The sequence below is a fragment of the Coturnix japonica genome, chromosome 8 (genome assembly GCF_054131305.1).
Source record: "Coturnix japonica strain WE chromosome 8, WE-NBRP24, whole genome shotgun sequence".
Classification (NCBI taxonomy): domain Eukaryota; kingdom Metazoa; phylum Chordata; class Aves; order Galliformes; family Phasianidae; genus Coturnix; species Coturnix japonica.
Genome location: NC_140670.1, coordinates 5,894,578 through 7,048,010, shown reverse-complemented (window position 1 = coordinate 7,048,010; position 1,153,433 = coordinate 5,894,578). Strand labels below are relative to the sequence as shown.

Here is a 1,153,433-nt window from a genome sequence, read left to right as displayed (position 1 = left end):
GGGCCTGCTAATGAGGAAGCCAGAATTTCTATAGCAAGTTCCCAGGGGAGTTTCGAACCCTTTCTACTTCTGCTGCTCCAGCTTGTACAAATCCCGTAACTCCGAGCATGTCATTCTCTGCAGATTTCAGGTTCCAAAATAGGTTGAAGGCCAGTTGCTCTCCTCTTGCTTGCACTGATGCTAAGAGATCATTTGTCATGTAAGCATGAGGAATGGTAAAAGTGTTTCCTCCAAGCAACTCCATCTACTGTATAGCAAGATCTTAGCCTGAAGTTGTAAGAAGATGTGGGTTACTGGATTCCCAAAAACCTAGAGGGTGAGCACACCTTTTCCATTTGCGCATTTCCATTTTCAATTCAGCAATTGAAGTAGCTTGATGAAAATGCAAGTGTTTTGATTACATACCAGGGAATTATTTTTAAGTGATTTTGGAGCTGCAGAGTACTTCAGTAGGTGAAGTACCAACTCTGGGCTGTCTTCTGTTCAGCATGTCTGCACAGGCAAAACTCTGCTTTTCCTCTCTGCTTCTGACCTCATTTGATATCTTTCTGAACTGCCATTGGTAAAAAAAGTTCTAATAGCAGAAGAGGAACCAACTCATGGAGACTCAGAGGCAGGGAAGGATCTGAGCAGTACACTGAGTGTTAGATAGGGCTGGCATGGCGTAGCAGTGCCCCCTGAATGCCATGGATAGATTAAAAAAAAATGATGTTATTCTTAGGATGATATTAATTTTGGGGAAAATGAGATGCCATTTTGACCTGAAACACATTCTCTTTCACTTCAAAAGCTTTGAAAAGAATTTTTTAATTGAAAGCATTATTTCTATTCAAAATCACTGCTTTATTTTAAAACACATTTTGGCAAAAGTTTAACTAGCTTTACATTTTTAACTCAAATTTCTTCACTGACGTTAGCAGTCCTGAGTAGAGTACAACTGTTTCAGCCTCCTTGTGCACTCAGCTTTTCTAATGAAAAACAAAACATCCAACAACCAAACAGGAAAACCCATTCTCCACAGAGGTTTCTGCTTCTCTAACCCTACACCTTGTCAAGCCCTGTCAGCTGAGTAATTGCAGAGCAGCAGACAGAGCCTGACATCTCTATACCACGCTTGTCTCTTTGGCAGATCTGTGCTCTGATACCTGGAGTCTCAGCAAAAGAAGGAAATGTTCCTTCAAAATTACAGTGCAGTATTTTCATTGAGAACGTGCTTAGATGAGAGAGCTGCTGTGATAGGGACTGATGTTAAAACAAAAACACACAACCAGGTAAAAGACACGCATGACAAAACCATAGAGTTTGTCTGTTGAGCAAATGAGGAATTTTGTGTCATTCAGAAGGATGGTGCTGGATGCAGGTTTTCATGAGGCACGGAAACGCCTGAGTTGAAAACACTTACAAGGCAGAATTCCCTTCCTGTCATAGCCCTGCCACCTGCTTTACCTGTATTTATACACATGTGCCATATTTATACATTTTTGCAGACAGCTCTCATTATTACCACACACCAGAGATGCGAGAAGTAAAGTGCAAATGATGAAATAAATTGGAGTGCAGGACGGGAATTCTGCCTGTTCATAGGAAAGCTGTCAGCTGGATTAATGGCTGGGTTGAGTCAAATAGCTCCATTATCGGATCAGATAGAGACCTCTCCCCTCTCCTGCTGAAATAAATGAGAAAGGGGGCTCTGATATGGATTCTGTGAAAGATGAACCCCTTGAGAGTAAATTAAGGACAGGATAATGGAGTTCCTTACTACGCATGTGTAACTGCTGCTTGGATAAATTGGGATGAATGTAATCTTATATGTGTCAGTGACATCCAAGTCTTTCAGTACTCCAGGTATATCTGTATCCATCGATACAGATGTGTTTTATTTTCTTGCAGCACTAGGAGGGAACCCGTGGAGCATATGAATGAAATTGAAAATTGTTGCAGCAGTGGGTACGCCATAACCACACAGACAAAAATTCTGTTACCTTCACCTCAACCAAAAGTAATGTGAAAAAGTCAGGAAAAAAGCCACGACTCCCCCCAAATCCTAACAAAGGGAATCTGGGAGGAGGAAGCAAGGTACCAGCTGTGCTCCTGCAGCTTGGATGTGCTTGGGAGTGTGGAGTCCTCCTGTTCCACATGGTGCTCAGCAAGGGATCTTGCTGAGCAGTTCTTACCTCACAGGGGTGTGTGAGAAAATTAATGAAAGGAAAGGAGAGGTCAGAGAAATTAATTGGCAGGATGAATGAGAAAATGAGAAGGGGGGAAAACTGTCTCATGTGTGGAAAGGCTGAAAATAATAGGGATGTGCCAGGCAATGATCGCAAGGTGCTGCCTGTGTTCTGCAAATATTTGCAGGAACAAGCAGCACTGGGGAAGAGAAATTAGTGCTTCAAGATTTATTGTGGCAAACAGGAAGATGCTCTGTCAGAAGAACTTGTGAAAGACTTAATAGTAAAATAAACCTCCTGTCAGCAAGGTGTGGCAGGGGCTGAGGTTTTAAAAATCGGATTGCAGATGGTTTATTTCCTTATCCATTCTTGTGGTTTTTGCTTCTGTCCATCTTTCCTGGGTATGTTGTATTCCCCTTTCAACACTGTATGTCTTCTTTTTCCTTCTATTGCAACTTTTTTAGGTGTCTCATTTGCCACTTGCAACATGTGGTGCAAGAACAATTTTTCAGTGAGTTCTCACAGAGGGACCTGATTCGCTTTAATGAAATGTACCTTGGACAGTCCACGCTTTTCATCTGTGCCTTGGTTTGCCTCCTGATCCCTCATTCCCAACTCATAATAACAATTCAGAGATCTTGTTGCAGACATAAGTGCTTATCTTTACAGTATCACCCCTTTTCCAAGCAAATGCTCTGCACTCTGAAGTGTTATGTGTTGTGTCCTGATATCCATACTGTAACATGAATTAGTTAATTGGCCTCGGTAATATTACTTAATGTTCTGAGCAGAATTCTGCACTCTTGTTGCAAATACTGAAGGATTTTCTCATTGCCTTGTCCTGCCTTTACTCCATTTGCATGTGAAGGTTGGCATTACTGACAGGTGGCCATGAAGCCGTCGTGGTGTGTTGTAGCCCTCCATCAGAATGCTCCATCACTCATTTGGTCTGGTAGGGATTTCCCCATCTTTCAGCCTGTCTGTATCCAAATCTCCCAACCCTCGCTAATTGCAGTGCCTTTCTATCTGAGAAGGGGACCTGTATAAAAATCAGATGTGTGTTACTAATTCATTATTGCGTGGTTTTGGACAGCCAAGTTATTCTGTATTTCCCATACAGATGTTTTGTTTGAATGCTGCAGTCCAACATGCTTTTGTTAAGTGACATTTCAAGTACACGCTTTCAGAATTAAAAACAGAAGTTCATTTTTTTTTTTCTTGCCATCTCAGAAGAAACTGGGAGGAGGGAGAAATAATGAGGAAAGCCTATGGGAAAACAACACGGTGATCTTGCACCCCTTGCTTCATCTCATGTTTCTCTGTGCTTTGGCTGCATAAACATTTTTTCAGAAGACTTTAGCTGTGTTCCCTCTAGGCCATCTTGGATACGCATGTCTATTCTACTGCTTCCTACAGGACAGGCACCGTCTCTTCCCCACAGATTATGTGTCTGTGTCACAAAGCATGTCCTCTTTGCTTGTTACCAAGATGGCCAGCACTAGCAGGCTGCTCAGAAATGCCAGCTTTAATTACAACCTTTGCTTTCAAGCAGCATACACGGATTATGCCTGGGTTTCTTGAAGCGCCTCTTGCCTTTTGAACTCTGTTATGCTTTGCCCTTCATGGTTACCAGTCCTTGTACTCACCCTGTCCTGAGAAGAACCCAAACAAAAACAAATGACAGCAGACAATCCTGCGCACCTTGAACTGTCTGGCAGTCAGAAATAGTGTGGTTCCCTCTTAAAAAAATGGGAATACACTGGAGTTACGTTACTTGCTCTGTTTCCTGAAGGGGAATTGAACCCTTTGGTTGTTGGCGTTAACCACTACAGAGAGTGAAACAGATACTGCAGTGCCTCTGCGGGCACAGCAATGAGAAAGCAGCTAGCTACTAATTTCTTTCTGGATGATGGATTACCTTGTATCTAACACTGCTTAATAAATGAGTAGATAATAGGTATGTATATAATCATCACCATTTTGGCACCGTAAAGTGAGTGAAAATATAATGATGTTTACTCTGTAGTCCCATAACGCTGTTAGAGCAATATAAAGCAAATCAGAGAACTGGGTCACAGAGAAATATATTGCCTCAGGAATCCATCTATTGTAGCATATGAATATAGTTCATATGTACTTAGTATGGCATGCATCCCAGTATCAGGTGACAACGTATGTCAGATGCTACAAGCTTGACAGAAGTATTGACTTCAGACTGGTATTGTTTGGGGCCAATTTTACTGCAGTTTTTAATTCAGATGAGTAAATCTTTGTACATAATACCTGAGAAATATGGCTGAATGTTGATCCGATGACTCTGAGTTTATTCTTTTGAGACTTACTCAAGAGGCTTTGTGCATGTTGGGCTGATAGAAGGTTGGCTCAAGAGCTCAGCAGGGCTGTGCTCTGTCACCCATGTTATTCAATTATCTCTCTGGCCGAGTGTGCAGACCTGCCCTTGGTGATCGCAATGGAGAAGCAAAGTTAGGGGCTTTTTATTTGTATGTTGACAGTTCTTACTTTTTCTTTTTTTGACCCTGAGTGTAATCAAACACACAGAATGTCTTGACAGAACACTGCTTTAAAGCAGGGAAAAATAATTTATCCTGAAATATGACATGTAGGTTTTTGTGGTCTGTGACAAGGAAGAGTTTTTTTCATGCCTTTGAAAGTCTACAAGTAAGGAGTGCTAGAGCTAGTGCAAGTCAGCCGAGGGGCTTTTTTCAAACTAATTACATCTAATCGAATGTAATCTTCTTAGGTTTTTACCTCGTCAGTGCTGGTGTAATTCCACTAATTTTCTGTACAATCACGGAAGAATGAGTTGATCCTCACTTAGGAGGTATTAAGTAAAGCTGGAGAAGGAGGTCTGTAGCTACCAGGGCTGCATGCTGACGCTATTTTTAGATTTGAAAGGTGATGGCTGCAATCCAGCGCTGAGAAAATAGAGATAAATGCGTTGATTTATTCGAACATTTATGGACATACTTAAGTTTTTCCCTGGCTCTCAAGTTGGTCATTCAAGGGAGTTGGTTTTTTTTTTTAACCTCCTCTAAAGCAGCGTAAGGTAGTGTGTATATCTTAGATTGAGCTAATGAGCCACAGCCCTGAATTTGCTCTGCATCCATTCGATGACCCCAAGCTGCAAGAAGACTGGGGCAGATCTCAAGGACCAGAGATAACTGCACTTTCAATTAGAGATACAGTCACATGAGATGTAATTCATGTTTGAATGATTTATTTTTGTGTCTTAATGATCGTGAAAGGGATGAGATGAAGAGCAAAAACAAAATGGATCATTATATGTTGATTTTCTTCGTGGGTCTTCAAGGAACCCACAAAGGTTAAAGTCTATTATGCACTTGAGTGACCTTTTTTATTTTATTATTATTATTTTATTATTATACTCCCAGGAGGGGAGTAAACTCTTTGAAAGGGCTGACAATAGTAGGACACGGGGAAATGGTTTTAAGTTAAAAGAAGGAAGATTTAGGTTGGATGTTAGGGGGAAGTTCTTTACTAGGAGAGTGGTTAGGCCCTGGAACAGGCTGCCCAGGGAGGTTGTGGATGCCCCGTCCTTGGAGGTGTTCAAGGCCAGGTTGGACAGGGCTCTGGGCAACCTGATCTAGTAAAGGTGTATGTTTGGTGGCCCTGCCAGGCAGGGGGGTTGGAACTACATGATCCTTGAGGTCCCTTCCAACCCGGGTCATTCTGTGATTCTGTGATGTAGTAATAATTTGGTGCTCTGGTTTGGACATTCTGAGCCAAAAAAAACTACATTTAGAAGCAAGGTGCCCACACTACGCATATCCCATTGCTGATAACTGGCATTAGGTGAAAGCAGTGGCGGTTAAAGTACTCTAGAATGAATCACTGAACATTCAGTGCCAGAGGAGTTCATTTTAGCATGGAAACACTATGATTATTCTGGATTGGAAAACCTGTCTCCTTCATATAATATTTTTTAAGATCTACAAGAGAGTGAAGTGCTGTGTAAGGTTTAGGCAATACTGAAGCTTCTCTTGAAGCAAACTGTTCTCATCCACTGCAGTTTTTTGAAGCTAGGAACTTCTTTTAGTGCTAAGATCCCCTCTGGCATTCCTCAAGTCCTCCTCTTTCACCTCCACGCTCACTTTTGATTAGTGCCACAGGGGCAGGATGGTGATGGCCAAAGACAGACATCAATGGCTGATTTGAGTCACCAGAAGGAAATAAGAACTTCCAGGGTGTGAGCTCCTTTTTCTGGGCTATTTGTATGAAAGTCAGTTGAATTCTGTTCTAAAACATTTTTTTCCATCTGCTAACTCCCAGGGAGTTTCTGGTCCTTAGCACAGATTTGGATATCAGTGCAGAAGCTGTTTGAACATCCTGAGCTGATGTCCGCTTGTCCATGTACAGGAGTCACACAGCAGAGTCAGTAGGGGCCTTCATATGCTGGAATAGCCTGCCTACTTAAAAAAGAAATATGTGGAAAATATTTAAAGAACAAAATGGAAACATGCAGTTTTAATTAATTTTTCCTCCATAAACATGTTGTTTGCTACTGTCTGCTTAAAATGCTTAGAGAATGTTGAAGCTAAGTCTGGTCTTTGAAATATCAAGGTCAGTGGATCCGAGCAGCATTCTTCCATTTTTAGGAACCAGCATGGATTGCCCTGACTATAGATTTTGAAATCTTCAAAAAGTGGGAAAGCAGAGGGTGCTTCGGTCATTGCCTGTCTGATTTGCTGATCACAAAATAACTGTAGCAGAAATCAATAGAGCTTGATCTACTAAATCCTCACCATCTCTATGATGACATACAGAATCTAACCAGTTTTCTCCTCCTTCTTAAAATTCTTCTAGAATGAAGAGTAACAATTAACCTCCACGCTGGCAGCCTGAAGTCAGCTTTCTGATGACCCAAAACTTTGAGGCAGGAGAAGGCTGATATTGCTTTGAAGTCAGAGCCTTCATATGGTTCTCAGCATGTGAGTTTCTGATGGTTAAAGGAGCTATATTACATTGGGGGTGTCATAGCATAGGTAAGAATAGGCAAGAAGATGGTTCACTTCCTGCAGGGACATACTGATATAGTTCAAAACAAAATGTATTAGGAATGGTGCAGATACATTACCGAGAAGTTTTGTGGAAGTTTCCATCTATTAAATTAAACAAGCAGTGTAAAACCTCTGTAAGAGAAAAATGTGTGGGGAAAATTAAAATTAGAAAAAAGAAAAAAAGAGGAGTTTAAAATAGGCTGTTCAGATTGATTCTGAACAGGCAAAGCAGTCACCAAAAATATTACAATTAGAGATATATAACAGGTGAGATCATTCCTGGACACTTTTTTCCCCTCATTATTCCTAATGCTTTGGGGCAGGTTCAGAAGCAGCAGCAAGTCTGATGGTGCTGGTGGCGCTGCAAATTGAAGCATTCCCATGCTGTGACTTCCTTTCTAGTCCAACTCTTCTGGCGATCACAAAGTTGCAGAACAGCCAAGCCCTGGAATACAATTTCACCTCATCTGCTTCTGACAGTGGCCTATGCTGGGAGTTATTCCTTCCTAATGAAGTGCTTGTATTCGCCTCTGCAATTCTAATGGCTGCAGCATCACTGCGTTTTCCCTTGGGAGCCTGGGATTTTGTATTTGCCCTTGTTTTGATTTCAATCTTTACATCTTGCTTTATTTAAGGAGGACAGGTGAGGTGGCGGTGCCTCTACCAGTGCTGGGCTCAGGGACAAATACTATGTTAGAAAGCCCCTGCTGTGCTGGAGGTGCGCCAGCATTCCCTGCCTGTCTTGCAGGCTGGTCAAACAGAGCAGGCTTAGCAGCCATGCTGATTCGTGGGATGTCAGATAGCAGCATCTCTGCCTATGTCAGTCTAGCAGCAATTCAGAGAACAGAATGACTGTTAAATCCCTATACAGAAAGCATAAGGTTTGCAAATCAAGCCCAGTTATTTTCTGTCTGTAACATTCACCACTAGTCCTGCCACCTGCTGCATCCTCTTTAATTAGTCCAGTGCTGGGACCATTGTAATGCAGTCTACAAAATGTATTGCTCTGCTGTTTCCTGGAGTGCAAAAGAGAAGTGGTCAGCTCTGCCAGAGTGAGATACACGTCTCCCATTCTTTTCATTATGTCTCCATCTAACAAGAATAGGGCTTGTTCTAAACCCTACCACCTGGTCACGGTCCTTCCACGGCATCCAGCTTGGGGTAAGCAATGGTCTTGCACCCTCCTTAAACCTCCTCCTTCATCCAGTATCAATGGAAAGTCAGCTTTCTTCTCCTGTGAACTTGCTTGAAATTTCTCTCTGTGTCAAGGTTATAGCCTGCAGAAGTTCATCAGAGTTTGCTGAGCAATACAAAAGGAGCAGAGCGTGACAGTAGATTTGTCAGTGCATCTGGGTGCCATTTTTTTTTAACATGGCTTAGTTGCTTAGTAAATTAATTTGTATTTTAGCACCCGCAAAACTGCCGACCTCAGTGGTTCCAACCCTAAATGCGAAAATGCTCTGATCTACTCATGTTTATTTTCCTTCCCTTGTTTTTGGCTGCTCATTGTAGATATCAAAGGTGGAAAAGCTGTGCTGGATAACTGACTTCATATGCCTGCCAATGAAAGATTATTCCCCAAAGTCACCTCTTAAATATAATTAATCTTTAACTGACTTGTTTTATAACATTCCAATGAAGGTTTTTCCACTTCTGCAATGGCTATAAGCCCAATATATAGCTATAAATAACTTTGTGCAAACAGTCCTCAATGCTCCTCTTAATATGTACTGTATGATGATTTACTACTGCTTGCATTACTGATCTCTCAGCCAGTTTTCAGCCATGTAGGTAGTAGTAGTACACCAACTTTTTTCATTTTATGCTTTCTAAGATGTTTGACTCAAATACAAACACTCTCATCCAGCATATTCTCAATATTGCAATGTCACTGCAGTATCCCACTCAGTCAGGACTGTGTACATGTTGGTTTTTACCCTTGGAGAAGGTGAGCAATGACTTCCTTGCATTGGGACAAGCACAGGCAGCAGACAGCACAGTGTTACTGGCACTGCACAGAGCAGTTATGAGCGTGTCTGGGATCCTGCCCACGATTCCATTACCCACGTGCAACAAGAGAGCCTGAATGCCCACAGACACAGCATCTCTGGCACTGAGTTGACAGCCCTGATGAGAAGAGATTAGGAGGGCTTTGTCTGTTCACTTGAGCCTACTGAGGGCTGAGATACAGGATGGTGGCTGTCTATAAATACGTCAGGAAGAGACAAGCACAGGGCAGGTGAAAGGAATGTGTTGGCACAAAAGCCAAGTGCAGATACAGCGACTATGAATTAAATGTAGGCTGTAACGGAGAAGTAAGTTCAGATCCTTAGAGGAATGAAAGTCTGACACACTGGAGACAAAATGTAATGAATTTAAAGGAGGAACTTGACAGGTTTACAGCACGAGATTATTTGATACGTTGTCTACAGTAGCAAGGGGACCAGGCTAGACAAGCCAATCTCCTGTTGCTGTCCTGGGCTTGCTGTGAATCTGAGCCAAGTCAGCCGTATCCCTCTTAGGCTTCTCCTGCTTTCTCACTCTTGGGTGTCTCTGCTTTTCTCATGCAGAAATTCAAATCCTCAACCAGTGACATCCCAGGGAGGGGAAGATGTCCACCTGCAGCGTCTCTTGTGCTGGTGACAGCATCAGGTCTATTGCTGAATCTTAAAAATATTTTGGTTTCTTCTGCTATTACTTAAGGAAAAAAAGTTGGATCTCTTAGGTTGGGTTTTCTGGAGAGATTGTTCTATGTTTTCCATATAGAGAAGCCTTTCTAGGACCCATGATTCCTAGCATATCTTCACATTGTATCTGCTGTAATCTGTCTATTGGCACTCACTCATAATTTGATAATAAATCAAACTTTATCTGGCATAATCATAGGAATGTGAAATTGATAAAACTGAATTTGGCTATTTGGGTAAGAATGTAATTCCTCCTGCTCTCCCCTCCACTCTCTTCTGTATGCTTTTTTTAAGCTGTGATATTTTGGTTATAATTAAGGCACAAATCCAACCCTAATTCTGGATGCTTATCTGAAACATTTTAGTGCATAGCTTTAAATCTAGCTAGCTAGACAACTCAGTAAGCACTGAAGAGAAAGATATACATCTTTGAAGCTCAGTGTACCTAATGAAAAATTTCAATCATCCTGCTAAGGAATCTGTTTCTTCAATGCAGAGCCTTCCAGGCCTAGCTTAGATGAGAAGGCAGAGCGCTTAAGAGGGGTGAGGCTGGGGAGAAATGCGAGCCTTTATGTTTTCCAATACTCCAATCCATAGTAGTAGTACCCATACTGCTTTTCATTCTATACTTCATTTTGTAGCTGTAGGAAAACTTACCTGAGGGTTGAGAAGTTTATACCTATTGTGGCACTGTTACTCATTTTTTGCTCTTCCAGTGTTCATATAGATCAAAGGACCATAGATAGTCTTGTTTTATTTATGTGTACTCCTTCAGTGTGACAGACTCTTGTCTTCATGGGCACATGACATCATCTCATATAGGTATAACCTACGGATATTACTTGTGGCATTGCTCCCAAACAGATTTTTTTTTGCTCCTGCTCTTACTATGACCAGCAACTATCAGTCACAGCAATTTTGAAAGTCACCTTTATGAGTTTAAATGCAGCACCTGCCAACAAGACAGGAAAACAACGGGTTTCTTTGGTGTTTGCTTTTTCCTCAAACATAGCAGCAGCCCATTTCTGCAGAAGGGGCTCACTGCTGCAAGGCTGGATTGACTTCACAAGCGCTTGGTGCTGTACTTGGCTGTACTGGTGCTCAATCAGCAATATTTAATGTGGAAACTTGCTACCAACATGGGGCACAGGAAGCTCTGGAATATGCATCCAAACAGGAAGAAAGCAAGAGGAAAAGCAGTGCTGCCTTCCCAAACTTGCTTTTAATGAATCCTTGCTTAAACATTTGGAAATCCACAGCCTTGTTTACAATCTTCTCAGGGTTAAGGGCCACAAGATGTCAGTGTAGCACCAAACATGGAGAAATGGCAAGCAGGATGTCTGCACCCAGTGACACCAGCGGCCTGGTGAAACTGCGTTGCCTCCACTGGCTGCCGGGACAGAGACAGCCACTGGGCACTGTATCCCGTCTGTTAAGATATACCCTGTCCCCAACAAGAAATAAATCATGATGCTGTGAAGGGAGATCTTTGGACAATGGTGGGGAAAAGCAAGTGGTAGAAATACAGTTTCTTGCACCACCTTCTGTGTCACTGCTAAAGAAAATGTGGGTGAGCAGGTTTGTGAGGTTTGAGAGTGATAATGGCTGAAGAGATTCCTAGAGCCAGGGATTGTTGTTTTGTTTTGTGCAGTTTTGCTCCTGCTTGAGAAGCTATAATATGAGGAATCTGATACTGAACAACCAAACTGCATTTATAAAATGCAGCTTAGCCAAGTGGCATTATGCTTTCTCAGGAGTGACTGTTTCTGCATCCAAAAGAAGCCCTTGCTGTTTGTCTGAGTATGTCTATGCCAGCAAATAGAAAGCAGGCCAGAAAAAATGGTGCTGGAACTGCCCAGAGGTGTGTGGACCTGTGTTCTCTAAGTCAGAGCAGACAGTACTAGTTAAACCATTTGCTCGCTCTTGGGTTTGCCCTCTTCCATTTTCACTTGCCTCAGGGGTGGCCATCACTTTTGCATTTGGTTTGAGTTTCCTTATGCACTGAGCAACTTGGTAACTTTGACAGCTACATAGGAAGGGAGCATGGCTTCCCCTTCCATTGTAGGTTTATTAACACACAACATGCATGATAAGAAAAAAAAATATTTATTTATTTATTTATTTATAATCCGATTAATTAATTGTTTTAGAAAATGAAAAAATGTGGTACTAGTCTTCTTGGCAAAGTCTTCCTTCATTAATACAAAGCTGTTAGCACAGTTGTGGCCTGGAGCTAAAGCTGGGAGTGAGCACAACTCCGAGGCTCAGACATCTGTGTTTGGGATCTACTTGGCACCCATGCCTGCAGAATGCTCCTGGTCCCTCTTATGGATTGAAAACCCTGAGCTGCGTATTTGAAGTACTGAGAAGTTCTTCAAAGCTGGAGCTTGGCCACCTTTTTCAGTCTGCACCCTTTCAGTCAGTGTTTTATTTTAATTACCACTTTCCAGACTGCAATCCAAGAAGTCAGAGCATGGCGTGCCACTGGTAACAGGAATCGGTGCTGGGTAATAAGGACCTAACAGGAACTGCAAGCCGGGGTGAAACTTGCTTTTGGTGACATCTCTAAGTGGAGTTCATTGATGAAATTTGGGGGAAAAAAAAAGATGAAAACAGGTAGCAGCAACATGTTTATTTGTTTAAGACCTGATTTGTTCAAGCACTTTAATCTGAGAGAGTATGCGAGTCAGCGGTTCCTGGATGGCACAGGATAAATGCCTGGTTGTATGCTTTGGTCATTTTTTAAGAACAGAACAAATAAACGCACAAAAAACCAGCCCCGCACTGGTTTGGTGATGAACTGATGTCATGATAAAACTTGTTTTACTGCCATATTACTCTATTAAGTCTGTGCTTTGATAGAATATAGCCATCAGCATAACCAGACAATTTCATTTTGAGCTCTAAAGCCTAATCAGGCATTAACTAAGAGCTTTCTTAGCATTGCAAGTGACAGCAACATTTGATCGCGTTTCTGCCAAAATCAATACATGAAAACTCGCAAAGATAATGCATTAAATGAACTAGGGCACTCATCATTTCTCTTCTAACCTTTCTCTCATGTTATGAACATAAAATGTTCCTCTTTCAATCACGGGGTCTTGGTCCACTTAAATAAGTTTGGATTGAGAATACAAAGTGCTAAACCTTCATAATTTAGAAGTGCCTGTAAGAGATGCATACAGATGGATACTGTGATTTTTATTGCAGCTTGGTAAAATATGAGCTTACTCACCCAGAGTATAATACTTTAGGTAGAGAAATTAAGTATCATTAGTTTGCTTCATTGTCTTCATTGTGGTAGGGGAGATGGATGAGAAGATTTTGCACCTCAGCTGGCAAATACTATTGACAGTATTTTAAGGCTGTTACAGTTTACACACTAGTTAAGGACAGCCCACTGTTGGAGAAGCATCCTGTTGCTGTATGAGCTAGAGGGAGGAAAAAGAAAACCAAGAAGCAAACAGCTTGGCTTGGAGTAATGTTGTTCCTTTCAGTCTTGTCAGACTTGCAAGCTGTACTCTGCTGAAGAGCTGTTCTTTGACCTCACTTAAATGTGGTAATTACATATTGCTAGCGCCCCAAAGAAAAATGCGAGCAATCTTCTAATCATTATCAAAGGTAAGAAAAACTGGATTGCCTTAGAAGGCCTTATTTGAAAATGCTGAAGTGTGTCCTTTGCTTAGTCATTCATATCTGTCTATACTCCAGGCATGTAGAACTGAGAAGTGCTAATGCACCCACGAGGATGCATCCAAATTATATAGTTTTATGCAATGCATTTATCTGACAGAGAGATGAATGGATCTCTGTATCTCTTTCTTCTGTACCAACATACTTCTATTTGCTACGCTATCCAACTGCCTTTTGGTGTGAATGAATTTAATTACTTCATTGATGTTCTAATTACCAGTGGATTGTATTGTTGTTCAAGGACAGATGATCACCAAAGACTGTACATTTGATAACAGACCTTAAAATCTCATTCTGCTTCATGCTGGCCTCACATCCATTACACCGAGCAAGATATTCCCTCTCATTTATTGCACCTTTAAGCAGTGCCTCCATGGGAAGGTGCAGTTTGCAGGAAGGCTGCATTTCAGAGTAAATCTTTGTCAGATAGGCTTGTATGGTTGCTTTATCCCTCCAGCCCCTGGCTTCTCTTCACCTCCTGCTTTCCAGACGTTACAGGATAAGGAAAACAAAACAAATCTGCTTTAAGCACGTACTTTTTTCCTTCACCTTTTCAGAAGATATAAATCCCAGACTGATGAAATTGTAGGCTATAAAAATTTCTTGATCCTGACTGAGTGCAGCATCCCATTGCTTAGTGACAGCTGGTTATACAACCACACTCCTTTCAGGCCTGGCTCTAATATCTAAGCCTGGTTCTGGTGAAGGGTACGGTCAGCTTTTGCCAGGCTTGTCATCAGTGATCTACATGCACGCATGTTTTTGTTTCCACTAGAGATGTATTTCAGGTTTGCAGTGTTCAAACACAGAATAATGCAGATGTAGTGTCACACAAGCGAAGAGAACTGATGCCTATTTATTTATTTATTTATTGACAACAGACATTAATAGTGTGCTTATAAATACTGTGTTTAAAATGGGACACTGAACACTAATTCCTGTTAACAGGTAAAGGTTAATAATGCCCAAAGAGAGCTTATGAAAAGAATGTAAGTATTGTGTTCAAGGGCTCTCCACTGTAATTGCCCAGATAACCTTGGGCCAGATGCTATCAGCAGTCAGTGCTTCTCATGGCACTGAGCACCTACCTCACTGAGCAGTCCCACTGAAGTAACAGCACCACTGGGAGCACTTGGCCTGAGGTTGTCCCCCGCGCCTCCCTGTGCAGGTCTTCAGGCACTATCAGATGTCATGAGAGCTCAGCTAATCTCAGTCACCTTACCAGCACTGCCTATGGGAGATTTGTCTAAATACATTATAAACCTGAGTGCAGTTTGAGTTTTTAAGTAAAACTGGATTAATAAAAGTGTTTATGGTATGTAAATTGTTAGCTACCATATATCTGTACATTTTTTCTTCCCTTTTTCTGTTAGGGCTGTGCCTAAACCATGCAGTCTTTCCAGCTCTTGTGACAGAATTCAAATCACTGCATTCTGTCAAAGGTAGAAATGCTCTTGAGCAGATCAGCGCAATGATTGGGCTGAATTTCAGTGGCGTTCCAGACTTGTGTGGATCTGAAGCTCACTGAAGGAAAGAAAGAGACTCATAAATTTTTGGGCAGCATTGCAGTAGTCTGTATAAACAGCCTGCAGCCTGACCTACTGCCAGCTGTTGTTCTGGACTGAGGTGTACCTCAGTGTATCTCTGGTATAATTAGTGCTGAGAAAAAGGATGAGGAATGCACTTAATTTCAAGTAAGATGATATGAGGCTTTTTCCATCTAAAAGTTTTCAGGAAGCCAAGAACATATATATATATAATAACCCAGTCACTGATGTGCACTTAGCTTCAAATAAGAGTACTGTATTTGCTTTAGCATTATATGAAATGCTTTCCTCCTCCTCATTTTAAAGGTAAGCTTCAAAGCTGTCAGACCTAAGATGACAATAATGCTGTTTAGAAAAATTCTCTTGGCATGAAGTTTCATATCAAATGCTATGAAGTGAATAAAATTGTCCTGAAAATATAACTTATAGCACAAAGGGACATCTTAGTGTGTTTGGTTGATTCATGCAAGACATAGGCAGAATTACTCCAATCTTTTCCTGTAACCATTCCCGATATCCTCAACAAAAATGATTCCAGCAATGTCCTAGGGTTATCGACCTATTGTTGGGAAACTCTGTGGAGCTCATCTCGGTTTTGTTTCACCAGTGATCATCTGGGTGCTATAATTCTCCCTCTCTCTTCATGTGTCTCTGGAGCCAGGAGGAAGTCAGGCCACCTTGTTGGCCAGCCAGCAGAGAGCTCTGTGGGAAGCAGAAGGAAGATGTGAGATGCATGTGGGTACCTGTGAGCCATAACCAGACAGATGCTCAATTTTAGTCTCAGGAGCTCCAGCAAAGTCCTTTTCAGCGAACCTCCCCCAAATACCTGCAGAGATAGCAGCAACTTCAGAATGCATTTTCACCATGGAGAGGTTTCTGCCTGTCTAGCCCTTTTCTGCTTAGATTCACTTTCTTTTCAATAAATCAGCAGTAGGAAAAGAAAAAGAAAAAAAGAAAGAAAGAAAAAAATCTATTCCCTGTTTCTTTCTTTCTGTCATTCTGTCATCTCGTATTAACAGAGTTAGGTCTCTAAATTAGGTGTTATCTTTTGGGGCTTAGGGCTTTTTTTTAATAGCAGCTCAGAGGAAGAAGCTTGAACACCTGTGGTCTCTTGACAGAGTCACAATCTGACTTTCTGAAAGCCTGACAGTCTCGTCCTTCCCTCACTCCTCCTTTGGTGTCAGGCTAATGCTTGTACCTTTTGATATGCCATCTCCTGTGGGATGCCTGGGCCTTAACCCCAGAATTCTCAGGCTATGTTAGTTTTGATAAAACCAGATGGTTTAGTGGTCGCTAAAGGCTTTGAAGAAAAATTAAGTCATTTTCTTTCTCTCCCTTTTCCCCTTTTTTGGGATTTCAGGCCCCTTAACACCTCTCCAGGAGAAGGAAGAAATCTTAAAAAAAAAGAGTGAACAAATCACTGCTCTCCGGGAGGAGAGAATGAAGCAGAGGAGGAGCACAGAATTCTTATGTGCCTGATAAATGCGTGTGTTGCTGAAAGCCAAAATCCTGAAATGGCAGGATGAGACACGGAAGCTTTATCTTGTGTAAAGGATGATGTTTTACACTTGTTCTAGTGAAATCAGATTGCTGGGCTGGCTCTAGGCTTTGTCTTGCCGGGAACTTGATTAATAAGACAGATTACATACAAAATAGTTCACATGACAAGAAGCAGGAGTAGATCTCTGTGAAGGAAACAAAAGCAAGTGATATTCTAATAAGTGGTCTATGAGAAAGGCTTCCTGAGATTAATCCCTTCTACATGAGTCTGGTGATGTGAGACCTTTCTAAGGCTGTGGGAAGGCTGGAACCCACTGGAGCTGTGAGGCTTCCCTGGGTGCTTTCATTCCAGTGGAAGTTTTTGTCATCCTCTCCTCTACTTACCTTTGCCTAACACTGCCCAGGGTCAGGAATGGGAGACGTACAAATCCTGGCCATCAGAAGTGACCCAAGAAACCCAGGAATTGCTCTGTCAGAAACACACAGAACGCAGAAATGAGAAACCTGCAGGAAAGTAAAAAGCTTGGAAAAGAGGAGCATAGGTTTTCATAGCGAATCCTCCACAGGATGGGCATTACGGGTAATGGGGCAGAAAAAGCATGGAGTGAGCAGTTCATTTTGGAGTGGATGAAAGCTGTTGATTTTGGACAGAGTAGGATTTGTCAGGACTGTGGCAGGTTAGAGAGAGGCTCGGAGCTGCTGCAAGGAACGCTCAATGCTCCGCCAAGCGCGGAAAGCAGCACAAAGCTGCTGTGGGACAGATCATTGGGATACAGGCCAAAATGAGCCGGGGAGAAAATACTGTCTGTAGACTTAGTTATTTTCAAAGTGTATCATTGTTTTCCAGAAATACTGGAACTTCTTGCTCCTGCATAAGGCATTTTAATGTTCCTTTAAAGCAAGTCTAGTTAAAAACAAACAAAACACACAAAAAGAAAATAGACCAGAATCCCCAAGCATTCAGAAAATGGATATCACCAAAATCATAATACAGCCAGAGCATTCAGCTTCTCTTCATTAACCCTCCCCCAACAAACTAAAATAAAATAGTAGTTTGGATTTAATCTAAGCTGATTTTAGTTTAGTTTAGTTTCCTCTTTCAAAGCAGAAAACCCACTGTTATTCTCCTAAATCTAATTAGTTCTGGAAACAGGAACAGATTTTCTGCCCTTTTCCATTTTGGTTTCACCATTCACACATGCAGTATCTCTTGATCTGTCAATTCTTCTCAGCCCTAACTTAAAGAAGATATAGTTAGTGTTGAAAAGCCTATTGTAAAGAAAAAGATCAATCTAATACCAACGAAAGTATCAAATGTTAAGGAAACAAAAAGACACCCACTGATAGATGATAGAGGAAAGAAACATTTTCTGTGCCAATAAATGTAGAAAAGAAAAAGGTCTATTTGCTGCATCTGGCCAGTAGTGCCCTACTATCAAGTGGGTGCTTCAGTCCAACCCAACTTCAGTGCTACTGGGACAACTTGGAACTCCAGAGCCTACTCAGATGTCAGCATGGCATTAAGTTGTCATCTCTGATACTTGAGACAGCTGTGTGAGTTATATAAATTCTCCTTATGAACAGCAAGCAAAACCACCTGGGGCGCTACTTAAGTGCTTTCCCTGCCCAATGTCATGGAGTCAGACTGGCTTTCTGCCTTGCAGAGCATCGCTGTGTTCTCTCTGGCTGAGGTCTTCCAGCTGAGCCCTGACTGCTGGCTACAGGGATGGATGCTCCTGTTTGCTTTCTGCCTCAGTGCTTGCAGGAGCAGAGAGGGAACTGCCATGGGGCACGATGAGATCTGCTGTTCCTGAGCAGAGAATGAGGATTTGTCTGTGTAGAAAAGTTGCCTATAAGGTAGGGAGCTGTTCTGCATTGACACACAAACTTCTTTTCTTCACCAGTGGTGATGTACCACTGCAAGAATATTCCTGATTTGGAAAGGCTTGCAGACTCCTGTCATACAGGGGGATTCTGGAAAGCAACAAGCAGTGATCAGTTCAGTTCAGAAGGTTAAATGATCACCAAGCTCAGCAAAGAAGTGAAAAGGCAAAAGTGTTCTTTGAGACGTACCCCACTCCCCAGATAAAAAACACTGTCATTCCTTTTCCTCTTGCTCTTGCAATCTGTCATAAACACGTGGCTGTGACCAGGACTAGGGACTCAGTAAATGTATAAATGTGGCAGAAGCAGCCCAGTACTCCCCAGCCCTGTGGGCACCCTGCCCCTTAGCAAGAGGCTGCCACCACCAATGTGGAGATGAGCATATGCAGCATCTCAGCTGTGACTGCAGCAGCTCCTGTGTATTTGCAAACACATTGCCATTGCCTGTTCAGGCTAATTAGGCCAGAGAGGTGAGACCACACTGATGAAAGAGCTCACAAGTGCAAAAGGCTGAGAAGTTTGCACACGTTTGCTTCTTCTGCTTTTCTTGAGGCAGGCAGGAGGCCAGCAGAGGAGCAGGGAGGTCGGCGGGGTATGGGAACATCTTTAAACACTTCACCAGAGCTCATGATTCGAGCCCTAGGATTTATCCTTGTGGGCTGGATCAGATTGCCTGTGGTTCCAAGGTCTTTCTTGAAGATATTTATTCTTGAAATGTTACTTTTAAAAGAAAGGTGAGAACTTGAAAAATTGGAATTAAAAAGTGCAGTAACAGCACAGGAAATTCTCAGGTCAGGTGGAGTCTTTCTCTTCCAAACCTCACAAAAAAACAAACAGCAATTTCAATCCCTGAAAAAAAAAATACTGAAAGAAAATGAGTCACAAAGCATGATATTTATTTCTTCATTTTGGTTTCCAGAAAACAATACCTTTTACTGAATTTTCAATCTTTTTTTTTTGTTCCGTTTAACATAATTAGTCATCTTTGCTCATTTTGCTTCCTTCTTTATATAAATTAACTGAAAGCAACAGTGCGAAATTTTCAGCTCGCTGAAACACTTCTCTGAATCCAGCACCGTGCAGGGAAATGTTCCCTCTCATATCTGCTCCCGTAGCTGATCTGATGACGTTGGGGCAACAGGTGTGTGTGAGCAAGGACTGATGGTGTGGCATTTTGTATCAGATGAGGTTTAGACTGGATGTAAGGAGGAACTTTCTCTCTCAGAGAGCGGTTAGGCAATGGAATGGCTGCCCAGTGAGGTGGTGGAGTCGCCATCCCTGGCAGTGTTCAGGAGGCGTCTGGATAGGGAGCTATGAGATCTGGTTTAGTGGTTTTCCGTAGGTATGGTAAAGGGAAGATGGTTGGGCTAGATGATCCAAGATTGTCATTCTATGATTGTATGATTCTATGAAATTTGGATATAGGTTGGAGGGGCAGCTTTTAATTTTCAGAAGATCTACAGAAAAATGACGGTGACTTTCTATGCTGCCAGTAGCTGTGTGACACAGTGTGTTGGGGAAGCTTTTGCCCCTAAGATCTACTCTGGATTGCAAAAATAGCACCTCGGCCAAGAGCAGCAAAACGTGGGTGGGAGCTGGCAGAGTTGCAGGATCAAACACTGCATTTACAATTAAGATATTTCACAGAGATTTCTGTCCTGGTATCATAAAAGCACAGCTTTTGGAGGTGTGGACATAACCCTTCCCTTCTACCTTTATCAAGAAGCGCTATGACAGCTTTGCCTTTTTCCTTTCTGATGCTATTTCTCTGATCCATCAAAAAAGGGAAAAGGGTTGTAGGATCCCTCAGGAGAACAGTGTTTAGCACTCATTTTGCAGGTGATATTTACCCTGCTTTAAGAGGATTAGATGCAGTCACAGTCCATAGTACTGGCTGGGTATCTCTGACATCAGCGACCAAGGCAGCCTTGCACAGCCTCTGCCCTTTTTACCTGCTCTTCTGTAAAAGGCATGGCCACGGTGAGTTCATCCCCTGCCAGGCTGAAGGGCCTTTTGCAAAGGGAGGCAGTGAGAGAAAGCCTGCAAAAGCAAACCACAGCAGCGCAGCAGTACTGAAAGTTGCTATCAAGGCATTTATTGGTATTCCAGTTGTGCTTCAGCTTTCCAGCTGCATAGCTCTCTTGTTTTTCAAGCCTGTTCTGGTTTGTAACATTAAAAGCACACTGTGGACAAAGCACTTAAAGGTGACAGTGCAAAATGCCAATGGAAAAGTGGGCAAGAAGGAAAAGGGGTTTGTCATTTCCGGGTCGGTTTGTTTTTTATCATCGTTCATTTTTAAATTTAATTTGTATTTGAAGTGGAAAGTGCGTGCAATCATGTGGAAAGTAAATTAAGGTGGTTTACTCATAGGTGATGAAGAGAGAAACACCTTGTTTTTTCACATGGAAGCTACTGTTGAAAGATGATAAAGTAAATGTGTCTGGAAGCTGGACCCCACTTCCATCTTGTGTAGGGCAGGGAGGGAGGAACCTCCAGCCTCAGCCCAAAGGACTGGGCTTTGCTTCATCCCTGTGGGAGACAGTTCTGCTTTAAAGCACCAAGGTGAGGGGAGCCTCCTGCCCTCTCCAGATGCTCTTTCCTTCCCTCGCAGTTCCCCATGCTTACTGCTCCTCTCCCCTGCAGCTCGGCCATGCTCAGCTTGCTGCCTGCATAGCGCTCAGTTGGCAGCTGTGCTGGGCAGAGGGCAGTGGGAAACATGCCTGAGACCATGTCCATGGGAATGGCCCGGTGGCTTTTGTGTACTTGGTAGAAACAGAAACTAGTATTATTCAATCAGTTGTCGCAATCCATGAATGGGTAATGAGTACAACACTGCAGCTCTTGCTTACTGCTCATTTCAGAAGGCAGCCCTGCTGCCACAGACACACCACAGGACAGAGCATTTAATGCATGAGTAGCAGGTTCTTTGGAAGTCTTTGCAGAAAGGAAAAGGAAAACCTTTTCTTACTATGCTTTTTTCCCCAAAAGCATGAAAAAGGAAGCAGATTAATAAAGAAGACCTGAGTTTAGCAGATGAACAGATAAGAGACTGAGCTCAGAGGAGAAACAATTTCTGCTGAATGTGTTTTTTGGTCTAAATCAATACTTTTAGCCAAATTTATCACATCTTTGAGCTGGCAGGTACCTGCTATGTCACGTATGGAAAGTGAGATTTGAAGCCAGCTTTGATTGAGAGGCTTGTCTGTTAGTCCGAGTTTGAGGCTGTGCTAGTGTGAAATGACTGCTGCGATAAATGGCAGTACTCTAAGGTATGTGTTCGCTATTCCAGCTGCTTGAGCAAACATCATGTACAATCAGGCTTCAGCCTGGGGATTGTGCCTGAGCTTGTGTTGTATTTCATTTTGCCTTCCTTATCCCTTCACTTCATACTAAGGGTGGAACTGGCACCTTGAGGCCAGGTCCCCTTAGTTATTTATTATGGCACACAGTAATTAGGCATCTGACTTGGCACCCTTGAGCCTATGCAAGGTATCTCCATTTGATATATGGAGCACGAGTAGTTAGTTGTCTCAGAATGGAAAAGGAGGCCGAGGATATACTGAGCAGGGAATTCCAGCCAGATTTCATTCGTCATCAACCAGAGCAATAAAGATCCTGGAAAGGTTTTACTGCCCATCAGGGAACTTATGTGCATTTTCTCAAAACTAAAAAGATACGATTGGAAGGACTAGGAACTTAGCCTGTAATTTGCCCTGACCTATTCCTGCCTTTTGTGAAGCCATTTCACCCACCATGGGCAATGTTCCCCCCCACCAAACCTGCCTGCCTCTTCTCAAACCCACAATGTGTTTAATTTTGTTTGCTGAGTACTTGTATGGGAAATTGGTAATCACAGCCTGAACCTCTGATTAATCAGCTGAGGCAAGTGTTGGGTCAGCTGTGGGAGCACAGGTGAGAATAATTTAGCTGTGCTCCTGGTAAGGGTGGAGCTTGACTCTACCTCCTCTAGAACTCATTTAAGGGCTGACCATCGTTAACATAGCATCTCTTGGAGATTGCTCCCTGGTGGAGATTGCCTCAGCATTTCCCAGCAAAGGCATCCATATTGGTGAGTTTTTCCCTATAAATAACCTTTTGAATATCTGTTACCATCTTTGTATCATTCCGCCTTACAGTACTGCAGGTACACCTCCTGTGTTTCCATCCAGTTGTCCAAAATATGAAACAGTAGAGTGAAAACATCTGACATCAGCTCCTGCATTTGTTTCCTTCTAGATCAAAATATTTTTAACCTAGTAAGTGTATTTCTGTTGAAAAATCACTCTGAAGGAAATGTTACATTCAAAAGGTTAATACCTTAGCTGGCTTTTAAAATAAGATGTTAAGGAAGCCAACGTTTGAGGTACTGTAATTGCAGCAGCTTTGTTGTCTGTTCTTGGGCAGGGAAATGCTTTAGTTAAAAACTTCATTATGAATTCATAACAATAATAAGATGAAGTGCTTCTCATAATTCTTTTAAGTTACATGAAACAACTTTGCCAAAAGGCATTGAAATAATAATTGTGATTATCTAAATAGTGAGGGCTCAGAAGCTGAGACCCCCCAAAATGAGCTTCCTTGTTTCAGTCGTGTCTATTTGTTTGTATGATCAGTTCAGTAATTCAATCTGAAAACATGTCCTTTCATTATATAAATAACTGTTGAGGTTTTTCCTGCATGTCAGCGCATAAATGTTATCTAAATACTCTGTTGTCGTTCCTGACCAGGAAATGGCACCACACAGCTGCTGGCAGGCCCGGCTAGCACAGTGGCCAGCTGCAGAGCTGACTTGTTCTGGTCTGTTTTGTTTTTGTTTGTTTGTTTTCCATATCAAAACCCATGAAAGAACCCACATCCCTATTGCTCTGTGTGTCACAAGCTTCCTTGCTTCCCCTGGTAGCTGTAATAATTTCATAGGACTTTCTCATACTTTTTTGAACTGGTTATCCAGGATGTGTCGTTAAATGCCAGGAGGGGAGAGCTTTAAGTTTGTATAGCGCAGTGCCAAATTCTGCCTTAATTTATGTTGCTTGGTGTAGTATCTGGCAGAGGATAGATGTAATTATATTCTTCTTCTTCCTGTTTAAACCCCTTTCCTTCCCTCTGCTCCTGGAGCAGCACCGTCTGGTTAAGAGCCATGACGTGTCTCCAGATGGGGGCCTGGGTTTGTAAAGACAGAGCTAACTATACAATTTGTTATTTTCCCTTGCTGCATGCTGATGCATACAACATGGCTTTGAAAATGTGATCTCCTCCTGCTGATAGACTGCAAGTCTCATCTAGAGATGAGAAAGAATTCAAGGAACTGGGCATCAGCAGCTGCTTTTCAGAACTACCTCAAAGTATCAGGGAGCTGTGGGACTGCCTATTTCAGGTTTTGTTTTACCACACATTGCTGCAGTATCTTTACAGGTATCATTTAAAACAGACTAGAACAAAGCTCTAACCAGTTCTCACTTCTGAGTCATCAGCTCTTTTCTTTACAGTCAGGGTGACAGAGCACTGGAATAGGCTGCCCAGAGAGGTAGTGGAGTCTCCTTCTATGGAGATATTCAAGACTCATTTGGGCATCAACCTGTGTGGACTATTGTGGGGTTCCTGCTTTAGCAGGTGGGTTAGACTTGATCTCTGGAGATCCCTTCCAACCCCTGCCATTCTGTGATTCTGTGTACAGAGATTTTGGCCTGGATGCATACCTTGTCTCTGAGTACCAGTAAAAGCTTTAATTTCTGCTGCTCTGGTTTGAGATTTTGAAACTAGTAGAGAGTAAGGCAATTAAGAAGCAGATTTTAAATATACATTTAGGCATCCAGCTATTAATTCATTTGGGAAAATGTCAGGGAAGAAACCTTCCATGGGTTAGCGATCAGATTTATTTCCTGTGCATCTTTTACTGCAGTATCTGAGATGTTCTGAGGTGAACATCCAAACAGTGATCAAAACCCCAAGAAACAATAGGAAGAAATACACTGTTTCTTTCCCAGAGTTTCTTTTTGTGGAGCTTTTGGGTTATTCATGATTTATGGTGTAGTTCTGTGCTCAGAAAATGATTCCTGCCTCTTGTGATTCTTCACAGCCGGTGTCTGTACTTTGGCTGCTGGATTTTATTTATTTCAACCTGTAATCTTTAAAACGAGCTCAGGTTCTTTCCTTTCAGCCATAAAGATTATGCAGACCAAGTCAGAAATACAAGTATCAAATTTAAGATAGAAGGGAAAAAAACGCATCACTTCAAAATTCTGCTTATTTTTTCCTCTTGGAGGTTGCTAGTTAGCTTCCCTTCCTGCAGGACTCAGAGCACCCTGTAACGTCCTGCAAATATCAGGAAAATAAAAGGAGAGGAACAAAGTGAGAACATGTAAAGCCAGCCCGGTTCACCAGCAAACCACTGTGCAGCTGGGCTTCACTCACACAGGAGTTGATCAGAGGCAGGGATGTTCTATTCCCGCTCCTCTTTGCCAGTGTTGCATCACAAAGGAGGGGCCGGTCATGCCAGCTGACTTGCTTAGGTCAGGAAGTCAGATTTGCCCAGGCAGTAGGGCTTTCTAAGTGTGGCTCGCTTTCACTGGAATTACTGAGGGGATGATTACAGCAGCAGCTCAGCAGCAGGTACTGGGAGGGAAATGGCTTTTAGAAGGCAATTTTCCAAGCTCTTTTGTGTACAAAGCTATTTAACTTGGTGATATTTTTGTCATAGTAGCCATTTTGCGTGGCTCTTCAGACTGTGGCTGTGAGTGACATATTAGAAGGAACAATCATTTTAACTGGCAAAGAGAAAATAACCATCCCGGTTAAATGTGCCACTGGGGAGGGCAGCGAAGACGCTGTCAGGTTTCTGATAAAAGAAGCTGCAAATCTGAGACTGGAAGAGGGAAGGAGGGTGATGTAAGGGCCGATAACCTGTCCCACCTATGGAAAAACATAGTGCTTAGTGGTGCCAAAGCCTGTGATGAGCCAGCAAGTGGTGAGGGGAACGAATCTGCAGAAGATTATGATGTTCACAACAAGGATTTTGAGGGAGAACAGGAGAAAGGAGGTTGGTGAGGTTTTTTTAGCTGAACTTGTTGTTGGAAGTGTTGCTTCTCCTCTTCAGCTACTCAAAGTTAGCAACACATCATGGCGCAGTAAAGAATATTGTACAAAATAATTTGCTTTTCTCATGGAAGCTGTTTTGTTAAAACTGGCTTGTCCTTGCCCAATATTACTGTAACAGAAAGTAAATCAATGTATTAATGAATGACACATGCAGAAGCCAAAAGCTGTGTGCAGCGCCCAGGTCACCTGTTGGCTGGGATTCATGCTGTTGGGATGTGCTTGCGCTGCCTCTGTGAGCACCTGCAGAGTTGTTTGGTTTTTTTCCAAAGCAGAGCAGAGTTGGAGGTGTGCAGTGAGTTGGAGTTGCTGCTTCTGGCCAGACGTTGTTCTTTGTCTGGTTAGGAGGTAAACAGAAATACAACAGCTGAAGAACTGCTCTCTTTGATGTCCTGCAAATCAGTAACCCCTCCATTCCAACTCCATCTTTCTCTATTGCTAGCTGCCTGTGTTACTTTTCCTTTTCTGGTGGCCCCACTGCTGTCGCTTTTGCTTTGTGCGTGGCTGATGAGTTGTGGGCTTTGTGAAATCATTACTGGTTCCAATGAGCTCTAGAAACAGCTAGAATAACATCATTTCTTCCTTGCTGTTCCTAGTCTCCCGTGAAAGTGAAATCTATATGGAACTTAATTACATTTTATATCTTATGCGTTGTTTTAACTGCATTAATATTTACAAATGGATTTGACAAATATCATTGCACTTAAAGGAAGGACCCCCTCTGTGTTGTCTGTTTAAGTTACTGAAAAGAAATCAGAAAGAATGAGTTCTTTCAGAAACTTTAATTGCTAGCTGATTTCATTGACCCACTAGGCTGGTGGTATCTGCCTTCTAGTCTTTTTCCAATCATTCCTCTTTCATTTGGATGTTTAGGGATACGTTAGTATGTGGCCATAATAATTACAAATGGTAATGATTAAAAATTAGGGGTTTCTGCTGCAAAGAGTCTTTCTCATTCCAGCCAAAGGCAAAATACAGCCTCTGATTTCTGTTCTCTTCTTTGTAGTAAGTGGATGAGATCTGCAGATGAGTGTAGGAGGAAAGAGGCAGCTGATGGCAAGCTTGAGGAGGAAAGGAGGCATTTTTGGGGGTGTTTTTGAAAGCCTCAACACGTGTCCTTCTGCAAGAGGAAGCTCCAGCTGCTTGTTTCTGAATCTGCTTTTGAGCTGGGAAAGGTGGCAGGTTTGGTTTCAGCTTTTGTACATGATGATTTGGGTTCTGAGACCTAACCTTGACCATTGGGATTATGTTTCACCTTTGAGTTCCTAATGTGTCAGGTGTGGTAAATGAAGCGGCTACTGATATTAGCTAATGCAGACTGACAAGTTCATCTTCTGTCTTCCAATTCTGTTTGAAGAGCCATTCACTAGGAAAAGGACAACTGCATGTTGGTATCAGCTAACTGCCTTTCTGTCACTGAGTACAGCTGTCAGTTACAGCAGGCCTTGAGGCTGCCCTGAGCCCTCTCTGGCCAGGCTCCCAAGCCCTTGGCTGCTATGGAGAACTGATATTTTGCACTGTTCCTTGATCTGAATCTTGAGAGTATCCGAAGGTGTTGCCCTTCTTACAGCCACCTGACAATGAAGAAGCGGACTGTGAGAAATCAGAGAAATTAGGTGGAGGAAAAGCATCCTGTTCCTTTTCTAAGTGAGTTAGAAACAAAAACAACTTCAGCAAGGCTGCAGCTTCTGAGAGGAGAATGGAACATGGAGAAAATATTAATCTCTTCCCCTCCTCCAGTCGTGGATTTTTCACACAAACCCCAGAGAGGAGGAGGGATGGATGCTCTGAATTATTTCTCTTCTTTTTGCTGTCAGAGGTGAAGTGGTTATATTAGTGTAGGCAGCCGGCACTGCCGCGACTTCATATTTTGTAATAAAGCTTCTGACTGTTGTAGCACATCTGTAATTAATTCTGCAGTACGCAGAGAACCTGTGGCACTTGATGCACCCCTGACTTGCCCTGCTCCCTGCTCTGGAGCCCTGTGCTGACACGCAGCAAAAATCAGAGTTTGGCTTTTGTAACAGTTGGACAGCGCTGCTTGTGAGGACCTGAATATGACTTGCAATTTTAGTTCTGCTGCTTACTTTGCTCTTAGTTTAATAAGCCAAGTAAGAATTCCTATTCCATATTTTTTAGGAGATGTAATGACCAAACTCATTTTTAACCTGGCTGCCCTCTCTGTCCCACTTTTAGCCTCTTACATTTGTTGTTTTTTTCTTTCCTTTGTTGCCTATGTAGGCAGCTGAAGTAGATAATTCACTTCACAGATCCAGTCTCTTGTATCATTTTATTAGACTAAATCAGAAAACTCAAAAATAATAATAAAAAAAAACCACCCAAAATCCAATGCTTAAACTAATTCTTGCTTGATAAATGAATTCATTTCTTTTCCAGGGGATGAGAGGGGAAACCAAACCGTAATTAATTTAACAAATTTCCCATCTTAACGTTTCAGAGGAGATTTATGCTGTTTACATAACCAGGCAGTGTTTCTACCTTTGTAAGTACATAGCTACTGTTAGCCAGCCAGATGTGACCCGAGAGCTGCCCTCAGAGCATTTTTGTTTAATTGGGCAATGTATCTGTTTTGGGGCACGTAAGGTGTGATGGGCAAACATCTGCCACGAGCGTCGCTGTCTCTGCATTAGGAACATCAAATAGATCTCTGCTTCTACAGCTGCTGGCATCTTCTGGAAGCAGTTCCGTCATGTTAGTGAATAGAAATGTTTTAGCCCTATGTATTCTATTTCCTCCTATTTTTTTTTTTCTTTCTCTCAGCATCCTCTATTAGCACAGTCAATTGCGTAAAAGTTGAGATACTAAAGGGGAATTTTATTGTGTTTTGTCATTGCTGATGCTGTACTGTGCAACTAAACTTTACAGTGCCCCAGCTCCAGCACCTTCGTCTTTTACTGAAATATGTGAATTCTCCCAAGAGCTCACCTTTCTCCTCTGTAAATAAAGCTATGTTGGCTTTTTTAATATATATGGTGACAGCTACAGATAAGAGCTTCTGTTATAAAGGTGATTTCTGGAATCATCGTTCCAATTAAAGTGTAGTGCTGCTTTCTATCGACGTAGATGTGTCTCCCCTCGACCTCTGTTGGACCATGGTGCAGGTGTAGCTTTGTGGGAGGAAGGAGCAGAACTGAAGGGATATGGGGCTCTTTGTGGTGTTAAGCAGAGAGGTCCAAGTGAGCACGTTTCTCTGCTGTCACAGCTAGTTTTATTTCTATTGTTCATCTATTTTCTGCTTTTCGGAGAAAAGAGGAAAAGGAAACTCACTCAAAACAGCCACGGCAGCCAGAAATTCAGGGTTTTTCCACTTAGTTTTTGTATCTCCCAGTTGAGGGACAATCCTGTAGTAGAGTCTTCAGTGAGGAAATACCAGTTTTTGTGCTCCTTCATACCCCTGATACAGATACCCATTTTGTTTCTGGTTTGAAGACTATGATGCTAAACTGATGAATGAGTTGGCAATAACACAATTGAATACATTAAATTAAATTTGGCTTGGACAATGGCATTTTTTTTGTTGTTTTGCTGTGTGGAAGGACTGTGAATAGTTACTAGTGATGAGTACAACAAAGATGCAAAGCAATTTGAAAAATGGCATGTCTTACCTAAATAGAGCATTTAAAAGAAACAAGCTAGAGTAGTATTGTGCTTCCTTCAGTAAATGCAGCGTTCAGAGTGTACTTTTCTGTATGTTGGCTTATGTTCATTGTATTGTCTGCGTTCACTTAAATCCCTATCTTGTAGCATTACTGTTTACAGCAAGCTGGAGTTTTCCAAATTAAATGTGCAGGCTTGCGGAGAGAGGCAAATTCAGCAATCCCTACTGCATCAACACAATGGCTATAAAAGTATATTTTATCGATCCCTCCCACTAAGTAGCTACATGCAATAAATATTTTGGTTTTACAGCTAGACCCTGTAGAAAGGATTTCTTTCTAAATACAAATGTTTGCTGAAAGGAATGGGCATAGTTCAGTTCTAACATATTTTCCTTCCTCAGTACTTCTACAATAAGGCAGCACTAACATAAAGCCTAGGCTAACTGGCCACAAAACAACAAGGTGGTTTGTGAAATGCATAGCCCACAGATCCTGAATGGAGTAGTATCCCCTCGGTGGCACAGAGCTCACTTGCATTTATTCTGGGGTCACTACTCCTGATGTACTCTTTGCTTGCATTATACAAAATGAAGATGAAATCTCTCACGGGTTTTCATAGGTTTTTCCAGCTGTTAGACTAGAAGTTGTATTTTAATTCCTGAAGACGATATTATTTTTCAAATAAAATAGGAAACCCTGCTTTGCCAAATAATAGAATCACTGCATTTCTGTGTGCTTCCACATCAAATTCAATCAGAACTCATTTTATCTTTGAAAAATAACAGAAGAAAAATTTATAATCAGGTCTTGATGCTGACAAAATCACATATCTGTCTTTTTTGGAACGTTTTGTAACGATCTTATTCCAAAAGGCAGCTGCTTGCTCTTCTACTGATCTGTACATTTGGAATCTGGAATTGTGAGAAAATAATGGTTGAGCTTGATGGAGTGAGTAGAACACCATGTACTCACGAAAGACAGGTCCTACTCCATCTATAATTGTGATTGTATTGGCCAGCAATTTCCAGTCACCCGAAGGAGAGGTATCATCAGGTCACACACCTGCATCTGCTAAAAATGAAACAGAACTGGAAGCGTGGGAGAGTTTATAAAGAAGCAGATTTTCTCTGATTTGGGAAACCTGACCTCTTTTGTATCTTTCTTTTGTTAGTTCTGCGTGTGACCCTCGAAGGAAGGAAGCTGCCAGCACAACATGCGTGTGCACCCAGATATTTCAAAATCAGCTAAAGGTAAAGCTCACAGGTTTTTTTTGTCTACTGCTGCTAACAAAACATAGCTGTAGTCGGCACAGACAAACCTCTTAGCTGTTGACTCCGCCAGCTCCTTAGGACAAATATTTGCCATTCAGCTTTTCTTTCTTCAAATTCAGGTGAACATAAAAGTCTCACCCATAATTTTGAAAAGCAGGGAATTTCCTTTGCAGTTCCTACTTCTAGCACAGCAGAATATTTGAGAATGTGTTTTATATCTTCACACGGTCCACAGAGATACTGACTTGTTAGAAAGTGGTGATCATTTTAATGCATAACTAATTTGATTTTCATTTTGAATTGCTGGTCATTGGTCTCTCTACTTGTGTAACACAGGCTGCACGCCTCCTGGATTTTGGTCTGTGTGTCCATTTCACTCGTTACTCATGACACGAGGAGTAATTTATTGTTTTCAGGTTCTTGAATTGAACAAGGCTTTGAAAAAATGTCAGCTACTCTGAGGGAACTAAATACTAGCAGTGTCCTCAAGTTACAGGTATAAAAGCCATCTGGAATTTATTTTAGGAACAACAGAAAAAGCCTTCAAGGCAAAGGGCTGTGCATTCAGAAGAGTTATGAAATCACTGAGATAGAAATCAGGAGTGAAGAGTTACAGTAATGTGGAAGAGCCTGACCAGGAAATTAGGCTGCATCGAGAGAGTGGGGATAAAGCGGTAATTACTTCATTGTGTTGAACTGGATTTCACCGTAGCACAATAGGTTGTCAGTGAAAAAGACGAAGGGGCTGCAGGTGTTATTCTTGGCTCAAATTAAAGTGGTGCCAGTTTTTGGCAAGGCAGAATTTGTTGAGGAACCCAAGAGCAAAGCTGGGAGAGCTGGTGAGGTGGAGATACAAGGAGGGCTGGAATGCACGTGGGGCAGTTCAGCAGTTTGAAGGCAGGCTTGCCCAGGGATCTCTGCTGTAGCATAGTCTTGCATCACAAGAAACTGGAGCAGAAGCTCAAACCTGTGGCTGGATCTTCTGGGGCATCTCAGGAGGCTGGGTGTCCATCTGTAGCCTGCCCTGATTTGAAGTGAAAGCTGTTAGCTCAAAGCACAATGAAGTCTCAACCCTCAGCACAGAAGGACACAGCAGTAGCTCTGCTGGTACCATGGGAGCAAACCCAAAAACAGCAAGTCTGCTGCAAGGTAGTTCAGTCAGCCTAAAAGGCGTGCATGATACAATTGCCCAGTACAACTGGGAACTCGGCTCAGCAAGTTCTTGCAGAACTATATGTCTGTTCTAGCCAATAGTGGTGTTCAATACAGATGTGAAATAGGACTGCTCTGACCTTATCATTCACTATTTTAAATGCTTTGACATCAGTTTCTTGACCCTTGATTCTGTCCTGACTAGAACAAAATCTCTGCCTAGGCAACACCATGAAGGAGCACTTCAGTGCTGTGTGACAACCAATGTCAATGAATTTCAGGTCAATGAATTAAAGCTGTAGCAGAGTTTGTTAGCCAGAGACTGGCAATCAGATATACACCATTTCAGGAATCCTCTGCTTTTGGCAAGACACCTGCAGGCTGGAAGCTATTCTAATTTCTTGTAATTTTGGCATACAGTGTAGAAGGGGACTGGATCTCCCTCAGTATACATGCAGCTAATGCAGTAGCAGCCATTTGTAAAATAACACAAATGCATTCATTTCAAATGATTGAGTACGAGAAATAAAAATAACACAATTTGTCTTAAAGCATAAGAGGATTATATTGAATACAGGTCTCTATGCCAATATGTTTATCTGAATGTATTCCTTCTGTTTCCCACTTCTGATGGGAGGGAATCCTTGGAGTCTTTTCTTTATTTTGGGTAAGACATTGCAGTTGAGCAGGTCAGGCAGAAGCAGCACTTGTACAATAGGCCAGCCAGTATGTGAGATTTAGGGTGGGATGGTGTTTTTTAACAGTATCTCCAGCATGTTTTGTTATCTCAGAATGGAGCCTATCCCTGAGTAAGTTTGTCATTTGTTTATTTAAGTATTCATTTATTTTAGGAAGTGCTGAAATGGCTGATTTTTTTTATACATCTCTGCTAAAGGTGCTTTATCTCAGCTGTGCACATAGGCCCATGCTAGGATTAGAAGCTTCTGTGAGAGTTCTTGTCCTCAGAAATAGGACCACAACAGGATAGAAGAGTTTTTGCATTGCCTTTGGAGTCAGAGGAATTAGATACAGCCCTGTTAAGGCACAGATCCCTTTGCACTCATTTTGCTTCTAACCAGAGGTTTGCCCAGCACACATTGCTCCCTTGCTCAGAATTGCCTGCCTTCTTCCAGGTGGATTCAGATCTACCTGCATCGCCAAAGCTGAGTCAGGTGAGCTGGGTCTCAACAGAGGAGTAAACGCTGCTGCTTTTTTGTACGGAAGGCTTTTGTATAGTGACAGCTTCACCAGAGATTAGTGTTAATTAAACTGAGCTGTAAATCAGTTAATAAGTGACCAGCTGAGTGCTGTCTTGGTGCTCGTTTTGTTACATAACACTGCTGATCTCTGTGATGAGTCACACTTTTGTGGGAGGTCAAACGCTCAGGGTTAAATCTCTTGTTATCACCTGAGAAACATAGGGAAGCAGTACCGTTTCAAATGGTGCTAAGGGTTGGCTGCCCTGACCAGTGAGAGCTGCAGGAGTGTCAGTCTATCCAAAGGACATTTTCATCTGGAGAGTTAACTGGGGAAATGAAGGACTGAGAGGCTATTTAACTTCTTGTTTGTAAACCTCTCAAGTTATTGCAGTTGGCTTTTGCTTTCATCCTTACCTGCTGAGGTCCATGGGGCTGATAAGTGTGCGTTGTATTGCACCATTTGTTTCAGAAAAAAAGAGAAGCAAAATGGAAGGACTAGAAAAACAGAATACTTTTTCTGCTTAGCAGAATAGAGCTGAGAGCTAATGGTTCCTGATCCACATCAGCAGGGTGTTAGAAGAGAAAGACAGCATATTGTGTTCTGAATGAGGAAATGTGTTGTCTAAGTCAAATTAGAATTCTATGCTGGATAACTACATTTTATTAAACCTCTTAATTTACATTTGTAAAGGAATCCAGCCAGAGAGACATTTGACAGCAAAAAGACCCTTTCAGAACCCAAACTTCCCGTTAGCAACTTAATAGACTTTTCTGTTCACCCCTGAGGAATCTGAAATAAATAATAGATGGGAAAAATCAATATACAAACATGTGGGGAAATTTACTGGCTGAGAGTGTGGGCAGAACTAATTTAGATAAGGTTAATGTTTCTGGTGTAATCCAGCGTTTCAAAATACCTCTTTTGCAAACGTTTGACCTTATGAATTATATACAGCTGAAGAAAGCATACCGGAAAAGTTTACTTCCCTTCTGGTAAATATCAGTCAAATTAAACATAGGCATTATTATTTGTATTAATCAAGGGTGGGTTTTTCTTTTTTTGTTTTGTTTTTGTGGACATGGACAGCATATATTATATATATCTCCATTATAGTTTTGTAATTGCTTGATTCTGGCAGGGCCTTTTTTATGTGGCTTTCTTGCTGTTTTGTGTCTTGTTTGTCTCACTCTTGATCACCCACAAGAGCACTTCATGTATGGCTTTTGCAGGCATTTGAAGTTCATTGTTTGCCCTGCTATTTCTCAATAAACTACTCGTTAAATGCAGCATCTTGAGGACTAGAATAGAGAGTAATAGAGTAGTGCCAGTGCCTAATAGCGTACAGAGCACACCTGCTAGTTCCTGGCCTCAGGGAGAGGTCTGAGATGAATGGGATCCATTTCTCTAGGTACTTACAATACAAATAGGATCCCACCTCCTGTGGACTTCTCTGAAGCCCAGGACACAAAGGTGCTTGCCCTGCCATGTGCCAATTGTTTGCCTGGGTTACCTTCCCAAAATGATATGAGTCCTTTGGCCAGTTGTGGGTGATCTGTGATCTGTGCTGAGCAAGGTATGTGGATATTTCCACTGCTTTTTCATCACGATGGAGACACCAGTCAGTGGAGACTCTAAACAAATGGATATTCATAATTTCATCTGAATCCCTTGCACTGTACAGCTGTAGCTGTACAAACTTTCCAAATTGTAGTGGCACTAATTCATCTGTTAAAAATAGATTCTAGTCATCTTCCTGAGTCCTTATGCTTACAAAAAAATAAGGAAACTGTTCTTGTGGAGCTGATGAAGGGATGAATATGAGTGCAAGTGATTGGCTTGGAAGTTGTCAGTAACAGCAGGGCAACTCCTTTTTCCTTCAGCTTTCAAGTGAGGTCCGAGTGTTAATCAACACTGAAGTCATTCTAATTGCTGCTGTTTCTCATGAGGCAATTGTATCTGACATCCCACTTGTTAAGCACTTTTGAATTTGGGGTAAACAATAATAATAAAAAAATCAATTCTGATTCCTCAGAAATCATTACGACTAACAAGTTTCATTACAGACTCAACATTTGAGGCTTTCAGTTTTCCAACCATGAAGGTATTCAGTTTTGCATAGGATATAAGAAAGATAAGGTAGAATAATTATTTTGGTAGGATGTGGCGAAGAGGCCACCATCTCAAGAATCAGTTCTTATATATTTGTATGAGTGGATATGCAAACTTTATAGAACTTCCAAGATTTAAAACTCAAGGTATAGATAAGTAGAATCTAGTTTGCTTTTTGCCACATCACGCTGACCCTGCCACTGCTAATCTTAAATAAATGGAGTAGCAGAAATCTTATATTTTCTCTTATCCTCTGCTTCCTTATTATGAAATGAGAATTCAGACAATGCCATTACTTTTGTTTCAAGATCTCTGTTTCAATGGATTTAAATGGATATGCGGAAATTTCATAAAAATGCTTGTTCAAGCATCTTGATGAAGCTCTTGGTTATCTATTATATAGAGTTCTGGATTTCCATGTAGGTTATGGGATATTTTCTTTGTCTTCCATTACAATGGCAGGTGCAATATGAATGTCATTGTGTGATCTGAGAGAAGAGGCAGCTTCTTGTTTCAATGTTGGCATTCATCTGCAGACACAATAGGTCTAGATGAACAGAGGTAGATTTCCATTGGTGTAGTTTACAAAAATGTTCTTTCCAGGGTGATGATGGTTTTAACTCCCTGGCAGCTGTACTGATGTTCTGCTGATAGGAGTAGTTCCAAAAAATCACTGAAATGTTTTACCACACATATCCCTCGTTGGCACTGCTTGCATTTCAGGTTCATTTTGGCACACCTAATACTGTGACCATTTTGCAATGAGCATATTTCTTTGGATATTAACAGACACTGGATGGAAGGGATTGTTGGAGGTAGCATGTCAACCACATGTGGGAGAATGTGAATCTTGGCTTATTGATTGTATCATCAGCTACCTCCAAACTTAAGGCCTTGGGTGATACACACATATTATTTCCTACACAAAGTAGTAGTATTTTACCAGAACAGAAGAGGAGCTTGAGATCTGTTTCTTTCACACTTGGCAGTACAAAAACCCACTGCTTTCCTTTCCTTCACAGTCATTGAAAAAAATTTTCTCCCAGATGCTTTGCTCAGAAGCTCAGTTCAGTGGGAACAAGCTTGTGTCTGGAATACGTGACTCACCATGGTCTCGCTTCTTCACGTTACAGACTTGTTTACACTCGGATTTCTGTGGAAATTCTTGATCAGAAGATCTTCACTACCAAATGATTCTAAAGATGTAATTTGGTATTTTCCCTCAACTCCAGTCCTAGAAGTGTTTTGTGTTTGACTCCTGTAGCTCTCCCTAGCAATGAGAGACTCCAGCAAGAACCATGTTGCCCTCTGAAAGCTGACATTCAGAGATGCCAATTCCCATGTTGGGTCCTTGCTTTAATCTCAAGGGTCTGGGCACTGTTAGGGACCGCAAGGAGCACACTGACCCACTGCTTCCTTTATAGTTGGATTCCTAGAGCTGTGCTGTCAGTGTTGCTCACTGTATTGGGTGTAAAGCAGTGCTGAGGAACTTGGGCACTGCTAGTTTGTGTTTCCCATTTGGAGAACTCATGTGAGTCAATGCATTTATATCAGTATCTAGAGAGCCAAATATCAGCAGTTCCGCAGAGTTCTTCTTATCCTGACCTCCCCAGGCTTCAGTTCTCTTCATTAAATTCCACTATTAATCATTGCTTTCTATCACAGGGTGTTGGGAGAGTCATCCTAACATGAAAGATTGTGAGTAGCTGAATTTGCATGGACAGTGCTGTTTATTTGCCTTTTGTAGCTCCAATCCTGACACAATGTCATCATACTTCTGAGCTGTTTGTATTCCAAGGAGTAACACAATTCTGAAGTATGACTCAAGTAATTCTTAAGTGCTGAACTCTCACTCACTTTCCTGGCAAATCTTTAAATGAAACATGTTCTATTTTAGACATTTTACTACAAAGTGTTCCCGTGGCTTTCCATGCAAACTCTGGGTTTTATTACTTAACCAAACTCGTGGTTTCCCCTTTGAAGATCTCCAGAAAATCCTTTATTTCTCATTTCTCAGTGTATTCAGCTTTCATTAACTTTTTTTTTTCAGACCTATATGGAGGCAGAAATTTTACACTGGCTTGTAGTACAACTGGATATGTTTCTTTATGTTTATATTATCTCAGTCCTTCACTTCTATGTTCTTAGGCACTAGGATGTTATTTCCCTTGTTTGAAACGATAATTACTAACTTCATAATCCTTCATTTTCAAATTCACTGATTTCCTGTTGCTAGACTCATTTTTACCATCAGTGGCCAGCCAGCTCAATCAATTGTTCCCTGTAGGCTATTATTCTGCATTTCTGTGTATTTGTTAGAAAAGCATACACAAAAATAATTCATCAGGAATCCCGGGAGGCAGGATTTTTCTTTATTTATGTATCTAATTTTAAGAAATAAAACCCAAACCAAAATGTAGCCTCCTCTCCTCTCACGCTTAATACAAGTTATTTAATGAGAAATGTTATTTCCAATAGTTTAAATGCACCAAAAATCAAAATCAGATTCATTTATACACTGCAGCTTTAAAAAAACCTAGGGATAAGTGTTCTGAAATAATCTTATCATAAAAAATCTTTGAGGCTTTGCTTTACTTTCTTTTATTATACATTCTTATTTATACCATGATATGAGTTTCTATCCATGCCACTTAACAATAAAATAGAATAAAAATGAGCAAGGTAATATGCTATTTAAGCATTCCTAGCTGGCTGACTTAGCACATGTGTGTGCTTTCAAAGGTATGCTGTATTTCTAAGAAGATAAAGAAGAAATTATTGTTTGTACTTATTTTTATGATCCAAATTTTATCCCAAAGCAGACAGCTCTTGAAATATGTTGCTGGTGTCACCTCAAAGAGCACACATTGCTGTAGTGCTGACCAGCAGGAAGAGAGAAATTGCCAGGGGTGTTTTGCTTTTTCTGTATTGTTGTTCATAGCCGGATGAAAGGTAGGGTGACTGCTACCTCCTACCTGCAATTCAAAAGTTTCAGGACATGATTAGGAATCTAGAATATGTTTTCTGATTATTTCCGTGCATTCTGAAGGAAGCCTATTAAAAAGGCTCAAAAGAAATGAGGTCGTCTCTTCCTTCAGTATTTGAAATTACAATAGCAGCCCATATGCTGTTTTAAAGAACCATTAAAAATAATGATAACAGTTTATGATATTCATGTAACAAGAAAATAACTGCTCCACCTGCTCCTGTTTTATTTATTTTTCTGCTGAGGTGCAGTAGCAAAACAAATCTTGTCTCAAGGAGAATTTCATATTTCTGAAGATGAAAAACTGAGACTGAGAAATACCTCTTTTTCTTCCCTTCAGTGTCAGAGAAAAAAATGCACCTATAAAAAGAACTTGGAAAAATACAACATATTCAATGCTTGATCCGTTCTGTTCTCAGTCTTAAAAAGAAATGATTAAAAATTCACTCTGAAGTTAGCTTTGCATGTATCCTGTAGATACAAGTCTACATTTGTAGGCATCGTCGTACGTGTTAGAATAAATAAACAAGAAGACTAAGAACAGATGAGCAAGTGCAAACCAGTTTGTTGGGATTTGCTGAGAGACTCTCACTAATGGCATGTACTACATCAGACCTGATGCAAATTTATCACAGGGAGGTGGATTTAAGTATCTAATGTGGTGGTATGAGGCAGTTTTTATCATGAGGGATTAGCACAGTTGAACTTGTTTACTTTTTCTCTATAGCTTCTTCTGATAAGCTGCTTCTGACATTATTGTTTCAGATACTCATAAAAGAGAAATAAGCCAACATAAGCCATACCTTCTGGTACCTGGAAAGCAAGCTAGTGAAGCATTCTTATGTTTTCATGAGCTATGAGCAATACTCCTTGTGGGAAATGGAATGATCAGATCACTCATCTTTTAGCAAAAAGCTGAAGACCAGGGCTTGGTCTGTCCTGAAAGCCTGTTGTGTGTGTGGTTGAATTACAGTCAGCCACAGACCTCTGCCCTTTGCAAGGGCACTGGCTGTGAGGTTACTCTTACCATGGTTTGGCTCCACAGAATGAGTGCAGTTCAGGAAACTGATTCAAAGCTTCCTGTAGGGAATTTAAGTTCTTAATTATTGGAAAAATGTCATAATTAGGCTTAGCAGAAGAAAAGCATCTTGAGAATGTTTTTGAGCAGCCTGTGTATTTATTACTCTTAAAAGACATCATTAAACTTCTTCATGATGTAAGGAAATGGCCTATGTACTCTATCAGATCCTCAATAGTGTCTTATTATGAGACAGATTTTAGCCATGATATTTTTACCTTCTATTTCTTCCTAGGATTTGCCTTCTCGGTAGCTGTGAGAATTAGTTGAAAGGGCAGGGGCTGCATGTTCAGATGAATCTGATGTAAAGTCAATGTTGGTAGAAACCTAGTGAAAAATGACTCAGGGTTGAGTCAACAGAGAATTGCTGGTCCTATTTAGTGATGACGCATAGCTGGTGCTTGTTCCCTAAGTGAAGGCTTAGCTGACTGCACTTGGCTTTATTTGGGATGTTCCTTTCATAATTGCTACAAAAGTGGTAGAGTAGACACGAGAATGTCATCTTACCCTCTTTGCTCTCTAAATTTTGGCCACTTTTCTTCAGCAGGAAAAGTTCCTCCTCCCTAAAGGTGAGAACTGGAGCATAGCAATAGTGCAGGTGGGGAACTGCCATAAGGGATGTCATCTGGCAAACAGTAATTCAACATTTGCTAGGGATTTAGTATTATTTCATTTCACTTGTTTTACAGAATGATGTACTCGACTGTTTTGGATAGCGGAAATTTAAATGTAAGAGTGTTTTGTGGCCTTAACAGGGCTTGCTGATGATCTCTCTGTGTGGTGCTATGTATGAGGAGACTGAGAATCAGAGGATAGTTTTGCTGGAAGTTTGGCTTAGCATTGCTTCATGGAGCAAGGACAACATGTGTGGGAAATGCAAAGTGAGATCAAATCTCATACATGCCTAAGCCTTGTGCCCTATTGTTTTGGATCTGGTCTCTATGATTTCTGTGATTTGTTTGAGAGTTGGAGAAATGGACTCAGCTCTGAGAGCCCTATTCGTGGGCAGAAATACTGGAAGACAAAACGGGAAAAAACCCACATTCATAAAATGCAGTGAATGCTTATGGAGAAATGCTTCTGATTCATAGGGTGCTGGAGTTGTTACCACAATAGCTTGGCATCTGCTGTAGTTGCTGTTGTTTGATGTTGTGGTTTCGGCCTTCTGAAGCAAAAGCTCTAGGGAGTAAATACCAAGATGGAAGTTTCAGTGTATAAAGGATAGCTGAGTAGCGTGGGGAGAGGGCAAGGGGGAAGGACAGGTTTATTTAACATATGCACACAGAACTAATATGGCATGTGAAATCCATATTTCAAATCCATATTTCAGTACTGTTCTGAAGCTTCCAGTTGACACCAAGATCGTACTAAGACCTAATTTCTGTCTATGCAAGCATTTAAGATTAGCAGATGTGATTCTTCTAACAGTTCATGCTACTGTGGCACTCCACTGCATTATTAAACTGGGCAGAACTCCAGATCTCTAACTTGTGTTCTCCTGATGCATGAAACACTTGGTTTCAAGTCTAGAGCATCTTTTCTTTTTAATCTAATATTTAGACTAGGGTGTTGGGAGAGAGGAAAATGGTACTAAGTTTTGTGCAGTGCTTTCCTTAGCTTCATAGATATAAGCATCAGTATTACTAGAGATTCTTAAGTCCCTGCAGAAATAAAACCAAAACGGGTAACTTTTCGCTTCCTTGTTTACTTTGTCTGTAATTGTTTGATTTCAGAAGATGTCCCTGGATATTCATTATCGACTGTTAAGCTAAAATACCTCCGGAAGCAGATATGTTCAGTGCTGCTGATGAAGCTAAGGTTAGCATGAAATGACATAGGAGATGTCATTTGTTTTTGTAGTACCACATTAAAAGCACCCAGATCCCTCAGACAGTGACTGTCTCTTTGGCTTCCAGTATCCTCCCAGCGGCTTGTGGTTGTGCTACATGTCTGATGTTCTGTAGCTTATTGCCTTCATACAGCGCTTTGGCATATTCTTGATTTCTTTCTGATCAACCTTACTTGTCCCCCTTTTAGAGAAGCTAGGAAAATGTGATGATGCACAGTGCAGTCTTTTTGTATGTCTGCATGCATGCCCCAGCAGCTGTGCTCTTGAGTTATATTTATCATTAATTTGGCCTTTTGGTTCTTTCCTACTGGTTTGCTCTTGAATAAAAATTCTGTATTTACTGTACATGTCTTTGAGGTGAAAACACTGAGCTGATGCAGGTATTGAGCATAGTCATGCGATGCTTTAGTACCCTTTTCAGAGTGGATTGATTTTATTGTTGGTGACTTTTTTTCCTTCCTCATTTTTTTTCATGAAATTGCCAGGCTGGGAGAAATCTTCTTGCCAGGCTGAAATCTTGCTCCCCACCAAACACAATATAAAACATTGATCAGTGGTGGTGAAAGAGTCCTTACATGAATCAGTTCAGCGTTTCTTGTCCTAAATCTGAAGAGGTCCCTTTGAAAGAGAAAACATAAAACCATTTCTTCTGCATTCTTAGTCCTCAGTTACTGGTGATGTTGTAAAGAGAGGTCAGGGCATGGTCCTACCACCCTGATCTGCCATGCTGTGATCTGTGATTCTATTTCTCTACAGTTTCCTTTTAGTAATAGCTCTCTGTCTCCTCCCCTTCTTACTGGTGTGTGCAAAAACTAATTAATGGTACATTCTGTTTAATTAAAGCTCCATATGACAAAAAAGAAAAAAAAAAAAAAAAGAGGCTTTATAGGAAAAGGGGTAAGGATAGAAAACAGTCATAGTAGGAAGTAATGGGAAGAAGGGTGATGCTCATTCCATAACTGCTATTCCAAAGGAGTGTCTGCTGTGTTACCCATGAGATCTCTATTCGTTCGTTATGTTGGCTGGTCTGTGACAGGGTTTTTAAATTGAAGGGCAGATGCCATAGCTTGCATTTAACTCCTACACAGTGGCTTAAGACTGAAGCTGTTATTGAATTCAAGCATTAATTCAAGGAAACAGCACAAGTATCTGTTTTATCTGTTATTTCATTTGACTTTGTTAACCCAGGTTGTCACACCTGTGCTGTGCAGATATGCCTGAGTGGATGCCATCTACGCAGTGCTATGATTAGAGCTCTGGTTTGAGGAAATAATAATATTGAACTCTGCACCATTTGGAAAGTGATACTGGCGCACTTGATCTGCTGTAAAGCATGGCCTGTATTAGTCTCATGATTCAAACTTGCCCTTAAAGGGTTCTATTGAAGAAGTTATTGCATTCAACTTAATTTAACACACACCAAAAAAATGAACTATTATCCGTATTTTTTGCTTCTGTATGTTGAGCTATTTTTCCCCACAAAGAAACGTTAATCTCAAATGCCAAGAGAAAGCCTCAGTGTTATTCCATTACAGAGTCTGCTCAGTCATTTTTCACAGAGTACCAAAAAACATTGTGGTAAAAACAATTTGTATTCTTCTCCTGTCCGAGCTGGTCTTAAAAAAGATGCCAGCTCCCTTTAAGCTCTGCCAAGGTGTTCTGCTCCAATTTGGTGTCTAAAACTACATTTATTTGGAGAAGAAAAAGCCAATGGCCTTGTGCATGCATGCATGGGAGAGAAGGAGAAATGAAGGAGGCGAGGGATTGTTGTGTGTGACTGTTGGCACTGTGATCGGAAGCTTCCTCTCTGTGTTCTTGGAAGAACAGAAGGCTTCCATCTCTGAAATTGTCTGGCACTTTGCACAAGAACTATATTTTGAAAAGAAAAGACTATAATGTAGCACAGACTATGTATTCACTGAACTAATTCATTGACCTTTCTTAGGAAATGTAAAAGGTGGTAGTGAAGTTATTTCCCTTCAATTTATCGATAGATATTGATAAATTCGGAGAATCCATGCGGTCTCCATCTCTAGAAATACTCAAAACCCAAAATTTCAGTTGCACCAGTGGAAATATAATGCATGTGCACTTCCGTGCCTTTGTGTGTCTGTGAAGTCGCATCTGCTTAACACCTTGATTGGTTTGAAAAAGGAAGGGGGAGCTTTGATTTTAGAAGAGCTGGGTAAGTTCATTAGATACTGTTCTGCAAGCGGGTTATAATTTTTGCTTCTTTTTATGTCACCATGAGGAACAATGAAACCAAAGAGTAACATTTACTCTGTGCAAATAGATTTACAGCTGTAAATTAGATCAGATTTAAATTACCTGTACTGTTGTTGCAGCTGTACTCAATGTGTAATTTGTAGCAACGTGTATTAAGCTCAGGAGCTTTGCAGGGCGGTGGATGGTGGCTTAGAGCAGAATCTTGACGTTACTGAAGCCAACATGGATGTTTTTATTTACTTTTTTAGAGATTAGGTTTTAAGAGCTGTCTATGACAGCCCCTATGCTATTTTTTCTTAAATTTATTTGAATGATTGACATTAAAATAAACAGCTCTTGCTATTTCACTGTTATTTTATGCTTTGTTGATATTAATGAAAATAAAGGAAGTCCATACCTACTTTCTAGAGGCATCCTTTGAAAGAATGTGGAATTCTTTATAAACATTAACTCCACAAAAATGGTCATTTTTAGAACAAAGGAAATTCCTCCCATTTACACCATGAGTTTAGATTGAAAGTCTCATATTATGTCACTATAGAAAGCATCAGAGCTTTTTTCATGGCTGAGTTCCGGATATGAATGTATTGTATTTGAGGAATAATACAGATAATGGAAAAAGAAAAAGATTACTGGTAAAGTTCTCATAATATAGTTAAAAAGGAAGGATGTTCACAATAGTAAGAGGTTTGTATAAATGTACATAATGTATTATAGACACCCATAACTAAGGAAAATATGAGGAAAACATTCATTTTTTTTCCCCTGCTAAATAGAAAAGGAAAAATGTTTGCAGCTATAAAAGCAAATCATAAATCTCCTTACAATGGGTATTTTTGTTATTATTTTTAATTAATGTGGCCTGATGATCAAGATTTTCATATTTTTTCATAATTCATTTTTAACAGAAGTTTGACTTAATGAAAGATAAAGAGAGCCTGGGGAGCTCTTGGTGACACAGAACTGTTGTGACAGTGCTGTAAAAAGGCATTTTCATTTGTAAGCAATTCTTCCTTCCCCTTATAGGGAAGTGTGGTGTTTTATTCACTTTATTTGGGAACAAAAGCAAAACCAAACCTGGTGGATCAAAAGTTGGAGAGAAGATTTTTCTGCTTATTTTATTTATTTATTTTCATTTTGCTTTGCTTGTCTCAAAAATGTCATCTCTTCCCCTGTGAGAAAGCTCACTCCCCTGCAACAGCCCTTGGCAGCAGCCTTGTGACAAGGATGTTAACTGTGCTAAACCAACACTGGGATGATCTGTACTACAAAGGTCAAAGTAAACTTCACAGGGTGAGTAGGGAGGATGACAAGTGCAGCTATTTTAGAAGCTTTTAGAGTTTCTGAAAAGCTGCTGTCTAAAATCAGTGGGAGCCAAAACCAGGATGTCAAAGAAGCGTGAAAGAAAAGTTTGTTTCTAGAGTGCTTCTCTCATACATCATGCTTCCATCCCATTGGGCAGTAAGAAGCAGTGGTGACCCTGTACTCTGAGGTGAAGTTGGTTTGTGCTGTTATTTCCAACCTCAAAGTTTATAATGAGCTGTGTGCAGAAAATTATAAAATGAAAGTATTTGCAAATTCTCCTGAATAACAACTGTGTTCTCCAAAATGCATTTTCTTCCCAAGAAAAAAGTTAAATGACTTGAACTTCCTTGTTATGAAATACTTGACAACTTCTAGCTATGGGTGGAGGATAAGCTGCCAAGGAAAAATGATTAAGAAATGGCCCAATTTCATTAGAATTAAAAATAAAAGGACAAAACCACAGAAAATGTGTAATGAATAATAGAGTACTTTCTAAATGGAATTAATTGCCATTTAAGTTCTCTATGTCACATCAAGATAGCTTCCTAAGACATGAAGTGACAGGAAAGACTGGGAGGCCACTCTCTCCCAATAGCTCCTGTTTGTATCTCCCACACTCCATAGAGGCAGCGGTGATCTCATCTGGGGCATCCTTGCTTTAGTGACCCTGGGCTTTTTCAGACCTGGGCTTGCTTGGATTGGTGATTGTGAAATTTCAGAGCAGGTAAGATTCAAAACTGGAAGCTCAAAAGGAAACAGAATGTGTTTGAAATTAGTGAAAAGAAGAAGTTTCCATCTCACTTGACAAATATTATGTGCATATACTTGAAGGGCTTGGCAGTATTTTGAGAAGCCATTAGCACAGTTCCCTTTTGGAATTACTGTCACTAAAAGCACTTAGATTAAGTGGCCTTTTAAAATCAAGGAGTAAACCCAGCCTATGGGATCTGGTGCTAGGATCTCTACAGGAGCTCTTCAGTGAGTGGCAACACAGAGATTTGCCCTCAGTTGGTGATGGGCTCTGATAGCAGCCATGGAAATTCCCATCTGCAGCCTTTAAGAAGTGCATTGCAGCAGGGTTGTGGAAGGCAGCACAGGAAAGCTGAATGTGCTTGTTTCTCCTGAGAGGAGAGCTAACCCTTCCTCTGTCTCCCTGGTCATTCGCTGCTGTCTTTTACTTCTTCAGTGCAAAAAGTAAAGAGAAACTCTGAATTGCTTGTCTGGAGCCTGTCAGGGTTGCAAACTGAACCCAGGAGGTGTTTAGAACAGTGGCTGTACAACAGCTTTTGTCAGCATCAGTCATAGCTTTGGGTCATAAAGTTGAATATATTTTTTTTAGTATTTTAACATAATATTTAAAATAAAAATATTTTAAAATCTCTTTTCTTTTAAATTTAAATTAGGTTTTTAATTAGTAGTAAACTGAATCAGAGGACAGAGGCACTACATGTTGCTGAGAATTAATGGAGACCTTAATGCAGCCAGTGGTAGCAGCCCTAGTGGAAGCTTGTTCAGAAGGAATCTGTGAGGCACTTTTTCTAATTGCAGAAAATGACACACAAGCAAATGGATTTTTTTCATCACTGTTATTTGTCCTTATCAGTGTCTACGTTCTGAAGTCCCGCTTAGTTTTCTAGATCTTTTCTATCCCTTTGCTTATACTTCTTAACAACGGAGTTTTCCAGTCTTCAAGTAATTGCTAAACACCTTGTCATTCACTTGAGTGTTATCCAAAGATATTGCTTTGTTCATTGCCCAAGTGCTTGGAAGGGTATTAAGTGTGTAATACGCAGCCCTCTCTGTTTTGCATGAGGCACTGAGTCAAGGGACCTCAGACTGCAGAAATGAGTTTAAAGTTCAGGTTTGCCTCCTTTATTGCACCGTTCTGAATTCCACAGGTAATCCTTTGGAGTCAGCATACTTAGTGAGCTGAAACATCTTTCTCATTTATTTTATGTCTCTGAGATAGGACAGGGTATCTGAGACTGCACGTAAGAGCAGGATGTGTGCTCCATCCAGAACCTGGTCAGGCTTTCGTTATAGTTTCTCATCCATAGGCAAACACAAAAGGTAACTTTCCTAACGAGCCCTAACAAACTTGCAATACATCGTGGTGATGTGCCGCTGTTGGTTTTCTTCCTTTTTGTCAGGGACTCTGGATTGTTGTGGGTTGTTCTGACATTGGCAACCCTTTCATGCTCTGTCCTCTGCTGAGTAAGTCCTACTACCTCAATTGCTCTCATTTTGTTTGCTGTGTTGGTTTTTGTTTGTTTGTTTTTTATATACATTAGAAGTGTGCGATGGCTTGGGCTTGCATGGTTTGTTTTAAGGAAATAAGCTTTTTAGTTTTCCTTTTCTCTCATAGAAATACCAGCAGTGTCAAGCAAGGTCTTCCCTTTTAATATTGACGCAGATCGCTCATGATAAAAGCGAGATATGACTCATACTTATGTTGCATAGAGAGAGAAGAAACCTCTCCTCTGCACAGACAGCCTGTGATAAAAGCACTCACTGGAAGCTTCTGAGATATTTGTATGATCAAGTGTGTAGCGTGACTGAAAAACTGGCTGTGGGAAGGGGAGGGAGGCAGACAAGGGTAGACTTAATAGACTTAGCTCCTCTCTGTAGTGCCATTGGGCATTTTAGCAGGCATTTGAACAAAGCTGAAGTTCTCTTCTAAAGGTAAATGTTATGAGACTAAAAATAATGATCCTGCTCTGTATCTCTTGCTACAGCAGTTTCTCAGAAGTCTTGCTGTGTTGTTTATGAAAAAAGAGGCATAGGAGTAGACAGATGGACTGCCATTACTTTTTAAGTATGTTTGCATAAAAGGACACTACAAAAGAGACTGACGCCTCCTTTGGGAAGTCACATCTGAGTACAAATGTTTGGAGTACAGGGTTGGGTTTGATGAATGGATGTTCGTACTCTCCCCCTTGTTGCAGCTCCTTGGTGCCCCTAACACCAAGCTCAGCAGGCAGATGCGCTGAAGGTGACAAGAGGCCAGAGGGATTAGGGACTCAGGGTGGTACCTGTACTGAAATGGGGTGCATGGGGAAGCCCTGCACGTGCTTCTTACACAGCTTGATTGCCTAGTGTGAAGGGAGAGCCACATAAGACAGTGAGCAACTTTGGCTTGCAGTCTTTCATGCTGTGCAAGTCGGAACCTGGTATTATACTCAAATAACCACACTGAAACCCTGGGCTTGAGTCTTGCTGAGTTCCAAGCAGTAGGGTCAGCAATAAGATTGAATAGTGAGTCCCGCTGTTGTTAAAATTTATAGAAACTTACTCTAATTTTCATCTGAGCAGATTTATACAAGCTGTGTGTGTAGAAGAGGGTCACTGGAAACAAGCTGTTGCGGGTGACAGGAATTGTGCCATAAGAGGAACAGGTGCAGTGAAGCAACAGAATGTAGCACTCTGTTGTTAGGCTCCTTGACCACATCTGTATTAGTCAATTACAGGCACACAGCCCACTCCTGGCTTCAGGCCCCCTGCAGTGAGTGCTGAATGCTCCACGTTAAACAGCCCCCAGACCCTGCTCACAGCAGGGCTGATGAGGGAGGGTTGCCATCAGGAAATAATCTTCCCTCTGATGGAATAGCTGAGGCACGCGGTTTGCTTTCAGCTGGAGGAGGCTGCATTGCAATAATTTCAGGAGCTTGGCTGGTTATGTAGAAAGGAAACATATGTAACGTGTCTTTAACATCATTTACAAAAGGAAGGAGAGAGAATGGGAGCGCTAGTGACTCTCTCAGACTGAGGAGAAAATCTAGGCTGAAGGGCAATTTTATGAGGCCTGTCCAAGTCTTCAGCCAGTGTGTATGTTGTGCTTTTCTGTGGCAGGAAATTAATGCTGACTTATTAATGCTGACTGCCAGAGCAGTGCTTTAGCATCAGGAGCAGCTCTGTCAATCCCTGTCCATAGGTCGATGGCTGGCCCATACTCTAGGTTTGTTCCGTGTTATTTTACCATGATACAGTGATGAGAAATACGTAGAATAAAATCCTTCAAACTACTCATGCTAAAAGCTGCTGTACGGTAACTGTATCAGTTTCCTCCATGTAGCTAATGAGAATAGAATCCAAGTAATAATTGTACAGGGAGAAAAACATCTGTTGTGAATATGGTATAGAAAAGATAAATAATTGCACTGAGTTTATAAGAACAATAAATGTACTATATGTATTCAAGCTTGAAATGTGTTGCTATGGTAGAGACATTAATTGCTAAAATTGTATCATGAGTGGAAAAAGGGCTCCAACATTTTTTTTCTGATTTTGTGGTGGAGAGGGCTCTGTTCTTTTAGAGTAAGTGCATACCTGAATGCTTTTGGTTGGCACAACCCCATTTCCACATTCCCATGGCTGTTAACAGCTCCCTCCTGTTTACCTACCTGCTGCTCCCACGGGTGCCTGGTGTAGCTTCAGACTTAATAATGAGGATGGTAAATATTTCTGATTTGGTTTTATGTTTTAAAAAACAAGAGCTTGTTCTTCCAGCTTTTGATGCAACTGAAATGTCTGTTTTTAAACCACGCATTCAAGCAATATGTTCTGAAGTTGGTTATATCTGATAACTGACTTCCAAATTTAAGGAACTTGTAAGGTGAAGAAACAGCCAACACAGGTTCATAAGGGGAAAGTCGTGCTTAACTGATCTATTTTACAACAAGGTTACCCATCTGGCCTCTTCTCCCAAGTGACTAGTGATAGGACCACAGGTAATGGCCTTCAGGCACACCAGGGGGTGTTCATGTTGGATGTGAGAAAAAATTCTTCTCAGCATGAGGGTTAAAGGCTGGCACAGACTGCCCAGGGAGGTGGTGGAGTCTCTCTCTGGGTGTGTTAGTGAACCATAGACATGTGGCACTGATAGGAACTGTTGGTGGGGATGGGCTGGGGTTGGACTAGATGATCCTAGAGGTCTGTCTAACATTCGTGATTCTATGGTTCTAAGATTCTAATGAAAAACATCATTTCTTTGAGGGTGACTGGAGCACTGGAACAGGTTGAGGAGTCATCTTCTCTGGGGATATTCAAAACCCAACCAGATGCTTTCCTGTGCAGCCTTCTGTAGAGAGCCTGCTTTAGCAGGACAGTTAGACTCAATGATCTCCAGAAGTCCTTTCCAACTCCTATAGTTCTGTGATTCTGTGCTTTTCAGAGCAGCAGCAGCCTCATATCCCCGACAGGCCTCTGACCACACCTGTAGTGAAGGGGTTAGGAGCTGTGTCAGAAGTAGCCTGCACCCACATAGTGCTCACGTGTTCTGAGCTGATGGCTTGTTACCTGAAGCCCATCTTTTAAAATTAAAACCAGTCTCAGACCTCATTTTGAATGTCTGTATTAGGAGAAAATGTCAGTAAGATCCAGCTTCTCTGTGCCTTCCAAATGCAGTGGCAGCCTGCCTTGGACAGTGGAAGCAGCAGAACATTTTCTTTGTTGCTTACATTTCTATCATATGCAGCTTAAATCTTGTTTTAAATGAAACTGAGATGTAAACGAGGGCCCCAGTGCCACACAGAATGCTTTTTTTAATTCTGACTCAGTGGAAGGAGAAAGGAAGATCAGGGAAAACCCATTCAGGATATTCACTTTTAGTAACAGAACTCAAACACTGATGTACAACAATGGTCAAGAAACTGTTCATTAAAAATACTTATATTGAATATATTTTTATATTGTGTTCCTCTCTATATATTTAAAAAGAAGAAAAACAGATGCAGAAACATAGATACACCCACGTAAAGCATGTCTGATGCTGAGTAGGTAGCGATAGCCAGCTTTTATGGATGCAGCAGTGGTGTCCAAATGTGAAATTATCCATAACGGTTTCAATGTTCAGACTCAGCAAACATCCAATTAAATTTTGGAACAGTGGGAAAGAACAGCCACATTTTAGCTGTAGTTCTGAAACATGATGATGACTGTGTAATTGTCAATGAATAGTTTGCATTTTATATTTTTTCGTTTCTAGAGTCATATGCAAATACGAGATGGCCTGCAATGTGGGTTGCTTTACAGCTTCCTTCCATAATGTTTGGAAAGTGGAAATTTATGTGTAAAGTGGGGAAAAGCAATCAAAACCTCTACAGAATCTGGTGCCAGAATTAATGAAACACTGAAATAAAGGAGAGGGGAGGAGAAAAGAGAGAAAATAAAAGAGTGAAGTGGAAAGATGGAAAAATAAATTTCTTTTATCAGTCTTCCTTGAAGCTTCATTTGGTATTTCAGCATGTGGTCCTCCTCAGCCACGTCTCAGGCATTTTGTCTAGTGAAGATTATATGAAGCTTGATATCTTCAATGATAATTCCTCTTATAAATACTGTTGTGCTTTTTGCAAACCTTCCTTCCATTTGGGTGGTTTATGAATATGATACACTATTTTTATTAAATGAAAGAGCTGCTAGCAGAACTCTGAAGATACCTTATTCATGCACTGTGCAAGAGAAGGAACAGAAAGTCAATTAGCTAGCTGTAAAATTCTCAGGAAAGGTAATTTTGGGGGGATAAATCCAAAACTGAAAGACTGGAGAGGAAGTGCACTGGGTCTGGGTGATTAAATTTTACTGTGTAGCCCAGGGAGTAGCAGTTATGTGCCATGAACATACACCATCGTGTCACTAACCCACTCAGTGCTAATAACTTCAGCAATAAAAGGAGTGTTAATTAGGGGCTGGTCAAACCAGATTGAAGGAGCTTGGCCTTACCCCGAACAGGCATGGTGCAGCACTCCTTTCAGACAGGTTTCTAGGCAAGCTGATAGCTTTCAGTGTTGGTTTCAGTGACTGCAGTGCCGGTGGTGCTTCACTTGAAGTACAACCTAACTGGTAGTGAAGGAGCTGTCCTGGATGCTTAGCTGGTGAAAGGGCACTGCTGTTCCAGACTCTAGGGAAGGGATAAATAGCTGCTTCTGCTTTCTTTTTTCCTTGTGAAGGATAATGCTGTGCTGTTCGTCCCGTGAGAGGAAGAAAGGGTATTAGATGCATGCAGATGAAAAATGGCCTCTTGTAATTTGTTCTGATGGAGTACGCTTATTTTTTGCTCTTGGTTTTGTCTGGGGAAAGGCATCTGGTGCTTGCATTTTCACTTGCTCTGCTGTTGACCTCAGTTATGTTTACTCATTGCTTGGTTATTTTGTTTGCTTTAAGATACGTTTCTTCTACCCTGTCTAATGTTTTGATACATTTTTCCAAACAAGTGGCTGTTTGAATGAGCTAATCTTGGTTCTCAGATGGGCAGGCTGCAGTTCAGAGCTGGCAGACAGAAAGACAGATCTTCTTCTGACAGCTGGTTTACTGGGGAGAGTTGATGAGGGGGTCTCCGAAGGAAAGTCACACCTTCACATATCTAAGAACTGAGAGATCAAATGGCACTGGTAGCCAAATGGGGCGCTGTGCTGGTTGCTTGGCTTGGCCTGTGGCTGTGAGTGATGGCACAGTGGCTGGGCTGGCCCAAGCACAGATGCTAAAGTCATATCAATGGAAACAAGAACTACAGGCAGTACCTGGAAGCGGCAGCAGAGTTATGGGTGTGAAGACTTAGGGAACTTGGGCATTGTGTTTTCAGGTACACTCTGCCTATCTACATTTATATTTCATTCCATCATGTTGGGATGGAAAATGGACTGTGCATAAATCTTAGCAATGCAGGTAGATACGGTGGGAATGCTTTTAATGTTGTTAGGGTTTGGTGGAGGTCAGAAAATGCCTATTCAATACATGCCTTATTGTGCTAATCCCAGTCTGTTTTCCATAGCAAATTCGTAGTGGTCCCCTCTGACATTTATTTTGAAAAGCTGTGAACCAGGAAGTTTTTCTGACCTTTTCAGGTTTAATTTGCACAGTCTCAAGCAACAAGTCTTCCACTGGGAACTCATTTCATGGGCTGAAGTGGGCAAACCCGTGCTTTGCTTCATTCCCATTCAGTTTCAATTTCAACCCAGCAGTGCCAGCCCTTCCTGCTTTGTCTTGTTTGCAGTGGTACCAACAGGTGCAGAGCAGCAGAGAGAGGCACTGTTAGAGTCCAAAGCAGTAAGGATGTAGAACAACAGAGGGGAAAAACAAAGAGAACAGTATATCTACATTGATTTTAGAGTCTGCCAAGGTTGGATATTATTGCTTTATTTTCATTCCTCTGTAAGAGATGAAGCTCTTTTGATACTTTCCCCTCTGGTGTAACAAACCCCTTAAATTAATAAAAAGGAAGAATAAATAGAAATGGAGTGAAAAGACAGACACAGAGATACACAAGGTTGAAATCTATTCTTAATTTGATCACCCGCTTTGGAATAGGGGCAGGAGTTAGTGTCAGCCCTTGGCCAGCTGTGGAGCCCTGAGAAGCCCTTTGCCACGGCTTCATCATGGCTCTGGTCTCCTCTCCTCCTCACGCAGGAGGACCATAAATGCAAAAGGCTGACCAAGAGTAGGGCAAGTATATGTCATTCTCTCAAATATATGGTTTTCTAGTGAGAAAAAAAGCAACACAACTGGGAAAACAGTATTGCAAACTTGAACTACTTTTGATATTGGCCAGAAAGTATCTATTATTTCTATAGATGTGGGCTTCAATTTATCATTTTAATATAGGTCAGTTTTCAAGTAGCTGCACTCTTCAAACCAAGTGTTTGTAGGTTCAGTTCTTTATAGATCCAGAGCAGTAAACTGTTATATATTCTTGGAAAATTGCACTAGCAAATGTAGAGGGTGAGCTAAGATTTGAAGAAAAATCTGGAAGGCTTCTGCAAGCTTAAGGGACTGGAACTGTGGAAGTGCGTGTGTGTGTGTTCATGTATCTTGCACAAGCTTGTAAATATGTGTTGCCATCACCACTTCACTGATATGGGTCTTCTGAGCTGATGCTGATCTCCCAGAAGTGTTAATTGGCATATGAGCCTGTCTGTAAACAAGAGGAGTTATCTGGCAATGTCAGGTTACTGTAGAAAAAAATGAAGTTCCCTTTTCCCATATACCTAATGCCATACTTTTTTTTTTTAAAAAAAAAAAAGAAAAGCAATATCTTTGTATTCTAATGATAATAGGGTTTTCATTCTCAATAACTCAAACATTTAATATGCTATCCAACTGTGTTTTAACTGCTGCACCCTTTTTAATTACATAAAATACGTAGCACATAGCACCTGTAATGTAAGGGGAAAGCTTTTTTTTCCCCATGAGAAATGGCTCTCATATATTCAGAAGCCCACTTGAAAGTGTTTTCAAGCACACTTTTTGGAGAAAAAATGAATTTTTCAGAATATAAATTTCCTTGATTGCTACTCAGAGCTGCTCTAAACAGCTAAAGGGAGGATGAGGTGTACAAAGAGAATGCTGCAGTTTTCATTGAACCTTAAAGCAGACATAAAGCATTTGCACACTAATATAGCTGCAGAGGCTCAGTTTATAATCCCAGCTTTTCTAGAATGGTCCTAATACTAGGCTGCATCATCTGTAAAAGAGGGAAATAACTTCCCAACAGACTGGCTAAGAAGTGGAAGCAGAACAGAATCCTGTTCACTTATCTGAGTGTTGGGTCACAGGAAGGGGCTGGAAGGAAGATGGTGCAATGTGCTCCAGCAGCAGTAAAAAGCTTGGGCAGAGGTTTTTCTCATTGCTCTTGCTTGATGTTAATGCAGCAGGGGGTGGTTGCATATTTCCATAAGCTTTAGGAAGCAGTGGCATGTGCCAAGTTCATCATCAAAATACAGCCGTAAGTCACAGAAATGGCTGGTTGGTTTGCTTGCTTTCGTTGTTATTTAGACATTATGCATTTGATTTATTTCTTGCTGTAGAAGTATGCTATGTTGTTTAAGCTGCCAGTATATCAGGATAATAAGCTAAGAAACACCAACAACAGAAAAGGTGCACATTTAGTTCCCATTGCTTTTTCTTAGAACCGCTTACAATTAATGGTTGCAAACGGACTGCCTCAATGTTGGCAGAAGGAAGTCTAAGAGTTGTACAGGGAGCCCAGCCTAGCATCTTTCCTCTGGAACCTGTTCTGGGATTCCACTGATGCCCAAAAGGGTTATACCTATCCCATATATAAGATAAAACAGGCTTCTAAGTCTAACAAACATCCCTGCTTTCTCTAAAGAAAGATACGCAAAGCTTTTATTTTTTCCTTTTTCTTTCCTTCTACATCATTTTGTAATTAATGCTCACGCTTGACTAGAAAAGCCAGGTGTGCCAAGCCTGGGTTGTGTGGTGATTAGTGCCTTGATAATGAATCAGCCTAGACTACACGTCTGTGGGATAAATGATGGACTTCAGTTAAACAGTAAGTAGACAGTGCATCATTCTGCTTGTTTACAGTATTCTATCACAGTCCTATGTTTACAGCAGGGAAAAGCTACTAAAATCTCCCAAAAAGTCACACAGAGAAGTTACTGTTTTTCTTTCTACAACACCCAGTAAGTATTTTCACCATGTAAAAAGTTTTATAAAGTGTTATCTTCGTTCATGATCTTTTCCCCTTCTTAAACATGAATGCTACATAAAGCTTTCTTAATATGATGAAAATGCATTTACTGATTCTCCTAGGCTTCCTAAGGGAATAGTGTAGAAAGCAAAGCCAAAGCAAACCTTCATCATTTCATAAAAGCCAGATTGAATTAAGGCTTCAGAAGTTTCAAGTTCTGCTCAGAATTTCTGATGTTTATTTACCTTCCCTCCTTATCACATTGGTAACAGTACATAATTATGTAAAGCGACGCAGTAGAACTGTAGATCCCAATTCCAGATTTTTCAGATTCTTCCTTTGCAAAATGGCTCCTGGAAATTGCAAGGACAGAGAAACACTTCACCAGGAGCATTTAAGTCTTTTTCTCCAGCTGTGTTTACTGCATTTACTGTTAACAAAAGGAGGAAATGGGGTTGTAATATATATTTATACTTATTCTATAGCAACCTTTAAAGCTGTATTGACTTGAGCCACTATAACCTAACAAAACGTATGCCCCTAAGGTGACAAAAAGCCTTACTTGAGCAATATATGTAGTTTTTACTGATGCTGAAGTAACTGGAGTATGAGATCTTCCCTGGGACACTGATGTATGAGAATATGGAGAGACACACATTTCTGCAAAGCAATAGTTTAGCTCAGAATTTTAATATAGAGAACACCAATCTGAATTTTAATGACTGCATCATCTTTATCCTGCCACTCGTGGGGAGGATGTGAGAGATTTCATGAAACATTAATGGCCCCAACTGCAGTCTTCTCCTTTTAATTTTTTCTGTCTTCTCCATCCTCTTGATGCAATGTAAAATACAAGTTTGGGCAGCAGAGCGGCTTTCTGCACAGCTCTGTGCTGCTTGCTTGGTCTTGCAACGGTGGCTGCAGTTCTTGCTTAGGCTGAGAGCTTCCATAGGGAGAAGGGAAGGGTGGAGGAAGGCTTGTGCAGATAACAGAGTCAGCTATTTCTGAAATGGTCAGAGAGGGTTTTTCAGAGAGGGTTAAGTAAAGGGCCAGCTAGGTGTTCTGCAGTAGTCTCAGTAGCACCTGTAGGTTCCCTCTGACTGGCTGGTTAAAGGAGTGCAAACTAGAATTTGTGAAGGCTTATTGGTGCAGGGGCACACCAGGAGCAGGGAGATGTCTGTAAATGCTGACGTGACAAGGCACTGCTGGGCACAGCCCCAGTCAGGAATGGATTCTTCCTGCAGCCGGTCTATCAGATCTCATTGTGCACAAAGATTTGTTGGCATTTGACAGTGTTCTCTCCCTTTATAACTTTCCAGGAAACACACGGCTCCCAAGTGAAATGAAGAACCTTGAGGCAGATTAACATAGTTTAACACACATGCTGAGGCCAAGCATATTGGGAATCTGATTTGTGAGATGTTGTAAAAAAGGAATGAATTCAGGACTCTCTGCTCCAAAAGATGCATATTCTCGTTCCTAAGTAAGAGCTCCTGTTTACACAAAGAAAGCCTACTATGAACTTCAGGGTGCATTGTGGGATGCCACAATATAGTGATTGCAATGTAGCAACAACTGATTCAAACATTGACTTGTTTATCATCATCCAAAGGCAGCATAATGCATATGTTTTCAAATGCGAAGCCTGTAGTCACATCACTGTGACATTTATATGCCAAGCTATCTGTGATTCTTTGAAAACCCTTCTCATTAGAACAGCACAAATATGGTTGCCTCTTCCAGGAGCCAGGCAACTTGGAATGCAGTTTTCTTCCCTGGTGTGTTGGACTTCATTGACAGGGTACAGCTACAGCTTGGGATACACTGTGTAAAGGGGAGGTCTGTTGCCTTAAGCTCACTGTACGTTAAGCAGGGGGTTATACAGAAAGGTGGATCGATTGCTGAAGCCTTTAGCTATTAAGTTTTGCTTTTCAGTAAATGCTCTTTTAGGTTTCTGTGATGTTATGCTCTGATTCCATCTCTGGTGAAGGCTAGAAGGTGCCCTGGCTGTGCTTCAGGAAGCAGGAGGAATGTGGGATTTCCATTCTGTGCGATACCAATTAGTAATGGCTCTAGTTCTGCAGGGCTGCATTTGGTGAGCATGGGTGCGCCGAGCAGCTGGAGAAACAAATGGTCTGGCAGTGCTTTGGTGCACTGTGTAGCCATCAGAGGGTGAAGTCTGCTGGTCAAACAGATGGATGTATACATCAACAGGTCTGATGCATATTTAGATGTAGTCCATTACAATGATCAGTTTTGGAATAAGTCTGTAAGTGAATAATCTAGTCGTTTTCTGTGCAACGCCGCACTGCTAGTGTGCTGCAGAGCTGTGATAAAAGCGGGCGCAGAATAAATCAGGTCACAAAGAAAGATTGAAATAAAAGTTATTCCAAGCTAGCTGTGCTAATTAAGTGCACTCGCACATTTCACCATCATTAAGATGAGACACAGTGGTAGAGCTCAATGTATGTGGGAGTTCATTTAGATGCCTGTAGTTCCACCTTTTTTTTTTTCCTTTCTAACAAGTGCTTTTTGAATTAAATGGAATTCTCTAATTCTGAAACTATCTCTAATTGTGTCACAGCAAATACGTGCATTCTGATACAGAAAGAAAACACTGTCCCTTTATGTTGTTTTCATTATAGTCTCAGGTTTTCTTAACTCTTTAACTCAGTGCAGAAAAAGGCAAAGCTATTATCAGTGCATTGCTGTTTACAAATGGCACTTAAACAAGTCTGGTATAATAATGCTGCATGATTGGCTTGAAATCTGAGTTTTCCTACAAGTACAGACATACCAGTTTGTTTGTTTGTTTTTGATGGAAATGAAATGCAGACAAGGTTGACATTCTGTGCTAGTCTATATGACTGCATTTCTCCAGACTTGGGAGAAATGCCCCTGGAGAACCAGGGGCACCATTGGCAGATCTGGAGTCTCTATGGCAGGGTTGCTTCTGGGAGAGGATGGAGGAAGATTACAAAGAGGAGATTAAGGGCAAAAATGGGGAACATCAGGAAGAAGGAGCTCCTCAGGATGGAGTGGCTTGGTTTGACCATCAGGACCCACTGCCTGTTTCAGGAGTTTTACACACAGTGTCACAAACCATGTCTTCATCCTGTGTCTGGCTGCGCCTGTCCCCTCAATGCTGCAGGAGGAGCATTTGCCTTCAGTATTAGCAGAATGCAGAAAACAATGCACAGGGGGTCATGCCTCAGTTCTTTGGGAAAGCGGGAAGCACTTGTAACTGAAAATGTGCAATATGAGTGATAACGGGTCACTGGGATTCGGTCCTCCAATAGTACAACCTTCATTTGTTTTCCAAGTATGAAACAGTTGTGGAAGGAGATAATTAATATTTCACTGTGCCAAAGCTGTTGGTTGTAGAACTAATGAGAAAAACCCAAGGTTTGGGAAGCAGATTAAAAGGAAGGATATAACAACCAAGGAGAAGCATGTAGGCTAAGACAGCTTCCTGTACCGCTAATTCAAGGCCTTTTGTTGTTTGAGCTAAGGACATTTTAAGGCAGTATCTGATTGTACGTAGACAGTCACCGAACAACAGCCAAATGGGCTTCTGATTCCCTTTAGAACTTTGTATTGATAACTGGCAGCTTTATCATATTACCTGTTAGTTACATGTGGGGCTATACATGCATAACGCAAGAGCTCCCATTTAAAGCAAATGTGAAAATTTAAGTGCATAAGAGCTCAGCATTTTGGTTAGATTTCAGAAATACCTTTTCCAGAGACATCAAAGCCCAAATACAGAACTAGGGAGTTCTGTTTGTTCACATGGGGCTGTGCTTGCAGCAGGCAATGCCTACTCCGCAGACAGTTTGTACAAGCTTTGCTACCCCACACTCATGACTGGTAGTCGTCAGCTTGAACAAAGAACGGGATGTTTTTCTGCTGTAAGCGTAGGCAAAGCTAAGATCTTGTTTTATTGCATTCACCTTTCTTTTTCAGTAGATGATGTGCAAGGAATAACTTAGCTAAATTATGCCATTTCAGGGCTGACTCTCTGGGTGCTAAGCATTTCCACAAATAGCTTAAGGGGAAAAAAAATACTAAGCAAATGTTCGATGAGCAAATTGGACTGGGACATATCAGAGTGTTATGATTAATGACTTAGCTGCTTGATTACTGATGCCATCCTCTTCTTTTCTCATTGTACACATGCAGAGTGCTTCTCACCACAGGGAGCATTTGGATGCCTGAGGTTTCTGAGTTGATACACGGTTAAGATAGTGGCTGGTTGTGAAAAGGATGTGCACAACGTTTGTCACCACAAATGGGCTGTACCTTGGCTAGGAGATAGGGGTATTTGCTGCTGCAGGTTCAGCTGAGAGATGCTGGGGCAGTGCTGGTGACAGCTGTGACTACCACTACGATGAGCTCTGTTGGAAATGGAAACCATCACAAACCTTCCTACACCCATTTCATACGCTGTGTGTGGCACATTCCACAGCTGTTACGGTTCTTTGCAGTGCTGCCTGTGATGGCTGCACATGAGAAACATCTTGCTTTTCGGGCCATTGCCACTGCTTTATGTCTGTGTGCGGCACTCCCAGCTCTGCCTGCAGCAAAGTGCTGCACTGCTGCCTTCTTGGAATGGCCTGACATTTGAATAACTGCCCAAGTAGCAAGAAAAACAGGAAAATGTTGAATACTTTGGTTGCTTCAGAGTCCATTGCTGAGCATGTGGCGCTGTTCTGACATACCGCTGGTTTGCATAATTCTGTTGCTTTTTTACTTTTCTCTGAAAATGGATCATTCTGCTTATGTGTCTTGTATATAATTACGGCCTCACATACCACAGAGCACACTGCTCAGACACTGAGCTGTTGAAGAATCAAGTTTCACATGGGCTCTGAGTGTGTTTGGGGTTCTATCATCTTCACAGAAAGACTCCTTTCTAAAACAGATACTTACTATGTGCTTGCCCTTAGGTGCTTTATTGCTGGAGATCCAATTTTTGGAAGTCACCTGTCCATTAAATGCTAACTGTACAGTTTTTGAGCTGAATTTTGTCCTTATATCCCTAGTTTAATTTTCCATAGACACAACTGACTTCAGCTGAGCTGCTCCAGATATAAATCAGTGTGATAAAATGGAAGATTTGTCCTTTTCCTGTTCAACCAAAATTGCCTGGTTTTAATGCCTGGGAAACTATAATCTTCTGTCTTTCTGACTCACTCGGTACTTACCAGAATCCCCTGAAATCTATGACAGAGATAAAATCATCCATCTGGCTGGCTGTGTTAGTGATGTAATCTCCATCCTTGCACTGGTACTTGGTTTCCAGGCTGCTTTGTATTTCCATGTTTTGTACTCCATGAATTGCACCTGGAAGAGAAATGCCTGGTAGAGATAAGAGTTCTTTTCAAAGACTGCACACAGCTTTGCACCTGTTTGTCTCTTGCCTTTCATTTTTGCTTTTCAAACCATGTACTTCTTTCTCCAGTGTTTCCACATTACTTGTCCATCTATCTCACCTTATTTTGAAGGCCTTCTCCATGGACTTTTCTCTTGTACTGGCATTTCCCTCTAAAACTCTCAGGCTCAGAATCTTTGACCATATCTCCACTCTTAGTCAATAAATAGTTCAAAGCTCTTTGATCTACATGCCTACTCCAAAGTAATCTTAAAATGTTAACTCCCTAGCAATTCAACTGCTCTTTCAGTCAGCAGGTAGAAACTGGTCTAAAGAGCTGGACCTGGAAAGGCAGGATGAGTGAATTTCCTTCTTCTACTCCAAATGAATAGCAGCTTTGGTGGAGATGAGGTCTGATTCAGGTCCCAAATCAGTCATGCCCTGGGGCATTATGCAGGTAGGAGTCTGGAATTCTCCTCCATCTATTCCCAAGGGCCTGTGTGACTGCAAACAGGCAGCAGTCAGGGCATTAAAGTTAATGCTGAAGGAGGTTAGCAGCAAAGCTAGGTGGGATCAGGTTGTACTGATACCTTCATGAAGCAAGAATTAGCTGCGTTATCTCTGTGTTGAAGAAGTACTTACGTTGAATATGAACTGTAACTGTGAATGTATGGCAGAGCATCTGGGTGACACAGTCTCTGGGATTTACCAGGCCTGACGGCACTCAGTGAGGTCAGCTATTTAGTCTTGTCATGTGCAGGTCATCTATCTAATGTTGTTCCAGGCACTCTCATTTACTAATGCCCATCCTAGTAATGAATGGAAATGATTTGCTCTTTATCTCCAAGTAAACACTATGCAAGCAGGTCTTCAAACAAAGCAAGCAAACAAAAATAAAAACCCTTATGGAATGAATGTAGTGGTGCAGCATGGTTTTGTATTGGAACCACATGGGTTTTTGTGTTTGCCTCATATTAACCCAACTTTCATAAATGTTTAGAGGAGAAAAATATCACTTATCTGGGTTCAGATAAATATTTAGTTTCCTCCATTCCAGGAATTTCCTGATTTCTTGACAACCCAGTGGTCTTTCCACAGGACAAGATGAGATGATTTTAAATTTCTAGTGAGGATCTGTTATAGGCCACCTAACCAGGATGGATGAGCAGATGGAATAAATTGTATGATTACCAGCCCATATTTTCCTGGGGAACTTAAACTTCCTTGATGTATACTGGAAGCGTAATACAGCCCAGAGGAAGCAGTCTAGGAGGTTTCTAGAGCTTGTAGAAGATAACATCCTGTCTCATAAGAGAGCCTGTCAGGGAGGTGACCTGCTAGACCTTACTGTTCACACAAAAGAACTGGTGGGAGATGTGGAAGAATATCTAATGAGCTGTTACCTTCATAGCATGAATAGAAGCACTTAGGTAGTAACTTTATAATGTGAGATACTGCACTGAGGTCTTCTTGATTAAGCTTGGGTTCAGTGTGTGTAGCTGAAGGCAAATCTGTCTGCTGATCTGTTGTGTCAGGCAATAACATTCCCCCCAGAGGTCACCTCTTGTGCATCTCTAGTCTCCTGGTTACTCCCATAACTATAGGGTGAATGTAAGGTACAGAGGCAGGTATCATTCCCTTCATTGGTCTTTGGGTCTAGCATGGGAAGATCTGCAGGAGATCACCTGAGTACAAGGCGTGAAGATGCTGGGGAATATTGGCTAAGGATCACCTAGTGATGGAGCAGACCCTGCATTTGTAATTAAAAACATGTTATTTGTGGAAGAGAAATTCTTTTTTGAAAGACTTACTTGTAAATAAGCCTCATAGGAGCCCTCATCACAGCTGTAAGTATTATTTACTGCAATCTTGAATACCTGTATGCTTCGCTGTTCTGCCGCACTTACGCTGGGCTTCTGTGACGCTGATATGAGTCCAGCCCTTGGTGTGAATGCAAGGGAGCTGCTCAGCAGCAGCTGGGGAGGGCACTGCACAGCCCAGATCGAACCTCTCATCAGGTGCTGGGCCCATTGATCTGGAAAGCGTTATTTCAAGGTTAAGTGCACAGTCGGAAGATGTTAGGTGGGAGCGTCATCCCTGTGTTCATGTAGTGCACCCATAATAGGCAGTTAGATTTACAGCTGTACTTAAATAGGCACAACTTTTCTTCAGTAAATGTGGTATAGATTAACTGTTGAAAATAGTATTTATTTATAAGAAACAACTGGCAAGTATTTGAGTACAAAGAGCACAAGCCTCTCTGCATGCGTGTGTGTGCGCATAGACCTGGTGTTGAATTATCTCTAGAAACAGCGCTTTAATAAGTATGTAAGGATAGTCATTAATAGCACATGCAATTCCACACTCTGGTGGCTCTGTAAAATACAATGGAATTATCTGCAAGACTAGGGTAAAATCACAGCATTAAACTTAATCTACACGTAAGATTAGGAAGAAAATGCTAATTTCTTCTTGTTGGTCCTCCAATGTGAAAATCTGTTTGTCCTGTGAAGATTCACAAATGTTGATCTTCTGTGACAGAACAACTTGAATAAAAAGAAGGAAGAAACTACTGCTGAACTACAAAAATAAAGGCATTATTTCTGTATCTGAATGTATCTTAGTCATCTGCAAAAGCAGCAGACAGTCAGAATATTTTTAGGAGTAAGGCTTTATTTTGTGTCTTAACTCTCACTAGATAATATCCTTAACAGCATACAGAATAATATAAGGCAGGAGGCTGCATCTGAAGATGATGAGAATTAGGTGAAGTTGTTTGATGAATCAGCTTTTTTTTTTTTCCTCGATATAATAGAGAGTAATTCTCCTTTTCCCATTCACCCAGTGGTCTTATCTCACATTGGGATGTTTCCAAAATGACATCTGTCATCTTTTGATTTTTTTCTTGTATCGTCTTAGAATCTGATCTAGGGCTGAGTCAGCACAGACTGATGGTGAACATGATGAGAACTCAGGAACAAGTTCAGTGAGAAAGGACTGTCAGCTGTTCACTGCTCTGTTCTGACTGCACTTAAGAATTTCTTCAAGTGCATCACAATTTTCCTTTTCTTCATGAAGCAGTGATGTAACATGGTGTCCATTGCAAAAGCTCAGCTTTGTCACTGTGTAGCTGAGCTAAGACTTCATAAAGAAGGAAAGCTCCTTTGCTGGGACATCAAACCCTTTTACGTTAGACTACTGCATGTGATTATTGGTGTCATAATATTTGCAAGGCAGAGGTTCCTTTTAGTAGTTTTTTGAGAGATGATAAGATGTAGACTTAGCACACCATGATAGGTGATATTCTTCGCTGTCTTAATCTATTGCATATATTTCTTTTCCAATCAGTAGACTGTAATTCTTTTATGGTGTAAGAAATTAGTTTAAGCATGCCAAAGAACATAATTCTCTAATAGCAGTTGATGCCTGCATAATAGATTTAGTTTATCTTGCAGTGCTACATTGTCTCTGAGCTGGTTCTCCTTAATTATATCATGGAATTACACGGTTGGCATTAAGCTTCTGGACTCTGACTTCGTGCTGAAGCTGCCTTGTGTCAAGTGAAGTCAGCTCAAAGTTCCCATTAACATCACCTTACAAAGTCTGTGCCAAAAGGATGCTGTTAACATAAGGGCCTGAGGAGGTCTGGGAGTTTGTGTACTACCTACATAGGCATAGAATAATACTGAGCTGGCTCCCTGCTCCAAGGAATGTATTCTATAAAGGGAAGGAGGACTGTGCACACAGATCTCACTGTACACTGTTGTCTTGCATTCTGTACAGGACTTTTAAAAAAATACTATTGGGCTCAATTTAAAGTAATATTTTAAATGAAATTTTAGGGTACCTATAGTTATTTTCAAAGCCTGTCATGTATAGATATGTTATTAAATTATTGCCTGTATCATAGAATGCAGAAGAACAAAATTGATGTTGTATAAACAGTAACCCAATTTTGTTCTTATTAAAGGCTGGGACTGTAAAATTGGGATCTTGACATGAGACATCACTGTTTTGAATTCTGTAAGACAATCTATTCCACATTTTGGTTGTCACTGCTCTGTATACCTGCTAAGCTTTGAAAATCTTCAGGCAGCATTCAGAAAGTCAGGATGTGTGATCTCTAAGATGAAAATAGGGAGAAGGGCGTGGGAAGCAAGTGGAGGTAAAGAAGAGAGATGCTCTAACATCCTTCAGCATAAATAGAGTAAGTTTGTTTCCTCTCTCCCTCACCCTCCTCATCCCTGGTCCCTGACCCTCTGTTGCCAAGCAGTTACTCCTCAATAAAGGTTGACAGCAATTTTCAGGTGACCTTTCCAAGCAGGATCATAACAAACTTGCAGACATGGCTCTGCTGCAAAGTTTGTGCCATATGCCAAAATGCTAGAGCTGAATTCAACTCATTTGTTAAGTGCTGCATCTGAGGTGCTGCTGCCTTTAAGAGGATGAAAGGAGGACGAGAGGCACTTCTGAGCATCTGAGGGGAAGCCTCCTAGGGGCAGAATAAGATGCTAAAAGGATTATGGGGTTAATTAACCCCAGGTAATGGGGTTAATTAACTGGGTATCAGTTAGGATATGACAGGGTAGTGCTGGCTCCTTTGGTTCTTGTGTTGTGTCACAGAGGATTCTCTACTGCAGGCAAAGGGATTCCAGAGCAGTGACTCATTCAGATTTCACTTTTGTCAGTGAGGGTAACAGTCTGATTAGTTTCAGCGGTGAGAAATCATTTGGGTGACAGTGATTACAAAATGAAGGAATAGAAACTGCAGAATGAATGTAATGGTTCTCCAAAGCAGGATTTGAAGAAGTGATTAGAAAGTTGGGTCTGCTGGGATTGTTTTGGTTGATTGAAGTATCCAAAAAAAACCCCAGCAACGAGGAAGCTACAACGACAACTAAGAAACCTCGATGAAACCAAAACCAGCAGTTACTGTGACAGATCAGATTGAAAGAAAAACAGTAAGCTACTCTGGTGCAAGAGAAAGAGAAACAATAGTAGGAGGAGACAGTAGGACTCCACTGGGAGCTTTGAGAAGAGTGGAACATCCCAGAAAAAGCATAAACAAGATGAAGACGATTAAGTGGAAACACGACTAGCATGGATGTGTTGAAATGGAAATGGAGCAGCTGAGGCTGATACCTCCCTGCCCTGGGTCCCTCTCCCCCACCCAAATGCCATTTTTCTCAAAGCCAGACTGAGAGCTCTGCTTTTCCTTCAGATGTGATTTAAATTGCTTCCCGGGCCCAGGGGCTGGGTGTATGCCTGATGGTTTGCACAAACACGGTCTCTGGAGGAAAACAGGGTAAAAAAATAATTGGGAAGATTATAGAACTTAATTGAAAAATAGAAGATTGCCGAGCTTCCAATAAGATCTTTACAACTTCAAAATGATGCAAGCAAACTGTAGCTTCTTGTTTGTGCCAGTGCTGGATAAGTTGTTACTCCTGTGTGGCTGTGAGCATGGAGCCAGCGTGTGTCCCCATGCAGCAAGCACAGCTCAGGGCTCACCTTCTGTAAGGAGATCTCCACTCACAGCAGCTGCTAATAGCCATCCCTGCCCTGAAATAGCCCTAGAATTGCTAATGATGACCAAGGCCAATAATATCAGGCTTTTTTCCTTGCTAGTAAAAACAGTTATTTTCACTATAAGATGCAGTACTTGCTAAAAGAGAAAAAAATAACAATTTTTACCTTAACAGGAGTAATTTAGGAAACTGGAGTCATTTTGGGAACACACTCCAGCACAGCTGGAAATACATTAAAGGTGTTGGTGTCGGACTTTACTGAAAATAATGGTAACTAGTAGTAGCCAAGTGGAAAGCTTGTGTTGCACTAAAGATGTCAAGCATACTGGCACCAGAATGTTCAAAAGAGATCTGAGCAGTCACTGTGGTGGTGAAAGCTCAGCAGGACGGCATGCACCTTGGCTTGGGCTTTGGGTAATGTTGCATTTGTCCTTCTTAAACAGTAGCTTTTAGTAAGCCTGACCTCAAAGATTCACCCATAAACTCATGTGTGTTTCTTGTCATTTCCACCCAGCTGTGCCATCCCATGCTTGTCGGTAGTGATTGTAGTGGTGCTCAAGGGACAGACCTGGTGATCAGTGACAGCAACGTGCTGAGAGTGGGTTGGTGTCTCCCTGTGCAGAGCTGGGATCTTATCTGGTAGAAATTCACCCTCTAATGGTGCAGGGTTATTCCTGCTTTGTCGGAGACACAGAAATTCTTGTCTATGAGTTGAGATGTGTTGGGAGGAAAGGGTGTCTGCTGCTTCTGCCCATGGCTGCTTGAAGATACAGCTTGCTGGCAGCAGGAGTTACTCTTGCTGAAGAGGACTGTGCCTCCCACTGATGCAGTCCTGCCAGCATGTTATGGCACCAGCAGCTCAGGAACTGACAGCGGCAGCCAGCCGCTAGGAGACATTGCAGTGCCTTGTGGGAGTGCATGCATGCGCACTGTGCAGGGGGTGTCTGGACCTAAGCTGATTTTAGCAGTAACAGAAGGATTTGGAAAGTGCTGTGATTTGTCTCCAGCACAGGCACCTCTTTGCCCTGAAATGCAAGCCTTCTTCTCCTGACTTTTGCTCCCCATTGCTGCTGGTGGCATTGCAGATGACCCCCGTATCCTGCGCTTCACTGAGCTAAGATCACAGCACAGGCAGGGGTAGAGTGGGACAATTTAGCCTCATTATCAGTACAAATATGCCCAGCTATACTTTGCTATTACACTGGGATCATGAATAATTAAAACAACACATCATCCTTAAAGTACATAAACAGTGCATTTCAGAATCCATTAGCCCTTTAAAAATAATTGGGTATCTTCTCTTCTTTGTTAAATTGCAGCATTCAGTAATTCACACTGGGTGAACCAGTCATTAGTGCAAATTATGTTTAAGAACTAAAACTTAAATATATTCCATTCTCTAAAGCCCTTCTGTGGATGGCAGGAAAATGATTGTGCTGCCAGTTACTTGATTTGTGAGGCAGCGTATTAAGGAACCCCTGGCTGACTTTAATTTGGTGTTCTGAGCTTATGATGTTTCCTCTATTACATTGTGCTCATCAAGGTAAAAATACAAGTAAAACATTACCGCAGGTGTTTTTAAAATATTGACAAAAAGGTGATTTTCCTATTTTCCTTTTCTCCTCCAATACCTTGCTGGAAAATGGAAGCTGCTTTGCATTGAATTGGTCAAAGTGGAATCACAAACACACAGACAAACTTACCGTGTTATTATTCAAGAAACGTTGTCTCGAAGAGCTCTGGAATGGCTGCAGTGAAATATTCCTGCATCTCTGCTGCCAGTGTCATTTCAATCGGCATAAAAGTGAGCAGGTTCTCAGCACAAGGTACAAGTCAGGAAGGTGTTGTCAGGCAAAAAAAAAAAAGTTCACATCAACTCAGTTGAAAAATACAATTTGTTTTCCAGTGGGATACAATCAAAAGAAAAAGAACACTTCCTTTGAACGTAAAGACTGCTACTAAAGGAGGGGGAGAAAACTGAAGGCAGAAAAGAAGTTAAAGGAAATTAAAATAGTAGTTTAGGAGAGTTTGTAGACGCAGGACTGAGTTAAGAACATAAATGTTTCTACAGCTTGTATTACACAGCTCCTCACTTTTCTATGTTAACCTTTTAATACAGGATCTCAAACATGATTAATGTTAGTGATAAAAAAGAGAAAATTGATAACATGCTGCTTCTCCTTGCAAGAAGCAGCCAGGGAGAGGGAAATTAAAAACCAGCTTTGCTGTTTCCAAATTTGCTGGCTGTTAGCGATTGGCAGTTCTAGCTTTGAGCTGCAGCACAAGAAGGGAGGCCAGGAATTAAGCTTGCAGGGTTTAGGATGCACACCTCTACTCTGTGCTCTGGAGAGTAACGGGATCATTTTCCCAAGTAATGGAACTGCCTCGGTGGTGACAAATTCTTCCCTCTTCCTATGTCGTTATTTTATTTATCAGACAAATTAATGGCTATATTTACAGCCCCTGAAGTACTCCACTAAAGAAGAGACCTTGGAGACTGTAGAGAGACTCCTGAAGGATACTGCCTCACACACAACTCAACTTTTAATTCAAGGGAAATAAGACATGAAATGAGAACGGATTCTGGGCATAACACCAGTGTGGCAACTTGTACAATAGTAACTGCTTCTGTTATTGGCATGTGACACCCAGCACGTTCAAGCTCTGTTACAGTGGATGAATGCACCGTTTTCCACTTGCTGCAGTGCGCAGCCCAAATGTGAATCAGTTGGCATCCTTTGTCTTTGAAGAGTCAGGTTTTCTGACAGCCACCTTCTATGCATGCAAGTGCATCTAGCTACAGATTGCAGACACAGAATCTAAGTGTGGCAATTAAGTCTTTGTTATTTATACTCCATAAGCAAATAAGGATCAACCCAGATGGTCATAACTTGCTCCTACCAGAGTAGTCCTGATGTCTGGGTGCAGGTGAGTGAGCGGGCTGCTGCATGGAGCAGTTCATAGCTGCAAGGGAGAAGACTGCCACAGAGGAAACAGTAGATCACTTGGATCTACTGACTTGGAGAAAGGGAAAACTGACAGCAGCACGTGTCAGGTTATTTCCACATTATGGAAGTTTAGGGGTAGAAGAAGTAAGCTACCCTACTAGGAGATACAAAAGAAGGAAAGAGTGGGAAAAAAAACAAGGATACTTGGGCAAAAAATAGGCAACTGACCCCGATCCTTGTAGGGGAGTACCTGAGCCAACATGGGCATGTGATTATACTTCTGCAAACTTCCTAGGGCATGTAACATGTGTTTATTTGCCAGCAAGGGAAAGTCAACTGCGCTCTGCACAAAGTTTTCTTAGCCTGCTGTAGTTCTCCCTGGTCGTTCTTTTCCTCCTGCCTGGCATTCCCACAGGGGCTTAATTCCTTCACTCTTCTTCTGAGGCCAAGTGGGAATGAAAGAGCAGATAGACACAGAATCATCTCCCTCGCTGTTTTGAGTGCCTTTGTTCCTGAGAGAGCAAGCTTTTCCTCAGTATTACAATTTCTCAGATTACTACACTTTGCATTGTAGAGCCTGAGACTGGTTACCCTCTTCAGTGAAGGGAAGCCAGTCCCTACTGGCTTCCAGTGGAGCCAAGAACTGACATCAAGCGTGTGCTTCCTTTTCCCTTTAAACTCAGCAAGAGGCAGTATTGGGGCTTCCCAACTTGGAGCTCTGAAGTGGCTTCCAATACGCTTCAAGGATTATCACAAGGTCACCTGGATATTTTTTCACTTCATCAGAATCATCTATTAAAAGCCAGATAAAAGAGACAAGGGACACAGCAGATACTTTTTGTCATTACAGTCAATCCAATCCTGAGGTTAAGGTGCAAACAGTGAGATTTGCTCTTTGCCATGAATCTTACAAAAATAGCTCTTCCTGTACAAAAGGCTCTGTAGCTGATGTTCTTTCCTATACTCTTTTTTTTACCATTTATATTGTTGGATTACTGAGATATTATAATAGCTCATCTGTAAAAGAACTGCTTATTAGCAGTAATGATTGATTAGCAGATTAAATCTACAATAGATACAGGAGCTGGTCCTTTGTCTCTACCAGGGGGACTTCTGTTTGCTGGTATAAGGGTGGTTGTTCTGAAGGTGTTAAAAGCAAGTATCTTTCCAGAGCGTGCAGGAAGGTCAGGTAATGGCTGGGAATTCTCACAGGGACCACAGAAGTTTCATACCTGCCTCCTCGGAAGAGTGACCTTCAGAAGGAGGCTGAGGCTTGTCATACGTCCTAGTAAAGAAGACTGAATTCCCAAGTCAGGGACCCACTGCTGTTTCTTTTACAAGATAAAACTTCTGTTCCACCAGACAAAATGATGCAGATATATTTGTACAAAATGTGGGGGAGCAAACCTCAGCATCTTATTTATCATCAGTTATTACTTGTCTACGTCTCTTGGAATAGTTGTATTAGATGATTGTAGAGTTCAGCAGCTGATTGTTTGTACTGTCTGTTTCTGCTAGCCGTGATAGACCTGACATAATTATGTCTGACAATGAGCTGCCATTCCATGAGCATATGCTTAAGCTGTTGCAATGAATTATGGCTCATCATGTCCCTGTTATCTCCAGTCTAACTGGTTGATAGAAAACAAAATAATAAAGTGCCTCCTAAAAAGGCGGGGAGGGTCAGACTCTTCCTCATATTTAATGCTTTTAAATTACAGAATGGCATCAGTGGAGTATGGGTTGTCATCTGCTGACATCTTGTTCAACGGCAAATTGAAAACAGGGCTGTCTGGGCTCCTAGTGGATGTCAGAGTCACTGGGTACTTGTAGATATGCTAAGCGACAGTTCAGACAAAACAAGAATATGCGGTATGATTTAAGGTCCCAGGAGCTGCAGCTGCTTCATGAAGATGCAGCTGCGCACATCTGTGATGGGAGCAATGGCTGAAAACAGCACAGGTACCAAAACATGTAGGCTGGTACAACTGTGTTTGTTGTGCCACTTGTGTGTGCTGTGAGAAAACAGATGACTTCAAATGCCAGCATGCGATGAACACAGGGCAGTAAGTTGGTGCCACTGAGGGAAGAACTCCCAGAGACTTCAATGACGAAGCTGTGGTACAGAACAGAACCAGGACAACTGAATTTGTGAAAACCAGAAGTAATGCTGTTCTGTCAGTGCTGAGGCTCAGCAGCTGTGCACTGGAAGGGCTGGGTGTGCACTGTGTGTGCTCCTCTCTGGGAACGGCAGTGCAGCAAGCCAGGAGAGCTGTGCCTGGCGCCCACCAGGTGTGTTCACCCTCTGCCATTGGAAATTACTCATCCTGCAGTGTACCTAGTGCTGCAGTTCCTTCTCGTCACAGGAGTTCATAATTGTAAAGGCTCTTTTAGGAAATAGTGTTTTCTTCATATTCTTTGTAGGCTTCCTTGTGCAATGGTAATTCAAAAATGAGTTTAACTGCAACTGCAAATATTCTGTTGGCTGCAGTGGCTGGCCTGGTGTGTTTAACCTAGCACTGCCTTCTTCTCTGCTCCTCCATCCTCCCTGAAAAAGGAGAGCGTGTTCTCAAGCCTGTCATGCTGAATGAACTGCTTGCTTCTGAACTCACTAGGTTAGCTTATTCTTTGGGCTAACATCCTTCATAGCCTTATGCTGTGGAAAAACGTGCTATACAGAATTGATTCCTTAGGAAACAGAAATCTGTAGGTAAATTTTCCACTTCTTCAAAGGCAAAGACAGGTGGATCTCACTCGGGGCTTTTTGTTCTTTGTTTCTTTTTCTGAGCATATTCTCAGAACCTGGAGACAGTGCAGAAAGAAACAAGACGAGGAGTGGGAAGGAAGAAAGGAAATGGATAAGAAAAATCTGGAGCTCTGTAAGGATGCTGGGTGTGAGGCTAATGCGCACACAGCGCCCTGTATATCTGTGCTAGATCACTGATGCTCTCTCAATGGTCCCATTTTAGAGTTGTTCCAGGAAATCAGCTTTGTTTATGAAATGCCTCACCTCACCACTGACCTTATTTTTTGCACATAATATGAGACCTAAAGGATAGAAGGTAATGGATGGGAACTAATTTAATCTGAGCTGTGGTGAGTTTTGGATGAAGCTGTTCTGACTGCATCTCAACTTTCCAGGTAGTGTCAAGGTACGAAGTTTTGTTCAGATTTCAGAACTGCCATCAATGCAAATTGCTGTGACAACACATCGGGTCAAGTGGGGATGTTCCCTGCATCTTCCTTAGCTGTCCTGACATAGCTGTTGTGTGGCATCCCCAAACATTAGTGTTCCTTTCCTGGTCATATCAGTCTGAGTTTTAAACATGGTGGAAATGTCATGCAGGAACTGAGATAGCTCATTTTCTTTTACTGTTTGGTTTTGTTTTTTTGGTTTTTTTTTTTTTTGGGGGGGGGAAGGGGGGGATGTTGTTGTTGTTGTTGTTTTTAATTTCTCTTCCAACTTCAACTTACAATTGCAGATAAAACCTCTTTAAAATGCAACTGGGTTCTACTTCCATGCTGTACCAGTGTAGCTTCATTACTTTCATGTGGTTACTCCTTATGTCTGTGTTAGTATCAAAAGAATAAGGCTTATTACTTCTGGAACATAGAAACCATTCTGAATAGGCCACACTTTGCCTCTAGCATATGCTCACAACTCAAACTAAACACGTTTTGATATCTAAAAGCGTATTAACAAAAAGTTCCTTTTTTATATGTCTCCATTTTCTTGGCCTTTGAAAATCTTAAATCTGAAATAAACCACAGGAGAGTCATTTCCTTGTGCTTTTAGTCCAGGAGAATCCAGATAATAAAGAAAGCCTCTGCAAAATTAAGCAGCTTGTTAAAATTACCATCTATTAACCAGAAATCACTGATGTTTTACTGGCTATTGTGGGACAGTGCTAAGGGTTTGTTGTTTAAATAATCAGCTTACTTTTGGTGATGATTTCTGCTGTTAGGATGGAGAAGTGTGGCATCAGAGAAAAAAATATATTTTTGATATATCATTTTCTGAAGTTTATAAAATGCTTTATAGCTAATAGTTGTATCTCAATAGGAAGATATTGGGCAATAAAGAAGTCAGATTCTTTTTAAAAGCAACAGTTTCTGGGATTGTGGCGTATATAAGTGCATTAGAAAAGATCAGGGAAAAAGTGAAGATTTGTGAGAACATAGATCTCCTTTGATCTATCTACTTCAACCAGATAATGTATTTCATGCGTCTGTGATCCAAATTGCAATCACTGTGAAAAACTTCATGTAATATGTATATTAGCTCATATGTAACACGTGCAATCCCAACTGTAGAAAGCCTATACAGGGAATTTATGTACTTGATGCTCTTTCAGAGAAAACTTTGTGCTGCAGAGATAACAGCTGTGATTCAACAGCATAACTGTACGTGCTGATCTTGTCAAGCCCTCGAGGGATCTGTTGACAACACCATCAGTCACAAGAGTGATGCACATACATACAGCGTGGCTCTGATTTTTTGTGTAGGGCCTGTTTTGAAGCTGTCTTCCAACTTGGGCTCTCTCTCCAACTCAGTCCTTTGTTATCAGATTCTTGTAGGTACAGCAGCTGCTCCAAAACGAATGCTTCCAATGTTATTATGTTGGCCCGCGATATCAGAGGCAGATACTGATGGTATGGCAGTAGGGACTGAACCTTCCCACCAGTATTCTATTATGTTTTGTTGCTGTATGACAGATGGCAGCAGAGGGGCAGCCTGACAAAATGATGTCTGAGATGGAAGTGTGGATGGAGCGAAGGGGTGGCATGCAGGCTCTTAGTTCATTGCTGTTGAAAATACATACCTAATTGTGGCGACTGTTGAGAGTATCAAATAGTGTTATCGTGCTCTTTGTATCTGCTATAGTTTCCATGGAAATAAACAGGAGGCATTAGTTTCGAGCAACCTACTTATTTTTGTTTGCTTGCTCTACCTTTGAGACATCTCCTTTGCTTTCCAAGATCTTGTCAGGGAGAGCTGGATACACACTGGTAGGTTGTAGTCTTGCGAGCATCTTTTTCCCTAAGATCTTCTTAGTGTTCAAATCCAGTGTGCCACACAGTTTGGACCCACGTGGTTAGAATCCCCACCATGTTTCAGTCTCCCTTTCTGCTCTAAGATTTTGAAGTCTGTCGTTCCTCTCCACCCTCTGCAGCTGCTGTCTGTATCTTCACTTGTTTCTGTGTTCCTCCCCCATCTTTTGAGGAGCTAAGCTTTCCAGGGACCTCATGTCACACACGTCCTTTGAATCACCTTGTATTTGTTGCTGTGTGGAATCCTGTAGCCCACCTCTGCTAGCAGGGGACATTGGATGTGTGTTTGCTATGTGGTGACATATGGAAAATGTGCTCCCAAGGGGAGGGGAATGTTTAAGAGGGGAAAGCTGGCAGCCTGGAAATATGGATTTACAAGTTAGAAGAAAGGCGAGTTAGTCACTGCAAACAGAGGAGGCTTGGGAATACATTTCAGCTTTCGGTGCTAAAGCAGAAATTTCTAATAGCTTTTGGCTACTTCTGTTAGCAATTTCTGAGCTTTTCTCTCTGAATACAAGTTTTTAATCTGCATGCAGTCTAATAAATCTACATGTTAGCATCCTTGTCTTTCCCGAAGAGAATGCCCTATGTTGAGCCACCTGGTGAGTGGGACTGTGGGGTCTCTAAGAGCTTTGCTTCTTGCCTTGTTTTGAGAGGAGACAGCAAGGAGAAGCTCCTTCACTTTGCCTGAAAACAGGTGCCAGGCCTCAGAGCAGTCTAGGGACAGGACTGGGGAGAGAAAATAAGACAGCATTTGCATTTTAACTATAGACTGGGGAAACAAATGTTGGCAGAGCTGAGCATTCAGAAGTGGCAGGGCTGCTCAGGCAAAGTTGCTGTTTCTTTTTCTTATTCAAAGGAGAAAGTAGGACTTTTTTTCTTTGTGTTTGCTTGGCAGGGACTGCATTGCAGGGACAGGGAGGAAGTTCTAAGGTAGTACATGAAAACAAATGTGAAGTGTGCTCTGGGGTCTGTTGCATTTCCACATGAGCACAAATATGTGCCTGGCTCAGGTTGTGCAGGCTTTATGTCTGCATGCTCTCAGCAAGCTGAAAGTGCACACTGCTGGCTTGTGTTAAGTACTCAAGGCACCAGCTCTAGGGCTCTTCTCATGGTGTCTTCTGCTTCTTTTGCTGTGTTTGTGGATGAGTGAGCATTCTATCCGATGCTGAATCTGAAATGTACCTTCAGCTGTTATTCTTCCCTGATGACACTTGGCTCACATTGTTCAGTTTTGTTTTGGGAAGCATCCTTCTCCCTCCAGTCCAAGCACTGACTGCACAGCACTTCAAGGCTGCCTGCAAGGAGGGAGGCCTTGTGTAGCACTGCAGTGAGCCCACTTGTGCTGGGTGACTTTTGAGGTAGAACTGTGTGTCTGTATGGCAGGAAGAAAGTCCAAACAAAATTAAGAGTCAGTAATGATTCCCCTTTGGTGGATTGTGGCATGCACTTACCTTGTTTTGGCCTGGTGGGAAAGGCTGCGACCATTTTCCTCAGCTACAGCAGACCCACTTCAGCTCAAAGAGGTTCTTACACTGAATTTCCATGTCACTTGGAAACAGCAGTATAATTAATTCCCTGAAGTCTCACCTGCATCTAACATCTAGCAAAACTAGTCATCTCGTTACTTTGGGCTGAAGGGATGTTTTGGGTGGCATCAACAACAGGACTTGCAGGAATCACCATAGTGAGCAACTCCCCGCTGCCAGCCTTGCTCCCTGCTCACCATAGCATCACCCCCAGCACAGCCCTGTGCTCCCTGCCTGCTGGCAGCCACCGAGCTGCAGGTAAGTCTGTCCCCTCAGCAGCAGCTGGGGAAGTTTCTCTGTGCAATACAAGTCAGCTTTTTTTTGGACTTATTGTCAGCCCAAATTACCCACAAAATGATGAGCTCTTTTCTTTCTAAACTCAAACAATTTGAAAGCTAATGCAAATATTTCCGGAGAGAGAGAAGGATGAAACCTCCAGGGACTGACACTAAGATAAATGACTGAGGAAAGGAGCTGCCTTGCATCAGATGATGCAGGGCACTCTCTATTGTCTTCATTAACGTGCCAAGTGAAGTAGAAGTGACTGACATTTCTCTCACTTACTTTTTTTCCCAAATAAAAACATTAATGTATTTACCTTTAGGATCGATTTCTACAATTCATCGAGGGGTGTTTTACTGGGAAATTCCCGGACTGGAAATCAAAATTTGGTCCCTTTTCCAGTTTCCAGGCTCTCCCTCAGGAATTTTGACTTTAATCCAGGTCAAATACCAATCAAATGAGAGAAAGCACAAGTGAGGCCTGGAAATGCAGACACTGAGAGGATATGATAAAACCCAGCATGAAGCCAAAAGCATTTGGCCATTGATGTCACCCCTGTGGGAAGCAGAGGCAATTGCAGCATCCAGCCCCGACCCTGGTGATGCAGCCACAGCTATGCATGTGTTAATACTCCTGTGTATACAACCAGAACTGCTTCAGGTTTGGTCTGGGGGATGGCAGTGATTATTTTCTGTACACACAACTTTCTTTTTTTCTTCTCTCTTGTGTTTCTTTTTTTCATTCTGGCATAAGCAAATAGTACTTGTTTGTTTGCTGCTAAGCTATTGTCATTTGTCTCTAGGAACTGGAAAGTTACCAGATTTTGTGTGCAAAACTAGTTCTTGTTTCCCCCAAGACCTGAGCAATTAGAGGCTCACCATTTTATTGCCAACTGTCCCGAAGTAATTTCTGTGTGTAGTTCAAAGACAGCTCTAAAACCATTTAAACAGTCACTGTATAATATCCCCAGTGCAGTTTGGAGCCTGAGAAAATCATGCAGTGATTGTGAGGCCTTCTGTTGCTCCGCAGTTCTTTCAAACATATTGGATGAATCTTTGTAATTTAACGCTATCAGCTTGACAGTGTTTAATGAGGATATTTAATGTTGTCCAGTGGGTTTTCAATAATATTTTCTGCAAAGTGTCTGTATCAGTGAGAGCAGCAGTCCCTTAAAGAGCATTTTGGTGGCAGGAAATGCTGCCCTGCTGCTTTGCTTTGTTAGGGAAGCAGGCAGTGCTTCAGCTGAGCAGTGTTACAGCAGTGCTGAGGCTGCTCAGCCCAAGGGACGAGGCTGCTAAACTCGGGCTGCCTTTTTGCATGCAGATCCCTGGGGTGAATTAGTGAACAGGAACACTGTACACACAGCAAGATGCTAACCGAGATGTGATGGGCTACAGTTTTTGTGAGCAGTTTGCCAAGTGTGTCCATGCCCGTTCCCATCTATAGTCTGCAGGTTGAGTGCTACCTCACAGCATCCCATGCAACTGAGTCTTCTACTGCTTTCTTCCCTACCTGTCTTCCTCCTCCCTCTTTTCTGGGCTGCCTTGTCACTTTGGTTCTCCACTTTGCTAGTGTTTTCCCATCTGAATTTCACCCTTTGACTCAGCCTAAATTAAATATTAAGTTTAAATATATAAAAAAAAAACAACAGGAAAACAATTCCCATGGCACGGGGAAGGTTTTTACTACAACTGCTGTGTTCACAGTCATTTTGGCTTTCTTTCCACGTTGCTGCGTGTCTTGTCTGTGTGGCTGCAAGCTTTTCAGGACTCACACCAGCTCTTGCCTTGTGTTTCTAGGCCTCCTATTTTTACATTTCTTCAGATTCTTACCTTTAGTAGGACATCATGATAGCTTTTATGGATGAGTGTGTATTCTTCATTTCCTTAGCAAGGCAAACACTAGCAGTATAATCCAGTTGTAGTATGAATACAAAGGTTGCCTCTAAGAAAAAGAGGCACCTTCGCTACAGTACCATATTCTTAGCCTAAGGTCTAAGTACATATCATAACAGAGCAGCAGTCTTCAAAATTTATTATCAGTGGGTCTGAAAATATCCCAGAGACACTTTTCATTTTTGGTTTGCATCTCTCTCTGTCAGCTATGTTGGCCACAGCTATTTACACATCTTGAGGGAGAAACAGATGTCAGCAATAAAGGCAATAATGGAGCTGATTCAGTTCTTCAGCTATTAGCCAAGATCTGCAAACAGATATCTTGATGATACTCTGCCATAATAAATGTGAGGACATTTAACCTGGAAAGCCTTCAAGACAGCGCAGTTATTTCCAGAGGGTTTAATAGCAACCAGACTTCAGTGTGTCTCAGTACCATCCTCCCTGTCCCTTGGCAAAGGTCCTTCCTCACCTTTTGAGCAGATGGTGTATCCTAAGGACTGCACGCTTCCACAGTTCTTCCCTCCAAAATGGTATCAGTGTGGGTTACAAGATGATTTTTTTTTTCTCTCTTTTTATATTTCTGAATTAGGGGTTCAATTTAGCAAGAAAATGTGGTTATACATACTCTGAATAATTTATTTTCATACTAGGTGCATGCCAGTGCTGTGTTGTATGAGTTAAACACCACAGGAGGTGGTGAGCAGTACGTGGAGATTTATTATTGGAAATAAATCCCTCTTTACTAGCATAAGCTTTTGCTCTCCTCTGGAGGTTTAAGCCCTCTGTGGCACTAGTGGCCTCACTGAGCCAGCCCCAGCGGCCACCTGAGTCTCTTACAGCTTAGGTTAAGCAGTAAGAGCAGAGCCCTGATGGGGAAGATGACAAGGCAGGAGAGGCAGGAGCATCCTGCTGGCTGTGGCTGACCCAGGCTGGAGGCTGCACGGCTGCAATGAGCACCAGCTCTGCTGGCAGTGAGCTCAGGGCAGAGCCTGAGGCTGGCAGGAGGGGTACGTGGGCACTTCACAGCCTGTTGTTGCTGCTATGGGAGGTGCTGCTGCTCAGCCCTGCAAGGCAGTAAGTGCCTGCACTCCCAACATGAAGGAAGGTAATCAACTGACAAAGCGATATCATCTGAGAAACCATTAGCTTTCTAATGACTCTTGCAGGTCTCATTAAAATCGGTCACTTACTGATTGTTCACATTACTGGAAATTTGAGTAAAACGTTGTGGGATTTTCCTCTGGCTGAAAAGTTAGGACACTTCTTTCTGTATTCTACAAACAAAATTAAAAATAAAGAATATTGGATTTTTCTCAGCAGGCATTAAGAGCTCAGTTTGTAATAGCTGCCTTTATTATTATAGTAATCCCAATACCAACATTGCCAGTTCTCTGCCTGTACCTTCTTTCCAGAAAAAGCCCAGCCTTTTCGGAGTACAGGACTTATTTATTACTTCTGCTTATTATGGCGAAGGGATCTGACAGCTCGCTTATTTTTTAGGTTATGCTTTGTGATCTGAGTGCCTCCTGCTAATCAGCTGTGCCACCTCACCATCACCAGTCCATTTTGCTCCCTGATATAGACTCACGGGTGGCAAATATGGAAACTGAATGAGACAGAGCTTGTTCCTTGAAATAAGGTGCTGCCAGCAGGAAGAGAGAAATGCCTGATGCAGCAGAAGTTTTGTTTTTCATTAGAATTTAAGTAGGCTCAATGCAGTCTTGGGTTAGATTTAGGTCCTGGGTGACTAACTTATGAAAAACTTTTCTGCAGATGTTACTTCTTCCCTTCTAGTGGTCAGGATGCAGCACTGCTCACCAGGCTGGCTGTCCAAGCAGGGCAAGGAGGCTGCTGGAGGAGCCCTGCAGGGTGGGCATGCAAATGGGGTTACAGCTCTGGGTACCCAGGAAGGCCCCTCACTTTAACGGTTCATTGCATTAACTAGTCATGCATCAGTAATCAGCTTAACAGATGTATTTGTAATACTCATGGAAATAATACAGGCGTGTTCCTCAATTTTTCACAATCATGTTTTTGTTTGTTTGATAATGGAGTGGAAAATCTTTGCAAAACACACTATAATTTGCTAGAAATACAGTCAATTGCTTCTGTCTTTTTGTACTGTGCAGCACTGCGTGATGACGTCCAGTTGACTTCTCCAGCTGTTAGATGAAAATTCAGTTTGCGCTGGCTTATCTGTGTTATCTGGCCCCAGGCACTTCTGCAGTTTGTTTTTGATAGTGCCCATCAACCTAAATCCGTACTCTCAGGCAGCAAATGAAGCTTGATTGGCGCCAAATGCACTGTACATTTACAGGTAGTGAGTGGGCCGTCAATGCATGTTAATAATAGGGAATGAGTTGTTAGGGAGTAGGAATTTAATAATGCCTGGAACCTATCTACTGGCATTAATGCTGGAAATAAACAACCACCTGAGCCGGCTCTCCAGCTGAGAGCTGTCTGGCATGGAGTACTAGAACTTAGTTACTGAGACTATAGGAATCGAGGCATCTAGTGCTTGGTAACGCAAACAACCACTTTGTGCAGCTTATGTTTTGTAGGGGCGGTGAACTATTACTGCTCACATTAACACAGTTCCAAGAATTGGTGCATAACAAACTGCCCTCATGAGCAAAGAGCATATAATAGGGTACTCTTAAGACCAGCATCGTGCCTCCTCTGTAACCTGGATTGTAAGCCAGGTTACTGTACCTCTTCCATGCTACTTAAGACTGAACCATGCTTCTGTTTGCTCCAAGTAATGCCTTAGCTTGCTGCATGGTTTGCTGGCACATTGTGCTGCTACCACCTGTGCTCAGCAGTCTTTGTCTGCATCCATTTGTTCCAGCAAGCTTATCTGAAGAGCAGATCATGTGTTTTGTTAACACAGACTGGACCTTTGGACAGGGTATTAAAGCAGTCCTTTTTACCATAACAGCAAAATGTGGCTGCTGACTATTTTTGTCTCTCCACGTAGTGTCAAATTTAATAAAAGTGCAGCGATGGCAGAAAGGCAGCCTCCCCAGAAACCTGGTTCAGTATTCAGATAATATCCTGTCAAATTTCATTGTCAAGTCACAAATGAAATCCACAGCCTCATTATGAACCCACGAAAAGGTGCACACTGGATTTGGGATCGCAGGGACTCAGGCAGCACAGCTGTTCCTGTTGTGACAGACTTGGTGCTTTTATGCCTTCTTCAAAATAATTCCCAATAACTTTGGAGGATGTCTCTTGACAAAAGCAACTGGGGAAAATATTACGCACCGGAGAGAGAGACTGTGGGATTCTGGCAGGGATTGTTGTTGCGTACCTGGAATAAGAATTTCCTTCTATTATTTTGTTTTATTTTCATGGTGCACCGAGTATCACGCGAGAAGGAAATACAGTTTGCATGTTACACTGCAACTGAATAATGTCTTCTTAATCAGTGTTCTGGTTCAGCTACCTTTACTACTAGAAGTACACTATACCTATGCACATACAGCAAGCGACTGGGCATTTTTTAGTGTCTTATGGTGTAGCTTCACCTACCAGGTTTAGAAAAAAAGCACAGATAGTGTTGTGCTGTAGAGACAGCCATTGGATCTGAGCTCCTTTACATTCTAAGAAGTCTACAGCCTTGATCAAGGAAGGATTTTCATCATTGATTAATATAATGAAAGTATAGGCTAAGCTTCTTATGCCAAAACTCAGCCTTTGTAGCAAAAAGCTGAAAACCTACAGTAATTTCTACTTAGATTTTGCATATGAACTTTCCTTTTCAATGCATTAAATAGTCTACTAAGAGTCTTTAAAGTACTTTATCCGAATTCTACAACTTTTTCCTCAAAGTGTCTTAACTTCGTTTTTCTTTTAGCTACATTTTCTGATACTCTGTTTGTCCAGTTTTCACTGTTCCAAAGCATAAAATTCTTCTTTTTCTCTCTTTTAAGAAGTTTTTCTGTTCTTTTAAAAAAATCTTCAGGAGCTGTGAATGCACATAGGTAACTCAGAAATAGATTCTTTCAGAACTTCAGTCTTGCCATGAGCTTGCTCCTCAGTAGAGGAAGGGAGCTTTGACTCACTTGAAGAAATTTGTGTCAGATGTTGCAAAATTAGCGTCTGAGAACCTCACGCTGTGCATGTGCAGCAGATGGCTTTCCACAACACTAGCTACAGGCTTTTGCAGGGTCCCTGATGTGGATGGACACCAGATACCACTGGCACAAGATAAACGCTTCCTGGGGGCTTTTCTCTGATGTACACGAAGCCAATTCTGAAATTCATCTGACAGTTTTGATCAGAATATTCTGCAGTTTGGTTATTCTTCATTTGAATGTGTATAACTCATCATGAATACTATTTCTTACCTTATTCCCTTAGTGTCTTTCATTAACATCTACTGAGGGTGAGATAACAGACTCGAGGGAATCTTTGTTGTGCCTTTATGAAGCCACTTGTTTTTACATTATGTGACTGTTCCTTCCTTATCCTAAAGAGCTGAACTAATTGGACAATACAGATGCCAAACTGCAGAGTTTGAGACTTTGTGGGAGGCAGCAGAAGCTCGGCTGCCTATCTGAAGTGTAGAAATTAGCAGATTAAAGATTCTTATTTTAATACAAGACTTGTTCCCAGTTTGTCACAGCTTCACTGAGGAGAGCAATGTCCCAGTTAAGTGGTTCTTATTGATGCATTTCTGCTCCACTATGCAGTCAGTAAGAGTTGGAGAAAGAAGGAAAGTAGAAAAGCATCAGTGGCTGAATTTTGAACAGCAAATCCAGTTTAATTTAGCTCAAGATTCTAACTGAAGGATTTGGCTTTATTTTTGCATTATTGGAGTTGATATTCTGTCTCTTTCTCACATGCATCATGTCATTTTACCTTTTAAACCATTTTAAAGGTTCTCAGACATTTTTAGTAAGTAGAACACAGTACAAGCAAGGAAAAATATCCATCTACATTACATTTCATTGTTTAGTTTCACCTGGGAATTTAAGCTAATGCATGGTGTAATAATTATTTATATGCTGTGCACAATATGGCCTTGACTTTCAGAAGTATTTTCAAGGGCTTTTTTTCCTGCAGCAGTTTTGAGGGCTGAGAGTGTCTGTCATTTAGGCATACAAAGGCTGTGACTTGTCATGGCTGTTTCTGAGTGCACCAGCCTTGGCTGTATGGGTCTGCACTGTGCTGTTTGAGTAGCAGAAAGATATAGATGCAAATTGCAAGTATTATTTTAGTATGTTTTAAGGGGGTAGCGAGGAAGAGGAATTGCTACTTGTTGATACTGTCAGTAATGCAGAACAATAACTGTAAAGTACACTGGGAGAGTTTTACATCAAAATATGATCGGCAGCAGGTTGTGTGGCCAATCCTGTGCACCATTTCGCTTGCATCTGATGTGAACTCAGAATATGGCAAATGCAGCATGTATGTTCCAGCTTCTCAGAATATGGCAAATGCAGCATGTATGTTCCAGCTTCTCAGAATATGGCAAATGTAGCATGTATGTTCCAGCTTCTGTGTGCTACAGTTCCTCCACCTTGCCTTGAGAAAAGCTAATAATGCAGCAGTAGGAGCAATGTGCAACCCGTCCCTCAAGCACCCACAGAACATGCCAAAAGAAAGCAGTAAGGCCAGTATAGGTATTTCTACCCGTAAAGACCAGTTACTGGTTTAACACTTCTGTTGGTTTCCTCATCCAGAGTTCTTTCATCTCCACCTCTAGAGAAGGCACTTCACTGTGAGACAAGCCATAAGATATCTCATAATCATAAAGACTAAATACCTGCCCCATACGCAGACATGTCTTGTGGTTCTGCATGGAAATGCTTCTGTTCCTAGTTGTGAGTCCAGTCCTGCAGTTAATTGTACTTGATTCTGATCTGTTTAATTCCCACTTCACTGCTGCCAGCCACTCAGTTGCTCTTCTAAGTGCAGCCTACCAGTGGAACATATTATTAATTTATTGCTCAGTGCCAAGGCTAGTTGGCATCCCTCCGACATACATGTGATAGGACTATGGACTGTGCAATTGTATTTTGTATAGAGTTCCTGTACAGCAGTACAATCTAATGTTTTCAGTCACATTCTGGTGGTACAGTATAATAGAGGAAAGATGTTTCCAGAAGTGATTGCTGAGTTGCTTGTGGATAATACTTTTCTTTTGGCTTGAAACAAAAGGACCATAGAACAGTTGGAGATTAATAATGAACAATGTCTGGCCAGTCTTGACTTTTTTATGATGACACCTTTGGATGCATTCTGTCCAGCAGGCCCAACGCGTTGAAGATCTCAGTTCTGGAATAGATGATAATTAAGTTTTATACAAAAATATTTTCTTTGATGCACTACCTGTGTGGACAACCAATAAAATTAGATTAAAATTAAAAAGATTTGTTCTTTATATCCTGGAATGCAAAGGAAGGCAACAGGAATTTATAAACAAATATGAAAAATACCTGAAAATGCTTTTAATGCGAAGTTAAAGTTCTGCAGTAAGGCCAAAGTCAGGATTCAAGTTACAACAGCGGAGAGCAGCCAGCTGGTTCTGAAAATGTAGCTATGGGGTTTTTAGGTGAAAGAAGTATCTAGTTATTTCAAGTCTATACATGTATAGGAATGGTCGAGACTGATCTTTGTGTGAACTTAGAATTGTGGAAAAACCTCCTAACCTTGAACTACTAAAACTGTATGCACCACACATATTTTCAACATCGAGGCTTGTGTAAAATATTAGCAGCATTGCTGATAGGCCAAATGGTTTTCTCATCTTGATTTTAAAGCAGGGAAAGATGTCAAGAAGTGGCCACAATCTGTGCAGTTTGTTTCATTCTAGTCTTAAGAATGGATTAATTAACTGTATGGGAGCTTTCTACTGCTAGAGGTGAGGCGTGTATTGATTAACCTAGTAAAATATTATGCATTGTACCATTTGAGATGAAGATATAGATCCAGAGCATGTAAAACTATGGATCTGGGCTAGCAAAAAAGACAGACAAATACTTTCAACCTTTCTGGCTGCTACATTAGCATCAGTCATTTGGGAAGCTTTACATGGAGAGCTAAATGAGGAGGAACAATACCGCTGTAAAATAACACATACCAGACAAACAAGCTGAAATAAGTACTTGTGCAGAAAAAGCACGGAGACTGAATGCTTTTTGAATGATTGAATTAGTAATAAAGGCACAAGTAATAACTATTTTTTAAAAGTTCACTGAAGGCTGGGAGGGGTGCACACCTTTACAGGGAATTAGCATTGTGAGGCCTAAAAGCAAGAAGAGAGGCTCTCAGCTTTCCGTGGCAGAAAGAAAGTTTATATGCAAAGCACTCTTGTGACTACTAAGAGGGCAAAACTAGGATATGTGATAACTTGTGGGGGGTTTTTTGGTACTAAAAAAGCCAAAAAGTAGACAATAAATAGCCTATGAGCATCATATTACAGATGTGAATGATAAATATGAGAGGCCATGTATGACTTGTGTTAGAGTTGGCAGTTGCTGTGAAACTCAGTGGGAAACAAGAGATGAAGGTACGCTCTGGAGCACAGCCCTAGAGAAGGGGCTCAAACCCTGCACCTCTGCACGAGGCATGGCACTGACACCAAACTGTGCCTTGTTCTTCTTGCTTTTCCTGCTAGGGGCATAAGTAGCATAAGGGGACTAGATGTAACAACCTGAATGAGTGTCAGAAAGGGCTTGATCTATTCCATTGATATCTTCAATGTTTAGATCTGCAAAAGGTGGGGTGTTAACGTTTATTGTCATTCTCTGATTTATATTGTGAGTAGATTTGTTTACGTAGTTTAAAAGGAATCTCATCGTGATAATTGATGCATCTTGATGTGAACTTATACTATGTTGAATGAGACATCCTTATAACTAATAGAATTTTTTCACTTGGAGAAAGATCTATATTAAGGTTTTTAATGCAGCTCCTTAAGGCAATTCTTTCTTATCCCTTTTAGTCTGGCCCTTCCTCCATAGCTGAAATTCTACTTCTGGCCAGGTTCTGTTGCTTTGCTCCACGGTGCAACAGTCAGCACCTGGCTTCTCAGCCTTGCTTTTCTGCTCTGCACAGCTCTTTGAGCATCCACTGAATTCTCCTGCTTTTCTGCTGTGGCCATGAGGCTGTGAACCTCTGTGGGATACAGAGATGAGGGTGACCGGAGCAGGTCATCTTGTTGAGAGGCAGCAGCTCACCACCCCTGCTGCTGTTCCCCAGCTGTTCCGGCTTCTACTTTGAAAAAGGAAAATGCAGTTCTTACTGCCAAGCCTGACATGGCAGCATACTGCTGATCATGGCCTGATGAATTACCTCAACATGCCACAATGATGCCTGTAGTGTTGATCCTGGCGCTGTAGGCCGTGCCATGATGGTTTCTGTGTGACCACATCTGTATATTACAAATGAGTCATCCCAATAAACTCTGCTGTGCGCAAGCAGTCCTCCTTGTGCTGAAGCGATGTGTGCGTAGGTGGGGGCACTGGAGGCTGCTGAGTGTGCTGCTCTCAAGTGCCTAATTTATCTGTGCAAACAACGCATTAATACAGTCAGCAGGGGAAAAGCCAATGTGGCAGCAATGATTTACATGCTGCAAGAGGATGTTTCCATAGGTTCTTTTTGCTTAGTCACCTGCAGGATGCTCATCTATAAAGAGCAAGTATGGAGCCTGATGCTTAATGCAGGGAAAGCCTTTTCAGAAGCTTTTTGCTGCAAAATATGCTTGTATACCACCCTCACACAGTACTACATGCATCTTTTTATGTGGGTTTCCAAATTAAGTCCTTTATTTGCCGCTGCATGTGGAAAAGTATTATGTAAACAATCTTGAGAGAGAATAAGCATTTCTGTCCCTGCAGATATCTCTGTCTGCCATCAATGGTATCTTGAGGAGAGGAGATCAAGGATATTTTAACCTGCTGTTGAGCACGTAAGGTCAGCCTGAGCACATTCTTGGCTGTATTATGTCCTTTTATACTCTTTACACCTTCAAAGATTCCTCTCTATGAAGCTCTTCAGCGTTAACTGTCATATGTAAAGAGCCTGAGTGACTAATCTGTGAGGCAAGACATAGTAGGCCATTGCAACAAAAGCATCCTGTCTTTAGGAATAAAACCAACGTCCAGGCAGTACACAATCTAAAGCAGACTAAACCACAGGGAGCACTGGCAGGGATCAATGGGCTGATGTCCGCCTGTTGCCACCTGTTGCCCTGTCTGAGGTTCCAGCCAGGCTGCCAGCCGTGCCTGTGTGACAGCAACTGGGGGCAGGCAGTGCTGCTGTGTAGGAGGGAGAGTCATGCAAAGCTCACCAGGAGCGAAGTCCCAGTTCAGCTCAGTCTGAGCTCCAGTAGATCGGTGGCTGGGGGCTGAAGGTGCGGTTGGCACTTGAATGCAGAGCAGTGCTTGCTGTAATACTGCCCCACAGCACCATGATGGAGAACAAGGCTCGAGCTGATGTGAAATCGCTGCCGCACCTGTGCTTGGGCTGCTTGTGCAAGCACACTGCTCTGCTTTCACAGGAGAGATGCAATTAATGCTTTTTAATGGAAATGAAATTCCATAGCAGCTGGTGATCCAAAATGCTGACCAAAAAAAAAAAAAAAAAAGGACTCTAATGAACTGTGCAATCCTCTTAATTTAGTTAGTTTACATAATTACATTTCTGCCTCCTACTCAGCTCAATAATAGCACGGATGCCCTATCTTGAAAACCCATCTTTGTGCCTTAATGGAAGGTTTAAATTATGCTGACCCACTATGCTAATAACAGTGATCAATAACACTGGTTCTTCGTTCATTTTTGAAGAACTCTCTGTGCTGTCATGTCAATGGAATTGGGATCTACAGTAATAATCACCCATCCCAGGTGTTGCAGAGATGAGAAGGACTGTTTCTGCTGTGGCGGCTTGGGACAGTTAGAATTTTGTTTTCTTCTTTTCCTTTTTTTGCCCTTCATCATTGTTTGAGAAATCAGCGAGCAATCTCCTGTTGTTCTGCAAATAATTCCTTGGTAGCAGCTTGAGTTTACAAACTAGTAGCTTGAGGCCAGCCAACTGGTGCCACATGGAGACACGGGGAGTCGGTGGAAGGTCACTCACTGAAATCTGCTGAGTGTCTGGCCTTGTAAATCTTTCTACCTGGGATCAGTCTGCTGGTGTCAGGCCCACGACCAACAGTGATGCACAGATGCAGATTACAGTTTTCTCTTTGAGAAGGTAAGGTTACAAAATCATCTCTCTACTTCCATAAAAAACCATTCAGCTCTTCCTTTGGACATAGGTTTATTTCAGGCTATTTCAAAATCAGTGATTAAAGTATGGAAGCTAAAAGGCACTTAGGAACCTGCAGACCTTATGTGCTCTGCAGGAAATGTTTATAATTGCATATCTTTTGAACCAGTCTGCATATACTATTGGTCTTGTTACCTTTAAAAATACCACTCGCTGTTCAAGCAGGACACTCACCTATGGTGATCCCACAGGTTGGGGCTGAAATCACTTTATCTATTTATTTAATTTGTAAAGGAAAGGAATATTATTTTATAGTGTTCCAAAGCATTGAAAATCTAGATATAACTGACTTACAAAAAAAAGAAGCTCTTGAGCTGAAACCCCAGCAGGGTTTTTCCTTGGTGTTGTTATTCTTTATTTTTTTCCTGCTCGTTTTGCAATGTTATTGGAGCTATCACTCTAAAGGAAGCCAGGAAAAAAAAATCTGCTAATGTTGAATCAGTCTACCGTAACTCCTGTCAAATCCGCTTCATATTGATGATGCCTGTTTCACTGCTGGTGAAGTTTTGTCTTGCTGCCTTTGCTGTTGCCCTCTGTTGTCTCACAGAATCACAGAATTATCAAGGTTGGAAAAGACCTAGAAGATCATCTAGTCCAACCATTACCAATACTTCCCAGTTAAATCATATTCTCGGGACAGTTCCAGTCTGTCCCATCTGACTTCTCCACCCAGAGCAGAGATGAGATTTTCAGTAGGCATAGGGATTCATACAAAAGCATCTGCCAGATATTCTGTCGGTGTTCTTCTTAGATTTATCTGGAATCATCTGAGCAGACTGAATAACACTGTTCATGCTCACTGCTCGTGAATGTAGATTCATTAGCAGTCATGAAACACTCCAAGAAATTGCCACCTGGCAAAACTATTGAGGTCTATGGTTGGATTTTTTTACCAAAGCTTAATTTCATTGGAATTAATGTACTGGTGGTCTCCATGGCGTGGTAGCGGTGCTGCAGTCCCTTGGGTGACCGTGTGTTTCAACCAGCAGACAGCTCTAAAGGGTTTTGAATGGTAAAGCTGGGATAGCCATCCTTCTAGTTTCAAAAGAGAGAAATACTTTAAGAAAGCCCTGGGACAGTCTAAGATAGTTGCAGACAATGGCAAACGGGCTTCCTTTCCTGGAAGATGAAAAGCACAATGCTATTTGAAAGCATAAAGAACGAGCTTGGCTCCTGTTTTGAAAACGATTTATTCCTAGCATTTTGATGAATAGAGAAAAGTGTGTTTAAGCTCTGTGGTTTTGCAGTATAACACTACAGCCTGTGTGATACACTCACTGCCGTACCAGCGCTAATTTCTCAACTTTGGAGTACCGAGCAGTTGGCCAAAACACAAGAAAGGCAGAATGTGTTGAGCTGGCTGTGATGTTCTAAGTGCCTGAAATCAGGCTCAGCAAAGCTGCTGTGACCTCTGTGAAACAAAGCAACCTCAAAAGCATCCCCAGCTATGCCTAATCACCTGAAAAATGCCAATTATCTGGAGTTTACTTGAAAAACTCATTTCAAGGGAAAAGCATACATATATTTTTATCATTAGTAAGAGATACATAGAGGCTCGTATTGACTTATTTGGCCTTGATGGATTTGGCCTTGCAGTATGTGCACTTGTATGCTAAAAACAGCATCAAGTTTCTCCACAGAGCGCATAATTTTTGCAAGATTTCTACTTATTTCAAGCTGATGATCTGATTATACTGTATCCTTTTACTGCAGAAGTTGTTGATCTTTGCAGAAAAAGAAAGAGACTGAAATGCAGAAACTGTAGAGCTGTTATTTTGTGGTGACAGGAGAGATGCGCCAGCGTGCAGGTTTGGTTTTTCGTAATACATGGTTGTTCCAAAAAAAAACAACCCCAAAAAGCAACAACAACAACAACAAAAATAAAGGGTTGAAAGAAACTGCAAGGACAATGGAGCAGAGCTGTTGTTTGGTAAATCTGCTTAGGCTGAACACTGGAATGGAAGGGTGCAGGGATCACAGTGCGGTCGTCATTGCAGGAGGACCTGTTGGATGGAGGAGAGCAGATCATTGTGTGCTCATCATGCTTTGGAAACAAAACAACCTGTCTGCAATTCTCATTGCTCCCTTCTCCATCATTCAACGGGTTCACGCCCCCAGGGATATTCTGGATGAGGAAGAGCTTTCTGTCTATTCTGTAGGTCCATCTCATTGCTCCTCACTGTACTTCGGCACTGCAGGCTTTTCCAAGTCTCCACAATGCCAGACATTGCCTATGCTTACAAACCTTCCATTGCTGATGTTCTCGTGACTCCCACACTGTTATTCCCACTGTACTACTGGTGCTGACTGTGTCTTGTGCCAATGCCTGCTTGTTCCACTTGCAGTGTAAACCAGGAGGTTTGGAATAATAGTCTTTTTATACCAGGCACAGAGGTGTCCCTGTGTCTGTCCTTATTTGCGGGCTTGCCAGCCAGTCCATGCAGCAATCCTGTCCCACTGGTGCACTGAACTGAAAGCTACCTCTGGAAGTGAAGACAGCAAATCTTGGGGGTGCTGCCTGAGCATATTCTGTGGGTATCTGACATGACAGCCAAATGTCCTTCCTGCAGCCCCCTGAGCACTCGTCAACAAGATACATGGCCACAGCACAGGCAGTTACAGCTGTGTATTTAGGCAGACACATACTGAGGATGAGGGTTAAGAACTTCAGCGCCAAGTCCTCCACCACATTAAGAAAGAGCTTGCCATGCCAGGTCTCATTTTGATGAGGTTGTTCCACAAGTTGCAGATGAGAAAGTGAGGTTCTGTTGATGTGATACTTTAACAGGGAGGATTTTGCCTTGTCGCTTGCTTTCATTTTACTTTAGTCCTCTCTGGCACTCCAAGACCCCCATGTGATCCCAGATGCTCTGGGTCCTGTGCAGTTAGGCAGATGGCAGCGCTCCTGCTCAGCCCTTCCCACCGTAATCTTCCCGTTTTAAACCAGGAGGAGCAGACCTGTAGTTTGGATGCAGAGCGGCAGTCTCCAAACTGCAGCGTGATGCTGAGGATGGTTCCCCTGCCAGAGATCTGACACTCGCAGGAGAAGCTTATTTCATGGGCTGCCTTGGTAACCATGCTGGTTTCACAGATGTCTAACAAATACTGTATTCTATTTCATAATAAGAAGTTGCATTCCAATATGATTAGCCTTCAGAAGAAGTAAAGATGCCATCAGAAGTATGCCTCTTAAGCATATGTGCCAGGCTCCTATGTGCAGTCAGCCGTGATAAACTATCATCATGGAGTTCATCTGGCAGCAAATAAGCTGAACAAATAAGTTTTTACATAAGGCATAAGAACTCCACGATGTAACTTAAAAACTACATTATTATTTTTATCCCTGAAGGTTGACTTGTTTAAATTTTCAACTTACTGAGTTTTATACACTTTGCAAAACAATTTATTCACTTACTCACTTTGTAAATTTCCAAATGCAAGTGTGAGAACATGTTCAAAGACATGATGGGAATGGACTGATTCAGTTTTAAAAACAACTAATCTCATATTGCTGTGCTTCTATTGTTATGTATTTATAGTTTTGGAAAATCACAAGTAAACCTGGGGAAAAGCATTCAGTTAGTCTGAATTACTCTAATTTATCATTGGCATTAGGACAGTCCCTAGAAACTCTGAATGATAGGTGATAATTTACCATGCTCTGCAATGTCCTACATAAAATAATAAGAGAGTGCCCATGCAAGAGAACTTAACATAAATAGCCAACACTCAAAAGAAGATTGATGAAAAAGCATTATCTTACCTATTTTCAAACATGCCTCTGGGACAGAGAAATGAAGTGACGTGTCAGAGGCATTAAGAAAACCTATGGAAGAAGTTGAGCTGAGCTGATGAAGTCTCCTCAAAAATTTTCTAACAGAACTGCCATGTTCTGGAAAATTGGGTTTTCTATAGATGTGTTTTCTTTCTCATAAAAAGCATCTCCTTTCTATATTATTTCTGTGAATTAAAAAGGGAAACAGATGACATCATCTTTTCCAGACAAAATATTGTTTTCAAGCATCATTCTTGAAAAATTTAAGGCAAAAAAATATGAAAAGCTTATGTTTGCATCTTTACTGAAAGGTCCTGTTCTTCTCGTAGCTCTGACATTGAGGTGCTTCCATTCTAGTAATGATGAGGCCATCTATGTGCCCCCGAAAAGCTGCCACAAGTGTTCCAGCAGCTGTGTCCGTGCTGGAGTGGGAACTGCTGAGACACATTGCCTGTCCCATGTAAGCTGTGAGATGGCAGCGTGTATTCTTGGGGATCCTTCTGTGCTATGTGTGACAAATACCTTAACTGCAAGGTCATATTGCTGTTGTTTTTTTTTTTAATGTAGGTGGAACACGTGACTGTGGAATGTGTAACCCACTAGTGGTGGAGAAAAAAACCCAACACCTTTACTGTATAATTAGTAACAAATGACTTAAGGAGCCCATGACAAAACAGTAAACATGCCAAGCTTTGGTGCCTGGAGAGTTTCTGGCACAGGGACAGTCCCCTGAGAGAAGACAACCTACATTTCTCTGTTTCTCCTAGACTAGGGTTTCTCCTTCCAAAACTGAGAATACCTCGAAGACTTCAGTAGCCCAGTTTGTTGGCACGCAGACGAGCGATGCTGCAGCAGAACTGAACACCTCCTGAGGCCCTGCACCATGAAGGCAGGCGGCAAGCAGCTACGCTGGCTGTGCAATGCTTAGCGTTTGACCCATTGCTGTGGGGAGTTCTGCAGAAGATGGCCTTATAGCCTCTGTGTGCAATGAAATGGCCAAACAGGGGTAGGAATACAACTGAGAACTGGGCCAACCTTGTCCTGGAGCAATTTGAGACAGAAACTGTCTGGGTTTATGCTCATATACAGCTGTTTCTTGTAGCGCTGGGAGTTATAAAATGTGCTCTGCTTTTGCTGTCAAGGACCCTAATTTAAAGCCATATTCTTTAGGAACTGTAGAAGCAGGAGAGAAAAACAACAAACCCAACAGACTAGGACAACATTTGTGTCCATTTGTTTCTCTCATCAAGTTAATAACAGTTCAAAATGGCACAGCATCTCAGAGATCATAACAAATAAAGGCTTAAAGGTCTATGTACAAGACAGAAGGCTACCCCTTGTGTTGCAATCATTCGTCTTTAATAGGATATAGAAGAAAAATTCTATAGATTTATTGCACTTTACTGAATTTTTGAAAAAGCATGGACGCCACTCTTTATTTTAAAGTAAAGGAAAAAAAAAGGGGTTTTGTGCATCATGCATTTCCAAGAGAAGTATCTTGCATGCACAAAATTATCATGAAGTTGTCTAGTTCTTTTAATCAAACCATGCTTTACGTAACAGTCCAACCTATCTTTTTGCTTAGCTCTCCAAGAGCTGACAAATGTGGAGGAGCAGAGAAATGCCAGCAGTGAGAGAATCAGAATGGCAAAACCTCTGATTTATATAGATTTGCATGCTGCTAACGCACCTGAGGGTCAGCAGCCTAGCAGAGGATGCTTTCTGTTTTCTCACTCAGCAGAACTAGGTAGCTGCCTTCTGGATTTTGGTTCTTTTTTGACATGTATGTCATAAGACACTTGATATCTTCTTACTATTTATTTTTAGTTCCTTCCACCTTTGGGCCAGGTTGCCTAAGCATTGGTCAGCCATTGCCCAATGGACATCCAGTCCACTAGGTAGAATTATGAGACACGTAGAATCTCTTTAATAGCATCTGAAGTCTTGTAAACACAGTTGAATGCTAGAAAGCAAGCCTGCTACCTTTCTTAATGCTGAGGGAAAACAGCAATATTTTTTTAATACCTTTATTACTCTAAAAATGCCAGGATTGGAGACACAACTGAAGGAGTTTCACAGAACTTCTCCAAGTCAGCTTTGAATATCTTAAGAGCTGCTGTACCTTAGGTGTTTATGTTTTCCTTGCTTACCTCAATTAACACTGTGATTGGCTACAGAAAGCACTGCAGCTGGCACAGCTTTGAGGAACATATGTTAGAAAAACATCAGTTTGCCCGGAAGCTGATTTTAATGGGATGGTTTCGTGGCTTATAGCAAAGTGGGGAAAAGATTCAGAGCTTTCTTCTTTAGGCTATTTTTTGAATTGCAAACCAAATTTCCTTCTCTTGCTTTCTGAAAGATAGAAAGAAACCTCTAATACCACAGAGGGAAAATGCAATTTATTAGGATTGCTTAACGTTCTCTATTAAAGTAAGGGAAAGGTTGTAGCATTTTTATTCTTTGTCTTTCCTTAAAGGAAAGACTTATGAGGATTGAGAGGGTGAGAGATGTGAGAGGAAAACAAAAAAGACCTGATGACCCTGTGGATAATATAGTTGGCTAAGAATAAAGAGATCACTTTTTCTCATAGAAGGGAAAGGCTGACAGCTGTTATACTGAAGCCTTAGTAGATGTTGTAGCCTAGGGCCAGTTCTGTGAAGTTTTTAGAGAAAAGAATGGTTAATGAAACTGGCACATTGCTCATCAGCAATCGGTGGAATAGGGGAATCATCTTTGTCTGCAGTAGCCTGACCAATGCTCAGACACTCTGAGAAAGAGGAGAGAGGCAAAGGAGTTGCCAGGCCTTACCAGGAGGTGCCATTCTCACTCAGAAATGCAAATGGCAGCAATTTTGCTGCTGTGTAGTTTCTACTTCTCTTTCCCTTCTCTTTGGTGAAGTATCTGTCCTGGAAAAGAGCTCAGCTGTGGGATTCAATCTTTTTGAAGATAGAGTGTTAACTACGAGCACATACCTGTTCTGAAACAAAAATGTGTTCAGTCCTTTTGAGCAGCTTTGGCATTGCTGCCAACAGGATTGCTGCTGGACAGGGCAGCAAGGAGAGCCCTCACTGTTCGCATCTATAATTGCAAAAAGCTGATGCTTTTTGATTTGAAAGAACAGAAGGTACCAAATCAACTGTTAGCTGTCACCAAGCAGTTGTGCTATAATGGTTCCCTAACACTCTGCCCAGAACTGGTGATTGTGATCTACCCCCACTTCATTTTATAAAAGTGAATATCCTCTAGTTTTAATTCCAGAACCTCAAGTGCAGTTTTTGGCCATATACTGAGCCCTCTTTCAGCTGGGAGAGTGACCCTAAAAATACTCATCTGAACAAAGTAGAGCAAGGGAATGAGACTTCCATGTGTCAGGCACTGGGAGATTCCTGCTGTGCAGGAGGGTGAGCAGAATGGAAACCTGGAGCCCTGCCACATGAGAGAGGGGGGTTGGTTCTGTGCTTTGGTTTGTTTCAAGATGGATCTTGAATTCTGTGAAGTGTTTGTTATCCTACCGGTAGTGTAAACAGAAATAGACAGTGACTGATTCAATTAAATGATAAAATCTGTTACCAACATGCCAGAAAATCTACTGGAGGTAAGCAGCAGGCTGAGGCAGATGTATGGCTGCCATCCTGTCCTTGCTGGGTGCCTGGCTGCTCTCTGGGCTGATATAGGTAATGCTGGGAGCGGGAGGGGGAGAACTTGTTTTTAAGCACCCAAGTGCCCGTAGTTCAAAAACTGTGAGTGCAATTTCTGCACAACTTCCTAGCTTGCAGACTACATAGCTTCCTTTGAAGAGCTTTTTGTATAGGAAAAACAGCCCTTACATAGAGGCACTGGAGTGCTGGAGCACACCAACATGAGGCTGGAAAGAGGCTTTCCTTCTTGTCTGGTGTGAAGTACATGGGCTTGGTGCTGTGCTCTAATATACTTCAAAGGTTTTAGAAAACTGTGTTCACTTCTAGTAGGAGCATGAAAAATAATCCTGACAAATGCAGGATGAACCTAAATACCATATAATGAGTCAGATGAAGTTAGACAAAGTAAAACGCCAAATACAAAGGTCCAAACTTCAAAGAAGAGACAATGGGGGGAGTTGGTATAGTCTCAAGGTTGGTGAGTGTGTGGTAACTGTTGAGCCCAGGCCTGACCCACTGATTGAGCACCTGAGGAAATGACCAGCCAGCCCTGAGAGCACAGGTGAGGGTAATTAGCTGGGTGAGTGGAAGGGCGGAGCCTGGCTGCCCCTCTCTTAGACCTCATTTAAGGGCTGACTGCCGCCAGGGTAAGGTTTCTGGTTGGGAATCCCTCCTTTCTGGAGTCTTTCCTGTGAACCTACATTTTCAGAGTTGGGTGAGTACTTTTTCTTTGTAGCACATTTCCATTGTGCTGGTCCCTTTGTCTTTATTCCTTTGGGTTGGTCTTTCTGATTGTTACAGTGAATCTGAAAGAAACGTTCCTCATTGATGTGTCAGTTGTTCCTCCAGCAGGAGCCCTGGTGTAGGTGAAAACTGAGCTGCTCCGCTGAATGCAAGGACTTAAGTTCTTAGATAATGTGGTTAGTTTGTTGCTGTAGTCATGCACGCCAGGAAGTAACAATGGAAAGCAGCAGAACTTCTCAACATCCCATATAGGTTGTCAGTTAGCAGAGTGTGTTCTAAGATCTTAATGGAAACTGGCACTTGTCACTTTCTGGCTGCAATCTAATAGTATATATTAAAAATATGTTTCTGGAAGGGCAGGGTTGAAGTTAGTTTTAGCTGTGTATTTTGGCTTCTCCTGAATGAATTTGGCATTGTGGTTTTTCTTTTGGAAATATAGTAGTTTTGTCCTCTGAAGAAAAAGGTACATGGCTTACCCATTTATATACAGTAATCATGTGTTGATAAAGGACTGTATGGAGACTTGGGCATGCATTTATCAATAGGACTTGTGTAGTCTACTCCTCTTCTAACACGCTGCTTTGAGAACTTTATTAGTGTAACCTCAGGTGGGTCTGATGTTCAAATTGCCAGCCTAGAAATCTGGTGTACCCAATAGACCTTAATTTTCCAAAGGTGGCACTCTAAGGCTGCTTGAAGATTTTATTTTAGCTGCTAAGTGATTAAGAAAGGTGAACTGCAAAGAAATTAATAAGTAGTGTAAATCAGTGGGAGGCTTTTACACCAGCTGAGGTGAAATTTGACCCTTTGGGAGAAGTCATGAGAGCCAGAGAGAGATCTTTTCATTCAGGCTGTTGTGGAGAAACAGCAGTGATCAGCTCCAGCTGTCTCTCTCACTAAAGCCAATTACAGGTGTACTTCCCACATCTGATGTCTCATTTTGTAAGGCTGTAAAGTTAAGGAAACTTTTAGTTCATTATCTCCCAGTGGCTTTGTATGTATCAGATTTTATGTGTTAATGAAAGATAACCACAAAGCTGTAATACATACCTCGCCAGTGCAAGGAGTGAGGAACTTCTTTTTCGTGGGTTTTGTAGCTGTTGTATTTTAATATACAGGGATAAATGGGGTTGAAGCCCATGTGAGAGAGTGCTAAGGGGGAGAAAGTTGGCTTCCATGTGAGGAAGTGGAAAACTGAGCTTCACAGGTTTATTGCAGTCCTTCACAAAGGGACCCTCAGGACTGGTAGTGCGTAGAGAACATCAAGAAGGAGTGATGTCTTGATGAGAAGTGATCCCCTGTCTAAGTAATACTGGCAAGAGAGAGGAGGAAAATGGTGAATTTACTTGGTATTTGCTATTCCATCTTCCTCTTTTTTAGATTTGCACTAGTCTCTTCTTCCCTGTCACACTGTGTTTTTCCCCAAAGAATAACACAAATTTGACATATACAGTCACTCATTCTCTTCATGAAAACTGTGTGATATTATTATTCATGATTTCTGGAAGGAATCTGAAAGGTGTTATTTTCTTCTCTTATATGTCCTCAACCTGGCTTTTTTTGTTTCTTCTGCAATTCAAAAACTTGGGTAAAATAGTAATTTTAGAATGGCTTTGTATAAAGCTTGTGAAGTCCCCAGAGAAGACCTGGGAGGGAAAAAAAAGATGTATGGGAATAGTGTGAGACATCTGGGCTAAAACTTAGATTAAAGAAAATGAACTTTTATATGATTGAGACCCTTTTACGACATCATTCAGACAGAAACTTTTCACAAGATTGCAAAAAGTTCAGGTCAGCTTGGTAAGGATTTTGAAGCCTCTTTTCTGGTTCTGGAGATAGAGATCTACAGCAAGAGTGTCTTACTGTTCTCATGGGTGGGGTTTCTACTCATCTTTAAGATCCCAAAGTGCTGTAGAAAACTTTCTATGGTACAAGACTCCCAGTAAATGTAAATGGAGCCAAGTGGATTTCTAGTGGCTTTGGTGTAATGCACAGCAGTGACCTTGAAATGCTACCATATACCTGGTTTTATGTGGATGGGTATAGCTGGGACCAAAACATAGACATGAAAAGCTTTGTGTTTTTACAAACCTGAAATGCTGAAATTCTTGACCTGCTCAAATCTTGGCAGAAATCTATGTGGTGGTTTTTTTGTTGTTGTTTGGTTTTTATGAGAATGGTAAAAGCTGAAGTAAGCTCTGGATACCAGCTGTTCATTTATCCTCAGTCTGAGCTAAGCTCTTTGACAACTTCTGCAGTGCAAGTATGATTTACAAGTGCAGGAATACAATAAAAGGAGAGAAGGAAAAAGATGTGACAGAATATCCACATAACTCCCTTGTATGCTGAGGAGATTCTGCCTCTGATGCAGTCTTTGTGCACACATGGTTTTCAGTAAAATGCTGTTCTTTTTTTTTAATGTTGAAATGTGACATTTCTAGTCTCTTATCCCGGCTGCCCTGCAGCTCAGGTGCTCTGCTATAACTGAGCCTCTGTCTCATCTGTGGTATGGGCTGGACTGCACTGATAGTTAGGAACCAGGAGCTGCTGCTGCCTCTCTATCACACTGAATTACAGAGTTTTGCATGTGGATTGCTGTATCTGCTCCAGAGTTGTCCCTGGGCCATCTGCTAGTGGTTCAGCAGCATAAGGAGCGATGCCTTGATATGGGGGTTAGTAAGTCTAGTCTGATGTTTCTCTTTCACAGTCTTAGATCTATAGCTGTTTTCTAAAACAATGCACTATCAGCCCCTATGCCACGTTACTGCTCTCACAAAAGGCACTGCTTTCGCTGTTACTTTCTGTGCTTCTGGAAAGCATGTGCAATTTCTGTATAAAACTGACATAATTCATCAAGGGTAGTAAGAGCTTGACATTGGGGTGCCGACAATCAAATTTCAGTGGAGACACCTCTGAAAGTGCCACAGGGGTTCGAGAGATCTAACCTGCTCTGGAATACCTGGCTGCTTCCTCTGTGGCAAGAGAAGGAAGCTTCATCATGACAAAATATCAGGGCTGTCTATGGCAACTGATTTGAGGATGTCAAGACTTCTGCACAGTCTGAGCAATTGCTAACATTTTAATAGCTCTAATTTAATCTCACACAGTTGAAGTTTTCTCCCAAATTAATAGTTAATTCTCACGCAAGTTAAATAAATCTTCTGTATTAAGATGAACCTTTTATCAACCAAAAACATTAGATGGCAAAATCTGGGGGAAATTAGAATATGATAATGGAACTGAGACTGAGGAAATGCATCCTTCAGTTTGTTTATTCATGCAAGCATTGTTTTCCCACTGATTTACTGTTGACTGTTAAGTATTCTTCCCTGGAGGTTATTCCATACCTTAGTAAAGTTGTTCATGAGTCATAGATCAGGAAACTTCAAGAATGAGAAAGCAACAAATGTTACTCCATAGCTGATATAGGAATCAGTCACTGGGAATATAGTTTGGTCTATGTCAATAACACCAATTTGACTAATGCAAATAATTGCATGTTATCCCAGTAGATAGAGTTGAAACAAACAACAACTGTAAACATGCAGTTGTTTTTTTGCTAAAGACCATCATAAAGATTACTGAGAACTGCGTGCATCTTCCTCCTGGAAATTCACCAAGACTGTCTCTTCATCAGGTCCCTCCAGTTTTCTTGCCTCAGAAAATGCGTTTAGTTCAAGTAGTAAAACAAGAGTGCTGGATGTGTACTCCCTGTATTCACATGCATTTAGCATGGATATCAGAGAACCAAAACTGAAGCATAGGGTGTTTATGGCCATCCTGGTTACACATAGGTAAATCCTCGGTAGGGAAGTGTTTTACACAGAGTTGTTCAGCACTGAAAAGCAGACTAAGTCCTGGAAGGAAACTTTCCCTTTCATCTTCATGCTTCTTCCATCCCCTGCTTTACATGGAATATATTTTCCCAGATCGTACTTCAAGTGTTTGCATGCCCTACTGCTCTGCGCTGCCTCCTCTATTAGCATCTTTCTCTGTAGTAACCACTGTTCTTATCCCGTTCCTCCATTCATCCTCCTGTGAAGCTGGTTTTGCATTGAACTTCTCTATATATGTGTGGAAGTTTTCCAGACTTGTAGAGATATTTTTTTCCTGTGCTTAGATCTGACTGTGCCACGTGTCAACTGTCTGACCCAACTAAATTCACACAGCAACTGTCTGAACGTTGTTAAAATTTGATTTAATTACATGTGAGAACTTTATTAAACCTTTTTTTGGCTTGTATCTTCAGAGCTGTTCAGAAGGCCTGGATATACCTGTCAAATGAAGGTAGTTCAGTATCTTGTGTTCAAGGAGCTCTGCATGAAAAAGGCAGTGATGTTCAGTCATGTGTACTTGGTTGGCCAGCGGGTGGTAACCAGCCACTGTTATTCCCGTGGGAAACACAGTTATCTTGAAAGGATGCAATTTGAAGCACTGATATTCACTGGCAAGGAGGAGCTTGGAAATGAGTAATACTGAAAAGGAGGAAGAGAAATTGCCATCGCTAAATTAGATCTGATTGTATACAATCATATAGTGGGGGAGGGAGAGGGAAGCCCAGTAGAATGTTATGCTTCAAATGTAGGCTTGTCAGCACACAGCTATTCCTGTTTCTTTAACCTAAGGGAGGACAGTATGTAGAATTAAGTCACTGAATTCTGGTGATGTGGTAAACAAGCCCCAGTGATGTTTTTTACTCTTCAAAGAAATCCAGTGTATTACATCATGAAGCACCTAAGATGTCTGCTCTGAAGTTCATAACTATGCTTCACTCCTGAAATTTGCTAAGGGAGCTTATTTTCTACTAAAGCATCGAAGTCATGGTAGGAAAGACCTTGCTGCTCTGGGAGCTAACGCTAGGTTAAGAACTCTTAGATGACCTGCTTGGAGTCTAAACAACCAGCTAAACAGAACAAGGGTTGTGCTGCCTATCTGTACACAGACGTGGTTTTCCAATATTTTGAAGGTTTAAATACCTGAGAAAAAGAAGATATCTGCTAAACACCAGCAAATTGAACAACTCAAAATGACAATAGTAATTTGCTTTGAGAAGGACTTCAGAAATAATCTAGTTCTATCTGTTGCATGAATCAGTCAACACTAAATTCAGACAGCTTAATAACAAAAGCTTAAGTATCATATCTTTAAACTGTCCAGCACAAAATGCTTTTATAATTAAAAAAATCCTTGAAAGAAACTGAGGAATCTAATCTTAGTAAAATCTTTCCCCTAAACTTGTAGTTCTTTTACCCTAGCTAGAAGGAGAAAGGAACATGTGGAAGCTAACTGTTAATACTTACCTCCATCTTCTGCTGAAAGAATATTGTTTCCTATATCAGCAGGGATACGTAGCATGGTTAGACTAAGAAGTCACTTCAGCATCACTTGTGTTAAGGCATGTCTTTTTTTTCCCTGAACTGGGGTAGCTTAGACTCCAGTCAAACATATGAGGAATTTCCCTTATGAGGAGTACACAAAACCACTGTTCAAGGTGCCATGAGAGGGACTTCTCATCTTACAGAGGGCAGAAACCAGCCAGTTTTACAGAATCCTGTGAATGTGTGGGTTTGTGGTGTTTCTGCACTGATAACCTATCCTTTAAAATGTTCACGCTGTAGTGCTTCAAGACCTCCTTCTGTGTCCCCAGCTGCACTCTTTTCACTTGTATTGTTTGTCCTTTCTGCACCATTTTTCTTTTTCCACTTCTTGTCATCTTCCCCCTTTCTGTCCCTAAAGGCATACAGTGTTGCAGCTGCTAGCAGTCCCTGATCTGATGCTACCATAGTACAGTGAGCTGTTTAATTCTCCTAGACGTTTTCCTACAGCAACTCTCTGTAAAAATTTGTTTTGCTGAGGGCAATTCATGTCATCTAATGAAGAATTGAAACAGGAAATCTTACTTAAGGTATGAAGGCTGTGCACTTCCCGTATCACAAGTATGATGCTATAAATCGTTTTGACTGTCACAGATTTTTGTTTTTCTGAGATTATTCCTTCTGCCCGGCCCTTATTTTAACAGGATAAATTCTGGTATTTTCTCATCGCTGAAGTAAGGGAGTTGGTTAAAGATGCTGGTATTCCTCTTGAGCTCTGCTCCTCTCTGAACTAGGCCCATCAAGGAAAGTGTTTGTATGATGCCCTTTAACATCTCATCAGTTGCACAAAGACTTTTAATTTCTCTGCCTGAACATGAATTTTCACTTGTACTCGTTTTGGGGTTTATTTTTCTCCTTGGAATATTCAGTGGTTCTTAGGGGTATCATCTTTAGGAAGGTGGGGCTGCTGTTACTAATTACTCTGACCAGATGCCTGCTATGTATCTTGATTACCCATCTTGAGTTTTGCTTATAGTTAGTGGAAAATATACAAATATTTCCAAGCCATTATGCAGCTCCCCCTAAACTTACAGATGTTACATTTTTGAGCACTAACACGATGATTTGTTGAACTTCATGCATGCCAGAGCTTGTTGGGGGCTTTGTGAGGAACTGCCTGCTCGGACTGTTTTAGGTATTTACAGAAACTCAGACCAGGGATGTCAGTCCAGTCTGTAGATAAAATATATCTCATGTGGTGCAGCTTTCCTTGCTTACAACCCAAGCTTCTGAAATAAGGCAATTATCAGCTTTTTTTCCTTTAAATTAACAGGATACACGCATACCTACTTCTTGCTTTGGCAGTAGTAAGTAAAGAAGGGCTTGAAAATATGAGATACTTGAGCCTGAAGGCAGTTAAAATGCAGCTTTGTGATGTGCAGCAGGTTTCCCAGGGAAGATGGTGAATACAGGGGGCTTTTCCTATGTTCTGATAGTGCAATGTAAAAAGAGAGGGACCATCAGTGACGTGAGACCTAAAAACAAACAAATAGTAATAATGGAGCAGGTCAGCTATGCCATAGAAGTGAAAATGAAGCTTGATATGAGGGCCTGAGTCTTTAGTTTGATCTGAGAGCCTGTATTTCCCTCTGCTTATTGATGGGCTTTTGCTAACCGCATTCTGGAAGGTACAAGACTGAAAGTCCACCTGAGGTTGTGCAGCTGAGCTCCTGTGTGCTTGAGCAGTTCTTGGTTACCAGGAGAGCGTTTTCTCTCCATTGGAAGTAACTAGTTTGTCCCTGCCGGAGGTGTTTATTATGGTGTTCATCTTAGAAGAGTAGAAATTGAGAGGAACACAGGTTAAATCACTTAATCCAAACAGATGAGCCTGAGATGATGATGGAGAAATATCTCTTTCCTCTAGTTGAAATTTCTACTATTCTTAAACAAACTGAGCTTGAGAAACTGTGTTGAAGGGCAGTACAGAAGTAATGAGAAGGACTTCCTTCCATGCCCCAGCTGAGCTGGCTGGGAGTTCTTAGGTTAAATTCAGGCTGAGGTCCTGCTGTGTAGCCCTACCGTCTTAAAGATTTTTCCCTGTGATCTGCCATTTCATTGATTTCAGCTTTTTTGCTTGAATATTACTGAGGCAGCAGCACACCAGTGTGAACATGTAAGAATTATTTGATTTGAGCACACTTTTTTAGTAGCTAGTGTATCTGATTAATGCAGCTTCTTCATCTTTAAATGGAGTGTAGTGTCCATCTGCAGATAACTGTCTGATTGATTTTAGCTCCTTACATTAGTGTGTGTATAATACAGCGCACATACACATATTTTCTCATTGTTAACATTAACTTGGCAATTTTTATTAATGCAGTTTTTCATATCCTTTGCCCTCATTATAAGGAACTCATTGAATGTGTGTATCTTGTATAATCAGGACATCTATTAGAAGCTATGATGGTTTTTCAGAGAAAATTGATAAACAAACAATAGCAATCTCATGAAATGTGCTCTTTATATTCCCAGTCACACAAGTCTTCCAAAATACCAATTTAATAAGTGGACCTGTAGCAATATTGCAGCTATATTCTGATTCTTTTATATGTACATCCAGTTGCTATTGATTTCATTAGATTAAGCCTCATGTGGTGCTCTCTAGACCAAGAATTTAGCATTAAATTTTAATAAAAGCATCATTTTAAAATTAAATCAGTATCAATGTCAATTGCACCATAGCTCTTATTGCTCTGAAATAGATGTAATCATTACAGATTCTAACAATGCTGTGCCTACCAACATTCTGTTATCTCATCAGAACTCTGTTATGCTTGTCCAAACTCATGGACATCTAGAAAGGAATGGAGAAAAAACCCAAAATGGTGATATTAGGTGATAAGTTACTGCTCACCTCTGTTACTCTGATTTCAAAGGCAGCCCTTTTATTTTCTGTCATGCTTGATGGCTCATTTACAACTAATTTCTGGAAATGGTACTGTCAACAATTTTAGAGCTCCATCTCTACTGATAATCATGCAGGTAGCATTAATTTCTTCCCTGTTTCCTGAACAGCAAGTGTTCTTGGTGTGTAAATACAGTGAAATAAACCTGTAAATGTGAAGGATTCCTTAGGAACCGCTTATCTAGCACTTAAGTAGCATAGTGAGCCTGGCGGTGCTGGCTCAGCTGGATCTACTAGAGCGAGCCTTCGTTTTATTGGTGTTGGGGAACAACCATGTTGTATCATCTCTGAGTACCGTGGATTCGTTATTCCATTTCTGATGTTTTCTGGAGGTGCATTTCTTGCTAGCAACCTTCCAGTAGCAGTCTCATTTAAGCAGTGAGCGGTGTGATTTCACTAACTGTTGTATGAGGCAGATGTACATATTTTGTAAGATGTCCCAGTAATCCAAGTTTCTTAGCAGTAGGCTTGAAGCTGCAGATTTATTCTCCATGTTTTAGTGTTTAAGATGTTTGATGTCTCTTTGTGAGCCTCAATGTTGACTGGAAGGTGAAGGATGTGATTTGTTTGCTTTTCTTGAAATAAGAGGGCAGTACTAGTCAGTATCTGTGCTGTGTTATGGGTCAGTACTTGTTCTGTTTTTTATCCAGGAGGACTATTAGGAGGAAGGATATTAAGGTGCAGCATCACTTGCTACTATGAGAATTTAAAATACATTTTAAAATGTCACTTTTCTGTTCTTTGGCATTGATGTTTTCTTTGTCTTGGAAAGTACACATCTCATCCTCAGTGCTGGATTTCTCAATTGAATGGGCACTTGGTCAAAATGGGTTGGGCAAAGCATTAACTAGTTAGTATTAGTGTTTACCAGAACTTTAAGGCATCTCTTCACATCTGAGAGTTGCTTCTTTTTGCTGCCTCTTCACTAGGGTTTTACATCAGTGTGAAAGTACCAGCACCTCTATTACTTTCTGTCAAGAAAGGCAGTTTCACCTTAAGCATACATGATCAAACTCAAGTACTTGAATATAATACTAAAGGAATCCCAAGTTTTGCCTTAATGACCACCACCCTTTTTTCCTCACTTGCTCCTTTAAAGCAGGTGGTTGCGTTACTAATTCCAAAACAGATGCCACCCTTGCACAATGAGTCACTGGTTGTGTATGTGAACAAAAAACAGATGACAATATAATGGCCATCTCTGAAGTATTGAAATATTTGTCAGACTTTTCTATCTACCAGCTCCAAAGACCTTTTCAGAATTCCCTGACCTGTACATCAGCAAACATGGTGCATCTGCCTCAAGCATATGTTTTCTAGGCAGAAGAAGCAGAACCATCATTATGATGGTTTCCTCACTGCTCAGATTTTCCATTTATTACAGATTTTGGATGCACTGAATAAGAACAACAATCTGTTTTTAGCTTGCAAATCTCAAAGTACTGTTTCAATTCTAATTTATATTATTGAGAAAACACAGGCCTCTTCCTGTAAGAGAGCCCACATCTTCCAAGTTCCACATCTGTGCAAGGTTGGGGGTATAAATGAGTTGGGATATAATGCAGCCGCTTTCCTTAATGGGTCATTGTTTTTAATGGTCTGTTTCAATCTGATTCAGAAATCTCATTACAGGGCAAATGAGAACAATCTGATGGTCAAAAAGTGGGCTCTCTTTATGTGTTAAAACCTGTCAGGTTATCATTTCTTTCACTGTAGCATACCATGTCAGTCCCTTAATCCTAGTGATGTGTAGGCAAGTATATAAAAAAACTAATAAATATCAGTTTTGGAAAACCACCCAAATTTTGTAGAGTATTCACTTGGAAATAAATACACATTACATTGCTAATCCTCTAAAAGCTTGGGCCAAAACCTTCCCTTATTATATAAGGAGAATCTGAAGCAATATTACATTAAAAAATATATATAATCATATTCCTCTTTTCTCCTATATGTGAAGTATTTCCTCAGATATGAAATGACCAGATATCCTGTCTGGTCAGGAGATACGGAAGGTATGAAATAGTCATGCTGAGCTACTGTAGGTAAAACTCAATAAGTGGAATAATTAGGTCTTGGTGGGTTTTGCTCATGTTTTATACAATGAATGTCATAAAAATTTCTTACTGAACAGAGGAAAAAATTAAATGATTTGATGTGATTGTTAGGTATTAATACATTGTTTTCCATCTTTGGCACAATATACCTATGGTGTCCCTCATAATTTTTCTCACTCTCTTTGCCTCAGTTGTAATTTAAATATTGATTTAACAACTTAATACTTAACCATCTATACTTCAAACATAAGCATACATAAACATTGTCCTTAATCTGTTTTCAGGAAGGATTTCTAGAGTATAATTACAGTCTGTAGTGTGCGTCAGTTATATTTGTTGGATCTTGGCTACAATGGCAACGTCTTTTAGTGTCTCCTTGTAAATCCTGGGTGCAAACAAGTAATTGCTGTGGCCTTGCTCCTGGCAATCAGAGAGCTCCCTGCACTGCATTAGCTGTTACGGTGATGCCTAATATTACAGCCTGCAAACCAGTGACTGTGCACATTTTGGGCACTGTCTGTTGTGTGGGCTCTGCCTGGCTGTAAGGAGCGAGCACAGTGTCCTGAAAACATCCCAACCTGTGCTTTGGGCACTAACTTCCTGATAAAATCAGAGGGAAGAAACAGCCCCTCAAAGAGCAACACAGAGCTGCTGCTCTGAACTTAGGCTCCTCCAGGGCACTTTGCAAAGCAACTCCTTCTCTTCAATGGCAATAGACAAAGCCTACAGCGATTTAGCTTTCCAGCACTGCTGATGACCCAGGAAAGCATCTCTCTCAATAAATAAAACAGACCTCTCTCACCTACAATTTGCTTCGCTACTTTCCTTTTGGCCAAGGTCAAATGCAGTAATTTGATGAGCATAGGAAATGCTGTAGGCTTTCTTTGGATGCAGCGGATGGCAACCGTTTAACTAGATGGCCTCTGACTTACATGGATATGACAATTGTTATTAATCCTCTATTTTTTTAAAGTCTGCTGCTAATGAAGGGTTTACAAACATCTGTCTTCCCAACAAACTCTCTGCCACCAGGGTGATAAAAGTGCTGACAGTCTGCCAACAGATTCAATTGTGTGCATTTTCATTATTCTCCTCTGTTGTTTTTAAGACAAAGAGCTTGAATCTTCAGTGAGAGTTCTTTTTTTTTTTTTTTTTCCTTTTTTTGTGTGTGGTTTGTTTGATTGAAAGGATTAATAGCTTTAGGGCAGATGTCTTCAATATTTTGTAATTAAAAATGTGACCTCCAGTAAATAGTCTGTGCTATTTTCTTTCCACTTTACTCAGCGCAAAGATCATCTACCTCACCTAAAGGAAAAGGTTATCTTCTCAGGACACGTCAGCCACAAACCTATGATTCACAAGAGTCCTGAGTCCTCTGTATGAAACTGTTTCTTATGCAGATTCCAAGTGAAACTTTGCTTAGAGTCTGAGAATGTGTCTGCTTAATAAGAGTACTGCATTTTGAAAAGCTAATAATCTTTCTGTTTGTTGTGTGTGGCCTTTGTCCTTCAGGCTGAGTCTGCTCTGGGTGCCTGCCCACCCTTTGGGCGATGGACTCACAGCTCCTCCTGCTTGAGCTGAGCAGCTCAGAGGGGGCTCAGCAGCCGACTCTTGTGGCCTGCACAACTCTGAAGTCAGAAGGAAATATTTGGTGCGTTTTGCACTTTGTGGAGCTGGATAGTCCTGAGTGTCTGAGGGTCCTGTGAGCACAGATCAGAAGTTGGTAATAGTTTGAAGTTTTTTTTCTATGTTGATATTCCTTTTCTGAATCTGTCCCAAAGTTTAAGTTGGGAACTTTGACAGAACAAATACTGCCTGTATTAAATACTTGGCAATAAGATAACGCTTCCTTTGTGAGAAAATTCTAGGGCTCTGCAAACATTAATTACACTTCACAAGCCCCTCTGAGGAAAAAAAAAATAAAGCTAACTCTAGTTTGGAAGACATGCTGATTTTACTGATTGGTTGGATGCTGAAAGAAATGTAAAATCAACCTCTACGTTGCCCAGAAATGCAACCAGTGTAAAGTTAAAAGAAAAACCAGCAAGATTCCAAGGCCTGTTGCTTCGGTGCCAGATAGGAGGAATGGAAATCAGTTTGTGATGAGAAATGTGTCGTTTGATGAATTGGAATCTCACTTTACATATGCTACCCAACAGGTTTCTCTTTGTCAGTGTATGTGACACTGTTGTCTAATTAGCCCTGATGTTTCTTTTGAGCTTTATTTTTGTTTTGTGTATACCTGTTGGGGAAGAAAGCTCTGCCAATCCCTGGGATTCATGTTTAATTCAGAATAGCTATTATTCTTTTGATGATTAGAAGGCTTATTTAAAGCATGGGTACAAAGCAACAAATAAAATCAGAAGGGGGGGAGTGATGGGGGAAAGAAGGAATACAGTTAATATGCTCAGTGTATCAGGTACTGTCTGAAAGATGGTGTCAGGTACAGCCAAAAAGATGATATATTGCATTGGGATATTGGCCAGCATGAAGGGGTAAAGGAGAAGCCTCTGAGGGAAGCATGAGGAATGACAAAATCTTCTCCAGAAGCATCCTCAGAGGCATCTTCCATTTGTTCTATGACATGGAAGTAGGTACTGCAGTACTGTCCCCTCTCTGTAGTGCTGTGCCTGAAGCAGTTCACACATTGTGGGTTCTCGTGGCTCCCATTGCCAATCTGCGCATGTGAGAAATGTTTCATCTTTAGTTCCTAAGCACAAAGAACTACCAGCAGACGTTACTAAGGCAGAAGTGTCCTCTAATTTACGTCTGCTTACTTGTTCTTTTACTTCAGCTTCTTTTGCAATACTTTGCTCTCTTGTTTTAGGTTTGGTTTTTTTTCCTAGCCATAACTGAATTTGCATTTTTAGCATCTATACAAGGCATGTGATTGCTACTTTAGAATAAGAGCCAAGCTGCTGGCAAACTTCTTACTCGAGTTTAGACCCACACTGTGCTTTAAGAGAAAAAGAATCATTTATACTTACCTTTTTCTTTTCTTTTTAGTATATAAATGTAAGGATATTATAGAGATAATATACTATTTGCTGAGCTAGAGATGGAACAACACTTTAGACTACTAAAGTCAGTGAGCACTGAATCAGTACTTGGATACTTCAGATGATCCAGCACCTATGTGACACAGGAGGTCATCAATCCAAATTATGAGCCTAACAAGCAAAAAAGAAGTTTGACTTCCTTGTGGAATAAGGAGGATATAAGGGAAATGAAGTTTTTGCTGGCTTTATGGCCTTATGTGTTTTCTGCAAGGAAGGGTAATTTTAAGCTTTGATTAGGCCATTAAATGTACATGGCACTGGGCAACAATCCACATCTCACTTTGTACAATCGAGCACTGCAGTGGCTATGGCTGAATGGTACTCTCGTGTTAGCCTGATCCCTGCTAACTGGGTGCATGGCACACAGAGAAACCCTGGCAGCAGTAATCCAGACAAGCACTAACGTAAAGAGAAGAAGCCGTTCCCTATGGCCCATTCCTAAAAGGTTAAATGACAGTGAGTTTGCAAACACAGCCTTAAGTCACAGCATTGTGGTTCTTAAGGCTGGATTTGTGTATTACCCCATCGTGTACCAGTGTGGGCCTGACTGATAGCAGGGACCTGCTGCAGAGTTTATTGTGGCTTTATGTAGGTGTTGGAGGAAACCTGTTTCCAAAATAAGGTTAGAATAGTGAGATACGTGACACTAGAGATGGTACAAAACCTACTGGTATGCAGTTAACTCAGGAAAGGGTTGTGTTTAGAGCTGGATTTATTAGTACTGGATTTATTAGGAGACAGGAGTATCTCAGACCAGTGGAAACTCAAAGTATACCCTGCAAATAGACAGTAATGTGGATGGGGTGGCTGCAGGGAGCAGTTTCCCTGAAATATTCCAAACTCCACCTAACAGTCTTCAGCCTGTTTAACTCAGGTCAGCCACAGCAGAGGACAGGAGGCTGGCATGGCACTGGAGGAAGTGCTCTTCCAAATCAGGTTTCAGATGTCCGGCTATGATAGATCAAATCTCTTCCCTTGTTTAGATCGTGGTGATGGGTTGGGGTTGGACTTAATGATTTTAGGAGTCTTTTCTGACTATAATGATTCTATGATTCTGTGATCATCAGCATGTGTGATGCTGGATTTTTGTGCCTGCAAATAGAATTCTGAGCTTGTCAATGGGACAGTCTCCATAATGTCCGCTGCCAGGCTGGCTCAAGGGATGGGATGCTCTTTTCAAATCTTTCCCCATCTGAAGATCTTGAGCTCAACTTCTTTCTTAAGAAATCTGATTGTTCCTCCTTCCAGCTGAGCTAGAAATGTCAGAAGGGCAGGTTCTCCTGTGGTGTGAAAGAAAGTTATAGAAATCATGCTACTTCTCCTATCATTTATAAAAACCCACTTGCAAATGCTTTACCTCAAATAAGGGCTGTTTCTAGAAGAAAATCACGTCCAGCTGGACACAGTAGGAGTCAACATTGTGGATTCCTGCTGGAGGAAGGTGCAAACGATTACCTGTCTTCAAGTTAAATACAATGCCCAAGAAAAATAATAATAGCTATATGCATATAACCCAAGCTGAGTTACAAAACGAGTTGTGTCCAGGAGTCTGCAAAGTGCCCTGCTTTAAGCTGGCTTGTTTCTGGATCTCTCATCTTCCATTGGGAATTATCTTCTGAGGTTTCAACACAGAGATTACAAATAGTGGAGGAAATTAAATGTATAAATATGCTTTGAGCAGGGTGTTTAAACCTTAGCTTGGGAAACATCTTGAGGATGTGAAATTCTGTCACTGTGGGGCTGCTGGTGTAGAGTAGGTAAAAATCTTAGGAATGCAATAGTGGATCTCGCCTTGGAATAAGGGAGGCTAAAGGAGGTGACCCACAAAGGACTTTGCCTGTCCTACTTTTCTTTCCTACTTTTACATAGTAAATCAAAGCTGGGGTAGTCAAAGCCTTGATTCTGCATCAGCTGCTTCTGCTTCACAGAATTGCATGGGTTTGAAGGGACCTCATGAGGTCATCAAGCCCAATCCCTCTGCTGAAGCAGGTACCTACAGGAAGGCATCCAGATGGGTCTTGAATATCTCCATAGAAGAAGACCCCACAACTTCTTTGGACAGCCTGGTCCAGTGCTCTGTCACCCAGAGAAACATCCCATTGGGTCTTAGGATGTAGCGGGGATGAAGGTGTGAAGAAAGAAGTAGAGGTGGCTGTTATCTGTTACTCTCCTGTAAGCTTATCATCTCAGTATAACGTGGGAATCAGAGGCATCTTTTCTAATCAAGACTTTAGAATAATACCCTAAGTGACTGATATTCTGTGGGAGGGAAAAAGAACAGAATGAATCTCAGAGCTAAAGCTTTTAGCTCAACAAAAGTTAAGATTAATTTTTAGGGAAGAAAAGGATATTTATTTTGCAATGCTTGATTATGATTTCTTTCATTGTAATATGATGGGGCGGGGGGAAGGGGAAGGTTGATTTGTGTATTGTTGTCAGCCCTTTTCTGTATATCTGCAGGGGGGAAAAAGAATTATCTCAATTTACCTTGCAGTCTGTGAATGTGCCATTTCCAGCAAAAATTTTTGTTTTATTCATGGTGTCATGAAGCTATCTCTATTCTGGAAGCTATCGAGGCTACTCAATTCAGCTGCTGATAGATGAATTTTCCTTCATTATGTTTCTCTTCACTCATGTGGAAGGATATAAGTTATCAAAATTAGTAAGAATGCTTTAGTTTATTTCTTCAGATGTACCAGTTAACAACAACTCAATTTGCAGCTGCCAGTCATGTTTAACCAAGCAAGTGAGCGAGCAAGCCTTGAAAACGAGATTGCAGCTGCTGTGCTGACTGGTTATGATACGTGGCTGCAAGGAGCAGCTCATGGGGAGAAAAGAGGTTTGCTTCACCAGATCGTGCTACATGACCAGTTCTGTTTGTGTTCTTAGGAATAAATACTGTAATTGTGATTCTCGCTGCTTCTATAAGAATTAATCAGGCATTCAGACACTGATATCTGGACACATTTTTCATCAAAAGAATAAAGCTAATTAGACTGCAAGCAGCAGCATGTATTCCACAGTTCTCTGCAGCAGGTGACATGACGTCTTGAATAACTGAGGCTCTTGAGGAAAATCAGGAAAAGAGTTTGAGCTCATACTGTCTTTTACTTGGGATTATAAGCACATGTCAACCACTTGCTGTACTGGCCAGCTTGCCACAGTCCCTCCTCCTAGGACTTTCAGTAATGCTATCTAAGAACCAGACTGTTTTGCGTGCTCTGAACTCTACTCCAGGGAATGCTCTGGCTCCCTTGAACCCAGGCAGCAGTGCTCAAGGACAGGCCTTAAGGCTGAATGGAGCTTGGTTCAGGAATTCACTGTGAGCCAAAAGCCCCTGAGATTAAAGGCTTGGTTAACATAAGTTGATAGGACTGCAGCAAGAGTAGTATCAATGAGCCCAAAGTACAGCTGACAGGTGATATAGAATGAAGCTTTAAATACTGGAGTACTGATGATGGTGAAGATCCTTTATACAGAGAGAAAGCCAGGACAGGAAAGGCAACACAGTCTGGAGATATGCAGTAGGTGTCTGAAGGGATATCATGGGTATCCAAAATTTTATCTGTCCTTGTCTCCCTGCCTTTAGTCATCTCTAGTAAAACAAAGCCACCAAAATGTTACGCTATTACAGTCTGCAGTGGCTACAGATGTGGAAATGGTGCTACTTGTGTGCAGTAATCCTTCTGCTTATTACTGCTCTCATAGCGCACAGATACATTAATACAGTATGTATACACATGTAAAATACAGTTTCTAATGGGTTCTACATTTCTAATGAAGGGCAAGACTAATTTGCTGTAATTATGACAGCAATAAGTGCTGGTGTATATAGTAAATGTAAAAGTAATTGGTTTGCCAAAGGGATGGTGTATGTAGCCAGAATGGAAACCCTAGTGTGTGAATCACGTGTGAGTTTGGAAATGCTGGAGAGCTGAAGTAATCATGTAGAACTAGTGATAGAAGAAAGAAGATACAAAGGCACGCATAGAGTAAATGATTTTTAAAGCTTTCCTCATGGCAATGTTTTTGTCAGCAGGCTTTCCTGCTGTGCCAGGTCGTGCTAATAGTAAAGAAGAATCTATGTCGGAATCATGATGGAAGGCTGCTGTGGTTTTAATGCAAAAGAATGTTAGCTTTGTCTCCTTCTGGTGAAGTAGCTCTGTGCTGACTTGTAATAATGTGAGGAACAGGTCAGAATCAAGGTTAGTGAAAGGATCCAGGGTCATCTGAGTTACAGGAATTTGTTTCCCAGATGTGACGGTGGAGCTGTGGGTTGTGGGAATGTAGGCCGCCGGTGCCTCCTGCATGGGTGAGGAGGGAGTTTATCCCATTATGCTTTTGTTTTTAGGGCTGGCCTATACAGACTGCCAATTAATTAAGACTATAACCATTTTGGCACTGAATTACAAGTCCTCACAGGAACATAATCAGCTTCCAAACAGATTGTTAGAGGGTTGTTAGTTAGGGTAGTATGGTTAGGTTGAAGTTGGATTTTCTATGATCCTATGCTGTAGTTTTTGCCCACAGAAGCCGTATTTCCAGGTACAGAGACCAACACATTTGTTTATGAAATCACTTTATTTTTGAGCAACAGTCACATTGATCTTGCTATAAAATTCTGCTGTGTGTTAATACCATTGGAATTTAGTTTAGGGAGCTGGTTTTCACAGGCACTGTTGCTATGCAGATGGTATCTTCCAGATGTGAAGTGTGTTATGGGAATTAATAAAGATTGCATGTCTATGAGCATAGCTAGAACATATAACCTTTGCCATGTAAGAAACATAGTAAGAAACATGAAATTAAAAGTGTGACAAAAAATGTACACCATGGAGCTAAGTTGTGACCTGGAGCATATGCTTGTCTTCAGTCTAAGAGGCCTTTGTTACTCTTTAAGTTCCCATACCTATAAACCTTTCTATTCGTTTCCGCTGGATTTTCTTTACTTTTTCTTTCTTTTCTTTTTTTTTTTTTTTTTGCTTTTTCTGTACAAGAAAATGGAAAGCTCAGTACTTGTAATTCAGTAAACACATTTTTTATGCAAGGCTTTTATTTCTACTGTAGAAAGCTCTCACTTGTTTCTTTCTTCAGGAGGCATGAAAAATTATTTATTAAATATAATAATAATAATAAGGTAGAGATAAGCTTTCTTAGCTGGCATTACTTCAGATTCCAACGTATTTTTCCTCAGCCTCACTTCATTATAGCTCTATTTGGTAGTGCATAACCAGCATGTGTCACGCTGAATGAAGGCTGGCTTCAGAATAACATGTCAGTAAGATGATTGCTCTTGGAACACACGGTGCCCTCACTCTATAATTAAATGCAAAACCTGCGTGGAAAAAATTGCTGTTAAAAGTCTTAGCTTATGCTCAGCAGAGACCAGTGGCACAGGGACAAATGCTGTCACGCTAACTTTAATTGCTTCCCATGCGTTTTGCTGCTGGAGCTGTGGCACTGCGGAGCTCCTGCCAGGGTGCTGAAGCTGTGGAGCAGGTGGGGGACAGGGTGGGCTGGGGCCATGGGGCGCTAGAGGAGACAATGCTGCCCACACCTGCCAGACATGGGAAAGGGGATGGGAGCCCCACATCCTCATCATTTCAACTGTGGCCTCTGGATTCTTGTTTCCAAACAAGGCATCGGGAGCATAGTTAACTCACTTTCTACAAGGTGAACACAGTTGTGTTTTTCCTGTTCTGAAGTTTCCCTTGACTTTCCTCTAACCAAGTGTGAATGGAGTGTGTTCTTCCAGGACAGCCCACAGGCTTTCAGACCTATGCTTTCTTTCTGTCCTTCTTTCCTTGTAGTGGGTGAGGTTACTTTCATTCTGAGCAGTCCTTCCATTTACTCAGCTCTCATAAGGTACAGTCACCTCACGCTGCAGATCAGCCCATTGTGTCAAGACAGAGAGGTGCAAGCTCCTCAGGCAGCCAACGGTTTCTGTGTGCTACATTGTGTGTCCCCTTCTGAGCCAGCTGCATCATTCCCAGAGCCCGACTCTCTTCTGTCTCCTGAGACAAGACCTTTGCTTTTGATCTTGTCTCGGTCTTCTTTCCTCACAGACAACCTTCCCTGCTTAGAAAGGCCACAGCTATCTGTCATCTGCAGGAGCCCCTTTATTTCCTTCCCTGTCTTAGAGGTGAGTTACACCGTAATAAATCAAGCAGCAAAAAACAGTCACCTTGGTCCTCTGCACAGTCAAGATCAGGACCCTCTGAGGTGTCCAGGAAGCATTAACCCTCACGTTATCCTTTAAAATCTTTACTTTCTGCTTTTTGGTGATGATTTCAAGTTGGGAATTGTAGCTTTGTTCTGGGTTCAGCTCATAAAGACAGATGTGTGCTATTGAGGCATGCAGTCGGTAGGAAACGAGTGGCTTTTCTCAATTGCTTTCTTTAAATTGATGAAAATAACAGTGAGAAAAAGAAGTGTGAGTTTAGCCGTGCTTCACTGCTATCAGTGTTCATTTCACTTTTGACATTTAAATACTCTAAATGCCTGAGAAAATGTGCTGGTAGACACCAAGCAAATATTCTGAACATTTCTTTGGCACCGCCAGGTCCTTTAATTCCACTCCTTCACGTCTGCAGGAATCTGAAGTAGAGTTGTGTGAATGGATGTGTTTTGGCAGCCAGGTTAGTTAAACCTTAGGGGGCACATCATGTCTGGTCCTTAAACTGTTTCTCAGCAGTAGGAGACATTGCTATTGATAGTCATGAAAACCAAGGTAAGGATGTTTTCTAACTGCCACTGCAGGGTGCTGATCTGAGACCCCACTGCCCTCCTTGCAGGCAGCCATCTGCACAGGGATGCAGGGCATGATGTGCCTGCACCCTGCCTCACCCTGAGGGCCTTCATCTTATTTCCACTGAGTCCTGAGACACCACAAAGCCCAGCTGTTATATGGTTTTCTAAAAGGCATTCAGCTAGGTTTCTCAGCAAGAACTCAAAACCAAGGTTTTGAAAACAAAGGTGCCATAGAATGAAAAGGAAGGTGCTTTCATGGATAAAAACAGGTTTGAAAGTTGGGATGGAAGAGTGCGAATGTATGGTTGGCTTATGTACTAAGCGTGAGAGGTGTCTCGGATATGTGCACTGGGGTCTGTGCTGCTCAACATTGCCTATATGTGATCTTGAGGGGGGAGTGACTTGTAAGATGTTATTAGTTTGCTGGTGTCCATAAGTTATAAAGGGTGAAAAGGTGAGAGCAGGCTGTCAAGAACTGCATGAGGCCCTTATAAGAGTGGTCACTTGAAAAAGCAAGGCATGGTCAGTGTCCTGAGTACTGCCTGCATGTCCCTGTTCTGAAAAGGATACCATGCAAGTTGTAAAGTTAGAGACTTCCTCTGTGCAATATTCCCTGTATATGAGCCTATGAGAAACTAATTCAGATTAGTTAGCAAGTGTTCAAACTGACGACTGTCTTCCACTCTTTCCTGTGCCCCAGAATACAATTTTTTCCCTCTTTTGTAGTCAGGCACAGGTTTGTAAGCCTCCAGGCCTCTCTGAGGACAGCCACTGTTGTCAGGCTTCATCTGCATTTTTGAGAGCACACTTTGCGATTCAGTTGGCATTTTGGCTCTGAAGACAGAATGTGTCTGGAGTTGTGGCAGAAAAAGACAGCAAGTATTCATCTTTTACTCCCTTCCATTGCAAGTGCATCTCTAACAAGCTTGTGTGCAGGGCACACACGTACACCAGAAGGGCAGTCCTTCCCTGGTTTTCAATAGTACAACATTTAGGCAACTGAAGTTAAGAAGTCAGCAGGGAATTCTATGGGGATTGGAGAAAAAAGACTTAGGGCAGCAAACCTGGAGGGAATTGGGATCTACATCACCTCTTCTGTTTCTTTCATGGGTTTCTTCCACACTAGTAATTTCTGTAGCATTAAAATAACGATGCCAAAGGCTTCAGATGGCAATCATAGTTCTCATATAAATTATACATTTGTACCCAAGGAGCAGAAATTAGAACCGTACTGTATTTATTACTGAAAGGCAAAAGTTTCCTGGAAAGGTTTTTCAAGACCTAACATTTTTCACCTACTTTGTTCTCTATTTAATTTTTGTAATTAAAGGGCTGGCAATGCAGGAACTCTCTGGGAAGTCAGCTGTATGCTGCTGGGCAATCAGTTCTCTAAGGAGTCGGTTTGTCGGCTCACAGGTACTGGGAGGTTTGATAGACCACCTGATGGCTTCTGTGCATAAGCTTGCTTCCTTCTCTCCAGGCAGCAGCCAGTAGAGAGCGATATTGCATACATGTGAGAAGTTAGTTCACTACACTGTATTATTCTAAGGGGAATTAACCACTATAATTATTGCTTTCCTTCACCAGCACTGCTGTAATATCTAAGCTAGATATAAAGGAGTTTAGGCTTTGCTAATGTTTTTTTCATTCTCCTCAGTCCTTACTCTTTATCTTGTGTGTAGTCAATGGCTTGTCAAACCTGAAGCTAATTTATTTGTTATTACATATTTAAAATGTTTCACTCCCTACGAACCCACTAATGGGATATTACACATCAGAATTAGATTAAAGAGCTCTGGAAAAGAAATCTTGTAATCACTTAGCTGAGTAAAAGCCTTTTGCTCCTATGGCAAATACTTGTAGGCTCCCAGTTTTGTATAAGCCAGTCTTATTTTCAGAATTCAACTTGCACTGGGGTCATGGGATGAAAATACGTGTTAGCATTTCACAATCTCCATCAACTAGTTTTTGTCACCTCCGTATTCAAATTTAGTACCTTTTTTTTACCCCGATATAATATTTATGTGATATATAAAAATGTACAAGATGACTCCATATCTGAAATAAAATAGCTCATAACCTTAATGCCTATCCATAATCACAGTTTTTAATCTAGGATCTTCCAAGTAGAGAATGGATGATCACAGGTGAATAATTCATCAAGTATGTCCACAAGCCTCTGAACATGGATATGGATAAGAACACTTGATGCAAACTGTCTCCATATCCTTATTTTCCTGACCCCTCTTAGTGATCCCCAGCATCTGCTGCCCCATTGTACCATATACAGCAGCTTGCATCAGTGTCCCTGAAATGCCCCATGCAATGAGACAGAGATGCTGGCCTTTTGGGGCAGGGAAAGGAAGGGCAGCATGGAGGTATGGAGAGAGGTGGCTGCGTGCTCCACCAGAAGGACGATTGAATTCTCAGTTCTGTGCTGATCACACCACGGTCTGCCATTAAAAATCAGAAACTCCAGCACCAACAGTGTCTGCAGTTGCCCTGGGGTCGGCTTTGGCTACTCTGAAATGTGCCTTTGGGCAGGAAGGGCTGTTACCTTTCCTTAGCTGAGGTATCTCACCCTGCCAGCACAACTCTGTGTTTCTTGGTGCAATGCAGACTCTGCTGCAGAAGGCAGGAAATAAGTCTTAAAAAAATAATCTGTGAGCTTGCTTCTCCATCATTTTATCACAAACCTTTGGTTATATTTCCCAAAGGCTTTCAGAGGTTTTTAGTAAACTTGGAAGATAGAATTAAGAGGGGGAAAAAAGAGTTTATCACAGCCTGCTTTGTATGTGAACTGAAGAGTTGTTTGGTGAGTGAAGTAAGCCTAGTCAGCACTGGGACTCACCTCACTGGATAACATGCAATAACCTTTTCTGCATGTCCTGAGAATGAAAAGTGCAATCCTATTACCAATGCCCAGAGCAAACAGAGGTACCTTTGGGAGTGAAGTCTTTTGCTGCTCTTTATGAAAAGAGGATCCTCCTCTTCTGTCTCTGTGTGTAAGAGAGAGCCTACGTGTTTATCAGTAATTTGATAATTTGATTTGAGCTTAGACAAACCTTCTTTCATTAGTGTAAGAAACAGTAGATCTTGCGTCATTGTCTTCATGGATTCTTTGCACAGTAGTCGGCAGAGGGGAATACATCTTCCTGCCTCAGTCTCTTTAGTGCTGAGTCTGTCATTTTGGTTTGAACCCACATTTCTCTGCTGTTGCTTGGCTTCCCTTGTCTCTGCTGCTGTGGGCTCAATCTTGGGCACCCTCCCTGCAGGCAACTGACTGCATAGCCCTCCTGCTGACACCTGCTTGCCCCACTCTGCAGAGGGATCACCAGGTGAGCCCTGCTGGCTTTGGGTGTGAGTCTTTAAGGAAAGGAATGGCACCGACCATGAGCCTGTACCTGTCTTCTTTCATGCGTTTGTTCTGGAGCAAAAATTATTCAGAACCAAAAATGTCAGCATTACTCCTCATTTGGGCCCAGACTGTGCAAATGGCCTCTGTCTCTATGATGAGTATTTAGGTCTAGCTTTGGGACATGAGCATCTGCTCCTAGGAGCTCCAAGACTGTCCCTTGCCTGACAGGAATACACTTAATGAAATTAAAGAGCAATAAAATCAGCTACATTACTCAAGATTATTACTTTCTGCCACATTGTGTATTCATACTATAATTTACCACCACAGGAGATCACAGGAACAAACCCTGGGTTTTACAGAGGTCTTTGTGATATTACAGCTATAATCAGAGTCAGCTACACCGAGTGCCATAATGAGGGCAATCAAATCCCACGCGTCAGCACGTAACCCAGTGCCTGCAGTGTCCCTGGTGCACTGCTCCCCTCCTCTTCCCAGCCCACCTCATAGGCAGCACACAGCTGGTCATCTGAGTTATTGGTGTTAAGGATTTTGTTATGGCACGGCAGCCAGGTGCTCCTAAAGGCTAAGTGTAAATGTAATGTGGATGTCCATCAGACCCACAGCTAGATTTCCTCAGCTTTTGGACTTCCCACCAAAGTATTGAAAGCTATGGAGTGAACTGGTCATCTGCCAGAAGGAATGTGGCAGTGGCCTTTGGAGCAAAGAGAGGCAGAGTAAAAGGAAAAAATATATATATAGGGGAAAAAAAATAAAAAGGAGAAAGAGCAACTATGTGGCTGCGAACAGAAATAGTATTCATCACCTTTCTGCTGTTCCCATGGAAATCTTTCACTGCCTTCCATGCCATGAAGTGTTTCTCTCCAATCTCAGGTGACCCTTGCAGCTTCCATTTGTTGAGACTTACCTTGCGGAAGCACTGCTGTTTGCTTTTGGGTACACACCGTACAGCTCGTGTGCCCAAGAATATTTGGCTTGCTGGGAAGGAGTCTCTTTGTAGAGCAGCTCAGCTTACCCAAGGATGTACTGGGGTCACAGCTGTCCTCTGGGGAGCTTCCTGGGGGCTCCTGTTGGACCATGCAGCATAGCCCTGCTTCTGGCTTCCCTCTTTCATCCCTGTCTTGCCCCCCAGGTGTCTGCCCACGTGCTGGCCTCTGCTCACTTGGTGGTACTTGCCATGACAACCTGCGATGCATCTCTGGATAAAAACAGCTCAGTCTTTTAGTCTGCTTGCTCTATTATTCAGGTTTTTCTTTTTCAGACACAGGCCTTATTATTTAGTCTTTCAGGAAGTGACCGATACAATGTGTGAAGAAAACAAAAGGAGACTGCAGAGCTTCCTTCTTAGGTCAAAAACCTGTGACAGGATGACTTGATAACACAAAGCACAAGAGCTAACAAATCTTCCTCTCTCATTTTTCTTTACTGATCACTGATGGCTTTTCAAAGCCAAGGTTCTCGCTGTCTTCACAGGCCTACCTAGGGGGTAGGAAGGGACCACAAAAGCACTCCAGAAGAGCACCAGGGGTTTGGGAGGGGGTCAGCTGGAAGGAGAGCCATGGTGCTTCCCTGCAGATGGCAGCAGCTTTTCCTAACAGGGCTGGCAGAGTTGAGGGCTCTGTATCATGATCCAAAGAGAAAGGACAGTCTAAACTCAGTGTCTTCTTGCCATGAGGGACCTTGGCTTCTACTTCTTCCTCAATGTTTTCCTCTATCAAAATGAAAGATAAAAGACAAGTATTTAAGTTATTTAGAAAAACAAAGCTGTGCACAGGAAAATAAGCCAAGAAGCATTTAGTGTCAAGTAACATTCCTACCTTCAGTTGTGAACTTGACACCACAGGCTCAGCAATGTTGTTTCTTCCCAGGGAGTACTGCTTCTCACTCAGGCATCCCTTAGAACCATTTAGATCACAGAATCATGGAATCATAGAATGGTTTGGGTTGGAAGGGACCTTTAAGATCATCTTTTTCTAGCCCCCCTGTGACAGGCAGGGACAGCTCCCACTAGACCAGGTTGCTCAAAGCCCCATCCAGCCTGGATCACAAATTTAGATGTGGATGAACAGAACACATTGTCTTAGATGTGCGTGGTGGATTTTCAATTATTTTAATCCCCTCCACAGAAGAAAGGAGAAAAAACAATTTCTTCTTAAAGAAAACAGGGGAGTAGTAAGGGTGGTTTTTTTTTGTTTGTTTGTTTTTTTCTCTTAAATATTCTTAATAGGATTAAGGGATAGGTTGGGAGTATCCACTCCTGACAAATATCAGTGATGATCCCAAAGTGATGGGAAACTTCCCCAACTAGAAAGGGCTCATGAGATTGGTGGGCTGAGCAGAGAGGTGAAGAACCACTGGAAATAATAGCTTTCTAATAATTCCAATTAATGAATAGAGACTGTTGTGAATTAATTTTTCAAGGAAAATGAATCATTCTGGGAATGAAATGTATCTTTTGAAACTCTTAGGCAGTATCTAACAGTGGCTTCTATCCAGGCTGTTCTGTGATTTTAATAACTTCAGATATTGGGTGCTCAGCTGTCTCCCTCAGTCACATGAAAACAAGCCTCATAAGGAAGTCCTACAGCTACCCCCAGGTTGAGATATGTATGGAGACACTTCTCTGCAGGGAAAGGGTTGGTCCAGTGTGGTTTGAGTATTCCCAATCCATTTTTCCTTCAGAGGGAGCAGAAGGTGCTCAGAACTGAATAGAGCCAGCAGTGCTCCCAAGAGCCCTGGTCCCCTTCAGAATTGTCACTCAACATTAGCACTGCCTTGGTCTGCAGCCTCAACACTGGGCTCATAACTTCAGCACTAGGAATGCATCTGTTTGCATTCAGTCTGAATTTATCATGGGTTCCAGGTAAAGATAACCCTGGAGCTGAGAATGTGATGCTCACGATAAATTCTTAGCAAAAGAAGTGAATGTTCCCATCCTGGCAGTGTTATTCCGGCCTGCTTGGAATGCCTTCTGCACCTGGGTCCTCCCAGCAGCCTCCATGTGGAGGAGGAGATCCTGAGCCAGTTTCTCCTTTTAGCCCCTGGTGTTTTTATTAAGGTGGTTGTGTTGAAATCCTATTTCAGATATAAGTAGTTAAACTAATCACATGTGGCCAACTGGCTGAATAAATGGAGCTGTGCTCTATGACTTACTGAAATCCAAATCCTGACCAGGTTATGCTGGTGATGACCTGCGTATCATAGTCACTCACACTTAAAATCGTAAGCCCAGTGCTTAGTCTGCAGTGCTGCCCTCAAACTGAATCATGACCTGCACTGTTGGCTTCAGGTGTTGCTGGGTGCCTCTGTCTGCATGATAAAGACCCCTCTCTTGTTGGTGGGGGCAGTGCCATCATTGCTATTAATACTCTGGAAAGATGTAGGCCGTGTTGCAGGCCACATGCATGTAGTTAACACAAAGGCAATAAATCAAAGGCTGATCGTATAAATCACATAGCTCTCTGTAGCCATTTGAATACGTAGGCATCAATGGGAGTTGTCAGTGTACATGCATCCAATCTGCTGTTAGCAGATGCAGGGTCAGGTCCCACCACTTCAGACTGACAGCTCCGCTATGTCAGGTAGGAAGTCGTAACCTCGTCTTTCACTTTTCGGGGGTTCCAGAATGGGCATTGCTATGGTGATTGAAACAACACAGTGGTATTGATGCCTTCTGTAGAAAGGGGCTGTAATTGCATAGATGTGCTCAATTATACAGAATTCTGTATGAGAAGTAACAAAAATAAGGTGCATTTTCTTAAGGCTCTTGGGAGGGGCACAGTACACATTTAGTACACACACAGAGCAATCCACAGAATAATCTGTGGAAAACCTACGCTGAAGTATATTTTACTTGTTACCATAAAAACAAAATACATTGTATAATACAATGTGAATGTTATGTATTTACATATTTCTAATTGACTCATTCAAAGAACAGTTTCAGAAAGGTTTACTTGGGGAAAAAAAATGATTCTGGTGAAATGAAATGGCAGTATGCACAAAGTTTACACTGCCAATACATTCTCCCATTTTATTCTGCCTGCAAATTCATCTCAGCAGCAATTAAAGGGAGAAAAAGAGGAAACCTACATATTTACAGTTGCCAGAGCAATTAGATGTAAGCAAGTTTTCTACCCCTTATATGCGTGTTGTGAAGGTGGTGACATTCAAAGGTCATTGGGGGGGCAAGCTCTTGTATAAGGATTTTGAGGTGCATCCAGCTCAGGTTGGTCAGCTACTGCTCCTCATAACAGGCCCTTGACTTGCAGCCTCCTTCCTCCCACTGCCAGCATCCCTGCTGCACCCTGTGCTAGCTCCCATTTATGAAGAACAGATGTGGAGATAAAACCCAGCATTCACCTTCAGAGCTGTTCCTTACAGGTCAGAGCTAAAGGATTTAATGAAATAGTAATGAGAGGCATGCCACTACCTCTGTAATTTCTGTAGCGCAGACAAACGGAGGTTATCACTCACTAGTGCTCTGAGTCTGGCATCTTCTGAAAGCATGATTCTCTTTTAAAAGAAAAGGTTTCAGTTAATTCTGTCGTGTACGTCACACCCTGGGTGATATATGAGTCTTATTAGTACGTACAGATTTATGAGACAGCATATGGTCCTTGAAAAGAAAAATCTCTTAAATTATTGCATTTTGCCTCTCTGACCTTTGTTCTTGCACAAGGTCAAACGACACTTTTAAAATGTCCCCTGCCACGTTCCTTAAAGGCACAGAGTGCTGGGGTTGGCTGTGCACCAGGAGCAGAGTGAGGGCTGTGGCAGCACCTGAGAGATGGGAATGGATGGCTTTTGTAGTACTTACAGCCCCCATCCCTGCTGAGCCAACCAGAAATTGTGTACATTGGAGGCTATTTAGAAGTAAGCAAGCCTTCCTTACCCATAACGTGTCCTTCTCTTGATGAAACCAATTTGCTATTCAGAGAAGCGGCAAAGAAATGGACAAATAATGATGTTATTTGTACTTCAGGAAGAGAAAAATTAATGCAAACCAACTAAAGAAAAGGGACAATGGAGAGAAAAAGGGAAGAAAGAAGGCAAGGAGACTAGAAGGGAACTTAATTCCTCACCTTCCTCTCACAGCAGTTTGTGTGCCATCTTCAGTACAGAACACCACAGTGTGCTCTGCAGGCACTCGGCCGTGGGAGTGAAGAGCCAGCAGACCCACCTTCTCCCTGACACACATGCAGAGCTGTGAACCACTGGGAGGTGGCAAAGCACACTGCTAAATTATAGAATTAGAGAATTCTAGAATCATGAAGGTTGGAAAAGACCTATGAGGTCTTCAAGTCCAACCATCAACCCATCACCATCATATCCACTAACCATGTCCCCAAGTACCACATCTCCATGTTTCCTGAACACCTCCAGGGGTGGTGGCTGCACCACCTCCCTGGGCAGCCTGTGCCAATGCATTGCCACTATTTCTGAGAAGAAATTTTGTCAAATATCCAAACTGACGACAAGTGACATTAAACAAACCATCTGAGAGGGCACTTCTTCATCCTCAGAAACCACGTAGAAATGGTGCTGTTTGGAACCTTGTGAAAGAAGCCTTTGCTCTTTCTGCATGTTCAGTGTGACCCCTTGCACTCCTAAGCAGCAGGAGGCTGCTCAGGCTGAGCTCAGCAGGCAGTGCTTGGGTGAGAAGGACTCTTACTTCCTTGCTGCAGAGGGATGCTGTGGGGCAGCTGAGGTGGCTGGGGAATATTCTGGGACAAGGCTACTTTTGAAAGGAGGAGTATGATAGAATCTAGGACAAGTGAAGGAACTTAAGTCAGATAGTACTGTCTGCTGCTTCTCTGCAGTGATCAGGATTTCAGATCTTGATCCATAATAAAGTTAGAATGAGAGGGAGGCACACTTGCATGCCGGGCCTCCGTGGGAGCAGGTATGTGGATGTAGTGAAAGGGCTTGTGGTGAAAGTCCCCCAGAGAAGCATTAGAGGTTGACACAGAAGCATCCCAGCAGGAGTGAAAGGGAAGTGCTGCCTGAACTGACCTGTTATTCTGTGAGCAGTTAAAATGGGTTGTCTAGTAGTATTACTTTTGGCCTGAGCTTAAGTATGTGCCTGTGAGTGTATGTACATATTAAATAAAACACAGAGCTGGAAACCTCATTTTCCAATTGCATCTAGCAGAGATACCATGTAAAAACCCGATCTCCATGGCCCTAGGGACAAGCCATGCTACAGCTAAATGGGAACTGCTTTAGTCCTCCTCCAAACTTACCTACAGTTACCTCCTGTTTTGGTAGCAGTGACTCAAGTGAGTGCACAAAACTGTGTCCCGTTGTTCCTGGCAGGTAACAGGAATGAGGTGTGGACAATAAAAGCAATCACATTCCCATCATGGGATATGCTGCAAACTCTGGATTTTTCCTTAAACTGTGAATTCAAACAATGGCACTATTGGGAGTAGACCAGAAAGTAGCTGTAAAATACACGTTTGCTACCAGGTGTTGCCTTTAATTCCTTTCATGTATTATGTCTGTCAGATTACCCATTTTCTATTCACAGTGCCCTCCAGAATCCAGCTGCAGTGTAGATAATGTAGATAGTCACAGGGTTTTGTTTGTTTGTTTTGCCTGTTGATAGATAATAATGTGTTCTTGAAATGAATTACAAGAAATCAGACCTTTCTAATACAGAGGTTTATTAGGAAGGTCTAGCATAATAATTCAGCTTCTTCTATGTGCCCGAATGACTACGCTGTGAATTCTCTTCCTTCTCAACTTAATTCAAGGATCATTTCCACAACTCGATTTACTCTTGTACCTTCTCCAGCTACGCTGATTGAGGTAATAGACTGGCAAAGAAAACAAATCAAGGCTCACATCATGGTACACGCTATATTTTGCTCAGGCTAAATTATATGTAGTATTCCAAGTACATCATTCTTTGCTTCTAGTAAAGGAAATGGAAAAGACAGGCATTTTCAGGGAGGTTGCGCAGTTGCAGAGTATTTGCTGTAGAAGATTCTGCAGCTTCTTCTGAAATTCTGCAGCTAACACTGTAAAGGAAAGGCTGCACAAAGGAAAGGGGAGAGCGTGAGAGGGAAAGCTCTTCTGCCACAGCAGTGCAGCTGCAGAGCTCATGGCACAATGCAGGTGTGGGGCTGTGTGGGTAAGGCTCAGCACGCACACACAAGCTATGGTCTCAGAGAGCAAATGTCCCAGTGCAGGCATATGGGCTGTCCACATCTGAATGAGGTGATGGAGGAAGGTAAAGTAACCTTCATGAGTGAAACACGGCAGAGCATGTTAAAATGTGTTTCTTTTGTGGTCTCAAATCAATTGCAAAGTGCTTATGCTGTTTTTTGTGAATGTGCCACGGCAGCTAAGCACGTTTTGACATCCTGCACTGGTTGCTATTATGCCTTTTGAAAACCTGCTGATTTGGAATGCATATGGTCATTTCAAATCGTTGGCTTTGGCAGAGCTCTGTGATCACAGGAGGAGGATCATTACTCTGTTTACTGTTGTTACCATGCCAGTGTGATGCTATATGAGATGGAAGTGCTGAATATAAGTCTTTTATAGTTATGTTTGAACAGTCAAATAAAAGGATGATTTGAACATGCTGAGCATTACTCTTCTCAGATATTCTGATAGAAGACATCGTCCTGATGACATGAAGGGTTTCACGGCTGCAGCTTTCTCAGAATTTCACTGCAGCAGAAGGCAGCACTCCTGCAAGATCAAACATGGTTTAGCATTGCAAAATCTAGCACTTCAAGTATCACTTTAAATGGGATAAAAATGAAAACTCTGTGACAGGGAAAGGAAGAAGCAGCAGCAGAAGGAAAATCAAAGTGGAACACTTGGGTGTAAAACAAAGCCCCTCTCAGCCCTCCCCATCCCCACTGTTTGGAAACATCCTCACATCTGGTCTGATCCTAGAAGAGAAAGAGATTTTACATCTTTTGCTATTTCCTTCCACTCACAAAACAAAACAAAAACAAGTGCATTTTAAATTACCTTTAACAAGAAAATGATGTTTATTTTATTAATTTCAGTAATTTTGGAAAGTCCAGGCTGCAAAGATAACTGTAGCGGTCTTATAAATGGGACTGATAACAATGTCTTCCTCCATTTTTCTTTTCCTACGGTGATGGCATTATTCTGGAGATCAGATTGTATTCCTGCTGCTGTATAAGATCTTTACCTGTGCAAGGTAGCCCTCAGATGAGCTGGATTTCCCAGCATGCATGACTTGAAAGCGGTGTTAGAGGAGTACCTTGAGATGCAGCAGGTGAAGGGGCCAGGGCTTGTTGGCTGCTGGGTTATAGGTGGGCAGTGCCCCTCTGTACCTCCCTGCTGAGCCCTGGGCAGCCCATGGCTGGGTCAGGTGCTGGGAGAGGACTGGTGCAAGGAGTGCTCACTGCACTGCATTGGTCAGTGCAGGGAGGGATCCCCAGTGTGCAAAGTTAATCAAGTTGTGGCCTAATTAAAGCACATAGCTGCATTTCTGTCTGCCTGCGGTGCCTAAGACAATAAGCTCCAACAAAGAAGCCCCGGTGGTGCTGTTTTGTGCATTTCCTAAGAGGTCAAATAACTGGTATTTGAAATGTTGATCATATTGAGAGAGAAAAGGGTAAGATTTGTTTGCTTTGTCCCTCCTAGCATGTTGGTTTTAGTACCTATTATTTGATAGTACTATTTAAACCATATTTTCCATTCCATGGTGGCTAAATACTAACAAATAGAACTCCTGAACTGATGTAACCTTAACCTCTACTTTGTCATATACAAAGTTTTCTAATATACAGAACAATTTGAAGTCAAGTTTCAGTTTTAAAGAATCCCAGGTGTATTTATGCTGTCAATCTGTACAGTGTCTCTAATGATCACCTAATCACTCTAATCACTACTGAAATATACTTTACTGGTATTTTTCTGGTTTTCTAAAGGATTGTAGAGAATTCAATGGTATTTAATGGCTGCCATAGAATGTATCAACCAGTTTTCCTCCTATTCATTTTATCTAACGTGTATAAGCAGTAAGAGTTATAACACAAAAACATCTAAGAAAGCACTTTAATTTTGGACAATAATTGAAAGTGCATTTGTTTTAGTAACCACTGTTACCTTTTAATTAATAGACCAAACACCTGAATATCTTGTTAGTACAATCATTCTGATTTTTCCCCTTATGCTGTAGTCATCTCTGTCATAGGAAAGCATCACAAAATGAAACCAAAAGTGAATGACCTAGTATTTTTTTTATCTGAGCGTGGTATCAATTCATATTCGTTGTTCCTAACCACTCAGGAAATGGTGAGCTGCTCTCATTTAACTGACCATGGAGCAGAATCTGCTTTCTCTGCAGTGTGCCAGGTGATTTCTGCTTGCTTCTGCTTTGGGCTTGTGAATGAGAAACTGTCATGAACTTTGGCTTTCACTGAGCAGCTACTCAATAGTTTGAGGACCTGAAAAATACCTTGAAAGAAATGCCATACAACTTATACCTAAAAATACAGCTGCACCTGAGAGCTACAGGAAGACCCAGCCTGGCTTTCCTCTGCTGTCTGCTGCTCAGGGCTGCCTGGCACCTCTTTTTGGTCCTTCAGGATACTCTCGTATTTGTGCTTCTAACACTACTCCCATATCTCTCCATTAAACTGCTCTGAGATCCAGAATCTGAGAAGTCCAGCATCCTCGGATGGGGGAGACAGGGTGGGAATTAAAATGGAATTTCATCAATAACCAGAAAAGTTCCTAACAAAAGCTCATTTTTAGGTTTGGTGAAACTTCTTGGTAGGGGAGTGGTTTCTAATAAAGTGCTTTTGGTTGGTTAAACAGCAATGGAATATTTTCGACCATTTAATTAGCCAGGAGGAGAATGATTGAGAAATCAGTGTGCTAATGAGAAAAGTTTGCATTAAAAGGCTCATCAGCCTCATAGTAGTAGATAAAAGAATATATGAAACTCATGACAATTTGGCTCTAAGTATAGAAGTGACATACATACATTTTAGAGAGAAACATTCTTATATCCTTTATTAACTAGTTTTATTATGACTTGCAAAAGAAATCTGGCTTCTCTAATTACGCTAGACATCCATAATTCACTGCCAGCTCCTCTGGTAGTCTTTGAACCTAACCAGCAGGACAGATGCAGGACAACTTCTTTTCCTATCAGAGTGCATAAAAACATGTGCCCAAATAAATTCATGCCTTCTTGGAGAGAAGGCTGCAAAACAAAACCAAATCAATGACTAAATACTGCAGGCATGATGACCTCCCCTCCACCAGGTTACAAGAACAACCCAGGGGTCAGTTTCCAAGGTACTATTGCCATGGTGGTGGCAATCACAACCTTTGCATGTCCTGTCATGGACTAGAGATGTGTTGTCAGATGGTGTTTTCTATTTCCTTCCCACTTTCCCTGGTCTCTTGTCTTCCTTCCAGGATTTTATATCTGAAATAACCTTGTCAGTAGGGACACAAAGCTACGTCCTGCATGTTGTTACCTCCACAACAAAACATGACTGAGGCAAGTGCAGGTGGTCTGAACATCTGCAAGGGCTCTGTCCTGTCTCATTCATTGCCTTATTGCAGCTGCAGAGCTAACAGTTTTTCCTAACACTGTGATTTATTTTTTGAGGAAAAATTCATCTAAGTGATAGCAATGCAAGCAAATGAATGTGGACGTACTGAACTGAGATAGAACCACCTGGGTTTTTAGTTTGTTTTTTGCTTAGCGATTCAGGGGATCAACACGTCATGGTTGTGAGCATTTTTCTTTCCTGACAAGACTCACAGAAGTGTGTATTTAGGCTAGTTAGCCTCTTTAGCCTGCTCAGCTTCTTGCCACCCACATGCTGGTGCACTGAAACCAGACACAGGGAGATTCCTCTGCCCCCTCTGTTCCTCTCAGTGTCTCTGGTAGGTGGGTCAGAAAGCCAGCAGGTGCCTTTATGGCCACGCACACTGACCTCAGGCTTCACACAGAGCTGTCGCCTTCCTGCTGCAATACGTCCTTCTTCTCACATGTGAGTTCTATTTGCTGCATTGTCACTTTATTCTCTAATGCATTTTCTCTCTGTCCTTTGTTAGCTGAGGTTGTCGTAGCCTTCCATGGACTAAAAGAAAGGGAACACAATACCTGCTAAGGGAGATGTCATGGCCCTTCCATGCATTCATTCTCAGCATGCTTTTGTGCGAGAAGCGAGAAAAGGGCCGTGATCTGTGCAGAAAATACATATGGTAGGGGAGTAGCATTGTAGCTACAAGATTCAATAGCATTTACTTAGGTAACACTTCTGAGTCGAGAGGATCACAAAGTACAATCTATAAGGATACACATCTGAAGGGGGAAAGAAAAAACCCTGCTGAAGCTATACTGTTGCTTTTCTTATCAAGAAAAAAAGATAGCAAGCAGGTAATGTTCAAGGAGAGTGAGGAAGTCCAGCAAGTCTGTAATAATAGATGTCTTGAAGTATTACACAGATCAGGTAACCCAACTGGACAAGTTTTATAGATGTTATTTCTCACTCCTTGAGTCTGCTGCTTCTGAAAATAGTTTTAGTTCTGTGGCGTGCATGAGAGGAGGCTGCTGTCATCTTAAATAACCTGAGGAAAAGGGAGAATTACAAAAATAAAAATGAGATTTAAAGAAGTAGTAAAGAAGAGAGAAAGCAAGTTTTTATTCACGTCGTGGCCCCTTGCTTCCCTCTTGCTCTGAGTGAGGAAGTGCTCCAGAGAAATCAAGGTGTTGCTTAAATAGAGGAGGGAGATTCAGTCATTTTATTTCATTGTGTGATGAAACATTACCCTCTTTGGATGTGTTGAAATATGGTACCAATTAAGGGCAGACCAGCAAAACTAACCACGAGGTTGTTACAGAAAAGGGTTGAAGGACACCTCATAAAATGTTATCAAGCCTTGGCAGTGGGTGACAAGGCTGGCAGACTGGAAGGAGCTAAAGAACTGAAGGGGGGAGCAATGGACAGTTTCTGTACAGCTTTTTCTGCCAGTACCTATCTTTTTTCTTACTTCTACCAAACTCTACCTATTGAATTCTCTGTTTTCATTACTGATGACTGACCTTCATTATAGGACTGGAACAAGCCATAAGAAAATGTGTTTATGGTGCTGCAGAACATTATCTAGAAGGCACTTTTGCAAAAAGTCCAGGAAGAGGAACAAAATATTGGTATAAAACTGCCAAAATTAATTCAGACTAATTGCTAAGGGAGAGTTATATAAGAAATTTACAAATAAGATATCTAACCTACTAGAATATGATTTCCTATGAGCTTGTACTTGATATTCTTTTAATCCTTCTTCTTGCTTTGTCTCGCAGCTGACATGCTCAATATCTGCTAAATGGACACAGGGAGATGCTTGGCTGGCTCCTGACTTGCAGGACAAATACATGTTGAGATGAAACTGACTCCCCACCAGAAGGTAAGTAACAGTCTCTACTTGATACAGTTGCCTACTAATGATTAATGAATCAGATGTCTTAACTCTGTAAAATTATGTTGAAATTGCCCAAATGGTGTCATAAGTTAGTAGTGAAAGGACTGGAACAGACACAAGCAGATAGTACAAGTTACGTGTTCTAGTTCTGCTGGAAAACAGAAGAATTATCTTAGAATCACAGAATGGCTGGTGTTGGTAGGGACCTTAATGGTGATCAAATTCCAACTCCGTGCTTTGGGCAGGGTGGCCACCCATCAGATCAGATTGCCCAAGGCCTTGCCCAGCCTGGCCTTGAACACCTACAGTGATGGGGCATCCACAGCTTCCCTGGGCAGCGTGTGCCAGTGCCTGACCACCCTCTGAGTAAAGAATTTCCTCCTAACATCCAATCTAAGTGTCACCTCTTTTAGTTTAAAGCCATTCCCCCTTGTCCTATCACTGTCTGCACATGTAGTATTGTGTTAACAAGACATCATTTTAAAGATTTTAAAGAGCCATCCAGGGAAGTGGTGATTAGCTTCTCTCATGTGTTTTAAGTCAGGGAGTGCTTATCCAAAAAGAAGAGACAGACTGAGTGTTTAAGAATTTGCTTTATCTTGCTCATCATGAATACATTTTAGTTAGGGACTAAAATAAAATATTTAAGGTATCAGAAAAACAGGAGGACTTGCAGTGACTGTTTCCCCAACAGACTTCTTTCAGACTGCTCACATATGTCAGTGATACAAAGTGGTGCATTTGCTGAGGTAAAGACTTTGTGCCAGAGGGCTGTAGGACACATTGCCTCCTCCCTTGGGGCTGCAGGTACCTGCTGCAAGACACACTCATCACTTTGCTATCCCTTCCCTTAAATAATAAATGCAATTACTGTTTCCTGGCCTACGTGGCTAGGCCTGCTGGGTTTTCATCTGAGTTCTGGTTTTGAGCAAGATGAGGGTTTTGGTTTCGATGAGAGCTTGCTGATCATCTGCTGTATCTATTCATGGCATCAGATATTTCCCAAGGTATGGATTCTAAATAATGTTGTGGTTCACATTCTGTTTTGAAGGAAAAAATGTCTACTTGTCAAGAAGTTTTTGAAAACAAATTTATAATTTATTTATTTTTTGTTCTTGTTGTTGACAGTCATCTGTAGTTAGTTTGAAATGACCTGAATGTAATATGTTTATTCTCTTTGCTAGTTGAGTAACTTCCATAGATAATTCTTGGTTTAGGAACTGTTTTGTTTGTGAACTTCAAACAGGCCAGGAACTGCATGTTCCCTGTCCAGCCTGACCCTTCAGGATAAGGTTTCTGTTAAATCTAGGTAAAAATGTCAAAAAACGTGTCTTTGGAGTGTTCCTTCATAGTCGCTTATGATGCATTTTATTCACCTGCTTAGAAAAAGTACACAGAAATTGCCAGCCATGGTGAAAGTAAACTAGAGTTTTTCATGCAAATAGCTCTTCATGGTTTAAAAAATGTTGCTTTTTGCATCTTGTATTTTGTGCTTTTTAAATGTGAGTGGAATAGATTAGTATAATGAATATGAATTTCTGCTAAAACAGTCCAGGGAAGAAGTAGATGCTTTCTGGGAGATATTACTGAGCTAAATGTGAGGTCCTGGTCTCTCTTAAAGTATAAATTGATTAAACTATGTCAGACCGGCTGATCCAGCGGTATCTCCTCATTTAAAATCTTATGATTTATCTATGCCATACATATTGTACACACCTCTATACTTGAGTTATGTCTTGCACTTAACTTCTCTGTGGTACTTAGCATTGACAGGGGAAGAACATTTACATTTTAAAGTGATTTTTACTGTAAGTTAGTGGCAATACCTGTGTACTCTTGCAGTGTGTATGTAAATATGAGGATGCTCTAAAGGTATTCTATTATTTTGGCCCATGTAATGAAAATCAGTTGTCAGTGGGATAGTAGGAGAGGTTGAACCTTGCTGACAAAATGCCGTTCCGTGTTGTTGCTGTGTGACAGATGGCAGCAGAGGGGCAGTCTGACAGAATGGCATCTGACATGGAACTGCAGATGAAGCAAGGGTGTGTCATTCTGTTCCTCTATGTGGAAACAATGGCACCCAGTGACATAGGAGCTTGCTGAGTGTTTGTGGGGACCAAGCAGTGGATGTGAGCACAGTGAGGCAGCAGGTGGTGCGTTTCAGTGGTGGTAACAGTGACAGTGGGTCACCTCCTCTCAGGTAGAGTTATGTAAGTGTGGTATGCAGGCTCTTGCTCATCACAGGTGAAAATATGCAGCTTATGGTGGGGACTATGTTGAAAAAAGGATGATTTATAGCTGAGAACTCGCTCTATCAAATAGTGTTACTCTGCTTTTTGTATCTGTTGTAGTTTCTGTGGACATAAATAGGAGGCATTACTTTTAGAGTGACTTACCTATATGCAGTAGGTACAAAAATGTTGTGTGCATTGAAGCTAAGGAAATATATTTGTGGCATGTTATGACTAGAAAAAAAGTCACCACTTGAAGATGCTTTGAGGTTTGGAGCTCTAGTATTAGTCCTTGGAGAGAGGACTGTGGTTAGGCAATTACGAATGCGTGCTAAATTAATGAATCCCACTGCTTTATCACAGAGCTGAGGTTTTTGAGGGAATATTTGCAGAAAAAAAGGTTTCTCCTTATTCATCCACATGCAGGATTTTCTCTTCAATGATATTTCTTGCTTAATGTCATGGATGCTAAAGATGAAGTCCTGGGGTAATAGGTTATCTGTTTCTATGCTGTAACTTTCATTGTGCTTTAAAACTGTAAGTCACATGAGGCGAATAATTGTATTATTTAATTTCTTCTGGTTCCAAATTACCACAGATAGTACGTAACTTAAAACTGTCATCTCTCTCTACATAAAAGCAGTGTATTTTAGATAGATTAGCGGTCCTTTCGTATTGAGTGATACAAAAGTTCAACTCAACTGACATCAGGACATCGGAATACCAAGAATTTAATACCCCCAAGTTTGAGATATTCAAGTCCAGCTTAGCTGTCTGGGTTGGGCTGTGTCTAACAGAGGGATGGGAAGTACTGAAGCCTTACAGGCATAGCACATTAGGAACTCACCCTTGGGGGGAAGAGCCCTTTTTGTGGTCCCTGATCTTCACTCAGAGCCTGGAGAAATAATCCCAGGCAGAAATCTCAGGGTGAGGGAGAAGTATAATTCATAATAATGCTTTTAATCTCTCTTTACAAGAAGAAAGAAAAGAAAAAAGAAATGCAGGATCATTTATGCATATTGTATATGCATATTTACAGAGACATACTCAAGTCTCTGATACGTGTGCCAGACTCCGAGTGAATTTATAACAATTGTACTTTACAAAGCAAAGGGGCTGGGCTGGTACACGGGGTTGTGACATACTGGCACTTCTCCCAGGCTGCCAACACGTACAGTTGAATCTCATTTTTCATTTCTGTTCCTCCTGTGAAAAATAAGGCTTAAAAACATTTATTGAAGTGCAAACCGCTGCAGAGGTGTCTACCCACTGGCAGCCCAAACCAGAGCCGCTGAGGGATGTGAACTGGCCTTTCATTTCAGTAGCTGACTCAGAGGTGATATGGCAGTGCAGAAGTCAATGCTAAGTGCTACTCTGCAAAAGAGTGGGGAGGAATCCCATCCAGAAGATTTACATATCCGTCTGAGTGTCCCTTTTGTTTTTATGCAGACAAAGCTACATCTCCATCTTCTTAAAGTCCTAAATAGTATCCCAACATGACAGTGGATATTCCCCCTCGGCTGGTAATTAATCTTTATGCTAAGATGTAAAGTCTAGATTTCCATTTGTTGTGCTTTTTGTCCTCTTTCGGCCTCTACTTGGTATGAGCTGCTTTTTTACCAGCTTTGAATTAGGTTTTGTTACAGGTTAAAGTTCTCCTCGCCATATTCTAAATTAAACTTCCGTGCCTTTTCAGTCTGCATACATTCTTTGTCAGGGATGATGCAGAAGACATTAAGGAGTTCATTAAAAAATATGATTAATTAATTTTATTACAGTAGCACTTAGAAACCCCTGCTGAGACAGGAGACCTATTGCAGTGGGAACTGTAGGGACACATAAAAGAGTGAGTTTCTGCTTCAAAGAGCCGAAAATTGAACCAGAAAAGACATGTTTCCCTTGGCTTCAAGGGAAACTGAATAAGGGCTTTTGTGATATTCTTGAGCAAGCTGAAGCCCCGTGTTTCATTGAAACCTTTTCTTTTTCATTCTGCAGTTTCATAAAAAAAAAATAGATGATGAATGAACCCAGATTCAATTTTCAATTAAAAGACTCTCAGACTATCTGGTGCTCTCTCTCCCCACAGCCTGCACCTTTTACTTTCTCCATTCTTTCTCTGCAGGAACTATACAACAGCCTTGAGCTCCCTGATCCTCTTCCTGCTAACCTGTTCAGGCAGCTGTGTTTGTGTCTTGCCATCATATTTAGAATAGTGAATATTATTTTCAGATTTCAAAATGGAATCTACTGCTCTTTGGGGTTTTTTTTGTTTTTTGTTTTGCTTTGTTTTGTTTTGTTTTTGTTAGAGCTGTAGTTATTTGAAAATACTAAAAGTTAAAGACAAAAGCAGGAAGAGCATTACTGGCACAGGCATATGAGGCTGGCAAAGGAAAAATGCAAGATAGACCTATTAGGATGAGTGGACTGTTCTGCCCCTTTGTTTGCTTTTCAGATGCCTCAGATGTTCTGCAGTCTGTGGCTTCTTGGTGTGTGCCTCAGTTTAAATTTTCATAGTACTCATTTCACCGCTTAGCCGTGTCATGTTGTGTTACCCCGTAGCACCACGCATCAAAACTTTATAATGGAACAAACACAACAATCACTTCAAACTAATGCTGCCCCTGTTTCATTATTCAGTGCATTACATCACAGGCTGCCAACAAAGAAGATCTTGGAGTTACATTTAGAGGCATATTTACGTAAGGAGTGTGTGTTGCGGGGGGAAGTTTGTCCATTTGGTGGCATTCTTTTTGTGTGCACTCTGTTCTCCTCTTGGGAGAAGAAGTCCTTACTCACTACAAGAATAAGAGGGAGAGACAGGCATGAATTGTCAAAGCGCTACCTCTTAGTCATAAAAATCTATCTTTAAACTCTGCTTCTTTTGGTGGAGGAACGTTTGTATCAACCTTATGCTTAGTGTCGCCTCATTTTGCAACTCTAGTTTATTATTAATATAGTTGTACATTCTTGAACAGAGCTGAGAAAAGGATGTGCATAGTCTGGGTGTAGTGGCTTTATGTTCAGCGAAAGCATGATTGTGCTGAATATTTACAATTAGTTGCTGTCCTGGTTTAGAAAAATATCAGGAAAATCTTGGTGGGGTTAGTTTGTCTGTTCTTATTTTTTTTTGACACAAATACTGGGGAGAACTATGGCAGAATTTGGCAAAATATAGAGCATGCAGATGAGCACCATAATAAACAGACAAACTGATAATAATATGAAGTCATACTGATCGTTCTCTTGGCATGTTGGGGTTTAGTGCTGATGACTTATTATACTTCATACTGTGATAACAAATATTCTTTGGTATGCTTTGGGAAGGTAATGAAACTCTACTGCCAGGTTCTGACACCTTTACTTTGAATTATCCATCAGTTATCATGTGTAGAGCTCCATGGACTTAAGAAGGAGTAATGTATCTCTGAACATGGCAAAAAAAGGATCTGACTTTCACTCTTAGGAAAAAAAATATCTACAAAAATTAGATATATAAGTCACATAGGATGATTGTTTTAATAAAAGCTTTTGCACCGTTGTTCTATGGAAGCAGGAAATATATCTGCTTTGATTTAAAGAGGTGTCTTGCTGGATGAGGTTATCAAAAAGAACTCCAGCAGAGGACACAAAAGCATTCAGAAAAGGCACAATGAATTTTGACTGCTTTTGAATCTATTTATCAAAGCCATTGCCATTCCCATTTCGACACAGGTGGAACAATAATAAATACCGAACAAAGCGACTCAATCTGTATTCAGAGCATTTCAATACATGGAAAGTTAAATGCAAAGAAAGAAAGCTTGTGGAGTCAGACCTATTGACTCCCGCTACTTCTATTCCTCATTGAAAATGAATGGTAGATAGTGCACAAAGACTGGCAAGATGTTTACATTACTGCGATTAACATATAATAGGCAGCACATTCTGTAACATGAATTTATTATTCAACTGAATCAGTTATATTCTACATCATAGGAACACAATCCAGCTATGAACCTTGGCATTTTCTTTCAGTTTGACTAAACTTACATGTCAATTTCTAAACGTTCTGGAGCCATATTATTTCTCCAGCTGCCATTTATCCCTCTAGGAAGGTCTTTGTACACGAATGGGCCCCTGTCTGGTAAAGAACTGCTTCTTCTGTGGAAGACAGGCAGTGGGAAGAATCCTCATTGAAGTTTTGAGTCTTGGCTTTCATGAGAGTCATTCCCTGGGAGCAGCCAAGCATGGCACCAATAGCTCACTCCATGTTCATAATCTTCCAAAGATCAGTGTCTGCGCATTTCTCTTTCCTTGGATTTTTCTTTCACTGTCCCTACAAGCTTAAAGGGAATTCCTAGGTGGAATTTCACCCTGCTCAGGGACATAATGACCACAAAGGCTAAAAACTGAAATTCAGTTTATCTCTTTTTGTCTTGAAATTTCCAAGGCTTTCTGGCTTTCTCTGTTTTCAGACAGTATTCAGCGAACAGCCTAGCACATCGCTGTTTGCTTTTTGGTCATTTGATCTGTCCTTTGGGCAGTCACATAGGCATTTCTCATTTCAGACACCCTCACTCTCAGCATGCTGCAGCATTTTCACAAAGCTGGTTCAGAATCATGCAGCAAAGCAAGGAAGTGGATTTCAATTTTGAGTTGCTGCTACTGTTGTCAAAGTTCAGTGCATTAAGCATGGATTTTGTTTTCATTGCTCTCTTATAACACCAGGAACTACATAAACTATGAAACACGTGCTTAATGTAAGTAAAGTAATGGAGAAATATATTGTTCTTGTTATTTTAAATGTCACACAAGATCTTGCATTCATTTCAGTGGCACAATGAAGCAAGCTGCAGTTTTCACAAAGGCACAGTTTTAGGCTCTGCTAGTGAAGAGATGAAATGTTCTTTTGTTTCCTTTTGCTGCTCCTCCACAGCAGCACAACGAAAATCTGCCTCCATGTTGGAGCAATGCAGATTGCTTCCTTCTTCTGGCTGCCTTTAGCTTGCAGGGTGGAGGATTTTATGTCCCCCTGCTGTCTACAGCCATATTTCCTGCATTCAATTTGATGTGCTTTGTGTCATCTCTAACATATCTGTTTTCTCAGTTCAAATACATTACATTGCAACTCACTACAGTATTAAATTGAAACTTGAATGCAGTCATACAGGAAATGAATGAGGACAAAAGTATATATGAAAGATGGCTTGGATACTGACCATACATTAAGGTATGAGCTCCCCAAATGGCTAATGCAGAAAGAAAAGGGCAATGCTGCCCATCCTCTTGAGGCTGTCACAAATAAATGTTTGCAGACTATAGTGTCAGTCCCTGCCTTTGTTCAGTCCCTGTAATGCTTATGTTTCCACTGGTTAAAATATATATATATGTATATATATAATCATTTCTACTCTACTTTCTATGGGTTTTTATCACCCTCTTACTTCCCTGGCTGTTGCTGAATAGGTGAGACAGTAGCAGAGACAATCTCACTGTCTGCCTGGAAGAAAGGAAAGCTGTAGCATAGGTATGTAGCTGTTATGTTTGAACATGCCAATACAAATTTCAGTGTATTTACGGGGGGGGCAAAATTTCCGCAACCTGCTGGAGTTCTCTCTTGTGTGCTGCCCCTAGATTTTTTGTAGCCATGCTGCAAGTGGCTGTGGGGTGCCAAGAGAACGGCAAATTCAGGCCAGCTGACCTGTCTGCATGTAGGGTTCAGACATACCTCGGGTCAGGCACTGATACACTCAAGCTCTGCCAGCCTGCTGGCCCATGCAGCTGCTGGTGAGCAGGCGCTGGCAAAGGCTCAGAGCGATGCCCCTGGCTCACTCGCTCATCACCTGCTGGATGCAGCAGTTGGCCCTGTAGCTTTCCAATGCCGGGGCTGTGACAGCTGGTGATGACAACAGGAGTAGAGCCACGCTGAACAAACATGCAGATTTCAACCAGCTGTGACCAGAACTGTAAGACAAATCAGAGCACCACCACCTCCATCCACCTTCAGTGGCTATACTATATGTCTAATCTTGTTAGTGCTAGGCACCTTTGTTGCAGGAATAGAATTGAATCACTATTGAACTACTGGCTACAAATGATGAAATCATATTATCATATTTCCAAGCTTAGATTTGTAATCAAATGAAAGTTCTTCTTATGGTGTGTTATAGAGGATTTAGTGGCATCAGACCAGTTCCTAATAAGCAGATGTTTGTGATACAGAGAGAAAACATCTTTGCATTTGGCACCCTTATCCAAAGTATCAGTCCAAAGGAAGACTATGAATATGGAAGTAAAAGCATACAAATGGACTAAGAGTGACTCTCTTAGTTCCCTTATTTCTGAACTAATTTTTCCACTCTGCCTGGCTCTGCCACCAACTTGCTTCTCCTGCAGTTAGGAGAGCACCATGCACAGCGCAGCTTGTGTCTGTAGTGATAGCAATGAAGCAACATCAAACAGCTCAAATTATCACTTAAAAGTCAGTAGTTGAAACAAATCACAAAAGGTTGATCAAATATAAGCATGAAGAGGCCCTGAATCCCAGACGATACCCACTTATTAGTTGAGTTGCATGAAGTGCAGGAACTTCAGATTTCAGTGAACCAGACAGCAGCAAGAGATGAGTTTCTGTCCTACAGAAGATTTTGAAGACCCTTGCCATGGGGTTGTGTTCCCGATATTCCATCTCCATCACTTCCACATACGAAGGCTCATTCCCTCTTCAAGTGTTTGAAAGCATTTTTTTTTCTTCCTGAAAGCCTCTGTTTTCATTCTTCTGCCCAGCTTTGTTGTTGTTGTTTTTGCTGACACTCTTCAGAAATACTCTGAAACCAAAAAGCACTTGAAGGCCATAACTATAAACTCCCCTCAGCTATATATGGATTTCCTGTGAGCTGCCTGCCAGAAAGCTTTCAATGAATCATGTCAGCTCTCTTCACTTGCTTTACATTCTTTTCCAGCGATCAGAGGCTGAATGCTCTTCTTTTAATTGGTCCCTGAACTTTGCTTTAATTCTGCCTGATGTGATAAGAGTGAATCCAATGGAAGTCTGTTGGCATAAAGAAGTGTGTTACTCTCCAACCAGCTGTTGTAGACAAAACCAAACTCATTTGAGTGGCCTGAAACAGCAGAGATGTGAGCAGAAGTGTCCCATAGACTTCCACGACTTCTACACTGAAGTATAGGTGCAAGCAGTTAGACAAAAAAATGGGCTTAGCTTCTCACTTCCATTCTCATTCAGTTTTGCCTAAAACAAAGCTTGGACAGGTGCATACAAAATAGGAAGGATGACTCTTTACCACCTTCTGAATGAAATATTCGTTATTCCCCTGAGTGATTGCAGTTTTGATTGCAGAGATTGAATGCAGTTTTAGATTAGTGCAAGGTTAGTACCAGGAGTTTGATGCCCCAAAGTACTGAAGTTCAGGTATTCTATAACAAAGCAAAAGCCTATTGATTTTTCAAACCTAAATTTTGGCACCTTGTAATCAGGGTGTTCATATAGGCATGTTTTGGAAGTCTGAAAGTAGTCAAATAGTAAGATATCCAGATTATGCCAAGAAATTAAACAAACAAACCATTCCAGAGTAGTTTTCCATGGAACAAGTAGCAGAAAATCAAAGTCACAGTACAATATAAATGTCTCAACTACAGCCCCTCAGTGTGACACAGATGATGCATGGAGAAAGTTAGGAGCTGCATAATGCATGAGTTGAAAAAGAATAGCTTTCACATAAATGTAAGGTTGAGAAAAACTGCATATAATTGAAGGGAGAGAGAAATAGGACAACACGATTTTTTTAAGGCTTTACTTTTTCCTAACCAAATTGATAAAGCAGGCACAAGTTAGAACAGTGTAATATCGAGTCAAATAGTGTAGCATGGAGGCATGTTATTGAGCCTAGCAAGAATGATAGCAGTTCATCACATCATGCTTCATGGTATCTCCCATTCAAGCTATTCCATGTCAGTGGTAAAAAATGTTCTGCTCCCTGCCTGATATGTCTAGAACACTAAACTCTTATAGACAGTAAAAGACTTTTGCTTAAACTGCACATCTACAATGAGCATGTGCCTACTACCAAGTTGTATTTGTGTATTAGGGGAAGATAATCCAGGCCATACAATATGGTATAAGTATGTATTGTTGTTGTTTTTTTTAACTTTTAGGTTCATCTTTGCATTCTGGAATCTTTTCACTGTGATAGATAACATCCCTACTAACAAGCTGAATGTGCAGTTGTTGCCATAAATAGGTCAATATATTGCTACTAGGAAAATCCGTCAGACTTAAAATCTGAAGGTAGTGAAACAAACAAACAAACAAAAAAAACAACCCAAAACATAAGATGATTCCAAAGGCTTTTAGAATTTTGGCCACTTCTCTCTCAAACACCATATGTTCAACATCAGCTCCACTTGCAAAAAAAATGCAAAGCTGTCTCCCAGCTAAGTTTGCAGCACTGATCCTGTACTTTCCCTTGGTACTATGATGGAAAGTGTAAGTTTGGAAGTAGAGTAAAGCTCAGAATCTTAGCAGTCTTTAACTAGTCCTGTCTATTCTGCTCCTTCCCTTTCCCAGCCAACACTGGGATTTGTCCTCGTAGTGCAAAACCAGTGGCAAAGGAAACCTTTGACCAAGATGAAAAAGTTACAGCTACTCGACTAAGACAAAAATAAACCTGATCGTACTGATTGTATTGTACATAAAACCTCAAAAATGTCAATGTCATGAGTTACCCATATTACAAACATGAAATATTTAATGTGCCTGCTGTCAGGCAGATCCACTGAGCTTATGCGCTATCTCAGAAAGAGACAAAATTGTTACATTCATGCGTTTGACTTTCAGCACAGTGCTGTACCATTATCATTTATTTTGACCCGAAAATCTAGTGCTGCACAATGATGGCAAATAAGTAGTAACAGCCTTGGTAGTATAATTTCTAAATGTACATCTTCCAATAAAAACGGTGTGCATGCATGTGTGAAGAAATGAGCACTGGGGTGAAGAGAAGATGCTGGGGAGTTAATGGAAACCTTTTTGACTCAAGTAGAAAGACATAATTCTAGACATAGATGGAAATAGGTTTCCACAGTAATAGGTAAAGCTATCCTCGTATTGCTCTTTCATCACCAAACCCCACACAGCTGTATTTGGCACAAGAGGTGTGTATGATTTTGCATGTGAGCAAATTCCTAGCTGGGCCACCTGAGTAGAGGCATAAATACTCTGTCACAGCCTGGGTGGTCTGCTATAATAATTCAGCATTTTTTATTCATGGTTATGACCATTCTCTCCTCATCTTTGTCAAACCTGCAAGTGGTGTTAGTGAGTAGAGACACAGCCACCGCTCTGCTGGTGCTGAAGCTGCTCTGGGCACCTTTGCAGGGTGCTCTGCTCTCAGATTTAAATCCTCTTCTCTAATGCAACACAATCTGTGTTTCCAGCCCTGTGTTCGATAACCACCACTATAACTCATCTCACATACATGTCTAATCTATTGGAATTTAAAAAATGCTGCTTAGCTGGGGGAATTATTTTCAGAGTCAGCTGCAAAATAGCAAAGCATTAAAATATACCAGGTGAAATAGACACAGGTAAAAAGGAAAGAAAATAATTACGACCAGAAAGTTGCTTTTTCAAATATTTGATTTTAATAAGTTCAGGGTTTTTTTTAGTTGTTTTTGTTAATCTGTTATTTAGTGTCACAGCTGGTCTTAAATCCTCAACATAGATACATACATCTTGCATATATCCTGAGGTGTTACCAGGCTGAAAGCTGCACTGGATTGTACTGTACTCTCTTATTCCCAGACAGTAGGAAATGATAACACTCTCTTTTCCATAAATAATCGTGAACTATAATAACAGTAATAAAATAAATAGTCATGAAGTTATGAAACATAACACTGTAACTGTAGTGACTAATTATGCTTACAGTCCTTAGCGTTTATTTCGCATTCTTGAGAAATATCTTTGCTTGCAATAAACACCAGCACTGACAGTATGATAGCAGCAGACAAAATGCCTACTACTCGAAGTGCCTCTGCTCCCCTCTGTGCAAGATGCTGATTTAAGATTGGCCTTTGCATGGATTCCTGCTTGAACTTCCTTACAAAAAATGGGGCATCTGGAAGAGGATGTTTAATTTTGTTTGAGATATGATATCTACGGGGAAGTAGAAAAGAAGAAAAAAAATATCTCACCGAGTTATGACAGGGAAGTTGAAGTACTGCGTACTTTACTTCTCACAAATGCATGTATTATAAACAACAGCAGTGAAAATGGAGTGGAAGATTGGTCCAAAATGGAGGGAGCAATGGTATAGGGAACAGGACTGCAGTTTGCATTTGAATCCTGCCATAGCCTGGATTCAGAAGTCTATCCTTGGTCATTAACTTTTATGAAGTGCTGATTTCCCTTTTGGCTTCTGCCGGTCTATCAGCCCTGCAGCGAGGGCTGTCGTTCTACACACAGCTGAGCCACGTAATTGCTCAGTGTGATGATCCTCGAATACAGCATTTGCTCACAACCCACCTTTCAGCAGCTACCTAATAGCTCTGAGACAGCCTCGGTCTGCCTGACTGAATGACCACTAATGACCCAACTGTTCTTAGGAAGGCGTTGCATGATTTTCTGCCAAGACTTAAAATGTTTCCGTGGTATTTAGTACTCGCCATGTGTATGATGTGGTGTCAAGCCAGCACTAAGCAACCAGCTGTTCTCAAAGCCATCTTTCTTTCCTTCTCCCCCAGTACTTAGACCTTGTTTAAAGTTCCTGGAGCTTGTGCCTAAGGCACACTTTGAAAATCACAGGATAGTGCTGCTGCTGTTCTTTATGGCCATTTTGATCAGTTCTTGTGTTGGTTTTCAGAAAATAAAATGATTCTGAGATGAGAAAACGTCTGTCTTTAACATGTTAGGTTCTTTCTCACCCCTTCTTGGAGAGTACTGGTCAGTGTGAAGGCTTAAGTGCAGTAATAGAAACGACATCTTCTTTCACAACTTGACAATTATTTCATGATTCACAGCTTCTGAAGTGCGCAGACCAAAGTCTCAAACAAAACAAATAGTTCATGCTATGTGCTACCTTAGTATATAGGAAAAGGGTATCACTGTAAACTTGTGTGCTATACAGATGAAAGAAGGGCTTTTTCTAAGTGACTAAGGCACTGAGAAGTAAAATGACATATTGACATCGCTGAGGGACTCAGTGCAAAAAACACAAACCTGAAAATGGTGGTCATCTCCAGAACTCTCTGGGAGTGCCTTCCTCCTCAGATTAAGCTCTCTTCAGCTTGTGCAGCTTTAACTAGTATTTCCAAGTGTTTGAAAGCATGGAGGGTAGGCCACAGCTGGAAGTAGTGGCCCAATTTCCTCCTGTCTGAGTTTAGGCACTGAGCTTGGGCATGTATGTGACACTGAGGTCCAGATGTGTTCATGTCAGGGTGTGATGTGAGCTGACTCACTGTGTGTCTCTTTCCATCTGTATGTCAAGAGTTCTGAGAAAGCTGGCAGTTGGCTGTTTGAACAAAGCAGGAACTTGGAAAAGCTGATATTTTAGTAGCCACTCCCTTTTGATATAGACTTCCCCCCTCCTATGTTATGGGGATTGTTTATGTATAGTAAGAATAATATCCCTCTTCCATGTTTGAAAAAGACTTTTTCTTCAGTCTGTGGGTCATCAGAGCTGAAAATAAACCAAGCTGGCTGCCTCTAGGGATTTACTGAACTACAAGTGCCCATGACTCACTCTGTGATTTAAAAGAAATGAATACCTATTAAATTTGCCACGTGAAAGCCTGAAACAGGTCTTGGTGCTGCTGCATGGTAGAATGGAAAGGCAGGAAAAGTTGCACTAACTCTATCAGAAAATGCCCTTCTGTGTTATTTCCTGAGCATCCATTGCACACAGGAATAAAAATGTTAAATATAAAAATATTTGCTTTAAAGAGGAAGAACTGGAAATTATTTGTACAAGAACTTCACAAAGGCTTTATCAAACAGAAGGCAGTTTACACGGCGAACGTAGCATGGGCGAAAACCAAGATGCTGTTAGCAAGTGTTACCTGGAATACACACAAAATGCACAAAGCGTTCAGTAATGCTCCTGCATGGAAAAGGGAGAGCTTTGCTGCTGCTACAAGAGCAGAGCTTGAATATATGCAGAGAGCTTTTTCAGATGCAGTGTGTTGGTGCTGTGTTTAGTTGCAGGCTTGGCTTTCCATTTTCTTTCACATCCTCCTTAGCACTTACACAAATATGCAGTTTTACTTGCGGCAGCGAGAAAGCTCCGAATCTTTTCTTCTGAATGAGGATTTACAATAATAATTGTCTTCGGCTGCTGGCAAGCCCTGAGTGCAATCTGTAAGTACTTCAGAACTGTCCAAAGCTTTATAAATAGTAGATGTGGGACACTGCAACAATTCAGATGGGTTGAAGTGATTAGGTATGCAGAGAGAATCTATGATTGATGAGAGGGCCTCTGCTGGAAATGAGAGCAGATAGAGGGATGGGAGTGATGAGTCTGAGCACATGGCAGCCACCACCTGCACTGCAGGAGATGCATGAGGAGGAAGGCTGGAGCCTCTCTTGTGAGTGTGTGTGTAGGTGTATGGCTGCATATGAGATGGGCCCAATGCAAGTGCCTAGCACGCAGGCTGTCTAAATTTATTGCAATGGTAAAAAGGTTGCTCACACTAAGGCTGCCTACTCATAGGCGTTTGGACTCTTCATTCAGTGCAGCAGGAGGCACCTTACATAGAGAAGAGAGGAAGAAGGATTTGAAGGGAAAGGATGACTTATGTTTTGTTTGCTACTTCTTATGCAATTTTAGCTTTCCAGAATTACAAGGATTGACTGCTGAAAAATAAACTCTCAAGGAAATTGATAAACAACTAGTGGCATGATGGTTGTTTGTTTCTGTGTTTTGTGCCTACATGCCTGATGCTGTCAGCCTTGACAGTGCAGACTGTGGTACCATCTACCACAATAAACTTGTGGGGTGCTGAATTTAAGCAGGAACGTGGTCCTGTGATGTTCCTAGTCTGGTCATCTCTATAGGATTATGGTTGGCTGCTGTTCGGGAAAGTGTTTTCAGATCATGGATGACCTGGGTTACTTCCAAATAAGTTAAAGTGTCTGGTTTTTTTATGTAGTCATGGTTGTAAAGTGTTTGGACATTTATGTGAAGCCTTGGACATGTTCAAAGAATATAAAGAGCAGATGTTCTGTTCCCTTTTCAAAGTTAGTGTTCTTGATCTCTAAACTGGTGTGCTGGATGGAAGAAGAAAAAACTGTTCTTTTGTGCTAGAAAGAATGTAGAAGGAATGAGGAAGGAAACACACATAGGGAGCCAGATGCTTTGTCTAGTCAAGCTGATATAATGTATGGTTTCGTGTATTCCATCCATGGAGCATTGGTCTACGGGAGATGAGAAGGGCTGCAATTAAAAGGAGGAGAGGTGGGAAGTAAAGCCTCTTCTCTACTGCTCCAGCTCAGCTAAGAATCAAGGGAAAATCTAACTGAAATTTTTCTTCTTGCCCTGAATTTTTTGGAGACTTTATCATGCACTAAATCATGCATCTCTAACAGGCAGTATGATTCTGTTTGCCAGCAGTTGATCACATGGGATCATCCTGTAATATAAGGAACCATTAAACCATGCAATCGGATCTGTTGCACATATACCTCTGCATTGAGCCCAGCGTCTTTGGATAAACCATATTCCCTAGAAAGCAGCCTGTCATTCACTTGAAGATACGAGATGTCTGATAACTCTCAAAGTACTTTTAAATAAGATTGTTTTGATGTGGCATGTTCTCATTCTGCATTTGGTAGAAAAGACAATCACCATTTCTGTAGAGTTTCAGAGTAAAATGCAAAGTAGTCTATATGAAGAGTGGACTTGGAAAAAAATAAATGAAATTAAGATTCAGGTCTAGCGTTTTCTATGCTTGTTTCAAAATCTGTTGTCATAGCTACTGCAGCATAAGCTGGCTCAGTATGTTTGCTTTTTCTTTAAAGACACATTCACCTTTTTCAGAAGGCTGACTAATAGCACAAGCAGCTGGGGAAAAGAAACCAAACTTTGTACATCCATGTTTTTATCATGAGTTATTTAGATGAGGCACATTCAGCCTTTAGTAGCTATTTATTCTTCAAGACTGAAGAACTAGAGAATAATTAGATGCATATTAAAATACACCACAGTGCAGAGCAGTTGCAAACTTCAAAGGGAATACAATTCAGCATGGCTAATTCTCTGCAAAGTCTCACTTCTTAACATAAGCCATCTAAACATGTGGTAGTATCAGACATCTGGCCCCCAGGAGTAACTTAACACTTCTGTTTCTGAATTCAGGAGTGACTCCAAGTTCAGGCATCTCTGAAGGCATTAGCTTTTTAATTGGCTTAGTTTTGACAAATATCTGGGATTGCTTCTCTTCTCCTTTTTACGGCTTATCATATAATCGGATTCTTTTACTCATTTATCTCTAGAATTAATTCTTACACCACATCATAAGAATTTCTCAAGAAGACAATTTAATTAAAACCTTATTTTGCTTAGGTAAAAGTGCTTTTGTTTTGTTTTTGTTAGGCTGGAAGTTAATGGTTGTTTTGATGGAGGACATGAATAATTTCTGTCACACCTGGATAAATTAATATGAGCATCTGGCCTCTGAGCTGTCTCCTTCAGATTGCTGCTCTTGTGGCTTTGTTCCTCTGCAGGACTTGGGCTGGCTTGAGTGAGTTCCTTTGATTTTCAGTGTTTCCTATGGACTCTACTGCTTAACTGGGCTGTATCCTGTTATACAACAACTGAGAAACCTCCTCAGGTCAAGAGTTGGCTTTTGTCCACAACATCTCATATAGATGCTGACAGGCATTTTCTGTACTCTTTCTATAAAGATCTGACAGAGGAGTAGCTTATATCAAGAAAATAGGTTTAGAGAAAATCATGCTACGCAGGTAGGATTCCTATCTCTAAAACCCGTGCCTTGTCCACATGTTGATCACATAAGCTGTGCCGGCTTTGCCCACTGGCAAGCATTTCTTCTTTGAACAGTTATTCTGTACTGTAATGCGGACACTTCAAATCACTTTTGGTTCCTGAAAATCTCTGATTTCACTCACGTTGCTTCCAGCAGTCTGTAGCCTTGGTAGTAGTTTGTCTCTTTGTAGGGAAACTCGCTTCAGTAAAGCTGACTGTGAGGAATGAGAAGGAATGAAAGATGTTAATCAGCTTCAGGATGGTCCCTAAGAATGCTCTTGAAGGCAGTTTTCTGACAGGAGGCAGAACAGTGATTGAGCAAAATGCTTCAACATGCAGATAATCCTGAGCATATGAGAAATCACCTGTTGAGGCTGAAACCTGTGCCAGATTGTAGCTTTATATTTTCTGTCAACATAGATATTTTAAGTTGTTTACACTCCCTGGCTCAGAGATATGTATATACTTCACTGGATCTGGACCTAATTAAGCAAATTCCATCTGTTTTTGCCCCTGGCTTTACTGACTGATAGTTGTATAGTAATTCATGTGAACTGTGCCTTCCAATTTGTACTCGTTTCTGAAAAATGAGATAATTAACTTTGTTTTCTTGTGTACTCATTCAATGCATGTGGAAAGCTTCTTCACGTGATCTGCAAAGACATAAGGAGATGTTAAACTAATATTTAATGTAGCATTTTGCATATGACAGTAATTAAATGTCGCATGTCACCAGCAACAGAGTGATCAGATAGATGGCTGCTTAGAAGTAAAAGTTCTTCACATTTTTCAAGTATAACATTAACCCATCCTGACACTGGCCCTTCCTGAAGCACAGTCTAACAAACAGTGTGCTGGTTAACTGCCTAGGGTACACTGATGATGATTTTTGTTGTTGTCTCGTATAGTACCTTATTTAAAGGCTAAATGTACCCCATACTGCAATATTCTGAGTTAAGAAGGAAGATTCTATAATAGTATGGTTTTGGTTTTTTGGTAGGCCTCGGTGTGAGTGTTGGTTGCGGAAATTATGTCCTAATGAATGAGCTTTAGAGAAGAACCATGCATGCTATAAAGAGACTGGAAGGTTTCAGTGTGTTGGTGCTTTCATGTAAGCATGACAACACCCACTGATGTTGTGCACAAGTTTGTCAATGAAACCAAAAAACCCTCTGAATCATTGTAGCATAATCAGCCTTTTTTTAATGACCCGCTTTTTAGGGCTTTTTTCTTTATGATCTATATTTTGATGTGAAAGTTATACAAATGCTTCATTTATATTTGCTTTTTCCTTCTCTCAGATGCTTTTTTTTCTCTGCCAAATAGCATAAATGAACTAGTTATATATGCTTGCTTAACGTGTGGGCAGAGAGAGGTTTAACAGCCGAAACCTCCTTTTCTGCCTTCTCCCTCCCCTTTAAGCTGACGTCATCTTAGTCTTTGAGGAGCTGTATCAGCATTTCCTGAGCTGCTCCTGGCTGGGCGTAAGGAGTTTGTGGTAAGCTCAGCTGTAATGTGACTGAGAGGCCATGCCACGCTCTCAGGAGGATGGGACTAATGGAAATCCAGCCAACCCAGATAGCAGCTTGATGTAAAACACTTGTACAGCACAAAATGATTTCGCATCACCTGCAGAGAGGGCTGTAGAAGTAAATGCTTGACTGGTACAGGATGACACTGGAAAAGAGATGACAGTGCACCAAAGGCCCTCAAGGCACAATGTGCCCAGACTTCTTTGTTTCTGCAGGCAAGCAGGTCCAGGCTGCAGTCAGCAATACTTGTGTATTATAAATAAGTGTCTTAATTTAGCACGCTTACACTGATGCTCTTAACTAAGGCTGCAGTTCACTGAAAAAGCTTTGAAGAAAACTCTGAAGAGTTCTCCTTGTCAGCTGTCTTTGCGTTGCTGTGAAGTTAACATTGCCCGGCCATAAAAGCTGGTGAGATATACATAGCTGTTTAGGCCTGGAAAATGCAAATCTTCAATATACATATTTTTTTCTCTAAGGAGAGATGCCCTGCTGTCCCTCAGCTGGCTCTTGGGCATCTATCCCAGCCACTTCCCAGTGTTCCTGGTTAGAAAATGGTCTGGGAGTTGAAAGCACCTTGCTTGGAAGGAAAGGTCTTCAATAGTAATAACAGAATAGGCTTCTCCTGCCTTAACTTTGTCTTCTCCTGTGTACAGTCAATGTTCCAGATTTCACATCATCTTTGTGGCTCTCAGCTGTATTCTTTGTAGGGGATCCCTGTCTTTTGAACTGGGAAGCTCAGAACTGGACACAGTTCTCCAGATGTGAGCTCACCAGGGAGGAGAACAGGAAAACTTCCCTCAACCTGCTGGCCACAGTCTTTTTAATGCACCTCAGAATGCACCAGGGCACACGGCTGGTTCACAGCCAGCCTGTTGTACACGGGGACGCTCATGTCCTTCTCTCCAGAGCTCCTCTCCAGCAGGTCAGTCCCTGACCTGTACTGATGCATGCAGATATTCTTCTCCAGGTATAGGGCTGTCCATTTGCTCTTGCTGAGCCTCATCAGGTTTCTCACCATCCACCTCTCCAGTCTGTCCACATCTCACTGCTTGGCAGCAAACCCTTCTGGTGTGTCAGCCACTTCTCCTAGCTTTGTATCATCAGTAAACCTATGGAGGGTAGACTGTATCCCATCATCCAGGTCATTGATTAAGATGTTGAAGAAGGCCAGATCCAGCACCAACCCCTGGAGAGCACTGTTAGTTACAAGCCTACAGCTACACTCTGTGCCACTGTGCATATATAAGCAGATGTTCTATTTCTTAGATAAGGTAAAAGTGCTTAACCTGTAATTTCACAAAATTCATCTGTGAAACACAAATCATTATTTCATCTTCAAGCTTGATTCTCTTCAGAAGCTCACAGCAGAAGATGCCCAAAGGTAGTGACTGCAGGCAATGTAATAAAGCAGTGCAATGACATAAAGCCAATAGCATATCACTCACAGGTATGTGCTGGGCTCTGTGCAGGTATGTTGTAGCTCTGAGGTAAAGGCTTAATGGCTGAGTCACTCTCTAGGTATGAAGTGAGCAGCACACTGGAGGTAGAATTGTTTAGGAAAGCTGTAATAAAATCCTCAAGGTACAGAGGAACAAATGTTTATGGCAACAAAGCAAAATGGTGGGGGGGATGGGGAGGAATTGAGTCTTTTTGAAGTGATATTATGGATTTCTCAACTGATATTATGGCAAAAGTTAAGAACTTCCCAGGAAAACTTCAGCTTGAAGTATTGACATTTCAGAGAAGTGATAAAGAAGCTGTTTCCTCACTGTAGCAGGGAACTATGCCGATGAGCATGAGAGAGTGTTCCATCTAGGTGCTGTGTGACATACGGATCACAAAGTGGCGGTAAGGGGAAGAAGGGAGATATGGCTTTCTTAGATGTTAGTTTAGTCTACTAACGCCTCGAGCACAAAACTGACTGTGCTTAGGAATAAGGCCCAAAGAAGGGTAATGAAATGGAGGATTTGTTTAGGTGATGAGTCATTAGTTTAGAGATAGATGTGACCCAGACCTGTGGGAATCCTCAGAAGTAAAAATGCAGAAATTATAATGTATTCAAACAAATAGGAGCTTCTTACAAAACTTTTTCTTTCTTAAAGGCCTTTTCAGGCTTGGTTAGCTAACTGGGAGTCTACAACTTATTCAGTTGAATTGGCTAGAAAGGGCAAGGCATTTATCACTTTCACAACTCCATGTAGAAGATGACATTTTGAGAGCATGTCTTTTGCTATCTCTTAAACCCAAATATATTCCAGGAATCATACCCTGAAAGAAGCACAAAACTAATTGCATAGCTGCAGATGAAGGGAACTCAAACGTTAAAATGAATTGCAGAGAAATGAAATCAATGCTGAGAAAATGAATTACTTGTGTCCTTCTGGATAGGGGAGTCATTGAAACAGATCAGAACATTCTTAGAATAAGGCTATTCAAAACAAGTGTTTTCTTTCTGATTTTTGGAAATCTGGTTAGGAATGATTGTATTGGTTTGATCTTATTCTAGTTGAGTAGACCAACTGAAAAGTATGTGAGGATATCATTAAGGGGTACCTAGGACATAAAGAAGGTAAGGAAACAGATTTTACAGAGAAACAAATTGAGAAAACAAAATGCTATGAATCAATGATTCAAAAGCAGCAGTTGGGGAAGTGTTTGTGCAAGAAGACGGATGTTTGGCTCAGGAGTGCTGATGCCTGGTCTGCTCTCCTTAGCTCTTGTCACTGGAAGTCAGAGATGTCTGTGTTGGAGAGCAGCATGTATTTTGCAGCAGCGTAGTTAAAATATATTGTAACTCAGAAAAATAGTTTGTGTTGCATCATACTGAGCTGATGAATCTTCTGCTGAGGTTCTCACGTGTCATCATGATGATGTAAAGGTGAAACTTAAGGTGGGATATTGTTCTGAAGAGAATTTCCAGTAGCAGATTAGCCCCTGCACTGTTATAGAAAGATGGAAATAATGGGCAGTTTCACCCATGCATGCATCTTGAGCATCTGCAAGCATCTCTCCTCATCCCCAGTGTTACAAGTCATAGCAGGCTAAAAGGTGATTAGATAGAGAAAGGCAGTGAAGAGCCTGTTATAATAGGAGTTTGTAACACTGAAAAACTTAGAAAGAAAAGTTATCAACTGGACTGGGAAGCAAGCTCACCTAGTTGGGATTCAGCAACTGAGCAGGAGAGGATGTGTTATGGTAAATGGAGAATGTTCATCTGTCTAAGTGACATTTCAGACACCTGAAGATTGCTCTTCTTAGCATGCCTACATGTGATGATGAAAATGCTGGCCTAAGGTGCTGAAGCAGACAATGAAGAGAGCACTTGCTGTGATCCCAGGAAACCATTAACAACCACCTACTGTGTGGGGAGAAGACACTGCAATTAGAGCAGCTACTGTATGATCCCCAGCTGCTGCTAATGGCTGAGTGCCCAGGCACATGGAGCAATGCTTCTGGTGCAGTCTTGCCTGAGCCTTGTGATACTTATAGATAAGATTAACACACATCTTTGTTAGTAATGACATTTCTTACTTGCATGTGTGCCAAGAGTGAGTGTACTATACTTCCACTGCAGTAACTTGAAATTAATGCAATCAGGTCTTTGTTTCAGTGTCTCAGCTTCAGATCAGCTCTGTTATGTTCAGTAGTCTGGCATCAGTTTATAACCTGTTAGTTCCCAGTCAGCTATCTTCCAAAAAGGTATGGATGGCAATTGAGGGTTTATCGGGAAGGAGAAACTGAAAGCTCAGGGAATGACCTACTGAAACATTTGCATGTCACTTGTCAGCTGAAAACTACTGGGTAGGATTTCTGCAATGATTTTGACTTAAAGTAAGATTGCAGGGCAAATTTGGTAAAGTGGAAAGGAAAACTATAAAGGAGATGGTGTTTCTTGAAAGAGTAAGAAAATAGAGCTTTTTTCAAAACGGAGTAGAAAGTTTGTTCAAGATTATCAGTGTTTGTCTGATTGTTTTGAGTGGCAAGCAATGTATTTTTTATTTTTTCAAGTAGTGAGGTCTAGGAGAGCAAACACTGTTATTGGGGCTATTTCGAAGAGTTAGAGGGTAGAGAGTAGATAGGAATCTTGAATTAGAATTCCGATATTTCTAAGTTCTGAGTGGTTCAGTTAATAGGCTTATTAATATTTACTGATAGCCTGATAAAATGAATTTAGTTGCTGCATCATGGACAAATTCAATTTGAAAGATTTACCACCTCGTTCTTTCTTGCAGTTTTCTGTTCACACGTTACTAATATCAGCCCCCACCCCATCTCATAAATAGATGAGTAAATAAAAGAGCTTTCAACTCAACTGGGTGCCATTGATGATACTAGCAGAAGTAGCTGCATAGCATATAGCCAGACAGGGGCAGCATTCAGAGGCGTTGAGTCCTATCCCCTGAGGCTGGCTTCAGGGAGGGAAGGATTTCTGATCTCTTCTAGCTTGTGTGTGACCAGCCTGTGCTGAGAGGTCCAACAGTCAGGTTTAAAGGGGGGAGGGACTAATGGTGCCGGTGGCTGGCTGCGCTGCAAGTGCTGTAGTCAAATAGAGGAGTGGAGAGGTGGAAATTAGACCCAGTGAAAAGAGGGAAGACCCCAGCAGCTGAAGCATATTTAACCTGCAGACTTGGGCTCACTCTGTGCTGTCATCAGTTCCCTCCATTTTTGCTCATAATGAGCTGACCTGCTGTGACATGTTGGACTTTTCCTGTCTTTTTCTGTGCGTGGCCTTTGAAGAAAAAGATGCTTACCTACTAAAACACCTGTGAGCAGAAAATTCCCTCTTTTCAAGTTAATGCTCACACAATTTTGTGTAGAGTGAAGTTAGTAAAGGTTGGTGATTTTTGGCATGGCAGCAACAGGACACATAGTACCTACTGAAGCAGACTACAGTCTTAGCTTTGAGAATGATGTTACTGCCTGAACTTGTCTTTTCCCTTCACTTGAGGTGCTTATATTTATTTCAGTAACTCTGTTTTCATATTAGAAAATATCTGCCTTCTCAGTCGTGACTTAGCAATTACCCAAAGCCACAGAAGTTTGCATCATTTGGTGTCTGCTCCAAACCAGACCACACTGGTGTGTCATATAATGGCTCAAACTCAACAGTCAGCTGCTTCCTGGCGCTTCCTTTCTTTTCCAACTAAGCTCAATATTAATGGCAACCAAGGAAATACCTATAGTTGCAGATATTGGTAAACACCCTTATTAGCAGTGTCTAAGTGTTCTGAGATGTGGGGCTGTGAATATTTTCTAGACAAACTCCAATCTATTCATACAGACATAACTCTGAGTTCGGTATTCCAAGCTGAGAATGTTCTGTCTCTTTCCAGATGCACAGACTGAGATTCTTGTTAGGAACATCCAGAATTCATGGGGTTTCTAGACTATAGAAATCCTTCCTTGTATTCTAACTTCAAAATAAAATCAAAAACACATCCTGTTTATTGTCAGTCAGCAGTCTTTAAAGTATGATTACATACTGTTATGTTAAGCTCCCAAATGTTGTAAGGGCATCAAGTCTGTGATGAACACCTTCCTTATTACTGCTCTGAGGTCTACATGTCAGGAGCTGCTGAAGGTCTTTAACCTTCTCTATTAGCTGTGCTCATTGTCGAGGAGTTTTGTTTTCCCAGTTTTGGCAGAGCTTTTGACTGTTCTGTTTGTTTGTTTACATCCATTTGGAATGTTTTCCTCTGTTACACTCCCAGTAATAGAGCCAAAGTGCCTAACGGAGGTCTGCTTCATTCAGTGTCTGATCAGCAATGCATAACGTCAACATCTCTACAGTAAAATAACCATTTCCAGCTGCCTTTTGCCAGAGTCATTTAAAGCCCATTTCTTTGTAGCTGGCATGGTGTGTTTGGTAAAGAGGCAGAGCCCAGCCTTAAGGGAATTATGGGGGCAGAGACTAGCAGCTTGGCCAACTGAAGAGCTAATATACTTCATGGGAAGCCTCTGGGTCTTCCAGCAGTGCATCCATTCAGACTTGTCACTTTGTTGGTGACCTAAAGTCACTTACCAGCTTGGCATATTATTGCAGCCTCTTCACACTAGCATTGATTTAGTTCAGTAGGTAGAACAAACTTATGTCTCCAGCACAAATATCTTCACATTTATGACTTTGAGACAGCTTAGCAGACTTCAAAAAGATGCCTTTCTTTACCTCTGTGGAAGGTCTTTTTATCCAAACTGGTTCTTGAGCTTCTGAGAACCAGGATCCCAAATCTGTCACGAAACCAAAGCAGTCAGTTTTAGTTCAGGTCATCAGAACTTCTTAGGTGATTCTGTAGATGCAGCGCTGATTTGGGACCTTCTTGGACGTAGATGCTAGACCTTGGAGGCCTGATGTACTGACAAGAATTTACTTCTTAATTTTAAAAGCAAAACAGCCCAAACTGGCAGCCTTAACTGAACCACCAAGGATAGAATGAACATCGATAGGAATTGCCTTCCAGAGAGGAAGGGTTGTGATATATTGACAAGATGGTACGCACATGCCCAGCTTGCAGCTTTGTAGCTTGGCTTGTACTGCATGCTCTTATTATACGTTGCATTCTCTCATGCTACCATATGCTGCTGGTTGTATTTTCCTTTTTCCTTAGAAAAATACATTTATTTGTGTATTTGGATGTATAATCGGAATGTTAGTTTATTGTACTACAGATTACCTCTTGTCTACAGTACCTATTCTCTAATTCATAACCAGGAAAGAACTGGAACTGGTGGTGTCAGGCCAACCCTTAGGAAACAACTATATTGCTGGAATCTGCTGGAGGGGAATAAAGCAGGTTTTGACATAAGAGCTCTTTAGACAGTGCTATAGCCGTTATCCTCTCACTTGCTATGATTTTGTTTCACTCTGGGGAGGAAAAAAATAAAGAAATAAACATTTTCTATGTAATAAAATGAGAAGTGATAAACTTAGTGAAAATGATTCAATTACACTGTTGTGTAACAGCGTACAATTCTTTGACATATGACATTGTTTACAAGATATATTAACAAGTGCTTTTGAATAGTGTAATTAATTCCACAAAACTGAAGTTTTATGGAAAATCAATTTCTGTACTGCTGTTTAGCAAAATAACTACTCAACCATAATTATTTGCACGTACAATTAATAATTACTTAAATTGGAGCGGAAAATGTTTCTTTTAGTGAATGTGGAAAGCTGTGGTGCTGTTCCGCTCTGCCTATGCTTTGCTTCTTGAAATATCAGTTTCCTACAGTTCCGCATTGCAAGAAAACATTTTAAGCTTGCAATATGCATGTAGTCAAAGGCAAAACTCTGATGGGAGCCAAGTACTTGCAATAAATTAGTAGCTTTATGAATATTTGAGCTGGTTGTACTCATGGAGCATCCTAGTGGGTCAGGGCTGCTGTCACTGTTGCTGAGGCTGTACAATTATGCTTCTCCGTGATGTGTGAGTACTGTGAGAAATGGATCTAGGCTGGCTGGAGGCAGACTTCCCATGCAGTGATTATCATTCTGCATATGGAAGTAGAGGAACAGTAAGATAGAGATAAAGAATGTTTTCTGTTAAATTATAGAAGAGGAGCACACTGTATGAACTCTTCTCCTGTAATTTTGATTGTGTACGTATAAAATGGAATAATGCACATTAATCCCCAGGAATTTATCAGGAAGACGTTAACGATGTTTAAGTGATTTCTTCCTGCTGCAGGTAGCGTGTTTTGATATCCCAAATACCGCAGACCGATTTCTCCAGGGGATTAAGACTTGTTGTTACAGGTGTGAACTCAGAGCACCATCAAATATACTCTTTTCAGGCTAAGATCCTCATTTTTACATAAGGAACTCTGGGGAACTTACGTGCAGGATTGTTACTAAGGGATGCAAGTATTGCCACATCCTCTGGAGCAATAGGAAGGGGTCAGCAAGGCACCTTGGTTACTGTTTACAAAACCATCTTTGTATTTTCTACTATGTGGACAGAATTCTCTCTCTTCAGTGAGAGGTAGGGCATCTGAGAAAGGCAGTGTGAGAAATCAGCATCCAGCCCTCAGGAGTACACGCAGGCTTTGAGCTCTTATACAGTTCTGTAACATCAAGGCAGAAAGGGATGTCCCAAAGCTTCTATCAGGTAGCTGGAAACTCACATTCACATACCAGGAAGATTGAAACTCATCTCATGCTCAGTTCTGCATCACCAGGTGCCCTCGGGCGCTGTCAGAGAGATGAGTGCCCCGAAGTCATGCTGTGACATACCTTTGTAATGCTCCTTTGTAAATGGGGTCCTGCATGACCTGACCACAGTCGTTCAGGAGGTTGGTGATGAAGCACAGCCTTTAATGCCACTCTCCAACTGGATGCTGCACCAGTATCTTGGTTATCCTCAGATCCCGGTGTGTGTTAACTATGGTGTTTGTAAACATTGTGAGGTGATTGGTTGATAGTTTAAAGAGTAATGAAACAACTTTAGTAGCTGTTATGCATGCATAATTAGTAGAAAGCTGGTTGGGTAACAAAAGGCTAAAATTGTGTGGGAGGAGGTTTGGTTGTTGCTGTGAACATCAAGTGCAGAACTGTGGAGTTGTTTCCATTGTTATAAGGCACAAGAGCCCCAAGAGACAATTTCCTTCTTTTTTCTGAATATTGGATTTTTACTAATAAAGTATTGAGATGTGTAGGCAGTCTCTTCCTGTTGCTGTGCTGCAGTGAATGCATAGCAGGTCTAAGCATGAATGTCACAGACCAGAACTTTTCCAAGAGAATTGTGTCTTTTGGCCTCACTCTTAACTAACTAGCCACTACCTTGTAAGCCTGTCTGGAGTAGTTGTGTTTCTATTTAATCTTTCCTCTCTAGGGCTGCTTATGTTGCAGCTTCTATATTAGGTAAAGACATACATAATTCAAAAGACATCATTAGAGAACTGAATATAAATGCTTTGGGATAACTGTCCTACGAGCACTGGAACTGCTGTAGGAACAACATGAAGCAATATTTAGTACATGTGTGATGCTGCAGGTTTAAAAAGGAGAAGCAGGCTCACAAACTGTAAGGTGTCCTTAGGTCTGGTGCTTTCTGTGAAGCTGTCTGCCTGGGAACTGCACTGTAGTGTGCTTCTGAAAAGCCTCTCAGGGACTTTTTAGAAAGGGAGGAGAAATTGCCAGCAATGTGCAGAGAGCATTAGTAGTGTTCTGTCTTAAAAAGGAGATGCATACATGCAAGCTTATAAACTGCACAAGTATTTACTTTAACGCCCGTCACTCCCACCAAAATTCTCAGATTAATCCTGAGGCAAAATGGGAAAACATGGTAATTGTAATAAATACATAATACAAAATAAAATCACATGATGGGAAATCTGTTTCTAGTGTATCTTTATTAGGAACATCTTCTCTTCATAGCAGAACTTTTCATGCTTCTTGACAGGTCTCAGTTTGACAAAGGAAACTTAGCTGTAAAAAGCAAAGCCATTATTGGGATTCTAATGAACACTTTGACGTTGTATTATGGAGCTGGATGTGTGTGAAATTATACCCCAGGAGTTTTCCACCACTGGGAAGGGTGATGGATACTGGTAGAAAGTAATAGATAATGTATTAAGTAACCCAGGGATGGTTTGTTTTGTTCGTGCTAAGTAAAAGACAAATTTCATCTTCATTCTAATTTTTAGATGAGAGGCAGCACCACACAGAGGCACAGCTGCAAAGCTCAAACTTCTGCTGCTCCATATTGGGACCCCAGTGAAGCAGAACATTAATCTGTATGGCAAACAAATGACGATCATTTACATAATTACATTTAGTCACGACTTCTAACATATTCATGAGCGCATGAATGAGAATGATGCACTTAGGGTGTAAGGGGTAGGAACAGTGGATCCCATTGTGCCTGATCAGGAAAGGAGAAGTAAAAGAAGTAATTTGCCTATGCATTAGAAAATGGTGATTTTCCATCAGTAACCTGTTCTTATTCACACACCTGTATTTTGTTTCTGTGAGTGGTTGTGGATTGAGTCTTTGTTCATGTGAGCATGTGGTAATTCTTGCAGAGAGCATCAGTGGGGAAAAGGGCCAACATTTCTCTGTCCAGAAGGGCTTCTCTCAGTTTGGGATTTATTTGAAAATAAAAGAAAGCAAACAGAAATCAGAGAGACTGACAGAAAATCTGCCATACATCTCCAGCATTGTTCCACTGCCCCCAGTGCTTAAATAGAAAAGAGCAAAACTTCCATGAAGTTCCATAAGTCCAGGCCTGTTTCCTTACCCAGAAGAGTGTTAGAGGCTATTTGGTTATGTTTAAACATAATTCTAGATCTCTTTGTATATCAGTCTCATCTTCCTTCTTTCTTACCTTTTTTTCCCTAATTTTCTTGGTTTTACCTCTTCTTTCTTTTCCACTGTCCTTTTTTCTCTTGACTTTAGAAGTAAAACTGGACAGCAGTCGTCCCACCAACTGTTAGAAGTAATGACTCCTCCATTTGTTCCACCTTATTTTCCCTATTTCACATCAGTTCCTTAAATTTTGCCATCTTTTAAGCTACTGGACAGTCAGTTCTGAGGTAAATCACCATTGTTAGTTTCAACTCTTGGACTTCTCAACTAAACACATCACGGCTCTCGCTCTGTCTTTCTGAAGAAGGTACAACATGGGCTTTAGGGAAAAGAGAATGGAGCCATGTTAGAAAAAGCACCTATTTGATTTAATCAAATAAAGTCTTTTTTTTTTCTGAAGGAAATGACAAGTCTGTCAGATAACTCCCTGTACAGAGAAGACTCGGTCTCCCATGTAGTTTTTTTTTATTGTGATGTTTTTGTGGTTTTTAAGCAGCACATAACAACATAGCAATACCACAGCTAGGAGCATGGGGTTGGAAACTGCTTGCGGTTCACAGCTCAGCCAGGAAATGGAGTCAGTGGTTTGATGGAGGCTATTTGGTTAGCTCATGGTGTTTGGGGCTCAGTGGCAATGCAGAATGGTGAATAACCACCCCTGTAGTGAATGAGAACTGCTTAAGAGGTTCTGGGATGTATTTGCAGCATCTTGACATAGGCTGTGCATGACTTCGCATAACTGCTTTACAAATCATTGAGGTTGTTGATGTATTCCCTCAACTTGTGCTGCATTTAAATATGAGGCGGGCGAGAGGGGTGATGGTTCTTCCTCAGAGTCAGCAGTCCTAATTCAGCTTTGAGAATGTTGTTTGTCCCAAGTGCAAGTATTCCTGCAGCTAGCTAAACCAATTGTATTCATTAACTGACTGAATTATATGGCTTTCTTGCATTCAAAAGTATGGCAATCCAGGAAATCCCAAACAGAACTTTTAATGCAATATTGGTATTCATATTCAACTCCCCCTCATTTCATAAACATTTAAATGAGGTAATTTTTAGAGTAACTTTTGCGGAACTCTATTGTATTCTTCATAAAATCAAATTAAACGCACCACAATTACACTTCACATGACTTCCCTATCTTCAGAGATTTAAAAAGCCCAGAACTGTTTGTTAATGCATTATTAAACACCATTTAGAAGAGGGGAAGAAAAAAAAATAAAAAGAAGAAAAAACAAATGTGTGGGAAGAAAAGCTATTTCTCAGTCAAATTCTTATTTTTATCTTGGAAACTGTATTTATGTCTCTCCCTGTGAATACTGGAGAATTGAATTTGGAGACAGCGTAATTATCAGGCCATCTTAGTTTTTTAGTCTGTTCATCTTTCATCTGAAGATTAAATTTGTTGGTGAATGTAGGGGTTGATGAGAAGTTTTGTGACCACTGGGCTACTTCAGCCTTTTTGGCTGAAATAAACCTCTTGCTTTTGCACAAGGCTTATCATCTCTTTGGTAGTCCACATGATCTAATGCAGCTTTATGGAAAAGGGCATATTGTTATTCCTTTGCACTAGATATGTCTATGTGGTTAATTATATTTAATATAGACATGTATTTTGTGGTTAATCTCTGTCCATGGGCAACCTGTTGAATAATTAATTACTATTGCTATAATCATCAGAAAGTTAACTTCTTCAAGTGAGGTCTTGCCCCTAAACTGAAATGTTTAATACTCTTCCCCAGGGCCTCTGTGGGTGACTCCTACAGTGGACTCTGGTTGGGTAACACAAATGGGCAATAAGTAGGGAAGGGTAAGAAAATGCCTACAGGCTGACTGGGCAGGCATTATACTTACAAACATGTAAAAGACCACTGAAACTATATATATATATATATATATATATATATATATATATATATATATATATATGGGGAAAAATTCTGGAAATTATTGTCTGTGTGAAATGGTGGAAACTTTGTTGCTGAAAGCTTTCTTAGGATGTGTTAAAACAACACCTAATGGGCTTTTCAATTTACCCACCTTCACTTCAGTCCATTATGGACTCTTCTATCTCATGATAGCACGTTGCTTTTGTGAGTGCATGAGGTGCTGCACACCTCAGGTTAAACTGTGCTTGGTGAAAGGATGAAGCTCCCTGTGAGAAGGGCTGGGAATGGACTGTGGGCATCTGTAAGCAGTGAGATGAGTTGTACCGAGGGTTTTTGAAATGTGTTGATCTAAAAGACAGACCCACTCAGGAGTACCGTACTGTGGACTTTTTAATTCAGGGCAATTTAGGACTGCAGACAAAATAGTTATTATAAGTAAATTTTTGTATTAGTACATTTAAATAATCTTTAAGTTAAATAGCCCAATGATTTTTATATTACTTGTAGGAGGAATGAGAATAGAAGCACATTCCAAGTGATGAGTAACACAATAGCTTAATACTGTGTATTGAGTTACTTTATCACATATAGGAATGTATTATTGGAAAATAGAGATGCCTACGAGCATATGCTTTTGTCAATTAAATTATATGAAGGGGATCCCTAATGTCAATCAACCTGGTAATTTATTGCTGATAAAAAGCCACCTTCTCATTTATATTCACTGCACAATTACTGAACTGTGTTTCAGAAGGAAGATGACAAGCCTCTTGGAAGCAATAAAATAGATAAGCTCTTGAAGATTGCATTCCAACCCAGTCTTCTATGACTCTAGTCTCTAACAGGTTTTGAAACCTATGGGATTTCTAACAGACCCTCGTAAAGAAGTGGAAGATGCTGTCCATGTGCCACTCTGTGGGAAAGCAGAGAAGGAATAAATTTGCCCTACAGTAGGTTGAGTAATAACATTGTAGAGAGTTGTTCATTTATGCAAGTGCTGTGGAAACTTTTTGCCTCTGAGTTTGTGAGCACTTATCCCAGTTCAGTGAATTAAGTGAGCTGCTCATCAGTCAGCATAGAGTGTTAGTGGCAGGTTTATCAAATCTATGGAAGTTAAATGGCAATTTTATAACCTAGTATGCTGTGCAGTGACACTGAGGAGGTATTTTAGGATTTTACTTAGGCCTCTCTTGCTCCTAGATTCAAGGAAGAGTACTCTGTTTTGTGTTTTTCCCTTTATACCATACGTGTTGCATGTTCCAATTAGGTTACAGCATCCATCTCAACATCCAGGATCATTCAAATCTAGTTTTCAATAAATTTTCACTCATTTCCAGTTTGCTGTCACTGAACACACCTGGTAGCTTCATGTACCTTTCCACTCTGCATCCTGTCCCTATCTCTGTAGGTATGTTTTGAGATCAGAATCTAAACCAAAGAACACTGAAAGATGCCACCTCCATCTGTGTTGTGTGGTACAGCCCGTGTTCTGCCCTCAAAAGCCATAATGCCCACAGGAAGCAATATTGCCTGAAGAGCCTGCCAGCAGGCAGCCATGATTTTCAGTGGTTGCCTGTTCTAACAGAGACTACCACTATCCTGGATACTAACAGATAGAAATAGCTGCACAGTGTTACCATTCTAGCCAAAGTAGAATAGCTCCTGTGGGAGGGAGCTGTGCTGACACAGTGTGCCTCAGGTGGTGAGGAAACATTCAGGTGTCTTTAATTTATTTACGCATTAAAAGTCCAATGTAACAACACCCGCTGTTTGATGAAGTCTTTAAATAGCATATCCTTCTATTTAAAAGAGAGAAAAAAAACAAACCTGTTTTTGTTCTACTAAGTATATTGTTGTTTAATCCAAGCCGCTTATCAGTATATAGCACAGCCATATACAAAGAAGTAGTCAAGCTAGAACAAAGCTCTTTTGTGTCCTAAAAACCAACTGATCTCCTGAGAGAAAAATCAGTTCTAGGGTTGCAAAGACACCAACATTGTAAGCTTTACTATTTTGTAAGAACAAGGTACAAAATTGTAAAGATTTCTTCTATACATCCTGCTGTATTGTTGAGCCCTTTGGATTTTAGTTGTGTGGGAAGAAGGATGCTAAACAGATTTTTCTGTGTCAGAAGTTATTTTAAATCCAAAAAGACGAGGACAGCAACAAATCCTCCTCTGAATTGGAACAGCAATTTAGATGTGTTTGATTAATGTGAAGCCATGATGGGATCTCTGCTATGTGAGTGAACTGGTGAACATTTGGATACTGATGTCACCACTCCACGCAGGTGTGGCTGGAGGTGCTACCTGCAGCCCAGGCTCCCCAGCCCTGACCTGGGCACTGTTAAGTGCCACATGAAGAGCTGTGCAGAGCCCTGCAAGGAAGTTGTATGAACTGTGAGGAGTATGTAGTCATGTAGATAATAAATGAGTGAAAGATGGTAACTTAGATTAAAAGAGATTGGCAGCCAATCTGTGTGGGAGAAAATCTTGCTTTCCATACATGAATTCAGAGACTAAGCTTCAGAGAAAAGTGATGGATATCAGTAGGGGTTATAGAAGCCATCAAAAGTAGGGTTGTATGGAAATGCCACAAAATGACTATGTTTACCTTGGGATCGCTTTCCTGTTGTCACTCGTTTGCCTTAGACGTTCCTCATCTATTTCCCTCTTTACCCCAGTATTTCCCTTTCAGATCTTAGTTCTGGAAAGATGGATGAATTATTCAAGGCACAAGTGTGTGCATGCAGTTGCAAAAATCAGAAAATGCTTTTTCAGAAGTACAACTTTGTTTTTGTGAGTTTCAGCAAACTTTAAAGATGATCTTATTCTACAAGTTGGCACAGGCAACAACATATGCATCAGAAAGTGGTAACTCAACAACAGTATAATAATAATACAGGTAGCAGTAATGTTCTTTAGTATGTTACTGTAAATCAATTATGAACATTAAAATGCATGTGGTAGAGGCTAGTGAGAGATGACACAAAGTGAACACACTCTGGAAATGTTTACTGGACTGGAGGCCCATATTTCTTCTCATATCTAAGTCTTTCTGAAGTCCCAACATGAATAACTTGCCTTTGCAGGGGATTACTGGGCACTACTGGACTTCAAGCCTTTGGTTGTTCTGCTTGCTATTGGCCAGAAAGTAAAGCGTGCTCACTAGCATGCCATTAAACAAGGGGGAAAAAAGTGACCATGATGATTATACCTCCCATGGATTCTGTATTGTGTTTCTATTTGCTGCCTTTTTAGAAAGAATGTGGCTGGGTATATATGGAACAGTCATAAATTTGGGATTTGGAGTAAGGTTAAAAGCAGATTTGTGTGGTTCAGTACCTGAATTCTACATCTAGGCACTGAAAGAAGTCAATACTGAATGAGTCAGAGACAATGTGCCTATCAAAGAGACAGGCTAAGCCATGTGAATTGCAGTTTTGTGTAAGTTCTTCAGAAATTTGACGTGAGCAAAGTTCCTTGGGGTATTGCATAGACCTGACCAGGCTCAAGGAAAGGTTTGTCAAGATCCCACAGCCTGAGATGCTGCCACTATAGCAATCCTTCTATGTCCTAATACAGGCTGAGGCTTAATGTCCCCTTTACCTTTATCAGACATCTGAAGTTGGACATCTTACTATGCACTGAGAGTTCCTTTGCAGCCTCAGTGCTGCTAACTTAATCCCTCGTCGTTCCTGGCCATTCAGTGCCTTTTGCAAGACACAGCATTAAGGTTAGTTAGAGTAAAAAAGTGGTATTTTATAAGACTTGGGAAAGATCAGAAATGAAGAAATATTGTATCCAGCTTTGATGCTACTGTTTAGTATAGAAAGAGATATGAAAACTTCAGTGCATCTGGCATTGTATAGTGAGAATGCCATGGGAAAATTTGCCACAGAATTTACAATTCTCCAATATTTAGAGGACTGGAGGCAATTTTGTATGGAGGAAATGTCTTAAGGGGAAGCTGTAAAGGAAGGAGAAGCTGAGTGGTTTGGTTTAAGGGGCACCATCAGAAGAGGAACAATCCAGCAGAAAGAGCTGAAAGACTGAAATTGCAGATCCTTCTTGGAAGAGTTTTTGTCTAGATCAATATGTTTTGCATCTGACCCACGTTCTCTGTCTGATTACAAGATCCTGTAAAGAGAATCAGATATGTGTTTTCTTGCATTTCCCATAGGGCCCCAAGTCCTCCACCAAAACAAGAGTGTAGAATAAAGATGCTGGATTAAGGTCTTATTTAAACATACTGCAGAAAGGCTTTTTCAGGACTTAAAGTTTGCAAAGATGGAATTTCCAGAAAGATCAATGACAAGCCAGTACAATCAGCATTCATTATTGATGTTTCAAGCCCTCAGTAGAAATCTGCCTTTATGACCAAGGACAGTAATTGTGTTTTAAATTGGCTAATGCCCATTAGGTGGTAGAAAGAGTATTTCAGACTTCCACGGCTGGAAGCTGAAACAAAATTCAAGTTGGAAGTAATTTCAAGGAGAATTTGCCTTGGAAGCAAATGCAGAATGAAGAAGATAACATACCCCTCAATTAAAAATTGCCAATCAAGTCAGGGATCTGCTTTAGCTGATTAGAGTCTACTCACTGCACTGCAGGAGGAAGTTCTGCCACCTCTGAAGCTGACAGCAGGCTTCAGAGATAATACAATCCAGCCTATTGTCTGGTCTGTGGGCCCCCGTAGTCAGTACAAGGACAGGTTCTGCTGTAGCTTTTCTGGAGAGAGAAGGAATGGATACACAGAGTTTTGGCCAGCCAATGGTTATGGCTGTAGGGTGAGGCAGTGCTCCTGTTGGTAAAGACTGGAGGAAGGACTGTGAGTCTTCATCAGCTGGTCTCCCCAAATATGGCCAACAGCACTTGAAAACATCGCTGAATGCTGCAGAGTGTCGTCTCAGGTGCCCTTGCTATCTTGCCTCTACTGTCATGTGTTGAGAGTGTGGCCAATAAGACAGGGAGGCATTTAGTTTAGATATTTCTTTGTTAACTATATCAATTAATAGTGCTTCCTTGACGGAGCACCTTCACCTGCTTTCCTTGCTGCAGTGGGAGCTGTCAAGCTGCCACATTGAGCAGTGGCACAGCCAAACCTCATTTGGAGCCTTGTTGGCCTGGTACAGAGTGCAGCTTCGTGTTACTGCCTACCCAGTGGCACTTCTTTGTGTCCTACCTGCTTCCTGGTAGGAGCTTCAATGAACTCTTTAGCACCTTGCTTCAGGCAGCAGTATAAGAACAGCCCAATGTTCCTCTGAGATTTGTATTTTTAAACAGTAATAAATCAAATGCAGCGAAAGAAATTCTTCCACTTCTCTCTCTCTTCTGCTTTTCCTAGGGCTGCCTGTGCAGCTAGTAAGTAGTATCAGTGTCAGGATCTGCAGTTTCCAGTTCTTCACATATTTATAATGACCATCTCCTTGAAGCCATGGCTGATGTACCTCTGTATGTCTCAGGCTTCTGTTAACCCTTGATGATAAGGATTCTCCTTTCAGCTTCTCTAATCCATCTGACACACTGCTGTAGCCCTGCAAAGTAAGGCAGTCCCAAAAACCTATGCTGAAGGAGAACAATCATAATGTCAGGTTGCTGCCTCAAACATCAGATCACTGTCTCTCTCAGGACCTCTATAGATGCTCTTGAACCTACTCCCTTCAGAACACTGCACCCATTGTCTGAATCTGCAGAGCCAGATATTGGTCATTATTTTCATACTTGTTTCCTAGGCTGAAAGACAAAAGCAAACATGAAAGACAGATAGGACTACATAAGCAAAGATTAACAGTCTCCAGTTGTTTTGCTTATGCATGCTCCCAGGAGGAGACAGAGGACACAGAAGCGTGACAGAATTGAGTGTGCATGAAATACCCTGCTGAAATGCTGCAAGGACTCATGCAAATCTTTGTTTTACATGCCTGGCCTGCAAAATGGGGAACCTCACCTATTTGCAGGTGAACATTTCTTCCTTTTTCTCAGTGTATGCTGTGCTCTCTAGGAATACTGACTGTGCTATCTAGCTTCTTCATTCAAACATTGAATAAGTCTGAAGTGTTTCAGACTAATCCAGACTTGTTACGTAGTAAGAAGACATGTTGTCCTTCATAACTTCAGTACTTCTTTTTTTCTGAACCAGAGGTTTTACAACAGCTCCCCTTTGGATCTGTTCCTGTTGCAGAAAATAGTGACTGCACTTTTCTAATAAAATAAAATCAGAAAGAGATTTTCTGGCACTAGCAAGGACCACAGTGTGGTGTGGGACACCATGCAGACCCCAGAGCCCTCCCACCAGCACCACTAGGCAAAAGCCAGACCTACTGTTCTACCTCCCTTGGTGGCAGCTTGAGCTAATGTTCCAATAAATCCCATGAATATGCAATGAAAACCAATACATTCACAGCAATCATAAGCTTTATCTTCTTTCTCTCTGACACTCAAACCTTATTACATCTGTAACTGAATTGATAAAATGTTATGTTTTGATAGCGCAGAGGGGAAAGCGATTTAGAGAGGGCTATAATAGATGATTTGGATATTTTTTTTCTTTTTTCTTTTTACATTTCAGGAAATGACAAGTTTTGAGGATTTAAGCTTCTGTTAGTGATGGTTTGCTGTCCTTGTTTTCATCCTAAGTAAAGCACTAATATTTTTGTAATTATTGAAGAACAGGGGTAAAGTAGCTACAAGTGATAGTAAAAGAATGATCTGTATTTTAAAAGTAGATTTGGGAGAAAAGCAAAAAGAGACAGAAACAAGGAACAAGAAAAGAGTTTCAGTCTTGCTTAAGTGTCCAGTGGTCCTGAGCTGACAAGTGGAAATGTCTTTCACTGATTCTAGAGGGCCATGAACCGGCATCCCTCTGGGCTATGATCCCTACAAAAACAAAGCAGAAAGGCTGCCTTATTGCTGTCGTACAAAATTACTGTAAGAGTAACCTAGCTGAGGTGTACTGTTCCCTTATCCATGCCTTGCCTGAAAGGTACGATGCGCTGCTGTTGTCTGTCAGCGCGTGCTGTCTGCTGTGAGAAGGCAGCTCCTTGAAGGGCTGAGGTTCATGCCCTGCCTTGCCACGTTTGTCAGTCATGTTTATAGCAGGAGCAGAGCTGGTGGGCAGCTGGCAGTCTGCTCAAAGAGGGAGAATGAGGGATCCATTTTTAACTTGTTCTACCTTAGCCTATGAAGCTAAAGTTGGAAAATCACCGAGGTTGGAAAAGACTCCCATGATCATCCAAGTCCGACTGTCCACCTACCACCTATCCCCGCTACATCTTGTCCCTTAGTGCAACATCTAAACACATCTTGTACCTTCTGTTTTCTTTTTATTATTATTTCCCTAGGTTATTTATCACACATTGAGCCATCACATTGCTGAGTGTTTCTGAGGCAGGTAGCATTTGTTATTTCTTTAAGTCCCATACTATGCAAAGTGATTTGCAAGGTTAAAAAAGAAAGGTTTCTTTATGACTTTAGTTCATTCCCAATCCCAGCAGTTTCTTTCTTGTTCTTGACATCTCAAATTCTAAAGTTTTTAAGAGCCCTTAACTTGATATTCTATTTTATTGCTTTTTATAGAACATTAGTTTCTCATTTATAACCAGGAACATGTGCTAATTAAATAAAATCCATCTTATAAAATGCGTAGTAATGAATGTGGTATAAAACTAATAAACAGGCATTATGTTCCCATAACAGGGCATATTCCATTGAGCAGCATTCACTTCCCATATAAAAGTCCTTCCTTTCAGATAGGGGGAAACTGTAATAATTAGGATTTTATTCTAATGCAGACTTTTAGTTTCTAATATCTTCTGTGCATTTCTAAGATAAGTTTTTCCTCATGAAAGCCTTGCCCTGCTTACCTGCTTGCTTTTTTTTTTGCAGTGCATGTAATTGCCACAGCTTTATTAACTCTTCCCTTTTCTTTTTGCTATTTACTGTACTAGCTGCTGCTTAATAAAAATCTTCTCACACTCCAAAGTGTCGAAATATTTCAAGTAAAATATTTCAAGCTCAGCTTTTTTCCTATTTACATTAAGAACTAAGCCTCGCAGGCAGGTGAATCCATTGCAGGTAAATCTATATGACCAGGTCACTGAGTCACTGCCTCCTAAATATAATTAACACATTATGGCGAACTTATGCAGTCAGATTAAATTTTTTAGTTCCCAAACATCCAGTGTTAGCAAAATTGGAGCAGAGAGGCTGGAGCTTCACAAGGAAGATGCCCACATAGATGCTCCACTCTGCTGCTGCTGCACTGCCCTGGGCTGCTCTTGGTATTGCTGCCAGCACTGTGTGGGTGCTAAGAGCAAGACAAGCGCTCAGAAAGTAGTTTGGGGTAAACTTTCTTTCCTTTCTGCCTTGTATGTCAACAGATAGGAAGGGATTCTTCCTCTGAGTGAAGGGGGAAAAAGCATTCGTTTTACATTTAAAAATCAACAGAAGGAAATATATGCTAAAACAATAGAGCAAATCTTTAGGGGAAAAAAGCCACCAACAAACCTCTGTGCTCTGCAGTTTTTATTTATAAATAAAACATAATATTGTCAGAAAAGACCATAATTTTCTGTAAACTTTTGCTTGCTGCTGTCAACTTTGCCTTATGGCCACACAATGTGTTAGTCATCTTCTCCCCTATTTGCATCAATTAGCTTTCATGTTTCTAAGATACCATACGAAACTTCCCCTACTGTTGTGCCCAGTTAGCAAAATTACTCTCTGGAACTGAAGTAAGACCTCCTCCAGATCCAGCAGCTTTCCAGTTCACCGCAAATACTCTCTACTGTAAAACTGAGAGCACAGTGGATGCTGGTTTTTGCTTTTTGATAAGGGCCTGTTGTATGTATGCCTGTATCCTATCATTGAGGTGATACGAGCACAAGACTGGCGGGCACGGAAGCTGTAGGTAAACAGGCATTAGGTCTCTGCCGAGGGCACAGAAATGCAAGGTCCTCAGCAGGTTCCATATTTCTGTGCTGTAGCACATTTCCCCACAAATTCCCTGCCTTTTCTCTTATCTACAGTTTCTTGGTTTGCAGTGAGATGGGTGCAGTGCAGGGTCAGATTCACCTTGTGCTCTCTATCAGCATCACTCCTTCCATTGCAATAATCACAGCAGTGTCTGACTAAGATAATACGTTTGTATTAATTGGATTATGTAAAGTAATGTTTTGAGGCACGAATTGGTAGGGATTATTAGCAGAGCAAGATAAAAGGCTCCCACTTTCATACCACCTCCTCTTCCTGCAGAAAAAGAATATCATTTTGGCAGTATTAGAGATCTGAGATACCAGAAAATAGATATTCTTATGAACACGTTATATATTCTGGAGTGCTCAGCTTGTTGCATGTCCTCTGTCAAACAGGCTCCAGACTTGTTCTGGAAAAAACCTGACACCAGGAGCCATTTTTGGCCCATCTGTCACACTTACTCCGACACCTGTCTGCTGGTTCCTCACCAAGGTCGTTTCCCATCTCCATCCATATTTCATAGCTTCTGATCCTTTTTTGGGCATTGTCATGTGAGGATGGATGACATCTGCAATAGGCACTTACAGCTGGAATAAGGCCTGAAATTTTTGATTGCACGTTGGCTGACGTGAGGCTGGCTCTGAGCTATGCTCAGTTTCTATGCTGGTTTGCTAACTGTGCTCACCGTGCACTTGTTAGAACAGTTTTTATTTAACAGAGTGAGAGGGCGAGAGGCTTGCTTTCTTCATTGTGCACAGAAGTCAACATTATACTTGGTCAGGTTTCAAAAGATAGAAACGCAGTAATTGAACAACAGGAAGACAAGGAGACAGATGGTTCATACTCATCTAAATGCCGTGACCATGGCGCAGTGATTTGCGTAGGGGGCACTGACCTACTTGCTCCCACACTTTGCTGATTGCACCTTGCATTTGCCGTGACAGCATCAGCACCTAACGGGCACCGTGCTGATGGCTTACAACTGCTTTGGATTACCCTGAATCTTACTCCCTCCCAACCCTGGAGAATATTAATCACCATTTTATTACCTTCGGCTGGAGAACTTTGAATTCATTATTGTAATTTTTAACTACACATTATGGAATAACAATGAGATTGAGCATACACTTATTAATTAACATTAACAATAACTAGGAGGAGAGTAAAACAATCTGCCAGCTGTAGATTTTGCCATGTGGCGCTGAACAAAGTAGCACAGAGCCATATAAAGTAAGGTATTCAAAATTACTGTTCAGTGGTTCAAAAGCAAGAGTCCTTTTACTGTGAAACAGCAGTTGGTTACATTAGACTGGAATTTAATTTAATGTAGCTCCTACTACTCCTTTAGGTTCCCAAAGCAATAGCTAGAACTGGTAGTGACGCGTGATGTGGCTGCTGGTGCCAACCCGTAGCTTATTGCAGTGGGCCAGTTGCAGGCTTGGTGCTGGCTTGCACAGCTCTGCAATGTGCTCCAGGGGGTGTGGGGCTGATGTACAGCAGCCAGGGACTGGAATGCAGCCAGAGGTGAGTGCATGAAGCACCAAAGCAGGTGAAATATTTAAAAAGAAAAAGGCAAGGTTAGCCAGTCGATCCCATTCATTGCTATTACTTTTTAGAGCTTTCTTGACCCAGTGCTCACAAAATTCAATAAGTTTGGCTCAGATCTCGTACAAGCACTAAGACTCTGAATTCTTGCTCTGAAGCACAATACCAAAGGGACAAATGAGAGTTCATTTAATGTCCCATGCACTACAAGACACTTTTATAAGTGAAGGTGTATTGCATGTGTAAAAACATGCATCATCGTGTGCTCAGTGGAGAAAAATGGAATACAGCATTTTTCTAAAGCTATTTTCTGCTTACACATGGAATAGTTTGCTGGTATTTTACACTCCAGGTACAAAGCATGCCTGGGAGAAGCTCATCTGTCTGAGTACTCATCTTAAAGGCTTGCAGAACTGGCTGGGGTTTTGTTGTCCTTGTGTTCCCTCCATGACAGAGATCAGGAGTTGAATGAGGAGTTACTCCCTAAAACCACATTTTCTTTGCTTTTCTGTTTTTTGTGTGTCTTCCACAGCTATGTGTCAGGTACCATTAGCATACATGGGCCCAGGGGTCCAACTCAAAAGAACCTCCTATCTGTTGTCACTGACTGCAGAGCTTACGCTTCAGAGCCCTGTGCTCTAATATTGATATAAATACAGCGGCCACTGCAGATAAATTGCAGTTTCCAAATTGCTTGTGCGTTCCCTTTCCAATTAAAAATATCAGTTTATTTACATAGCGGCTTCTGCAAATCCTGCGCTTGAGCTCTGCTGCAGTTGATGTCTGAAGCAAATCCCTTCCATGTAATTGTCTGCGTGCTTTATTTCTTGGCCAGACATCGTGACCACAAATATTATATGGAAAGAAAAGGTAGTTAGGGTTTTACATAAAATTTGCTTTGTTATGGTCTTCTTCGGTAGCGGGTACTTGACAATCTCATTTTAGCTGTGCTTCAGTTTGGACTTTCTGGTTTGAACAGTGGGAATAATAATATTTCATCTCTCACCGTATATGGTTTATTTATGTTAAATATTTTGAAAGTAGGAATTGCTTTTTCCTAATGTTATCACGGTCATTCATTTTCTACAGCACAGCATATATTTAAAAACATTTCTTTTTTCAAATTGAAGCTGATCTTTTGATCAGGCTGCTCCCTTTTGTAATGCAGAATCCATGTTTGAGACTAACAACATTTGAGCGGGGCTGGTGTTTTGATTTTACTTTTGAAGCAATTTAAATTTTTAAGCATTAGAAATCAGACGAGATGATGAGTGTGTTTGAACCACGCTGGGTGCTGTTTTGGTGCTGGCAGCTGCTGCTGTCATGCAAGGTGCCATTTAAAACTGGGAGAGGAACAAAAGTTGCTTTTTATTCTCCAGAATTCACAGAATGACAAAAAAATAAAGCAAGATTGAATGGCTCTGGCAAACATTATTAGCGTGTGAATAGTGTAACTTTGAGAGATGTCTCAGGCAAATGCGGCCCTCAGGACTGCAGAAATGAATGTATTTGAGATTAGCTGAAACCAAACCAATGTAGAGGTGCTGCCAACAATCCTCACTGTGAAAGGACGCGTGTACATGGGGCTTAGCGATAACCTGCTCTGTGACAGGCACTCCATCCATCTACTGCATGGATTCACACAGATTTATGGAATTAGCTGAGATTAGGAAAAAGATTCCTTATTTTCTTTGGACTTGACTTCAGAACCTGTCCTGAGCACGGCCCACTCTGGTCTCAAGCAGCAAAAGCAAAGCTGATCTGTGCTTGTGCTCAGGAATCACCCCACGTTCCAAAGCAATTGCCAGAAGAGGGCTTCGTTTCCCATTCACCTAATGGAGGTGTCACATACGCTGTGGTCTTGTCTTTTATTGCAGTCAGCTGCTTAATGACACTGTTTCTAGCTTTCTAACTGAGTTCTGTTACCACCCATTCTTCAGCAAACTGGAGAATCCAGCTGAGTCCTCCAGCACTTCAGCTGGAGCTCTTAGAAGTACTGATTATTTCAGCCTTTCCTTTGTAAAAATGACTGTGCTTTCAGACAGAAATATGCAGCACTGTTCGCTCTCTGAGGGCATGGAAAGGAATCTCCCAGGGGAGTTCTCCATGAACAGGCAACAGCAGCACACCAGCTATTTCAACTACTTCTTTGCAGATGGTTTGACAAGCTGTTGCAAGCTTTACCCCAACATGCAGTCTTCTCTACCAGCTTCTCCCCAAGTGATAATGTCTCCAGGTATCTATCTCCAAAAAAATACTTGCTTTTGATCCTAATGATGCTCTCTTTATGATGGGCTTTCTATGGATATCCAGTAATCAGCAGGATGACTGCAGATCCCTTTATAATCTGCCAGGTAGAAACAGAGAAATCTATTGGCCTGTGCTCAGCTTTTTTCATCATTGTGACAGCTTCCCATGAGCCTGCATTCATCAGATTCCCTCAAAACAGCCAGCCCCCACAGCATCTGACAGTGACATTTCCATGAGGAATCTCCAGGTTAATATATGTTCAGTCTTTATTTAATTACTTGTTAATAATCCAAGTCCTGATTCCTTCCTCTCCCCCTCCGACCTCCTTCTTAAGAAACTGAGTAGTGGATGTTGGCTGGGAAATGGGGCGGATGACTAAAATTGATGCCACAAGTGTTTTGACACGAACATCCTGGCAATTTTGTTCATCACAATAAAATGAGCCCCTCGTATCTTCTGCTTCTTATGATAGGCCACCAGGTACTTCAGTTATATATATAGCAACAGGTTTCTGGTGACAGAGAGCAGACAGATTGCTGTGCTGCTGTACTTGCTGCAGCAGCCATCCTGGAAATGGCATCAAACACCAGTATCAGCACTCTCTCTGCAGCCCCTGCCTTGTGAATTATCCATACTGACAACACAGGCTTCATTATCTTTTCAGGTCCACTGGTGTAAATCAGAAGTAAAAATAGACTAAGGGAAAATAAGTAGAAAGAAGGAAGGCTCACACTGTTCTGATGTACCATAACTGTCACATTTCTGAGATACTCTCGCTTTTTTCTTTTTGCAAAGGAAATGTTACTGGGCAGTGAGAATTTCTATTGCATTATATTTAGACCGATTCCAATTCTAATTTGCTAATTTTCAAAGGTCTTTGTCAAAATGTTTGTCAGAGGGAGAAAACCTGAGGTAAATAGAAGTGGAGGTAGAGCAAGCTGAAAAGGACGTAACCATTTCCAGCCCACTGTAACTTTGTGAGCAATATCCAGGAAGCCTTTCTAAATACTGGCTCTACTCAAGTTAGGACTCCACTGTAGCATGACTGTTTTCTGCACAGCATCCAGATGTGCTCTCCTGTTGCTGAGCACCAGCAGACCCGCCTGTGGACTTGCACAAATAGCAGCTTTAATCCAACGTAGGTCAGTCCTTAAATAAGTATTTCAGCTCTTCAGCTCGCTGTGTCTCTCTCTGGCTCCACGAGCCATTTTATACCCCCATTTCTGTTGCATAAGTCGCTGTAGCTCCTTTTCCATCTTTAGATCTTATTGTCGAAAAATTATAAAAAGAAATGAAATGAAAGTTCTTTCAGTATTTACAGATAGAAAAATGTGAGCATGTGTTCAGCAGGGGGAGGTGTTCTGTGCAGACTTTCATCCTGCAGGTGACAATAGCCATAAAGCCACAGTGACTTCAATTGCTTCAGTTGCAGATAAGTATCCATGGTCTTTTATCAGCTTTGCAGCTTTCTGTGGCTGCAAATCTATTAATAATGATGACAGAAGATCATTGCACCATGCTAGCCTGAACGTATATCAAACCAAGATATCTTACCTCCTATGGTAGAAAGCAGTGGACATCTAAGGCAGAGTGATATTTCCAAGATATGTTCTCCAAACCTCCTGTGAATTGCAGCTTAAATCTTGAAGCATATATAGTGCCTGGATGTAGAAAAATCATGGTGGATTTCTTTTCTAGCGTTTTTTTCCAGTTACTTTTTGAACTCACATAAACTTTTAGCATCTCCAGCATCCTGTGGTAATGAGCTCCACAGTTTTAATTGCATTTTGTGTGAAGATGTGTTTTCTTCTTTTGCGCTTTCTGAAATCTGTCATCTGTTCCTTTCATTTCACTCTCCTTAATCCTTGCATTAGAAGAAAAATGAATAATTGTCCTCTGTGCACTTTTCCATTGCTCCATTGATTTTGTAGACTTCTATCATGTCTTCTTCATTTATCTCTACTCCAGATTGAAAAATCTCAATCTCCTTAGCTCATCCTTATATAGGAGCAGTTCCTCGCTCTTCTAAGTTTTCTTATAGTTAGCTACAGAAATTGAGATAAGAACGTGTCCATTGACAGACTTTTTTTATACTGACTGTAGTGTCAGGAAGATGTCATGGTTAAAATTTGTCTTTAAGGATGATTTTGGTAGTCAACGTCTATTAAATCTTCTGCACAGTAAGAGGCAGAAGTAGCGTTCCCAGTATCCAAGGGCTGCAAAAACATTTTTCAGCCCCAGAATCCTGAATGGACTGAAGGTGCATCTCGGTGCCTGTTGCTCACTATTCTCATCTGTATATCAGGTATCCCAGACAGTTTTCAGGTGAGACACTTCCATGGAAAGCAGAGGATGTGGGACAAAGCATTGTGGCTAAGTAGCTGGATGGCAATGATATTCACTATTGGAACCACCTTATGAGCAGTTAAACCTTCATCAAAATTTGTGGCATTTATTGTCGCCCCATGGCCCATTTCTGTCCAACTTAGTGGCTCTCCAGCAGCTTGTTCTCATCTCACAGCTTTCACCTCAGGCCAGCAAGGACCCATCCTTCCTGCCACTCTGCCAGGGCAATAGAGTTTTCTATTGTATTTTGCCCTCTCATGGGAGCTTATCAGATCAAGTTCATCCTCTGCGTGAGTCTCCAGAGATCAGATGCAGTGTTTTCAAAAAAGATGCTGAAATACCTTCTAACATCTGAGAATTGCCTTTTCAGCATTTTTGACTCCATACAAAGTTAGATGTGATGCTAACACATGAGAGCATTCATCACAATTATAGCCCACCTGTCACGGGTTACTTAGATTTACCTATGCCCGTGACAGGGGAAGCCACCCCGTGGGCCCCCCTCCCGGGGCCCGGAAAGGAGGGGGAAAAAGGGAGTGGGATAAAACAGCGACAATCTAAGGAGGAAAAACTTATTTTACTAAATATGATGCCGAAATACAAGATAACACAATATAATATAATTGAGGCTAACAAATTGAACGAAACAGAGAGAGAGAGTCCCCGAAAACCGAGAGGCCTACTGTGAACTCTAGGCGACACGGCTGGAACGCTTCCCACTCTCCGAGAAGTTCGAGAGAAGAAGGAGGGCACTCCAGCCTGGGAACGAGATTATACAGCGTCCTGGTCCCGTGACTTATCATTAACCCTGTTGTTCTCTGGGATATGTAGTCTTCTTCTGTGGACTGCACATTCAATAGAAGTATCCATACTTTACATGATGTTATGATGTGGAATACTGATACTGATAGCAAAATTACAAAACCATGACATTCCACCCCTTATTCTACATTATTACATCATGGTAAAAATATATATACATATATATACACGTATGTAAAATTATGATAGCTAAACAGTAGAATTACATGTAACATAACTAAATGTACAACTATAATACTATAATAACTAAAATACACTACACATGCAAACATATATACATATAAATACATAAAATTATTGACTGCACTCCCTCAGCATCAAATTCCCTTGTGGTACACACTGAACATCCCCATCCTTCTGCATTACCCACCAAGTGCACCCAGGTCCCTGGGCAAAGACAGTTCCACGGATAGGTTTGCCCTTTCCAGAAGCTGGAAGGACCCAAACAGCTTTTCCCAACATGTTCTTTACATGTACAACAGGGACCTTATCTCCTTCTACAGTGTGTAGGGGGCTAGATTGACTAGGACCATCACGATTGACAGATCCTCTAGTATTCACCAACCAAGTGGCTTCTGCTAGATTCTTCTCCCAGTGCTTAAATGTTCCGCCACCCATTGCTTTCAACATAGTTTTCAACAACCCATTATATCGTTCAATTTTACCAGAAGCTGGTGCATGGTAGGGAATATGATAAATCCACTCAATGCCATGATCTTTGGCCCAAGTATTTATAAGGGAATTTTTAAAATGTGTCCCATTATCAGATTCAATTCTTTCTGGGGTGCCATGTCGCCACAGGACTTGTTTCTCAAGACCTAATATGGTGTTTCGAGCAGTTGCATGGGGTACTGCGTATGTTTCAAACCACCCAGTGGTTGCCTCTACCATGGTGAGTACATAACACTTACCACTGCGAGATCGTGGCAAGGTGATATAATCAACCTGCCACGCCTCCCCATATTTATACTTTTGCCACCGCCCTTCCTCCCAGAGAGGTTTCATCCTTTTGGCTTGTTTAATTATGGCACATGTTTCACAATCATGAATAATCTGCGCAATAGCGTCCATGGTTAAGTCCACCCCTCGGTCTCTGGCCCACTTATATGTCGCGTCTCTTCCTTGATGACCTGAGGTCTCATGAGCCCATCGAGCTAGAAATAATTCACCCTTATTCTGCCAGTCCAAGTCAATTTGAGCCACTTCAATTTTGGCAGCTTTATCTACCTGATGGTTGTTTTGTTGTTCTTCAGTAGCCCGACTTTTGGGCACATGTGCATCCACATGACGCACCTTTACAACCATATTCTTTGTTCGGGCAGCAATGTCCTTCCATAATTCAGCGGCCCAAACAGATTTACCCTTCCGTTGCCAGTTGTTTTGTTCCCACCTCTGTAACCACCCCCATAAGGCATTTGCCACCATCCATGAGTCAGTATAAAGATACAGCATTGGCCACCTCTCCCGTTCAGCAACATCTAAGGCCAGCTGGACAGCTTTTACCTCTGCAAACTGACTTGATTCTCCCTTACCTTCGGTGGCCTCTGCAACCTGTCGTGTGGGGCTCCACACAGCAGCTTTCCATTTGCGATGCTTCCCTACAATGCGACATGATCCGTCTGTGAATAGGGCATATTTCTTTTCATTTTCTGGTAATTCGTTGTATGGTGGGGCCTCTTTAGCACGTGATACCTCTTCTGCTGGTGATGTTCCAAACCTTTTATCTTCAGGCCAGTCCATGATTACCTCTAGGATTCCTGGACGATTGAGGTTTCCCATTCGCGCTCGCTGTGTAATCAGCGTAATCCACTTGCTCCAGGTGACATCGGTAGCATGATGAGTGGAGGGAACCTGTCCTTTGAACATCCAGTTCAGCACTGGCAGTCGAGGTGCCAAAAGGAGCTGTGTTTCAGTCCCGACTACTTCGGAAGCAGCCCGAACCCCCTCATACGCGGCTAAGATCTCCTTCTCAGTTGGAGTGTAGCACTCTTCAGACCCCTTATATGATCGACTCCAGAATCCCAGGGGTCGGCCTCGGGTCTCTCCTGAGGCTCTTTGCCACAAACTCCAAGTGGGGCCTTTCTCTCCAGCAGCAGTATAGAGGATGTTCTTTACATCCTGTCCAGTCCGTACTGGCCCCAGTGCTACAGCTCGGGCTATCTCTTGTTTAATCTGTTCAAAAGCCTGCTGCTGCTCAGGGCCCCATGCAAAATCGTTCTTCTTCCGCGTCACCTGATAAAGGGGGCTTACAATGAGGCTGTAGTTTGGAATGTGCATCCTCCAAAAGCCTACTGCACCCAGGAAAGATTGTGTCTCTTTCTTGCTAGTTGGTGGAGACATGGCAGTGATTTTGTCGATCACATCTGTTGGGATGTGACGACGTCCATCCTGCCACTTTATACCTAAGAACTGAATTTCCTGGGCAGGTCCTTTTACTTTGCTTCGCTTAATAGCAAAGCCGGCTTGTAGAAGAATTTGGATGATCTGCTCTCCTTTTGTGAAAACCTCTTCTGCTGTATCACCCCACACAACAATGTCATCAATGTACTGCAGGTGTTCAGGAGCACCACCTTGTTCCAGTACAGTTTGGACCAACCCATGGCAAATGGTTGGGCTGTGTTTCCACCCCTGGGGCAAACGGTTCCAAGTATACTGAATGCCCCTCCAGGTGAAGGCAAACTGTGGCTTACATTCTGCAGCCAAAGGAATAGAGAAGAAGGCATTGGCAATGTCAATGGTGGCATACCATTTGGCTGCTTTTGACTCCAGCTCGTACTGGAGTTCCAACATGTCCGGCACAGCAGCGCTCAATGGGGGTGTGACCTCATTCAGGCCACGGTAGTCTACTGTCAGCCTCCATTCTCCACTGGCTTTACGCACTGGCCATATGGGACTGTTAAAAGGTGAGTGAGTTTTACTGATCACTCCCTGATTCTCCAACTGGCGAATCAAATCATGAATGGGGAGCAAGGAATCCCTGTTGGTGCGATACTGCCGTCTGTGCACTGTCTTTGTAGCAATCGGTACCTGCTGCTCTTTTACTCGTAGCAGCCCCACAACAGACGGGTCCTCTGACAGGCCAGGCAAAACAGACAGCTGCTTAATGTTGTCCATATCTACAGCAGCTATCCCAAAGGCCCATCGATACCCCTTAGGATCCTTGAAATGCCCCCTTCTGAGGTAATCAATACCCAGTATACATGGAGCCCCTGGGCCAGTCACAATAGGATGTTTTTGCCAGTCTTTGCCAGTGAGGCTTATTTCAGCCTCCAGCACAGTCAATTCTTGAGAGCCCCCAGTCACTCCAGAAATATGGATTGATTCTGTCCCTTCATGACTGGAGGGCATTAGGGTGCACTGTGCACCGGTATCCACCAGCGCCTTATATTCCTGTGGTTCTGATGTGCCAGGCCATCGAATCCACACAGTCCAATAAACTCTATTATCCCTTTCCCTCCCCTGACTGAGGGCAGGGCCCCTCTATTGGTTACCTGTGATGACTGGAGCAACTCCACTGGTGGTTGGTATGTCTAGTAGTTCTTTCACCCGTGCTCGTAGTGCAGAAGTGGGCTGATCATGCCACTTCCTCATGTCTTCTCCACGGTCACGTAGGTAGCGCCACATGGAAACACGCGGTGCAATCGTACTGTTGTTCTTTGCTCGAGCTGGGAAGCGTGTGCGTTTAACAGCTGAGACTTTTGATGATGCAGGTGAGGAGTAGGACTGGAATACTTTGATCAGATCCTTCATTAGACCTGGTGGCCCGTACGAGGATTGACCTTCATCAGTTGTTTCTGATACTATTACGGGATCATCATTATGATTAGTTGATGGAAACAATTTCTTGCACATTTCATCTACTCGGTTTTCTAGCCGTGAGATGGCAGAAACTGCGGCATGCAGTTGAGGGAGCTGCTGATCAGTGGTTTGAAGCATTATAATCAGCTCAACAACTCGGGGCCATCTGTCCACGAACCCTTTAGAACCTGTTACCAATGACTGTGCCATTCTCTCTGGTGCTGTACTTGTGATTTTCTGCCACATGTCAGGATCGGCCCTCACTCTCTCAGGGTCAAGTTCACTTGGATCAGGGCTGTACAACATTTTCGCCATGGCCAATTCCCTCAGGCGCTGAATACCTTTTTGGACGGTATTCCAACTATCAAATTTAGGCTTCAAAGCATCCTTATAGGGGTACCTTTCTCTCACGGCTTCTAACAGCCGCAACCAGAGAGTGGCAGCTCCATCCGAACATCTGCTAATCCCTCTGTCGATACCTGCATCTTGGGCAATGTTTCCTAGTTGGCGAGCTTCATTACCATCTAGAGACAAGCTGTTGGCCCCGTTGTCCCAGCAGCGAAGCAACCAAGCAAGGATACCTTCATCTTGACGCCGTGTGAACTCCTTTCTTGAGCCTTGGATTTCAGTCAGCTTCAGAGGTCGACAATAGGTGATTTCCTCCTCATCATCAGTCTCTTCTTCATGCCTCTTGGTTTTTGCCTTTGCTTTTTTCGGTACTGCTCCATGCCCGGCACCTGGGTCTTCTGCAGCCCCCCCCTGTGCTTCTCCTTCTTTTCGTTCTAGACGCGTGGACACCCGTTTCCATTTCTTGCCTTCCACAGGGGCAACTGATATTGCTACTGATGCCTCCTGTGACTGATCAGAATTAACTTGGGCTTGAATCTCAGATCGGAAACTCTCTCTCTCCAGAATAGTATGATACAAAGCACGGTATGCATAAGCCAAACCCCACATAAGGTTTACCTCCTTAGATCTCTGACCCAAATACTCACTTAATTTCTTAGGGTCCCTTAGGTGTTCAAGAGTGAAATCCCATGACACTGCGGGTCCCCATGCTTCTAAGACTTTTCCTAAACCTTTCCATATTCCCTGCCAGTCATCATTCTCTGGTTCTGGAGGAGACTTCCGCATAGAACGAATGCATAGGAACATATATGCATTCATTAATAGTGATAACATGGATGCAAGTATGAACCCTATCTCAGTTATTGAAAGGTGTGTGGAAATCTGAGAGTACAACCTAAATAAAAAGGGTTTTTTTAGCCTGTACAATGAATTAAACATGGTGGTGTTTGTAAAATTGCCTGTTCCATCTGGGATGCAAGTACTTGTAAGATTCGCAATTCCATCTGGGATGCAAGTGTTTGTAAGATTCACAATTCCATCTGGGATGTAGGTGCCAAAATTCTGACCATACCACATCTCATAAAAGTACCAGGCAGGTGTCTCCATCAGTATCCACCTTATTAGGCTATATACCTGCACAATTCCACAACACCAAATTATGGTGTTAATAGTTGACCAATACTTTAAGAAGATCATAATTGCTTTCAATCCCTTAAACAGAGCAACTGGGATGAAGAGTGGATTCATAGCTGGCAGGCTCTGTAAAAGTCAGAGCTAGCTAGCTTTGCTCTAAGGGAGAAAGAAATCCCTTTGTTTTCTACACAAAAGTTAGATAGCAGTGCTGAGAATGTACAGCAGCCCTTAATGTTGACAATTTGTCTGGTATTTCAAGGTCACGTTCTCAGTGAGCAGCTACGAAAAGATAACACTCCCCTAACGAAGCTCTTTAAGAGTAAAGAGAGAGTTGTTCTAAAAGCTAAAAAGCTCTATGCCCGCATCCTCCACCAAAAAATCTGTCACGGGTTACTTAGATTTACCTATGCCCGTGACAGGGGAAGCCACCCCGTGGGCCCCCCTCCCGGGGCCCGGAAAGGAGGGGGAAAAAGGGAGTGGGATAAAACAGCGACAATCTAAGGAGGAAAAACTTATTTTACTAAATATGATGCCGAAATACAAGATAACACAATATAATATAATTGAGGCTAACAAATTGAACGAAACAGAGAGAGAGAGTCCCCGAAAACCGAGAGGCCTACTGTGAACTCTAGGCGACACGGCTGGAACGCTTCCCACTCTCCGAGAAGTTCGAGAGAAGAAGGAGGGCACTCCAGCCTGGGAACGAGATTATACAGCGTCCTGGTCCCGTGACTTATCATTAACCCTGTTGTTCTCTGGGATATGTAGTCTTCTTCTGTGGACTGCACATTCAATAGAAGTATCCATACTTTACATGATGTTATGATGTGGAATACTGATACTGATAGCAAAATTACAAAACCATGACACCCACCATAAACATGAGAAAACAATTGCAGCCTTTTATTCTTCTAGGAGAAACAACAAGGTTGTATAAGCTTTCTAGGCCAGCCACTAACACAGCACAACTGCAACAAATCCTCATTCAAATTCCACCTGAGGAGGCACTTGAATAAAGCAAACAGTACCAAAGCTGTGTCTGTATGCAAAGGTGTAGAACAACCCTATCCAGGCATCTGCTGAGCAGCACTGAACCAATAGGCAGGAGCTTGTTCCCAAGTGTCCCATATTTCCAAATGCTGGAAACAGAAGCACACGCAGCTGTTAAAGCTCAGTAGCACTCTGATTTGTTTGTCTTTAGGAAACTTGCAGTGACCTTCCGTCTATGTGTTTGGCACCTAATGAGTTGCTGGAGCAGAAAGAGGAAAGTGTGGGTTTATGAGTAATGTGGCAGGGAAGGGGCACGCACAGTAAGTCACACAGAAAATGCATGACAGCTTTCAAGTAGAGATGGATAAAAAGTAAAAGTTAAATTTCCTTATTGATCTAAGTGGGAGTAAGAGTCTCCAGTGTCTTCACGGGGCACTGTTTTTCTCCTACATTGATGGATGAGTGCTCTTCAAACTGAAGGACAGCTAAAAAGAAATAAACAAAACCAGAGAAAGACATAAAGGAATTTTAAGAATTTAAAAAAATAATAATAAAAGAAAATAATTTGCATCAGTCTCGTATCGGAGATAGTACCATGTTGTTGCTTTGGAGATGGTGCTGTCCCTATTTGATCACCATGGCTTGGACTTCTTTTTGCTGGCTCTTCAGGTGTAATACACAGCACCAAAGGTGACTGCAGCCCTAGACCTCTCTGTAATAGACCCCACGTCTATTGATGGAGTTGTATGAGGATAACACTTAGTGATTAAAGCTGCCACATTCATTTTCACTTGTGAGCTGAGTTGGAATATTCAATTTCTATCTCAGAAGTTGGCAGTTAGGAGCTGCCAGTCTAATTGATTCAGTCCTCAGAATGGTTTCCTTTTCATTTCCAAGCAAGGGTTCAGATTGATTTTCATTTTTAAATCCAGATCTCTGTGTCTCCCCTGTTACAAATTACAAAAAAATAAATAAATATAGAAATAAATAAATAAAATAACTTTCCTGGCTTGTTCCAATCTATTCTATATCTCTGTCTTTGGCAGAGACTACAATTACTGACACTTAAGTTAGATTAATTTCTGCTAAGGAAAAAAAAAGCCAACAAAAAACTGCTGTTTTAGCATCTGTTTCAGAAGGCAGCTTTCTGCACACCACTGGAATTCAGCATTATCACTTTAAATCCTCAGTGCCAACCCTTGGCATTGCTATCACAAGTTTATTCCACCTTACATTTTATCTTATTAAATCAGTGGGTTTGGTGCTGTGGTTCTTAATTCCCATCACTGTATTTCCAGCATTATCCATGTACTGTGTCCTGGTGGCTGTAACTGTGCTGTTGTTGTGGGTAGGGCCAGGCAAAGGCCTGAGAGCGTCACCAGTTGTTGCTGTGCACCCTCCCATAGCTTACTTGAGATATGGGCGTAAAAGCATTTTGCCGTCCTATTTCTGTAGTTCACATTGGAAGGTAGAGCCCTGCCTTGGATACACAAGTCGTATGTTTCAAGTTCCTTCCTATGCTGTCCAATTAAATCTGTGCTTTAAATCTGTGACTGCTCAATCAAGGGAACAAAGGTGAAAATGCTGACTGCATTATAAAACTCGAAGCTGGGAGTCTTATAGATCAGCCTTATTTGAGCAGTAACACTTTTTGGAAAAGCTACTAGCAATCTGTCCCTGAGTTAGATGCGTGCTGAATGTATAATTCCCTTTCTAACTGTTCCATAGTGATGCAGATAGAATAACAGCTAGACACTGTTAATAAGCCCTTTCTCCTGTGGGAACAGGTTGTTCTCATCTTCCTCATTCTGAAGAGTAGCTCGTTCATCCTAGTGGTCTCTATGGTTTCAAGATTTCTGGGACTGGAAAGCATGAGCAGCTACCGTGATAGAAACTAGTTGGGACAGCAAAGGCTCATGCCTGGCCAAAGGGCTGTTCTTCAGCCAGCGTAGTATCTTATGTTCCACTGGCTTTTCTGCTCACCTTCAGGTTAAGCCAGCACGGCTTGGGAGAAAAGGACAAAATTTATAAAAAAAACAGGAAATAAAAATACAGTATGAAGTTGTCAGCAGACTCAATCATTTGGCTCTGCAGGAGACTCCCACACCTGTCTGATGACAGACAGGCAGCAGAAGGAAAATCAATGTATTTGAGTGTATTTTTCCACGTGTCTGGATTTGTGGCATAGAGTGAGGAAAGCTGGGCAGAAAGGTGGCAAACCAAACTACATTATTTCTGGATGAAAACTAATTCTCTGTGAACAAATGAAAATATTTTTTTAGTTCTCTCTGTCTGGAAGTGCTGCTTCCTTATTCAGGTTAAGGTATTGTTCTAAATTGAAGTTTCGCTGAAGTTTAAGACAGTAGAAGGTGAGGAAAGGGTGGATCAGTACACATAGCCTAGAGATACCCAATTCTGTCTGCATGAAATATCACAATAGGAGGAAGGTTTCACACTGCTAAAGAAAACCTTAGCAAGTTTGGACATGGACCTGTCTGTTTCACTCCTAATAGAGATCTTATCCATAAAAGTCAACATCTGGAATCCCATTCATGTTCTTTCTGTTGTTCTGGGATATGGAAGTACATGGCTTGAGTTGGCTTACAGAGCAAAGAAATCCTAGTAATCTTCATAAATATCTACTGAATAGCCAGTGATACTCAGAGTCTGTTGAAAAGAATTTTACTGCTCTGAAATGTGAATGAGACAAACATGTAGAGGTTTGGTTCAGTTTTGGATTTATTCAACAGCTCTTTTGTTAAGCACAGCAGAAGACAATTAGCATTAGTGAAATGAACAACAGAGATATTAATCAAGGAGCATATTTTCTGGCTAATATTGTACCACCTTAGCTCATGATGGATTTGTTGTTGACAATAATGCAAAATTAGCATGCGCAACAATTCCATCTCCCTGTTACACATCCACGAAGGGTCTGAGCAGTAGCAGCTGGCATGGAAGAATCTGTTGCAAATCAGAAGGGTATAATTACTGTGAAGCTGTTAGAGAAGAGATGGGCTGCAAAGATGCACATCAATCAGGAAACACTGGAGATTAATACAGTGTCTTGGGAAAAGCCCAAGTGAATCTCAGACAACATAATGCCATGAAGATGGATTTATAATTGCAGGGTTTATATCTTCATGAGTGTTATTTTTGTAATATTAATAAAATACAGTGAAATGTTGTAATGAAAATGGTTCCTTTAGATAGACTATTATCAAAAGGTCCCTGCTTCTTTTTCTTACTTTGACAACTCCACTTCCCTCAGGCCTTGTGAACCTCTCTTCTTCCCAGACAAAAGTGCCATGCTGAAAATAAATAAGTAAACACATATCGTTGCTATCCAGAGCTTCAAACACTCCCTAATTCTTTTTAAGGCGCTAACACCACGCCGTACTTTACCTATCTACGGCTATGGATCAGGCTCTGATCTGAGTTAGTTTGGCTCACTTTGATCAGTGACGCAGCACCTCATGTTCTGTGTGCTGCTGTCGGTGACTGAAACACTTAGGAGAGAAGAAAAGAGGAAAAACCTTTGAAATTAGGTTTCCAAAGAGTGCTTGGGAAAGAGCTCACACCCAATGAAAGGCCAGTGGAAGGATCTGGGTGCAATCTGCCATCTCTGCTTGCAGCAGAGGCAGTGTCACTAATGTTTTCCAAAGATTTGTTGGAGGTTTGTGCTCTGCATGTGTGCTGGTCATCTCTACCATAAGCAAGATTGCCAGCGCTACCAGGATTGATGGCATTTGTTGATTTCGGATAGAAGTTGTTTACACTGTAGCAGAGCGCTAAGGGTGCCAGTGCTGGGTGCCCCTGCCAGGTTAGATGTGCAGCTGTGTGGACACGTCCATCCACCTTTAGCTGCAGGAAGCCCAGCTCATAGGTGACATTGCCCTTAACATGCATAATGTCACTCTTAGCAAAGGCTGCCTGTGTGATCAGTGGCACAAGGGAGGTGTTGACAGCAGAAGAGTGACAGCAGGCAGGCACCTAATGGTGGATATTCAGCTTTTCAGTGGATTAGATGGACCCTGGTTTAGGTGTGCAACAGCAGGCACACAGCCCAAGAAAAGCATTCCTGAGTGTGTTCATCCAGGCTGGTGGAGGAATAGCATCCTCAGATCTTACTGTGAAAAGGGTTGCTGTTAGGAAGCAATGCAAACAGCTGCTGTCATCTTCTTTTAGTGAAATGAATCCCTACCAGGCACTCCAGCAATGCTCTATTTGCAACCTGTACTTTTCTCACACCTTCACAACAGGATTCAGCAGATGCTGAGTGCTGCCCCCTCTCCAGCAGTCAGCAGTTTGGCTGGCATCCTTCAGATGTACATCAGTAAACTGCGTGATCTTGTGTTTTCTCTGAAATTCATAGCACTCCAAGTCTGTGAAACAGGGAGTGTTAAGGAGATGGTTAATAAGATAGAATCTGTAATGAGATAGGAGAGAGTGCTCAGTGGTTTGCAAGATGGGAGGAGGGTCAGAGCTGTGCATTGCTTTGGGTCCTTTCCTGGGCTTGAGCTTCTTGTGGAGTTGGTCCATCAGTGCCACAGGAAAGTAAGTATGAAACAGCAGCAGTTATGACAACCCAGGTATAAGCAGTGAAGTGTAACACAAACAGGAAGGGTTGCCAGTTATACTTAGAAATGTCAGTCTCCTACCTTGCAAAAGTAGGAAGTGATTTTTTTCTTCTCTCTTCTTCTCAGTTTTCCTGCTATATATTTTAGTTACCTCAATTTCTTAATGTCAGACCTCATAACAGGAGAGGCAGTGGACTAGATGAGGATAAATTAAGCCAATAATTTTAGGGAAAGGAAGAAACCTCGCACAGATTAGTCATATAGTCTGAAGCAGCCAAGAATTGTCTGCAGTAAGATAAAGAGGGAATAGAATATTAATAACTCAAAGATTATAAATAGGGTGCAGATGTCCTGTTTAAATAAGGATAAAAACATTTGGAGTCAAGCTATGTGTGATGGTGAAGATGTGTGCACTTTAAGGCTTTTTGGTCCAAGCTACCGGAAAACAAATATCATTCACAGCTCTGTTAAATATAAAATAGCTTTCCTGTTTTCTCTTACCAAACATACGAGGTTGACTCCCTCATGACATCTACTTCATAGATGTTCAGGCACTGAAGTTAAATTAAGACAAAGCCAATGGCATATCACATGCCATTTAACTGGTGACACAGAGATGCTCAGTCAAACTTCACTTGTATCATTACTTTTTCAGACAAACCTGAATGTCCTTCAGCTTCTCTATGTATGTAACATAGATGGTGATGTATTTTCCATTCAGTCTGAGTCGAAGACTGCAGATCTCTGTCTGATCTAACCAAAATCCTTTGGCTCGTCCACAGAAGCCTTACAGGCTATCAGTCATACATAGGCTTTTCCCTGTTCTGCTCCACCCATTCTGGGATTATCACTATGCAATGATTTGTGCAAGATCTCTCTTCTCTAGATCCCTCCCCAGATCATTAGTTACCTGCAATTACCCACCGGTCCTCACAGCTCTGCTTGAGACCGCTCAGCTCAAAAGCTGAGGCTAGCTGGAAAATGAGAGCATGAGCTGCAAAGCATTACATGCTTGGTGTAATGCATAGAGGCTAAAAAAAGGCCAGAGGCAATACAGCTATGTGTAGAATAGGCATATTTCCCAGGCAGCAGTGAGACTTTTCTTGCTCATGCTAAAAGCATCACGTGCACACAGGCTGCAGGTGTGGGGACACTGTTTTCTTATCTCTCTTGGTCAAACAGTTCCCTGTTACACCTGCTATTTTATGATGCGAGTTTTTCATATTCTAATGTTGCAGCACCAATCCCTCTGCTCCGTGCTGCTCTCCTTCCTCCCAGCCTGAATGCAGCAGCTTCAAGTTTAAACGTATTGATGGTTCGAAATAGCAGCATCGCAATGCGTTTAAGTGGAGGCTCATAAGTAGTTCCTCATGGCTGGTCAGAGCTTTAAGGACCAGTTCAATAACACATTAAACCCATTTTAATTCAGGAAAGTGTCTAACAGGTATTTCACTTCCAACTGCAATGTGATTTTATTCAGTGCTTAAAGGTAAGCACCAGCTGAATTACTCTCTGAACAAAGAGGGTTCACCCAGGGATCTAGCATAAAGTTCATTCTCTTTGTGGGTACTTTATGTTAGGGATAAAATTAATTGTATTCTATTTATATGCATGCATACTTACACACATATATATTTATATATACTCCTTACCACATCACCAAATCTTTTTTTTTTCTTTTTTTTTTTGCTTTTTTGTATTTTTGGAAAGTAATAGAAACCCCTGATAAGTTAATGTGACCCTCCCTCTGTCCCTCTGTTGGCAAGGCATTCTATACTAATAAAACCCAAATCATCTCCTCCAGAGTCTTGGACCAATATACTTGTTTTCTCTAGGAATGTTTACATAAATTTAATCTTGATTTGATGTAAAAAAACCAAAAAATTGAAATATTTTTAACTACTGACAAATGTCCTTTTCAAATTATACTTGTAGGAAAGAAGATGCAGTTCCAAACAGCCTTATCCCAAATGAAACATAGAGTAGGCTGCACTGAAGTTTGAAACACTGAAGTCCACATTAAGTAAAGTGTTATGGAATATTGAAACCATAATAAAACATGGTCTTTTAGTGCAACTGCCAGCCATTTCAGTGCAGTTGAATTCATATTTAGTGCCCAACTGATGTTAATCTTGTCTAAACCAGGATACTGTGAGTCCCTATGGGCATTCTGAGGTTATTCTCCCTCTGACACTGAAGATTAGCTATACCAAAGACTTATCTGACTTGCTGCAAAATACTTAACTCTTCACTATGTAACCCTTTTTCTAAACCACTTATTCTTGCATGTCTTTCTGTTGCAAAGCCTCACAAAATGTAAGTCTAGATGGCTAATTCCTCTCTGAATGACAAGCATTATATGTTACCGGTGTCAATGGTGCTCAGGTGCAGTGTTAATATATCTCCTGTTAAGAAGAACAAACACCCTGAAATTAAAACACAGTCTTGAGTGTAATTTTAAAACAGAAGGGCTGCAGTCTTGAAATTCAAGATACAAAGATACATGAATGTGATTCAGGAACAAGGATTTCCAGGTGTAAAACAGCTGAACTTCATCCATTGTGGAATTCTTGGGACTTCACAGAAGTCTTCCTTCCTCCCCTTTTATTCTATAGGAGAAGGATGCAGTAGCAGTTCACAAGTGTAATATTTACCTGACAAATGGAATGTGTAGTGACTGTTGTTCTGTAGCTCAGGGCATCCTGATTCTCTGTTGTTCCCAGGCTTGAAAACAAATACATGGGGAGTTCTTTAAACATATGATATAGGTCTAAGTCAAAAGAACAGCGTTATTTCATACAAAAAATTTATGAGCAATGTGGGACATACTGGGGGGTGGGGGGTGAAGAAATGTGTACTGCATGATGGGTAGCTAAATACTTACAGTGCTCCCTAGCAGCCAGCTCTCATGTTGTAAGCTCAAAGATTGATTAATCATCCACTCAGATGCACCATAAAGTTTTAGAGATTTTTCCCTTGGTAGATGTCTGGAGCATTTGGGGGAAAAAGGGATGCATTTTACAAACAAGGACAAGAAAACCTAAATAGCTGTTACCATTTAAAATGAAACATTTACTGATAAAAGCTGCCTACTCTCTTTCAAGTACTTTGATCACAGGATGGAGGATGCTGACTGCAGCAAGCCCTGCCTTACTGGAGCCTTCCACTGGGGCGCGCCTGTTCTGTGGGCCAGTTTTTCTTGGCATGACATGCAATTGCAGAATCTTTTAGCTTAATAAATGATGCACTTTCATATTTAAAAGCTAATCAGAAAGATCTGAAATTTTAAAAAGAAAAAAAAAAAAAAAAAGAGGGAAAAATCCTCAACTGGTCTAAGATGGTGTAATTACTTTAATTTCATTAGAACAATGCTTATTGAAGCCAAGCAATACAGCTGAAAAGCCCCAGGTGTAACCCTGGCAAGGAAGCTGAGCTGCATCTGGGAAGGGCTGTGAAAAGACACAGAACTTCAGTATTTCCTGGGTGTCACTGAAGAAGGGAAACAGATCTGTGTGCTTGAATCCAAGACATGCCTCAGTCCTGAAGGCCAGCATCTGACCTTGGTCATAATCTTTCTTTCACATCCCCTTGTTCGCTGGGACTCATACACGAGAAGTCTAATTTTAAGTGCAGCCCTGGCATTTTCTCTCTTGGCAGTAATTTGACATTTTCCACATCTTATTACTCATGGAACCTGACATCATGTCAGTCTTCTCGCATGAACTTTCAGCCACTTCAGTTTCCTTCCTACTTAATTACAGCCATGATTGAGGGGAAACCATTTGCTGCTCTTGGCCATCGAGACTGCTGATAAGGATGACTGTGACACATCTAGATACAGATTGTGTTTCTGTATTTGTTAACATACTAATATAAGGTTACAAATGGATGGCCGTATATTTTTACATATACTTGAATGTATATATGTGTAAACATTTTGTAGCATATCAACTTGTGACAGCAAGGTAGTTCTTAACAACCGTATTTTGCAGGGATGTTCAATACTAAAGCAGTATTATTGATGCTACTTTATTTGTAGTGTGCATGCCCTTTTGAGCGTATTTTCTTTTCAATTGTGTTGCAATAAACACTTCAAAGTGGAATATACCAGCACTTTGAAAACTATAACCAGCTTTCAGCTCAGACTGCTTTCTCACCCTTCCTTACCCCCTCACAGGTTATGATTTACCCAATAGAATGCCATCACCTAAAGTCAGAGCAGTGGGAAATGAAAAGTAATTTCTGTGCAATGAGTACTTCATAGCAGATACTTGTTCTTTGATACTTTATCAGAGAGACAAAACCGAACAAAATGCCCATATTGCAGTTGTGTGATCTCTACAGTTTCAGTCGTCTTTGCACCTGCAGCTGCTGCTTGTGGCTGTTTGGAAAGAATTCAGTAATAATGAGTTTGAAGATGCAGTTTGTATCTTGAGTCTGTCTCTGTCACAATGGGGCTCTATGGAGATGAATGCATATAGCAAGGAATCACACTGCACCTATGCAGAGAAGGCCAAGGGAGTTTGGAGGAGCTTCCCAAGGGAAGCAGTGAGCCCGCCCAGCAGAGCACTGCAGCATGAGCACTTCTGATTTGATATGAATGCTGCTCCAGCACTGTAGGATGGGGAGCTGACAAGGGAGCCTCAAACTTGAGGCCAGGCTGGTGGGCTGGCATGGCTGTGCTCCTTCAGCTGTTGGCTGGGTAGCACCCGCTCTCATTGCTCTGTGCCATAGGGGTGGGTCAGGCACTGCTGGTGGACACAGCAGCTCACAGAGTCAGCTGTGTCTTGTGAAAATACAGGCAGGAAATCTTAGTGCAGTTCCTTGGTATCTGAGTGTGTGTAAGTGCATTTTTATGTTTTAGATATAATGTATATGCACGTGTATGAACAGATACATATCCCTGTTGTTTCTTTCAGACATAGATTATTTGCAATGTTCCTTTTGCTGTTCTAATCACATTCTTCAGACTCTTAAAACAGTGGATCCTTGCATCTCTGCCCTTTATGTTGTAGGCATAGAAGCACATGGCAACACCTTTACTTGCAGCTGCTGGCGCAGTGAGCAAGGCATCAGTTTGGCCATGCAGTTGACTGGGCTGGGGGCTGCTCAGGTGTTCAGGAAGGATGCACCACCAATGCCAAAGTCATGCAGGGGTAGGGAGCACAACCTCAGAAATTAGCTTATGTGAGGTGTTGTGATGGTGTGTGTGATGGAAGCATACACATTGCTATTGCTAGAGGTGAGGAAGCTCCTTGAACTCACTGAGCCTCAGAATCCAACTTTCATACAGAAATAATAACTGAGAAATGCTGAGTTTGTGCAATAGAAATTTTCCTATTCCCCTGGTGACTGAACCGAAGTGGCTTACCCTGAATTTTTCCCCTACTGCCATCATTCACCTCTCATCTGAAAATGTCAACCGAGTTTCAGAGTGAAGTCTGAATTCATCTGGTCAAATTAACCTGCTCAGTAGTCTTACAGCAAAAGCTGACCTTTGCTGAAGTATATCTTATGTCAAATGCTTTAAGGAAATGTTCAGAACGTAAAGATTGCTCTGAAAGTGAATCGCTGTCTTCAAATTAGGAGCAGGAATTTGTATATATGGAGCCTGAATTTTGTCAATGCACGGAAGATAAAAAACACAATTTTTCCTTGAGTTCTGAAGCAAAAACTTCAGACGGAGCCTCACCATTTCCACTGTAACAAAGAAAATGTCAAACTGTGAACCAACTTTTCTATCTTACGTGATTGATGTTATGCACTAAATTTCAATTTGAAACGCGTAGTTTTCACTTACATCTGTGAAAAATGAACCCTGACGATGATGAGATTTGTTGACTCAGCATTTTTGGAGGAGAAGGAATGCCCTACTTGTCTTAGAGCATGGAATTAAGAAAAAAAATGAACAATGTCCATGGGTTTTGATGACTGAACTCAGTCTGCCCTAAGCTCACTGCTTGATTGCATGCTCTTAAACAGCTGTCTCGCTTTTCTCCCCTGGGCTACATGGGGCTGTTTGAAAAAGTACAGAAACATGTATATATGCATATAGATATAAACAAGTGCTGTGATCTGCAGAGAGTTCCAAAGTACTTGAGACGTTTTATTGCAGAACTTGAATAGATGGCTATTTCAGGAACTTTTAACAGAGGGGATGATTAGGAAGTTTAATTTTCCCTGTGAAAATCTCAGTTGGAAGTATATGCCGCAAAGCAGCAATTAGTAATGATCTAAGAAGACTGGAAGAATATATTTTCACATATTAATCAAAGAAACTTTACTAAACTACAAAGCAGCCTTGGGAAGTGATGATTGTAATTGAAGAAAGGGTTCTCCGTAGGGGAATAACGTAAGTACTGCTAAGACTTGCTGCATCTTCCCATCCTGCTGCTTAGGTGGATTACATGCATAACAGATCTACATGTCACACATGCAGAGCAGCCCAGAAGGCCAGCTGTAATCTTGGGCTGCATAAAATAAGGGTAACCAGCAGGTCAAGGGAGGTGATTGTTCCCTTCTGGTCTGCTCAAGAGAGGCCCCATCTGCAGTGCTGCATCCAGGCCTGGGGCCCCCAGTGCAGGAAGGATGTGGAACTCTTGGAGCAGGTCCAGTGGAGGCCACTAAGATGATCAGAGGGCTGGAGCACCTCTCCTGAAGAAAGGTTGAGGGAACTGGGCTTATTTGGTTTGGAGGAGGCTGAGGGGGGACCTCAACATTGCCTTCCAGTACTTGATAGAAGCTCATAAACAGGACAGAGACTGACTTTTTACACAGGAACACAGTGATAGGATAAGAAGGAATGGCTTTAAACTAAAAATGGGGAGATTTATGTTATACATTTGGAGGAAATTTTTTACTCAGCAGTGAGGCACTGGAACAGGTTACCCATGGAGATCATGCATGCCCCATCCCTGGAAGTTTCTTGATCAGGCTGGTTGGGGCCCGGGGCAGCCTGATCTAGTAGAGTGCAACCCTGCCCATGGCAAGGAGCTGGAATTCGATAATTTTTAAGGTCCCTTCCAACCTAAGCTAATCTGTGATTCAATGAAATCTATGTGTTTCATTTGCATTGGAAAGCTTGTAGTAGAGTCTGTAAGGGTGCCAGAAAACCTATGGGCGTTGGATAAGAGTGTGTGTGTGTGTGTGTGTGTGTGTGTGTACCTAAGCAGCTCTTTTAAGAGCCTCTCTTGTTCTCTTTCAGTATAAAAAAAAAAAAATAATGTTTTCAGTGGTTTATTTTTACTAGTAGCGCATGGAGATCTTGAAGGTCAAAGTAGAGTTTGTCTATGTTGCAGTGCAAAGCAGCGAGGAGGAGTTATCAGTACCAGATTTTAGTACCAATTTGGAGTCTAGGTACCACAGAGATGGGCAGGGAATCATAAAGAAATGAGCATCTGTTCAGCTTCCAGTGATGCTAAGCTATTTTACTCCTCTGGCACAGATTTATTTATATGAAGTGAAGCACTGAAACAAAATGTTGGCTTAGCCTCAATCTTTTCTTCTCTCTATCTCTCTCTCGTTTTTAATCTGGTATCATCAGACCTGTTTTGTTTTGTTTCAGTTGTAAGTTAATATCCCATTTTCGTTTTTTGGCATAGTGGAGAATTGTTTTCTCCAGGTAAAAATTGGCAGTTTACAAAAGCGCAATTGAAACCTGAATAGAAACTGTGCAAAAATTCATGGGCTGTCCCAAATGTTGTAAACTTTTCTCAATGCTATGCGTAGGAAAAGAATGTGGAGCTATATTTGTATTTCCAAGTAGTTTTGTACATGAACTCCAAGGCCCAGGGTGAATTCCAAAGGCATAGATTTTGATCAACTTTAAAAATGGAAAGCATCTGTGTTTCATACCAAATAACTCCCTGGAGGTTAAACACCTTGGTTTAAAAGCAGGTTGGTTTGGATCTGTCTGTAGCCTAAGGATTTCAATGTAAAGATTCAAAGGTCTTAATGAAAATTTGATGATCATCTCCTGAGAGGGCAGGTTTTTTGTGCAAGCTTTCAGCTGTGCCTCTCTCTTCGGCTGGAACATTCCTTTACAGCTGCATTTCAGCTCCCAGCCAGAACAAAAATGAAAACATAACTTACTTTTTCTGCAGCCTCATTAAAATTGAACTATATTTTGAGAACATTATACTGTAGTTCCATACTTCATAATAAACTGTTTATTTTTTCCCATATAAATGAGTGTGAACCATTAAGCTTTCAACAACAGCACCTAAAATAATGAGGAGGAACACATTTTTATAATGAGGATAATTGTAATTGCAGAATTTTCCAAGTGATGCACTAAATTTTATCTCAGCTGTAAGATTGGACTTTCTATAAAATAGATGCTTTAGTTTATCTTTTTGTTATTAAGCTTATTACCAAAGTCACTGAGTGAAGTTTGGTGACCTACATTTTCCAGATCAAACCGAGCAAAGCTTCTTCTACCTTTGGAATCCTTGAGTCCTTACAAGAATCATGTGCCTCATCATTGAAATCCAGTGCTGTTTGTTTGTTTGTTTTTTATATCCTTTTTTTTTTCTCTCCTACCTAATATGATATTTGTAATGAATGTACTGTAAGAAGTATTTATAATGATCAAACAAGAATCAAAACCTGCAAAGACAAGCCCTGGGCATCCAGGAAAGGGCAGTTCACCCTGCTAGCTTCTTCCCTAGTCAGAAAATACCCCACTGTGTCCTCTGTGTCCACCCAAAGGAAATGTTAATACTGGTATTTTTCTGGGATTTAGCACAGAAGATACATTAACTGCAATTTTCTTATAACTTGGAATGTCATTTTCTTCCTTGCTCATTTCTCTGCAGTAGCCACAGGAACAAGGCTGTCTATTAGGCAGGGGCATCACAACAATCAGCAAATGGGAAGACAATTAGAAATAATTTCCTCAAGCCTCAGCACTCGCTCCCTTCTTTAGAGCTCGGTTTATGCAGGGTTGAGAACAGCCGCAGGTCTCCTTCAGCCTCCTGCTATCCTTTCAATTAGCCAGCAAAGCTCCTGAGGTACGTGGGTGGTTATCCTCAGAGGTGCAATGAATTTGACTTCTTGTATGCATTTCTAAGTATATGTTTGATTTCCCTTCTGAGGTCAGGGCACGAAAGTGATCATACGGCATTCGGTGCTTCCAATTAGTAGCCTTTCTGTTCCACAATCCAGCATCAAAGCCTAATGAATGACCCTCCAGGACTTGGTGAATTGCCAGAAAAAGGAGCAAGCCTTCTCTGTTCACTCCAGAAGGAATTTCTTCTCTCTCCATTTTCCTCAGCTTTTAGGAACATGGATGCACAGGGCTTAGCTGCTCAGCGTGGCAGACAGATTAGTTTGTTCATATATCAATTTACCAAAGCAAACAGAAGAGCTTTCTAGAGAAGGACTACGTGAGAGAGGCAAGGAGGTGATGAAAAAACCCTAAGTGATGATTCATAAAATGATGTGATTGTTTATGTAAGGGCTTCCACCCCCCACACCTGTCTACCCACTGCAGTTCAAACAAGCTTTTACTTTGAACCAACTCGTTACATAAAATATGCATCAGAACCCAAGGAAGCATTTGCTTAATTAACTGTCACCAGGCTAAGACAAAAAGAAAATGCCTCTTCTATCAAAATACGCTAAAAATAAAGGATGATACCACAACAAAGTGGTTGTGTCAAGGATCTGAGCTTTTGCACAGAGCTCTCCTGAATGTAGATTTGCTTTTTCTGTTTGACTGCATTTGCTGTGGTGTAGAACAGTCAAAGTACAGCACCAAGGCCCCAGGCAAGCAATGTTCACTTCCACCAGACACCAGCATGGCACACCACGATTAGCACTTCCACAGTCAGGGCGTAGCAGTTTGGACTGCTAATGTGGTTTTGAGTTGCCACTTGTGGTACATGCAGTAGTCTGAGAGTTGTCTCCTTTAATGTCACTTTTAAATGTTTAATAATCAGACTGTGATGAGTGGCCTAGATGTTTTATCTCCCTCCTCACAGCGAAGGATCCCATTAGTGAATTCAGTTATTTCAGGAGGACCAGGCTTCCTTGCTTGAGTCCAGCTGCAGTTTAGCACAGAGTCCATTTCTGTCCACACTTTATGCCCCTAAGGTGTCACAAGGGTCCATTTTTCAACCATCAGAGAGGACAAGTTGCCAAATGTTCTGCTTGAAGTGTCCCCAGCAGCTCTAAGAAACACCAACAATTTGCTTCCCTGCTGCTCTGGTTGTGCAGGAACTCACTTCACTGATTCATGGCTATATTTTAATGCATGGCTATATTTTAAATGCAAATGTGGGTGGGTTTTTTTTCCCCTCCAGGAGGGCACCCATTTCTACTTGTCTAACTGAAGAAAAAAATAATTTAAATCAACAGAGCTTTAAAGCCAGTTAAATAGAGCTTGTAGGTGTGTCTCATAAGATGCCACTCCAAGACTTCAGGAAAATTCTGCTACTTACATAAATTACACTAAATTACTGCTATACTATGTGATTCTTCTCACCACTCTCCCATTTGTCCTATAAATAAAATGTTGCATGTGACTGGATGCCAGTGAGAATTGCTCTCATGCCATAAGAATCTTCTTTCCCCTACTTATTGCTATGCCCAGGCTGTTCCAGAATTGTAGCTGTAGAGCTGGAGAAATGACTTGGGACAGGTTCTGAAGGACCTACCTGAAATTCATGGCACATTCTTCACTGATTCCTAAAAATGAAACACATACAGCAAGGCAAGTGATGTTGCACTGGTGAGGAAAGTACTGCCAAGTTGAGAGCACCCAGTGCACGTTGTGGCTGGGATGCACTGAGCTGAGGTGTCTCAGTCAGTGCCTTGGGTTTGGGGGCCTTTTCTGTGTGCTGGCTCTTCCTGGTGCAGTTACCCTGGGTTTTGCTTCCGTCTTTTCCTGGGCTGTCAACACAAACCCAAATGCTTGAGTGACTCACATTGGAGGGAACGAGGCAGAGGTACTTTGCCATGGGTACTTTTAAGGGCTAGACTAAGAGTTCTGTTCCATCTTGGATTGCTTTGTTTTTTTCATGATTGTATGCTATGAACATCTTGTGATAAAATAGTTGCATTTTTACCTGGGACCTGCTTCAAACATGGTGGGATTTTTTTTGTTTGGTTTTGTTTTGTTTAATATGCGTTCATCTCAGGCCAACTAACTAGTTGTTAATCCATTTTAACTTCACTTAAGGTAAAAGGAGTATCCCTGTGTAGCGTAATATTAGGTAAAGCTGCTTCAGACTATCTGCTATTGATAAACCAGCATTTATTTTTCTCATAAGACCAAAGTTTGGAAGGCAGTGGGGTGCAGTAAGAATCCATGCACTATATGTCAGATGTCATGGATCCACTCACACCCAGGTCCTTTAGGTCTCCCTCTCTGTTAGGGGAGCTCATGATATTGCGGATAGAGGACAACATGAAAACCAAGCTGGGCAGAACAGCAGACAGTGTTGCGTTACAGGTATGATGAAAAGAGCATGGGGAGGGAGAGGCCTCTGCTGTGGCTTCTGGTTCATCTCAAGCTTGGGCATGGGCAGGTGAAGGTTCTCCTGCCGCAGCCAGGTGCGTGCCTGGCTAAGTGCTTAGTCACATATTGGTGATGCTTTTGAACAGGAGCACATTTCCATTATTGACTTTCATTTTTATTGTTTAAGCAAATACAAATGATGCTGTTGTATTCCTTCAAAACAGAAGCATGATTAGATAAGTCCTGAGAAATTCAAACATATTTATGTGTGCTCGTGAGCAAACAAGGAGTTACCCTAAGCCTAGGGAAGGCATTGCCATTCTTTGTCAATTTTCTGTAGGTTGTATATATCTGCTTTACTCTGTTGTTTCCCCCAAATGATTGTTACCTTAGCAACTGCCAAGTTGCCTACATAGGCTTTCTCTGAGAAGCAAAGCATAACAAAATAGGGTACTAATATTTAAGGAGTCACTGGAAACGTAGTGGAATCTGTGGATATTTGATTCTTATCAATAATCACCTTCTTTTGTTCTTTCATGATTTCTGAAACAACTTTTATCAACTAGGCAGTCGTAGCATCTGTTGCTCTTCTTCCATCTTCCTGACTCTCACAAAAAAATACTGTTTAATTTATAATAAGGATGATGAATCACTGAGCAGTCAGTGACGTGCATGCATTGTGTTGGGATTACTCTGGAATGGGTAAATGGGTGCCAAGGCTCAGAGTGCCAGAGGACTCATATTCCCCAGTTGTGTCCATCTGAGATCGGTTTTGATTTGCATGCATGCTATAATAATTGTTGTGGATTGGCACCTTGGAATAAAATTAATGATTTTCACCCTGTTGCTTACCCCTCAGATGAGATTTTTGGGGTAAAATTTAAGACAAGTAGTAGAAAAACTAACTGCTGTACTATGAGTCTTTTACCGTCTTTTCCTGCACACGAGTGCTAACAGTAAATGAATAGGAAAGCCAACGTCCTATGCAGTAAATGAATATATGTAATTTTTGCCCATTGTGTTTGTTAAATGTTGGTGAATATACATTAAGCAATCTTCTCTCTGAAGAAATACATGTCGATAAGAGATGTTGCAGGAGCACATTTCAAGGTTTAGTTCAAAGCAGCCTATCAGAGAGGTCAGCCTTTATACTGGTTTTCCAGGTGATTTCCTGAGATTCAGTGAGACAAGTGATTTATCCAAGGTCACACAGCAAGTTATTGGTTAAGCCAAGACTGTAAGATCCCATGATGCTCCTGTTTCACAACATTTTGCTTTGTTTGCATGTACTATTCAGGTGCTGAAGTGCCAGCACAGCCATCTTCAAGCCGAACATTATTAATAGCAATGAATTCTTTTCTGCCCAGAGCCGTCAGGTGGTTTTTGTTTGCTTGTTTGTTTTTTAAACTTCAAATCTCTTGCTAGATCTGCTTTTAGCTCAACACTTGACTGGGAAAAAAAATCAATTCCCTCAGTTTAAATAACCTGGTGAATACACAGTGTGGGAAATATTTCTTTACTCATTTCATTCTAAATCCACCAGACACCACTTCTGAAGGACGCTGTACCTGTAATACAAATTGTGAGCCACTGAGAAGAAATAGGCATCAGGAAATTACACCAAGTGGAATGAGTTTAATTTGAAAATGATTTCAGATTGGATTTCTTATCCAATCTAAGAGCATTAACTTCAGTCAATTTTCTGGAAGACAGCCACATAACCACATCATTGGTCCTCCTAGATAACCGCATCCTGGGACTGCTGCAACATTTACCTGCAGTATTTACCATCACGCAGGTCAATAAGGAAGCAGGAAAGGGTAAGCCTTTTAGTTTTGAACCTGTTTGAGTCACAGTCATCCAATCATATGTTGGCCAAGGGAGGGGGAGAAAACATGAAGTAAAAGAAGAGGAAAAAAGGTATTAACATTCAAATCTTCACTGCCATATTACTTTCTCTGACAGATTGCCCTGTCATAGGCAAAAAGTCAAAATCACCATTTTAATAAGAGCATTGTGAAGAATTTGTTCCCCTTTCCTTCAGGTGAAAGAGAATTGAGACCCCCATTTCTCACAATACCACAGCATTCCAAAATAACGGCAACCATAGTTTTATTTTATTGAACAACAATTTCATAGTGATAGCAATCCTGTTATGCCCTATTCTCTTTCAGTCTTCTTGCTCTGGTCTTTTGCAAGTATTATTTATATAAAATATATTTTTGCAAATATTTGAAAGATATATATATATTCACTTGGCAAAACCACAGTAGTAAAACCACTTCACATTTTTTTTCTTTCAGTTCTCATCTGGAAGAGACAGTGTTAAATACAGAAATCCACACAATAATAGAATGGCTTGAGCTGGAAGGGAGCTCAAGGATCATCAAGCTCCAGCCTCCCAGCCACAGACCACGTGTTATATTATTTCCCATTCTTTACCAACAGCCTCTAAAAGCTGGCTCTTAAAGTGAGAGGTAAAAGGCAAAAGCTGGATCCTAATGTATGCTGGGCTAGCCAGTTTTGTTGGGTAGACAATAGCAAGAGGCCACAGTACCGTGCTAATGCAGTGCTTAACCTTGCTGACAAACTCATTAGCATGCTCATGCATGCTGTGTTGTTTCTCACTCCTCTGTCTGATAAAGACATTGAAAAATAAAAATACTGTCATTGTACAGAAGAGCCAGCCCACTTTGCTAGCCAAGCTCTGGTTTATTTGTAGTCAGTCTCACTTAGGTTTTCCTTTTGTTCAGCTAGACACAAATAGTCTTGATTTTTATTTTCTACCTCCCGTTTTTAAGTTCTTCTTGGAAATAATTAAAATATAGTGCTTAAGAGTCTGTAAGCTAGGAAGTACCAGACTTATGAATGGGAAGCTTCAGAATAAATTAGTTAATCTTTGGCATTCATACTGCTCGTGGTGAGGATGGTAACAGCTGCCTAAGGGTTAATATTAGCCAAACTTTTCAGAACGTTTAATTACAGACCATGCTGGAGCTGAAGAATACATTTGTATTCTTATTAATCTAAATAACAGATGACCTAAGCCCCATGACAGCAGTATGTTTAATAGAAGTGGGTCTAAATGATAGCTCCTGAAATGAGAGGTGCTAGTCTTAAGTCACTGTTATCATCACTACAGACCTTCTCTTAGGGCACTGTGCTTCTGGGAGAGGCTAAATATTCTATATTGTGCAGTCTGCATTAGGCTGAATTCAGAAAAGCTCAGGTGCTGTCTCTTCATGTGTTCTTCTTTGTTACATCTATCGAGCATCATGATGCAGGTAATGGCAGCTGCCTGTTGTGTAGGGGCTTGTTGTGGGAAGGAACTTGGAGCAAGTAGCTGTGCATTCAGTGATCTCAAGCACCCAGTTAAGTAGCTCTTTCAGAAGGAAGTAGATCCTCTCAGTGACATAGTCAGGACTTTTCTATTGCCTGTCTTTGACTTCATTGTAGTTTATATCTATAGCAACTTGGAAGAAAAGGCATGACAGCAGAACAACTTTAACTTAAGCCAACAGCAAAAATCAATCCAGATCATTTCACATAGGGAAAACAGTACTGGAGGAAAAAGTTGACTTTGTATTTTGGAAGTTTGAGAAAAGTTAGATGGTGATAAAGATGCTCTTTGGAAAGCAAGCCATCCCAAAGTCATTGGTCTTCATTTTGATCAAAGGGGCATGAGGCTCAGCAGCAGCTGCCCTGTGTCAGGAGAAGATCTGCCAGTTCAGCCCTGGCAGAACCGGCTGTCAGATCAGTGCTAAGGGATTAAAAACTTAAAAGCAATATGAACACTTATGGGCTTTCTCTGGGGCTCATGGTTTCAAGGGGAAGACAGGCTTAAGTTGATTCTGGATGGTGATGATGTCACATTTCATGTCAGACATGACTTTAGCATCTGAACTTTTGTATACAGTATTTTCTTTTCACTTTCTGTTAACATACTGAAAGAGATTAAAAAGGAAAAAAAAAAAAATGGGACTAGGCAAATAAATGATAAGGTATGGGTACAATGCTGTAATGGGATTTATTACCTGAGTCTGTTGATGCACACAGCAGTTGGTGGTTTTCTCTTTCTCTCTAAAGCCTTGACTGAAGAACTGCAGTTAAAGGCACCTCAGGCAATCTTCCTAATCTCTACCAAAGCCAGGCATTAAATCTGAGGTGTAAGGGCCCAAAAGGGCACAGTGCCCTTGACAATGTAATTATAGAATCATTGAATGGTTTAGGTTGAAGGGAATTTAAAGCTAATCCAGCTCCATCCCCACTGCCATGGGCAGCGTTGCCCCCCATCAGATCAGGGTGCCATCCAGCCTGGCCTTGATCACCTCCAAGGACGGGGACACCCACAGTCTCTCTGGGCAGCCTGTGCCAGGATCTCACAACCCTCTGAATAAAAAATTTCTTCCTAACATCTAACCTAAATTTTCCTTCTTTTAGTTTAAAGACATTCCCACTTGTCCTGACAGACCATGAAGCAGTGAGGATTGGCTATTCTATGTGGCCAAGTGGGCTGACAGTTCCTCCCCGTAGGGCTATCTGCTGTGGTTCCCACACAGCTGACTGCACTGGCCAGGAGGCTCAGGCAGCAGAGGGCTGGGCTAAGAAGCCCATGGATATGGAGCTAGAGCATTAACACTGGGATCCCAAGCGTTCCCTGTGTTGCACATAACTGCAGCAGTGTGCTTCCAAAGGAAGGGAGGAGGAGTACAAGAGTTAGTCACTCCAGCTATTGCAGCAAGGGTGGAAACAAGCAAAAACAGACATCTTGTTGTGTTTATTTTAAATCACTGCTACATGCCAGTACCAGCAAGTATACTGCATATAAGGCTACAACAAAGCCATGTCATCACATGAAATTCATGTGACGATCTCTGTGGTGAGGTCAGCAAATTCAGGTGAATTTTCTGCTTTGCAGACAGCTGAAAAAGCTGGTGGCAGTTGGGGTAGGAGGGGTTTATTGCTGCTGCTTTTGTAGAAGTCTCCTTGTCTGCACCACATTAGCAGAGAAAAGCGAGAAACCAATTCTCAGCCAAGGGTTTATTTTGTGCGTACACATTCATGCATTTCAATCTGCTAAACATTTCAGCTTTCTGCTCCCCTTTCTAAATCTTCCACGTTACAATATGGTTATGATATGACAGGCGAGATGTGATTATTACATTTTACCTCTGTTGCCTCCTCTCCAAAAGACTTGTGAAATGAGACCCTACATAGGTGAGCGATCTGCGTGCTTGATATTTTCATTCAATAAATGGAAAAAGGAAAAACAAAATGAAAACAGAGGAAATTGTGATTCATGAAATCTCTTTGTTCTGTTGATCCTGCACACTGACTAGTAAGTACTTCTCACACGTTGAGAAAAACCACTTCTCAGTCCGTGTGTCTTCAGATATGTAGCACTTGTGTTGCAGGAGTGAGACGTCACGTAGGAGCTGGATGTTCCCCCAGCTCCCAGTACTGCTGTTACTGCCTGTGCAATTCCCAAGAGCAGTACTGTGTCTTTCCACAGTATGGTGGGGAATTTTTCCATCTCTGCTTCTGCCTTGCCATTGGTGGAGTAGCAAAGGGAGGGAGCAGATTCTGTGCTGGAAGCAGTGCTGGAACTGGGTTGTCTGAAGCAGAACTGGGGAATTACAGTAGCCAGAGACCTGAACCCAAGTTTTGCTCTGTAGAAATGGTTTCCAGGGTCAATTTGCAGCCAGGAATATTCAAGAATTACTGTTAAGGCAGGAAATAGTGCAGTAGATATATTTTTTTTCCCCCTACAACTACACTGAAATCCATATTCTCCCTGGCTATCAAAACTTGATCAGAATCCATACTTTCCCTGCAAACTTTATTTCCAGTAACTCTTCCCTTACGTAACCACACATCTTTCTTTTTAACCTATACTTGTTCCCCTGCTGATAGTATCTCACTGAATTATGCCTCGGTTCTGTGTTTGTGGTATTATCAGCTCTTTTTAATGAGGATGGCTGAGGCTACAGATCTGCTGACTCAAGCTGCAGTGAAACATGAGGGCATGATGGCAGGCCTTTATTCTATGGCCGGTTCACATTCATTTGCCAGAGCAAGATCTCACCCAGGTCAGCGTGTGGCAATCAGGCACAGAAGGCCTTCCTTTAAATATCATCCAAACACAAACCACATAACGCTAAGTTATGAGAGCCCTTGGGGAATCTTATTATCCTCTGAGCTTGAAAACTATCATTTCTATTCCACTGTTAAGAGGAAGAGGAAACTTTATTTCCTAGCAGCTGCTGGGAATGTAGAGAGATGCTGTGGCTTTTGGTCTAAGGTTATGCTCACATCAATCATAGTTTCTCTGAGAAAAACAGGATAAGGGCAGCCCTGCCAGTAGCCTGTTCTGGAAAAAGCTTCTTTGTCTTTGACCAACCTTTTATAGTTTGGAGCAATCTGTTTATTGCTCGTGATCCTGAGCAAAATCAGCATTTGCAATACAATAAGCATTGATCAGTGAGTGATGGAAAGTCACCTGTATCTCTTCTTGCACTGCAAGATGGAATCTATCTATTATTCATTTAATGTCTTCCCAACTAGCTCTAATCTGCCTACCTCTAAACACTGCTTATTGATGTGTTTCACAAAAATACATTTGTTAAATGTGAGGGGAAGAAAAGTCATACTCCACAAGTATTTCCATAATCAGATAGGATGCTGATAGGAACCTGGAGTGCTATTTATATATGTGTAAAGGTACTCAGTTACATCACACTGTAAAATTAACAATTACAACAACAACACGAGTATTATCAGAGCAGTCAAATATTTTCCTGGTTAAAGAAATATGGCAGTGCATAAATGGTTCTGAACATATTGAAGTGGCAGACTTAGCAGTTGCAATATTTTTTGTTCTGTATGATGATAAACAGAGCTGCAGTATCAACACTTCTCCTTCTGATGGAGAAGGATTTGTTTCTTCTAAGGCTGCTGCCTCCATCACCTTAGTCTGAAAAAAAAAAAGGAAGAAAAAAATATTCTCGAGTAGTCCTGAATGCTTTCAAGATTAAAGTCAGCAAGATGAATGAGCCCAGAAAAACCACCATAACATGTGAACTTACTGCTTCCATACTTCAAAATAGGAATGAATCCTGAATAACTGGAGGTGACCAAAAAAAGAGTAAAATGGAGATCAGAAATGTGGTTGGTTGGTTGCTTGTTTGTTTTATATCATTTACATCTGAATGATTCATATAGCTTCTTTCCTAATGAGAAATTCGTAGAATAGAAAGAATTGGTCTTTCTGTAACACATTTGTTCATATGTATGTAGCTCTATATGTAGTATTCAATAGCCAGCAACAAGTTCTGAAGGTCTACTCTGTACTAACTCACTGACTCACATTTGGTTTTCCTTTTAGGCTTTATAGATCTCTTGCAAGCATTGCTCCTGGGAGTAAGTCAAACAGCTTAAAGAAACCAAAGAAACATGACTGAAGCAAAGATTACTAAGAGGAGATGAGAGATCCAGAACACCATGGTGTTTTAGAGCCCCAAGCCCAGGACTGAGGTTAGTTTTGAGCTATGTTTTGAGATATCTGATCACAGTCCAGAAGAATTTTAGAAGACTAACCTTCGAAAACTTGGTGCAGGACACTGAAATTGGTCTCCTTAGGACAAACCACTGGTCCAATTATTGTAGGATATTTTACATGGCTAGCAGTAAAATGACAAGATATAAATCTTTCGAAGACAACCATTAGAGATAATTGAGAAATAGATGATACAAGGAATGATGAAGTCACTCGCTGATACTGAATTCACATTCATCTGTCTCATCAAGATCTATAATTATATGAAATTACAAATTAAGTGTACTTTCATTAGGCTCACGTAAAAGGAAATGGCTTTTCTAATGATACGAGTAAATCTGCACTGGAGGCCCCTCAGTATCTCAGCCAAATCTTTTCTGGCAGCTTAAAAGGGGCCCCTTTACCTTTTTAAAGTGAACCAGAAGAGCTGAACCCCACGCTAAGTTTGAAACTACATTAAGCAGAACTAATTATGCTGAACCCTCACCTCAGCCTATCTCATGTTTTCTTTCTGCCTCCAGGGCTCCTGGGCCACATTTGTAACATACATTGAGGCTGCTGTAGGATAGAACCCTTGTTTCACCCTCTTGAGCTCAGTCTAGGTTAAGAAAAGGTGGATTGTGTACTTGTGTACTTCAGGAAACTGCACTCATGGAGAATTATCCTCTGGGGCTTATAGCAGCATCTGAGAGCTGCATACAGTGAGGAGAGCTGAGAAGGAAATGAATGAGCAACATTAGTAGAGAGATTATTAAAGTGGTATTCAGAAAGCAAGGAATTTAAGGGGTTGTAGTTTAGTTACTGGCTTCACTGGAGTCAGGGTTTCCAAGAAAACTCAGTCAGTTAAAATAAAATGAGTCATTATGTTAGCAAGGTTATTGTAGATTTAAAAGAATGGCACATTGTATCAGATGTCTCATATTTGTCTCATGTCTAAGGAAAAGTGTGCTTTCTTAGGTATTTTAACTGTAGGCTGTGATAATGAGAAGAAAAAAAGAAAGGAAAAAGGAATAGGATATTTATGAAGCTGTTATGTCAGTGTGCTCTGATTATATCTTTCACACAGCTTTAAAATACTTTCTTTTGGAATTTACTCTGAAATAAAACAAATATCATAGATGTGGAATCCTTTAATACGCAGAGATATCATAGGCAAGCAAGGGTCTCTCAATGGTTGATGAAATCAAATATGTATCGGACATCATTCTAATGCCATTAAAATAGAGTTTTATAAAAGATGACTTAAAAATAATCCCTTTGGATCGATTCGCTGGAAAGATCCCATTTGCCACACCCTCCTCAGGTTGCATCATGCCGCTCATTCTCTTCCTGTAATCCTACCGCTCTCCTGTGTACTGCGGTTAAACAAAATGGAGGATTACTGAAAGCGAAGAGCTAAAACCAAAAAGGCAATTTGCAAATATGAACCAAATCAGGGGAGGTGTTGGATATGAACTTACTTCAGCTGAGGAAATATTCACTTTTTCTGTTTTCTAAAAGAAGAGTAGCATTGTGAAGATAAGCAAACGTCGAGATATGAAAGGACAAAGGAAAAAGAGGAGTGTGTCCTCCTAGTCCTCAAACAGAACATAAGGAATATTGTCAATATTTAAACCCTCTTTTTCTTGCTGCTAGGAACAGAGTGCTATCAGCAGTCAATCTGGAAACAAGGCATTTCATTTTCAGCAAAAACCAAGGACTTTTCCCTTCCAAAATAGCAAAATTGGTCTGTGCAAATATGCTTTGCTCTCAGCAGCGTGCAGATGAGCAGCAGGCAGCTTCTTGTTTCTGTGTACCGTATCTGAGAAGCCCATCATTTATTAATAACTCTGTTGACAGAGTCACCTGGAGCCCCTTCATTTTCCCTGCTTGTTTTAAATCCAGATTTAACCAGTGGTCTCTCCAAATTTGGATTCTGTGTTCTCCTGAAGAATTCATATTTAGGGCTTATTTTTTTGCAGCTTTTCCCTAGCAGAATTAGTTTTCTTTTTCATCTCTTTCACCTCCTCTGGAAAGACATTTATCTTTTTCCTCTCTGAGGAAGGGAAAGAGCAACACAGGGTAGAGATAAGTGCCCTGACCTTCTCCTGTGAGGGCCTTTCCTCTGTCTCTGCTCAGAGACCAGAAGAGCTGGGCAGCAGAAGGGAGAGAGAAAGTCCCATTCTCCCACTGCTTCAGGAATATAAGGAAAAGATAAAATGTGGAAGGTATCCTTAAGAACTTTGCAGAATTTAAGATCTTATTCATCATATAATGTGTGTTTAAAGCCAAAACATTCTTAAAAAAAAAAATCAATTTAAACTTATAAGGCAGGGGAAGCTGATAACTGCTACTTTTACCTAGTTAGAATACGTAACTGTGATGTGTTTTTATCCCAGCACATTATGGAGGAGGTATCTTTCATAAACTTTCTTTTCCTCGGTCTGCCAGTGAGTTTGCCCCACATAAATGTCAGGGCCAGAACACTTTATGAAGGATTAGCCAACTTTATTTCTTTCTTTATTTATTTAGTACCCAAACTTCAACCACCTAATGAGTGATTCCAGTCAGCTCTTTATCATTTAAGGATAGCATTAATTTTATGACTGAAAATGTTTTAAGTGTTGGCAAACTGTCCCAGATCAAGAGCTCCTTTTATACTTTAATTATACTTGCGATTGATACTTGGGTGGCTGATTCTTTGTTCCATAGTCTGTTTTTAATATCTTATTCAGTATCAGAATTTGTATCAATAGAAGCAGTAACTCAGAAAGGAAAAATGCTGTAGACAAACCAGTGTAAGAATTGATTACTGCCTTTCCATATACTCTCCCCAAACTGCACATAGTCTCCATGAGATGTGTAGAGGTCCACGGGAATTCAGACACAATTGCTCTTACCCAGAAGCATTTTTTCCTGGACAAGTTCATGTTTGCTGCGGCAGAGCAATATAACAGGTTGGTGGAAGTAGGTGGGATGAGAATCGAAGTTTTATGAGACACATGGGCATTGCGTGTAGCATTTCTGACCAGGGTCAGGACAGGATGGATGTCAGCTCTTCACCTCACCTGTCTTGCTAGGTCATTAGCTGTCAAATCTATCATAGTCTATGAAATCATTTCAGTAAAACAGCTCCAGCCTCTACTTAGGACATAAGCAGAATTTGAACTGAATCTCATCTGAGGTTTGTCTGTGGCTCATCCTTCAGCTGATTAAGAAAAAGGAAAAAAAGACCAAGAAAAAGCATTACTTGTACATTTCTTAATTGTATCTCTAATTTTTTCCTTGGGCTTTTTTGTGTTGTTTTTTTTTTTTTTTTCCCCTTCGTCCAGTCTCCCCCATTTTCAGGGACATTCCAAGCCAATAAAAACAAAACCATCACAGCTGCTCAGGGCTGAATAGGAAACGTGTTCTTCAAGTGAATCAACTAAGCTAGCACTGAAGGAATCCTGGCTTTTCCAGAGGTTTCCACTTCAGTAACCATCTGCCTAATATTCCAGATTTACTTCTCTCAGATTTACTGTGTCAGAAGTCATTCTTTTTTAACTCTACTCTTTTTTCTTATTTAAGTCATAGTATCTTCAGGGAGGAAATTCTTACTTTGTGTCCATACAGTGTAAGTTTCAGCTTGGTTTGTGGGCATTGGATTTAGTGTATTTAGATTAAACTGCTGGGAAGTACATGTGCAAATGTTTGTTTTAAATGAGCTTTTTTGCTTTCAAATCAAAGTCAAACTTCCTCAAGGATTAAATTGTATATTTCTAAATAGGCTAAATTGTTGTTCTAAATATTGAACAACACTAAAAACCAAATGAAGAACAAAAGTCCTGGAGATGTCAGGGCAGCTCCAAACTGATTTCCAGGTCTTTAAATTCTGCCGATTCATCCAGCTCTGGTTGAGGTTTATATGATATTGGAGAGAGACAAGAGAACACACTGATCCATTTGTACATGAATCTGATAAGACTGATGAGCACAGTTAAGTCCTTCACTGTGTCTTAATCTCATTCATAGGAGTTCTCATTTGGCTGGTTGCAATCAAACAGAGCACCAGGCAAAGTACCTCTGAATTTCTTTACTCAACCAATACCACATTTAATTATTTCTTTTGGATCTGACACCTTCCACAGAAGAGGTTTTGCTCCCTTAGTTCTCAGTGCTGCCAGGAGCTGGCATTTCCTCTGCGGTTCTTTTCCAAATCCTTTACAGAGCTCTGGAATTTTATAGTCCCATTCTGAAAGATGACCTGGGCACTGTGCTTAGCATTATAGATCTGCAAGACTTGGCTGTGTTGTCTTAAACAATTAATTTCTTCTCTTTGTCCCCATCACCCCCACTTGCCCTTTTCCAGCTCTGCATTGAAATAAATCAATATCCTGTTTTGTGTGAAATATCACAAAATGCAAACAATCTGATTCAGGAAAATGATTCAGAAAAAGGATCGGGGTTTAATCATGAGATAAATCTTTCTGTTTTAAAAATGCCTTAAAAAAGAAAAAAAGAAGGGAAACATGATTATTTTCTTGGCCGTGAGGCAACTTGGACTCTGCTGCTCTGTGCAAGTGAGAACATTGTCTGATTCCATGATGGAAAAATGGGATCCATTAGCTGCTTTGTCCAGTCTGAAATAGGAGAATGAAGAACTCTTCACTATATTCATCCTCTGTGTTTATCACTGAAACAAAGCACAGACCTGGCACAGAACTGCTTTTGATAATGCACTTTATTTTTCCTTTCCTCTGGTTTTAGACTTTCACAGTAAGTTGGCATAGTTATACAGAAGACTATAACCTTGCATTATTTCGATTTCTGATTAAAATCAGAGGCAGTGTGCTTTACTGTATTAACAGTTTTCATCCACACCTCTCTAGACAATGACCATATCTACCAGCTCCAGCTGCTAATTGCCAAAGACATGTAAACGTTCCCTAGCTGTGCATGCCTTGGATCCACAATATCACAATAATAACACTGCGCCTACAGAGAGTTGCCTATAGTTCTAACATGCACTTGGTGATGCCATACAGATTAGTGACCGATGCCTATGTATTTCCTTGGTTTTATTTAAGAAAAGAAAACCCTAAAGCTGATGATCTAAATGAAGATATGAGACACTAATGGTATCATTTCAGGTGAAGCCAAGCACTTACTTGCTGTGGTTATGATAACTCTATTTGTCTCTAGCAATGTGAAAGGCAGAAGTATTGAAATCTACTTAATATTTATGAAGAGTTCTGAAGTAAGTTTTATTTGTCATCTCAGTGTTTTACTGAACAAAGACAGATTTGGAAGAATTTTCTGAATGTGGATTTCTGAGATTCATTTGGAAAATTCCTGTCAAGATACAAAAACTGAAGGACTCTGTCAGCTGGAAAGCGAAAGAAGTTTTAGCCTGTGGTTAAAAAGGAAAGCCAAGAAATCAATCACGATTGTTAAAAGTTGCTGCAGGAAAGCACCACATATGACAAAGGAAAGGACATACTCAGAATACATCACTGAAAAAAAAGAGCAGAACATCTTAGGGAGGATGTGATGTTCCCCAGTTCTTATTCTGTTGCAGAATGGGAACAAAGCAATGACAAACGGGAAGCATTTAGGTCACCTCAAGCACACAGAAGGAAATTTAACAAGAGAGAATTTGAAAAAGTAAATAAGATGCATTTCACAATTAGAGCTAAACAAATGACAAAATGAAGTTACATATCAGGATAATAAAGTGCCTTCTGAGATGGCATGACCCTTAGGTATAAAATTGGAAGACTCTAGATATGTCACTGCTCTCGGTGCAGCCAGAAATGATGAGGAGAATCACCCCCGCAAGAAAAAAAGGGGAAAAAATAAATGGGAAATTAAATTTCATCTTTCCTGTGAAGGGCTTTTCATATTTAGATGCATGTCTCAGCCTCTCCCAAGCGATGACAGTCAAAGTGCCTCCTGTGTAGGTCTGACTGCTTTCCTGCCAGATGGAGCACCCTCGCTTCCTCAGCTGGATTTCTGCACAGAAGGGACTTCCAGCAGCTTCTCCCCCACCCCATTTTCAGTGAATTTGATCAGTGTAGGCAGACCACCAGCTGTGGGTTTTCAGGAACACGTCCTTCTTTTAAATCTGATTTTCCTTGTCCCAGACAAATGCTGATATATACACTGATGTGTTGGCCCCTTCTCTTGATACATCTGTCTCTTCTTGCATTGACTGACTTCCTTCTGCAGCGGCATTGTTCCTTCCAGTTCCCTCTGTTCATGTGCTAGCTATTGTCCTTGTGCCTTTTGGAGACTTTCTATCTTGAGTACTCAGGATTACAGAGGCTGTTTGGAACGACAAGCATTTTTGCCAAGTGCTTCAAAGCTGAGCATTGTAGGTTCATTTCCCAGCCATATACAATGGCTTGGTTTATGTATTCCAAGGAGGATTTTAAGGAATTCAAGAGGGATCTAACACAGCTAAGGTGATTAGACAAGGTGACGACATGTAAGTCATTTGAGAGGATTAAAAACGCAATCCGAACTGTAATGAAAGGAGTTTTAACTAAATTGTCTCTTTCAAAGAACCAAGTCTCATCATGGTGACTGACTCCACAAAGATGTCAGCATCATGCAGTACGAGGCACATAACAATGCCGTCATGACCACTGGCTTTCTATGCTTATTTGTTTCAGTGAAGGGCTTTTCTGTGAGGGAATCAAATACTATCAAATCCAACTTTCCCTTTTTTCCCTGCAAGTAACCATGTGGCAGCAGAGCTAGAAATCCTTGACAAATAATTGTTAGATTACTACAGGATTTAGGCAGAGAAATTCAGTTGGCAGACTCTTAAGTGATGAGCATCAACACGCTCTATTTGCTTCAGTGAGACTATGCATGTGAAGTATCATAGAAAACAGGTATGTAGGCTGGTAAATATGGATTTACCATCATTGCAAAAATAAAATCTATTTAGAGAGCTGGAGGAGTTGCCTCACTTAAGCTTCGTCATTTTAATCTTACCGTGTTTATCTAGATTATTAACTTGTAGAAAAACATTGAAAAGGGCAGTCTCACAACAAACACAGTGACTGGGACAGTGACTTTAAGGACTGGATCTTTCTTTGAAGATTGCATGTCTTTCTTTCTGTTTCAGGCAAAAATTACTGTACTACAGAATTACGCCCTGGAACGTTCTACATTAAAGTTAACCTCAGGAACTGTAAAATATTGACATTTACAATAAAGATACAATGAAAAAAAAATAAATCAATTTAATGTTTATGATAGAGAAAATGTCATCAAGTGCATATTTTTACCTTAATGCATTACAGATACAGAGATATTCAAAGAAAGCAACAAATTTCAATCAACCCATCTTATTACACGGTATTCTTTGCCTGAAGACAGCAATAAGGCAAGCACATCAGAGACGTTGTGGGTTTTTTTAATATTGGTTGTATATCTGAATAAGAGCAAAGAGCAGCCCAGCTCTGTAAAGTTCTGATGACTCTTTTTAACTTTCTTAACTTTTCAAGTATCTGTACACAGTAACCTGACTCAGTAGCATCTCAAGGCAGTAATGAATGCTTTGATTCAAACTGAATTGAAATGAATGGTAAATTCAATGAAATCAAGTTAACCTCAATGGTATTTTAATCAGATCCAAAATCCTGGCAGGTAATGGCTGCCAGCCAGACTGCAGGACTACACCATCCTTAGGCTGATTTAAGGCATCAGAGTCAGAACACACAAACTAAAATACTCTTAGGGGACAGTTGTTTCCATTTAACTACAACTAGCTGGAAAACAGGGGGAACATCTTTGCAACTTTCGAGTACCCGTTTTTATCTCATTTATCCGAGTGGAACAGCACGAGGCTGAGTTGCAGAAATCCTTATTTTCACCAGCATTAGTAAGATCAAGATTTCGTTATGCAAATAAAGGAAATCTGACATTTGGAGCTTTCCAAAGAGCAGTCAGTCAGCCACAGCCTCGTGACAGCTTTTATATACGTGCAGCTAATGAATGGTGGAAAATGATTACAGCGAGGACATAGAAATAAGCACGGGTACTGTAGCAATAAATAAAAGCTCATATAAATCAGTGGCGTTTTATTGACTTCAGTTCTGCCGGCCTGATTTAAATCAAGTCCAGATTTGGGCCCAGGGCCGTGCACTGAAATCTCTGGGCCTGAATCCTGATGTCTTGACTGGCAAGTTTTTCTTAAATTTCACAATAACATCTCTAGAGCTGATGTAAAAACGATGTATTTTTATAAACTTGCACTCCATTTTGAAGAGACCTCCCGTGCCTGTTTGTGAGAGTGGCAGTTAGACTCAAAAGGATCATGGAGCCTAGCGATCTCCATCACCTGCTCTGGGTGCTCATTAACCTTCCCATCACACCATTCTGCAGCACAGCAGATGTGAGGGGTGGGAAGGCAGGGAGCAGAGAGAACAACCTCGGAGCCAGGCCTGGGGGGTCTGTGCTTTGCCTCAGTCATGTGCACTAATCAAACCTAATGAGGGTGCACACCTGGCAGGGCAGGGGGGTATATAACAGCATCTCGGGGGCTGCTTTCAGTTTCTGTGTGAGGACTTGGTCTGGCTACATGTTCTATGGAATCTTCTTATCCCCAGATTGAAGCAAAAAAGGTATTGTTCCTTATTTGGTTTAAAAATTACATGGATATAAGTAAGTTTTTGAGGGTGTGGGGCTGGGTGGACTTAGTCAATTTGTTTTGTATGGGGGGATGATTTACTTAAGAAAGAAAAAGAGTTTGTGTCAAGAGAGCGTGAAACTTCTGGGTTTTCTTAGCTTTGTGGTTTTGGTGGGGCTTTTGGAGAGGAAGAAATTTGGCAATCACTATTACCATTTTAATCCACCAGTAAATGTTTTACTTTCAATTGGGTGTAGGGAATTGTGTGAAGAAGTAGCCTTGTATGAGTTCCAAGCACAGCTGTGTTCTCAAAAAGAAAGAAGGAAAGGTCTTTACAGGGTTGCTGAGGTGTTGCCTTGGTATTTTGTTTTTCATTTTTCCTGCTGCTTCATTGCTGTTTTAATCTGTTGAATTTGCTTGGCCAGTTGTGGTAGTCTTGTACATTGCTTTGTGCAAATGCTTGTGTGGCTTTTTGTTTGGATGAGCCCATCTTTCTAAAATATTTTTGCATTTCTTCAAATGCAATGGAAGGTACTAAACTACAGCTTTTGTTGTTTGCTCTGAGCAAGTCTGAGTGCCTTTTGCTAAAGCTACAAGGCAATGGTCAGACACTTATAATTAGTTGCACCTGAGCCTGTGGCCAGACCCAGGGCAGCTGCATGTGCTGAGCTCTGTGTCTTGTGAGTCTGCTCTGCTCCTGTGTGTAGGCAAACTGACTTGATTCTTGTGCTCAGGGCTCTGTATCTAATGTTCTTGAGTGGTTTGTTTGCTTTGTAATTAATGGAATTAATGCCGTGCTTTGGATTAGGGTCAAAACCTCACGGCGTCAGTGTCGCTAACTGCTGTTCCCATCTGAATCCTTCCCAGGAGTAGTTGTGTGTCACTTGTGATGTAGCCCTTCAGGTCTCAATACAAGCAGCAAGCTTTTACTTAGCTTATTTGCTCTGTATTGGAGAAGCACAAAGAGCATTGTACTATCTTCTGCAGGTCAGTCACTGAGGTGCTTTGTTTGGATCTGCCTGCACCCTCACAGACACAGTTTCATTTGTTTCCCTTATTTCCTCTCCTATGTGAAGCTGTAAAAATACAAAGTAGATACAAATAGATGGAAAGTAACTATTGAATTCAGGAATAAAATATGTTAATTGATGCGTTTGGCTCAGTTGTGCTGAAATACTTTGGTGTAAGATTGCCCTCAGGGTTCTAAAAAGAAGGTGCCCTTTACGTTTAGGGTAAAGCTTTATTTGGCCATTTCCTAAGCCCTTAAGTAAAAAGCGTTAAAGAAGAAATGAGCAAAAGTCAATGACATCTAGCAGAATTGATCAATTAATCCCAAATTATATGGTGTAGGCATGGATGTACGTGATCAGTGTTTCAGCTGTGAGGGAGGGAGCAGTCAAAGGTAATAGTCTAAAATACAAATGAGAAGCAGTAGGATGTACAGCAAGGGATTGGTTCAGCCAACTTGGACACAACAGTACAGTAAGTGTAAAAGCCCTTCAGACCCCCTGGAGTGGGGAGGTGGGACAGCTCCATGGGACCCCAGGGCTTGGGGGGAGGTGTCAGTACTTTGCAGGTGGGCAGCCTGTGATAGGGATAAGTGGAGGTAGCATTGAGAGGTGCTTCCTTCCATATTGTGGTGGTCACTGTGGGACATAATGGTGTTACTTGGCTGGATTGAATAAATAGTTTGGAGCTGGGGTCTAACATTAAAGTAGGCTTTTGGGGGGGGCGGGGGGGGAAAGCAGGGGAAAAGATCTCCTAGCTCTGATGTACAGAAATAGACTTAAGTTGTGGCTTTGTTTAGAGCATGCTCTGAGCTCAAGGATAATGTCAGTTCTGGTGACAGCAGTCACCGTGCTATAAAAAAGGTGATGCAGCGACACCAGGTTGCCAATGCTCTTAATTTATCACCTTGATAGATCAGGTCTGCTGTGTTTTAAGAGCTGCAGTCTTGTGTTAGTGTGAAAGCTTTGTTGTTCCCTGAAAATAGGATTTCTGCCAGGTGTGTGTGGCACTTTACACTCTGAGGTGTAAAGAACTTCACAGCTGCTGTAGGATTGTGGCTCAGAAAGGCATCTTGCTGCCATGGTGTCATTAATTTACATGAGCGTGGGTTCACCCTGTCTGAGTTGAGACAGATTTAATTCAGAAACTGAGCTGTGCTGTGTGTGCATAAGAGGTCTGGAGATCATTCAGATGGGCTCTGAAGGATTTGTTATTTATCATCTTCTATCTGGACAATAATTTATTTTAGAGACCTTCCCTTAGAAAGTCCTTCTGTTTCATGTTCAAAAGTACAAATACTTATGGAAGTACTTTAAAATATTTTTATATTGCATTTCTATATAAATGAGGGCATAAAGAATTGCTATGAGAAATGTACCAAAGAACAATCTGAGTATCTGTCCTTCTAAAAAGCTGTGGTTTGACTGGATGTTTAACAGGCTGCCTCCAGCAGGAATGTACCATTGCTATGCACAGGCTGAGACAGCTAAAAGCCGGAGCTGCTGTGATTTACTGCACTTACATGTGCAGGGCTTTTCCCTTTATTGTCAAATGGGTTGGTTTAATTTGGCAGTTGTTGATGGGATCTTGGCTAATTTGTCTTGTTAAATCAATGCTCCTTTTCTCGTTAAATTTCAGGTGAAGCCTGAAATTCAAAGCAAGGTAAGACTTAAAGTACCTAAACTGGTTTTCATTGACTGCTATATCCAAGAACCGTGTCAATATTGGGTCCAATCCTGTTCTCGATTAAGTGATGATGGGGCAGAGCATGCCTTCATTGTTTGTTGATAATAGGAAATTGAGATGAGTGACTGTTAACATTAGGAAGAATGTTGCCAGTAGGTTTGAGGGAGGTGATCCTTTTTCTCTGCTCAGTACTAGTGAGGCCACATCTGGAGTGCTGTGTCCAGTTGTGGGCTCCCTAGTACAAGATATATGGATGTATTGGTGAGAGCCCAGTGAAGGGCTGTGAAGATGACTGAGACAGAAGCACCTCTTGCACAAGGGGATACTAAAGGAAGAATCACAGGGGGAAATCTTCTTAATGTGTGTATGTAAATAACTGAGAGGAATATGTAGAGTGAACTGAGGTAGGCAATGAAGTGGAGCACAAGAAGTTTCATCTGAATGTAAAGAAATATGCTCTTACTGCAAGGGTGACTGAATGCTGAAGCTGATGGCCTGTGGAGGTTGTGGTGTCTCCATCTATGGAGACATTCAAACCTTGGCCAGGTGTGATGCCAGGTAATCTGTTCTAGGTGTCTCTGCACGAGCAGAGAATTGGAACAGATGACTTCCAGAAGTCCCTGTCAACCTCTTTCTGTGATAAAGAGGGCGGAGGAGCTGGACTTGATGATCCTTATGGGTTCCTTCCAAGTGGGATATTCTATGAATAACTTATATTAATATTTGAGCCTTTGTCCATCATACCTCAGGAGACTAATTTTCTGTTTAAATTGATATCATAAGAGAAGCATTAAGTACTTAATGGTATTCAGAAATTTAAGCTGGATTTGGATTCATGGATTTGATTGGTTTAAAGTTGATTCTATTTCAAGTGCTGTCTCCACATTTAGAGAATTAAGTGTGTGTCTGGGATGGGTGTTAGCCTCATAATTGTAATTGGTACCTTCCTGCACTCCTGTTTCTCAGTGCTCTGGGAGCCAAATAGGAGGTTGGGATGTCTTTCACCCCCTCCTATGACATGAGTCTCCCCAGAAGTACCCCTACCAAGGCCATGCGTATCTCTGTAATTTGGTGTGTTCAGCTCCCCTCCACATCCCATCTGTCTTTACATCTAGTATGCGAGTACTGTGACTTGTTATTCTCAGGGACTGTCTTTCAGATGTGAACATCTCAGATGTGCGAGTTGACCCTTAGTACAGCAACTGTTTCTTTTTTTTTTCCCATTTGTTGGCAGCATTTAACAACTATTTTTAGAGGTAATTTAAAAGTAAATCATAAACCACATAAAAGCTCTCATGGTAATTTAATCTTGTATTTCTCATTACCCCATGGGCTGGTTGTAGTGAGAATGTAAGTGCAGAAGGTGTTTAATGTATGAAGTCCCTTCAACTATTCAAGAGCAAGTCAGCTCTTCCACGTAGACAGTGGGAGGGTTGCATTTAAAACTCATGAAGACAACCATGAAAAGACTAGATTAGTTCTGATGTGTTGTTCCAGCCTTTATCCTGTGTACAAGCAGCAGATGGTTCATCATGTTACATTTTATTGACCCACAGGAAGTGATAGAGGAGGTGTTTTTGTCGGTCCTACTTGCTACAGAACCTATAAAAGTTGCTTTTAGCTGTTAACTAGTGACTTTAAATTGGGAATCTGTCTTGTTTAATGAGGAGAGGAAAAGAGGCAGAAATCAATGGGAGGAGGGTTTGTAAATATGTTATCTGAATCCCCTGGGCTTATTAGGTCGGGTAGTCTTGCAGATGTTTGGCTCTTGATGAAAATCCTTGAGGTAATTTCATGCAGTGTTGTTCCATACTTGTAATTCTTTGGCTGCACAGATGATTTTGCATCTGACCGGAGTAAGTAAGTTGGGTGAGTCACCCATTAAGAGGATTAAATGCTGCTGGCTAGAAGAAAGCAGAGACCAGGCTTTCATGTGTGGTGTGCAGTTGAGCTAGTATGATAAAAGAAATGCAAGAAACAATCTTTCATTTCTGACATCCTTAGATAAGAGAAGAATTTGTAGATGCTCTTTTCTTAAATGAGAAACTTAAAAGGCTTACATGTGACCATTCAGGGGTAAATCAAGTTTAGAATATAAACTAGATGCCTAAAAGCAACTTTCACAACATTTGAGAGCTGTTTTCTTAGCGCAAGTGCAGTTCAGAGTTGTCAGTCTATGAAATGTTTTATGGCTTTTATGAAGTTATGCCAATAATGTAAACTGACAGAATTGTTACCTGAGGCCATAGGAACTCCAGCTCTCTGATAGTGGTCTGTAAGCCAAATTCAGGCAATGGATATGGGGGGTGAATTGCAATTGCTGTAAGTCTAGGCAGCCTATCAGATATGCAGTGTTAAGTAAACATACAGATCAGTCAGAAAGCTGGAAGGTGTATGTGGACTTAGTGTTAATTTCTGTCGGCTGGGCACAGTTGTTATTTGCATGTGAGGGAGTGAGGCTGTGAAGGAAGTGATCTGAGATATGTAATTTCCCTGAATTGGGTTTTGAGAGCCTAACTTATGTTGAAGGCCTGTCCAACTTTACTATCACAATATCCCTTGAATGGGTCCTAGCAGCACGCCATGTTTGTAATTCATATTTTTACCAGGGAGTAGATTGAATAAGTATTAAATAAGGGAGGTGGTATCATTCGACATTAAGAGTAATGAAATGGAAATGCCCCTGACAAACTGCAGGAGAGCTTAATTTCAAAAGGTGTATTGAGTAATAGATGGTATTTAGGTCAAGATGCTTTAAGAGTAAGCAGACAGAGCTGAAGGCTGAGGCAGATGTGGGTCTCAGAGGGCTCATGCTACAGTCCATCACACTGCCAAGAGGGGGATGGTTTACCACTCAGCAAGTTTCAGTTGGCACTCAGCATATTTTTCAACTGGGAAGTCTCCTGTCAGCTGTGTAACAGCTTTCGTTGAGCAGAGAAGGCCAGCATAGCTGAAGACAAGAAGCAAAAAATAATTGAGTGAGGGGAACGCCCCTGTCTGTGTGAGTCTGCTGCGGTAAGGAGTGGAACTCCTCTCAGATTAGATTAAATGCTATTTCTACTTAGTGTATTTTGAGCTGGTGAAGGAACGAAGACTAACAGCAATAAATCAGGGACTGAATGAAGTGTGCATGTCAGCCAATTTCCCCATGTGTCACAGCAGCTTTGCTGAAAACAGTTTGGTATCAGCAGCCACCTCTTCTTTCATCCCACAAAGTCTCCTAGATTTAAAGAAGTCTTTTTATTTTTTATTATTTTATTAATTTATTGGCAAAGTGGATTAAGTCACCCAAGTTGATGGTTTTTCTCAAGCTGGCCTAGCATGAAAGCAATTACATGTCTTGACTCAGAGCTCAGGGGTTGGGAATGAAACAAGGCTCTTCTTTACCACAGCAGTCCCTTTGTGCTGCTCTTTGACTCCTCTCCTGGGTTCAGTAACAGGATCAAGGGTTTATATCCTTAAATGTTAATAATAAAAAGCAAGGGAATGCTATGCTTTTATTTTCTGTTCTTGACTTTCCTTGCTCCTGGGGCTCTGACTGTGTGATGCTGCTATTCAGCATGGTGGATTTATCCCTGAAGCCTGTGGTGTATCTTAAAAGAGCCACATCCAGGGAGATTTGTCTTTTTTTTCCCCCTCTTTCACTCTCTCATTCTAACAGGATCAGATTTTATGGTGTTCCAGCAAGCGCTAAATCTGCTGGTGGAGGGTGATGCCATGTCTGTTTTCCCTCTAGCTGTTTCCTCTAATAAAAACAAACTAAAATAATTGATGTGTTGCTTTTAGTAGCCAATCTGTCCTTTCTTAAGCCTTAATAGTGAACACTGAAACTTGAAAATGGGTTTTTACTTCTGTCTCTTTTTTCTCCCGCTGTTGTTTGTCTCTCCTAAACCACATCACAAACAGAGCCCTACGTCACATCTCAGAGGTGACATAAAACAGTAGTAAGCTCTGGGTAGACTGGGCCACGTCCACTGATCGAACTCATAGATATATAGCAGCCAGTGGTGGGGAACCACAGCTCATAGTTCTTGGGGAAGTTGGCAGGGTTAACTATGTAAGAAATCCAGCCTGCTTTGGGCTTACTTGTTTTTTACTACGCTGCAGCCCCAGCAATGCCCTTGCAGAACAGGGCACCACCCAGTGCCTCAGTCCTGTGTGCCTTGACTGTGAGGGTTGGGGGGACTGCCTACCTTAGCAGGCTCAGACCCTGCTAATACTGGTGTGCTGAGGGCTGCAAGTTACTTGGAGGCTAACTGGAGCCAATAAATGAATGAAGAGGTTCCAGCTCAGGAGGTGACTTTAAATGCATTAGCCCTGTAACGTGCTTGGACTTGAAATGCAATAGTGAGGAGAGAAATAACTCTAATTTACTCACTGAGGGTCAGAGAGGGGGAGCAGAACATGAAAAGTAGTGGAGTAGTGGCTATGGGAGATGCTTTATCTTGTATTCTCACAGAAAAGCTCAGCAGAGCTGTGTGTATGTGGAGTTCAAGCCAGTAAATTTTTAACTGAGCTTAACTGCAATGCCATGGAAAGTCTTCCTGTGCTTGACAGCTATGGGAGCTCAGGGCTGGTAGGTGCCAGGCTTCCTGTAAGCTGTGTTTCTTGATTTGCTTTTCTTGGCAAGCAAGTTCTTGTGGTCTTTTTCACTGAACTGTAGTTTGGGACAAAACATGTTAATTTACCATGTGAGTTTTGCTTTCAGCAACTATACTGTGAAACTTAATTATGTTACACCTGATATAGGTATTCATAGAATCATAATTACAGAATCATAGAATGGCTTTGGTTGGAAGGGAGCTCAAGGATCATGAGTTTCCTATGCCCCCACCAGAGGCAGGGTTGCTAACCTCCACATTTAATACTAGACCAGACTGCTCAGGGTGACATCCAACCTGGCCTCAAATGCCTGCGGGGACAGGGTATCCACAGCCTCTCTGAGCAGCTGTCCCAGCACCTCACCACTCTCTTGGTAAAGACCTTCCCCTTGTCATCCAACCTGAATCTTCCCTCTTTCAGCTTAAAACTGTATCCCCTTGTCCTGCTGTTGAGAATGAGATGGGTTTGCACAGTTGTTTGGTGTGTATTCTGAATGATGAATAAGCAGCTGAGGAGAGGTGAGGGAATGTGTTTTTTGTTATGTTTCTTCTCTCATTGAATAGGTTTTAAGTTTGCAAATCACTATCTGCTGCAGATAAGCTTTGTGAAAACTGCATCTTCTCTTATATCAACCTACTCTTACGTTTCTTTGTCCTTGCCGTAGCCTTGTTTTTGTTTTTTCTGCCCACCAACCCCAAAGAGTAGAACGGTACTTACAAATTCCCAAGGCATGATTTGTTGCTGTAGGAGTGTTTCAGAGCTGAGCTCTATGGGAGGAGGCAGATAGGAGGGTGTGTGCTGCTGTTGGAGCAGAACAGACCAAAGCTGTTGTGCTGTTATTTAAACAGCTGGGTCTTCTCTTGATGAAGTTAATAGACCTGTGCAGGATTGACTGCAGTGATGATAGGGCTTTGTTGTTGTGTTCTGCTACAGTTAGGAGTTAGGAAATGTTCTTTCCCCTTAGGAATTCATCAGTTAGAATCATTCTTCCCGGAGCAGTGAAGGTTATGGGTTAACTTCCCTAAGGCAGTCAGATGCATTTTGCTCACCTCTAATGCTGTGGGCTGGTAGAGCTGAGCTGTGCCTCCAGCCAGCTATCAGAGCCCATGTGTGACATGTACAGGAGCTGAGATAACTTAGTGTTGTCTGCTCCTTAGTATCACCTTTGCTTGTAGCTCCCAGCACAACAGCAAAAGCTACATCTCAGAATAAGCATCTTTCATAAACGTGGCTGTAGGAGTAGTTTGTTTTGTGCTTTTTCCCTCTGGGTGTCCTCAGGGATTCTTTTACCTCCATTGCTCCTGAAATCTGTACCTGGGGGGCATTTAGCATCACAGTGTTTAGCACAGCCACTTCCCCTATATGCCTTGAGGAGCAGTGTGGCTGTGCACAGCCAGGCCCTGCAGCTCAGCTCTGACTTGTACCTGCCTCGGGCTGCCAGCCCTGGACATGGAGCCCATGTTTTCACAGCCTCTGGCTGCACACTGCAGAGCCCATTTGTCCCATTTTAGCTCTGCGTGTGACTCACGGGCCAGCAGATCTGTACTCATCCCCCTGCCCTTACTTTGAGAAGGGATGTGGGTGAGCCACATCCATTACAGCAGCTGGGAGAGCCAGGCCCACCAGTGCCCATTCCCTATGAGATGATGCATCTCCCTGCCCTCCTTGTCCCTATGATGCTTGAATCTGTTCACGTTTTGATATATTTGAATTAATCTTTGTAGAATCATAGAGAATCCTGTGTTGGAAGGGATCCATGAGGATCGAGTCCAACCCCAGCCTCCACACAGCACCATCCCAAACTCAGACCATATGACTGACAGCATCATCCAGATGCTTCTTGAATTCCAGCCCACGGTGCCATACCTCTGTATTACCTGTTCCATGCCCATTACTCTCTCCTTTAGGTATTTTCTGACTATTTTTTTTGCCATATGGCTTTCTAACTTTCTAAACATCATATTTGAAATATAATTATATCTTTAAACACTTCAATATTTAATGTTTTCCTCCCAGCAAAGCCTGGGAAGGCATAGGCAGAAATACACAGCTTTCTATTTTGACATTCTGTGCAGTAAGTGATATCTATTCTTTCTCGTTGGTTATTTTTATCCCTTTACCCTTATTCTTCTTTCTCGCTTGTCTGCAGCTTTTCTAAACCTTCTCCATTTCTGCTGCAGAAATTAAACTCAAGACAAAGAAAGTTTTTCAGCTTTGGGAAGTTAGTGTGTTTCAGTTGTTCATTTCAAGAGTGAGATTCCCAAGGAGGAAAAAAAGAAATGATGGGGGAAAAAAGTGTCTCTCATTCCATTACATTCAGCAAAAAACTTGATTTAATTTTTCTAAACTCTGCTCTGGAGTTTTCCAGTGGGGGGTTAATAGAAGTGGCTTAGAGCTATTGGAAAACTCAGTGTTTGCTGCTGTGAAAGACTTCTCACGCAGAATTGTTTCCCTCTGTGCCTGCATTTGGATGGATGATTAAGAGGGAGAAGAGCTTCAGTAATTCTCTGGATAGCACCAAGATTGAGCAGAATTTGGATTATTGCTGTGCAGTGTTTGGCAATTAATATACTATATTCATTAGGTGGCAGTTTGAGGTCGAAGGTTATTAAGAATCAGGAAACAAGCAGGAGGTTGGAGTTGTTTTCCAGGGTTGCTTTTCAGCTAGTGCAGGCAGTCACTTCTCTTGGCTGCTGAGTAACAGGCATTGGGATTTTTGCAGACTCATCTGGAGTACAGTCATATGGTAGCATCAGGTGTGAAGAAATGTGTCACAGGTATACTTCCACATAGACTTAATGGCTGGGAAAGAGAATGGGGCACAGAGCAAAGGGGAAAAAGATATTCTTTGCAAAAACTGAGCAAGCGCAAAAGAAACACTGATATCCATGTATTCTCATGCAGGTATTTAAAAAGAAGTCTAAAAAGACTGTGTTAAAGCTGCACCTTTCATTGTGCTTACATAGGCTTAATGACAGTGCAGGCTGAAGCACCATCTTTTTGCCTGGGTGCTGGTTGTGGCCACACAAGAGCAGAACAGCAGGTCTCCCTTGATCCCAAAGGGAGCTACTGAATAAGCACAACTAATGAAACTACCCTGGGTCTGTGTCACCTGGGCCAGTTACTTTTTTAAATTGATTTAGATGGATTTTCTTGTTGACTCCACACACTCCTAAGATTTCTGTCCCTTTTTTCTCTTTCCTTACATGGAATATTTGGCAGCATTCGACTGCTGGAAATAGATACCTGCATTGAATGTCCTCAGGACTTTGTAAACTGATGACTTCCTTTCTGTAAGTTCCTGTAAAGTTACCTCTAATGTTATAGGAAATGCCTGGTCTTTGAGAGCTGGGAATGACATAGAGGTGTCAGTTCTAGCTGTAGAGTATTGACAGAGTATTGCTGTGTGGTTCCTGTGTCATCAAAATCACTTGCAATATTCCAGTTCCCACATGCATGCACCAAGGAAGTGGTCCAGTAGCGATAAGATGATCTGCATTTGGGTGCAGCCATGAGTCTCCTGTGTGCCTGTTGAGCTGTGTCTATGAGGTCATCCTAGTGACAGCGCAGAGTTCCGTGCTGCACCGCTGTGGCCTGCAGCCAGGTCAGCACTTGGCAGCATACCTGTGCCTTTGTCTCTTGCAGACTTTTAAAATGACCATTTCTTGACTTGAAATATTGCTCGAGATTGTTAATAACTTGAAATCATAGAATGCTCCAATGCTTCCCAGAAACTTTTATGGCACTTGGAAATCTGTCTTCATGTTTAACCCTGTGAGGAGACAAAGCATTCCCTGTTCTAAAGTTTGCCCATGCATCAGTGTTAGTTTTGAAGGGTCAGAGTTCTTGCAAGATATTGCATTTGAACTGTGGATAAGAGGAGCATTTATCCCCCCAGTTGCATTTCAGGGTGAGTTTTGGTTGTTTTCCAGGCACACAACCATGGTAGTTCTGTTCCAAAGTCTGATGGAGTCAGTGCTGAGATTACAGAGACCTGAGCTTTTTGACCATGCAGATTAAAATAAATATCTATATTCTACGTTAGATCAGTAGGTTGGATTTCTTTTTGTAGTAGGCTACTATAAATATATCTTTATCATTGATAAAACCATAACACATAATGTACCAAAGATTTTAAAGCAGTGCAAATACCAAAGCAAAAGGGCTTTCCTGATAAAGATGTATTTGAGGAAGGTGCCTTTGTATTACACCATTTGTTCACCTTAGTTTTATGTTGTGAATCTTGTGTTTTGTAGTTAGTGGTGAATTAAAAGGCAAATATATGTAGGTTTTTAGACTGTAATCTCATTTGGATACACTCAAACACTCCAATTTTAGATTGACCTTTCCGTTCTCTTTTTTCTTTAAAGTGCGTTTGAAAATCTTCCCTAAAGCCACCATCAGCAGCATCACCTGAGGGAAAACTGGATGGTTTAGCTGGGTAATATCCATCACTCTAAACAGGAAAGGAAATGCATGGTGGCCAAGGCTTCTGTTCACAAGTTTTTTATGAAAGCCTTCGCTCTTAAACTTTTTATTCTTTTCTTTTTTCTCCTTCTTGCACCAACATCCCTTTTAATGACCTAATTAAGAGCTATAGATCTGTAGTCAACAACAGCAAACCTTACTTCTATATTCTGTCTACAAAGTTTTCCTGCAACATAACCATGAATTTTTTCATTTATTTCAATATTTCTGCTTTTTTCCTCTACTCCTCATTGTTTGCTGTTAACTTAGGCCATCTTCCTCCATGATACCATTTGTCAATCTAAATAAATATTTCCATTATCTTCAGCAGCACTACTCATGGTTAATTCATTTCTACAAGACAGCAGTTCTGGCCACAATAAGCTCAGCTATTGCATGTTTCTGAGTTAAGTTCTTTTGCTCCAACAAAGGCTGATGAACAGAACAAGCATGTTTGTCCTGACTTCTGATGACATTGGTATCCTGGAAACTGATTTTTTTTCTTTTCTTTCCTTTTTAGATAGAGAAGAACAGAGGATTTTTTTGCTCTCTGGACAGAAAAGCATCAACACCACTTCCTAGAGCTTCAGCAAGACTGCAACACAGAGAATGTGCATTCAAGGCAACATGGCTCTCAAAGCCAAGGTTTCCATTGCTGCTGGCTGTATGTGAGACTCTTGCTTCCCGCTTTATCCACTCTTCTCCTGCCCTGGGTGTGCCACATTGGCAGCACCTCATTTTCTGGCCCCAGGACTGGTCATGTTCGTGCATCCATGATAGTATGTGGGGAAGGGACCCAAATCACCCCAAAACCTAGTTTTTGTAAGGTTCTTCCCCAGATCAGGTCAGAAAAGACAAGAACTGATTCACAGTATTTGAATATTCATTATTAGGAACAGAGAACTGCTGCAGTAAGAAGTGTATCCAAGTAACATTCTTCATAGATCACACTTTGCAGGGAAGTAATGCTGTTTGGCTGCTTGTACATATAAGACCTAAATATGTATCCTACTCATATCATAGAATAGAATCACAGAATGGCTTGGGTTCTTGGGTTGGATGGGACTTCACAGATCACCAAGCTCCAGCCCTCCCCTACTGCATGCAAGGCTGCCAACCTCCATACCTAATACTAGACCAGGCTGCTCAGGGCCCCATCCAACCTGGCCTTGAACACCTCCAGGGACGGGGCATCCACAGCATCTCTGAGCAGCTGTTCCAGCACCTCACCACTCTTATAGGAAAGAACTTCCTCCTGACATCCAACCTAGACCTTCTCTCCTTCAACTAAAAACCATTGCCCTTGTCCTGCTCTTATCTACTGTTTCAGAGATGTTTGTTGGCTTGGTTCATTCTGATCACTGCAGATTTCCTATATCATTACAGAAGTTAACTAAATTCACACCTGCTGTTTTGTTATTCTTGATAGCTTTTACCATGCTTTTCACATAGACACAGTGACAGGATGCACAGCTACCCTGAATGGAGAGGTTTTGCTGTAAATCTCTTAAAGTACAGGAAAACATAGCTTACTGCTTAAGAAAGAAGCAGAAGGTATGTTTTGCTTAATTTGTCAGGATCTCTGGACAGTTGCGCTATTTTCTTGTGAAAAGCATAACCTGTTTTTGCCTCTAGGCTCAGTGGACTTCAGGAAGAGCACCAACTCTCAGCAGAAGCTGTTGGAGCCTGCATAGGCTGTGGGTCTGCAGACAAGGGCTATGTAAGTGCCACCCAGGGCTGCTGCTCTCCATCCCCAGGTTGTGCTGCTGCAGCACCAGTGTGTCTTGTCCTGCAGCTCCTGTCTTTCTGCTCATTAGCTGTACCTCTTTGCAGCATGTTTTAACAAAAGGAGAAGTGAAAGTTGGCTCAGTTACTGTCAAAATGAAGCCAATGAACCCTGAATCCCTATTCTGCAGTTCTGTATAGGCTGAGGGTTTCCCAACTGTTGAGAAATAGCGCTTGTTTCCTGAACCAAGCTAAATGGATACAAGGAGACAATGAGAACCCATTTGTACCATAAATGTAGATGTGTCTGTCTTGCTGTATGTAAGGGTGGTTGCAGGTTGCTCAGTGGCTGTGATGGAAGGAGCACCCCTGGCCCCATGCTCCCCAGCAGCCCAGTGCAGCTGGAGCATAGTTATGTTGTGTGCCAAATGGGGCTGTGCCTGTAACATTGGCTCTGGTCCCTTGTTTTCTGGGAAGCTTCTCATTCTGCCTTGCCTTCAAGGACAGTATTTCATTTTGATTTGTGGGGAAGAGTTAGGAAATGGAGATCCAAGTGATCAGCCTCTGAATTGTGTGTCCTTTACCTCTTATTAGAGGTGTTAGTTCACATCTTCATGAAGGATGTGTTACGTGATCACAGAGAAAGAAGAGATTTACCTCTTTTTAAATGCCTTTTATCAATTTGCTCTTGCCATAAAGAATGAATTATTGACAAACCCCGGGTCCTCTGTCACACCTACCTTTCTGGTTTAATAGCCAGCTCCCACATGCCCTTGTTGCTATGGTGCCCCATTTCACCACTGTGATGCATTATATATTGTAATAAGGGGCATAAGCTCAAGGCAGCCAGAAGAGTCAGCATGGTAACAATTAATAACTTCACATTCTTGGCTTAAGCAAAGTTCTGTGAGGGCACAAGGCAATGAAGGAATGGCAGGAGTGGCAAAGCTGCTCATTGGGTAATTCCCACTGCAGCTGCCATTTGGGAGCACGTCATGGGATGGGATTGCCTGGGAGCAGCGAGCAAAATACTGCATCAGTGCGGCAGGGGCACATTTCTCAGATGAAGGTTAGAATATTTTACTGACAGTTTTAGATAAAAGTAAGCAAACAAACCTGTCTCTTATGCTGATTTCCTTCTGTCTTGTTTGTTTAAAATTGGCAGAAAATGTGGCGATCTCTTCAGTGTGTGAGATCTCGGACATTTTAGTGCAGCAACTTGGAATGAGAAGTCTGGAATTTCCCAGAGAAGAAAGCAGGGAACTTTTTATTACCCCTTCCCTTGTAATAACAGCTCCTGTTATGTATCTTTATTGTGCACAGAGCTGCCAGAGAAAGTAAAAGGAAATGAAGATTCCTGTCTTGGGAATTGGACCTTCAGTGTCTTCTCGTACATGAGATAATGCTATTGGATGGTGCAGAATCAGGTGGGCATCTGTCTGTCTAAAAATTTGCAGTAATAATAATTTGTATTAACATTCACATCTGTCATTATACAAATTGAAAATGTAGTAAATCTGCACTTATTTGCTGAATCTAGCTGAGCTTCAAACACCTCCCACCATCAGGCCACACAGCCTCTTTGGTTTCTTGGGCTCTATCTTCTCCGTGACCCCCTCTGGGTGATTCCACACCTCAGTTCTTGGCCCTTTTTCCTTCTCATCTCAAGATGGGATGACCCAGCTCCCCCAGCCCCTCTGCACTGTGTACTCAGCCCATTCTGTTGGGTACCATGTGTGCTGCTGTCCCTTGGTGCCTGGTAGGAGACTGGCTCCCAGCCTGCTGGCTGCCTTCCTGCCAAGGCCAGCAGTGTTCTAAAAGGAGAGAATCAAGTAATTTTGTTTTGTGTTTGTTTGGCGTGTTGTTTTTTTTTTTTAAGCAAAAAGACAGCAGTGGTTGCCAACCTGGGACTGGAGTGATGAACACCATCAAATCATCCGCCGTTGCTCAGTTTCTTGCTTTTATTGGCTTGCACAAGTTTTGTGACTGTTCCAGAGTATCTGCTCTGCTGAGAAAGTCTAACAACACCAGGCAAGTTTCCTTGCAGAGCCAGCAGCCAGCGTGGGGCTGCTGCTTGGAATTCAACAAGGCATTTCTCCAAAGCTGGTAACAGCCAAGATTTATCTTGGTAATTTTGGTCTTGACCCATTGGAAATGTTTTTTAGCCTTCAGACATGCTGCTGGTCAAAGCTTTCCAGTGGGATGCGAGCCATAGACTTTCTCAGTCGTTGTAGCTGAGTTATTTTGCTACTCAGCTATGCAGAAGCAGCAGGCCTTTAGGCTAATTAATAAATCATCAACACATTTGTGGTGTGAAAAATGAAATATTTATGCTTGCCAGAGTAATACTTCTGTCTTGCAGCCCCATGCTCTGTTGATGCCTGATGGAGGATGAAGTAAATACCAGCTGGTGTAGAATGAGCAGAATATAATTACTTTCTACAAAGTTAACTGAATATTAAAAATAGAAGTCAGAGAAGCTGGCAATAAGAGAAAATATATGTGTATACGTTGCCTGAAAGGCTGGACACAGCCGATATGTGGAAGGAACACTTGCCTAACTATTGCTGTGAGGATAGAGAACCTACAGGATCCATATTGTGTACAAACGTGTCACACTGAGGTCTTTTTACAGAGCGGTTAGTGACCAGCTGGAGCAGTTAAAGGCCTGAAGGGAAGCCAAGGATGCTCTAACATTCAGTTGGTCATCGTTAGGGGGCCAGCAAAGGACTTAAAGCATCAGATGCTGCTTTTCTAAAATGTGACCACTACTTAAAAGAAAAAATATATATACTACTTGTAGGTTTGAAGTGAAGTGAAGAACTAGCCAGGTGCTAGTTGTGCTCTTTGTGTTCTGACACAATAGAGGATTTAAGGGCTCTCTGCTGGGTGTTATTTCTGCAATCACCACCCTGGTCCTCTGCTGAGTGAGTGTACCTGCACCAGCCCAATCACACAGCTGGAAGGAAAACACTCTCCTGTCACAAGGGAGGATTTAACCCTGTGTCTGAAGCAGAGGCTCAGCTAAGAACAGTCTGCAAAAGGAGCTGATTTTATCTGCTGGCAGCTGTGACAACAGGAATGGAAAGAGCAGGCCCCCTCACAGAGCTGTCCCAATGTAGGACATCGGCCTGCCCACCTCCCAGCAGTAATTTCAGAACTGGAAAACCTGGAATGTGTTATCTGACTCTTTTCCTTAGGTCTGTGTGTACGGTCTGAGGCTCTGATGAAAGCTGGATGTCCAGAATCCAAGAAGAAGGCCCTGTTTCTGCAAATTGTTTCATTTGCTTTCACATACATGAGAGACTGTTGTTCAGGTGGTGGAGTTCAGTTCTGCATATCACCTTCTGGGGCTGCATCTGAGCTGAACCTCTGTACCAGACCCTTCAGACTGGCAGTATCTGCTAAACATATAGATGCTCACATTCAGATCTTTATAATGGAATCAATATGGAAGGCAAGACTTCTAACCTGTTGTATTGGTCTGTCCTGTGTTGAAGCACTGAATCTAAAATCGGAAAGGAACATATTGCTCCCATCCAGTCTTGGCATTTCTGAAGTCAGTGTTGCACACAGGTCTGTTCCTCTCTTATGGGGTCTGTTTGACATCAAGGGCAATGGAGAGTTTGGGTGTTTCTAGTTTTTCCGTGTTTGCTGCATAATGTGCTTATAGTGTTTCTGTTACAGTTTAATAGTATAGGCACCCTTGATGTAATCTCAATACCGTGTTTTCACAAAACCACAGCACAGCTGAGGCTGGTAGGGCCCTCTGGAACCATCAGGCCCAACCCAGCTCCAGCAGGGACAGCCAAAGCAGACACACTGGGCCATGTCCACGTGGTTGCTGAAGGTTCCAAGGAGATGTGAAAGGCAGCCTGTGCCAGTGCCTGTCCCCCACAGCACAGAAGTACCTGAGGTAGTTACAGCTGACCCTACTTCATGGTATGGATCTGGTTCAAGGTATGTGCGCTCTGCCCTCCTACACCTTGCTTCTGGAGGAGGGAAGGACTTGGAGCTGTGAGCGAGCATCAGGGGGGTCATACAGGCAGGGAAGATGGCCCAAAAGAAGCCCAAACTGCCCATCTTGATTGGCAACAGTGAATGTGGTGCTGCTAGGAGCCCTTAGTCTTCTACCCACTGCTTGCTTGGTGGGACTGGCATGAACCTGTAGTGTAGGTAGCCCATAGAGGGAGAGGGGATGAATGGCTGTTTATGAGGGTGGTTAGTTATAGGACAAGGAGGAATGGTCTTAAATTGAGACGGGGAGGTTTAGGGTGGATATCAGGAGGAAGCTTTTCACCCAGAGGGTGGTGACACACTGGAACAGGTTGCCCAAGGAGGCTGTGGATGCCCCATCCCTGCAGGCATTCAAGGCCAGGCTGGATGTGGCTCTGGGCAGCCTGGTCTGCTGGTTGGCAACTCTGCACATAGCAGGGGGATGATCATTGTGGTCCTTTTCAACCCAGGCATTCTGTGATTCTATGAATGTACCTTTTTGCACTTGTCTGCCAGAATAACATACAAATGCATTTAGGAAATGTAAGAAATAGTTATAAATATTTCAGGAGGTGCTTGATTTAAGATCTTCAGGTGATACTTCAAAAAGTTGTTGGGCCTTTTGAGAAAATCCCTTTAAATGGAAGAATTACAGAAGCAGCAAATTACGTCCCCTCATCTCTTCTCTATTTGCAGCAGGGTTTAGAACTAAATGTCATATTTTAGCTGCATGCTTCATGTTTGCTTCTACAAGAACAGACAATTTAAATGTCAGTTATTATAGCTTGTCAATAAATTTCAAAATCTAAGCAAATCTGGCAAATGTGAGTGACAGCTACAAATTAATTTAGCTTTGTTAAAGAAGCAGCCCGCACTGCGCTGCCATTGCTGACATGCATCATGGTATAACACTAGTAATTCTGAGTGCAGGCTGTTGCCTTGTCATGAAATACAAATTATGCAGATTTTACTCCTCTCTTAGGAAGAGAGACTTCTTTGAGGCTGTGATGCTCTTTGGGAGAAGTAATCACTAATCCAAAATGCTCCATGGCTTTATATTTAATAGAGCAATGGTGTGGTTTAAAATAAAGCAGGCTATCATCAGCACATAAAATCATAACCACTAGTGTGAATGGTAAAAATTACTGTTTGCTGCTTAGGAAGAAAAGAACTATTGTGGAAATGAAGGCCATCACAAAGGTACAAGTCAGTCAGGAGCCAGCAGGAGCTACCACCAGGTAACCAGAACTTTAAAGCATACGTAATTTCTTAAAGCGCTTTAATAAATTCACAGTAGACTAAACACAGGTGTGTGTGAGAAATGCTAGGCTATATCCACACCAGGGACTTGTACCTGAAAATAATATCAATGCTGCTCTTCAGGTTGGGATTACCAGATGCTTTTGTTATAGAGTATATGATACACAGGTGTTTTGACAGGAGTATTATTTTAAAAAAAAGAATAGAAAAAGAGAATTTTCGTAAGCAGTTGTTGTACTCAGAGCAGGTGGCTGCAAAGGGATGATCCAGAAATTGCCCGCTTTCTTCTTTTACTGATGTCATTAGTCAGCTGCACTGGGTCATCACCTTTTGCAAGTACACAAGGAAAAATGGGTGTTTCTTACCCTGTTATAAATCAGTGTTCAACATTTCCAAGGGCAGCAAGTTGTGGTCCTGATGGAGTAGGTCTCATTTGCAGCCAGGCTTGCTGTGAACCCAGCAATCGGGGCAGTCAAGGGCCTGTTCCCAGTGTGGAACACTCACTGTATGGGGACCACTTTCGCAGCTCATAAAGACTTGTAATATCCCCACTGAAAATGTACTGGGGATGTGTGCTTAGCCATGTGTGTATTATTAGCATTCATGCTGTCCTCACTTTGTTGCAACTTTAGGGTTTGGGCTGGGCTTTGTTGTTGTTTTTATCTGTTTAGTTTTAATGACCAGCATCTACTTTCCATGCAGTTATGAGTGGTAAACAGTGGTAGCATCTTCTGCTGTTCAGTCTTTAGCCTATTGTGGGTTTGTATCATGAATGTTTCGTTGATGCAGGTAGGATGGGCTTACTGACGTACAGTGTTGAAGATATGATATGGCTATGAAACATAATCAGTTTGGGGCAGCACTGACATAAGCTGAGCTGGAGCTGCCTTGTGGCAGAGCTGACACGAGGACTGTTTCAACCCTTACTTGTATGGAAACAAATGCTGCTGTATGGATTCTGTTCAAACTTACTTGTTTTCCAGTATTTTTGCTTGTTTGTTTCTGATTTTTACTATTTAACAGCAAAGAAATCCTGGCTGGCTTTATTATGAGGCTGTTCCACCTGCAGAGGGATTCAGGCTGATATATCTGCTCCTACGGAAATCATTAAGTCATTAATTTACAAGAAATACAAAAAGCCTCAGTAATCTCAACTGTGTTTTAGTCACAAGGTTTAATGATGCTGGTGCAAAATTTAGCACCATTAATTATCGTGTGGAGAAATATAGCAGTATCTCTGTCATTTGAAGCACTTGAACAGGAAAGTCAGCAAAATCTTACTCAAGGGCTACAAAGGATCAGATAACACTCCAATTAACTATTTTGTACTTCAGTGGAGTGTCTGAGTAAGTAAACTGGGGGGGATGTGATTTGTGGATCTCAGAGGAGAAGAAAAGATATTACATGAGAGAGAGATGGGACCAGTTTAATAGTCAGTTTTATTTAAAAGCATTCAACCACAGTCTGACTGATTTGCTCTTACAATGCATTTGGACTTTCGTGGGTGTTGTGAGAGCAATGTTCTAAGGGGAGAAAATAGAAAGGTGGTTCCAGTTTCTCTGCATGCTCTATCAGCCAACCCAGCATGTATTTTAAGTAATCTTTTCTCTTTGAAACTCATCTGGCTTAGGATCTCTCAGTCAGATTGCCACAGGACTATAGCAACCCTTGGAGGTGCCTGCTGCTCAGCTGGAATTGAAACTCTTATCTGTTTCCTGAAGGTTCAAAACAGGAGATGGTCTTGGGTTTTGACAGACGTTGCCATGGAGCAGCCAAGGCATCAGTGTCCACACAGAGAGGAAAATTCCTTGAAAGTCGGGAAGTGTCTTGGAGGCTGAGTGCTTGTTCAGGCTATTCTCTCTGGCTGCAGACTTCATAAACTAAAGTTGTTCTATAAATTTAATTCCTTTTTAAGCAAACATGCCTGTGATGTCCCCTGTGATTTCAATCACGGGAGTCTTATTGTGCATTAAATGAATCCATTACTGTACAATGCAGTATTTACCACTGAAAATGTGTTCTGTTTCTGGAGCCGGTGCTTCATTTTCCTCCTCCAGCCCCTACAAGCCCAGTGTAACTGTGATAATCACTGTAGCTAGATGAAAATGTTCTAAGGTTCTTCCAGTTCTCATGCCATAAATGCCAGACTTGGTTTTTTTTTCCTGGGAAAACAATCATCTGAGGAAAGAAAAAGTGTGTTGTAAACAGAATATGTAATGAAATTGGCCTGAGTTTGAAACTCATCAATCTAGAACCCATAGATGCTGTAAAATCAACAGGTAATAGATAAAAGGTCATCCTATTTCATGGACATTGCTTGGAGATAAAATAGCTGTTAGAGTTAATAATTCTCACTATAAATCTTACTAACATAAAGAGCTCAGTTGTACAACTGTAGTTATTTTCATCTCAATGACCTTAATTATTAATGTGAACACTTCGATGTAACAGATTTTGCTCTATCAACTGTATGTCCAGAGTATGGAAGGTCCCAGAAGAACTCTAGGGAAAGGAGCAAGTGCTATTATACTATTTAATTTGCACTATGTACCTTTAATTTACAGGGAATCAGATCTGTCATAATTAGACGTAACAATGAATCAAAATAGGAAGTTCTTGACAGGAGAGTGGTGAGGTGCTGGAACAGGTTGCCTATGCAGGCTGTGGATGCCTCATCCCCGGAGCTGTTCAAGGCCAGATTGGATGGGGCACTGGGCAGCCTGGTATTAAATGTGGAGGTTGATAGCCCCACATGCAGCAGGGGAGTTGAGGTTTGGTGATCCTTGAGGTCCTTTCTAACCCAAGCCATTCTATGAAAACATTGGTAGGGAGCTGAACGAAGCACAACAAGAGTGGACTTAGAACCTGGTTTCAGCCTCATCTCACTTGGAAAAGAGCTTTCAGTTCCAGGGAAGGACTTCTTAACAAAGCATTTTTTTGTCCTTTAGGAGTTGGCCTAGTGAGAGCCACCATCTCTCCCTCCAAACCTGGCTTCTGGATCATGCTCACACAACTTAAATCCATTTGTTACACATAAGATTAGACTTGGACAGACTCCTGGTCAATATGTAGTATGGGGTATATTTAGTCTTCTTGCTTTACCTGAGTTTTCAAGCCTACCATGGCCTGTTCCTCCTCTGAAGTCTCAGAGCCTGCTTAAAAGGAAGATGGTTAATTAGGAAAACAGCAGCAACGATCTAAGGGGGCACACTTACTTACTAAGTACTATATCGAAATACAGGATAACACAACATAATACAATATAATTGAAATTAAGCTAACGAATCGAGCAAAATAGGAGAGAGAATGAGTCCCAAAAGCCAAGAGTCCTACTGTAACTCTAGGTGAAACGGTTGGAAGGCTCCCACAGGCTCTCCTGAACGCCAGAACTCAAAAGACATCAGTCCAGCCTGGGAGTGAGATAATATAGTGTCCTGTGACTTATCTCTGACTGTGATGTTCTCTGGGATATGTAGTCTTCTTCTGTAAGTTGCACATTTGGTAAAATTATTCATGCTCTATATGATGTTATGATGTGGAATACTAATAGCAAAATTACAAAATTATAAAACCATGACACAGTGTTATGTGTAAACAGAATGTTATTCTCATTTATGGAAAGCCTGTTTGATTTCTGTGCTGCTGCTCCATTGAAGAATGGAAAGTTTTCCATTATGCATGGAAGAAAATTGAGACCCACCTCAAGGGCTAATTGTTGCTGATTTATCTTACTAGGCCTCAAAAAATGAGCTTACTTGAACTAATCAAAAAGGTATCATATATTTCCTGTATAGATTATCCTCCTCTTCCTTGCTTGGAAAGAAGAAGGAGGGAATTAAGGGGAAGGTATCAGGTAACCTCAAAGTTACTGCTTTGCTGATGGTGATTTCATTCTGGTATTATCTTGTGTTTTGGTAATTGATGATAAGCCACCTTTCCTTCTCAGATCATCAGTTGCCATCCATATGATCAGATGGGGCTGTGGGTACCATTCCTGGTTATCATATCCTGGATCATTTGTCCCAGGACATGCAGACTCCTTCCCATTTGCCTCTGTGTTCATCCAAGAGTTAGCTAGTGATCACATAAAGCATCTAACCCTAATGCAAGTTCTTCTCTCCTTCCTCACAAAATTGCCCTTGAACTTGTGCTCTTTCACTTATTATTTGATCGTCTACTTTTCAGATGATCTATTTTGGGGGTAAAAATGACATCAGGATTCCTACCTTAGCATGTCATCTTAAAATATCTTCTAGTGCAATTATTGAATGCCAAGAAGGAACTTATTTTTAACTCGCCAAGAGTTTTGTTCACAGTATTGGGAAATATACAGAATGGTGCATAAAGGTTAATGTCTTCCTGTCTTTTGTTCCACCATGGTGGAGAACAAACTTGTAATTCATTCAAGAGGTCCATTTCTTATTTCTGGGCAATTGACTGCAGTGTAACCCTAACAAGTCTGTACTTAAATATGAGAATCCTCTCCTTATTGATATCTGAATTCTCAGGTGATGTAAGTGATGTGCACACTAAGCACCCTGGAGGAAGGCTTTTGAAGAACGTGAGGTGAGCACCAAAGCTGGTCTGATGATCTGTAAAAATTGCTTGTGTGGGTATTGGAAGCTCAGGCTCCTGATAAGATTCCCATGTTATTTCTTGATGAGAAAAAAATGTCTGAAAAGCTAAAAATGTTGTATTTGGGAGCATGGTAAGCTACGTAATTCATACAAAATAAGTCAGTATAAATGGATGCTGCTTAAAGGTGGAGAGAGTATGTGTGCATATATATAATTTATAGCAGATAGTATATAAATTCATATAATAGGTAATAGTCTCGTGTGGGTTGGAAGGGACCTTAGAGATCATCGAGTCTGTGATAGCAGATGAACTTAAACAATGGGCATTTTGTCAGCAACTATTCACTGTTATGAAGAGGTAAATAAGGTTCTGGTTTTTAGACCTTTGTAGTTCAAGATGGTTAAGTTCTGTGCTCATTATTTTTAACAAGGGGGGTGAAAAAGAAATGGGCATTACAGTAAGTTTTGTACTTGCAAAGTACCTAAAAAGACTTTGTAATTACAATGAAATGGGGGGGGGGGGAGGGGGAACAAAAAAAACAGCTTTTAAAATGCCATTCACTAGCATGCCAACTTTCTGGGTGCTCACTTAAAAGATGGAACTGTATGAACTGCTATGCTTTATTTAGTGACATTAGCAGAGAAGGAACCACAGGAAGCAAAAGAGATGTAAGAAACTAATAGAATTAAACTTGCAAATTTAACATGGAACATTTCAAGTTTTCTCAAGTAGAGATAATCAAACCTTGCCAATCCATTTTACAAATTCTCATCACATAGGGACAATTATATAACAGTTCCTTAGTATAAAGTAGAAGTCACTTCCCATACTAACCTGATAGATCTTTAGAGCTATTTGCTTCAGTGAGTGTTCCTTCAGTATCCTGAAATCATGCAGTGAGCCGACAAAGGTGCCTTTGAATACTTCAATTATGCATGGCCATCTCTATCCTATTTAGATTGACACTTACCTAGATTACATGATTGGTTAGCCCTTCAGAACAAGTTGACCCTTCAATTAGAATGTTGTCTCTTTGAACACTACCAATCAAACTAAAACAACCGGTCACATCTTAATCTCTAAAATGAACTGGTTTTTAAGTGTTCTCTTTCAATGATCTGTTCCTACAAAATAATTTGTGATTGTCAGTGATCCAGTCTAAAGAAATTCATATTCAGCTGAACCTTGTGACTGTGAGCTCCTCCCCCACAGCTTTCTGGTCTTTAGAGCTGTGGTTTTGGTGGTCACAGAACAAATTATCACAGGGCTGCTCTCTAAATTGGGTTGATGACTGATCAGAGCTAATGAGCAATCCTGAAAAACACTCCTCCTCTGACTACTGCATGATTACTTCCAACTGTACTTGCCAGAGCTGTTATTTCACTGTTTATAAAAATTAGCATGGGGAGAGGGAGAGAGGTTGCAACATGAGAGCTGCAAGAGATCAAGGAGACTCCTGGAGTCCATCAATGATTACTTTCTGGTTCAGGTATTGGACAGATGGAACCTAGTCTCACCAGTGTGGAAGAGATCTTTAATGAGATTAAGGTTGGTGATAGTGTGGGTCGTTGTGACCAGACTCTGGATGAGTTGGTGATCATGGGCAATGTGGGCCTGGCAAAGGGCTGAGCCAGGTTGTTGTCCATGGCATAGGATTGGAAATAGATGATCCTTATGGTCTCTTCCAAACTAAGTATGTGATAAGGAGGGAATGCTGTCCTTCTTTTAATTTCTGTACATCAATAAAATGTGTGGAGTCCTCTAACAGTACAGCTAGCTGGCAATAAACAATTGATATGTGTCTGTGTCATTTTGCACTGCAGCAAAGGTGAGGTTGCCACTGTGGTGTAACTCTCACCAGTACTTCAGGAACCAGGCAAAAAGAAATGCTAAAATAAGACTTGACAATGACTGATGGACTGGGTGACAAAGCCTTTGATTCTGTTTCATGCACAGATGCTGCCTTTCTATACAGATGTTGCTCCAAAATAGGCATAAGAACAGTCTCAGATGGTATTTGCTTGGCTGTTTCCAGGCATAAGTGAAACAACCAAAACCATTAATTAGTGTACTTAGGAGGACTAGAGAGGTCATTGGTAAATACATCCCCTGGCTGTGTTTGAGTGCTCAATGAGACTATTTCGTATTGAAACTAAGAAAAAAAAAGCAAACAAAAAAACCAAAACACTAACTTTTGGGAACTATTTCTTTGTGTTCCACTTTGTATCACCTTCTGAACTGTATTATTTTAATCAGTGATTTCACTGCTTCTATAGGGTCTATAGATAGAAGTGTACGGTAAGTGAAGCATGTGGGGGAGAAACCCACCTGCTTCAACAACGCTCTCACAAACACTTTCATGCTCATGCTTTCACTTACACTTTCACTTGCACACTCTCGCACACTCTCAACCACTCTTCACACTCCCATACTGACACACAATCACACTTTATCACTCAAACTCGCATTCATGCTCTCACCTTCACACTTGCACACAAACACCTACATACTCAAAGTCCCGCACATGCACATTCAAACTCACTTTCCTTCTCACATTTGCACTCACTTTCACATTTACACTAACACATTTTCACATTCATACTGACACACATTCACACACACTCATACACTTGTGCTTGCACATTCATGCTTGCACGATCACAGTATGAAATCTACACTCGCTTTCACACTTGCATGCACAAACTTATGCTAGCACCATCATACTCTCCTTCACTCTCACACAATTGCAAACTTGCAAATGCATCACTAAATGCACACTTGCACACAATCAAATTCACAAACATATTCAAGTTTCACACACATTCACAAAATCAAACTTGCACTCTCACATGTACTCATACATTCATGCACACTTCCAAACTAGCAAAAAATGCTAGCACACTGAGAGGCACACCTTTTGCATACTCATATCACACATTCATCGCACACTTAGGCTCACACTTATCACACAGGGGCACACTCTTGGGCATACTTATTGCGCACTTATGCTCACACTCATTGCAAACTCACGGGCAAACTTCATGCACTAACTGCACACACATGTGCACACTCACTGCACACTTGGGCACACTCCCAGGCACATTTATTGCACTCTTAGACTCACACTCATGAGCACACTCATCACAAACTTGTTGCACACTTAGGCTCACACTCATCGCACACTCATGGGCAACCTTATTCCACACACATCTCACACTCAAGGGCACACTGTGCATACTCATGGGCAAACTCATCGCACACTTAAACCACATTCATTGCACACTCATGGGCACACTTATTGCACACATATTGCATACTCACAGGCACACTTAGTCACACACTCATGGGCACACTTATTGCACACATATTGCACACTCAAAGGCACACTGCACACTTAGGCTCACACTCATGGGCACATTCATAGCGCATTTATGCTCACACTCATCAAGTTGCACACTCAGACAAACACTCATTGCACACTCATGGGCACACTTATTCCACACACATCTCACACTCACGAGCTCATTAGTTCACACTCACAGGAACACTCAGTGTCAAGTTTCAACTTTTGTCAAGTGATGAAATTTCATGCACTCACACACACACTGTCGAACTTTCACGCATTCACACACATAGTCTCGGATTTTCCACGCACTCACACACATAGTGACGAACTTTCACGCACTCACACACATAGTGTCGAAATTTCACGCACTCACATACATAGTGTCGAAATTTCACGCACTCACATACATAGTGTCAGATTTTCCACACACACACATAGTGTCAGATATTCCACGCACTCACACAAATAGTGACGAAATTTCACGCACTCACACACAGTGTTGGATTTTCCACGCACTCACACACTTAGTGTCCGATTTTCCACGCACTCACACACATAGTGATGAATTTTCACGCACTCACACACATAGTGTCCAATTTTCCACTCACTCACATAGGTAGTGACGAACTTTCACGCACTCACACACACAGTGTTGGATTTTCCATGCACTCACACACTTAGTGTCCGATTTTCCACGCACTTACACAAATAGTGACGAAATTTCACGCACTCACACACACAATGTCGAACTTTCACGCACTCACACACATAGTGATGAACTTTCACGCACTCACACACACAGTGTCAGATTTCACACACACACACACACACACACACAGTGTCGAAATTTCACGCACTCACACACATAGTGATGAATTTTCACGCACTCACACAAATAGTGACGAAATTTCTCGCACTCACACACATAGTCTCGGATTTTCCACGCACTCACACAAATAGTGACGAAATTTCACGCACTCACACACATAGTCTCGGATTTTCCACGCACTCACACACATAGTGACAAACTTTCATGCACTCACACACATAGTGATGAATTTTCACGCACTCACACACATAGTGTCGAAATTTCACGCACTCACACACATAGTGACGAAATTTCACGCACTCACACACACAGTGTTGGATTTTCCACGCACTCACACACTTAGTGTCCGATTTTCCACGCACTCACACGCATAGTGACGAACTTTCATGCACTCACACACATAGTGATGAATTTTCACGCACTCACACACATAGTGTCCGATTTTCCACTAACTCACATACGTAGTGATGAACTTTCATGCACTCACACACACTGTGTTGGATTTTCCACGCACTCACACACTTAGTGTCCGATTTTCCACACACTCACACAAATAGTGACGAAATTTCACGCACTCACACACACACTGTCGAACTTTCACGCACTCACACACATAGTCTCGGATTTTCCACGCACTCACACACATAGTGATGAACTTTCACGCACTCACACACATAGTGTCGGATTTTCCACGCACTCACACATATAGCGTCAGATTTCACACACACACACACACACACACATAGTGTCGAAATTTCACGCACTCACACACATAGTGACGAAATGTCACGCACTCACACACACAGTGTCATATTTTCCATGCACTCCCACACATAGTGATGAATTTTCACACACTTACGCACATAGTGTCGGATTTTCCACGCACTCACACACACAGTGTCAGATTTTCCACGCACTGACACACACACACATAGTGTCGAAATTTCACGCACTCACACACATACTGACGAAATGTCACGCACTCACAAACACAGTGTCAGACTTTCCACGCACTCACACACATAGTGACTAAATTTCACGCACTCACACACACACTGTCGAACTTTCACGCACTCACACACATAGTCTCGGATTTTCCACGCACTCACACATATAGCGTCAGATTTCACACACACACACACACACACACACACACACACATAGTGTCGAAATTTCACGCACTCACACACAGTGACGAAATGTCACGCACTCACACACAGTGACGAAATGTCACGCACTCACACACATAGTCTCGGATTTTCCACGCACTCACACACATAGTGATGAACTTTCACACACTCACACACATAGTGTCGGATTTTCCACGCACTCACACATATAGCGTCAGATTTCACACACACACACACACACACACACAGTGTCGAAATGTCACGCACTCACAAACACAGTGTCAGACTTTCCACGCACTCACACACATAGTGACTAAATTTCACGCACTCACACACACACTGTCGAACTTTCACGCACTCACACACATAGTCTCGGATTTTCCACGCACACACACATATAGCGTCAGATTTCACACACACACACACACACACACACACAGTGTCGAAATTTCACGCACTCACACACAGTGACGAAATGTCACGCACTCACACACACAGTGTCATATTTTCCATGCAATCACACACATAGTGATGAATTTTCACACACTCACGCACATAGTGTCGGATTTTCCACGCACTCACACACACAGTGTCAGATTTTCCACGCACTGACACACACACACATAGTGTCGAAATTTCACGCACTCACACACATACTGACGAAATGTCACGCACTCACAAACACAGTGTCAGACTTTCCACGCACTCACACACATAGTGACTAAATTTCACGCACTCACACACACACTGTCGAACTTTCACGCACTCACACACATAGTCTCGGATTTTCCACGCACTCACACATATAGCGTCAGATTTCATACACACACACACACACACACACACACACACATAGTGTCGAAATTTCACGCACTCACACACAGTGACAAAATGTCACGCACTCACACACAGTGACGAAATGTCACGCACTCACACACATAGTCTCGGATTTTCCACGCACTCACACACATAGTGATGAACTTTCACACACTCACACACATAGTGTCGGATTTTCCACGCACTCACACATATAGCGTCAGATTTCACACACACACACACACACACACACAGTGTCGAAATTTCACGCACTCACACACATAGTGACGAAATGTCTCGCACTCACACACACAGTGTCATATTTTCCATGCACTCACACACATAGTGATGAATTTTCACACACTTACGCACATAGTGTCGGATTTTCCACGCACTCACACACACAGTGTCAGATTTTCCACGCACTGACACACACACACATAGTGTCGAAGTTTCACGCACTCACACACATACTGACGAAATGTCACGCACTCACAAACACAGTGTCAGACTTTCCACGCACTCACACACATAGTGACTAAATTTCACGCACTCACACACACACTGTCGAACTTTCACGCACTCACACACATAGTCTCGGATTTTCCACGCACTCACACATATAGCTTCAGATTTCACACACACACACACACACACACACACAGTGTCGAAATTTCACGCACTCACACACAGTGACGAAATGTCACGCACTCACACACACAGTGTCATATTTTCCATGCAATCACACACATAGTGATGAATTTTCACACACTCACGCACATAGTGTCGGATTTTCCACGCACTCACACACACAGTGTCAGATTTTCCACGCACTGACACACACACACATAGTGTCGAAATTTCACGCACTCACACACATACTGACGAAATGTCACGCACTCACAAACACAGTGTCAGACTTTCCACGCACTCACACACATAGTGACAAAATTTCACGCACTCACAAACATAGTGATGAAATTTCACGCACTCACACACACAGTGTCGGATTTTCCACGCACTCACACACTTAGTGTCCGATTTTCCATGCACTCACACACATAGTGATGAATTTTCATGCACTCACACACATAGTGTCCGATTTTCGACGCACTCACACACATAGTGTCAGATTTCACACACACACACACACACACACACACACACATAGTGTCGAAATTTCACGCACTCACACACATAGTGATGAAATGTCAAGCACTCACACACGCAGTGTCATATTTTCCATGCACTCACACACATAGTGATGAATTTTCACGCACTCACACACATACTGTCCGATTTTCCACGCACTCACACATATAGTGTCAGATTTCACACACACACACACACACATATAGGGTCGAAATTTCACGCACTCACACACATAGTGACGAAATGTCATGCACTCACACACACAGTGTCAGATTTTCCACGCACTCACACACATAGTGATGAATTTTCACGCACTCACACACATAGTGTCCGATTTTCGACGCACTCACACACATAGTGACGAAATTTCACGCACTCACACACACACTGTCGAACTGTCACGCCCTCACACACATAGTGTCGGATTTTCCATGCACTCACACACATAGTGACGAAATGTCACGCACTCACACACAGTCTCGGATTTTCCATGCACTCACACACATAGTGACGAACTTTCACGCACTCACACATATAGTGACGAATTGTCACGCACTCACACACACAGTGTCAGATTTTCCATGCACTCACAAACATAGTGATGAATTTTCACGCACTCACACACATAGTGTCGAAATTTCACGCACTCACACACATAGTGACGAAATTTCACGCATCATACACACAGTGTTGGATTTTCCACGCACTCACACACTTAGTGTCCGATTTTCCACGCACTCACACAAATAGTGACGAAATTTCACGCACTCACACACACACTGTCGAACTTTCACGCACTCACACACATAGTCTCGGATTTTCCACGCACTCACACATATAGCGTCAGATTTCACACACACACACACACACACACACACACACATAGTGTCGAAATTTCACGCACTCACACACAGTGACGAAATGTCACGCACACACACACACAGTGTCATATTTTCCATGCAATCACACACATAGTGATGAATTTTCACACACTCACGCACATAGTGTCGGATTTTCCACGCACTCACACACACAGTGTCAGATTTTCCACGCACTCACACACACACACATAATGTCGAAATTTCACGCACTCACACACATACTGACGAAATGTCACGCACTCACAAACACAGTGTCAGACTTTCCACGCACTCACACACATAGTGACAAAATTTCACGCACTCACAAACATAGTGATGAAATTTCACGCACTCACACACACAGTGTCGGATTTTCCACGCACTCACACACTTAGTGTCCGATTTTCCATGCACTCACACACATAGTGATGAATTTTCACGCACTCACACACATAGTGTCCGATTTTCGATGCACTCACACACATAGTGTCCGATTTTCAATGCACTCAAACTCATAGTGTCAGATTTCACACACACACACACACACACACACACACACACACATAGTGTCGAAATTTCACACACACACACACACACACACACACACACATAGTGTCGAAATTTCACGCACTCACACACATAGTGATGAAATGTCACGCACTCACACACACAGTGTCATATTTTCCATGCACTCACACACATAGTGATGAATTTTCACGCAGTCACACACATAGTGTATGATTTTCCATGCACTCACACACATAGTGACGAAATGTCACGCACTCACACACATAGTCTTGGATTTTCCACGCACTCACACACATAGTGACGAACTTTCACGCACTCACACATATAGTGACGAAATGTCACGCACTCACACACACAGTGTCAGATTTTCCACGCACTCACACACATAGTGATGAATTTTCACGCACTCACACACATAGTGTCGAAATTTCACGCACTCACATACATAGTGTCAGATTTTCCACACACTCACACACATAGTGTCAGATATTCCACGCACTCACACACATAGTGACGAAATTTCACGCACTCACACACACAGTGTTGGATTTTCCACGCACTCACACACTTAGTGTCCGATTTTCCACGCACTCACACAAATAGTGACGAAATTTCACGCACTCACACACACACTGTCGAACTTTCATGCACTCACACACATAGTCTCGGATTTTCCACGCACTCACACACATAGTGATGAATTTTCATGCACTCTCACATAGTGTCCGATTTTCCACGCACTCACACAAATAGTGACGAAATTTCACGCACTCACACACACACTGTCGAACTGTCACGCACTCGCACACATAGTCTCAGATTTTCCACGCACTCACACACATAGTCTCAGATTTTCCACGCACTCACACACATAGTGACGAACTTTCAAGCACTCACACACATAGTGTCGAAATTTCACGCACTCACATACATAGTGTCAGATTTTCCACGCATTCACACACATAGTGACAAACTTTCACGCACTCACACACATAGTCTCAGATTTTCCACGCACTCACACACATAGTCTCAGGTTTTCCACGCACTCACACACATAGTGACGAACTTTCAAGCACTCACACACATAGTGTTGAAATTTCACGCACTCACATATAGTGTCAGATTTTCCACGCATTCACACACATAGTGACAAACTTTCACGCACTCACACACATAGCGTCAGATTTCACGCACTCACACACACAATGTCAGATTTTCCACGCACTCACACACATAGTGATGAATTTCCACACACTCACACACATAGTGACGAAATTTCACCCACTCAAACACAGTGTCTGATTTTCCACGCACTAACACAGTGTCGAACTTCCACTCTCACACATAGTGATGAATTTTCATGCACTCACGCACAGTGTCTGATTTTTCACGCACTCACACACATAGTGTCGAACATTCACACACTTACACACAGTGTCGGATTTTCCACGCACTCACACACATAGTGATGAAATTTCACACACTCATACATAGTGTCGAACTTTCACACACTCACTTATTGCACACTCATGGGCACACTGCACACCTGCTCACACTCATTGCACACTCAAAGATGCTTTCAAACACAATTTAAAACACATTCAAGCACATGCTTTCAAACACAGACACAATTTCAGACAGACTCACTTTCAAACACACTCTTAAACAAACTCACTTTCATAGACACTTTCAAAGAAACACGCTTTTAAACACACACATTCAAAGACACACACACATTCAAAGACACTTTCAAACACTCACACACATTCAAAGACCCACACACTTTCAAACAAACACAAACTTTCAAACACATTGAAATACACACACACACACACTTTCAAACACTCTTTTATTTTTCTATAATTTTTACTGCTCCGGCATACAAGCACAATAAAAAACTTGATGACATTTATTGCTGCTGGTTCCTAAATGAAGTTTCAGGTTGCCTCTTGTAGCTTTGAAACTCCACCTTCTTAAAAATCATTAGTTTTAGTGACACATTTGAAGTTATTTACTAAGTTCTTCACTGCAGGTAATTCATTTCTCCAGCTACATGTTTGAGAGGAGGTGAGTGCTGTCTGATGAGAAGCAATTGAAACTTAGGATGCAGTCCTGAAAAGCAGACAAGTCTGGGAGCAAAGATTATGGTTATAGCTGGTGTTTGCCTTGATTCATTCTGTGATTCTCTGAGGGGCAGAGGTGACCTTATAATTCTCATATACATAGAGGAGAACAACAGCTGTGGTCAGTGCCCCTATTAACAGCTGATCAGTTTTTGGGTTTATGCAGTTTTTGTTCATGTGCCTAAGAAAAATATATGCTTCATTGGAAGCCCTCTCAACCCACCTGGAAATACAGTACATGAGAAAATATATTTCAGGTGTATTATCTCTCTGTCCTTGCACCAGAGCCTTTATGTTTATTAGACAACTACGCACTATTAGTTATTTAGCTGTGGCCTGTAGACTTTGGTGAGTTACTTTTAAAAGGAAGGCCCCCGCTTAGGGATCAACTTTTATGGATCACGTATTCAGTGGGCTCCACTTTACCCTTGAGGCTAATGGAAGCTGTTTGATTGAGGCAGACTTGCCTTCGTGATAGCCCATCATTATAAAAGTGGGGTTTTGAGATCCCTGGGGAAAGCAAAACAAAACCAAAAAGGCTAGAAAACAGAAACACCAACTGACAAACACAAGTTCCAGTCAGTTATAGGTATTGCTCTATTATCTTTGCTATCCTTGGAGAGAAAAGTATATTACAGCATTATTTTATTGAAAAGCTTTATAGACTTTACTTTTCAAAACCTTCCATGTAGTCTACCAGGCTGCAATTCATCAAGAAATACATTAGATGTTAGTCCGAGAGGCACTTTTATAACTTGTTCTTTCTCTGGGAACATAACTGAACATAAAGCAAAGTATCCAATTGCTAATAGGTTGATAGGATAAAGGGGTTTGATGATGAGAACAGAAATAATCCTGAAGGCAACTTTGCCAAATGTCTGGGGACAGTGCAGCTGCTCGGGGTGCTGAGCTGTCAATAGTGGCAGGAAAATAGGCTGCCTCCCTCACTTTCCCATTGACTCACAGGCTGCATCTGACCAGCAACAGAAAATCCAATTGTTCTGGAAGGCAAAGGGAACACAAGGGTGTAGGAAGAAGTTGTGATACAGCTCAGACAGATACAAACAAGGTAAACAGGAATGGTGCTCTCAAAAAAACTGTTTTGACTATTGAAACTTAATATATTTACTACATATAACTAAGTTTACCTGAAGGCATCTTATATTCAACGTTAATATTTTATTAAGGGCACACAATCTCTTTCGTGTGCTGCATAATTTAGCTGTGGAGGGTAGGGCTGTGTCTCACTGCTGGCCTTTGCTGTGCCAGCTAACGAGGGCACCATCTGCCTCCTGGCCTGATGGAAATTTGCTGTCTTGGTCCCTGGATGGCTGAACAGGCCTTGCGCCTCCTTAACTGCTATGTGTGTATTTGTGTGCACAAGGCTCTGGGCCTCAGAACAGCCCCCATCGGGCATCAGGACACAGCAGAGCACCAAGGACACATTGACTCACTTACCTCTCGCACTTTCAGAAGTAGAGCTGCAGTTAAGGTACGTGCTGATGTCAAACACAATGAAACCATTACGGTGTTGCAAGTCGCCTGAGTGTTCTTTTGAATTTAATTATTTAAATGACCTGCTATTGTTTCTAAATTAAATTTTTAAGCTTGCTAAATGGCTGCCATCCTGGGTTAGTTGTTACGGTATCGTGATTGGTGCTGGCAGAAATGGAGTTGATGCAGGCATTGGGGGATATCAACTCTCTGCTTTCTGAGCACTGTATGGGCCAGCCCTGCAGTGGTGGGCATGGGCACTGTTGGGGGACTTGTAGCTGAGTGCTGGAGCAAGCTAAGGCCTCAGAGACTTGTGCACAAAAACACAAACAAATGCAGCATGACCATCCTTCTTAAGGGCCACAGTTCTGCTTACCACATGTGCAAATCCAGGATGAATGGCCGAGCTGCCACAGGCACAAACATTTTCACATAACTTTATAATTAGGACAAAATAAGGCATGAGTTGCTGTTCAATGGAACTGACATCTGTTGCTTAGCACTGTTAGATTTATTTCACATTATTTAATTTCAAATGTCACATACTACTATTGTAGAAGAGACAACTCTCAGTAAAACACCGGGATTGAGCCTCTCCTCTAATTATAATAATGGTATTTTCAAAGGGGCAGCAGGTTCCTCTCCCAGGGAGGAATTTAATCTGCTCTCCTGTTAGCTATGTCCCAAATCTATTTTCTTTATTCACTGAGTGAGTAGGTTAAAAAGTAAGAAGGCAGCATTCTCCCCAGGAGAGAGCTTCTCCCCAGGCAGAATATGTATTTTAAAGTGACTGCCGTCAGTGTGATGCAGTAATAGACCTCCATCCTTAATGCGAGTGTTGGCAGCAGCTGAGGCATCATTTACTAGAATATATCCGGGGCTGACTTTTGGTAGCTTTTTGTAGCAATCTGAGTTCAATTCAAACCATAATCAGCTAATCACTGGCAATTTGCAGATATGAGTCAAGCTAATTTCAAGACAATCAGCCTTAGATAGTTTCATTGAGCAGCCCTGGAGATGATGTTTATGTTGATGTCCATTAGTATTGCAACTGACAGTAATGCACGCTCCGCAAAAAAGAAAACAACCAGAAAAATTAAACCTTCTCTGCAACGAACAGCTAAAAGTCTGCAAACCTGAAGAACAAGAAGTGTATTTTTACCCACCTGTTGTTCCCCAGCAGCTGCTCTAACCCCAGAGCTGCTTTCAGGCAAAGAGGCAGCATATCATTTTGAGAATATTTATTTACCCTCATCTGAAAGCTTCTGTTTAGCACTGATTTTTCACAACATTTGCTCTGTGTAAAAGCTGTGGAAGCTGAAAAGATGGTCAGAATCTTGGCCACAATGTGTGCGGTGGCTGTCACTGTTTTAAGACTTTTGATTCCAGCCACATGTGACTTAATTGACATGCATCACCATGTTATGTAAATGAGCCTTTAATGACCCTTTACTTACCTGATTTTATCCTCTTTTCCCCCATTACTTGAATTTATTTTCTTTCCATAGACTGTGGAGTTAGATATATGTAACACCTCATTTGCAGAGAAATATCCCCTACAAGACAGAAAGATGCTGCCTCTAATCACACGGCCCAAGTGTGATGTTGTGAGACTGAAATGGACAACCAGACCGTATGATCAGCCTTCTTTTATGAGAACACTATGTCAGTCAGTCAGTTTATGACCTGAAATTGGATGGGAAAAGGCTGGTCCTGGTCATGCTGAATGCAAAGAGGTGCTTTCTGGCATCTATTTCAGAGGTGGGAAACCCTGAGGCCTGTTTCTTGAAGCACTATATGACAAGGTTATAGAGGTATTAACTTCACTAAGAAGTATTTGTTTCATTTTGCTTTTCTGTTCAGGAGACACAGTTTTGAAGCTCCTGCCATCACATCCTTGACCTTTTGCATGTCATTAGCTTCAGACTAAAGTTTTGTTGTCCCTCTGACTTCTCGCTGGGAGCTGAGCAGAGCAGCACTGTGGGCACCCAGTGCCCAGGTCCTTCCTGTGCCAGGGGCCTTGGGGAGCTCAGCACCTCTTTGCAGCAGCAAGCAAGGTTGGCTCTGAAACCAGGAGAAGCATGTCTTACATACAGACCTGATGGTGACCCCCACAGAGAGAGGATCCTTTTAATAACCCTATTATTAATTACACAAGTTAGAAAATAGCAAACCCTTCAAATTTTGCTAAGTATTTGGATTTAAAAAAATACTTACCAAGGCTCAGTCACCACTTCATGCAGACTGAGATGAACACTATAAACCGTAACTCAGCGCCAGTGTGTCTGGCAATGTGATAATGAGTGCTTTGTACAAAGCAACAGCAGTCAGGAGACATCTGAACATCTGTCTCGCAGTTGGAGGCTGCATTACCTGTGATCACGGAGGAAGGGGGACCTGCAGTTATAAAAACCTTTGCTCTACTTCAGTACTCTCTGTATCTGTACAGAAGCAGTTGAATGGCAACCAGAATGTTAACACAGCTGAAGTAGAATATGCATTAATAGAAAAGTACCAGAATACTTACATCATTAATCAGCGCTCCTTTAATTGAGGAATTAAACGCCACACCTTTGCTCCATATGCATTTCTATGTCAGACTGTGTCAGATTGCCCCTCTGCTACCGTCTGTCACATTGCAGCAACAAGTAACAGAAATTGGTGGGAAGGTTCACCCTCTACTGCCATACCAACACCATCTGCCTCTGATGTCACTGGCCAGCATAATAAAGAGGTACTGCTTTCAGAACAGCCCTCATATATAGTGTATTATATATATTACATACATACTATAAAGAAGTATGCAATATAAAGCAAGACATATTACATAAAACCTATAAAATATCATATATCATTGAATTATTAAATAGTATTTTGCATAATAATGTGTGAAGCAACAGCAGCTGCTCCCAAAAGACACTGCCAAAGCTCTGGTGGCTGTCACTGATGCCACAGATGTGCTGCCATATCTATCAGCAGCCATCTTCTCATCCCAGCTGGGACAGAGAAGTGCCCTACAGAAGATGTGGTAAGCAGAAGGATACAAACCTTGCCTGGAAGTTCTTATACTCTCTGTGGGACCCGGCAGGAATAACCTCACTTTGGGGCTGTTATAGGTTGAGGTCAGATATTAACTGAAAGAAACGTGGAATAATTCCTCTGGGCAAAACAAAAAGAAGGGCAAGAAATCAAGGTTTTGGAATTAGAGGATTTGGTCCCACATTTAAACAACTGAGCCTTGTCTGAGATGAGCAATAGCTTCCTCTTCAGAGCTGGTTATTGAGCAGAAGGTAATTGTTCCAAAGATGAGATGCTGGATATGAATTTAGCTCCCTTTAGCACTGTGATTTCCTTGCAAAAGATGAATTAAAGTGTATATTGAATATGTACTTCCTAGTGCATCAATCTATTATTAAATGATGCTTTCAAGTCACAACAACAGCAGAGTCCATTGGTGTCTTTCTTTCTCAGTCTGGTGTGTGGAATACTGAGGTTAAATGTATGCAGTACCTGTGTAAAGCTCTTGGAGGGCTGTGAATGGGATAAAAGCAGGCTGTGCACTTAGCATGATCCTGAAATGATGTGCAGGGCTGATAAGCTGATAAGCAAGAGGCATAAGACTATGAGAGGAAATGGAAGGGAAGCTAAGGCCCATGATGGCGCACCCTGGCTGCTCTGAGATCCTATGATTCATCCTGGTGCTACATACTTCTAAAAGATACAGCCTTAGAATAGTTCTTATGTTCATTAAATTATTCATGTTCCAGATGGCCACAAAAACACCTGGAAAGTCTACAGCAAACTTCAGCTGTCTCCAGGCAAAAGCCTCAACTTAGAGTGCTTCTGGGGTGACCGAGAAAGGGGTAACCAGAGACACAGTTGCCTCATATGCGCTCTTGTTAGCACCAACTCATCTACTGCCATATGGTGTCTTATGTTGAGATAACCTGTAAACATGTTAGCAGGAGTCTAAATAACATTTAAGAAAAAATATAGTATGAGCCAACCAGTTGATCACTACAACCTGTAATTGTAAGTATTCTTACCTTTCTCATCATTACAACAGTCTGCTCTGCTGACCTCACAGTTAAGTTTCATCCATGTCAAATTCTTTTCAATAATATACTCAAAAGGTTATTTGTAGATCAGACAGCGATTAATGAATAGCACGGTGTTTGCACTGAGTTGGCTGAAGGCTGCTATAGAATGTCTTGGGTTGGAAGATCACCTTAAAGCAAGATGTTCATCTGCTGTGGGTGGCAGCTCATGCAGTCTTCTATCATAGTAAAGAGAGGACTGAATTTGCAGTACAGCTGCTATTTCTGCAATGTTAGTTGTGATGTGCGGCGCTTCTGTGGGAAGTCAGACTTTCCTAGCAAAGAACTACCTTGGAAAAAGCAATTCTGATGAAGCCTATGTACCTGACATCTGCAAACACACGACTAAGCAACCGTACTTACACTTACAAAAACACATCACCTCCAGCATTGGTTTGGCACTGCGAAATAACCAACAGCTCCACGCATCATCACCATTTCTCCCGTGTAGTCCAATCTGAAGGTAATTTGCAGTAATACTTCCCTCCTCCCCCACCCCTTTTTAATTTCAGGCCATTGCTGTAAGTGTGCTCTTTGCTCTTCCTTGCAAATAACCTAAATCTTGTCTCTTGCCTGCACTGATTATGTGTCAGTTAACTACAACGATATTCATGTAGTTGCACAGAATAGATATTTGGACAAATGAAACTGTACAGTTAATTATGACCAGATGTGTTTTGATACAGCATTTAAGCCTTTGAATTATCCATTATGGTTACACCCTTCACTTAAAAAGAAAAACAAACAACAACAAACTATTACAATATTTTTGTCTTATATATACATTTCTAACCTTGGGGCATTTACTGTGCTTAACTGTAGTGCCAAAAATTTCATCTGCCCATAATTTACACAGTCATAGTTTGCAAGCATTACCCTCAGCCATGCCTTCCTACCACTACTTCAAGGACAGCTCACGGGTATTCCTCTTTAACACAGCAGCTCTTCTTTACTTGCATTTAACTGTGAAGACATATGACTACCTCTTTCCCTGCCACAGACTTGGAAAACCAACTCACACAAATGCATTTCAGTGCCCTCACTTTCCCTTTCTTTTCCTTCTGTCCCTTACCTTTCTCTTGCTTTCCCATTCTCTACTTCCCCAGCAGTAATTTGCAGCACATCTCTTTGCTTTTCTTTCCAGCACAGTAGATGTCTACTTTAAATGCCACCTTGTTTAAAGATAAGAAAAACTGCCACAGAACAAACTATTCTTCCTGTCCAAATATAAAATAAAAGCCGCCTTATTTTTAGGTCAGGTGTCATTTTTATTATTTCTTTCCCTCAATGACTGTGAGGCAATGAGAAGAGGCCAGAAATTACTTTTTTTTGTCCTCCCTAGAATATACATATTCAGAGCTTTTAGTAACCTGATTTCTCCCACATTGACTCATCCACAGACCATGCTACAGTGGAGCCCCAATTACCTGATGTGTGTGTCAGCTATCTGTAATCTGCATCCTGGACCTTAGCCTACTGTAATGGCACCAGCAACACGATGCACATGGACTATAATTTAAGTTAAATTCTAAACCTAAGTGCAGAACACAGCAGTAAGCTGAGGGAAGCCGGGTTTCTCTTTGGGTGAGAGCAAGCTGTGCACTATGGCAATAAGGTGAGAAACCAGCCATGCTATTACTTTCAGAATTTGCCTTTCCTAAAATGACTAATAATACCTTTACAACAACACAGCATTTATGGCAGCCATCACTTTGGTGATGGGTACAGGCAACAACTCATCCTGATTTCAGTTCATGTTTTCATATATGGTTTTGTTAGCCACTATATAATGGTAGTCAAAACATCAAATTGGGTTGCACAATTAGAAACAAAACATTCTGAGGATTAAATATTTGCCTTTCACTTTAAACTGCCTGTAAAAACAGCTTTTACTTCATACTACCACGACTGCCTAGGTTATCAAAAAGCCTTTCCAGTGTGTAAATATAATCATCTGCTGACTGTCTCTAAACATATTGCCATCCCTGGAGGAGAACGCATGAATACATCCAATATTTGAATCTTTTCTTCTTTCCTCCCAACTGCAGCAGAGAGGATATTATTGAGGGATGCTGCTAGCAGGTGTGCATGACGCTGCTGTTGTTTGCCCCTTGGGACCCTGGGTTACTGCTGAGAAGCTCCAGGTGCAAAGAACAGGAGTGGATGTGAATGGCATGGCTGCACTGTGCCTGGGATGGCTGTGGCACCACTGCATGCACTGCAGAGGCGCTGCTTTGCTCTGACTGCTGTGAATGTCTTCTGTATTAGCCTCAGCATTGTGCCTGAGTACACACTTACACTATCACTTAACTTTGCTGTTCACTGTCTAAACCATTTCACCATTTCCCCTGTTTCTACCCAAGTCCTAATCCCTAAGCATCCAGTTTGCTGTCAGCCCCACACAGCATCATCCCTGCCATGCTAAACACACCCCACCTTCCTCCAGCAGCCTGTTCTTAAAAAAAAACACTTCCTATTTCTGCAAAATAATGCTGGTGTCTGTAGCTGAGGAGCTGCAATAAATTCTTCCTCTTTTAGCTATCAATTAGTGCTGGTACCTAATCTGAATGTTCTAAAGTCTGATAGATCTATTAATTGAAAACCACTAGGTATCTAATTTCCAGGTACTCAAAAATTTCATTTCTATTCTGTTGGATGGGATTTCTATTTAAAATTACCATGCATATTTTTTTTTTTTGCTAAGCTGTGTTTCTTTATCCTGATGTTATCAGGATTAGGTGCAGATACATTCAATGAATGGCCTGGTTGAAAGGGATGCTCTGGTCATACCTCTCCCTGCACTGCTGCAGACACTGCTCGTGAATAGTGCAAGATCTGAAAAGATGGAGGAAAATGTCACTCCATGTAAAAAAAAAAAAACCAAAAACCACCTCTGTAGGAAAACAATACAGAACAAAGCTTCAAAAAATAGCCATCCTAAGAGAGACATCCTAACAGACCTTCTGCACGACAACAGCACATGCCGCTTAGACATGCACGAACCCTAACTCAGACAGCCTTCACAAAAGATATGAGGAGTTATTATTTACCCCTTGCACAGGTACGTACTGTGAAGCTGAAGTCAGTCCCTAATGAAAACACATACAGGCATCATCCTCAAATAAATACATTCATCTGGTATTATTCCTTTTATTCAAGAAAATGTGCCTGAGAATAGTTGCCCATATTATGCAAAATGCCAAGCCTTTTCTCTCTCTTCAGTTACACATTCATGAATCCCTAGCAGTTCTTTGTCCCTGTTTCGAGGGAAGTACTTCTTTCTTTCTTTAGAGTGAAAGAAAACAGGTCACTAACTACATGGCAAGAACTGAATAACATGCCCAATAATCACACAATCATTAAGGCTGGGAAAGAACTCACTCTGCTATCTTCAAGTCCAACCATCAACCCATCCCCACCAACCACAACCTAGCAGAACTTAAAGCATCTCATCCTATCACTGTTATATGGGAAAGAGGCCAACCTCCACCTCACCACAGCCTCCTATCAAGTAGTTGTAGAGAATGATAAGGTCTCCCCAAAGCCTCTTCTCCAGACTGAACAATCCCAGTTCCTTCAGCCATTCCCCAGACCCCTCACAGCTTCACTGCCCTTCTCTGGACACACTTCAATGTCTTTCTTGTCATGAGGGGCCCAAAACTGAACACAGGCATTTCAGGTTGCACTCATTACCCATTAAAACACAATGTGATATGAATGAAAACAGGGCAGAGCACAGAAATAGGATATCCTTTGTATAATTGCGACACTTACTTTGTGTGGTATTATTCCTCTAACTGTGACAAATATTTCAATATTCAATATAGTCCATACTAAAAACAATTAAAAAAGCACACATCTTATGCACAGTAATATACAAAAGAAGAATGGTTATATTCACAATATTATTGAAAACACAGTATTTCTAAAATACGAGACTTAAACAAGAATCTGGGAAAATATTACATCAAAAGTGAGAAAAGCTGAGTGCGAACAAATCACTTTGTGAGTACCTGTGTATATTCATCCCTGTGTGACCAGATTCACTCCTTCATCAAATGCTGGATGCATTCCTCAGTTGTGCAGGGTCCCGGCTATAACATCATAGAACCTGATAAAGATAAATGGTGATAAAGAATTAGAAGCAAAGATGAGAAAGCCATGAGGGATGAGGGCTTTATTTCCAAAGTGGGGCTCTGACTTTCAAAGATAACTACACCCAACAGAGATCAATAAAAAACTAAATTAGATTTGATTCGGGTCCTGAAATGGATCTGTGGCACTGCAGTCTTATTTAGTTCAATGCCACGTCAACTCGAGGAACCTGGATCAGTCAAACAGTGGGCACTGGGGGTGTAGGCAGCCCTTTTTGCACAGCCATAGTGGTGGTATACAGGAAAACAAGCACATCAGGCCCCTGTGACACAGGAACCCAGAAGGACCATGGTGTGAGGAACCGGCGCCCTGCACGAGCGCCATGTGGAGCCCACTCCTCCAAGAACTGTGTCTGTGCAAAGAGTGAGTCCAACCACTTGTGAAAGACTGTGCTGTAACTCCAAAAACCCAAAGTGCCCTGTTTTATCACATACACTTAATTTTCCTCACGGACTACATTCAGAAACTACACACCCATAAAATGGGTATGTTTTATTAATCCTGAAACTTCTCCACACTAAGCTCCCATGAAGAAGTAACAGCTCATTTCTCTGATCAGATGTGGTAACACAGAACTATGAGATCAAAATCCACACTCCTAGGCTAATAAATCCCATACTGGTAAGTCCCCCCACCCACACCAAGAATTCATCCTGACCCCTAACTATCTCCAAAAACACACTAAGTGAAATTTATTCTTATTGAACACAATGTAACGTTCTGTTTTTTCACCATTTTTCACATAAAGTATCTCTCACTACAATAATTAAAGAAAAAAAACTTCCAACTCAAATGTATATGAGAAAAGGCGTGAAGGTTAATCTCCATAATAATTTCCGTATTAGATATATATGGAAAACATCATACATTTATTTTATGGAGCCTGAAAGAATAGCATTTATATTTAAGTCTCACATATATTAAAAAAGTAAAAAGATGGCAGACTGATATTATTTATTTAAAGAGTCAAAGATAGAATTCTAATATCGTTCCAAGATGAGTTTTCAGGCTTGGATGATTTTATGGCTGTTAACGTCAGACAGCAAGTACTGTGAGATAATTACTAGCAAAAGGAGTCTCTTAAGTGCTTTGTCTGTGTTAAGATTCCCAGAAGGGGAAGCATGAGGGGTAGCACAAAAGGTAATATTGTCCAAAGAAGTAATCCATAGATTTTACCTGTTTCTCCATCCTGGACTCGTGTTTCTGTCATGCAGTTGCCATTCTCATGGTATGGAAAGATGAAAAGCCAAAAGAGGAGCTCTGAAAAATAGAAGTCTTTTAGAGTTTCAAATAAAGCCAATATTTAGTTTGGGGTTACATGGAACTTTCAGTGAGCAGCTTCAAAGGCAGATTTCTATCACAAAACAGCCCAGAGATCTGGTGCATTATTACAGACACATCTTCAGAGCAGGAGCTCTTCATTCCTGCTCTGTCAGGTTCATGACCCCCTGACTGGGAAAGTAATTTTTAGCCATCAGGATGTTTTTAATGAGAAACACACACAAAAAAAAACAAAACAAAAAAAAAACCAACAAAACAACAGCATTACTGAGAAAAAGTGAAGTCTTAGAAAAACACACTTTGCTATCATACTGTTGTCTCACTGCCAGCGAGGCTGCAATGAAAGCTAAAGACTCTGGTCTTCATTCAGCATCTGGATTCTCAAGTCCTAAAGAAGGATCCAATACAACTTGAGTTGCAAATTGAGAACAACTTCTGCTCAAAAGGATGGAACAACAGGGTTTCAGTAAGAAACAGGAAATAAATTCAAAATCTTAGAGAAAATATTTCAGTACAATTTTCAATGGATTTAGAAAATAGTATTTTTTTTCCCCCTCAAAGCTTTCTGTAAAGAAGCAGCACCTAATTTTATCTCCAAAGAACAGTGGTAAATGCTCGATTCTGATACTAATTATACGTAAATTTCCCTAAAATATCACTTTACTTCAGCTGACTTAATTGCTCCTACGGGAATAGACTTCTTGATTGATCTCTATTGCATTTTCATGTCTATTTTTATCCATCTTAACTGGATGGATCTTAAATGGACATCCTAAATAGAGTCCAGAAAGAGTAAGGACAGTCTTTACAACCACAGCATCCAATTTCTCAGCCACAGGAGGAAAATAGGATCACAGTACACATAAATCCACATTTGTTTTCCATCACGAAGGAGGCAGCATAGAAGGAAATACAGGCATCTTTAAGGACATACAGAAACTGAAACTGGAGCCCACCTGCAGTGCTTTCACTCCACCATCCTAGCAATGCAGTCTCCTCTAATACACTTCAGTATACTGTAGCATAAATTACTTCTAACTTAAAATGGAGCCAGCAATACAGGTAAGGATTATTAACAAGCACATAGTTTGTCCTTTATAATGATACTGTCTGTCTCTCTTCAGGGTAGCAGAAGCCAGATCTGGTGAGTTATTTACACATCTGATACAGGTTTTGAGGGCAGATCACACACCTACCCAGTCTCGTGGCTTTCCATGAAGGTGCAAATATTCACCCATTTTACTGATGGCATTTTATTTTTAGCTTGACAAAAGGTATTTATACCCATTATTAGAATAGCCTTATAATGCGACTGGCATATCTGTCGGTTGCTCTGTTCCACATATTGAAAAGCAGTAGGAAAATTATCCCACTGCCACGCAGTGTGTCTGATGACAGGGGAGTTAGGCTGACATTCTCTGGGAGCATTAAATACACTCACATGCACATATCCAGACGTGCATACGAGTTATCAGCGTAAATAAGGAAGAAGGCAAACAGCCCATCTGACCCGCAGTCAAATTATCTGCTGGTTATCCTCGCTGCATATCCAATAGCTCATTTTTACTCTTTAGCAAAAGAATTTCTTGACAGGGGAGCGGCGATAAAACACTGGGTGAGATGTAACAGAAAAACCTCTGCAAGCAGTTTGCGAGCAGTTACAGTTCGGCTACTGCATAAAAATGGGATTAAAAAATAGCCTGCAAGAAAGGAAAGGAAAAAAAAGACCAAATCATTATGATCTTGATATATGCCATTTAAAATTCACCTGATTTCCCCCTGCTTTCCCTCATAAATCAAAAGTGAATACACAGATCCCAGGGACGAGGAGCAGGTGGTAAAACAGCCTAAAAATCGCTTTTCTATACTTCAGGAGAAAACTAATTTCATGCTGAAAAGAAAAGGTCATTTTTACTGCTAGTTTGGCCACATGGCTCCCAGGTACCAATTCTGCAAAGTATGACACATTTTCACCGCGGGTCATTTGTTTCCTCTGCAGATTTCCTACAGACCTACAGAACTGATACACACCGATTTTCCCATCTGTGGCTTTGAGTGTATAATGATGATTGGACAGTTTATCTTTCCTTTAATCTGCAGAAGTTTTGTCTGTATGTCACACAGAGCAACCTTCTGATGACGGTACCTGAAAGAGACGCTGATATCGATACCCTTACATTGTATGTTCTGTGTTCCTCCCAGCCAGCTGTAGCTGCTGAAACCAATACGTCCGGCCACAGATATTACAAACAGATGAACATAGTTGGAGGTTTTCTGCAGAGAAGCTGATGCCTGAATTTGTTTGAGAAATAAGAGCTTTGTGCTTGAACAGAAAACACTATTTCCCTTGTTAACCCCAACACTAACCTCTCTCCTAATTACACCAAAACACTTTTTTTCTCAAGGACAGAACAGAAAAAGTACAAAATTCTTCTTGGCCACGACGGTAAGGAGATAGCAAGTGCTTAATCCTCAGACGTGGCAAGGAAAAACAAAACAAGACAGCAGAGTAAAGCAGTGCAAGGCTGCATGACTGCTCCATTTCCATGACCAGAGTATTCAATCACACAGCATGGGGAAAATTAAATAATATTCAATATGCTGAGTGCACTGAATAGGAATTCATGTGGAGTTTATTCAGAGGTATCAGACGCGGTATGTCACCATGTAAGGAGAGGCATTTGAGCTACATAAAGGCTGATGCCTTATGTTTTTTAATAAAGTTGAGGACAGATTACGTGGCTTTGATTTCAGCTCAAGGCTGCATTGGATGGAAGCTATTTCCTTTACAGTACTGAATAATTTGGAAGTTAGAATAAAAAAATGCAAAAACCTCTGGATAACAAACAATATGAAATGGCAAGGTGTTAAATAGATGCATCTGAAAGAAAATGTCATTGAAAATATGAGAAAAAGGTCATTGAAGCTAAATGGACCGACACAAGTAAAGCCAAAATGACCATGTTGCACCAATTGTAATTGTAGCCTGGATTTTTGCTTCTTTAATTACTTTCACTTAGAGCTCCTGATTCCTGACTATGCTCTTCAGAAAACCAAGTTGATTGCCACCTTTATTCTTAGTACTGCAGAAGTACTTGCAGTGTGTACAGTGCATCACTCAGCCACAGACACCTCAGCCACCTCCAGCCCTTTGGAGTAACTGTGCCTGCATCCATGAATCATAGAATAACTTACTTGGAAGTGACCTCAAGGATGCTCAGTTCCAACCCCTGGCTGCAGGCATTGCTGGTAGGTCAAGTACTATAAGGCTGTATCAGGATGCACAGGGCCCCATCCAACCTTGCCTTGAATACACAGGGATGATGCATCCATAACCTTTCTGGGCAACCTGTTCCACCATCTCACCACCCTCTCTGTGAATATCTTCCCTGTGACATCTAAATCCTTCCTCCCCTAGTTTACACCATTCCCACTTGTCCTGTCACTGCCTGCCTTTCTAAAAAGTTGATTTCTTTCCAGTCTCCTGGATCATTTGCTGTTGTTTTCCCAGCAGATATCCAGGTGGTTGAAATCCTGCATCAGAATGAGAGCCTGCAAGTTTAAGTAAACCCTCTGAGAGCTGCTGGCTCAGGATCTAGCTCCCCTACAGCTTTTGTCAGTGCCCCAGACACCAGGCAAGGCCTCAGTGAGTGCAGGGAGGTGCTGAGCTCCCTCCTCACTGCAGCATAAGCACAAGCAGCAGGGATGCAACCTGGGATGGATGGCACAGAATGGGTGGGATGCTAGAAGGAGCCTGCTGCAGGGCACCCTCCAGTTAAACAACGCACCCGGCATTCAAGCAGTCATCTGCACTAGGAACTCAGGTACTGACACACTGATGTTAATGGGAATTTGTGAACAGCCTCCAGGAAGCTCAGAGCCTTGCGTTAGCACTGGGGAAGCAAGAAGGACAGAGGTTATGGGAATAGTATGATGTGGGTTCTCCCTGCAGGTACCTTGCAGGTTGAAGCACACAAAGACATTTGGCATGAGTCACACCCAGCCTGTCCCACACAGCTTTCCGGCACAGCTCCCTCTTCAGACAGTGGGGCTTTTTTGTTGTTGTTGTTCAGTTGTTACTGTTGTACTGTTTTAATATTGTGTGCAGTTCAATTTCTGTGGCCAGCACTGATTGCTTAACTTCTTCAGAGAGACAGTGAAAACTGCCAAGAAAGACTGCCTGGGAGCAGCATCCTGCAAGCGGTTGGGAAGCCATTAGCTGTCTCCCAGCCCTGGCATCCTCCCCCCTAAAGCACTCCCAACCACAAGCCAATGTGCTCTTGCATAGGCTCAGATGAGGCATCTTGGCCTTGAGGGCAGCTCTACGTGGGGCTCAGGGAGTTAAATCACAACAGTTGATCCTTGCATGGTGTCATAACTGTAAAATCCTCCACGAGGAGCAATGCAGAGAGTGGGTGTTTTTGTGCATTCATCGTGTATGCTACAACAAATGGCAGTTTTATGGTTAAATATGCTTGAATGGAAGGTTAAGGTTCATCTCCCTTCCCTGCCCTAGATTTCATTTATCACCTTAGGTAAAAAAACTAAGAGACAGAAAATACCTTAAAAACAGAGCTGCTTTCCTTCACCTTGCCTTTCTAGTGGCTTCGTCTCTGCAGCTGAGGCTCGCGTACCTGGAGGTTTGCTTGGGGCAATGGGATCTCTGAAGTCAGGGAAGCAGCCTGAAAACTAAAGCATAGGCAAAACCTACAGTAGGCAATAAAACCAATAAAACAGGAGATAAATGAGAACTAGGAACCTGTCATCGCCAATGAGCTCATTAAGGGTTAATTAGCTGATACTGAAGTGGAAATACATTCCCCCCAAAACAGAGATCTCAAAAAGGCCACAGTTGACCTCACAACTACTCCAAGTGCCACGGTTTCCCCACTGCACCAACAGAGATCTACCTTTGGCTCCTATCTGCTGTAAGGAGAACAGCTATTTTATGCCCCCCAGAACAGGCACACTGCTGTCAGCTAAGAGCAGGAGGGATGGCAGGGAACTGTGACATTTCTAATAGCTACTCATTTCTCTCTGGATAAAATCGTTTCTGAATTTAAGTGTGCGGGTGTTTTCCAGCACAGTGGAAGATAAGACAGATGCTGGGTAAAGATTATGCTGAGCCCAGGCTCCAGTAACATGATTGTGGGCATGATGGAAGCTACATAATGCAAAGATATTGCATGTGATTTATAGGTGGTGAAAAGAGGGCTGGGTTAATGTTTTTTGTTTCCAGAATTCTGCCAGTTTAGCTCTGTGCACTAAAAGAAAGGCTGTATTTAACGGGCAAGTTGGTAGACTTTAAATTGATAGCATCGTGCCTTTAAAGTACCGTGCCATCCATGTCTACTGAAATTTGCTGAAACTGCTTTATTCCCTGTAACGCCCATCCTACAGCAGTGCTGTAGAGATCTTTCTGCTCATTCTGTGTGCACAGCCCTCAGACAGCTTTAGCTGCTTTCTTCTATGGAGTTAACGTAGTGCCACAGCTCTCCACATTAGTAATATTGGTCACACTTAGATATATTTAACGGAGTCAGAGGGAGACAAAACCATATTCATGAGGAAAACAGAGCAGTATCTCCAGCCAAACTGCAGGCAACACAAGGATAATAACAGAAGACATGAGATAGGAGTCAAATACAGACAAATGAAAATATATTCTTGCTAGAAGAGATTATAAGGAACAATCTGGGCATTGATAATCCATGACATAAACAGCTTTAGGGAAGGAGAAAGTCCCGAGTCATTACCTCCCTTGCTTTTTCCCTACGGCAGTACCGTAGTGGAATAATAATAAATTCCTGGGTGCCTCATATCCCTCCTCAGCCTGTGCTGCCACTGCTCCTTTTCCCTGCTTATTCTCTCTATTGGCTTTATTCTCTGTGTCTGTTTTTATCCTACATCACAGACTTAATCTTATGCGTGTTTTCCAACCTAAATGATTCTTTTATATCCATCTCCTCCTCGCACATTTATTTTCATGCCGGCAGTTCTTTTTCCCTTTCCAAATGCATTTATTTTGCCAGGTACTTTTCTCCCTCCTATACTTCTTCAGGGATGCCAGCTGAAACTCAGAGCTGAGCTTCTTATTGCTGGAATAGAGACGTTCTGGGCAACCCCCGCGATCCAGGATTAATCAGCCAGGACTCACCTAGAGAGCCCCAGGAAAACCCCTGCAAAGCAGAAAATGCCAGCAAACCAGTTCTTCTTTGGCTTTTCAGCTTGTCCATACTTTTAAGGCTTTAAGAGTTATCGCCCTTCAGTAAAAATGCAAAGCAATTAATAGAAATCTCCGTAAGAAATACAGGTATACTGATTCAGTTTCCTAATCCAGTAGCCTTACTTGAGTCTTAAGCCAAACGAGTATAGTTTGATCAATTTAGGTCATGTATTTTCCAAAACAGTAAGGAAAGAATAGAAAAACAGTTTTCCATTGAGGCAAACAGCAAAAATAAAGTGTAACTCACCAGGCCTTAAGGTGTCTGGAGAAGCCATTCCTGTGGCCAGAGCCAAGCCATGATGCTTCCCGGTGAGATCATAGAACGGCAGAATGGCCTGGGTTGAAAAGGACCTCAAAGATCATCCAGTTTCAACACCCCGTTATGTGCAGGGTCGCCAGGCTGCCCAGAGCCACAGATCACAAGTCTGCACTGATGCATGTAGCTGTTGGTGTCCTCAAGGTGGACCTCATTCTAGAATATGCCTGCATCACTATCCAATAGTTGTTGATGGCTCTTGGTGGCCTGCTGCTACAGCAATGGGTGGAGAAGAGAATTAAGTGACCCCATTTACTGACCTGCAGTGAAACAGTTAATTTGTGAGGGTTTTACTACAAATTAGTCTTGTAGCAAAGCGACTGGGAACTAATAGGATTATTGTTGAGTGGCTCAGGTTAATGGCATTACTTGTTTGGATTTTATAAAATCCCCACAATTGAGAAACGTTTATCTAAGTCACTATAAAAACATACATAGATATTGAGAGTAAAATTACAGACGGCCAAGTACAGGATGAAATGAAGCAAACTGACCAAACCTGTGCTTAAAGGAAAACGCAAAAGCCAAATTAAATATGTTAGGCTAATGGTTTAAATGATCCAATTTACCAATAATAAGGGCACTTTAGAGCCAGGTCCTGTTTGATTTTATGCCGTATGAGTGCGCAGAGGAAAACATCTGCTTGAAAGGTAGATGGCCTGAGCCCAAAAGGGACATTAAGGGAACGAGCAGTTTGGGCCTCTGCATCTTTCCATACTCATTTCACATATTCCTCATGGTTTTCAGTGAAAACTGTACTGACTTAAATTACTTGGGTACAGCTGACTTTGTCCTGCTGAATTACTGAGGGAACAACAGAAAAGCATATAGAGCAACAGGCAGCTTTTTTTTTTTTATTTTTTTTTGAGGCTTTGATGATCAAAGAAACTGCACTGGGGACATCAAGTAATTCCAGAAAAATTTGGTTTCAGGTGGAGCTGACTCTGGCAAGCACAGCCCCCACTAGCAAACATCCTGAACTAACAATTCCCAATGCACTGGCAGCAGCAGTGCAAATCTCTGCACAGACCTTTTGGTACCTGTGATGCTGAGGCAATGTGAGGGCAGGCAGCTGGATGCTGGAGAAGATAACCCAGCCTGGATAACCTTAGAGTGAGGTAAAGGTGCCCATTTATCTGCAGAAGGAGCGGCGGCATGAGGCAGGCCCTGCTCTCATTTATCTTCTCCTCATGGATCTTTTCTCTCTCTCCCCGTACTACAGACACAACACAGCCTTTCTCTGTTCTGTAAGATAAAAGATCTCCTTTCTTGGCAGCTCTCTCCTTACAATGCAACCACTGCTGGCTTCCCAGCACCACGCTCGCTCTCCTGCTCCCACGCACCCACAGCACCTTGCCCAGGCACAGCCCCTCCTCCTCAAGTCCTGCACCCCAGTCCTGGCACCCCATGGCAAGGACCACCTCTGCCTTTCTGTTCCCCAGATGTGTGTCACAGCTATGATTTAGAGGTCAGTTCCGCCTAAAAGTGTTTGCTTTTGTTTGCCCATTTTCTTTGAATATCGGCTGGTCCATTAAGCATAATACCTACAGGTTTTAGAGAGCGATTCTTCTTTGTGAATTTCATTTAATGGCTGTTTCAGTCTATGCTTGCTCAATGCCTATAAATCTTCCCTTCCCACAAGCAGAACCAAAAGAAAAGGAAGAAATTCCATTTTCGAGGCTTGAGAGCTTTGTTTCACAAATGTACAGTATGTGGCCGGGAAACCAATGTCGAAGAAGTATGAACAAAATTGTTGTATGGCATACATCAAAAGATTTCAGCAGTTGTTCTGAAGAGCAAAATAACCAAATGTGGCTGTCACACAGAAAGAATGATGGTACTGTAACTACCACAAAAGATGTAATTTCCAAACATCCTTGACTCTTCTTGCCATGTAAATGCTTTATGCCTTTTCCCTATTTTCCTGTAGCTTATTACGCTCTCCATCTGTTGCTGTTTACATCTAATACACACAAAAAAATGAATAGGTATTATGGGATGCTGCAGATTTTATACATGCAAAAGATCGATTTGGATCTGAGCTAAAAGAACATCCTCATGGGAGGGTTTACTCTGGTGGGCAAATGCCAGCAGAGGCAGCGTTTCATCACGTGTTTGCTTCAAAGAAAGAGAAGGGGAAAGAAAAAACAACCTAGATTTATAGCCTTGGAAAGCTTTATGTATTCCTTTAGGGATGAAGAAAAAGGAATGAGAAAAAGTAAAGAAGAAAGGGAACTTAATAGACAAAAGCACTTGATACAGACACCTGCCTCAATTACCAGTATATGAAACCATTCTAATATTCACCTTCATACAAATGATTCCACAGACATCAGAGTTGGTCACTCCAATTGCTTTCATAACAAAGCTCCTGCTACATGCACCTTAGACTAGGAGCCATATGAGATGCCGTCTCATGAGGACCCCTGACAGATTTACAACAGAGAGAAGGTTGTGCTTATTGACTTGAGGGACAAAAAATACATATTTATGTTGCTGCACAACTGTTAATAAAAATATGATCAACTGCAGCTCAAGATTTACGCCATGTAGAAGATTCCAAGGGTGCAGTTTTACATGAAAAACTGTAGCAACATCTAAATTTAGGGATGTCTGATATCTTCTATCATACTGTACATTCCAGGCTTACAGTATGGCTGAACTCATTGAAGTCAAGATGCTATTTTCCTTGTTTAGACTCAATTAAAAAACATATTAAGCAAAATTTAAGGTTAGGGAAGGCACATTATTTCTCACAATTACTTAAAAACAACACCCACCCCTTTAATCAAGAAATGAGAGACCCTTCATGAATTTGAAGAAGGAACAGAAAAACAGTTTTGCGTCTAGGCTTACAGGAAGAGATCATGCATATGCTGTCAACGCATGTGATAAATGCTCAGTTCACACCTGCCAAACAGTGCTGGGCACTGTTAGGAGTTAAAATTATTCTGTGGTGAGCTGAGTGCTCACAGGGTTTGATTTACAGGATGCTCCCGACACTAAGAGAAGGAAAAGCCCAAGAGGGAGAACATCTCCTCTTCCTGTGGGGAGATGGGAAGGCAAGACAGAGGTGCTCATGGCAGGAAAGGCACCAAACTAATATAACAGGGCCTTGATCTCCCCCTCAGCTAGAAGGAAACAAACCATAGTAGACGTGCCAGAGCGACATGGCAGAAAGAGCTGGTGACATGGCAGAGGGTGCAGAGGGGACAACTGAAGCTAGAGAGAGCTCACAGACATAACTACCTTATGTCATGATAAACATGTTACCAAACACTTGCTCTGAGGCCAAAGCAAAATAACATCTCTCTCCAAAAATTCTTGCTCTATAATGGGATCTGTCTGAAGTGTTTGTAAAATAACACTGAAAATGCTTGGAAGTTTTTCTGCAACCAAATTGAAGCTTAGGGATTTAGAGTCATAGCCTATTAAAATTCTGTTTAGCGTGCACATTTTAACACAGGCGCTTCAATAAAAGGGGTTTCTGTATAATTACCTAATGACTTGCTATGTCAGTCATGATAGGTCCCACATTTGTGCCTCTCTCCTGAGAGTTAAACAGAAAATAAATACACAAGTTCTTCCCTGCTGCCTTTCCAATTTGGGCTGAAAGCAGTGAATAGTTTATGGATGTCTCTGATGCGATTTGTGCTGCTGAGAAATCAAATCCTATAAGGCATAAAAGTAGGCAAAAATATGTGCTTTTTTTCTTCTAATTGAATGAAAAAAATGTTCTTCCTGATGAGTGAGAATACACTGAACCTCACTTTCAATTTTAACACAATCCTCAGTCAGTCTACTTCCAAGTATTTTCATTGTAAGGGCTGAAAAGGGTCACAGATCTGCAGATGTTGGAATGTCATGCCTGAATACAGTTTGACTGAGCAATGAGATACTTTCCCGAGATGCATCCTGGTGTGAACAAGCGCCTCCAAAAAGCTCATAGCCATGTGAATGCCTGTTATTAAGACAGTAAGTTGGTCATGAAGTGCCCAATCAAAGACAGCCCAAATGAGGAGATATGACACCAGCAGTCCAGGACAGCAGTGCTCAAGCCAGCTAGGCCAGGAGGCATCCTAAAAGCTTTAGGAAGCCACACAGAGACAGAATCAGACTCAAGAGGGGATTCCTCTGGCTTCAGCATCTCGCAATACGTGCCAGATGCTGAAAGCAAACACCTTGGATGCTGCATCCACTGCAATGCTTGGAGATCCCCAACTAACTGGGACCTGGACCTCCTGCCAAGAGGTTGAGCTCAGCTCTCTGGGCCCCAGCTGTACCCCAAACACACAGTGCTGCACTGCTGGCTGGAGAGCTGCAGGCACTGCCAGGACTGTGAAGAGCAGTGCTCACAAGGTTTGCTGCTGTATGTCAGCCTATCCATCACACTGTTACTGCATGCAGCTGCCAGTTGCAACTAAGGCAGTAAGAGGAGGCTGTGTCAGCCAAGGGTCTGAAATACTGCTGGAGGTAGCAAAGGGGCTTTTTTCCTCACAACAAGAAACAATTTCTGCATGCAATCACAGTATTGTTTGAAAAATGTCTTAACATCAAGAGTCCCAGGTATAAGAGCAACTGGATTTGAGCGCTGCTCCCAGGAGCAGACTCCCAAAGAAGCAGCTTTACAACAAGGACTGGAGAACAACTCAGTTATCCAGATTTCCTCTCCCAACTTCATCCATGTACTTTCACACCAGTAACCGGGGGCCTGCTTTCAAAAGAGTTCATTCTCCCCTTAACCCACGCAAACAAAGCTCAGGTGCCCAGTGCCTGCTCCTGCTTCACACTGACAGCATCCCAAGATGTCTCTGCTGACATCTGGACTTAGCTACTATTGCACCGCAATATCAGAACACGAACAAACAAGTGACAAAGTAAAATAATTAATACAAATGTATAAGTGGAAACTTAGAGAAAGGTAGCATTCATGCAACTCTTCAGCCACAAACTATATGAAAAGCGTGCCCACAAAGCCTTAGAAAAACTGCAGCACAGAGCATAAAATAATATTCACTTTGTTTACCCAGCATTTCAGAGTTATCCAGGTACTGGGCCTGCTTCCCTTTTCATAAAAAGCACATTAACAGGGAAGCTCACTGCTATAGTGCTGCTGCAACACACGCGCTAATAGGGCTGTCCATCTTCCCCAGGAGCTCCTGCTTTGAAGGAAGCTACACAAAGTGCTTAGGGAATTTACCATTCAGAGGTTCCCTCAAGATCTGCATCCATCTTTCACTGATTAATAATGAAGCATTAATGAGATGGTTCTGTGTTTCCATGCTCCCACCAACTACACGTGCTCAAGCCAAGTGGTGGAGATAGTAATTCTTCTCTGGGAATATTGGTAAAACAAGGCCTGCATTTAGGGGATTCAGACTGGTAAAGACAGTTTCTTAAGCTGACATTTAAGAATCACTGACTTTCAAATACCACGTTAGCAATCAAGAAATCAACAGTGTTTAGAAGAAATGTAATTAGCTCAGCATGCTCTGCTTGAAACCAGTACTGTAGCTATCAGCTGCAACAAATGCTAAAATGCAGGATTTGTTTTTCCATTGAAATACATTACCATCTACTTTAATAAAGGCATGAGAGCTTGAGACATCAATATTTCTGAGAAACTGCTGGAGTGAGCATAGACTGGGGTGGATTTTTCTCCATTAGCTGAGCGGGTTCTGGGAAAGCAATCTGTCTTTCTTTCGCTTGGTTGGCACTAAACGCATTGCTGTGACATCGCGCAATACGACCAGGGAGAATGCGTGGTAGCTTATTATTAATATGTTTTCATTTCATTTATGTACAGAAGTTACTGAGATTGTGTTTTATACATAATTACATTACGCATTATCCAAACTGGCCTTCCTATCCGAGAATTAAGTGCAGAGGATGTCAAGATAACAGCCTCTGGAAGCCAGCGCTTCTGGGCACAGATGGCAGAGCTCATGTGGAGGGAGCAGAATAACTGGATGCACGGCTGTCAATATTTACTCAAACCCAAGCAATGCCGGTACAGCTTTAATTCAGCAGCTGCTTGGAAACTTATTTGAGTACATGGTGGTCTCAGACCACTGCAGAGTTGAGAGCTGCCACCCTTTCTGGATTCCTCAGTAAGGAAGACACAAATTAAATCCTAAACTGAACTATATACTCAAAGCTGAGTATATAAAGTAGGATGACAATTAGCTTCTGCTGTACATATTTTTCCAAGCGAAAGGAGACCTTAAGTTCTTAGCTGTCTATCACTTTAGCACTTTTCACAAGTACCATCAGTGCACTCAAATTTACAGAGTGAGCTGGAGCATGAAATCACACTTCCTTAATTTGCTCAGTGCAAGCCCCACGCTTCTCTCAGTATGGAACAAAAGGCAGCAACACCCTTCATGCCCCAGCTCTTTCCACTGTGCCAGGCACAGCCCCTGCCAAAGCCAGCACAGTGACCTGCAGAGGCATGGCACCATCCTACAGACAGCATGAGAAGTCTTCTGCAAACACACCCATCGGGACACAGGCTGACAGAGAGCTTTCTGGAATGGGCCAGGAGTCAGTACTGGGTGGGAGAAGAGTGACAGGGAGGGGAAATGTACATTTTAGGAGGAGGATGGCGGGGATAGAAGTTACAGGGTCACGGTGCTCTCAGACTGTGAGCCAGAGCTCCTCGGTGCCGTGGTCAGATAAATACTAATGCATTAGTTTTAAAACACTGCTCCGGAATGTCACCTTCATCTCCATTGATCTCTATTACCAAACAGGTCCTTCACTGTCACTTGTGACAAAAGGCATTAGTCAAGGAAAAGCTCTAAATAAACTCAGGGAAGCAAGTGCTTCTGTGAGCCACACGCAATAACTTTGCAGAGAGGCTCGGGAAAGTAGAGCAGAGGAAAAAAAGCAGCTATTACCACAACTAAAAACTGAAATGTTCTATTCTAAAATTGTCGAGCTTATAAAAAAATATTTGACTGGGGATTTTTGTTGTTTTTTTTCCCTCCTAGAGGAGGGTTGTTTTTGTCTGCATTAGAAAACAGCCTACTGAAAGACTTCTAGCAGACTGACTTTAAGCCCCACATGACACCAGGGTAGATGGCAACCAGATAGAACTGTATGGCTGGAATTTAGGCAGGATATCCTATGGGTTCATCAGGGGTCCCCACTGCCTACTACGGGAACACCTGAGCACTGCATGCCCCAACTCCTCTCCTGCTGCAAACTCAAACATCCCAGTGCATAACCAGAGCAGCACATTCCTGCCATGCCCATGGGCATGCACTGGGCAACGTCTTAGCACACACCACTCCAGTCTTAGGAGGTACAAAGTGAGAACTTCAGATTTACAAGAACAGCTGCCTAAGGAGAAATAAAATGGGGTGTTTTGGCTACAAAATGAGGTGGCTTAGCTACTGATTTGGAAAGCTGGTTGCAGGAATTGCCGTGATGAGTTTGGATGGGCACAGCCATGTAAGGGAAAGCCAGTTTGGAGATGCTCTTGTCATTGCTGACAGCTGTGGTGAGCTGAGAGCAGTGGCACCACTTTAACTACCACACACCCATGAACTGCTGCCATGCCCATTTGTCAGAGCTCCCGTATTTCGGAAGTGTCACCAGTGATGAGCCTCCAGGGAAATGATGTTTCTCTCTTCTTCTCTTAAATCTTAAACCAAAGGCAGACAAAGAGGCTGTAAATCTCCCTAATGGTTGCCCAGTCAGAAAGGTACCCCTGCAGCAGTGCTTGCAGAGCAGTTAGATGCAACCTTTCTCTTCTATACCAGAGCCCTGAGAGAGCTTTTCTCCACTGACACACCCTTTCTGGCACAAGAAAAGAAGCAGAGGCAAATGGGAGATGTGAGGAATGAGTGTGCGTGTGCTGGCTCCACAGCACCAAGGGCAGAGTAGAAGGGAAGCTCCAAGACCCTCTACGAGACCCCTATGCCCATGCCATGCAGGTTTTATACTTACCTCCCATGCCCTTATACCCTCCAGCATCAACGCTGAACTAAGTTTCTGCTTCTTGTTTTCCATAAATATTGCAGTGGAGAATTAGCTGAATTTAATTACAGTTATCATAAAATAGCAATAATTAATCAGATGCCAGTAGCAGCTGTATTTTGCTCTTCTGAAAGCCAGAAACTATTTAAAAACTATTTCATTACAAGCAGAAAACTATTGTAAAAGCAAAGCAAAAAGCATTCCATTTATAGAGCCACATTATCCCAGAGAACACAAACACTCTCCAAATAATAATCAAAAGCCCCTCTTAATAGCATGCTGTTGTGGTAAGAGCCTCTTAGGGGACAAAGTCTAGAGAGACATTCATCTGGACAGCACTAGATCTACAAGGCACAGAAAGGAAGAGAGCAACACAAAGCACATCGGTTTTCTCATCTATTTCAGCTGCTGACATGCACTTTCAGTAGAGAGGTCCATCTAATTACAGAATCATAACGTTCTCTAAATGTGCATAAATTGCTCTAATTCACACACAAGTTCCTCTTTTGCACTGCAAGGAGCATGTCAGTGCCATGAGGATCAAGCCCTTCATAGAACAAAACCAATTGGATTTGACACCCCCTACTCATGAGCTTTCCACTTGCCCTCCTCCCAGCACAGTGTGGGATCTCTCTGGGCTTGGGAGTGGAGGTGCAGAGGGTTCCCACCCCCAGCTCCCAAAGAGGGCAGAACATCTCACAGCTGTTCCAGCTGCAGGGGGTTGCACCAGGCAGCCACTTTCGTTGCCTGGTCCCTGCTAGACCATTGGGATCCTGCTCTGGTATGTTTGCCCACAGGGCTTTAGCGTGCATAAAAGTACAAATGTATTTGACCACTGAAGGAATTCCAATATTGACACTAAAAATTAAGATGCCACAAACTATGCACCATATGCAAGATCAGTTCTTTGTCACTGCTCACATGACTTATAGTTTATATCAGCCTGCAGCCTCCAAACCCTGCTGTGTAGCAGTTTTGTACAATTGTCACATCAGTTCCATGCAATCACCTGGAAAACTACATGGCAGGTAATGGGTAACACCCCTTTACATCTTCATAATGGCGAACAGCAAGTACTCCTCCCTGCACACAACCCAAAAGACCTCTTCTACATAACTCTGAGATAGCCTCATAGGTCCACTGGTCCACAGGCTGATGGGACCCGCCAGAGGACTTGCAGAAGTATTTTAACAACTAGTTTATTTCTCTCAAAGCTGAAATGTACTATAAAATGTGTCAAGGCAGGGTTGTGGTACTTTATGGATGCGCAGTTTGGGGCAGGATGCCAAGTTAAGATATGGCTTTGCATAACTCTTCAGTTGTAAAACAGTTTACACAGATTACTTTCTTAACACTGTCGATTTAACTCTCCTGCTGCATCTGAAACCACTTCTGCTCCTTTCTAGGGCTTCTCAAGAGAAGTACCCAAGTTGTAACATATTTCATAAGTGCAAAGATATTAAAACTTGAAGCATAAAGCCTCTTCCCATCCCTGATGAAGAAATTTCCTGTGATTTCTCACTACAGTGACAGCGAAGGAAGAAGAATTCTCATCAAAGTCAGGCAAATAACTCAGATGGAGCAATGTAAGCAATATAAACTCACTTTTTTAAGGTTTAAAATCATCCATTAGGAGGTCATCCAATATATTTGTTCCTCCAGGCCACATACTTGCATTAATAGTTTTCAGTCTCCAGCTCCTGACACACTGCAGTGAGCACTTTCCACCAGGAATTGCCTCCCTTTTTTTGACAAATGAGCCCACCTCTTCAATAGAAGCCTCAGACACAGTCCTGTCCTTCCAAAAAAACACTTGGTAGCTTCCCAGTTTTCAAGAGTCCTAAACTTCACAGACACTTGCCCAGAACTCATGGACTGATGAGTGGCAGCACTGAGGGGTGGGAGCAGGTTCTCAGGGTCACAGAATTGTGAAGGCTGGAAAACCACAAAGGTCATCCAGCTCAGCTGTCAAACCATCACCACCACGCCCACTGAAACACTTCTCTTGGTAACAAGGAGCTGGGTGCCAGGGCCAGTGGTAACGGGAGTGTGTGGTAACGGGTCACCGCCACACAGGGGAAGAGCAACACGAGACATCTCTGAATTTAAAAGAAATAAGAAAAGGGTATATTTACACATACGTTATTTGCTGCCTCCACGCTGTATCCCGTTTCTCATTTCCACCAGCAGTCCAATGCTTGAAGGCATCCCAGTTATGGCAGAGTCTTCAACCAGCGTCCAGGCCCGAGGTCCCAAGAGCCTGAAAAGTTGATGCAAGAATAAAGGGTGAGGGGGAGAACATTAAAGGAGGACTGCCCCCCAAATACCTTTGCCTTCTGGTACAAGTCCCACCACCTCCTGTTTTCCTTGGATGACCCCCCAGGCAAATTCTCACACGTAAAGGCCTATTTAGCAATAAGACAAATCACAATTGTCACTACAAAAAAACAAATCATCTGATTAGCTTTAAAGAACCCTTTTGAACTCTAAAAATAGCACCTATGTCTTTCAGAATGTCATTTTAAAACATCCCGTTTTAGGTAAACAGACAGAACAAGATATTGAACGGATGGCTGCTGACAGCTTAAAAAATTAAAACAAAGATCAAGCTTTGGTTTGGGAGCCTGCTGTGCATTGGAAACATTAACCTACTTCGCGTGAAGCTTGCTAACTGAGCAGAAGAGAAAACAAGTGGGGCAGGCTGAAGGGAGATGTGCAGCTCCTTGTTCTCATGCCTTCAGAGCTACAGGGACCAATCACAAAGAGAAGAACCCATCCAAAAACCTGACTGCCATCCAGCAGCTTAAAGCCTCTCAAAAAAGCCCAGTGGTGAGAATGAAGCTACTTAATGTTTTGATTTTTCCAATCTGTTTGGAAAAAAATAATAAGAAAAGTCTGGTTTTAATTATAATTAGTGGCCAGAAATTGAAAAAAATAAATAAAAAAGGTTTGTTTTGTAGTTGTTTTGTTTCCTTTTTTCCCTCTCAAGTGAATGTTGGCACTGGTGACTAAAAGCCTGCCTCAGGTTGTTTGTGAGGGTTCAGGCAGCTGCTTGTCTCTGTAATGGGATACCAGAAATTATGACTTATTGAAACATGTAATTCCTGCTAAGAACAGCACTGCCAACATTTCCATCACTTCTGCGGATAATTAATGTTTCCTGAGTAAAAGATGGGATAAGTGAGGATGGACCCCCGAAACACACTGAACATCTTTACCATGACAAAAGCAAAAGCACTGTACATTGGAAAACAGCTTTTAAGGCATCATTTTCCAGGTAAAATTACTTTCCTTCATGGATTATTATTTTTTTTTTTTTTCAGCTCTGCAATAAATGCTTCAGAAAAGGACTTTCCAACTGAGCATAAAGAATACTTACATCCCTCTTTGACACAAACCCACTGGCTTTTCACTTTCGATGCTCATTAACATACACCCTGTATTACAGAGATAGAAACTCACAGAGGATTCAGATACCTCCACCTAGGCCACCTTTCTTTCTCCCAGAGTAGGTTCTGACCTAAAGAAAGCTTACTAATCAGAATTTTATAGAGGATGAATTTCAGAGACTTCCTTCTGGACAAGCATCTCACACTGCATAGAGCAGCAAGCCCAGCCAGGCTCCCTGTCTCCAGAAGGTTGATGCTGTTTGTGATGGATGCAGACTGTACCATGAGCTGACCAGCAGCTGTATCTCAGGCTGCTGCTTTCAGACAGGTCAGAATTCACACCAGGAAAGACACACTCTTTTGATATTTCTATTTCAGAAAATAGAGATCTTCACAGAACCAAAATGAAAATGAAAACCTGACTGCTTTCACCAAACATCTCTGAAGCTCTGGAAGCGTTTGCTTTCCATTTGGAGCACTGCTCCAATATAAATCATAGAATCGTTTGAAGACAACTCTTAAAGGCTATCTGCACCACCTCCCCTGCAATGAACAGGGACACCTACAGCTCCAATGGGTGCTCAGTGCCCCATCCAGCCTAACTTGGAGTGTCTCCGTGGATAGGGCACCCACCAACTCTGTAGACAAGCTGTGCCAGTGCTTCACTAACCTTACATGATTTTTCTTTTTCCTTATATTCAATCCTCCCCTCTTTTAATTTGAAACCATTTCCCCTTGTCCTAGGCAGATGACGGTTTAATAACCCACTCAAGTTAAAGCAAATCTACAAGGGTTTCCTTGTTGGTAGCCCTTGAATCATCAGTTTATTTTTATCCCTTGCTGCCAAAGCCAGCTTTTCCCACTGAACACCACAATCCTCAATAAAGCTCATGGTTTCCTACAAGTGAATAATTATGAATAAGTGACCTTTTTTTCCTGTCTTGCAAAGTGACTGAGATATCACCAGTGTTTTCAGATCAGCTACTGAGCAGCTGCCTTTCAGGATGGAGGCTTTTGTCCTGCTCTGCACAGGGCACAGCTCACTAAAACCTTAATCAGAGAAGGCCATTTCTAAGGGTGGGAGTCCTACTGAGTGCTGAGTGGGCAACACCGTAATAGTAAACAATCCAGAATAATGGGGTTCGTAATATGCCTCATCCAATAATATGGGAAATTCATCAAAGAGGAAAGCTCAACTTCCCCCAGGAACTAAATTTCTTTCCACTTGAAGTTTCCATCATTAATTGCAACCTTAGGGGTAAATGCCTCCTGACTCCTGGCAGAGCAGTGCAGGCACCAAAAGCAGATCTGAGCAGACATTCCAAACACCAGAGGGTTTATTTTTCCCTTTGAAGAAAGGGACCTGTCTTCCAAATCAGGAAGTCTTGGGGGAGGGGCGAGGGAGGGATACCAAGTTGTTGGGCTTCTTTTAAAAATGATGTTTTCAAAAAAGAAAAAAAGAAATAAAAAAGAAAAAATTAAAAATAAGGAAGGAGGAGACAGAGATGCTTTTTGAAACATCTAAAGGAAAGTTGTTTCAAACACCACTGAATAAGAAGCAAACAAACAGACAGGGAGTGATAAGGACAAAAAGCTCTGGTTTTGTTCGGTTGCTGTATGAGGATGTAATGACTCTGCTGTATGTGGGCAGAACAACAGGACAGGGAGAAGCACAACAGATAAATCCCACACCTTCCCTCCATGCCATGGGGGGGATGCTGCAGTCAGCCTCTCAGTGTGATGCGCTGCCTGCTCTGGCTGCTGGGGGAAGGCCCAGAGCAGCACTGCCAGTGCTGGGGTGTGAGTGGACACCCTGTAGTTAATTAATTAATTACCCAGCTGGGCTTTATTCCCTACCAAGAATTATGCCAAAATGTCTGGGCTCATTTGAAGAGATGGAAGGGCTCCATTGAAGGCAGCTCTGCTACTAAACAGCTGTTGATTAACTATCATAAAAAAGAAAAAAAAAACAACCCAACACTAGAAATCAATCAGAAGCTAAGTTCAAAATATGTTTCTAACAGCAAAACCAAAACAATTCATTTTCCAGGCAGACTGAATTCTATTTCCTGTCCTTACATCAATGTGAATGACATGGCCTTAGTCTGAACTGATATCTGACTGTCTAGGTGTAGGGCCATTCAAACACCTAAGTCCACAAAGACCCCCAAACAGGAAGAAAGAGGCTGACCGTGCCCCTGAGCTCTGCAGCACACCCAGGGCCAACTCCTGGTTTCATACAGGTTCAGCAGCCCATTATGACCCAAACTTGCCTCTGTCCAACCCCATAGCAGGGTGCACAGAGGGTAGGTTTGCAGCCTTGGGGTTCAGGGGCCATAGGCGGGCCCAGTGACCCAGCCTCAACCCAGGAGCTCCACTGTGATCTCTCACCAGTAGTTTAAAAGATGATAACTTCCAGCCTAGTCAAGAAAGAACTTGAGTTCAAAACACGCAGAGTTTAGGTTCACCCTCTGAGGGTATTCAGCTCTGTTATTTTTATCCCTATGGCCTCAAAAATGAGCCCTTGCTCATACCAAGCCTTGCACAGATGATTCACATGGGATCAGGAACGAAGCCAACAGCTTCTCTCCAAGCAGCAAACTACAGCGGTTTGCAGTTCACCCCCAGATGCTGTTTTCCTGGCCAGAGCCAACAAGTGAGAAGTGGCTGCACTGAGCCAAGGCATCCACCAACTCCTGGATCTGCTCCCAGTAGCTCAGCACCCATCACCAGCCCTGCTGTGGGGTACCAGGTAAGCGGGAGCTATGCAGAGATGCAAGAAATGGGCTTCCTTCCCTGAGTATGGGGAAGGAATGTGCTGCTTTTGTGCACCGATTATGACTTGGGAAAGCCAGAGGACGCTGTTAATGAGGGGAGCAAGGGGATTGCTTTCATTCTTTGTGATCTTTATTTAATGACTTCACTTCAGAGCAGTGGAAGATGGGGTAGATTGGGAAGAAAACTGTTGCTCTGGAGGACTTAATTAGATCAGTGAAGATGGTCCAAGTGTTTGGACACACAGAATGGGAAATTAAACAAAACCAACCAAACAAAAAAAACCAGAAGCTATTACAATATTTTCCTTATCAAATTATCCCTGAAGTCAACAAATTCTCACTCTTTGAAACCTGACCAGCTCAGTTAAACATACAGCTTCTTACCAGATATAGCACTCCATAAATGTACAAATACTGTAATACCAAAAGCTGCTATTTGAGCCTCAATTCCTTTGATTTCTCTACCTCCCACTGAAAAAAAGTCACAGTAAGACTCATGGTTGTGTTCCACCTTGTGCACACGTATCAGGCAAAGGAATAAAACAAAAATGGGGGTAGGGAGCTTGTTTATTACTAACCTTAAGTTCTAGCTTCCTTTTCCAAAAGGAGATGGTCACCATAGTTCAGATATATGCCTATACTTGTGGTCACAGCTGAAAAGGTGGGCAGAGGCAGGATTTGCTTTCACAGAATCGCAGCAGTTGGAAAAGACCTCAAAGATCATCAAGTCCAGCCCCCACCCATCCCCACCATGCCCACTAACCACATTCCTCAGTACCACATCTCCACGTTTCTTGAACACACCCAGACAGTGACTGCACCACCTCCCTGGGCAGCCTGCGCCAATACATTTCCTCTCCAACCTGTACCTCCCCTGATGCAACTCAAGGCCATTCCCTCCCATCCTATCACTTTGTACACTGTGATGCTGCTAGATAACAGTCAATGACACAGTCACATTACTCAAATACTTTAACTTCTAACATGCTTTCAAAATCACTTAGATGCTACAAAAACTCCTGACTTTAAATGGAGATAGGTGGAAAAAGTGGTTTCTTGTGACGGAGCGTTTTGTTATCGTGAGTTGGGTTTATTTTGCTCAATTGACTTACTGTTTTTGAGAAGAGGTTTTTTTTTTTAGTAGGTAGGTTTCACTTGTTTGGGGTTTTTTTCCTCCAAAAAAATCCCTCAACAGCAGGCAGAAAATGACCAGCTGAGCTGTCAAGTCCCTGTTGCAACACATTTATTGATCATTCCACTGAACACACGTTTTGTTTTGATTCAAGCCCATGCTGGGCTGTACAGTGCTATTCCCTTCCCTGTACCAGTTTTGGAGGCAGGGCCACATGGGCCAGACAGACCACAGTCCCTGGGCAGCAACATCAATACTGCTGCTGCTTGAGCAGCACTGAGCCAGCCCTGAAATAAAGGAGCTGGGGTTGGGGTCTGGCACTGCTTACTTCCAGCCCCACTGCCAGAGCCCCATTTCCCATCACCATCCAGCTGCCTGCTGTTGCTGAAGCTGAGCTGTCCTTCTCCCTGTTGTACTTCTTAAAGTGTTTTTAGCAGCAAAGCACATTCTGCTCCAGGCATGGTTATTAAGGTATGAATAGAATGGGAGCATTTGATTTTGTCATTAACCATACTGCTTATGTGTTGATGGAGGGAAATAAATAATGTACAAGCATCACCAAATCATATGCTATTGATAAACAACATTTCATTCCCTCTTTTCAAAGGATGTTTGTTTCAAGCCTGCATCTTCACACATTTATGACTATTTCTGCTTAAGGAAGCGAAGGACAAATTCTGGCAGAATGAGTGTTAGAAATCCACAGGGGTAGTAACAAATAATAAATTACGTGGTTGAAGGGGATTAGTTGAACTCTTCACCTTCTTCAGAGCATGGGAGATCCTATTTCTTCACCACTGGAGTATAGCTCTATTACACTCATCTAAGTACAACTAAAACGCTGTTCTTCTGCATGGGATTTCCTACTCATTTCTCTTCTGGATGTTAATGGACATGGAGTCCCCTCTGAATGAATCTTCCTACCTGAATAACTTGCACAGCACTGAAACAGTTGAGCAACATAAATATACAGCTCTACTAGTCTTGAGAAATACATTTTGCTCCTGAACCTCAAATGGATTTCAAGTCATCTTTCAGTCAACTGCTGTTGGCAGAGATATGGACATACTCTGTTGTATTGAGGACCAGAGGGTACTGTACCCTGACAGTAGGGAAATCCTGCAACTGAGATAGCAAAGGGTACAATCAGGAGACAGGAAATACCCACGTCGTGCTAAATCAACTGATTATGAATGGGCTTATTACTATGAGAAACAAATTAATTAGCAATAGAAATGCCTGAAATGCAGCAGGGTGTTATACTGAGCTAGAAAGGTCTTCCACTGGTAACAGCAGGTAATAGAAAAGTTACGTAATGGTAGAAGGAACACAGACTATTGTCATGGCTAGTCTCTGGCAATATGATTATATATCAGAATCTTAGTCAGATTCTTTTCCCAACAGAATTGAGATTAGAAAAGCATGGTTTCTCAGCATTTTCAGGCTTGATCTACCACACTATCAAGAAGCCAAGCTTCCAAGCTGAGGGGAAAGAAAGGCTGGCTCCTTCCTTACTGGCCCATGGCGATAGCAGCAGCCGGTGGCACCTCACCATACCCAGCTCTTGCAGCAGTGAATGTGATGTGTCAGTTCTGGGCACTGCACAGCCCACAGCCCTGCTCGCAGCCCCAGCTGCTCCGCAGAGCACCAAGGTCACAACCAGCAACACCCGCTCCCAGGTCATGCCGTGCTGAAAGCCTCCCTCCGGCACGATATGCGTTTCACACCTAGCTGCTCCTTTTGTCAAGCTGTCATATTTAATTAAAATGCTGACAGCCTTTAAGGATCTCTGCAATGTGCAAAAAATGCATAAGATCCGCACTTCACACTTCTACCAGCGATTATTCTTTTCCTACAGTAATTTAATTTGCTTCCTCTAGTTCTTCAGGGGCTGGGGACTGAGGTTTTTAAACTGTGATTTCCTCTTGCCGTTCTGCCCAGGAAAGGCAGAACATGTATATTCTATTGCTGCCATGAACTGGGCAGAGAGTTGTCATGATGTTCTCCACCGAGATGGTCCCCACTCTGCCTCCATTTCTTCAGTTCCCTTACTCAATATGGCTTGAATACACTAGAATGATCCCATGGTAAACGGAAACTAAATTGACACCAACCATAGACCCAGAAATAGTGCTATTTTAGTCCAGATCATTAATTTTTAAACAAATCAGTACAAAAAAAGCTAGGTTAGAGGGGAGCTCAGGAGCCTCTGTGTAAGTGGAAGGGAGGGGCAGGCCAGGCTGGCCCCCTCATCCACCTTCACCACCTTCAAGTAAGACAAGTAATGTCTGTGGTGGCCCTATTTGGAGCCTTGTCTGCTTCACCCTGTTAAAATCAGGTACAAGCAATTGCTAAAGATACTCAAGGGAGACACTTAAAAGTGCCCAGAATATTCAAAAATATTGCCTTTTAGCAATTCATCTTTATAAAGAATGCTTTTGGGAAGTGAATTGGTAGAAAATGGATTTTGCTTTGCAAATGTAATGATGCATACCCTGATTAGCTGTGCATTCATCTAGCTGCAGCAGAAGAACAATGTCATATTACACATCCTAGCAAACACAACTCATCAGTATAGATTAAGAAGCGAGATATCCACAAAGGGCACTTTTTCCAATCCATCTGTATAGGTACAAAGAAGAACAATACAAGACACTGAGGACATAAAGAGCAGCATGGTTTCCTAATGAACACTCTAATGTACAATTTCTGTATAAATTACTCATTCTGATTTAAGCACTCAGCTGTAATAAATAGTTGCGCTATAAATGCAGCTAACATCTATACATTAATGCAGTCAGAAAGGAAAACAGAACTGGCGAGAAGGTCTAAAACTCAGGAGGACATACGTCTGAAATTACTTATACATGTATTAATTTAGGATATTAACAAATTCTCAGTATTTTAAGTGGACTGAAAATTATGTAGTACAAACAAAGATCGTTAAAGCTGCCAGACACTGGCACTGATTTTAAAGGTCATGCTTTTATGAAGCTGTACATGCAAAAGCCTGCACAAAGATATTCATATTTCTGAAAGAGAAGCTAACGGGAGGTCACTAATAAGGTCTTCTTTGGGACTTAAACGAACACACTTTAAAAATGAGGACAAAGATAAAAAACAAGGACAAAGCAATAAGCATAAGACCAGTCTGCTTGGAAATAACTTCTTATTGGAAATGTATCAGGTAAGTTGTACCTGCAAAGTAAGTACTCCTGAAAGGGATGCTGAGTGTCTCCAAGACCCACCTGCACCCAGAGAGTTACCAGGATGCATGGTGCACTACCCAGCAGCAGACCTACCTGAAGTTAGCTGAGGAATTACAGCCAAACGCATGTTAGTCCCTCTTAACCCCCATTCAAGAGAAACAGAAATTGTTTCATTCTGAAAACACAGCCTATAGCCCCTTTGGATCTATGACGGCCCAGATCCAGCTCTTGCTAATGGCTCAAATTAATTGTGTCATAGCTTAAGTTCTACATATGTCAGGAATTATTAAAAATGAAGCTGCTGGGGCCCCAGGTGACTTGTCAAGCTCCAGGATGCTTGGTGCATGGTGACCAAGGTTTATCCAAACATCATCCAAGTACCTCTTTGCAGCTTCTCAGTGGAAATAGCTCACTCATTAAGGTTGACCCAAGCTAAGGACTTGTAGATTCAGGAACCTGCAGCTCATGCTGGAGGCTCAATGAAGTGTTTCATATTTCCCAAAAGGACAGTATTTTCCAGATCTCCCATTTCAGACTGCTACAGAGCTGGTGCCCATTCTCTATTGAAAGAAGCTGGAAAATTTGGCCACTCTTAAAGGCAGCTGAAGAGCCCAAGGTCCAGGTGCACTGCCTGGCTTGCTGTGCTTGTCACATCTGTTCCCTTATTTACCAAGAGGAACCAGGTACTGAAAAGCAGGTTGCTCTCAGTGCTACCAGCTTTCTGGCTGTCATTATAGGACTGCCTGCAAGGTGCCAGAACTGCTGTGACAGTCGCTGGCAAGTGGAACTGAGCCACTGTAGGCAAATAGCCTTGCACACATCTTCCCTCCATGCCAGCCAGCAGGCCCTGGGGCAGAGATCTCCAACCCAGCTCACTGCAAGCAGAAACCTCAAACAAGTGAATTGTGCAGGTATCATCTTCTTTGGACTTTTTAGAGGAATGTTACTCCAGCACTTATGTGTAAGAGACTTGTGGGCAATGTGCTGGCCAGATTTAAGAAGTCTTTCCCACTTTTTTTTTGTTTACTAAAGAAAAAGGTGTCTTAAAGCAGTCAAGTAGTTGACAACACACAGGGCTATACTTTGGCAAGACATGAGCATATGTTCTTAACTGTGGTCACCCAAAAAAACACAAAGGTATGGTTTCCTGTCCTCCTTTCCCCTCAGCACACTGATACTGACTGCTCCCAACATCAACCAAGAAGTTGGGAATCACACCCAACATGTCAGAAGAAACTGAAAGCATTTCCCACCCAGCCTATGCCAGTTTGACACACACACACACACACACACACACACCCCTACACATGTTGCTCCTGTTGTTGATCCTGGCTTCATTACCATTAGCACATCTCTGCCCTGTTCTCTCTGTTCTCCTGTCCCACGCTGCAGGTCCTTCTTAAATCTCTCACAACCCCATCAAGCATCACAGTATTTATCCATACACAATAATGCAGGAATACATCTCAGTGCCTGGAATAGGCTCTTTACTTTTCTCTTGTTTATTAGTCTACTTGAGATGCTCTATGAGAACACATTGGTGCTGCTGAGGTTAATGATTGACTGACTCACAGCAAGGGAGCACCCAGGCAGATGACCCTTAACAGTGGATGCACTGAAGGTTGCCATGAGCTCTCAGGGCATGGTTGGGCATAACACAACACAGCAAGAGAGCTGGCAGCCTTTGGGCTGCCCCCAGATGAAAGGCAGAGGTGGGTGGGTGCAGGGATGTCCCAGAACACAGCCCACTACCACCAGCCCTCCTAGCACACGGGGCCACAACAGCCCCAGGGTGAAGCGATAGCACTTTTGCTGGGGGTGCTAGGGAATGGCGTACTTTCTTTCCTTTGCACTTTACAGCAGAGGTGTATGCTGAGGCTAAGAGGAGCTAGCACCACAGAAACAAAACCATTCCCTAAAGCAGATTTGTGCAATTAGAAGCACGTGGGAATTACCTGCTCTCATTCTCACCGCTCAGTAAACAGGCTGCCTACAGCAGCACCTTCGCACCAGACTGTTACTGCAGCTGCTAGGAGCATCCTAGCAGGTTGCAGAGGGCTCAGAGGAATGGAGCTGTGCAAGCAGCAGGTGGCTGTCCCAGCCTCAGCCTCCTGCCTTAGCTGGGGAGCCAAGGGAAAGATTCCCACAGCTGAGGGATGAGTTTTGACTTCAAAGTCAACAGGACGCTCTATTCACTGCAGGGATTTCATTTCACAATGTGACAACACCTAAAAAAGGAGCTTTGGTGGTCTCAGCTTCCTTGTTCCGGAACACAACAGAAGCACAAGCTGATGCTGCACAAGCTAAGAAAGTGCCCCAAACTCATCCTATCTCCATGGTAATTCACTTCTTTTAGCTGAAATCACAGCTCTGAGACACAGATTCAAAACATATCTGCCAACTGCAAGAGCCCTTGGAGCGCTGGGATATTTAATGAAAGAAGAGAAGCTTGGGGCTGTTTTGCAAGAAGGAGCCAAAAGTGTTTTGTTGGGCCCTGCCCCAGAAATTCCCATGACCACTGCTGGTAGATGCTGCCATTACACACGTGTCATTCAGTATTCCAGCAATTATACAAGTGATGAAACGCAGGAATTCAGGCACAGCCTTTCCTGCTGGCAAACTATTATAGGAGCTTTCAGAGCTGACACATTTCCTGGGTTAGATGGCAGAGAGCATCACACTGCCAGCAAGTGCATACCAGCATCATTACAAGGGGCTCGTTACATCACCAAATCACAGCAACTTCTTGATGGTGGAAAAAAACCACAACAAACACTACTATCAAAACCAACACACTTTGACTTCTCTATGTCCCCTGAAAGCACTGCTGTTCACTGTAGGGTGTTTTCAGCTTTCTCTGCCCTCTAGACTGAGCTCTTGATGCAGATGGGACACCCAGCATAGCCCCCTGTACTGATCTCAACTATGTGTCCATTTAGGCAACAGATCAAATTTAATTTGTTTGCTATACCAGTTTGACAACGGTTACCCTGGACTCGCTTTGTGTAATTAATTTCTACACTTTCTGCACTTTGCAAGTTAAATTTTTCCATAACAGTGTAACTGGTTATACACAGACCGTGCATAAAATAGCATCATTTTGCATAGCATATATAGAGCATTATTGTGACCTTCATTTATATGAAGTCAGATGCACTGTTCTTATTATGCACAGAATTTCTCTCAATGTATTTATCTGGGAGATATATCAGTCTCACCTTCATTCTACTTATAGCCCAGAGACAAGAGTGAAGCTGTGACAAAAGCGATGCCCTAATCCCATTTTAGGCTTTAAGCACCGCCAGCCTCTGCCTACTGAAATGGGACAAGCATTCCCCTCTTGCATCTCCATACCCAGATACAAAGAGGAAGCAGCGTTTGCTTCAAGGACAGAAAAGGGAATGAAATCAGGAGTTTATTTAATCTGCATCCATACACTGTGTTAAGACAGTCTGTGCTTGAAAGGGAATAATTAACGATAATTAATTTCTGCTGTAGATCATTAGCACTTTACAACCCCTATGAGCAAATGAGAAGAAAGCCATGGTTCACCACAGTACTAAAAACAGCTCTAACTGAATCTCTTACACTTAATTCTTTCCAAAGGGCAGGAAAGTGGTGCAAAACTTATTCTTTAACTCCATGCCCCCTGACAAATGGGGCTTCCCGGCCCTGACCTGTGACACTTCTTGGAGCTGGCCATAACACAAGCTGACAAGGCAAACCAAAATGTCATCTGTAGTACATTTAATAATTAGTGAAAAGATAGCAGCAGCTAGAAACAAGGTTTTTGAACAACATGGGCTGATATTTTTGCAAGCGCTTTTAGCTAAGTATGTATACATCAAGGGTCTAATAGACCCTTTATATTAGAAATATAATCTCCTCCTGCAGTGCTCAGGTTTTAGCTGCAGGTAGAACATATTCATTCATTAACACCCCATCTCCACCTAGGAAATGTAATCTGAACTGCAGCAATTGCAAAACAGCAAAAAGCAGGTCTTAGGATCTGGAAGTCCACATTAAAACATCGTGGTTCTTTTACTCTAGAATGAAAGGGTCACTGCAGTACTTTGTTATTATTTATGCATATTTACATAAGCTCAATATTGATAAGTGGACTGCTGGCATAACTGATTATTTATGGATGTGATCTGCAATCTGAGACCTTTCTGGCTGAATTCCCAGCCTCTGCATGGAATTCTGAGACCCAAAGAAAAAATAAAATCATTTAATCTACTTCGTGTTTCCTGTCTGAAGCAAGGATGAGAAAATAATGAAGATAACGCCTCTTTAGAATTTCTTCTCCTTATAGATTTACATATAATAACAGTAGCCCTTTGAGAAGGCAGCATTTTTACAGCATAAATTTGTGCTGAACTAGCAGCACTGGGGGCCCCAAGGATAACGCTGTAATATAAATGTTAATTAATTTATATTTAACTGCAAAAATTGCACTATAAATACACTCTGAGCAGTAGTCAATGGGAGATCATGCTATGAATCCCCAAACCAGATGCGTATTGGCAAATGTGAACAGAAATATACATGCTTCTAGAAACACAAGAGCCTAATTTATACAAAGAGAATTCCTTACTAAAAGTCGTAAGTATGACCAGGAAGTCAATACCTTTCTTTTAGGATGTGCTGAAACTGGGGCTTTTGACTCTGTCAGCACTTCTGAAGAAGTGTCATCGCATATTAGCAAAGTGTTTTACTGTTGGCAAATGTGTGTATTTTGCTGCAAAAAAGTTCCATGCGAGAAGCGTCACTCATCCCTCTGCCTCCAAGAGTTTCCCACTTGCAGCCTGTTAGATGCATATCCTACACACTGCCCTCCTACAAGAGGTGCCTGCTAATGGGTCACGGTTATGGCAGAGGATGACAAAAATCAGTTATCCCAAATGAGGTATTTCACTGTTTGACAGCATCTCATCCTTCTGCAAGTAGTTCTCTCCAAATGCTTTTGAATTCCGTGTCCCAGTTTGCGTCCAACTGGCAGCTCACCTTCAATACTCAGGGACTCGTTGACTGCGGTGCAGCTACTGATCCAGCAGCCTGCACAGCATCAAACATCTGAAATAACACTATGTGTATTAATTACTTTACAAAACAACATGAACCGAAATTGATTTTATAGTTTTGGAGTCAGATTGTTCGCATTACTTTGTCATGACGTTCATTGATTTCAGAGCACTGCAGACAGATTTACTTGGCAAGGAGTAACTCGTCATCCAGTGTCCGTGGCTAATGGGCACTCCCAAAGTCTTTGCTAACCCCCCTGTTTACACTGGCTTCAAACAACTGCTACATATTAATCATTTTGAATATGATTAAAGATTTTAGAAGAAAAAAATGAAAGAATTTTTGGTTGTGTTGTGCTGCCTCCTCTCACCTGTGTAAGTTACCAGGTAGCAATACAAAACAGTAGCTGGCAACAGATGTGCCTGAGCGCAGCACATCACAGCCCAGCTGTACTGACTGACAGCAGATCAGAGCAGCAACATTTCGATCCAAACCAATTGCATTTGAGGATCAAAATGAAAAAAGTGTAAAAAAACAAGTTAAAATGCCTCATTTCTCATCTCTCGTACTTCATCCTGGTGTAAATTAAGCAACTCTTACTGTGTTTTATCAGATTCACAGCACTGCAATTACTAGTAACAGCATTGTTATTGTAAAATTTTAGTATATCCTAAATAACCTTCTTGTTTTCTGCATGTACTAATTCTAAAACTCTAACTCATTTAAATATATAAATAACAGCAGAAAGCAATCAAGATTCCTTCACTACATACCTCTCACAGGGTATGTTTCTCATACATATGTATTATGACCAAAAGACACATTCTGCATACTGACAGGAGCTCTTGTTCTGCTCGTGCTCTCGCTCGCTGTGACAGGTCAGCTTCTTTTAATACCAAATACTCAACTCAGCACTTGTTTATAAACAAATAGATAAATAAAAATCCTGCTCTCTTTGGTAAAGTTCACTTTCTTTATCTAAACAATGAATAGCAAAATACCTCAATCCCTCCCTAATATATATATATATATATATAGATATAGATATCTATCTATATCTCAATACCTAATGGAAAATAAACATGATTTTCCCTCCTTTATCCTCTTTATCTGCCATTAAATTACTTTCATACATCTAGCACCATACTCCACTAAGTTCCATCACAAGAGAGAAATCAAGATGAATCACGGTGGAGGGAATCTGAGAAAGGCAGAGACAAATGCAGGGCAGCTAAATGATTTCCCCTCAGGACACGGAGCGGTAATTCAGAATTAAAGCACTTTTTCACCTGCAGCTGGAATATGTCGTTTTCTGATTTGCAGTTGAAAACAAAAATTATACTCAGAGGAAGTTGTTACAGGAAGTTTTGCTGTTTCCAGTTGTCACCATTATCAGTGAGTTACACACCAGCTGAGAAGCATTTCTAACAGCTGAAGAGTATGCATAAACTTCAAGTATTTTTGGAAAAGAAACTGAAATTGCATAATGAGTTGTTTATTACAAACCTGACTTCTAGCAAACACACAATGCAAGATACACACACTAGACTCAAATATATCCACACACATGAAAGAGGATATCGTTCTCCCCACCATCGCAATAGCCCCCAAATAAATATATTTCAACAAACATTACAAGATCTCATCTCTCTACATCACCGAAATCAAAACTCCCCATTTCAGCCAGAGCATTTGGTACTTGTGGATGCTGAAGTCTTCTACATGCCCACCCCCCAGAGAAGCTACTGATGGAATGCTCTGACAAAGGTACTCGTGTATGCATATATATATTTATACATATACACAATGTGGTTACGATCCTACTTATATATTCCCAATCAAAGCAGTATTTAACGCTATCACACCAAGCAAAACAGCTTCAACAGATGAAACTGGGAAGACTTTGGAGCAGCACCAACAGGAGGACTCTGGAGGTCGGTCTCCTTTCTCACACAAACCACTGCACTGTGCTTCACTGTGTAGAGGACTTGGCCTCATAAGCATGGCTTTAGACTTCTCAGGGTTGGACCTGAAGCTGCTTAGCTTGTGGGCTGTTACAAACAGTCCTTGAAGCAAAGCTCTAATTAACCAGGGAGTTTTGCTCACATGGACATCAATACAATTTAAAGTAGTCCACATTTCACTGCAGAAGAACAAATTAAGGCTTCATCACTTAAAGAAGACATGATACATGCAACTTCTCCCTGCGGATCGAATCCTTAGAGAAATGCTCCAGTGTGAGTGAGGGGGACAAAGCAGGAGGAAACGAAGGATGAGGTTTGTCTTTAAGAAAGCCCAAGTATGGTCTCTGCCCATGACACCATCAGGGGGTTCCATGCCACTTCCCCCATCCCTCATTCCCATAAAGACGCTAGTTAAAAGAGTCTGGATAGCATTTCCATCCACTACTTAAACAAACCCGAAATATTCTAGAGGATGAAGCCAAGACAAAACCACACATATGCAACAAATAAAACAGCCATTGTCTAGATACAAGTAGCACCCTCATTATTGACCTTCAAAAAAGTAGGGAAGAAAGGCAAGGAGGTGAAAATTAATAACCCTTCAAGTAGACAGCAGAGAGCTGTCATAAGTTGTACAATCCAGGCATTTTTATCCACTCCCCCCCCCCATCCTCCAAGAAGACATAATTAATTTACAGTCATTTTAACCTGCAAACGACACTTGTGCAGCTGGAGGACTGACAATCAGTTTCCCATGCTAGCAGCAGGGTGTAAAAGCCTAAGTGCCGCAGCATTCGTGTGTATGCATTGAAAAATGTAATTGATGGGGCCTCCTACCTTGTTAAGTACAGTGGCAGTAGCTGTAACTACATGCAGGCAGGAGGCAGACATGCTGCTCTTTAGCAGGGAGAATCAGAGGTAAATAATAAATTAAACAATTCCTTAAAGTCCTATCTTGAAGAATGGTTAACATTATTTTCTTTGTATTTTGACTTGCAGAGTGTGGCAGTGCACATGCACAATCCAGCTGGCTGTACCTAACTTTACCCTGTGTTTTAGACAGCAGTAAGTTCAGGCCACGATGCACACAACCTCTGCCAATGCCTCCATAAACAACATCAGTAAATAACAGATCAGTGAAAAGAAAGGAGTAGAGCTGTAGTTTAACCTGGCAGGCGGCTCAGAACCAATGCAGTCATTTGCTCACTCCACCATTCCCAGATGGATGGGGGAGAGATTCAGAGGAAAAAAAAAAAAAAAAAAAAGCAGATCTAAGATAAGTTAAAACTATTTGCTAAGATGGAGAAAAGGAAATGGATATTAGTTATGACCATACATACAGATATATATATATAAATGTATATAATAAGTGATGTATGCATGTATATATCAAGTGATGCACAAGGAATTGCTCAGCATCCCCAGACTGATGCCCAGCTAGCCCTCCAAGCAGTAGAAGAGAGAAAGCTGAGCTCCCACCTCTGTCAAAACTTCTTTCACATGATATCATATAGCACGGGGTATCCCTTTGGCCAGTTTCAGTCAGCTGTCCTGATTGTTCTCTCCCAGCTCTTTGGGTCCTTCACTGGGAACAGCCTTGGCTCTGTACAACACTGCTTAGCAGCAACAGTCAGTGTGTTAGCAACATTGCTTCTTCCTAGAACTAAAGCATAGCATCACAGCAGAAACTCTGAAGAAAACTATTCCATCCCAGCTGAAACTAAGACAAATAGGAACTGTAGATGTGTGTGAATATTTGTGTAATAATTCAAGGAATCATTGATGACAAGGTCATCATTCAAATAAAAAGAAGTCAGCTTAAAAGATTGTTGGTACCAGGCAGCATTTTCAACACCTAGAATACCCTGAAGACAGACTGAGCTTAAAAACTACTCCAACTGTGGAGCATTTGCAATGAGATGATGCCAGCAGCCTGAAAGCCTCTCCACCTTGCAGAATTCACTCTTGTGCACAGCTCTCTTTATGCTGTTTCTGCAAAAGCATGGCCCTTCCTGCTGCACCTTTTACCAATCTCACCTATGGACAGGGACTGGCAGGGGAAGACTTCCACCCTGCTCCTCTGTACACAGGATGTGCTCTCTTAAAATATGTTATGAAAGATTTTAGATGCATGGATCTCAGTGTGCTGCAAGAAGGGGGCATACACAGCATGAGTAATCTGACAGAAAAACAGCCTAAAAGATGATACATTTCATGCCACTGATTTGAAGTGGTGGAAAAATGAAATGAATGGTAATCAGCACGTTATCTCCAACCTTGGGTACCGAAAAGCTCTCTTGGTTATAAAATGTTGTCTTAGTCAGAAGTTCATTATATCTCTTGTGCAGCCTAACAAACGTGAGCCTGTTTTCCAGAGGTGGGAGCCTTCCTCTTTTGTGGGAGCAGTGGATACCCTCGGGGCACTGAGTCATTGGATACTGTACCACACAGCTAAAAATAGGGAATCATGTCAAAGCAGATTTATAAGAGATTGCTTTCTGTGCGCAGACAGACTGATTCCAGATTTACATCTGATCTATGCTCAACTGCATAGAAGTGTTTCCTCTAGAACACCCTCAGAAGTCATAAAAGGAGTCCAGTGTAACACAGCTTTAGTTGTACACAAGTAACTGTCCCGTCACTGCTCACAAAAGATAAATAAAAAATAATAATTAAAAAGGCAGAAAGAAAGGAGAGCTGAATGAATAAGCAATAAGGACCCATAAATATTTTCAATCCTGAACGCTTTAAAAATGAGTATCAATTTAATCAAGGTCAAAGTCACAACACATTTGCTTTGGTCTCAGTGTTTTGTTGTTTGTTTTGTCAATCAACTTCACCTAATCACCCAGCTTTTCTTCACAGTTTAACTTACAGTCTATTTCAACTCTTCCCTTGATGGATCTACAACAAGCTCCTTGCATGCCTTTCATTAGCTACCCATCCCAAGTGCAGAAGACACAACAGAACGTAGGAGATAAAAGTTATATTGGTCTGACCAAATTACTCGTGAGCAGTGAACTCATGAATAAGTTATGAAAGTCATTACTACAAGTGCCAATAAAACCTCTTTATATGACATTGTCATATATTCTACATATGCGACCTATTTTACAGGAAGGAAAAAGCTCTACATAAGACAATTTTTAGAGAGCCTTTATTTTTTTTTTATTGGGGCCATTTCTTCTAGCCTTCCAACTGCAAACCAGGCTTTAATTAAAATAAGCCATTGCTCTACTGCGCTCAGGGGTACCGAACATTTGAAACATCTCAAGCTTACTGCTGTAGCTTTTACTTCGTCAGAACTCATGGCCCCCCACAACTTGATGACAGTGCTGTCCCAGTGCAAAATTATAGCCTTCCCACTCCCAAAAGGTCACCAAATACTGTCTATTTTGAACATATAATAACTATAGACTCCTAAGGGGGAGGATGTCAAGGTTATTGGCTTGAATGCATTATTGTTAATCAGACTCAATCAGAAGAATATCAACATTCTGAACATACATCCATTCCCAAGAAACTGAGTTATGAGAGTTATCAATAAGGAAGGTATCAATTTCTGTTAACTTTTAACTTACCCCACACTTATAAGTCAAAAAAGAGGGAAAAGGGAAAAGAGGATGAATGTGTACATCTTATTACTAAAAATCTACTTCCAGTTATACAAACTGTAATAGTGGGGATGTTTCAAGACACAGGAATCTGCCCAACACTTTCTAAGAGTTAAATTCTTGCTGGTATTTTTCCTGCCTTAAAATGTCAAGCAAAGGCTCCAATCCCCAGGAGCTGATAATTGGCATTGTTTTCAGGAGAGCTGCAGGCACACAGGGTGAGATTCATTCATCTAAATATAAGTTTCTCCCACTTAATGGCTTGTCTATGTACTTTTATTCCCTTCCCAGGCTACAAAAAAAAAAAAAAAAAAAAGAACGAACTCAATCAGCACCCAATATAGAACAGCTTGAAGTAAACAGTTTGAGCTCTGGAAGTGCTTCCTTTCCCACTGGCAAGATGCTCTCTCTGGGCTCTCTGCTTGCCTGTAGGTGTTTGCAGGCAATGTGAATCCAGCCCACAGAGCCCAGTGCTGACTGCCAGCTCCTTCACTGGTTCACACCATACGTAGCCACTTGCACGCAAAATTAGTCAAACACCTTTTTAACATGGTAATGTTTTTCAACATTCATATTCTGCCAGGTCACTACATCTACACTGTGCACGCCAGCAGTTAATTTGTCCATAATTGTATTTCTGGTGAGAGCAGCACTTCAATCAACAACGTGGCTTCTCCTTATGCTGGGTTTTGCAGTCTGGACTGCATTTTTATCTACTCGCCAGATATGTGAAGAAATTACTTGGTGATTTGTTTTCATTTATCAGTTGCAATACTGAAGCAGCCTTTCCTCGCCTATGTAGATCTCTGAGATTTTGCACCGCTTTCAAAATCCCAGTGAATCAAGGAGAGAAGTGGAGGCATTGGCATTCCCTGCTGACTTTCAGTTCTGTGTTCCCAGCACAATTCTTCCTCGAGACATTTACAGGCACAATTTCCTCAAACTATCAGTACTCGTGTTTTGCCTTACTACCTTTCAAATCACTGAGATACTTAACTGGGCTCTTATGCTCTTGTCCAGCAATTTTCAATAGATAATATGTGCAGCCAGTGAGGGAAAGGAAAGAAACGCCAAAATCCAGCACACTCTCCCTGTTGTCTGGACTGCTGTGTGAGGAGAGACCTCCATCTTCCTGCCAGAGAGCCTGAAGTCCTGCTGGGGGATGGGGGAAGCACAAAAGGGCCAGAAGAGCACAAGGTATCAAATCGCTAAATAAATGAGAGAACTGATAAAGCGTTCCCTGAGCCTGTGATGACAGCTGGACAGCCTGGCCAGGCAGCCAAAGCAATTAAGCCCTAGAAAAAACTGCTGCCACTGAGAAAGCCCCGCAGATAACAGCCTCTCTCTGTCCAGACCAGGAGATGTTTGGCTCACGGCAGGGACAGCAGGTACACATGGGGATGGGAAGTTTTACAATAGGTTGCCGTCTGCTGTGAAGAACTAATCATGTTTTAATCTGTGGTGAATTGGCATAGACTAAACCCTCATGGTCAATCATTTAGATGCTTTGATGAGTCTTGGCTGACCACCATTTAAATCCAATATGTGTCCATTACTTCAGCAATAGGAAGCAATTCAGGATTAATGTTCCAGGGCAACACAGCATCCAAGCCATGAGAATATGGAATAATCTCCATTATTTTCACAATAAACATTACCCCAGACTCATCCAAAAACATGATCTCCCATCATGGGCCTTTTCTTCCAACTTGCCCTATCTCATCCCATGCTTTTTTTTGTCTCTTGATCTCCATAACCCTGCCAGTTAAAATGGCCACACTCCAACCCACATGCATGTTGGTTGAGGGTTTTTTTTCCCCCCTGTATTCCCAGATGAAGTAATGAAATAAGGAATTGCACAACAGGACCATGGACTTGAGTCCAGGTGGGTCTGGGCAACACCTAGAAAGAGGATTATCTCAAGTGAGTGTCACAACAAACTCATCTTCCACAGTCTAGATGCCTGCATGTAAGCTCCCCAGTGAACTAAGGGGAAGGGAACAACAACATAAAGCATAACTCAACTAGTGGGTTTTAGTATAAGCTGAAAGATGTGTAAACACATGGTGACTGCAGCAGGTAGGATGTGATTAAGTCCCAAAGCTGCTCAAACACAAGTGTAGATTCAGGCTGCCTCTGGGTCTAGAAGTTTCTGAAGGCAGCTTAAAGAGACCACATCCAGGCTGAATAGAGCTCACTGCCTAGTTCCAATAGCGACAATAAAACAGCTCATCCAGTAGTTTAGCACTTTACTGTAAACTGAGTAATGAAGACCAGGAGCAAGCCTGGAGCACTGGCTTGAACATCACACCTTGCCACTGCTCAAAAGGGGCAGTAATTGGCCTGGCACATACAAGTTCCTGAGGCTGAACTTGTGTTATTTAAATGAAAGAGCTCAGAGGTAAGAAACTGAAAGGATGTGTAATTTTCTTCTCGTGTGCTGACTTTGTACTGCAGCCCAATCCATTTCCTGCTGCTCCATGTGTTCCCTTTCAGATACAGAAGGGTAGTGCCCCTTGGTACCTGTGGAGCAGCCTAGGAATGCCCAGCCTCCTTTAACCGCTCTACCGAGCACCCAGGCAATTAGTGGCACACAGAAGCATGACACTCAGCACGGGTTAATCTACTCTGGACTCAAGGTTCAAGGCTAAACTACATTGCAGCCCACACCTAAGACATTTCCACTGCTTTTTTAGTCTGAAAACACTGTATTTTTTTAATTTACAGCTTTACTTGCCCTGAAGTGCAGCTGTCAAAATGGAAAAAGAGGTTGGAGAACACAGAAAGAAGGTTAACATTTCAGTTATGCCATTGTTATTTATACCACAGTGACTCAAAATAACTTCTGCATATAAATGTGGCTGTAAACACTGCCTGTATTTATGCCAATTATTCTCCACAAATCACCTATTTCAAAATACTTCTTCATAACTTAGCAAATGATGGAACTTCTTGAACTCCAGGCAGTCCTGCCATCACTCCGGCTTCCACTGCTCTTCAGTGCAAGCTCTGCATTGACAGAGCTTATGGAGCAAAACCAAGGGATGGGAGAAGGCAGAACTGCCTCCTTGCTACCAAGGCAATCCAATGACAAGGCAGGTTTGTGGAACCAGACACAGGATTGCTGTGTCAAAAGCTGCACCCATCCATCCTTCTCTCCTATTCTGATTGCCAGCCTTGCATTGCAGCTCAGCTGGAGTCTTTGCTCCCAAGCTCAACAGAGCTCACACCCAAAACACCAAACCCCTGCTGCTGTATCTCAATCCATATGTGCTCGAACAGCACCCAGACTGTGCAACAGACGGCCTCAAAGCTGTCCGTGAGACACTTTGAGAAATGAGGATGAGCACCAGAAGGAAAATCATTCCCAAGGACTTCTTTCTCACGGAGGAGGCAAGTTATTGCTGGCTCTTCTGAGAGCTAAAGATAGCAAGCAAACTCTTCCATTCTCTAATAAAAGATGTTACAAACTTCTTCAGAAGCAGACGTGCAGTTTTAAGAAGTGACCTTACTGGTGAGCAGAGTTCACACTGAAGCGTTCAAAAGATAAGAATAAAAGTATAATTTTTGCCACTCAGAATATGCTTTCAATTCAGAATTGCTTTATAGGAAAGCATAAGGTGCGCCATAATGCATGAAAGATGTGCCTGAAACATCATCCCAAAGCATGTTTTCACTGACTTCCTTAGCAGAAATACCTCAGTTATCAAACATTGTGTCAATACAACTAGACATTTTTTAGAGCTGAAATTTAAAGCAGAACAATGGTTCTGCTTTAAATGATCCTTAACAGCCTACTCAAAAACAGAAAGACAAAAGCTGAAATACACCTTAACTTTTCATAGGATTATGTTTCTAAATATCTAAACAAAATATAAAGCTAAATCTTTAACAGGGAAAGATGTTAACCTATGACAACAGAAGGCAGTCACAATGAAAGCCTTTGGTGAAGGCAGCAGAGAATAGGGCCCCCTAAAAACTCCAGAAGGCAGAGTCCCTCTCCAAAAATGGAGGCCCGTTTCCTGGGTTTTAGGGCATTTCCTGTCTCCACCATTCTGGAGTGTTTTTCTTTCAACTGACTTATTTAGCAAATCAACGAACAGAAGTTTCCTGGCTCTAGTACCACTGTCATCGTGTTGGTTCTTGTGTTTCTGGGCCACCTAACAGCAGCTGTATTGATGATCTTTAATAGAAACCCCCACAGATGAAGTCTCACTCTTCTCACAGCCAGCCAGTTCCTAGCAAGACAAAGTAATTCCTCATCTGCAATATGCATTTTAGCCAGCTGAAGTGTATGATTTAAACAACACAGCAGTCAATACATTAAGTATTCAGTGAGTTCTCTTGACATCTGTGAAGATATTTGCTTGATAAATAGTGAAGCTTTAAGTGTTCCTGCCATATGCACTTTGCTGTAATTCTAAGGAACAGAGCGGGGGTGTTTCATTCCTAATCACGATTTGGGTACCACTCCTATAGCCTGGAGACCATGAAGAGCTGAGGATTCAGGCTGCTTAGCTCCCAGCACGCTCCTTCAAAGCTCTTGTAATTTTGCTTTTTGCCCTCAAGGAGAGCATTTGTTGGGAAGAAGATTAACTTCTGTGATCAGCTTCAATTGCCAGCTCTGCCACTGACCCTGCTGCCAGACCTCACGCAACGCTCTGCGCCTCCGTGTCCCTTCTTACTTCTTTATCAGTTTTTCTCACTTAGAATTGAGTTCTTCAGGAGGCTGTTTCTTAGCAGGTTTGTTATTTTGTTTGTTGCTTTTGTGCTTTTTTCCTCAAGCCTTGGCGCAGTTCATCTTTAATCTCTGCAATGCCATAACATAATCACAACACCACAGCACCGAGGGCAAGAAGGCCAGACCCTGTGCATCCTCCAGCAACCCCCATCAGCAGCACCTCCCTGCCCCAGGCCTTTGCACATCTCCCTTCCTGTGTGCAAGGATCCTGTTGTTTTCAGAAATGACTCAAACACTGTCTGTGTGTGTTAGCATTTAGCTAAAGGCAACAGGGAGAAAAGGCAGCCAGCCAAAATCCTCCAAGCCTGCAAAGAGCCTCAGCACCTTCCAAGAGGTCCTGCCCCACAGTTTCTTTCTGCTACTTGGTTTACAAAAAGATGGTATTGCTGTGGTTTCACATCCTCAATGGATGCAGCAGAGCACAGCGGATCTAATTTGGCTTCACTGTGTGCTTGCAAATTAGATTGGCCTCATTTTGGCAGCTACTAGCCCAAAGCTGGGACAGTAGAAGCCTGCCACCATGCACCAACAACCTTGGGCAGGAGGGTAAGAGCAATGTGTCATTTCTGTACTTGACAACAACACAGAGGTTCTGCCCCTGCACCCAGTTATTCATTTAGCTCCAAGAATGGCTCGAACAGACTGCACAACTCTTCTGAGAAAGCAGATACTTAGAAACACCTTTCACATTACAGAGATGATGAAGGCAGACTACTGTAAGACTTGCTTCTGATCTAACGGGACACAGCTCACGCAGTACAAATGGTACTGCTTAAGCATTACTCATCAGGAATTTCTAGATTTAAAATAAAGGTGTTGCCAGACAAATGCCAGGCTTTCTTAAACTCATTTCCCTCTCACACAGCAATGCAAAAAAGGCAAATCATCACATGTATGACCAGCAGGCAATAAATGACGTATTCTGACTGCTTGCTTTCTTACTACATTTTAAGAGCAGAGATTTGCAAAGGTGTATTACTGTCTTATATGCATACTTCCAGCTGTACTTGCTTAAGAAAAAAAAACAAACACTATTACTTGCCATTTTCTGATAGCTCTTCTGATAATGCCTTTAACCAGCCATACGCTGGAGCTGTCAATGACTTCTATGAGACTGAAGCTGGGAAAGGAATTGGTGGCCTGCAAGGCTGACAAGCAGTATTGCAATCTCTTCTCCAGCGTATTCCAGCAACAGATCACCTTCAGAGTCAAATGGGCAACTCTACTCTTCAGGGTAAGGTTTTACTCTTCCATCATTGCAGATTTCCCTGTGACTTCTTTGAAACATTTCCCTTACTGCAGCAGAGCTATTGTTTTTGTGCTCTTTATAGTAACTGAGAAAATCACTCAAATGCCTTCCCTATATGGGAGCTGCACAACTGGGAAACATTGATTTACCCGCATATTGTTCTGCTTGGTATGTTTCCTTTTTCATTTCTCATTTCCACCTTACCCTACATTTCCAGCAGTCCAGCGCTGAAGAACATTTGTCACAACTAGATATAAACTTACAGCTGGCTGCAAATAAACTTTTTGGGCACATGTAAGGAATGACTGCTTTTAATAGCGTATGTACTTACCATGGCCCTCAGTCAGCTGAAGATTTAAAATGGATCTTATTATAAACATATTTCAGCAAGCTTTGTAAAATGAGCTAAAGTAATTAACTTTTGAAGTGTCTACAACCCAAAGCAAGGTGCACTAAGAAAGAAAAGGAAAGAAAACCCAAGGACCAGCAGTAAAGGCTGATGTTTCAGCTCTGCCATCCCAAGCTAACTGCTGGTCTCACAGAAACACTCCTGCTTACTCTTCAGGAGTACCAAGCTCTTACAGCTCTTACCAAGCTCTGCAGTAACTCCTTGAATTACTGTGCTGGCAAAGACAGGCTGTCAGGGCACCCTGCTTCACCCTGTGCCACAGCCAGGTCCCACACTGCTATCACCTCCATCGGGTCCTCTGGGGGCATTATGGCTTCACCAAAATGGTGACGTCAGACAGAACCTGTAAAAGGCTCAGCCTTCTTATGAGGAATCTCTGAACTCTAGTTTTACCACTTGAAATTTCCCCACTTTTCTCTTAATATTTAGAATAGCTGAAGGAATTCATTGATGTTTCTGTCCACTTAACTGGGGTACTTCACACAGACTTGATACTGATACCATTTTTTCTTCACTTTATCTTACCCCAGCACCCCATTAACACCAGTCCACAAACATTTACATTCATCTCCATAGTTTTACTTTCCCTCTTAGCACTCCAATGCTATAGTCTAAACATCTCCAAAGTGTATTGGGGACTGTGACTACATCAGTAGTTTGAGAACCAGGCACCTAAATTTCCCCTGTAACAGTGGAGGTAAGTAGACAACTCAGAGAATACTCACTCAGTGCATCACAGTTAAACCTCAGCAACATAAACCCACATATCTTTTGATTCCATCTAGGGCTGTCATGTCAGTGGCTTTCCTCTAAAAAGCCTGCAAGAAAACGCTCTTCACTTACTCATGACATGTTGCTGCAAAGCAGAATGTAGTTCTTATTTCCAATGCAATTGGCCCTACCACAAATGAAGTCAGAAACATCAGGGAAATAAAATACGGTTCTTGAAAAACAAAAATCTCAGATCTAAAAATCTCATACTATCATTTTTTAAGCTATTTATTTCAGAAATCTCTCATATCATTCCAACCTTGACTGATTCCTCCTTTCAATACCATTAGATGCAACCCTGTCAAGACCAGTTCAGAGGTAGAAAGATGAGAAAGAGAAAGAAATATATTTGCTTGGCACATACTACAGTATAAGGCATTGCAAGCTTCTATGTGCCTCTTGGTATTGTCTCACCTCAGTTTATTTCATAGCCACATCAAGCACAGGGCCTGTATAGACTCCATGCTGGTCCTAACTTCTGGTTAGACAACACTCAGCTGAAATTATTAATTCATTCATCCAGAGAGCAGGCCCTGCTGTCCTTCTGAAGATGTGCACTACCTGGCCTTATCCTGTAACAGCAGGGAAAGGACAATTCATCTCCCAGACTCATTCGTTATTCATGGCTCTCTAATGAGACTCTGACCAAAGAAGCCAGTCTGTTCCAGGTGAGATGAAGGCTATTGTTATGAGAAAGCCCACTCGAGACCAGAGGTTCATTTCACCAGGGCTCATTTGGCAGCCATGGCTGAATTTATGGCAAGGATCTGGAAAGTTAATGCAGTTCTGGGGCCTCTTAAAGAAGAAAGGTGAAAAAGCAGAAACCAGAAGAGCCTGAAATTAATTTTCTAAATATATCTGGGAGCTGCGCAGAGAGTCATCGCTCCTGGAGTTCGGGAGTTTCAGCGTTTCATTTGATTCTGAATTGTAAAAGCACTGCCAACCACCACCAGTCCATGCTGTGGCTTTTCCAAGCTTTTGGACTTTTGTCTCTACCTCAGCCCTCTGATGGAGCGAGGGGACTCAGCTGACCAAGAGCTGGTGCCTCCAAAGAGCCATCTCCTCATTCCCTGGGGTCTTACACAGCAGAGAGAACTGGCAGGAGGCCAGGGAGGCTCTGTCAGCCACTCATCAATCTAAATATTTCCCTGGGACAATTACATCCTGTTCAATCTACACACTCCAATCCACCCTCGTTGCACCACAGGATGACACTTGGCCAGCAAAAGCAGTGACCCACTGTCCCTAACCTCTGCAGGGGCTGTTATCTCTGGAGAGTTTCTTCAAGCAAAAATAAATCAAGGAAATGTGTTCACTCCTTACAAAGACCTTCAGATCCTTCAAGTCCTGATGCTTCCATCTGTTTCAGGTCTCTGTTCACTAGAAGTATCCTTTGAATAGAGAAACAAGGGTTTGAACACAGAAGGAAGATGCTGAGCCCTTTATCACTAATTACCTAACAAGGTCAGAGCTGGAGCACCTCAGACTGGACTCTCATCTCCCCGTGCTGGAGAAAGACTGCTTTGAAACACTGCATCCCTCTTAGCAATCCCAATTTATTTGACAATTGCCGACCATCTGTGTCACAAGCACCTTTGAAACTAAGTTATTCTTGACAAAACCTCTGACAGCACCATCAAACCCAAAGCATGAAAGCTTTCCCAGTAACGCAGCCGTTTGTCACTGCTTTCCTTGTGCCCAGCTCATCAGCCAAAACAGTAAGCATTTTGCTTCTGTACTTCACTTTCAAAGACAAGTTGCAAGTGCAAGTAAAAGTGAAAGGCTTCACCAGGTTAATCAGGTCAGGAAAAGACAGAATAACACAAAAAGCGAGCTGAAATGCATGCTTATTTCCTTGGCTGAAGCACAAGGGTCAGTGACCTACTAAGGCAGGAAATGGAACAGGGGAGGTCTGAAGGTTCAGACACTCCTCTCGAATACAGGTAGGTGAGGCACCTCAAACTCAGCCGAATTACCCCAACACCAAGACTACAATAGGACAAAATGGGGCACAGCCTGTGGATTTTGCAGGAACCCTCCCTTCAGAAGGGTCAGGTGAAAACAGGTCCAAACAGGGCACAGAGCCCCTCTGCTGGATTTATGAGGAAACATTTCCTTCTCATGAAAGCCACTATAAAGTCATGCTTCAATATACATCACCTTTGTTCCTTTTCCTTCAGAAATTAGCATGCACCAAGTGACTAAGACTATTAGAGAAAATTGACCCTGGAGTCATTTAGTTAAAGATTTGCCAAAGCTCAGAGGTATTTATTATTCTTGCAAGCAATGAGGCATATGGTTGACTTTTCCAAAAGCCAATTCTGAAAGAAAAGCAAACGACCATTGCTTGAAACAGACCAAAAAAAAAAAAAAAAAGACTTAAGGACCTTTAGTGCAAATCTGGGATGGAAAGTTTCATCACAGGAGCTACACGAAAAGGCAAAGAAAGGAGAAATGCTTGATGTCTGCTTCAGGATTTATGCCTGCGAGACCATATGCCACAGCTCCTCAAAGGTGCTGCCCTTCCACATCACAGGAGTGTAGATATTGCCACTGCCACAGGGACAAGCACGGAGCAGTGACTTTCACACCTAGGCTGCAAATGCTACATGGGAACGCTCTGGCAAAATGTGAGGAGGGCTCCATATTTAAGAGGAGGCTGAGACCTAAGGTGAGAGTTTGGAGAAGTTTCAGTCTGAGCAAAGTTGGTGACTCAGATTTGTCTCTGCAGCTGCGTCTGGATTAGACAGCAGACTGGATTTTCCCTTGTTGGCTTACCTGAGTTCTAATGCTGTACATCAGGTGCTAAAACAAGCCTCAGCATTGGCACAAAACCACCACTACAAAACAAAACAAATTTTGCATGGAAGGTTGACTGAATTCAATCACTACTTGTAACCCAACAGCAAAACCAGTGGCTGAGAAGATATCTTACCTCAGACACAGCACTACAACAATGTCTCCGTATTTGAAGATCTTCCATAAGTGTCTTAGCAAAGAATTGAGACAGAAAAGCCAAATTTTACATTTAAGAGTCATGGGTTTCCCCCTCCCAGATTGTGCTTCAGTTGCTTGCCCCCCTTTGCTTTAGAAGTGCATGAAGGCCAACCTCACCCTGGAGCACAATAAGCCTAAGGAGTTCAATGCAGCTTCTGCCTTTGAAAATGAGACTCAACATCTTTAATGCACCAACTCATTTAACAACTTGATGAGTACAAGTATCTGAACTTTACGGTCTGTAGTTATGTAAGAGGAAAACAAACTATTATTACGGAAGTAGAGTAAGTAATTTTTTATATAAAGCAGTAGTTTCAAAGAGTTTAATGCTAACTTTTTATATGGATATAAAACAGAGATGTATTTTCATGTAAAACACTCTGTTGGCTGCTTATGTTAGGAGTTGGTGCTGCCAAATAGAAAGGCTCTTTCCCAGATTCAAAACAGCCCTATTTAAAAGAAAGAATGAAAGAACAAAAGTGAAGCAGTAACATCCAGGTTCTAGAACTAAATGAAAAAATACCAAGGATCCAAAAGTCCTGAGGAAACCCAGGGATCCACCTCATTACACAAAGCTGTTCCACATCCTGAAATACCTGCGTTTCACGGAGATAATGAAGGCGTATCTATCATTTTTCTGCTAGATACAATCATCTATAATAAGTGCTTGCATCTCATTTGTCCAGACAGTAGACTTAAGTTTAGAGGCCAGCTGGTGATGTCCTCTCCAGCAATTAAACTGCTGCTGTTCTGCTCCCAGCCCTATAAACAGTTGCTGCCTGGTAAGCAATGCTGACCTGCCTTGGAAGGCTGACAAACAAACAAAGGAAAGAATGCACACTTCTGAATTTACAGTAACAGAGCTGTGTTTTGGCATTCACTCAGCAAGACGGAAACAATGCCAAAGCATGCTGAAATGTCTACAACAAAAAAGACAGAAGTTATGGTTACACACCACAGAAACATTCATGTGACACTGAATATTCCGGGCATGACTGGTTCAGCACACGTTTTGCTTTGCTGAAACATTAAAAATGCACCAGGATGCCAAACCATGATGTATCAATTCCTACAAAGCATTGCTCTCCATGAAAATTATGTAGGAATAATACAAATAGATATTTCTCCACCTCAAAAACAATACCTTGTTAAAGCTCAGCTACTCATGGAAAGAGTCATTTACAGCAAGCTCTTTTTGAAAAACACCAAAACTAAAGGAACAGGATATTACAACATTGCTAAACACATTGCTTTTTGATGAAGTAGAATATCTTCTTTGTTTTCAGTGCCTTCACAGAATCACAGGGGTTGGAAAGGACCTTAGTTGATCACTGAGTCCAACCCCCCAGCTACAGCAGGCACCCTACAATAGGTCACACATGTAGGTATCCAGACAGGCCTTGAATATCTCCATTGAAGGAATCTCTACAACCTCCGGGCAGTCTGTTCCAGTGCTCTGTCATGCTTATGGTAAAGAAGTTCTTCTGCATCTTAGTTTGGAACTTCCTATCTTTAAATTTAAGACCGTTACTCCTTGTCCTATAGTTACGTGCCACTGAGAAGTGCCTGGCCTCATTCATTTGCCTTCCTGCCTTCCCCTAGATATTTGTCGAGGTTGATCAGATCCCCTCTGTCTTCCTGTTTCTCAGGCTGAACAGACCAAGGTCTCTCAGCCTTTCCTCATACTGGAGACATTCCGGGCCCTATATCATCTTTGTTGCCCATCACTGGGCTCTTTCTAGGAGATCCCTGACTGTTTTGAACCATTGAGCCCAGAACCAAACACAGCAGTCTAAACGTGGCTTCAGAAGGGCAGAATAGAGGGAGAGGATCACCTCCCTCAACCTGCCCACCATGCTCTTTTTAACACACCCCAGGATTTCACTGTCCTTCTTGGCCTCAAGGGCACACTGCTGGCTTGTGGTCTATCTGTTGTCCACCATGACCCCCATGTCCTTCTCCATAGAGTTCCTCTCCAGCAGATCAGCCCCTAATATGTTGATGCTAAAATGTGAGAAACCTCACGTAACATTGATTTATACGACTAACATGCAGACTGGACTCCTGAAATTCTTCAACATTGAGAGAAAAAAAAAAAATCTCATTTCAAAAATTCTTTTGCATTACGGAATTCATTTTACCACTACGATAAATCCTGTTCAGAGCCTTTCAGAGCCTTGCCAGCCTATAAAACCAAAGAGCAATGCTGACCAATATACTTCCAGTGATATAAATGTAAAAGCAGATCCTCATTTAATATCATGTTTTTAAGAAGTCACATCCTCTGTTTCATGTCCACTGTGTGCAAATCAATTGTGAGTAATTCGGGATTAGCTTCCTTTGCCTCAGAAGAAGCTTGTTAGCTACTGGCATTACAGTTTTCTTTGAGTTGCTAATCTGGCGTTGCTAATTAAGATTTGCAAAGACTGTTGCAATATTCTAATTATGGTAAGAGCATGTTCCTCAAATCCACTTATTGTAGAACAAAGAAGTTATTCTGCTATCCACATTTCTTTGAACTACATTTGCAGCAGTGCACTATTACTTGCCCACCTTGGGATTGTCTTTCTAATGGCTTAAATTCATAATGAGGGAGAAGGAATTCGAGCAGCTGCCAGGCAGTGAGTGTCAGGGTTCTCTCACCTACCCCTGCTCCTGCAGAATGAATGCATCCCTGGTCCTGCAGCTCCAGGAAACCACACAAGAGCACACCCTGTGCCCTTCGCTACCTTTAAAAGGTGAACAGCATCATCAACCAACATAGCACAAGGGAAGGATCAGACAGCACAAAGCCCTTGGTGTGTTCCACAGACACCTTTGTAGATCTTTATGGTGACATATGCTTCCATTATTTTCTCATTACAACAATGCAAGCTTTCCTCTTGCTCTCTAGCACTCACTGCTCTCTGCAGACACGTAGTGCTTTCCACAGTACAGGACTCCGGCCTGACTCTTGTTCCTGGTAGGAATAAATACACCCTAACCTTTGCAGGTTTGGCTCTCCATAGGTTCTAATTCGCAGTGCACATCTCCATCCTATCAACAGGCAATACACAGCCAGCACTCTACCCAGACAGTTGGCCCCATCTGCATTTCCTAAGAGATAGCGTTGAGGAGCAGTGATTTTATTCAACATATCATTTAGCAATTGCTAGACAGAGTTAATGCTCCTGGACCTCACATATCCCCAAAGCCTCCACGTTTCTGGCACATTCTGCTGAAAGGTGCAAGTTCTCAAAGTTGTGCAATTTGGTTTCAGCTCATGAACTTTTAATCATTGTCTTTGTGTCTTTTGCAGTCCTTTATAATCTGGTAGGATTCTGATGGTGCCTTTTTAACTTACTCTTTTTTTTTTTTTCCAAATACTTTGCTTTCTTCTCAATGTAGTGAATAATGAGAAAGCAGCAGAATGCAGATGGGACAGTTAACTTTATTCCCTTATTTCCGTCACTGTAATTTCACATAACCCGCTTCAGCTCACAGGTGTCAGAACATTTCTACAGCTCTCCCCACTCTAAAGTAGGTTAAAAAAGAAACGTCTCGAAACAACAAACTGAAAATCCAAAGGAAAAAAAGTGTAGTGCATTCAAAAAGCTGCTTCCATTTCAGCTCCCCAATCGTAACTTAGCTTATATTTCAGAACGGAAAGCTCTCTTGAGGTCCAACTGCTCCCTTTCCATATGTGTTGCAACTAAAATAAAACCCAGTACCGCATGAAAACCAAAATGAAATGCAGTGCAAAGTGTATGGTTGGTGACACAGTGAAGGGCTGGAAGCTACAAGTTGAGATGACTGTGAGGTGGCAGAAGTTATTTGTAACTTCTCTGAAAAGAAGGAAGGTAAAACAGCCTGTGGGGCACCAAAACTTATAGATTAACAAACGAAGCCATTTTCTGGCACATAGCTGCAAGCAAAGGATCAGTGGGGAGGGGGAGCAAAGCTTTGGAAGCATGTCCCTTTAACAGAGCAATCAACTCCTGCAGCTAAATAACAGCAGGACAAATGGTAAATTGCTTCTAATAGACAGATCCAGAGCTGGTACACTAAATACAAAACAGGAAAATACAACCCCTACATGTAAACCTCTGTACAAAAAAACATAACCCCTCTACACTCCTCTGCACAGGACGGGGCACTTGGAGAGTGCTCCCACCAAATGCCAAAGCCATTAGAAAACCAGGTATAGCAAAGTACAACGAAAGCCAGGTTAGTCAGTAGCCACTCTACATGATTAATGATACTTGTTTTTAATGCTTCTCAGTTTTCTCATTTACTGCACTTTCAACCACCTTGTCTAGAGGAAAAAAAACCCAACAAAACAAAAAAACCCCAAAAGAGAAAAGGGAAAATCCATGAAAATCAAGAGAGGCCTCACAGCTATTTCTATCACACAATGAATATTGATTCCTCTCTGATTTTCATAGAAATTTGTCTGAGTCCTGTCAGTGCAAGATTGATTTCTCTGCTTACGGGAACGGTAGGTTATCAATATAATTGTTACCATCAGTGAATTTTCACTATCCTTCCTGACGTTCCTGCTCCAGTGGCAGATCAGCGTGGTGCTGGCTATTTCCTCACCTGAGCCAGCCACCAGCGCACAAGGGTTTTGTTTTTTCTCCCTCTGATAGAACGCAAACAGTCCTGCCCCAGCCACCTTTGTGTTATTACTGAACAGTACCAGAGTTAAATGAGAAAACCATAAGGAAGCAGCCATATATCTTTCTGTTGATTTTACGTTGATATTTCCTTTCCCAGTGGGCATGCAGACTGCAGCTTCAGTATACTCCCTGGCAGGAAACAGGGAGTGCGGTGAGTCAAGGCTTCTGTCCCTTTATTATGCAAGTAAATTAAAGCAGCCAGCTGAGAGGTGCTGATCCTGCAGAGAAACCAAGCACGCGCTGCAAGCAATCCCAGCAGGTGCTGAGCAGCACCAGCCCCACAGAGGTTTCAGGGACTCCTCACCTATCTGTATAAACACATTGGAGTGCATTTCATCCCTTAACACTGGATGTAACTGCTGTACAAGTGAATTACACTGCTGCCACTGTGCTCCTCAGGGCCTGACAATCACCTCTGTTGGCTCTGTTTAGCCAACTTGTTTCTTCACCTTTAATTTTATCATCACTTGTAAAGGAACTCTTCTCCTCCATGGCACTGCACAAAATAGGAGGATCTCTCTGAACAGTTTATGTATAGAGGCTCCATTCCCCAACCACCCACCAGAGCCCTTCCAGTGTTTCCTTTCTGTAAATGTAGCACCTTGGTTTTGGCCATCATACGCACATTATAAGAGGCAGAGGCATGCTGCAAGAGTGGAAACCCTCAACTGAGCACTAACAGTATCCAAAGCAGCTCCCTGAGGCAGAACAGAAGTGATTTCTGACCCTCGTGCTGACTCCTACCAAAAGAAAAGCACAGCATAAGGGCTAAGCGAGGACCCACTGAAGTCCCCAGGCTTTGGAACCAGCCTTTAATTCAGCCATCACAGCTTACCCGCAGCTTCCCTACGTACAGCAAGGTGCCTTGGAAACACCATGTTACTCAGTAGCAAAAGCCTCAGATTCACTTGAATTGAACTTTGATACAGCTTTCTGGCTCTAAAGGATTTAGGATCTCTGTTGAGAAGTACTCACAGGAGCTTTACTTCTGTGATATCCAAGCTATCACAGTAGCATATCCTCTAAAATACAGCAGGTCAGAAACCTTCCATTAAAAAAATATATATATATAAAGAAAATAGGGGGAAAAAATGGTGCTGTTCTTTCCTTTTTCACTGTGAGGACTTATTGAAGCAGAAGCTGCTTATGAAAAAATACAACTGGGAGAATAAAGTGTTTCTCTGGTCAGTATCTCCAATTAAAGACCAATGCCTACCCCCAAGAGAAACAGGGCATGCAGCTGAGTGGAAACACAGTATAAACCTCTGCTCTGTTGGGTGAAGAGGTATCGACTAACAGTGTAACATCCCTGGGACGCTGCAAATCCCTGTGCTAATTCTAGAGACACCTTTCAAGGTCTCTAAGCATCCACTTGTCTGGTTCTTACCCTAGTGAAGTCAAACAAGTGTTGAAAATTCTGCGTATCGCTTTTGGTTCAATGGAATTCCGCTCCCCAGCCAAACCCTGCTCTAAACTTCTGCCATTTATCTGCTTTCCACAGAGGCTCTGCGATGCCGTCAGCCAGCCCCGTTCAATTTGCAGCTGCAGGCACACACTGCAGCACGGTGAGCAATGCATTAGTAATTCATCTGATGATAATGGGACTTGCAGCAATAATACCCATGCTGTGGCTAACGGGAACTTCCAAAGTCCTCGATAAAACCCTTCTCTGTTCTGAGAAGCACAAGTTTGTTGTAAATCACTGTAATAGGTATAAAGGTTGCCCGAGCCAACACAGATAATACAGCATTTGCTGTCAGCCTGGGATAAAGGCTCAACTGAAGCTGTATGTAACACTGTTCCAAAATGCACAGCATTGCTGAAGCTTTACGGCTAACAGATAACCGCAAATTATCTCTCCTGCATTCAGTAAGGAACAGGTTTTGCACAAAGGCTTATTTAAATGCCAGTAGGTCTGCACACACAGCACTCCCCACAGTATTTAGGGTTGCAGAGACCTCTCCTCCTGAGAGCTAATTTGGCAACGACCACTGCATTATGAAGTTAGAGAAACTCACTTTTGTTGAACTCCCAGCCTATCAAACATACATTTACAAGAGATAAATATGTACAGCATAAACAAGCCAGAGGATTACCAGGATTAGCTGCAGTCTTCTTCACTGCTGCCAAAGCTATAGACAATCCCTCACTGTGGGAGAGCAGCACATCACAACTGCACGGCACGTATAAATCACGTGCGCTTGGTGAGCAAATGCATTCACTGTAAAATGCCAGTGAAGAGATTTTGATACATCTGCTCTTTTCCCCTCCCTCCTCAGCAAATGGAGAACAGTAAAAACAGCAGATACCTGTGAATGGCATAACAAGGTCAGCCATCACCAGGCCAGCTCAGCACTGCAGCTGACAACCTGTTTTCAGCACACAAATTTCTTCCAAGGGAAGCCTCAAACCTAACTTATATAATGCTCGTTCATCTTCCAAAACACTGGAGACATGCAAGTTAATGCTGCAGTTGCCTCATGCCACTGTAGAGTAATAGCTTCACAGAAAAGTATCAGAAGTGAGGGTCAGCACTGGCAATTACTTTCAAACAACAATAATATTTTTTGAAGGGAAATGGGGAACACCATTTGGAAATGGTTCCAAACAAGACTAACACACAGCCCAGTTAAGCATCTAATACAATATTCTAGGGTTACAAGCTTTTTAGAAGGGATAGGCAAAGTAAGGTGGCAACACCAAAGGCTGTCCTATGTCAATGGGTGAATAGACTGCAAGCAGCTCCCTCTGAGAAACAGTCCAAGAACACGCTATGTTGAGAGCCTGTGGGTTAAGAACAGGGATCAGACCAATAAGACATCTGGTGGTCAGGGTCAACTACAGGCTACTTGATCAAGGGCACCCTTTGGTGAGGTCTTCTCCTCTCTCAGGTCCCTGAACCTCTAGGCAGGGATTGGAAAAGGAAAGGAGGCCAGAGGACAGACATCCCAGGATCATGAAGAAACTGGATGACAGTTGCCAAGGCACGCTTTTGCATATGATAAAGTCACAGCTGTCGGGCAAAGTCCCTGATGACTGGAAAAAGGGAAACATCACTCCCATTTTTAACAAAGGGAGAAAAGAAGACCTGGCCTACAGGCCAATGAGTATCAAAGTCTGTGCCTAGGAAGACTATAGAGCAGTTCCTGCTGAAAGAGATGTTAAAACACGTTCAAGATTAGGAGGTGATCTGAGACAGCCAGCACAGCTTCAGCAAGGACAAATCACATCTGACCAATATAGTGGTCTTCTATGACAGACTAACAGCATTAGTGGACACAGGAAGGGCAACTGATGTCATCCACCTGGACTTACAAAAAGCCTTTAACAAGATCCCATATCTCTAAATTGGAGAAACATGGGTTTGAAGGGCAGACTACTCAGTAGATAAAGAGCTGAATGGTCACAACCAGAAAGCTAATAATCAACAGATATAAGTCCAGGTGGAGGCAGCAAGTATCCACACTGGGACCAGTGCTCTTCAATATCTTAATCAATAATACAGACAGTGGTATTAAGTGCACACCCAGCAAGTTTGCTGATAACACCAAGGTGAATGGTGCAGCTGACATAACAGAAGGGAGGGACATCATCCAGAGGACCTCGACCAGCTCAAAACATGGGTCTACACAAACCCAATGAGGTTCAACAAAACTAAAGATGCTTAGAGGGCTGGATCACCTCTCTTATGAAGAAATGTTGAGGGACCTGGGTTTTTTCATCCTGGAGAACAGAAGGCTTCAGGGGAACTTCACTGCAGCCTCCAAGTACTTAAGGGGAGCTTATAAAAAGGAGGGAGATTGACTTTCTACACAATCTGAGTGACAGGATACAGGGGAATGGATTTAAACCCAAGAGGGGGGAATTTAGGTTAGATGTTAGGGAGAAGTTCTTTATTCAGTGGGTAGTGAGGCAGTGGCACAGGTTGCCCAAAGAGACTGTGAATGCCCCATCCCTGAAGGTGTTCAGGCCAGGCAGAATGGGACCCTGGACAGCCTCATTTGGTGGCACAGAACTAGAGTTGGAAACAGATGGTCTTCAGCATCCCTTCTACCCTAAGCTGCTCTAAGACTCTATGACTTTGTGCACCTCTGCAGCAAATGACTATAGTCAATATGAAACCTTCTGAACTAAGTGTGCTGGACTGCCAATCTGGAGAAACACATTAGAAAAAAATTGCTCTTCTAGTGTAAGTACTTTTCTGTAATATGTAGCTATTGACACAAACACCTCCTCTTACCCTGTATTTAACCAATAATGCCTCATTTATTAGTATTCCACAGTTGTGAGGTCTGTCTAGTGAAGCATTAGTGCAACGTTTCTCAAATGAAGTTCTTGTTCTGCTTGATCTATTTTATAAATGCTTAGTAATCTATCTTGATACGCTCCCGTCTGTCAGTGGCTGCTACCTACATGGTGCTGCTAGGAAAGGCAGGCAGTAGCACTGAGGTACCTTGATAGATACTGTATCCTTCCCTTCAAAACTACCTAAGACCACTTTCACTGCTTCAAGACACTAAGAATAGGAAACATGCAGTATTTATGGTCAGCATTTAGCTAGTAAAGAAGTTAGTAAAGAAATAACGATGCTTGATGCTAACTAGAAAGCTCCCTGATCTTCCTTTCCAACACCAAGGACAACTAAGTCCTAAGGAATGATGCCCAAAGGAAACAGTACTTGTATTCTCTCATCCCCTGCCCAACTGCTGTCTATCAAACACATCATGCTTAAAGCCTCAAAATGTCCCTCAAAGACTTTTGTGTAGTACCTGGTCAAAAAATAACAAAAATAAATAAAACAACTGCCCTACACCAGGCTCCCCGCTGCCTCTCACACAGCCCATGCAGCACCTATGTCCAGCAGAAGGGCCCACTGTGCTGCTTCCTGCAAGTAACAAGAAGCAGACAGAAAGGGAGGAGCAATGCTGTGAGTTTCTCACTTGGAGTTAGAATCACAGTATCATAGAATTACACAGGTTGGAAAAGACCTTGAAGATCATCAAGCCCAACCTCAGCCTAACCAGAACCCTAACTCTAAAAACCCTACACAAAATTATATCCCTAAGTACCACATCCAAATGGCTCTTAAACACAACCAGGGGTGGCGATTCAACCACCTCCCTGGGGAGCCTATTCCAGTACCTATCTATCTTTTCTGTAAAGATATAAAGTTACATACAGTCCTCAATTTTCTCCTCCTGGATCACAGTGGTAGGCCACATTCTGGGTCCTCAGGCAGCATGCCCTTCAAAGCTGTGAGTTCTGCATAGAGAGCCTCCCATCAGCAGTGAAACAAGTCACCAGCTGCATGCCACTGTAACTGCTCTGGGAAAACACAGGGGAAGCAAGTCCAGTTTTGGGGAGACAGCACCACTGGCACATGAAAATAAGCCAACGGGTACTTCATTTGTAATCCCCTCTGCCTCTCAGAGAGAACAGAGGACTTTCCTGTGACACTCCATTGTACATAGCCTCATCATTTCTTTTCCTGTGAGAAATGATAGATGCCTAATTCCACTTCGCTCTCTGCAAGATGTGGCTTCAAATGAGGCGTATCAATGGACTGTCTGCACAGGGACACAGCAGGGGAATGTGTTCAGAGCTCCCTTCTCTCTAACACCATTAACAGTTTGGGACACAGAGCTGTTAGTTAACACAGCACCACACATGAACCATCCCCCCACTCAACACTCAGATGTATTTTTAAAAGGAGCTTCCTTATCATGGAAGAAAACCTTTCATTTACATAAACAACAGCATCCACATTTAAAATATACAGTATCTGTGTGCGTGTGTGAGCATCAAGTCACATTCAGAAGTAAAATAAAGACAGCCTGTTGCTTTTAGGGGAGCGGTTCACAGCGAGCTCAGTAAAATAATCTCATTTTCTGTCAGGAAAGGCATTCATTAACATGTTTTCTGACACCAAAAAGAGTTAAGAGTACATTAAAGGAATTCAAAATGAAAATACATGTGAATCAAGTGTTTGGGAAGAGCACAGAGATGAACAATCATTAATATTTTGGGATAGGCTGAAGGGTTTGGCTCTTTTATTTCAGTGAAGCAAGATAAGTGACAGAGGACTCCTGTGTATACCAAGGCGCCTGAGACCAAGACAGGAGTGGTCACTTCTCATTTCTGTTTGACCTTGAGACCATAATTGCTAAAGCAGCACCACTGTGTTTCTGTTGTAATTGGCAGCCACTGAGCTGAAGATTAAGCTAGCATGAAAACCGAATTACCACTGGTGTCTTCTAATAAAGAGGAAAAAAGAAGTTATCTATAGCCCATATTGCTACATAAGAACTAAAGGTTAAAAATTGCAACTTTTCCTCCTTGGGTTTGTAAGTCAGCTGATGTGCTCACAATAAGATCAGCGCTGACTCTTGGGATAATACAGTCTAGAGTGAGGACCTGAAAAGATCTTCCTCAAGTGTCTGTATAATACCAATGCTTTATATTTAAAATAGACATCAAACTGAAACTGAAGCTGCTATAGTTACATTAGTACATAACCCAAGAAATAGAAGACTGGGACCAAGACAACTGAATGCTCCCATAGAATCAATGAGCACAACTCCAACACTACTTTCATCTCTTCACATGGATATAAGCCAGCTGTCATGGCACTAAAACCAAGGAAGCTGCTTAGATATAAAGCTAAAAGGAGAACCAATGAGCTTTGTCTGTTGGCTACTCAAATGAATTTGTACTTGCAAGCTATAATCTACCACAAATAGCCACATTTAAAGAATGCAATTACATGGAACAAAGCTGATGACTTTCAATGCACAGAGATCATTAGAAAACGGAAACCAGTTGCAAGCTATTATTTCTTTGCACCAGAGAAATGAATTGATTACATGTAAGCTGATTTTCTGTCACACGCACGTGGAGGTGTGCTTGTAAAATCCACTCAAGCCTGATAGCTCCAGCCCATCTAGAGCAGACACACAGATGGGAAAGTAAGGCAATTTGGGGATACTGGGGAAGCCTTAAGAACTCTATTTGCTATTTCAGACACTAACCGACAGTGCAGGCAAATACAAATTACTCAAGTCAGAGTTTTTGAGAGCTTCAGCTAAGAAGCTAGCAATATTCACTGTAATTAGAAGTAAAAATAAACTGATCCATGCTCATCCCTAAGGTATCTCCCCCTGCTTCAGCATTTCTCTAAGCAAGTGGTCACACTTTGAAGTCATTACTGAAAAATGTTGTGGAAATAAAAAAAAAAACCAAACCTGAACCTAGTTCTCTCAACACATTGTACCTCTTGTAACAGACAAAAAGACATCCTCTGTTGGAACCAACTTCACTGTGACATTCTCCTCCATCGTGAGAAGCTGCCTCTCCCAGCTGGCTGCTGCCAGACTTTCAGCAAGCACAGTCCTCACTCTGTTCCTACCAGACAATGCTGAAAATAGTTCTTACAGAGGCCTATCCTCTTTTTAAGTGATTTGAGAAAACCTCCAAAACCCGCATATCTACCATGACCAGGTTTACAAAAGGGAGGCAGGTTTCTACAGACAGAACTTATTTCAACTAATTCATTTCTTTTTGTACCATTGTTAGATCTCAATAAAAGATCGAACTACTATTTCTTGGAATAAAATTTCCTATTACTTCACAATTCTGACCAGCCATTGGTGTGTGTGCTAAGAGAAAAGGGTTATGGTGAAGCCTTGCAGTACTGATTAAACTTACTCAGTTTGCTCCAAAACAAGCTTTATGCAGACACCATTTATTTTAAAGATTGATTCTTCACTAAGCTAGCAAAAAATGAAGTATGAAGAAACTTCCTGATTATGAAAGATCAAATGGCTACATACAGTAAAAGCTCTCAAAAATCTCACATTAAAGCAACCAATAGATGAAAGCCTTGTTTGCAGAAGCAAGTTGTTTAATTCTTATCTTGGGTTGAGACTCTTGAGTGTGTGTGGCTGAGCCTGTTACTACTAAAAAGAATAAAAAGGTCCAGACCAGGAAGGAGAGGAACTAGAAAAGGGAACTAATCAATGGGGCCCTCTAGAGAGTCTCCCCCCACCATATAACCCCAATGTCACACAAAGGGAGACAGGCGCTGCCCCAGTAAGAGAAAATGGTAAAGCACACAGGGTCATTTCATAGGAAGGGGGGCATGCTGGGCTCAAGAGAGAATTAAAACAATGTAAAAGGGATATTGAAAATTATCCTTTTCCAGACAATAGCTGTACCAGCACCTCAGTGCACCCCTTTAGGGAGGTCCCACTGGGACAAGGACAAATATGTTATGTAAACTCCCCACTCACTGGGGAAGAAATTATAAAATCTTTTTATATGCATATTTTTATTATTATTTTAACTAACCTTTAACACTTCTCCTCGAATAGGTAAATAAATTGTATATGTAAGTGGGAAAGTATTATAACCTATATAGAACTAATGCTCACAAGAAGTTTTGGTGCTGGACACATAAGACCTGAGTAATGAAGGATCCAAAGAGGAGAAGTTAAAATGATTAACAATATACCTGTATAAACTAGCAACAAAGTATGTTTTAATGAATATTTTTACAATGTGTACAACAAAACAAGTCGTGACATACCTAAGGATGTGCCTGAAGAGATTACTGGAAGGACTGGAATCACACCCCGGGCTCTTTGTTTAACAAAGGCCTCTAGGACAGAATGGAAGAAGCTTTGAAGGGAATCAACATATCAATACGATAAGAGTACCGAGACATCATGGAAACAAGAACAGCAGGATGGCAACTGACTGGCACAAGATAGCAGGTGAATTAACAAGTTTCAGAATGTAATGTACAAATGCAAATTACGACGGGTAAAATTGTAACCTGGAATAGCCAACAATCAATACCTGTGAGGACTGAGATTAATCAAGAGCAGGCATTGCTGGGGAACTTACAGAGCAAGTATTAGGCCAATTCTAGTAAATTTCTTTTATCTTTTACTCTAGTATTGACCATTAGAGCTATACAATCAGCTTCTTATTTTTTTCTCCTGTTTTTTAGCCACTTTTGCCTGTAATGGCAGCAATGATATATAGACCATCACTACACAATCTCTAGACCTGGCTACAACGATAAAAGCATAACAGGTTTACTGCACCAAGCCCAGTCTTGTATCCCTCCTGAGATGGGCTTCAGAAACCAGAGAAACAGTGATGCTTCTAATCAGCACAAGGATGGCTAAGCTACAGCCCAACAGAAGTAGAAAGAGCAGTTGCAAGAGGAAAAATTACGCACTTGAAAAATACTAAGAACACCTTCTGCTTTCCCTTACCCCTATGACACCGAACTCCCATTCAGACAAAAGCCTGCACCCTGGGGACCCAGATGCAATGCTCCTCAAAGACCTGAGATCTTCATCTCAGAAGAAGCCTCAGGAAATTTCATAGACTATATAGCCTAAAATGAAGGCACTACTTTCAACAAAAATAACAATTCTCTTTTCTCCTGGTGTTTTTCCTGACAGCTTCAAATAATTCAAACCAAAACAAATAAAACACTGTTGGAGAAGTGCATCTTCCAGATATGCTGGTGATACAGTCACAGCTTCGTCTCAGTCAGAAGAAACTCCACACAATAGATTTTTACCAGTTCTATCCACCTCTTGTTTCACATGCATACAGCAGCCTTAAACATAAAACAGAATGACTTCTCCTCAGGAAGTGTAATTAAATAAAATGGGAATATAACTAAGGAAACAAGCCCTTAAAGATTCATTTAAGGAACAGTACGCTGGTGCTGGAAATCTACTGGGGACTGTAAATCCTGGCTGGAGAACGTACACAGGGACTTGCACAGATAGATGCAAGATTGCTGGGAGCCTGCTTCGTTCCAGAAGAAATAAATGATTGATAAAGGTACAGATTTCCTAAGTTCCTCTCCAGGAAAAAAACAAACAAACAAATAGATAAATAAGAACATCCTGTCTTTTGCTTCTATGTTTCTAAAGCATTCCTGTAGTCCTGATGGTTTTTTGTTGTTTTTTTAAAATCCTGAATTACTTGTGCCACATTAGAATAAAAAGGCTTATATCCAAGAACATAAGCAGAATGTTAGATAACGTCTTCTAAGGAAGCTCCTTAGAAGTCAAAGAGCAAGCTGAGCTACAGATGCTGCTGCAGAGGATTTCCCCACCTTTCAATGATCTCATGGAAACCATCACATAACACAAGTTGGTTTCCAACCCTCCAAGGACTGAGTGACAGAGAAGCGAGCTTCCACCTTGCACCCTTTCACTCACACGACACTGATGGTTTACACCCACTCATTTCACTCAACCCCGCACAAGTGTTTCTTCCAAACTAAACATTTCCTCCAGGATAGTGGCTTGGGGTGAACAGAGCAGCAGATTCCATCTGCAAGGGAACGAACAGCAGCTCTTCAGAAATACAGGAAAGGCAGCCTGCTTAGAAAAGCTGCCAGAAGAAGGGAAAATGATGGCTTGTTTCACCCACAGAGAGCAATGAGCACAGCTCAGCCTGATGCCTGGGAGCAGAATAAGTTGAGACCTCAAGCAAAGCAAACCAGACCCTCTCCACCTAATCCTGTCTCCCCCACCGACTTCCCCAGTTAGCCAAATATTTGATCAGAATTTCTGTATGATTTCATACAGCAGATACATTGTAAATAATTCACTAATTCAATTATTTTTGCAAGGAAAAGGAGGAGACGGTTCATATACTAAAAGGAAAACAAGAATCTAACAACAGTAACCCTCCTATTGCCTGAAGGAGCTTCCTGCACACTTCAGCTTCACAGGATGAACTCCATTTCAAAAGACAGCCTTCACAGAAGACTGGCCTTTGGATACACTGAAACTAAATCTCACACAGCACCTTATCAGAGACTTCATAAAAATCATTTTTCTCCCCTTCATCTTAACCATTCTATTTATAGCCTGCTTTTATCTACAGATTTCATACCTCGTAGATTTAATGCTTGTTTAGATAGGCCATGGTGTCTCATGGTATGACTTTAGCCCTCTCTGATTCACTGTTCCTGCACACACTTTCCTGTTAGCAGCCAAAAGGTGACAGCAGGGTCAGTGATAGCAGGTTCTGGTTAGAGAGAGAGCTGCTTACCTGCAGCAGCCATGGGAAAATGCCCCCCATCTTATTTGTGATGCCCACAATATCTATTGTGATCACAACAATACAGACTGATGCGTGTATCCAAAAAGGAGAGAACTTTCTTCAAGACATGACCAGTAAGTCATAGCATCCTTGGCTACCTGGCACCTCTACAGATGGCTTCAGCTTCCAGAGAGCTGCACTGGGATAAGGAGAAGGCAGCAGCTGTGAACTGCTTCCAGCTAAATTTAAGTCTGAGTCAGACCAAGTGTCAGATAGGGCTCTGACTCCTCATCCTGCCCAGAACAGAGCAGTTACAGGAGTTAAACTCTGGAGAAAGCAATTCAGTTTTTCATTTGGAGTCAGAGATGGTTGTGAGCTCTCCCTCCTCAATAACCTTTATAGTGGGGTAGGCAACATTAGCTATGTCACCAACTAGAACAACTTGGTGACTAAGCAAGAGAGACAAAAGGGCAATTTTGGATATCCTAGAATGAACTGAGCATTACTTTTTAGTACAAACTATTTGCCTTCAATCAGAAATGCTGGTCCATCACTTTAAAAATAAATACATCTTGCTTATAAAACAGTAACCACCTGGTCCATGACACAGCCACCCATGCAGGGCTCAGGGCAGCAATCCCTACCCCCTGCCTCCAGCTGCTGGGTGGGCAGACAACAGGCCATGCTCTTTTCTAGTCCCCTCCTTCTAAATAACAGCTGGGTTTATATAACAAAAGTATATGGGTGGGTGGTGGTGGACAGCAGGACAGAACTCTGCTAACCACAGAGGCTTCTTAGAGGAGGAAAAAAAGGAATAGAAATTGATCTTGCCTAACCTGCTGTCCTTAAGAAAGTCACAAATGACAACCCAGATGGCATAACAAAGGCAGATGTTCAAAAAATCCTTTGAACCCGTTCAAGTAATTCTTAGCACAACTCAATTGTTAGTGGATAACAAGAGATCTTTTCTCAGATTAAGACCGGATTTACCTTTTAGCAACTTCCCTTTACAACTGATGAAAAGATAAAACCCAAAGGAGTGGATACAACTGGTCAGTTCTCAAAGAAAACTCATTCAGAAAAAATTTCTAGTCCTTCTGAAAGAAAAGAGTCCTTATTTCAGTTTCCTACTTCAAAACTGAAGATAACCATTCTCAACATTGACAGGAAAATGACTGCTTCCTTTACACATAAAGGACTGGAAGATGCATCTGAAGCAAAGATATGTATAGATATTTTTAGAGGCAGATTTATATCAGGTATACCATGAAACCATTTCATTTTCATTATTTAGCATGAAAAGAAGGAAGGGTTGGGCTGCCATATAGAACTAAACATTTCAAACGAACTCTGCCAGGATGTGTCAGAACACTTTCAAACATCTATATTTTACTAATGGATCGGTTATACATCAATTATTGTGTACCAATAACCCAATTAAAAACGCACTCTGAACAAACAATCTGGCCCAGCTCCAAACCCTGACTACTTAAACAATCTAATGGAAACATTAAGTGCCAGACTGCGCATTTTGTTTCCTAATGAAGATAGTATTTGGCTGACACAGAACCAATTTACACGTAAAATACTAACAATTAAAAAGGTCACACATCTAAAACTGAGGCATTTCACACATGCAAACCAAGCTACCCAACATGAAACAAACTGACATACTCAAGCAAGACTGAGTTTGGGGTCCACGTGGTTAGCTAACAGAGAACTTGACCCAACTAGCACGTTTCATAACTGCATAGGAAGAACACTTACATCCTAAAAGTAAAGATAAAAATCATAGCAGTTAAGTTACAAACAGTAACCTCCAAAAAGATCATGGACAGACTGCACCCACAAATCATAAAATGGCTTTAAGTTGGAAGGCACCTTGAAGGCCATCTATTTCCAACCCTGAGAGCTGCCAGCCACCAGACCAGGCTGCCCAGGGTCCAACGCAACCTGGCCTTAAACACCTCCAGGGGACAGGGCTGAGAAGGAAAGTCACCATCATCTCACTCACGGTGGTGATTATTTTGACACAAAACTGTTAGCACATGGCATTCAAAGGACAAAGCTCCAAATCCTTGCTAAATACAATTATCCCCAGGCATGGGAATTCAGATTCTAAATGGCTTTTTGCTTTTCACTGTCAGATGGCTTTTCCTTGGTTTTCCTTACTCTTGGCTGCATGAGCACACACCAGACAGCAAGCAGAGTGCCCTGGTTAGCCCTGACTCCAGCATAGGAAGTACTTGATGTGAGCCACAAACACAGAGAAGCCCCACTCCTTCAGAAAAGAAAAAGCTTTCATACATGCGAGTCTCAAGGAGAAGCAAGGAGCAATTAGAAAGCAGTATTAAACTTAATTGTCTTCAATGGGGACTGCTTAAACATGAGATGGACAAGAGGAAAATAATAATAATAATCTCATATTCCAATGCAGTAACTGAGCCTTCCAGGTCCAGAACATCTTATGCACATGGGAAGAAAGGAGTAAGTAAAGAAAAGTAGAAAGTGTAAGGTTGTTTATGCCTTTCTCATATGGAAAGTGTAAGTAATCAGCAAGCATTGGAAGACTTCCATATGAGAAAGGCATCAAGTTAAGCTTCCTTACATCAAGACCTTGACCAGGTATACTGAGCATAAGATGGCGTTGCTGTAACAACCATCAGTTCTAATACATTTTGATAGCACACATTAGAAGCTTTAATACACATGCAAAGTCTTCTTCCAGGATGAACGTTCCCCCTTATGTGCCTTCATAAGTAACACACATACTCTTCATATAAAAACAGAGACAGCCTGAGAAAAGGTGGGAATCCAAGACATCAGCACTGATCAAAGTTTATAAGAAAACAAAGAAAAAACAGCCGTCCATAAAACATTGGGTATGGGCTTGAATTAACCATCCAAACTACAGGAACAGCTTTGAAATCTCAACCCATGCACACGAAGCAACACTCAACAGTGAGCCCATGTCTACTTTGATCAGGGACTATCAAAGGGATTCCGTGCAGTTAAGCTGCCAAGTCCCACTACAGCTTAATAGTCTGGAGAATTTAAATGCCTTGGACTCAATCATAGAAGCACTTTTTTCCCTTCCCACCTCTCTGACTGTCAATATACTTAAACCATTTCTTTCCACCGCTGGAGAAAAAGCCAATAGGAACGACACAGAACCACAGCCATCACCTACTCACTCTCAATAACAACTAAAGCCGGGTTAGTAATGCTAATCATTGCTAACTACTTCAAATCAAAAGCAAAGCGTTACTTTACCGTTTGGGTGTAAATGTAATTGCGGGCAATTAGCAGCTCACCGCGCGGTCACCTCCTCTCCCGCAGACCTTGCGATGCTGACCCCTTACGTAACCGCAATCCTTTGTTACCCAACAAAAGGATCCTCAATGTTACCGCCCTGTAGACCGCAGTTTGTAACAATTTAACGCTACGCATACGAACGACGTTTTCACAGCTCCCGAGGTTGGACAGCTCACAGAGCAGAATATATTATTGTAGCATTATTATTATAACATCGCCTCCTCACCTGTGCAACCCGGGGCACCAGCCCAAAGCTCTGCAACAGCCCATCACCAGCCGCCACACAGGTCACTAACATTAGGGTAAAACACAGCTTTTGTTCCTCTTTTTAAAATACTTTTATCTTTTTCTTATCTATAAACAATATCATATATTCTACAAGGGCTTCCCAAACGCAATGCCTCCTGTTTTATGATGCTGTCCCACAATGTCAGAGGTGAACATTGGTGGCATTTTAGTAGATGTTGAACCCACCTGCAGACACCAGGCTCCATTTTGTTGCTGTGTGATGGATGGCAACAGAGGGGCACTCTGACAAAATGGTGTCTGACATGGAAGTGCGTATGAAGCAAAGGGGTGGAACTGAATTCCTACATATGGAAGGAAATAGACAAACACTGACCAGCTGATCACAGCCAGGACAAGGAGTGCCACCAGCAAGAGACTAGCAGTGCTGCCCTTGGCCATCAGAGACTCACAGAACAGCCTGTATTGTGTTCCATGGCCAGGCATCCAATCTAACACCACCTGGAAGTTAGGAAACCTCTCCATAAATGAGGAGAGCATGCAACTACCTACAGAGACCCACCACCCTGCTGCATACCCCACTGAAGTCTCACTTGAGCCCCTTCCTTGCTTTATTTCCAGGCTCTCTCCCCTTTCTACAGAGGGCTTCCTTCAGAGGACTTATTTGCAAGCATGCATTTCAGCAGCCTAGAGTATTTTACTTCTGATAAGTACTTAATTTTTTATGGGTTTAATCCAATATAAGTCACATAGAGAGCACATTAAACAGAACTCACGTTTTTCTCCTACTGTTTTATAGAAAACATACATCAATCTCTCAGATTCACTGTTATGCCTGTTTGCTCTTCTAGCTGCAAACCTCACCTGAAATCCTGGGCTCCTTCATGATGGAGTTAACCACCTGGAAAATATTTCCCTCAGAAAATAACACACTTCTATTTACTTTTTTAAGAAGGGAAAAATTGAATTATAGCAACTCTAAGTTATTTTCTCTACTGAGTGAGAAGCATTTTGAAGCCCCAAAGCAGACTGATAATCAGCTAAAACTGCTCTAAAACCTCAGGTCCCACACCCCATCACATACAGCATTAAAATAAACCAAAATTAAAGGAGCTTGCTTTATTTTGAAAATGATTTGGGAGCATGTTGTGTTGTGCTTTGTAGCTTCCCACCTGGAACCATTCAGGTTTCTCAAGCACAATTACTTATGTATATTATTATTCAGAAACCACCTCCTGTCCCAGCCAGGCACCCCAGCAGTTGAACAATGAGCAAAACACACAAGCATTCTGGCCCACTCCACACCACACTCCATATTTGCTTGATTTTCTTCCCTCCCAGCTACTCACCATGTCCTCATCTACAATTGTGAGGATTTATTCCCCCCCAACTCTGCTAATAGGGATCAAAACAATTAGAAACTTTGCTACCCTTAGAACTACAGAGCTTCGTAACTACATTTAAGAAACTGAACAGCTACAGAATATCCTAGAGGTCTTCCACTAAAACCTACAAAAGAGAACAGGGGGAACACAAAATGCTTCACTGATGATAGCTGTACCCCTTTACCATAACAGATGTTATTAACAGCATTAATCAACCTCTCAACAAGTTAGCTCTGAGCAGTTCAAACAAGGAGGGGAGGAAAGCCACTTGAATAATACCTCATTACTCTACAGTTAGAAAGGCTAAAGACCCACTTAAGAACATTGACTTTAAACATCAAAAAAAGCACAAAAATCAGAAAAAGACTGAAGCCCTATGCATCTCTTACTCCAGTTAAGTACCTTATGAGTGTGGAGAGTCACATCTCTGCACTGCTTTTGCTCCAACATGAAGATCAACAGGAAAGCAGGCTTCACCCAAAACCACAACTCCAACTGAACTGCACTCCCTGGGGCTGGAGACTTATGGGCAGCTCAGCACAGCTCGTTATTCCCAGCTGAGAGCGAGCCAACCAGCATGGTGCAATCCTGCAAACAGCCCACAGCTGGCTCAGGAACACCTCACTCATCAGAGCTCATTTCCCCCAGCTGAGAGAACGTCGAGCCAAAAAACCTGGCACAGCCAGTCACATAATTCCAGCTCTTAAATAATATAACAACTGCTTCTGGTAGAACAAAAGCTGTTTTTATTTGTTTCCTAAAAGTTAAGAAAATAATAATTAACTGAGGCAACTGCTTGTATGATGAAATCTATGCTCCTGATACAGTAATAGAGCTTTGCTAGACACTTATGATAGATGAGTTGTAACCACCCTTTCCTCCCTCCCCCCTCACCACACATCCATTTTTACCTTGTCCTTTGCTTCTCTTCACTGTTTTCTTCGACCTTTCTCCTTGCATTTCCCAGGGTTGCAACAGGGTGTAGATTATTTAGGAACGTTTCCAACAGTGTCCCCCAGGTTTGTCGCATTTAATTCTTTGTCACTATTTAGCTGCTCGTAACATAAGTTCCACTCAGCATAGCAAACTAAAATAAAATCAAATCAAAGGGTCTGAGCACTGTGTACCTTGGTTTCCCTTGAAAGGAAAGCTAGTAACCTCTCTTAGAGATATGCCTAAACATGAACAGGTTTTAAAATAGTTTACTAAGTTTACTAAGCTATTTTAGCTAATAGTTCAAATTCAAATCTCTGTTAAGTGCTCAGATTAATCATACTAATACAAGTTCCTCTTTCAGGTACATTTTCATTTCTGAGGCTCTCAAAACATTTCCCTTTCCAGAGCTAGCACTGAATACATGTTCATAGCAAGTAGTGCCGGCAGTCCCACTGTCAAAGAGCCAAAGCCTGGCGGGTCCTTTCACTGGAAGGGTTGCTGGCTTACACAGGTGAGAACCCACACCCAGGTGTTCTATCAGCAGGCTGAGAGAAAGTGAGATGTTTTGCTGAGCCTTCATCTACAGTGCAGCAGTGGCAGGTTACCAAAGCAAGGCAGGTGGTGGGAGTTTCACTTTGCAAGCCAAGTATCGCACACATGGAGCTGTAACTCAGCATTAAAACACTCTATCAAGCTTCAACTCTGAAATTAAGAAGCACAATTACTATATTTTTTTTCCATTGCGATAGAAAAAACATGACATACTACTAAGAAATAATAGCAATGCATCCTTCAAATTGCAAGCGGATTGCAAGCAAATAGAAGAAACGGAGTCACATTTCTTTTTTGTATGAAAATATAGTTATCTCTAAACTAATGGATAAATAGAACAAGACGCACTACAAGTGCTGTGCCACAGGTGTCGCTTTCGCAGAAGTTCATCAGCAAAAGAGCGCGATAAAAGGAAGGTATAGGCACTCAATTTCCATTTCTTGTACAGTCATCTTTGCAATGTAAACATCCCGGAGGATCTGGAATATTTGGGATCAGGCATTATTCTTCTTTTTAAGCACACTAAGAGGGAAGTTCTGTTTGAAAATCAAGGGTGCAGCTCAGTCTTCAAAGCTTTCAGGAATTTCTGCATCTTTTTCTACTTGCCAGCTACTAAAAGGGAAGGGTCAGATCTGCAAGTGGTGTGAACAAGCATAGCTCTGTGAGGGCTTTGAGCTTGTACCCGTTTACATCACATGGAAATTACTCTTCTCACTTCGGCTGTGAATAACCGTGCATGTGTATATATATATATATATATATATATATATATATATACATACACATATATATATACACATATATATATGCTAGTGTGTGGTGGATACATACTATATAGAAAATGTATGCTTTGATCTGTCAAAATAAAGATATATATTTGAAAAAGGAGATTGAATGTGGAAATTATACACTCTGCGTTTACTTTTAGAAAGTTAAGGGAAAGAAACATTGTTTATGCTCGGGGAGCACCTGGTGATTTGTTCGTAATAACCTAAAACCAAACCACCACATGAAAGATTTAACAGCTCTCTGCCATGGTTGAGAGGCCCATGCTATGACTTGCTAACTTTTATATGAATAATTACTAGGCAGTGCCATAGCCATCATGGATTGCCACTTTAACAGCCTAGACCCTGGTGCAGCAAAGTACTTTTATTGGCTACCTTTAAGCAACTGGATAGTCTCCCGGAGTTTGGCAAGCTCACTCACCTGCTTAAAATTAACCACAGATTTAGTCTGGTGCCTGCATTGAACTCCATCAGTAATCAGAAAGGCACTTCGACCTGTGCATAAAGCAGCTGCTTCTATAGGGTTTATGCACATTCTTAAATACTTCTCTGAGTGAGGACAGCATGGCTTGATGCTGCAAGATCCTGACTGTCTTAGACGTAATCCTGCAGAGCTTTTAAACTAGTCTTTCCTATTCTGTGAATAAAAAACCAATCAGATCCAGCATCATTTACAAGTTAAATCACACTTCCAAACACTATAGCACGTGATAAAGACTCGGCTGGGTGAACAATGTTGAACATGGAGAATGTTATATACTACGTTCACAATTTGTTCCACAAATGCAGTTCAGTTTGAATTATTCAGCACTGTGGTTTAGAGTACAACATGAAAAAAGACTTGGTACGCTTTGTGAATGCAGTGATGCCTCAACCAAAGCAGCATTCCAGCCCCCTGCTTTGAGCTTTGCGTGCTCAGGCAGCCCCTAATGAACTTATTTGCTACATCGTGGGCAGCAGCAGCTGTGCTGCTGTGCACTGGGGGCTCACCGTGGCTCTTTGTCGTCCAGAGGGGAGGCTGTGGCCAAGCAGCTCAGGGGATGCTAGGAATGAAGGTGATCACCAAGCACCTGCTCCAAACAAGCCCTAGCATCTCCTTGCACCTCTTCAGAAAGCTTAAATTGGGAATAATAATAATAAAAATATAAATATATATTTTTTCCAATACAAACATTTGCGTGCTCTCCTCTTTGCATCTTTGCAGATAGCTAGGAGTGCACAGCCTTCTTGTTCAGCTCGTTCTGCTATAACTAACTGGTGCTTGTGAATGGAAGGCAGAAAAGTCCAGAGGAGAAATGTCTATCTTTTCCTGTGGTCAGAGGGTTGTTAGGAGAATAGGAGGAAAAAATACAACCAAAGAGGGAGGAAAAAAAAAAACCAGGCTTGTGTGGGCCAGCTGTCTAAACGGGATAAATCCTGTCAGCTGAATACAGCATAACTCATTTTTAATTAGTTTGTGGCAAACAGTGCAATTTGTGCCAGGCTGCAAAACTGTGCCGTGTTCCTGAGGAACCACACTGACAGCAGAAACAAATGAATCCCTGCAAGAGTCCTCCTTCTGGAGGCTCACCATCGATACCCCTCATTTAAACAGTGTGCTGGGGATCTTCTTCTGTGAGACTGCTTTTCTATCCTAGCTTGAGTTTTGTTTTCCTACTGCATGAAATATAAATGTAAAAAACTGGGGACTTTCATCTTATAAATCGACCTGTTGGTTAATAATACAAATCAAATTGGGAGAGATCAATGAAATATTTACTTATCCAAAAGCCTGACCTAGATTGCCTGCTGATTTTCTGAGGATGGGACTGCACCTTACCCTCTGTTCAAACACAGTCTTTCACCTTAATGTAGGCTGTGATTTTGCTGCACCGAGACCTACAGCCTTTTTCCAAATAGCAGCGTTCTAATTAAGTGGAGAAATCCAGCTACAGAGGGAACTTGCAACCTAGCTATAGGAGTATGAGAAGATATTGAATTATCCCAATTCTGGAATCTACTGATTGTCCATTAGCAAGAGTGGGCAAAGGAGGAATCAGTTATTTGGAGCATTAGAACTACTGTTTGGGAAAGAAACAATGTGTTTTGGTTTTGCCTTTTTTTTTTTGTCATATGAAACGACACCGGTAACATTTGCAGGACAAGACCTTAAATTAGCTATACATGTTGCTTTATCTTTGTTCTTTGATTTTGTTTCACAGACAAAAAAAAAAAAAATACAACCCAAAACCTTTTAATGGCCACTTCTATTAGTATTATAGGCATGGCTATTGACATTTTTCTAGTGGTACTATCAGTGAGAAGAAAAAGCAGAGTTGTGCTCACGAGCTTAGCCTTGTCATTCAGGGATATAACTTCAGCTGCAAGCATTACATCCATTATGCAGCAAATTCCTTGAAATCTTAAAAGAAAGGAACGGCACCAGAGGGCACAGTCACTGCAGTGCCATTACCTCCTGCCTGCTCAAGCTCTCCCTTCTCTCTGTCCTTTCAGCCACCGGTTACTCTCCTTTTGTATTCGTCTACATAAGACAAAAAAAAAAGAGCTGATCAGTTTTTTTCTTAGCAGCTTTACCCATAACCAGAAACTTGTTTCTTATCAAAGCATTTATATATATGAAATATATACGCTAGACAGCATATATATTTTATATACACATACAGCAAAAACATAGATTAAATAAGAAGAGCCACACAGCACAGTACACATGTAATAACATAATTCCATAATCCCGTGCTTAAACTTAAGAGCTGCGTGGATGTCCGAATCCTTGTTAGAAAGCAAAAGTTCACTTTCATCACTTGTTGGGTTTTAGCCGTAATTCAGGTTTAAGACATTTGCTACCGCTATTCTAATACCAGGTGCTAAACTCTCTGAATGAACTGCCAGCAACAGGATTCTAGGGAAAGGAGAGGGCTGAGCACAGTGAACTTTCCTGGCAAGAAATGGAGAAAATTCGCTCTGAAAACAAAAAGAACAGGAAGGGAATACAAGTTGAGATCCACAGGAAAAATCATAATGTACGTCCCTCAGTCCCAGTAACTGGTCTTCTTTGGCACTTGAGAACGATCACAAGTAGTTTGCCTTTTTATTCATATAGAACAAAATTTACAAAGTCATTCATACATTTTTTTTTTTTGTCTTTTGTTTTTTTACTGACTTCGAAAATTGGGAATATTCAAAATACACTTTTACCCCACTTCATTCTTTCATTATTTACACTTATATACATGAAAAATGTAAGAGTTTCTTTGCTGTTTATATTTTTTTGTTTTTTTTTTTTTCTGTTTTGTTTTTAATTTTGTATTAAAAAGCTCTGCTGGTTGTGTTACTGTTTGTTCTCATCAAATGGATGTTCCATGAGAGGGCTCCATTGCTTCTGGAATGACTCCCCCCGGCACAGACTGAAATGACATAGGGATTGGGGTTTTCACGGGGCTCTGACGAAATAGTCCTCCATTTGGCGACCTGTGTTTACACTGTATGGAGGGCATGGTGGCTGAGCTGCTCAGGGGCAGCGGCAGGTTGCTGCCAGAGGCAGCTGTGAGTGTCCTGCTGGCACCATGAGTTGTCTGTTCAGGTAAAAAGGTGGTGACAGAAAGTTGCGTGTTCTGGTATTCGCGTACCGGCTCCAGGGTCTGAGCTGGCTGCATGCCTCCGATCTCCAAGGCTGAGATCTCGATGGACGCTGGAGAGATCTGCTTGTGGGCTATGTCTTCGTCGATTAAACTGTTCATGCGTCTATGGACCTGCTCCAGGTTCACTTCTTTATCCTAGTGAGGAAGAGAACAGAACAATCACTCCAAACGCGACCACTTCTTCTGTCCCACTCCCACCCTTCCTCTATGTGATAGGAATTAGTGTTTGCTCATTAGATTGCTTTGATGTCATCTGTGCCTATGCAAAACCTCGGGTTCTGTCCGACGTCTCCAACTGAGAACACATGCTGAAAAAAACGCCAGCTCAGTTTTGATCTGCAAAACCCACCGATGCCCTCAATATGAAACTCCCTGGAGGTAAAGTGAAGTCTTCGGTTGAGCCAACACATCTTGTAGACCCAGGACAGCTCAGCACTCTCACATAGCTGAAGCACACACTTTCTGATGATGACGGCAGTGTAATACTGTGCACAGCCTAGCTAGCTCCAGGATATGTGCTTCATGTGCCAACATCTACTGGCCAGGAGTTATGGTGGTGAAGACACTTTCCCTAATCAGCAGGGAACACCGTGTCACCTACCTGGTGAGATCCATGGACCTCCCAGAATGGCTCTAAGACAGAGACCTGCTCAAGCCCTGGCAGGGGAGCACTCATTTGTGAACTGAACAGTCACGGGGTCAACTATAATCTGTCTGCCACTTTAGCATCTCATCTGGTAGAAGTTTACATCTGCTTTCAGTGCTTGGGAATGCAGCCTCGGTCTTTACAAAATGCATCACTGTCCTTGATAATGAGTCACCTATGGCACCCAGAGTGGTCTTGTCAAGGGACTTTTGGCACCCACTACCAGCATTTTAGCTTCCCAACAAGGCCAAAAATGTTGTCTTTAAAACTTGAAGTAGCAAAGGCCTGCAATGGGCTTTTATCACCTCAGTGCGGCATGCAGGATGTCCCAAAAAGAAAACAACCAAACTGGCAGAGTAAAGCCAACCACCTGGGATGTTATATGACTGAATTTTAACAGCTAGCAATCTATAAAATAGAAAGGCATTATATCATTTCTCTATATTTCACAAAGCACAGCTGTGCAGTTACAGCTCTTTGATGCAAGTGTAGCATACCGCACCCCAGCAGCAAAGCATCTATAAAGCCCAACAGTCCTGGAACTAAAGGCAAAAGGCATCCTCTGGTCTGACAAACTACATGGGGCTCCCGAGAAAGCCCAGGCTAGGAAATGGGACTACCAGATGGGTTCCAGTAATCCCTGACTGCCCATAGCTCAATATGTTCCTAGCTGGTTAAACACAACACTAGTAGCTTTAAAGAAGCTCTTGTTCATGCCAAAAGCTAGGCTCTGGGAATAGAGAAGTATGAAAAGTCACTGCCAGTGCCAGCTGCCCCACGTGACCTTTTACCATTATGTTTCAGGTGGGACACAGTGAATTACAGTATTATTCCTATGTCATCCACTGCTATGCAACTTTACCTTCACCCTTCAACTGACAATCAAGTCAACTCCAAAGCCCTTGATTCCAGCCAATGTCAAATACAGATTTGATTGTAGCCTTATGATTTAAAACCACTTCTGTTTTTCAAGAACCATTGGATTTGCTGATCTCTGTATGGATTTGGAAATGAATTAGAGTAACATGAACCCAAACCTCCGAGCTTACGCTAAGTCTCCAGTGAGTTCAGCTGGAGTACAATTGTTCGACAATTACACAGCCGAGCAGCAGTCTGCACTTCCCTCCTTAATCAGTGGAAAAACGATCCCTATTTCATTTACCAACCAAACCCCCAGTGCTACTCTCTGGGACTCTGGGGATATTATCTTCCTCACCAGAGAAATAGATAGAAACTGTTTTATTTTTTCCCATAACACTGTTTATTCAGACAGACTCTCTAATGAAATAACTTTTGAGTTAGAGAAAATCAGTGGAAAATAAATAAAATAATAAACGTTTATAGCAGAAAGGGACCGGACAATACTTGATCAGCTAGCTGCTGCAGCTGCATCTTCACCAACCTGACACATCAGGCTTCTTATTCTCTGACAGCACTCTAAGCTGACTGTAAATTAAGCATTTGTGATATAATGGCCAGAGTACATGGATTTAATATTAGAATTTATGTAGCTCTGTTTCTTGAAATAAAACTGTGCACTGGGGGCAAGTGTAGGAGGTGCTATCCTCAGCTGGGAGTAAGGGCTCAACCTCTCTGAGCAGCTTTGTTTTGTATGGTGTCTGGCCATGCACTTCTGTATCTTCCTCATCTGTCTGCCTATGAAAGACTGCAGTGAAGTTCTGCTTATCTGCAAAGTTTAGCTTCTGTGGTGTCTGATGGCATCTGTGTCTAAGGAAGCTAACTCCCCAGATCCCAGTAAGTGATGTTTCTTTAGGTACCCTGCACTACATGTCCTTTTCCCTAAAGCCCTGCTTGCTTGTGTTCAGACTCTTTGGTTAGCGCTTTAGTTATCTGGGACCCACACTCTTGCCAATACTCTACTATGAGAAAAGCAAATGTAGAGCACTCAGATTCAAGCTGAGCAAATACAAGAGGAAAAATATTTCCTAAATAAAAGCTTTGGAGAAATGTTTGTGACTCATTTGCATTTTTATGAGCTTTTATCTAATGCTTTCTTCAGATCATTTCAAGTGAAAATATACATCAACAACTTATATTTGTATTTTTTGATTGCAAGCACAATCCCCAGTGCATTCCATCCTGTTTTGCTATGGGAACAAAAATAATGCAACAGGGATAACTAGCCAAGCCAGAGAGAACAGTACAGTACCAATATTTGCAACACAAAGCTATTAACTGTTTGCTGAGGAAAAACACATTGGTGATGGAAGCATACTTCTAATTTGGAGCATCTGTGCACAACAGATCATAAAATTCAAAGAATTCATCCTTGTTATAACATTCAGCTCTGAAGGTGTAAACATAAAGAGCCACCGATGGGACGATCCTACTAGACATCTCCTAGTTCAGATGAGAGAGGATATTAATGACCACACTGTTGGGGAGGTGCCCCTCCACTAGTCTAAGAGGATCGCTGTCCCTTCCTCCCTATGTGCAGTGAAGCCCTGTTGGTCATCGGTGCAACTGCAGCTGCTTATGTTCCGCAGTATAAACACATGTTTAACCATGATAACATTATGCTATCAAGAAAAGGAAAACTGTAATTCCTGCACACCAACATAACTTTTGATCTCCTACAAAACACTTCACAATTAGGTAGAGAGGTAAATGCTTGGGATTTTAACAGGGGATTGGTAAGGTGGTGGGGGTGGACGTGGGGGGGTGGATTTAATTTGCCTGTTTCTAACTCTATATTCAGCAAGGACAACTCTCTGGCCTTATTAAGATAAGAGAATAAATAAATAAAAGCTTCAAAGAGCCCAGAAGTTCACATTCTTCCTTCTTTCTGTTGCTAAAATATGTCGTTTGTAAATGTTAAGGAAAACGACTCTCTCTCTTCGGATTAATAAAACACACTGTAAAGGTTCTTCGCTTTTCTTTGCCTTATCAGATGAAGAGCAGCTAAATAACCAAATGTCAAGCTTTGTATGAAAGTATCATGATGTTGAATGAATGATTTCTCAAATGCTTTAAGAAACAACAACTATCCAAGATAAAGATTAGAAGCACATGAAAAGATGAGTCTGATGTGCTTTGAATCCAGGGGTTTCCAGCACAGAAATGTTGTGTTTTATTTGACAAGTGTAGCTCGCTGAATTTGTAAATTCTGTAAAACTCATCTTTCTTTTTCCTTTATTGACCTCCTAGAAAATTCAATAACAAAACATATGCTACGGAAACGTAACAAGATATATGGAAAGAGTGAAGAGGTAATAAAGCCACACAAACAAATGTTAAAAGTTAGGACATTCTCCTCCCTCGTCAGCTCAGTGTCCCACTCTATTTTCAGCTCTGTAATTCTCATTAAGTAGGAGACATTTGCTATCATTTTAAGCCCTTTGCTGGCATTATTTTTTCCCCCTCATTTCCTGCAACTTTGTGATCTTAATTCTGAAATGGTAACGTAGCACTTCAAAAAGACTCCCAAGCTTTTCGATGCTCTGTTTTCTAATTTTATATTTCTCCTTGGCAAAATTAAGGAATTAAAACTGCTAAATTAATATAAATTAGCAAATTGAGGCTTGGAGCTGGGGAACAGCAGAAGAGCTGGCACTGGCAGCTGGATGGGAAGAACTGGAGCCACAGGGGGGTGTGTGTGTCCATTTTGCAGCACAGAGCCTTCTGTGGCCCAAGGGCAGCCCCTTGCTGCTTCTCATCACAAGTGTTTCTGGCTTCAGCTTGTTCTCCTTCAGAGATCAATGAATGAGCTCCAAACTTAATACATCAGTGTCTATGGCAGACGCATTGCTGAAGGCTCCTTCTCCTTCTTTTCTTGTATTTAATATGCAAAACTTAGTTAATATTATAAATGTAACCTCAATGATGTTTCATGCCAATTCAACTTCATTTTTCACATATAGCTATACTGGATAAATGCTTATGGTTCTGCTGCCAAAAGGAGATCAAATATTTTTCCTCTGCTGTCTTCATAATTCTATTTGCAGTATTAATATTATGCTCCAAGTAGATAAGTTAAAGAAGTTAATCAGTGAAGGGGAAAAAAATACTTCTTGTGTAATGTAAATGAATTACAAACACACGCTTATCCTTCTCCACATTAAGGAAAACAGCTAACCAAACAATGCTTCTAGTCAGGAAATTATCTCATTCATAAATACCAATTGAAATGTCATTCTTTCTCAGTAAGTTTGAGTTTTATAAGGGCAAAATGAAGGGCATGTTTCTGATACATCCTAAAGATTGATCCTGAGTGACAGGCTCAATGGTCTATGACTGACAGCAAAAGCACACCATGGCAAGCATCTGCATGGATTTGAAGGACGCTTACCTGAATTACCTAAAAACAACTAGCTCTGAACAGCTGTGACTGCAAGAAACTATGGCTCCCTGGCAGAACTAAGTTTGGCTTGATCATACAGAGAGAAATTACAGCAATATATAAATGATGATAGAACAACTCTAAACATAATATTTTTTCTAGCTTATTTTCTGCCACTTTTTACAGTGGGCTCTAAGGAAAGTGTGTGGGCAGTCAAAATGAAAGAACACGAAACTGCTTGGGAAGTCTGGCGTCAGTTAATATTGTCAAGCCTAAGAGATGTTTCAGTGTTGGAGAAGAACCACTGGACTCTGTTTTCAAGACACTGCCTATGTCACTTCCAACACTATTAATTCAAAGGTGTTCTGTTCAGCTGCCTGGCTCGCAATGGCTGGGATTTACTAAAGGAAAGAGTTGTTCTTACTTGTGATTTCTACCATACTATCACAAAGTCCAAGAGAAGCCACTTGAACAGATAAAAGTTAGAAGGTGATGAAGCAGCTCCAGTAAAGTCAAATGCCCAGAAAGGAAGGATGGTTACCTGGAGAAACTTGATGCTAGAACTATGATAAAACTATGATAAAACAGCATCTGCACTCAAACCTGCAAACAAAACTACACTAGACTACAGCAGGAAAAAAAGACTGATAGTTCTGATCCTAAATATCAAACACAAAAGCAGCCAGTATGGCCACATAGGCACATGCAACAAGGGGCTATGATGAATGTGCTGCTGCATCTGGATCAGATGCAGATAACTGTACCAAGTGTTAAAACCCTGTTAATGCCATTCTTAGTACATTCTTAGGAGACAGGCAGAAAATAATGCTTCAGGTCTTTCAGAGTAACACAGTCTTAACCATCAATCATGATTCATTTCTGTTCTGTTTGTTTCTGTCTTGAGTGAAAATATGAAGGATAATTTTTCAGAGAGAGAACGAAAGCAAAACAAGAGATAAATGTTAATACTGCACTTTCATTCTGCAGAACAACTATTTAAGAAAGTAAGGTAATTTGTGAGTAGGACTGGGGTTCAAGAGTTGAGTCAAGCCCCAGCCTCCAACACACATTCCCTCTTGATCTTGGCGAGGTCACAGGCCAGTCCCTCTCCCATCCGTATCACACAACCACAGACTGGCTCAGGTTGGAAGGGACCTCAAGGATCATGAATCTCCAACGGCCCCCACCACAGGCAAGGCCACCAACCACCATATCTAATACTAGACCAGGCAGCCCAGGGCCCCATCCAACCTGGCCTTGAACAGCTCCAGGGATGGGACACCCACAGTCTCTCTGGGCAAACATCTCTCTCAAAACTTATGTATGCGTTGGAGACGCATGTGGGGTCAAGAGAGACAGAAGGTACACATGTACCAAGCAACTCAGGAAGGAAGTCTTTTGGACACTTCCATGAACAAACAGGCAAACTGCACAACTGAAAAACAAAGCAGGCAGGTTTCCCCACTCAGGCACCCACAAGCTTCATAGCACAGCAGCAGAACCAACAGCTCTGCCCAGCTCCCAGCTTCTGCCTGGGGAGGTTCAGACATCACTCATTCACACATTTAGCCTGTTAGGGAGAAATGAAGAAACAGCAGCTCTGCATTTAAGAAAATACTCCTTTTGAAATGTTGTATTCACACTGGGTCATTATCATCGCTTTCAGCTGCAACTGCTGCATATGTAGAAATATAGTTTTAATTTATTCCAGAAGGCTCTGGCAGAGTGGCAAAACCAGACAAAATTGGCTTGTTCAAGAAGAAAAAGCAGAGAAGATATAAGTAATAGATGTGCTGCAAAACAATGACAACACAGTATGGTATTATACTAATACAAATAGTCCATTTTAGATACAAATCTGTTCGCCACACTCATTATTTTTAGAGATTCCATGGTCGACAACACAGTGAAATACAGACAGATGTGTAAACAGATGTAGCGATGATGTATGTTTGCTGTCATTAACAGGCAACTGACCGAGTCAAACAGCACTTAATGTTACATAAAATTTGCTGAGTTGTTTCTGAATGTACTCTACTATTTACTGGTTTGATCATAATGGTATCTTTCTAGAAATAAATACAGATGCATCTATGGAGTCTACTTGAAGATCTAATTTTATAAACAGGCCCAATTCTACAATCAAACTTCTGCTCTTATAAGTAAAAACAATACCATGTATTTTAAATTAGCAATTAAATAAGCTGTTATCCATAAAACAGCTGTTGGAAGAATGCATCGAGACTGCCATTGGTTGAGGTCCAGCAGACCATTATCCAACTGAAAGGATCAAAGAAATGAGAGTCAATATATTAATTTAAATTGATGTGTAATCACCTTTTAAAGAAATAAAACATCATTAAAATCTATAGAGAAGAAGCCGCCTTATTCACTAGGAGGTGCCCTTTTTCACCAGAGAGCAGAGATTTTGTTTTGAAGACAAAGTAATATTTTTTCCCTTTCTAAGGGAAAGTACATCTGAAAATAAGTAAAAATAAAGGAATGCTGAATTTTTTATATCAATGTGATAGTAATGTATTTTAGATACACTGCCAAACTCTGTTCTTGCCTTCCCACATTCAGAAAATGTAACTGGTAACAGAAACTATTACCAAAACCTGAAAGACCACTGAAGTGGCAGTGACTTGCTACACAACTGTTGCAGCATCAAGGCATTTCAACAAGTAGTCCACATCTTCTCACACTCACCTTTTTCCCCTTGATTAGGGTGGCTTTATTTAACCTGAAGTCACGTCTAGCCAGGGTTCTAATTCTGAAGATGGCCATGACTGTCCCATAGTCTGTGCCAGGAGGAGAGTTAGTTCCCCACCGGGCCATTGAAACAGATGACGCACACCAACTTAAATTAGCTAAATATCTGTCTTTTTTCTTTCTTTTTTTCCTTCAACTGCAACTTCATGATACATCACTGTGAACAAATATGCAGGCAACAGTACTGATGGAACATCTATTGCAAAGCAGGTGATGACAGGCAGACCCACAGTCTCTTGCAGTGACCTACTCCCGCATTCACTGTAACCCATGAACTAAGTGCAATCACAAAGAAATACTGGGTAGTCCTCACAACCAACAGCATCCTCAAACCTAGAAGGTAAGAGGCTATGGTAGCATCCTCATTTCTTGGTACAGAAGGAGACATTCAACATCATGCTGAAGTATTCAAGCTTTAAAATCCTTACCAACCTCAGTTCACAAGCAGTAGATTTAACTACAAAGAAAGTGAATGACTGGTTCACATTAAACAGATGTTTCCACGGTTTTCATGAAGTTAAAAATACATGGATAGGAAGAATGCATAGAAACATTTTTCAAAACAAGCAGCAAAATGCAGTACTGAATGAATGCTGATGGACAAGCATGCCAGTGTCTCTCAAAAGGAATATTTTTAGGAGAAAGGAGAACTTGCACAAAGGGAAACCTTTACTGTGTACACACTGCCTATACTATAGTTACAGGCATTTACAGCAACACAAAGAATAGGTCAAAAGGGACTTTTCAGGGAGAGGTTGAGGTGGGGAGAAAACTAGCAAGGATTCATCTGTGCAGGCATTTTCAACAACAAACCAATTATCCGTATATTATAGATTCTCACCATGCTTCTGAGGCCCAGCCTCACATCATTGGCCATCTCCAGACAGAAAGGGAAAAGAAGATGTGGGGAGACAAAAAAAGGATCAAAACAGTGAGGCTAACAGTATATTTAGTATTTCAATCTTTTTAGCAAACATATACTAATTACACTTCTGGTTTGAAATAGCCAGTTCTAGGAATAGGATGATCCTTGAAGATGGTGGTGGTTTCAGAATTAAACTATGACATCTAAGATACCCTCTGAGGTGACAGATTATTCTTTTACAAGCTGAAGATTAAATTCACCAAAGTTTAGTCCCAAAAATCACTCAAAATTGATGACATCCTTTGCGTTATTGCACACAGCCTTTAAATCTTGAATTACTATAGAGTGCATAAACAAAGTAATTTTTCACCCCACTACTACCCTTTAGCAGAGTGATTTACTCTACTGGACCATTAGCATAACAGACTGCTCTATCACCACCCTTCTTCACCTTACAGCCTAAACTCAGAAATTTCCACTTTTCATGTCAAAAGTACACAAGAGAGCTGGCAGAGGAGACACAAGGAGTTGCTCATACAACCCATTTGATTCCCAGCAATAAGCTGCCTTGCAAAGACTCTCCACTTCAGCTTTGAGAAAGCCTCAGAAAACCATTTATCCTTATATCTACCCACAATTATCTTTTTAGAATTTAACTGCTTAGAGATTTTTGCATCCACATTCAGGGCAATATTTTGGAAACTGCACAAGATCCTATTTCATCGTGAGAAAAGAAAGGAACAAATCATTAGATAGCTTAGGAAACTGAAATTCAATTTCAATAGATAAATATATTTATAAGTTGCCTGTTATTTTGGCATGGTAAGTTAATAGCACAAACATTTTTCTTCTTCAGCAAGAAGCTGACACCCTTTAGAAGAGGCTGCTGAGTCTTATAATAAACTACCTAACTGTTCTCAGCAACTTTTGTGACACTAAAAATAAAGACTTCTTCGGCAAGTCATTTCAGTGCGCACATAATGTCCAGCTTTAGATGCACCGAGGTTTCAAAGCAACTGACTTTAATCCTACATCAGAAGTGAATGGAAGTGTGTGCTCAGTGTGATCAGGATCAAACTCTCACTTAATTTTATGTATATACTTAAAATCCCTAGCTGAATCAAGGCCCAGATCCCTTTGAAAACCACTTAAGAGAAAGCAATAACAGAACAAACTCATAAGTTAAAAATAATTAAAAAATAATCACGTTTTATGTGGTAGTTTTTTGGTTTTTTTTATTTTAAACTTTTACTAACTTCGTTATTACTGAACATTCGACATCCCCTCAAGAAGCCAACTTTCAAACACCACCATAGGCTGAGATAAAATATACAAACATTAGCTCAGTAAACATCGTGTGAAGAATCTAGAAAGAATCTGATGCATTAAGGTTCCAATTCAGTAAGATACATAAGCTCATGCCAAGCACATGAGTAACCCCTGAAATTCTCTAGGACAGGTCATGTAATGCAACATAAGCAAACACCTAAGTTCATTACCAAACTGGAACTTTAAATGGGTTGTTTCTTTCTGAGTTTTCTGCATGGCAACATTCATTTTTTTAACTATTTCTCTTCAGTATTTCCTTCCTCCCCCCCCCCCTCCGAGGTTTATGCTGAGAAAATCCAGATCATATCACTAACAATCTGTATGGCAGGGCTTTCTAATGTGACTGAAAGAAAAAATAAAGCAAACACAAAAATCCCTTTCTTGCACCTATGGAAATATGGAAATAAGCTAGAACCAAATGAATGCATGAATACCACTTTAAGTATCAGGAGCCTGGATCCGATGTCCTTAATCATGGGGGTGACATGTCAACTCTAATCCCCTGCAGCCTTGACCTAGATCTATGGTAATCAATAGCAAGACATTATTGATTGCACTGGATTCCAGACGAGCACACTGCCTGCAACCAGATATTACAGAATATCTACTTCACCATTAGGGGCCTCTAAGGAGAAAATCCTGTTTCTTCACTCATATAAAAAGATGACACTGAGTTAGTTAAAAAAGCTCTTTCAACTATTACCAATTTCTGTTTCCTCCTCTTATTTTACTTCTTGTTCTCTGATACTTCTAGCTTGTACTTTGTCATAAAACCACATTAAACTTCTGCATTCTGTAATGACTGATTCCTAACACTACTTTCCTGAATTAAAAATGCCAGTTAAATGAAAATGTTCAACCTTTTATAATTGAAGTTAGATGGCATGAACTTCTAGATGGCATTAAAATGCAGTATTTTGCCAGTGTTTGCATTCTTTATTTTCCCCCAAAATCTTTATTTATTCTTAGAAAAGTAGAATACAATACAGTGGTACAAACAAATGATCATTTATATGCAGTTGAGCAAAAAATGTACAAAGGTTTCAGATAAGCCATAAAAATACAGGAAAAAAATAATAATTTAAAGAAGAAATAAAATTTAGAGGACATGCAGTGAAGAAAATAAAATACCAGTTTGATGGCCACATTGTTGCCTTTCTCTCTCAAAAAGGAACCATCCCAGTGGAAAGCAAATTGTCAAGTAAAAAGATAACAACACAAAAGAGACAATGTAAATGAAGTGACAGAGAAGACAAGGATAGTGAAAATAATGGTGAAAGCGTAAGACTTTAATAATCCAAACCAACATTGGTGGCACCATGCTGAAGGTACAGAAGCCCTAATTGCTGTGGAAGAACTGTAAGTGGATGTGGTGCAGATCTCAGTTCTTAGCAGTGACCAATTTTGATCCATTGGACTCATATCTGTTTGCTCTTATTTCCACTTCTGAGGTACTCTGGGTTTCATACTCTTCTAATGCCAGAGAAGAGTCCTACTGGGTAACTGAGCGCTAAAGCTGCTAGTAGGGATTTTTGAGGTAGGCTGGAATTTGTGTATCATCAAACATGGGAACAGGGGAACTTAAGGCAGATCATGTAAGGCATCCTTGGCAAAAGATACAGGCTTGCTTTCATTCATCCCGAATGCTGGTATTTGTTGTAATTTTCAGGGTCATTTTTGCTACCTCTTGCTATAACACAGTGCTAGGAAGTATTGCAGAACATAGACAGAAGTAACAGAAGCAACAGGAAGTTAAGAAATCACAAACTAAGCTGCAAAGACTGTGAATGTTAATGAATTATAAACTAGACACAGGTTATGGGAAAATGGCTAGTAACAGCTCAGCATGTGGAAAACAATTCTAAGTCCTCTTATGCAGTTAAAAAACAGTCTAAATGCACTATAAAATCATTGAACATATTGGGTACCGTTGCTGAAGCACACTGCTAGGAACAGCACAGTCTGGAGAAAATACACTTCTGATTTGTAATATATGCTAATCAAAAATAAGAGAGAATCAAAGCAAGAATTTCTAGAGATGATTCTAACATCATGTGTCAAAACCTGTAATAACGGTAAGTGAATCAAGCTCATCCTTCATAGAAGATGCAACAAGTATCAATTCCCAGTAATTATCTCACCTAACATCTCTAAGTGATTTTCTTTGACAAAAGGTGATCTATTAATTTGCTTTTTTGGTGAATACACCTTGTGAAAAGTGAAAAAGTCTTCACATGAATAGTACGATACATAACTTTTGCTTTTATATTTTCATTGATTTGGAGTATGCTGCATGGATGAATAAGGAGTGATATCTTGATAGCTCTGAAGAGATCTCTGAAGGGGGAGAGTAGATTCCAATGAGACACAGCTGACAAAGCACAAAGGAGCACAAAGGCTGCTGCTGAGTCTATTGCAGGAAGCAGCTGTACCAGACTGTAACAACAACGAATCTTTGAGAACTTTCAGTTATAAAAGTCATATTTTCATGGAATATAATGAAGAATGAGATGATGTGATGGACCATGAGCCAGCAGTGTGCCCTTGTGGCCAAGAAGGCCAGCAGTTTCCTGGGGTGCATTAAGAAGAGCACGGACAGCAGGTCAAGGGAGATAATCCTTCCCCTCTACTCTTCCCTGGTGAAGCCACATTTAAACCACCGAGTCTGGTTCTGGGCTCAACAGTTCAAAACAGGGATCTCCTAGAAAGAGTCCAAAGATGGGAAACAAAGATGGTAAAGGGCCTTGAGCACCTCCCATGCAAGGAAAGGCTGAGAGATCTTGGTCTGTTCAGCTTGGGAAAAAGAAGACAGAGGGGAACTGATCAATGTTTGCAAATACCTAAAGTGCAGAAGTCAATAGAACAAAGCCAGACTCTTTTAAGTGTTGTGTACTAATAGGACAAGGAGCAACTGCCAAAAACTGGAACATACAAAGTTCCACACAAATATGCAGAAGTACTTCACAGTGAGGATGAACCGGGCTGCACAGACAGCTTGTGGCATCTTTGGAGACATTAAAGATCCATTTGGAAGCCAACCTGTGTGACCTGCTGTAGGGAACCTGCTCTGTATGGGAAGTTGGACTTAATGATCTCCAGGGGTTCCTTCTAAACCCTAAAATTCTGTGATTCTGCTCGACTATTAAAGAAAGAAATGTCACTACTTCTTGCACAATAGAATTGGGAACTAAAGGCAGCTGATTGTTCTGGGAAAATAAAGAAGTCCTTCTTTCCTGGAGGCTCATCCTAATGAATTGACTTCATGGGTAGAAATTATATATTTCACTTAATTTTGGGAGATGGATTTATTTATTTATTTACTTATTATAGTATAAAAAAGAAGAGAAAAAAAAAAAGGAAAAAAAGAAAAGGAACAAGGGATGTCCAATAGGAAGCAGTCTAATTGACACAGCACTTCCTATAAGGCCTGTGACACAAGTATGATCTACATTTGTAAAATCCAAGTTATCGTGTCAGGGGTCAAAAAATAGTTCCCCTCGTTACATAGTTAACAACACATTTTCTACACTGATTTTAATTAAGAGTTCTGATTTATATCACCCAGAGCTCCAAGTCCTTGAATACCTCAGTGGACTGGCTCCCAATGACCTCTACAAAAGCCAAAGGAATACAAAGGGGAGAGGAAAATACAAGGACACCTTAATACCAGCTGAAAATATTTCTCCAATGCTAATGAGCGTTGCTCAGGTTCTTGTGGCCTCAGACTTCACACCAAACCCAAACAGAAAACATGACAGTCCCTTAATGCTCTCTTTTTCTTTGGCAAGCTGCACAGTTGCCCAACCTTATCATAAACCTGTCAAGAGTGGTCACAGATTCATCTTCCCAACATTACTCAGTCTTTCTCATTGGCACCACATTAACGTGACAGTCTAACATGTGGGTCAAGCCAAAGAGAGGAACTTCTAAAAGGCTCAGCAAGTTACCAGCTCCTCATTCAATCCCGAAACCACTTTTCTACAATTGATTTACAAAGTTCCTAACAGCTTAAGGGTCACAGTAGCCACACTGCCTCTTTTTACTTACAATGACTGCAGTGAATGCTGTTCTCTTTCTGCATGAGGTGACTATCAAAGCCTACGTGTAATATTTGGCCGCAAGGGAATCATTCCCTTCTGTGACCTTTCACAGGCTCTGCACAGACAAAAATGGTCAGGAGAAAATCCAATTCCCCAAATTTTTAGGTGTATCACAATACTCAGGTTTTTCCAAAGCCTCACTGAAAAAAAAATAAATTAAAATAGCAGAAGAGAATGGAAATCAGCGGAATGGCTTTAGTTGACAGCTGTTACTGAACTAAAGACTGGGATGGAGTATCAGAAGCTGGCTCCTTTTGATACATTGAAAATCCTCAAGCAATTTGCACACCACCACCTCTTCTAAACTGGGGTTCCCACCATGATTACTGTAGTCATCAGTAACCTCCCTTTAGTTCCTCCTCACTAGTACATAGATATCTCTGCTTACTAATTTAATGAGAAATTCAACATTTTTCCACTACTTTATCCAAGTGTATTTGATGGTCACTCTTTTTGATGGTCACTTTTTTCTCCAGCTCCTCTGTCCTTTTCCAGAAATGCTTTTGGCCTCCTGCACTTCACTGCACCAAGCTTCCCTCTTTCAGAACCCCTCATGGTGTACAACCTTGTCTGCCCCTTATGGCACTCTAATGCTTTCCTCCTCCTCTGCTTTCTCATATCTGTGAACCCTCATCCCTGGTGCCCTTCTGCCTGGAACACTGACTTTCTCTTTCAGCTCTAACACCTACTTGTTCCAGGAATCCCACTGGCTGTTCCCTCTCTCAGCAGCACCCACAAAGACCAGTCTTTTCTGAGCCTGTTCATGCATGTTATGGCTGACTTTAGTTCGCACTGCTTAACCTACACCTGCTATGCTTATTCCCATACACAGGTAATACTCCTGAGTGCAGATTTACCATACCGATAACCGCAGTATAGTTTGAAAGATGGAATCTTGGAAGTATATTATTGTTCATCATGAAAACTGTCAAAGAAGATGGGAGGAGCACCTTTAATCCAGAGCATGCTGGAGGGAAGGGGAAGGAGGAGGGGAATGGAAAGAAAAGACAGTAAAGACGGGGATCTGTAGGAATCTCTGTAACAGGTAAAAAAGATAAATTAAGGAGATGATAGGAATGAAGGAGATACTTAAAGTCAGGAAGACAGATCCTTCCTCAGCAATGGAAACGAAGTATTTACAAGTCCTTGCAATAAAAGTGAGTAATTTTTTCACCCTACCTGTATGAAACCCTGCCTTTGGGGCTTATGCTCAACTCACACCAGAAAAATGCACAAAGGTGAGACTGTGAGTGCAGAGAGAGGAAGGTGCTCCAGAGTATAGCAAGACAAAATGCTCCATATGTAACGTTAGGACCCTTCAGTCTCCTTGCCCCTTACCCTGCCAGGCTTTCACAGTGGGAACAGAAATGTCTACTGCTATGATTTAGGTCTTAATTACACTAACATGAACTAAATTCTACAAGGTGGCAGGGCAAAATATCACATTATTTAACCAAAAAACAATTAAATATGTATTTACATTCATACAAAAGCTTGTTTCTGTGCAAGACTTGTGCTCTCTCTGGCAGCTTTTGGAGTGCTGCATTGTAGAAAGTGGAGACACGCCTCCTTTTAACCAAAATCTTTCTTTTGCTATTGTACACTGCTGAGCCACAGGCAAATGACTTTGCAGCTTTGTCCCTCAAACACGATACAGATGTTTATCACTGACACTTGATGGATGAGTTCAAATGGGAGAAGCAGGAACTCAGAGAAATGGAATCTTACTGATAAATATAAATATTTCACAGCATTGCATACTGCGATATATATCATCAGATCCCATTTGGCAGAACTGCTTACAGGTGATGTGTATGTCAATTATTGTAATACTCCTGGCAATCTGAGAAACATAGATTGTAATTGATGGGCTATGTACTACTTTCCAGCTGTAGCACAGCTCGCTGCTATTATTTGCATGTAACAAACATCTGTTCCAAGATGAAAGCACCTATAAATGCCTCTGCTTCAAAAATTATAAGAGGTTAGTTTGTTAAACATTTAAGCTATGTAAACAAATACAGGTTTCATGCAAGACAGATTTGACTACAGACTGATTATTCTATCACAGCATTGCTAACTATTACTACTGTGGCAAAACATTTCAAAAGCAAGACATTCTCAGATGTATGTTCCTAAGTAAAACGTCACATGAAATTCAGTTTAGTCAGACATCCCTAGGTTTAGAAATAAAACTGATTTCAAAAGAAAGGAAGCATTTAAACAGTGTCATGGCAATATGGCTTACTCAGTAATAAGTAGATGGTTTCTTTCTCATTGCTCGTGTACTTCATCAAACTCAGCCTAAGTCAGCCATGAAGGAAAACAACCACCAGCTGCTGGCAGCTGCCTACCCTGTGCAAGATGGACATGGATCTCACAGCCAGCGGATGGGGTCTTAGATCAGAGAAAACGTCACCACAGTTGGCACAACGAGGTGCCCACGGCTGGCCTCCCTGTCACTCACAGCAGAGAGGCCGAGGGCATGTTTCTGAACTACTCTCTTACCCCTAAAGGTGGTCTCTCCAGGTCAGGGTTGAGGCACATTGGTGGGGCAATGTGGGGAAGTTTGCACTGCTGCTGCCCATGCTGTACCTGCTCTATAAATAAATAGAGGACTTTAGTCTCCAGGGCTGTCAGTTTGGCACCTTCCATGTGCACAAATGACACATTGTGGTTTTTTTGTTTGTTTGTTTAGAAACAACCACCCAGAAAGTTATATGCAAAGCTTAGTATGGCGAAACAAAATAAATCAAATTTATTGTATGAGAGCACCTAAAATCCCACCTTGCACTTGCTCTCTGTTTTGTGTTTTCTACTTATTTTCTAATTGTGATAAGAATAAAAGTTATGGACCTCTTTCGGTGTTTCTTGATGACAACGGTTGCTGTTCCACCACAACTCCAATGCTGCCACCAAGCAGGCAAGAAGAAGGCCTATAGCTAAAATGCAGAACACGCCTGCAAAACTGTGCAGCTTGAGAGCTTTCCCATCTGTCTGTGCATTTGTGTGGCTATTCAGGTCACAACGTCCCATCCGTGGCCACCATTTTTGTTTAAGAACATCCAAATCTCCAGTTTCTTGCAACTCTAAGATCCTGCAGGAATTCAAAAACATACACAAGTATTACATTCAATTACATCTTTTTCCACAGTTTTTGCAGTATCGTCTTCTTACATGAAGTGACTCACAGTTCAAAAATCCATCTTGCCACCCCCCATCCCCAGGCAGTATTAATCTGAAACTCTGCTGTACGGGGTATCATTCTGCTCACAACGGCAGGGAAACTTCAGTGGGTAACTTCAGAGGAAGGATGACTGCCAGAAATTTCATTGCAAAGGGAAGAAGCATTCCCAAGGGAAATCACCATATTCCACAGTTAGTCACGGCTGGTCTGGCTACAGTCAGATGCAGCAGCTGGTCCCACTAGTGAAATATGCAGCCCATTTCACTGCTGCTCTCCCACAATAATTTCAAAATCACAGGCAACTAAACATGCTATTTGTGCACCACTTCATACAAATGTGCTTAAGCAGCAACCAACTCATTTAGTTCAGCAAACGCAGTTTATTCAAAAGGGTTTTACTTCAGTGCTGATACTTCGTGCTTGAATTACTTTGTTAACAGTTGTTAATTAATCACTGTTTTCCCTCTTGTGAAGTGTCCTTTCTCTCCAAGAATGATTCACTTTGGATTTGGTTTGATAACTATTTTTGCTGTTTACTAACAACTCTTTCTCTTTGGTTATGCAGCTGGTGCTTTACTCCCTCATAGAAAGAACAAGTGAGATGGGGAAATCCTGCTCCAGCTTCCTGTCTGGAGCAGTGCACCCACTCACCTTCTGCTAGGGCCACGCATGCCTGCCCAACTGCACGTCTTCCATTCAGTGCACACGCAGACATGAAAAAGATGCTCACAGACCACCAAATGGCCACAGATACTGTAGTAATGCCATGCAATAATCAAGTTTTCCTGTACTATTGTGAGATTCAGCATGTCTCTCCACCCTAAAGGATAAACTGGGATATCATTACTTGCCTGCTGTACGGAGGAACAAATTGTTTCATAGCCTGAAAAACGTATAAATCAGAAATCTCTCTCTGATCTCTCCCCTGGCTCATACAGAGCTCTGGGGAGACTCCGGTCCTTTTTCTGCCAGAGCCAGTGCTGCTGAGAGATGTGAAGCTACATCTCCATCTCCAGTCCCTCCTCCCTAAACGGAAGTACACAGAGCAGAAGTAGCAGTTTTGTTGAAGCCTGAACTCCTAACCTTTCTGCTTGTCGCTGTAGGAAGAGAATTAAATGTATTCAGCAAATTGTCACTGTCAAAACTGGAGTGAACCATCAATGGGATGCCATGCTGGTTGTGGAGAAGAATCCTATAAAATGAACTTTGTTTAGGTTTACCTCTGGGAGAATAGATCTCTGTAGGGGCTTCCGTGCTGGAGTGCAATCCCATATCCTTTGCTGCTGATGCTGTTACCAATGACTGTCACGGAGCATTCATCATCCGTCAGCGCAGCATATTCCACCACTGTCACATCCCACAGGAATGCATAATTTCCTTTCTTTGCCTGTAAATACAACACGAGCACAACAAAATCTAAACTAAACTACAGTTTTAGATAGGAGGGAAAAAAAAACAACAAGAAAAAACAAAAAGCCCGATGCTGGTATTTCACCAGGTCACATCTGTAGACCTCCAGCATCTTAATACATTTTTAACAGTCTTCCCTCCCCACATTACCTCATGTATGCTTTTCCCAGCAGTACATCATCTACTTCAAACCTCTCTAAAATGTCTTCCATTTTTAATAGACAGAGAGAGCATAGGATGACATAGCCTGCTGTAAGTTTAGGCAGGGCTTACATAACAGGTGATTAATTATAAATCAAAGCCATTGCCTTAACTGATGAAATCTGATGTATGTTTTGTAGGAGACATGGATTAGCAGGAGTGGAACCAGCTCCATACCTTTATGTAACTAGACAGGTACAGGATGAGCACTAAGTGGTGCTTCCTAATCATCACAGTCACCAAAATGGAAACTTTACAGATTCCCTCAAGTAAATGTGTAAAGTGAAAGAAGGACCCTCCAAGAGCAACGTTAGTCCTGTAACAAAAATCGTACTCAAAGCTTAAAAAGAAATCCTTCTTTCTTTTTTCCTTTTCTTTCCCACAGACGAGATGAATCACCAGCATCTCATCAACTCCATTTTGGGGCAAATATTGTTCTATTTTAGCACATATTCATGCAGATGTCCTTAAATGTCAGCCTTAATTGGGATTCTAACCAATGTCTGCATGCAGTGCATATGATGAATGTAAATCACCTTACTTAACATAAGATGTAAGAAAAATGTCTGAGTAGGAATTCAGTAAGGAAAAAAGAGATCATTTTGTTTGTTTAAAGTAATCATCGGTTTCCCAATAAATTTAAGTATTAAAGATCTTTAGTCTCTAGTGAATATATAGAGCACAAAAGAAGAACAGATGGATGGGAACAGCCAATGCAAATATATGAATAATCATGACTGCAGATTTCCAAGACATTTTTTTTTTTTCCTTTTTAAGAAACAAAAACCAAAATAAACAATGAAGTCTCACCTTTGGCTGATTTCATTAGCTCAAAGCAAAGCAAGACAGGAAGCTGAAGTCTGGAAACTTAATCATTAAACTTTCCTTGCCAATGGCTGCAACTGACATTATTCCATATATTTTCCATTTTGTGTAATCTCAGTTAAAGAATTGACCTGTAAGCCTATAAGGCTCACTAAATTAATTTCCTCAGTTGAGCAACTAAGTTAATTTCACCATGCTTTAGTATAAATCATAGCTTTCTGAAGTTCTTGACAGTTGCTTAAACATGATAATAAATCAGATGGGTGAATTATCATGTAACAGATAGAATCTAGGGAAACAAAACTGAAAAGTATGTTTTTGGATGTGCTGTAAATTACTTGCCACAATTCACCTCCTTTTCTCTTTTACATTCCGTCAACATCGATGCAAGACCCCCCCAAATTCTTTTCCTCCTGAACTAAACCACAGTAACAACACATTATAGCCTTCAATTCTGGGAAGATTCAAATGATCTTGTACTGACCACTTAGAAAATGTATTTTTCAAATGCATACCAGCACTGTGGGGTTTGGCCAGCCGAGCTCCTCTTTCTCTCCTGCTACCTCTCAGTCAGTTCAGATTAACAGTAATTAATGTATGTTGCTTCTCTATTGCTACTCCAGCTCAAAAACAATCACTTAAAGCTAAAACATAGCACAGGGATTACAGGATACAAATAGGAGCCATGAGATCCTACTGTTAAACTGGTTTAACTAACATGACTAATTATACAAGCTTGGTCACAAAAAATCTCTCACTGAGATGGTTCTGCATGACTTCCACATCCGTATTGCAGTCCCGCTGACCATCTACCTGACTAGTACTGGTGAAAGAGAGGAGGAAGCAACAAATAAATCACTGTTTACTGTATGTGAGAGTCAGAAAAGGTTTCAATCTATCAGCACAAAGATGCATAAAAAAAATAAAGGATGGCAAGGAAAGGGATTCCTCACCGTATTTAGCTTATATTCAGATGGCAACATGTACTCTTGGAAGCCTAAAGCATTTTTCAAAGGTACTTGCTGAATGGTCATGTACCTGGAAATAACCTTGTTGTTAGCAGCAAGCCTCTGCATCTTGCTCTCTGCTCTTCCTCTGATGGACTTTAACAACACTCATTTTATGTTTCCATGCCTGTGACAGTGCTGACAGGCCTCCTACCTGCTCAGGGGCAACGGGCATTCCCCTCCCTTTGTGCTCCTGGCTGCACGTTTCAGGTTTTGCTCTATGGTAAACAGTACACAGGCTCTTGCTATCTATGATAGAAAACTGTGTGCAAGTGCTTCAGCTCTAAAAGCCACGCAATGATGGGACCAAAGACAACAGCATTTTTTTACCCTATATAAAATCTGCTCAAAATCTGTTGTTACTAGGGAACAAAAGCTTGTCTGATATACATACAGAATGAAGACCCAGAAAAGATTTCACCTACATTGCAGTGCTAAAATGTCTTTGATTTCTTGTTGGTTTCTGTTTGCTTGTTCCTCTTTTTTTTTTTTTAATAGCTGCATCTTTTAGCTGTTTCAGAATTGTTCCATAAATCATCTGCTCAAATTAACAGTTTACAAAAGAAGAACATCGACAACATGTCCTACATTCCTCATCTTTTTCTTAGTAATTCTTGAGGAACACAGTCTTCCTCAAATATTCGATTTCAATTATAAGGCAATGTCTAGAGAAAATCATGTTATTGATTCCACCATTCAAGTCCCTGCTTTCTGCACTTCATTTTATGTAGAACAGCTCTGTACACTGACTTTCAAGGTTACACAGCAGATCTTTGGACAAGGTCTACTTCTTTTGCACTTGCAATCTTGCTATCCTAAGTTATATCCTATGAATACAAGTGGTCATTGAAGGGTTTACAGAGTCTCTCTGTATTAATTTAGTATTTTTATGACAAACAATTTTACCCAGTGGCATCATATCCATCGAGCAGCATTTCTCTGTTAGCCTGTACATTTCAACATAAACAGGCATCTCAGTTTTAAACTCTTATTTAAGAGTATTTCTTAACTTCCAGAAATAATGCACATGGAATTGTTTCCCCTCTCCAATTGTCAAAAACTGACTCCCCAAAGATTCCTTTTTCCTCAGGGAAGATATTTCTCTTTCAAAATCTCTTCCTCTTACAGATTTTCCTTTTAGAAAAGTAGAGATCTCATAATATTGGCATGTTGATTGCACAGAAGGCTTCCTTATGACTAAGCAGTCAGTTGTGATCTAAATTTGGCATGCTTCACAACCCTATAGTACTGTTGTGATTGTTCGGTGAAGGCAGACAGGCTAAACTACTGGTGACACTGGGCACTGGCCCATGGGATATATAAGCAGGAAACATATGTAGGCTTTTTGAATGATCTATCTACCCATACAATTGCATCACGACTCCAGTACATTAAAGCTTCATATCCTCATGCTTTTGCATTCACAGCTTAGCCATTTAAAGCTTGAACTGTATGTTTTAGTGTCCCAAATCTTCTAGGGCTCAGATACCACTGCAAAGAAAATATAGATAAAGAGATAGTAAAAGGGAATGTGGTAAACACCAGCTGCGAATAGGTAAGATAGCTTGAATAAAGAATGACTGAAACAAAACACAGAATAGTAAGCTACAGTTTAGGCGTTTAATTGGCTTTCACTGAGGGAGCTGGGGCTGTTTAGTCTGGAGAAAAGGAGGCTAAGGGGAGACCTTATTGCTCTCTTCCAATATCTGAAGGGTGCTTACAGTGAGAGCAGGGCTGGTATCTTCTCATTGGTGATAGGACGAGGGGAAATGGCCTCAAATTACACCAGGGGAGGTTTAGGTGGGATATCAGGAAATACTTCTTTACAGAAAGGGCTGTTAACACCAAAGACACCAGATTTATCTTCAGTCGAAGAGATTTATGAACACAGATTTCAGAAGAAAAAAGAAACTTGTATTAAAAATTTCTTCTTCACAATTGTCATAAATGAAAAGCCCAAGGAAGATTGTTTCCCTGGTATAATAAGAGGGACCATAAAGATAACAGTAACGCTTCTGAAAAGCAGTAACCAATCTCATTATGTTACCCTTCAACATAGAGGGAGAAAGAAGAATATATTTCAAAGTGTCCTGTCTTACTGTTGGTAAAGTTATGTATTTTCAGAGAACACCTGGTAAGAACTAATAATACTTGAAAAAAAGTTTAACTTCAGCTTTATCACCAATAGGTCTGTGATTCATCTGCAACTTATGATGAAGCTACACACTGGAAAAAAAAAAGTGCAATAATGCTACATTCATCATTAATGTATTGCCGAAATGGAGTGTCACCGTAGACAATCCCATTATATAGCTGGTAACAGAGAAATATCAAAGAGTGACCTTCACACTGGTATTAGAAGAATAGTTCAAAAACATGCTTGGATAACATTTATTTTCTGTTTCAAAACTGCTTTAGGAGAAGCTGTACAGATTTAATAAAGAAAAAGCTTGTCTCTTAATCCTGTTGAAATTACTTAAAATTAATATTATTAGAAGCTACTAGAGGATGTAATACGTTTGGGCTTTAAGGAAGCATTTGTTCCTACTCCAAAGGCTGATGATGGTGAAGAAATGAAGAAATTTATGAGTATCCATGAAAATATACGGATGAGCCACAATAATTCACAATGCAAAATTCAGTGTGGACAATAAATAACGGGAAAAAATATTAAAAAAAAAAAAATCAACTTCGTGGAACTCTTAAATTACTTGTAATCTCAAAATAAAGATGAGAAGTGTCTGTTCAGTAAGATCTCATTCAGTGTTCATTGTTCATTAAAGGAGAGAAACGTTTTGAAGGAAGCAAAAAAGGAAGGAATGCATTTGTACTGTGCTATTGCATAAATCGATGATACAGGCACATTTTGTACTATACTTTGTTTTGATCATTTCATCAAAAGCAATATGCAGGAAGAACCAATAGAACCAATTCAGAACAATTTTGGCACCAAATTGACCAGACAGGAGAACAAACTGTCTCGATTAAAGGAAGACTTAAAAAGCAACAATAGCGATTTCACTCTCTCACGTACATCTTTATATACATGTATATACATATAGTGGCATACATGGGAGTATGCAGGGCTCACATCACTTTGTTCTTTCAAAACAAGAATGGCTGCTCACAATGAGAAATGCTGCGAGTTATTAGGTTTGTTGTGATCATTAATAATCGCCCTGAGGAAATTATCGCCATGGGGTATTACATCAACACCTTATTCATATTTGCAAATAGTTTAGGGACGTATGCAATTCCCCTATCAATGTCAATCTGAGATAACATGGCAAGAGCCATGCAAGGCACACTTCTGGGACATTCTGGCTGCAGCTTGACCCAAAAAGAAACTCTATACAACAGAATTAGTCAGTCCTCTTCTGTAGTGCCACAAAACTCAAGTGGCAAAACAGCACTTTGTGTGGACTTGAGATTTGTCTCGCAACTTCCCCCCACTCTATGCAGAGATATTTATGAATAGGTGGATGTTTTACATCTGCAATGACCACTTTCAATTGCCACAGCAGTACAACAAAAGCAACTTGCCCCCACAGCTCTGAAATGTTTTTCTGTCACTTATGTGACTTTGCAGCGCATTACTGCTGTCTCTGTGGCTGTACTTGTGCTGCAAAAGCTGTGCTTTGACAATGGGAGATGGTCACTGCGGCTACAGGGCTGTGCTATGTCTGAAAGTGACCTCTTCCATGGTAACCAAAAGCTTTTGTGGCATTCAGGACATTCTTCCATTATTATCTGTTTGGTTTTAGTCAGTCAAAGGGAGTAGAAACTTGTCTGGGAAACGGAGAGAGGAAAATGGAATTGAGACAAACACTGGCAATACCCGCCTATTGCATGAATAAACAGTATTCTCCTGTTCTGCACTGAAGAGGCTTTTAGTATTTTTTCTTACTTAACTGCTGTTGAACTATGATTCTGTCTGAAGAAAATGGAAAGTGAGAGGAGAAACAGGTTGTTTTTTTTCCCCATTGTATCACGCAAGTCCTCATTCAGAAAATGTTAGGTATATGCTAGAGGAATTCTGACTTTCCTTTTCCTATAGAGCATTTCTAAGGTACATTTACATCTCTCTCATGCAGCAGCACGTGTTTAGAGATGTAAAGTCTGATTTCCTTGGCTGGCACCATTTCTTCTTTAGGAAAACAGAATTTCTAGCTAAAATATTTGATATGGCTGACTTGTCTGTTTGTTCAAAGAGCTCAATGAGTTAGGAAGAGCAACGTTTAAACTATAAACACAAATGTTTAGTTGACAATGTTATTAAATACTGTGCTCAATTTACGTGTCTAATTAAATAGCAGCCTTGGTCAGCTTTGGGAGCCGAGGTAAATTCAGTTATTGTTGACATTAATGGAATGAGCTGATCGAGTTATATAAAAATCACCCTACAATATTAAGATCAAGCTCAGTATGAAACATTTAACATTACTTACAAGAGACAGAGCTGCCAGCTCCATACAGGCAATGCAGTTGCTAGTTCAAACAGCCTGCCAGTCCACAGGTACATTTAAGGCTTAGGTAAATCTAGCTATAACAAATGGCAGCATGCAATAGGCTTACAGAAAGAGAGTATTTACAGCTTTAGTGCTGACCTAAGAATGGTAACAAAACAAACAAATGACTAAAAGGGTAAATTTTTGTGCTTTTTTTTTTTTTATGGCTGTTTTACTCGTATATTGTTTTTAATGTCATGCTATGTAGATAAGTTCATAACGGCACTACTTCTGTCTCCTTTAAATGCTTAGAAAGTCTTGAAATGGAGCCTACATTTTCAGAAAGTGATGAGCAAATATAAAAAAGCAAACCAAAGAATTGCAGTCCTTTCTATAGCCAGGTTTCTACCTTCTACAGAGGAAAGAAGTTTAACTGAGCCACATGCTCAGCTGGGAGGTATGAGAAAATGCAGGGGGAACCAAAACTATTGACAGAATGCCCCTGTATTGGAAAAGACAAAAGGATTTTAACCAGAACTCACACAAACAATTGGGAATCTTACACCAAAGGACATGGATTCAGGAAATAGGATGGCTTGATTTTTCAATCAATTGAAAAATAAAGGGGACACATTTCTCTAAAGGAAAAACACATTAAAATTTCACTGGCTACTTCTGCACACCTACTGCCAGAATATACTTCAGGGCACATGCAGTTTGCTGTTATTTGTTACCTGCTTTTGCTAAGCTACAAGATGGAAAGCAGAGAAGAGCAGCAGAGTAAGAGCGAGTAAGCGTGGGCCTGATCATTGAAGATGAGTATTGTCAACACCCCCATGAAACACAGAAGCTTTACAGCCAGCTCCAAAAGTCTCAAATACTGAAGATTTCGACTGAGCTGTAGTACTTTAATTCAAAACCACAACCTCACAAGATGCCTCTTATCTGCAGAGTTACTGAAAGGAACTTTATGTAAGCGTAAGTTACAATATAACTGCATTCATGTGACTTAACAATATTAACTCCATGCAAACTGATTTGACGCAGCTCAAAAATTAAATGAAGAACACTGTAATCCAGTCTTACCTTCCTGATGCCTTCAGAAGGGTTCGATACGCAATTATCTGCCCCATTATTCTTACTTATTGTCCTCCACAGTTCAGCAAATGTGTTATCCTGCTCCAGAGGGTTTGTTCCTTTTGCTTTAAAGTATTCATACACCGCTGAGTCTCTGACTGTACCATAAGATATATCCATTTGCTTAGACAGATCCTGAAATGTTCTGAAATTCAAGCAATATTGAGATATTAGTGTTACATCACTGAAATTTCATTAATTAAATGACTTATTCCTGTTTTTAATCAGAAAGCATTTATCAATTCCAGGCAATATTTGAGTATCTCTCATCTTCATCATAAAGGAAAACCAAAGACTATCTGAATTCAATTGAATTCATGTGATACCTGAGCTCTATTTTTTTTTTTAACCTTAATAAAGACTTTCTGGATAGATAATATCCACGTTAAATATTATGATCCTAAGTTTGCACAAAAAGGGAGTCCAATATAGACATATTCCAGCGCAGGAAAAGCTAAGGTTGTAAATATAAACCGTCAGCCACCTCAGCACCACCTCACAGAACTCAGTGGAATTAGCTGGAAGTTATACCAACACTCCAGCTGACTTCAAATCAATAAGACTTTTTAAAGCAAACAAATAAAAGCCTTGGTTCCAATTTCCACCATGTCCCTCTCTCTCTTTCCCTCTCTTCACAGCCTCTGGTAAAACAGACATTTTTCATTCACACACAGGCCTAACTTTCATTTACTCATCATACCACTCTGGAAGTGTAAATGGGCCTCAACTTGAGTGACTGTGAATGCATCATTTATTTTCAAATAGTACTGAATGTAATTCACTCCTGTTTTACAGCCTTTTCAGCACAGAAAGGTGTAAATCACTGCCTGTGATACTGAGAACCAGGCCAAGCTTCAAAACGTGTGAAGCAGAATCATATCAGTTTTTCACCTTCAGCCACCAATGTCCGCTCCTGTGTTCCCTTCCTTTGTCCTCACATCTCACTTTTCTGTACAGGTACGGAGTGGCAGCACGGGCTAAACTGCATCTCAAATTATGATGCATATTTATGTCTCATAAATGTATAACCTCATATAATAAGATCTATTTCAGATGCTTCTGATATGAAATACCAATTAACTGCAGTTGAGTTGCAAACTAAAGCCTCCCATCCACACTTCCATCCTCCCCATCACATCACCTTCAGGCCTTCTGAGTTGGGTTCTCAAAGAGCCCCTTTACCTGAAGGCACCATGTGAGGCTGCCGGCTCCATCCCCAAAGCTGCAGCTGAGCAGGGATGCCTCTTCTACCCTTAAAAACACCCTTCCAACTCACAAGCTGCTTCTAACATTGTGAGTGGTTTAAGTTCTTAAATTGTGTTAAGGACTTTTTATCATTTTAAGCTGCTAAGCAGCTTTCAGTAAGACTGCAAACAGTTTTTCCTTATATACTTTGCACACTTGTGGGTTTGGGCTAACTCCAGGGGCTGCATCAAACCCCAAATCTGTTACCTTCCCTTGTTCCACCACTTCAGTAAAACAGAAATGAACACCCTGAAAGTTGCTGGATATTAAACATTCTAATAAAAAAGGAGAGAATTTGTATCAGTCCTCTCTCTCTGTTTAACAGTCCTGAAAGTTATATTCTGATCTCCTAAATGTTTCTGGTACATTTCATTGAACAGGACCATTTTTCCTCCAATTTTGATCTAAATGATTACATGCTACATTTAGTTCCTTCTTTATTTTTTAGAATAAGCTTCATCATATCACATGAAATTGCTCACATCCCGGGGATGGATAATCTGACTGTTAAAGGACACGTTTCAGTCTATTGTATGTACAAATGACTAGGAAAGGTGCTGAATACACACGGAGGGTTTCTGTGGCAACCCTTTTCACACAGTCTGCTGCCTAGATTTCAGTGTCTAGAAGCACATATAAGGTAGAAGCACGTTAGCAGCAGCGTTTTTAGCTAATGTACTTTAAGGCGACTTTCAGCTGATAACAACTTTACAAATGTCTACTGTTCATGCTGTCATCCTCGTTGAAAATGTGAGCCCTCAAAAGAAGCAAACTTTAGCTTTCATAATGTTTCATAATGTGGATCCCTTCTACTGCCTCTGCAACTGTGGGAACTTGGACAGAAATCTGCCTCTTGTTTTAGCTAAATTACTCTTTATTGACAATCAGTGCTTTTGTTTTAGCTAAGTTACACTTTATTGACAATCAGTACTGTACCAAAGAACAACACAACTTGCTTTTCAAAAAGCACTTTTCTTCAATTCTCTAAGCATTGCAGTGAGCAAATTCTGGGTGTAAATCAAGTGCTTTGCTGGCCCAATAAGCAGGTAATCAGAGCAGGAGGCAGGGAGGGAAGCCCAGCCTTTGCTTGGGTGTTGTGTGGAAGACAACTATGATCCCTTTAGCTGGCAGAATTTTCCTACAAGAGATAACAAAGAATATTGCATGTCCTGAGGATGCACATCCTTCCTGCAATGCCCTGTTTGATCTATGACAAGAACTGCTCTGGACAAAGAAGATTCTCTGTATCACCATTGGAAAGATCTTCTGAGTGAGGCAGGTCACCAAAGGACACAGCCAGGGTCAAAGCGGGTAACCAAGCTTGCAAGTGGTTCCTGCAGCAGAAATTCATGCAGATGGTGAATGTCTGAGAAAGAAAATAACTTTATGTTTTCACCAAACAGACGACATAGCAAAAACTATCTCAGAAACTACCTTGATGGGGAGAGGTCTGGACAACAGTTCTTACATGGTATAAAAAATTACCCTGCACTATATTTCTGCACTGAATTCAGATTGCTATCTCCTGTCTTTTAGGATGAATTAAGATAATCACAAGTGAAGATTTTAAACAATACTATTTTAACTCCCTCAGATGTTCCATCGCATAGACAAAATTGCTCAGAGCCGGATATCCCATACTGGTGATATATTAGCATTGTGTCATTCTCTAAAGGCAGCTGCTCTTTCTTCCTAGACTTCTCCATTTTGCTGAATAGCCATTAGCTGAACCCACCTTTCTTTGCTACTCAGATTCTTGGCTCTCATTCCCATGGTAAAGATTTCATGCATTTGATATATAAAATTATTTGCAACAAAAATGTGCAGCATAACAAGATGCTCCATTAACCTTACCACCTCAATTATTGGATCTCACAACCCATTAAGGACTCTCTGTAAGTGTGATTAAAGATAAAGCTAGTAAAGCAGAAAAAGCCAATGTTCCTCACTTACACTTATAGGAGCTGACCTTCAATTTGTAGATAAATACATCCACTGTGTGATTACTGTAATTGGCAAGTACGTGTAAACCAATTGATTTAAGTAAATCTATCTGTGGTCCATCTAAACACAACAGCGTTACCAGCCAAAATATTTAAGCAGTGTAGTAATATCTGCTAGATAAATAGGACAATTGATACATAATTTGCAGTGGAGTAGCAATTACTTCAAGCGGAGTCAACTGAAAACTGTTTGTTTCATTTTTCAGACACATATTGACATAAACCATATGCTGCAGAATAAACATTTAAGCGATAGTTTACTGGCATTTATAATTAGACTACTAGAAATAGTTGCCACAATAAAAATAGTGGTTAAGTTGTACTCTTTGGAGATGCTTTTCTACTTGTAAGAGACTCATGGAGCTGTAGACATGTAGCTAAAAAAGGTTCTGCCAGCATAGGTTTATTTGACTCTAGAGCTGCTATAAAGACTTTCTGGATGAACAGTGTGAACAAATCTTATCTAAGGGACAGACTAAACCCGTCACCAGGTGCACTGAAGTAACTACTGACCAATTAACTCAACTTGTAAAACTGCAGCCTCAGCTGTTCATCCAAAACTGCCACTCGCGATCATCAGTCAGGATCAAAGTAAATAACCCCAAAACACTAAGTAACAAAAGCAAAATAACAGCAACAAAACCCACAAAAAGAAAAGCAAACTTTTATTTCAACATTTTCTTTTTCAATATCTTTTTCTTTCAATATCTTTTCCTTTTTTTCATATTTCATATTATATATATATATATATATATTTATTTACTCCCAAGTAAATAAATCAATTTTCTTAATTAATATTAATCCCTCCATCACACACAGACATAGCACGTTTCTCCACATTTGCCTGGGAAGGATATGTTCTTATTTTACCTACGGATGCCAGCACCCTAACATTATTGCTCAATGCAGCATAATATTCCAGGTGACGGCTGCCATTAAGATGAAGCAGCCTGGAGAAGATGAGAGTTTTAAGCTACTTTACCAAAACAGAGCGCCTTGGAAATATAAAGAAAAACATACTACAAGTTCTAAAGTTCTACTTTTTAAGTACCTTGAAATTACTTCATTTCATGTGTTGTTTTTTTTTTCTTTTTTCCAAAGCCTAGGAATTGATGATATGTGAAGAATTAAATACAATTGCAATTCCTAACTATAAGGCTTTTATCAACATTCCAGTTTGGATGTGGCTCTAGGCAGCCTGGCCTGGTGGTTGGTAACCCTGCCCATAGCAGGAGGGTTGAAACTCGATGATCTTTGAGGTCCTCTTCAACCCAGGTCATTCTCTGATTCTATGAACATGTACTGAAGGGAAATACGTAAGGGTACGCACAAGAACTACCCTTGAGTTGAAACCTATCATATATAATCCTATCTGAAAAGAGATTCATTTCACTGACTATCACAAGTGGAAAGAAAAGAATTGAGAATCCTCCAAGAACAGAAGGAAAAGTGTTTGCACTGAATTGCTCAGCACTAGACTATAGACTATATATTTGCAAAGACAGTGAGAACAAATGGGAAAACTGTGTTTGTTGCTGACGATCGCTTGAGCCCTTCTACCGACAGAAAGATTTTGAAGCCAGGCAAGCTTTGCAGTATCAGCTTCTCATCTTACGTGTCTCCAGTGAGCAAACAGCTGTTATTTGATGTAAGAAGACTGGCAGGTGAAAGCAGCCTGCAAAACTCTGGAAAAGCTTTGGAAGTTAAGCTCAAATGAGGTCATGAATTGTAGTGTACCAGCACAGATCATTTAATGAGAATAGCTTTAAACATGTATGAGCAGAAGATCCCTCAGTTCAGAAATGGAGTTCTCTTTACTTTTCATATCAGTGCGTTGAGCAGCAAGGCAAAGGACTTGAGCCCCTGTCCATTATTCATAGATGGCCAAACTTTGGATCTTTAGTTTCAGTTAAGATTTATGAGTGGGTAGATAATGTCTTAAGACATCTGAACCTGAGTTCAAACTCCAACATAAAAACACTCCCTGGAGAGTTTTAAGCCCAAGTTGAAATTTAGCTTCAGTTCAGGAAAAAAAGTCATCTCTCACATATATAAATTGCCAGTAGGTGATGATAATCTCAGTGACTCAAAGGCTAATGTGAAAAGTTTCACTGTCTTACCAGATCCAAGTTGTAAAAGACGAAGCCCACTTAAATATTAATTAAAAAATAGCAGTTATTCTCCCTGAACACTCATACAGCTAATACTGAGAAGAGCAATACATTAGCTGAGTAATGGGATAACATCAAAATTAACCTACCCTGAGCCCTTGTGAGTCTGAAAATTAAATATCTATCCCACCTCTAATAGAAGACACACATTTGCATTAACTTACAACATTTGTTGCCAGTACATACTGGAATATTATTGGCATCTGATAAAATGGATGTGAGGTACATGGATTTAAAGACAAGCCACTAAGCGAGGCCAGTAAGACTGTTCAAAGTATGGCTAGAATGGCAGTAGCCTTAGTACAGAGAATATTTAAAGGAAAGCATCCACATCTAATAACCTAATAACCATTAGCTCCACATCTAATAACCTTAAACTACAGAAGAATTCAATCTGCAGATTTAATTTATGCATCTCTTTCACCTTCTCCAAAATCACAAACAATCAGACTGAGCTCTTAAATCAATCACTGAATTGACAACTTCTCTGGTGTGACATGACCAAATCCTGTACTGCTTCATTTCACTGCAAATCAAGTCTCTTTGACCAGCCTTAACTCTGCCTCAGCGCAGTGACAAGCACAGCATCAGGTTTCTTCAGCAACCACAGTAAGCAAAATATTTACCGAGAGGCAATCCAGCAGAAATCAGCAGTAGCACTGAATGCTTAATAGACACTTTGCAAGTCCTTCACTGGTAAATATATTATTCTATAGTTCACATAAAGCTCATTTCATACGGTGTCTGTGAAAAATACCGTCCACTTTATTCTAAACAACTAAAGCCTCAACAGCAAAAGCCTCATGGGAGCTTCTACAAGAGAAGTTATAAGCGCTGGAAGATTAAACTACATTGAATAAATGGAGTTGAAGCCCTTCACACCAGGAATAAAAATTTCCTGATCACTAAAAGCGACAAACAATGGAAGCATTTGCGCCTCTATGTGAGCTTGTCATCAACAGTGGAACAGGAACAGCTGCTATACACATGATTTCAAAGAAGCAGGGACTTTCCTCCAGTGCAAAAACCAATCAATTGGCATGTGTCACAAAACACGTTGCCATGTCAACTACATACTTTTACTACCATGAAAACAAACAGTGACTGAACCCCTCAGCAGGTAATGGCACTGCAGCAGCTGCTTATCATGGCAACTGTTTTCTTGATGATAATAGGCATTGCTGCCAATGTGGTGGCATCTATGAGTCCCATCAACTGTCCTATATTAGATACAACTAAAAGCAAAATATAATATCCAGTTGTGGATTTAATGGGAGAAGGAAACTAAAGCCAGTTTCATTTCCACCACAGGAAAGGTAGTTGACATGTACTCCCATGCCATTTCTAATGGGAACATTTCTTTTCCCCTTCTAATGTGGGACTGGCACTGTCTCTCTGTCTGCCCTGAAGAAACATCTCTATTAGACACCAGTACCACTGAGATCAGTGAAACCATTTACTCACACCAAAGCACATGCTCAAGAGCTACTAGAATAAGAGAGGAAAAAAGAGCAGAGAAAGGCAAAACAAAAGAGCCACATAACACGCACAGAATGTACTATAAGCAAAGAATATGTCCAGCCTTTACAATTATTTCCTTTCCTTGACACAACTTTGTCTTGGTTCGGCCTGGTTCGGCCTAGGTTCTGTGACAAGGGCCTGAAGGGACCCATGGATCCACACCCCGGGAAGGGGAAGAGGGGAAAGATACAGAGATGGGCCTGGATGACGGTTAATGGCAGCCACAAGCTAAGAAAAAAAACTTACTAAATAAGAAGAATAAACTAAATATTTCTACTCAGTAAGAAAACTAAACTCTTCTCAAATCACAACACAGAAATGATTTCAATGCTTTCTCTGGGATTCTGCTCCTGCACAACTACTGCATGATTAATTCCTAAAAGAATGGAACAAATAGCATGTATAAACACTCATGAAATGTAAAGCCACAGTAAAGCTATTATTAGATGATACACTGCCACATTTATGATTTTAATGGTAATTAATTATTACCTACAAATACTGCATAGGCAAAGCATTTACAGGCTTTGCTTAGTTTCTAAGAGAGTAATATGCAGCTTTACTGCTCTCAGAATAATTCACTAATTATTCAGTAATTCAGAATAAAAAGTATTTTTGCTGAAGCATAGGAAATGGAGGACAAAAATCCATATATCTAGTCTGTGTCCCACTGCTCACAGAACTTGTTAATATGTTTCAGTGGTTCATTTAGGAAGCATAGCCATTAAACAAACAAACAACTTGATGATTTTTTCTGTGAGACTCAACCTTGGATCCACAAATCAACCTCATCATCATAATCAGTAAAGCAGGTTCTCCTGTAAACAGAGTTAGATCTGTTTTTTTCCTCCTCACTGCTATTTCTAAACAACGCCCGCAGGACCACCTCAGCAGCTCCAGTCATCTGCAGTGATCTGCACAAGTACGACTTGACTTGCCACTGGATCATAGCAGTTATTTTGCTTGGAGCTGACACTGGCCCTGCACAAGCACTGCACATAGAGAAATCTGTTAAACGGCACAGAATTAGCAGAACATCTCAATCACAAGACCAGCATTTCTCATTCTATCTCCAACCCTCCTCTTATCTATCCTGTCACAGATTGCTGATTATTCCATTAACTAAGGAACTTTTTGGGTTTATTGTGTGTAATAAATCTTTTCTTTCTGCATGTGCTATACTTTCTGACACCACTGTCTTTCTTTTCACTATCCTGTTTTTCCATACTTCTAATTAATGAATATGTTTGAGATATTACCCATCAAAGTTTAGCAAAAGAATCTGCAAGTTAATGATTGAAAGAAGAAAACAGAGAAGCTGAAAACATCTCAAGAGGTTGTAGCATATTTTGAAGAAATAAATAAATCACTTGGACTACTTTTGAATGTTTTCTTATCCTAATTTTAAGCCGATTGGCCACGATGACCTTTCTCCAATGGTTAATGTGTTAATTAAAGCGAGGTATTCTACTCCTCACAATATTAATTAAAATAAAAGCTGCAGCTGGTGTTTAACAGCAACTCAGTCCCAACAGCAGGTTTTAGTCACTTCTCCTAAATCAAACATATCATAAAGTTGGCATGAAAATCATATTGTCAGAATCAAACACATCTGGCAACTGACATACGCTTCTACCTGTAATGAAAATAACAAACTACCTCTGTTGTTTATGCAGATGCGCTTTAAACTGTTCGCTATGCTGACGTCTTCTATCAATCACATTTGGAAGCTAAAAATCCTAATGAAGATTAACGATGAAGACTGAGAGGGAAGAAATTGCTTTCTTCCTTCACAAGTGGTGTTACAGGTACTGATACCACTGCCATGCTGCTTTGCACTCAGATGATAAAGAGTATCTTTTTAATTAAACAAAGTGTGGAATGGCTGAGCTTGGCATCTTGGTGCTAGCTTGCAAAGCTCCTACTCAGGACAAATGCTACTTCAAACCATGACTGTTAGGATATCATTATACTATGAGCAGTTCCACTAAAAGCCAGGAAATCCCAGAGTATGGTAAGGTCCTGCTCAGCTTTTTATTAATTTTTGATTTATCAAGAGCTGTCTCACTATGCAGGACAAGGGTTTCTCTAGAGAGAGCTCCAGGCTACCGCCTGTACCAGTGCCAGCAGCCTCACAGCTGCAGTGGAGTGACTGGATGGATTCACACTGCTCAGATTTCTCGGAGGTACAAAGTGATGCTGGGAAACAGCTTCACACCCTTCCCTTAACCACAGGGAATACAGCAGAAGCTATCGATGTTGACAGAAAGAAGAAAACAGAAAGGCTCTGAAGAGGCATCTTGATTGCCAGAACATGGGTATGCTTGGGAAATCAAAACATAGGGCTCTTCATTAATACCAGAAGCACATACAAGATTCAGCAATTATTACTGATGTCTAAAGTGCATGCATTACATAGGCATATTCTCAAGCCTAGAAGCCCACTCGCTTGTTTCTTAGAGGACCCAAAAGGCAAGTGCTTGATATGAGGTGTATTTCTCCCCCTCATCCTGATGTACAATCAAGTAAAGAGAAAGGGAGATCTTCCCGTTTCTCCCACCTCTCCTTACCCTAAACCTGAGTCTCACCTGAATACCATATCCCATACTGGATACACTGACAGCACTGCATCAAAGCAAACTAGCTGTGTTCCATACTGAAATTCATTAGTTTATTAGGTATCCTAATTTAATTCCTTGAAATATTAGCTTGCAAATTGCATTACTGCCACATAAAAGAAACACAGTAGTTAACAACCACCCCATTCTGACCAACAGTTTTCTATTCCTTTAAGATATGACTATTCATAAATAAACCGAATTAAATCAGTGTCTTTTTCTCCTAGGCTGGTTTTAATGGTTCAGAAGGCAAACAGCTTCAGTGCATGTGATTACATTTCTTTTAATGCAATTTTGGCAGCTGCATTAAAACAACTTTTCTAAGGCAGCACCATTTTCTCCCTCATCAGGAGGATGATACAGTAAACACTCCTGTATCACATCGTCTGGGAGCACACGTGCAGAAGACGACATTGCTTAATAAAGCCTAGGAATTGGGAAGAACGTATCCAATATGCAGTGTTATCTCCAAAAAACCTCTTCTTTCCTTCTAGAAGATCTTTCACAACATCATAATAAAAAATAATACTAAGAATTAGCAGGGAAATACTCATGCTGATGAAGATAACATCTTAGATTCAAAGGAAAATAAGAACTCACAACACTTTTCCCCTCAAAAGCCATAACCTGGATATATTAAATGTGTATTTTGTTGCAGGCTCTTTTCACTTGGTTGGTTGGTTTCTAAAATATCAGGAATTTAAATGGTAAGTTTACAGTTTCCCACCTTGTGGCCGGAGGCAACACTTTATCTAAGTTTCACTATAAAATATGACCATGTAAGTCAATTGACTGCAACACTTGCTTGCATGGAAAAACAAATCAGAAACTCAAAAAATCCCCTTTACAAAACTAACAAACCTATAGCTTCTATGATTTAAAATGTTACTGCACGGTTGTTTGCTTCATCCCTTGTCTGAAGTTCCTACATCCACAACAGAGCAGATACATGCTTATATCACAATTTAGCCCAAACAAAGTTTTCTTTCTTCGTTTATGACTGATTTCATCACCACAGCATGAAATAGATGACGCTGCATTAAGTTCACCAAAACTGAAACTGTAATCTTACAACCTTCAGCACAGGCAGCAAAGCTGCCAGTTAAGGTGATCTGTGAACAGTAATACTTAATGCTGAAAAACAGATGCTACGAGAGCATGTTGAGCAAGGCCGTGGCAAGAAAAGAGGTACAGCAGGATTGTGGTACTGCTGTGCAGGTTGTCTGCATTGTGAAGCTTCTCTGGTAGATCTCCTTGCCCTCACTGTATTCCCAATAACAGGTTCCATTTTAATCACAGAAGGAAAGGCTTCTGAACCTTACTCCATGAGATCAGCTATTTGAAGTGATTGTATGAACTGGGCTTTTAGCTATAGGAGAGATGACCATTACTTTTATTGCAGGCTATTAATTCAAACCTTGCAATGTGAAAGTCAGATTATCCAACTGGACACGTGACTGGCAGCGCTTGGTGACACAGGTCTGTTGTAACAACAAACCACTACTCCTGGAAGTCAGCTGGACAAGAGTTGTTCCTGTACTCCTACTGGAGACTTCCATTCTTATCCTTCTCTATCCATCCAATTTAATATAAAACAAGAGATGCCTTGGTGCAAGCCTTTGGATTCAAAGTTATCCTGCTGATGCTGAATATATGGTAGTGAATAGCGGGTGGGAAAATGAGTGTGGTACAAGAATGACAGAACCACCACTTGTATGGAGATGGTAAAGAATTATATAAGAAGACTTTTTTCTGGCCAAAATATGCAGTAGATTACCAAGGCTGGAAGCTCATCTATGTCCTTGTCTGAGCTGACAGCAAGTAAAATAATTACATCTTTCCCTTCTTACAAATTGGGTAGATCTAGTATTTCATTTTATGCAATTGTTTTATGGGAAGCAGAGTACAGGACATAACTTGACTGTGATAACACGCTTGCTAATTATTGGCAGCTTTGCATATGGAGCTAACTTGCTTGTTCTGGCTGCAGAGCTGCTTTGCATCTGACTCCATGGGATCTGGAAGCCTATGAAAAAACAGGCACTATCTTACCTCTTCACAGAACATCCTGTATTACTTTTACATTAGGACCTGCTGCTACACTAATGACAGTTACCAGTACAGATAGAAGGTACAAAATGCAAATCATCTCACAGGGCTTTTTTGTTTGATTGTCTTTTTTCCAGGGAGCTTCTTCACTAGTAACCATCATGAAGATACTTATTTTTTTAATCCTGGTTCCACCTGGCTTCTCACTTAAGGCTCCTTGTTAAAACATTCTTCTGAGAAAGACATATACTGTAGGGACACGTAACAATAGTTTTCTGTCCGAAAGAAAAGTAAATAAAGCCAGTAGGCAGACACATGGAATGCTATAGTAACATGAAAGATGGATCAACTGGAGATCAATATACAGCCACCTGATAGAGTGGGGAAAACCTATCTGTATTCTTGCAAGCCTAAAACACACATACACACAAGCAGAGTGGTCAGCCTGCCTTAGCACTTCTTCCTCAATAAAGCTGCATTTGCAAATCAGTATTCACTGTGAGGCTTTTCTCCTTATTGTTTTTGTCCATTCAAGTGATGGAGTGAGGTAGTCTGCACAACTAGGAGATATTTGGAGCTCTAAGGCCATCTCGGTCTGAATTGTTGTCATAATCATTCTTTTCTTCCATAATATCCTGCTATATTAGATTCTATTATCAGTTAAAAGATAAAAGACATTTTATCAGCTTCTTGAGAGAAAAAACAATACAAATACAAATACTGTATTGGGAAAAATTCTTCTGTTTCTCTATTTTTCTATTGTTTATCCCTTAGGAGCCAAATAGGAAAAAAAAACAAACCAAAACAAAAAACAACAACCAAAGAAGCCACAAGTATCAGAAACCACATACTGTAACAATGGAGGATGAAGCCAGAGGCCAATGTCATGTATGCAGGCAGCACACAACCACTCTACGCAGTGAATAACTGACATTAATGTAAGAAAATCTGATTTCAAAGACAACTCAATCTGAGCTGAGAAGATAAGATGGCCCAAATCATTTACTGCTCTGAACTCTATGAATGTTAATGCCCCAGCCCACTTAAGCCACAGAACTTCCCAGTAACAAATGAAGAGATGCTATAATACAGGTGTTGTAAAGGCAGAACTGGAAAGGGTGTGGAACACAAGGCCATTGGTTTTCTATTCAACTCCAACATATGCCTCTTATTTGTAGTGGCAACTAGAGTGGTGGAATGCAAGCCTAATTTTCAGCTCTGTGTTCTCATATTCCCCAGAAAAATAGGCCCTTGGGAAATATTTGCACTTCCATGCTTGCCTGCTTGCCCAAATACAGGAGTAATTAGGATCCATTTTAAACCACATTTGAATGGCATATGACAACATTCAGAAAGCTTTATAAAAAACTCAGGCTTTGTCACGAACTGAGTTTCCCTGAAGCACCCACTGGGCCACACCATCAACAGAATGGAAATGAAATGATACACAGTGGGGATTCAGCACTGGCCCTAACACTGTGTCTTGCTCCAAACTGTGCCTGGAGGCAAGTTCTGGCCCTGAGTGCTGCAGCCCCTTTGCACAAGTTGCAGAGTATTTCCCTTAGCATTTCTCCCATGTGCTCTGAGAAGGGAATATTCTAGAAATTAAAGTGTATTTTGAGGTTTTTGTGCCTGCTCGCTCTCTTTTTGTAGCCTTTGTCTTTTTATGGATGAACTTAATCTAGTTATTTAATGATTGAAGCTTTTGCTCGCAGGCCTCAAATAATAATCATGATAATTATTTTTTATCACGCTTATTCATACATGCCTCCTGTCAATGTGCCCGAGGTGCTGCACAGATAAAACACAGTACAAACTAAACATAAGAAAACTAACAAAGAACAACCAATGAAATATTTAGAAAGCCAAGTGCAATATTAAAAACAGAATGGCTGCTTTCAAGCAAGAAATTTCAGGGCAAAATCATTGCAAATAAAGAGATTCATGTGAGCTTCTTGCTACCAGCATTATCAAATCCACTTCAATACAGCAGATGAAACCTTTGTTCAATTCCTTCTAGCTGGCATCTTCAGAATACTTTCCAAATTTTCTTTTAAAATATTTTGAGATTGCTTCTGTTTGGTATGCAATCCAGAACAGCTATCTTTTTTGATTCCTATGGAGTTATTATAATATAGCCATTTCCAGCCAACATCTTTAAAGCAGCTGAAGTGACAATATGCCATGTAAGATATGAAATAAGTTACTCTGTTACACAGAGAGGGAACTGAGACAGAGAGGAGGCTCAGCTTGCCAAGATTAAACAAAGCCTGTGGTAGAAAATGGATTTAAACCCAAGTCTTCCAAGTGCCTGACTTATCACCCTGACTAAGCTGCAGTAAATCTTCAGCTGTCACCAAAACAGGTGAAATTTGTGGGCTGAAACACAAGGAAGGAAACCCCAAATAATGAAATAAATGTAAATATAAAAGCAGGTGTATCTCAGAGCATTCACGGAATGCACAAATATTAAGGATCAATATGATAAAATCTTCAACTCTTGAATTTGTAAATAGCCTAACTTTTATATTCTGTTTTTTCTTGCACAATTCTTACTTCTTATCAGACAAGCTCTCCTAGACCCAGGTTAAAGAATATCTTTGCACTACTGAACAGCATGTAGTCTGCTTGTTAACAAGAAATGAAGCTGGAAGTTAAGTCACTGCTAATTAAACTCATAATTACAAATGGAAGGTCAGACGGCAGATCCAAGGGCTGCTCAATAATGTAATATGACAAAAGAAAGAACAAACTCTCATGTAATAGTCTAGCCCTCATTTGGCAGACTGATCCATAGGAAGACTCCTCAGCCACACATGGGTCATATCACAGATATTAGAATACACATAAATCATTGGGGTTTAAAATAAGACCTGAAAAAAGAAATAATTATTAACTACTCATTCACAAGTTAGAATGTAGGTTGCAGCCCTGCAGTCCACTAGAAAGAAGACAGGGTTGGTTTCTTAACAATGGAAGTACACACAGATGGATTTGGCACTTCTCAGATGGTGAGCCGAGCTCCACTGTAGGTGACCACTTTACTGCCTTGGACCCCTTGGTGTGAGATTTGGAACAGACAAACAAAGAGAAGATGAGAAGGGCATGAATGGTCGAAGTAAAGAAATGCAGGCAGCGCTTCAGAGCTGCTTTCTTCCATGCTTCCTTCTCTGGGTATTGCATCCTTCTGTGAACCACAGGCAGCTGCTCAAACTCTTAGCAAGGTAGGAAAGCCTTTGAGAATTACTAATACCAATTCTTTTCTCCCCCCAGCATTATTTCATTATCAGCAGGCTTTCATCTGACATGCTAATATTAAAAATCTGCCTTCCAACAGTTCAACTTCAGCAAACGTCTTGCCAAGCCCTTTCTATTAAATGTCATGTATGATTTCTATGCCACGCTTGTTTTGTAGTAAAAATTGTGGAGTTAAGTATCACTGGGTTGATTGACACCTAGCTATTCAATCAAACATACGCCTATTCTGTTAGATGCAGACTGCACATGTAAAAATTGATGCTGAAAACGCTTTTAGTAGGTATTTTGAAGGGGGGGGTGGGAAGAAAATCAGGCTTGTAGTGAAAATCTTAACTATGTTTCAGCTTCTGCAGCACCAATGTACTATTTTCTCGCCTGCCAGCAATTTAGCAACAGCAATAATAAACACCAGAGGACTTTCCTACAGAGGGAAAGGTAACAGAACACACTTATTGAGAGGACGGGGTTGGTTTCTTAACAATGGAAGTACACACAGATGGATTTGGCACTTCTCAGCTGGTGAGCAAATTTTCAACTATAACTTATTGTGCCTCTTTGGGTGGGAGCAAATGGATCTCAAATAAGCATTCCTTTCTGGCTCCATGAAAGACCTAATGCAGGCTAGCCCAGTGGCAAATACAGAAATGTAGAAATACTCAACATCATACTATGCTGAAGTTAGGTCGTGCTGTGAGCTGACAGACCAGGGAATGATGCATTCATGTAAGGTAATAACTTCCTTTCTTGAGAAACATATTTGTTTTAAACCTGACTCTACAACTATGAAAGATGTTTCTCCTGAAGACAGGTGACATGAAATATCTTCATTGTAGCTTAGAAGTGGATCGGTGTATTGATGCTCAACACCCAGACAACCTTTTTTAAAGGGTTTAGGCCAAATCTTCAGAGCAGCAGGATCTCTGGGAAATTCTGAAACAACTGTGAAATAGCCTAATACAAGACAAACAAATCCCTTAAGTTTTGGCAACCAGTCATTAAACCTAAGAGTTTTCTGATAGCTACCATTGAAGATTACCTGACAAAGGATTTGGGTGCATAAGCCAAAGCATCTGTGATCAATTAAAACACTCCAGACAGTAAGAATAATCCACACTATGGCTGGAACATCTATAGAAACCCCTGCCCTTATGGCCAAGCAGCTGGAGCACAAGCAGTGAACCTTAAGGGAATTTAAATAACAGTAAACATTTCTGAGTTGGCACATGAACGAATCTACTGGTGTTTGCAGATCACAGTATAGGGTTTCCTACTTTCTCTATCCTCTCCTTGTACAAGTGGATGTGATACTAAGAAGTAGAAGCCACCACTGGGTATAGAAAGGCACATAACCATAGTTCTTCAGTGGCGATCTAATGAATGAGAGGGCAGAGTGGACTCTGAAGTCCCAAGACAAAACTGAGCAGCTCCTTTACCCAAATCATTGCTCCCTCACCTGCCCAAAACTCTTAATAATTTTAATAAGAAGAGAATCAAAATCCCTTATAGATGTTGTAATAGATCAGCCTCAGATGCCTCATCTAACGATTTGCATTTAAGCTCATAAATACATTTGGTTTTTATTGTTGTTGTTGTTTTTAGATTCTCCACTGCATTTTATCCCATATTTTTCCTGCTCTGAAATTCGCTGCCTTTTGGCAGGTGCTGAGTAAACCCAACAGACAATTTCTTCTATCATGAAGGAAACAGAACTTACAGAAATCATTTGGAAGGTCACTGTTCAAGTTTTCCAAAGAACTATTTCTGTTCTGGGTTACAAGAGAAATTTCTTCACTGGGCTTAACCTTAGTTCTCCATCCTCATAGGATGAGGTCTTACAACAACGATACTCTGCAGTAGTAGTTTTATTCTCTTTAGTTTCTTCTGTTATTTCCAGAAATTACATGCTTAGATTGTTTGGTTTACTCCTTAAATCCACTCATTCTGGCCAATATAACAGAAAACTCATTTTAAAACAAAACTCTTGTGATTTTGAGTTGTTCATGTTATTATTACAACAGTATATCCACGCGAAGTGTTACAGTTTTTGCATGTTTGCAATGGCAAGTTAAATCGGACATAACGTGAAACTTGTGAGAACAGTATCCCATGCAGGATAACGAGGCAAAAGCTTTTTAAAGAGCTATTCTCATTCAAGTGCCAACAGCACAACTTACTGTTTAGGTGCTATGCATGAATACTCCAGTCCCAGTTTTTCCAGTGGAACCACAAATGAGATTGACATAGTAACTGTGTCAATCAGAAGCACCTACAATCTTTGCATCAGCTTTTTCTAAGAGAGCCTGTGTTGCAATGCCTGCCTTCTAGACACCTCGCCTCTCTGTTGCTGTCAGATCAAACATGAGATACCAGACTCAAATCCTGTCAGCAGTGGAAGAGGACAATAAATGGCCCTCTCAGTGCTTCATGTCAGCGTGAAGCTGAAAATTTTGTCCACGTTGAAAGAAAAAAGGGAAATTTTGTTTAACTGTTACATTTTTAATGAAAAACAAACAAACAAACATAAAAATTGCCAATATACAGCCAGCAGCTCCGAGGAGCTGCTCAGAGGCCTTGCTTACTGAGAATATTCTCACAGGATTAGTAGGCAGATGGCGGGGGAAAGAAGTCAAGGGGCAAGATAAATTGGGTTTGTTACAGAGGCTGTAATTTATCATCCTAATATTGCCAACACAAATACAGAGAATTATATATAAATTTAATATAACAACTGCTATATTACATCTATTATCCTAGAGTCAGATTTGGTTATCTTTTTTTCTGTGAGAAGGAGCCTCTTCTGAAAATAATGCCACTGAACAGGGCCATTTATATTTTAGAAGTCCTCCTACATTATATTACATGCAAATAATGGCATAAAGAACTATGTATATCAAAGTATTAAGAACATAAAATTATACACTGAAGGTGAGAAGTGAAATGATATATAGTTCCCTAGAGTTAGTAGGTTTTTTTTCTGAAAAAAAAGAAGAAAAATAGACAGATGAAGCATTAAGACCTCCAGTTAAAAAAAATGCAAATAAATGTGAAATACTTTCTTCTTGAAAAATACAGAATTAAAATGCCACTGCCCCTTGCATTCACCTAACAAAACTACTTGGAGGTTGTAGGAGTCAATGGAGAACAGAGAGGGTAGAAGAGAGAAGCAGCCACTGAAAATAAGAAGAGTTATTATTTTATTAGAGAGCTATCTCCTTCTTGCAAGAATGAGTGCTCAAATGGATAATGTATTTCTGTGAAATCCAGGTTTCCAGCTTCATGTTAAGAAAAGGCTCTTACCTTATAGGATTATCCATCCTTGATACTGTGAGAAACGCTGCTAAGTTGGCTGTGTAGGATGAGCACACGATAAGGGTGAAGAGCCACCAGCTTCCCATCACAATGCGCATAGCCACAGAATTGACAGTAGATTCACCCCCTGAAAGCAAACAAGGAAAATAAAGGTTCATCAAGAGCTTCTACCCTGTGTGACCCACCATGTTCAACTTTGTTGGAGTAACCTCTGCATCTGTGCTTTCAGACCACCCTTTTTCTGAGATAAGTGCTATTTCCACTAAGACTGACAGTCAACCTCCTGCCCTGGATGCTCTCCTAGAAAATTGTATTTCAAAATGTCTCCCTCAGGCATAATTCAGGATCAAACCTAGAGAACCTGGAGAATATTCTAAATAAGTCAAGTTTTACAGTGAAGTACTACTAATATGCAGAAATTAAATCATTAGAGTGTTCAGAACATCTTTCTATTGGTTTTAAATGACAGAAAGATAAACCGTCTCACATGAGTTCAAAAACATATACATTTCTAAAATCGGATTTCAATTATTAGGAAAGCTTCTGGTTTCTGAGTGGCATTGTAATGTCACAGCAAGCAGCTCTGCGGTTTATTTACCAAATAATCCTTTTCACAGAGTGGAAAAGTCTGTTGGGAGAGGTTTTATCAGACTTTCTGAGAAACAGAGAATTAGAACTTACCCCCCTAAAGCTTACTTATTTTTCCATTATCTGGGCTAACAAAACATATTACCTCCTCATATAAAGCTTCTCTTTCATCTTGAGAGTGTTCTGGTCAAGACTAACATGTCATGAAATGCTCTAACCAAGGTAGAACACTGTGGAGTGTCAATGAGTGTTGCTTGTAACAGACTGAATACCTTGCTGAACAAAAGCTCCGTACACAACCCAGATGGCACTGTGCAGGGTGGAGGAGGCAGAAGGGCTTGGCTGGGAGGCATTCTGTGCCCTGACCGCCTGGATCCGGTTCAAGACAAATATCAAGACTCCAACTATAGGGATGGCAGCAGCAATGCAAGCCCACACCGCAAAGTCAAACGGAGCAAAGAGAGAGAAGATGTTGATTTTCTCTTCAGGCTTCTTGATCAAGATCCCCACTGAATAGTCCATGTACCGCTTGCTGAAGTCCACAACGCTCTCTCGTTCAGGTGTTATAGTGATGGCTGAAATTGCTAGATCTGCTCTCTGTGAGACAAAGGCAACAGGTCAGATATCCTGCAGCAAGCATGAGTTCTGCTAGCATGAGCATTTCCAAAAAACAAGTGGCTCCATGCACTTCTAAAACTTAACAGGTTAAGATGAATTGAAATAAATCAGTTTCACCACTCAAAAGTTAACTGCATTGGTTTAAAGCAGAAGAGCAAAATGTAAATTGCCAAAGCACTCCATGCAAAATTTATTTAGCTTGTGCACTTGGTAGCAAGTTGAGAAGAGCTAACGTTCATTGTTCCCCTGTAGAGTTGGCAACTTCCCATATTCATGAAGGGATTTCATATGACATCTGGGGGGGAAGATACTGTTGTTTTTTTACAGTGAATAAAGTGCCTGCAAAAAATTAATAGCTGTAAGAATGCCCCAAAAGCAACACAGTTCCTGCTTTGAGCTCAATATTTTAAATGAGCAGGATTTATATATCGAAGGACCTTTAAGATTATGCAAACTCAATGAAACAGAAGAGTTTAATAAATAAGATCCCCAAAGCTTTTAAGAGCTGCAGTTGGTTTTTGCCTATTTTCTCATCTTAATCAAAACAGTTCCCTACAAAAAATAAAACACACTTTTCTTTTCCGAAGCATTTTCACAAGATTTCTTATTAGACTGAAAGTCAAACAGCTTATGTCAATGCAAAATAAGACAAAAATCCTTTACTTTTCCTAGCTACCACCAAGAATATTCCATTATCATACACACATTTAATAGTGCTTTAATTGCCTCTATTTCTTCCTAAACAACTACTTACCAGACACCAAGATGCCTACTTACTAGATAACAAGAAAGCTTTTCCTCCCAGTAATAACTCTACTGCAGAAGTGTAACCTTTTCTACAAAGGGCAGTAACATAAATATTAACTCCTTTGATTCTTTTTCTGGCTTAGCATTTGTCATGTGTCAGATAATGAGAGCACGAACAAAATACATTCTAATTTTGCCCTCCTGGAGATTCTAACCTATGGACTTCTCCACTTACTTCAGTGAAGTTTAGTTCATTTATTCCTGATTTGCAAGACTTGAATTAAGTAAGAAAATATTTCCTCCTTTATTTTAAATAAATGAATAATCCTAAGCTCAGTTCAGCATTTTAGTCCTTGAAAAAAATTATTTACAGCATATATTATGTGGGAAACTTTTCCTGCTTTGGAGTCAAACAGTTGGTCATTATGAAACATACTGCCATGAAGTGACACAAAGGAAGTCATACTTACAAGCAATGTTGCAAATACATAATGACAAAAAAAAAGTTAATTCATATGTTAAGAATACATATTTCTGCACTCATTCACACACACAGACATTCCCTTTCTTTTTATACTGGCATCTCTATAAACAGAATTACACTGATTTAAAGTACACTGGTAACAGTGGGGGGCAAATAGGAACAACAGACTCCACAGTTACCATAGTTTCAAAATGCATAGTTTAGACCATAGTCAAACCACCCAAAACCCTGAAGTGTTCTGTAATAGCTCTTCAATCCCAATTCCATCTCCTGTAATTTGCAGTGGAGGAAGGAAAGAATTTCAACAACCCCTTTACACTGTAGAGTCTTGACATCCTACGCAGAAGAGTTGTTGTTTTTTCCTATCTTTCCCCCAAATATAGTTCCTTTTCTACACACCTTGTTAATAAGTTCTCCAATCATGCCATTCCAGGAGCCATTCTGAAGCTGGTGTCCATATTTCCCATCAGGAACTTGATATATCTCATATTTGAAGCCCAGATTCTTGGCCAGTGCATCCAGGACGTCAATGGAAAATCCTTTGTAACGTTTTGGTTGCCCAAGTATGTTCTCCGCCACCATCACAAAAGGTTCTTCCTGAGAACAAAACACTGTCTCAGCTGATACTTGAAACAATTTTTTTAGTTTGCAATTTTAGCAAAATTGGTGCATTCTGGGTTAATTCTGGACAAATTAGCACACATTTCAGACTTCTCAGAAGGTCCTGAGGCAAAAGCTATAGGCCAGGTGGGACACTCAGAGGCATCTCTACCAGACACCAGTGCTCCAGCAGCTGTCCCATCATGAGAAGACACAGAGATCCCAGAGGATAACTCAACTCCCTCCTGGCACCTGCAGGATGAACTGCTCTCTGGAATCTCTCTTCACTATCTAATGTTTCAACTAACTGCCTAGAAAACAGGTACTAAGCATATGGGTCTTAAGAACATTACAGCTCTCCAACTGAGACTGTTGGCTGCATATCCTCTGCAGTTGTCTGCATTTGTGGTGAGGCACTGACAACCTCCTATACATGTTATAGCATAACCTTCCCTATCACCTGACTGAAGAAAGACAGATGGGGCGATTTCTTTAATGATCTTGTGCATTACTACTTATTTGTACCGTGCTTCAAAAAAAGGAAGAAAATAAAAAACACAAAGGCACCACATTCTTCAACCTGGAAACTACAATATTTTAGGTAGGGATGAATTCACGTCTTAATTTGTCTTTAATTTAGCACTCGACTAATAGGAGCTCTGCTACCACTCAGAATAGTAACAAACATCAGTTCCAAAAGCACATAATTTATGTCTTTTTCAAAGACACAATTTATCAACAAAAAGTTATGAACTTGATGGAAGAAACACTCAATTAAATTTTACACCCTGCAGCGCACAAAAGCCAAGATTAGATTATTGTAATTGGCTCATCTGATCTTAAAAATCCATGAAATGTTGAAAACTGCATATCTTAAGTGTAGCCCTGAGTACTCGGGTGCTGTGCTGGTTCTGCGTGCAGTATGATTTTCAATGCAGAAAAACAGCACAAGGGAACAAACCAACACTGTACATCTCTGACAGTGCATAGATTCACATAAAATAACATAAGGCCATCATCTATGTTCCTTGCTTACGTAACTGATCATCCAAAAATACAAAATTGAAAATGATAGGGAAAAAAATACTGAAGGAAGTGCCCAGAATACTCAGTCACAACCTTTTTACTTTGAGCATTTTGTTTCCTGAACTCAAATAGGATCATACCAAGACAGTCACCACTTTCAGTGTCAGTCCTTGTAAATCACTTCCCAGACGTCGTTCTTGCAGGCTACCATTCAGCCCTTTCTCAGAGTCCCACGTTGCCAACTAGAAAAAGAAAGTGCAGTGAGTCTGAAACACTGGTAGGCAGAAATTCTTCAGTGCTTACATAAACGTTTAACAGCAGCTTGATCGAATCCAGAACTAACACACAGAGAAGTGAGTTTTCTAAACACAGAATCAGAATTGGTGAGATTTAGAGGACAGAAACTAATTCTTTGTGAGACTGTATTTTCATCAATGTCTGTAATAAAACTGCTTTATTATCTGCAGTACTTGTCATATTACTTCACCTAGATGACTATGATATGACTTTTCTCTCTCTAGTAAGTTTGTATCGCCTGACAGTCCTTAGGATCATCTCTACAGTCTCACTATCCCATACTCCCCTCTCAGATCAGATCCCCCCTGCTTTTTAAATCACGCTCTAGAGCTTATCAAAGACCAACCTTCTTTCCTGCTGCTTCTTGCTCATTGGTGGTTATAAAATCTTGACACAGATTCTGTGGAGGCAAAATGCCTTCCTATCTTGGGCTGTCTTCAAATTCTATATTAAGTCCTATTTTTTCTCTTCTTGCCCTACTTCTACCTCATCAGTAAAACAATGACAGCCTCTCAAGATCCCAAGCTCCCATTATCAAATATCTGATAACCTCTATAAGCACTATATGCATTTGCCAAATGCAAGATATGTATTTTCAAGATACCTCCACAGAACATCACACGTAAATATTTTATTTTTCAATTAGACTTAGCACTTCAAAATCAATTTTAGTGCTTTTTCTGGGAAGACATTCAATAGAAAAGTCAATCTTAAGTGACCCTTGCATTATTCAAGTGAATACGGTCTTTGGCAGCAGCAGAAATCAGACACTCCTTTTACATTAAAAAAGAATCCATAGTACTCTTAAATCCAGTTGTACTCTTAAACACCAATACTGTGCTCACATAGGAGGCAGTGCTGTTAGCTGAAGGCATGCCCTGTAGTTATTTAACTTAGTCCAAGATATGTGAAATGTGCCTTCTTGGTGCCAGAAGCTAATTTTCATGTAGCAAGTCAAAATCTACTTGGAAGGAACTTATTTTGCTGAAAATGCCTATAGCTAGATGTCCTACACGATTTATTTCTATGACTTCAGTCATATCCTAAAGCCTCAAAAGTCAAACCGACGAATAAATTGTGATAGGAGAGATCTGTATAGTTTTCTTTTTGTTTTGTTGTACTAAACTGATAAACAGGGAAGTAGAAAAGAACAGGACAATCAGAGATGACTCAGCCATCCTATCTATCACAGAGGCAGATTCATTAGTATTTATTATACAATTATTCTGTAGTCACTAAATCTTCCAGTTGAGACTCAGGTAAGAAAAGAATTAAAGCTATACCTCCTTTTACCCATCTGACCTGAGGGACAGAAGAGGAGAATAAATGACTGATAATAAGCTTCCCAATGACACTCCTGAAAGCTGAGGGATTTCAGATTGAAAATTCTCCCTGTGATGTAAGTTTGGAGTTACAATGAATACCCAGCAATATGGGTAGATATCTATAGCCATTGTATTTCTTAGATCCAAATTCAGATCCTCACTCTGAAATATGACCTCATGTGTTTCTTATCTCTTTCTACTGCTAAGCAAAATTAACCAAACTGTCAGCTGCGAAGAATCAGTATGGTTCAACAAAGACCAATTTAAGTGCACGTGGTAAAAATACTCTCTCAAATCATTAAAGAACATTGCACTACCGAAGCTTTCTTGGACTGTCCTATACAATAAACATATGGAGAATATACAGGGAAAGTTTCAGCAAAAATGGCTTACGCAGTCTATGAACAATCACTATTTATTCAAGAATGGAAAATTAAATAAATTGATTACTTTGGCACAGGTGGACTGACTCTTGTTCCTTTCCCCTTCATAAACTGTATTTGACTTCACATCAGATTGGTCAAACAATGTGAATATCCCACATTTTGCATTCTGTACTAAAAATAAGAATTCTTAAAAGGAACTGGAAACCCACTATAGCAAAAGCATAGGTCTTTTCCTTTCATTCAAAACCTAAGATTTCTCTTTTTATGCAGTAGGGGTACATGCAAGGATGAGAAGTGTATTTCACAGCCTATCGGCACAGAACTTCATGGTGTTCTGTATGGAAAAACAATTTTTTCAGTCTTTAAAAGGCAAATGATGCAGATAAATATGATAGATCGAACATAAGGAAATCCTTTTACATTAGGGATTTTTTCTCTTAATATCTTTGTGCTTCAGAACACTTCACTTGCTTAGAAGCGTGCCAATTTGTGCTTCCACTTATTGCAGACAGCATTTTATTTATAGGATCGATGCATTTACAGATACGTATACCAATTTGTGACAGCTGACCTATCAAGATCAGTGCCTGAGAAACTAATTTCCAGCACTGTTAAGCACAATGAGTACTGCAGTTATTTGATAAGACCACCCGAGTTTCACTCTTAGTAGAAATAGGTACCATGTTCCTACCAGGACCTGGAACCAAAGGTCAGAGAACAACCATCAGCTGGTAGGAGATACACGACTTTAAGATCTGATTATCGCAAAGTACTTGCAGAGTCAGCACTTGCAGGATGTATGTCAGAAATTAGTGGTCTCTGGAAAGGACATTGAACGGCAGTCTGAGTGTTCTTTTTTTTTAGTTTCTTTTTGTTCTTTGGCTCTCAACTTACTGTGTTATAGAGGAGTTCAGGATTTGAAAGCAACTACTTCAATAAAGCTTTTCAATTTAAACCTTCTCTTTCTCATAGAGCCATATTGTTGGCTGTCTTACAGTTCTAACCATACATCAGAAGCTCAATCACCCTCTAAAGACAAAACAGAAGAAAAAAAGGTGAATTTCAGACATAAGTGCAATTTCTTGGAAAATTCTGACTCAAGAGAAGCTTCTGATCATTACCAGTATTTACTGTGTTTTCAACAAAAAAACACAAGGAAAAACTTAAGAGAAATTCCAAATTTTGACATTGTTTTTAAGCCCCCAAAGCCATATACAGGTCCAAACACACTTCCTCAACACCAAAGGGAAACAATTGCATGGCCAGAAAACCTGGGAATGTGAAATGATAAAAGATGTCATCCACTTGTCTCAAGAACCTGCAGGGATTTTTTCCTGAAAAGTACCTGTCAGGATTTCGGGTTTCCTGAGTTTCCATTGATAAATTCTAAGCCAATTTCTACCACAGAGTTTCATAACACTACTAATGATGCAGGATCTGACCGCCCAATGCTTACTTGAGCTTAGTTCCCCAGGGGAAATCATACTGAGATGGCATGGTAAACTTACACCAGACAATATCAGAAACAGAAGCGTGAAGACCCTCATCAGCATAATGAGGCAGACAATCCATTTGCTCAAATAAAGCAAAGTTGCATGCATTTAACACAGATTTGCAAGATTTACTACCTCCTTTGATCGTAATCAATTAGATTGAGAGCCTGTGCACTTCCTCATTTAGGAGATGAAACTGATGAAAAACTCCATTATTTGTCACACAGGTAGGTGTTTTTCTGAAAAATGTGTGTTTTCATGCTGCTCTACTACACCATAATTACATACTCCTTGAAAAGTAACTTGAATATAGTTTTCCTAACTCTGCTTTGAGTGTTCAAACCACTGGACTACAGTAAATTTGTCTCATGCCCAAATAAACAGAGATGTAAATTATCCTAAACTGGTAGGAAATACAGCTGAAAACTTGCATTAGCGCAGAAAGTGAATATTTAATGTTTCTCTCACAATAGTGCACAAGAACGTCTACATTATATAAGTTGCTGATGCAGCAGGTCCTGTTTAAATAATGCATGCCACTGCTAGTTATGTCCATTTTAAATATGACATCCCAGACACTTCCTCTGCTTTTCAAGGCAAATTTGATTCCCATAAGAAGTGTAAAACAATTATTTTTAGCACATTTACAGTAGTGTCTGAAAGGGCATCAACCCAGAGCCTGCCCCTTCTACCTTCCCAAAAAGCTCCTTTGGAGCTCAGGGTACACCATCCAAACAAATTAAACTTGTGAACTCCTGCCTTGAATCCTGCAGAACTTCTAACAAAGAGAAATGGAAGAGAGAGAACAAGGTAGTCAGTTCTCATGCCCTGAGATAGTGACGCCTTTACCAACCCAAATTATATTGCCTATACGAAAGCTGTTCCGGCTATGAAATTAAATAAATTAATTAGTGCCACTCACAACATGACAACAATGCTTTTAGATTAATGTTGAACTGAAATGGATTTCAATTCACTGACAACTTGTTTCTTAAACTTCAAGCCAACATAATTTAATTCAAATATGTTGTCCTTGTACCACATTCATAGATTTGGCATGTTGGAAATTCTGGCTAAGAACATACAGAAATATTTAACGTTATAAAAGCAGACTTCTAATAGACACAATGATTAAAATAATTAAAAATAACCAACAAATCAATATAAACAATTAAATCATACAGGCAAATGAAATAAAGGAGTGGCCCAAAAAATAAACTGAACAAATTGGACGCTTCTATGCTGCAATTCTACTGGGTAAAAAAAGAACTCGATTTAAAAAGTAAGTAAAACAAATATTTACATTTTATCCAAGGAGTCTTTTAAATGCACTCTATCTGTAATGTAGAGATTTGCTGTCATTCATTATCATTCACAGCAAGATATTAATAGGATTTATACAGCGGACATCTTAAGGAACAGACTGGACTTCCTGGAACATCTTTTCCTTCTTTATGACTGGAGTCGCCTTGCAAAAAAATTTCATGTGAAATATGGAATCATTAACTAAGAAAAATTAATCATCTTTTTAAACTGTGTATTTATACAATCAGTAATTGCATAAAATAGGATTAGGAAAATAAGAAGGCATTGGAAATAGTACTTGCGAGCAAATCTGATACAACGTCTTTCTATAATAGCTACATAATTATTAAGGATACTCAAAAGTCTCTATTCTGAAGCACAACAATTATTTACTATAAGAACCTGGACAAGAACAGCAATCAAAATGATTGAAGGCAATATTCTGCGTTCCAGCATGATCTCATCTTCTCTGTAGTGAAATAACTGCAAGTCATCAAGGCATGGATATTTATTCTATTCTATTCTGATATTCTGCATTTATTTATACCAAAGGCAGAGCCTGCTTCCAAACATCACAGTAGGGTGGAATTGTTAGAATGCATGTACATTTAGATAGGAAAATAATCAGTTTATGACAAAGTCTGTAAGGCTACTGTGAAGGCTGGAAGTAGTAGATTTGGTCATCAAGGTATCACTGCACATTAGGAACCATAAGTATTTAAACTGAGAAACAAGGAAGTTAAACAACTCTTTAACATTTTATGCAGCACTACTGTATAATTTAATAAAGTATTTACTTTTTTTAAGATGTAGATACAGATATTATGTACTTCAAAATGCTGATGCATGTTAGGGCTCTTGAAGAATTACTTCATTCACTGACACTTCCAGAGATCCAACTGACATTTCTGTATCTTTGGGAAACTAATATCTAAGCCAAATATTTGAGTTTAATTCTAAGATATTATCCATCATCAAAAAGTTGCATCACGGTTGTACAAGGGTATATTGACTGAAAGCACTGGGGATATGTTAGAATATCTACAAACCCGCAGCCACAGCAATGGAGAACTCTGGAACATACCAACATTATGAAGCAGAGGACTGCGAATCAAGACTTAAGCAATACAGAAAAAAATCAGTCTTTTGGATGTAAATTTTAACACATCCTTTTTAACACTCAGAACAATCAGCTTGTCATTACAGGGCCACACAGAGATTGCAGATGCATGGTAAAAGTTCAGAGCATGGCAGGGAGATCACAGAACGCTGTTTTCTCTCATTCCCCGTACTATAGCAAAAAGGGCTATCCTGAGACAATAAGCCCTTTAAAGAAAATAAATGGAGGAACAGCAAAGGGCTGATCATCTCACTGAAGGATCTGGTTTTCTCTGTGGAACTATGAAGCACACTGATGTAGGTTGCTGCTTTAACAGGAATTTAAGAATACGAGGTCTTGTGAAGGAAGAATACAGCTTATTCTAGTTTTAGTGTAACACATGTAGTGTGCCATATAAATTAAAATAAAACATCTCTAGAGAATAATAGGAAGATGATGGCAGTAAAATCTTATGATGACCACACCATTCTGAAACATGTGTTTGCTTTTTTGAAAGCAAAAATAATAGGTAACAGAAATGAAAATATGACAATAAACTTATAAGTGGATTTCAGTTCTGTTTCATACAGAGAATTGTGAAAACTAGCTACAAAAACTTTAACTCATTCCATGAAATAAGAACAATATCATGATTTATGTTAGCTTCTAAGTAGCAACAAAGAATGACATACGAAGATGAGGATGGAAGTTTTGAGGTAGCTTAGCGTAAGTCGGTATTAATAACTTCCTTATCTTACAGCTTTATTAACAATTTGGAACAAGTAATAGCAAACTACTAAAATCAAGTTTACAAAAATGCAAAGACTGGAAAGCACTCAAAATATGTCAGACTAGAAGAGGGAGAAAAATAAATGGGCAAAGTACAGAGATAGAAATGAAATAGTGCAATGCATTTTGCTTTGACTAGAAGTAAACATTATTAAAAACAAAAGAAACGTGAAGCAGAGATTTACCTATTGAAAATAATGGAAATAGATGTTAAAAAATTCTGCAGTGTGAAAGCGAGCTGCAAATGGATGACAAGCTTGTAACGCAATACAGTGGCACAAGTGTCATTTGGGACTCCACGTGTTCCATGGCATATGCTGCACAGAGAGCAGTCACAACATAGCTGAGAGAAACATGCAATGTTAATGCTGCACTGAGCATCTGTCCAAACAGGATTTAGGCACGACAGAAGAAAATCAAGGGAGAAAGGGACAACTATTGGGGCAAAGGAGTTAGAATAAGAAGCGTAAAAGAAGCAACTGCAAATATCTAAGTTAATGATTACTCAGAAGTCGGAAAATTAGAAGCAGTGCTGGGTATAAGACAGCAGAACGACTACTGTTGAGTTCAAATAAACTACAGGGGCTCTTTCATGTAAAATCCAAACTGGCTCCAGGAATCATTCTTTTATTCTTGATGTAGATTGCAAAAAGAAAAACAGACAAAAAAATACTATAAAATGTAAAATATAAAAGAAAAAATACTAGGAGCTATTTAAGGCCCCAGCCTTACAATTACTTACAGATGTTCTTTAGCTTAGCAAATGTACATAATATCATAGAGAGTTTCTCTTATATAAAGTTAATTGAGCATAGACTAGAACAGAAAATAAAGTTCAAGAACACTGAAGGAGGGATTTGAATAGGAAAGAGCAATTGACCTGAACTGACATGTGTAAGGAAACAGACATACACCACTGCTCTTCTGAGAAGCACTGCGAGACAAACAGCAAACGTCTGGGAGTAAGATGCCACGTGAAGGCTGCCCTTGCAGCAGCATAATGCCCTTCAAAGCACGTAAGGGAGCATGTTCACAATTAAGAGAGAAGACAAGCAGTAACCGAATCACCACCTACATGGATTGTCCCGTGGCTTTCTTATTTAGCATTGAAGAGAACACAAATCTCCAATTGTGCGAACAAAATACGCTCCGGTAAGAATCTGCATAATAACAAGCTGACCAATCTAAAGTAACTCAAAGGGCTTACGCCAAAGGAGAAGAAAACAACATTAAAAAACAAATTAAAATCAGAAACAGTTTTTTTGCATGCAGTATCAAATACAGCATTAAATCACTATTAACCAGAGAGTGGTTAGCGTCAAGAATAAGGAGTCTATGTCACTTATGGTAAGTGATACTTAATAGATATGGAAAACCTAGAGGGAAAGACTACAGCACCTAACCCAGAATTATGAGGGTATTTTAGGAAGACCAAATATTGTACAGTCAGAGGCTTTGGTAGAGGCATTTCAGTATTAATATTCTTCATTCTCTAGAAGCTTGGGTGGAAGTATTTATTCAGCTCTTGCTACAAATTCAGCTATGTATTGCTATCAACAACTTTGACCTTACCTGGCATAACTCAGCAGTACCTTGTAGCACTATTTTTATGGTTCTACATTCCAGAAAATATCAAATATTTGGAAGTGAAAGCCAGTGGTTCTCTTTATGTTTTTATGAGACACAGCTCAGTTGAGTTTAATGAAATGGCCATGTTATTAAAAGCCAACTACTTTATATCTCTATTACATAAATGAAGATTAGGCACATTATGCCTTACACTACTGATATTAAGGAAACTAAGACGTACATGTATTTGTGCATACTGTTGCCATTTGCAAAACAGTGACTGAGGAGTTTCATGCAGAACTGAAGTAGCAGTTGTCTGTAAATCTACAGCTTTAATTGACCCAGTAAAAGACTGCTCATAATCCCTTGGAATGGTTCAGAATCAAATACTTTATATTTTATATTCCCTGTACATCAAATTTCATGTTATGGTGAAAGATAAATTATTAATATTATCTTTCTGCCAAAATCAGATCTTGCTCCATTAATTGGCAAAATGAAAGATTTTTGTGCCAGAAACTCACTGACAGAGCAATGATACCAATTCAGCATTGGTCCTCTTTCCGTCTTGTGACAGCTAGTGAGTATATTTGATCATTTATGTAACACAGAGAAACATATATATTCTACTGTACCATGTCTGAACAGAATGGTACAGGACAGCAGGCCTTCAGGAAGTGGGAAAAAGGAACTTATAGACCACGAGAAGATAGGTGTAATAGTTTTCATTATATAGAAGTATAAATAAACCAGCTTCAACTCTGGTAGAAGGCATTACTTCAATTAACAGTACTCTTTGAAGGAACAGTGACAACATGGTGATAACAGTAAACAGAAGAAATTAGTAGGGGGACACTGCAGCAACACAGGTACTAGAAAAGATGTAGCATTAAATGAAACAATCATAACAGTGATGATAAAAATATGAAAAATAATATTATCCTCTGATAGTAACTCTACAGAGCACCAACAAGTATTATTCTGTCCCCAAATGTTTGCACGTCATCTCCCCAGCACAAATTCAAAATGCAAGGAATGATGTGTTGAAAATGAAATGGAACTATTTTCTTCTATGATCTTACTGCTTTTCTCCTGCAGAGCATGCAGGTAACCTCCACTCCTGTCCATCTGCACTCTTCCTGCTCCTCTTGGTTTTCAGAAATAACAGAACTCTATATATAACTTAGCAATGCTGTTGTTGAATCAGACGGCAACACCGCTATAGCACAAGATGTGCGTAGCATCACAGTTCTTTTAAGGCTTGAATAAATGAATTGTGAGTGCCTGAGATACTGCTCAATCAGGTGCTTCCCAGAGGTACTGCAAATTAGCAGTTGATATGAACAACCATGCCTCTAAAATTAAAGCTGGTAAGTAATCATAAAAGTTAGACTAATAGACACCTAAAGCCCACAACAGATGTTAAAAGTGACTGGCTCAACAGCAGAATCATCTTGTCACTGGTCTGGCTATTAGAAAGACAAACCAACTACTTCATCTTCCTCCTGCAGTTTAAAAAACAAACAAAATTTCTATGCAATGAGAGACAGTGAATGCTGGAGTCCAAGGATACTCTAAACACTGTTGTCAGATGTTAAATGCTGAAAGAAAAGTCAAGGTGTACAGGGGTAGCTGCTTTTGGACAAACCAGAACCAATTCATTATGCTATTACTAATTACTTGTGGACTCTTTTCAAAGCCTCCAAATTATTCAGGCAGGAGATTACCAGCTTTAAGAACAGAACTACCCTCATCTATGCAACAGTGAGCACAGTAGATTGTTTCATAAACAACAACAACAAAAACACACTGAAAATCAACAATTTATGTTGATTTACATCTGTTTTCCTGTTCTCTGCAGTGTCATATCCAGCTGTAGCGATTCACTCAATTTTTTACTGGCCAGAGTGAGTTAGAAATGATGCACTAGCTGGAAAACCATCAGAGCTTGGTATCTTTTGCCTTCATTCTACATGTGAGCTCCACATTTATGCAATTAATTGATATGCTACTGTTGGGAATGTCAAAACATCTGCTGTTTTTGCAGTTCATAATTGGCTTTTTGGATATTATCTGAGCGGAGTGCTTTTGAATTTGACCACCCATTAAAGAACTCCTAGGTGGTTTGTGCGATTTGAACAGTCGAACTTTTCATAGCCTTTTGTCAGATGACAAAAGGACCATAGTATGATTCTACCAGCTACAGACCTTCTGAAGCTTGGCCATCATGAATTCACTTTCTGATTCTGGTTGATGGTTCTGAGTCATCTCAGAATGAAAGAAAAGTTCAGCCCATTCTCTGAAATGACCCTGTGAGCTGCCCTGTCAATTGTGTACTAAAAAATGCTCCTTTCTTAAACTCCAGGTGCTTTTCAAAAGCTCTACAACTTCAGGAATGTTGTGGTTTGTTTTTTTCTCTTGTCGAAGAATTATTATTTTTTAACTAAAATTTTCAATTAAAAGGTTTGAGATTCACCCCCTTTTAACATCTTCCATTAAATCTGTATGTATTTCTTATTTTATTTCATTTTCCTATCCTTACAATTATCCAACTACACAAGGAAATTTTGATGGCGGCTCTGAGATCATAAAGGACGGTATTCTAGAAGAAAATACATCCTATTCATATTTTCATTTAAAAGGGGTGGATTTATAAAGATAACCTACAAAACAAAATCTTGACACTGAGAACTCAAAACCATGGATGGATTTTCTAAAAAAGAAACCTAAAATTTAAGGAGCAATATTTTGTGACAACTCTTTTCTATAGAAACTAGACTTCTCTGGAGATGCAGTTAAACACTATAGGTGTTTCCCTAGCAAACAGTTTAAGAGAACGCTGACCTGCTCTGGCTATAGGCAGTGGAATCCAGACCGCTATCCACAGAACACTGAAAATTCCTGTGTTAAACTCAAGAGTTTAGATTTTACTGAATCTCCTTTATTTTCCTCTTTTCTACATATCTCTGCTTCCCAGCTCCTCATAGAACACGATACGGAATGGCTTCAATAAGTCACAGACATCTGCCTCCTAAAAAATCAAGAAAGTAACTACAGAAAAAAGATATAACTTTGTGCTTGGTCACAAGAAACAGAAAGAAAAAATGAGAGAGCATTAAGTAAAGTATGAATTTTCTCTTCCATAATGATGTACTTTTAATGGTTTTTATTATCATAGAATCATAGAATCACCAAGGTTGGAAAAGACCTAAAAGATCACCCATTCCAACCGTTCACCTACTACCAATAGCTCCGACTAAACCATGTCCCTCAACACAACAACCAGTCGTTACTTGAACATCCCCAGGAATTATTAACATCAAGCTCTATTGAGAATGCTTTCAAAAATATTATTTTCCACTGGTTTTTGTTACATATATAAAGAAGGCTCTGTGAAGAAAATATAATCAACTTTGTCACAAAGAAAATGAGCAGACTCATACCCCAAAAAATATTTTTCTAATGTTACTATTTACAAATATTTTGCTTACAAAGCTTTTGTTCTCCTTTATTTTTCCTCACTTCAGCACTGGGAAGATTTTATAGCATTAATTCCAGAACTTGTGAGCAATTTAATGCAAAATCAGACTGTGCACACAAGGTATATAAGAAAGACTGCAGTAATACAAACCTTTCCTCAGCCCCACAAGCCAGCACATACCCGAAAAACTTAATCTCTAGAAAGAATGTGGTTATTAAAATAAATCAGTCAAAGGTAGGAAATGAGAGCATATAAGAAAGACTACATATAGTACAAGGTGGCTTAAAGACTTGCCTTTCAGATTCCCTAACATGGCTTTTAAAGAAACACACTAATCTCCAAGCAGCTTTGTTAGAAAAGCTCTATATCGTGTTCATACGAACTCGATAATTTTATGCAATTACTCTGAAGCTGATTCAATATTACACCTGACGCTTTGATTTATGATGCTGCAAAGTGTTGAGAAGAGCATTTTGATTGGTCAAAACTAATTGAAAGAATCAATGTCTTATGCTTTGCCCTCCTCCTCAGCCTCATCAAAGGCCACAGGCAGGCAGCAGCAGTTCCAACTCTCTGTGCCACATGGAATCTGCCTTAGCCTAAAGGCCACACTGCCCAACACTGCCTTTGGGGACAAGGCAGCAGCACTCTGGGAACACCCCACAGGCCAGGAGTCAAACTGCAAGCTGACCACTGCAGCTCAGAGTCTTAGAAGTTTTCTTCCTACAGTGCAAATGGCTTCTTGCCACTGTGAGGCAAGGATCTTTGCAGCAACAAGCAGCGGGGTACTGGTATGCAGCACTGGGGCTGAAATGTGCAAAGCACTCTGTGAAATACAGATGCAGAAATATGACAAAGAACTACTGCAAATGTATTTGAAAGGGAGAAAACTACAGGCATTACATTCATTAAAACCCTTCCTTACTGATTTAACCCGATATTCTTTTTGTTGCTATGGTGATTGTTATCCAGTCATTTATACATTTAAGGAAAATATCAGTATTCTCTCTCATGAAATTCTAAGTGTGAGAAATCCTTCCTTAATGCAATATAAAGACTATTACCTCAATAGACCTATCAGGCATTCATTTTCCTCAGGTCTTCTGAGTCCATTTAAACTTCTCTCTTCCACACATTCTGCAGCAATGAATTCCAAAACATAAGCACACACTCTGTGAAGATGTGCTTTCACATCCATTGTAAGCTGTCTGCCTGTTCATTTTATTAAGCTTCCTCTACATTCTACTAAGGGAAAAAAATGAATTCTTGTTCCCATTTTGTCCTTTCATCTCCTCGTTTCATAAACACCGAGCCACATTCCCATTCTTAATCTATTTCCTGAGCTAAAGAGCTACAGTCTCTATAGTCCGCTCATACAGAGGCAGTCTGGTGCCTCCAATCACTCTTTTTTCCTCCTCTACATCTCTCCTCATTCTTCCAGATACATTTTTACACAGGAGTACGGAGAGAACTCACACACACAAAACAATCCTACCAATAAATCATCTCATAAACACTGGAAAACTGATGATGTGATGCAGTATGAAATCTTTACTTTAAAATGAACTGAAAAGAGCTGCTTCCAAAACCTGCTTTATCTTTAACCTGCATTTCATTACTAAAATGCAGACACAGCTGAACAAGGCAAGAGGAGAGCAAATGTCACTTGCCAATAGAAACTGAATGTATTTAGGTATGTTTAGAAAATTGAAAATAAATTCTTCCCTACTATGCCCGCAGTAAAATGCAAAATTATATCATGCTCCTTGGGAAAAGAAACTTCAGTAGAAAAAGGTGATAAAACGCTCCATTGTATTAGTTGGGAACTCTCCCTAAAGCCTTTTCCTTGGCTAAGCAGAAGGTGTTGTACACAAAGTAGAAAGCTCTAAGCTAACAATGAACTTCTCCCGTTCACTAGGCTCAGAATAAAACAGTTTGTTGGTATTTGGCTGTTGGCATTTCCTCATGAAACTGAGGGTAATTTGCAACAGTTGCTGAACTTTCGCTATTTCTGTAGACTGCTTTTCTGCCTGCATTAAGCACACCATGCTTCTATGTACATTCCAACCAACAAAGATTTTTCTGTAATGCACAGAATTCCCCTGCAGATCCCTGAATTCCTTAAGGCTTTGCACCTTGCTCACAAATCAGATGAACTGAAGGAAACAAAATCAACAGTGTGTTAATAATTATAGGCTGTTGTCCACATCTCCATGGTACAATGTTCCCAGCTGCTCTGGAACAGGCTTAGGACAAGCACTAATGGTTGAAAGGCCCTACAATCTGCTGTTTGTCCATCAACGTAGTGGTTCATTATACTTGAGTGGAAATTTGCCTGTTACTGAGCTAGAAGGGCCTGCATTAAGCAGCTAAAACACTGCCTTGCTGGAGGATTTCAAAATGCAGCACCTACTGGGGGTGACGTATGAATATCAGGTGACAAATCCCAACACCATATTCACCCAGATGATGCTAATACAATGCTGCTGAATAGCGCTCCCAAGGTCATATGTAGCTGACAACCTGTGCTCACATGAGCATACAAAATGGACATTGTCAAGGATGGAGATGAAACTCTGACAGCTGAGGTACTTCCAGAACTGACAGCTCAGACCGTGACAGCCACGTCTGTTTGCTGCTCAGGGGCACAGGGAAGACTCCCGTACTGAGGGCTGTCAGGCTGGTACCTGTAAAAGCACTCACTCTTGGAGTGCAGGAAGGGGAAAAGATTTCACCATTTCTCATCCAAAACAGGCTGAAAAACCTGGCTGCCCAGCTGGATTGAGCACCCAGGTCACAGGCTCAGCATCCCAAAAGCAACAAGTCTTTGCTGGTCTCTCAAAAGGGAGATCCTGATTACATTCAGCTCTGCTAGCAGAGGACTTTGCCTTCAACCCACACAGTACCACAATCATCCAAGGTCATAGCTAAATAAAATATAATGTTCTCCTTTACAAATATGTCTTTTCCTATGTTCACTGAGTGTTGTTATAAATGACATTTGTTCATCTCTCCCTTAGGAAACATGCAGTTGGCATTACGTACATATATCATACATGCCTACGTATGACACATGGGGGTATATATTTGTACATAATGAAACCTGTGCAGTTTCCAATAGCAAGAACACTGCTAAAACACAGCTAAGATTAAATTGCCTTCCAGCACTAAATATCACTGTCATGCTGGAGGCCAACATGCTGGAGGCCAACAAACCAAAGTTATTTTTTGTTTGTTTCTTTTTTTAAATCTCCATATTCTGAATTCATTTTCAGATTTTTAACTGAACTAACTTCTTTTCCACTGGGAAATTTCACTCTATTTTACTTCTACCAAATTCTCCAGGGCTTGAATTGGTACCATGCTAGCTAAGGGGAAGAATACTGGACCTCTTGACAAACAGAATTTTGCTGTTAGTATGTGTAAATCTGCCCTCAGTAACTTTCACTGGGTCTTCAGTTTTCATTGGACTGGCAACACTGTAGAGGCTGCATGTATACACAGAAACTCTCAGAAGAGCACTAGGCTTATTTGTATAATGGGCTGCATATGAACACGTCACAAACTTTTGGCTAAGGAGTCTCACAAAGCTAAAAGATGAGCAATCGCATCAGACAGTGCCAGTCACCCGCACATCACTGCTATCCTCATAAGCAGCCAACCACATCAACACACATTTCTTCATGGACACCTTACATGTCACCTAGTGGATGCTGTGAAAACTGCTGACCTTACAATTCATGCTGGATTTCCCATTCAATATTCTTCAATAAAACAAACTGATATCCTTCCCATCTATGACAGGTATGGTTTAGGATCTGAAAACATATCAACGATGATGCAAGTTACTAAATAAAGCTGCACATTAATGTGCTTCAGGTGAATATTTGTATCACCCTGTGAAGCAAAATAACCAAACAGCACACAGGATACCTGACATTTTTTAAGAACACCCTCCTTGTAAATACTGCACTCCTGCAAAGGTGACCTGGAAAACAAGATCTTCTACACTGGAGGAAAACAGAGAACACAGCTGCACTAGTTCTATTGAAGAACAATTCTCAACTGTGGTATTTCGGGATAGTGAAGGGGAGAGTGAAAATGCAGATATGTTCTGGCACCAACCCCTGCATACACTGGAATTTAATCCGTGCAACTCAGGTTATTTGTAGCTACTATTAGAAAGACTAGCCAGACTCATACATCTGGCATATTTCCTATGTAACATAAAGATGTTTGTATATACAAAGACACAAAAGAAGTAAGGGAAAAGAAGGAACAAAAGAAGACAGATTAGATTGGACTAACTTTCCTAGTCTTCATGAATGTCTATTTTTAACTTTTTCCATGGAAATGTAAAGCCAAATTGATCCTTGCTGTGAGAGCAAACCTGGTAATCTCTGCAGAACTGCACTCATTCCACTATCTCTGACCTACGATCCCAAACACCTTTATTGCTTTACAGTGCATACAAACCCATACAAACCACAGGTGTATATACCTCTCATTGCCACCACTCGTACTTCATTACTCCTGACGCCCATACTCCAGATCTTGTTAGCTTTCTCCCAAGATATTTGCCCTAGAACAACATAAGCACAAACGTGCTATAAAGAGCAGCTCAGGCTCACTGTACTATGTCATTCCAGCTATGGAACAATTTTCCCAACTTGCATCATGTTTCCATTATTATATTCATTTTGTTTATGTATGTCTCACACAGCTTTTGTTTCCCCCTGGAAAACGTTCTCACCAAGCACCTTAGTGCCAATTTAAATCTGAAGGGCTCTGCTGAGGCTCTGATCCTCATGGCTGCCTCTGTTCAGTGAGAGACTTCAGATCCAGCCTGCCCAGCTCTCCATTTTCTAACTAATGTTATTTCTACAAATAGCCCAAATCCAACATGGAGTTGGATGTGAAATTGAGGGGATGATCCCAAAATGGTGAAGTAAGAGCCTTAGGTTTTTATGGGGGAAAATGCAACAAGGGTGGACGACACTGAAAGACAGCAACAGATGACAGTGCACTCCCTGCACCTTAAGTCTCTGAAAGAGGGACAGGTCCATTTTTCTATCCTTGTACCAACTTGATTACTGCTTGCTTTACCTTCTCTCCCCCATGTAAATACATATCCATATAAATACATCAATGGTACTGAAAGCTCTAAGGGATTTTGCCAGAATCTAAAAAATGGCGAGGGAAAAGTTAGGTTGTTCCATTATGCTGATCATATTGAAAAGCAAAGTGTGCCAGGCAGAACCCACCCCACACAACCCTAAACCTTTAATTAACAAAGCCTGATATTAAGTTGTACTCAATTTCAACACGCGTAATTTGCCGCTGTGCTCCCAGAGCTGGTCCATGTGCTTGTGAGGCACTTTTTCAAACTCTCTTTTGGGCACACTATGACTATCATACATTGTACTTGTTTTATAATTAAATTTGGCATAATTACTTTACAGAGTGATCAGTGACAGTCTGTTGTTCAGGAAGAATTAATCCTCTGAGCCATCCAACATCATTTTAGATCCTGGTTCTAAATGAGATATCAAAGAATGTAATTTGTAATAACCAAGATCCCAAACGCACTTTTTAATACAGCTTCTCTTCTCACAGTTGCTCTGTAAAGTGTTCCTGAATTAGAACACTCCCAGAGTAATGAGTTACCTGTGCTGCACAGGACCTCCTGAATGGTAACAGAAACCCAGCAAGAATGTTTCACCATACCCACTCTTGATGCCTTCTCCTTCTATTACCTCTCTAAAAATACAGCTGCTAAAGAGCTAAATCTGCCACGTAGGTAACATCCTTCCTCTACAAGATTGTTTACCTCTCCAGAAACAATCCACAAAATACCATGCTAATTTAGGTAGGTTTTCAATGAGGCAATGGGTTGAATGTGGGTTAGGGCTGAGCAAAGACTGGAACCACTCTTGCAGCAGAAATAAGGCATTTTGATTTTCCTCTGAAATAAGATGTGGAGTTGAGAAATCTAAGTTGGAGGATATCAAAACACTCTGTTTAGGCAGCTTCAATTCAAACAAAATGTCCTGACAAAGTGTAATTCTCGGAAAAATCCTTTGCAAATCTCACTTATTCCAGTATTAAAACACATTTTCCTATTGTTTTCTGTTCATTGCATTCATAACCCTTAATTACTTCCAAAGGATCAGTAGCTAAAGCATGTTATAAGCTAAAGGACAACATAAATTCCCACAAGACTCTGCAGTCCCTCAGGACTGCATGAGAAAAAGTGACCCATGATGCAAGACGAGATTTTAGAACGTTTCAAAACTGGGTGCATTTTGCTGTTTTATTTTGTTTCGTTTTCCCTCCATTAAAATAATTGCTTTCCTCATCGAATTCCTCCACATACATGAAGCCTCAGATGCCGCATCCAGGATGTCCAGGCTGGTTTTCATTTACTTCTGTTTTCATTTTAATCAGTGACTTAAGGTTAGGAATCATATCCCTATACGCAAAACACGACTGAAGCCTATTCTGCTATCTACTATTACAGCACAGAACTTACTGTTTCTAAATACAATGCTTAGGTTTTCTACAAAACATACTGAATGTAAAGTCTACAAAGAAGCAACCTAATAATGTTTCTATTTATCTCCTCACTATTTCATTAACAGGGCAGTTTTGAATCTCAAAGAGCAGTGGGACACAATGTTGAGAGGAAGAAAACAGAATGCTGAGGCAAAAGACAAAAGAGCAAGAAATAAGGTGAGAGAGAGGTGGGAGAAATGAAGGGATGTAAGGACTGAGTAAAAACAGCTCAGAAGAGAGGGCAAGCAAGCAGGAACATGTAGCTTTTTGCATTGACTGCATTCATCACAAGCATCACTTGCTGCTAAAATACTGACAGACTGATCACTCAAATAACATACTTTAAAGAGCTGAACATTTGCTTACTCCTCCCAGAGCAACCTCAAATGGAATAGCAAAATATTTTTGTATCTCTCACGAGCTATCTAATAAGGACCTATTGAAATCTTCCTTCTTCCACCATTCTGCAGATATCATACTGCAACTAATCTAAAATGACTTTATAGGAATGCTGTATTGTAAGATAATCATTTCTCTCTAGCAGAGTAAGCAGAATTCCAAATGATACAATATCAAACATTAACAGCTGCAAGTATGCTTTTGATTCATATTATACAACCCCAGATTATTATTGCAGAATAAATGCATGAAAGAAAAAGGCAGATACATTACAGTTATGCTACTTCTGTCTCCTTCCTTCCTTCCTTCCTTCCTTCCTTCCTTCCTTCCTTCCTTCCTTCCTTCCTTCCTTCCTTCCTTCCTTCCTTCCTTCCTTCCTTCCTTCCTTCCTTCCTTCCTTCCTTCCTTCCTTCCTTCCTTCCTTCCTTCCTTCCTTCCTTCCTTCCTTCCTTCCTTCCTTCCTTCCTTCCTTCCTTCCTTCCTTCCTTCCTTCCTTCCTTCCTTCCTTCCTTCCTTCCTTCCTTCCTTCCTTCCTTCCACCCCCCCTCCCTCCCTTCCTTTTCTTCTTCCCTAATTTCTTAGAATTAGAGGTCATATTTTCAAATATATCTAACTTTTTATCTAAAACATTAGCCCTGACATTGTAATTTAGGCACGGTACAGCAAACAAGCATGGCAAATTATCTCATGTTCATACACAAACAGCATGATCTCTCCATTTCAAGAGATGCCAATGTATGATAAAAGAAGCTTACAGGATAATTACAACACTGTGCACTGACAATGTCATCGCATTCACTCCATTCACCTCCAGATGCATGTATGAGGCTTTCAATGCCTTAACAAGGACTTGTGCATGCTAGCAATGGAAAAAGTTTTGGCCTCAATTTGGCAAAGAACTTAAACATACCAACAGTCACTCTAAATTCTGGATTAGACTCAGGTTAAAAGTCTTGCACCAGGGCCCCTTCCTTGCTTCCCTGAAATGCAGAACATCTCAATAAATAAATATGACCATTAGCTTTTCTCACGAGCTGTTCAGATAATTCCGCTAGCGCTTAGAGAAATCTGTCAGGAAGAAACAACGCGCAATAAACTCCACAGGGGAACACACTACATATGCTGTACACTACTGGTTTCTGTGAACATAGTAAGGTAAAATCCAAACAACAGAGGTCTAAAATTGCGCCAACCCAGACTTCTCCAGTATTCCAAGTCCCCACAGCCTTGAATTTACTGCGAGGGATTTGGGAGATGAATCTCCCTGCTCCATGACGTCGTAAATGCTACAGAGATATATGCATATCCCTCATGCACTGCCCTCACCTCCAGCAGCACTTCCTACGCACTCAAGGTTCACTCTGCGGTATGCAAATGCTGAGATAAAGCAAAATGAAACAGATCTTTCAGAAATTTCCCTTTCAAGGCAGGCAGCAAGATCATCCATTATTCAACAAAACGTTCATCACCTTTTACATCTGGACACATCAGAAGCTTCTGATCCTGAAATCCATACTCAAGAACTCCTCAGAAACGAATTCAATGGAACCAATCATTCCTTTTAAGTAAAGACTAGCAGACAAGTTTTCAAACTCAGTTTGATTTTTATATGCTACAGAATTAAGACCTTTTCGAGACAAGGAGCGGGGCAGCAAACCAGTGGGGCTTTTTTTACACTAGGGTTAATTCCAATTTATTCTCCACTTCAAACCAAAATCACACATAACTATCCAGAAGACATATACTGCATCCATGTATTCAACTCAAGCGCATCAAAAGAGTTGTAGTGTATGAGCAGTGTTCCACTTTTCCACATTAATGGACATTTCAAGATAGGATGATCCAGTATCAGTTGTCAAGAAACAATGACCAGTGTTTTAGAAGGAACATAATGCAGGTAACACAGGTATGTTAGTAGAATACTCACACTGTCCTACTTCTACTTGTAAAAGTAATGTCAGAAGTAACATATAATTTCATCAATATAAGAAGTTAATAAATGAATTCTCTTTAAAGAAAGAAAACTTGAAATGTCCAAGCAAGAACCTCAACCACAAAATATTAAGATCACTTGACTTTACTGAGTATATACTTCTGCATGTCAGCTGAGGTTCGAGCTGATGCTTTACCACTTAGGTCTTTGTTAAATGCTCCTACTAATCTGGCACTAGATTTTCTATCTGCATTAACAAGAACCTTTCAGGAACACAAATACATCCAGCCTACTTTTATATTATTGCTTCTATACAACAATATTGTGGACAACCACATCACAGATGATCTATATTACCAAACTATCATAGAGAAATCTCGGATGAAGTAAAACCATGCAGATAAATTATCTTATTTATTGCTTTTTTCTTTTTTTTTTTTTTTTTCTTTTTACTGGCTTCATTTGGTCATTCATAACTTATTATTAATACAAGTGAATGGCAAATGAGTCTCTTTATGCCTTCTACAGTACAGTATATTAAGCTATTTTAATGTAATGAAATGGCCAACATGACATTCCATTTGCTGGAAAACTGCACTTTGGAACTGGAGTCCAAAATAAAACTCTGTTTAACTTTATAGAAATAGAAATTTTTCAGAGATTTATGAAGAAAAGAACATAGAAGGAAGTTGAAGTTTTGCAAACATACTTTAAATATAATTTTCACTCTGCTCTGTACATTAATTAAAACTATACAGAAAGCACATAATAAAGCAAGAACAAATTAGTGGTCTTCTTTCCCTACCGTTCTCCACTGATTTCTTTTCTCAATTAAAACATGTTGTATACAGAGACAGACAGTGTTATCAGCAGAAATATGACAAGGTTAATAATCTGGTTTAAAGGAATATAATTTTCCCCTGCAGGCAATTGCAGCTATCAGTTTCCTGTGGAAAAACAGTCAATAATGTCTCCTAATCTCTTACAACAGACAAGGGACAAACATTCTATTACAAACTAAATAAACGAGAGAAACTTTAATTTGACTTGCCTATCAGAGCAATACTCCAGTAATTATTACAGCTGTGGCTGGCATCCTTTTATTTTTTCTTCTCCAATTTTCTTTCTGTTAGATACTGCTTCACTAAACTACAATAACTGCTACAAACAAAAGCCAAATTTTGATATAAAAATACAATTATTTGCCACTTATCCAGTCTTTTCTAACTTCAGCTTATTCCCAACTCTGTTCATCGTGTTCAGTCACCTTAGTATCTCTCCATACTGCTCTCTTGTTATTCCCCAAGTTAATTTAGTAGGCTGCTATTCACTTCATATTTAAATACAATTTCTGTTGTGCCTCTGGAGTCAATTAAGTTGACTTCTTCAACTTACAGATAAATTGCATATTGCCATGCATATTATGAGCCAACCTCTGCATCTATCCTTACAAAGCAAAACATTCCGAGCAGTTATAGCCTATTAAAAAAATCACTGCTGCTCAAAATCCAAAAACAATGAATGTCAGAAAGAGGATATACTTAAAAGACCACTGGTCTTATTCATCAGCTTCTCACTTCTTTCAGAACTGCATGTGCAGCCAACAGCAAATACCATGTTCAAAAACTTGCGGTTTTTTTATAAATCATCATAACGGTGAATAGAAGGTGGCACAATGACATGTGACCAGCAGAACACAGTTCAGCATAAGAGCCAATATGAGAAGGCTTACAGTTCTGCTGCACTCTAATTCAGGTTTTTTTCATCTTCACAGAATTTAGTAATCTTCCCCCTCTTCAAGGCTGCTGAGAATGTATGAGGTATATCCAAGACTTCATTTGATTTGGAGGGAAGAGAGAAGGGCATTATTTTATTTCTCCATACAGGTCTCCAAAAACCTAGAATAGTTTCCTAGCTACCAGATAATGGATATGTAATTTTATGTAGAAACTGTATTTCAAAATTGCACATACTTTCTAAAATGTGGAATTTGAAATATATATTAAGGCTTAGGGACATACATTTCTTTTCAACTCATTATTTATACACTGCTATTAGGTATTATCACTACTTCAGTCTAGATTACTCTGCCACAATGACAGGCAAATTGAAATGAATTTGATTCCAAAGTTGTGAATTAAAATGAAAACTGTAAACAAAACTTCTACCAAGTCCAAGCTCTAAGCATATTCTGGAGTAAAGTACTCAGTGTCAGAAATCCTTCCACTGGAGTTCTCCACTGTGGATTCCAGTACTAAAAAATACAACTGGTTAACTTTTAGGCTTTCAACCTCTATTTAAGTGATTGCAAGTCTATTAGATGTCTATCTCTGACCTAAAAAAAATGAACTAAAGGAAATTCTACCTGCCTATAAATTAGTTATTCCTCTGTTAATTTCCCTTGTAAGAAAAACCTACAAGGAGACTCATCGACTAGGTGTATTTCTGAAAATGGAGGAAAACCACACAAACTTAAAACAAAAAAGCAAAAGCCAGAAGAGATTTTGGGCCTATAGGTTTTTCCTCATTTTCCTTAGAAATAACAGAAAACCCCCAAAGAACCACTCCTGACATCAAACAGGATTCTAAGCAGACTAAACACTATCCAAGTTTTAAAACAGGTCCAAGGAGTAAATGAGATGGAAGTGTTCTGCCTGGTCTTTTAGCTCTTGTTGAGAAACATAACACCTCGATTTCAGTGTTTTTGTCCCAAGTACCGTAACTCAAAGATGCCTCTGAGGTATAAATAAAAGGATACGAAGGCCATCTATTGCAGCTAGTTGAGAGCTTAACGGCACAGACCTTACCCTCAGCTACCTCAACACTTTTTCAGATCAGAGAGAAGACTGGAAATATAGGAACAATACTTAGACATGCTGTAGTAACAAACAGAAGCAACAAGTCACACAACTCATGTAATCTTATCTTTCCACACATAGAAGTGCCAATATTCTGGTCTCCAACATATTAGAATATAGAATAATTAGTACATCTGTGATTCTGATAATATTCATTAAACCACCTCAAAGATTAAGACAAATATACGCACTTGCTGGTTTAAACTGACCCCATGATGTGCTTTCACTCTCATTAAAATACCAGGTGACAGGAGAACAACGATGACAGAGCACAGATCCCTTAATTTTAACCACAGACCTTCCAACAGCAAGAACGCCAGTTATTCTTGAGAAATTAAAGAAAAACTCTTACATATAAATTCAGTCTTTTCATCTTCAACCCACTAATTTGAGGCATTTTCTAAGAATATACTTCTCCTCTACCGCGGCTCTTGAATAAACCCAAAGTTAGTATCTTGTTTCAAAGATGTTGGACCATTCTACCTCATATCGGTAAAAAGCTTTTAAACAGTCACCAATTCAATGTTACATCTACTGTGCTATTACCACAGAAAAGCATTACTGTTCAAGAATACTTCCTTTGGATCGTAATTATAATAAGAATAGGTTCCTGAGGGCATAATGTAACCTAGTCCTGAAGCTGAAAGACTGTTTAAAACCTTACTGAGGTAGATGTCTGCTGTTTTATTTCAGAAAAACACATCTGAGGTTTATAACACGTCTGAATGCTTTAATGGTTTTTCATTTTTCGTTGTTTAGAAGAAAAAAAGAACCGCACGCGGTTTAAAATTTCGCCAGTTGGGATAATCATTGTGGTAGGGCAATTTTCATTCTAAAGTGCCCTTAACCTTTTTTTGAGATACATTCATTCTTTTCTGGGGTGAAATGTAACAGCTATTTCACAACGTCAATAGTTTACAACAGGCTAGGTAAACCACTTCAAAGTACACAACAGTAAGATTTAGAGAACGGGAGAAGTCAAGGGAGTTTTCAAGGGGGTGGATACTAGCAGCTTATATTTATCTCAATAGAAGTCAATTCACTTCATGCTTTGAGTAACGTGGCTAAGAAATCGCTTAAAATACAGAGAAACAACATGACTGAAAATAAAATTTTGAGTAGAAACTAGCTGGAAACAAGTGAGATTGTGAGAGCTGCAATATAAGCAACAAGTTAAGCAGCATATGGCCAACCTTCTTACACACATTGGGGAAACAAAGGCTCAGACAGGAAAGGGATAGAGCAGAAAGGGAAACACTGTACCCCAGAGGGTGTGTGGATGGCACAGCAGAGTGTGCTCTCCACTTGGTCTGCTATCTTAACAACTAGAGAACCTGTTTTCTGTTGCCAACCACCAGCCAGGGCACAGAAGAATCTTACCACATTGCTCAAACTTGTGTAAAATTGATTCATTTGACTTTGGACACCTTGAATACACCTGATTTTCACAAGAAGCCAGACAGCAGCTCCTCCTTGATGTGCTGCACATCCCTTAGGAAAGTTATACAAAGTCAACATGCACTACTGACACTGGTTGGGAGCATTCTGAAAAATGAGGCTGTTTCTGTGCATTCTGTGCTCCCTCACACTGAATTAATAATTTAAATTCAATAACTAAAGAAAATATAGAAGGCACTGTTTTCTGAAAGCACATAATAAAAGCAGTAGAAACTCTCCAGCTTGGAGGTGTTCGAGCAGACCACAAAACAGAGCAGAAAACACCACCAGATAAACTTCATGTCATTGCCAATCAACTGATTTTCTTCGATTATCAGAGAATTAAAAAATCCAATCAGAATCGTTTCTATTAGTACGATTTCTTCTAGAGAAAAAAGAAAGAACTGCATAGGTACAAGGCCCTCACATGAAGGTAAACTTAGAGAGACTGCATTGCTAGAGACACAGCAGTAGCTGTAGCAAGAAAAAAATAAAATTCAGCTCACTAGAAATTGATAATTTAGTCTTTACCGGGAAATAATATGAGTTTCAGAATTCCATGGCAGATAATCAAAATAAATCTCAAAAGAGAGTAAACTGTAATAAAGGTTTTATCAATTAGAACCAGATACACATCCTTGAACAGGAAAGACATGCTTTTCATAATCTCTCAACTGAGGCATATATGTGCCTTGCAATGACAGCCAATTGAAAGGTATTTAAAACAGTAGCAAAAAGAGGCATCAGGAAAAGAAACAGAAGAAAGAGCTATGATGATATGATTTGCATGTTTAAATACATAACCTAACATGTGGCCTATTCTACTAACCAAACATCTGCTTGTGCTGGTTGTTCTCACCACCTGCCAGTCTCAGTGGAACGAATAATTGTTTATTATCTGTGAAACCAGGGTAACATTTAGTTCAGCTTTCAAGACTGCGTTCCTCATCTTTTCCATGAAAGCAGTAAATGTTTGCACGTATATATATAATGCATGCATATTTAAATCTCCTTATAGAATTAACTGACAACCAAAATATTTGAACCAATTAGCGAAAATATTTCTTAGCATCCTGAAAAATGGAAAGAAAAGTTTGCACAGACAGCAAATGAACCTCGGTCTATGAAAAACTTCCACTACTTTGAAAAGAAACCCACAACCATCTAATTTAAATATAACATGGAATATTTTTCGCACTAAACCAGCTTGTAGTTTCTCTACATTTTTTCTTCTCTCCATCTCCTTCTGAGCTCTATCAAACTTATAACCAATTTTCTTGCATTGCCTAGAAGTACGTAATGAGTGTTCACCAGCAGCAAAGCTAGACAGGAATTCTAGCACCAGATGCTAGAGGAAAGTGGAGCATCATAGATGTCAACATCTCTGTAGCATTTAGCAGCACATTTGGGGTGGGCGAGCATGTTGTGCATCATCTGAAGAAACATGAGCCTGCAGTCCCACTGTACCTGACAAAATTCACCCAGCTGTGCTGCCTTGGTGGCAGGCTGGAGCCCAGCTTCTCTGCTGAGAGGAAGCATGAGAGCTGAGCACCTCCTGTGCTCCAACCAGGTTCGGGGGCTAGTCCAGAGCACAAGAAGAGAGATCATATGGCTGTCCTCAGAATATTATACAGAGAAAATAAGGAAAGACTCTTCCTTATAGCAATACTATTTTACGTCTTAATGCACTATGTGGAAAGCATGCCCATATTTCCAGTTTGTAATCAGCAAGATAAAAAATCTAATATCAGTTGTCAGGTTTTTTAAGGATTATTACCCATAAATTCTTTCTGTTTTTCTCACATCCCTACATTTCTACCGGGCATGTTGTTTCTCAAAGGCTTACAGCATTAGTCAGCACACCAAAGTAAAACATCAAATCTTAATGATATGTTTTTTTTTCATCTTCGTATTGTGCCCATACAGAGCTCTCAGAGCACTGCCAGAACAACTGCCTTTGGCTGACTTTTATTTATTACATTTTTTTAAAGTGTTGGACTAGGAGAGCAGATTTGAATACACCATAAAGATTCAGTGAAATCTACATGTGCACATAGATGTGTATATATGAGTTAGTATATCTTATCATCTTTCATACAACTGAAAGACTTACCGTGTTGAAGTAAGTGGTTTACAGCAATAAACAAAAGAAAATCTAAATATGCAATTCAGCATATTGGGACATAAGAATTCTGAGGCACCCATGACAAGGCTTACTTTAGAATAAATATACTTCAGGAAGTCAATAGAATTAGCCCAGCTTTGGATTTCAGCAGACTCGCTGTCAATTAAACCAGTATTTAATTCAATAGACCTTGTCAGCTTGCTTAAGTCACAGGCCAGCTGGAGGTCTTTTTCTCGCTATTCATCCTATGAACTGTTTTCTGGGATTACTGTAATTAGTTGCCTGAGCTCCTGGTTCACTCACCCACAGAGGACTTGCTCTGCTACCTGGGTTTATGCCCTGTTTACTTTGTCATTATGCATTATGAAATGCCTAGAGGAACTAAAGAAGCTCTGGAATTAAGATGGATCAAAATAACAGTCCGATTTTTATCCGAAATTCTGTTGCTATTGCTCATTCTTGGAAATGGGAGGCATAGAAAACAACAGAAGATTTGAAGCATTGACAGTGGCCAGGATCATGTCTTTACACAGGCACACAAATGGCTACAGGGTCAAGGCAGGTTAATTACTGATGGAGAGGATGGAGGAAAGAAAGCAATCACTTCCTCTTCTCATTGTTCTGTAGCAGAATTAATCTATATAGTGTTTTTCTGGACTGGGTCATGCAGAACTGACTAAAGCAGTGCAGAACTAGAGAAATTCTATGTTCTAGAGGGATGCTTCAAAATCAGAATGATAGCACCCCACTTCAGCAAGAAAGTCTGCCTCTATACATGCCTTCAATTCTGAATACCCACATTTTGGAAATACAATTATTACAAATTCCAACTGGACAGGATTCCTGAAATTATTAAAAGCAGAGAGGAAGTAGATGCACTGATACACCTGTTTTATACTATCTACATCTAGACAGTTAGTTCAACTATAGGGAAGGATATCTAATCATTGCTACAGCTGGATTAACTACCACAGAGCAACTGAGCATTACTAATGTAGGCAAGCTATGCTGGCAAAGACAGGAGAGAAAGGGGCCAAGGAGATCCTTCCTGGTCCAACTCCTCTCGTCCATCCAGGAGACCCATGTGACTCTTCCACTATTCATCTTAAAGCCTTTCCATTGGTGACAAAACAGACTGACAAAGATATCAACCAAACTAGTGTAGGTATTTAAGTTGTACTTTGCTTAGTAACTGCGAGAACCGCAAGAGATCATCTGCTAGGGAACAGGAACAGCAGTGTTGTAAACGGTCAATAGATGCACTGTGCTCTTCTCCTCAACTGAAGCCAGAGGATAAGGTGTAAGTGCAACTTACATATTTCAAGCAAGGAAATTTATTTCCCTCTTTTAATAGAGTAAAACAATATAAGAGCTCTCATAAATTTCCAATGACAATTTCCAATGACTAACTGGTATTATAAACAATATATAGAATAAGCAGAAATTGCAACACATTGTTTCTTGAACGAAACAAAAAGCAATTAAAAACATCAGAAGCTTAAAATTAATGCAAATAGGAAAAAGGAGAATGCCTCTTTATTCCAGGCAATGCCAATGAACTTCAGTTTAATACGTCATAGAGAAAAGAATGCCCAATCTCATTCCCTCTACCAGGAGATACCCTTTCCAACTAGAAAGCTCCCCTTAGGGTGATGGTTATTGATTTTCCCAAGTAGAATCTACCTGCAGTAGAGACAAAGGTTTTAGTGGTGGCACCTCCAACTCTTCACAGATGAATCAATTGTCAAACAGTAATTATTCTCACATTCTCACCAGATTTTTCCAATATCAAACTATATTACACTCTACCTCAATGATTACACCAAGTCATTAATGGGGAAACTAAATGATTTGCTAGAATGCTGAGAGTCTCTGCCATATTACTTGGTTCAGTAATGTATTACCTTGATGCACAAAGGAGGTTGACCCAAAGAGATTTTGTTTGCAGCATACTTGCTAAATTTGAGCTCTAACACTAGGGCACAGTCTCTTTAGTGAGCCTGAAAAATCATATTGAATTATACAGCAAAATTAATCTAAGTGCAGTAATTGTTCTAAAGGCACTCCCATTCAATGCCTTAAATTACCTCGATTAATTCTGAAAAATACCTCTTTAGTTTAATCCTTATAAAATCTGAGTCTCACTGGAAGCTGAATATATTAACAAAAGGCAGTCCATTCCATTTTTTCCCTTTGTGTTTATGAGCTATGATAATTGACTACTTTGCCCTGCCTCTTGGGAATGGAAGAAATAGAGAAATATCATGGTATATGGATTATTAAAAAGCCTCAAACAGGAGTCGTCTTGGATAAAGTGCTACGAAGGTGGTAAGTCATGGCTGACATACTGGAATTGATAATACACAGAAGTCTTGTAATCCCACCCACAGGCAAGATCTACAGCAATGCATCACATAAATAATGAAAACACATGAAAACTTCTCACTTTCTTCCTTTGAGAATTACCAGTAGGCATTTCTTTTCCTTATTTATTTTTTTTTTATCAAATCAAACCACTTAAAATAACATACTTATAGATCCTGTAACCCTTCACAGACTTTTCACCAACCCCCCATCATGATTCAAAATAGAAACAGAAAAGAAACCAATACTGATTTGAATTCTAGTTTGTCATACTGGTTTGTGGAATTGATGGAATATATTTAATTTTTCACTTCACTGTATGGTATGTTCTATTAAAAGGCCATGGGTAGGCAGCAGAGAAAGGTACCAGTTGTTTCAGAGCCAGATTGCCTGTGGGGTCACACCAAGTGGCCTGGAGAAATGGGAGATCGTGGCTTCCCCAGAGGCAGAGATGACTTTTCTCTACAAAGAGATGTTTCTAGTGTGAGGGATGTAATACACAGTTAACAACCTTGTGGCAGGGGATGAAACTGGGGGATGTGTAACAAGAGCAGAATGAAACCTAGAGAGACAAGACACTGAGAAAAGATTTATCTAGGTATGTAGAAAAGATGGGACATTCTCTGTTAACTACAAAAGCCAATGAGATATCCTGTAATGAGAGCAGCAGACACAGTGGGCAGTACCCTAGATTCAGATTCACCCTTTCATTTTAAGCTAGCTCACCCAGCAAATCTGTGTTTTCTGCTTCACTGGTTACTGTGCTCCCTATCTATGCTCAATTAAAGAAGCTCTAGAATGTCCTTTCAGAAAGCCTATAGAGAATAAGTTCTCTAAACACTTAGAAACTAATCAGAATTAATGAAGGATAATAACAAAAGCTTGGTGCACTTCCTACATGCACATGATGTAAACGTTTAATGCTCTTTTTGCCCTTTTAAAGTCCAGTAAAAGCACGGAGAAGCAATGCTTCTTTCCCTTAAAAAATCTCTAGCGGAATTGCTTTGTGATATCAATGTACAAACTTAGAAAACTATCAAAAAATGCCTCACAACCAATTAGTTTACAACTTAGAAGAGACAAAGAAAAAAAGCAAATGCAACTTCAGGTTCAGCTCCAGAAGTGAGCTGTTCTTTTATCAACCCCTCAGTCTGCTTCAACCAAAGGTCTGAACAATGAGCAGCTGCACTTGTTATACCTATCCTGGAAAAATCTGAAGCCCCAGATGTTAACAAACAAACCACAGGAGTTCCAAAACCAAATGTTCTTAAAATACACTTTTCCACAACATTTTTCTGACAGTATGGGAAAACTACAATAGCAGATTTCTGAATACATAACTAGATGGCTTACGTATTACATAATATATCTATCTATATATGCAACTCTTTAGTTTAACAAAATCATAGCCCCCACGTGCTACTGAAACACAGGTAGCTACATTGGCCTTGTAGACTGCTGTTGAATGGGGTCTTGAATGAGTACAAAGGGCGAGTGAGAGCACAGTTTAGATTCAATACAGTTCAGAGAGCAGTATTGCAAGAATATCCTAACTTATGCTTACTGTTTTATTAATTTTATGGCTGAATAAATTGCACATTTGAGAACATTACAGATGGTGCTACAACTGCTTGAATTGAAATGTTCTCATAGTATTAAATATCACCCGTGCTCTTAGTTGCTGGGCATGGGATTATGTTTTTTTTTCCACTCCATGTACATAAATTATTACCTGATTATTATTACTTATTACGGTCCCTACTTTAAAACAAACAAACAGTAACTAGTATCAGCCGAATACTGTCCGTAGATGATATCAGCTCAACTATCTATTTATCAGCCAATAAAACCTTAAGAATTCAACCTTACGACAAACAACACAAGGAGAAACAGTGGGTCAACCTGCTGAAAACAAAGATCCACTTGTCAGGTAAGTACGATCATCAGACTGTTTGTTAACTGCATACAACAAAATCTGTCATCATCAGCTTCACCACAGACACAGTAGCCCAGACCACAGCATGCAGAGGAGACAAGAATTGCCTCACCACTTGTTATCAAAGTTTTCTGACAGTAGCAGAAGCAGCAGGACCAGACAAGAAAGCAAAGAAACTTCAGACAGAGCTGGAACAAATGCAAGCACTTGTCCTGAAGCAAAGCAGTAGGAAGGGACCTTCTGGTGGTATTCTGACTGAGAGGAATTCACTGCTATAACTGAACAAATCCTTCTTTTCTTGCTGTGATACTCAGGGAAGCTGAGCACGGCAACTCAATTTTTAGCAAATAACTTATGTCAGAAGCAACTATTCTTATGCAGTTTCTTTTCCTAAAACAAAAACAAACAAGCCTGTATCAGGCTACCTGCTTGGCTTGATAATGAACAGTAGCGTATTTTTCTTTGACTCCTCCACTATAACAGACTCTGTGCATTCTTTCCCAATATAACTTTCTTTACAATAACTTTCCCAATAACTTGCTTTATAATATAGCCCACTACCTAAGAGTTCTTCAAATCTCATCATTAAACACACAGAACTTTGCAGATCGAAAGATATTGTTGTAAGTGAATTAGATGTTTATAGGCTAGAGCTGTTTGAATACACTAAAGAAATGTTGTTTCAAATAGATTTACTTCATTCGTTTGAAGAAGTGAATGTTAATAGACAGTATCCTTCAAAGAGTGATCTCTAAGCAAATATGAAAGTTAGTAACGAAGAAGATAAGAGAGCTGCATCACTCTAGTTCTTCATGGCATCTTAAATTTGTAGATGGAATACAGCACTAGTATCATGCATGCTTTATTCTTTGTAATATTCTATTTATAAAAACCTGAAGTGATTTCAGCATGCTGCCAGATGTTTTTTGCAACTGTTCATAAGACAGTTTTGACTGTAAAGGTGATTTGGCCTATGCAGATACAAGGCTTCAGATCCACATGACATTCCTGTCTGGTCTACGCTGTACTAACAGCTTTCTGAGTCAGCCCTGCCTTCATGAAATAACAGTTGTGTTTGAGAGATCTCCGCCAACAAAGTACAGCCCTTCTTTGTGATATTCATTATGATACATCATTTCAGATCCAGATGTCATTTCAGTTGTTAACAATCTTTTAAGCCCAGCATGACCTGGAATCCAGCCATCTAGGAAAATCACCTTTACCCAATTTTCCATCCAGGCTACTGACAATATTTTCTGTTAAAATAGCTAGGGAGTGACTTCCTAGGTCACACACAGTGATCCCTCTGAGTGATTCCATCTCTAGAATCTCCATCAACAGTGGATTTTGGTAAGTTTTGTATTCAATACATTTGTTGTGCACTTGGTGGGGGTTTGTCTTGCACATTGGAGATTCAATTTAAGGCAGAATTTAAATGTATTGTTCCACTTAAAAAGGAGTTGAAACTAGATGATCATTATGATCCTCTTCAACACACGTTATTCTTTGATTCTATTATAGGTGTAAACATTTAATACAAAAATGTTTCCTGTTCATGATCATATGCAGAGGAGCTCTATAAACACTTCTGTACATCAGTCACTTAATGTATTAAAAATAGAGACATAGAATAATCTGAGCATAGGCACATACATAGGCATCATGCTCAGAAGGAGTCTTCCATTCTGAGAGTTACGATCTACATCTGATCATGTCACCACTTCAGTAAAAAGATGCCTCAGAACAGAAAACAAGTTCTACTGTACCTGTTCATTTTACCCAAGTATATAAATTCATTTATTCATTCATCAGCAGATATTGTAGTTCTAGAGAAGTGGTATTGCACAATTCTTCCCTTGACCTAAGTCCACACTGCATATACATGGTGCCTTTTTTTTTGCATATCAGTTAGACTGAGTATTTCCATTGTCATTTGAAAACATTAAGTCCTGAACATAAAGGTATTTATGCCAGGAACTGAAACACTGATAGACAATCACTGCCAAATATTGTTATTCCAGTGAATTAGCCAGTTTGTACTGAGGTTCAATCAGAACTCTAATGACCTTTAGCAGATATCTTTACAAATGAGTAAACTGAAGAGTTAAGTTTGCTATTATTATTAATATAATGAAACAAAGGAACTAAGCTAAATGAAGTCAGATAGTCTGCGGCACAATGTAACCTACAAATTCCTCATGTCCCACATCTCAGCTGACCACTACAACATTCTGCCATTAAACCCGACTTTTGATAACGTGAGCAGTGAGTATTTAATAGCATTCAGTTATATACATCAACATGAAGCGGCAGAAGCAAAAGATAAAAGAGAAAGCATTTAAACACCTGTTTCTGTTGTTGATTTTAATAGTGCTAAACAAAAAGGCTTGAAACTGACATTTTTGTTATCAAATCTGATTTTGTGCACAATCAAATAGCTTAACTGCCTACAATTGTCCACCTTCAGACATACTGAATATATCAGAACAATATATAGATGAAGACTTCATAGAATGATGAAATAACAGATTTCTCCATGCAGCTGCATGTAGCTGCAGCTTAACAAGTGATACAAAGCAACATAAATGATTAGCAGAATTAAACAATTTTCAAACACTACCAAAAGGAAACTGTTCCATGGTTTCCATCAACCTGCTGTCCTTGCAACTGTACTGTAATCAGGCTAAAAACAAAGAGATATAAGACCTAGTTTATATGTTCATGACAGCCAAGATGACATCAATTTGATTTGCTAGTTGAAATAATTGAGCACGTATTTTTGGTGCTAACAGTATCTTTTGAAGAGATTTTGCAAAGGAGATGCTAGGCTAAAAAGCACGTCTGACAACTCACAGCAAATTCTTCTCATAGAGCTGTGATTATTAAACATAATGGTTTGAAGATATTTCTAAGAGTGGGAAATACAGTCAGACTGTCATTCATTTCTGGAGCATGTGGTTATTGGCTTAGTTCCACACTGATGCTATGCAAGAAGGAACAGCAAGTAATTTCCTTCCTTAGAATTTGTGAAATTGTTTTCCAGCACCTCCTATTTGCTTTGTGTGTTGCTCAACAAATTCTGACCTGCTTCCATGTGGAAATAACTGCACAGTGCACAGATGAGAACAAAATTCTACGTGAACTCATCTACTGAAGTTTTAGTCTCACTCCAAATACTCTCCTAAGATCCATAACTAAATTACAGGAGCTTTGATGAAAACTCCACAATTAAAGATGTAATTATTTTGTTCAAGGCCGATTTTAATTCTCTTAATGCCTCACTTTTGTGCAAAAAAAAAAGGCAATTTTACACCCAAGATTCATTAAAATATGTTAAATACAGGCAGCGATGCTTATGGGATATAGAAGATTCAGAAGTGTCTTAATCACTGTAGGTATCCTGTGTCTTGCTCATAACTAAGATGTGGCTGCTCTTTGAAATCTAGCCTCCAGATTCATGCTGTGAAAATGTCATGTAAACAGCCAAGCAATGTTCCAATGGAGAATACCAGCAAGATCTTATGCTTAGAGGAATTCCAAACAAAATCTGCAAGACATCCCTCTTACTGAGGGTTGACACTGGTCTATTTGCAAATATTTCCAGGGTATTTTGTATTTGCAAACACAAGCTACACTTTACACCAAGTACAGGTCCTGCAGGCAATCTTTTCGCAAACACAAATAAATAAATGTTTTCTTTTTTTTTTCAAAGAACGTGCCATATTTGCAACAAAAAGCATTTCCAAACTCACTTACCTTTTTTTTCAGTTACTGAGTAGAATAATTCAGCTATAGTTTTAGAACAAAAATGTACAGAACATAAAATATTTCAATTGCCAAAACAAAGAACTCATTTGCAGAACTTGGGCAAACAGGGACTCTACTTCATTTTAGAATAAAAACACTCAGCTTCTTCATATTTCTTCTATTGTACTTCTCTACGTTCAGCTATATTTTTCACCATGAATAATTCAACCTACAGAATTTGCAAGAAATACATTTACTTTTACTTCTCACATTCATCTTGAACTGAAAAGTACAACTGAGAATGAAGGAGGTTTATTATATTGAAGAAAATATTCTATATTTATCTTTGGTTTGACACAGTATGTTTATAGGAAAAACCATATTAATCTTTTTTCCAATTTATTCTATCATGATACTTAAATCACTCAAGCAGAAAGGAAAAGTTAAACCAAATGTAAACATGCAAGAATTGCATTCTACTCCTAATAAGTCTATTACTCCTTTCCTTTGCCAACTATCAGAGGGTCTCTAGAGATCACAAGTAGTCAAGGCTCCAGTCCTATTTCTCAGCTGAAAGACACTCTGCCAACACACACCAAATTGAATTACTATAACCAAGTGCATGTTTACAGAGTGCTCTGACAATGGACAAGCATCTGTTTCAAGTCTAAAACAAGGAAATTCAGTTAGGCATTTTTTAATATGAGTAAAACTGATTCAATTACAGTTGTAAGCACATCAGATAGTTCTCTTCAGTAGGTAACTTTTATTGACCTATGATGCAACTTTGCAATATTCTTACAGATAAAAGCAATTTAATGCCACAGATTCCTAAAAATGCAGTTCCATTTTGCAATTAGCAAGAAGCATGGGGTTTCTCATCGTGATAAAGATGAAACTTCATCTAAATGTAACAATCAACACACTTTATCAGACCAGAAATGGGGTTTCAGCAACTTTGGAATATATCACAAAAGAGTAACTTCTCCAGCCTTAATCACAGGTACTCTACAAAACACATACGACTGTTAAAGAAGCAGACGGTCTTTCAAGAAAATCTACTCTAAAAAGAATGAAAACATACCAAATGACATAAATACCCAATGGTAAACGTTATTGTTTTGAACAGAATGTTTCCTGTGAAATACAGTATGTGAGTAAACCATTAATTCTGCTTTCATTCCAGACAGCCTGGGGAAGAACTGCAGACTGCTCTAAACATACATACATACATATATATATATATATATATATGCATTTATATGATCCCCGTCATAAAATACTCTGAACAAGAATATGATTTCTTACCTACATAGGCTCTTTCTGCCAGGGATGAAGATGAAGATGATCTCAAAGCTCCTTACAAGTATTAGCAAACTAAGCCTACAAGTGCAGCTATGGGTTTTATATTATATACAGAGAATATATTTATATTATATACTCTGTATACATCAACAAATGAGACAAGCAAGTTTGTATCTCAAGAGATCACTGGGAGATAGTAAGCTGCTATAAATACCAACCCTGAGGCTTTGACTCCCTTATTTTTGCTCTCGCAGATGAATAATCAAACTATTATATTGTGGAAAACTCATCTAAGAGCAGAAATCTAAGAATTATGAACCTGCACAAATGTTCAGAAAGTTACAAGAGGTTCTCATTAATAACAATAATACAGATGATGAGCAGAAAGGAAATTAACATAGTTGTGACTTGTTTTCCCACTCCATATCTTTTGTACTGTGATACCACAGTTTACCACTGACAATTGCGAACTAACTCTGAATGTTCTCCCTATGCTTAGGAATATACAGTTATTAATAATTTGATTCATTCAATTTCTTGATGTTAGCAGCTAAGTATTTTTGTTATAATCCTTTTCTATGTGTTAAAACATTCCACAAAACATTTAAGTACCCTCAGCTCCATAGTACGGCTGGGAACAGTGAATCAATGAAGCAAAACGACTTAACGACCACCTTCAACCACTGCCAGCGTTGGGGAATGAACCAAAGGAAGCTTAAGATAGAAGATATAAAGATGTAAATAAACTTTACCCATCCACATCCCCTGTGGCACTAAGGATCTTTTCCAACCTAGATGATTGAATGTAGGTAAAAATAAGTGAATGAATAAACGGCAAAAAATAAAATAAAAAAATAAAATGAGAAAAGAGAGAGAAATGTTGGTAAACTCTACATTCAGAAGAAGTGTGGTGGTGAACATTCCAGCAATTATAGGAATTGCTGGACTTGGTGCATCCAGTCTAGCATGGGGAGCAGGAATGAGAAGTGAAATGAGAAGAAAGTGTCTATCAGCCACCAATTAAAATCTCAAAGGGCTCTGAACATAACCAGGCTATTCCAGCTGCTCCACAGGCTTCACCTGAACAGTTTACATCACTTTTACTTTTATTCCTCTCCTCTTCCTCAAAGTTATGCTTATTTTCCACTCGCTAATTCTTCCAATCCAATGTCACTGAATTTAAAACATTAGCACAGCATCAGATATTAAAATTCTTTACTTGGTCTTTTCATTTGGTTGTGTTATTCCACTATGTTTTATACTTTTTATAGCCTCTGCATCTCCCAGGTATTTATGCCTTCTATCCGTGCTTTTTAGATATACAAATGCTGGGGTTGCTACTTTGAAGGTGTTTACATACACTGGGAAAATAAATCATACAACAATCATCAAATAGCAGACATTTAAATCTTTTCAGTTTGTTTAAGAATCTTAATCCTTCGAATGTCCTGACTGGTCAACACATGCTGCTCTCTTTTTTCAAGCACGAATATGCCATGCTTTCTCAAACTCCATATACACACAGTGAATAGAAGGCAATCACCCAAACCTTTTGAAAAGCAAGATAGTAGATTTAAGGGATTACTCCCACTCTTTTGAATTGAAACTAAAGATAATAGAGCATTTCCTGAAGTTTTCCTTCCACTAAGGTATGCCTAAATAATCTAAAAGAGGGTACACAGAAAGTAATTGGATGTCACTACCAGCCTTCGACAAAGAAACACGATGCTACAGTTCTGGAAGAAAGGAAAATACATACAGAGACAGGAAATGCACGTATTTACTTGCACTCCTAATTCCATTGCACCTGTGGGGACTGAAAAACAATCATGGTTGCAAAAAGATGAGATCCCAGGGGAACTGCTGAGAATCAAGTTGCCTTTACAAGAAAGTCCTGTGAATTCCTGCCAGATTTGGGTTACCTTCATCAATGTGCTCCTAAGACTCTTTTGATGGTGATGATTACTGAGAGACTCTCTAATTTGAGTCTGACAGTACCTTAACACTTGGCTTGATTCACTCTAAGCCTCAACACTGAGTATTATATTCCTTTGCTCTGCACTGTCACAGATCCTAAGTATAAGGCTTCTTTAGGGTCGAGGTAGGAATGAATAGATACAGAAGATTTCCATGCAGAGGTAAGGAAAACCATGCAGAAAGGAACTTGTGTTTTCATGATAAAGTGCCCCTCTAAAGCTAAATCCACAGAAAGGCTGATATGGAAACATCTGACAGTAAATCAGAACTGATCTCTCACTCAAATAATATAAAGACAAGAATGATTTTTGAAGCTTTTAAAAATACTTCTGAGATACAACATTTTTTTTTTTTTTATGCAGCACTAATGAAAAGTCAGGTTGTCAAAATAATTGAATACTCCTATTTCCGTGGTAGTTTTGCTCTGAGAAATATCTTAGATTTGAAGTTCTTCTGTAGGCTGCTGGGCATGCGCTCTTGCATGCTAAATTTCTGCTCTCAGTCTCTGACTCTCCCTTTCTTGCTCTCTCTCTCAGACTAAAAGATTCATTTTCAGAGCTAGATTTTAACCCACAGAAGTATTACACAGCAAACAGTTTTCTACCCACTTAGAATTATACTCCATTCCTGAATATATGTTCTGTGTTTAACATCCAACGAGTTCAGCTCTTCTATATTAATCACCTAATTACAAATTAGCAAATTAGGTATCAAAATGATCAGTATTACATCAATTCAGCCACTCTAGTTATCTTCCAACTTAGTCTTTTTTCACATTTCTTTGCCTCAAGGTCTCTTCTTTGTGCCATGTTAGTTACCTCCACACATCTGGATTACACCCCTATCAAGGTCACTGTGTTCCACATATTGAAATCAGAGCTTCTATATGTACATGAAAAGCACATTATTAAAAAGAAAAAAAGAGAAGTAATAAGTATACTAACACATCCTAGTTTTCATTTAAGGCCTCAAAACCTTCCGTGTGATAATTATGCCAATTTTACTGAAAAGGAAATCAAAGCACAAAATGATTATGTGATTTATTCAAAGTCATCTGGGAAGCGTATATCAAAATGGAACTGAATAAGTTGCCCCATGGCACCTGAGATGTCTGCTGAGGATAACACAATACTGACAGGAGACTCATATTTTTTCTGTAGTGGCAGTTAGAAATGCAGCAGAATAATCCCAAATCATCTCAAACAGAATTGGATTCTAGTTTTATGTACTTGTCCATAAACTCACGTATGTAATGCTTATGAAGCTGAATTTCTTCCTAGGCCTCCTATGGCAATTCTGGTTTATTAAATCAGCAACACTAGTTCCAAAATGATTTTAATTTTTCATCATTCAGCCAGTATTCAGACCTATTTGCAGTAGAAAACTTCTAGAAATTAAGTACAGTGGACTGAGGAAGAGCCTTTTCTAATCATGACAATACAAGAGGGTACATAGCCAATTTCAAGTCTTCTGAGACATTTTCTGGCAATGGATGGTTTTCAATTATATTAGCTTTGTGCAATTCAAATGCTTTCTTTCCTTCCTTGGAATTCCTAACAGATTTGCAGCTTTTGGCTGCATGTCCAGAATAATCATGCCAAAGTAGAATCTGAATCTCACGTTGAGCTATTTCAGAAGATAATGTAAATATAAGTTCTTTACTTCTTTTTCCATTTAGGCTGGAATAATTCAGGTGAATTAAAATAAAACACATAAATCAATGGCCAAATGAAGAAAAAATCATAAACGATAATTCTGTATGGAATTTGCCCTTTTCAACTCTGCTTAATACAGGAACCATTGACTATATAGTGTTGCACTTAAACCAGACGATCAGTGTAGGGACAGTTTGTGTTCCAATCAAAACCTTACTGTTTTAATTCAGTTTCAACTATTTTTGAAATATTCCCTCTGCATAAACAAGTTCTTGGTAGCCTTCTCATCCCATGACATTTTAAGTTAGTGACCATATGGAACCATTCTGACATCATATCCTAGTCGGTTCTTGTTCTACTAGCTTCCACCAATAGCTTATCCTTTACTTTGCACAATACAACATCAACTGTTTCTCAAATTATCTTCTCTAGAGGTTCCTACTTTATTTATTTCAAATTCTTAAGTAAAGTGTAAGTATATCTTACACCTTTCTATGTTTGGAAAATGTATAATTACAGTTAGCTTCCTTAGTAAAACAACTGTCAGTTATATCAATGGTAAACTAATTAAAAATAGAATGTATGAGTCAAATTGAGCAGTCTTAACTATAATGTTCATAGTACTGCTATGGTACTGCATCACTACTGTATATATTGAAACAACTTGCAGGACTTTTCCATACTAGAAAGAAGCTTGAGCATGTGAGAAACTTGAAAATATTTCTTTTATAGTAAATTTCTTCTGTGGTGTAGTGGTAACTCATTCTCAGAAAATAACTTTTTAACCTGTAAGATAGAATTTGTATTATTTAGAGGGGAAAAAAAAGAAAAAAGCTTATCTTTACCCTCCGGACGTCTTTGCCAAATGTTTCACTGTAGCTGGTGCCCAGTATTTCAAATTGAACGTAGGGGTTGGCGCCATCTTCTCTGAACTCCATAACACCAGTAAGCCCAGTTATATGGCCCTAAGGAAACAATTATCAAACATTTTACAATGGAACAAATTTGCCTTTATAAACTCTCACCCTCTTTAAAGATACGACAAAGCCACTCTGAAAACATTTACAGTAAATGTAAATGTAGCAACCACATGTTCTTCAACAGTTCAAATACTGCCACACGCACACAAAAAACCCCCACAATTCTTTTGTGGAAAGGGCTCTGACACTAATACATCCTCCACAAATTGTGTTAAGAAGTCATTCAGGTCTTCACACAAACAGACCCTAGAAAGCAGGACTGTGGAACATGAGACAATGGTCCTGTCAGTGTAACTGAAAGCAGTCAGCTGAGTTCTGGAGTTGAATTCAAAGTCCAAGACCAGAAGAAAAAGTAATACTTGCTGTGCTTACAAGAGAGGTGTGAAGAAAAGATGAAATTTGAAGAACTTTTAAAACATCTGCACTGGTACAGATTTCCTCTAGCATTTTATGCAGGCTCATGTTCATCACTCGCAAAAAAAGGCATTATTAATGATGGTGAGTATGTTAAGAAAGACCACTCTGTAGCTGAGAAGTTGCTCTACCAAATACTGTTATTGTGCTTTGTATCTGTTGTAACTTCTATGGAAAGAAGTAGGAGGCATTACTTTCAGAGCAACCACTGATTTAAATAAACAGGTTGCTATTACAAATACATGCTAAAGCTGTTAAAGTATGAGTATTTTTAACTAGTATTTGTGATCAAATACCTTTTGCATAAGAGGTTACCATGCATCTGTAAAGACACAGTACTGTTCATGTTTGATTAATTCAACATACTGCAAGACAGTTGAAAAAACTTAGCTAAATCACACTGCATTTGCTCTGGGCTACACCACAAAAAGAGACATTTAACAATGCTCAACTAACTCAGGAAGCTAGCTGAGCAGCAGTAAATGGAATCTAAAACTTACACCTTGTTGTTGATTGGCCCCTCGAGCTCCTTATGCTTTCTTGACGAAAAGATTACAACAAGTGAACACATCTATCTATGTGACTACTTCTAATCACATGACCTCCAGAAGAAGCAGCTATGATAGCCACAGACATAGAACACACATCACGGGATTAATGCTGTAGTGTGCGTAATTTGTTTGCAATAAGTCATTTGCTTTATTAATGTTAGATCACTTATTGTAGTTGTAAATCACTTGCTTCTAATGAAAGTTAAACAGAGGCCAAAAGCCTCTTTAAAAGCTAATCTCAAGGAGAACTGAAACAACTCAATCTCTCAGACAATTGCGGCTTGCCTGCTCTCACCTTCTTAATAGTCTCAAGCATGGATCGTCCCCCGTTCCAGGGTTTGGTGGATTTCCTCATGCAATTCAGACTTGCCATGCTGTGCCATTTCCTGTCCTCCAGTTTTCTGTGGAAAGCATTTGCTAGCATGAGCACACTGTCATACAGGTACAGGTTGGAAACCTGCAAACAATAATAAGAATGAGCCTCTTTGTTTACTTATCCATCTTTCCAAAGAAACCGTAAAAACAAGAAAACAAGAACAAAAGCAAATAACAAAAAAAGAAGACGTCTGTAAAAAACAAAAGCTAGGCACGTGTGAGATGTTCAACAGCTAATGCAGGTGTCTGCTCACACCTCCTTCCCCTCCAGCTTAGCTACTGGGTTTTTCTGCCCGAGGGATTCTGGTGCTTTGGATTACCTGCACTTTACCTACAGTACTGCAGTACAGTGCAGTAAAGATGTAAAAGACCAAATATAAAATTAAGCTACAGAAAGAGCACAGCTATCTATCAGTAAAAGTCAAGGACTGCTACCCTGTCAGTCATTTCAGCAAGAAGAAAAAGATGGAACAGAATTAAGCTCTTAGTCTTGTTCATTTGAACAATCTCTGTAATTTCTAGCACTGCAAAACACAATACTAATCCATCTACTTAGCACACAGGGAGAAGAAATGACAGTATTATTTTGCATCTCTCTCCACCAAATAAAAATGAGACTGGTCATTGTTCTACTTTCTCGGGAGATATTTTTTGTCAGCCTTCATATCCTCCTTATGAGAGATAACAGCAATAATTGACAACAAAGGCTCTAATAAGAACTACACACTAATAGCACTGAAATCTTGCTTTACCAAAATTGCTTTTTCCAAACCAAGACATAGCCACTGATACAAAATCAATGGTGACATGTGGAGTATCTATTGTAAGAGGTAAAACTAGTGGTAAAACTTTAGCAGTGGCAGTTAGCTACAAGTAACTTGAAAAAAATAATTAGATACTCTCTTCACTCATCTTAATTCCTCTTCAAACCTATGCACAGATTCAGGGGTCTTGATTTACTCTTAACTAAACTCAAATAAGCAGTTAGCATGAGGTGCCAGTTCCATAACTTAATTATTTATCATACTAAAAGGATATTCACTGAGCTGAAAGCTTTAGCCATGGTGAACTATTTATCACTTGGATTTCTGTAATTCACCACAGAAGATAGTGTCAGTGAAAGGTAACAAATGAAATTTAATGCAACGACATAATTCCTATGAAATGTCACTCATCTGTAAATCTTAAACATACAATGCTGTTGCATCACTGTCTACAACTAAACTTCTAATATCTTAAGATCTTAAGAAATAAAAATTCCATAAGCTGGAGTTGAACATAAATTGAAAGCCCAGTCATTTTGAAAAGTTTTCTGGTGCAAGTTAATCTGATCAAAATACACAAGAATATATACGTAAACAGATCTGTAAATTTGTTAACAAATATGTAATAACACAAGCCAACAAGAATTACTCTTGAAACAGTTAAATTAGGAAGAAAATAAGCACTAAATATTAAGGATACTCCCATGTTTAAGCGACTAAACACAAGCAAGGATCTTAATGCAAGCCTTATTAAATACTATCACTGAGCTCGTCTCCCATTTTGTGTTGCTATTTTTAGTATAATCCACTTGTCTTTTCCCCCCAGAATTCACTTCATCTTCTTACTGTTTTCCTTTTAGGAGAGTTTCTACAGCAGCTACTTTCCACACTTGCTCTTTTTAAGAAAAGTATATACTTAAAGAGTTAACAAGACTTCCAGCAAATAAGTTCTGTTTTTGTTAAGTCTCTTCTGCCCAATTACATTTGCATTCTCCTGCAGATATTTTCCAAACAGCTTTCAATTAAAGCAACCAAGCAAATCCTTATTATTCAACAAGACACTTTTCTAGTCTCAATCAATCAATCGATCAATCAATAAAATTAAAGACTACTATGCAGTACAGTGTCAGAGACATTATTCTTTTATACCATTGGGTCAAAGCTTGAAGGACACAGATGAACAAGTCCAAGCAAGTCCTGGCCAAGGGTTGAGAAATCCTCTGTCTGAAGGAAACAGATGGACTAGGCCAGGGGCAAGGAGAGAGAAGCCGCAGCTTAATGGCCGGGAAGCAGTCTTTTGTGTGGGCTTATGTGGGGGAAGATGGACATCTCAGGAAGTGCACCCAGGGATGTCACATAGGCAGGAAAAAAAGGAGGATAAAAGAGAGATCAGCAACCATGAAGTAAGGTTTTCTGACAACAGATTTACACCTACATCTTTACATTTTTAACTGACAGCTCACCCTCATGTTGCAATGGAGCAGCCACAGAGCAGAAACACTTTGTATTTTCTTAGTTTGGCACTTTTTAAGATCTGGAGAAATGCAGCCTCATTCCCAAATCCAGTTTGCTTGGTTTGCTATTAGCAAGCTCCGGGGTAATACAAGGTGACATAGGTCTCCATATATAATACACTGAAAGCTTGAGAGTCATTTCGCTGAATGTCTTAGTCTATATAACCTTACATACAACTCATAGACTACATGATGTACCAAAAAAACTCCAAAAAAACAAAACAAAAAAAACCCCACAACAACCAACAGTCACTTGTTTACAAGCCTAAACAAAATATATTTTAGCCGGTTCCATAATGGATTTTGTATCACAATTGTTCCATTCCTTTTCTTTGGAAGAAAAAGGGATATAAATTGAGTGGCAGAAGGGTCTGCTGAAGAGAAGATTCACACTGTTTACTTCCTTCTGTCACACATCTGTGCAGCAAGGCAGACATAATCATTTCAGGAGACAGAGCAAGTTGCTTCCTTGAAACCAACATTTGTGGAGTTTTTTGCTGGTGTTCTTTATTTCCTAACAATTTCCAGTCTACTAAAATCAGAGGGAAAAGAAAAACAAAACAAAACAAATTCTATTTGTTCTAGATCAGAAATTAACAGTGTTTCCGGAAAGACAAGATAAGGTAAATTATGACCTTACCGGGAAGTATGTTTTTAATCTCTTTTTCTCCTAAATCTTCCCTAAGGAAGAAAAATAAGAATACTAAAACCAATCAAATATGCTTTTCTTCTCTAAGTTACTTTCACTTTCTGCTTTAAGTCATTACTGGGTATTTCTGGGTGGAAAAAAAGACACTGGCAGCAAAACACAAATTGTGACGTGAGATCACGTTAAATCCAGCATGACAATAATTTCCTTTATTTTCTATTATATTCTATTTAATATCTTAACACTTCTACAGGCCTTCAGCGCTTATCAAAGTTAAATAGTCATTATAACCTTGCTCATAACATGCTACTAATAACCTACATGTATTTCAAGGCCTCTATAAGTCACTGTATTTCAGATTAGACTGAAATAAAACAGTCCATTTGGAAGGGACCTTCAAAGATCATTGAGACCAACTGCTTGACCACTATAGGGCAAACCAAAAGTTAAGTTAATGAGGGCACTGTCCAAACATCTCTTGAACATGGACAGGCCTGGGGCATCAACTACCTCTGTAGGTTACCTGTTCCAGTGTTTGATCACCCTCAATCAAAGTAAAGAAACATTTCCTAATGCCCAGCCTGAGGGAGGTGTAGAGGGCAACAAGGTTACCTCTCTTGGCCTCCTCCAGATTAGAAGACAACTATTTCAGAAGAAAACCATCTTCTACAAAATCTCTGCATCTGTACTAGATGGTGTTTGCAACTGTGTATGTTTGTTGTAACCTCCAGAACAGCAATACCACAAAATTAAAAAGGATTAACTGGACAAAGCCTGTAAATACTTGCTACCACAAGTGCACACTTATTTCAATTTTCAGCAAGCTATCAAATTCTGCATACAAAAGTGACTCATGAAAGGGAACTCATGCGACACCCAAGGGATCAACTATACCTTGTTTCCACCGGTGCTGTTTGAGACATGGGAGTGAAAATTAGTCTTCAAGTAGCTATTCAGAATTGGTAGCAAAGTAAGAGAGAAGAAACAATAAGGCAAGGGACTTGATTCCTTTGGGTTTTCCAAGCTCAGTAGCATTACTTATTTCCCATAAAGATTTAAAGGGAAGGACATGTATCTGCCTGCAGAGTTGCCCCTTCACATAACAAAGCTTCCTAGATAAGAACCAAGAGTTTAATTTCCATCCTACTTGGAGGAAGAAGCTGTAATTTTCAGTTCCTCTTTCACTTGCTGAGAGCTGTAAGAGCTGAATAAATGCTTTCTGACCTATCTGCTGTAAAAATGATGGTGGCTGCTTCACCAATATATTAAAGAGTTTGCACTGTACGCGAGTAACTTTAGATTTATTCTGCTACATATTCTAAAAATTATTTCCAGAACCTTTGCGATCCTGTTAGGAGCCTTTGTTTCACAATGAAGAAAAACGCTGCCGTGCACGGGATGAGCAATGCAAATTTTCAACAGGTGAATGGAAAGCTTTCCATATTTACATTACTAGATGTGATTTTCAAGAGACTTTCTACATGAATTCCACGAGAATTCCCGAAGTGAATTTACTTTTAAAGTAAAAAAATAAACCTGTATGAAAATATCTTTTAGTTCCTTCAGAAGCATTAACCATAGACAAGTACATTTCTGGGAAGGATAGCAAGCCACAGAGACTGAGCCCAAGTTCTGATCTGCCAGCAGTGCCAGAAGTCCAGGCAGAAAAGACTACTGAGATGAGCTGGGAAGAAGATCCTCAGATACAACTGCTTCAAAAACATATTCCCAAGCTCTGCATCTGTACCTTGCTGCTGCCAAAATCATCCTGTGAGTGGCCACAGCCGTCAGTTCCAAGGATGAAGCAGGTGGAAGCCAAGCTCACACCAAGCACAGCGCCAGCAGCAGCAATGCTTGCTGCATGGGATTGGTATCATCGTGTTCACGTACATGCACACTGGTGTGGACTAAAACTGTGTTTTATCTTTCAAAGTTTAAGAACTGACACAGCTAGGCACTTAATGTCTCTAATGACAGGATGCATCTTGCCAGGAGTAGTGAAGATCAATGGTTTACTTATACTCTAACAGCACGCTTACAAGGATATCGTTAGGAGGGAGAGACTAACAATTTGACCCACTTAATTTTCTCAAATTAGTTTGCAGAGCCCATTGTGAGACTTTGTGTGAGTGCCTATGTTTTAAATGTATGCTTTGCTGCTCGTGGAGAACAAAATCACAGCCAGCAGTCTGGCATTCATGAGAAAATCAGAGTCAGAAAACAAACTTTCATTAAAAACTCAAATGTCAGCTTCAAACTTCCAAAGGGCTATTTATTATCATGGAGGCAAATGAAAGCCAGAATAAAATCTTCAGAAAATTGTAAGAGAAAACTAGACCAGCTTATTTAGGCAAGATCTCTAATGCCAATGAGTTTAACTAGTACATTACTTAGTGCTATGTCCAATCTAATTTTAAGTGTCTGGGAAATGGGGCTTCCAAAGATTTATTTGGAAGCCTGCACCATCAGAATTGTTTTCTTCTTTAAACTCATAAACAGTTTTTATCTCCTTTATTACATTTTTCTTTTTACTGATTTACAAATCACTCCTCTCCTTAACTACAGCTTCTGTTCTCTGCATGCTTCGTGTCCTTCAGCTAGTTTTTTGCAAGCATTTATTATAATTATGTGTGTTTTCCTACTCAATATGTTTTCTAACAACGTGTTGACAATAAAACAGGGCCTGGATTACACTGCACAGCTCAAAACTTGTCAGCTAAATGCACTGGCATTGCTCACTATTCATCTCAAGAATCTGGCACAGCCAATGCTCACAGTCTAAGGAAAGCTTAGCAGAAGATGTTTGATAAAGGAAACTGAACACAACATAAGACATGCAGTAGGGCAAACAGTAACACTAAATCGCAAAAGGTTGTATAAGATCATAATTTTACCTTCTATCATATATAAATAAATATGGCTGCATATTATGTTTAAGAGGCAAAAAAAAAACTGAGGTAGTAAGCCTTGCTTCCTGCCACTGTCATCCACTCTCTGGTAAAGCACTGAACAACAACTCAATGAAGTATTTAATTATGCAAATAGAGAACTCCAGAGGTCAAAAGAGCCAGTCTAAGCAGAGGAAAATATCACTTTGCAATTTATTTGGCTTCCAAAATGCAGACTCTCACAACATTGCACTTGGTAAGAGGGCACCTTTTCAGACATGCTATGGAGCCTGAGAGAGAGATGATGCCTGCAGTGGGCAGTGATGTCTGTTCAAGACTACTTTTCGTTCATTCTGTTCTCTGAAAAAATATCCCAACTACAACTGATTATCCAGCCAAAAGTCCAAAACTAAGTTTTGCTGAAGAAAAATGCTATTAAAGGTTTCATATCTACAGGAAAATAAAAACATTTCTCATCAATTCTTTGTGACAGAAAGTATATGTTTTAATGGGGCTCAATCAATATTTGCTGCCTTTGGTGGTACTCAACAATGTGTCAAACGTGTGTCAAGCTCTTTAGCTGGGTAAAACTGCAGGATAGGAGAAGTAAGTTAATACTTTTAGAAAATATATCTTCATGTACAGTAGTTAAGTTGCAGAAATTCTGGAAAAGACAACGGTTCTTCAATAAAAATGCAGCTCGAAGGAGCAACTGCTAAGAGATGCATCCAAAGATATCTCACGGTCAAGTCTTTGGAGAATGACATGGAGAGAAGAGTAGATGTTTCAAGGAATACCCTCCTACGCTTCTCAACATCTTCTCTTCAAATATGTCAAACCACGCCAGAAATAGTTCTTCAGTAGAGAAGCAAGATATTGGATCCTTTTAGGAATAGCCTTGTTATTTTTGTGACACAGTTTGCTGGAGTTCTCTTCTTTTTGATTTTCAAATCTTACTACATATATTCAATCTGTATTAAATAATTTAGATACCTTGCGCCCATTAATATATTTTACTATAGACAGACTCTCACATATTGAACTTATGAACTGCAAACAGCAAATAAGGGATGAAGGTAACTGGAATGGAAACCACATTTCTGAAAGGAAATATTTCTTCAAAATCGTAACGAGAAAAACATTCTGATTTTTATAACTGAACACATCATGAATAACCTTGAAGAAATAAAAGTGATCATAAAAGATCTGTAAAACTAGTCTGAAATAATCTAAACATTTCAATAGTGGTAATCCTCCTAAACATCATTCCAGAGCCATATAGATACAGATTGAGCTTATCTGAGATGAACAGTATTTGTCATAAATCCTAAAGTGCTTCAGTAATCTTTCTCCCAGTGACAGAATAATGACAGTTCTGATGGTCCGAACTACAGGGTAGTCCCTGCCACTGGAAAACAGCAAGTGCTAAAGTGTCTTCACCACTTATAAAAAGTAGAAGAAGGATGCAGGAAATTACATATGAAGAATAAATCAAAGATTGACACAGACCTCTGAATTCAAATAAAATGACCAAGATGAAAACGTTATGAAGACTTCTGAAGAAGAAACCCAGTTGATAGCACCTGCAAGAAATAAGGGGGCGAGCAAAACTGTGACAAGAGGGTTGATGGAGTAAGACTGGATTTCCACAAAGCATTCAGAACAGATGAGGTTTTGGATGAGCTTGCAGAACAGGCTGATCTTTAAAAGCCTTGTCAGAATGCCAACATGGGATGATCACCTACGGAAAAACAACTTTCCAGGATATGGTACAAAACAGACACTGGGAACAAAATTGTGCCAAGAAGATTTTCATTAATTTATCCAGAACAAAGTTAATAATCCTGGATGTAAATCTTCCTTCACTAGCTTGTTAAAAATGCTAAATTCTCTACTAAAAATCTTACAGCTAGAGGCTGACAGAATTTAGCTTATTCGTCTTCAAAGTCGTTAAATAAATAATTAACTAACAATAGCTGGTAAGTAACCTTGACAACAAAGAATTATTAATATGAAATTGCCCAAGGGAGAATGAGCCAGGGATTTTCAAACTGTGGTGTTAATCAAACTACTTCAAAGCAACGCAAGGACTCAGTGCTGGCAGGCAGGCAGGCGGTCACTGCCTCTGGTGGATTCATGCAGCCTGACACAGAGCTAGGAGCTACCACTCCCTTTGGCAACACAGGTAATTTAGTGATGTACTTCTGTGCAGCAAAAGGTCAAAACTATTTTTTAAGCAAGAAAAGAGAAATAGAAGATTGAAAGCACCTGAATTACCGAAGCATTAATAATACGTCAATCATACTGAGAAATGAATATTAGCTCTATTCCCAACAAGATGTTATATAAGATGTTTAGACAATGTCAAAAAAAAAATGCAGATACAGAATGCTTCAGACATAACTGCACATGCTTCGAGCATCCAATATTCAATTAGTAGAAACTTAAAGATACTGTAAGATATACTGATGGCAGTTTATCTCAGAGACTGGTAATATTATACAGTGCCCTTCAGTGTTCATGATTTTACAGTCCAGCGTGGCTGGGCAAGAAAATTTTAGAATCAAGTCCCACAAGGCTAACTATACACCTCTGCATCTCTTTCTTGTTTCTAAGAACTAATGGGCAAAGGATAACATTACTTTTCCATTCTCTTAATGAGTGTTTCTAAGGTAGCATAGTGCTTCTGAAATATGAGAAATCAGAAAGCTGAGGATGTGTTACTTGTCAAAACCCACATTTGTGAACTAGTAGGAAGAGTATTTAGATTCCTAAAGGGTCTTTTGTCAGTGAACTTCTGTAATAGGCTGTGAGGCTATTCATGCCAGCAAACCAATTACTGGTTTAGCAAATAACTACCTCAGAGAAGTCTGTCAGATGAGTCTCTGAATTACATCATCCATAAGCTACCTTAGTCAGAAATCCTCTTGTAAGGTAAGACTGTTCTCCAGTAAGTGATTTTTAGTGCAGGTTACATCAGTTTTTTTTCAGCATAATAGGAACAGTTTTGATCCTCCGAAATGACTAACCCCTGCTCTCCTTACAGCATTTCTCAAAACTGCTATCAAACACCAAGTGTCTTTTCATAGAAAGAAAAGGCACAGACTTTCCCCAGTGCAGAAAAGCAAACCAATGCTCAGAGATACAGTTTGTGTGGCTGGAATTTCCCAAAGTTTGCCATCAAACCCACTGTGACAGAATCCCATAAGGCTCACACTTCCCCTGCTGAAGCCCTTCTAAGCCAACACATGAGTTACCCGCTAGCAAGGACACCCTTGCTGACTGGGCTGCAGCAGCCCCCATTATCAATACAAGCTGGAGGAAAAGCTGGATTGAGCAGAACTCGGACAAAAAGGACCTGGGAGTATTGGTGGATGACAAGCTGGATGTAAGCCAGAAATGTGTCCTTGCAGCCCAGAAAAGCAATCATACCCTGGGCAGCATCAACAGAATGGTCAGCAGCTCAGGAGAGGTGATCCTGCCCCTCTGTGCTGGTGAGACCTCATCTGAAGTACTGTGTTCAGATATGGAATCCTCAGCACAGGAGAGATGCGGACCTGTCGGAGTGCATCCAGAGGAGGACCACAAAAATGATCCAAGGAATAGAACACCTTTCTATGAGGAGAGGCTGACAGCTGGGGCTGTTCAGCCTGGAGAAGAGAGAGGCTCCAGGGAGACCCAATAGCAGCCTTTCAGTATCTAAAGGGGGGCTATAAGAAAGAAGGGGGCAGACTCTTTAGCAGGGCCTGTTGTGACAGGACAAGGAGAAATGGCTTCAAACTAAAAGAGGGAATACATGGGTTAGATATAAGAAAAAAGTTGTTTTACGGTAAGGGTAGTGAAGTGAAGCACTGGAACAAAGTTGCCCGGAGAGGTGGAGGTGCCATCACTGGAGCCACTGAAAGTAAGGCTGGACATGGCTTTGAGAAATCTGATGTAGATGTAGATGTCCCTGCTTACCGCAGGGGAGTTAGACTAGATGACCATTAGTGGTCTCTTTCAACTCAATCAATTCTGTTCTATGAAACCCATTACCAAATTCTGGAACTCAAACCAGTAGTGCATATTTCATATGCTCAAACAATTATTGGCTGCTGGAGACTTCGGAGACTACTGAAATGGGACAGATTGAACACATCAACTGGACTCAGTCCATTTAACTAAATATGAAATGCTCCACAGCCCAATGCATATCAGAGTTTCGTTGTCCTCCAAGATTCTTTTATATCAGATATCTGAGGTATAAATACAATAAAAAAGTAGCAATGCCAGAGGACTATAATGACACAGGGTTTTCTTTTTTTTTTTTTAGTTCAAATAGAGAAAGATTCATAAAAGGAGGGCATACCCAAAATCATCTTTGAGTTAGCACAACTGATTTCTAACATTTTATGGACATAACATCCTATCTAAAACACTTGGTTCTTCAAAAATGAAATAAAAGATTAAATCAGGAATAACTGAGCAAAAACTACCTGCACAGATTTATCCCTACTCATTTTATTCTTCCTCTAACATAATTCAGTCACAGACAACTATCTCACATTGAATTCCTAAAATGGACTTTTCCGCTGGACATAGCTACTGACCTGCAGCATCTGAAGATAGCCTTCTTGTGGATCACAGAGCAGTGATGATATTCGGTGATTGTTCCTCATGCATCTCTGATTGTCCTTTGAGAGAGGAAAAATCTGCCGGATAACTGTCATCCTCCCAAGAGCACTATGCACCAGCTCTAATATTTCATTATCAGTGATTTCCTGTGAATGGAGACAAAGTATTTTAGAAACAAAGACTTGTCCAGACATTGTAATATACATCTATCATTGCTTGAAAAATGTTTTTACACAGACAAAGGAAGAATCAAAAGTTACAGATGCACGTTTTATCTACAACAAAACTTCTTTGTTTATGCCTAATAACATCATTTTTTAATGTGTTATCTGAAACAAAAGAGAACAGCTTAACGTAGCATCATCTACTCTGGCAATATTATCATACAGTGGAAGTAGTTCCTCATAGGGAAAAGCACAAAAATAGTCTCAATAGGTCTCAAGGTAAAGAACAAGAACCCTCAAATGAAATGCTTACAGAAAGAATAGGACCTCATTACAGCCTCAAAACAAAACAGCAAATATCAAATGTAACCACCAGGAAATACAGCCCCCACCTCTGAGAATAAAGGTGCACATTCTTCCCATAAGAACATCAAATTATTTCTTCAGACTAATTCTTATAATAATGACTCAAGCAAGTCCTTTGAAGTAATTGATGTTACAGAATCAAAAAGCAGGGAAGCCTCATGGAAGGGATGGATACATTTAAGAATGTAAATTACTACATAGGAAATAATTTGGGATAAGATACAAAGAAAATTCATGACGAGGGACAGAGTCTGCATCTGCTGCCCTTATGTTGCAACTGATGCCAACTCAGCTATATGCTCTAAGCATTCTGTACCTAAACAAACACACACAAACCTCTTTTCTTACCCTAAAAACAAATCTTTTGAAAATTAAGGGTTTAGCTGATCCTGAAATCAGAAGAGTAGTACAGCTTGTGATGGCTATCAGCTGCCACAGAGATTCCTTCCCCATGGGGAATGACAGGCTATGGCACCACTGTCTGCATTCTTCCCCTCAGTCACATCCTTCACAGAGAATGGCTTTACATCCGAGCTCCCTACCACTTAATTCCCTTAATAATAAAACAGACTGAATGACTGGAAACAGAAGATGCCTTCTGAAAAGAAGATAATCATCTGTAAGTTTAATTCAATTCATGCCACCTGTATTTTGCATTCTACCCACATTATGAATGTTTTTTTAACACATTCCATAACCTGTATCAAAATGCTTGACCCAGAGTAGACCGCAAGCAAGTGGTACAGGGCATCTTGGGCAGCTCCTAGAGCAGAACTGTGATATGTGGAGAGCAACAGGAGATGCCACCCTGCTCAGCAGCAGATGCACTTCCCTGGACCAGTGTCATGGCCACAAGCCCTCCACTCATGTGGTATCGGCAGACCACAGGGGCTCATTTCTAGAAAAACTCTGATTCTGGCTTAGCAGCATGTGAAGCTTTAGAGGTCACCTGTGCTCTGACTGTGATAAATACAGGGGAATTAAAAGCCAAGGAAGGAAATTTATATGTGAAGTTGTCTCTTACATTTACATCCACTAGGTAACAGCATACGAACTGCATATTGTTCTAGGTCTTGGTGTCGCAGAGGAAAAAAAACATTTCACACTGATCTTTTAATTAAACTCTACTCATCTAGTTAATTTTTTAAACGTAACTTGCTTTTCTTTCCCCCTGTGTATGTAGGAATGTACTCAGTATACCTTTGAGTACTTCATCCAAGTTGTTGATGAAAACACTGAAGAGACTCGCTCCCCACAAAATGAAGCCCTGCAAAATCACTCTACAGCCTGGCAACCAGCTTGATATGACCCCATTCACAATAACCCTTTGAGCTCAACCCTTCAGCCAACTCTTTACTCCCTGCATTATGATTTTGCTTTGCCACGTGTTGGATATTTTGTCCAGATTGATATTGTGAGAAACAATATCAAAAGCTTTGCTTAAATACAGATTGCAGCTGGCTCCTGGCTTCCCCTGAATAACTAGGGACTCAACTTTTCTGTGACAATCTGAACAAGCCATTTAATTCAGTCCTAAACCTTCTTTGCAAGCAACTATGCCCCAAATTTCCAGTCTTGATCATGGATCATTACACATCACAAGACAGCACACTAATTACCTTTTATACTATATCTGGACATTGCATTCTAAATAAATCTTATTGATCGCTTTGCAGCATCTCCTTACAAAATCCCATACTAAGTGCCCACTTTCTGGCTTTCATGATCCCATGATATTACTGACTGTTACTGATATTAGTTAATATAGATGGTGGTTTTTGCTCGCTTCAGGGGTATCGTTTAAGGAAGGAAAAGACCATAACTACTGCCTACCACCTCAAATAGCAAGTTGCAGCCAGACCTGTAAGTATTTGAATGAGGATGGAACAAGAGGACTTTTGTGAAAAATAAAGGATGTTCTTGTACGTATGTGCCCTTATGCTGGATTTTTTCTTTGCTAAGGGAAAGAATATGAGTAGTCCAAATAATTCAAGGAGCAGTTAAATATTTTGGTAAGCAGACATCAGTGGAAATATGGTTACAACAGTGTAACCCCAGGCTATTTGTAGTTCTCACCATCCAACTCAGCACTAAAGGAGTATTCCCACAAACCCTGTTTTCTGTTCTTGTTAATGACAGAGATCTGTCTTCAAGAATTGGTGGCATTCATTTATCTATTTATTTATCTGCACATTAAGAACTCGAGTTAGGCTGTAATACCTAGCCACAATGCTCAGGGGAATACTTAAATTTGCTCTAGTTGTGCCCAACTATCGTAACACAAATTGCAAAATGAGACAATTATGTTTCACATCACAATCTCTATTTTCCTAGAGGTAATAAATGAATATTATAAATTTTAATGACATTAATAATTTAAAGAACCAAAAGAGATACCAGAAAGAAGATCCCTGAGAAAGCTGGAGGATAAAACTGAATGACAATGAGGGTGAGGATGCTCACAGAGGCAAGCTACAGATATATACCTTTGCAGTATGATCAATACTCCTCTCAATGCACATCTATCTATAAATGGACGCTTGTTCATACGTTGCAAATCCAGAAAACGCCTTTTTCAATAAGCTGGTTTTAAAAGATTTCTGACATCTTATTTTGTAAATGGATTTATGAAACCTTAACATTACGTTGGCTTCCCTGCATCCTACATGAACGGACACACACACAAACAGAAAGATTAATCCTTTAAAGGAAGGACACAATCCACTTTTCATGCCACAGAAAACATTCTGATAGAGGTCTACATGACCACCTGTTCAATTTCCATCTCTGCTCTTCTCCAAAACATCTCTTCCTTTCACCTGATGCCTCTAAAATTTCCTATAAGTCTATCTGTATTTTCAAAGACTCCACATTGAGTGTCCAGAAGTCTTTCTCAGATCATACTGAGTGCCTATACAGTAAAAGCATGAAAAATGGCAGTTAACCAAAGCTGGACAAAAACGAAGAAACAAACAACTTGTCATTGATTTTAATGCAGATTTCATTGACAAGAGATCTCATAATGACATGTACTCATCTAGCCTTGCTCCTTGACTGTTTCAGTGTAATTCAGCAGCAACTGAATTAGGTCAATTCTGAACCTTAGAAGTTAGTTAGAGCAGGATGCAGGTGCATATGCAATCCAGTTTCAAACACACATACACATAAAAAACTTGCTAAATATAGTCTTTTCTATAGTGTCGAAGACGGCATTCAAAAGGAGAGAAAAAAAAGGTTTCTGTCGGCAAGTTACAAATATAGATTTACTTGGAATAAAATTGGAATAAATTTAGACATGTAAATTACTAAGCTTTGAACTGAAATGTGTCATCTGCTAGATTATTTAAAAAGAGTCCTTCCAGTAGTTTGTTCAGTTTTTATAAATCTATACATTTTTGTCTAATTATAAATAATTATGCATATCATAGAATGTTTTGCCCTACTTTCATTTGTAAAGCATCGCTAAAAATTCTACTTTGTTCAAGCAAAATAGACAGAGGAAACCCTACTCTACTTAGCTTCCTATTATCATAATAAATACAAACAGAATTGTGTAGACTGCTTTTTCCAAAGATCTCTTAGAACTTCCGTATGTAGAGAAATACTGAGTAGAATTCCACGTAGTCCTGGTTTTACTCAAATCAAAATGAAGCCCTAATAGTTTCTAAGTAGCTGAGGATCTGACTCTTGGCCACTCAAGGGGTATCACATAGGCATTTATAGCCGAAAGGAGAAAGATTTTTCAAAGGAAAGGGAAAAACAAACACTGCTTCCATATGGGATTTGTCTTCTGCAGTCAGAAGTTTCTCCAAAATTATTCTACAAGCTCTGCATTAGGAAACACTGTTCATCATGCATCATCTAGTGTCTTCTTACATGCTACCCTTGGAGAAAAAAGAGAGGTAAAGTAATTTGCTGAGACACACTTTATTTGATAATTGCTATGCTATTTTCTGCTCCTTCTCAACCTTTGAAAATATTTTATAGAGATCTCTATGTCATTATTTTCCTCTGGAGGAAGAGCCTTGATAATGGCTGAGAAGACTTTTGATTTGAAAACCAAAGGGATGAGTGAGTGTGGATATACCAGATGTGTTATACAGAAAATCTATATACTGGTAGAAATGATGGAGCTGCAGGGTAGAAATAGAAAGCACAAAATACATTGCACCAGGTCAGAAACAATGGAACACTTTCTCATTTCTCACATAACAAACTGCCTACTACAGAATAGAGAATTGACATAGAGTCCAGTAAAGAGGAAACATGTTTTGAATGAGTGCTCTGAAGGCAGAATGGAAAAAGAATAAATAAAATAGATACTTTTTTCTATACTTGGTTTTGAATTATCACATGGCTTGAGTTTGAGAAATCTTTCTTTATCTGTTGAAGGTCTGGAAATTCAACTGCTGGCAGCACCACCACCATCATTTGAAATGTGTCATCATCCTGGGAAGGGAGGGTAAGGTCACTTGTTGTCTAAAGTTTGGCTCACATTCAAATGACGCACTTAACCAAACCTCCTGGACAGCACCATATCAACACAGCTTGGAGTTCTCCAAGTCCCTCAGCACTCTAAGTTCCTGTATTAGACTTCTTGCCAATGATAAAATCTGTACTATTGTTTTCTTTTCACTTCCTTTTACTACTACTCCTGTAGAAATTATATTTTCTTCCTTCTTCACTTCTCCCTTCTCCTCAATGCTGAGGGCTTCCTCTAACAAATACACCACATCAGAAGGCAAGAATTTATCAAAATACTCTACAATTGCAGCTGCTCTAGTTGTTTGCCTATATTCATGGCCATTTTTTTTTCCATTTCAAGCTTTTCTTTGGACTGACAACAGAAAACAACCAGAAGCAACCTTTTCTGAGACTTCACTTATATTTCATAGCTGAAGAAGAATTTCATTAATGTTCTAACTACTGCATACTTTGCATTCCTATGGATTTAGAATCCTACCTTTCTGCCATCCATCTTACAGTGCTGCACAGTAGCCTGTTTGGTTGATTTCTGGTTCACTTAAATGTGACAAAGAATAGGACTTATTTTTTTCTTAGTGACAAAGAAATGATTCCACATTGAAGCTCCGAGTCAAGCTACTCTGCACAGCATGAAACTGTATCTTGAATCAAACAATACAGCCAGGCCGTGTAAGTCCCCAGGACAGAAACAAACACAGAGAACTGTGCTAATACATCTACTGGGACCAGTTTCATTCTGGTATCTTTACAAGAGTACACAGAAAAAAAATGGCATTGAAGAATGCAAAACAGGCTTTTTGCAAAGTAACAGAACTTTGCCTTATTAGAAAGAAATCCTGTCTTTTTTTCCTCTGTTTTGCCATGACAGTTAACCACATGAGTAGTTGATTATGAAGAGGAATTTCCCCCACAATGCATTCCTTTTCAATAGAGTTCCATGAAATAACTTGATAATTTAGGTAGAAATAAACTACTCTCATGGCACTTCTACAGTTCTCCCCACTATTCCCTCATTAGTACTTTGAGAATACAGTGTGAATTTCAGCATTTGCTATTCCATGTAGTCTACAGACTGCGGAATGTACCCTAGGGGTATTCAAGGAACGACTGGATGTTGTGTTGAGGGACGTGGTTTAGTGGGAGCTGTTGGTAATGGGTGAACGGTTGGACAGGATGACATTTTAGGTCTTTTCCAACCTTGGTGATTCTATGTTAAAAAATAAAAATAAAATAAAAAATCAGTAAAATAATAGGTTACTTTATGTTAACAACGAAGACTTGATTATTTTCATAAGCTGTCACACACATATTGAAATAAGACATTTGAAAGAACTTAGGTGGTGTAGATCTGAAAAGTAATATCCAGTGGCGTTCATAACACAGTTATATTTGTCTTTCCAAATTGAAGACATTTAGCAGACTCAAACAATGTGAACGGGATGCAAAAATAAAAGAATAAAAATAAGAGCAGAACAACAAGCCAGATGACTGAGGCAGAAAAAGGTAACTAAGGAAGTTGCACCCATTCATTATGATATATTTAGATTATAAATTATTTTCCAATAACCAATTTAATTTTTCCTGCTGAGGATTAAATTGCATTTCCTTTATCTTTGCAGGGTAAATGTGATCATATCCTTCTTGTAATTGTTCATGTCTTACACCATATATTTGCTTCAGCTCCTGATTTTCGTAGGAGCTAAACCTAATTCTTTCAGTCTTTCCTCATGGGTCACATTCTACTGAGCTTTCATCATTCTAGGTGGTCTCCTCCATTTCCAACATACACATTGTTCTGTATCCTCATTTGTTTTACAGTGTCTTGCTCCAAACTACCAACACCGTGCCAACAAGTCCAAGTTCAGCGCAAAGTAAGTGCCCCTTTTGTATTACTGGACACAGCTGTTCTAAGATTTCTGAGAACTAAACCACAGTAGCATTGATTCACATGCTGTTTATAAATCACAATGACTGGAAGTAGCTCCAGTAGATGCTCAACAGCTATTTTGTAGCCCAAGTACTCAGCACTACACTGAACTTCATGCAGTGGACTGCCTAAACAAACTCGACTACTAAAATTTGTTTTTATAACAGTATTTTATAATTAATACTTTCTATTCTGCAGATTCAACTAAGTCAGCAAAAATATTAAAAACTCTCATCTTCTCCTTAGAAGTCACCTAACACTTCACCTTCTGCTACATCCAACCATTTCATATCGCTTTTAATGAGTCAGATCACACCTCAGCAAATCTTTTTTCTGTTATGCTTTCGCAATCCTCCTTATTTATTCCATCTTTATTTTTTCCTCTCTTTTTTAACAGAACCCCTCTTTGATTTCAAGATCTGTAAAAATATCCCCATTGAACTACAGTATCTTATGCCTTCTCTTCATACAACTCCACAGTGCTTTTGCCATACTATGTCCATTGTTTTATCTTTTCGAGAGCTTTACTAGATCCCTAAACTTCTGAAGCTGCAAAATCTCCATTAATCCTATTCTCCCATCTTCCTCTTCTTCAAACAGTGCACGTTACCATCTCACAACTGGATCCACAGTAATTATTTTCTGACTTGATATTCCTAATCCTTTCTTACTTAGCCAAGACAAAATCTGAACGGATTACTCCTCAACACATGTAGAGATAAAAATGTCCATTGCAAGAAACTGTGCCCTAACACTGCTTTTTTCAGCTACCAGAGACATGAAAATCCATCACTGTTACCATTACTCATCCTTTGCATACTTATATCAAAGATGCACAAAGGTCTTTCTGTGTGTATCTCTGTGTTTACACACAGCTATTTGATGAGGCTGACCCTCATCACTCCTCAGGTTCAGTGCTGAGGTACGTGTACATCCTACTGGTCTGTGTATTTTGGACACTGAAACAATTATTCCCAACTCAAAATTCTGACTAGTGATGAAAACTGGTTGTAATAGAAAGGAAATAAAGGATTTGGTGAAACAGCTTATTTCATTTAACAGTTAAGTTGAGCAGTCATTCAATTTCAGTGAAGGATGTTTGAATGCTTTGTGTATTTAACTGGTTTATATGCAAAAAATAATGAATGTATGTATGAAAGAAAAAATCCAGAATCACAACTAAATCTATTGATGTATGGGAATAAAATACTGTGTCTAACAATTGCTTTTTTTAGTCCAAGCTCAGTTTCACAGAACAATTTATTTCTAATGTATCCTTTATTTCCTTTCTCCCCTGCTTAGAACAGAGGAAGCTTCCAAACCATGAAATGCCCCACAGGATGGGAAGCATGGCTTCCTATGATATTTATATGCCCATACCTACTGCTGCTGCTAACAAAAAAAGCAGATGCAGACTCCTAGAGCACTGTTCCTTGTACAACCACATACAAATTCAGTTTAAAGTATTGCTCCTGTGTTTCTCCCCCAGACGTGTGCCCTAGGCAATGCACAGCATTTTCTCCAAATGTGCCAAGAAAAAGAAAGGGAGAACAAAAAACGTCAGGAGTAACCAGCAGAGATGCTTGAAGTCAGGAACCAAAGAGAAAGAAATGTAAGGGAAAAATAGGAAACAAGAAAAAAGATGGAAAATAAACACCCTGAAGAGGAGGAGGTGAGGTCGGAGAGCATCTACAACTGCGTCGCACTCATGCCACAAGAAGAAATAGCATGCAGCTATCAAAGCTAACAGGTCACTTTACCAACATATCAGGTGATAAACAGCAAAAACATAAGCTAAATACTAGATTTGTTCTAACATAATTTACCGAGGGTCAGAATTGCTTATTATGGGCAACTGCCAGTAATCAAAGTTTTTGGACAATGAAGCTAAGCATGGACAAGTCATTGTTCTCAAGAGGTGTTAGCTTGTGCAAGGATTTCTCTGTTTTAAAATCACATATATTACAGTTTCCGAAAAAGCTAAAAGCATGTTTAACACAAAACTCAGATACCAGCTCTATCTAAATGCAAGAAATCATTTTTCCCCCCTCAAATCTCCACTATCTCAAGAGCCCTACAAGTCTAAATCACAAAATGTCTAATATTCTCACTTCAGAAACATTTATTTTTAAGACAGTACAATTCTTCAGACATACTGGAAGATGAGGAGAAAGGCAAATACTGACTTGAAAGAAAACAGAGAAGGGGCATGACATGGCCTGCAAAGACACATCCCTATGTACTCTTCTATCCAGAAGGACTTGCCACGTAAGGTTGCAGCCTTCCAACCCAATAGCAGTTTTTAGAGATGACTCAGTCCTTTTGTACCATCAATAGTACCCAAACTGAACAACTAAATCAGCATAGATTTACGTCATTAGAAGCTAAAAATGCAACCTCTTAACAGCAGAGCAATGCAATTTGTGCATAACCCTAACACAGGCCATATTTGATCACCTGAACTATAACAAGCTTAACAGGAATGCTGTTTTACCTTAGCTCAGTGGTGCTCCTTACCTAACAAAAAAGTGAAGGGATGAAATAAGTTGAAATTCTCAAATTTAACTCCTATTTTTACACGTGGGACAGAGATTCACTTAAAAAATAAATAAATCAATCAAAAACCCACAAAAAGAAACCCCCAAACCCACAAATATTTATTTATTAGTGCAGAAGAAAAAAGCAGATTTAGCGCAAATAAGATTTAATAATTGATTTCCTGTAGAAATAGTACTATACTATAAAGCCATTTTAACTACAGCTAGATAAGTCCAATGCAGCAGATTGTGAGATGAGCCTCAGTAGTCTGTATACCCAGTACCAAGCCCTTCAATAGCTCCCTGAAATAGGAATAGCCTAAGGAATCTACTTTCTAGAATCCCACGCTCTTCAAAGAAGGAACTGTCAGTGGAAACAACTGTCACTGTATTATCTTCCTACTACTGTCCCTTCATGTCAATTGCCCTGAGCCATATCCAGCCTGGCCTTGAATGCCTGAAGGGATGGGGCATACACAGCCTCCTTGGGCAACCTCTTGAAGCTTCACAAAGTTTAAGTACTTCTGCAATTCTGTTTGAAATTAATTGCATTCTGAAGACTTTCTAATTAATTGTAATTACGTGCATTATTATTTTTCACTAAAGCTTATTTATAAGTTTATTTGCGGTAACAAGCTCCCCGTACTTTTTAAGTTGCAAGGAGATATGCTTTTTAATTTAGAATGAGTTTTTAGTTTTGATTTGCATTTCGCTACCCTAGCTTTCATACCCGGTCTTTAGAGAGAAAAACACAGAAGTTCTCAAAATGAGAGGAAACATCTCATATAATACGTGTTTATGTATATAAACACATGTTTGTACCGAGCGTTTTTATATGTGATGTTATAGATTCAGGTTTCATGAAGCAAGTTTAAACACCTGAAGAGCAGAAATAGCAAACTCTGAAACTCTCCCTTTCAATGTTTAGGGAAATACACACTGTTATCTTTATGTGAACATAAACACTGACTCTAAGGGCATCTTGCTGGTATTTTGTAGTGGGTCATTACAGCAGCTAACAAATCATAAGGAAGTACATAAATGTAACATGGCCAGAAAGAATTTACAAAGCTTTTGTAAACAAGAGATTTCACACTCTCCTCATTCTTAATTACAGCTTTTCCTAATGCCACACAATTCACAGTTACTATCAAAAGTAATCTATTCAAAATTATTAGCTAGGCATAAAGAAAGGAATGAAATATTACACAAAGGAACTGGATATTAAAATAAAGGTTATGCATTCAAAATAGAAACATAAAACTGAACACAGACTTAACTTAGATATTACGCTATCCTTTAACAATCATTACTGAAAGCAAAAGCACGTAAAATAATGCAATTAAGTTAGAACAATAAGTGATTTGTAATTGATTATAGATGGTACAAGATTTCAAGCTTTCTCGGGCTTTTTAAATACAAGTCTGCACTCATTCCCATTAGGGCATCACGGTATTAAGCCAAAATAAATACCAGAGTAGCAGGACAGGATACCATTTGCTGCAGAGAGAAAATCTCTCATTTTAAATCTGTGCTATCCTGGAACTTAGCCAAAGCACCAACAAAATTCTGCTCTACAGAAAGCCTGCATATCATGCAAATGCATTCTCTCAACAAGCTAAGGCTGCACTCTTTGCTCTCCCGGTATGCGAGCACAGTCATTCATAGGTGAGAAAGGTGAGATTCCAGCAGATACACAAATATTTATTCAAGGTTTGAGATATTCTTTGGTTACTAAATAGGTAATGGGGGCAGGGTCAACATGAAGTATTTGAAATCTTTATTTTGATTTTTCATATTCAACGTGTATCAATTCAATAAGTCATGCAAAATACAATACCACAGAGTTTGCCTTTTGTGCCATTCAAAAAGCAAAGTAAGAGTATGCTGAGTTTGATGCACCCAAATACAGAAAACAAAGGATGGTGATGAGTGAATATACCAAGCTAGGTTGTCTCTTGACTTTCTTACCTCGTTTACATAGACCCAGTGACTATCTTTTGATGCAAGGTTGGTTTCCACAGCCTAAAAAAAGAAAAAGAAAAAAAGAAAAGAAATAAAGAAATATAATAAAAATAAATAAAACATGAAATATATATTCCAAAGAGAATTTGCAATGTAAGGTACCGTCACACCTTATTTTGAATACTTCATTTTCCATGGACATTGTTTTAGTACAGTTCTTTCTGATTCTTTCATTGGTACTTGACTGAGAGCTACTTGATCAGCTGCAGTCACATTTCTGACTGCTGCACCCAAACCAAAGTACTGTGTACCATGAAGATAATCTGTTAACATAGCATGAAGACACACTGCAGCATGGTGGTACATCAGTATGATATGGGATCCTGTACTGAACAACTGCACACAGAAAATATGCGGTGTGTGTATTTATGAAAGCTGCATTGAAAGTATAAATGAAAGTATATTTGAAAGTATATATGAAGAAAGGGAACGTCACTGAATTACTCTATGTGGAAAAGCGGCACCCACTGACATTCAATGATGTTTGGCTGAACATTTATAGAGATCAAACAGAGAAGAGAGAGGTGGTGGGTGGTGCGTTTCAGCAGTAGGGACATTGGATCACCTCTGCTGGAGAAGATTACTCTAAGTGTGGCATGCAGGATCTTGTTCATCACTGGAAAAATGCAGAGCTAATGGTCGTGACTGTGTTGAAAAAGACTGTATTGCAGCTGAGAATTTGATCCATCAAATAGTGCTTTTGTGCTCTTTGTAACCATTGTAGTTTTCATGGTGAGAAATAAGAGGCATTACTTTCAGAGAGACCTACGAGTAATGAATCCTAATAGACTGGTTTTCTTCTAAAAATGCCTCCCAAATATATAATTTTTCCCTGTTACAACTCTGGTCGTTTAACTTTAGTTAACCTATTTAATTAAAAACACCATTCTGAGACACTCAAGAGACACTCATATGAGTCATCCTCTCTTCACATTTAAGCAAGACCCAAGAGAAAGTTATGATTTGCATGGACATTTTCTCTAGCTTCCTGGTATGGTCTTGGATAATAATTTCATATTACAAAGAAAAACACTTTATCTCATCAGACAGCATATTGATCAGCCAATAGGTAGTGGTCCACTCGGAAGGTAAAACTGGAAAAGACCACCAGAACAATAAGTAAATACTAGTAATGAGGATCTTGGTGGAAGGATTTGGCAATACACGTGGAAATTTCTAATTGCTCCCTTTTTTTAAACAGAGATAAGTTATTCTGTACGGTCATAAAACTATATCAAGCATCAAGAGGTGTACACTACAGTGATTATGATATTGTTAATGTCCTGCTTAACACATAGTTAAACAACCATTGTGGATTCATCTCAACTAATACAATGAGACAGTCCCAGCACACACTTGTATTTCAGGAGGCAGTTCGTTACACAAAACCAGTTTTTCATGTCACTGCATTTCTTCTTCTATGCCAAAGCAATCCTATTTATTGGGCAGATATTCTTACACCATGTTATAAATGGCCCTATGAATCACTGTAATGTACCTAGTTAAAAAAGACAAATATAAATGAACAAACTCCTTCTAAAGTTACTGCTTTTTAACCTGGATAATTTCAGCACTGCGATCACTCTTTGTGGCCTCAAAAAAATAAAACTGCACCTTTAGTGAGAGGCTTTATAGACTGCAGGAAAGAACATCATCAACCACCTTCCTCTCCAAACACATTTGCATAATAAGCCTCTCAGATATTTCTCATCAGATGGGATGAATCACCTTCTCTTATGACACTGACTACAGATGATTGGCTGAGCATAAACGCCAATGATTTACAAGGCTGAAGTGCAATGACAAGAGAGCTGTCCTTAATACAGACCAAGGGAACACCTGATCCTAGCAAGAAAACAAAGGAAAAGCTGGCAAAGTAGCCAACATCAACATTTTTAACATCACTCTTCATTAATACCACGTTCAAAAAATACGTGTAAATTGTCTGCCTAAGTAACAGCGCTTTAAAACTTTACTTGTTATTCAGTCTACATAAACCAGAGAAAAAATACACGGATCTCAATCTATTTCTCATGTCCACAAGGTGAAGTACTTCTTTAAAAAAGACAAAAATCATTAAAGAAAAATCAAAAAGAAGTCAAAGGAGAAAAATCATCACAGACAGGACACATTATTTCTCATTATCACCATAAACAGCGTAATGGGGAATGTAACTATCCCCGGTGTCAAAGTAGATGAGAACTGCTAGAGACAAGATAATCCTCCCCTCAATAAGCAGTGAAAAATTGTCTCCCTTGGTTAATTGCCTACTTAGCATTTCTTTTAAATTGACAAGGAAATTAAACTGACCCCTTAACTGAAGAACTGTAGCTGCTATGAAAGCTAATCGTAACAAAACTTGTACATTTTCTCCCCATTCTTCCCTCTAACATGTTCTTCAGATGGACCCAAAATAGCCCAGTGTAGTAACATACAGAGGAAAAACAGTGCTGCCAACATTAGCAAAGCAGCACTAAATAATGCTCAGGTGCAGAGTTATTGCATTGGCTACATTCTGTGAGCTGTCTGCAACAGTGAGCGATTTGTATGAATAAATATTAAGTCGGGGGTGCTGAAATAGCCAGGGAATTTCTAATGAATTATTCTAACTCCTTCTTCCGGGTTCACGTATCTGGGCCAAGGCTTTTAAAAGAGAGGGACTAAATTTAGGATGCTCAGAGTTTATCTTTAGTCATCAGAGTGCCAGCCCTTTCAGCATCCCCTACAAAACTCAATAGCTCTTCACTCTAGAAGCCTGAAACATTTAGAAACATAACTGCATTTAGAAATAAAACTAGAGGTAGGCGAGTTTAAAAGTCTATAAATATCTTCTGTTTAGAGCTGCACTGTATCCCATGAAACAATACTCAAAAACCAGACACATTTGAGAGGAGCAAAAAAACCCTGTGTTTCAAATTTTGAGCCACACTTACAGAGTCGCCTTAAAGAACCCCTAAATATCCTAAAAGGAACATCTGGAAGAGATCATGGAGATTTCAGCCTTCCAATAGCACTGCTATATCACAGCTGTAGTCACTGCCAGAGGCTTGAGGAAATGAAAGAACATGAAGACCAAGGTCTTAGGCACCTACAATATCATAACCAAATTCCTTCAGCATTCTCCAAATAAATACATACACATATATATTTGTAATTTATGTAGTTTCTTGTTCATTAAAAAGTATCTCTACTTAGGATATTATGGTCATTTGTTTTTCATTAGAATTTAAATATTCAAGCTGTTCAGCATCTTGTCATTTCTTGAAGCTTCTGGCTCAAACTATTCACAACTCTCTACAAAACATCCTGAAAAACCTACTACAGCCTATTTCATAAATGCATCCTTCAATAAAGAAAGCAGGCTGGGAACCTCTCATTGCTGCAGCCAAGGAAAACCTCGGAAATTGATTGTAGCAGGATTAATTGCTAAAATATGGGTCCTTTGCTGAAAAACATACTCACATATGTACAAAATCAGATATTTCTTTGTCTATGTAGAGAGAGACTGAGAATAATGCCTCACAACATTTCTAATCTGCTTATGAGATAAACAGTACACTGGAAATTACAGTGTATCTGTGTTTCTTTAATCTTAGGTTAGCAAGTAGCTCCCACCAAAATGGAAAAAAGAGGTGTTGGGAATCGCACACCCTTCTTCCTCCCCAGCCACATTTCAGCTACCAGATGTTAAAATACAGAACCCAAACTCAATTGATAGGCCACTATTTGTGACAACATACAAAAGATATTAGCAGAACTCGGTCAGGCTGGGAAGAGAGGAAAGAGAGCAGTGAAATGTAGAAGACTGCTAAAACAGGATCTGAAATCTCAATGCCTGTGTTTCAATCTTCTGTTTCTCCCTATTTCTTTTGTATTGCTAGTGCTCTCTACTGAAAAACAACACTATAATCAATGCTTACAAAAGATTGTTCATAAAAAATGATCAAAGATGTTTTCACGTAGTTTTGTATACTGTTCAACATACAAATTAAAATAATACATTGCTAAAAATCCATCTACTTTATTCAAACCACATGGAGAACAAATATTTACATTGCTTTATAAAGGAAGCAACTCTGCTCATTAGTTGTAGAATTGGAAAGAGAAGTGAGGAAGGTTTGCATAATACAACATAACAAATACAAAGCTCAGAAAACCAGCCATTCTGCAGCAAACACAGCAAGCAGACCAGATGCAATCCCTTCCTGACCTTTTCCAAATATCTGAAACCAAGAACATTTCCAAGCATACAGTGACACTGAAGGCTGTTTTCCAAAGTATCCGGCTGCTTTGCCAGGGTCAGCACCTCAGCATTAACAGTGAAGATCTGGGTTTGTTAAAGGGAGCATGGGGATGAAAATCCAGACACAATTTAGAGGGTGAGAAGCAGATGAGGGTCCAAATAGAGGGGGGAAATTATGTTTCCATGATAGGTGAAGATGGCAAACACAAGTGGTCCTGCTGCCTCTATAGCTCCAGAAAGAAGGGCTGCCACCTGGAAATTTGTGATACGAGTGAAGCAGTGTATGTTTTGCCGGGAAGGATATCAAAAGAGGACAAGATATTCTTCATTCTTTCACTGTAATGGTGGGGATAAAGAGCATTGCAGCTTTCAAGGGGAAAAAATAATAAAATCAAGTGAGAAGTGGTGAGTTCACAGTTGTAAAATCATCTGGAAAGTGTCCGAAGAGACACTAAAAGAAAACAAAAGCAGAGTCTGAAGACTAATTACAGCTGGAGGTACAGTGCAGATATACCTGCAGCACAGAGAATCCAGCCTGGGGGCGCTGACTGATATAATAGCAAATAAACAAATAGGAAATAGAATAGAAAATAAACAAATAGGAAATAGAATATCTCAAGTTGGACGGGAACCATACAAATCACAGAACCCAACTACTGGCTCCAAACAAGCACCACCCAAAAAATCAGAGCACACGACTAAGAAAACTGCCCAGGATCTTCTTAAATTCTGGCAAGTTTGGTGCTGTGACCACTGCCCTGGGGAGTCTGTTCTTGCACCTAACCACCCTCTCCCTGATATCCAACCTGAAACTCCCTGTCGCAACTCCATGCTACTCCCTCAAGCACTATCACTGGTCATCAGATAAAGGAGATCAGCACCTGTATCTCCACTCCCCTTCATGAGGAGCCCTAGGGCACAATGAGTTGTCCCATCATTCATTCTACTCCTCTCTAAGCTGAATAAGCCAAGGGACCTCAGCCATGCCTCACAGGTTTTTGCCTCCAGACCCTTCTGGAATGACTCCACCACGTATAGTTGAGTATTCAACTCCTCACTGTTTTCATGGGGAACCAACTGAGACTAGCAGCAAAGCCTGTTAGGTGCTGACATCCAATTCTGTGATGCCCAACACCAGCAACTCCTACTGTGCAGCTGCTTTCTACCTTGCAGCCTTCCTGCAGGCTCCTGCCAGCTGGACTGACTGCCAATGGGCAGTGCCTGGGATGCTGACAGCCAGGGAGTGACTGGAGACCTGTAACAGAGATCTGCACAGAGTCACGGCTGGGGATCCAAGTCCTTTTCCAGGATAAGAATGGTGAGAGAAGAGACTAGGAAATGCTTTGTTGCATTGGGTAAGCTTTGTTAATAGGGAACATGTGAAAAAAAAAGACATAAAGCTTCATCACTGGCAAATATCACAAAGTACTGGCTCATCTGAGGACCTCTATCATCTTTTCCTTCTTATTTCTAAAGCAGCCAGCAGGACAATGACTGGTAAACTTCTCTTTGTTGTTAATATATTTATTATTCATAATGAAGCAATAAGTAAAGAAGGGCTTGTGAAAGTAATCATGTCTAAATCTCAGCTCTTTGCAGATGTTTTAAAAGACATCATTCTCAACCCTTACAATTTACTACCTGCTCATTCCACATTTGTCACTGAATAGGTTTCAAAAGAAAACCTGTTTCCAGCTCCTGTCATCCCAAGCAAGGCTAAAGTCAGCGACCTGCTTCCAAAAGCAGCTTTTATATTTCCTCTTCACATCCTAGGAGGAAAGATTTAAGTGCAGTCTGTTATTGCTACTATTCCTCTCACAAAAATAAATAAATAAATAAATAAATAAATAAATAAATAATAAGGCAAATTTTTCAGGATCATTGTGAAATCTACTTTGTAATTGTGAAACAAGCCTCGCTCCAGTTACAGACTTGTGTTAGCAGGAGACAGACTTATAGTTCAGAAACATCTTCCTTCTTGGTTTAGATGTCCAGGAAAAAAAAACAAACAAACCCAGAAACCTTGGGATCAGATGGGTATAAATGGTTTATATTCCAAGAAGACATAACCAAGTTGGTAATGCAATACGGCTGTCAGTAATTCATTCTATACTCTCAAACTGCAAACAGCTAATCTAAGAAGCTGTATATATGCCCTGGGGAGAAATAAGTCAGAAGATATGGGCAAGTTCATTATGGCAGAGCAGGTGGGTTCAGTCTATATCCCTTAAATACTTGATTTATATTTAGAAACTCATTTTAATAAAACAGTGGTTTACGTTGAGGACTCGTTTGCATTGGGAAGAAAGCTTCACAGGCGAACAAGATCTCAGAGTAACTGAGATTCTTGCAATTCATTACAAACCTTCTTTCTCTTTCATTTTAAGTAAGAATCTATTCGCTCAGTGTTTCCAGAACAACTTAACTCCTACAAAGCTTAACAGATCAAAAATAAATAAAGTAAGCATTAATAGCCATAATAACATATTTTTAAAAACAAGAAGAAAAATGCCAGACAACTCTAATTGACTTCTAATATTTATAACGTTGTGATGAATACTCCAAACTGATACAGGTTTTAAAGCTGAATGGCAGTATAACCATTAGTAAGCTTCCCAGGCCATAGCACTACATCCAAACTCCAAAGCCATGACCCTGAGACATTTTGGACTCTGAATTTTGAATAGAAAAGAACTCAGTTCCAATAAGCTGTATTAGGAGTGTATGCTTACATTTTCCTTTTTAATACAGGTTAATTAAAATTTTTAAATGTCATTTCAAACAAATATGAAATTCTTCCTTCTCTAAATGTTAAATGGTAATTTAAAAAGGCTCTATGACATATTATTTCAAATAAGAAAACTCACTGAACCTGACCCTTTCTGACTGTAGTTCTTTATGAAGGGTTTGTCCTTTCTTTGAAAAGTTTTGACAAAAGTTCAATACTCTTCCTTTACTGAGCATCCACACAGATAAAAAACACCTAGCAAGCTGAGTACATACCTTCCATTGATCAGCACCTCACCAGTGATACAGCTACTTTCCCTATATTTCTAACAGGAGCCATCACCTCAGAGATCTAGTACATATTAGCTATGCAGAAAGGATACAAGAACCACAGGCATCGTGGTGGTTTAACACCCACATTTTTTGATCATTGACTGCATGTATTACTTCACTTTTGGTCTGTACTCCAACAACTGAGAGAGAACCATTTCCAGTTACTAATAATATGTCATGCAAACAGGAGTAAACTCAATCCAGATCTTCCCCTGCTTTTGGTGAACACTCCTACAGTAGATGAATGCTGATTAGAGCGCATATGTGGCATTTTGTATGATCTGATTTGATAATAACGCAAATGGATATATAATAATGGCTTCAAATTGCACCAGTTTCCTGTTACGTATGTTGTAGGTGGTTGTAATATATATATTTTCAGTATACATATGCATATACTGAAGAAAGCTGCCCAGAAGTTTAATTTTAATCAAGAGAAACAATGGAGATGAAGAAAAGGAAAAAGAGCAAGGAAGAGAGGAGAAACTCTGTGCCACAACATCTGCTTACATGGTTGTGTTCCTTATTAACCACCGTAATAAAGATGACATTGCCTATTATTTTAATCACTTAAATCTAATACCTTGGATTTCTGCTTCATCTTACTCACTTTTTATAGGTAATGCCTTTCATATTCAATCTCTTGCATCCCATTTACAGCACATTCTGCTGAATCATACATGAAAGTATAATACTGTATACAGAGTTCTTCTGATAGCATTCACTAGGAATTCACTTCTCAAAGCTCAAGCATCAAATACTATTTACAAACTTGTTAACCATCGGCCATTTAACTGTTAGGTACAGTAGTGACACAGGATAACTGCAGAGCTGCCAGGAAGCAATATTTATGAGAAGAGACACATCTAATGTTAACAACAAGTCTTTGAATGCAAAGGTATTCTTGAAAGGGTCAAACTACAAAGAATAAATTAAACTAGTCAGCATTCCATTTTTATCTGCCTGCTCTGGTGCTCCTCATCCCCCATGAACAGAAGAAATAATCTAAAACACTTCAGTGTTTTAAGTTTCCTTCTTGTTTGGAACACCTACATGGAGTTAACAAGACTTTCTTTTCAACATGAGCTTGAAAATGGTTCACCAGGCACAGATCCCCCGCAAACAAAGTATCAGCATCGATGATTGCTCTCTATCTTAAAACCTCGGATTGTGTATCATGGCATAAACACTACGCTTGAAGAACCAACTACAGGGTCAGGAGATCTCTTTGATTCTCGTGAGTTAATGGTTTTAATGATGATTTATAGCCTCTTTCGTAACACTGCCAATCGTAATTCAAGGTAGGTATTTTACAGAGGTTAAACTCTTTATAAATTTTATAAACTTGGAAAACTACATCCACATCCAAGGGAACCCTGTATATTACCCACTTTATTTAGCTGCTTAGATATAGAACATCGCTTCTCTTTAAATTCCTTAAATATACTGCCTGGTTTTAAAGAAAAGAAGACAGGAATCTTGCCTCGGCCACAAACATAATCACTTTAAACCAGTCCTTTTCTGCCTGCAGCACTCCTATTTTAAATTGCAAAATAAAGACATAAATAAAGTAAAATCCTTACAGATGTGAAGACCTTCCTGTCAGTTAGCGTGCATTTCACATGCACAAACAGTGCCACAGGCTGCGCGAGCCCTAAGAAGAGAAAGATCACCTTTAACAAGAGAAGAGTCACTGATCAGGTGTGCCAGCAAGAGAGAATTATTTATCTTGCTTTATACTTCACTAGGCTCCTACATACTGGTCAACTGATAACTCCGTCTGCACTAGGAGGAAAGAAACCCTGGGCAAAAAATAATGGAAGAGCTAACTCTCCCTTTACACCACCTTAATGCAAGTATAAGGCTTTACAAACGGGTAAGCAACAGTCTCCCAGCTCTGTGTACATAGCACACAGCACTGAGAGGTAGACAATGATTAGTTCAGCTTCATTTACAGATCTTTCTTCCAAACAGGTGTACAAATACTCATCATTTAAGTTCTAACTTAAGTTTTGCATTTGTACTGTCTCAAATCTTGTAGAGATGCATGTAAGCCCACGTGGCTGCCACTTCATTGCTGCCAGTCTTTATCAGCTGGCAAATCTTCGACAGCAAGGATGTTATATACAGCAACATATACATACACACACATAGATATACATACACAGTGGCGTGACTTGAACAGATTTGGCAAAAAAAACAACACACCACCACATATTCACTTTTCCTTAATGCTTGCAAACAGTTATTCAAGAGAGTACAGTAAATTAAGAATACATATTCCACCCTTTGAAGCAATTCCCACTTTGTCTAACAGAAGCTCGCCTAGTGTTTGCACAGTTATAAACAAATGGGTTTCTGAGAATGAACTTCTCTACGCTGTCTGGAGCAACAGCTGATCTTCCAACTCCAGGGAAAAGAGCATTCAGAACAGATTATTCCTTGATTCTGTTATTGAAAACAAATCACTTCTAGCATTGTAACAATTGTAATTTTCTCCTCATTGTTTCTGAGGTAAAATCCAGACAAAACACAGATTTGTGTTCAAATTACAATGTACAAACCCAGAGGAAAAAAGTGAAAATCTGAGCATATTTCACTTGTGATACAGCATCCTTAACCACTGATTTCCATTACCCCATCCATACAAGTAAGAAAGCTAATGAAAGCAGCCTACGCATCGCAAAAAAATCAAGTACATTATAGTGCTTCTGTTGGATAGTGTGGTCATGAGTTAAATAAGGCTCAGAACAGCCCAGATTGCTAGCTTTGTAATGGAGGGCCTTGAAGTAATTCCAAATTTCCTCAGCCATCCTCAGAATTTGAACTTTACATTAGCCTATTTTCTCAGCAGTTACTACTTCTAAAGCCAAGTGCTTTAAATGTTTGTTTGATATTATCAGCAGTGATTCGGAGAAATACTGTTAAAGGAAATGGTCCTAGTTTCCTGAGAAAAATAGGAGAAGTGTGATAAATGCAGAGCTACTTAGAGAATGTTTAAAAAGACGATGACTTCCCAATCCAGATAACATAATTACAGTGAAATAGTGTGAAAAATAAGGTCACGCACTGAGAGAATAGCAAAAAGAAACAACCCCACAACACTGCTATTACTTGAGACTTCGCCAGTTGGAAAACACAAGAGGCTTATTAGAGGTTGATTCTCTGCTCTACCAATTTGTGCTCCCATGAACAGTTTGACCCTAAGATGTATCAGCTGAAATGTCAGTAGCGCAAGAAAGTATTAACAACACCAGGGAGGCTTCTGCAGTAACAGTGGCGTGGAAGTTGAGCTTAAGTTTGGATAGTTTACTTATGAGCAGAACTATAAGAGAATAAGCTAGCTGTATTTCAAATACTATTTTAAGTATCTCAGGAGGATAAATGCCATTGCAATTGCTAAATACACTTGGGCATGCTGGAAAAAGGACAAATAGGATCAGATATGTTTTGGCTGAGAAAGATTTCTAAGTAGTATGGTGAGGTACTGAATTCTTCTCAAGGACAGTGGCAGCAGGTCAAAAGACAGCCAGCTCAATTTCAAGAGGGCACAATTAGTTTATAGAAGCAACTATGGAATATGTATATACATATTACTGTGGCCTCTGTTCTCAGGGGATGGGAATTCATTCTTCATCTTACAACTCTGAGGCAGTGCAGAAACCAACCAGCAGCGTTCCAGGTCTCCTGATAGGGGCACAAAATATACACTTTATGTATCAGAGGTTACACTGGAGCTGGAACAGTTAATTATGAGTTGGCAATTCTATCAGGAACTCAGACATTCAAGACTTAATATATCACAGGTTCCAAATTGCATCTCCTGGGACTTGGAAAGCTTGGAACTTGTCAGCTTCAATGCAATTTGTTTTTCCAAATCCAAATTGTTTTTAAAAGATCAAGGTGTTCTCGTTTTATACAGCATTAAGCACAAAAAACAGCAATCCTTTACCATTCTGATGAGAACTGTCTGCCATAATATTTATTATTTACTAAAGCTTGACTGTCGGAGAAAAGCAAGGAGCTTTTTGAAGTCTACTTAGGTAGCTAAGTTGCTATTTTCTGAATTTAGGTCTGAAAAAAGACTGATTACTTCAGCTATGAAGAACTTGGCTTACAAACATATATATATTTCTTGTAAACCATATGGTTCATGAAGTAAATTGTAATATAGGATCAATATTAGCTCCTTTCAAGTTAAAGGGGACAAGATTTCATCCCACAGAATCTTCTGTTTTAGTTACACTGCTTCAAATCCTCCAGAACTGATGGATTTAGAAGCTTATATTAAGAAACAGTGCATATGACTGAGTAAAGTAATTAATTTAACAGGTCCTTGCAGAAGATATATATTACAAACAAATACACATTAAATATAAGCAAACAAATCTTAGCCTGGACAGTCAGAATTCTAGAGAGAAAGAAATCCACAAAGTAAAACACAAAAAGACCCAAACCAACACGTGTAGTTCTCAAATGAGGTCAGCACAAGTTCCAAACTGATCAATTCCAAGACAATATAGGGTGAGCACTAACAAGAAATAAATGTAATAATATTGTGGTACTATTACACACTCAGGTTGAAATTTACAGCACACAGATCGAATGCATGCTAAGTGTCTCACACAGCACAAGACAGAACACGTTCTTCTTCATCACCTTCAATGCATATCCTGATGTCAAAAACCTAGATTGTGTTTTTTTTGGCTTAGTAGCATCAAAAGGGTTCATCTCAGCAAAGCATGTGCTGAACCTGCTGTTTTCTGCTCCGGAAGAGGGAAAACACAATGCACATTTGGAGACATTCTGTTAATAATCTTCAAGCCTTCACCAGAGGCATTTTTAAAACCATCCTATAGAACATCATTTGATGAGTACTGTGAATATACGTACACTAGGCTGTCCCATAAATCTGCCTTTCATGCCATCGCTATTACATCACTCAAACTGAAAACAAAGCCTTTACTTACAAGAGTATGACTACGAGTTTGCACTTGCAAATTACATCCTATTGTTTCATGCCTGCAGCTACTAATAAGCCTTGGGGTTTGATTGTTTTCAGCTGAATACCAGAAGACAGCAGAAGGATTTTTCCTCCATGAATCTGAAGCTGACAGTCAAACGGTCTGGCCACAATCCAGAACTACCCTGTCCCTCTCTGAGCAGACAGACATGTCTGCATGCATATGTGCCTGCTCTTGTGTGGGCCAAGTTGGGCTCCACCTATGCAGGACTATTTATTTATATTGTGGGGGGGGTGGGACAAAATATATGTTTTCTTTGAAAACAATATAAATCATTAGACCAAACAATTTGATTCTCTTCTGCTGGTGTTTCATGTAATCACTCCCTTCTGTGGCTTTAGGAATAAGAGGACAGCAGAGGACAGTAATTTTGAAGAGGTTTAAATATGCACATTTTTCTGTAATCACTGGTCTGCATCAGAGAGAACAATGTCTTCTCCACCCAGGGCAGTGCTTGTGGGACAAATGGCAAGAAGCCATTTCCCAGCTAGATTTGCTATCGCCTTGCCTTCGAAAGCACATTTCACCACTTCAGTTAACTGTGTCAAATGAGATACCACATGAGTGAGCTCTGTGCAAATTGCCTCTCACAGCAGTCTACATACCGTGCTCAAACATCACCTTCCCTAACCTCCGATTGTTCTCTGTTTCTTTTCATTAAGTCTATTCACTTCTTCTCTCTAATATCTGTGTCTTGGCTGACTGTCAGCTGACTTCTTCCTGCCCCTTTCAACGATCACAAGTCATTAGTCAGCTATCTGTGCTGCATAGCTGAAACAGAAAAGCTCCAAGTCAAGTGAAAAGACTGCAGCACACTACCTGTGCTATTAGTTTGCTTTCCCTTAGCTACTCCACACCGTGTATTTCTGAGGAAGATTCATTTCCCAAATTAATTACATGTATGTAATCAGTAACCCTCAGTCTTTCCTTCTGAAACCCTCACAAGCTATTTCCTCCATAGCAAGCCAAGAGACAGAACTGCTCGCCCCCATCTCTAGATAAACTCTACAAACCTTTTCTTCTCTCTTCCTACCACATTTTTCCTACAGCCTCCCCAGACAGACTGAAGACAGTACAGCAGCTGCACTAAAACCTGCACTGGATTTTCCTGCCTCTGCGTTGGGGATGGAAGCAACATCTCTCACCCCACGTATCCTCAAGGGCTGTAACCTCATGCCACATACTGTGAGAAATGAACAAGCAATAAAGTTCTCACTAGCTTTCAAAAGCCAAGACTATCAGCTTGCTAAATGCCTTCCTACCCCTTCTGCCCATCTAATACAAAAGGGAAGATACTTAGCACCAGCAAACAGGGATGAATAGCCTTTGCAATCCTCAATTCTCATTTAGCATAACTATATAGTTTTAATTACGTGTAAAACTTTGCATATGCACATACATACCGTCTGAATAACCTCCAACAGCGGGTACAGCTGCCATCCATGCCAAGAGCCAAAAAATCATCGCAAAAATGATCCCTAGGTGTCAGTCCGTGATGGGGGGCACAGGAACCAGGAAAAGAAAAAGGAGAGACGAAGGAACGAAGGGAAAAAAAAGGAAGGAGCTTTGCCGAACGGGCCCACGTGCTGCAGGAGAGGGGGCAGGGCGGAGGGCCAGCAGATCGTTCTAACAAAGCAAACACAATGGCAGCGATTTGAGGAGTTAATGGAATTAACCAAATCAAACAAAACGAGAGAGACGAGAGTACTCGAAGTAGAAGTGAAGCCACGGCAGTGCGAGGGCAGCATATGCTTTGCTCCGCGACGAGCTGAGGCGGCCCGGTCTGGAGTCCCAGCCCGGTTCCGGAACCCAAAATGGCGGTGACACCGAACCAGAACATGGAGTCTTTAACTGCCTCGGTTCTGCGTGATGTTCTGATGTGCAATACCGACAACAGACATCACAACACCACAACAGCAAGAAACAAACTAACAGAACCCAACCAGATCAGCTATCCAGCATCTATCTCTACATAGTTCTCATTTCTAATTTCACTTCTGAAATCCATGATGGATTAAAAGAGACCCCACCCCAAGCCATTCTATGATTCTATGCTGGATTTTGAGTAGTTTTATTCAAATAACTTAAAATCAGCTAGGATATCAACAGTTTTGTCAGGCTCCACAAAGACTTGAATCTTTGTTGGTGACTAGTAAGCATAACTTACCCAACTTGAACATTTATTTAATAACTGATGATTAATTGCTCAAGTCCTGCTCTTGAGTTACATGCCTGAGCAGCTTGGGATACTGCTGTAAAGATCACAACTCCTAAGCTTTGCTATTCCATCCCATTGCCATGGAAGTCTCAAAACCTGTCTCAGATGAATAATTGTGGTAATAACTGAAATAAACTCAGCTGTCTTGTTTTTATCACTGTTTGAGCTACTACTAGAGAAAATGAGGGACTTGGGAAAAAGAGAAAAAAGATGTTACAAACATCCATCTGATACAAAAATCAAAGAAACTTTGATGTTTTAAGTAAAGTGACCGCAACTGAAAACTGGGTTCAAGTTGTTATAACCATGTTTTTAATGCAAATAGGATTTAAAATGTATGACTAATTGGTCTCATTAAAATCCCCCTTTCAGATTTACATATGTAAATATTTGCCAAATTATCCTTTATCTAAATAATTATGTCACCCTAAGTTACATGATACATATCATATATGGTAGGGATAAGATGAAAAAGAAGATAAACTGTTTCTGATCAATCTGAACAAGCTTTTCTCCTTGAGTAATCTCATTACAAACTTGGGCGCGGGGGGAAATCAGGAACAAGGAATCAACGCTCCTCCCATGTTGATGTATCAAAGGTACAGGGTCAATACTTTGCAGTATTTTCAGAGCAAAGAAAGCCCTGTCAGCTTTACCACAGCTTGCATCCTCTAATAGAACAATAATAGACACTGCACTGCAGCACCAAAGTGCTTCTAGAAGCTTCCATTATGGAAATACCTTCCTTCTCTGTCCAAGCCAGGTCTTTGAATCTGAAATCCTCTTTGCCTTATATACATTCGAGCTGAGGAAGCAGACTCAACATTAGGAACCCTCTTTGGTGCAAAAGAACAGTAATTGAAATTTATTCCCTGTTCTGAAGAGAGCATCAGCAGTGGGGAGAGCTAAGAGGGCACTGGGAAATGCCTCCCCACGGCACTGTTATGCCCTATGTACTGCTTCAGAACCAATATGGGAGGACCATCCACAACAATTCTCCAGGCTCTAGAAGCCTGGTTGGTTTGTGAACATTTCTCCACAGCTGCAATTCCTTCCATGCACCTTCTATTATGTAATAACCAACCTGCTTCTCAAAGGGTAGTTTTACAGCCTTCTCCCAGACTTACATTGAGAGAGGCTGGGAGGAGACACAGCCAGCACAGCTGACCTCATCTCAACCGAAGGGATGTCCCATACCATTAAGCATCATGCATAGGTAGAGGAAGTAAGGGGAAGATTGGAGTGATGGTATTTGTCTTCCTGAGAAACCTGAGAAAGATGTGATGAGCCCTGCTTTCCCGGAAGGGACTGAATGAATTCCCTGTTTTGCTTTGCTTGCACATACAGATTTTGTTTTATCTAGCAAACAGTTATCTCATATTTCTTGCTTTTCTGCCTTTCCGATTCACTCCCACACCCCACCTAAGGAAAGCAAGTGAGCAGCTGCGTGGTACTTAACTGCCTGCCAGATTTAAACCACAACAAAATGACACATTAATATCTAAAAAATGAAGTCTCCGTGCTTTGTGGTCTTCTCTTCATAACTGAGCTCTTAATGCACAATGCAACTCTGCTGAATGTATGACTTCAGGTAATCGCAAATAACCTGAAGTAACAGCAACGTAACACAGAAAGCGGAATCTTCACCATCATTGCAATCTCTCCCATAAGGGCTACAATTCTTTGTACCACACTTTAAAATACTGTTTGTGTTGGTAATAATTTTATCTCGTCTAATTTAAAAGTTCATAGGTGTTTTTGATTAATGAAATGGCTCACACGGCTGGCAGCTTCTTCTCAATACCAGAGGAAAAGTGGGTGGGTGCTAATTTACCATTACTCAAACTAGTAACTTCCTCTGCCTGACTGCTGTTATTCCTTTGCCTGTGACCAAGTCACTTAATGAAGTGAAATTAATTTACAGTAATAGGAAATTCTCAGAACTACATGAAAGCACAGGCTTTAATACAGAAAGAACAAATGGCCTTTTCATGCAAGGCTGACCACAAGCACTGTAAAGAAATTTGAAAAGACATTATACCTTTTAATGTAGGTATGGTATTAGCTGAAACAATATAATGCAGTAAATGTGATAAATCATCAAATACCTCTTAGAAGCAGAAAACACCATTTTCTCCCTTTGTCACTCAGCATAATTTTCTCATTTACATATAAATGCACGACACATGTATTTTGTAAAGATAAACTAAGTTCTCATCATCCTTCAAATCCTTTCTAACAGTTCTATTGCTATACCCATGACAAACTGACAATAGAAAACCAGGAACAGGGAGGTCTGACATTTATTTTGCTTATTCCTCCTTTGCCAGTGTATGCATCATCAAATAACATGTCTAATTCTTCCTTTCTACGCAGCCCTAGCATTTCCTTTATTGCCTTCATATGCTGTAGAATCACTCAGGTTGGAAAAGTTCAGCGAGTCCAACCGCAGCCTAACCATACTACCCTACCTAACAACCTTCCACTAAATCATGCTCTCCCCTCCTACCAATCAGTGGTGGGGAGAACAGGATAAATATTTTGCCTTCCGAACACCTCAGCTGGCAGTAGGAGGCTGCAGAGACTCTTGTACTCCAAAAGCACAGCCTGGCTTGCCTAGTTACAGGTTATGTCCAGCTCATGTCAACTTAGCAGTGAAGAAGATTTGCCTTTGCAAATACTAATCAGTTAGAAACTAACGTGTTCTCCTTTGTTAAAGGAAAATCTGAACCTAGGAGATTGTTACCAGTTCATTGAATTACCTCATGGAAACCAGGTTTGCTTCCTAGCAGCCTCAAAGATTCTTCTTAAAGGTCTGGGCGACTACGCAAGGTGTAACAGCTCAGAAAGTTTGAAGTGGTTTCCTCTGTACTTATAGCCTTTTTTGCACAGTTTTGCAAAGGGATATACGTAGGCAATACGAATCAATAGAACAATCTCTTGCCTTTGTCAGAGAAAATACCTGTTCAATACAGATGCAAATTACACAGGACAACTGCTTTGGCAATAAGGCAATTATGTACTCCTTTGCAATCACAATGCAAACTCAAGGCTCTTTCAGGTCCTTAAGCAAACTCACCGACTTACAAAGGAAGAAAAAGTAAGATATGGGATGTCTTTACAAGATACCAAGTGATGCTTAGCTAAGAATAATTCAAAGAACTCTCTCCCTCTGTATTCATCTGCTTCTCAAATAAATTGAAAATCTCCTCAGTCTGCTCGGTATTACAAATTCATTCTTTCAAAAACATTTCAGGGCTACAGGTTTGCTTCTGTCACTGTCTGGCAGTGCATCTAAATCTTCAGTAACTCAAATGCAGTATGGACGCTACCCCACTAAAGTGAAGAGCATGCTTTGGTTTTACAATGCGTTCAAAGCAATTTTTCCCTCAGGAATCATCCTAGATGAAAACGAATAATCTTCAGCTACCATTCAACACAGCTCAGAAAAAATATATATAATGAATAATAATTCAGTACTATGAATACATTAAAAAAAGCAGTGGAATCTAACCCAGTGGTCTCAGTAGATTCACACCACTTGCAGCACTCTCTTAAAGCAGCATTTGCTAACACACGTCTCACCGTGTATACATTAAAAAGAAAAGAAAGAAAAAATGTGTTCTGATCACCAAAGCAATCCATGTCTCTGACATCCTGTATGACACGTGAAGGCTACAGGGTTGAAATGCAGGTTTGCATATTAACAATGTGCTTGCAAACACTACTTCTTTAGTAAGCGTGGTGCATTCACTGGAGAAAAAATAAAATGGAGTACTCTGTTTTACCTTCTACATAGAGTACATTTTCTATAATAAACATAAATAAATAACAATAAAGCCTCTAGTTGCAAGTATTTTTACAGGGCACATGCATTTCAGCAAATATATTCTTAAGAAAATAAGCAGCTTCCCTGAGATTACCACACACTATTTTAAACTCCTTGACCTTCCCAGATTTCATTTTTAACCTTGAGCAGGTGATTCAACATCTGAATACTTGGTTGCCCAGAATAAAGGCAGATAATAATGCTTCCTTAGATCATAAAGCTGCTGTATGGGTAAAATTTATTAATGTTCGTAACACTCTGAAACTACCAGGGCAAGACTCAGAAAACTACAGAAGATGCAGATGCATATTTTGGGGTACAAAGTTCTCATTTTAAATTTAAAGCTAGAAACTTTAAAACATTTAACGTTAATAATAATAATAATATTAAAAAGGAAAACAACTTTTGCTGGAAATTTTTTATATACACAAGTTAAGAGTGTATGACTCGTGTTATGATTTGCCCAATAAATTCCCCATCAAACTGCACCTTGATATAATGTGGGCACCAACCATCAGTGCCAGAAACTGATCATCTGGTAGCATATGATGGTTGCTCAGGAGGGTCATGAGACACAGAAGCCCAGAAAGCCATAGCAGACCAAGGTCACTTCTGAGTAGTACTACAACAAAAAGCAAGACTGGTCTGAAGAAAGGAGAATCCTGATTGATGGGCACAGCTGCATGGAGCACAATTGTTTGTGAGCAGAAATCATCTGCAGGCAGCTGCATGTGATTTCTGATGAGTAAAGTATTATATAGCAGGTAGAGCAGTTTGATGTTGCTTGTTTAAATATCCATGCAGAAATCAGGAGGTTCTTCCTGAATCCAGGGACTCTGAGCCTTGATAAAACACTTAGACTAGGACTTACTAAAGCAAAGTTGATGCCAGCTTCAGGTCCTGCGCAGTGAAAGAGAGTGTCAGGGTATGTATGAACAAAAGGCAAGAGGAGCTGAGGTCTACTTCTGAAGCTTACAGGTTTGGGGATGAAAATGCTGTGTGTAAACATTGCCTAAACCAACAAAACCATAGTGAAAAGCATAAAAATATTGGTTGGATGGGCGCAAACAACTCCTCCTAAACACAATATGCATTAGAATTTGATCACTTGACACTGAAAATGAGAAGTCAAACTTCTTTAGCTTATTTTCATGATGGATACATCTCCAAACTCTCATAATAACAAACTCCAGAAAGAGCTCCATCTCACACCACAGGCCTGGAAATACCAGCTTTGATCTGAATGAGAAGTCAGCCCAAATTTTTCAGATCAGAACTTCCATCCTTGACCTGAAGCACATTCCTAATAACTACCTTGTCAAATCTGTTTCTCACAATCTCTCACTTTTGACAAAGTAACTAACTTAATCCATCCCTTTGCCAACAGTTAGTTACAACCAGTGAAGAAACCTCTCAGAATATAAGTATTATTTCATTGTCCTCTCCCCAAAATCTCCTCAGCATTTCTGCTCAGCTTCCCAACTCCTATATTTCATTTGAGAGAAGAACAACTGATAGAGCAGAGCTGCAGAACAAGCACTCGTTGTGAGCCTTATCAGCTCTGAAGCTTTTCTTTAGAAAATAATTTGCAGTCTTTCTTCAGTAATATCTGGGATTCTGGATGTTTCATTAGCAGCTCCTTTAAAATCATCCATTTAAAGCTATATATGTGCAAAGAGATTGTCAGAAGGATGAAAGCTGAAAAATGTAATAAAGGTTCTCTCAAAAATCCTATATATTCAAAATGTACATAGTCCAATACCATGCTAAAATATTATCATGAAAAGGTCACTTGTAAGGATGGGCAAAAAAGAAATGCTCCATACAAGAATTAAGAACACAAGAGAAATCTTCTAGAGATGAACTAATACACACTGAATTGTATATACATATCTGTATATATGTATGTATGTATGTATATGGTATGCTACAATGTGAACAAGTTGCTCTTAATAATAAGAATGTACAAATTCCTCTTGTAATTTTTCATGACTGGAAATGAAAGCAGATCTTTCCTATTTCTCTACAAGCTTGGTAGCATGGATCCATAGTCAATTAACACCTGACTGACTCCAGAGCTCACATTCCATCCAGTGCTTGCTGATGTACTATAAGAAGAAATTAGGCTGGATGTGGCTCTGGGCAGCCTGGTCCAGTGGTTGGCAACCCTGCCCACAGCAGGGGGGTTGCAACTAGAGCATCTTTGAGGTCCTTTTCAACCCAGGACATTCTACGATAGGATTCTAAGAATATCCCACAATTAAGCTTGTACATAGACATAATATCTGACATCTAGAAGGGACAGAGTGGGCAAAAAAAACCAACAAACTGATACCTTGTGTCATGGAAACTCACTTAGAAATAAGTTTGGGAAAAAACCTGCAAACTACATGGTTTGGAATAACAGAATGTGGAGAACTTACAGAATCCTGGATTCAAGATGCCTCCATATCCCAGTATTGAGCAAAACAATAAGTAGTGCTGACAGTCCCTAATACTCTTCTGTCTGGATGCAACATCTTGAAGTGGAGAAATGACTTTCTCTGTTCAAAACAAGTCAAACTCATCTTGTTGGTCTGCGGCTGAGCACCTTTTCAAAAGGGCCTATGAATATTTATACTTTAGGAGAGTGTTAATATTTACCAACGTTACTCTTGTTACTTTGAAGCAGATGCATTATTGCAAATGCAAGACCATGAAAAAATAGTGTTCAATTGCTCAGGAACTATAAATGAATATGAATATTACCTTTTTGTAGATGCATATATAGTAGGATGTTTGTTCACGTGCATATATTCTTATCTTCTCAAAGCTTTGATTTGGAGCAACACAGAACTAATTATAGTGAATGTTTTGCCTTCAAGACAGAAAACTATGTTCCAGATTAAGTGTGATACTAAGGGACGTGGTTTAATTGACAATATTGACAGTAGGTGGACGGTTGGACTAGATGATCTTACATGGTTTTTCCCAACCTTATTGATTCTCTGAGTCTATGAAATCACATTGTAGCATTGTGAAGTCTTTTTTTTTCCTCACTATTCAATAAATATTCTCCTATATCTATTTGTTATTTGAATACCCTTCATTTTGGCTTTTGCTCCGTTACACCATTATATGAAATTTAGCAGCTGAACAAATGAATGCTCTGGGATAATATTTGGAAGTAACTATTAGTGGCAGGAATAAACTGCACACTGATGCCCCCACGTAATAGCATTCTATATAAAGTGTTCTGTTCAACATCTTAGAACTCTGCTACTTTCTGCTGATTGGTACGGCAAGAAAAGACCTTGCTCTTCTTTCTCTTTTAGAAGAGACAAGGAAAGATAAACAAAACTCTAAACCCAAACTGAAAAGCTGTTTCTTCAGCAAGGGCTTCCTTACAGAGCACAGAAGGAGAAGAAAAAAGGTGCTATCTACTGAGGAATGACTCAGCAACTCACTCACATTACTAGAGAAAATAAACAGAAGCAAGAAAAAAAGTATATAATGCATCTAAATGCATCTAAATGTATCTAAAGCATCTAAAATACTTTTAAGAAATTATTTTTTCAGATAAAAAAAAGAACAGAAAATATATGAATATAATTTATATCTTTAACATTTACACAAGGTGTAACTTCATTCCACTTGTGAGAATAGGCTTGGGGAAAGGGTGTGATAATATTCCTGCCATGTGTGGATCTTCTTACATCTGATCCTAGATCAAATCCAGGCAAGGCGCAGGCCCATCATTTAATATGCATCCAGTATGATGGGATTTTCATTGTCTGGAATTATAGAAACCCAGGTCCTGTGGATAAATGTCTATAGCTTAACATACTCGTCAGGCACTTAGAAGGAAAAGCTAAATAGAGTCCAGAGTCTTAGATGGGTGAGGGTTACGTTTTACAGGAGAAAACAAAATCCAGACTGTAATAATCTTTGTGTAACAGAGCTGGGTGTTCAGAGAAAACACATCGCAGTGCTGTGGTACTTGGGATCAACTTCAGCTCACAAAAGCATCTGGACATAACACACTGATTTCAACAAGCACCATATACATTTCAATGGTTTTAAACAACATCTCACCTACTTACTGCACTCTGCCCAGTCAATGTCAAGAAGAAAAAGGCAATGCCAAAACTGAACACCTTTTTGTACCACTGCCATAGCATTGCCAGAGCTCCTCTCTCACTAACACCCTGCTATGATGTCCAAACCCTGCTGCTGGTTGTGGAGCATTTCTAAAAACTGAATTCTTCAAGATGGGACAGCAATTTATGCTTCCATACTCATGTGCTGTCCCATCACAAAGCATGTTCACTTGTTTTCTGATTGACATATAGAGTTTTGTGGGTGTCCTGAAATGGCCTGTCCATTTCTGCATGCAGGCTGTTATGGAAATCCAGGTCAGTAGCAAAAGAGCCAGGCAAAAGGGCAAAGAAAAAGGAGATGGGGTCTGTTTCCCCAGTCACACACACCCAGTGTGGGACACATGAGGAATAACAGATCTTCTAATGGGGGTTGTTTCTTACTTATTTTCTTATTTCCTTTGTTTTTACTGCTTTTCACCACTCCATTCTTTCTAAAGGCCCTTAAAAATTGGTTATTTCTGACTGATAAACATTTCTTTTTCAAAAAAGAAATGACATTCAGATTGAGTGATGGTGTAAATGCCTTCTGGTCTTAACTGCCCAGTTCTTTATTTAGTGGAAAATAAAGTCATTTCACTTAAACAGCAAGGGGGAACTTTACAGAACACCAGTCAGGAAAATATCACTAGTGACTCATAATATTAAATCTCTTTCAAAGCCAGTAAGATTTTTGTGAAGCGCAGTGAACTTCCTGATGCATTTCATGCATCCCTACTTGATACTACACTTCCAGTACTTTACTTTTGATAAGTGATTGTCATGAAATGATTGCTGCTGTCAACCTAAGTATCCCATGCCAGTAGGTGAATAAGGCCAAGTCCTTTAGAGGGATCTGTACCGTATTCAGTGCCACTTAATGACTTTTCATTTAGCTAATAAAGATAAATGTGGTAATGCGTAAAAAAAAACATAAAAGTTTTTCCTTCTTGTGCACTTCTGAGAGATTTACCTCAGCTAACTTTAGGTATCTAAAATTAGGTTCCCAATCCGAGCAGCTCACTCAAATACCAAATCAATAGAAGTAGACACTCAGCTCCAGGGTAATTTAACCTATTCAAGAGAGGCCTAGTGAATCACGCTTTGGAGGTGTCTGTCTTTTGATTACAGAGGAAACCTAGATGGTAAGGTTAGAGAAGGCTGCTCTTTTACAGCCTTTCCTTGTTTGCCCCGACATTGTAGCTTACTGTAGCTTGGAGATGCTCCAACCAAAACATTCCATGAGCAGCCCAACAAGTAATGGATGAAGCGCTGCTGGGAGGTTCAGCTCCTCAGCCCCACCCCTGAGAACTGGTGATGAATGTAGCAGACATCAGCAACACCAGACAGAGCAGGTGTTGGCATCAAAGCTGTGGTGCCAATGCCTGCTCTGTGACAAATTCACCTTCCACAGTGTCTGTAGTAACAGATGAGTGATAGAACACAGAAGGAATATACTGCTCTCTAACAGCAGCTGGCATCTCCTCCCTGCTTGCTCTTCCAATGACAAGTACTAGACAAGTACTAGGCACAGTTCTCCAAAACTCTTTACATTTTGGTACTTTTCCCTTCTTCCATTTCTGATCGTTGGACCTCCTGGCTGCGTTCTACCCCCAGGGCCACAGAACCTGCAAAGTCCATGGGAACTGCACTAACAGAAAGCAAGCAGAGGCCACGCACCAGGGACTTTCTACAGGGGCTCAAACATAGCAGCAAAATGTGAAGACCATTTAGAAGACATATTTGTGCACTTCATAACTCACAGTAGAAGATTTCACGACTGATCTTCAAATACTGAGAGTTGCTTGTTGTTGAAATAAAAAAACGATAATAAAAAAACCTGCCCATTTTGTGATTCCACATGGGTATCAATGCGACTATCAAGAAACAACTGCAGTATGAGTCATATGAAGAAAGGCTCAGGGTACCACAATTTTTTGTGAATGTCTGCCCAATACAGTATACATAAGAAATGCATTCCTGCCTGTCTGAGCTGTACTGGAAGAGCCGGCCATCGAGCAAAGGTCTTAAGCACATGATTATTCTAATTATCCTGAGCTGTCTCTCCTGTTTCTGATGCCACCTCTCCAGATTCAGCTAAACACGCACTTAGGTACTTTACTGAACAAGAGCCCCCATCACTGATTTTATACCTTCATGTATTAGTATATCACAAAATTCAGAAATGTGATCTAAAATAATGAATTTTATATAAAATAATAATAAAACATTGAAAATTATTGTTGGAATTAAAGCAAAACGTACTGATGCAGGAAACAAGGAATCTTAGAGTTAAAAATAATACGTTTTTTAGAAGTTCCAAAATTCAGATGTCACTAAGAGGGGGTAATGCAAGTAGTACTTGTAAGGATACCATGAAAATTATTTCTTCTTGTCCCTCGGGCTTCTTGTCCCTTGCCTTCAACAACATGATGTTTGCTCTGTTTCCCTACTTTCTTTGATGATCTCTGCAAATGCAGAAGGATCTCAAAATAGACGTTTCCAAAGTTTTATTCGGATGGGATTTCTTTTTTTATCCTTACTATTACACAGCAAATAGTAGTGAATCATGTATGTGTAAGTAATGTTATTAAGTCTGCCTGATGATACAATGCAGACCTCAAAAGAAAATATCACCCTGCAAAACTAGAATCAACGCTTCTATGACACTGTAATTTCTCTCCATGAACAGTTACTTACAGTATCATTTTCTACCAGCAATAAAGCAGACAGTTGAGGATTTCATCACCTATATGTTATCAACTAAAAGGAAACTTCTCTTCCAATATGAAAGAAAAAGAGAACAACTTTGACTTATGACATAACTGTAATGCATTGCTTTTCTTATATGATGTGCCTATGAAATAAAAACTTTGCTAGTTGATACATTTGAATACACTGCTGCTTCTTTGATGCTGTTATATAGGAAATTTTAACGAGTTAAAACTCTTTCAGATGTTGTGGGTCTTTTTCCCTACGATTCTCATATACTTTGAGAATAAGTTTAGAAAGAAAAGGCTACCTGATTTGTTCCCAGCATAATTCAGTAACAACTTTTGCTTTACACAGCTTGAAAAAACACCTTTCTCTTCAGGAAAGGTTTTGCTGCAGATGAGAGGCATGTTGTATATTATAAGGTACATGTCTTCTTTGTGTACCACTTTGAAATGCTTTGTCATTTCATAAAAGATGTGCTTTTTGTGACTGATAAAGTTTGCTCTTTGTTCAGAAACTTCTACGCCTTTCACATCTACTGGCAAAGCAAATTATATACTGCTACAGTTTTTTGTGGTTACTGTTTGGTGAATAAGAGCTTCTGTTTGTTTGTTTAGCAGACAAATTAAAAACGAAATAAAATGCATATGACCTCCTTCCAACTGGATTGAAGCAGAGTTTCTGTAGCGACGAATCCCTGGCAATAATCACAAAGTTTTGGGTCAACTGGAAAAACTCATCCAAACCAAAACTTTGCCTCTGTGTCTTAAAATATACCTTCTTTAAAAATAAATAAATACATAAAACTGTTTGGAAGTGAGACAGAAGTCAAAGTGCTGCATTTAGAGAATGTCAAAATATTTTCTTTTCTCCAAAACGGTGCTTTATTCTGAAACAACTAATAATGCTTGTGTTATATGCAGGGCGGGTAGAGGAGTATGACTGGGCAATGTCTGGAGCTGTGCTTCAGGACTGTTTTGTCTTTGATTTTGTTACAGCTAATGCATAATTTAAAATCACCATAAGGGCTCACCAAGCAGCTTACAATAGAGCTTTGGAAAGTGAGATAAATCCCTTCTGTTCCTTTCCCATCTCTGTTTAGGCTGAGCATAGCTGGAGCATAATTTGAGTTTGAACTGCTTTAAGAAAAAGTGGGGACATCATTATAAATATACTTAATATTTCTTCATTGCAGTTCACTGTAATAGCTTCTTGTAAATCTCAGGAAGATTTTGTTCAAATTCAGTCACTAAACATAGGAGATTTTTGGCACGGCCTTTTAGCCTCCAGCAGAACTGCATGTTATGTATTCTGCCACAGCCGAGGACTTCCAATAGAAATGTCATTTTTTAAGGCACAGTTCAAAATACTAAGTACCATCTTTTCTAAGAACTGAGCTTATTAACACACAGCCTTGCCTCTCACATTGCTTTTAATTGATGCCAACGTTAATAGGCTTGGCATCTTTATTCCGTTGCATGCACTGTGCATTCACCCACCAGTTTGGCCACATCTGGAGTTGTTCCACCAAAGCAGAGAGACGCACTGTGAGGAGGTCATGCAGCTCACTAACAGAACCCCACGGCGCTATGCAAATTTGAAGGTATAATAACATACATTTCATTAGACATTGTGAAAAAAGCATCTGAAAACACCTCGTGTTGAGGGTTTTCTTGCATTGCAGTGTTTTCTCTTGAAACTCTGGAGTAAAGGATAATTGATAGAAATATCATGAAGAGCGTGGACTCAACATGAACTGCATACCCATAATCCATTCTCAATGGAAGGCTGAGAAACAACAGTGTGCTAACTGAAGACATAAGAGCTAGATGTCAAGACCCAAGCAGGCCACAACAGGATAAAGAAGAATAGTACATATATCCTTCATGAAAACTTCAATGTAGTCAGGATTTCAAAGGATTTCAGCACTCCTCCTCCACCCGCTGGTACCCCAGTCATACATTTTGGCACAAATTACTGTTATTTTCTTGTTTTATGAGAAGAGCTTTGATAAAGGCTTCAAAAGTGTTAAGCCAAAACATAACTACTTTAATGTTCTATTTTTCATCTTCTTGTTCTTTATGTGTTTATTTAGCATCTCTTGCCAGTTTTGAATTTCCAGCGCCTATACCTCATTAGACTAAGAACTTCAAGGAGAAAAAGCAAATTGCAAGATAAATAAAAATTGCAGCTTTTTGACCCACACTTACAGCTGAAAACTCTAATAATACATCATCGATTACCCTGCAGAGAGGAAAAAACAGGTTCCACTATTGTCGGCTCCACAGTAAAAGTGAATGCCTCTTCTGGAGAAAAACATACCAGAACTTTCTCCTTATTACTGCCATAAATCTTCACGTCTACTCAACTTTTTAATGAAAACTTAATATAATTCTCTTGTAAAAATTCATAAGTTGTTTTCACCTGCTGAGTTTCATTTGAGAACTCAAAACTGTCAACAAGCAATAAGCATGTAACTATTTGATATGAATACAGGTTTGCCTTGAATTCAACTAGTGCTCAAGCAAAACCTTGATTAGTAGCATTCGATCCCTGGAAATTATTAAATTCCAAACATATTTAAAACTGGAAAACTTTAAGAACATCCACACTACAAATAGAAACAGGTATCTTCATTTGTTTCCTTGAACTAGGCTTTAAATTGCTATGAAGCATTTCCATTCCTAAGAGTTACCGTAACTCAACGTTGTGCCTCTAGCATGTGATAAAATAAACCCATTTTAAAATGTAGGCCCTCTGAAGAGAAAATATTGTCAAGGAACAAACAAAAATCCCAGTTCATCTGTGTGAGAGAGAAAGATTTTGCGGAATCAATGAACGTTTACAGATTTGAAATTACTATTTAGCACTTTTATTGCACCTGAAATGTGAGACTCAAAAAGATTTACAATGTGTCATAACTAATGCTGAAGCCAGAACTTTTTAACTTATATTAAAAATATGATTTGTTTTGATATCAGTTTTACCATCAGGAGATGAATTCCTGTAATAGGTGAAACTTTAATGCTTCAGTAATATTGGAAACTCTCCTATTTCCTGCTCAGACTTTACTAGTCCCAGAGCAGGCAGAGCTACATTTCCTGTCATGGACTGCAAGCATCTGCACCACACAAAAACAAGGAGTAGCAGCATTTCAGGTGCTTTGAATCAATTTAAATCTCTTCATTCTAAGACATGACAACCAAGGCAGTACTTGTCAAAAGTAAAAGAAAGTAAGCACGAGAATAAACAAGAGTATAATAAAAGACTAAAGGCAACAATTCATTCCACTGTTTTGGGTCTAAGAATGCTCTCTTATAAGTGTCAAATACCTTAAAAAATGAAAATTTGTCCTAAACTGGTCATAAAGGACACAAGCAGAAAGATGTGCTCCATAACTTGAAACTAAGCTGTACTACACTGGAAGACAAGAAATTATTGCCTTTACTGCTAGAGACTCTCTACTGGTTGCCAAACACCCTACTGAATTCATGAAGAAGAGATTCCCTCTGATATATAACTGCTAGCAAAATTTTAATACCTGTATTTTAAACCAAAATTATATGTATAAAATAATCCTTCACAGAGCTGAGTGAAGACTGAGCATCTTAATGCTTTATTACTGTACTGCAGCAAATGTAAAATTAATTATTCATTGAGTAATTTTAGGAAGGTGTAATAGGAGGGCTTTGTTATACACACATCACACCGCACAGACTTACATTTGTGGCTTTTCTTTAGTTCTGCTTAATAACCAGATCAGAAAAGGACAAAGTAATTCTTGAGTATAAAAACAGTTGTGTAGCTATATTTCCTATGTATCCAATCTGTTTACTAAACACATATTCCAGGCATTACTTCTAAATCACAAGGAAATAGCTATTTCCAAATCATATGGACAAAGAGATGAATAATTCTTTACTTACAAGAGGGCTACTAGAAAGTTGTAGACATTGGAGCCAAGGCTTCTGCTGGAAATACCACATCCCAATCACCTTAATCACCTCTCTTGGTACTGTGCATACACTAGAGCCTCAATTAAGTTCATTTCCTATCTGACATGAATTTCAACTTTCATTTTCATTTTCTTAAGCTTTTTAAGAGTATTATTTCCCTGAAAAGATATCTACTTCTAAGAGGTCTTACTTAGCAAACATTCACAGAATTGGTTTGATTATTTTTCCAGTACAACATTCTTTATAAAGAAACCTGACAAAGAGAGTCAGCTTTAATTTAGGAACACAGGTTGATGAAGTTAATATCAGAATGCTGTCCTACATATTCAGCTTCAAGCACGGTGCTAATTCCCACCAGGTTGCTCCCAAAATTGTTTAGTGCTTGAAACTTTGAGATTCAAAGTTGTTGAAAACCTCTGTGTAAGTGCCAAGTACATGTTTTTGCACACAGTATGGGACAAACTGCTTGTCTTAGCAGGCACAAACTCCCTCAAGGGCCACACCAAGAGATTCCTGCTCCCGAGCTAAAGATTAATGCAGATTTGTAAGGCCCTATTTGTAGTAAAAAATAAATAGACACTCAAGATGTCTAACATCCTTCAAACCCTACAAAAAGCACTTCATGCAAGTTCAGAGCAATCACAGGACATTCCTCATGAGGGGACACTGAGCAACATCTTCTCATAAGAAGCCTTAAGTGCCAGAATTTGCTTGTATCACTTTTCCAGAAGATTACTTCTAACTCCAGATGAATATTCATCCAGGTCACAGCCCAAATTAGACAACTCCTCAAGTTACACAGGGAACCACTCTTAGAAAGACAAGTCATTTTGTAGTGCTTCTGCTCTCATTCCATTTCACTACACAGAGAGGGTGTGACTTAAGGTGACCACAAATGTGAATCCTACCCAGTCCAACACAAGCAGATCAAATAACAGAAATCAAATCTGGAAAGATTACAGCACTGCAGCACTGATAGTGATAAAGCTGCTATAAAGAGGCATCTCCTCTCCTGTCAGAAGAGGTTCTTTTTTTTTTTCTCGCCACCAAATAGACAAATATGGCAGATTATCTCCTAAGCTCACTCAACCAACAGACCCAGCTTACGGTAAGGCAGCTCTGATTTATCTATTCAGGAAGGGAAGACAAATTGAAAGGGTTTATCAGTACATCATTTCTATGACGTTTAGGATATTTCTACTTACAGATACCTTTCTGGACAGCAAAGAGAATGAGGTAAAAAAGAGACATCTGCTTGAGAAAGATGTTACTTCCACAGTTGACTCCAAGAACAGCACCTGAAAATGTGATGCTGATGATCATTTAAAAGCTGCCTGGCTTATGGCCTGACTAGCACAGCACCCAGAACATGAACACAAGTGTCAGCTGCACCATGTATCACATCTTCACAACTACTGCTGAAACAATGCCCTCATGGAGTTAAAACATGTTCAGGAAAGAAAACAGCTATAAGCAGCCTGCAAATATGCCCCTCATAAATAGAAAAGCACCAGACCCATATCATCCTCCTGCAGAAGAGGCAGGTTGCTTCACTTTTGGTTTTTTTTGTTTTTTTTTTTTTAGTTTATTAATATGTAATAGGACAGTCATTCACTCAAATTCTGCACGGTGCCTAGCCTAGCAAACAGCCCAATCTCACAAGGGTTTCTAAATGCTTTTGCAAAGCAAATGTTAAATATGCTTTACTTTATAGTCTTATGACTCATACTCCACCTCCAACAATCCTTAGTTTCTGTTACAATTAGGAAATTCTATTTGTTTTCATGGCAGCGTCGAGAGATCTTGTTCTCTGGCACCGGGCACCGCAGGAGTACATGGATGACCTTTTTAGTGTAAGCTCACTGGAAGTGCTCTAAAAATAGAAATAGCAATTTTTCCCTCTACCACTTCTCAGATGGAACATAAGTAGCGTGATAAGAGTCTCTGAATGTATTAATGATTTTATAAATGTACTCTGTTCTGAAAATGCTGAGCACTTCAGTGCAAGAACACCACCATAACATATGGCAGCCCCTGTGAAATTCCTGCTTGTAATGACCACAAGCCTCTTTGGGCTGGGAAGAGCTGTCGGTTCAGGGCTGAACAGGCCGTCCAAAGCCATAAACTGCTGATGTATACACAATAATACTCAATTCATTTCGTCCAAGTCATTTACTGTCTCTGTCGCCTGCTCTCGCTGGTGAGGCAGGGCTCTCAGTCAGGCAGTGAAGTTAAGAACATAAAAAGTTGTGAGGAACTCAGAGCCTGTGGCAACGGGGTGCACAGAATTGCTTTAATGGACTGAATACAGAATTCTTCAGGAGTATATGCAGGATGTTATTTCAAGCTAAGCCTCTTTCAGCGTGCAAAATCTCCTCTTTTGAAGCTGTAAAAGAATATTTCCCCCTGGTGTCTATGTAACTATGATATTTTTGCAAAGTACCACCCCAGGACTACTTTGCAGTCAGTGATGTGAAATGAGAGCAATGAGAAGTCAGTTCTCAGCAAGGCAGCTGACTGCCTTCAGCAAGCAATGCAGCGCACGCCAATAGCTTAGAGTAGTGAGATAACCATAGCAACAGGTGACTCTAATTGGAACACTGTAATTAACTGCAATAGCCAACCTTAATTATAAGATAGCCAACACAGCAAAGAGCAAAATATCTGGCTTCACCATTGGTTTATGTCTACTGCATTACAGCAGTCTGGAAAACCTTCTGGACACTTTTAGACCCTTAAAATAAAGATGTACAAGTAAGAATGAGAACAGGAGAAACAGAGCAAAAAGTTACTAAGTGCAATAAATATAAATACTAAAAGGAACAGCTCAGTGCCTCAGTAAAATGTTCAAACCGTTGACTTCCAACACGCTGCAGCTTTTATTTCAGTGAACAAGAGCAACATGTTCCTTATCAATACTTAAGTCGCTTCTAGAACTCCCTGGAATATACCCAAGGACTAATCGGTCCTAAAGTGCTGAAGTTTTTATAAATGCCATTTTTTTCTCTCATATCCTGACAACTATGAGTTCTTCAAAAATATCTGATGGCATTCAGAGGCTTTATATGAAAAACTCTCATCCGCTGATTTCATAGGCATTACGCTGAAATATGGTTAACTCGGACAATACCCATCATCGACCTTTAACTGTTAGTATTATGTATAGATTTCAATAAAATCATTTTCTTTGGAAATGACATACTGAACCAATAAAGATGAAGGCGAAAGGTTTCTTTCTAATGTGACAATGACTCTTCAAAACATTTTCCCCCCCTCATAAAACTAATAAAAAGAAAAATTCCTTGTATTGAAGATTCGCAAAGGAAACAGAAAACTTTATAGGTAGGGATACAATATTTCATCCATACAGACAGTGTACAAAGCTGTCCCACTTATATTTAGGTCCGCTCCGAATGAAACCTGTTTGTCGTGGCATTTCATCTTCCCCCTTTCCTAAACCCTTTGACAATGCCCATCTATGCTCTAAATGTAATGGGATTTTGTAGCACAAGTGGATAAGTTATTACAAAATCAAATCCCATTTCATGGAATTTTTTCCTGGTAATTACAACAAGAATAAGGGAAAACACAGCAAATACATTGTGTGTGGCATACAAAGACAACTGTGTCTGCCTGGAATGGTTTACAACCAAAAGAGCTCTAATGCAGTTTGGAGACTGAGGAATAGAGAGGACAGAGGGAATAAACGGGCCATAAATTCTCATAGCCTAATGCAAAAATAATAATGAAAAAGTAAATTTGATTCTTTGCTTTCAAATGAATTTAGGAGAACAGTGACATTTAAAAGTCACACTGTAAAGAAATAAATGCCATTCTATGAACTACTGTTAGTTTCCCCGGTATCTCTTGTATCTGACAAGAAATGAATTATGTTAAGCCTGTTTATGTGCTGTTTGGTTTTCTCTGATGTTGCTCTATTTTGCAAAGAAAGCACGGATATTGTTTCGTTTTAGAATGAACTGCTCCAATTTAAAATTAAGCAAAAGCATCACAGACATTTCTATGCACCCTTGATTTTTTGAGAAGTTTGAGCTACCCACAGGATACACCATTAGCAACACTTAACAGCTTATTAGTTACAATGATAGTCTCCAGTTTTATTAGCAAAGAGAATACTCTAAATTAATGGAAACATCAGTCTGGGGGATTACGTCATATAGAATGAACTGAAGCTTTCTTACACTGTATCAATGTAATGGTAGCAGCCCATATCTTAGCCCCATGATATGAAAAAGAATACAGTCAAGTTCCTCATATTGTGCTTAGGTGGTTGTTTGGTGTAAACATTGCATAATCAACATCTATCTCATTTGCCTGTTTTCTATTACACACATTTAAACAGTTGACTATTGGCTATCAGAAGTATTACAGTGCACAAAGTTTAGCTTCATTAGATGGCTAGAACTGTTACGATGAGAAATTGCTCTATTTTAGCCTAAAGGAAAATACTACTATTCCTCCAAGAAAAGCAAACCAAGGAGCTCTAGACAAACAGACAAATTCTTATCGAGTCAAATTTTCAAATTACTTTGAGTCCACTATCTTGCACCGACTGCTTATTTATGGCCTTCAGAGGAAGAAGCAATCTTTCCACTATCAGTGCTCAGGGCAAAACAGCTATAATGCCTATCTCATCAGTCTGGACATATCTCAGAGATCCACTATCCAGGTATGCACAAAAAAAGCCTTAAAAAAATGACAAAAATCCATGATAGAGATTATCTGTTGTTTTGCAGGTGAGGCCTGTTCCATAAACTATCTTACAACAACAGTTACATATGAAGGAATATAAAGAATTCAAGAAACTTCTATATCCAATTTTTCATATGAGCCAATTTATAAAAAATAGGGAAAAAACAACAACAACAAAAAAATAGGTTATATAAGCTGATAAGTACCATTTAGTATAAGTGTCTCAAATACAGCTGGTCCTTTTGATGCCAGGGTTCTGGCATCTTTATAAGCCATTATTAACCATGTGCATTTAATATCAGTAGAATTTCAATTTCCAAAGGATCTTGAATAACAGCCAGTCTGCATAGAAAGCCTATTCTACAAGACACTTAGAAGCTTTGTCAAACCAGATCATAAAAGTTATTAATTAGAAACCATGTTCACTTCAGTGTTTTTCCAATGAGCAATTTAAGCTATTTTACAGCTGGTCATATTCTGTACTGTAATAGAACTGTATTTATTTTAAGTGAAAAACAGTAGCAAAGGACAACTCACTGCTCCATCTTTCATCTGCAGAATCTGCACTTCAGACACTGTGTCTACTGTAGTTAACATGAGACTGAGGATGTTTTCTCTTGTGGGATGCTATGAAAATCCAGCCTGTAAAAAACAAAAGCTGCTAATAAATAAACTGAATTCCTCCTGCCACAGCGCTCAGCTCAGGCTGAGAACTATTTGGCATGGTACCTCACTAGACTCATGGATACACAAGAGAAACAAAATACCAAGAAGGTCATAAAAACAGATACCAAAAATAAAATTTAAAGAAATTGTGTTTGTAGTGCTAAACTGGGACAATAACAGCTGTGTGGTGAAGTCTTAAGCTACAGCAAATGAGAATGAGCCCAAACACAGCAGCAATGAATACAGAAAAGAAAGAGCTACTTAACTTCAGAAGGCCTCAGGTATACGTGGATCTTCAGCATGAGATGCCCTCACCTCCACTGCCAGCCCTTAAATGGGGGCTGGGAAAGGGTGGATCCTGGCTCCAGCCCTTCCAGTCATTTAGATGCATTGCATGCACCTGAGCTCCCCCGGGTTGGCCCTGCCTTCCCACAGGGTGCTCAGTCACCAGTTCTAGCCCATGACTTAGCATCTCCACTACAGTATTGTATGCAAAATCTTAGGAACCAAGTTCCGCAGGGATCACCTATAGCAGAGCATGGCACAGACTTTTAACTTCATCTAGTAAGAGTCCACAAAAGCATAAAACGCTTTTGGCATCTTTGCTCAGAGTCTCCTTTTTTCTACTGTTAATATCAGTGCAGGAAATGGAAGCTGTGGGATTACTAGTTTTAAGCCAGACAAAGCTTCTCCCCAGTGTACCAGTAAAGACCAGTAAAGCAGAAATAAACCTACCTAAAAGGCCTTTGCCAAGAAGACTCAAACAGTAAAGCCCAAAGGCCCCTTATAAGCTCAGATGTCATGATTGCATTGCTAGGTTTGAACTAAGGGTTGTAAGGATTCTAGTGATCAAAATAAGAAATATATATGAAAAAAACATGTTTTTTAAAAAGTCAGTAATTGAATCTAAAGTAGTCCTTAGGGCACTGATAAATGCACTTAAAACAAAGATCATTAAAAACAACTCAATTACCCAAGCAAACAAAAAGCCACTTGTTTTTCAGAACGTAAAAACCAGAAAGTACAGCAAATCTCTGCCAGTGAATCAGTGCCATGAGAAAACAATCCAGCTTTGAGCTTCAGAGCTGACTCCAGTGTTATCCCTGCTCTGAGCGTGCAGTTGGTCCAGATGACATTCACATATTCCTCATAACCTGCACCATTATGGAATGTTAAGATAATTGATGTTTTAGTGGACCAGTTCTGGTAGATGACAGTAGACCCTAACTTTTCTTCAGCCATAAACAATTTTCTTTACCATGAAATTGGGGCGTTGTGCCTTAACCTGCAGCAACAATTTCTGCTAAGTGCCAGTATGTATTACATGAATCTATCCTGATGGAGCAGACAGCTTCACAGTGAATTACTACCTTACAGCAAAGTACTATTTCCTTTTACAATCCTGTATGTCAGTCTTTCTTTGGGTTTGGTTTGTTGTTTTTCCTGTGCTTATTTTTGGGGGTGATAATGTCAGAGAGAGGCAGCAGCGGCATTTCAGGATTTTATAGTTTTTGGAAGCTTTCTGCTAGTACAGTACAATATTTCAAGTCATTTCAAATAAAATGTGGCTCTTTATTAGCCTCATAATGACCTAAAATGGTTCCACTACAGTGGCTATTCCACGAACAAAGAAGAAACCAGCTGGCCATGTCCGTCAAATGGCTCCTGCACATGAGAAGAGACTAAATATGCTGCAGCTTTTCAGCTGGAAAAAGATATGACTGAGGAGATACAGAATAGCAACTCTGAAGTTTTAAATGGCCTGGAGAAGGTGAATAGAAAGTGATTATTCACAATTCAAGAACTAGACAGAGCCAAATAATGATATTATCAGATTGCAGTTTTAAGAAAGCACTTCTCCACAAAGCGTGTTGAAGTATGTAGCTCACCACTGAAGAATGAGGAGAAATCAAAAGGGCTGCCTTCAAAAGAGCAGCGGGCACTTTGGCAGCCATCCACTTCTCATGCAGCTCCCAGCTCTGGCAGCACGTGCTGAAAGCATCCCTTTACATGCCCACTGCCATTGCAGTTAAGCTTCTGGCTGCTTTTAGGCAGGAGCCAAGGTGTGCCTACTGTTCTGACTCAGAGCAGCAGGTGGTAAAGAGGGACACAGAAGGGAAATCTGTTCTTCGGCTGCCTGAAATAAGCTCGTTATGAGGGAAGAGAGAGGCTGTCTCCTTCCACATCCCTGACTTGCATCCCTCCAAGCACTCTCGTACAGAAGTCTAGTAACAAAAGCACACCTCATGGTGGTTTAACCCGGTGCTGAGCCCAGGGAGTTCGCAGCACTGATCAACAGATGGCATCCCTGATTTGCATGTCGTCAGGATTCACAGCCACAATTCTTAATGATTAAACTATCAGAAAGATCTAACAAGCTCTGTAATTGGGAAAGAGGAAGGGGAGAAAAAGCGATCGTGCTTGGCTTCCTTGTTTTTGACAGCCCAAATGACACACTCACATGACGCTTGTTTAACAGAATTGTTGCTTTGGGATGCAGCCACTGCTGGCTGAGTGCTCAGGGCTGCATCCAAGAATGCCTACTGCATACAGAGCACAGCAGAGATAGAAGACAGATGCTGCAGTCAGAAGGCCCAGCCCTGTCAGCCAACACCACAGCCCTCCTTTGCCCAGACTAAGGTGGGATTATCTGCCATCCAGTGCCCCAGCTGTGGAGTACCCCATGGCCCTGCTGAGCTGTGACCAGCGCTAAGCAGCACTAAGGAGATGCTCAACAAGTGCTGCTGCAGTCCATAATCCCCACTGTAACAATTGCTGCTCATGCAGTTATGTGGCACTTTGACTATTTCAGCTGGCAATGCTATCACCTTCAGATTTCTTCCTTCTAAATTGTTATCTGTCCATCCAGGTTTTTGTTCATCTCACTATTTTCCCCCCTCTTTTTAAATACAAAGCTGTTTGAGACATATCAGCCCTACATACCCCTGTTCTACACACCCCAGCTCACCAGTGCCTCAATATTTTCTGTGATCAAAACAGTAAAGCAATGGTTGGATATTTCATCAGCCTGAAATTAAGTATCTAGAAGTTCCAAAAGACAGCTTTTGTAAATTTCCAGAGCTTTTCTTATTCTAGGCAGAAAGTTATGTTTTGTGAGTGGTTTTAGTCATGTCAGCCATCTGCTTACGCTTGTTCTTTTGATCAAGGACAAAAGGACTGAATTTCAGACTCAGCTCTGTTGTTTTCAGTTCGGTTAACAAGTAGCTGATAGATGACTTAAAACAAAAAAGCTTTAGCAGAAAGGACTCGCCACTCTTAGGGATGAAAGTTTCAAGTGTATTTCTAATTCCATTCTTTACTAAAATTTCAGGCTTCATTTGCAGGAGCTTTTTTATGTGTGTTTTTACCCCCCTTGTGCTTTTAAACAAGATCTCAAGGCAGAAGGAGACAGGTAATAAGGAAAGCTCAAAAAGAAAAGGGCAGACATTAAATATACCAGAGTCATGGGATACAAGGATGAGAAATACTGCATCTGAAGGACAGGGAAGAATTTTAACTACACATACTTAAGAAATTAATTAATAAAGGATCTCTGCAACAGACAAAAATAATATCATGTATCACTATGAGGTATGTATGTATATGGCATTATTTATACGCAATGTATAACTCTGTATATGGAATGTATATATATATATTATATATTGGTAATGTAATAATTGATTATAAAAAAAAAATTATAAACATGTTAATGTTACATTATTCCAGCTATCACATAACATGTAATGCTCTGAACATTTCCAAACCATTACATCTTTTATACCCAATAAGCAATCCCTGAATGCTGCATCTCATCAAAGCAAATGAAGAGAGGCCTATAGGCACACAAACTGGAACATAAATCTTAACCTAAATTTGTTCACATGTTTTTATGTCTGCCTGCTACCACTTCATCACCCCATTGAAGCTCTCTTGAAGAGTGACACGATAGGAACCCATTGAATGAAGATGGGAAGGACCACCTTCAAAGGTGTGGCAATGAACTGGTACTCAAGAAGTTTAACTTCAGTACCTCTAGCTGATAAACATTTAATTTTAGAAAGTTTTTCTCTATTTCCATTAGTACTTCCTTGCTGTAAAATGAACAGGACCTGTATTGACTATTCCTAATACAAACACTAACATAGGAAGTTCTTTAACCTTTCAGAGGAAAGGTTACCTGACATGGCACCGGTCTCCAGCTGACTTGCATAATGTTTCATTCCAGATCTGTGTTTCTGCCTTTTCCTAACTGATGCACACCCAGGATTACAACCCGAGTTTCACCCAGTAATTCTGCAGCTACTTATTAACCTGATGGCTAAGAAATGTAATTGCCTTTTACTGTAAAGCAAACAAAGCATTCAAAAAAATATGTGCCAAACGAGTACTTTCACATAATGTTTGAACATACACCATACTTACAACAAGAGGAAAACTGCACCAGCATTTTGCAAGACCAAGACTCACACAGTTCAACATCCCAGGGAAGAAATGTTTTACTTTCATCAGAAAATTATTTGAATCCCTGACAGCGTATCAATTCTGGAGACTCAGCTTCATGTGCATGGCCACCATCACCATTCCTCATTTTCAGCTTCTGAGGAAAAGCAGAGGCCACTACACTTGTTTTATCCCTTCCAATATCCAGATGCTGCTTGTGTCAGGAGAGCTAAATGTTTATTGCAAAAGAGGATATAAACTGCCTGCCCTCCTTGACATTTATTGAACCAATACTCAACATTAAATTTCCTTTCTGGCATCCAAGAGTGAGATAAATAGGGATTTAAATGGCAGAAGAGCAGCAGAGGAACAGTGGATTTTTATTTATGCATTCATTCTCCTAGAGCTAAGAATAAAGACGTAATAGAAAACAACATGCACAATGAAAAGTTAACATCTCCATCAAACTACAGGATTCCTAAAAGAAAAGGGGTAAATCACTCTCTTAAAAGCTGAACTCACTTGATAATCTGTAATAAAATCGCCAAATATAGAACTGTTAAGAAACAGAATTTTATTCAACTACTAAAACTTAAGCAGTGGTGTTGGTAGCAGCAACTCCTGAGAAATACGATGAAACAATTCAAAAGAGTAAAACACGTCATATTTAACTTAATCTACTATAGACAGAATTCCAGCTGTGTTCATCGGGGTCTTTTACCCCTTCATAAAGCTTATTTTCTCAGTTCCTGCCTTGGCATCAGCAACATAAGAACTCCCACCCAGGGAACCCTCTGCTGGTAAAAGCATGGGGGATTCACGACCTCCTCTTGAAAATAACTCACAGAAAACAGGTGCCTTCAAAGGTATCTGCTTCCTACAGAAATATACACCTTAAGACCATGTCTTCTTCAGTCCCTTGACCACATTCCTCATTTCTGATGTGCAATAATTATTTTTACCAGCATTTTGTTGACCTTAGTAATTTCAAATAAATTCAAAGCCCTATAAAATCCTCACTAAAACAGTCTTACATTAGAATTTAAGGAGAATCAACCGTGATTTTGATGCAATAACAAATTAACAATAATGCATTCTGCACAATATAAAAACATATAAATAACCAGAGCATTTGTAGAAATATATCACAGGATCTGAGTGAGTGCCATTAAATCGAAGAAATAGCTGAGTCACTACACAGACTGTTCTTTCTGATGAATACCAGAGTTTACAGTATGAGTATTTTAATCTACCTGCTGTAAAAACTGAAATCAAAGATTTACTCCTTGCATCCCCAGAAAATCTTTTTTTTTCCCCTTGTTTTCCATTACAAAGATACTTCCCTTACAGTTTCAGACACAGATATATGATGATAGGTATGGCCCTCCAATCAACAGGATGACTGTAAAGAGTACGCAGCTCTGGGAAAAATATAATGTGTTTTAAGAGCTGCTGACAATCTGACAATCGCCAGACTGTCATCATAATTTGGTATTTATTGAACATTTCTAAGCCTCAGGTCTTTTGAAGAGAACAACAGGGAATTTATGGTTTTACTAGCTTCCTCATTTATCCAGGAATTACTCCAATGGACCACTCCCATCACCAGCCATCAGGCCAATCTTGTTCTAATGATGCCACACCACAGCAGATTACAGCACTCCCTGCTATGCCTTGCAGGGAGGTTCCTCTCTCTTATGTGTTCTCAGACACAGCCTCTCTGCTGCTATAATTCAGCTAGGGAACAAAACTGCCCAGGGAGGTAGCAGTGAGGCCATGCATGTGCAGGGCAACAGAGCGCCTCCTGCACTCTATTACTACTGCTAAGTGTACAGCACACCATCCGGACATGCATGCCAAAGGGTGCTGTGGTGCCATAGTGCACCATGGATGTATAAAGCAGTGCCTGAGCAGGGCTGCTTTGAGGCTGGGAATCACCCCAACTGTGCAGCAGTGAAACTAGATGAGGTAGATGCAGATAGGTATAAAACTAAATCTTTCATATTACATACAAACATCTGTGAAACCTGAGATAAGAGCCTCAACATACAGGAATGAGCCTATAGAAACACCACACATTTCACTTAAACACGATCATCTAAATTCAACTCTGCAACTATTTTAATATTCATTGCTTTCAAGCATTGGTGTCTAATTTATTGTCAATTAAAATGAAATAAAACTACACAATACCTCATCCTGATTTAAGTAACATTAGTCAACAGAATAAGATTGGCTTCAAATCAGAGTTCCCAAAAGAAGTATTTCGGAGTTTCTGACACACATTATATTAATAGGGATCCCTCGTTAGTTCAGCTGATGGACACATTAAAATACTTTTTCCTTCAAATAATTTTTAAGCATTGCACATGTGCAATAATCCTCATCATCTGTATCCTGTTATTTATTATACTTGGTTAATAGTTACTATAAAACACATTTTAACTAAGTTATTTTCTATGGAACCTGCTTTCCCCGGTGCATAGCAATGGTCAATAACCAGCTCAGAACACCTTTGCCATCAATTCTTTCTAATTGGGAAACATTCATCTCATGTGAAGAAGTTACCAAGTGCTCTTTTCAGTGAAGAGAGATTTTAACTCTCCACTCATGAATGATGAAAAAAAGAGGAGGACCAATGAAACACTGCAAGATGAAATGCTTTCTGTTTCTTTTCCCCTTGTATTATCAGTCATTTAAAGATGAAAGCTAATTTAAAAATGCTAATTTGGAGAGTAGCTCTAAGCATCTTGTGCATTAATAGCCATAAAGGGGCCCCTCTGCCTGACTCAGGCTGCTGCAGCCATTCCCCATCTGTAACAGCAACCCTACCTTCCTGGATGGCCACTGACATGGAATTAACAGTGCTGCTGCAGTGGTGCTCTATCCCAAGTACAGCACCCTTATTCTTTTTTATACTTCCAGAACATAACAGGGTCACAACCTAGTTTAGTATCTCAGCATAATGGAATATTCCAAACCTAACCTACATCTTGCTGAAGCTAGCAGAGAAGTCCATTCCATTGACAGCAATGAGTCTGCAGCTATTGATTATTTGAAAGCCAGTTAATAATGTTTCTACAATGAAAATGAATCTTGACAAAAATTTAAGAAATAAAAGTGCTTGCCAATATCTGAGTAAGCCTTGTGTAGTCACTACATATTTTCAGTATGCTGTACTAATGAACTGCAGCTAATTAGAGTACTGCAAAGAAGCAAGTTTACCTAAGGAGGAAGAGTTCTTCTCTTACAACTATTTATGGCAGGAAAAAATAGCTTCTAGGTTTGAAAACACTGGGATGGAGTTGAGAAAGCATAGATATTACTGTCATTCCACACATGATGACGGATGAAGCTATTAAAGATGTTTTTGTCTAAACACAAGCAGCTTTTCAACGAGCACTTGAATTTACATGTAGCACAAGCAAACATTCTGTTTACGACCTGGCTCTTGGAAAATAGCAAATCTACAAACTCTTCTTCATAACTGTGGTTGTTATTTGTCCCAAGGCCTATTTCTTTAAATGATTTACCAAAAGAAAATCAAGAAGAAAACAAAACCAACAAAGTGCTGTCCTTCAAGTCAATCTAGGAAAGTGGAAATACTCTCTTCATATTGAGAAGGCAGAGACATCCCTTGTGTGTTTGGCAACAGGTGCCTTCAGTTGGAACAAGGCTCATAGCAAAACAAAAAAGCCACCCCAAACAAGACCATGCCAAAAACCTACAAATAAAGGATCAGATTCAGAACCACTATGTGAGAGTAAAAACTCTTCCATGCCACTATTAATCAGCAAAGTTAATAGGACTGGCTAATTCTATTTTGAGAACATTTTCACATATTTATTATCTTCATAATGGAGCAATAACAGACTGGAAAAAAAAAAAAAAAAAAGATAACAGTGAAAAATATGGTGCATGTGACAGAAATATGACAGCCAGTGCTCAATGAGGAATGTGTGAGCAGATAGGGGAATCAGTCACATTTCCTGCAGTGTGTTAAAAATAGCCAGGTGGAACAAGCCAGATTTTTAATACATACTTTCTCATGCGATGCATGTTCCCTCAGCAGTAACCAAAAGCCACCCACTGCTGGTTATTCACAAGTGTTCATTTTCATATGGACTTGTCTGTTATTAATATTCCCCATCCCCAGAAAAATCCTAAACCAAAGCATGGTTGAAACAAGAAAGAGGCCATCCCAGCACTGCATTATGCTGCTCAGCTTTCTCTGAAAAATCCAGATAATTCACTGGCTTTCAAGCTTTGTCCCATTAGCCTCTGGGTCCTTTCCAAATGGCCTTCAAAACTCCCCCAATTTCTTCATTGTAACATTTTCCCTCTGTATATGTTGGTGTGTGCACATAGCCACACTGCTCCTACTGCTGACTGGCAGTTCCATTGGGGTGTCTATCTATGTGCACAGATAAATTTCAGAGAATTGATGACAATCCAGAGAAAATAGGCACCTCCCTTATTTGCACCATTCAATCAAGCAATGCCCATAAACACAGCCCTATAATAACAAAAAGCTTTATGCATACGCCTAATTTCAAACCCTTGCATTTGTCTGTGATATAAGCCCTTCACTTGTAAGTCACATTTCCCTGCATGTGAATGATTTTTTTTTTGTAAATTCATAATAGAAACTATGTAAATATAGAGCTCCTGGAATACATTATAATAAATTCTTAATAAATCTGTTTTAACACAACCTGCCACATCCTTCCTCAGCTTCCAGCCTATTTTTGCCCCAACCTCCTATGAGCTCCACCAGCAATCAAAGTTAGGAAAAAATACCCATACTGTTCACAAGACCTACATATGTTTTGCCACAGGCAGGCTGCATGTGCATCACATTCCCAAATATTTGCATCCAAATGAAACTTTTGAAGATACAGCCCTACATGTGGTTGCTGGAAATTAAAAGGTGCCTCTGCAAAGCCAAAGCCATCATTTCCCTCTGCTGTCGTAACAGCGCTGATAGTTTAACAGTTTGTTAATTTTTAACAGCCTCATCTCCAAATGTCCTTTCATTAAAATGCAGGCAATTAAAGTAGTTTATTGCAGAAATCTACTGTATGTCCCTGTGGGAAGTTGCTGATTTTTTTTATTTTTTTTATTTTTTTTTTTTCCTTTTTACATTTGTTTACTCTGCAAAAAATTAAATACTTTGTGCTAAAAATCTAATAAAAGACTTAGGAGATCTAAAGGTACCGTGGATTGCTAAGCTCAGACATGCAGTAATACTGGTGCTCCCAAACCTCTGCCATCGCAGAGCTCAGGACAATCTCCTTGATTACAGAAGCTGAAAATGCAAGCCTCTGGAGAAACTTCCAGCTAAGGAACACAGCGTTTATGTTATTGCTCTTATTTGCTTCTATGGGGAAATTATTTTGGCCTGCTTCCCAGCCATTCAGGTACCACTGCAGCTTAACACTACCATAAGCAGAACAGTTTGATGGCAAAGTTGCTGCCCAGCACACCAATAGCCTTGAGTGATGCCCAAGAGAGACTTACATCCCCGCAAGAAATGCCAAAGCCAGGGACCAAAAAATGGGAGACTACACAGTAATTAATCCAGCGGGGCCTCAGATGGTTGAAACCAGGCAATGGATCACATGGTGCTGTATTTATGCTCAAGCAGAGGGAGGACTTGAGTTGAGCCTCGTGAGGGATGGAAGAGCACAATATACCACTGAGCTCACAGTAACAGAGGCACAGGGCTCGCCAGGCAGCCTCTACCTGCAGCTTGTTCCCAGTCAGTACAAGTTACATGAAGAAACTTGGCTCATAAGATCTCAAAAATATCCTGATCCAAGCTAATGGAAACTGGCAAACACTCATTAACCCTCTGTCAAGCAGTTGGTGATTACAGATGGCACGTTTAAACTGCTGCTTTAAACAGTTCTAATGAATGCAAAATCCAGCTTGTGCAGATTAATTCCTTCGTCCAAACTTAAGAACATCCAAATTTTTTATCAACAGGGTGCTTGTTCTCAAAAGGCACTTGATACCTGCCCCAGATTTACATAAGCAATTAAATAAATCTCAGTTTTCAGCTTCCTCCAGTTTAATATCATCTACATAATTCATCATTGTGCTTGAGGACAAATAATGAAGACAATAAACTGTAGGAACCCCAAAAACGACTCTTTGTTTCACTGATTTGATAAAGACAATTAATTACCTTAACTTCAGCGGAACAAAGCAAGCATTTTAACGGGAGAACAATTTTGCACTTTCAAGATCTCCTCCACAATCTTCAGGAAAAACATTCTGAACATGACTGAAACAAGGGCCACGTCCCAGCCATTTATACCCGACAGTCTACATTTCAAGGCTGTCGATTCCACGCTACAACTGTAAGATTTAGAGTCTCTGATGGTGAAAAGATCAATAATATGAAATTACAAATTGTCATTGCTTGTATGTACACACACGCACTCCTACACACAAACCTCTGTTCTGACAGCAGGAGAGTGGTCTTGTACAAATCACTGCCCAATAACGGTGCTGCTCACGAGGAGTGATTAGTTCAGCACAGAATTCAGGAGGAGCAGTATTTCTATACAGGTTTTTTCAGGTAATTTTACACCTGAATTCAATAATACTACATTCTGCAATTAGTCACTACGCAATGAAACGATTCGCAATGTGTTCTGAGAAGCAAGACCTACAATATTTTGCCTCGAAAGAGTATTTTTCCCCTTCATCTGTATATCTACGTTTATATGTATCGCTTCAGAAAGCAAATGAAAGTTGTTAAGAAAATAGATTTTCCAATAAAAACTGATAACTATGTGAATAAACCTGGATTAAGGAGGCAAGTTAAATACAGCTCTCTCATCTCAGGAAAAATACACCACAATACTCCAGAATGTATCTAATCCTGGAATAATTCAGAACCACAAACACAGTTTCTTTTGTTGGTCTTGGTTTTTAAGGACAAAAGACATTCATATTGCATGGCAAGACTGCTTTAAGTGTCTTAAGAGCATTTATATCTCATGACTTAGCTTAAGGAAGGGACACAACTTTTATAGCTCTCCTAAAACTCCCCCAAATTAAGTAGCAAACACATCAAATTCACATAGATAGTGCTGTGGTCACCACACTAATGGCTCTTAAGCGAGACTGAATTGTGAGAATTTCTGAACCATCCCAATTCCATCTTCTTTGAAAAAACAATAGTAGAAATCATCTGAATTCCTTCTAAAAGTCACAGCAAGAATAAACATTTCACTTTTTACCTATGGCAATGCTCTTCTGTTTTTGGATAAGCACAAGAACTCGGGAAATGCAGCTGATGAAGGATTGTTAGGGAGCAGCAACAATCAAATGCTGTAGCATGAAGCTGTAAAGGAAATACAACTCCAAAGCTCCTCAGGTCATTCAGACTGAGGCACTCTAGCTATAGCAATGAGCAGCTTGTTGTATTTGGACACGTACACAGCCTTCAAGAAGGAGAACTACAACAAGCAATTTAAGTGCTGTAAAAAGTAAAAAAAAAAATATATCAACAAAACAAAAAGGACAAATAAAACCCAAACTGTGTCCATACCAAGATCATTTCTAGAAAGATACTTTTCACGAGCCTTTCTTTAATGTACCATCACATGAATGGGGTGCTCTAAGTGGTGTTGGCTGCCATTATCCAAACAGTATCTTTTAAGCTAGCTATTAGGGGAGAACAAGAAAAGCCAGTTACATATATGGAGTCTGAATGAGCCAGTCTTTAGATATGTGTTTCTAACACATGGAAGTTAGTGAAGCATATATCACAGCTATAATTTAGTTCAGTATCTCCAAATGACTGAATTTCAAAATTGAAAAGCTCAATTATCCTATTTCATCTTGCTCTCTGCATTACACAGCTTTTCCTCTACAGACCATTTTCTAGTGTTTTGTCAATTCTAGTTATAAAAGTCTCAAGTGAATGGGTTTCTAATATTTCCTTAAAACGACTATTTTACAATCTAATATATCTCTGCCATAAAGTTTTTTTTGCCATACAGTTTAATTTCTCCCTTGCTTATTTTTGTCCAGTGGGAGTAGTTCTCTGACCTCAACCTAGCTTTCTATGTGCTTACATTTAAACACTAGATTAACAGCACAACATGCCTTTGTATATGCAACAAAATGAGGTAATGGAACAAGACTAGCTGGGGGGAGAATAGGACTGCACTGTTAGAGATCAATTCACAAGAACGAAGTTCAAGAATATAAAGGAAAAATATACTTTCACATCTAGTCTCAGAGCGAAAATCCTTCTCCCCCTTCTCCCCCCCCTTTCTTTTTTTCAACTGGAGAGACTTTGCTTTTGTCCAACAATACAACAGAACCCATATAAAACACTGGGCAAATTATCTACTTTCTGATTTGGTTCCCTTTGCAAAAGACATAATGCTTCCTTAATCAGAGATTAATATCTGCTTAGGTTCACTAGCTATGCATGAGGATAAAAACTACACAAAGCAATAATATAATCTCTACATTTGAGAAGTTATATAGAAAATTCTTATTCACACTTAGAAATGTACATTAAATCCTGTTCTGTGATTCTGCAGGTTTGTGATCCTCTGTTCCACACTTCTGCACTGACAGAACGTATTCACACAAAATGATGTCTTTGTTCATTCATTCATTTTGGTAACAAGACTGTTTTAACTTCTTACTTTAATTACTCTCAGTTCTTATAGCAGGCCTTGCTGAGTAACTTGATTACAGGAAAGAGAGGGCTGCCATTTAATCAATATTGAAAACTGAGCAGCAGATGGGAAGAAGGAGCAGCAGGCATTAACAAGAGCCATAAAAACTCCTTGCAACCACCACTCAGCCTCTGGTATTCCTGTTGTGAGGAGGGAGTCTGTACAACACTCGGACTGCATTTACTCAGATGCTTGGACAGAAAAGCAACAGGCTGCTTAATAAACTTCCTTTAAAATGTTTGAGATGCAAATAGTCATCAATAAGTTATTACACAAAAACCACCTCTGTTCCAAATTAAGCCAAACTTATTTGTCAAGTAGAGGAATTTCCTGGATGCAGATAGGCACACCAAAAGGTGAGAGAAGCTCTGGAAAAAGGCCAATTGCCATCACTGCACCCAGGTGCGCTGAAATTAGCATATCTACATCAGCATGCAGAGACAACAATGAACAAACAGACAGAGGAACATAGTGCAACGATTACATTCGGTGAGTTGAGCTGAAGCCATAAAAACACAAGGCTGAAATCACTTATGCTGCATTATAATGATTAATTATTGTGGCCCTTTGCTACAGTATTGCAGCAACCCAGAGAAGCTGCAATTACGTCTTTTGAAGAACTAAGTTAAAAAGACTTGGTACTAAAGGGCAGAGCATATAATTTGGTGGTTAATTAAGACTCCCAGCAAATGGTTTCATTACATTTCTAAGTACCACTCATGGATTGGAAAAACTCATCAGTTTTCCAACACTCCTATTGTTACAAAGAAAATGACAAATAATAAATTGGCTAACCCACACTAATTAAAAGTTGTCATTGAAAAGGTTTGCTTACCTCAAACCAACCCTCCCAATCTTCTCACTATCAAAACTTGAAGTCATGAAAATCTAATAAAATGACCAAGTAGGACCCTTAACTGTCCCTTTGTCAGTGACTATAGATTAGTCTAGTTCATGCCAGGAAAACTCCATCATTTATTTTTGTGCCTAGTACCCCTCACTGTGTACTTCAGGATTTGTTAGCTGTCGCTCTTTAAAAGCATTCCCCATCTCTTTTAGCTGCCAAATCAAAACCGAAGGCTCAGGAAGGGAAACAAACAAACAAAGGAAAAAAAAAACCAAAAACACCAAAACCTGCAAATCCAATGGAAACACCCAGAGTACCAAAGAAAAAGGAGATTTATGCTAAAGTAAAATTACTGGAAATACTAAATTTACACCTCTTAAAGCAACCACCAATGTCCTATATAGAAGACATGGCCATTAACCATCAACTTGTTACATGCTGACTTAGTTTTCAGCACCATAATTTTACTTTATTGGTACATTGGTTGGAGATTTCTTAATGGAATCATTTAGAGTTACGCAAAGGAAGGTTGGATCGATCATCGCTAATGAAAGGCAGCAGTAGTGCAGACAACCACTGGCTCAGCATTTTAAAGAATGTGTGGAAATGGATGACAGCACAACAGAGAAGCGTGACTTCAAAAGCACTTCAGCTCGCTATGGAAGAAGACAGAGGAAAGCACTCAAATGTGAGATTATCAGAAAATCTGCCCACCACTGCTGGTTATTTTTGTACACTATTTTCACCGACATGCCAGTTCTTTTACGTTTTCTGAATAGAGTGCACTACACGAGATAAAGGCCTGAGTCTGTATTCACAACAAGCTAAATGCTCCTTTATTTCCTGTAAGATAAAAGAATACATACAACTTCCTAAAGCAGTAAAAAGCAAAAGGCTGTTCTGAAGATCAAAATGTTAAGTAACCATGAGGGAAAAAAAAAAACACAAACAACTTCTAATCTTATTGAACTCCTCAAATTCAATCACTATATTATAACAATTTTTTTGAAAATAATTTACACCAGAGAAGCCCTTGTCTGGAAATGTATTATAATATTGCAGTCTCCAGATGCAATTTATGCTTCCTATCTTTTTGTTTGGTTACTTAAACTGCTTTCAGGTAAAACTTACATAAAACAAAACACTGAAGACAATCCATTCAGTCACTTTCAATCATCAAAAGCAAGGAAAAAAAATTGTTCTCACTTCAGAAGAAAGGAGAAGAGAGAATGGTAAGAAATTCATTTTCTTCCACTCTTTTCATGTCAGAGTTATTTAACATTAATTTAACAGTAACAGAAGGATGAAAAAGGAGACTGTGCCAGATGCCCAAATCCAAGAGCTCCCAACAACGATGAACAAAGCAAACCATCCACAACAAGAGAGATTGTGCCTTCCCTTGCCCAGCCCAGTTGAAACCACTTCCATCCTGCTACACGAGTACAGCAAAACCAACACAGCTCTTTGGGAGCCTGCAGACACACTGCAGGTTGTCTTCACACTGACACAATGCTGATGCACATCCAATCTGGCTGGGTCCACCATGAAGAGCTCACAAAAGCTGTTCCCCTCTGGCTGTTGTGAAGAAATATTCACACCCTTCCATAACTGGAAGCCATTCTGCCCCCGGCATAGAAATTATAATTGAGTTTATTGTTTTGATTTACTCTTTTTCAGTTAAGATTGCCAAACATCGTTGAAACCCGCTAGAAATGTTACCTAAATAGAAGGTATTATTCAGACTGGAGTTCTGATTAGTAAAATTCAATCTAAACAATACAAGTTAATTGCGTTCCTTTGGTTCAGATTCCTCATTAGTTTAGATTCCTCTACCACTGGGTAAGGAATATAGATGCTTTTATAAGCAACTGTGTCAACTGACAAACATTTTCTGATTGACAAAATATCTTAAAAAGATGAAGATAATAAAATCTGTGCAATTCACATTCCTAGCATGAGGTAACACTGAATAAAAATAAAATTTAAGACCACAAATATTAACTCCAGGAGGGAAATATATGCACTTAATTCTTTTAATATATTATACATGTGAATCAATATTAACTGGTCAGTCCTTGATATACTATTTCCCATCACAAGATGTGACGAAGGGAGATATCTCCACTTCAGTGATTGGTTAAAAACCAACTAGTTCCCATCCCTCATACTTCCCAATGTCATTCATACTGCTCACCTAAGATACCAGGAACAGATGTCTTTCATTTGTACTTCATTATACTAGTTCAATTTCATGAAAAAAAACCAACATGACTGTAATGGCTCTGTGATGCTGTGAAAATTCTTTTCAGAAGTTGAGGTTTATCCCCCTTTCAAACTAAGCAGATGCCAAAGCAAAAGCACTTAGGAGTGCTCCCTTGAAAAGGGCCTTGGCATTACAGTGTGTGACGTGTTGTAAAAAGGCTGAGAGACTCTTAACTCCTGTAATAAAGAGCCAGTATCACAATAAAAAGGCACATGTGGAAAATGGGTTACCTACTCTGGAAGGATTCAACTTCAGATGTGAGGCAACACATCTGGAAAAGGATGAAATCTGCTGCACCTTAGGGAGGGGACAAAGGTGTCTGCTTCTGCTTTGATTCCTTTTCCTTTGCTCCGTGACATGCAGAGTGTGCTCCTGTGCCACCCAGCTCAGCTGCAGCCACAGCGCTGCCTTACCCAGGAGGCCAGGCTGCATTTGTACCTGCTCAGGTCAGTGCAGTTTATTAAGGTTAATACGAAGTTTCACTTCACAACAGAAATACTGATTTGGTAAACTACTTTGAAGTTAAAACCTTCAAGACTGGGAGGCAGAAAGTAATTATGATTTGACTATCAATGATTGTGGTTAGTATCAATATTTTGGTATTACTGACTTAATCCCTGCTGCCTGCTGGTCTGATAACACAAAATCATTCATAGTGATATTCCCCTCTGAAGACTGGCTGCATATGAGCTAAGCTGTCAGCACTGCATTCAAATCAGCTAAACGTCTGTTCCTGTCTTTAGGATTAATGGCAGATATTACAGGACAGGTAACGTCATAGGGTGAAATCCAAGTATTAACAGAAACAGAGGTGCAGCATCTGCCTTGATGCAATGAGGCAGAACCATGTTATAGACACATTCAGAAGTTGGAGGAAAGAGTAAAGATGAGGCTACACTCCCTATTGATCAAATTCAGACTTCCAGAGAAAAACACTCTGTAAAGACTATAAAGGTAACCTAGGAACACAGACCAGAAGGTGGGATCACCTGAACACTAAGTGCCCTGTAGCTCAAACCAAAGCCTCAGGTTTTCCTTGATGGGAAGGAAAAGCTGGCTCCTGAGGTATGATAAATGAAAGGAAAAGACTTTATGGAAAAGGAGTATTGCAAGTCCTACTGCCCTGATAAAACCTGGACTGATGCTGTTTTCTGGGTGATATCAACTGAACCATGTTCCTGAGAAAGCTATGTCTAGAAGCAGGTTGCAGAGCAGTCCATAGCAGCAAGAAGATGACCAGGGTTTCCTCTCCAGTACTAAAACAGTCCTTGACAGTGACTGCTACAGAAGGGCAGACATTAAAAGGAACAATTAAAGTAAGGAGCCCTTGTGTTTTGGCAAGTTGATACTATGCGATAGATCTTCCAAGAGATTCAGACCCAAATTGATTTTTCCCATTCACCCCAATATCAGGCAGGTAAAAATTCTTAACTTGTGACACTCAAATGACATGCTATCTTTCTAAAATATTGATGTTTCCATTTGAAATACACTCATTCTATCTAACACAGTCCAAGGAGGGAATGTAAGACAGTCTTGTCTCATGGCCTTAACTCACTTGATCTTTCCTCTTTCAATATTCACTACACAAAAGTACATGACAAAGTATATGGCATTTTTACCTGTTTTCTACCATAAATGTTTTCAGCTACACCAGATTATAACTGTAGTTTTTCAAACAGTGGTTAATACATCATTCAGTCTTAATTATTTCTGCCAAAAAAAAAAACCAAACCACGACATTTTGCTTCCTTAGTCACCCTTCAACAGATTCAAACAGCACTTTATTGCCACACAGTCATGTCATTACCTAGGGATAATTCTGCACTCACAAATCACCTCTGCAGCCATGACACCACAAAACTGTTTTTCTCCATGCCTGAACACAGTTCTACAATTAAAATCTAAATCTCTAATGTCAATAGTATTCATCAAGCACTTTTTTTTGCTACTTCTTTTCTTTTAAGCATTACACGTGGTTGATTTTTCCAACTAATACCCTTCTATCTGTCAAAGCTCTGAGGACCTAATGAGCCACAGAGAACACCTTTGCTTTGGCTGTTTTCAAATTTCTTTAAGTTAGATAACGCATATTAAGAGAGCATATGTGCTGATCCTCCCCAAGCCCTGATAAGGTGTTAATAAACCTTTGCCAATTCTGATTATGGCTGTTTCATTATGTACATTGTTGCATTTTCTACAGATAGCAGCATTGGTAAATTAAACTCCATGAGTGCAATGCATGAATCTGCTCACCTGAGTACGCAATGATAAGTAATGAAGGGCAACAAACAAAATATCCCTATTTTTTCCAGATTTCACTGGGCCAAAGCAAATCTGTAGTTGTTTAAGGTCTCTACTCTGTTTCTAATGGGAATATATCACTTTTTTAAGGAGGCAAAAAGGGAACTAAGCAGTATTTTATTATCAGCATTCTTCTGGCACTTTACCTGAAAGTGCAGGTGCCATCTCTAATCATTAAACAGCATCCGCTAAGTGATTTTTCTTTTCTTTTTTTAACCAATATCTCTTGCATTCCCTTATGATCGCATCTTATTTGGAAACTGCTGGCTCAGCAACAGCTATTTCACTGTAGAAGGGATAAACTCCTAAACAGGCACAGATGTGACAGGCAAAAAGCATTAGAGAAATATTTTCAATGATGATGAATGTGCAAAGACGTAAGTAAATGGCTCCATATTAAATATTCTTGTTCATCCTAGCAAGACTGAGTTATGTCAAACATCAAGATACATGCTTATACACAGACTTCTTCACATTTAAGGAATGCTTCTGTAAGATTTATTCACCCTACAACATGGCTGTAGGATCCTAGGAAGTTTGTCTGCATTCTTGGCACCTCGTCAGTGACGCTGTGAAATGGAGATGTCAACTGTTAAGCAACTCCAGATATACAAATAAAAAGTAATCATTTGTAGCTCTTTCTGCTCAGGAGTTGAATGTTGGGTGGCAGTAGTGTGGTGGAGCCAAGGCAACCTGCTAACTGTCAGTTCTCCTCTGATGAGTGAGAAGTGGCAACCTGTTAACTGACAGTTATTTGGATGTGTGAAAGCCATCACAGAGGTTAAGATAATACATCACACAAAACAAACACTGCAGGCTGTAACAACAGCAAGGAAGAAAACCATGATATTTGAATTAATTGAAAAACAGCAAAGTTCTCATTAGAAATAAAGTATTATTACTTAAAACATAAGCTAGATATCTGTCTTAAAACTGAGCAGCTCCGTGATGTGCATATTGACAAAGTAAAGGCAGGAATAGATTTTTGGAGCAAAATCTAAGAAGCAAAATGAGCTGGAGATGAAATCGTGAGGAGCGATAAGATTATTTATGCAACATCAAGCAAGAAGTAACAGAAAGAGACCTTGTGGATCCCGAAGAGAACTTTGTCAATCTAGTCTTCTTTCCCCAGAAGTTCTTGGCTTCAACAACTATCACAATACAAAATCAAAAACGGACGTATGAATACATAAAACATTTTTTTCCCTTTAAGAATAAATGTTTTATGAACCATCATGATCAGAACAAATGTAGTAGGGGGAAAAAAAGACAGAAAGAAGTCTCACATTTTAATGTAGCTTTTCTTTCAAAAATCTCAGAAACCTCACTGTTTTCTTCCACAACAATCTAGACATTTCCCAGCAAGAGGGAAAAAGCCCTTGGGCATATGAGGTCTTTGCTTCTTCTGTTCTAGCACCTCTGACACTTATCTGTAATACTTAAGTTTAATTAAAGCATGAGGCTTAATGAACGTTCAGGGAAATGTAATACTTAGTGTCATTCAAGGACAACTTTATTTTCCAAGGTGGCAATCAGTCTTACTAGAATCAAAATAAAATCAATGAAGTGGAACTCAGCAAATCAGACACAATGACAATTGCATCACTAGTGAGCCTGTCTTAATCGTGAAATTCAGTTAACAGTTGTTACCTGCTTTTATGTGAATAAATCTGGATAAAGTCCTTTTATGCCAACCCTATGAAGTGAATTATTACCTGTTGCACTTTGGGAACATAAGGAGCGCAGTCACCCTTCATTCCAAAGGGTACCAATCAGAAATGTGAACAATGTCACAGCCCGCAACCCCCCCGCTCCTTTTACACTTGATTTATTATGACAGTTTTCTACACAAGGGGATGGAAATCTGCCAAGTATGTTTATTGGTGGAGGAGACATTCAGGGGTTGTAAGCACTTCCTAAAAATTGTTCTGGCAAATATCTGTCGTCTCCCAGGTCAGTTATGGGGCTGCTCCGGTCTGGCACTGTTTGCAGTCACTCCTGCCTCTGCAGATAACGTGATGGCTGCAGAATGTGGCAGAGGAATGTGAACTGAATCCTAAGCAGGATGTGGCTGTTACTAAAGCTGATGAACGATATGGATTTTGGACACTGAGAGGAATACAATTAGTACCCATATACTCCTGTATTCCAGTTGCCCAGAACATCGCAGATCTCTTTCTTTTATGAGGTACTGATTATTACTGTAGAAATACTGGGGGAATTACTCCACACAACACAAGTGCCATGGTATTAACTTCATATTCATCACACTTTCCATAGCAACTTCATTTTTGATATTCTAGTTAAATCTCTGACAGTGTTTCTAGGAGAAACTTCTCTATTAAGGACTTTTAGCCATCATAAAAATCTGCCCTGGGCAAAAACTCAGCACATAAGGGCCCAGCAAGGAAACAAGTGCCACTTAAGATGAATTCAGTATTTGTAAAAAGCAGCATACATGTGAAAACCCTCAGTGCCACCAGTAGCCTTATAGTACAGCTAACACTAATACAGAACGCCATTTCTTGCTTTTTCCTCCCTTGCTCCCCTCTTATCTCCCTATCAGTATTATTCCACAATGACAATGCACAGCCTCTTGCTGGTGATGGAAATAATTCATTGCCTGCTGAGGAAGGAACCCATTCCATCCTAAAGGGACTCAGCACCAAACAACACAAAAGGTGCTGGTTGATTTGGCACCAGCTGTGAATGACTCTTGGGATCAGTTATTCAAACCATGGGAAGAGTAGCATGGAATATTCTTCTCCTAGGCTTTCCTCTGCTCAATTTTGTTAAAAAACAATTCAAAAAATCTCTTATAAAACCTTTTTTTTTTTTTTTTTGGTACAACTTCAAATTTCCTTCCTCTACTTAAAGATAAAAGGGAGCTTAATACTTTGAAAGAGGCAAAGAGAATAAACAACGTAGCCAGAAATGAGGGACAACCATCCCAACACCACAGAGAACAATGGCACCCAGTGTGTGCCCCCTCTCACACACACAGCTGACCTGTCTCAAAAAAAGATTATATCCCAGATTGAGTTTAAGCCTTTTCTTTAAGGCTTTTGCAACCAGAGATTAGGGAAGACAATAAAAGCATTTGTTCCCATAGCTCTGATTTTGGAGATTTAAGAACCAAAATTAGCGTAAAGTAAAAGGGTTACGCTAAGTCATACCAAGGACTCTGAACAAACCCATAGGCTCCTTTTACATCTGACCACCTTACAAACCATTCTAACTGATTACCAATCATACAGTTGATAGGTAAACAGAGGTTAAACAGATGTTTTATATGAAAGACTATAGTCACAGGAAGATAATCTATGATAAATGGAAAATGCTCACCAATGTCAAAGATTCGCAGAAAACTCTAGAAAAGAGCAATCTCCAGAAAAAGAAAACCTGCCTTAATGATAGTCAGCCTTTAAATGAGATCTGGGAGAGGTGAAGCCAAGCTCCACCCCCTCTGGTAGCACCACTGAATTAACTTCACCTGTGCTCCCACAGCTGACACATTGATTGCCTCGGGTGGTTAATCAGAGGTTCAGACTGTGGTCAAGTTTCCCATACACCGATATATCTACTCAACATGCTGCCCAGAGCCTTAAAACAAACAAACAAACAGACAAAATCCTCAAGAAAAAAAACCACCAAGAAACCCCAAATCACCAATCAAAAATAAAACCACAACCAAACAAAACTAAAATCCCACAACATCAACAAAAACACAATAATTTGAGAGTAAACAGCATAAGAAATCAAAAATTCCTTGCGCTATGAAGTACGCACAGGCAATTATAATCTTGGAATGTTCTGCCAACAATTTGGTTTGCCAGATTGTCCCATTTAAAGAAAAAGAGGAAATCTAAACATAGAAAGATTGCAGAGAAAACATTCAGTATGTGCACAGCTGGGTACATACTGTCAAGGATCAAGTATTTCTAACTAAATGGTGAAAATGCACCGGAGAAAGTATGCTTGGATTGTAAACATTACATATCAATTTGTTTCAGCTTCATCTTTCAGAAGACTAAGTCAGGTTATTGTGAATTTTCCAAGTAAATGGCACCCAGCACCTTGCTTCAGGTCTGCATCAGACAAAACAGACCGTATGTTGTAAGAATTTGGAATCACAGAATATCATAGCTTCACTTCACAGTGTGGCACCCAAAGCTGAACACAGTGTTTGAGACGAGGCCATGCAGCACAGAGGACAATTCCACCCCTCACCCAGGGGCAGTGCTGGGCCTGATACACCCCAGGCTATTATAGAAGTTGTTACATAGGAAAGTAATATTTCAAATTCATAAAAGTAAGACAAAAAGATCAATACTGAGGCATCATCTCAGTTATCTATCCAAAATGACATGAGGAATAATCGATTTTAAGAATGCTTAAAATATGAACATTATTAATTGATCACTTTACACTTTTCTACAGTAGTGAGTATGGACAAAAATCTCTACTTTACTCAGTAATATTAAATAACCTAAGAATATTGCAGTCATTATGACTGATGACATAGGAATTACAACCATTTGGGATCAAAGAAGTTATTGTATTGTTTCATCTGCTCTATTTGTTGCAGAACATGAAAAATGGTGACTTTGAAGAATTAAGCATTTGTGTTGTTTTGCATCACAGTTTTATTATCCTCTCTCAGCTCTAAAAGAAGATAACCAGGCTCAGGCATCAGATTACATATAAATAAAATGTAAATAATGAATCCCTATAAATCAGATCATTAGGATATAAATCAAGGGAATGGTTCATAGCATAAGCCTCAAATAAGAAAATATGCCTTCTAAGTATTCTATTTGCATTATATTTTACAGAATGTTTTATGAAGAAATAGGTTTTAATATGTATTTCAGCAAAACAACTAGAGGGACAGCAGGCTGTATATCAAGAATCCCCCACATTTTAAAGTATGATGCTAAAGCACCCTCTTTTATTTAGCTACACTGTATCAGGCCCAAGGAGGGAACCAGTGAAATAATCATGGCCGACCATTACAGAGTCTCCTGGCTTGCAAACCTCTTCAGACTAACCAAGACTTGGATTTGTGTGCTCAAGGACTGGCATGTCATTTGCTCTTAAATTATGCTTTCCATTTGCTGCCAGGGAGGGAAGGCACAAGAAGGACACGGAGCTGTTGGAGCAGGTCCAGGGAAGGGCCACAAGGATGCTCAGAAGGTTGGAGCATCTCTCTTATGACGACTGAGGTAGCTGGGCTTTGTTAGTTTGGAGAAGTCTGAGGGGAGATCTCAATGTGGCCTTCCAGTACTTGATGGGAGCTTATAGGCAGGAAGGGGACGGACTTCTTACATGCTCTGATGGTGATAGGACAAAAAGATGGGAAACTTAAGTTAGGTATTAGGAAACAAATCTTTAATCGGAGAGTGGCGAGGCAGTGGCATGGGATGCCCTATCCATGGAAGCCATTCAAGGATAGGTTGGATGGAGACCTGGGCAGCCTGATTTCGTGGGTGATAACCCTGTCCATGGCAGGGAGTCTGAACTGGTTGGTCTTTAAGGCCCCTTCCAACATTCTATGATTATATATTTAGATGTTTGAGGCAGCCAAGGGAGACTAAGGCACTGTTTAGGAGTTCTAAGTACATGCAGCTCCTGGCACCTGAATTAGCAGCACACTGCAGCACGTCTTCTGGGCCAGTACAGGTTTCTGTGCCCATCCTCCTAAAGAGAGGCTGCTGGGTGGGCTGGATAGCAGAAGCTTATGGGAGAAAGGAGCAATTCTGCAACAAAAAAAAGCAATGAGCAACATCTAATGGGGAACAGCAAGCAGCGTCTTCTCATTTTTCTCTATGCAGAGTCCAACCCACAGCAGATGCCATTAGTACAATAATGCTACACATTTCATTTTCAAGTACATTCATTTTAACATGTTTGCAAGTTCTTCTGTTTTGTATAAGAAAAACACAACACCGTGACCAACTGCTGAAGATAAAATAATGAAGTGACCAAGCTTCCATTGCTGGATATTTTGGTAAGATTTTCTTCCTTGTCAGACCTCAACAAAGAAGAAAACAATCAATTTAATCACAGCCCAACAATGGAACTGAAGAAGGAAATATAAATAATGGAAAAAAGCCACTGCTAGAACAGCAGTATGCATACATTAATGATGCAAGGAAGTGGGGTTTGGATTCATGATTATTTAGCATGCATTTACTAACATTCTTCCAAGAATAGGGTTTTCCAATTACAAAATATCTGCTAATACAAGTGAAGCCATCTGGTTTAAGAGAATTCCTCCCTTATCTCCTCTCACCATGGATGCCTATTTTGTGAGATCTTCTGAAGCACAGAATTATCTATATGATGTTCCATCATGTACTAGAAAACTCTCAAGTCTTTATTTTTAATGTCTTTCTTCTGTGTAGCCAAAAACCTATGCTTTTAGCGAAGGACTGATAATACTGAATAAGTCCATAATACATATTCCTCTAGTCAAAATTGTACTTGATCTTTCAACAGGGCAAACAAATCAAAAGAAGCAGATAAAAAGTATTTTTATAATGACAGCCATGCAGGAGAGCAAGCTGATGCAGAAGAATTGACAATGCCCTAAAAGAGTCTGCTCCCATTAGAAGCTGAAGGTTGGTAGCAATTGGATGACCCAGAACAGCCAAGAGTAGTTTCACGTACAATCCAGATGTTCTTCACTGAGACAAGTTCTAACTTTTTGACTGCTGGGTTGAGAAAAATAGATGGGTTTTTAATAACTTTATTATTTGTCCTTGTAGTTAGATAGAAAAACACTTGCAAATAGACAGAGCTTTTCAATTGCCTATAAGGTTAATCAGTGCCAGAAACTGAAACAGAAGCGGGGACTTGTGAGAACAATTCCAAGCACATATTTAAGAAAAGGAAATTTTATATGTAGAGAAGATTTCACATGCTTAGGCAACATCCTCTCACAAAACAAACGTAGCTGTTCTGAAATCAAGCATTTCATTTTGGCTTCTGGCTTGAGCACCTACACTGCTGCACTTACAGACTCTAACACTAAGATGGAAGTATTCTCGTGAGTTAAATACTGTTGGGCACTATGTTCTATGCCATAATTCTTTACATCTTCAGTCAGGACTATTGAACAGGTTTGTTCTCCCTTTCTGTGCATATGCAGTGCCCTCGTGACAGGAGGAGAAGGGGAATTATGGATGAACCTGGTTTTGCAAAACACGAGTGAATCACTGAGAACTGAAATTTCTCCTAATCCTTGAAGCTCCAGCTCTTTCATAACTTTCGCTGTCTTAGAAATAGAGAATTATATTTATAAATACACCAGGAAAAGCAAAAGGGAGAGTCCGTATGACTCAGTGACTAAATTACAAGGTCACTGAAAAGGCGGGCTGTGTGGTTCACTACCAGAGGTGCTCAGTAATTAGACAGCAGACATCTATGGCCAAACTGACGTGAGAAAAAAAATGTGACTCTTTCACCCACTTGCAGCTTTATTGGACCATCCAGCGCCCCCTTTCCAGGTCAGCCTCTGTGCTGTCCTGAGACAGGGGATGCTGATTTACAGAGAAACTCAAAAACAAGATTTTCTTAAGAGACAGCAGAGGTCAGCAGCCCACCAACAGCCAAATGCACAAGGTGAACCCTGTGGGACAGAATAAATCTGGAAAATATAGGGAGAGGGGTGGAGCTAGACAAAGGCAGGTAAAATGCAATAAAAAACAAATGAGGCCACATTCTATGTCACAGACCAAATCTGTCACATCCCACTCCACTTTTGCCTGCAGCATCTGACTACACCTTATCTGGCAGAGGCACCATCCAGTGGCCCACAGAGCACCCAGAACGTCTAAGATTTGTTTCCACTTCCCCTTTTTTCTGCAATTGGGCCTGCACTGGACTTTGCTTCCCATTGCTATCAGCCAGCCTTCCTTCAAAAACGTTTTTTTAACCTGCCCCCTAGCAGGACTTACATCCCTCCAATTCTCCAGTATTCTATGTGAGGTCAGGGTCCTCCCTCCATCCCTCTGTTATCATTTAATTTTTGTCTGAGCTATCTGGCAAAAGTTTACCCAACAGAACCCATCTTACTTGTGCCTCTCCTTCCCAAGTCATTTCTTGTCTTGTCCGTATACCACTTCTGAAAAGGTTCTGCATGCCTCCTCTCATGCTTCAGTCACCTACTTGCTCATACTACACACCAGGCGTGATCTGTTCCATGTGCTCTGCTGCCCATTGAGGCAGAGAGAAAGCTGGACTGGAAAGGACCTTTATTTCGTCTTGTTTCATGCCCATAACAGGCTTCACTCCCCAGGCCAGAATGGCACCACTCAAATCCCCCAGGGTAGATCTGCACATGAACACCTGCTTATTTCTTCCATCCATACCACCTCTGTGTGCCTGCCTCTGGCTCTTCAGACCAACTCCCAGTCCCTTCCTTTGGCCACAAAAAGGATTTTGCCTGCCCTACTGCTGCTCTGCATACACAGCCCCTCAGTTTGGCTCCTTGCAGCACGGATTCTGTGTCTTTCTCCTGTTCTCTCCACCCTCCCTCCACCATTTCTTAACTATCTGTCTGCTTTTACTCTGGAAAAATGGGCAAAGGTAAAGCAGAGCTATTCTTATGACTACCTGTTGCCTTGAAAACCATCTCCAATCTTCAGAAAACATATACACGCTCTGCTGTAAGATAGGGCTCAATTTTTCTCCATGCTGATACTCTGATATTTTCCCAAAGCAAACTACTTCTAGCCAGAGATGCCAAGAACACTGCTATTTTAGAATTGATTGGTGCAGCTTTCAAAGGTAGGAGATAAAGACAGATAAATTAGTTCTTGAGCTCAGGTGTCAGACTCGGTGACCAAGCTCACGTATGAAATTTTGAGAGAAAAGAACTGGAGAAGAAAAAGCAGAAAAAGGGCTGTGAACAATGAGGAAATTCTGTGCTGCAGGTCTGTACCCTTAACCTTGATGCCACTGTACCTTAACACTCATCTTTTATAAGTGATGTTTTTTACTGAGCGAACAATAGAAGCTAGAATGCACATACCTTGCTTAAAATCTAAGTTAAACAGAGAGGTTGGCAAGACAAATACTAGAAGAATGCAAGTAATATATTACAGGTCTTGAAGGATGATTCAAATGTTAGTGAACTCCATGCAAAGTCTGTATCTCCAGTAATGGGAAGGGCCGTGAATGAAGCAAACCACAAACATTTAATACTTCTTTAGAGCATGCAAATAAATTGTGAGAACAACACGGCAAAGATATGACAAAATCTTCATCGTTTGGTCACATACAGTGCAGAAACCCCTTTTTGACCCTCAATTATTTCCTATGAACAGAACACAAGTGTTAGTAGTGATGCTACACACTAGCACCCTCTAGCGTGCACCCCTGCTTACAAATGCCCTGCTCTAGTTCATTTCCCTGCTCAGGTAACACATAAAGGGCAGCTCTGACTCTCTGCAACACCCTCTCACCTATAACTCATGTAAAAGTAAATCCCATTTATACTGATACCAGTGAAAAGCATATACATTTTTCAGGAGAGCTGGCATCTCTTGTTTTGTTTTTATTATTTCCTGTTTGACATGTAATATTTCTGGGCAGCCAATTAGCAAATAAAGTACTTGCCTAAGCCTTCCCCAGAGCTGAAATTAAAATGTACATAATTGCCTGGCTAAAGGTTTGAGACACAATTATTTACATCTCAAACTGCTCTTACAAAAAGGATATTTTGTTAAGGAGTGGCTTAATTATAATAGAAATAATAGACTGGTAACAGAGTTCCATTTGCTTCTTAATTATGGAACACCTAACTCGCACCTGGATTTTTTTCTACATTTTATTTATTGTTTCAAGCATTTTTTTTTAATCATTCAAGCTAATTTATTCATTAACAAGGCCTGAAAGAACAGTATTTGCATTTTTATGGAGTTGTTTGTTTGTGGGCTTTTTAGAGAGTAGATCTGGGACAAACACTCTACAAAGAAACCTTTTAAAGCCTTTTATTAAATTTATCTTTTTTCTATTTATAAATACAGCACTCACCATTTTGAGGTCATCTTTTTCTAATGCTTATGCAAACTGGTCAGATTACAAGGGGATCATCTATTCCTAAGCAGAAGCTATATAATTCTGTATATATATATACTATATATATACTGTAAGTGGGGGGCAGTGGCTGACCAAATTTGACATTCCAGAACAATATATATTTTATCATTATTTTTAATGAAAGAACTCAACATTCAACAGTGTTATAGAACTTTTTTTTTTTTTTTTTTTTTTTTTTTTGCTCCTGCATGCGGCAAATGTGCACAGGAGAGTTTGGAAAAACATCAATAAATCATAGGCAAATGTTTAAAGACAAAGCATGGTCAGGTTTGGAATGAAAACCTCTTCAGTCCTTCTATTACTGCACTGCTTCAAATGTAAGGCCTTTGGCAGGAGGTAGCCAAGGCCTAGAAGCCCTGACCAAATCCTGTGTTGTGCTCATTGCCATCAGATGGTGGTAAGCGGGATGCTGAGATCTGTGATACAGAGACAACAAATCCTGTTTTCCACACAGCTCTTACATTCACATCACAGCTGCCTCCAAGCCACCTCCAGGCAGACCTCCTGCCATTAGACACGCATTATCCTTACCATTAGATGTGCATTATAGTAAGCTCAACTCTTTCCACTGTTTGCTTCTCACCTGAGGCCACCATTCTCCTGCAAGTCAGAGCTGAACTTTTATAGGAACGAGAATACCTCAAGAATGGAAGTAAAATATTGTCAAATAATAACTACATTAAGTGAAAAGGCTGTTGAGAAGGAAGGATCTGCTTTACCAAACAGAAGTTCTTAAAATAAATAATGAGTCAGGAAAAACAAAATATGTTCAGTTAGTGGAACTGTTTCTATATAGACTGCTCAAAAGCTTTCCATATGGGATAAACAGATGTTGGTATGTACTCTGAGACAACAGATATCCCTTGCATGACATTGTGCACATTATTCCACCGGATTGTAGCAAAATTAGTGCTTGTTAATCTATACAGAGGAGAAAGGTCTGTATTTACACGGAACCGGTTTCAGATGCTTCTAAACTACTTTGAGCAACTTACCTCACCCTGGGCATTTCATGCTGCCTGTGCTCATTTGTAGTCTCAGCATGGGGAAGCAGCCTCTCCAACACCCAGAGTTCCCACTCTATAGGCTAGCTCACTTAATTCTGTATTTGAATCATTTCTTGCAGAATTAAGAACAAAAAAATGTAAATAAATACACAGGACTTAGTTTCAAATGTCTTTGAAATAAGCTGATGACAAAATCAGACTGGAAGTTCAACCTGCTCCTGCCCTTCTTAACCAACAAGGAGTCAATCAGAAAATAAATCAAAATCTAATCAACATCCTCCAAGAACACGAATTCCTGGGCTGTCGTGAAGTCAGCAGAGGATGGAAAAAGCACAAGGTTTCTTTATTTTGGAAGTAGGCAATGATTAGACTTCACTGTTGAGCAGTAGCTTCATGCTATATTGAGAATATACTAACAAGTTTCAATTAGCTTTCTAAGTTGCAGTGGCTTATGGTGAGAGTTATACAGTGCCTGGAATCTTCATGGATGCACAAGAGAAGAGCAGGAATGTGTCAATATGTCTGGGTCTTTTCCCTGTACCCCTGTGTGATGCAGGACATGGCTGCACTGCTAGCTGCCTCCACGTCACCTGCTGAAGGCAGGGTCTCAGCCTACGTGAAACATTACCAGCAGTAAAACCTGCTTCACTGTGTTAATGCTATAAAAAGAGGCCTTTGTAGCAGTAATGGGAAAAAGTAAGTAAAAGCCTGTTTGATTGTCACGTATTGTGTGGTAGAAACAATTAGCAACACGGTTTAATAATAGATTGGAAACTGTTTTGAATGACTATCAGAAGAAAAGAAATTCTTCTAAGTTTCAAAATATTTGGATCCCTGGGTGTGTTGTTCATCCCAACTTTTTTTCCTCTTTTGAAACCATTTTTCTATTTTTATTTTTATTTTTTTTTAATGAAAAAGTAAAGGAATTTTTGCTTTAATTCTTTAAAAAGGTGGATTCTGTTCTACTTCCCATCCTCAAGTCCTATCAGTTTAGCAGCATCATTCTGACAATGTCTGTTCTCTTTGAATCACATTTCTTCAAGGAACCGTCATATCCAAATACTCAGTTTGTTCTTCCTATCAATTGCTTGGGAGTTTTGGTCCTTGCTGCCTTTCCTCCTCTATCAGGACCATTTACAGGCCACCAAAACAAATTAGGCTTGGAGAGGTTAGTAAATTAGAATAGCTTACAATCAATATCATACTTATTTAACAAGTAATAAATAAACTGTACGTGCAAGAGTATACGCCATTTTGCTCTTGTTGCTATTTGATCTCACCAAGTATTCACTGAAATTAAAAAAGAAAAATTGGAAGCACTGTTTTATTAATGCAACCATACACAAAATAGCTGCCATTATAGTAATTTCCCACAATTACGTTCTTCAAAACTCTTTTATTCCTGGCAGTCCTCAAAAGGAGCAGTGCTGTTGTGAAACTGCAGCTCTTTCCTAAGGTTTCCTTCAGTGCTCTTCGACTTCACCCCAAACAAAATACTCACCCCAGCCTCTCATATTTCAAATCCACATCTTTCTATTCAAAATCAAAACAGACAAAGAAAAAACCGTATACATATGCACACATTTGTTCTGTTATTAGGGAAACAAGCAAAACATGATGGTTGTTTACAAGCAGAGCAAGAACCATGTCCGCAATTAAGAACTCAACATGGGCAACCTTTGCTTTGTTTGAAAGAAATTGATTTTGAGATGCAACAGCATGAAATTATACACTAAGAAGCCACAGCACAACAATGTGAAAAAAACAAACTAGCAAGATCCTACAGAGCAGCTCTTCCACAGCAATTGCCCAAACCTGAACATAAGAAAGCTGTACCAAAGAACATGAGTTACGCATGTGCATGCATGCATAGACATCAAGAGCACGCTTTGTGGGCACATCAAAATAATATCATCCTATTTACAGAGTAACTTATATAAGGGGAAAACATTAACAGGAAGTCACTTACTTTAAACACAAATAAGTCTGTTTTTGAGCAGCTTAACTGATACATTGACGTTATTCCCAACCTGAATTCCTAGAAACCAGGAGCTTGTCACAAGTGAACAATTTACAATTTTAAGGCAACATAATTTGATTCATCCTAGATGAATATTTTGATTAATTTTATTCAGAGTCCTATTTAGAGGAAGTGCACTATGTTTCTATAGCCTCATCACTGTGTTAATTTGTGTTCACTTATTCTAAAAGGTAAATAATTCTTATGGTACACATCTGTTATGGCTTTAGCATTGGAAGTTAAGAGATGGGTCTAGAAAAAGCGCTATTGAGCCCTTAAGTCCACCAATGAAGACCTCAATCACAGCTTCCCACTTAATGTGGGCATACTTGTTCATACAAGTGGCCTCTGTCCATTGACCCAGCCTGTCCTGATCCCTCTGTGGTGCCTTTCTGCTCTCAGGCAGACGGACACTTCTTCCCAACTTGATGCCACCTGAAAACTTACAGAAGCTGCATTCAATCCCTTCATCCAGATCTTCAATAAGGATATCAAACAGAGTCAGCCCCAGTACTGATCTCTGAGAAACACCACTGAAGACTGGATGCCAACTGGATTTAACTCCATGTTACCCCCAAGCTGCCATTTCAGTGCAGCATCTTCAGTCAGAGCTGGAACAGCCCTTCCTCCAGCCACAGGACAAATAGGGTTTCTCTTCTCTCACAGCCATTTTCCCCCAGAAAATACACTGGAAAGTAGCAACTCTAAGATTTCTGCTTCCACACTGAATGTCACCAAAACAGGTCAGTAAGTGCAAATTTCTAGGCTGGCAAGCCACACACATTATCATGACATAGTCTCACTTCCTTTTGTCACTGCTCAGTATTTTAAAAAGCGTGGATTTCTTTTCCTTTTAAATGTTCAACACAAAGGTATAATTATCTCAGATGAAAACATTTCATCCTGGGCAAAACACAATTATTTACAAGAAGAAAAACCTGAAAAAATATTTTGATTCTATCTGAGCTGATTCTGTATCTCTCAGTTCCAGACTGAGAATGTTCTTCCTATTTAACTGTTTAAGAGTCCACAGACCTGAAAGGGTACTCAGGGCTGCAACTGGCTGAACAGTGAGGTCCAATACATATCACCTTAGGGGAATCTGGAAAGCAAGATACATCTCCTCAGCTTGGAAAGGTGCTTTGTTATGAATAATATAGTGGCATGCATCCCCCTACTGATTCTCCTCAAAATGAAGTTGAGCTTTGGTATAGCAGCACTCACACATAACTTGAAATAAAGCTGGAAAAAAATGTTTTTAGATGATGTTCGACATGTTTAGGAATATACTGGTTTCTGTCAGCAGAATCTGTGTAATGCTATAAGGGTCTGAGTTTCCTCAGAATTTATTTCAGTGAGAGTTTTACATACACGTCACTCTGGAAGCTTCATGTTTTACCATCTACTTTGAGAACAACACAAGAGAAAGAAAGGAAGAAGAAAAACTGAGCAACAAAGCAGTTGTCCTCCCCAATAGCTAACAGCTTTCTGACAAATAAGGTTTCATTCCAGGCTCATACAGTTCATGCTGAGATTCATTTACCTGACAAATCATTCCCCCAAACTTCTAGCTTCATTATTTCCTTAAATAATTATGCCTGCTTTTTAAAATTCCTTTCTTCTGGTGTGATTTGTGATGGTAGCAAACATCTGGCACCATGTTATACACAAGTTTATTTCCAATTAATATAAAGAAACAAATGTTATTTATGAGTGCTTTGTTTTGCAAGAAGGCTGTGCTCCAGGTAAACTTCAAATATGTATGTAAAGATGCACACACTTTACTGCACACTCAAATGCAATTCAGTGCACAAAAAATCAGTTGTGTAGGACAATAAGTATAACCTTATCACTCTACTGTTATAACTATAGTGAACATGGTCTGATCCATTCAGGAAGAGCAGTAGAACAACATCTATCAAAGAGGCTCAATTTCAATTAAGGCCAAGAGTTGCTAAGTTCTGAACTTCTTTCTACCTGAGGACATCCCCAAACCATAAGATGCTATGATGGCCCTGGAAATCTCTATTGCTTTTCCAATGCAGGAAGCCTATCGCATGAAGAGGTGGCTTCAGATCCTTGCCATTTCAAATCCTTTATGAAAATTAATATCTCCCATTCACCTACCATCTGCACCCTGCACCAGGCTCAGATCTGATCAATAAAGCAAGGATATCAGACACATTTCTCTAGGCAGGTCCCAATAGCAATGAGTCTCCTCTTCCTTTTCTCCTGGCACAGCATTTTACTGATGGCCTCACTTCCCTCTCATTTATTAATTGAACTTACAATGCATCTCCCTTTCATTTGCTCTTTATTTTGGGGAGTTGTCTCAGATCATCATTCAGATTCTATCTAAAATTGCCTCATGCCACTACTTGCATATTTCTACTGCCACTTCCCCAGGTCAAAGAAATCAAAAACATTTCTGGACAATGTGAGGAAACGTGTCCTTGGAAAACTTAACTAGTCCCTAATTTGTGTTCTGTTTGCTTTGCAACCATCTTCTAATGGCAGAACATCCATCCCTATATCCTGATCACTCGATTCTAGGCCTGCAGATACTCCTGAGCTGGTGTTTTTCCAGGGTCAGGATAAAAACTTCAGTGGTTCAGAATACAGCAGCAGAGAGCTCTGCATAGGATGTGGAACCCTCCTTACGAGAACAGTGAGACCACATTGCCTTTTTGGCAATAGTGCCCCTTCTATGGTATTTCATGCAATATTGAGAGTGCCTTCCTTGCTCTACCGTGTCCACTCTGTTCTTCAGCCTTTGTGAGCAATATGGGCCACCCAGGAGATTCAGAGAACTGAGCAGTAGCTGAAGAGAGAAGCCTAACAGAAACAAGCTCCAGTTATTGCTAGTGGGGTAGTGCCAGGGCTGAAGGCTTACCTTCCTGGAACTTAGCCAACATATCTGTGCCTCAAGTCCTAACATCTGTAGGAAGTGCCATATGGAAAATCTCATTTAAAACATCAAACGTGGAATGCAGAACAAGTCTCCTTCCTGTGCTACTGGCAACCATCGAATACAGTCACCTGACAGAACCAGAGCTGTGCTCTCTATGGTGAAGATCAGCCCAAACAAAAGTAAAAATGTGCAGTCTCTAGAGATGCAGCCGAATCTCTTATTAAATACACCCTAGGCAATGGAGTCAGTCAGCTTCCACATCACTGCTTGTGACTGATGCAGCTGTGGTATCATAACAATTTTACTGTCATCACAACCTCAGCTCAACATTGGAGGAAGAAAAGAATCTGAAAAGATGGAACGTGTATCTCAAAGAAGATACACAGTTTCAAGCCCGAGGCGAATAAATCAGCCATTAAAACATATTTTTAGCTAAACTCACCATTAACCAAACTTTTGCAGCAATGGGCATTGCACATAAAAGCTTGCAAATAACAAACTCGACTGAACCAGATGGAAGGAACTGAACATAGTTCTTAAGTGAACAAGACAGCTGTTCTTCCAACGTCTTGCTCCTGACAGACTCAATCAGGCCCTGTCTGAGCTCCTAAAGATGTGCAGATCTGAAGTTATGAAGTCTATTTCCTATTTTCAGCATTCCAAAATGCAATATGAATTTTGTGAGAAAGAGCTGTCAAGCTTTAAATATCAAAGGGAATTAATACCTCATTGTCCACTCACTACTTTCTGTTTTTCCACCACAAATCTAAAACAAATTAAATGCCACAAAACTGTTTATTATCTTCTTCCCCCCATTCAGTCCCTCTGGATGTGCCATATGCAGCTAACTTGGTTTCCCTTACTGTTGCCTGAAAGGATGGGAAGCAATTACATGTAAATTTACTAAACCTACATATGCTGTGGAATTAAAGGGTAACCATTCATGTTTTGTTCCTCATTGAGTTGCTTAAGTTCACATTTTGCTCTAATTTAGAACAAGTATTATTTTTTACAGTGATGTATTGATATGAAAAGAGTAAAGGGGGGTGGGAGGGTGCAGTTTGTGCTCCTCATCTCAAGGCTGAAATAGCACCTATTTGCAAGGCTGTTTTTGTACATGTGGCACCAATGCTGACGTTCTTCAAACATGCTTCAACACAGATTTATTACCCAGAAAACTGTAAGACTGATCAATGCTTAATTTACAGCTTCATGTAAAATTATTAATCCCATCACAAGGCAGATGAATAGAAACTAGTTTTCGCTTCCTTCATGTCCTGTCCCAAACGTTACTGTCATCAGCTACAAATTCTCATCTGTTGAGGTCGATGCAAAATGCAAATTTAACTCAATGATGCAAAATCAATCCTTAAAATCTGTGATGTCTATAAACCTTTCAAGGTAGTTATTAATACCAATTGAAGAAGCCTCATAACGCTGCTGCTGGGTAGGTAAACGTAAAGAAACTAAAGCATGGTGAAAGAGTCAACAGATCACAAAAGGAAGAAAGAAATGCAAATAAGTTTGGCTTTCTTGCGGCGTACTTATGAGACAAATGACCATATGCAGAGGGATAACAAAATTCAATACAAACATAATGAGCCTAAATGGGATTTTGTCTATGTTTCCACAACTGATGCATTCTCTGGCCATGAAGAAGTATCGAGGGTCACACTAGACTCAGCTACCGCTGAACATCAAAGGCAGTCTCTCGAAAGCTCAGGGAGCATTAAATAATTGATGTTAAAAGCAAAGATCTACACATTGTATTTCACAGGAGTAAAGGGTGTTAGGCTGAGTCTCCATGGCAATTTTACACTGAAAGAAACCTGGATGATATTTATTATTTTACCTGTTTATTCATTTCAGACTTTGATCCATGTCCATGAAACTTCAAGCCCTTCATTAAAGCCAGAGCCTAACATTAATGACTGAGTTTCTGCAATGAAGAACACTTCCCATATGTTGCATGACAAGACAGTGCCCTGTCACAGTGAAATACTATAGAAGTTCTCATACCTGCAGGAAAGCACAGTATTTAACTACTGGATTTTACCCCAGCGCACAAACCTCAATCTTACACAAACTGAAGTAACTGAAGTATTTAATGTTTTCTAGGTTTCCTCTTTCACTCCTACTAAAGCCTTTTTTTTTTTACTTTCCAGAAAAAAAATATATATATCATTCTATTGTTGTCTCCTGGGAACAGGATGATATTGCAGAGGGCAGTTATGACAGAGATGGTTATTCAGATAACAACATCAACAACAGGACTTGAAAAAACACACATTGGTGCCTGAAGAATACTGCCTTACTAGTGGCTTTCATGACCTGTCAGGTAAAGCAACAAACCCACTGAAAGCTGTGGTAACCACTTTGAGGATAGAGTCAACAAATCCTTGTTGTCACACTCCTGAAGTCTGCCAAGAGCTCTAATATAATTAGCATGGGTTTTTGGTGGTTTTGTGGTGTTGTTTTTTTTTTTTTTACAAGATAAGGCAATCTAATAGTTACTGCACTGGGCTGAAATGAAGCAGCTGAGAGCTGAATCTTTTACTCCGACGGTGATCAAGTGAGTAGCCTTGGGCTACTCACTGCAACCCCCAATTTCCCTGGAATAGAGGGAATGAATCTGAAAGCAGTTTGAGAAGCAGCTCTGTTGATGTCCTGTCCTTTCAGATAGACTTTAACTTCCATTCTGGAACAGAAACAACACCAAAGAGAAAAAGCTTTGTCCAGAAAACTAGAACATGCTCAACCTGAGGCTGTTGATTTCCAATGGTTCTTCCAAAAGAACAAACTGAGGATGAAACAGTGATCATATCTGTATGGTGATGCTTTAGGTGATTATATTTTATATATACACATAGCAATGGTGCATCACGGTCTGGCAACTCATGTTTGAAATGCCATGACATGGTTACAATGCGTGACAACTGCATTTTGGATACTACTCCTTCCCAGTACCTGAGCAAATAGGTTTTTAGCTTTCCATGAGATTCAAGATGCAACGATGCTGATGAGGAAAGCCTGAGAGGTTTTGGTCTCAAAAGGCTGCTGTAGCTAAACTTCTGAATGATGTACCTTATTGATGGACAGCCTCATTCCTGTGTTTTTATATTAAAAGCCATCCCAGAACTTCAGTGAATGATCAGTCCCTTTACAATTGCATTTATCCTATGAAAGCTAAAATGATGAATCAGCTTGCTAATTTGAAAAGTGGAAGTGCTCTAGACAAGCCCTGCATTGGATGCCATCAACTTGATATATTTTCAGAAGAATTTTACACAGAAATAACACAGATGGAATAGAAACGGGCACTTAACTCCATTTAATTACTATTGTGTACAATCTTCCCTCTGTACCTCATTTTTACTGCAGCACAGTACTTGAAATGTCTCAATAGAGTAAATCCCTGTCCATTATTTAGACAGAAGAAGATGGAAGTTTTCCTTTTCCATACAGCCAGTCCCACTTAAGGTATCTAAAAGCACTTTACAGAACAATCAGTTAAATTTTGGCAGACAAGCAGTTACAGCTGAAACAGCTGGGAGCAGTAAGGTCCCAATCCTGAAATTCTTATCTGTAAAATGCATGAAGGTTATCAGCCACTGCTGGCACTGCACTTTATATATATATATAAAGGTTGTAGGGAGATGCACTTGAATGTAATGTGTGAATGTAATGAAATTATTGCTTTTCTTTCAAGAGATAAACATGTTCCTTATCAGTTCATATTAATTTAACCAACTATTATTCCCACTACAAAGCTGAATTAAATAAAAATTCTATTTTTTTTCTCTAACATTCTCATCTTCAGATGTTTGCCTCAAAGCTTGTTAATAGCAGAGGAATGAGTCTCCAGCTATACTCTCCATGTTTTCCTTTCTCTTCATTAGGGTATTACTAGCCTAATTATCTGGCATGCATTATCCTATTAGACAGAAATTTTGTGCCTCAAAAGTGTTAACAATTATGAAAGCAGTAGCAACAAAGAATTCAGCTGGAAGAGGATCACCCTGAAAAGGCTGGTAATCGCAAATCAAAGATCAAAGCAGGAATACCCTACAGTTCACTTATGGCACAGAGCTAATCAGTAAAAAAGAGGATTATTTACTTGTATAACGTGATGAAAGATGTGTATGCTGTGAGTGTGTCCTCCCTGCAGACTTTTAAACCAACGGAAGGCTGAAGAATTCTGGGCAATCTGTTTTCTTCCTATAAATCAATAAAAAAAATTGTTTGGAGATCGATCACATAATCAATGATTTTGGGCCACTGTTTTCTCGCAGAGATATTTTGTTAGTTTTCCTAGATGGGATGATAACTTGTATCTCCTTTCAACAAAAAAATGGCAATTCAAAACCTTCTGACATAGAGCAGAATCTCAATAGCCTATCTGTTCACACACCTATGAGTTTCTGTATGTTTCATCATCTTGAGCAAGCCACAGTTTTCTAAAAGCCATAACTGTGCACAGACAGGAGCATGTAACTACATCTTCACAAAGAACGTACTGAGATTTATTCCAAAATACAGCCAAACTCATTTAACCTCCACAGCTGAACATGCCATTATTCACTGTTCAGCAGTAAGCTTTCTTTCTAAAATCCATTCAACCTGTGTACCACTATCTTATGCTAGGACTCTTGGCTTTCTGAATCCCCTTATTCTGTCAAACCAAACAAATTTTGTCCATGCAAGATAACAACCCCTTTAGTATTTACATTTCATTTATGTAAAAACAAAGCAAAACAACTTGACAGGTTATTTTGCTAGGTGTTATGCCACCAGCCCAGGTAGCTAACACCACATGTTCATATATTTTTAACATATACTTTCTTGGCCATAACAATTTGTCATCTTGGGTTACAAATCAGCATTTGTTGCCACAGGAGCCTGTAGAGGCAACTTATTCTCAGTAAGTTCAAAATAGCAGACAAGTCAAAATCAGATACTAATGGATACAACTCTGCTCATTCTTTCAAATATTCCTAATTAAATAGATGTGGTTCCTTCAGAGAGGAAGGACAGTGAAGGGTGGCCAGCTTCACTCGCTCTCCAAACCTACTGTCTCCTGCTGCCACCATCAGAGGCAGAATGCTGGAAACGTAGTCATGACCCAGCACAGTTTAAGTCATTGTTATTTTTCTGAAACCCTGTTTCTGTGCTCAGTCATTTATTTTAGCCTGATTTTATCACTATCTGCAGCTTTTCTTCTCATTACTAATGAAACTTCCTATAAAACACCTTCTTGCTTAATTACAAATACTTCTGATTCATTTTTCTGCTCTATCTTATCTCAATGAGTCTCTTAGTCTCTTCCATCTAAAGGTCACATTCAGAGTCATAATAAAGCAACCCTCTTCTACCTGAGCTCACAGCACTGGGACAAATTGTACAGGAACACAAATAAAAGGAAACTGAAGTACAAAACATTTAGGAATGGCACTACTTCAATGCATGTGAAGTAAATATTTATCATTGCTCCTCAAACAACTTCTATTCCCAGTCAAAATCCACATTATCTATTTAATCATTTTTACCTACACATTTTATGCGTTATAGAACATCAGTGATTAACGTGTTTCTGAACGTGCTGCAGCAGACACGTTGCAATGAGTAAGTATTACGCCAGGCATGAATCCATGGGTTTAAAAAACAGCCGAATTATCTGCATACCATATGCAGCACTACTTAGTCAAGGTCAGAACTGTAGATGAAACGTGCAAATCAACAGTTAACCCAGAGTAGCCTAGTAATTAGCCATGCAATAAATGAATGCTCTCAAAACAGACTGATTTGTATTCAACATCACAACAGACCAAATCATATATACACACACACGAGATCAATGAACAAGATAGCAATGACAGAAAATGAAGACATCATCGTATGTTTTACTTTACAATTTAGTAAGGTCTGGTGAATTACTAGGAAAAGGCCAGAGTAAATTTCTGAATTCAAGCACTAAGATCTAACTTAAGGCAAAGACCGTATTTGTTCATCTTCAGTCAAAAGGTACTGTAGCCTGATAAATAGAGTGACTTTAGGGATGCATCCTTGTCTTTGTCTTCACATAATCATTTAAGCTGGAAGGGATCTTTAAAGGTCATCTAGTCCAACTTCTCTGCAATGAACAGGGAAATCTACAGCTAGATTATCTAGTACTATATCTTAACATTTTTCACTTGGTTGAATTATAGTCCACTTAAACACAAGGGAGAAAGATCTCAGAATAATTACAATGCATATATGCCTAAAGAAGTAATATAGGTGTATTTCCTAATCTTTACTAATTCTGTTGCAAGAATCTAAAGTCAAGAGCTTTTTTAAACTCATTTTACACATAATTCAATACATATATATATATATATATATATATCCACACAAGAAATACATATTAGTTAAATGTGCTGCATTTTGTGTAATGGGAATTGTGTGAATTTAATATGAAAATATATTTAAGTGTATTATCCATTAAAAAACAATTTTCACATGCATATATCTGCCTTAATGCATAAAAATGTTGCATTCAGATACCCCTAAGAAAATATCTAAGCCACTACCATATGTATTGAGCACATTTTTACATAAATTGTTCTGCAATTACTCTGAATTATTATTGCATTTTGCCAAAAAGCGTATTTACAAAACAAAGACAGGTTCGAGATACAACAGCAGATAGAAATCATTGACTGGAAATCACTGAATCATTGATCACTGAATCTAAACTTCTCACCCTGAAGCTATTAAGCAGAAAGTTCTAATGCTGGAGTGAAGGGTTACTGAGGGAGCATTTTGAAACTTACTGTTATAAACTGGGAAAAAAAAAAAAAAGAGAGATAAATGGTGTAAGAGACATTTCTCCTCTCATCAAAAAATGATATTTATATCCCGTTACTTATTTATGATTGAAATCCTGAATGAAATCTTCCCAGGACTTTTATACTACAGCAATCCTGACCATGAAGGTTAAAACACAGCGTGAGTAAACTGGGTATCTTGCATAGCAATTCTTCCCATAGATTCAGAACCACTATAAAAAGATTATGATTCCTACGTGACAGATGGGAATAGCAGAAACAGAAGCGAGCCAAAGTTATTTCCTGAAGTTACACCTTCTGTCACAGCCTGGAAAAGAAGGCACTGATTTCTGTATCAGTGACCAAGCGGAAAACTCTTCTCATATGAGGATGAATAAGTCTATTCTCTGCTTAAACAGACGTAACAGACTTATGCTCATACATTACACTGCACTGGTTTTGATCTTCTGTATTTCTAAAGCGGAGATCAGCATCACAAAGCTCATTCCACATTGTGTGGAATCCATGGCATGAAGCACAGCAACAGCCTGCCAAGGTCCAAGGTCAGCCAGCAAGTGCGTGACAGAGCTGGAGGCTGAAACTAAGTACGCTCAGCATGGTCATGTGCTTACCAACTAAGCCAGTAAACGCCTACCAAGGGCATGCAGTACTTAAACACAACTCCAGATCAGTCACATGCACAATCTTAAATATATATATATATATTTTTCTTATTCGTAAGCACTGGTTTTATTTTTCAGGTCTTATCTACGGAACAACAGTATTTCTCCCCCCAAAACCGAGATTGGATTTTCATGTGACAAGACAGAGAATTAGTAACAACGTATTAAACTGCAGACAAAGTGCAAGCTCTAATCACACGAAACCCATGTACTACCACTGCATTATGTATTACAATGTAGCACATTTTTCTTAATTACAAGTATCTAATTCCAAATGTACTATCAATCTTTTCCTAAGCATGAAACACAATTCCCTTGACTATCAGTTTTAAAAAACGTATTTTATTATGTTAACTGATGTCTACTCATCAATAACTCATTCAGATGTGCTGAGCAACCTTGCTCTTCTGTACTTCTGCTTAGGTCTAACTGGCAGAGAATGTGAAAGAGAAGATCAATGATGGAAAGAAGTGAACTGTTCCATACCACAGGCTGCAGATATCTTTAATCATCAGTGCTGTCAAAGACAATGTAACTAAGAAAATCTTTAATCATTATTAGTAAACTTGATGAGTTGAGAAAAAAAAACCAAAAAACAACAACATGAATTGTAATAGGCAGAATTTGAATGATGGTAACAATTTGTCATTAATGTTTCAAACTGAAAGGCATTTTCCATGTATCATACATTACACCAAATTAAGTAAGTGTCAGCCAGTCAAATAAAAGACATTGATTCATTGATAGATGTCCCAAAGACAAATAGTGCAACTGAATGTATCCATTGGTCTTATTCAGTTATTTAAAGCAAAGCAACAGTGTTTATTAAAGTGTGAATTTGTCACTATGAAGTCTGCTCCTAGTTCAAATCTGGTATCATCACCTTCCATCCAAGTGTTTGTGTCCACTGATACTCTTTTGCATTGTTTCTCATTTAGTTTTACCACATAAGAATTAGAAGAATTGCACACATACAATTACATCCCAAATTCAATTTTCTGACATATTAAAAAACAAAAATAAAAATAAATAGCTTTATGCAGCTTATCAGTGGCGTCTGTTTGTAAGACACTGAAGACAGAAACCAGCAGCACTTCAATATTAGGGGAAGAACCTGAACTCAAGAGGATGAAGATGCTCAAAAGTCAGGGAAAATTAGTAGTAAGAATTTAAATGAGTAGACTATTTTTAGCAGGGAGATGGATAATAGGGCATGTAATAAAATACACTGAGTAAAAATGTTCTGGAGAGAGCAGCCTTTGAGCTGTTATTTCTCTTGCTTTGCAGCCCAGTAAAACAAAGGACATTTTTTCTCACATCAAGTGAACTGAATTTTTATTATAGAAATCACAAAGATCAAGAATTCAGCAAGGTTTAAACGACTGACACTAAAATGGACAGAAAATACATGAAGATCTGAGATGATTTGCGATAATAAATATTCTGAAACTCATTGCAGGTCTTGTCAAACTGGACCTCTCTCTGTCCAAGAGTACCTGTCTCCCCAATTTGCAGGTTTACCTGATCCAGAGGTCAGTGTTTTCCTTCAGCTCACGTAGTTCTAAGGATTAGCAGAGCTCGGTTTTATATTATAACACTCCAAGATCTGGTCCGGCCAGGCCACTACTACACTGTGATGACTTCAGAGCCAAAAGTGTCAGTCTGCCCACTCCAGGACATCTGAGGCCATCATGAAGGCATGGCTGAGATCATAATGATTCATTTCTTGGGTTTTGGCAATTGTTGTACAATCTCCAAAGGAACACAACAGTAATTTCAGATATATGAGCAGTTGGACACACTGAAGTACTTATTTATTGTTAACACCAGCTTACTTGTATCAGTTCACTGCTAAAAAGAAATTACCTTGTTTGCTCATTACAAGGGACAGGACACTGCCCTGCCAAGCTGCCACTGGGAATTTCCTTTCTGAGGGCACCAAGGCTGCCACAAAGAAAGCCTGCAAGTAGTCCAAAGGACGATTGATGGAAGAACTTCCATTGCTTCTAATTTGACCTCTTTTTGTAGGAGTCCTGAGAAATGAATGAAATCGGACCCAGCAAAGGTATGAGGACTGTCTTGGATTTGAGCTGATACAGGTCTCTAGACATGCATCTAAATTTGGAAGACCAGAATTTCCTAAGTCCTAATAGAGGCAGAAATGTCTACACTTTGAGATATCCAAGATATGTAGATATGCCACTCCAAAAGTAAGTGCTAGGAGTCCAATCACACACATCCTCACAATCATTCTCACTCTTTCTACACACAACAGAATGCAGGTTGTTGCCATCTATTCAAGGGCCCAGTGCCATCCTGTGTCTGAATTCTACCCTTCTCAAAATGTCCTTGAATTTGATTCGAATTACATTTATCTCTAGTTACTCTGGTGGATGAACTGATTTTAACTTCTATGTGATCAGCTCTTTAACCAATCTGCCAATTGATATATGAGCTTGGCATCTGTTAGAAAGACTAACTAGCTGAATAAATAAATGTATACTTTAACATAAGAAGTCAGTAAAAACTCAAATAACTCAGTAACAGTCTTCCACTTTAATAACAGCAGGACTGTTTTACCTGATGCTACTTTCAAGATAGCTACATGGCACCACATTACAAAGCATGCTGCTTTCTAGCTGCTAGTTCCAATAGGGATGCTAATTGGGAACCAGTCAGTCCCCTTGACTTTAAATCAGCAGCACAGCTCTGTGATTTCTCACAGTTCCAGTCACTGGCAGATACAGTATCTGAATTGTACTTCATTGCTGAAAGAATATGAAATAAGGATAGCACTGCTACAAACCAAGCAATTGATAGGAAAGGGCTCAAATACCCTAAGGTATAAAACTGCATGTATGTGAGATAGCTGAATCTGTACACAATTTTCTATTGGTCTGCTTCTCCTGATAGCCCAACAAGCTCCCAAGAACAGGCAGGACAACTAATGAGTTGTGGAGGAAGCTGAAATAATGAGACACAAGGTTAAATTAGACATTCATTTAGTATAATTTAGTTGTCAGCTTTTTCAGCATGGAAAAACAAAATAGCATCATTATTAAAAGGACAGAACTTCACTGGTGCATTTATTGAATTCTCTATCAAAATTTTAAAAGAAAAGATTTTTGTAAAATCTTATGATTGCATATAAAATTAAAACACACCAAGAAAACGAAGGCAGAAAACAAATGGTCTGGGAAGTCCCCAGATTTACAGTGCAGAGAAAATAGAATCGAGAAAGCAGATAACAACATCCCTAGACAGAGACTAAAGGAATCGGAAGCCATGGAGGTTGTTTAATAACAGATACTATCTTTCTAAGCCACTGGACTTAGAAATGTGACTGCATTATCTCCTGCAATCTCTCTCCTCACCCCTTGCAGCCCCAGAGTTTGGCAAAACAAGGCAGTGTATGCTATTTCAACTTTACATTAGGATGCCATGCATTTAAGCTGTCTGGAAACGTAACTCATTTGCTGACCAAACGTGCTTTAACCAAATTTATTTTAATCAAAACAAAAACATGGAAGCTTTCTTGTAAACTGTATTAAAAATAGCACGTGTGGGTGTTTGCATAACCTTCCAGCAACGCTAATTTGCCTAACTGCACAGTAAAGTGTTTGGATATAAAGAGTAGTTGCATGCCCAACACCTAATTTAAGAGTCCAGCCATATTTACATATTCAAAATATTTAAAGATTATAGACAATTGCTGTCTATGCATATAGATCTATATACCTATACTCACACTATTTAACTACAATGAAGTCAATATCCATTATATTCAGTATATCGAGTGTCAGAAATGTTATAGACATGTAAGTAGAACTTCCCTTTGAGTTTGAAGAAACACATTTACAGCCTTAGCAGTGCAGTTAATGAACTAAATTTCTATTGGTGGTATTTTTAATAGTTTATATCATACTTGAGTTGGCAATTTTAAATGCAATTTACTATTTACTGGTAGAAGTAGCAGCTAACTCAAAGCCATCTCACTAAATTCTATTTAAAATGCATTATTTGTTCATAAATTTTTAAATTAAATACAAATGGGATTCTTTCTAGGCAAGGCAAAAAGCTTCCAAAACAAATACAGGTCCTCTCTATGCTCTCTCTAAAATCAGCATTTCCTTTTCATCACAAACATTCTTTCCTCATACTTCAAGTTCAAAATAAACAAAAAGCAGAACAATAGTGCAAGCAGCATTCAAAAAGGTATTGGCCAAGCAGAGGCCATAAAAATTCAGTGTATATTGAAATGTATGATACCAAACATTCCTCTATTTGTACTAGAGCTGCCCTACATGTGAAAGGTGTATCTCAGTCAGTCTGAATGTTTTAGGGTTTTTATTGAGCCTTAAGGTCTCAAGGCTAAAATTCATACTTGTTTGAGCAGTTAATCTCTCATTTTATCCTGCTGGTCTCCACAACTGAGTCAATATGAGTTTATATATATACATATGTATGTGTGTGTGTGTAAATATGAAATAGTCCTTTGTTTCTTGATACCGAAAGGAATTCCTTCTAATTCCAAAAGACCTCTGTGATCCTGCAGCCTTTCTTGGTGCTCCTCAGACTCCTTTTGACATCAAGAACCACAAAACATTCTAATCCTCATTCCATACTTTCTTTTTTGCTGCCCTCTCGAGAGGTCTTATTTTCTTTGATGCATGAGCTTTCTCTCCCAAACGGTTAAGAATCTTGCCGAGAGTGAGAGAAAAAACAGCTCCTTTCTTCTTTTCAGAAAAAAAAAACCCAAAACAAAACAAAAAAAACCAAAAAAACAAAAACAAAACCGCCCAAAAAGCTGCTCTTTTGTTTTGAAGAGAAAACAATACATTCACAAGAAATACCTCTTTATGTGTGCCTTGAATTTCTTCTGGTTTAAGAAGGAAAAGGTGAAGAAGGTCCCCACTCACATCAAAATCCATGGAGATCTTATGCCACTGAGTAACAGGGATGCACTTAGAAAATAGAGTGACAGAGCACTCCAAAAGCCTTGTGCCAACCAGGCGGAAAAGCAGCAATTTCCACTTTCCATTGATACTCTGAGAAATTCACAGCTACGTTAAACTTTGCTTGGCTAACCCATAGCACGTAATACTAGGAACATGGAGACAAGCTATGATTAGGAAACCTCTCATTTTGCATATTTAAAAGAGGGATGCCAAGTGTTTTTTCTCTTTCTCTCTCTCACACATATATTCTATGCTTTTCTATGCAAAATGGATCTGAAGGCCACAATCACTCAATATAAAGTAATCAAAAGGGTTTTCCATATATCAATATGCGACAGGATTTCATTGTTTACAGCACAATTACAATATGTGGAGGATAAAAAAAACCTCTTAGTATTTTTCATAGTCTAAAATCAATAGATAGAGTTATGCAACGTTGGAAGTATAAAATATTGTTATTTACATTATTTAGCCACAACAGATGTGTTTATCTGCACTCATCATTATGATGTGACTCATGAATCAGACAAAGAGCAAATGAAACTTTTCCAAATTTTCAGATAATCTGAAACTGGTTTTGCCTGATTGACAATTAGTGTGAAATAGTAATAGTTTTGTATCACTCTGTTGCACACTCACAATAAATAGTTTTTGCAACTGACTGGTGAAGACAAATAGAATCATTCAATTTTTTTTCAGGAGCCCCTCATTGCTTAGAGTCAAGAAAGTGAGAGAGATTAATCTTTACATACTCTACAAACTCAATATATATGAAAATAAAAACTTAATTCCGGCCTGAAGCACTAACCATTCTACAAACTGTTCCCCCAGCAGGGAGGAAAATTAATTGCGTATTTCTCCTCTAGCATTACATAAGCTCAGAACTGCAGAGGTGGCCAAGCTCTCACAAAAATTTAACTGAACCCAGGTTTCTCACCAAAAAGTACTTCTAGTGTTGAAACAGCAGAGCATTAGAGTGGAACTGTGTGCAGGGAGAGGAAAGTAAGGTCAAGCTCAAACAAGGGGACTGGCACCCAATCTCTGGCTACCTTTGCTGCCACAATTCTGGATGAATAGGCTACTTTAACCTCTCCAGAAGTCATCTTACCAATAAATAGTGGCAGGAAACGCACAACTCCAACCGTTTTGATACAGCAGTCTTGCACACAAGGGGACTTCATGTACACTTGTCAAAAGCAACAAAGCTAAAAGGAGTTTGTGTGGGATTTTCTTCAATACCATTTTAGCTTTGTAGTGAAGATTCAGCTGATGAACGGAAATGTCAGTACTTGAATGCAGGCAAAACCAATGCCCACTCCATTATTCCACCCTGTCTTTCATTTATAGATGACACTATTTTGTCCAGCTTTATGAAAGACAAGCCCTAGTCTCTTTTACTCATTCTTGCGCAGGACCAAAGGGGGGCAGGTGAAGGTTCAGGAAAAAGAGACACAATCAGGTAGCTCCAGGAGACCGACACTGCTTTGAAATCATTAGTTGTCCTAAAGTGAATATGATGCACGAATATTGTTTATTCTTGATGACTGAAAAGTTTGCTGAATAACAAAACAGACTTTCAAAGAGTTCTGAAATATGTATTCTATGGATAGTTCAAAACCAACACACTCCTAACAAGCATCCAATTTGACCTGTTGTCTAAACCATCCATCCACTTAGAATATGCTCTTCCTATTACTTTGCCATCTAATGCCTTATGAGAGCTACTGGATTTTATCCCCCAAGCACACCTCTTACAGCAAAGCTATTCCTTAGTATCAGTATAATGGTATCTAACAAAAATAAAGCATCTTCTCAGTCTCCCTCTAAACTTATAACCACTCATCTTAGGAATGTTTATATCAACAAGTACATAACAAGTGACAGCAGCAGCATACTATCTATGGTTTACCATACTGAATTGTCTTTCCGTTTATTTAAGCCCAGCTGGAGCACTGCTGCATTCTTATTCTTTAAGCTTCATTTAGTTATTTGAATAACTTCTTTATCCAAGTTCTTTTGTATATATTTATTTATTTTCAGTCCCCACTGCTAGTTTTCCTGATCTTTCCACAAGCAAGTGACAGTGATAAACAATGAAAAACAGAGCCCTTGGAAAGCTGCTGCATCTTGGCTAGAACACTTTGCTGAAGTAATGACGCGATTCCAATAAACAAACAGGCAGATTCATTTGCAAATCAATATCAATGAACTGAGCAGGAAATTGAGGGGAGTCATTATGCTCTAGAGCAGCCCACTAGCCTCTTGATTTATCTGTTCGCCCAAGGCCGCTGACAGTGTTCATAACTCCAGTGATTCGGCAAAACAGATGGGACATCAGTGTTCACTTTTAATTACAGCAGCCAACATGGGAGCTTCACTAGTTTGGGAGACATTTTTGGGGACAAATATTGGTTGGAACGAACAGAAATTACTTCAGCTTTGAAAACACGCAAAGTGCTTTTATATGGCAATTCTTTAACTGGGTCATTACCTCCTTGTGAAGACTTGTATGTACTTGTAATTCTAATTTTAGGGTAGCAATTGCAACAATGCAAACACATTAAGTGTTCACATCACCCATTTTAACATGATCACCAATATCATTTAATGGTAGGATCTCTTAAACTCCATCTATTTACTGAGTGAAGTTAGAAGCGAGTTAACATGAATTTATCACAAAGGGAAATGTTTGAAAAGAAAGGTGGGAGGAGAGATAACAAGAGAAAAACACAGATCCTTTGCATAGAAAGGCTGTATTTCATTTTTCAAAGCAGTGAAAACAAAGAGACAAAGGTTACGTACAACTTGTGGGAACATCACTGTGACCAGTATGATCCAAGGCAGGTATGATCAGCAGTGCAGACTGTCCAGTACAACTGGCTGATATCAACATGCTCATGGCTTTTATACTTTAAAGAATGCATCGTGTGACTCATTTTCACATTCTATTTAACTAGTACATGCAAGCAGCCAGCGGGGTCTTTCTTTGCCAACAGCAGGAGGGCGAAAAACACGATCAACTAATGACAGTCTCATGGTACAATATTAAAAATAGAGTTTGAGGAATGAAAGAAAACCCTGCGTTATATGCAGTTGGACACTGCTTTTGACAACTGAAGATACACTAATGAGACCCAAATGATTATAGTGTTTGATCTTTATAGTGGTTTACAATTGCTTGATAACAAACTTCTGCCAGGTGGCTTTTAGCTTCTATTCTTGAAAACTTCTGTCACAAGTTTACAAGCAGATGGAAATGATGACTCATACAGCTGACCTGCAGTCCTCTTGTCACCAAATCTGCTGGTCATGAGCAGCAAACTGCTGCCTTTCTCTCTGTGGAGTTCTCCTATTTAAGGATGTTTTTACAAAGTTGATCACTTGCGTAGATTTGATCTTGAAAATGCTAATGGATAGAAGAATCCTCCTGACAAGCTAGTACTCTCAGATACATCAGAAATTGTGCTTGAATATCAGATGGAGTGTTATGAGATCTGCCTATAAAAGTGATGGGAGAAAGTATCACATGTATAGTCTCTCCATCCTGCACATAGAAGAGAGTGAGATGGAGCAGACCCTGTTGATGTGTTGTCTTGAGCATCCCTGGCAGCCCAGGCCTCCCCATGCCTACATGTCGCTGCTCAGCACTGGCTAGCATGCCCTTTGCATGCATGTCATGCTTTCAAATGGTGCATAAGTGCTAATCCAAACACATCCCCCCAAAGGCCATCTGCAGGAGCATGCTGCCCAAGAGCACACACAAACACCACTTTTATGAAGGTACATGCAAGAACACTGCACTGAGAATAAAAAATGCAGAATTTTCTTTTTCTTTTTTTCTTCAGCTACCCCTTCCTAAGCAGTGTTGGGGAAAAGGTTGTTTATTTTCACAGATAACATACCTTGTTAGTTTGACATTTTCTGCTTAAAAAAGTAAAAGCTTTCTACCTTTTCCCCAGCAGCTCTGACAGGCAGGAGTTGACTTCACTGATTTGACCTCACTGATTTTTTCTGTTCAAGTTCCGCTCCCCAAATGATTATTCGAAACATCATGTAGGCTCCTCCACTCTCCTGAATCACGGATCCATTTTGATGTCTCTATTCAACAGCCCCAAAATGATGAAACAGCACTTTGCCTCATGATATTCAGAAATGTGTGATGTTTTGATACTTCCTCTCAGATATTTCATTCAAGTTTGTCTTCCTTTTCAGCTGAGCTTGCAGCACTCCATAAATGTTATTCAGAAATCACAAACAACAGCTTCCACATCAGTTACCACTGAATTGTGGAAGGCGTGACACTTCTGGCTCCTGGTCAGGCTCTATAGCTCAAGTGTTCCATGCACACTCCCTAAGAGGTTTCCTCACTTGAAGAGCCAGGGTGACTTTTCCCTCCTCGCTCTCACATTCAGGCTTTGACTTTTCCTCATTTTACTCTCTGTGTCTTTGCCATTCACAAAAACATGTGATGGCAAAGAGCCTGAGCAGGGCAGGCTTTCTGTACTGTTTCTGTTCCATCTGATCAGTGTTGTAAGTCCCCTGCCTGAAACAATAACCAGTTCCAACAGGGTTTTTAAGATACCATTCCCCACCTAGTTTACAAGAGAGATTTTGACATTGTTTGGAAGTGACAGGAGAGCATATTAGAAATGCAAGTGTTCTCAATCAGCTGGAATAGAACAACTCGAAGCTCACGCCTTCCAGGATTAATTTATCTACTATTCTGGGGATGATATCCCTATTAAAATCCTATCTGGCACTTGAAAAACATACTCAAAACAGAATGAGAAAGACAGAAAAAGTTGAAGATGCAAATATAAACAATATTTTATGCAATGATGTACACCTCAAAATATTCTCTAATAATTTTAAAGGAAAACATTGAGGGGAACTTGTTATATTTTCAAACCAAGATACCATCGTTAAGCACAGTCAGTGTGATGGTTTTGGTGTGGGTGGGCTTTTCTTTGAGGGGGATTGTTCATGTGTGTGTGTGCTTTTTGTTGCCTTTTTTTTTCCTTTCCAGTTTGATCTAAAAATAATTTTAAGTAGTTTTTTTTTTTGTTTTTTTTTTTAAGTTGGAAGGAAATATTAATTCCATACCAAGACCAATCACTCAAGGTGCTTTCCTAAAGAGTGTCCTTGGAATCCAATCACTATTTGTACATACATTAATAAAAGTGCAAAGCTTTTAAATTTGATTGCTTCAGGCTGAAAGGATGGCTCAGTGCCAAACAAATTGGTCTCATTCAAAGAGCACGGGGTCTGAGCAAACTATAACCCCATTACACGGAAAGGACTCAATTCAATAAATAAAATACAAATTTTAGAAGTTACCTGAGCAGCTCTTAAAATGCTCTGTAGGTCTTTATGGGCAAGCTGTATTATTTACCTGAAAATAAAGCCAACCTACTATTTGAAAAGTGCTATGATATTTGACACAGTGTGTATGGGTTAAAGGCTGCGTGTCTGATACAAGAAACACTGGAGTGACAGGAACGTCAGTTCCACCAAATGAAACAACTAGATGTCAATAGCAGCAAAGACATACCTGGCAGTATCAAATGAAAGGATGACCTTTTGGCAAAGTTCTTGGTGTGACATTTAGAAGTTCAAGCCCCATTTCAAGTGAATTCAGTAAACTGCCCTCTTTCTTTGCAGCCCCATGCTCCAGAAGGGGAAGAGACTAATAATCCTGTATCCTCTATGTTTGATGTGCTTTAGGGCTAATAATTAGGTAACTTCCTCAACACAAAGAGATCAACGTCTAAAAACCATCTTTGAAAAAAAAAAAAAAAAAAGCCTCATGAAAATACATTTTAATATAACTCTGATATACAACAAACAAAACCAGGGGCAAAAAAAAAGCAAAAGCCATATGCCATTAGTTTGAAAAACGGCAAATCAATGTAGAGAAGTGTGATTTATTTCCTTCTGTGAAAATTTCAGCACAAAGATTTTTCCAGTAAAAAGGCAGCACTAAAAACTAAAATTCTATTAGAAACTGCCCTCTACAAAACACAGTTTGTGTTCTGCCCCACACAAGACACAGTCAGAGCCAGTGCTCTTTTATCCCCTTAGTCACACTGCAAAGGAAATGATCCAAATATCTGGAACACTGTCTCCTTTCTCAATAAAACTAAATAGAAAGAATCCTGCACAATGCTGTCCTCTTCACTGGGGGGAGGATATGGAAAAGCATCTCTACTACTTACTGATCTTTACCTTTCTAATCACTAGAGGACAAAACACAAAGGAAACCTTGTTTCCAATGATATCTGTAGAGACAAGCACGGCCGACTCCTAATTTGCCACTCTGGACAGCACTTGCTGTCTATCCAAAAACATGCAATCCCCAGCCTACAGCAACCCGCTGCCACTGCCATCCTCTCCCTTCACTCCACACATGTAATGCTTTCCAGTCCCCAGATCCTTTGAAGATATCCGACACACAACTCATATTATAAGAATTAGAAGATACCCTTAACAGTAAATCCTTCTTACTTTATTTCTCTTTCCTGAAACCAGAAAGCATTTGAGACATTCTCCTTTTTCACACTCTTCACAGTTCTACATCCCATATGCCCTCTCCATTTCAGCTGCAGCCCCTTAAGTATGCATCTGTTGCCTTGACTCCATGTCTCCTGATCTCAGGCTGAATCCTCTTCATTCTGGTTTCTGCCTTCTTCAGTAAAACCATTTCAATTGACATAAATTGAGAACTTTTCCTATCCAAACTCTAACATTTTTGCTCTTTGACTTGCCAGCTGTTTTTAATGCAGCTGAACTCCTTTCTTCTGAATAAATCTTACTATCCCAGCACTTCTCTCCTGGGTTTCCTTCTACACCGCCTCCTTCAGTACAGCCTTGCTGGGGGACTTTTGAATATTCTTCAGGCTCCCAAGGAAGGTCCCTCATCAATTCTTTCTGTGATCTCCTCTCTTTGTGCCACCTCTATCCAGCAAGCAAAAAAGCAAATAATCCACTGCCATCCTCATGTTGTTCTGTCTTCATCTACCACTCTGTGACACATTTTTCATATTCTGCTCGCTCTAAATTGTTAACCTGGTTTCTGGATACTCTCATAAGCTTTATGGGGATAATGAGATTTCTGAATCCTCTCCCTTCAGGGAAAAGGAAATCCTTTTTCTCAGTCAAAATAGACAGCCAGAACATCAGACCTGCCAATTTAGACTGCAATCCAAGTATCATCTTTGCCTCTTACTTCTTTCAAAGCCTCTCATCCAGGATAAGCCCCAAATCTCCCAGATTCTTTAGACATAACCTTTCTAATAAACAATTCTTTATATCTACCCATAATGCTAGAACTCCTTTCCCAGCCTTTATGACATTACATATTGATTACTGCAAAGTTCATCTTCCTGACCTTAAAAACTGCAAGTTCCTCTCATATCTTACAGAAACTTCTGCTGCAAAGAGGATCTCTAACTTTGATCATTTCACCTATTCCTTCACATTGCTTCAAGAGCAACCTGATTATCTGTAACATCAAAGACAGGATAACAATCTTCATTTGCAACACTGTATACTTTTTATCCCAATATTCCAGGTTACCTATATTTCATCACTGAGATTTTGGTCTTGGTGTCAACTTCCTCATCTCCTACCTTAAATGAAAAAAGAAATCGGTCCGCAAATCTTAAGACCCCATATGTTTTTTCAAAATGCTAAATGCCTTCCCATACAAAGACTACTTCTGTCATTGAACAACCTTCTCATCCAGACACTGTCTGTCACCTCTCGTACACTGTAAATTCTCTGGGGACACACGTTCATACAGCATCCAGTAAAACAACATCCCAATTCATAATTAGGCACTCAAGTAATGCAAGCACAGTATTTACGATAGCACCCCTGGTACTAACAGAGGCAGCAGGAAAATAATTATTCATGGGATTATGCTATTTAAAACAAGCAAATTAAAAACCAAAGAAAAACAACAGCTTACATCCTTTCATTGTACAATGTACAAAGGTAAATGAAGGAGCTGGCACATCATGCTTTATGCTGATGATACACGGTTCTATTTGTTTGACACAGAACACTCTTGGCCTGAGGAAAAGACAATCTCATTGCACGGTTATCACACTGTCTCAAGTTATAAGCTTAATTTAATTGGATCTAACTGCTTGCCCATAATGCACAAGGTTCCTGAATACTTCCTCCCTTACATTTCCAGAAAGCTAATGTGAATATTTATTTTGGATTCTTCTGGAGCTCTGACATTCTGAACTGTGAAGAAATAACCATCAGTGCTGCCTCCTAGATGCTGGCAATACTACAGCAGCAAGGGCTGACCCTTGCACCTACGCCACATGCACAGAAAGAACTTTAAGAGAAACAGAGCGCCAGTCATTGTTTAGGATTAACCTTCTCAAACCAAAATAAATCTAGGCCAAGCTTTTATCTTGCACACAGATACTGATATATTGCACGCAGCAAGCAATTAGTGAAGGCTTAAATCATTTCCCAAATTAGTTTGAAACTAGAAGTAAGACTTAGGTAAATATCATTTCATTTCAACTACTAAAAGTGATTAAAAACCTCCTCTGAAAAAGACGCAAAGCAGGTGCAAATCATTATTAGCAATTACTACTCATCTCTTCTCAGGATAAATGGCCTTCTTCTATAACCCCTGAAAAGAGTAATGAATTGAGGTAGTGATTTCCTTAATCCAGTACATCAGTTCTACAAGAGCCTTTTAAGGGAGAGATGACTGACAGACAGACTGAGCAGAAATCCCAGCTCCAAGTCAGTCCTGGTGCTCAAAAGCACTTGCAGATGTGCCCATGGGAAACATCAACCTGTAACCACAGTGTGTATGCACTGGTCTTGAAAGTTCAAAAATTGAATGCATTGTAATTGCAATACGTGTTTCATAATCCTCAAAGTCAAGCTACCATAACACAGTAAGCTGAACAATTCACTGAAGGTTTGTGGAAAGTTAGAACTGGAAAATAGTAAATAGCTTTTGTGCGAGCATTACATTGTTCTGATTTTTATAAGAAAAGTGTTCTTTTTTCCATGAAGCTCTATTACTTCTGCTGAAGTCTCACAATAGGCTAACACTGGTATAGTGATGAAATGCAAATGCAAGAACATATTTTAAAATTAATCATCCATAATTAATTAGTAATCTCTGCTTTCTGGTAAATGACAGATAAATTGTAGAAAATTATCCTTGCTATGAATGATAAAGTCATCTGCAGATTTACAGTATTTTAGAGAAATGTTTCACAGATATTAATGTATTGTAATGACTACAGATATGTCAGAATATTTTATTTAACCTTCCACTACATTAAATATACATATATTATATATATAATCTTTGACTTTAAACTGAACAGCATTCCAGGAGTCAGCTGAGCAATCTGAAGTAAAATAATCTGATAAAAACAGCCTTTGAATATGAAGGAGTGAGGAGAGGGGATGTTTTCTGGTAGCTTTGGTTTTTTAGTGCTCACTAGAGACTTGGTCTCTCTCAGCTTATAGAAAGGCTAATTGCGGATGTCACTCAAGACAACACTAAAGAAAGTGAATTGTACATTGCCCAACAGGACATTCCTGTGTGTCCAAGGCATTCACAGCCTTGTCTGCAGACAACAGAAGAAAATTTAGAAGCTCAATCACATCTTACAACTCAAAAAAACTGCAGTGGAAAAGTACCCCAAATTCACTGAGCATTAAGAGTTTCAAACATTAAGATGAAAATTCCAAGAACTTCCTAAGCTTTCAATACTTGCCTGAGTTAGAATATCAAAACTCAGCCTCATCCTTGCCAGACAACTCTTTGTAGGCAAGCGGTGCTCCCACAGCACACTCCATAGAGAACCTCAAGGTAGGCACGTGTAAGTGGGTTAGAAAGAACATGATCATCTCAAGTTTCGGTTCTCTCCTCCTTAAAACCATCTCCTGATTCCCCCCAGCACTAGTTCCTTGGCTTGTCCGACAGTAGTCCTACAGCAAAGTGGCTTTTCCAGCCTCAAGTGTTTCTGGTATTATATCAGTTCTAAGCAGCCACTTCTTATCACAAGATTGCTCCAATCAGTGCTTCAACCATAGCATGCAGTTCTGAGTCATAGCTAAGTCCTCCACCATAGAGAGAGAGGATGACACTTCTTTGTAGCATATTCACTAAGAAGTTTTGACCATTTCACTTAAGAGCAATATCAGCAGCACTTCACTTAAAACTTTATCCAAGGAGCACTTCAGAAGGAATTTCCACCAATTCATAGCAGAGGTGAAATTTTCCTTGTTAATAATACCATCATCTTCTCTTTAGGCAGTTCTTTTCCCACATTATTTATCTCATCTCCACCTCCTCTATCTGGAACAGAAGCTGTGTCTTGCACTGTTATTCATTCAACAAACTGTTCTGGAACTATCAGTTTTGATAAGCCTCAACTACGCTTCCGTCATATGCTTGCTCTTTTCACCCACTTAATTCACATTAATTGTTAACTTTAACAACTGCTTATTGCTACAAAACAACAAAAACAAAACATAGTTTTAGAACGCCTATTCTCTCCTTTAATTACATACCCGCTCCTTTCCAAAGTCTTGTTTATTGTTCTGTTCCACCCCTTGCTTGCCTTCTCTTTCACTAGCCCTTCTGCTTTTACGCCTATGTTCAACATCACCTTTTCAGCACAAGAATACAGTCTACGCTGTTACTTGATGTCGCTACCTTGTTCTGCTCCATGCAGCCAGTTCCTGCACATACCGATTTAATGACATCCAAAAAAAAAAAGAAGTGGTGCTCTATTCATGAGCCCAGTCAACAGAATCAAAACATGAGATAAAATCCAGTTCCTTCAGACCAGACATTTTATCTGTCATACTGAAGGATTTAGTTAGACTGCTAGTAGAGCAGTTTTTAGACTCATAACGACTTATTGCAGCTCTTGCCAACGGACTCAATCTCCATAATCTTTTTTCTCCAGTGTTTCCCAAGCCTCAGAAAACTGCTGTGTTTTGCTGTTAGAGAAGTACAAAATTGGATGCAAGCCTCACTTTTCTCACAGTTGCAACACTCAGGTTCAAAATTTGATGCAACATTACCAGCTGAGTCAAACAAAAAGGATTTTTAAAAGTATAATCACTTAAGCATACCTGCAGTAGAATTTACATGAAGCTGGGTAAGCATTTAAGGAAGTTATTTATTCACCAAATGAGGAATTTATTTTCCTCTCTTCACTGCACCCACAAGACTATAACGAAAGTAAATGATTTCTTCCAACATATTCTTGCAGTGATCCTATTTTGTGGTATATTGGGATGGGGTTTTTTTGCTAGTTTGTTTTTTGTGGGTTTTTATTTTTCTTGTAGCTGGTTCCAAATAAGTTTGCTTCTAAGTCAAATTATCCCAAAATGGGAAGCTTTGTTTTTCAGTCAGGTTGTGGCAGTCTAATGAGTTTTGTTTGGGTTTTAATTATAGCTAATACTCTCTTTAACCACAAAGAGCCTTACTGTATTGAAGCTGTCAGTGGCACACATGATTATAACTCTGAGAAGGAAACAGTAAATCAGATGGGGATTTGCTAAAAATCAGGCAGGTGTAATTTACCTCGAAGTATTCTACTACTGTATAGCTATTATTTCTAACTTCTGTTACCAGCACTCACAAATCATTACCACCTCTTTAAACAAAGGAATTACCTTCTAAAAACAGAAGAGGCGTAATATTTTTTCCTGAAGTTATTCAGCCGTATTTCAAGATGTTTATATACTGTATATAAAACAGAAAAACAGACTAATATGCTGTACATTTGCAGTGTAAATAAGAAAGAGATATATGCCAATACGAAATACCAAGTGCCAGAAAATCAGTATTAAACTACTTTCTTCCTGCTTAATTATGAAAAATAAAAGTCTTTGCTTCTTATGAAAAAAGATTTCACACATTTACTTGTGGGTGCAGTGTTCAAGATGCCATAAATAATTCTTCTGATCAAGTAATCGCATGTCACTGAGTGCAGGAGGGAAAGAGAGAGGTCACAAGAAGGCACCGGTCACAGACAAGTGCCAATTGAGTACTCCAGAAACAAGGTACTCAGCAACTCCAATGACCAAAAATAAGGAAGGCCACACATCATTGTGAAATAGGCAAAAAGCAGAATCTCTTTTTTTCTTTTCTTTCTTTTTCTTTTTCCTTTTATCTGTACAGAACCACATGGGATATGAGCCAGAGAAAAAGAATAGTCATTACTTTCCAGGGTGTACACAGAGGTGACTACATAAACAGGGCAGAGATAAATGACAACTCCTTAACAATACTGGTAACATTCTGGAAGCAGATATCTTCACCTGCTATTGGGATTGCAGTGATTCAGATCACCCTGCCTCGACAATTTAGGGTTTTAGCATTATATTTTAGTGCAATTAATGTGCTCTCTATTATGCGTTTTTTATTTTTGCTTTTTACTTGTTTGCAGTGCTAGGCATATGACACTCAAAGTGCTCTGCTTCCAGCTGGCATGCTGCGGTGATACACATATATACTGGGCACCTTATTGCAGTAAGCTTACTAGCATACACAGGCAGGACAGACTTGCAAGTAATAATATCATTCTCAAAGGCCTATCTAAACAGAAATATTTTGCACTTCACTGAAGCTGCCAAAACAAGTCATGCTGAGTTGAAGGTTTTGTAAAGCCAAGAATTCCTTCTCTTTTCAAATCAATAACCACATGCAACTGTTACAGTTTCCGCTTCACTGGTTTACAAAAGTGCAAGTGATAACACTGGGAACTAGGATGACCGAAGTCTATAAAGCAACTGATGTCACCTATGGTTTTAAAGAAAAATCTCATCAAAATATACATCCCAAAAAAACCACACGAGTTCTGTGAAGAAGAAAAAACAGCCTCAGCAACTGTTACTGCAAATCTGCAATAGGAAACTTAAGAAACCTTAACCTATAAGATCTCTTCCTCCTCTTCAAATACTCTGTGTAAAAAATGTATGAAGTCTAAATTTATTCACACAATAAATGTTTCCTGATAGGTCTTCAGGAGGACCCCTGGGTCATCTAGCACATTCCTTCAAACTAGTGCAGGAAAGATAGCTGCACTAAGCTACCCAAGCGTTTTATTTAGTGTGCTCTTGAATGCCCTGAAGGACAATGCCTTGCTGACCTCTTGCCAACCGCTCACTATGTCTAATTGACCTCCCTGGGAGAAAACTTCCCTTGTTTAGCTTCAGGTCATAACTTCCTGTTAGACCACCCATCATCACTTCAAATAATTCCTCCTCCTCCTCCTCTCATGTTTCTTCTCAAATATGTCAGTTATACTCCCGTAGGCAGGCTGTATATACTGTGCTCCTGAGACCTGTCTGCACAGGTCATGCTCTCCTATCCTTTTATCATTCTTGACACCAATCTTTGAACTGTTTTCATGTCTCTATATAGTGCAGAGCTCTTAATGATAAAAGCAGTCCCTACAAATGTACTTCTACTTGCAACTGAAAAAACATATCCATTGGCAAGTGGAAGAGCCAGGCAGAACCTGGCTGCCTCTACAGGCTTGTCTTACAGAGGGAGCCTTCTGAACCTCACACCCTGGCATAGGGGCCAAAGACAGTAACAGCCACGTGTCCAACCAACCAACATCTCTCAATGACTGAATTTCCCTCTTTTCTGGTCTTAAAAAAAATAGTAATAATTCACCTCTGCTCTTACATGCTTACTTGTAGGTGAGAATGGTCTTACATGCAAACTGAACAAGGGCACCAGGTCAAGTGCACACAAGAAGGACCTCTGCAGGTGGAAAAGGAAGCATTTTTCTCTCTTCCTTCTATCAGAGTCAGGGCAATCTGGTAGCATAATAACCAACCTTTAAAACCTATGACAATGTCAGTAATCTCTGCTGCAGTAAAGCTGACACAGAATCTGGCACTGAGAATACAAAGCTGGTAAACAATGCCTAAACAAAAACCAAGAGAGAAAAATATCCTAAAATGGAGTTCTTCTGTGCTTTAGAAAGGTTTTCATGTATGAGATTGCAGAGTCCTCTATCTCTAGATCTCATCTGAAGTTAGATGGGATCCTTCTTGCCCACCCAAGAGATGATGAGCAGGACTGAAACACGGATCCATTTTTTAGAGGGAAAAATGTATCACTTTCAATATCAAACAAGCAAAATAAATCTTGTGCCTGCTTCAAATGACTGGTAGGGATGACTTCTGCTTAGAAAAAAATTGTTACAATCATTCATGTCAGGGTTCATAATCCAGACAGCCTGAGAATGTCTGTTATTTTTATGATGTGTTCCACAAGAGGGTCTGTATGAAACACTTCAAAAAGAAAATAAGAATCAAGATTTGTCATTTAGCCAACAGATTTTAATCAAAACTGACTGAAGTTGTTCTGAGAGACTTTTCCTCAACTAGGAAATGTCACCTAAGTAACTAATCTTAATAAGGAATCTCTGCTACATACAGAATTTGCATTGCCAGAAATTATATATCACAGGGTGGCAGAGGCTGTCGAGGTCCTCTGGGTCTATTGGGTCCAACCCTGGCTCCAGCGGGGACAGCCTGAGAGGGGAACCAGGGCCATGTCCATGTGGCTGCTGAAGGTTCCAAGGAGGAGATGCCACAGGCAGCCTTTGCCAGTGCCTGATCCAGCTTCAGTCTTTATCTTACAGTGTGAAATACTTACTAACTGTGGAAATATGTAAGCAAAAAGGAATTTTCGTTCTACTGTTGTATCTTGTGAACAAGGTATTTCTGTAAATTATATGAAAACACATATTTCAATTAAACAGAAAGTTATTATTCCGGACTATCTGAACTTACGCTGCAGATAATCAGCTGCACTTACTGCCTATGTCCAGCTTCCAGTAGTGAGGGATTCTTTCCTACCTCACACACCTTGCATCTTGAGTCTTTTAAGAGCTCCTTTCAAAGACTTACATTTTATAAAGCTTTTCTGAATCAATCAGGATTCAATACAGGAAGATTGCCAAATAAATTACTTTTCATTTCTGCCTACAGTTAAACCCCTGCAGGGATCTGGAAATATATCAAGATCATTAGCCTTAATGCCTATAATAGACACTGCTTTAAGGTGAAGCGAGGAGTAAAACAGTTTAATACATTAGCCTCTACACCCAGGAGACCTGCAGGATCCTGGCCCGGCTTGCATGTAACTCCTGGTAACATCTGCCTGAGTTTGTGTCACTTAAAGGAAACAGGCCTTTCAGCCAGTGCATGTCACAATAAAACACACATGACAATTTCCGTTCAATACCTGGCTTGGAAACATTGTGAGGACCACCTGCAAAACCAATCTCACCTATGTTTGCTGGAGGTCTGCCATGAAGCAAATAACGCTACTGATTGATCTGTTTAAGTTAACTGTAATTCTAAGGTGTGAACTCCCTTGTTCCTTAACTGAAAATCCTTCTGCATGCATGAACACAACTGAAGTCTGTTGCTGTGCTTACTCCTGCTTAAGCTACTCCTTTTGCTATGTTTATAAATGATAAAATTAACTCAATTAGTTTTAAAAATTACCACTGAACATAAATCTGGAGGATTTACTTATGTTGTGATCTTAAAAGAAAGAAAGAAAGAAAAAAGAAAGGCTTTTTAAGTTTAGCAGGCTAAAGATGGCAAAACTGATAATTAGAAACAGGTCACATCCTAATTTTAGTTTCTTGGTTCAGCCTTATCCATGGATAGTTTAAAAAAAAAAAGCCCAATTCTTCACTAATGAACATACGTAAAAGTTAGGCTGGGGATCCAACTCATATTCTCAACTCTGACATATAAAATGTTCTGCAAAATAATCCATTATTTAATATTTTAAAGGCTGGATAAAACTAATTAGTGCCAAAAATTACCCCTTAGCACAACATCAATTATGAGTTCACCCAACAGCCACATCCCTGTCCTAATGAGCATTAATGACTCCAAGAAATCATCAAGAAAAAGGCAAACATACAATTCCTACTTTGTACTTGAGAAAAAACTGATTCAGCCACCAAACATCAGTGATGTACATTTTTGCAACAAGTCTGGAGATTTCCAAAGATGATCTTTTCAAACATTATGTTTCATTTCTAAAATACCAGAGTAGATTTTCCTGTCACTTGAAGACAGTGGTTGAAATCCAAGTCAAGAGTATTGGTATGAAAGACAACAAAAGTAAAAGAGTAATTTCCCCACTCAACTGTTTGTATTGAAAGCACCCACCACCACCCCATTCGCATTTACTGCAAAGTTGGCATTAAATGGTGTACATTATACTGTTATACTCTGAAAATTATCTGACAAAGAACATTCGATGCTTATCAACCGTCACTATCAAAATCTACCACTTCCAAAAACCTGGCCTGGTATCAAATAAGTCATCATTTACATTCTTGAAATGATTATAAAAATAACTGTTCACTGACCTCATTAATGAATGTCTGGGCTCCCCGTGGACTTAGAAGTAAGATAGCCCTTCGTAACGTGTCCCGATAGCGGTTCAGCTCTTCAGTTTTCATTGTAGTGAAAAGGTTGGCAAAGACTCTGCTGATGTTCCTGTCCACTTTTTGTAATGACACATCAAGTCCCAGCCTGGAGGCCTGATCGAGAAATCCCTGCAGTCCACGTATATCTGTAACATAAGATAAAAAAAAAAAAATTAAAAAAAGGACGAATCAAAAAGATCGCTGAATCAATCTCTGCCAATTAGGCAAGCATCACTAATTAAGTGGAAAAATACTTCTTTTTTTCCTGCAGTACTGTCAGAAGAGCATTCCACACAACCTTGCAGGTCCAGGGCAGCATTTGCTTACAGCTCCCTTTCACATAGACAACGGCAGCAGAGAAAGCCCATCAATTCCCTTCCCTAGAGGTCTCTGAAGCACTCTTTGAAAGAGCAAAACACATAGCATCATGGCTGTGGATACCTCCTCCAGCATCTTGAGGCCACAGGGCTGAACCCTGCACACAGTCCCACCCCAAGCAAATCACAACTCAAATGCAGAAAGCCAACAGGAGATGGTAAAGCAGAGGGATAAAGCTCTCACCCCTAAGCCTCCCTCCTTCTTCAACCTGTCTCATATAAGATCCCGCGTGCTTTTCTCTTAAACAAAATAAAGACATTCAGTGTACAAACAGCCCTCCTTTTTTCTTCCCCTTCTACATATCAATGAAGCAGTACACAAAGCTCCAAACTGCTCGGATGTTTTAAAAGGTTAAAATAAAATCAAAATTGAAAAAGAAGCATTTCAATAGGTGAAATAATGCAAACAAACCCTTCAAGATCTGTTTATTTGAGCTCTGTCTCTCAACTTCAAGCTGACTGAACAAAATAAGTTTTGCTAACCCACTTTTTAAGGACATTAACATGGAAAAACACACATTTCATTATACTTTCATACTGAAAACTGCTGGTTCAGACTGTACTCTGTCTTCATGACTAGCAGCATTTTTCAATAATAAATGTCTGAGTTTTTATTTTGTAGTGAAATCTCAAGCAAGGAAAAGGTCAAAGCTTATATTGAACCAGGTTGCTCTCAATATTAATAATGACCTGACAGCAGCTGTATCATGTCATAAGGAGCCCTTAATTTTATTTCAGATATGTATAACTTGTCTTGATATAAGGTATTCTTAATTCTCCTCATATTCACTTCTCACACTTCTATTATAAAAGTTCCTGGGTGAGACTCAACAGTGCAAGTTAGAGTAACCATACAAATACGTAACCTTTTTAAAGCATAAGAACGAAACACTTGGGACAGTTTCATGGAAGGTAGCATTGCTGCTCTGTTAAATTGCAGGGGTTGCCCACTGTAACTAACAAATTTATCTCTGGAAATAGGCTGACTGATGAGACCCACAGAACCCTGGAAACACAAATGCAGCCATAGCTGCTTGTAGCCAATGGACAGGCCCATGGAGGATGCATGCCTCCATCAGGGCAGCTTCACCCCAAGACTTTAATTCACAGAGAACATCTCCATTCCCTAGACCACCCCTGGACACAAAACCAGGCAGCTGGCAAAGAGGAGTGGGTATTGTGTTTTTTCTTTGCACCCACACCCGGTTCTCCTGAGTAGACTGGGTACGGGGGCTGAAATGGGAGAGAGCCAGGTTCTACCCCTCCCTTCAAGCAGAATATCATTAACTCCCATCATTAATTAATTCATTAATTTCATTAATTACCCCACCATCCTCAGCACATCAGAGAGGTATTTACTGTTTTCTCTTCAGAAAACTTCACTACAGCACTAATGATCTCTATATCTATAAACTAGATTGTAAAACCTGTTTTTGTTTGATTAATTCTGAAAGTAAGAAAGCTCTGATAAAATTTCAATTATTAATATCACAGGCACCACTGAAGAGAAGGGATCAAAATCCAACCCTATTCAAGAAAGCAGAATTCCTTGTTGCCTCATATGAATAGGCTCTTAGATCACTACTGATCTTGGCGTAACATGACCATGAAATATGAACTTCTTTCCCCACAAGAGAAGTGATGTATGAGACATAACAAAAGTAACACCTTGCCAGGTTGCAACAGCTGATGGTCTTAAGTGTAACAATTAAAGTAAGTAGTAAATACTAGATCCAAGACTAAAACATTTAAAAGTTACCTTGAGTATATTCACACTACTATCTAAACATGGAAATGGTTGTTATTGTGATTCACACAGATTCAGGAAAGGGGCACAATTATGGAGAAGCTTCAGAAAAGAACAGAAACGATGCTGGTGATGTGATGACCACAGTAGACTTAGCTTGAACACAGCTGCTAAGATGATGCCTCTAGCCAAGCCCATGCTCAGGACAGGTCCCCTCATGGGGTTCTGCTAGTGACACAGGCAAGCCCACAGCAGCTCTGTCATACACAGATTATCTGCTAGTCTCTAAAATCCTGAGTCACTGAGGAGAGGATGGGTTGGACTATGCCAGAGGAATTCAGCACTTATATAACCACTAAATGTTGCTGGTTGCTGAAATAATGACAATGACAAACAACTGTTGACTACAGCTTAAATATTTCATTAAAGTTGTCAAGCCAAGTTTGGATTTCACTAATTTAAATTCAATAAACTTGTGTTCATTGCTATACATATGCTCACTTAATGGGTCTGTGATACTAGAAAAATATTTTTTTAATGCCGTTTAGTCCTTCAAGAATGACTGCAGTGCTTGACAAACAGCAAGCAAATATGTTTACAAAATACACAGCTCACTAGCAAGCTGATGTCTGTGTAAGCATCTGAAGTCGTCACTGCACAGAGGAAGGTTGCTTACCAAAAACTGACCATTCTGACATTGCTCTGCGTATTTTTGCCTTATTTCAGCTGATCCCCATAAATCACTGGTTAGAAACATTGCTGTAGAACAGCATAAAATCCTTGATGGATATGGGAAGACAGTTTGGAATTGGAAGAGCATTTTGTATTCTCTCACGGCAGTTTGTATTCCCTCACAATTTATTCTTTTTTTTTCTCAGAGGAAAACAGCCTACTTCCCAATTTAAAGAAAAGGAAAGGACTCACATTTTTTCTAGCTTGACAACAAAGCAAACTCTGAGATGGAAGAAGCTGTCCAAGCTCAAGTGTACAAACACAATCTGTCAGTTTTTCACAGATATAAATGAACGTGAATTTATTCAGTGTTGGCAATTAGAAAGAATTGCATGACTGTATCTTCCTCAACGCTGACATGCCTGTTCCTACACGACACTGGGGAGGAGGAGAAGGCTTGGTGGGAACTCAGAAGTGGAAGTGGGAATTGAAGAGCAATTTGCAGGGGTGAGTAACCAATTCAGCTGCCTGACTAATGGGACCTTGCATCTCAAATCATTATTTGCTATTGTTACCAGGAGGACAATCAATTCTTAAAATGTCTGAGTACAGGAACACACAAACACATGCACATATGCAGGAGCATCTGCTTATAAATCATAATGAATTAAGCTCAGCTTTATTTTGTCTAACATATCACGTAAGAAAATAACTTGATCTCCTCATTTTTTTCTACATTTAGCTAGTCACAAATCCAAGCAATGTAAAATAAAACCAGATCTTTGTTCCACGGTAGTTCAAAGAAATATTAACAGAAATTCAATTGTGAATTTACTTCTATAACTGCATTTGTTAAGTGCATGTGCTTTATCTCCTGTAGTCTTAACGATGACTCTTTATGTTTTATTAACGCTCAAATTCTATCATGAGAATTATCCTGAACTACTAATAATAATTCCTCATGCCCAGTCATTTCATACTTCATAGTAAAAGCACAGCAATCTAAACTCAATAACTGTTAGAACACTTCTACCTAGACTGTCTGATAAAGAAAACAGCCGTTTGCTGTATCTACACAACCTACACCCATCTCTCTGCCTTTCACAGTTCCTTTAGTTCAGGTTTTAGCTTATACTCAACCACAAAAGTCAGACTGAGTGATTCTAAATGATCTAACTGTCCACGTATACCCAGTTGATGCACATTTAACATGGCAAACAGAACTTCAGAGACAACACCTGAAATTCTTACTTCAAATATCAACTTGGCAGTGATGCAACACTCAGAAAGGAAAATGACACTAGGCACAAAAAAAGGTTAATCTCTCTCATAAAAATTATCCCTATAAAAATTGGATATGTATGAAATACTCTATTCTCAAATACAGTCATGTGAAATCAGCAGGTTATAACTGGAAGTAAGTCAGAACTATGTCCTTCCACTTACATCTGGCTTGGGAGAGAACTGCTGTAGCTGAGAGCCCTTTTCTTCATTCTGACAGACACGCCATGCATTCAGATTTGACAGCAAAAGATTGAGAAGATCTTTATTTTACTGTGACTGTAAAACAAAGGCAAGCTATAAAAAAGGGGGATTTATTGGACTATAAGATAAAATCATTTACTGCTTGAGATAATGTTGATCACTGTGCTGTTTATTGGAAGACATCTCTAAAAGCATAATACCATATGTGTATTAGCTTCCACTTGGTAAAGCTTCATGTCATTTACAAAGCAATTCTTTTTTATATAATTACCTGCAATCTTGATTACAGAAAGGAAGTTTGTAGAGTCTGTGATAACATTTACTGTCACCAAATGGTAATATCTGATTCTTGGCCTTGACACGAACAGCTGAATGCAAACATTTTTGTGTGAAACAGCTGTGCAATTGGGCACAACTGGCTTCTAAAAATGGCTCATGGCAGAAAGGAATTTCCAGGACATAGAGAACAGTATATTGCCCATTCAACATCATTTTCTTAACCCCAGTTGACATAAAAAGCAGCAGCATGTGACCAGGAAATGCACCACCTTGGGCAGAAAAAAGCCTTAAGGAAACAAGCTGAAGAAGCTCCAAGTAATAATTTCACACACTCTCACTCTTATCCATCAGCACGTAAATTCTAGGAGCACTAAAGTATCATCACCAAGTTGTATTTTCGAATAACCCACACCAATCTTTTCACTTGCACATTTGTAAAAGAGAAAAGTAAATAAGTGTGAAAAACAATGAGATCAGGCAGAAAAGGCTGCACTTTTGAGTTCTCATTTGCTTGAAGGTATGCTCTATACTTGACACTTTTTCTTCTGTATTCTATTTATTTGAGCATAATTTTGGAGATATTTTTAAGCAGTAACAAGCATGTCAAAGAGACTTGGATAGTTTCATTATTTTAGCTCTTATACACTTCTAAAAATATATTCAATTTTCCCAACATTTGAGAAACAATATCGAGGCATTTTTTCCTTGTCCTTAAGATTCAAGAGAAAACAAGAAAAAAATTTCCTTTTCTTAATGGATATTTCTTACTTTTAATAAAAGGATATTCTGCTTTATTGAAGATCTGTCTCTTTTGACTACAAATGGTGCATAATATTTCCCACCTGTAATTCAGTTTCTTAAGGTAGAATAATATACACATATAGGATTCACTGATTTGGAAGATAATCTACAAGCTCTGAAACAGCTCTTCTAAACCACTTCATTTTCATGGGTTTCCTTTCATTTTACCCCTTTTCACAACTGCAAACTGTTTACATAAGAAATAAGGAATAATAAGACCAACCAAAGAAACGGATGCACATCCTGGAGATCAGACCTCTGCTGCATTGTACACTTTCTGAATGGATGATTTTGAATATCTGGGTTCTTGCTAGAGATAATAACCTGCCTGAAAGATTTGACTATATGCTGCTATTTTAGAAAACTGAGAGTAGACATACATCAGAAGTGGCTCCTCTTCTTATGTTAATAAGTAACAAAGTTCTCTTCCTTCAAAACAATAGGGAGTAGAATACTGCTTATGCTTCCAGATGGGAATTATTTCATACATACCATCTAGAACAATTCAACTTCCAGCAAGCACTGAGATTTTCAACCTAAGGGACACACAATGCAATTCTAATTGTGTGAGTAGAGTGTTTAGACTAGAAAAAAAAACAACAGCAAAGTCCATTACAATATGTTATGACTACAATACAAGATACAACAAGGATATTTGAATGTACATTCTCATTAGAACCCAATGGAAATGTGATGTTCTATTTCTAAAAAACCTGTTTTTCCCCTCTGTTTTTACAGTCTCTCACTGTGCATGTAACATCTCTCTCTACCTACCGCATGTCTGTCTGTATATTTCAACAGTCACCACTAAGGTAATTGCTGACAGCCAGATCATTCTTATACAAATGATGGAATGCACCATTTCAACACTGCCTGTGATTCAGTTATCTCATTCTTAAGTTTTACCTGAAAAGCTTTCTGCTATAAAGACCCTTTCTGCTCATTGCATCCTTCTAGATATGCCAGAAATCAAAACAGCAGTTTTCTAATTTCATTCAGTAACTAAGAGTCATACGAGTACAGTAAATCCATGAAGCCACTTCTACTTCAACAAAATACAATTTTGTTATTTTCTTATTATTAGTCAGCTTCATAAGAACAGCTACAGCAGATGAGACCAATTGAGAAGCTCTGTCTTGCTCTTTAACTTGTTTGGAATAAATGGTGTAAAACAGGAGCAGTCACACAGCAATACTTCCCTCTAATGCTCTCCCAACAGTTCACAGTTGGCAGCACAGGGAATACATCAGGCAGGTGTAGTTCTTGTGTATTTCTATGCTGAATTTCTGCATCATAACCCTCAGGGCCTCAGTGGCTATGTCCTTCATAGACTAGTAGTTTTCCCTTTAGCCCATGTAAACTATAAGCAGCCAGATTAGTGCGTCTTCAGCAGTTTTAAACTGGGAATTTCCAAGGACTCAATGGACTTTCCCCCCACCTATTTTCCCCCACTTTCTTAGTTGTACTAGTATAGATCAAATACAAAACAACATGCCAGTGCTGGCTCTGCTGGACCAACCAGGCACTATGCAATGCCCTTCAAACCTAGAAGCTGCATCTCCTCACAAAAGCTACAGGGTGAAAGAAGTAAAATTCTGAGATTTCTGGAAAGAATAAAGCAGACTGGCAGATGTGTAAGCTTTGAAAAATACAGGGAGCATTGATTTGCCATTTAAGTCTGGATCACAGCCTGACATTTGACCACTTCTTAGAAGAAACTGAAAATCTTACCGTGTGTTTTTGATATGAATGCAAAGGTCTAACCAGAACCCCTTGCGATATCAAAGGCTGAGTTTGTATAAGGAATTATTTTTAATAAACAGTTACATTACATGCATAGATTCCTTTATTACATTTTTAAATAACAGAAAGGTCTACAAATAGAAACTAAACAGGTATTGGTGATTTTTCATTCTTGAATGGATGAGAGAGGGACAGAAGGGATGAGAAAGTCAGATTTGTTGCATGCACAAGAAATTTTTTGCAGATTTGATTTGCAGTAGGAGACAGATGTGACTATTAATAATATTAAATATTACATATAATGAAAAAATAAACTCTACACAACTGATGCTTCATACCTGAAGCAGCTGGTCTGGTTTGAAGGTAACTTGAAGCTTCTCAGGAGGCCCAAGAGCTGAAAAGCTTTTTAAAGGCTACAACAATCCTTTCTCATTTAGCATGAAAGCTCAACTACAGGTCTCTCCTGCTGGATTTTAATGCTTAGCATTCAAAAGCACAAGGCAAACCACCTCAGGAAATTCATTACTGTTGGAAAAAATGTGGACATATGCTTCAATTGTTGTAAAAAAAATTCACTGGAGAACTAGCTTTTCTATTCAAATCACTCATCCAGTTCTTCCAAGTGCAATAATTGCCAACTGTTTGTCCAATGGTGAACCACTTAAATGAGCTGCAATAGCTCCTCATCTCATTACTGTTGCTAATACATAAAAACACTTCTGAGGACAATATGTAGTGTTAGTGCTATATCTTCTTTTAAGAGATAAAAATAGAGGTATTGACAGATATCATGAGGTTGTGGACATACATCCTAAGTTTAAACAAATGACTGTTTTATATCATTTAAATCATCTTAAAGTAAAGAAGATAAACTAGTAAGCCTGATACTTGCTCTGGCTGAGTGTAAGTAGTTCTAAGCCTCCATCCACCAAGACGTAAGGAAAATGTATTTTCTTTTTATAGAGAGTTGAGATGAATCTTTTTAGAGCCACATGATTTTACATAAAAATCTGAATGAAAATGTAAGGCTGGGGTTTTGGGACTGCAGGCCTGCTTGCTTTAATGCACTTCTTACTGTTGTTGCTGTATTTTAAGCTTGGTTATTTTACTTTGAAACGTGATGTGCATGCTTCAAAAATAAGTCCGATCACCCTAAATTAGATAAACAATTGCAAACAAGTGAATCCTGAAATAGTTCGAATGGATAGAGGAAATGTCTTAAATAGAGAGGCAAAAGGCATCTCTTCACCTTGAAAGAAAACCTGCAGTCACCTGAGAATTTGAAAGAGATTCATTCTTTGTAGCTATGCAAAGATGAGTGTGCATAGCCAAATGTCCAGCAGAGAGAAGAAGAAATCACTTCCTTTGATATTAATGGAATGCAGCGTGACTGCCCCTCTTGTTTAAATCAACTTTAAAAACTACACATTCCAATCTCAAGAGAGACTGCAATAAAATTCCTGCAGATAAAGAAATTAAATTCCCCCTTGAGGAAAGGCTACTGGCAGGAAGACCTTATTCTTTTATATGTGCAACTGTAATTACTGCTCACATTTATATACCACCTTTCAGCTAAGGTGCTCAATGTACTTTATAAACACCTGCACTGTATAATAAAGTATCCACTATAAATACACATTACAGAAGCGAGTTGCTGTTATACCTACTTAACTACATGTCAGCAAATCATAATTCAACTCCGTTGAGGAAACATTCTCCCTCTGCAGTGTTTCTGTAGGTTCAAGCAAAAGTCAGGAGCCCCAAGCACACAAGTGGCAAACAGGCTCTTGGATATGCAAACTCTTGTGTTGGTGAGACCATCTGGGGGTTGAGCTCTCACAGATAAACTGTGACTTCTATGTTTACTGCTTCCCAATCAGTCTCAGATTTGGACAACCACATCCTTACTGATGTGTGTTTCATAATGTCTCCAAACCTTTATGCTAAGAAGTCTAAATGACGCAGTGGTTGTTGAAAAAGTCTCCATTCCTCTCCTTACCTTTTCAGAGCATACAACACAATTTCATGTGTTAAAATTTGTGGTGGGTATTTGGTGACTGGCTGACAAGTCAAGGAAAACGGTGAGCGTATTTTTAGGTCAGAACTCAGGAAGAAGAAACCTGTGGCCACCCTGTGTTTTTCAAACATTGTTAATCAAGCTGTAGTTAGAAGAGTGACAGCTGAAATCTGGAAGTTTCCTTTCCTTGGCTTTTCTTTTCCTTGCGAGCCACTTGCCTCACAAAGTGTATTTTTCTACAGACACCGAATGCAGAAGATCAGAAAAATTATACATTGTTCTTTCCTTTACATTTCGAAGCTCATTTTTGCAGTATTGCCTCTATCTAACCGTATAAAATCTATTACAGGCTCCTCTGTTTTCCACTGTAGTCTGTTAAAAGTGAGGTAAGATGGATCCCTACTGAGATAACAAATCTCTAGTGGTAGCATGAGGGAGCTGAAAACAAAAACTAAGTTCATGTCACATATAATGACCATCAATTAGTCTGTATCCCAATAAGAAATCAACAAAAAGCCAAGTGCTAATTATCCATTTGCATTATGACAAACACTTCTAGTACAATGGCAAACACAAGTATTCTATTCTCCAGCAACATGACTGATCCCAGAGTGGAAAATAAATAAATAAATAAATAAATAAATAAGTTCTGGAGAATAAAAACATGAATTTGCTTATATTTGTCATTAGATAGAATATCCCCAGGCATCCCTCTGTTAGCTCCACACTTCTGGAAAATAACGAGTAATGATTACTGTACTGGTAACACCGAGGTAGTGCGCTGTACCAAGATTAGTGCCAAAAGATTCTCCAGTCCTCATAGTGTAAACAAAAGTAACACATTTTAACAGAATGAAAAACGAGATGGTTTAGGCCTTAGTCCTACAAACATACAAGCACTTATTCAGTTTTGTGTGAGGAATCTCAGCACCAAGTCCCCTCCCACGTATGAAATCTCGAACATACAAATAAGTGTTCACGTAGATACTGCACGCTGTGATTTATTCCTGCGCTTATGATCAAGATAAACACTTCAGCTGTGCAGAGTGCACTCCTACCTTTCAGGATCTGAAGCCCTTTTTTCTTTAAGTAGTAACAAAAAAAGAAACAAGCACAATCCTCACACCTTTTTAACCATCCCTTCTCTCCAAACTTCAGGCAGGTACTTATCAGCTGGTGGCTGTATTGCACCATGCAGCTATTCTGAAAGCACAGCAAACTTGCACCTGAAAAGCATGCCTTCCATTGGTTTCATATGTGCCCAGACAAGTGTAATTTCCCAGGTTTCATCAAGGCACTCCATTACAAAAGTAAAAGCCATCTTGAAAACGTAGCTTTTCTTCTTCTCTTAACTACATTTGTATAGAGCAGTAGCAAAAAGAAATATTTACAAGCCCAGAAAAATACTCATTTTTCTGAGTATTTTATATATATATAAATATATATTTATATATATATAAATAATCATTTTTCTGATTACATCCCCTCATTGAGGGTTCTCTCTCAATTTACTTCAGTGATATTAGGTTTTTTATTTGCATAGTTACAGCCTGTAGCATATCCCATAAATACATATATAGATAGATAGATAGATATGCGCATCCCATACATATATATATATTCAAGAAAATGAAATGAGAGCTATATGCCTCAGTATGTTTTAATTGAGAGATTCAATCGTGGGATTCATCAAGACAGAGTTTAAGTGCAACTCCCCCAAAGTCTGACAAGCTTATTTCTCCTGAATATAACTATTAATATGAAGGTCAGTTAGGAAGCCCAACATACCCTAAGGTCAACATGAAGAGGTCTACTTTCTCTCCCCTAATTAACCTAATTCCTCAACTAATATCTTGTAATTTTCTGGAAGGGCATTAGGCAATTCTGAATGCCACTGGGAAAAGACTTATCATTAGAAAAACATGTGAGGAACACTACTGGCTGAGCAGCACCATGCAGGTGCCGATAGCATCCATGCGGGCTGGCAGACCTGCACATCTTAAAATGGTTCACTGAAGCAGACACTGTGCTAATTGCAGTTACTTCAAATAAAGCAGCGGCTTGGAAGAAGAGGAGAAGTTATGCCAGAAAGGATAAAATAGTATGTTACTGCCAGGCATCTAAAAGTCCAATCGATCAGGTAAGGACAAGACTTTAACATAATTACTGGCTTCTCATTTTCTTATCCTTCAGAAATAGCTGGAGAGAAGGAAACAGAGCTATCTCCATAGGAAGTAAGGCAGTGAAAGGAAAACTGAAAAGATTAAAAATACAACTAAAAATTTCACATTAATTTTACATAATTTAATGCCCATGAGGAGAAAAAACCACACTAAATCTGCTCAGCTCATGAGAACTACTCAGCATGTGATGCGTTACAACAAAAGCATGGAAAGTCTGTTTGAACTCTAGATGAACTAGCTACAGGTTTTCAGATTAATACACAAGTTTTTATCTTCATCTTTTATTTTGCTCCTCACTCCAGGTAGAATCAATCCCAGCTTTTTTTCCTGAGACATCACACACTGAGCTCTGCCTCTTTATAGCTGTAAGGTAACTTCCGTGTACTGTAAATAATCAGAAACACAATGATGAGATAAGGGCTCTGCCTCACATTCTCCGAGCCCATTCATGCTCCATGTGTAGATAATGCCTGTTTTAGTTTTCTTACAGCTTGAGCATAAACATCATGATAATCGTAGGGCTCTGATGCTACTCAATACACACTAGCATTTCTGTGTCTTCAAAGTATCTGATTGTTATAATTAATGAATTTTTGGGAGGTGTGAGGCAAGTGACTTCTTAGCAGGATGTGACATAGATCACTGAAACACCGCTTCTCCTAAAAACCAGCTGGAAACATTTAGAAGGCTGAGTAATTGTCTTTTAGACATCATCGTTATTTTAGTGTCTTAGGTTCATTTCAGTTCAGGTATTCAGAATCCCTTCATTCATACATACATACAATCATTCCTCATATTGTCAAGATGTTGCTCTTGGTCACTGAGTACATTAACAGTAGGTGCCTCCCCTCTTCTCACCCTTAGCATTTATTTAGATCCTTCTCCTGATATAAAACTACAGTGACTTGTACAGCAGCACAGACAATATAGTCGTAAAGTTCAAGGAATGAGACAACCATGTAAGCTGCTGGAAACACCCTTATTTCAAAACCTCCTGGCAAGCAGTTGCAGATGCAGTTTCACACTTCATTTCCTTTGACATGTCCCCAGAACCACTGCTGTGTGTATCTAGTGACAGTATTCGAAACTTCACATCCCAGCCACCTCCAAGGCTCTAGTACACTATCTACTGTTTGCATGAAAAAGAATCATTTTTTTTCCCTGAAAACAAGTACTCACTGTCTGTATGAACACAGCTCTTTTGCTCAAAGGAGTGGAATGAGCAAGAAGCAAAATGTGCTTTAACACCAGAAAGAGAGGGGGCTGGAAGTTAGGCTTTTGAGAGTGACTAGGTCACTGATTAAATTCTTCATACAGCAAAATCTATTTCTTATGTAAAGTGTCTAACACAGAGAAGCTCAGATGCCAAGTATAGTATGATAGGATCCAGATAGACATTTCCTTTCATACACTATTACCAAGACTTTCAAGTTCAAGACTAAATAAATAATTTTTCCTGCTGTTTCCACTCATGTATCTTCAATCTGTGTACTTACATCCAACACAGTAACTCCCACCTCTTATCTCCTGTGCTGGCTGCTGATTCCAGGGGCAACCACAGAATGACTGAATATTTCAGTACAGAGGGAGTCATCCTTAGATTTACAGGAAGAAGTCACTGTGGTGTGTTTGCACTCAGAGAGATTAACCTATGTGTAAATAAGTACACTATTCCAGGCTGTTCTAGAAAAAGTGCTTCTGAAAACACAAATAGCTGCTTAGCTCTCTGTAGTGTGAAAGGCAGGCAAAGTGAATAGGACTTCACTACTGGATCAATAAATAATGAGCATTAAGAATATTTCCCTTGAGCAAATAGGGTACAATTTGAGCACGGAAGCCAAAGGAGGAATATTAGAATGAATATCAACTAGTTAATTAAGGATAAGCGTATCAGGAGTAAAGAAGACTGTGTGTACTTTGCAGCCAGCTGATGACAATCTGAAGAGACAGTGAGTAAAAAACCTACTTAAAAGAGAAGAGAATGAATCATCTGAAATTTGCAGTGGATTTAGTGAAGTGCACAGTCCCACGGGCTAAAGAGATGTGGATAGAGATAGTAAGGCTGACTGTGAAAATGAAACAACTGGACAATGAAGAATGTCATGGGAATAGAGAGGCAGATTCTTCTATCAGCCAGAGAACAGAAAGGAAGAAAATAACACAAACAAGCACGTTGCCAAGCCTGTTGCTTCATTTACATTTTTGACCTCGTTCTGGGAAAAAGAGAAAGGACTGAGAATAATATAAATAAACACCAAAAACATCAGAGCAACTTTTCCAGGTTTAGATTCCAGAAAGGTGGGAAGGTTCCTTCCCCAGTGGCAAAGGCAAAAAAAATAAAAATCCAAAAACTAAAAGCAAAAAATCTAATAGCTATTATCTAAGTGAGGTAACTTCTCTGCAACAACATCAGTGCTCTTCAAACTGCTGGAATCCTTCTCTCAGAGGCCAAGATATGTACTGCTTTAAATTCTTATTCAGAAATCAAATGTAAGATTCACTTAGCAAAATTTCAGACAACATGAGTTTACACACAGGAGAAACATCCACCAACATGGATGATCTTGTTCATAAAAGCTGTTCAACTCCACCTTCAGAAAATGTTGCCCCCTGTGCTGCTGTCTCCATTTGTTCCTGAATGGATGCCAGAACCTTTTCTTACTCCATCTTCTTTCCCCCATTCCACAAAAGACCAGGGGTCCCCTTCCCACAGTGCTCACCCCCAGGATACAAAAGGGAGAATTCACCCCACCTACTCCGCTCCCATCCCTCTGCTGCCTAATCCCTTCCAGGAAACGCATTTGGAAATGCATCCCTTCCTAAGGGAGGCTTTATTTAAAATAAATAAATGAACAGACAGATAAATAATAAATAAATGGACTTAGCTAAATTGCAGGGGGGCGAACCAACTGATGCTGATGAGTAGAATGCCTAGAGGTATTTTAGAAGACGTCTCACCAGGCTTAATCTGGTTTCTATTTGCAGGAAATAGAAGTTTTCATAACAGCAAAACTTCCTACATCTGCCAAGTAAAGTTGTCTTCAGGGTTCTAAGACCCACCAAGTGCTGCATCTGTGCATTGGGGAATTCAGTCTCAAAAAGAGGGACAATGTCCAAAGACAGCTGCAACTCTCATCATCCTCTGTGAGTGCCACTGCTTTCTTTTGCTCTGATATCACATTTTTTCAGCCTTCCAAAAGAAAAGCTGACTAAAAGGATGACTTTGTTAAAAAGGACATTTCCTGTAAATCATCATTTTAAAAAATAATGTAAAATTAGCAATAATTTTTGAATCATGGTTGAAAACCTTCAAGTGAAAAGGATTTGGCAAAACTCTTTCTACTGATTCTTATCAAGAATGAAACTCTCACACTACTGAGGAGCTAATTCCTTTAGAAAAGTGCTGGCAGGACACATCGAGCAGGACCAGAGAGATGGTGTTGCTTCAGTTGCTGCATTAGCAAAGCCACTCTGCTGTGCAGGTCCAGCATCCATTCTTCAAAAGAGACAGTAAAAAATCCAGAACAGGTCTACAGAAGTTATTGGGTCTGAGAAGCATGTTTTGCAGCAAGAGACTGAAGAGCTTCAGCTTACTTGGTGTAATGAAAACATAAACAAGGATCAAATTGCTGATTTCTTTCACTGGAAAGAGAAACAGCAGAGGAAGGTCTGCTAACAGAGCCTAAAACAAACCAACCTCACAACAAATTAAATACATTTGTAAAAGTAGTGAAAGCCACTGAGCTTATTAGAACAACTTCCCTTGGGATACGGTGGTTCAAATTAAGCATTTACAAGTCCTGGTCTAAGCCTTATATCTTCGGGACTGTGGGTTTAATGAACAATTCCGGTTGCTTGAAAAATACATTTGCTTATGTAGCAAAGAAGTAAACCTGAAATTAAAGAAAAATGAAGAAAAATACAAGTACTTTCTCAGTAGTGCTGCATACTTGCAAGGACTGAAGGAATAGGGGAGGTATAAAGGAGGTTTCATGGCAATTTCCATCTCATCAGCATGAGGGCTACATCCAGCATGACCACAGAAATCAAAAGAAAGGGTATATGCTGAATATGCCAAAACAGAGAACAAAGCAAATGGAGATATCAGCCCTGGATCTGTATCACAGCCTGTATGACCGCACGATGCCAAGACTCTGAGAGAATCTATTCTTTGGAACGAAAAACAAGTTGCACAGCCGTACTGTCCTTGCTCTAAAATAGACAAACTCACCTTTCCCAATATCTAAAATAAAGTACTTTTAAAAATAACCAGTAGAGAAACTGAGAGACTTTGAAAACATCAAGTTGGATCAAAAAAATCTACATTGGTATTCAGAGTCACTTCACAAAAATGGTATTAGAGAGTTGGAACTACATAAATCAAACTAGAAAACAATTTACATAATCATCAGAATTTGCATTTTACACATATTATGATGAAAATAAGTTTGCAGAGTAACTGTTAAACAACTTCTCCTTGTTTCTAATTTTGCAATTCACTTCCACAAATGAATCTTGGTGATGTTTATCTGACGCTGACTTTGATGTTTCATATCTTCGTTCCTTTTCTGTCTTCTTTATTTTTTATTCAATCCTTCCCTTATTCCCATTGCAATAAATAGTCACTTTGATCTACAATTCCCTTCAGCAAACTGAAAAGGATTTTACATATATATATAAATAAAATAAAATAACTAAAGGGTAAGTTCGTATTTTATAGATTTTTGTAAGATGAGTTTGAACTTTCCTTTTTTTCTATCTATACTTGTGTTTACAATTTGCGTGACATTGACAGTCAAAAGACAAAAATGAGCTGCAAATGCAGCCCTTAAAGATATAAGCAGCCATTAGTCGCAGCTTTCTGCATAAATAATAGGACTGGGGAGTTAATGCTGTACTACAGAGATTTTATATACTGTTTTATACTACAAGATATACCACAGAGATTTTAAAAACAAGATTGAATATCATTCTGCCTTTACACAGATGCATTTTGCTCCTTCTGTAAAGGCTTTTCCAACTGCCTCATGTCTCAGATTCATGAGATGTACAGGGTCTGTGTTGCAGCTCGCACTTCAACTAATTTGGAGATCTATTATTAGTTCTCTAATTAATAGATTTCATGTCATCTTGTTTATGTTACAAACAAAAGACTCATAAGCTCCCCTTAACTTTGCCCCCATTTCTTTTTTAGCCTCTACTAACAGTAGCTGAAAACTGCATTTGATTGAAAATTAAAATTTCCATAGCCTGCAGGTTCATTAAATTTATCTGATACAATTTTCATGGATTACAGTACTTGCAAAAAGATAACTTTGTAATTTTGCTTTCAACATGTGTCTATAACTGATGGAAATTTAATAAAATTAGAATTTATTCTTCACAGTGGTGCTTATCAAATCTATTAAGTAACTCCTTCCTTTTGAGCAATTCTGTCTCCATATACTCACCTCTACACCAGGGCATCCTTATCTCTCATTTCATCAGTAATGTATTACCTTCTCCCCTACCTGCAGATGATTCTGGACTCAAGTTTGAAGTACCCCTGAAACAGCGTGGTCTTCTTAGAGATTCAGTTAAAAAAGATGCTCTCCCAAGCAATGAAGATCAGCCAGGGTGGCATCTGCTCTACAAGGGACATGGCCAGGCAAGAAGTGGCATATCCACAAAGCCCTTCCTAATTCTCACATGATCTGTCTGTAGACCAGCCTACCCTAAAAGTTCATTTACTACAGGTGACACTGTAGGTAGCATCCACTTCAACAGCAGTGATGTCAGGATTCTTTCCTGTGTCTCAAATGGCACCTCCCAGACTTGCCTCAGTAAAGCAGGGTAGGACAGGAGCCAAGGCATTTCATTCTGCAGAGGCTGACCCAGGAGCAAGGAACCCTCTGCCTTACAAGGCAGGGCAAGGTTGTAGTCAAGAAAGTAAACAGTCAGCCATGGAAGATCCATTTTGCCAGTCCAACAACATCAAACACAAAAAGGGTTAAGAATTTGTCACAGTCAGGCCAGAATTAACCCCAACAACAAGGAACTCACATTTTTTGGCATGTGTTTTCTTCCAGTATACTGCTGCAAAGTCTGGAAGGTAAACCAAGAGGAGACTTCCAGCTCTCAGATAGGCACTGAGGTTCTTCACATGTGAGTTCTTTGCACAGCATACTCCCTCCCTGCCCCTCCACTTGGCTGACAAAGATCAGAAAAGTCTGTTGTCTACCAGAGAAAGAAGTGGGTAAAGACAGTTTGGACTGAAGTGGAATGATTAGTTTCTATAGAGAGAAATATCTGCTCTACGTATAAGATTTATTTATTTATTTTAATGGTTTCCTGCTGCTTTGATCCTCAATAATCTGTAGCCAACTGCATTCAGCAGGCTGTGCTCGTCAGGCCTACATGCCCTTCTCTGCAGGTGGTCATTCCAGCAAAAAGTCATCCAACTATTTCAGAAAGGCAATAATACTAAAAAATACAGTGGCAAGGTGTCTTTTGGCACTAGCAGATTTCGATCATGATAATGCTTATTAAATCTGATACACTGCGTGAATATATACATTTTTATTACTCATCTAGGGAGCTACATTATCACTGATAATATTAAAGTTCTGATATTAACCTTTACCAAGTGTTTAAGCCATGCTGAAAAGTTAAAACAACACTAGTTTAAAACTTGAAAGTGCACAAATGAATACAGCCGTGATTGGTGTAATATTGGGTCTGTTCATCCCATACAGGTAGGTTACAGGTACTGAGAGATTAATATTTTAGCCATCAGCTACAGCACATCTGGCACTGAAAAAATATAGACTATTAATATGTGATGTATATCATTGACAGTGATTAATTTTTAATCAGCTTTAATAACCATAGCATTAGAAAGTTAAATTCTGTCTTTATTACCAGTGTAAATGAGCATCAATGAGCATGTGATTATTACATTCTTGGGGAAAAGAAAAAAGAAAGAGCTCCTGAAGGACACGAGCAGGAAAACAAGAGAGAATGTAACCAGGTTCTATAGAGATCCTCCACAGAAGTCTAAAATATAAATGGCCATCTGTAACCATGACTTTAGGCATGAAATTCTCAAATACTTCTACAAGAAAAAATAATCTTTTCAACAACATAAAATTTAGTTTTATCTAAAAGAATTTCTAATACATAAGCCATCTTTGAATAACTATCTTGCCAGTGTTGTTTATGTTTTTTATGTCATTGAATAATCGTGCTTTTGCTTTGTTGCAGAATAAGACCTTGTGGGAGAACCTGATCCTGTGTTGGACACCCAGTGAGAGGTGCTGGCAGCACTTCACCAGAGGGTTCCTGCTATGAGACAACATAAACCTAAACACAGAAAGGGCAGGTGAGGAAAGAAAATCTGGAGTGGTATATCTTGCTCTTCAGAGTCACAACAGAAGTAAACAATCATATATTTCCAATGGTTCAGGTCTCTGCCCCACCTCTGGCTTTGGATGAACCATACCAGACCACATTAGGCAATATGCTTGGAGGTATGGTGTGCAGAGATGCCTCATGGCAACTGCAAAATCCCTAGCCAATCCCCAATAAAACTGTTAAGCAACTAGGTAACTAATGCTTTCCTAGAAGAAAATAAGTACCTAATTCTGCATGTCTGTGCCTCTGTTTCCCATCTCAAACATTCTGAGCATTTTTTCACACAAGTGTGATAAAAGATAAACTACTCAAACATTAATAGAAGTAATATTCTCTTAATTAGAAGAGAACCTTAAAAACATTATCCAAAGGCTCAGGAACCCCTTGTATTATATCTTCCTCAAGATCTAAGTCTACTTAATGCAAGCTACAGATAGCTTGTGAATGTTTGCTTGCTGTCCTGGTTCCTCCCCTCCTGCAAGGAGGAGACCTGAAGCAACACTGTCAGTGCAAGCAGGTTCTCAGAGAGGCAATGCTTAGGCAAAACCTAAGGAAGAGTAGGAGGTGGTGGGGAGATAAACACATACATAAGCAGAAAACAAAAATACTTCTCACAAAGTTGCTCGACTCTTCATTCACAAACGGGGGAGAGCTATTTGAGGACACTACCTAAAGAGTCAATTTAAATGTCTCCAGTTACTGGATAGGAGTTTGAGATGATGCTTACTAGTCAGGCCTAGAAATCCCATACCCACACAGTGCCATTAAAGACATGACAGAGATGTTACAAGGGTAGTCACCTTTGAATATTGAAAAGATTACTCACAACCTATCTACATACTTAAATCTGGCAGGGGACAAGGCAGCTACCCTCCTCTGGGATTAGGAGCAGGCGAGGCACGAAAGAGCAAAAATCTCAGTGTTTCTAAGAATCTTCTACAACGCAAGATTAAAATCAAGTAAAATAGTTACTTTTCTTAAGAAGAAGTTTCATACTTTGGATGTAAGCTGGGACACCAGCAAGTGTTGCCACAAGACACTGTACAGCAGGATATGGGCTGCCACGAGGAATGTGGCATGGATTCATTCCAGCCAGGCCCAATGCAGCTGCTCAAGTCACCTGTTCTACATACCCTCCTGACAATGTTTGTTGGCACTTCACTTTCATGCCTTCCTTAGAGCAGCTCCAGCACTGTACCACGAATGGGTTTGCAATGCCACATTACTTGGACAGTAAGACAAGCACTCATCAAGCTAATTTTAGTTAACATCAAACAATATCAAAATCTTTAATATCTAGGGTCTGGATAGATTAAAGTCATCTGCACGCTGTGACAAAGTCCATTCTCTTACATTGCTTGCTGCCAGCATGAAGAAATTTAGTATCTATAGTTAGTGTCATATTAAAAATATTACCAGTGATCCTTCCTAAAAATCAATTCTTGCTGATAATCTAGAATAAAACATACAAACAAAAAAGTTGACACTAATTAAAAAGCTATACTGGCAAAGTAATGCCAGTCTAATAGGATGTGCAAATAATCAATCACTGGCCATCTACTGCCATAAACACTATGGGAGGATTACAAATGCGGTGCTTTGAAGGAGGGGAAAATTCTTCTAAAATATAATTTGAACTTTACTTTTGAAATACCATGACCATCACGATCCATCACTTGCTGTCACTACCCAGACTTGCAATAAATCAAGACCGTGACCCAGTGGGTACAGTCAGTCATGAGAGAGCAGAGAATGGGATTGGTACTGCCATGTTCGGTTCATGCATTTCAGATTACACGATGCACCACTTTAGTAAATGGCAAACAGAAAGCTGAGAGTGAAAGCACAGGTCTAATAAAACCTTACACAGCAACTAATTAAAGCAAACAAACCAAAAAGATAGAAATCCACTACAGAGGTTCAGTTGAAGCAAAGCTACATTGCCTAAGGTGCATGGGAGATGGTGATTATTTACACATTGGAAATTAAAAGCTTACTCAAAAGAGATGTTATATGCCACTCTTCCAGAGGAGGTAAATGACCTTGGAAGAAGTTTAAACTGTGAAGGAGTTATTCAAGTAGAATAAATGACCAATTACTGGAACGTAATTGTGGGCTGTTTTCCTGAAGCTTCAAACTGAGAGGCTTCTGGGGCCAGAATTTATAAAGGAACTGAGACTATTTTCTAACATATAAGAAAAAATCTATGCCAGGCTACTTGTATTTATAAACAAGAATTCAGTTAAATAACAGTCCACATCAAGCCTACGTCATAGTTTTATTTGAAGGAAACTCTGTCATAGAAGGAAGTCTCACCAGGGATGACGAGAAAATCCACAAGTGCGTGTAGTACAACATTAAATATTTTACTAAGCTATTCCAGACAGAATTTTTACCTGATTTCATTTATCCAAGCCGTGTATTTTCTTAACAGAAAGCATTTTGACAGTCTTAGTTGCTGTCAGAAATCACAAGTAACCTTTCATTTCTTATTGGATAGCTACCATAGACCAGCTGACTAGACTTTAGTCAAATACATTACATAAAGATCTTACCAGGTTGAATGGTTTTGTACTTACACATTCAAAAAATAAATCTAAATGGAGTAATTGGACTTAATTTTCTTCAGCCTGTTCATATATTTCATGCAACGTATCTCAAGTCTTAATAATTCCATGCAATCAATTCTGTGAAACAAATCATGCAGCACCATTTCAGAACAAAGTGGTGTGTAGTCTGGCCTTCATTCACCACACAGGCTGAAATTTTAACACAGAAATTGCTTTCATTTCCTGTGAGGAATTAGAATAGCTTTTCTCTAGTAAACGGTAGATGTCTATTAAACAAAGTTATGATGAGAAACAGAAAATGAACATTTAAATTCACTGTCAAGAGTTTTCATTTTGATTATAGCAATTTCCAGTTTAAAAGGAAATGAATATCCAGGAAAGCATTTAAAATTAATCTTTCCCTTCTGAAGTAGCACTAAAATTCAGTTAGGAGTGAAATATGATTATTTCATTTCAAATCTTGTCATCTAGAATAAAAAAGATTCAGTTGTGTATTTATTCAGCCGTAGCTCACTGAGCAGAGTAAGGTATCGAAGTCTTCAACTGCGTTCTAAAATCCCAGTTTCAGTTTTGCTACTTTCCTTCAATAACTAGAGATCAGAGACAACTATGTTGCTATCCTAGTACATTTTCCTTCTTCGTGTTACAAGTATAAATCTCACTGAGGTGCACTAGTATATTTTAAGGCAGAAAGGAATTAGAAACTTGCAGAAAGGTCATACTACCTCTTCATTCTCCCATGCAAAAGGAGACATTTGAACACAGACAAAAGAGTTGGAGGGTTAAGCATAATGAGGTTAAATGCCATTTCAAGTCTGTCACCAATGACTGCACACAAAAATCATTAATATGAGCTTGGGAAGCCAAAAAAAAAACCCACAACAAATACAGACCCTGGGCCTCCTCACACCTTGGGGATGACTGTTCTTGTGCTTGTCATTCTGACTGTAATGTGACTATAAGAAAACCTTGATATCCAAACTGATACACATTTAAAATGAAATAATCAAGAAAATGGCCATGTTTTATTAAGACATTTCACTTCTGGCAAGCCCTAACATTTCTGATCCTCCAGCTTCTTTCATCCCTTCTTCTCTGTCTCACCTGCTAAGGCAGAACCCCACTCTCATTCACAGATACTTTGTATTCAGGGGCAGTCAAAACATTGGTGCCTTTTTCTTCATAATAATATTACTGTCTGATGTTTCTGTTCTGTGGACACTGTGATGTAAGCCACTGAACTCTTCAGAGCTTTTCTAACGACCATGGCACCCATTCCAGTTCACACAAGATGGCAGCTATCTTCCTACTCTATTGTGCAGCCTGCATTCACCCATGAGAAAACTTAAAGCATCACCACTGATAGACTGCTAGTTCAAGCTTCCCAAGAGACGTGCTCTTTCCTTTGATCCTCCCCCCCTATTTCTACTCTACTGTTTTACAGACTACATGTTGACCCTAAGCGTGCTCCACCAAAAATGTCAGTTTTATTCACCAACTTGCAAGTTTCTAACACATATTTATCTCTGTCTTTTGCTGCACTTTCATACACTTCCACTGGAATTTTATCCTGTTGAGCCCCTCAGCTTTTGTGATTTGCACCTTGCTAAGGAGAAAACATCCTAGACCATGAAGACTATGAGAAATGCCTTCACTAACCACACTAAGAGGCAGACACAGTGAAAAGAAGAACACGATCATTTAGTAGTTCATTTATTCATATCTATATGCAACACACATGATCTCCCTCCCTGCAATTTTATATTACTTTTAAAAGTTCAACTGAGGTTACTCAAAGAAGGGAACCCTGATAACAGCTACTAAATGCCTTGGAACTGGGCAGAAATCTGAGATGAACAGACCCAATGTACAAGTCAGTACACAATATCAGTGGGTATCCTCTCCATTCCTAAAACTAGCACTGTATAGAGATGATTACTTGATGATCTGAAGAGTCTTTTCCAACCTCCATGGTTTTATGATTCCATACATAAAATATTTTGGATCCCAGAAATAGCTCAGACCATTCCCCTTATTTTTTGTTACATTCTTGGCTTTGTAAAGCTCACAATGATTTTGCATCTTGGTGGTCATACCTGCCCTCAGCAAAGTATAAACTCAGTAACAATGTACTGTTTTTAACACTCAGGAAGTTAATGTGAAAATAGCACAAAGCTTATTTGGCTATTCAAGCTGCCTTAACACCACTGGATGAAGCAATTCAGTTAGACCCTAGTTCTTCCAAGCTTACACATACCTACTTTGAAAATAATGCAGCAACATGGACGTTTAAGATCCCATTTTGATAACCATACTGTGTGGTATCAAAAGGATTTCTCTCTCATACAGAAATAAAACTCAAGACATTTAGTCCCCATCAGCCAGCTGTCACATTTCTTGCACAGCTTTTCCTATTTTAGATAGAACAGGAAAAACTAAAGGGTAAACAGGACCACGTGGAAGTCCTAGCTACTGTCTGCTTTTTATTTTGCTGACTTTGTGTACAATTTCAAGCAAACTAGTCTTGATACGGACCTACGTTGATAAACTACTGAAAGGGAATCTTCTCCCTAACAGCAGAAATCTCAGCATGGACTCAGCACAGGCCCACTGAGCTGCACTGCAGGCACCCACTGCAATCTCAAACTCACTAAGTAATAACTCCCTTCTTGCAGGATCAGATATGAGGCTGTTGGCAATCCTTGTCTAGACAGGTAGTTATTGACACACACTATTTCATATTTCATTAATACATTTAGTTATTTAAGAACCAGTATACGGGATAACATTCAGATCTAACTGCTAATGCAAAAGCAATTGTTATTAATAAAGTCTAAACGCTTTTTAATAAAGTGCCTTGATAGCTGTGGGTTTTTTCAACTGTTTCTTCCTAACAGTATTATTAATATGGAAAAGCTTTGCACAGTACAGGTGTATTGCAAGTAACTAATGATTCACATCGAAGCATTTATGCCATCCTTCTAACCAGAGTGTCCAAAGCCATCTGCAGCCACAGAGCAAGCTCCTTTCGGTGGCTAAAACATAATCCTGAAGATTTCAGACTGGCTTCTACAGTCACAGTTTCATGGTCTCTGTTGATTTCGGTGAGACCTAGGCAGAGGTTTGAAAATTTGGAGCTAATGTGTCTGACAACATTAGTTCTTAACACTAGCTGCAAAATAGCCCTTAAGAATGCAACATTAACAGTTCTAGAAACATCCAGTCTAAAGTACATACATGGCCATAAAGATAAATTTGAGCAACACGCTCCATGGGCTTACAAAAGAAACTGTTTCACAGCCTCTTTTCTTTCCACCATTGTTCTGCCAGCTCAGGCTCTGCATCCTCCAACCTCTGCCACCTTGCAGATGCAGACTAATGCTCCCTCAGCATATGGCAGACACACAGTGGCTAAATCAATCTTCTCTTTCACTAAAATCAGGTCAGCCCTAATAAAAAAAATACCAGTTTTTCACTATTGACAGCACTGAATTACTTTGCGGTGCCTTTGGAATGGGCAATATCACTTCAAGAACAGGGCGGCGGTGCCAGGAAGGCACGTATCCCAGCACACCTACATGCACGATTGCACGCACGCTCCTGATGCGACGCAGTCCATGTCCCTGTGTGGGACCGCAGTGCTTCTGGACACACAGCAGCAGCTCAGAGGTATTCGTTCATCTTTATTACTTTATTATTTTTATGCCCTGTCATGATAATCAGGGAAGGCAGAAACCCAGGAGAAAAAAATAACAAATAAATAAATAAAGGCACACAACTTCTGCCAGATTAATTTCTTTTTAGGCTGGTAGAGAGTTTAAAAAAAAATTAAACAAGCATGATTCATTTCCTATTATTCACTGTGAGATCCATTCAATTACTGCTATACCAGCACGTTGGAGCAAGGATAGCTCTCTGACACAGGGAAAGGTCAGACTGACCTCTGCTGCTAAACTCTACCTAAAACTTGCCTCTAGACTGTTCTCTGCCAGCTGCCATGGCAGAGAGCCACAAGTCCATGGTGCTGCCCTGCACCTGGGATCTGGCTCAGGATGAGGAGCTGAGAAGCTCAAAAAAGAAATACTGAGGGAGCACGTGGTACTTACCCTTGGAAGCAAACTTGCTTTGTAGAGTTTGGCTCCCAATAGAAAAAGCTTTCCAAGTTCCGAGCTTGCTTAAATATATCAGTTTGCTCTTGGCCTAATGCATACAAGCTAATTACACTTAGGGCTAATCACCAACCTCAAAAACATATTAGGTTGCTCCAAAAGTAACACTTCCTGTTTACTTCCATGGAAGCTACAACAGATTCAAAGAGCACAATTACACTATTTGACAGAGCAAGTTCTCAGCTACAAAATGCTATTTTTCAATATAGTCACTTATGCAGCTCTGCACTTCCACCAGCAATGAATAAGAGTGTGCATATTGCACTCATATATTATATATAAAAATCTCCTAATATACATATGAGATGAAATTCATTATTGTTTGAAAGCATTTAGAATTGGGACAGTACACGATGCAACAACAATGCTTACTTCAAACAGGAGGAGGCGGCAAAGCACACAGCGCTTCATGGCTGCCACTGGTGTACGCAGTGGTTAAGCTCTGTCCTGATCTCTCATGCAAGTGTGACAATTCTTCTTTGAAGTAAACAGGCAGCCCCTCCTACGGAATACACTGCCAGCAATCAGAGGAAAAGCCCCCGTGTTTTGACAACATCACATGTATGTGTTGCGCTGTATAAAAAGTCTTAAGCAAGTACATTCCAAGTACCTCATCTAGAAGGTTAAATGAGTAACACAATTCAATGGTTTTTCAGTGTGTGCTTGGACTGAAAAATTGAAAATTCCATTCTGCTCTGTACCAAATGGGAGTACCTGTTAGATGACACAGCTCCCTATTTCAGAGCATGGGCAGGTGGTGATTGACTGCATGTTTAACTGGAAATGGCGTTTGACTGTCTGAACAGTTTCAATATGAAGCAGCCAAAACCCGCCCTCTGAAGACAAAACCCATCAGCTCCCTTACACAGTGCTCTCCTCCATCTCAAAGGACCAAAGCATCTCTGAGTTTGTAAAAGCAACACTTCTGCATGCCAGTCCAGGATGCAAACCCACACACATATATTAGAGTCTACTGACAGTTCAAGGGAAACATAAATAACAAATAATTCAACCTAAAATGATATTTAAGGGCTTGAGAATTCCCTAAGCATTTAACCACTGTTAGGCTCTTAAATTATTAATATTGCAAAGGACATTTGCACAACAATTTTACCTGATTTAAGAGGCAAGCTGCAATCTTCTGCTGCTGCAGACTCTCTCCCCTGTAGTTACGCTCCCATATTTTGACACAGCCATTATTTTTGCTCTGACCAAGGATGACGCTAAGTGAAGTCTGATTCCAGGTGAGGAATACATAACAGCAGCTGCTCATTATGTCAGAGTAGAACTTTGGAAAAGTATTAGAGAAATTGCTTTATTTCATATTTTAACTCATTTTAATGCTTCAACTCCATTCACTTTTGCTCTTGATCCTGAGTTCTACATTAACCAACAGTTGTGAAGTGTTACATTCTGCTACTATGCAGCCCAAGCTGCAAGGAAATGGAGTTGCAAGTGACTGTTCTAAAAGTCATGATTTCAATCCATGTTCCTCAAATCCCAGATAGGAAACACCAAGAAGTCAGCATTCTAAGATTAAGGCATTTAAAGATTGAAGGTTTTCACTTACTCCCCAGATAAAAGCAGAACAAAAAGCTCTAATGAGATGCTAGTGCATTGTGCTCCTTGCCTCAGGTCTGACCCACATGGATCCATTTCTTGTTATGTATAGAGGTCATTTATTCAACACAGTCAAGGGTCAAACTTATTTTCAGTTCCAGGTTAACGTCAATTATGACCATTCTTCCAGAAAGCAAAAAAAAAGAAAAGTCACATACGTAAAATTAAACCTGTCATGGACTTAAAATATTTGAGGTAATCACTGTCAGTAGAGGAAAGGAAGCTTGCCAAGGTGTAATAGTATGCTTAGTACAGCAAAGGGCAATTTAAAAAGCATTCATATAATCCAAGAGTTTAAATATTATTTCTAAAAATAGTATCAGTACTCAGGCCAAATACTTGGACTTTTCAAGTCAATGGAGTTTTCTAATCCACATCACTCGCTTGAGGAGTTAAGGGTTAGCAGAGTCAGCAAGCCACTGCAGCTGTACAAGATGCTACAAACAGTTCTATAAGCTGTTCTAAACTCACCCAGTTATTATGGACAATATGTGTATGATGTCAAGCTAGAGTAAATGCTTAAGCGAAGGACTTCATAGTACTGTAAAACACAGTCAGTATCTATTAATAAGTTGAATGTAAACAACAAAAACAATGGAATGAGGGGGGGAAAAAAAGACCAAAAAAAGCAGTAAAAATTGAAAGGCAACTCTGCGTACTTACAGGCCCTCAGGTATATTCAATATTATAACCAAACAGCGATAAAGTAAATTGAAAAGGGTTTTCACTTCTAAGACACAATCAAAATGTAGTTCCATTTTACTGCATTACTTGCACAGTCCTGTGTCTTGGACTAGATCAGCATTACTGGCTTGTTTAGTTTAATTGCTTCAAAGACAAAGCAATTAAAAGAATTTTGGTCCAGCTCTGAGACCTGGATCCAGAGCTCAACAAAGAAACAAAACCCCCTTCCACATTTGGAGCAATCTCCAAATATCAAACAACATCTTTTGGTATATACATTCCACATCAAAAGAGATCTCAACAGTATCTTTATATTTATGCTTCTATATTTTAGAAAAACAGTACAAGTTTGAACAGCATGTAAGTCAGATCCTATGTAAATGGCACTTGGAGAGCTCACACAAATAATACTGGTCATAAAACTTGATTTTCTTTATTCAGATCAATGTTCCTCTCCATGTCCTACTACATACACATCAATCAGATTATCTGGTTTTCCAGACATACACATAACTGTATACATGTATCTGAATGCTTAGATAGAAGTTCATGCTACATTGAATGGTTTGTGATCTCATGACTGCTTCTAGCCACAGTTTTTATCATTATTTATTAGTTGGATCATAGCCCAGGTGTGCACAGAGCCTTACAGGCAGACGAGGCAGATGTCAGGGCTGGGGAGCTGACTGGACCAGACATCACACAGCAGAGGAAACAGCGAGCAGTGAGACAACAGGACTGATCATACAAAGCTGTCCCCTGTGATTACAGAAATACATAAAACCAAGCAGTGTTTATGAAATCAGCCTTGTCCCACACTACACTTTCTTCCCTGTTTTGATATGACAGCAAACACCTGCTGTGTTCCAAGGGAACAGGCTGCAGTGGCTTACTGTGGTAGGGCTTTTGCCTTCTGCCATCCTATACTACCATCCAGAACTCCTGCTTTCCTGCTGCAGAATGTTTCTAGTGGGTTAACTGCAATGGAGCTGTTCAAACTGTGGCCAGACCCAAATAACGAAAGAATACCCACTGCTCCATTCTTTAAATATGTCAGAACTGGGTATCTGATTTAACAGTTTCAATAAGATTTACAGAAAAAAAAAATAAAATGAAAAGGGCATGGCAGAAAGCAGTGTGCTATTTGGAAGCATCCACAGGCAGCCTGCTAAACTAACTTGGATCTTTTTCTCTTATCTACTCAAAGGCAGAGAACAGGCACAGATCTCAGCAAACACAAAGCTCCCTTCCCCCAGAAAGTACCAGAGCATCCCAATGCACTCCCAAGCTTTGGAAAGCAGTGGGTGGGTTTCAGCTCATGGCTCTTCACCAAGTCTGTCAGGCTCTATGACCTGCTCAGAAAACACTCAAGTGTAAAATATAATGGGAAAAGAGCTCAGACTGAGAAGTTTCACTGTAAAAACTGTACACAAAACTCAGCTGCTATCCTGCTTTAACATATTCTGCTTAACACTGAGTCTTTCCTTAATGCATGAGGTAAAGAAGCATCTCCAAAGGCCTTCACATTTAATGGCTCTTCATTTAAGGGAATTTACATCTCCCAGCACACTGTAACGAACAAAATATTCCCTATCTTGCCACCCAGGCATGCATATGCCAATTTTTAGTACAGGTTTTATACTCACTTACATTTTAGAGAGAACAACTCCGCAAATATAATGAAGACAACATAAAGTTCTAATGTGGCCTACTGCCACTGTGAAGGGATGTATGGAATAGCACCAACAATACCCACACGTCTGTATGAAAACAAAACATGTCCTAATGTAGGATTTTTTTAAATTATGCACCTCTAATAGCACACTTTTCTGTCCAAATGGCCTCTTCCTTTGTGATTATTAGAAAAATAGTATCTGGTTATCTCTTCCTTCTTTGTTTCATACCTTATAATCTTGTTTACAATAAGAATTCCAAATAAAAATAAAAGTTTATTGGGCCGTATTGTGGAAATCTTGTAATAAAAGGTACTTGCCTGGGGATAAAAACTTCGCCTGGCTTTTATTTCCCTCCAGATTTTTACAAGATAACTTTTCAGCCACATTCATAATCGCACCAGTGAATACACAACAGTTGATGGTCAAGATTAATTATTTTGTTTCTGGAAGCTGGAGATCGTTTTGATTTAAATGAATTATCGTTTAACTAATCTATAAAATGACTCACTTTATAGCAGTCTCATTAAGGTGGAAAAGTTTCAAAAGCCAAGCTATAATTTTTCATGCCTTTCTAGTCTGAACTGTGTGATGCAGAATTGGGTCTTACAAAGGATGCTGTCCTGCAATAGCTGAGAAAAACCCAAACTATCAGTAGTTGTACTCTTCAAATAACTCACTTAGGACTGTGACCACTAGAACTTGATTTAATGAGAAAGATTATTGCATGCTGTCAGGATTAGCCTTCTCCCCTCACCTTTCTTCAGTACCGTGGCAGGATTGCTAGCTTACATTTTCACAGCAGTCACCAGCAAAGGCACAGAAAAATCCACAGCTTATCTCTGAAGGAAACACCACCAGTTTCTCAGAAATAAATCCAAAAAAGCCTGGATTCGCTTAGAGTCCAGAATTTAAACAGTGTTCTGAAGCTACGTGGACATTTATTCAAATGTTTTGGAAAAACCCAGAGCACCTCAGAGAACAAAGAAATAGTTCATTCCTACTTCATTTAAGAACCAAACCAGATTATTACTCAGATCTTTAAACATGTGCATTTAATTAAGTATTTTCTGTAGTCTTCAAAATGCATCTCACAGGGCCTATAAGTTGTCCAGCAGTAGCTTATGTATGATAAAGTAGATGACCTAAAGAACATACCCTAAGCACCCACAATGGTACTAATCAAACACTTTAGGTACAGAGTTGCCACCTCCATATTTTCATAGGTAAGGCAAAACAATATATTCCTTTCTGTCAGAGTACTTGCACTACTTGCTATAATGATATATGGATTTAAATTTGCACACTAAGAGTGAAGAGCAATACTACAGTCATACTCATGGCCAGAGACAGAGACATATTAGTAATGCCAGGCACTCATTAGACCCTTTACATCTTTAAAATAAGGGGAAAACCACTCCAATATGTAATTACATGAACAAAATAACTAACATTTGCCACAAAACTAATTCATTCTTCAAAGGCTAACTTTGACACATTTTAATAAGTCACACAACTCTCACAACACAAGGAAATACAGCAAAATTGCCAGTCCAAGTTACTGTTTAATGACGGAGTACTGGAAGATGAAGAAAGAGTTGGAAAATAAATGGTACTAATAGTAGGGTAACTACCACTCATCATGCCGTTTCGACATATACAGAGCTGTCTTTCCTTCAGCATAATTCCTTTCTGATTATTTTCAGCTAGGTCATTTTTCCTAGTCTAATCACATAAACTTTGTCTGAAGTGGATTCAGAACAAAAAATACATAACTTCCAACATTCATTCCACAAAACAAGTCATGCATCAGGTCACAGCATTTGTGGATAATGCAGGGTGAATCATAACTATACTAATCTCAGAGCTTGGCATGAATTTCACACAAATTTGTAAGGAACGTTAAGCAACTTTGCGATAGGTCCAAGATGTCAGAATGACAGTGATGTTAATTTTTTACAAAAGGCCTGTCAGGAAAACTGGCAAGGTAACTGAAGCTGAAACAGCATGAAAACTGCTTTCTTTTTTTTTTTTTTTTTAATTTTTTTTTTTTTTATTTATTTGGTATGAGCTCATTTCTGGGACAAATGATTATTTTACTCTAAAGCCGCATACCTTGCAAAACCTAGTTTAAAGAAACCAGTATTAGCTGATATGTAAAACAGCCCAGCATACTTTAACTCAGTATGTTAGTGGATGTAGAAGGCACTCTGCCCTATTTACACTCAAATGGCAAATCACTACTAATTTACATTAACTTATATTTTCTAAATCCTAGACAACTCAACTCTTTCTGACTTTTCACGACCACATCAGAACAGACAGTTCATCACCAGGAAACTAACTTTGCGTGCAGCCATTTTGCACGAGTACACCAGCAGCAGATTAAATAAAACAGCTGCCTTTTATGAAGTGAGTACATAAAGAACACATGACATAAGCAAATCCTCCCTAATTTGCATTTTAAAACGCACACAATATATACAAAGGTCATGATAAATCAGATCATGCAGTCCAAAATATCATTAATATCTACAGCACCTCTTCTTGTGATGTTTTAAATTCAGCACACTGCTCCAACTATTTGTCTTCTGTTTTTTCTCCCCATATACTTCAATAAATTCCTTTTCTTCTAATGAAAACTGCTCTAAAAACTGATACAAACTTTTCAGCAAATGCACTAATAGCCGCAGTTGTTCCTTAAAGCATGTTCAGTGGTCTGTGACTAACACTGATTTTGTCCTTTACAATGTATCTATTTCTTCCCTTTTTGTTCCTTCAAACTATAATTGCGCTGTTAGATAAAACACGTAATTGAACTCAGCAATCTAGTCAGACTGGAGAAAATCTTTCACTGATTTCATGTGATACTTCACAGTCTAATAAAATTTTAACTACATCTCATTAAGATGCAAGTTTCTTTCCCTTAGTCTGATTCAAGTCGTACGTGAAACACAAAGTTTATACTGTGGAAATATTCTAAGAGTGAGACTGGTTGACTGTTGCCATAGAAATGATGAATTATTAACTTGGTAAACGGTGCCCTCTCTTTGGTGAACAGGTAACTGCATGCAGCACACTTCAATTCCATGCAGGATGCTACATGAAGAAACTGAAGTCCATATAACATCAATCAGACAATTGAAAAACTGCATTATTTCTTGTATGCGTCCAATTTTAATACCTGCCTAAAGTCATTCCTATCATCCACTCGTTAACTCATGCTGACGAAGGCTCCCTCTCTCTTACCTTGATTGTCAAACAGCACAGGGCTGAATTGCTCTGCTGGATGTGAAGAACACTGTACTTGCCTGGAAACTTCTTATTGCTCAACAGGTATCAGATCAGGCCTTTAAATAACGAGACTCTTGTAAACAAGTCCCATTTTCTGTGTGCTTCCTGCAAAGGTCAGTGACCAATGCTATTCAGTAATAATAAATTTGTATGCTTCACTCTACAGCCACTGAGACACCTACACACTTCAGGGACAAGCAACTACCTGTCTCCCAAGGCTGCTTGCTCCTCTGTCATGCTTCCTTTTTATTGCTTTAGGTCAGCCCCTACACTCCCTTACTGCCAGACGCATTGATCCAGAGAAACAAAACACAAACAGTACTTTCAAGAGGCAAAAAAAAAAAAAAAAAAAAAAGTAGTTTTCAACAAAGGTAGAAGTATCCTGCTTCTTGGGGAGGGACACCAGCCACAAGTCTGCTGACACAGGTATGTCCTGTCCCTTTAGGTGACTTGGAACACTGTGGTGCCCAGAGTCACAGTGCAGGCAACAGCAAACAGGCCTGCAAAGCCATGCCTCTCAGAGAGTTTTGGTTTGGATACCAAAACGGACATCTCAAGTGGATTCAGGATGCCTGTTCTGTGAAGACAGGAACACTTCTGGGCATAAGTAAGGGAACACAGCATACCTGGAAAACCACTGAAATCACAGGGAGCCTTTGGCTGCATATTTTCAGTGCAGCAACTACTGTGCCATGTTGACTCCATTCTCTCAAGAGGTTTCCACTCTGTCTTTAAAAATATTCAATACCTACTGGAAGTTAAGGCTGGGGCCTCACTTATCTGTCACACTGGCTCTGCTATGAGCTTAACTGAAGCTCTGTGAATGATGTCTTCCTGCAGAAGATGGAGAGTGTGCACAGGGTGTTCAGTTGGAACAGCTGCTTTTTCAATTGAGAGATACTTAATTAAGCAGAGAGAAAGAATACATAATGTACAGAAACAGGCTAGCTAGGGCTTTTAGCCCAGCAATAAAAAGACAAGCATGCAAAAAAATATACCCGCCTACCTCCTTCACATTACACTGGCTTTCTAAAGAGAACCTCAGAGTGCTGTGAAGCATGTTAGAAGCCCAGTATTCAGGAAATGAGAAAGGAAGGCATGTGGAGAAAGAAATCCACGGTCTACTATGACCAGAGATTTCTACTCCCTGAAATTTCATGGCAACAATTAGCGCTGGATTCCAAAAATATATAGTTCTTTAAAGCAAATGAAGCATGAAGGAAACCCAATTACAGTAAGTACTGAAATGATCTGAACATACAACAAAAGCATCAGTAGTCTTACTGTGCAATAGTGTCATGCTCTGTGCCTTCTATCAGATTATGGGACTGCTTAATTCTATTATCACATTTTAAACATTCCTTTCTAACTTTCATTTCACCAACACAAAGATAGTTTTTCTCTTACTCTTAACGAATTCAGCAGTTTTACTACTACTTTATGTCTGCATACATTTATATAGTCTAGGCAACCAAGAAATCAAATAATCACAGGAGGTATAGCAGGCCCTCATCTGCCCCTGGGTGTTCACAAATCTGTTATCATTTGAAATGCTTGCTTGAGACTGCACCAGCATATAGTCACATATTGCATTTTCATCACAATCTTACCTAACCTTGTCTTAACACATCGTATGTGCTTCCTCCTCCATCATGTTGGCTTAGGTGTGCTTTTTGGGATCTTTGTCAACTGCAGACAGCAAACACAGATGCCTTGTTCCCACAAGCTCCTGTGTTTGCTATTATTGGTTGGGTGCTCAGCTCAAGTCAGATTTTACCACCTGCTTCCCTTAGTAATCCACATCACAGCTCTCACACAACAAGAAGTAAAGGAGAAATTTCCATAGTATTAGTCTCCCATATCATAAAATTGGTCACTAATCAAGAAAAGATAATAAATGTTTTTCAAAAAGTTAGTGTCACATGCATAACACTATAGAAAATAGATGAAAATCTGCAGCCCATCAACCTTGTGTAACCTTCCCAAATCTTCAGCATTAAAAAAAAAACCATATTCTGGTAGACCCTGGTGTCTTTAAAGAGGAAATGAAAAAGTTCTCTGTTGTTTTCCATAGTATTTTTGTGCTCCATAGACTTGAATTACATTACATCAAAATCTTCTACACAAATTAACATCTGAGCTGCCTGTCTGTACAATAAATCTTCATTTGCTAACACAGCTATTAAAATTTCTGTACTGTGAAAGATGTTGAGAAAAAAAATCCCAAATAAAATAGATGCAACACATGCTTAGTTTTTAATATCTCTTTCAAATGCCTCCAGTAAGTCAGCCACAGTTTCACAAGATCTTATCCCAAGCTTGTCACAATACAACTGCTTACACACAGTCATTTCATATTCATCCCTCAGAGCCTTCTGCAATGTGAATAATTTCATGTAATGGTCAGTCTATTCCACATCTCGTGTTCAGACAACCCAGTCTTAGTGCCAATCAATGCTATTAATTACACAGATTATGAACAGAACTGGAAAATTATCATTAACAACTGAGCAACCACAGAACTGATAAAATCATTTTGATGTAATGGTGAATAATCATTGATGAACCTCTCCACAGGAACTCAAAAGACAGAGATGGATTAAGCATGTGCATTTCCTCTGGGAATGAAGAAGTCAGTGAAGATTCAATGAAGAATATATCAGCCTTAACCAACAGCAGTATGGAATGCAGCTGGCTGGGTTGGAACAATCCGCAGCAACATATAATGCAAAATGATGATGGATGTTTTTCATAATGCACCCAGCAGTCAATGCCTCCACCCCAGCCTGGACCGTAAGGTTGGTTAGCCAAGATTTTATTATTATTATATATATTTATTTTTTTAACTTTACCTTGTACCATGGTTAGATTTCCTAGGCTTACATTTCTGCCTCCCTAAAATCAGGCAAAGGAGAAACTTGTGTTAAATAAACAAATAAGCAAACAAGAGTTACAGTTATTACATTGTCATAAATCCTGAATCTGGGATGGGAAGAGAAATAGCAGATAACACAATACTACTGATGAGTTCACACAGCTTGACAATACAGTACTAACAAGACAGGGGACTTGGAAAAGTCCAAAACAATCCCTTTGATGATAACTACCCAAGTTTTAGGGAGTTCTCAGCACTCCATCCCCAAATAACTACATTTAAAATGTATTAAAATTTAAAGTTATTGCAATAATGTCTTGCTGTTCATCCCTCTACTTATAAAGCCCAGAGCAGTCATCTAAATCTCTCTTGACAACATTGTCAAGACAGAGCTTATCAGCAGTCTAGAGAAGGAAAAATCCTGTGGGTTGGGATTACGCTTTAGATTATAAACTTCGATAGAGAATGATAAAGCACTCTTTCACACTAATATTTGTCAGGCTGTGTGCAAGCAGTATCTGCAACATTTCTCCTATGTGAGAAATAAAAACCTCCTCATTAGATACAACCCCTCAAAAGAAAGCAAGTCAGGGTTGTTGTTTTTTTTGCTTGTTTTGTAACGAAGCACTGTTTATTTTTATCTTTCCATTGTCATCAGCATACCAGCTGTTACATATCTCTTTAAGGAAGATTAGAGATTAAAACCCTGTTTCCCAAATATATTTGAGTACCTAGTTCCTCACTCTATCATACACATACTCCAACGCAGGAAAAAACGGAAGGTTTATTTCTAGACAACTCAAAACACAAGAGGTGAAGATGATTTCATCAGGATTATCCCATACACATTCATGAGAAATGTCAGTTTCATGCTCACTGTCCTTACCCTGTGCTGCTCTCCTGTAGAGAATGACCTCAAAGACCACAAAAGAGCGAAAGCGACAGAGTAGGAGGGAGCCCAGGATCCCTGAAAGGAAGCAAGCTACCTGTCTCAGGGACAGGTAGGTGTCTCAGCCTGTTCTCTGCATCAGGAGCAGAAGCTGCTGGGTGCTCAACAGAGCAGAGGTCCCAAGAAGTGTTGGCACAACACTGTCATTGAAGCATAGAACCACAAAACCACTGAGGTTTAGAAAGACCTCTAAGATCCAGCTGCACACGTACCACCAGTGTTGGTACCACAGCAGCACCATAGCACACAAACACCAGGAAGACTGTAAAGACACTCATTAAATAGGCAGCATTCAGGGTTTATTCCTGTGCATACTTACCACTGCAGCTCTGCACTTATAAAAGCATACTACCTTACCTCTCAGAGAAAGGACAGTAATGAAAAATAAATCCCTCCTGCTGACCTGGCTATGTCACTTCCAGCACAACATGTTATCCTTCCATTTTAGACATTACTGCCATTTTTATATCTGTCACCACTGAAAACAACAGTTTTCCATGGGGCGTTGCACTGAACACTTTCAGTTGTATAAGAACAAGTGTATCTATTATATCTCAGGAATGAACAGGCTTGGCAAGGAAAGATACGTTTGTTTTGCATATTTTGCCTTTAGAAGCTTCATCTGCTTTTATCCCATTTTCTTTGTATGTAAGTATTTTTACCCATTTGGAAATAAAAAGAAAACCCATCTCCCTGTCCCATAAATTCTTATTCCCCACTACAGGCAGACAGACAAAGTCTGTTGTTCTCTGGATTACTATTTCTCTTTTCCTCTGCCCCTCAACCACACGCACTTCTTGAGTATAATTCCCAGTACACCACTGTGGTTGCTACTCATCAATCCCACAGTAATACCACTAAGTAGGTACAATAATTGGAAATGCAATTGTGTTATCTTAAGCCAAGCCTTTACAACTTCAGCTGAACGCTTAGCAGATCTATCCAGTACAAGCGTACTTCATTCTTCAGATTGTATTTCAGCTTCACTTGCGACACTGTCTGTTCCCTTAGGCCTACTGTGATTAGCCATCCTAATTTTGCCAGAGTGGCCAGTAATCAATTGTACTGAAACCAAAACACAAATGCATTTACTGAGCTTTGTAAGTCTAGCTATATTATCTTTTTTCTTTATCAGATTTCTCAGTGTGTTTTCTGGGTTTTTTTTGGTTGGTTGGATTTTTTTGCTGTTGATGTTGCTTATTTGGCAGAAGAATCATTTGCTTCTCAGAATTAACTCAGTTTGAATTTGACAGTTCACATCTAACTCTAAAATACTGGGCTCTGAGGTATCTTGTTCATAACCATAATCCTTTCATTATCTGCTTGTTCCTAATGCTCTTTCTGGGATAATCATTTACTCAAGGTAGTGGGCTGTGTTTTTTTGTTTGCTGTTCGGTCTTTAAAAAAAGAATGTCAGTCTTCCTCCATGCTCATGTTCTTGAGCTCCTTGATTCAGATGTGAGAGTTAACTCTTAGGAATTTCAACTCTTAAATCAGGACCTTCAGGGAGCAGCTTTTGTCTTTATGCTAAAACTCCATTCATTTTTGTGCTATCCAAGTACTTCAGTTGGTCTTACTCCTTTGCTTACTATTTACTGCTTATCAGAAGAAAATATGAAGTATTACTTACACATCTACTGGACCAGCAATGTCAGCTTTCTCACTATAAAACATTTCATAAACTTAGAACCACCAAACCTTTTGAGTTTGAAGAGATTCTAAAAGATCACCTGGTCCAACTCCCACTCCCCTGCAATAAGTAGGGACAACTACAGCTACACAGCTTACTCAGTGCCCTATCCAGCCTGCTCTTGAATGTCTACAGGGACAGAGCTTCCACCTGAGCATCACTGACTTTTGAAATATGAAGAATGGCTTGGGAACCTCAGTTCCCTCTGGACCCTGAGATGCATCTCATCAGGACCCACAGACTTTCCTATGTTCAACTTCCTTAATTGGTCCCAAACATGATCTTCACTCTAAGTGGGAAGGACAAGCTCTCCCAGCTCGCACCTTTCAACCCATCTGTTCAAGGAATGTGTGAAGAGCAACTGCCAGGGAAGACTGAAGGGAAGTTGTTATTAAGTACCTCAGCCTTTTGTTCTGTATGCCTGGGAGTTTAGTTTGTGTTTCTGTAACCTTTCTGATGCAATCAGCCTGGCTCTTTATCAGGTGGACAACCTGACTAGGATCTCCATTCTTGGAGGGTGATAATCCTACACTTAGATGACCCAGTACTTAGCAGGTGATAACTTCCTACTGAACTAACCTCTGTAGTTTGCTGGGTGCTCTCCCTGCAGCCCTCCTGCAGCACCACACTTTGCTGTCTTGATGCTACACTCCCAGTGGCTGCCTTTGTACACACAGTGAAAGTGGTTTGGCTGCCATCACTCCTGACTGCCCCAGGTATTGCTTTCTCTGGGGTTGGATGGACCTCAGAGATCCGAAAATGTGAAGATTAGAGAAAACTCTGGGAGGAGATCGGTGACTGTAAGACATTGTGCATGGACCCTGGGCTAATCACCAATTCATCTGTGCTCAGGGCCTCAGCCGGCCATGCCAGAAATAGGGATACTATTCTAGGGAAGGTGCAGCTGGCTTCTCTGTGACTGACCACTAGCAGGATGCACAGAGGGATGAGCGCCATCAGTGCAATAGGGCAGGCGGTAAAGCTCAGTGTACGACATACCTCTGTTTCTGTGTTTAACAGAGACACGAGGCTCTCAATTTCCTTCAGGTATTCTTTGAGCAGTGATGCTGTCAGTTACTTCAAACAAAAGCTTTGTCCTAAATAAAAAGACAGTCAAAACCTCTCTTGCACTTCTTCCATTAAGTATACAGGATGGTGTATTAAGAGGGACTGAAATATTATGCATGTAGTGCTTGCTGTTTGTTCTTGAGAAAAAAATTGGTGTTATTTCCTGCTATGCTGTCTTTGCAACAAAATGCTTTCAAAATGTTTGAAACGCTCCCTATTCGTGATATTTAGTAACCTAGGTTTTAATGCAACACTTTGTAGATGACAAATTAGTTTCTCCAATTCCTGCTCTTAACAAAAAAGATCAGAGATTTCACTGAGAGCTCACTGAAAGTTTCAGCGGAAAATAGAGTGTTGTCAATCTCAAACCAAAAGGAAACAAAGAAGAAATTGCCCCTCCCCTCCCTACTCAACTTCTATTTTATTTGCTTCTAAACAAACATTTGCTTCACTCTTCAGACTGCCCTGAGGCGTGAAATTGCTCTGAAACAATTAAATACAAAAACATCCAAAAAAGTCCCACTACCTGAGTGCATGGTCTGTATTTGAAATTATAAGTGAAAGACAGTAACATAGACCCTATTCACTCCTTTTGATAATTACAGCAAAGATAGAAACACCTTCCAAAAGTCACTATACAGTCCTGGCAGAAGAATGCTTAATATCCAACCAAACTGTTCTTGACTCATACTTTACCTTGTGCAGACATAAATGATAAGATATTAAGGAAAAAGTAATAGCCATTCATCCTTTCAAAAGCACAGTTCCTTCACTCTGTGCAGTTCAGTGCACAGCAACATAACTTATGAGTACAACACTTACCTTGATCTCAGCTGAATCAGTACATCAGCAGCTTAGGAGATCAACAGTGACAGTTATCAGGCATCCAGATGACAATCGTATTTCAGAGAGGCTCTCACAATTTAGTCCACGTTTTCAATTCTGCTCATATTTTCCAGTATGAAGACTGAAACAGCACTTTTTTTTCTCTACCCCTACAACTCTTAGAAGCTATGCTCTCACAGGAAAACTCTAATACAACAGATCTCTGACACAGCAGTCAGACAGAATTAAGAGTCTATACCTGTGGCACTACAGCATGCATTTTACAGGTCTGTCTATAGCAATATGCCCTAGAAGTAGAACATGTTTGGTCAACAAAGCAACTTCATTATCACTGCTGAACTCAGAAGCTTCTATCCCAGCCTGCACTTTCATTCTCATGCAGTGAAGCTGCAGTGCTTTTAAAAAGATGTGCTGGTGAGCAGCATATCCACCACACCAATTTTCCCACACACTTATATCCTCCAGATCTCTATGTCCAGCCTTCTGCATGCAGTGCTCTGGTGCAACAGGATGGGGAAACACCAGAGAAAGAAGCATTCTGCACCAGAAGCCAGCTGCACACTAGCTGGAGCAATCCATACAGTGCAGCACTTGTGCAACCTCCCCTGTGATTCCCTAGCAGCTGCTATGTTCGACCAGATGCAGCAAAGAAAAACAAAACAAAAACAGCAACAGAAATAGTGCAGGTATTTAAAAATATTAAAGATGATGTAAGCAAAGGCATGAATAATGTTTCATCAGAGAGATAAGCAGTTCAAATTTAGGGGTGCTAGGTCACTATCTCAGTATTTATGTTTATATCTGATACTTGCTTTCCTCTCAGTGCACCTGTATTGGAAGATCACCAGCCATCTACAAATCTTAACTCAGCTACACTGCACCTTTTCCCGATACGTTTCTTTTGTGCTTTATTTCCCTCTGAACTAAGCTTCATCACTACAACATATGAAATCACCTTCATGCCCAGCTAATAAATCTTTGTGCACATGATCCTCTCTCAACATATTTGTGCAACACGGGAAATGACTTTTCATTGGTTTCATAAAAGAATTTATCATAAAAAAGCACCATGAAAGGAACAGTGCATGACAAGACAGGAACGTCTGGCCAGAATGATTTATAATAGCATAGAAATTGCAAATAAAAAGATGAAGGACAACTATTAAACATGGGAATTTCAGCAATAGTGTTGGCAATATGCCTAAGAACCAAGAATGTTCTATCGTGATTTCCGCATAATTCATTTGCTCTTATACGCTGTAACAGAAGAACTATTAAAGGTTCTCACAGAACATTCCCAAGCTCAGTTCTGAAGCCTTTCACACTGTGATGGGTTTTACGATGATGTTCCTGCCAATTGTGCTTGGATTTCATTCTAGCTACAATTTCCTGCCATATACGAGCAAGTCTGTACTTCTGCAGCGCTCCTAGATTTAGATCAAAACAGATGAGGAGAGAAATGATTCACTTTCAGACTTTTCAACAATGCATTTCTGGAAGGCTCAGAAGACACGCAGCTGCCCTGCCTTGGCCAACACAAACAGATCCACACATCAAAGAATAAGAGCTGAGCAGAAAAGGAAAGTTCTGAGATATCTCTCTTAAAACGGGAATGTGTAGAGAGGTTAACAGAACAAGATGGACAGATAAAATGGGAAGACATTCTTTTTAAATTACATTTTATATTAACAGAGGACCAAGTGTAAAGTCTGAAAACACAAGACTGAAAAAGTAATAGTGAGAAGCAGAGCGCTAGCACTAAGAGAACTGTCTACGTAAAGCAAACAGGAGATTCACCTTCATTCCAGACCCTCTGTTCAAAGTGAGTAACTCTCTAGGTCACATGCTATAAACCAATCAGTCTGCTCTGTAAGTGATATACAGGAAAGATCAGATAATCCTCTCCGGCCTTAAAAAACATGAATTTGTAAAAGACTCATAAGTTAAGAAGTGATCAGAGTTAACAGGATAGGAAGTGAACGTGAGGTAATCCTACCCTATAGAGAGCAGGAACAACTCAAACCTTACACAACTTTAAAGAAGATTCAAAATTTGGGTTCTCAGAATTAGCAGGCATTCCTGTGATAGTAGATTCTTCCAGTCTAAATTTGCAACTTCTTTGCTCAGAATTCCACTGCACGTAAGGTTGGTTTTCATGACAGAAAACTATTATTTAAGACACAAAATCAAAACTCAGTGGTCCAAATTTCAAACACGCAACAGCAATAAAATAGTTGTTACCAACACTGAAAAATAAAAGCATTCTGATAAACACTGAATATGCAACTGAGATTCAAAGAATTGCACATTGAGTTAAACACACAACACTCAAACATCACACAAGCGGCAAAGTCTTAGAATGAAGATGTTAGTACACAATAATGTTCTTAAATTTTCAGTAGCTGCATATTCTGAGATCGTTTTGACACACAGAACTCCCAAGACAACCACAGACAATGATGTTCCACATCTTTCTGATGCCATCTGTATCTGAAGTTCTGCAGCCCAGCACTGCCATGTTGAAAACTAGCTCCAAATAACATCTACTCATGGCTGGCATGTCAGAAGCCAGACTTCTCTGTGAGGATTAGTGAGGGCACATTGAAATAGAAGGTGGGAATGTTACAAACAGTAGTTAATGTTTTCTAACCAACTTTTTCAAGTTCCACACAAAGTAATAATTTCTGTTCCTCCCCACACAAATACTTTGTTAATGGAGTTTGCAAGGGTGCTGATTAGGGCCTTCATGGCAGCAGCCAAAACAGCAGTTAACGTCAGAAAGCTGAAAATTCTTTGGTAAAAACTGCACCAAATCTGTTAACATCCCAATGTGTAAAATTTCAGCATGTTGGTCTTCAATGCAACTGCTCACTTCAGCTTTGAGGCAGAAGATTCAAGCCTATTGTATTTCGTATCTCTTTGGGAGAGCTCTGCTCTGGTGCACTGACTGAGCTGAAGGAAGTCTTACATTTCATTTGCATCAGTGTAGAAAAGGTACATACAAATTCTGTACTGGTGCAGTGCCAACATATCTTTAAAGTCATTCCTACTGTGTTTGTAGTCATTTAAGAATGCATTTACCCATTCTTCTGGCTCTTCTTTTCACTGCTAAGATACTTCTCTAATTCTATCAGTACCACTATCACTCTTCTCATAATGCCAGAGAAACTAATCACTCACTTGAAGATACAGCGGGGGGAAAAAAAAAAGAAAAAAAAAAAAAAGCTGTTAAATAAATATGCACAAAGGAATTGAAGGAAACAGAGCAAAGCAGATTCAGAAAAAAATGAATATTGACACAGTGATTAAAGATCCAGCAAGTACTACTCATAGCATGCCAACGCCATACTAAGACTGTAGTCTCAGTCCTTCAAGGAGGTGCTGTTTGTAACCTATTGGACAACTCAACTCAGAAATTCTGTATTCATAAATAAATGGCACAGAACTAAGAAAGCTGCTGGGGTGTTATATATTGAATAACATTAATATCTGATACCTAATAGTGCAAATATCTCCTGGACAAGAACTCAGTACTGGAGGAGTTAAAACCTCCTCATCAATCATAGTACAGGTGGCAAAATTGTCTGGATTTCAAGCTGCTACTTTCACTATAGCCCAGGGACCTGAGTCATGTGTGCTGCTACAACAAGAAAAGCCAAAATCAATCAAATAAGCAAAAAGCTATTATTTCCACACATAAACGCATACTGAACAGCTGATATTCTTACAGCTGAAAAAAGGGGGAAGAAAAGAAGCGGCTTTGTATAGAATCACTTGCTATTCTTTCTAATGGCACATTCGTTTTCTTTTCAAATAAAAACATGAAACCAATGAAGATATCAAACATGAAATGCAGATGCAGTGATTACACAAACATTTCTGTTTCACAATCAATGACACCAAGCTGTTCCTCAAAAGACCTTTGAATACGTGAAGTCCTGAAATGCAGGTAGGAATGCTAAAGCATGAAAACCTGAATGATGAGAAGACAGAAGACTGAGAGACCTTAGCAACAGGCCAACAGAAGTTCCAAGAATAAAAGCTCTGATCCTAAGTTTCAATTACTCAGACTTCCTGATCAGCCAAGTATTTGTAATCTGATGTCTTTATCAATGCAGCTTCACAAAATATCAATTCTAGCTTCTTTTCTAATCGCAGAGATAAATGATTCTGACATGTATTTTTCTTCAGTTGTGGTTTACAAAAGTGGGGAGGAAAGGGATAAAACTCAACAAATATCAGCCTGTTGTGCAAATACATCCACAAAAGCACACTATTCACTCACACAAGCCACCATATGAGGTTAAAGTATCTTTTCTGAGTCAGTCTCTCCTTGAAAGCAGTGCTTTACATGAGGCTTTCAGAACTTGAGACTGCAGCCATCTCAAGAGAAATTAATTCAAGTTGTAATCTAAAGCAGAAGTGGGAAGATCCTCATGTTTCTATGTAATGAAAGTGCCCTGTTTGTTTTCAAAGAACTCAAACACTAAAACAAGACACATTGGTGCTAACATACATCAGAAAGACTACAGGTTCACGTGCTAGTTCCTACCTTATATGAACGTGGGATTTGCAGTTAACACACACTGCAGACATTATGTGCAGTGCCCTCTAAATGAGATTATATTTCAGTGTTAGCAATCCCTGTAGCTAAAAAGAAAATAAAAAATTACAGGCATAAAAAATAGGTAGCTGCAACTCTTTGGCACTTCTCAGTGATTTTGCATGTCTGTAATTTATCACTGTAATTGTATCACCGTTATGCCAATGACACTCAAGCCTACTTTTCCACTTGCTGCAATCTATCTTGCAAGACAGAATGCAAGCTACTCTTTTGGCTCTGAAGCTGCAGCTGTCAGACAGCTTTTAAAACCAGATACTGACAGCCCCAAATACCATTTCCTGCTCTGATTATTTGATATGGTGCTTTCTGTCAGTTGTCCACCCCGACTACCATCCTATTGCTTTGAAGGAACAATTAGACTCCTACTTGGCTTTTAAAAAAGCATAAAATAGATGTACAGACAGACTTTGGATGCAGGTAGAGAGAACATCTTCTCCACCAACTCAAGGTGTGAGTTCATATAGATGTTAAGATGTATTTAAGCCATGACAAAAAGCAAAAATAGGAAACTTCTATAGTAGCAGTTTTAAATACTGTAACACTAGGATAGATCCCAAAGAAAGAAAGAAAGAACAACAAAAAGCTAATTATCTGTTCTGTTCCATCACTTTAACTGCAGGCACAGTAGATGTTTGCCATTCACGTTCCTTGAAGTAGAACACGTTAACTGTTGAAACAGCATAAGCTACATTCAAAATCCATTTCCATGTGCAACACAAACACTGGAAAAATAAAAAGATTATATTCTGATAAGACTGAATTATTTCTTCATTTCCTGTTAGAAGCACAGCCCTGTTTTGCAAAATGAAGATATAAGAAATTCTTAAAGGTTAATCCCTTTCCCATGAAAGTTGATTTCAGTTTGTATTTGTCAGCTTCTCTATCATGTTCCTTTTGGACTTCATGAGCTAAGCACCAAAAACAGAGCAAAGACTTATTCACAGCACAGTCCTTTATTGACAAGGCTCTTCTTTGCACAACACCTCTGCTGTGCAGTTTAATTTGCCTTCCAATAATACTTCTTCAGTTCAGCCTTTATATTTAAGGACAGATATTCCTCTGCAATCATTTTAGACAATAGCACAGGAAAAGGGCTGTGTTTCTTTTCTTCTTATTATTTACCTTCAAATTTTACAGGGCTACTTACTTCCTTTCTGATGTGCTTTACAGAATTTTGAGATGGTGGCTCTGTCCTCACTCGAAGACCAGCAGCTACACAACTTTTTAAAGCTAGATTAAGGATATCTTAATGCAGTAAGCTTTAAAACTATGGCCCATTTATCTCTTCAGCAGGCAATGAAAGACACTCTCTTTGTATATGCGCTAAAACCAGCAGAGAGCTAACAAAAATCAATTAAAATGAAATACCCTGAAACTATCATGGATTGTGAGAAACATTGTCCCTCTGGGATAAAACCACTGGAAACAAAGAAACCAAGATGTTGATTTTCTCAGTACTGCCTCAACCGAGCACATTCATGGCTGAAATTGAGGAAAGCAGGATGTCATCAGGAAACTGCCCATCTCTGCTGCTTCTAAAGAAAGCTGATAATGAAAAACGAGACCTGAGCTAATTTGTTGAGGAAAAATTAAACAGCATCGTGGGGACTGAGGACAGGAAGCACCACCATGAAGAGTTTCTGTGCTTTTGATTTTTGTGGGAGTTTTTCTTTCCTCCTTTTTTTTCCCCTCTCCCTCCTTAGAATTAAGTCTGTGGGAGTTTGTCTTTCTGACAGCAGCAAAGTAGAACTGGTTTGTTAGCTTGCTGTGCCTCATGCCAGGAGAGAACAGACCTGGTTCCCTCCTGGAGCTCATGCTTACAAGAGAAGAGTAACCTGAGGGAGAAAGCAAACCACAGCGTCGACACCTGCCATGACTGTCCAGAAAAATCATTTCACCCTTTTTGTGTATGATTCTTCATGAAACAAATTAGTGGAGTTTTTCTTCACTCGCAACTCTGAGACTGCTCTTTCCCATGTATGAGAAGCACCAAATCTATATCCTTCCCAAGTATGCACTGTGGTGGGAGGCCAGAGATGCAGAATCCCAGTGTTTGACTCTCAACTGAAATTGAAAGCAACAGAATCTTGCACAGCACCTCTCTGATATTTCTGAAGAGCAAAACTGCATAAAAGCTCATTTTGTTCCACAAGTCACAACACACAAACCTCCCCATCAATTTCCCAGACAGTATGAGTGAAGCCACTGAAAAACTTCCCGTGGTCTTAGGTACGAATGGAGCCAGGTGCCTTATTCATCTGGCTCTGCTCCACAGTCTGTACTTTCTGCTCCTGCATTCAGTCAAAACACTATGCTTTTCTCCTTGTGGGCACAGGCATGACTCTAACGTGATGATGGGTATGTAAGTCCAGCTATACAGGACATTTCATTTCACACCAGTATAATCATTATTTGATCTTTTACCTCCAGCACCTCTCGTAAGCCTTCCTCTCAGGGATCGTTCCTCAACCCCACTCAGTTCTAACACATCTCTATAGAGAAAAGAACCAACCCCATTTAAATTATGCAAACAAGCAAGGAAAGAAATAGCAAATGGGGAAAAGATGTGAGAAAAAAGAACCCACTCACTATCAGAATTTAATGTATTTCCATCATACAAACAACAACAATGAATTTAAGAAAGAAAAAAAAAGAAAAGCAGACAACAGTATTCATTAAAGAGCAATGTCTTTAGCAACTGACAATGATCTTTCTCAATCCCCACCTCATTACCCAAGAAAGGTAGCAGAGAAGTCAGACCCATATTAATGGTCTGCAGTACATTTGAACTGTTTTGCATGCAATTATAAAGCATTCTGCCTAAAGCTATTACATTAGCTCTTCGTTATATGCATCTAAATGCCCACCCACTGAATATGAGTTCATATCAGATACTGTAAGATAATTACCCATTCACCAGGAAGTCACTGTTTATCTTCTCAAGGACATTTCAAGGATTATCTGTGATACCCATCAATCAGTTTTCATTTCCAAAACAGAAAACACATCATCTTTTCAGCTCCTGGTTCAAAGTCTCAGAGTATTGCCGCTGGCAATAAAACACCCAGTCTGGCCAAAACAGCACTACTTCACCATGAAAGTACAAGCTGATATTTCACCTGTGCCTGTGTTTAAATTACCTCTCTGCATTTCACAAGGCAACACGTTGACGTTTCTTTGAGTGTTGTCCATTCTCCTTACAGTCTGACTTTGTTGAATGATAGGGATTGTCAGAAAGGATTAATTTTAGAAAGAATATTAGATTTCTCTTTTTTTTTTCTTTTTAATTAAGAGAAATGTTGCATTTAGAGAGAAATAAAAGAAAATAGATCTTTTGTGGGTTTTTCACAGCTTACAAGCTCAGGAAACCAAGGTTATTACTTACAAAGTTAATATTTTATATTTTATTTATTATTTATTTCTTTACAAGTAATAAATCCTCGTGAAACTTAAGCTGCCACATTCAACTGAGAAGCATCTTTGTCTGGCTGAATTTAGAAAGGTGCTCCCACTCAAAGAGCAGAACAGTCAAGTAGCAGGTTTGATGGATGTAGTATTTAGGCATCATAGATTCAAATGGCATACAAAATAAAACAAGCAGTAAACACAGACGACATCTAAACACACTTTGGAAACCAAAGAGGAGGAAAAATTGCAAAGAGAGAAGGAATGTGGTGAGGGGTATGATGCCCCAGGTTGTGCTGCTGCTTTGCTGTTTGGCCATGGCACGGTATTTCAGTACTGGAAGTTGCTACCATGCACACAGATAGCTTACAACTTTGGAAAGATTTCTTTAAACAAAGATAATTTTAAGGATATCAGGTTGCAATTCACTCTAATTCAAGGGCATCTCACTTGCAAGCCCAATCCAATGCCCCTATTTCTAGGATATGTATTACAAAGAAAGTAGCTTTGAAATATTCTGTACTCTCACAAGAAAGTAAGACCTAATTGTTCTAAAGTAGAAAATGCCTTTCTGGTAATTATTCCTCTCATGAAAAAGCTGTTCACAGTGCAAAGTTCTCAAGTGGACTATAGGAAGCCCTTCACAGAGTTACTACAGCAGCTGATTAGCATTCTGTTCAAGTTACCCGAACTGTAAATCTAGCATTTAACCTTTGAAGTTGAAAATACAAATTTGAGCCCCTGTGGATTGTGGTGTGCAATAAACACGGCCAATAACCTTTCTAATCTTTCACACTTAAAAGGCAAACATAGCACACAGGTCATATAGAAAGCTGGGCTTAGAGCAAAGCAATACATAAAGCATACATACAAGCATACATACAAGCTACTATATCAACCTGCCAGCTCTTTCTCCCAACTTAGAACCGTCTTACGAAGATACAGTGAAGAGTTGCAACATGTTTCCCCAATTCACACAAAACTCCTAGATTAGAACTCCCTGGGCTGCAGAGATGATCTAAAATGGCATAAAGCAATTCTGGCAGATGGAAATTGGCTACAAGAAACTTACCAAATATACTTTCCCCTTTCAGGAATGCTGTGTGATAGTTAATGAGAACAAGCAGCTGGATCTATAGTGGCTATATCTCAGTGGCTGTATTTCCACTGCAGCCAAATGAGGAGCAGCAGGTAGCATAGACACGCGTAAACCAGTTTTCAGATGACAGCACAACTACTGATAAAATGCACTGATGAAGAGTAATCAGCACGAGAAAAACTGCACTTAAGAAGGAGGGTACTTACACATAGTAAGCATTTTGTTCTTCCCAGTATCATAACTAACCACATGAAAATTAGACAGACCTTTAAAGCTGCAGTACAATGAAAACCCTTTTTCAAATTGCTTTTCCAGAAACTTAGGGCCTTCCCTAGCCAAGACAGGAACTACATTACAGCTGAATTACCAGATCAAAATAGTTCTTCTAGTGACTGTTCTGAGAAAAAAACAAAGCTATTTGATCATCAACCAATTTTAATACCAGATTCTATTTTTGAGGAGTCTTTGACAGATCAACTCGTGTTAAGATGGAGAGACAGACCAGTTCCCCACAAGTTGCTCCTCAGTGTGCTTTCCTGCCACATTTCAGGTTGAAAGTTCTTTGGCTTCCAGTTTCCTGCCTTGCCATTTTATCTGATACCATGCAAACATTTTCCTCACTCCTTTTTTCTTGCTGCAAGGGTGGCTGATAGAGTCACAGAATGACAGAATGGCCTGGGTTGAAAAGGAAACAAGATCGTCCAGTTCCAGCCTCCCCTGCTATATGCAGGGTCACCAACCAGCAGACCAGGCTGCCCAGAGCCACATCCAGCCTGGCCTTGAATGCCTCCAGGGATGGGGCATCCACAGCCTCCTTGGGCAACCTGTTCCAGTGTGTCACCACCCTCTGGGTGAAAAACTTCCTCCTATTATCCAACCTAAACCTCCCCTGTCTCAGTTCAAAACCATTCTCCCTTGTCCTATCACTGTCCACCCTTGTAAACAGCTGTTCCCTCTCCTGTTTATATGTTCCCTTCAAGTACTGGGAGGCCACAATAAGGTCTCCCTGGAGCCAAGCTAAACAATCCCAGTTCCCTCAACCTTAACTTCCAGTATATATATTTCCCCTTGGGTCTTTTCACTGCTCCTTTACAGCATGTTCAGCTTCAACATGTGACTGGTAATTGCTGCATTTAAAACATACACTTTTTTCCAGTTACATGCAAGCTTTCCAAGTTTACTCCATTTTCTCCCGCACCTTAAAAAATGATTATGACAAAGGGACAAGCTTCTCCTTACACTGTTCTACCCCTCACTTTGGACTTTTCTCTTGAAAGGCCAAAATGTTTGATTGATTCCATTTTCCTTTGCTTGGATAGTATGCAAGAAACCAGAACTTTTGAAGAGGAAAGTCAGTAATCAAAAATATTCTTCAGAAAAATGACTGCCATTCCTTTCATAACTAAGTTTTCTTGCAGGTCATCTCCCAGAGTCTACTGATATGTGGGCAAGAAAATCAAAGGATAGTGTTAGTGTCACTGCAACTCAAAAGAATTACCTCTTCATCATGTCATCTCAGCAATGCCCATAATCTCATTTGAAAATGAATATATGGATACAAAGAGCATGCAATTTCCTGAGTCTTCTATCAGATAGTGTGATTAAAAAGCACTTCACAACCTCAGTGCAGAAATAACAACACTCACTCCATAAAATTACTAAAAATATTTGCACTGCATTATTACTAGAAAGCTTTCACAGCAACAATGGCCTAGACCTTCAACAGCTAACACCAGAAAGCAGACAGATAACATGCAGAAGATGACACCACAAGTAGTACAATTTGGAACTGGTCCATTAACATGGATTCTAATGATGCTAAATTCTACAGAGGAACTATGGACTTATAACAGTGGAGTCTTACTGATATAGCAATAACATTTTGCAGTGCAGGCAATATCCATGAGCAGCAATTTGAATCACTCTTCTCATGCTCACCCTTTGCTTCCTTCATTTTTTTTTTAATTGAATAGATTAAATATTATTGCAGTTTAACATGCCATTAATGAGTCTTCACTGAATTTATTAGTTTTGTGAAGGCAAACACGCAACCATTTTCAAACCCAGCAGGTATCTGACATAAAAAAAAATACCATATTTTCATATCAGAGTAAGTTATTACATTGGATGCAACCAAAAATAAAAGCATCCATTTCTCAACCTCCCTTACATGGTTCTCTTGGTAAGCAAAGCAGCCTATGAAGCCAACAAGTCATTGGTATCCCTATAAATGCTACAACAGGCTATCTAAGCGAATGTGAATTTCAGGTGTGTCAGGTCATATTAAGTCCCATAACATTACATCCTGTCAGCATGAAGCAGAGCATGGTACAACCTGACATGGTGAAAAACAGCCCCACAAACCTGATCTGAAACGATGTGGCAGATGATAGACTGAAACACATGTTGGTTTTGAAACAAAATGCAGTAACGTACTGCCGCCCTAGAAGTGACCTTCTAAGGAGAGAAACTACCAGGCAATCTCCCATTCTCTCCGTGGCAATAAGTTAGGTCTCCTTACTCCATAATTTCAGAACTGGCAAGTAATCCATTGCTCAATGACCTTATCACAGAATCACAGAATGACCCGGGTTGGAAGGGACCTCAAGGATCATATAGTTCCAATCCCCCTGCCTAGCAGGGCCACCAAACATACACAACAGGTCAACAGCAGGTTAACTACAAACACTGAGACAAAGATGACTGCTAGCATCAATGAAGAGCTCTATTACTGCCCTATGCACACATTCCAGAAGACTCAGATCAAAACTTTGGATACTGTGTTGTGGATCTGAAAAGATAAACTTAATCCAGAATACTTTTGAAGCTGGCTTTATCAACCTCATTATTGGTTTCTACAAGACAAAATATATCCAGTATGGAAGAAACAGGTGCCATCAAAGCTTTAATGACCCACAATTTCTAATAAATATAGAAGCTGTAATTTCTTCTAAATGTGAATTATGAGAAGAAGCTTCAAATGCACATCAAATCATTCCACTTATACATGCATTCAAACATAAGTGTATATGCATAAATAATCAAGCATTCCCAAAATGCTTCCATAGGAGAGCTATATGACCACCTTGGTTCAACAGGATCTTCAATTAACTCAAAAATTAAAAGAAATAGTTCCATAGAGCTACAAGAAAGCCAAAGAAATTTTAAAATGCTTAAAAAACTGGAAAACACAACAGATAAAAACAAACAATCCTTTGTAGTCAAACCATAATTACTGCCTCTACCCATTTAAATTAGGATGTCAAAACTGGAGACAGAAACTTGAAACCACACAAAACAGATTTTCATGAAGTAACAATAAAACAAAAACACCCTCTCCCCTTCACATCCCCCACAAAAACCATATATCCAAAAAAAACAACACAGCAAAGATTGAGACCTGGACATGTAGCAATGCACTGAAATATCTGTAGTAGGAGGAATGTTTAGGTTTGGAGCTATATTTCATTAATACTTCATGTACAACAATTTGAAGAGTAATTTCCACTTAAAAACAATTAGATCAAGTCAGCAATGACCTCCTGGGTCACGTGGTAGGGCCAGCTCAACTAAGTCTCCCAGAAAGCTTATCAGTGGTGTGTTTGTAAGGATGGAGACTTGTTCTGGTTTACTACTACCACAGAACTCATGAAGCCTCTTAGGACTGTAAGGTCTGGTACACTGAGAAAAGGCTCAACAGCAAATACAAGGGTTAAAAGGAAACAAGCAAGGAAAAATATGTTAGAAATTGGTGGTTTTGGCACTAAGTATCTGTTTCACAAAGATCAATGTGCTGATTGAAGCAGCAAGGGAATATGAAGTCTCTGCCTGTCAATAAACAGAAGACTTGGAAACATAATTTCAAAGATAAAAATAAACATTTTCCATTTACTTTTCAATTTACTTAATGTATTTTAAAATAGAGAAAAGCTCTAGAGATAAAAGTGAGATCCCTGTCTACAAAACATAGCTGGTTGTTTAATGCTGATCTGGAATTATCTGCATTGACAAAAGTATCTGAATCTGAAATTAATTTGGCTCTCCTACCCTACGCAGCTTCCAGAAATAGATGCATGCAAGAGAAATTGGATGAATGTCAACGGGTGAAAACAAAACATGGAAGCACTTTAATGTATATCCTAACAAAAATAAAATAAAAAGCAGATATCTATTTTAAACTCATAATCAAGGTACCACAACATTGCTTTTCTTTTCCATAGGTCAAGCAGAGTCAACCGACCATACATTCATTTGGCAGCAGGTCTGTCTTGTCACAACAAAACTGCAGTTTCAGCCCCTTGCCAATGTCTGAAGATCCCAGCATCTCTCTAATTATGGTGGACAGGAATTACCATGGGGAAAACAACAACAACAACAACAACAACAAAATCCAATAATTTCTCATTTCCATGAAAGAAAAGTGTTAATATTTATACTCTACAGCACAGAATCATATGGTCATAAAGATTGCAAAAGAACACTAAGATCATCCAAGTCCAAACATTTTGTAGCCTACACATGACAGCCTCCTGTTCTGAAACTGGAAGGAAACCGTGTTCATTTCTTTGGTCAGTGTGCACTGCAGCCATGTGAGGCACAATGGCCTGTGACAGAGGAGAGGACGGCTATAGGAAATTCACCTTTTCACCATGACAGTCATTTTTCCAAATATCACTTCCATCTGCAGGCACTCTTTCGGAAGCCTTTGGGTACTGCACAAGACCCAGGCTCTCCTATTACCAAGTCCTATCTTTCCAGCATTATAGCTCAAAGCAGATGCTGCCTACACTGGCACAGCCTTTTTGCTCCCAAAGGACGGAAAGCAAAGTTGCTTGGGATCATGGCCAGCAAGCTACTGGTGACTGGCAACCCCACTGTCCATGCAGAATGCTGTTCAGAAGGTTCTAATACGTAAATTATCCTCCAAAGCATAATGAAACAATTTGTAGCTTCATGCATTCAAAAATGAAACAGAAGAATAAAACTCACTGCTGCCCCTTTTTTCCCTGCCTCGTTTCAATAACATATATTAAAATATGTATATATAGCATCAATCATGAGAAGAAAATAGAAAATGCTTAATTTCCCTGTCTAAACAAGTTCTACTCTTAAAAGAATATTTGATCACGTTTATACAGTGAGCACAGTGTAAACCTAATAAACATTCAGTAATAAACATGCAAGGGCTTTAGAGAAAACAATCTGAAGTCGAATTACCTTCCAATCACAATGTTTGTCATAGGAGAGTCTGAGCAACATGAAAGAGAGACCAATATTGTGTGAATTCAAAATTAATGCATCATGATAGGGTTGAGATTCCACAATTACTGCCTTTTTATCGCATTTTGGGTTGCAGAAACAAGTTCTCCAGGGAAACCAGCTTAGCCACCTTCATTCTCCTGTATTGCAGTTATTTCTCTGCTAGCATATATATCATTTGTTAACTCTCTTAATAAGGATATGAAACACTGCACAATATAGGAAGAAAAATGCAGAAGAATGCTTTAAGAAGACCTGTGCAGCAAGGTGATGGGTGATGCCTCTTCACAGGTGGATTGTCTCCCAAGCACTCACCATCTGGTATCTGGATGAAAGTACTTCAAAGTATGATGCATACTGTAATATTCCACTACCTCAACTTGCAAGGATTTTAACATCACATTTAATTTTTATCTTTCAATTTAACATAGGACGCGTTAATATCTGGAAAAAAAAAAAAAAAAAAAAACAGCTGAATTTGACCTTGAGGCAAATCCTTTGGTTAATTTTACTTCAGTATTGTTACTGAAATAGGTTACAACATATTTTACCTTGACTATCATCAGGATTTACAGCCAGCCATTTTCAATATTTATCAGCTTGTCTGACTTTAATTATAACAAGCATGGAGTTAACTTCAAAAACCACATCTATCAGATGAACTTCTCAGAAGTCAGCAAAGCCTGAGCAGGAACATCAGAACGGAGCTAAGAGGGACTTTCTTGTGCTGCCCATTTTGTTTGCTAACCACTCACCTGCTGAACTAGGGAAAGTCAAAGCAAACTTAATGCATCTCTGCCTGGTGAAAGAAGCAATCCCCAGCTGTCCTCTCCCTTGGGAAGCCTCTGACAGTGGAGTGCTTGGTGTAGGCTATATAAAATGGAAATCATTGAATTTTCATTTGATGTGAGGGGAGAGAAGAAAAAAAGCACAAATAGGGAAAAAATGACTGAGGATGTATTCGCAGTACTTAAAATGCAGAGTCCTCCAGCTTGCCAGATACATTATGTTCAACAAAACAACACTGCATTACCTGTACAGATTGACCTTTCTAAAGTAATCCACTCTCCAGGACAGACCAAAGACAATAAAATTTCATCTGGAAAGCAGAATGGTAAATAAAGCTACCAGGGCTACATGGAAACAAAATTGTAACACAACAAGCTTTTCAGTCCTAATAAAGGCAGGTACCAACAGTATCCAGAATCTTTAAAGATAGTGCTTTTTGCTAGCTTTTTTTTTTTTTTTCCTTTTGTTTTTAAATTCATGTATATTTGTAGTAATGCAGGCTGAACTAGAAGTAGTTCCAGTGAAAACATAAAGTAGTCCCTACCATCCAACTTCAGCAACACCCTATTATTTGGGAACATGGAAAGCGTATGTGAATTTTTATTCCCCTTTTCTTAGTGACACCCCACTAGCCTTTTCTAATTAGTTTTGTAATTTCTTTGTAATTTTCTAATTACAAAGAAAACTCTCATTTCTACAAATTTGTTGATGTTTTTTTCTACCTCTGTGGTTAAAGCTGAATTTCTTATTTCAAACTGAGGTACTTCAATTTAATCTTTGATGGTGTGCTCCCTCCTGCCCCTAAACTCCTCCTTCAGTCTGGCCATCACACCTAAGGCCTTGCTCAGGACTGATAACAGTGTCCTACTAAGTACTATAAGCCAATTATTTTACTCATTAACAGTGAGCTGCAGGACTTGAATTCCAAGCCCAGTAATACGACTGTATGTGATCTCCCCAAATCCTCCTAAATGTCGTCAAGTTTGAGTGACTGTAGTCATGGGGTGGATTATATGAAATAGTTACTAAAAGTGATTTAATGAAATTGCCAATGCTTGAGAAAAGGTTATCCTCCAGAGTGGAATGCATTGGAGTCTCTCTCCCATCCTCTCACGGGGACACCTATTGGGTAAGATTCACATTCTGTTACACTGAGTGCTTTTCCATGATTCCATGATTTCCATGATTTGATTGCAGTCAGCTGCATTAATCATATTCTTTGTTAACCTCCCATGTTTTGCAGACACTGCACTGATTATCAACAATCATAAAGAATCTCTAATCTGCGGTTTAATAAACTGCACTACTCACTAACCCGGCTCTGAGAGCTCTCATAGGGTGCAGCTATGTTCCTTAACAGAGGTCATCAGAGTACATTTGAACGCAACCAGACAAACTTGGCAGCATGCTATTTGTGAATCCATAATCGTGAGAGTTCAGATATTGACTGTGACTGGACTTACAGCATCCAACTGGGCATCACTCAGATTCTAAGCTTGGCCAGCCCCAGCCCCTCTGATACCTGGAGACAAGCTGGAAACTGGTTTATCTTCTGTTAAACTTCTCCAACCTTTTCACATGACATAAGCACACAGTTTTTGCTCATTCTTCACATATACATGAATGCAATTGTATACATCTGAGTTAGCATGCATGTGTACATATAAGTCACGTATATATGAATTACACATGTGCTGCATGATGACATTAATAGACACAGAAACACACCTTTCCACACTGTTCACAGATCTGTGTGGGTGTTGAGTACAGATGGGTTTATCTCATTTTTTTCCCTATCTTTTACTGATCCTGTAACATTACCAATTATATTCAGCAACAGGTAGTCAGCCGTAAGGACAGACATGCAAAATAAATCTCATTCTCAAGAGGCCAGCTTTCTTTGTTAGTTGCTGTGCCACCATACAAGCAATTGCTACCAAACAGGTACCTATCCCTAACTGAGAAGACTGTAGGGACAGGAAGACAGCAAGCTGCTCATTAGCCCCCTGATTAACATTACCCAAATGACTCTGCAGTTTTTCCCACAGGAAGGGAAAGTTCTCAAGGCTCTCATGTGGAAGGAGGACAGAGCTGTAACAGAGTCCACTGAATTTACATTTGAGTGAAGTCCCTAAAGCAATGTGTGCTCACAAAAGGAGAAAAGCACTTTGAGGGCTCTAACACAGAGCCTCAGCAGCTAGTGAGATATAAGCCTCTCCACACAGTGTGACACTAGTTATGGCTTCTCACCAATTATTTCTAATAGAGGCGGCTCCATCTCCCCTATGATGAGAGGAGCAAGCAGAGAGAGGGAAGATAACCTGAAATAGACACACCAAATGCAAAGCGCATGAATGTCAGGAGAACCACAAAAGAACACAGAAGCCACTTCTAACTTGATAGATACTCATATACCGTTCTCATGCTTAAAAAAAGAAAACTGCCATAAGCACAGCCGGACGTCTCCTCATAATAGCTTTGGAAAAAATAAACCCTTGGTTCAACGATACCTTGCCTTATTAAACCACCCAGGTAAACGTGCCAAAAGGAGGATAAACCATCAGAGAACAGGAAAGCTTACAAATGCAATTCCTATTATGAAGGAACGGTCACAGTTGTTTGTTTAGTTTTTCAAAACTAGTGATAAAACAGGGTCATAACACTGATTTTCTCTAAGATTAGGGAATTGTAATCTGTTTGTTCAAAGTGTACCAACAATGAGATTTTAAGTTGGCTTTTCTTACTACAGCTTTAAAAAGAAGCTTTAGGGGCTGGACTTCAATTGGATCTGCATCATAGCCATCAACATCCTTTGTGATAAATATAACTTCTAAAAAAGCAAACAAATCCAAATCTTCTTTTCTCTCCCTTCTGTCTGTGACCTGAACATTTGAGAGACAGCAAAGCTGTGGAAAAGTAACAGCAAAACGGATATGAATATTGTTTGCTTTTAATCCTAGACTTAGGGCTTCTGCAATACATGTGATAGCTGGAAGGTTTCAGGCTATGCACATAAACTTGACTGATGAAGGCCAGGTGAGCACTGCTCTGATTGATAAGAATAAGGTGCCCTGAAGTCTGACTGGATGAACACAACTGATGAGGATATGTGCATGAATACACGGTTGGGAGGAGCTCGCCACTTGAAATTTAGCCAGTAAACTGGTATATAAAACATTCTACACGAAGTTCTTCATTAAAATTAACTTTATGCTCCATTTGCTTTTTAAAAAAAAAGTCTTAAAAAAAAAAAAAAAAAAGAAGAAGAAAAAGAAAAAGAAACAAAACAGTAATTTGAGAGACAAGTCATCAGACCAGGGAGTTAAAGCAAATGAAACACAGTCATCTCTCCTTCTCTGGACCTTCAAAAACTTCTAAGTAATAAAAAGTTTCAGTTGTAGAAATGAAGCATCATCCCACCCTGTGTGCTCATTAAGCTTGACCACTTCGGCTTCATTTCATTATAAACATATCAACAGATCGAGTTCTGTAGAAAACACCCTGCAATACCACAGGTTGTATGGAGATTGCACTGTCTGACAACACAGCTACGTACCACTCCAGATCTTCTAATGAAAGACTTGATTGCGGATGTATTTGCATGTTTCAAATAAACAAACTAGGCATTAACATCACACCTTGCCAGCTCTATACAATTGCCACAGTAATTAACAGCAGAGAGCATTAAATGTTTCAAAACTCTCTTTCAGATCATTTCTGAGCCTTGCCTTTTTCCTTTCAATAACAAAAAGGATCTTTCCTCCTAACAAAACATCTCTTTAGCACATAAAGAATTAGCTAAATGAAAAGCAGCCATCCTCCCACCCAAGACATATGGGAAAACAAAGCTATTTGCATATATCCCCACAGGTCTCCTTTTGCTTGCCAATTTCCAGTCTTTAAATCATTAAGAAAAAAACAAAAACAAAAACATTTAGTTGTTAATATTTATTACCTCGTTTGCTAAAGAGAATATATAGTTGAAACAATTCCTCATAGCAGCATTTCAGCCAAGGTATTTTTGTTTCACTTAGGTGGGCAACTTCTCCAAACTCACATTTATGCACAAAAGGCAGAGGTATTCCTACACCCCAGTTTGCTAATAAATCCATGACAAATTGATGTCCCCATAGACAGTGCTGGAGCAATTCTTTATAAGCAGCAATGACCACAAATAAAACAAAATTCAACCAGGCTGTTTGATTTCTAAACACTCATTAAGAATCCCCAGATGGTTCTCCTGATGTTTTAACACTTAAGCTTTCATTACCATTAAGAAACAAAGATCCAATTAGCTATTGTTTGGCCACAGAGCAAGTATAATCTTGCTTCTACATTAATAATAAAACCCTGCAATGTAAACGCACTTCTCTTCTGCAAAGAGTTCGAGCTTTTCAAACACCCTCCCTTGCCTCAGAGGCCTTTATTACTTATAGTAATATAGTAAGGGATTTTCCTCTCCCTCTGGAGGCCCAGCCAACCCCTTCAAAGCAGAAGAGTCCCAAATCTGCCTTCTTTCACCATAAAGTGATTATTCACAGAAGAATAAGTGTCACCATGTCCCAAGGAAGGAAAAAGGCCACCTTCAGAGGAAATAAAAAAATATGAAAAGAAAAGCAGAAATTACATCAAGCATGAATACTATTATTTACTTATTTCTATCTTGCAGTTCACTAGACAGCACAGTGATTGCTACGGACAAAGGTTCAAAAACTATTTTAAATATGGCTTACTCCTTCCTAGTCCACTATTTATTATATTAATGAGTCTTCCTGACACTAGCTAAGGAAACACAAAAGGTCAATTATCACACAAAACGCAGCATCAGAAACAGTTTCCTGTGCAATGGCAATTCCTGTGACTGTGTCTGATGGCTGGGTTACCTCATGTTTAATAAAGTTTGATTAATGGTTTCAGTATCCTTGAGAGTTCTGTAAGACTCTCTGTTTTGGGGATTCCCTGATGTCAGATCTATCCAAGCTCTTGCTGCTGCTGGGTTGATTCTTTTCTAATAGCTTGCAGTTGAGCTCATGCTGCAACCTTTTGCACAGCAGGAATTCAGAGCTCACTGCTGAGCTCTCTGCTGTATTAACCAACTACTCCTACAAAATGTATAGAAAAGGGCTGAGGCCTTTGCCATACCAGATTGGTTTGAAATTGGCTAACAAGTTTGAAATGATTCAGGTCACATGCAGACCGACAGGTAATCTCACACACACAGAATGCATTCACAGACATCTTTTTTGCAGGAAAAAAGAAAAATTCAACACAAACTGAACAACTCAGTACTCACATACAGGAAAACAGCCCCATTTTGGCAAATATTAAAACACGTTCACACATTCAATTCTATATTTAGTCTTTGCAGTCTTCCTAATCCATAAAGTCAGAGAACAGCTAAGGTTGCAAGGGACCTTAAAGTTCATCCACTTCCAACCCCCTGCCATCATCAAGGTTGCCACCCACCAGCTCAGGCTGCCCAGGGCCCCATCCATCCTGGCCTTGAACATATCAAGGTAAGGGGCACCCACAGCTTCTCTGGGTAACCTATTCCAGTGCTTCACCACTCTTTGAATGAAAGATTTATTTCTAACATGTAATCCAAGTCTCTGCTTCCCCTTGTCCTGTCGCTATCAGACTATGTACAAAGCTCTTGTTTAGAAGCCCTCAAGAACTAAAAGGCTGTAATAAGGTCTGAACAGAGCTTTCTCTTCTCCATGCTAAGCAAGTCCAGGTCCTTCAGAAGACGGAATCTTTACAGGAAGAAACCGTCTCTCTTCCATTTATTTTTCTAAGTAGGGTTATGAATCTCCCTTGCTGTGGAAGAATAATTAAAGGTCAAATTCTGACAGTGCATTCATAAGTTGGCACAGCCTGCGCAACAACACCTAACTGGATGTCCTACCAGGCACCTGTGGGGTAACAGAAATCCTGTTATCTGAAGGAGGAGCAGTGTGTTTTAATCCTGAGTGAAGATATTTCCCGTCGATTTGCATTAAGAATGCTGCATTATCCTTTACTTGTACAAAATACAGAAATAATAGTTTTAATAGTTTAGACTGCAGATATTTGACTCCAAATGACAATCCTGGTGCCCAGCGTGCAAGTCTCCCTCTTCTCCAGGCACTATCTGGTAATTTGTGGGGAAGCCTTCATGGTGGTTTCTATCTTTTATTCACTCTCACCTTGTGCAGCCACGTAGGTTTGGACAAGCTTTAATTAAGTGAGACAGTTTGTTATGGTATTAAGATGAGCAACAAGGGCAGCCTTGTAGCAGTAAGGGTGGGAGGCTTATTATACATAAGAGAAGTTACATTGATGTAATGCCACCAGTAACATCACCACAGGATGGAAGAGCTCTTGGTGGAAACTCAGACTATCCTCTCCCTGCCAGAGCTCATCATGACACTCCCTGTGGCACCTCTCTCCCCTCCTTCAGCACCTTCTGTGCATTATCTTCTGCTCCATATGCAGAGTAGAAGCAGATACTGTATCTGTTTCTCTATTGTATCCAGCAATACTCTTTCAGGTTAGATTACTACAATTTAATCTGTTCATTATTTATCTATTTTAGTAACACCTGCTGTGAAACAATAAAAAATAATAAATCAGAAAACAAGCTAATTAGCAGTTATAAAGCCTTGAATACCTTCTGTTACGTCAATGAACAATAAGACACCCAGAGCCTCTTCAGACAGTTACTTCAGAAAAAAATTGATGGATAATAACACGATGGGACTGAAAAAAACACAACAGCTTTAGTGTTAACTCAAGTGAGGAAGATTGAAAACCACAAAGGTAGTAGTGAGATGAGTCACCAAGTCAGCAACCTGCTTGTAGCGAAAATGAACATAACAAAATGTTATAATCTGAGAGGAAGGAGAGAAGGAAGCTTTGGTTTTAGACTGAGATCTACTTGTACATACCCAATTGTAAACTAAATAATCTGAATTGAGTTGTTCAATAAAGAATAAAGGATGAGAAGTTATCACCTTTTTAGTGAAAGGCCATGTATTGGATTCTCTGTGCAAGAACCAGTGTAACTTTAAATGAAACAAAAGTCTCCTTGAAATCCAGATGTAAATGATCGATCACAGGAATGGAATTGAGGAGTTCATAACCTTTCTGAAATACTCAAATTGACTTATGAGCTCTAATCCCCCTGTAGAAATATCTTGTTAATATGTGGAAATAACTTCATGAGGCATTTTAAAGCAAGAGAGCCTAATACCATGTCAGGATGCCCATGAAAATGGTATCAGTTCCTATCCTAACAAAAATATGCATATGCTAACTGACCTATCCTTAGTCTTAGCAAGGGAGATATCTGTCCCGCTCTACACTGCCCTTGTGAGGCCTCATTGGGAGTACTGCACACATGCCTGGAACCACGCTTCCCAACACAAGAAAGATGTGGAGCTGTAGGAACGGGTCCAGAAGAGGTCCAAAAAAGATGCTCAGAGGGCCGGAGCACCTATTAGGAAAGGCTGAGGGAGCTGGGCTTGGTTAGCAAATATTGATATCAGTGTACCCAAGCAAAATGACACTCAGTCAGTGAGGAGCTGTACTGGGATGAAGAAGATCTTTGAATTATAGTTCAGTATGCAAAGAAGGTATTTTGCATTTCAGGGACTGAACATGTCCAAGATTCCTGGTTTAAACACACCTTTTCCTTCCATGGCATAGTTTATTCTCCATTTTTCTCACTCAATGTATGTATTTTGCCAAGCAAACACTTTGTTGAGGCCAGAGACAGATCAGATGCAAATCATAGCCATGTCGTCGATTCATTTTGTGCCAGCCATAATATGTATCAGAGCTGAATTACCCCGCTTGAGTTCCCTCCCAAGTCTGCTATGCAACAACTGAAGGATTTATCCAGCCAAGAGTTTGACTCTCACCAACAGATGAGATCAGCACCTAGAATTTGAGTACCATCAATAGTTCCTGACTCCCTATGTCTTCCAAACAGATGAACTAATCTACAGGCTCCAAGCAGTGTTTCAATAGCTGTGTTTCCATTCAGGCTCTCTTGTTACAAGGAACGGATCAGTGAGATTTAGGATATTCTCATTCAACTTCCTTCGCTTTCTTAAAGCCCTCTGTGATTCTTCCATCTGTTTTTGTTATAAACATATAATTTGACTGTTGATTACCAAAGAGAGAGAGAGAAAAACAAAACATTCAGTATTAAAAGGATCTCTGTAGGACTCAATGTTCTTCAGTAATGAGACTAATCCTATTTCACTCAATTTGTACACAAAAAAAATAATGCATTATTTCCATTTAAACAAAAGCTATAATAACGTGATGAATATTAAATCACCCTCCAATGGAACTTACAGATCCAGATTACTTTCCTAATGGGCTCTGACTCTCTCGAATAATCCAAATTGTGAAACCATTTTTCCTCCACATTTTATTTAATTCTTCACAGTCTAATGATGCATTTGCTTCTAAAATGATTGAAATAACTCTTAAAATAACTCTCAGAGCAACAGATCTAAGCATTAAATACACCAGAACATAAATGAAGACTGTGCAAAAGGCTTGCCCAGAACAACTGAGGGAACAGCAAGCCTATGCCATTTTTGCACTGCTCTGGGCAAGAAGAAAACCTTGAACTGATGAGGACATTGAAAAAAAAGCTTCACTGAGTTAGAGGGAAGTAAAGTGCCTTCATTACTGTCACAAAGATCTCACGTGTCTAGCATTCCTTGTGTCACTGCAACTTTTTGTACAGCTAAATAAGCACAGTTCTCTTGTTCTACTGGAGTTGCATTAAACTATCAGTACCTCAAATGCTGAACATGATAAAAGCATCTTACTAAATGGATAGCTTAATGTAAAGTCACAAATGTAGCCTATAACAGTGATGACTCCAGAACTGTCTGAGGGCACAACTTGGTGCTCTGCTCCGAGTCCAGGTAATTCCACATCCTTGGAGATCCCCACAGCTGAAAGCATCTGCCCAGGCTCATAGACAGTTTCCTGAAGAGAGGGTTCATCAGAATGGAAACTTGCACAGTTTGAATTCAGAGAATGTTTCACTGACCAGGATACATTCTTTTTTTCCCCAGCAGTTTTTGATTTAGTAAATTCCTAAATAGACACGGAAGCTCGTCTGTGTTTATATTCATCTGCACCTGAAAAGCAATCAAAATTTACTTACTTTTCATCACTGACCCTTTCTGGTTTGTTTTTTTCTAGGTATGGAAAATAATCTTCCTTTCCTGCTTCCAGCTACAAAGTATAAGACAATCTTGCACTTCTATGTGGACTACGGAAATGGCCCTCAAGTTGGTTTAAATTCATAGGATTGTTATGAGTTATTTCATATTCCATAAAGATTACTACAGGGCAGACTACTTACAGTTCTAACTTATCTTTTCAGGAAAAAATAGATATATTGTGGCTTTGGTTTTAAACTCAGTCTTGGATTGCATGGACCTTTCCAGTTCTTGAACTCTGAACAAAAGGCTGGCATTAATAATTCTGCTACCACACACAGGCAGCACACATAGACACACACACAGATGCTGTCGTCTATTTTAAAGGTATATGAATATATCACAAGCATATGAATACTATGTAGGCATGGTAACTGCACATATTTTTCAGTAGGCTAACTAAGCAGAAAAACACTTTGACCCTCAGGGCTCTGTCAAAATTACCTCCTGTCCCATACTTGTCCTCTTCAAGGATTTCAGGAGCTTTATATGTATTATAGTCACCAAGAATAATTACTTCTGTGAAGGCAATGACTAACAACATTATCTGCTCTCTGACGTACTCAGTCACCAAGCTTCACTAGCAGAGGAGAAATAAAGAACCCTTCAGAGTACATTCATTTGACTTATCATTGACCAGAAGAGAAAAGGATTAGCTCTTGTTAAACTGCTAATCCTGGTCTATCAAGAGAGTGCTGAAGAAACCAACAAATGGTGCCACCACAAGAAAAACAAACAAAACTCCGTATCTAAATACAGTAAATTATGAGAAGAAGGAGTGGAATTTCTGTCTCAATAAAGACAGCATGGAGTAGTAAGAGCAAGTCATGCCAACTCCTAATTGGGTAAAACAAAGAAGAAATCTTGTCTAATCAGGAGGAAAGCCACAAATTTGTGCCCTGAGAGGCATCAGCAAAGCTTATTATGAAAAACTGGCAAAGACAGGAAGGAAGCTGAGAAAGGGGTTCCTTGATTCCATATATGAACTCCTGCATACCAATTTACACATACACAACCCTTTATCACTTTCCATGAGATCCATACACCTACCTGAATATGTTAGTATGCGTGCAGACACGGTCACAATTTCCACGAAAGTTGACCAACGGTGGGAATTTGCCCACTGAAGTTCACTGTAGATTTATGTCATGTGACTGTATTTTCTCAGAATAATAGTGATATTGCCTGAAGGGCTGCAAAAATCCTCCAGGACAGACTCCATCCCTCTAATGTTCCATTTCTCCTTTGCATCTATTGAACACTTTCTAAGCAGATGTAAAAACATCTACTGTCTAACGAACGTGAACTTAACAGACTCCCTACTGGAATTAGTTGCTCAGATTCCCAGCAAACCATCCTTACGTTTCTCCTTGTCACTTACACACACCTGAACGAACAGTTTAGCCTTATGCCATGGTTTGAAAAGTCAAGAGATTCAAACAACTGTCAGGCAGAGAAAGAATCCCCAAGAATCCTCTACAAATGACACCTGCAATTTTCAAAGATCTCTCTGTTGAAAATTAATGCATTTGAACCCTTCATTTTAAGGGTGTTTTCTTAAGAGTGAGTGCTGCGTTATGAAACATCTTTCACAGTATAAAGAAAGAAAACAGGATCACCAATTCTCACTGGTTTTGGCAACTCTGTGCCTTGAGATTAGTAGTTAAGATGTTACAAGTGGCTGAAAAAAGAGTACAGAATGCACAGTGAAGCCTCCAGGAGTAAACTAATAATTACCTCTGATCAGACCACAGTGCTGAAAAACCAGCAGAAAAACACTTCTAATAAAGCCTTTCATTTAATTTTTCCATGAGCTTTCCCCCACATACACACTTTTGAAGTCTTCTAAGGTAAAAACTGATTTTAAAATGTAACTATTTTGAATTAAGAAGGCAAGCCTTCCTGTTTTGAAGGTATTAATCCACACATGCTTCTTGATTTCTTTCAAAAGAACTCCTGTCTTTGCTTTGCAAAGCATGTATTGAAAGTATTTGAAAGATTAAAATCATTTCCTTAACTTGCCTTGAATTGAAGTAACACAATTTACCTGAAACTGTTTAAACTGTCCAAAGATATGAACAGCTGCAGGCAGGCTATGATACAATGCCTTTGCCTTTAATTTGAAAAGTAAAGGCTATACCATAATTTTAAGCTCATTTGTATTTAACATCAAGCACTGCCCTGAAAGTATTTAGTGAATTACTTTTATGGGAAACAACCTCTGCCCTTCTGCTCACGTACCCTGCTAGGAAATACAAGGGAGGCGAGGGCTGGGGGCTTACTTTTGCTACTTGCCTCTGTTAGAACACTACTCACATGCTTTAAAAATCAAAGTACTAAAATTAATTTATAAGTAATAATTTGAAGTGAAATTGACTTTCTTTAATTACATTCAGTGTTATATACTGTGATGCATTACTAAATAAAAAAAATACCATCAGAAATGACAAAAATCCATGCTTAATTTAAGAAGGCCAATTACTTTAAGTGCTGTTACAGTCAGAAAAGTGATTCAAGGATTAATATGGAAACACACAATGTCATTTCTTCAATAGCTTCCAGATCAAATTCAATGCAAAAGCCAAAAGGTCACATTATTTTATTTTTTTTTCCCCTCTTTACCCCATGGCATGACAAACTTCCCACTGGAATTGGAGATTGGCTGAATACTTTCTTTCCTATCATTCTCTGCAGCAATAATGGCAATTATACATAATGTCACCAGACACACTCCTTTTCCAAGGAAAGCTTTCATTTTATCCAGGTAGAAGTTGAAGATTTCATGTTTGCCTGGAATCTAGACATCCGGCAGCCCTGCTCAAAGTGAATAACTAGGTGGTACAGAGCTTGTTTGTAATAAATGCTCAGAAAACCTTATTCCTTGTAGGAAAAGGAGCTTCGGTCCAGCCTGTTCCTCTCTCCATCACTGTACGCCAATGACAGAGGTGTCCGAGGACTCCCATCCTACATCGTTGCTCATTATAATGATGTTATGTTCCTCCATGGCTGGCTGCTTAAATTCTGTTCTTTTTTACTCTTCAAATACAACACTGCCAATTCAGGCTTCTCTGCAATGGTTCCAGCTGGCATGCCCCAACCAGCCAAAAAAAGAGGTGTTTTTAACAACATATGCGAACTCAACCACAGAGCTCATGAAGAAAAAGCCAATACTACTTTCCATTAGCATCAGATGTGCCCAACTGGCACATACCAGGTGCAGCTGGTCCAGAACTTCAGTGCCATTTTCCCTGTATTTGCATTAATGAAGCCAGTGCTTCACATCACAACTGATTTGCAGCATTACAGATAGGGACTGTGTAAAATACTCATTTCTCAATTTTCATTGCTATTTTCCATTGCAGATTAAGTACTGCAATAGTACTGGCCTGCAAAAATAAGTATGTTCACAGTAGACCATCTCAGGATCAATAGCCAGCTGTAAAGCTATTGATAGCATAATTCCTGTAACTTCCAATCAAATGCCCTTGACAGGTATGACTCAGAAATAAACCTACCACGTAACTGCTGTAGGAAAGAAAAACTTCTGTGAAAGTCACTACACTGAAAACCAAGTTCTTTCTGTGTACCATAATTAATCACGAAGCTTTCAAGTTAACGTGGCATTCATGAGCATAAAGAGAAAAATGCCTTCAGTCTTAAAATAATAGTTTAGAAACTGAAAATAAGATTAGGTTTAAGGGCTTCTGGGGGGTTGGTTGGTTGGGTTTTGGCTTGTTTTCTTTCCCTGTAGGAATAGAAATTCACTGACAGTCTAAGGTTCTTCAAATGTTTCTTCTGTAGAACTTCTGCACAATACTACCCTTAACCAGATAACACTGTTACTCCTTGAGACCAAGAAGTGAACACTGACCTTTCACAGGTCTAATAGCATTTCATTAATGAAATGGAGCCATAAAAAATTAACTGGGTTGTTTTACATTGTGTAATACATTTATGTAGGAAAGCAGAGAGTCCTCATAACAGAGACAAAGTGTTTCCAACACTACGATTATTCCAGCAAAAGCAAAGCTATTACTCACATTCTCTTCAAAAATACGACTTTCTATTCCTCACTGCCTTCATTTTTGTATCTAGTTCTCATGATCCTTCTCAAATCCTTCCTTTGAATCTACACCTCTTCTCTTACCCTGGAAGCACACTTTCAACTCATTATTACTCAATTTCATCTTACTGTGGGAAGCACCCACTGCTTTTAACCTATCCTCATTTTAGATCCTGGTTAGATTCTTAATTAAAGTTGCCAGACTACCAATTTTTGTGTCAGAAAATGTGATTATTGATGTTTCTAATTCCAGGAGGTCAGCAAAATAAAACATTACACTTCTCAGCAGGCCTTTACACACTGATATTATATATATGCAAAACCACAAAAGATACTTCTGTAGACCAAAAAGCAATTCAAGCCACAAGCACAGCTGAAACTTAGGACAATACAACACAGCTGACTGCTATTGCAAGGTCTTTAACAGGTAGATAGATACAGTTCCACATAGCACTGTATGAACAGCCATTGGCAAAGTTAAATCATTTTTTCCCCAGAAAACTGAGATCTGATACTATGAATTAGCATGGTATTTTCATACAAACCTTTAACTAACAGTGCATTTAATAAGACCTAGTCCTTTGAGTTCTTACTGGATCTGCTTCCCTTCAGAACGTGTCATCTAATTTCATTGCCTAAAAAATTTCTAAAGAAATTCCAAACACAGCCTCAGTCACATTGGGAAGGTTTTCCTTCCCATTTCACATTTCAGAGCTTTCTCAAGACAACACAACAAAGAGAAGATGTGGCAGAAAAGAGATTCAGTCTCTCATTCCAGCTTCAACAGCCGCACAGCACATCAGCAAGAAAGGAGACTTGCCTTATCTATGGCTTATGTGAGTTACTATAGGTCCTCACCATCATTTTCATAAGCAGCAATCTCATCAGCAGAAATCTCCCACTGTGATCAACAGAAAGTAGATTTCTTGCCTCTTCTGAAATTACACACAAGCCTTATATGAGAAAAATAATAAAACACAGACTGAATCACAAAGATCCACCACCTATGTGAAACCTCTCTGCTATTCTGTGAACCCTTATTTTTCATTATATAAATATAGGAGAACCATGTGCTATGTATAAACTGCCTTTCTCCCACTTAACAGATCAGTGTGCCACTGAGAAGAGTTGGAACGCTACAGCTTTCAAATCTGAAGTCTCTGAAAGGTCACTATTCCAGAAGCAAGTTTTTACCCATTTCTTCACCAAAAAAAGTGACAAAATCTAAAGCTGGTTTCGCACAAGGGGAAGTTACACAGTTTGAACCCTGCTTCTACCTTCTCCATTTAGGCACCCGGTTCTTTAAAATTTCTGCATCTTCCCTGTGAAATCTTTCCATCTTTTGTTATAGGTTCCAAATCACCATTACAGGCTGATGCTACTTAAATTGAAGTTATGAGTACAGACTTCTATCTGTTGCTCCAGTGACAAATAAGGCATATTTTATCATAAGTATAAACATATTAATAAATTCGTTCAGTGATACAGTGACTACTCTGCATTCTGATCATTAAGACTGCTCTTTTTCCTTTACTTACCACTGCAAAAATTATACTACAAAATACATGTCTGATAAGGGATGAGTAATTCATGAGGTAAACATTTTTCAGCTCCCGTATAGCACGGCATTACTAAAAAATGAGATTTCTTTAAGTTGTGCAGTGTTATTTCATCTTCAGAAACTCTGACAGTTTCCAGGAGGACACCAAGAGACTGACTGTTTTTTAGAGATCAGCAGACGGACAAACTTAAAACATTACTCGAAAAAGTAGATTTTTTTTTTTTTGATTTTTTTTTTTTTTCCACATAGCAGATAGAGAAGGTCTATTTGTTAAACAACAGAAACCCAATGCTGAAAACTCTCCACAATTACAAACATGTTGTTCAAGTGACCTCCCTCTTCAGGGCCAGCAGTCAATTCCCGCATGTTGAGCTGAAGATGCTCAAGCACAGCTCTGCTGAAGCAAACTAATGAGGGCATTGGGCATGCCTTGAAAGCCAGGTGCTGTTCTTGAGCTCAGCATGCAATTTCCTGGGAACTACGTTATTCATCCACTACTCACCAGTGTCTGCCCAGAGCTGGCAAGCTTCAATTACCAAATGCTTCTTTATTGAAACTCCATCTTATGAAAAAGTCCTTCTGATGAAATTAGTATAAAGTAGACATCCCATCCATGACAAATAGCTAAGGAAATAATACATGGACAGCTACACAACACTCTACACTGGAAGGAAGACACCACCTGTGGTAGCCTTTCATTCCCCTTTACTGTTTCTTTTATGGGTGACAAGTCTATCTGTGATAAGTGGAGAAGGTGAATTTGATATCCGAATTTACAGATTATGAGAATTAAAGACTTCAGGATTTGGTGCTGAAATCTCAAGTCTTTGCCAAGAGCAAAGAAACAGATGTATTACTGGAAAAAGAGGTAGTTTAGTTCAGTAACCAGGTTTGCTACCAGGGAAAATAGGTGACAGCAGTGTCACCTATTTTCCCTGACACAGGACATCTGCAGTTTTACCAAGGCCAGGATTCTCTGGGGATTAAACTGCCTTCCCCTTTGAAGATTTCTAAGTAAAGCAGCCTAATTTCTTTCAGGCTTGCAAAATAAAAGCTACAGATTAGAAAGTGCGAAAGAAAAGCATGTATAAAAATGATGTTTGTAAGGCATCCTTTTAAAACCCTCTGTTATTCTGGAAAATTACTGCTAGAATAATTTTAATTTTAAGCTCAACTCTCTGCTAAATAGCAACATGGTCAGCACTACTGAGATGTACTTACAGTGCTGGCTTTGTTTCCAGTGTTTACTGTTCTAAGATTACATAGGACAGTAAGTCAACAACAGTCTATTTGCTGGGTTCTTACATTTTTGAGTCAACTGATTACCTCTGTACAAGTATCACGGCAACCTTCTCATGCTTAAAATAAGTGTAATTAAAAGTATGTAAGAGCCTCGATTGATTTCCCACTTAAAATCATCACCATCGACTTCCATTTGGCTGTTGAAGAAACAGCTAATGACAGAAGTCAACCTCTTGTACAGCTTTCTTTTCTTGTTGTTTTTAAGCTACAAGTAGCCCAAATTAGTAAAACAAATATCTCACTGATTCATCCATGAAAAACCTCCATTACATAGCAATAATACAAACATGGAGCTACACGGCAATTGCTGAAGACTGTGTATAAGATCTAAACTATATGCAGAGATGCACGTAAGATGATCTTTCCAACTGCAATCTAACCTCAATTTCCTTTTTTTTATATTCTTTTCATACCAAGTCACCAGACCAAAATTCATACACATCACACTGTAAACACAAAGTATTTGCAGGGTTTTAAAACATGCAATAGAAAATTTATCATCCCCATTACAGAATCCATATCCTAAGATGAAAGTACTGAAAATACTCTAAGTTAATCATATGGAACAATGTTCCTACCAGTTGAGCGGGGTAAAATGAAAATAAAAAAGTAGGCAGATACTTCGCTCAGAGCTTGACACAAACTGAGTTTTATATTTCTTCTTATTGCTTCTTTACACCCTTCAAAAGGTATTACATTCCCATGTGCAGAGGCTTCTTTTTGCTATGCTTCTGCACAAAGTACAAATTTTGCTGAAGAAGGTGCAGCAGACGTAGTGAAAACTGTAACTTTTGGTTTAATTCCAGGAAACATAACGCTGTGAAAATTACTCCAAAAGCAGAATAGTAAGAGGAGGCAAAAATGTGTGAAAAAAAATATGGTAACAGTTACTTTGAAAATTAATCCTTAGAGGGAATAGTACTCAGCTCTGATAGAAAGTGTATTCCGGGAATGGGTAGATGCCATGTTGAACTTCCCTGCACAGCTATATGACCCTTGCCAATCAATGAAAATGCTTTATTAATATTTTACTTCAGAAGTGTGAGATAATTCAAACTTTGGCTTTTCTCTGTAGGTGTTGCTAAGCAACTTCGCTGCTTGTCTGAGAATTAGTTCTCACTGCAATCTTTCCTTCAAACCAAAGACCTGTGTCACTTAAAACACTATCCCCTTTGCCAGAGAGAGGCCCAGCAAGTTCTATCCCTCCCAATGCTTGTGTTTCCCTTTCCCTAGTTAAATTTAACAACGTCTGAAATTCTCTGCTTTACTCACCATAATCGCTGTCATAAAAGACAATGAATTTCTGCCACCGCAGCTCCGTGACCAATTTCAGCATAACATCATTGAGGCGGACCGGTGGCCGGGCAGCCAGCGTGTACTCCTCCTCCTCCAGGCTGGGGTTCAGGTGGCAGGCCGTGCGTGGGGAGCCTCCCGTGTTGCGCTGCACAAAGAGATGTGGGATGTGCATGGCATCTGTCAGGGACTGCAGGGCGTTGGCTGAGGCACAACCTGTGGAGGTCACCAAGGCTAAGATCCCCAAGGTCATCAGGTCGCAGGCTGCAGAAGACAAGAAATAAAGGTGGGTTAGAACAGGTTCACAAATTCCTTTGACTGACTTGCGCACCAGAAAGGGGACATGACAGGCTTTGCCCTTGTCATTAAGGCAGAGTGGAAGAGATTTGTTACAGTTCAGCTGAAGCCTTTTAAAGATCACAGTGTATCTTTATGGTAAGCAACAGTATCTTCACTCTGTACAGATAAGATTAATCTGGGGACATAAGACATTACTGCTGCCATTTCTTCATACCAAAGCCAATCTAAATGGAGACTCCAGCCCTCAGTGCAAGGCAGAGGCAGGAACCAAACTCCAGATCTTTACAACTCACTTCACTGCTTTCCCCTCTCTGCTGCATGCTCCCTATGTGGGCTTTGGATAACAAAGAGCAATTTTTGTTTCAAGGATTTATTTTAAACAACAGAGTTTTGAAAGATTTTTAAGTTGATGAAGAAACACTCACTGAGTGCCTCTCAGAGCAACAACAAAAGCGCTCATTAGAAGAAAGGCAATTCATGAATGACTAAACAATTATTAGTAACACTGTAGTTCCCTTTAGAAGATCAGGGAAAGCATGAAGCAATGAAAAATAGATATAGATATTTGAGACTGTTTGTTTCCAAGAATGAAGCAAAACCAAGCTTGAAGCACAGCCTGACAGGATGGGCAATGCCAGCAGCAGAGGCCTGCAGCCTGGGCCTACCAGGCTTGCTTCTCCTCAGGGTGAGCCTGACTTCAGCTGGAGTTACAGAAGGTTTTCACTACAGCCCCTAAAGCTTTACCTCAGCAGCTACTCTGTCAATGCTGGGGATATGCACAGCATATCCCAGGAGCTCTCAACAGCCACAAGCCTTCAGATAGGAGCCCAGGGCTTCTCACTGATCTCCTCCCTCGAGGAGGGCTGGGGGTCTGCTCAGGGTTCAGCTCTCTGGGGGAAACAGACCCAGCAGAAACAGGAAAATGAACACAGGGTTCAGGAAGGGTTCCTTTGTCCTCCTTTTACCAATGCTTTCATATGCATCTCCACATTCACAGATCAAAAAGCCAAAGAAGAAGGAGAGTTTATGAATAATTAATAATAATTAGCTGTTAATTATCGATTAATATAGATTTTTATAAAGTCGTGGCAACTGAATGCATACAACTGTGCCTAATTCAACCAGTGAATCATTTCACCAAATATCCTCTTAGAGCAGACAGAAAACAAATTTATTTCACGTTGATAGGAGTTAACTGAAAAAAAAAACCAAAACCATTTAATCTTCTCTACAGAGCATTCAACATGTATCCTAATGCAACACAGAAACACAAAGTGCTTCCCAAATTATTTTCTTGATGATCTTTACAATAAACACATGTCAGCTCCATTATCTAAATTTTTTACTCTGCATTAATTATAGTTATATGAAATCGTACTTTGTTCTTCCTGAGAGCTGACCTGATTTAGCAACATGAAGGCATTACATTTGCCAAATGGGAGATCCAGGTTTGGGAACAGACTTGATTTCCCAGGCTCCTTGCCAGAGAAAACTGAACATGTCATACAGGTAATTTATTTAGTCACAGCAGGGGAGGGAACAGGAAATGGAGAAGTGGGAACAGAGGGAGAGAATGGCAGAGCAGAGCTGCAGACCCCCGCAGAGAGCACCAGCCACTGAGCTTTGCTGCACCAAGGGTGAGAAAAGCAAAGCTCCGCAGACCCACAGAAGGAAGAGTTTGCTTGCACAAACAAGACAGAAGGACAGAAGAAATAAAGCCCTTTCTTACAGAAGACTGCATTCAGAGAGTCACTTATTCACGGAACACAGAACCTATCATCAGTTTCATTACAAGAGAGATCTTCATTCCGAAGGTGACAGTAATCAAAAGCTGCTCTCTTACCAGCAGCAAAAAGATCAGTGGTACAACAGACCACAGCAAACGGTCCCCCATTTTTCTTGGCACAGACTGCAGCTGAAATATTTCAGCAAAGACTGCTTTGGTTGAGGGATTTTCAGTGTTTTGCAGTTTATGCCAATGGTTTGAAATGAAGAATTAGCCAATCAGCTTCTACATTCTGATATTTTGTCAACTGATTGTGTTCTGCCTGAAAGCATATGCTACACAGCAACTCTTTTTTCCTCTTGCCTTTCTGTTTTCACATAGTACAGCAAGCAATAAAAACTGGAATGACTAAGGAAAAGAGGTTTTGTATTTTCTGAATCACTTTCTTCAGTCAAATTACAGAATGTGAAACCAAACGTGTCATAATTTCAATAGAAGACTTGCAATATATAAAAATACAATGGATTCCAAGACGTTTAACCTCCACAGTCCTCACTGAAGGCTAAGAATAAGCTTTCAGCACATTTAGAAGAAAACTGCTTTCTACATGAGTAGCACAGCAGGGAACAACTACAGAAGTATAACAGACTCTAGTTCATTAACTCATCAACTCTCAACACATCTTGAAATCGCCTAGCAAGAGAATGTTCAAGAGATACACAATCTCAGAGGAAAACTGCTGACTTCCTTTTTTAGGATTTCCCTACTTACACTCTGTGGCACAAGAAAAGATGGGTAATTTTGCCTTACCTCACGCTAGCTATTGATATAGGTGGGTTTGCTTAGCAATAGAGATTACTACATTAGATTAAGAACCAATATATTATATTAGCAAGATGAATCCATACGTGATAGTTCTAAAACTTTCCACTTCAACTTTAGTGGGTGAACAGTGGTGTTTTCCTCAATAATTTGGTGCTGCAGACATAATAGAACACTTTCATCTTTAGCTTCAAAGATTTTGCCTCACGAGAAGAACTGGTGTCACAATAGAGGACTTTTATCTTTTGCCTCCAAAGGTGAAAGGACATTTTCCTTGTGTTCCACATGTACTGTTTTTGAAAGCTGCACACTATGGCCTAACAAGCAATGGAAATTCTCCAAAGTGGATGAAAGTGAGTCAAAGGCCTCAGTGATGAAGCTGATAGTGAAAAATGGGGAAGAAGTAGGTAGGCACTTGACCACCCTAGATACCACTGAAAGGATATTAGCATGTATTGATGAGTCCTTGAAAAGGAATGAATATGTATGCCAATGTACTGCATATGTATGCCTTAACTACTCAAATGTAGGTTGTTAAATCTGAGAGGGTGCACTTGCTTGTCAAATGCTGGTATGTATTGCAAGGAATAAAAGAATGCTGCTTTCTAACAGCACATTGGAGTTAGAGGGTTCTTTCCCTGGATTTTGGATGATACTATGGATTCTGAGCAACTACTCAACTCAGCACGTGACTGAGTAGATCCTTAATTATGTACCTCAGCTATCATTTCATATGCACCTCAAATAGGACTTCAACTTCTTGCAGACAAGTTGCACAAATCCACTCTTTATTTTTTTATAAATGAAACAGAAGTTTGAAACACTGTGGCTCCTACAAGTTTCTTAGTGTAAGGGAGAGATGAATCCAAATGCACTGATTTTTAGTGATTATCTTTTTAATTACTAGAGATGTACCACACTTTCATCTAGCTAAGATTCTTTCATATTTATTTACCCTGAAGATAATATTCTCTAGTTTCAAGAAATAAAAAAATAATGATTTTTAATTTGAGTTCTACTGATAAAAGAGACAGTGTTGTGGTAAACTCCAGATCACACTGCTATATGATTAGCAATAGTTATTAGTTTCCTGTATTGAATATCTTCATCACTGTCAGGACACATCTTAAGAGGATACCACCATGCCACAAACCATACTGTAAGAAATGTTCATGGTGACCTGGTAAAAACAGGATCACTACACTTAAAACAATAAATCTGCATTCAAACCATGTAAGTAGATTAAACTAGTTAATGGTGCTATTGGTCCAAGTTCTAACAATAGATTAGATGATCTCAAGCTTATATTTGATTTGTTTCCTAAATTATCAATTAATCCAGTTTCTAATCATCTCAGTGAAATATCTCTCCTAACCTGTTCTTTGGAAGCCCACTTTCAGAACAACCTTTTTCCCACACGCTTGACCTTTTTTTCTTCTTAAAGTGCTATTTCTATTACAGAGGAATAGATGAATTCTTTATCCATTGCATTGTTGTTCATTTCTGAACATCTACCTTCTCTGTAGTCAACATCTGATAAAATCTTGAATAAAGGTGCTATCTTTTCACAATATTAGCAGAAGTAACATGTTGGTACTTTGGGGGAGCCTTCTTACATCCATTTCTCTAATTTGATTCTAGTATCATAGTGATATATACTAATTTTCTTTCCTCATTTGTTCAGTTCATCTCTAGCTCTAAACAAATTCCATTAAGATCACAAATGAGACTGGAAGAGCAGCTGATTTTTTTCATATTGCATCTTATCCTCACTGCCACTTTCAACATGTGGAACTCTTCATGGTGTATGAGAGAATGCCATAATTCTGCCTTGCTACAAGTACATTTAAGATTATACTGTCCTATCATTGATTCCTGTATTGCCATCCTATCTTTGAAGACATATGAACACTGTAAACTTTGGCACCAACTTCATAAGGATAACTGCATTAAGGGCTTTTGCTCAAATCTCACTGTAATTGAATCTCTCTGCATGGAACCAAAATACTCCATGAGACACTGCTGACCTGCTCCTGGTAACATGACAGTATTGTTATCTTTCAGTCCCCTTTTCTTTTGTTTATACATTTATCAACAGTCCAGCTGCCACTGATTTCTGATCTAACAAGACATCCTCCTACTGGTATTCACACTGCCTCTTCCAACATCTAAGCCCTGACATCTCTCACTTCTGTGTATCACTACAGCTGGTCCTACCCACTTTGGTCACCATTACATAAATCCTCCCTTATTTTCTTTTTTGCTTGAATTATTTTCTTCTTTTCCAGTTTGACTAGCCCTTAAGAGCTCATTACCGCACAGCAAATGGAGTATCATCCTAATCAAACAACTTGAGTTTTTAAACAATTTCACTGTTTGAAAATCTGCCTTTTCTTTTTTCTTCTTAGGAAGACCCTCAAATGAAGGATGAGAACATCAATCAGACTCAGCAAAGGAATGGAAATACAGTACACACTGAACACACCTGGTATTTTTGGTGCAGTACTCTGCAATGAAATGATTAACAAAGTTGGCACTTAAGTGTTTTTAATTAAGTTTCAAAGCTACTATCCTGCTGAGATGAAGTACTCTACATTTGTCTTAGTACTATCATTGCTGTCATCCTGGCTAAAAGTCATTTTTCTTGTAGTTTATCTTAGCAAACCAGAAGGAATAAAAATAATTTTTTTATTAAAAACATCAAATTCAAGGGAACATATGAAATTGTGGGAAAAGTATATTTTGGCATACTAAATCCTTGTATTTCATGGGATTATTATCAATTTATGTGATTTAAACTGCTGCAAGTCAAACCAAGTAGCCGAGCTATCAAAATACTGTGTGTTATACACAATTAGTTATTGTATTATTCGTGCATACAAAATCTAATCATCCATTTGATTCATTAGTCAATTTATAAACAAAAAGATGCACATAAAAAGTTTTGAGTAAAACATTCTTATAGGGAAGAATTGGGAGATAAAAATACATCGGGTCAGGAAGGCGGTAAGCTGTATCTTTAATCAAGACATTAAGTGCTCAGGAAACTCATTCATGGAGGTATTTTTTAACTTAAATGGAAAAGGTCTTTCTGGGAGATGTGTCTGGAGCACTGAGATGAGATGAAAAAGATGACAGTAGGAGGAAAAAGACTGCAGCCCTCCCAGCAGGTGTTTAAAACAAGATGGATGATGACAGTTTCATCACAAAGAAAAAATAGCAAACAACACTAAGCAGGGAAGCATTTTCATGCATATATAAACAAAACAAAACAAAAAAAAATGTTTCTGAAGTAGTACGTGAGAAACTTCTACAGCCAAGAGCTAAAATATACAGCAAATGCAGTCCTGCAAGAAAGAGGCAAGACTATTAACTATCTACATTTTAATTCTCTTCAGGCCGTGACAGGTATTTAAGATTTAAATGCCTTTGTGCAAATTCACTCTATTGGGCACACAAAATTAGAGAATAATCTTATTAATACCACTAAAGATGCTTCTATTAAATGTGTTGATCTACAAAAAAAGATTAACTCCTACTACTGATGAATTGAGGACAATATCAAAATCAGCTATGTAAGCATTCAACCTGATGACTCACTAAATTGAGTTTCCAAAGGAATGTGTTCTTCCTTAATTCATGTTTGATGGTGTTTGGTTACTCTTCAGCTTCTTTCATTAATTGAGAAAGGCAATTTATAAAAAATTTACATTATTAGTACCTAATGACTGTCATTTTATGCAGCTCCTCTTTCTTCAGATATTCAACAGTAAGAATCTTTTTCTTTCCCTCATTTTTAAGGGCTTCTGCTTCTCCGTATGTTCTACATTTATATTATACCTCCCCCTTTTCAAGTAACTAAGATTTTATTCTAAAAGCCCACATGAAGCTATAGTTACTTGTCACAACAGAATAACTGTTAAAAGAGAGAACAATATAACAAATGTCAAAAGTAAAAATATTTTATGTAGCACTTTTATTGCTGTATTGCTTTACATGCACTGAAGTTGAACATTTCTCACCCTACCACACAGACCTTCAATCCAAACATAAGACACCTTAAAACGAGAATGCAAATTTAAAATTAGTCATGGTTTAACCAAAAGCAACCAAAACTCCTCATTAGCCCTAATTAGACTGTGGGTTTCTGGATATAGTGCTTTAAGAACAATATATATTTCCTCTCTTTCATTTAAGAAGCTGTTCAGTACTTTAGACCAGTATCCGGGCATTCTTGATATAATTACATTGGAAGCTCCAGAAAAGTCTAACATAGCCTCACCACAGATGCTGATGTAAATCATGTTCCTGATGTAAATCATGCTAGTCAGATGGATAAGCTTGCTAGACTTCACAAAAACTCAATGCAGATACTGAAAATAAATGAACTGTATACTCAGCAGAGAAGCAGAGCAAACTTTTATGTTTGCCCCTTCCAAATCCATGCTCTCAGAGCCCAACATCAAGCAAACATTCCTTTCAGCATTCCTTTCTTAAAGCTGCGTTAAGAAGAGTCTACAGGAATTCATTACAAGGTTCTCTCCATTTCCAAGCAGCCAAGCACACTTTCTTCCGACAGACTGTAATCCCAACAACAGCACCAAAACCTGACACGTCACATTACCAGAGCATCCCAGACAAGACACCAACAGAGAGGTACAGGCTGCCTCTAACCTCCATGTGAATGAGAAAAGAACATTGCTAAAGCCTTGTAAGCTCATATCATTGCCTTCAGTGAAACTACAGAGGAAATAGTTATCGTCCAGCACTGAAATTTTCATTGTGAGACCTCCATGGGGTATTTTTTGCTACTTACTCTCCTAACAACTACCAACTAAAAGGAATAATTACCACGTAACCTGTTTCTGGTTATTTCTTCCTTCAAGGTTTCCATCTTGAAGGAAGTTAGGTGTTTTTCTTAGCAACCGAATCTTAGCAACAAGAATGGTAAGTCTGTTGAAGAATATATACATGTACATATAATATAATATATATATTATATTATATTTTGTGTATATATATATATATACACACACACACACAATATATATATATATATTATATATATATGTTATATATATACAATATATATATATATATATTATATTCAGCCCTATAGCTGAACATTTAGGTTTCTACTTTAGGAAACATTCTTAGTAGGCCAGCTCACATCACTAAGTGATCCAAAAAAATAGATATGCATCACTGCTTATATTCTCTAAGATAATTATTTCAGAAGGCCAGCAGCTGTAAGGAAAAGACTGAAGGAAAACAGTATACATATATATTAGTGAGCATGTTAAGTGTATGTGTAGTGTATGTCAAAATATCTCTGATAAAGAAACATATAAAAAATGCATCTCATCAGTAAAGGAAAGCAAGAGATTTAGACATGTTTACACAAAAATTTCAGAAATAATATTATTTGACAGCTGCTCATGTTTACTGAAATTCAAGCATTCAGCAGTGTAAACTAAAGAAAGGGTGAGGGGAAGAAAAATGAAATTTTATATATATATTCCTTCTCCAACACCATGCCACCTCACTCCCCCAAAGCAAGAACTGCTTGCTGTTTGTTCCTCACAGGACCAAAAGGCACACTGGCAGTACAACCTTTCTTGTGCTGCTTTACCAATAGGGGAAGCAATATTTTGAAAAAGCTTGCCTACAACTGTATGCCTTACTGATACATTGTGGGCTTTCTTAGAACCACAGAATGGCCTGGATTGAAAAGGACCACAATGCTCATCCAGTTTCAACCCCCTGCTATGAGCAGGGTCACCAGACCAGGCTGCTCAGAGCCACATCCAGCCTGGCCTTGAATGCCTCCAAGGAAGGCGCATCCACAGCCTCCTTGGACAACCTGTTCCAGTGTGTCACCACCCTCCGGGTGAAAAACTTCCTCCTAATATCCAACCTAAACCTGCCCTGTCTCAGTTTAAAACCATTCCCCCTTGTCCTATTTGCTATCAATGCATGTTGATTGTTTGAATCTGAATTCTTTGGAAAAGATCCCTAGGATGCATGGCTCTAGCATTAACGACCAGCTACTCTGCATTAACCAGGCAATGTTCTCAGCATATATAAGCTGTCTGAGCTCCCTGACAATACCTGGACTGTCCTTTACCTCTAAATAGCAGTCATGCCTTGTTTCCTCTTTATCTCCATGTTTCAGCATTTTCAGTAAACAGTTATTGTAACAGCTTGTTACACACATGGAAAGATCACCCACTTTTGGCATGACGGCTGAAGAAATGCTTTTGTTTTATAGGAAGTGTTTACTCACCAAATTGCATAATTCCTTTCCCTAGAATGCACACTGACTACAGCATATTGAGGCTTAAAGTAATTTCCCTGGAAAAGCAAACCAATTTCAACACACAACACCATGTTTTGTGTCACTATCAGCCTGATAAAACACTAGCTGCCATCCACGAGAAGATAACAAGGGCGGACGGAGAGAAGAGATATCTAGACCAGCCTTCTGTTGGCTTTTATGTAGTTAAAAGTAAGATTCGAAGTGGTGAACAATACGCCATAAAGAAGAAATACAGTTATCAGAACTAGCTTTCATTTAGCTTACAGGAGCATGTTAATAGCTCTCTTCAGTCTTTAATAATCTAAAATAAAACATGAAAGTCCCCTCAGACCAAGTAAAGCTGCTCTATGGTCAAAGCAGTTCAGCTTCCATACAATTGAGTGACGCCACCAAGTGGTGAACAAATATGCCAGTTGTTTTCCAAATACATATATTTTTTTGTTTAATCTTCATTGAAAACACTACTTTCTGTGCAGAAAAGCTGCCAGCATGAAATCAGAGCAGGGCATATGTCACTGCTCAAAGTCCACTGAGAGTACACATTGAAAGATAATTGATGGCTTTGTTTTACAAAAGAGATCTGATACTGCTCTCTGGCTCCTCCAAAGAAGGTAAGAATCTGAGAGTAAAGCAGCTTTATAGCCAATAATCTACTTTATAGCTGAATTTTGCTTGCCTTTGCACTTGAGTGGATATGGAAGACTGAGCCAGTAAAGACTGCATTGGGTATTAAAGGAGGAAAAAAGGATGTGGGGGTTTTTTTGACAGCGATTTACAAGTATCAGTCAAGACATGAATTATCCAACCATTTCAACTTCTTGTAGATTTTATTACATTTTACTAAAAAATAACAATAAAAAACCTCAACTGAGTGGTACCTGGCAGGAAGTCTCCAAAATAACTGCGCTCTTCTCAACAACGCGTAATTCCATTAGTAATGTTTTCCTGCCAGAATTACAGCTTAACATGAAGTTTGAAACAGAATAAGCATTTCTGGGAATTTTAAACGAAGCATGGTTTTACAGAGCTGCACGTTAGTCACAATGGCATCAATACTACCCTAAATCACCAGGTCGAACCAGACAGCTTTGACTCCTTTTTTTTCTGTCCTTCTACATCAGTTCAAGGTAGCATTAACTGCAAACCATCTCAGTTATTTGAGGGGCATACAACTGTGTTTTTTCCTGAATAGCGGCGCATTTAACTTCCACTCCCACAGCAAGTTCTTCAATAACTGCTTTCTTTTGCCCTTCAGCACAGACTAAACTCCATTTTCTCACCCTCTGCTTCTTTCACCTGCTTCTCATCACAGATCATAATGCTATACAAGTATATTTTCCCCACCTTCATTAGCATTCAGCAGGGATGCCCAGCTCTGCTGCCTCCTTAGGGGCTGTTTTGCATGTACACGCTGAGTATTATTTTAACGTCAGTGTGGCTCAGGCTGAGTTCCGGCATGCACAAAAGGAAAACACTCTATTGCCATTTACAAAAAGCAGTCAAACGTGGTGGTTTCAGACAAGCTGATAAAACCTCCGAGTTCCTGGTAGCGAGAAACTCATTTGGATTCTGAGCAGTATTGACAAGCAACAAAACACGTTGCTTGCCCGTCTAATTAGCAGCAAATGATACATATGCACAAAAAGTGCCAAGAGAAACTTTGATTATTTTCCTCTTGTTGCACTCTCCCTCCCATTAAATTGTTTTTTTGTATCCTGCCCTATGCTGAAAACCAGGGGGGGGGGGGGGGGGGGGAGGAGGAGGCACCAGTCTGAGCATAGCAACGTTACTACCAAACAAACTGCAAGAGATTTCTCCATCCCCTTGTTTCCCCGGCACACATTGCACGTGCTGCTCACTGCACACTCCTACTCCCCGAAACAGTTCTAAGCAAACCAAAACACTGACGTGTGATCCCTTCTCCATGACCCATTTGGCATCGTGCTACAGGAAAACGCCTACTTGAAAATGACAAACTGCTGCAAACATCACGAGGCAACATTTCACTTCCTCTGACCTAAACTTTAAGCAGGAGACTTAGGATTAAGCATCTAGGCATGTACGATACTAACAGAGCTACTGTGGTACGAGAGAAACTGTCACAAGTCAGGAAGTTCAGAAGAGCTACAGTCACTTCCACACGCAGCCAGCAGGTTCCTTAAACCACAGTGCAGCCTAAGGAATACATGCTCTGAAAACATATCCTTATCATCCTGTTTCTGATGGCTTTTCCCCTAGACGGGTGTTGTCTACCAGCAAAATGGACAGGGCCATTGCGTAAGCCACAGAGACAGCAGGAAGCAATTTGTGTAGCTGGGCAAGTGTGCTCATAGTGAGGGAGCCAACTGCAGCAAACAACATGTATTTATTTGTGCCATCTGCTGAAAGACTCGTAGTGTTTACAGGTCTAGCTGTGAGTCAGTACGTATTTATAGCATATATTTATTGACAGAATTTAGTGGTTGATTTATTGAAACAATCTCTGCACTGTACCACATCCTTACAATTGCATCCAAGGATTATGCAAATTTTCCAAGCCTAGCAACAGTCTAATGCTACTATTTCAGTTTATAAAGTCAACTTTCAAAAGGAACACTTTTTTCTTTCATTACCCATGAAACACATAACGAATGCCAAAATCATTTTTGCTCAATACTCAGACAAAGATCCACTCCTCACTCAGCACCAGTATTTCCTACATGGAGAAAACAAATCAAAACCAAACTGAATAAAAACCATGTTGCCATTTTCAAATCCCCATGGCCATCCAGAAGTACAAAACGGGTGGCATTCCTGCCTGCCTTTTAGCAGTTGCCCAAGAGCAACTGCAGATGCCACACATGACTTTAAGACATCTAACAGAACTATGTTAAATTATTTGAGCAGCAGCGTGAATTTTTCTCTTCCCCTCAGCTCAGCATGAACCAAATCAGGGGAAAGCATCAAAACCTACACAGTTTCAAGAGATCTCATCTAAATACATGAAATGAGCCAGTTGTTCAAACATATTTTAACACCTGATGAGTTCTGTAGCAAAAGCTGACTTAAATGTTATCTGACCTCTCTAATTTTTGTCTGTGTGCTCTTATTTTTTTTTGAAAACAAGAAAATAGAAAATATCTCCATCTCTCTATCTAAGCAGATTTATATGATGCTGTGGACCAACACACATCAGCACAGAAGTACAGTACTTCCTTAATATCATATTTTTCAAATGTGTAGTAAAATTTTCCAAGTAGTATCTTGCACCTATTTTTTTTTTTTTTTTTCTAGCCATGAGAATCACTTTAAGGAAGACACCATTTTAAAACTAGTAAGTTGTCCCAAAGATGCACAGGTTTGGTAGAGGTGAGTGCCTTTCCAGCACAGAATACAGCTCAAAGAAAACCACCCTGAAAGGCAAATCAAGAAGTCATCTAGAAGTGGTCAAGCCACATTCTCTACTAGAAGAATCACAGAATCATTAAGGTTGGAAAAGACCTCCAAGATTATCTAGTCCGACCCCAAACCATTCCCACCATTCCTACCCATCATGTCCCTCGGTGCCACATCTGCATGTTTTCTGAACTCCTCCAGGGACAGTAATTGTGCCTCCTACGTGGGTAGACAGTTCCAAAACACTGCCACTCTTTCAAAGGGGTCTTCATACCCAACCTGGACCTCCCCTGGCACAACCTGAGGGCACTGTCTCTCATCCTATCACTGTTACCTGGATGAAGAGACCAATCCCCACCTCAAAACAACCTCCATAGAAAGCAATAGGGTCTTGCTCTTCTCCGGAGTAAACAGTTCCTGAAGGACTGAATCACTGTAATGACTGCATGCTTTTAAGAAGCTTTACTTCTTCATTGTTCACCTTCTGACTGGGTTCTAGAAACTCACAGAAATATATTCCAAGCACTCAAATCACAACTGCGAAGGAGTCTGTTAATGTAATTCAAGTTTCTGTGAGCTATGCAGAGAGATGATCTTTTTTAATGCATAAACCTTACAATTACCTGCTAAAGTGGGCCAGAAATAGAAAACAGGCATATTAAATTCATATTGAAAAAATAACCAGCTTCACAGAGAATTTCACTGAACAGAAATAAATACTCATTAATATCGTATTTTAGCAGTTTCCTATCCTTCCCCAAATGGGGTGCCTCACCATTCCCTCCACCTGACCTTCACTTCAAGCTTTCTTAGAACAAAGTTGAAGAAGGAAGAAATAGAGAAGGCAATCTTACGCACAGATTAATCAGGTTGCTATGGTTAAAGTACCATGCTAACAATTAAAATGTTATATTAATAAGACAATTGATGACCCTATTGTTCTCAAGTATGAGAACTTTCAAATACGTACAATTAATAACAAAGCTTACATCTGTCATTAAATTGAGACAAAGAAGATATGTCATGTATATGAAACCGATCATTTAAATAAACAATAAAAGGACTACAGGCTCTGCAAGTGGAAGAAAGATCCAGAAAGTGAAAATATATTCAAGCCTAAACTGACTAATCCAGAAGGAATCACGTACAAAGGATCTGCTATTAAAAGGCCTTAGCTTCCACCAAAAGAGGCTGTTTCATTTCCAAGCTCCTTCAACTTCATCTGATTTTGGTAACTTCGTAACACATAATTATTAAATTGGATAATAGAGGATAACTGAGACCCATGGCATCCACGCATAAACGCAACTACACTTCTAATTAGGCACTGCTCAGGGTATGTTACCAATAAATCTTAACTGTCTGTTAGCTTTGCATTCATTAAGCCGAACGAAAAAAACCTCCTTTTAGTCACACCTAAAACAACTTTGCCCCTCTTCTCCTGTTGCATGGTTAGGATAAACGGTATGCAACACAAAGGGAGCTTCCTTCCAGTGCTCTGCAGTGAGAGGAACAGATGGTAAGAAGTGAACGCAGCTCCTGAGACGTTACCACATGATGGGACAATTAATGATCAGTATGGAATTTCAATATCACACTTTCTTCAGTCTGTTTCTTCAGGGTGTTATAACATCATTAGATATTACTTACATGAAGAACTCTATTCTTAAACATAGATAAAATGAAAATACTTAAACTTGCACAGTAGGTCTTAAACCAAAGAAGTCGGTGCCAAATAACAGCTCCCTCCCTGGACATGCAAAGAGATCAGTTTAAGAGAAGATGCACTTCAAATACACAAGTAGACAGAGTCAGAGAACGGTCCTGCTTTTAAATATCAGTTCTCTCCTTAACAGTTAAAACATAATGAATGACTTATTAGAAAAGTTGTACATAGAGATACCATTACAACTGAGAAGTTGAATTTATTCATGTGTCACCAGCTTCTCACTCAAGGCTTTAATCACATCTCTAAACGTGCATTAATTGTTGGGTCACACAGATTTTGAGACCATACATTATAGCCACGTGCTTGAGTCATAGGCCAAGAGAAAAAGGTTCAGAAGCCAAATGTTACAAAGCTGCAACAGCTGCAGTCTTCCTGCAATTCCCAAACTGTCTGATGGTTTAGAGATGTCTGCTGTGAGAGAAGAACCTCCGTTCTCAGACTACCACAAATCAAGTTAGAGAGAGATGCCACAGACAAAAACCATCAGCTACTATGTTAATCTTCCCTATAGGGCAAGGTTTGTTTTTGTTTGCTTTTCGTTCAGTTACTGCTGCAAGACTGCTATGCTTGTTTTGGTTTTTATTCTTTTTTTTTTTTTTTTTTTAATTATTTATTGTACGTGATCTTCATAAAACCACCACCCCTTTCAGAATTAGTTAAAAAGCTCAGGCTATATAAACTAGTTACACTGCTGTTTCTTTCTTCCTTTCTTATTTTCTAACAACTATTGTGTTGCTTATCATACAATAAGTTGACTGCAAGAGTGAAAAACATTTATCAGTACCCAGGCTTGGTGGCACTTTCTCCTCTAGGATCTCATGTATCTGATTTCTAATAACCTCAACAACTTGTGCTGTGGGCTTCTACATTTTCCTGAGGCCCTCCAGAAGTGAGCAATTGCCTTTCTGAGGTTAGATCGCCAGACAAGCCATCAAAGTGTACTTTCTGCAATCTCAGACATAGCCCAGTTCTGCAGGCCCAGTGGCTACTATAAGATACCCAAGCTCTCCAATTCACTTTGATAACTTTTTCTTCAGGATCCAAAATCCAGACCAGGCCATAATTTTTCATTCAAGGAAGTTGACAGCTAAATCTGTGCCATCACTTTTGAAGCAGTTCCTGACACAGCCCTTCAGCTAGTATAAGAAATCTTATAAAAGCAGTAACAAGTTCCCCAGCATTCAGTCTCTTCAACACATCACCTTCATCTCAGTGGTTCTCTCAGATTAGCAATTGTCTTTTCCTCTTTTCTCTGTTCACTGCCTGAACCGTAGAGCCTCCTCCCACAGGTAAACCTCTCCTCCCTCCTTCCTTAAAATGAGTGCTGAGAGACACTGCTTTTATAATTAATAGTCAGCTTTGTGAAGAACCCTTTGGTCATCAGCTAATCAGCTGATGTCTAATTTAGTGACGTCTAATCAGCAGACGTCACTATAAACACCACTTCCTGCCTTAGTTTCAGTTCAATCTTTATTAAATGGGTTTTTTTTCCTAAACAATAACCAGCCCTTCCTCCAAGAGCCTTCCACACTGACACAAGCTCTGAGGATCTTTGCATTACCTCCTTTATACAATCACAGAAATAAAAAAGAAAAAGAAAGGAGTTTTACTTACTAATATTATTTACTAAAAGCCTTATTATTGTCACAGCTTACTTCTCAACAAAGCTATCCCCATTGGTTGTGCATTTTCCCCAGCAATGAACAAGAGCCTTTATATTGTGCTCATGAACATCCGCACCAGTGGAGGTGACCCACTATCACTGTCACCACTGCTGAAGTGCACCACCCGGCGGTGGTGTCCATGAACATCCAATAAGCAGCAATGAATGTCAATGGGGGCCATTTTCTCTGCATGGCGGAATTCAGTCCCACATCTCAGACTCAAACACAGTTCCATACTAGATGCCATTTTGTCAGACTGTCCTGCCATCTATCACACAGCAGCAAGATGTAATGAAATACTGGTGGGAAGGTCCGTCCTCTCCTACTGCCATGCCACCATTGTCTGTCTCTAATTTTGTGGGTCAACATAATAAAACAGGAAGCACTACTTTTGGAGCAGTCCTCATGCATACAGTGCTATAAACCACTAATATTTAGGAGCTGACTCATCTGAATAAGTGACTCTTTTGAAATCAAATGGTATTTATTCCCTCACTGTGCTTAAACTATTCTATGCAACCAAGAAAAACTACCTCCTGGATAAGCCATGTCAGCTGGTTTTTCAGAGAGGCCTTTTGCCGGAGTGGCTCTTCGTTTTTACGTGATAAGCATATTTTGATATAGTTCAAATCTGTATCCTGAGATTGCCTGTCTGGCAGTGACCTTGTACATTTTATTACACTCTAAAATTCCACGGGGATAAGTCCTATTTTACACATATATTTAGACCGATGCATATTTCTCTGTTTTACAGGAGAAAAGTGATCTTTTCTCCTGTGATAACAGGGTATCTTAGCTGTACAGCCCAAGGCATAATATATTTTTCACAACCATGGCATCAATGGAGGGTGTTAATAAGGCAGTTACAGCTTAAAGCAAGCTTAAAGTTTGGAAGAAATCCATCCCCCTCTTGCATGCTTTACTCTTACATCTAGACTGGCCAGACACAGCCCAAACAGTCAGATGACCAAGGATACAGTAGGGATCCTACTGTAAGCTCACATTGCTGCCTCTTTTATTCAGCTTAGTGGCTATGACAAAATGCCATCTTCTGGCATATTTAAGCCCATTTTGATGGTGAAACCAGGTAGGCAACTATTTTTCCCTCTCTTCCACTACAAGCCCATTACAGCTTAAGAGATGTGACTGTGCAATGTAATGAAATCTCATTTCTTTTTTTTCCCCTTAAGATTCTCTCAGCCTGTTGCACTTCTATGAATACAGACAATTGGACACTGATGTATTAAGCCTCATCCTTTTTTCCACATTAACTACAGGAGGAGCTGAACTTCCCTGAACATCAAAATTAGATGAGGTTTTTGTGAACAGTGACCAAATATATCAGCTAAACAGTCAGAAAGATTGCAAAATAAAGATTCCAAAGATTATACAAATGAGATAAAAGAAAGTGTGGAAGTATAATATTTGATTAGTTCTCCCTCGAGTATGACGAGTACCTAAGATTTGAAGCAAAACACTTCTCAACATCTGTGTGCTTCTCAAACATTCATTTATGCTTGGATTGGCAAAGTGGCAGGGAATAGGAAGCAACTCAAAAAGGCTTGTGTCCAAGGAGTCTGAAGGTTTAAATCTGACCAGCTGGGTCACCTGTGATACATAAAATCACTTCCTTTACCTTAGAATGATAATTTGAGGGATGAGATATTCATGTACATGAGGTATATCTATGAGTCTTTCATTGATGATCTCTACCACATAAGACGGTCACCTGAATTTGGATATTCTAAGCAGAAAGCCTACCTAGCTATTAATTTGCCATTCCCAATTTCATTGCACACAACGTGCATCAAATCACAACCAACCTCCATAGCCATATTTGTCAAACCTCACCATGCCCCATGAGCTGAACCATCAGCATAGACTCCAAGCAGCTCCAGGCACAAGTGCCTCCACAACCCTGTATGGGAGAAGCAGCCAAACATCTGCTTGGGTCTCATGATGCTAATGCACAACTTTTGAAGTCTAAATACTTGCAAAGAGAAAGACAAATGTACAATTTTGTCTCTGAAACTGAAAGCCTGGGGGGGGGGGGGGGGTTGCTGAAGTGTAGCATGCTAACTGGTGCTTGCACTCTCAGCTGATCTCTTCTGTACCTCCCGTCCCAGCAGTCCACACCTGTGGATCACCTCCAAGCAGTAAAAACAAAATCAGTAACAGTGGTTCAGTGGCACTTGTTCTCTCTGAAACCCCTAAGGAAAACAGTTCATGCAAGCGTCATGTTGATTTGCAGTGATGCCTGCATACAGAAACATCTCCAGCGCGCTTCCCATCTTTCTTAAGCATATCAGTCTTGCTAAATACCTCTCTAGCTCTCACCTACAAGCTTCTGCTTTCTCATACATATATTTGGGACAGCACATGAACTCACAAGTGCACACAGACTGTTTTCTATCTAACATATGCATATAGCATCTGTTGATGCAGGAAAAGGTACATTCCCTGCGTGCCAGTTTTTAACATGCCTATGCAGTAGACTAAACTCCACTGTAAATCCCAAAAGAGACAGAGCACTCTGCATTCCTTGGGAGCAGATGTTCAGGTTTACTGCCTTTCCAGGGTGCCTCCGACAGGGCTGCAGGTGCTTGGAGCATCAGCTGAGGCCATCATATGCTCCAACAATACTTTCCAAGTTGCCAGGCGAGTTCACCAGACCAGATGACTTTTGGTCACGTTCTTGTCACCACCAAGCTTTTTCCATCTCCCCACTTTGTGACCTGAGCAGGACTCAGGTTTAGCCCTGTGGTTCCTGACCTACACTCAACAACACTCTGAGCCTCAGAGCAGCCAGAAGATCCCATGAGTGTCTCAGTTAAATAGCCAGTCCCCACATCCAATGCTTCACAAAGGTCATGTGGTATATCAGCCCAAAGACAGTTGCTTTTCTCAAGGGTCTGAAGCTGAAAAATTTCTGGCAACTGAATGTTCTCTGTAAACGCTGCCTAGGTTTGTTTAGGTCAGTGTCTCTTCCGTATCAGTCACCATTACAATTTGAGTCTCAGTCACCATTACAACTTGAGTCTCAGTAAAGCTTATGAAAATCCTAAGCAGACATAGACAAAATCCAAATTCCCATGAGAGAATATTCTTCAAAGTATCACCATAGCTTTTGTACTGAAATATGAGAACTTTAATTCTTTATAATTTCTTAATCCTATCAAATATCGCTGTGGATTTTCCAATTATCCGTACAGGAGTCTAATCCTTAAAAATGTAAAAAACAACAACTACAACTAATGCTCCTGAGCTTTCACCATGTTAATTTGGGGAATTAAACAAATTCTTGCTGGTTTTAAGCCTTGACTCTGCATCCTCTGAAGACACAGTAATAAAATCTCACTTGCTTTCTCATTACCCATCTTCCAATTATGAATCCTTTTTGCACAATAGTTCCAAGGTTCTACCCTTCTCTACATCATTAATCAGCAGTTGTTTCTCTCTGAACATCTCAATCTGTTTCCCATATATCTTCACAAACTACAGACACCAAAAAGTAAAGGGGAAAAAGTAAGTAGTCCTAACAAGTTCGTACTGATCTTTCTCCAGTGACACTTGGCTCTCTTTTCATGAACTGCACTACAGCTGTATAATTCATTACTTCTCCAAAGGCACAAGCACATGAGCCTCAGCACTGCCTTTCACCTGCTATTATAGTACCACTCATTTACCTACACCAGTACTGTACTGTCTGAAGAATGAGAAAGATACCTCTATCTTAGAACCAATGTTTCTTCCCTTTGAAGTTAACATTGCAAAATCATCTGTTTAATTGGGTATTGCATTGGAAAATTGTATTTTGGCATCAGCAGAAGCCACAAGCTTTCTAGTGATACTTAAGAGGCACTGCAGCACTCCTACTTTAATGGAATCTCATTCTCAGTATTGCAGCAAAATACCTCACAGCAGTTCCTGGAAAAGGTAACAAACAAAAGAATAATGAGACAGTTATAAAGATACTTCTGCCTCTTTAAACATTTAGTAGTGCCAAATCACACCGCCTTCAAAAGAGGAGAAAGGCAGAACCAATATAAAACCGCAATATAAATCCATATAAAGACTTTGCCGTTTATCCATACTGAGCAGCTTAGAGCCGCATCAGCTTCTGGAATGCAAGCCAGGTCATTCTGAAGTCACTTGGGTTTTGCTGTACTACAGTGCACTAAGCAGCGCAGGCAAGCTCACAAGCGGCACACATTTCACATCTGCAAAGTAGGGCAGGAGGTCTGACATCCCGGTTAAGTCTCACGTGTTTCTGACACAGAGCCAATACAGTACTTATGCCTGCATCAGTTCCTCTCTTTATACACAAATCTTGCAAAATGTGATGGAATTCAAGATTCAGCAGAGCCACAGAAATCATCTGACAAATCTCTCTCGTGCCCTAGGAAAACTGTATCATGAAAAAAACGAATGATTCAGTCTTGAAGTAGATCCAGCTTGCTATTTCTTCGGCTGTGGAATTCATGGGCTGACAGCATGGGTTAAAAATGCCCTAGGGATATGTCATACTTCAATACAGAATTCTGCACAGAACTTTTCAGCAAGGTTTTCAACCCTATTATTCAGCTAAGATAGAAGGGGAGGTTATTTCCCCTGGCGATACAAGTCTCCCCCTTTAAGCACTTCAAAGTAGGATTTAATACTTGAAGCTGGAAATTAGGGTCCTTTCTCATAGCTGAAGCAAGAGCACGCTGTGTACTGCTTGCTGTTGCAATCAGAAGCCTCATGACTCATTTCTTATACCCTCAATAAGACACTTCAAATGGAAATGCACTTTCAGGACACGCAAATATCCCTTTTCGTGGCACATGATTTATTAAAACATCATGAACTTTTACAGTGCTATTACTTGTTTTAGAGGAGGTTTTATGTTTCAATTGGATCGTGACTCTACTGAACTTTCTTTTTGGAGTAATTGTTGTAGTTTAGCAAAGCGTACAGAGATGTGTGCACCGCATACCTCAGTGTTTTATTCCAAAATATTAATGAAGAATATTTTTGAACCAAGGAACAAAATCATGGTCTTCATTATTCAGAGCTCTCCTTTTACTGCCTCAGCATCCATATCAAACATTATCACTGCATTTACATATACCGTTAAACAAAACACTGGCAAATAGTGGAAACTGAGTCCTGCCACATCATCACGTTCCTGCCCTTGAAGATGAGCACCTCAGAGTTTGCACTGCTGATTTTGTTGCTTGATCCATGAATTATATCTTTGACAAAAGTATTCATTTACCCCTGACAAAACACTTTTCTGTTTGCATCATCATTACCGGACTGTCATAATACCCTTTCCGTTTCAGAGACTAAGAACACAATAATAATTCAAACTTAATTTTATCTTAGAGCAGCTATAGACAGACCTACCAGTCAGAATTATAATAAGAAACATTAGACTGGAAGAAAATCAGGACATTTTATTTTATACTTCTCCCTATATATAGCAGATATCTATTTTTCATCCATACAATACATAAATATTATATGAATATATACTCAGAAATATGTGTTTGCATATGCATTTTGAATTACAGAACAGTCTGGGTTGGAAGGGACCTAAAGCATCAAGTTCCAACCCTTTTGCCATAGGCAGGGCTGCCAGCTGATAGATCAAGTACTAGATCAGACTTCCCAAGGACCAGAAACAGGGCATCCACAACTGCCCTGTGCAGTTCCAGCACCTCCCCTCTCTCTCTTTAAAAAAAAATAATTCCTGACATCCAATCTAGATCTCCCTTCATTTATGTTAAAGCCATTCCCTCTTGTTTTATCACCATCTATCTATGAAAAAAGTTGCTTTCCCTCCCATTTATAATCTCCCTTTAAATACTAGAAGGCTGGAGTGAGGTCTTCCCACAGTCTTTTCCAGGCTGAACAAGCCCAGTTCCTTCAGCCTGTCTTCATAAGAGTTGCTGCAGCCCCTGGATCATCTTAGTGGCCCTCCTCTGGACCCTCTCCAAAAGCTCCACATCATTTCTGTGTTGGGGGCCCCAGGCCTGGACAAAGTACTCCAGATGGGGTCCTGAGAGAGCTGTGTAGAGACGGATGATCACCTTCCTCTCCCTGCTGGCCATCCCCCTCTATTGATGGTACTCAGGACATCATTGGCCATTCAGGCTGCAAGTGCACACTGCTGGCTCATTTTAAGTTTTTCCTTTAACTAGGATCCCAAAGTCCTTCTCAGCAGGGCTACTCTCAAGGAGTTCTTCTCCCAGCTGGTATACATACCTGAGATTACCCCAACCCAAGTGCAAAGCCTTGTGCTTTGCTTAGTTGTAACTCATTTGGTCCACATGGGCCCATCTTTTGAGCTTATAAAGGTCCCTCTGGAAGGCATTCCTTCCTTGTGCTATAGCAACCACACCGCTCAGCTTGGTGACATCAAAAAGTGCAGAGTCTGAGCTATCTTCTTTTCCAACATGTATTTTGTGGTAATGAGCTCTGCAATTTAAAAGTGCTTTCCATATAAAACTGCTTTTGTTCATTTAAAATCTTTTCCGGTTGCTCTTGGACACCTTTTAGCTCCTACACTAAAACAAACAAACCAACCACAACAGGTATTTCTCTTTCCCTCCTCATATTTCTATCCAATTTATGATTTAGTATACTATTATCATATCTTTTCATACAGTGAACCTAATCTGTGTTTCTCCTCCCTTACAGGCTGTTCCACAACTTTACCCATTCTTCTTAACCTCTGCAATTCTATCCATCTTACTGAGACCTCTGTGAGACGAGGTCATCAAACCTGCACACAGAATTGGAGATGCAGACACACATTTGAAAAATGAGGATTTTTGTCTTGTTCCGCATCCCTTTCCTCAGAATCCCAAAGATTTATTTGCCATTTCTTATGCCACTAAGTATTCAACCGGTGTTTTCAGAGAAATACCCACAATAGATCCAAGCTCTCCTTCCCGAGTGGTAATAGCAGTTCTGGAATTTATTTCTGTACGTAGATGCATATATATTCTGTGCAGAAACACACACAGTATATCACAGCAGGAAATGCTGTTTGACAGCCTCACAATGCTAAGAAAATAGAATGCCCAGAAAAGAATCATCTGTCATCCCACATCAAAATAGCAACTCAAGTGTTTGCATCTATCCAACCCCACGTCCAGTTTCCCAAAACAATGATTATTTGTAAAAGTACATGCAGGGAACTCCTGTTTGTTAACAGCCTAAAATCAGAAGGATGCGCATGTGCAAATTTGGACATTGTTCAAAAAGCAGTTAACAGGCAAGTCACCAAGAAATGCCCTCCCCAACACACAGCGGAGGTGTTGCAGGTGGTTGGTCACATAGCCAGACAACTCAGCTCAACAGAAACTGCACCCGAGCTCAAAGAGGTAAATAAACTGTTCTGACAGATATATGAAGCCTACGGTGTGTAGGTATTGCAGGGCCAATTTCCAGCCTGAACCAGAGTACCACGAAATCACTGGAAGTCTCCGCATGTAGTGCAAGATTTTGAGCTTCAGGCACTTTCAGGGCATCATAAAAAAAAGCTGGGTGAAGCTTATCAGTCAGATAAATCTCCTCTCGGCCAGCACAGGGCAGGTAAACAGCACATTCCCATGCTGACAGGAGGCTCCTGCATCCAGGCAGCAGAAATATTTTCTGCTACCTTCACATGTATCTTGAACAAACACCTCTGAACCCAGGAGGGCAACAAGAATGTGCACAACAGTGAGCATAACTATGCCTGATAAAACAACCAACGATACAGCAGAGAGAGCAGGATGAATGTATTTCTAAGGTACGTGGGAAGACAAAGTGTATTCTGGAGAAGTGCAAGACTGTGAAAATTCTTTTAAACCCAAATAACTACAGATAAATACAAATGTGCTCCTCTAAAAAAAAAAAGAATAAAAATCGGAGCCGCATTCAAATTCATCTCCTTCAGAGAACATGCTGAATACCTTTACCTGTCTCAGTGAAATCAAACAGCATATTATGAGGCACTGAAACTTATTTCCTTGCCAGGTTTTTCCTATTTCTGTTGTCTGATTGTCTGGGTGTTTTTTCATTTGCACCCAATTGAGCACTGCTACATCACCAGTTCCTTTGTACTGACCTGCTCATCTGCTGCAATATCTTTTTTGTTTTCCAGTCGGTGATTCCATCTCTGAGCATCTATCATCCTGTTTTGCTACTTTATTCAATTTTACAAACTTGCCACCGCAAATTATTTGCACAAATGGAGAGTGATTTCTCTTTACATCAGCTCTCCCCTCTGTAGCAGACGTGCTCCAACAACACTCTTGGCACCGCTGGGGCAAACACCAGAAGGCCGCAACACAGCAGCAAATAGAAACTAATGAACTTGAGTGCTCATGGAGATCCGCACACTGACAAAAGTAATACTCATTTTACAAGCCACAGGAGACCAAGAAAGCTTACCACAGTCCTAACCATTTCAGCAAAATGTTTCCTTAACATATTTTATAAGCTGTACTTACAGCATAAATCTCTCATTCTTCACAGTTAATTTAAATGAGAGAAGAGAATAAAGTGGGATGTTCCACGTTACTTGAAACGAATAAAAAATACTGCTGCAGTAGGAAACTACAGAGCTCATTTTAAATATCAGCAAGCTGCACAATACTAACAGGATCTAAAGAACGGGCTGCATGCAATCTGGTTATTTTCAACTTCTGTTTATCAACTGAAGTACCCCTATTTAATGGCCATTACACACTCTCTAATTCAAAACATGTCAGGAAGTTGAAATAATCCTCAGAGCTGATACCATCAGAAAGTCTTGTGCTGTGAACAGCTTGTGGAGGAAAAATGTTTTAGATTCAAGAACACAACATTTCAGGCTCGTTCCATAAGGTTAACTTGTTGCACCTTCCTACACCCATTTTGTACATCTTGTGCACCTTTCAAGCAGAGCAAAAATTATATCTCTAACAAACATAGCTGAAGGCCTGGCAGATACTAAACATCATCTCCAGCCAACCTTTCAGTGCTGTTTACTGTTCGTGTTTCCAGGAGCTCAAAATACTTTCTGATATACTTCACTTGTTTCAGAACCAGGAAACGCTCTACACTCAAGGCCCAGGAAAGTCAAATTACATCTCTGAGCAGCATGGTTCATCTGTCCATAGGTGATGTGCTGCACATACAGCCTATGCACTGCTTGGAGGGCCCAGAGCCAGACAGGCTGAAGGATGATTCCTACACGGCAACAGCTGAACACTGAACCCCCCCACCAAGAGCACGGGGTCTATGCTGTGCAATAAAATGGCAGTCATTTGCAGCTGTGTGGTGCACCATTAATAATGATGTTTTGAAATGGAGGTTTGGGATACTGAAGATTCCTCACACTGTAATAAAGTAAGTATCGGTTTGATTCATGCAGCCATCCTTCCTAGAAGGCTCAGCAGGGCCCACAAAAGCTTGTGAACAGTCATCTTTCTAGTTGAAAGAAATTATGGAAAGGGACAGGTACAGCTGTGGAACAACTTCATTATGCAAGTAAAATTAATATCCTATGTATCTAGAAGCTCGAGCTCACATCACTTAATATAATTGCTGAACTGAAATGCCTTTTGCAACATCAGTAAGGTATGGCCAAATGCCACCTCAAGTTCTAAACCCTTCATTATAATATTTACAGAAATTCTACTCATCATTTACTTGAAAATAACTTCCTCATAGATGATGAAATTTCAGCTATTATATATAATGTTAAGAACTGTATAGTTAGAAGAAAACTAATTCTAAGAAAAATTAATTTCTGTATATTCCTTTCATCAAATCCAGTTTCTTTCTTTTATCTTGTTAATACCATCTATGCTGAGTGATGCAGAACTTGCCACCAGGCCCACAAATATTCCCATAGATATCAAAGATGGAACTCCTTTGAGGTGAGCAGAGATCACAAGGCTATAGCTAACTCATATTTTTAAACAGTTGGTTATAGTTTATTTCTTAATGATTCTTCCTCTTATTTTCTGTATTATTTTCTGTAATATTAAGGATTATTCATGTTCCATGAAATATGGAGAAGATGTGTAATGCACAGGTAACCATCTCAACAGTGAAAGCTGGCATTCTCTCACTGCTCCTTGGGATTTATACATATTTGAACTTCAAATACGGATTAGTTTTGTCTTTAGGTAACATCTGAATCTATTAGTCAGAGAAAAATTACATAGGTGAGAAAAACACCAAATATACTTTGTCCATAATTAATGTGAAAAGAAATTCTAGTCTATAGGATGATCAAAGACATCCAAAACATGAGAGAAAAACTTATATGTTTCTAGAACACAAAGTCTCAACTTTGCTGGTCTGTATATACTAATTAGGATGCAGCACAGGAAAAGGTCAACTTGAGAAACTACAAAGAGAATTAATACATGCTGACCTTGCCATTTTCTTTGATTTGATTACAAGTACACTGCCAGAGGAAGACTTAATATACTACATTTTATTCATATTTATAAAACATCTCTGGATGAAAAAAAAAAACAAAAACAAAACATGTATCTCAGGATGCATTTATTCAGAGAAAAAAACAAGTACTGATTTGTATGGTGAGCTTTCTTTCCTTTTTTGTTTTGGTTTGGTTTTGTTTCCTACTCAATATATCCCTCAGCACTGTTCAACCAAAATATAACTGAGCCCGTGGTGTCAACCATGATTTCAGCTCATGACAAAACTGCTATATGACTCTCCCAGACAAGAGCAGGACATCCCAAAACATGGTCAGATAGGAAACATTTTACCACCTGCCTCTGCCATGGCCAGATACTGATTTACAGGTGAACCATCTATAGAATCATAGTATTGCTCAGGCTGGAAAAGATCTTAACAATCATCGAGTCCAACCACAACCTAATCATACTACCCCTAACTCTAACGACCCTCCACTAAATCATGTCCCTGAACAACCACATCCAAATGGTTTTTAAACACATTCAGTTCAGAGATCCTATGTGAAAAGGAAAGAAATGAAGATACCAAAACACATAATAACAATGAATCTAAAAAAATAATATGTTTCTTTGTGATTTTGGGGGGTTTTTCATGTGGATGACTTGAGGTATTCTTTTGTATATAGTTCACCAGCATCCACACTTCTTCATCACTGATAAGCTTTGCAGTGACAACTGAGTTAGTTTAGGAGATTTCAAAAATAAGCAAGCTTTAAAGATAGAATTCTGTCTTCAAAATCACCCATTCATTCCTCAGGCTCTTACAAGCCATAATCTGCTAAGTGATAAAGCTTGTAAGAGCTGTCAGGCAAAGCCTTTGGAGAGTGCAAGCACACCTCTCCCAGGAGCTGCGTGCCGGCAGTGCCAACCAGTGCTTCTCTCACATCAGGGAATACAGTTGACAATGGGAACATACTCCATGAAAAGGTCTACATGGATAGCAGTTGCTGTACTGGAATGCATAACATGCTTAAGTGCTGCATCTCTCATGCTGAAATATCAGCAGCTACTGAGCTGGATGAATAACAATAGAAAATGGATGTTTCTGAAAAGATCTCTATTTTCCCAAGAAAAACATCAAGACCTTTCTGCAATTTCTTGAAGAAAATAAAATACTTAGAGGTTATGCTTTGTGTATATACTATATCAGTAATAGCACAAGGTAGCACCAGCATTAGGGAGGTAGGGATTTCATTTCCTTAAAGCATTTTTTGTTTGATTTTAGGCATTTCACCACCAGAAGAGCACGTGGCATGCAATGAAGTAAGAGTCAAACACAAAGCAAGGATTCGCTTTCTAAGTCGGCGTTATTTTTCAGGACTGGTCACAAGAGTAATGTTTTCCTCGACTTCCATGTAACTATCAGCTTCTCCATTTAGCAATTCTCGATTTGCTACGACTACATCTCCATGCGACCACATCTTTTTTCTTTTCTTACCAGTCAATGTAGGAGCTCTTTTTTGGTTAGTATGTCTTGGCGGTATTCTTAATTTGTGGGGTCCTTTTGGTTTTGTTCTGTGGATACATTTGTATTTGTTTGTGGGGTGTACGGGATGTTATTTGAAGGTTTTTTTGGTTTTGTTGTTTTGGAAGATAACTGACTGCCTTTAGACCTAACATACTAAAGCCCCTAAGAAAGTCTTTTCTAATTTTAATTAATTTAGGTTAATTAGAAGAAGAAAAATCTATTTCTTACACTTTACTGTAAGCATCTGAATTTTCTGTAATGTAATATTATTCTTCCTGGCCAGAATTCAGATAACGCTTTTCAACATTCATCTTCTATTCCTATTTTCACCTGTATTTCCATTAATTTTCAGCAGCCCTTTGTGTTATTTAGCTATTTTTCTCTGCATTGGAACTATCACGGTCCAGTAACCTCCAGTTTTCAGTTTATACCCTTTATTTTCTATGTTATTAACAAAGATATTAAAGACTAGAACACAAACAGCACTATCCCCTGGTTAGAAATTTCTCCGAGCTCCAGCCACATCCATTTAGCATTATTCTTTGTTTACAGTTGCTCTGCCAGCCCTTAGATCATACGGCAGCATCTCCATCACAATCAATTTGAATCAATTTCTCAAGTACGATTTCTTGAAACAATAACAAATGCTTTATTAAAATCCAAATATATGACATTCACTGCATTCCTTTCACTCACCAAATCTGCAGTTCTATCAGAAAGGTAATCAGGTTTGATATGCTTTACATGCCGTATTCATAACTCTCACCTTTTCTGGCCAAAACATATTCATCTCTCTCTACTTTTAAAATGCAGAATCACTGTACTACATGCAGAGCTGAAGAGAAATAGTTTTTGGTCCCAGAGGTAGAGCAAACTCATTTAAATCTCATCTCTCACATAAGAGAACTGACCTCTCATTGTGATCCAGCACATACACAAATAAATACAGAGTGATTAAGCTGCCTTTGATACAATTTAAACAACATTATGTAGCTCCACAATCCAAAATGCAGAGCTGAGAGCAATCAACTTCGATATTCACTTGGCTCTGGATCCCTCTTGATTCTACACAGCAACTGGGTGTTTTAATGAACATACTCACCCATTTTTTTCTCCCAAAGCCAGATAACACGGCTGCTTTTGAGGTCAGGCTGTGAAAGCATTGTGAGCAAGACTAATCATGGATGGTTGTTCTCATCTGCTGGCATCTCTCATTCTTGGCTCTGAAATGCATGTTATGATGGCTTGGGAATCACCCTCACTCAGTGTGCACCTGGAGGCTCCTTCTTTGATTCAAATTTCAGATATATTAGATACACACATTATTCAGCATGTATTCTGCACTGTAAAAATGGCAGGCTACAATCACTGGACAAAGGAATAGACTGGCAGCTGCCATGAAGGGCTTTGTTCCATACAAATGCCACCGGTCAATCACATCAGCATAGAGCATCCTACTTACAAAGTACTAAGTATAGCTTTCCAAGAAAATACAGGCTAACACTAATAGCTTCTAAAAAGCAACCAACTTTCCGCTTAAGTGGAATAAACTGGGCCTAAAAGTCTCATTAAATGAGACAGATTTTTAGCCATAATGGACAAGCAGATTACTACGTATAGATTACTACTGTTTTCCTAATGTTGTTTTAAATAAAAATAAATGAGCTATGTGATGACAGAGTACAGCTCCCTCTGAAGCACTCTGGCTACTCTTTTAACCATCGCATCATTCAGCATCCCTGCCAGGAGGATCACTCAGGCCCCCTCATGGGACACACGTCACTTGCAAGAATGAAAAATACAGGCTAAGATGTGCAAAGCCCATCATTATGCACCAGCTGCTCCTTGCAGTAAAATCAGTAGGAATGAAGTATAGCACAGCACTGTGTATAGTATAGGAAAACAACTACAAAAGCACTAAAAAGCTCATTGGCCTTTAGTTTAATAAAGATTCCTTCCAAGCCCTTGAAAACAAACCTTGCTCAACCACAACATGCTCACACTCAGATAAAAACTTTCTATATCATTTTCTTTCACTAATACTGCTGCGAATTCTTGAGTATTTTTCCTGTAATGCTGCAAGGTAGGACTCGCCCTCTTTGAAGAGCACATCATACCAGTAGCTCCAGATGGACAGAGGAAGGGGACAGCCCTGTGCAGCCGCACACACTGCTAGCACAGCCAGGGACACAGCACTGCATGGTGACCGTCTCATGCTGCGAGCATCACTGCTCTTCCTTTTTCTGATTACTTCTTTCTAGTCAGGACACTTAGAATTGGCACAAGTGTTCATGCAGTGAGATAGCCTTCCACACGAGCACAGGTCCAAATCGCAATGCTAGACTTCTCAGCTCCTAGCTGAGGATGTTTGACATCACTGCTCGGGATTTCCTCTGACAGTGCCCACAAAGAACGTGTTGCTCTCAGTACTGCTCACAAGCCACAGTAAAGCACAGGGCAGCTTGTTCCTGATATTTAAAAGGGGCTTTAACTGACTGATCCAAAACAAACACACAAGCACTTTCCAAAACAGAAACGTGCCAATCGGTCTCAAGGTTGCAATTCTATTTCTCCTGCTGTTAAAATACGCATTGATGATGCCTTTAAATGGTCTAAGTACAAATGATTAAGAATAAAAAGCTCACAACAAAAGAGATTTCACATGCTTGGCAGAGGTAAATCTAGGAGCAGAAAATCTTAGTCAACATACTGCTTGTCAAGGAAAAACACTTCCCAGTGATATGCCAGCTGTATGCAGCAACATTAGTAATATTACAGCTTGCTTATATTGAACACTGATAAATCAAAATGAGGATTCCTATTAAGTAATTATTTTTAAAAGGCTTTAGCTTTCAACTGCCAGAAAGAAGTCTTTTTTTTATTCTCGTTTTTGTTGAAGTACCTCCTTTAATCCTCAGAGAATGAACTACAGAAAAAAAAGCATTTCATGTTTTACATCTGTTGTTCATGCAAAGAGCACAAGATGTAGCAAGCAGGATCAGCATGGGAATAAAGCAACCTGCCAGAGTCAGACTAGATGGTAAATACAGATTAGCGACTTTGCATGGTTCAAGAGCAACTGCTTGGTTTGTGTATTAGCTCTCTGCTGAGGCATTTATTTTATGTACACAGAAGCTGAAGGACAGCAACGTGCCAGTGTCAGCTATAGCTTGGTTTGGCACTTCAGCACTCCAGAGATACCTGCTAGGGGGCCCCCAAGCTCTTGCTGCCAGCAGGGTCTTACATGGAACCCCTTTACTGCCCTTATTTCTGCTTGTCTCACTCTGCTACAGTGCCAGATACTGGAATTGAAAAGATTTCAGACACTCAGCAATTCAGTAACACTGACACTCTCCCCATTAGCCTACACTTCAAACAAGTAACTTCTATGGGGTAAATCCACTCCCAAATGCTTAAAGCTACAGAACTTCTGAAGGGAAAAGAACAATCCACACCAACTCTCCCACCAGTTTCATTGGTGCCAAAGTCTTTTTAAGACAGACTACAGGAAAATCTTCCCCTTAGTTCTAGCAGCTCCACAGCTTTATATGGCCCATTAACTACTGGATCTTCACCCTGTGCAACTGGTTGGAGGTACATAGCCATTCACTGCACTGCAAACAAAATCACATATATTTTGCTCTGTCATCTCAGCTCAGACTTCAGCATCACAGATTATACCAATAATGCTGTGCATGGGAACTGAAGTAGTTATACAAACATGAAGAGGAAGAGAAAACAAAACACGCGCATTGCTGATGGTAAGAAGCAGAATCCTCCTATCCTGACCAAAACACAAAATGAGAAGGAGGCCACCACTGTGCCAGGGCTCAGTAGATCGATTCAGTTTCCTTCTGTGCATGCTCTCCCACCAGTACATCCTTATTGGCACTTGTGTGGTGCCACAGTTACTGCTACAAGCAAAGCCAATAGCACTAAAGGAAATAATTCCCTGCAGATGACAAAAGCAAGAAGTTAGAGCAGTCTGTAGAATAAGATGGATGCAGACAAATGCAAGGTGCGGGAATTGTTTCAATTAGGGGTGGTTTTGCTGTTGTGTTTCAATTTGCTTTAAGCAGTGCTCCACGTGGGGTAACCTCACATCCCTGTCCAAAACAGAAATGACATATGGCCACAGAGTTCTGCCTTATGACAATTTGGCAGTTTCCAACCCTCCTTTCTATTCTTAGAAAAATGCAAGTCATTTTCTTAAGTAATAACAGCACTTGTGATTCTAACTGATATTGAAGTGTCTTTCTCCTTTCCCTGTCAGTCTCCTTAGACGTGTAAGACGCAGCATCTCTGTCATTAGTTGTCATTGTGTGGGAAGCAAGATATTTTTGTTTTCATTTTACTGAACAAATCAGTAGAGGGTGACCTCAGTTTAATTACTGTAGCTCTATGATCAGCTCTACATGCATTCATCTGAGAAGCCCCATTTTCTACAGCGTCTACTTTCTTTTGTCCTGTTCAACTAAAGAAAATGAGCACTAAAATATCCATAATTCCATTCATTGCAAAAAAAAAAAAAAAAGGATTTTAATCCAATTAGAAGTGGTCTAATGAATGAAACCTGCATCTCATGGGAAAGGATCCTAAGACCTGGGCTCCAGTTCCTTCACCAGCTTCCCCACAATACAGGAAGAAAATCACTACTGCCTTTCCATAGGTATTCCTACAGTGAGGACAAAATGGCTGCTATTAAGCCTCATTTTCACCCATATGCTTTTATGTGTTAGATAACACTGTTTTTCCTGGTACTGCACTGATATGCTTACCCTAAAGTCCTAGAAGTCCAATTTCCTCATAAATGTTCCTCTCATTTTCTATTGTGTCCTTTCATGCTTTCCTTCTACAAGCAGTACTTTAGAGCTCACCACCTTTTCATCTGGACATATTTATTGCTCCTTGCAAATTCATGTTATACACTGCAATTTTTTCCTCTTTCTCCAAATGTCAAGCTGACACTTGACCTGACTTTCACAGCTCTAACTGCTTTTTCACTTTAAGTATTTACAATTTTCTTTTCTGTCTCTGGGATCAACGCCCTGCTTGTCCCTCATTATAAATTGGGCAGCTTCCTTTGGTCAGCTTGGTTTTAGCATACTACCAACCATAACCCTTTGTTTTCCATAGTTGATATCATTTTGTCACACATATAAACCACAATCCATTTTCTTCTCAAGGACGCATTCTCACAGAATCTCAAACTCAGCCAACTTTTAGATGGGTTTATTCTTTTAATTCTTGTGTCTTACTCTTCAGCCTTCTGCAACAGTCACTAGAAAGGGACCTTCAAAGGTCACTGAGCCCAACTGCCTGATAAGTTTAGGGCTAACGAAAATTGAAAGCATATTAATAAGGGCATTATCCAAATGCCTTTTGATCACTGGCAGACTTGGGGCATCATCTACGCCTCCAAAAAGCCTATTCCAGTGTCTGACTATTTCCATGGTAAAGAAATTGCTCCCAATGCTCAGTATGACCCTTTTCTGGCTCAGCTTTGTGTCATTCCCTTCCTGCTATTAGACACTATGAGCAGAGCCCAGCACCTCCCTCTGCTTTCCCTTCTCAGAGAGATGCAAACAACATGAACATTGTCTCTCTCAGCCTCTCAGTAGCTTTAAGCTAACCCTAAAACTACTAAAAATATGAAGTTTTTATAAAGTTGGCCTTCTGTCTTACAACACACCTTTTGCTTCAGGTGAAATAAAGTTCCTTCTAAACTACAGTTGCTTTGTACATACCCGAAGAGGTTCAATTCCAAGGAGATATTCCTTCACGTTTTCTTTTTGCCCAGTATGCTCATCCCTAAGACCCATGAATCAGAAAGAGATCTGCTCAGTCCCATAGCTTCTAATTCTGATCTTGATATGTGTAATCAGCATTGCAATAGCAGACAGCAATTCACACCAGCTGGCTATTACCCAGCACTTTAGAGAGTTTTGGTACTTAACAGGGGATGAGCTGAATGTAGCTTAAGCCAAAATCACCAGGAGAAAAACTGAGGACATTTCCAAAACTAGCAGTCTTCTAGCTAGCTTATATACAAAAACTAAGAAAACATAATAAAGTGAACTAGCCACTCAAAGATTTACATTTCCTGCAGAGATGTAACACAGAAAGTTAATAAGGCAAAGATAATGGGGTTGGGATCAATGCTATGACCCCCAACAGAGCAGTTACAAAGTACAAACTTCCTTCTTCTCCATCCTGATCTGAGTTTGATATGAGTCGGACTGAACCAGCTGACGCCTCCTTCCTGGCACTCAGCCACTCCTGTGAATAGAGCTGTTGATCTCATTACAGCTTCTAGTAATTTATAATAGACACATCGATAGTTATCAGCATTACTGTAACACTTGGAAAGGAAGTCATGAACTGCAAAGCTGTGGCCTCTAACCAGCCCCTTCTCCCACAGAAGAGTTATCTTCACAACAAAGCTGGCAAATAGTGTTGGACATGGGTACGGCAACACTGACGCTGACAGATTCAATTCTGTTTTGATGGCAATCCAAAATATCTATCAGCAAATTAAATCATGCTAAGGAAATAAATCCACTCTTTTAAGAGGTTGCTTTATAATTAATTATACTCCAGCTTTCAAACCATTTTGCAAAGTGCAGTTCTCTGTAATATAATTATCTCACAAACTGCATTTTATGGCAAATCTGCATTGAGAAGTTTGTTCTGGAATGCCCAAAGTGAGAATACTTTAATACAAAGCTCCAGTATGTGTTCATTGCATGTACAGAAAAAAGCAGGAAATAAAAAACTGTACAGCCTTAAGACTAAAATTAATGAGACCATAAACAGTAAGAAATTAACAAGCTGGCTGGTCTCTAGTCCAAAAGCAGTGACACAAGCAGTTCTCTCAGTGTTATCCTTTGTACTGACTGCAACACTACAGGTCTTGTTCAGTTCCTGAATTAATATGCCTGGTTTCCCACAACAGAGATCTTCCATGGCATAACCATGGACTCCTCCAGCCCCATCACCCTACAAGCACCCCACACAGCAGCTCCCAGATCAGCCCTTGTGCTCTCAGAGCACTCCAACAGTTCCACATGACACGCTCACCACAGCTGACTGGGGGCTTTTCCTATGAGCTGGTACAGGGTATGGAGAGGTCTATCCACTAAGAGCTAGCTCAGGACCAGCCGCGCACAAAGGGGCTGATGCCAACATACCTACCTGGTAAGGTAGTTAAAAACCAAGCACTCGTCCCCATCCACCAAACTACAGCTCCAGCAACTGGCCCAGGACTTCAGTAAGAGATAAAATTAAACCTTTGAGAGAAATCCAGCAGTCTTCAATGGGAATTCTGTTCCACGTTATGCAAAAAGATCACTCCCTGTTTTGCAGTAACAAGCAAACTAGAAATAACAAGGCTTAAAACAGATTGTTCTATAGGAAATTCTGACATTCCTGATGGCTTTTTGTAAATGAGAAGAGTACGACTCTAAGACTACTACATCATTTTCATTTCTTATTGCTACAGAATGGTAGTGTAAAATAGTAAATCAAAACCTCAGGCATGAAATATTAACTAAGTTTAAAAAGAAGTGTGTTGTAATGAAAATAAACCAAATCACATTTGAATAATCAATAAAATAGATATTCTTAGGATGAAAATGAAATCTTTTCTCCTCCAAATACAAACATCCCCACAACAGATGTTCAACAAAACAGCATACAGCTTCCCACCATTGTTTTTCAGGCAGAGAGGCACTGTACAGCTTAGAAAAACCTCAAGGCAATACCCAGATTTGAGGGTACTATAATCCACACACAACACTTGAGAGCTTCCATGTATTTAAGATGAGTGTCACTCAGCTTGACCAAATCCAACCTTGGCATCATCCTCAGAGCCCCTTAAACCAAAAGAGATTTGCACGTACAAACACCGGCTGCTGTTTCCAGTGTGCACCCATTCAGAGCACTGAGCACAGTACTTACAAATAGTCCGTAGCAAGAACAACTTGTCATCTACAACTTCTTGCTTGTCTCCTATATTTTCTGGCTGCCAATTTAAACAACATGCTGTGCAGGAAATTTGTGGGCACAACTCTCTCTACTACTGAAACCAAAATAAACTACATCTCAGACATGAACTATATGGGAAAATTCTGGAATTTCATTCCTTCACTGCACAGATCAAGTTTTACAATACTTATTACCTACATCAAATTCTGCATTTGTGAGAAAATCAGTAGTATTTAAGGTTCTCTTTATAAACGTTATTAATTCACGGCTGTATTGTATGTATTTGAGTCAGAGACCCACCAGAACTAATTTCCCTACTTCCAATGATTGAGCAGCCAGCTATGCCATCCTAGAAGTTCCCCAAACATTCTGACATATGCAGGTACTTTTCCCATGTACTCCAATGCAATATATACAGACAAACAAAGAAGTTCACATTGTGGACAACCAACGACCCCGAGTTATAATCAGAAAACAGTACCAAGAAACACAAGCTGGCTCATAACTCACTGAAGCCTCCTGATTTCCTTCCAACAATCTAAACATCTCAGTAGTGGCCAACCCACAAGACACACAAGTATCATCCAGTAATACAATTGCTACATAGTGCTGTCTGCTCAGTATTAATTCACACTGAACTACAGTCACTAAATGGCCTGAAAAAGCAGTTATTTATCCTATAACCACAAACACCAATCTTCTGGGATGGCCAGCAGTCCTTGGCCAGATCAAAACTGATTCCAATCAATCTGTATTAAGGCAGTAATGTGTATTCAGCGGAGACAGAGAATACATAGACTAGCAGGAGGCATCAAAAGGATCCGAACCCAGAACCGCTTCAATGAGAAGTACTGTGCACATATGTGTCTAATGATATAAATAAAAACAGCACATTGTTTTTAAATGACAGAGCAGAAGCATAAGGCTACAGTGATTTAAAAAAGATGTTTAGAATAGCTCAGACAACTGTATACATTCCACTGATTCTGAAAATGGAGCTATAGACAGAAGCTATGGTTTCAAATTATAACTTCAGAAAAATACTAAATTCTCATTTTATTTTCTGTATTCAAATTTGTTTGAATACATACAGAGTATTGTCTATTAAAAAGCCCATACAACAATTTTCCAAATATCTCATTTGCAATTTTGCTCCATCGTTGACAAATTCAAGCAGTGCAGCTGTGAATGCTGTTAAATCCGCCTGCTTTTCTGACCATTTGCAGTTGCACAGAAATACATCAGTGCTGCTCAGTTCTTTCAGTCATATTTCTATTAGATCACAGGTACTTCTGCTCAGTCCCCCACCAGAATTCTCATTTAATCCCCCATGATCTTTTTAATAGCTTATTTTCACAAGGATAAGTAAAAGCAACTTGGGATGCAAAGAGTCCATTGCTCCTCTAGTAGAAAAACCCTCCCATGGGCAGATCCCACTGCTCTACAAAATCTCCCTACCTTTGGGCTGAACAGCAGCAAGCCCACCTCTCCAAAAAGCAGCAGCTTCTTTACAGAGATGCCCACGCACCTCTTTCCATGCCAAAGGGAATTCAGTTTCAGAGAGGACACGATGCAAGAGAAGACCAGGTGAGTACTCAGTGACTGCAGTCCCCACTTGCATCCAACAGAGCAGGCAGTGCTGGGCAGTGGCACAGTTGGGGGAGTGCAGAGTAAGGGCTGCACAGCAGTGATCTCCTGAGCCTCAGTAAGAGACTGAATGCAAAGGATGAGCACATGCTAGCTACAGAGAGTGATAACAAGGAAAAACCTGGCCCTGTCCTGCATCTATTATTTCTCAAAGCCTTCTGAAATCAATATCCAAACAGGAACTACACAGGTAGAAGAAAGTTATTGAAGCCCAGAGCTACAATTCCTCATGCAGTACAAAACCACTGTCCTCCTCCAGAGGAAGATGGAAACCAACAACACAGGTACTTCACCTTGAATGGATGTGTCAGAACTGAAAACATCCATGCAGAATGCATCTACTTACTGAACTCTTCTGTACAAACAGCAATGGAATAAGTACAAGCAAAATAAGTTAACACCAGCAGCCTTCCCCATCATTCCTTAAGCAGGTACAATTTAACAGCTCTCAGTGCTCCAGGCAAATGTCACCCAGAGGGGCATCTTCAGGATGCAAATCATCCTACAGCAAAACAAGCTTCAAATATGTACAATTTGACATTAAGCAGAGAAAAACAGAAAGCTGTAAACACATACAAACTATAGCAAGACTGTAGGACATATCCAGGATTGTTAAATTATCAAACTCCATTCAGCAACAACTGAACCATCAGTCTCACAATGGAAGTCACTACAAATTCTCCAAAAGCTAAGAAGAACTTAATACAGCCCAAACTGCTCAAGCTTCCAGCATTTCATGTGTTGCCTAGGACTATACCATAAGTATTGGAAATTGAATTGGAATATCGGAATTGAAACCATCTGCAAAAAAGGGACTTATTCCCATTCTCTGGTTCCACTGTAAACTCTTCAGCATCATTAGTTAGGAAGTAGAAAACAGCATTAGCATAATTATACATATAACCCAAGGTTATCTGCAATGTAAAAAAGAGAAAAATCCTTCCAAATCTTGCAAGTTTTTGGATTATGCAGTGGATAACCATGAGCAATGTCTATCTCACAGCCACTCCACTAACAGCTTTCCAATCTCCACCTCTTTTGTCATCTTTCCTCACCCTCAGAACAATCTTTGTTGCCTGCTCTGAGTTTGTGCAGATTATCTGACAACATCTGAAAAGGACTTTTAAAGATGTTCAACTCATTCACGTAAAAAAAGTCACTTCTTACCATGGCTCAATTTTTGATGAAAGAGGATTGTGAATAATTCTAACCACTCTGAACCTACACATTAATAACTTACGTACATCACTGGCTAACCAACCATGTCTGCCTGCAAAGAGAAGCTCTGCAGCACACTGTGTAAGTCTGGTTAGCTGGTTCTTACAGCACAACAAGGAATAAGGGCAATCTTGATGACTTCAAAATTAAGAGAAGAGTCAGTTCTTTCAGACCCTGCTAAATCCTTGGACAAAAACAACAACAAAAAAGCCAAGTCATTCAGGTGGTCTGACATTTTAAACATGTAAAAATAACATATTTTTGTCTTTAATCAATACCGACAGAAGCTGAGTGAATTCACTTGCTAACAGTTGACGTGAAAGCGCTAAGCTTGAGAATCAACTCACAAAGCAAAGGAAGAAATTTATGGCTTGTTACGAGTTGTTGACCCAGTGCACAAAGACTTAATGCACGGTTATCCACATGATTGTTCCTATTTAATACTTGACTTCTCTTCTGAAACTACTAATAAAGTTGTCAGAGTGGCAAGGTTTGTTCAGCCGTCCTGTAAAAAACTAACAAGCAGTATAAACACCTACTGCATTTTTATAGGCCAACAAACAGTTTATCGTATTACAATTAGACTGATGTGATCAAATTCAAAGCAAGGTTCCCTGTCTCATTAGCAGTCTCCTGCAGCAACTCGTTAGCCAACAAACAGTTTGCTTAGCGTCCTGTTCCTCAAATAGTTTTGTCACCAAGCAGAGTATTTCCATCAATGTTATGCAAGGCTGAAATAACTCAGTGGGGGAGAAACTCAAAAGAAAACAAGGCCAAAGTCAATAGGCCCTGCAAAACAGGCCTATCATGAATAAAATCCAGTAATTAATGAGTTTCCAAGTTTCCAATCCCAGTATTTGGTAAAGGGCATACCACGTCACATTTTGACATCGTCTGGCAAAAGTCATCGCACTTAAACTAAACACAAAACACAAATCTCTTCTTCCCTGGGAGATGATGCCCCTCTTTCGATAACCCAGCATAGAACAAACCATCAGAGAACTGCAGAGAGACCAGGGCAGCTGTGAGGTTATGAGGCTGAGCTTCCCAGCCACCACAGCAGTCCACTCCTAAAGAGTTCCTGCAGTCACTTCAAGCTCAGCTCCCTAATGGCAAGCAGGAAGCCATCCCTCTCTGCCAGTGTCTTCTGGATCAGTAGGCTGCATTTGATGGCAAGCATGAGACTGTTAACACACATGCAATTGCCTCCAACTCCAGGAGAAAAGCAAAGAACAAAAAAAGAATAAAAACCCTTACTTGATTATCAGTTCTCTGTGGGACAGCCCCACCAAGTTCAGGAAACTATAGCAGCTAACCTACATAGTGCATATAGCAGAGAGCTATTCACTCTGCTGTTTTCAACTACCCTTAGTGGATGACACCACATAATCAATGACATTTCTGTGTAAAACCATTTTGTCCAGTGACCAACCACTTTTGCACTGCAAAGCTAAGAAAAATACAGGAAAACAATACAGGCACAGTAAGAAAGCAAAAATCACACTGGTAGAGAAAAACATAGTGCTTGAAAAGTATAATGTCAAGATATTCAATTTATTCTCCTAGTCTATCTCATCTCAAATCTATGAGTTCACGGACATTATGACATTTTCACAATAAATGATATACAAGGATGAGAATGAAACCAAAACCAGGGGTTAATATCAACACTTTAATATTTCTCAAGTTTCAATTGTGTCCCCTTAAATTCCAAATATGATGCAAAACCAAATTCATTCATTAAAAACCAAAAACGCTCATTTTCAATAAGCATTCCTAGACTCCAAGCTGCAAACACTACTGCTGTATTAAGCACATTAAGTTTATTGTACATGAAGCCAACCAAAATTCCTCCAAGGCTGCTTAAAACAAAATAAAAACAACAGCTACCAAATAGTGAAGATTTGCACATCTTAGGAATATGTCTTGTCTGACAACAGCCAGTTCAAATATCACGGTGTAAATGCACAATACACAACCTACAGTACTGGGAATTCAGTGCTGCAGCCTCTTCTGCCTTCACAAGCAATTTCTGAGGCCTGAGAACATTGTACAACAGAAGTAGTCCTCAGGAGTCTTTCCTAGGAAAGAAGGCTGGCAGAAGCATGAAAGGTACAGCTCATCCTACAGCCTGCACCCATGGAAAATGGATAAGCTAACAGAGGGCACACATACATTTTTAAATACTTGAAGCACTGTATTCTAACGTGCATCTACACTTGGTATTGAAAAATGAAGCAAGGAAAATCCACATCACAGACACGTTCATGTCTAGACAGACTGCTACTCAGAAGCAGTATTTTATGCTGCAAGCTACCGGCATATCGAATTCCCCTGTCATTACCAGGGATTTTTTTCTTCCAAAGTCCCTTTCAACCAAGCTCTGGGCGCTGCCTGAAGTGTATCAATGCATGAAGCCTCATGTCTTTTCCCTCTGCTCGACATTCGTTTACATCTTTCAGGGGGTCAGCACCACAAGGTAATTCAGGGTCTGACTCCCTGCAAGCATTCATCAGACCCAGTTAAGACCTCTGCACTACTCCTTCTTCCAGTGAAATGTTTATCTGATGCTGCCAGCTCTTAGATCCTTGGCTAAGAGAGATAGGTGGTACTGCAGGTGTTAAACGAGGAGTGAGAGAAAGAAAGCTCAATAGGAAGTACCTGCTTCACAGGGGAAACTGATTCCTTTAACCAAAGCAAATGCTCACAAATGTTACACATCTTTCAACTTGTGTAGAAGACACAATGGAAATTCCAATTAGATATTGCATAGGGCCCAAAAGTTGAAGAAATCACACACAGTAAGTTTAGCCTTTAGTACAAAAGTCATAAATGGATATAATTAATGATTCTTAGTGATAAATGTCTTCATCTAAAATAATGGGGACTCATCAAATTTCTGTTCAAAGTGCATCAAGAGCAAAACTGCACTTGGGCATCTGTGGCTGCGTGCGCCTTCCTTCTCACTGAGGAAAAATATACAGTTAAAGAAAAATACAGAAGAAAGACTCTATGTTTACTCAGGCACCTCCGTGAATGCTAAATAAGGGGGCTGCTCTGAAGCTGGTGAAATCCTCGGAATATACAGGCTGGCCATACAGCATACAGAACATCAGCCCAATATTAATGAGGCAGAACAACAAGATGGGCAGGCTCAACTATCACAGCTTTCTTTAAGTACCAGGCAATAGAACTACACTTTAGGTCACATTCCTTTCCAAGCCAAAAATCAGCAAAAAATTGAATCTCTAAAGAAATGTTTTTGTTTGTTTGTTTCATGGCTCCATTCTAAGCCTGGCTAATTGATTTGGTGGGAATGATTTAGGCAGGCCTCAATTTAAAGCAAAATATTACTTCTTAAATTTGAGTGTATTTAACAATAGTGGAAAATGAGCATAATTACCTCACTAAATTGCAGCCCTCATCACTGATGGGATTTTGGGCAACCTTGAAAGTAAAGCCGTTACAGATTTTAAGACAACTGCAGATACCCAGCTCTTAGGGCAGCGGGTGGAAGGAAGACTGGTTAAGATAAAAGAAAAACACACAAACAACACCACACAGCAGCATCGTTGTCAGAGAGAATAAATTGCACATCCTCCCTCTGAATCCTTTGGCCTCATGTAATAATAATGAACATCTCTGTCCCTCTTACAGATTCTTCTTCACCTTCCTTGTTCGAGGTGTTGTTTCCCTTGACAGCAAAAGAACTGTAAATTATCTGCAAACAAAAATATTTGCTAACAATAACGTTCAAGTACTTAGATAGTGGAAACAAGCAAGGATCATCACCAAGCATACCCCAAATCCCTTCTGGGTCATAATCAACACGGTCCTGCACTACCTAGTCATCAGGAGGGACCTGCTTCATTTGCAAAACTCAAATGTTAATTCCAAATAACACGGCTGTACTGACACTGAAAATGCTGCACTAATTAGGGCAGTTAATTACTACTTCAGTATCTAACTGCAAGATTATTTCCTCCTTCTTACAGATCCTGCCTTAAGAGTTCTCCTAACCAAACTGAAGGGTTTCACACGTGCAGTTTTTGTACAAATGTCTTCAGTCTGTTTTTCATTAATCACCATTCTACTGCAACGTCCCACTTAATTCTGTCTAAATGCTCAGCACTATGCTGTAAGAGAACCAGACAAAAGTGTCAAACTTAGGTCAGTTTCTGGGGATTCTTTTTATGCAATCCCTAGCTAGAATCCAAAAATTAAAGCTTGCATGCTGCTAATTAAAATCACTTAGAGTTCACATTATTTTACCTATATGATGTACTTATTCAAATCATGCTGTCAATTTATGGAGGCCTCTATAGAGAATAACTTAAATTTATCTGAGAACAACAGAAAAATGCTTTACTTTGGTTTTTATGCATGCCCCAAAGTAACAAAAAGCCATAGCTGGAAGATAAAAAAGCTTTTTATTCCCCAACAGTTTTTTTTCCTACCTGCATAGTATTTCCAACTATTTAGCTTCTTATCTAAATAATGAAGACAGAGCTTCTGTGCTCAGAGGTTTTCATTTCAATAAGCAAGGCAATTTCCATTCAAAATGTATGTTCTGTCGTGCTTCCACAAAACAGAAGAATGTCATTTCTCATTTAATACAGACGCCGAGTTATCCAGGCTCTTGCATCCTTTCAGAAAACCATAAAACAGTAAAAGAGCCTCAGCTTGCTCAACGCTCAGCACAGTGAGATTCCTTGCCAAGCCTGAGACCTGACTGCAAAGTTTAAATGCAAAGACTGCTCAGCCCCTGGTTTCCATTCCTAATTTTAACCTGGCACATACAAGAGCTGCTCCAAAAGCGTAACACCTCTTATGTTGGCCCACAGTATCAGAGGTGGATATTGGTGGTATGGCAGTTGGGCCTGAACCTTCCCACCAACACTCCCTTACATTTTACCACAGTGTGACAGATGGCAGCAGTGGGGCAGTTTGACAAAATAGCATCTAACATGGAAATTCATTGATATTTAATAAATACTTATGCAGACCAAACAATGGGTGTTAAAAAAAAATACTTCTCAGAGTGCTGATGCATTAGCACAGGCTGCCCAGGAAGGTGGTGGAGTTCCCGTCCCTGGAGGTGCTCAAGAAAAGGCTAGATGTGGCATGGGTTAGGGAGCATGGAGGTGATGGGTTGATGGTGGGACTAAGTGACTTTTTCTTTTCAAACCTTAAAGATTCTATGATTCCTTATTAGCAGAGTGAAGCAGTGGTGCATCACACAACAGTGGGTCACCTCTGCTGGTATAGATTATTATGAGCATGACATTCAGGCTCTTGTTCATTGCTGGCAAAAAATGAATAGATAATAGTGGGTAAAAAAAAGTCCTTCGTAGATGAGAATTTGCTCTCAGTGTTATTGCGCTCTTTGTAGCTGTTGAAGTTACCAAGGAAATAAATAGGAGGCATTATTTTCAGAGCAAGCTACATACATTTTCTGAGGTTGCTGCACCTGTTTTTTCCTTTTCATTATTTTCCTCACACAGGGTATTTATGACCCTAAAGTTCAGAAAACACTTTGATGCACTAAGATGAAAGATACAGAGTACTGTTGTTAAGAAATCAAGTTATGTGCAATCAGCTTTGTCAGTTGTGTTAAAAAGCCTTCTCCACCCACTCCTCTTGTTGGAAGACACAAAACTGATATTGAGGCAAAGTTGCATATTAAAATTTCATGCTGAAATTTACAAGAAAGTTTTTTTCTTAGAAAATCTCTTCTTTAAACAGCATGAGCAACTTGGCCAAGAGCGATTGATAAGTTAGTTTGTCTCATGGCACCATGAGATGTAAATCTTTAATTTCATTTGCTGCCCTTGTTACTATGACCCCAGCAATATTCCATAAATATTTAGGTAGCTTTCCACCAGCATGCTTCCAGCTTCTGAATACTAATGCTAGCTGTAGCAAAGAAGAAAAGGAATTGCTGTAATGGAGCATGGAACTAGCTGTGAATATCTAACCTGCTGCTTGTCAGGGATCCTGTTTGCTAGAATTAAAGCAGCCATTACTAGCACAAGGGAACCCATCACATTCTTAATGAATTGTGAGGCTGTGTTGGGAAAATAACAGATATCTTTACCTGAATAACCATTAATGTTGTATCAACCAGAAAAGAAAAATCAATAGCTGTATAAAGCCTAAGGTCTAAGAACAGGAAAACAAGACTGGCATGCATACAGAAAACCTTACCAGTGAAGAAATCAAAGAGTTTCTGGTTTGCTCTGCATCTCATCATGCTATCTCACAGATTATCAACAACTTTAAAAGCATCCTTTGATATAAGTACAGTCAAAGTACAGGGACTTGACCTTTTACTACCTATATTCCTCCATTCTGCAACACCCCAAGCTCAGCAGACATCAAGGAAAGGTTTTTCCACTCTTGGCAAAGCAGCAGCATGTAATGGTGTGAGGAGCCTTCCCGCTGCTGCAGCCAGAAGTAAGGCGAGCTGGGGAGCAAAAGCACAGAACACCCCTTGTTCCCTTGGTCAGCAGATGCAGCATCCACTTTCAGTCTCCAAGGGGACAGGGTCATTCAGTCCATGAAGAGGTATTTTCCTGCCAGCTGCCCAGATCTGTCAGACACAGCAGATGCAGAGCAATTGTTTGTCCCAGCAATGAGAAGTGCTGAGCATAAGTAACCATTAGCACTGTAAGAGAAGCAGTGGAAAAGCTGCCAGAATTCATCTCTACCTTGCTTTAGCTAGAACCTTACCTGGGCTTCAGTCACTTTTTGTCTCCACTACTGAAATTACCTTTAAAATCACCTTGTTACACCGCTGTGTTCTCAGAACTACAGCAACAAGTTGAGAACACTGCGGCACAACTCCCCTGGCTCCAGAGAGCTCATGTTACTTCATCTCTTAAGTCACAAGTAACATCCTAATTTCAGAAGCCATCTTTTAATTTTTCCTGCAAATCCAAAGCCAGGCTCCTTACATTCCCCCTCCTACCAAATGGTCCTTGGAAAGAAATGGAGTAGAGAATCAGGTGCTAAGGTGTTGTCTTTTACACCCACTAGAACTCAGTAAAATATTAATTCCGTGCCTTCATCATCAATATAACAAAATGTGTGGGTCAATGTCCTCCTGACTCCTCCCTTTCTTTACTGACTGGGCTCAAACAGCCACTGGCTAATAAAAGTATATGAGCAGTGACAAAGCAAGTGTAACATCACATTAAAATCAACAAGTAAAATGAAACTACTTTCTTCACATCATGTTAAGAAGCATTTGTACGCATATAATTTCTCCTCTTCTTTGCAAGTAATAATTACATAAAGCTTGTAGTCTGACCCGCGCTGTTAGGCTCAAAATTGTCCTGGCCTGGATAACCCATCACATTCCTTCTTTTCTCAAGGCACAACATTCATGTTTTCAGACTTCTAAGGGGTGACTTGCTAGCTTTTCTTCTGCACTTGAGTTAGCACGTTTCCCTGTCTTAGGGACTGTAATTACAGTCAGAAGATGGTTCCCCAAATCCTGCTGAAAACTCAGGCTGCTCACTTTACAAACCGTTACCTGTTCAGACTGCATTGTAAGTGACTCTCTCAAGCCCACTGAAAGACCATCTGCCAAGCACACTGCACAGGGTATCTTTTGAATAACAGCAAAGCACACAGCAGAGCTCACAATAAAGATAAAGTTGATCTTTACCATAAATTCCATTCATCACTGAGACAACAAGTACCCAATCAGCAGGGTAGACAGCATTAGTAGGTTAGAGACCCCATTTTCTTATTCAGGCAAAGGAGCTGTGTTGTTACTGCTACTGGATTGTAAATTCTCTGTTGCAGACAGAGCTTAGCAGTAAATTTATAGCTGTTACTAGGATGATTTTCACAGAAAGATGTGGTTTTTTTTGTAAAATCAAAGGACACCTATGCATAATTCCTTACTATTTATTAACTCAGACAAAAATAAAGCTTCAGAACACTAAGACATTTTCAGAACATAAGCCTTCAATACTTAGCTTAAAACCACCTTGCAATGATACATTTGACTTCCAGTATTTCAACGTGAATTCAGGCTCCAACACCTACTGCTGTCCAAAGACCAATTCTTTTACATCTGTATACCGAGGTTCAACGGCCTCTCTAAACTGCAAATAATCTACTCAAGGAAACATACACAAACCGTTAAAAAAAGTAATCAGTAATAATAATAGCCATTTTCTTCAAGCACTGCCCATTTAACTTGCTTTTGGAAATTTAATGACACATTAGGAAGAGTTAACAGTGACAATTCATCCACTTTGAATTGTCTATGAAAACAGTAGGCATTAATAAATGTCAAACCACAGTAGTTTCTTAATGATGTGTCATTCAAAACACTGCCCAATTGTTTGCTGCTCGCTTGTTTTTCAATCCCTGCTTTTGAAAGTTACCCAGCCATTTCCAGGCCCTTGTAAAGTTCCTAACAAAGTATCTGTAATAGAAAACAAGATACCAGGACTAAAAGGAATGCATCTTAACCACTTAAGTGTCTCCACCCTCTCCCTCCAACATCACAACCTTCTTAACAGCATAAAACAAAGCCCAAACAAGTATGCACATATTCACCATTAGGTTCCACCTGCCTCCAAACTACAACCTGCCCATTCAGCAAGTGCTATGCTTATAGTATTCCAAGCACACAGCATCTCTGTATTAAGCTTTCTTAGAACAAAACCAAAAGGGCTTAAAATCCCACTATGCTGTCCCCGCCCTTCCATCAAAACTTTAGCAGTTGTGTTGCTGCTGATGCAGTCTGAAAATCCTTTCAGTATCATACACTAGAGCTCCCAATTGGCAGAATGAACTCTAAATTCAACTTGTAAGTAGCAGTACTCAAAAAACAAACAAGGCACCACAGCAAACACATAACATATACTACAAAGAAAGACCATCTTTCAAGCCACGTTGCATTTATGCATACTTGGAGCCAGGAACTTACTAAGCTCTTCATCAACAACATCAGCTCAGGTGTCAGCAGCCTGGTTGAGCCATCAGAGCATAAAAAATAGAAATCCTCACAAAATCTGCACTTACAGGTACTCCTGCTGGTTCACTATGCAGAATGGGGAAGCTGCACAGTTTCTGTGCTGACAAGTTCTGGGTCACATAAATGCTTGAAACAAAGTCTCCTTTGCTTATCTCTAGAGACTTTCAAAGATCAATTAAGGAATCCATGCCTAGAGGATATTAATCTGTACATACAGCTCAACAGCCTCTCTCAATAAAATTATACTGCTAGCTATAACTTTAAACATTGCTAACTGTCTCATAGCTGCTGGGGTTTCCTATGACCAAGTGCATTGCTATTACTATTTGGGAGCTCCCATTTTCAGAGTCCTTCTGAGCAAGTCCCAGGAAGCTAATGTACAATTAGCACATCTGTGACACATACTATCCTGTGTCCCCAGACCATGCTAGATCTGGACTGAGTAAGTAACCCACCCAAGAGAAATCTCAATACCTGTAATTAAAACAAACAAAATTAATAGCATGGCACTTGACCCCTTAGCACCAGGCATAACAGATGATCACATCTGTGAAGGCTGACTTCAGGGATTAATGCTATAATAACTTGGAAAATAAGCTTTCTCAATCTTTTTCACTTGTCACTACAAACATCTAACAAAACTTACGTTTCCCTCACCCTTTAGGTATCAGAACTGACGGTAATTGACAAAAAAAATCTGGTTCCTCCTTCAGTTTTCTTACAGAGAAGAGATGCTCCCACTGCTCATCATTCCTATCCAGCTCCATACTGCAAAACTACCCTAGGAGAACTGGGCTTCCTTGGTATTTATGTTATCAGCAAGCAGCATCTCCAAGCTCTCTGCAGCTGCTCCATTAGGCTTGCTTAGATGCAGCTGCAGCGCCTTCTGCCTTCACTAGCAGCCCACGCTCCCTGCCTGCTCAGAGATTTTGTCAATGGGCTGCAGCAATCTACAACTCTTCAAAGGGCCAAGGGAGGTTTCGATTTTTAAGCCTCTGTGTTGCAGCAGTTGCAACCACAGACACACGATTTACCCTGCACTTTTGTTCTATGCTTAGGTCAGGTTAGGCAGACTGTGTTTACTTCATTAACCTCAAGCATAGGATTGGGGTCACAACCAATTCCACAAACCTATCTTCTAAATTTGCGACTCCTGTTCTCTCCCCCATGCTGCTCTTTACCAAGAAGATCCCCAAATACTTGGCATCAGAAGCACAACTACTACAAAAACACACCCATAGAGATGCAGCAATACGAAGTCAATAAAGCACTCATTTGGATGCTGTCAGACTTTTTTCTCTTAAAAAAATCCAAAAGCTGCTTAAATCTGCACAGAAAGTGGAAAAGTCAAACCAAACACACACACAGCACTTATAAAATGAAGGCAGCTTCCAGCTAACTTACATTAATCATTAAAATAATTCTGAACTCTGAACCGTTGCTGTACTCGACCTTCTCAGTTAACTTTAACATTCAATTTTACTCATAATGGTGACCTGTAAAGCTGATCTAAACCCTCAAAAGTTTGAGCTTTTTGCAAGTTGCTTTTTTCCTTCCTGGTTCCGTACAGTTAAATTACATTCAACAGATACTATGATCTGTACTCACATTCTGTCAGATACAAGAGAACAGGAGCCAAGATTCTATTAAAATAATCTTCTACCTACCAGTTTCAATTTATGCAAAGCTAGAAGATGGCATTTAAATTCAGCACAAAGATTCCTTATGTCAGCCTTTTTATTCTTTGAGGTGGGAATTAGGTGCTAACTCTATTGCTGAATTGCTGCACGTGAGGCCTTCTCCAAAATGAAATCTTCCTATTTTATTATGTTGACCTGCAGCACCAGAGGTGGATGCTAGCGGTACAGCAGTGGAAGCTGAACCTTCCCCGCCAATATTCCATTGAATTTTGTTGCCATGTGTCAGATGGCAGCGGAGAAGCAGTCTGATAAAACAGTGTTTAATGTGGAAGAGTGTATAAAGCAAAGGTGTAGAATGTAATTCCTCCATGCAGAAAAAAACTGCAGTCATTGACATTCACTGATGCTTGCTGAATGTTGAATCTCCATCACTTACAGAGACCAAGCAGAGGATGTGAACACAGTGAGGCAGTGGGTGGTACGTTTCAGCAGTGGCAAAAGCAATGTGAAAAACAAGTCATGTTCCTGATGGCCACTCACAGTTGTCATACCTTGAAATTAAGAACATTTCAACCAGCTCACCCATATGAATCACCGGATTATAACCAGGAAACTGCATGGAGATAAATATCACCTTCAGTGCATTGGAAACAATAACAACATCGCAGTATCACAAAGTTTGCATCATGAAGATCCTACAAATGCTCACACAGGAAGAGAATGAACACCAGGTGCGAGTTTTCCAGGAACCATTGAACCAAGACAACAATGAAGGTGACAGTACCTGAATTGTATGTTTTAATAATGACAAAATGTGGCGTCACCACTATAAGCCAGAATTCCCCATAGAAGAACAAGGTCAAGATGCAGTCCTTAGCAGGTAAAGCAGTGTGCGCTGTCTTTTAGAACAGGAAAGAGGTGATCCTTCTGAATTTGCTGGAACCGAGATAAACTGCTGACAGCAACACTGACTAACCTAAAGGCTCAAACTTCCTGAGTCAGGCCAGAGAAGTCGACAGCCGTTCTCGTGCAACACAATTATATCAAGTCCCAGGCCAGTTAGAAGACCACAGAGCACAGTGCCAGTCTTGGCTGAAGTGTCCTACAACAGCCGCTATATCGTCCTTTGGCACCATCTTACTTTCATCTGTTAAGGCCAATGAAAGATAGACCACATGGGCAGCATTTTCCTAGCAAGGCCATCATCAAAGCAGCTGTGAAACAATGGGCCGCTTCCACTGGTGCTGATTTTTATGAGTGCAGTACGAAAGCTTTTGTTCATCACTGGCAAAATGCATGGCAAATGGTGGTGATTATGCTAAAAAAGTATTCTGTAGCTTAGAATTTGCTCTGTTAAATAGCATTACTGTGATTTTTGTATCTACTGTAGCTTCTATAGAAATAAGAGGCACTACTTTCAGAACAACCTACATTTTATAAGAATATTCTTGCTGAAGTAGCTGAGTTTCATAATGGGCTATTCTTGAATTTTAAGGACTCAACCTCAAATGTTTGAATTACCCACAAAACAGCTGTACCTGAAAAACAAACAAGGTCAAGCCTGCAGCAGTTCTATTAGATAAGTCTAATATTTATTATGCAAGATACACAGAGTAATATCATATTGTATTTTACTGATTAAGAACTGCAGAAAGCAACTACCCTGATATCCTATAGTTATAAGAAATGCAAAAAAAACTTAAGTCCAGATCTTTACAATAGAAGCTTGTTTTCAAGGTGTAAAATGAATTAAAAATGAAGGATAATTACTTTCTTTGTTTTAAGTATTTGTGTTCTAACAGGAATGACTTCAAAGCTTTTATTGTTTTTTCCCCTTGGAAGGTTATTCTTATTAATTTTTCTCCCTTGTTTTTGTTTGATTTGTTCTGTTATGGATTGAATTCAATGCTGAAAAACAAATTTAATTATTTTGTGTTTGTTTTAACCAGGCCTAAATCTCACTTTATAAATTTAATATAATACATATACAGATCACATGCCTTAGCTGAATGCACATACAGAAAAAGCAGACAACTCTCCAGATACCCACATAGCCTGAAAGGCCAAAATCTGTTCTAGTTTACATAGGCAGAGGCACTCGATTCCAACCCTTAGGAGACAGATCACAGATGCATGGACCTGCTGGAGCACCACAAAAATGATCCAAGGGATGGAACACCTCTCCTACAACAACAGGATGAATGAGCTGGGACTTTTCATCAGCTTGGAGAAGTGAAGGGTCTGGGGAGACCTGATAGTAGCCTATCAATATCTGAAGGAAAGAAGGGGACAGATTCTTAAGCAGGATCTTTGGTGATATAACAAGGAGAAACAGCCTCAAGCTCAAAAAGAGGAGACTTAAATCGCATATAAGGAAGTTCTTTATAGTAAGGGTGATGAGGCACTAAAACAGGTTGCCCAGATATGTGGTTGATGCCCTGTCCCTGGGGACTTGCAAGGCAAGGCTGGATCAAGCCCTGGGCAGCCTAATCAAGCTGCACGTGTTCCTAGTCATTGCAGAGGAGCTGGACAAGATGACCTTTAACAGTCCCTTCCAACCCTAAGGATTCTGCGATTCTATCAAGTACCCCTAAGCAATCAATAAGAAGCCACACATGCATACATAAACATACACTGTTACTGCAATAGCTCTGTGCTGCCATGTTTCACCACAGATTGAGGTCACTGCTACTGCAGGCCCTGGCTACAAGATGCTACAAGGCCTTGTTGCAAGAACATCCCACACTATTAGCAGGATGCTGCCTACATACACAGACACACGTTGGGAAGGGAGAATATGGTCAAACATCAGCACATTTTCCTCCAGGCACACACAAAGCCGTCTTGAATCTCCAGCCTTACACAGTCCTGCAGACTGCTTCTTTATTTGATACATGCAACAGTGCAGTAATAGTTTCTGATTCAGAATGATTCTGCTTTACATCTGCCTTTACTAATATAAAAATTACACAAGGTTCAAGACTAGCCCTTAATGGAAGGCATATCATATATCACATATCATACCTTGCATCAAGTTTGAACTCTCAAAATAAAAATTTTAAGTATCACTTAATTCCCTTTCTACCTCTCAGGTGTTTATACTCTGCTTTAAAGCCTCTTCTACAGTCTTTAATTCTGACTTATCTCTACAAGTACAGCTTTCTTGCAATTCTTGGATAAAGAAAGTTGAAGTAGATGCTTTCAGATTGTCAAAACACTCACATCAATATTCAGCTACATTTTTAAGGAATACTTGCCACTGCACCAATACAAATCACTCCGTACTGAATTAGTTTTTTATCATATTCGCACAAGTTATTTGTTTTATAGACTTGATATCCCATTGCAGTGGGTTTTATTATTCGTTCTTGGTTACATTAGCACTGCTATGTCCTTGGAAACCCCCATGGCACCAGTTTGTGACTTCTTATTCTTCTTGTTATCTATTTCAAACAAGAAAAGATAACATTTATCCTGTATCTCTTTAAAACAACAACGCTATGGACACAGGAAAGATTGTGGTGCACAAAAAACTTATACAAAGAAGGTGGGGGGGAGGAATGACTGAGCACTGAACAAAAGGTTTAGATAAATTACTCAAATTTATGGCTTTAATAAGCATGTAAACTAAGTCAGCAACTTGGATTTACAACCAGCTTCAAGCAGCAACAAAGGCAGCATGCTGTGCTCTGCCATGACATTTACCTCTCTTATAATTTAAACCAAGATACACTGGAGCAGCTCTGCACTGAAGAGCTGGTAAGGATCGAGCACATAGATCACCCTGATCAAGAGGCTAGTATTGTCATTAGGAGACAATAAATTGCAGGAGATAATGAATAATATTATTTCTTCATGAAATTTAAAATCAACAGCAAGGGTTATATAATAAACAAGGGTTGTTTCTCGTTTGTTTTTAATGTGCCTTTGTGATAAGACAATAAAGAGTTGTTAAACTATCTGAAAATAACAATTAAAGGTCCCATGTGGCATTGATTGTTCAATGACAAAAGCATCTCAATTTCTAAAATGCAAATAAAATCATAATTAAGGGGAAAAAAACCCTTCCTACAAGTTTTTTTCCTGGCTACTCCACCATAACACTCTCTTCAAAAACCTACTGGAAATCTTAATGTTGGGCAGAGTTGGATCTCACCATCACAAACCTTAAGCTCACAAATGGATTATTGAATTCAGCTGGCAACTACATTAATTTTGCTTTTCAGGTGTACTTTTATTTCCTAAGCACAAGGAAAACTGGTATTAAAGAAGCATTAGAAGTTATGGCATTCAATTCAGTGTTTCCTGCTATCTCCTCATAAGGAGCACGGTCTGCCATAATTCTAATTCAAAGCACAGAAGCTGTTCAATTTACCCCATTAAACAAAGGGTAAATTTGACTCCACGAAATTTCCACCACCACCATGAACAGAAGGCAGCTGAAATTACCTCTCTGAACTGTAGAAATAAGTTACGAGAAAAATCCAGTCCCAACATGTGACTCCTTAAGATCAAATCATTTTAAATTCTCATAGAGACAGAATGGCTGAGAGCGCGAGGTTGATCACTGATGCCAACCTCATCTCAAAGCAGGCTCAGTGGCAGCGGGTTACCCCAGGCCAATGGAATACAGCTTCTCCACAGAACTCAGCTACTGCCATGAAAATCTCTCCCAAAGATAAGGAGGATGAAGTACCTCAATTTATGAAACAAGAACAATCACTTGATTTAATTCTATGAATTCTTCAGAGAGAATTCAGTTTTATGCCGCTAATTTCATTCTCACTAAATTCTTAGTCTTCCCTTGTTAGTTACTATGCAGTAGTAACTACTAGCTTTTTTATTTAAACAGCCACATAAATATATGCAGCTTTAAGTTACACTGACTGTTATGCAATTTATCAAGATAGATTAGCTTTTCACAATCAACGTTGCTTCCCAATACAAGCTATGATTTGGCATAAATGGTGTAGGAACTTGTATGTATAAAACTAGTCAGTTCCCACACGTACCTCAGTGTTCCACACTGCAGACACTGCTAATCCAAACTAAGTGGAAAGACATCTGGATTCTGTACTCATTTTATCTCTTTTGCTGGAACACAGATGGGAAATGTTGAAATCTAAAAGCATGGGATGCGTTTAGACATGTAAAATCTCAGTGCAGTTATCACATTATTAGATATAATCCTGTTACTATTATATGCAAGTTCCAAGCATCCAAATGGTGCGACAGTGAGTAAAAAGAGTGACTTTTTCTGCACTAAATAAACCATGTAAATGAAACTGGGAAAAAAGTAAAAATAAAAAGAGTTCTGTTGAACTACTTGTAGGTAGAGAGTGACCGCTTACCAGTGGAACTAATGTTGAGTAAGATTCAGCGCTTGGAAATACAGCCCTGATTGTATCAGTAAGTAACAGCAAATTAGCTCGTTCTCATAATCACATCCCCACAGAAATCAGAATCAGTAATAAATTATAAACATTAAATCCAATCTCAATTTTGGGAATCAGTGATGAAGATTAAAAGGAACTAACCAGGACATGCTAAAGAAAATTAATAGGAGATACCGATAAAACCAATTGCATAAATGCATGCTACAACTGAAGGGCCACATACTTCACATGGGAAGTGTGGCTATTTAACACTTTAGAAGCAGCTTAAAGAGCAACAAAGCGTTTCTCAGAGGACACAAGTCAGTAAAAAAGCAATTGCCTGTTAAGAACAACAATGGTTCAGGTGTTCTATCCATGACTCGTCTGATACAGCTTAAATGGGATAGGTACAGTGAATAAGAGTGTATTTTCTTGTAGCTTAAAATTAGACACTTTCCTGTTGTACTTACAAGGCTATGTTATCATAGTCTAGTCTAACCTTGATTATAAATCAATTTGAGTTTCATTTGATCCACCTCAATGATTCCATTTACTTTTTAAATTGCAGGCCTGTCAATTGTTTTATATAATATTCACAAAAAGTGCTCTGAACTACCTTCTTAGTTTCCTAACCTATTCCGTAGATGTATTTCAAACATCCATACAAATATAACAAAAAGCGCACTTCAAAAAAATACAGCCTTAAAAAGTCATGTTTTTCTGCAACAAATGGGTTTTCAAGTGGTGGAAGGTGTGTGTAAGTGCAGCTCTGAAGTTACTGCTGTTACTGACAGTAACTTCAAAATACACAGTCCTCTGTGCCGCTGGTCTAGCTATTACTGTTTCTAGGGTAACCCACGTTCAGCTTGAGACCATACAGAGAAGCTAGCGTCTTAAGAGACCTCCTGCCTGCACCTCAAACAGATGAATATCTTATGTGCTATGGATTAGCTTTGCCTCACTCAGTAGCATTAGGAACAACACCAAACCTCTACAACAACATTCTTATGAGCTCTGAGAATTTAACATGAAAAAAACAAACAAACAAACAAAAATCAGACTGATCTCTGGCACTGCTCCCCACCACAAAGATGAAGTGAATGGGTTATTTTAATCAATTATCTGTAGGCTATCCCTCACTAAGAGAAAAAGAGATGAGTTTTAATGCAAATAATTGAAGCTGACCAAAAAATTCTACAAACTTAGGTTTCTGTGTGCCTCACCTTGACTAACTATTGTGAACACATGATAATATTTACAGACTTCAGAAGTTCAATGAGAAGCAGCTATCTGATAGAGGAAAACCTGGAAATCACAGATGACTCACTTGCCAACTTTGAAGCACCGAGTCGTATGATCTGCTAGAGCAAATGAATGCATTTGGTTACCCAGAAAGATTAAACCGAAGTCAGCAAGAAGCACAAAGAGCCACCATGTCATTACTTAACCAAATGCTGTGGCATGCAAGACTGGTTGGAGGTATGGCTGCTTTTCTAGATCTGTTCAAACTGATAGTGCTGAACACCTTTTAAGAACGAATAACACATTAAGTATAGGAAATCCTGCAAAGTCATTTACATCACTGCTAAGAGTAAAATGAAAGGGTAACAGATTGTTCCAACGAAAATAGGGTTACAAACAGAAAATTCCCTCAAGACAGAATTCCTGGAAACTGAAACCAAGGCAGATGACTTCCCCATCAGAAGTCACAGATTTCTTTAATTACTCCAGCATTTTCCATAACAATCATGTAAGCAAAAGGTGGATGTAATACTGCAGGAAGAGTTCAGGTAAATGGTCATTAGTAACTGAAAAGTGAACTAAGGTGATGAAGCCTATTGTGGTGAATCCTATTATTTGCAACTGGCTTCTCTGCTCATTTCTCACACAGACCGTAGCCTGAAGGACAGTAAATCCTACTTATCTTCCAAACACAGCATCCACATATGTATGTAGACACAATTTTTATATTTGAAACTATAGTCAAGCTACACGTAATATACAAAGTACAGGAAGAGAATAAAAGAACAAATCTGGTGGTAATTATTTAGCAGGGATTTAGTTACTATGGTGATGGGTTTCCTCCAAGTGCCTCAGTCAGAGACAGCAACACGCATTTTGGCAACATATCTTTATTTTTCAATTACATTCAGAACTGTCCTCTTGTAATGAACTACAGAATTATCTTCATTCCCCTCTAATGCTTTTAAAACAGGCAAAAATAACAACAGCTTTCAAACAGATTTGATGGGGGGAAATGAAAAGCAAAAAGTTCTGTGTGCTCACAAACTGGAAGGCCAGGGCTGCACCAAAAGAGATGTGGCCAGCAGGGAGAGAGGACATAATTGCTGGATTAGCTCAGAGCTTCAGTTCAATTCCATCAGGTAGTACAGAGGGCATCTGCAGCCCTGTGCAAAGATGACTTTCAGCTAGCCTAAAGGGGGCAGCAGCCAGCTCTGAACAGTCACTTCCTACCAGCCTTAACTGGTCTTCTGCCTGAAAGTCAGTGCAGTGCTCTGAGGCTGGGCTCTTCTCAAGGGATTGAGTGGGATACAGACACGAACCTGCCATTTGTGCTTCTGGAAACCTCCAGAAAAACAAAACAAGTCTGAGATGCAGCACTTGTCACCTACCTACCCACTAACTTCTATTCTCATCATGCTCAACAGACACCTCTTTCAGAAGTTCTTGATCTTTGCCTTCAAACTCAGAATGGGCCATAAGTTTCTCTGTTTGGTTGGATTGCTATCTATTTACATTAAGTAGCAGTACTTGCAAACTCCATTTCTTGGTAGTATGACAGTGAAGAAGGTTGTCCAATAGTCCAGAAACGTCCATCGTTAAACACAATAAATAAAAGAAGTTAAAACACAGCACTTTCCCCACTTCTGCTCAATCATATTTTACTCTCTGTCCGTGTTTTAGGAAGGATTAGTTGTCCTTCACTCACATTTCTTAGAACATGAGAAATTAGATTAAAACAGTGAATGCTCCTCACATGAAGCATCAAGGTCCTGAGCAGCCTCACTGCAGCTGCAAGCATTGGGCTGCCAAGGCAGAACAGCTCTCCGGATCCAGCTTCTAATATTAGATGGGATTATACTCACTGCATCTACACTCTGCTTTTACTCATCTCATTGAGAGACATTTGGCATTGAAAGCAATGTACTAGCTCAAGCATGTGCACATCACCACAACAAACTGGCATATGGCTATTTTCAGATAATCTACATTTGGCATCTGAGGTGAATAATTTTTCTGAATACGAGCATCTGACTTCTCTGATACCAAAATGACTGAACTTTGAGTCTGAGTCCTCTAGCAATGACTTTCCAGAGGACTGATTATAACCACAGTCAAAGGTTTCAAATTCTGCAATGAATGAAGTTGATCCTCTCGCACCCTCTCCAACTCATTGCTGAACTCCTAAGCAATCCATAGAAAGCCACAGTCCTGTTCTCACTGCTTGAGATAATCTAATCACTCCTTCTTCCTTAGCAAAGTGGTTCTTACACATGTATTTTTCTAAACCATGATGAGTAATAATCTGCTATTAATTGCTTGTATGCTCACGTTAATACCTTCTCTTATTTGAGATGATTCTGCAATATTGTAATAAGTCAAAAGCAGATTTAGACAAGCAGCAGCAGTGAGTTAGCAGAAAAGGAGGATGGGAGTGTGTCGAAAAAGAGCATCCTCAAGGCTCCCATATCACACCCCAGTAGGGAAGGAGGTGACCATGACACAAGCACTCAGGATCACTCAGAGCAACAGGGCAAAACAGCAAACCAGGTAGCTTCAAGCCCTATAACTTTTCTTTCAGCAACCCTCCTTAAGTTAAAATGCTTGTAACCCCAAGAGATTCATTCTTATGACAGGGCAAACACTTTCGGCAGACACAAAAGGTTGCACCTCAATTAGACGCAATGGCAGCAATTCCACCTTTTTGCTTTCTCTCCCTGTTACCCAGACATGTGAGGCACCAAATGCAGCTGAACCACTTAATATCTTCCCTGCCTCTGAGTTTTTATCTTCATTGACAAGACCAGTGCAAAGGTTATTACCTAGCACCATTACTGGTTTTATACCGAAAACTCCAATCCAGGCCTGCTGAGATTGTAGTAATTAGTAACCTTCTCACACCATTTCAGAGAAGCCACGAACTCAGGCGATCCAGCTTAGCTCCCATTAGAAACAGCTTTTTCACACAAAGCACCATGTCGCTCAATTTGAAATAACTGAACCATTTCTGGGTGCTCGATAATTTCAAGACTCCGTTGGTGGGAATTCATTTCACCATTAATTGCACAATATATGTTCTTTATTTTCTTTAGTAGATTGAAAATTCACATCAAGAAAGGAAGAATTTTAAATGTTACTTTATTATTTTAAACTCAAAGCTATGAAGCCACCCAAAAAGGAAAAGGTATCGCAAACTCCCCACTTGCTCTCTCCCCTAAACTGCAGCCACACTGGATTTGATATCAACACAGGAGCCATTTCACTTGGAATGAATTCTCGATTTTAGAAAAGAAAGTAGGTCCTTTGACTGAAGGTAGACAATCAGAAGAACAGCCAGGTCAGTGAGCTGTGCTACTGAGCACTGAAACAAGGATCCTCCAGACATGTGCCTGAAGAAATGAATAGAAGGACAGCTCATCCTTTTTCTCATCTAATTAGGCAGGGAAAGTGCAGCTCCCAGGAGAAGGGCCAGCAATAACAGGGAGCACAGCTTGGTGGAAGCATTATTGAGCGGCCAACTCAGGAAATGGCTAGGGTTTGGAAGCCGATATTACTCAGCTAGACCAAGCTGCTTCCACAACAAAGACCAACCCTCGTTTCAGTCAAGGAAATGCATAAGTTCATTTGGTATCAAGATATAATTTTTCTTCTATCATTTTACACAGCTAGTGTAAAAAAGCCACACTTCCCTCCCTCTTAAGATCCCCCCCCCCCCCCCCTTCCTCCCTCCAGTTGCTATAACCAGTTTATTTGATCTTTCCTATATTTTGCATTTCAAATTGATTTTCAACAGCAGACAGGTAATTGGTCACAATAAATGCTGTCATCCCTTCTAAAACTATGTTCTGAATATAGAGGCATTTTCTAAACTACTTCTCTTGCTTATTAAACACCTAAGAACTCTACAAAAGAATTCCCTTATCACTGGTTGTCATTTGACATCCTACAACTCAAATATGACACTTACAAACAAACAACAAACACAGCCTTTTTGCCAGTCTTGGAAGTTTGAAAGAGATTGGACAGGATGGGTTTGTCCAAGACTTGCTCCTTTTTCATTTGAGTCAAACAGCATTATTGTAAAGGTTGTTTGTCATTTGACACTTTCCAGAAGCTAAACCACACCATGAACCTGAGGTCTAAATATACTGTATTGCTCTGATCAGTTCTACTGGATTAAATTAAAAATAAAAACAAGGTGTCCCATGTTGCATAGTATTTTCACGTTCTGAAAAGCTGGAGAGGCAGATCTGCTCCTGTGACAGGCCAATCCTATGGCTGATAAAAAAAACATCATGAAACGCTGACACTGCTGACACTGGGGTTTCCTAATAGCCTTGGCTGTGTCATTGTTTGTTTGCTACTCAGAACAGATGAGTTTTGGGGATCTTCTCTATCAATATAGCCTGAAGCAGAGTATTAATTAGTGGCAGTAAGTGGGTGAAAGAAAGGCAATAAAACAGGAAGGTGAGAAGTATGTGAAAAGACACACTTTGCATGACCAGTGTAGGGAGTAACAAAAGAAAAATGGGAAACGTAGAGAAAATAAGTTTAAGTAAATATGTCCTGTCTAGTTCTGCTGAAAAATAATTCAAACTAAAGGCTGACCTGTTCATCCCTGCACAGAGGATGACGTTGGAAAGCTTAGAGGGTTATTCTCTTCTTCCCAATTGCTGTTAAGACCTCCAATATTTCTACTAGTCTGGTTTCCATATATCTTGTAACACACAATAATATGAGCATAATATTGGCACTCACCAGACTGTGAATAAAAATTAAGTGTTTGTACAATTGTCATAGCTTCCTTCAAATTATCCTTTATACTCTTCTTTATTAAGTGATGTCAAGGAATAATATGAGTTGAGAAAAAGACAACTGAATATGATAATCCAATTCATCTAAAATCCCTGAAGCTGTCAGGAAATATTGTAATACTTTCACTTAGTCTAGAATCCATGTAACAGAAGAAGATAACTGCAAGAAAACTAGCTAAGGTTTAGAACAGCGCAGATGACACCCCGAACTTGTACAATGTGCTATGTAGACTGCATAAGGCATTATGAGAGCTTTACCAAGTCTTGACTCAACTATCTTAATACCATACCCGTTTTCCTTCCTGATGAACAGCTTTTAAATAAAATAGCTTGTAAAAAGTTTTCTCCACATACAATCAATACCCAAATATTTTTAGCTCATTGTGCTAAATTTCTGAGAGATTTTTTTTTCCTAATCTATCTGCATGGCAACCAGCAATAAAACCCCACTACTGCAGCTCCTGCATCATGCACAGCAGCGACGGTGCATGTACACCAATCATTGCTTTTGCACACATGTAAAATTCATTCCACAGACCCTTCAGTGAGCCACAGCAAGAGACTCTTGTTACCCAGAACAAGCTCATCTTGTTCCCTTCCTCTTTGTGTTACATTTATTGACCCCGTATAGACTGTCAGTCTTCCAGACACCAAGCACTTACTAAGAAGCAATAATACTAAGAAGCAATAACTGCCAGTCCTGAGGAATAATTTCATCCTTCCCTTCTGGCTCTTGGGTGCTCCTTCCCAAACCACCATGTCAGCTGCTGAACCCAGAAGCAAACACCAGCTGGCCAGAATGGTGCCAAAAAATCAAGGGCTGCCAGAGAAATGCTGAGCGTTAGGGGCAAGTCACTACAATGCTTCCATCTCACCTATTTGATGGACTGCCGAAACAACCACACTTCTTTCTGTCCCTCCCCACACATTCGTATAGAATACATTACTTTCCATGTGTTCATGCACACATACAGGCAAGTCTGTTTTCCTGTCAAATCATTTTTTAAATTGTGCACTCGCTAAGCAAGCCTGTGTAAACAATCAAATCCCTGAGTGCCAGAAGAGGAAACACCACCCATGTACCAAATGGAGGGAGCTGGGATCCTGCCTGGAAGAAGTCCAAACCTCCTCCTTCGTTTTCTATTTTTATGATGGGTGCTAATGTGTAAGAAAAGGTTTTAACAATCTGTCATCTTCATTCTATGCCTTTTGAAGCCCAAAATCTCCAGATGACAATGTAAGCAACCCCTGCCTGCGTAATACCTCCAACCCTACAATGTCCTTGTTTTTCCTTACCAAGCAAGGCAACGGATGGCCAAGAGCTCGCTCTTACTCACTAGAGCAAAACACAGAATTAGTGTCAGAACTTCCTGGCATAGCAGTTTTTGTGTCTGCCAGCTGTCAGCTACTGAAAAAAAGCAAGATGCCAGGGAACAGCTAAGCCACTTTCACTCACAGCCCCATCCCAAGAGCCTGGAGAAACTGCCATCAGGTACCAGTTGTGCAGCTCTCCTTTAATATCCATTTTCCAGCTTTTCAGCTGTTGGCCACAACAAGATGTAGAATGTGGCCATGGTCAGGCCATTTAATTATTTATCACTCACTTATGTGTATGCTTTTTGTGTTGTTTTTTTTAGCTAATACTACATTCTACAGTCTATTCAAACCTGCCAAATAAGATGTGCAGCACAAAAAGGCAAGTAGCCATCAAGTGATACTAAAACAGCACTGAAGTTAAATTTAATTATAATCAAGTTGTATCCTTGTAGATTCTTCTATTCTTAACATGAAGTCTGATAACTGACTTGCTTATAATCAGGACTAGTAAGCTCGTTTGAGATAGTCAACCAGGGTAAATCTATTGAAAAAACATATTTTCATTTCATGTATGTATATTAAATATATAAACATCTCCAAATGCACATATATCTACACAAAGTTTGTATCTACAAAATACTACAATTTAGAGGTTTATTTCACAACCACAAGATACCAAATATTAGCTGGTTCTTCATTCTGGAGTAACAAGACAGCAGCCTGTGCAGATGTAATCATCCCTGTTTTCAGTACCCAGAAAACTTCCAAAGGACTAGCAGTGTTGTTTCAATGATTTATCAACCGTTTTCAAATTCACTTTGTTGTACTGTGTAAGAGAAAAAAAAAAGTTCAGGGACATTCCTTTTACCTAAACAGGTTAATAATGTTTCAGACAAGTCAACTGAAATCTTAGTCTACCCATTGCTCTGAAAGTCTCTTACCTGTTGACATCTACATCTAGTCATGAATAAATGAGAAGAGTTAGTTCCCTGAATTCAGTCTAGGAACACTACTGAGTAAACAACTGAGATTACTCAACAATCCAGGCCACTTTCCACATTTCTAAGAGACTCGCATTCATTTTTTCCTCCCTGCTGCATCCTTCACAGCTTCAACAAACAACTCTCATATGTGTGTCCCTTAAAGTCCTTTAAATTCCACAAATTCAGTTTGTCCAGCTTCAAATGTGTTTCACTGAATTCACTGTTTTTCATCAAAAACCTGCCTAAAAAGCAAGGCTCCTTCCTACCGAAGAGTAATTAGAATTCAGTTAGCTGAAACACTGGTTCTCATGGACAAAGGAAAAACAATTATTATATTTTAACCCACTTTCTTTTTTTTCTGTTAAGAAAATTACACAGTCTATCATAACCCTGTGTCACAAGCCTGTATTTACATAGCGTGTATTTCCAGAGACAATGTTTTAACCTCCAAGGTACCTCTAGTTTAATACAAGATACCGGAGAACAGTATAAATTATCTCTGCAGTGATTTCATGCTGCATTTGCAGTGGTATGTAGCAAACAGCAAAAATGGAAAAAATACGCTTTTGTGGGCTCACAGTACTTTATCTTACAACCGGAAAGTAACAGTCATATTTGTAATAAGCTATATATACATATATATATGTAGTAATATATGTAATAGCTATGCTCTGTAGAGGTCTTTTATTTAACAAGACATGCCACTAAGATGGAAAATCGTATTACTTGTGTTGAATTAAAAATGAGCAATTTGCCCAGACAGGAGGGGGGAAAAAATTTTCATTATCTATGTGAAGTTACAATGGAAACTGCATACAATAGTCTCCGGTAATTACAGTTATTCTGGCTACAGAAATAAATAACGTCAGACTCTTGGTATGTGATGGTTCTGTGTCAAAACTGAAGACTTCTGTGTGTGATCAGTATTGGAAAGTGTTAATGGTTAATGGCCTGGTTCCGCCCAGTTCCATGACAGGAGGACCCAAATACTTGCACCCTGACAGAGGAGGAAGGGGGGAAAACAAAGGTAGGGAGAAGGGTCTAAAAAACTGAACAACAGCACAGAGCTGAAGGAAAAAACTAATTTACTAAGTATGATAGCAGAAGGCATGATAACAAAATATAATACAATGTAATTGCATTGAGCCAATAATGTAATTGTGTGAAGCTAATAAATCAAATAAATGAAAGAGAGAGTGTCCAAAACTGAAGCCCTTACTCTAATGCTGAAGGTGAGACAGCTAGGGAGCTGTCAAGACAACAGTAAAAGAAGGGACAATGTCATGGCTCCTGTGCAGTTTTACCTTCTCCTCTAATTGGCAAACAGAACAGTGCAGTCTTCTTGGATGCGTAGTTGTTCTCTTCTGAGAACCAGGTACCCAGAAATACTGACAACACACCAAACTGGAGCATTAACTCTTTAACCCCTAGAGCACTACATGATGATATGATGTGGAATGTGGAATACTGATAACATACAATACAACTATGATAGAAAGGGATATTGTTTTATAAAAATCTGTATCATATTTGTGTCCACTTTTTCTGAAAGAAAAATGCATATCTGCTTCTCCTTTTTTTCCTGCTCTTGTTCATCTTGCCTCATTCTTTTTATTCTTGGTATGAGATTTCTGATTCATGAGATAGAAGTGATTTCAAGGAAGAAGCAATTATAACACAAAGATTTGCTGCATCGTTTTCAATATTTCATTGCCTAACAAAGTTAGCACTCTAAAGCTCAGAAGTTATTTGGGAGATAACTCATATTAGCTTTGCCAACTCCCCAAGCAGAGGGAGGAAAAAAAGTTATGTATTTCATCTACAAAAATTAAAGCTAGCTCGGGATTACAAACACAGTAATATCATCATAAAAATCTTGCCACGTAATTACAGGACAATCCAGCACTGGTAGAAATCTTAACTGAGCAGGTCTTCAATTTTAAGACATTGAAACCTCTGAAGTGTAGCCTTACCTAGCAACTTCCTGTTTCCATTGTGTAAACACTAATAATGCAAAAGTAGGTTTCAGTTCCTATAATATTTCCCTTAGTTTGATTACAAGACTAGTTTTGCAGAGCATCTTGCTGCCACACGCATAACTTAAATATGAACAGTTCTTAGTAAGAGTTTATATTTATTGCAAGATATAAACACAAGTTTAGATTATGCCTGATTTAACAATGCAAAATTCTTAACAACCCTCTTTAAACATTCGCTTCTACAGCATGGAGTAAAACGGGCATGAGCAAGTACACCCAAGAGAATGGGTGTCAAGATACCCACCTCTTTACAGGCTGTTGTTGCTTAACACGTCAGGTCATTCTCTAACTAAGAAATAACATCTTGCTAGAAAACAGAAGTAGCTTAAACACGAGCTTTTAACTTAACCCACTTACTTAGAAAAATAAATGCTTGCACTATCATGCCATTATGATTGAAAGCCATAGCAAAGAGCCCTTCTAATGCCAGTAGTAACTTCTAAGCTCAGGTTTAGGAAGAGTGGAGCCCAGTACCTTAGAGTCTCATACCCAAATGTGTGTCCTACCTTACAGTTCCTTCTTCCAGATCAAATTGTCAAATGCTTGTACTTCTACAAGTAGTTGGCTTTCACAATTAAGAACCCATCTTAGAACACTTCCTAATCTCTATTTTCCACATTACCTTATAATAAACATGATATGCTCATGAAGAGATAATCACTTAGCTTTCAATCCAGTCATAAGCTCAGCTTTTAGTACACATAGAACAAGCGTAAAACCCTCTAGTGCTCACAAAAAGCAACCCACAGCAGGCAAACTTCTATTATCAGCCTATACTGGAAATGTATTTTAAACTATACATTGCTGCTGATAAGCCATATTTTAATTTGGCTTAATTCATAATAGGATTCATCAAGCTTTCCATTGAAGGAACAAGGCTCAGAAATTCTAGCAAGTCGTAAACCAAATTCAGTAATATATACACAAGCACTTATTACTTGTATATCCTAAAGAAAACGAGTGCAGAGAATAGCTACTCTCAAAGAGCCAACGCTTACATCACTTTATGTTTGGCTGGGTACTTCTTCCATACTACTGCAATTAAACTTTGACTGCTGAAAACAGAATCCAGTCAAGGCAGAAAATCCATCCAGCTTGAAGGGCAATGCAAGCACTTGGGAGCCCAGATTTCCCTTGTTATTGAAGTAAATGCATACAACCCATAGAAAGCCACAACAGCAATAAAGTACATGTAGCCTCGAACACTCGAAAAATTACAACAGTATAAAAAGTTTCTCCCACCTGCAGAAAGAAGGGACACTGGAAAAGAGGGAGAAGGACAGAAAATATTATTTCAATGGCTTATTCTTATTAAAAATACTCGGAGGCCTTCCCTGTTATGTAAGTACTGTAAAAGCAAGATGTTCTTGGCAATCAGCATAGCTTCACTGTTTGCTACATTGATTTCATTAACTATTACATCATGCCTAATTTCCATAATTGGCTTCAACTTCACTTTATAAGCCAGCCTAATTTAGTTTTTATGCATATTTCAATTTAATACAGTGTGTTCTCCACTGCAAACCCTTCAAGGGCCACATATTCATCTTTCACTACCTCATTTAGAGCTTTCCCTAGGAGCAAAACTCAAAAGGACAAAGCCCACAGTGTCTAGGATGTGCCCTGTTCTTTCAGCTCTGACAGCTAGAACTCCCATTCCGGCCCTCACCACACAGATTCAACTAGAAAATCCTTCTCTTCTTGTGTATCCAAGACACAAGGACACGCTCCCAACAAAATACAGCTGCTAAGAGTTTTTTGTTGACACAATTCTATTACAAGTTTAAGGCCCTCTACTAATCCACTTTTCTCCACATGGAATAAAGCTTCATAGCCTTCACCTTTCTGGCTACTCTGGATGTTCTAAAGAAAGTCTTCCCTTTCATCCAGATCCACAGTTCAGTGTTATTAATGTCAAACTTAGGAACTTCAGATTTGGCACCAGTAACATTGCAGTAACATCAGACCGCACACCCTGAGCAGCTATTTCACTTATGACAAACCCTTTTGCAGACCTTCCAGTCCTGTTCTCTGCCTGCAGCACACCCTCCACATACCCATCTGCTTCACGTTCCTTACTCATATCTCCTTCAAATCTTCTTTTACGTTGACAGCTATGAGGATGGGCTAACAAGGGTCACTCTTTCCATTATGCAACTTTCTACATGTTCCACTTCTGAGTAAATTCAGTGTTTACTGATGTAATACATCCAGTTAACATCTTCTCATCTTTACTTGTTACATTCTGTTTTCAAATGTCTAAAATTAGAGTGACGCCTCCTGAGGAAAGAGCACAGTTTTTATGTGAATCCCGATGACTGTCATACCACAGCTTTTATCAATATAAAGCCATAAATAACATTGTAAAATATACAGTAAGTGAAAACCTAACACTTGCCTTCCAGAGCAGAAACGCACTTTAAAGGAAGGCAGTGACCTAGAAAGGGAGGCATTATTTGGATAGCTTTGTTATCCACTCAGCTTTAAACCTTATTCACTTTAAAGACACAGATGCCATCTATGTCGGGGAAATGTTTATAACACTAACACGATTAAGCTCAGTAGTTACTCAGAGTTAAAGTCTCAGCATAACCAAGCCTCCAGCTGTTGCTCACAATAACCTAATGCGTACCTGCCTGCTTCCCGGCAGGCTGTGGAGAGTACGCTGGCAAAAGCCAAGGACAGTACAGAGCAATTCCCATTCACCTCTCTTCTGCCAAATGGTACAGGATATGATAGCATTCAACCAACACACAACAAACATCTGTCTTTGGAAGGAATTAAACCCCTTGGATCTTTAGTGATTTTTAAGCTGACAAATTGTCATCAGTTTACCAGTTTCTGCAGAGTATCCGAATACCAAAAACCAGGAAGGCTATAATGACTAAAATTACACATATATCAATTTTACACAAAAGATCTTAGTTTCTTAGACTGAATACAATCCAGCCACGACAATTTAATGTTCTCCAGTAATCCTCTAAATCTTAGATTTGTACATCATGCAACGCACAGCACTTCCCCGATTGTTCTGAAAATAAATAGGTTGGGAATCATTTATCTGTTAATATGATATTACAGAGCTCAGATCAGGGTGGGGATATCCAGATGCCTGCCACAGAGTCTCTCCCAGCCCTAAGCCAATAACCCACCAGCAGCACAGCATGCAGCTGGCTGGGTTGGCACAAAAAGCCTGGCAGCAGAGTTGGGGCTGAATGCAGAGCACCCGGGACAAAATGACTCTGCCACCTGAATGCCATTTGACATCTTGCTCCTGCAAAACACTAACCAACCAGTGTTTAGAAAATGAAGCTCATCTGCCGATCATTGGAGGCTCAGAACGCCCTCTGCAAGCTGTGTGTACTTTGTTGCACTCATTATGGATGCAAAGGTTACTAGAGGGAACAGAAGATAATGGTAGAACCAGAAAGGTTTTTAATTCCACAAGTTATCAGAGGGAGTTACGTTGATGCTGCAGGAGTGGTCTGAAACTCCCCAGAGCAACGCATCCTACACACAAAACAAGCCCCCAAAGCAAAGGAGTTCTCTCCATTAGAAATTTCAGAACTTCCAAGTAGTTTATAGGTACAAACATTTTGATCTGGATCTAGTTCAGCAGAGCACTGATTTCTTTGAGTAAAGTAGGTTCCTGTTCAGCTTTCTCATCACTAGAACAGATTTCTCTTCATTGCTGCTTTTGCACAGCAGGAGCTTCCTGCCCTAGATCTTACGAAAGCAAGTTTCATTCTGACAGTATTTATACTACTTCTGTGGGAGCTGACATCCAGCCATTCCAACACATCAGCCACCAAGCAAGCCCTTTTGACAAGGGCACTGAAAGTCTCTTTTGCACACTGAAGAGGAACACTACAGATCTAACACGTTTTACTTTTCCTACATTACAGCTATTGTAGCATGCAATACAAACATTCTCCCTGCTCTGATTATCACTGTCTTCAAGTATATGGAATACTCTGTGAGCTGGTTATTTCTAAGGCATGCTACATAACTGATTTCCTATAGTACTAGCCTAACTAGTAACTATTTTTTTGCTGGTCTGAAGGATACAAGTGAGTTTAAAAGTTTCTGGGTGCTCCCCACCAAGCTCCTGGACAATCTCAAAGTTGGCTTTCCCACAGAGCTCTTCATGTGCTGCAGAGAGCCCTGACCTGCTTATCCTTCTGCTATCCCACTCTCAGCCTCACTGAAACTAAGGAAGCGAGCCATGCAGTGGATGGAACTGATGTGGAGTTAGGAGTAAACCGAGAACACTTCCATTTCTAAACAGTAAAACCGAATACAAGCTTTTAAAGGCTGGTGAGCTCACTTAGGTGGCTATCAAGGGGCTTTCAACTCACAGACCATTTTGACAAGGTTCTGCTGACTTTTTCCAACAAAGCAATTGCATTTCATAGCCTCTATTTGAAACACCACGCCAACCTTAAAGCAAGAAAATCCCCATTTACAATGCATTACATCTGCCAACTTACTTTATATGTGAGTTTAATGAAACTATCTTTAGGGTCAAAATAAACTGCTCCGCTCAACCCCAAACACTTTTTTCCACTATTTCACATCATTTAACACATTTTCTGTGTTTTGTCAATCCAAAGCAATTTCCTCACCCATTTTCAGAATTGCTGAAGTAATAACAGTGCAACAATCACACGATTTACATCCAGTTTGGTTTTTTGGGTTTGTTTTTCTTTGTAAAGGAGAGACTTCTACAAAGTTCTGTCTTCTAAATATCCAGAAAAGACGTGAATTGGTGTTGCTTAAGAAAAAATAAATATCTCCCTTAAAAATCCACTACCTAGAAAGTAAAGGGAAAGCTGATGAGGTGTTCCTCCCTCAAAATAAGAGAGGACTATTTGGTTACTTCTCACAAATTTAGTATTTAGAATTACTGTCTCACAGTTATGGCTCTGGCTCAAGAAGGAAGGGATGTCCCCCATGTGCTGACAGACCTTGTGCCACAGAGCAACCTTAGGAAAAAAATATGCAACACCACTTCCCAGCTATTAAGCAATATCGGAACACACTGCATATCTTAAATTACTGTTTAGTGAACTACTCAATATTATTTACTTTGCAATAAACTACACACACCTCCACAAATACTCATACAATAAGAAGTTAGTTACACAGCACAGGTTATGTAAACAAAAATCAATTCAGCCTTATCATTTTGTTATACAATCTCTTATTATATGATCCTATTCCCCCCTCCTATCATACGGCCTAGCTCAGTTCCCAGGCATATTTCCAACACCTGACATCACTCAGCAATTTTGTGCAACAAACACTAAGACATCATAACAACCCAGGTACAATTAGAAACCTGTGGGAAGTTTAGTTTGGTGCAGTTTGCTTAGAATCATTCTGAGGTTCCACAACAAAAGCAGTAAAAAAGTTTTACGCATCTTTTTGAAGCTTCAGCTCAGAAGGTTCTAGAAACCATCAAACAGCTGCACTGACATCCCCACGTCTAAACTCACTGTCCTTTAGGAAACCTTTTTGTGAGAAGCTTGCAGACACTGGGGCAGGACAGCATCTGAGATGACACGCCGAGCTGCCATGCCTTGGCACTCCGCGCATAGACTGCAGTGCACCCACCAAATCCAGCTGCTACTTGGTTATGACATATCTGAGTAACTCATTTTGGCTGGTAGCACGGTAAGGTCAGCAGAAGGTGAATCCTGCCACTCTCCCCTCTGCAGGTCTGCAACCCACATTCCATGTGCTGTCACATTCATCTAGCTGCCAGCACACAGATGATGAACAGCCCAAACCCCCCTACAATGCATCCCTCCTCACACATGCCTCGCAGAAGGAGATAAAGAAACACAGGCAGAAGCCAATTGCTTTAGAAACATATAAGTAAGGTTAACAAAGGAACAAACAGCAGTTGATGCTGCATTAGAAAAACATCCATGTTGTCAGAGCTCTGTCATTTGCCAGTGGCTCTCTTGGAAAAATCAGAATTGTGATGCTAGCGTTCCTGTTAACAGACCCTGTGTTTTCAGCTAGAAAGAAGGACATTATTTTGTAAGAACATTTGGTTTAATCTTTCCACAGGAAAAAGTCTCTGCACAGGCTCACTAATTAAAAATCACTGATATACACCAAATACATTGTCTGTGGCACAAGATTTCCTTCAAAAGAGGGAATTACTTTTCATCTGAGAGGAGAAAAGACCATATAAATCCATTTTCATTGGTTTCTAGTTGATGTTTTCTTCTGAAATTCACAATATCACTGATTAGATATGCCCCAAGACTTTAGTAATGAGTTACATTTTACAAGGCATTCTTTGGCATCCATTCAAACGCGCTTAATACTACAGACACACATTGTTAAGGGATTACACCTTAAAGTACTCTAGTCTTGGAGGATTGCTAATGGGATGTAGACTTTCTCCCTCTCTTTGGGTGACTGAAATCTCATCATCCCTGTGCCCAGGCTGAGTAAACATTCAAATTTAAACTGCTATCTAGCCAATGCCACATCAGAAGCACAACATGAAGAACTCCATAGAATAAAAAGAATTTTTGTCTTTTCAGAGGGGAAAGCATGCAGCAAGATTATTTGGCATTGATAAAGTGCCCTTACTGCCCTTTCAAGTGTATGGTATTTTTCCTTAACGCACAAAGACTTCAGATTTAGATGTCCTCCGCTTGGCACTAGACCTTTTAGTACAAAGCTAGAGCAAGGACTACAGTTTGATGTTACACTTTTAGTCTGCTGTACACATTTTCTTTTTGCTTCAGAAAAACTGTATTAGCTAGAGAATCACTTATGTCTCATTAGAAGTCATACATAATGTTCCAATCTGGAAGGAATATTGGGAACACTCGTGAACTTCCACTTTGCTTACTGAACTGCTTCAACTGTCCCACCCCTACATTCAATCTCCAGCCAGTAATGAGCTCAGCTAGAAAAGAAGAGGTGCTTTTAATCTACACTAGGAAGGGGCCAATTTCACCAAGCCTTGCAAAAAGCACTTTCACAAAAACCATACCATCATGAGAAAAAGATGATACCTTACTAAGCACCTGATAGCAATAACTGAGACAGAAATAAAAAACACATTTCACTATTAAAACAAAAAACTCCTCAGCAAGATAATTTACACCAAGTCATTAGCTGCCAAAATTGACCTCTTGCTTTTAAACCACGTTTCTCCCTTCCAAGTGGCATTTTCATTAAGATGAAACGCTACTTGAGGACTTGGGAGAATTTGCATTTCGTAGACGCAGCACATTGTCATCAAATTGTATACAATTAACCTGAAATTAGCATGAGCTACAGAAAGGCAATTAAAATAAGCCATCACAGAAATAAATAAATAAATAAATGTTATCTCTTCAGTGAATCCTCTTCGGAACAAACACCAGTGGCTTGTAACTGGTCTATTACACAATAGCGTAGATCTCTTATCATCCTAGAAGCTTTCCAGGCAAACAGCTGTTTTACCATGCCAAATTTTGCTGAAGTTTTTCCTTGATGTACTTTTCAGCACCCAAAAATCAACACCAGAACTTGAAACTTCATTTTTTTGTGTTTTTATTTTAGTGCACTGTTCAGCATGAGACAAACAGACCATCTCTGTGGCCCTGGTGGGGGTGTTTTAGTTTTGTTTTAATTGTGTAAACCAGACACGTTTAAAAAGCAAAACAAAAAAAACGACAGAGTTAATGTAGACTCAAGGCAAACCCTCACACACCATCCTATGGAAGACTCTATCAGTGGAAAAGCTTACATCCCTCAGATCACCAGCTTGAAACTTCACAGGACTTTGGTTTAACTTCTGAGCATGAAAACTCAGACACGAGCTTCACCTCATTATGGATTTCATGGAAAACATTCTCACATTCTGGACCCACAAAAAGCAGTTAAGAATGTTCTCAGATAGTCACGGTCCTAAAGCAGTTCCAGGTCTACATTCAAAAGACTGTTCTCTACACCAAACAAGCAATGCACACAGTTCTCTTCATGTAAACAGATATTTCCCTGAGCTTGAAATTGCCATTAGTTAAGGCACTGGCATCATACTTGTTGCTAAATAGCATGACAAAGGGGGAAAACAAAAGATGGTGCTACGACATCTGCTTCTATTGTGATCACTCCACCCTTACCTCATGCATCTTGTTTACAAAAGCCAAACAAGCCTCCATACTGCAATCACTCACACTGTGACACTACATTATTAGTCCCTTCTGTATATTTGTATTTCTCTGCATATCAGTCACACTTCTGCTATTTCTTCAGCCTGAGCTAGGAGATCCCAGATGCTAAGGAATAACACAAAGCAAGATGAGTGAGAGAGGGAGTCAAGGGAAAAAAAGCAAAGCTCTTTCTCCAAACTTCTCGATTGGCGTTACGCTCTGCAGGGCCAAGAAGGAAGGGAATCTTGCTTTGTGAGAGCTTGCTCTACCACTCCAGTCATTAGTTGCCCATGTCTCAGGATAAGGAACAAACTGCAGTCTGATGTGCTCATTGCTATGGTAACCAAGCTGCTTTCACTCTTGTTTTTAAAAAACAACCAAAAAAAAAATTTAAAAATAAAAATAAAGGATTTTAAAATAGATGCTGAAAAAGCAGTTTTACAGTCCTGTTTTAGAAATGCGAAATTTTAGAAAAGCTTTATTTTGCAATATTTAGACAAAAGTTCAAACTACGCATCGCCATATCCCTGCCTACCTTCCAAAAACAGCATACAATCAAATGTCAGCTGTCATGGTGATCTGAGCACCTAACCCCAAGCTGTATTTCAAGACAGTCCTAGGGGAAGCATCGTGCTGAGTTCTGACTAATTACATACCTATCATAAACAACCCTGAGGTTCAGGCCATGAAGAAATGTTGAGTATTATTCTTGTGCTGCTAATTAATGGGATACACACTTTTCTTCTCTCCAACCTCTAGCTAGCTTTCAGAGAACAACTGAAATGCTAGCAGAAATTTAAACAGCAGCAGGTAGCATTTACAAGCTGCCAGTATCATAAACAAATGTAAATGTATGCACAGGCATAGCAATACCTTTAGAGTTGTGATGTTCATTTATCTTTTATATATAATTTCTGACTTAAAGCTGCAAATGCCAGAACAGACTGAACAGACATGAGTGCTCTTCCCTCTATCATTTGTAAGACATGATTTCCCAAAACAGAAATAAAGGAGCCTTGACATCATCCCTCGAGCAGCCCAGTACTCAAGAGCAAACTCCAGAAGCCCAAGGGTTTCTATAAGGAAGCACAGAAAAAACAATTAATCTGAACACTGCTCTATGAACCTACAATCTTCAACTAAACAATTGTTTGAGAATTTGGAAAGGACAGATCTTAGTTCTGCTCCTAACTCTCCAGATTTCTTTCGGATACAGAAGTTTTGAATCATTTTGCAGATGCTCCCCCCAGATGTAACTGGCTCAGACATCTCTCTCTGCTAAGAGTAACATCAAGGGTGTTCTTGAGCTCTTTAATGCAGCACACCATCAAATACACTCATTAACAACACTGTCCTGCATTACTTTATACTATGAGAAAGAAGGGATAAGCTACAGATGTCCCCTATTAATTTTTGCTACAATTTCTACTTAAACTTGCATGTTGAGTTGCCTCGTATGATCCTTTCATTTATGCTATATATCATGTTAGGTTCTAAGTTTACTTAACTTGAGCAAAACCTAATCTTAAACAAAAGATTCCATAGGAATATGCTTAAATTGCTTGCATGCCACAATTAGAAGGACTGAGGGTATCATGCACACTTGCAACATCTGGATTTTCATTTCAAATCAACCTGAATGGTCTCAACTACTTTCTTGCTCACAAAACCTGGTTAGTACAATATACCTATCTTCCCTATCAGAGAGGTACAGTCTGTTTTAAGGCCATAAAGCTACCAGGACTGTTACTGTCCTAAACCCATAAGACAGGATATCCAAATATTGACTTCTCAGCACTTTATAAAAGCTTCCTATTTGATTACTGCAACAGGAGATGTTGGGTTGAAAATGCAGTTTTTGAAAGATTTGTTATACCAATTACAACACTGGATAACAGCCATGGTGCTGCATTTGTATTTGATCTTCTTTTCAAATGTCTTAAAGGTACAGCTGCTAAATTAAATAATTCGACCTGATCCAAAAGTGAGATTGTTTCAATTGACCTCCATAGACGGAGTTAAATTCCTTTCTAGTTAAAACTCAGTGGAGCTGACTTGGGGTTCAGGCTACAGAGAAAAAAGGGAGGTTGGTTTGGGTTATTTATTTCACACAGGACAATTGCTTCTATTTAGATGGGCAAGACACTCCCACTAGATCTGCTTCTGCTGCTTGACAGCAGGTATGATCGAGAGCAGCAATAGTCATGGCAAAGTACCACAGGATCTACATGTACGGATTTTAGAAGGCTACTCTATTTTAAAGGGAGACACAGTCTGCCCACACTGTGATCTATGCATTCAGCACAGCTATTCCAGCAGTTGCCTCCCAGAGAAACAAACCAAAAATACAAAACCAAAAACCCAACAACTCTCTTCCACACTAAGCTCCTCCAGAAAGCTTCAGTTTGGGATTATATGACTGTGTATTTTGTTCAAGAGGTTTGAGTCAATACATTCTCTCTATACCATGGAGAATGAAACCAGAAGCTGCAGATTCAAACAATAAATGAGACAATCGAATCCACCCCTGTTTGTGCAAAACAATTTGTAATGACCTGGATGAGTACTCCAACAGTTTCTCTTGCCATACTGTTATGTAATTCTTGCAGCATCATCAAGTCAGATGGTTGATATCCTACTACTAACATTTATCCTATGCCAGCTGGTATCAATTCACCATTTTCTTGAATATCTCTCTCTAAAACTAAGTATTAATTTTTAACTTGGATTATAAATCCGTGACAGAGGAGGCAGTAACAACTACTGCAATTCACAGCACTGATAATAAACCAGGGAATCAACACGTGTATACACGGACTTCTTGCCAACAGCTGTCAACCTCTCAGATAATTAAAAGTGAGTTACAGTAACAAACAGATGAAGCAGGAAGGAAACAATTTTAATAATTACTGAATTGTGCACATTTAGATAAAAATCTTTGGCCTTTCCTTAAAACTACCTTATAGGTAAGTAAGCAAAACCATTAACCAGCACAGCCAAAATAAAATGGATGACAAATGACAGTCACAGGCAAACTTCAAGCAGATTCGTTCAATAGGCTACAAGTAAAACTTAAGAATTAACTGAAGAGTTCCATTCAAATGACAGCAAAAGTAGCAAGCTTACTGAAAAATTGCTGGTACTTGGATCCAATAAAGAACAGCACTACACATATACAAAGTTTTCATGCATTTCATCTTGCAGTTACTCTGGAATGCTTATTTATATTCATAATTTCACTTAGGGTGGCATACAGATCAAGTAAGGAGAATTTCTTCTTTGTATCTATCTTAAATTCTTCCTCATTAAAGCATATCGCTTAATTTACACAGTGCTTTCTGTACCATACCTGTTCTGCTTGCAATGCCACGTGAGTGGTGGGTGCTTCACCGGCAGCAGAAAGAGTCCATAAAAGAGAAACACTGAAGCGTACCTGAAGCTGGCTTGGTTCTTAAGTCTGGAAAAGCCTGGTCTACATAAGCCATGAATTGAAAACCATAAGAATTAATCATTCCTGGTAATTGTCACAAATGCATTAACTCTTACCTTCCTTCAATGGAATAGCACGCAGACTAGTGCTAAGTCACAAAGAGAAAAAACTGTCACCCAATATTAGCAGCTCAAATGTAAGAATAAAAACTATTTTTGCAGCATACTGCTTTTACCACTGAGGAATAAGCCTTTGCTACTCCTGACACTATCAACAAGGATGTGAACTGTTGCTACATCTAGCTAGGACTGAAGGAAATAATATCACAGCTTCAGGCACTCAACATGTTCATCCACTACAATAGATCCAGTAAGGCTGAACAAGAGTCTTTCACCTCCCTGCAAAGTGCATAAAGGAAATAATAAACTTTCTGATGGCAGATGTTACTTCTAATCATTTGCTTCCCATTTCACTAGTAACTCTGAAAAATGCACACAATTCACATAACTGTTAGATTTCCTTTAGGTTAATATTCAGTAGAGTCACAAAACCCAGAAGAAAAGAAAGCACGCAGTAAATGAAGCATTAAGCCAACTAACCAAATCCCAAGGGTCCCAATATAAATTACACAAAGACCGGAGTGCCAGCCAAGCTTCACTAATTGATTTGTAAACTTTTGAGGGTCTTCATTTCATTCAGTCCAAGTTGGTATGAAGCCAGTTCATTTGCCTCCAGGGGAAAATGTGAGAAAAGAAGATAATGAGATAGAATGTAACGGGCAGTAAATTGAGAACAGGCAGCAAGATCTTTACCTCTTCCCTTCTAGTCTATTTCAATGGCTGAAGCAGCAGGTACAAAACAGTTTCAACTTCCTGAGGTGGAACTTGGCTAGCCCTTCCCTATGAGATGTCAGAACCACAGGACAAACATGGGCATACTGATTATATAAAACCACAGATTCAACACAGCAGAGGCTGATCCACTAACTGAAAGACTGAACTGTGATAATGTTCCCCTTTTCCCAATGGTACAGTAAGACCTGACAGCTGCTCAGCATCCCTGAGCAATACAGGAAGACAAGACAGAGCAGCACTTGGTCTTATTTCTTAATTCCACCTATATTTCTCAGCAGATAGTCAGAAAAGACAGATCTGTGTGTGCTTACTGTGCCCTATGTACAAGGATTTCACTAGATACCCCTACTGGGAAAACATGTCTGTATCAACAGTAATGAGGATGTTTCATTCTGTCACCTGCTGCTTTCTTTCTTCCTTTCAAGCACGGGAAACAAGAGCACTACCTAGAATTTCTATTTGGTCATAGGTGAAAATGGAACTTAACTCCAGGCTCCTACTTATAGATTCCTACTTAAGAGCACATATGTTTCAAGCAACATATTGGCACTTAGTGTTTGTTCCAAAAAGTTCCATCACCCAAGAGGTGATCATACCCTACTGGGGCCAGTTAGCGTATGTCTTTTGAAGCTCAAGGGGACAGGGAATGAAAGCAAGGGTTTTTACAGTCATTTAGTACAAAGACAGGCTGAAGGAACTTGAATTGTTCAGTCTGGGGAAGACAAAGCTTTGAGGAGACCTCACTGCAACCCTCCAATATTTAAAGGGAGATTAGAAACAGGAGAGAAATCAAGTCTTTACACAGATAGTGATAGAACAAGACAGAACGGTTTTAAACTAAAGGAAGAGCAACATTGATTAGATGTCAGGGGGAAATTTCTGTACTAAGAAGGTGGTGAAGCACTGGAACAGGCTGCCCAGAGGGAGTGTAAATGTCCCATCCCTGGAGGTGTTCAAGGCCAAGCTGGGGCTGGATGGGGGCTGTGGGCAACCTTACCTAGTACTTGATCTGGCAGTTGGCAACTCTGCCAAGGCAAGGAGGTTGGAAATAGATGATCTTTGAGATCCCTTCCAGCCTGAGGCATTCTACGATTTTAAGGACACCACAGTCATTTTCACACCAAGAAAAGGTTTTCCACCTTCATGACAAAAGCTTTCACTTGAGAAACAGTGGGTGGGATTTTGTTTTAAATGGAAGTACCCAGCACTGTGAAAAGCAAGATACAAGAGTTAAATTGTTTTCATGTACTGGAAAACAGGACTGATAGAGCACATTTCCAACCACAAAAACTTCTCTCAAATCACTAAGCTGACTGCTACTTGACAGAGTAACTGGTAGTCCTAAACTAGATACACAGCTGGAGGAGCATAAATCCCCTATTTTAAATTGGACTTATCCCTTCACTAGTCAGACAATAATTCCAGTTTTGTAATTCCATTGCCTAAGCACTGCATGGGCTGGAAATCCTCTCTCTCAAAAAGGTGAATCCTATTCCTCAAGTACTATTATGAAACAAACATACTGTTCTCTAACTAAGCCCTTGGAAAACAGTAGAGCAACTCCGGGAAAGGAAAATACAGACATGAAATAAGTTATCAAATATCAAAGCAAGTACCACTGTAGCTACCGTATGCAGACAGAAGAGTACATTTAAGAATGTTTGGGTTCTCAACAAGCCTGCTCATTTAAGAACATAAACCAAAAAGTAACTGATGGAAATAACCCCGCTGAAAAGATCCAGCAATATTGTATGTATTTTTCTGTTTCTTTTTTTAATTACAAAATGAGTTATTTGTTACTGAATAATTCATATTCTCATGGTTCCTTTCCCACCTATAAAAAAACAAGTTTGATTTTTCTAGGATCATGAGTAACTACAATTTCACCAAAAGGCTGAAGGGTAGAATATATCCTCACACAGGGAAATAAGCAAAAGTAGCATATGGAAACCTTAAAACACTGTGGGGAAAAGAAAAAAAAAAAAGAAAGAAAGAAAAGAAAGAAAGATGAGGGGAAAAGGAATCTTAAAGGAATCAAAACTAAAGTCTTAGAAGTAGGGGATTTGTTCCACATTTAACATTGGTAAGCAAATTTTGCAAGAGTCTGAACATTTATAAATAAGAACGCTGGTGTATATAATATTTCTTGGACTCATAAAAGAAAATATTTACAATGAGCACTTGCATGTACATATGTTAAGGCCGAGTTCCATCAGTACATCAGAAGGAGTAAGAATTTATTGTGCTCAATGCATGATAAAGCCTGTTTTCATTCTTGATGACTTACAGGAAGAAAGTACATGACGTCAGAAGATCATTCAAATGCAGAACAGTCTGCACACTAAAGTCTGTTGGCCCTCCAGAATGCAACTAAATTAATCTGGCACATAGACTCCTAACCCAGCTTACTCATAATTCATAGCCTCTCCCCACCAGACAAGAGTCTTGCTTACAAGGTATTTTTAGAATACTAAGATGGAACATGGATTCAAATATGCTTTATTACTCCTCAGGAAAATTGCCCAAAACATGCACTGCACTGGAAAGAAAAAGAGCAGCCTGCCTTCTTCAGGTTTAGTAGTAGAGATACAAACACTTAAGAGCTAAGAGCTCTAATGAAAACCTCTTTCCTTTCTCTTTCCAGTGGGTTGCCACAGTTTGATTTCCTCTAAACTCACTTAGACACCTGAAAAGTGTGAAATGAACCCAATGAGCAAGGGCAAACTGGGCAACAAGCAGCCAGAGGCTCAAAGGTAACTTTTGATCCTGGAGCATATGTACTGGAATGGCCTCTGGTCTGTGCATTAGTGTGGTCAGAGGGTATGCAGAACATCATAAGATGCAGGAGCAAGTTCCCCTTCCCCAGCACCCAGAGACAAGCTGTGGTTTTCCAGGGGAGGATGCAGGGTGAGGTCTTGGAGAAATGAAATTGCAGTAGTTAAGCAGGTGAGCAAACGTAGTGCTGAGATTGTGCTTCGGAGAGACAGTAAGAGGCTCTCTAAGTAGAATGGCACATGCTTCCTCACTAAAGAACACATTTTCAACATATACAGTGCTGCTGACATATTCCACATCAACTTCTGTACTTAAAAGATTTCTAACTCCATTGAAGAAGGATTTGGGAAAAAAAACCAAAAAACTAACCATGCATCATGGTGATTTAATTGTACAGAGATTCACAATGTAAGACCGCCAGCATACAGATCTCTTAGTGATTTAGTATTCTCCCAAGGGCCACACGTACACATACTCGAGCAGCCTGCTTGATTCGTAGATCCTTAATGACAGTGCCTGTGTCTCTGCCTTGGCAGTTATGCAATTGTTCTCTTTAGCCTGTGACCCGACGACAAGCCAAGTTGATGTGAATAAATGTGGCACAGTCCAGCCCCCTTTTTCTTAATTCTTCTGGGATTACCGAGTAAGAGTTGGCAGGGTTTCAAAGCAGAAGAGCTTGATAATTCAATCTTAGTTCTTGAGACTTACAAATCCTGATGTGTTTGTAGGGTATACATAAGATCACTGGGTCAAGAGAGATGAACTAGAACCAATTCTCATAGAAAGCAAAACAATTTAACTTAATCTTACTTTTATAAGTAAGATTTCAGATGCTCAGAAATATCACTTTGGAATCATTACACTCTGAAAAACTTGTAAATCATGTTTCCAATATGCATGACTTCACATTTAATTAAAACTGAATAAGGTAATTACTGTGTGTTCAACAGCAACTTAAAAACTACTGGAGCTGAATAGCTGCTATGTGATAATGATGTACTGACACTTCCGCATGCTGATGCGCAATTGTAATAGGCTTATATTTACAGATGGAAATCTGTACATTTCCATCTTGCAGAGGCTCTACTAAACTATCACCTCTCTCTTTTTTATAAGCATCACTTGCAACATTTTATGCTGTTCTCATTCTTTTCATTCAGCCAGTAAGGCTGACTATACCATGTATCACACAAATGCTCACTCCACTACTGCCCATGCACACAAGAGCCATTCACCACTCATCATCAGATTGATTACAACTAACCTCATCCAAATCCAGCTCTATAGCGTGATAGTCTTGGACCACACTAAGTATTTCTTACTACTCAAATACTGTAAAACCACAAACCCATATTTATTTATGTAAGGATAAAAACTGACAGAGCGCAATAACAAGAGAAATTTATATATAATAGATCGAATATTGTAATAAGTGGAGGAAAGACTCTCTTCACTTTCGACTATAACTTAAAGAGTTGGCAATGCAAGAAGCAAAGCCTAGAGAAACTCTATTTGGAAACACCTGATCTCCTTCCCAGACCATATTATGCTTGAAAATAAGTAGGTTTTCTTAGAACACAGATATTTCCCTAAAGCATTTCCAGAGATCCTCACCTACAGGGAAACTGCCTACCTGTGAACTGCAAAACAAAAAACACATGTGTTCCCATTCACAGTATCACCACTTCCCCCTTCCAGGCTAAACAGCAAAAAACCCACAAAGAATATCCTACATCCTTTGAGGTGGGTGGATGTGAGTTACATTTGTCAATTTGAAAACGTGGCCTTGCAACTGATTCACACTGAGGAAAATTAAACTTTATTTCCCCAACGCTTATGTGTTAGCAATTCAACAATCCCTTAGCTGAAATCACTCCTTCCCACTAAGAAAGTAAACAAGGCAGTGTCAACTGACAGATTTAGGACTAGCTCCGTGCATCCAGCGAGGCTTTACTGGAAACACTCAGAGCTTTAAAACATACATATATATATGTACTGTACATAGATGAAGAAACAATTTGGGTATGTACTGACTGAAATGTTACTGGCTGGTTCCTGCCTCCATAACAGAATACCACCTTACAGTGCTGCCCTAGTGATGTCTGCAAGACCACAGATATGAGGATAGCTACCTGAACTGCGGCATGACAAATAAAAACAGTAATAATTTTGCCTTTCACACATGGCTCAGTAGCAGGAGGAACTCTTAAAATATTCTGGAGACTGATTATTTTATAACAATCACAAAGATCCCTTTGCATGAATTTTTAGGTTCATTTCTGAAGTAATTTGCCCATAACCTGTAAAAGATGAGTTCTAATAATTAAGCAAATTCGACCTCTGATTCTACTTCCTACATAGTGACCTCATGCTGACATCCCTTCCACATAAATTTCCTGATATATTTCAAACTCCTTGCCAGCCAAGACACAACCTTCAAATTGTGAAGCTGGATACAATCTTAACACAACCCAGTTGCAAGACAATAAGTAATCCTAATCAAATAAGATTTTTTTAGAGAAAAAAACATTTTCTTAAATTTAATTTAAACATTTTTTAAGGTAGTAGACATGAAACAATGGTTAACAGTGCTCATAGAAGTCTTGGTAAATTACTGCTAGACAGCTTATGAAAGAAAATACTTTGAAATGACTAAAATTCAAAAGGAACACAATAAGGAGAAACACAAAGCTGCATCTTGCTTTATGTTTAAGAACACAAAGTTCATACTGATTTATCCCATTTTCATATAGATAAGAAAATAAGTAGCACTGTAGCAGGCAGAACTCTATCACCTCTTCTGCAGTGAGGTAGAAGTCAGAGAGTGCAATGACAAGTCTACCATTCAGCAATGAAGAAGATGGGAAGTACAGATGATGTACTGAGGGAAGAGGCTTGGCTTCCTAGTGCAGGAATTCTATTGAAAGGCATAAATACAAATTGCATGGACATAAAATGACTCTACCTTGAAAAAACAGACTGCGGTCCTCTCCAAGGACAACCTAATGTCTTCTGGGTTGAAAAGTTTTAATGCTAAGCTCCCAAGTTCAAACTTTAAACAGCCTCTCAAGAATGTTTCTGAACACAAAACAGTTTTCTAATTTCATTTGTGTTTTTCCTCAGTACCGATATATAAAGAACAGTGAGACACACTACAACCATCCTTTTGGTAGAAACAAATGTATGTAAAATTAACTGGCCACCTTCAGGCATGGAAAGAAGTGAGGGTAAGAAAAGAAATAATTAACCTTTTTGGCTCATCTGTCTCCCTGCACATACAGCTTTATCACATTTATGCAAGAAGAAATGATACAGGTACCAGCACTTTCATCAGTTCACTACTCTTCAGCATTCTCTACGAGATGAAAATGAAGCATATTTCTGTACTGAACCACCACCAGCACAGATATGAGAATAGAGAGTCTATTTCCAAAAGGAAAAAATCCATCAACAAGATGAATTCATTATTACAGGAAGAGTTTTTAATGACACACTTCAGCAACTTCCATAGATGTGTATCAATGAAAAATGTGCTGCAATAGCCATTTTTGAACCTGTGTTCTATATATGATGTAACCAAGTACTCGGAAATGGGGAGCACAGCTTTTATCCAAGCAATCCCCTGATTTTTATTGATTTTATTAATTTATTTTTTTTTCATCTAGATCAATCATCACAGGCTGATTCACTGCAGGAATAATTAGATCATCAAAAGCCAAAGGGAATTCTTGGCAGAAATCTGATCAAAACTATCATTCGGAAGTAACATAAACCAAGAAGTCTCTATAGCTGAAATTGTAACAGAAAGATGAGATCTACATTTTTCTGAGTCTAACAAGAAGATATAATCCTGTTGCACTGTAGCTGGGAAACAGAAGTGAATGGGTTGTAACAACTGAAACAACAGAAGACTTCTCTCAATAGAAGCTATGTTTCTGACTATGACCACCTTATGCACTATTTGAAAAGATGAAGAAAAAAAGGAAATGCCAAAGTGAACATTTATTCTCCATCAGCATATAATTTCTACTGGTGAAAGATCTGGAAGCCCTACCCATTTTACCTAGTTTTAGTTGTATATAATCTCTAGTCACCTCAAGCTTTTGCCTCCTAGTCCAAGAGGAAGCGATGCCATCCCACAGAGCACAGCCACTCATCTTGCATAACTTGTTCCTTTTCTGCACCACACACAAGGATGAGACTGATGTGCCTGCAGCACAAAACAAGCAGTGCCAGTAGGATTGTCAAGCATTAAAAGGCAGTGTCGATTCTATTAAATACAAGTTCAATTCCCCAACCACACCTCCATCCCACTCTCAGTCATTAGTTGGAATTTTGCCCAAGTCAACGGGACAGAAATGCTTAATCTTGCAGGTGCCTAAACCATCCAGCTCTGGCCATTAGCAGAACACCTTTGATTTGAGATCCTAAAGCCCACCCTGACATACCTGGCAACACAGCATCGTGCTTAACCATGCTGAACATAAACCCACAAAACAGAACCCTCATTATATCTTGCCTTTATTTTTAGTTCTCCAGGGAAAAGCTCAACAGCAAGTGGCTCCAAAGAACAAGCAACATCTTACTGTGGTGATTCCCCAAGGACTAAAGCAGCTCATTATCAAAACTTGGCGATTAAGCCTATATCTGCTTCACAGGGTATTATTTTCCCTTTTGTTAATCAGAGCTTTCTAAAGAAAGCAACAGTTATTGTAACAAAAACTAAAGCAGTAAAAAAATGTAATAAGCAACACCTTTGAAGTGAAGGGAAATAAGGTAACAGATCTAATAATCGCAAGGAAAACCTCAGAAAGATTCTATTGTTGCAAGTAAGAAAAAGAGCATCTATTAAACAAAAGCAAAAGACAAGCGTATTAAAACTGCTAAGTTAAACATTTAAGCTTCTGTTAATATACGTATCACTTACTCCTGCATATAGAGGCAACACTTGTGCAATTACTGCCATATAGTTTATTACACCAGGATTTTTATTATGGTTATTTATCCCAACATTTTAATCTTGTTCCAGCCCTATATTTGAAACTAAACAAAACTATCTCAGAGCTAAAAAGATCACATCCAGTCTTCTACCACTTTCTCTTAACACCTTCAGCACCATCAAAACCCAGAAAGTTTGAAAATGGAACTGCTCAACAAGTGCCAACGTACCCGGAAGGTGTGACATATAATCTGTAATCTCCTACATCAAGAGTCTGTTCTAGATGACTGAGATTCCATTTTCCCCCTCTTAAAGTTCAGGTATTAAGGAGCTGATGCCACTCAAGCAGAAGGGAACAGGAAAATAAGGAAACGGAAAAAACAAAACTTGTACATTATAAAGGGAATATGTCACAGTGTGGTGTAATCATTTGTTCTTGATCATTCAAGACACCTTTGTTCACACCTGACTACACATAAGTCTGTGTTATTAATATATCTAGTTCTAATAAAAAGCAACTTCGGAACATTTTAATCTGACAGATTCTTTTAATCAGTAAGCCAAAGCTCCTGAAGAATTAGAGTTTCACAACAATTATAGGAATTAAAACTTATAACATTATAAAGACATTTGAAGATTTTCAGATTCATAAAATATTTCTCATCATTCCTATCACACAGAAGAAATTCATACTTATTACTTCAAAATACTTATAATTCCAAAATATCTAACTTTGGAATGGTTTCTCCTTTATCTATCTGTATCTATTTCTTAAGACTCACTTCCCATGAACATTAGGGGAACATCACATCCCAGCTTCCAATGTTGTACCCAATGCTTAAGCCACTGTAAATAAAATGCTAATTCTAAAGAAGCACGCAGGTACTTTCAAATAGACAGTTCATAGCACAACAGCTGGATGCTTTACATTCAAGGTTCTGTTAAACTCATAAGGATTTCAATCCAACAATTCAGCATCCTCTTGAGCCATCTGAATGAATTGTGACCTTCCTCGCACATTGTTCCATAACAATGGGAAAAGCTTGATATCGCTCCCATTGCTTTACGAGAAGGTTAGCTATCCTCTTCTCTATACCACAGAAACACTTATTGTTTAAGGGGTTTCCCAAACACTGAAAACTATCATTCAGATCCACCCAAACCAATACAAAACACTAGTAAGTCATCTTTACTGCCAGAGCACTTCCCAAACACACATCCCTAGCAAAGAAAGCTTTTCTGGTGAAGTTTCTGATGTCACTCAACACCAATACCACAAAAAGCTTCCAATGCCCAGTTCTGTGACAAACATTATTCAAATACCACCAGGGCTCTCTGCAGGTTCCACAACAGGGAGAAGGGGAGCCACAATCCAAAATAAACACACAACTTTAAAAAAATAAATAAATTAAAAAGCTCTTTAAGCAGAAGAACACATCAAGGGCTTTTTATTTGATGAATCTGTGTCCTAACAGTAACTTGTTTGACAATCTAAAGCATGATCACTTTCAACAAAAGCAACAGCTCCTGAAGTGACCGAGCATACAGGACTACTCACCTCACTAAATATTCTGATATGCAAAAAAATAAGGGAGATTCTCCTCCAGTTGCTACAAGGAATGCCAATAGTATTTCCCCAACCTTGTCGACCTCCTGTCAAGGTCAGCTAAAATTAAACAAGAAACTGCAAGTAAAAGGCAAATACACATGCAAGCACAAACAAAGCTCTTCTGAACAACATGACAAAACAATCAATGCAATATGAAAGCCTGTAGTTAGAGAGCACATTAACGAAGCAGAAAAACAAATATGTTGTGTATGCTAACAGTTCTCAAAGGTGTCTTATGCTTCATATAAGTGCAACTGCCTTTGAATAACAGTATTTACAGAAGACAAAACAGGGGATATAAATCTCCTTTGGAAAACATAGAATTACTCCACCTCTAAGAGGAAAAACAAAAACAAGCCTGAGAACGCTTTCAGTTTCCCAGTCTTTAGATTAGGTCTTATGTAAGAATAAATGGTAATCAGAAGAAAAATTACCAAAGGAAACCTTTTAAAGGAAGGAACTGAGACTGAACTACTTTGCCTAGGAATCACCATTCTATATTCTGATTCCATAATAATTTTTAGCATCCTACATAAGACCAAAAAAGAAAACCTGAATGAAAAAACAACATTCATGACAATACATTACTATGCAACTTCCACTGACGAATCAGTTTTATATTTTGATTGACAGTGCTTCTATCAATCAGTCTCTTCACAGTTTTCCTGTTACTTGGCTAAAATATGAAAGGTTTTACAAAAATAATTTTAAAAAGTAGAAGCACAGAAGTCCTCTTCCAGTATGCTGCATTCTTGCCTCCCATAGGGAAAAATGGGTTTTCAACACTGCAAAAAGCATAGTCCAGTATCACAATGAAAGGACACCAGGTATTCCAAACCATAAGAAGGCTGGACAAACACTAAAAAAAAAGAAACAACAAAAATAAATCAGAACTCTTCCACGTGAATAAATAGCAGGACACTATTCCTGACAGTCATGGTGACACAACAAGCTCTCATGAGAAAAAAATATCACACAGGAGGCAGATTGAGAAGAATACTTATAAAACAAGATGAAAATGACAAGTGGAGCCGTAGATGATTAAAGCAATACATTCATATGGCCTTAAATTACTAGAGCAGGCCTTTCCTAAACCCCCTCTATTCAGTTGCTTAATCTTGCAGAATACAAACTATTACTTTCTTTAAATATTTTCATTATCCCAGTCCTGAAGCTGAAACTCCATTAGATTTATCTCCATTACTGAAATCCTGACATATACAATGCAAAGTGCTGAAGCTGTCCTATTTTGCACCAAAAATTGCAGCGAGGACTGGGGTTGATTGTCAAAGTCACAATTCTTTCTCCCTCACTTAGTGCAGTAAATGCGTACTGTATGCAAAGTGGAACATCGATAGGCAATGCTAAAAGCAAAACAAAACATCCAGTAATGACTTACAAAGCTGGCATTTACAACACACAAGTTGAAATATGTGTCAAAACCTCAGAGGTGAGAGTGAGATGGTTCTCCCATATCTCAGTAAAAACAGTCATCCCTTGCCCTCTATGAAGAGTGAAGTTCTCATTCACCCTCATGGAAATAAATAAAATCAGAGTTTTCATAGCATTGTGCTGCTTGTGGCTTTTTTCTTTTCAAGTGAGAAGCATTTCTATTCTAATGCTCTCAGTTCATCTCCATAGATACATCATGCTTCTTTCTCCATCCCTCAACTTCACACTCCAATGACCTTCTCCTTTCTGTGGGACACACATATAAAAAAATTAATAATAAAGGAAACCTCACTCTTTACCTGTATTAGCCAGTAACTCAAAACAGTGTGAGCAGCTCCCACAAGCAGTGAATCAGCAGGAGCTATTGACCAGGTGTTCTCAGAATAAAGTTAGAGGGTTTTGCTTAGCACTAGCATTGATTCTGTGTTGTGGGCTAAATGTCCTTTGGAAGCTTTTGGAGTCCTCCTGGAGAGCATCTTCCAGTTTAATTTTACCAGCAAAGACCCAGCTGTAAAGTTTAAAATCAGTTCATGACACAAACCTGAAGTCAGTGACTGACTGAGGATTAGTTCCTGCTTGAAGACCCCCAGCACACACACACACGCAATTAAGTACCAGGCACATGTTCAGGATTGGTTTTTTTTTTTCCATTGTATCTTCAACCATACATGAAAACAATATTCTCACCACTCTGTTGGAAGTAAATGAGGGCCTGATTTGGAGCCCAGTACAAAAGCAGGTAAACACTAGGAGCTGGTTTTATAGCTCCTAGAGGTGCTAACCCTGTCCCTTCACTGCACGACCCGCTCCTCAACACCCCAAGCATGACATCTCTTCAAGATCAATTTAAAGAAAATTATTAAGTCAAAAAGTTTAAATTTTCTATACAAGTAAATTGCTATCAATTTTTGCCACTTAAACATCAGCATCTACATTGCAGGTTTCTGCTTCAAAAACCTCAAAGGAAAAAAATATATCAGCAAGTCTGAGCAGGGAACAATGCATTTAAAGCTTTTGAGTTAGTTAAATAAACTGCAGGGTTCAATACTAAGCCTAAAATTAATAAATACACTCAGGTTTTAATGCATTATGGCTTACAAAGTTAAAAGAACATTAAGTTTACTCTACACAACATTTTGCAGTTGACTCTTCCAGAAAGGAAGCTCTTTATTATTTTCCTCCCTGCATAACAGAGGTACAGGAAAAGCAAGACATCACAGCTCCATGGTTAAAATAAGCCACATATATTTCTTTCAGTTAGTCTGTTTGGAATCCAGATCTTTGGTGAACAAATAAATTCAGTCACAAGCTCAATTAGGTGTCACAAGAAAGAGTCTCTTTAAATTCAAAATAATACTTGACTTTAAAAAAAAAAAAACAAAAAAAAAAAACTTTTAAATCTGATTTTTAGACAGCATGTAACTTAAAATGAAACAAAACCATTTATACAAGAATGTAACCGTTTCATGCTGCAACTTCTGAATAGGACAGAGCCTTTTGAAGTTCTAACCACTTGTGCTGGAGTATATCCGATAAACCCATATCAATACACTGCACTACTCTGATTGTGCTGGGTCTCAGTGACAGCTGATGCTTAACTTTCAAATTCTGTATATGTCCGCCAATAAAGATATAAGACGTATGTAATGCTATAACACGATGGAAAGTACAGCAATAATAGCAGGGTGGCAAAATCTTTGGCTACAGCAAATGAGAACAAGCCCAAATGCAACAGCCACAGAAATGAATGAAAAGAGCTGCTTAACTTGGGAAGGCCTCAGATATGCAGATATCTCCAGCAAGAGATACCCTCACCTCCACGGCCAGCCCTTCAATGAGGGTTTGGAAGGCGTGCATCCTGGCTCCAGCCCTTCTGGTCATTCAGCTGCACTGTGTGCACCTGAGCTCCCCTGTGTTGGCCCTGCCTTCCTGCCCGGTGCTCGATCAGTGCTTCAGGCCATGACTTCGCATTTCTGCTACAACACAGAATTCAAGAGGGAAGATAAATGAGAAGTCTCTAAGATGCCTTACAACATTTGAATAAATGCATCCTCTCTACATTCTTTCATGAGGCAGTAGGAAGAACTCCCTTGTAAAGACTGGTTTTCCACTAAATAAATTCATTTCTACTTAAAGGGCAGGAACTGCAGGTCTGATTCTAACATGGGTTCAGTTCACTGAAAGCTAAAGGTGTAAAGGTGTTCAACCCTTGGCTGGAGTTCCCAAGGGCACTTCTGGTTCATGGAAGTATTTCCCCCTTCTCTCCTCCCAGAGCTACCTGGGCCTGGATTTCATAGACAGAAAATTTGCTTAAAGAATAAAAAAAACACCACATCTAAAACTTTGTGGCTGGCAGCCACAGTAACCATGTCCAATAAATCTCATCACTCTTCCCACCCTTCTGCAAAGATGCGTTTCTGAGAAGTACAGCAACTCACTCAGCCACACCAGAGACGGCTAACAATGATATAAGCTTTCTTGCTATTAGCAGCACACCAGATAAAAGCTTCCAGCGATGACAGTTTATGGTTGATAGAGAAATGGGTAAGCAGTGCCTTTCAACAGCAGAAAACATAACCAATGAATTACACTCATGCATGTACATTACACTATAACATGAATCAATCATTCAAATGTGAGCTAGAATGAAAACCTCCCTGTGGATGAGCTAGTGGAATCAACAGTCATCCTTCACAGCGGGAAGCACACAAACTACAGCACTTCACAAGGCTCCCTGAACACCATTTGGAGTTCATTTACACGGTGGTTGTTTAAGAATGCTGAACTTCCTCCCCGCTGATAGATATCTCAGCTTTAGTTGCTCTAAAATAAACCCTTGTAATTCACAACATACCATTAACATCCACAAAAGGTGAAATAGGCCTCTTAAGCAGAAGCAAACTACCACAGAGAAGTTACTCAACAGCTTTTGAAAAGAGGAAATAAAAAAAAAACAAAAAACCAACCAACTTAAGTCAGTTAGCAATTAGTCTATGCCATAACCCTACTTTGGTTTCCTAAAGAGGATATTTCTACAAAGAGAACCACGCATACCAGCATATTATCTAGCAACTTGTATGTTTTCTTATATCCTCAACATCAATAAGACTGGTAGACTTCTACATCTACTTTCTACCCATGAAGCTTTCATAAAACAAGTAGCAGGATGGAATCAGCCCATAATGCAAAGGTTGTTTACCACTCCACATAAAAAAAATAGGTAAGCACAAAACATCTCCTAGCATACATCCTTCTACTTCATCCGCTTGAACTCTGTAATACAACTTATACAACAACATTCATATTCTAGTTATTAAGATAACCTTCTAAGAACTAAGAGCCAATGCAAAAGTTAAGCTACATAAAAATAAACAATATTCAAATTTACTGAAATACATTATGCTCTGCTTATGAAGGAGAAAATTGCTTCTGACAGGTTCTCAGTGATATTAAAGTATCCACAAGTAGGCCAAGAGTCATAGAAAGAACAGAACTCACCTAAGTGGCAAAGGGGATCTCTGGCTATGCAGACCCAGAAAGGATTTATGACTTACAAAGCTCACAAACATAAAATGAGCTTCCAAACAAATAAAAAGTAATATGCTAATAATAAGCAGAAGTGACTATAAATAACCAGATTGGTAAATAAATCTTATTTGTTACTTGCATAGGAAAGTTGTATAATCTGCTTCTAAAACACTGAAATCCCACCTGATAGCTGTGCTCAAAAGCATGAAGCAAGCCACCTCTTCTCAAGAGTACCCTCAGCTTCCTGCATTCAGAAAGGTTACACCACACCTGTTAGAAATTCCCTTTTAAAGGCTACCCACAACTGCTTTTCTGCTGCTCATTTAGCTATATGCTGCTCACCACTCTGCTCTCCACCTGAAGTCATCTGCTGTCTGAATGTGAGCCTCGTAACTGCCTTGCATGTGAACGGCATGCATAAAACTAACAGAAATAATACAACAACATAGTAGTGGATTCGAGGTACCTGCTGAAAATGATTCTGAAGTCTAGGCTTGACTCCTATCACCAAGAAGGAGGTGATAATTCTCTTCATTGACTTGAATGTAACAAGATCAGATTTAAAGCAGGGGAGGCTCCTGTATTCCACAGCTTTCAGAAGAGAGAGCACTCAGAAAAAAGATGCAAGTTTTTGTCCTACAGAGATGGGGGGAATCAGCCTTTTCACTGGCACAGAGTTCAGATGGAAGAACTGCTGCTAATGCAAAACCTGTCCTCAACAAAAGAAAAAAAATCCTTTCCTGGGGACAAATAGCTGTGTATCCACACCTTTAACAGATGTAGAAGTTTTCACCACCTCTACCAAATCAAAACAATGAAGAGGAAGGCAATAACCACTCATTTAGCCTTCAGGAGCCCTCTAAATTTTCTGTTAAATATCTCTACTGGCTTTCCTCAATAACATTTTTTCCTCAATACTAGTGTTAAGATTACAGAACTTTTAAGAAGCGGTGGAAGCTCTAGCTATGATTGTCTGTACAAGATTGGCTGGATGTTAGGAAAAAATGTCTTTGAAAAAGCAGTCAAGCAGGGAGCAGGCTGCCCAGGTAGCGGTGGAGTCACTGTCGCTGGAGGTGTTGAAGAAACCTGTAGACGTGGCTCTGAGGAACATGGGTTAGTGGGCACACTGGTGATAAGCTGACAGTTGGACTATATGATCTTAGTGGTCTTTCCCAACCTTAATGATTCTACCATTTTAAGATGAAAGTCTTGTTAAGCTGATGATACCAAACAAATTCAGGCAGTTGTTTCCCCACTGCATCTGAAAGCTCAGTTTCTCAAGACCGTCACATTTACATAAGAAGATCCATTAGATGATGAAGAAAATGAATTCCGTACGCATGCAAGTTATAAAAAATTCATTTGAACTGCTGGATTTCATCTCAGAAACATCTATCTTTTTCCAGGGGGAAGTAGTAAAATGTAACATCATTTGCCTTAGCACAACATAATACATCTGTCTAAGTTGTTATTTATATGTAGTTAGATTTTACTTAACAATTAAAATCTGTGTGGTACCATCTTCATCTCGGCACAAACTAACGTAACCCGGAAGTATACATAATGCACTAATTCTGTCAAGAGAGTCTGAAAATGATGGCAAGTAAAACAATAAATACTTTTTTCGGTAAATAAATAAAATATTGATTGTGCTAATATGTAGATCATGACTTGATGCAGCATTTACTTGGGAAAGACAGGATGCACAGTCTGTATCCATCAGCTGTCTCCAGTGAGACATTAGAAGTTCCAAGTGTAAAAGGAGTATTAATCTGAGTTTCTTCTTCCCTGAGCACATATAGGAGTAAAGTCACAGCTCTGCGCCTCAAAAAGTTCAGCATGTTTGAACCAGCCAATCCTAGCAAATCCTCTGAAGGCTATACAAGCATTTTTCCCCCCTTCACCTCACAGAATAAAAACAAAAAACAAATGCATTAAGATTTAAAAGAAAAAGTATTATGACAAAAGGACAATCGTTGCCATCAGGAATGGAAGCCAACCTTGACAGGTGCCTAAAAAAGGAAAGGGCCATAGAAAACAGAGTGAGGGAAGGTTGGTAAAGCAAGGAAGAATGAAGTCTTGTTCCTAGCTACGACTCCACGATACACCTGGCAACTCCTTTAGTAACACTGCCATGAGTTCCTTACCTTCAGAAAACTTAGCTGTTCTCTAAAGGTATAAAAACATCAGTTCATTCACATTTGTTAGGTTCGCAGGGCATTCAGATTGCAGTGTCACAGAATGAGAGGCTTTGTAATAGACTTTGATGCAGTTATGACTACAATGCTGTTCTGGTAGTAGTAGTCAGCATTTAACTGAAGCCAGGTATAAAGCATTTACGGCATAATTTTAAAACTATCCAGAATCTTAGGAGTATAGAACCTAAAATATGGATCCAATACACATCCAGAAGATGTAATCTAGAGCCAGCAATGACATCCAGAGAAAGAGGCTGAAAGTATTTCTTTACTCCTTTCACTGACGTCTCTTCACCAGAACAGCAGGAGAATCAATATCCAACCAAATCACACCTAATTCTCATAACCACAAATTTCATTTGCTCAGGAAGCAATAAAGTCCTTACATAATAAAAGACTTAAAAGGAATTCTTTCTAACCCACACTATTACTTTTTAATATCAGTTTCAGTAAAACATAAGAACATCAGCGAAAAAAGTATCTAAGACTTGAACTTAAACTGCTTGCACATCAGACTTATAGACTCCAGCAACTGGATTATTGCCCACTATCTCAGTCAGTTTCTACAAGCTGTACACAGATCTAGGACAGCCAACACTGATCCTAAATTTGAGGCAGTGAGATGAGAGTACAGGCAGAAAGAAAACAAAAACTGTATTTGAAATTTGTTAGGACATACTGCTCTATGAAATACCCTTTATCCTTCCCAGATTCTTCCCTGTACACCTGATCCACCTCTTAGCCCCTTGCCAAGCCACGTACTTCCTCATCACCATTGCTTGCCAGAAACACGAGGAGCAAGTCCTCCACAATTACACACCTAAGACATAACTACCCATTTAAGGCAGCAGCTTATTTAATTTGCCCAGCGATTAAACATGTTTCAAAGGAATGTTCACACCTCAAGAATCCAAACGACGATAAGCTAGCTAAGTTTGTAGTGTTCAGGTTCTTTATGGATGAGCTTGGTACTCACCATGATGATCAACTGAGAATGCAACACTTAAACTTAAAACACGAGCCATAAATCTCCATTACAGTCAGATCATCAAAGCCTCTTAATTCCCAGTTTATTCAAAAATGTGCCCTTTTTAAACAGCAAACTGCTGAGATGGTTGCCAAGAAACCAGTATTTGCAATGCACAGAGTTCATATTTGAGAGATATTTGTACTTCCAAATGTTTATGAAAGTAAAACTGAAGTAAACCTGAAACCATGTTCACGACTTGTCAGCATCACCCTAAAAGAAAGCACAGATCCCAAACCACCCATCCCAAAATTAGTACATTAAGAGATCTTTGTGGACATCTGTTCCAACTTTTTCCTCTGAAATACTGAATAGGTTACTCCTATTGTCTGTCACACCCAGACGTTCTGGTTTTCACTGACATCTCTTCATGAATTATAACACTGCCACTTGGGTCCTCAGCAATGCCATGCTCTTCTAAGTCTTTGTCCCACTTTGTGGATTGCTACACTTGCTCACTGATTAAATCCAGAGTTAATCATGATTACTGTGCTGTAAAGCACCTTGGGAGACATGAGTGGAAAGTACTAAAAAAAAAAAGAAAAAAAGCAGATGAACTTGATTACTCTGTATCTTCTCAAACCCATTTATAGGTGAAAGACCCTTTTTTATTACATTCATTATAACATTTCATACAAACTCCAGTCTCAAACCAATTTCTCCATGCCATTTTTAATTATTAGTATCACTCTCTGCAACCAGCAACTTTAACAAGGTTGGGTCCTCCTTGTTCTAGGCCCTGTACAGACACCCGATGAATGACAGTTGCTAACAAGGACAATTCACTGGGTTGTACCAGCCAGTTAAAGACACAAAAAAATGAGACCAGACAACTGCCTGAGACAAGCCTACAAAAAGTAGAAGGAAAACAGTTAATTACCATAAGCAAATTTCCACATAACTACTTCGAACAACCTGCTCTTGCTCTTTAACTTCCCCCAAGTATATGTATTTTGGTTAGCTCTCCATCAGACCATCTTTTTTTAAGCTTCTGATTTCTGAGAGATTAAGAATAAACAAAACCCATGGTCAGAGTCATTAAAACGTGAATTTAAATGCTGTACTTTTATGAGACTCCTTTTCCAAAAGGAACAAATATCAGTGAAGATTATTTGTGGCACCTTCAATATTATATTTGGATTATTATTATTATATTAATATTAGACTACAACAGATTTTCAGTATCAACCTGCAAAGAAAACAAATCCTAAACACACTGTATAGCAGACCAAATAAACTAGTGACAAATTTAGAAACATACCCAAGGATATATTTACATTTTTCCTTTTGGGCATATTTAGTTCAATAAAGAAAAAGAATTAGGAGCATGACGCTACTTTAGCTTGTTTCACTTAATTCATCCTACTAGTTCTCATACCCTTAAGTCCAGCAAAACATCAATTTTTTGTTAAAAAAACTATTTTCTTTTTTAAGAGAAAATACAATCTTTCCTGCATTTAAATACCAGGTTAACTTTAATGTAAAATAAGACAAACTGTAGCTAAATTAGTTTAATTTAATAATAGCATAGCTTTCTGCAGAATTGAAACAAACAACCACACTACACAAGAAAACCCACTCTAACCACTAATCCTTGCAGGCAGGGAAGCTAAATTCTGTTTTGATAAGGAAAGATTATCATCCTCCTGGTTAAGAAAGCAAGTGAAAGGGAAACATGACATCAGTCAACACTACTTGTCTCTAGAAATCACTGCAGTGCCCCTTATTATCTATATTTAATAGGGCCTTCATTTAAGTCATATCAGTAGAGAGAGGAGAAAAGAAATCTAATATGGTACTACAACAAGTTTATGCTAGTGATGACTGTTGACTGCAATCATGATTTTCTGGTCATTAAGCAAGGAAAGGAGGAAGAGGGTGTAAGATACTATTTGCAGCAATTAGCCCCCGTTATTTGGGGGATACAGGGAGAAAGCTGGAAAAAGCAACCCAACCCAATTGCAGATTGCCTCTTTGCCTCTTAACAAACTCACTGAAATTTGGGGGGTATCAGACCTTGTGAAAATACACACGCGTGCAAAACCAGTGAGGAATTTCACCTTAACATCCTTGTATAAATATATGAAGTACAACAACAAAGCAAAAGCAGCTCATTTTAATCCCTGATTACACTATTCAGCAGCTATGCCAGGAATGAATTCAGTTTATTGTGTTTTCTCATAATGGAATAGCAAACAAGTTTTTTTTTATATCACAGAATGTACTCTTTAAAGGATAAGGTCGCTCTATAAATATATTTTTTCCTCACTGCAGATGTACCTGTATAAGCTTTTAAAGAATTGAAAATGAGCACTAACTTTATCCTGGAGGTTCCTTGAATACTGTCACATTCATCACCATTGACCAAAAAGCAGACATTTGCCAAAATGACTCAGCAGCCGGCCCCTTGCTGGCTGAGGAAAGCTGAGTCACCGCTTCTCATCTAACAACAAAGTCCTGCATCAGATGCAGTGCATACATCAGTATGTTGTTTACCATCCTAAGAGCAAAGTAAGTTATTGCTGTGAGTCACAGATGGAAAGAAAATAAGAAACCAACACAGAAATTAAGACAAATGTTAAGAACACAGAACAACTGGAAACAATACACTAAACTCTGACACACACAGAAACAAAGAACTCAGTGCCAGGAAAAGATTCAGATGTCTTTTTTGCTAACAGACACAAAGATCAGTGATTGCTGCCAGCTAAATCACAGAGAAAAATCTTCTACTGCCCTGTATATTAGCCTGGATTATTAGATTCTATTGAACTGTGTAATTAGGCCATCACTAAATTAACTTCAGTAAAAGCTCGAATTCACTTAATATAAATATTCATACACTAAATTAAAGGGTTTCCTCAGAGATAATCAATAGTGATATATTTGTGCATCATCTTAACATCTAAGATGACATGTTTCCTTTACATTACAGAGCTGTAGACTTGCTGTGATTAAAGAATCAAAGCAGTGAGGATGAACCTTTCAGAACCAGGCAGGAAGGCTCAGCTCAGCCCCAGTTCTGGCAGACAAATTCATCACCATCAAAATCAACTGAAGAAGGAGGCTGTACGCAGTACATGAACTGAAAAGTATAATCAAGAAAAGATTATAGGCCCACTTGTTTTGAATGATTCATGAAGCATAAATTCTGCTCTTGCCCGAGTAATTAGAAAGCTTTCAATTCTAGTTCAGATATCTGTTTTGGGGCATTTATCCTTCTCAAATCTATTAAGCTAATAGAGCCTTTTTTGCTTTCAGACATTGACATCAAGGCAAGAGGTGTAGTGATGCAAAATATGTTTTCATCACTCTGTAAAAGTTCAAGGAATACAGTTCTGCATTAACAGTTGAGAGGAAAGAAAAAGCCACTGCAGGGTCAATTACTGAGAAAGCATCCTCAGCTCCACCACCACAGTGCCCTTGGCTAGACAGGAAATCTTTGGAAAAAGCAAACTGCAAGGAATTTCAAAAAGTATCTGTAGGGGGAAACGTATCACATCTATTTGTATAGACATTTTTACTTCATAATTAAATAATAGCAATAAAGCAAACAAACCATGATTGAAACTGTCATGATAATTCTACTTGGAAATTCAGGACAACTCTCAGCTCAGTAATCTGTTCTGAGAGTTTATGCCTGCAGACTATACCACCACTAACTTTTAAAACAGAGATGTGTTATTTCTGTGCTCTGAGATGGGCTAGTTTCCCAGATCACTTTAATTGGCATCTTGCTTTATGTGCTAATGAATGCTATACATAGGATAACACACAAAAAGTTGTAACAAAGGACAATGAGCTTTCAGATGTTATATCCTCCTCGGTGGTGCTATGGAAAACACAGACTTGCTAACAACAGTAGTGTCACTAAACTGCTGATATAGTATTACAGAGTTTCCTGAATGAACTAACTCAGTCTAACTAACACAAACAACACCAGAAGGCCTCTCCTATTTTTAACTATTCACAAGCATTTTTATTACATCTTTGTTATTAGAAATCCTATAAGATGTTTTTCTTAAGTATACCAGTGGTTTCTTTCTGGCTTCAGAATAATAGTACTTAATTCTCACTCTGGCCTTAAGACTTCCCCTCACATGCTCTACCAGCATCACAGTAAACATCTGCAATACTAAACAGCTCTATAAAATAACCTAAACCTTTCAGAAAGGTTTTAGATTTTGTAGAATGTCCACTGGTTGATTTTGCACAGACAGCTCCACAACTGTCGTTCAGAGGAAGAAGTTCTGTCCATTCTCCAAAATGATTTTTTAGTTTTACAACAGAGTGAACAACAAAGTGCCTGTAGCCGGTAACTACCTGAGATACTGAGAATAGGTTTCAGAAACTGTTGTAATTTTAAGTTCTTCCAGGCAAAGAGAGACTCAATTTCACACAATCTTGGCTCATGAGTTCAGAGTACTCCTCCATTAGATCTCTGTTCACTGGACAATTCATGCACATACACAGCCTCCTGGCAGCCCTAAGTTCAGGTGATCATATCAAGACAGAATTGTACTCACTCAAAACTTGTGGTCGCTTTTACCACAGCAAAAGAAACAAAGATTTTAGAAAGCAAGGTATAATGATATGATAAAAATATTATAAACTCATCCACAAATGTATTTGACAACACTACCCAACCTGTGCTAGGCATAGAGCAGGCTGCAATCTTACTCTACAAGTCAGTAACTGCAATTACATCTACAGCAATATTCCATGATTTATTGTTCTGATTCAGAGCAATAAAAAAGGGAAATACCATCCTTTTGTTATTCTCTGTACTCTCCCCTAGACTTGTATTTCTACACTCTGATAGGATGTACACACCGCATGACATTCATTTTCTACTTTACAGCTATAAAGCAGAATAGGCTGTTACAAAACTGCAAAATGTCAGTGGTCTACAGTACTTAGATGTGCAATTTTATGACCTTGTTCTTTCCCAGCTTCTGGCATTTTATAGACATGAATGTACTCTTACAGCACTGTCCAGAGACAAGAAAACACAGCTTCCAGTTTACAGAAGCAGAACATCAAGGCACAGTAAGTACCCTGGCCAACATTCCACTTCCATTCACCTGTGGCAGAACCAGGAGATGCTGGCTGAACACAGAGCTTTTTCTGGAATTTGGGAAAATAAAAAGATCTGCTTGAGGGTAGGAAGGCTCTGCAGTTGGATCTGGATAGGCTGGATCAACGAGCTGCATACAACTGAAAAGCATTCAACAGATGCAATTTGCAGATATATTTGCAGATATATTTGGGAGATAGGATTCTAGCCTGGGACATGGGAAACCAAATTACCACCTTCTGTCCCACCTCAGACATCTTTTCATACCTTAGGAAAGCTACAGTCCACCCTGTGTTTCAGTTACTCAGCTTTAAAAGAAGGATGGCACTTTCCTGCCTCAGAAGTTTGTTCAAACTATAATGAAAATCAATAAATCATAAAAACACAGGAAGCAGAGAACTACCTAAGAAACTTAGTAGTAAATTTTCTTATGCCAGAAATCTTTATTGCCCATTAGATTCATTTAAAGACTCTTTCCCGTCTCTCACTCAATGAATTCTTAAATTTACCACTTTCAATCTCTTGCATCCTGAGTGCAAATATGTTCAAACTTACGTTGGATCTCTATTTACAAATACTCTGATATATTTTTCACATATACAACCTAAAATCCTTTCCCCTCTCAAGATACTTATGTGTAAGTTACACTGCTATAGCTAATGCTTCAGAGTTACAAAAACTAAGAAGGAGAAATTGCCAACATAGTTCTATGGAAGAGAAACCACAAAAAGCAGAACAAAAGAAAATATAGAATGCATTAGAGAAGGAAAAAAAGCTATTAAGTAGAATAACTATCCAATTGTAACTGCAGTAGTTCTAATTCATTGTTGCACTGAAATGCAGCTACAGGATCCTTCAGTCTGTGACCTTCCTGAATTAAGGTCTCATAATTTACTTTTCTGATGTGATAGAGTAGCAATTACGCTCCTCTTGCTTCCTGTGAACTACAGAGGAATGTGCCACCTTTCTTTTCCAATGACATCCTTTCAATTACTCTCCGGAGACCCATTTCTTTCCCCTAGTACTAACAGACATGTCTAAACTATTCCTTTCTGCTCCAAAACAATGATAACTCCACTTATCTGACTCCTCCACTACATCACTGTATTCATTACTCTGTATATCTCCAAATTCTAAGACAGCAGGATGCTGATCCAGACAACTCCTGGAAACAGACAGCACCTTCCTTCCATTACAACAAAGCCATCAAGGGAGACAAAGAGATTAACTGAGCAAAATAAAAGCTAAAAGGAACCTCTGACAGTCACAATCAACGAAATACGCATAGAACAAAATAAACAAATGAAATAAACAACTCAGATGCTCAGGAGAGCAAAGAACCAAGGTATGTCCTTTTAAAATCTGCTTCCCTTGGACTTCACTATGTTCCAGTGGGAAAGATGTTTTAATATTGCCTTTATAAAGCTTTTGTGGAGCATATTTAGCAACTCTCTTTGTTTGGCATTTACTGACAGGCAAAGCGCAGAGAGGAAGAAGTTGATTCTGTCAGTTATAAATGAATCCAAGATTAACAACTGTATAGAATCTGAGAACTGAAGATCCTTTGATGTATTGTTTTGAGGTGAATACTTGATTTTCTGCAGCAAATCTTTACCCCTGGGATTATACATTTGCACAGTAAATAAAATATTATCTTCACCTACAGAAAATAAAAGAGAACCCCCTTGTGTTGTACATACCATAAACGTTGCTTTTTTTTTTGTTAATAAAGTATTGTTTTGCTATTGAGCCGTGGATACAATTGCAGTGATTACTCTCCTTTCTGAATTTTTCCTACTTCATGGATATGGTCAACTTGTAAAAAGTGAAGTCGCAGCCTAGATGAGTAGAAAGACCTTCACATCCAGAAGAGCACTGTGACAGCTCTGTCTGTATGCTTGCGCTAGACAAACCTCAACCCCTCTAATTATAATTACCTTTGAAACTGATGAGCATAGCAGCCAAATAACCTGATCAGATTTGCATGGCTGAGCGCAGTTCAGATTCACCAACTACCAGTGCTCACTTAATGCTCAATCTACATTACCTCTTCTGCAGACATCGTAATCCTCAGAAAAGAGGAACAGCATAGAAGGACCACCTGAACAATGGTCAAGGAATATTGATTTGAACAATACACATCTGCAATTTAAACTTATCTGGAAGCAATCCCTGTCTCCATGGAGACAGATCAATATTATACATAAATTGGAAAATTAAAACAAAAAAATCAATTACATTAAAATGCACTCCTCTCATGAAAACCTATGACAAAGGGATATGTAAAAAGTGTGAATGATCTTTGACACCAAACTGGTCTCTTCTTTATCTGCGATGGGAAACGTGCATCTCATTCTCATACTCCCTCACGTGTTGCAGAACCGAGATCCTTGAAAATACTCAGAATTCAACCAGACAAGATCTTGAGCAGCCTTGTCTCCCCTGCTGTGCTCTGAGCAAACAGAACAAGAGGACCTGTAGAAAATCCTTCTGTCTTACTCCTTTTAAAATCAACTCTTCAGTAAGGTATGTTCTCTTAACCAAAGCGATCTAATTAATGTAAACCCCTTAACATATAATGACTGGTTCTGTATCTTAAGGTTTCTATTCTAATGTCTCTATTTCCATTTATTTTTAAAATAACAAAGTGACCAGGGATGACATGTTTCAAATTATCACTAGTCACTAATAACAGGAGAAAACAATTTCTTAGGTCTAATTTAATGTACTTCTGAATCCTGTAATTTATTTTGATTCTGCATTCTCCCTTCCTTCCCCAGCACTCTGCCAAAGAAGTTAAAGAGAATTTTTCTTGCTAGATTTCCAATATTCTTCCCACTTTGTTTTGCTGAAGACATAGTGGGATTTGTGGCACAGAGCCAAGCTGAAGTCATTAGTAAGGATTAAGCGATGTGAAGCTGGTGTTGGAGTAGAAAATGTAAACATCACTCACTGTGGTAAAGTATATCTTCAGAAAAAGGAGACAGACATCTTTTCTTACAGTGCAGAGATAGAAAGGAGTATTTCATGCTTGTCTCTTCAAGAGTAATCTTACACAGAGAACTCTTAGAGAGTTTAGAAGAGGCCTGAGGAGTTTTACCTCCATCCTGTACTCAACAAAATGCACAAGGATAAAATTTTAGGCAATCTGTACAAAAGGATCTCAGCCTGTGAACAAGGGGCATTATGTGGTAAAGTAACTTACATAACAATAATGCACGGAGCAATAAGCACAAGATTCAATCATATAACTTGCTTTAATAATTGTCCATTCTCTATATGTCATGTACTAACATATACAAGCACATGAAAACTTGATCTGGGAAGAAAAAATACAGCATAAGGAAAAAGAGCTACTGCAATAAACCAAATTATTATGCTCATTCTCTAATTGAAGAAGTCACATGGAAAAGGCTTTTTGGAACTATCTGACCCTGAGAAGACATTGTAACATATTTATATTTTGAAGAATAGAAAATGAAAGGACAATTCAGTGTTGTCTGTTTCTCAAGGCTGTAAGTGCTGACAAGGTGCCCTTTAAGACAACCATTCCCAACAATAGTTAACAGTTAATGTGATGTTAATGAGATTTAAAAAGACTTGCTCCTGTAAAAGAATGATGGCTTTAACAAGCAAACTGTCAGCAGCAGCTTGCATTTGTCAAATGTTGTTCTTTTAGTCCTCGATATTGATTAGTATTCCACTTGGATGAGGAGATAATGAAATAGATAATTTTAGTTCTCCATCGCACCTGACACAATCACAGAAGCTGACAGAGCATTTTCCTACTTCTCAATTTATCTGCCCCACCTATTTCCTTTTCTCTGGAGGCCACAGGGGAGAATGAGTGAGAATTAAATTAAGACATTCTAGAAAATAACTGAAAAAAAGTTATAAAGTAATGAGATGCATTTGAATTTCAGAGACACGAGAGGGATAGATGGCATAAAGCAAAAGTCAAGTTACATCATTTACTACCTATGAAAACACAGATGAGGGTAGTTAGTCTATTTTCTGTAAGTTTATATTCATTATATGCACTTACACAGAACGCAAATGTTTCACCAAAATAGCATAACTCTCGCTTTAGAGCTGTTTTCCTTCCAACTACATACAAACAAACACTCACACAGAAAATCTAACCCTGCACGCTCATGTACTGTAGGAGCCAGAATAACCATGGAAGTAATTGTGACTGCTAATTTAGTCAAAAAACCAAATGCAGACAACAACAATATGCATTTCCTAAACTGATAAGCACTGGGTGCGAGTGGTTAAAAGAATGCCTGTTGAAATGCAGGAGCAAACAGCCTCTAAGATGCTCAGACTATGAATCCTTTTATGTTATTGCTTATGTAGTGGTTGTCCAGCCAAGTGCCATTACATGGCCATGCGGCCCTGGCTTCCCAAAACACCTCTGAGTTCAGCCAACTGCTGAGTAAAACAACCTGCTCTGGCAACTGTAACAACGGTCCCCCTCATCTTGTCCTTCATTCTCTCCTGCAGCAGGGCAGTATGAGCAAGGGAGCACAGCAGGTTCTTAGTATGGTCACAGCTACATCAAGAGAAATGAAGTAAAGAAGCTGATAACAGAGTTCAGAGTATAAAAGAGGAATATGGTGTGTGCATGGCACAAAGGTTTAAAATGCACTATAGATAGCAAAACACCCAGGGGAGCGTTTCAGTTAGTTGTATCTCTAAGCCTTACTAATTCCAACTGGACTCCGGGCTTTGCTGATTTTTGGCCTGCAGCAGAGGAGAATTTTGTTTGTAAATGACTGCAGCTGCTTGATGGGCAAACAGAACCAAGTCTTATCCATGTTTCACATCATACACAACATTTTCTCTGAGCATGACAAGGTGCAAGGAATATCCACTCTGACCAGGATTGCTGTCGTTTCCAGGAACTGTACATAACGCCTTTCCCCAACCTGTCCTCACCACTCACACCTCTCTTTCTCAGCTTCTCTAACTTCCATTTTTGGGCAAGCTGAAAATTCAAAGGGTTTATTTATTTATAAGACTTGGGGATTTTTAAGGCAATAAATTTGCTAGTATTGAGAACTGACATAATCCACTTTATGAGTAATCTGAGCATAACAATGTATAACACAGATATACATTGTACACAGATACTCTATTCTGAACACAGTCTCATTTCTTTCCCTCCCTGTATCAAGCTCTGATTTCAAGGTTGAGTATTTTTGCTTTTTACCAGACAATTCTAAGCACCATCTGCCCAATCCCAACAACTGAGTAAAAGCAACAAGTGGTTTGCTTTTTCCTGACATTCCAAATAAAGCTCAGCATGCTGGAAATTTATAGCAATAAATAATCAAGAAATTCCAATAGATGATCTTATCTTTTACTATGAACAACTGGTTATTGCTTGCATTTCTCCAAGCAGAGGAAATTTATCACCTTTCAGTTTCTTTCAGTTTTACTATTAATTCTCCAGGCACTTTTGCCCACAGCTCCACCTGCACAGTCCACAAACACATGATATGAACATTATCAACTCCATTGTTTGCTCCACTGACTAACAGTTAAATGACATTCTTTTCAGGTTATTTTACTTGTTAATTATACCTCCAAATTGCACTTGCACTTTTATTTCTCATAAAAAGAAATCACTTTGCGAAGAGTTCCATTAATTACACATCACACTGCGCAGAATTAGCCATGTTACCTGGCACCACACTTGAGTTGTGTTACAATGTTTCAAGACCATCATTCTGCGATAAGATGTATCCTAAGAGGATAACACTTCTTAGAACTTCCTAATAAAATATGTTTTCTTAGAAATCAGAATGTATGTTCTAGATTACCATTTGGGCACATTGGAAAGCTCATGGAAAATAAAAGGGGATGAGTTTGAAATATACTCTTTTCTATTCATTCTGTAAGCTACAATCACAGAGTTCGCATTCTAAACACCTACTAAAGCATTAGATGATGGATACAGTATATCTTCTCCAAACACAGCCTTTAAAAAAGGCACTTAAAATTCAGTTAAAAGTAAAAAAACAGCATTAAATTCTTCTGAACTGCCAGCCATACCTTGAACTTAAGAAAGAGCACATATAGGCCAGGCACAAAGCTTTACAACATTCCCCTTCCCCTGATGCTGCCACTGGGAGTGTTACTGAAAGGTCCAAACGTGAGAGATGTGAGACTATCATAAAGAAATATCCATAGTTCTTTAGCACTGTACAAATAACACAGGATAAGAAACCAAGTTCTTGTGGAAATACGTACATTTGGGAGGAAAGATTTCATGAAGTACAAGATAAAGAAAGACACGCAGAAATCAGCCAGTAGTCTGGTGAGCACAGCATTCAAATCCCATCTCCCAATTACTTTATTCTGACCTGGACGCAGATGACGTATTTTCACAGTAAATATTTAAAATTTCAGTTTGCAACTATTTTCCTTTCCTAATTTTGCTTGGGTAACTCCCTCCCATAAATGATAACATAAAATCTTCTAATTAAGGACATAAATGCATTGTCTTTGTTAATAATAAAAACATTCAGAACACTGCAAAAGTTGCACTGAATCCAGCAGAGCCCAGAATTGTAGTTATTTCTTATCTCCCACATGGATGTCTTCACACCTTTACTTCTCCCTAAATGATGTGGAATGGATGCCTAGGTGGAACTGCCTACACTAACTTTTTCTCCATAGAAAAGCAGACACTTCGCAGCTTTTCTATTTCTCTTAAGGTGACCCAGAGCTTGAAAGGAAGCCATGCAACAGCGGCATCCTTCCTTGAGAGTCACCCTCAAGAAATCTAAAGGTAGTAAAGTAGATTTATATTAGAAAGGTATTTATCATCCACATTAAACAGCTATTAAATCAGATGTAATGCAGTACCTGGGGTGAAACCAGCTTTCCTATTAAAGTAAAAACCTCTCCTCCAGCAACACAGCCATCCCAGTGCCAAGTTTGTCCCTCCACCAAGAGGAACCCAGAGTCCTGTGATCAGCACCCAAGCTCCTCACCATGGGAAAGAAGAACTTGAGTACTCCCAAATGCAAATCACAAAGCTTTGAGTCTGAAAGATGCTCCAGATATGAACAAAAATCAACAAGGTATCTCAGGTCAGTTAAAAAAGAAGAAAGGAGGCCAGCAATGATCCATTTAACCCAAAGAAACAATGGTCACAACAGCCTGTAGGGAGCAAGACGCTGAGTAGAGGTGTACAATCACCTCCCTCTTCCTGCTGGCCATTCCTCTTTTAACGCAGCCCAGAACACAGTTGGCCTTCTGGGCCATAATCTTATGCTGTCTAAATACTTATTTCACATTCTATATATCATACTCAAAGTGCTCAAAGCAGAGAAGGCATTTCCTTCAGTCTTAAATCAAGGTGACTCTTTCACATGCATTTAAACAGTATTCTTCAAACTCTGCCTTGCGCACCGGGAACAATCACCACTAATTTGCCAATTTACCTTAATTTAGTGTTGCTAAAAGAAAGGGAGAACTTACTGAGGGATCTGATAGCATTCTAAAGGATTAAGGACTCATTTTGAGGAATACTCCAGGTTTTTGTGGAAGGAAAAGGGGAGGAAAAGCAGAATGTTTAAAAGAATAAAAGGTATTTTCATAACTAGATTTGTATGAAGCAATCCCCATGAAATAACATTTAGGGAGCTCCAACTAGAAAACAACTGTGATATTTGTTCTCAAAGATACTCTCTGAACTTAAGTCTCATTTGAGAACTAAACATGACAAGAGGAAAATTTTCTTATACTGTTCCTTTAAAAATAAAATTAGTATTAACAGTAATTGCCAGGAAATGGGAGATTTCTTATTTTTTTCATAGAAACAAGTCTAATATGTAAATTCACTAATTGGAGAATTCTTCTCGCCTGGGTTAGCTCTACAGGACATTCCTGTCTGAAATAACAAATGTTCAAGTACCTAATTACAAATGTTGCTATAAATAAAGTACTTGGTGCAACTATTTTACTCATTATGATAAATAACTACAGTAATCATTACATGTAAAATATGCTAAAACAAGTGTTCTGATTTTGTATCCTTGCATTTTTATTTCACATTTGAGATACGATGCTAACGAATATTTAACTTGGTAAATCACATTTACTTCCTGCACTCATCTCCAATTCTAGACTCCTTTCACATCACATTTATTGCACACTATGATCCCCACAAAAATCTCATTACACTGGCTAATGATTATTTCTTTTTAGAGCTGTTAATTTTGATGTTGTAAACAACTGTATATACTATAATCTCTATACAATCTGCCTGCAATCTATAATCAGATAAAAAAACTTTAAAAAAAAAAAAAAAAAAGATAGCCATTATCACTGTCTTCTCTCCATGAAAACTGCTGCACAGACAACAGATTCAGAATAGAATATAAGCAACAACTAAAGAGAAGCTGATCTGCTGTCCCCATGATACATTTACATGTCTGTAGTTATTTCATCCTTCCTCACTCTTGGGATTTCTCTTTTCTGGGCTGAATGTCACTTCAACTGTTTGCTTTGTTGACTTACAGCTAAAGATACTAACAAAACTGTAATGAAAACAACAAAAGCAAATGTATGATCGTTTGTAAAGCAGTAATCAGTAAATCACTTACTGACTGACAACCTCATTCCATTCAGGGAAGGTGGCATGTGTCTATGGAACAGCTGACTGGGAAACAGAGCTGCTTCCCACTGGAGTCCTTCAGGACTCTGTACTATGGGGAGGAACGGCTCATTAGAGACTCAGATGAAAACAAACAGGGCTTAGAAATGTGGATTCTGAACCAGAAAAAAAAAATAAAAATAAAAATAAAAAAAAAAAATCTGACATAGCCCTCCCCGCTTTCTTCAAGATGAGAATTCCTACGGCATTTGGACCGTGTCTATATCTTTATGTTATGATAAACATCTTTCATATGAATACATGGAAACCAGTCACCTTAAAAAAACCCGAAAAGACTCAACAACCAGCAGTTCCACTTCCATCGTCCTTCCCAGCTGCAGGAGCCTGACTGTCAATTAGGATTAAAACAAAAATGTATCAATTCTACTAAATTTTCATAGTATCTATTTTACTCCTAAGATTTAACACATTATCTCATCTTATTTGTTCACACATTTAACGGAACCCATCACAATTTCTGTTTTACTTGATTTGTGTAGCTTATCTTTGAGCGAAGCCAAAGAGGTTCACTGAAGCAATAACAATAAGCTCTAACAAAATCAGAGAAGAATAAGAACAGTCATTTCATGATACATATATTTTGCTGACCAGATGTCCTACCTGCCTTGTACTTCTTGATGCATCTTATACCACAGTCAATTTTAGAAAGCACTTTTACACGGTGTTTCCGTATCAGAACACGTAAAAGCAGCAATGGCTCCAGCCTTTCTGTTTTGGTGGCTGTTTTTGGTGTGGTTTTTTGGGTATGCAGCACTCAGTCTCCAATGACGAAGGTGATAAAACTACAAAGCACTGTGACAAATTGACTGAATTTTACAAGCTTTCCCAAAGTGCCTTTTCATATTGTTTAAAGCTTTCCAGGGAAAACATGTTGGCAGTATTAGCTGGGCAAGGTACTGACATGCACAGAATTAAAAGGGAGTTAATACAGTGCTCATGGTACTTAAAAAGTGTTATGCTACCAGCCTGTAAGCAATCTGCTTCTCTTTATGCATCTTGCATGGCTTGAACAGAAAGTAGCTGCAAGCATCTCTAAATAGGAGTGAAGAAAAGCATGTGTGATAAACAGCTACCCCTCAAAGCTTTATTCCCTCTGGTATTTGAATTCTTTCACATTCCTAGTCAACAAGCACTTTGACAGGTTTCTACTCAGGGCATGTTTGTTTTTTACTACTTCCTCAGGCTCTGTGCAGCACCTTGTGGTGTTCAATTACTTCCTGCAGTTAATTTCTTGCAATAGAGACCTTCCACATTCCTTCTCCAGCATGGAAAAAGACCTCCAGATGTCTCCTCAGATTCCTTGAATTACAATGGGAAGAGCAAATACAAAAAATACAGGATAACATATTCCTGTAAATTAAGCAACAACATAAGCAGAACTATTCGAAAGTGTAGCAGGCTCAGTGTTATCCAAAAGCCAAATACAAAGTATAAATCATAATCTGACACTCAACCTGTTCTAAAGCTTTACTCTGAAACCCATAGAATCATAGAATAGAATCACAGAATTGCTCAGATTGGAAAAGACCTTAAAGATCATCCAATTACAACATAATGATACTACCCTAACTAACAACCCACAGCTCAGTTCCTGGGTTCTGCATCCAAATGGATTTTAAACACAAAGCATCTCACTGTTCACTAAACAACACTAAACCAAAATCCTTGCCCATTTTGGCGATACGTTAGCCTAAATAGTCTAGAATGCTATGTGCTTTGTGCTATTTTTCAGCTAATTCTATTTCCCATTCATTTGTCCTACAGAAATAGAACCTAGACAGCAATGCATTTGATTATGGACCACCAAAAGTATGCTTTGTATCCTGTAATTATTTTTCAGATAAATGAATTAATGGCAAGACAGGTATATTACACCCAAGAGCTGCATTACAGGCAAACAGGTTACAAGCTATAGACAATCTGATTTCTGTGGTTTGTTTTATTTTTCCCTTTGATTTCACTATCATCTCAGAAACATTTATAAATCTTGAATGCCTAAACTTTACAAATATCTTCCCAGTAATGTAATATAACTAACATATCTAGCAGAGTCAATAAATCTTTTCATCACTAGTTTGACCACACACTTGTCATTCCTTCAGGCTGAAATGAGATATTCCCTTCTGCCCACACTTTTAGTCTCTCATCAGCACTTTCTGTACAGCAAGGTTCTTGAAAGGATTCCTAGAAAAGAGAGTACGAACAATGTAAAATTGTTCCTAACTTCAACTTAATACTCACAGCTCAGGGAGCCAACTATTTTCTGACTAGGATTTCCTGACGTGAATATTATCTCTACATACTTAATTTCAGCACATTTCATTTCCATGAACTGAAGTTATTCCCTCTATTTATGTAGAATTTTACCTCCACAGCAATCTCTTCTAAGAAAAAACATGTATTTACATTTGTTTCAAACTTGCCACCACCTCATTTCACTGAATAAGCCATAATGTTTAGTTTAGAAAGGACAGTGAGATGTTGATCCTTCTTTATGTCACTGAAGGTTTTACTGATTTCTATCATATTCATACCATAACATCGCAACTGTCTCTTTTCTATAAGAGTTTGGGAACTTCTTTGCACTAATTCACAAAGTGCTAATGACCCAGACAGAAGACATCATTCTATTTCACCAATTTACAAAACAAATCTAATCAAAAATTAAATGCTCTTGAATAACATAAGCAGAACTATCCACTATAAACACAAAACGGCAGACTGGATAGTATGGGAAAATTAACTGTGTTTACCTCCTGCACAGCTGATTAGAACCCTGTTTGTATTAGACGTATTATCTTGATATATAGTTGATGGCCTACTTGCAAAGAGATTTTTGGTTCATGAAGCCGCTACCATGAATACCTGCTTCTGCAGGAACATTCCCAAACAGAAATCTCAAATGCCAGAGGATGAATAAAGATCTCATCCAGCAATAGGCAGCAATATGTAGAGATAATTGCACTTGCAGCTCAGAAGGTCAACCCTATCCTGGGTTGTTTCGAGACAAGCGTGACCAGCAGGGAAGTCTAGGGAGCTGATTCTGCCCCTCTACTCTGCTTTCATGAGAGCCCACCTAGAGTGCTGCGTCCAGTCCTGGAGCCAACATAAGAAGGGATATAAAGCAGGTCCAGAGGAGGGCCACAAAGATGGTTAGAGGACTGGAGCACCTCTCCTGTGATGACAGGCTGAGAGGGCTGTGGCTCTTCAGACTGGAGAAGAGAAGACTCCAAAGAGACCTTACAGCAGCCTTCCAGTACTTGAAGAGGCCTATAGGAAAGATGTGGTAGAACTCTTCAAAGGGCACGTAACAACAGGATGAGTTGAAACAGTTTTAAACTGGAAGAGGGTAGATTTAGATGTGATATTAGGAAGAAGTTCTTCACTGTGATGATGATGAGACACCAGAACAAGCTGTCCAGCAAGGCTGTGGATGCCCTCTCCTTTGAAGCTTTTAAGTCCAGGCTGGATGGGGCTTTGAGCAACCTCATCTATAGGGAGTTGTCCCTGCCTACAGTGGGGAGAGTAGAACTAGATCATCTTAAAGGTCCCCTCCAACCAAACCATTCCCCAATACCATGAATGGTTGCCTAGGTTAACTTGATTATTTGGAACACTAAGAGATTTCCAGTAAAACAAGCCAAAGGTAGCTCTTAATATTTTATGTATCCGTTTTTTATGCTTCCTAACATAAACGAGGCATAAACGTGTGCATATATGTGCCCACGCCAACTCAAATACATCTCCAAGTAAAAAGTCATTTTTTTTCCAGGTAACCCACTTCTGATCCGAATTTGCTACTTAAATTGTTAAATTGATTTCACCAGACAAAGGCAGGTTCTTTGCTTCCTCCCACCACCACTAAAACCAAATTACTTTTTAAAAAAAGCAAGAATGGGAATGCCATCAGAAAAATATACTGTAGGTGGAATAACATTCTAATAAGGAAACATACATATTGAGAGGAAAAGACACACAATGCAAACTACAAAAAATATTGAAGTATACAAGAAGTTTATGAGTATTTGATATCTGACACTATTCCTTTTAAAATTATCCCCAACATAACACATGTTAAAAGTTCTCTGCATAACTTTGAATCCTTGATTATCTCTTCTTGTGTTAAGTCCCTCTAGAGACATAGATCTGCAGTATTTCTTTGGTCACTGCTAAATTAAAGAGAAAACTGAATGTAGTGTTGTAAACGACAATGAAACAAAAGATTCATCCAGTCTGAATCCCAAGTTCTTATGTATATCACTAACCTGCCCTATGCTCCTATACACCTCCATTTTCAATTCTTGAATGATTTTTATTTTCAAGCAAAACATACTGAAGAATAATAATTCATAGCAAACAACTTCATGAGCCTATTGTAATTATACTGAGCAGATGAGAGGTACACTAATCTCAGAGGATGTTTTTATTTTAGAAGAGTTCGTTCCCAGTCCCAGCTCATTTCCAACAATACATTTGAAAAACCAGGGTATTCCCATTAAGCAACAAAAGCATAAAAGCTCAAAAGGTACAGCCAAGTTAAGGAAAGGAGTATTTGAGTGACCTCCTTTTAAGTCTCATCTCTGCCACAAACTGAAAGCTGCAAGTTTGTGTCTGCAGGACACTCCAGTTTTCCCCCACAGTTCCCTCTGTAGGCTCTGCAGTGTTTAGAATTACTATGTTACTGTATATGTTGATTTCTCTTGGGGCTTCTCACTGTCTTTAAACGTAATTCAGAAAAATAAAAAACAAAGAAGTGAAAAGAACATTTTCTACTTGGTAATCATTATAAGTATGATTAACATTGTTTTCCTAATAAGAAAGAGGAACAAATTCATTTAGGCTCTAAGTGCATCTAAGTGTATGGATTAGGTCCAAGAATAAATTTGTCCCTGAGTCCAGAAAGGTACTTATGTTATTGAATAACAAGCGAACATGCCCATCCTGTCCACAGATCGGTCAGTAGTTATGACAAGCCAAAAGCAAAATCTATTATTAGCAAATTTACTGAAATGCAGTTTTTGCTTTCAGAATCAGTGACCGCTGTCTTGAGGCAATTCAAGTTGACTTGAAAAAACTAAGACACAACTTTAACTTAGATTTCTACAAGGCGACGTGGATGCAGGGGTTAAGAGGAGGGTCTCAAAACACACTCGAATTTAAGAAAACCTCACTGAAGTTGAACTCTACCAAAGCTGTTCCTCTGTTTCAAGATAAAAAGCAGAACCACCCCTGCAGGATCCATGCAAAATCCTCCGCACCATGGTGCCAACCAGTGGCCAGGCACTAAAGCAGAATTAACCAATTAGTAAAGCTTCAAATCTGCAATAGCCTGGACTTGCTGCTTCTCCCCAACACATGTTACCCAACAGAAACTTAAGTGTCATCTTTCATAAAAAAGCATCTCTCTCTCTGAAACATCTTTCTTTTAATCTTTTCAATGCACAAAGCCAAACATGGTCTCCAGGGAAAGACGAGCATTCAGAGTTGGCCCATGTGCACCATAAAAGGGTTTTTTTATGTAGGTTTTCCTGCAGGTCACTTCACATGTTCTTCAGCTATGAGCAGAAGTAGAATATGGATGTCTAACGCTCTGAGAAATGCAGTGAGTAAAGGCAAATGATTTAAAATTGAGTAAAACAGGAACATGTTAACATAAACATCAAATTTCATGTAGCCACGATTTCTTGAATTATTTAGAGAAAGAAACTAATAAAAGACCCTGACATAACAGCTCTGGACAATGAACACTTTCCTCTCAGAAGTAAGTCTAAACTTCCAGTAATGACAAAATTGCACTTCAGTCGACTTAGGGAGCTATCTGTTTGAAAAATTAGATTCTGTATTTACAACGGCTTCTAAGACTGTATAAATGGCTATTCTGGACATTACTAGAAAGATTATTATTCGACAGATGTCAGTAAGAGAGATAAATAACAAACTGGAATCAGACAAAGCAGCAATCTGGTAGCAAGATTTCGTAATAATTCTGATTTATGCAGAACCTGAAGTGGTAACATTGAGATGAAGAACTTAAATACCTACTGTCTGAAGCCATCTATCTCCCAAACAACTCGCATAAAGACAATAAGGCCCTGGAACATGATCAAAGGGCAAAAAAGCTTATGAAAGATCTAGAGCACAAGTCTTATGAACCGCAGCTGAGAGAACTGGAATTGTTTTAGTCTGAGGTAGAGAAGGCTCAGGGAAGACCTTATTGCTGTCTACAGCTCCCAACATGGTGCCTGTAGCAACAGTTAGGGTCAGCCTCTTCTCCCAGGTAAGAGCAAAAGGAAGAGAGATAATGGCCTCAAGTTCTGCCAATCTGGGTATTGTTTCTATTGAGAAAAGCCTGCTAACTTTGACAAGTTAGAACATGCTTTCATCACACAGACTTTTTATCCTCTACTGAAAGCATTAGAAACAAGGTAGTTAGTTGTCAATGAAAGTTAATAGGGAAGGCAGACATATGACCATCCAGAAGTAAACTAGAACTACCTGGTCATAAGCCTTACAACAAAAACATAACTTCCAAGACACTGTCAAAACAATAACACTTTGTAAACACACAGACTTTACAGCACTGCAAACCGTACTTGGCAGCATTGCCCCAGGGTTTGCTCACCAACATTGCTACGCTTCTGAATACGCCTTGACATAACACTGAAACTTCAGCCATAATAACGAGTATTAAAATGAAAAAGAAATGCAAAAGTCAATTGTGAAAAGCTGTTTTGAAAACACAGTTGCCTAGTACACTGCTACTCAGAAAACAAATGAAGAGAGAAAATAAAACTTCCTGGAATTCGGAATGTTTTAATAAGAAAAAGCTCATTTAACTTTGACAGAATCTTTTACAAGAAAATAACAATTCCACTGAAACTTTCAATGTAAATATGCTGATGTGCAATTATACAGTCGATAGGTAAACAGAGATTAAATGGATGTTTCACATGAAAGATTATCATGATAGAGAGATGATCTATGATAAATGGAAAATGCTCACCAATGTTGAAGGTTCACAGTAAACTCCACAAAGGAATGATCTCCAGAGAAAGAGATCCTGCCTTACTGGTAGTCAGCCCTTAAATGAGTTCTGGGAGAGGTGGAACCAAGCTGACAAATCATTGCTTGTCTCAGGTGGTTAATCAGAGGTTCAGGCTGCAATCAACAGTTTCCCATACAGCTGATCAGTCTGCCATAAATGGCACTGCAGTGCGCTGATACATCTACATCACCTCTGCATAACTTAGGAGCGTACTCTTTATCTTGATAAAGCTATGCCAAAAGTCAGTAGAAAAGTGGAAGAAGGGAGGAAACAGCGACTGTATGCATTACTTTCCTGTGTATGGCCTGCTTCAATTTTGCAGGGAAAAAAATTCAAGAAGAGACTAAAAGATCTAATTTCCTCAAGACAACACACAAAAATGCCAATTTTCTAAGTTTTTGAACAAACACAGCTTTTTTAGGCAAGGCATCTAAATCAGGAACACATCGTTAGAACAGGTGGCATTTATGGCTGTATAAAGATACTATGTTTCTAAAAAGCTCTGAAAGATCACTGGATACGTGTTCCACTCTTGAGAAAATCTGTAGATTCCAGAATGTCCAGTAAGATCCCATTAAACTGAATCTCTGCCCAGCAATTTTGGAAATCAACATAGAACCAACTTCTCAAGTGGACACAGACATTTTTGGAAGGCATTAACTGTCATGTAATGAATCTACAAAGCCCTTTATCCAAGTCAGTCTGTTTTTTATTTATGAAAAGCAGGCATGGCACTTGGTAACTTCTTTTCAAAAGGAACATATAAATGAAACTTATGTTGAAATGCACAAACACCGAAGGGCTTTGTTTTCTGGTCAAACACTAAATTATCTTTTCTTGATGAAATACAAATACACCAATTTGAAAATAAATTAAGATCCTGAAGCTTGTACTGAATCCTGAGGACAACATCCAGGTGTGCAGCCACAGCTCCTAGGAGAATCACCTTCAAATTCCTGCTTTTCTTATTTGAAAGAGAACAAAAAATATAAGAAAGAACGGAGCATAATAAGCCTAAGAAATAACCAAACTACATGAATGGGTAAAAATACAGATCTCAGCTAATTTCCATGGCCATATTTCATTAAACTTACAAGTATTACAAATTGCTTCTATAATAAAATCTTTGGGTAGCTAGGAAGATAGATTCAAAAGCTGGCAGGGGATAAGGTGTTGGTTTTTTTCCATTACAATAAGCTGCTGATTATGACGTTGTTCATATGTATTTTTAATTTATTTTAGTTCTCTGGCAAAAACAGCTAGAAATACATTGTCTTTCCATCAAGTTCAACTGCCTTTGAATCTGTTCACAAGTAGCATTTGAGCTATGATGGAATACATATGATAGCATTCCATAGAGAGCCAGAATATCCCTAGTTGTGCTTCATATTAAGCATGAAGTATAGACTTATAAAGCATCTCTGACCGCAATATATTTTAACCCAGCACCTCATATTTCCCTTATGAATGAGGTTTAAGCCACCAAGGTCTGTATCATTTAAATAGTTCAAGCTAGTCTTATCTACTTCACAGATCTGAAAGAAAATTCTCTTTACCATTGCGACCGATGTCATTTACCTGGACCTGAGCAAGGCCTTTGACATGGTCCCCCATCACATCCTCATCTCCAAATTGGAGGGAGGTGGATTTGATGGGTGGACAACTAGATGGATAAGCAATTGGTTGAAAGGCCGCAGACAGAGGGTGGTGGTCAATGGCTCTATGTCCAGGTGGAGGCCGGTAACGAGCGGCGTCCCTCAAGGGTCTGTCTTGGGACCGGTGCTCTTTAACATCTTTATTAATGACATCGATGAGGGAATGGAGTGCACCCTCAGCAAGTTTGCTGATGACACCAAGCTGAGTGGTGCAGTCGATACGGTGGAGGGAACAGATGCCATTCAGAGGGACCTTGACAGGCTGGAAAGCTGGGCTCGGGTGAACCTAATGAGGTTCAACACGGCAAAGTGCAAGGTTTTGCACTTGGGCCGGAAGAACCCCAGGCACCTGTACAGGCTGGGAGGAGTTGTCCTTGAGAGCAGCTCGGCTGAAAAAGACCTAGGGGTCCTGATAGATGAGAAACTTAACATGAGCCAGCAGTGCGCTCTGGCAGCCCGGAAAGCAAACGGGATCCTGGGCTCCATCAGGAGAGGGGTGGTCAGCAGGGATAGGGAGGTGATTGTCCCTCTCTACTCTGCTCTTGTGAGGCCACATCTGGAGTACTGTGTCCAGGTGTGGAGCCCTCAGTACAAAAAAGATATGGAGATTTTGGAAAGGGTCCAGAGGAGGGCCACAAAGATGATCAGGGGGCTGGAGCACCTCCCCTATGAGGACAGGCTGAGGGAGTTGGGTTTGTTCAGCCTGGAGAAGAGAAGGTTGCGAGGTGACCTCATTGCAGCCTTTCAATACCTGAAGGGAACTTACTCCCAGGAGGGGAGTAAACTCTTTGAAAGGGCTGATAATAGCAGGACTAGGGGAAATGGTTTTAAGTTGAAGGAGGGAAGATTTAGGTTGGATGTTAGGGGAAAGTTCTTTACTAGAAGGGTGGTTAGGTCCTGGAACAGGCTGCCCAGTGAGGTTGTGGATGCCCCATCCTTGGAGGTGTTCAAGACCAGGTTGGACAGGGCCCTGGGCAACCTGATCTAGTAAATGTGTATGTTTGGTGGCCCTGCTAGGCAGGGGGGTTGGAACTACATGATCCTTGAGGTCCCTTCCAACCTGGGTAATTCTGTGATTCTGTGATTCTGTGATATGCTATATAGCCCAGGAGTTGCCAGGTTTCTTTTCATAAAACCTACAAGCAACCCTAAATGACCAACTAATTTATTCCTTCACAAATCAAGTATGCAACAGGAGCATCTTAACAATGCAGATCCACACATGAAAAAGTATCTTTTGACAACAGGAAAGATGGAAATATATCTGGGAATGTAAAAATGAAGTACCTGCACTTTATAACTTCTAGTACATCATCATAAAGTTACAGGCTCAAATTACCAAAATCCTTACAGAAAAGAAACCCTGATTTGTGGATGTCTTAACTACCCTCTACTACAATGACCAGAGAAAAAAGTAACCGATATGTGTGAGATTTGTGTACTCAGAATTTTAAGATCTATCAAAGATGCTGCTATGCCACATAGCTGCTCTCATTCGCAGGGAGGAAAAGGTCACATTCCTGTCTTCTAGTTTATTAACGACACACAAATAAATATTTGAATAGAACATGAATATTTGATTGCCCATGCAACTATGGTGCCTTGGGCTTTTTACTACTGAATATATTAGTTCTGAATTTTCAAAATCATATGAAAGAAAGAGGTGCAATAACAAATGGCTTGGGAATATGTACAGAAGACCAGAGAGGAAAGAGAAATAGAAATGAATCTTTATATAGGAGAAAATCCTTCATTTTTGGCTCTGCATATTACATGCATTAGTGCGCAATAGGACCCAGAAACACCAGCTGAGGTTACAGTCACCTCATTTTAAGTACTGTTTATAGCAGCAGACAGTCCCAGCTCAGACAATTTGGTGTCTCAACAGGCAAAACAAAGTATCTCCATTCACAGAACTTCACGTCAACCAGAGTGAGGAACATCATCACATTAGTACAGATCATGCAAAAGCAAGAGAAGAATCACAACCTCTGTTAAATACATGGTACGTGCTGGGCAGTTTACAATAATTACTGGTTAGGATTTCTTTTCAATAAATGAAATAAAAGTGCACCACATCATGAAAAACCTCTTCAATCAACCAAATGCATAAGAAAATCCTGTCAGCTCTTTCGAACTTACTACATGCTAAAACTGTATCTACGAGTGGAATGGAATGGGACTGCAAAGTTCAGTGGGAAGGGACCTTCAAACACCACCAAGTCCAACCTCATGACCTCTTCAAGATTAAACACAAGTAAATGCGTTATCCAAATGACTCTTAAATGCCCACAGGCATGAGGCATTAACTACTTTTGTAGAAAGCTTGTTCCATTGTCTGAAAATTCTTGTGATAAATAAACATTCACCGATACCCAAACTGACCTTCCCTGGCGCAGCTTCATTTCATTATTACCCTGCCACCAGTTACCAAGAGCAGAACCCAAGACATCGCTCTGTTCTGGTAGCTGCAGTGAGCATGAAGGTCACCTCTCAGCCTCCTCTTCCCCACACTGGATGGTCCAAGTGTCCTCAGCTTATCCTCACAGGACATGCTCCCAGTCCTGCTACCAGGAAATTACCCACTTCTGGGTGCTTTCAAAGACCTTAACATCTGTTATTGTGGATTATATTGTGAATTTAGACCAGTATATGGCTTTTAGGAATACCACATTGTTATTGTTCATAATACAGAAAAATTGTAATAACAGCATAAATCAATATAACATAAACTTCAAAAGAATCTCTTTCCTTTCCTACTTCTCTGCTTACAAGGAAAGGCTATGACTGGTTTGTCTCTTTTTGAGGCAGAATAAGGAGACAAAGACAAGGGGAAAAGAGAAAATAAGATGAAAATATTTTAGTAGAGAAATTGGCCTACTAGAGCCCTTAGTCTATTGTGTCTTATCTGTACTCTGTGCTACATTTGAAAAAATAAATGATGAAAAATTAAAGAACATTACTATTCAAACATGGCATAATGTTTAGTGCAAACTAAACTATTTCTTTAAAACAAGATAATTAAAATGAGTTGCAGTAGGCATGAAATGCCTGTGAAATCTTTCTATTAATGTTCACAGTGCTTGCCCTTGGACACAAGCTCATGACTGACAATGAAAGCACCCTGCCTATGCAAAGAACAAATACACTTCTGTGATTTTCTGGCAGCAGAGGCCATTGAATTAAGTGACTCATTATTAGCATTTACCCTTTTGAAGTCATTTCTAATTTATTTTGATACAGTGTAAAAGAAAGAATGGTAGATTAGAGCTGAAGTTTACAATAAACTACTAGTTTAGTTTTGCTGTACAATTATATGGACTCATTTAGCACCTCACTTGCTGCAGTGAGATACACTTGCTGGGGAACAAAGTGACACACTGCAATGATGGAATGAAGGGACAGCATTTCACAGTACTATTGCCTGATGTGACACCATTCATAGTTAATGCTGTACAGCTGGCATTTTGTGAGGCTTACACAGTGTATGAACTTAAAGTTGTCTATACAGCAGCTGGCCCAAGCCAAAGCAACTGGTCCCTAAGCAACAAACATGCTGATGGACTTCTGACAAAAAACAAGCAGTTATCAAACCACTCAATGGTTAGAGGGTCAGAACCTTCCCTTTAGGGATGCATCATCATAAAGACACATTACAAGAATCACATCAGGGGAGAATTATAACCACAACCCTGGAGCTTTGTAGGAATCAGAGAACAAATATTTATAGCTTCATCACCAAAAATACTATGTGTTCTGTCAGTTACTATTATCACCAGTAGCTCAAGTTGCCAAATTTGAACCAGGAGGAATTCAGATGTTCTAACATTGTGAAAACAAGCAAACAACAACAAAAAAAACCACCCCAATTTTCTGTAGTATTAGATTCCCTAAGTAAATGTAAAAATGCTGTTCTACTGTAACCGGTCGTGCATGGCCATTGTCAAAGAATGGTCCTTAATATAAAGATCTTTACTTTTAGATACTGATGTCAGAAACACAATGTATAGAGAAAACATTTTGATCATGAAATGCCGCACCTTCAAATATTATATATGAAGCTGACTTCTAGACAGAAGTTTTTACACAAAATACAAAATGCGATAGCTCTTGCCCTAGAACTATCACTACAGGAAAAAGTTTCATTCTAACTTCTAAAAAGTATATATAATCATAATAAATAATAAAATAGTAATAATAATAATAAATAATGAAACATTTATTTCATCACTATAAAACTCTGTATCATTAAGTTAAATATTTTCATGTCTTCACAATACTTTGTTCCCCCTCAGTGATCTCAAACACCGATACGATCAGAAGGGATGACAGCACATTCCTGTGACACTTGAGGCCATAGAGCTCCCAGTGCATAAGAAATCTGCCTAAAACCATACTCAAGAACTCTTCTGAGTCTTCTGCAACTACTCAAGCAGAAACCTGAGTAACCGTGGAGGACCAAAAAATACTGAAATACTCCTGAATGGTCAGGAATATTGTGCACTGCTAACAGGTTTAAATATTCCATGAAGACAATTGACACTGATCCACCAACAGAAGAAACCACTAACCAGATGAGAACTTAAATGACTTTTAACATACAGAGGGATGTCAAAGCCATCCTGAAAGGAGTGAAATCTGAAGATTCCTGATAACAGCAGATATGAGTTGTCACAGAGTTACAAAAAAATTCAGGACTGAATGATAATGTTTGTGATAGGGTTGTATGCCTTTTAGTGTATCAAGAGATTTTTCAGCTGTCATTCATCACTCATGCTTCATTTTCCTGGAAGAATTTTTTTATCACTACTGTCACGCCATCCTCCAAATCTTTGAGTAACACATGAGAAGTATAGGCAAAATTCAACCTCACATTCTCCAGAGCTCAACAACTGAATTTCTTTAATACATTAGTCAATATTCCAAAGGAAAGCAGACAGATTAATGAGTAATTTAGAAGGAATTAATTTTAGTAAACATCACTTATTTGAGCACCAACATTTTCATTAGCGCTTTGCCCGCTGTCTGACACAATAGAGTAAAGCATCAAGTCTGCCTACCACTCACCAGAGACATATTTATTCGATTAGATGTATTAAGCATTTATCATTTTAAATGAAACACATCTTTACAAAAAGCTGCAGTAAAACCTGCAGCAGACTGAAAGTATGTTTTGGAACAGGCAATGTATAATAAAATGAACGTGAGACAATTCTTATGATCAACTTGACAGCTGTGCCCTCTCCAATTTTAAAACAACAGAAGTGTAATGGCTCTTATCAACTATGAAAAATTCACATGCTATTGATTTTATTTTTCATTTCCTTTTACTAAATTCTTTCTTCCAATGGCGTTGTTTATAATTTCAAATGTTAATGTGAAACAAACTTCAGTTGACGCACAGCAAACTTTTTCACAATGCCATTTTTCCCCCTAAATTTTCTTAAGTGATTCCATAGGTTATTTTTATCCATACACTTGAAAAAAATACTTATTTATTAGGGGAATATAGTTTAATGAAAATCAGAAACCATTTGAACAGATCTCAATTAAGAGCAAAAGTTTCACGGACACTATCTTTCCTCTCTATTAATATTGAATTATGTTACTCCTCGGCAATGAAGTCACTTAAATATTCTAAAAGCTCATTTTTCATTTCTTAGGTTCAGCACAGTTCAATCATTGTAAATCATGTGAGATTTCACAGTAAATAACTGCACATACAATGTTATAGCTTTCCATTATCTCATATAAACAAAAAACTAGGCAGCTCAACTATACAAAAAAACAAGTCTAGAAACAGCCATCAGTAAAGAGCTGATAAAAAGTTGTAAGAAAACCTCAGTGTTTATGAATTTAAGAGATACACATGCTCAAGTTTTATAGAAAATAAAAAAACAACATCCCTGTAACTGCTGTTATTACTCTAAGCAATGAAAATGTATTGTATAACAAGGAAATGCACAAAAAATGCTGAGCTAACATACAGAAAATGAAATAAAAGCTAGAAGTTATCATAGTTAACCAAAGAGGGACTGAAGAAAAGTTTCAGCAAAGAGTATAATGAAAAGGAGGCTAATGAGTAACCTGTAATCATAAATACAGTATCTTGAAATAACAGATGAACAGAATACAAAATATATGTGTAATTTGATTGCAATATCTAATAAATTCTTCCCTAGAGTTTTTTGTTTGTTTGCTTTTTCTTACTTCTTTAAAGAACTCGGCTCAGAAATTATTTTAAGCCTGAAATTAGTTACCATTTTATGTAAATACCTCCTTAGTGAGTGGGACTTCTCTAATTTGGATCAAAATTCATTAGAAATATTGATGAAAAACATTTAAAGAAATGTAATTAAATGTGAGCATCTGGAATAATCAGCATGTGGAATAATAAGATATCTTGTTTCAGATCTCATCAATTAACAGGTGATATAAGACCGGATGAAGAAAAAGGTTAATGAAATTCATTGGTAAGTGATAATGTGTGATAAGCAGGAGTGAGGAAGGAAAACAAAGAAAAATCAGAGAGAGACATGAGATTAGTGCACAAAATGACAGCTGACTGAGGGAACGGTCAGATGAGTCAGGGAATCAACTCACAGCAGAACACGTTGAAAACTTGAATAGTTAGTTGTGTAAAGAGAATCTATGAACAAGGGGTCCTGAGCTCGTCACGCACTTTGAGAGTAGAAATTTGCGCTCTAATACCTTTCAGGAGTCAGGGAAAAAAAGAGCTTTGATTCTTGCAAAGTATTGCTAAAATGGTTTTGGAAAAATTTCTGTGCTTTCTGCTCATATGAGAAAGGTGTTTGGCAACATTTCCTTCCCTCTGCACTCTTTTTTTTTCCTTCTCTGATAATGTCAAGGACTGTTCCTTCATGTGAGTTTAGTGTCAACACGCATCATGCAGTGTGTAAGCTCTGAAACCAAGACAGCAAAGATCGTGGTGTAATAGAGATTGGGCTGAAGACTGTAGGCAATAAAATCCTCTGCTAAGAAATAGAACTAGAAATTCTGCTCAGTGCAATTTGATTGGAAGGAGAAGCACTTTATCTTTTGGTGCAAATTAATGGCTTAACTGAACTGTGTTTAGTTCAGATGTTAAGAGCATTGCATTAATCCTCCGAACAATTTAAAAGCCTCAAACCCTCCCAAAACAGACTTCTAAGAATGCTATCAACAACACTGATAAACCAACACGAACAACACTGGCTGTATTTTTGTCCTATAATTCTGTCTCAGAACAGTTTCAGATTTTAAAACATTAATTTTCTGTACACAGAACAGGAAGTCATTTTTCTTCCATTCCAATAAGTAAAGCTTGATCTGTCCAGGACAGGAAAAAACCACAACCCAGGAGTCCCTGAGCTGTGCAGCACATCCAATGGGACACATTCCAGCCACCATTTTTTTAACATTCTTTGCCAGACTAAGCTTGACCTGGGGAACTGCGCTGGGATAGACAATGAAGGGCAGAGAACTCTTCGCTTCAAGTGAACTTGTCTTGATATTACATACCAAGACATAACACAATATTACTTTCTCAGCAGAGTATCTTTCCCCTCAAAAACCAGGAAAAAATAATCCTTGAAAATTTGTATGAGTAATTATAAAGATGCTTTTAGGTGAAGTTAATTCAGTTACCAACACTTATTAAGTCATTATTCTCTATATTCTGAAAAACAAGCATTTTCTCTGTAGAGCACTGGTCCTAAGAAGGATGCAGTTATCTTTCTCTTCTCGTTTCCAAACACTGAAACTAAATGTCTTAAAACAACTCTCATTGTTATAAAATGCTTAATCACCATTTAAAAACAGAAATCATAAAACTTTTTAAAGAAAGAATTATATTTTTTATCATCTGAGCTTCCAAGAATCTTACATATAAATTAAAGAAGAAACAAACCACTCTGTGCAACTGCCAATGTCCAAACACACAGTGTGGTATTAAACAAAGTCAGTGGCATTTAAATGAGTGCACCTGTACACACACAAAAATAATTTCCTAATTAATTAGCTCTGCAGCTCCTGGTGCCCTAACAGGTCTAATGTACATTAATTATATCTAACCGAACAGAAATCTTTTACAGGTGGCCACAAAACCAGTGAATATGAACTTAATAGTTCTGATTCCTGCACTAAGATAAGGTCAAATATTAACTTGCCACATACTTCTGGGGTATGAAACATAATTAAGAGAAGATGCTGTATTATCACTGAGTACAGTGACACGGGTTTAACTGTACAATCACATAAAACAGCCATGTCAGGAAACTGCACAGCACTGGAAATATCTATAGCAGTACTGTGAACAATGGCACAATGAGCCTGCAAGAGCTTGTCAGGAAAGAGTGCGGATGAGAGTGGGACTGAAACCGAGAAGGGATCTAGGAAGGGTCTGACAAACAGAGAGTTGTAGACAAGGTGATTAAAACCCTCAATTACTGGGAAAAAAAACACTTCACAGAAAGGATGCTAAATGTTAATCAAGCATCTGCACAGCCTTGAATTGCCACTCTGGTAAGAGTCTCTCAGCAGAGTACATGCATCTATTTGACTACAGTATGTTCACGGTGTATTGACAAAACAGAAAAACAAGTTCAAAAATGTTGGATGATCCAAACTTGTTTTAAAGAATGAAATCCAATTTTTTTTTGAATGTGAAGGAGGTAATTCATACTCAAGCACTACACACACATATATATATATATATATATATTTATGTATATATAAAAGAAATCATATTTCTACCTTTCGATACAAACTTCTTTCTACAAATTTTACTGCAGTCTTCCATTTGAAGAAACAATAAGATGGAATTGGAATTTTCCCTGAAAATCCCTATGAGAAGTCTTGCATCCCGCATCTTCCTTTACATTATTTTGGCTTTAGGATGATTTCCAGAATCAGAACAATTCTGTGAAATGAGGATTTATAAATTAAAGGCTCAGATAACCTGACAATCTATGTACTTCCAGGAGGATTGGAAATAAATGTGGCTGGCGTAGCTGAAACAAAAGTACAGTTTAAAGAAATACTATTATTGTGCTGTTAAATCTTCCCATTAATTACCAACCTCTATGGCAAAAGATACCGTAACGAGAAGCAGCAAAGACTACATGCTTTATCTTCAGGACGACAATGGAAAGAAGAGCAGAAGCCCTGAAGGTCTGGTGAATACATCTCAATAGCAGCAACTACATAACAGAGATATCTAAGTGCAATTGTTTTTTCCATTAATATCTTGACTTTAAGTTTTTTGGTACTTACAGCATATTTAAAATCAGGTGTGTTAACAATTCACATTCTTGTGATATATTTTTTGTGACTGGCTTAGGCCTGGACACTACTCAGTTGTTGGCACTTAAGTTGAAGGTTTACTGTGTAAGACTGTGGGATTGTTCAGCCACTGCAAACTGAGTTCTGCAGCATCTCTTGAATCAGTAGTTACGTTCACACTGCAAACCTCATCTGCTTCTAAGATACTTTATTGAGATCTTCCCTGGGACTTTCTAGTTGTCCCTACAAGAGGGGGCGGGGGTTAGCGTGACAAAAGTAATCAGATGAATGCTTCCAAAGATTAGTTTGGTTAGGATGAACATAATATAGATGTAGTCTTATGTTATACTGTTTTAAGATTGATTGCATAGTCTCTTCTTTCAGAATCAACAAATCAAAATTAGAGCAACAAAGAGCTCTGAAATTCTCACCTACAAAATATCGTATTAATCAGACCAAACAAGTGAAACTGATGAACCTCAAACAGTGCTTTCAAGGCAAACTATTTGCTTTCACTTAAAAAAAAAATACTATTAGTAAGAAAATAGATGGGGAAACAGCCAGAACACCATGTAGTTTTCTACGAAAAGACGAACTGACAGCATTAATAAAAGACTTGTATAACACACTATTGATAGTGAGATTTCTAACAGCCTTTTAAAAATACTGAAAAACACACAGTAAATGCATAAGATTTTAATGAAGATTATTAGCCCTGACAGATCACTTATTCTATTATTTTTTCTCCTAGTATTTTTAACAAAAAGTGACACTGAAGTACAACCAGCTAAATATACACCCATGCTGCAAAGTAACTGATAAATACGTTTGTGAACTCTTGCCTCTCAGGTCAGCAGGGAAATTAAAACAGCAGAGAATTTAACAAGTTCTTTTCTCTTAGTTGAATGATTCTTTGTAGCAGAAGCATAAGCCAGCATCTGTGCTCAACCATGAACAATACAAGGGCAACAGAATTTCATTTCACTTTCACACTGCTACCACATAAGGGCTGATGATCACATCACTAGTCTCTACACCCAATTGTGAGGTGCAGAGAAACTACTTAATTACAGCAATTCAGGATACGAAGTGAGGAGAACTATCACAATCATTAAAATTTACATCCAAAAACTGTATTCTAACTTTTTGCTCATAATGCTGAAGGTGAAAGATGATGAAGAATCTCTGCAGATAGAGAAATTCCACTGACAGTGGTAAACAACCATCCTCACACTGTGTTAGAGATTGTCAATACTGTTAAATAGCAGTAGTATGTTTTTCTTTAGTATTAGGAAAGAGCCCCACCAGAGAAAAGTTAAAGAACTGGACACAAGTGACAGTGCATTACCATCAGATCCCACAGCACACAGCCATGTCCCTGCGAAGGTTTCTCACCCAACCAGAACTGAATCAGTGCAATATCCCCATGCAAAACCTGTGCTTAACAACTTAGACAGAAAGAATGCTAACAACTCTATAGTAATATAATATAGTAATGCTCACATTTACCTAAGCATTTTTTCAATTCACTGAAAACTACTAATTTCCAGAAAAAAAATGAGTGATTCTGCAGTTGTGAAAGATTTAATAGAGTGATACCGACGCTGACTTCTAGTAATGCTTCCCTCAGTCACGAGCCACAGAATTAGCAGTCCTGTCAGCCTTCACAACTGTCAGCCTCATATTGGTATATTCTAAGTTATGCAAATGTACAAGACATCAAAAAGCAATCAGCCAACATAAGAATTTCCATGTCATGCCCTGGAGAGCTTTCATGTTAACAGGAAAGATACATACGGTATTATGGGGCAAGATGTCTTAGTTACATATTTCTACTGCCACAGTTCAAAGCTGAAAGCTCCTTGACGTGGCAGATGTATAAAGAATAAAAACTGGAAGGAGTGCACTGCACTGCAAAGTCATTTGGCTTACAGGACTCCTACTTCCTCTGCAAACACAACTTTATGGAGACTGTTAAACTAATGCCTGTAATGTAAGCCAAAAGAAAGCAGTGAAAAGCAAGCAGGAAGGGGAAAAAAGCATGCACTCCTAAGTTTTGTTTAGCTCCTCAGGTATTTTATAAACTAAGTTGGCTTTTCTCTTTGGAGATTATTACTGCCAAGCAAGATTTCAAGCAGAACAGGATGAAAGGAAGAAGTTGTGTTTCAATACAAATGCTTCTCAAATTAGTGGCTGTAAACAGATTTATTCAAGACTGTACTCTCACTTCTGACATTTTGGGTCCAAAATACCTGTACAATTTTGAGAGCTTCTCGCCATACAGAGCTACAAGGAATCTGAACAAAGGATGGAAAGAGCAACTTCCTCTGAAAACAGATTAAAAAGAGACTCTAAAATATGCTGCCAGCCAGCCCCTACTTCCTTCATAACCATAAAGTTACTATCCAAGTGTATATATATGTCTCCTAACTTGGCCATAAAAAACACAGCAGAATACAACTCACCCAGCTGTAACGCAGCAGCAGTACTACTGAGTTTTCCTTCTTATCAATAAAGCAACAAACAAGCACCTTTGCTATTTTTTATCACTGTAAAGCTCACCTCCCACTCACTACTGCTACCCGCAGAAGTGGTGAATAAGAGATCAGCATCATTAGGCTGTTAATCATTTGGATCTATCAGCAAATATAGACAAAATATTTTTTCCTCCCTTGCATTTTCCCTCATCTACTGTCAAATAAATACCATGAAAGAAAGGCCCCTTTGACTGCTGTGTAGTGATGAGAAGCCACACAGTCCTGAGGTTAGTAAAGCAGAGTCTCACCAACACTTTGAAACAAAAACTCATTCCTACAGTTTACAGAGTTTGTTCCTCCTTTGGCACTCATTAATGGAAGTGGGAGTTTTGTGTGTGTGCACAAAGGAGAAAATTAGATCCATATAGCCATCATGTAGCAATTTCTTAAGGGACTAACTACTAATCACTACCTTTCGGCAACACTCACTCCTTCCTATTAAGTTGTTTTCAGCTTGCAAACCTCCAAAGGGAAGCACTGGTAAGCAGAGCTCTCCTTCATGTATCAGCAGTGCTTTGACCTCTTTAAGAACATAAACCACATCTTCTGCAGCTTGTCCTTGAGTGCTTGCCCTGGAAGAGTCCTAGCCAGTTCCTATGGAACCTCATGGTTACATCAACTTGGAAGTACTGCAGAGCAAAGAACAGAAAATGATGCACTAAGTAAGTACAACACCCAACTGTCATCTTTTTCTAGGCGCATCTGACTCTGTAGAACCAAATTAAAAACAACAATAACAAAATGCAAACTAGCAAACCTTCTCAATGTTGAAAATGTAACAAGGACTGCTTCGTTTGGAAGATGCTATTGGCACCTGAGACATGACAAACTGTGTGGGATGAAAATGTGGTTTGTATATTGTCAGAACTACAAATTAGTGAGCTTTCCTTTTGAGTTCTACAGTAGTTAAATTATTTCATTTAGTTTTTTAGAATAATCATTCAATTAATTAGAATGGCCAGCTGTGAAAGATTTATTCCACAAGAATATAACTGAGCAACATGAATTAAAAAAAAAAAAAAAAAAAACCACAAAAAATTAAATGTTTGATTACAGAAAAAGAACCACAGATGCTTACCATCGTCATAACAAGGGAGAAATTGACATGGCAAAACACTTTATAAGAGAGTGCAAAACAAGCTTCAAATAAGGGAGCTATTTTTTTTGTCCCTCAGACAGTTGTAATTTATTTAAGCAAAAGAGAAGGGAAGAAATGGATAATGACAGAGCAGGAACAACAGCCCACCTTACAGGAGCCTGCCACTAATGAAGTTATATTGCAAGTGTCTGTGTGCTTGTTCTGTAATGGAACTTTAAAGATTGCTATTTCCAAATTTTATATGGATTTTGCTCAGCTTTATTCAAACAGAAAAATCAGCAAACTTTAATCTCATGAAGGACATGACTCTTTTGTGGCTTGGCACTATTGCTACCATTTAGCATGCCAGTCTATCTTGGTGGAAGTGGCAAAGAGAAAGCTAATTCACCTACAACCAATTCTCAGGAATTTTATTCATCTGAGATAAGTTTTATGGGAGTAATAATTTCGGAAGGTTTTCCCTCTAAATGTTTTATGGGAGCAATAATTTCTAATATTAATTTCTACATGAAAATGTTAATTTTTTTAATTTCTTTTTTACTTAATTTAGAATACAATTTCTTTTAATGGGATTACAATCAAAGAATTCTGGAGAGTAAACATCGGTCCTGGAAACCTTTCACAATTTATTGTGAATTTTAATTAATTAATTTTAAGTAACTTTATTAAACTCCCAGAATTGCACCAAGATAGCAATTGTTCTTCCCTGTTGTCGTTGTTTTATCCTGGCCCATCTGTATTTATTTTTACACTTCCTGTTCAGAAACCACAGAATAAAAAATGAGTACGGAATAAAGTGGACATAAAACTGTCATAAGAGAAATAGCCCAAGGGAAAAAAAATTGTGTAAGGATAGAGAAAGGATTTGAAGTGACAGGAGAAAGGCCTAATAATGATGAACATAAAGAAATAGTGAACAGTTTGTCACATTTTAACACATAAGAAGTAGATATATTTACTCCCAAGTTGTTTGACTAAATTATTTCATTACCTTGGGCAAAGGCTGTCTTAATCCTCTATGGCATATTTATTCCAGCATCTATAAAACAGATGCCATTCCTCCGCCTCTGTCAAAAATGTTCCCACCTATCTACTACATAAGAAAAACTTCAGATTCTGGCACGAAGGTAAGTCAGATTTGAGTCAGCTTTGTTCATTCTGCCATATGCCATTCCTGGCTGCAGTTCTTCTGCTACTGCTTTACTATAATACCTGCAATATACTGTGAGAAGTGCTGAAGTTCTATCCTCCTCACCAAAGAAAAAATGAAAACCAAGCTCCTCACCGTAACTATGTTAATTCTATCAGCAATGATAATCCAGTTTCTGATTCTAGAAGATGATGAAAACATGCACTCCAATGGATCAAAAACTTGTCATGGAATAAGACAAATTGGCAGCCAATTCTGAATTTACATTCAGAAATGAATGACATGAAGAGCAAAACCAAGACCATGCTGAGCCATGCGGCCTGTATATGCATCTTGTTCTTCCTGATTTAAAAGAATAAAACCTCTCTGTTGTTAAATTAAATCAAACTGAAAAAGCAGGCACTTAAATTTCCTTTAGCCATACCGTATCTCAGATATAGCTACAATTTCAAGGCTTAAGTTTCACGGTGTAATTGTCATGTCTGGTTTTTATCAGTTTCTAAATATGTCAGTATTATATCAACATTTCTTTCATTAGTCAAAAGAGAGTGGAAATACAACCTAATCTGAACTAAAAGAACCTGCCAGACAGATAATGGGAAGTCCAATGCTTATTGCATTCTTTACACTGCATTATTAGAAGTGAAAAATTTTCCTCCTTCAGTGGCTAGTTTTGATTGCTTTATAAAATAAAGGTACATGGCAAAAACCAAGGTAACTTTACACAGCAGTTGGCCAGAAGCTGTCTTCCCTTCACAAAAGAATGAAATGAATCTTCTCCCTCCTCTTCACCGTTAATGCACTAAATGAAGCTAAAACACAAGTATGTGTAAGTAATCCTTTTGGCGATACAACAAATGTGATCAACTCACATGAAAAAAAATGTATGACTGCTACAGAGCATCCTTCCTAGCCCATTTTATTGTCTGAGCATCCCAAATACAGTAACATCTAACAGACTGAAAAATAATTCTGCAGATCTACTATGATTTATTTTCCTGACTCTCCTTTCAAAACTGCTCCTTCACTAAGAAGTAAACAAAAATGGATCTTCCAAAGTTAAAATTAAGAATCAGAAACCAAGTGATAGTGATTCAGCACTGTGAAGAAACAGAGATTTTACTACTGATGAAATCTTCGATGAACATAAAATGTTTCAGAAATTAATTTGATTATTCTGTTACTTTCCCAGGATAAGCATTAACACAAACACGGTCTGTTTCCTGATCACCTCAATTCCCCAAACCACCGCAATCTGAGCCCTCAGTATTTCAGAAAATAGCTTGGAAGGCGGCTTGCCCTGGACTGTGTCCAGTTGGCTTTTGATCATCTTCAAAGATGGAGACTCCAAAGCTGCTCTGAGCAACCACTTCCAGTGGTCAGAAATCCTTATGGTGAGCAAGATTTTCCTTCTTTCAAATGCATTTCCTGTTTTTCAGTTCATCCTTACTGCCTCTTGTCCTGCCACTGGGCATTACTGAGAAGAATCTGCTTCTGTCCCCTTTATTCCCTCCCACTGGGACTTTAGGTGCCTTGATAAGAACACCCCCAATCCTGCTTTTCTCCAGGCTGGGCAGTCTCACCAGATTCAATTCCAGATGCCATTTATCTTTTGAACCTCAGAGTCACTGCACTCCTCTTGGGTGACCTGATCCCACTTCTACATCTTCTTGTGTGCTTCCTTTTTATGTCTAAATTTCAGAGGATCCTTTTTTATCCATTCAGATTTCCCAACACCATTTTTCTTGCTTTGTACCTTTTTCATGCTGGAAAAGACCACTCTTGTTCTTGGATAAACAGAATGGAAAAGCATCACTTCCAGTCTAAAAACTATTAAGTATTTGCTGACAAAATTTCAGAGGAAGTTGGGAAACAAAGTATAAGTGCTGGTGACACAAATAAATGAATGGTTCCAACTCCTTTAAGAAAAACACTTTGGAAAATTTTTAGGGAAAGGAAGGCCCTAAGACAGAAAGAAAAACAGAAGAATAAGAGTGGTGTTTGTTGGAAATGGGATAAAAGGAAAATAAGCAGTGGAAAAATACATGAAAGAATATAAAGAGAAAGGATATAGAATTATTGCAGGTAGATTATGACAGAATGAAAGGCAGAGAGGAAATAAAATTGTAACTCTTCCAGCACTGCCAGCAGTTAGACAGGGAAAACTATTCATGTTTCAAGGGTAATGAGGAGATGGGAGAAACAAACATCAAAATTCTGCAAGGTTGGCGATGACGGAACTGACAAGATCGTACACCATTCACGTATACGACATGTTAGAGCACAGGTGTTAAGCAGAGTCCCATATGGGGTGATACGTGATGCCCTGTCACAGAATCTGTTCCTGGGTCACAGTGGCAAGACACTGTGGGGCACCCAGGGACACATGGCTACAACTGCCACCCACCAACCTCCTCCTCAGACTCCCATCTCCTTTCCAGTGATTGGAGACTTCATCTCCAGGTTTTTGCTTGCTCCCAGCTTGCCATCTGGAAGTAGGTAATTTCTTTAGGCATCAGGCATTGCTGCCCTCCCACCTTCCCTGTCACCTCCCTGTCACATCTTGCTAACCTGGGCTCTGACAACAAATGTCTTCAGAGCAAAGCAGTCACGTAGCACGTGGGAAAGCTCCCAGCAGAACATTTGACGGTTTGCACGTTCACTGATGGGAGAACAACCTAACCCTGACACTTTCACAGCCCTGTAAGCCACACAGTACCTGCAAGCAGCTGAGTGGCAGCCCATAAGCACAGCATGTGGCCTGCTCCCAATGCATGGCCCTCAGAGGAGCCCCCACCACCTGCCACTTCCAGGGCACTAGTAAGAAGCACAGCAGAGCAGAGGCCCCGTGCTGACCTGCAGCCGCAGGAGACACATCTGCTGTATCTGCCATTTCTGCAGGGTCACAGGGCTCTCAAAGCTGTGCTCCCAGCTGAAGGGGACGCCTGAGAGAGCCATGCTGGGCTCCCAGCCTCTGCTGAGCTCCAGAGTCCACAGGGACAGAGTAGGTCACCTTTTGCTGAAATAAGATAAAGCCAATTAGCTTCTGTCAGCAGGCCCTACCCCTTGGGACATAAAAAGATTCTGAGATCCTATTGATCTAAGAAATACAGTCTTATTGGATAATCTCCAACTTTCTTTCTCCTCTTTATTCCCCTCTGTACTTTCAACTTCTAACTCTCCAAGGATATATCCCAATTAGCAGTCCTGCTCCAGCCTGTGAATTTAGGAACTCCAATTTACTGGAGAGGCTTTGCTGGAGAGACTGTGGATGTGCAGTGCATGTACGTAGTGATCAAACGAGGTAAGAGATGCACATACTCATATCACCTAGCAGGCACTTGCAAGACCACTTTTGCAGCCTCCGCATTTACACAGCACAAAGAACAAGACCACACAAAGGGAAACAGTGCAGAGATACTAGACATATATGAGCAAAAAGTCTTGTTACATTTACAGCGTTACTAATTAATGGCAACTAGTCACAGTGCAGGGCTGCAGTAAAGAGAGGGAAGAAAGGCAGTGCAGCCTAACGAATTCAACTTCAGGATTTAGTAGTACGTTAATCAGAGTGTGCTAACAATATATAAATATTAGACATATTAAACAGTTATATTTACTCCTCAAGGAATAGTTAATACAATACATGTTTCTAAGAGACTTATTTCACAAGTGATAACTATAACACTGAATTCAAATTAAACACCTAGTTGGTGCACCCTAGGCAGCTTAATTTAATGGTAGATAACTTTACTGCGTGCACTGTCGCTACTCGAAAGTTAACTGAGACAAGCAGTTAAAATAATGTCTAAAACATCTGTATTTCTTTCTTTTCTAACAAGAGAAGTATCTTAAGGTGCTGGTATATACTGACCTTCTACATACACCACTCCACACAAAAGGCATTATGGGTTCTGTGCAAAAATAAGCATGCAATAATGTGATATAGAAGTTCAACATAGTAAGCCGGCAGAAACAAATTTTGGATTTTACAAAATTTTCCATTCAAAACAAAATATGAAAAAGATTGCAAGTTTTATTCAGTACAGCTGTTTCCTCATTTTCCCACCAAGGATCTGTGATCAGGACTTGCATGGCCTGAAATGCAGTCATGCTGCGTCAGCTGGCAGAAGCTGTTAGAGGCCAGGCTCTAGAGGTTGGACTTGTTACTAGCAGACTCAGCTGGGTTTAAGCATATTTGAGATTAAAATCCTCATTATTTATTTCCTGCTTACAAAAGGGAAAGGAATTTCCTCGCCATCCACATCCTCATTTGCAGAGTCTCCTGGGCCTCCTACTTGCCTTGACCAAATGTGCAGCATGTGACAATACATTTGCCCACGCTGTGACAAAATCATCTCTTTTGGCCTCAAGAGGAGAAACACCTGGCCATCAAACACATACAGTGCTTCCACAACACAAGGCACCATGAGACCTCAGGAAATAGAGCAGAGAAGAGGCTTTCTGAAAAATTCTTCTGCCCAGCAATCCCTTCCTAGAGTAGACATGAATAAACACAAAGAAAGTGAAAGAAGAGGTACAGACTATGGGGATTTTCCCATGGTCTCAATGGTTAAGTATCCTGTAGAGAAGATTCATCCCCATATCACTTAATATTTTCTATGCAGCACAAGCCTGACTGTTACCTATGTTTATAATGCAATTAAAATTGAATTGGACAGAAAGATGAAAGGAAATATATAACCTTTAAAAGATTTTTCTTCCTGAACATCCAAAGCTGCTGATGTAACGATACTAAGGCTGACAAAATTTGATGAAGTTTGTTGCTGAGCTTTGTTTTTGTTTTTCAATTGAGCATTGCATACAGAATGCATACATGGGATGTCACACCTACTCTAACCTGTATCATCAGCCAACAAACATTTGCTGTCAGTTGCAATTGTTGTATTCACTTTTTCCATGAAAAACTCACTAGTGTCCTTGCTCATCCACATATGAAGCAAAAGCATAAGATACTTCTGCGCTCATTTCACAGAAAAGTAGCTGCTATGTTTATAAGTTCACTTCTCTGTATTTTCATTGGAAAGTAAAGAGTAGAAAGAAAACACACATAATAAAGCAGTCAGAAGTACTGTATTGCAACAAGTTCTCATCTGCCATCAGATTTTGCAAGGCCCACCTGGAGACCTATTTCTTGCTGTGTTACTCTTGATAACTTTTTGAAGACAGTAACCTTTAGTTCAGAGTCAATGATCCCCTTTATTCTGCAAATCAATGATTTCCTCACATTGTTAAAAGAAAACTAACTCCTATTTTAAGAAGTTAAATTGGTTTTGTCTTGTAATTTCTTTTTTCATTAAAAACAATTTTAAAAAGGCTGTTTCACTTGTATCATTGAGCAAAAGTAAGGTAAGAAGCTCCTCAGTGCTGCTGACAGTTCTTTTTTCTGAAGCACAATGCACAAGCAGAACAAAAGGCTTTCTGTGACCTCTTCGTACACAGGTTTATTTGTTGCTTTCTTGCTGTCAACTATTTCAACCAATAGATCAAAAGGTACATACAGAGTCTTGAAAGAAGAGGAAGGACAAAAAAGCATTACTGAAGAGTGATACAAAAGACAATGTTTCTTAGCCAATTATAGATTTTTTTAGGGATGGGTTCTGTACTGAATGGTGTACAATTCTCAGCAAGATATGTAAGCACAGAGGAAAAAACCACAAGGTTATACGATTGCTTCAGTAAGCCGGAATTAGAAACTAGACAAGAACTGCTAAACAGGGCTCTTGACAAAGTGACAGAGGGGGAAGAAGGGATGGCAAAACGTGAGGAAAAGACTGTAGCACCTTTCTGATCATAAAAAGCTTCTTCTTGTGATGTGTTAACGATATCATATTTTTATACAGTTAACACAACACGTGAAAGTTAAGCTAGTAAGAGCTATTCAGGTGCAAAATAACCTAAAAAGAAAAAGCAATCAGAAAAAATAGATTAATATGGAAAGATCAAAGCTATACCTATGTATATATCTAGTGTACATACCAATACCAAGTAAGACACTCTACCAAAGACATACAATTTCATTGTGCAAAGGGTTTTTCCAAAAATAAGCCATTTTTTTGTTATTTCAAGGCATTTTCCATTATTTCACATTATGGGTTAACACTGACACCATAATATCAGTAAACTTTTTTAAAAGATAAAATTAAAGAGCTGACTTTAAGAATTCATTTTCTACAATAAGTTGTTTTTAATTGCTGATTTCACCAGGATTGTTATACAAAGAAATGTGGATGAGGAAAAAAAAAAAAAAAAAAAAAGGAGGCATTATATTTGGAGCAACCAATTATGAACTCTGTCCATCTGGTGGATCTCCTCTACATAACTTACTCAGCATCAAATTTTTCTAGAGGAGATCGAAGGATGCTGGAACAATTTCTCTCTTTTCACACTGTCCTTATCAACAAGATATCAATAAAAGATGTTCATCAGCTAATGAGCCTGATTAATTCTAAGACTTTGCTGAGCATCCATCACTTTTTCTACAACCCACATAGTAATGCTTTACTTTAACTTCATGGTATACCAAGCCTTGCATTCTTTGTCATCATTCATTAAAAACAACCTTGTCGGATTGCTGACTTCATCATCTTTTGTAAATTACCAAAATGAAAAGTCCTGCTCCCTGTGTCACAGGACAATAACTTTTCAGCTTTATTCACATGTCCAGGTTTCTGGTATTTTGCTCACGTGATCTTTCTTTGGATCCATTTTCCTAAGCCTGTCAGCCAATGAAGATCCCACATTGCCCTTTCTCAGTGCCTAAATGAACCTGTGTTTAAAAAGGCAAAAGATACCCCAAAAAAAAACCACAAAACATATGTACCTGAAATACTTCTCATAATCAGATGAGCACACATTATGTACTTATTCCACATGCTCCCAAAAACATATATTAAATTAAAATCTCTTTAATCAATTGCTTGATATAAAACGTACCACATTCATTCACATCTGTAGTCCCCCCAGTCTATTTGACCAGTAACTTCAGAAGAAACCCAATTCTATTTGATGCAAACTAGGACAGATTTCCATCAATTATTTCTAATGCCCACATACTGCATACTTGAGAAGTTACTCCACCTGATCAGACCTTACAGTCTAAGATGATACACAATCTGTTGTTTTCTTAAAGTGCTGTTTTAACATAAATGGAGGGGAAAATCGATGACATCACTAACCATGATAATTTAAGGTTCTGACCTTTGTGTTGTGCAGATGTTACTATGCTGTAATGCATATAACTGTCTCACCATTATATGCATTAAACATACATATAATGTAAGAAAAGATGCTACTATACTTTTTTAAACTAACCCAGATTTTATTGTTTATTTTCCAGAAAGAATTTATTTGTAATTAGAATCACATGGGGAAGAAAGCAAATTGTTTGGTTCCTTATATATAAAAAAGTAATTCCACTATAAATATCTCGTTAGCAGAAAGCTTGTATTTAAATCAAAATTATCATGAGAGCACATGCTTCAGAATAGAAGAACACAACAACATGCATCAGGAACTTTACTTGATTACTCAAATAATGAGTCAGTCCAAGGTGTTATATCAGGATTAGTATTATCTAGCAACAGAAAGTCAAGTGAAATTCAACAGCAGATGATAGTCCCAAAAGATGTCCTCACCATATGCAGATACTTTCATCTACACAGGATGCACGTTTAAGAAGAGTGAAGATATGAAAGGTGTTCTTAGTTTACTTAGTTTTAAAGGCAATAGCTAGTGAGCATGTCAACTACTTGGATGCTCTTAATCAAAGTCTTCTGACATTATGTAGTGATCCCAAATATATTAAGATACACACACGTATGTGTCATACATATGATATATATAACAGTAAAATAACTCTGCCAGGGATTATTTCTAGTTTCTGGCTGAGGCCAAGCAAAAGAAGTAGTTTTGAGCAAAGAAGCCCTCTCCTAAAGCACTAACAGAGAAGAGTAACAAGAGAGAAGTGGAAGGAAGTAGCAAGCAATCTTCCAAGAATTTTACTCCAGTTCTGCGCCCTCCACAGGGACTTTTGAAGTACGTCAAGCAAAACCACACTAAAATGCTCAAATGTGTTCATTTTTCTTGGGAACAGCCTTGGGAGTGGACCTCAGCTCCCGATACATTTTCTGTTTGAACTGACTTGCTATTGTTCCCTACGTTTGTAACTGAGTTATGAAGTGAAGTCCTACTATTCAATGTGAAACTGATAAAAGCAAGAGAAGGAAAACAAAACTGCTCCAGATGGCCTGTCAGAGCTGCAGACAAAATACATGAAGATGCTTATAAAATTAAATTAAGAACTGACTGCATCTACAATAATAGTAAACCAACTATGCCTATTCCAGTACAGCAGCCTCACAATAAGAGGCTTCAATACGCAAATTGCAACTCAAAAGCCAGGTGTGTGTTTATGAGCTCTGGGCCCTTGATAGATTATAAATTCACCATGGGAAATAAAGATAACTAGCTTTGGAGAAAGTTAGCTTTTATCTTCCAGCACTCATACACAAGTAGTATCAAACATTCACTTCTCCCTCCCTTCTCTCACCTCCCCTGGCAGACCCCTCAGTCACAATGGACCGTTCAGGTGCTTTACCTAGTTGGGGCTTTACATGCAGATACTGAGCAAAAATACCTGCCCCATCAAGCATTTTCCAGTACTGTGCAAGACAGTGAAGATCTTTCTGCAGATAACAAGCACCAGCAAAAATATTTCTCCTGTTCCCCCAGTAAAAGAAGGATGGGCTCCCACTCCATTTACGACATGAATAAAGGTTTGGGGAAAATGAAGTATCTGTTCTCTTTTGTTACCATGGTGACCATCCTCTTTGGAAGGCCAAGTGATTTCAGTCTGTTGACAGAATGATTTGTAACTGAGTTTTAGAAAACTGTACTGTTCATCATATTTTGACTTGAAACAACTCTTTTTTAGCTTTGTCTTCTGCCTTGCAGAACAATATGGCCAAAACATGAGAAAATCTGTTGATGTCATTTACTGTTCTGAAGCCCCTGGCACTAACAAACAAAGAGGAATGCTGTACAGCACCAAAAATATCTTCAGTGCTTAGCATGAAATGCTTTCTGTCTTGGCCCCGTAGGACCAAGGAGAAGACAACTTATTTTAGATGCAGTGTGCATTACAGGCTGTCTGAGGTGAAAGATTTTGCATCTTAGTTTCAAATTCTTAGCCTAAATGCAGGAGGGTTGGTTTTTTGTTCATTTTTGTTGTTGTTGTTTTTTGTCTTCAGCTCAGTAGCTTTTGACACTTAGAGCTGCTTATTTAACAGTGTAATGCCTGGTACAACAGCAGTGCAGCTCCTTACAATGTAATGTATGCTCCACTGCCCCTGGAAACCAGGCACAGCATGAGCCCAAACAAGTTAAAGCAGCAAAGGCTATTGCTGTTACCAAGAAAAGTCCTGTTTTCCTCTAGTCCTAAATGCTCCACTTCATCTATGACACATTGCTGGAACAACATATTAAAGCAAAGCAAAGCTATCAACACCAAGCGCTCAAGTTTGTGAAGAGATATTACTGATCCCTCAAGCTGGTCATCTGTTTCTCTTTCAGATACGGCAGATACATTCTGGAAAGTATCTGCCGTGCCAAGTAAAGAAGATACTTATTGGTGCAGAATTTTTTAGCAGGATGATACCTGAAAGATATAACAGGTGCTTAGCAACCACCACACCAGCTGCACCTCATAATTGTAAAGATAAAAAAGTTACAAGCAAGGATACTGCTGTTTCAGGTGCTGTATGTTTTAGTTGAAAGCCAGACTTCTGAGGAGATCTTACAAGGTTCAGGGATTCTCTCATTGGAAAAGGACTTTTGGATCTAAAATCAAATCAGAGCTGTATACAAGAGAACATTTATTAGCCTGGTGAGCCAGGCTCCTTCTAGGAAGCCTTAAGATTTTAAAAATCAGATAGATATTAGAATGAAAGTGACAAGATGCATGCATGGTAACCATAGATGGACACTAATATTCATCATATGAAACAACATTTGCTTCTATATACTCCTGAGCGTGACAATGATCCAGCCTCATTGCACTTGTAAGCAATCTCTCCAAAAGAGTTAATTAGAACAAAAGCTTGATATTCATCACTGAGTTGCCATTCCCTAGCATGTAAGCTATGTTTACCCTTCACTAATGCTGTGCATAAATTTCATCTTTTATTGATTTATAAATACTTCACACTATGTAAAATATTGTCAGATTATAATTCTCTCTCCATAAAATGGCAAGCAAACGTCCAGCCATCTGTTTGGCTAATGAGAACAATCACAAAGACTACTTTTCAAGCATAACATATCCCAGTTTGAAACTGCTTTCAGTGTAAGCACCTGTTCACACATATCAATTAAAATGATAATTACTCTGTTAGTGAATGCAATTGAAATAAAACAGTTACAATTCTATTGATACCTAATAAGTCTTTCAAATTCATTAATGCTATATTTCTGTCTTTTTCCTTCTGACCCACTCCAAGACCAGAATAACTTCAAAGTACTTCAAGGCAGTAAATATTTTAACACCTGAGAACGTGCATTTATACAATGGCAAAACCAGGGAATTCCCTCTGGAGTGCAACACTCCTGCAACATGCATCTCTTTGCAACAGGTCCCATTAAAAAGGGAGGAGACTTCTATAAAAGGGAGGACCATGCTTTCTGAGATGAACAACATGAACAAAGTGAATGATGTAACTAAGCAAGAGCTGGAACACTGCTCTCTCTTTATACAGGAGAATTATCAGACTTCAAATTATTACTATTAACAATTATCAGCAATTGTGAATGAACTCATTATACAAAATGGACTACGATGATTTCTATAGAAGTGTTGAAATACTAAAGACAACTTAAAGACAGACAACTCAAAAATGCAGCACCAAAAGATATATTAAAATGTCACCTCAAACCAAAATGTGAATCTTAAGATTATTCCAAATTCAATATATTTCGAGTCTTAATTCTACTTTCTGTGACAGACCTTATTAAAAATATAGACTATAAGATCTCAAATCAGCAAATTAATCTACATGCACATCTTAGAAAGCCAAATCTCAGAATGTTTTGGGGTTCTTTTAGTGAAAATTTGAGCTTATCTTCCTCATCTTAGCAAAAGACAGGTCATGAACACAGCCACGAGAAATGTCAGGAAGCCACATTTCAAGCCAACAACAGCTGATGGATGATGAGAATGTACCTTCTGTAAATACAGATTCTAGCTTTTATATTAGTTTAATTCACCTTAAAGTATACAAGAAAAGAGAACTGTCTCCACAAAGATGCCAATGATATCCTTGGGGTGCATTAGAAAGAGCATGGCCAGCAGGTCGAGGGAGGTGATCCTCCCACTCTGAGGCCACATTTAGACTACTGAGTTCAGTTCTGGGCTCCCCTGTTCAAAAACGAAAGGAATCAGAGCTAGAAGGAGTCCAGTAGAATGCCATAAAAATTATTAGGTGTGTGGAGCATCTCCCTTATGAGGAAAGACTGAGTAATCCAGGTCTGTTCAGCCTTGGGAGAAGACTGAGAGGAAATCTGATAAATGTTTATAAATATGTAAAGGAAGATGGGATGTAAATGGGTGAGGCCAGGCTCTTCTTGGTGTGCTGTCACAGGACAAAGAGTAATGGCCCGAAACCTGAACATAGGAAGTTCCACACTAACATGCAGAAGAACTTCTGTATGGTAAGGGTGACAAGCACTAGAAGAAGTTGCCCAGAGAGGCTGTGGATTATCCTTCTATGGAGATATTCAAGACCCATTTGGACACCTATCTGTGCAGCCTATTGTAGGGGACACACTTTAGCAGGGAGACTAGACTTGATCTCGAGGTCCCTTTCAACCCCTGTAATTACGTGACTCTATTATATACAATATATGATAATATAAGTGAGTTCCTACCTTCTTCCTTGACAGCACATAACAGATTTTAGGCATTTGACTAAGAAAAAATTATATTAAGGCAGAAAATAAATGCAGGTATTATACATAATCGTATCAACTCATGGGCTACTTCTGCGTTTGTATGACGTTCTCATATTCAAAGTGCTTTTTCATGCAGACTGGGAAGTGAAACTCCTTCATTCTCTTTAATTAGCTGCAAGACAGCTTCCAAATGAAAATGTTTTCATTTTCTAGTCCGACCCACTCTCCGGTAGCCAATGAAACAAAGCTCTGATTCTCATTCGGCATCTTCTAACCTTCCTTCAAGTATCTGTTCTTCCCTACCTTCTCTGATTCTTACCCTCATCAGTTTCCAAGTCAGTACTGGAACTGAATTCAGGAGCCCTCATTCCACATAGGTCAAATGAGGTGATACACAAGGTGACAGCTCTGACAGCTGTGGCTACAACAGATTTATGCCAGAACACACGTGGAACAGGAAAGTTTGCTATTCACATCCACCCTTATCTTTGTTAAGGATGAAACTTGACACATCTATCAAACAAGAAAACTATTTTCTGGTTCATGAGTATACACTTATTTTTTTCCACCAGGGAAATTCATTGCAAGTATCACAATACAAAAAGAACATTTAAATTTCACATACATTGTCGTGGCTAGTAATGCTTTAAGAGATACCACAATTTACTCGTAGGTACTTTTCCATAGTTCACTGAAACGTGGATGTCTGTTATAATAGATATTACATATTTTTCTTCCTCCATTACTCACACAATCCATCATAAGTTGACATCAGTAAACATGACTATGTTAACCAATCACAACAGTTTCCAATACAGCAGAAGTGCCTGGAAACTGACAGTGATTTTAACATTAGCTTTGACCAAGATAAATTCTGACACAACTTCCACTGTATATATAATTCTCTAAAGACTCTGATAGACAGAACCCATTTTACATTCTCAGAGCACCAAGTGGACCCTGTCATTTTGAAAGATTTGCTAGCCTTAAGTCATCCAAGCCATCGTGACAACAAAAACTGTCTAGAGTACAAAAAACACTAAATGAAATAAAACAGATTTTTAAAATGGATATGTACTTAGTGACTTTTTATTAAAGAACTGAAGATATTTCCTAGTTTGCTTCCACATAAATAATTATTCTTGGACAAAATGCCCAAAGGGAACAGGTCCCCTTCTTGCACAAAATAAACACTAAAAACAGAACAGATATCTGTGTTCACATGATGGATAAGTATGAGAAAACATTCCCTTTCTGTGGTCCTAACACTTGAGATGCTTATGTAAATTGCATATACTTTGTGTAAGTGGTGAAAAAATTGCAAGGTTATATTCCAAAGGCATTTATAGCCAATTTAAATTTAGAGAGATACAAGAAAAACTCACTGATTTTCTGTCCATTCCTCTCATTGTGACTTACATTTTCAGATCCTTCTTTCCATGTCTTTCCACAGATTTTGAAATTGCTTTTTGATCAACCACACAAAGTGGGTACAGGGTATTCTGCTTATATTGGTTTCTGATCTTTTGCAATTAATTCATGGTATTTTACTCTTGCCAAATTTCATATTGGATTTCACTCCAAAGTAACATCCAATTGCATTAGTAACATTAGTTATCTATTTCTGAAAGTCAGCCAAAGGGAAAGAATTTGCCAGGGTCTTAACCAGTCAGTGAGCATGTTGAAAACACCACCACCACTTCAGTGTACTTTGGATTTTCTCCTGGACAGTATCAGCACCATGTTCAATGTAACACACCAAATGTTATTCATAGACACCTGAGAAAAACTTCATCTACAGAAAAAAAGAAAAAAAAAAAAAAAAACACCTTTATATTGTAAATTAGAAAGTGCTATATAGAAAAATCAACTAAAATTAAAAAAAAAAAAAAAAAAAAAAAAAAACTATTTTAAAAGGAAACATCCTAACATTATTGTTATATAATCCTAACACTATTTGGTAGTTCATAATGGCACTGATCATTCAGACTAAAAAATATATACGTTTTTCTTTTCCATTTGCAGAAAATGGCTAAGACATACTGTACTAAAGCAGGAAATATGCTTAAATTTGACCATTGGCAGTGGTAGCTAATATCCAGTCATCAACAGCTTACCAGTCCATACCTATTCCTTACCTGAGCATTACTAACCAGAATAGATCTCTGGCATTTAAATGCCCATGTTCTACTATTTTTTCCCTCTGGAGCTGCAGCTACCGGAAAAGAGAGGAAGAAAAAAAAGAAGAAAGGAATCAGCCTTGGTATTTTTGACTTCTGCTTCCTCCTTCCTCAGATGTGCTACAAGTTTGGAATTAAAAGAATAGAAAACATTCTTTCTACTCCTTCAGTCAACACAAACTCTTCCTAGTGACTTTCTGAGGCCACAGTTCCCACTCCTGATGAGATAGGGAAGCTGAAAGTCCACACTGCATGATCTTGGGAAGTGCACAGTACTGGATTTTACAATTGCCCCAAGGCTTTTCTTTTACTGCCAAATAGAAAATAATTAATTCTTTCCAGATTTTTTTCTCAGTGGTTCTCAAGCAGCTTGAGTTCTTCATTCAGCCGGATTCAAAAAGGAACACAACCAGGTGCAGCCTCATCCTTTTAACTCCTCTTCCAAAGGGACTTCCCTCCTTCCCTTCCTGGTATTTACAGAAGCAGCCATGTTTGCTTTTGTGACTGCTTATTCCCATAGTTACTTTCATCTCATTTTTGACTACAACTTCACCGTGTTTGACTCACCGTCTCTCAATTAACAGCTCACCGAGATTGAAACAACCCCATATCAAAAGTTACCCTGCAGCCCACACACTCCTCACTGAATATAAACAAGGTAGCTTTATATTGTCACCTAACATCTGACTAAACAGAAGTCAACTGCAAAAAAAAAAAAAAAAAAAAAGCTAGAATAGCTAATTAATTCATGATAGGTATGGCTTTTTGAAACAGCATATTGTCACTCGGAGTAGAGAAACAAACAGCTAAGGAGAAGAAATCCAAACATCCCCTAGGAAAGAGATGTCATTTTCAAGGAGAGACCAACCAGCTGAGTGACACATTTATTCCATTTCCCTTCGCAGAGATTTTGATTATATTTCACCCCTGACCCCCTTGTTTCTGAAAGAACATGGGCAGACAACTGCTCTGCATCCTTAGGCTCAGGGTTTCCTGCATGGGTCACTGCATAGATAAAGCACCAGAAATAATAAATTTCTGTCCTGCTGCTTTGGCTTTTCTATCAAACTCACACTGAATGTTTTAAGACAGAGGTAAGGAAAATGACTCCAGATCCTACGCCTGTAAAAGATACATACAGGGTACTCCTGAACAGAAGCCTGCAGTTGTTTTAACTTTGTTCAAGTGTACTCAGTGTCTGATCCCTACTTGTCTATGTACTACTCAAGTAGATCACATATTACTGACAGTAAAGTATGAACAATTTTTCCGTTTCCTGCATTCATATTTTGCTGTACCTTTCTGAAATAATTTTTGGTAGATGGCACACAAACACATATTGATATCAACACATGTTTGATATTAAAAACAATAATCCTTTATAGGTGGAAAACTAAGAGCCGCTAACAAGTAGCTAAGAGCTGCTTAGAAAGCGTCTCCTAAACACTTCAACTCCTTCAACATTGTGTTTTCAGAGAGATGCTAAGGACAAAGAACCGATATTCAATAAATACTATTTTGTGTGATCTTTATTTACAAGTAATAAGGAATCCAATTTATTGTAGGACACTGAACTCTCCATTGCAACTCCCATGCATATATTCTAGACGGGTGTTTTACTTAATTCCACAGATTTAATTAAACATGCTGCTCATTTGTTCACCATTTTGGCATTTCAGTCAAAAAGAAATTGGTTTCAGACTTCATGATAAGAAAACTATTTTCAGGCAAGAATTTGCTAACTTCATAACAATAGCTTGAAAGGTCGTCACAGTCATTTAGCTTTTCTATTATCTATTTACAATGAAATTTAGACTGAACAGCCATATGCATACACATGTGTAACTAAGTACCAATTTATCACAGCATTAACATAGAATGAGTTGACAGATTCCTTCGCCCCCCCCATACATAGTGATAGATGATGCCTTCATGCAATGTTCCTCCTACTTGTGGTAGTTTATAATAAATTTAATCACATCCAGGGTTCAACTATGCTCTGTAGTTTCAATTCATTTGTAGATATACATGCTGCTGGAAGTTAGGTAAAGGGAGGCTGCTGAATGACTGAAACAGAGGGGAAGAGCATAAAGAAACTGAGATGGGGAGTGGAGTCTAGCATTTAAGTCCATTTTAATAAACAAATCCAGAAATCCAGCCTATCGAGGAACATCCCTTTCGTGTTACAAGTGATGTGGTTTGACTGCTCGAATTCAGCTCAGCTCTCATCTGCCTGAAAAAGCCCATTTATATACGGAGTGGTGATTGCAAAATGAATCCTGGGAAGCATTTTTTCAAAGAGGAGGCTATTGACAAGTCTGTACTGCAGAAAGAATGCACTGTGAACAGAATTATCTGTCAGAAGATAACTCACTGCAAGGTCAAACATTGACCTTGCACTGATGAGGCAAAAGAGGCTCTCAGGAGGCAATAGAAGAGGAGTTGTTTGAAGGTGGAATTGGGCCAGATCAGCTTCCTTTAGAAGACTGCAAGCAACTGTCATTTCTTTTCTGAAAGGATTAGCTACCAACAGAAGATAGTTAGAACATTTTGGGTTTTTCACCCTTATGTGCCAAAAGTCAGGATTTTCCCATCTCTCTCTTACCGTATTTTGTTCTCAAGACCTCAGGAAATTCAGCACTGAATATTTTCTGTTACAAAAAGGCTGCCTCCCTTCTTACTCAAACCAAGTATAAATCAGTTAGAACAATATAAATATAAGGCACAAAAGTAATGAAGAAACTGCCCCTAAGTATTCAGAGCATGCCCAAGATGAACTGGAAAAGGCAATGTGACTCCTCTTCGTATAGTATTTACCAGAATTTCGTTACTGAAGTCATTTGAAATCATGTTATAGAGGCATCATGTTATAGACTTTCCTTGGTAGGAATTCTACAGACCAACCAGTGAAAAGTTTTGTACAGCAGCCTGTACTACTGCACAAGTATTTCAGTACCCACAGGATGTCTGAGAGCCTATGAATCTATTCAGAGATGCTCATTTCAGTCAGATATACCAGAGAGTCACTCAGTTCCGCCTTTCACCTTTCTGAGATCAAAATCAGACAGGCCTTGGAAACAAAGAAGTATATTCCAGCATTGCTGTCAAGACCCACAGGTGCCACACAACTACACATCTTGCTGCTATTTCTGTAGCATTCTTTAATAATTTCATTTTTCAAATTCATTTGCCATCGTCTTCCTTTTTATTTTTCCCTACTAAATTTAACGTGGATGTCGCTGTACATCATAATTCTGTAATTACAAGTTTCAGTGGGAAGATGACATATAATTAAATGTAATTTTACTCATTATATAAGTGCAATACTGTAAATTAAAATTTACAGAAAAATGGCCAAGAAAAAATAAAATCACAGTAATGGAAAATTTAAACAGATGCATGGGGTAATAAATGCAACAAATGAAGAAACAAAGTTAAGAAACTCCTCTAAAGTCCTCAAGAAATGTTACTTAGCATGGCTTTATTCTACTTTTGAGCATGTTTGCAAGATTAGGACCAGTTCACACAACTTACAAGTTTTTAGAAGACTTGAGAATATGAATCTTCTTCCTTCCCCATATTGAAGCATTTTTACTAATTAAGGTAGTAAAAGTCCCTGGATTTATTCATAACTGATACCTGAAGAACTAATATAGTTCTCCTAACCATTATACTTTTACTTCCTTCACTGCTGTACAAGCAGTACAAAAAACAAAAGCTGTACCCCATAAAAAAATTAATTATGGAGACATAACCATCCTTGGGGCCTCTGAGGTAGAAGTTAAGGCCTATATGAAACACCTGCTTCCAAGACCAAAATACACAAGTTATTTTGTAGCAGTGTATGGGTGGTCGTTCATAAAGAAGCAGATCCAAGTTCAAAATCCAGCGCTGATTTTAGGAAAACATTTGTTATTTTCCATAGCATAATTCATTATATGCATATAGTGAGAATACGCAAAGAGCTCTCTGACCAAGAAAACAAGGACTCATTACACAAAGCAGAACCTCTAATGGCTGTTGTTAAAATGTATTCTGACATCTCTGAAGACTCATATAGACTTCTGGTCTTTCAGGACAAACAAAACAAGTAATTACTCATGGTTTTTGTTCTTATTATGCTACAAATAAAAAACAGCTTTACTAGCTCCGCTTATTGTTCAATCGCATCTCCTCAGGTGCTCTTCTGTCCAATATATTGCTGAGTATGAAACTATGAAAACAGAACCAATCTATCTGCCCTGAAGAAGAACTTATCATTCCTTTTACCCATGCACAAAGCCTGAACAAAAAAGCTTTTTACAGAAAAAATGCAAAATTGTTAGAAGATCAAAACCTAAGCACATTTTCCAAAGGCCAGGTGAGATTTAGGTGCAGTTTGAACTCAGGTTTAACAGAAAAAACTGAAAAACTTTGTAATACAGAAAACTTGTATGAACACACTCAATTCAAATCAAACTCTATGTGGTAACTCATGCTAAAAGCCACAGTTTGCTTTAGTGGAGCCAGACATGATTTTTAATATGGCACAGGTTCCCACAAACCTACAAACATTTGAACTTGAAAAAGATTTGGACAGTCATCCCATGGCTGTCAACCAGCTAAGCAAAAATCACAAAAATCACTGTGATGCTGTTATGCTGGAGCTAAAAAGGCTATTGCTGAGTAAACAGTTCCCTTGTCCCTCCTACCTGCACATTTGTTTCCTGTACTTATTCTCAGTTTTATTTCTTCGTTCATGCCAGCACCCACACTTCAATCAGCCCACCCACTTTTCATCTGCCAAGCGATCATTTTTTGCTCCTTAAAACATACAGCTTCTTGGCAGAAAATCCCAACACTGTTCTCCAGGGATACTCTCAGCCTTCCCTCTTTTAAAAGTGCACCTGCATCATGGATGTTTTTATAAATGCTGTAGTAGAAAGCTTACAGCAGCAGCTCCAAAGTGGATAGAACTGCATCCATGCAAAGATAGATAATGAGAACATGCAGCATGGCCTAAAGAGTGCCATCATTTTTTATTTTTTTTTTACTATATATTTCTTTCCAAAAAGCCAGATTTAGATCAAGATTTATCATAAACATAACATGGAGCAGGAAAGGAAAGAGACTAAAAATATATTTGGAAGAGGAAAGAGATTTGGAAGCCAGTACAGATGGGTTATGCACCTGATGTCACACCCCACACGAGTATCTGTCTTTTATTGGAAACCAGTTTTGTTTTACATTAGTTTCCTATGATACATTCACTTCAAAAGACCTCTGAGAAGAAAGAAGAAACTCCCCAGAATGCAAATCCTAAAAATATCTTAAAAACAATGGGATATACTGAAAGAAGGAAAAGCAAAGAGTTACTAAAGAAAAAAGGGCTCTGCAGCAGAAGGTACCCTCACTACCATGACTGTTGAGAAACAGGAGAATGTGAACTCATTCTTAACCAAATGGTAATGGAATTGAAGTCAAAACTCAAACTATTGGTCTCCAGTGGGACAGCAAGCAGATGGTACACCAAACATTCTTTATGAGAAGAGAAGGTAAGCATTTGCAATGCAGCCCCAATTTCAGTAATTAATGACTTAATAAAAAAAAAATCAAATCATAACCTCTGTCCCATTATTAAACACTAAGAAAACTTTTACGCTGCATTTTCCTCCAAGCTTTCTTCAAGAAAATTGGAAAAGAAACAAACTATTTTTAAAGTAGGCAACAAAACACATTTTTTCTTCATGCTAAAGACCGAGTCCTGAAACAGAAAAAACATACTTAAAACATAACATAATTTCACAGGAATATCAAGAAGATCCAAAAGGGGCTTTCAAGAGTCAATCTCAACTCAGCCTTTGCTTTTTCATGATGGAAATCTGTGAAAACCATATAAATCAGCCTGTTCAATTTCCAATTAGTAATTTAGTGGACATTTATAACTTTCTGCAAAAAGCCACAAGAAACTGAAATATACGCTGTTTATCAGTCACTTCACCATGACATTAAGTTAATACAGCACAAGAAGGACATGGAGCAGATCCAGAGGAGGACCACAAAGATGATCAGAGGGCTGGAGCACCTTCCCGTGAGGACAGGCTGACAGAGCTGAGGCTTTTCAGCTTTTTCAGGCTCCAAAGAGACCTTATAGCAGCCTTCCATACTTGAAGAGTCCTATAAGAAAGATGGGGAAGGACTTTTATAAAGGTATGTAGTAACAGGATGAGGGGAAACGGCTTTAAAATACCACTTCATACTGCTTTCATACTCTATAGCACAATTTGTTGTACATGTAATTTTCCAAAGTGCTTTCTCTTTTGTAAAAATATCCCCAAATCAGTTGCCAGATGCAGACTCTACTAAGAATATTTTATTTTCTCACATTACAAACTAGAAGACATGACAAGCAACTCCATCCTTAATTCACATGCATGCAGCCCAATAAGACTTCATAGAATCACAGAATCACAACAACTGGGAAAGACCACTAAGACCACCCAGTCCAATTGCAAATTCATTACCACTATGCCCCCCAAGACTTCATAGACTTCCAGCTAATATTAAAATATCTGAGTTTGTTGTACATCGTCCATCTAATCCCTACTTAATCAGCCCACGTTATGGTATGGCTTTACTATAAAGGTAATCTCACTAAAAAGCAAGTGCTCCTAAAATCCTAAATCCCAACATTTCAGCAACGGGTCTGAAGGTTTTGATAAGAATCAGACTGATAAATCAGAAGGTCTTGAGATGATTAGGAACTTAAATATCTCCTGTTAAAGATATGGCCACACAAAATATACTGTCTCTACTTCAGTTCATCGCCCATTGGGCATCCAGTGAACACACTACCACAATCACAAATGACCATAAATACTTGTAATTACTTTATACAAGTGTTTATTCTTGCAGTCATTCTTCTCAGTGTCAATGGTCTGGATATCTTGAGTGACTGAATGCCAGCTCTGCAGCTGACCTTCTGCAAAAGTCACTGAGAAAGAAACAGATGCAATTAGAGGTGATAATATCTGCAGAAATTCTCTTGACTAAGTAAAGGGCATCTCTGAATAGATCTCCATGTCTGAAGAAGATCCTTTATATGGCAGATCAGGAACCAGCTCATGGTACGTCCCCTTCTCACTGTACCAGACACTCAGGGCTGTTCTCCCCCCCTCACATTGTTCATTTTAAATTAACAATTTAAAAGTAATTAAATTCAGTAAACCATGACAAATTAAATAAAAAAAAAAATCAAAGCAAATGAATTGCTGGTTTCACATGCATCTATTGTTTTGGGCTACAGAACAAAAGAAACTAGATGATGAGAGTAAGAAAAACTAATAAAATAAGAGGAAAGAACTCTTCAGTAGTTGAGATGCATCACAATGGACTAAAATTAACTTTTCTGTCTGTTCCTTGGTGAAATAGACTCTGTATCAGCTAACAAGACAATCTAATGAGACCTACCAGGGGACGGTTGTAACAAGATTAGCAGAGGAACCAGTAGCAGGGCTGCTCCTGCACAATCAAGAAAAGGATTTTTATTTAATTAACAGCATTTATCTGAACTCAACAGTTCATTCCTAAGGAATACTCAGATAAAGGAAAGAAGTCTGTTGAACCAAGTGGTCATCTAGCCACACAATTTTAGAAAACATTTGGAACAATTATTTGCTACCTACTCTGATGTTATACTACCATTTGGATGACATTATATTTGAAATAAGTTTGATTTAGCCCCTCCCATCCTCTTCTCTAATAGTCCTAACCCAGCACAAAACACACACATGCATCTGAAGTTACTATGCACACATGTATAGTTCAAGTCACAAACACAATAGATAAAAGACTCCAGGGCTGTTCCTGAATCTGAGCCACAATGATTGCTGCACGTTCTCAGCATAACGTAGAAAAGCAGCACCTCCATCTGTACAGTGGGTCCAATGAGGCCCAAAGATTAACTGATAGAGCCTGAAGACAGTATCTGGCAGATGGTAATGAAAATAATTTTGTAGTAATAACATTAGGAAAATCCTAGGAAAAGTAAATGTCACAGAAGGATTAGTTTTAGTACCGGGACTAAATATTACAAATTTCTGTCTCCCAAATCTGCGTTTAAATACTTATAGTAATTCTTCACCTTTTTTTTTTTTTTTTTTTCCTGAAAGGCTCTGTCAAGTTCATTAAAGATTATGTACATTTAAGTACAAAATGAGAACAGAGCGAGCAGATACACACCTTTAAAGAGGTCCTAAACTGCAACAATTTAAGACATGCATCATTCTTTATCAGTTACGCTAAAAGAGACTATTGTAGTCCAAAAGTAAAAGAGTATTGTACAAAACCAATAGAAGTAGAGTGATAATAAATTTTTATTTCACATTTAGCTCAATGACTAATAGACTTAGACTTTTCCACCTTGCACAAAAACAATAAGCAGCCCAAGAATAATGGCAAACAAAAAACTCTGCTGTTACTCATCTCTCCTGGAATTTTCAGTCATATTGTCAGTTCCACTGTCAACTTATTTTATTAATTTACAGGAAGTGTTTTTAACTCTGTGGATAATTGGTACATAAAGCTTTCTGAGGATACTGAAATCTCTAAGCCTATTCATAGAAAGGCAATAAAAGGATGTGTAACAATTGTTTTCCGTAACTATTAACGTTGCTCTCTATAACAGCTGACTTGCAAAATATGGCTGCAGAAGCAGTTCAGAACTTCTGAGTGCCACATCAAGTAAGGTCAGGACTAAAGAGCTCAGCTTGCTGCTGCAGGGGGCTGGAAGCAAGCCCTGCTGCTACAGAGAGATCTGTCCCATCCCAAACCACTACCCAAGATCTTCCATCCATCTCTTCAAACTCTGCAACTGAAAAGAAGGCAGCAAAGCTAAGAGATGACAGCAATAGCTGACCACTCCAGGGCAGTCGAACCTTACATGACTGAGACCATACAGACAAAATTATCCAAGTCTCATTTACACAAAGGCCTTTTCCCACTTGTAAAAAGATCTTGCTGCAAACATGAACTCAGGACTAACTGCTCACTTACAACCACCACTGTTGTGTTATTCCCTCCATGCAGCTTTTGGGCCAGGTAAAAGAAGGTGACTGTCTTTGCTTTTGTACACAAGACAGCATGGAGTAGCTCTGCAACTAGCAGTTGTTTCCAGCAGTCATGTGGCATTAGCATTCTGAACAGGTCCTTCCCCTTTACTTTATAGCATGCTATATTGATCAGTGGATGCTTGTACTCACTGGAGACCTGAATTCAGTGCCTTTAATGAATTTAATTCTCTTAGCTCCAGCTAACTAACTTGACACCTTTCTATTACATAAAACCAATCTTTTGCAGGCTTAATCTTACATATTTTTGATCACTGAAAACGTGCTATTTCAAAGAATTCAAGTTCCTTCAGAGAGAGTCCCTCCACCTCCACATTAGGAAACAAGGGAAACCCTTCTAGATCTTTTTTCTTGTTTTTAGACTCTCCATAGCATGGAAGAAGTAGTTAGACTTGAATAAACTGAACATTCCATTTAATGGAATCGAGGATACTAAAGTAAAGATCTGGAGTTTATTTAGTCTATCAAAAAGCCACTTGCAAAGCAGATCTTCTACCAGGTTTGGAACTGTACCACAGCAGGCATGAAAACTGTTACTGTAACTAAATAATCAAATGCTGGACATTTTTGTTTTTATTATGACACCTAACATTACCTCCAAAAGCTTCTCCTCCTTTTTATAGGAATGCTTAAGTATTTTGAAATGCAGATTCCCCACACTGCCATAAGAAAATGGACAATGCAGATGGAAAACTATTTGAAGAACAGCAGAAATGAAAACTGTTTCAGTCACTTCAATGTACCTAGCAGTGATTCAATAGCTGTAAAAGCTAAAATAAGCTCTTCAATGTTTTTTTAGATGATTTGAAACAATTTGAAAAGGGGTACTGCAACCAAAACCAATCTGATGCACACAAATGCAAAATACAACAAAATATTCATATCACTAGACAACTAGCAGTATATCTGTTCTTGTGGATAAATATTGCACGAGCAAGAAGAGACTACACTTCTCACACACAAGACCTGAGTATGTCATCAACACATCAAATTTACAAGTCCTCCATCTTATAGAGACGTAATCAGCTTTCAGGATGGAGATAACAGAAGACCTGAAGTTTCAATCATGGTCACGTCTCTCATTGTGGCAAGGACACCTGCTGCAGCCACCTTATTTAGTACTCTGCTGGGCAGGACAGTTTTGTAAAGCAACTGGGAAAGGGATAAAAAGAAGCATGTGATCTAAGTCCATATGACCTTTTTGAGCAAGCCAAGGTGCAGTTATCACCTTTTAAGCTTAGCAATGAAGCAATTCAAAATTTGTATTATGAAAATTCTGAAAATATCAATCTGAATAACTTGATTCGTACCAGAAGAAAAAGGATCAATTATTCCTTTCGCCTAAAGTAGATGGCAGAGGCTGTAGTAAAGTGCTCTTTAAATAAAGTGCACCATTCCCCACACAGGATTTAATCTTCTAGACTGAAGAAAAAGATTACAAGCCCTGGAATATCCCACACATATTTATCATACTACTGCTGCTGCTGTGGAAGGGAGGGAAAATACCTCATTTTGTCTAGACAAAAGAGTCAGAAAATAGTTAGATTTTTTTCTAGATCCTGCTGGCCACGAGAATCTGAACAAGAAAACAAGACTGCAGGGCACAGCTTTACTTTACCAGCTCCCTCACCGATATCCCTGATTTGCAAATGTTTCTTTCTTTTTCCTTAATCTCAAAATGAAACTCAGCAGAATTTTCTCCAAACTAATATTCAAATAAATAGGAAAAAATATATTAAAGTTCAATGCATTTTTAAAGTGAACACAGTATCTTAAATAACATATGGCAACTATTTAAATAGAAAGAATTTTAATGATTCTTACTATATTTCGTTCATTCCTCCACTATATTTCATTCTGTAAATGATACAGAAATGTATTCCTCAAAACATATGCTGGTTTAACTCAGAAGGCAGGTCAGAACCGCACAGCTGATCACTCACTGCCTTGCAATATGATGGAGAACTGGAAAAAGTAAAACTCAGGTGGAGATAACAATAACGACATTAATAACAATGTATATATACTTTCACAAAACAAGTGATGCACAGTGCAATTGCTCACCATCCACTAAGGAATGCCCAGCCAGTCCCTGAGCAGCAACCGCCCCCTATGCCATCTTCCCTCAGTTGTACTGTCAGCACAACACCTTTTGGTGGGGGACATCCTTTGGCTACTGTGGGTCGGCTGTTCCATGGTAGAGAGCTGTCTGCTCTCAACTCCTTGTGCCCCCTCAGCCCACGTGCTGGCAGGACAGCACAAGAAACCAAAAAGACCTTAACTCAGTGTAAGCACTGCTCACCAACAGATAATACATCTGCAAGTTATTGACACTATCCTCATCCTAAATGCAAGACAAAGCACCAAATCAGCTGCTAGAAAGCAAATTTTACCTCATCCAAAACCAGGACAGAAAACCCTTGTGATTTTAGCACCATTTTTGCAGCCTGCTGTTTGATTAATTAATGTCTACTACATATCTCATTCAGCAAACAGTGCTGCACACATATCTAAGCTACAGGATGAACCACAAAATGCATGGAAAACATGCAGACAAAGTATGCAGGGACACACTTTGCCATGGTAACACAATCACGTGCTTCATACTTTCCTGAAGCTTGGAAGTACAGTAAAACTTATATATTTTCTATTTTATCCAGTTGTTTTTTCTCTTCATTCCCTTCTTCCCATGTAATAATCTCAGCTTTCTTAGTATTGACTGACTTTTACTTGTAAAGTATCTAGAATATTCTACAGTGCACTGAGATTTTAAAAAACATGCTCATTAATTGTGTAGCAGTCGCCATGCATGCAGTCATCACCCGAGCAAAGCAATTGATCTACAGTTAAAAGATCATTCAAGCAATTTCACTTTCGACAATATAAGCCACAAGGGTCTGAGTCACAAGCCCTCATTGTCCCTTTGCCAGTCCACTAGGAAGATTTAAAAAATAAAAATAAAAAAAAAGATTCAAGAAAGAGATTGAGACTCTCCTGGCTAATGGTAACAAATGAAACACATCAGCCTCGGTCATGGTCTTTGTTGTACAGCATCCAAGAAAAAAATCATGGGGAAAACTCAGCAAAGTATCCGGCAGGAGGGGAGTGAAGCACTCAAGCTCAAGCTGACTGAACACACTTTTTCCCTGTGCTAGACTATTGCAGGACACAGTTGAAAGCTACAGCTAAATGCTGTGGATATAAGATGCAAACAGTGAATAAACTCTGTGCCAACTGTGATCCAAATTTACCAGCATTCTCCTGAAAAAGCATTTACTGTCCTTTATGTATCCACGCATACTAAACAAACCAAGAAACCAGCAATAAGTGTTTACATAGAAACAGAATTCAAAGCAGAAGGTAGTAACAGACTCTGAGAATGCAGAATTGGCTGCTGTCTTAGCATCTAAAATTTTCAACAGCAGTATGAAACTCAGAAAGTGTCTAATTAATCCTGCAAATTGCCCTGCAGTATAAACAACCTCCAGCAGAAGGAATCATTGCAGTGGCCTTTGCATGTGTAGGAGCACACGCTGTGTTACTGAGCCACTGCAAATGAGCCTATGTTAAACGAAATGACCATGGGGTAAAGGCATAAGGGGTTAATTACAGTCAAGTACACATGAAATATTTTGCTCTCCGGGTTTTTAACCTGAAACTAATAGTGCAAGTAAAACCATCACCCTCCTGTTAATGGTGTACTACAATATCATTTATATTAGCTTTCCCTCAGGTATAATAAGCTTTGTACTATATGGGGCCTGTTAACGAGGGAAATCAGTAGAACTTCGAGGCTTTTAACTTCTCTTTTATAAATGTAATCACAGTAGAGCTATGCTCATAAACTCTTGCAGTACATTCATATGAGATTTTCAAGCAAGTTTACTCCTGTGAATGCTATAAAAGAACAAAGGTCAAATATTCTACAGATACTGCACTCTAAAGAGCGATTTGAACATACATAAACAGTGTCAGACAAAACAATTCAGCCTATTACAAACCTAAAAGGAGTAAAATCAAAGATCTTCAAGAATCAGGACACTGCCAGCAGCTCTCAATGCTGCTCCTTACCTGGCTGCATCCTTCAGTAGTGACGCAGGCTCTTCACCAATGCAAATAACTCAAGAAAAATGTCATATAATTTAAATGAACAGATTCTGAAATGGGAAAGATCCTAGGATTGTTATTCTTTTTTCACTTTAATAATCACTACACTCATACAGTCATGAAGAAAAGACAAACTCTTCACTGTATACCACTTATCTTCAATGGAAATAGGCAGAGTCTGAATCCAGCAAAAACAACATAGTCCATTTTGTCCCAGTGCCAAAGAAGCACTGTTTGCAGAACGCTGCCTCTGGACCTAACACGATTAAAGGGGACTAAACATGATTATTGCTTCAGCTGTCTTATATCTCAGCAATTCTAAACTTAATAGTAAACAGAGACTTATTAATGAATTTCATTACCAGATCTGCATCACATCTCCCAGTAATATCCTACATAAGATGAAAACCACACTTCCTAGTATAAGAAAAGCTATTTCAAGTCAATCAATAAAAAAAACATAACTTTGACATCAGTTTTAAGGGTCAGGTTACATACAGCTGTGGGAATCAAGCTAAACATTCATTAGAATCTCTGTGCACTTCATTAGTATTCCACAAGATGAAGTTATTGTTAGTCACATGATATAAATATGCGAGCTAGCAAGACAACAAAGACTGTTTTCCTTTCACATTAAGTATAATAAATATTTTAAATTACAATTTGCTATGGTGTTTTAAAACCTGGTTAAAAGTCAGCACATACTGAATTTCATCTGTTCTCTCACTGAGACTCATCCTCCTAGTGACAAAGTAACACGGTTCCATGCAACCATAACCCAAATAGACAATATTTCTGATTTTTTTTCCTTCCATTAAGCTGTTTTGTTTCCTTACAGCAATACACATGTGAGGTGTTCTTTCAACAGTTTCATCCCCAAGTACTACCATTGTATGGCAAGGAGATTTCTTCTAATGATCATGCCTGCAGCTGAATTACAGGCTGGGAATTCCGTGGATTAACTAACATCTTAGATATTTTACATGCCATTGAGACATAAGTCTAGTTCTTATCCATGTTATCATACTATAATGCATGTCTCTACATAATAGTTGCACAGACTTACATATACAACCAGACAGGGCAGACACACAATAAGTCCATTTGCACAGTACCAAGAAATTTTCACCTCTCTCTACTACTAACATACAGCGCTAACACATACTGGTACAAATGCAACCTGAGAGACACAAATCCAAATGCACAAAACTGTCCTAAAACATTCAGGCAGGGAGGTTGGAACTAAATGATCTCTGCAAGGTCCCTTCCAACCCAAGCAATTCTGTGATCCTGTATAACTGTATTAGCATGTCAGAGACGGCTTTCACCTCTCCAGTTTCCAAGTGTTTATCAGTACTTGAAGAAAACTGGAGTATCAAGAGTTCCTCATAGAATAAGATGGCAAATATTAATACCATTTAATACCGTTGCCTTACCACCAAAACCATTCCAGATGTCTACCATACAGAAAAAAAATAAATAAATAAATAAAATAAAATTATCTAATTGGAATTTTACTGTCTAGTCTGAACAACAAATCTACAATGTTTTTGTACACAGAAGTAGGACTGCAGCATTACTTAGAAACTGCTGCATAAGAACAGAGAGAAGCTCAAGGATTAATTATGAAACTATATTTTAAGGTCCATTCTATACTACTGAAGCCAAGAGTTAATTGATAATTTAAAAGGCTCAGAGTGATATATATACAAGTTTGGTAATATTCACTTTCTCAGTTAAAGAGAAAAATCTACAGTATAATCTAATGTAGGTATAATTTTGTTCCATTAAACAATCTGTGTAAAAGCAATTCCAGGATTATAAATCTAACAAGAATAATACCTGAAAAATACCTGAGCTAAAAGGTGCACTTAGAGTGGTTCATAATCTTAGAAATATAGTCAGTCTGGTAGTAAGAATCTGCCATGTCCCTTCCCTCAATTCCTTGTAAATAATGGAAAAATTAGGACTGAGGTTTTGAGTTTGACTCAAACATGCTAATGATGACCGCAGTTGATCGTTTTCTAACTATGTATCTACTTCAGGCAACCAGCAGTCACCAAAACACAAAGAATAAGCCTTCATGAAGTAACATATCACCCCATCACAGACAGCTGGTATCTTTTAATTCTTTCCTTATAAGGATGATATAGTCTGAAAGAATATAAATGTAGTTGATTTTATTAACACGCTCCACATCCCCTTCTCTTCTCCACTTCCACTCTGAACTACCTCTAAAGATCTCAGTCAATACAGAAAAAACGCGAGCAGTTTTCCACTGCCCAGCAGGTTGCTTCTGAAAAGACCAGTCAATAATACACAAACTCTGCAGAGGATCGAACAACACAGAAAACAGCAACAATCTCTGAAGGCAACCAGCAAATGCTATTGAAAACAGACTGCTGTAGTTTTAGAGTTCTTATTCCCTCTGGATTCCCCCAAATTTCATATATTAATAATAACAGCTCAAAAATTCTTCAAGCGTATGAACTTTAAGTGGGATACAAACTCAAATTACAAGCTTAAAAGCTTTGGAGCTCTTTGCTAAATCTGGAAGCACACAACTTGCTCAAAGTTGAACCGATCCACTTCCTAATTAGAAAATGACCTGAATGAGACAATGTTTTCTCTTAACTGCAGTAATCCAAGATTAAATGGTAACTTCTTTCTTTTTTTTTTTTTTTTAAACCAATATACCTGACAGTTTTAAAATCAATACTTGTTACTCAGTTGCAATATTACTACACAAATTACCAGACTCAACCAGCTTTGTTCTGCTCCTTCCAAATGAACAATGATTAAAGAAACAACTTGTAAGGAACATGGGGCATAAAAATTTACGCTGTATCGTCAGGAGATCGATGGCAGCGTGAAAGTTAGAAAGGGAACTTGTATGAGTACCTAAACATTGCAAAATGAATAAATAAAATTGCTTTTCTCAAGAAACAAGATATGACTACTGCGTTACTGACACATTAATACTAATGCGTGAGAGAGAAAAAAATAAAACTAAAATTAACCAAAAAAATCAGTAATTAATAAAAGCCACTTTAAAACACAATTATATCAGTAGCCAGGAGGTTGATGAAGAGCCAAAGGCATGGGAGTGCTTGTTCAGACAAGGATTTGAGACGGTCACAAGGAATAGAATCAAGAGAGCCTAAACCATGTTTTCAAACATCACTTAAAGCAGAAATATAAATATATGTATGTTTGTTTGTTCTGAATTTACAGTAGACAAATAGTCACATGCAAGTATTCCCCTCTTTTATTGAGATTCTTCAAGCCTGAAAGTTACAGCTTACATCAATTAAAACAGCAACATTAGCAACTGCACAACAGATAAGTCTTCTAAAAGGATTTTAACAGCATTCCAAGAAAGTGGGAGAAAAAACATACCAGAGATGGATGAAAGAATGTGTGCCTAGAGAAATAGTCTGGTGAAGAGCATTTCATTCTCTCTCCTTTCAGTTGCTGTAAAATATGGTTTAATTTTTAATATGGCTAATTCCTGTATGGAAAGGCTGCTTGATAGTGACTGGAAGAAGAAACTTGAGCAAGTACTGACATTTCCCAGACAAAAGCCCATATAAACATTAATTGTGGTTAATCTACCCGGCATACTTCTTTGAGTCGGGTCTACAGAGCTGATTCTGAGGCACAAAACTTACTGAAAAACTGGAAAGACAAAAAAAAAAAAGAAGAAGATGATTTGATTCTCGACCAAAACAGCTGTCCTGGAACAACTGAATGTGCAATGGACTCTCCCTAGTAATTCATGAGAAGATAAACTTGTTCAAAGAACAAAGGAAGAGATTCTTGTAACTCGTCTTCTTACAGTTTATATTTTGTATTCATCAGGGCATTGGTCAGTACTGCATTACTTTTCTGCCCTTACGTTGTTTGCCAAGTTTGTAACAAAGGCTACTTCATGTAAAAAGAACAGGAGGAAGGAAAAATCCCATAACAATACCTTCACACTATCTGTGCAGTTCTGAAAGTCGCATATTGGCATGCAGAGGAGGAGGACAGTGATATTCTTCCTAACCATAATTCTGAATCCTGCTAATAGATGTTATTTTGGTCATGACAGGTAAAAAGATCCAAGAAAAATAATATCACTGAAACAGTTACACAATGACGAAAGGTGGGCTCCCATCAATAAATGCAGTCAACTTGTAGAAGCAGCAAAATAAAGGACGTTTTAGTTTCCCTTGGCCCTCCTACTGCAATTAATCTGGACAAGCAGAGCTCAAGTGAAACTAATTAATAGTTATTAAGGAACATGGTTAATGGCAGCATGAGCATGCATCAACACAGGCACCCCATTTGTAGCTTTGCCAGAAATAATACATTTTTACTGCAGATAATTTGCAGACTGGATTTCTCACAACATATTCTCGCCCTGAGGGGAATATTAGAACACAAGGCTGTCTGCACATACAGAAATACGCTGAGATATTTCATTTACCAATGATTATTTACCAATTACAAATTTCAGAATTATTGCTAGAGAAAAGTGGTTGTTTGTGTGGTATTTCTTTTAAGAAGGAGTGAGGGAGGGATGGAGAGAGGGAAGAAAGGAAAGAATTGCTACATGACCAAAATAACGGGGGGAAAAAAAGAATGCTTATTTTAAGGTTAGCACACAACATAATTATATATTTATACATATAATATAAATATGCTTTCAAAAATATTTCCTTTAATAAAGAGAATTTTAGGGTCTGAAATTGGAATAGATTTGTTGGTCAAAGTTGTAGAAATAAGAAAGCTGGCAAAGAAATAAGAAGCCAGAGTTTTATGCAAACAGTTCTTAGGGTTCATCACTGGACTACATCATTTCCAAGAGCAAAAAGTCAAGACATGTTATCTGAAGATACCACACAAAAATAAAATAGCTTTATACTTCAAATTTTCTGAGAACTCTATAAATATGTCTGTTTTCTTCTTTCCTCTTCCAAAACTGCATTCTTGGCAAGTGTGAAACCTATCAGAATCTAATTAAAAGTTCATGTGAATAGCACAAGCCGTTTTTTGGGGTTTTTTTTAATTGCCATGTATTCACAAACTACAAACATTTTTAATGCATTTCCACATTTCCAATTATAACAACGAAGGAAAATTAATTTGAAGAGACAAGTTCTTCTATAAAGTCAACAAAAAAACCCAGTGAATATATAGTCATTTAAACCTCCGATGAAAACCCAAAGGAGATGCTCCCATAGTACAATACTGGTTAAAGGAGATACTCATAGATTATCCTTCTTACTACTAGTGCCATGGAAGACCCTCAACATTAATCCAGAAATCTTAGATTTCAGCTAAAGCATAAAAAAGGAAAGGATGGGTGTAATTGCTTATTAAAGGTATTTGAAAACAAATTTTCATCAGGTTCATCTTATTCCTGTCTTTGCCAAAAGGAGAAGAATTGGTTCCTTTTATCAGAAAGACAGAACGAATACAGAAATAAACACACACATGCTGAGGGAAGTGCAGTATAGATCATAACCCTCCTGCTATCACACCAAACTTGCACAGTAAAGCAGCAGGGATTATTTTGTAGTGATGGCAACACTGGACACATTTTTCTCTCTCGGGTAGAAAATGAAGGAGACTTAAACCACAGCACAGGGCAACAAATACTCTGCCCAGTGACTGTAATTTCCTGCATCTTTTCTATCTACCAAACTCTAAAACCTTTCCCCTGCAGAAACAGAATAAATAATCAGAAAACTGAAAACCAAAATATAAGTATCTATTCTTATAATACAGCTACATGACAATGACAACACAGCTCCAGACTGTTGTTTTCGAGACCTTTTACACAATTCTCTCACTTAACAGCAATAAACATAACTCCAGAACCTCAACAGAAGTCAGAACACAAGTCTGAAGATGCTTGACTTCTTTGGACATGCACTTTGACCAGCAGAGACCCAAGATTAGCTATTTTGAAGCATTTGGAATGTCTAAAGCTGTAAACTAACGCACATACAGATCCAAAATTCCAGCCTTTGTTTAAAGTAAGATGAACCACAGCCTTCTGCATAGGTCCAGTTTTATAGAGGACTGATGTTAGAACACAAACAGGCAACAAACAAGTAAATTCATAACAAGCAGCTACCAAATGGATAGCAAGAAGAGAGAACTTGCGTTTGTTCTGATCACCCTTCTAAGGTAATTCATTTTACATAACCAATACATACAGACAAATACACAGAAGAACAAGTTAAATGAAAGCTTTCCTCAGAACATACACAGAAGCCTCCCATCACTTAGTGTCACTGTGCCCAAAATGTTCTTTCTATAGTGTGAGAAAAGCAGATGCTAGGTATGGGAAGTCAGCTCAGGAAGACCAAAAAGCCACACCTCTGCCCTGTTCACAAGCCATTTTCATGAGTAAACTGAAGACTTAACCGTTTCTGAATCTTCAGCAGTGTCCTGGTTTGGTACTCACTATTGCATACCCCACATGAAAGCATATGTTTGCTTTCTCCCTGGTTCCAAACCCTAAATTTAAGCTACCTCAATTCATGAGACTAACTGAGCATTTCATCCTTACTTATAAAATCCACAAAACCAGGTTAGCATCAAGTACTTCCCTTGCTCTATTGGAAAATGGGGCATTGCCTTCATTCTCCAAAGCAAAGTTCATTTGAAAAGTCAGTATTTTCCTATGGAAGGACAGATTCCAAAGCACCTGCCACGTCATGCTGAATAGCACACAGAATGGATTATTATCACAAATATTTCTGAAGAGCTCATCTCACCACTGTGTCTGCAGATAAAATACGCTGCTTAAAGATGAATAATAGAAATGAGAAACTGTGGTGCTGGTGGGAGATGAGAGCCAAGCCAGAGACTATAATGGAAGTCTTTTCGTGAGTCTAGGGTTTGTTGCTGCAAACAATATAAGAATTCAGTGCTCATTTGAAGTGTATCCTTCAGAGTTCCAGCTGTGCCACTGCACACAGGGGGGAAAAATACTTAAAAGATGAGATGTTTTCAGTTCTTCCACTGTAAATAGGAAATAGAGCTTAGACAGAGTGAGAAAATATGCATTCCAGAACATAAAATTTGAAAGTTGAAGGGGGAAAGATGTGCATGCAACATGTTTGAGATCTAGATGGTCTGGGTCAGTTTAAATGAATCATATTCTGTCTCCCCACTCAACCACATTTACACACATTCAGTCTAAGAAAAATATGGGCAAAACGAAAAGGTGTGATAAAAGAGTTTCTACTCTGGTGAGATCCTCAGATTTCTCCTGAGTGAGGAACACAAGGATTTTCTTTTGGCACAAGAACAGTTTTCACCATGGCCTCCCTTGCTATTAGAAATGTGTCATTTTGTTTCCTATCTCTTTTCACATAAACTTTCTGGAAGTCCTAAGGAACCAGCCATTTTAGGTCACAAACATTCAACAACTCTGTGGTGGCACAACTAGGAAAAAAGAAAAGAAATGAGAAGTACAAAATTAAGGCAGATTAGGAAAATAAAAAAAAGAACAGATAAGGAAATATATATCAATATATATATATATATATATAGATATATCAAGATATATATATCTCAAATTCAAGTGTAGTAGGAATGTACCAAAAACAATGGGAGGAAGAAAACAGAGGAGCCTGAAAAAAACCCTACAAGGTACAGGAATGTGAAATGACAAGGGAGGGAGCAAGCCTAAGAGAGACCAAAAGGCCATCAATACACCTTTAAAAGGAACTTATTTAGGGTGCAGATTTATAGAATACAAAGCAAGTATTTCGAAAGAACATCTGTTATTCACATTCACAAAAGGCATATAGAAGAGAAGATGCTCTAAAGGGAAAAACGATAACGTGATGAAACTATTTGCTTCCCACAGCAGTAGAATTGCAAAAGATAATGAGATCTGAAGGGAGATAAACTCAACCTTTGAGGAAGCTGGAAATGAATTCTTGCAGCTATCAAAGGTATGGAGTAAACGAAGATCAGTCTAAAAGGTGAAAACAAACAGGGCAGTCTTTGTTTATTTTCTCTTTGAATATCTTGGGCAGACACCAAGGGCCAAACCATGCTCTGGCATAGCTTGCCAAGGATCAATGTAAAACCAAGGGACAACAGGAATTTTGTGAAAGGTGATGGAGAATAATTTCAAGTCTTGGTGGACTTGGGCAGCCATTTTTCTTCTAATTATCAAACTGCAGTATATCACCACTCTCAGGATTTACAGAATAATAACAGTACTTAATCAATATCATATAAATATCTTCTGTGGAACATCCTGCCTCCACCAAAGGAAAATGCCACTCTAAACATTGTAGATGATCACAAGGAACTAAATAAATGCAAAAAAAAAAAAGAAAAAAGAAAGAAAGAAAAAAAAGGGATATTTAACAAGAAACCCAGGAGTTATTTTAAGTAAATGTGATCCCCATCCATTGGCATCATGCTATTTTTTTGTGATTAATCAACTAATTAAGTACTATTGAGTGCTCTGCTTAAAACCTCCAACTACACATAAAACATTCTCAAAACAGTTACTACTACACAGCCTAGTGGTCGCAGCTTTGACAGAACCTTGTTCATCGTATTTAATTTGGTCACACACAAGATATGCCATCAAATTCTTTCTCAGATTCAAAACCAGACACCGTCAGGGAAGGGACGCGTAGGATCAGAAGGCTTTCAGCGCAAACCGATCAAAAGGCAATAAAAATAGCAATTTCATCTACTTTTTCACTTGACTAGTACATCCACCCACCCAATCCTCAACATCTGAAAACATATCCCTGGGGCCTAACAGCGCAATTCTGCTTCCTGACCTTTTATTCTCATGCAAAGAGAGAAAAGAAAAGCACTTCAAGTTCTTGCAGTGAAGGGAAGATATCTCTGAATAAAATACTTAAGGGCACACTGAATATTCTTATCAGGACTTGATAATTAATTCTTACAATGCTCCTTGCAAGTAGGTAGAACAGAAAGATTAGATTATTACAGGGCAACCATAACAGTATCTATACAGTGATAGACAGTAAAATGGTCTAGAATAGCTAAAATATTCCTGTGGAAAAAAACACAGATTTCCTGGAAGAGTGCCTGCCTTTTTTTCCTCTTCAATTCAAATCTAAATTCTTTTAAAATTTGTTTGGTAAGTCTGAACCTTATAATAGACCTGAATAATAAATGCATCTGCATGTATCTATCTGCCTCTTTGAAACACTGAGACTGTAAGAAACTTTGACATTGCTAAAATGACAAAGACTACACGTAAAACAAGTCAGTGTCATCTTGTCTTGCAGTGTTCATCCAAATCCCTCTAAAAAGCCCTTTGAGTCTTTCATAGAGAATTGACACAGCTATTATACAAAGCACGAAGGTTTATGTTAAGCTAAAACATTTGTCTAATCCAAGTCTGCCTCCTTTGCTATGCAATAGACCCTAGGCTTGGCAATTCGTCTTTTTGTGTTTTTTAAAACCAAATTTCAGTCTTTACAGAGCATGTGAAGAAAAAACAATCTACTATTTTGCAATACTTTCTGTTTTTTAGATGATGGTACAGCTGCATCCAAGCAGCAATCTTCTGTTCTTCTCCAATATCTTTACAGAGACTTCTGGAAAGACTCCCCTGGATAAGAAGACTTGGTGAGGGCTGTGAATCAGACATGCACTCCTGAGCCTTTCATGTCACCAAGGATCTGGGTGAAGCAGCATTATCTTTCAAGACTATTTTGAAGGGAAATCCACAGCATCATCTCAAGAGCAGTTAATAGCTCCATCTCTAAGGAAATAAGCTCCATCATCAGAAATAAGAATGACAGTCTCTCTGTTTTCCAAGCTTTAAAAAGCATTCTCTAATTGAACATACAATGCAGGTATACAGCAACTGCTTTTGATATTCCTACCACATCCGACACCTCCTTATTTTATTCTGAATCTCTATCTCATCAACTACTCTTAAATAGGAAACATTCACTATCAAAAAGCTTAGGCTTGGAATAGCACCAAAGCTATTTTTCTACGAGGAAAGCTATTTTCAACAGAAATATGCCATCCTTCTGTTGCACCAAATCAACAGGAACCACCTTTATAGGAAGCACACGTTGTTATGTAACAGTGATTCTTACTGGGATCTAGGCAACGTTAAACTTGTGCAGAGCTGTTTCTCATGAAAGGCCATATTAAACCAAGTTCTGATTACTGCGTGAGAAATAATGCCACTGAGGCGGCCATTTAAGCACCTGAAGAGTTCCAGTGCAAACACCAAGTTTTACATCAATGTGTGCAAGGAGCCTGTGCTGCAGGAGCTGGACCTGCCCACCCTGTAGCACAGAACAAGCTGGCACAACTGGGCCAGGAGGGACCAGGAAGGCATTGCTCAACACCCTACACTCAGCCTGTGTCCCAGCTGCACGAATTACTTCACTGGGCTTCTTGTAAAGGACAGTCTCAGCATAAGACGAGACACACCTAGTAGAAAACTCTGAAAAAATACATTATTTTTTAATTTAAATAATATAAGATCTACAAAAGAAAAACTATGCTCTGTTCAGCCTTCAAAAAACAAAGGTGCCAAAAGGATTTTTCTAACCAATGTTCCAAATCTCGTGGAATGAATTTTTACAAGAGGAGTTTTGTTTTATTTGCATTCCCTGCTTTTCCCCTACCATTCATCTCAAAAGGATGATAAGAGAGCAAAGATGCCTACTCGCCTTTTCAAAGCTCTTTTCTCCTTTAGGTGCTGAGAGTGCTTAAAAGCTAACGACGAATCTCTAAACAGAATACACTGTGTTACACATTGCCATTTCTGTGTAAAAATAATTATAGGCTCAGAACTCTTATCTTCCGTATGTTTTGTACTATCCAGTAACAGCTCTACCATCCCTCTGTTTCTGCATCTACATCTACCAAATCTGTTTCCACATCATCTGCATAAAACCACAGTAGATTAGGAAACGCAGTGTGCATTTTGGAATTCATAGACCCTTTCTCTTGCTAAGCTTTAAGCATATTCCTAAGAAGAGATATCAAGCTCCAGGTGTAGAGCTGGCAATACAGCCTGGAAGCCTGTTGTAGGGAACTGCCCGTTTTCATTCCCCCATCATGCATGCCTGGCTGGTTTTACTTACTATTGTGCAGCAGTCAGCTCTGAGATTAGAACAACTTTTGATACTGACTGGAAATCTGCAAAGAGGCTCTCCTTGAAAGAGCTAAAAGCTGTCAAACCCAAACCAAGACTTCAAGATCTGTCAATACCTTGGTTCAGATCAGATCCTCTTTCGAGGAATTATTTGCTAATGGCTAATAAAATAAGCAATTAATTTTTAAAGCTATTATTTTTACACTCAGATTTAATACCTACTTTGTGTTCCATAATAATTCTTACAGTAGGTACTTTTGGAATTAATGAAGACAATCTAGAGCATGTATTGCCTATACTTAAAAAAAAACCAAAAACTTTCTCCATTATAGACTTGATTTTTGTGTCTATTCTGAACAGCCTATATCAAACTGCAAGCCTTTCTCTTAGAAATTCATCACTCCTGGCCTTTACTGGTCAGCTAAGTCCACTACAAATGATCCCTTATCTGGATGCAGTCACTCCAGGAACACCTCTTTGACTTTCCTTAGCCAGATGAGAATGCCATCACCTGTGAGATGATCACCTACATCCAAGATAAATGAGTGTAACTTCAAAAACACTCAATTTCCTCATCTCTATTCAGGACACCAGCCCACCCCTGCAACTACTTTAATATTGGAAACATTTTGTAAACTTGGCATAAATGATATGACTGCTAAGCTGAGGCGCAAGCCTCAAGGCGCAAACTACAGGCACAAACTACAGGCCAAGTCTTTGTCAAGTACTCAGATGGGTGAAACCTATTCTTCCTGATGATGGGTGTGAAAGAAGGGAAAATAATTCAAGTGCTCCTTCCCTACTGCCATTCTCACTTCCCAACCCTACTGGGGCAGCAGCAATAGCACTAAGCCTTGCCATGCAGTCACATTCATCACTAGAGCTAAAGATGACACTACTCTTCCAGCCCTTGAGATGCCTGCGTTGCATATGCCTTGAGTCATCCTGCATTTAAATCCATGTCAGAGTTCCTCCCATGAGCAGGATTTGCCTGTGAGAGGACTAAGTATCATATTTCACAATTACCTGCAAAACATTTCAAGTGACTTCAATAAATATGTAAATATTCCTTTGTGGTGTAGAATGACCACTAACTGAGGCTGAAGAGCCAAGATAACTCAGAGCGGAAAAAAAAAGAAATGCATCCAAAAGCATATTCTCATGGGTATGCCAAGCTCTAATAGGCATGGCAGGGTATAGGAAACAAAGGCTACGAAGTACCTATAGCTTTCCTTGGTACCAGACCTGGATCATCTTACAATATTTATACTGTATTAGTCATAAGTCGGATCTAAATGTGAAGTGTCTAGGCTGCTAACAATTTAACTATGATTTGGATTCATACCTCCACAGACCTCAAGTTCTCTTCCTTCACACTGTACTTCACTAAAGAAAGCATTCCAGCCATCCCAAAGTCTACAGTAAAGGACCAAAGAAACAGAAGCACTACATGACTCAAAAGGCGAAACCAAAACCTTGAGTTCATCATGCTGGCCCCAATAATATCAAGAAATGTGTTCTGTCACATAGTTCAGACCAGTCTAAGAAATAGACCGCAATCCACACAATACAGAGGCAAAATGAAATAAACAGCAGGTCCTCACTCATCTGGACAGAGTCAAAAATTCCTTCAGACATCCAAATCTAGGTCAGAAGGAGGCATGAAGCACGTGGCAGCACAACATGAGCACTGGAAGGCCAAACTCTTATCCCGAGGATGCCTACAGAGGTCACGAGCTTAAAGTTTTATGTTCCTTGTCCTGTTAAAAAGAACAGGACTCAGCAAGCACATCAGAAACTGCACTGGGAGCACCATTTCTTTTTATCTAGCAATTCTCCTTTACCAGAAATCAGAGATAGAGTCCTCTTCAACAATGTAAAGATCAATCCAGGAGACCAGCTGATCTCTCTGTATCAAGGTAACTAATACTCTCAATTATTTTACTTCCTGTATGTTTAATTTTCCATAGGAAAAAAAAAAAAAAAAAAAAAAAAAAGCAGACAAAATAACATTCCTATAAAAGCTCATAGAAGAGAGAATAAAATTGTGGGGAGAATAGAATAATGATTTTTAAGCCAATATATCCATCTTGAGACAACCTTCAATGCACGTTTGTACATTTCAAGCAGTTTTACCAGCATTTAGGGAGGAAAAAGAATGCCTTGAGGCCAGCCCTGTCAGCAAATATTTTCCATCTTCAGTTTAACTCTCAACATTATTCCAGATGGATGCATTTCAAGCACACTTTTTTTTAAGCACCGTGAACAGCCTATTACGTTGATGCAACTTTTTTCCCATGTGAGCCATTATTTGCAAACACAGATACTCTGGAAACAAAGGTAACTGGTAATCTTCTAGAAAGAACACAGACACGCTTCATAGTCACAGTCTCTCATTAAGAAAATTCAAGGGGGATTTATTACAGTTGGATTTATGAAAGCAAGGCCAAAGTACAACTGCACCTGTTTCTCCATGCCTTCATGAAGGTAATGATTTTGTCATATCTGTTAGGAGACTTTCTGTCCAAAAGCGTCATGTCTTTTTTTAAACCACTGACGTGGTCTCAACAAAAACTCTTTAAAAAATATGTTTCCTTTGCCTATTTGCATTATATCAACAGTGTCCCATGCTCTGATATCAGTTTTCAAGTACTTTAATAACACTGCACTAATTCACAAACCTTGAATAACCCAGTTAAAATTCTCAGTTTCAAAGTGCATTTTACTACAAGCCCTGAGATTTATGACTATTTCCCAGTGTATCTGATAATCTGACAAGCTATTTGCAAGTCACACATTTAAAATAACTTTAAAGAGATGGAGAGATATTTTTAAAAGGCAGAACTTTCTACATACTCCTGTTCATTTGTATTTTCTAAGCATATTCCACATCACCAACTAAAGCCTTGCGGAAAAAAAAACTCCAAAAAAAGACACCTTTATTTAAATGGCAAATTGACACAAACCTTCATTTTGCCTTAATGCACTTTCCAAAGGCACCAGAGCCAACAGAGCTTTTCAGACTTTGCAAATTCAAATTATCTCTTCCTATTTCCTATTAAATCTAGAAAAGATCCAACTTACCTATCCATTACCAAGGAAAGATCTGAACTATGCAGCCTGAAGTCTTTTTTTCTGCCTATTCCTTCATCATTGTGGAAGTAAGTTTAACTTGAGTTTGTCTAGCTAAAGTGTCATGCATATGACACACACTTCTCTCCAGGGCCTTGCATAGTAGTTCTCTGGTCTCATGAACGCTATTTTAGACTGTATGAATTTTACAGTTAACTTACACTTTGTGCATAGGTTTTCTGCAAAGGTAAACTGCACCCTTGGGCAACTAGCAATGCGGTTTCTGAAAATAAATAAGTAAATAAATAAACTCAACTTTATACACTACAAATCTGACACGGGTTACAGACTGTAATCTTTACTCCTTTGCAAACTCAAAAGAATATCAACATTTTATAGCACATTTTCTTCTTTTAGAGAGACTCAAAATAAGCTCTCTGTTACCTACTTTAAGTAACAGTTCATTTATTTGTTCAAAGAGACCAAACATCACAATCAATGCATCTTGTTCCAAGCCTTACTCATACAGCTTCCTTTTGAAGATGTACCACTCCACCAACTCTGTGTAGTACCTTTAAGAGATGAGACTCCAGTTTACAAATAATCTCCCTGCAGGCCAATATAAATAAATAGCTAGATAGATAGACTGGCAAAATACATCTTAGAGCCCCAACGCCACAAGGAGTACAGGGCATGAGCTTCTGCCTTTGAGCAACAAACTGCACTTCTTAAATACTCATCAGCAGCTTTTCTGACTGTTCAGCTGCCTTAAGGACAGCCCCTCTTTGAAGATAATTAAAACAAGATGGAAAACAAAAAGGCACAAAGTTATGATAAAAAATAATCTGCTTGCTAGTTCAGTGACCATTTACGAAGCATTTTTGACCAAACTGTCCTTTTAATCTGAATGCAGTCAGCTGTCAGCACTGCCATCAGAATGCCCTGCAGCAAATACAATTACAACCACTGCTGTAATTTTCTTTTTTACCTTCTTGATGTTTTATCATTCTTTTGAACTACCGCGACGTTCTCAAGGAGCACCTCTGGCTTCTCATTCATGTGTATTCCCTGTTTCCTTATGATGTCAGAGAAATATACTTTTGAGGGTTAAAATGAAAAATAAAAAGAGAGGAAAGTCAAACGTCCCATTACTGAATGGAGGCTGAGAGACTCAATTCTGCACAACAGACCTTGGGCTCACTTCAGCAGGTTAAGATAGAGGAAGTTGTGTGGAACTTAAAGGATCCCCCTGGCAGACACAGAAAGGCAGCAGCAAGTCTCCCAGACAAACATTTCATTTCCATAATGCAATTCCACTTCTTTTGGTGTAAATGGAGAAGAGAAAACCTTAATTTTTTCATGTAGATACAGCTACTATTTATGAACCTTAAAAACTGCTCTGACAAACATCTGTATATTGCTGCCCACAGATGTTCTCATCACAATGATTAAAATACAATGGAAATAAAATAATCCAACAAATCAAGAAAAGGCGCGTTCATAAAAATCTATTGCATTGAGCAAAGGCAGGAAAGACAAAAGTACATGGAGAGCAACATGCTGCCAAAGAAGAGAAGACAGGTACAGAAAAGACATCCAAATTCAGAGAAACAGTTTATGTTGACAGAGCTCATTAAGAGCTAAAATGATGAATGTGCTTCTATCCATTTGAAACAGGGTAGAGGACTGGTGGCTGCAAATGAGGAGGAGCTCTGGAAGGGGCATAGGAAAGTATATGTCTCATCAGCAAAGAAAAACTAGAGTTTTGGTAAAGAACCCAAGGCATAAAGACACCAGCAACAACTACACAGTCAAAGAGCTGGCAATAAGGCAAAGAAGAAATGAAATGAATAATAGAAGGATGATCCCGAGAACAATACTAGGCTACTGTGTAAAAGAAACTCTAATGAAAGACAGCAGAACAAGCAATGAAAGTCTGAGAAGCAGGGTTGCATATTTATCTCAAAAAGAAAAAGGTACCACTACTGACTGCGTTGCCCAGATGATTCTGAGCTTTAGCTGACATGTTTTATTTTTTAATCAGCAGTGTAAATGCAAAGAGGGCACAACACGGTCACAAACATGTAAGCTGTCCTCAACACATGATACGGCGTTAAGCCTTTAGAAATACATTTGTGAACCAGCCCTGCCACAACAGAGCAACTGCCACTGGCAGAGAAGGGAGGGGAAGATGACTCCAGCCACCTGCTTTGAGAAGGCTGTCTCTAATCATGCTTGACAACAGCACTTCTGCTTGCCTGCACAAGTGATTTTGTGAGTACCCATCCAGAGGCAAAGCAAGACCCCACCGGCTGCCAAAGCATCATAACACATTTAATGGCAGAGCTAACCTGTGGATAAAGATACTGCTTTATCTAAAGCCCTTCTGCAAGACGTTCCTCCCAAGTGCTTTAACTCTTGGCACTTTAACCCCCATTGGCATCACGAGTTCCTTCTTTCTGAGCCTCTTGGATAGCTGTTCCCATTCCAGAAATATCCCTAAGCAGGATTGAAAATAGGGAAAACATTGGTCCTTGGAATCAAAGTAAAGTTAAAATTCCATGCAAAACAATGGTAATTTTAGAACAAAGTTTCCTTTAGAGTTGTAAAGCAATTTATTAGAAAAGGAAAAAATAAGCTGAGGGTTTGCAAACACAAAAAATGTCAGTGAGTCTCTGTCTCCCAGGAACAAATTCCCTCCTGCCCCACTCCAAGTTTTACCTTTATTCAGAAGCAGAAAGCTTAAGAAAACACATAGAGTGGAAATGCCACTCCACGCCATTACACAGTTTCCACGTTGAAAGTATGGCCAAGCAGCAAATAACTGGTATTTTCTAATTATCAAGTAGTAGTATAGAGTCATTTACCTGCTGACAAAGGTAACTCTCATTAACTTTACAAACATTTGCTTATATACAAAATCCTTTATTCACTTTCTAAACAAGGACAAGACAGACAGCGTGTAAGATTTTGAGGATATCAGAAGCAATGTATCAGCACTACTAGTAGTTAAAATCTGAAAGACCCTAGTAAATTAAAAAGAAGAGGAATAAATAACTGGACTGAGAAACAGGACAAGCAATGGGAGCTTGGACCCACTAGGAGCTTCCTGATTTGAGCTTGTAATTTTTAGGAGAAAGTCATTGCTTAGATATTATTCTGATGAATATACAGAAAAAAAAGAATGTTTTCTTACTGTCCTTTTACTCCTTTTATGAAAGGTTACTAAGGGAATAGTTCTTGTAAGGTCAAGCAGCAGAAGCCCTGCTGTGTGTTTTAATACAGCCAAATACTGTTTGACATTAATGCCTCTTGGTTCTTTTTTCCTTTAAATGCAACCTGCTGGTACTTTCCAATATTAATTCTTATTGCATATTCTAATATATGTATAACTTAATATATCATCATATAAGGGGCAAAAAAAGAAAAACGTGCAGGCACCAAGATGCCACAACAGGGTCAAAAGAAAGGAACTCAACATCAGCAGGACTTCACATAGACAGACTCTTCCTGGTAAAGCAAACCTCCCAAGCTATAAAACGCACTTCAAACTCAAAAACCTAAATGCAATTTCAAGCACAACTATGAGGCCTCCAAATCATAACTGAATGCAAACTATTAGGAAAAACATAAAAGAATCACTTTCCGTGTGGTTTGTACATTTATTGCCTTAAAGTTACGGAAATGAAAGAAATTTTGTTTGCCCAATGTTCTCAGAGACAAAGATCTTGAATTGTTGATTTTTTATTCAGCTTCAAGGAAACCATGTTATTTTTTATGATGCATTTGTCCTTCAGGAGGCTTTTTGGTGGTGGACAAGGATGAACTGTGATATCCAGTACCCATCATCAAGTTCAGCCTGAAGTAACTGTTTCAACTATCCCCCCTGCTGAAAGAACGGGTACTTTTGATTCCTTTCATTCTGTGGCTAAATCATTCTATGACAAATTGTATCAAAATAATAAATTTAACTAATTCTACAAGTATTAAGATGCAGTTTCAAACATAATACTTAGTCAGTCCTCTCATCTGTGCCTGTGAGACTCTGAACACAGAAAAGCTCAAGTCAGACTCCCTGCTGGCCACATTGCAGTTACGTCTAGTAATTAAATTCTTTGTATGGGGTGTATGTGCATGCATATATATATATATATATGTATATGTGTATATATATATATATATATGTATATATACACACACATATATAGTTTATACAGCACGATTTATGACCATCTTCTTTAGCCATTATTTTAACTGGAGGCAGTTTTGTACACTCATTTCATGTTTACAGATCCTCCTCCACAGTAATAACTGAGAAAAGCTGCCCAAGACAAACAAAAACCCTCAGAAAATTATTTTCTTCTAGAAAAAAAGTAAAACAAAACAAAAAAATCCTTAACCATGGAAAACATTCATTAATCCTTTTTATGATACTTTCTAGCATCCACATGAGTGTTATAGCATATTCTCCATCATGAAATTCTAGAGTAAGAAACCCAGCTGCAGATTTTTGATAAATGATCACCATAGGCAGCAGGATCAGTGGGGAAGACCATCAGATATTGCAACCTGATGTGGAAATAAAGGCATTAGCTAGTCAGCATATTAGAAGAGAGAGAAGAAATAAGCTTACACAGCTATGTAGGTGGAATTAGTAAAAAGAAAAACTTGTTCGAACAAAATGAAAATCTTCTCACTGAAAGCAGGAAGCCACTTGGGAATTTCCTGTCATCTCATGGCAAGCAGAGTCTATGACACCTGCTGTGAAAGGCTGAGCACAGCACCCCTCATCGCGGAGCTGGGGCAGGTTCCTGTGCTCTAAAGCAGGTTTCATCCACACTGCCATGGTCTGCACAACAGGCCTCTTCTACCTCGGGTTGCTGAGCAAGGAGCTCTCCTTCATTCCCTGAGCCCTGGCTGCCTACTGCACTCCTACATACAACACTTCCTGGAGCTCACTCCCTGGGCTGCTCAGATCCAGCCCAGAATGATGGGAACCTCTCCAAAAGCAGATAATAATATAACCGCAGTGGAATTAACCTATGTACACCTAGGGAAAAACAAAAAAGCAATAGCAGGGATGCTTTTAAACAACAGCAGCTCCTTCTGCATGTACAAACATTCTGCACCTCAGAACCTGAGTAAGTGTGGCTATGAGTAAAGCACTGCAAGTGGAAAGAAACAGCAAAACAAACATGTATTTGGATATTCTCCCACAGCCTGCAGTCTGCCTTCAGTCTCAGCACTAAACTAACTCCTGTATGGGCTGCTGGCTTCTCTCCTTCCTACTGAAGATACCAGGTTCCTCCTTCCAGCATCACAAAAACATGAGAACTGGTAGAGATAAGCATTTAAATTTGTTGGGATTTTAGCTCTGTGAAACACTGGTTAATAATAAACTGAGCCATGCAACTACAGCTCATAAAATCAAAGGCACAATGGTATGACAGCATCACAGATGTCCTCACTGTGGCAGTCCTTAACAAGTCTTGGTTTGGTCTCGAAGGGCACAAGGAGGTAAAACTGTTAAGCACATTCACCCTACTGAGCAACAGCTTTTAACTGCGGCAGACTAGTAGAAAAAACGCGTAGTTACACAGCAAAGCCTCCCTGACCATGCGAGAGATGCGCTACGTTCACTCTTTCTGGCTGGTTTTCAGTAAGTGTTGAAAGCTCAGATTAAAACTAGCAAATCTATACATAACAATATGTTCTTTCTGGAGAGCTCATAGCTCTGTCAAGAACTTCCAAGGAAGACATCATATCCTGTAAGAAATACTGTGAAATCTGTACCCTAGCACACTGTGGAAGAACAGAAGATGAAGTTCACATTATATGGCAGTGATGGACTCAAGAGAAACCATTAGGGAAAATTCAATAGACAGCATATGGAGAAAAACAAATTAAAAATCTACCAAACTATTTCTAGGTAGATGGAAACACTTCAGTTCAATGCAGTTGAATCAGTAAAGCACGATTTTAAGACCAAACACAAAATAAAAACAAATCACGTTATTTTTACATCTAATACTTCACTAATTTTTACCAGATTTTTGGTTTATGTTTGTTATACTTTGCTTTCTCTCTACTCTTTTCTTCTAGTATTAAAATATCCTGACTCTTAAAACCTTTACTTCTGGAGCATGTGAAACTATAGCTCAGCAAAACAAAATGCCTGGCCCTGCACTTACACAGACACTTATCTGACAGCTTTAAATGGTCCAGAATCTGCCTTACCAGGAGGTGAATGGAGTGTTACCACCATCACTGATGGTTTTCTTCTCACAGCTTCTATTAGGTCTTTTCTTCTGTATTTAATAGCCACTCCAGTTTAAACTCTCCCAGTGGAGAACCGCCCTTTAACAGAAGTCTGAAGCCTATTAAAATCAAGATAGATTCTGACCCACCTGTGGGTTTCAAATAAGAGACACCTGCACTAAGCTGACAAAGTGCCAGGCCTGCAAAATAAGCTATGAGCAAAAATCCCACGATACATGCTTATGATTCAATAAACCATTAGTCTGCTCCTCCACATTTCCTTGCTACTGGGCAACATGCACATGAGAAGTATAGCTTCATTTGGGATCTTAGTCAGTCAAATAAAGGCAAGAATAACAATGGAGCTGATAAGCCCCTTTCTCCAGTTCCATAGTTCATCCGATTTATCCCCATACTGCTTATCCCATCAGCTTACACCTTCTCAACAAATAGAACAGTTAGAATGCAACCATGGTAGTAACTTGAAATATACATGCTGAGCCAAGACAGCTGAGGAACTGCACCAAGTACATCCCCAAGTTCTATACACTATGATAAGAGATCAGCTTCACCCAACATTGTACGAAACGGACATATAAAATAATCTACAACTCTGAGCCACTCTAAAACCACAGCAGCATCCATGGGACTGACAATAAACCCATTTATGGAACGCCATTCTTGATCTCAGATCACGGTTTGATTTTCCAAATTTGTTCTCATTTCCAGAGCTGACAGCATTTTAACATCAACAAGCATCCATACAAGGCTGCTCAAATTAGAAACAATTCATGTGAAATTGCTATGCAGAGAGAACAGCAAGTTTCAGCTCCAGGAAAGCTCGATGGATGCGTAAGCATCATTCACTGAGAAACAGGGCTTTAAACTTTCACAGTTTCTGAATAGCAATCTCCCTGGGATCTCTTCTCCAAAGAGTGCAAAGAAAGGTAAATATTAGCTTTTCCTATGCCCCAGTTCTGACCTACTGCTGACTATTCCCCCTCCAAAAGTGACACGTTAAAAACTTACACGTTAACCTTGTTTGTTATTTAGTCTAAACGCATGCTTTCAAGCCTGGCTGGAAACTTGTTCACCACCCATATGTCACGTGAAGAATCACTTTTCAACACCAATGGCAGGCTCAGAAATCCCAATTTGAACTGAGAGCTTTACAATGTTTCTCATATCCTTGCACTTATTTGAACGTTTAAATCACAAAACCACCACTGTGTTACTAGGTTAAGTACACACCGCACACAAACAACTGCTCACTACTCCCCTTCTCCATCACTTAACAGAAACTGAGTGCATGCCCTCCTTTGGAAGCTAACATATAATTTAACACCACATTAGTGATTTCAGTCCATTTCCTTAAAATCATATGATAAGAACAATGACTGCCCACGTATATTTTCTCCCATGACAGCCAGTGAAAAAACAATTTATCCCTTCAGTAACTGCCACATGCACCAAAGCAATATGCTACGAAGTGCAATGCCTGCTCACAAGCACAAACGGACAAAGTCCTATTTCATGCATACACCAGGGTCTCTTTGTTCTTTACTGCTACATCCCTTGTCACTGGAATTCCTTCCACGTACACGCTTGCTGCTCTTTGTTATAAAACGTGAGCTTGATGGAGCCAAAATAGCACAACAGAATTTTGTTTCTGCAATTTATGGCAAAATAAAAGGCAGATGGAACACAATTACACTTCTTGTCACTTTCTACTCTCTGGCACCTTACATAACCATTAGCATGAATGCCCACCAAGTCTCTGAAGAAAAAGGACTATGACTTTATTTACTTCTTGTAGTCACCTCAACTTACCAGAACAGATCCCTCCTCTCTGTAAAGCAAAGTCCCTGCAGCCCCTATGTTCAAAATCCTGTAACGCTTCTCCGCACCTTTCAGCACCAAAAACCACTCCATTCAGGAAAGACACGTTCCTTTCTGCTCTGCTTTTCTTTGCATCTACTGAGAAAGCCCAGGAGCTTCTGCTTTTCCATGCTTCCTACCTGTGAGGAAGTTCTCCACCTGACAACAGCCACCAGGTCAAATACATCAATAACCATCCCCATCAGTAACTAATGGCTTCCTCCCATGTAACAGATCCCATAACACAGAGAGATGATTTTTCATCATCTTACCATCAAGGTATCATTGAAATGTAGGTCCCAGCTTGCAGCACTTTTTTAAAAGACCTTAAAAAATAATTCACTGTGTCGTTTCAGAAAAATTCATGTAAGACTATTCCAATAAAAACAATATTAGTGATTTGATTGATTGTATGCAGTGTCCTGGCAGTAGTATCACGGTGGTTTGTTTTTATTCCAGATTGGTTTTTACTGTAAGAAGTTCCATCGCTATGAAACTAATGCTTGCAACATTGATTTCCATGGCACTGTTTAGAAAGACTCCAGAAGAATAATGTGAATGTCAGGGCGTTTTATGTAGCAGCAGCGACATTCTGCAAGCAGTCTGGGCAGAGGATTTGCTCCGGGTTATTTTGAGGACTATCTGCAATACTCTACCAAAATGAGCAGGGCATCCGTACAGTGAGACGTGGTGAGATTCTGAATAGTCACAGTGACACCAAGAAACACTCAGCACAGCAACGCTGCACAGTAAAAACAGCCCAGCAACTTGGGTGCACCACGTATCACTTTGTCAGCGTGCTGTGTAATCATTTCAAATGTAGAAAATAAAATCTTAGATAAATAATAACAATAAAAGACCTGACCTGAACCAACAACAGAAGACATAAAATTGAGTAAAGGCTTCAGGACCACTTCATAGTCCTCCCAGAAGAATACCATGGTCTGCCTTAATGAGCTAGAGACAGAGGACAATATCTCTTTGGATCACTTCCTTAATTCTCCAGCCTGAGATCAGACCATCAAAGAGCCATTCTGAATGCAATGGATGCACGATCCCTGAATGAGCATCCTGGAAGGAAGGAACATCTTTCTTTACAGATGTTCACGCAGTACAAATTTTCTGTATCGAATAGACTAAAAATCTGGCCAGAGTCGCTTCTGTGGCTTCAGCGTGGATTTTCAACAGTGATTTCCAAGATTAACAAATAGAGCAATAGCACCAACAACAGAAAACCTTAGGAGATCAATTAGAATCCTGCAGTTGATCGCGCTGCCTGCCCTCAACACAACTAAGCAATCCACCCACAAGAACATCAGTCCGAAACAAGGCGATCAGAACAGCTGCAGGAAGTTTTACTCTGAGACACTGTCGCAAGCAATTGTTCAACCAGCCAAACACTGCAGCTTACACTGATTTGAACAAGCTCCAATACAGGACACTGAGCTTTTGCACAAGTTAATAAGATCCAATTGCTGAGGGTTAATCTGTGCCAATAAATGAACACTCTGGTGTCTGATCACGTGCAAGGAGTTTTGTGTTAAAATCCCCTTCTTTTTCACAACCATTTTTATTTCCCTGCCTTCTCACTAAGCTTTCAGAGCAGTAGGAGGAATCCCATTAATGGGACAGATAGGTCCCTTGGAAAGGTAGACTTTGCTGTTTCTCCTGAGTGCGCATATTAACCAGCGCCCACACTGGGGAGAAAAGACAGCAGAAGAAACAGTTTAGAGTTCATGAAAACTAACGTTTGGTGTAATTTTATAGCCATCATTTGCATGTACACAACTTACATGAAAATACATATGGATTAATGCAAATGTTCCTACAGAGAAAGATTCACACTGTGCTCTGCAGAACTAAGGGCAAGGCTGGTGATGAATCATTTTTTTTAATATTCTAGTTTGGGTATATAAATAGCTCTCTGTTTCTAGAATAATTACTACTGGAAAACACAGCTTCTGAAATAATACAGGCCATAATTAACCTTGGCTTCATTAAATCTGAAACAATATATTTTTCAAGTCTTATTTGTAAAGGCAAGTTGATTAATTTAAACGTTTCCCTTTGGAAAAGGAAAAAGAAAAACAAAAACGTAATTGCAATGAATTACCTACGTTGCTGCTTGTCAGACCTTGTGAACTCTGGAAGGCTCCAGCCGGTGCCCGGCTATCTGACCAACTGCCTGCCCGGCTGCCAGGCAAGGGCTCGCTCCCCTCTCAAGAAGCACCTTTGCTCTCCCCGAGTGGCTGCGGGGAGCGATGCTACGGGCCAGGCGCTGCCTTTTGCCCCACCGGTCTCCCATCCTCCCACCCGCTCCGGCCCCTCTGCTCCGGCTGAGCCCCACCGGGCGGAGCCCGTTCTTCTGCCCTGCCCACACGTGGATTCCAGTGCGGGCCGAAGCAACGGAGAGCAGGGCTGCTTGCAGATTCAGGAGTGACACGGAACCCCCGGCCCCGCCGGCTCTGCCGAGGATGCCCCCCGCCCAGGCCGGGCTGCCCCTACGCGGCGGTGCACGGCACGGCATGGCACGGCATGGCACGGCGCCGCAGCCGCTCACCGCGCCGTCCCTTCCCTTTCCTTGTAAGACAGCGCCAACCCCCGACCGAAGAAAAGTTTCCAAGCGAGCAGCAGGACCGCGACTCCCTCCCCACTAACAGGACGGACCCTTCTCCCCGCCCGCCGGCGCCGTGCTGCCCCGGGGCTCACCTTCCTGCACCGCATGGAAGGGGTTGTTGGCCTCTATGAGCTTGATGGAGTAAGTGATTTTCTCGCTCTGGAGGATGTCGTCATTGAGGTTCAGATCCGACACCGCCTGCTTGAACACCTCATCGTCCTTGGCAGCATTGCCCTCAAAAATGGCACCTGTGGGGAACAAGGAGGTAGAGGGCGGTGAGAGCTGTGCCCGGAGCTCCCCTGGCCGTACCCAGCCCCTGCCAGGCTCGCAATGCCAGCAGAGCATCCCGCTGCACTGCAGGCCAGGGGAGAGCGACCACTGCCTCGGAGACGGGATGGGAGTGGACGTGGGAATGGGGCCAACCTGTGCTCACGGCACAACGTTTGCGGCCCTTGGGGCAGCGCTCCGGACTGGGGGCACACACCCACACATACCAGTCACCTGAACGCTTCCATTTCACTATCCTGCTTATGCACTTAACATGAAAACATCTGGCGCCGTGCGTTACATAAGATGCCCTGTGCCGAGCATGTGTGCACACACTACTCTTAGTGCCCTGCTGTAGGAGCGATGGGATCTGTCGTGCTGGCAGCCAAAGCTCTCCTCGGGCCCGGTAAAGCGCTGCCGGTTCTCCCGGTGCGTGCCGGGGCCTCATGAGAGCTCCGTGCGCTGCCCCCGCACCGCATTGCTCCGCTCACGGCGCTCTCCTGCTGCTCGCCGGAGCGTTCTCCAGAGATCGAGAAATGCTGCTCGGGATGAAGTTTCGGCGGGGAGAAGCGGCGGTGATGCCGCGCCCCCAATGAAGACGCGGGGCCAGGAAGCGGCGAAGCGGGGCTACCTCATTCTGCCCCCCCCCCCCTACAGCTGCGGTCAGGGCTGACCCTGTCTCCTTAATGACTCCGCAATGCTGTCTGCCTTGGCTGCGTCCCCGGGCTCCGGAGGCGCGCGGCGCCGAGCGGAGCCTCCCGCGGCGGCCCGGAGCCGCTGCCCATCGCCCCGCATGGCCCCACTCTGCCCTTCCCTTCCCCGGGCCGGCGGAGCTCTCCCAGCCAGGATTGCTCCTGCCCGGCCCCCTCCTGGTTTTCTTTCTTTCCTTCTTATTTCTTTTTCTCCTTTTATTCCCACCACCACTACTCTCAAAGGGGCTGGTGGGAAGGACGGCTCTTTCATTCTCTGGCCATACTCCCGTCTCCTCCCCTACCATCTTCCACAAGTGATCCTCTCCGCCTCTAAGCATCCTCATTTCTTTCCTGCTGGTACCTTCCGACACCAGCCAAGAGGTGACTGCAGAGCCTCGCTTGCGCTCGCCAGGCTTCCCGCGGACATTGCCGTGCTCGCTCCCAGAAGCCACAAAAGTTCACATCAGCCTTTCCTTTGCTTCTCATTCATGCCCCTCTTCCTCCCCCCGCCGATCCAGCCTCCTCGCTGCCCAGGGGTTTTAATGAGATCTTACTCAAACCACAACAGTTGCGCGCACAGCCACACGCACACGCGCGGAGCCGCCGCAAACCTCGCCTCTCTAACCCTTTCCCAGCCAAGTTCCCCCCTCGCATTCCGGCTCGTCTGCCACCTGCTATGGCAGGGGACGAAGACCGAGGGATTATCACCCCGAAAGTTTTCCCTCCGAGCACGTTCAGATGATGCCTCTCTGTGCCCGGGTTCCGGAGGCGGCTGTTTGTTTTAGGCGGCGGGCAGGAAGGAAGCGTTCCCCACGCGAGCAGCTCCGAGCTCGGTTCCCGGCCCCGCGGGAGACCGCGTAGGGGCGCCAGGGGGCCCCCGCCCCGCAGCCCGGCCACACAGCTCGCCCTTCGCCCCCAACTTTGCGATCCGGGGGATCCGGATGCGTTTCCCTGCACCCCTCTCCCCCGTCTCTCCGCGGAGTTGGGCTCATTCGCTGCCTGAAAGATGACAGCGGTCGAACGAGAAGATCCCTTAATTTATTTATCTACCGCGTTCCCCCTCAAGCTCCCCCCCCCCATCCGACCAACCCCCCGCGTTCCCTCTCTTACCGATGTGGATGATGGAGTCCGCCCGCACCGAAACGCACTGAAATATCCAGGGGAAAAGCCAGAGCATCAACACTTCCATTTCCAGCCTCTCGCGCAGCACATCAGCCCGGGCTCGGTGGAGAGGCAAGGGGGGGGGGGGGGGAAAGAAGAAGAAAGGCGCAAGGGCAGGTGGAGCAGGCGGCGCGGGAGGGCGGGATGCCTCGACACCCCCCGTAGCAAAATAATCCCAAATCGGCACGGAACGCAGAGGTTCCCCTCCGAGATCGGGGGGAAGCGGACGATGCGGAGAGAAGAAAGAAGGGGCCGAAACAGCGCGACGGTAGATCCCGGCTTGGCAGGCGGCGCGACGGAGCCTCCAGCGCTCGGTGTGTGCCGGGGCGCCGGCAGACCGCGAACTGCGGAGCGGCCCCCCCCGCCGCCGCCGCCGCCGCCCGCCCCCCGCGCCACGTCACTGCGGAGCCTCGGCGCTCGGTGCCGCCGGGGCACGGCGCGGCGGGGTGCGGGCGGTGGGCGACCGGGAGACGCGGAGGGGGAGCTGGCAGCTCCGCCACGGAGCGGGAGGGAGATGCGAAGCGGGGGGAACCGGCCGCGGAGATGCACGGAGGGATACGCCGGGAATGATGTTACGTATCGTGCGGCTGCCGGGCTGAGAGGGGCTGGGGATTCAGGAGCACGAAGGAAAGCGGGGGGCGAGGGGATGCCGGCAGGTAAGAGCGCGGGGTGAGAGACGGGATGGGGAGATTTCCCCCACCACCCCCCCGTGCCGGAAGCCAAGAGGTGGGATAAAAAGTGGTGCGGCAAAACCGCTGCTCGGCTTGGTTTGTTCTAGCTTTCAATGAAATCTAATTCATAAATTGGACGTGCGCGGACTCAGAAGACTAATTCATCCCCTAAAACAAACGCATCAGTGATTGCAGGCACCCAAACGTGACGAGCGTCTCAATACGCCGAGGATCCCGAGAAAACAAATTCATTCAGGAGCCCGAACCGTAATCAAAACCGCTGCCAAGAAGAGGGAGCAGCGAGCAGGATGTTACCAACGCTATCAAGTTGCTGCGGGGCCGGGGCGATACATACAGAGAACGTCAGCGTTCGGATAACGCGACGCACGGCGGAGTCCCGGAGGTCGCCGCCTCGGTAGCGCCGTGCTGCTCGGCAGGACCTGCCCGGGAGGGAGCGATGTGGCGGCTGGGCAAACGCAGCAGCCCGCTTCTACTGCCAGCGCCTCGGCCGGACGCCGCTAAACACTCCGGATTCTTCGGATTAGTCGCTTGCCAGAGGGAGCGTGTTTATTGAATAGAGAAAGCACAACACGGCAAAACCGCTTAGAACGGAGGAGCAGCAAACACAGACAGGGTTTAAGGTGAATGGAGAGGCAGGAGGGGGAGGGAACGCGCGTCTGGATGGAGCTGGAAGGGAGCCCTGTTGCTCCGCACCCACCAGCATCCTCCGGGCTGGAGGCGGTTACTGCGCACCTCGGAGGACGGAAAAGCGGCGGGCAAATGAAAACGAGAAACGCTTGACAAATAAATCACTCGTTAACAGCTCTTACTTACAGTCCCTGTCCTAAAGATGCGATTTCACACTGATCGATGCACAATGATTAAATAGCATTTGCCATATTTCACGTAATAAAAACACTTAATCCTGATAATTGGCTTCTGGGACAAAGATCAATAGAAATGTTCCTTATTTGACTACGTTAGCGAGCCAAAATTAATTCTGATCTACATTTGCTTCCAATCAATATGCACTTAGTGACTTACATAGGCTCTTCAAAAAGTTAAACACCTGTATTGACCGCAGTCATATATATGTCAGCAACAAGTTCACAAGGGGGACTTATGGGAAGTGGAGAGGAAGCGTTTCCACATCAGGCTGGGGAAATAGGCTTAATTTATTTGTGCTGGAAACACGCTTTGGGATCCCAGCAGCTATGAACCCTGCTATTTATGTAAGCACCCAGATCCCAGTCAGTTATATTCCCAGCATCTGGGAGCAGGCTTCCACCATCATGGATACTCCATCACTCATTACACATTACTGCAGAAGGTACCAATGGATTTACAGCACCCACAAAAGAAAGGCCTCTCATTCCAAAAACACCAAGTAAATACCCAACTCAAGCAACAGTCACTATTCAAAGATCAGCTCCTTGGCAACAGATGCAATTCTATGCACATCTCTAACAGCTATATTACCTTTGCAAAGCACTGCGGTGATTTTAAGCTAACCTATCACAAGATATCACTGTGCTCATTTCTGTTGTTAGAGCAAACGTGGAATGAAACTTGTCTATTCAGAGCTTGGCACTTAGCTCTGTCTCTCCCCGCTGCATATTCTGAAAGACAACTCCAGAACTACAGCTGCAGGAAATGCCTGCATGGGAAAAACCCCTGATGTTTGCTGAGCATATACTACAGGATGAACAAAGCTGCTCCCTAAGCGAGACCAGAACCTTAAGACTTTTTCTGGATCGTTGCCTATACTTAGAACACATGGAGAGCCTTTAAGATTCACAAGAACACAAAGCAGCCTGGGTTGGAAGGGACATCAAGGATCACAAATCTCCAACCCCCCCTAACACAGGCAGGGCCACCAGCCTCCTCCATGTTTAGTACTAGATCAGGCTGCCCAGGGCCCCATCCAACCTGGCCTTGAACACCTCCAGGGACGGGACACCCACAGCCTCTCTGGGCAGCTGTTCCAGCACCTCACCACTCTCAAAGTAAAGAACTTCCCCTGATACCCAACCTAAGTCTTCCCTCCTTCAGCTTAAGACCATTTCCCTTTGTCCTTGTCAATCTCACCCACCCCCACCCTCGTCAACATTTCTCCTGTCTTTTTCTAACCATCCATCTGCTATAGCTAAACTAAGACTTCCCCATGTAAAAGAACAATGTTAAGTGCTTAAAATGGGGTATGAAGCATTAGAGGGTAATTACGGATGTTGTCTGATGAGGGGGAAAACAAAAGAGATTCAGGGTGTGTGTAGGCCAGTCAGGGGAAATAACCTTCTCTGAAGATAACCCCCACAGTTTATTCAAGAACCTTTTAACTCCAGCAGGGGAAAGAAAGGACACTTAATGGGAGTGGGAGAGATTCTCCATCCCCGTCTGCAGCACAAATCCATAAGGCCTAAGCGTTTGTACTTAGCTAAGTTAAAAGCTAGCTCTTAAAACATACATATGTATCTATGTGACTGCACATAGCAATGATTACTATTCCCTCCCAAAGAAGCTCCTTTTCAGTATCAGTTACACATATGTCAGCTAATCAGTCTGCAGGTCTCAATAACTAAGAAAGCTAACTGAAAAGACTAACACAACATCGTAATACTCAGTCTCCTCCCCAATATCCAAAAGAAGGCCAGTAGTTAGCACAACAAATTAACTGCATTTGAAAGGAAGAAATCGAATAGTTCTGCTTCTCTTTGGAAACAATGATTAAAAAAAAGCCCTCCGATCTGTGATTGCTTGCTAAGTGTTTAGATTTTTGTGCTTACGGTCATTTGACTGTCATTCTCTTGCAGTGACAGCCCAAGATTTCAATGGTTTACTGAAATTTCCTTTAGCTTACAGAAGCCTTTCTTTTTTTCCTCCCTACTTTCATGGTTGACAGCACGGTATGATAACCTTCCAAGAGTAATGGACTCGTGTGTCTGTGCATGAAGAGGTTGCTGAATTATAAAGCTCTTCACAGGTATGCTGGTTTGGTTGGGATAGAGTTAATTTCCTTCGTAGTAGTTCATATGGTGCTATGTTTTTGGATATGCAATGACAATGTGTGCATAACACACTGACGTTTCAGCTGTTGCAGAGGAGTGCTAACACAGAGTCAAGGACTTTGCTTCTCATTCTGCACTGCCAGCAAGGTGGTTTGGGGGTGTGCAAGGAATTGGGAGTTGACACAGCCAGGACAGCTGAGCCCAACTGACCAGAGGAATATCTAATACCACACAGCATCATGCTCAGTAGTGAGACCGAGAGGAGTCAGCTGGTGGTGAGCAACTGCATTTTGTATCACTTGTTTTATTTAGGATGTTCCTGTTTTGTTCAGGGTTTTTTGTTTGGATATTTTTTTTTACTTGTTGCTCCTTTGTTTCTATTGCTGCTGCTTGTTGCTCCTTCCTTAGTGAACTGTCTCTACCAGAGCTCATAAATTTCCTATCTCTTGCCCTCTCTTCCCCCCATCCTCTGGGGTGAGCAAGCAGCTGTACGGTACTTGGTTATCTACTGGGGTTAAACTACAACTGCAGGACAGTTGACCTTCTAGCTTAATTTGTTGTGTACCTACTAACAATATGAAACTTTGCTACAGTCAACACTATTTGAATTCATGTGCCTTTTAACATACCATAAAGAAGGCAAAGAACTATTAGTCTCAGATTTTTACCTGATTTAATTCAGTAGAGTACACACAGCCTATATTTGTTTTAATTCACACTTATGTTTGCTTAATTCTATTATTCAATACTTGCCGTATCTTGATAAGACTCATATCTACTTCCCCACTCCTCTCTTCCAATTGTGGCTTTTCATGCCTTGTTTCTCCTTAGCAGGCACTTTCTTTACAATATATGAAGGCATTCATAGGCTTTCCCAACGTTCCACATGTTCCTGATACAGTTATTTTAGACTCTGGTAGGCTGTATCAGAGTTGGTAAATGTAACCTGTCTTGGCATTTCTACTGAATAAGTAGAATAAACTCAAAAGCAATCTCCTCATTCACAACATCTTACTACCACCACTAGGTACCTTGGAAACAGCTCTAAAACTCTGATGGACAAAGAATTATTTGTCAGGACCATTGGAGATGCGAGTAAAACTCATACTCATGGGAAAAATATCTTCTCCATTTCTAAGCAAGGCCCTTGTCATTATATCCACTGGACGCTGACTGGAAAAGTCTAAGTTCCATAAGTTGGCTTTCTGAGCTGGGCTTTTTCCTAAAAAATTTAAGACATGAAACAAAGTAAGTACAACTGGTGTGTCTGTAACAGTACAATTCCATAAAGATGCAAGCTTCTGAAGGACAAAATGTTCATTAGCTATTCATAATTTAACAGTAGCTACATCAAAATAAATCTCAGAACTTGGCACACAACTAAGAGAGAGAAATACTACAAATTTATCTGCAAAAGAGAAGTAATCATCTCCAAGGAATTCCTGCTTCTATTAGGGCAGACAGGAAAGCAGAAATAATTCTGTGTCTATGGTCCAAATCATTACAAGTTGCTTTGTGTTGCAACATCTGCAGTGAGCAGGACATCCAGTCTCAATCTGTCTTTCATGGATACCGAGACATTGCTAAAGCAGTTGTCCTTCTGTCTTCATAGAAACCCAAAGGGTTCAAGTCCAAGTACAAAACCAAAACCAGAAAAACCCCAGATCTCATTACCTGTATAACCACCATAAATATGTACTGACTGATCTCACACCTTCTCACATAACAGGTCAGGAATGGCACCTGTGTTGTATAGATACTTCAGTACAAACACATTTCCCAACACTCCCACTATTATAAAACTTAACGCTTAACTCTAAGAATATATCCTTCCCTTGTTAGGATTGATACAAATGATGGGGAGGGTACACCTGCCAAAGGAAATTACTAGAAGTTGTCCTGCAGTTCACTTCATTAGGACACCGGAAAAGTCATATTCTTGCTGCTCCTCACTTTACCCATCCAGACAGTAACAAAACCAGTAAAGCAGGTGCTGCTGTATGGTGTGGCAGGTAAAAAAGACTGAACAAGTATATTTGAAAAGTTGTGCCCTCCAGCCAAGTCATGGTAACTGATCTTCTGTTTGCTGCTACTTCATTGTCAAAGCTACAGAGGAGCCATGTAAGCAGAAGGATTTTGCTACAAGCCAGCAAACTATCCTTTGCTGCATCTCAGCCAAATAAGGACCTTTCAATTGCACTAACTCAGCCTTTCGCTATCACTAAATACTGATGCAGTTTCTATGTGCAGAGTCCTTTAAAAGCCTCACAGTGAGAAGTACTCTAAATGGAAAGTAATTTTACATTAAAGAAAACCTGATCTTTCTCAACAGTCCAATCTGAAACATATTAAATATAATGACTGTTTCACAATGGGCCGCTTCTTCCAGCTAGTAGGTTCTCTTTTTTGACATGTTGTGTTGTACCATGTAGCGTATTTTTTCTTCCAGCTTGCTATTGCAACATCTATTTTGAAGCCATTTGTACAAACAAGTAAATATTTGCTTTTTCAGTGACTCTATTAACATTAATGGAAGCCACACACACAGAGCAGGGGACAATACATTCTTCACAGGGATCTGCATCTTCTCTTCAGGAAAAATTTGCCAGTCATGGAGTTCATAATTCATACTCACATATTCAGGAATGTATGAAATGAAGACTTTATAACAGAAACATCCATTTGACTCTCACTGTATGCCTGACTTCAAGATTTATTGTAGTAAACTTTTTCTTTATTGCAAATCTGGGTGAGGGTGCATTCAAACCAACCACTGTGATAATCTGTCATGGTACTGAATAATGTTTTATACATTTTCAGTTTCCCCAGATGGGTTTTTTTTGTTTGTGTTTTTTTTTTAAGCAGTTCCATCCTGCAGTTGGAGCAAAGGGGTGGCAATTCCTGGGCTCCATTCCCACCAGAGTCACCATTTCATTTCATGACTAATCGAGTGGACTGTTGCATGAACATTGTATTCAGTTCTCAGTTTAAGGGGGAACAAGAACATCAAGTTCCTTTCCTTAGTTGCTGGCCTTGGTCAGCTGTCCTACTTCTCTAGGAGGTGTAGAGGAGACACGGTAGGTTTATTTTTGGCAGGTCAAACAGTGAATTTCAAGTATTTCCAAGTTGGTGAATCATACATTAAGTACAAAGTTATCCCCCATTTAAAATACTTGCAATTAGAAAAATGTTTCATGTGGTCCTCAGGACCAGCTCATTCCATGTAGTTGAGTATGGATGCAAACATCCAATTTCCAGGCTTCTTTGCTGATCTGAATGACGGGATATCAATTGCTCCATGATTTTTGTTTTTGTTTAATTTTTCATCCTGTATGAGAGGGGAAGAAAAATAAAACAAAAACCCACTTCCACTGAAAGGGATAGGGAAAACTCTACAGACAAGCCCACCTACAACTACAAGATGTTTGGTGGTTCCATCCATCTTTCAGTGAAATTCAAGTCACTTGTTCAACTCATCTAGAGCAGGCACCTGAGCTAAGTCTCCCACCTGAGACAGGGATGTCCTGATGATGGGGTGCTGGGGAAGGAGTGGGAAAGAATATATGCCTATTTTGAGATATTAAAAAAAACCTGCATTCCAATGTGTCTGTACAGCCCACTGAAAAAAAAAAAAAGGAGAGAAGAGCAAAACATACCACTTTTGTCCTACTTCTAGATTGCACAGAGTACTTGTGTGCATGAATGGGGTAGCTACAATCAAAGTCAAGTTTCCCTGTATCATTTCAGTTTATATCAGATTGCTTTTCTGTGGATTTTTCTATGACACTCACTCAAAAGCAGATATTTCCACAAACACACCCAGACACACACAATTTCCAATAGTTGAAGTCATAACTGGCCCATCTTAACAGTGCATCATTCCTTCACATCTCTCTTCCTTCATCACCTGCCAATTCCCATTTACACAGCCACGGTGTAGGGTTTGTGTGCATATGGGTGCATATAAAGTACATAGGTAACCAAAGACCACACAGTTTTCTAACATTCCTTTTAGGGGGCGACTGCCACAGTACACAATTTTAAATTCACACATACAGATATGCACATAAAAGTTTAAAAACTCCCTTACAGCTCAGTAAAAATGCACTGGAACCAACAGCCTTGTGTTATTGATTCCTATTAGAAATTAACTTCAAATTACTACTGGACACATTTCTCACCTGACTCACCAGCAGTTCTGAGATAATTAATATAAAAAAGCCCCAGAACTTTTTTCTGGCCTTCTGACCGGAAAGAATATATTCTAAGAAATCACAGATAAAGGTTTTATGCAAAGTGCAGGGACAATAAAATCAGGAGGCACCTTAAGAATACAGCACTACAAGCTGCAGTCCAGTCCCTGCCTTGGCTCCCTAGTGAACAGCCAGTGTCTTCCAAAACACCCCAGTTCATCTGTATTTTCATAATATCATTAAATACACTACATCTTTTGTTCTCACTGGTCCTGTACCACACAACAATATATTCTACTACAGCTGTGTACTATCCAGCTGCATGCATGTCTGCAATTTAAATAGCTGTCTTTACAGTACCGTATTTATCACACATGACCACGTCACACACAACACTGGTTTTTAAGCAACAGCACTGATCAGGAGTCTTGTTTTCAAGACTGTTAGGATTCAGCTTTCAGGCAAGTACTTTAAGACCAAATTCGAATTACGTTCCCCAGCAACAATCCTTTCTTTACAGATTATATTACGGGACTACAAGTAATACTGCTGACTTTAACACATATTGCAAATTTACACCAGCATGATTTCAGTAATACAAGCTTTGAGCACTTCACACACAATATGCTTCAGAATTATTATTTTAAAATACAATTTTTTTTTCCCTCCTAACTAGTTCTCCCTGAAAGATATTCTATTAAATTGAATGTCACCTTACAGAGCATACCTAAGTAGGGATTTCTACTCCCCACAAACACAGACATGTTCTTCATATAGCACTCTGAGTCATGCAGGACTCCACAAGGAAATAAGCAAACCACTCTTGGAAGAACATTTTACATTAAATAAATCATACACAGGAGAAAAGGAAAAAAAAATTCAACATCAAACATCAAGTGTATGCCTGCACCTCTAATTCAAAAACCAAAAGTGGATGTATAAAATCACTACAATAGAATTTTCACTCTCAAACAGTCCTCCAGATATATCAACAGCAAGCCACTGATTGACCAGATTACCCAGGGTGCTACTTACTACATTCCAGAAGTAGCTTACAAATATTTCCTCACAACTCCAATGCTGCTTGTGCTTTTTCCTCATACATCCAATAGCTCCCAAGTTGGTGGGAATCTCTGGGTTATCTTATTACTCTGCCAGCTGAAGCTCAGTTTGCAAAGCAGGTTTTGTTGCAGTAATGCTCAAAGACCGTACTTCTCTGAATCTAGATTATTTCTGCTGGGAAGTCTGAACGCATCACAAAATCTTTGTTTCACTCAGTATTACAAGCACCAAGTCTACAAAAACGTTGAGTACATGGAGTGATCTTTACAGCACACACTACAATAAAGGGAGATTCTTTTTCTGAGCCTTTAACTCCTTGTCTTTGGAGCATTACCTCTAAATTACTGCTAGTTACTTGTGCTTTTGATGGACTTCTCATTACAGACAAACTGTATTTTACTTGCTGCAGTGGTTTGTTCAGAGAGCTTAGAGCCTGCCATGTAACTGAGGTTTATACAGTACTACAGGTTCCCCTTTCAAGGAGAAAGTTTGAAAGGGGAGGATTGGTCAGGTGCTGGAACAAGAGGAGGTTGAGTCGCTGTCCATGGAGGTGTTTAGGAAACACTGAGATGTTGTAGTGAGGGATGTGGTTTAGTGGAGAAATAGCAGGGGTAGGTGGACAGTTGGACTGGATGATCTCGGAGGCCTTTTCCAGCCTCGGTAATTCTATGATTTAATCAGGCTTCAAATCAATCCAGTACAGACACTAATTTACAGTGCATATAGTATTCAATCATTTCACTAGTTACTGTATTTTACCAAGTAAAATACATTTAGGAGACGTAGGTGGCATAACAGGATTTGCCAACATTAAGTCCAGCTGTTTCAAGCAAACTGCTTTCCTGCTTGCACTTGTGGACTCTTAATTAAACCAGTGACTGCTCTACTACTTTCATCTATGTCAACAGAATTACTGTAAGACAGAGCTTGCAGAGAAGGGCATGTGAGGACCAGTAGCAATTGATATAGCCCTCCCAAATCCTAAAAACCCTGTGCATTTAATATGAGTCCACGCAACAGCAACCTCCCTTCCATCAACTCAGGGCCAAATCAAAACCCGGGCACAATGAGAGGAGAATCGAATCAAACTGAATCAAGATTATCACAGAGCAAATGAGCAACTTCTCCACAGGTCCCTCATCTCACTGCCATGGTGGGTCAGAGCAACCGACCAGCTGAAAAACTCAGAGGAACACAATTACCCTGTGTGCTCACTTTGAAGATCAGTGGGATAGATTTGCTCCAGCTACTTGATCTTCTCCCACTGCTCTGTTACCACCTACCTGGCTTTCCTTTGAAAGCTCAGAAGTCCTGTGTACAAACTAGCTATCAAACACCATTGCAATATGCACATAAAATAGGTCTTTTAATACATACATGAACCCTCACATCCCCCCGAATTCCACATCGAAGACAACTGCTATTATATTAAAGAACAGCTATAACAGAACATGTCCCTGCAAAGCCATGTTATATCAATTCAGTTACATTCTCTCATCCATTTAAAAAAAAAAAAAAAAACAAACCCGACAACATATGCAATTATTAACTGCAGTACTTGATTCAACAGGCAGATGGTTTTCCCACAACTGTTTCTCATTTCAATCCAAAAATGCCCAAGACACCCAGCTCAACAAATTTTTGGCTACCCCAGATAAGTGTTTCTAAGGGAGAGCTTTCCTCTTTGCTGTTCAAAATTAAAGTGGAGATACATGCATGGATTTTGTGTAATCATCTGGGAAACATAACTTTGCAATTCAGCCTTAGCTTGCTACTGTTTTCAGCAGAGGCATTTCTGGCCCTAGAAGAGGAAGCCCTCTATCAGGGACATCATTCCTTTTCTCCCACCCATCATAACACTGCCTGACTACAGAGTCACCTGAGAGAGGAGAAAGAACATCGCTCAGGTCCTTCAAAGTCACACCACTCCCTACGATGATCACTATGAGGCATGTAATTTTTTTTTCCTGTATCTAGATCAGTGCCAATAAATTTCACGAGATTAAAAGCTCCCATTATCAGTACGGTTCCGTAAGGCCAACTGCAGGGTCAGCTGCCACTAGATGGGTTAAGAATCCGGAAATGTGCTATAATACAGTAAAGATGTAGGTACCAGCAGCCCCATTCCCCACCTTCACATCAAGCTGTATGTGTGTAGTTCCTGCACAATACTTGCTAAGTAGGTACACAGGGACCAATTCCCAGCTTCTCACGTTCAGTGGCAGCAGCTTGTCTGTTCAGTTCCATCAGCGGCTGCCTTCATAATGTGTGTTTAATGTGTGTTGGCCAACACAGCCTGAGAGGATGCATTTTAAAAATATAATGAATTATTTCCTATATTTAGACTTGCAAATGCGGGAGCAGAAGTTCTCACTATCTGCAGCTAGAAGCAAATCGTGATTTTCCTTACACAGGATGAAAACCCCTCTCTGTTGATGAATGTGGCACCATACCAACTCAAACAATTTTCCATTAGCACAAAAAACACACACAAAAAATCAAACTTTCAATTGCTTACAAAGGGGAAAGAGATTCAGGATACCATCTGATACTATAAGGCACTCTTGAGGAAACAAAACCAAGATGCAAATGAATTTCTCATGCATCGGTTCTGGTAACCTTGAGCTCATGACTCTTGTTGCAGCGTAGTGGAATAAATCTCTTCTGTCTATATATGGATTTCATTTCAAAGCTGAACAAGAAAAAGAAACATAGTAGTACTAAGATGCTTCACTGTACAGTTTTACTAAACTAATTAAAGATGTAATAATGCAATGAATAAAACTGAGTGAACAGTTACAATTAAATCGATAGATTCAAACGATCAGATCATTAAATTAATAAAGCCAGAGATAACCAAATCAGATCACAAAAAATAAAAGGTTTCTGGCTCACAGGAAAAGGAATGAATTGCTTTGGATGAAGGCTACACAAGGAGGATTTTCAGCAAGTACCATCTCCCTTTCTGTACAAGGCTCCAACCAGCATTAAACTCTACACAGTACATAATGCACGCTGGTACGCTGCTTTAGACTTCAAGATACAATAAAATATAGATGAGGAAGCAAAGACAAGAGGCCTGCAGGTAGCCTGAGTTCAGATTCAAGCCAAGAAAAGTATCCTAACATCAAGGGTCGAATCCCCTGCTTTCTGACTGGTAAGGCTGTGCTTGCTGAACTCCACAGCAATGGCAACCACCAAAGGATGACCTTTAGAACTTTACAGCTTTGCCACTTAGTTCCCAAAATCTACTAATTCAGAGAAGCATTTATGATAACTCTTAGGCAATTTTTGAGGTGATCTGTCTACCCATCCACTAACGCAGCATGTATTTCTGTAACACATTTACTGCACTAGCAAGACTGCTTTTTAAAAACCTTACTGTGTAGTCTTGCTCATCAGGATTATTCAATTTGACATCTTTTCTCAACTTGCATGTCCATTACCGTGGAACTTCTGGTTTTGGTTGTTTAATTCTTCAAGAAGAAATAGGAAACTGACTGAAACACACATGTAATGCTGCAATCACCTGAGCCCTTCCTGATCTTTATACAACTAGGCAGAAAAGTAAGATGAAGAGGTCTCCCTTTAGAGACAAGAGATAAAGAGCTCATCTTTCTAATGCCTTATTTCTTGGTCACTAACACAATATAAAATTTTGGCCAGTCTGAAATGCATGAAGTCTTTCTCCATGCAAATGCTCAATTTTTTACCTCTCTGTTTCTTTTTTATTTCCTCAACAGTGAAAAGTTAATTGAAATCACATCTGCATCTAATACCTTGATAGTAATGCCTGTGTTAGAAGAGAATCCAGCCTCCTGTATCTCACTGCTCTAAAACAACAGGAGCATGAAAAACAATCCCTTGTTAACAATTTAACATTCATATGCTTGGGCAACAGGCTTATGGACATCCAACAGCTTCACAGTATGGAGTTTGTGAGATCTTTCTGCACCTTCCAAAGGCAGCTTACAGCCCCGGTGTTGGACTATTCCTCCTCCCACAACCACTCTGGCTAGATAAGAGCTGGATTAAATGCAGCCTTCCTCCACAGCCATGGCACAATCCAAGGAGGGATCTAGAAAAACCAACACAACTCTTAGGGTCAATCTATAGCAGCAGAGGGCTAGAACCAAAACAACTACACTGGAAGCTCCAGTTCCACCACAAATAGCCTTTTATGACCACAGGTCCAAATCCTATCCTATAGCAAGTCTTTATCCATTTTGACTAATAGACAAATAGCTATTAATGACGCTACTATTAGCTACTGGTCTCATTACTTGTTAAGACAAAGAGGCAATTCTACTCCTTCCATGGCGTTATCTGCTGACAAACAGCGTTAATACAATTCACAACAGAACAAGGCTTCTCTCTGTACATTTGCATGAAATTTTTCTTGTAAGTATTTTCTGCAATAAACCACAGCAACACCTGTAATAAAGCATTTAACTTTTATATGTAAAACTGGGCAAATCGATCTCAGAATTCTGCAAGCCCAAATAAACTCAAATATGCACAGACTTTCCTAAAGCTAAAGGCAGCCTCAGACACACTGTTTCATTTGGAAAGACCAATCCTTGCTGAGGAATTACTAGAATTGCTGATACAAAAATCAATATGTCCATATGGTTAGAGCCTCAACAAGGCCTCAAGTGAGTTGACAGAACTTGGACTGCCCAAAAGAACAAGAGGCACCAAATAATAAGGGTACTTTTCTCTTCAATACCTTCCCTGTTCCAAAGCACACTTGCAATTTTCTCCTAACAGGATGGTTGCTTCTTACACAACTAAAAGCAGCTCATTGCTTTCCTTTCAATAAATAAATAAATAAACCTTAATGGAGTTATACGAGAAAAGGAAGAGTAACTTTACAGCAAAAAGGATAATAGTCTTAAGGCAACATCATAATAAAATGCAAGGTTTTTTTTTAACCTAACTTCCTTTCAAACTGAGTTTTCCACATACCAAATGCTTCCATAACCATCTTTTAACATTTCTCCTGCACAGCTGGTTACGCCATCCATAAGCAATCTCCATCAACTTGGCATTATTATTATTTTAAAAGCAATTTCTTTCACCCCCCTTCAGCTAAGACTTACGTTAAACATAATTGCCAGTTACTACTCTCCCTTCTACAACAAGAAAATCTGATTTCCAGCCATTTGAAATGCATCCTTACTGTTCACTATGACACAGATTTAATACATGTATATGAACATCATAGGAAGATGATGCAGGCACCATTTGCATTCTTAGCACCTAGCTTCAAACACGAACTCAGATGAACTTAGACTTGCAACAATAACAATATTACAGAGTTAATCAACAAGATAAAAAAAAAAGGTATTAGTGCTTGCTTATGATTAATAAATGTAGTTAACAGAGAAGTAATATTATTCTTGCTGGGTTCTTACTATGCATTTGATTGTATCTATCCATAGGGCAGTGAAACATGGGATTTCTGAAATGCCATCTGTAGGTTTTTTCTTAATGTACAGAATTTCTGACAGTTCAGGAACTGCAGCTCACAGCGGTGCTGATAATGCTACAACATGAAATACTAAAGCCTTTGGTTAAGAGAACTTGAGTCATTAAACATCAAGAAACAGACCGGATAGATATCCTGAGAGCGTATCTTCTGTCTTCTGATATTAATCTATTTTAAAAGCAATTTACACTTTCATATAATTGATTTTGATCAGCCATTCAAATAGCATAACAGACACTAAATGATATATTGCAATTATCCACGAATGTGATAGAAGTGATTTTGTTCTTTGATCTCTGTAGGAGAAGGTGTCTCATGAGAGAAGCTCACAGAAATCTAAAACAACCACAGGCAAAATAGCAACTACTCTTTTTCTTGAAAAAAAATAAAAAATAAAAATATAGACATCAAAAAGGCATTTCTTAAAACATGAATCTATCTGCATTACATTTGTCGATACTTAAAGGCTGCACTGTTCTTGTATATTGCCATGAAAATAAAGCACTCGTAATGAAGGTTAATACTGGAGTGTATCAGGTCTAGTAATTTTGACTATCATTGATTCCAATATCTAATTAAGTCAACAAATGGCCCAGTATTCAGAGCTTAGTTTCCCTTTGAGCATAAACTGCTGCTTTTAATGCAATTAATGAAACTGCGATTGATTTTTCTGAAACGGCCACTGTGTATTCATATCAGCATAAAGCTGAAGGACATAATATCACTGGCTAAAGGTCTAATTAGGACTACTGGTTCTAACAAGAGCCATAAATTCTGCGCTGTTCATGGAGCAAAGAAATACAGGGAGAAATATCTGAGCACTGTAAGGGACAATGCAATTTGCAAAATTGCAATATTTGGTATTTCAGGGATATCAACATATGATTTCTGATATATAATAGGTTGATTTAAGTATTTCAGGCAAATTGAAAAGTCTTGACAGTAACTTCCCATTTGCTTTTTTCGCATACAGAGAGCACCTAGCACTGCTTATATTGCCTGGCCTCAGTCAATATAAGAAAGAACATCAAAGCCTCCCCCTAAACATAAAACTTTCATGCAAGGGCACGCAATCAACCTCCAACATCAATCTTCGGAGCAATGTACCCCCAAAAGAAAACAGGCATTCTCCTTATTCTCAAAGATGTAATTTGAGTCAAGGTAGGTGGGTGATAAATTGAATTTGGCCAAAAGATTAAGACTAACTGCTAATGGATTGAGGATTTTGGGGTGGATATAGAGAAATTCCTATTGGTTTCTACAAATATTGCCAAACATGATTTTTCTAGAAATTCACTGTTAGTGAGGTATTTTTATAAGAGCCAGAGTTGAAAGATAATAAATAGAAGCAAAGCTTAGCAGGAGATGAGGGCAGTTCTATAAAACAAGTCGGTGAAAACCACAGCAACTTCACTTAGCTTATTAAATATGACGCAGTAACGAGAAGAATAGCAAATAATAGCAAGAAGAGTTGAGATGAAGAACTAAACTGTTTTCAGATGGCACAAACAATTCTAAAACAAAAACTGCACAACACTGCCTGTATTTTAATTAAATGCCACTACTTAGTTTGTTCAAAATCATTTAAATGAATGGCAGTTGTATCTAGATGTAGCAAATAAATAATCAGCACACCCTCATGTTCAAATCTGCATTAAGCGGAAACACAAATAGATGCTACTTTAATCTCTGTGGAGAATATACAGTCATGATTCAGTTTAGGCTTGCTGGTAATATCTCCTTCACATTAAAGGCTGCTGTTAAATGTACTACCACAAAGTGTCTCAGTAGTAACTGACTGTGTATTTGTCAGAGAAATATTACAGATTGTGCAACTCTTTCCTCCCTATCATTTGTTTTATGTGATGGTGGCCTAGACTTCCCAAATGCTTAATTTTTAAAAAGACAGACAGTTCCCTAAATGGATTCCTAGAGCGATACTATCCACTAGAGACAGGTCTCTAGAGGTTCTTCAGATCATCTTAATTAAATGAAAGGTTACCAAGGAGCACACAGATTTCAGTGAGCCAAATGGAGAGGAGCTCCCTTTGCATGAAACTTCTAATCAGTGAGAACCCTCTACTGAATGAGTAATAAAAGCTGGATTTGTTTTATTGATCTGAAAGGAAAGGTAAATATGAGTTCATACATGTCCAAAAGGAAAGAGGAACCTCAAATGCTGCTCTGAAAGAAAAGCCTCCTATTTTATAACGCTAACCTACAACATCAGAGCCAGACGCTGGTGATACAGCAGTGAAGATTGAATCTCCTTGTCAGTATTTCACTTAATTTTGTTGCCACGTGACAGACAGCAGTTGAGGGCAGTCTAACAAAATGGAACCTTGCACAGAAGAATGCATGAAGCGAAGGTGTGGAACTGAATTCTGCCAAGAAGGAAAAAAAAGCACCCACTGAAATTCATCAACACGTTGGGCCAATGAAAGATGGACTGCATAGGAAACATTTTCCTAGCAGCAATGCTATCACAGCAGCTGTGAAACAGTGGGTCACCTCTGCTGGTGCAGATTTTTGTAAGCACAACATTCAGGCTCTTGTTCACTGCTGGCAAAAATGCACAGCTTACACTATGGTGACTATATTGAAAAACACTGTTCTGAAGCTGAAAATCTGTTCTATCAAATAGTTTTATTGTACTGTTTGTATCTGTTGTAACCTCCATGGAAATAAACAGGAGGCATTACTTTTGGAATGACCTACATACCATGCAGACAAATCAACTGCAGGGGGCTTGGAAACATGAAAAGTGCAAGGGAGTTTTGGATTTAAAAAGGGTATTCTAAAATCTTGCTGAGTTGAACCAGTGAGGCAAAGAGCACACACAGATCTTCCTTTGCTTGAAATTAGGCAGAGACCCTCTGCCTTGATCTCTTCTTCACTCCCTTCAAGGGCTCCCAAAAGCTGCAAGGTGAAGCCACCTGGTTAACACAATTCTTTCCCACACATCCCTTTCCCTCATCCCCTGCATATTACACTTGCTATCCCTTCAACCTCTTGGTTTAAGGGGAAAAAAAAAACCAAACAAAAACCAAAACAACAATCACGAAAAACAAAAGCACGCAATTGGGCTGTAAATTCTCAGTTGTTCTTAACAGTAAGAATGCAGAGACCTAGCAGCCCAAAGGGCTCTTAAAGCTTGGCACCTGAAAGGCAGTTTAATTATGAGTCTCTATAACTCCGTGACATCTTACAAACAACTCCTTCTTTTAATGTAAGCAATGTTAACTGTGGATTGAATGATCTAAACTGAAACCATAATTAAAACACTTCCAATCCTAACAAATGAAAAATGTATCCTATATTCAGAAAGTGTGTGATCATACTATAATGCCTTAAAGACAGCTTCTGTTTTTCTGCGTGTGCTTTTTTGTTACAAGTCTGCACAAGTTCTACAAGGAACCCTCCTTAAAAGTACAAAAATACCATTGTGAATAAAGTACCAATGTGGTCATGGCTCAACACCGTATTTGCACAAGTTTAAAAAACACAACTCTATGGGGAAACATTTGTTTCTGCTGATACCTTCAACAATAACTACTTACTCAATGGCAGTAGGAAACCAGACCACCCAACCAGTTATCTGAACTGGATGTCTCATTTCTGATGCGTAGTTGAACAGGCCTTGAACTCCACCATCCTTGCAGGTCCCTTCCAACTACAGATATTCTGTGATTCTGTACTTTGTATTGTTAGGTACACTAGGCACCAGTACAAATTGTGAAGCAAAATTCCCATAACAGAGTGGTCGAACAGATCCTACATAACAGCAAGAAACATTTAAATACCGCTTAGACCTACACTCAGTAGCCTTACAGTACTCTTACAGTACAAGAGTGGCCACATTAGACTCCAACATGAAACCATTTCCAAAGCAGATCTGAGAATTATTCAGAAGCCCAATGGTTCAAAAACCTATGCAAACAGTGACTTGCAAGAGTTCACATCATAAAGTCCAAAACAGAATGCTTCATAATGGAATATTAACTGTAACTAGATTCATGTCTCTACATAATGGCATATGTATCTGTGCTATAGAGCAATACAGAACTAAATTTAGGTTTAGGTATTGAGCAACAGGAACCTAACAGGATTTGCCATTAGAGTTCAGATTCATCTCTAGCTGTGGCAGATATACATTCTGCATCTGCCTTATTATAACTACACAGTTCAATAGTCTTAAAATAAATTGTGCATTATCAACTAAGCATTGAAATACACATTTCACCACTTCTTGCATCATCAGTCTCGTTTCAGTGTTTGCAAGGTCATCAGCATTTTGTCTCGCAGCCCAATTTCAGCACTGCTTAGTGTGTAAGTGCTATGTACCTTCATATCTTAGATTTATTTCACCTAGACATCATTCATCATGAATGGCAGGTAGATCTTCTCTGACGACACTTGGAGTTGTGGTAAGAAGTTCCACAAACATTTCAGTATTGTCAGGGAAAGAAAACAACAACAAAAATGGAATGCAACAGCAACACCACAGTAAAATACTTTGGCATGGTGACACCTCAGTGCAGATTGCTAAGTCCTGCATAACGTTTCACGTTACTGCAGTGTTATTTTTGCAACATTAACTCTTAAAGACTATATTTTCATCTTTATCAGCTTAAATCATCATAACTGGTGATCAGCCATATAGTAGAAGCGCTGTTGAAAAAGTATTCTGCTTCAGACTTCATTAAAAGGCTTGCATTTCCCATGTCTAATTCCCAGGAAGGAGTAACCACATTACTGCACAAACATGCACATCATACAATCACTTAGATCCTATGAACTAGAATCAAGATAATCTACCCAAACCATCATCCCATGCCTGTGCCCACTCTAGCCCATGTCACAGTGCAACACCTACACCTTTTTGAATGCCTCCAGAGACAGTGACCCCACCATCCACCAGGCAGCTGTTCCAATGCATCGCTACTCTTTCTGAGAAGAGGTTTTTCCTAATATCCAACCTAAACTTTTGCTGGTACAGTGTGAGGCTATTCCCTCTTGTCCTATTGCTAGTTACCCTGGAGCAGAGGCCAACATCTGACTCACTACAAACTCCTTCCAGAGAGCTGTAGAGAGTGATATGGTCTCCCTTGAGACTCCTCCAGACTGAATAATACTGGTTCCCTTGGCTGCTCCTTCTAAGACCTGTGCTTCAGACCCTTCACTGTCATCACTGCCCTTCCCTGGGCACACTCCAGGGAGTTAATGTCTTTCTTGTAGCGAGAGGCCCAAAACTGAAGACAGTATTCAAGGCATGGCCTCACCAGTGCAAAGTACAGAGGGACTGCATGACCAAGTGCATATTAAACATGAAAATACAGTTAGCTCCAATGCATTTTCGGAAGAATATTATTCCAGGTTAAAAAGTAAAGGAAAAATGATAAGGGTAGTGGTACAAAGCAGCACTTGAAAGAACGCTACATTTACTATGCAAACCCATAAATTAAACAAAAGTTGGGATATTTTTAGTGCATTTCTATTCACAGTATTTCCAGATTTCCTCACAAACCTGTCTGCAATGGTACTGCAATGGGCAGAGGTAGAAGAGGAATATTCTGAGACAACTCCCAGCTAGTCTGATGGCTTTTAGCATGCTCTAGCTAATTACTAGCTCCCTGGAACTTGGGGAGCACTAGAAAAAAAATTACCGTGGTACCCTTCCTGCTAGACTCCATTTAATCTTTTTCTAGAGGCATCCTAAGGACAAGTATCCAACTCCTAGCTAGTAATGATCATTAGCAACTCAAACACAAGGTGAATATAGTTTTGAAAGCAGCATGCTTCAGAAGGCATTGAGTGCCATAAAATATCCAACCAACAGTTCAAATCCTCTTTCTGACTCAGACTGTAAAACTAGTTTTAACACATAGATGCCTTCTATGTACTTGACCCCCGTGACCAAGGTATAGACTCAGAAAAAAAACAAATGTATTTTCTTAGTTAATTACATCTTTCTAGTGATGGATGAGAATCAGATGCCTTGTAATAATACTGCTATTATCAGCTTGATTGGCTGCCTTTGATACTGTCACAGAAGCATACAGGTTATCTCTAATCTGATTTATCTTGTCCAGAAAATAAATTGACTTCCTTAGAGTAGGAAGGCCTCAGAGTCAAGTCACCTACACACCTCAGCAGGCAGCAATAGGGCCTGTCCTTCAAGTGAGAAATCAAACTCCAGCAAAGCTGTTCCTTCTCTCAGTTCTTCCCACAGGCAGCAAGAAGGATGAGAGTGAGGAGAGGTGAGTTCAAGTTGAGCACACAAAAAAAACCCACATAACTAAGCATGGTGAGTATTTTTAATTATCTTAAGTGTCATGCTATTTTTTTTATTTTTATTTTTTTTAATTCAAGTACAAAGTGAAATGATCTGAAAAATTACCTGCATCTCTTAGCTCTGCTCCTCCAAAAAGCTTACAGGAACTGTATCAAGAAACAGATTTTTTTCAGTTGATTAAGTCACACATTTTCAGGGCAGGAAGAAATTTTAAAAGACAGGCAGACTTAAGTGAACTTTAATCTTCTTCTGAGTGGTTTCATCATTTTCATTTCAGACATTTCTGCTGGTACTCACGGACACGGCCTTTTCTTCCACAACAGGTTTCACAGCAGCAGTGAAAGAGGCCGCTCTGTGACATGGGGCATTAGAGGGACACGTGAATTCCAGTGAATGCTGTGTACTGACTCATGACAGCTGCACAGCCTTACCTCATTTGACTTGCACAGCACAGCTCACAGGACTAGCAAGCACACCTTGCTGAAATGCAGATGCAGGTGAATAGGAAACAGCCAACAATCAGGTAAAACTAAGGGAGTCACAGTGGACTGGTAGAAAACAGACAGAAGTAGCCGTGCTCCTTCAAGAACACGGACTGAATCAGAGAGTTAATTTTAGCCATTACATTACAGTAACAGCCTGGTCAGCTCTTCCCACCATCTGTGTCTTGAAAGCAAACCTTCTCATCATTACCTACAATTTTCACCCTAAGACTGAGGTTGTTAACAGTACATCCCAGATAAGGCTCCATCTGAGAATCATCAGATGTTGGAATTAGAGTTAGATACTGCACTGCCATGTGCCAGCACTTAAGTACAGCCTCCAACTGCATTCAAGTACCATCTAAAATTGAAGGCACTGATTAGCACTGTCTTACAGGCCAAAACACATCTTTCAAGATAAATCATTTTGGCCCATCTTTGACATTCCAGTTACTGTGGCCAGGCAAGACACACAAGTTGAACACTGCTTCAATACCAACTGCAGTGCTTGCCCATGTAAATGGAGCACCCTTCAGAACTGGTATCTTATCCTGACCAAACTTCAGAAGACAACAATATATTGAGGGCTTTGAAGAAAGGAAGCTGACATTTTCCAGAAGAATAAACTCCTTTCTACCTTTCTATGTGCTTGCCCATTGAATTCTTACCAAAATGATTACTGCCAAGGTGCTGAGCATTTAATGCGTTGCTAATGATTTCTCAGAGTTTCACATAGGTGTTTCATTTTAAATCCAAAATAAACAGGAATGCCTTTAAGTTTACTGCTAACATGTAATCCTAAGTGCATGCTATCACGTTCTTTTTGGGCTTTTAATCAAAATATAAAACTCCCAGTAACCCAGATTTTGTATTTTTTGCAGAATTATTTCAAGAAAATCTTGCAATAATGCATCTGCTTCAGCTTTTGCCTTTCTGGTAAATATCAAGGCCTTATTATAAATAGAGACATTTTGGGTAGAAGGCTGAAAAGCTACAGTGCAACAGTGCCATCCCCTGCCTGAAAAAATCATCGTCTCTCCTCTCAAAAGAAGACAAGGATTGAAATACTCCACCAATGCCAGCTGTATCTAGGTGGGAGGTTACCTGAAAACATCAATGTAAGTGCAACGTGAGCCACGTTTCAGTAATACTGGTGGGGAATTGCATTGTACAATCTAAATTCAGAAGAGTTCCTTTATAGTTAGCACCACGAACCTTATGTAAAAATAAACTGCTTGAGATTTCACACATTTTACATTTAAACTTAATTTTCAAGATCTTACCCAGCACACAGTCTGGGAGAGGGAAGCAATTTGCATCTTTTTGCAGTAAGCAGAAATGAAGAGATTCCCACATGCACTAAGGTAATCCTATAATATGCTTGAAAAAATATTTGTTCCTCTGTACTACTGTTTTACATGCTAACTCCTGTTTGTAATGGAAGCAAAGAGTATTTATTCCCAAAGGTCTGTGCAAAGTACCATAGCAGCTTTAACATCTCACAGATCAACATTAGTTGATTAATCCAAAACATCAGCAACACACACAAAAAAAACCCAAAATTTTAGTTCAGCATCAGCTTTTGAACAGATCAGCTAAATTGTAATACAATTGTACATGAAATTATATATTGCATGGAACTGGGTATTAAATGCAATATTAAAAGACAAAACAGGACTAAAGAAAACTTAAGAAGCAGACAGAAGTAAACCAAAGGGCAATCTCAAAAGGATTTCACTGCATACTTCATTAGCACTTTTAATTTAGAGGAATCTCAGAGGAACTTTCATGTATTAAGGGAATAGGCAGGACTCCTTTTTTGGCTATTGTAGATGCTAAATCTCATTCTTTCCACAGTAATAAGACAGAAACACCACAAAGTCAAAATTAAGCACAAAGTTGGCTGTGAAATTGGTAGTATAGACTTAGTACATTGCACCATTAGTGCACATTTCCTAAATATTGCAAGTAAAGTGGAAACACAGCCAGAGCTGTTTACATACCCTCCTCCAGTTTTCTCTTTCTACAGCATCATTCTAACTCAATTGGGCAGACCTCCGTCAGAAGAAGCCTTCCTTCAAAAAAGACAGAAGCCTGACCTCACATGCTGTTAATCCTCTAAGCACAGGCTACCATCTGAACGCTTTTAGGTCTCCAACTTGTTTATCCTGATTATTGCAATCACAAGAGCTCAAAACCACCTTTAAAGCAGCCGCAGGTCTGTTTTGCCATGTTTTTTCCTGCCACTGTTATTATTGTCACTTTCACTAAACAACTGCAGGGAATTACTACTTTTTAAATTACTGGGATTCTTAGTGCTGCCTCTTTCAGTTAGGCTCTTGGAAAGTGTTACTGCAAGAAAACTGTGGGTTTCAGTTCTTATGCAGCTCCTTGTAATTTCCTTGCCTGATAAGGAATAAATAAAAGGTTGGTGACCTGCCTCTCCTTGGCTTATTTACACTCATAGCGACCTCCCTCCTGGCAAACCATGATGGGACTCAACTGGGATCACATGGAGTCCCATCATCCCTGCCAAGCCAGGTCAAGCAGGCTCTTTTCATGTTTCTTTAGAGCAATAAAACAAAAACATACCAGAAAAAGTACAAAATAAACCCACTCTTCCATCTTTGCTGGCCCTAAGAACATCTGGAAGAAATCTCAGCTTTGCTCTTTATGCCTATTGGTTCTTGTAGTAAAATAATCTTCTGTACAACCAGCTAGAATGCCAGGTTCAACTTGCTTCAGTGCTACATTTTCAAAGCGTTAGCTCAAAGTTCATGAAGTCAGGCACAGAGTCACCTCATGTGATAAAAGATGACAGACACATTGCCTGGAATACTTCATTTCTTATCTTCCTAAGTCTGAAATACTTCATTCAAACCCTTCCTATATTAGAAGCAGCATCTGATGGCAATCTAACATCAGAGCATGCACTAAGGAAGTCAGCTTCCACTTTGTTGTGAACAGGTTATTATAAACTAGAACTAACAGGTAGAGTTTAATCCACAAGTAAAGTCACAGCAGTCGAAGGAGAAAGCATTAAAAAAATCCCAAGCCTCTCAAGTTAGTAAATCACCAGTTAGTCCACCTCTTAAGAGAAGTAGCCAGCTTTAAATTACAGATGACCAGTTAGCTCTGTCTTTTGTGAGTAGGTTCATGTTCTTTCTTCCTCGCCAAATGATTATGTAGTTATCTTGAATTAACTGCATTTAGCTACCTACTGATTTTAATTGCTGTGTAAGTCTACAGCAAGAGACCTTGTGGAAAGTTTCAGACTAGCAAGAATTTATTATCAGCTTACCCAAATAAACAATAATCAATGACCTTTCATACACAAGCAAGATAAATACAGATAAACGGAAATCACTAGGAATTAGCTATGCTACTCATCCTGAAGAGGCAGATTTTTAGTATTATAATTAAATGAGGAAATATTTCCACAGAAGTCACCAGGGGGTGCTATTAAAAATGCTCATTTTACTTGAGAAATAACTTGGTTTTTTTTTTATGAAGTCCTATTAATGGGGGCAAGAAAGCTTCCTTTCTGCCTTAGAGATAATCTCATAGCAGGACTGTGCTGGCAGAAGGAAAACAGTCCTTCTACCCAAATTTCTTGAGAAAGGTTTCCTCATGACAAGTTTCTGAGCACCTCTGCTCTTGGACAGAACTTACAGGAAGCTTTGTTCACCTTACACTCTAAAAATAAACAGATTTTGTCTCTAACATACAGAAGATTGACTAACAAAGCCCAAGGTACATGATAAAACATAGAAGCTTGCACTAGCTAGCTCAAGCTATGCCCTGGATCCAAGAAACCATAAGCTATTGCCAACAGAATAGCTGGAGTCTACAGAGAACTACAGCATTTCTTAGTTGAATATTGTGTCACGTTGTGCTTTAAAAAAAAAAATAAAAAAATCAGCCTACAGGCTGACAAACACATGACAGATCTTTATCTCTGTCTGATTAGGATACTTTGTCTTTTTCCAAAGCAACTGATTTTACTTCAAGTCCCTACAAATGCCACCTCAACCAATTTGAAAGGCATGAAGAATCCTTGGATCCACAATAACATAAAGTCAACTTTGACATCTTCTGTGGTCACGTTAATGCACGTGACGCCACTAAAAAAATAAATCCTTTAGGACTCCACCGAAACAGAATGGAGAAACATTTCTGCAATGAGAGGTAAAATGCAGAGCCTGCTCCAGCAGACCCCTGTTATATATTCATTATTGCTTTTTGTAAAATGAAGACAAGTACTTTCCAAAGAAACATCTATATGAATTCTATGTGGTTAATTCATATCATTACTCATTAGAGTCTGACTACATTATTACTTTCACACCGAGTAGAATGAATTAAGACACTTCTCTAATAATATGATTTCCTTCAAAGCTATAGGAATCTTGCTGGCAGTGTTTAGGATTCAAAAGATGCTAAGATAAAGCCAGCCAGAAAGATGAGTAAAATATTCTACAAGTATGCTACACTTGTTTCTCTATATTCCTCCTTGAAAATACCTATAACCACATGACTGGCTACAGATTTTGCTCCTGAAAAGACAAAATAACTGACTAGCAGCATACAAAACGAGAACAACAAAATGGCTGGTGTTGGCTACCAAGAAGTTCACACAAGGATCTTTTATTTTTATTTCTTTTTAAGTGCACCAGATAGAATGAGCCAATTCAGATTTGAGTAGCAGACAACACTCCCCTCCACACAGCAAGTGATGAAAAAGTAACCTGCTTACTTCACAAGTTTGGGTTTTCTTAAAGAAAACAGCACTCTACACAACTTGCTCTCCCACCTGCTCACTACCAGCATTTCACTAATGAACTTCACAGTTTGCTGCTTGCACTTCTCAAAAAGTCAAGGTTTTGCTTTAAGGTTCTGCTGATTCACCTCTGCAGCCTCTTTTATGCTGACAACAGGCCTCTTCTTTCCAGTTAACTTCATTTAGGCCAGTTTCAACGCAGCTCCCTGCTCAGACGTGAACAAATCAGACTGTTAAATAGGTCCAAACAACAGGTGCAGCTGAAACCATTCTGAATTAAAGACACCCACACTGTTTTAGGAAATTATGGGTCATCTTCATTTTTTTGTTATGCCAAAGCCAATTTTCAGCCCATTACTCCACTAATTTAAAAAAAAAAAAAAAAAAAAAAAAAAAAAAAAAAAAGAAGGAAAGAGATCTATAGACAATAAACACTACATCACAGAAATTAAAACCTAAATGAGTGAGAAGTTAAGCCATAGCTTTCTTTGAGTAAAATGTTTGAGAACAAAAAGTTTCCTACCAAATGTTTTCTAGCTGCTCAACTTCAAGAGCAAAGGCACATTTAGGAACAACTATTGTGCTGCCTCCTACCTGACAATAAATAACTTCAGATGGCACTAAAAGAGCCTAAGGGTCCAATGCTGAAGATCTCCAAATCCCTGAAAGTGGAAAAGGAGCTTGCTCTCTTGGCTGAAAACCTCCAAAGCACAGACTGAACAAAATAACCTGGACTGCAGCTGAGTGCTGTCCCTGACTTGGGACCTTTAAGTCTTTTATCAACAGACACACATTCCTCTCCTTTTACTCTTTACAATCCCAGTTCATGGGCAAAGCATCTTCTCAGAACTGCCAACAGCCTTTGCTTCTAAGAACACTGGAATAAAATGGGTAATTAAGTGCCCTGGTATTATTTCATACTTTCAGACCCCTACGTGGTCCACAGCAGAAAGTCAAAGCCACTAAGCTTTACAAAAGGAGTGATATACAACTACCAATCTGTTGGTGATGCTTACTGCTGTACACTCAGCCTTTAAATGAATACTGCACCACAAAAATGGGATTCCCACTTGTCTGTTCTATTAAATAGACATTTCTCAAGATGAGATAAAAATAATAGTTTTCAAAAATCCTCCCTAAAGATGGGAAGGTAAAGTAACCAAGCATTAGCCAAACCACAAAGGCTACCACCACTATCAGTCCTAAGGGAAAGCACTCTGAAAGCTCTACATCATAGAAATGAGATTTTATTATTGCTCTTAGGGATAAAAAATAAAAGAAACTACTTAAATACCTTCTGAAGCATTCATTTGTAACACCCACCTTAAAGTGTAGCACGGTGTTGTATAAATACATTTTCCCTTCAATTTTAAACAGATGCATTCCTAAGCCACTCCCAGTGCAATTCTCAATCATGCTCACATGCAGATCAGTTTCAAAACTGCCGTAAGATGTGCGAATTTCAAGTATTGATCTATTGCTTCACATACAGCTTAACATGGCATTTAGCTCAGTCTTCAGCTCTATGATAAATCCTGTAAGCCAAGAGCAGAATAGCTCTTCACCATGGCTTCAGGGCACTGAACTAAGGAGTCAGCATTTAAGCTCAGACGGAAACCAAAACAAAAGCCACCTTAAGGTGTGTGTATTTGTACAGCCACCTTCTCATGCTGAGATTCCTGAGCATAACTGCTGCTGGCAACAGCAGCTCTATTATTTTTCTCCCAAATCATTCCATAAACTATGAACAAAGAAAGTCTCTGTGCTCTCCATTCAGTCTTCCTTGTACTTCATGAAAGTACATTAGTACACAAGTTAAAAAGTCAATGTCCATTGATCAGTTTCCCTATCTGCTCTCCAAATCAAACCCAGCCCTCAAAAATGAATAGACCCAAAGAAAACAACCTGGAGAAACATTCCACCAAGCTCCTTGCCAAGCTGTGAACACATATCCATAAGAGACAATGATCCTGAAAAAGAATGCATTCTAAAAGGATAGGAAATCATTTTGACTGAGAGTGTTGGGAAGCAGCTCAGAAACTCTCCTTTCCACCTAATACTTACACATACCTCTTTAAATTAACATATGACAGAGGAAAAGTGGTTGTCTTTGAGAAGCCCAACCCTGCCCTGGGCACACCTCCATTAATAAGCAACAAGCAAGAAATTGGTGTGATATCAGCACCGATTCAACAGAAATCAGTACACACAAATTACTGCTAAAAGTTTGTCTTCTCCAGAAGACATAAAACAAGACTGTTGTGCTACAATGCAAAACTAAAGCTTAACACACAGAAAATTAAGAACTACAAACCTAAATAACTAAATTCCCCCACAATCAGGTAATGGCAACCTGAACACTCAAAGGTTGTCTCCTGCTCCAGGAAACAGAGGGAAGTAGAAACAGCACATCAACACTAGTACATACCCAATAGGATCCCTTTCATGCAACTTATTTATGCTGTCATTATGATAACAACATATTTTCACAACAAAAAACTCCAGCTCTGATGAAAAAAGTTTATACCACATAGTGTAACTACAGCATTTAGCCTGTCACTTCAGACACTGACTTCGCTTAGGAGTTTTAGTCACAATAATCGAGTAACCAAAATTGAATGTCCTTTCCTAACTGTAAATGCAAAAAGATAATTGAGTTTTCAAGCAATGATTCTGCTACTGAAATCTGCAAATACTAGAGCAGGAGGGAAGAGACACTGCAAAATTCAACAGATGGTAATAGAAAGCCCCACTTAACCAGTCATAAACCACTTGCTCTCTGTACTGGTAGAACAAAGATAAAGCTCTGTGTTATATACCCTCCAAGAACCTGTTTGTTTCTTTCACTTTAAGGAGTTGTGCTCTAGTACACTGCAGATATGCTAAACAGACACATCCCCAAAACAATGTCCTTCCTGTTTATGGGACAGAGTCCATTTTGGCAGATTTAACCCTAGCTCCCTGACATGGTCTGCCTTAATAGAGGAAATGCAGTTCTCCCACACCCCAATCTAGTTTTCCTGGGGTGCTCACAGGCTGCATAACTTCCCAAGATGCAGCTCTCCACAAGGTCTTTTAATTTCCTCTGTTTCACCAGACCTGCCAATCACATATCCTAACTCCACAGCTCAGTTCAACCACTTCACTCTGCCCCACTTCAGTAACTTGAGGTTACAGACTTTCTTTAAACTAAAAGGTTTTGGTCCATGATTTAGGAAGTACCCATTCTTGTGAGACTCCACCCTTTCTCCAAAGATATGAAATTCATAGTAACTTTAAGTATTCTCTTAGCCTGCAAAAGACTGAGATTGACAATAGGTTGTTGATCACGTGGGCCAAAATACCAAGAGAATACTCAATGCGGCATCGCGATCTCAGCCACCTGGAGCAAACATTTCTGCGCAGAGTTTGTGAGTTATGTGAGAATGCAATTATCATCTATTACCTATCAGGCAACGCTGATTACTTTCCAAGCAAATGACAGTTTTCTCATTTTAAAACAACATACAGTAGAATTTAGTTTATTCCTGTTGATTAGCATCAGTGCAACCATTGCATATACAGATGATATTTGCATGTTCAAGACTCTTGTTGATGCAGCATTCTATTCTGGTTGTGCTATAGAGGGAGAAGCAAAGTAAAATTTGAAACAAAGCATTTTATTTCTTTTGCAATATAGGTAGGAAGGAGAAGACAGAGTGTCTGAATTATGTACCTAAGCTTTGTGGCCTTTCTACAAGGTTGTTTTTGTTTGTTTTTAAACTAACTTATCACTCTAACACGTTGATTGCTCCCTGGAAGCACTCAAGCCCAGGCTGGATGAGGCTGTGAGCAATCTGGTCCAGTGGGAGGTGTCACTGCCTATAGCAGGGGGTTTGAACTAGACAATATTAAGGCTCCCTTCCCTCAGATATTTGATAAACAACGAATACTGCAGCATAGTTTTCTCATCAGTCAAGCTAAATAAAACCCCAATCCAGTGATTCAATCTCTTTTTGCTGTGAGCTGTCTAAACACAGTGGTTTTTAACAAGGCAGTTTTGTTCTAAGAGTACAAACTCAATCCAAATCTTGTCATTAATTTGAAAAATTTCATGCATGATCCCCAGTCCTTGGAACACAAAAAGCTATTTTACAGCTATTATTTAGAACCAAATTTCTTTTAAACAGAGTTGGAATGATGATTGACACATTAGCCCTTAAAGCAGAAAAATAAAATTAAAGATCCATCAAATGGTTTCTTGTTTAGTCCCTATTTTTTTAAGAGGGCTTTTGCTTGATTTGGGATTTTTTTTTTATTTTTTTTTTGCCACATAGCCAGATTTTAAGTTTAAATTTAAACAAAGGTCAAACAACTCAGAACTAATTATTCAGTCAAATCTATTGCCAAGACTTTATTTTACATCTTTCTTTGTTAAAAACACACTTTCATAAAGCAAAAGGCTACCACAGGATTTGAAACCACATATAGATCAATGTACGCAAGACCAATAGCTTGTTCAAGATCTATCACCAACCACAGCATTTGCTACAGACTCTCTGTCCAAACATAACATGGCTAACTGCTGGGCATGTGTGCATGCATTCCAAGTCTGCCATGCTGCAACCTTACTTGTCATGCTCAAAAAAAAAAAATCCCCTCAGGATGCTCCTACACCTATAATGGGAAAATTGACCCAGGGTATTCTGGAAAAACAAAGGCAATTGCAAAATCCAAAAGCAGACTTCCAACAGCATAAGAGGAGGCAAAGACCTGTTCTGTAGTAGAGCCTTGGTTTATTGCAGAGATTGTATTATACACTCACTGAAACTTAATAGCCTCTAGAATTCCATGATCCAAGAAGCCATTTCCCTTCAGACTATATCACAAGCCCACTAGAACCTCAGATCAACAGGTTTTGTAACAGTGAATGCCATTCTTCATTGTGTCTCAGGCTCAGGTTGAAGTTCAGTGCTGTGTTGTCATGAACTTGATAAAGAGGACTAATAATTAGCAGAAGACCACTAATATTGGTTGATGGCAATGAGTACTGCTGGATTCAAGCTGATGATCTGCTATGGAAGTGAAAGCCTCTGCACTATTTCACTAATCCTTCAACCAACACACTGTGCCTATTCCCTTCTCTCCCATTCCTTCCAATAAGGAGTGGTGAGGTGAGGACAGACTGAAACACTGTTCCAAGAAAGTCAAAATTGACGTTATACACCATTCATGCATTATGCAGAAATCCCTTTTATTTTGACTTGTAAAAGTCAAGCTCTCTCCTGACCTGAAAATGTGAGTACAAGACCTTTTGAATTTTTCATCATGGAAACCCATTGTAACAACTTAACATTTTAATCCACTTACTTCCCCAAGCAAACTGTAAAATGTCAAGTATTGAACACACTGTATCACCACACAGAGCATTTACATCCAACAAACTTGGGGTTTTTATTATGTTTTATAAGTATTTTCTATATATCGAATATTACATATTCTAAAATATTATTACTTAAATTAAACAGTTTATTAGTGAGAATAGCGTAATTTCCAAAGGTCTTAATTAACTACTCAGTGAGTGCAAGAGCTATATCATCAGCGCACACAACAGAAAAGTTTAATTTCTGACCTTTCTTTTATCCTTGTTTGGGGCAAAAAGCAATGGAAGTGGGACAGAAGTCCCACACACACACGTTAAATTGATTTCAACACTACTGTTCATATCCGCATAAGAACAAGGGGTTTCTTTGACTCTGTTTGCACTGGGAGGAGGTTAAGGAACAAAAGACAGAGTTGAGGAACAAATGACAGCAGGGAAAGAAAAACAAAAACCAAAACCAACAAAAACTCTCTGTTCTCATTGCTCTGCAAATCCAATAGGACTCAGTTACAGACAACACTTTTGAAATCTAAGGTCCCCTTACCTGAGAAAGCGATTGCACAGTGATGAACGCTAGTCATCTTACATGGGATTTGGCAACGTAAAACACTTGCTTCTGGCCAACTCAACTCTTTTAAGACTTTTGTCAGTGCTTTGGGTCTCAGAATTGCAAATATCTGCACCAAGTACTTTATAACATCTGCCCAATCTGTTCTTAGTTTCAGCCTTTTCCCAGGAGCTGAGAAAATGACCGTCACCAAACAATCTTGTTAAATAAATTTAACAGTTCCTATGTACCTCAGAGAGTCTGCAGGTAAAAATCCTGCCTTAGTGTTTTGAGAAACACTGAAGGAACAAAGATTTATTTCCTTCCCCAAAGATGAGACAGAGGGATTGGAAAAAAAAGCAAATTTACCTAGTTTTCCCATTATTAGACATTTGAAAACCTGATAAGCAATTATCCTGAACTTACTAAAACAAACAAACAAACCCAAAGCTCTAAGGCACTTATTGAATTAACCTCCTGAGAAACTAGATCTGTACAAGCATTCTGGATAGTATCCTGGCTATCTCTCGCACATCTGAAGTTTGAAGAGCTATTATCCAGAAGCTGCTTGATGTACATTGAAATGCAGCACCAAGTTGCTTTTTCTACATTATGGCTCTTTGATGATGATGAGAGAAAGGGAGGCAACAGTTACTGAAAATCTCTGTCCTTCCAAAACGTTCCAAATTTCTTATTTCATAGATATACCTTTTCAGTTACACTTTGACATGACAAAGGCCCCATGAAATCAACAGAAAGTTAAGAAATATGTGGTATACTTGGTACTCACTGGAAAACTTCTTTAAATCAGCAAAATATTCAACCTACATATGGGCTCTTCAGCCAAGTTTTCATCATCACTGTCTGCATTTGGCAATAGAGGCAAAAAGCTACATGGATATGTGTTCACATGAAAAGCAACTTCTTGGTATATTTCAATAATAAGAGGGAGAAGTATTGTATTCTTAGGAGCTATTTTGTTAATTTTAGAGTTTTTAGTGTGTTATTACTCACCTAGGATACAAAATCAACCATTGTGTGGTAGGAAAACGAAGCGCAGAATGAACTGCATTCTGTTGGCAACGGTTTTTCAACAGCATGTCGCATTAGCTCTGTGTCAAAACTGATCTGGCAAAACTATACAAGAGTGTACTTGAATAAATTCTTCTACTTAAGTAAAATAGCTTTGATACAGTTGGAGGTAATATTCTGTTCTTGTTTATGCAATCTTGTGTACAGCTGCCTCATCTGATAGCTTTGGTAACATTTATTATTGTCTTACTCTCTCAACTTTTGCAGCATCCCTCAAAGATTAATAAATCTTAAAATTGAAGACAAAGCCGTGTTCTTATCAGAACTCAGAAAAACACTGTGAGATTACACATTTACTGTCTCACCATCCTACTGATCAGGTTTGTCTTGTTTATAAGCAAGGAAATGCTTTTTTATTTAGCTGCAAACTCAGACCTCAAAAATTAAGCTATACTCCTTCACTGCAATCGATGTGGCTCCCCACAGTTCATTACAGTACAAACGGTTCTCCAGGCAGTCCTCCAGCCATGGGCCTCACTGTTACAGACTCCTTGATCATGCTGAGAACCAAGGAGAACACTCCTTGCTCTCCAGAAGACACTTGTTCCATGCTGCAGAACTCAAAACACACGCATTGATCATTTCTCACAAAAGCAGATCTGACAGATATTAAGGTGATACATTTTTACTTTCTTCAGAGTCCTCCAGCACCCTATTCCTCAATTTCAGAACCAGACCTTGATTCTGAAGTACAAAAAAAACCCCCACGTCTTACTAAAGAACTTAGAATTGAACTCATATTCCATGCCCCATCCTCCAGCGACACTCAGCTTACAGGTCAGTTATGCTGTGAAAACACAGCATTATGAAAATTACACTAATCTATTATTCTAATCTGAGCAGATATCTCAAGCAATCAGTGATTATTTTGCAGGCTTATTATTGCCAAAATAGTCACACACACTGGAAAGAGCTAAACAGGCTTGGTCTGTATATGTGCAGATCATCTAGTATTTGACTATCTCCAACAGTATTTTCAAGGTGTGTTCCCCTCTCCCTGTGATTTAATATGGAGGTTACAGTCATGAGCCTCTAGCAGTCTTACTTCAGCAAATGCAAAAAAAAACCCAAAAAAAACCCCTAGGTTAAAGCATTATTAAGCTTGTACAGACAGGCATACAAATACACCATAAAAGAGAGAGCTAAGCATGAGAAAAAGACTGTGCTTTTTTTCATTATCTGTTCTATTGCCACACTGTACATGAAAGCATAATTATTTTAAATAACAACAACAAAAAATACCCTTAATGTAACATAATTAAGAACCTGAAGACTACCATAAAGAATATTCAGCAGGGCTGAATTAGACAACATGTTCACTCCTTAGCTCCCTGTAATCCATGCAGTGAAAAGCTCATTTCAGACTGATACAACATAATGCTTCTTAACGTAGCAGGCATTACTGAAAAAAAAGAAAGGAAGAAAAACAAAAAAGGTTGAAGTTCCAGCCTGAAGTTTTGCACTACGCTGGATCTTTTTAACTGAAAGCACTCCTCAAAGGAAGAGCCGGAGCAATAAATGCCAGATGCCAATATAGGTTTAAGACGAGGACTAAATATGCCAACATAATTTCAAGCTTAGAGTATTATTTCTTCTCTTAGGGGAACTAGTCAGAAGTCCCTCCCCACTCTAAGAATGGCATTAGAGTGCATTACTTAGCCATTCCTGCAGAAAGACTTCCTCACACTGCTGCCTCCACTAAGTAAACAATAGGGCTCAATCCAAATTAATAAACAGCAGCAAGAGCCACACACCATATATTTAACAAAGAGATATCCAAAGACTGTAATTTGTCTTTGAAACAAGTCTTATAAGCAGTTCAAAGAGATTCTGGAACCAGACACCATTCCAAGCAATAGAGATATGAGCCTGCTACTGATGCTGCAGCCCTTGTCAAAACCTTGATATCCCAGCAAAATGAAGGAACTAGGTTTAATGCTATATTTACCCACTGTCTCACAAAAACTAGCATCAAATCAACAAAGAAACCCTGCTTCAGGGACAGGCTGTGGAAGTGCTTCAAGAAACAAGGCAACAAGTAAGAACAGGATGTTACATGGGGATGCAGCTTGTTATCTCAGCTATCAGCACTTTATCAGCAACTCACGCTCCTGAAGTGATGAATGTGAATGCAATTAACACTCTCTCCCCTTCCTCACGTGCACCATCCCTGCCTTTTTCCAGCATCACAGAGATATTTTTAAGCTCTGGATATGCAGCATATGTACAATCACTTGTCCTACCAATCCTTGCTTCATCAGGAAATAAATGGTCTGCATGATAAACAGCTTCATAATGTAAAATTAGGAAGACACTGCACAGGTCTGAACTATCATTATTAATGGAGTTACCAGCCAATATTTCCAGAGGAAGTGGCAGCACTCTTTTCTATGTTGCCAGTCACTGGGCAGAATATTTAATCCCAGTATCTGTAAGAAACTGAATCACTGAATTAGATCATGAACTTTCAGTTTATAGGGAAGGAGCTATTTACCTCTCTGTTTTCATTTGCAGTCATATCTCTTCTCTTCCTTTTGGTTTGCACTTACAATTCACTTTTATTCTCCTTCACAGGTTAAAAACTAATGGTAGATTCAGTGATACTCAAAACATAAAATAACTCCGTATTGATTGGAACACACAGATTGCAAAATGACAGTGACCACAAAGGAGGAGAGCATCAATACAAACCACTTGAAACTTACACCAGGGAGTACTGGAAAAATAAATTAGGTTTTTCACATCCATTAAGCTACTTCCTTTGTTTATGTTGTACCCAGATTTGCTGTGTCCTGCAACTCTGCTTTGCTACGGGCTGACATACACGCTTAATTTATTTGCATTTGTTAGTCCACCCCATAAAAGTATTCAAATACTCAGCAGGCCAGATAATGAGAATTACACTGTCTTCTCACTCCCATAAGGCCAAAATAGCACTCATCTGCAGAAACAAGAGGATGGCCTTGCTTTTCATACTTCTAATCCACATTTCATATTGGATCAGAATACCTCAAATAAATCAGGCAAATGGGAAGGATCTAGTGGAGTTCAGGCACATCTGTCAGGTTCGCCACCAGGTAAAAGAAGTAGATAATTCTAGTGTGGTTCATGTGTGGCATGGCTGCAAGCTGCAAATTGCTCCGAAGCATGAGCAGGGCCAGAATAAAACATCAGCTGAGCACAGATTTTGTGACTGAAGGAAGTGTATCACTGGTTACATGTGAAATTACAAACAGAGCTGCAAAGGAGTGAATTTGCACTTGAGATAATTAGCTCTGTAGAGAGCACAAGCATTAGTGACCGTACAAGTTAAAACATGATATATTTGTAAACAGTAAGAACACCTAATACCACAGCTAACACAGCCAGTATGTGTCAGATCTGATAATCAATATTACATATTCTCTAGCCCTGAAAAGAAAAGGAAAAAGCAAGAAGCAAAGGAGATGCTAATCTCACTATGAAGCATGGTAGCTTGCAAACAGATACTCAAGTTTTAACATCTGGGACCTACTAAGCACAAGAAACAACTGGAAGACAGAAACACAACGACCTTAATAAGCCCTTTATACATTATCAATTAGAATCCTTGACTACCCCAGCCTCGGGAAATTCACAGCATTTCCACTCATTAGATAAAAATATCTAAGAAACTAATAATCAAAACTGCCTTTATTTTTTGCATTGTTTGAGCAGTTTGAAAATTTAATGCAACAACTTGATTGAGAGATAGCTCGCTCAAAGTTAGGCAAAACAGACCTATTAAGTACTGATTCATTATCAAGCACAGATATTTTCCTTTCCCCTTTGTTGCAGTGCTTAATCTTGAATCGACACTACCCTTTACTCATCTCCCTATTGCAATGTGCTTCAGCAGCCATGTGGTAAGTCTCCATGTTTACCTTTCACAATGCTACTATTTCACGCTGTCAGCCCTCAGGTTTTATCACCACTTCTGACTGAACTGAGTCCTGGGAGGAAGAAACGTGCTACATATGAGGATAATTACATGCAAAAAGAGCAGTATTTCTGTGTTTAAGAAGTCATCTGCAAAGCTAGCATTTACCAGCCATTTGAGTCAGCTGCCACCATAAGAGAAAACCTGATGGCATTATGGTATCCAATTGGACGGTAGATTTCGTGTGCACAAAGAACTACAAATGTGTGAGTGATTCTCAGATTTTGCCTATATCCCACACTGCCTATATCTGGCCTGCAGAGTCGAAACACTCTGGTTTTCAGTCTACTTTTCTTTCTGCAAGGAAGTGAACAATCAAAGACCTTAGACGAGCTGTGTAAAGGCTTTTTTCTTGTTGTTGTTTTAGTTCTTTTGTTTGTTTGGATTTTTGCTTACGTGTACTTAAAACCAAGAATTCTTTTCTGCCTCTTGCTTGGCTTCTTGAATGGAATCAGCCTAGTAAACAGTTGTTAAAAAAAAATAAATCTTGAGGAGCTGCTGATAGAATAGGCAAAACTTGTCAGCTATTCTCAGTTTGGAAATAATTCTGTCTCTCTGCTAGGACTAAGAGGTGTAGTTTTTCGGGTTTATTACCACAGTAGCTAGTATGGAACTGTACAATTACATTTCTTCTCCTCCTAGTTCTTACTGTCCCCACCTGAAATCATATTCCTTGACATAAACACCTCCAAAGAAGCCATCTGTGATTCCATGAGTTGATTATGACTTAAGTCAGGGAAGACACAGCAGGAGAAGAAGAGTTTTCAAATAGTGAATCCCATCCTCTTGCAAAACATATGGCAAGTAAAAAAAAATAAAATGAGGCGAGCAAAGGAGAAACAGGAGTCAGCAGAAGGGCAGATGGACAACGTGCTTTTCAAACTCTACCAGCAGCAGTTAGCAATTCTGTCAGAAAACTCACAACTGTGTGATAAATAGGACTACTCGTAGGCAAATAAACTAATAAATAACTCATTTTGACCAGGCACCTAATGCTAATAGTAGGGAATGGGAACTTGGGAATGTAATGGATCCTTTTCTGCTGAAAGATCATGTGTCCTCTTGATAGGAAATATAAATATTTTGAATTTTGCCAAAGCTTTTCTAGGTATATTTTCACACTTATTTTCCACACAACCACTAAAAGGAACACAAACTTCAGTCTTGTAATAAATTCCAAAACAGCTAAGAAATCTTCAGTCTAGAAAATTACCTCACCTAACCCCACTGGAGAAGCATGTTGCGTAGTTAAGAAACAGGCTAAAAAAAACAACTCTTTCTCCCAGTGTGTTTTGGTGGGTGACAGAATACAGACTAAGAAACTAGGTCAGGGAGGAACTGCTGCAGAAAGAGGATGATCTACCAAGTAACTGCTGTCACTATCAGCAACTTATTCATTTGCATCTTCAGCCAGCAATTGCACTGAGCATACAAAACCCAGAGCTTTGGGGCCCACAAAAGTCATCTCTTCCAATCAAGTAACAGTTACTCCACCAGTTATGGCTATTCTACCCTTCTAACACTTAAGCCAGCCTATAGCGGAAAGCTGGGACTGAGGCAGTGAATAAGGAAGAAGGTGAAAAATAAAACGAATTATGTGTGTAATGTATCATGTGAACAGAAAAAGTATGTTGTGTACAAAAAATTGAATTAATCTAAAGCCAGCACATCTCTCTTACCTATTATTGCTTACCAAGCGCAATGTAAGGACTATGAGTCACAGCTGCTGTAAACTGTAGTGGTTTTAGATGCAAAACCTGCAAACTGGCTCTATCCAGATGAGCATAATGCCTTCCTATGACTTGATCTAGCCTAACGATTCCTAAAGCAACAAGTCCAAGGCCCTGTAGGTTCCTTAAAAACCTAGAGCAAAAGTTTAACCCACTGCATTTAAAAAACAACAGCTGAAAAGTTCAGCATGTAGGGTTTCTGAAATCATGAATACTAACTTGCAGCGCTATGAAGCTAGAACAGCACAGTCCCCAGGCTGGTAGAATATAAACAAACCAGTAGAGCTAAGCTGAGAGTATGAATTAGCTCACTCCACCCTGGCAATTTTAACTGCTGGAAACTCCTGGCTCATGATAGCTACAAAACAATAGTATGCATCAAAAGTAAACACAGTCTCTCATAATGATGCTGTTTTACTTAGCCCTTACCCAACCTTCCTTCACAGTTAAAATGCGTTACTAGCCAGTGAACAAAAGCAACTTTGCAACGTAAGTACAATGCCACCCATTCAAGGTACAGGAGTTAAAGCATGGAAATTAGGAATAACTGAGCAGATGTACTGCTGATGGCACAGGGGTATTAAATGCACTCCTTGATAATTTGAACACAAAGACTAGAGAGAAGACTCTGAACTTAAAGGTTGTGTCCCATGGAACTGGGGTGGATGTGGAAAAACTTTCCCCAATCTAAACAAACATGGGTCAGTATTAAAGCAGTTATCCGAAAAGGAGCTGTTTCCTTGGTCAATATAACACTAAATCTAGAGACCTAGTCCTGCCATATTTGGCTCCAATTGCCAAATCAAAGCAGCCAATAAGCTTCTCTCTGTGTCTCTCCAAGGGAAGAAAGTGATCTCTCTATTGGTTATAATGAATAGAGGAATAATTGATAGTGGGAATGTTCTTTAAGCAATCCCAGCCCATTTTAGCGCAGAGCAAAAATAGGTCAGCACAAGCCAGCCTGTGCATGCCATTCTACTCCAAGTCAGAAGAGACTAACCAGCACAGTTCATCACCTCAGTAAAAGAAGTGGTATTTCTGACTGCAAGGCAGCAATTCTTTAAGCTGCGAAGCAGTTGGCAGCTGCTCATATAAATAGCATCCATGAGACCAGGCCATGGCCACATGGGAAGTCTGATGAGGGTCTTTGGGTCTGCAGCAGCACTCACTGCTTCAAAACAGACGGCAACATCTCTTTTCTGATACTGAACAACACCAAGGCTTCCTGACTGCAAATTGCATTGTCCAAGCTCCCTTCTTGGCTTGGTTTTCTAGTGTTACAGCAGTGGCAAGAGCAGTCTGTTATTCTGATAGCTATAAAGTGCATTCTTAATGGTAAATGTCTTACAAACTGTATAGGAGCCATAGTTTCCTAAACAGCAGCAGATTCCTACGGTTGAAGTCAACGATGCTTCCCTGAGCATGGGAAGAGAGGACAATTAGCGCTTTGTCACAGACAAAGGTACACAAACCATGCAAAAATCATCAGCTCGCATCTGCAGCTTGAAAGCATCTTGTAGATGGTGCTATAATCCAGAGAACAGTGATGGAAACATAAACAGTTTACTCTGTGTAGAGGGATGTAACTTCCAAGGATGGATTTTCAGAGGCAATTCTATAATTGTGCATCTTCCACTGCACAGGTTCTAAAAGCCAAGAGATACCAGGACAATAAAAGTTTTCAGTGTTAACACTAGCACAAAAATAATTGTATGCACTTGCTCAAGGCAAAGGATGATAAATAGCCCAGTAAGCATTTCACTGTTGCAGAATACTACACACTCTCCAACTAAGGAAAAAAACAACAACACTATAGAGATGAAAATTCTTAAAGAAACTCAGATCTTGCAAGAAGGAATCTTAATGAGCTACCTCACTACAGGCAGCCTTTATATCCATGATGAATTTGATGTTTCCTCTCACATTCATTTTAGGAAGGGGAAAATGAATGCAACTAGCTTACAAAATGGTTAACATCAAAGATTGAAAGTGGTACCATTTCAGATCCCAGTTTTCTAACACTATGTGTGTATATATATACACATGCATAGATGAGCACTTAGCAGGAGGTTTTATGGCAAAGACTAATGCTTTTTAAAAAACCATGAACAATTCAGTACCTTGATTTTTGAATGAACAACTTTTAACACCCTCACCCAGAGCTGATTTCTGAAGGTAAGTGCTTCCTTCCCTGCGTTATAGACCCTGACAAGTCAAACTGAAACGATGAGTGATGTACAACTTTGAGAAACTCCAGCTAAAATCCTAATAAGAGCCATAGCCATGGTGTCAGAGCTTCTTCTCTGTACTGTTCTATGCTACACAGAGCTTGTAAAGCAACAGGCAGTAAACAGACTCAGCTGTGAGTCATGAGCCTTTACAAAGACATCAGCTCTTACAAAGGAAAAAAACGCAGCAACTCTGAGAAAGCAGCAGGCAAGGGGAGAATGAATTAAATTTACTGTAAAGAACCACATCTCTTGGTTCTCTGATAAAAGCATCATGAAGCACATATCACAAACTCACTCTTGTGACTTAAGTTAGACACACTATCGTATTAAACGTAAGTTTTGGTGTTCAGGCCTCCAATGTGCACTGCAACATACAAATACAGCGACTTAAATCCACTGCTTCATGTATCCCAGTGCTCCTACCATTGCATCTTCTAGTATGTATGATTTTCAGCGGATGCAAAAGACTGGAGTAGGCAGAGGAGGAAGAATACAGTCACAGACATCTGTAGAATAGGGCTATTTCCAACAATGCTTCAAGAATTAGATCTGTACAGCAAGAGCCACACATCAAAGTTAGCGAGACAGAGAGCCTGGCAAAATCCTGTGCTGAATTATGTCCCACAGCCAATACAATAGAGCTACTTGGCTTTTCAAATCTCTTGCCCCTGCTCCAGTCTAGAGTGCTAGAACTATTCCTTTGGCCTTTTATTCAAGTATTAGAGGAAGATTCTGCCTGAACCAAAAACCAATGCCTTCCTGCCTCTCAGACTTGCTGTGGAGCTCAGCACTCTTATCTACTCTAGGCTCCAGTGCTCTGGAATGGAAACTGAAACTCAAAATCTGCCATAAGAATTTAAGCATGTCTCAAGTCAGTATATCTGTTCTCTCATCAAACAGTGATCTGTTCAGAAGAGTACTCAGTGCCTTCAGATAACCTCAACACATATGGTTTCACTTGAGTGGCCTTTCTTACTGCTCTTCATTCACATCCACTGCCCTTTTACTAGTTTACAGTATTGGTGCAATCCAATCACAGGGCATGTCTTAAAGAGAAGCATTACTCATCCAGAGCTCTGGAGATGATGTTATTAAAGGTCTGATTCCCATAGCAAGTACATTGTAACCTTAATAAACCACGTATTTGCATCAGGGGATTATGTCTACAAGTGCAGGGGAATAGACTCAATTAATAGTCTCTCTCTATCCCTGACGGCTGCAATCTGTAGAACAAAAAACATAGCTCCAAAACGATGTATCGATGCTATTTTGTCCTTTAAAACAAGTCACTTATTTTATGGCCTCAACAGATGCACTTTTCTCACTAAGATTTAAGGACAAGCTGGCTATATTTCTCTGTATTTCTGCCAGAAGCTTTCTATTTTGTGCTCAGTGCCTCGGGACAGGGCTGATCTAATTCCACAAACTACAGTTGATCTGTTTTGTTTTTGCTGAGCAATAGCTCACAACAATAATCTCTGTGATTCTGACTGCAGCAATTGGGCAGGATTAGAGTCAAAGGTCTTACGTACACAAGCACGTACCTTTAACGTAAATTGTGTGTGCCTCCATCATCAGATGGTCATTCACATAATCTTCCCTTTGAGCTTTACATTAAAAAAAAGGGAATTGTTTTTTGTTTGTTTGTTTAGGAGTAACTAATAGAATGTTATCCCCTCTGCCTGAATGGAAATATACTGAGAGTTATTACTGGGAAATAAAGCAGCTTCTTAATTTTTGTTGTAGGGTGCCTGACCTAAAGAGCTTCTCAGGACTCCTCCAATAGCAACCAGCACTAGCTGGCACCATTCTTGCTGTCTCAAACAAGCTGCCAGCAGTGGAGTGAGCTGAAGACTCACTGCTTTCACACCTGCAGGAAGGTTCTCACTTCCTTCAGCAGTACTGAAGAGAATACTGGAGATAATACTGAAGAGCAGACTGGAAGACTGGAGCAGGTTGGCCTGTATTACTAACACACCTCTGCTATCTCCATGAGATAGATAAACAACACATTGCAAAATACACTGCACTCAAATTATTTGACCAGAACACATCTCAGAGCTGTTCTCTCTCACAAATTCAGTGTCATCCATGTCCTCAGTGAAAAACTGTACTGTAAATATGTATGCTACCGTAAAGTTAGGTAGCCCTATGGGCAAGCAGAATTTTGTTCCTCAGCCATAGCCATCTGTGGTACAGGTGTAACATTAAAATGAGTCAGTTCTCTTCATCTTTTTGTGATGAAATGTTAAAAATTCATAAATGTCTCAGTGTAGGAAAGTGAGACTTTAGTCATCCTGTCTTACACAAGTCCTGAAGAAACTTTCCTGGAATAAAAAACCTCAAAGAATAGAGTAACACTTGTAGAGCATATACAGAAGTACATCCATAACAGTCAAATGGCTCAGTCTGCTCAAGTACAGAAGACATGGAAAAAAGATGCTGAGAAACATTAAAATTTCATAAATTCTTCAGACCTGTCTCAAAATACAGACAGCAAAAAATGGATGCTTTCCTTTAGAAATGAGTCTCTGTACAACATACTTTCATTGGTGTATCTGTTTGAACAGGGGATTAATTATCAGTACCGCAGTTACAGCACATAAAGGATGGATATTAAAACCTACATTGCTATCAGCATTTAAACCTGAAGGAGCATAGCACTTGCTTAGCACTGAACACTGCAGAAACCTAATCTCAAAAGAAAGTAATAATAAAGTAATTTTCAGAAATGTACCTAGTGTATAATGCAAACTGTCATTTGACTAAGCTTCTACTGGGCTACTGGATTCCCTCTGCTATGCTTGAACTTAAGTTAGATCTGTCTCAAACTAAAAGAGAGCCAAATTAGACTCTACTTAACTCATTATATTATATAGTCTTTAAATGAAAGGCAGCTACAAAGGAGACAATACCCAGTAAGACTCCAGCAAGCTCCAGATCTATTACCCTAAAATGCTAGGAGCCAAGTCTGAACCTCTAAATACACTGCAGTTACACTTCCTCTAGCCATCAGTTAGGAAATACTCTGGATTCTTTTTTCTGCAGGTGTCAGCATTTCTTCTTCGCATCTTCTTTGTAATGTTCAGGTTTCTCTACCTGTCCCCATGTGAAGTCTATTTCCTGAACATGTTTTCTTCATTAGTAGTGGATACCCTGATTTGTTGTTTCAGGATTGCTTTAGGATTTTCTTATCAAAAGGTCGCCCAGAACTATCTCGGTGTAGGGATGACGTTGTACTATCAGAACCCTGTTCAAAACTATTTAGTTTTAGTTTCCCTAAGGAAACAGAACTATTCGGAATAGAATATTAGCCATATTAAGTTTACTTGCTTATACTCACCAGGTGCCATTTTAGACCAACTTGACCCTACTGAACACAATGCAATCATCATCCATGCTGACCATTTCAGCAGGGTAATACAGAAGCAGTAGGTGCGGCGTGACATGAAGGATCAGAACAAGCAAAATCACTGTATTTACCTTTCAGCTTCCCACCTGAAAGGACTCACCACATAAAGCTAAAAGGCAAGCAGTGCTAGTAGGGTTAAAACCCAAAAGACTCCAAGTGGGATTACCCAAACAGCATGCCTTTCATTTCTTTGTATTTCATGTCTAAAAGTCAAATTGATTAATAGAATTTGACCAACAGTCACTGGAATGAGATTGGCACATCCTGGATCATGACTCGGTTTATAAGGCTTAATGTTTATTCCCAGCATCAGACATAGCTGTGTTCTAATTCAACCAAGAAGCATTCCTCTAGCACGGCCAACACATTATTGAATACTTAAAGGCATGGGTGTCTAACCTTTTGGCTTGCCCTGGCCACAGGGTGAAAAGAAATTGTCTTGGACCACTTATATGTAGGCTGCTCTGAAAGTAATGCCTCCTAATTATTTCCACAGAAACTACAACAGATACAAAGAATACATTAACACCATTTGATAGAGCAAAATAGCAGCTACAAAACGGACAATTCCTTTATCACAACAAAAAGCCCAGCTGCACATTGTTTGCTGCTCATGGGACTGTGTTTAGCCAGTTAATCAAAATCCATAAACTTATTTGCCATTACTTGAGGTAGTACTGTGCTGCACTCTGTGCCCTGGTTTCAACCCAGATACAGTTAATAGCACTATGACATTTGGTTGTTGCTGAGTGATGGCTGCATGCCCAGGGCCCAGCCAGGCCACTCAGCAGGGAAGAGCTGCCACCATGACGATGCAGGGGATGGACCACAATATGAGCTGTGCCAGGCTGCATGCAACCCATGCATTGGACATGCCTGCTTTATAGTCACCCATTAGAAAAAAACATAGAATAAATTGTCCAAATTATTAACTTAACAGGGTTAAAACAAACAAAAAAACAAACATCATAGAAAACAAACCCACTGACACAATGGTCACTTAAGCCAAGGAGACCGTGACTGAGCAAGCTATGCAGCTACTGCAAACAACTCCCACTGACTCTCTCCTGTAATATTTTAGTCAACAGAAAAACTACAAGCTTAAAAGCATGCAAGTTTTAAAATACATCCACTTCAAGAGAACACTATTAAGAAGGTTTTCTTTCCCCCCAAGAACTCTTATGCTCGATGCCAGAGAAACTTGAACACAGCGTAGGTGAAGAAGACAAAAATAACAAAAGGTTTCAGATTAAAAAAAAAAAAGAAGAAATAAATTCCAGTATGTGGGCCTAGGGATCCTATGGTTATGAAGGAAAACACTCTCAATACACAGTAAATACATACATAATTGCCTACATCTTGGAGTGAATGAACAGGTGATCAGACTGTAGCTTTCTCTTAAAGTCTAAATTTGCCATAACCTGTACACAGCTAATCCAGCACCTCTAAGCAGTCTGTTAATAAATTCGTCTGGCTGTGTCAAAGATAACAAAGCCTGAAATGGCTTCAACAACTTGCGCTAGTAGCTTCATAAAAGTACATCTGATTCTTACTTTAGGATCACAATCTGTACTTTGCCTCTTACAGCTTGAATCTTCCTCCCATCCCCTTCAATCTTGCTGCTAATTACTGGTATCGATTTGACATACAACTCATTTTCTGATCTCTAAAGTTAAAACAAATCCACAGAAATCTGCGTCTAAATAAACTGTCAGAAACTAAAGCCAATAGGCAGGAAACTAAAATGGAACACTGACCACCCCCTTGTCAGCTATCTAAGATTAAAGAGAAAAAATAGATCAATTTCAAGGTTATTAAAAGAGAAGGGAAACACACTGGATATTGATGTGAGTGAACACAGGCTTAGAGAATTACAATTGTTAATACAGTCATTTCAATGGAAGAAACATTCAAGTGGGACAAAGCCCCCCATATGCCCTTGGTTATAGGGGTCTCCTATTATCAGTACATGTCTGATTAACTACTTCCTCGCTTACCTACAACTGACCAGAGCTTTGTAATTGATCTCAGTAGGATCACCAAAGTTCTCCAGTTGCATGTAATCATTGACTGTTTCAATACGACATTCAGCTGTCACTTGCATTACAAAAGAAGCTCATTTATGTCCCAAAATGCATTGTGATAAAATATGTTCCTGTGAAGAGACATTTTGTGAAGCAGAATTCTTGAAAATAAGCACAATATACAAGCAATTGCTGTGAATTAATTTTACTTGATTCAGTTGGTAGCCATTATGATTACAAAACCAGCTCAGCTTGCCACTGTATTCTCTATTGATCCACTTTCATCTTGTAAGAAAAGTAAAGAAAAGTATTTAAAGGTACCTTATTATCTTCCTGACTACAGATGAGAGCAGCAGCAGACTGTGGTTCTCACTATATGCTAGTTTCAGTAATTAGAGTGTCAATAAAAGGAACAAAATGTAACAGAACTTGGAGAGCCACTTATTCCATAGAAATAATGATATGGGAGCTATAGACATTTCCAGCACTACTAGTTCAAAAAAGACTAAATTAGGGCATTATCAAAACTCAGCCTACTGCCTAACTTACCCTAAGATACTGAAAGTAATGCCAAGAGGCCTGATATCAGCACTGACATAAGATTTGAACTTCAGCATTACGGGCCAGCTTGATTTAAATGCCATCATCACTCTCAATACAGTTATAGAAATTACACTGTATTCGTGTCACAGCTTTATATATTAAAAAGAAACAAACAAAAAAACAAAAAGAGAAGAAAGAGACACAATGATCCTGCCTTCCAAAAAGTCTGTAAACTTAACTGTGCTTCTGAAATTTTCCTATAGTACACAGTCAAAACTTCTAAGCTATCTGAACTATCTGAAAATATCAAGGCTGTGAAATAAACTTCTTATTACAGTTTCAGAATGAATGCAATGAAAAAAAAATAAATCCTATGATGAATATCTGAGAGAAACAGGTATAATGAAGCCAATATAGAGTGGGCTAAGGATTGAAGCTGACCAGAGAATAAATAGCAGTAGAAGGGTTCACATTTTCCCTGCCTATTGTCTATGTGACAATAAATCTTTCTTGAAAGAGAAATTGCACCTACTCGTTTTCCAAAAAGAAGAATGGGCCACTGAAAGTGTTAGAAGGTCAACATCAATTTATCTACATAAGTGTCCTGTATTAGAATGCCATATTTTATGAGCCTGTGCTCTTAATGATGCAACATGATAGATATGGTTATTTTGATAGGTGCTATTCCTTTTTGGCTTCATGACAAGAAGCAGCCTTAGTCAAAACACACACAAGAATATTACTAACTTGCTCAGAGATGTTAGAAAACAAGCACATACAAATTCCATCATTCACTGCAAAAGGAAAACATTATCTCAAGAAAACCACCAACCAACCAACCCTCACTTAAAAAATGACCACATACTGTTTAAGTCCAAAACACAAAAGAACATATAAAAACACTGGGTAGGAATTAGATTTTATTTCAGTGTTGATTTTTCAGTTTCATGCTTTCTGATGCTACGGCTGTACCTAGCAATAAAATACCCTGTGCCAAAAGGCATTCTGCATTTCAGAAAACTGCTTAAGCTCTCCCATTTGTTTATATTTCTAAGATGCTTTCGTTTTTTTTACCTCTCTCTTCATAAGAGAAACAGGATTTATAACAGATCCAGGGCTTGGTTACACAGCATGTTAGTCCAAAGTGAGCTGGGTTTTGAAATTATTACTCACTAGCAACTTCAAAATCTAAGCCTTGATGTGGGTAGAAATTTTAGCTGTTAAGCTCAAGCCACTCTTTGCTAAACCCAAATAAACACAATGCTTTTTATATTTTGAAATTCATTCACAATTGGCTACAGAGTAAAAGAGTCTCCCCCAATGTGAAGCATCATTGCTACTATATATTAGGACTCTGATTCAAAATTCAGTTGCTATAAAGAAAAATCATTCCTTCGTGATTTTCTTCAGGGAGTAAACTGTTCATGGTAATAATGCTCATTAACATTTTTACACCTTTATTCCTTAGAATCATAGCACTGCTCAGGTTGGAAAAGACCTTCAAGATCATCAAGCCCAACTGCAACCCAGCTATACTAACAACCCTCTGCTAAATCATATAAGATGATTTAATGCATGTGCAAATTGCCATTATTTAACATTTAGTACAGTGCATTTCCTTATTTTAAATCTGGTGTTTAACTTCTGAGACCCTGCAGTGAGCAATAGGAAGCACAAACACAGACTACATCAATCAACTTCTGTTCACTACAGTTCCTCCTGTTGTGTTTAAACCCAGCTGCAGTAGGGCCTGTGATCATTTCTCCTCATAGACTTTGTCTTTGAGGTTGCTACAGTTCTACCTTAAGAACATACTACTTTCCATATGTCTGCCACATGCCTCATCAATATCTTGTACAACAGCACAAAAGCAAAATATCCTCTCTTAAATCCATCACTTTCCTTACACTTACCAGTTTAATCTTCTGTTGCAGCGCTTTCACCAACTCACGAGTGTGTTTCAAAGGTGCTTTTTTTCACTCATTATGCTTTTTTTTTTTTTAATTGAAAACATTAATTATACAACAGCCACGTCAAACAGATACATTTACTGGAGGAAAAAATAACTAAGATTTCCAAAATCTCTGAGATTGACAGTGAAAACATAAATGTTGTTAGCATGGTTGATTTAAAGGTGCTTTGAATTTACACATGAAGTTGCTCAGAACATGTTACTACCCACTTAAAAAGAGCCAGAAAAAGCAGAATCTTCCATTTTTTTTTGGTCATAATTCACATCGCATTCACAGAAATTCCATCTTTGAAACACTTCAGCTACATTACCTAGATTTCATAAACAGTTGAAAGAACCAACTACTATCCTTGTGATAATTTCTATTCAAGAGCATGTGAGGCATAATGGGAGGAAGTGTTTCCAGTTGATTTGCACTGGAGTAACCTAAATAGAAAGCGGTATGTGTCTCCATTTTTGGGGCAGAATAGTGTCAAACAGGATTAATGTCAAGGTCGCATATGCAAGTCACCATGTTGCCTCCCAAGTTAGATACAAACGACCATAGGGAGGACATAATGGGGCTCCCTGCTAGCCAGTTCTGCTTCATGCTTCTTTGTCTACTAGTCTAGCAGCATCTACTTCAAATAAACAGCTCACCTGCCCCTGCTCTGTTCCTCTGAGCTGTAGGCCATGCTGTATTTATACTAAAGGATTTGAGTATTTGAAGATACTGCTGTAATAAAGATCTAGAGCATGGATTTAGAGAGAAAACAGAGACTGAAAATTCAGAGGGGCTTAGGAAGGGGAAAGCAACTCAGCTGTGGAACCAAATACTAATAATCACACTAGTAATTTTGATATACTTAATAACATAATGCCTTATCACATTTAGGAACTAAGCAGAAAGGAATCGAAACCATAACTCCCTCTTCAACATTTCTTGTTGCTTAACATCAGTCCGAATCAAAGTGAAAAATTACTTGAGCTACATCTCTCCTAAACAATACATACACATGGTAGCATTTCAATTACCACAGATTTATACAACCACCAAGGTTGGAAAAGACTTCTAAGATCACCTAGTTCAAATGTCCACCTACCACCGATATTACATTACCCCACTAAACCATGTCCCTTAGTACAAGGCTTGTAAGACTTGTGCTCCAGAGCCCTGACAGCTTCGTTCTCCTTCAGACACACACCAGTGCCCTCCAGGGCCCAAAACTGAGATCAATACTGGAGGTGCGGCTCCACCTGGGCTAAGTACAGAGGGATGATCACCTCCCTGCTCCAGCTGGCAATAGTATTTCCTATACTAGACACAGCACTGAAGCAATTCTTCTCACTCTATTAACTCTCTTCAGCTTAAATAAACACAATATGCAAACTGTACTTAAATGGAAGTGTTAGACCAGCCAAGGTAAGCACTAGTGTTGCGAACACACTGCAGCTTCATTTACACATCAACATTTTGACAGTATAATTATGCCAGTTAAAAACAGGGAGAAAAGTGCATCCCCAGCACCTCAGCTACGGCAGGCAGAGTTAGCAAGTCAGCTGTTCATCTAGTTGAGGCCACAGTGGTTCTGACATATCTCTACTGAAGCAGAGCTGAGGTTGCACAGGGACTGCTCAGTTGGCTGTCAATGGGTAACAAGTTGCAATGGCAAGAAATCAAAGCCTGGGAGCAACAATGAGCAGCTGCAAGCTGTACAGGTAGGGAGGATCTATAGGTGATTGTTTTATTTTTCTACCTTCATTATATTCACTAGGAGAGAAACTCCCACTGAACTGAATTGAATTCATCAAGAGCCTGCTGAGGTTCTGCCGCTGAGCAGGGTCTATCTGAAGTTCACATTCACTTGGACAGGCCCACGAGCATAACAAATAAATACAATCATTAGGAACTTGGCTCAGCTGCAACTGCATTTCTCAAATATAGCCTACACACAAGCCTTACTATACCTCCAAAGTATGTACTAAACACCAGTAACAAGCAGTTTATTACCTAAAAACATATGAGATAAGAAGTGACCTGGCAGAAAGAAAACCTCAGCTTTCATTATTGCTATCAAGCTAACACTTACCTCACTCTCCTTAGAGAAGACAGGTTTTGCTTGAAGATTTCACATAGTAAAGTCAACAAAGTCACCAACTTCTTCATACAAAACAAAGAAGCTGAATCCCTGTTTTAGGTGGAAAAAAAAGCCACTAAAATTTCATGAACAAAACAACTTGTACTTCTGTGTAACCAGCATGAATTATGGCTATGATGCTACTAAATAGTTCCAGTCCATCTACTACTCCCTCAAGAACAATTCTACATCTCATCTCTAAGATATAAAAAACCCACTGAATTAGGAGCATGTTTTATCTCCACTTCAGTATCCTTTAAAATAGAAGAGTGGAGATAAAAACTGCTTGGACAAAGAGCAAAGAACTATGTATAGCTAGAGCCAAGTCAGCAGTAGCACACTATAAAAAAAAAAATCCCAAACACTTGAGTTTTAAAATAGAAACTGCATGCCTGGATTTTAATAAGGCACAGTTTCCAGCTCTTTTCATTCTTTGTGTACTGGACAGGACCAGGAACAAAACACGGCATTCCATCTCAGTAGTTAAATAACCAGAGAGAATAGAAAGTGCTTCTGGCAGTGAAGCTCCTCAAGAAGTCCAAAGCCTTCCAAGCTTCCAGGACCAAGTAATATTTTCTACAGAAATATGCATCTTCAACATTAGTCACTCAAGATCTGATGTTTGTCATCAATCTACACACCTATCAATTATTGCCCTTTCCACTACGAAGCAAATTATTACTGTTTGTTCCCAGCTTTCCACATCTGCCTTTATCCACAAACACACTGGTCCTTCCACAGGTTATACCTCAACACGAGCAAGACTTAGCCACCATGTGCACTCAGACTCATCAATGCAAATTAAGCATATGGTGCTATGCAGGAGTTTGGGTGGTTTTTCTATTTTTTTAATTATTATTATTCTAATTTCTTTTGTTTTACAATTATAACACGCATTTAGAACCTCCTGCTTTGTGGAAACACATGTTGGCACTAAACAACACAGGCAGGTCAGGAGCTGGAGCACAGACCGAGGGTGAAAGCACTGCACAGTGCAAGGAGTTGTAGAGCATCAGACAGGGGGTAAGATAAGGGATGGGCAAGCAGGGCACGGCAGCACAGAGGACCACAGTCTGCATCTGGGGCTGAGGACAGACACCTTCTTTTCCCCCTTTTCGTGCTAGGAAACACAGAACTCACAGCTCCTTTCCCACCCGGAGCACGCAAGACTTTGAGAACACATTACCTGAGGTGTTTCATCCGAACCTCGACCTTTAAAACAAAAGAAGCATCCAAAAGCTTCGCCCTGCCGTTACGAAGCGGAGATTCCCTCATGCCACCCCCTGGTGGCTACCAGAAGCAAACGCCAGCTCTCTACATGCTATTAATTTTTAGAGGCTTGGCACTCAGCACTTGTGAAAGCACACACTGCTCTGCCAAGAGTTTTAACTCTGGAGGAGCAGTCAGAGGAGCCTCCCCGGCTGTGTGACAGGCAGAGGAATTGCCTCATTTTGCCTTCTATTTCTGTAACGAGCTGCTCTTCTCACTTCCCCACGCTGAGCTCAGCCAGCAGCTATTTTCCATCCCCACACAACCCTCCTAACAGCAGGCTGGGCGCCTTCCTTGCATGAGATCCCAGGTGCTAATGCCGTGATTAGGGCAGGCCCTGCTGTGGCTGCACAGCACACCTCAGTGCATTCTGCTGCTGCTAAGGTTGCGTGCTTGCAACCTTCCAGACACCACAGAAACAAGGTGAAGGCTTTGCATAGAGTTTGCAAGGCCTCAAGAGTGATAACAAAGGTGGGAGAGAAAAATAAAAGCAACAAAATGGATGGAAAACGGGCCTATGTGAACCTAGTGAGGATCAGCAAGGTGTTGCACTTGGCCTGGGGCAATCCCAGCTATTTATACAAACTGGGTGAAGAACCCCTTCAGAGCAGCCCCATAGAGATGGACTTAGGGGGTCCACGTGGATGAGAAGCTGGATATGAGCCAGCATTATGAGCTTGCAGGCCAACTGTGGGCTGGGCTGCATTAGAACTCAGCTACTCAGCTCTTGTATGGCCCCATCTGCAGTGTTACATCCAGGCCTGGGGCCTCCAGCACAAGAAAGACCCAGAGCTCTCAGATCAGGTCCAGAGAAAACCATTAAGATGAACAAAAGACTGGAGCATCTTTCCTGTGAGGAAAGGTTGAGGAAACTAGGCTTGTTTAGCTTGGAGAAGGCTTTGGGGAGACCTCATCGCGGCCTTCCAGTACATGAAGGTAGTACATAAAAAAGGAGGGATGTATAGTTGGAATAATACAAATATAGTTGTAATTACAGAGTAAATAGTCAGAGAATATCTAAAAAAAACACTCACCATTGCTGAGGCTTCCAGTTGAGATGGATGCTCACCACAAAAACTCCATGAAGGAGCTATCTCCAGAAAGAGATGGCACCTTAGTGGTGGTCAACCTTTAAATGGGATCTAGGAGAGGTGCACTCAAGCTCCACCCCTTCTGGGGGCACAACTAAATTACCTTCACCTGTGCTCCCACAGCTGACTTGTCATTTGCTCCAGGTGGTTAATCAGAAGTTCAGGCTGTGATTAACAGTTCCCCTTACAAGGGGAAACAGCTGTTTATGAGGGTGGATAGCGATAGGACAAGGGGGAATGGTCTTAAACTGAGACGGGAGGTTTAGGTTGGATGTTAGGAGGAAGTTTTTTACCCAGAGGATGGTGACCCACTGGAACAGGTTGCCCAAGGAGGTTGTGGACGCCCCATCCCTGGAGGCATTCAAGGCCAGGCTGCATGTGGCTCTTATATATATTTATCCCTGTAGTATGTAATGTAGCAAAATGTCAAAATTGTCATGGAAACCTGATCTTACATGTAAGTTACTTTGTGTTTGTAGGCAAATGATACCAAGAGCTGCCAACTGCTACAGGATTATCTTTTTTTGTTGGAAAATTTTCTTACAAGTGTTGCAATTAAATATTATTTCAATAACTCTTCTTTAAAAGGATACATTTCTTATTAGTAAAACAGCAGATTACTTTGCTGGAATCAACTCGAGACATTTATGCAGTTCTTTAGAAGATACCCCATATTCTTCATCACATTTTTCTCCCTCCCTCTTTCTGCCAGTTTCTATTTATAGCCTGGACCAAAGTTGGCACTCTGTGATGTTAGAAAATACAGCTAAAACTCACCCAGTTGTTTAGCCTTCCTAGCAGGGAGGGGGTGGAGAGGGATCAAAGGGGTTGCTCAAACAGAACATCTCAGTTGTTTGCAGTAGCACCTTTAAAATAAAGGCTGTAATTAATGAAATGCTTGACATTGTGATGAACTTCCATGGGAAGAAGGTTACAGACATGTGGAATCTATTCCAAGTGCTGACTAAAAATACCACTCCTTAATAATTAACGCTGAGCGGGACCGATGCCAGTGCAGTCTATGTTCCTCCTAGATGAACTAGTGTTGCTTCTGTATGCAGTTAAGCATAAAGTCTTGTTCAGAGTTCCTTAAGTGAGCTAAACCCCTCTTGCTTCCATGCATGGGCCCAGAACAAGTGGTGTGCGCTACAGATCGGCCCTTAGCGTTGCTACTTCTTGGGTATTCAGAAGCTGCAGCTCTCAGCACACAGTCTGCCCCAGGCCCAGCACTTCACAAGGCATGAAGCTGCATGTCTGAAACTCCTGTTGCCCCGCAGGGGTCTCTGTGGCTGAACACCCACCTTGCTGTGTCTGCCTCGAGCTGCAGCAAGAACCAAAGAGAGAGCTGAGCTCTGCTGAAAGGCATGTGGTGTGCCAAGCAGCAGAAAGCAGAAAGGCTGGGTAAGGAAGTTCCTCACCAGCCTGGTTTCATGTGACCCGAACAGCTCAAGGGGATATGCGTGACAACTGAACCGAATCCATCTCCAGCCAGCAGCAGAAGCTGGAAACGTACCCAGGGTTGAAATGCGAGCGAGATCAACCGGGGTATCTGTCTGGACATGGTATTTATTCAGTATTTTTGGAAATGAAATTTGAGTGCAACAGATTATACAGATGGGGCTGCTTTTGAAAAGAATACAGATTATCCAGAGGGGGCTGGGAGAAAGCAGGCAAGTGAAATTAGTGGTAGAAGAGAGGCAAGAAGGGGATAGTGGGTATGTAGTGAGCTCTGAAAAACAGCAAGGACGTGGAAGAAGTGGGAATAGACATCTGCCACCTTCTTAAGTACGTGCAAGGAAATTCTTCCCTAGGAAGGAGTTGGCTTGAGCAGCTGGGGGTGGAAACCCTCTCCCTGCCCCACCAGGGTCTGGCCCAGTCTGTCACCGTAGGGTTGTCACCCAGGGACGTGACTCTTAAGCCCAGCTAATCCTGAGGCATAGCGGCATCTGGGGCACTGCTGAGTAACCAAGGAATTAGGCTCCAAATAAAGCTGCCCCTGCTGTGTGTGCATGGTGGACAGCACATGTGCTGCCACAAAGCAGTGGCACATTAAGGAGTGGGGGAATCGCTGCAAAATTTGAAAGGAGAAACCAACACTTGCAGGTAACAGGAGGAGCTACCGCTAATCCCACATGCAGTTCAGTGATTTTTAGCCACCTTATGTAGAAAGGCCAATGCTCAATAAGCAGCCTGTAGTACAGTAGGGCAGGGAGTTCCTCAGCTTTATTCTGCACTGTTAAGAAGTCGCTCCTTGTGCTTATTTTCAGTTCTACTGCCTGGGCTCCCTCCTGTAAGAATGCAAGAGAGCTCCTGGGAGAAACAGTCATTTCCCATTTAGATTTTTCACATTGTAATTGAAATTGTGGCTCCCAGTGATTATTTATTTCTTTGAGTTCTGTTGAACCTCTTTTGCCTGTTCCAAAAGCCTGGATACGCAGGGTATAAAGAATAAAGGAAGAGGCTGCCTTTTGTTTCAAGATTGATCACTTACATACGCTTAGTGTTTCTGAGTAACTGGCACTTGAAATCTGGACCACAAACCAAGTGCTATGAGGAGGCAGAATCTGCGTCCTGATACATAAGCCACTGTAGAAGACTCATTTCAGGATGAAAACAAGATGGGGTATTTTGTTGGTGTTGCTTTTTCATCTCTCCTGGAATAGATAATAAAACTTAATTCCTGGTGCTGAATAACAGCTCTTGGAACTTCTGCCAAACAAAACTTTCCCCTTGTAAAAATCTTTAAGTGATTAAATTGCAAACAGATGAAAGAAAAGGTAGAGAGGGTGATTCGTAAACAGATTTCTTACCTTGTGTCATAATTTCCAATGGCAGTCAATGTGAGACAGCAAAGTCTCCTGGAAAGCACTTGGTTGACCAAGCCCAGCCTAGTTCTGGAGTCTGCTACATTAATGAAGGTACACTTTGGACCACCACATTAAGGCAGACTGTCTTATAGACATAGATGTATCTAGGTGAATTCTCAGACCTGGAACCAAGTTGTTTGTGGTGCAGTAGTGTATGCAGTCTTCATGGCAACTGCATGTAGGTGGTACATTTTGCACTACAATGAGAGATACCAACCTAACCCTAGGCAAATTCTTACTGTTATATGGGATAGAATTGTTAGAAGTTAACTTTTCAGAATACTCGATTAAAATCTCAGTGTATTCTAAGGGATCACAAATTATAAAAGGGACTTTGCAAGATGGAAGTTCTGGATTAAAATCAGATGTCTGATATGACTGTACACAGCACATTCCAAACAGACCCATCACACCATGAAAGGAGGAGCGTTTCAATCAGCTCATCCATACAAAATGCCATATTATGGCCAGGTAACTGTGTACACAGCTGAGTACTGGCTTCAATGCATTGGAAATGAGATAACAAACAGCATTACTGTTCTCTTGGTAGCTGTTGTATTTTCCATGGAAATAAATAGGGACATTACTGTCAGAGCAGCCTACCTAATTGGGTAAGCTAGCTTAAGGTGCCCTAAAATTCCTTGTTGAATTCAAACTTTGATATTTGAGCCAACAAAATGACACTTGATGCTACACAGCTTTATATACTAATTTACTAAGCACCTTGTTAAGCTTTCAGGCTCAGTAACCTGCAGATGAATTTTTGAACCTGAATTTATGCCTGAGAATACATCTGTGACACAAGATAATCTGCAAGTTTTCCTTTATGATTAGTACTTAAATTCCATTCACATGCAATCTATAAATTAAACAGCAGACTAGAAGACAATTCAGGCTAGAAATTTTAAAAGCCTTTTGCCTCTGAAATGTTACCAAGAGCCAAACTTGTGGGACAGAAGGCCAAAAACACATCCATAAAACAAAAATGAAGTCCTAAAACTCTGGGAACATTCCCAGATGAATTAATCCATGTATATATCTCTTGAACAGACTCATCTGACACAAAAGTGAATTCCTTTCTCACTCAGAAATGCCCTTCAATTTGATTTTCAGGCATTAGTTCTGCTAGATACTGGTAATAGCAAAAAAGCAACATATATAAAGAAGGATGTGTGAGTGTGTCTATACACATACATACATTCCTATGTATTTTGCATCAAGGCTTGCTCAGCCTCCTAATTCAAATTACTTAAGACTGCATGGCAGGCTTTCTGTTAACCAAATGCAATGCTGCAGTGAGAAAGGAACCCAATCACTGGCTGGAAGAAAAGTATATCATTTTATGCATGTGGGGTTTTTCCCTTCAAATTACAGCCATTGTAACTTTTCACCTTTGATTTCTATTGGATTGATTGAACACTAGTGAAGTTGAAGAAGAAAATCCAAGTTGAGATATTTATTCAAGTGGTAGCTCCACAATTAAACACAAACTCTTTGGTGCACCTTTGGCTCAAATCTTTTTTCCTAGTACAGCATCCTCTTTCTCACAGTCTTTATTCCTTATTTTCAGTGTGAAGAAGACATTCAATCCCTTTAAAAGTGATAGAAAGTTCTAGAACAAGAACAAATGTGTGAACTCACTCACCCAATCAGCACTGTACTGCTGTTAGGACACAACCGCAGGGTCAGCTTTGCAGTTAGAATGGGAATTGCTTAATCCATTCCATGCTCCAGGTGAACGCTCTTCCTCCTCACTTAGGATAAATATTAAATGCAGAGACAACTAAATCTTATAACGCAGAATATTGATCAATAATTCCTACACTGAACAGCAAATCTAAATACAACTCCTAGTAGTTCTTTCAATTACTCCAAAAATAAAGAAGCCATCAGTGCTGCATCACTATTTGTTACACTGCAAAACTTCCTATTTGTGTTCATCCAGCACTGAATCTTCTCAGTATCTTCACATCACCTCAGAGATTAAAACTTTAAGACTATGTAGTGAGTGTCAATGGAAATATGTTCTGTTGTCTAAGCAGCTCTTTTATTTCTTAGTAACCTGGCTTTCAAAAGCACATTTCAAGTAATTCTTTGGCCTTTACTTCCAAGCAGGTGAAATACAAATTCAACATTTAATCAGTCAACATTTAATCAGGGGTTGGAGGCTTAGTGAGACGGCTTGGACAACAGGAGTTGAAAGATATTAACGTATGTTCCTTCCAAAGTTAAGGCATTTTCTCTAATACAGTTCTTTGCTCCCACCAAGTCTGAATGACTCCTTGCAACATCCTCTGCATCACCAGGTAGTGCCCACTGTCACAGACAGGTGTCATACCAAGCTTGGCAGCCTGAAACTTAACCTACATCAGTAACTCAAGGTCAGTTTCCACAGCTGGAATTAAGATCTCTGTGGCATTAGTAAATCAATCTACCTTTGGATAAGGACTTAAAGCAGTTGTTGCATTATTTATAAAGGTTTCACTCTCACTTACAGTAAGACTATCTACACCTATTGATGCTGCTAATGTCTTAATAAACCAGAGTTCCTTGGACATGGGACCTGCAGGACAGGAAGAATAGAATGTGTGAATGGCTTCTGTCCCGTGTAGCTAAAAGAACCCTTTTATCCAAAGGTGAAATAAAATATCACACAGAAAGGTGAAGCAGCAGTAAGCAAGAATTACATTGGCCTGGTTTTGAAAACATTTAGCAAATAGATTCAGGGCAAATTCCAGCTTCATCGTCTTTAAAAATGAAGCAGTTAACAAGTTTTTGAAGTTTTATCTTGCAAGGAAAACCCTGATGCAGCAACTTTTTTCCTTTACCTTTTGAACTCAAGTACGTGTTTGTTTCCCTTGAATAAGGTAAAGGCTTGAATAAGGAAAGCAACAAACCGTCCGCTGAAAGAGGCACATGGGTTTGCCTGGTAACAGTCCCACTGACTAAATATGTTTTGACTTCCTTACTCCAAGTAATTGCTGATGTCCAAAAACAGAAAATGAGGGAAGACACTGTACTTGCTGGAGGATCTGATACCAAAAATATCCATATCGAGTCATTGAAGTATTTGAGAATGCAAACATCACCCATGGCAAAAAAAAGTCTGTTAGGATATCCTATGGGAGGTCCCACCATCGTTTTATCCACATGGAAGCAGCCATATAGCAATGACAGTCCTGTAGAACCGCAGTATTCCAGCTGTGCACTTGGCACAGGTGCTCAGCTTTGAGAACAAGAACAAAGCTTTTATACCTTTGTGATCACTGTCCAATCTTCTACTTAGAATCAATCTGCTGCCAGCGCAAAACCTACTCCATTAGGGCAGCTTGAGAAATTATCTCCAGCACTACAGCCTGCTTTTACATTAAGCTTACAATAAATCGGTGCTGCACAGATCATGCCAGCCTGAGTCATTATGCAAAAACCTTGCATTTTACAAGTCTGAAAGCGAAATAATCTATGTGAACAGATTACTCCCAAATCTATAGAAGCCTCAGTGGATGTCTTCGCAAAGCACCCACATGTAACATCTCCATTTCACACCTAGTGACAAAACCCAGAGGAAATACTGATTTCACTAGAGGTTACAATTATTATTATTATTATTATTATTACTATTTTTAAACCCTTGTCTATGTAAAGCTTTATCTACTATTAACAGTGGCACATTCTAGTAACATCCTCTTCCAGATCTCAACCTCCAGCAGGATCCCTTTACAGCGCAGCAATTCAATTCCATTATGTTGATGCTCATTAACAGCGGCAATGAGATGGCACAAATCTAAATCATCTTTTCTACAGCTCAGGACTTTCTGCACCTCGTTCTTGTATCGTATCAGTTACTAAAATCCATAGAAAAAAAAAACTCCATCCTTAACAAATTAAAGCATCATTCAGATTGATGTACAGAACAACTCAATTCAACTGCTTTTGTGCTGAAGAAAAGAGCCATTTACATCCTTCATAATGTAAGAAGTATCACTATAACAAGACCTGCTCGATTTCTCTGTACATTTTTGTTACTCTAATTACAGCTCTTCAGAACTGCCACGTCCCTTCAGCTGAAAGATCAATAGCAACTTGTGTGGAGATCTCCAAAAACGCCTCAAGATTCAGTACAGCTTCTCCAGAACAGTTCAAGCTCGGCTGGTTCGATAAATCAGAGCGTGGGGGTCCAGGCACTGAATTCTGACATCCCATCACACCAACGTGAAACAATGCATTCCTCTACTTACTGCATGCTTTGCGTTTGACAATTTACCTGCTGCTTGCCTTCTTTCTGCAGTCACTCAGGGGAGTGCTTTATTACATGTTAAAAGACAAGATATGTATTGAAAGTAGCAATTTTATTTGAGTTAAAATTATTTACAAAAACCCAAAGACATACTTCATGAAACTGGTACAAACTATTTTTCCTGCCGTTGGCTTTTGCTCCAAAGATCACAGCTGAGAAATACTGTATAAAATAAAAATAGGATTGGATTCAGAAAAGTACTCTACCGTTCTAATTTCCAATTGAGATTATTTACACAAATATTTACAATGGAAAAAAAGTTACTTTAAAACTTTAATTTGCAAGTTGGCCTCAAGTACCCTTTAACGCAGAGTTATTTGAGGGTCTAACACACAAAAATGCACTGCAGTTCACAGGGTGATTTCTCCCCCCACCCTCAAAAGAGAAAAAAAAAACCAAGAAATCTGCATTTGTCAGTGCTTGACAATTAGTTACATTAAAAAAAAACCTGTTAAACACTGAGGTAAATCAATTCCCAAAAGGTTACCAGTGTAACAAAGAAAGGCAGTTGTCCCTGATTTCCCCTTCACCACATATGTTGCTCTCACCCCACGGAAACTCTATAATCGTTTTGAAATCCCACTTCAAATGAGAAGTTCTTAAATCAGAAGGATGGATGGACAAAATATTCACGAGCTTCCCCTCAATACGGATGGTTTACATACAGCTTTTGCTTCTCGGTACTCAGTTGTTTAGGTTCAGTTTTGTTTTTAAAGCCAAGGGAACACAACCTCACAGTCTTTTCTGAGTTACACTGATACGCTAAATTTTAGAAGGTGATGAGAGAAAACGCAAAAAGTATGACCAACATAGGAATTGTGCCGCTAATCAGTTACTTCCTTACAGAATTCTCAACAATCTGCATTATCAAAAATAGGAAGACATAGAAGGCAGCCACTGTATGTAAAAAATTTACAGCTGGCACTGATACAAAAGCACAAGTTCGTAACTTTATACACGGAGATAACAAGATCTAAAAGCAGGTTAGATTTCCTGTTACTTCCCCCTCATTATACATAGAACTAATATTTTTATGGCTTCAAGTTTTACAAATTCAATGGAATAACATGATTTAACTATCTATACAGGTATTTAAAAATGTGATGAAGCAGATCTCAGAACAGTCTGCAAGTATTCAAGACCAGCTTAATAAAAATAATTACCAATTCTGTTGGTCTGAATAACGAGTGCAAGAAAAAAATATTAAAGAAACACAAGTAATGTATTTTCTGGGATTTCTTGTTCCATTTAAGTCTTCAAACACAATGCTCTGCTGTGAACTAGACCTCAGACTGAACAAAATCTTAGCTATATCAGCAATTTAAGGCTTTGCGTTGTATGCATTTAAACTTTGACATACTACAGAAGGATGAAATAGAAAGATTATGTCAGCTGGAAACATTAATCCCCATTGGTGTTTTAGCCTCTTCAAAATTCTTCCCCCTACAACATCCAAATTCTTTGTATCAAGCATTACAAAATACATCTCGAGCGCTTCCTTGAAACTAATCTAAACAGCATTTCAGTTTCCGCTTGTTAGAAGTGTAAACTGCCCTGGGAAAGAAGATCTTCCCTCCCCCCACCCAACCCCAGTCCCACCCCCCCTTCTTTTTTTTTCCTTAAACAGGGCACAATTTTTATTTCCCTTGTGGATAACACACCCTCTCAAATGGCTTTATGTATTTATGGGTTTGCATGCATCTTGGAATTACAAAGTGTTATGGTCTTACTAGGTTACAGTACATGGGCCATGACGGTTTTAGAACTGAGAAATAGTTCAACGACCTAATTTCAATCAAAACAGTATAAAAAATAAACTATCCAATCCTCACCTCTTTGGATTCCAACAAATTTTAAATATAGACAGTAGTTAAAATCACAAAAGTATTTAAAAATTTATATTTTACGATTTTGGAATAATCTAGTAATAAAAAAGCAAGAGCAAATTAAACTCAAATAGGAGCGGTGCTGCTGTCCAGAACTTCTTTATTAGAACATTTGATACCTCAGTAGCTAAGCTGCCTTTGCACCTGGCTGGCATGAAACAGTGGCTCAACAGTAAACAGCAGTTGCACTATCAGCAGCAAGTTTTCCCCTTGAAACTGGTCACGAACAAAGCAAGAAAAAAGATAGGGAGGATAAACCCTGCCAAAAATATTTAAATACTGCACTGCATCATAAACAGCATGGTTTCTTTATTTACTTTCCTCAGAACCTTTTTCCCCTCATTTTTGATAGTTGCAGATTGATGTAGTAACTGTCTTTTAGAAAATGCTGAATGCATGGTTAAGAGACCAGGTAGCCTTAAAAATCCGAACACGAATGACATAGATGAATGCTCTTGGTATATCCTTCAAGGACTTCTTTCATGACTTCTTTTGTCTAAGGGTAGCTCCAGCATTAGAGTGCTTGCAGCGGAAGTTAAGTATCTAGCAGTGTTCCAAGTATTCAATCACCCTAGAGATGGATTTCTGGCCTGTTGTTCCAACAGCACACTGGAAAATGTGACAGAAGACAAAGCACCAAGTGAGCATTTATATAGCACCGCCTGAAAACATTCTAGGGCTACGCTTGTTTCAGAATTATAGGACTTAGAGATAGCAGTAAAAACAGTCAGAAAGAGGACTCGAGCATCTTCCTGATGAGTAACATTCAAGCGGAATGAAAGTAGCTCCTAATTAATACAATAGACAAATAAAAGACACAGAAATAGATCTTCAATAATTGCAAACACGGAAAATGACTCCAAGCTCTTCTGAAGCCCACTGAAAGAATCATAAAAGCTTCTAAAAACGTATGGGCTTTTATAGCAGATGACAGAACTACAGTAATCTCTATTTTCATATATCTAAAATAGGTAGTACTTACGGTAAGATTCATAAAACTGAGAAATTTTTTGAGCATTTCAGTCATTATTGAGAAATCTCCTTCAGGTAAGTATTCCCTCACAGTAGTCACGTTGATCTAGGAAAAACAGAACTATTTTAAATTGGGAAATATTTTCCCAACACTGAGAGCCATGTGAGAAGCAGCAAGACAAATGTATTTATAGCATAATTAAGATGGCACTTTGCAATCATCTCTGTGATTCAAGGCTCTTTACGTTTACAGAGTTTATTTCTAGGATACAGCAATTCCTGCAACCTTTTCTGGATCAAAGATTATTACCACCAAATCTCCCCATGGCCTAACCAGGTTACCAAGAACTGAAAAAAAATGACTGGGTTATTCTCCTGACACACAGAGAAGATCCCTTTACAATTAACAAGCCAAACAAATCTCAGCACTTAACATCAGTATGACCCTACACACTACATTCATGTAAAGGTAATCAAGAAGCAAGCAGGATGTACAGAACAGCATGCAGAAGAATATATCCCTTCAGTTGAAACTACCCAGAAGGCAGGTCTGAGCCTCATTCTCATTTCAATGTCTATCTAATGCCACAGTTTGAAGTTTGCAGTTGTCAGAGTTCCATACTTCAGTATTACATTCAACTTCCTACTATGCATTTCCAATCTGAGGTAATCACCTTCAGCTTTTGTGGACCTGCACAATTTCATACAACTTCACTGGAAATAAAAATCAGACTAGGATGAAATAAACTAACAGGACGACATTAACTCGCTCAGTGAAATTACTGAAAAAACAAAGCAAGCTTTTAGTTAAAAAAGTTGCAGGCAAGCCAATTTGCCTTCCCAAAGTAAGCTCATTTGTGGTCTAAGACTAACAATAAATGAGAGAGAGGCACAGAAAGATTAAAGACTCAAATCCAGTCTCCTTTGATAAATATACTAACACTCAGAATACTCGTACTGTATGGAACACCTCTGGCAACTTTCCACAGAACTACATACATCACTGTAGCCGAGTAAGTGCACTCGCCGAACCCTAATTTAATGAACCCATTTTGGTAATGCAAATTATTACTTCATTAAAAAATCTACTGGAGTTAAAGAGTGAGTTATTGACTTATTCCCTTACTGGACTCTCTTGGCAGAGACAGCCTAGAAGCAATGCTGTGTACGAGGCCACAATGCAGTCTTCCATGTGCTTCCCAGCATGCTGAAGAGCTGTAAAAAGAGACAACTCAGTGTATTGTATCCTCTAAGCAGCTGATATCTTCTACTGTTTTAAATAAAATCTTTCATCATCACTTTCCAGAATTCGATTTCCTCAAACAAAATGTTTGGTCTGAGATTTCAGCAGCAAGAATCAAACTCCTTCCTTACTAACTTAGCAACACACATTCTCTGACAGGAAAACAGTGCTTGTTCCCTTTCAAGTCATTGCACTGTACTTTTATTACTGCAATGCACAAACTGCATGTTCAACACAACAAAATACAATTATGCTTCCTGTAATGCTATAAGCCAATAAGATAGTAGCATTGGTGCATCTATTTCTCATGCTTCATCTCTGAGCTGCTCCCACCCACGCTCCGTAATAGTTTCACAAGAGAATATGCTGAAATCTCAACCCAGTGGACTGCAGACAGGAGGCAGAAGATAAATTAGGAATTTATGCCAAAAGAGACTTATCTACCATTTCTGAGCTCATCAAAACTATACAACATACCTTTATTAAGATCAAGTTCTTCATCATCTTCTTCCTTCTTATCTTTCTCTTCAGTACTATCCGACTTTTCTGTGGAGACCCACTGTATCTCCCCACTTGTTTCTTGCCACTCTCCACTCTTATCATGCTGAGCGGTAGGAGCTTCTTTAATCAGTTTATCTGTCTGGCTCTCAGCCAGCTGTGCCGCTCGCTCACGCTCAAGAAATAGCTGATGGGGAAAACATCAAAAGAACTTCTATTATAAATTAAACCCTAAACACATTAAACTAACTTGAAAGTTTATTTCCCCTTCACAATTCACCCCTTTAATACAGTTAGCCTTCAATACTATTCTTCGCGAAAGCCTTTTCTTCTTCAAAGGATAATCTGATTTATCACACTAATGCTGTGCTCTGCAGAAGAGACTTCCCACCCTCCCCAGCGTTGAACCAATTGCCAGGCTTCTCTTGGCTGCCATAAATGCTTCATCATTTTCTTTGAGACGCCACTTGAAGACTAAAAATTGCCAAGATAGGTAAAAAGCCGGAATTCTGAAGTCATTTAAAATGACTGGAGCCATTTTAAGGCGAATGTAACTCAACGTGTTCTCATACTTTGCATTTACATCTTACAAACTACTTCCCACACCATATAACCATCAATTCTAATTATGACTTTGCAGAGCTGCGCACATTAATATAGTTAATATTAATATCTTGATTATTGCTCTTTTTCCTCTGCTGCTGGGCAGTTATTTCACACAATTCAATGGCATAACTACTAAAAGCATCCATAAACTTATCTCCACTTGGTAAAAAGGAGGTAAATCAGAATTCTTCTTTCCTTTTGTTTTAGTTAGCACATCGGAACTCATTCACACTGGTTGATTTATATTTTGACAAGCAAGTCAATATAGCATCAAAGAATGCTGCTCCACATCCACGTTTGTTAGATTCATATTCACTGTTCTTATGGAAAAATTGATGCAGCGTGATTTTTAAAAACGGTCTGAAACTCTCTTAAAAATGGCACTTAGAAAAATCTATGGAAGCAAAGCAGATAACACAACTTACAATTCTTACAGCTGTTTAAAAGCGCAACAAGAAATAAACCCCACAGGAGTGAGAAAGCTCAACAGAGCAGCTTCTGAAAGTCTGTATAAGACATCACCTTCTTTTACCAAGGAAGCTGTTTCTGTAAAGGTCAGTACTGAAAAACCCACGTTGTGAGCAGCTCCCCTCCTCCCTCTACAATGTTTTACATTCTCAGAATGCACAACAGAAGAAACTTCTGACAAAACTCTTCACTGCTGAGTTCTTCCTTCTTCCTTGAATTTCTGATAATAAAAAGCTGCATCAATTACAAGAAAAGCACATTTTTGGGTCTTTTCTTACCTGCACTAAAGCCTGAACAGCATCAATCTGTCCAGTTATCTTTAGGCTATCATCTCCTTCTCCCGAACAGAATGAGTCAAAAGAACAGGATGTTTCCATATTGACAAGACAGTGCCTGTTCCGAGCGCTGTATTCTACTAGATTGATCAGCAGACCCAGTCCCTGAAAGAATTGCACAGTCACACGTGAAAAAAACCCTAACAAAATATCCATCCAGATCAATGTCTTCTTCAGGCTTTATCTCTTGAGTATACATAACTTACTAGCACACCTCTATAGAACAGCTTGATAGACTGAGGGATCAGGATTTAGAGCAATGTGAGCCAAGAATGAGAATCATGCATACAAGTTCCAGATCTTGCAGTTCTGAACTGTAATCATTCCACACATTCTTAAAGGTGCAGTTGCATTTCTTGATTAAGAAATACAGGGGTCCAACCTTCAGCGTCTATTTTTAAAAGGTCCTTCACATACACATGTTTAGTGTTATTACTTAGGACACAAAGACCTACTTTATGCCTACTGAGGTAAATCAGATAAAATTGTACTAAAAACATAACAAGCATAGTGCTTTTAAAAGTGACATCTGACAAAGAGATATTACACAGTCTTATTAACCTAGGTCTCTCAATTCATCTACTTTTCCTATAAAACACATAGAAAATCGGCTCAAATCCTTCAGCAGCTTTTCCCTGGGCTGCACAGAGACCTTCTATAAGAACCTCACTAAGAGTACAGTCAATGGAGACTGTACAGACGGCTCCTTAATTTGGAACTGAAGCAGCTGAAGGCACAATCAAACAGCAGAACATCTTATGCTAATGTAACAAATACAAGAGCTTACCAGCACCCGAATGTCAAATCTCTGTTCTTGAGGTAGGAACTTCGGAACATGAAGCACACAATTCATAGCCGTGCCTATCAGACCATCTTGTTCACCTGTTTTTGTACTACCCCATTCTGTAAATAGAAAGAGTTCCAGGGCTCGATTTAGAATATACTGCTTTTCATTACTGTAAGCTGATGGATAAAACCTTTTGGCCCTCCAGATGAGCTGTGCCCTCCTGGCCAAAGCTGAGATCTTTTTAACACTTAATACTTGCAATTACTCATCCCATTCTGAAAGATAACTAACTTACTGCTGTAAAGCAAGCACCCACCATGCATACATAAGAAAAGGGTTTACAATAATGTATTATCTGATGCTGTAACAGAATCTGAACTTATTTGCTTTACCGTTATCATTTGTTAGGTTGAGCAAGACACCAATGATGGCTCTCATGCAGTCTTCCACTGCTTTACCCACGTGGTTAGTTACATTCTGGTGATGCAGAGGCTTATTGTCTGGTAAACAGATACTGTCTTCAGCACGGTTGTATCTCTGGATTAATTCCTCACAATGCTGCAATGCTCTGCAAAGAGAAGATACAGAACACAATTACCTGGACAACGTACTGAATCTTTCATCTTATACTTCATCAGGAAAACTACAAACATAGAACTTAACACAGAATTGTTTTATTCAAGTGTGCAGGAAGAAACGATTAACTATCGTTAATCCACATACTATCCATGTCCACACCTATGAGGTCTTCTGTAAGCTTAAGTAAAACTGTGAAATAAAAAACATGAAAGCTTAGCAAATGAAAGCATTAGCAAATGCTTAGAAGCCTGTGAATATTTTTAGTTGCCTGAAACTCAAACTGCCTTGGTTTTAAAGCTTGTTCTGGGGGACATGGTTTAGTGGGTATGGTGGCAATGGGTTGACAGCTGGACTAGATGGTTTCTTTTTGTTTATTTCCAATCTCAATCACTCTATGAGCCTACTGCATTACATTCATCTGACACTGAAGTGGCAACACTGATATCAGTTACAAACAAAACTAAAGATGTCAAAAATATACTGGTCAAAACATCTGGCCTGCAATCATAACTTTCTTTTTCCAGTGAAGCCAGCAGCGTTTTTTTCAGCTCAACTTGCATTCTCGTGAACCACCAAAGTAACACAAGAGGGACGTCATCTCTGCCAGTCAACAGAGACTTCAGCCCAGCTGACAAGCGGCCTAGGGAGTACAAAGCAGCACAAAATTCTTCTATCGTTTGGTACTCCGTCAACTGCCTGCTGAAACTGCTTTGTTTCAGTAAACACTTAAGAGTAACACAATACTACAAACAAAAAGAAACTTTCCTATTGCTCATCTTGGCACTGAAAGAGCTTAATCCAGTTTGCAACCTTAACAGAACCAACAGTAACAGCACCACCTCTTGTTAGTACTCAAGAAGTTAGTGACACCCTCACCTAAAACAATGGTAACAACACTTATTTTAACATTACTTAATGAAAAGCAATATATAAGTTACATATGTACCCCCTAGAATTTTTCTCTTTATATACCATTCCTTCATATCATGTTCAGAGCTGTGATAAAATGTTTTTTTTTTGTTTCTTTTTTTACAACTTACTTAGCTGAGGAGACTATGAGTTGTGAGTCTTTGTACGCTATCAGGTAGCTCTGATTTTCTGGATTATGCACAGTTACCTGCAAATAGGATAAAGTCATATTAAAAATAGCATTCTTCTTGTCCTTTGAAGTAATATTGCCTTCCATCACTACCCCAGTTTATTCAGTTCCATGTTTCATGGTTATTATCCAGCATAAACTCCCACTTACCAACACGTTGGTATATTGTACCCATACTTCCTTGGAGTTTCCAGCTAATAATTAATAGCGCAAGACCATCATATTGAATCTATTCCCAGATACATGGCAGACAGAAACTCTGTGTTAAGATGCTCAGCCACAGCAGAACCCTGATTCCATATCCTGGGACTCAGCAGTCCCAGTGCATGCATACGGGCATGCACACATGCAAATACTTTGCTATTTAAAACTTGATGTCAGCTCCACTTCTGAGAGCTTATTATGCACCTTCCAGTTTTCCCTGATTCTCCTGACTGGCATACAGAACCAATTTACAGAAACAGAAAATGTTTAACTCGCATTGTCTGGCATGTTGATTTTTGTCTTCTTTCCCAAAATTCATAAAGATCCAATTACACAGAAGCCATCCTCAGATTCATACATGAATATTCGGCTACTAAGCAAGCCTCTCCACTATGCTTGGCAATTCCATCCATTGAATATAAAACCAGAAACTGGATCTGGAAGTTTCTCAAGATCCAAGTAAAAGAGAGAAGTGCCATAACTTTTAATTAGCAACCCTTGTGTTCTTCTCAGTTTTTAACTTACCATTACAGTACCTTTATGTTGCTATTTTACTGAGGAAAAAGCCACAGCAGCTATTAACCCTCAGGTTTACGGATGCTGACCCATACTTTGAACCTGCATGCCACTTTCTGATGTGTAAAGGAGCAATTCTAAAACACCACTACACTTCTTCTGTTTGCTTACCACACCTCAATCGACAGTTCTTGTCAATTAAGCTCTACAGTATTATTTTGATTCTGTTAGAAGTTTTCACTGAAATACATTTACTGTCTCAGTATCCATGACTGGCTCACTACATGACTAGTTCTCTTCTAGGCAGTTAGCTCATGTTTGAATGCAGTAATCCTCGTCATATACATCACTTTGTTGCCATTAAAAAAACACAGTTATGATGTGCTATTACCAGAAACTACAAATGCAAACTCATGCCAGGAAAACTATTGTTTTAGTTTTACCATGGACAGCAAGTTTTAATTTCTTAAGGAACTTCAGAAGAAGCATCCAATTACATTCAGCTATTCTTAACAGCAGTACATTTGCAATATCCAATATTATGTTCTCATAAAGAACAACAGAATTTTCAACCAGCATTCCAGGAACACTGATAAACGTTCCAATGCCAGTAGCCTTCTTTTATTAAAACAAACAACAACAACCAAAAAAGCCCAACCGAACAGAAAAGCATTATATTGTTACTTATGTCACTTATTACTTACACTTTCTAAGACCCGTAAACATCTTTCTGCACCCCATAATGAAGCAACTAATTTCTCTTCATTTTCGTCGCTGCTGAGGTGATCCACACATTCTTTAACTAAAGGGAAAAAAATAACATTTTCTACAATTAAGATGAAGTCTTCAAAAGCCATACATAAAAATTACCTAAATATTATTAATTACAAGTGTTTATTAACTATTCAGGGAGTTGTTACGAACCATGTGTTACGCTTTATGAAACTGTAATACTAGGAAACCATCCTAAAGATGTTATCAGCATTTCAAAATGTTCTATTTCCATGGACATTTTATTTTGTAACACCAAAGAAGATGCCATGCAGCACAGGATTCTGTTTCTTAACCATAAATATGGCCAGGCCTCTTAAAAATGCATTGTTCTGTGGAAGAGGGGAAGAAAAACATACAACAGGAATGCTCTCCCCACACATTGCAAGCCTGAAGCCACGTGCAAGATGAACACTCATCTCCTCAATCCTTCCTTTGTCCTCCTCTCTGCTTACTTCGAACCAAAATGCTCAGGAATTCATTTTTACCAAGTTCACTTTCCTTTCCTTCAGTAGGAACAACCAAAACTCAAAACCAAACCACATAAAAAAAAACACATCACCAGGCCTGAAAACAATGCTACACAACCGTACAGCAGATATGACACGTACACTGCAATATGCTGCACACAGATGATGCTCTGTCTAAACTTAATCCATTTTTAGTCTTACACTGCAGACAATATTATCCACATTCTGCTTAACCTTAAAGCTACTTTCAGTCCCACAAAGAAGAAACAAATGCCATTAATGTTTTCTAAAAGCATGACACAGAACCCGATATTTTTAGAATTGGCTTTTTCAAATTCTTAACAATAGAAAATGGATACTAAAAAAAAGCCAAGAGCTTTTACTAACTGCCCCAAACACCAAAGCAGAATCCCCAGCATACCTTTATCTACAATATGATCGAGGCCTCCTAGGAGCCGCAGTTCTTCTTTAAACCAGTCCCCGGCTCGCTTCGAGGTGAGAGACAGCAACGTCTCCATTGCCAAATGCCCGGTCTGAAAGAGTTCCAGGATTAGTGAAATCATCACATGCAGCTGTAGCCAATATAGCAGATCATATAAATACACTTCATAGAAAAGCCATTTAAGCGAAGTTGGAGGTTCTGAGCAGAAAAACCACCAGAGGGAGCAAGAACAGACAGAAACAGCTTCTCTTTTGATTTTTTTGAAAGGACTTGCTACTGATGAAAAAAGATCTCTTTGCATTTCTAGCCAGACAGCAAATCAACCTGCTTACTGCTTCCCTTATTCCCTGACACAATGCCTTTGCTGCTTGGAGAATTCATTTGTCTCCAACGGAGGCTTTCTGTGTTTGTGTGGTTTTATTTTAAATGTACTGATGACAACAATGAAACTAAAATGCTCATAAAAGCATCTTACTTCAGTGAATTCTTTTCTCTAGGAGGAACACAGATCTAAATTCAACAGCACTGATGGTAACTCTGTTTCCTGCAGACTGCAGTTGAACAGATTAAGGTTATTACCTTAGTTAATCCCCCGCAAGCTTTTTTTAAACCAAGCTCCCCCCATTAATAACGGCATTACTATTTAGGTTGCTTTTCTAAAAGCCTCTATAACCGGCAAACGTAATAATAAAAGATATTATACACATATTAGACATATACATATGTATGTATAAGATTTATACCTACAAAGAACTGCATCAACTTCTGTAATCTCCAAAGAAACAGCAGGTAAATCCGGGCTACGATACACCTCATCATTTCCTGTGCCACAAATTCAACCATGAACAGCTAGAGAAAAAGCTGTAAGGCTTCCTCAAGGTGAGCAGAATTTAACTACTTGCAAGCTACCTTCCTTCACTGACACATCTGCTTTGTAATGCTTCTGAGGAGGGTGCTGTGGGGGGAGAGCACAGGCAGCAGCAAATCTACTACAGGTCATTTATCACTGAGCCAGTAGCCTCTTAATTCTCCATCACAGAGGAAACAACAACAACTAGCCATTCTCCTGTAGCTGTTTCACCACTCAGGCACCAGCTAACTGCCTTTAGTTGTCAACAGCCATAAGGACAAAGATCATTCTCATGTGGATTTTGATGATTCAGATCTTAACTCTTCTTTTTGAGCAGTCATGTATTCTGTTCTGTTTTATGTATGTTCCCTCACAGTAACACGTCACCAGCTGAAAAGAGAACCCGCTCTGGATGGTTTAATTACAGTTAAGATCTACCTGCAAGTATCAGATATACTGGGCTACACTAAAGGCAAACTGCCCTTCTCTAACAGGAAGGCCAAATTCTGTAGGTTTGATCTCCTCCCACACCAGAAAAAGCCCAAAATAAATTCAATTCACAAAAAATTCCTTCTCAGTTTCTGGCTTTCCATTCTTCAGTGTTGAGAGTGGGCCGGAAAGCTGAGCCCTCTGCATCCATTTCTGAGTACTCAGAAATTAGCCCAACCTCATTTCCAGTTAGAGTCACACAAACATTTTCTGCATGAAGATACAGGCGGGGGCTGGATCGATCACCTTCATTTGATCCAAATGAGATTCAAAAACGTAACGTGTAGTTGGTAAAGCACAAACTGGAGCTATCAAAACATCTGTTGCAATCCTTCTGTTTTTCAGTGATCACATCCAAGTTAGAAAAAACACACATCTTTGCTGTAACTCGAGAAGCCCTGTATTTTTTGTCAGCATTTTCTGCCAGTCTGTCACCTGGTACAAAATGGAGGCTACTCCTTATATCTTTTGACAGAGATTCACTTGAAAATAGTTTATCCTCTGCACATGAAATTCATTATTGTCTCCACTTACCACTGCTACCGTCACAAACTGGCAGAGAATCTATTCACATCATTCGGCTTGCAAATATTCTCTCAACACTGCACAGCCTACTTCTAGATGGTGCAGCAGGGAGGAAACCAGTTTCCATCTGTGAGGTACTGCAGCATTTAACACATTTACAACAACAGCTCAATATGGTTTCAAAAAATAAAGATGTCTCAGGAAAAAAAAAAAAAGAAAGCCTGAATTTTTTAAGAATATTTTTCTTTATTCACGGACTATTTCCCTGCAGAACAGAGTTGCTCTTACTACACCCTCTCCCTTTTAAAACTTGGGCCAGCTCAGATTATGAATACGAGAAAAGTTTCATAGAAGACTGTAGCCTGTGTTGCTACATGCTTTAGCGATCACAAACCCGTAAGCAGCTGTTCAGTGCTTGATAAATGGAGCTGTCTTACATTTTATAATGCAAAAGAACCAGCATATCGTGCACTGTGTGAGTCTTCTCCAGGGTAAGACACTGTTCATACCCATTCCTTGCTCAACATAACTCTGAAAGCACAGTTTGCTCTGTTGGTATCTTAAGATTATATCATATAAATTATTAGAGCAAGCTGCAAGCAGAGAAAATTGACTCAGTTGTATTCTGCCTTTTTGCTAATTTCAAAGGCCAAAAAGATCAGTGAGTTCCTTGCCTCTACATCTTCTAAGTTTGTAGGAAAGAAGCCTAACAAATAAATACAGGAGCAATTATCGTTTGTCAACATAAATCACTTACCAAGGTTAAGGATTATATCAAGATTATCCTTCCTCCCTTAAATCTCAACTCCTCCTAACGCTACATAATACTGACCTCTGAAACATTAAAGAACTTATAAGAAGATACTGAGATCATACTAACATCTGTTATACTGAGATAGGGAGAAACCAAGAAAGCATCAGTAATTTGTGCCTTCTTTGAGCACACATTGAGTCAATCTGTTACCCATTCTTTACACACGCTCTTTCAAAAAGACCTGCAACTTGCATTTTATTTTTCAGACTAGCTCGACACCAGCATCAAATCAGGGTCAAATCTCTTTTTAGACAAAAATGTGCTCGCTCTGCAGAAGCTAAAGATACACAAAGCATCAGCAGGCTTGAGAAAGGTAGCATAAAATAAACAGCCCTCATCCAAACTTCACATTATTGATATGTCTGCTGCTGCACTTCCAGCAGAGAGAAACTGGTTTCTGAAAGACAGCTTTGTTTATTCACTTTTAAATGCAGGTACTTGCACCACTTTCTCAGTTTAGCACACAACTCTCTTATGTTACAGCCCTGTTTGCAGATGTACACAGACAAACATTTAAGCAAAGAAATTCAAATAAACTAAATGTAATCTTGAAACATAATTATTTCAAATCTTATTGTTTTTTAATGGCTCCCCGTGATGAGCTACACTCCTACCAATAGCCAATGGTGAATCAGACAGCTGAAAAACACAACTTTATCCCTCTGAAAATCTTTCATAACGGAAATTTTAAACTCAGAAGGTACTTGCAGTGCAATCACATATACAGAGAAATTCGATAGCGCCATGACTTGTGAGTTATGAGATAGGAAATGAAGGTTGGTGCTTATCAATTCCATTTCATTAAGCATTTCACTATTGTCAAGGTTTCAAACCAAAAGCACGATACCCACCGTGATGTTCTCGAGATCAAGATGTTTATTGTGAACAGTTTCACACAGTCTCCGAATTTTTTCCTTGATTTTATTCATGTCTTTCTCGTTCAGCAGCTTGGCAGAGGAAGCATCTTGTTCCAATTCCAACAGCCGTATCATCAGATCTAAACTGGCTCTGTCTAGATCCATGTTCAAACGATCCCTGCTCAAGATGTACATTAGAGCTGCTGTACAAAGGGATAAATTCTTGGGTTGGGAAAGGAAAGAAAAAAGAAAAAGAAAAACATTTTTAATAATCACATTAAACAAGTTATACGATTTTTAATGAGATGAGAACGTATGTAGGTCATTCTGACCTATTTATTTCCATAGACACTACCACAGGTACAAAGAACACACTAACACTACTTAGAGAGTGGGCAATATAATACCACCAGCGAATGAATTTGTCCAGCAATGAACAAGAGCTGCATGCCGTGCTCATAAACATCTGTCCAAGAGGAAGTGAACCAGTGCTGCTACTGCTGAAATGCACCACCCACTGCCTCACTTGCAGAGACTTGGTGGTTCCCATAAACATCCAGGAAGTGTTGATGAATGTCAATGGGCGCCACTGTTTCCGCATGGAGGAATGCAGTGACACACCTTTGCATCACACACACTTCCATGTCAGGTACCATCCCATAGTGCCCCTCTGCTGCCATCTGTCACACCGCAATAACATGGCACAGAATGCTGGGGGAAAGGTTCCAGCTGTACTGCCAGGCCATCAGCATTCACCTATCTACACAACAGAAAACACCCGACACGTCCCCACCTCCACTAGCACTTGCATGAGAATTTATTCTGGTACATAAATGGATTCATTGTAGGTAGTTACTAACCCACAGGAATGAGACAAGTAATTCAATATATTCATAAAGCTCAGGTTGAAAAGCAGGTTTTTCTGCTCATGAGAGATTCATTGCTGAAGCTGAATAATGATATCTCCAGTAACAGAAGTATGGAAGAGACAGATGGCAGAGGAACAAAGCAAAAAGAGCATGGAGTGTGCCAATGCTGGTGAACGTTCAAGTTAGGTAGGTTCAGCTAGTGACAGAAGTCATCAGAAAGATCATAAGGATGGGAAAGGAAGACAAAAAAGCACCTGGTGCCATACGCTCCAGTTCTGCCAAGCAGGTCTATCAGTCAGTATCCTACCCAAACCATTCCTGCACAAACAAATCATTTCCATGGGAATTTTGCTTTTTAGAAGCAGAGAGAGTACAAACCAAACGAGTCCTTTCTCCCACAGCAGTTTTTCAACTAGAAAAAGCTATTAGCTCAACCATTCCTATCCTACATAGATTTAACAGAAATGGCCTACAGGGACCTCTTATTGGCTAAAGAATACCTAAACCTTCTTCAAGGAGCTGCAACTCATCCTCATGAGGATCCAGAAAAGCAAAAGCAGAAGGGGGCTGTCAGGAAAAGACAAATGACCGTAAGAGCAAAGAGCTCAGACCAAAGCTATCTGTCGCTAGGGCTGGCAAGCACAGTACTGGTGCCAAGAGACACATCTATCCAGACGAGCTCCAAGCAACAATAAAGAGTAAAAATGTACACGGAGAATTGAGCTGTGCAGGGCACAGTACTTCCATAAACCTTTTCAGACATCTGGGGGGGGGGAGGGGGGAATCTATCATTTTTCTTTGGAGTAACTGGTTGAACTCAATTCAGAAAGAAGAGTCAATATGCTGCATGCATGTATTTCAATTCTTTTTTGCATGACTGGCAAATTTAAAATACAGGAAAGTTAAATTCACATCACACAATGAAGTCTGGGAATGCTGTACGGCTCAACAGGATAGAGCTGAATTTCTAGATTAACATTTTGTTAACAGTTCAGCCAACTATCAAAGCCATCATTAACTGCCTCTATCTTAGAAGCAAGCAATAATCATACCTGGTCATACCAGGCAGTACCAGCATTTCCAAAGCAGGATCAGGCAGCTGACAGTCTATCAAAAAGTATGCTAAGATGCCTTCTTGGCTGAGACAGGGAAACCCTTGAGGGCAGAGGTGAATAAAATGCATCTGGAATACTGAAGGAAGGAGGAGTTTTTAAATCTACATCTTCTTTCACAGTATGACCTCGAGGCACAGGATTGCTTTTAAGAAATGAAGCTTAGCTGTGAATATCCCTATTCCAGCTTTGTCAGCTGGGCCATGTAAGGCAGGAAGCAGTACACACAGCTTGCCTAGACAGACATTACCTTTATTTCTACTTTCTACACAGTAAACTTGTAATTTTTTCATTTAAATTATAGAAATCCTATTTGGTTTAAACTGTAAGAAATGTCAGCTTACCAGAAGGTGACTGCACTTTTTGTTCCTTCGGAATGGCAGTTCTTAGAACAGACTGAACCGCCCTCCAGTGAACAGCACTACCCAGCTGCTCAAACCCCCAAAGGACATTTAGTTTCTGACAAGTGAAATCTATGCAGTAGTTGAGAGAAGCTGCAGAATTTACGATATGGACCTACTAACACGTAGGCATTTCAAATAGCCACAGCCTACTCTTGGATCACTGCTTAGAACACTCTGCTTTACAGACACTAACAAGCCTGATAAGGGCAGTCAGACTAACTCTGTAAAGTGTACCAAAATCTTGCTTCTCTCAGACTTCCTTCTTTGCAATCCAGCTGACTTTCTATTACACAGCGAGAAGCCGCTTTTCTTCCGTGTAAGCACCTGTCACCACTTCCCTTCAGACTTTCCAACCCAGGTTTTAACTTGCTCAGATTATGAAGGAATCAGGGTGGGGGCCAGGATATTACATGGAAGGTTTCAGGCTACAGGAGGACTGCCAGATTGCAAAAAGGAGAGGAGCAGGTATGTATAACAAGAACTAGATTCCTGCAACAAGGAAAAACCAAAGACAAGTGGGCCAACAAGCTCCCAAATGCTCAACTGCAAGAGGAAAACGACCATGTTGCAAAATAAGTAATGATTTCAGATAGTCACCCTGCAGAACAAATCTGCTTCAGCTATGTGTTGTATTACTGATACAGTTTCCTCAAAGTCGGTTTGCTTACAGACAGGTGGGCTTAATCTTAAATAACCTTAACTCTTGAATTCAAAAGATCTTGCTCTGATGAGTTACGTGTTCGGGGCAGTTAATTACACAGGGTTCAGACACAGAATCACAGAATGACCCGGGTTGGAAGGGACCTCAAGGATCATGTAGTTCCAATCGCCCTGCCTAACAGGGCCACCAAACACACCTTTACTAGATCAGGTTGCCCAGGGCCCCGTCCAACCTGGTCTTGAACACCTCCAAGGACGGGGCATCCACAACCTCCCTGGGCAGCCTGAGAGCCTAACCACTCTCCTAGTAAAGAGCAACCTCATAAACTACCATATATAGAATTCTAACTTTGAAATGGGGGCTAAAGAGACAAAGTCAACATAAATATAAATAATTAAATAAATCAAATTGCAGCTCAGCAGACAAATCTGTAAGCAAACCACATCCAACAAGTACTCGTCATGTAAGTATTCCGGGGGCACAGCTCAAGAAGATAACAAGCTACGTTGCTTCCTTTGCTGATTGAAAAATTGCTCTGCATCTACTTATTTTACACCCTTATGGAAATCAGCAAGTCTTCTGCACTCACTCTATTCCACTGTGCAGTACAAGTGAATGCAGGATACACCCAAGCTGTACTGTTATGACAGTACTCTCTCACACCCAAAACACTGTACCAAAGGGATCAACAAACTAATTGTTCTCTTTTCCGCACAGTCCCTATTTGTGTTAAATTAATGTGAGCCACCAAGGTTCAGCGTAACACGATTTATTACTGAGTTACCTCACACTACCATTTAGTGGAGAAATTCCTTCTGATGTTAAACAAGTTACAGTTTTAGTGGATGAAACATACACTGACAGTATTTAGAGCACATATTTCAGAATTTATTATCAGTGATTTTGTAATGGTGTATAATATATACCAAGAAATATACCTTAAAATGTTAAATACAGTTAACTTCCATTTTTCCCCCCCCAGACAGAAGGGAGCATCAGAAGAACAGGCTGAAAGGAGTGAATAGAGTCGATGCTTCTTGCTACTGTGGACTAATAATAGCATGCAATTTCCTTTTGAACTGCATGTGCCAGTTCTTTTGAAAACGAAGGAATAATGGGGACTGTTAAGTGACAGCCTAAAATATACTGAGCAAGCCTGTATATCTTCCAAGTAACCGTAGCTGTCCTCTGCAGATCTCCTGCAACTCAGTGGTGGCATCCATCTTAAATAGTGTGGCTATATTTATTGCTAGCATCACTCAGCACTATTTCAGCCACTCACAGAACAATGAATACGTTGAGTCCGGTTTGTGTGTCTTACAGTCAGCCATTACTAATTCGCCAGGAAGCGAGAAAATAAACTATTATCCTAAAATTAGCTACTTAAGAGCTCCACATCTCTTCTCCTCACCTCACACTCCTCCTTCCACCCCCCTGCACTGTAAGATGTCAAATACCATCTCTTAAACATTTATGCCTACAATTTTCTACTGCAACTTCTGTCATTCTGTGATAGCTATTAGAAAACCAATAAAGCCAAACTGCAATAAAACACGCAGTGGATACATACCTGATGGTGCTGCGAGTCATCCAGTGTTTTGAAAACCATGGCGACCATCCCATGTGCTCTCAGGTGCATTCGGAAGCTGGGCATGGCGCACTTGGTCGCCAGGCTGATTACACTAGAGAGAATTCATTCTCTGATTAGAACTGAAATCACCACATCCACAAGAACTGTGTTGAAACAAGTCTAAGAAACCAATTTGAAAGAGTAGCCTCAACTTGCTTCTTTCAAACAAAATCTGAAAAAATTACACTGAAAATAAAGTGTTCATAGATTGAACGTGAAACTGAGTTAGAGGTAGCGGAGAGCTCACTGTGGATCGAGGAATACTCCAGAATTACGAACATGAGCTTCCATCACTATCCAATCCCTATCTGTTTAATTGACTGATTAAAAAGAAACAAACAACCAAACACAATCATCTGATATTTATTGCTATGTTTAGAGTTGACGGAAACACTACAGAGTCAATACATTAGTCTAATCAAAAAGAATACCAGCTCCGTGGTAATAGACGGAAGTTTCTCCCATATTTTTGTTAATAAAGTTGCCTTGCTGTTCCCAGCACAGCCCAGCACAGAGACTGCTTCAAAATACACTGCTTTTCAGTGTAGAGTGATGTGGGAGCAATACTGCAAACAACTCTCCTATGACTAATAAGGAACACTGAACTCCTTGATATAAACGTGCCAAGTCAGAAGTCAACTGAAAGCCTTAGGATGCTTGCAATACAAGCAGGGGCACTTGATGTGAAAGACACTCCAGAAGTACCACTGACGTACTCATTTATTTTCACAATAATGTGCCCAGAAACAGGAAAGCAGATTACTTGGGCTCATGCTAAACCAACAATATTCATTACTGTTCTCGGGGAACAAGAAGAATAAATCCTGTTTGTAATAGCTCTCCTGCCAGCGTAAAGCTCTTTCTCATCTGCAGACAAATCTCCAAGCATCCTTATCAGCTGCGCCTGTGGAATCACGTTGCTCCTTTCTCTAGCATTTCAGTTGTGGCAAACAGGAAATTGTACAAGTATGAAGATGGGATAAACTATTACGTGGCTACAGAACATCAATCCAATTAATTTGATGTTCAGACAATACAAACCAGTACTGCTGTTGTGAGTAAACTTTGTCAAAGCATGACTGTAACTTTTTGGATCTTAACTTCACAATAGCACATAAACTTAACATTAGAATCAGTACTTAAAGACAATATAGGAAAGCTCCCAACAAGTACCGTGGCTGCAACACTTCCAGTGGAAATTCAGCAGTATCACCATCAAAATCAGCCTGATATTGTAGCCAACATAACTGAACTCTTACAGATCTCATTTTAGAGTTAACTTTCTGCTTTAAAGAAAAACCCAATTGACGTCTCATTTAAAATCACAGTGAAGAATAACTTCCTTAGTTTACAGCAGGGCAAACAAGTTTTGAAGATGTACCTTACTGCTCCATTTCTTACTTCATCTTCTCTCCTCTGTACTGCTGCTGATTACTCACAGTGTAGCCCTCAAGACTATTTTCAAACCTCATTCTTTACAAAAGCAGCACTGGGTAACTACCAAATGGCATTTTAAAGTTTGGCCAATTCTTTAATAGGTTCTTTATTTAATTCAATTGCACTTTGACAAACCAGCTTGATGTTTGATATTAAGGTATCTTACCTAAGGCAACGTGTGTTTAGGGGCTGATTGCTCTTCAATCCACTTAGCAAGTACTCAATATCATCTGTGAACTCTTGATTTTCACCAAATTCCACTACATCATTGAAGTGCTTTACATGCTGAACAACAGTGTACAACTGGAAGAGACAAATATTTCGACCTAGGTAAGTTGCTCTTGGGATTGATTATAACCTTAGCAAGTACAGTTTAAAATCTATTCAGTTTTGAATGCAAGGAAACATTTACGTAGTCAACAAAGGCCATTCAACTATATAAGTAACGAGTATTATCTTTAAGAGGAAAGCCAAATCTCTTTTTGATAGTGCTCCTTCAGGACTTAGAATTAGCAACAATTCTTTATTTTAAAAATGTGTCAAAAATACTTACTTCTTTGTCTTCTTTCCTACATTTCAATGCAGTTACTATCTCTTGATAGGGCTGAGTAGGTATTGTCACAGTTTTAATCACTTTGGGAGGTGGTGCAGGAGCCTTAAAAACTCCATCATCTTTATGAATTGCCTCCTTTGAAGATAGCCTTACCTATTAATAAGAAAGTGCTAAAATGGGCAGATGTTTTGAGCATGTAAACATACACTGAATACATCAGGAAACAGTACAGGTGTGCAATTGTCAAACTCACATTTTGGGACAATTTAGCCCTTCCCTCAAGCTACTGAGATGTACCTAAACTGTGTGATAATGTACCTACTTTTAAAAATAAATCAAAACAGAAACTGCATGCATTTTAAAGTATTAAAAACAGTTTTAATTAGTCAGGAACACTCCAGTGAATTCCAAAACTGAAAAAAATCCCTTAAGCTTTAGGGTAAGTAAAACATTCAAGGGCTTAAAAGCAAGTATTTGTTGATATTTACATGTATTTTACCCCCCTTTCACTGGAGCTTCCAGGACTGACAGTACAGCCGGTAGCTATACTGAACCATCATGAAGCAATGATACGGTCACAGCACTGAGCAATCACTGCTTCAGAACAGCTGGAACTGAAAAACTTTGTGCCCACTGCTCTCACTCCTACCTACTGGAGTCCACCGCTCTACTGTGCTCAGGGAGTGCAACCAGAAACTGAGTTCACCAACCTAACACACTCCAGAATGACTCCAGGTAGGAGACTACCAATACAAATTTCTTAGTATGATTAAAACATGCTATTAATGAAGCATGAAAGCCTGAAACCAATAGGGTATGCTCTAATAAGGTTTCCTCCACACGCTGGCCACGTGCATACTTGTGTTGCTGATATTTTCCAGGAACAACATGCTACAGCACGAACCAATCTGGAATAAGCAAAAGGTGGTAAAGAACTTGATGCAGACAGGGCATGTATTAGCTGTTACATGCTGCAGAGGATATGAGGAAAGAAAGCTTTCTTCTTGTGCATCAACAGTCAAAATTAAAACACAAGACGAAACACAGTATTCCTTACACACTGCCTCTACCAGTGTGCAGAACTTCAGTGTTTGCTTGCTTAGGCTCCAGTGGTAGAAGGATAATATGCCATCCTGGAAAGCATTTATTGGAAGACTGTGATCTTAATTGGCTTTGGAAAGCAGGAGATCTGCCGAAGCAAAACAGACTCATCCAGGTCTTGGTTGACAGCTTCCCCTTCAAAAGGGATTCCGAGAGAGTTATAGAAGCCATAAGAAAGTACTTGACATAAGCAGTTTGCATGTTATCTGCTGTAAGTTTAAAACAAATATGTCTGTATCTGCAGGATCACCTGTTCAGGAATGTGGAATAAGGCTTATTTCTTACTACTCTTGTATCTTGATCAAACACAGGAATCAAGGTTAAAAAAACATGACTTGAAGTAACTTCAGGTATACTTTATAACATCAGAAGCGCCTACAGCTTCTGCTAGCAAGTTGTGTCAGTCAAACCTCTGCCATGTTGAATTAATACATGAATGGCTCCAAAGTAGAAGCTTGACAGAAGACAAAATGGCCTGTTTGGATGTTTGATCCCAACACTCTCCTAACCTGAAGAGTCTCTGCTCCAAGACCACTTGAGGAGACTCAGAGAAAATCTGTCTTGCAGCTGGCTATCAGAGTCTTTCATGCAAAAGAGTATTGACAGAAAGATTAAGCAAGCAATAAAAGCTTCAGTTCAAACCTACACACTTGAAATCGAGAAAAGGGTTTAAGAACTTTTAATCATTTGTTTAAAGGAAAAACTCAGGGTGAAAAATGTGCTCTCTTGAAAGCTAGTGCAAACAGTTATTTCAGTCCAAGTCATCTGCGCTCTCAGGCAGCATGGTTAACAGCAAAGGAAGGCCATCGTGAATGAGGTGATGACAAACAAAAGAGGCGTAAATCAAAGAGCTGTCATCAGAATAGAAGCCACGCACAGGGGTGGAATAAAAGAAACACAAACACTGTGTTTGTGTAGCAGTGCTAGAATAACCTCACTTCCATTTTCTGTTCTCAGATATGAAATCAGTTCCTCACCAAATGAAATAAAGTTTATTGACGATGTACAATGCCCTTCCGGCATAATCCATAACTACTTGTGCACGCATATAAGCACAGATGCTGGTTTCTCAGAGTCTAAATGCATTCAAAGATGACTACCTTAAAGCTCTGATCAAACACTTTTTGAACAGATCTCTTTAAGTATTGTTTCCACCTTTTAATAACTTCTTGCATACACCCTCCTATAATATTGGTCCTTCCAGGCACAGAAAGAAAATTGTTTCTTCCACCTTGCCCATAGATTCCCATCACCGATTTGCAATACTTTGTTCTTATGGAGGAAAAGTAATGCAAATATCTTTAAGAAGTTTTCCTTTTCTACCTACAAATTGCTGTTTTTTTATGGGTATTAGCAGCTTAATTCTCAGGGTTCACAGAAGATAAAATGAAGTCCACTGTTAGAAAGCTTAACTTCTGCACACCAGGGAACACAACTATCTGCAAACAGAAACGATATGGAAGATCTCACTCCAGGTTATTTCCACTGACAAACTCTTTCCTGCCAAATCAGTGGCTCATCTCACAAAGCAGACTTCATTCTGAATGCCTGTGACATAACCAAATAGCACTAACTTTTGTCAGGTTCAAAAGACAGCACTGAAACTCAGCAGATACACACTAAGAACAGTCTACTTACCGGGACACTGGGAGTTTTCAAGACCGGTGGTGCTGGCAGAACCTCTGATTCCGGCTGGTTCCAGTGTCTAGCATTATATACAGCTTTTGTGGGAGACTGCAAAATAAAAATCAAGTTGTTGATTTTTGTTTCTTTTTAAAATGCAAATTCACCAATTGCTACTTTATATTTCCAAAACAGCTGTGCCAAGAAGAGCCAACAAAGCTGCAAGTAAAATGAACTCCTCTCTTTCCCTTCTGGCTTCCCAGCAGCATAAGTTATCATTTAAATTCTCCACACTGTACATAACACAAGGCTTTGAAGTATCTTACAGGTCTAAAGATAACTGGCAAAAGACACTACACCCAAGTAGATCAACAATTTTTCCCTTTTCTTTTAATCCATCCTTATAAGATTTATTAGGACACAAAAGATCTGCAGCGTTCCTACAGAGAAAAACAGCTACAGGCAAAAAGCTGTTAGCCAAGAACACGACTGTAGGAAACACCAACAGTTCGGAATCAAAATAGGAATTTGATACGGATCCTGATGCTTGGAGAAATAGAAAATACTCAAATGAAATCCACATTAATACATTAAGCTTATTTTTCCTGCCCAAAGATGTGCCAAGGCAACTCAAAGCTGAATCAGAAAACATATTCCATGATTCTAGGGGGAAATGCAATCCAGTTCTCTGAAGGAAGCTAAATGAACTGTATTCCGGCATGAGAGCCTGCCAGTCTAGTTGCATAAAAACATTTCAGACTAACACGTCAGTTCAATTTTCGCTGTTTCTCAGCATGCCATACACTGCATATGTTCTTTAATAGCTTAACACCTCACCTGCACCTATACAACATTTTAAGCATGGAAAATTCATTTAAAATTGTGGGTATTAAAAAATCTTTTCTGCCAAAATACAACACATCAGCTACTTAAAACAAGTTATAGCTCAAAGAGCCCAAGAGAAGCTATGTGTAGCAAACCAGCAGAACCATCTGCATGGATTTCACAATCCTATGAAACATCGTAAGGCTTTGGAAGGCAAACTTGACAGCAGCGTAGAAACTCCTGAGGTACAAACTCCATTGTGCTACACCCTTCTGTTCTTTACAAAGTGCAAAGTGTGCTCTGATGTAGTTGTAAGAAACTTACCTTAGTTCAATTTTGATTTATTTCTCATGTTTTTACAGCCGTGCTCCTCTAACAAACAGCTGCAAGCATACAATGGTTTCATCCCTATTCCCAAAGCAGCTCTTCTAAACAAGTCTCAGAGCAGCCATATGAAGCCACGAGGAGTGTACACAGAAATAACTAAAGGTTTTCCTACAGTTTCCATTCAGGGCTTTCTCAAGAGGGTGAAGCACCAACTCACACAGTTTCCTAACAAACACACCAGGCTCAGAAAGTTCAACTGAGAAACTTAAGAGTTCACACGGAATGCAGTTACAACAGCAGACCTGCCTAAAACTAGGAAACCATGCTGTATAGATCCTTATTCAAACACAGTTAACTGCTGACAAAATGGTAAGGAGTTAACTCCTTCTCCCACATATTTCTGAGAAGCAAGTTCTTACCCCGAAATTCAGTAAGGATTTGTGATGAACAAATGAAACTGAGTAGGAAAGATGCTTCCTTAAATCAAGAAAGGTACGATGATAACCAACCGCTGAGTATTTCCTCCACAGTCACTTTATTTATTTGCTATTCACAGCTGTTCCACACATTACCTCAGTGCATACTATTCTGAGAAGAGGTTACAGTGTGCAGCACCCTGATGTAAAGAGCAGCTTGAAGAAATAACATGAAAGTACAAAGAGTATTTAGCATTGGCCTCAGCTTCCTATGACTGTTCATGAGATAACAATGCACAATTCTCATTAACTTTAAGGTAAGCTTAACTACTACAATTCAGACAGCTGTGTACTGCGTTACAGGTGCTAAGGTCCTAATAACATAGGTTATTCTTTATCAGTACCCTCAGATCTCTGATAAAACTTCAGATACTCATGCTTAAAGGATACAAACACAGTAACGTTCCTGAATTTCCTGTCTGGCAGCTACGTGCAGCATGGCAGCTTGTCAGATCTCTGTCACAGCAGGGCCAGGCCTGGTGCCCGTCAGGGAGATGCCATGGGGAGAAGCAGCCAGAGCACAGCAGCACCCCAGGGCTGTGCCCACCTGGCAGGCTGATACAGATAAAATGGCAGCACTGACCAAGCTGGGCTCCACTGCCATGTGTGCATCCTGCCATCCTCCTGCAAGGGGAGAGCACCCATCCTACTTTTCCTGCATGCAGCAGACACAGGGGAAAGAGTTCAAGGGACAAAGAGACAGCTCCTCAACATGTCAGGTTCCAGGGCTCCCCAAGTTAGAGCTGCTGACTTATTTAGTCATCAAAAAATGAGCTTTCCTCCCATGATTTTCCTTAAATCCTTTCTAAACCCAAAACTGGGGCATTCTAAAGTATGCAGTGACATGGCACTTCACAGCTTGCTCTGGTACTAACAGAGCAATGCAGAAGAAAGCTGCGTTTCCAGAGAAATCAAGCAGTGCCAGCAAAAAGTTCTTAAGTTATCTTTGAACAGAACACCAGCTGAAAGTGGTAACAAGCTAATGGTTCCAATTGCTATAGAACATCAGCTCTGGCCCGTAACTGTAGTCCTATTCCCTTCTCCTAGATCCAAGCCCTACCTGTTCTTTATTGGTACAGAAGGGGTGCACAGGGGTGTCAGCGCCATACAACCCTCTCCAAACAACATAAACCATGGGTCAGGATTAACCTCTCCTCCCTGAAAGCCTCAAAGCAAGAGCTGGCACACCACGAGTACTGATACAGCACTGCCTGCCTTTCACAGATGTAAGAATAGCAGAAAGTATGAGCCAGGAACATGAGTCACGCTGAAAATGCTAGCAAAACAAGACAGACAGCAGCTATTGGCAGGCAGAACGCTTTCCTAGGTAGAAGTCAAAGGGAATAAAGAACAACAACAACAACAAAAAACACCCACATTTTTAACAGATATCCTGAAAAATGCATTATTTATATTTGAAGGGCATTCATTAAGATGGTGCAGCAGATACCTGTCAAAACTACAGATAAATTGAAAAAACCTCTGAATACATTGAACTATTTTATTATTTATCACTAAGGGTTTATAATCCTTGAGAGCACTTCTCTGTCTGTCTTTGAGAAGGCAAAAAACGTAACAAATACATTATGCAACAAAGCTATTCATAACTGACTGTATCTTCCGAAAGGGAAAGGAATGAATGTCTGTTTGGAGCGAAGAAACAGAACCTATGCTTTGAAACGAGAAGATGGGATATCAGTTCAGCACAGGTTCATAAAGCAAATATCTGTGGACTTCTGATGGGACAGCAGTTTCAAGCAGTTAAAAATCAGAAGTAGATCAGAACCTAAGTTGTATCATTCAGTGTTCAAATGTGAGCTGCATCCCCTCAATCACAGCAGCAGATGAATGCCAACAGATCACCTCTGGGTGCTGCAACACTCCATCATGAGCTGCTAGACCACTCAGGGCAACAAGCAAAGTTAGGTTTGTTTTAACCCTATCTACAGAAATACTTATGCAGCTGGAATCTGGATCTTGAGCTTTTATTGCATCCTTCCAGGATGGGAATTATGCTCTTCTGTTTGCAAGCATAGAACAGCTGCTGGGTTTCACCATATGAATGGGAAATCTGAGTTACTTCTAATAGCTCTGTAGACACATCTTAGTAAAATCCAGGTCAGAACCCCATCATTTTCAATAACGCTTTCAAAGCTGACACTTATCTTTGCATTTCTTCATATAAGGATTATTTTGAGTCAGGCATTAAAAACATCTTCAACATCTAGACAGTGCTCTTTTACAGTACCCCAAAGCACTGATGCCACAAATACTGCTGCAGCCAATTGTTTTACTCCTGTTAAACAGAAAGGAGTTCCAATAACATTCTTATAAAAGACATTTCACTGCAGTGCAAAAGATCTTTAATATTTTCTCAGAGAACATTCCTACATCGAAACAGTTATTTGCTAACTGATTTTTGTTACATACTAATAGTACTGGGGAAGGTGATCCAAATATTGCACCTGAGGGAAGCAAACCCTCCTGACATGGATGCCATTAGTTGGAAAGTTCCTATAGACTTGCTGGCTATACAGCCAGGTGTTAGAACCACCGAATGCAGCTCACTACAGAAATGGACTACATGATCCTGTAGAAATAGCCCTTAGAAATAAAATGACAAAGAACAAGTACTTAGACTGGGCATACAGTTGGTGGTTCTGAAGAGGCTGAAAGAAAAGGAAGTCGAATGGTGGGGTGAAAATACCCCAAGGAGCAAGACCAAGAGCCAGACAACAGTCTACTTTAGGCTGTGTTTTCTCCCCTTTCTCCATCTTCCCTATAAGCATCTTCCTTGTCACTGTTCTCCCTACATACAGGCAGGACATGAAAAGCCACTGTGCATGCACATGGCTTAGCAGCTATAAGCTGGCTGCTGTCAGACTAGGCTGAAGACTTCCAGCAGCAGAAACCAAAGTCACTGAAGCTTTCTTTGCTCCAGACTTCTGAAGAACTGCAAAAGGAAAGTCATCCTGCAAGCTCCAAAGGAGACCTATTGGGCATGACAAGATGGACGACAGCCAAATAGAACATGAAAATTTAACCTGAAGAAATGGGATCGTTTGGTCAACTTGAGATTAATTCTTTAACACAAATAATGGTGCTCTGTATGCTACTTACACTGAGTGTAATCAGAGCTGGTCAGCTCTGAAGCAGAAGCCATATGGCTACTGTCAGTGGTGTGGCCTGAAGCGTACACTAATTCTAATTAAAAGGGAGAGGGCACAACAGTTTAGACACATCATCACAATACTTGGAAACATATCACCTCAAATCAAGACAGCAGAACAACTATCAGCCAGACAGAATTCCTGCCCACATCATCGCTATACGCACACACTCCAGACCCTCAACACCAACTCTTTCACCCTCAGTATCTGCTCATGTCGCACCTCATGTAAGTATGGTCACCAGCAGAGCTGAGTGAACAGGCCATGCTCATACAGCACATGCGAGCTGTGAAAACAGTTTTGTGTACTCAACTGCATACAAGTTAAGCTTCCGCAGGCAATTTAAACTGTTGTATTTTGCTCTCTTTCAGTATTTAGGCATTTCAGAATTCTCTGCAGCACCAAAGCCTTGTGCAACACAGCATTTATCCTACAGTTATCCTGTGTTGCCTAATTACTGGAACACTGAGTTAATTACAGGGAACTACACAACTGATGGATGGGGGTGGGGAATACCGTAAAAGAGGCAAGAGAATCTCATTTCAAAACACCTCAGTGGATCTTTGGCTCTTGACTAAGAAGAGTTAATAACAATAGGAGCCGGAAGGATAAAACACAAGGCCTTCCTCTGTGATACTGAATGATTTCCACTCAACTTGATATCCCTGAGCATGTAAAGCGCACACCAGGTGCATTTCCACACTCAGAAATCGTTTCTTCCTCTTCCCTATACAAGGACCTAATCATCCTCACACTGCACTCTGCAACCCTGCCTCCTGCACAACCAAAGTTACATCTCAACCAGTAACCCTGTTTGCAGCACTGCATGGGAGAAGGGACGTGCTTATGTCAGCGTCACCACTGCAGAGGCAAACTGCACACAGAGGGCAGCCCAGGAAGCAGGGCAGCATCTCAGCCAGCATCTGCAAGGGCACACCCATCTCTGCCAGGGCTTAAGATGAAGGAGTGGGAAGAAAACAATCTTGAGCAGAGTCTAATGACTATCTGCGAGATGACAGACCGACTCCTACATCTGCTTTTGCTGATAGCTCCAAGGTGTTATGCCCCAGCTCAATACAGCTGAATTACAGGGCTGCTTCACTCTTCAAATTAGGTGACTAATCTGAACACCTAAGAGCCTCCATTCGAATCCTGTTTACCAGCTACAAAAAAAAAAAAAGAGTAAAGTAACCGTATCAGCATGAGACTAGTTTGAAAAAATCATGAACAAATCATTAATGAGCAGGTTTTAAATCTACTATTTTTCTAGATCCATTTTTATTCCAGCAATCCAAAAGTTGCTCAAGGCACACAAATTGCTTCTCATTGGCTTAGAGCAGCTTGCCAGTCATTCATCACTGCCACTAATAGTTACTGGATAAAAAACACAGGAACCAAACGCGCTCGAGCTCAGGGCTGGGCAGAGCATGTGCCAGAAGCAGCAGCCAGCAGATGGAAGGAATGCACTGCAGAAGCAGCAGCTCGCTGTCACAGGCTGTCAGGGCCGCCTGCTGCTGTGTGTCCAAGTGCTGATGGGGCAGACGGCCACCCCACGCCGTGCTGACAGCAGCCGGGTGTTTTACAGTGTATTTGGATCATCAGCTCAAGTCCTCAGAGTCAGAACTGCAGATGTCAGCTCATCATCTGTCCCATCAACAAAAGGTATTCTGAAATCCCAATTTATGATGCAAAAAGGCCCTAAGAGTTCATTACATTCAGTGCGAGCTGGTTGAAATCACCAAAGGTGGTCCTTTGAGCACCGTACCTTTCTCCCAGTGGTTGTGCAAATGAATGCAAGCAGTTCTCTCTAAGAAGAGCCACATGGTGAGGCTTATGGAAAGGGTGTGGCAGAAAGAGCACGACTTTGAAAGACTACTTGCTGAAATAAAGCCATGGAAAAATAATTAACCAAGACTAACCGAGATTGTGCACTTAACCTTCACACACACTAAAACCAAATCCAAAAAAATATCTTTCAAATCCCCGGTTTGATTAGCGCAAATGCAGATTCACTTGCTAGGAAGCAAACCAATATTCCTTGCAGTGTATCTCCAATACGTACCCACAGCAAACTGCAACATGAGCCGAGTGGAAAACTACAGCTGAGCGCAGAGCCCGGCCCATCCCCTCCCGCACGTCAGCACCGCGCTCACAGCCGGACTGCGCTGCCAAAGCAGAGCCACGCATGGATTCTTACTGCTTCAATTTCAAAACACTTCATCTCGGGCTGCAAGTAAAGCCAGACACAGCACTTCTTTCTAACTGGTATTTCCAGCTTCCAGTCAGCATGCAGCGCCAGTGGAAAAGGCTCAGATCAGCCCATGAAATCTGTTAGGTGATGCCCCTCAACTTGCATTACCACAACTCCTACTAAGAACAAGAGGATCACAAGTCACCTTTATTTGCAAGGATTGGCGCTTCCTCAGGGTGCCTGAACTCTCAAAGAGGGATATGGTAACTCCATAAAAACAACCCACTTGTGGGCAAAGAAAGCCCTCGGAGGACAGGCAAGATGCAGTTAAATAATAAGCAAAGTGTTATTTGCAGATCACATTGAAGTTATGCAAGAGGAAAAAGCGATGAAGTGCTGAATTGGCAGAAGTTTGATAACCAGTCTCACTGGAAATTTGTGCTCTTCATACAGCAGAGATTTACTGGTCCTTCCTACCAACCTACCCCAAAAGCACTCTGAAAATGCACATTTCTGCACCCAGCTGGACACAAAACCTATCTGCTGCTCATAAAAACTACATAAAACTGGAAAAAACAATGTATGACTGAAGCGAATCTTTGTCTTGGCCTCTCAGTTCAGAAGCAGTCTTTGGGCTAAGCCACATCTGCATTTGGCAATGATTTCATTCATGTATTCAACACTACAGTCATGTCTAACTCTATTAATGTCACTTGATCAAAGCAATGTGTGTAATCCTCCTAACACCGGCTGTGTTTAGTGAGCATTTCTCAGTTGCAATGTTGACTTAACCAGGTTAAAGATGACTTAATTCCTCTTCTTTGGTTCCCCTAACTGAGCAGATACAATTGTTTGGTCTCCTGGTGAAGCAGACCAGGATTTGTGTTAAATGTTTCCTTTCCGTGAGTTATTTTTAAATGCAGTTCAGTTTCTTGCCTTATGACAAAGAGCAAAGGGTCAGGAGCGAGCAGGTGGGGGATAAGGAGAGCACAGTCAGCTTCACCAACTACTTGTCAGCCTTTTTCCTCCTTTTCATTCTAAACCACTCATTGAATTTGTCTTTTTCTTCTTCCCCATTTTGTCTGAGATGCACAAGATGAACTCTAATGCATTCTGTGCTGGTGGAAGAACTTCCACCAAGGACACACGGTAAAAAGCACAATGCTGTAATACCAAGGGGAAAAAAAACCATTCAGTCCCTATCTTCAAGTCTTCAGTCTTGAGTAGATCTGAACCGCAGCAACCTTGTGTATGCTTAATTATCAGCTTCATCCCTAGAAGAGGAAAGGCAGGACATACAGGCAGGCATATCACAGCCATGTTGAGTTCCCAAAAGATCCTAATTGGAGAATGAGTTACTGAACAAGCTGAACTAAAACTGTAAACAGCTGCAAAGAAACTTTTGCAGATATTACTCATGTAAGGCTCCCACCCATAATTTGCAAGTCAAGTAATGCCAGTATTTATGTACTCTAAGTGCATAATTATGTTGCTACAGAACATAATATTCCTCGTCACTCAGGCTTGGGATAAAGAGAATTAAACCACTTAAAAACAGAAGTCAGGTTAGGACTTCACATGCCTAACATAATGTACAAACTATCTCAAAGCCAATGCTCATTTTTGTATGTATGAATGGTCAATTATTTTAGCGAGTTCCTTATGTTAAAAGCAGTTTTCAGAAACCTGCTCTTTGCTCTTAATGTTAGAAGCAAGTCATTAATATCTGTTAGCTCAAACTTTCAATAACTGGACTTCAACACTGGAATAGAACGGCTGAATTTCCAAAAACATGAAGGTTAACAGCAGCCCTGCTGGTCACAAACTGGAAGAACTCTTCAGCTCTCTGGATCTACTGAAGCTGAACAATAACACCTGCTGTTTCCCAAGTAATAGAGCCGTTTGCCTTTCAACTCAAGTCTGCCACAGAGGGTCATACCTCATACATCACTGCCTAGCAGGAAAGAATTAAGAGTTAATCTGCTCATTCCTGCAAGGAAAAAAGCAAGAAAGGAAGAACGAAAGAAATGATGTGAGGATGCAATAACTTCACTGTACTGCATTTTCAGTCAGGATGAGGCTGTTAAGGTCAGGTTAGAACTTTGAGTTCATTTTTTTCATTCCCAGAAAGAAAATTCCATTAAAAAGGAATAGAGATTAAGAGTTTATATGTATAATTTAGGGCAATAATTATAGCACCTCTCATTACCATCAGAAGCTTCACAAGCTTTTTTTATTTTATTATTATTAACTCCATGTAACAGCCATATGATTAGAGAACATTACACTTGAAAATCCAAATTGCAATTACAGCAGTTTCTGCTTCTATGCCTATTATACCACTGCAGGTCAAAAAGGTTGCTTCATTCTCACATCTCCCACTTGCATTAAGTTTATTCCCAACTGAGAACTTCGTAGTTGAATCTATTTATCTCCATACAGCACAACATGGCTGGTATTCTTCCCCACCCCACATTAACTCCAGTGTATGTATTCAACAGCTCTCCTACAAACCCCCACAGATTTCAAGTATAAAAAACAATTGTTACCAAATACGTGAAGCATATTAATATTAAAACTAACCAACAAAATCCATATTTACCAGAACACCCACAGATGTTTTACGCTGATGAAAAATACAGCAAAACAGGTTTGGCTGCATTAACATTTTCTGTAGTGACGTTTCAGTCTGCTGTAACACGTCCACTGAGAGAAAGCTGATTTGTGTGAGAATCATTGTCACATCAGCACAAACTGAGGAACTCTACAATTCAAGCAATACTAATTCAGTTCTGAAAAACAAAACACCAACCCCTCCTGACTTAACCAAAGTAACACTTGAAGCTACTTTGCAATACCAGTAATATCGATATCTGCACTGAAACAAGAGATTAATCAGCTTTACGATAAGTTGTAGGGTGTTACCAAACCACTGTTGTTCTTTTCAAACTGATTCCAAGGGAAAATCATTTCTTTAAAATGACTTTGAATTGTTGGACTACTCAGTACGTTCCTCTGCATATCCAAGTATTCATACTTTAACATTTAACAGTGAATCAGTATCGCCAGGACTTGGAAAACTTAAGGAATCAGAAGGAAACCTTAAATACAAGAGCACTTCCATCTCCAGACTCCTCTCTCCCGGTGTATTGGTTCTGGATTGCAATGATAGTGAGATGACTACTCTCTATTCCAGACATGGGAACACGTTATGCAGAAACATACTAAAAGGCACTAAAATGGGTGTCCTGGACAATCGGGTCATAATTACACCGATCCCACCACTGTAATTTTTCACCTAACAGCTCAATCAATTTTTGGCTGTATGCATGTTTTTAAAGCTTCAAAATACAGAGGGACCTATAGAAACAGGCAGCATGACAAAAGAACTAACATCAGTTAAATAAGCACGTTTTGTTCACAACAGGAAACTATGAACAACTGACAACAAATGCTACATAGTTGGGGTACATGGGGACATAGAACCTGTCTTTTTTCTTTATTTCATTTCGCATGTTTAAACAGCACTTGTTCTTAGAGAGATTACACCAATGGTAAATTCTAAGCTTTTGGGTTCAGCCCCATAACGTGATAGAGATTCCTTAAGAGACAAGAAAAAAACATGCATGTGATCAAATGGTGCGTTGCCTTATCCATCACCTAGGGGGAACCCATCAAGGCTGTGAGTTAGCAGTGCACAGGCTGCATCTGAGAAGTGAAATACTTGCTAACAAGGATGTTCTCACTTCAAGGTTTTACTTTTCTAGGCCTAAAATGCAATGTTAAAAGACAACATCACCTCAAGAACAGGTATAAACTAGTACAAAAGCCCTGTTTAATGTACAAGAAGAAACACTAACAATGAAGAGTTAATGAAAATAAGGACTTATGGTACGATTACTCACCCGCTTTGGCCCACTGAAAATCTTCCTGGTGTTTTCCTTGGATTTATCACCTTGTTTATTTGTGGATTTTTTATTGCCTTCAGGCACACCAGATGCATCCTCCGAAAACTCCAGAAGATCTGTGAAAGGAAATTACAGAACAGCCTTTACTGAGAGCCTATGAACTGCTACTGTTGAACTACTGAATTGCATTTCTTGCATCTAACATTTCAACATGCACAGCTTCCGAAGTAAGAAACCAATCCAACCATCTTTATCATGAAATCAGTTTTCAAGCCAGACATAGCTCTGCATGCAGCTCAGGTTCACCAACTGGAATGCTGCAGTACTCCAGCGATGCATTACAAGACACAGCACCGTAGCACTTCCTACCTTATCCTGCGGCCCTCAGGTTATGACTTCCCCATACAGGCCGGGTCACCCACCACACATGGGTATTTGCAGCTTACAGCCAAAGCTCATCAGTAGGTAAACTAAATCAGAGCTGAGGACCTTCAAAAACTTATGAGATTTAAAAGACTTCATACTGCAAGAGCAGGAAAGACAAATTGATCTTAGTTGGCTTGTCACAAAAGCAACCTGTTTGTATTTGCATCTTCTGCAAACAGCATTACAAACCAGCAGCCATCATCCAAGGAAGGAGGAGGCTCAGAGTGACCCTGCAAACTGTGCCAACATGCTCTGTACCTGTGGCCTCAGTATTTGTATCACCCAGTTCTGGACTGCAAACCTGTAATTCACTATCTAATTAAATCCTTGCCCTACTTTCTTCTTTAAACTCCTGCTGTATTTGAAACATTATCCCTCGGTGACCAGCTAAGGTTCTTTTACTTGGCATAAACCCGAAGCTACCATAAAATTTCAAAAGAGCAATAAAGAGAGCCACTGAGCAGCACTGTTTCATCTGATGAACAGTTTAGAAAACTGATCTATTCTGAAGCAGCTGCTGCTTTTTGAGCTTTGCGCTGCAAAACCAGAAGCAGGCTGTATCAGTTACTCTAATCCTCTGCACACCGAGGGAACAAGACCAGCCAAAGTCCTAGGAAAAGAAGTACCTGAAAGCAAACCAAGCAACGGAGTGTCAAACTGCAGTTACTCAACATTTAGCTAGTGCAGTGTACAGAACTATTCTGCAAACAAGTCCCCAAAACATTCTGCATCAGTCAACTTGAACAGCCCCAGCAACACCCACAGCAGGGAAGGCAGAGGCCCCAGCCCACTCAGCCCAGCTGTTTTCCGTTCAGTTGGGGTCAGCACAGCTTGACCTGTGACTTTCTACAAGGTGTTCGGATAAATTTAGTCTAAGGAGGAAATAATTACAGAGCAGCTCTAACCGCCTTTAACTGAAATAATGCAAAACTACCCTGAAGTCTACTCAGAACTCAGTTCAGTATTTTACTGGAACTTACCAGTTAGGAATCAAATCCATCTGCTCAGACACGCATCCTTAACATTCTGAAACGCTTCAGAGAAGAAAGGCCCTGACTGCAATCCCCACAGAAGGCCCAACAAGCCACCAGGAACACGGCCTTCTATTTCAGATTAAAAGCTAAGCAGTAACTCACTTGGCCACAGTGACGGCAAACAGGGAAGTGATTAGAAATGCAGGATGTGTTTACATCCACTTCATCAACCTCAGTTGTGCTTTGCTGCAAGACCTGGAGCTGCTGTTGTGATCAATAACGATTAATAGCGCTCTAGAGCGATTAAGCCACGATTTTTAAATCATTTAAGCTTTTGTTGAAATTCCGCTCCTGTGTGACGTTAATTCAATCAAATTAAATACATTTGTATTCAATTTTTCAACTGGTTTTAACTTCTACTTATTATAAAGTCACACTGCATTTTTGGATGCTGCTCAAATACCAAATGCTTCTACGGTCAATTTCATAAAGTGATCTGGATTGCTTTTACTGGAGCAATGTTCTTAGTGGCCTTCTAGATATCCTAAAAGCACTGCATACACATCCTACCAGCTTTTGAAACCTAAACCAAAGAGCAAGGAGAAAGGGTCCTTTGTGGAAAACAAACTGCTGGCTCAGTTATTCCAGTAGCATACCACCATCCCAAAGAAGCAGGTGTGCCATACAAAGCTGCAGCTTCGAACAGATATTTTTGGTTAAGACTTCCTTGTCTTCACCGTTACTTCAGATTTCCCTTGGATACAACTGCCAACTGATTGATACAGTCAAGCAATTAAGTCGCTTTGATATTAAGAGCTTCTCTTTACTGGAATCATCCTGCATTCCAGCTACTGGAATGACACGAGCACTGCTCCTGATCTAGCAAGGTCCAATTCACATATTTAGCCCCTGGCATTCCAAATGCCTGCAGCTGGGAGGCCTTCACATCCCAGGGCTGCTTCTGTGGCTAGAATGAGACAGTCCGAGACTAACAAACTTGATTGACTTTTTCTGCATCTTCCCTTGCAGTAACAACACTGTCCGTTAGGTCGTTAGAGCTTCCAATAACTTGATTTGCAGAAACGGCCATGTTTGTATTACTACAGTTACTTTCCCCCAGCCATGAACTTCCAGCAAACAAACCTACATCCACCTGTGCCAAGGCAGCCTCTTCAAAACATGTCTGAAATAACTTGCAACAGCCCAGAACGTAACATTCCCCTTTGTGACTGCAGTGCTGTATGCAAACAACTGGAGACACACTGAGGCTCCAAAGCACAGCAGCTGAAAGGATTGTTTGAAGGATCAGCATCTCAGCTGCCTTAACAGTATGAGAGACTTTTTTCCCTTGGGATAAATGGCCAAACAAAGACTTGTCAGAGAGAAGAACTCACATAGGGCGTTTCATAAGTGACCCTGTAAGTGAAACCCATTTTTTAAGGAGGTTGGAATGCAAGTGTCTCACCATAATTAGAGAAACACTCTTAGTCTTGAAAACATTTCCTGTATTGTATCAAGTTGTTCCTCCTGTCGTTCACAAAAATCATCAGCACGAATACTTACCTTTGCTTCAAATGTCCTACAGACAATCCTGTTCTCAGGAAACACTGTAATTTTAACAGAGAAAATAACACCTTTTCCTAACAACTTACATTTCTCAATTATTTCAGTAGAAACTAATTGTACAGTAAAACAGCACTTTCTTTAGCATTTCTAAGGCTAGACTTGAATACTCTCCTCAAGACAAAGTCTTACCCTTCAAGGAATGGATAAAAACTTTGTGACAGCTTCATGCTCCCAAGTGAAGGACCACTAAGCTCCTAGAGAAGGAACAGGATTCTGCAATATTAATCCAATATGCAGTTCTTCAACATGCAGAGGTACGCATGAAGCCACCATGCTGACATGCTCTCAAAAGGCCCCACAGCCTTTCTCTCCTGAGTAAAGTTCCAGCTACATACAAATACATTCAAAAAGCACAATTTTCTGCTCTCTGCTCAGCAGTTTTTGCATTTGCTTCTGGAGAAAGATGCCTTCCAGACATGAGAACTGCATGCACTGTGTAAGGAAAGAGGTAAGAACCTTCTTTAAAGAAAGAAAATCCTTTGACCTCTGTCATTGCACTAAGGGACATAAGGGATATGACAAGACAAATGCAAAACAGCAAGCAAGACCACAGCAAAAAATAAGCAGATGTCACTTCTGTATTTCTGAGCCGAGGGCAGCATCTCACAAACTCTTCAGCACGTTACAAAAAGAACAAAATAAAGGTCAGCTGAATTTAAGTAATTTATGTGTATTCTACAAGAGCTCTGCTTACCTGTGTTAGTATTGACCTGATTATCCTGGGAACAGTTCTCACTGTTGTCAGTGGTTGGCTGTTGTGAGGGTGACGGTGCAGCTCTAGTTCTTTTTTTGTTCGCTTTCCTTTCCGCTATCTGCCACTCTTCATCTTCATCCTCACTTTCACTCAAGTCATCAAACCCAAAGTACTTAATTTTGTAATTGGAACTCCCAGAACTTCTAGAGGCACCTTCGTCTCCCTCTCCCTCATCTTGATCGTCAAACCCAAAAAACTCTAATTTGACATCCTTTTTGGACTTAGTATTGCTTGGTCGAAACCTGGTTGTGGTTTTTGTAGTAGCAATGTCTGCTTTTTTCCTTAAACGTCCAGCTTCTCCCAAGTCAGTAGGGGTTGCTGTGGTAAATTCGTCAATCCGTTCCATGGTATCCTGTATGGTAACGTTACAAACTGACAAGCAAGATGGATGTAGAACAGTGTAGTCTCTAGTCCGTCCAACCGTCCCTCTATGACTGGTCCCACTACTTAAAGAAGCTTTTTTAGCTGGGTTCAGACCATCGTTATTTGACTCATTGTTTGCTTTGGATAAAGACTGGCTAGTACCATCCATTAGCTTGTCAAAGTTTGTTGCCCCCTGTTGTTTTGCTTTGTTGGATCTGCAGTATGTCCTACAGTTGCTTGGCCTAGGAATAGTTTGCACAAGTTCTTCACAAATGGCTTCCTTTGGATTTTCTGCATCTTCTTTATCACCCTCCTCATCCTTGCTCTTCATCTCTGAGTGATGCTCACTGTCAAGATCTAATACGTACTCTCCAGTTCTGGAGTCTTCAGGTTCATCGTCCCATTCATACAAGTGAGTTCTTAAAGGCCCCTTCGTCTGAGATGCTTCCGATACAGAGTCTGTTGGTTTCCCAGCATGGGAGTCCCAAGAATCAGGCAAGTCCTTGGCTTCAATTTTGTATCCAGAAGAGTCCGTAGTTTCAGGATTTGTTTTGTTACTGTCTTCAGCAGTCTCAAAGATGAAATGACTGTTCTTCCCATCATCTGCATTCAAATTCTGCATCTTATCTGCACACATAAAAAAAGAAGACAAAATTATTGCTAAAAAGCACTATTAAAAGAACAATCACGCTTGCAGACAAACTTGGAAAAGGGTTTTGATCCTCCCAACCTATACTGTTTGGCTTCCTAAGCTTTCCAGTTTACAGCTGCTGTTATAATAAGGCATCTTCACCACTTCCAAAAACACACCCCAGTTTGAAATAAAGTTCACTTTAAAAACAGATACATCATGAAGAAAAACAAGCCCTGAACGCACACAGGATCCATCACTGCTAAGCATGTGACACATAAGAATCAGAGGACTGGCAAAGTTTGCACATGCTCAATTTTAATGCCACGAGACACATTATGGTTGCCCACTGTGTTCAGTAAAGGGGCTGCAGGAGCAGGTTACAGCCACTCATTTGTACGTTCTGATCTAAGAACTAAGCAGCAGCGAGGTATTGTAACAGTAGAAACAGAAATCAGCATTGGCTACACATACCAATTAAGTTAATTTCCTGAAAACTGTAGTATAACTCCCTGCCTGCCATACTAACCATACAGCTACTGAAACCGGTAATCCAGTAAGACCTGCACTAAAAATGCTACAGATCCTTACACCTTGTACCTTAACAGTCTTGATCAACATACCCTGAACAGCACAGCACACATCTCAGCAACTGTTATCTCATTTTGCTGCATCCAACTGAAATATTCACATCTTCCGAAGAAAAAGAGATCAACTGACTCTCATCACAAACTGTTAAGTGAATTACTTCTCAAGAGCAGTTTTTACCATGTACTTCTATAGATCCAAGGAACAGCTGTTTCAAGTTCATCACACTGGAACAGGTTGCCCAAGGAGGCTGTGGATGCCCCATCCCTGCAGGCATTCAAGGCCAGGCTGGATGTGGCTCTGGGCAGCCTGGTCTGGTGGTTGGTGACCCTGCACACAGCAGGGGGGTTGGAACCAGATGGTCATTGTGGTCCTTTTCAACTCAGTCCATACTGAGATTCTATGTTCTTACAGTTGTCTGACCCACAGCTACACCTGTATTTTACACTGTCAAGAAGAAAATCAGTCATGAGCAGTTTTTGTCAAATCTGGCCAACACTCACACTACGGTAACGACAGGAAAGACAAAACTTCTAGTAAAGAAACCATTGCTTTTGGTCTCCCATGACAAACTGTACCATAGACACAGAAGGAGCTCTGACAAGGATGAGTAGAACAAAATGCTAGAAGAGAAACAGGCACAGAACGACACAGTAATGGAGGACACTCCACTCATAGCAAGCAAACTCCTAAGCTTTCGCTCTGTTATGTAGCAAATGCTTCCCAAACTCACCATTAATATGAAGACTTCAGCAGCCTTCAGCACAAGTCCTGACCTCTCTAAACTTCATCAGACACCATTTACCCAAGCGGTATAAATTCCACTGCACTGACCAGAAAGTTCCAACATTCTTAATGAGGAAAGGAAGCATCAGCAACTTTTCTAGGATTTTTTTCTTCATTTAAAATTAAAATTGCATCATCTAGATGCCCATCCATGCTCATACTGATACTAAAAGAACTTGAAAACACAAGGAGAGGAATTCTACTATAAGAAATGTCTATCCAGTTGAGTTTTACAGGAAACAGATCTAACCACAGGAGCAGCTCCTCAGGGATAAAGGACGAGCAGCATCTCAGACTGCATCCAAGTTTCCTGGGAGTTTACCTCAGGTCTGACATTGAAGCTTCAACAGCCAGCTAGCAATAAAAAACCCTCTTCACAGCGTACATAAAATGGAATACTAAATTCTCTAAAGAACATCAATCCTAATCAGCTCAGCAATGGAATCTTGTTCAATCTCGGTCTTCCACTATCAGTACCTATTACAGGAAATCTTGATACTCCCATTTCAGTTTGTCGCTAGTGATAACCTGACATGCCCAACCAATACTACGGCACCTGACAGCATACGATATGTTCTTTCTGCCATGTTACATTTTACTGCACAACTGAAGGCTACGTTAGTATACAGGCATGAAAACCAGCAAATTCAACCTCCAGAATTTGATTTTCAGTCTCTCATTAAGTTACATTCCATTTGCAGTCTTAACGCTCCTATTCCACAGTTTTAAAACTGAAAATACATACAATTAACATATGCCAGTGTTTGCTTACTCAGTGTTTTGCTGAATTTCTACAAACAAGTTTCAGTACACCTATCTGGTAGGGCAGTGATTTTTCTATCCCGTGTCGTATCAGGATCAAATCAAATCAATTCTTCCCAAGGAATGGAATACACATGAGCACACACACATCACACCACAGCTGTCCCCATTTAAAAACAGATTCTGAATTATTTGACAGTTGGGTTGTGCTGATAGAACTGGGACGGCTTCCATCATTATCGTCACAGCTACTGTCTACATCATCATAAAGCACAAAATAAGACCCCAGAACTGCAGGGGTTGGAAGGGACCTCTGCAAATCGAGTCCAACACCCCCTGCTAAAGCAGGTTCCCCACAGCAGGCCACACAGGCCAGCATCCAGATGGATCTTGAACGTCTCCAGAGGAGACTCCACTTCCTCTCTGGGCAGCCTGTCCCAGTGCTCCATCACTTGTACAGTGAAGTTCTTCCCCGTGTTTGCATGGAGTTTCTTGTGTTCCAGTTTCTGCCCAACTGCCTCTTGTCCTGATGCTGCACAGCACTGAAAAGAGCCTGCCTACCTACGTGATTCCCACACTTCAGATACTCATAACCAGGGATGAGATCCCCCCTCAGCCTTCTCTGCCAGACTGAAGATCCCAGGTCTCTCTGCCCTTCCTCATTCAGGAGGATGTACATTATCATGCCTGGAAAACAGACTGAAGAGGCCAAACAAATATCTGTATCTCACCTACTGAAGTTCCAATACTTTAATTAATAAATAAAGGAAAAAGAAAACACAAAAACACAGGGAATCTGCTTACAAATAAACTAACAAACCTCATGGACACAAATCTGTCATTTTACAAACTCCCTGCTGCTACAGCGTCCCAAGAAGCATGACAACCCTGTAACACACATATGCAAACATGTTCTCTAAATTCTTAAGAACAAAATGGAGTAAAACTGAATGGTGACATTCCGGTGAGCACCTCCACAAGGGATAGCTGGTCAATCCCCTGTCCTCTCATCAGCACAGATAAATAGCAGGCAAGCACGAGCTCCTGTAACTATTCACTGCAAACCACTCACCTACTGCTAAAGGTGCACAGCACCACTGATCCTAATTATCTACTCCTGATTGTAAAAACTACCATCTCCATCTGTGTTGGTTATTACAGCTGAAGCCAGCGGAACCGCAGGAAACTGCAGCATTTCAATCTACCCACAGAAGCAAAATGCACAGATACAAAAAAAAATTGGGGAGTATTAAATGTGTATGATTAGATACTCTGCGGTTTAGAAGAGACAGTATAATTTGTCTAATTATTTTAACCGCAATTAAGCTCTTTCGGGGTTCATGTGACAGGAAAAATAATCTCCCAAGTAATTTTGGATCAGCAGTATCACATAACAATATAATTCACTGGTCTTTCTTCCAGGTGTTAGTTCATTTCTAAGAACCGTAACAACGCACTCATCATCATTTGTTTGGTGTTTAAGTCTCTAGAACTTAATTACTAGAGCATGAGAGAACCAATCTAACCAACTGTGGGCAAAATAAGGTTACAAGATAAAGGAATAATACCCCCGCATATAACCCTGTGCTTTATTTTATGGTCTAGTATAGAAACGTAGGGATGTCTTAAGAACTGCCGATGAATATAAGCAGTGCAACTCCTGCTCCTTCTCACTGAACACACTGAGATGTTCTCAGTCAGATGCAAACGACCCAACTTCAGTTTTAGGTATGTGACTACAGTGATTAATCTCCCAATCAGTTTTGATAATCACTAGACACAAAAAATCAAGTTCATGTATTGCAAGATATTTGAATTATATTTCTCCAGATACACTAAAACATTCTGGATGTGTGAACATAACCGAGTTCTCCAAATCCCACTGCTATTCCAGTAATATTCCAGCTTTTCCAACAATAACTTTCAATCACTGAACAAACTCAAACCTAAAACTTCATAATTTAGACTAGATGGATATAAAGTGAATATTTTGTTTACGTTTCTTTGTCAAATACATGCTTAACATAAACAGGCAGTTATTAGACACATGGTCTAAATGCTAGTCCATATATCTAACCAAACAGGAAAGGCCTTGTAGTTACAGTGACTAACTCTAGAGCTACTGCTTGTCTTTTCATTTTAAGGTCATGTACAACAACCTCCAGTATGCTTCTTACCTTCCATCTTTTGTTAGATATTGTCTTAAAGTTAAATTAATTTAAATTCTGTGATTAAAGAACAAAAAATGAAGTGCAGTAGCTCTTCCAGAGCAAATGCCAAGCTGGACCAGTTGAGCAGGACCACTGATATTAATGCAAACCTTGTCTTACCGTGGGCAGACAACTGAAAACGAGGACTGAAAAATCACTTTGTTCACATGGCTCAAAAACTATCAGAGTCATTCATGCAAAACTTTCTGTCTGGTGATTCTGGAAGGCAATGAAGATGGAGAACCCCAGAAACTACCTGAAAGTGCCTGAGGAGAAGGTGGGGGCAGAAGAGGAGAGGACAGGAGCCACCTCAGGAGCTTGCAGCGTTTCCAGGATTTCTACCCATCTTCCTACACGTTCCATTAAGACAAACTACAGCTCCTTAGATTTTTGCCTGGACAGCTTCAGAGACCTTCATCGGAATTTTCATACAGCTCCAGCTGCTATGCTCGCATATCTCCTATGACACTACAGAATATTTACAGTAACAACACTGTACTGAAACAACCAGGTGTTACACATCCAGCATTAGGGTACAATTACGGCACCATCCTCGTTCCTGCTCACAGTACACCAAAACAGTGTTTAAAGCTGCACTAATTCCAACTTGGTCACAATTTGCTCCAGGCAGGGCCTAAAAGCACTAAGCGTGCTAATGCAGAAAGGGAATTACTAATAGCATCTCCCACCACTTCTCACTGTCTATCTGACATTTGACAAGGTATTTCCTACTCAACAAGGAAAACTGAAGTTCTGATAAAAGCTCAAGTCTTGCCAGTAGCTCCACAACCTGCAAGAGACAACGATTTCTCAGCCTCAATGTGTTCAGCGTACAACATACACCAAGACACAACCCTAAACAAAGGCGATGGAAAAAAATCCTTTTGGAAACCTAACAATCTTGTTGGCAAAAATACCATCACCCACACCAGACATCACCAAACGGTGGTTATACACTAACCCCACCCCAGCCCCTATTTCAATTCAATCTAATTTCCAATTAACTTATAAAACTATGCAGCTTAGCTCCAAGGCTGAAAACATCAATTGCAACTCCATGAAATCAAAGCATCATTTCCAGTCCAACACCAATTGCCTGAAGTCAAACACTATATCCTTTGGTTAACAACTAAGCAGCAGAGCTTTAGTGCCTTGCTGTCGTTTAGAAGTTACTCTCAGGCCGGCCTCTCAGTGTAACTACAGAGACTCCTGATGCAAAGTGCTGCTCAGAAGAGCTGCAGGGTAGCAGAGCACTGACCCACCTGCAACTCATAGTGCTTCACTGCTCTAAATAGGATTAGGCACCCACTGCTAACTGCGTATTGTCTATAGGTGTGCAGAAAGAGGAGAAGGTAAAGGAAGAAATGAATCAATTCAACTCCATCCTCCACAGCACTTGTAATAGCAATGCATCTGTAGCATCTCTCCTTAGCATTTGGAATTCAACCAAAACCAGCTAACTAGGACATAAAAGAAGGACAACCTATATTAGCCTTTTAACACTAACATTAAAACAGGTTAAGATGTCAAAATGCTAATACATAAGCAAAAATAATGTTTATTTCTTCAGTTTACTCTACAAAGTGCAGACAATATTAAAGTTTAGTGCTACTAACTTGATTTCTACGTTAGCTTTCTCTCATTTCTACCAGTTCTTGGTGACTACTAACCCACGTTTCCTGAAGCTATGGATGAAAGACGTACCTTCCTTCTCTTACACTGAATGGGACCTTATGCACCTTCACTGCCATGCAGGCACCTGGAAAAGCCTTCATTTTAAAATTGAAAAGACCATGATTAAATTGCTCTCCACAGGAAACTAATGTTCAGACTTAAACTAGGTTTCTTTATTATTAGTCACACAAATTCACAGAATTTATTCTGAATGCATAGATGTTAACGTTAGTCAAAGGCAATGACTTTCTTTCAAAGGGCAGGCAGGTGGCATGAATCCAACTTGATGCTCCTCTATTCCTCTCCAAATGACGCCTGACCACCCAGGCAGAGGCAAAAGCAAGAAAATGAAACATCAAAAAAGCAGGCAGGAAGATTAAAAGTGAAGACTGGCATCCAGGACCCAGCTATCTGTTATCTCTAACTACTGAGGGCACACAAACTAATGGGATCCAGTACATGAACAGAGCACTGACACAAGATGGAGGAAGCAGTTTGTGAGCTCATTATGAGCAATGCCTGATATTCCTCCATATTCAGGAACATTTATTACGGCTTAGTTATAACTCTAACCAATTTTCCAGAGCATAAAGCTACATCACTTTACAACTTGAAGCTGGCCAAGCTAAAGGAAAAGACTAATCTTCACCCGGTACTTGTATCATATTCTTCATTTCTGGGAAGAGAGCCCAACCAAGACATACAGTGTCTTCACTGGTTTGGACAGATTTACTAGCTGTAGAAAAAGCCATCTTCTTGTTCCAAATATTCAAATGAAACTCATTAGTTTCTTTCTTCTAACGTACGTGGGAAATCAAATATTATGGTTGGTAAGGAGAAAAGGTTACGGACTAAATTCCTTCTGCCTATGATTGAACAGCTGGCAAACTGAAAAAAAAAATGAAAAAAAAAATGAAAAGCTTATGCATATAAAATAAACAATTGTAAGAAATGGGCAAAATTTGCCACTTAGATAACATCATTATCCACTGATGCCCGCAAGATCTGTTAGCAGGCATAAACAGAGGATAAGATGCATAAGAGCCTCAAAAGATTAGGCTCTCAAGACCAGTTTCATAGCTGACACTCACTGCAACAGATAAAATTACAGAACCACCATCTCCCAAAGCTATGATTAAAGATTCCAAGTAATGCTCACTCTCTACACTCTGAATCAAAATGAGTTCCCCACTAAGTTCACATTCAGGCTGAACAGACAGTTTTGCTTCTTAGAAGCCGTTTTAAGTTCTACACTATTTTGCAGACTTCCATGAAAACCCAAAATCGATATGATTTAATTTATTGCTATCACAAAACGACATTCCTTAGAAATATTTTGTTTTTTTTTCCCTTTCATACACCCTGAACATGAAAATTCTGAAGTAATTTATACGCAAAGTCCAAATTTACTATTTTAATTACACCACAGCTCCTCATTTCAGCTGGTTACTCTAAACATACAGCTTGTTAGACACAAGACACCTTCTGGTTTCTTTGCATATCACCTGGATACAGCCATTCTGTTCAGTGATACAGCATTTAGTATCTAAACAGCCATTGCTTCAATACCTAAAGGGAACTTACACGCAGGAGGGGAGTAAACTCTTCAAAAGGGCTGACAATAGCAGGACATGGGGAAATGGTTTTAAGTTAATAGAGGGAAGATTTAGGTTGGATGTTAGGGGGAAGTTCTTCAATAGGAGAGTGGTTAGGCCCTGGAACAGGCTGCCCAGGGAGGTTGTGGATGCCCCGTCCTTGGAGGTGTTCAAGGCCAGGTTGGACGGGGCCCTGGGCAACCTGATCTAGTAAAGGTGTATGTTTGGTGGCCCTGCCAGGCAGGGGGGTTGGAACTACATGATCCTTGAGGTCCCTTCCAACCCGGGTCATTCTGTGATTCTGTGACTGCTTTAACTCAGGCACCCAGCACATGACTTGGCGGAGCTGGACAGAACCTGTGCTGGCATCTGTGAACCCTCTACACATCATATAGTGCCCGATGTTTCTGTCATTTAGTGATGCAAAACCGTCCTCAGGCCTCATGCAGCATGCTTCACAATCCTAATAGGAAAACAGATCTTCACTGCATAAACTCTGAAGTAAACAAGTGCATTGCTATAGGTTGCCAGGGCTCTGTAAGAAAAGCTCAGGCCAGCCCATGTGCTGGTGCAACACCCCAGGCTGGGGCTCCCCGCAGACAACCAAATCCCAAGCACCATACTATGGTTGCTTGCCTTGGATCTGTCTATGCCATATGACGTAAACCCTCACAGACATTTGTCCCTGCTGGGAAAGCAAACTACTGCCAGGCATTTGGAGAGGCTGTCACATGCTAACATAAAAACAGGAGCTCCTATCAGCCAGAGCAAAACTTCTTCAAAATCTTTACATTTTATTGGAAATTTCAGTCTTTCTAAGCAAGGGCGGGCTGACATAACCACATTCAGTTCCCCAAATGATCCCTTGCACATTAATCCTTTCTGTTTGCTATACTCTATATATGATTTCAGAGCCTGAATGAGCTGCCTCACATCCTCACCTCTGATGGAACGTGCAGTGGAACTGGCATGTTACTCTTCCCCGGTAACTGAGAAGGGCATCGCTCACTCGGAGCAGCAGGAGAAAGCTGACCCAGCAGCATAACTGCTTCCCCCTTGCAGGGAAAACAAGACTAAGTGTCACCAGCATCACAAGTAGCTGGCACTTGCTAATAAATGCTTGTTTCCACCGTTACAAGCCCTTCTGAAAACAAAGTAATGAAGCATATCGTAATACAGCAGCACTAATAACCATTAAAAATGCATCCTTAGACTATAAGACAGTCTGGCTTCAAACACCATCCATAAATAAGTTGAAACCTTTTACCGAATACAGTTGCAGTTTCTTAAATGAAAACATGAACTAACAGCTTGGAGTTGAATAACATTTTCCATGCAGTTAATGGTACAGTAGCAATACAGTACTACAGATCTCAGCAGTTGGAGCCTGAAATGGCTGCCTCACCAACTGCTTCCTACTCCCCTGCAAGCCAGGCCAGCTGGAGAGGTGCGTGTGTTAGCATAGCAGGCTCTTCCTTCTGGGAGCACCCACCTACTCTTCTGAATGCAGACAGTTCAACTTCTTAAGAATGAGAGAAGCTCATGTCCAGGGACCTTCCAACACTCAACCAGAAGCCTCCTTCACTAACATGTTCTCAAGCACTGCTAATTTAGCAAATCAATATACACGCTGAAACTTAACAATACTTAACTAAGTATAACTATACCATACTGAAACTTAACTAACCCCATGTATAGGAGAAGGGACAACTCAAACAGAAGGAAACGTAAGAACAAGACAAGAGAGGGCTGGGGGATGAAAGTTGACTATACACTCTGTAGAAGCACAGCCACCTAAATAAGCTTTGACACGCTGAAGTTCTACAGGTACACACCTTCTGCCAACCTTTCCCCCTCCCAGCTATAGGTTTCCTAATGATCTGAGCCAGCCAGAGCACAGCTGCAGTTCTTTTTAATCATGGCTGCTACCAGCTGTCTCCTAAGACAGCCAAATGCACAGGCCTCATTCATTTCCCCCCAGCTTTTTTGCTCCGTTTTTGGACAGAACACAACATAACCGAAATTCTTCCCAAATAAGTAAATGAAATACATGAAACAACCCTGCAAAAGGAAGATAAGGTAAGATCGCTAAGTCTAACTATTATCTTTAATGACCGTGCCACTGTTACACACAAAATAGAAGCTATGAAAGAATTTCAAAGGCGCTGACAAATCTTGTTGCCCAATGTAATTTTAGTATTGTTAACCTTGCATTTGAGAGGCTGAAACTTAGCTCTAAAGATAGGGCACCCCACCCACACAATCAGGATGCAGGGGCTTTGCAGACACATCCACCAGAGCGCTATCAGGACAGTCCACAGGGAACAGACCCAATGGCTCACACTATCTTCCTCTCAGAACAACCCTTTTCTGCACCTTACCCTCTCTATTCAGTCCCTCGTCTTTCTGGGTGGCTACGCAAAGTTAGGCTCTATACAGGGCAAGTCATGAAGTGGTTAAGCAAAATTGTACCACATTCTCCTGCATTGCATAAGCTGAAGTTATTAAGCAAGAACGTATTTGTCATTGAGATTTGCTACTGGTACATGCATGAGCCCCAAGTGAGAAACAGGGGCATTACGAACTCCTGAGAAACACCTAAGGACTTTGCAGCACACAACAGCCACATTTGTCCTCCTGGTTCCACTGCAAGTCTGCCTCCCTCATACAAAGTTCACCTGCTAATGGCTGTATTGGTGCATTTCAGCTTGATACCAATTACCATTGCAATTATTTTCTAATGACTCAAATCTCTTCCCAGCTACCACGTTCTTCTACCTTAGCAAAGGTGACCTAACAGTGGCTGTTAATACTGAACGCTCTTCTGCTATTTCTGAGTTACCTAAACTACTATCTGCAAATTGCCTCTTACACACAGGATTACTGATGGACATTCCTCACTCTGCCTTAAGCCCTGATCAAGCAACAGAAGGGAAAGATTAGGAGAAGCCTTCTACCTTAAGAGCTTCTCAAAGCCCTTCAAATGAGATTGTTACAACTCCAAGCCGAGGGCTGTTGGGGTAAAAAAAGACCAGTCATGCCACTTGAAATAAAAGATAAAGATCCCCAACCGCATCACAAAATAAGTTGCACAACCATTGAAATAACAACAAAAAAAGAATCGCCTTTTTAATACCAAATATTAGTTAAAATTAACTGATGTTGCATCACTTTTGTTTTAACAAAGAAATGAATGTTGAGGCAAGGAAGTACATCTGGAGCAAAGTTAGGCTGCAGTGTAATTCTCAGCTTGCCAACAGCCACAGTTTTCACCTTATTCGAGCATAAGGATTATGACACGATGACAGAACATTCTATCAGAAAGTCCTGAGACCTCGGCTCATCTCTTAGCTCAATATCATGCCAAGGACTAGTAAAATGCACTTAAAACAAGCGCAGCACGAACATCAGCACCTATATAACCTAGTTTCTTATACTAGATATACACCACAGTATGTGGGTTAAGGTTGAGCTCACATTGCAGTCTCTCACAGTGGGATTATTAACACTGTTCTTTCTTTTTCTTTTCTCTTCAGGAATGGTAGAACTTGCTGCCCCCAGGACCTATAAGCTCTTTGAACAAGTTTGGTTGAATGTGGTAGAGTGCAAGAATCACCAAGGAGGGGAGAAGGATTATGGAGAAGGTAAGGATACATAAGCAGTGAAGTACATGCACTACACAGCTTAGGACAGCACAGGGCTATAAAAAAATTAACCCTCTTCAGGTCTGAAAGACAGCCCGGTACCATCAAACTTCACTTAATAATCAGTATGACAAAGAAGCTTTTGAAGTAGCCATATTTATACTGGCTGACTACGCCACTATCTCTAATTGCTCAGTGTTCCCGGTGACATTTTCAGGCACCACGTGTTTATTTTGGTTACTACACACAAGCACAGTATCTGCTTAAACTCTCCAAGTTTCATTTATATTACCTGTCCAAAATAAACACTGTCATCAAAGTTACAGCCTGGATTTTCTTATACTTCAATACATTTTCATTTGAACTTCATTTCTCAAGAAAAAGATTGAAGGAATAGGATTCTACATACAATGAAGGGAAGATTAAACTGCTCACAAGAACGCAGTCTGAAAGAAGAGCATTGTCAGGCCAGGATGCGCCTTGTCCCGCGCTTTCTGGCTGATCTGCAGTCAGTAACAAGCACATCAGTGAAGCACGCCAGGCGAGCAGACGCTCAGTAGTTAAGCAACTTCCCCTAAGTTAGGGCTTGTTAAGGTCTGTTCTCCTGGCTTTTCATGCACTACGAAGTTTCTCTCCACAGCTTACAAACACTCTTTTCCAACTGGAAAAATACTTATCAAACAATCCTTCTACACAGAAGCCATTTAGTTCTACAACTTGCGCTGCTATCAGCAACCAGGAAAACTCAGCACACTCCTTATAAATACCCAGGGATGACTCTCTACCACCTCTGAATTCAAACTTGGAAAAACAAAGTGTATTTAGCAAATGAGAGTGCATCACATTTATGGATTAACATTCCACAGAAAACCACACAAAAACCAGAAATATTTCAGCAGGAAACTAAGAGTAAAACCGAAGTAAAGCTACATATTCCACCAACTCATCTGTCAAACTCAAGTTCCACCACCATGTCTTGGTTTTCTTTCAATAAGATTATCTCACAAAATTACTGAGCTGTGCATACCTTGTTCTATTTGGTATCCTTGTCTACTACATTACAAAGTGAACTCCAATTTCTGATCCCAAGGATAAGTTAACAGTATCTGAGAATTCAAAGTTACATAAGTACTTCTCATTAAAGTTGATTATGATAATCCAGAGCAAGTCAGTAGGTGTCAGCTTCATCAAGGTTCATCTAATGTGATCTTCTGCCCAATTTTAGAAGCTACAGTTTAATCAGCCCATTATGTGAAAACTTCTGATGAGATACAATGACATGTGATCTTGTTTTGTGAATTCCCTCTCTGAAGCATAAAGGTTTGGGTCTGGAAACAGCCCCTAAATAGGCTTAACAGAATTCTGCTTTACAGATGCAAAGCTTTTCACATACCCGTTGATAAAGATGTGGTAATTAAGAAAATTAACATACCTCTAGGCAAGAAGTTCAGAAGACTGCTTTTTCCATACAAATCATTACAGAGGCAGACCATGAGCTACATCTGTACTTGCATCAAAGTGACTGAGTACCTTCAATAAACCAGGGCCAGTAACTACAGACTAAGGCATTCTGCACTACCACCAACCCATCACGTACTTAAAAAGACAAAGGCACTGGGATCAGGGCAAATGTTTTTATCAAGCAGGAGGTTGTTATTCCATTCTCCTCAAGGTGGACTAACATATCGCATCTGAACTTGCAGAGGCAAGAACTAGAGTACCAACAAACTCAGCTCAATAAGCAAGATGTGAGATGTTGATTGGTGCTTTTAATTAAATAGCATATCCTATGAGATGCCCTAAAGTTTGAACACATAAATGATTTCAGAAAGCGCTGATTCTAGACGTACAATGCTAAAACCTGAACAACAAAGCTATCTGGACAGCTGAGTGGACGTACCTGCAGCTGCGGGTTTAGCACTGCTGCCTTTGCATTCTCCGTCTTCCGCATTTTTGCTTGTGCTCTTTTCTTTTATAGGAGGAGCAGTACTGTCAGCAGGTATTTGCTTGCTGGATGCAGTGTTTTCACCACCGTCTGGCTGATTACTTTTGCTGTTGGCTTCAAGTAGAGAAGCGAAGTCCTCAGACTGAGCAGCTTCATTTGGGTCCAGCTGGGAGGAGCTTTTACCCTGTGCCACATTCTTTGAAGACACGGGAAGAGATTCTTCGTCACTGTCAAACCCAAACGGATCCTCCGTTACCTCATCTTCAACTCGGGGTTTCTTAGGAACTTCGGAAATGTCTGCTTTGACGCTGGGCCTCTTCTGTCCCAATTTGGCCATGAAGGTGGTTTCCCCCCATTTCGTGCTAAGGGTGGTCCGTTTGTTGGAAAATACTTCGTCAAACTTGGAACTGCCGTTTCCCCCTTTCCGGCTGTAGGTCTTTCCAAATCGGGATGTCATTTTGGCTCCTGTTTCATATTCTCTGTTGGAAAATAAGGGAAAAAAAAAACAAATTCACAAACTTTTTAGCACAAATGACTGCAACACTACCATTAGTTTGGCCTACGAGCATCAAGCACCTACATGTAACGCAATATCACTTGCTCCATTCTACAGACTAATTCATCTAGATACAATCATCACTGTACGTCCCATGCTTCTGCAGCATCTCGTCTATTGTCCAGCATCACTCAAAGCTGAGTTATTTGCAGTATTTAATCAAGATACGGCACAATAAATCCTTATGAAATATCCCCTACCATACATTATTTCTGGTATTGATTTGTTCTAGCTTCGTATTTTCAAGCGCAGATGGCACAGATTTCATGAAACATCAGGAGAAAAAACACCTAAACGTGCAGCTCTCTGCTCGTACAGTAACGCTATATGCTTTCACACAGACTCTTCCCGTTTAAAGCCCTTCAGATATGAATTCACCACAAATAATGATGACAACTTCACCCCTCATTCTGCTCCTGCACTCAGGCTCGCGTAGCAAGCACGTGATTTGCAGATATGACATGCACGTTCCTGATCAGCATTGGTACACAACATTCCCCTGGAGTAAGATTGATTTGATCGACAGGAATGCGGAGACCCTTCTAAATCCCTGTCCAAGAGCATGGAGCCAGCTTATATGAAACAGCACGAGCCTCGATCATCTACAGGCTGTCAGAACCTCAGCCGGATCCACAGCTTGTTCAGCCAGAAGAATGAAGTTTAAATATAAACAAATTAAACAGGAACAAATTTAAACAGTTCCCTGCATGTGTTCTATTCCTACTTTTGTTCAACTCAAGAGGGAAGACGGACCAGTTTGTCGCATTTCGCCTCCTCCCCAAAACAAATACTTGAGCTATAGGGCAAATAGCAACGTAACACAAAACAAGCCTAACTTCTGTAAACCAGAATTTGTTTCTTTTTTTACTTCTCATTTTGGTCCACACATCAATAGGAAATTGGAATTCTTTATAGTCAGTCTGAATCTAATCGAGTACATCTCTCTGTCTGAAAGCACTCTCCGTTCTGGAGAAGAGGCTGCTAAAAAGGGGGGGGGGGAGGGTATATCTTTAAAGCACAGAATCAAAGAAATCCTACTTTCAAAGTGTCAACTGCCCTCATTTACTGTAAGGTCTATGAGAAATAGGCCGCTGAAGTTATTATGTGAACTATTTGTTAGGGAGCACTGCTCTTATTGCTGTTTCCCTGCATAAGCCGTGTGCTGTCTTTCCACCATGTTCTCATCTCCACCTGAAGTACCAGAGCAGCTTCTGCCAAAAAAAGTCACACCATTTTCCAGAAACATCACTCTAACAGATTGTTCTATTGACTGCCTCACTAACAACAGCCTCCTTCTACCAGGTCAGCTTTCCCCTATTACATGAACCAACTCATAAGGCCATCTTTTGAGCTAAAAGAACATCACGTCTGAGTTTCAGAACCAAATGGTGCTGCAGTGCAGAAGATGCCGGACAATCACTGAGGGAAAACTTCTCCTGGCCATTCAGCAGACGGATGATAAGGGCACATGCCCATCTACCTACCCTGTGTCTACTGGGAACACATTGGGATGGCTGAAGCCACTGGCAGCAGTGACTCTTCAGCCCACCTTCACCCTTTTCTCATTGCCACAAGCTGCTGTGCGCTGCACCCAACATCGCTGCTGAACCACAGCATTTTTCACTCCCCTGCAGATTGCTCTCAATTCCTATTTTCAGATCAAGAGCAAAACTAAGGTCTTCCCATCGGCAAACAACAAAACAAATCAAACTCGCTAAATTTACTTTGCTGATGTTCGAAAGTACTTACAACTGCAACACCAACATATTTTATGCAGCTTTTAAAACTACAGAAACAAAACAGACCGTTTAGTAACATCCAAATTTCTCTATCACTCTCACGCAGAAGGTCACGGCACTCCCCAAAAGCCCCCGTTCCTCCCTAACCTCTGACTCACGTATCTCCAGCACCTAACACTTTCAATGCCTGCAAAAACAGCCATGTATTTAAATAGCCGCCTGTGGTTTGCAGTTTCAAGGAGAAGCCTGCAGCACTCAGGAGGACCTCGTTTTCAGAAGAGTTACACAACACGGATTACGACTTTAATGGGAATAACAAGTTCGTCTCGCAAGGCGTTTTGAATCAAGCGATCAATACTCAAACGCAAACTCTATATAACGAAAAGAGGTTAACAGATGAGTATTGGGGAAACACAGACACCGCACGGCTCAGACTGGGGTTAAAGATCAGGAAACGCCGACGTACTTCCGTGTACCGGAGCGCCGCCAAAGCGGGGTTCCCGGCCCGTTACAGCCTCCTCCGCTCCTCGCTCGCTGCGAGGTGAGAACGGGGCCGACCTCCCCCCACCCCCGCCCTCCCACCCACCGTCGCTCCCGCTCGGAGCGGTGCAGGAGCCGAGCGGCCCGCAGAGCCCAGCACCGCCCGCCCGCGGGGCTCGGACCCCGCCAGGCAGCGCCGCCGACCGCCCCCACCCTTACATAAGCGGGGCCGGAGCCGGGCCGGGCGCGGGAGGCGGCTGACGAAATCCCACGGTGACAGCTCCTTCCCTCCTCCCCCCGCGGGGCTCGGCGGAACCGGGTCACCCCCCCGCCGCCGCCTGATGTCACTTCCCCTCCCGTCGCCCCCCTCCCCCGCCCCGAGAGCAGCGCGGCCCGGCCCGGCGCGCCCCAAGGCGGCCGCCACCCCCACAACCCCCGTCCGGCCCGGCCCGGCCCCGAGCGCTGCCCGCGGGACCCAGCCGGGCCGCCCCGGAAGGGACACGGGGCCGCCGGCTCCTCCCCGCCGGCTGCGGGGCCCGCTAAAGCCCGAGGCCTTCCCGGGCGCCGCACGTACCTCGGCCTCGGCGGTGGCGGCGGGGCCCGGGCCCGACGCGCTGCGGGCGGCGCCGCCGACGCGGCCGCCTCTCCCGCTCCGCCGCCCGACGAAAGGCGCTGCCCGACGAGAGGAGCCGCCCGACCGGGCTCCTCCGCGGCTCCCGCACGACTCCCGTTGGCGGCGCGGCCGTTAGGGCCCCCGGCGCCTCCTCCTCCGGCGCCGCTTCCTCCGCGCCGGAATTATCGCCGCTCTCGGGACGGGGCCCGGGACCATCTCTCCGCCATTTGCCCCGCTCCTTCCGTCACTGCGCGTCCCACGCCCGGCCGCCGCCCGCAGCCAATCGCACCCCGCCTCGATCAACCGACGGCGTCGCCGTCGCGCATGCGAGAGCCCCGTCGTTTCCGCCCCCTCCCCGAGCGGCGCCCGCCGGGAGCTGTAGTTTGTGGCGGAGGAAGGCGGCACGCGGTGCGTGTAGGCCTCAGTAGGCCCAACACATAGAGCGCCTCGCTCAGGAGCCCCCTTGGCTCCTTACTGCTAATCACAGTGGGCCCAACATCAACTCAGAGAGCAAATACTCCATAGAGGTCCCACAGAACAGCTACGGTGGGTGTAACTGTGGCCACAAGCACTGCCCAACATGAGGCCTACAGCCAGCAGGGGCATTGGTGCACACCTCAGACTGACAGTAGTGATACAGGCAGTGAAAACAAAGCCTTCAACAGCAAACAAGCAGAAGAACCCACCACCACCACAACCTTAAGGTGGTCCCACAACACAGCTGTTGCCACCACCACCACAACCTCATGGAACTTAAGGTGGTCCCACAACACAGCTGTCACAATAGCTACATCTCTCATCTGATAAAAGGTTTTCAAGCACATCAGCCACAGACAACATGAGTGTAATAAGCAGGAAGAAAAATAAGAGGCTGCTTTCATCAGACAGAAGAATTTAGGGTTGTCTCCCTAGAGAAGAGAAGGTTGTGGGGTGGCCTCATTGCAGCCTTTCAATACCTGAAGGGAAGTTACTCCCAGGAGGGGAGTAAACTCTTCAGAAGGGCTGACAATAGCAGGACACGGGGAAATGGTTTTAAGTTAAAAGAAGGAAGATTTAGGTTGGATGTTAGGGGGAAGTTCTTCACTAGGAGAGTGGTTAGGCCCTGGAACAGGCTGCCCAGGGAGGTTGTGGGTGCCCCGTCCTTGGAGGTGTTCAAGACCAGGTTGGACGGGGCTCTGGGCAACCTGATCTAGTAAAGGTGTATGTTTGGTGGCCCTGCCAGGCAGGGGGGTTGGAACTACATGATCCTTGAGGTCCCTTCCAACCCGGGTCATTCTGTGATTCTGTGATTCTAGTTCAGAAAACTCACTTTCTCTTAATCTTTATCTAATGCAAATTATTAGCCCACAGTATGGAGAAGCAAGATTATTTACAGGAACACCAAACAAAATGATAAATGGATTTTGGGCCTCTACTTGGCACCCATTGCTGTGTTGCTGGCTTCTACGTTTAACATCTAAACAACAAATATGCTGAATGTGCTCTTTAAGAAACTGTACAACTGCTGCTAGAGAGAGCAAAGCTAAAATGAACTGGGCCTCGTGATGAGAAACTCAAGTAGATTTCAAATAGGACAGAAGCAGCTGCTGTATTCCAAAGGTAATTTACAAGAGTATTTATACCTTCAACACTCACTCAGTTATTGGAAAGCAAATGAAAGTAGGTTAAACATTAAAATACATCATTTGAGCATAACAAGATTTATTTTTGTCCTCTGAGTATTGTATCAGAGCTATTAATTAGCTTGTTTAATCAGCAGGAGTAAAACAGTGCTCACAATTGAAACTGGTGTAGCTGTCCACTGCGTGAGTCTCAAGTCTTAATTGGTGACTAATGGATCTGTTAGAGAGAAAAAACAGTACAACAAGAGCTCAAAATACTTTTGGTCTCTGTGGAGTTATTTACAACGTTAAAAAAGTTATCCTGAGACCAGAAGAACTGAACAGGATGGTCAGAGCGAGGAAGTGAAACCAACCAAGTGAAACATTTTATCTGGTTTACCTCAAGTGTGCAAGCAACAACACAGAGCAGATAACCAAATCCCATCCTCTTTCAGGAGCACGTAAGTTTAGTTCTCGTAGAGGGTGGAATTCCACAGTCATCTTATTCCTTTTGTTGCCATCTCCCTTCACAAAAAAAATAAGAAGTATAAATCAAACAAACCAAAACAGCACAGAAACATTCACAAGAAACAAACTTCAATTTGGCATTTGCTTCAACAGGGAAAGCAGTGGGAAGTAAGCAGCCATCTTATAGATTCGGCTTTTCTGTCTTAAAACTTCAGGCTTTCCTAATTCATTCCATAATTCTCCCCTTCACAAGTAACTAGCACCTTTCCTATTTATAGTGAAGTCAGAAAGCGCTGAAAGATGTAGTCGAAATGCTTCAAAGCTGGGGATAAGGGAGAGAAAATTGAAACAGGATGAAGAACATTTAGGAAGGAGGGAACAGTTAATTTGGATAATACGCCCTACAGCTCTCCCAGTTCTCTTTGTGCAGATACAAACCAGACTGTTCAAAAAAGCAACACCATAAATACATCCTTGCTACACTCCTTCTATCACCAAAGGAGAATTAATTCAATAACCCACTGTCCCACTTGCCAACAAGTACACATGAACCGACAGGCAGGCTCTCCCCCATGTACAGACCTTTCCCTCCAGAACTATAAGTCAGTGGCACTTCAGTCCACTCAGCATCTTCTCCTTCTCCACCTCCTTTTCTCCCCTCCCTGTCTCACCTAGCCACTATTTGTCTCCCACATAATCTCCAGCTTTCTACGGTGGTTCTTTCCATGCCTTTTCACCAGGTAGGAAGGGGCAGGAGAGAAGAGGATGTCCTGCTGCTCTCACTACTGCTGCAGCACTTTCATTTAGTCTCAATTAGCACCACTTAAAACATTAAACATTACAGTGTGTTTTGCTTTTTCTTTGTGAAACGTCAGTCTCCTCCTGTTCCTGTCCTTCAAGCATCTCCCAGCACAACAGGGTGAGAGCACTCAGGGCTTTGCAGTTTCACTTCACTGGGGCTGGAATTTCCCCCTTCATATTTGCTTTGCAAATAGGTGAAGAGCCACATAAAGTAACTAATTACCATGCTTTAGTCAACCTCCTGAAACAGCTCTGAAAATAGTTATTTATACATTAGAATCACTACTAATGTGTGCTGGAGGAAGATCAGCAACACCACATGTGGCTGCATGGGAATTGATGAAAGCAGCTGTGCTGAGAGCCACAGTGCTCAGATCAGGGCAGACCATGGAGCAGGAGAAGCAGGGCTGGGAGGCTTGAAGCACAGCGTGCCAAGGGTGATTTCTGATAATAAAAAGCTTTTCTCAGCCAGGCATTCCCAAGTATTATAGCATATTACTTTTCTGACACTGATCTTTGAGAAGGACCAAAAGGCTTCCAACAGGAGATCTTGGTTCTGGATCATGTTTCTCTGTGTTTGTGTCAGGTTGTAGCTTTCTCATCCTATGAGACAGCCAAGTCAAGGCATTGCGCTTTGTCACAGATAAGTTAAAAGAAGCCCTACTGAACAGAAGGAAGAGAAGCTTACAGGAGCGCAGCAAGGGGCTCGTTTTAGGGGTAAATGGAGCACCTTCAACCGTGATGTCAATGAATCAAAGCCAGGCACCTATCCAGGAAAAAAAAGAAGCTGTGCTACTCCACCTTCTCCAGCCTGCACACCCATTTGTTGCAATCACATGAGAGGGAACATCGTCTGTAAAAGCCTCTGGAAATACGAGTTTTACATGATGAACCAACAGCAGTCATTCACCTAAGGCTAAACTCTTAGTTTCTCCCTAGGTGATAAGCCTGTGAGAAACCACCTCCCTTACAGGGATGATGCAGCCTAAGTTTAGAAGAGAGAAGAAAGACTTAGGTCTTCACTTGGCTAAACTTTGCATTGTTTATTGAACTTTTCTGTTTTCATGATGGTAGCCCATAATGAAAGCCATCAAAATGTACTAAATAGCACTTGCTGGGGAGAGAAAAGCATGGGAATACAACTAGCAGTTGGTGTTTTATATCTCCTTTCTTATAAAGAGTTTGATAGGACCAAATGTCCAGTTCCAGTCCTTCTCCAGCAGTAGAACAGCAGCCATCCCTGTTGTTTATTCAGCTTCTATCAACTGCATATACCTGACCTGCACTTCTGAATGACACCACTTCGTACTCACAGTTGTCTTAACACTTCTGCATGGCTCTTTATACACAAATGCTGTACTCACTCAATTCCTTTTTATGTTAATAAGATTTTTGTTTTCCCTTCTATTTTCCAAGTACTTTTTTACTACTCTTTTGAAAGAACAGAACTCAACCATTAGCTTTGCACTTCTGTAGCAAGCAATAACAGCATCAGCTCAAAGCTGAAGCTGCTACACCCAGGCAAATATGCATTGGCTTTCAAGAGCTCTGAAACAAAACAAAATACATCTGAAAAACAAACTCACAAACAACTGTAAACTCACAGGACTAAGGAGGCCCAAATGTACATCCCTGAGTCTCATGCCATAACTAATGTATTATCTAGCAAATTCATCACATCAAATGACAATTTAAAACTGTGTGAAAAGCTCCTCCTGAAGAGATAGGAGGTAACAAAACATAGCAGCTACTGCTTGTTCCTGCTGCAGCACAGCCCTGAGCAAGTTACTTTCCACTTTATTCCAGTTATAGCGCAGACTGAGAGTGAGCTATAATACTTCTAGCCTGTTGCACAGGAACCCCATACACGCAGCACCACACAGGTATAGCAGAAAAGGACTACAGCTCATCCAATTAAGAACGATAACTCATGGTCTTTTTCAGTGCAATCCTAAGCAGTCTTGATCAGCACTGTGATCCATATCAACTAATACAGGTTACAGGATACAAGATCCAAATCTTCAAAAAATACCAGTGATGAAATACTAGTGCATAAAACTAGAGACAGGTGGTTACACAGCTTACCTCTGAGGTTTTCTTTGGAGATAATTTAGCTTTAAGTCTGGAGAAAAATGGACATCAGTATAAGCACTCAGCTTATTTCCAGAGGCAGGTACCTAGAGACAACAAAAGTGGAGCTTCATCCCCAGATGCTTTATCTGAGGCTTGCAGAGAGATGCTCAGTGAGTGACAGACAGTACAGGTCCCTTCCTGTCCCACTCAGTTCCCAGGCCTTGTCATTTTCAATGCAACTGCCAAAGAAATGGGAGATCCGAGTCTTTTGGCTTGATTTTCCATTGTCTTTCCCCCCTGCTGATGGCATATTGAGAAAAGGCTGAGTAATCCTACAGGCACTGCTTGCTGCCATCCCCTTTGCACTGAATAATCACTTTGGTCGTTATCTGTTTGGACCAGATCCAGGCATGCTGCACAGAAGGGGAAAAACAGAAGAATAATCGTATCAGAATTACTTCCAAAGCCATTGAAGTATCCTTCAACTGTTACCAGTAGCTGAGAGGAAAACAAAATCCCATACATGGAAGTGCATGGGTCGCAGTTCTTCACTTTTACTGGGTGTAGACAGTGATGTCTGCAATAAAAATTAAACTAAGTAGACGTTTGAAGCCAGTGATAGCTCTCTGCTGGACTCCAGTGACATCTACTGGTAAACGAAGAGGTTACCAAACACATTCCTTGACAAGGCTAAAGCTTTACTTCCTGCAGCCCACTCACAGTGCGTTCATTTTAGCAGCTCCGGCTGATAATCACGTTACAATTCGGTGTGGTTAAAGGAGAATTGTACTTATTTTTCAAAACAAAGACTCCACCTGGCTGTTAACTGCTTGGAATTGCATTACCAAGGGTATTATCAAACATCTTACTGCTGACAGCAGGTCATTCAAGTAGACCGGGCTTAGAGTACACTGTGACCCGTCCAACTATTTGTTTACTTGTTTGATTAACAGAACTATTGTCAGAAGGTAACTAATAACTCTTCACTTGCCCTCAGCTGTGTGTTTCTGTATAGACTCCAACAGTTAGCATTTCCTCACTGACAGCACAAGCAAATGAGACTGTGCCTTTGCTTCTAACAGTTCCTTGCTACTTGTAGTGCTGAACTGGTTTGTCACAGCTCTATTAGTTTTGTATATGCATAGATGTTTCTAAGCATCAATTCTGCCACCACTCGTAAAAGAATGAACACCAATACATTCGCTCACAGACAGTTGGGAGTCACTTTTCTGGTTTCTGCTCAGTACTTTGTGCTTGTTTAATTTTTTCTACGTGATACAAAACTCATTTTCTTACTCTGTGAGATTTTGTGTCAAGGAATTTCAGAAAGGTCCTGCAATACTTGAGTAGTAAGGCAAGAAAGATTTGCTTGCCTTTCCCATTGCCAGGATCTATGATCATGGTTACAGAAAGATGTTTCCAGTGGTCTCTTAGCAAAGACCAAAATGAATAGCTCTCTTCATAGTGAAAATAGAGCTGTCACATTTCTACCTATCTTTCTGATCAGGCAATGCAGCCAAGGTAACAAATCTCCCTTTCAGATCTTTGAGATACTTTATTTAGGAAAGGAAAATCTTCCCATGCAATCTTTCACACTAACACAACTCCAAACCCCAATGCAGGGCTTTGCACATTTATTACTGGGCTGCTTCAGAAAACAGATGCATTATCCATGATGTGCAGTTGGAGACACAGCAGCTACTGACTGGAGCAAACGGGCTCAATGCAATAAAAGGACACAGCATTTCTGGTCTCTCCAGCCACCATTTAGGCCCCACTGTACAAACTAATGCAGTGTACTGGCATACGTACACTTAAGAAAATCGGTGATTGACGGTTTTGTTCTGAGTTTGAAAAGTAAATAACCGTGCATCAGATATCAGAGCAGGACTCTGTGTGAAGTGGTGGAAGTCAGATGGCCAGGTGTTATTCCTGGCACTGTGCTTGCAAGCCCAGGGTTAATTGCTGAAGTGCACAGTGAGAGATAAACTCCCAGGGAGCTGTCATGGTGACAAATTCATACAGAAAGAGAGGAATGTAGTTTTCATGCACTAGCACCTTCTGAAGAGACTTTGTACCCACACCTTGATTATCCATGGATTCACATGTTAAAATTACTACAGCAGGACTCAAGCTTCTTGTAAATTACATATTAATTGCTCTACACATGGAGCAAAAATATTTAAGTTGAAGATTGTCCATTCGCTGTGTTGTGAAGGATAAGTGGGAAGCTTTTCTTGGCAAGCTGGGGAAGCCTAAGTTACCTCTTTTTAAGTTGCCATTTAAACTCAATAGTTTACCTTTACAAAGAAACAAAACCAAAACCAACCAACCAGCCACCGTTTATGTGAACAGATGCTGTGCTCTCTTCTTGAAGCTGCAGGCTGAGAGGCAGATTTGTCATGCAGCTGCATAACAAAGTCAACAAGCCTGCTCTGTTCCAGGGCTGCTATTCAGCCCCTTTTGGGCAGCAATGAAAGAAAATCACATCAATTTCACGCTGGTTTTACTGCTTGACAAAGATACAAGCAGCATCAGATACAGACACAAATCACGCCTAGATTGCAGAGGAGGAAGATGAAGCTTGTTGGGAAAACAAGTTATAGAAGATCAAATCAGTACTTTTACACCATTTAGTTTCATAAGTCTTTTACTTTTGGGTACTTCTGATGCAATGGAATTGCTTCTGGAACAACCTCAACCCTGGCTGAGTTACATACCTTGAGCACATGAGCAATTAATTACAGCACAAGCCGGGCTTCTCCATCCCTACAGGAGCACAGATTTTACAGACATCAGCCTCTGCACCTGGTACCAGCAATTCACCTGTGGCACACACAGGTCTCAGCACTGTGCTCTGTGCCTGACGTCACTCTCCATTAAACAACTGAACTGCAACTCAGTGTACTCAACAGCAGAGTCTCCCTGTTGTAATAAGATTCAGTTGTAATAAAAGAGCTGACTTGGTTGGAGACACACCTGTACTGCAGGTACTGTCTGCAGGCTGACCACATTTAAGCTTGCTCCTCATCAGACAGAGGGATGATGGAGCCAGCCCTGTCATGGTGTCCCTGTTGCTGGGACCTCAGCATAGGCAGATGAGAGCAAACTGGTGCAACTGTAGTGAACGTTTTCATTTCCCTCCTGCGGGAAGCTGTTGAGCAGATGAAAGTCAAGCACAGCTCTCCTTCCTCGTGTGTCATTGTCTAAGTTATAAGCAAAATTTACCATTCTGCTATTTGATAAGGTACTTCCTGTCTAGGTAGAAGTGTATAGCTGCCACATGAATGCACCAGCAGGCTCAGCCACCCCACTGTCACTGCCTCAAGGCCAGTGGTGGTGCAGCCATAACACTTGGTCAAGCAATATGAAAGAGCAGTGAGAAGCCTCACTCAGGGTTTCCTCTGCTTTGTTTCATGCTGCTTTTAAGTTCAGGCCTTTCTATTCAAGCGGTGTTAAACAAGTCTAAAGAGCAGCCTCTAATCCTGAGCTGTGCTGCAGGTAAACCTGTGCCTGACTGTAGTGATATTCCTTGCTGATCACCATCCATGCCTCATCGCTGCAGATTACTACAGCTACTATCACCACTCCTGCTCTGCTTTTACTACATAGATCTGGTGGGACTGTGACTCCTAGTGAGCTGGTGAGGCCAGCTTCCCACCTGCCTTCCTCAGCTCCTGGCAGCATCTCCCTGCTGAACAGTCCCTTCCTGAGGTTTTCCGATAGTAATCTCTCCTTTGAGAGAAGCAGGAAGCTAGATTCTAACCTAATATGGAACCACACAACAATTTGGTGATAATTGAAGTGAACTGGAAGTGTTGTTGATGAACAGAAGTCCTCCGTAGCCTCTTAAGCCCTTCTCCAAGCTCCACTAATAAAGCTCACAATGCAAGTTCCCACATATTTTAGGTACAAAATGACTAATGAAACTAGACAATAAAAGTCAGACTTCAAAACAAACGAACGTATAAAGAAAGCAGCAAAGTGCTTTGCATCTATTTGATAGAAAGCCTGCTACACACCTCTAGCACCTCATAGTATCAGACAGATTCAGTAATCAGCAGGAATAAGAATTAGCAATGAAGGTATTCATGTAGTGCAATTTACCACAAGGCATCTGCCTGTATATGAAATAGTATTTTCCTTAATTACCCGTAATAGGAAATCCCAAGATTCTCAGCTGGCTCCATCAGTTAATATTAACTACAAACTTTGGAAACAGTGTAAAAATAGAAAAGACCAATTCCTGCAGAGGCAGCAGCAGTACATTATAAAGAAGGCAAATTTAGTTGGACTGGGAATGGCTGCATTGGCACCACTGATCCCACTCCACTATGGAGTTTGCCAACACAATGCAATTCAATGCAACATGATGTTCAGTTAACTCACAGCACGCACACAATATGAAATGACTAACATAGGTACGAAAGCTGGTGATTCATATCCATAAATATAGGTTCTAATACAGATCCAGCATCCTCTTTGGTAATAGCCATCAGGCAGAATTAACTTGTTTTCTTTCCAGGAGTATGTTCTCTCGCTTGCAAGCAGGGATACAGACAGGTCTTCTAAAGAAGGCTGGAAAGCAGACAGCCCATGCTTCTGCTAAGGACTGACTTCCTGACAACCCCTGTACAAACCTTACCCACCTCACATCCCATTTCAGAGCTTGAAAATGAAAATGCTACTTTTGTCCTCCTGCCATCTTGGTTGGAATGCCAACCTGATGAGTTCTTCAGCCATTAGCAGCTGTCATTCCAAGATGAAAACTGCTGCACTGGAGAGAAAGGAATGTTACAGCCTTTGCTTCCTTAGTAGCCTGCCTTATAAGAACAGAATCTGGCCTGGCAGTCCTCCTTCATATGATGTAGTAGGACCTGACCGACACTACAAGAGTTATCACATTCAAGTTGCAGCTTGGACATTGTAATTCATAACAAAATGCTGCCTTCTCACATTTTTAAAGTAACACAAAGTCAAAATACTTGCATATACTAATTGATGTATTGTCCTGTTACTATTTTATCACCAGAGTTTGACAGCAGGGGCTGCCTCAAGCACTAAAATCTTTGCTGTAGCAATTACTGTGCAATTGCTTTCAGAAACAGCAGAGCAACAAAAGCCAACTTGTGACAAAAGAAGACCCCAAAAAACAGGAGGAAAGCTACCAGAAAGTTTGGTGGCCCTGCTAGGCAGGGGGGTTGGAACTACATGATCCTTGAGGTCCCTTCCAACCCGGGTAATTCTGTGATTCTGTGATTCTGTGAAAGTTGATAGCTCTACTCTGTTTTGTTTAAATAAGCCCGTATCACCCCTCATGCTCAGCTACCATCAGCTTCCTGTACTTAATTAGAAGTTAACTTACCACACAGCTGTGTGTCCATTCATGGCAGACCCCAAGACAAGCAGGGAATAGCCACCTTAGTCCAGCAAGGGAAGGGCCGCACTTCTAGGATGCAGTGTGGAAACACATTACGTTACCAATGAATGCTAAGAATAGCTTGAATGGCAATTAAAAGACAAGTGCAAGGATTTCAGTGAGCCATAAAGCCTTGTTAACAACAGCATTAAGATCTTACGTTAAGTTGAAATACAATAATTGCAGATGCCTGAAAGCCGTACAAGTTATTCTATAGCTGCTGAGCTTCATTTTGCCAACATGCAATAAGGATTAGCTGCTCCTTAACGAGCACCAAGTATACTAACAAGGCTAGAAGCACTAGCCTCCTATTACCTGAGCAAGACAGGCTTAATAACAAGAAGCTGATTTAATCAAGCATCCAGATTATCCAGCAACTTGCAGTGATGATGCAGGCCCAAGGTCAAGCCAAGAGATCAATCTACAGTTCAGGTCAAATCCAGTGGGACCAACCGCAGTCAGACAACTCTGTAAGTAACCAGCAGACGCAGGATGACAGAAAAAACCCAAAATCAAGATAAAAAGTCACCCTGTAGATCAGCCAGGAAGGCTGTGACTGATTCAGAGATCAGCACTTATGCAACAAAGCCTAAAGATCACAAAGACCTAAAACAGAGTTTAAGGAGAGCTCCTGGGCTGAGGGCCAGAGGATGTGGGTTCCAGGCAAGGTTGGTTAGTCACATTTCATTCATTTACAGTAAACAAAAGAAACCCAGCACCACCATTCTTCAGAGAATCCAGTTTTTCAAGCATTGTATTTGTAAAAAACAAAGATACTTTGGAAGAACTGTATTGCCTCAAATGGATATCACAGGACTACCTAAGCTCCCTTGCTGTTACAGATTAATTTTCAGGCAGTTATCTGCACATCTGGCTCCACACAGGTCTCAGCAGGTGATCACATTCCTCTCAGTCTTGTGACAGCTCCGCACTGTGCTCATTTGCAGCCATTCAGCTACTGCTTGGAACATGACAGGAGCACTGCGTGTTGCTTGAATTGGTGTGGCCAGTTCTGTTGCTCCCAACTGCTGCTTCAAAGAACATCCAGTGGCACCTTGCAGACTAGGCTAAGTCTATGTCCTCCTCAAATCAGGGGTCTTCACAATGCCTCCAACTGGGCAATCCATGAGACAATGTGCAGGAGATTCTTGGCTTTTATCCCCATCTGTTTTATTACATATATATATTTATATCTTTGCTTAAAACTGCATTTCCTAAAGATCTTAGCAATCAATCACTGTCTACTAGACAATATAATTAATCATAACAATAAAAGCTGTATTGCCAAGGATCTTACTTTTCACACTGAGAATTGCTCTGATCAAGCAATAGGAAGTGAATTAAGAGGTAAAATATTGATATTATAACAAATATTACTTCTGAAATAGAACTAAGGGAGGGACATATGAGAAATGCGGACCTTTATGGGCTCTATGAAGAGTCAACAGGTGAAAAATACTTTTCCATAGGTACAGAAAGTTTTTGTATATTTTTCCACCACAGATGATAAAGAAAAGAAAGAGAAATGCAGAAGAAGATGGATACAGCAAAATAAAAGGAAATGAGCAAAAAGGCTTTCAGAGGCCTTGGACTCTTTGCTGTACTGTATCAGAAATCCTCTCTTAGTTAACAATCTCATTCCACTAAATAAAGATATTTCCTGTGAGATATCAGGTATATACTGGATGTCTTGCTGCCGAAAAAGAATGAAGACAAGGCAGTCTACTTTTGTCATGTGATATAATAGTAAGGAAGTAAAGGCACTGTCCCTTGTCAACGCTTTCCATTTTAAAATACGGAATGAATACATATATAAAGAAATTATAATCTGCCCACTTATTTCACGCAAAACAAGCTACTCCCTCTATCCATGTAAAATACTTCAGACTTGAATACAGTTGTTTGTGAAACAGACTTGAAGTTTTTAAACTGTTTACAGCTGAGTCTGGCTGAGCCCTGTGTCTTCTCTCAGGGACTCGTTAGTCTTGTTGTGATTGCAGTTGCTTGAGCAGTGTAATCAAATGAAGGAACAACACATGCAAGCCCAGTTTTGTTCTCTAGTTCAACAGACTGCTCTAAACTGGAAGAACAATCTGTAGCCATTTTTGCCAAGTACTGCTAAAACTCCTTTAGCTTAATGCTGTTTTTTAGTGGAAAATAATTCCATTCTCCTTATCTAGCTTTTAAAGCCAGAACGATGCTGTTTTGGAACTAAATCACAAACAACCAGGTCAAACTATATTTACCAAATGGCTTCTACATATTTATCTTTTCTAGCACCGGTCATGAACTATTTAAAGCTTTATTTTTTTCCCTTAATCAGAGTAAATGTAATCTGTTCCAAATGGCTGTCATTCAGCTGGTGCATCACATGCAGCAAAATGCTGCAATATACCTTTGCTTTGTAGGGGAAAAGATATTTCTTGGTTTAGATTCTGTCACATCCCCTGCAATGACTGCTTTCTTCATCAAGCTGGTGAAAAGCCTTGAGATTTGTGGAAAGCAGCACAACGAAAGCCTCTCAAAGATCTACTTACAAATCTATCGCACCAATAAATTTGCAATTTATTTATTTATGGGCATGCAAAGAGTTCTTGAACACAAAATCAGGGGGACTAAAATAAGAATTTCTGAACTTCTCCATGCAAGCACTGTTAAATTTGCAGCAGATACGGCCCACCAGGACTGTTATGGAAAATAGCTTGTTTTTGTGCCTTTCAAATTTCCAACAAAGCTAAATACTTATTCTTCTCCAGAATGGAAAACATCAGAATGAATAAAGGATAAAGAAAAAGTGGGAGAATGAAAGAAAGATTTGGCATTTGGGAGAGAAGAAAGAAGCAACGAAGGTGGGAGGAAAATGAAAAGTTTAGTGGGTTGCAAAAGAACAGAACGAGGTGAATTGTGAGAAGAGAAACTATCACTAAGGCAACACCAAGAGTGCAAGAATAGAACAGCTTAAATTAAATAAATACACTATTGCTTGAGCTCTCAATCTTTCAGGAAGCATTACATTATTTCCATACAGGAGTTCTTTGAAGCCCCATCCTACCGTTTGTTTTTTTCACAGTTACACCTGCAGTTCACTTTCAACAGGACTCAGACAATGATGATGGTGGCATCTTCTGAACTGGTACTGTGTGTGCAGCAGTTCTTACTATAGCAGCTCCTGAAAGAACACAGCTCTCCTTCCAGTTTTTGTCATGATGAGATCAGACCTCCGCATTTTGAGTGACATAAATTACTGATTCCTCTAGCAAGGATCTGTCAGTGAAATGGTTATACCAATGCTTTCCTAACAAGCAGAGAATCTTCTAAAACTAAGAATGCTTAATCTGCCACACACTGATGATACCATTCAAATCAATACAATTTAGCATATGCTTTACTGTTACTTATTATAAACTTAATCACGTCCTTATCAGTTTTGATAGAAGCTAAATGATACCAATTATATTATGTTACACTGGTTCTTACAGGCTTTCTACATTTGTTAAAATATTTTTTTTCATCTATAAACAGTCCTGGAAAGTTGCTTGGTTTTCAGAAATCAGTTTTATTAGGATTTGTTTTATCTTTAAATCTTGTTTATTACATTCAGGTATCTTTAACCTTGTTTATTACATTCAGTTAGAACACAATCTTGGTTCTTTTAAACCACTTCTCTAAAAAACAGCAACTTCCAAGCACAAAGAATAAAGACAAGAAACGGGCCAGAGGGATGGAACAAAGGAAAAGAAATTAATAGTAGGGTCCAAAGTTACTATATCTCTTGTAATGCGAGGAGAAAAGTAGTATGACCAGTATCATTACCTTCTGAAGGTCTTCAGTGTCTTCAGAACATCTCTATCTCCCTCCCTCCTGCCCCCAAAGGGTGCAAAGTTGCCCCCTTGGATACAAAGTCCATTTTACCTTAAATACAGCTGCTTGCCCTGAGGAGTCCCTCCTTGGAACAGATGATTGCAGTGATAAATTTGCTTTAGAAATTTGTGATCCTCTCACACAAATGTTATATCAGAACCTTGAACAAGGTTAACAAACTCAATGTCATTAGAGATTCCTTATAAAACATACATTTGATTTGACTTAACTTATCATAACCCTTTAAACCTTTCTTCTACCTAAAAACACCTGCAACGATGTTCCTGTAATGAAACAGCCTTTAATTCTCTTGATATAATAGATAAGTTTATTTGGCTTTTTGTTTAGCTAAAAGGAAAGGAATCAAGATGGCGTGGACCCTGTATTTCATTATTTCCCACATCATTAACTTCTGGTGCTACTGACAACTTCACTAAAAAACAAGTCCAAACAGTTGACCATCAACAAACAACAGTATAGTTAGATATTTCCTAAGAATTTTACTGTTGTAATCCTGAAAATGTTAAGTACTTGAGTTCTTTTACTGTATTTCTAAAAGAAATGTTTAGAAACCCCACACAAAACGTTTGGAAGAAGTTAATTAAGAGGAACTTATTTTAGCATTTTTTTAATGAAAAACAGAGTTCATGCTTTTGGTATCACTTGAAGATATATTATCATACAGACAAGATCATCTGCTCTCTGACTAGCCCTAATGTTAATGATCACACAGATTACTTTCAGGAAGTAAGCCTCCTACAAACCACTGATGACTTTTCAGATCCATTAGTCTGTTATGCATTATTAATTTGAAGCATTACTGATTAATGTAGTAAGTAGATTCATTTCTGCTCCTACAATACAAAGAACTAGCACCTCTTGTTATTCTTATTAGATGAGCGGTATGTTACTGCTTGATATATTTGGTTCCTTTGTTAGCTTCCATCACTTCCTCTGCTCTTATCTGTCCCCTCTTCTGCTGCCCTGTTTGCCCCCTTAGCTACTGTTTCTAACAGTCAAAAACATGTTAGGCCCCCTCCATTCATCTACTGTGTAAGAAGCATTCACACTTAACTTTGGAAAGTTCAAAGTTGTGCAAAAATGGAAAACTCAAGCATGTGTAGCGTTACCTTTTTCAAAGGTAATAGTAGTACTTCACATTCATTAATGATGAACATTCCTCTACCAAGAGCAAGGACTAGAAGCAGATTTTAGAAGCTGTGGATCTTGCAGGCATGTTTAAGAATAAAAAGGGGCCAAGAAACATCTGGTGTTCACTGAACCTTTGTAAACTGTTTTCAGACAAGTTTGGTTGGTATTTTGGACACAACAAAGGGAGAGACATTCTGCATCTCATCCAATGGAAGACTGAAATACTAAACAGACTTCCCTTCAGGAATACTTTCTCCTTTGTTTTTCCTTTTCCTACACCAAGAAATCAGAGATAATCAGTATAAAGGCTTTTGAACTTAATTACCCAGACCTATGAGAACAAGCCTTTGATTTCAAGAGAGAAGTACAAGTGCTAATAATTGGTATTAATATGAATGTATAAATAATATTTACCTGGAAAATATCTATTTGCTCCTAGGTAAAAATGTATAGAAAAATGTGTGAAGATCTAAGCTTTAAGGTTTCCAGCTGTCTTACTAGCAAACCGAAGAGTACAGTTCAATAAATAAATGACTTATTTCCTTCTATTACTCTCCTACACATGCAAGGAAAATGTCATGTGAAATATCATTTCTGACTTTCTCACAGACTCATTGTATTCCTCACTGGCTAAGCCAGAGGGATTCTTTAGCACGTCCAAAACATGAGAATATTTTACCATTCAAACCTGATTTGTTCCCTTATGTCAAGAAGGAAAGTCACCATCAATGAAAGTCAGAGCCTCAGCAAACTGGTTTTGACCATGCATGGGATAAGCAAAGATACAGTTGAAAAACAGGAGTACCCCTGGCAATTTACAGGCTTTGATGTCAAATGATTAGTCCACGGCACATTTGTTAACTAATGACAAGCCATGCCAGAGCTGCATTACCAGTTATGACACAGGTCACTTTGTCTTTCTCTAATATCTAGCCTGGGTTAACCCCTGGAAGTTACCCAACCTCATTCCTCAGCTCAAGGAGTTTAGCAGCTCGTGTTTTTAGACTGTACTTATATTCTGATAAATAAACATTTGAAACAACTCACAGCAAAACATGAAAACAGAGAAATGAAAGCACTGAACTTCTACAAACGACATAATGCAACGCCCCTGTATTTACATTAATTCTGTTTTTTTACTTGATCTGTTTGGAAATTATTTCAGTGTTTGGCACACAATATTTTCTTACAACGTGGAGGTTCTTTATGCTCAAAGGATGTCATTTCATTTATAGAAGACTTGGAGTTTTCTGACTATAACAGCAAATTAAAATAGAATGGGGTAGGGTGGAGGGGGCATCTTTAAATCTAACCACAACAGCTTCAGAGACTGAGGAAGCACTATTCTATATGACATACGTTACTTCTCCCGTTCCTTGCTTTTAATACAAAGTCAGTTTAACACAATGCACACAAATTACCTAGGCTTGTTGACTGCCTGAGTTGGTCAAAAAACCTCTCTATTAATCCAAACTGAAAGTTAGCATGCTATCATTTCTCCTGTTTCCTTGAGACCATTTCATTTTCAAATCAGTAAATTTCTATTGGAATTCAGTAGGTATAAGATGAGAAACAGGCTGACAATGTTCCTTACTGTTATTTATTGAAAAAGGACAGCTATGACAGCTATTCAGCACCCCCTGCTTTTATACTAACAATTTATGTTCAGGGAAAGCTGTGAATGGTTCAAGCCTCTGGCAAAACAAGACAAACATCTGTTGTGAACAAAGATGTTTAGTACAGTGCTACATACTGCAGTTTAGCATGAAGAAAAGTTTCTGCCTTAGACCTCCTCAGTAGAAGAGTTTATTCACAGCTGAACTGTATTCTAACTGAAGACCTATGATGACTTCTTTACTGAAAATAAAAGAACAGGAAAAAAAAGTGTATTTTTCTTGGTTTATGTGCCGTTACGGTGCAGTAAGATCATCAGAAGAGAAGGAATAGCACAGAGAAGGATGAGAGACCTGGGAAGGGAATCACTCATTAACATCCCTGAGTCAAAACTTAATTTTGGGAACAGCTATTCCTAGCAACAAGAAAAAAGATGGTAGAGAGGGCTCGCATCTCAGCAGGTTCTGGTGACTTTTTGAAAGGCACTTGCATACCACAGAGAGAGTAACTGAGCTGAGGTGAAAAGTGGTTTATAGTATGGCTAACTTCTAAATTACTTAAAGCGTTCCAATAGAGGCCGTATTAGCTTTCAGATGTTTGTGCTAAAGAGCAATTTGACTTGAACCAAAGTAACTTTGCGGTTCACACTGCAGCTTTTCTTTTTCTTGACTTGCTGCTGACAACCTGAAATTACACTCTTTCTTGCATTACAGACTCATTTTACAAACCCACAAAAGCTCCTCAATATTTGAGTTTGATCATCAAAGTATGTGGTGAGAGGCACAGATGTATTGAGTTGTATAGTAGAGGAAGCTGGAAGAGTATGACGGGGAAATCTAAACATATTCTTGCACTCTTTCCCAGTATGCTGCTTTTAGTCTCTGGATGGTGGAATTAAATACTCCTTGGAAATGAATCAGAGTAGTCATTCTGGATTTTTATGTTACTAGAGATGTAATTACTCTTAATGTAATGAAACAGATGATTTAAAATGAAAATATCCCAAGACCTCCTGTTCAGAATTTCCAAAATATTGGAAAATTCTAAATCCCTATTTAAGACGTTAAATAAATGGCCAGATGTTAGATGGTACCGAGGATCACTTAAGTGCAACACAGTAAGCACTCTGTACCTGAGAAAAATCTCTGCATTTATTAAGAACTTATTTTAGTAGAAAAAAAATTATCAAGAACTTGAGACTCAGGATCTCTTAGTACCTCAACTGAACTAACAGGTCTTACTTGACCTGACCAGCCTCACCTGGTATCCCATCCACTCACCTCCATCCAGGAAGCTCAATTTAATCTTAAGCCTGATCCTTCAGTGCCTACCTGTGCATGTGCTTAGTCACTGACCGCGTCAGCCTGGCTCTGGATACTGTCACTGATCCTTCTTTTTGCTTCTAGTCTTATCCCAGACCTGCTCTGCTGTCATGGGCCTGCCTGATAGCCCAGAGTCCTGCCTGATAGTGGCTGTCATCTCTGGGTTTACCTGTCTTGTCCTCCTGATTTACTACAGTTTTCTTGGCCCCTACAGAGCCACCGGCGCTTGCTACTCTTGGATTTGGTTTAACATGAATACTCTAATTTTGAATTACTGCCTTCACTTCTTAAATTGATCTTAGTTCAGTTTTTGTTTGATTTAGTGTTTGAATACCTGGCCATTTGATTTCAAACCATCCCCAGGAGAAAAAAAATAATGCTGTTCTTCTCACTCTACATATCTTGCACTGGAGTTGCAGCAGATCCATGTCACCTGTGAAAACATTAAGAACTTCCTCTGGAGAATGAGGTCCTGCCGTGAAATTATTTCCCTATTCTTTCTACATATTAACCAACATAATCTTTATTGACTCACCGTCTGCACTTCACTAAAGCACACTAGGGTTGTGGCAGCTGCCTGATGATGGCAACTAGTTCTGATTGCTTCAGAAGTTTGTTTCTCTGAGCTGCCAAATAAACAGCTGCAACCTCTCAGTTTAAAGGAAAATCAAAGAAAGTAACCCCAACACAAGTTGGAAACAAAAAGACTGAGTAGAAAAACAGCTCTGTGTGGAGCAGGCATGACTATAAATTAGAGCAAAGTGAGAAATGATAGATTTTCTTTGTGCAGATCAGTGCCAGTGCCTTCCATTATTTTAATTCACATGCATACTTGTAAATGTTTATTTATGCAGAAGGCTTCTGTTTTGCTTTTAAGACCTTGCAAACAATCTTCCAACAAAACAACCCCAAAACCAAAACTACATTCACACTAAAACAAAACCCTGAGCTTCAGTTGACCATCTATTGTGGCCGTGCTGTACTACTCAGCAACTGATCAGCAAAAACTAAGCAGAGCAAAGGAGGTGTCTGATGCTAGCAAAGGAATAAAGCCCACCTTATTACTGTCATACCTAGAAATGCTAGCCAAGACACGAGCACTACACCAGCACAGAGTGAAAAAGTCCCTCCTCCACAAAACTTACTATCAGAGTATAAAGGGTGAAGAAACAAAGGCACGATGAAGGGAAAGTAGAACATAACAATAAGACAAAGTAGGTCAGCAGGCTCCTTGTGCCTGCAGCCCAGCTATTGTCAGTGTCTTTTGTTGCCTCTGCTACCAGCATGAGGAACTGTTCCAAGACAAGCAAATCATGCATGCTGGAAGTTGTGTTCAGTGAACAACGGAAGTGAGCAACACTGGCTGACAGGGTGTGAGAGCTGGAACACCAAAGGTGTCTGAAAGATGACAGATAGATAACCCATCAAGGCCCTTGGACAAGAAGACCAGCAAGGCATACCTGAATTAAAAGGAAAGGGGGAGTAACAGAAGGAGACGTGGCAATAATTATCAAAGCAACGAGCTGGGACAGGGTCAGGAGGAAAAGGGTCTAAAGTGGGTGGGATGTAGCCACAGTGTTGGTAATAGGCTGTACAGTCACATGATAATTGACTGTTACATTCCATTAATCAAAGTGAGAGGGAAAGGATGTCATAGCAACTGAAACAGAAGTCAGCAAGGATACAGATTAGTAATTTAGCAGAGAAGATACTAATACAGTTCATATTGCATCAAGTTATACAAAGAAGTAGCATAACATAGAGGTCTCATACGAACACTTAGGGATCAAAGTCCAAGGTGATGACAGGCTGAACGATAACTCTGCTCTCAGAGTTTATAGAGAAATGGCCATGAAGCTTTACACCTCTGTACATAGAGAGCTGGAATGGATACTCTCCTACCTAAAGCATTAGGTCTATTTGGTTTCAGAGTCCATGTGAGAGGTTCCGAGCTGTGACAGGAAGAAACTTCTCATAACATCTCTGTTCTCAATGATCATGGCAGAACTCTGCCAAACTCCAATCACTGCTATAGTAACTTCCTGCCTCAGCCTGCTGGCCATTTTATCTCTTGCAGAACACCTCATTGAAATCTACAGGAAATTCAGCTTAATAATTTTCTGCATATTTAATCTGCATTCAGGCTATATCCAGAAACAATTCAAACAGAAGATTTTAGATAATTCAGTAAAGTTTCCAAGTTCTTCATTTCCTCCTATTCATCCTGTCCAGATGCCTGAAAGCACTGGGCACAGCGCAGGGTATAACAGCAAATTACAGGGCACCTGCAATGAGTTGCTGAGACTTAAGCTGCAGTTGGTGATAAAGCTGTCTGCTTATTAGTGCACTAATAGAATTTTCTCTCAGCAGTGGACTGGCAATCACATCTTGTTTTTCAATTTCCCTTTTTTTTTTTTTTTTTTTTTTTTTCCTTTTTAAACATAATCATTGACAATACTTGCAGAAAGGACACGATTTCTTGCACAGGGAGTAGTAACACATGAGAGTATGTGACAGGAAACATAGCTGAATAGCCATTAGGGTAGCTAGCATATTCTCTGTGGATTGTTTGAAGATAATAGTGCTATTATTTGTAGATAAAGAAAATAATTATTTAATACCAGATGTGGCCACAATTTTTTAATACCCTCCAGTTATCATGAGCTATTATGCTGTAAGCCCCAGGGTTTTCGCTTTGATTGCTGTGTGTAGGTACAAATTGCTTCTTATTGTTCCTCTTCATTTAGTCATTCCATCAGAGATTGGGCTGTCTCCATTTCTGTATCTTTCCTATCAAGACACTCCTACAGCTCCCCCAGATGCCCCATCATGATAGACTTTAGTAATTTCTAGAGCAAATGCTACTAATTCACCATTGTAATCATTTTGTAAATAGGATTTTTTCCTGCCTGGAGTAGTATGATCTGCTTCCTTTTTCACATGTGAGAAGGGCTGGAAAGGTGAGAACTTGTCCACTGGCAAAAGTAAGCTAACAAGTGAAGTTCTTTGAGATGAGTTAGGCTAATCAGCTTTCACTAGAGAAGGGTGGGCTTTCCAGGAGAGAAGGATGAACTAGAAAGTTCAGCCCACAGAGCAAATGAACAAGCCTCCAAAAGGAGGCACTGCAGATTGAACTTGGCTGCGCTGAAGAGGGCCATGCACAATGACCCTTGTCTTCAGGCTCTGAGAAAGGACAAGAGGGACAGAGGTGGGCAGATCTTTCCAAGCCACCTGACATGGGAGCCATGAGGCACTAGAGTAAGCTGGAAACACTGCTAGGGAAACTAAGGCAGAGTAACTGCTGGAGAGCATCTTGCCATAGAGAGGCAGTCTAATACTGTGTCACAGACCCAAATTCAAACTAGAGAACACTGACAGAATCCTTTCATCTCTATTAAACTGAGGGTTTACTTTGCTAAGATTTAGCAAAACATTGTATTTGAATGGACTCTCCTCCACTACCTCTCCTAGCTTGGCCTTTCTGTGCTCAGCCCATCCTGTATTCTTAGTTCCCTGCTGTAGGGTTGAAGTGTTTTCAACATCTGTTGTTCAAAAGCAGGTATGTACTCACGTGAAAATTCAGTAATTCCTTTATCCTACCACTTGCAGAAGGATGCAGCATGTTTACAGAGTAAGCAGAGCATGATTAAACTTTCTAGTCAGCTGCTGAGGTGTATCTTTTAATTGAGGATAAGAAAACAGTACTTGGTACATTAAAAAGCAGTTGCTTTGTTTCTTTCTTTGGGTTGTTTTCCTTCCTTTCAATCTGAGAAAAAGCCTCTGGAGAAATGACAAATGGCAGTCCTACAAATCAAGAAAGAACTTGATGCTATCCTCACACCATCATCTTTGTTTTCCACTAGTGAGTGGAAATGGAGCTTAGCATTGCAATCCCCAGATGGTTTTACAGGCATCATCACTCATTTCCCCCCACTGTAACAGGGATAAAAAATAAACCCGCATAACTTGTTAGTAAGCCTTCTAGATGCCCAACTCCCATGCTCTGTGCCTTCTTAGTTTGTGATATCTCAAATTCCAGAACTGTACCCGCACTCAAAGAAAGGTTAGAGTTTACTCAGCCCCTTATTGAGTGGCCTGTTCCTGTTTCTCCATCCTGGGTTTGGAGAAGGAGAGATTAAGGAAGCCCAGGTGTTTTTTTGTGTAAATGTATCTCAGGGATATAATGCCTGGCTGACCACAGACAGCCCTGGTCTTCCAACTCTCCTGGCCCTTTCCAACAGCAACCTGTTCATTTTCTAAGCATCAGGCTCCCCATTCCTCCACTTCACTCTGCATTCCTGCAGACAAGCAAACATTTAATTCCTCCCAGCCAAAGAGAAACCAAAAAGAAACCATCCCCTTTAACTGGTTGAGAAGGAAATCCCTGTACTCATCTGGACTTCATAAGCTTTACCCATGAATTATCTTTCCTTTGTTCTATTAGGACATTTTCTCAATTTCACAGTAGGACCTCAGAGTCTTTGTGCTATTTCCGTCTGTGTCTTATAAAAAGCCATGAACAGGAATTAATTACCAGTAGCGAGGGGTGCAGTTGAAAGAGCTCTGAAACTGAGGAGGATGTTCTCACCATACCTCAATGTGACAGAACGCAGAGAGAGGAATTCTGGCAGGTTTTATTTTCTCTAGAACTGACTCTGCATGGCAATTCAGACCCGGGCCATCAGCCAAGTGGGTTTCCGCTGTGATTCACACAAAACTGCGGAGGAAGTGTTTGAAAAAATATAAGATGTGCAGAGTGGCTTTAGAAAATAGCAGGAGTCATTAACTGATGAATTTTCTCCATTCCACTTTGCAAGGAAAGAACAAACTTCTGTTGCAGAATAAACAGGGGAAAGGCAGAGGTGAAAAAGATTTCACCTATCCTCCTAATGCTTAGCACTGACAAAAGCAGGCCCTGCAGCTCAAGGAAGGACATGAAATCAAAAGCTCGCTTTGGACTACTGTCCACTTCCTACAGGTAGAAACTTTCCTTCGTACCACATGCTTTTTCATAATACAGTCTCAGCAGCTAATGAACTAATCAAATTAATTTGTCTGGAAAGGCATGTACAATGAAGCTAAATCTAGTGAAGCAAGAAGACAATGTTTCTATAGTGTCTAATCTACTTCACGAAGGAATATTAACTCCATGACTTGATTACTCTGCCAAATGTATTGCGCTCCCCTCTAGAAATGCCAAAGAGGTGGATGTTTCTATGCTAACTGGGAATGAAAAAATTTCAGCGCATTGATTTGCCATAAAGATGGAATAAATAAGAAGGAAGAAAAAAGATAATCTGTGCCCCAACTAAAATGAAAATATAACATCTGAGCTATAAGTAAAGAGACTGAATGTTGGAATTGCTCAGAACTGAGACATAAAGAAGAAAACTAAGCGTATTTGAGCAAGAAAGTTAGAATACAGAAATAAATAATATCTCTCATCTAGTATTTATTCCTGCCCTTGAATTTTGTTACATCAGATTGTTAAGAGCAGAGTATAATACTACCCAACTTCTTTGAACATAAGGTTCACCAAAACAGGGGATCTCATTTTCCTTCCTTTCTTCATGTTTCAATCATTAAAATGTACTTTCTGTGCTATTCTCTTGCTATCAGTACAAGCTCTTGCCAATTTCATACTGTAGCTTTCTGGAACGACTCTTTACAGTAGTAAAAAGCAAAATTATATTCTAGAAAGTTCTGTCCCTTGAGGAGACCAACATCATTATTTGCTGCCTTGTAGCTGCAGTGCGCTAAATGTTTGCTGCAGCAGCCAATGCAAGGAAACAGTGATTGAGTTCACGTCAACTTCTTATGAAGTTCATATAATCAACACCACGACTGCTATCACAATGATATTCATGGGTACGATGCGAGATTTTGACAGTAGGTGAAGAGTACACGCTAGAAAATGACAACATGGTATCTAGTTTAAGCCTAGCTTAGGCATATCTAACCCTACAGGGATGTCCAAAGAAATCACTGCTTCTCACTATATATCGGATGATAGTTAATTTAAAAGTATCTCAGTTAAACAGCCTGCAGAACTGAAGAAGGCAACATTTATCTTGTATCATCAGGCCACTGAACAGTAACCAGATGATACAAGATAAATGCTGCCTTCCTTAAATGGCTGTCAGCGAAGGGGAATCTGCAGCACTACAGGGATTTGTTTTTGATAAAGACACAGGTCACCTATGTCTGTAACACAGGCACCTCCTGTTCAACCAAAGAAATGCAATCCCCTTTCCCTTAATTTAATGTTAGGTACTGCAAGTGCGAATTGAAGGAATGGTACACAAGAGGGGAGGCCATACAGAGTAGGGGAAATCCTGTTCCCACTGCTACAATACAGCATTCTCACAAAAGCTCCCGAGAAACAGTTCACACCATCTATTACCAACTGCAATGAAGCTAATATGTTGCATTAGGATGATATCAATGGTGGCCTGAAGGCCTAAACTCTATGATGCTGAGGCTGCCGTATGTGCTAGAATAGTTTTGTGGTTTTTTTTTTTTTTTTTTTGTTTTGTTTTTTAATGAATAAACTTAATTTTACCATTATAATGGGCCTTCAGTTGGAAATACAGTAATTGGTAACAATACATTGCAATATAAAGGAAGTTGTTTGTGAATAAGGATCTACCAATTTACGTTCTATAAACACAATGAAGAATGAAAGCAAACAACTCTTGAAAAAGTTATTTGTTGTACTCTGCTTGAGGCATTTGTGTGTGTTATCAGTTTATTTTAAACTGAAAAGAAGGATGATGACAGTGGATTTTATTCTTTTTTTTCTTGTTTATTTTTAGACACGGACCAACAAACAACCATGACCTGAATTCTACAGGACAGAAGTGCACACATGCACTTTGTTAAATATCAGAACCTATTTGAGTTCAGACAGTTTCAGCAGAACTGTACTAATGCATCTTCTTCCAACGCAGAGACCGAAAACCTAATTCACCAGAATGGTAAAAATGAACAGTAAAGTCTAACATTTAAGAGAGCTGGTGAAGTCAGCCTTATTTCTCTTTGGATATACTGTAGAGGCAGCATTAAAATTCAGACATAACGCTGTCAAAGGCAAAGAAGACAACAGTACTTTTAAGTGAACATCAGTCACTGAAGTGAAGCCTGAAACTGGATGGAACAAACAACAAACTGGGCATGTGCAGACCCTGCAGGATTCTGTATTTAAATGGAAGCTGCCACTGCTGCCCTTTGCTAAGCTGAAGATGGAATAAAGCAAGCTGAAGCTCCAGTGAGAAACTCTGCACTAGATCTTGCACTACTCCAGACAGAGAATCTGACAATCTGCTTTACACACACACAAAGGTAAATTGGCCGACTTAAAAATCAGAAGAGAGCTTTGCTTTCTTTGCTATTGGTTAGACTTCATTTGTCTAAATCGCCAGCCTGTTCAAAGGGGGATATCTCATCTCTCTGAAGACTTGATCTGCAACAAATCTGTGGAGTCCCTCAACTCATGGAATGACTCAGGAGCGATTGCTGACAAGATGGACCCGCCTCTTAGAGCCCCAACAGTAAGTGCTTTCTCTCACTAACAGTTGTAGCAAGTAGTTCTGCTGGCAAAGCTGGCACTTACAGAACTGTAAATAAGACATTTAAGGTCCACATATTGATTTAATGATGTGATGCAATACTGAACAGCATAGTGAAATCTTTAAAATATATATATTCCTATATTTACTATGGAAAAGGCTGTAGAAGCAGTGTTCTTCAGTAGTTTTACCTGGGCAGGAGACAGGGAGAATTGTTTAATAGAAAAGCGTGCTGAATATAATGTAAACTACCAAAACAGCATGTTCTTGTTAAGTTATACAGTTGGTTAATAGTTCAAACGCAATGCTTGCTTGTGGTATTATCCAAAATGGAAATCCCCATCGTTTTTGTAATAGCCTGTAAGTGCAGCAAAGTAATTATGTAAATGCTGAAGAGTTGTTACTTGCTATTAACCAAGTTTTCAGAAGGTTTTTCCAGGTAAATTCCACCAAAGAGCTCCCATTAAAAGCGTGAAGGTGGAGTTCTGCTATAATGAATCCTCAGGGCAGAACCTCTTGGGGCTTTCTAAAAATATTCTGTACCATGAGCCCAAATAGAAAGAGTTCAGAAAACTCTTCTCATTTGTGTCTCTCAGTATATCTCAGTATACTATTAGACTGCATGCTGTTTGAACAAAAGTCTGTTAGAAAGAAAAAAATATCCAAGCAATTTCTGAAGTTCTCAAAATCTGAATTTCAACTTAAAATAGTGATATGATCACACCGGGTATTTTGGCACAATCTGCACAAGCTAGTTTTGATATACATAGCATGTTGGATCAGGTGTTTCAGCTTGATCCTAAATTAAAATGAAGCAGCAGTATATGTTTTCTATTTGCACAATAAAAATGCAGAGTGTTTGTTTTTAATAAAATCTGGATATGCATTGTGTAATACGGGAAAATAAACAGAGAAGCATCCTGAGCCAAGGCGCTTACAGACTGAATTAGATGGATAACATAATGAAAGAGGATAGCAGAACAAAGCAGGGAAGGGAAGCTAGGACTGGAGAGCATATAAAAATTGAAAAGGAATCTGGGGACAGAGCAAGTCACGCTCAAAAGCTCAAAATGAATTTTGTCCTTATTCTGCTGGAAGAGGAAATCAGCTGCCCATTCCCTCCCCCTAAGTCAAGTATTTTTGAGCTTGTGTATTTTAATTTGACACAAAGATTGGTTTAAGAGACTTTCAGGACTGAAAGCAATATGTGCTGCTAGTGGTTGAAATTAAATCCGGAAGACCAGATACAAAATCTACCATTCTGATTGCTCAGAAGGACAAATACCGTCCATGGAAAGCCCTGCTGCCTACTAGAAAGAAGGCTCAGCATTTGGTGTCACCCTGCTGAAACAATAATTAAGGTGGGATTGATTTCAATTCTCTTTCTTCTGTCATCACAGAAGAAGTGCCAATAGAAGCAAGATCAGAAATCAGAGCAAGAAACCATGAAGAAAATAAGAGCTATCAGTTACTTGAAGACAGAACAAAAACTGCACCTAGAAACTCTAGGAAATTATGGTATTTCTGTTCCGGTGATATTTTATCTGCATGATTTGCTGTACTGCAAAAGGCTTAACATTACCATCAATTCTATAAACCATAACGCATAAATAAACAACTCCATCACTTCTGCTCATAGTAAAATTAAGAGCAAAGAGACCTGATACAGTATCAAAGTCAACATGAGAGTGATAAAACTTATGCTTCAGAACTGGGCTCTGTTCCACTAATGCAGTCATTCTGCAAAACCAGTGACTACAGCATGAACGCTTAGATGGATCCCTATGAACAGCATATTTCTTTTTCCTCATCTAGTTTTATGCTGAATTAGATATAATCCATCTGGTGTCCAGGCAAAATTAGCTAGAAAACATCCTTATCTAAGTCTTTTGTGTTCCCCATTTTTGAAACAAACAAACAAATCAATTAATCAAGTAGAACAAAGACTGAACCATGTTCAAATTCCAGAATGTTTCTATGAGGATTTCTTGTTTCCCTATAAACTAAATATTACTTCACGTTCTCGCCTTTGGAAGAATATGAGCAGTGGGCTATGTCAAATATGATATTTAGTATAAGTACATCTGTGGCCCGGCTCCTACTATCATCACTCCTAGCTTTAGTAGAAAGTTATCAAGGTGTCTCAGAGGAGTAAATAGTGAAGAGCGTAGTTCTTTCTCTGTGACTGACTGACAGTTATTCCCTGTTTCAGCAGAAGGAGCCGTGTGCTGCACTCACCTTAAAGCTGGCTGGCTCCTCGAGTTAGCCTTGCAGAATGGTTTTCATTTCCCTTGTAATCAGCTTTGGTAGGGGGCAGTAAGTATAAAGAGGCACCACATTGCACTGCAGCCTCCAGAGAGGAGGCCACAACAGCAAGGATTACTCAAACATCAATCACTCCCCCAGACTCCCCAAAAGCATTTCAAGATTCTAAATCTCATATTTACTGAATGATAGCTGACAATACGGCCAGTTCTGCATTAGCCATTTTGTTATAGGCAATAGACAAGCTTTTTTTTAGGGATAACACAAAACATTTCAAGAAGAAAGACTGCATTAAATGTAGTTGTTTCCCCTCTTCTTCTAGTGCTTCCACAAGGACACGCTTAAACACAATGGTAGAAAATACACTGACATGCAACAACCTTCATAACTTGCTGCCACTGACTCTTAAGGCAAATAACAGAGTAGGATTTAGAAAAGGATTACACCTATAAATGAGGGATAAAAATATCCTCCATTAAGATTATCTTTTCAAAGGGATAACAACTCTGTTTTAGGACACAAACCAACTGCTAAGAGTGGGAAGGGAATTCTCATATCGCTGTTCATTATGCATTCAGACTTCCCAGGGCTGCAGTCGTGGCACCAGGACTGATGGAGCCCAAGAAACATTTGGGCAACACTCTCAGACAGAAGGTTTGATTCTTCAAAACTATAACATAAATAAATAATAAATGGCTTGCCTATCACACATTAATTATTTTACAGCTCTCTCAAAAGGCCAGCTTTCATCATTTCTAAACAAATTATAAAGCCCTTTCTTAAGGAAGACACAAAAAGCCAGCCTTGGTATTAAGACACGGTCTCAAACTGACCCTACATACTGTGAAGAGACTGTGTAACATTTCAGTTACTCCCTTGATGTCTTCCACAGCTTCTCAAGCAACCATTTTGTTAGCTCATTTGAGAAGCATACAACATTTACAATGACTATCAGGAAGCTGGTGCAGCCCAGTGAATTGCTTTCTACAGAATTAATACCAATCTAAACCACCCACGATACAGAATGCCTGTGGGTATACTGGCACCCAGTGGTCCAGAGCCTCAGATACACATATATTTATTAGTTGACTCAGGGAAGTTGTAGCACATTAACCAACCACAGTAGAAAGTCCAACTTCTTAGTTCCCAGTTCTGTTTCTTTGCTCACTTGATGCTGTTTTGAACCACATTTCATGGAACAAGCTGTGTTTGCACATCACTTAGAAGAAAAACAACCAAGTGCTGGTTTTGCCTGCTTTTAAAAAAAAGTCTTTGTTATTAAGTTGCAATGATGAAATGCTACAACGTAGTGAAAAGTACAGCAATAACAGCAGAATGGCACAACCCCAGGCTACAGCAAACAAGAAGCCCAAATGCAGCAGCCAGAAATGCAGAAAGAAAACACACTTACTTTCAGAAGGCCACAAACACATATGGATCTCTATCAAAACACCCGCACCTCCACTAGGCGACCTTAAATGAGGTCTGGGAAGGGGTGGATCCTGGCTTCACCCATTCCGGTCATTGAGTTGCAGTGTGCAAACCTGAGCTCCCCTTGGTTGGCCCCACCTTCTCTCCAGGTGCTCCATCACTCTTTCAAGTTGTGACTTATTATTTCTGATATATAAGTGCACATAGAAAGCAGGCTGAATAGAAGAATAAACAAGGCAGTTGTGTTTAGTAATGCCAGTACAACTGAAGTAGTTGTTCAGACAGAGCATTCTCAAAGGACAATTACCATAGCAGGAAAAATGAGATTTTAATTCTCTTGTGCCCTGTAAGTACTGATACCATGGGGTGAAAACAGAAGACGGGCTAAACAATGCTAATCAGAGAAAAGCTTTAAGAATTGTCTGATTTCTTGATTAAGCTGTTGTTCTGATTTCCTTAAGCGTTACCTTTTTTCCCTTGTAAGACCTAGCGGTGACTGAGACAAGTGAGTGTTTTCCTCTTCTAGTAAGGAAGGTGTTGCGTGCAACTCAGTGATGAAGTGCTTAGATCTGATCTAATGCCTTTGGGATCAGGTAGCACCTATCTCTAACTTCAAGAAGCCTTGAATCAGACCTGTCTTTCCAATAAAAAGAGTTAAATTATTATTATTATTAAATGATAGAGTTTTTTCATAGTGAATAGCAAGAATTGGATTCTATGGTGAAAACAGCCCATCTCCAGGAAGTCCACACTAAAATGTGAAATTATTCCTCTTTGCCAATCCCTTTCTTTCTCCGTCTATTTAGCATTATGCCCCACCAATTCTCAATTACAAATTTATTTATTTATTTATTTATTTATTTCACATTTGATATTTTTTAATTGTCTCTAAGCCTGCTTCATTCCCAAATAAGTAATTTTGGTGTCTTCTACTGTTTCCTAAATAACCTTTTCCACTACTTTTATTTCTCCATCAGTATCTACCCTTGAAATTTTTTCTTGTCCTTAGTCCCCCACAAATTTAATTTAAACTAAAGCCACTTTAAATCTGCTCTTTGTAGCCAAAACAAGCTCCTTTCATTGCTTCATTTCTGCTACCTTGCTCTAGCTCTGATTAAATGGATAGCTATAGAGGAAAATATCAGAAATCTCCATTACATTAATAATCATGATTCACTCTGTGCAGAGCAGCAGTTTAAAAATGTTCTATCCATAGAGCTACAGAAATAAAAAATAAATAAATCCAAACCAAAGAACACCTGGTCTAATTTAATTAAAATAGCTTTATCTCCGACTCTCCCACTCCACTTGCTATTAGCATGGGATTTTGTGTTACTTTACTGACGGCGTGTTAAGTAAAGCAATTTCTACATGGGCAAGATGCCCACTGATTTTTATGATGTGAGGCCAACTTATGCTTCCTGAATGAACCTGAACAAAAAAACATCATGATACTGTCTTTCAGTTAGTATATCAGCCTTGATGCAATCATAACATTTTGCTCCAATTATAATAACAGCTAGAGCTACATGTTCAGTCTCTAAGATGAGACTATTTGTCCAGCATTTCATCCCTGCTGATAAAGAAACAAGGGGAGCACATTCCTCTTGTTGAGCATTGCCACAGGCAGATCTCCAGCTCACAGTCAAAGACAATTGTCTGTACACTTTCAGACTCTCCTAGGGTTCAGCTCTTGCTACCAGCACTGTGGTTTTAAATGCAAACTCTCTCTTATAATTTCAAGCCAATCTCTGAGATCTATTTATAAGTAATGTCTGCCTTTATGATCTGGAAACACCAAGGTCCTTTGACAACTGGGGTGTTGTCAAAGGCACTCCTGAGTTCATTCTAGCAGTGAATGCCAGCAATTGACACAATCTGAGTGAGAGTTTCGTACCTATCTCCACTGCTTTCCTTTTTCCTACCACCAACCTTCCTCTTCCTGGGAAGGAATAACAGAATACGATAGCTCTAACACCACCTCCCAGTACTTGTTCTGGGAGAGAACACATCCAGCCTCACAGCATTATTTATGCTCAGTACGGGCACACTTTGATCCCTTGCCCTGGATCCTAGGCCACAGCCAGACTGACGATATTCACAGCAGGAAAAATATAAACTATTCAAGGTATCTGCTGGGCTTTCTTGACACAGTATGATTCCTGTAGCTCAGTAGCTGAGGAATGCCACGGCTGCAGCTGACAGACTTGAATTACGAGCGGTGGCCGTGGCATGCCATTCCAGAGCAAGTGCCACCCATGATGAGAAAAACCCAGCAATGAAAAAGAGACGGGATTTAACTGTGCAGATGAATGAGGACGGGGCTTTGTGTTTGTCATGGCTACATTAACTGATGGGAGCTGGTGCCAAAGCATGTTTAGGACAGTGGCAGCTGCATAGAGGTGTGTGTTTAGATCTCTGTGCCTGACTTCACAAGAAAAGGCACAGTGACAGTTTGCACGTCCTCTACCTTTTTTGTTAGGTCATCCTGTTTCCTGGCTGCAGACTTCATGTTTGCCTCATTACAAAGATGGGGTCGTTTGGTCTAAAAAGTGCCTGTAGCTCCTGAAATGTACTAAAAAAAATGTTTTGAATTATTGTTTGAAATGCTACAGTCTCCAGACTTACTTAGTAAATTTTGCCACAAGTTACTAGTAGATAAAATCCACACACTTTTATTGAGTGCTTTACCACAAATATAACAAAAAGCAAAATACCTTCACTCAGTCCAGACTGAAAATAGAACTAATACATAAACAAGATGCAAACTAGAAAGTTTTCCTGTTTAAATGTTTCCAATCTGTAATTCAGTTTCCACCAGACTGCTGGTCAGTGCTGCCAGGCCTCTAGTACCTAAGCCTCGAGAGCAGGTAGCAATGTGCTGGTTACTGAGAAAAACAAAATACCCGTATTACTAAAGGATTAAAAGCACGCTTGTCAATAGAAGGTTTTCCACGACCTCTGTTTAATTGGAAAAGTCAGCGTTGTCAGCAGACAACAGAAATCACACTTACTGGGTACAGAAACTTTAATGAAATGAAAAAATATTCTTGTTACGTGCCACATTATTTGATGTCAGATGCAATAAAAATGTCACTTCCTATCTCTTGTTCTCTTCTATATCTTTTCTTTTGAGAGGGAATAAATTGCTTTTCTTCATTAAAATTCTAAATCCAAAGTAAAAGCATAGAACACTGACCTGTGCACTCCTGATGGTGTATATGTGGCTCCCAAAGATGATCAAATATAAATGTAATTTGAAAGTAATTAGCTTATTCCAAGTCTTTTTGCTTGCTAGCATTTCACACTCTTGATCAGTTCCCTCTACTAGAGAGGCCCACACCAGCTTATTCACCAAAGTCTGACAATCTACCCATGATTTCTTCTTGTTTGCTCTGAAGAAGATGACAGTGAAAGATGCTCGCGGTGCTTTTCCTACAGTGGATGTCCCAGACCATGCCCACTATACAATTGGAACAGTCATCCTTATCGTGGGGATCACAGGAACTCTGGGTAATTTCCTGGTCATCTATGCTTTCTGCAGGTATTTCATTTTGTACTTATTCTTGTTTAATTACTGAGATTAACCGCATCACGACTGCTGTCTGCGCACAGTGCGGACACACTATTGCTGTAAGTGTATCAAGAGACATTGCTTTGTGAAACAAAGTGGCAACATGACTCTTCTGCCTGACTTCTTTTCCTTATCTGCGGTCCATTAGCAACACTGCAAAGGTTCACCCAGGTGTGCCAAGCAATGGAAACGCAGCTATAGCAGAAAACACACAGAAATGTTTTTGCTTTGTTTACCCATTACTTTAATAAACATAAAGAATGAAAACTATGTGACAATTTGACTGAGTTAGCTTGAATCACAGGAGTGTGAACCGAACTAACCAGGCTCTTGAGCTTGTTTTAATCTAATGCATTTAACTAGTAAAAAGCTAAAACAGTAGGAAGTTTTCACAGGTGATCTCACATTTTCTGCTACATATCAGTGTATGAGTTCAGAGCAGATACCAACATTTCAGCGTGAATGACACAGTCTAAAGAACAGATCAGGTGTTGGCATGCAGACCAGACACATGAGACAAGGGTGAAGTAAGTGACCTAGCTTAGCAGTTTGACTGGCCCCATACAGCAAATCCAGCCATGGCAGTTGCATTGCCACTGAGAGAGACAGCCTGCCTTTATTTGAAGATGTTATGAAGATAAAAAGGGACACTGAAAGAAAAATAAGTAATATATCAGAAGTTCAGGCATCAGATGCCTACAGAACAGTCTCAAAAAGTCACAGAAGTCTAACACAGCCAGGTATCCGAAGGTGATTCATTTGGCAACTTAGCGGATTACTGGACAAAAAAAAGCAGCCCCTAAGTATCTATGAAAAATATCTTGTTGCTCCCAAATTGACAGGAGCTGTAGATCTGCTCACTGATTCTGGATCACTGCAAAGAACCAATCATTTATTCAGGTACCTTAAATTTTTGTCTAAGACCAAAATGTAGAGAAAGGAGCTAAAAAAAAAAATTACACTAAGCCATGAACCACGGAGCTCTCCATTGAGCTTCTCTGTGTACCCTTTAAAGGACTGTATTATGATGTTATGAATAACATGTGTAGGCAGAGTACACTGAAGGCTGGCTGCTGTTCTCTTCAAAGTCAGCATATGTGCAAGTGAAATGAGTGTCACAAAGAAGAACTGATGTGAAACAAAATGCTTGATGTGGTACACCTAAAGTTTGCTTAATCCCTGCATTTGTAAGTCATTGCTGATAAGATTGCCGGCGTGGAGATACGCGCTATCCCTCCTCCAGCTTAACACGACCCAGATCCAGCAAATCCATAGAGCACATCAGCTTTAATTTCCTGTTAATCATGGACATGCAGCTCACTGGGTCAGAGTACTTAAGGAACAATGTGATTTATCCCCACCACTGAGCTGGTTATCAAAACAGTCCTCTAAAATGCACAGCAGGATAAGGATGTAAAACAGCCTTATGTTCTCTCAGGAGGGCAATGAGAAGCACTCTGTCCTAACTTGTTCTGTAGAGTGCCATAGTGTTTGTGAAGCTGACAGAGCTGGCAGGAAAGAGTAACACCATAATTAAGAGTGCCACAGTGTTAAAGCAACATTCCTTCTGATCTTCTCTTTGTAGGAGTAAGACCCTTCAGAAACCAGCCAATATATTCATCATCAATCTAGCTGTCAGTGACTTCCTTATGTCCATTACGCAGTCTCCAGTATTTTTCACCAACAGTCTCCATAAACGTTGGATTTTTGGTGAGAAAGGTTTGTATATCTACTTTCCAATAATCACTAAGTATTGCCTTACTGTAGTGGCAGTTAACTTCCCATTTCCCAATCCTCAGGTATGCTTTCAATTTTCAACATTGCTTCAGTATTGAAACCAGAGTTTCCCTGAACATTTTTGTCCCTGTGCAACAAACACATTCCTGTCACAAAGAGAAAAATTACATGCACAGGATACAAAAGAGACATTGGCAAGCTAAGATGCAGGACCAGTCTCCTTGCCAGTATACATTCTAAGTCATCTCGTAAGGTAACTACTGGTAAAGCCCTGTGACAAACAACCACCAACTAGCAAATCAACTTAACAGCAGCTCTAGATAATCAGCTCAGAGGCTTGCACCAGAAAGCTTGGCAACAGTAAGTTTTCTCAACAGAAATATTAAATGAAAATGCCTGTACAGTAAGCAAAATGTTCTTGTGGGAGTTAGTGTTAACATATGATTTGCAGAAGACATCTGGTAGTTCCAACTACAAGAGTAATTAGAATGTTCTAAAAAGTTGCAGCAGTACTTAAGAAAAAATGAACCCTGATTTCTGTCCAAATCATTTTGCAATGTAAATAGTCATTATCCAAGGAAGGATCCTACAGCAAAACCTCTGTCCCAGCAAGCAGAAGGAGTATTCCCTCAATAGATTCTCAAACTGCAGGTGAAATGTACACGACTAAAGTCAACAGTGCATTTGCTGCAGGCTTCAAAGGTGGGATTTTCACCTTTGGCCTAAGAGGTGTTTAAAACTAAGGTGGAAACTTACTCCTAAGGAGTCCACAATTAGTAACGTATTAAAAAAAAAAAACAAAAAAACAAAAAAACAACAAAAACAAACATGTAGGAGGAAGTTGCTTTTATTCTTTTTATAATTACAGTAAGAAGGTGACTTGTCTTTGCTTCTTGAATAGGCATGGACAGAGAGGGATATCGGAGAAGCAACATTGCTATTTTGACCTCTGATAACCAAAAGCATGGTATTTCTTTCTACTTCAAAGTGTTTACTTGCATACATGCTAAGAAAAAGAAACCCTGATCCCCAGTATCTAGTCATGACAATGTTTGAATTGTTAAAATTACTTATGAATATACTCATAGTCCGAATATTTACCACAGTGATTCTGACCTTGAGATGCAAATGATATCATAATATCAAAGTAGCTAGAAGGCATTGCTGAACAAAAAAAGATGTTTCTATGGGACCTTCAATAAAACAGGGAGTTAAGCAAGATATCATGGGACTGTTGAAAAAATTCTACTAGGAACATCATAAATCAATGACTGAAAATTAGCAAGATAAAAGGTAGCTCTGAAATAGCATTACAACTGCTGAAAAACTGAAGTTCCATTGGTTTATGAATCCCAGAAGACATTAGTTTACAGGAAACACAGGCTTGAACCTCCCATAAATTAATTAGCATGAGTAGATTAATTTCACTGCTACTTCTGTCATCTTCATTGAAAGGCTGTGAGCTGTATGCCTTCTGCGGAGCTCTTTTTGGCATTACATCTATGATCACTTTGATGGTGATTGCCTTGGACAGATACTTTGTCATCACAAAACCTCTGGCTTCTGTTCGAGTGATGTCTAAGAAGAAGGCCCTTATAATCCTGGTAGGCGTCTGGCTGTACTCTTTGGCTTGGAGCCTCCCACCTTTCTTTGGATGGAGTAAGTGAAATGGAATACAAGTTTTTTTCCCCCTTATAACACTGGACTAAAAACTGGTCTGTTAGATTTCTAAGAGATGGGTGAATTAATGGTGTGCATATTAGGCCTCAAAAACCAGTCAGAGGCAAATTGATAAAATATGTATAGAAACTGAAGATACCAATCACAAAAAGTACAATGTGGCTGTATTCTAGATGGGCAAATGGCACTGGATATTGGCTGCACTGTCCATTCAGATATTACAAGGAACACACACTTGATCACTGCCACTTGTAACAAAGAGAGTTCCTATTATTATTCTTCATTTGCATCCATCTCAGTAACATTAATTTGTTTCCTATGAGTCACCAGTTTCAGCCAGTAAGTTCAAATGAACTCATCCTTCAAAACTCCAGCCTATTATTGTGTTCCCTAATTCCAGAACAGAATGTGTCAGCTCAGCTGAGGAGAGAATTTAGCAGTGTTTTGTTTTCCCCAAAGAATGCTGGAAAAAAGATGCAAAGTTGAATTTTAAAAGATTTTGTTCAGAAGATTTTGTTTTTGACTTGCTACTGTTTGTTGTGCCTGCCTTTAATATGAGGCACGTTTAACTAGCCCAGCCCCAACACCAAAGGAAGTAGCCTTAAGTTGAATGAGGCAGGGTTAGAACTAAGTTACAATACAGTCTTAGATACTGGATTTTTAATGGGAGAATGCAGAATACTAACTTGAAGGGTGTTAAATCATTACCTTATAATTAGATTTCAGTAGTATCCACAGTACTAGCCCTCATGCAAAAATTGGATGCATCTGAACACACCTGGTACAGTATTTTTAAGAGTTCAACAGCTCAACAGAAAAATATCGCTGTTAAGAAAGAAAATTAAAATGAGAAATACATTGCCATTGAGAATCTCTTGTTTGACACAGTTTCTCTAAGGAATTCTATTTCTACATGTACTCAACTTTCTTCCACCACAGAATTAATTTGACCCACACTACATAGCTCCTTCCCTTGCAGAATCAATTAATACATAGAAGCTTTTACAAGTGGCAGTTAAAGCAATCAGTTTCATTTCACACTTTTGGAAGAAAGCAATTTGAGAGAATCTGGACTTCTCTGCAAACAGTACAGGTCTGATCCATGACCCACTGATGTATTTGGAAAGATGAACTTCAACCATGTTGAGCTTAAAGTTAAATTCAAGAATTGGAACAAAAAGACTCAGATTTCAGATTTCATCCCATGTTATTCTGAGTATCTATGTCCAACTCCTGCATTTAGAACACTGGTAAGAATCACACTGTGGTTTATATCTTCTCCTGGCTCTAGGTGCCTATGTTCCTGAAGGCCTGCTCACTTCCTGTTCCTGGGATTACATGACTTTCACACCATCAGTCCGTGCCTACACAATGCTGCTTTTCTGCTTTGTCTTCTTCATTCCTTTGCTTGCTATCATATATAGCTATGTCTTCATATTTGAGGCTATCAAGAAGGCCAATAAGTAAGTAACTAAAAGTCTTAAGTCTTTATTTCTTCATTAAATGACTTTTGTTTTCTTTTTCATAAAACAGACTATCAAAAGAAAATTGGAAAGTTTTTCTCTCTCATATGTATAATGGAGACAGGAAACAAAGTAAGAGTTCTGTCAACATGGTAAGAAATATAATGTGTAGAAGGACCATTCAGGGCTCTGAATTTACACCAGAGCTGTTCATTTTACTTGCTAATGATAGAGAAAATGGTACAAGTAGCAACCTCAAAAATCAGAAGGAAGTGAAAGGACTATAGAAATTAACCAACAGTGAAAAGAAATAGTAAACTGACATCAGAGATGCCCAACAACAGCGCATAAAAGCTATTCCATGGGAAAAATTGATATCAACTGCAAACACTATGTTCTATGATGAGTGAGAAAGAGATAGAAGTAATCATAGGTCTCTGAAACAAAAAACTATCATTGTGTAAACGCAAGACATTGTCTGCTGTTATTTTTAGATATGTCTTTTAAATATCAGCTCAGCTAGAAAATGCAGACCAACAGTAAAATACAATGATCTGACCTATGGAAGCAAAGACTTCCCTAGTTATATTTGTCCAATTAAATAGAATACCTGACTTAGGCAGAAATTCTCCCAGTGTGGGACAATTTTAAATTGTGACCTTGATTAGCGCAACTGAAGTACATTGAATTGCAAGGGACTGGTCACATATTTACACATGTTACAAGTAAGTGACTTAGGTTAGTTTATGTGCTAAGAGCAATTGTTGCAAGCTCCTCCCTCAACCCTCAATTTATTTCCCACAGGTCTATACAGACATTTGGATGCAAACACGGAAACAAAGAGCTCCAGAAACAGTACCATAGGATGAAGAATGAGTGGAAGCTGGCCAAGATAGCACTGATCATCATCTTGCTCTATGTTATTTCCTGGTCACCATACTCTGTTGTTGCCCTGGTAGCTTTTGCTGGGTAAGTGTGAATGTATCAGCAAGTAAAGGCGTGCAACTGGGAAAGAAAGGTGAAACTACTCAAGGCTAATGCTTGAAATGCATTCAAAACATTAACATATTTTGGAGTGACATTTAGCATACAAGGCACACACTGACTGTGACTTTTTAAGTTTGACTTATCAAGGAAAAAAACAGAAGGAGGAAGTTTACTTTCAACATAAACAATGCAGATGATTTCTGAATGCATGTTCTCTGTGATAGCATATTTCAGCTACCTGAATTTTATTTAGCACCAAAATGCTAAGGGAATCAAAAAGAATCACCCAGGGGAAATTTTTTCTCCACTTTTAATTGAACACTATTTATTTGCTTGTGTCACATCAAACTGGTGAAATCTCATACACACATAAGAAAATCAAGCTCATCAATGCACAAGTGAGGAACTTTTTGGCATTAGCCATAAAAGTAAATATAAATCATAATAGCATGTCCTTCATTTACCTAATTATCAGTGTTTCCTACAGTAGTTTCAATGGAAGTATGGTACTACTGATATAGAATCTAAACACAGCTTGACTGATATTAACCAGACTAAAGTTGGTGCAAGTCAAAAACTGGTAGTATGGATGCCTTGGCTGTATGTAGACAATTCTCTTATGCTAAAGGATGACACTGAAAAAGCTTCTTCATTTTTCTGTGCTTCAGTTTAGGGTTTCTAAAGTGGATATGACCATGCCCTAGAAAATCTTGTAAACTACAAAGATTCTGAAATCCTCAAGTAGAAGACAGTAAACTTTGGAAAGCAGGAGTGATCACTGTAACAAACCTAAGGAAGAGGCAAACATGGCTTCCTAAAAACAGCACTTCTAAAAATATTTTGCTTAAAATGAAAAACTGCTAAGAGAACATTCTCCTACAGTATCCAGAGCATTTTTTCCCCCGTGAAGGCTCCTCAGTCAGAAACTAAAACCCTTAGACTACATCCAACACCAGAGCCTCATTTCCTGTCACAGGAGACTTAGGTGCCAGGCACTTCCCACCAGTTACACGAGACCAGTAGGGATAGAAGAAACGTGAGACAATAGAATAAATCATAGCTGCCTTACAGCACTATTTGCTCTAAGTAACCTCAAAACAATAGAAGATGCTTTAAGCTAAGCATTCTAGCTGCACAAAACTGTCAGATTGTCCCATATGATTCAGCATCTACTGAAGCATGATCAAGTGCTGGTTGAACTTGACCCGTAGCTTGTGTCTCTCATTGACAAAGATCAAAACAGAAGGATAATTTTATAATTGCACAGCATCTGCCACGTGAACATTTGCAGGTTTTGCTCACAAAGACAGCAAGTAAGCAGTACAGCTTCATTCAGCTTTTTCTTAAGAAAATCCCTGAGTATATTAGGAATAGAAGCAGGAACACAAAGCTAATTAAAACAGTTAAAGATGGAGGTTAAACTGACGTCTCATAAAAGGAGCTGCTGAAAGGAAAGGAAGTTAACTTAGCAAAGAAAGACTGACTAATGAGTCACCTTAACTTAAAACTCTTTCTAACAATCTAGGAAGAGTTCTTAACTCCTAAGCAGATCCACAGAGAATCTGCCTACAAAAAGCATTATTCTGGTCAGTGCAGCTCTATTGCCCTTCTTTTGACAAGAGTCTATGGGCTATTCCAAAGCATCTTCAGATGAACTGGATAAAGGAACATAGCAGGTAGACAGTCTTAATTTCTGTATCCTTTGAAGGCACAAAACCTGCACAAATGCATGGCAACAGTAACACAAGTGAAATGTAAGTCATGAGAAAATTCATTCCTGGTTTCAGACCAGACAAAAAGTTAGAAAAGCAGAATTGATATCTTTCCCTATAATGCCTCACTCTGCACACTTATTTAGTGACATCTTTAGTGACAGGTAATTTAGCAAGTACATCTGTTGAGTTTGAAACATACCCTGATGAACATGCATTCATTTTCTGTGGGCAGACTTGGTCTCTAGGGTAAATAACACAGGGGTTACCACTGAATCAGAGCAGTACTGCAAGAAAAGCATCATGAAAATCGCCTTTCCCAGAAACACAATTAGGCTGGTGCACATCTTTGCAGGCAAAGGATGTAGAACTTTCCTCTCTCATTGCTTGAGTAGAGAACATCTTTTAACACTCCACGGAGCAGTAATAATACATTGTGTTGTCAGTTTATAACTGCATAGACTATTGAGAGCTCAGTACTAAGCATGTGATGTACATACAGTAAATAGATTATTTATTTGCATTACTCTAGGTATTCGCATGTTCTAACACCTTTCATGAATTCAATACCAGCCGTGATTGCCAAAGCTTCTGCCATCCATAACCCCATTATTTATGCCATCACTCACCCTAAATATAGGTAAGTCAACTCTTGTAAAATAAATTTAACATAGCAGTGAATATCAGACAGTAACTTAAAGGACTAGTGACCAAACTCATTCACCCCTCTCCTCTCCAAGCAAATTTCTCAATGCCTGCATAAATGCCAGGGGAATTTGTACTTAGAACAGTTTACTGTGCAGATGGGAGCTAGAGATGTTTCTGGAGAGCTGATCTGTACTTACAGATCACATGATAGAAGATAGAGACCTTCCTAGCTCAGAGGAAATCAATGTAAATTTAACTATCTTCATGAGAGATCCATACATCTGTCAGCACTACAAATAGCAGTTTGTTAAATTAACCATGCCAGTGAGGAATGCAACCCTGTAAGTCAAGTTACTCCTTCCCTATTTCATGCATCTTCCTCCCCCTTCTTCATGCTTCCTTACTTCAGATAGTATTTCTTCTGAGCTGTAACATCTATGCTCATTATCATACCAAGTTCAGATGCAGGCTGTGGGATCTGACGGATGGCAGTAAAGCCACACATACACTGTTCCATTCTTTACAAAGACCCTCAATTTGACAGAAGTGTGGGCACAGACTCTTAAGTGGGAAGACCGAGAGGGAGAAAAAAGCTGTGCAAAACTTTCATTATGCTGCATATGAGTAAAAGAATTCTGTAATAAAGCTGCATTTTGTACTGCTCTACAGATAGCAGGCAGATGTGCTAAAGAAAGACAGAATAGCTGCTTAGGGGAAGATTAAAACAATTTATTATGCAGTGCTTCTGCAAGGTTCAGTTGAAAGGGACAGGATCTTATTTTTACCCTGATTAAGCTGAAAGCAGATGAAATATTTTAATAGGTCCCTTTAGTTCAAAGAGTTATACTTTAACACTCTCATTCCTGCCAAGTAATACATCTGAATTCTAGGGTTCACTGTTAATAAGAGATATTGTAGGGTGATTGTTTACTAGACACTGGATATCTGGAAAACTCTTTATTGTACCAGTAATATTCCAGACCTTGCAGCATTAGGCTATTTCTCTGAATAAATGCACAGCATATGATGACTAAATTTTTATGCTAACATTAAAATTCTGATTTGTCCTACCTCCTGTCCATTAGAACAGCCATCGCAACATACGTTCCCTGTCTTGGATCCCTGTTGAGAGTTTCTCCTAAAGAATCACGGTCCTTCGACAGTTATCCCTCCTCCAGGCGAACCACTGTAACCAGCCAGTCTTCTGAGACAAATGGGCTGCAGAAAGGAAAAAGGCGACTATCTTCCACCTCTGACAGTGAATCGGTAAGAAAGACACTTCAAATGCACGTATTTTTTAACAGCAAAGCAATTGATTCTCATAGAGAGCCCTCCAAAGTGATAACTGCTTTAAACAAAACATGTCATGCTGTTTATTCTAAGAACTCTAGAGAAGATAAAGGGACTGTCATGGTCATAAAATTGTCATGACAGGAACAAAGCAAAAATAAAAGAAGGCCAACATGTAAAAGCAAAATGTAGCATGTTGTATTCTCATCCATTTTTTACACTGAAAGAAGAAGAGAAGACACCGGACAACAGGCATGTTAAATAGCAAGGGAAGCTTTGAGTCAGAGCATGCTTGAAAGCCTGATAACTCTTATAGGATGTATCTTGACTGATCAGACTTTGAGCCTGGACACAGAAAAGCAAGCATAGAATCAAAATCATAGAATTGCCTGGTTGGAAAAGACCTTAAAGATCATCAAAGTCCAACCACAGCCTAACCATAGTATCCTAACTCTAACAGCCCACCACTAAATCATACCCCTAAGCATCACACTCAGTTTTAAAACACATACAGGGATGGTGACTCAACCACCTTCTCGGGGAGCCTATTCCAATGCTTAACAACCCCTCCTGAACAAAAGCTTTTCCTGATACTCAACCAAAACTCACCCTGTCAAAACTTGATCCATCTTTTTTTCCCCAGACTTAACTGCCCCAGCTCCCTCAGCCTCTTCTTGTGGGACATACACTCCAAGCCCCTCACAAGCCTTGTTGCCCTTCTTCATATCTGCTCCAGCACCTCTACATCCTTTCTGTACTGAGGTGACCAAAACTGAACGCAGTAGTTGAAGTCAGGCCTCACCAGGGCAGGATGACTTCCTTAGTCCTGCTCACCACAATATTCTTGAAACATACCAGGATGTCATTGGCTTTCTTGGCCACTTGGGCACACTGATGGCTCATATTCAGCTGACTGCCCATCAATACAACCAATATCTGTTGGTCACTGAAAAATTCTTTAGTGAAACCAAAACTTTAAGGAAACAGTGCTTACTGAAAGTAAAGTTGGTCATATTTGGAAACATTACCCATCAGACTTAAGTAAATCAATGAACGCGTTACTGAATCACAAAAGACCTCAACACCTTTCTGCTACCATTCCAGGTAAAGCCCAGGATATTGCAGAGCATCTGGATATAGGCAAATACTTGTAGTTCTGCACTCCCTCTTACTACAGTTACATTAGTAACTTTCAAATGGTTTTAAATACAGCCTCCCAATATATGTAAAGACAATGATCTTCTCACTGATTTTTTTCATAATCAGACTTTAGACATTGCTCTTAGTGACATTTCAATTTCCTTTAATTCTATGTTCTTTTGACTTCTCAGTCCAATCAAAAAGGTTATGAAAAGGCCAACAGAGTGAGGAAATAAATGTGGTAGTGCAGAAAAGAAGACTTGGTTCCTGCAAAACTCTGCTGTTTTATTTTCTTTTGTTAGTTTTCTCATTTAAAGAAATAAAGCTTAATAAAAAATCAGGAATCCTTCATGAAAACAAGCATTTCTAAACTAGCCAGGTGCATTAGAAAAGTTTCTATATATATAAAAACACAATTTCATTAGAAATTTTGAAGTAAAGCCCACCAAAATAACCAAATAAGAAAACAAAAAGCCAAATTTAACTGATTAGATTTGATAAGCTTTTGGACTTCTTTAAAGCAAAACACTGTGTGGAATTGCACATGGCATAACTTTCCAGGCATAACTTTCACACAGTGCCTGTCTCTTAAAAGTTCTGTTTAGGTATGATACTACTCAGTCAGAAAGCCAAGATCACGCTATTGCTTCTGCTGTGTTCATTTTAGGGCTGTACTGATACAGAAACTGATATCACCAGTATGATCTCCAGACCTGCTAGCAGCCAGGTTTCCTATGAAATGGGCAAAGATACAACCTCAACTAGTGACATAGGAGGCAGACCTAAAGTGAAGAGCCACAATTCTGGGATTTTTGGGAAGGTAATAGGATGTGTAGTAACTGAATTCTTGGACAACAGGTAGGTCAACAAAATCACACATTTTACTGTAATTAATCATGAAGAATCTTGCCTAGAAGATAGGAATAACCTTTAAGTTAATAACCTGTAAGTAATGTCCTTGAGGCTGTAAAAGGTCATCAGCTTTTTATTTACAGCTCTGAATCATTTATTCAGCTGACTTGGTTGTATTTCTGACAAGAGAAAGAGCTGTTACATTGAACACGTGCACAATACATTGTCCTGTGTTTGTTTTTAAGTGTATCATCTGTAATACATTTCCCCATACTACCCAAATCACTTGACTCATCTTTCTGTTGTCTCACTGTTTGTTAACAAACAAGCTTATATGGTGAGTAATAGAAAATAAGTCTACCTTCATCAAATTACTTTATGTACTGTAGTAAAAAATTACTTTTAGAATATTACTGCATTCTTCCTCTGTCCCCTCTCTTTCATACCAACCTTTGTATTTCATGTACATGGGACATGGTGACATACCTATAATTTATGCCTTCCTCACCTGTGTTCACTTTTCAGACACTTGTAGACACAGATGAAATACCCATGGTGGAAATGAATGTCACAGAACATTCTGCTGCATCTACTGTAAGAATTAGTTTAATATTTGGCATGGGTTTAAATGAGAGAACAAAACCTAATAGCATTCCCAGTCCCTGAGCACAAACTAAGTTATTTGCCAAGATGTAATAGTCATGAGATGCCCACTAGAACACAGAATGTGATCTCAATGGGTAGAACACTGCTGAAACCAAGCAGAAATTGATGGAGAATGTATCTACTACAGGGTTCTCCTTAAGCTCTGCTTCTTAAGAGAACTTAAGTTGAATTCAATAGGTCATCTGCTTGTGACTTCCTTTGTGCAGAGTGGAAACATTGTTCAAATAAAGCTATCAAAATGGGTGTATACAGCAAGTGGAAATAGCCATTCCTTGCTGTCCTTTTGAGACAGTCATAAACACATAGCAAGTACTTCACTGAAAAGCAACACTGCTGACTATTTATTGTTCTCTGTTTTGGGTAGTGCAAAGCATCTGAAAAATGCAGCATGGAGGAAATCCAGGTAAGTTTCTCAAACATGTCACATCACTTGTTCAGTAAATTGTGAGCATAGTACTTCTGTCTACTTCCATTTAACAAAGCTGTGGCATGCTGATATTTGTGTTCCATTTGTTCTTTAAAACATTCCTCAAATGAATCAACTTGCCCTAATTCTAAACAGTGAAACAAAAGAGCTGAGAGGTGGAAAAAAAACCAAACCAACAGTTTTCATCATTGCAGCAATAATAAAATGTAACAAAAGCAATCTTTATTGACAGTAGTGATTCCTACAAGCTATCATTAGCCTTATCCTAAAGCTCTCTTTTTTTGGTCCTGTGCTAGGGATGGATAGCACTGCTACTGCAACACAGATTAAACTTTTCCTGTTTCACTCCATTCTCTAGTTTGCCCCACTCTCACCCCTTCAAAAACTCTATTTTAAACTGTTTAACACTGCCTCATCTTAAACCAAAACTGCTGCTTTGTCATCTGTCTAGATTTTTCTTAACAGAAGGATGCTTCACAGTACTGTATTACACTATACTGTTTGAGTGCATTATCAGTACTTTTTTTCCCTCCCACAGTTGAATGTGCTGTCATTAGCCTGGTCCTTCAAAGTAAACTAGATTAAGTAGTACACTAAAGCAAATACACTAACTTGTTTCAACTTCCACCCCCCACAATACTCAAAACACTCAAAGTATTCAGACCTACTTCATCTCATTAGGCTTTGAGGTAGTAGTAGGTCTCACCTAGGTAAAGCACTGATCTAAATATATTGTCATTTTCATAGATGATGCAGCCTGATCTCCTTTGCAGATGTTTGTGTTACACATTTCTTTTAAAACCCTGCATTCTTTAGAGAGGTGAGAGCCTGAATGGTATCGGACAAAGAAAAGGAGAGTCCTGCCATAGAACATCCGCATCTCAGATACCCAGCATTATAATAACATACAGCAGTGCACAAGGAGTAGAGCTGCCTTCTGGATACAGTGCTGCTTTCCTGTACCCAAGAAACAAAAGCCACAAGCAGAACAAGAGCTCCAACAGCTGAGTAGCACAACCCAGAATATCACCCTTCCACAATACCACTGGAAAAACCATGAACCAGCTGAAACCAGAAACATTTCTTACCTTGCTCTGAAACACCTCTACAGAAATACAATACAAGATGGGCAGAACTGACTCCAATGGTTCACTTGATCTGAGTCACACTGCAATTTTATTCCTTCTTTTTGTGGCTCAAAAAACAATAATAAATAAATGATTTCTCTCACTTGGATTTTACCCTTCTCAGGCACATTACATTGCCACATGGATCTCACCTACAAGCCGCCTCCTTTGATTAATTCAAGAGAAAAGGGAAGTACAAGATCCAGCCTTTGTCCAATTACTGTGGAGTAATTTCAAAGCTATTTGGAGAAACACTTAAATTACTTTCTGGAGATGCTTTCATTATTGAAGTCCCTCAAGCAAATGAAAACACTGAGTGCTCCTTCCTCTCATTAATAAGGAAGTTTCCTCATTTTCTTGTACAACACAATTGAAAGGTAATGCACTTGAGAACTAATTTGAATTCTCAGACATTTGTTATTGTTGTTTCTTTAATTTCTGAGATTCTAGAGGATGAAAAAGGAACCTGCTTTTCCTCATTGCTCCTTCTGAAGCACAAAAATAAACAGATAGAAATAACTCACAATCTGTAGAAGTCTACACTATATATGATAAGGTACAGTCAGTCCACAGTGCGGATATATCCCTTCTAAGTCTAAAAGCATAGGGCACAAAGAGCTATCAAAGCAGTTCTTAGCAACACGTGCCTCAATAGTTCTCACTTTGGTTCAAGGAATACAAGAAACCACCCAAGTCACCCTGTCCTAAGTAAATCAGTTCTTCATTACATCGTATCAGACAAAGCCATAAGGCTACACAAATGTAACCAGCTTATTCGTTAGCAGGAATAAAAAAGTTCAGTCACACAATCACAGAATGACCCAGGTTGGAAGGGACCTCAAGGATCATGAAGTTCCAACCTCCCAAGCTTCCACATTTACTAGATCAGGTTGCCCAGGGTCCCATCCAACCTGGCCTTGAACACCTCCAAGGACGGAGCATCCAGTCAATTCCAGAAGACATGGAACATTAATAATATTTGAGACTTACTCTGAATTGAATTAAAAAACAGAGGGGATAGCTTTTGAGGTAGCTGAATGTCAGATCACAAACAAATGGTTAATTCAGACAGGTAATAAACAACCACAAGGAAATATAAACTCTAGGGTGCTTCTACAAAAGTAAAATCACAGGCATGGGAAAAAAAAGTAGCACATTTTCTCCCTTCATCTACCATAACTGAATATTGTTTCCATGCAGAAATCAATGTTAAACTGACAATACGTACAACTGACAATAAGGAGAAAGAATGGGGAAAACCTATCTTGAAACAGGAAGCCCATTCAAAGATATTTCTCTACCCTGAGGAATTATTTTCTTAATGTTTCAACTTAAAAATAAGAAAAGATGCACATAATTTAGCCAAGAAAGCCAGGTGACAGTAGGGAAGAAAAGCTAGTGAATGTTGCCTATTTCATACAGACTGCAAAAGGCTGAACCTGTTAAGAAAATAGGTCAAAGCTTACACATGCTTTTGTGTTAATAAGACACATTTGTGTACAACGTACCATTGAGAGCTAGACTTTTTAACTCCTGTTACAATTTAGTTCAGGATTCATATTCTTGAAGACTATACTCTGCTCTTCTGCATTCCCTTCGTCTTTTAAAGTGTATTAAAAGAATACAATGATGGTTAGAAAAGCCCTATGAATCCACAGCATGTTGTTCCCTCTATCCTTCAGCTCTAACATGTACTAGAGATTAGTTCGTGTCTATAAAAAGAACTGCAGCTGTTAGTGCTTGTCTACTTACAAGAGGCTTGAAAAGCATATATTAATTAGGGAGAATTTGTTTAGGAGCACTTGAAAACTCTTGTGTGTACTCCCTGTGCAACTAACAACTTCATTTTGCATTCACTTCAACTGACACTACCATAATCATTTGTGGAAAAGCCCACAAAACTCATTACACCTAAATCTCCCACTAAAGCCATAGACATGATAACCCCAGTGGCATTTGAAATAAATCATTATTAGTTCTTATTTCATCTCATCTTAGCAGCTTTATTTGTGTCCTGTATCCTCTATTTGGCAGCCATTCTTTCCGCTTTGCTGTCTCTTTACACCCCTTAACAGAGATGACTGATTGGATTAAAATAATTCAGGACTGAGATGATTCATGTTTCAGTTAAAGTCAACTGTACAGGCTGTTCTTCACTAGCGAGACTGCTTGCCGTTTACCATGCACTCGGGCATATTCCAGTGACGTGGAGGTGTGAAAGGACTAGGGCAAAACTAAGGCACTTCCCTTTGGCCTTTCATGCTACAGCAGCTGTTCACAGAGCAGCTTGCTGGCAAAGGGAATAGCAAGCAGTGCTGTGAGTTAACAGGCTCTTTACCACAATGGGCTCAAGCTCAAATTCAGACTCGAGTCACAAGCAGAAATATTTGGCCTGATCTTCTGAGTAATTCTGCAAAACTGCAGTGGTCCTATAAAGAAGGTGCCAAGAATTGGTGTAATAAAAGCCTGTTGCAAGAGAAGTCTGAAGCAGCACCTAAAAAGGCAATGGCAAGCTGCTAGCCTGTCCAGCTTCCACACTGTCAAGGATCTTAGTTCCTATGTTTGCAGGTTATAGGCTCAGTCACCATACACTTGTGCTTGTTGCCTTGCAGTTGTTAATGTAAAAGGAACGTGAAGAGCTCTGTGTTATTGATCACTTTTATATAAAAGTAATCTTGAAACAAAGAAATGAACTATGAGTACTGGCCACACCTACCAATATCAGACAAGGGCCACAATCCCATGCATCACATTTTATATGGAACAAAAAAGGATTACGATGCCTTCCTCATGTCTTATCAAACTCACAGTCTAAATGCCCATTTTCATACATGCAAACAAAACTCCTAAATCTTGACAACTGTGAACTCTGACATCACTTACAAGGACAGAGAAACGAGCAGATGATCTGTGTAAGCCTAATAAACTCAGTACATTTTCTCAAGGGCAGATCCAGCCTAAATAGTCTAATAGAAAATACAAAAAAAAAAAATATTTCTTTGTAGAAAAGTAACAGCTTAGTTAGAGCAGCCCTGTCAGCGGCAGAACCCTGCTGGAGACATGACACAGGAATTCTATGTACCTGGCTCACAGAGCAAAGCAAATGGATCAAGAGACACGTCAGCATAGGAAAATGCTAGTACATTTTCCAAACACTGATATCACCTCAACGTGCATGGAGATATCAGGATCTTGTGATGGTCAACCACAAATCCGGTCTCACAGCATTTGATTGGCACACAAACTACAAACAGTTTTTGGCAGTGGACTTGGCTCCCAAGATTAAGATTCACCTGAGGGTAAAGAATGGGATCAGTGGCTGGGAAAAACAGAGCAGGATTAATTCCTCTGCAGGACAAATTTTTTCCTTACTCTTTAAATATTCGACCTACACAAACAGCAGAACTGTTTCTGATTCAACAGCAAAAATACTTTGGACTCATTCAGGAAAGCTGTAACCAACACTTGCCAAGAAGACCTTACGTAGGACAACATTTTTAAGATCCACCTTCATTCTGGCTACTAGAATAAGTACTCAGGCATGAAGCACATAAATTCACAGGAAAAAAAAAAAAGCCAAATGAGATCTTCTGATGTTAACTATAACCTCCCACAAGCAGCAACAGACAAGAATCTGAGATAGTATTGTTGGATAGAACAAGTGCTCTTAGGCAAACTCACAAACAGGGTGTTTACCGAATACAATATAGGACATATACAGGCACGCTTGTAGTCACCATATGTTTTCTTTAACTGGAAAAGTAGAACAGAAAACCCACACCCCTTCCACAAAGCAATGAGCCTAAGGGTTTATAAAGAAAGTGATCGTACATCTAATGTAGAAGTACTTCCTTTAATAACTCCAGTAATTTAAAGGGTACCAGACACAGATTCACCCTTCAGATTAGTACAATCCCTTTTTATCACATTTTTGTCAGATGCCTAAAGATAGTCCTAAGCATAAACATTTACATAATCCCTTAAGACATTACTGAACAGAAAGAACTGATAAAACACATCGACAGCCAGTAATTACCAAATGTACTTCCAGTAATTTTCCAGTTCAGTATTAACTGCTAACTCCGTGCAACTGTATATTAATTTCCTAAGTTCAGGGTTTTTTTTTAAAGCTGAGGGTTAATACTGACAGAGAAGCTGTCTGCAAACTGGCTTCCTCTCAAAGCTACTAAGCACTTTCTTATAACAAACCCTCATGAAGAGGAGAAAGGACATTCATGCAACCACATACAGAAGCTGGAATCAGAAGCTCAAAATTCTGTTTCTGTGTTTTCCCATCCTTTGGGTGACTTAGGACAAAAGACTGTTTGTTTCATGTATCGCATTGATAACCATAAACTAGGGATAATATCCTCTTCATAAGGCTGCTCTCCAATTTTGTAGCTTGTTTCAAGCTTCACATCTGAAGATGTAACTTCCCAGCTGTCTCCAATTCCTTTATTTACCATATACTCACCAAAAACACAACACTAACCTATTCATTGTGAAGTAATTAGAGATGAAAGCCAAAGACTGTACTGAACTGTCTTCACCAAAGGCAGATCTTGCCTGACCAAGCTGGTGGCCTTCTGTGCTGGAGTAATGGCTTCGGTGGATGGGGGAAGGGGGATGGATGTCACCTACCTTGAATTCTGCAAAGCCTTTGACACAGTCCCTCACCACATCCTTCTCTCTAAATTGGAGAGGTGTGTACTTGAAGGATAGATAGTTTGACAGGTAAGAAATTGGCTGGCTGGACACAGCCAGAAGGTTGCGATTAATGGTTCTGTGTCAGGCTGAGGCCGGTCACAAGCAGGGAGGTTTAGGTTGGATCTTAGGAGGAAGTTTTTCCACCTAGAGGGGAGTGATGCACTGGAACAGGTTGCCCAAGGAGGCTGTGGATGCCCCATCCCTGCAGGCATTCAAGGCCAGGCTGGATGTGGCTCTGAGCAGCCTGCTCTGCTGGTTGGTGACCCTGCACATGGCAGGGGGTTGAAACTGGGTGGTCACTGCAGTCCTTTCCAACCCAGGCCATTCTATGATTCTATCAAGTGTATAAGGGATACACTGTAATCCATTTGCCTCAAAGGAAGTTATACAACAGAAATAATTTACAGAGATGCTTGCCAGTCTGAGTTCGTTGCTGACATCCAGGTTTATTTTACTTTTTTTTTTAATAAGCAACCGATCTATTACTGGGGATGGTTTTAAGTGAGCAGTCCTTGAAAGAGGGCTGGGGCCCAACAGGTAAGGTTTCCACTCTACTAATGGGAGAAGAATTGCCAATGAAAAAAGGGAGTCATTGACCAGCAGAGTCATCCAGCACACAAGCATAGCATTAACAGAATGAAGCACTAAAAGCCACGAATTAATACAATTTCCACAATTATCCTTGTGTATTAATCAGAAAGAAACTCAAAGTAAATAATATAGAGCAGGCTGCTGTGAACAGAGTTGTTTCTGCCCTGCCTAGACACACACTACCCTTTTCAAGGTCAATTACTACTTCCATTCATAAAAAAGCTCCATTCATGTCAAAAAAACTTAAAACACAACAACATAGTTTGAACTTAAAGCATTAGGAATACAGTAGGGCTCAGCCATAAAAGAAGCAATGAAGGAAAAAAAAAAATAAAATACTTAAACTTGAAGTACCATTTCCCATGGTCAGGGAATATGGTTATCAAGACAGAGCTCTGCAATTAATAATGGATAAGCCCAGTGTCAGGTTGTGATTTTAAGAGCACCACTTCCAGTACCCATTTTCCCCATTTTCAAACAGTTCCCAATACCTTTGAGTACTAAAACCAACATTAAAAACAGCCCTCTCTTGGCTTTTAAAGGAGCCACATATGCTTCTGTCTCTGCATGTGAACAGATTAAATCCAGGTTTATAACAACCCATCAACTTTTATTCAATAATATGACATATTGTGATGCTTCTGACTTCTGCTGAAGTCTGAGTAACAGGAGAACAGGTTAGAACCCTGGAAGTTAACAGATATATCTTATTTGAAATACTGTTTTCCAAATGCACAGGTTAAAACTCACTTTCTGCTGTTGTTCAGTGAAGTAAGAAGACAGCTTAATCTTATAAAGGGCAGAGTTGAGGCAGTAGTAACAAGCAACTCAGTGGCAAGCAACAATTACTGCACAAATGACTTCTGAAAACCATTCCCCATCTGAAAAACAAACACGCAAACTGGTAAACACCATCCTTCAGGTCCTGGATCTTTATGTTCACTTATTCCTTATTAGATGAGAAGTTAACTCCCATGTAGTTTTAGAAACAAAATCTGTTCACTTCACGTGCTGGGAAGAACATTTTGTCTGAAGGAATAAAAAGCCAGACATCCCAGGAAACTTCATCTCAATAAATCTCACCCATTTTAATTCTTGCTTAATATCTAACTGCCACTTTAGAAGACAGCTAAACTGAAAGGAAGGCAAAAAGAAAACAAAGCTTAGAATAATCATCAGCACCACATCAAAATACAGTGATGGTAAAAAGGACAACAAACAAATACTGTCAGACAAAATAGCCTTATGTAAAACACTCCCCTCTTTCCTGTTACAGACTCCTCAGCAAAAGAATACAAATGCTACCATCTTGTGAGATATTTCTCCCTGTTTTTTTTCTCCCCACTGACTCAAACCTCTTGGAATACTCTAGTGCAGAACCCAGAACATAATGATTTCAGAAAAGGGATGAAAGAGGCCACAGCACGGGTTAGAGAGCCGTATCTGGCAGCTTCCTTTCATTACGCTGCCTCCTGAAATGGAAAGAATCCCCATCACAGCTGAACATGCTCTGTTGTTACCGGGTCACAGCACAAAGGCAATTGCTTACTAGAACAGGTCATGAATGTGGCAATAGTTTGAGCTGCCTGAACTTCAGCTTTTAAAAAAATGAAATTACAGCAAGAGTTTCCAGAACAACACAGCTGACTATTCACCATCAGTGGAAGTTAAATCTAGGAAAGACAGGATTTGGGGTTTAGATAAGATCAGTTCATTTCTTTTATGAGGAGACAGCCAGAGCCACATGGCCTAGCCAGCAAAGCCATATGGGTAGGAACAGATTAACATCAGTAAGAACACACTGTGTAATAACTGAGTCACATGATATGGATCCTGATGGAAAATAGGTTTCTGATAAATGTAGTTTTATTTTTTTAAACAACTCTTTTAAAGATGATTTTCTGAAAAGAAAATAAGTGTAAGCAATTTACAGGGACCTCAAATCACCTCTAAATTTGCCAAATACTTGTAAAAATGCTTGTAAAAATCTGCCAAGAATGTGGCTTGTCTTTCAGACTGCTATTGCTACTGCTGAAACACACCATCCTCTGTGTAACTGTGCTCATATCCACAGTTTAGTCTCTAAAAGTGTTCGGAAAGCATCAATGAATCAGTGGGTTCATTTTCTTTTTCACATGGAGGAATTCAGTAACACCCTTTTCTTTTATGTGCACTTCCACACCAGATGTCATTTTGCCCATCTGCCTCACAGCAACAAAATACAAGTGAGTATTGATGGGAAGGTTCCACCATTACTGCCCTATCACCAACGTCCACCTCCAATGCTGTGGGCCAACATAATAAAATAAGAGGTATTACTTCTGGAGCAGGTCTCATTAAATGAAAACTGCCATGTTTAGATTTAGTTGTCATATTTCCCTTTTAACAGACATACTACTCCATTAATAGCTTACTTTGGATTACCTGACAAATCACTAGCATTAGACAAATTTACTTGATGCCTGAAAGGGGAGCCACTGTGATATTACCATTTAACAGGGCCATCTACCTGCAGTCCCACTCCAGCAGCTACCAGGATTACTTGAAGATTATTATCTTTATCCACAGCTCCCAAGTGGCCAAATAATTACTTGTAGGGTACCGTGAGGAAAGCTGCTTAGCCAGTTCATCTGTTCAGTTTACTGCTAGATGGAAAACTTATGAATTGTTGGTCATTCCATTTGTTACAGTCAGATCAGCACAAAGGAGTGGAATGGCAAAAGGACTAAAACAAAAGGAATGCTCACCTGTCTCCAATGATCTATGCTCACAGGGACAAACTCCACAAGGAAGGCATCTCCAAATAGAGATCCTTTCCCAAAGGCAGTCAGCCCTTAAATGAGGTCTAAGATGTGCAGCCAGCCTCCAACCCTTCCACTCAAACAGCAGAACTGCCTTCACTTGTGCTCCCAGGGCTCCCAGAGCACTTTCCCCAAGTGCTCAACCAGTGGGTCAGGCAGTTCCCATACACTGTTCCTTATCACACACTGCACTGAGACAGCGAACACACTCATGGCAGAACAAAATGTTTGTTACAGTAGGTGAGATAGACAGTCTTCATTTTGGTAATCTAGAGGTAACAGAGCTGTTTTAAAATAATTATCTTAAAAGCTTCTAGAATGTATATTTCAACATTTGCACAATTATTTAGATCTAAAAGGAAAGCAGAGCTTGAGTTAAACCATTATATAGAAACACCAGCTGGTTTGGTTTCCTCAGCTAAGCAAACCCTATCATCAGAGGTCAGAGTCCTTTCAATGAATATCAGGATTAACTGAACAAATCATCAAATCAAGGCATCAAGTAACCAAACTGAACAAACTGATACTCAACTACCACTACCTTGCAGTAATCTCTGAGCAAAATATAGCATTAAGTCCCTCTATGACCTTGGCAGATCAATTTACCAAGGAACTCAAGTTTATCCATAAGTATGCACAGTATTTGCACTTGAAGTACTGCAAAGCAAGATTCTGAAGGTTTTCCATAAAGGTTTAATCCATGAACCCTTTTTTCCCCATATTCAGAGAGCTAGTAATGACTGTTTCAAGCAAGATGCAATGATGGATTAATCAGCCCTCAACTGAAAACTTCCAAGAGATAATGAGTGAAATGTGGGAAGAGATTCATGATGACGTACCCTTCATACAAATGGCATGCACTAACCCTCAGAAGAACTAGCAGAATTTCCCAGGACAGGGAACTGCATAGACTCAGGCTCACAACTCCAAAGCAATCACACCAAAAGAGCATCAGAGAAAACTGGATAGCTAAACCCACAGGTAAGCCACTTTCATAGAATCATAGAATTACCAAGGTTGGGAAAGACATTGAAGATCATCAAGTCCAACCGCAGCCTAACCAGTATCCTAACTCTAAAAACCCTACACTAAATCATATTCCTGAGTGCCACATCCAAACAGCTCTTAAACACAACCAGGGATGGCAATTCAGCCACCTCCCTTTCCAGTAAGCAAATAGAATTCTCTGTACAGGAGGACTTGCCACCACAGTCTTTAGTTTTCTAATGGTGATCCTGAAGGTGCAGCACAGGAAATTCTGTCCTTCCTAAAGACCAGCACAAGTTGTTGGTAAGTAGTTTTTGTGTTAGTGCTGAGCAGACAGGGCTCCCCTACTTGCAGATTCCCTGGTTAAAGTGATGTAATGAGCAACAAACAAGCCAACAGATTCAACTCTGGTTCAAACAACAACACTGAAGCAGAACTGATCAGCTCCTTGTCAGAATAGGGTGACAGGACAATTTGCAACTAACAAGTACTCCAGAGAGTAGAAATTCAATTTACTTAAATATGGTAGGGGTTAAAATATATTCACTTAGGTCTTTATGATTTTTTTTCTACCTCATATGAAATGGAATAAACTAACTGACCACTTCATAAATCATCATATAAGAATAGTTTACCGCCATATAGTAAAAGATGCCACTTTTCACACTACATAAAGGTCACTTACCTGTAAAAGATCTGTTTGTTCTTTTGCAGCTTCTATTATTTGTAGAGAACTTCTAGGTAAAGACTTAATGAGAAATTTAGGACTGCAAGGGTTAACTCCAAGTATATATTTTCACCCTGAAAATCATTAGCACAAACCCACTGCATAAAATCTCTGACAGTTATATTTCTTGCTCCTTAAACATATTACTAGCGGTACATAAACTAATTTACAAGCATGCAACATACAATGAAACTAGAACAGGGCATATAAAAGTACCTCATCGCGTATGACATGAAGTCAGATCAGGTTCTGCCCTCATTTATTCCAACCTTATCTTTCTGAAGAGGATCATACACCCTCAATGTGATGCTATCAACAGGCACAAGATGGAGACTTCTGAAACAAGGACATTACTTAAAAATGAAAACACTCTTCAGGTTTAAATAACACTTAAGAAAAGAGAAAAAAAATATATGCCTTTTGCTATACTACACAAATTTCACAATCCTCTGCCCGCAACAAAAGACATAGACTAAATGACCTTCAACAGTTACTTCAAACTCAAACAACTCTGATTCAGTGAAACAGTAGCTTAATTGAAAGCTGCCTCCTCAATGCACAGTCTCACCTAAGAAAGCCTGCTATCTATAGGAATTGAGAAATACAAAAAAATACAAGCACCTGAACCAGTTAGCATAACCGAAATCAGATGGAAAACACAACAGCAAAGTAGCAACAACATAAACTACAGCAACTAAGCATTCTCTCAAATAATGGAGACAAAAACACAAAAATAATAAAAGGAGAAAAAAGCTACTTACACTCACAAAACCTTATGTACACATCAATCTTCAACAAAACCCCACCTCCACTGCCAGCCCTTAAATGAGGGCTGGGAAGGGGCGGATCCTGGCTCCAGCCCCTCCAGTCACTCAGCTGCATTGCGTGCACCTGAGCTCCCCTGGGTTGGCCCTGCCTTCCCACCAGGTGCTCAATCACTGCTTCAGGCCACAATTTAGCATTTCTGCCATGTGTTACCATACCTACACAAGCATACACATAGTTTAAATGAAGGATTTGAGAAATGCTTATGTCTTACAATACAATTTCACTGTTGTCTTAAGAATAATCTAACATGTAACTAGACTCGCTAGCTGTACTACAGCATGCGATCCAATAAAACAAGGTACTGTAGTTTATCAGTGGCTCAAGACAGTCTCAAACAGCCATCTTATAATCACTTTGCAAACTGCTTTCTTTGTTAAAAGACAAACTGAACGCTGCTGTCAGCATAAGCTCGTTACGTGAATTCAGCTACCAACAGCTTTTGGGACAAAAGCAAAGTCTAATTGGCAAATTAGTTGTAACATTGCACAAAGCTGCAGTGTGCTTCTTTTTCTTTCAGAGCAACCATCGTGTTGGTCACACTGAGACCAAAAATAAAGTAGCAAAGATAACTTCGGCTCCTTAATCTGCAGCAAAACGAATTACCTGCTCTTCACTCTGCCTTACATACGACGGTCCCTTCGTGCAAACTGCACCACTAAGCCACAACCCACGCTGACATGAGCAGCGGCCTATTGGTACCGCAGCGGTACCGCAGCATCCCCGCAGACCGCGGCCCCGCAGCGCCTGTCCCTGGTGCTGAAGGAGCGGACTTAGTGCCGGTACTTGGCGGCTGCCCCCATTCGCGGCCCACGCCCCTCTCTGCGGCGGCCGCTTTAAGGCCCCACCTGGGCGACTGCTTTGCTTCCCCTCGGGGGCGGTGCAGGGCTGCCCTCGGGCTGTGCCCTGCTGCAGTGGGAGCGTCCATGAGCCGTAGAGCAGCCGTGGGGGTGGTGGCTCCGCAGCGTGCGGCTGCTCGCAGCACCGTGGCTGGCACAGGTGGGTCGCTTTGCGCCGCTAAGAGGAGCCCGGACGGCTTTGCTACAGCCCCGGGGCTCCCGGTGTTTGTACGTAGAGCTGCCGTTTGTTGTTGCAGAGTTGCTGTAGGGGGAAGTGTTTCCCTTTGCAGGCTGAGTGGGGCGGCAGACACGGGTGGGTGAGTGCACTGTGCGCTTTTGCAGGTGTATCGTGCCTCAGCCGTGCGGTATTTATGCAGGCAGAAGTAGCGGTACGGGAGCTGTCGTCAAAGCCTTATGGAGCGCTCGCTGTGCTGTGCCAAGCCCCGGGCGCTCTGGAGGCCGGCCAGCACCGTGTAAGTCCTGTGACATCAGTGTCAGCTCTGTCCCTGCTCTCTGCAGCTGACAGCGATCTGCACGTAGCCCCTTCACTGTTTTTCCTATGCATTGTTTGTTTTTAGTGGCCTTTTATTGGTCTCTCCTGTTAGAACCCCCCTGTAGCAAAGCACAAATAAGAGCAGTCGCAGGGTGGCTGTGAGCTCTGCTGGTTGCAGCCCGGAGTCAGAGGAGAGCGACACGTGCAGAGCAGCAAAGCATTTTGCAGCCCTCTTTCTGCTTCAAATGCTTCTCTTAGCAAACGAGCTCTGCGTTTTAATCCACGTTTTGCTGTTAACTCATTTCATGGTCTGAAGCCGCTAACCTAAGCACTGTGGGTTCAGCTGTAGAAAGGAGGTGCTCATGTTTGCTGAAACAACAGGTGTTTGAATGTTCTTTCTCTTTAAGAAGAGTCAAAAACGAACAAGATCTTGTTATCTCGGTCAAGTAGGTGCCACAGAGGTGTTAAGTATTACACGTTGCAGTGGGTGCCCTTGAAAACCATAACTGAGATGGTGTGAAGGTGAAAAGTTTGTAACATGCCCTTAAGTGGTTTTGTAAACGGGGTCTTTGCAAATACCACAGGCAGGTGTGACTGCTTCTTTCCTTACTCTTTCTTCCCACAGGTGTGGTTTGCAGTTTAATGTAGTTAATAAAACTATTAGAGTCTACTGAAGGTAAAGGTTGGCTACACTATGATGTATATCCAGGCTTTTGGGATAATAAAGGCAGGCTGTTGCAGGAGAAAAAGTCACTTAACACCAAAAATTGTGCAAAATGTGATTTTTCTGTATGGATAGAAGCATTTGCAGCGGGCAATCTGGTAGTGAGAAAGCGGGGAACCTGATGAGTCTGTAAGGTGATATAGGCTGCAGCATTCAGCTAAACAAAGTGGTTTGAGCTGCATTTCTGGTGGTGTTGTATTACAGAGAAGGGGAATAATACCCCATCATTGTATTTCGCTAGTGCATCTCCCTGGGAATACTACTTTTATAGTGTATGTTCGCTTAGTGCATATACTATTAGGACCTACAGACACCATTACGGGAGAGATAACAACAAAGCAGAACTTGGTGAAGCTGCATGATTTTATTTCTTTTGAAATGAAAATGACCCTGTTGCTGCAGTAGTAGTAATTGAAGGCTCTCTTAGGGGCACTCTACCACAGGAGCTAAAATACATAATGAGTAATGTGGCCGGCCTAACAAAGTGGTGGCAACTTGAACAGTTGGAGTTTCCATGACTTGTTTCCTTCCATCTTAATTTAGCACTGGGGCTCTGGAGGTTTTTATTTCATTCACTTGATGTCTGTACACTTCCAAGCATGAAGGTGTAGCTTTCAGAAACTCCATTTGCTGTAATGCAACATGGTCTCCTAACATATGTGAATTGTTTCCGCCAGTGTACAATCTCTGACGTAGCTGTGGAAGGATGGCTGTGCTCAGGCTCTGAGGTATTTATTGAAGGCTGGAGCACTCTTTTATGTCTATGGAGCCTGCTGGCATGGAGACCTGCAGTGCCTGGTACCCATCCAGCTTTCTCACAGCTGTTCCTATCAGTCATTTGGGGACAACTCTGAGGGGACTTGTTGAGCTCTGAACAAATCTTTGTTTTGGTATCTGGAGAGGAAAATGTCACCTGGTTTCTGGAATGTTTTTTCTTTAAGTGTCACTCCTCACATCCATGGCCTCATTTGACTCCACCTTGCTCCTTTCTGAAGGGAGGATCTATGCCCATGTCACCTGGATGGGGAATGTAGGGAAGAAGGCCCTACAAGAGAAGCAAAAGTGATTTTGGAACAGTCTAAGAAGTCATTATCTAAAGCAAATAAAACTAATCCAAACACCACAAGGTTCTAAAAACAAGAGGGTTGTTCACTACGTATATACAGCTTTTTTCACCTGTGGGTTTCCCAGAATGTTTAGTGAAGGCTTCTGCTGTGCTGGCAGCGCATCTGCTGCTCTAATCCATTTCCCTATGTTTGCTCTGGATTTTTGACTTTGTGAGTGCATTTGTCTGTCTTCTGAAAATGGGCAGAATAATCATCTGGGCAGGTCACTGGCTTCCTGATCTAGAGGCTGCCCTAACAGAACACAGGAGCAGTGCTAAGAGCTTTCCCAGCAAATGGAGTTGTGACTGTGGCATGAGCTTCTTTAATGCTTGCAGCTGTCCAGAAAAAAACAAAGGTGGGCAGAGGGGAAACGAACACAGGAGACTGAGGACCTAGAAAAGCTTATGAAGAAAATAAAAGAATGTTTTTGCCACTGTGTATGGTAGCTGTTGAGTTATGGCCTGATTGAGCACCTGAAGAAAGGACACGGTCAGCCCTGGGAGCACAGGTGGAGGTGATTCAGCTGTGTGAGCAGAAGGGGTGGAGGCTGTCTGCTCCTCTCTTAGACCTCATTTCAGGGCTGACTGCCCCTGGGTAAGGATCTCTGGTTGGAGATGCTTCCCTTGTGGAGTTGTTCTTGTAAGCCTAGATCTTCAGAGGTGGGGGTAAGCGCTTTTTCTTTGTAGCACCTTTTCATTGTATTAGTCCCTTTGTCATTACACCTTTTCTATCACCACTCCACCGCATTGTTCTTATTGTTACACTATAGACAGGCACCTGATTTCATGGGCATATGAACGGACTCCAGTCCTGTTTTGTTAAAGGGCAGTGTGGGCCAGGATACTGTTGTATCTCCTACTTGGTCTTCAAATAAGCGCCAAGCTGTACTGAATGTTAATGTGGATGCATGCAGACACCAAGGAAGTACAAGTCACCACAGTTTAATATGTCATTCAAATGATAGTACCCTTATTGAGATTATCACATAAGTTTCATAGCCCGCTACCCAGCCTGAAGGGATCTCAGAGACCATTTTAGATGTCCTAAACTGATAAGCAGGTGGCATGCCATGCATGTGTAAGTAGGATAGAAGTACATAGTAAGTACATAGTGTTTGATTAAGCAGTATTTCTATTTCTTAATATTCAGTTGTTCAGCTTGCTGTCTGTGCAGTTGAATTCTGCTATAGCTTTTGCTTTTTTTTCTCCATTGATTGTTTAAGTATAGGAAGGAATTGACCATACATGAAAACAATAACCTTTCTGTAGTTGAACCATCAGTTTTCTGTGGCATTAAGATGGGTGCATGGGCAGATGTACTGTCAGTGTTGAAGTGAGGTAGTGCATTCTGTGGTTTTGGTTTCCTTTCTAATTATTAGAGCAGAGCCTTTGCTTATTTTTCACCTTAACATAATGGGAATTTCTATGCAGCAGGTGGGTAAAAGCAGGGATGCTGCAGAAGTGTACTAGAGAACTTCTGGAGGTCCCACACGTATTAAAGTAACACCACTTTTAAGTCATTAAGTTTATAGCTTTATCCTAGGAAGAGAAGCTTTTCATTTACCTTGGTTCTGCCAACAGTTTGGCAGTTCCCCTTCCTTGAGATTCTCTGGTTATTCTCAATCCAAAGCTAAAATGTGTCTGATATTCCAAATGAGTTAGGAAGTTTTTAATGGAACACCTAGCATGAAGATCAACAAAGACAAGTGAGTTTAAGGAACAGCCAGCTAATTGTATTCTTAGCCTACTGCTTAATTTCCACACCTTTAGACAAGTTGTATCGGAAGCAGTATGACAGCTATGAGATGATACTATGTGGATTCTATGCTGCTTAGAAATAATTCATAATACATCCATTCCAAGAGGAAAAAATTCAGTTGTCCCTTGCGAAAGTGTCAGTTATGGTATCAGGAGTCAGTAGTTAAATTAGGGAGTTTTCTTTTGGTGCAGCTGTGTGTAGTATATAATTTGCATTTAACAGATTAATGTAAAATAAACACTCTTTAGGTGCCTTTCCTGCTTACACATAGAAAGTACTTGTTTGTAGTATGTTACATATTGCTGTGCAGTAAGTGCGTTCTGAAGCAGAGGTTAATTGGCTATATAGTTGCTTAATAAATCAGTAGTGAGATTTAGATGTTTAGGATTTTAGCATGGGACTTCATTTTGCTCCAAAATGCTTTTCACCGGTGGACTAATTGAATGTGAAGAGGGGCTTGAGAAGCCCAGAAAGATCTGTCCCCTTCCCTGGGGGCTATATTAGACCTCTGAGTCATGGAGTCTTTGCATAGTAGGTGTCTGGTTACAAACCTTTTATGGGCCCTACTCAGCTGAGATATCAGCATCTGCATTATAGCTCCCATCTATTCTTAGGTGATATCCCAGCACGACTGAACAGGCAAGGCAGAAAGACTTGCTTATTTATACAAAACTAGTTTCTCTTCTCTTACTGCTTGTTCACGCTTTCTCTGTCTGCCCCGTCCTTCTGTTCTGCAGTGCCTTGCTGGCTTGTGAGAGAGGTACAGAATGGCTTACAACGTGACTCTGAATGGACCTGGACCTTGGGGCTTCCGACTGCAAGGGGGCAAGGACTTCAACATGCCCTTGACCATCTCCAGAGTAAGTGAACAAAAGGCTTCATTGAGCTTGTCTAGGTTGGAAAATAGCAGCAAACTGTTTGTAGGACTTGGCCAAATAAAATAGAGGATCTTTGCAGGTCTGATGAAACGTTCTGAGAATGCAATGTGGAATTCAGATGAATCAGTTTGAGGTGAAGCCTGATGATGTCTCAAAGGCACCTACTGTATATTGTTAAAAATGATGATGAACTCTCAAATGAACTTCCAGTTCTGTTTTGTACAGTGTTTCATTTCCTGCTGACAGGAGCCTCACTAATGCAGTTTATTTTGGGGAACAGGATGAGAAGAACTGTGAATGTGAATGAGCAATGGCATTTCAGGAACAAAATTAAGTAGAAGCTTGTAAATAAGTGAAATCTAGGTCCTCTCAAATTAAGTAGATACGTTCCTTTTTTGAAGCAGTTAGAATATCTGGATGAGAATTAGGCATGTCAAGCAGAGGACTCCATAATGCTTAAATGTGGACTTTAATTATGCAGGAGCCTTCCATTTGTAGCTGATAAACAGTGTGTGACTTAATAATTAATTACCCATTGTATCTGCTGATTATAGATGAGTGCATTTATTTCCCCCCTTGTAAGAGCAATATTTCAAAGCATTGCAGTGGATTGTTTTTATGATCTGAATTATGTCATTTCTACACAACTTCTTAGTGTAGAGTGACTAGAAAAGAATTCACAAGCGTTTATCATCCTATTTTCTTACTGTATTTTGTGTAACTTCTGACTTGTTTCCTCTGCTTCATGTGACTTCTTACAGCTCCCTCCTCCTTCTTTGACAGCCTCAAATCCTTTCTGAGATGTTAAGATTTTTAGAGGTGTCTCCACAGATCTTTGGAAGGCTTATTGTTTTGTAAAGCAGTGACTATAGAAGTTACTTCAGTGTTTAAGTACCAGAATGAATTAATACGTTGAGCAGAATGTGAACAAATGGTCTGTTCCACTGGAGTGGGGAGGGCTGGAAACCACCTCCACTACTTTGAAAACGGCTCTTTTATAATGGAGAGAAAATCTGTGTCATTGCAATAGGTCTGCAACAATCATGGTTTAGAGTCACCAATGAGCTTCTTAAATCCTAACTATCCCATTTCATATTCAAACTGCAGCACTCTCTTATTTCATCTCTCATTCTAATGCACGTTTCCTCCATAGAAACATATTTACCTTAATGCTAAGTTCTATAATAATCAAGAGAGTTCTTCATTTTGCAGAAGCAGTCTTTGTTCCTTAATAATAGCAAAGAAAGCTGTTAAAAAAAAGAAACACAAACCATAACTAAAATCTCTTCATTGTACTATTTTCAGTAATACTTTTACTATCTGTTGAATATTGTATTTCCTTATTGCACCCGAATTAAGCATGTGGAGTTCCCTACATAATTCTGTAGGTGCTTTCATGGCATTTTGCAGCCTGCCCTGTAAGATATTTCTGTTTTAAGGAGCTGATTTGTGCCAGGAGTCCTCTGTTGAAGGGTCAGGGCTATGACACTGCATGTTATGTGACAGTTAGAAATGAAAAGGCACTTGTTTCCAGGAGAACCTATTGTCACAGGTTATGATCTTGTAAGGCATACACACTGTGCCCAAAGGCTGTATGATTACCCTGGGGTTTTCAGAACTTGTGATGAGCATAAGTGGAACTGCATTGGTTGGATTCCCAATGGTGAGGAGGTATTACCTCTATACACAGCTGGCTGCATTTTTAGCAATAGAAGCATCAGAAAGCGCTGTTAAATGTTTTGAAATGTTCCCCGGTGAGGCTCAGTTTTTTAGCTGTGGGCTTTGTAGTCTTTGCCTTGGGGGAAAAAGCAGGCATGCAGAAATGAATATAGTTTCTTGTAGGGAGAGCTGGAGTAGGAGCTATTTTTAATTGGAACGCGGTATAATACATGGCTTTTGCCAAAGAAAAAAATAGATATTGCAGGGACATTATCATCTTTCACATGAGTATGTATTCAAACAGATCAGATATTTCCATTATCAGCAATTTACAGTTGTGTGAGGTGAGCCCCGAACTCAACCACATTTGCACTGTGGGAAAAGAGGAAAATATACATATTTCCAAGGCATTCTTGACAAGAGAGGAGGCAAAAACAAGTACCAGGGAGTTGAAGTCATAATCTTTCAACAGTTAACTTAAGAAATAGTCGGGGAGGACTTCAAGGAGAGTACTGTCCCTACTCTACAAGAGAAATACTGTCATGAGATGTAAGGGACAGGTACTGGAGGCAGGAGAATAATACTGACAGGCACAGAAAGCAGAGCATCTATCACTCCTACTGAAGTGAATGGGAGCTGTAGACTGTTGGCGCTGTAAGAGCTGTCACAGGTGGCCTGAGCAAATGTGCAGATCTGCTCTTCCAAAATTAACATGGGCAGCAAAGCAGTTTGTTTTTTTCATACTGCCTGCATGAAATGGCTGGGAGCAAGCAGAGTTAATCAATTTTCTAGGTATAGTCCTGTAATCTGTAGTTTAAGTGCTGTATTGTGCTGTTACCTGAGATTGAGTGATTGTATGTGGATGGATGCACCAGCAAAGTCTCTTCATGTATTTGCGGATGATGTTTGCTCAACATCAAATGTTGTTGGGTAGGCAGGCTGGCTTGCAGGTGTTGAACTGAGCTGAAAGGTATGCAGAAACATTGCTTCAAAGGTTGTGACTGGCATTGCCTAGGCTCCAAATCAAAAGCCAGAGCCTGAAGTCAAAGGAGGTAGGAGGTAAACAATATATAAGAACAGTCTGGGTTTTACTCTGTTAAGTGAAGGATTAGTCTGAACTGGTATCTGATCATCATGTAAGTGAAATGAGGATAAATGGTAAATATTAATAGGAAAAGTATTAGCTGGTCAGTATATTTATGATGATATAAATAGCCTGAAACATATTGTGAGGGAGGGAAGTAAACCTTTTCTAGCAGTTTGTCACCTTCCTATGCTCTTTGGTATATATATGTCAATCTCCCACCGTGGCTGTGTTTCCTAAATGTGTTCCTGTGATAATATTTATTCTGTACTCTAATTTGCTTCATTACATATGGTATATCAGTGCCTTACAACAGGCAAGTGATGGCAAAATGGCACCCTCTTGGCTTCTTTTCTACTAAAAGGGAGGAAATCTCAGGTTATCTAGGGCAATTACTTTGTGTTCTCTTAGTATTGCTTGGATGGCTGTGTAGTTACCATACGTTGTGATTTTAAAAGTGAGCTGTGCCTTCACTCAGTTAAGTGAAGACATTGAACAAGATCACTTGAAATGCTGGGTCCTTGTCATGTGTTTTACAACCATATCCAGTAAATCTAATTACTGAGTAGTTACAGTTCTAATCACACTGTAGTTATAATAACTACAGTGTGAGGAGCATTTATCTTCTCTCCAAATGTGAAGTCCTTCACAACCTTAAAGGGCATAGATCAGCATTTAAATAGTTAATATTCTATGTAGCTAGTAAGTAGGTGTTAGGTCCTCCAGAAGCCTTCCTTTTGGTATGCTGATGATTAAAGATTTTTTTTTTTTCCTTTCCCCCCCCACCTCTGTCCAAAAAAAACCCTACCTCAACTGACTTTGAATCAATATCTGAGAGGATGAGCCATTGGACTTAAATGTAATGACTGTCTTATGGCTAGGTAAGCTGTGATAACATCTTGCCAGAGAATTGCAAGGGTTGGAAGGGACATCAAGAGCTTGAGTCCCAACCCCCTGCTAAAGCAGATTGCCAACAGCCAGTCACAAAAATAGGCATTCACACGAGTCTTGAATGTCTCCATAGGAGACTCCACTTCTCACTGGGCACCTTATTCTAGTGCTCTGTCACCCTTACCATAAAGAAGTCCTTCAGCATGTTTGTATGTTATTTCCTGTCTTCAAGTTTTAGGCCATTGCTCCTTGTTCTATCCATTATACAGAAGAGAGAAGAGGATGGCCTCATCCATTTGCCCTCTACTTCGTAAGGGAGATGCTCAATGTCCTTTATCAACTTTGTGGCCCTCTGCTGGACTCCTAGGAGATCCCTATCTGTTTTTGAGCTAGTGAGCCCAGAACTAGATGCTTCCTTCTATATGTAGCTTCAGTGGAGCAGAGTAGTAGGGGAAGATCACCTCCCTTGACGTGCTGTCCGTGCTTTTTAATGCACCTCAGGATACTGGTGGTCTTCTGGGCCATTAGGACACACTGCTGGCTCGTGGCCAACCTGTTGTTCACCAACATATGCACAGGTGGTTTCTCATTCTTTCAATCTTCAGTAACTTAGCTTCAAAAAGGCCTTTGTGACAGGGAAGAGCTGTCAGAGCAGCTTTTAAGAACACACCAGAGCTTTCCTACCTTTTAGTAATACGGTACCTATCCTGGCTGATCAGTATTTTTTCAGAAGGATCTTTATTAGTTGCTTCTTATAAAGCACTTATAAGAGGAGCGTGTATGCTGGACTAGGAGGGAGGGAAAGCACTGTTTTACTTAAATCTCAGCATAATTAAATGTAATTTGAATGTGTGTTGTCTTTAAAGTAACTTTTAGGAAGGTAATTTAATGGACTGCAGCTCTTTTTCAAGTGCCTTTTTTGTTAAAGCAAATATATGCTCAGTTAGGAAGACAGCCCCTTTGTATGTTTTTGTGTGATTAAAGTAATTGCTAAATACTAGGGTTAATGCTAAAGGCCAGCAGCATATAAACAGTATTATGCACTCAGCACAGAATCTCTGCAGATGTCATGAGTACCTCTATTTAAGATTCTATTTCTTAATTAAATCTGTTCTGAATTTCAGGGAAAACATGTAGCCCTATTAGAATGTAGGCCAGATCAGCATTAATAATAGCTACCGCTAGCTTAAAGGATGTTACGTAATAAAACCTGCTGCTCTGTCTATTCTGACATAATATGAAAGCACTCTATGGCGACATTGCACCTTGTACCTCAAAGACAGATGAATATAATCTTTCTCTTTAATAGGAAGGAATAGTGTTAAATGGGATGAGGAACTTGGGCCCAAAAGTTGGGAGGAAATTGAGAAGTTTGAGAATGAGATAATAATGATTATTTTGTCTTTATGAAAAAGGAAGAGATTTCTCAACCTCAGGAAAGAAGTCCTCAGCTCAAATGAGTTCTGTTCTTCTTTATGTTAAGTGTTTCTTGGCGACAGGAAATGACACTGATTAATCCCTCAATCTTTGACTTAGTATTCAGTTGAGAATACAGTTGATGCAGTATTTCAAGTAGTTGTCAGATTTAATCAATTATTAATAAAGATAATTTTGTGGATGCTTTAGAACCAGTAAATGTAGCAGGAGAGAACTATTAAATCCTTTGTTTAAAGCTACTGAATGCATTATACTTTGCTCTACCAATATGTTAGCACTAATTTTTTTTTGTAACAGCAATAGCAGTTCTCAACTGGTCACTCTGGTTGTGTCATTAGCAGTGTCAGAAGATTACTTTACAGTTATAAGAAGTAGATTTCAGAAGAAAACATGTTTTTAGTAGTACTCAGAGTACTAAAATAGTGTATCAAATGGGATAGTCTTCAATTATGATCTAGCACTGATTGTCTCCTGCTAGCTCCAACCCACTATTGGGTGTAGTTGATTTGTTTTGTGTGTAACTAGAAGTTTCTGTAGAGAAGTATCTGAGGTGCCATAATTGTATAATTATTAAAAGCTGTCCAATGAAATTAGATTCTGCTCTTTGTTCACTGGGTTTTGTTGCAGTACGAACTTGCTGCTCAGTGTACAGTTAAGTTATTAATCCCTATTGAGAGATAGTGAGGAAGGAGGAGAACTACCAAGATGATAAAAATAGATACTTGCAAGTTTTATGGAAATAAATTTAAGCAGTGTCTGACGGTGTCAGCTGTGTGAGCTTTAAAATGAATAATGAAAAGGGTGAATTGTATAGCGTCTGAAAGGGCTGTTTCTTCTAGTACTATTGTAGTTAGTCTTAATGAAGAAGTTGGATGAAGGGAACTTCAGAATAGGCTTTTTGTTGCAACTGTCTAATATCTTAAATCTGAGTGTTGCAAAAGTATGCTATAATGATTAGTAAATGGCATTTCTTGAGTAATTGAATTTTTGCCAGCACAGAGTGAGAAAATGAATGTCAACAAATGTGCTGTTCAGTCACATTGTTTTGACCCATACTTTAAGTGTTATGGCTTAACTGAAAGTAAACAGGTATCACTTGTCAAAGTGTTCTGTATAGATGATGGAAAAAAAGTGTGTTATTTAGTTCCTTAAGTTATGAGAGCAGCTAAATGAATTAACAGTTTGATTATATGAGCTGTCATTATGAAACTGGCCCTGAAGGCTTAGTCTTACTGTTAGATATCCTATGGAAAGAGCTATGAAGAGCTCTAAATATTTAATAAATAATAGGTTGATGGAACATGTGTGTATACATTATATATATATATATATAAAATGTGTACACACACATGTATACATGTGTATACTATATATTCCCCCCCCCCCCCCCTTCCCAATACAAAGCTTTTCCTACATTATTCTGGAGCCCTTCCAGGAACTGAGAGCAATTAGCTCTCAGTAACTTCTCCATTCATTTTCTGTCAATGCCCCGTTTCTGTATTATGAAAATAGTTACTTTCTGGCTAATGACTGTCTCCATCTGACATCTTCAGCATGCTTACTACAAGGTGACTCTTATTGTTAGCAGTGGCTAGCAGCCATTTTTCCAGAAAGTCAATGAGAACCTGCTCTTCTTTTAGGAAGGCGCTATGGATCAAATGTCTTCAAGGCATGCAAATCCTGTGGGTTGGGTAGAGTTTCTTTCTGCACCTCTCGCATATGTAGTTGGTGTTTTGATTATCCATGCCACAGGTGTTCAGTGCCTGGACACTATGAATATAGGTTTTAACCTTTCCCCAAAATCCTTCTAAATACACTTGATTTGTAGCGATGGCAGCTGAGGATTAGGAATAACAGCCTTTCATGTGCAGGCACCCTGTCTCTTCCCTTTCCTTGCTTAGAGCCCAAATTCCAGCTGCCTGGGCTATTTTGGCTCCCTCACTTGCTGCTCTCGGTTAGTCGTGTAGCTAAAGGCATAAGTAGTTGTTCTCACTAAAGGTATTCAACTCAAAGAGTGCACTCTGTAGGCAATTTTTGACTTTATGGTTTAAAGACAGTGTTAGTGACAATCAGTCTTTGTGGCTTGAAGAAAAATAACATTAATATGCTATAGTAATAGCTTTACCTGGTTAGGAGGTGGTATGTGTGCTCTTCAGAAGCCTCTGTGGGACTCTCATGCTATATTTAAAGCATCCTGTAACTTAGGAAGCTATTTGATTTGGAACGAATGCTGCGTTTACCTCAAGCTTCTGGAATGGGACATAGCATCCAAAACTCCAAAAATACTACATGTAACCCCAGATTCTGGTACTTAGTGCCAAATCGGAATGCTCTGGTATTAGGGTGAATTTGGTCTGCCTTTTCTTGATCGCTGGGACTATGCTCTATTTGAGAATGTCAGTGTTCTCTCCTTACCTAGTTATAGCTAGTTCAAAAACGGCCAAGGGCAGCTAGTGCTATGGCAGGTGTTTAAAAAATGAATACCCAAAACAAGATGTTCCATGTCACTAGAGTTGGCTAAGTTAATCTAGGAAATAATGGTCTTCCTACTGCCTTAACTTTTTTTGTTAGGTGTTGCAAGGTACAACTATGCTCTGGACCTGCTGTTAAAATTGCTCACCTGTTTAGAAGGTTCTTCATACTGCTGCCTCTGAGTGTAAATTAAAATTAACTCTGTGTGTTGTATAGTTCTTGGTGGTTCAAGATGGGCGCTTGGAGGTAAGCCCCTGTACAGAAAGGATGAACAGACCATTGGGTCCCGTGTTGGGCTGTTTCATTTCCAAAGAATAGCAAATGTACTGTCTGTCTTTGAGGGAAGGAATATCACATGATTTGGAATTCTATGCCTTAGTTGTAGCAGCTGACTGCAAGGACAGGTACTGGAATTGCTGTGGTCATGTGGGGGAGTCCCAGAGTTGTCTTTTGGCACTCATCCTTGCTTCATGTGGGACGGTGCTCTGCTGTCTCCTGACTGTCTGTGCTTGGAATGCTGTAGTGGGTTGCCTTCCCTTCCTGTCATGCCTTGCTCTGCCCCACCCATTCTCTCTTATATGTCATCCTTCCTTTCCTTAGAGCATTGTGATGCTCAAATTTAGTGCACGGATGGAAAGAGCAAAATGAATATTGCTGTTGGAAAGTGAAAGTTACTGATCCTTCCACTATGTGTTATAACCTCTTGTAAAAGAGCAATGGGAAATATGAAAAGAATGTGTAGGATGTAATAGTACAAGAAGCAGGCTAATGGGAGTTAACTGAGGGAGGTTCATAACCGTGTGTGTAGCTGTGGGTTTTCCTGTTTCACTGATTACATGCCTTGCTATAGCAAATAGTCTGCTAGCCTGTTTTGCAGAGCTTGGCTTCCTCACTCTGCAGAATGCAGAGGTAAACAATGGAGGAGGTATAGAACTAAGCTTGAGAGAGTTGAAATTAATCCAGTTTTAATTTTGGACCATTTTCATAGACTTAATTCTAATAGCCTTCTTAGCAAAATATGGGAAGGAGTCTTAGAATTGGTTATCCACACCAACAAGATGGCTGAATGGAGGAATATGAAACAAAGAGCGATAGGTATTTTTCCAGGGCATGTGAATTGTAGAGCTTATCCCAGCTTGTGGGAACATTTGGGGGAGTGAGGAGGGGAGTTTATCACTTCCACAGAATTGAAGACATGTTTTCAGTATGATTGACAAGATGAGGAGGTGGTATTTCATTTCTTTCCGCATCAAGGGACTAGAAGCGAGTGAATCCAAAACTAGAACTTAGCCGCTTTATTTATCTCTTGAACAGGTGCAGCATAAGCAGCTGCAATAAGATCTTTCATACACTCCACCCATGATTCCCTGTAGTTCATGTGTCCTAAAGACAACCTCGAAAGTAGGCAGGACATTCCTTTACAGTATTACTTTTTGTAAGTACAGTGCAAGATGCTGATCCTTCCCATGGAAACCCTGTAACTAGAAGAGAGTACATGTCATATTCTGAAGCTATTCACATCTTCCTGTTGATACTATAGTAACGTTGATGTGATAATCAGTAATAATTATTTCTTGATGTATCACAAACTAGGATTGTTCTGGCTGAACTCTGAGTCACTATATAAGAGCTGGTGCATCTCATCATTTCCTGGTATTTATTTAAATACTTGCATTTATTTTGGTGACACTGTTGTATTAAACATTCCACATCCCTATCTTTATTTTGGATTAAAAATAATTTAAAATCAAAAAGGAGGGGAGGAAATTAAATCATAGTATATTGGTAAGCAAACATAGCACTTAGTGGCAGATTGTGCCATGTCCTTTGTGTACTTGTAGCTGTTTATTTTCAAATTTCTGGTGGGTACTCAAGAAATGTAATTCCTGTATTGTCTCCTGAATATATACCAAATGTGATCTTTGATTTGTCTTTGTGTTTAAGTGACCAAAGAAACATCTCTCATGCATGTTGAAGAGATCCCCCTGATACGTGTGTGTGTGTATATACATATATAGGTACACAAGTTTTCCTCTGTCATTTGATTCATAGAACCATTTGGAAGGTACCTCAAAGATCATTCAGTTTCTATTTCCATGCTGCAGGCTGGGTTGCCAACCGCTAAGTCAAGCACTAGACCAGACTGCCAAGGGTCCCATTCAACCTGGCCTGAAACGTCTCCAGGAATGGAGCATCAGTAACCTCTCTGATGTGCACTTGTAGCATCTCACCACCCTCTTGGTGGAAAATTTTTCCTGACATTTAATCTAATCAAATTCTCCCCTCTTTTGGTTTAAAGCCTTTTCCTTTTGCTATTTACCCATGTAAAACAGATGATTTCCCTTCTGTTTATAAGCTCCCCCCTCAAATGTTGGAAGGCTACAGTGAGGCCTCCTCACAGTCTTTCCTTCTCCAGGCTGATTAGGCCCAGGTCCTTCAGCTTGTCTTCATAGGAGAGGTGCTCCAGTGGTCTGATCATCTATGTGGCCTCTTCTGATGCAGCCCAGGATACTGTTGGTCTTCTGAGCTGCCAGTTTGCACTGCTTGCTCATCTTACATTTTACATCTGCTAGAACACCCAAGTTCTTCTCAGCAGAGCTGCACTGCTCCATTTATTTTGTTCAATCTATTTTTCTTTGCTACCGGAGTAAGTAAAAATCTAGTCTGAGCTGATGGGGTGTTTATGCTTTTTATTTCATTTAATTCCTTTAGAGTTCTTCAACACAAGACTTGTTTTTTTTTCTCTTAATTCCAGTAGTTTGTTTTTTTTCTCTAGTGTTTGTCTTCTTTGTCTAGCTAGACAATTGTTCTGCTGTCCATTGGATCAAATTCTACAGCCTGTCCAAAATGATCAGTGTTTTCAGCAGCACTTGTCAGAGCAGGCACTGATGTGGACAAATGAATAAATAGCCTTTGGTTCAGCTGTGTATTTCTTTTGTAAATTGGGTTAATTTGTATTGCAAGTAAGTAGCACTGTTACCATTCTCAGTATTAATATTAACCTTTGCTTAGGCTTGGATTATGGTTCTCATTTGATCTTTCCATAAACATGATTGTGTTCTTTAGCTGGGGGATAAAGTAGCACTAAGATCAGACAAAGAGCACAAATATTGGAAATATAAGCTTATTTCAAGATTACGATGTTCCAAGCAACGTGTTTGTATCGGTGGACTTAGATTTTTGCTTTATGTATCATTTGCCTTCTGAGCATTCTGCAAAGTCCTGCTAGGACTGAGAGAGTGTTTTGAAGTTTCAGTTTGGGCTGAGTTATGTCAAGAGAAAACATAGGCTCTGGTCTGGAAGAGGAGGCAGGACTGTAAGCCTGATGGTGTAGGACCATAATGAAGGAAGCTGGCCAGGCACCTACTGTTCTGTTACAATTCTTTACTGTAACAACTGTGTTCTAATGAACACAGGTATCATCAGTTTTCAAACACAGAAGCTGGAAGCTTGAAGAATAAATTGTTCAGCTTCTATTTCAGCGCTTACACTGCTGATGCTGGGGCTTAGAACAAATATTTTCAGTTCAGTGTGTTATTTCAAATAAGTTGTTGTGTTGGTGATATTCCACTTTCATGACTTTTATAGGAGGTAGGAAGGGGCAGATGTGTACTGTTTAACAATGGTTTTAGAAATTGAGTCCTTAAAGAACCAAAGTTCCTTAAGGCACGAAGTTTTTGCTTGAATGTAATTAAAAAATCCTTTTGGTTTCACTGATCTTTTAGCAAGTCTTTGTGATGAGCTCAATTTCAAATGTCTGATCTCTTTATTCTTTCTTTTAGTCCATACTTGCATACTTCTATCAGAGTGAGAGAGATGCTATTGTTGGCAAGCCTTTAATGGACGCTCCTGGAATGTCACTGCAAGAGCCGTGACTTCTGTTTTATCTGAAATCTCACTGGCTCTTGATGACAGACAAACTCTGTTTTTAGCAATGCACTGAAGGTCAGGCAAATGACTGCTTTCCAAATAGAGTAACTGAAGATACTGGGACGGATTTATTCCTGGTATAATACCACTAGTTCTATGAAGTTACAGGGAAAATAGATTTGTAAAGAGCCTTGACACTTAAAGGCTAACGCTTCTGTTCTCATTCACTTGTGTGGAAAGGAGGTTGGAAAGAAAATCATTTGATGCGTAACTATTATTTTTTCTGTGAGTAATGCTATGTTCCTTAAGATAAGAAAATTTTTACCTGGTATAAACCAAGCCAGCTTCATTAAGGAAACTGAGCACCATGGACTGTGCTTTTATTTATCTGAATATCTAGCTTGAAAGTTGTTAATCTAAGAGCAGGGCTTTAGGTTTTGACTGCATGCTTCTTAAGGTTAATCTAGGAAATGTGTAGGAAGTGCTAGGCTGTTTTCCTGGTGGCATTTAGGATAATTATTTTCCACATGTATTCAATTTTAGCTACAGTTTTGGCATACCTCATGTCTATAGGCTGGCTGTCAAGCAGACTGGTTAGATGTTTCTTTATTTTCCAAGCTATCCGTGACTTTAATTCAGATATAAGGCATTAATTTTGCAGTTGGGCCAAGAAAGGTCAGAAATGATTTGTGAAAGTGAAAACTTGACAGAGTTGTGTTGTTGCTCAGCTATCAGGAAGGGGATCACCAAAGCCTTTGTAGAATAACCTCTTCAAAGCCTAACATCATTAGGAGATACACAGAATTTCTTATAGGACAAACTTTGCATGAATCGTGGTCATAATAACAGTTTCCAAATGCACATGGGAAGCGGAGGAGCACACGCAAGCTTGTGGATGCAGTAAGTGCATGAGTGTCACAGGTTAGCTATGTCTAGTGAGGAGTTGCTTTTGATCTCCATCTTGAGTTGACTGATCAGTTGGAAATAGCTAAAGCCATGGTTTCAGAGAGATCCTTTTGTTGGTAAGAACACGTCACTGTCTATGCTGTATTATGTACTGGTGACTAGGACTATTACTGACTACTAGTTTCCTATGACATTAGGAGTTGAGGGAAAAAAGGAGGAATTTTTGAACAAAGATGTCATAAGAAATATGTGACATCAATGTAAATAGTATTACATTTTGTTAAATAGTTGCAAATATAGTTTTTGTAGTTCAGTGGCCGAACTGTATCCTTTAAAGCTTAAGCGGTGCTTTAATATGTAGGTTGCTACTTACTCTTGAGTAATGCCTCCAACTTACTTCTATGGAAACTCCAATACCTGCAGTAACACCATCTGATAGAGCAAATTCTCGGCCACAAAATGTTACTTTTCACTGTAGTAACCTCCATTAGCTGTGCACTTTGGTCAGTGTGGAGACTGAAGAGCCTTCTTGCTGTACTCATAAAATCTTTGGCTCTCCAGAACGTGGCTTATCTTTCACATTGCTATTGCCACTGCTGAAATATGCCAACCACCACCTTGCTATCCACTATTTGGACTCCATAGATGTTCAGTAAGTGTCAGCAAGGGCCATTTTTCTGCACAAAGGTATTCAGTTCCGCATCTTTGCTTCCTGTGCACTTCCATGTCAGACGCTGCCTCTCTGCTGCCATCTGTTGCATGGCAACAACATGTAAGATAATATTGGTGGGAAGGTTCCACCTCTACTGCCCTACCATCACCATCTGCCTCTGACATTGTGAGCCAGCTTAATAAAGGAGGCATTACTTCTGGAGCAGCCCTCTTTCTTAAGTCATAATTTCACCAACAGTTCAGCAAGTTTTTCCATTGGAAGAGCAAAATATTTCCTTGGTAATAGATATCCTGATGGTCATGAATTACAAACAGCTGTTACAGTAACGAGGCAGACTTCTTCCTGTCAGCTTAGCTTTGTCTAATGTTATACCCCTAAAGGCTCTGCTTTCCCAAATAGTTCGTGGCATATGTTTTCTAGATCCATAAAACAATCCTGCACTTGCTGTATACTCTGTTCTAATGCCAAAGCAAATCTATGTTCTACTTGTGGCACCTGCTCTGGCACCTGTTTCGGCTACTTCAGGGTAGTACTGAGCATATTAATGCACTTAAAGCTCTGTCAGCCTAACCCTGATAAAGTCCCTTTGGAAAATGTATAGCTCTACCCTGAAATCATTTATCATAACTCATTAAGGGAGAGTTAATGAGCATTTAGTCCTTGTAACAATTTGGATTAGTACCCTTCATGAAATAGGGGTGTGTAAGTAAGGGCCTCTTATAGTATGGGGTGCTTTTGTTTTTAACAAACCTCAGTAATCTCCTGGTACAAATCAACTGATGATTTTAAAACTTAAGTCTGCTCAAGTATCAAGTCTGTCTACTCTTCTTAGTTTTATCTTCATAACTGTGAAATCAGCAAATGTTAACTTTAAAACTGATGTGGGAATAGAAGAGCTGCTAGAATCCTACTGTAAATAAAAGGTGTGTTTTCCAAATACTAAGAGGATGTAGTTGCTATTTTACCCAAGGTGAATTTGTCACCTGATTAACCTTTTTCAGGTAGCTACAAAGTCACTTGTAGTGTTATAAATCAGTTAAACCGAGAGACTGGAATGCTTCTGTGTGGAGATTAAGTTCAGTCTAAGTAATGGAGAATTGGGACTATAATGTTTTTGGTGTGTTTATGCTCTATTTCTGATATGATGGCAGTAAATGAGAAGAACACTAAAATCCCAGGAGATGGTTTCTAGTCTTCCGAACAGGCTGGGCTCACAGGAGGAATAGGCTCAGTGGAATTCACTTCTGCACGAAGCTTGTTGACTCACAAACTTCAACAGCTTGATTTGCACCTCACTTGGGGAAGGTACTTGTAGTCATGTTGTTTCAAAAGCTGCTTATCTAAGAACAGTTTTTGGTGTTTTTTTTCCCTTGCTTTTTTTTTTTTTTTTTTAAGAAGGATTTAATCACTGAACATTTGGACTTTCAGATTTATATTCTTTGTTTTTGGCTTTTGAGCACTGGTTATCAGTGTACCTACTAATACAAGACTTTCTTTTTACACACTGACATAGCATAAGCAGCACACAGGTTTCTTATCAGTCTTTACATAAGTTAGGCATGACTTTGTATCATATCTGAGTTGCAGTTGGCAGAAGCTGAACTTGACAGCCCAGTGCTTTTTCTCTGGATTATCATGTTGCACATCCTTACAGAGCCACATGTAATTAAAAAAGGAAGCTCCCAGGAGTCATATCCGATACACAATTGTCTGTAGTACTTCTGTGCTCATTGTGTGTCTTTTCAGGGGGGCTGCTACAGGTGCTAGAATTATGCATGAAATTGGTGATTTTCTGACAGTTCCATTTGTGATATTCTCACAGAGCAGCAGAGTTAGAGATCAGAAGAAGACTAAAGATTACTAAGATAAGAGATAAAGATAACTAAGGGTTACTATGAGTCTTTTTCTAGTTCTGACTTTGGATATCTCTAAAAGTACAGCATCTCCATAAAACGTGAATTGTTATTTTCTAGAAGTATGGGAAATTGTTAATCACAGCCTGAACCTCTGATTAATCAGCTGAGGCGAATGTTGGGTCAGCTGTGGGAGCACAGGTGAGAGTAATTTAGCTGTGCTCCTGGAAGGGGTAGAGCTTTACTCCATCTCCTCTAGACCTCATTTAAGGGCTGACCACCACTAAGGCAGTATCTCTTGGAGACTGCTCCCTGGTGGAGATTGCTTTAGCATTTCCCAGCAAAGGCATACATATCAGTGAGTTTTTCCTTATAAATAACCTTTTGAATATCTATTACCAGCTTTGTTACAATCTTTGTATCGTTCCACCTTACACTAGATATGGTATGAGGCTCACATTGCTGGAAAAATTTTAATGAATTTTAATGAGTGCTTCTTCATGTTTGAAGTAAAAGCCTCCTATTGTTAAGTGCATATTCACTGAGAGGTGCTTTCTGCTACCATTGTAGTTGACATGTTCTTGATGTGCTAGTAAATATTTATCTGCAAGCATGAATCATGGGGCTGAGCAATGTTAGTGAGTGTGATACTGTAAGAGAAGAAAGGATATTAAAAACAAAATATTGGAAATGATCAGGAAGGATATGAACCAGTCACTCATCAAGTTATCTCCCTATTTACGAGGCCTTAGAGAATCTTGGCCAACAACAGTCTGACAACTTATTAAAACAGAAATACATATAGATCTTGTTCGTGTTTGTGTGTGGGTATAGCTCTGCTAAACTTCACTGTGAATATAACTCCACATGGAGAAGAACTGATATCTGGATGGACCTGGCATTTGCATGTTGAATTTAGGGAATACATCAATCTTGTGTCGTCTTCAGAAACATACCCATAAAAGTAAGTGATGTGTACGTGTATATATACAATTTCATCTAGAAATTTCATTGTTTAGTAATGCATTTTGTACTAGATGGAGGAAAAGACAAATTGGTCCTAGGCAGTCTGCTTCAAACTTACTCAGATTTGCTTGGGCCAATGAAAACTTTGCTGCCTCCCCAGAACCAGTAGCTTATAATGTGCTCTACTGCAGAAGTCAGCGTTTAAAGTGGCTAAGGAAAGCATTGCTAACTAAAATTCTTAACTTGAATGCATTCTTTCCATGTATGTAAATAGAGATGCCCTGTGAACGTGTATTTTAGTACAGAGTATGCAAGCAAATAGTCATAATTGGTATATTTACCCTGGACAAGGAGAGGAAAATTACCAATTTGGACATGCTGTATTGTGAAACTCACTGTGACTGTGTATGTAGCTCCTTATGACCTTTGATTCCAGTGCTACTGAGAAAAATGTCTGCAGTTTACAAGAAAGGAATGGAGGGGAAAAAAAAGCTTTGATATGCAAGTGAAACATCTGCAGAACAATTTCAATGTGCAAGTTGCACAGCTTTGTAATCTATAGTGTGCTATGCTCTAAATCAAGCATAAATGAGCATCTTAAACTAAAGAATGGATGTGTATTAATCCACACAAAGCTTAACAAAATGTATCTAAAGAATAAATATGATTTTCATGTTACTTATGCATCTAAACTTTATTACCTAGGGACATTCATTAGATGGATGCCTAATCCTTTTTCAGAGATTTACCTTAAACTTCTATACCATTGAGCATACAATAAATCTTGCAGACATCTTTGTTACTTACTATTAGTTTCCTTCCAAGTATGATTAATTACATGAAAGAGGTAGGAATATATGAAAGAGTAAGAGCTGAGAAGCGTATGTAGAAGGCATGCTTTAAGGCTTTACCTGGAGCATTCTATTAAAATGTAAGGCTTAATGCAGCCTTAATTGTTGCTGCTTCTACCATTAAATGGTGAATACCATATCTAGATGAGGTAAAATGGGAAAGAAGAGCAATACCCAGGAAGAATGTGGTGAAACATTCATCTAAAATAGTTCATCTACAAGACAGTGGTTCTCTAGGCTTCTAAAAGGTTGGTAGATGAATGCTGTGAAGTAGCTAGTACAGTTATATTACTGCTGGCAAGGAGTCAACATTTCTTACTTGTCACAGCAAAAAGTATAAGTCCAAGGTTCTGTTTTTCCTGTTGTGGAAGTAGTTATATTTAATATATATGTATATTGTGAATATGCTTCTGAAAGGTATGGTGAAGTAAGAATGCTTTACTATTTTTGAGAACTCCAGAGACTGGAAGTTAAAACAAAAATCTGTCCGCAAATTAGAAACCCAGTCACTTATCCAAAGATAATTGAGTGTGGTTGAACTATGCACTCTGCTGAATTAGGAATCATGAGATCATATTTTCCTACCTTTATCTGGGATGGAAATATCCTTTGAATATCTTTTCTTGCATGCTTGGGAAATTTTGAGTCATTTATGCCCAAGTTCTGGGCTCAAAAATAGAAGATAGTGATGAAGGTGAGTGGCAGTGTTTGAATCTTCAAACACAGGTCAGTTTAGTCAGAGAACCATTCACCACAGGCAATCTAGTATTAACTAGCTAATTTCTTAAAGCTCTTTCAAAATGATCTGCTTCTGCTCCTTTGTCAGCTTATGCACATGCACAGTCTTGATGCAACTTTTAGTGCACCCTTCTTGACGTTGCATTTTCTTGCTTTACCTGTAATTTCAGTTGTGCTTTTCATTGTGTTTTGGCTTAGAAAAAATACAGATTTTAGTTTAATGAAGATTTTTCTGTGCCATTTTAGAATGTGTTTTTGTCTTCTGTGTAGTGCTTTCTAAAATAATTTCTAGTAAATAATGCAGGTAAGGAAGGGAGCCAACAAAGAAGTACTTAGCGGGAGGAAGGCTGGGTTGAACTTTGTGTAGCACGTCTCTTTGAGGCCAGAAATGAAGAAAGCTTGTTAACCCTGTATTATCTAGGAGCCACTCTTTCAGATCTTAGTTGGCCTTTAGTTTCATTATAAGCTTGAATGTGAATAGGGAAAAAGAGAAAAGCGAGTAGGTAGTTTTCTATTGTCACTGAATCTACTTTTTATTGCAAGTCTGGTTAAACAACGTGCTGTTTCTCAATAAATGATATTCTTACAATTTTATTTTGAATCTGAAATAGCCTTTAGCTATAGGCAGTGCAGTACATTAATACATCTTTGGCATTTTTACTTGATTGAAATGCTAGACCAAAGCTTTAGCTATTACATTTTGTTGGGTAAAGTAAACATCCTCAATCTTCAGAACTTTTCTTTCTGAAATCTCCATTATTCTCCAAGGACTCAGCTGGGATACCTGGCAGGATGTTGGGCACAGCATGTGGCACAAGAAATCTGTATTGTATTCCTTGGGGGAAACTTACTTTCTGTTATTTATTTATTTGTTTGTTTGTTGTTGTTATTCACTTAAAATTTAAGTTGCTTTCATTCTGGAGTTCTGAAGCAAATGCTTTTGTTTCTCTCACAGAGCATGGATGAATACCACAGGTGCAAGACACTTATTCTTGAAAATAACAACAGTGTTTGATAGGTAGCTGATTCTGATAGTGCTGGGCAGTCCAGTTGGAAGAGGCTTGCGTTGAAGAGCCTCTAAAACCTTGAGGAGAGAATAGTGACATACTTAATGCAGCTGTTGCAAATTTAGTTCTGATTCAATGTCTGTCACTGTGAACATGTACTACATTTCATCTTTTCTTGTGCCTTTCTTTGCTTCTATTGCATTTGCAGGCAAAGCATGAAGTTGAATACTAAGTGTTTTTCATTGAGGGTTTGGACTGCTATTTGCATGTCAAATTGGCTTCTAATACTTGATCAGAGGAGGAATTAACTCCTGGGATTAACTCAATACATACACACTTGGAATGAATGGTTACCTGTAAACATGCATCAAAGCACCCTAAGTTACAAACCCTCAGGAGCAGAAGAGTCGCTAACAGATGAAAAACTGTTCTTCAGCCTCAGGATGTGCTCAAAGTAAAAGCTATTTTATTTTGAGCTGTTTAATATCAGAAGCGGCTGCAAGCTGCTAGATGTCAAATGAATGCACATGGTATTGTCTCAGATGCCCTTTCAGTGAGGCCTTATTGCTGTTTAGCAGATCAGTACTTCTTCAAAATTATGAAGCGCTGTGGTCTTGGTTATATCCAGTGAAAGGCCTTAAGCAGAACTAACTTAAAAAGAAAATCTTACCATAGTGGCCAGTAGGAGAAGACACAAAGCCTTTCAGTTCTTACTGATGCTTATATGGGTAGAAGAGATGAATAGCTTATATCAGGAGACCCAAATGCAGAATGTTGATTGAAAGAAGCTGAAAGCTATGAAAATCTGAAGGGTTTATTGATAAGTGAGATTTGTCTGTATAAGCATTTACCTTACAAAATTGCCCTAAATTGAGTTCAAATAGAAAAAAAGAGAGGTAGGGAGAATGAAGTCTTTGGAAAAAAAGAAATACTGGCACTTGTGGTCCTGCAAGCACTTAAAAGCTTAGTGTAACTTGGCTGCAGGGAGTTGTCCTGTGGAAATCTCCAGAAGGTGAAGCATCAGTACCATATATATATTCTCATATGTAATTTGCGTTAGGTATATTGAACACTGGTACTGAAGAAGTTAGTAGCATGCAATCATGGTGCAATATGTGATGATGATAGTAAGCTGAATGGGTGCAACAGCTGTTTTTTGATGAAGCGTGAGAAAATAGAGATTACTAATGCTAATACCGTACAAGATTTAGAGAACTGTGCAGTCTTCTGGCTATGGCAACACATCCTTTAAAAAGCTCCATCCACATTTGATTATCATCCTTAGACTTGGTGTACATAGGCTGGTCATTCTTCTTACAGGCTCAGCTCCAAAACATTTCCATTTCCATTTATTTGCTTATTTAATTAGAAGTCAGAGAACATTTTAACCAAATAAGGTGAAGTTGAGACTGGAGAGAAAGCTGGAATTGCTTCTAACCAAGGACTCAAAATATTCCCCTCAAAGCTTTCTTCCCATAAATAATGCCTATGGGCTTCCTTTCACTTCCCAGCTGAAAAGCATTTACATTAGGTTTACTTTACTACCTTGGACTACTAATCTTGAAAAGAAGAGTGTTTTTTCTTGGTCTTTGAGGAGCCTTGTGGTAGTATTAAACAGGAAGAAAATATTTAATGTTGATTATGGAGTTGTTATTCTACTGTGCCGTGGTATCCCCAGGCTGAGGTAGACTGGATGGCTGTAGTGCTAATAGCAGTTCTGCTGCTGCAGTATGAATTTGACCATAGTGTTCTGATCTGTGTTTGACTGGATGACCCACAAAATCTTTGTGCTTCTGATACTGTGGCTCCTGATATCCAAGAGAGGTAGATTAAAACTATTTTGGGTGTTCTCATGTGTATTGTAACCTTCCCTCCTAACTGGAGATGAAACATAGCCTGAGAGGCCACTTCAGTGTGCCTCTGCTGCATGCCAACTCAGCTTTGCCTAGTATAAATAGAAACTCTTCAAGATGTCAATGGCGTATTTAGCAGATCCCCTGAGTGTTCATTTAAGGTGGGTTTTGTTCTCCTATTAATTATATATATGTCTTTAAACATATGTCAATTAGGAAACCTCATAGTATATTGGAAAGTAATAAGACATTTAATTTGGAAAGATGGTAGCTGCAAAAAGGAGATTTTCTCTAGGATATTGTGGAAGCATAGAATCCTTAGAGTTGGAAGGGACCTTTAAAGGTCATCCAGACTTCAGCAACGCCTTTGATGCTGTCTCCCACACTATTCTCCTGGAAAAGCTGGCAGCCCATGGCTTGCACGGATGCACTCTTTGCTGGATAAAGAACTGGCTGGATGGCTGGGCCAGAAGAATGGTGATGAATTGAGTTAAATCCAGCTGGTGACTGGTCACAAGTGTGTTCCCTGGGGGTCGGTGCTGGGGTCTGTTCTGTTCAGTATCTTTATTGATGACCTGGTTGAGGGTGTTGAGTGGACCCTCAGCAAGTTTGCTGATGACACCAAGGTGGCAGAAAGTTTCAGTCTCCCCGTGGGTAGGGAGGCACTACAAATGGACCTGGACAGGCTGAGTAACTAGGCAGGGGCCAGTGAGATGGTGCTCAACAAGACTAAGTGCTGTCTCCTGCACTTTGAGATGGGAGTTGGCCTCTTCTCTTGCATTACTAGCAATAGAACTGTAGGAAATGGCCTCAAGTTGCATGGGGGAGATTGAGGTTGGATGTAAGGAAGTTTCGATTCTCTGACTGAGTGCTAGAATAGGCTGCCTAGGGAAATGGTAGTGTCCCTGAGCCTGGATATGCTCAAGAAATGTTTATATGTTGTACAGAGGGACATGGTTCACTGAGAAACATTAGTGATAGGTGGACAGTTGGACTGGATAATCTTAGAGGTCTTTTCCAACCTTCATGATTCTATGATTCCATTTAGCCCAGCTTCACTGCAGCAAACAGGGACATCCACAGCTAGATAAGTATCCCGGGGCCAGGTCATGAAATCCTTAGAACTGGTAGGGACTTCTGAGGGCCATCCAGTTCAACTCCCCTGCAATGAACTGAGACATCACAGCGAGATCAGGTTGCCCAGGGTCTTATTGAGCTTTCCCTTGAAAGTCTCCAGGGATGGGACATCAATGATATCTCTAAACAGCCTGTTACATTGCCTCACTATCCTCCCTGTAAAAGACTTTTTCCTTATACCTAACCCAGGCCTAGCCTCTTGGGGCTTGATACCATTTCCCCTTGTTCTATCACAATAGATGCTGCTAAAGAGTCTGTCTCTTCCTATCCTGTAGCTCCACTTCAGATATTGAAAGGCCACTCTCAGGTCACCTCAGAGCCTTCTCTTCTCCAGGCTGAACTTGTAGGAGATATGTTCCATCCATATTGAACATTCATATGTGCAGGGGCTTTGATTTTTCCACCTTTTTATGGTCCTCTCTACAATTAATCAGTCATATTCAGCTCTCTCATTTGACCTTGAAAAGAATAAAAGCAATCATCAAAGGTAGTGGGATGCTTACTGTGTGGGATTAGTTATCTATGCTGTTTCTTCTGTCTCATGCCTTCTGGCAATGTGTAAGCTGAAATTGTCCATGTGTCTGAAAAATTACTTCAGTGTATTTTTTTTCCGCTGTCACTTCTTGCACAGAATTGTCTTCTGTTTTGTAAGGAAGCCATTGTTTTTTTCCCTTAGGATTTGTTAGATATTTATTATAGGGAAAAAGGTGGGAACTTAATCATTTGAGAAACAAAACAAAATTCCTCTGTTAACTTTTACACCATGAAGATGGGAAAGGAAGAGATGTCTACAGTCTAGAGATAGCTAGTTGGATTCATTTGGGTGCTCATCACTTCACTGTTAACTGCTCCTCATTGGGTTTTCAGTGTTTCCTCCTTTCAGTGGGTCATGGTTTTACATGTAGAACAAGGTGGTTCACCTGCCCCTCTCAGGCACTGTGAGCCTCGGTGCTGGAGAAGCCTGTGAAGGTTTGCTGGAAGCATCTATATAAAACAGTGGTAAGAAGAGGGAGACTAAATGCTGTTTTCTGCAGGCTTCATTTTCTAGTGATCCTTAGTGTCTGTCCAGTCCTTTTCTTGTAGAAATCTGTTACAGTTGCTGTAGCTGAAAGCTTATGTCCTGTCTCTGAATTTCAGCTGAACTGTGGAATTGAATGTTTCTTGATCTATTTTCTTTTTTTGTTCATATCCAGAGGTGAAGAGGATATTAATTTCCAGTCTTTAGCATATTTCTAGTGCTAGTGAGACCTTTTCTTAAATAAAAATAGGAAGGTGGAATGTGTTGATTTGAGGGCCAGAGTCAGGAAGAGGGCAAATGTAGTTGAAGTCCTAGGAAAAGAGGCCCTGACTAACGCTGCAAGCTGCTGTATTAGCACCTTCTCACTTGGGGGTGGCATCTGTATGTATTTGTCTGTTTGTAAATTAGGAATTCGTTGTGGTAGGGAAGCTGTGTTCATCTATCTGTTTATACAGGCATTCTCGGGTAGTATTTTAACACTCAGCTGTTGAAATGTTGCCTGATCCCTTTTCTTCCCCTTTGGTGTGGAGCTGAGGAGCTTTGCAAGGAAATGCATCTTGCTCTCAAGGTGGTGCTGCAGCTGCACTTTGTATTCAATCTCCCTGAACTTCTGCTAGGTGGTCCTTACTTGGAACCCTTAATTCTTGGTGCGGCTGTCACTGTTGTGCTATATATTCACCCAGTATAGAGCTCTGCTCAGCAGAGTATAATAATAATTCTCTGTACTGTATTTAAAGAAACATGTGATATCACTACCCTGCCCACAGGTTTTATGCTTGGGGATATTGCAAGTCAGATGCCTATATTGTTGGAAACTGAGCAAGTGCTTTTGTGCTTTTGAGAGATGAGAAATAGACTTTACTTTCCAACATGAAGTCTGTTCTTGAGCTTGGGGTGCTAAGAAAAGCAATTAAAATTAGGTCTTAATGTCAATGATATCCAGGTTTCTTTTGGTGTGTGTTTATTATTGTTTCACTTTGTTCTAATTGGTTGACAGGTATTATAGTTACACCTTGAGTCTGGGGCAAATACCTAACTGTGAACTTGGTAGCTGAAAACTGCCTTTATTTAGAGCAAATGAGTTTAGACCATTACAAATGCTTTCTGAAATAGCTCTGTCTAGGTTTTACATAGTTAGATTTTAAGACAAAAGCATTAGCAGACAAAATGAAAACTCTGTTTTAAATAGACATTATATATTCAGTGTTAGTTTTGTAATGCTCTATTTAGAGGAAAAGCTGGGATGACAGTAAACTAGAATTTATGACATATAGAAAGAGATCTGGTTTTTTGCTCTAATCCTGAGGTTTCATTAATGTTAATGCTTCATTTGAAAAACATTTTAAAAGAGCATTTTAATTAGAAAATAAGTCCTGAAGATTTCACAAAAACGTTAATTAGTCTGCAACCACTTAATAAATAAAGGGTTGATGAGCGCTGAGTTTTCAGAGTAAGAAGCATGCTAACAGATAAACACTTTGCATTCCATTCCTTTCTGCTGGATCTTTAAAAATGGGAACGGCATAGTCTTGAAAGTGCCTTAGCACTTCAGATCTGGCTCTCCTCTATCTCCATATGTATGCTGGTATTTTGTCCCCAGCAATTCCTGAAGGTTCTCAGTGTCCTCTCTAACTGTACGCTCTGGGTTCACTGCAACGTTTTCCAGAGTAGGCTGTTATCTTCTAGCTAAAATAGGTATGATTCTGTATTTGGGTATAGATACTTCATAGAGATAAGACTTTTAGAGTTTAAGCATGCCTCCTAGGTGAAGCTACAGGGTAAAAAGTAATAAAACAAGCAGTATCATTATTAGCCAGTGGGAAGAATGGGGGAAGTAGTAATTCTTTCCTGATATAATTCTGAATGATACAATGAACTGGATCCATACTTGCTAGTCTGGTGTAGATTCTCACATCTGTCTATGATACTGGAACTACCTGAGTTCTAGAGGGTAAGTGGCATCAGTTCTGTGCTAGGTCCTAAAATGGGAACTAGAACAGCAGAGTTGTACAAATGAACCTAGCACAGGTTGTTACTATTGTTATACTTGTTATACTTAGATGAAGATATGGCTAGTAATATGTGTTAATTCATAACATCTGATTTTTGAACTGGTGAAAGTAGGAGTCAGAGAAACTGAGAGAACTCAATGTGTTTTACCCTGGACGTGGGATTTTGCCTTACAGACGTTGTTTATGCCTATTATACTGAAGGAACAAGAGTTGTCAACTGCAAGCTTGGTTGTGGCGTTTTACATTATTCTTGGGGTGGTGGATGTTTGTTTGTTTTTTGAAGTGAGGAAATTAGGGAATTAGGTATCTTAAAAAATAATAGCAGAGTTCTGTAGCTTATATTTGTATCTTTATAAATATGGAGTAGCATCTTTCCATACGTAGTGGTGGCTTGGTAATGTAAGTCTAGTTGTATGTGGGTTAAAGTTGAGCAGAATAACTCACTATAAAGCTCACTATAGAGAAACAAAGCATGACCAAGGTCCCTCACACATATTTGTTTTCTGTCAGGTCAGTGTAATGAATTAGTTTGGGAAAAATGACTTTAAGAAGGAAAAATACAATGAAGTCATGCAATGGATAGTGGCTTCTTAGTTCTCCAGTTCTGAGTAATGTTTCTATATATCACCCCAAAATGAATTATGATAATTACTCCCTTAAAATGGAAATAATGACAAGTAAACAATATCCTTGACCTTTGCAGAAATAAGTGTATTTGTTTAATTTCTATGAGTTTTGCTGTTGTACCTGTACATTAACCAATTCAGCAATAGTGATAGGTGAGGCAAGTTTTGTATTAAAATTCTTGATGGGTTCTGTAGAAGTAATCTATGCACAGAATGACTTACAAGACTTTTCTTTTCTTCTCCTATACAGATCACCCCTGGCAGCAAGGCAGCGCAATCACAGATGAATCAAGGGGACCTTGTGGTAGCCATTGATGGAGTCAATACTGACAGCATGACTCACTTAGAGGCTCAGAACAAGATCAAGTCAGCCAGCTACAACCTGAGCCTCACTCTCCAGAAGTATGTTGTTATTACTTAATCTTTACATTCCTAAGGGAATCCTCTGAAATCTGTGATTAAGGACTATGTGTTTTGTCTTTGCCTGTTAGATTTATTTCAGGTGTCCAGTGTATAGATATGAGGACTGCTAAAATCTGTGGTGATTCTTGTGTCAAGTAGTATGGGTTTTTATAGATATCAAAATAGCTTGTATGCTATATAAATCTGTCTGTTGAATTTAACTCACTGAATACAATTGTAATTCCTTATTCATTCAGGCTCCTGATAAAAGTCCAACAGGGATGTTTCTTTTACTTACTCCCATGTTAACTCGTGCTTCTGTTTGGTGAATATATGAATGACTGTTCAAGGAACAGCTGTCCTAAGTGTTCTGATCCCATGGTTTGAATCTGTCATCCCCAGAGTGAGAGTTTTTATTAATTGTTTGGCACCTGTGAGTGTGAAAGTGACCCCTCTGCATTTGATTGGATAAAAAATAGGTGTAGCTTCAATGCAGGAAAGGAAAATATTTGAACACATAAAGGGGAAATAGCGGCCAAAAAAAATCTACATTCTGTACAGATTGTTGAGATGGGGACACTCAATTATCTGATGAGCATTAAAGTCTGAAAACATGGAATCCTTCCAAATGGAAGATGCATATACATATTATCAATTAGCTGTAGTGATAGGATAACTGAAGCCATAAATTTCATTGATCTTGGACATTAATGTCTAGGTGTCACATGGCTCTACTAAGTGTTTTTCAAGATCACGGATTTCCTTACCAGAGGACCTGTGGCTCGATTTTGTTGTTGCAGATCTGGAATCGAAGTGAGCTTGCTTGTTTAGTCTGTAATGCCAAGAATAATGTTATGGAACTTGAAATCTAGACTTAAGCACTCTGAGACCAAAAGCTTTTTATTTGTCTAATGGCTATTGGCTCTCAGGAGCGATGGCCTTTCCTTTTATTGATCCTGGCTGTGAAAGTTTCCTGAGTGTTGTTTATGACCTGACAGTTCAGATAGTGTTTGCTGCTACTCACTTTTATTATCACATTTAAATTCCCCTTGGAGTTTCTTTTTCAGGGTGAAGAACTGGATATTTTTTGTTTGGTTATCAAGAAAAATATACACAGTCTGCACTTGTGCAGGATATTAAATTGCAAGGCATGAAATGTAGAAATGTAGCAGAAGGGAAGCATTGAGAAGGCTCATTTGTACTGTCCTACTACTCTAAACAAAGAGTCTGCACTTCTCTGACTAAAGGAATTTAGTTTTTCTTCAAGCACCATCAATTTGCGCTGCTCACTGTACACTAACACAGCTCTTCAGTGAGTGCTTTGTGTGGGGAGCTGGCCTGCTTTTGTCATGCAGACATCTTGCTATACCATCAGGAAGCTGTAGATGACAAGTGCTTATTGATCACTTCCCTAAACCTGCTGTTAAGTTTGCTTCTTATTATGTCACCTAGGCTATAATTTCACTGAACCTTCACATAATTTTGTCCATCTCATGGAATTCCTTGAATCCAAATCTTGATAGTTGTGCCAGAGGTTTGATCAGGCAGTCAGAGCTCAGACTTCCAATGAAATGCTGCATTTTCCAGGTGCTCATTGTCAATTTCTGGATGCTCAGCTTTCCAGAACCTGCAGTGTGCTTCCTGTGCTCCTAGACAATGCTATGGGAGGCTGTGATCATACTCTGCAATGAACTGCCGTGGAAAAAGAAACTGCTTCTCATCTTTTTGTGCCTTACCGGAGATTAGTTCTCAGTCATTTTACAGTATCTGTTTCTGTTCGGTCACTTGAGCTGCACAGCTGCCCTCAGGCATTTTAGTCCCAGGCCAGTCAAAGTTCATCTTCAACTAGCTGGCTGTCCCACAGAGACTTGGCCTGATGCATTCAGTTCACAGGTGAAATATGAAATGCATGTGAAATCTATTTTTAATTAATGAGATTCTTTTTAAAATTCACATTAAGTACAATGCAGGAGTACGGTATTATTTGTCAACACGTTTCACTGGAGCATCCACAGTATTCATTTGATCTTAAGTCAAGGAATCTGATCAGCCTCCTTGGAAAGGATTCACCAAATGTACTGACTTAGTTTTGGAAAATGCTGTAACATGAGCATGCCTCATTCTGCTGGCATAGGCATTCCTGTGACACTCTAAGATGCCTGCTTTGGTGTCACCGTGAATTGCTGTAAAGGAGCAGGAAAGGTGCAGGCCTTCTCTGCCCCATATGCATTGACACAGCCCCCCCCTTCCTGGGCAAGTCAATGTTAGAATACAATTTATATTCAGGCAGTCACAACTGACTGCCTTTTGCTGGCAAATCAAGAGCTAAGTAATCCTTTTTAGTAGTGAAATTGAAAGTATCAGTGGCAAAGCTATGAGAGATTTATGGTAAATATTTAATAGCATTCCTTTTCTTGTGCAGCACCGAAAGACGGCTGATGGTGCAGTATTTATTTCAGGACAACCATAAATAAAGTGTGCTGTGACTGCAGACTGCAAGCAAAGGAAATGCAAAGGTTATTGTAAACTGCTTTCTTTTGTATGAAGATGTGAATATTTGCTAGTGCTTATGTTCTGCTTGCTGAATGCCTCTCCTGAAATCCATTCTTGGGGTAGCTGAGTTCTTCCTGGTCATTAATGGTTTTCACTGCAGTCTTTACAGAAACTGAATTCCTGGTGTCAAATGGCTGCTCCTTGGATGAGAATGCAGCAATACTTCCACAGCTCAGGAGTACTGCTTGAGACTCAGTAGTTAGGATAGCGGCACTGAACAGTCTTGGGAGTAAAAATCATATCAAGACTCCAGTAAGGTTTCTGAATTACTGCAAGCAGAAGCAAGACCATTGATATTGTGTCATTCTAGTCTAAGGGTATGAATGCCTGCCTCCTACCCACAGTATTCAATAGCCTGGCATTAGAAGTACAAGAAGGTGTGTGTCTTGTATTTTGACTTGTATTTGATGAAATTTCACTGTAAGTGTTGCACTTGTTTAAGTGCAAATATGTTCAGATTGCCTTAGTAATATGATCTAAAATTACATGACAACAAAGAAGATCAGAGTATAAAACAGAACCCCATTTAAAAAAAAAAAAAAGCTCTGTCCTTTAGCCTGTTCCCTTCTTGAAATGTCTCTTGAATAGCAGCTTAAGGGATCAACCACCTCACTACGAAACGTGTTTCACTTGTCTGACCATCCTCATGGCAGTTAGATTCTTCTCAATGTCCAGTCTGACTCCACTGACACAGGGGAGCTCTGCTTCTGCTTGTTTATCATTGGATAATGGGAAGAAGAGGTTGGCATCTCCATTTCTCACCTTTAGGAGCTGTGGAGGGCAATGAAGTTGTCTCTCAGCCTCCTCTTCTCTTGAGTAGACGATTCGGATGTCCTCAGACTCTCCTCAAAGGATGGGAAGTGCCTGTACCTATGTTCAGGAAAGGTATTATAAATTCTACTTCTTTCAAGATAAGGATAGTGGAGTAGTCAGATGCTTACATGCCCTACTTAATCATAGTGTGTGTAAATTCAAGATTTTAATTACATTAGTAGAAAAAAGGAAAGCAACAACAATGGTGAATATGTTGTGACACTGATTGCTTTTCTTGCTTAGAAATTTGACTCTAGAACTAATTGGAGCCATTTATCCTCAATATCCAAGGTTTCTTCCCCAAATTTCTGATGAGACTTTATGCTTACTGCATTAAAGAAAAAATGTGTTCAAGAAAGTTAATGTGTATTATTACGAGCTCTGAAATAGAGGTGAATCCAATTCAGTTGTTTCCGTGCTCAGACACGGTGGTAGCATTTGTTGCCAAATGTTAAGCTGGTATCTGGACAAGAATATGAGTTACCATCTCGGAGCAGATAACATTTAATGCTTTAGAAAGTGATGTCCCTGTTAAGATCAGGGATACACTAAGGTGTGTTCTGCTTGGCTTCTGAGCATTCCAGAGGCTGGCCATTTCTTTGTTTCCTCTTTCAGACTGTTGTGCACTGCAGCATGGCAGTACTGGGCGCTGGCAGGTGCTGGAGTGGTTTCTGCATTGTCATAAAGGCAACTTCAAGTGGTACTTGAAGAACTTGGAAGCACTTGTTTTTGTATTTTTTGAGGCCTGGCATAACAAAGCAGCCTTAAAATACAGAATTAAGTTCCCAGCAAAAGACTCTCAGATACGTTTTCTGACAGGTTTACCATCTATCAGATGAGGGAAAAGAGTGGTTGCTTGGTTTTCTTACAGCGAACCAATAATATTTGTAGGAAGCAAACTGTTCATCCCAAAAGGTCAGGAAAGTGTAAAATTATTAGAGAGAGCATTTGTTCATTATATTGCTGTCTCAACAGAGCATCTGGCTTCCATTTATTTTTACAGTCATGCTGGAAATTGTCTTTCTGTGGAGAAGTGGAATAGAATGCCCAGTAACTTTCTGTAGGCCATCCTGTGTAGCAACAGCTAAAACTGAGTTTTAATCCCAAAGGTATTGGCCATATCATGGGATCATCCTTCTCTTGCAGTGATTAGCTGGTTAGCTACTGAAAAATGTAATGGAATTTTTATTGCGCTTGGAATTGTAAGTTAGTTGCTTTGGTGAAGAGGGCATTCTAAGTACCTAGCAACATTAAAATACCAAAAAATACCACAACAAGCATGGAAAGATTTGATGTGACTGTAGTGTGTATAGATGCATGTATTATTTGTATTCCTGTAGAGCCTTTGTTAATGTCTGTTTTGCCTAGTAAACAAGATGTAAATATATAGGTATCAGCTCACTGCCAAGTAGAATGTACATCTCTGCAAGTATTTCTGAGTAGTGTTTGCAGATGCGATAGCTGCTTATTGCAGTAGCTGAAGATATTCGTGTGTCTAGAGGCATGGGAGCTTTGCTTAGACAATAGTTACTGGTTATTGTGGTGAGACAATGGCAGTGAGTGTTTGGATCTGTGTGTCCCACTACAGTTCATGTCCCCTAAACAATAACAAAAGGTGGGGGGGGGGGGGTGGGAAGGCACTGATGGGAAAACTCACTGATGTATTCTGCTTTGGAAACAGAGCGATTACCTAAGTGAATTGAACTAGAGTTAAGATCTAATGATCCACAATCCCTAATTGTTCTTTCTGCCATATATGTCAACTAGGAATGCCCTGAAAGCCACACAATATACTGTAATGTATGCATTCTGAGTTGAAGAAATAACAGGAAAAACAGGTAACTAATTTTGCATCATTAACAGCTTCAGGAAATACAAGTCGTTTGTGGTCAGGATGCTCAAAGTATCTAGAGTAAGACTTGCTTTTAGCAAATGTTGAGTGGCAAAGGGGAAAGTAGACTTTTTGTAACATCATTGACATATTCGGAGTTGGACAGCACTTGAACTACTGTGAGAAGTGCCTTCAACAGAAGGCAGCTGTTGATTTTTGCATTATTATTTTGTGTTTCTCTTTCCCTCCTTTTTTATGAAGGGAGATGGATTAATCATACATTTGAGGCTTGGCTGTATTCCCTGATTTTTTTTTTTGCTGGTTCTTCAGGGTGGTTGTCTACAACAGCCCACAGGGCTGATCTGAAATCTGCAGCTGAATGACTTTCACCTTTAACAAAGCTGTTGGAAAGCAAAGAGCTGCAGGACTGCCCTTGGAGTCTGGTGGTACTTGAATGGAGGTGATCTAAGTGTCAGATATACTATGTGCATGACAGGGGAAAGCTGAACAGGAGAAATGGCTGTGTTTCACGTTAGATGCTCTTCAGTAAAAACATACATATATATATACACACACAGGTAAATGTTTAAGTCTGAATCCTCAACATTTTTACTTATGTTTACTGGGATGAGTGAGGGAATGGTATTTCTAGTTCGAGTCAATACATATAAGCACTGAATAAAGACAGTGCACTTTCCTGCTCCTTGTAACAAGTCTTCCAGATCCTTTCATAACCTAAACGTTTTGTTCTCTTCTTACACTAACAAATTACTTAATTATTTGCTGGTTCACCTTAATTACATTTCTTTTTTAGCATCTGGCATTAATTAGAAATAATAAATACAATCATAAATAAAAAATAACTACTGAATTGACAGATTTCAAGTAAGATTATGTATGATTAAGCACGGAACCCTCCCTGATTACTGTGATTCTATTTCAGTCCCTCCCTTGTGATTCTGTAATGTTCTTCTTTACAGCTGAGCAATCTGATTTCTACCCTCAGTTGTTGCTGGGGTGTGGGAATCTCAGGGCTGATACTGAGTAAACTGGGAGGCAATGGAGGCATTAGTAGCCAGTCAGTCCTTTCAGGAGGGAACAAGCTCATGGGCAGAATACAAGGGAGTTCAGGTTGAAGGGATTTTGCCACGCAAGAAAAAGGGGAAGAGTAAGGAAGATGTCTAGGTGCCATCCAGTGGGACAAGGGGGAGTTTAAGAGAAAACACGAGAGTGGAATTTGATTGCTGCTTCAGAATGTTTAGATGGTTTCAAAACTCACAATCTCACAAGTACTTTCTCTCCCGTTCCCTTTCATTCCTTTCTCTAAACTCCCCAAGTTTTCTTTGTTCTTCAATTTTTCTGTCCTATAATAGTTACAGCTCCCCCTTGCTCAAATCCCTTCTGAAGGAAACAGATATTATACACTTGCAAACATTCTCTTCCACAGACCTTTGAATCTCTGCTTACTTAGAGGTGCCATTTATTAATATTTTTGTTCATATATTGCTATGGGTAATGCACGACAGGCCTGAGAAGCATAACTGCCAGTTCTGCAGTCTTAGTGTAGAGCAATGCCGGAAAATAATTAACAAGTCAGTCATCCGTCCGAATGCTAATATTTGCATTACTGTTGACATGAAACAAAACTGCTGATGGAAGTATTTATCAGTTTCAGTGCAGGTATGGGTGCAATCTCAATAAGGTGAAACTAGGCTTCATCCTAGCCCCAGCGGGTAGTACAGTGGTGTATGAAGTATTGTGGGGTTTGTATTTATGATTCTCATAGATGATGCTAATCTCCCAGGTAGAGCTTAGAGAACTTCAGCTGAGGGATCATAAGACTCAGGATTTTCCCTGCAAGGCTTAGAATTGATAAGTAGCTTCTATGTATGATACTTAGTTCAGTGTTTGGCTCAAGATGGATGTATTGAACTGATGACCATGAAGTATATTTCTGACTGGCTGTTTTATTTCTGTCATTTTTTCCCCAATTAATATTATTGCATTTAATACATATGTATCTGAAGCCCAGTTCTATAAGCTATAGACTTCATCCCACTGTGTGACCCACTCCATTATTACTCCATTAAATTAGGAGATATGTAAAGTAGGTAAAATGATTTCTAAGTATTTCAAAGTTAATTTGTTCCCTTTCTATAGACTCTCCCTTTTTTCTTCCCAAGTTTTGAGACATTAAGGTACTATTTTCAGCATCTTAATCAGTGTATAATTAGATGCTCACCTATAGTGAAGTGAGAAGAAGAGCTTAACGTAAAAATGATTTTAGCTGTCCTGAGAATCCAACAAGTGTAGATAGACACTGACTGCCAAGGTTATAAACTAGAAATAACTTCTGTGAGCATGAAAAAGATCTGTCAGTGGTTAGATCATATCTCCTGTCTCCAAGTATGGTAGTATGCTCACCTGAGAGGAGGGGCAAGCTGCTATTGCATTATGAAACTCAAACTATCTGGAATCCCTTTCTTAGGCAGGCAGCTCCTCTTAGTGCATCTGAGTCTTTTGTTGTAAGTTTGAAGATAATAGGATTGAAGTCAAGTGCTCTTTAATTAAAGATACATTTAGGTAGACGGGAACAAGTTGAAAGTTTGACTGTTATATCAACAATAACGTCAAAACTAATCTGCTTTTCAAAACTAGATTCGTACTGCTTTTAAACTGCAGTAGTCTTCCGGGAATATTTCAACATCATATTTATAGTTATCACAATCATTAGTGAAATTTGGACTTTCATCTTTCTTGCAGCTCTATAAACAAAGCGTATTCCATGGGCATTTGGAGTAGAATAATTTTGCAATCAATGAATTAAAATGTAAACTGAGACAGACATGCACAGCAGCAGCACCTCAGTGTCTTGGAAAGCAGTGAATCTAAGTTAGTAGTGTTGTTGCAGGATATGGTATAGCAAAGAAGGGAGAGCAAAATAGCCTAAACGTGCTGGATATTTTCCCTGAGGGATGATAGCTCTTAGGTAAATAATCACTTTACAAGTACATACATTTTTCATTCCACAAATTGACTTTACCTCTTTTGCCCTTTTGTCTGATGCAAACCTGTGCCAAGTTTAGCAAGCCTGATCATTCTGTTGTTAAATATCACTGTTACAAACATCCAAGACAAAGCTATGCAAGAACACTTTGTTTCAAAGTAATATCTTAAAACCTCAAAGTCAGTGTGAAATAATTATCTTAGCTGGGTAACGCTGTGAATAGCAGAGGTCGTTTATGAGCAGCATTTGAAATAAGTAAAACTCTTCAGCGTCTTCTGTGCTTGAGTAACGACTGGGAAAAATAGAAATAAATTAAACAGCAGAATCATAGGGGACCCCAGGCCTGAATGCAGTGCTTCAGATAGGGTCTCGTGAGAGCAGAGGTAGGTCTCTTTCTTTCATGTTAAGTCTTTAAATATGAGTTATTTTTTCTCTTAGTTGAAATGATTGGTGGAAGCGCTTCTGAAGGAAGATGGGTTAATGATGGGCCTTTGTCCTAGGAACCTGAAGAATTTCTCAGGTTGTTATTATGTTATATTATGATATATGTAATCTGTAAACATCAGTAATTAGTGCCTTTTATGATTTTCTAGCCTCTTGCTTCAGGAATCATACAATCATAGAGTGGCTTGGGTTGGCAGGAACCATGAAGTACAATTAGTTCCATTCCCCCTGCTGTGGACAGGTTAAAAGAGTTGCATAACTTCTGTTTTCCGTTAAGAAATCTCCCTGTTCCTGTGAAGTTATCTCATTTTTTCCTAGTTAGTATCTTACATGGATATTTTATATGTGGCAAATAAAGCTAAATAGCTCAATATGATGTGATGTTTCAACATGTGGATTCTCACTGTGACTGGCCCTAGTTTTTGTTTTTCTCAGGTTTTTTTTCTCTGATAGCTGCCATTGTTAAGTATGTCATTTAAAAGATTAACAAAACTCTCAGTAAGGAAATAATGAGCCTAAAATGGAGTATCTTCCACACGTAATCTGTTATTAAGTTGTGCAATGAAAAATGAGAACATGTATGGCTACTTAACTTTACTGAACCAAAAACGTCTTCTGTGTTGTTGTTATGAGGATAACTATCTAATCCTTCCTGATTCCTTTTATTCTCATAGTGTCAGTGTTGTCTTGTAGTGTTAAGTTTCACTTGAGGTTAATCAACTAATCTATGAAACAAATTTTGCCTTCTATCCATTAGATAGATACGTTATCTTTTTAATTTTACTTTATGTCCAACGTAGCTGTATTTCCCTTTTCCTACTATTCACTATTTTCATAACTTCTATAATATCTTCCCCTATTCATTTCTTTCCTAAAGCGGATGGTTCCAGATGTCATAGCTACTTCTGCTCCAGTGACAGTTTTGTGTGATTTTAAGTACTTCTATTTCATTTTTGTTCCCCTGTCCTAATCATGAAATATAACTTTTATGGATGAGATTGTGAAATGTAACTCTAATCTGTGGGTTGGCAATAGGACAGCAATAGCATAACTGTGATTCCTTTGATTATTTGTACTTTCTTCAGTTCATTTTCCTGTGATCCTAAGTTTTCTGGGTAGATTTCAGAAGGGTATTCAGTGCTCTAGAAGGTCTAGAAGTGCTTCTAGGTCCCATTTTCCAGAGTGCTGTCCAAACATGAGTTTGTCTCCTTTTACAGCTGACTGGCATCTGCAAGAATCCAATCATGAGGTACTATAAAATGGGTGATGCAAAGCCAAAGGCTCTTCTGTTATTACTGGCTTTTCATTGTTCAGAGAAACTAAAGCAGGTGTTATTTTTCACATCTAAGACTTCTGCAAGTGAGACCATAGAAGAAGCTGTATGATGACCAGAAAAAGTATTAGCTTTGCCTAATTTTCACTACTGGTAAAGCAGCATTTCTGCAAGAAATGTAACGTTTTAACTAGGAAAAAAAAAAAAAAAAAGTTCTGATTGCAAAACCTTCTTTTTCATCCCCAGATCGAAACGTCCAGTGCCAGTTTCAACCACACCACCCAAAATTGACTCACCCAGAGCTGTAATTCCCCACCAGAAGGTATGTGACACAGTTATACTCGGTCATGTTTGTTTTTATCTATCACAGAGAAGGTCAATACCTACTATTGAAGATAGCTTTAAGTCCCTCCTAAATAAAAAGAGAATGAATGCATAGGAAGCAAAACTGATTACAGTGTGCCTGATGAGCTGTATTTTGCTAGTTTCTGATTAACAGAACCAAACCATCTAGCTGTCCTCTGATAGAATTCTGAACAACTGGAATCTGTTGTCTTTCTGACTTTGTTTTTTCATATTAGCAAGCAGCTACTAAAGATGTTGAAAGTAGATGCTTGCTTATGTATAATCTTGGGGAAAAACCCATTGGACAAGTGCCTTGGTGTAACTAAATCCAGACTACTATTGGAAATGCACCAACTTGGAATGCAGACATAGAAGGGAACTGAAGATTTGCATTGTATTGTGTTCTTATTGCATTATTCAACAAACATAAACATAGAAACACAAGTTGAATTTGTGAATTACAGCAACTGGCAGAGGAAAAGGATGGCTTGGTTTCTGTTCTTAAATGTTAGCTTCCGTAGTTTAAAGGCTCGTATTTGAACAGTCATTCATTGACTGTCTCTAACAAGACCTCAGATGTATTTTGGAGGAACTGAGGAGTTAGGGTGCCTGACAGATGGCATATATCCTAAGGCTAAAGCACTGAGGAGGATGTTTGTATTGCTGATGTATTTAATTAGATAAATGGAGAGGAGGTAAAATCTCCATTACTTCAATTTTATTCATTCTGCACCAGATTCATCCCAATCTTGTAACGTGAGAAAGAAACATTTATGGTCTAAAGACATGGAGAAGTATGTGATCTTCTCCTACTTTAATAGTTGGAGTTTCTGGTGATAAAATTTAAAGTATTTTTTAAAATCAATGCCATACTTTCCAAATTCAGAACTTAGAAGGTTGGCATCATCCACGTAACTACCACAGACACACAGAAGCTAGCAAGAAGGTAGGGAACACAAGTGGGGAGAGTAACTAGAATGAATGTTATTTTACTAAACTTGAAATGAACTTGAAGAGTGTTAGTTGAGTCAGAAGAAATATTATTTCATTCATGATCTTTTAGTGTTTTTGGTAAGGGTTTTTTTTACAGTTAATATCTTGGAGGAAGTTATTGGAAGACACACCAAACAGTACTTAGAAATCCCTAGAAGAAAAAGGGTGGATCACTCTTTCAATTAGATTTGTTTCAATCAGGGTAGGAAGGGGAAGAGAGTACTTATTTTCCTTCAAGAACTACAGGGAATGCTGTTAGCTTTCAAGGCAGCAAGTACACAGTCTTCAGAGTTATTTCCCAATGCAAGGCTGATGACTGTCTTTTGAGACCCTCACTAATACCTATGCAGGTATGACATAGGTTTTTTAGCAAACTCATTGCAAGCCTGTACAAAGCCTGTATAAAAATGCATCTAATTTCTATGGTTCTGTGTTAGGTGTGATTCTTCCATAGAAGGCGTCAGTTTGGAAACTATTGCAATAGGCATTCAAAGCTGCCTACCACACAAAACTATTTTCCATATCCAACTACCCTGTAGGGAAGTTAACTCCACACACTGTAGGTTTATTACAAGTCTTAAAAATGCCTTTGACACAGAAGTCATAAAGTGTGCTTCACATTTCCTATTTTGATCTGCCTGAGAGATATAATACCAAAGGACTTGATCATTTTTCAAGAGCATGTTAGCTTACACTTGAGCATTCTGTGTATCCTGGCTTAGGAAATGCTTATAGCAGCTACTGAAGGTAGCCTGTATTGAATGGGTTACAAGCAGTAGCTGTAGCTAGAAAAGAGAATTTGTAGCACCTTTATTTGGAAAAGGTGACATCTATGTTGAAGGCATGGTGGGGGACAGGCATTCTAACAGTATCTAAACAGGTTGGTTTTTTTAGGCAAGATCTATGGCCTAGTGGAACAGGCAGCAGTGGAGTGCTGGGCTGGGAGGCTGTTAGCAGGTTAGGAGTGACACTTCGGTTTTGGAGCACAGAAGCTGATGACCAGATATAAGAACAGGACTATTTATAGCCAGCAGTATGTCTTCTTGGGCTAAGACTTGTATCTGAGTAATAGAAAAGCAGCTGAAGTGGAGAACAGTAATTCTAGCTATGAAAAAGATAATGTTGAGCATAGGAAGTGGAATTCTTCTCTGAGGATGGTTTGGATTGAAATCAAGGCATCAAAACATTAGAAAATAGGTCTCAAAATCCAGAATAAAGTGTCCTTAGTGATGCAAACAGCAGTATGGGCTGTCACAATAAGGTACATTAACAGTAAATACACTTAATCAACGTTTCTTTGTTTCTCCTTTTATTATTTCTGTCAACGCCATCACTGTGGAAATGAAGCGTTTTTTGACACATAGGCAAAAAGCTGCCACCTTCACATCACTGCTTTGCAATGTTTAGACTTTGATGGTTCACATGAAATGAGTTCAGTTGCTTTACTGAAATAGCTAACGACGACATTACAACACAATCATGACAGTGTTGACCTCAAACATCAAGGGATGTTTTTCTTACCTCTTTCTGGGTCAAGGTTAAGGCATGGTTAGCTAAAAAAAATCTGCATGTGCAAGTTCAGTGTCTTAATATAAGCCATTAATTCTTTTGTATGTTACTTTAATCAGAATGTAGCTTTCACTAATTTTCAAGCATGCATTCCTTCTTTGCTATGGTCATTGCTTTCCACACTTGAGAAATAATAAAGATGCCTTCTTTAAAAGAGATGTTACGAAGGACAGTGGTAGTTTTTCCTATCTATCCCAAGTAACACATTCTCTAATTACCTTTGTGAGCTGATTGATGTTACAGATTCTGCAACTATAAGTAACTGAAGAGTTAAACTGATTCGCAGTTTCAATATTTTCTTCTCTAATGTTAAACTTGAAACAGCTTTGATTTAGGGTTTTAGTCGAATATTGTGCTGCAGATGTAGCATAGGTGGAGGAGGAGGAGATAATTATGGCTAACGGCATTCAAACAGGGAGAAGAGAAGGTATGAATCCAAGGTCTTGAGATGAAGCTATTACCAGTCAGTGAACTTCTGCTAGCTTTTCAATTATATGTAATACAGGTGAGGATTCAGCTCAGTGCAGTTCAAAATAGTTGACCTGAACCTTTAAGGCTAAGTGCATCTATTTAACATTTCTCCCTTTGTATAAAGGTATTAAGAAAGCCTCTTTCATTGTAATAATATAACTACCCTACAGAATGCACGTTACAGAATCCCATTGAGGATCTCATAATGCTAAAGTCTTGTTTCCAGACAACTTTAGGTACCAATGTAACTAAGAGAAAATAGACAAAGAGGATAGGTCTCTTTAGCGAACTGTACAATGGAAAAGGCTGAGCTGGGATCTGTTTGTTGAGTGTCTTTGAGCAGACTCATTTAATGCTATTATGCCTCTATTTTCTTTTCTATAAAAAGCTTAAAGTAACACTTTTTGTTGAGTGTGCTGCGAGGTCAAATTCATTACTGTAGTGGGAGAGATGTAAAACTGTTCTCCCTGAAGCGCTAAAAGCTGGAATTGATTATAATAAAGACTGTATGGCCACAGAAAGAGACAAAAGGTACTTGAGCTTGCAAAAAAAGAGGATGTGAAAATATTTTTTTCTATATAAACTTTTCTTGCTTCTCCAATATATAAAAGCAGAATTTGCTTTTCATAGAAACTAAGTAACTATAAGAAAAAGAACTAATAATATTGCAGAATAGAGATGGAACTGGTTTGTAGCTTCCTTGTATTCCTAATGTTTGAGACTCTTGTTAATTACAAGCTCATTCACTGCCATCACACTGGGAAATCAAAACTCAGTTTTCCCTCACAGCAGGAGATAGCTGCAAGCCCACTGCTCAATGCTAGAGCCTCCTCTTCTGGTCGGCTGAAGAGTAGCAACAGACTGGCATAGCTGTAAATGTTATCTTGCTCTTCCAGCCTCGGAGATGACAAGGCAGATTGGGATGAGAGGCAGCTGGGAAACACGGGGATGTTTGTTACTGTTGGCTGTGTTTCCTGAGAAGTAATGCTGACAGCCACTATAATACTTGGAAACTTGCAGTAGGCCACTTAATGCTGGTGGGTTGCTGTTCTCAGTGTCACAGTATAATCACTGGAGTCTGTAATTCAATTTTATTTATTAACTTTAAAAGGAATAGCACTTTTATGTTTATTTCTACAGCTCCGGGCAGCTATTAATGCCAGCTAAAATCTCTTTATGTTTATTAACAAAAAAAGAAAGTTTTAAGTTTGTTTTATTGGACTTCAGTATTTGAAAAATCCAAGAGGAGAAAGTAAAATATTTATCTTTGTAGTGAACCTCAGCATCTAAGTCAGTAAATAAAGATAATGATAACCTATACCAGCAAACGTAGGGAATCAGCGGCTAAATTATTCACAGGTATATGGTTCATGTATGTATGGGGAAGTGCCTGTAGGAAGTTAAATAAGGCAAACACGGCAGTGCCAGCCCAAAGGAGGCAAAATGCCCCTGTAGGTTATCAGCTGCTCTTGTGCTAGCTGTCGCTGAGAGTAGGTTATGAGCTCTTCTTTCTTGACAGTTGTGTCCCCTTCTTTTTCCTGTCCCCCAAGCCAGACTTCAGGCTCTGGCTGGCTGGACCTCTGAACTGGGGTGTGCGGGTACCTGGGAACCTGTTACAGCTGCAGGTCCAGGGAGGAAGATGAGAGTGAACCTTCTTCTCTAGGGAAAAAAATGCATAAGCCTAAAGGCAATTTAGACTGGAGCCAGAGCTCTCAGCTTCTCAGATAAACTTCAGGTGGTTGTTATGGGCTCTAGAGAAACCTGTAAGTTGCGAAGCATTAAAATATTTTGTTGGATATCTCAGCTAAAGAGTTTCTTACCCAAACTACATAATTACAGACACAAAAACAATATAATAAAGCAGCTACTTTTCAAATCACTTAATTTATTGTTTTAAAATATGTGCAGAGTGAGTTAGTGGGGGCTATTGGTAATAGGTGAATGGTTAGACTGGATGATCTTTTAGGTCTTTCCCAACCTTGGTAATTCTGTGATATTTCAGAGTACAGCATTAAATGCTGAGAATTGTTTAAAGTCACAGAATCAAGTACCTCTGAAAACCTTCTTTTTTTCCTCTCACACATGGAACACTTCTGCATCGTACCCTAGGTGGGGTAGTTTTGTAATTGATCGTGCTGACTGTTCCCTCATGTTGTGTGAGGCAACCTTCCCAAAGCTGCAAATGCAAAAGATTTTCAAAGACACTGCATGTAGAGAGCCTGACCTGCTGAACAGACATGCCAAAACATGAAGACAGTGCTTTGCCTAAATGACAAAAGGAAGCCACTGTTAGATATTGTCAAGACAAAGAGGCTGACAAGCAGAATGGTAAAAAGTGAGGTTGTTTGTTTGTTTTAGGATATCCAAAGCATAAGTAGTTCTCTTCTATTGTAATAATGCATAAAAAAAGAATAAGAAAATAGAGAGGTGTAAAATGCTTTTACATCATTTACACTAAACTGCATTAATAGTAAATCATTTGTCAAAATGAAGCATAGTACTACCTTATCCCAAGATGAGATTCTCTTAATTTGATAACAAGCATAAGCTTTTCTGAGTGTACTTATTGTCAGGAGAGTTTACTGTGACTTTGAATGTGGTCCTAGTTAGAAACATTATCTGAGACATAGCTATGGGATCATACAGCCGTCATCCAGGTACTCACGCACACAATAATTCAAGTGGAAATTATGCATAAGTTGTCAAACTAGAGGCCTTCTGTCTGTTGAGCAGATATCTATTCTTGAGTCCATTTGGTCTATTTGCTAACAGTGTTGCATGGCCTAATTAGCATGAACCAAAGCCTGTGTAAGCAATGCAAGGTGTGGGCTTCAGTAACTTCAAGCGTACTCGTGAAAAATAGAATGGTGTGTTTTAGAATAATTATGTTTTGATAATAATGAGATTGGTTTTTATGCTTGTATGTTATTTTAGATAATTCTGACCTTAGGATATCTTCTAAGTTTTCTTAATTACCTTAGAAACTAATAGACTGTTGTATTTGTATATATTCATTGATATGAAGTTGACCAATAGCAAATGCTCTTCTAATGATAAGCTTTAATTTGTTGATTAAACTAAATGAAATGTTTTAAAGAAATGCTTGAGTGTGTTTTACTTCCCTGATTTAGAAATAGTGAGCTTCTTTGTTTGAAATCCTCCCTGAGAGGATGGATGCTTTGGCCCTTAATCTGTTTGTTGCTAGTTTATCAATATATTTAGAAAGCAGTGATTGCGGTTGTGTTATTTTTTGCATGTGCTCTATGATTGCTCTTTTCTTTTTTTTTTTCTTTTCTTGGCCTGCATGTTTGCTACTACAGGAACCTGCTTGGGAAATCAATGACAACAGAGCAACCTTCAGTCCTCTAACTAACACGGCGACTGGGCCTATGGGTAGTGTTTTAGCAACCAATGGAACATTTTCAGGCTACTTCAACAAGGAAGAGATCAGCTTTTCAAATAGCTCTTCTTACTTAAAGACTACCACAGTTAGATCTTCTATGTCCTCTCAGTCTGTGACTCCCGACATTTCACCTGCAAAGAGTAATCTAGGTTCAAAGCTAAGCCCTGTATTGACTGATGGCAATAGTCCCGTACGCCAGCTGAGCCCTGCAAGGCAATATAACAACCCTATTGGCCTTTACTCAGCAGAAACTCTAAGGGAAATGGCTGAGATGCATAAGTTAAGTCTCAGACGAAGGGATTCGGAAGGTGGACTTCCTAGAGGGTAGGTAACTTGGTAAAATATTTAATGTTTCAATAAGTTCATAGTAATATTCAAACAAGATTTTGCTGAAAAATGAATGTAGTAGTACCTACCCTGTTGTACATCTGTGTTGTAATCATGATTGAGGTCTGAACTGCAATATGAATTGGCAATAATCATCAGAGCGTGAGAAGAAACCCAATGACTGTAGCATCTGTAGCATCACATCAGAGCTGTGTCATTTTAAAATGATGTCTGCATTCTCCTAAAGGTAGTTTCCCTACCAGCCATTATAGAAGCTGCTACAGTAGATATCTGACCCTTTGGTACTTTCCTAAGGAGAAATTGCTTTGATTAGCAAGCCTGACATGCTAGTGTACTGCTATGTCCTGCTTTAATCCCTTCCTTAATGTACTGGCTTTCCTATGCATTAATGAGTTAAAAGTGCCATTTGTTGAATCTTCTGGTTTGAACATTGTGTCTTACATCTGATCATTGTGTTCTTAATTTGTATATATAAAGAGGGCATTATCTGCAGATGCTCCCTACTGGTCTCACACTGTCAAGGTTTTCAGTATGTTAATATATTGCAGAGAAACTGCTTTATTGTTAGGTGTGGGAAGTAAGCAAATTGGACTGCAGAGTGTGATGAAAAGCAATAAGAAATGAATTCTACTTTATCTGCCTTAACATTTTAAACTGGCATTGTTTATTCATGCTTATTTTAAAACTTTCTTCTTAGGAATATGGGAAAAGTTCTAATTTCAAGAAGAGGGATTTGTTTACATGAGGAAAAAGCAACAAAAATTTCAGATGATCTATTCCTATGAAAGAGCATGTATAAATGCTTTAGGTTATTCTTCTGGTTAAGATGATAATTTATCATAACTCTCTTGGTCATTCACTATGATTGTCTCTGGAGCATCTCCCATAGGAGAAAAGGTTCAGGGACATGGGTCTGTTCAGCTTGGAGAAGGCTGAGAGGAGTTCTGATCAATGTTTTTATGTAACTAAAGTGCAGGAAGCAATTTGGAAAAGGCTGAACTCTTATCAGTGGTATGTGACAAGGAGCAATGGCCAAAAATGGAATGTAGGAAGTTCCACACAAATGTGTGGATTAACTTCTTTACAGTGAGGGTGACAGAGCACTGGAACAGGCTGCCCAGTGAGGTTGTGGGTTATCCTTTTTTGGAGCTATTCAAGACCCATCTGGATGCCTACCTGTGCAACCTACTGTAGGGAACTTGCTTTAGCAGAGGGGTTGGACTCAGTCTCTACAGTTCTCTTCCAACTCCTGTAGTTCCATAATTCAGTGACTCAGCATTTCCAATCCCAATTAATTTAACTGAAGAAATTCTACACTCTCTTCTCATACAGGGTAATTAAGAAGGACAATTCCTTTTTAAAAGAAATCAGGTTTATAGGCAAGATCAGCCAAGTGTACCTCAAAATTGCTTTCCAATTACAGTTCTCTTGAGGAAAGCTAATATTTGTTTTATTTCAAAAAGCCATGATTTCTGGGAGTGTATCTCACTCTTTCTCCCACTATCTTCACGTACCTTCTTAATGTCTGTATTTTGGATGGCTCTGCATTCTAACTGTTTATTACTGAAGTAACAGCACAGCTGCAACCATCATTCACAGCAGTCAGAGTGAAGCACACTTGTGATACCAGAAGGAACTGTGAAGGGGCCATGTAACTCAATGACTGTGGTTGCTGGGGTGCAGAAAAGATGCTGCTGCTGAAAATAGTTGCATGGTAACTATTGAGCCATGGTCTGACCCACTGATTGAGCACCTGTGGAAAGGACCCGGTCAGCCCTGGGAGCACAGGTGAATGCAATTCAGTTGTGTGAAAGGAAGGGGTAGAGCCTGGCTGCACCTTTTAAGGGCTGACTGCCACAGGGGAAGGATCTCTTTGTGGAGATCTCTCTTTGGGAGAGCTTTCCACTGTGAACTTGGAATCTTCAGATATGGGTGAGCAGTCTTCCCCTTCTTTATAGCACCTGTGTATCACGCCTGTCCTTCCATCATCACATCTCTGTTGTACGGCCTTTCCCACTGTACAGATCTGTCCAATTGCTACCACACTTCTGTCTTCATTTTGCTGTTTTTCCATTTTTTTTTCTCCTTTACATGTACACGTTTATAATCAAAGCATACAAAGTCTGTTCCAAAAGTAATGCCTCCTATTTTATTATGTTGTCTCACAAGATCAGAGGTGGATATTGGTTGTATTGGAGCTTTGAAACTGTGCATTCATGAGCATGCACTTATCAGCGGAGTAAAAGTTATAAGGAAATGCAGGTTTGGGTGTAAATCTGAAGATGTGTTTTGTTTTGATTTGTTGAGATGCAAATTCAATTTGCTATTTTTGCCAGGTCATTTAAACATAGTTGTATGAATTGCTGTCAGAGGTTTCACCATCCTGTCAATAAGCTAAAAACTAAGTTAAAGTTTGTTTCCTTGATTTTGCCAGTATATTAGAGCATCTGCTGCTCTGATGCACTTGCACATTAAGATTTGAAGATCCTGAGCCAGGTTAAGAAACACAGAGGTGGCTTTTTAAAAGTGCAGAACTTTGTGCCCCTGAAGGGGAACATTAATAAATGTAAAGAATGAATCACAGCTTCTGACATGTGGCTCTTTTTCCATTCCAGTGCAAGTTATTTTTCACACTGTGGGTCAAGGGCATTAAATACCTGTCCCCACGTGTCCTTGTCAGGTGGCTTGGGCTACTTGCTTCTTAATGCATGACCCTTATATGCAGCAAGTTGGGTCTTTCATGTGTCTGTAGTTAGAATTGAGTTAAACTAGTGTGCGGCTCTGAACCAGAGAGGGTTCTCTTATAGCATATGGAATGTCAAGAGAAACAAAGCTTTACTCTTTGAAGAAAATTGGTAACATCTTCACACCTAAAAAAAATCTTTGAGATGTGGCTGTTGAGCTGTTCTTGGTATACACATGTAGTGTTTTATCTTTGCACATATATTTGTTTTTATAAGATACCCTTTTGTTAAAGGCTATGGTAAGCACCCTGATGTTCCGTCATTGTACGTGTAAAGCAGAGACTTGGATTAGTGGATTAAAGCATCCATCAGAATCCACTTCAGAAAATGATACTGTTAGACTGTATTTCATTGTAAGTGAGTGCCCAGCTGTCATCCTGTAGGTACCTAAAATGGATATAGGATCAGTGATATGCTTACAGGCTACAGCTTGTTCCTAATATAGCTCTGCTGGTTCCTGTAACTTTATATAACTAGATTGTTATATTTGGCTTTATGTAGGGTTTATAAAATTAGAAGAATATTCTTGAATCTGAGGCTGGAGAACAGTAATTGCAGAAGGCAATCTGTGATTGCCTTGCCAGTGAAAAGCGAAAGGTACAAATCCTTTACAGCAGCTCTGACTTGTAAGAGCATTTTTCAATCATGAAAAATGCAACAGGGTGAACCAATTGCAAAACGCCTGTATGTTTTATGAATGTAAAAGTGCAGCATATCAAGGGTTCCCTAAGAGAAAAAGCATGGCATTCTGGTTTGAATGTCAGTCTAACGCTGATGTCCAGTGTTTTGTATCAGTCCCACATCTACTTCAGATCCAGCGTTACAGCAACAAGGCGGATGGCATAGTGCCTGGTACTGTTAACTGCAGCTAAATAAGGAGAGAAGATTGTCTGATCCCCTACTCTTCATTGTTTGTTTGCTCAAATCACATTGGCTTTTTCTTCATCTGCGAATACAATCTAAGCTTTAAAGAAACTAAGGGAAAATGCATCCTGTGAAAGCTATTCTTGAAACCAACTGAAGTTATTAGCAAGTAATGTCATAGGATATGACAGTCTGAGCATGCTCTCTTGCTCCCAGCTTTCACTATGTTAGACTTTTTTCAGCTTGTTATTGTGTTTCTTTTGGAATTACCATTCAAGTCGCAGTCTCTTGTTGTTTATGCAGTGAAGCAGAATTCACCATAACTACATGTTTTTTCAGACTGTGCACATAGAATATGAATTTCATATAAATTTCAGTCAATAGGTAGTTAAATAAGAAGGCACGTACCTCAGTTTTAGATTTAAAACATTCAATGAATTTTCTCCAGCAAGTAAAAGACAAAAAAAGGTCAATCTTGCAATGCTGATTTTGAGGATAACCTGAGGTGAACCAATTTCACCCCTGAATATTTAGTATCTAAGGAAAGAACATAATCTCTACAACTCATTTGCTATTTTTAGTTGAGAATCTACTCTGCAAATACTTTTTTTTTTCCTGCGATACACTTAGATAATAGCACATTCAGGCATGTACAGTAATAACATCATGTTCAAGGGTCAGGCGAAATACCATAGTACCCAACTAAATCCATCTAGATAAACTATAATCCCTGCTTTTTTTCCTTTCTTAATCATGTTGGTGTTTTCAGGCATACATTTGTTTTCACTCTTATTTGCAGATGGCCTTAAAGCTTTAGTAAGCTGTAACTACCTTTTCCTTTTGGACTGTAAAAACTACTGATATTTTCTGTTTGGTTATGATGTTGTTTGTTCTCTTTCTCTTCTTTTAGGTTATAACCAACACCACTTCCAAGTTAGTATTATTCATGTACTGCTAAATATTTGTGTTATGCTGTATGTGTGAAGATTTGCTTTCCGGGGGAGCATGGTCCCTGATGTTTCTGCTGTGTCTTGCTTATGAGCTTTTTATTTCTTTTTGAATCTTATTGGTTTGGCAAGCATCAGACGCTGCTATTGTAATCCAGAAGTGCTCTGTTCTAAGCACACGATGTATATTTTTCATGGTGGTGTTTTAATACTGCACGTGGACTTAGCATCTGTGCTTAGCTAGTTCATGTAGCTGCTTTCAGACTTCTTCATTTTTATAGTCAGGATTGGATTCTTTCTAACTTTTTATGTAGATGCTGTGCCCTTGGGATTTATTGGAGCGTTCTTAGGGGCATTATTAGTGATGTATTTTTTGTCTAAGCATTAACTTAATTTCTGAAGTTGAACTCCATTAGAACTCTAATTTAGGTTGCTAATAGATATTGATACTGAAAAGACCTAAAAAGTAATTGACTCTAGTAAAAACAAAATATTCCCCACATAAGGGTTTGTTTGATTTGGAGCTGTGATTGATCTCCTCTGTTTGTGAAGCTGACAAATTCCTCAGCTCTGATCTTGAGTTTTCTAAGATGAGGGCAGAGTATTCTTTTTTTAAAGTCCTCTTCTGTGTCTGAGCTGAATGTTGTCATTAAATTACTGAAAAGACTGGGTTAAATTCAGCTTAAAATAAATACCTGTTTTAGTTATATGTCAAATTTAAACTGATAAGAGAAGGGTAGAAGTAGTAGAATACATACAATTTAAATAATATTTAATACTTATAATTTTCATGTGACTGGAATTTTCTGTTTATTTCAGTGAAGTAATGTCATGCAATCGATGCAGGTCCTGTGGGCAAATAAAGCTCTCGACATCTTACACTGATAATTGTTCTGACTGTATTGGAAAGCAGAAGTCACATTACAGGGGTGTTGCTGTCTTTCTTTGGCATTTATTTTTACGTATCATCTTTAAGTATCTATTATAAAAGTGGTAATTTCATTCTCCATCCTTTGGTTCACAGTCTCTGCGGATCTTGGTTTTAGAATCTCTTCAGTTAGCCTTGTAGCTTGGGGAAATGAGAACTGTAAATTCAAGTTCTTTGGGACTTATGTGTTTGTGATGATTAGGTGATCACTGAGAATGTTACGAAGAAGAGAGGTACTGTTGTTAGAGTAAGGCATGTGCATGCTGTGAAGTCATGAGTATAACATGCTAGACATTTCTGCATATCACCTTTGGACAGATGATGTCAGCAGAATAGTAATATAATGTTGGAGAACAGGTGATGAAGAGGCCTTTTATATGTGAAAGTGTTTTGTTATTAATAAAAGATCATATTTCACTTTTCCCAGAATGTATAATCCAGCTTCCCATTTTCTTCCCTTTTAACACTGATGTGTGTCATTAAAGGCTATGGCTGTAGTACAGTATGTGCTTGCTTATGTCTCTGTTCCTTGAGCATGTTGCTGTTTATGTTCTGAGGAATATTTCTGAATGATGTGTAACTGACTCTCTCCTACTGCCCATCTGCAGTCAGGGCATCCCACCACAGAGAAGGCTTAAAGCAGAGTCTTCCTGGCTGAACTCAAGGGTGGCACATCATCACTGCTATTTACTGATGGCTGTCTGATGGTTGCCATCTTCATTTTCTTTTTTCTTCAATTCAGTGTTGGCAGTTCAGATTTAGTACTCAAACACACCCTGTGGCTAACTTAAGACTGACAAGAAGACTATTGTTCCACTCCTGAAGCAGATATAGTTCAGTCCCAGGGAAGAATTCAGCTAAAGACTTAATATAGTCAATATGATGTAATGGCTTTATATTGAAAATGCAACTTGTTCCATTCAAACTGGATTACGTCTTTCAGAATTAGTGCACTACTTTAGTTGCAACTGCTGGGGGCAGGAGGGCTATAACCATTCTTAGCTTTTGACTCAGTTCAAAATGAAATCTTTCTGAAATACCTGCATTTAGCAAAGGATGGGGTTCTCAGTTTTGCTTAGTACTGGCAAGCTTACAGGAGCTACACTGCTGACATCCTCCTGCTGTTGTCAGGGCAGGATAAGCAGACTGGTTATTAATCTGACATCCCACCGGTTAAGGAAAAGCAATTACTTCAGTGACTAAGAGCTGAGGTTTTGATTTTTTTCATTATAACTCCAGACCATGCTTAATATAAACTGTGGGAATGTTAACAGTACTCAGCTAGGCAGTACAAGGAACCTAGGTGCAATTTAGCCCAAGTCACAGATCACAGAATGACCCGGGTTGGAAGGGACCTCAAGGATCATGTAGTTCCAACCCCCCTGCCTAGCAGAGCCACCAAACATACACCTTTACTAGACCAGGTTGCCCAGGGCCCCATCCAACCTGGTCTTGAACACCTCCAAGGACGGGGCATCCACAACCTCCCCGGAGTCCAACGTTAAGCCAACTCTTCCTTTTGCTACTGACATTTGTTCACCTCATGGTACTTTGCTAGTGCTTTGTATGACACTTCATGGAGAATTTGCTCATGTATGTACATCCACGGGCATGCGTATGTACACGTGTGCCTGTATTTATGTGCATATATACAACTACATATGCATGTAAGAGTAGAATTTTAATATATGTAAATATGAGAAATAAATAGGGATTTTTTTATGAAGACAACACTTCACCTTTTTTATCTGTTTGTTAGCCAACACAAAGATGTCACCCATGAGTGCAGCCAGCTCTTAGCTGTTACTTGTTATTGTGCAGACTCTTGTTCTCTGAACAGAAGCTTTTGTGGTGAGATGCCATGAATACACATGTACACTCCTCTGTTAGTAGTTTTTCTCTCACTTAACTATCACACCTTTCTTCTTTCTTCCCCTCCCTTCCTGTTGATCCTCACTCTTGCATAATTCAGTACGGATTTCACTGAGCGTTTCAACCCCAGTGTCCTGAAGGACTCTGCCCTATCTACACACAAACCCATTGAGGTGAAAGGCCTAGGAGGCAAGGCTACTATAATTCACGCCCAGTATAACACCCCAATCAGCATGTATTCCCAAGATGCCATCATGGATGCAATTGCAGGCCAGGCACAAGCCCAAGGTGGAGAATTTGCTGGGTAAGATTATTTCCTTGTGTGGAATGCTCTTTCTCTGCATGATACATCTAATAGTCACCATATGCATGACAAGAGCTCTTTATTGACTTTTTTCCTGGAGTAATTTATCAGAGAAAAAGACAAATCAACTCTAGATACTGCTTGAAAGTGCTTAATTTTTTTGCTTTATTTTTTTTGCAATTAAAAGGGTGGGTAATTAGTGTCTTAGTTAGAGCTGGGATGGAACTAAGCAAATGCAACTTTGTTTGGTGTCTCAAATACCACAGGAAAAGATTTAGTGCTCTGTATTTGAAAAGAAATGGCCTTGTCTTGACTACTTTTAGTGGCAAACACTGAATTAAACAAGAAAAAGCAAAGGGGGAGGGTTTCTATTATTAGGTAAAGAATGCCAGGTATTTACTTAGTATTGCCTGTGGTTTTATCCTTGAGAATGGAAAATTGTATTGTACTATCCCCTGATCTAGTGTATATATGCTGCATGTGTGCCTTATGCATATGCTTTGTTATTCTTAGGACTGTAGGAGAAATCACTGGTCTTCAGTAATTTTGCTTTTCCAGTGTGTGTTTCTGCTGATCTTGTCTGATAAACTTAGTCACATTTGTGACTTAACTGAAATTACACATGGCATGAGTGTAGCTCTGTTTCTCTCCTAATGGGTATCCTTGACGTAATAGAACTCACATTCTTATCATATGTTGTCATATGACTCCAAAACATTGGTCGAGCAACAAACTTTAACACTGCTTCTTTTAAATTTCTTAGCTGTTGGCTTATTCATAATGTAAGTGCTTAAAATATGTGCTTACGCTCCCTTTTACTGGCCATCTGTTTTCTCAGTGAGAGAATCTTTTTCCACACCAATATTATTCTGTTGTGTTCGTAACTCTCCCTTATAATGCATCTTGACCAATACCTATTGTTAGCTGGAATGCAGTTCAGTCAGTCTCCAAAGGTGTATGCAGAGCTATGTTACCCATTTAACTAAGTACAATGGAAGAAGTTCATTATCTGTGCTTTTAATAAGGGTATAGATTATAATGACACTCTTGACCAAATGGTGTAGCTTTATATAATGCACATTGTAATGCTTAACAACTCCAATCCTAAGCCTAACAGAAACTGAGAGTTGGTTGCTATAAAACCATGTAGTCAGGTATTTCAAGTACATTTCAGTAAAACCTCTTTTAGGTTCCCTATGCAGTTTCAGCCAAATTCACAATTCCTGTAAGCAGATGTAAATCCAACAGCTTTGTCGGGATTAAGATCTTACAGTTCCAGTAGCAGAATCAATTCTGTGACTGTATAAACTAAATCAAGTCTGATGTCTTTTTACAATAAGCCAGCTTGTATAATGTTCTGATCTTCAGGAGTAGTAGTTTTTCTTTCTACATCTCAGAGCATTGGTTAATAGCCAGAATTAGTCTTATATCCTCTGTTACAATATTTTGTTGTATGCTTGCATAAAGGATATAACTATATAGACCTTCTGAAGTTTCTACTTATTGTCTACCTACTTTGTTGCATTAAAACTGGGTCATGATTCAGGAAGTGATTCACAGGGCAAACCATATTTTATAATGAACTGCAAGATAAAATCACGTTTGTACCTATTCAAAGAGATTTGACTGTCTTAGCTTCTTTTAATGCCAATAACATCTGACCTTTATGCTAATGTGCAAAAAGAGAGAACCTTTTATTGAATACTACTATAATATCTTAGGATATTGTATTAAGAAAATTCAAAAGCTCTAATCCATTTGGGCAGACTATTTTTTTTTTTTTTGAGTAATGTCAATTTGAGGTAACGTTCTTAAGGACGCATGTTATTTCAGCACATATGTACCAGATGGAAGAATTAAATGAAGAAGAGGTATAATAACTACTTATTAACATTGTTAAGTATGTAGTTCAACAATGTGTGTGAGTCAAACATTACATTTAGGTTTATGAAGGGCTCATAATTAGTGATGCTCTGTGTTTTGCACTTTCATGCTGAATGGCTCATATGTCCCAGATACTCATCTGCAATACGATTACAATTTAAAGGAAAAAGGCCTGCTGTGGTGAAGACGGAGCTGGAACTATTCCAATGTATTGCATTAATCTAGTTCAATTTAGAGGAGCATATTTCACATCTAGGGTTGTTAATTCACCAAGCTCCATTTCCTGCCATAATCATCTGCCACAAAGACATTAATATATTGTATTAATGCCACGTGTTGTTACTATGAAATCTGTGGCCTAGGTTCTAGAGGAAATGGCATATCCATACATATACTTCTGAACTGTTGTAATATAAATATAAAACATTTCAGGTAGAGCATTTAAAGAACTGAAGATGAATTTTTAGGGTCTATTTTTCTAAAGCTCTGCTCTACCATGTAGTGCTGAAATTTGTGCCCAACTGAGTCCTTAAGCAAGTGAAAAGTCTGCCTATGCTGGGGGCATGAGAAATATAAATGCTCTCGTTAAAAGTAATAAATGAATCTGGTTTGGGAGCATGGTATAATGGCAAATCACAGATGCAGTGAGTCTACAGCATATATAAGCATGTGTCATGTTTATGAACCCCTTGCAGTCTTGCTTAAAGAACACATCCATTCTGTCTTTAGTTGAAGATTGACTATAAGAGCTTATATAGTGCAGTGCTGAAGCAGAGATGTGTGTCACATGAAAAGTACTGACATTGGTGGTATTGCCTGGTAATGCTTTTTTTTCTTGCTCTATGTTGTACCGGAGCTGCTGTGAAAATGATACCTCCTATTTTATTAAGTTGGTCCTTGATATCAGAGCTGGATGTTGGTGGCATGACAGTAGAGTTTGAACCTTCCCACCAGTATTCCATTACAATTTGTTGCTCTGTGACAGATGGCAGCAGAGGGGCAGGCTGACAGATCTGAGTATGACATAGAAGTATGTATGAAGAACAAGTGTGGAATTTAATTCCTCTCTGTGGAAAAATGGCATCCACTGACATTTGTTGATGGTTGGTGAACATTTATGGAGACCAAACACTGGATGCAAGTGCAGTGAAGCATTGGGTGGTATATTTCAGCTGTGATGACAATGAAATGAGAGGCCAGACATGTTCTAGATGGGCATTCAAAGCTGTCATGTCATGAAATGAAGAGCACCCTGAAAAGCTCATCCACATGAATTTCTTGATTACAACCACGGAGCGTTTTTGGTTTTTTTTTAATTGAATTGAATATCAGGTTCTTTGTATTGCAAATGATGCAGACAACACTGGAGTTGGACAAAATCTGTACCAGATGGCTCCCACAGATGCTTACACTGGAACAAAAGGATGTTGCATGTAAGTTTGTCAAGACCTACTGAGCTAATACAAGGCTGAAGATGCCTCTTTCTTGGATCACATCATTACCAGTGATGAGAAAGGGAGTCAGCACTACAAGCTGAAGTCAAAATGGCAGTCCATGGAGTGGTGACATGAACTCCCCACTGAAGAAAAAGTTCATTACTTGACCTTCAACCAGCAAAGTCATGTGTGCTGTTTCAGTGTGGGAAAGGCAGCATGATCTTTCTGAATTTCTTGGGGCCAGACAAACCATCAATTCTGAATGTTACATCCCAGCGCTAACTAAGCTGAAGTCTCAGGCTGGAGGAGAAGACACCCTTTCTCTTGCAGTGCAACAATACTGAGGCCCATACCAGTTTGAGGACTGTGGAAGAAACTGCCAGTCTTGGCTGGACTGCCCTACCTCACTCACTGTGTAGTTTGGGTTTGGCACCTTCTGGCTTTCACTTGCTCAGTTTGGTGGAAGGTGGACTGCTCTTGTTCATCACTGGGAAAAGTTCGTACTTGATAGTTGTGTCTCTGTTAAGAACAGCATTTTGTAGCTAAGAATTTGCTCTCTCAAGTAATGTTATTGTATTCTTTGTATCTGTTGTAGTTTCTGTGATAATAAATAGGAGGCATTACTTTAGGATCTAACTTCATATGTAGGGTATCAGATACACTTCTGGCTTTTTCATCATTCCTCTTCTGCTTTCCAATTGCAAAACCAACTCCCCTGTTTATTTCCTTTGCAAAATGCAAGATTCTCAGAAAATTGGAGCCTGAGCCAGAGAAACAGCTTATACAGCAGGTGCCTATTCCCAAAGCTTTGTAGCACTGAGTTATGGCCCGTATCTTTTGAGTCTTTCCTCAATTTTTGTTAATATCCTGCCTGAGAATCTCTACGTGTAGTAGCACATTAAAGGAGTTGCAAATAATCACTTGATTCAGTAATAGACCTTGTGTTTTCAGAAGTTGTGTAGTCAAGTCAGTACACATTGTTCCCTCAAAGTGTATTTCTAAAGTTCTATCACTACTCAAACTGTGCCACGTGGAAATTATATACACAGAAAAAACGCATTAATTTGACGTGTGCTACAGAGTTTTGTAGCTTTGGCTTTGGATGTGAAAAGTCAGAATTTCCTGTTGGAAATCACTGTGCAAGGTGATCAGAGGTATTGGAAAAGCCTGATGTACATTCTGCTGCTCGAGTTTCTTAGGTAGAAAATATGGAAGTAAGTCTTGAATACAAGCCAAGTTAACTTTTTTTGGCTAAAACTAGGCAATGAATCCAGAGTTACAGCAGCTGGAATTTTAATTCAGACTAAGAATAATGAACTCTGGAAAGGAGAAAAAAAGAAGAAAAATAGAAGCCTATTACAGTAGTTACATAATGCAATGCATTTTCTGTTTTTAAGTGCAACCTTAAAATACACTGGCCCCAAACTATAATGAAACAAAGTGTAACACAGTACTAACATGAAGCTGTTTTTATAAGAAATAATACTGGTTAGAATGTTTGGAGAACTAAGTCTCCTTTGTCATCATGGTATCCTTTATATCGTCACAGAAGTCTGTGGCTGAGGAATCATGAACAAATATTTCCAAGCATTTTCACAGTGCTTTAAATGTAAGGGTTTGAACAATTTCACAGTTATTGTGAGTGAAATCCTTCTTAATTCATCTGATGATGTTCTATGTATTTGTTCTTCCATTTTGAGTTGTTAGTTTGGAAGAGAAGCTGTAAGACCTGAGAGAAGATGAAAGCTGCCACACGTTGTTTCACAATATTTCACTTTCTGCATTGCAGTACACTTCCTATTAAGGATCCTCATGTAGACAGCGCATCTCCAGTGTATCAGGCTGTTCTCAAAACTCAGAACAAGCCTGAGGATGAAACTGAAGACTGGAGTCGCCGTTCTGCCAACCTGCAGTCTAAGTCTTTTCGCATCCTTGCCCAGATGACTGGAACAGAGTTTAGTAAGTCAAATAACAAAGCATCTTCCTTGTCCTGGCTTTAGATTTGTCTCTTTATTTTCTTAACCTAGCATTGGTGACTAATACTTGGTTTGCATCCTTCTTGTAGTCATTGTCATTGAGGGCTAAGATAAGACTGGATGTAACTTCAGGGAATTAGGAAATCCAAGTGTTATGTCTCACCTTATGCTTTATGAAGCAAATTCTTTGATCTGCCTGGAGCCTCACAAAAAAAATCCTAAACTATAAGACTGTACAGTAAAAGATTATTTGTGTCTCTATAGTCCTTACTTACAAATCTAATCTATGCATAGTGATCTTTCATTTTCCAGCACTTTAGATGTACAAGCAATCAATTCATTAGGGTAAGAATAAAGCACGTAAGTAACAGACCTCTATAGAAGGGACTTTCTGAGGTAAAGAAAAATATCAGCAAAACAAAAGAGTTCATTGTTTGTATTGTACCTGTGGTTCTGTATCAGCCTTTACACATAGATCTGCTGTGAATGTCATATGAGTTTCAGCTTCCTTGGTTATTGCTTACAGAAGTATTTTTCTGACCACCTGGTGCTAAACTCAGATCTTGTTTCTGATCTAGTTCAAGAACCTTTCCAAAGTCACAGAAAAATTTAGTTTTTTCTCCTTGTATTAACTGACTGCTACCTTTGATGTGATTCCACAAAATAGCAAGCCCCCCTCTGTAGGATCATTGCTTACAGCTATGAAACACTGCTAATAAAGAAATGAGGGAGTTACAGTAATAGCCACTTTTGTACTAACGTCTTTCTGCTTAACTCTCTGGAAACTGCTCTTCTTCCCAGTGTTACAAAAGTCACTGCTGGCAAGTCAGCATCAGTGTACATTTAAGCAGGTTTTTGGTGCTCTTCTGAAGAACTTGTAATTTTATCACAAAGCTGATTCTTTCTTTCTTCATTTCTGTTCTTATGGAAATGTTTTTTCCCTGCAGTGCAAGATCCAGATGAAGAAGCCCTGAGGAGATCAAGGTAAGCAACTCCTTGTTAAAAACAGTGGCTTTGTCCTTGGTGATAACCAAATAATGTTTTAAAACAGCATTAATACAAGCATATACGACTATTTTCTTGTCTTACACATTCTCTAACACGATTACTTAAAAGTAACTAAAATTAAAATGCTATCAGTGAGAGTAATCTGAATGGAGAGGGTTAACAAATTGGCATGCGTTGAAGACAGTACAAAAAAGTGTGTTAAAATCTGGAAGCTCCCTGCCCATGCAGCCTTTATGTACTTACCGGTGTGTGTGAATGCAGTGAGTTTCTAAGACCAAATCCTGTGAACTGCTTGATCATGTAACTGTATGAAAATACATAATGTTGTGATAGCAATGAAACTTATGTGCAATTTATTTGGATGATCCTGACTGGCATCTGATTCATCTGAGGTCATACACTAAAGGAGCTTTTTACCATCCGTATCCATAATCATTTGCTCACGTTTTGTTGGAAGTGCAACCAAAACTTGTAAAATAAGGAAGCACAGGACTGCTTTTGCTGAGGTGAAATATATTTCTCCTATGACCTAACAATAACGCTGGTAAAATGAGTATGCGCAGAAATAAGATGAGGGATTAAAGACCTGTGATTATCTTATACTGCCAGGGATCCAATTTATTTTAAATTATTGCATATAATTGAAGTTGAATTGGAGCATTTTGCATGTAAGCCTCATTTTCTATTCTTGTACTTCAAGTTCCTATTTCACATTATCTACTCTAAGCCACTACCTATGTTTACGATTTCTTTGATACTCAATCCACTTGCTCTTTTTTGTCACCCTCTTCTTTTTACCAGCGTGTTTCTTCCATTAATACTTTGAGCTTTTGATCACACAGTAACAAAGTTGAGCCAGTAAGGAAGATGGCTGTCACCTTCCCTATGAAAATACAACATGTAGACTTAATGTCTGCCACAAGCCTTCCATTGCAGTTCACCAAAGTTCAAGGGTGGGTGCCTGAATATCAGGCTTGGCATTGCATCCCCATTGGATCCATTTCTCTCATCAATTGTGCAAACCTAATTCTTAGGACATGTACCCTACATTCCATGCTTTGATGCAATGGCACACATACAAATCTTTACGATGGAGGGATTTGGAATGTTGTAGTAAACATTCACTCCCCTATACATGCATCTGACAGTAATATATTTCATTAAAGAAGTAATCTGACTGGATGTAGTCTGTGGCTTTAAATTAGTATTTATTATTTATTAGTATTTATTAGTATAGCTGAAGTTTAATGTGGTATTAGGTTGCAAATGTTAGTGCATCAACGTGCATAGTGCAAATCACATTTCTCAGTGTAACTTACAGTACATGACTGCATTTGCTGTGCACTGCACATTTTCTGCAGTTTTAATACATTAATGCTACTATTATTTATTTTTACCACAAGGACAGTAATGATACTGAGAATATTGAAGCACATATGGATTACCAAAAGAAGTTTAAGGATATTCATTGGTAGTAGAGGCAGAAGGGACTATCATAGTGGGTAGTCAGTAGTACAGTGTGTGCAGGAGTACATCATGTGCTCTGCTGCAAGAAGTGAATTGGGGTCTCCTTCATGGCAAAATGATAGCACTTGCCTCATCTTGGTGCCCTGGTGCCTACTTCATATATTATACATATTCTACCCACAGATTTGGTAGCACTGGCACTGGTTATGCATGTGTCCATCATATGTTTTCTTGGGTTGATTGGACCTCTCTCTGTTTCATCTTTTGGTTTTATAAGGGTGGATGAAGTTATTTCAGATGCATGGAATTAATACTTGAGCTTCACTCTGCCATCACAATAATGGAGTGCCGGCTTCTCATTAGTGTCTTTTCCAGTCACTATACAACCTGTACACCCAGCTTTTGCCCCACGCACTTAGTTAGGGGATCAGCTGGAGGGCTTTCTGGGCTCTCAAACATGAAAGGCTATCACAGGACTGTGAAGCATGAAGCTTGCCAGGTTAAATGTTGTGTTTATCTTGTTTTGGCCTTATGGAAAATAATAATAATGTTTCAAAATGTGAACTGCCAGAATGGATGGCTCTGGTGCTAGAGCATGTTGTGAGCAATACTCACTCTGGTGCTTTCCGTTGTCTCTTTGTGTCAGTTAGTGTAGTCAGCAAGAACTGCATGAGATGGCAGTGAGATTTCCTCCAAACACTTGAGAATAAGAACATGTGGCTCACTCCTGGCAGGCCCATTTTACATAACAATAGTCCCATTTGGATTGTTGCTTCTAACTTCTTAACACCTGCTCTGAGTGATATCTATAAGGCTCAGGAATCTGTAGGTGGCAGAGTATTTTTCTGTTAATATCATTGAATACGGAGCATGACTTCCTTTTGCTTGTGTTACTGCTACTTTGAAGGCACACATACAATTATAACTTGCTGTGAAAACATTTATTTGCTGTTGTGATGATTGTTACAGAACAGTTTCCAGGAAGATGCTATCTGTTTCAAATTCAGCTAATGCCATTTCCTTGAATGGAGGGGTATATTTTTAAAGCAGTGAAGGAATTACTGAAGTTCATTTTAGTGTAGCTAATACACTCCAGGGTAACTGGAATAAATGCTACCATGAACTTTTAGTGTTTCAGCAAGAAATGCTTTTATATTTTTAAGTAATTAAAAGGTAGTTTAGGAAGTCATACATAGAGACTCCCTTAAATGTAGAAAGAAAATTTAGACATACCAGTGAATTTGTTGATTTGTACACTGTTCAGTGTCTTGTGCTATATTCAGCCTGAGCAGTAAAAACAGTCTGGTCCATTCCTTTCTTATTCATTGGCTTTACTCTCGAGCTCTGCTACAATAAACAGTTATCTTGCACTTTGAGTTGAAATAATAACGATAGGGGCAAAATAGTTTGTTTGCAATTGATCAAATGAATTTGTAAATAACACATAATTCTCCTTGGCTATGCTCTCATCTCGCATCCTCCTCCTTCCATTTTTTGTTCACAAAATCTTAATTATTAAGATTTCTAGATTTAAAATCCAGAGAAGATTAAGCTCTGAGAGGTGCTGAACATTGCTTACAACTTGCTCAAGAGTCAAAGCTTGAGCAGGAGGCTCAGTCAACAGCAATCATAGCTGTTTGCAGGAGGAGGTCAATTATTGCACTTTTGAAAATCCCAAGTTATTCTGCTCTTTTAACACAAATGATCAGAAATACCTATACACACTTTTGTTGAGAAACCTATCGAAGCTGCTGCCAAATGCTGTGTCTGATGGCCTTAGAGGACAGCATGAGAAATAGATATAAATATGCTGGCCTATATATTAATTATGTAATGGAAAATATTTGCAGTAACTTTGCTCTTGTACTGAATTAACTTAAAATGACTGCTTGGGTTGGGGAGGGGAGAGCCAAGAGAATCTCCTGGTGAAAACAATGGGGTTGCACTACATTTCTAGCAAAAGCAGACCTGTAATACCAAGTCTAAGTCATAGGATGTGAATTTACATCAATTGAGTCCTCAAAAATGAACAAATGCAAAAAATATTCATTTACAGTCTAAAAAGGATCATCCAGCTTTCATTGCACTGATTCAAAAGTTGGGGAAACAAATCCAAATAAATTGCTATTGCCCTAATTATAATAAGGCAGGGGAGTGGTAGCCATGTTCCCTAATCCCTTTCTTTCTCCCTCCTTTCTTTCTTCTTTTTGTCTCTCTCTCCCTCTCTCTCTCTGTCTCTGTCTTTCTCTCTCTTTCTTCATGCCACAGGGAAAGGTTTGAAACGGAACGTAACAGCCCACGCTTTGCCAAATTGCGCAACTGGCATCACGGCCTGTCGGCGCAAATCCTTAATGTTAAAAGCTAAACGCCCACATTCAGTGGGCAAATATGCGAGAGAGAATTACAGTAAAGAAATAACTGCTATCCTGAGTTAGATCTTAAGAGTGTAACACACGTACAGGAAAGATGATTGCGAGGTTTTTGTTTTTTCGGAGTGCCTGTCTTTGGTAGTTTTCTGTTGTTAGCCTGGAATCCACTCACTGTCACCAAGAGCAAAAATAATCATATAGCCTTGTTCACGTTCTTTGGTACAAAGTAGATTAGCTTTTGTCCTTTACGATATCAAATGCAACTTCAATATGCAGATAGAAGGCAAACATCATTGTTTTACTTTATTGACTTAACTTACTGGAGAAACTGAAGGGAAAGTTATTTGCAGTATTTCTTTAGGAGGAAGACTTAGGTTTTATTGACTTTTGTTGTAAAGATGATTAAATACGAGAACATAGGATGAAAAGGAAAGTTGACTGAGCCTGGCCTAGTGATTGCTAAATGTACAACCTGCTTAGTTCACGCAGTCAAAAGATGCTGTTTGAAACAATACTTTAGCAATATCATTTTTTTCTTCAGTATATTATGCTAGTAACACTTATTTGCTAAGACTGTTTGCTGTAGTATTTGAAATCTACATTTGTCATTAGATGAAAGATAGGATGTGGCAGTTCAGGACTATGAGGAAATGACTTTTTGCTAGAGGTGTTTAGGGGTAAGATGGTTATATATAATACTGCTGGTGCACTGAAGTTTTTAAAAGCATCTTTGAAGTTCAAAGGAACACGTTGCCCATTCTGTATTGCTCTTGCTTTGACCCACATTATTTTTTCTGTATATAGCAGCATGCTTTATCTCAAATAAAAGGATTTAAAACTAAAATAATGATGTGCCTGTTTTACACAGTACTTCATTTCTTTAAGACAATAACTGCTCCAACTGATTATTGACAGAAGGTGCACTTTTCTTTCCACAGTAGAAAATCTGGTCAAAAAGATTTTCCCTATTATCTGTGGTTCTTACCTTTAAACTATCTGAATTAGAATCAATCTGACAAAATAATTGAAGAAAATTTTCTTAATTGTGAAAGAGGACATGGCATAATTAATCAATGCTAGATGACAAGATACTGATAATACATTAGAGATTTCCTTTTGAGTAATATACTTTTCCTGGCATATTTACGTATAAAGGCCCTTGAGATGTGGCTGGTGAAGTGAGATCTTTCTATTTGAACAGTACAACAGTGCTTCAGTTTTAAACAGCCCATCAGACTAAGGTTCAACTGTCCAAAATGCTCACACGCGCTTCTGTTTTTTGTTTAAAGTACACCAAGAGAAGTATGACTTCTGTTTCTAGTTTATGCTCTGATCATTAAATGATAGGGGGAAAAAAATGGATTTGAATTAAACTACATTAATGGTTTCCATAGAAACAGTTGATATTATCCCTTAGTGATCTGCTCTAGTAGATAGTAGACCCTAGTGCTGACTGAAACTGAAGCTGCTGGTGATGAAGCAACAAAAGGTTAATTCTGTTGCAGATCTACTTACAGTCCAAATAACAAGTGTTTTTTATTTTATTAACTTCTTTTAACTGCAGATTGGGTTATTTTATCTGGTAGCAGTAATTCTGACCAAAGAGATTAACATGTGATTTTGAAACACAGTTTTTGCAGCAGTTTATATTGGAGAGAACAAAACATGTTGATACTCTCATTTTGTGGGCAGGAAAAGCTGCTGTTCTTAAAGGATTTTGCATAGATCAACCAAATATGATTGTTTAAAGAATTAAAAAAGCAATCTCAGACATTTGGGGAAAAAAAAGTTTGCCTTTTATTTAAGAGTACAAGGACAGCAGTCCGTTTTAAAATGTACTTACCTCAGTAAAATATAGGTACTGTAGCGGTTCAATTAACATAACATTTAATGCACAGCATTCATTTATATTTTCCTTATGAGAATGCAAGCACATTCCAATCCCATCTCAATTGTATCTGTGGACAATCAGCATAAACTGATACCAGCACAAAATAAGAGTAATGTTTTTGCTTCTCCTGTATGTTGCTAATATCAGACATCAATTCAGAATGGGTAAATCTTATTTGTGCATCCAAATTAAATGGTTTTCTGAGTAAATATCTGATATTTTTTCCACTTAAATAGTAATTGTTTCCTTAAGTGTTTTCTTAAGTGTTTTATGAATGTTATATGTGGTTACTATTTATTTCAAATAGTTCTAGTGCATGTAATGTAATGAAATTGTCTGTACTATATCTGAATGTTTTTATTTAATGTTATTTTTAAGATACTTTTAAATAACCAGAACAGCACGGTTTGATTCGTTATGAAATTAATGCAAATATAATTAAAGGGACATCTTCCCCTTATGTCTGCTTCTGTGGATTTAACAATAGATGGTGCATATAAGCCATGTAATCTTAAAGACATAGAGTTATAAACCGTTTCCCTGGAGGACTGAAAATAAACTGCCAGTACTCTACAAACTTGGAGAATTTCAGTCCTTTATGTAACCTTGGGGAAATAATAATAATAATAATAAAATCTTCAATAGTTAGTCATTTTTTGAACTTTTAAAATGAGAATAACCCTGTGGAATTTGCTGTCATTAATCCCTAATGCAAGATCGTTTACTACAGCATATTTCTACTGGTCCAACCCCTTTAAGAAAAGAAATAATCTAATTTTTCTGTTTAGTTTCTTGTTTACGCTTAACCTCGTAACCCCTTAACTCTTAAACCTAAAAAATCTGCTTCTGTGTTGTCCTGGTGATCTCCAAGCCCCAGAAGTTCATGCCTACAATTATTTCCTCACGTAACTATTAACAGGCTGTGTTTTTCCTCCCTGTGGAGGAGGCAGGCTTTTTCTGTAAGGTGGAAAAGCTGGGCTGCATTTGTCAGTCTATTACCTCTCATTGCTGTGGACTACAACAGGCTTAGACCAGATAAGAATTCATGAGTAGCTATGAGAGGCTGCTAGCTTAGTTTTGGCTAGCGGTCAAGCTTTTCCTGGTTGTGTCCTGTTTTAAATATGTCTGGGCTTATACCCGTGTAAGTTGCTTCTGATCAGTCAACCTCATCTTCCACTGTTTCTTGACCATTTGCAGAAGTCTGCTGTTTTCATTAGGAAAGATAGCCTCAGTTAATGACAGCTATGCTTAAACTAGGTTCCTGGCTGAAGACTCAGTGAGTTGTGTAGTTCTTCAAAATGGCTTTGGTGATTGGCAGATATAGCTGTATAGGAGCAGAGGACACTGAGGTGGTGACAAGTGTCTTCTACATAATCTCCATGCCAGAAAGGATAGTAAAATGCTGTATGCAGATAGAGGTATTAGCCCCGTGTCTTCCCAGTACTGCCATTAAAGCCTTAGTGTTATAAACATTTAACGAAGATACAGCAAATCTGATGCCACTAGGAAATCAAAACCAAAAGGCCTTCCAGGTAAATCTGCTTGTCTGGTTATGACACAGGGAAATGCTCATTTTCTGCTGTGGTATAAGACCGTTTGTTATACACTAACCTTTTTGCTGTATATTGCTGCTTTGTCTTCTACACAAATGGTCTCTTCCTCACCTCTTAGTTTGTGGCAGGAGTACTGACTGCATGCAGGGCATGCTGATGGGACGTGGCAGAGTGTGTCTTTAGGAAAGCAGGCATGAGATCTTGACCTCTCTTCCTTTTGTGCATGAAAAAAATTGCAAGAGAAGAAAAGTTCTGTGTCTCCTTCTCTTGCCTCTTCCTTTTCACACCTGCCTGCATGGATAGGAAAGGGAATTTTGTGCTATGTAATAAGTGTAAAGGTCACTTTCTCTTCATTGCTATTTCTTTTTCCTTATGCACAACAGTGTAGAGCGTAAGGACAGGAATTCTAGGGTGTGCTTTATCACTTCTGAAGAGCGTAACTCTCAAGTATCACAGAGTTGTTCAAGACTTTCTTTGTAAACCAAAACCAAATAGGAAGGGGTGACCAATCTTTCACTTGTACTTTCATGTTCCCACAGGGAATAAGCTGATTGATTTCATGGTTTCTTCACCACTGTCTACCATGAGCTTTAGTGGCTGGGACTGTCATTACAGCTTTAGAAAATACTGGGACACTTGCACAAATTCTAATTAGCAAATGTAAAAATCTAGAATCTTGGTATGGTACATGATAGTAGTAGATGTAGTGGTAGATCTTGGTAAAACCAATTCATAGCTTTCATTAATCAACCTTTTAAAGAGGCCTTCTGCAATGTATGTGGAAATGAATTGTCTGAGGTTTGCTTTCAAGAACAATGGCCTTATTCTCCTTATCAAAGTTAGCTATCTGATACCACCAAGACAAGATCTAAGGTACTTCAATCCTCTTCTTCATATGCCAAAATTTCTGGAGGTTAACATGGCTGGACATACCCAGTTGCCAAAAACTTCCTGTCTGTACGCTAAGCAGATAGCTTATTTTTCTGTAAGAGCACATAAAATAAAGCAGAGCTTGGTAGCTAGCTTTTTCACTTCAGCAACATTTCTACAATAAATATTATTAAGTATGTCTATTTATTCCTATCCCTGCTTACCTTTTAGTGTCTGAAGAGCAACAAAACAAAGCATAGCAAGAGTGAATAAACTCAATTATGGACTTGTGTGTGAATCTAGAAGGATAAATTGATGAAAGTTGCCTTTCTTTCCAAAAACACTCCTTGATGTTCAATTGGAAAAGTGAATTTAGCTATCATAGATGCCTTTTTTTGAAGCCAGTTCTCTGTAGAACCAAGTGATCAAAGATGGAAGCTACGAGGTCTGTCGTATCCAGTTGAATGTGCTCACTTAAAACCAAGGGAGTGAGATGAAATTTCAGATGAAATAAACAAATACAGTGAAATAGTTATAAAGCAGTAAAGTAATGCGTAAGAATAATAGAGACTGTCAAAGCTCATGATTCACTTTTGTGTTTACTTTCTGGCTGCAGTGAAATGTATTTTAATCTCTCTTATTTATCATCTCAGTCTTTCGCATGTTCCTGGCCAGCACTTATTTCTTCACTGGCAGAAATGCACATTGCTTTCCTTCCTTCTGTGGAACTGTATGCATCCCATATATGTGTATGCCCACACACATCCTGCCACGGATGCTGATGGATAACCAAAATACCAGTGCATGGTGCAGCTTTCTCTTACTGTACCGTTTTCTTCCACTGCCTTCAATCTAACAAGGCAAAAGCAGTTCTTGCATGTAACAGATTTCTAAGAGGCATGTGTAACCTGGAAGCACCCAGCTTTGTGGTCTGTGGATCATCTGACTGATTCACAGAGCCTTGTGTAAGATGAGCTGGAGAACTGGCTGATGGCTTAGCACTGGCACTGCTTCCTTTTACTCGGTTTCTAAATCTCATTAATGTTAACAAAATTATACTAAGTACTAATAATTTCCTAATAGTTCATTTCCATGTAATCGATTGTTGTTGACCCAGAATGTTATACAATTACAAATGAGAGAAAGGGAAATTAAGAAAACCCTTAGGGCAATCTGTGAAATAAGATGTAATACATGTTCTGAAAAAAATACTGCCAACTGCTGTCTCGTACCACTTGGTTATTTGTTTCAAGAATCTATCAGAAAAGGCACAGTACTGTATCTGAGATGCAGCTTCACATTTATGATAATACCAGGTAGAGAAAGTATGATTTTTCTTACCATCAATGTGCACAAATGAAAAATTGACTTGAAAAACTACCAGATGACAGTGAGGAGATCAGTGAGTTATCTTAGCTTCCCCGGAGCAAAGTGAGGTCTCAATGAGGAAAGAACACTTGAGTAAAAGAGAAATCTTTTCCTAGTTTAGGTATTCTTCAATATCTAAACGTACTCACTGTCCTTGTCTACAGTGGTACCAAATAAAACCTGAAAGGTTCCTGTGTTCAGGTACCTGCTGGTAGATATTATGTTTTACCAGTGGGGTTCTAAAACACTAGAGGGAGCTTTTCAGATAGATCTGAATGCAGAATTGAGGCCAAGGTAGGGAAAGTTCTCTGCAGTATTTTTTATTATTGGAGCTGGAATACATCCAAGCTCAAGTTGTTCCGTATGCTCAGGATTTTGCAGTCTTTGTTCTTATTGAGATGGTGCATTTACCAATAAGATAAACTGGAGAACGTACGCACATGTCAAATGTCCATATATAAATCTTAGAGGAGTTATTTCAATACCCAAAGCACAGTTGCTGCTTTGTTTCCATTTGCGTTTATTATTTGAGTGCTAAATGTGATAGCACACTACTAGATGCAACTAAAATCCATAGGAGGTACTTGCTATGATTTAGTGAACTGCTTTGACTGAGTTCTGTACTACCTATTGAGAATAAGTACAAATAAATCTATGACAGTGCTTGGAAGCATTGGTTCTGTGGCTCTGTGCAAACCAAAGCACCTTCTGGGAGAAATGGCTTTTCCTGTATAGGAAAGCAGACATACAAGCAGGATAAACTGTGACTGTTTTGGCGTGGGCTGCTCACTTTCTTAACTGAGGTGGCTGAAAAAGAGAGACTAGTTGTTCTTCTGTCCCAAGCTGAAGTTTGAACTAAACCAGCATGATAGTCATCTTCTATCCTTTCCAGTTAACTACCTAAGATTTTTTTTATGTGTGTCCTGTGGTGTCTCTGTGAAGATAATAGTTTGTTGAGGTTGCAAAGACACAGCTTGGGGGATTTAAAAAACAACAAAAAAGAGAGAAACCATCTCAATGGTTTTTATATGCATGTGTTTATGGGAAGATTCTCAGTTCCAAACACAAAGCTAAAAATTGCCTCACCGAATCAGAACTGGATCAGCAGTTACTGTGGCTCAGTAAAGAGTGTCCAGCAGTAGCAGAATTTCATGCCATCAAGAAAAACATGTTTGGAAGGCAGTTATTAAATAACTTTAATGTAGTTTTCTTCCCAGGCACCATAAAAGAAATTTCAGAGAAATTCAACTTAATCTGTAATTCTTAATAAAATTTTTCTCTTTTAAGAAGAGGCCGATATGTGTCTTTTAGGTGTCCACTTTAATAGGAAGCTACTGGATGATCTATACAGTATAGCACCAATAGTCTGCATACTAACATTTATAACAAATCACTCCATAATCTCTTGCTAAAGAGAAGGAGTTGATACTTAGGGTACTTAGTTGAAATTCAAATGCTGATTCATTTCAATTCTCTGTCCTGTCATGCACCTCTTATTTGGCCATGAGCAGTTAGATTTAGTTCCTCCTGTTTAAAATGCAGAACAAAATGCTGCAGGAGAATACTGAGATTATATTAATTATAGCGTTCTCTTAACTGCTTCAGTATTGAAACAGAGAAAGTTGTGGAAGGACTACATGATCTCTGAGGATGCCCTCATTCCTTGATGATACCAGATCTTCACTATAGGTTGATTCTTTCTCTAAGACATTATAATGGAACAGAGAGGAGCTATTCAAGAGTGAGTCTAGATTCTTTAAGGGGAGGTAGGTAGAAAGTGCACAATATTAGTATCTCAGTGTTCTTGTTAGATATAAATGCTTGGGAATTTTTCTGTTTATTGCATTTTTGGAAATCAAATGAGTAAGTGCTCATCTGCTTAGCACATACAGTTCTGATTCAGTGGAATCCCTTAAAAATCAGTGGGAGCTCTTTTAGGGTCTGGTAGAACACACAAGTTTGGCTTGCAGATGAATTGTTGCTCAAACTCTGGCTACTGTGGGAGAGAATATGACTCTATCTTAATCATTCAGTTAACTCAGTCATGATCACTACATCACATAGCACATTTTTTATGAGAAAGAAACATTTAGTATTTTCTGCTGTATGACAAATCATATTATTTGGACTGACAGTATGTTCCATACTTAAGTCTTGTTTGAGAGACATGTCTAGTATTCAGCAAAGCCTTGTGGGAATTGCAGTGTTCTCTCATAGTCACTGACTGAGGTCCTTCTATCAAAAGCTATTTACTGGGATTAAAAGGAGTGCAGAAAAATCAATAATATTAAATCTCGCCCAGTTACTTCAGAACTACTATCCACTAATATTGGATACAAACTGCCCTTATATCCTGAGCTGCTTTTATACATGCTGTAACAATATTGACGTTACAAAGTTTGTCCCAGGGAAGTGTTTGACTCAAAAGTAAAATTAATTCTGTATTTAGTTTGCAAAAAAATATTTGATTGTATCTAGGCAGGAAATTCAATATTTTATTCTTCAGAAGGCAAGTATCACCAGTAAAACACATCTGATCTTGAGCCTTTCTCACTACTAGCCAAGCAGGAATTATTCCTGTTGTCTGAGAAGAGAAACAGTTCCTGAAAGCAACACTGTGAGGAAGTACTGTGTGCCTTTGAGCTCATCTTTCCCTTTACTCTGCCTTTTTCTATGCTTTACTCTGTGGAAGTATGTTTACTACACTTATCTATCTCTGTAACCTTCACAACTCCCCTTGCCGTGTTACTTAGTATTGTTATAAACTCAGGGAGAAAGCTTTTGTAAAATCTCAAGCTCAAGTGATGTTCTGCATTTCTCAGTGTAGCCTTTAGCTAGCAAAGCAGAAACAGATGAGTAGATCAGATTAATAGTTACACCAGAGGCCTAATACTGCTTCTGCTCAACCCGCAGCTGCCTGCCTTTTGGCTTTAACTATAGTTTTCCTTAAGTATTTTGTAACACTGAAATTAAACAATGCTTTATTTTATCTTTAGGCTGCAACTGTATTTTTTTATTTTAACAGACTTGCATGGTGACGACTCTTCTAATACTAACACTTTCCTATCCTAGCCACTCTCTATTGATTTGTAATCCATCCTCCCCCACTCTGTTTCAGCCTGGTTTTGCTATACAGGACGTTCCAGTGAAATCTCAGCTTGGTTACCATAAAGGCAGTGTTTGGTTTCTCATTGCTTTAGAGTGGTGAGCTATTCATCTTATTGGGGCTGAACTTAGAGAAGGGTGCACGTGCACGTATGCATGTGTACATATTGGAATACATAAAATATGTCTGATGAAAAGTATTGAGTAGTTTTCAAAACATAATGTAAGGCAATGATCAGAGCACAGCAAACTGAGATAGTTTAACATCTGCTTTACTTATTTGGAAGGCCTTTTCAGAAAGCAGATTCACTGTGGGTGAATGGGGGCATTTCCTTTCTGTTGTGTAATTTTATATCTCAGTTGTGGGAAGTATTCTAATTTGGCACATTTTAACTTTAAACGTGCTGAGATTCCCGCACGTTTTCTTGACTATAATGTCAGTACAATCAGCCTCTGACTTTAATCATAGATTATCTAAAGTTGGCAAGCACCCACAAGGACCATTGAGTCCAACTCCTGTCTCCATAAAGGACCACCCAAAATTCAAACCATATGTCTGAGAGTGCTGTCCTACGAAGTAAAAATAACCACCATATTGCTAAATCTTGAGATTTGTCTCAGTTGTTTAACTCAACTAGATCTCAAATATAGAAATCTGAAGGTTAAGAATGATAGTCTTTTCAGTCCTTCCACAAATATACAGTTGCTTGCACTCAGGCCAACCTATAATTTCTCTTAGTGTGCTTATACGATTTGCAGCCTATTACAGAAATTGAGGCTGACTTGTTCCTTTCTTCTCTGAAGAGTTGAAATTTCTTGTTTTAATTAATCTTAGAACTGGGGAAAAAAAAAAAAAAAAAGCACTTACTATAGAACATAGAATTCTGAAGTGAGGCCAGGCATGTACAATCCATATGATTTTTGTTAACCATTTATTTCCTTATAATTTCTAAAGTACTGGATCTTCAAGGACTGCCCCAATCTGATTATTTTCACCACTTAGATTTGGCATCAGATTATGTTTCATTGGGATACCAATGGAATGTTCTTTAAAAAGGGAATTAACTAAGTAAAAATTATTCCTAAAAATGTATACATAAAGACAGCACCAGATTTGTGTGAGAAATGAGACTTGCAAAACTGGTTATTTTCCTTCAGTTTTCCTTAATATTGATGATGCTCACTGGGAAACTTACAAATTTGGTGAGTTTCATTTAAGAGCTGAAGATGTTTTTCCTAGCCATATTTACGAGCAACCCCTCTAAGATGCTTTTGGCAACCAAACACTTCTCCCAAACCCATCTTCCTTTGCCCTGTGTGTTTTTTGGTTGTTTTTCAATTGTCTTTTTCTTTTTTTCTTTGTGTTTTTTCTGCCACAAATGACAATTGCATTTCCTTTATTCATACGGTATCCCCTCCTTTCACAGAGACAAAGAAAATGTTGCAGCAGCATCAGAAAACAGGTAATTGTTGCTCTATATTTTCTCCTTTAGCCCTATTCAGTTGGCCTCCTTTCCTGTATTACTCTCACCTCAAAATCATGCAAAATTTGAGGAGACAATAAATGGTATAGGTTTCAACTAAGCAGATTTGCTAGGCAATTCTAATGTAGAATTCACAGAGGTCTGTGAGATGGTAGCAGACATAGTGAAGGGAATTAAGTTGCTCGGAACTTGTGTATAAACATTTCTGTGTCTGATTCTTGCCTACACTGTTTGATCCCTGATGGGATATGAGGTTCTGTAACTTCTTAAATGAATCTCATCTTTTGTTTAATGGATCAAAGAAATGCCCCTTATTAGTTCATGCCATGAAACAAACTTTACCCCATTTCTTTCCAATTTAAATCATTCCTCCACAAACTACTATTTATGTTTGTTTTTAAAACTTCTCACTGTTCAACAAAGGTTGCATAGAATTAAAATCCAAGTGCAGGCATTATCCTGACTGATGATATAAGCAATGATAACTGGCACTTGGAACCACAGGGAAAATAAGAATTATGTCAAAAAGAATTGAAATAAACTACTTGATTCCTGCATAGCAAGAATTAATCAGAATTAAATCGAAGCACGAAATAACACGTTTAGCATTTGAGTAGTTGTTTGATTTGTGTAAAACCATCTACAGGGCTGTGCAGCTGCTCCACTGAAATCTCTTCTTTTGGATTTTACTAGGAATTGTATCTGATTTATGACTGCTGTTAGTGTCACACTGCATTGCCTTAATCTTGCATGGTTTGTCAAACTGTAGCTTTTATCCACCTCCATTATCATCGCAGCTTTGCTATGTGTCTTATTATGATATTCCTAGCAATATGGTTTCCAGATTTAACACAAGGTACTTGTTAAATTCTTGCATCCTTTCCTCATCTTAAGCAGTAATGAAACATCAAAAACTGTTATGATTTCAAATGCAGTACCGCGACTATCTCCTACAGCATGCAGAATTTAGGAATATGTGAAGAACATGCTGGATATTTACAGATAAAAATCTTCTTACAGGAAAGAGACAGAAAAATGAAGCCTTAATTACTAAATCCAGACTTGACTTTTCAGCCACCTTGTTTTATGTTTCTGCCCGTGTTCCTGCCAAAGGCTTTGCTCACCTCACAGAAACAACAACTGCTGTCTTAAAGGGTCAGACATTAGTGTTCTATAACGCTGCTTTATTTGATGTGGAGACGAAGTGATAGGTTCTCTGAAAACCATAAAAGTTAAACAATCCTTTCTATTTTAAAGACATCAGTTTCTTCTGTAGCTGGAATTCTCTCTCTTCTTTGGAAACCTACTGCCTAGGGATTTGGAGACATGACAACAAATATCTCATTTTCAACTTCCTTGTAATCTTTGTTACCCAGGGCTACAGCTACTACATATGCGCCACAGTATGTGACCTCCAGTGTTATGCAGCCTCCTCAGTCTTGCACCGTGGGTGCCAACACTGGCAGTGCTAAGCCTATGGCCTCCAAGGGCTCTGTGAAGCCTGGAGCGAGTACAAGTCAGAGGGAAGCCAGTTGTGTCACTACTGGCCATAAAGTCTCTCTTTCTTCATCCAGTAATCAAAGGTACACAGTGATGTGTAACTGCGCAACTGACCTGGTTTGGAGCTTTGGAATGGTTTGGTAATAACAACCTCTAACTCTTCCAGACTGAAATGGCTAATGGCCTAAAAGGCAGGTGTGTAAGTTATACAAATTACAGCAATTTCTAATTCTTGTGGGTTTTACTTGTAAGCATTTCATCTATAATGTAGAGACAAGTCATTAGGCACCTTCTGCAGAACAGCAGCAGCTGAGGTTATGCACTGTGTTTCTCAAATGCTGTCGTATTCAAATGCAGAACTCTTCCATGCTATGTCTTTCTCTAAATACCTTCTCTAGCACTTTTTTTCTATGAATGCAGCAGTAAAAGAGAGAATTTTCCCTATACCTTTTGATTTGTCCCCTGTATTTTCAGTTCTGTACACAAGATCTGTTGGAGGACTTGAAACAAACAGGACTTCATGTTAAATAAAGCAGACTAAACCCAGCTTTATTAACCTAGTCAACTCTTCTTTGGACAGAAAGTCACGAGCCAGGACTCTACTGGGATGACAGTATTTTACATCTCAGAGTGCATTTGTTGCCTCATTTCCTCATTACGGTTGTTAACTGTGATTATCCTTTTAACTCTACTGATTTGTGTTACGTTTGTAGGTGAAAATCAGTTGAGAATATGTATTTATTTTCATCTACCTAATTTACATCGTGGATTTTGTGTGTATTGGTTACTGCAAAAACGGACGTGTTTGAGAACATCCATTTCCTATGATTTTCCTTAAAATACATAATGCTATAAAGATAAAAAGTACGTATATATTATTAAAAGTATGTATATATATATGCATATATATATATATATATATATATATAATATGTAATACCTTAAAAAAAAGAATTAACCTGTAGCCTACGTGATCAGGAAGCTGTATTAATAGGTTACCTGTGTTGTAAAACACCATTCACATTTATCTGCTCACTAAGTAGATCAGAATTCTAAAAAGAAGGCAGTTTTGGGGGGGGGGGGGGGGGGGAGGGGGAAAGATTTCTTTTCTTTGAATGTCTAAATACAATTATTTAAAATCCATATTGGATCAATTAAAACAGTTCAAGTTAATCTGAACAGTTTCTCTAAAACTGAGTATAGAGAATTATTTGCCCACTGTCCATATTGTGTGCAGTAAGATCATCGTGTTTTAAGGCTTTTACCTTTTCATTTACGTCTATTCTACTTCCTTTTTCTGTTAAACTCTTAACGTATTCTACCCTGCAGGAATGTGATCAAGGCTCTAACATTTTAATCTCTCTGAGAAGCTATTATGGCATGTCAGATAATTTTTGTTTCTTTGAATTTTTCTAAGTTATATCAGTATATTTGCATTTAATTCGTATGTGTGTCCAGTTCTAATTTGTTTCCACAGAGGTCCATATCAACATATATTCTCTTTTCTTTCTGTCTTATTTTTTAAACATATATCACAGATTATGTCTTGGTGTTCATTTTGAAGATCATTTCCACACTTAACTAACCTCACTATTTTCTTCTATTCAAGGTATGCAGTCTTGGAGATTCTTTTGAACTCTGTAACCTTTTTCCTTTCAGTGGTAATAGGAAGACAAGATAGGTGACATAATATATTGTTTTTAGAACATGCATTACATTCCATTTTAAAATAGATACGTGGTATTGTACAGTTTCTATCTTTTCGTGTTTACTAAGTGAAGTAAGTTTTGGTCAATGTCATGTAATGTTAAAACCTCAGTATCTGCTGTTGCTGAGGACGGAAGAGGGGGAAATCCTGTGAATTTTCCTCTGCATTTAATCTTAGCTATCAACGTGGATGTAATAAGAGCGCTTCAATTTCAGTTAATCAAATAGTACAATACTGCGTTGAAATAAGAGATACCATCATTTAGACTACCAAACCCACAGGAGAAGGTGCAAGAGGAGGGGACAGTCTCTTGAAGAGCAAGATGTGTCAGGTGTTCTCAAGTACTGAACATTCATTCTAGCTCCCAAGCAGTGTAGTATCTTAATTCAGTACTTCTGAAAGGAGTGTAACAAAATGTTATGCAGAATGGCTGAAAGACAGAAAATATGTACATGATGGTAAAACTGCAGGAAAAAAGGCTCAGAGAATGTTTGGAGGCTGAAATGTGGCTGAAAAATGCTCTTGGAACTGCAAGCTGCCTTTTGTTTTTTGATGCTTACTGTGCTCAGAAAGGGATATTCTGGGTATTGTTTCTATGTTGTAGGGCAGAATCACTTACATGCATTCACCCTCATAGGTGTTGTGTGTAGGAACCTAACTTATAAGTGAGGTGAGAAGGTGTAAAAATGCAGCCATTGTTTTTAATGATGTTCACCAATGTTTGTGGATAAGATGATTATATTAATAGAGCTCTGTGGTTTGTTTTTCATTCTTTTTAAACACACTGAGATAGCTAAAGAAATTCCGAATTTCAGTTTTTATCAGTGGATGACTCTGACTGCGCTGTCATGCGAGGTTGTCTAAGAGACCAACTTCAGACAATTTATCACTCTAATAGATGAGTAATACTTTCCAAAGCTGAGTGAAGGTTCAATGACAAAATGTGTTATTGAGCTCTGAGTGCTTGGATGGCAAGCAATGAAAGAAATGTTCGTCAGTTGGCCACAGGACAGGAGGATATATATATTTTTTTCATTTAAATTGTCTTGCAATTAAAGGTAAAACTAATATTTATATGTGCCACAAGAGGTCTCCAGTTTAAAGACCTTAAGCTCGTCTCTGAAGAAGTTTTAAAGCTGAGATAGTAACATTTTATGCTATATTTTCCCCTTGTATGCTGTGCACTATTCTTATGTGTAAAATGACTTCTTATTAGTTGATGGGCTGGCCAGCATAACATGAAGTGAATTTAGGGCAGAGATGAGCTAACAGTCAATGGACACTTTATAAACATCTTTCCTGTACCTGTATGGCACAAAATGATTACACTTAGCACACAGCTGTGTTGACTGTGTCTTTAGGCTTTCAGAACTTGCAGGAAACCTGCTGCTACAAAATTATAATAATATTCCTCAAACTGCTTTCTACATGTAATTAAGAGGTTTACTCCTTAATGTAAACTTCTACAGGAATGAATGTTGAGCTGAAATTTATCATAATTTGAAGAGTTTGTGGCAGGGTCTATACAACATCTAAGAACTACATGCCGCGTTTCCTACCGCTGGTTTCAGTGGGAGCAGGACTTGAGTGCTGTATAAGACCTGAGATAAATTTCAGTCATGCAGGACTACGTTACATTCCTAACTGCTTGTACAGAATAGTCTAACAAATGTCTTTTTTTTTTCCCCTTTGCATTATTGTGCTTTTCTCTCAGTAACACAGTGCGCTACTATGTTTGTAGCTTCAGGTGCAAACATAGTAGGTTTTTGGCTTTACATCTAGAAATGCCGCTTTTTAAGATGCTTTTTGTTTTATTTAATTTAACTCTAATTAGTAGCCCTGTTGAGCATGCTCCGGTGTCTACCAGCCCTGCCTCTGCCCCTGCACCACACGCTTCAGCACATCAGCCTGCTACCGCTGCTCAAAATACAGCCAGTCTGATGACACCACCAGCAGCCTCTCCCGCCTCAGTAGTGCAAGAGTCTTTCTCATCCTCCTTCCAAAGGTAATGCTTCATTGCTTTGTCCTTTTGCAGTTATACCCCTATACGGCTCTGGAAATGCTGCATACACATTCTGAACTTAAGAATGTTGTATGTACAACCTGTAGCCTATTTTATATGCTTTTATTTATTTTTGTGTTTTTTTTTCTTATTTTAAAGAACTTTCATAATTGCAGAGAATTTGCAAAATAAAACTGCTCAAAAAATGACACAAAATGATGTGAAGTCTGGAATGTAGTTTGTATTTTAAAAAAGCAAGTCTAGGTTCAAAACTGGAAATGATGTGGTAAAACTAAAACAACTCATCACGATACTTAGGAGTGGTTGAATATGGCTTCTCTTAATAATAATTCTGTAGCATGGCATGGTATGGCAGTTTTCTAAAGACAGACATTTACTCATGTAATTGAGCTTACTGTGCTGTATATACTACTTATAAGTAGCAGATTATAAGATATACACTATAAGCACACATTTGATGATTGAGTGCTCTGTAAAGTTTTAAGTCACCTCCAATAGATTTATCTACCTTTTCCCTCTAATGCAGTTCAGCTAAAGAGCTAATGTGAGTTTCAGAGAAATGCAAATTCATAGCACTAGTAGTGTGCAGTAGGAGTTCCAGCCGTCTATCAGAAGTGATCAGACTTAGTTTGTGAAGAAATAGGACTGATGTGTTGTCACACTATAGAAATTGTTGGGGAAGTAAGAGTGAATTAGTTTAGTCCATCTAGAATTATAGAATCTGCTTATCTGTTGTTCTTTTATTTTATATATTTTGCTACGTAAGTATTGCTAAAAGGAATGTATTTTAGAGTGCTTTAAAATCCAAATATCAAGTACTTTAAATAATTAAGATCTAAGACATAGTCCGTCATGCCTTAGAATTCCATACATGGATTTGGAAGTGTTCTCTTGGTTCTATTACTTCTTAAATGTTTTGCTGGTTCACTTGAATTACTTATGCATGCCAACTACTTTGTTTTTTACCTCAGTAATGTTTTCCCTAATTGTGACCTATAGGAATCCAATGTTTTTAGTCCAGTGCAAGGAAGCCAGTCATCCAGCTATCAAAGGAGGTTTGAATATAGGGTATTACACTGTAATTCAGAACTATGCTGAAAGGCACTTGTACATGAAATAATGATATGGAATAAAATTGCTTAAACCATATTTGAAACAGCAACATGAAGAAAATTGATTTGTGAATATATGCCTCAAAACTAAAACCCAACTAATCCTGTCAGTAATTTGTTTTCTTAAGAAAGTTAATCTTTTGTCTGATATTGCTTTCATATTAAAATGTTTAACTGAAATTCAGATTGAAACATCTGAATTCAAGATGATGTCTTTCTTAGTTTTTGATAGACTTCATTTTTTTATAAAGGATTTCTACATAACGTGTGCATTTTGAATTGTGTTCTCTAGGGAATGTGCTTGGTTGTGCTATTCTGTAAGCCTGCAGATGTATGCTACAGAAAACCTGTTCCTGGTAACTATGCAGCAGTCCTCTTGTACCTGAACTCCGACAAAGCTTGATTCTGATGGCACTGTTTTTGTCCTTGTAAATTTATGTATATATGCTTTCATACTGTTACTATGTCTTCTGCAGAGTGCTTGCAGCCCCCAGCTCTCTTTCACAACCTAAGCCTTTCCTTGGGTCCAAGAACATGTCAATAGCAGCTTCCACTATTTCATCCGCTCTCTCATCTCAGTCTAGGTATATCTATAAAGATCTCTTCTGTTTCTTTGTTTTTATTCTGTATCATTCTCTCACATTTAAGGTTTTTGGCTTCTTAAGAGATTGGTTTTGTAAAAAATATTTAAGAGCATGATGTGTTTAATAGAATAGTCACCCTGTTTAATGGTTCACGTTAAAACCAAGTTAACAAACACCTACGTTTTAGACTTACAATATGCAACCAAGAAATTGACTTTGATCAAAGGTGCTTCAGTTGGTAAGCTTGTGCCAGTTTTGCCATCTTAAAATGAAACTATATATCCAGTGAGGCCAGGTGAAAATGACAGATTTGGGCTTTTTTTCTTGGTGAAAACATGAGATCATAGTTTAACCACCTGATACAGTTTCAGAAGACCACAGCTCTTCATTTGTTATGCTCTTAGTTATGGCTAATGACAGACCACAGATAGGCAAGAACATGCATATTTGAGAACCACACTTTTAGAGATAGAATAAAAGTTACAATGATCTTAAAGATTAACATAAAAAACAGCAGTTAAGTGCTATGCACACGTACAGACTTGAAAGCATTTTTATATGCTTAACATCACTGAAACCAATGCCAAAATGAAACAGCTACAGAACAGAGGATCAGATGAGTTCTGAGTTTCAGTAGGTAAGCATGGCTTTGTTTAGTTTCATTTCTCTAATTCCCATACGTATCCGCTAAAACATAAGAATGTTGATGTAAGTCAATTTATCAAAGTTACGCTCTTCATAACATAGCTGACAGCAGCCCTTAATAGTCAAAGCAAGACCCATACTCACTAAGCAACAATAACTGTGGCTTTTTATAACACTGATGTGAAAAAAAACAACTATTGCTTCTGAGTGACAGAAGAGACTCAAATTTAGTATTTCTCTGAGTGAAGGACCAAAATGTGACATCAGTCTGAAGCCACGATACTACTCTGGCCAGCAAGAGGATGTCTATTTGTGTTGTATCAGTCCATATCTTAGGAGCAATCTTGATATGATAGGTATATTTTTACATATCTACATAGAAGATTTCTTGGGTATTCTCTTAGCTTCAGTGAAAATTATACAAAATAGCTAACAATAGGTCTCACGTAGTGACCTGCAAGAAGTTGTAGTTTTATGGCATTAGTACTTGATTTCTGTACTTTCATTAATATTAGCAGTAGTTTCACAAAATATTTGCAACAGTGATCAATTTGCAATAAAACAGAAAGATGCAGATGAATTGCATCTATCACTTTCAGGGCTTCATTTCATTTATATATAAACAGCTAATGAATTAGAGCAAACATAATGCTATTTCTTGACTGAGACTTTATCCATTTCACTTCAATTTCACAATACTTTCGCTCAGAAAAGAAACAATGTAAGACCTTGAAACTATAAAATCATTTGTAGTTATTTATTTCTAGTTATCTATCAGCAAGGGCTAATCAGTGGCAATCATAATTTTAATGAGTAAGAATAAAAAGATCACTCTGAAATACTATATACATGTCATTTTAAATATCTTCTTTGCATTAGATTGGCACAGACCATTTTGTATTTTTGTCCTTTGAAAAGATGTGGGCATCTCAGTTGAGTGCAAGTAGGCAGCAAATGTGCTCTGTGCTGCCTAGGAATGAGGAGCCATGGACTAAGGGATGTGATTACTCCCTTCACTGTGCATTTGTTATTCTGCAACTGGAATGTTACACTCAGTTTAGTAGGTTCCTCTGTAAAGAAAAATGTTGATGAGAAGGAACAGCTGAAGGAACAAGCTTTGCTTAGTTTAGCTCTAGGCTAACAAAAGCCTTCTTCTACCTATGAGGAAATCATTAACAGGATAGAACTGAGCTCTTTGTGGTCATGCCACAAATGAGACATGAAGTAAGAAGAAAGGTCCTGACTGGTTAAGGAAAAATCCTTAAGCCAATTTTCAAGTTGGGCAGGGCAGCAGATTGTCCAGAGGGGACTGTGCCGTCTCTGTGTTGTAAGATTTTCAAGACCCTGCTGGATAAAACCCTGATCAACCAGGTCTGACCTGATGGTTCACCTTGCTTTGAGCAAAAGATGGAATGAGAGACATTGTGAGGTACATTCCAACCTGAAAGCCTTGGGACCTATGAAAACCAAGTGTCCATGTCAGAGTGCAATGCTTTCATCAGGCTGATATAAGCCACTGTTCATGGCTGGCAGTTTTTCTAAGTCAAAGATGCTGACGTATGCTTCAAGTTGTTATCAGCAGGCATAAGTTACATTATTCTCTTAGGTAGTGTCTCTCTCGGTAGTACAGTAATGTGAAAAGCCTTAGAACATAAAAGCAAATCAGAAAGTCAGGATTGTGGTTCTACAAGAAAGGTGTAGCTGCTATGATCCTAGGGTCTGAATCCAAGCAGTGGCTGTGGTAAAAGGAAACAAATCTCCAGAAGCTAAGAAGATGCATGACAAGGTCCTACTGTTATTTCTGGCAAATGTGGGCTGTGTTCCTGCATGCTGTGATTGCTGCCACATAGCTCCATACTGCTCTGCATGTAGGCAGGAGCTGTGTTCATTCTGAACCTTCTTGTTTATCACATCCTGTGCTCTGCAAGGACTCAGTACTTCTTGCATTTACAGGATTGAAACATTTTTTTTTTCTGAAATGACATTGTTTCCCCCAAGAAAAAAAAAATAAAAATCTATCTATATATAAGTATATATCTCTACCTGTTCACGCAGGGCTTAATTTAGTGTGTAATATATTAGAACAGTACTGCAATGGAGAAGTTGCCCATGATAGATTGATTCTGCTGTTTCAACTATTTTTTGCTTGTCCTTTCTGTGGTGTTATCCTTCTTTGATCCATAATTAGCCAGGAAACTTAGCTGATGTTTGAACCTTGGTTAATTCAAGTTTTTCTTGTGTGTAAGCTTATGTTACTGACAAAAGGAAACTCCTACCTAATTTTTGTGGCAATACACATTGATGGCGAATGGTAAAGAAAACAGTCTGGTGGTTGAACTGTAATTCAACAACTAAAGAACAAACAAAAGTGGATTAGTGTGAATTACAAAGCAATATACCCTGCTCATTTACTTGTAACACTTATTCGGGTTTCACTGTGATTCCCAGCTTTAATAAGATAAGCAAAATGTAATGTAATACTGATCTTATGTTATTATAAATATATACATGCTGTTAATAGCTTAAGAATATCTCCTATTCACAAGGAAGTTTGCTGTAAGAAAAGATATCCCTGTTTTCTTGATACATTCTTTTCAAATACAACTTTTGTCTCATTTTAGTTTCAACCGGCATTCTTCCACCTCCATCAGCTACCAGTCGAAGAGGTATAAAAATGTTTTGTGCAGCTACTGTACTTTAAAAGCACTTAACAACCCAGTTGATTGCTGCTAATAGGCATCCGATGAAGCATTAACATAAAAAATCCTTACTTTCTTAAAACTAATAGTTTTCAGAGCCGGTGTTTAATTCATTGCCTCTCACATGCCATTGGCTGCTACAGATAAATCCATTAAGGGTTCTTTCACTGCTTTAGATATGCCATTGCTTCTTGTTACGTTTCAGCATCTTCAGCACTTAGGACATCTTTTCTTCATCCCTTTCTTTCCCTGTTTTTTTTTCTTTAATGATAACTCTATTTCCTTTTCTTCAGCAGAAATTCTATCCGATAAGTCTTATAACTTCACTAAAATCTCTAGTGATGTACTGTAACACTTCATTTCTCTTTGACAAGCCTCGTTATCTTCCTTACTGTACTTAATGTTCATCATACATTTGCAATAGATTTCAGTAATTGACTTCTAATTTTGTCATTAACTTGATACAATGAATAGGCTTCTTTTCAGTGTTATTTTTTTGTCTTTTAGATTTAATTACCTTACATATACGAGGAATCTGGTGGCATGGTTTTATCACGCTCTTAACTTTAAAAACCACTTGGATTTTTTAATAACCATTTCTCTTCAAAGCAGTTTGAAGTATCACTAATCTGGCTCAGAATTTCTTTGTGTTTTGTGTGTGAAGAAACATTGAAATGAACCTTGCTGTCAGTGAAACTGCACATCTGGGAGTAGGCTTTCTTGTGTGTAACTCGTTTTCACATTAAGTCTGTATCACATGCACAGTTTAAGATCTTTCTCTTCATATAGCAAATATTGAACGCTGATCCTGTAAAGGTAAGTATTTCTTACTGGTTTTCTGACTGGTTCACATTGAATATTAGATTTTCAAGCAATTAAAAATCTGTAGATACTGCATATTTAGCTAAAGATGTTTTGAACGTCCCTCAAGTATAACTCTTCCTATCTGTGCTACACTGGAAGCAATGATTCTCTGTGCAGTGAACCCAAGTACTGTGTCTTCTTATGCATCATAGGTGTACCAGTAGATGTTCGGAATGGAAAGCTGAAAGGTATGCTGTGCTTTGGTGGTTATGAAATCGTGGCACAGTTCATAAAAGAATTTAAGAGCCTCTTGGTCCCTAATAGGCCCAAATCCAGCCCTAACCCCTAGACTAGGTGAAGAAATAACTAGATACAGTCATTATAGCAATAGTGATCTTTCTAGGTCTAGCTAAGTAGACAAAATAAATGAGCCTGTGGCAGCAGAGCTCTGCAGGTTAGATCTTGCTAACTACTGTCAGAGGAGCAAAACGCTGGATTGGCAGGATAAGTTTATTTTGTTAAAAATTAGTAATCAAATCAAAAGGTTTCATCTGCGTGCTTTCTACCACCATTGGAAGGAATTTGCTGGTTTTGTCATAGGTAAAAACTATAACTTGCTCTTCAGATGAGATCTATTTCCATTGTCAGAGAAAGAACAAGCCACGATGTATCGTTATCTTGCAAATCAGAGTGTCTTATGCTTGCAAACTGTCTCTTATAGACAAAGTCAACTTAGAAGTAACTCCTAAAATCTCAGCACAAGGTGATAGATATCTGGCTCATTAAGACAGTGAAAATGAAAGAGTAAAACTATGTTACTGAGGTGAGTGAAAAAGATATTGAACTCTGAACGTCTTTATTAGTGCAGGCGCCTCAGTATTTGTCACCTCCCTTTTCTGTACTTCTTTACCTCATTGCTTCTTGCTTGCTTTGGATGTTGTGCTCTTTTAGGAGTCTGTGAAGCAAAGTTACTGCAAACAGAATCATCCTAAGGAATGGGAAAATAAAAGAGGCATATCCTTCAACATGTTACTACAATTAAACACAGAATAACCATCTAAGCTATAAAATGGAAGAAAAAAATTCCTTATTGATGCTTGGAACCCTGAGCAAAAGTTCTTAATCTAGGAATGCAGAAATCATGTAATAGTATTGCATGTCATGTATTTTTCAGTCACCGAATCCAAACATTAGGAAAAAAAAATAATAAATTATGATCTCAATCTAAATATGAGGCTATTTTTCTTTCTAAAGAGCTTCCAAATCTCTGTTAGCAATGGTAACTGTGAATCTCACCATGTTCTCTCTCTTGCTCTCACAGACGGTTCTTCTGGGGTACTTCAGAAGCTTCCATATCTCTTCCTTTTGTACTCAGTAACTTTTGCTGTTGATAAAATTGCTCATACCTTCGTTTTGTTTTTAGAAACACAAGCCAGTCATATACACCAGTGCCAGCTTCTGCAAGCTATGGTGAAAGTCCTGCTGCTTCAAAACCAAGAGTTGTCACTACTGCTAGCATAAAGCCCTCTGTCTACCAGCCAGGTAAGGAGATTCCCAAATACTGGTACACACGGGCATTTCTCTTAGAGAAAAATGTAAATAATATGTACATTTTGCTATAGGACCTATATGTTATCGGGAAATTTATATACACAGAACCAACTGAACTGATAATCTTGTTTCAGCTTCAGATCAAGGATTGTGTTGTATTTGTATTAGTGAATGTGTGCAACAAATGGAGGAGGAAGAAGATAAATAAGGGAGCAGCATGTAGAAATGGTGCGTAGGCTAGTTTGTCAAAATAAATGCATTTGCAAAATAGCCCAGTATGCTCATTTAAGAACCTCAGGGCACTTCTATAAAGTTCATAAAACAGCTTGAGAAAGCACACCACCTTAGGATGGAAACCAAATAAGTGGAGCAGGATATTTTCAACATAGATAAAACCACATAATTAATTTTTCAAATTCAGGCTTATATTTAGATTAAAGAATGACTTGTTAATGTACTTAGTAATACTATTCTTCCTTTTCCCTCAGATCCAATTACTCAAGGAATATATTTGATTATTCATTAAGGTGGAAAATATACTCCTCGATGTTCTTTAAATCCTCTTTGTATCAATGTGTTACAAATGGAGTACACTTCTAAAACCAGTGATGACCAAAATGTGAACCTTCAAAATGAACAAATTAAATGAGTTAGCAGTCTAAACGCAGCTCTGTTCCACATTAAGTTTTCTAATCTTAGCAAGGGATGTTGATTTTTATTTTGACAGTCAAGTACATATGAAAAGCTGAACAATTCTAAAAATCTTAAACTCATTCTTTTCTGGATCTACTGCATTAAAACTGATAACAGAATTTTACTTAGACAAGCAGACTTAGTAAAGCAGACAGAGTGATTTATCTTTGGATTTGAGATTTAAAGATGGAAAAATAAGTCTGTTCGGAGCTTTAATAAGCTATTTAGGGATCTCAGAATCAATAAAGCTTTTGCTTTCTCTTCGTTTCATTTTGGTTAGGTGAGTCAGCACACACTGTGTTCTCACTCAAGTGTTATGTCTGTCTTGCAAATGAAAGAAAGATGAGAACAGAGGATTTAGTTCCATAATGCAAATTTGAGCAAGCTGTGGAAGGTGACAGTATATTCAAAATAAACTGAGGTGTACAAAATCCCATGCTCATCTGGGGGGCAGTGCAAACTCTAGTTTATACAGATCTGCAGCAGACATAAACCAATGTCTGCATGTGTTAGGGAAGAAGCTGGCTATTGAATTCAACTCAGGATAAGAAGCACTGCTTTTACTTTCTGTGATAGGCATCTTCTTTGCAGTTCCACATATTGCTGGTTTTGAGCCCCACTGCCTCACAATGACAAATACAAAAAGTGCAGTATGAGAATTATGTTCTGTGTCACTGTATAAGCAGCAAAATTACTTCAAATCTAAGCTTTGTCTGCCTGCATGTGGGAAATTCTACTTCTGTAGGTAATGAAAGGATATAATGTATTCGAGAGGACATGAGAAAATATGAAATTATACAAATGTAATACTACAGATGCAAATAGCATTAAAGTTCACAGAGAGAAAAACAGGAAGTCTCTCTGTACTATTCGAGAGTTCAGTCTAGAATGGAATATTTCCATTGGGAGGTACCTACAAAGATCATCAGATCCAACAGCCTGACCATTTCAGGGATAAGCATGAGTTAAAGCTAATTATTGGTGCCCAAAGCCTCTTGAAACATGACACGTACAGGGCATCAATCACCTCAGTAGGAAGCCTGTTCCACTGTTCCTCTACTCTCACAACAAATAAATCTTTCCTGATCTCCCTCTGTCCCTCCCGTGGCACAGAATTGTGCTGTTCCTGCCCGTCCTGTCATCAGATACCAGAGAAGAGCCCAGCTCCTCCTCCTGTGCTTCCCCTCCTCAGGAAGTCACAGAGAGAAATCTGAGAATATACAGAAGTTATAAGATATATTCTATAACACCTCTCTAATTAAACCCCAAAGTGACTCAGGTGCATGAGGTTTAACAGATTTTATTGTAGGTTATTGGATTTTGCTTGGTACCTCTGTCAAGTATTATCCATTCAGTGTTGTAGCACTTCAATTGGAATGTTAACCTGGCCTTAAAGACAGATGCAGCTCTAAGCAAAACCAATGTGCTGCTTGGGAAGAGATGGAGGGAGGAACATTTCCTATCACTGATAGATCCTGTCACCGAGGAATTAGTTAGAAAAGCTCCTCATCCAACTCTGCCAATGCATATAAATTCTGCCCTGCAGTGTAAAATGCAACCTTCATCTGAAAGGATCAACTATTCTCAAAGGGTGATATATGAGAACACAACAATCATCTTTTTCCTCCAAGTGCAACCTTAGGCCTTAGCGGTTAAATCTTGTTTACACTGAAACTAATCTCACAATGAAGCTGCATTGCGGAGTATGTAGCTCAGATGTGAGTGAATCAGTAAGTCTGTGCTTTAAAGTAAGGGGAGAGAAGAACTTAATTCTGCTAGGAACTTTATGCTGCTAAAAATCTTTGTTTCTGTTGTTCCTATAGGGAGATCTTTGCCCACTTCTGTCCCACACATTATGGAACTTCTTTTAAGAGGCACATTGACTTATTTTCTAAACATGGTCCACTAGGTGGCAGAAAACACTCACGTCTCTCTTTCCTGCACTTCCCAGACTACAATAGCGCTTTCATATATTTCAAGCAACCCAAAGGCCAGCTTTATACTATAAAGTAACACAATACTTAAAAACGGGAAAGGAGATCTTTCCTTTTAAATCAGTAAGTCCAAACAGGGACTACTCACGTATGTAAAATGGCTCAAATGTAAAGGCTTGATCAGTTCCTTTAGAAATTAGTGGTAAGATTCCCACAGATCTCAATGAACTTTTCACTAATGCTTTAACACATTCAAGACTAGAATAGCAGGTTATGTACATTCTTATTTCATTTTAAGTTCTTCTGAATAGGAGTAGTGTCTTCTTATAGAGGGCCTGTTGCATTATCTCCTTTGTCTGTCATTTATTATACACTTGAACAGTATATACAATATCCATTGGCAGTAAATAAAGGGCTGAGGAGAGTTCCAAATTCCTCAGAAGCACGGAATCGGTTTGTTCCTACAGTTGTTAAAAGACCTCTTCTTCTCCTACCATTCTCTTCACATAACAGTAGTCCCATTGTTTCTCTCCTACTAGAAGAGAATCTGAAGGCTGAGAAACAAGGTGATGGAGGTTGAGTTACTGAATTATTTCAAGTATTCTCTCCTGCACAGGTAAAGGTTCACTGATACAGTGTGCAGCAAACAGCACCTTTGATTTGCTGTATAAATGTTGAAAGCTTTAGAAATATATAAACGTGTGAGGTAAACGTGATTTGCAGTGCCTGCAAATGAAATAGGTCGAACACATTGCAATGATGGTATTTTAAACCTTATAGTAATTCCAACCTGTTCACACGGTAATAAACCCAGCTTTTAAAATTAAATGATAATGGCTGAAATGTTATTTAACTATGGAGAAATCAGAGTTGTGCAGTTGTGAACACCTGATAAGTTGTCATTTTGCAGTAATTCCCCTGGTATCTTCTTTCAGCAATTGAGAATGAAGGATTTAGTTACTGGAAAGGGAAAATAAAAAAGAAATAGAAGTTATAGAGAATAAGAAAGGTGCATCCCAAGAGTTAAGCCTTCAAAGGAGTCTAGGCTACTCTGAACCCAGATAAATCATATGCTGTCTGCATTGATCAGAATAAACAGGAAAAATAAAACAAAATAATGACATTATGAGATTAAGGGATGGGGGTGCAGGGGGGGAAGCGGAAAATTAAGAGCTTGTAATTTACTAAAGGCAATTATTTAACAGAAAAAAAAAATAGTCCTAAAAACGTTAACTGCATTCATTGTTTGCTTTTGGATCCCTGGGTTTGAATATCTGACCATTTTGTTAGGCCCCTTGTGGTATGCGTTGCCTTACTTTGCATGAACAAGAACTGGCCGTGGGGGAGGGAGAATCCTTTCACAGAACTGAGTGAGCTAGAAGTCACCTTATTTAATTACAGAGTCTCCTAGGTGGGAGCCTTTTGAACTCACCAATTAGAGATGAAATATTGCCTTCTAATTTTGCCTAGCTTAATACCATAATACATAAATAGCAACAGCCCCGGGGCTTAAAGGCATTGGATACAAACTCTGCTCTGAAATCTTTAAACACTGTTTACCATTCCCAAGAGAAAAAAAATATATATATATATATATATATGTATATAAAAAAAAGCAGATGCCTCAAGCTAAGGTGGGATATGCAGTTGTATGAAGGAGAAAACCTGATGCCGAAGAATAGAAATGTTTTATCAGGAAGATGTGTTAGCAACTCTGAACCCAATAAGAATAGAATCAGAGATCACTAAGCTGACTGACCACAGTAGGTTGATATATATGCACTTTAAGCACCCACATATTTAACCAATCCACTTACGTTATTCTGTGTGGCAGTGTGAGCAAAGGGAGGAGTGGAGCGTTAAGTAAAATATCATCTTATCACCTCTTTATTATCCAGATATATTTGTGTTATATTCTGAAACCTCTCCTTGCTTGCAATACCTTCCTACCTGAAAGCCCCTTGAAACCACAGATCATATGTTTGCTCATCACTTTTTTGGCACCGTGATCTGCTTTGCAGAGTGTTTGCTTTGAGTGTGGGAGACTTAGTTTCTGTTCCAAATCTGTGCTCTCTAGTTTGGGCAGAACATTTCAACTCTCCAAGCTTCTACTCCTTTTCACACACGCTGACAATCCTTCGCTTGTTTTCTTTGCGTAGGAAAAACTGCTTTTAGTACTCCTGTACTTGGCAAAGCGAGGTTGTTTCTTAGGCAATGACTGCAGTCCTGCACAGTGCCAGATCTGGTGTTTTGGAAAGAGCAAAGCAGTAGGAAAACATCTCAGTACGAACAGGCTCTAGCTTCAGCTTATTTCTATGTGATAAAGCTCCACCCAAGATTAAAGCCTGATACATCCAAATAGACACTGTCTGTGCACAGTTTTATGTGCTATTGAAAAGGTGGGAGAAAGGAAGTATAATGTTTCTACTTTATAAATGGGAACTGAGGCACAAAGATACTACAACTCGCTCAAAGTTTATACAGGAAGTCTGTGGCAGAGCCAAGAGCAGAACTTAAGATCAGTCACAACCGCAAGTCTGGCCTTCCTCTGTGTGCTGCTGGCTTTGTTCTGCTCATCATGTGAGCTGAATTGGCTCCTTCAGCGTTGCTCGCAGTGCTCTCTATCTCTGTGTTCCCTGTGTGAGTCTATTTTATGTCAGAAACCTGGGAGTCTAACTTTCTACAAGTGGTAAGCAGTGCTGACATCTGCGGAAAACACTTCATTTGAACGAGGGTAATGAAATCAAAATCTGAGCGTAACGTTGTATTGAAATTGCATGGAATTCGGTGTAAAACTTTGTGACCCAATCTGGCCTTTCTATTTATAAGCCGTCTTAAAACAGATTTCATGGCAACATTCCAAATGATCACAGGACTGTCGTATCCATTTCTACTGGAAAATGAAGAGATATCTTTGAGAATGGTCTCCGTAAAGTCTTAGCAAGCCAGCAGGCAATGCTTTATGTAATGCACATGGATTCAAAGCCAACGATTGTGCTGAAATCCTTGGCTTCAGTCCAGAATTAGTGAATGATAATGGAACAGGCCGTAATAAATTGTCCTCTGAAGCTTTGGTTATTGTTTTGCCATAGGAAGAAAAGACTTAAAATATATATATATATATACTTCTTGGTTTCTTTTGGCATCCTTCAAACAGCACCTGCACCAGTTCATTCCTACACCCCTGCCAACACTGAGCCAGCAAGCCGTCCTCCCTGGGTAACAGACGAATCATTTTCTCAGAAGTTTGCACCTGGAAAAACCACCACCACTGTCACAAAGAACATCCTTCCCAGGGGTGCTCCGGTCCCACCTCCTGCCTCTACTTCTGCTTACCCGTCTCCAGTTTCAGCTTCTCCCCTGGCTCCTGCAATAGCCCGAGGAACAATTCAGAGGGCCGAGCGTTTTCCAGCCAGCAACCGAACTCCTCTCTGTGGGCACTGTAACAGCATAATTCGGTAAGGTTTTGAAGAGGGATAAAGCAGAAAAGACAGGATCACAGGGAGACTGGTTTTTAAACATTAACATACAGTACCAGAGCCTAAGCCTCAGTTAACAGACAACCCTGCTGAGTAGTTTATCTGCTTCATTAATTTAACATTTCCAGAGCTCATTCTGCTATGGTGTGGTTCGCTTTTTTTTTATCACTGTAAAGTTATACGTGCTGCTGGTTTGTTTCATGGATGCTGTGGCAAATCATTGTTTTTATAAACAAGTTTCTGGTCCCTAAGTACCCCTTCAAGGAGGTACATACACCACCGCTTTGAGAGAGTTGGTAGAGGGACAGTAGAAAAGGAACAAGACATCATTTTGGAACAGCAGCCAGAAGTAATTGTTGCTTCTGTGTCTGGAAAGATAATGCCCACACTCTATTATCAGTGATTCATAGCACGCCTCTCCCTCCTCTCCCAGTTCATTCTGCTGGATCGGTGCCCAGTGTAACTCTCTGGATTGGTAACTAACTTGAAGTAATCCACATTTAATGACAGTCTCATCCACTGAAAAGAGCTAGTTTGGGGATGTGGAACTACTGCTTGTCACCCTTCATATATTCGGAAACAGAAAGATTCCAGTAATAAAAGAATTAAATTCTGATTGCTGCACCTCATTACAATCAAGCTTAAATCACCAAAACCAATTTGTGTCTGCCATGTAATCAAGCAGCAGCTTGTCATCTGATATTCTAATGTTTCTAGAACATGCAGCAGTCTCTCAAAAGAAAATAAGACAGGAAATTAGGTGTATGTGTGTAGGTTTGGAAATTTGCCTGCTTTTTTTGATTACAAATAGTGGATTTATCTTCTGTTTTACAAACCCTGGTCTTTTTCCTATTGTCCTTGCGGCTGGTCACAAAGATCACTTCCAGCCATGCAGATATAAAAACCACAGATCGTTTTCCTGACAGCTATTTGGAAATACAATAGATGTGTCTAAACAATGAAATACTTGAAACTGTTGGCAAAGTGTTTTAGTAATAATGGTTAAAAAGACACTTTCTGCTCAGGTTTCTGGATCTTATTTTAATATGCACCTTCATAATCTGAATAGAATGCTTATTATACATGGAAGCAGCACCAAGCAAAATGGGCTTGTAGTCGGGGTCGCTCGGTATCTTTGCAGTAAAACATATCTTTGTTCACAGGGGTCCTTTCCTAGTAGCCATGGGTCGCTCCTGGCACCCAGAAGAATTCAACTGTGCTTACTGCAAGACATCCTTGGCTGACATGTGCTTTGTGGAAGAGCAGAATAGTGTCTACTGTGAGCGCTGTTATGAGCAGTTCTTTGCACCAACCTGCTCAAGATGCCACACTAAGATCATGGGGGTAAGAAAGAGAACCATTACTTCAACTACATGTGGTCCACTGAAATTAGAAATAACTTAAACTGTAAGCAATTGAAGTTATTTATTTCCTCCTTTTTCAATAATACTTTCTTAGCCTGATAATTTTAGAATGAGGAACGCATTATTTTTATAATAATCACTGCGCAAACAAAATCTTGGCTATTCCTGTGCTTTATCCAACTAGAAAGAATAAGTAATCCAATACCCAATCCAGTAAGATACTTTTAACAGTCTGTTTATGCATGCAATTACAATGCACATGTCTTATGTTTCTCTTACCGAGGAAGAAAGAAGTACTGCATCCCTTTTGACTGCTTAGCTGTCATCTTTTGACATCTGTCTAAATGTTGGCATTGACTGAGAAGATGCTTTTCTCTGCTATTGCCCATTAGGGGTGGCAGCATCAGTCATTTATGGTGGAGCTCTGGCTCTGCAGCAGTAGGAGTAATTTCACAGCAGAGTACTGACTTACCTAATTAATGTTGGCACAGATCAGTCCATCATTAGGGATTTTCATTGGGAAAATAGCAAAGATGCCAGCTGCCTCTATTTATATTAATAAGATTTCTCTATCTGTTCTTTGCTTCTTAGTTCAGTGAGGTTCATAAATGGATCCAAGCCTATTTATCGGTGATAACTGTTTTGCAAACAGTAACAGAAGTTAATGAATCTCAATGGTGATTTTCTATACAGAAAGCGTAAATTAGACAATTTTGATTAAGGGTGTGGAAATGGATTTCAGTCTCTTTTTATCTCAGTTGATGGAAATAAAACTTTCAAAGAATCAGAATCTATGTATTTAACCAGAAACAGTGTAAGATAGAACCTAGATTCTTAGCTGCTGTAAGTCACTGCTTCCCTGAAGTTAACCAAGCTAAATTACTCCAGTTAAGCATCCGTCCCTTTGAAAGTTTGACAGAGGTGCACAGTCAGATACTGAACTGACACAAGACTGATAAATTAGTAGGTACTTAATTAGACATTAGAGGACAGCACAGCAGCTTTTAGGCTTGCGGAACTTATGAATGACAAGATAAGAATGAATAGAGATTTCTCCATACTGGATGGAAGAAAGAATGTGATAAAATCTGAATATTCTGCTCAAGATATGTATTACACAGAAAAGACTAAAAAGGAGAGTTGTCAGAGTCTGAGTGGTGACTCTCCATTAGTCATTATTGTATTAGTTCAAGTGAACACAGAAATTTGGCTAAAATAAGATACATTAAAGAGTTATTAGCAATATTAACAATGCTGTAAGCTGATGCTTATGCCAGAAGGTTGTTAAACCTCTGCATTAATTCCAATCATTTATTCCTGTTTCCTGCGCCATCCATTTCTTGGTACAGGATAAGCTTTTGCGAGGCTATACACACAGCTGAAGAACTGCTAAGGGTTAAGATAGCCTGACAAAGAAAGGTTTTGTCCTGTGAACACTTAGCCTGTGAAAAGTTTTGAGCATCTCTGCCTTGCGTTTTTTCTCCAGTAGGTAGCTGCAGTGCTTACTATTCTGCTCGAGATTTTTGTTTCTTTACTTTACAGGAAGTGATGCATGCCCTAAGACAGACTTGGCACACAAGTTGCTTTGTTTGTGCTGCTTGTAAGAAGCCATTTGGGAATAGCCTCTTCCATATGGAAGATGGAGAACCTTACTGTGAGAAAGGTATGGCAAGGTGGACGGTTAGTATTCATGTGCTTTATGTTATACGGAAGCAACATACAAATAAAGCAATTGCTAGACAAAATAAAACCAGCTATCCAACCAAGAGTGTATTTTGTCTTCACTGTCTGCATCTAAAAATGTTTCCTTCTTGGTATTTTTTCCACTTAATGATAGGTTGGCAGAGTGCTGGTCTTTTGGGCCCTATGTCCCAGAGTGCCTGACTTGATTTATCTCCCTAACCTATCATAACAGTTAGCTCTAATTTCTCTCCCTTCACATTTGCTCCTGTCCCCATAGCTTCCCTTTTATCTTCTGCTCAGCACGAATCTATCTTTTACTGGGGTGAGCAGCTCTTCTTCAGGCAGTGCTTCTATACAGTATGTGTGGATCTCTCTGCTCAGTTTTGATGCTTCTGTCCCAACCTAAAACTGAACAATATACGTAAAGATCTCTCTGCACAGATGTGCAGCACACGGTAGTGCAGAGCGCTGTTTTCTGAGTGCTGCTTCTTGCCATCTAAGAAAGGGAAAAGTCTGGATTTCCAAAAAATACAGAAGAGGTAAATGGAGTGGCCTGACAAGGTCAGGAGGCAGGCAAAAGTTCTGTAAGCCCATCCTTGTGCTGTGAATGTGCTTCTGGCGCAGTTTTCTTTGGAGATGCTTCCCTTATGATTTTCACATCATAGTAACTCTTAGCAAAGAAAGAGAATCCTACAGCATGACTGACTTGATGCCCTTTAAAACTGCAGTTTTTGCCACAGCCTCTAATCACTTTCATTAATTACATATATCTTTTGAGATTCTGCTTGTCTCTTTCAAGTTATTTGCAAGTTGGACTTGATATTCAAAATAGAGATGCATTATGCTTTATATTTCTAAACATAACTTCGGATGTGATGAATGTTTTAGTGTGTGTTCTGGGTTTGCGATGACAACTTGTACTGTACAGCCATAGGGTGTTGCACTGAATTTGTATTTAAATAATGGGGGGAGAAAGAAAATGCAGCTCTAAGTTTTTGTTATGGGAGGGTTTTAATAAATCTAGTAGGAAAATCTGAGCAAAAACAATCCAAAAAAGTTGACCTCTGGAAATGTTCCATTTCTTTTGGGTGATTATGTTATAAGAGCTTGTTCTAAGTTTGCTTTTTATTCTTTTAGATTATATTGCTTTGTTCAGCACAAAATGCCATGGCTGTGATTTCCCTGTTGAAGCTGGAGACAAATTCATTGAAGCCCTTGGACATACTTGGCATGACACCTGCTTCATCTGTGCTGTAGGTTCTATACCAAATCCTATCTCATTTCTTTATGCTTTCATCACAAATCGTTAAGTGACAGGAGAAGACCTGGAAGCAGAAATAACTAACATATGCCTGAGGATGCAGAGGGATTGAATTTCATTTCTTTCTTACAGATGAAGAGGGATTAAAGTCATTTCTCCTCTGTAAACTTTTATTAGAATTAATAAATCTGACCATCACAAGTGAATGCTTTTTAATAAATCATACAGTTTTGGAGAGTCTGCATGTGTGTATGTATATATAACATATATATAGTTGTATATAGCACTATTTGCTATTATTCTAATATTTACCAGAGAAATCAGGATTTAAAATAAATTAATGCCATTGAATACTGTATGCACAATCTTACTTACAAATGCAAAGTGCAGTTTGCATTTCCATTCAGAATTCTTATTGAAACTTGCAAAAAGGAATCTGTTTAGTGAGAATGAATAGTAATTCATGCAGAGGTTGGTCATGCTCATCAGTTGTAGAGTGGCCATGTTCCTCCACTGCACACACAGTAGTTAGATCTGTATGATAAGCAGTACTTTTCATGTGGTTCCAATACAGCTGTGCTGCTCCATAGCATATTATTCATATGGTAATGAAAGAGCCTCTAATTAGCTAAGAAATAGTATGTTGGCCACACCAGAAGTGACAATTTCTAAGATTTGTTGAACTTAAATATTCAGTTTTTTTCTGATGTTCTTATCGTCATATTCATTCACATGGTTCTTCTTAAGCCTGCCGTAAACAAGGACAACATTTATTAGATTCTAATGCACTGAATTCCTTAAGTGGTTTAGCTAACTCTGATCTCACAACAACAGGTTGTTGTGCTGCCCAGTGTGGATATCAGCACAATTCCAGGGCAGATAACACTGACCTACATCTAGGCTGCCCTGCCCTCATCTATGCATTTTCACACATTTAACTATGTCAGCACTGGCACTTACAAAGCCAGAGAGTGAGCTTTATTCATTGAAAAATAATCCACAATTTCAGCAATACCAGCGGTCTGATTGAGTTATTCCTTGATCACAAAATCCACCCAAGTAGTGACGGGAATGAATGCCTGGTGGTGCCACAGCAGGAGGTGCCCTTAGGACCATGCTGATCATGCATTGCAAGGATTGGAATCTAGGCCTTGAAGTCTGAGCTGGCTGTGGGTGTGTTTGAGTGTGCAACTAACCAAGCCAAGACCTAAACTAACTCTGTCTCTTTTCCCCTCTCTAATTCTAGGTATGCCACGTGAATTTGGAAGGCCAACCGTTCTACTCCAAGAAGGATAAGCCATTGTGCAAGAAGCACGCCCATGCCATCAATGTTTAAAAAATAAGCTGGAAGTCAGTAATGCTGGGGAAACCTGATGACTAAATAAGCGATTATAAAGTTGATAACCGTGGCTAGCATTTGTCTTGGTAAAAGCTATAAAGTTGATATTTCTAAAGTTTCGTTTTAACCTCGTTTCTTATAAGCAGAACATGCTTTTGCGTGGTTCACACAAAAAGAATAATCAAAACCAAATTAAAAACTCCATTTAAAAACAGATTATTAGTGAAGCAGTTTGGAGAAATATTGATTAAAACCTGTGATTGAAAATGTAATGTGTAAATAACATTTAAACTGCCCGCTGCAGTTTTACTGCTTAGACCACACACTAGTGTTTAAGAATAACAGGAAAAGTCCTGTTATTGTAATTGTAATAACTCGCTCTCCTATAATAGCTCATTTTCTTTCATAAAAAGAATGAGTAAGTGCTATACGAACAATAATCAGTAGAACCAAAGGGCACAGCTTTCAAAGGGAAGTAAATAGGTTAGGGTTTCCTCTGTGAAAAGTGTGTGCTATTCCTTTATGTTGTGGTGCTACCTCATAGCATCAAATATTTTAGATTCTTTCCAAAGAAGTTGTTTGCCTTGAATCCATGTGTAGCTGGGTAGACAATGTAGACAATGAGTAGCTTAGTTTGAGAATGGACTGGAAATGGAATTAACTCCTTCCACACCCAGTAAGTTAGAGGAAAGCATTGGGTCGACTTCGCTAGTGAATTTGGCTTATACATGAGCAGTAGATACCTCACTTTCAAATCTTAATGGAAAAGACTAACTGTCTTTGTCCGGCCTCCTCTTAAATAGAATGGAATCAGGCTGGCTGGAAAGGAACTGCGGTCATTAATTCAAAACCAGTTTGCCTTTCCTCTTGTGGAAAAACAAATATTGAATGTTACTTTGGTTTGTAATGTCCATTGATATAAGTGGGAGGTAGGAACCCATTTCTGGCTATTTAACACTGATTAACGATGAAGACGCATTTCTACCTAGTACAGATTGAGAGTGGGAGATACCTTGCAGAAGTAGCCAAATCTATCCCACGTACACAGAAAAAAGGCACCTTTATTACTCCTGTAGAACATAATCCATCAGTGTTTTATCAGCATAAATGAATGCTGATAAAAATTCATTGGGCAGCAAAACCCCACAGACAGATGCTTGTTATTGTTTTCCTTAGTTTAAATATAACACATTCTAAACTGTAGCACTTGCCATTGTAAGACAGTAGGCCCTGGCATTTAATCATAGTCCTATTTTAAAATATTTCATCAAAAACTTCAAAGTTGCTCAAACGTTTATAGAACTGTTCTTTGTGTTTGGTTGAGTTGGTTTCTTGAAAGCAATACTCGTAGTTCTAGCAACGATGTTGAATTCCTAATTTTAAATACCTATTTGTATTGGAGGCAGCAGTTGTGTTGAATAGAAAATGGAGTTAAAGTGGAAAGCTGAATCACTATTCAAGTTCTATTAATTTGCTTCAGTGGAAATTATGGTTGTATATCAACGGCTTGCAGTACTGAGAGTATTTAATTAGTATTGCTGAGGGTGAGAATGAGTTCTGTGAGCCACATTCTGGTGCTATCTGCACACTGCTGTACTTTGTGTTTTGAGTAACCAGGAATGACTTGGCGTTGTCTGTCTTTTCCCTCCTGTTGGTAATGCCAGTTCTGAGAAAGTAGGTGTGTCTCTTTAGTGATGAAATGTTATCCAAAGCTGTGGGGAGAAGTAGGGGGAGGAGGAAAGAAAAGAAACGGGGGGTTATAATATGTGAATTAAATTAGCTGCAGGCAGTCCTCAATCTTGGAAGAAAATAACAACCTAAACTGCCTGTGGCAGTTCTGACATGTATGACCTGTGTTTATTCAGCAGGTATCTGATCTGAGTGCTTACAGGGTCAGATTTTGAATGCATTAGTTATTCTGTAACGCTACTACATTATATGCAAAGCCTTTTTCTTTTTTTCTTTTTTTTTTTTTCTTTTTTTTTTTTCCTATAGGAAACAAATTTTCTGTTTTCAGTCAGTGCTGGGCTGAAGTAAATCTGGTTCCATTAATTACACAACCCAGGTATTTGGCTCATAATATTCTCCAGAGGAATAAATTATAATCATGGAAGTTAAATACATTTTTACCCATGTTTGACTTCATTAAATACCTTTTTATAGCAGTGAGACAATTCTATATTTCCTTTTAATTTGGGAATGCATTGAAGGTGCTCCTTGGGCAGACTTCCATGATAGCCACTGCCTGGGACTGGTCTCTTACTGTCAACATCAAACTCTTGAAACAGGGAGTCTGGTTCCTTGGCACGACACAATGTCAGAGCATGTTGACACCTCAGGAGAATGTCATGAGCTAATCCATGTGTGTATGTGTGTCTCTCTCTCCCTCTCCACCTTCTCTGTCCCTATAAGCTCCCTCTTTGCTGGTACTGTGAAGGATACAGCATTTTAGGAAATGGTCAGAGAGGAACGGCTGCAGCTTAAGCAGGGGTGTGCAGTGTGTACAGAGCTGGGGCTGCTTCTTTCTTCTCTGTCTTCACAAGGGACCCCCAGTCTTTGCAGTTGGGACTTCCCATCAGGAACTCAGGTGGACAAGTATGGGATGCTGGAGGACTTCCATCAGGGGTCTCAGTGTGGGCAGGAGAAGGTTTGGATCAAAAAGGGCAGAGCGCCTGCAGCAGACAGGATGTGTGGGGCTTGAGGGCCTCTGGTATTGGGTGGTAAGGGTGAAGCACTGAGGAGGCAGAGGAAGCCAGGGCTGGAGGAAGGGGAAGAGCTAGGTAAGGCCAGTTGCACTAAGTTGATGTATTAGATACTTGGGTTGGGGCAGAGGGGGGAAGGGGGAATAGCCAGCATGACTTGCTATGGTTGAGGAAAGGGCTTGGTGCAAGAAGTTGGGGTACAAAGAGCTCACGATAGTCCCAAGATACAGTATGAATGTATAAAGACGGAGTGAGCAAGGAAGATCCAGGATCCTATCTAGCACAAGTAAGCACTGCAGAAGGGTGAATGCAGTGTATGTCGGGTGTAGCTGAGCTAGCTTGTGCAGTGGTGACTGTGATAACGCAGCAGTAGAGATTTCAGTGGGAGCTGTGCTAACTTGATGGGGTCCTGAAAATTTCCTTGGACAGGTAACCTGCACTGTAACACGTGCCCTGACTCCAGCTGGTGTCTGAGCAAGTGAGATTAAAACTCGTTTACATATCAGTTTATGAGGTACAGTGATATCTCTGAGTGAAGAACAGAGATACCCTGAGGATTAACATGTAATAAATTTCCTGTTTTGACTTGTGCTGCTTCATAATATGGTCCAAAAATAGAGAATCCACTTATCTGCCCTTACATAATTTTTGCACATATCTGAACCAGAAATTTGTGAGTAGTAATGTATAATTTTGACTTTCACAGGGATAGAATCCCACGTAACTGCTGATACTCTCCTGCCACGTCTCCTTTCTGACGTGGAGGAAAAGATTCATAGTTATATAATTCAGAACAGGGCCCTTCAACTATCACCAAACATAAATGATATACAAAAATAGTGTTTGCAGGATGAATGATGTGCACTTGTTTATATTTTATGTCTTGAAACAGATGCCTGGGATAAATCCTAAGTTCCTCTAAATATTTGTATTAATTAACATGGGACTTTACATAATAAAAGGAAGATCCTGTACCTCTGAATGACCAAATGAGAATACTGGTATTTTATCTAATAAGGTGTTCAGCATCTTTTCAGTCAAAGCCTCCCAAAATGACCTTAATGCTTTTTCTCTTTTTCTGCTCTTTTTGCTTAAGAGATTAAAGATTACCAAAGAAGGCTTTGCCTTTATTATCTGAATAGAAAACCACTGATCTGACTTATTTATGCTAAGTTAATCTGTAATGTACTGGATTCACACATTGCCATTTTAAACAAGGAGAAACATTTTACTTTGGTCCTTCAGTGGTCAGAGCTTTGGGTGAAAGGTTTTCTTAAAGACATATTTATGTTTAATAATGTGAACATCCACAGCACCGAACACACTCATCAGTGTCTAATGCTGGGCATGCTAATGTTTGTTTGTAGTACTTGTCTCCAGGTAGCAGGTATGAATTTGTTTAGTATTTACAAACATCAGAATTTGAAACTGAGTGATTTCTTGTCTGCAGTGATCATAGGAGTCTAGGTTTTATAATATATTTACATGTTGACTTGATGCCACAAGTGCCCTTGCTTTTAGATACATATTTTTCTGTGCAGCATGGTTTATGAGGTGTGAGTAACTGTACCTTGCATGGATTACCTGTGCCAACATGGATAAAACAGTCTAGTAATAAAATGAATGTACAAATACATTTAAAGCTTTACGATTTGGACACATTTGTTAATATGGCATGTGAACAGCTGACAGCGTACACAAGCTTGTATTCTCTACTTCAAACCTGAAAATAAAATGGAAAGCATTGGTTTCAGCCTCAGTGCGTATCAGTCTTGAATGTTTTATTAACCAAATTGTGCTCTTCTAAACAAACATTAGTATGCTTAAAAGATGTAGTGTACCGACAGTACATGTTGTGACTTAGCAAGACTTGTATACTGATAGACCTTATTGTGTCAACAAATACTGTTTACAGCGAGTTTACAAGGAATGGGTAAATTCTGTCTTGGGTTACATGGATGAACCTGAGAACGAAGTTCGATTGCATGGTGGATGTTCTTGTGTTTCTTAGCAGAAGTGACTTTAAATAACACACAAAGTGTTTTAAATGTTCTCATTGAACTCTAGTGCCAAAAAAAAACCTCACAAATGAAAGGGTATCTTCATATAGCAGCGTGACTTATTAAAACAGCCGTTTAGTGCATTCCTCACCCCTCAGGCATGCAGTGTTTTTAAAGATGCAACTAATTATATTAAACATAATGTAGAATTCAGATAGTAAATGGACAAACTTGGCTTTAGATGGCATTACAAAGTACGGTATCGGGAACTGTGAATTTGTGAACTTTGATTTTATTTTACAGCCCTAATTTGTTCACAGTGTGCATAAGGAAAAACACCATTCAGAAGCACAATCAGAACATACGCAGATTGCTTTTAATTTTGAATTGCTCTTTTTCCAGATTGCCTGTGCTGACCTTTAAACTTTGCACCAGACAGTTGTACCGTGATCCCTGGGGAGCTGAGCGGTACAAAGGGGAGGCGCTGGAGGTATAACGCTCTGCCACTTAATAGGGTGCAAAAAGTGAACAGAGCAAAGTTCATTAGAGAAACACACGGTGCAAAACAGCTTGACAAGTGTTGCATTAAGAGGTTCTTAATAGAAGAGAGATTATGATTTGCTCTGGATAAAATGGTGATTTCAAGATCATTTCGGCTTTGGCGTTGCTTTTTCCCCTAATTGTGAATCTTAAATTCTGCCAGTTTCTGTTGATTAAAAAAAGAAAGGAATGTGTGAATAAGATTGCCGAAGCCATTATTGAGTACACAAAGAAATGCTTTGTTCTCTCAGCCAAATCGCAGTTATAGATGAGATTCAGATGATACTCAGGCACAGATTTTGTGTTTGATGCATGTAAAACGTGACTTAGCTGTTAAAAATACAGTTTCTTCTCCCTTAGGAAGATGTTATCAAAATAGAGCAGTAACTAATGTGTGTTGTATTAATAAGCAATGTTGGGCTGATGTGCAAGAATTTTTTTGTGTGTAAAAAGAATAACCTGAATTATTTTTTTCATTAAAAAAAAATAGCCTTTTGAACAAAATTTGTTTTCTCCTTTAAAAGTTCACACACTTCAGCTGCGAGGAAGTATGCATAAGATTAATGATTTAATTACTTCAGAATTCAGATTACTTTCATTAATGACAGAGAAGTTAAGGAAACTGCTTTGGCTTAGTTTTGCCATGTGCAGTGTTAATGAAACGGAGCGCCAGTCTTTCTGAGTTGGTCATGTTTTCAGTTGAATACAGTGCTTTCAATATCTGTGGAATGAATACACGTGGCTACCAGAAAGCCAGGAAGCTTGCTGTTCTTTTGGAACAAAAAAAAATCCAGATGCCCTGGATTTTTAGGGAGCTTAATAAATATCTATATTCATAGTCTCAGAAATTCTTATTTAAGAATTTATTATTTACAGGATTTATTAATTTTTAGATATAATAATACATAGACTGCAAAGACAATGATGGGACCAAGGTTTAGCTTGGTTTAAAGAAACCTTAGTCGTGATGAATGCATGTATGAACATGTGCATGGATTTGAACAGGAAACCACTCAGAATTGAAGTTCTGATTCCCTTTAACTGGGTCCATTTTATACCCATGGTATTTCAGCCTAAATTCTTGGAGACGTAGTCCATTTACAATAGAATCATAGAGTCATAGTATTGCTCAGGTTGGAAAAGATCTTAAAGATCATAGAGTCCAACCACAACCTAACCATGCTACCCTAACTCTAACAACCCTCTGCTAAATCATGTCCCTGAGCACCACATCCACCTCCCGGGGGAGCCTATTCCAGTGCTTAACAGCTCTTTCTGTAAAGTTTTTCCTGATATCCAACCTAAACCTCCGCTGGCACAACTTAAGGCCATTATGATAGTGTAATAAGCATTAAATTGAATGTACTCAGAGGCTTTGTCTCTGTTATCAGGCATTTGTGATTTCTCTACATTTGTCATAGTATGGAACATGTGGGAACATAAAAAAAGCCCAACACTTCAGACAAAACATTGTTTCTGTGTTATAAACATAGACCAAACATATTCTTTCCCAGCCTCGTACTTTTCTGCAGTACCTAATGCCACTAGCAGGTCTACATCTTCCATAACCTATTTTCTTCCTGGATATTCCTCCCTGCGCTGATTCTGAGGATGTTACAGATTTACCCGTGCTTTCTGCACGTGGGGAAGCCTGAACTGAGTTATGGTTACACATGCTTGTAAGCTGTGTAATAATGTGGGGTAGGAAGCAAAATAATGTGCTGTGAAGCTAGTGTGGGTGTACTCAGCCTACTACATTCTAGAAAAGATGGATTTACTGAGATTCACTGTGTATACACAATATATATATAGTACTTACTGAAAGTTACTGTTCTACTGGATATGTGTTAAGTAATGTCTGTACTGCACTCCATATGCTTCTGGGCACAAAGTCCTTTCAAGAAAAGCGGTGGCCCTTGTCAGAGAGGTTGAGGTTTTATCTATCGCATCAAACATAACATACCTGAATCTGAACACTTCTGGAATACTGACAGAGCACAGTTAGCCTTTGAGACTGTATTCCCAGTGCCAGCTGCTGCAGCAAGAAGAGCAGAACAGAGCTGTAATTTATGTGGATTATGATTCTCTGCCATCTGTATTATGTACACCAGTTTCTGGAATGGCAGCTTGTGTGAATTGCCTTTGTTCTGTTACTCTGTTGTGACCCCATGAGCCTGAATAAAAATTTGCAAATATTTGATTTGGCAGAATTTATTAGTGCTCACGTAGGAGGATTCTACTTGTCCCTTTCTCCCCATCACACTTCTTCAGCTTTTCGTTGCACATCTTATGTATTTGAAAGAGTTTGGTGTTGTAATTACACGTATGCACACAACATAAAGGTTAAGGTTAGGAGGAGCATCCTAATAGCTTCAATTAATCAAGGCAAATATAAAGCACACAACTCACCTTTTCTAGACTTATCTGGCTGTTGGCTGATGGAGATTTCATTGAATTCCTAACATGTCACAGAACCTGTTGTCTGTTGTCTAAGGTAAGATTTTATGCAGCCTGCTAAAGAACAGTGAAGTCTTCTACTTTCCTCTGATCTAATAACATTAAAAGTAATAATAATAATAGAACAATCCTTAAGTCAAATATTTATTTTAGGCTTTTCATGAATAAGTTCAACTACTTAGAAGTGAGCAATTGTTATCAAGATAATCTAAATGTAGGAGTGTGAAAATGTAGAGAATGTACCATTAGCATTATAATTGACCACAGAATTTACCCTTCCTTTATTCATCACAGGAAAAGTCATTGTAAGTTTATTAATGGTGAAAGGTTCGGTCATAGACCTTCCTAAGGAAATAGGAGCAGTGTATCAGGATATCCTTCTTCCGCCCCAGAGTACCAATACTTTCAATTTTATATACAACGGAAGTAATTAATTGTAACACAAAGAAGCACAGCTGTGTTTCCTGATGGTCACACATGCAATAGCTGCTATTGTTAGCATTTTGAATATGTACACCGAAAACTGTTTGACTGCTTTGAAAACTATATACTTTGGGCAGCCCCTTTTGAATTTATTGTAGCATTTTAATACGTGACTATCTTAGACCTGATCCTGCATCCCTAATCAGGTAATTTTTGCTGATGTCAGTGGGAGTTTAAACTGAATTAGATATAGTTGCCAAATACAGAGATTTGCAGGCAAAGGCCATTTCTCATTGGAAGCAATGGAAGTTAGATTATTTATCAGGACTTGCTTTCAGTTGTGTGTGTTTTTTGAACTTACTCAAGTTCCAGTACATACTCAATTATCTTTAAGACAGGGGGAAAAGATTTCTTACTATGCCCTTACTTCATTACACATTGACTACTGTAACTGAAATATGAGCGTATCCTTTTCTTTTAGATTAAATAGACCCATATTATATTGTTTGTGCTTGAGGACAAGAAAAGAGATGAATATTTTGCTGCATTTCTTATTTCGCAGCAATGCATCCACGGTTAAAGATATGATTTCTCTGAGGAAAAAAAAAAAAAAAAGAAAACAAGAGGATTTGATTAATTAAAATTATTCGGTTCATTTGTTTTGTATGGGATTCAGATCCATTTTGTTCTAACAGCCTTGGAAGAACACTGCATCTTCCGTCTTGTAAATGTCCCTCTTTATAAATCCTGACAGTGCCAACCAGAGCTGCCAGCAACAAAGCTGTCTGAACTCCTCTTGAGGATAAAGCTATTACACATATCGACAGATTTTTTTGGTCTGTATTATGAAGAGTTCTCTTTGTTTAGCAGCAGACTGGAAAACGTTTCCTATTTCAGCATTCAGTTTCTCTTGCTGAAAAGGACAGTCAGTTGTCAAGAAGTGAGTTACTTGTTAGAAAGGTTGGAAGGGATGAAGCCCCCACCATCAAGGAGGAGAAAAGTTAATACGATGTGGTTTGGGATCTAAGGATTACCCAAGCTTGTAAAAGTAACTAATAAATCTCACTTGTAATAAAAAGTGGAGGAACAGAAATAGACGTTAGCTAAGAGTGAAGCTGATAATTAAAACTTCCTTGTAGATCATTTAGCACTGCAGAATGACAGTTCATTCAAACTATCAATTTTAAAACAGTCCAACCCCAAACGCTTAATCTTGTTAGAGCAAATGGAAACTTCACAGATTTTATTTGCATGCATCTAGGAAATTGTATTACTATGCATCCAGCAAACTGATGTGAACAAAACGCCCAGGTGAAGCTCCTGCTGAGCCTACAGATACTCTTTTTCTATAAGACTTTTAATGTTCTTGCTACCCTACGTTGGCTTTAATATACATATATGCATATTTGAAATCCCTCTTGCATTCATAAGGAAAGTTGTCACAGAGTTTATTAGGATCTGGTAAAAAGAGGGGAATATGCTTTTTGTACACAGGAGTCCATTCAAAATAGGAGTGTGAAAAGCTCAACAAGGCATGGAAAGAAAAACCAGACAAACAACAAAGCAAAAGCAAACAGAAAAGGCAATAGGAAATTCAATTCTCAATTGGCAAAATGTCTCCTAAAGCACTTGTGAAGTCAGGCATAGTTCTCATGTTCCTACAGCCCTTGGCAAGTTACAGTTGTGGCCTCTTCTACATGGCTTACTTAGGAATCTGTTCAGCTCCTGCAGCAGCTGCCTAAGTCATACCACAGGTACAGGTAGTCCTTATATCCTCCTTCCTCGCTGTTCTGTAGCGCAAGACTAAAGAACCTGGACTGCAGAAACCAAGAAATAACACCAGAACACATCGAGTGCTGCAGCTGCAGGAATGGTTTCCTGTTTCCTCCTGCCTGTGTTCTGCACATTGAGCTGCTCTTCTTTGGAGTCTCTCCACGGCACTCTGCAGTCCTGCACCAAGACCAAAGGGAAGAAAAATCTACAAAGATTAAGTCCTATCAGATGGATGATTTTCTACCTCTACATGCCTCTCCTAAACATAACTTTAGGATTCGCAGTTCCCAATGATTCCAAAAACTAGTAAGAAATTCCTGGACAGGGAATGACAAAAGAAAGCAGCTGCAAGACTACCCAATTCATGATTTAATATCTTTTTAATACATCTCTCTTCATCGTGACAGTCTTGAACTGCTCTTTCTGTATTTCATGCTAGGCTCCTGCACTCCATCTTGGTCAAGTGGAGAATTAACCTAAGTTTACTTTCAAATTTAGCCTATGGTGTCACTGAGTGTTGCTCTAATCCCAGGACAAATACCTCATGTTACTAAAACCTGATGTGTCCGAGCTTTTGCAGATTGCTAAATCCTGACCAGGTGAGATGTCTGTTACTGATAAGTAGCTCACAGGAACACTACCTCTTTCTGAGTGCCTATCACCTACAGTGTTCATCTTGGATTTAAACAGGTATCGCTACCTTTCTTGCAAGGTAAACAGGGCAAGTCAAAACAAAACGGGTCTGATTCTTCCTGAGGTTAAGCTTCCACAGTTACTTTCATTAAGGGAAATACAAGTGGGTTCTTAATGCAGCACATAAAGAAAATGCTTCCATCACCCTACTGCATTATTGAACACATTAGCATTGGTCAACAAGCTCCTTCTTGCATACAGACTGCTATATGAATGTAAACAAGGAATTCTAGTCTAATCGTATAGTTTTCTTACTTTTGTTGTTAATCCATATGTCTCAAAAAAAACTTCATACCTTATGAAACTGAAACCATATGTTACATACTGTATGTTTAGAAAAATATAGTACTTTCCATGTGATGTTTCACCAGGCGACCAGCACAATACTGTGATGCAAATACCCTTCAAGCTTGTAATGATTCATCATTTGAGATCGAGGTTAAGCTGTCTTCTGCAGGCCTAATGTTATTAAAATGTAGTTTATTTTTACTGAATTTATTTTGTGATTAAGACTAGTAGTTACGCAGCCTGACGCTCCTTATTTATGCTACGAATGGGTATATTGGCAGGGTAAAGCAACCCAAATCTTCAGCCATACAATTTCTGATGTGACACGGACTATCGCCTTAGACACCTTCAGTGCCCAAGTGCTTTAAAAAGTACCAGCTGAGAGAGTAGTTTCTGTGAGATGTAGAATTACTTATGAGCAATCAGATGAAAACAGTTGATCTGTTTCATAAGCGGGCTCAAAAACAATTTTCAAGGCTAGTGGCTTTGGCTGAATTCAGGCAATAATGGATTTAAATGGCTATCCGACATCTGAAAAAATGCAGGGCTGTATTACCACACAGATTATTACTGAAAGAGATGCTAGCTCCAACAGCTTTGGTTCTGCTTGGGAGCACACACATGCATGTTGCATTCTTCTTCCATATTGAGCGTCTATTCTGCTGCTATAATCTGATAATAGGCAGAGTGGAAGAAAAGCAGACTCATATTTTCCTTTGAAATGATAAACATAAGCATACAAGTTCTGTATTGCTTGGCACGAGCGCTGTGATTTTGTCTTTCTTGGCTGTCTTTGTTTTGGACACTGACATTTTTTTTTCTGGCTCATCGGAAAAAATTTTCTACAAGTCTAGTAATGCAAGAATTGCATTTTTTAATGCCTTTCTCTAGTATCTGGCGACCTACACTTACTAGGTGTGCCTTTAATTGCTTGTGTTTTAAAGGAGTCTGCAAAGCAGATAGGTTTGAATGTACTTCCTCTTTTGTTTTACTATACGGGATAGAATGCAAGCTAAGCAGTTGCCTAACAATCCACGTGTACAACACATGTGAACTATATTACAAAGCCAATGTGCTCATCTTACACACAAATGGGACAACATAAACTCTATATGACACTAGCAGACAAAAATGGAGCTGGACTGTGTAGAGGTCAGCACAACGAGCAAAGCAGGGTTTCCCACATCATACACACATGCGGCTAAGTGAGATTCCTTCCCAATTGGTTACTATCCAAAAACAGCTTATCTGGGCAGGCAAATGGCCTAAAGGGTGTCTTGGTCAATAGCAGAGGGAAAGCGAGCAGGTTAGTGTGGTCTTTGTTTCCCCCTATAGTTGGCCCTGTGTACAAAATTCTTGGCACAGAACTGTGTAATGGGACCATGTCAACATGAGAGTCTGTTGAGTGCAAGGTTCAGCCCATGCAGGCTGCTCATCCCATGGCACAGTGTTATGAAGCTCCTTCTGCACCACTGTTGGGAGACAGACAGACAAATTGGTACTTGGGTAATGCGTCCTAATGACGACGAGCTCAGAAATGCAATGCAAATCATAGCCTTTAGCAGCCTTATCAGCAAGCAGAGAAGCTCAGTGCAGAAGTTCTGATGTATTCCAATCTAACCAGCCAGCTTCATTTATTTAAAGAAACAGGAAATGGAAAAAAGCAAAACGAACAACTCCGTTCACCATAATGCCACTCTTATCTCTCCTATGGCACTGGGATGCCAAGCTTTCCAAGGATCAGCGTGAGCAGTGATCCACGGGCAGCTCCCATCGTTACCCTATGCCCCCCAAACAAAGGAGCTGCGATATCCCCACCTCCGCAGCGCACCCGGCCGCGCTGCCCCTCGCACCTCTCTGTCTCCTCCTACAGGAGCTGCCGCGCCTTTGCACCGGCAAAGCTCTGCTCGACGGCCCTTCGGCCGGCGGTGCACGGAGCCCCATGCGGCATCTCCACCCAGGAGAAGAGCTCCTGGGGAGGAAGAGCGGCCGGCTTTTTCTCGGTGTGCCCCGGCAGCCCTCCCGCCCAGCGCACGTGTCAATAGAAGCGGCAGCGCTCCTAGGAGCGGTCTCACGCCTCTCCCCGGCAGCCGATGGAGCTGCCGCTGCTTCTCGCTCGTCCCCATTCTCCCCCTCCTTCCTCCGTGCGCGCGGCCGGGCTCCACGGGTGCCGTGATTGGAATCCGGCTCCGTCCCGCCCCGCCCGCCCTCCAGCTCCGCAGGGACGCGCCGGGCGTCGGGAGCGCTGCCGGGGAGCGAGCCTGCGCCGCCCCGCCCCGCCCCGCCCCGCCCCGCCCTCCCCCTCCCGGCTCTCGGCCGCCTTCGCTCCCGTCTTACAGGAGCCGTCGGGGTTCCGGGCGCGGCCTGCGTAACGCAGCGGGAGCGGCTCCGTGTTGCTTCGCCTTCCGTCCCGCCGCAGAGGATGAGGAGCCTCCCGGAGCGGTGAGTGCGGGGTCGTGCCGGGCGGTGTGGAGCGCCGCGCCCCGCTCCTGCGTTCCACCCCTTCTCGGCCCGCGGGGCTCCGAGCACCGGGCCCTCGTCCCGCCCCCGGCCCGCTCTCCCCGTCGGCTGCGGGCTCTGGCCTTCTGCTCCGAGCTCTCCGGCCCGGCCGCTCTCCCCGCCGAGCGCCCTCCGCGGGTCGGGCCGATGCTCGGAGACCGTCGGCGGGCGAAGCGCGGCGGCTCCCGGGGCCGGCGGCTTCCTGCGTGGGCACGGGGCCGCCTGCGGGGCCGGGCAGGCCCGGCGCACGCCGCTCTGTCTGGCCGCCTTCGCCCTCCCCCTGCGTCTGCGCCCGCGGTGTTGTAATTCCAGGCGCGGTGCCGAGCCGGCGGCTGAGCGGGGCCTGCGAGCGGCTCCGGGAGGCCGCGGGGAGCGGGGGGACGGCACTAATGCCGAGCCGTGACCCGCCGCCGCTGGGCGGTGAGGAGCCGCCTGGGCATCCCGCGGCACCGTGAGCGTCCGCCGTCCGGTTCCGGTTAAACCTGGTGACGAGATGTCCCGAAGAGGCTGAAAAACTTGAATGGCCTTTCATCAGCCTTTCATCTTCTGTACGACTAAGAGTGAATTCGGCATCAAGGAGCGGTGGGAGGCTGTAGCGCGTCCGTGAAGCGGTCGTGTGGCCTGTTGTGATGAAGGCCGTACAATGGGGACGCTTCCAGGTGCGGAGTGGTTGTGTTTGTGAGCTGTGTTTTGTTGTGTTTTGCGTTCCTTGAGGACGGGTAACGATTTGCTGGGTTCCATACCCAGTCAGCTGCTTGGTGCCTGCCCTCTGTGCGAGTGGAGCAGCTCCTTCTATGATGGCCTGGGCTCAAACTGTTCCTTGATTCTCAGTAGAACCTTATCTTGGAGTAAGGAGCTGCATGAGACCGGTTGATATTCAGACCTGCTCTTCCAGCCTATAGTTAGTAAGACCCCCACGTTGTGGCATTGGTAGCAGCCTGAAAATATTACTTGAATACTTGTTGACAGTGTGTATCCTTTGTGTCTTTACTTTGGTTACTTTCGTATAGATCTTTCAACACTTGCGGTTTGTTGTGTTAGGGTCTGTGTGGTTTGTATTTCTGTATGGACACATGCATGCCCTGCAGGCTCTGAGTGTGGAGCTCTGTCAGAGATATTAATGCATAGTTGCAATCTTCAGTTGCCAGTTCTCTGTATATGCCTTTGGTCTCTCTGTTTGGAGACAGTGAATTCATGTGGGCTGACTGGAATCCTTCTCTTTAAAATGAGAAAGATATGGTTTGGAAGGGACCTCTGGATGTCACTGGGTCCAGCCCCTGCCCAAAGCAAGGGGGTTCAGCTAACTTCCTTTAGAAAGGACATGTGCTTCCCATAGATGAAAGTTACTGTGATCTGAGTTGTCACAAAGCATTGGGCTGCAAAGAGAAAAGCACGCTGAAGAAACAATAAATAGCTTTGTCTACTTCCTGGAGTCCTGAAAAGCAAGCAGTAGGTGGGTGGCTTAGGGTTGTATTTATTTTCTGCCTTGGTTTAAAGGTAGGAAAGACAACAGGGTTGTATTTGTTCTCCAAGAAGAAAATGGGACATAATGTGACTACCAAATGATACTTGTGGATGGCAACTTCCGTAGTGAGGATGGTATCTCCTTGTAGTGCAGCTAAATGTCTGACACATGGAGCTTCTGAAGCTCTGCTAAGCATAGATGGGTAAACAGACAAGATGGCATGTTCTACAGATGCAAGTGTTCCTCCCTTGCTTTTGTCAAGCATCAGATATTTCTGTCTGTGTGAGGTTTTTGGTTCCTCGTTTGAGGGGGGGGGGGGGGGACAGGGCACGTCTTCAGTGCCCGGGTTTTGCTTCACATACCTTAATATTTTCTGTAAATAAATCACGTAAGTCACTTCAGAGCTGTTATATGTAGGTACCCATGGAGTGCTTAGACACGTTAATGTTCCTCAAATGTGTGTGGGGGTGGGGGGCAGTGTGTGTGCTTGATTTTTGACGGCTGCCTTGCCTGTAGCAGCTGATGATTTAGTGCCTTTTCTTCCCCGAACGAGAGCTGCAAAAATCTTTTGCAGTTGCTCTACCAAACCCTCGCTGATTATTCCTAGTCATGGTGATGTCATGGAGTCTCTGTGCTTTCTGAAACATTCGTTGCTTTAAAGGGAAAGCAGGGAATTTCTGTCTCTCTTTCCTGTCGTCACTTAAAAGTTGCAGTGAAGTCTGTAGAGCAGTTGATTTTTCTCAGAAATAGTCATTTTATTTACCCCATTCCCCCCCCCCCCCCCGAGTTATTCTTTTAACTCAGTATAGCTCTTGTGTGAGGGATTCGGTCCAAAAACACACCGAGTACTTTGCGCTCTAGGCGTATGTTTTGTGCTTCCCTCAACAAAACAAAGCAATTTTTCTCCTGCTCTTTAATATCAAGGATTTCATTTTCCTCTAGGGAGGGTGAATGTTAGGTTCCCTTTGTTTTCCTATAAGGCTGTGTCCTGGCTGAGAGAGTAAGCTGCAGCCTCTGGCTGGTCTGACCACTGTGTGAGATGGAGCACTCCAGAACTGCATGGGAATCGCAGCAGTGAGAGGACACTGAAGTTTACTGTAGTCAGTTGACAACTGGAGTATTTTATATCAGTGTTTTTAGTGTAACATGAGGCTCGAGTTCTTCATTTGTGCTACATCAGAGATGAGATGCATGAGTTTCTGGTTGTGACGCTGTTGTCAACTCTACACAGATGCTGTAGGCAGTGTGATCATTCTTTCATATCTATAAAGCAGCAGCTCTAGTCTTTGCCATTTTCCTAGTGGATTTCTTATAGTCATCCTTCTGTTTCTTTTGAGTTCCGTGCATTTCACTCTGCTGTACTGTTTCAGAATGAATTGGTAAGTAAAGATCAATATAGTTATTAAAGCAGACAAGTGAATTCTAGCTCATGATTGTGCACAGGTTGTGTGAATTCAGACCTGCTTTGTGGAAGCTCCTTCCTTTTCACTGTTGCAGCTGTTGAAATCTCCTAAACTTGCTTTTCTTGCAGCCTCGTCTTAACAGTGTTAATTATTAACGACTTTTTCTCAAGTTGGGGGGCAGGGGGAGGAGCTGTTCATGTGCATTTACACTTCCTTTGTAAGAGCCTGATGCCAGACTATACTGGAAATCAGTGGGTAGAGTCCAAGTTCTGTGGCCCAAAATCATGCAAGACTTTGCTGCTACAAAGAATTAACATTCTGCTCACAAAAGATTTGATGCACATCTTAGTGCATTTCATGCTAAGAGAGAATTCCTTGGATATAGAATCAGTGATAAGGATGATGGAGGACGCAGCCTGGCTTCTGCGTTCAGATATCATTTTCTAGTCCATTTGTTGGTGTTTTCTTCCCTATTTGTTCAGTTGAAAGTTCAGTCTATAGTGCTGATGCAGAGACACAGGCACCATGCCCCATAGTGTTGTGCAGCCATCTTCAGACTCAACACCCAAGACATGGACTATCCTCAATTCAGATCGGTGAATGAATTTCAGTTTGTAAGTGATACTGATCATTGAGTAGAAATGTCCCTGAAGGAAGGGATTAAAAACAAACAAAAACCTTCAAAGCAGTTTGAATAAAACTGGTTTCTCGTGTCTCTTCTTGGAGAGAAACCAAGAAATTAAGCTCACAGAATTTAAGAAAAGAAAAACTTCTTTGTTTTTATATGTTGACATTTGTCTCTTTTTGTTATCTATGTTTCCTTAATTGCAACAGTTTAGTCTATTGTATGATAGTACCTTATAGAAAATGGTCTCTGGGAATGTTCTGAGGTGCAATGCCACTCATTAAGACTGAAGGTAATGCCCTTCCTCGCCTGGGCAAAATGTTATTGTAAGCTTAAAAATGCAATAAATAATGTCAGGTTTTGAAGCCACATCTATCACAGTTGCTGAGCTGAATTTAGTGATTCTACTTGGGCTGACTGTTCTTTAAAATCCGTAGCATGGACCAGGCTTTAAGAACAGTTCTTGGTAATGCCCAAATCTTCTGCTTTGGTTTGCAGAATGAAGCTTGTTTTCACCTGTGCTAATTCCATTTCTGTTGTCGGTCACTACTGGTGCATGAATTGATTCTTACTGAAGCAGTTGGAAGTTGACAGCAGCGATAGTGGTCTGTGCTGATCTTAATGTTTTCTAAGACAGTTTTGGTATATGCTGAGATATATATATATATATATATATATATATATATATATATATGTATATATATATATATATATATATATATTTCTTTTTCAATTTATAGTTAATGCAACTCTTTTGAGAAAGAAACAAGAATTTGCATGCTCTTCCAGTCTAAACTTAGAGCAGAGGGCTCTGGTGAAGCAAATGAATATCCCCATATAGCTGATATTCTACATGGAAGGAATGTAGTTAGAGAGGTGCCAATTTGGGCTACAGCAGGAACTGTGAAATAAAACCTGATCCATACAGGACAGTTTGTATTCAAACCCAATCCTCTGTTGAACTGTTTTTGTTCCTATAGGGCCACTCTTCACTCCCCCACCTCTCTTCAAATTCACAAGTTTTTAAATGTAGAGATGTTTCTAATTTAGGAGATTATTTTGGTGTAATGAACTAAAACAGACAAAAGGGGACGAAACGGAGGGAGGTCAAAAAACAGATGGAAATAGAAAATTTGAAAACATCTAGTTGAAAAAAAAAAAATAAGAAAACCCACCCTTGAAATAATGGAATCTAAATGCTGAAATCATACATCTGTTTGGCAGCTGTGCATTCCTTAGCCTGGGGTTCTGCTGCAGAAATGGTATTAGTAAACTTCAAGAAAAGGTTCCTAATGCGGCTGTATATTATTTACGCCTCTTTATAACGCTTCAGGTAATAGTCCTAGAAATCTGCAGGAGGAAACAGGAGGTGGAGGGAAGAGGTGGCAAGTGGATGTAAGAATGGCCACCTTTGGCTGTGTATACATCCACAGCGGATTTGGAAGCAGAAATGGGGCTTGGGGCAAGGAGTTTCAGGTAAAAGGAGACAAAGCAGCGGAATAGCAGCATGGCAAGGAAAGTTGGATAGGTTTGTTGGATAGGTAGTTCAGTCAGTAAGTTGCTTCCCTTCATGCAGTTTATTACTTTCCTGTACATACTTTGAATTGCCTTGTTTGTCATATGCAACAAGCAAACTGGAGCAACTGAAGGTATTTGCTCTGCCTCATGGCTACAGTCTCATTGAAATCCAAGAAGTCTAGGTGGATAGGTGATACAGCTGACATGCTGCAGGCTCTTCAGGAGGTTCATGCTGCCTTTCCTATTTGAGACCAATGGAAATGAGGAGCTCTGACTTGGGATGGGTAAGCAGTAGGTCATAGAGAGTGGGTTAGGATTAGCAGGCAGGTCAGCATGGGTGGTGTTGGTGAGCATCTGGTAGCCTTTTGTGATGAAGTAACTAGCTCAGTGGATGGCAGGGAGCAGCAGGTATCATTTATGTTGTCTTCAGTAAAGCTTTTGACGGTGTCTCTTGTAATATCTTTGTGGACAAACAATACAAGACAGACAGTAGGATGGCTTCTGAACTGCCCGATTCACGTGGTTCTGATGAGCAGCATGAAGTCCAACTGGAGAGGTCAGTGCAAGCGCCCCAGTACAGTGCAGTACCTTTGGAAACAATAACTGCATGGTGGGATAGAGTACACCCTCAGCAAGGCTGTAGGAGTGTTTGATAGGTCAGACAGTTTGTGCTGTCATGCAGAGGGATCTGGGCAAGCTGGACAAATGAGAGAGGGGAGACTCATGTGAACCTGAACGAAGGGAAATGCAAAGCCCTGCACTTGGGAAGGAATAATCTTGTCTACTGGTTCAGAGTAGGGTCTGACTGCCTGGAGGGCTGCTTTGCAGAAGAGGCCCTGGTAGTCCTGTTCAACGAGAACGTGAGCCAGCAATGCGCCCTTGCAGCAAAGTAGGTGAATGGTATCTTGGGCTGTGTTTGGAAGAGTGGTGCCAGCATGTCAAGGGGGGTGTTTAATCCCTTCTCAGCGCTGGTGAGACACCCGGAACACTGTAACCAAGATGGGTATGAATGTCCAGAGAAGGGCCGTGATGATATCAAAGGACTGCTGGAGCTGTAATATGAGGAGGGGCTGAGAAAGCTGGGACTTGAGCCCAGGGAGAAGAGCTCAGGGATTTCCTCATCAATCTGTAAAAGTTCCTGATGGAAGAGCAGGACAGAGACTGTACCAGTCTGCTCAGTGATAGGACAAGAGGCAACGGGTGCAAAGTGAAAGAAAAGAAATGCTATTTAAGCATAAGAAACACTCTTTTGCCTTTGATTTTTAATCTATTTAGAGACTGTTGATGGTCAAACGATGGGATGGATTTGCCCCGAGAGGCTGAGTAGTTTCTGTTATAAGAGATACCCAGAATGTGACTGAACACAGCTCAGTGCTGCATGGAGGTTCCTGCTTTGAGGCAGTCTGCATGGGCTGCTTTGCACCTCATCCATTCTGTCTTCTGTAAATCTAGCATTAGTTGGTCAGCATTAATTTACTGAAACCTGGCTCGCTCTAGATAAATCCAGGTATTTTGTTACATTCTATTCCTTATCCCCCTTGGCTTTTCTTTGTGTTTTCTTCTGAATTTCTCAGAACATTCTTTCATCTTACTCTCATTTGTTATTTATTTCCTGTCTACTATTGCTGAATAATCTTAGATATGTGTTTTTGTTCTTTTTGTTAGTATTTTAATGTATTTTTTCTTAAGAGCCAGCTGGCTTACTTGTCTGCTGCTGAGTATTAGCCAAGTGGTGGAATGTGTTATTTGTCAGATAAATTACCAGGGTCAAGAGTTTAAGAAGAATCAATATCAATTTGCTCTCTCCTCCCTTTCCTATTTTAAATCTGTTGTCTCTGATAAAGTGACCGTAGAAGACATGGTGGTAATACTGAGTATTGCAGGCAGTCAAGAATAACTGCTGTATGTGGCCACATGGTGTAATAAACTATAATGTGTCTGCATAGGTATTCACACATATGCAGGCAGACCGGAGAAGAGGTATTGGAGCTCTTATAAGTGAAGGTTATATCTCACTTGTTAGGCCTTCGAAGGAATGCCGTGTCTGGTTAGCAGTGATCTTGTTCAGGAAGTTGTTGTGAAGTTATGGGTTGAAATAGTTAAAGACTGTAAAGTAGGTATCAGTGCTCTGGAAGATTTTGGATAGTTTTCCTAAGAGCTCTTCATCGTGAAGCTCTGACTTGAGCTCACAAATATCTGCTTACAATGGTTTGTCTGACTCCCTTCTATCCATTGCTAGTAATTGTGGCCAGGTGGAAGGTTGAATTTGTTTGCTAATCTGACTGAAAACTAACCCTACAAAGAAGACCTTAATTTCTCCCTCCAGCTCACCAAGAGACCAGATGTGATGGGGAGGAGGGGCAGCACTTCCATTCTAGCAAACAGGGCAGTCTTAAATAAGTTTAAGTCAATTTTGAAACAGCATTCTATACTGTCAGTGTAAGTAGGGTTTTTTTTTTTAATTAAATGTGATTATACAGCTGTGCACATTGATTGTACATAAACATGCATATGATGTAATTCTGATAACACAATTTCAACAATCTCATTAAAACAAGAAGGTTGGTCTTTTTTTTTCCCTTCCCCCAGCAGTACTAATGGGATGCAGTTCTAAATAGTCCTGTGCTTCTCATGGCCAGGAAAGAAAAACAACTGAGAGGGCAATGTGGTGGTAACCTATCAAACCTGAAATGAAATTAACAAATTGATAGGGAGTAATTCTTCACCACTATTTCTTCTTTTCCACAATATAAGGAGAGGCAGGTGGTTTCTTACCTTCCTTGCACTGAATACTCGAGCTGAAGAGTCCATGCCAGAATATGGGGTTGGGGCCTAAAGTATCTTCCAAGTTTCAGTTCAAAGAAATTTTTGGAAGGATGTGTCCATTAGTGGCAGCTGTGTGATAACCTGTAGCCATTCTTAGGCACTGTATGGGAGATTCACAGTATCATAGTCTTGTGCGGGTTGGAAGGGACCTTAGAGATCATCGAGTCCAACCCCCGGGATTTGAGCCTCCTGTGTAGCAGAGCGGCACTTCTACCACTTTGCGCCAACTTTCCTAACTGGGGCAAACAGGAAGGAGCTGTTCCTGCCTTCTTTCTCTACACGTCTGGTAGCAAGGCGGTGTCCCACACAGAGAACTCAGCCAGACATCTGGTAGAATCACTATGCTAATTCTTCTGCCTTTTATCACACTAGCACACACACACCCAGTCACGTCAGCTCCTCTGCTGTTATATTCAGGAGTGACTTTCACACCTACTTTTTGTTATATCTCGCTGACGTCTTGCTGCCTTGATTGACACATTCATTGGCTTAGGTTTAATGATATGGCCATCAAACATGAAGTAACGTGTTTTTACTGCCTAACTTGTCTTGAGCGTTTTCTGTTCGGGTGTTTTATTTTGCTTGGTGTGGAAAGTCTGATGATATAGTTTCCTAAAGACTGCAGCAGTACAGCCAGATAGGCTTCCATTGATGTCTGCAATGAAAATCTGCTAGACGAATAAATAACTAGCAGACTGAGGGCGGCTTTAGATAAGCAAGCCTAACAGCTAGGTGTGCTAGAAAGGCCAGTTCTGTGCTCTGTTAACACCACCCATGTGTGTCCTCACCTCTTGCTTTAAAGCAACCCTGGCACTCCTGTGATACCATAGGAAGTTTAATTAAGTCTAAACTGATTACTTTTTAGTTTTTCTTTTCTCCCTCCCCCCCACCCCCCCATAGGTTTCTGTTTTTTGCTGCAGTTGGGTCAGACCAGTATTGGTTTGTGGAACAAGATGCCCCTTCCAAATGCAGTTTGGCTGTAACATACGTTGCCTGTGGGCAGAGCTGCAGTTTGGGAGTATTACCCATTTTGGAACACTGCTTTTCATTACCTTAAGTAATAGTCTTCCCGTGTAATCTGTTAATGTACATGAAGGATGTTCTTCCCACACACCCCAAACAAAAACGGGATGAGCAGAAACTTTCCCATCCCTACCTTCACCTTTGTACTTTTCCTTTTGCTGCAGTGTCTTCGGTTTTAGTTTTGTTAAATGTTTCTGTATCTGATGTAGTATGTAAAATTTGGGATTGGAGCAAATTCCTGACACCAGACACTTGAAAGGCAGGGCATGGGTTTGTGGATGAGATGTTTTGGTGAGGTGGTGCTTATCACACTGTTTTTGTTTTGAAGGTCTTGAGCTGTATTATTTCCTGTGTCAGGACCAGAAGTGTTGGGTGAACTTGTTCCTCCTGATAAGGGGAAAGTCAGGATATACATTGTCCAGCTACTGAGAGGCAATATGATGGCAGAAGATGGGAGAGGGAGAGAAAACTGTGCTTAGAGGAATATGCACGTCAGTTGAGAAGTGAGTATGTTGTGAAAGGCAGCAAGGGTGAAACCATACAGGATATGGGGAGAAAGCTGGGCCATTTACACCAGGAAAATATATGTACCAAAACAGGACATAAATCTTTAGGAAATTAAGCATTCCTGGGTCTGCTGCTCATCATGCAATTGATTGTGTGGTGGATTATTATTTTTTTTTTTCCCCTGAATGAAGAGAAAATTTGAGGTGGAAGAATCATTAGAGTTGTCAGAACCAGAAATACTGTGAGTGCTACGTTTCATAGCTAGGGCAGAAGTTCTTGAACGAGGGCTTTTGTTGTGTTTTCTTCAGGTAACCAGGGCTGCTTCTTTATGTAGTAAGGAAAGATGTAACAAATTTTCTGTTCCTAAATCCAAAAAATTCTAGGTAGTCAAAGAAGCTAGAGGTGACATAAGCCTCGCAAGTGAAATAAGGGTACTTTTGTTTATGATACACAAAGCTGGCTCGTTGCTACGAATGGAGGAAAGCATTTGAGATCTGAATACAGCAGATTTAAGTGTGTTTTCCAAAGAACTGCTGCAGCTGAAGCAGAAGACCTAGTTTTTGACACCACACATAATGGAAACAAGTGCCATCGTAACAGCACGGTCAGTGTGAGGGAATACTCTAAAAATACAGCAATGAAATGTGCAACAGGGTCAGAGGAGTACTGATGTGCAGCCAAATGATTATGTATTAGTATGTGTGCAGTACCCTCTCCTCCACTTACTTGATCTCATACTATTCCAGAAAACTAGTTTTATATAAACTGCTTTTTGCAAGATATTTTAATCTGGAAAATGCCTTGGTTTTCTGTGTGCTGCTCTTTTGCACTGAATTTTCCTTCCAGTGGGCAGCAGAGATTATAATCCACAGCATGTGCTTTTGGGAGGTGTGCTAGAATTACTTTATCCTCATGAAAACAGATTTCCCAATGCTCTTGAATTGTTAAGCTTTACTTTCGAGTGCAAGTTCCTATTTTATTATTATTATTATTATTATTATATTTTATATATGCTGCTTATGTGCAGTACCCCAGCAACAGGTCCTGGGGTTCAATACACAGCCTGTGGAAAGGAGAGAAGCTGAAAGTTCAAGGTAGGGGGAGAGGGCACTACTACAGAAAAGACAGAATGAAACTGTTACGTGGGCCTTCTGGAAAAGAATCAGTGCTAATAACTTTGTGTGAGCCATTTAAATCTGTCATATAATCACACTGCAGTGGTTTGAACTTCAATTTTGAAGTGTAATCATACTTGTTTTTCCATTCCTGACCAACAGTTTGAATAAATTTTATTCCAAACAAGTAAGGGTCATTAAATGTATTTTAAAAGAAGAATAAATGACTCTATTTTTAGAATATTTGTGAATATTTCTGCTAATCTTAGGTTAACACAGAAATACTAAGCAAAACAGCAAATAGTTGGTTAGAAGTGGTGATGGTGCTTTGACTTTAAGGTATCAGACACCAAACTGCCCATCAGAAATAAGTGATCCAGAAATAATTGTCCATGGATGAATAACAGATAATAGCCCTCATATAGATTTCCTTGGGGAGAAAGTGAAGATTCAGAGTTGTGTCATCTGAAAAACTGAAGGTATCTTATATGATGCATACAGCAAAATGACTGCTTAGCTTTCTGTAAAGAAGGAGCTCATCTGTGTTAAGGTGTTTGTTCTGGTCCAAACAAAAAGAAAGCTGTTAGATGTTGCTGTTTGTGATCCTTGGTGTGCTAGAACCAGTGTTAAGATATGTCCGTAGTTTGTGGGTGTTGGTTGGCTTTGTTTCATTTTTGGTAAATACATAGGAATATAGGTAAGGGTGATACTTGCAAACATCCTGTCTTATCCTTAAGTTCTTTTCCAGGTTTAAAGCCTTCTAGAAGACCCCAGCAGAGCGGCATTTGACCTTCCCTGGATCCTGGGGCTTTATCATTAAAGCACTGTTCCAGTTTACCACCTCAGCATTAGAAGTTGTTTCCATTTTGTAGTCAGGAACCAGGAAGTGCGAGTTAAGGACCGTATATCTTAAAGATCTTTCAGCTGAATTTCCATTACTAACTCGGTAAATATATTTTAAAACCTAGGCCCCACACTTGAATTCCTTGCAGCCTTTGTTGCTAGTTGCTCCTCTTTGTACCACACGGATATCCATAAGACTTGTAGCCCTCTCAGGATTCCTTGGGGGCTTTTTTTTTTCCTGTTCTTGGTTCTGATAGAGTAACATTCCCCTGGAGAAGGCTCTGGGGAGAGCTCACTGTGGCCTTCCAGTACTTGAAGGGAGCATTGAAACAGGAGGGGAGCAGCTTTTTATGAGGGTGGATAGTGATAGGACAAGGGGGAATGGTTTTAAACTGAGACAGGGAAGGTTTAGGTTAGATATTAGGAGGAAGTTTTTTACCCAGAGGGTGGTGACACACTGGAACAGGTTGCCCAAGGAGGCTGTGGATGCCCCATCCCTGGAGGCATCCAAGGCTGGTCTGGATGTGGCTCTGGGCAGCTGGGCTGCTGGTTGGTGACCCTGCACATAGAGGGGGGAGGAGAAAATAGATCACTGTGGTCCTTTTCAACCAAGGCTGTTCTATGATAATGCATTCAGTAAGTAAAATGACTGCTGCTGGAAAAATGTTTTTTCAGCTTGATCTTTCCCTCTTACATTGTGCTGTTGCTTGAATGATGGATAACTTATTTTCTTCAAGTCTTTGTCTCTTATCTGGTAGTGTAATGGTATCGTACTGATGGCAGTATGTTCAGAATGGTAAAAATGTTGGCTATTTTGTTTACAGGAGCACACTCTGAATTGCAGCTGCCTTTCTTCTTGCTACGGAAAACTGGGAGAAAAAAGGGCAGCAGCCTGTAAGATCAGCTTGTGTGTTACCTTGAGGCAGAGCTTGGCTGTGTTATTTCTGTGCATGCGTGCAATGGGAACACTCAGACTCAGCACTGTGGTTGCATCACAGACTGTGTGCGTATAGTTTGGAAAATGAATAAATTCATTGCTAAGTTGTCCCTCCCCTTTGGGTTCCAAATGAAGTTCTGTCGTGGGCGATATCCACGTCTGATTCCATTCCAGTACGCTAAGTTATGTCAGCTGCCGAAGAACTGTTCTCTGTTTTAACTGACTCCTCGTTCCCCGCTGGTCAGAGCAGTGAAAGTGAGGTGCCCTCGGAGCGGGGCAGCGCGGAACAAACAGACCTTCATGGCTGCACTGAGAGCTAATTGTTCCCAGAAGCGCAACTGCTGCTGCTTGCGAGCGCAGCCGCGTTACCAGGAAATCACTGGGCATATCGGCTAGAAATGACAGATCCAAACGCGAGGTAGGCTGGGTTCCTCCATTTTACTTCAGGAAAGAAATACGGGAACAGCGGCAACAAAAAGTTGTCTTTCCTATTGGAGTCAGCGCACCCGAGTGTTCCGCGCTAGCAGCGCCGAGATGCCATTTTAAGAGGTTAAATTACTTTCTAAATGCTGCTGCGAAGGAGGAGGAGGGGAGGAAGGGATCAAGTTACCCGCTCGGCATTCCACAGCCCGGGCTGCAGACACGCTGGCGAGGTTGGGGCGCTCAGCTGCTCCGCTCCGCCCCACCCGGCGGCCTGCGCGTCCTTCCCTGCGCCTCGTTGTGCGCGGAGCGCTGCGCGTCCAATGCCTTTCTGATGGGTTTTGGCTCTATTCTTTGTTCCAAATAAGCGTAAGGACTTGCTCTGCAAGTACAGTTTGCTGTCAATCCGAGGTGAATGTTTACGGTTTTCATAGGGACAAAGCATGATTTTTTTTTTTTTTCCCCTCAACCTGAATACAAAATAGCACTTGGAAGCAGCGTGTTTTAAGGGCTACATGGTTTCCCTTGAATGTTTGCATGGTAGCAGTGCTCATATGCACCTGGGAAGGACTATAGCTGCGTATTTAACGAAGCCCTTTTAAACCTTTCACAGTCTCAAAAGGCAAAACAAAAAACTGCAGGAGAAAATCACGGAGGTTGTTTTTATACCATGACTATATTTGCATCTAAAGTTTGGATTCGACTTTGTAACAGAGTGCAATATTTACTGCAGTTGTTATGGTCTAAAGATACCACAAAGTCAGCTTTTATCTACTCTTCTTGTAGGGTCATTAATGAATCTGTGCTCTTCTGAGGCTGCATAAATACTTCCAGGTAAGAGAAACTCAGGAAGGAATAATAATAAGAAATATCAGCTGTGTCCAGTTGGGTTAATTTCTTTGTGTGTGAAAGAAAGAGTGAGAGAGAGATTTCCCCTCTCTCGATTATAGTTCACATTGTGTATCATTGTGCCACTTAGGTGCCCTTAGCTTGGGGTTTATCTTCCCTCTACCTTCTGCATGAGACGACAAAAAAAATGAGACAAATAAGGACCCACGACTTGCTTCAGGAGCTAAAACAACTCTTTTGTGGGCCATCTCATTAAGGACACAAGATTTTATGTTTATTGTAGCTTGAATGATGAACACAGGGTATCGAGTGCTATGAAATGTAGAAAGCAAATCAACTGCAAAAATACAACCGATTGGAGTTGTGTTATTTTTACAAATAGCAAGAAGCTGTTAGATCATGGAATTTTTCATCATGGCGTGTAACCTCTTTGTAGCAAAAGAGGTAAAACGATCCTGATTGTGGTTAGCAATGCAGCTCTCATCCAAGGAATTCCTTTTATTCTCCTCCCTCCTCCCAGAACTAAAAGCAACAGCCTGCTGAAACTGGGAGCCCTGTGTCCAAATTCCCCAGTTATTTTAGTTAGCATAAAGCACTCACTGAGAGTATTTTGTTCCAATGGAACTTCTTTCTTTCTCTATATCCCTGTGTTTAGCTCTGATTGCGAGCTGCCTATGCTGAGGCTAAGTGTAGATTAATGGATGCTGAGCTCTGTGTCTAACTGCAGCACTGACACCCGGCTTTTGCCTCTCTTGAAAGAGCTGCTGCAGCCAGGCTGAACGTTAGCAATGAACATATCTGAATTATGTTGCTTCTGCCCACGCATGCTTACCTTGCAAAATGTTTGCATAGATCTTCATAAAAACACTTCCCTTAATGTGCCGTGGCAAGCAAGAAAATTATTTTGGCGCTGAAATAACGCGACGTTGATGCTAACAACTGAGCTGATGGATGTTTCTAGTGCTGCTTTGTCTCTGGAAGTTTTCAGGTGTTCATTCATCTGTCTGTGCAGTGAGATAATGGCTGGATAGGTAGTTACCCTGTGCCTTTCGCTTATGTTCCAGCTAGCAGTTGTGGTGGCCCCAAAATCATCATATCAGTTACTTGAGGAACCTCATCCTTTGTTTCTTTGGGTGCTAGCTCTGATCTGCAACTGAGGGAGAGAAAAGCAAGTTGTGAGACCAAGGCTAAACCTCTTGACTTACGATTCACCTGAATTAGAACAGAAATAGCAGCTACCCACTCTGCAGGCTCAGTCTTCTAGTTGGAGGTCTCTAGTACGAGAGGCGCTGATGGGGTGCAGTGACATGATGGAGCAGAGCTGCTAAGCCAGCCAGAGTGGATGAGGAGTGATGACCAACCTGCTTGTTGGGCCCTTACTTGGCATTCTTTATCTTGACTAAGAATGAATGGAGAACAGGAACAAGGATCACTTGAAGTTGTTCAGCAGCAGCCATTTGTGTTTACCTGGCTGCAGCGGTTGTTTGATTTGAATATTGTGCCAAGGAAGTTATAAGAAACCTGGAACTTCAGTGTATCATTTGCAACTGTACTGTCATCTTCCTTTAGTTTTATAGTTGAAGGGAAGACTTGGCTAACAGAAGTGGTATGTTCCCTAATTCAAGCTTGTCTGTATGTAGAGAACTGAGGCAGGAGAGCTGCCAAATGGTTTAGTGCTACAGGCCATCTGAAAATCTCCATCTGAATGTGTTGTCAGTGGGAGCTGCTGGGTAGGTGCCTAGCATTTTTCAATTTCTATTTTTTCAGTCTGATCATTGAATTGTCTAAATAGATTTGGACTCCTATTTTGCTTTAGACCTTCACACTCATGTTATGTAACAGTAGTAATTATTTACATAGCCTTGCACTATAACAGCTCCTTGTGATGTCTTTTGAAAATACCAGTGTTTGTGGCCTGGGAAAGCCAACGTAATGCCATGTCTGTTAGATGTTTTCTGTTTCTAAGAGCGTATTTGAAACAATGGAAAGACTTTAAAAAATGCTGAAGTTCTGAAGTGTTTCTTGTGTCAGTGTTAGATTTGGCAGTGGTTCACAAACACAAGAAACTATTTGCCTGGAAAGGAGTAACTCTTAATGTACTTGTTGTAAGACACATGGTTTTTCTTCAGATGATAAAAGCCTATTGTAGGACTTAGAAATGAGCTGCTCCCCTTCCCCTTTAAGTGAACTAATTGTTTGTTTATTCTTTCCTTTAGGGAGGTAGGATTTGAAATAGCTATGTGTGGAACTCTTTGTCTGTGAGCATGTATTTTTAAAATGCAGTAAATATATATGGATGTACAAGTTCAAGCACATTGGGTTTTCTCAGGACAATGATAACGTTTCTGTTATAATGGGTAATAAACTTCACCAGGTTTTGGATTGCTGTTCTCGCTATCTGCTAGATGCCACTAAGCTGGGAGAAGGTGATCTGCCTGAGAGCAGTAGGGCCCTGCAGGGAGATCTGGATAGGCTGGATTGGTGGGCTGGGGCCAACTGGATGAAGTTCAGCGGGACCAAGTGCTGGGTCCTGTGCTTCGGTCACAGCAGTGGTGATGAATTCATGGTCGGTCTACATGGTCTGAGTGGTCTTTTTCAACCTTAATGATTCTATGATTCCAAGTTTTGCATTGGTAAATCATAGTGGGTTTTTCTCCAGCTGGGTGTTTGGGTTTTTTTGCAATGTTATCAGATGTGAATGTTATCACTCAACTCCCCAGAATCCTTTCCGAGTTTAAATGTTTAAATTAAATTGTCAGACCATGTTGGAACTTGACAGAGGACCAGAAGCCTTAAGGCAGATTACTGAAGTTGAGAAAATTCCCCGTATAGTGAAATCTTGTCTCTTAAAAATGCTGAATGTCTGTTTCCAAGGTCTAAACTGTGTACTTGCTTTATGTAAGGCCTCCAACCCTACTGTCCCGTGACTTACCTTTCAATTTTGGCACTATAAAATTGATGTTTCTATATATTATATAGCCTATATAAATTTATGCTGGTAACTTTAAATGAACTGTGTTGGCTTGCAAGTCATGTTTTGAGTAATATGGTACACATAGGACTGAAAACAGAATGTTATGCATTGGTAGTATTTCTGCAACTGTTGCAGCTTTTATGTAGGCTGTTGTTGGTTTTTTTCTCTCCAAACATCATTAGAAGATGTAAACATTTATGATATTTTTTTGGCTCTCCTGTAAAACTGTGTTTGATGTTTTTTCTTGTTTTTAATTAAAACTTAAGGCAGCACCTACAAGAAATAGACCTGTGAGCTGGTAAACTTTCTCAAACGTGGCTGTAGTTTTATCAAAAATAATTTGAGGTGTCAAACAATTACATTTATCATCTCCTTCTGTGGAGGTAATTGTTTTGTTTTGCTTGTCCTCTTGCATTAAGCTCAAACGTCAATGAGCAGTTCCTTTCCTTTTGAATTCCTTGAGATTTGAGATTGGATCCTGCATCTTTTAGTTTGTCTTTTTTTGTCAATCATAGAAAGTAAAAGGATAAGTAATGTTAGAAGTAGAGATGCTCCAGCAGAGGATTAGATAATGTAATTACACAATGCTTCCATACTCCCCACATTCTTTGTAATAGCTGTATCTGAAAAATTTCTTAGTAAAAAATGTTTTTGAGTATTTTTAGTAGCACATAAATTGAATAGCATCAGAGGAAGCTGTTTTACAGTGGATAAAATAAAGATAATAAAATAAATGTAATAAAGATAAGACCAGCTGGTAGGCAGCTTGCCATTGTGTCACACGGTGTTTCCTACTGCAGTAGCAGAAGCCATGGTTTCAATAGTTCCTGGATTCTCCGTGAAGTATTTTAGTTTTGCTGTTGTTGACAGTGGCTTGGAAAGCCCTTTGCCTGCTGTTCAGTGTCAGCTGCACGTACTGGTAATGCTGTATTATTAGTGTTAGATGCAATTATTTATCCTAAAAGCATAACGTCAGAGAACTCTGAAGCATTAGATGGGTTTTTGCTCAGCATCGTATCATGCCCTTCTTTTATGTGAAAAGAAGCACTTCTAGCTCATCAAAATGCATCCAGCTTTAGTTGTAGAGGTAGAGCTTAAACTATCGATGCTTTTAACAGTCATGGCCAGATGAAGGAAAGAGCAGTTGTCTAAAGAGGGAATTGAGTGGAGTAATTGTAGAAGTCTAAAATTACTATTTTTAAAACTTGTATTTATTAATTTGTTTAAATACTCCAAGTGCTGAAAGACCTGTAGAAAAATAATGTAGTACTACTGTGCAGTAATGGCAAAGTTGTCGTCATTTCATGCACAGCAGGCAGTTCACCTTTTTGGATGTTGCTCTGTGCAACATAGCACACATAAGGCAGTATGTTTGGGCTGAGGAGCTCAGGCACCAGCACATCCTTTGCTGTACACCTGGGTGCAGGTCTGGAGTTGTTTAATTACTCTGGAGAGGAGCAGCAGCTAGAACAGCTGTTCTTGGTTCACATCCTTTCGTTACCTCTTCCTTTATCAGTCTTCCTCCTATTTGTCCCATTCAAAGTATAAATATTTTCAATTATACTGTTGCTTGTAACATTATGCTGTGTACATTGCTGATGAACTGATGCAATGGTTTTATTTATGACCTTTGAAGCCAATGGAATTAAATCTTGTTCTTCCTTCTACTGATATCTGTATTGTTGAATCAAACAGAAGGGTGTTGCTTCATGCTGCTATTATTTGCTCATATTTATTGTAGCCTATTCTGTATTTTTAAGCGTACCTTGATCAACTTTTCAAATGACCAGGTGTCTTTTTTCTGCTTTCCTGAAGAGGTGGATAATAGGTCTCTGAAGCTCATTTTCTGTGTGTCAGTTCCAGGGCCAGGTTACCGCAGAGTGATGACAATTATGTATCCAAACCACTGCTATTTTTCAATATTTAAGAATATTCCTCTTGAGAATATAAAAATGATTTTTGTTATTTTTAACTAGTTGGTAGGAACTGTGAGCAGGTCTCAATTTATTTAATGGAACGAGCATCATTTAATGAAACAACCACAACCTCCAAGAAACCCCACGTCCCTAAACCAGTTTGCTGAACAGTGCATAAAAGAACTGATAGTGGCACTGTACAAATTGCAGTGTATTAGGAGGTTCTGTCAACAAAGAGATAAAACCTACTGAGCAATCATGTAGGCCAGGAAAGCCCACAAGTTCTTCATTCATTGCACAATAACCTGATGCCATCCTGCGCTTTTGTAAGCCTTGGCAAGTGTTAGCAGGGATGCTGTGAGGAGTGTTGCTTTGGGTCTCATACATCTGTGCCCTGCATCATATTCCATCCCTGTGTCCCCCCCCCCCCCCACTCACTTCCTTGCTTTTAAGAATGACCATGAAGTCCAAATTACCTGGATGTTGTTGGTGGCTTTGTAGTCTAAAGGCCATTAAAACAGATCACTGAAATGCCATATAACATTTCCATCCCTGAAGGTGGTAGGTTAGATAGGGCCCTATGCAACCTGATCTAGTACTTGAGCTAATAGTTGGCAATCCTGCCTGCAGTACGGGGCAGCATCTTGGTGATCCCACCCAACCCAAGCCATTCTAAGATTCTGGTTTACTAGAGACAGACATTCCATATATCAAAGAACCTGAGAATTTCTAGGTCTCACCCGACTTTCAAACACATACTCAGGTGAAGTATACTGTGGCATCTTGAGCTTTCATGGGCTTCCTGTCATTTTAAGACTTCTTCTTCTTTTTTGGTTCTTATCCTATATATTCCCTCTCTCCCCCCAAAAAATAGACTGTGTAGTTCTGTGAGGTAGTGAGAGAGGTTGGTGTAAGGACAGCCTGCTGACTGTGTCAAATTCTAGCTGTTTTCAAAGCTAATTTAAAGAAAGTAGATGGTTATTCCAACCTTCCTAATATTTTGTGGCTTATTAGGAATAGGGAAATTACTTTCCTTAGATCCTTTTTGGTTTTAAAAACATTGGAACACCGAAGTTTCAATTCTTGCCTTTTTGAGATGCACCATGATTCAAATTCAGAAGACTTGAATTCCACAGCCCCTACATTTTTCCCACAGTCGCTTTTGAGGCTTGAACAAGCAAAAGTAGTCGTGACTATGTATGTGTATCTCATCTTTTTCTAATCTTGTTTAATTGCATGGTAATCATGTTGGAGTTTTAATTGGTGTGTACTTGTGTTAAAAGAGAACAGGCAAAATGTTAATTACCAGACTTACATAAAGCACTTGAAGGAGAACTGACTTTTTGTCGTTGACGTTTGTGTTGCTCTTGTAGAACATTCTGACTTTCTTCATGTCAACAAAGAAGTAGTTATCCTGAATTTGGATTCTTTTCTGTTTTCCATGAATACTTAAAACTATCCACAACGCTAAAACTCCATCAGCGCTCACAAGAATCTTGCATTCTTGTCACGCAGAGAATGCTGAAGTTCCAGGAAATCAGCAGTGGGCTGAAATTTGTTTCTGCAAGGAGTCAAGAAATTCATTGACTTTCTGGCTCCTTGGGAATGATTTTATGCTGAAAAGGCTGCCTGAAAACTGATGCTTCAGTTGCGTTGTTAAATCTATTTAAAGTATGAAACAGTTCCAAAGAATGCTCCTTTTGCTGGGGTTTGTAAGTCACGTGCAGGTTGGTCACTTAGTTGTAAACCTAGATGAGGCTGAATTTCTTCAGAGCCCAGGAGGTGTTGGTCTGGCACTGGGCCCTGTTCTTCCCGCATCTTTGAGTAGTGCTTTGCGTGATCTTTGTTCTACGTAATGTGTGTTGCGTTATTCAAAATTAAAGCACGGAAGTGTCTGAAGTAGAACAATCTGACGACCTTAAATGGAAGTTGTTGTTGCCTTCCCCTGAATTTCACAACGTTGATTGCTGTTTTACAGTTTCATAATTTGTTTAGGCAACTGCTCCATAGAGTAGGACAATGTGAAAAAAATACTTAGCTTCAGTTCTGCCTGGTAGTCACAGAGAAAGGAGAGGGAAAGTGGTCTGTATAATTTTATAAAATAGATGTTGTGCATTTGAAGTGTTAATCAGCCGAGATCCATGTGGAGATTTAGCATAGCTTATAAGGAAGCTACCAGTGCAAAGCATTGCAGTGGTTCTTTTATTTCTTTTTGTATTAATCGTGGTACTTGCTTGACAGTTTAATGGAATCCAGATGGTTCTCAGTGTAGAGAGGGGCAAAGGTTAGCTCTATATTTGAACTCCTTTTGCATTTTTCCCTGCTTAAAATAAGAACTTTATTCACTTATTTGGATAGAATGTGGAACACCTACGTTAAAGAAACATGAAAAGATGATCTTTTTCTCTTGAGTACCTGAGAAAATAATGAATGCTTATTTGATAGTTAATAATTTAAAGTATACCTCTGCATTTTACTACTTTATCTTTCTTCTTAGAAGATTCAAGTTATGGGATGTAGTAGTGTGTACATCTGAAATAGCTCTACTATCACCTTTTTTCAAAGATTATTTAGGCTTTAAAAATATTAATTAGGAACAAATAGGACAATGCTGGAAAAGACGGTGTTAAAGAAAGCATTAGTCATTTCTCCTCATGCAATGGAACTTCATCTCCATTGAATTTAAGAGGTCTTGCATGCAGACTTGCTTTGCTTGGTTAGTTTGGGCAGAGGTATATGTATTATTCTCAAGTATGAGGAATTTTTCTTGAGATAGCGTGAGGAGAAGGGAAGTGTACATTAATGTATCGGCCAGTGTGCTGGAAATGCATGTAACCATGGCATATCCAGTGTGCTTTTAGCTGTCTTCTGACAAGGAAGAACCCACTACAGTCATGAGCAAATCAGTCCATAGCTGATAACTCTTTAAAGTGTATTGCCTGTTTGAATTTAGATGAGATTCACGTGTCAGCTGTTGGCTCTTGTATCTACTAAAGAGAAGTTGTTGTTGTTGTGTCAAAGTTCTTAATTTGTTAAAGGAACAATGTCAGGTATCTCAAGCTTTGTGCAACAGGGCAAGTCTTCCAAGGCTAAGACACACCAAAAAAATGGCAAAAGCCATTCAGATCAGTAGGAAATACAAGAAGCCAGATTAGCTATTTAGGTAATTATTCAGCATGTCTAAGAACATTTTCTGCAGTTTTCCTGCCCTGTGTTTCTGCGTCCTTAAGGTCTAGTCTGTATGTAGTTATTATTTTTTCACAAATCTGTCATTAGGAATCATAGCTCAGGTTGGACGGAACCTTGATTTGGTGCCCAAAGAACTACAGGCAGTGCAGTGTTGCAGCACTGTGTTAGATGTAATAGTTGAAATGGCGGAGGATATTTGAGCAGTGTAGTCTGTACAGTGAGTTAGCATTGCTTCCTACACGGTGCTGCAGTACTTGAATCTGACTTCTACTGTGAGCCCAGCTTGAGCAGAAGTTGAGACCTTGGTGGCTGAAGCTAGTCCAGTTTAGACTTGCAAAGCAAGTTCTGTATCATCATGCAAATGGAAAGGGTGGAACATCTTTTTATGGTCATAATTTCTGAGATTCTAACGAGTAAATGGTTATTCCAGCACTGTCCAGTTTGGTTTCATCACACTGAGTTCCTTAGTTCATTTTATAAAAATCATTTTGAATAAATATACAGGGACAAAGGCTGCAAGAATAAATCCCCAGTGCAACCACTGGAATCGCATGTTTTTGATTCCATAGGTTTAGCTTTTATTTGAGGTGATATGCATACTTATTTTAATGTTATCTTTTTTTGCAAAAAGGACTTGTGTTTTTTTCTGGTGATGAGACTAATTACTATCTGAATAACAAATTAGCCTTAGTGTATCTGAAGCAGTTACCTAAATGTATTACCCCATTTTTTAAAGAACTGAAGTCCGGCTCACTTGAGAGCAGATACAATCAAATAATCAAATGCTACTAAGATAATTTCTTACAGTTTTCTGGATTATAAAGCACACCTTCCTCTACTGATGAATGCTGGGGGGCTTTGTACCATTGGATTATGAAAAAATGGTAAAGCTTTTCCTTTCGTATTCCCTGCCAAAGACCTGTACTTCGGTCTGTACTTATGACTATGTTGGGAAATGTGCAATTCGTTCTGAAACTAATTTCTCACATTTATTTCAATGGAAATTACAACAGCTACGAAGAGCATAACAACACTACCTGATGGAGCCAATTCTCAGCTACAAGAAGGTATTTTTCATCATAGTCACCAGTATTAGCTATGCTTTTTGCCAATGATGAGTTATTCTAGGCAACTTCAGAATTTGTCTGATTGCAATACCTGAAATTAAGTATTTCCACAGTCTGTGGTGACTCCAGAGAGAGCAGTAGGGTGACTGTAATATCTTTTATCCTTCCTTACCTAAAAGCTGATGTCTACAAAAGGCCTGTATACGGTTGTCTCCTTCAAAGATTTTCACAGAGAGCATGTTGGTTCTCCATATGACTTAGCACTGTTTCACATAAATGAGCTTATATTCTGGGGAATAGGTGAATATACAGGGAACTAAGCTACATGTATATCCTTACATAGAAACTGGTCAACCTGTGGAATCTCACATGCACAAATCCTTTATAGCTTTCTGAGCCTCCTCATCGGAGCTTCCTTAGAGTATGTAATCAGTTTTTTCCAAGCAGTACTGAGAAGTTATAACTTGTCTGAAGGTAAACTCTGCACTGCATCTCACTGAAATTCTGGTGTTGATTAAAGTATGACACATCAGTGATGTTTTACTGAAGATTCTTAAGATCTGTTTAAGCTCACGTTTGAGTTATTCTGTGCAAAGACAGACTGAAGAAATACTTGGCGTTTTGCAGGAATCCTAGTGGGAGGAGGAAGAGGGTCACCTGTCAAAACATGATCTAATGGTCCTGCGGCACTGGCAGAAGGTAGATTTCACTGGTGCTTTTGTCAGAGAGAAATTGAAGTCTGGGCAGCATTCCCAGGATCAGAGTTATGATAAGAATGTGCTCCTCGAGGTCTATGTGCCAAGTGATTGCTTGCTGTGGCTTTCATTAGCATGAAGCAAGCCACTATCCAAGTGACAAGGCCTGGTGAGGTTCTGAAGTGCATTGGGAAAGTGGACTATGAAAATTAATTGACGACTAAACAAAACAGAGCCTACGCATTTTCTGATAATGTTCTGAAACTTAGGAAGAATGAGAAGGATGTGATTTCACAACTCTCCTTATGTTTTCAGGGATGTCAACCACAGGAGAAGATGATTTTAGTTGTGGGGACAGTCTAAAGTATTCTGAGAAGAAGCTCAGACTGTGTGTGCAGGGGAGCTTTCTGGTGGGTACCTCTGCAGTCGAGTTAAAACAGTTATTTTTTTTAGATCTCTTATGAACTGAAGCATTTTTCAGAACTATTCTGGGTACTTGGAGGGCTGCGAGATATGATGAAAGTTATTGCACAGCACAGCCTTTAACCAAGTTGGTTTAGCAGCAGTTTGGCAAATCAGATTCTGACTTGACTTCTTCATGCTGGATGAACTATCCAACTTTGATGTGTCACCAGTGCTCTAAGCTGATGAGATTACCTTTGGGGATGGCCTACTGCAGAACTGCTTTTGATTTAACAACAAGCTGTTGTCAAATAGCTTTTAGCCACAGAGTCTGGAGAATCAGCTGATTTTTTGCTCATTGGACCTATGAATGAGGAGTATTTGAGATAACTGAAAGATATTCTCCACTTTGAGCATGGAGCCTGCTTGCAAAGCAGCTCTAGATGATTAGCCTCATTAAGTCCTCTGGATGACTCCAGATGGTGTAGGGTATGCCAGAATGAAATAGTGATGATCTTCCCCTTAAAAAAGCAAAGACTTAAAACCTTTCTGCTGTAGGAAATGACATCTGCCAGGACAAAGCAAGAGCCTGGTGGAATTTTCTGTTCTTTTTACCAGAAGGCAGGCTTCTGTTACGGATCTAAGTCAGTATCACGGGAGGTTTATGTCTGGACTGTCATAATGAACCCAATAAAAAACTCACTTTGCAACAAGGAATTCTGAAAGGTACAGTGCCATGTGATGTATGTACGAGTACATTTGTCACTGCATAAAACTCCATCTCTCTTTCTGTCTCATACTGCGCAGTCCAGCCTTGCTCAGGAGCTTATTAACATTACATTTTAAATTTAGTTTTCAGGGGGGTGTATTCTTATTGAAGTGGGAGATTGATCCAAACCTGTCTTGCCTCAGGGATTGGATAAAGGTGCTCGAACCATTTTTCAGGCTGTTGAAAACATCTTGCTACCTGATGTTCAGGCTACAGTGTACTAAGTTGGTTCAGCCCAACTTAATTTTGTGTATTGGTCCCGTATGCTTTGGAAGTGCTATTTGTTTACTAAGATGCTCGTTTATACCTTTATTGTTGCACAGACAACACCACCAAGCCTCAGCTGTGCTGCAGGCCGTATTATTTTTGCTTTGGGACCAGCTGAATGGTTAACCCAGCAGAAGTGAAGCCATGGTGGAAGCTGGATTAGTTAAAAGTTGGGAAGATCTAACTGGAAGCTGGAATTAATTGAGGGGTGTTTAACCTGTAATCTGTTCCAATGAGTCCTTCTGTGATCATGTGCATAATTGCAGTTGAATAACTGTTAATACTTAAGATTTTTCTGAACTTAGGTTCCTTAAATAAACATGAATTTGCATGTATAATGCACTGTTGACTTTGAGAAGTTTAGTAACAAAAGTTCCAGCTCAAGTATTTGTCATCTTTTTCCTTCTTTTCCTAAGTTCCATGGTAAGTCAGATGTTATTAAAAGTCAAAGCCTCCCTTAGCATCCTGTCTACCGGCAGTTGCAGGCTTATCTCTTACTGGCCCTTCCTCTTTATTTCTGGGCTAAAAGCTATAGTGGTCATTCAGCTATAGATTTGTCAGCTACTGGATGTTAGCTGTACAGCAGAGCCCTTCATCTTCTTAATGATTGTTTATTGTAAAATTTCTAACCTATATTGAATGTTCCTTTTCTAATTCTCCTTGAAATAAAGGGTAATTCTCACTTTTCCCCAATGACAAGAAGATGCTTTGGGGAGGAACGTGTCATCTAAGGCTTAAGATATAAATTGAATATCAAAACTGAAATCTGACAAGGTAGTGTATGAGTTTCAGCTGGGATGGAATTGTTTAGAAGTAAGCGCTCTTATGCTTGAGAAGATACAGTGAGTACACGCCACGGACTGTCCTGTGGCTCTACCTTTGTGACCATGGGGAGGATGTGAGGAAGTGGGGTGGAAAACCCGCCTCAGCTCTCAGGCACCAGTAGGTGAGTTGTGGTGGAAAACTCAAGAGGAGGGTCCTTCCAGACTGGGTTTTCGAACTGTTCCCTGTGACCTGCTTGTGACAGCAAATTTACGCTTATCTGGTTAGTTATAATTAGCGTATTAATGTAATTCTGATATCTTTTTTCTTAGATGCAGCGGTGAGGTTGTGAGTTAATAGTATACAAAGAATTCAAATTTAATCCTGTTATAAACATTTCCAGATCAGTCCGGATTTATAGGTAACTAGTGAGAAGCTGTGAGCCTTTGTGCTTCTGAAGCTGTTAGTGCTTCTTATAGTCACTGCAGTAGATAAAAGTCCTATCTTTAGGAGGCCAAAAGGAGGTGAACTTGAATACCTTGATTAAAGAAAGGGAGAGAGATGGATTAACTTTGCAGATTCCTTATACGCTTTATATATGCACCTTTGCATGGCAAGAATGTTTTTTCATTTCTACCGTGGAAGAAATATCTGTCAATTGTCAGCCTGTCTGCTCAGTGGAGACAGTTGTCTTGAAGAACTGCTGCTATCCGATACTGAGGATGGTTTCAGATTGCCATTTTGCACAGATTTATTATTTATTACCAAGACTATTAAACCTCGGTGTGTTAGGAGCAATACTTATAAATGGACATGGAGACAAAAGTATTTTGACCTTGTGATGATAAATGTTCTTATGGGGCTTAGAAAGGTAACAGGAAGTGGACGCAAACTTTTCCTCTGCTAGGAATCGTGTGGGTGCATGCTTCATCCATCCCTGTTCCCAGTGCTGTTGAGCTTTGCATTCAAAAATAAGCCATTAAATTGCTAGATTGTAAGATTGGTTGTATATTTTTAACCGTACATCTGGGTTACTGATGTTTGAGCTTCTGTTTTACTGTCAAGGTTAACTGGAAGTTCTTAGTGATAAAATTCTTGTGAGATATTTCTAAAAGCTTCAGATAGAGAAGAAACGTTCACAAATTGTGATGTGATAAAATGGGAAGAGCTGGCAATATGTGCCACAGCTCAGCTTAGTTGTGAAGCTGCAGTTCATGTCACCAACAATATATCCATCCTCTAATCTGTCTGTTGTAGAACTAACATTGGAGAAACTGAGTGGTTTGTAAACCTGATTGCTGCACGACAGGTGAATCCAAGAGTTACAGGATGGTAATTGGCAGAGATGAGAGAGGTTTCCTATGAAATGTGCCTATCCAGAGGGACCTTCAGCATCCCTCCTCCCTGTGATCTCCCATCATCTACGACAAACCTGTATGTCACTTAAACTGAATTTAAAGTGCTTTTCAGTACAGATAGTATGGAACTGTACAACTGCTAGAAACAGAAGGTTCTAAAAAGTTGGGTTTTTTTCTAGGAGCAGTTCATAATAGCAGATAGCTTCCATTATTGCGGATATCAGCATCTTCAATGTGCAGTTTGCATCATGTACTATAAACTGTCACTACAATTTCTTTGGATAACTCTTAAGTCAAATTCTTTTATTTTACAGATTAATAGAAATATGCGTTTCCATAATACCACCTTTGAACTAATGAAGTGGAAGTACAGATGAAAACAGTCTGGAGGAAGCTTGAAGTACAATATAGTTTCATTCAGTTTCCTAATTCTGAAGGTAAATATATTTAAAAAAATATTTTGAGTGTTTCCAGAATAAATATGCATATGATAAAAGCAGCCACCTTATCTTTCCTTAAAAAAAGTGTAAAGCTTCTTTGTTTTTATGCTGATGACAGTGTTTTACCACCATGCTGAAACTGCTGTTTGGTTTTCTTTGTGTTCTGCGTTTCACTTAAGATCAAATGAGTATTAAATATTGAAATCTCCTTTTATTAAGGGAGATGGGAAAAAAGTTACTACTACACAAATTCTATTTGCTGTATCCTGTCAGGTCACCGTTAAAATTAATCTTCTAGTGGAAGTAAATGACTAGTTTTGCCTCTAAGTGACAGATACCTGTTGGCCATCTTGTCCTCTGGCATAGTGCTTGATAGCTACAGAGCTTTATTACACTGTTTTTTTTCTATTGTAACTGCTATTAATAATGGTTTTTCATACTGGATTCCACTGCCTTAATATTCTGAAGTCATCCCTGTGATTGATGATGAAAATTGTGCATGGGGTTTTGGTGCGTTGTTCCAAGTTTGCTGTTTTGTGGTGTCTGAAGCTTCTTTTTAAGTAATTAAGACACAAATTGCAGTCATCCTGTTCTGTTGGATTTTGACACGTTTCAGAATTCTCTTCTGCAACACTGAGTCTATTTACAAATAGTTGGTACTGGCCCTTCTATCTTCTCACTGTCGTTGCTGAGGCAACGCTCACATAGAGCATTCAAGATCTGTGGCTGTTGGCCCTTCCTCTCACTTTTTCCCATTTGGGTACAAGCAGTGTCTCATAAGAGATGGAACAGCTTCAGAGACTTTCACTCTCAGTCATTATCTGTTCTTTTTCACAGGAACTTTGCTTCTTGGGTTATGTTAGTCCTGTAGCTTTTGGCTCCTATTACAAATTCACCTTAAATCTCTTTGCAAGAAAACAGAAACTTCAGGTACCGCAGCTCTATGTCTCTTTCACTTCCAAAGATCAGCCAAGGGGGGCTGGAAGGAGTTTTTGTGTTTGCCTGTTACATCCTACTCAGAGAAGCTTATGGTTTAAGAGGAAATGCTCTGAGGAAAAGATCAACATTGAATTTGACTGACCTGTATTTTTTTCTCCTGCTGACTTTTTATTTGAAAACAATAACTATCTGCACACCATGAACAAATTCACAAAGCTGTGAAGCTTGAACTCATGCTGGAAAGTGCAAAATATGTACTCAAATCTACAGTGCTTCAGGTGAGGAAGAAATCTTTTACAGTGAGAGTGGTGAGGCACTGGAACAGGTTGCCTAGTGTTATGGTTGATGCCCCATCCCTGGGGACTTTCAAGGTGAGGCTGGGTCAGGCCCTGGGCAACCTGATGTTGCTGTGGTGTCCCTATGCATTGCAGGGGAGTTGATGGCCTTCAGAGGTCCCTTCTGACTCTAAGGATTCTATGATTCTGTGGTTGTTTGTTTTTAATTGTTACAGAGTTCTCTCAAAATGTGTCACCATCTTAAAGGATATCTCTTTTGTCTACCAGAAATAACAGTTTCTATTTTCAGCCATCTCATTACAAGGAAATATCACAACAGAGATTGTGGAGAACTTTTTCATGCTAATAGGAGACTGTATGTTTTAGGGGCGATCTGTAGCATTGAAGAGCTTCATTAAACAGGACAGTCTGCTCTGGACATCAAAACCACAGCAGTCATTGAGAAGAATGATAAATGTGTGAACTTGAAAGGATAATATTTGTTTGGGTAATTATCGGTTTAACAGGAATAGAGAATCTTAAAGTGTGGGGAATGTGTCGTAATAGAACAGTTCTTTCATCCTGTTGCCCACTGTTCTCAATGATCCCATTCCTAAAGCATGTAGAGATGATGCAGTAGCTGAATCAGAGGGGAAGGGAAAAAAATCATGAAAGATCTCACTCCTTTCATGTAAGAGATTTTAGGGAAAGGTATTTTTTTGGAGACTGCATATATAGGATGACTGAAGTAAAAAATGCCAGTAACTATATTCCTCTTAAGTGTCTTTAAGATACTGTCTTTATTTGAAATAAACTGGAAAATGGGCAGATTACTTTCTGTTGCACAATGGGGAAAAAGGACTGTTTTTGTCTGTGGTTGTTTATTTTTCTTCTCTGATAAGGCTGGGCAAAAGCTGTCGTGTGGCAGAGCATAAGTAGATGCACTTGGGCTGAAAACTCCAGATGAAAGACGCTTTTTAAAACAGAATGGTGGAGGAGAAGAAATAATACCACAATGCCATAAAAAGTCCACAAGTTACTTCCCCTACCTCTCCTGCCCTTTGTGAGACTTTTCAATAGTTAGATTATTAGCAGTAGATGGAGAGGGGTAGTAGATGGAGTTCTTTTATGCTTTTCCTTTAGGAGAGCAGATAATAAAAAGTAAAATAGTACCACTATTCCACCATAAGATTTCACTATCTTGACACAGCCTGTCTAATTTTTACTCAAGTTTACAGACTTGTGAGTCAGCACACAAGCAAATAAAAGAGGAAGTGTGTTTGAACCAAATAAACCCAGTTCTTTTTTTGCCAGTCATTTCTGTTTTTGTGTGTTCTACCTTCTCACGTTCTCCATGTTAAGGTTGAGTGGAGCATGTCTACACCTCTGACACCTTTTGACTTCTCAAGATGAGGAATAATCCTCATGTATTTTGGTGTCTCTTTAATACAGAATGTCTTTTTTAATATGGCGTTTCCTTGTGTCTCTGGTAGCTGTTCCTTATTTTTGGGGAGCTTCAAAATTCTCTTACATTTTACTTAGTCGGGTAAGTGCCTACTTCTTGATTGTAACTGTGAATCCAGGCAAGTCTTCAGCATTTGCATGATGTAACTGGAGAAATGCGGCATAGTATACTGCACTTAATCAATATGGCCGTACGTTCTTAATTACCTTCTGCAACTAGTCTCCTATGTCATGTTGACTCTTTATTTAATATATAGATTTTGTTTGCGTGATTAGTTTTTCTTCAGGGTGTTGAAAACAACCTGGATTACTTCAATATGTATTTTCCATTAAACTTCAAAATACTCCCTTAATTTGTCTTGCCTTTAGCAAGGCAATAACTAGAAGATTAAAGACCTCTGATCTAGTGGTGCTTAACTTCAGTTGATATTTCTGGAATACCTTCCTACTTTTCTTTTACTATTGCCTGTAGAGTCACCTTTTTCTCCTCCCAGCCTGGTGGTGGTGGGGAAATCTCATCTTATGTGATGAAACTTCTTCATTTAGTAGCCAGGATCACATTTCAAGTGTTTCAGAACAAAATCTTCAAGCGATGAGATGTTTTTCTTGCAATGGTTTTCTTATTAATCATCAAGATCTCCTCTGTTGAATAAGGAAGCAATTATTCTAAAAGGTTGGGGTAGCTGTCTTTGAGTTTTCTTGGCAGCAAACTATTGGCTAGGAGTTAATTCTATAGCAAACAGGCTCAGCCACTTCAGACTCAAACCACAAATGGGAAATGCAGGTCAGTATGCTCACAGCATTTTCCAGGAGTGGAGTAACCAGAAATCCATGTCCTCTTTTTTATCTGCAGATCAAAACAGGAAGTGCCAGTGATTCCACTCTAGAGCTGTTCTCTTCTGGTGCATGCTGTCACACATTGTGCTGGTCCTTTGGAAAGTAGTGTGTGTCTAATCTGTGGTCAATGTCCTCTTGACAGCATTTCCTGATTTTTTTTTTTTTAGATCCATTTGTCCTAGTTTAGCTCCAGTTGTTCCAGTAGTGTGACCATCTTGCTCTCAGACTGCTTAACATAGGAGGCTTCCTGATTGCTAGACCAAGACTGTCAGGTTCAGGAAGATCAAGTGAAGCTGTTCCATGGTCCCTTTATTCTTATTTTTATGTTGAGCTTGTTAAGCTCAGAATTTCCTGTTGAAAGTGTAGTGAGTAACAGCTCTTAAGAAATCTGGGCAAGTTCCTGTGTAGTAATGTGCATATTACTCCTTGTTTTGGTACATACGAGGCATCTCGCACCCAGATTTTCAGGGTCTGCAGCTGGTCACAGTGACAGAAAATATGGGTCCGTTGGAGACAAAGTAATGGTAGAAGAATCACAAGAAGATCAGAGTTTTCACATTGAGCTTATGCAGAATGTACCCTGAGGTGTTGGACCTTTCCTCAAACACACTGATCTATTCCCAAGATTTGAAGTACTTTACTTACTCACTTTTGTGGTTTGAAAGTTGCTGGTATCTGAAACGCTGATTATAAACCATTGAACTGAAAAGGCAAATGGAAATAAATATTTGGGAAGTGACTAAGGATTGATCATAATGAGATACTGTGCTGCTTTTGCTAGAGGTGGTTCAGTAGAGGTGAGTTGCTCTGTCCCTTTTTTTCTGTTAAAAATAGTTCTCTATGCTCTTTAAATCACAACAAAATTGTTCTCTTTATCTGTAGTTTTCCTGTAACCAATTATTTTTCCCTCATGTATTTAATTTCAATAATCAGCATTATTTCTGACCTGTAGTTATATTCAGCCACAATAGCCAGCCCTGAAATATAACCTTGGTGTAAATTTAAAGTGAGCATTTTCTCAGTGTTTTCCCTAATTATGTGATGCCAGTACTTTATCTTGTTATTTTCTTCTGGTTTGGGTTTTTTTTTTTTTTTTGTTTCTAGAGGGATCTTAAATTCACAAAGAAAAAACAAAACATTTGGGCTTGAATATAGTTGACAAGTGTATCTGGATTCATCAACAACAAAACAAATGGCTGAGGGTTGTTTACTGGCTTTTTTGCATGCTTTTTTATTTTGTGTTGAAAACAGTTGTTTGTCAACAAATATCATTCCATCATCATCACAGTGTTTAATACTCTTTTCCCTTCTACAATATTGAGGCTTTTTCTTCCTTCTCATTTGTAGATTTTGATTTATTTTTCATCATTGAAGCCTCTGTGGAATTCTTCACCTTGACAATGGTTCCTCCATATCCTACAGCTGCAGGTTCTGGGAAGTTCAGCATGTTATGTCTGGGATTGATGCTTTTTTCTCTCCTGTTCACAGCAGTTGGTAAAAATAGAAAATTGGTATATTTGGAATACAGCCAGTGTGTAAGATGGTATTTTGTGTCCAATTGTACAAACAATGCTCTATACTGGGAGATTGGTCCTGAGTGGTATTTGTTTCTAAGGCACCGTGGCCGTCTCTTAACAGGCTGCAGATGTTACTGTCTGCTTTTTCACTTGATGAGTGCTATTAACAGGGTGTTATTATGTATTGATAGTGTCAGCAGATCTGAAAGTGCATCCTTTGGTTATAGCTAGAGCCAAGGAGGAGGTGATGGGCCTCAGGTGAAGCCCAGACTTCAGTCTTACAAGACAGAGGTGTCTAGTTGTTGTACTGCTGTATAAGATGGTAGTAAAAAGTCACCAGGATGCTTATGGCTTACTCCTTTGGTGAAACTGCCCTGGACCTTTGAGGTATGTGTAAAGATGAGGAGGTGTGTCTTCATCCTTGACATCTGATTTGTGTGCGGAGTAGGAGTTGATCAGTGGAGGATAAAAAATCGTGCAAGATATAAGGATTTGATACTGCAGTTGTGGAATCATTTCTAGATGCAGTAATGGCCTTGACAGGATAATGCAGGAAAAGACAATGTGGTGGTAACATCAGAGTGATTTTGAATGACTGCAGGATATCCAAATTGCCATTAGGAGGAAGATGCATTTATTTTCAAGTCTCGAGCTTAAGGAAGTATTGAGAAAGAGAGGAGATAGGTGTGTTCAAGTTTAAGGATGATGGGGGACAAAAGAGACTGAATGTTATTATAAAATGATGTCCAAGGCTTTCCTGTAGTACTGAGCATGGGCAGGTTGTCACACACCACAAGGGTCAAAAAGCAAAAGCAGGGAAACAAGGAAGGTTGGCAGAAGTAATATTAATTACTTAGGTATGTAGTGTTACTTTCTTATCGTATGAAGAGAAAAGGTGACTTGAAAAAAAAGGAAGAGAAGAAAAAGAAGAAAGCATTCTTTCCTAGTATATTATAAGTAGTTGTCAATCAGATGGGGGTGTAACTAGTGGGGAAATGCTGGTAATAGAACTACTAAACTCTGAGTTAAAGTATTTTAATGTGCTTTCTAGTCCTGCTTCTTGTGTATTTAACAGTATCGCTTCAGCGCAAGGAAATAGAGGACTATAACTGTTGGAGTATAAACATTACCTTTGAACTCTGTCATTGTCTACTAATTGAAATATTACCGTTTGGACTTAGAAATGTCTTTGAAGCTATATTTGATGAAAGTACATTGTTCAGGCGCAAGAGAAGCAGTTTGTGTGCATGCCGTATTGTTTCTGTAGTTATTTAACCAAGCGAATCTACAGTGTGCTCACTTTAATGCAAATCAAGGTTCAGCTCCTACTTTAGTCTCAGCAAGCCTTGCAGAATAGCCAGTCAGAACACTAACGTGGTCCAAGAGGCTCAGCTGCATGTAGCATAGTAATAATTTGGGATAATTTATACTGTGAATATAGACATCAAATTTAATACCTCTGGTTTTTGGTGAAGGAACAGTGTGTGAGCATCGTGTGCTTTATACATGAGCATTTCTCTTTCTTCTGTTGAAAATAACTGAATTCCTTCCAAGCTCTATGTCAGATAATTAACGCTGTAATTCTTGCAGTCAGCTGGTTTATTCCTTTCCACCCTTTATTTGTGCTGGAACTTCGTTAACCTCCTCCCATGCACCAGGTCTCTCTCTCCTTGCAATCCAGGGCAGCTGCTGGTGAGAGGGCTTGTGATGTTGCTACCCCAGCCACCTCGCTCATTTGCTGGAGGTCAGTGCCTCCGTGGCAGTATCAAGCTTGTGCCAGCTCATCAGAACAGCTGTTCATAGGCCAGCATATTAATTTGAACTGCCAGGGACTCTGCTTTAGGCCATGCAAGACTTGTTGCCTACAATGCTTGCTCACCTCTTGTGCCCTTACTGTGGAGGTGGTCACCTCTTCATGTTTTGCATCTGGAGCCTGTAACCTTGTGGAAATATCCTAATGTGAGTTCCTAGGGTGGGTGGTGAGGCTCATGGCAGACAGAAGGCAATTCATGCAGTTGGAGAGAATGGTGAGAGGGTGAAAGGGTGCATTTGAGCACTTCAGAGTTGGAAGGACACCTTAATTAACAGAAGTAACAAACATGACATGCTATTTGGGCATACCTAAAATCTTGTTTCTGTAGTAAATACGCTTTGAGGATTTAGGAGGGGGAAAAAGCTGTTTATGTGGGTGGATAGCAACAGGACAAGGGGGAATGGTTTTAAACCGAGATAGGGGAGGTTTAGGTTGGATATTAGGAGGAAGTTTTTCATGCCGAGGGTGGTGACGCACTGGAACAGGTTGCCCAGGGAGGCTGTGGATGCCCCATCCCTGCAGGCATTCAAGGCCAGGCTGGATGTGGCTCTGGGCAGCCTGGTCTGGTGGCTGGTGACCCTGCACATGGCAGGGGGATGAAACTGGATGGTCACTGTGGTCCTTTTCAACCCAGACCGTTCTGTGATTCCATGATTCTGTGACTTGATGGTCTCCCTCCTGTTACTTCCTCCTAGAAATTACGTGCTCTGTGCCCTGTTGGGTAAGTGTGCCCTTCTTGTAATAAGTGACATCATGGCAGTGCGGGCCCTGCGGTCAGTGTTACCGAGTTGGCTCTTGTGACCTCGATAATTACTAATCTGCGTTATCGGTATTTCTGAGCCTTGTCAGCAGTGTTTGTTGAGCGTTTAATTTCGTGCTTAGTTACTGGAAGCCTTGAATAGGAGAAGGCGATTGAAAAATCTGGAGAAGGAAAAAAGCAACCCCCTGCCCGAGTCGTTCTCCGGGGGTAGAGGTCTGCCGGGGGGAGCCGGCCGCCCGAGGGGAAGGCGGCATTGTCATGCTAATGCCCGGGGGCCGAGGAGCGGGGCAGCCATGCGAACAATGGCCCTGGAGCCAGAAAGTCTGCGCGGCACCTCGCCGAGCGGGGCCGGGGGGGGCTCGGCGCTGCGCTGCTGGCAGCCGGCCACGGCCCTGCGGTCCTCGCTGCCTCGGTCGGGCTGAGAGGGGCAGGGCCGTTGGTCTGCTTTTCGGTATTTCCATAGGAAAAGGGTCCGAATCGCTCAGCTCCGTAGCTGCAATTCCCCTCTTCCCCAGCTGGATGCGGCGGCACCGCCCCGCGGGCGGAGCTCGGCACGGGGGTGGCACTGCGCTGGGCGAGGCTGGGGGTGAGCTTGTGTGAAGGGGAGAATGCCTTAACCACCTTATAGCAAAAACTGCGCGGCTGGAAAGGGGAAAATGGGTCAAGATGAATAAAAGTTGTCTAGTGAAGTCTTGTAATATGCTCCAATAAGAGAATGCATCATGCTGGTAACGCGGGGATAGATCTGAGTTCTTCACGGCACTGGGAAAACACATTTGCTGCATTTCATTACTGTTAATTTAATGGCAGAAACTTCGTAGCAGTTAGTTAATTGGAATTCCAGAGTAACAGTAAGATGGACATTCAGGAGTCCAATGAGTAGCGTCCCCAATTACCTAATTGTGCTGGGCATGGTAAAAAGCAGCTATGCTTTAATTTCTTCACGGTTAACAACTTTGTTTGTGAAGCAGACAGATACTTCATGATTTGGTTCTTTGGTTTCTGAAGTCTGCAATAATACACACGTTTGATAGTTGCAAACAATGTGAAATCTTCCTGTCCTAAGATTTCTGATAGTGTCCAGAGTGCATGTCAGTGACTTTCATCCAGCTGCTCTAAAACAAGTCCCTTCTTAACATTAACTCTTCTCCAGAAAAATGTTGTTAGGTTTATATTTACTGAGGGAACAAACCCACCGCCGCTCTAAGTTCATTATAAATATATGTATAAATACCGACTGAGTTAGGTTATATTACTCATTTCCATCTTTTGACAAGCATATGATACATTTCATTTAATATATCAAATTTCACAGCAGTTAGTGGATGGGGAAAGAATGTAGAAATCATATAAGCAGTCTTGGATTGTACATGTGTGCAATCAGTAGTCTTTTTTAAATAATGCTAATATAATCTTCAGTTTAATTGAATTATTTCTGTAGCCTTGCACAGATAGGTGTATGAAAAAGTGGTTTGGAGTAGTTGTGGATGTCATGCAGCCAGTTGGCTTGCAGTAGCCAGCAGTCTTCTCATTGAGTCCTGACTTCAAAGATTCCAGCAGTGGTTTTACCTGCTTTTACCTTTGTTTTTCATGTGGGCACATTTGACAGTGCTTAAGTAGAGCTAGTTTATCTGTTTCAGTATGACACTTTTTTATAGTTGTTATAGGCATGCCTTCCATTAGCTACATAGAAATGTGCTTTTAAAAGCTGTCGGAGAAAGAAAAACACGCAACATCAAACTTGCATTTAAATTGTTGTTGTTGAGGAATTGACTACAATGGACTAAATGCGACTTTGACCAAAAGTTACCCTCAGCTCTTTTTGTATTATAAATAGGAATAGGGAGTTGGAAGCACTGTCTTGTTTTGGAGTCCAGACCTTTTCTGTCACCTGCAGATGTATCAGATGGTGAATTAAATTAAGATTTTGGATTAGATTTAGTTAGATCAGCCCCAAAACCTAAACCGGATTAAAAATAGTCTCCTAATTTCCGCTCCACATGCATTTTAATGGCTAGGTCATACCTACTTGTAGGGACAGTAGTTTGCAGAAAAAACACTTGCATGTCTTTCCTTCCTTATTCACATGTTATGCCTTCAAAGATTATTCGTTTCCTTGTCAACTTTCACTTTATTAATCTTTCTTTGTTTCTTTGGCTCCATTTGTAGCTCTTTCCTGTTCTCCAGATAGTATTACCAATCCTCTGCTTATGCTGAATTTATCTACCTTGCCTCTCTTACAGTGCTGTTTCCTCTGGAAAATTTTCAAGGGGGTCATCAAGTTGTGTTTGTCTCTTTCTCCCAGCCACATCACATTGATACTTCTGACACCATGTGTTTGGTTAACTATGTCCAAGGACTTCGGTACAGTATCTTTATGCATCAACTCCTAGCTTACTTAGAGAAGAAGTTATTCCTAACATGAAGCTTTGCCACTGTCATGCCGCTTTATTTCATCCTGGTTCTGATACTCAAGTTCTTCACATGATCCAAATCATTTTTTACATAAAAGCAATGCTCAACTGAATTGACAGTTCATGTTTGCAAGTAAAGTTCATCAACAGTTGACTTACTGGGCTTAGTTCTTCACTGAAAAATGATAAATCAAGTTGATTCATTTTTACTTAACAACCGAGATCCTTCAATGGTCTTTGAACTACATGAGCAATTTCCATTCTCTGAACTATTTATTGTCTACTCTGCATTGAATTCTTTACTGTTTTTCTTTCAACCAAATTAATGATTATCTACGCATCATCATATCAGGTGTTTTAAAACTTTTAATATTTGTAGTAGAAAAGTTGCATCAGTCTTAGACTGACAGTCAGGTTTTTCTCCGGCGTTTTGTTCTACCTCAGAGTTGTGTTTGAAGCTGTTCAGATGATTGAGGTAGCATGTTTATAATTACCTAAATTGCATCTTGCCCCCATTATGTGCAGGGACTACAGTGAATGTTCTCCAATTTTGCTTTGCCAAATATGCTTACCTGGTACTTTTTATACTACTGCAAATGTTTTGAAACCTATCTTGTGTCTTCAAGTGAACTTAAGTTCTAATTCTCGTTAAGTTTGACATTTAATGTATTCTCTTTTTACAATACAATCTTTATTGAAAGTTAGGGGTGGTGCAGCTCACGTGGTTTAGGAATCGTGCTGTTAAAAATATTACAGAGCTATATCAAAAGTACAATTACCCCTAGCTTTTCTACTTCGCAAATCATCTTGGACCACATGACATGCTTTATGTCCTTCAGCCTCGGATTTTTGGAGCCTTACAAGGTGAAAGGCTTGATGACCATCCTGGTTCATGGATTCACAGCTGAGTTCCAATAAAAAAAGGCCACGGTTATAATAGCAAAAGCAGTATCTTATGTTTTTAGGAAGGATAATAAACTACTCTGTATATTAATTGGATGTTTATGAATAAATCACTTGTAAAAAGATTGCAATTGAATGCTTCTTCATAGCCATAATAGACCAAAAAAGAGATTGAAGACTTTGGAATCAACTGGTTGGCTTGTGGTTTTGAATTTCTTCAGTGTGACTGAGTTGACAAACACTCTAGTGGTTAATTGGTGCTTTAACACGTCTGAAGTGCTCACTTAGTTGTGTCCTTCTAGACTGTTAATATCAGGCAGTTTCTGGAGATGTTCCAGCTATTGCATGCCTCCGTGTGCTCAGTGTGGCTGCAGCCTTCCTTCATAATGGCAGTCCAGAGGCAACTCAGCAGAGATGTAGCCATGGCCCCTTCAGTTTGGTCAAATGTGGTTTTGTTCTTGTGTTTTTTGTCTTGCTTTAATGAAAGATACTCTCAGAGGAAGAAGTTCTCTCACTTTGGGGTGTGGTATTTACTACTAGAATAACTGGTCTGTTTCAAAACATTTTTGATCTGTTGAACTATGTGGCAGTTGTATCAGAGTTATTGGAGTGCATTCTTGAGTTACAATGGATATAGTCATCGGGAATTAGGAAGAAAGATAAGTTCTATGTGTCATTTTGTTACGTGTACTTTGATGTACATTCTTATACGTGGTGGAAATTGTAATACTAAAGGGAGGAGGTGCATACTGTTGTAAGCTGAGAGCAGTATGTTCTGTTGCACCTTGAGATGTGGCTGTTGAAGCTCAGAGCACTGGTCTGCAAGCAAGGCACGCTGTTATTAATGCAGTACGAGGGCAATGCTGCCTGCCTTCCCGAACATCCTGCACTGCACTGCGGCTGCTCTGAGCCCTGCAGCTCAGGGCCTTGCTGCTGCCTGCACCGCAGTGCTTTGTTGCTTCATTAGAGAGAAGTCAGAGATGTGTGAAAAGTAGGGCACGGGTCGGAGGCTGCGTGCCCCTTCCCGCCTCAATTGAAGTGACAGACACCTCCCGGCTCTGCCGCTAATTTCCCTCCATGGTGAATGCCTCTGAAGCACTAATTAAAATGAAAAGTTCTGGGGTCTTATGGCAGACAGATTGAGTTATTTCTGGTGGAAGCGGCCACCAGCAGTAATTGCAGCACAAATGCGAGGGTCTGCATTCATGAGCAGCGCCGGGCTGACAGGGGTCAGGGGGTCAGGCCCACCGAAACAAGAGGCCGCACAAAGGCGGATTCGGGGTTCTCTTCTTCCTCCTACAAAATCGCCTTTGTTTCTCCTCACTGTTTCGGTGTTCGAGTCTTTTCAGGCCTAATTACGCTTCCTTTTTTAATCGCTATATAAAGTTCATTAAGCAGATTGTGATCACAACTACTACACTTTAAAAAACGAAGTAGTATTTGACCACTGCAGTCTGAAAAATTAACCTGTTACTCGATTTACTTTTACACGTTGATCTGTTAAATGGTACCTGTATGTGAATGTAGGATGGCAGCTGGTGAGTTAACAAACCTAAGCATTTTGATACGGCCGTTAAAAGTGCAGTGGGTCTGGTTCTTAGCAAAACCATACGTTTTAGAAAATCCTATCACTAATATTTTTAGTTGCTGATCTTAATAAACATCCGTCATTTTAATTTTGTTTTGCAGAGGCCGAGTTATGTTCAATGCAATGGAGAACCTTGCAGATTTTTCCCTGTTCCAGAAATGCAAGTAGTGACTGAACGCTATGTTAATGTATCTTTCAGGAAACGAAGTTGGAAAAGTTACAAAATCATCCTTGCAGTCTTGTATTAGGCTTCACCAAACAGACTGAGCTTAACGGTTGTCAAGCAGGAGGGCCGCTTGCCTTGCACAGGAAGGATTAAAAGTGAACAATGACTCGACTGAGAGTTTGTGAGCGATTGCTTGGAGCCTACCTGCTTCTCATTCTCCATGTTCAAGGTAATTATATAGAGACTGAAAAAAGCTGTAACTGAGGAATGTATGCATTCCATTGTTTGTTGTTGTTTTGCTGTGTGTTCTTCTGTGAGCTCTGTGCAAATACCAAGGACCATTCTTTTGCAAGCAGGTTGGTATGTTGGAGTGATGTGCCAAACAGTTCGCACACACTAAAAAAGGAACCATTATAGTGGTCACGTGGAGGTTAGATAATGGAATATAGTTCTTCAGATGCTTGAATAGAGCAGATGCCAAGCACAGGTACACCATAGAGAAACTTACATGAGCAGCAAAATTAAAGTAGTTCGGTGTTGTGACCTCTTGATTTACAGTATCCTTTAAGTATGTCTGAACCCTTCAGACCTGACCCACTGTACTGTGGTTTTCTCCCTATTTTTTAACACTCCCAGCAGCCAAGACAGCTCAGCATTAACTGAACAAACCATTTGTGCTCACTCAATTGGATGAGGAGAGGTTGCATGGTGTTCCTGATAGCCTCGTTTTTGGTTAGTGAAGTATTTGCGAGTCTGTTGTCTGTCTGGTCATGAATTATCAAAAACTTCTGGAGATATGGTTATCACTAGGACTTCTGTTGCCCTCTCAAATTAGGATAAATTACAAAGAACATCATTGGGAATCAACCGATGTGCCTGTTGTCTTGTCTCCATCTTCCCTCTGGATATGTGCAAAACTTTGTCAGAAGTATTAAAGACTAAAGTTCATGTGCATGCACATGCTTTGGGGCTGAGGAGGAGCAAGGGGCTTGATTTTGAAGCTTTGCAATTGTAGCGAATACTTAGAGGTTGAAGGCAATAAGTCATCTTAAATCTAAGATTCTCACATCCTGATCCTTAATCTGGGAGAGCGAAATCTTTAATACCAGTCCCTCATCCTGTTGTTAATGTGCAATTTTGTAATTAACAAGAATTTATTGAATCTGCTTAGACAGAAATAGCCTAGATTGCATGTAGTTGAAGTTCAGAGGACAGATTCACGTGTATTTATAAATAACTCCAAGATAATTAGGTTAGTTTCTGCTAGAAAGCTCAGTAAAGGAAACTTTGGAAAGAAATCAGGAAAAATAAATAAATCCGTGCTGAATGAAGTTGAGCATAGAACAGGCTGCTTAAGAAGTTCTGCCTTACCTGTCCTTAGAGCTGTTCAAACCTTGATTGGAATGACTTTGAGCAACCATGTCTAACTTCCAAGTTGGACTGGCTTTGACCAGGTGATACCAGGGACCTCTTAAAGGTCCCTTCCACTCTGGATTATTCTCAGATATAGTAATATGCCATAGAACTTGTTCCATCAGTATTTTACTTTAAAGCAATAGTAAGTGAAAGAACAGAGTTGTTTCTCTTTCATATCTCCTTAGCTACAAATAAAAATTATATAAATACAGAGATTGCAAAGTGACTTAAAATTCAACTACATTCTTTCCGATAACGCTTGAATGAATACCTTCTAATGTGTATTATAATAATATTAAGTTGTAATACTCCATATTCTAAAAAAATCTGCTTCTGAAGAAGGAATTGCTGCTAAGAAGAGTCTCTCTTTCATATCAATATGGAGCAAGTTCTGAAAGCCCTGGGAAAATTGAGCTAGCTGCTTTGATGCGAGTTGCCTGCGGGCTTGTCTTCAAACACATGAAATGTATTGGAGGGGGTGGGGGGATTTTAAAAAAAAAAAAGAAGAAAAAAAGGAAAAAGAAAAAAAAGCCCCCACAAAGAACCAGTCATCTCTGCACTTGTTGGATTCTTGGAGGAGTCTGGTTTAGGGCAGTGTGGAAAAAATAAGCTGATAGTTACCAAGTGTTATCTTAGGAATGAGGACTGCATCATCTTCTTAGCTTGTGGGGCACTGCCCTGATTACAAAATGATCCAAAATGGATGTGAACAGCAGATGACTAAATTTAATAGCCTTCATTAAAAAACAAAACATAAAGGAGCAAATCATTTCTGTGTTTCTTTTCTCATTGTGGAAGGTCTTTACAGTATCATCATAGATGTAATTTACTCTGCACTTACTTTACATGGACAACCACCTGCTTTTGCTCATCTAAGGTGAGAATTCGTCACCTTCAACTGCAATTAAGAACCCTAGTAAATGAGTTATTTGCCTTACTGCTAGTGCAGGTTTCAAGTTCATAGAACCAGTTTTGCTTCAGAGTGGCATTCCTTATTTCATACGATACCCTGATGAGCAGAACTAATGGAAGTATGCAATGGACGGTTTAAATAGCTTCAGGTATACTTAGACATGTTCTCCTGAATTTTAACCTTTGATATAAGCTGACATGATGTAATATTAGATACATGATTCATCACGTTTTTGTATGTTCCTCAGACACACTGCAGAGCACAATATTAGCTAAAGAAGATTATCTCTTGTATTTAATGTACAGGAACAGAGAGTACTCTTCAGAAGTGACTGTTCTGGGAAGGAAATAGGACTAGAGGTTGGGTATCACTGGTTGGAGCACCACTGCACTAAACTCTGTGCTGTACCTCGTGGGGCAACTAGAGGGTGGTAGTGAAAGGTTTTAAACAAGCAGTCTGGGAACATGCTGTGGTTTTGTTGTTGTTGTTATTTGTTTTGTTGTCCTTGTTTGTTTGTTTTTAAGGAACCAGTTCTGCTAGGTGGAGCTGCCTATAATGTGCCTGGCCTTCAGAGATCACAGGCTTGATATATTTATTAATGATAATAAAAAAAAAAAGGCAGCACTATACAGACTTAAAAATATCAGAATGCAGAGCTCGTAGAAGTGTTTATGATACGTTAAGTTTCTGTGACTGTGTTTTTTAATGCAAAGTACTGCTATGTTGTTCAATCTGTACCAGCTAGACCAAGGTTTGTATACAATAGATTAGAAACTTCTCATTGTTGGAATGGTGACAGGCCTTGGCTGTAGTGGATGATTTGTGGTGTTTGTATCCTGCAGCGAGAAAAAAATCATCTAAAATTGCTGCATACAAATTTCAAAGTATCTCCTTTTTTTGCAAGGAAGACCTATCTAATGTAAGAAGTATTTGGAGTACTGTATTTCTGTTAGGATAAAGCCCCTTTAATGACAATTTATTTTGGAATGAAAGTGTTGTCATGTATAATGTCGATATAAACCAGAGGGAAATGATACTGTTATGAGTTCAGCAGAAAACTGCTGAGTGACTTGAGTGGACTACCTGGACCTGTACAAAGCACTAGACACTGGTCTGCATGACGTTCTGGTCATCAAAATGCAGAGAAATGGATTTGATGGATGGACTGCACTCTGCATAAGGAACTGGCTGGATGGTTGCACTTAAGAGTTGTGGTCAGTCGCTTGGTGTCCAAGTGGAGATGGGTGACAATTGATGATCCTCAGGGATCGGTGTTGGGAGCAGAATCACACAATCACAGAATTGTAGGGGTTGGAAGGGACCTCTGGAGATCATTGAGTCCATGGACAGCAGGATGAAGTGCACCCTCAGTAGGTTGGCAGATGACACCAAGCTGAGTGGTGCAGTTGACACTAGAGGGAAGAGATGCTCTCCAGAGGGACCTGGACGTGCTTGAGGGGTGGGCCCATGCAAATCTCATCATGTTCATCAAGACCAAGGGGAAGGTCCAGTGTCGGTGTCTGGGTCAGGGCAGAGCAGCCCTGATGAGAAGGATTTACAAGTGTCAGTTGATGAAAGGTTCAACATGAGGCAGTAGTGTGTGCTTGCAGCCCAGAAGGCATAGTGTATCCTGGGCTGCATGAAGAGAAGTGTCACCAGCCGGTTAAGGGAGGTGATTTTGCCCCTTGACTCTGTTCTAATGAGACCCCCCCCTGGAGTACTGTGTCCAGTTCTGGAGCCCCACAACTCAGTAAGGATATGGGGTTGTTGGAGCAGGTACGGAGGGGGCTGTGAAGGTGATCAGAGGGCTGGAGTGCCTCTCATACAAGGACAGGCTGAGAGAGCTGGGGCTTTTCAGCCTGGAGCAGAGAAGGTTCCAAGGAGACCTTATAGTGGCCTTCCAGTACCTCAAAGGGGCCTGCAGGGAAGATGGAAAGGACTTTTTACAAGGGGAAGTAGCAACAGGAGGAAGGGAAGTGGTTTTAAAGTAGAAGAGGGTAGATTTAGACTAGATATTATGAAGAAGTTCTTTACTGTGAGGGTGGTGAGACACTGGAACAGGTTGCCCAGTGAGGTTGTGAATGCCCCCTCCCTGGAAGCATTCAAAGCCAGGTTGGATGGGAGTTTGAGCAACACAATCTAGAGGGTGATGTTCCTGCCTATAGCAGGGGAGCTGGAACTAGTGATCTTAAATGTCCCTTCCAACCCAAACCATTCTATGATTGTGCTCTGTAGCTGCTAGTTCTAGCATTAAGCTTGATTTGTGGAGGTGGAGAGGATGTAGCTGAATATGAAATTACAGGCATAATTTTGGTTGAAATAAACACATTACATATGAGGCAACGTGGTGATGGTATGGAGGAAATGCTAAACTGTTGGCTTGAAGTTTCGTCAGCTTCTCTGTGGTTGTGTGAGAATGTTTGAGCTCACCAAATGTTTGACATTTGGCTCTGGCCGCAGCCCTCCAACCAGTTCCTTATCTACTGAATTGTCCGCCCTTCACATCCATTTCCCTCCCGTTTAGAGATAAGGATGTTGTGGGGTGGCCATGTCAAAGGCCATGCAGAAATCCAGGTAGATGACATCAGTTGCCTTCTGTTTGTCCACCATTGCAATGGCTCTATCATAGAAAGCCACTGGATTAGTCAGGAATGGCCTTCTCTTGGTGAAGCTGTGCTGGCTATCCTGAATCATCAGGACAACCCATGTGTGCCTTAACATGTCTTTCATGAGGATCTGTTCCATGATCTTCCTAGGCACAGAAGTGAGGCTCACCAGCCTGTAGTTCCCCGAGTCCTCCTTCCTCCCTTTCTTGTATATGGGAGTGATGTTTTGCTTTTTTCACAAATATTGCTATATAAATCATCTGAAAGAATTAAGAAGAAAAATGTCTTTCATTTTAGTTTTTACCTATAAAAGACATATGCGCTAGTCTTCCTGCAGTGTTAGTTTAGGAAAAATGATACTGCTTGAAAAATGCCAAATAGGGCTTAAAATTCAGGTGGCACCTTTGCACTGGCAGGGAAAATGAAAACTGTCCTTTGGTAATTTATAGGTATTTCTGTCAAAAAGTTCTGGGGAATTATATGGATTGTGTTGGCCTGAACCTATTACAAATTGCAGTTTCATATGCTGTTTGTTCTCATAAGAGCTGGGAGTAGCCCTACTTTAAGGGGCTCGATATCTTCTAACAAATTGAAACAATGCATTTAATGTTCAGAGGAGGAAGATGGATGAATGTCTGTGAGATGTAGGTTGTAAAGAATTCAGACTTCAAACGTGGAATTTCCCTGAAGATATGAAGGTTTTTGCAACATTAACTGTTTAGTTCCTAAATTAAGGAAATATATCTTGGTAGTTGAACAAAATAAGAAGGAAAATTAATCACAGAATCACAGAATGGCCCAGGTTGGAAAGGACCTCAAGGATCACGAAGCTCCAACCCCCCTGCCTTGCAGGGCCACCAAACTTACACATTCCACGGTCAGGTTGCCCAGGGCCCCATCCAACCTGGCCCTGAACACCTCCAGGGTCAGAGCAAGATACAATTCCTCCAAAATATGTTCTATTCCTGGATAAATTGGAAGCTTTCGTTGTGACTGCTGTCTTTGAGAGGTGCTGAGGTACCTCTTCAGCAGTTGCTGAGTTGTAGCTGATTGTTGTAAAAGCTTCCATCAATCCGAACTGGCTGCTCTTTTCTATTGCGCAGTAAGCATCTGACAGATATTGGATGTGTATTTCATCAGTGCAGGTGGATCTGCTCACAGTTCTCCTGACTTTGGCTCACACTTTGAGGACTTAAAATACCAAGAATACTGCTGGGCAGCACATAGAAGAGGTTTTTTATCTTGGTTACATTACATGTAATAGAGCTGCAGGAAACAGAAGATCATCTCTCATAGTGGTCACAAAGAATGTTCCAAATGAGGCACTTAATGCTCCAGATTTTTTTTTCTTGAATGTTCTTCCCTCAGAAGACAGATGGTATTTTTCTTATGAATTCCAACAGTCAGAAAAGCACTTTAATAAGATGAGGTAGAATAAATGACGCTCAGGTCTACTAATGCCAAGAAACTGATGGCTACTTGGGAACATTATTTAGCCCTATTTTTCTTCTCTGAAAGCTTATTTGTGAGAATGTTCATGTCATTTATGGAAATTTAATTTGCAAACAAGATTCACCTTAGCTCTGTTTTGAAGTACTAATGCATGCAGAGATCAAAAAAACCCAAGAGATTCTGGAGTTATTAGTGCTCTTCTATGAGACTGTGAGTCCATAAAAAATGACTTCAGTTCAGAGAATTACAAAATTGCATATTAAGTACGTTTGGTCATGCATAAAATTACGCTGTTGTGGTTACCCAGCAGCCAGCCTCCTGGCTGTCTGAGCACAGCAATGAGAAAGGCTTTCTTCAGAATATTCTTACCAACCTTGCATCACTACTTTGCTGCCCCACCTCCAAAAGGATAAATATCCTGTTTATATCGATTATGGCTGGGAGATTTGCTACTAAGGAACTAAATACAAGCTAGATATTTCTAGAGTAGAATGTTTAACTCAGAGTTCCATCATTCTCAGGGTAGTTCTAACGTTTTGTATTTATTTGATAATAAAAGGTTTTTGTTGTAGTAAATATTTCTCTGAAATCTCTCTCTGAAATGAGTTGCAGAAATACATATTCATTCATTTTTATTGTTTAAATGTCCAGGACAAAATCTAGACAGCATGCTCCATGGCACGGGAATGAAGACAAATCCTGACCAAAAGAAACAAGCCAATGGGGTAACGCTTGCTCCAGAAGACACCTTACCATTTCTTAAGTGCTACTGCTCAGGACATTGTCCAGATGATGCTATTAACAACACATGCATGTAAGTATTGTACACGGGACAAAACAGGCTCTTTGAGGCTTTTTGCTCATGAGTGCATGAAGTATGAGGTTGGATCAGGCTCTGTCAAGTGGTTTGGTTGTAGTGGAATAGAAACTCAACAGTACTGTGAAAAGCTGAGAGTTAAAATCCTCTGTCTGTATACTGCTTTCACTAGAACCATTTGCAACCATTAATTTTGCCCCAGCAACTGCTTTGAGGAACTGAGTTTTTAAGTGACCTGTAGAATTTTAGAACTGTGTGAACATAAACACAATGTAAACCTGATTTGACTATATGCCTGCTTATAGTCAAATATTTCTTCATGTAGGTAGTAAAAAACATAGTATCTTTACAAGAATTATAGATTGACTGCCCACTAAAGATGTTTTTACTTTTATGTCTTTAAATATTCCTTATTCCTTGTCTTCTGTTTCTTCATTCACCTTTCCACATTTAAGGAAACATGGGAACTCTTCCTTAAGAACTGATCTAAAGATAGATAATAAAAAGTATTATTCTTTCTAATGTAATTTGACTGTTTACAATATCAAGAGCCTTTAATGCTGTTGCTTGGCATATAAAGATCCAACCTTGACCGTGTGTTTTGAAACATAAATCTGCATTTTACAAATATAGTTCTGCCCCTAGAAGATGTTCATAGATCACTCTGGTTTGTTGTTTCTAAATTCCCTTCCTGCTTTTCTTTTGCTTTTTATCGCCCTCTACTGTATAAAGTCAGTATAGGCCTTCATTTGTTTTTTCTTCCATCTGCATTGACTGATGGCAATAGGGTGATTATTCTGAAATAACACTGTTAGTTTCTTTACCTTAATTTAAACAGTCCTGTTCAGAAAGTGGTTGTGAGTGTCTGCTCAGAGTTGCTTTTTGGGTGTTGTTCATTGGAAATTGGAGTATAAAGGAAGGAAATATCCCTACAGTGTTTTAATTGAAGATACTGGGAGAGGGGAGAAGGAAAGGTGGTCTCAAACTGTGTGGTAGCTACCAATACAGAGTATTATTTTTGTTTTAGAAACTGCAGGTTTTTAATTAGTTGAAGTCATCTAATGCTGCGTATCAGACAGCGAACAGGCTGGTAAAATATATCTAATCTGTTTGTTCCAGAACTAATGGGCATTGCTTTGCTATCATTGAGGAAGATGAACATGGGGAACCAACACTTGCTTCTGGCTGCATGAAGTATGAAGGTTCAGACTTCCAGTGCAAGGTAAAAAGGAGACACTGTTAAAATTGGGAATATCCGTGGAGTTTATTTAGGGAAACTGCATAATTAATACAGATCTCTGTAATTTGGCTGCAGTCATGAAGTTTTGCATGTTACTGCTTCACTGAGGAGAATGAGATTCTTTATGGTTTTTGAGCAAAGTTTGGAGTAAAATCCAGGCTTTTTAGTGCTCTGTGCAAGTAGTTCCAATTCAGTGACAAAATGAACGGAGGGCAACAACCTTTTACTTTTGTCAGCTGTTTCTTTAGTTGAAGAACCAACTTCACAGTAAAACTGATTGATCCAGGGAGTTTGCTTTAGTTTGGGATTTCTTGATTGTCTGAATTTGTAACTTCTTGTTCTCTTCAGTTCATTTGACAGGAGAGTACTAAAATTAAAATGACCTAAACTTATGTTTCTGCTGAGTCATATCAGTAGGATTTCCAGTTTTGTGTTTGGTCACTTCAGAATCTGATTCCAATTTTCCTTCAACAGGATTCACCAAAAGCACAATTACGTCGGACAATTGAGTGCTGTCGGACTGACTTCTGCAATCAGGATTTACAGCCGACATTACCACCGCTAGATAGTACAGGTAAACAGCTCCTAAGTGTTCACATTGCTGCTGATGTTGTGTGTGTTCTCTACTTCTTGATCAACAGGTGAAAACAAGCAGAAAATATAATGACAATACTGCAATGGTGTGTTTTTTCTTTAATTCATTTTGATTTGAAGCTCTTTATTGCTCTTCATACTTGATTTCTAGTTTTCTGCTATTTTGAAGTTTGTTTCTCCATAGTTACGATATTTTTACTCTTAGCCTGTTCATTTATCTATCTTCATCTGCATGTGGTCTTCTGATCTCTTTATTTACATTAAGATTCCACCGAGTTTCTCTTCTCTAGACTAAACAAGCCCAACTCCATCAGACTTTATTCATAGGAGAGGTGCTCTAGTCCTTTCAGCATCTTTGTAGCCTGTTGCTGGACTCTCTCTGTTATGTCCATGATTTCACTCTTGTGGACTTGGAGCTCAAAACTGTACTCAAAATGTGACTGGTGCTGAACAGAGGACAAGGGTTGCTTCCCTTGGTTTATTGGCAATGCTCTGCCTAAAGCAGATGAGAATACAGGTAGCCTTCTTTGTGGCAAGGGCACATTGCAGGCTCATGAATACAATTGTTTTTTTCACATTTGCAGTAATCTATCATTCAAACTGTTTTCCTGTCTCTCAGAGTCACAGAATGTCAGGAATTGGAAGGGACCTTGAAAAATCATCTAATCCCATCCCCCTGCTGTAGCAGGATCTCCTAGGTTAGGTCACATAGGAGCATGTCCAAGCGGGTTTTGAATGTCTCCAGAGAAGGAGACCCCACAACCTCTCTGTGCAGCCTGTTCCAGTGTTCTGTTACTCTTACTGTGAAGGTGGTTTTTTTTTTCCTTATTTATGTGTAACCTTCTGTGTTCCAGCTTGCACCCATTGCCCCCTCATCCTGTCACTGGGGCCTTTTTGCATAAACAAAAAGACCCTCGTGGAGGCCTTTTTGTTTATGTAACCTGATGATGATTAATGACAGTAATCTAGCATTTCCTCATAGCTTTTTTGACCTGTTTTTTACACCTAAAATATGTCAGTGTTATTGTGGATACATGTGCAATTCTAAAGTAGTTGAGAAGATTAAAAACTGAATAAGCTAATAAACCACTTTGGGAATGATTTTTGTTTTTTTAATAGATGGGCTTTTTGATGGCAGCATTCGTTGGATGGCAGTCTTAATTTCTATGGCAGTCTGCATAATTGTCATGGTCATCTTATTTAGCTGCTTTTGTTACAAGTAAGTAAAGCACTTCATTTATTGGTAACGTTTTTCATGTCTCAAATGAGTGTAAATGGAGTAGTTTGCATTGTTATGTAAAAATGAAATTTTCAGAACATAGAGCTGAGATTATTTTGATCCTTCATTCTAGGTGCCAAGTGATTGTTTACAGTTTTCTGAGCTATGTGTAGCTTTCTTATAGCACTCAGTTAAGAGGATTATGTCAATTATATATTTAAATCTTCGATCATTTTGTTGATTAAATTTGTTCTGAGACCTACCTTTGCATAACGTTTCTTCAAGCCTTAAATAACAAGGATATGTTGTCTGATTTTCTGCTATTTCTAAATACTTTGCTGCTTGAGCTATGATAGTTCACACAGGTGCAGTTCAATGCTGCCTTCTGTCTGTTCAAGCTCTTAGATGGAAATCAGCATCATCCTAGCAGGTTCAGCAGCAATGTACGTGTCAGCCCCATCTGCCATGGTTCAAAGTTCAGTCTTTTCCTCTAAACCAAAAGCAGTGGTAGTTTATATTGGTTACAGTGACTTCAGGCTGAATTTCTAAAACGCTGATATTTCACCTGAAAAACAATAAATTGGCCTGCCTCTGTACATAATACGTGTTTTTATGCTAAAAAAAGCCAAGACACCAAACCTCTTTAAATTGCATTTCTTGATGAAATTGTATGGTGAAATCTGCTTTTCTTATGTAAATTTTAAATGCCTTTTTTCCTAGTTCAGCTTACTACGTAATCTGAAGAAGCGTTTTGAAGCTCAACTTCTCTTCTACTTTTACTATTTGCAGGCACTATTGTAAGTCAATGGCAAAGAGACACTGTTATAATCGTGACCTGGAACAAGATGAAGCATTTATTCCAGCTGGGGAGTCATTAAAGGACCTCATTGACCAGTCACAGAGTTCAGGCAGCGGCTCAGGACTACCATTGCTGGTAAACTATAAACCCAGCATTTCCAACACTGAACTTGCGTCTGTATACTGTAAAGTAAACATACTCCCCCTCCACCCTTCTTTTTCTTTCATTTTCTTCAGGTTCAGCGCACGATTGCCAAACAAATTCAGATGGTGAGGCAAGTTGGAAAGGGAAGATATGGTGAAGTGTGGATGGGGAAATGGAGGGGTGAAAAAGTCGCAGTCAAAGTGTTTTTCACCACAGAAGAAGCCAGTTGGTTCCGAGAAACAGAGATTTACCAGACTGTTTTAATGCGTCATGAAAACATCCTTGGTAAGGAAACAGCATGGTGTTTGAGCTTAGGTTAGGGTGAAGGATGAGGAGCTCTTACTGAATGGGTTGAGGAGTATATGTTCTTATGTGAAATTATCTGATGGGTGCCTCTTAATGGATACTAATAGAATATTATAAAAAAAAGTATTTCTTTATACTTTGGGTTGGAAATGTCTGCTATCTCTGCACTCTAAATCTAGAACGGGAACCTCATACAGGAGAAATCTGAGCTCTTGTGTTACCAGTGTTCAAAGGGGGAAAAGATAAATTGTGATACAGTCTAAGATGAGAAGGCTGAAGGAATTGTTAGTTATTGCTATATATATATATATATAACATATATACATATATGTTAGTTATTGCTATATATATAGTTATATAAAGAACTTACATATATAATAATAAATTAATTAATAATAATAATAAATAACTCGTAACTTTGTTTTATGTTTTTGGTAGGTTTTATAGCTGCAGATATTAAAGGCACTGGATCCTGGACACAGCTTTACTTGATTACAGATTATCATGAAAATGGATCTCTATATGATTTTCTGAAGTGCACTACTCTAGATAACAGGGCGCTCCTCAAACTGGCATACTCTGCTGCATGTGGTCTGTGCCATCTACACACGGAAATCTATGGGACGCAAGGCAAGCCTGCTATTGCACACAGGGACCTGAAAAGTAAAAACATTTTGATAAAGAAGAATGGGACGTGCTGTATTGCTGACTTGGGTCTCGCAGTGAAGTTTAACAGGTAGATAAGCAAATCTTCTGTAACAGGAAAAAAATAATTGTGTTCTTTCAGTGTGCCAGATAACCAGTTTAAAAAGAGACACTGAGTCATTTGGTTGTATCTTTTCAGGGTGTTTTCTTTTTTGTTGGGTTGTTTTGAGATGAAAATGCAATTAATCCTTGGGATACTGTTAAGCATCAAGGTGAAAACAGGTTAAGAAGTGAACAAGGAATAATTTTTTGGAGGAAAGGAAGAAAATTAATTCATTAGTCAAAACTGACCTTTCATGCTCACTGCCATTATCTAGTTTAGTTCTAAATTACCTCACAGAACATATGAACATTGTGATAGGATTTGAAACTAAGTGTTGAAAAGAATACTGTAGGAGTAATATTGAAAATACTTTTCAGTGGCACAAGCTGAGTGAAGCTGAAGACAAGTACTACACTGGAACATGCAAGAAAGCACATAAGCCTTTACAAGTAGTTTTCATTTGAGTTGTTGCCGCGTATATGCATCTTTATAGGGGGGTTTAATTTTGTTTCCAATGCAGTAAATGACTAACTTCCATGCAGGATCGTTTTGCCATGTTAGGTTTTTCAGTGGCACAGTATGTTCTAAGTGTAATATTGAAAAGGAAATACCTGAAAGAAAATCATTTGTAAGTGGGAGCTTTGCAGCGTTGTGCTCATATCCCTACACATGCAGTTTCATACGATGTCTTGTAACAGCCAACAGTTACTAACTTGTTAACGTTTTCCTACAGTGACACAAATGAAGTTGATGTTCCCTTGAATACGAGAGTGGGAACAAAACGTTACATGGCTCCAGAGGTCCTAGATGAAAGCCTGAATAAAAACCATTTTCAACCATACATCATGGCTGACATATACAGTTTTGGGCTGATAATTTGGGAAATGGCTCGACGCTGTGTCACAGGAGGTAAACTTCTGTATATTCTGTATAAGATCTACCAGGACCTTTTCGTCTCTTTTAACGTTGCATATTTTACTTGAAAACAATAAAAGGAAATAATCAAGCAGTCCTGTTATGAACAGGTTTTCCTTCTTTTAGAGCAGTAGTGATTATCTGTCCAGCATATGGGCTGAAAACCACTGATGCTTAATCTTTTACACGGTTATAATTAAGAAGCTTAGGGTTTTTTTTGTCTACTTGCTGAAAAAGCAAAGTGCCAGGTCTTGGGGAGGTGGTGGAATACAGATGTACTGTTAATGTCATTTTTAAATGTAATTGATGAGGTATTCTGGTACAATTTATTGCATTTGTTTTCTTACTCAGTGTTTTAGACATTCTTGTGACTCCTCCTTCCTTTCCTTCTCAGTGTTCTGTTGTGATATTACAGCTCCTTTTCTGTTCTTCCAACTTTTGCTTTTTCTCTCTTTCTTTGTAGCAAAGATTAGAGAGAGAGAGATGGATTTTTTTTTTGTTGCTGTTGTTTTTTCTTAAATGATGTTTGTTCTTTCACAACTATCTCCAGGTATTGTTGAAGAGTATCAGTTGCCATACTATGACATGGTGCCAAATGATCCATCTTATGAGGACATGAGGGAAGTGGTGTGTGTCAAACGTCTGCGCCCAGTAGTATCTAACAGATGGAATAGTGATGAAGTGAGTATGCTGAAAGCAAGCATTAACTCAATTTGTTCATGAGCAAAGAAGGGTATTTTAATGTTGGAATGTGAAGACATTGTGGACAGAGACTACTGTCAGATATCATGGTATTTTAAACTGCACAGCAACAGTAGGACAAAGATCTGTTTGAAATAGACTCAAAATTCCCAATTTTGATGTTAACTGTTTGGCAATGTGGGAATAAAACACATTAAAATAACACCCAAACGTATGAGTACAGCTTCAAACGATATATTTAGATAATGGAGTTTTGGGGGGAGTTTTAACTGAAGCTGAAACAAATTCTGTTTGTGTGGGTTTTTTTCTTGTTTTACTAGTTTTAATGTGTATTGCCTATGAAATTGTGATATTAAGTATTTTACAGAATAGAAAGCAATTTGGTTGCCCTTATTTTGAGCAGTATATTCAGAGTTCAACATTAACATTTTGTTTTACTCTGGAAGGTTATTAATAGGATCTTTTCTTGTGAAGGGTTTGTTGTGATAGGTGCATTTACTTTTTATTTCTCATTTTAAAAGATGTTGCATTTATGCCATGATGTAACTGGAATAGTAAACAAGAATGTGTTTTTAAAGGGTTACAGCTTGAATGCAGTAAATAAGGCTTCACTGTTTCATATACAAGGCCACACATGCCATACCCTTTTTTTTCCCAAATCTTAGAGTTCTTTTAGGAATTCCCACTTTTCTCCTTTGTGTTTTTTGATGGCAGGAGAAACTTCTGTCACTTAACTCGTTTTCTGTGAGAAAGTTATCTACAGTTTCTATGTTGTATGGATGAATTTATTTTTTTTTCTGCTTATTACTGTAATTTATGTACTGACATCTTTGAGTTATAGCAATAAATTGTGGCAAAGCATCTGTGAAACAAAAGAAATGCTTCAGTTAGTTTCAACAATTCTAGTGCTAGGCAGTGGAGGTTAGGAGAAAGAGCTCCATTAACAGTTATGCTGAAAAAATGTGTAAGTTACTGGTTTGGGCTCAAGAGTTTCCTTCTTTAAGCATGACATAACTGAAATTATGCGCCACTTGGCTCTATCTGTCGTTACAATGCTGTTCCTTTGTTTTCTTATTTAACAGTGTTTAAGAGCAATATTAAAATTAATGTCTGAATGCTGGGCTCACAATCCTGCTTCAAGACTCACTGCCTTGAGGATCAAGAAGACACTTGCCAAGATGGTGGAATCACAAGATGTCAAGATTTGACAAAGTAATTTGACATTGGAGAGTAAAGCTGGACTCCTAGAACTTTTCACTCCAACGTGGGTGAGACCTATGTGGAAAGAGGAAATAACTGAGATTCGGTGTATTTTCTCACCACACCTCTACAGGCTGCTAATCAAATCTTTCAGTACTTCATAGACTGTGATGCTGAGAGACTCTCTACACTACGTTCTATGTATATGGACAGCCTTGATAAAATATGCATTTTGTTTTGGTATTAGCTGCGTTGAGACTTCAGACATACTTAGTGAGTCTCCAGTAAAACTCTGGGTACTGAATTGAATGTTTCGATTACAGTGCTTTCTGTGAAAGCCTAACAAGCTATATGGATTCAACAGAGATGGAGAATATAAGCTTTTTATTTGCCTTCTACCTGATAAAACCTAGCCAATCCATATCAAGTTTTTGTGAAACAGCCTGTAGGTTATGAATCTGTTCGTGATGTTACTCAGTTAAACAGTTCCTTACGCCTTTGTGTGTGCCAGAATTATTTTGCTGCCATTTGGAATTCAAATGAACAAAGTTTTATTGTCAGGGCTCTATTTTGTGGCTCACAATCAAAGATCTGCTACAGAATTGAATCCTTGCCATTAAGTTACCCTTGAAAAGTCGCAGTTTTATTTCTGTTTTTGTTTTGATCACAAGGAGAACTGCTAAAATGTGAACCATTTACAAATTAAGGAATGCCTGCCTTGTCTGTTTAGTGCTTGAAACAATGTTCTTAGAGGCACAGACTGCCTTGGTCATCTCTCTTACAGCAGAGTGGGCTCCATAGTTTGATGAAATTTGGTACGGTTTTGTTTTTCACGGTGCCATGTGCAACTGGCATTTTTACTGTAGGGTACTTCATATCCTAAGAAGGAAACCTTTGTTGTGTTTTGCCTTCCTGCTTTATTGGAATTCACTGGTAGAGGTGCCTGTCCTCCTAACTTTTTTCCATAGAGGAGGGAATTAATTAGCTGAAGAAGCGTGCTTTCTCACTGTTTGACAAAGCTAGACAGAAGATAAGTTTTGACAGACTTGAGAACCAGTCTAATTCAAAGACACAAGAGGAAGAGATTAGAGAATACAATAAGGGTTAGGACCTGGAGAATGGAGTATGTGAACTATTGAAGATAAGATTCACAGTGCGCTGTGTTGCTCTGATGTAAATGCAGGAGGTTATGTCTGTGGGCCACTTAGTGGACAGCTGCTAAATTACAGAGTTGAGGAAAGGTAAACCATTGAGTTTTTCAAGTTTTAGTCAGCCACGTTTGGGAGGAACGACATAGAAGGATGTTTTGTGAGGATAAAACAAATGACTGGAGTTGTAGAATTTGGTCCTATCGTGCCAACTGGTTGGCATGCACAAGAAACTGCAGTTCCCTCCTTTCCTCCTCCCATCCAGATGAGCTGGTTACAAACCAGAGCCCCTCTGTGAGGTTACAGTAAGGCAGAATTACTAAATTATAACTCCTTTGACACTTCCAAGCAGAAGTCAGGCAACGGTGTCATAAAGTTAAAGCTTCAAGTCCATGAATCGTCAGAAGAATGAAAACACAGTATTTGCAACCATTGAACCTGTTTGCTAATTTAAGTGCCTATAACTTTGTACTGTAAATCTTGTTCTAGATAACTTTAAAAAGGGAAGTTATTTATACAGTGTGTTTGTGCTTTATTAAGAAAAAAAATAGTCCTATGTACATGTGTATAATTAGATACATTCATGCACACACACATATGCCATAGTTGAGATTTGAAGAAAAGGTGGGAATAATGTCAAAAAAGAAGAAAATGTTGAAACTTCAGGTTGATTTATACCAGATTATTTGTTGTCTAAAGGTTTGTACATGGAGATTGGTTTGAAACGTGTTTAAAATTCCCTTAAATACAACTGGTAAAAAAAGTGTAATGCAGAACTAATGTGATTTGTGAACAACTACAACCTCCTAACATGTTATCTTTTCATTCTAATTCTGTAGATTGCATAATGTAAATGGTCAGGCAAAAAGATAGCAGTATTTTTATTTTCTATGGTGATGTACAGACTTTATTTAATAGTGCTACATATTTTATAGATAACCAGCTATTTCGAGGGACATTTCTTTTTTTTGTTAATAAAGTCATTACTTTTGTTCAGTAATGCCTTTAAGTATTAATACGTGCTCTGGCTGAAAAGTTCATAGCTGCGTCAACTATGATTTTAATTTATTAGAGAATGGCAAAAGAGAACGATATTGTGCCACAGAGCTCACGGGAAAGGGCTTTTTAAAACAAGGTTTCTCCGTCCACTGCCAAGAAATATGTGATGAGTTAGAAATTATTAGTCATGTTTTTGCACATCTTTTTTGCACAGGTAGAGGAAAAAATGTTTGGTATGAGTCAAATGAAAAAGATAAGCTTTTTTTTGTTTTGGTTTTGCCTCTAGGATTTTTTTCAGTAAGGAGAAATGTTTATCTGGGTATCCTGCTAGCTTAAATTTCAGACTATGGAGATTAAGTTAAATTAACCCATTCCAATTGAGAATACTTTGGTTTCTACTTTCAGAAGCTGTTACCGCATTGTAAGCTGTAAGCTTTTGAAAAAATCAATTTCTCTCAAGCTTCAAGAAGCCATCAGTGATAGTATAAGCAAAACAAGGGAGTGAAGTTCTGTAGTTTCTAATTATCCACCTGTTTTCTGTTGTGTAGGCATTAGCAAAGTAATAAGATGGTGGTTTTTGGTAGACATCTTAAGACCTGAATTGATTTATACGTTCATTTAGACAAAGACAAGAATGGACTGCTGCAAAGATCTTTGACGTTTGGGAAACAGAAATCCTTGATCCTAAAGATTAACCTGTATTTTTCAGCACTTCATTTACCAGGTCCGTTCTGAAACGTGTGATGCGTATGTAGTTTTCCCTGTCATCAGTATGAACTTCTGGATCTTTAGTAATCTTTGATTCTCTGATATTCTAATAACACCAGTTCCTAAAGGACCTGGTTGCATAAAGCACTTCAACATGTATCTACCTTCCATGTCAAGTAATTGACTGTTTGGAGCTTGAGTATTTCTACACTGATACACTCAGCTCCAAGCCAGCCCGTTAGTTACTACATAATGAAACATACTCTTAAGCTAAGTTTTTGCTTTATGCAGTACGGCAGAATTCAGTAGCCTTTAAGGATAGATAGAATGGATACTTGGGTTTGTCTATTTGCATGGGAGTATCTTTTTTGGGTCAAAAATATAAGGACTCATCATCTAAAAGAAGTCCCCCAAGCCTGGTGAATGTGTTTTATATTTACACAGTTATAAACATCAATAAAGTCAGAAATGCGGGATGCATGAGTGCATGTTGGGAGCATGAAAACTGTGCCTTGGAATTTCTTGAACCCTTTCTTTTATTAATTAAGCCTATTCCTTGTGATTTCAGTTATTTGGAAAATAATTTGAGTAACGCACGTAGTTACTGCTGTTAAAATTACTTGCAAATTCCACAGGAAATATGGTGCTCCTATGGCCAAGTGTAGGCTTCTATTCTGAGTTTTGCTCAGGAAAAGGACACGTTTCACAGAATCACAGAATTATCAAGGTTGGAAAAGAGCTAGAAGTTCATCTAGTCCAACCATTTTAGTTTCCCAAAATGCTTCACTTTTTCCTGATTATTTTCTCGAATCCATCCTGAAGTATCAAATGAATGTGTTGTTACCTCCGTTGTGGTCTCGAATGATGTTTTAGACCTTGATCTGAATGACCATTTGAATGTGCTTTTAAAATGAACCATTTGCATACGTTTTGTCTACCCTATCCTCATAGATTGTGTTGCAACAACCTGAAATGTTGGAGAAGCAAACATAGTTTTAAAAGCCCTGTTTGGCTATAGCAGACCTTTCAAAAGGGAAGTTAAGCTTACCTTCCGTCAGCTGTTGGTATGCTACACTACTTCATCATTCTTTAGACAGCACCTCTGAAATCAGTCGATTTATCCAGTGCCCACAGTCTTTGTTCTGAACAGTGATATCTGAAAACAGCTGGCAGTGTTGTATGATGCAGTGCTTTATGGAGCCCTGGTGTGTTAGCTTTGCTTGGTGCAGCAGAGGCGGAGCGCACGTTACTTCTAACTTGAGAACAAACCCCGTGCAATTGTTGCTTTGTCATATTTCACCTTAGGTTGCGGTTACAAACACCCACACCATGTACTGACATTTGTGCTCCGACATGCCATGCCCAAAAAGAAATGTATTATATTGTATACAAGAAGAATAAATACCATTGTAGCTAACTTAGAGAAGATGTAAATAAAAAAATGAAAGAGTGGAACGAGGAAAATGGTCACACTCTTGTGTGTTATATGCCAGACGTGTAGAATAATCCTTTAAAAATGTAACACACTAATGTATTTTGTACAGCATCTGCTTTAAAAGGTGCCTTATTGAGTTTACCATGAATTGCTTGTTCTGTACACAGATTATGTCCAATGTATCATTTTTAAGTAAATAACCTTATTTTAGTACGCATTAGTAATGTGTTTTGTTACTATAAGGTTTTGTCTCACAATGTACTGACTTGGAAACCGTCATACTTTAAGAAAATAATTTCTTTTTTATACCTCATATGTGGTGGTTTTTTTCCCCAGCTCTTGAATAAGTTCTGGATGGCAGCTTTGATTGCTCAATGGACTAATATGCTTCTCTGCTGTTGGTTAAAAAATGATGCAGGTGATTGTATATAGCCTGAGTTCAGAGTGTTTTATGGTTGGAGTAAATGAATATCAATCAAGGGGATACTTGGTTTTGAGTACACAGTTGCCTAAATCTCAGGATGTTTTTCTCATTGCAGAAATGAGCAGCTACTAAACTGCAGCCAGTTCAGTTTCGGTTTGCAGAGAGAAGGAAAAATAAGGTCAGTTTTGAATCATTTTGTCTACATAAAGGTATGTTTTGATCTGGAGAAAGATTTCCTTTAGGGAGCTTTTCACAGTGTCTGTGAGGGTTTCATGTGTGAGCATCACATGAACAGTTAACCAGCACACTGTAAAAGTAACCAAAAATTTGCTCTTCTTACTGTTAGTATCTGGAAAGAGTAAGTTTTCTGTCATGGTTGTAGCTGTAGTTGACAGAGCGTATTCACTGACTGAACTTATAGCTGGGATGCGGACTGTGGGATTTCTTATGCTCACATTACAGGAGGACATAATGAAAGCACTGTGAGTAGCTGGAATTTTGCACCAGTGCTTTGGGTGTTGGATCGGGTGACCTCATGTTGCTCCTTGAAACGGCCACAGGATGGTGCTATATGGTAAAGATAGGGCAATACTTTTAAACATGGTGGAGGTTTTGACAGCTGAAAGTAAGTTCCACTGCCTGATAGTAATAAATATCAAAATGATGTCGCTGATGTATAATTATTTTTCACCTTCGTATAAAGTTTTTTTATGAAATGGGTTTAGATGAATCTGACTGCAGGATTTGGGCACTGATGAAATCAACTCTATAAAGATAACACACAGTGAAGAACACAGTGTTCATGTGCAAAACAGAAAGTTGGTGCTCAGAGAGTACTTGAATTGTGAGTGAAGTAAGGAGCTCATCATAGAAATGGGAAAAGAAAATTAAGGAACTTTAATTTCAAATTGCAAAGCATTATAAGGTATGCTCATAAAGCAGGTCAAGCTTCAGTAAGAAAACAGTTTTGCTAAGATGTTGAAAGATACAGGGCA

General features: G+C 39.8%; 5 protein-coding genes and 3 long non-coding RNA genes across 49 annotated transcripts; 5 read left to right on the top strand and 3 right to left on the bottom strand.

Moving 5' to 3' along the window:
* Positions 1-25,051: 25,051 nt before the first annotated feature.
* Positions 25,052-235,490, top strand: LOC107315543 (uncharacterized). Its single transcript, XR_001555956.3, has 8 exons — positions 25,052-25,127; positions 30,402-30,480; positions 131,729-131,832; positions 208,420-208,568; positions 229,476-229,619; positions 230,591-230,675; positions 232,004-232,107; positions 232,560-235,490. It is a non-coding gene; the product is annotated as an uncharacterized LOC107315543 (long non-coding RNA).
* Positions 235,491-237,346: 1,856 nt separating this feature from the next.
* On the bottom strand, positions 237,347-279,341 carry LOC107315542 (uncharacterized). Of its 2 annotated transcripts, none has more exons than XR_014948854.1 (5): positions 278,992-279,341; positions 266,888-267,014; positions 262,221-262,304; positions 260,903-261,000; positions 237,347-238,114 (listed from the first exon to the last, which is right to left on the bottom strand). It is a non-coding gene; the product is annotated as an uncharacterized LOC107315542 (long non-coding RNA). The 2 variants fall into 2 exon arrangements; XR_014948853.1 differs by lacking the exon at positions 278,992-279,341 and adding an exon at positions 268,799-269,114.
* A 51,106-nt stretch (positions 279,342-330,447) lies between these two features.
* Positions 330,448-804,755, bottom strand: GRID1 (glutamate ionotropic receptor delta type subunit 1). Of its 5 annotated transcripts, none has more exons than XM_015865985.3 (17): positions 804,359-804,755; positions 802,382-802,537; positions 618,301-618,585; positions 545,503-545,708; positions 447,423-447,476; positions 435,948-436,118; positions 425,464-425,625; positions 424,069-424,188; positions 383,329-383,430; positions 381,962-382,159; positions 379,986-380,310; positions 379,114-379,252; positions 360,901-361,096; positions 353,144-353,310; positions 351,593-351,833; positions 351,245-351,331; positions 330,448-334,859 (listed from the first exon to the last, which is right to left on the bottom strand). In XM_015865985.3, exons 1-17 carry the CDS (start codon positions 804,435-804,437, stop codon positions 334,431-334,433), a joined length of 3,117 nt encoding a protein of 1,038 aa, XP_015721471.2. In that variant the 5' UTR covers positions 804,438-804,755; the 3' UTR covers positions 330,448-334,430. The 5 variants fall into 5 exon arrangements, with proteins under 5 accessions (XP_015721471.2, XP_032301152.1, XP_085411130.1 ...); XM_085555005.1 differs by having other exon boundaries at positions 334,725-334,859; positions 351,245-351,336; XM_032445261.2 differs by lacking the exon at positions 351,245-351,331.
* Positions 804,756-807,976: 3,221 nt separating this feature from the next.
* On the top strand, positions 807,977-825,898 carry LOC116653619 (uncharacterized). The gene is made up of 3 exons (XR_014948855.1): positions 807,977-808,060; positions 808,169-808,360; positions 825,450-825,898. It is a non-coding gene; the product is annotated as an uncharacterized LOC116653619 (long non-coding RNA).
* Positions 825,899-864,933: 39,035 nt separating this feature from the next.
* Positions 864,934-921,059, bottom strand: WAPL (WAPL cohesin release factor). Of its 7 annotated transcripts, none has more exons than XM_015866005.3 (19): positions 920,926-921,059; positions 917,532-918,055; positions 903,319-904,368; positions 899,596-899,714; positions 888,717-888,812; positions 885,978-886,130; positions 885,591-885,727; positions 883,928-884,039; positions 879,306-879,533; positions 875,756-875,867; positions 874,798-874,895; positions 873,315-873,391; positions 872,088-872,263; positions 871,696-871,811; positions 870,852-871,013; positions 869,479-869,686; positions 868,885-868,973; positions 867,769-867,864; positions 864,934-867,395 (listed from the first exon to the last, which is right to left on the bottom strand). In XM_015866005.3, the coding sequence occupies exons 2-19, from the start codon at positions 918,031-918,033 to the stop codon at positions 867,330-867,332; spliced, it is 3,597 nt and encodes a 1,198-aa protein (XP_015721491.2). In that variant the 5' UTR covers positions 918,034-918,055; positions 920,926-921,059; the 3' UTR covers positions 864,934-867,329. The 7 variants fall into 7 exon arrangements, 6 of the variants coding, with proteins under 6 accessions (XP_015721491.2, XP_015721492.2, XP_085410016.1 ...); XM_015866006.3 differs by lacking the exon at positions 920,926-921,059 and adding an exon at positions 920,571-920,839; XM_085553890.1 differs by lacking the exon at positions 920,926-921,059 and adding an exon at positions 920,338-920,537.
* A 25,095-nt stretch (positions 921,060-946,154) lies between these two features.
* OPN4 (opsin 4) lies at positions 946,155-972,947 on the top strand. 3 transcript variants are annotated; one of them, XM_085553919.1, is made up of 13 exons: positions 946,161-946,616; positions 946,697-946,825; positions 953,941-954,083; positions 955,699-955,832; positions 957,306-957,509; positions 958,822-958,993; positions 959,798-959,962; positions 962,225-962,332; positions 963,426-963,606; positions 965,438-965,590; positions 966,148-966,216; positions 966,653-966,691; positions 967,532-972,945. In XM_085553919.1, exons 2-13 carry the CDS (start codon positions 946,799-946,801, stop codon positions 967,721-967,723), a joined length of 1,587 nt encoding a protein of 528 aa, XP_085410045.1. In that variant the 5' UTR covers positions 946,161-946,616; positions 946,697-946,798; the 3' UTR covers positions 967,724-972,945. The 3 variants fall into 3 exon arrangements, 2 of the variants coding, with proteins under 2 accessions (XP_085410045.1, XP_085410046.1); XM_085553920.1 differs by lacking the exons at positions 946,161-946,616; positions 946,697-946,825; positions 953,941-954,083 and having other exon boundaries at positions 955,698-955,832; positions 957,385-957,509; positions 967,532-972,947; XR_014948492.1 differs by lacking the exons at positions 966,148-966,216; positions 966,653-966,691; positions 967,532-972,945 and having other exon boundaries at positions 946,155-946,825; positions 963,431-963,606; positions 965,438-965,576.
* A 6,367-nt stretch (positions 972,948-979,314) lies between these two features.
* On the top strand, positions 979,315-1,083,693 carry LDB3 (LIM domain binding 3). 24 transcript variants are annotated; one of them, XM_085553905.1, is made up of 18 exons: positions 983,947-984,039; positions 984,138-984,260; positions 1,009,582-1,009,733; positions 1,019,901-1,019,976; positions 1,031,302-1,031,324; positions 1,034,239-1,034,442; positions 1,039,552-1,039,721; positions 1,040,686-1,040,722; positions 1,054,797-1,054,832; positions 1,059,896-1,060,066; positions 1,061,673-1,061,780; positions 1,065,047-1,065,091; positions 1,067,352-1,067,470; positions 1,073,264-1,073,564; positions 1,074,749-1,074,929; positions 1,076,492-1,076,612; positions 1,077,770-1,077,885; positions 1,079,140-1,083,693. In XM_085553905.1, the coding sequence occupies exons 2-18, from the start codon at positions 984,168-984,170 to the stop codon at positions 1,079,227-1,079,229; spliced, it is 2,043 nt and encodes a 680-aa protein (XP_085410031.1). In that variant the 5' UTR covers positions 983,947-984,039; positions 984,138-984,167; the 3' UTR covers positions 1,079,230-1,083,693. The 24 variants fall into 24 exon arrangements, 23 of the variants coding, with proteins under 23 accessions (XP_085410024.1, XP_085410022.1, XP_085410033.1 ...); XM_085553915.1 differs by lacking the exon at positions 1,059,896-1,060,066 and adding an exon at positions 1,056,230-1,056,436; XM_085553898.1 differs by lacking the exons at positions 983,947-984,039; positions 1,031,302-1,031,324; positions 1,034,239-1,034,442 and adding exons at positions 979,315-979,479; positions 1,026,353-1,026,759 and having other exon boundaries at positions 1,059,899-1,060,066.
* An 8,745-nt stretch (positions 1,083,694-1,092,438) lies between these two features.
* Positions 1,092,439-1,152,227, top strand: BMPR1A (bone morphogenetic protein receptor type 1A). Of its 6 annotated transcripts, XM_085553917.1 has the most exons (14): positions 1,092,439-1,092,550; positions 1,116,295-1,116,389; positions 1,119,852-1,119,974; positions 1,132,687-1,132,882; positions 1,139,692-1,139,854; positions 1,140,977-1,141,079; positions 1,141,572-1,141,671; positions 1,142,811-1,142,910; positions 1,143,700-1,143,844; positions 1,143,946-1,144,138; positions 1,144,598-1,144,895; positions 1,145,641-1,145,816; positions 1,146,373-1,146,503; positions 1,147,607-1,152,227. In XM_085553917.1, exons 4-14 carry the CDS (start codon positions 1,132,816-1,132,818, stop codon positions 1,147,730-1,147,732), a joined length of 1,602 nt encoding a protein of 533 aa, XP_085410043.1. In that variant the 5' UTR covers positions 1,092,439-1,092,550; positions 1,116,295-1,116,389; positions 1,119,852-1,119,974; positions 1,132,687-1,132,815; the 3' UTR covers positions 1,147,733-1,152,227. The 6 variants fall into 6 exon arrangements, with proteins under 6 accessions (XP_085410043.1, XP_015721512.1, XP_015721517.1 ...); XM_015866026.3 differs by lacking the exon at positions 1,116,295-1,116,389; XM_015866029.3 differs by lacking the exons at positions 1,092,439-1,092,550; positions 1,116,295-1,116,389 and adding an exon at positions 1,093,129-1,093,266.
* The last annotated feature ends 1,206 nt before the right edge of the window (positions 1,152,228-1,153,433 follow it).

Bases quoted from the DNA above. Each gene is read 5' to 3' on its own strand.
- GRID1 (XM_015865985.3), bottom strand. From the start codon at position 804,437: ATGGAAGTGTTGATGCTCTGGCTTTTCCCCTGGATATTTCAGTGCGTT. The intron at 618,586-802,381 runs GTGAGCCCCGGG...TGTCTTCTGCAG, and splicing joins CTTCCATGCGGTGCAGGAAG to CCTGCGACCTGATGACCTTG. The intron at 545,709-618,300 runs GTGAGTAAAGCA...CTTATGTTACAG, and splicing joins CTTTTATGACAGCGATTATG to ATATACGTGGACTGCAGGGA.
- WAPL (XM_015866005.3), bottom strand. From the start codon at position 918,033: ATGACATCCCGATTTGGAAAGACCTACAGCCGGAAAGGGGGAAACGGC. The intron at 871,812-872,087 runs GTAAAGCAAATA...TTCTATTTACAG, and splicing joins CAACCTAACAAATGATAACG to AATGGGGTAGTACAAAAACA. The intron at 867,865-868,884 runs GTAAGGGAATAA...TGTTTTTCCTAG, and splicing joins GTCTCTGCCAAGAGAGTCCA to ATCAACGTGACTACTGTGAG.
- OPN4 (XM_085553919.1), top strand. From the start codon at position 946,799: ATGGACCCGCCTCTTAGAGCCCCAACA. The intron at 957,510-958,821 runs GTAAGTGAAATG...TCCTGGCTCTAG, and splicing joins CCCACCTTTCTTTGGATGGA to GTGCCTATGTTCCTGAAGGC. The intron at 958,994-959,797 runs GTAAGTAACTAA...TATTTCCCACAG, and splicing joins GCTATCAAGAAGGCCAATAA to GTCTATACAGACATTTGGAT.
- LDB3 (XM_085553896.1), top strand. From the start codon at position 984,168: ATGGCTTACAACGTGACTCTGAATGGACCTGGACCTTGGGGCTTCCGA. The intron at 984,261-1,009,581 runs GTAAGTGAACAA...TCTCCTATACAG, and splicing joins TGCCCTTGACCATCTCCAGA to ATCACCCCTGGCAGCAAGGC. The intron at 1,019,977-1,026,352 runs GTATGTGACACA...TTGCTACTACAG, and splicing joins CTGTAATTCCCCACCAGAAG to GAACCTGCTTGGGAAATCAA.
- BMPR1A (XM_015866031.2), top strand. From the start codon at position 1,132,816: ATGACTCGACTGAGAGTTTGTGAGCGATTGCTTGGAGCCTACCTGCTT. The intron at 1,141,672-1,142,810 runs GTAAACAGCTCC...TTTTTTTAATAG, and splicing joins ACCACCGCTAGATAGTACAG to ATGGGCTTTTTGATGGCAGC. The intron at 1,144,896-1,145,640 runs GTAGATAAGCAA...GTTTTCCTACAG, and splicing joins CTCGCAGTGAAGTTTAACAG to TGACACAAATGAAGTTGATG.